This window comes from Podarcis erhardii (genome assembly GCF_964252035.2).
Source record: "Podarcis erhardii genome assembly, chromosome: 2".
Taxonomy (NCBI): domain Eukaryota; kingdom Metazoa; phylum Chordata; class Lepidosauria; order Squamata; family Lacertidae; genus Podarcis; species Podarcis erhardii.
In genome coordinates this window covers 49,102,398-50,148,457 of record NC_138498.1, presented here as the reverse complement: position 1 = coordinate 50,148,457, position 1,046,060 = coordinate 49,102,398, and the positions used below count along the sequence as shown (strand labels likewise).

General features: G+C 40.4%; 8 protein-coding genes and 4 long non-coding RNA genes across 32 annotated transcripts; 5 read left to right on the top strand and 7 right to left on the bottom strand.

Annotated features, from left to right (window-relative positions):
• The first annotated feature begins 63,045 nt into the window (after window positions 1-63,045).
• On the top strand, window positions 63,046-128,593 carry LOC309336455. 5 transcript variants are annotated; one of them, XR_014154010.1, is made up of 9 exons: window positions 63,050-64,572; window positions 69,027-69,108; window positions 79,762-79,820; window positions 82,497-82,582; window positions 99,638-99,727; window positions 102,380-102,442; window positions 104,023-104,093; window positions 105,743-106,054; window positions 128,499-128,593. It is a non-coding gene; the product is annotated as an uncharacterized lncRNA (long non-coding RNA). The 5 variants fall into 5 exon arrangements; XR_014154012.1 differs by lacking the exons at window positions 69,027-69,108; window positions 105,743-106,054; window positions 128,499-128,593 and adding an exon at window positions 105,301-105,692 and having other exon boundaries at window positions 63,046-64,572; window positions 103,568-104,093; XR_014154013.1 differs by lacking the exons at window positions 69,027-69,108; window positions 105,743-106,054; window positions 128,499-128,593 and adding an exon at window positions 105,301-105,692 and having other exon boundaries at window positions 63,056-64,572.
• Window positions 73,091-76,709, bottom strand: FOXI1 (forkhead box I1). Its single transcript, XM_081849369.1, has 2 exons — window positions 76,087-76,709; window positions 73,091-75,045 (listed from the first exon to the last, which is right to left on the bottom strand). Exons 1-2 carry the CDS (start codon window positions 76,658-76,660, stop codon window positions 74,486-74,488), a joined length of 1,134 nt encoding a protein of 377 aa, XP_081705495.1. The 5' UTR covers window positions 76,661-76,709; the 3' UTR covers window positions 73,091-74,485.
• On the bottom strand, window positions 92,172-342,075 carry DOCK2 (dedicator of cytokinesis 2). Of its 4 annotated transcripts, XM_081852013.1 has the most exons (52): window positions 341,608-342,075; window positions 333,955-334,038; window positions 329,847-329,887; window positions 327,147-327,202; window positions 325,968-326,064; window positions 324,402-324,550; window positions 323,792-323,927; window positions 322,758-322,912; window positions 321,191-321,272; window positions 319,220-319,355; window positions 317,170-317,245; window positions 316,637-316,704; window positions 315,365-315,490; window positions 313,929-314,053; window positions 307,611-307,709; window positions 305,602-305,674; window positions 305,396-305,499; window positions 302,554-302,737; window positions 302,364-302,461; window positions 299,268-299,357; window positions 298,891-298,991; window positions 296,346-296,480; window positions 290,667-290,775; window positions 282,912-282,982; window positions 282,427-282,533; window positions 269,248-269,390; window positions 258,984-259,079; window positions 178,570-178,668; window positions 176,482-176,576; window positions 162,232-162,310; window positions 155,950-156,050; window positions 155,805-155,863; window positions 151,653-151,801; window positions 138,047-138,132; window positions 132,592-132,748; window positions 130,935-130,975; window positions 129,460-129,550; window positions 128,448-128,567; window positions 126,174-126,263; window positions 125,336-125,440; window positions 124,201-124,342; window positions 119,831-119,912; window positions 111,481-111,565; window positions 110,682-110,768; window positions 109,803-109,979; window positions 109,585-109,668; window positions 105,700-105,837; window positions 102,460-102,587; window positions 99,244-99,418; window positions 96,904-97,024; window positions 95,671-95,816; window positions 92,172-93,357 (listed from the first exon to the last, which is right to left on the bottom strand). In XM_081852013.1, exons 1-52 carry the CDS (start codon window positions 341,645-341,647, stop codon window positions 93,286-93,288), a joined length of 5,490 nt encoding a protein of 1,829 aa, XP_081708139.1. In that variant the 5' UTR covers window positions 341,648-342,075; the 3' UTR covers window positions 92,172-93,285. The 4 variants fall into 4 exon arrangements, with proteins under 4 accessions (XP_081708139.1, XP_081708142.1, XP_081708140.1 ...); XM_081852016.1 differs by lacking the exons at window positions 333,955-334,038; window positions 341,608-342,075 and adding an exon at window positions 331,070-331,231; XM_081852014.1 differs by lacking the exons at window positions 333,955-334,038; window positions 341,608-342,075 and adding an exon at window positions 330,752-330,821.
• On the top strand, window positions 180,363-251,830 carry INSYN2B (inhibitory synaptic factor family member 2B). 4 transcript variants are annotated; one of them, XR_014153989.1, is made up of 6 exons: window positions 180,363-180,592; window positions 231,721-233,664; window positions 236,218-236,292; window positions 249,057-249,253; window positions 250,639-250,705; window positions 251,226-251,830. XR_014153989.1 is itself a non-coding variant. In XM_081852117.1 (6 exons), exons 3-6 carry the CDS (start codon window positions 232,328-232,330, stop codon window positions 250,829-250,831), a joined length of 1,776 nt encoding a protein of 591 aa, XP_081708243.1. In that variant the 5' UTR covers window positions 180,363-180,592; window positions 213,680-213,764; window positions 231,721-232,327; the 3' UTR covers window positions 250,832-251,830. The 4 variants fall into 4 exon arrangements, 2 of the variants coding, with proteins under 2 accessions (XP_081708243.1, XP_081708244.1); XM_081852117.1 differs by adding an exon at window positions 213,680-213,764 and having other exon boundaries at window positions 249,057-249,227; window positions 250,639-251,830; XR_014153990.1 differs by having other exon boundaries at window positions 249,057-250,705.
• A 1,918-nt stretch (window positions 342,076-343,993) lies between the features above and the next one.
• On the bottom strand, window positions 343,994-367,632 carry SPDL1 (spindle apparatus coiled-coil protein 1). 7 transcript variants are annotated; one of them, XM_081846267.1, is made up of 13 exons: window positions 367,474-367,632; window positions 363,417-363,528; window positions 362,160-362,346; window positions 360,526-360,702; window positions 359,799-359,993; window positions 359,407-359,556; window positions 358,861-358,959; window positions 357,293-357,403; window positions 356,282-356,422; window positions 354,842-354,948; window positions 353,538-353,725; window positions 349,376-349,688; window positions 343,994-344,649 (listed from the first exon to the last, which is right to left on the bottom strand). In XM_081846267.1, the coding sequence occupies exons 3-13, from the start codon at window positions 362,322-362,324 to the stop codon at window positions 344,496-344,498; spliced, it is 1,800 nt and encodes a 599-aa protein (XP_081702393.1). In that variant the 5' UTR covers window positions 362,325-362,346; window positions 363,417-363,528; window positions 367,474-367,632; the 3' UTR covers window positions 343,994-344,495. The 7 variants fall into 7 exon arrangements, with proteins under 7 accessions (XP_081702393.1, XP_081702394.1, XP_081702388.1 ...); XM_081846268.1 differs by having other exon boundaries at window positions 354,842-354,945; XM_081846262.1 differs by lacking the exon at window positions 343,994-344,649 and having other exon boundaries at window positions 347,828-349,688.
• Window positions 367,633-375,087: 7,455 nt separating this feature from the next.
• On the top strand, window positions 375,088-379,501 carry LOC309333463. The gene is made up of 2 exons (XR_014152529.1): window positions 375,088-375,726; window positions 379,399-379,501. It is a non-coding gene; the product is annotated as an uncharacterized lncRNA (long non-coding RNA).
• A 28,720-nt stretch (window positions 379,502-408,221) lies between these two features.
• On the top strand, window positions 408,222-826,256 carry SLIT3 (slit guidance ligand 3). 2 transcript variants are annotated; one of them, XM_081845905.1, is made up of 36 exons: window positions 408,222-408,898; window positions 446,405-446,476; window positions 447,901-447,972; window positions 462,188-462,259; window positions 638,025-638,096; window positions 659,547-659,618; window positions 680,476-680,547; window positions 687,212-687,375; window positions 688,704-688,845; window positions 695,072-695,143; window positions 700,210-700,281; window positions 703,131-703,202; window positions 710,407-710,550; window positions 715,651-715,814; window positions 728,709-728,859; window positions 730,075-730,149; window positions 737,307-737,450; window positions 739,973-740,116; window positions 744,498-744,661; window positions 747,475-747,607; window positions 756,432-756,500; window positions 757,663-757,734; window positions 757,903-757,974; window positions 761,161-761,232; window positions 764,161-764,324; window positions 766,404-766,528; window positions 770,703-770,791; window positions 778,611-778,750; window positions 787,363-787,456; window positions 793,648-793,785; window positions 801,924-802,164; window positions 805,201-805,331; window positions 819,030-819,184; window positions 819,911-820,196; window positions 821,164-821,372; window positions 823,072-826,256. In XM_081845905.1, the coding sequence occupies exons 1-36, from the start codon at window positions 408,711-408,713 to the stop codon at window positions 823,308-823,310; spliced, it is 4,557 nt and encodes a 1,518-aa protein (XP_081702031.1). In that variant the 5' UTR covers window positions 408,222-408,710; the 3' UTR covers window positions 823,311-826,256. The 2 variants fall into 2 exon arrangements, with proteins under 2 accessions (XP_081702031.1, XP_081702030.1); XM_081845904.1 differs by having other exon boundaries at window positions 823,069-826,256.
• Window positions 514,868-529,625, bottom strand: LOC309333457. The gene is made up of 3 exons (XR_014152527.1): window positions 529,085-529,625; window positions 523,639-523,755; window positions 514,868-515,470 (listed from the first exon to the last, which is right to left on the bottom strand). It is a non-coding gene; the product is annotated as an uncharacterized lncRNA (long non-coding RNA).
• LOC309333438 lies at window positions 618,216-619,355 on the bottom strand. Its single transcript, XR_014152518.1, has 2 exons — window positions 619,112-619,355; window positions 618,216-618,335 (listed from the first exon to the last, which is right to left on the bottom strand). It is a non-coding gene; the product is annotated as an uncharacterized lncRNA (long non-coding RNA).
• A 5,065-nt stretch (window positions 826,257-831,321) lies between the features above and the next one.
• LOC309332748 (rho GTPase-activating protein 7-like) lies at window positions 831,322-931,013 on the top strand. 4 transcript variants are annotated; one of them, XM_081845924.1, is made up of 14 exons: window positions 831,322-831,539; window positions 910,478-910,549; window positions 911,861-911,942; window positions 913,886-913,949; window positions 915,585-916,936; window positions 917,259-917,429; window positions 919,043-919,202; window positions 920,112-920,310; window positions 920,962-921,178; window positions 924,918-925,032; window positions 927,645-927,860; window positions 928,323-928,540; window positions 928,785-928,958; window positions 929,852-931,013. In XM_081845924.1, the coding sequence occupies exons 1-14, from the start codon at window positions 831,443-831,445 to the stop codon at window positions 929,946-929,948; spliced, it is 3,234 nt and encodes a 1,077-aa protein (XP_081702050.1). In that variant the 5' UTR covers window positions 831,322-831,442; the 3' UTR covers window positions 929,949-931,013. The 4 variants fall into 4 exon arrangements, with proteins under 4 accessions (XP_081702050.1, XP_081702049.1, XP_081702051.1 ...); XM_081845923.1 differs by lacking the exon at window positions 831,322-831,539 and adding an exon at window positions 861,861-862,248; XM_081845925.1 differs by lacking the exon at window positions 831,322-831,539 and adding an exon at window positions 874,214-874,277.
• Window positions 931,014-931,156: 143 nt separating this feature from the next.
• Window positions 931,157-953,723, bottom strand: RARS1 (arginyl-tRNA synthetase 1). The gene is made up of 15 exons (XM_081846245.1): window positions 953,424-953,723; window positions 950,766-950,900; window positions 948,589-948,783; window positions 945,751-945,862; window positions 944,603-944,703; window positions 943,182-943,303; window positions 942,161-942,281; window positions 940,667-940,796; window positions 939,691-939,795; window positions 938,248-938,426; window positions 936,422-936,531; window positions 934,757-934,862; window positions 932,454-932,626; window positions 932,046-932,293; window positions 931,157-931,371 (listed from the first exon to the last, which is right to left on the bottom strand). The coding sequence occupies exons 1-15, from the start codon at window positions 953,466-953,468 to the stop codon at window positions 931,262-931,264; spliced, it is 1,992 nt and encodes a 663-aa protein (XP_081702371.1). The 5' UTR covers window positions 953,469-953,723; the 3' UTR covers window positions 931,157-931,261.
• Window positions 953,724-955,146: 1,423 nt separating this feature from the next.
• WWC1 (WW and C2 domain containing 1) lies at window positions 955,147-1,035,882 on the bottom strand. The gene is made up of 23 exons (XM_081845918.1): window positions 1,035,636-1,035,882; window positions 1,000,355-1,000,464; window positions 992,484-992,687; window positions 991,167-991,243; window positions 990,218-990,297; window positions 989,045-989,174; window positions 987,837-987,983; window positions 987,507-987,580; window positions 984,386-984,628; window positions 978,039-978,128; window positions 976,086-976,621; window positions 972,800-972,908; window positions 972,239-972,313; window positions 970,928-971,014; window positions 968,316-968,508; window positions 966,896-967,045; window positions 965,904-966,004; window positions 964,656-964,800; window positions 963,408-963,572; window positions 960,161-960,253; window positions 959,306-959,536; window positions 957,533-957,654; window positions 955,147-957,000 (listed from the first exon to the last, which is right to left on the bottom strand). The coding sequence occupies exons 1-23, from the start codon at window positions 1,035,752-1,035,754 to the stop codon at window positions 956,934-956,936; spliced, it is 3,348 nt and encodes a 1,115-aa protein (XP_081702044.1). The 5' UTR covers window positions 1,035,755-1,035,882; the 3' UTR covers window positions 955,147-956,933.
• Window positions 1,035,883-1,046,060: the final 10,178 nt, after the last annotated feature.

Below are 1,046,060 nucleotides of genomic sequence, written 5' to 3'. Positions count from 1 at the left end.
TTGTTGTGTCCCTTACTATTGATATTTGTAAGGAGCTTTGGCTGGAAGGGACTGTTGAAAGAGCAGGAAGACAAATTTGCTTTAGTTAATCCTCCTATATATTTTGGGATGAGTATTTCTCAAAGGATTTGTGGCCATCTGCTCTTTTGATTTCCAGACCTTTGAGAAGAAGCTCTTACTTGAATCTAGGGCACTACATAAATCTTAAGATGTTTATTGCCTTATTAGTACTTTGATTTTTTTGAAGCAAGCAAACTGCATAAAAGAACTGATTATTACAATGGACCAGAGTAACCTATGTGTTGTGGCTATATATAGAGAGACATTATAGAGTAAATATATAGTTTTCAGGCAGGGAAGAAGTTGTGGTTAGCCAGGCTAATTTTTCAGCAATTAGTCTTATAAGTGTTTCCCTATATATTGCTCTATTTATAATCACTTTTTAAAAAGGTTTTTAAAGTAGTCATGTATTCAAAATTAAATTAAAATTATAAATTAAAATATGAAGGTAATTTTTTTAAGACAATAAATGCTTGAATTGTTTAACTGGTACAGAATTCTGTTTGGAGAAGAAAATGACATTGTTTGCTGACTGGATTCTGTTTTCAATTATCAATTGAAGTCTGACTTATAGGGGTGTTGGTTATTCCACATCTTGATTTTGTAGAGTTATAGTAACTCCAGACCTTGGAATTCACACTATTCACAATTTAGGACTGCAAGATCATTGAGCAAGGTCCTGACTACTTAATTTATTTACTTGATTATTTAACAAGGTTTATAGACTGCTCAATCAAAAATAAAAGAAAAGGGCTCTAAGCTGTCTTGTGAGACTCTTGTTAAAATGTTGTTTGCACTGATGAAGCTGTATAGGTTAATAATAAAAATAATAAAAGTGTGAGAACAGTCAACTCTGGAAATCAAAAGCCCCTTCTGGGCCTCATCTAATTCAAGCACTGACTCGTAATTTGGGCATGCATCCACTATTGTTTTTGTCCTGATCAGTACAGTGAAAGCTTAGCTGTTCATGAGGCTATCTGCTTACAGGTGAGTCTTCCTTTCCCATGTCTATATTTACAGGACCTTTTAAAATATTATCTTCAGGATTCAGTGGTATGAATCACCACTTGGTATTAATAAATGAAAAGTTCACACACTTTTGACCATTAGATTGTATCTTATGTCCTATTTTGTCTTGAATGAAAAAAGAAGATACTTTATATTAGAGCTTTCAGGGGCATTGGCCAGAAATGGAACAACGAAATGGTTTATACACCATGAAAACACATTGGAATCACCTCATCCTATGCTATCATGGAAATGCGTAATCAAATGTTTTCTTTGACATATTTTTAGCAACCAAATGTTTTTGCTGGATTGTGCAGTAGAAACACATTTTATATTTTGGAAACCCCCTTAGAGGTTTTCTTACAGTGAAGCAGTATATACATTTTATGAACCAAAAATAAATAAAATAAACGTGCTTCTCATCATAAAAACCATCTAGTCAGCTATGAAAGCTGCACAAGTAAAATAAAATGGTTAAAATATGAACACTTCTGTGGAACCTAAATGAAAGGAAAAAAGTCAAGGGCACAATCCAGCCAAACAGATGGTGTTTAAGTCCCAATTATTTCATTATCATCCATTTGTTTGTCTGCCTCTTTTACACAATATTGTACCCAGTGGCTATTGGTAGTGGTCTATGATCATAATAAACTGATTGACTGATTGATATGGGTAGTAGTAGTACTTATTTGGTGCTTTTTTATCACAGTAAACTCAAAGTGCCTTATAATATTAAACAAAAATTAAAACCATTAAAAATCTAAAACAACATAAAAATTGAAAACAATCAGATGCATAAAAAGCTGCCTAACACAGAAAGATGCCACAATATCTAAAAACTCTTCAAGTTGAAGGCCAAAAGCCTAGTTGAAAAAAAGAATTTTGCCTGACACTTAAAAGTAACTAGTGATTATGCCAGGCAAGCCTCCCTGGGACAGTGAACTCAATGAATTTAGACATACTCAACTGCAACTAGACTTCAGAAAGAGTAAAAAGGGTACATTTTTGCAGGATCATGCCCCATTAATTGTTTTAATTTTCTGTTTTATATAGATGGGGGGGGAGATATAGGCTTACATTGAGATACCCGCTTATAGTACAATCCTATACATGTCTACTCAGACATAGGCCCCACCGAGTTCAATGGAACTTGCTGCCAGGTAAGTCTTAAGTGTCAAAAGACTATAAGGCTTGTCTAAAAGCAACAACCTATTTGTCATGTCACTTTGATTGTTTATTTTTTTTATATATTTATATATTTTATATTCCCTTTGAAATAGTGTTTCCATGTAATGCTCTTAGAACAAGAAAATAGTACAGCATTCTTTTTTAGCCTAAGGATTAGACACATCTGTTAAAATAATAGGAGAGTGGTACCTTTCAAGAGGTTGTGCCAAGTCTTTGGAAAGGCTTTAACAAATCACGGTATTCTCTATGTTGTCCAGCCACAAACAGTGATAATTAGTCCTCAGGTCTGCTTAAGAGTTGAATTGCCAACATTTTTGACTAAGACAATTTTTGAATTTAATTTTGGGTGGCGAATTCCTGAGGCGAAATATTTGGGTGTCTCACCTCAGGAATTTTTGTGGAAATCCAGACATTTCGACAAAAGTAGCAAATTTCTCAGGGGCTCTTGGTAGGTTCCTAGGTTGTCCCCAGATTTTACCTGAAATGAAACTGAAGGAAATTTGGGTGTAAAACATCTGTGGAAAATTGTTTCCAGTGGCTGGAATACAAATAATTACTAAGCAGTTCAACACAAATGAGGCTCAAGACCTGTGATTTTTGAACAGCTGCTCTTAATACCAGATGGCAATGGGGGGAGGGAACCAACATGGAGGAGGTTTTGACATAGTACAGGAGTGTGCTGGGCATGTCCAGTCTCTTGGGGTTCTTCCAGACAGGTTTTTGTTGTGGAATAGGTGCTGCTCATGCACACAAGTCTTTCCATGGAAAATCCAGTAAATTTATTTAGAAGGGAAAAAAACAGTTGCCAATTATTCATTTGTGAGATCAAAGTGATCTGCTTGCAGTGCTAAGCACCGCTGTCTGTAAGAACTCTTGGTTTTTGTATCCCAACTACAGTCTCTTAAGTTGGGCCCAGGGATTTTCCATTATCTGCATTTTCTGACACCCTTTTGTCCTTCAAACCAGAGAAGGCTTGTGCTTATTTACACAAAATACTGATGGCCTCATTTCATCGTTTCGGTATGTGCAACCAGTATAATGTACTACTCCATTTTCCAGTCCTAGCAGGAAATAAATCCACTACTGGTCACAAATACATGACTTGTGGGCTCAGTTCATTCTGAAAGCTTCAGCAAACATGTTGTCTCTAACAACACATCTGAGGTAATGTTTATAAAAGTCCGGACTGTTCTGTTTCCTAGTTATTGGTGATATGAGTGTTATCAAAACACGCCATTACAGCTTTTTGTGCCCTTGACTTTCAGGAGATCAGATGAAGGTGATGTTGGAAAGGAAAAGTTAACTCAGTGTTTGGATACTAAGTCAACACTTCTTTCATGAAGCTGAAAAGCTGTTTCTGGCTTTTATGGCCGATTGTATTAAAGTTTTGCACTGAAGAAAAAGGATGCTTTCACTCCCTTTCTGGTTTAGAACATAAAGAAGGAATCAGATACCAAAACCCATTAAAAACAGAGGTGAACTGCAAAAGATGCTGTGAAACCTTTTATCAGAGAAGCATTCCAAAAAGTTTAGTATGCTTCAAGTGAATACTCTGTAGATCTTAAAAATGGTGTAATTTTTAAAACACATTTCCCCACAGAATCCGTATGTTAGTCTCATATCACACTGCATTCCTATGCTTTTATTAAGGTGCTAATTGTTTGTGTCCAAGACAGAGGTTTTCAACCTTTTTGAGTCCTTGGCTTCCTTGACCAACTACATTTTTTCTGAGGTTCCTCAATGGGGAAATGCACTCCAAGCCTCAGAAGCCCAGTTATGTCCCCACTTGCCTGCAGAGCCAGCAAGCCCTCAACCCTTGTGGAGTGTTTTCTTTCTCCTCTCCTTGGGAGTCCTCTGGACAGCAGCTGCCCCCCTTCCTCCAAGGAAGGTGCCACAGGGGCCGGGGAAGAGGATAACACCAGCCTTAGTGGCCCAACAGAGACTGGCCAAAGGGTGAATGTGAGGCCAGCACCTTACTCACCATGGAAGGCTGCAGTGGCAGCAGCAGTTGCCACCAGGCCTGCATACTGGGAAAGCTCCCCTTCAGTGCTGAGCACTCAGCTCCCATGCAGGCATTGCACACAGCAAGCACAAGAAAGGCCGGTGCCTGCCCACCCAGTCTCCCAATTGTTAGTCCATTCCCAACAGCAAGGGCTGGTGGACTGGCTAGCTGGGCTCCCTCACCCACTTGCTTACTCCAAGGCTGCCTCAGTTACTGGCAACCAACACCCCCTGGCCAACCCCAGAGGCACCATTCACCTGCTGAGCGTGTAGCCAGGGCTGCTGCAACAAACAGCTGTGCAAGCCTTTGGGAGACAGAGACAGAGACATGAAAGAGCATCAGAGGAGAAAGGGAAGGAAAGAGGGATAGATGCCAATGTTGTCTGTGGCACCCCTGATCATCATTCAAGACTCCTCAGGGTGCCATGGCACACTGGTTGAAAATTTCTGTCTATTGAAATGTTTTGTTTTGTTTTGTCTTTGAGTTGCATCAGTCATATTTCCAATCATATAGAAAACATTTTCCAGGATGCTTCTTTTATAAATGTTTCCATAGCACCTTCAGAGATACTTCTAGATTTTCTGGTTTTTATGTGTGCATATTTGTACGTAAAGGTAAAGGTGGGACCCCTGACCATTAGGTCCAGTCATGGCCGACTCGGGGTTTGCAGCGCTCATCTCACTTTATTGGCCGAGGGAGCCGGCGTACAGCTTCCGGGTCATGTGGCCAGCATGACTAAGCCGCTTCTGATGAACCAGAGCAGTGCACGGAAACGCCGTTTACCTTCCCGCCGGAGTGGTACCTATTTATCTACTTGCACTTTGACGTGCTTTCGAACTGCTAGGTTGGCAGGAGCAGGGACTGAGCAACGGGAGCTCACCCCGTCACGGGGTTTCGAACCGCCGACCTTCTGATCAGCAAGTCCTAGGCTCTGTAGTTTAACCCACAGTGCCACCCGCGTCCCTCGTTTTGTACATAAAGATGAAACAAATTAATAGGGAACAAACTTTTAACAGTGAAAAATTATATAATCAAAGTAGTTTACTGTTAAAATTTAAAAACAATTATTGAAAATGCAGTATGAAGAAAAACACAGTTCTTTCATTGTTCCATGTTTATATATTATATAATCTTTCAACCTAACACATATAATCACATGCTTATATTTAATGTTTCCCCACCACCACCACCACACACACAGACACACAAGCACGGGCCATTTAAGGTGGAGCCTATCTCATTGAATATACACACACAAACCATTTGGCTTGGGAAAATGCTGATCTAAGCTGTCTATCCCAAATGAAAGTCCTCTATGTAAATAATGGATGCAGTCTTGTATAGTTGTTGTTGTTGTTTAGTCATTTAGTTGTGTCCGACTCTTCATGACCCCATGGACCAGAGCACGCCAGGCACTCCTGTCTTCCACTGCCTCCCGCGGTTTGATCAACTGTTGGTAGCTTTGAGAACACTGTCCAGCCATCTCATCTTCTGTCATCCCCTTCTCCTTGTGCCCTCCATCTTTCCCAGCATCAGGGAGTCTTCCAGGGAGAAAACTTCCAGGGAGTCTTCTCTTCTCATGAGGAGATTTATAGTTATGTATGCTTAAACCCAGTAGCCTCAATAAGCCTAAATTCATCCAACTCAGGAGTAGCTAGGCCAAAGTCTGGATTATGCCCTCCAAGCCATTGAAAGTGACCCACCAGCCCCTTCCTGTCTATCACGTCACTGGGTTGAGGGTGGGGAGATGTTTCTCTTCTCTGTCCAGTACTGCAGTGGGAAGCAAAATCACTGCCTGCTGCTCAGAGAGCACTCTCTGTAGACCAGAAAAGCCATTTCCTTCCCCATCACAGCAAAAGACCTGGTGCAAATGTTTAAACCTCTCCACCAAGTACAGCACTACAATGGAGAAATCTCCCAATCACAGCACTGGAATGAAAGAAGTTTTAAACTTCTATAGCAAGCCCAATGCTGCAATATGGTTCAGTATGGTGTTTCTGTGTGTAAGAGAGTAAATATGTTGCATATGCCTGCATGTGTGGGAGGGAGTGCATGGGGGGGGGGGAAGGTATTGCATTTGTGGAAAGTGCAGCATGCACATGTGAAAATGAGTGCTCAGTGGCATGTTTGGTCATGACCACCACTGGCACGTGAGTCTCTCAAAGTCAGTTTATCTAAACTGAAGAGCACCACAAGTTGTAACCCTTCCTCATAGGGGAGTTGCTCCATCCCCTTCATAATTTTACTGTATCCTTTTGATGTGCAACATTCAGAACTAGACACAAGATTCCAAGTGTGGTTGCATCCTAGATTTATATTATAGCATTATGATATCAGCCATTTTGTTTTCCGTCCCTTTCAATGATCCCTAGCATAGGCTTCATCTATTTTACACACTGAGGCGTCTAATTTTTTTTATGTACATAAATCTTTTAAAGGACCCATTTTTAAAAAAATGGCCAATGAGAAAGACAGCCTGAACAGATTTGGAGATGAAGAAGTAACTTTCATGTGCTGCTGTATGTTGTTCAATAAGGAAAGCAGTCATTGGCATATAGACTACATGCAAATTCAGTGTGCAGGAAAGTACAAGTAGGATCCAGTTTTATAAACAACCTTTTGTTTGGGAACAGCCTTGATTTTAAAGTCCACTAATCTTTAATATAAGTTAAGCTCTTCTTCTTTCTCTTCATGGTTGACGTCTCAGTCATGCATTTCCCTAAGATAAATACATTACTTTAATCAGTATAGATTTTTATACTTCACAGCCACTTCAGGGCATACCAAACACACATAATTGTAAACTTTTACTTTTTTAATAACAATTGACATATTTGTAGCTAGACATTACATTCATGCAAAAAGGGTTAGAAGTGGTTTTTTACAGCCCATATTTACCCAATTAATTTGAGTTTAACAAAAACATATTATGGTTGCAACCCTAAATACACTTATTGAGGAGTAAGTTATTGAGGAGCAAGTCTCCAGATAGTGGGATAGTTGCTTTGAAGTAGAAATTAAGAGGCTTTTTTAAATCCTGTGAGATTTATAATATAAGGGCCTCTCTGGACTCTTCCCTACTCTGTCCTGCAGAGGTCAATCTTGTTCCTCTTTCTGTTTCTTCATGCTCATGATGCCACTGAGAAAATATTTTGAAGAGAACCAAACTGTATCTCCTTATAAACTCAAGGGTGACATGGAAATTTACATACAGCACTCTAGTCTCTAATTTTAGTAGATTTAAGTAGTGATGATTGGAAGGTCCTGTTGGGGCCCTTTGCTGCCTCAAGGTCATAGCTTTGGAGTGGTGGGTTCCAGCCTTGGAAGGGCTTGTCAGTTCATCTACTCTGCATCGGAGGGTGTTTACAGACACACACACACACACACACACTGAAGCTGGTGACCACCATTCATGCTTTATCACCTATGAGGCTAGACTAATGGAATGCTTGCTCAGTGAAGCTCCTCTTGAATATTCTTTGAAATCTTCAGCAGGTACCGAACCCAGCAGCTTGCCATCTACTGAGGGTGGCTGCTCATCCTCATTTTGCATTAGTAACATACATCTAAATCCTTATTATTACTTACAAGGTCCAAAATGTCCAACATAATGGACTAGCTTTGGTGGGAGCATAGAATTAAGTAAAAAAAAAAAAAACTTTTTATTGTGGTCTGTTTTCTTCTTGTGAGATTTTATCAGAGGTGTGGGGCAAGCTGTAAATCTGATTAAAACAGTAAATATCCCCAACATTACTTCACAGGACTTTGTCCTTCTTCAGAGAAACACAGACCCTATTTAGAGAGCATTCATGGGGACGATGTCAAAGCATCAAACCTAATGAGCCTGCCCCACTCTCCCACTCCAGTGAACATGCGGACGAGAGGCAGTAGGACAATTCTGCTCCCCCATACATACATTGATATTGCCACACACATTGCCTGAAAGGGGCCATGTGTGGGGCTGAATGGGGCTGCAGCATTTTCTACATTTGTTCTTAAGGAGATGTGAACACTACAGAGTAAAGCAAAAAGCTGGGCCAGAGGCCTTTTTAGGGTAGTGCGACTGGTTCACCCGCCACTGGGTGCTGTGCTGCAGGGGGTGCCACTATAATGCTGTATAACAGAAAGAGAGAGGTGGGAAAGTGGCTTTGCACAGGGCGCTGCTGAAATCTGAGAGCCCAAAGTCCACCAGTGTTTGGGCACAGTCATACTGCAGCACGTAAGATTCAAGTAGCATTTCTTGGTTTGGAATGTGTGCTCCTACCAGAGATGACAATGAGCAGCCCAACAATGGCTTTCAACATTTGTGTTGCTTCCGATTCAAATTCAGTTGCCAACTTCACAATTTCGAAGAAGTATTTTCCTTTTAACCAACTGCAAAGGAGCTGTGAAGCACATGTCATATTTGCTTTGAGTGATGGTTGATGATAGCATTGATAATTTTCAGGGACAAACGCCATATCAAATCAGAGAAATGGATAGAACAAAAACACATCAACAGGCACCTGTTTTGACTCAGATATGCCTGCCTTGCTTCAGAGCTCGGGTGAAGAGATTGTACAGCCCTAATGAGAACCTCTAACTGCACTTTGTGCATGCCACACCTTTGGGGAGCTGGCTTTTGAATGTCTTTTTCTCAGTGTAGCATTTCAAAAATCAGATACTTTTAAAAAATGCACAACACTATGGACTTTATTTATTTATTTATTTATTTATGAGATTTATAAATCCCCTTTATCCCCAAAGGAGCACAGGGTGATATACAACAAGCATGTAAACATCATAATACAAACCTTATTGTTACTAAATGTAATTCTTCAGTGGTCTCATAAAACATGTGACTATGATCCCTCCAGTGACATTCCCTGTCCTTTCCCAGCAATGCATTTACAGTAGAAGAATCTAACTGAAGGGCTTTGAAACCTTCCCTTGTTTAACATAAGCACCTTAAATAACCTGCCCTTCTTTGCATTTATTGCCTTCCCAGGCTTGCAGTCAAACCTCTATTTCATCCCACTTTGCTCATCATTCAGCCAAAGTAGACATATTTAATCCACATAGCACGTCTCCATAATTCCTCTGAGGCAGAATTCCTGGAATAAATATATACTGCCAGAATGATCCAATGCGCACCCTCACTCCATATCTTACAATTGGTCATACAGTGGTACCTCAGGTTACATACGATTCAGGTTACATACGCTTCAGGTTACAGACTCTGTTAACCCAGAAATAGTGCTTCAGGTTAAGAACTTTGCTTCAGGATGAGAACAGAAATCGGGCTCCAGCAGTGCGGCAGCAGCAGGAGGCCCCATTAGCTAAAGTGGTGCTTCAGGTTAAGAACAGTTTCAGGTTAAGTACGGACCTCCGGAACGAATTAAGTACTTAACCCGAGGTACCACTGTATCTTACAATTGGTCATTATGGGGCTGGATACTTATTGTGCTGTCAGGCTCATCACATGTTGTTACAGAATTTGTTCACCAACCTCTAGAGGTCAGTGTAGCATTTTAGGAATAGGATACTTTTTAAAAAATAAAAAATACAGACATCTGCATTGATCCATTACGGAAAGAAAATTTCAAAAACAGGAACATACTCCTTTGATTAAGAGCAACTAAAAACTATGAAGTAGCATGCTGGATTTGATGGATGGGACAGGGAAGTGTCTTGTACTTGGGATCAATTAAAGATTCTCAGCAAGATGCAAATTTGAGTTTGCTAACAATGAATCTGGATGTTTGAGCTAGCTGTTCTTCAGATGAAATTTCTTCAGATGAAATTTTAACCAGGAGTGGGGATAGGTATCAACTCTTACCTTGTTACAAGAAACGGGAAAGGTCTATATATAAGTTTACAAGCAAAGGCAAAGTTCTCCAACTCTCTCTTCAAGTTCTAGTGTTTCCTCTTCACTATCTTTTTTAAAAAAATTCAGAGCAGCTGCTTGCAGCACTCAGGAAGTATTTTATTTCACAATTATATGCATTGAACCTAGTGAACTTACCAAGACCAATGACAATCCTTTCACTAACTTCAGGAGTAGGAGCCACTTTACTAAATTACTTGACAGGAATAATTGCAAAAAGGTAAAATTATTTGCATTACACTAAGAGAAAAACTCATACCTGATATTTTCTGCCCCCACCCCGTGGACAATTGTTGCCAAACCATAGCGCGCAGATCGCTTAATTCTGCTGTATGTATACAATTTGAATTGTATAGAATTCTATTAGATTCAAATTTGTTTGTGAGCATGTTATACATCTTAATAGTGTGTTCTTCTCACACTTTCCTGCTCATTTCCCCATTGTCTTCCTAACTGCAAAAAGTCTGGTGTGTGTGTGTTTTAATTGATTTGTTGCACCAGAATGGCAGAGCATTTTAATCCACTTTAATGGTGCAAATCTAAATTTTCACAATATGCTTGAATCCCTCCTGCAAAAGCTGCTCGTCTGGAGTTAACCACAGTTAATTTTTCATTCTAACCCTGACAAGTGAAACTGAGCTGTCCAGTTGTGTGCTCCAGCCAAGGAAATTACCCATTTTCCATCCAGCGCCCTACCTTCAGAAAACTTGCGCGCAAGATTTCATATAATAAACCTCTGAGTTATTCAGAACTGGTGTTAGATAGGTTATTCTGAATAGTTTCAGCTACCCCAAAAGCTCATATACTCCTATACCAACAGAGATAATTTCAATAAGAAAGTTAGTATTCACACTTATTTTCTCCGCTTCTTGCCTGCAGCATATTAGTTTTATCAGTACAGTACCTGTGTTCTATTTTATAATGCTGTTCAGGTAGCACAGTTGTTTGTGTTCCTGGGAAAGTGATGCGTTCTTTATGGCTCTTGAAAGGCACCAATAATGTATTTAGTGAAAGTTTGTTTCCGAAACACAAAGCGGTCTCCAGTATGTCTCTGAATCCTCACACTATTCTCCTCGATAAAAACTATTATACACTGTAAAAACAGCAATATCTTGCATCAGTAATTAAGGAGGGACAGTGGGTTGAGGGACCACACTTGGAACATTCACGTCTTAAAAAACTTATAATAAGCAATTGAAGCAGTGCTACAGAACAAGTGAAAACCCTCCCACACACATTGCCAAGGTGCTACCAACAGAAATTATTTCCTGTGCTAAATCTGGCAATAACCTAAGCATTTGGAAGGCAACAGGAATCATCCTGCTCAACCTTAATCTCTAATCCTAATGTCACAGAGTTCACAGTGGAAGAACAATAGACCTGATTCAACCATTTAGAAGCAGAATTATGCTGGTATTTAAATGGCTCCTCCAGGCATCAAATACAAATACACAGTCTTGGGTCTTGTACTTTTTCAGAACAAAGTTTTCTGTTTCTCCACCTGGACTCTTCATACTCAGTTGTTGAAAAACAAATCCATATAAAAATCTATCTCTACTTGCCATTGATGGCAATAGGGAATGTGCTGCTGGTCCTTCAGATAACAGTAATACCTCTGTTTATAGAGGGGTTATTTTTTAATAGACCCCTCTGCCACTACTTATTGCCAACCTTTTCACTATTTTACAACTGTATATCAGGTAATAGAGAGCCAGCATGGACCAATGCACTGGTCTTCAACTGGTGGGTCAGAACCCACTAGTGAGTCACAGCCTGGTTCAAGGTGGGTCGCAACAGGAGCACTACCACCATGCAATTAAATGTTAGAAGATTAAGAAATGGGTTCGCAAAGGCATGAGCGGGTTAAAACTGAGTGCTGGGTCTGAAAAGGTTAAAGATATCTGGTCCAGTGGATGGATTCAAATTCCTATTCAACTCCATCATGTTGACTGTTCCTTCAGCATTAAGTCATATATGTAAACATCTGCTCAGCATCTGTTCTTCATATGCAGTATGGTAATCATACTGACCTACCTCACTGGGTTGCTGTGGGAAGAAATAAGGGACAAAAATGGGACAGAGGAATTGCATTGAAGCTAAATAAATTCTTTTTATTACTCTTAATTGCAGAAAAGAATTGGAAATACATCTTGGAGGGATACCATGAGTTATCAACTGGCAATAGTTTAAAGAAAGGCAGAATCAGTTATTCTTCTAACAGTGCATCATTAACTAATATAATTCATGGCTACATGGTGCAATAGTGACTCTTTAAAAAGTCTAGACAATATATGAACAATAGATTTATCAATCAAATAGCATTAATAGCTGAAAAGCAAGCTTCCCTGGAGATAGCTATCACAACTGTGCTCTGTGTGTGAGTTGCCTAGGAATATGGATCTGGCGGCTACTGTTGAAGATGGAGCCTGTGACTAGTTGGACCTTGTCTGATCAAGCAAAACAATTCTTACATTCATGTTGTCAAGAAGTACTTTGTTTTTTGTTTTTTTAAACAACGTTTAAATGCACTCTTACAAATGTTACATCTTATTGCCAGCACTGCAGCTTGCAAGGTGGATTTCCCCCCCTCTCCCCACTCTTTCATAGTGTTATGGGTCCCCTCCCATAACACTCCCCAGTCACATTTCAAGGAGCACATGGTGGGGCAAAGAGGGGGAGACCCCTTTGTGCAAACAGAAATCCTAGCACAGGACTTTTGCTTATGGAGAACATTAGGTGAATCCTATCCTTTATTTCCACATATATCATGCTCACAGTGGCTTCCAGACACTCTTCCATCTGAGTACTGTATTTAGCATGAAGAATATATCAAGATGGATTGTACGCCCACAGACTCTTGAGCTAGGCTGTGTTTTGATTGTAATAAGCTTTCTGCTGTTCTACTGATCCACACATACAAACAATCATTTTTGCAATCACCTTTGGTAACAGTTGTTCTGTTTACTTGTGAAGCAGTCATGTATCCATTCAGCACTGTGCTGTGTTCTGTTTGTGTGTGTCTGTATAAACTGCAGCAAAACTCCAGCAGAACTGAATAGTGTAAGAATAATGATAAGAAAACATATGCTTGCCTCTAAAAACCATGCCTATTTCACATTTCACATTTTGTCAGACTCAGAGGTTCAACACAGAAATGGGTTCTGAGTGATATGAACCCAGCATAACATCCAGTTGGAAATGATAGAACATGGACTTAGAAAGGGGGCAGCAAAGGGGGCAGATGCTCACTGTTTCAACTCACCTGGGAGTTGGACTTCACAGTTCTCGGAGTTGAGAATATTTCAGCAGTGATGGAAGTGATGGAATTGGGAGATTAGCAAAACCAATTGGTACTTTAACTGTAATAAGTTCCAAAAGAAGGGTCACAAAGCATAATGATAGAGAGACTGCAATGAGGTAGAAGTGCCTTTACTCATGGAATGTAAAGATTTCTATCATTTTTCAAGTTAATAATTGAATGAACTCTTGTAAGAGTAAGATAACAAGTACTGTGTTTCTTAGCTGCCCATTTGAGTGTTGATGCCAATATCTCAGAGACAGTGTGTGTCCACTGTCATATATCTCCAGAAGTTGTTGGATGTTTCATAGACTTGTACCTGTTAGTCGGAAGCACTAACTGAACGAAACAAAGGAATTTAGAAGACAATGTCTTCAGCTATCTGAAGGCACACAATTAGACACTTGTCTAAGGAGCTGCCTAAGCTACGTCACATAACTCAATTTATGAACCAGAACATTCCTGTTTCCAAGAACTGACGCTTGGGTCTAGGTCTGTAGTATTTTTGTAAACAGGTTATAGGGGTGGAGTGGCGAGAAACAGAGATATTGACCATGTACTGCTGAATGCATTAACAAAATCATTTTCAGTTACAGATAGGTAGCCGTGTTGGTCTGCCATAGTCAAAACAAAACAAATTCCTTCCAGTAGCACCTTAAAGACCAACTAAGTCAGTTCTTGGTATGAGCTTTCGTGTGCATGCACACTTCTTCAGATACACAATCATTTTCGTGTTTGGAAGTAAAATATATGTGAAGTGTTAAGGCTGGCTATTTTGGATATGAAGGGAAGGGGCAAAGCTCAGCGGTAGAGCACATGCTTTGCATGTAGAAGGCCCCTGATTCAACCTCTGCCACCTCCAGGTTGGACTTGGAAAAACTCCTGCCTGAAGCCCTCAGGAGCCATTGCCAATTAGAAAGACAGGCCAGAACAAAGGGCAGGGAGCAGGTGGGCCAAATGACAGTGGGCCTATGATTTTGAGGGGGCCTACTTTGAGTTCCCCTGGGGGGGACCCTTTGGTTGAATGAATGATTGAAATGATTGATTGGATTGAATGATTGAATGATTGATTGGATGATTGAAATGAGGCCTACATTTCCCATCAGGCCTGGGCCTATTTGCAGCTTTGCCTGTAGATGAACCAATGGTTTCACTTAAAGGTGAAGGCAAAGGGACCCCTGACCGTTGACTCTAGTTGCAGACGACTCTGGGGTTGCAGCGCTCATCTTGCTTTACTGCCCAAGGGAGCCGGTCTACAGCTTTCGGGTCATGTTGCCAGCATGACTAAGCCACTTCTGGTGAACCAGAACCAAAGCAGGTGAACCAGGGCTGGATTAATCACCAGGCCAAGTAAACTATAGCGTATGGCCACACCCAGTAGTGATGCTTGTGGTGAGGTGGAACTACTGGATGGGACTGGGGCAGTGTGGAGGCAGGAGTGAGGTCAGATCTGTATGGAAGCAGCCAATCTGCCATTCCTCCAATGTACCCATGCAGCCCCAGACTCGCCATCACCCAGTGTGGCCCACAACCGAATAGTGGCCTTTAAAAGAAGTATTTTTCTGAGACATGTGATTAACTTGCTTAATACTTCTGATTACTTTAAAATTGCTTGCTATTCAAATATCATCACATATTAAGGGTGATGGTGGTAGTAGTCATCGTAATCGCAGATATGACAGATTTTTAAAACTCTGGTTGCTCTAGAAGAATGATTGCTATGTGCCATAAGTTGCTTGGAGGACTTTGGGTAAAAAGCAACTGACAAGTCAAATAAATACTAATACTAACATGCCCAGTATGAGGAGAGGATTGTCTCTGAATCTCTACATACATGTAAATGGAACATAGGAACAGATGAAGCTGCCTGATACTGAATGAGACCATTGGCCTATTTAGCTTAGTATTGACTACTCTGACTGGCAGCACCTTCCCAGGGTTATCTAAAAGGGCTCTCTGCGAGCCCTAGCTAGAAATTCCAGGAACTTCTGATAACTTCTGCGTTCAAAGTTGATACTCTGCTGGAAGAAAACATAACCTGCTTTTTCAGATGTGTCAAGAATATGATTCAAGAAAACTATGTAAGGTACCATGTAAATTAAATTGACTCTGATGAAGTAATATTTGATGATCCATGCACTAGTTTATGCCCAAATACTTGTATTCTAATATTAAGCTATGGATCTTGCAATATACTTGTTCCATCTTTGTTTTTAAAATGAAATAAAATAATGTCTCCCAAATTGCCATGGGGATATGGCATTCTATTTCATATCACAGCCCAAAGCTTTCTTCCTGACATAACTTCCTGACAAAATTATTTGATATGTGCAATCACTTTGAGAATGTGCATGTGAACACATATATAGTTTTTTCGGTCCAAATAGGTGTGTCGCTTTATTTTCACACATTGGAATTATATTACCTGTTGCTTTTTTCTTTTTGGTTTCATATTTCCAAAAGCACATGAAAGGGGGAATATAGATACAGGTGTGTGTGTGTGTGTGTAATATAACTTCATCATACAGAAATCATTAGATATATTTCTAAAGCATTTTGTCAAAATAGGATGTCCTTAATTTCATGGGGAAAGTATTGGTTTAGAATAGTTAAAAATCAAGGCACCCATCTTATAGGGTTTTTTTATAGCATGTAAAAAAAAAAGATGTTGGTAATGGCTCTAATTTGGTTTAAATGAAAGAAGAAAAGAAAAGAAGTAGTACATTTAATCTATACCTTTAAACTGAAATGCTCTAAAGAAGATTTACCTTCAGGTTAGGCTCTTGCAGCTGGAAAGCAGGGAAATGGTCCAACCAATACATTGTTCCAAATATACCTGGCATCTTGTCTACTTTGATGACTTAAATGCTGTTTACCCTATAACCCTCACGCAGGTAGATTGCAGTATAGCTCTCCAGAGGAAGGGAGCTGTGGAATTTTTGCATTCTGCACAATGTTATGGGTTGGCAGCCGCTCCTTTGTGCTACACAGATAGACTCCATCCCTTGTGTTTATCCTATAAACAAGAAAGTGCTCCACACTGTTATCCTGAAAAAAATACTGAAACCTGAAGCAGACCAGTCCTGTTCAAACCATCCCAAGACATGCTGCCTACCACGCGTGTTTGTTTTTCATCGTAATTGTTAGTACAAGCTGGCAGCAGATGCTATATCTTCATGGATATCATTCAGCATGAAAGAAAAAGAAGACATTCCATTAATTCACACCTGAATGTTCTTCTTTTTGCTGTTTCCCCATCATATATAACTCTCAAACCAATGAATTTCAAAAAGTAATAATGGCAACACTTCTTGCAGCATTAAAAAAATGTAAGTGGAGCTCTAGGTGCTTGTGCAATATGGAGATTTGTAATTGAGTTTAAACTATCTCACGAAATCCTTAGGGGCTCCTTATACCCTAAGAAATTTGAGGTATGGAATATTTTGCCATATTGAAGAAGGATTTGTCATTTGTCCTCTATTTAAATAGGAGAATGTCAAGCAATTGGTTTTTAATTGATTAAATTTAAATATGTTTCCATATCTCCCAAACCTATTTTTGAGGTCTTGAAGGGAATGTAAGAGAATTTATGCAAAACTAATTTAATAAGGAAAGGCTACAATGTATTGTTAGATTGAAAGACCATGGGGGAAGGGAAGTAATCTATTTCATTTTCTAATAGAGTAAAACAGCAGAACCTGACCTCAGGGAAAACAACCACCACCGACGGCCTTCTTGGTAGTGGTGCCTGCACTGTGGAACGCCCTCCCATGAGATGTCAAGGAAATAAGCAACTATCCTACTTTTAAAAGACATCTGAAAGCAGCCCTGTTTAGGGAAGTTTTTAATGTTTAATGCTGTATTGTGTTTTTAATATTTGATTGGGAGCCGCCCAGAGTGGCTGGGGAAACCCAGCCAAATGGGCGGGGTATAAATAAGTTGTTATTTTTATTATTATGATTATTATTCGGTTCCACCACCAGAAAAGCAGCATTAATAGCAGAGTAAATGTGATCCTCAGCTATGGAATGCAGCTAGGTTTATCTAGATTCAGTGACTTAAAGCCATATTTTGGATCAGGGCAGCCCACCAGTGATTCAGAGCTATCAGAAGAGGAAGATGGCCTAAGTACGATGTCCAAGCACACCAGACTTGTGCTAGATGGAGCTGCTAAGTGAAAAGACTGAGCAACTAGAGCAGCTGCCCTAAGAACTAGCAACAGAATGCCCCACGGCAATCAAACCATTGCAGAACAAAATCTCCAATGTAACCATGAGCTTGACAGATATCACTGAAACAGCCAACAGAATTCTGGACCTCATTATTAAGCAGAACAAGAAACGGCAAAACATCTATAAAACTTCACTGGAGAAGCAACTTGAACAGAAGTACCTAGAAAACTGATCCAACTTAGCCAATTCTTGAATTCTGGAGTTGGTAAAAAGACACAATATGATCACGTTTTTTGCTCAGTGCTTTGCAAAAAGCTTACCTGATTTATCAGCTACTTAATTTTGACAGTGTGCTCAAGACCCTGTCACCTAAATCTCTCAAGTGCTGCCATACCTCATATTGAAGGTATGTGTTTTTCCCAGTCTCCAGCAAAAAAAGGCCACCTGGAAAGGACTATGATAGTTTCCCTCAGTTTCATGTGAAGGGGAGTCTGTCATGATTCTTCCGGACCTGCGTCCAGAGATGATGCGATTAAGGTATAACATACAGAGATATTATTATGCTTTCCAGCTAAGGCAGCTGCTCTCCTTGATGCAAAATGAATAACTTAAGTTTTCAAAGAGTTTTAACAGAGCCTCTGTATGAGAAAATGCCATTTACCCCAGCTGCACTGAGCTATCTTAAGTTAATATTTCCTTCCTCTGAGTCAGTCCAGAAATGCTGCCTCCAAAACCTTTTGTTTCCATACTTGAAATTATTAGTATAAAGAATTTTAAGTGTGATTGTTGCATGCTTCTCTCTCTCTTTTTCCCCATGAGCTGAAATGTGTTTGAGCAGCTCCCTACTTTAAATCAACCATGATAATTTTTCAAGCTTCTTACTCTAATGGTGTTTCTATTGGATCAGGGCTGGGCTGATATTGGAAAGTGTGAAGGGCCCACCTGCTTCTTTGCCTCTCATGCTCCCCTCTCCCTGTTGCATATTGACTTCAATTGCACAAAACAGGTTTTCTCCAGCAAGCAAGGATTTGGCTCTGGCTGGTGTTAACACGACATTGCATGCATTATAATATATTATGTGTGATCGTCAGTTTGTCTTTTTGCTTCCTGTAACTGTGTATGCTTATTGTGTACTGAGTAAAAAAGTTTTTAACAGCTGCACCTGTTAGAACATTGGCATCTTTCCATGCAGTTTGCTCTTTCTCCACGATCGTTTTGTAGGCCCCAAACAAATTATCCATGGTTCACGTTCCAGCAGTGGAGGTGATGAAATATAAGGCTTTCAAAATTAATTTCTTTCATAATCTTTTGGACCTAAGAAAATTGTATTTTGTAAAGCAACCATTTGCCAAGTGTGAAATTATCCTAGCTTCATTTTTCACTTATATCAAATTGTCTTTTGCTTAGTGGCCTGACCCTTGTAAAGACATTTCTTTGTAGCACAAAATGCTGTTCACGGCTATGCTATTTGTTACAAATGAAACAGCTTCAAGTTGAGTACAGTGGTGCCTCGCAAGACGAAATTAATTCGTTCCGCAAGTTTTTTCTTCTTGCGAGTTTTTCGTCTTGCGAAGCACGGTTTCCCATAGGAATGCATTGAAAATCAATTAATGCGTTCCTAGGGAGACCGCCTTCAGACTAGGTCCGGGGACAGTCTTTCCCCGGACCTCTTCTGAAGGCTGGTGGGGGGGGGGAGGACTTTTCTCCCCACCGCCAGGCTTCAGAACAGCCTTCTGAAGGCTGGCGGTGGGAAGAAAAGCCCTTCTCCCGCCGCCAGCCTTCAGAAGAGTTCCTGCAGGGCTGCCTAGGCTGCGAATAGCAGCCTGCTGCCGGGTGCGAGGGACGCTCTGAAGCAGAGCGCCCCTCGCCCGGGGCAGACATCTGTAGCTTGGGGAGCCCTGCCGGACTTCCCCACAGGGCTCTCCAAGCTGCGGATAGCAGCCTGCTGCCCCGCACGAGGGGCGCTCTTAAGCAGAGCGCCCCTCGGGTGGGGCAGACATCTGCAGCTTGGGGAGCCCTGCCGGACTTCCCCACAGGGCTCTCCAAGCTGCGGATAGCAGCCTGCTGCCCCGCACGAGGGGCGCTCTTAAGCAGAGCGCCCCTCGCGCGCGGCAGACATTCACAGCTTGGGGAGCCCTGCGGGGAACTCTTCTGAAGGCTGGAGGCGGGAGAAGGGCTTTTCTTCCCACCGCCAGCCTTCAGAACAGCCTTCTGAATGTTGGCGGTGGGGAGGAAAAACCCTCCTCCCACCGCAAGCCCCGGGAAGAGAGGAGAAGCTGCGCGCCTTCTCCTCTGTTCCCGGACCTCCCACCGCAAGCCTTCAGGACAGGTCCGGGAACAGAGGGGAAGGCACGCAGCTTCTCCTCTCTTCCCGGGGCTTGCGGTGGGAGGAGGGTTCCCCGCTGTCCCCGGAGATTTCCCTATGGGCTTTCGTTTTGCGAAGCAAGCCCATAGGGAAATTCGTCTTGCGAAGCCGCTAAAAATCGGAAAACCCTTTCGTCTTGCGGGTTTTTCGTTTAGCGAGGCATTCGTCTTGCGGGGCACCACTGTATCTACAATATCTTACCACCCTGATAACCCTGGATACATGAAAACACTGAAGTCTAGGATCTTTTTGAAAGTTTGGTGTGGTTGCTTAGAACATTCTTTACCTCTGGGGTATCTTTACTTCTGCCAGTATCTTTTCTTTTCTTGTGCTTTCCAGAAGCACTACCAGGGTGTGGCTACACTGATGAACCTGGTCTGGCTGTCCATGTACACCATTGTCACTCTAAGCATTTCTGTGCTGTTGCAGCAGGCCTCTCCATGGCACCATAAATGGACCAAAGCTGTCTGCTTGTATTGCTGCTATTAAATAATCAAATCAGGCATATAATTTCTCAGATTTGCAGACACTAAAGCAGTGAACACAAACCCTCCTAGAACATTCCTATGCAAGCTCCAGTGAGGCAAATGGCAGGTGAGTGTGTGCACCTTCATCTATTGCAAAGCTTCTCTCTATGAGGCTCAACACAGGAGAAATTTCCAACAGGCTCTGCTCCTTGACTTTGTGCATGATGACAATCTTCCAGACAGCACCTGTAGCATAGTAGCCACAAGAAAGAGGTGGCAAACCCATGTCTGGGCTACACCACTTCAGAATTCAGTTGCAGGCTTGTTCCGATGATTCAAATTTCCTCTTATAAATATTTCTTTACCATAGAAGACCAGTCCTACCCTGGCATCCAGTTTATGTGCAGATTTTTATTGTTCTGGTTATTTTTTGCAAAAGGGAGCAAGTGGGCAAGTTAGTAGTCTCTAGTGGTAGAGCCCAGACACAGGTTTACCATCTCATTGAGAACAGATTGAGAACTGTAATGTATAGGAAGTCCCCAGATCATGCATTTGCCATGAACTAGTAACTTTCTTGATCATAGCTTAGGCAAAACTCAGCCTCTCAGTGCTATTCCCATAACACCCCTATCTGCAATATGAGAATTATATGGAACTAGTTACAGAATTTCTGTAGAGAGTAACATAAATGAAATTCTTTGAACACCATAAATCACTATATAAATGCTCAGGAATGTTATTTATTAAATATCCAGATGAGGTGTATGAGTTTTTGTGTTGTTTAAAGCATAATATAGATTATTAGTTATGCTAGGATGCCATACATTCAATAACAATATTTCCTTATTATATAAAGCTTTATTAAATGAGCCTGAAGGATTATAATGTCTATGAATATGAACCCCAGAATCATTGTGCAATATTTCCTGAGTTTCTAAGCATTCGTTTAAAAGACAGGCTATTCTTTTAAATAAACTGTGTGGCAAGACACAAATCTAGACATGCTTTCCTAAAAGAATATCATCTTCTTCACTAAACTCTAGTTCTGAGGAAATATTTATGATTCAATTATCTGAAATGAGGTTGCAATGGGAAGTTGTATTTACATAGGTTTAGGGACAAAGGTAGCTGTCTCATACTTTTCTTGTCTCTTTTTATTGGGTTTTATTAATAAGAATAATGTTGTCGCATACTGAGTGAGTCTATGGCTCTATCTAGCTCAGTATTGTCTACAGTCACTCTCTGGGGTTTCAAAAAAGAGAAATCCCCAGCCTTACTGGTCTGTTCAATGTGGAATTCTTTTACCTGTTTTATCCTTGTTAACATGTTTATAATTGCATATTTTCTTGCTGTAACCCGCCTTAGGACAATGTGGTAAAGGCCATGTAAGATATCTTATAAATAAATAAAAGCATGGAGATATTGATTATTGAACCTGGAGCCTTAAAAATGCAAATCATGTGGTCTATCACTGAGTTATAGCCCTCTCCACTGAGATGATATATGGTGTCAACTCTGAGAGGCTCACGTACCCTTTTGAGCTCGTGGTAGAAGAGATCTGAAAAATATAGACTAATAGGGAAACCATTGACAACCTGTAAATGTACGAGAACAGATCCACCTTTTCAATAATCTCTGAAGTGTTTCTGTTTCAACAAAGAACAGAACCTATTGTACTTAAATGCCAAAACCATACTTTATATTGAAAGGCATCTGTCATGGAAGTGCAGCAACAAATGGCTTACTCTTCAACTAATGCAATCTTGAAGAGACAAGCAATGAGGTTTTGGTCTGTCATTTAGTGTTAACTGCAGATAAGAAACAACCTCTATATTTTAAGAAACCTTTGTGCACTCAATATTTAGAGTTTCACCTGAAATACTTACTTAAGTTTCATAGTCTTATGAAAGTGAATCATTTTTATGGATCACTAACTAGTTAAATAACAGGAAGCAGAAGGAATAAATAAATCAGGAGTTTCAGAAGGGAGGGACATAAGAAATAGGATCCCCACAAGGGTCTACACTGGGACTAGTGCTTCTTAACTTGTTTATAAATTATCTGGAGTTAAGGTTGATCAGTGAAATGATCAAATTTGCTGATGCCACCAAATTATTCAAGTGGTAAAAACAAAAAAAGTTCATGAAATGCTCCAAAAGGATCTCTCAGAAAAATGGGTGAATGGGCTATGAAATGGCAAACAGCTCAATATAGCTAATGTGATATTCTTTGGGACAAAGAGAGAGAGAGACTGACTACCATTCTAGGGGGTCATCTGGAAAGGAAAAAGAAGTCAAGCAACAGGACTGAGAGAAGCTCAAAATTTCAAATTTGTATACCTGAGGGCCCCTTTAAATGTTGCCCTATGTGTGTAATGCTTAAATAACCTATCTATAAGATCTATAATAACCCTTACTTGGCCTACAACACAGTAAGGGCCTATGAATCAGCAACCCTGACCGTGTGGGGCTTATGCAACACATAGTCACTCAACATTCATCATTATTGAATTAGGATGGGTCACAGCTCAAGAGCACAAGTTTTGCATGCAGCTGGCCCCTGTTGGCTATTTGCAGTATGGTAGCGCTGCAGAGAGCTTGCTGGGGAGACCATGCATTAAAAAGAAAGGGACTCAAAAATAACTTAAACAAGGTTTTAATTACAAAAAAAAACAAAAACTCCTTATACACTAAGTACATTAACAACAAACCAGACCCAACCACCAACCCAACCCCCAGGGTAATGGGAGAGCTAGGTGCTGCTCCTTATATACTACATGCAAATGCTGACACACCTTTAATCAATGCAACTCGGCAGCACCTGCTATGTTTCACAGCTGTAAAGCTGGGTCTCGTTATCTTGCTCTGGCCCTTGCTCTGGCCCCTTAAAGACATACACATTAGGTGGAACAATGATGAACCTTTACATTTAAAGAAACCATTCAACATTTCCCCTGCGGTTCATCATTGTGGAACCAAAACATAAAGCATACTTTGTACATGTTTTTCATGTGTAACCTTTGGAAGTGCTTTTGTAAAAATGTCCGCAATTTGATTATCACCTGGGACATATTCAAATACAATCATTTCGTCAGCAATTAATTTCTTTACAAACTCCAAACGTAATCTTAAGACTCTGGTGCGCTGCGTATTGGTTTCTGAACATAGGATAGCAAGTCCACTCTGGGAATCAAGGTAAACTTTAACTGGTAGTGTTACTTGCATCTGTAGGTCTGCGAATACTTGCAGATACCATTCTACATCACGAGTGGCCTGAACGCATGCACATAATTCACTCTCTGTTGTGGAGAGACAAATAATGGTTTGTGTCTGGGACTTCCATTCAAACGGACAACCATTATAACAAAACACCATACCAGACACACCCCTGCAATTATTTTGTTCCACTGCATGAGATGCATCGCAGAAAATTTCAAAACCTTTGTCAATACTTGATGTAAACTGCAACCTATAATGTTTGGTATGTTTAAGGTACATTACCACTCTCTTAAGAGCAGAGAAACATTGTGTAGTAGGTTTTTCCACAAATTTTGCCAGAAAGTGAAAAGCATAAGTTATATCTGGTCTTGAGATTCTTTGAATGAAATTTAGCTTGCCTATAGCAGAACGATACAAAGTTTTGTTAGGAAATGGCTTATCTTCACCTGTAAAGGTGAAACCACACACCATAGGCGTTTCCTTCCCATTTGCATTTTCTAAACGTAGCATTTCAACAAGGTCATCAATTTTTGCAGTTTGATGAACCAGAAAAGATCCATTTTTGCCTTTCTCAATTTGCATGGATAAGTAATTTTTAGCTATGCCTAATTCCACCACATCAAATTTCTTCTGTAACTGTGAGACTACCTCTTCATATTCCTGTTTAGTTTTTGTAGAAATTAACACATCATCTACATACACACATATTTTTGTCACAGAGTTTGCCCTTTCCTTTATAAATACACAATTGTCTGCCTTTCCTTGTGAAAAACCAATATCCAGCAATTCTTTTGCTAAAGTTTGGTGCCAATTCCTTCCACTTTGGTGCAGACCATAAAGGGATTTATTTAATTTGCATACCAAACCTTCAGCAGCGTCTATGCCTTCAGGAACACGCATAAAAATTTGTTCTTTTAAATCTGCAAACAAATATGCAGTTTTTATATCTAGGTGATAAACAGAATGTCCACGTTGTGATGCATCTTTTAACAAAAGCTTAACTGTTTCATATTTTACACTTGGCGAATAACACAAATCATAATCTTCGCCTGGAATTTGTTGAAAACCCCTAGCAACTAATCTTGCTTTGTACCTTACAACTTCATTTTTGTCATTCATTTTAACTCTATAAACCCATTTTGAATCAATAAGTCTCATATCTGGGGTTTGTGGTACAAGAGACCAAGTGTTATGCTCTTTTAAAGAAGCTATCTCAGAGTTCATAGCTTTATACCAATTTGCAGCTTGGTGCTTAGGTAAATTCTGAACGTCACTGTAGCTTTTTGGCTCAAAAACCACCTTATTGGCATACACAGTATTAAAATGTTCATCTGCAAATCGTTGTGGCTTCTGCCTCTTTCTATCTGAACGTCTTAGTCCAGAAGGGGAGTCAGACTCCTCAGACTTAATGGGACTAAGTGAACTACTAGTTTCAGGTTGTAAATCATCATTGTCGGACTGAAGAGGTCCCTGTAGGCTAAGCTCACGATCAGAAAACTCAAGAGAATCTAACCTCCCCTCGGGTGCCTGTGACTTTAAATCATCAAACAAATTATCAGATTCAACAGGCTTTTTGTCTTTTTCCATTAATTCAGAAGCACCATTTCCTGCTGCTGCTGCTTCTTCCTCTTCTTCCTCAGTACTATCTATACCATCAGTATCTTGGAAAACAGCAACTCCATTCCAATTTACAGTTTGTATCATGCTTCTGGTAATATGAAATTTGCCAGTTGCTGGTATGTAAATTCTGTATGCCCCCTGCTGGTATCCCATTAATTTTCCCTGGACACTACGCTCACCCAATTTCTGCTTAGCGGGATAATGCATAATTACATCTGAACCCCAAATGCGTAGGTATTTCAGATTAGGGCGTTTTTTAAACAGCTTCTCATAGGGGGTGACATCTAAACCAGAATGATAACTGCGATTTCTAACATAACAAAATGCATTAAGCGCTTCAGCCCAAAAGTCTTTGGGCAGATTAGCATCGTGCAGATACGTTTTAACCCCTGCCTGCAGGTCACGCTGCACAACTTCAACAAGCCCATTTTGCCAGGGACTTCGGGGGCAAGATAACTCATGAGTAGTCCCCTGCGCTTCCAGGAATTTCTCAAAATCCTCAGAAACAAATTCCCCGCCCCGGTCAGAAAACAGGTTCTTAATTGGTTTGTTAAAGTGCGTTTTTACCCAGTTGCAAAAAACTTTGTACTTCTCAAATGCTTGGGACTTGTCAGCTATTGCATAAGTCCAACAATATCTACTATACTGGTCTATGAGGGTAAGCCAGTACTTAGAACCTCCTAATGATGGTGGGAGTGGCCCAACTAAATCACAATGTACACGCTCAAATGGCTCAGTTACTTTCCTATCTGAGCACCTACCCTTGCGTGCAACCTTAATCTTATTCTTGCAACAGGATAAACATTGCATAAAGAATTTACATGGCTTTAAGTTGAGGCCATTAACAATATTCTTCGTCCTAATTACATCAGCAAAATTCAAGTGTCCCAGAATTCTGTGCGCCTCGTGGAGACACCCGGAATGAGGCCTTGCATTCCTCAACCCCTGGCTTGACTGTGCTGCTCTGCAATTTATAGGCAATTGGGAGTAGGTGCGAAAATACAGTCTATATAAACCATCAGAGTCCCGGGCATACAATAGACGTTTGTTCCCCTCAAAAAACTCACACATTGAATTTAAGAAACGCACACTTATGCCTTGACGAGCAAAACACCTTACTGATAATAAATTGTCCACTGATGGGCAGTATATGCAGTTTGCTATTGTAATGTTTAAAGAGTCAAGTTTAACAGTACCTCTGCCAAGTGTCTGCAAGACTTGTGAATTGGCTAAATGTACATTACCAATTTCCTCTTCGAAAGAAATAAACAAGCTTCGATTGTTGCAAACGTGGTGAGAAGCTCCTGAGTCCACAATAAAAGAATTCCACTTGGCACCTTTAATTCTTTTATGATCTGCAGTCCGAGCGTGAAAAGCTCGCGGCTCGTTTCTGTCTTTACGGTGCGATGTTGGCTGCTGAGATGACACCCGTGACTGACGAGCAGAAACAGGCTTGGGAGTACTTTGCTTTCTTTTGGCTCTGCAGTCCTTTGCAAAATGTCCTTGCTTATTGCAGAACCAACAACGCTTTGCAGCTTTAAATGCAGTCGCATCACCACAAGTTTGCATATGGCGTTCCTCATTACTTCTGGAAATAGGAGTGCTTATGGCACAAGCCTCCCTTCTATCCAACTCGCCCATTAATCTTGCCGTTACCCCTTCCACAGTTAATTGTGCTGGTGGGACGGCAGATATCTGGCTAGCTACACCATCAAAGTCCTCGTTAAGGGAACAAAGAATGATAAAAACATACTGAATATCAGGTATGTCCATGTCCCTTCGAATTAATTCGCCGCGTATTGCCTCCAGACGTCTCAAGTGTGCTGCCAAATCACCACCAGGCTGCAACTTCGTCTGGTACAGCTGCTTGAAAAACGTCAATGCAGACGCTGACTCTTTTCTAACATGCACTGCTGCAAGACTGTCCCACATTTCTTTGGCAGTTTTCTTATTCCTTATATAGACTACTTGCTGGTCGCTGACTGCCAAATTAATTATCGCCCTGGCTTTCGCATCTCCTTTCGACCAAGCATTAGTTACAGGGTCAGGAGGGTCTTCAGTTACATAGGTCCATACTTCCCTAGAGGTCAAAAGCGCCTCCACCCGAAAAGACCATAAACTATAGTTCTCATCTGTTAGCTGTGGGAAGACCAGAGCCTTCTCAGCTTCAGGAACCCGGTCAACCATTCTGGAAATCTTCCAGACCCACAAAAACTACACTAACAGGAGAAGGAGTTTTCAAACCTTTCTCAGAGTCCAAAAATATGCAGTCATCCACTCAGCAGCTGGGCCCATAACCAAAGATGTTGGCTATTTGCAGTATGGTAGCGCTGCAGAGAGCTTGCTGGGGAGACCATGCATTAAAAAGAAAGGGACTCAAAAATAACTTAAACAAGGTTTTAATTACAAAAAAAAACAAAAACTCCTTATACACTAAGTACATTAACAACAAACCAGACCCAACCACCAACCCAACCCCCAGGGTAATGGGAGAGCTAGGTGCTGCTCCTTATATACTACATGCAAATGCTGACACACCTTTAATCAATGCAACTCGGCAGCACCTGCTATGTTTCACAGCTGTAAAGCTGGGTCTCGTTATCTTGCTCTGGCCCTTGCTCTGGCCCCTTAAAGACATACACATTAGGTGGAACAATGATGAACCTTTACATTTAAAGAAACCATTCAACAGCCCCAGGTTCAATTCCCAGCATCTCCACCTGAAAGGATCAGGTAACCAGGCCATAGGAAATGACTTTGCCTGAAACAGACAAAGCTGTTGCCAGTCAAGAGTATACAATAATGAGCTAGGAGGACTTGTTATTTGTTGCCCCAGAAAGTGGGATGAGATCAGGTGTGGGGAACCTTTGCCTCTCCAGATTTTGATGAACTACAACTCCCATCAGCCCTGGCAAGCATGGATGATGGCTAGGGATGATGGGATTCAGCAGCATCTGCAGGGCCACACCAGGACTAGATATAATATGCTAAAGCTGCAGGAAGGTAGATTTCAGTGGAGCTTCTTAGTGGTAAGAACAAAATCTGAGCAACGGAATCAGTTACCCTGGTGTATTTTCCCTCATTTGATGTCTTCAAGCATAGGCCATCTTCTGGAGCTCCAGATTTCCTGCCTCAAGGAAGGGGTTTGGACTAGATGGTCTACAAGGGCCCCTCCAACTCTTTGATTTTGTGACTTTGTAGATGAACCTTCACCTAAATGTTCCTCTGCTAAGCGCATGCAACTATTGCATATTTGTGTACTTATGGCTTTAAAGTGCTGAGTCAATCAATCTGCCTTTTATAATAAAATGAACAACCTGTAAAACACCTTGACAGTTTTTTACTGTATAGTGACATGGCTAAACAAACAGCAGACAAAGATCTTACAATTTCATTAAAATAATTTACATCTCACTCGACCAGAATGCTAAGGTGTGAATTGTCCTTTGCGGGTTATTCATTCACAGTCCTGTCATTAATCATAAAGGATGGAGATCTCATGACTACCTCTATTATGTAAGGCTCTATCTCTTATCAATCACCCCCCCCCCAATTCCTGTTACTTTGCTCCACCTGTCTTTCCCTTTGTGTCTTTCTGATGCTAAACTTTTTTTGGCAATAGAAGCTGAAGCTGTGTTTGAGGAAGGAAGGAGGAGCTGAGGCTGCATCTAGTTTAATCCAGTGTTTCCATTTTCTTAAAAATATAAAATCCCCCATGCTGCACAAGCAGTTGCATTGTTTAAAATGGGGGTAGAGAATCTCTGGCTCCCCAACCCCCATCAGCCCCAATCAGCATAGTCAGTGGCCAGAGATGTCGGCAGCTGTAGTCCAGCAACACCTGGATTTCCATAGGCTCTCCAACCTGGTTTAAAGAATGTTAAGGAATTTATTTTGAAATGTAGAGTCAGATTCTTTTATACTTGTTGAACATAAAAGCATTTTAAGTCACAGCTATGAAACCTGGGCAACCATTTAAAAAATTTGCAGGAAATGATTCTACATCATCGTTATATTTGAACTAGGTTTTCACTGTTGTCATCCAAATAATAAGCTATCAGCTCACTACATGACGTTCCAAGCTCAGCTACTGCTGAGCCAGAATGGAACGGCCTCTTTCATGAAATCTTTGCTTCTATGGAAAAGGGCCCAACATTATTTTGATTAGTCACATGAACAGAGCAAAAATGTTCTTCACAGCGATCAATTGACTGATGCACAGTGTGAGTCCTACTCTCCTCTTCACAAAAGAGGAGGAGGAATTCCATTGGTTGTCATATGGCATATGCACCACTTTTAAAAAATGATGTGATCCATAACAAGCCCTGTGGTGAAATCTCAGTGCAACACAGGGAAGAAAGATCTCAATGCAGACCATGCTGTGGATCTTCTTCAACGTAGCAGTTACATTGAAGGAGGTGATGCTCCTGACACTGCAGAGAAGGGCTGAAATCACACCCTTGATCATGCTCTAGATTGTGCTCTGCACTGCCTCCTTAAAAATTGCATGCATCAATCACTTTAAAGGAGATGATCTGCAGGACCGCACACACTGTGGCATTGAAGGTACCTGAAGTATGACAGAGCACATTCCCTCTAAGCTTCCCCTTTAAAGGTAAAGGGACCCCTGACTGTTAGGTCCAGTCGTGACCAACTCTGGGGTTACGGTGCTCATCTCGCTTTATTGGCCAAGGGAGCCAGCGTACAGCATGACTAAGCCACTTCTGGCAAATCAGAGCAGCGCACGCAAACGCCGTTTACCTTCCCGCTGGAGCGGTACCTATTTATCTACTTGCACTTTGACTTGCTTTCGAACTGCTAGGTTGGAAGGAGCCAGGACTGAACAACGGGAACTCACCCCGTCGCAGGGATTCGAACCGCTGACCTTCTGATCGGCAAGTCCTAGGCTCTGTGGTTTAACCCACAGCGCCACCCACGTCCTCAAGCTTCCCCTTGAAGAGGCATTTTATAATTTGCATGATACAATGGGCATCATATGAAAAGGGAAACATCATTTAGCCTAGAATTGTGCCCAAAGCAAGAGGCAAGTGCCATCAGCTCTGTGCGTTTGCTGAATAACAACATGAAAGGGGGTTATTCTGGGGAGTCTTTCATGTTACGGAGCCAGATTGTTCCATTAACCAAGCAACAAAACCACACTAAGGCTGTGAATGGCAGTATGTATCTGAATACCAGCTCATACCTTATTTGTAGGCTTCCCATCTTCATCTGGTCAGTTACTGTAGAACAGAATGCTGGATTAATGGGACTTTAGTCTGGGCCAACAGGGCTCTTATGATATTGCGCAGCTGCAAGTGGAAGAAGCAACAAAATGGCCTTTTTCCTGGGGGCTGGCAGACTGATATGAAAAATATCAGAAATTTTCTCAGAAAAATGTCATCTGAGAAATTTCAGCTCAGTGTTAGTTTAGACCACATACAGTGGCAATTTATTATGGTCAGGAGGTTCTTTAAATGCTTTTCTTTCAGATAGAAAAGAAAAATGCGAGCCCAAGAGCAAAATGAATCACTCTTGCTGTTCTGCTAATAACCATGTAGGTTAAAGAAATCTTTGACATAAAGAAACTATGCATTAAGTGCTTGTCTTCAAAAACAGAAGTTGTAATGCATGTGATTCCCCCCACCTCAAAACAGGAGGGTGGAAAAAGATTTCTAATATGCCAAAGCCTAGAGCAAACTGAATCATCTCCCCAGTGCTTTATGGCAATTCAATCTTTATGAAACACTCATCATCCAATTTCATGGCTTCTTCATTCCCAACAAAACGTCTCCTCTGAAACCAAAGGCTCAGCAACCACCAAGTGCCGGGAAATCTGTGATGAGCTCACTAAACTGACTGTAACATTCACTCTATCTAATTAGGTTCTGCTGGCAATGCCCAATGTTCTTTTCTTTAAAAAGAGAAATGGAAATAGATGAAGACAAGACTATGAAAAAACTTGCATTTGGTGGAACACCCCAGGACTCCCACAGTGGCAATTATTAATGGAAAAAGATTCGCCTTTGAAGAGAAGATTTGCTGAATGGCTCTGTGAAGAACACTATCATTAAGGACAGACAAAAGGCCTTTAAATGACAGTCCCTGTCTACCACAATCAACCTTCCCTAATGATAACAGCATGTGAAATGGAGGACCCTTCCCAAGTCAGGCTACCCTGATTTCCCATTTCCTGTCGTTCTATCATTACAGTGCTGCTGTTTTGTTGTTCAGCTTGTGATTAAGTATTGGAGCAGGGAGGCAGGGAGAAAGAACATTTTGCTATGAACTTAGCATTTTTACCAAAGCTCAAAAGAAGATTTTAAATAGGTGGCTTAAGAAAACACCCACACGTTTTAACAGTAGTTCAAATAGAAGCTTTTTGTCTAGAACATCAATGTGCTAGTGTGACTTCAATGGACTGTGCTGCTGAATAGTGTAGTGGAAGGGGAGGGCAATACTGGAATTTCTCAGAGCAGGAGCAAGATCACCTTCAAGAGCAGGAGGGCCTTGCTTCCTCTGCCAAGTGAAGGCGATGATAATGAGACTTTCAGGCTTGTTTGCAACAGATTAGCATGGAGGAAGGGTAGGAAACCTCAGGTCTGGTGGCGGGGGCTGGGGGGTGGCTGAAGCGTAGCCCTCCAGTACCTCTCTGTCCAAGCAGCCCCCTCACCAGTCCTGCTCTGCATGTTCCTCACATGTTTATACCTGATGAGTGTGTCCTTCAACTACAATAATGGCTTTTGCTTGCTTTGATGGGAGATAGAGGGATGTGCATGTAGAAACCTATGATTGGATGCAGCCCACTGTACATTTATTGTTGCACCCACTTTTGCCTCTGACCCCAACCATTACTGACATGTGAGTCCCCTCCTTCCAAAGAAGGTTTCTCATGGGGAGTGTGGACCTCAGACCTTGGCACAGAGGAAGAGAAACAATGAGGAAAACCGTGTCTGGGTGCTTCTTTCACTTTCTGTAATGGGTTCCTACTTTGTGCTAGCAGCTTAAATTATAACAGATCATTGCAATATTTTTTGCATCCCTATTTAAATGTTAAGGTTGCATTTCAGCTGGCTGGAGGTCTTTTGTAAAATCACACCATGGTTTACAAATTGAAACTCTGCAATCAGAAGAAAGGACCGCGACAGTCCATGGGCTTTACTCCCAAGTAATGCTGACCGTAATAAATTAAATGTGCCATACATTGCTGGTCTTTGTGTGCTATGTGTATGTGTGTTATTACTATTTATTATTTATTTGATTTATATCCCCCCTCCTCCTGAAAATCAATAATGTGGGAGACAGACACACCTCACTAGGGAGGGCATTCCACAAATGGGCAACTACCACTGAAAAGGCCCTGCCATGGGTCACTGCCAGCTGGGCAGCCCCCAGTGTCAGCACTGTCAACAAGGCCTCACCTGCCAATCATAGGGCCACAGATGGTTGATAGGGGAAGGCATTGTTTTAGGTACTTGGGTCCCAAGTCATTTAGGGCTTTATATTCTACTACTAACACCTTGAGCCCAGTAGCTCACCGTTAAGATGTTAAATTAGGCAAGGATAAAAATTACTGTTGTCACCTAGGAATCGACAAAGCTATCAGTTTTGGTTTCTCATTTTTTTCAATCTTAAATCTTAAATTCAGTTTGCCACACTTTCACCTATTTGTGAATATTTTTATGCATATATACATTGTTATGCACACTTTATCTAGAATACCCATTTTGTACACATTTTTGTTTTTGGTTGGAGAACTGTGCCACAACATCTGGATAGGTGTGGATCTCAACAGATAGGTGGGGAAATAGGTCTTTTCCCACCCAGAAGTGTGAATTAAGTAGGCTCACAATAAAATGTGAACCAAGCCAAATTCCTCCTCAGTCCTATTATTACTCTGTTCTTGGCTTATAGGTGTCTTGGTAGCCTTTCAGATGCCACAGAATTCGTTGCTGCAGAACACTGTAGCTTGTTAGTGGGCCCAGTAGCTGCTGGCATCAAGATCAGTCTTTGATATGCAACTGCAAAGACTCCTAGCCTCCTTCAGACTAACAAGAATTTGCCTTTAGAATCCTCTGAAGATCAAAGCCTATGCACGAGGAGGGGCTTATGCCAGTGTTTTGATAGACTACATTATTATCAGTGCATTTGTTCATTAGCATCCTAATCACTGGGCTGAGCAAGTTTAGCATAGTAATCACTGGAGCATGCATCTTCTCTCTGGTTGTCTGCCATGCACCAGCTGTTGTTGATTTCAAATCTGCCTTGAAGATTACCTGGGTGCATAGTGAAGTCACTCAAGCATGCAATCACACATGATCTCGCCCCTCCCTATGTAAATACCACATTATGCGTAAATCGGATGTCAGCTAATTCCGTTACAAATTCTATCCAAGGGCATAATGGCATCCATTTTGTGAGTAACTTAACTTTAAATCTCCATAATGCCTTAGGCAATATCATTACAACCACCCCCCCACACCCAACCTTTGAAGAAAACATGTTAAGACTTGATATTAGAAATTTAAATTAGAGAGCTGTCATGATCATACAATATCGCATCCAGCTAGTCATTAAACATAGATCTTCCTTTTCTTTTTCTTTTTAGCCAAGTACTTGAACTTGCTAAGTTTTATTCTTTTCACTAATAGTGAGCCTAAGGGGAATTCTGATGAAATTTCAGAATGACAAAGACATTACGTATAAAGCACTATGCCTGATATTCGCTGTACATGCAATTAAGAAGAATTCATACACATGGCATGTAATTGTATAAAAGATTTGGGGTTGATTTAGTTGTAATGCAAAACTATGGTTTGGTTTTATGTGAATGAGCTCTCTGCTCAAATGCTCCATCTTCCACTCTCCCTCAATCCTGACCTTGCATGTTTCAATTTCCTTCCTCACTTCCAGTTTAGCAGGGAACCCTAATTTAACCACAGTCCAGGACTGCAGACTATGGCTGATTTGCTGCCACTGCACTACTTCCTCTAACTTCTGGGAAGAACTGGAGGTGCATGTAGTGGGAAGAGCCAGAATGTCAGAAAAAGGATTGGGGAAGGAAAGAGTTTAAAGCAAAGAGGAAGATCAGCTCAGGATCTTAGAGGTTAGAAAGGAGAGGAGAGCAGAAAATAGGTATAAAGACAGTATAATAAAGCTACCTTCTCTGTTTCCATTCTGGCCCCAGGGAGCTGGCAGGGCAAGGGAGGTGGTGGTTGCTCTGCCCTAGATTCTCCCCACCCCTTGCCTCTAGTAAGATGGGTCTGTTAACTACAGACTTGAACCAAAACTCCATATAATTCAACCCCAGGAGAATCCCATTTGATCATTCCTCTACTGATAACCAAACACAATACAGACACCAGCATGCTAAACACAGAGAACTGTTGCTCTGCAGAAAGGTACCTGCAGAACTAGATGAGTAACAGGACTAATGATTTAAGCACCAAGCTGTCCCCCCACCCAGATAATGACCTTAAACATGTTCCCACAATAAATGCCAATCTTTTCTCCAGCTAATAAACCCTCTTACATTTTCATGGGTAAAACAGGGGTCATTTCTCCATCGACAGTTAGCTCATGGGTGTAACTCTCATCGTGCATGTTTTGAACTAATTAAATGAAAACTGCTGATTCAGAAGGTGAGGAAGCCCAAGTTCAGGAAATTTGTTTCACATTGTTTTGATCACAGTAGAGGGTAAAATTTGTTGTCAGGAAAGAGGTGCAACTATATTGTTGTTGCCATCCATCTGTCTCAAGAGATAATGGAGTGTGCCTCTGGGGATGAAGTCAAACCACGGCATTAGCAGCACTCCTGGGCTGCCCAGATGACAAGAACTCCCGCTTGGCCTCACTGATGTGGTCGAAAGAAAAGCAGAGCAATAAGTTTGGCACCAGCTTGGCTACAGGAGTTGCTGGAAGAAGGTGTACAAGATGCCATCCCACCATTTTAGGGACTCCATTCTGGATTTCTGTAGGGTTTACTCCTTAGCCTTTTCTTCTACCGAAGATATTCCATAAAGCAGTGGAGGTTTAGGATCAGAGTTTTCCTTCTCCTAGATGGGCAAACCTTCCCAGGTTGATAAGTCTCATCTGCCCCTCACTTCCCTTTACAGCATGTGCAGAAACTACCTTCTTGACTGTTGGACCCACTATTGGTCTCATTTGCTGTCTAAGGGTTTGAGACCTATCAGTTATCTTCACCTGGTTCAGGTGGCCAGTTGAAGCCATTCCCGATGTGTGGCTGCTGTCACATGCTGACAGCTTCTAGGAGCCACAGGTGAGAGCTGAGTGCAGGGTGGGGAACAAAGGTGGGTAAAATACCCCAGAAGGAGCATGGTGTGTCCCCCACCAGAGATACTACTCTCCCTTAACACCCTATACATTCCATACTATGTATACATTCTTAAATGCAGTGGCTTTTTTAAAAAAAAAATGGGAATAAATTCCCAACTTATCTCGTAGATGCAATAAAAGATTTAGAATGCTGCCAAGATTTTCATCTGTAATTTTAGCAATAGGGTATTGAATAATGGAAGAGGCAACCAGGCACCAATGCCTAATCTAGGATATTCAGACTTATGGTAGAAGTCTTAAAAGTGTCCATTCAAAAGTGGTCACTGCTCTTTAAGAGAATCATGCTGGAGGAAACCTCCTGCCAGGAACAAATTAACATGGAAAGTTTGTCTCCTAGCCTATATGTCAGGCAAGCTGTTTTGCCTGCCAAAAGATATACACAATGGGATTTATTCGGGAGGGGTGGGATAAGAACTTGAAATCCAGCCCAAGCGTAAGCCCATGAAAAGAATTGTTTGTAGTCATTTATGTTTGACCGTTAAACTGGTTATACCTGTACTGCTGATACCATTCCCAAACTGGCACCAAAGCTTGTGGGTTTGGAAATGCTGCATTTCTAGCTGAAGCTATCTTTTGGTGTGTGTTTTTTTCTTTTCTTTTAATGATGCTGAGTTATTGCCATATTTAATTTATTGTCCTATGTTACGTCTCTTCACAAAGACTTGTAAAAGACTTACGGCAATTCTTAAGAACAGGATGTTGCAATCCATGCCTTACAGGGAACTGCATACCCCTGCAGGAAAATAAGCAGGGTACATTGCCACAATCTTCCAAGGTCCCATTCAGATGGATTTGACATGCACAGCAAGGTCAAATTGTGGCATTCCTGATCTAGGGCTCTCAAATCCTAGAAGGAAAATGGATGCAGTATTTTTTAATAGACAATACTACTATTTAAAATACTAGAAGCAAAATATGGAATAAACCTGGTTTTCAAACTAATGACTCTGAAAATATCAGAATTTCAGGGCTCACCTTTTAAAATATTGAGAGCATAAGAGCATATTCTTTTGTCCCGATCACTTATTAGATTTTTATCCCAATCTTCTTCAGAGTCAACATGCTTAGGATGATCCTCACAAAATTCTGTGAGAGACAGTAACTGGATGTCATTCATCTGACAATGTGGGCTCCGGCACATAAAAGCTAATGTCACAAGAAACATTTTAGCCTTCAAGGTGACACCAGACTCTCTGCTATTTTTGTCACAACAGAGTTATATGGATACCACCTGAGTGCTGTGATGCTCACGTCTTGCTTGTGGGTTTCCCATAGGCATCTGGTTGGCAACTGTGGGAGCAGCATGCTGGACTAAGTGGGCCATTGGCCTGTTCCAGCAGGTTCTTATGTTCTTATTCTAGAATATATTTATTAACCATTTCCCTTACTTCATCACCATCAGGCAAGACTGTGGACTATGATCCTGGTCACTTTGTGAGCCACCCTAGCAGGCTATAAAGTAGAAGCCATTAAATAATTTCTACCATTTTTCCTTTGTTTCATGTGCTCCAACTTTTGTTAAGATGTAGCCAAGGACAGTTATGGATGAGCAAGCAATGACCACACTTTACCAACTGTCAATTAAAACCACCAAATATTACCCTCCAACTTTTACCAACTTCCTCCCTCATTTGCAGGTTTTTGTATGTTTTATCAGATTCCTGAGACTAAAGATTCCTAACCCAGTGGTGTTAATTCATTATGTCATAAACCCAGAAGTGGATAAATGGGAGAGATTAAGAATAGCCGGCCAATTTAACAGTATGAAGGTTGGCTGTGCTGTGAAATGAAAGTTCCCTCAGCTTCCATTGCAAGATGTTATGTTATCACCTCCGTAACACCGTAGGAAAGTCTAGGCACTCATTACCGTATTTTTTGCTCTATAAGACTCACTTTTTCCCTCCTAAAAAGTAAGGGGAAATGTGTGTGCATCTTATGGAGCGAATGCAGGCTGCACAGCTATCCCAGAAGCCAGAACAGTGATCCCTCTTGCTGTTCTGGCTTCTGAGATTCAGAATATTTTTTTTTGTTTTCCTCCTCCAAAAACTAGGTGCATCTTATGATCTGGTACGTCTTATAGAGCGAAAAATATGGTACAATGTTACACCTTCTCAACATGCTGAAGTCAGGAGAAGCCAAGAGAGTTTTACTGCCCTAAAGTGCTACAGAAAAAGGAGATTGTATGACCACAATACGCGCTAAGGACACCACACCTTCCACTTGCTGATCTCCCAGTCCCAGACTGACAGAAAAAGCCAGACACCCATAGTCTTTGCATGAGTTCTGGGTGAAAGTCAGATCCAGTGGAATGAAAATGTATTTCCCTGAATTTATGTGATTTTACACAGGATTTAAAAAAACCAAAAACATTGTCAAATTAAAACGTACAGTACACTTGTAGGCTGTATAGTAGAAGTTCCAGATCCAGTGCTTGCCAGCTTTACAAAAAAAATTGCATACATTTGGTGCCTAGTACATTTCTTTTGCAATTATTTTAAAGTTTGAACTTATTCTTATTGGACTATGAGGTCTCCTCTGACTCAAGAAAATGATGGGTCTAAACTAGCTGACTCTGTGGGAACTGTTCATCCTCTTTGTGGCACTGGGGGATTTAATAAAAACTGGTTGTTGCTTCGTCCCAGGCCTCTGAGCCCCACACTTCAGAGACATACACTCTTTGGCAGATGAATCAAATAACTTACTAGAGGGCACAAAGTGCCACTTCTGTAGCAAAAGGGAAGAAGCTGTGACTGTCTACCATGACTATTTTGCTTGCTGCATGGGAGGGGATGGAAGAACAGTGATGCAGGAGCCAGGCACACTGCCAGTGTTTGCAGTAAACACTGGACAGAAGGTGGTCCTGCCTCAGGGAGTGGACTACAAGCAGCAACAGCAGCAGGAGAGGCAACAGGTGCTGCTTGCAAACAGAGCAGTAGGCGAGCCAGGGTCAAATGAGGAAGCAGGCAAGATACAGAGTTTCCTAGAGTATACCGCACCCACCTAGCTGCAATGAGTGGTAGCTGGTTGAACATGCACTCAACTCAGCGGTCTCACATTTGCAATAACTAGACACCTGATCTTTCAAGAACTAAAGGCTGCAGTCCTAATCTTATACCATACACACTTAGGAGCACAGGGAGCTTCCTTGTGCATTATAGTAAGTCAAGACATAATTAAGTGGTAGGTAAATACCTTGAAAAAAACAATAGAATAAAATATCCAGCACTGTCAGTCACTTTCCGGGGTTTTAGGCAGGGGATATTTCCAGTCCTACCTGGGGATCCACGAATTGAAGCTTCACCTTTTCCGAGTGGAAAATTTATTCTCCACCACTGAGCCATAACCCTTCTCTGCTGGGTGAACATAGGATGTGTTTCTTTTTTCAGGTGTGTAAAATAAAATCAGGCTGTTGTTCCGCATATGATACCATGTAAATTAATTTGATCCTGTTGAAGGGGTACTTGGTGACCCAGGCACTGGTTTACATATGCTTAGGAACATAGGTAGCTGCCTCAGGCCTTTGATCCATCTAGTCAAGCACCACCTGCACTGACTGGCAGCAGTGCTCCAGGCTTTCAGACATGGAACCTTCCCAGCCAGGTATTGAGATGCCGGGGTTTGAACCTGCTATTTCCAGCACACAAAACAAATAAATGCTCTGTTACTGAGCTACAGTATGTTCCTAACCTATTGAATATAATGACCTACTTCAGTGTAGAAATGTATAGCATTACACAGTAAATACAAGGTGGGGTTTTTTAAGGGCTAGATGGAATAAATAAGAAAGGGTCAGGGATAGAGTTGTGTGTGCAAGAAGAAAAAGTTAAGAGCAACTTAAAGCCATTTTTGTGAGTCCACAGCTATACCTCTCTAGGACCCCAAAACAATCCCTGGCTTCATTTCTGACATCAAGGTAATCCCACTGTGTTATACTTAATTGTTTGATGAACAACAAAAATGTATTCTCATACCTTTATTAGGCTAAGACAACATAGTGAACCTTTATGGTCAGAGGCAATCAATCTACATCTAAATCCAAAATGTTAGGAAAGAGATTCATGCCCTGCTTGTGAGCTTCCCATCTGGATGGCCCAATCTAGAAACAGCATGGAAGCTACATGGACTCTCATTTGGAAGCAAAATGGTTTTTCTTATATTCTTACCATAGAATCATATAATTCTAGAGTTGGAAGGGACCCTGGGGATTATCTAGTCCAACCCCCTGCATGTAAGTGCGTTCCTTGTTACATGGTCATGTCAGAGATTCCAAATCCTTCCCTTTAAAAGACCTGGTACAAAATCTCACCTAGGGGTTAAGAAGGAGAAATAAGACTCATATGCTGATCTTGAGAACTTCATGTTCAGCAATCACACTGTGCCTGAATAATGTTGCAGAGATCTAGATATTCAGAGCTCCGTTTAGTTCAGTAACACATTTATGTACTTGTCCTCCTGAACAATGGTGCAATCATCCTTTAACACTGGAGATGGCTAGAAATGATTGCTTGTTTTATGGTCATTTTATTCTGTGGCATTTCCCCTACATTTTCCTTACTGAGTACATTACCAAATCTCTTGGAAGATGTATGCAACTGTGGAATTTGCCCTTTCTGAATCTTAAAAGAGTTGATAAATCAAACTGAAGCTGAAATAGCTACTTTAACCTACTGCCCTATAGCTTGCACCCCAGGTGACCTCTGAAATTGAGTGGGATTTAATACACAGTTTGTTATGAAATGCAGGGGGCAACTCTAAAATCATCAGCTGATGTCCCTTCATTGGCATCAGTAGGACCAAAACAAGTTCTGTGTGGGGTCATTGTATTCTGATCCACATCAGGGTCCTGTCCCTACCTTCTTAACCTGCTATTGAAAAATGCAGTGATATTTTAAGTAGCATGTGTAGTTTGGCCCAGGGTCTCACCTTCAATTAATCCTATGCAAGTAAGACATGTGACCCCTGATGTTAGACACCCGAAAGCCATAAGCTCTCTAGTAAATGACTTGGTGCTCTGAATTTGAGTATAACAGTCAGAATAGGCTGGTAGCGTACATGTATTTTACTTGCAGAAAATGCTCAGGAATGAGTCAGTTTGTCCAGAGGGAATTTAATTAAAGGTGAACTCTCAAGAAACTGCTGCCTGTCCTTAAGCAATAATTGCTTTGTCAGATGATGACAGGAGTGAGACCTTAAGGTCAGTTTTCACTCTCCCAAAGTAGTCATTACATATGTTAACAGCTGCTGTTATGTTAAAGGCATCGTGGCCACACTGCACAAGGTGGTTATTAATGGTCTAATAAAGGCAGTGCTTAGTTACAGAATGAATCTGTGTTCTAATGCGAGGAAAGCAGGTTTTTCTGATACAGTAGCCATTATATCCGTCTGCCTATTCTGCAGTGCTTATAGCTCAGACACACTGTGGCATTATTTTAACCTGTGCAAGCAAGGAGCACATTATGCCATCTATTGGAGCTGAAATAACAATTGAAAAAACCATCCAGTGCTATTGGACAAATGCGGTTGTTTACTTATAAACTATCAAGCCCTTAGTCACAGACTCTAGGGAGGTGTTCAAACAACCCACACGTGCACACTTTTATTTAATGTACGAGAGGCGAATGGCATGCCAGTACTTGCGCCAGCCATGCCCTTTACCAGCATGTCTTTGACAGTAGCGTGAAGGGCTCTAAATCTGTACATATGCACTTTGGCCTCCTCCATTGGCATGGGGGCCCTGATTGTCTCTTCTCATGCAGAGAAGCCCTATATGGACACACCTGTACATGTGAAAGACACCCCCCCACACACACAAACACACTTCTCCTGCATTCCTGGCAGGAGGTATGGCTGGTAGGCATTTGCAGGCATGGTGAATGAGCAAAATCCCAATCTCCCAGTGTGATCCTGGGGAGTATCTTGCAGTTTCTCCTTTGAATACAGTGGTACCTCAGGTTAAGAACTTAATTCGTTCTGGAGGTCTGTTCTTAACCTGAAACTGTTCTTAACCTGAAGCACCACTTTAGTTAATGGGGCCTCCTGCTGCCACTGCGCTGCCGCTGCATGATTTCTGTACTCACCCTGAAGCAAAGTTCTTAACCCGAGGTAATATTTCTGGGTTAGTGGAGTCTGTAACCTGAAGCGTATGTAACCCGAGGTACCACTGTACTGACATCTCATTGCTGTGATTATGCAGTTGACAAAGGCATGGCTCTAAACCTGAAAATAAATTCAGTATGCAAAGTTTGGCTACCAAAGATTAAATATGCAGTGAATCAATACTTTATCACACTTAACCCCGGGTGTTGAAAATGGTTACATTTGTTCTGAGAGTACAGACATAGGGATGAGGTAATATATGAGGAAAGTATTTGCAGATTAATTCTATCATCAGGTATGGGTTTCAGATGGTGGTGAGATCATACATTAAGTGTGTATGTAGTGTGTGTGTGTGTGTGTGTGAGAGAGAGAGAGAGAGAGAGAGATCCACCTCTACAAATACCCCTATAGTCATAACTTGTGAAGGACAGTCTGAAAGTCTGCTTTGAATCTTGCTGTATTAATTTTGAAACTACTAATTGAGTGAATACACCACCATAGTAGAAAATATTTTCTCATCTCAACATTTAAACAAAAGTCATAACTCTTAAGATGGGCAAGAACAGATGAAATGGATTCCTAAGCTCTCGTATCCTAGATGACTGAATCTGCTAGACAAACTCAATCTGTATATCTGATTCAAGATATATAAAAAAGTATTTGGCACAGGTACGACACTTACACTCCACAACCTTTAAATTCTCATGCCCGCCTGAAGGGAAATGCCTTGGATGTATGCCCACTTTTAATTGCTAGTGAAAATGAATTGTTAAGCAATCACGAAATGATCAGCAGTTATCCAGCTGCAGTCTAAGGACATGTACACGTGACAACTTCCAGTAGTGGCTCTGAAAGATTTCAGAGAGCTGGTCACAAGGCTTTGGGGAAGTAAATTTATCAGTGTAGAAATCTGGAGTGAACCAGACCCAGCCAGGACAAGCCATATTGTGTGAAATTCCAGCTCTCCACTTTTATAGTAGCTCTAGCTGCCAGATGTTGTTGTTGTTCTTACTGTAGTACTGTAAAGATGACCACTAATATTCCCAGCTAAAAATGGAGGGGGCAGTTTATTTTCTAGCCCGCTCAGTTAGTGGCTGACTAAAAGAGCGACAAGGCCTTAATTTTATTTTATCCTATTTATTGTAGATTATTAGCTCTATAAAATAAGATTATCTTGTCTTTGTGGGCAGACAGGCATCCTATGTATTAGTCATTCAATTTTATACTAGACCAAAGTTATTTATAATTCTCATGCCTTACACTAGGCCAGGGGTCAGCAACCTTTTTCAGCAGTGGGCTGGTCCACCGTCCTTCAGACCATGTGGTGGGCCGGACTATATTTTGAAAATTATAATGAATGAATGCTATGCCCCACAAATAACCCAGAGATGCATTTTAAATAAAAAGATACATTCTACTCATGTGAAAACATGCTGATTCCCGGACCATCCATGGGCCAGATTGAGAAGGCAATTGGGCCGGATCCAGCCCCAGGGCCTTAGATTGCCTACCCCTGCACTAGGCAAAAAGATTTCACGGTAACAATTATGGTAGGAGAATGCATTACTGCTTTGCTTAAAGGAGGATGCAATGATCTAATCTACACATCATTAGAAGTACATTGTGTCACAGGTCTTATATATTGTGAATGAGTGATTTGGAGGGAATGATTTTTGGTTTGTTTGGTACAGAAAAACATTATTTCACATAACCCCCCTTACCGCTAGTCTGAAGTGGTACAGGAACAGGTTTACTATTTCAGTGACAGCTCAGCAATAGTTTCAGTACAAGTCAGTATGATTTACCTTGTCAGGTCTGACTTGCTAAATGGGCAACCTGTACATTCTCTGTTGCAGCAGGATGACCTCACCCCCTTTGGGGGGATTTGTCTTCCACTACAAATGAAATAGATACAGAATGTACAGGGAAGGGAGTGAGTCTTGCTTGACAGAATGATAAATAATGCAATCTCATTGCAAGTCACCACAACCCAGAACTTCCACACCCTCCATGGTTCTTTCTTGTCTTTCTTCAACTCTTAGGAGACTCAGCTAGAAAAGCAATCCTAATCATACTTACTTGGAAGTAAATGCCACTGAAACAAATGAGACTTATATTACATGAAAATGTTTAAAGTCAGGATGAAAGTCATAAATGCACAGTTACCAATAAAATATACAATGTTCTTATGCTCCATTAAAAGTTGAAAGCACATTGTTAAAAGCCTTCTTGCTAACTGGTATCGCAACACCATGAAGTGTATGCATAGATCTGGAGGGCTGCTTCATTTCATCCTCTGCTCTCAGGATTTACAGTGGTAATATAAATTTAAATATATGTTTCACAATGATTGCTCATACCTGGCAGTAAAGCCATCGTTGTCAGATTACCGCCACAGAATTTTTTTACAAGCATATCTGATCATACCACTATTTTTAAAGGAAAAACTGAATTAAATTGACCCCCCTCCCTTCTACTACTGGTCATGGAATATAACTAGTTTACATTGGTTATTTTAAAGACTGCACACTGAACAGAACAAATTCCAGAACAACCACAATAACAGACCCCAAAGTATTTCTAAGGTGACCAGAGATGAATATTCAAAGGACAGATGCTTGTGATAAAGGATAGATTTTTCAAAGGGGGATTTAAGCTAACAGAATTCAATTGTCCTTCTAGAGTATGACAATCAGGCATGTTTCCTAGATGGACTAGAGATACAGCTATACCTCATGTTTTAAATGTGTAATCTGTTTCAGAGTGATGATCTCCTTCAAAGTTCTCTGAAAATTATGGTTTTATTAAGGTGCTGAGAATACCATGTCACTGTCATAGGACAGCATATTTAATGGTTCCTTCTTACTTAAAATTGTTTGAAACTGATTTAAATATGCAGTGTAAATTAATACCCTTGGGGAGGGGAGTGCCTCTTCTGTTCTGTATTTCTTGTTTATAACCATCCTTCTCTCACACCAGTAAGAGCCACATGTAAAAAGCTTTGCTGGAAAGATAAAAGGAAATCATGAGGCAGGTAAAATAAGCAGAAATCCTGAGAGAGCAGCTATTTAAGCTATTGTATATCATAGTGTGAGGAGAAGATTTATGGAAAGGACAATGATGTGATGACTTCACTGCAAATTTGTTAGGTACAAAACAAACTATTCTGCCTGTATGTCAATTTGTGTGCAGAGTTGCAATAAACACTTGTGCTATGCCAGGGTGGGAATCCTCAGGTCCAGGGGACCAAATGTGACCTTCCAAACCACACTGTCCTTCCCTCAAACTCTCTCAAGGATCCATCCCTTCAAGCCACATCCTCTCTGCCCAGCATAGCATCCTCACCAACCCTGCTATGTGACCTCCTCAAGTGCTTTTGACCAGCTAGAATGTGTCCTTGATCTGTGAGAATGCCTCTTGCTTGCCTGGGTGGAAGTGTGTGTGTGTGTGTGTGTGTGTGTGTGTGTGTGTAAACATAGCTGGAATGCACCTTACTCTACAAAGGGAAGAGTTGTGTCTATTGCCTTGCCCACTTTTCCAAATCACGAAATTAGTATTTGACCACATGAACTGTCTATGCAATTGCTCATAAAACACAAGTCTATTGGGGTTTTCTTTTACCGTAATTGCTTGTATCGCTATTCTGCTTAGCAAAGCCCTATGGGAACATCATTTGCTATACACACAAAATTAAGGAGGATAATCTCTAGACAACTCAAATCTGATAAAACAGACAAATATGGAGTTATTAATTAACCTCAAATGGCCACTCCAAATAAAGGCCCCAAGGGCTCCTCTTTTCAGAATAGACAAGACTGGGCTAGGTAAACAAATTGTATAAGTTAATATAAGTTAGTTTTCATGTATCATATGTCTCAGTTATGTTTAGATCCCAAGCCCTGTTCCCCATTACTTCTCTGAATCCTGTCCAGTTTGTCAACGTCTTCATTCAAACTGGTTCGTGCAAGACTGCACAGAGCTCTTTGGCTTGAGATACTTGGGGGCATACTATATGTTGATAATGAACTCACTCTATATGTTGTTCATGAACTGTAGGCAATAATTCTCTACAAACACGTTTCTCTGACTCTATTCTCCCCTACTTGATTTATCCTATTCTTGTATAAACAAGAGAAACAACAGCTAGGATTACTTCACTTATAGCAATAGCACTTGCTCGGCAACAGCTGTTCAAACATTTGTTAAATCACTTCACAGCAAATAACATCACAGTGCCGCATGGCTGTTTCTCTCTTAATCTTAACCATAACACTATTATTATAACCCAGGGAACACATATGCTGCACACAAGCTGCAGGGAAGAATGTCTCACCTTTCCTGTGACACCACTATGGAGCTCCTCAAGGTGACTGGCATGCCTGAACCTCTTAAGTGAGCCTCATTTTCAGCCTGCTCCAGACCAAGGGGGACTGGGGGATATGAAATTTGGCTGATCTTCAAAACCAAGGAAGCCATATCTATGAAGCAATCACAAAGCAATTACAAAGCAAACTGTTTTCCTTCACTTATGAGAATCATTGCTACTTCGTTCACTGGGAGGAGATTTGTCCTTGTGAGTGTACATCTGGAGACAATTGGGATGGTTTTGCATGGAAAACAGTGATATGTTAACTGTGATTCCATACTAAAGTAATTTCTGACTTCCATACTGGCATGACAAACCATTGTCTGTTTCTCAGTTAACATAGGTTTTACTTATTTGTGAAATTAACAGAAGGATGTTATCTAAACCACACCATTATAAACCAATTTTCATCAATGAATGATGGCAAGGAATCACATTGTGTGAATGTTATTTCTTTACCATTGTGGCAATAGAACTATAAAATAATGTTATGAGCATAAATTATCACTTCATGCTAAGGCTCATTTGTTTTCTTGTTTATCCTTTCAAGCTTAGTAACTGAAATAGCCATAGCACCTTTTACAAGGCAGTTATCAGTGAGACTAATGTCTGGTAACTTGCATAGCTATTTATGGAGGCTGAGACAAAGAAATTGAGCACTCATTGCAGATGCTTACATCTTTCTAGGTCTGTTTTGGTTGCCTGTAGAACAAGGCATTGCTTTTCCCAGCCAGATGGGTGGGAGAGAAATAATAAACATGTTGTTGTTGTTGTTGTTGTTCCATCAGTTCCAGAATTGAAGGCTAGAAGAGCCTAACTATTGGATTAATCAACCAAAGTTGGCAAAGACTTGATCTAAATCAGACCTCCTACTGCATGGTAGGAACCTTTGCACCACAGGTAAACCTATTCTACAGATTAAACGTATAGGTAACACCTTTGGCAACAGCAATTAGTTCAGTAGCATGGCTTAGTGTCAAGCATGTGAAACTTCTATAAGTTCCCAAATTCAGTTCTTGGCAGAGACTTCTTTCCATTTCAGTGGTGGCGGCAGTTGCAGCCCGGCATAGTCATGGGAGAGCCAAGAGAGGAGCCAAAAAGCTTCCAGCGTTACTGGCTGGCATTGTCATTGGCCTCAGCCAGTCAAGGGGAGTATCAAGGGGAGCCAGTGTGGTGTAGTGTTTAAGAGCGGTAGTTTTGTAATCTGGTGAATCGGGTTTGTGTCTCCGCTCCTCCACATGCAGCTGCTGGGTGACCTTGGGCCAGTCACACTTCTCTGAAGTCTCTCAGCCTCACTCACTTCACAGAGTGTTTGTTGTGGGGGAGGAAGGGAAAGGAGAATGTTAGCCGCTTTGAGACTCCTTAGGGTAGTGATAAAGCGGGATATCAAATCCAAACTCTTCTTCTCCTTTTTCTTCTTCAAGACGTTTCTGTCAATCAAATTTGAACTGGCTAGTTGTGGCCAAGCTAAGTGAGGCAGACCTGACTGAAGCCTGGCTTCACTCAGGTCCATCTCCAATGCATTTAAACCAGCTGCAGTTGCTTCCATCAGTGCAGTCAGCACAGACGTCGCAACCCCACACACTTCACATGTTTTGGCCCTGCCCAGTGGTAAGTGGGCAGTGCATGTATATGACCTTGCTGTGGAATTACTTGGTCACCATATTTTAAGCCAGGGAAGAATTTGCCTGCAAGCAACATGGGCTGGTTTAGAGGTTTTGCAAAAGTAGTCTTTGTGAACCACATCATATGCAGCAGAAAATCCCATGAAAACTGAGATTCTAGAAGTACACCTGCATTCACAGGTCTCCTCTCCAAGCATTCTGTCATCCTTATACCTCTGCAACGTGTATGTTCATGTCAGACAGCAAACCGCAATACTACATCAATGTCTTTAAAATGTAGCATGGCAGGCAACTCCAGGTGACATCTATGTCTACTCAAGAAAGGTTGCTTTCCCTTTTTCCTTACAGCCTAGCAGTCCTGAACAACCTCGGGCACATTCAAACATAGAATACGGTTCTTTTGTTATTTATTAGTTTTAGCCTTCGTCCAAGCAGACCCCAGGTGGTTTACACAACCCATAAAATACAACTCCTCATAAAGTACAACAATAAATTCTAAAACCAACATTAGAACATTATACACAGCAGACGGCTTCAGCAACTCCACAGCATTCTAGGGTCCAAACATAGCTCCCATTATCAGCTCTGCCCAAAAGCTTGGATGAATAAAAATGCTTGAAGCTGGCATCAAGAGATCTTCAATGAATGGAAGGCTTAAATTGCTGAAGGCAGGGAATTCCATAGGGTGCCATTGCAGAGAAGGGCCCCTTCTGTACTACCAAGGAACATACCTCACCTAGATAGAGGCAGCACTGAGTTCCGTTACTGCAGTAGCTAGAGAGGATGCAGCTGCAATCATGAAAATCACTGCTATCTCTAACATATTAGCTTTGTACATGCATGTGTGGGCATAATTGTTTCTTGTCCACTTTTGCCTGTTGGTATGTGGCTCCCCAGAAGGTTACCCAGAAGGGAATGTAGTTCTAAAAAAGGTTCCATATGATAGCTCAGTTGGCAGAGCATGAGACTCTTAATCTCAAGGTCATGGGTTTGAGCCCCATTTTGGGCAAAAGATTCCTGCACTGCAGGGTGCTGGCCTAGATGACCCTCATTCAAATTTATAAAAATCCTGCTATAAAAACCCTGTTTACCTCACAATTACTTAATATCAGAAATATATAAGAATGTGAGTTTAAAGTATTGAGGGAAACTGTGTAGTTTGAGAACATTACAAATCAAATCAAATCCACTGTTGGAAGAAATAAACCCTAAGAAATAAACTTAAGAAACATGCAAATTCATTTTCTTTGTCAGCCCAAAGGAGACACAAGACTCTCTGACTGCTGTATTTATTAGTTTTTATCTTGTATTTTAAGATGCCTATCTGAAAAAGGAACATTCTCTTTTGGCTTCTAGTTTGCATGGCTCTGGCAATCGTCATTCAAAACATATGCAAATATGAAATAGGTTACTGTTAGGGTTTTTGAAGAAACATCATCTGAATACATTTACTCAAATGAATCTGTTAACAGTGAGTTTGAATTATATCTATATTTGAATTAGGGGGGGGGAGAGAAGGAAGAGAAAGGACACTCCTTGTTCTTTACCTTCAGGGCTAGGGTTCTTCAAGGATGATTTATGTATAATTGCAGCCTACATTTGAATCTTTCTTCCAAGCTTAATTCACAGTCAAAAACAGGATAACAAAGTGCCAACACTTCTCAACCCAGAGTCTCAAAGTTGTTTCAACAAGAATCGCACAAAGAAAAACAATTAAACTTAATGTAAAGCTACCCATCGACCTGATTCCAATCTAAGCCATAGTTTAGCTGCATGATGTGCACAAGTCTGGTGTCTCCTTTTTCTCTTGGGTAAGTGCAGGAGAAGCATAATTTCATAAAACTTCAAAAGCATCGCTCTTATATTTTCAAACCCCTCACATCTATGAAAGTCCATCTGTTACTACTGTAATATCAAAGACAGAAGCAGTTCCCGGTTGGTATAGTTTCCCTGCTTAGAGGGACATATGGTTAAATGCGACTTCCGATCCACCTGCTCCCACCCCTACCATGGAAGAACAGAAGCAACCGCATACGGGTACATGAAGTCGAGATATGATCATCAGAATGTGGCCATATTTTATAATGTCAGTACAAATACCAACAGGGACGTGGGTGGCGCTGTGGTCTAAACCACAGAGCCTAGGGCTTGCCAATCAGAAGGTCAGCAGTTCGAATCCCTGTGATGGGGTGAGCTCCCGTTGCTCAGTCCCTGCTCCTGCCAACCTAGCAGTTCAAAAGCATGTAGATAAATAGGTACTGCTCCGGCGGGAAGTTAAACGGTGTTTCCGTGCGCTGCTCTGGTTTGCCAGAAGTGGCTTAGTCATGCTGGCCACATGCTGTACGCCGGCTCCCTCGGCCAATAAAGCGAGATGAGCGCCATAACCCCAGAGTCGTCCATGACTGGACTTAATGCTCAGGGATCCCTTTACCTTTACCTTACAAATACCAATGTCATGAACCTACTCTATCAGTAAGGCCAAAATGTTTGATTTATATAAATATGAGTTATGCTTTTTATATTAAGTTCTGAGTTGCCTCTTTTTGCATAGGTCAGCCTGGCAAATAGTCTTGTACAAACCTCTCCCTTTGAGGGCAAGTATTCCAGTATATATAGACTGGCTACTTTGGCTAAGAAGGTCTCCGTAATGTAGGGTTGTCATATTTTGAAGAGCAAAAAAGAGGAGACATTTGCAGACTTCTGCTTTTAACTATGGATCGCTATGACAACTCTACCCATGAAAAAGAGGACATATGGCAACCTTAAAAATGCAGTGCTTCATTTGTGACCCTGGATGATGTGATGCATCCATTGATGAGCAGTTGCATTTTTTTCTACAAACATAAACTACCTTTATATAGCTGATTGAAAACAAAATTACACAACTAACCTTTGAAGCATTCAATTTGGGAAAGTGAACAAAGTCTTTCCACAAAGTATGTTGGTCTCGGCAGAGGTTTATTTTTTTAAAAAAAAACTTTAATCAACTTCTTTTTAATAATGTCTTTTGTATTCCAAAGTCTTTAAGAAATGTCAAGAATGCTATTCACCAGGGTGCCCATCCCAGTAATTAAAAGTGGAGCCCAACTCTGCGAGGATTTCAAAGCACTTTAGAGGAAATCTCAAGCATTTGTCCCTCATCCTTTCATTGTCTGATTCAAGAGTAGCTGACCTGTTATTTATTTAAATACTGAGGTTGTTTTCTTAGTGATATTTTCTTTCATAACCTGTACACTCCAATTCAGGGTTTTAAAGAGATGATTACAGAGACTTATAAAAACCATATGCTGCCCACACATCTTCTTTTGTAAAGTTGGCAGATCTATGATATTGAGATATATAGACAGTGGCGTAGCGTGGGTTGTCAGCACCCGGGGCAAGGCAAGTAATTTGCACCCCCTAACCCGCATGCCTGGCACCCCCCCCCTCCACAGTGGGCAGCGACCCGGCGGCTCGGATCGGATTCGCACAGCCAGAACAGCAGTGAGAGAGAGTGAGTGAGCCAGGTAGGGGCAGAGAGCTGCGAGTGCGAGCGCGCCCCCCCCAGATGTTGTGCCCGGTGCGGCCGGCCCCCCCTGCACCCCCACGCTACGCCACTGTATATAGACAGATGATAGATAGATAGATAGATAGATAGATAGATAGATAGATAGATAGATAGATATAGATAGATGATAGGTAGATATATTCTGCAAGGCTCATGAATATAGATGTTGTGTTGTTGTTGTTGTTTACTCCACATTTCTGCAAAAATACAAAATATGTCCACACAAAATTGACACAGACACAATTGACATGTTGCTAAATTTTACCAAAACAAGATTCAATGTGAATTTGGAGGTGCTTACTCAGCCAAGGGGGACGCGGGTGGCGCTGTGGGTAAAACCTCAGCGCCTAGGACTTGACGATCGTATGGTCGGCGGTTCGAATCCCTGCGGCGGGGTGAGCTCCCGTCGTTCGGTCCCAGCTCCTGCCCACCTAGCAGTTCAAAAGCACCCCTAAGTGTGCAAGTAGATAAATAGGTACCGCTTTATAGCAGGAAGGTAAACGGCGTTTCCGTGTGCTGCGCTGGTGCTGGCTTGCCAGAGCAGCTTCGTCACGCTGGCCATGTGACCCGGAAGTGTCTGCGGACAGCGCTGGCTCCCGGCCTCTTAAATGAGATGAGCGCACAACCCTAGAGTCAGACACGACTGGCCCATACGGGCAGGGGTACCTTTACCTTTTACTCAGCCAAAAGATCTGGGGAATATTGAGGCAAACCAAAAGAATCTTGAGGACTAGTGGCATTACGTGGGAGAGAGGTGCAGAACTGCAGTGCAGCCTATAACCTCCTTTCCACTGCTTTTCATTGTCAATGCCAGCAGTGTACCTATGCTGCTGCCTCCAGCTATATATTTTATGGTTATCCTCTGTTTAGCTGCAGGCATTTCCACTTCAGTCCCAAAGCCTGATTTTATAAGGTTAAAATTCCTTCTGCCAGAATCAAGTGCTTACTGGTAACTAAGGGTTTATTCACGCTTACCTTTGCTCTGCTCTTTCCAGGCACAGTCTGTGATTTAAAGCTTCAGGTCTAAGTGGTTCCCCCCCGCCCCCTCGGTTTTTTGCTCTGGAGCTTTCCCCATGGAAATCCTCTCTTTAAAGCTCAATCAGAGCAAATGTCAATCCAAAACCTGTGCCTAGAAAGAGTGGAGCAAAAAGTTAGTGTGGATAAGCCCTTGATCTTATTGCTTTCAATGAGACTTATTCATGGCTATTGGGATTGAGACTTTAAAAAGGAGCATGAAAATCCAAGTCATTCAGATGGATTACATTCTATCTTAGCCTTTATTAATATCTACCAAATATTATTTTCAATGATATTCATGGACATATACTGACTTTGCTCTGTCTCACACCAGGAAGGAAACGAAAAATAGTACAGATAAAGGTGATTTTCATTTATCTTTAAAGCCCTAGTCTTAAACTGTATGTCTTCCATGAGCACAGTGCCCACATGCAAAGGAATCTCCCCAAACTGCACCTGGGGCAACACCCCCCCCCCCCGCTATGCCTCTGGATCCTCATAGGGCCTAACCATATGTGCAGTGCATCTTGGCAATGCATCTTCCCACATCCCCTACCAGTTTCTTGACCAAGCTGAGTGACGTGACTGGAAGGGAATATGAGAACTACCCCCGTCATGCAGCGTATCCATGTACCCAAGTGCTGCAGGGAAGGAAGGCTCTGTTATGCCACATGGGGATTGCTCTGTTCATGACCGCTGCTCCCACGGTGGACTGGATTGAGCCTTTTGTAGTTAAAAATAGAGGTGGCTGTGCAAGAGCAATGCTAAATGGATTTGGACTGGAATCTAGGTATTTGCTTCATCTTTTTCTGCCCTTTGTTATTTTTGGAAGCACAAGCGCTCTCAGCTGCCCAAACTGGAAGCTTTTATGCAACAGATGGACAGGTTGCCTGGGAAAAAGCCTTCCTTCATGGGTAAACACTCACCCTCCACAAATGTCACAGGGAGACAGCAGCAGCTTCAGGACATTTCATAACAATCATGCCAGTGTTTGTACCTTTGGCTATGGAGCCCTCAGAGACTGATGGAACCGGATGTGTTCCTGAATGCTCTGGGGGATTTTCCAATTGAGAAAGCTGGCGATCCTGTCGAAGCCCCGGACTCGCTATAGAATGGCGAAATGAAATGGGCGGTTGGCACGATAGCTTCCGAGCGCCCTGACTGGCACTTTGGAGCCCAGGTTGCTCCTTGGTTCTCTGAGGAGCTCTGGACTATGAAACAAGCCAGACGAAGACTGCAGCACAAGTGGTACAAGTCTGTCTCGCTCTGAGAACACATAATTGTGCTTACCCTGTGGCAGTGGGGGCTGTGAAAAAGGCTCATTTTACAGCTCGCATTGCATCCTCTAGTAGCTGGCCAGCGGAGTTATCTCGGGCAGTCTGGAGGTTACTGGCCCCCAGTGTGGGGAAGGGACCTCTGAATCCTTCAAAGACCTACTGTGACCAACTGGCTACACACTTTGAGGATAAAGTTGCTCGACTTCACAGTGATCTTAGCTCTTCACTTGTTGCAGCTCCGGTTGAAGTACCAAGGATGCTTTCTGGGATCAGTGTCACCTTATGCAATCAGCTGATGTGAACAGGATGCTGGAGGCAATGCATCTTGTGTCCCCTCTATGTGAGGCTTCCCTCATGCTTTATCCATAAGCTGAAGTTTGTGCAGAATGTTGTGATGCGTTTGCTCACAGGAGTGAGGTCTTGTCAGCATACCACACTTGTGCTCAGAGATATGCACTGGTTGCCAATTTGCTGCCAGTCCATATAGAGCCCTTAACAACTTGGGACCATTTTACCTACAAGATTGCCTTGCCTCACATATGCCCACTCAACCGCTTCAATCAGCAGAATTGGCACCACTACAGGTGCCACATACCCCCTCCACATTTTTAAGAACTTGATTGTTTCACATGGCAGCACCTGCACATTGGAACTCCCTGCCTATTGAGATCAAGCTCTTTCACTGTATTCTTTTTGGCTCCTGCTAAAAACATTATTGTTTGGAAAAGCCTATCCACATGTCTAAAAACCTGAGACAATTTTAATTGGTTAAAAAACAAACAAACAACTTTTGTATGTCTTATGGTTCTAATTTTTTCTTGATTTTAATCTTCCATATTTTTGTAAACCGCATTGAGGTTTTGTTCTTGCAATCAAGCAGTGTATAAATTTTATGAAATAAATAGATACATTTAGGGGGGGCAGTACATCTCTCTCCAGCTTTGGCCAAATACACTTTCAAACCCTAATCATTTTTGAGGTCTGAACTGTATGTAAATGAATGAGAGTGTGGACTCAGTAGAAATCTTGTTTTGCCATAGTAAATTTTAAAAACTGGAAGAGAAACCACTGTGGTAACAATGATGGTAGCAGGTTCAATCCCTGGTATCTTCAGGTAAGGCTGGAAAAGACGCCTCTCTGAATCCTGGAGAGACATTGCCTGTCAACGTCAACAACAGTACTGAGCTAGACAGAACAACAATCTGACTTGGTATCAGGCAGTTCCTATGTTCCTATGTAAGTAATTAATTACACATGCCAACATTTGAAAAGCTGGGGAAGTCTTCACAGCTAAATTCCCAGAATGTTGCCTGGTAGAAAAATGGCACCACCTCCCCTACTTGCCTACTCCAGATCACCACTGAGCTCCTAGGAGGATAAATCCTTCTGACAGTCACAATGATACATTACAAAAATTAGTATTGTGATATATATAAAAAACAAAGGCAGCTATGTTGGTCCATAAGAAAATAAACAAACTCTGAAATCCAGTTGTGCAATAGTTTTATGAGGACTACTGAACATAACGTTCTGGTTTCCAGCTTCTCCTGAACACTTTGCCAGCTAAGATAATGCACTAAGTAGGATGTGGGTGGGTGGGGGGATGTGCTATAGGTTGGTCCTAATAAAGGCATTAGCAGGGGCACGGTCTTTCTGGACCTAAATGCCTATATTTGCTTTTTATGTCTCCATTGTTCATTTATACATTGTTATATACATTTTTATTGTTGATCTTACAATTCTTAATCACTTCAAGGAAGGTGATAAATAAATGGAATTAAATGATACAATAAATAAATATGCCTTTGAGAATACTGCATCAGCCATTCACAGTAGAATCTTCAACCAAAGGAAAATGATTTTTATACTGCCTGAAGAGAAAGACCTTGTATTCTGAGGCTTACATGCCCCTTGACCAGTATACAATTTACCTTCAATTGACTCTTTCACCAAGTGCACCACTGAGAATTTATCCTCAACATTTTTAGTATAAAGGCAGGCATACCTCTCTTTGCAAGACTTTTTTTTTTGCCAAGTGATAAAGATTTTGTCATATTAAAGATCAGACCATGATGAATATGTTCTTTTTGATCAGCTGATTAAATAGGCAAACCATATGCTGTACTCATTTTTAGTTCCTTATTTAGTTTTCCTCTGTCGCCTTTTTTATTACATTTATTAGGAGTAGGGGTCTGAAAAGCTAGAAGTGGGCGGCCTGGGCCTCTCTGGACCCCTGATTCATTCCTTTAATCTCCATCTTAAGACTGGGTCTAAATACAAGCTTTGACACTTCAAGATCCTCCCTGTTTCCGCTTTTTAGTTTGGGTTTTCCCCTCTCCAACTCCTGCTTGGTGTAACATTTCATATGGTTCCAGTTACAGATAGGTAGCCGTGTTGGTCTGCCATAGTCAAAACAAAATAAAATAATTCCTTCCAGTAGCACCTTAAAGACCAACTAAGTTAGTTCTAGGTATGAGCTTTCGTGTGCATGCACACGAAAGCTCATACCTAGAACTAACTTAGTTGGTCTTTAAGGTGCTACTGGAAGGAATTTTTTTATTTTATTTCATATGGTGAGAGTTCAAGAGAATTCAAAACTGTGTGTTTGGTTTGGTCCAAACAAAGGTATTGCCCAACTGTGCATTTTGAATACAGTGGTACCTCAGGTTACATACGCTTCAGGTTACATACGCTTCAGGTTACAGACTCCGCTAACCCAGAAATAGTGCTTCAGGTTAAGAACTTTGCTTCAGGATGAGAACAGAAATCGTGCTCCAGCGGTGCAGCAGCAGCAGGAGGCCCCATTAGCTAAAGTGGTGCTTCAGGCTAAGAACAGTTTCAGGTTAAGAACGGACCTTAAGAACGAATTAAGTTCTTAACCCGAGGTACCACTGTATTTAGTTTTAATCTTAAGATTGGTACCATGATAGCTTCCTGTATACTTGCAAAAAGATAGGGAACCTGTGGCAGTCCAGGTGCTGTTAGGCTCCAGTTCCCAGCCTCTGTATTGCAGGGGGTTGGAGAAGATGACCTTTGGGGGTCCCTTACAACAATTCTATGATTGTATGTTCAGCGGTCAGGGAAGATAGAAACTGAAGCCCAGAAACTTCTGGAAAGGCACATCTCTAACCTGAACCTATGCAGAGTTTTAAATGATTTTTTAAAAAATAAGTTGTCTTAGATAATGACACGGTATCATTGCCAAATGAGCATGTACAGTAAATGCCTTCTCTGTTTCCAAGTGTGCTATGAGTGAACTACATCTATGTTAGAGAGAGAGAAAGAGAACCACAATGAAATTTCCCAGAGTTCGCCCACCACTTGTATATTTTACATTAATTTAGGTTGTGCCACATTTGAGGGCAGAGCTCATTGCCATTTCTCATATCCATGAAGAGCCCAAGGGAGATGCAGATGAGGTGAGATATGTAAGGAGCATATGCAGATGAGATGCCGCAAACAGTATCCTAATGATGATGAAATGGTAGCTCCCTGGAATGACCAAGGACACAAGAATAGGGTGAATAAGATTTATACCTTCTGCTAGGGAAAGGCTTTGTGCAAGATAAATGGAAAGAGCTGAAAGCCAGCAGAAGTTTAATTGTCTTGGCAGCAGCAGAAAGGTGCCAATATATGGCACACATTAGCATGAGATATAAACCAGACACGGTCATGCACTGAAAGAGTGTCATTCTGAATGGAGAATGATGGCCCAGTTGAACTCACCAATGGCAGTAGTTATGATGATGAAGAACGCTGATGTTAAAGAGATTGCAGGCATTCAATATTTGCAAACAAACAAACATACACAGAAGACAAAAGTCTGAAATGACTACATTCTAATATAATAAAAGTCCTTGAGGTCATGTAAATATATGAAGTAGCCTTATACCGAGTGAAATCATTGGCTCATCTAGGCCAGAACTGACTGCTCTGACCAGCAATGACTCCTCAAGGTCTCAAGCAGAGGCCTTTCCCAGTCTTGCTACAGCAGAAGTGTTTAACTGGAGTCTTTGGGACTGAAGCTGAGACCTTCAGTGTGGATGCAGTGCATCTGTTCTGCTACTGAGTTACACATTTGACACCAGGTATAGAACAGGACTGGGAAACATCAAGCCTGGGGGCTAAATGTGGCAAGAAACAGTGGTAAAAGACACCTTCCAATCTCCTTGCGCTGTGCCAAAGGACCAGAAGGGCTTGTGCTTGCAATGCTCAACTATGATTGAGCATTAATGGCAAGCAGACTATTAAACATGCAATTAAGCCCTGCTTCTTTAAGCTCTTTCTTATCAAACAGCAGTTGTGGCACAGATCAGTACTGTGGTGCAGGAAAAATGGGATTTAATGCACATCTTGCATCATTTTCGCTCTGAAAATTGCCCACAAAGATGCTGTTTCTAGTACCTACCACCTTTGGAAGCACATCAGTTTTTGTGTGTGGAGAGGGGGGGGGGTAATTTTTATTGTGAAAATTGCACCTGGAGGAAGGTTAACTCCCTGTCCCCTCTGCTGCTGTCCTGTTCCAGCTCCCACTCCTTTCAGCCTTCTTAAAAATGAGATTATGGCAGATTGTAATTGTTTCTTCACATAGTATGCTTAAAGTAACATGTAGTTTCTCCATAAAATCTTCTGCTTAGGTGGCTGTCATGGCATAAATAGCAACCACGAAAGTGATACTTGGACACTGCTAACACACCATTTTACATACATATACATGCACTATATTTAGCATTGCAGTGTTCAACAGTAATCAGATTTTCCTTAAAAGCAACAATGGATTCCACACACACACACACACACACACACACCCTAGCATGAATCCATTTTTGTATCAATATTCTTAAGTAGCAGCCTTAGTCTAAGTAACATCAAGAGTTTGTTATGTCTGCATATAGTGGTTACGTGAAATAGTTAGCAGACTGGAAGAATTTCTGTGTTTAATAAACACAGAGCAGCATTGCTGAAGTCGGTAGCTTTCAAAGCATCTCACTCAACCATCTAGGCATAACACACATTTTCTACAAACACAGTTGTTTTACCAGTTGAACTACTTACTTGCAGAGTCTAAACACCAGCCTGGTCATGTGGGGATGAAAAGGAAGTAATCAAAATTCACTGACAGAAATATAAATAATATGAGCCTCCTAACAATGTAGTAGCCAGAGGGCTCCCTAGGTAAGCCACCCAGGTACTATTAACATGAACTCACAGAGCAATTCTTAGTGGGGTTGAGGAGGAGTGAGTTGGTGGGTCGACCACTGCATTCCAAGCCCCGCTGTGGGGGCAGTACTGTAATTGGGCCATACGCAAGAACGGCTAATACTTTGGGGGCAGGGTTTGGTTTTCTCCTTTTTTGTTATACAAGCTCCAGTCTGGCATAGCTTAGGGACTCTAAGATGGGGTTTTTGATCTAGTAGATGTCCTTTTGGGGGCCTTCTGCCTCCCTGGGCATACCTGGAACCTCCACTGCAAAGGCCAGCAGAGAAACATCAACACACAATTCTAATCTCCCACCATCAACCTTGCGGGGAGGAATTTTGCTCTCATACCTCTGGTTTTGCCCCATGCAGGACTGTACCAGAACCGTATTCTTCCACTCTTGTGAGAACAGGAAAGCAACAAACCAAATGCAGTTCGCAATCATATGAATGCCTATGTATAGAAAACCTTGACTGAACACATCTTTTATTCTCTACCAGCATACAGCCATTGAATAACAAAGCCCCATATCATTTGGTATGACAAGTTTTTATCATGTGCCAAAACTGCATCACCATTGACACCTGCCTTATTTCTGGTAGGAGGCTATTCCAAAAAGTGGTGTCAGGGACTGGGCAGAGGAGGAGAAGTGATGGAGTCTGCCTCCCCATCCTGACCCTTCCAGGCAGAAGGAAAAGGAAGACAGTATCGATTTACAACAGTGGTTTGCGGGAGATCACAGCTCAGAGGCAGATGAGGGAGAAAGTTGGGAAATAATGGGAGAGGAGGAGCAGACAGAGCCAGAACAGAAGCTGGCTGACACGTTGTCACTAGAAAGCATTCCAGACCCACCATCTCCCAGACCCTGGCAAGCCTTAAAAGTAGGAGAGCAAAGAGCTCAAAAACAGAGGGCACTTAGTGGCACCTGTAGAGGAGATGATGATGATGATGATGATGAATAAGGAAGTGGGAGAGAAGGGGGGTGGAGATTCACTCAGGACAACACCATTATCCAAGAGGCTGGGTTCTATAGCTACTCTCTGTAAAGTATGAAATAAAAAAGGACGGTAATAAACTTTTCCTTGTCTTTATACTTTCCTGGGCAACCAGCCGGGAGCCTCTGACAGCAGCTTGACAGGTGGACACCACAGCAGAAAAGCCTTTTTTTCCTGGTCACCGTAAGATGAGCTTCAGCAGAACCAGGAAGGCCTCAATAGATGACTTCAATGACTGAGCAGGTCTGAACAGGATAAGGTGTTCCTTCATATAACCTGGTCTCACGTTGTTTAGGACATTGTATGTCAAATCAAATCCTTAAACTTGGCCCTGTAGCAAATTGGCAGTCCGTGCAGTTCTTTTAATAGTGATGTTATATGCTGTGCCAGGAACTCCACTCAGTTGCTACTAACCTAGGACTGCATTCTGCACTTGCTGCTTTCTGGACCAACCTTCTGGACAGCCCCACATAAAGTGCATTATAGTAAATGAGTAATGACTGTGGCAAGCTTATCATTGTCCAGGAAGGGACATTGCTAGCATACCAGCTAAGAAGGTAAAATACAGTCTTCCACATTAATAAAAATGATGCTAATCCCAATTAAATGGGAATATTGTAAGACTTAAGACTCAGCTATACAGCTGCAAATAAAATGTTTTAAGTGAGTTTTAAGTGCAATATACAGTGTGACACTAGATGGTGATGGTGAGCCTTATGGAAAATTTGATGTATTTTTAAAAACGCTTTTTAAAAAAAGCATTTTCAGAACCTTTTAAAATATGTGTGTAGATTCTACCTTGGTATGTTAGCATTTAGTAATCACATTGTTAAGTATTTGTTTAGTATGTTAGCATTTGGTCATCATGTGATGATGAAATAAATAAATTAGATGAAATGGATGTTGTTTAGTCGTTTAGTCATGTCCGACTCTTCGTGACCCCATGGACCAGAGCATGCCAGGCAAATAAAATGAAATGGATAGACATAGATAAAATACGATGATCCTGCATTAGAAAATAATGTCCTTTACATTGAAAGTTATGAACAAAAATGAATTGAGCATTCATTCAAACAAACTGAGCTAAAAGTAAACACATTTTGTTTAATGAAGAGATACGGTTATTTAAAATGAGTGAACAGTTATTTTAAGAGGCTGGATGAGTGTTGCAAAGGACTCTACCGTAGAGACCCCATTGGGTTGAATGTGTGAAGTTTTCATGCACTCCCATTAGCAATTACAAACATTTTATTTTCTCCAATGTGGGTAAATGTTCTTGTTCAAGATTATATAACTCTATACTTTAGTGGGTTCCCAGGTGGTGTTGGACTACAACTCCCATAATCCCTAGCCAGCAGGGAGTTGCATTCCAACAACATCTGGGAATGCAAGGTTAGGGAAGGCTGCTCTCAAAATCAGTGGGAGCCAATGGTGGTGCAGTGATTGTACTATGGCCTGGAAGAACACAGAGTGTTGTACTATGGCCTGGAAGAACAAGATTTGATTCTCTACTTGGCCATGAAGCTTACTGGGTGACCTTGGGCCAGTCACTACCTCTCAGCCTAACCTACCTCACAGGGTTGTTGTGTGGATTAAATGAGGAGCAGGGGAAACTACCTTGAGCTACATGGAGAAAAAGGTGGGATACAAATGCAACATAAATAAATAAATAATCCATAAAACACGGGGAGGACACCAAAATCAGTTCTTCAATATTCAAAGGACAGGGCAAAGAGGTGCATTTTAAGCAACCAATGGAAGCTATAAAGAGATGGTGCCAGATATTCTCTGCATGCTGAGAGTTCTACATTCTTGAGGCCATCACTGAGAAGGCCATTTTGCAAGCCACCACTGAGAATGGTGCAGGACCTCCTCTGTTGATCCTAATCCCCAGGCAGGCCTATAGGAAAACAGGTGCTCTTTCAGACAATCAATCATAACCACAAAATGCTTAGACTTTTCACCTCATGCTATGAAAAATGCTGGTCATGCATATGAATGTAGAATGTTTGCTATTCTCAAAATAATTCCATTATTATTAACATAGCCCTTGCTTTTAGTTAGTTTGTTTGTGTGTGGTTTTGACACCAGTAGGTGCAACAAGGAAGCAATAATAACCGTTGGGAAAACACTACAAAATGCTGCAGGAAAGTTTTCACCTCAGACACATGAGACTGTACCGCAGACCCAAATCAAAAGTTGACCAAACCCTCTTGCACCTTCCACCCCTCACTGTAGGATGTTCCCTTTTAAGATCGTTATCAAAGCATATTTGTATTTTTTGGTCAGGGAGAGAGACTTCTCTTTGACCTTTTCAGGTTTTCTTTCATTTGTCTTGCATAACCCTCAAAAGCAGCCTTGGGGAGTTTTCCTTTGGACTTGGCTTTTCCTTAAACATGAGTTTCAGTGAAATCCAACCCTCCTTTTTCTACAGCACAATTACTCACATAAAAAGCTATCAAAATGGCAGTGAACCTTTTGACCAGTGCCTAAGTGTAACACTGAAAGCTGAACAGGCTCTTGAGTGCCAAAAATCCAACCCTCAGACCTGGAAGATGTTAGCTTCTGGCCTCATTCCTCAAAATGTGTGTGGGATAATTTTAGTTATTAAGTAAAAAAAGAGCTGCTCTGAACACGGTTAGTTACTTTCTGCTTCACATGCCCTAGAGTAAGTTATGCTATTGAAAATACATTCTGGCACTGGTTCGTGGCTCAAACAAGCCAGTGACTGGAAAACCTTTTTTCAGCATGAAGACCACAATCTCCTGAAGACAACTTTCTAGGGCCAAATATGCACTGGGTGTTGCCACTCTTGATCGGCAGGAGCTATGAATTGAACACAAGACCTTCTGCATGCAATACATATGCTTTACCACTGATCTATGGCCCTTCCCCAATCATGGGGATGTTTCAAAGTGTTTCCAGTTGAACTCACTCCTTTGGTGAAATTTTAACAACACTTTGCAAATGCACATTTCACACTGAGGTCTTTGCCTTTATGGGCAATGTTTGACCTTAGGTGCAAGTTTTGTCCCATCTCTTCTCCCATCTTTTGCATTTCTACAGTTTCATTTAAGGTCCAGGTCAAATCTTTGAAATAAAATGTTTATTCTGTTTGCTTGTTTAAATATTCATAAACTGCACTTTCATAAAACACAACAAAAAAAAGATAATATTGCAGTACCAGCAATAAATACTGTTGTTGTTGTTGTTGTTGTTGTTGTTGTTGTTGTTGTTGTTGTTGTCGTCGTCGTCGTCGTCGTCGTCGTCATTATTTCAAAAAGTATCATGTTCCAAAGGCCTGTTCTCAAAAGCTGTCTAAAAGAAGGGGTGACTCCTGCTGGACCTCTACTGGGGAACAGTTTCATAGGACAGGGCCTGCCATGCTAATAGCTTCTGGTAAAGGCTGACTGAAGCTCAGGAATGTGGGCTACCACCAGAAGCTCCCTGTCAGAAGATGTAAGTGATTGAGATGAAGCATAAGGAACCAGGCAATCCCTAAGGTACTTTGGGCCCAAGTTGCTTAGGGCATTGAGAATTAACACAAGAAACTTGACCCTGGAAAATCAGTAACCAGTTCTGCTCTCTCAGCTGTGGCAGTGCCACATTAAACCCTCTGAAGTCCCCATGGCAGTCAAAATCTCGGGGCCACCCTTGCAAATCATATCCTAAGATGTTTTTGTAATTTTCTTTCTTGATCAAATCAATATTGTTTCAATTCGTTGTTGTGTGGAGCCCATAGGTTGGTCAGTGCCTACTCTGCCTTTTTGGTAACCTGGCACTGAGTCGTATAGTAACATGTTGCCAGTAACCAGTTCCAGGATGTTTTAACAGGAATCAAGTCTTGAAGTTACCAATGCATGGACTGCTGTGGTCAAACTATCCTGGTCCAGGAATCCAGGAATCATGACAGTTGGCATACCAGTTGAAACTGAAGGCACTCTTAAGTCACAGTTGTTACCTGGGCCTGAAGTAACAAAGATGGCTCAAGGAGTATCCCAAAGCTGCAAACTTTCTCTTTCACAGGGAGTGCAGCCCCGTCCAGAACATGCAACAGAACACCTCTTGGACATGGGAAACAACCACCCAAAAGGTCTCCTGCTTTGCTGGATTCAAGCTCAGCTTATTAACCCTCATCCAGTGCACCAGGGTATTCAGGCACCAGGCCAGTGTTTGCACTGCCTCTCCTGACTCAGATGTAGCATTTGCCTAGAACCTGGCACTTTGGTATTGATATATAGGTAACTTAGTTTTAATGGTGTGGTATTAAGTGTGTATTATGCGAAACTGGTTTTGTTTGAGCACCACAGTATTTGAAAGAAATTGTCACTACCCTTTCCTTCAGTCTATTAATTATATAAAACCAAGTCTGCCAAGTCACATACTGCTAAGACTTATGAAGAACCAATATTGGTGCTTTGAACTTCAGGAGCTTTGAGCATCTGAAAAAGCACAGTGTGTGTGTGTGTGTGTGTGTGTGTGTGTGTGTGTGTGTGTGTGTGAGAGAGAGAGAGAGAGAGAGAGAGAGAGAGAGAGAGAGAGAGAGAGTGTCTGTGTCTGTCCCATGTTTAGAAATCCAGGCCGTGTTTTCTTGGCAGTTCTAGTACACTTGAATCTGAAGTAGTTCCATCCCAGGTTTTATTTAAGATTCAACTTCTCTCAGCCAAACTCTTGCCCCACAAAAGCTAGAAGTGGTGGTAGGCCTCGGTTTGGATACAAGCCTAATACTATTGTAATAAAACCATATTTTGCAGTGCTCTGCATTTTCCTGGGTCCCTGAAGAAGATAATTGTCTTTTCCTGGATTGGAAAAAGGACTACATTTTTCTCTTAAAAGGTAAGGATGCAAGCATAAGGACAGAGGACTGTGCTTCTGAAATGGAGAGCAATCAATCCCATATATCCAAGGGAAACACCTGGATTTAACGCTCCTAGTTTCAACCTCAAGACGTAGTGACTCACTCAGCACCATGTTACCACAACACAAAGTTCTGCTCAACCTGCAGCTTAGGCAAGCTCATATTTTCTGCTTCCATTGTTCAGCCACCCATGTGTCTGTGCCAAGGCAACACCTTAGTCTCCTCAGTATCCTGCACCTTGGCCGGTTTTGCCTAGGCCTTCCTGAACCTGCAGATGGCCAGGACAAATTACCTTTGCCTGAGGTGACTGGTTTCTTCCTAAAACTAACCGCTTCTCCCTTCCTCCCTTTATGGCAATTGCCTGAAGGCTGGATTAGGCCACTTGTTTATATGTAAACAGATGGCACGCTCCACCTGTATGAGTGTTTGTTTTCAGTTTAGCTCACAGATAACAAGGCTGTAAATTTTATGGCTAAGTATTGCATGCACAGCGGCACACCATGTTTCACCTGATAGCTAGAGCCCAACTCAGACCTAATCTGAAATGCATGTCACTATTCGGGGCTTAAAATGGTGTCACCCACCCTAGCCCCTTGGCATATGGTGGCATGAACGTCTGCAGACAATGTGTTGGTTGAACACACACCCTCTGGGGAAGAGAGTATAGCTCTGGGTTCTGTCTCCCCTCTTGCCTCTTGGTAGTCTGCACTGTGGTTCACGGGTGATATACAGTCAGACCCACACCAATCAAAGGTATGGTTCACACATAACAATAAGCTCCGGTTTAGCACTGTGTGTCTGAGGTAAGGGTCATGTCTCTGCTCTCCCTCACCCTCTCACAAGAATATAAGACCAAAGGTCTATCTTTATCTAAGTTGGTGGTCATCCCCACATCTTGCTATGGAGGTTTCAAAGGTCAAACTAACTAATGAGAACTTGTTATGAGCCAGGATTCATTGTCTGGTCACAACAACAGGCTGGCATTTGTGAAAGTTAAGCTAATCTGTGACAAAGTCCTCCTCCTGGCTGGGTGGGAGAAGGAGAGAGTGAGTCCACATGCAGGGGTCAGCAAACTTTTTCAGCAGGGGGCCGGTCCACTGTCCCTCAGACCTTGTGGGGGGTCGGACTATATTTTTTTTTGGGGGGGTGATGAACGAATTCCTATGCCCCACAAATAACCCAGAGATGCATTTTAAATAAAAGCATACATTCTATTCATGTAAAAACAGGCTGATTCTTGGACCGTCCGTGAGCCAGATTTAGAAGGCGGTTGGGCCGGATCCAGCCCCCGGGCTTTAGTTTGCCTATCCATGTACAACAGATTTGCTCGCTCGCTTAAGTTCATGTAAGCAGCACTAAACCATGGGTTAGTGTTTGTACATATATACCCAAAGATAGGTGAAAAAGTGGGAAGGAAGCTCTTCAGTATGCAAAAAGTATTGCATGACATGAATGTTTGTGGTGTGGTGGTGAGAATGTAGAACTAGGACCCAGGTTCAAATCCCCATTTAGGCATATATTTTGCTTGCTTTCATAAAGCTTTCAGCCTAAGCTACTTGAGAGAGTTGCTGTGAGAACAAATGGGGGGGGGGACTGTGTATACCTTCCTAAGCACCTTGAAAGAAGAGTGGTACGTATAAAAATGAGATAGATTAATGAAAGAAGGAATGATAAGGCAACATACACTGCAAGGCAAATAACAATTCTGCAGTAACACAATCCATAAAAAAGTCTGTTTGTACCATTTTCCTAAGACGTTTTAAGGAATGGTAATGATGAGTTAAAAACTGATTTCTTCAGGCTGTAAATTCACAATAAATTGGTTACAGTTGTGGCAGGTAGTTTTAAGAGAGGCAAGCCCATTTACCATTGATATATCAACTAGTCAAGTTCAGTTCCAGTAGCTGAAACAGAGCAGAGAAAAACACCTTCATTCCTGTGGTACAACATATTCAGGTTACCCATCTCCTTGATCATTCCAACTCCATGCTCTTCCTCATTAGCTTCTCACAGTTCCACAAGCCTCTAAAAAGAATGAATGAAAAGAAAGAGGCAGAATTACAACATACTGTACGACTGCCATTCTGCCAATGGAAGTTTGAGAAATGGCTCTCCTGCTTCATAGATATTTACAAAGTTTAATTACAATGTATATGACCTTTCAATATAGAGAAACTCAAATATACAAATATGTCATTCATAATGTCAGTTCTCCATAAATGGAGTGCTCTGGTTTATAACACCAGACCTTCAGAAAAGTAGTTTTTGTAAACTTGCTCGAACAAACCTGAATAAAAAAGACCCTTTATTTCATTGAAGCTCCCGTTCTCCACACAGTAAAGACTGTCAAAATGCTACACTTACATGGTATCAAACTACTGTAAGTGGCTTAAATGCCAAATCCATATTTAATACTCTCTAATAATATAAAGGATATATTATCAATAATTATAATATAATATAAGGAAATCCTTTATAACCTTTTATGAAGCCAAACTTTTATAAGCTTAGTCACGACAATGCCAAGTAATCCTGCTTTGTCATTTTTTTAAAATGCCACTCTCAAAAGTAAAAGTCATAAGGACTATACACCCTTTAGGTCTGCATGTTTAAAGTATACATCTAAATTGGTGCTGACAGACAGGAGTGCATGATCCCATTTCCCCTCTGTGCACATTCATTGTCTGCCTAAGTAACATGTATACAGTCCTAATGGTGAATAAGAACATAGGAAGCTTCCTTATACTGAATCAGGCTGCTGGTCCATCTACTTCAGCTTTTTCTAATGTGACTGAGAGAAGCTGTTGAGGATTTCAGACAGGAGGGTCTCCCTGCCCTATCTGGAGATGTCAGGGATTGAATCTAAGAAACTTTGTGTTAAAAGCACTAGCTATAGCATTGAGCTAAAACTGCGTGCTATTAGAATATATTACTGAAGTCCTATCAATGACGGCTGATCATGCACAGGCCTGTTATGCAATCTATCTTACTTAAGGAGAATAAATTTCACCAGTGGGAAGACAGAGAACAGGGATCTCTCAGCTTTGACTTCTGTCAGGATTTTAATCAAATCTTATTCTCTCCTGCCTCCTCACTTCTCTCCCCACCCCATCCTACTTAATGCATGTTGTATTTGTGGAAAGCACAGTACAAGATAATTATACTGTAATAAACAATTCTAGGTTAAACATAAAGCATCAAAAAAAGTTAAATAAGCTCATTACAAACTCTTGGCAGCAAAAGACTACATAATAATCTAATTAGAGCAGTCACCACTAGCCACACACACAATCCTCTCGCATCCACAAAAAAAGTGCTAATGAGCTTGCAAGGTTGCTACTGCACAGTGAAGAAGCAGATCCTAGTTCTAAAACTGATACCTTTTACCCAGTGAACTAGCCCTGAGCCTTTTGAGTAGCTAATTGATTGCTTATGGGTGGGGAGAATTCAGCAGAGAAAGAGTGTCATTCTATGGTTTGTGGAAATTACGGTACAGAAATCTGTGAGGCTGCATTTCATCCAATATGCAAAATGCTGTTGAAATTATGCATCAGATCATATGACATAGCAATTTCCTATTTATAGGATTTTCCTATGAGCGTTGACAAAGACGATAGTCACCTTGGAAGCGCAGCAACAACCAAACTTTGTCCATGATAAAACTAGGGAATTGGCCAACTTTTGAGCAGCACGACACTGAGCAGGCCACAACATGATGGAGAACATGTGGTACTCCTTTAACATTCCTAACATTCCTACCATAAGCCTTACAGCATAGATAGAAAACAAGCCAGTGTTTGTTCCCTTTCCTTCCTGTTAGAGGCAAATGGAGTGAATTTGCCCTGAATTTGCATGGCATTTTGCATATTGAGAGCTTGGAATGTGGCAGCAAATGATAAGCTGTTTTAAGTTCAAAGAAAGGCGTCAAACACCTTTGTTGGTATGTAAGAAACTGTGCATCCAAATTACCCTGCAGTACCTCAGGAGGAGGCTTAATCCCATTGCTGTCTTATTTGTGACTATCCCAATGCATGACATTCTGTTAGGGAGAAGTCTCTCTCAAATGCTTTGAAGAGAAACAGGCAGACACCGTGTTGCTTCCCATTGGGTCTGGGATTCATTGTTAAGTATAGGGCTGCTGCTTCTGCATCAATACAGCAGAAATATTTATCCACTGAAACTAAGAAACAGGCAGTTCCAAAGGATATTTGTCCCTCAAGTACATAAGAAAAGCCCTGCCGGTTCAGACCAAAGGTCCATCTAGAAACTAACCAGGTACCTCAAGAAAGGCTGCAATGAGAACCCAAGGGCACTAGCCTTCTCACTATAGTAACTGTAATTTAGTGCCCTGCTGCATCTGAACCATTTAGCCACCATGCCTAATGTCCAATGATAGATCTATCTTCCATGTATTTGTCTAATCCCCTTGCAGACCATCTAAGCAAGTGGCTTATCACCACATCTTGTAGCAGCGAGTTCCATAGTTTGTGAGGAATGGACCTCCTGAAAAGATGGTACCTGCAGGGGGTCCTCAACTACGGAGCATAGTGATTTGATTGGGAATATAAGGGGTGAGGTGATATTTTGGGTATCTTAGTCCCAAGCTGTATAGGGCTTTATATACCAAAACTAGCCCCTTGAGCTAACAGGCAGTCAGTGCCATTCTTTAAACAGTTGGGTAAACAGTTACCCCAGTGAGAAGTCAAGCACCTTGCACCAGTTGCAGCTTCCAGACCAAGATCAAGGTTATTAAATGTTTCATGTTTGCCTCTGTGAACAGGAGAGAGCACTGGAGCCCTTACGGGTCCCAATATTCTCAGCAGATAAATGAGCATGTATTCTAGTAAATCCTTTGGAACAATATAGCAATATACAGCCTTTGCCATAATAATTATGCTTAAAATGAAAAAGTTTTGTTTAGAAGCATATTAAAAGATTTGTTTAGAAGCATATTAGCAGGCTACCAAGAAGGGCAGAGCTGTAAAAGCACACATCTGGGATGGGAAACCTGTGGCCCTCCAGTTGTTGCTGGACTCCAGCTCCCATCAGCCGCAGCTAGCATGGCCAATGAGATGATGGGACTTGAGAGTCCAACAGGGAGATCCACAGCCCTGATTTAAGTCTTTAGGTATTGTATATCAACCTGAGCATTTCAAAACAATACACCAAACCCAAATGAAAGCTGTCCAAGTCCTAAACTGTTGGCATGGAAATCACTTGTTCTGAATATTCCATGAGAGCTCATTTGAACATGTACCTTCTGTACATTTGCTTGACGTGACAGGTTCTTGCAGAGAGGAGGATAGTGTGCCAATTAGTTTGTGCACAGATTCAAGTGGAAACGATTTCTTCGCCTGACAACCTTCCTTGACATAATGCTTCCTGGTGATCTTTCCTACTTGCTTAGAGACTTCCTCCTCCTCAGCCTAAAAAGAGAGGTGAAAGGGTACATAGACCTTGACTGCTCAACACCTGCCAATACCCAACACCTGTGTGTGTTGGATTAGTTGAAGCTGGAAGGTCATGACATACAAGTCAAACAAAAACTAGGGATTAGTTTAGAGGGTCAGTAACGAAGTAGTTCTGCATATGCTTTATAACCCTCTAAGAATGTGTTGACTAAGCACTATCTGAGGCTGCATTCACACAGCAGTTTATGTGGGCTGGAGTCCTATATTGCAGGGGCTTGGACTAGATGACCCTCAGGATCCCTCCCAGCTGTACAATTCTAAGGCCGAGCAGAACTTGTTTTAAAAATGTAAATTAGAAGTGCTATGTAGAAAGTAAATCTAGAGATTTATACCTTATTCCATTAGCTACAATGCACCTTCACCCTACCCACCTTGGGTTACCCTTTTCCATCTGTGAATACATATATCAAAACTCACTCATGCACAATTTGAGCATGTTATTATGATGGTATGTAAAAAAATGTTCAGGAATACTTGACTGAGGCAATATGAACTATTACCTAGATCATCTTTCTCAGAGGTGCTTCTGTGCCCCTGAGGGCAGAAGAACTGATGCCACCATATTCCTCTCCTTTCCAGAATTATAGTATTGTAGAGTTGGAAGGGACCCAGAGGGTCATCTAGTCCAACCCCCTGCAATGCAGGAATCTTAACTAAAGCACCCATGACAGATGGCTATCCAACCTCTGCTTAAAATCCTCCAATGAAGGGGAGCCCACAGCCTCCTGAGGGAGACCATTCCACTGCCGAACAGCTCTTTCTGTCAGAAAGTTCTTCCTGCTGTTTAGAGCAGTTGTTGTTGTTTAGTCGTTTAGTCAATAGTGATGGTTGATTTCATGGACCATTCGGGCACACATTATTTACCGTGCCCCTCATGGTAGGATTCATGGCAATACTTTTCACATTGCCTAGAAGGGTAGCAGGAAAAGGGCACTGCAGGTTAGTGAGCTCTCCAGAGCACTTGTTCATCTAGGTTGTTCCCTTTTTTATGCTCCACCCCACTACTCACATCCTTGCACAAGCAGATTGGCAGAGAAAACAAACTACTGCAGAATACCATGGAACTCCATGCAGGCCCATTTCACCACTCCCTGCCCTGGCTTTGGTAGGCCTGGACCACTGGTGGATTTCCCACTAGGCTCTGAGCTGAGCTGAGCATGTGCATGAGCATGATCAAGGCCAGCCCCAGCACATGGCTGGGTCAGTCATCCACCAGACCCCCTCCCCCAAACCAGCAAAGGCTTGCTGCCAATCTTAATTTCCACAAAGCACGCAGGAAAATCTGAGGCCACATGAGAGAGTTCTCAGCTGGCATTTCCTGTACACACCCTACATTAAAAGCACATCCCCATGCCTCCCCAGAGCTACAATTGCCAGCCTCCTTAACAAATTGCAGTTCCCAGGATTCTGTGAGGGGGGGAAATGTGCTTTAAATGTAGGTTGCATATGCAGCCTTAAAAGGGACCATTGGAGCTAACACTCAGCAGGATATCAGTGTACCAGGGACATGGGGGTAAAGTGATGCAGGATAGCCATTCTGTCCCCAGATACCCAAACCCAGGAGTCATGTAAGTGCTTTGATTTGGCAGATGGAAAATCTTAGGAGGAGCTTCCAAGTGGGAAAAGCATTTAGTCTTAAGCAGTACGGCAGGGATTTTTTTTTACTGCTTCTGTTGCATAAAACATTCACGTTTCCTTTCTGCATGCTTTCATTTTTCAGACATGTGGATTAATGCACGTTCACACTTTACGCTTTATGTAAATAGTTGACTAAAGTTATTGTTCTCCACCCACCCAAGCACTCTCAGGCAGGACTGTAATAAACCCCCAGCTTCTCAGAGTGTTCAAGGCAACTTACAGTAGACCAACTCATTTACATAATGGACGGGATTTAGACTTTGCTCCCAGTGGCGGAGGGAGTGGAGGCTGTCTTTTGATGATTCCCCTTCCCTCTGTAGCCTCAAGCAACACTCTGCCATTGTTCCAGAGGGCTGGGGAACCTACTGGACCAGGGGTGGGAGTTTGTGCTGGGGGCTGCAGGGGGAAGGAGATTGCCAACAGTCTTGTCAGCCTCTCCTTTCTCCTCCAGTGGGATCCCTCTGCTGGATCAAAAAGCTTTCTGTGGCTGGGAGGGAGTCTTTATGCCTGCAGCAAGTTAAGTCAGTATTCCACCAGACAGGACGTACTCAGCTAAATAAGTCAGCAAGCAGAATGGCTTCTGCTTGTGCACAAAGTGGAAGTTCCGCTTGTGCAAAGCGCTCCCAGGTGTCTGGGAGAAGACATCTGAAGGTAGCCCTGTTTAGGGAAGCTTTTAATGTTTGATGGACTACTGTATTTTAATATTTTGTTGGAAGCTGCCCAGAGTGGCTGGGGAAACCCAGCCAGATGGGCGGGGTATAAATAGTAAATTATTAATTATTATTACTACTACTACTACTACTACTACTACATTGCATAAAACACATATTTACTCATAAACAGCCATGACAACATCCTTCGCCCAGAGACAGATTTTGAGCATGGTGCAGTCAAATCTTACTCCAGTGGAAGGCCATGCGGTTGGCTGTGTTCCATTATAATCGGGACTAATTTAATTTAGCTAGATCATTATTATGTATTTCCCTCTTTCACTAGTTAGGCAATTTGTGTCACTCTTTTGTATGCAACTTAATACTGGCCTTTAAGTTTGGGAAGTGGTATGCGATAACTATAGCTGACCCATTAGACATTTGTGTCCTGCTTTGTAGGTGTTATTTTGTGATCAGGGCATGTAGCTCACTGATATTAAAGAGCCAGCAAGCAAATGTTGCCCTGTTTGGCCCTTTGAATGAGAATTTGTTGTGCTAGTTCCCCACCAGCCTGCAAGTTAAGTACAAGTTAAATCTCCAGATCTTGAGCTGTTGTCAGAAGAACATCACAATAATCCATTTTCATCTTATTTGTTTTGGCACTTACTGTCAACTTCAAGTACAATACGCACACAGTTTTTACAAACAAATATTTTATTAAAAAATACTTCCCTGCATGTGCCCTTAATGAAACTGTAACCAAAATATGCAGAATAAAAATATCAAGCGACAGTGTTTTCTTTGTCGTCATAATACATAAAGGTCCCCTTGGCAACCTTGCCAGAGAGCATTTGTTAGGGCTGCAATCCTTTACCCACTTATCTCGGAGTAAAGCCCATTGAACTTAATGTGACTTACGTCTGAGTAGACATGTATAGGATTGCACTGCAAAACTGCCCCAAGTTTATGCTTTACAGTATTGTATAAGAAAGGTGTACATAAATTAACCTTCAGGTTAAAAAAAAAAGAAATAAAAGAATGCCCCATTTGTGTTAATACCGTGGACAGAGATTGTTTAAGAACTGTAAAATAAAAAGGCTTCTTTCCCCCCCTTGGAAAATGCAGTAGCAACCAACATGAAAGATTCTTAGGTTCTCATAAAATAGCAGTGTTGAAACTTGGCGAGTATATAGAAATTTTACCTTTCCACCCAAACACCATGCTAACAAAATTATCAGTGACAACTTCTATGTCAGGTTGGCTACCTGGACTAGCATGACTTCAAACTGAGTTTTAGATTTATTTATTTTTAAATACCAGTAATAGTAATGGGTTTTGAAACAGACCCAAACTATCAATTCCTGTTCCGAAATCTTTTTACCCTCACATCTGTAAACATAAAAGATTAAAGGCCAGGCTTTTAAATATGGATTTTATTAAGAAGGAACAGAAGTTTCTAGTACTTCCTACCCTTTGTTACACTCCCCCCCCCTTAAGTGTTGTTATATCATGTTTCACAGAACCATCAGAATGCATGTGCATATTTTGAAGAAAGTAGCAGATCTCATGGACATGATCTGGTCAATGTTAAGTTCTTTTAAATCCCATTGGTTTTAGCTGAGAAGCATCAACTCTCCAATTGAAAATCAATGAGATTTAAAAGTACTTGCCAATGACCAAACCAGGCCTTGTTTTCAGTTAAGCAGGAAAGCAGAATCAAGACCATTTCATGAAGCTTTAGTCATCCCCCCCCCTTTGTATGGTGAGCAAGCAATAGAAGAGTCGCTTTTCCAAGGCAGTCTTAGGTGTAAAGTGATGATTCCATTCTGTTTTAATGTCAGAAAGTAGTGAAGCAGTGATTACTATGGAGTTAAAAATGATATGCTGTCCTGTACAGATCCTAAGACAAGCGGAAGTCTGCTGTTAGTCATGGCTGTACAGTGCAGCTTGAAACCTCTGTGGCCTATGAATACCACTACTTGAAAACACTGGCCAGGACAGAGATGCCTTTCTGGTGTATCTTAACATAAATTGAAAAAAGTGAGGGGGCTAACGTGAAGCACCTTTCCCGACAATATTTTCTCTCCCTGTATCCTTACACTTTCCCCTCTTTCCACAAGACCTCCCTCTGTTTACACCTCAGTTCCCTCTCTGGAATATAGAGTATTATTTGCAGCGAGGCTGTTGTAAAAGCTGCTGTTGAACTGGTTGAGAACTGAGCTGCCATAGCCAAGATGACCAGAGGACATGGAATTGGACCATGGCTCTCCACTGCCATGGCTGGAGATGTTGGCAAGAGGGGTGTATGAGTTGAAGCCTACCACGTTCTGTCCCATTTTGTCACCAGCATCGGTGCCAAGTCCTAGGGCCACTGAGCGGCTGACTGAATTGGACCCATTCACATAAGCTGTCATGCTTGACAGGAAGTTGTTGAGGCAGGGAGTGGTGGAAGATGGTGGTGGAGATCTCTTTTCAGGGGAGCTGTCTGCTCCAGAAGATGAGTTCTCCAGCAGGTCTTGGTGCTCTGCTGCCGCCTTGGGGCTGCCAGTTAAGGCGCTGTCCTCCGATTTGTCAGAAGCAAGAGACGCTGTGCTGGCGCTGCAGTCAGACTTCTTCTTCCTCTTCCGCCGAAAGTTTCCATTGTCAAACATCTTCTCACAGTTCGGATCCAGAGTCCAGTAATTGCCCTTCCCTGTTAGAACAAGAGCAGCAGAATGTAAATATAAATCACAGCCAACAAAGAGATGGTTCTCAGGGCTTATTCTGGCTTGGATTCAGAAAAAGCAACACATTGGGAAACACCCTGTAAGAAAGACAGAGCTTCTCTGCTTGTATTCAAATCTGTCCAGATCCTTATAGCCAGCCCCTGTCCAGGCTTTAGGTAAACTGAAGCTGAACTTTTACTTCGATGCAACTTGGTATTTCAGTCCTAATAGCCCACTCCATTCCCTGCCCCCACCACCAAAAACACTTTACAAACCCTTCATTAACATCAGCAGATTTTACTGAGACAAGGCACTATTTGCCCTCAGGCAAGACAGCAAGCAGGCAGAGTGATTGTGTCCCCCAGTAACACCCAACAAGAAATCAGCCCTGAAAGTGAGTTCCTTAAAAAAACAGCTCAAGTGTTTTTATAATCAAGACAAAGGAACTAATGAATTCTAGGCCACCTATGGACCAGACACCCCCACCCCCCAAAAACAGCCCTGGTTGCTTGTGTGATCTTTAATCAACAAGCAAAGAATTTCACAGCATGGAAAAGATTATCACTTGCCAATGTCTTTGAATCAACCTACTATTAAAGTCATAGGATCAAGGGTTAATGAAGAAGTTACTAAGGGTATTAAATTGCTGCTATGAATGGCAATTTGGAAGGGAGGGAGCCTATAGAAAATAGGGATTGTAGAATCTTACAAAAAAATTATTTTAGACACATCACCAGATTCCAAAAGCAAACCATTTTTCTCCCCACAGCCTGGCACCCCAATAACTTTATTTCCCTGGTGGTAACCAAACAAACAGGTATTAGGGAGCAATTTAGGATTATCAAGTCTGGCGAAGGAGAGGACAAATAGCATAGCTACCATTCAAAGGTTCATAGGACTCTGCCTGTGCTTTGCTGGAAACTGGATCAGAATCACATTTAGCCTACTAGATACCTTGGGGAACTTATGGGCGATTGTCCTCTTAAGGGAGGCTGAGGGGTGAAATTATTATTAAAAAGTCTTCTTACCTGGGTCATCTTCATCCCGGGGCACCTTCTTGAAGCAGTCATTGAGAGACAAGTTGTGCCGTATGGAATTCTGCCAACCAGCTTTGCTTTTGTTGTAGAATGGGAAGTTGTCAGCGACATACTGGTAGATTTGACTGAGGGTCAGTCTCTTGTCCGGGGCTCCGTGGATGGCCATGGCAATGAGCGCAGAATAGGAATAAGGTGGTCTGACCAGCTTCATCAGCTCTTCTTGAGAAGGCATTGGGAGCCAGCCCATTTCATTCCCTGCCAAGCCGTGCATGTTAGGCAAGAGCTGCCTTTGCATCCCATAGGCTGGGGGGATGTATGGGCTGCCATTGGTTCCCGGTAGGTAAGGTGGACTGTTAATGGAAGGTCCATTTAACCACAAGTAAGGGTTGGGTGTAGCATTGTAGTCCCCGGTTTCAAAGTTTGTAGGTCTCTGTGGACTAGGAATATTCTGTGGATGAAAGAAATTTTCATAGTAGATGTTCATTTCAGGAGGTTCCTGCCCAATGTTAGGAAATTGCGGGCTGCAGCGGTGTGGTGAATGTATCTGTGGATCAAATGAGCTCATAATCTAGCTCTGGCAGTTGACCAAGTTTCAACACACCTGTGTTACTCCTTTCCCTGAGACAGGTGCATCATCTGTGCTGGCTAGCTCTGGTACTTATACACCTGTAATGTTTAGGTTTCCCTTCCAAGGCTCAGCCTAGTGCATCCTGATAGGCTGGAGATCAGGGTGATATCCCTTTTTTGGAATGCTGACAGCCCAAGCCAGTAATAGATGTCGCATTAACCAAATTTGAAAGTTAGAACTGTTTATCTTTTTAAATGAATGGAGGAATTTTCCACTAGTATGATTGACATGAAGAAACCTGAAAATCACTTGCACGTAAGTTGATGCAATGAGAGAGATAGTCTTCCTCAAATGCAAGTAGAACACAATAGGGAATGCAGAGACAAGCAAATGTGTATATTTTGTTGTTAATACTCTTAAACTACCAAAGAGATCTGCAGTTTAGGAATATCCATATTTTAAACTATGAGGGCTTCTGTCCTGCACACACACTATGGACTACGTAAGCAAATGCTCTTAGAATCACACTGTAAGCCTTTCACATTTCTTATGGAAACAGTGCATTTGGTAAGGAAAATGTATCCTGCTAACAGCACAATCCTGTGTTGCTCAACTAAGAAGCGATTCCCACAGGCTTCAGTGGGGTTTACTCCAAGGTAAGCCAGAGGTTAGAGACAGAAAATATTTTACCAGCGTGCTGCTAATGAGCTGTCTTTAGGCAGAAGGAAATAAAGGATTTTAAAAAATCCATTGCTAAATATCTTGGGAACCTAAGAATAGGCTTGCTACAGTTTTATCTCTCAGACAGGATTCTTGTACCTTTAAAAACTCTGTTAAACAGAAATTCAAGGGGTGAAGTTTTCCCTTTTATTTTGTCTTCTCTTGGGTTAGGCATAAGGGATTTGAGGATAGATTTCTGGGTAGTTTACAGTAGATAAGCTGTGTATCATACTACTTTAATGAATAAATTTTTGGATAGCCAGTACTGGATTTTGTGTCTTGAAGGACTGTGGACTCTCTTCATTTCTGGTAGTCAAGACAAACTATTGGGCTTGGAATTCTTGACTCCTAAGAATATGTCTTTTGTACCTCACTCCTGGCAGATCTGAAGGTTATAGTAGAAAACAAAGTGGACTCTGAAAGCCTGAAGTCTGCCTACCCCCTGTTCTTCACATGCTGGGGAAAGCACTACCAGTTGAATTTCTACTTGACATACAAGAACTACCTCACTCCCAAACAGAAGTAACAACCCTTTCACTTTAAAATTAAAATATGTTTGTAAGGAGTTATAGAAGCTAGAGGTAAACAAATGGGGTAGCAGGGAGTTTGGAGTGTAACTTGACTAATTATGGAAAGAAATTGTACATTGTTCTTTGTTATATTAAAAACCAACCAGAACATTGTGCGCGCTCTCTCTTTCTGTGTGTGTGTGTGTGCACACACCACACACACATACTTATTTCTGCCTGTAAAATTTCATGCCTCTTTTTTGTGATTGTGGTAGAAATTGTTGCCTCAATGTTAAAACTGCATCATTATATTGCAAATAATTTACCACAATGCAAATCATTTATTTAGTATAACCAAGTCTCTTCTTTCCTAAATCCTGGGGAATTTACAGTCATTGGAATATTGGTTTAAAATACTTCAATAAACCTTGATTTTTAAAAACAAATTGCCAAGTCATCAGCAACGCCAAAGGTCACCTGCAGCTTCTTCCATGTTTCTCTAGAAAAGTTTGTATGCAGGAACTACATGGGTGGGGCTATGATGCAGTTCCTTCCCACTTGAGGGTTGCCAAGCTTTGAGAAGGTGGGCAAAGTTTCCATCCCAATGCAGAAAATATATAAATTGTCCTAGAAATGCAACAATACAAGACAAACCAGAGGTGTGAAATGCCCATGATAGAAGGAACCAGATAAGAACAAAACTCTTTCCAGCTAGACTTAATTCTTTCATTACCCATACACATATTTTAAAGCCATCTCATAATTTAATCCAGGAAATAATTCAAGTATCTTAAATGTTACATGCCCTATCAGAGCACAAAACAGCACAGGGTCCCCCACAAAGAAAACAGTCGTTTCACAGAAAAGCATACCTGGACTGGAAAACATAGTTTGTACCAATGAACATTATTCTGAATTCAGTAGGTGCTTCCTGATTATGTGTGGCTGATTATGTGTGTGGCTGCTGAGCTTCTCAATTCTGTTCAGCTGTTGAAGGTGCAGGAATCTGTTAGGAAGGGAGGTGGCAACCTTAAGTGCAGATATTAATAAACTGGCCAGTGGGTATTTTTCTAATAGTCATTTTGGAAATGCCACATAAATATGAACGATGCTCTTCCCAGCTATCATCCTGAAAAGTCCTTGCTCTGCAACTTTCTTCCATAGCAATATACAGATCCAGAGGAATCACTTAGCACAGCTCTCTTGGCACTGCATATGTTTGGAATGCATGTGGCGAGTGCATGATTGAAATCTTCCCCATGGTCAAAGCCAGCATGAGGGAGAAGGCTGCATGAAAAGGGAGAGCTATTTCTTCATGTACATATTGATACAGGCGGAACATTCAGCCACGCAGCACCTCACCTCTGTTCAAAAGTGGTCCGGTCCAGTACTGTGTGAATCCTCTGATTAGGCAGATCAGCTAGTTGCTGAGGATTCTAGCACCTTTCAAAAGGTACTGAGCAAAACTCCAGTTAATCTGGCCATTTGCTTTATTTGCATTTACTATCGGGAATAATATGAATGCAATCCTTTCTGGGCTCAGTGTTTGCATAAAAACTGTTCAGGAGAATCAGATTCACAAGTTACTAATCTTTTCTGTCTATAACAAGAGAAGCCACTATGGTTGGAAGGAAGGGACTTTGCTGATTTGAAAATGCAGCTAGAAAACACCCGGAGAAGGTTGCTAGTTCATTAATAGTGCACTTGAAATACAGACAGGTGAAAGCCTTTTAAAGGCTCTTTTTCATGTAAGTGAAAGTTCAGCCACAAGTAGACTTTGATGATTAGCTTCTAAATGGGTTGCTCCCTGGGGCAGCGTGTCCTTATTTATACCTAAAATATACTGACATGGGTGTTTTCCATATGCAGACTTTGTAAAGAATCCACAGCTGGGGCAAAGGAAGAAAAGAATTGAACCCACCTCCAAGGTATTATTAAACCTACTGTTCTAAAGTTTTAGATATCAAAGCAGAGTCCAAGTGGTTTGTGCTGTTGGCAATTTGTTCAATAATTTAAGGCTACAATGTACAAAGGCAAGCGGCGTGCGCTGCACCAGGGAGAACTTGGGTAGCAATCCTAGATGCATTTATCTGGGAGCAAGTCCCATTGAAGTTAATGGGGCTTACATTCAAGGAGGCGTATATAGGATTGTGATGTTGCAGAAAGATGCTAGGCCTCCTCTACTCCCCAAAATTAGAGGGAAGTCTGCATAGCAGATTTGTATTAAGCAAATAGTAAAGAAGTTGAGCTCATCATGGGCAGCTCAGTATGTGAGCTGTTCATGCTGTTTCAGCCAGACAAGGAGAAAAGAAAGCCTTTCAGAGCAAGCAGAAGCCTGCCCACACAAGCATTTCATTGTGTGTTGTAACTTGCAAATTTCATTGGACTTTATGAGAATTGGATGTATTGGTTTGGCTTCAGCATATTGATCATGCATCTTGATAGAATACCATTTATTTACAAAGCCTTTGCTTTGCTTTAACAAATGAATGGAACACCTGGATGGAAATCACTGCCCTCCTTCCATAGACAGTATCTTAAACTCAGCAGCAGCAGCAACAACAAATACCATCAGTTAATTTTGCTATCACTTTAATTCTCTATCTCTCTCTCTTTTTCCTAGTTTAACGTTTTCAGTCACCAGTAATAGCAATCCATTTATTTGTCTGATTGCATGCTGGCAATTGTAGACATAGTTCTAGGCCAAATGCTGTCTCCGGACGTATCCAAGGCTGCAACCCTATACTCCAGGGGTGGGGGACCCTTTTCAGCCTGAGGGCCACATTCTGTCACAAGCAAGCTTTGCGGGGCCCACATGCTAAAGGTGGGCAAAGCCAGAGGCGAAAAGTGGGTAGAGCAACAGGTGTGATTCTTTCCTTTGTACAGCAGGCTGCATTCCAGCAATGTAACAATTCAAAGATTTCTATACCCACACACCTACACCTACACCCACACCCACACACCCTGCATTCAAGCAAGCAAGAGGCATTATCACAGTTCAAAGACACATTCCAGCCAGGCAAAAGCACCTGAGGTGGTTGCAGAACAGGGCCAGTGAAGGGCGTGCCCTGAGGAGAAAGAGTGTCAGCTGGGGAGAGTCCTAAGGGCTGAATAGAGAGGCTGCATTTGCCCCCTCTGTGTGGAGGCTCCTCACAAACCTTCTAAGCCTGGAATGAATCCCCATTGAACTTTTGAGTTGTGCAGACAGCTGGGCCCCTTCCAACTGCTGATTCAGTGGGACCTTCTTCTGAATAGATGTTCAGGAATGCCCTATGCTTCAACTTTCCTGCTTCTTAAGAGCTGTGTAGAAATATTTCACCCAAGTCAAATTTGCTAAGCTCTCCTACAGCATAAGGCTTTAACTGCTTACTCAGAATTAGGTCCCTCTGAGTTCAGTTGGGCTTACACATAGGTAAGTGGGTGTAGGATAGCAGCCCTCATCTCTTTTGCAGCTTGACATTTAATTAAAACTTACGGTAGCTGTTTGCATTTAAGAAACACTAAAATATTCTCCAGAGAAGTAACCATCTTAAATTGTCTTGCAAGAAAGTGTATTTTGACATGTTGAACACTTCACAAATTTATTGTGCCATAAGCTTTTGTGGACTACTTAGTCAGATTCATATAGTACAACCTTTGTTGCAGGTATATGGTCAGTAGAGGGACTGTACACAGAAATGAGAGGGAAATAAAATGCAGAAAGTACAGAGAAAGTGACAATTATGTAGGTAACTGGTAATTCACAAAGGTAAAAGGTAAAGGACCCATGGATGGTTAAGTCCAGTCGAATTCAACTATGGGATGCGGTGCTCATCTCTGCTTTCAGGTCGAGGGAGCCAGTGTTTGTCTACAGACAGCTTTTCCGGGTCATGTGGCCAGCATGACTAAACTGCTTCTGGTGCACGGAATATCATGATGAGTGCCAGAGCGCATGGAAATGCTGTTTACCCTCCTGCTGCAGCAATGCCTATTTGTGCTGCTATGCTTTTGTTGAACTGCAATGTTGGCAGGAGCTGGAACAAAACAACGGGAGCTCGCTCTGCTGCACGGATTCGAATTACTGACCTTATGATTGGCAAGCCCAAGAGGCTCGGTGGTTTAGACCACAGCGCCACCCGACAAAAACAAAATAATGTTGATAACACAGACATCCTGGCATTGATAACCAATTAACACACATAGGCTGCAATCCTAGCCCAACTTACCTGAGAGCATTCAGAGAGAGAGAGAGTTCTACTTCTGAGTAAACATGGTTTAGAGTGTGGCTGAAGAGTGAGTGATAATAATAATGATCACCACCCATGCTTTTCTACATTGTTTTTCCTTCTGCTTACCCACACACCAGCTGTATATATGTTCCTGCATTTCAGGATACTTTATGCATCTGATGAAGTGGACTGTAGCCCACAAAAAGCTTAAGCTATAATAAATTTGTTAGTGTTTAATGTGCTATAAAGCTCTTTGTTGCTTTTACTCAAATATTTACTTCTAATGAAGTTATAAAATGATTTAAAACAAGGGTGAAAAACAAGGTACTGGTTTTATGTTTTGCCATAGTTTTCAAGTATTTATTCAACTGACTCAGTGTGTTTCGACTACTGTAGGTGAATAGCTCCCTCTTGTGAAAGCTGTTAGAAGCACACTGGAAAAAATATGGTTGGTCTATTCAGAGCTGCAAAACCTTGTGCAGGTAAGTACACAAGCCAAACGGCTGCTTCTCCTATTATATGTTTTAGAGTGTGGGAAGGCTCCCACCATGTTTCCAGACATTTGCACAAGTACACCAATATCTGTTTCTAAATCAGCACTATATACAACTTCAAACGCTTTCTTAAGTGATGCTGAAACAAAGCGCATCTCAGTACTGGCGTTCAGTGCAAATGGAGTTAAAAGCCATTATGTGCATTCCAGCCAATGCAGGTTTTATTTTTAAATTACAGATATGGGGAATGTGAGAAGCAATTTCAGGATCACTTGTGAAAAGTCTACAGAATTGCTCCTAAAGCATTGCTGTTGATGATGAGTCCATTAGCAAGTAGATACATGTACTATTCATCCAGACAATTCCCTTGCAAGTAAAAAATGAAATATATGTAAGGTTGCTACATAATGTATGAAAATTGTAACAGCTTTTAAGGCTGAACCTGAAATTACATTTTGGAGAAAAGAACATACATACTCCTATCTAAGGCTGTATGGAAACATAATGTCGGAAAAGTATCCTCTACGAAAGCTCATACCAGTAACTAACTTTGTTGGTCTCTAAGGTACTACTGGAAGAAATTTTTTTATTATTTTATATTTTATTTGTTTTATTATATTTCATTTGTTCTTTTTTCAAAGCTCTTTAGCCAGAACAACTCTCAGAGTGTCTTATTTTAAAATATTTTAAAAACAGTCACTGCCCTTAGGCTTACAACTTTAGGAAAGGAAAATCTGACGTGGAGGGGAAAGGGGAACAAGTGAACATGTTACAGCGTTCTTATTACGATCAGCTTGGATGGAAATGGGCTGCTCACAGTTCATAAAATAGGCCTTGGCAACCCCTAAGGAATAGCCTAGTAACTCAGACTTCCCTGGAACATGGACCACTTCAAAACAACAAACAAACAAATTTGTTGGTAAACTGCTTCTTGAGATTCCTGCATTGCAGGGGGTTTAGATGACCTTTGGGAGCCCTTCCAACTCCAGAAGTTTATGATTCTGTGATTCAGTAGCAGCTCATTTACTGAGGAATGCTTGTGAATTTTAATCTCTCAGAATATTTGGAAATACAAAAGGTCCCTCCCTTTAAAAAAATTGGGGGTTTTTGTGTTACAAAGCAAAAAACTAAACGGAACGGTACATCTATTGTCTCCACTTTCAATTCATAGTCTTTTTCACAGTTCGATTATGTTTGGTGAGAGACATTTTTGTCATAGACACCTTGCAGTTTCTTAATGTGGGGGGCGGGTTGTGTCAGCATCACACGGGCATGTCCTTTGTGTATTTATTTATTTTTATTGATATTGCGAGAGGTATGGGGTTCCCGAGCTTGGTTGGTTGTGTTTAGTTGATAGTGGTGTGGCTTATTGGTGTGAGGGAAGAGGGCTAAGTTGTTGGGTCAGGTTAGCCATATTGATTTGTATGCATTGTCCTGTTGTGCTGAGTATGTAATAAAGGGGAACCACACTGGGGTGAAGGCATCCTCTGTAGCTTTTCCCCATGCTAGTTTGAGTTTGTTGGTTAGCTTTTCTAGTGTTGTGGTTTCCCATACATTTTGGTACCAGTGGTCTATGTTTACTCCTGATAGGTCCTTCCAGTGTCTAGTTATGATATTTCTAGCCGCATGAGAGTAACTGACTTATGAATTTCTTGTAGTGTGCGTGTGTGTTGTTGTCCTGGAAGATATTTAATAGGGCGTGTTCTGGAGTTGCTTCTATTACCTGTTTTGTTATTTTCTATTACCTGTTTTGTTATTTTGGAAATTTCCTCCAGCACTGATATCCAGAAGGATTGCCACCACATGTGGAGGTATGTGCCTATTGTGGTGCAGCCTCTCCAGCATTTAGATGAAGTTCCTGGGTATATCTGTGCTAGCGTCTGTGGTGTTAGGTACCATTTGTATATATGTTTTAGGGTAACGTCTCGTCTTTTGGCTGAGATAGATTTGAATGGTGGTTTAGACCAGTGTTTCCCAACCTTGTGCCTCCAGCTGTTTTTGGACTACAATTCCCATCATCCCTTGCCACTGGTCTTGCTAGTCAGGGATGATGGGAGTTGTAGTTCAAAAACAGCTGGAGGCACAAGGTTGGGAAACACTGGTTTAGACCATAGTCTAGACCATTTGGTATGGTTTAATTCCTGCTCCCATTGGTTTTTAATTGTGGTAAAGGGGTCTGTAGTGTCTTGGAGTAGTATTTTATATATTGTAGAGACCACCCCTTTACTGTGTCCTTCTGTTGTTGGGAGGAGTTTCTCAAAGCTAGTCCGTGGCCTGCTAGCTGCTGTTTTTGTTGCTGGGTTGTTTAGTAAGGCTTGTAGTTGGTGGTGGGTTAGCCACCATTGGAGTGTCCCCTAGTTTATCTCGTGTTTCCTGTATTGTTATGGGCTTGTCATTTCTGTAAAAGTTGGTTGTGTATGTGTGTCATGTGGGTTGGACCCAGAGTATTCTTTCTGTGCAAGGAAGGGCTCAATAACTGGAGGACACTCACAATATTTGTCTATTTCTCCTTCATCTCCAACACCATTCCAAAGTGTCACCAATCCTCCAGAACAGGTTTTGAAGGAGCTGCAGTGGGGAAGAGCTTCTTCTTCCAGCAGAACTCCACTCATGGGAATTCTGAATCCAGGCCTCTGCCTTTAATCTGATTGTTTAAAACCACCATTCCATGGATTCACTATTCTTCAACATAGTAAATATAGCTCCCCAATCATGCAGGCCATTCTCTGAAAGGGTAAGGAAAATCTATTTCTTTGCCTGGGCTAACAGATCTACATTACAGCTGCATTTAGACAGCACTTTATTCCATCTTGCCAATGTTTTCTTACTTGTTGGTATTCACATTTTATGTGATCTTTCAAATAATGTAAAAATCACTTCTGGAAATCAAGAGAGAAGCACTAGTATAAGTAAAACTAACACAATAAATGCAGCCTTAGGTGCAATCAGATGACAATTTATTGTTTTCACAACTTTCCCCTGTAAGTTCCATATTATACTATAACTTATCCAATGTAAAAGCCACTTCTGGAACTATAGTGGATTTCTGTGCAAATATAGTGCTCTTTTCCATTTCATGGAATGGAAAAGGACAGAAAAATGCAGAAAAAAAATCTATTTGCAAATAATATGGAAAAGTGGCTTTTACGTTGTGTGAAAGCTCAAATATACTGTGGAAATTAACAGATAGGGAAATGGAACAAACTGCAATGTAAATGCAGCCTAGGTGATACAGTGCATGCAGTGGACATATTTTACTATCAGTCTTGTGGAGGGCAAAGCCATACCTTTTGGGTCACCTTAGAATTGACTTTAGAAAGTGAGGCCTTTCTTGTAACATCCTAGCCTACAGGTTAGGAAGGCTAGCAGGCCAGTAAGATGAAGAAAGGTTGCAATTCAGCTGCATCATGGAGAGTCTTTGGGTAATATTCAACAGCCTGCTGCTAGAGGTTTTTCCTCCATCTCTGTTCCCCCAGGCCTCAAAGGCATCCCTGTTTCTGTCTTCTCCATTCCCTGGAGAAGAATGCTGTAGGACGTTTATAAGCAAGTTCCTCGCCCTCTGCTGATACACTATTGCTTGTTTGGTGTATCAACTTGTATTCTGCTCCTTCAAAACAAAAACCTACGGTTTCTTGATCTTCAAAAGACATCTTGGAAAACAGGTTAACTTAGCATGCAGGTATGATGGGCAGGGGCGAGTACACATGCTCGTCTTCCCTCCCCACTTTTACTGCTCTCCACAAGTCAGGATGATTTAAGGGGTGCTCACATGTTACATCCGACGAGTGTACATTTTTTGTTCCTGTGTTCACAAGTGTACCTGCAGTTATTCATATGTAGTGTTGAATGAGTGTGTAGTTTGTAACTGTGCAGACAGTACTTGAGCTGTACGAAGAAGTACACATACACTTGCACAAGCACTTGTATTGTTTTTGCAGAGGCCGCTCGTACCTGTGTTTGGTGGAAGGTGTGAACCACCTTCCGAATCGGGGAGCCTACTCTATGGGCCTGTATATTCCCCAGCTCTTTGCAAAACCTCTGGTACAACCTATGTTACAATTCTTTAGGAAGTTGTCAGCTGGGTCACAGAAATGGAATTTATCAAGTTTTGATTAGAATGGAAGGGCAGTTTGATGCCTTAAGCTTATACAAAGATAAAGTTTTATGAGGAGACTGGTGATAAAGCAGAGTTTATTGATATATCAATTTCATTTTTTGGAGTCCTGGATTTGCCTACCACCAGGAGTCTTTTACTTCCCAACTTTAGTGATTCTAACAAATTGGTCAATAATTGCTGGCTTGGTGTTACGTTTCATATTTCACTTGTAATTTTCATATATTGTGGTCACGGGCAATGTTTACACTCTAATTAAGTAGACATAAAAATGTTTCACCTGAAAAACAGATTACATTTTATCATTTGTAACACAACAGCCCTACAAAAAGTAGTCCCTGTAAACATTTAATTCAGCACTTTCTACTGATTTCAGTCGCATTTAGCTGCATCTAGCTGAAACTTTTGCTAGCTATCTCTTGTGAGTTTGCACTGGCAGTGCTACTTTACTCTGTCATTTTCACCCATAGGAAGTGTGAGCCCAAGATTAAAAAAAGCAATACATTCACTGAACAAAGTCCAAACATTTGACAAAACTTCAAAGGATTTCTCAGGATGGTCTCTGTAATTGAGCATTTTCCGTGCATTAATCCATTGCTGTTTGGTGATAAAACGTCTATTAAATGTCATGGCTACATAATTTAGGATGGGTTTTTGAAAGAAAAAAATCATCCAGACTGACTGTTGGGCCAAACCTAGCTAGGAAACTGGTACTCACAGGGCTCAAGGCACCGTGATCAGTAGAAAAGTCTGGAGGAGAGACTTTTGTTCATCTTTTCCTCAACACAGGGGCTGGCTGATAGAACAACCACAATTTCCCAGGTTGAAGGAGGGCTGGCACACCGCACAGTTACTATCTACACTAGTAGTCAAAATTGTGGAAACCTTTCAGAGAAAATGTGTTTGTATAGTGTACAGTGGTACCTCGGGTTAAGTACTTAATTCGTTCCGGAGGGCCGTTCTTAACCTGAAACTGTTCTTAACCTGAAGCACCACTTTAGCTAATCAGGCCTCCTGCTGCTGCCACGCCGCCGGAGCACAATTTCTGTTCTCCTCCTGAAGCAAAGTTCTTAACCTGAAGCAATATTTCTGGGTTAGCGGAGTCTGTAACCTGAAGCGTATGTAACCTGAAGCGTATGTAACCCGAGGTACCACTGTATTTGTAAGTGTAAGTGTAAGTGTATTTGTATAGTGGCATAGAACCTATCTGCTGCTGTTGCTGCCAATCCTGCTAATGGTGGTTCATGGAGGGCAGCAGCTGTAGAAACTCAGGCTTAGTGACCTGGGTCTGCCCTAAGAGACAACCAAGACAGTCTATAACATTATATTATAGCTTGTTCAGACACTTGAAAAGCTTGTATATTAAACAATTAAGCAATGAATAGGGCTTACCAAATTTGATTGATGGAAAAGGATTAACTTATTCATTCTCCACTTCATAGTGTTAGAATGATTCACCCTTGGTGTCAAAACTGTCTCTGTGTTATTTTCTGTAATGGACGGTGAGCATGAGATCATAATTCACATGCAAATGAGAAATGTGATGTTAGCAGCAAAGGCTGTAGAACTGTTTTTCTGTATTGATACTTAGTGGACACAAATACTTTAATATATTCCAGGATCATTGATTCCTAGTAAGTGTATGGACGCTGTATAAAAATAAGCATCATCATTATTATTATTAACAACTCATAGTTGAATTTTTATATTGTTGTTTTTAAGACCAGCATTAGAAGAGTTGGGTATGTCTGCACAAATAATTTTGATTTGCTTAATTCCTCTGGCTCATATATAGCAGCACACACATATATTTGAGAATAGTCACCAGCAGATCAGCCAAGGAATTATTGTTTTTTAAATTGTTTTTATTAAAGTTTTTTTGGGTTTTGTTTTTTTGTTTTTTTACAAAAGTACATACATCACCTCTGTTTTCAGATCATAAAGTCCTTTCTACAGATCAGTTATATTCAATGTGAGACATTAATGTTGTAGTCGGTATAAGGTTGGGGGAGAAGAGAGGTGGAGAGGGGCAGCATGGGGAAGAGGGGGTAGTAAACTTTCATTCTCTTACATAGTGTCTGTGTAAGGTTTTTGTATCAGCGTTGCGTGCGTAGGTTCTATTTCTATTCATTTATTAGTTTTCATTGGCAGTGAGAGGGATTGGAGGCCAAGGGTTGCCTTAAGTTGACTGCAGTGAGTTTTGTTTGCATGTGTGAGGGGGAGGAGTTGTTGGGTCAAGATAGCCCTATCAATTTGTATGCTGACAGTGGTTTCTTGTTAGGCTGTGTGTGTAATAAAGGGGAGCCACACCAGGGTGAAGGTGTCCTCTTTTATTTGTCCCTGTGCTAGTTTCAGTTTGTGGGTTAGATTTTCTATCTAGTAGGGCTGTTTCCCATACAGTTTGGTACCAATAGTGCATATTCACTCCTGATGGGTCCCTTCAGTGTCTATATAATGTTCCTGGCTGCTGAAAGTAGGTGGCTTATGAGCTCTTCCTAGTTTGAGTATGTATTATTGTCTTGGAAAATATTCAATATGGCTAGTTCTGGGGTGGCTTCTAATACCTGTTTAGTTATTTTGCATATTTAAGGTAGGACTGATGACCAAAAGGGTTGGATCTTGGGGCAATCCCCCTACACGTGGAGGTATGTGCCTGTAGAGATGCAACCTCTCCACCATTTTGGTGAGGTTCCTGGGTGTATCATCGCCAGCTTCCGTGGTGTTAGGTACCATCTATAGATAAGTTTCAAGTTCCTTTCTTTTGGCTGTGATGAATTTAAAGGGACGTTTAGACCACAGTTTAGTCCATTGGGTAGGGTACATTTCATAACCTATGTCGTGGTCCCATTGTTTTTTGATTGAGAAGAGGGGGGTTGTGGGATTCTGGAGTAATATTTTGCATATTGCGGATACCTTCCCCTTGCCATGTCCCTCTCCTGTCAGGAGAAGGTTTTCAAAGATGGTCAAAGGCCTAGTGGCTGCTGCTTTTACTGCTGGGTTGTTTAAGAAGGTGTGCAGCTGGTAGCATGTTAGCCAGGGTATTTGGGTGTCCCCTAGTTTGTCTTGCATTGTGTCAGTATGGGTTTGTTACCGTATTTTTCGCACCATAGGGCGCACCTGACCATAGGGCGCACCTAGTTTTCAGAGGGGGAAATCAAGGGGAAAAATATGATTCCCCCCCCCCAAGCTCTGGGAGCAGCAGACAGGCTGCAGGCAGCCTGTGTGATTCTCCCAGACCTTCTCCCTGCTTTTGCGGGAGGTGGGGGAATTCCCCCACCTCCCGCAAAACCGGCAGAAGCCGCACGCTCTTTAAAAGGGCTGCACGTCTTCTCCTGGCTTTTCTGGGAGGTGGGGGATTCCCACACCTCTCGCAAAAGCCCGCAGAAGCTGCGCACTCTTTAAAGGGTGCGTGGCTCCTGTGGGCTTTTCTACGAGGTGGGAGAAGGGACTGATGCGGCCAGTCAGTCCCTTCTGCCTCCTGTGGAAAAGCCCACAAGAGCGCATGGAGCTTGTGTGCGGCTCTTGAGGGCTTTTCCCGCCTGCCTCCCCCCTGCATTCACTCCATAGGACGCACACATTTCCCTTGCTTTTTAGGAGGGAGAAAGTGTGTCCTATGGTGTGAAAAATACAGTATTTTTGAAGATGTTTGTTAGGCGGTGTAAGCCTTTGGCTTGCCAAGTTTTTATTTAGATGTTTTGGGCTGCGTTATGCCAGGGGGGTTAGTGGGGATAGTTTTCCTACTTTTTCGTTCCATGCTATGAGCATGGACTGTGTGAACCTGTTTAGTGTTGTGGGGATTTTCCTTTGTTTTGAAGGAATGTATGCTGTGGCTATGTTTTGAAGGAATGTGTGCTGTGTCTATCTTTGTGTATTCTCATTGTTTCATTTTGTCTACTAGTATGTATGCGATTACGGTATGGGGTGCACTTGGCTGACAATGTAGTATAGTTCTATATTGGGGATTCCCCTTCCAGAGGAAGGGAGGTGCAGGTATTTGGGGCTTATTCTTGGCTTTTTGTGTGAGAAAATAAACAAGTTTGGTTTTTTCCTGTCATTTATAGAGTTGGGTTGAGGGAATCCAAATTGGCAGGGCTTGGAATATGTAGGTTAATTGGGGGGGGGGGTATCATGGCTATTTTGTCTGAGAGGGTGAAGTTGGTGTTCCATTTCCTCAGGTCTTTGTTATTTTCTCGCCACATGATGTTGTAGTTGTGGAGGTATAGTTTGTTAAGGTTTCTGGTTATTTGTATCCCATCGTATCTGAATTTGTTGCTGCAGAGTTTCATTTTTGTGATTCTTGTCTTTTATAGCAAAATAAAAGGGTGAAAGGGAAATACCACAGTCAGAAATCTTCCAGCATTTCAGTGAGACAGTACATAATGAGGATGAAACAAGAGCCCAGGGTGGGGAATCTGTGACCCTCCAGCTCCCAGTGGAGGCCTGACAGCATTGCAAATGTGTTGAATTCTTTGGTAGGGTGATTGCTGTGTTTGTGGGGCCTGGTGTTGTGATCATCAGGTCATCTGTGATCAGCCAAGGAATTATGAGTGACAATGTGTACAGTGGTACCTCGGGTTACATATGCTTCAGGTTACAGACTCCGCTAACCCAGAAATAGTACCTTGGGTTAAGAACTTCAGGATGAGAACAGAAATCATGCAGCGGAGGCAGCAGGAGGCCCCATTAGCTCAAGTGGTGCTTCAGGTTAAGAACAGTTTCAGGTTAAGAATGGCCCTCCAGAACAAATTAAGTTCTTAACCCGAGGTACCACTGTAGTCCAAATGGCAAGTTGGAGTTCCTTTGCTCCAGTGAATTTACTCAAAGGAAGGCCACCAACCATCTACTTAAAATTAATCCATGGGCAGCATACTGGTTTGCCTTTTCTAGTGGTTGGCTTGTTACTTGCAATGCCAGTCAAAACAATATGAAGATCAATGCACAGAATTAGTATTTCATCAATAAAATACAAACTTTCTCAGTTAACTTTTCTGGGGGGAAATGCTCATCAACACTGCCACTTGGGATGAATAGACTGTACCAGCTGTTTGGGATATGTCCCATAATATCTCTTGTGAAATCAATCTTTTTGATAAGATTTCAGAAACTTGGGAACAAATCTGACTTTCCTAGAAATGACCTAATTAGCTGATAGCATTCTGCCAGAGGCATATGGCTCAGTTGTTTTAGAAAGCTCTGTAGTTTCTTCCAAATTTCCTTCCCATTATATAATCATGGCATTATTATAGTTGCTGTAGGCTCTAAGCAGGAGACCTTTATCACTGACTGCTGCTGCTTCTGGTGCTGGTCAAATGCTCCAGGGAACAGTGATCGATCCTGAACTCTACCCCATCTCAGTTCCAATTGCAGCAGAATATAAATTACCAGGAGCAAGTGGGCTTTTAGACATTCATATTTTCCAGAACACACAAATCAAAGTTTACATTTTCCTGTTAAAACAAGCAATTTAAAACTACTTTGAAGCCCCAAAACTGGGCACAGTTTATTAAATCAGTGCAGTTTTTACACAGTAGCCAGGAGATACATAGGCAAATGAATATGTCGAAATTTCTGAGTAATCCCAAATAATGATGATACATTTATTGACTTCTTTAAAATAAATGGGTATGTTATGCAATAATAGTACTAAAACCATGTAGCTGTACTTTTGTCTCGGAGCAATGAAACAAGCAAAAAGGTATAGCATAAGCATGTCGGAAAGGTGAGAAAATCAATTATATTGGCACAGTAGCAATACAGGAATTGTATAGTTCTCTTGTCAGTAAGACGAGATGAATTATGCAATATACTGAGGAATTTGGAGAAATTCCATGAAGGATGATTCAGAGCAAATGAGAGAACTCATAGAACATTTGATTACTAAATTGCAGGAAGTATATAGTCTATAGAAAGGGTGTAAGAGGTTCTTTCATACAGAAACTTTTTCTTGCATGTTTGCAGAGTGTGTGTGAAAACACAAAAGAGCTATCATTCTTGGGGGTGCGGTGGTAATATATGGCAAGACAATTTCATGACAACAGTTCAAGGTTGTACTTTAATAAAAACAGAATTTCAGTCAACCTTTGAACTTCATTGGGAATTTTAAATAGGAATTACCAGTTCAATGAGCTAACAAACACCCAATTTACAAGATCAGTCTTTTAGGTATCCTATAAGTGCAGTGGAATACAGAAGCCAGCACATACACTTAATAAAAAGTGCAAATAAAATGCAAAGGACTGCATAAATCAGGTTAAGTGCATATTATCTGTCGCATTATGTTCTCTGCACAGTGGCAGGTGGATGCTTGTTCTAGTGAGCCACCATGTTCCTAGGATGCTGAGTCTGAGAACTGGCCTAAAGATTACTAAAAATGTCTTGACTTTATAATCTTCTTAGAAATGGAAAAGCAAATATTTTTATTACTATTGTGCATTGATTAAAGCAGCAGATGTATAGATTGTACAGGTGAGTTATACGAGTTAGTAACGTTCTTTTATGCCAGCCTTCCTCTCCGGTTTGGAATCTTGTTTTCCCCACTTGCTGGGAAATCTCTTCTCTTTCAAACAAGGTAATTTATTCACTGCTCTGGGAAGAAATCAGATTGTCGCTCACTGGTATGCCTCCCATCTTCAAGTTGTTTGGTCCTGTACTGGATACATAAAAAAGAAGGTTGACTGTCAACGTTTTTCTTCTTCTAGTGATCTTGCTGTAAGCCAGGGGTGGCCAACGTGGCACTCTCCATATGGGTTCCAAGTCCCATCAGGCCCAGCTAGCATAGCCAGTGGTCAAGAATGGTGAGTCATAACTGAGCAACTTCTGGATGGCACCACATTGGCTGTAAGCACACCAAATAAGGCACTGTCCAACAGCTAACCCAGCAGTTTCTCTTATCACCTGGGCTCTCCGTCAGAATGGTCCAGTGCTTTCCTCCCACTTAAATCAGCCTGTAGTGCTTATATGAATGCATGCCATGAAGGAATACTAATCCACTCCAACTCCAAGCAGTGATGTTTATTTTTATGTTAAATATTTAACTTGCCTTTCTGTATAAAACCCCAAAGTGGCTTAGGTGGCATGGGATTCCTTAAAGAACTAGCTACTAAGGCTTGCTGGGTCCCACTGCAACACCCTCTTCTCTGCTACAACACTAGAGCAGGATGTGTGGTCACAGCCAAGATGATGGTGCTCCTACATCCTTGGACATAGGCATATTCAATATGACAGCTGCAAGGCAGGTCTTCATTCGATTTTTTGCTTTTCATTGAGAGATTCCCTTTCAGGCTTGTCTCAAAGGAGTTTAGACCCGCAAGATTCCACACTTGCATCTAAGCTTTTAGGAGTATCCTTTCTATATTCTCTGTCCTGTATTACTGCAAGTGCAAACCTGATACTTAAAACCAGACTTTAAAGTGCAGGGAGATTTCAGAAAACAAACAGTGAATCAAATCTGAAGGTTGTTACTAAGGTTGCTGTCCTTTGAAGGGGAAAACTTCCTTGTTCTAAGGAACTCTAATGAAGTCAAAATGTAGGTTGGCTGACTGATGAATTAAAGCCTAGCTTTTGCTTGGCTCTTATTAGTGAAAGAAGTGGCTTTTAAAAATATGTTCCCTCTTGTCCCGCAAGCTGTTCACTTTTGATGTGATTTGATTTACTACTTCAAGGCTGCAATATTGTGCACACTTAGTTGGAACTATTTCTATTTGCTCAAAAGCAAATCACACTGAGATTTAAACATGTACATGATCAAAATGCAAGTAAGATACTCCTGAACTCTACACTTGTGAGGTCAACATAAAAGCTAGGTTACCTGTAAGAGCTTTTTTGTAAAGCATTTTTTAAAAACAGGAGTTAAAGAAAATCTTAGTGGCAGATACTAGGTGTGAGCTGATGCTGGGAACACATGCAAGATAATAAAACCAGTGGCGGCTACTGCTGCTGCATTGGGGAACCTATAGCTCTCCAGGTGCTGTTGCACTACAACTCCCTTCATCCCTCACCATCAGTCATGGGCTGACAATACTGATTTACCTTACAGTATTGTAGCAAGAAGTACTGAAATATTCTATATGGCATCCTTTGAACACTTTAATGTTAGTGATCGTAGTCAGCTAAAACAAAACACAATTATAGTCTTTTATAGCAAATTATGAAAGGGAAATACCAGTCAGAAATCTTCCAGCATTTCAGCGAGACAGTACATATAAAATGGCAGAATTTGCTATCCTTTCATGCACCACAAGAAATACTAGCACCCTCTGCATTTCTAGGTTGCATATTTTGTTTTGCTATCGGAGTTTAGAAAATAATAACATATCCAGTCAGGCTTTTGAAAAAACCCTGAAACTTATCAACTTTAAATAGATATCGGCTGTAAGCCAACACTTGCCTGGACTGTATGTTGCTTTGCAGGCAAGATGTGATTTCATTGAAAGAAGAAAGTTTTGCCTAGAGTACATGAAATGCAGCATTGTTAACACCTTCTATACAAATGTGTATGGAAGCAGCACAGTGTAATGGGTGTACCAAGCTGCCTACTATGATCTAAACAGAAATGTGCTCTGTAGTGCTGCTACTGTGTGGTTGAGTTGTTCCCCTCACATGGCTTTGGTTTTTGATTTTTTAAATCTTAACGAAGCATTAAATTTTTGCTGGGTTGGCAAATAAATCAGGCCAGGAGTACAAGTGAAGGTCAAATGAGACTTCTTGTGTTAACCTATTATTAAAATTGCTGTGCTGGAGCATGCTGTGCATACAGAATAGGTAAATATTAAAAATAATGCAATGAGCAGATAGATTTCCTCAGTAGGTCTTTTCGGGTTGTGCGTCTTCAGTCCCTCACATTTTCAATGCAAGTTACAAGATCTGCTTTGAAAACTCAGGGAAAAGGTGGAGCACACCAGCATCTAGAAGCTGATCAGACGCCACTATTCAGTTAAGCCCCAACTTGAAAATTTTCACTTACTATTGTTTTGAAGAGCTGGTTCACTTTCTTCTTTTTTAGAGTTTTCCTGTCCAGCTCCAAGATGGGAGGAGGGATGCTTGCCTGGCTCATCCTCTGTGGTGCATTTGGTTCCTCAGGTGGTGGGCAGCACACGGACATAGTTACCCCTTAAAAACAAGCAAATACTGGTACATAATGAAGTAACAAGAGAGAGCCCAAATTAATTAATTCTCAAAAAATAATAATAAAATTCGGCATGCAGAAAATGTAACTCCCTTTCCTCCCATGGTTGGACAATGGCAACAATTAAACAGCTTGACACAAACTATGAAAGCAAAAAGACTTTATGCCTCTTAGGGCTTCCATTCCAAGTGCATGTACAAGGATCAAGATGACTGATAAATGTTGCTACCCAAGGATCTCTGCAGAAGCACCTGTTCCAGAATAAATGACTACTCTTGTAGGATTTGCCCTAGTCCAGATCCAGTGCAATGGAAGGCTTTGGCCTTCTCCCCATCTGTCAGGTAGCTCCCAAGATTCCAGCAAGATTAAGAATTTCACTCCTCCTCTAATATGCTTGTTTGGATGCTGTGCATCTGGGAGTTTGCTGGGAATTGTCCACAAGAGCTTTAGTTAATCAAGTGAAGAGTAAGAACTGCTAATTGAGAAAAGAGCAAGGTAGAGGAGTGGGATACCAGCCTCCATTATTGCATTTATCAGGCGTGGGTTTTTGTCTTGCTAAATATATGTCCAAACCTTCTTCCTTCTTTTCTGTGCTGCACAAAATACCTGTCCCGCCACTTCACAAGTTCTTAACTGCAACAGCAATGAAATATTTATGTTCCTTTGATTTTGCTGTTACTCTTTATTACTGTGATGCTGGCACAAAAGTGAGTTTCTAAATGGCTCTGATGTCTGTGAGGACTATCTGAGCACATTGCTTGTGTTTGCGTCTGTGCACTCTATACACACAGTGATAGTTAAAGGACTCGAGTGATAGTAATCTTAACTGATTGTAACCGTTATAATGATTAGATAACATTGAATAAAATATTAGTTGATGCTTGGCCTGTATCAAAATGTCTGCTTTAGGCACTAAAACATTAATATAATACTTAATATTCAACACATTTTGAATTTGAAAAGATTGAAGTTCTTTTTTAAAACAACAGTGAATGGAAGTAGCTTATTTTATTTTAATTACTAGCAGCCCCAAAGTACAGAGTTCTCATTCTCTTATCCTAATTGCCTTACCTGGAATGGTTGGCATAGAACGGCTGGCAAAGCTCATTTGCTTGAGAACAGATGTTTTGTGAGGTACACCCAGATGTTCAGAAAGATTCGTGTCACTCATAAATGCATGTTTTCTTGACAGCTGTGCAGTAACACACAAATCATTCAGTACTCAGGAGGGGGAATTAACCGATTTTAACAGTTGCATATAGGGTAAAATTATTCGTCCAAGTTTTACTTGTGTTGGCAAACATAATTTTTTTTCAATTATTTGAAGAGACTACTGCTTCCTCACAAGTGAAGCTGCCCCTGGCTAAGCCAGAAGAATGCAAAATGCTTCATTTAATAACTAAAGATCAGTAAAGCCAAGCAGTCATTTTATTGACTCAGGTATGATGCCTAAGACCATTAAAATCAATGGGAGTTTTTTCCTCTGTAATTCAGTAGAATATGAACTGTGCTCTAAAAATACAGTCCACTGGGAGGTTTTGTACAAGTTATCTTGAAGCTAATGAGACTTGCCCAAGGGCACAAAGGAGGTTATAGCATCCTTGAAATCTTACTTAGTCAAGCAAGGGGAGCCACTTCCATTTCTTTACTTATAGATACTGAATGCAGAGGAAAGATCACCCAAACACACTTCTATTTTCTTACAATGGCCTTATTTGCATGTCACAGTAAACATACTTTCTCTATATGAACAAAACATACCCACTTCACTCTTTTCCACTGTTGCAAGGAGTGGGGAGGGAATCCACAACTCTTAATATGGCATTAGGTCTTAACCCGGGGCTGTAGTTTGTTTCACTCCCAACACACAGTTTCATGCACAGAAGCCAAATAGACTGGATCTTTCTACAACACTGGTGAAGTATTGACCACCCCACACCTGGAGCAGTAGGCTGGTTTGGGGCGGATGGGGGGGGGAGGAAGAGGTCATTTGGCAACAGAGGAGAATGGTTGGGGTCTCAGGGGGAACAGCCAGCAGCTGTTTCGGCTGTCCCTGAGCTTCTGCCTAACTCTAATGGTTTTTACCCTGTCACAAAACTGAAATGAGGCAGAAGCTTTGATCTATAGGACATCACCAACAGAAAGCTAGAAAAATCCCACAGTCATAGTAATTAGACATACATGCTCAAGGACACTTGCTAAATTTCTGAAGGTTAAATAACTGATGTCATATTCACTTCTCTACCGCATCTTTCTTTATTTGGCGAAGGTGTGGCCAACACTCTAAATCTGTTCAACATCTGCTTGGCAGGCACAAATTAAGTTTTAGTCATTTATGCCATGATAGTCTTTAAAAACTGAATTTTATACTGATCTCAGCAAGCATATGAAACATATTTAGAATTATTGAATTTTGAAAGTTATGCATGTTTACATTTTATGTGATCACAAAAGGGAGTCAATTTACTCCTGGGGTGAACAGTAAATGAAGCTGATGACCATTTAATAGGGTCTTAAACAGATTATATTGGGATAGAACTTTATGTCCTTTGTAACAATTCTTCCAAAGGATTTATGATTCAAAGTGATTTTTAGTTAGCTTTGCTTCTGGATAGTAAACTAAATTAGATGAGGCTTCTTTACTGAACTGTTTTTGATTTTTGCTTTAATGACGTTGCTTTTTTAATACTCAAAAACATTTGGTTCTTAGGGGTGATGTTATAAAATTGTGCAATGCAAGTCAGGCTGATGACAGATTAGTGTGATCAAAGTGCTCAAATGATAGATCGCACAAAAAGGTGCCAATGGTGTAGTCTGCAGCTTGGCACTGTTTATAGAGCACAGTTTGCAATGCCCTAACAATATTTAATTTCCTTAAGAAGATTCATAATGACCACTTATCCCTCTTGAAAGTATCCAGCAGCAATCAGGACCACAAATGTGCATCCAACTCCTTTCTTCTGGATCACTGCTACAACCTCCCACCAAACAAACAATCTGACTGTCACCAACAGTAAAAAAAAAGAATAATCTAGTTTAGGTCAGGATATATTCCCAGCCTCCTTGATTGTTAAGCGTACTGTAACTATACAGGTTCACTTATACCAGATGTGGGGAACCTTTGGCCCTCCAGATGTTGCTGAACTACAACTCCCAACATCCTTGGCCTTGCCTGCTAGGGCTGATGCTAGGAGTTAGCGTTCAGCAACACCTGACATGTTCCATTAAGCAAATGTATCTTCCACCACTTACCAAGATGAGTGTCACATCTTGCAAGAAAACCACATCTTTTTCTTTCATGGACACTGATACTTTAAGGGACACATACTGTCCAGAAAACATACGTCTAATATGAAATTGACAGTTTGTACTTCAGAATTATAATGAGACTACTCATCTATAACAACGTACACTTTTCATATCAAGAAGTTCAGGTGATGCTTTTTCATCTGCAAAGACCACACTGCTTCTCTTTGCTCTCTTCCTGCACTTTCTCAGCTTAACTTCAGGCAGGGGGCTTGCCAGGCGTACATTCTCATCTGACACTGACTTGGTAGCCTTGGGAGACAGGACTTCCAGTTCAAAGCTGAGGATAGAAATTGAGGCAAAGCACTTTTAATTATTATGCCCATAGCACTGCTCCTATATTGAAAGATGATTCTGTGCAGCATTGCAGGCCCATTGTGCAAGACAGCTCGGGATTTCCTCAGGTGGGTATATGCATGAAGCTGATGGAGGAGAATAGAAGATGAGGGTCAGAGCAGGTTTATTGGGGAAAGTACCTTTATGTAGTCTTTTTTTGTAGTGGCACAAATGCAGCTGAAAGGAAATGAATGGAACAAGAAGTGACAACAAAGCAATAAACAGCAGGTGAGCTCAGAAGACTCTCGCAGAGGTAAGGTACTGGAAGTTGTGGTGAAGAGTTCAGGGCATGGCTAAAATAAGTTTGAATCTCATGCTAGGGCAGGCTTCCCCAAACTCAGCCCTTCAGCTGTTTCGGGACTACAACTCCCATCATCCCTAGCTAACAGGACCAGTGGTCAGGGATGATGGGAATTGTAGTGGAGGGCCGAGTTTAGGGATGCCTGTGCTAGGGTGAGAGAGGAGAGCTTGGGACCAGAAACAAAACACTTGAAATGTCCGCTCTAAATACTTCTGGGGGTAAGAAAAACAAACTGCATATAAATAGGTAACAATGGTACAGCAATTTTTTGTTATGATTTGCAATTTATTTATATACTGATTGTATGCCCAAATGGCTTCTAAGCTGTTTACAACTATAAAACCAATCCATGGTTAAAATGCATGCAAAATTTAAATATCCTTAGTTAACATATCCAAGAAAACAAAAAGAATAAGAGTTAAAAGAATATTTGAAATACAGTTAAAACAATAAAATCACTAGTATTTTTTAAATAATTCTAGGCTTTATTTCTTCACTGTCTATTGGTGATGTAGCAACTCCAGGATAGTTCATTAGCTGAATGTATTAATTAACAGAACATCTTTGGCATCATCATAATTAGGGGACTTCCTATGTTACTTTGGAGGACAATGGTGCCCAGTTAGAAGTTACCACATTATCTTAAAATACATGGACAGATAATCCAGGAAGGCAACACTCATGTTTTAAAAACTGTGTGTTTTCAAGCTCTCATGTTTTCTCTGTGAATAAAGCACACATATTTTCATTTGCCTAATGCATACCGTATTTTTCATCCCATAGGACGCTCCGTCCCATAGGACGCACCTAGTTTTTTTTTGGGGGGGGGGAAATAAAGGGGAAAAAAATTCCCTTTATTTCCCCCCCAAAAGCAGGTCGGGGAAACCGAACCAGGTCGAGGAACAGCGGGATGGCGGCGCTGCACCTCCCTGCTGTCCCCCGAGCTTGTGGGGCTGGCCGATGTCTGCCCGGTGCGAGGGGCGCTCTGCTTCAGGGCACCCCGCCCGCTGGGCGGCAGGCTGCTATCTGCAGCGTGGGGAGCCCTGCGGGGAACTCCTGCAGGGCTCCCCACGCTGCGGATGTCTGTCCGGCGGGCGGGGCGTTCTGCTTCAGGGTGCTTCGCGCGCCGGGCGGCAGGCTGCTATCCGCAGTGTGGGGAGCCCTGCGGGGAACTCCTGCAGGGCTCCCCACGCTGCGGGGAACTCCTGCAGGGCTCCCCACGCTGCGGATGTATGCCCGGCGCGAGGGGCGCTCTGCTTCAGGGCACCCTGCCCGCTGGGCGGCAGGCTGCTATCCGCAGCGTGGGGAGCCCTGTGGGGAACTCCCGCAGGGCTCCCCATGCTGCAGATGTCTGTCCGGCGCGCGGGGCGCTCTGTTTCAGGGCGCCCCGCCCATCAGGCGGCAGGCTGCTATCCGCAGCGTGGGGAGCCCTGCGGGGAACTCCGCAGGGCTGCCTAGGCCGCGGAGGTGTTCCCGAAGCGCCGGGCGCTCTGCTTTCAGGGCGCCCGACGCTCCGGGAAGCAGGCTGCTATCCGCAGCCTAGACATCCCTGCACGACCTCCCGCAGGGCTGCCTAGGCTGTGGATGTGTTCCCGAAGCGCCGGGAGCTCTGCTTTCAGGGCGCCCGACGTCCAGGAAGCAGACTGCTATCCGCAGCCTAGACAGCCCTGCGGGAACTCCCACAGGGCTGCCTAGGCTGCGGATGTCTTCCTGAAGCCTGGAGAGCGAGAGGGGTCGTTACGCACCGACCCCCCTCGCTCTCCAAGCTTCAGCGAAAGCCTGCATTCGCCCCATAGGACGCACCCAGATTTCCCCTTCATTTTTGGAGGGGAAAAAGTGCGTCCTATAGGGCGAAAAATACGGTATTTTTGTGGCTATGACTCCTGAAATCACTGTAGTAGCAAGTAGTGCTGGAATGAGAATTAGTAAGTCTTCAAAGGTTCACCAGTGATCTATGTAGTCAGATTGCCGTTGCAAATTTCAAAAGTAGCTTTTAGTATTGAAATGGGTTTCCCTAAGAAATATAAAAGATTAAAAAACCTTTCTCAGCTGAGTCATCACATGCTGTATTTCCTCAAGATTCTTACTGTCTCAGCTAAGCCATTGCATGCTAGTTCAGAATTCAGTGGACAGAATCTTAACAGGGACCAGGCAGTCTGAACATATAAAAGCAACTCTGGTCTGGCTGCACTTGTTTCCACTGTGTTTCTGGGCCCAGTTCAAAGTACAGGTTTTGATCTATAATAATAATTTTGTTATTTGTACCCTGCCCATTTGACTGGGTCCCCAAGCCACTCTGGGCGTCTTCGAGCATAAAATACAAAAACATAATATGCAGATTTGGAACCGCAGTGCCTTTCAGAGAATTGTTCCATTCTCTCTTTACTCCTAAGCATTTGTTGGTTAATTTTGTCTCCTGCTACTTGATTTTTGATTGTTTGCTAGCTTGTTGTTTTAGATCATCATCATTATGCTGATGTACTTGGGGAATGGTTGGGAGCTAGTATACGATTACTATTATGCTCTAGTGTAAGTTTTTAAAATTCTCTGTAGTATTATTAAGCTGCTTTGGTAACTTTGCTGTACAACGTGACATTGTAATAGGAAGATGAAGGAGAAGGAAGGAAGAGGAGAAGGAGAAAACTCCTGCCATATCTGTATGGAGCGGTCAGTATAAAACTCACCTTTCTGCAGTAGTCTTGCTTGGTGTAGCACAGTCTGAATTCATAGAGGACAGGGAAATAATAGACATCTGACGATACGATCGCAGCATAGATGTTGGCCGACCAACTCGCCTATCGTCAAAATCCGGCTGAATAGGAAATATAAGGTAGTTAATCTTCCCTGGTGGAAAGGGGGATCGGTATTTACCATGAGGTAGAACAGATAAAACTCAAATACCTCAGCAAGGCATTTAACCCTTGATTTTGTTTTCCTTTGATTTAATCCCATTTGTAAAGTTTGCAAATTAAGTGGAAAATAAACAGTGTGTTGTTGGAAGATAATAGTGGAAAACATGTATTGAAGACATAAAGGTAGCTCAACTTGGAGCTCAGCAAGGTTCAGTGATGGCATATTAACCTAACACACCCTTTCCCTGCATCTTGTTCTTTTTTCTAACCTTGGTGTTTCTACTGTAACTGGTTTAGAGAGTTAATGTTTAGACTTCAGTTGTTCAAGGAGAAACTCTGTATACTGGCACTACACCCTATTTTTGAAAAATGAACCAGACAGCATGCAAGGGTCTCTATTTTTCTTTCTAACCAACCTTGAAAATGTAAAGGAGGCGGCTACAGTAAACTTGCAAGTTGCACTTGTTTCACTTACGCAATCGCAACCTTATACAGGTGGTGATGGAGATAAATTAATAAATGAAGAGCAGAAAAAACCCACCATTCCCTGCTCTCCATATATTTATTTTTCCTCCCAACTGCACACCCAGTGGGGTTTCCTCGCTTACCAGGCATTGGGAAGGCAGCACAAGGGCTCTGACAGCATCCTAGAGTCCTTGCTCCACTTTCCCAAAGCCCAGTAAGCATGACTGTGCCTTCCTTACTGGCCTCCATGAAGGAAGTGCAAGGGCTCTGGGAGCATCCCAGAGGCAGGCAAGGAAGATGCAGTCATGCTCACTGGGGCCTGGGAAGCTGCTGGGTCCCTTCCACAACCTGTCCAGACCCCAATAAGCAGCCTTAAAGGGAGGGGGCAGTTCCAAGGGTTCCTGACTTTGCATGATTTTGCGTTTGTACTTAAAATAATTCCTGCTGGCTGAGGACTTTCTTCATTCACCCACAGATCAGCCTGAGAAAAGCTGCCTACAGCAGCTCAGTATGTCCAGAAAAGATCAAGTCTCCGGGGCTAGTGCAATCCATGACCAACTGAGCTGTATTTTGAACTTAGATCACCCCCTTTATTTTCAGCTCACATTATCGAAGAAGTAGAAATTTCTTCAGTTACCTAGCATTAAGGCAGAGAAGCTATTCTCAATATGTATATGGTGTAAAAACCTGCCACCTCCCTGCGTTTAATACTTGAAAGTCAGGCCTTAAAAAAAAAAAAAACACACACACACAAACAGATTTCAGAGATATTATGAAGCCTCTATGGAAATTGGTATGTAATCTCATACTTCAGGCTCCATTCTGACGCTGTCTCATTTCACTCAGAGAGCCACCTCCGGCAAGAGACTCAGGAAAGCCATTTAGAGCTCCCAAGTTTATTTTCAAATACATTTTACATTTTATATGCAGTGGGAATTGCTTCTCATCTGGTGAACCCCAGGTTCAGAGAGAAGACACAATCACACAGCTACATTTTACAGGTAAAGAGAACACACCAGCCAGCCAAAGAGATGATAAAACCAGAAGGGGTCTGCTCTTTGAATTCATTGGCTTTTATATGTATTGGAATATATATTAAATATTGGCATCCCCCAAGCATATTAATTTATGTGGAACGTATTCAGAAGTGATGAAATACTTCATTTTGCAACATATACTTGAAGGAAATTACTTTTCATTTTTGCATTGATATGCATGCAAAATTTCAGCTCAAGTTGGAACCCAGAATAGGCTGGGAGATGTTCTAATCTAAAGGGAGTGAAGAAACCACACTAGTAGTTTGCTTTACATTTAAAACACTAGAGCCAGGGTGCTATCTTATCCATGTGCTTTATGTTAGGTTGTGCATGTCAGACTCTGGGAACTTCCCCATGGTTTGCTAAAGCCCAGGTTAAATTAACTCATCTTGCAATGAGACCCAAATCAGCAATCGGGATCTATTTATACCAAGCTCCCAGTGAGAGCAGCTCAGGCAAAATGCAAGTGTAGCCGGGAGAACCTGGATGCATTTTAGCTGACCTGAAAGTGACAAGGACTGTTCAACCAAGCTGACACTGGCTCTAGTCATTCATAATGCAAAAATATGCTTCAGTGCTGCCATGTGGACAATACTGAAAAAGCCTGAGCAATGTGTCAGGTTTGTGCACCCCCCTCTCCTCCCCATTTATGGTTGGGAAGAAGACTTTAGCAGATTGTAATTTTGCTATTACTGAATCCCATCTTATTCTGGCTTTCAAACAGGGGTCCAAAGATTGTTTAAAGGCAACTATGGATTCTGAAGCTAGTTTATTAAGTTAATACAAGGGACATTTACAAATTATGGCTATTGTGCTATATGCACACAAAGTAGACAAATAGCCATAATTTGCATTATTTGGGACTTAGGACATGTAATTTCCCCCAAGGAATAAGCTTAAAAATTCACCACCTACAAAGCCTTTCTTCAGTAAAACCAAATCAGACCATTACAACCTGCAAGGGCAGTGTGTTCCAGGCAAGAGCAGAAATTCTCTTCCATATACAACAACCCTCTCATTCCTAATGCTATCAAACATTTCATCTAATTATTCGGCTATTTAGTTGGCTGTGCTCCAAGAGCTGTCAGAAACACATAGTGGCTAATTCTATTGCACAGCCTTTTTATACAACCATTTTAGCCACAGCTAATGCATTTATGTTTTATTATAGAGCTTGCTTCAGAAGCAGATTCAGCAAACAGCTGGAATCTTCCAAGAACCAGGACCCCTGGATATTCAGTTTGGATCAAAGCTCTAAGCTATTAAAAATTACAGACAGAGGAGAGGAAAGGAAGCAGGGGCTCTAGGTCTTGGCCGGCAAACTTTCATAAGGTTTTTAATTCAGCTCCCTAACTATGTGGAATAGCTTTCACATAAACAGAAGGATCTTAGCTTTCCGCTAGGGGAAGCCTGGTGCCCCAGAAGTGGATCTGGCTGCTGGATGAAAGCTGTAGTGCCTTCATATCACAGGCTGCACCTTACAGTCCGATGGTCATTGATTCCTTCCCCGTCCCCCTTCAAGCAGCTAAAATAGAAGTAAAAATAGAGAAGTAAAAGCAGGGGATCTTACCAGTTCTCTGACACCATATTGTTTCTCCACTTTGACCTTTAAGTGCCTGAAACACTCCTCCATACGCTCATGGAAAGGACGAAGGCTATCTGAAACCCTCCTCTCATGGATCTTAATTCCAGCTCCAAGAAATGGAATCTGGGAAGGAACAGCAGGAAGAAGTTTAGCCACGTTATCTCCCTGATCTACAGAATGTGTAAAAAAAAATCCTGCCACAATATAGCCAAGAATTGTAATATATTTGCCAACTGACTTTTATTTACATCCTTGGAAACATTTAACAGCAGTTTGGCATCTTACTGTAAACTGAAGACAATTCTAAATAATAAGAGGTAGGTGGTGCAGCAATACAACAGTGAGCACATTTACAAAGCTAAGTAGCATCCAGTATGGTTTCAAATTGGATGGGAGACCGTGTGTTGAGATTTTTGTATTGGAGTAGGTTGGACTAGATGACCCTTGGGGTCCTTTCCAACTGCAGTTCTATGATTCTGTGTGTTTCCTGAGGAAGATCACAGACAAGTAGAGGTTTAGGTAGAGGGAGGCTTTATTACATTTCATCTAGTTTTAATACACATAATGAGAGCAAGGACTCAAAAGCGTTTAGGCTCTGAACATAATGTGCCAGGGCACGCTTAATCAGTCCAGATTAGTAACTGGAAAAATACGCTGCAGCAGACCACCATTTCACTTTATCCTGTGCTGCTGCCTTCTCCAGCCCTATGCAAACAATATTTAGACATCTAAATGAAGGAAAGACGCAATTCCTTATGCCTGAGATTAAAAATTTTCTTGCATACACTTACAGCACCCACAGAATAAACACTCTGGGTAACTATCACAGCAAACAGCATTGTTCTTGTTGATTTACAAAGGAAGGAAGAAACTGACAATTATTGGTGCTTACCCGGGAACAGACTGGCAGCAATAAACATTTAGCTCATGAAAAGGAAACTTTGCCATCATGCTGCATCCCTCATGTAGTTTTGTTGCAACATTAAATAATTGACAAGAACATAAAAATGAAAGTGATATTTCCAGGAGATCTGATTGCTCTTGGTTTTCCCGTCCCCTCATGCTGTAGCTGCTAATAACAAGGGAACCAATGAGGGCTATTTCTCCCCAACGTCTGAGCAAAAGCTATGCTCTTTCTATGACATTGCCTAGCATCCCTCTCTAAAGTCCTGCAAGGTAAGTTTTAAATTCAATATTTCTCTTTTTCAAAATAACAAAGCATTTTGAGATAAAGGAGAAATATCAGATATTTATGCATGGAGGGCCCTTTGATATATGCACATAACAACTGCTTGCATAGTCCTCTTCCTCTATACCCCAAAAGCCTAGTTGGACACTGAAATCAGTGTAGAACCCACACATGCAAAATCATGCGTATATGGCTTTCCTCAGAGTCCCATGTGCACTGGAAGTTTCTGAATTAGTTAATCCTTTTTATGACACAAAACCTTCTTTTCTGTGTTTGCTATTAGCAGCTGGCCTCTTCCCTTTATCTTTTATTTCAAGAATATAGGCAAAAGTGTAACATCAGCCGTATTAGAATCTACTTTGCCACCTTGCTGAATCAGAGCTATGCTATTGAAAAGTGAAGGATCACTTCAGAGGTCATTTTTAAAATCCTGCTAACTGACTCATAGGAGGTTTGGGATGATTTTAGCTTTTTACCTGCTCTTCTCTGCAATCTACTCAGTTGTTTTTGACAAGGGTCAGTGCACCATTCCAGATCCCATAAACAATTTTTAAGCAACTCCTCAAAATAAAAATTAGTCTATTTTGTATGTAGGACACAAAATGAGACTCTGCTTCTACAAAAGGAAAAATACAGATGTAAAAAACAGACAGTCGTCAATCAGCCCTGGACATATTTCTGTTGGAAATCAGAATACAGTGGTACCTTGGTTTAAGAACAGATTAGTTTATGAACAACTTGGATTAAGAATGCTGCAAACCTGGAAGTATGTGTTTTGGTTTGTGTACTTTGCCTTGGAAGCAGAACATGTTTCGCTTCCTGTTGAGTGTGTTCTATTTATAAATTGAGTCCACTATGGGAAAGCATGCCTTGGTTTAAGAATGCTTTGGTTTAAGAACGGACTTCCGGAACGGATTAAGTTCGTAAACCAAGGTACCACTGTAATTTTTAATGGTTCCCACTGAATACTTGCTATGGAAATAGTACAACTATTTAATGTTGCTCGTTCCTCAGCTATAGTCCATTTTCCTACCCTTGCAGAGTCAGTATGGGATTTACCGTATATTTCCTATCTTCTTGTAGGGCGTTAACACTCCACTGGGTTTTCTCAAAAGTGTATAATACGTTAAACAGGCAGTAGAATCTTCCATCAGAACCTTAACAAGACTGGCTGCAACAAAGGTTTACAGAATTGCTGCCAAGACAGGCCATCATACTAGGCAGCTACGTGCACAGGCCATGGAAGCACAACCACACAACTGGACGTATTTTGGAAGTTTGAACTGCGCCTGACCACTTGGCTAAACTGGCATATTGATATTAAATGGAAAGAGCATTTTATTTGTTCCATTATTTGTATGTGGTTATAGCAAAAACTTCTGAAAGATCTCAAGCTTGGTGCACTTTGATCTCCTACCCACACCTATACCTAAGATTACAGCCTAGCACTTGATCTGTACACACATATTTTAAAACAATAGGATAGTTTCCTTTCCTGTATGTTATAAGGTAGGAGCAAGTTAATGGAACTTCATGGATCCTAAATCTAGATGTCTAACTCCTAAAATGCTTTGAAATTAGCCAGTAAAAGCCAATCATTCTTTGGATGAAAGTGGTCAGTTTTAACTAGAGTGGTGCCTCGCAAGACAAAATTAATTCGTTCCGCAAGTTTTTTCTTCTTGCTAGTTTTTCGTCTTGCGGAGCACGGTTTCCTATAGGAATGCATTGAAAATCAATCAATGCGTTCCTATGGAGACCGTCAGGGGACAGAGGGGAAGGCGCGCGCCTTCCCCTCTGTCCCCGGAGATTGCGGGGCTGGCAATGGGGAGAAGCAATCTTCTGCCCGCCGCCCCTTGCTTTAAACAGGTCCGGGGACAGAGGGGAAGGCGCGCGCCTTCCCCTCTGTCCCCGGAGATTGCGGGGCTGGCAACGGGGAGAAGCGATCTTCTCCCCGCCGCCCCTTGCTTCAAAAGAGGTCCGGGGACAGCGGGGAAGGTGCGCTGTGCTTCCCCGCTATCCCCGGAGCTTGCGGGGCAAGCTTCATTTTGCGAAGCAAGCCCATAGGGAGATGCGTCTTGCGAAGCGGCTAAGAAAACGAAAAACTTCCGAGGCGTTCGTCTTGCGGGGCACCACTGTATTTCCATTTCTCCTTGTTTTGTGAGATATTTCACAGCAATAACATATACTTCAGACCAAAGGGAAAGAAAGTTTAAGTTTTATGGAAATCAATGGAACAAGTTAGCAATGACAAATGTAATTTCCATTGATTTCAATGAGATGTAAACAAGAGTAAGATCCTTTGAATTGGGTCCACTGGTTTTTCCACAATCCTGTTACATCAGATCAGGGGTTAGCATATTTTGGGCAAAGAAAGTCCAGAATATGTCAATTCAACTTCATGATGAGGCTGCTCTTTCATCCCAACTAACACTTTTAAAGAATTTATTATTATTATTAAAAGCCTTTATGAAAAGCTCCTTCTCAGTAATATTAATTACATACTGCAGAGCCAGTCACTTTTATTCCCTACTTTGTTACAAAAATATATTAAGAGAAAACATGTGCATATTATACAAGTAAAATCACATTATGCTGCTCCACTAGAAACAAGATCAATAAATGAAGAGGCAGGGAAGAAATTCAGAAAAAGCTTTAGAGAATTGTGCCCAGCATTGTATTACCTGCCAAGCAATCAAATCTTTAAGTCTGTTTAGTTTCTCTTGATCCTCAGGGTGGTCCCTGATGTACTCATCAGTGAAGAAAGCCTGCAAGCAGAAAACAGATCATTCCGTCTTTCTTCCTCACATTAGAACAAGCAATGATATCTCCAAGGTTGTGTTGTTGATATAATAAATCAAAGCATTATTTTAATTTTAAAAGCAACTATTCAAAACCTTACCTTCTCATATTTAGCAAACCCTCCCATGACGGCTGGATCAACAATTCCATTCAGAAGCATGGACAGAGGGTTAATTGGAAGGTTCTCATCACTTTGGTATTGATTAACCATGGCCAGAATCTTCTCATTGGTCATAGACATTGTTTCAATAGCATTTTCCAGGGGGCTAATGGTAGTCTGTGGGGAAATAAATCAAGAATATCATTTGTGTAATCTGAAATTGTACTACCTATCTATTAAATAGATGTGCTTCAAAAAATCTTGAGTGAATTCTGCATTCAAAATGCAGGGTCAACTCCAAAACATATTTTTAAAAAATCAGAATTGCCAATATCAAGAAGGAGGGAGGGAACCCAACCCTTGTTAAGTACTAAGGATGAATTCACTGGTAACATAGTGTGTTGTTGTTGTTGTTTATTAGATTTATAATATTCATCACAAGATCTTAGAGTGGTTCACAGGATAAAAATACAAGGTAAAAACACAAGGAAATACTTAAAACAAAAACAACAAAGCAATAACCCCCCTCCCATAAACACATTTAAAAGGCTTTAGAATATTAATCAGCTATATAAAGCAAAAAATAAAAATACAAAACAAAAATTAACATATAACACTTAAGAACAATTTAAAACAACTCCCCCCCCCAAAAAAATAAACAACACCCACCCAAGTTAAAATCCCATCCCCATTAAAACCATATTTTTAGCACAAGGGGGCTGGCAATGCCCTCGTTCCACCTCCAAAGTGCCACCCCCCAAGGGACAACACCCTTTGGTGTCTCCCCTTTGGCTTTCCATTGAAATAGTGCTGAGTGTATTTAATGTGTATTTTTGTGAATTAAACTGTATTAACCCTAATCAGAATTCAAATACACACCTGTGACATAGCAATAACTTCAAACCAACGCAGGATTCCAGGGAGCTTGTAAGCAGTAACAAAGGATGTTCTCTCAATCCACATAGACTGTTAAAAGACACACAGAGGAAATAGGGAGTAGTGAAACCTTAATGTTAGGACGTTAAGGGTACTGGAACAAAAATGTAAATAATAGCAGTAAGCTGCTCCCCTCCTTGCTCCACATCAACATTGTAACAGCAATAAAAATGCAAACATAGAAAAGGCCTTTTTCTAAATCCAATTTTAAACTAGGCCACTGTTATGCAAGCTGTAAACAAAGGGAAAGTCAAGCACCGAAAAAGAAACAGGGTAGTTGAGTAAATAACATACTGGATTCTGAACCAAGATTATCTGGAGCAAAAGATTCATTGTATGTCATGACCAACAAATCATTTATTACTTTATCTGCCCTGGATATTACCAGTATACCCACCAGGAATAGTGGAAATATGTTCTCTTTGGCAGCAGCATTCTATGTAGTCAGGAGGAAATGCATGTTTGTTTCTTTCTCAGGCCCAATTGTGATTAAATTTATCTTCCCAAATAGCAGATGAGGCCCAAGGAACCAACTGTTTTAGAAGACCAGATACACTTGGCTCTAATGGTGCTATTGAGGTACCCTACTCTTGTCCCATTTGTACACTGATTCCAATTTTTCTGCTGGTAACATAGCCTGCAGTTCAGCCGTGGCCTTCGCCACACATCGTCTCTGCACAACTAATGTTTGCAATCTTGGTCATTCTGAAAACATAACTTGGGGGAGGGGGGAAATACTTACAGCAAATTCATTTTCGGGGTCAACAGACCCTTTTCTGACTGGTCTTGAGTAGTGGAATCTTTGCACATGGTTACACTTGTAAAAGCTGAAAGAAAAGAAGTATTACAAAACTCTTCAATTGCATGTTTGCTTTACGTTCCATTGAATGTGCAAGTAAAATAATTAAATGTATTTTTTTATTTTATTTTTTAGTTACAGCACCGTTAACTCACTGCAGGCAGCTCTGGTCCATATTGCAAAGGTAACATTGGAGTGAGGACTCAGAGGCTGGCAGTTTTGGGGTTCAGGGAGGAGAGAAGACAGAAAAATGGTGTGGGAAGGGGACTTGCATTAACTAACAGAGCGATTTGGCACAAAGGGGAAAGTGAAATGATGACACTTGTTAAAAGTATTATTCAAAAACCAAAAAAATGCCAACATTTTCTAAGGTCAAAAAACAAGTCTATTCAATGATTCTGAATGGCAATTTGCTGAAATCTCACTCTGCAGATGCTGCTGTTTCCTGTTGCCAATCTATCAATCCTCTCTCCGCCACCTTTTTTTATGGACAGACATAAAGCACTATGTTTTATGGTGAGCTGTAAATGACCTGGTGAAGCAGATGATATGTTCCTTGTTGATACATGTGATATTTCAACCACTTTGCAGACATAACAAGATCACCTCTTGTGACAATTCCACTTACAGTGCAGAAATCTAGACACTCAAAAGCATGAAGCCATAAAACAATTCTGGTTTGCAAAGGGTAGGCAAGCCTTGAAGGAAAAAAAATCTTACTGAAAGTGATGCCAGAGCACCAGAATCCATGTTATTTAATGATGCTCCATGCCCTATATAATCACAATTAAATCCAACTGCTTTAAGGGTCAACAAGGAACCATCATAGCTACATGAAAATGAACAAAATTGTTCTTGTATCTTTAGAATATTGTTTTACCAAAATTAACTTTTTATTTTCTGTTCTAAAAATCTCATATGTAATAATGCTGCTCACAATTGGTTTCTGAAAACCTCTCTCTAAGTGACAGCAAATGTATTAGTGTAAGGATGTTCCTGTTTCCCCCCAAAATAGTTATATTATCTATTTTTAATATTGTCCAAATGTTTCTCTCTCTTTGTGTGTGTGTGTGTGTGCGCATTGTGCCTATTATGATTTTAGAATACCATAGTGACTGTAAAATACATGCAAGTTAATGTAATAGGTGCTGTTTCCTCCCATTGGACTTAAAGAACAATACATGCAGCTGTTTTCTATTTCTACTGGATATTTTACAGCTATTCTTTGACTCCTTGTTGTGTACCCATGTTTCCATTCAACCCTGTCATCAGCAAAACAAAGAGCAGGGGAGAAATGTAGGCTATGATATCTTTTGTACTTTGATTTTCCACAAAGGTTTTCAGAATTAAACATGGATAACTATTAATAAGAAGTGTATGATTCTTACTAATTTGTTGCCATTCAGTCAGTCAGGCACATAGAAGACAAAAGTGGGGAAGGCGGACACAGTTAAACACACATGAACCAAACTGAGAAGATAATTGATGCCCACCGGCCCAGTACTATCTACTTTGACTGTCTTCATGGCAAATATATTTCCAGGGCTCTTCCCTAATACCTAAGATCGGGTTGAACTAGAGAGTCTAAAATTTGAATCTGAGAACTCATGCTCCTTCACTGAGTGAGGAGCTCTGGACTGTAAGCTGGCAAACTAGTCTGCCCAGAAGATGTTGGATTGCAATCATTTAATACTACTACTACTACTACTACTACTACTACTACTACTACTAATAATAATAATAATCCCTTTATTCCCAATGCATTTCACTCTCTTAATCATGATGGCTGGAAAACTCACCTTCTTAATCACGTTTCTGAAGTCAGGATAGTGATATCTGTTTCAGATCCAGCTGTCTTAGTTTAATTATAAAAGTCTAACTAGAAAATAAGGCAATCCCATATATGTCTGCTCAGAAGTAAGCCCCACCAAGATCAATGGAAAAACAACCAACAAGTCATGTGGTGCTTTAAACACTAACCAATTTATTACGGTATAATCTTTTTGTGGACTGCGGTCCACTTCATCAGCTACATGAAGCGTTTCCTTGAGTTCCAGTGGAAAACTCACAGGCCAGTTTCCCAGAATGGCGCTATCAATGTATAAGAGGAAGGCTTGGGGGAACTCCAGGGCTCGCAAAAGTACAAATCTAAGGCAGGAGATAGGCTCAAAACTGCTCAAGGAGGACCAAGCAGGATCAATGTGCATGGAATACAAACTGACTTGGGGGAGAGCGGAAATGGAAAACCGGGGGCAAAGGCATGGCTGGCTGGCATCCTGAACAAGAGTACTCGACTGTGCAACATTTTGTTGCAGGTCCTGAACGTATAACTCCAAACAGTATGAGATGCTTAATATACAAAACTGAATTGCCTGAGTCTTTGGCTAGAAGTGACACAGTGATACAGTCATTGTTTATGAGCTAAGACACGAAAAGGTAATGGAGCATCAAGAGGAGTGAAAGACATTTAACTGGCAGGAGGAAGTGCACAAAAGCAACATCCATGCAGACCTAGTAGCAGAGGGGCTTGAAGAACGGGTAACCAGATGGACCATGTCTGTTCCAGACATCATCATCATCACCATAATCATCTATTCACTGGGCAACAATTTTTTACTTTTTGAATGTTGTCTAGATTTCTACAACTGATTTAGGGTATTTTTGCACTGCTGAATCAGGAAATGGCATCCGTTTCTCTCCATCAGGTCAGGTTTACTGTAAACTGAATGGTGGGCATTGATAAAGGTAAGTACAGTGGTGCCCCACAAGACGAATGCCTCGCAAGACGAAAAACCCGCTAGACAAAAGGGTTTTCCATTTTTCGAGGCGCTTCGCAAGACGGATTTCCCTATGGGCTTGCTTCGCAAGACGAAAACATCTTGCGAGTCTTGCGATTTTTTTCACTCCCCCCCCCCTTTTCCTAAGCCGCTAATAGCCGCTTTGCCGCTAATAGCGCTAATCCGCTAAGCCGCTAATAGGGTTGCTTTGCAAGACGAAAAAACCGCAAGACGAAGAGACTCGCGGAACGGATTCTTTTCGTCTTGCGAGGCACCACTGTACACGTAAACTGCATGTTGCTTCACCATTTTTCAAACTTCAGGGCTTGAACTTCCGTTTCTTGGAACTCCAGGAATGCTCAGCGGCAGGGAGGTCTCTCTTCAGAGTCCAACAGTAGTCAGCCATCATGACTGCGTCTCAGCGACCCTGATACCTGGTCTCCATCTCTTTCATGTCCTGATGGAATCTCTCCCCCTGCTCGTCACTCATTGAACCCAGGTTCTCAGGAAACCGGTCCATATGTGAAAATAGGTAGTGCATCTTGACACTCATGTTGCAGCCCAGGTTTCTGAAAGCAGTCAGCATGTTGTTGACAAGTTCTGCATAGTTTCTGGCCTTATTGTTGCCAAGAAAGTTCTTCACTACCAGAACAAATGCCTTCCATGCTTCCAGTTCCACTTCGTTCATTTAGTTTCCAAACTCTGGATCTCTGATAAGCTGACGGAACTGAGGACTGTCAAAGATGCCAGCTTTCAACTTCTCCATGGTCAATCCTGGAAAAGCATGGCACAAGTAAGTGAAGCAGTCACCATCCTTGTCCAGAGCCTTGGTGAACTGCTTGATTAAGCTGAGCTTGATGTGCAGCGGTGGGAAGAGTATTCTGTCTCTGTCCACCAGAGGGTCGTTGATGACGTTCCTTTTTTTGCAAGGCACCAATTCCTCCCGCACAGGCCAGTCCTTCTTCGTGTAATGCTGAGCACGGTCCCTACTATCCCACATGCACAGAAAACATGGGTACAGTGGTGCCTCGCAAGACAAAATTAATCCGTTCCGCGAGTCCCTTCGTCTAGCGGTTTTTTCGTCTTGCGAAGCAAGCCCATTGACGGCTTAGCGGCTTAGTGCTATTAGCGGCTTTTAGCGGCTTATCGGCTTATCGGATAAGCAGATAAGCGGCTTAGCGGCTTAGAAAAAGGGGGGGGAACCCCGCAGGAACTCGCAAGACATTTTCGTCTTGCGAAGCAAGCCCATAGGAAATTCGTTTTTTGAAGCACCTCCAAAACGGAAAACCCTTTCGTCTAGCGGGTTTTCCATCTTGCGAGGCATTCGTCTTGCGGGGCACCACTGTACTTGGTGATGCCAGACTATTGTCCCAACAAAAAGTTCATCATCTTCAGGTCAACACAAATAAACCACTTATGCTGATCATAACCAATTTTCTCCAGCACATACTTCACCGCTTCATAGTTCTCCTTCAGTGTACGCGAGTGAGCCAGGAGTATAGAGGCAAACTGGTTGCCGTTGTGTAGCAGAACACATTTCAGTGATCGCTTGCTGCTGTCAATGAACAGTCTCCAATCTTTGGGTTCGTACTGTGGCACTCCAAGCTTGAGCAGAAGCTGCACAATATCTGCACAGTACACCAAGTCCTTCTCTTCTGAGAAAAAACGGAGGTACTCTTGATGCCTGTTGTGGAAGAAGCTGATGCGAGCACTGTCAGAGAGGTTTTTTTCTTTCAATCTGGATGCCAACAGTTCGGCAGAGTCCTTTGACAAGCTGAGGTCACGAACTAGATCATTCAACTCAGTTTGGGAAAATGGATGTGGAGCATCATCTTCAAGAACCACTTCTTCTTCATGTCCTTCAATACTGGAGGCATCTTCATCACTAATGTCAGGAAGTTCTCCGAAGATAGGCACTGGAATTTCATCACAGTGAGCTACAGGACGACATGCTGATTGAAGATCAGGATACTTCGTGGGGCGGCTGCCCCAATAACTTAGTTTTGATCCCCCAACTTTATGCTTTGCTACACCAATTTATGGAAGATTTTGAGATTTTATGACTTCAAACTGATCCCTTTTTGACATAATCACCCAGAACTATCGGACCTGAATACTTCTTGTCATCAAAATAATCATTTCCAATCAAAACAATTATTCGACATGGCATTTTACCCCCACCAACTTCTTCTAAAATGCTCCACACAAGCGTACATGTGAACAAAAATGTAAAAAAATGACATGTGGCCATAGCTCAAAAACTTGACCTGATTGAGCAAAACCAATGTGATTTTTGGATTCAGCGCATCAGATTCGTCCTAAATCAACTGAAAGAATGCAGACAACAAATTTGTTGTTGACCAGTGTTCTTTGTACCCCAACCTTCTGGCTGGGTTTCCCCAACCACTCTGGGCAGCTTCCAACAGAGATTAAATATACATTAAAACACCAGACCTTAAAAACTTCTCTAAACTTCAGATGTCTTCTAAACGTCAGGTAGTTGTTTATCTCTTAGACATCTGATGGGAGGGCGCTCCACAGGGCGGGCGCCACTACCGAGAAGGCCCTCTGCCTCGTTCCCTGTAACCTCACTTCTCGCAGTGAAGGAACTGGCATAAGGCCCTTGGCACTGGATCTCAGTGTCCGTGTAGAACGATGGGGCTGGAGACGCTCCTTCAGGTATACTGGGCCGAGAATAGGAAGTCAAAAGGACAGACAGTAGAAGTTTCTGAGCCCAGAGTGTGCAAAAGAGGAGAAAGAAGACAAAGAGGCACCTGTGTAAGTCTAGAAGGTGACTCAAATGGGAGCAGAGAGCTATGATCACCATCAGAGCTATTTTCATAGCTATGGAGAAGGAAAATAATGGAAGGGAAAGAAGGCATCATTGTACAGATGTTGATGCCCATGATTTGGGTGACTGCTATGATCATAAACAGCAAACTGTGCCTTCTGCTCCCTCCAATTACCAGTTTACTGGACCAGAGCTAATGCCACATCAGCAGCAAGAGGGAACTTGGCTCCTGAACAAATCGGCTCCTGAATGTTGTAAACCCGGAAGTAAGTGTCCCGGTTTGCAAACGTTTTTGGGAAGCCAAAGGTCCATTTCGGCTGTCAACATTGTCTCCGGGGCCAATCGGAAGCCACAGCTTGGTTTGCAAACATTTTGGAAGTCTAATGGACTTCCAGAATGGATTGAGTTCAGGAACCAAGGTACTACTGTAATTATTTCTACCCAGCAAACAATAGGAACGAGATCACAATGGATGAAGGCTTTAGGTAGAGAAGAAATGAATCTTAGACACTGATGAAGAAACAACAGAAAGATTTGACCATAACCTCAATTACAAAATATAGTAATGAGGGGGTCAAAAGCCCTATTCAGGTGCTCTTGTTGAATATATGTTGAATAGCCACACCCGCTAGCCCTGTGATGAGGAACATTTTCCAGACAGCAGGTCAAATTCTGGCTTGCCCCACCTATCTGCCAGTCATCTAGCCTTTGTACGTGGAAACTTCACATATACAGCTATAATTGGTAAATTGGTAAAGAATCCCAAACCATTGAGGTTCTGGATCATGAGGAAGCTGTACAGACAAAGGACATATTTCTACAGACTGTTCTTTGAACAAAGAAACTGGCATGCAAAGGCTTGGTGCATCCCTGCTACTCACTCCCATGTTGACCAGTAGGGACAAAGAACATCTGAATAAGGCTAAACATTCAATATGACATGTCAAGTAAAAAAAGGAGAAAGAAGTATTAGTAGGGAGAAGTGTGGCTTGAAAGATTAGGAGTTGCAGCTCCCCCAAAGCAGCCAAGAAATTATCCCAGGGCGCTAGGAGAATGCATTAGGGTGGGCAGAGATGGGAAAGTGGGCAGGGATCCTACAGCTTTAATAATTGTGTAGAAGAGGACATTTTAGCAGGTACATTTTGCCTTTTGCATCTGGCCACTCTGGAGCACATTCACTGATGTTGGCTTTATTGTTAGCTAATTTCCCTCCCAAGTTAGCACCGTGATATACTTGCCATCCTCCCATTACAGCACAAATGATCAGAAGAAACAAAAGCTCAAAAGGTTCCATCTAATAGATTATGGCTATTGCATTACATTTGAATTATCATTCTCTTCAATCAGCTGCTTTTGGCAGCATTAGCTAGATTGGTGGTTCAGTGTCAGGTTTCCCGCTTAATGACTAGGGTGGGGGTGGGGAAATAAACATAGCAGTGGCAACATGACAGATGGAAGGACAGATACAAAGACTTATGCAGTGCATCATTTCAAGGTGTCCCTTATTAGGGTAGCAATTTGTGTGTCTCATGGTAGAAGAGTCTTTAAATTAGCTAACAGATACAACTGGGAAGTGCCTTATGCTGCCAATTTTAAAAGTTACTTATATAAGGAGGATCTCTTTGGAGTTAACATTTGATGAACTAAACATGTTATTTATTGACTGGTATTTAAGTCTGTATGTGAAGCAAAAAAAACTGGTTCTCTATATGTTGTTGGGCTCCATGGCTGTGACAGGGTAGGGTTCAAACATTTGACCTAAGGGGGAAAAACCCGGTCCAGTAGTCCATATTGTAAGCAGAGAGCACTTGCTTACACACATCCTGTTCTCCACGGTATTTTGCATTTTAATCCTTTTAATCCTCCATGGATTAAATAAAAAATAATAAAAAATAAAAAATTAGAACAAAGTGCATTTTGTAGGTCCTGTTGATACTCTATGCTGAAATGGAAAAGAGAGTGCCTCAGACTTCTATATCCTGACCTGGGTCTGACTCTGAATCTGTTATGAGTCAGGGGAAGAGGCTGAGGGTTTTACACAGCAGCGTTACCTAGTGTGGTGGTTGTGGATCTGTACATAAGTATGTTTACTTCAAAGATCAAAAGAACTGTATACAGTAAATAGTAGTGTTTCGATTTGTCATGTGTCTGGAGACAGTAAATACTTTGTTACTGTGAACTGTATGGGAGAGGAATCTGGAACAGGCTGTTCCATTGGGAGCAAGAAATCTCTGAAGACTCTGCTAGGGCTCCACATACTCTGCTGATACATCATCCTGGTTGAGGTGTGGTGGACTACCAAATGACACCCACAAGTCACCAACACAGTTGTGTGCTGATAACAGGTCCTACCAGCCTCCTTTTGCTGCTCACCACCTTCTAGTTCTGCTTAGTAGGTGTCCTTTGCACTCTTTTTTCTGTACAGTCCTCTCCCTTGCCAGCACCCTCTGAACCTCTCTTGCCAAGGGCACCCAGAGAAGTGCCCTAGATGATTCTCTTGCTGTTTGAGTAGGTTCACATTGGAAGAGGTGTTCCAACAAATACTGGGATCCTGAATGGTATAAAGATTAAAGCTCCTCATGTTATGAAAGGCTACATTCCATCTGAAGTTTGGCTTGCCTTTTAGATTTCTAGCTGGTAGGGAAGCCAGACAGAAGATAACCCACTGACTATGCCACTCTCAAGCATTTTTATACAATCAGTTTCAACAAATACATAAACTCACGTGATAATCTGATCGGGAACTGGCTTATTTTTGAACTGAGGGTGTTCTTCCAAAACTGGTTGAACTGTGAAGCATTGTACATCTAAGATCACACTGGTTAAGGACAAAAACATTACAGCATATTCTGCTAAGCTTTGTAAGCGGATATGAGTAGCTTGGAAACAAAAAACACGGAGTATTGGGGAGTTGACAGTAGTTGCCAAAGTAGACATTAATTAAAATTTAGGTTCAAAAATATTACATGACTTTCAATGTGTCTAAAATATATTGAGCCAACATGTCCTTCTTAAAGCGATTTAACCAACACTTTCAACTTAGCTTGGTAGCTAATTGGCAGCCAGTGAGTTTCTTTCAGCAGTAGCATAACGTGGTGGTGGTGAGCAGTTCAGCCTGCCCTAGTGAGTAGTTCAGCCTCTGCATTTTGCACTAAATTCAGCCTGTGGGCCAACCTCAAGAAACAGTGGTCAGGCTATCCTGGGCTGTAGATGCCTTATTAGTTGAATCTGGTAAGGTCACTGGGGCCACTGGTGACAAAGATTGAATCAGAAGTCTTTCAAAGGGCATATGACCCCAACCCAAGCAGGTAATCAATTAATTATCAAGACTAGGTCCTCTGTTTTGCCAGGGTCAGACTCAATTTATTGGTCCTCATTCTAGTCCACCACTAAGTACAGGCACTGGTCCAGGTCTTGCATGGTCTTCCCTGAATCAGATGTTACAGAGAAAAAGAGGTGGCACTGAGCACTGAGGACAAGATGGCACCCTGTGGTATTGCACAGCAAAAGTAACAAGGGCCCCCAAATAATCGCCCAGTGCTATTATTTGAAACTGAACTTGGAGATACAATCAAAAGCATTTTAAAACAGTGCTGTCAAAACATCTCTCACTGACTCAGTTCACGAAGATGATGACAACGACGATTTTATTTGTACCCTGTCCATCTGACTGGCTTGCCCCAGCCACTCTGAGCAGCTCAATAGTATCAAAAACCACAGAGACACCAAATAAAAACATCAAGGTCACACTCTGCTTAACCGTCTCCTTATCCTTATCTTAAATTTATCCATCAGGGAGACCAAGGTTCATAGTAGGATCTGAACCAGGACTGAAATGAGTCAAGATAATCAGTTTCATCCAAGACTGCTTTCAAGTGTCCCGCCATTCAGTCACTTTATGAATGGCTAAAAAGGAAGCTTCCTACATCTTACATCTTTGAGTGGAAAGCACTGCAGCATAATATAGAAATCAAACAAAGAACATTTGTTTGGTTACTAAAATTGTGTTTCAAAATTGCGCCCTACAGGTAGGAAATGTCTCTTTTTAAAAGGTGATTGTGTATGTGTGACAGCTTCCTTTCCCAGAATAGGAAGCCAGAAGAAAGGAAAGGTGAAGGGTGAATGGAAAACAAAAAGAGCTTGGTTCTTAAGTGCTTTTAGCTTGAGTGTTGGGCCTGAGAAATGGAGACACATGATATTTTGACAAGCTGTTATAAAACATTCCTATAAAAGACAGGCTTAAGGCTTTTAAAGCTTTCTAAGCCCTCCTTACAGTATGAACATAGTCTTGACAAATCATGATCCAAAAATACCACCCGATTGAATAAACAGTGTCATGCTTAGAAATAAAATCACCACAACCTTTCACTTCAAAAGAACAAATACAAATAATGCATTCAATGTTGCAACGTGCTGAGAAAATAGCTAAAGCGAGTGTATTGTGTTTCAATTTGCTGGAAGCCGCCCAGAGTGGCTGGGGGAACCCAGTCAGATGGGCGGCATATAAATAAATTATTATTATTATTATTATTATTATTATTATTATTATTATTATTATTAGCATTAAGAAAGCTCTGAACCAGGGTTGGGGAACTTGTGGCCCTCCAGCCTCCAGATGTTGGCCAAAGGTTAGGGATGATGGGATTTTCAACAACCTGTAGAGCAGGCTTCCGCAACCTCAGGCCTCCAGATGTTTTTGAGACTACAATTCCCATCATCCCTGATCACTGGTCCTGCTAGCTAGGGATCATGGGTGTTGTAGGCCAAAAACATCTGGAGGGCCAAGGTTGAGGAAGCCTGCTGTAGAGGGTGCTAGGTTACCCATCCCTGCTCTAAGTGACTGTTTTTCCTTCAATGGGAGGGTGATGCTTTGCTCTACCTCTTGTTGTTCAGGGCATTCAGATAGGCATTTCTATGAGGCCATTCAGATACTTCCTGATGTTTCCCAGTGACGCTTTTGATTTTCCTCCCTGAGTGATAGACTCGATGGCAGCTGTTTTATGGCACTTTTTGTTTTAAATGTTTTATATCTTATTTTACCAACCACAGTTGGAGTTAAGAGTGCCATCGTGGCAGAGGTTTAAAAATAAATAAAAAGGAATTACTGTGGTGCTAAAACTTGCATTGTCAGTATACAGCTTTGTACCTGAGGGTGATGGTGGTCTAATGAAGAAACAAACCGCTCTCTGACTTTGTGAATGATCCTTAAACACTCTATGGACTTAGGTGTGCCACTGTGGTCAAATTTTTATTATTTCTGTGACATATTCATAGAGCGGCATATACTGCTAACAAGAACTATGTGCAAAATTATTTTAAGTAGTTTCGTTGATTTATTTTGCAGTAGTGGACACAGTACTGACATGATGTACACCATTCTCTGTGTAAAGCCTGCCTGCACAAAGCACAACTGTGATATGACAGCTGTTCCATGTATGCCTTTAAACCATAACTGTTTATCATCCTGTCAACATCTCTTCCCTCTTAGGCTGGAGATGGACAGTAATTTTTCAGCATATTAAAGTTGTATGTGAAAGACATCATGGTTTGTGGCATCTATGTATGCTCACCTCTGGTAATTATTTTCAAATGAAGGTTCATAGTTCAGTAGCAGAGGTCCCCAGCATCTCCAGTTAAAGCTGGGGTTGAGCTCATTCAATCCTCTTGCTATTGGGCTCCAACTCCCATCAGCCCCAGCCAGCATGGCTAATGATGAGGGATGATAGGAGTTGGAGTCCAACAACTCGAGGGCCAGAAGTTACCCATCCTGGAGTTTAAAGATCAAGAATACCTTTGCCAATCACAGTTGATAGTGTTGAGTTAGATGGACCAACTGTCTAAGTCACCATAAGGCAACTTCGTTTTTCAGGGTTCTATAGTAGGTTTAACCAGGGATGCGGGTGGCGCTGTGGGTTAAACCACAGAGCCTAGGACTTGTTGATCAGAAGGTCAGCGGTTCGAATCCCCGTGACGGGGTGAGCTCCCGTTGCTCGGTCCCTGCTCCTGCCAACCTAGCAGTTCGAAAGCACGTCATGTGCAAGTAGATAAATAGGTACCGCTCCAGCGTGAAGGTAAACGGTGTTTCCGTGTGCTGCTCTGGTTCGCCAGAAGCGGCTTAGTCATGCTGGCCACATAACCCGGAAGCTGTCTGCGGACAAACGCCGGCTCCCTCAGCCTATAGAGCGAGATGAGTGCCGCAACCCCAGAGTCAGTCACGACTGGACCTAATGGTCAGGGTTCCCTTTACCTTTTTATAGTAGGTTTAAAAAGTGTATGTACACTGAGGAAAATAATAGTGTTATTATAGCACTTTCAACTCTTTAAAGTAATTTTTTGTCTTCAGCATTGAACCATGCAATCTGGTATAATATAAAGAAGTGAGAAATGAATGCATCCCACATTGATTTTCATTAAGGATTCTGATATGCACTTAGCACTTAGCACAAATGGCAGATTTATCTTTATGGAGAAAGACCCTATTTCAATTTTAGAATGTGCAATTTGCTTCCTCCTCTCTCCTATCCTCTCATGCAAATATATTTTCTCCTGCCTCCCTTCCCATAGTTTGCTTATATCTATAGTTATAACTATAGATAAACACAAGTATCTGGAACTGTCTCTCAAGTGATGTTGGTTAACTCAAACATTTTCTAAAAAATAAATACATAATTAAAAAGAAAGGTGAAAATCACTGTGGCCAACTGGAAAAGAGCTGCTGAACCCAACAGATGCGTACTTACAAAACAGGGATGTTTTTTACTGGCAGGTTGTAGCCTACAAGAGAGTACATTAAATACTTCAGAAAACCTAAAATAAATATAGCATTACACATTAAGTAGAGTAGTAAATTGTGCCAGTTACCGAGTGCTCATAGAGCCACAACAAAGCATAGCTTCTTGGAATATGTGAATGTCTATTTGTATACTCCATATATTTCCAGTGTATATGTAAAACACTTTAGGAGTTTATCTTCAAAAAATATATCTAAAACACTGAGAATTTCGGTATTGCTTTCTCTAGACTTCCATCTAACACTAGGCATCTCTTTCCCCTTTATTAATAACTATAGATTATTAATAAGGATTATAAGGATACATTGGCCTGTGGAGTTTTTGATGTTCTCTCCAGGGGGTGCAGTAGTAGTCATTTTTTCAGCATTTGGAAAGTGGCTGATCAGCTGCGCTTGAAAATCTTCCCTCCGCTCATATTCTTTGCCACGATAGATGAACACTTTGTTCTGCAAGAAAAGCTTAGATGACTTTTGAGACTACAAACTTGTAGATAATATCGCTATGCATTAGAACATTACTTACTCTTTTCCTCTTAGCAATAGTGAATGCAGGCTGCATATGCAACACTGTCTTCTTAACACCAGCAATATTTCAAGGTCATCATTTGCAACACATTATATGTGAGGGCCAATTTAAAAAGGTGAATAATAATAATAATAAAATTTTATTTATATCCCGCCCTCCCCAGCTGAAGCCGGGCTCAGAGCGGCTAACAACAATAGAACCTTGCCATTCTTTAAAGAAGCAAAAAGTCCATTTATTATGGACCACTGCTCCTTACTCACACAATTCTCCTGTAGGTTGATAGGCTGGGTAGGGACATCTAGTATTCTTCAGTGTATCTCAGGCTATGGCTGCGCTGCTAATCAGTTTTTGAAGGGTGAGGAAGCGGAAATTGACTTTGTGGATTAGCAGCATTTGAAAGTTTAAGCTATTAACAGCAACAGGAATCATAAAAACTGTAGTAAAGGCACTGCTGTTTTATGAGATTTCACCTATACAAATTACAAATATAAATGGAAGCGCACTAGATGTAATCGTCATTAGATTTCCTGTTTCATTCTCTGGGCTATTTGTATTGCTGTTATTATTGTTCATTAGGAAGAGTTCCAGCTATAAACCATTCCTTAATTATGATTGTCTTGTAAAAATCCAGAACATTCCCTTATCACCACTGTAAACCTCTTCTAACCTTGAAAGCAGCAGGAAAAAGAACAGAATGCAATAAATCACATTTCTTTCTGAAAATGTGACACTCACTATTGTTACAAATGACACTTCAGATGGCTGCAAGAGAAATCCTGTGCATTGCAGAGTCAAATGAAGATAAATCTCTCCTGCAGTAAATAACTCCATTTTCACTGGCAGAATGTTGGTGTTCCTTGGGGCTATGTACAAACAGTTATTAAAGATAAAGTACACAAAGCAGATGCATTTACCCTTAGAAAGGTGGGGAACCCTTGGCCGTAATATCCAACAGCAAAGTAGTCTGGTTTAGGCCTCAGAATTTTCATAATATTTTCATAGAACTTTGCTTGCTGCCTCTGAAAGTAAAGACACAGATAGGTTCCTTTAGCATCACAGTAAAAAGAAACTGGTTAACATCACTTTCATTAAGTAGGCAATTATGCTTTACATAGCTTCCTTGAGCATTTGTATATTAGTACATTGGCATATTACTATGAAAAGAAAAACAACTATTCACCCCACACAGCGAATTATTAAAAAAATTCTAGAAGAGATAAAAAAAATTGATGCCTGAAGCAAATAAAATCTGAAGATTTAGAGGACATTTGACCAGAAAGAATTTCATGTGCCTTCCAGCTTGATGAAGATTTCCTGGCTACATCATAGCTACCCTCCTACAACTTACAGAATGTCATAACAGGCCCACTCCTCTCTCCAATCAACTTAAATAAGAAAAGAAAGCAAAGATCATTTTTATAAGTGTTCTTGATTTACTTTTATTAAGCAGCTTAATACAGATTGACAAACACCACCTAAGTAAGTTTACACATGCACTTTCATCACTCAGCAAATGCAAAACACACTTCAGGATTTGCATATATGGAACAGCAAGGAGGAATCAAATATCACAGACAGCACTTTTAGTTCACTTGACATCACATATTAAACTGCAAGTCTTTGAACATTGAGTAATTCAGCAGTATGTATGAATCAACACGATTAATGCTGGTCATTGGATCTACATAAAGGTTTTAAAAAGAAATACGAAATTACAAGTAACTGGATATTTTTGGAGAGTGGCATTCCTACCAGGTTCTGGCTGAGAAGTTCATAATCAAAAATTTCCATTTCATACTGTTCTGCCAGCTCTTTGCACAAGGATATTGCTTCTTCCCACATCTGCAAACAACAGGACATTCAGAAGCATAATCACAAGATCACAAAAATAAATAATGCTTACAGTCATCACCAAGTATGGCGATCTTAGTGATGCTTCCAGGGAGTAATACTGGGTGACTGTGCTGTTTGTCCATTTAGCCGTATTTCATATCTATATGAAACTGCTTGGAGTGATCTTTAGGAGATTTGGGCAAGGTGTCACCAGTATGATTCTGCCTAGCTTGATTTCTTTGTGAAATCTGAAATGAGAGTCCATGCATATTCTAAAATGGTGCCAGCATGAAGTCATGGGTTCAATTAGTGCTAATAAGGTTGGATGGTTTTCAGATATGTTGTTGTATATAAGATCATAATAGGGTTGCACTTTTTCTGAAGGAAGAGGTGCATAGTTAGGGGTGCTGCTCTCACAAGAGCCCCAGATGATCTCAGCGGCTTGGAGAACACGTTACCAACTTTAGCTGGTACACCAACTTTGGAATTCTGTGGACAAGAATAGTCTTGTCATAGTGATTCATACATTGGTAAACTCACCGTTAGGCTACTGTAATGCACTCAGTTCAGAAGCTGCAGCTCATGCAAAATACAGCTGTTGTGGTGCTTTCCACATATTACACCAGTGTTGAAAGATCTGCACGCTGCTCAGCTTTTTGTGGTACAATCATATTTTGTTTTCATCTAGTCCTTACAAAATTCTATTGATTATTGAACTGCTTAGAGCTTTTTATTACATTAAGTGGAATACATTTTTATAAACAATATATATATCTAAAACACCACTAATTAAGGATATGTGTAAAATGAAGTATTAGAGGCAAATGTATCTGAAACACAAAAGACTAATGTGCAAAAATAAAGGTGTAAAATTATTAAAAGAAAGGTGCATGAACCATTAAAAGAAGAGCACAAGTAGGGCAGCTTTTATCTCTGAAGACCAGAAGAATGTCACGTCTGCTACCAGAGGCATTTGCTTTGAGCCAATATTTTTAAAGGCTTGTGTGTTACCTTTCCAAAAGTATTATATTTAAGTGCCATAAAAGGCACCTAAATCAATCTAGCCTACTTTATACCCATCTCCCTTTTAAGTTATGCATACCTGCTTGCTAAGATGCACAAAAATATAAAGCTAGAAATTCAGCGCATAGCTCATTTATTTCTGATAGAAGATGTATGATTTTTGGGGCACCATCAAGAGTATCAAACAACTACACACACCTTCTGATAAAAACAGGCTAATGTTAATCTTAACATGTGATATTTCATACATGCAAATCTCAAAATTTATTATTTTATTCTTGTGGGAAGATTTCCCTAGGTTCTTGCTGTATCAGTACAAACTTAATGCAGTAAACCAGGTCTACGCTAAATTAGATCAAGTCCACTTTTGTGCAAACATGCCCTTATATTAAAATCTTCTTTTAAAGACAAGGACACCAGATATTATCCAGATAACATCTACAAATCTCAACTTTTCCTCCACTGTATAATAGTGACCTGTTTATGTACACGCACTGGCCTTCTCCACATCTGTGCCACATTTCATGTTGCCATGACAAAAAGTAAATGTTCTGGAGAATAAACTTTCACAATGCTATCACCAAATTCCAAGACCTTTTGAACTATTGCCACGGCTAAATGGAAGATGTCAGTTGCACAGGGTAGAATTTACTACAGACTAGTGCCTTCCTAGGAGATAAATACACCTTCTGAAAGAAAGCCTTTAAGTTCTCCAGTGATTTCAATGCAAACATCTGCTCCTTACAGATAAAAACTGCTTTACTATTGACCTCAAAATATGATAGATCAAAGCCTAGATGGCTTTAGCAGTGTCACGTAGACCTTAACGTGTTGGCTTGATCTCAATACATAATCTATGTGCTGCCTCAATCATAGCAACACCTTGCTAATGGAAAGGTCACCTTGCTAATGGAAACTTGCATACACTTGTAAAAAAATAAATCTATGCACAAACACTATGTTTGTACCACCAGTAAGACTAAAAGCAATATACTTCATGATGTATGCAAAATGGAAAGAATGTTATATTAGCCCATCAGACTATTTAAAAAACAACTGGTGAGCTTTATATTGCGGAACAAACTTAAAAGCCACTGTCTAAAGCTCCTCAGCAGGAAATAATAATAATAATAATAATAATAATAATAATAATAATAATAATAATGGTACCTTTCCCTTGTCAAAGTATTCTATTATCATCTCATACAAGTGTTCTTTCAGGTGCCGATGAGTTTGTGAACTCTGAAATTCTGTTTGCATGACTTGGGGAGTACACTGTTCATCAGACCACTGAGGAGGAGGAGGAGGAGGAGGAGTAGAGAAAAGAAGAAGAAAATACATAATTGCCATCCGTCTATAATTTAGGAGCTGGAGTGATACAAACAAAGCAGTCTTGTTCTGACAAACCAGGTACAATACTGTAGTTGAGTACAAAATACATGCACTGAACATGGACCCAGTCCTTGTCCAATCACTCACTGTGTGCATTTCAGTGTAAAACAACACCAGTGATATGCATGTTGATTCTGATGGGCAAATTTGCACATGTACATTTATATCTCGGTAGAAAAAGTGTTGTATCTCCTTTGGAGAACTTTTTTTAAAACTAATTTTTATTAAAGATTTTCTTCGGTTACAAAAGTATGTGCATTGTCTCTACTTCTGGGTCGTAGAGTCTTTTCTACAAATCAGTTAAGTTCAATGTGAGACATTAATGCTGTATACCAGGGGTCAGCAAACTTTTCCATCAGGGGGCTGGTCCACTGTCCCTCAGACCTTGTGGGGGGCCGGACTATATTTTGAAGGAAAAAAATGAACAAATTCCTATGCCCCACAAATAACCCAGAGATGCATTTTAAATAAATGGACACATTCTATTCATGTAAAAACACGCTGATTCACAGACTGTCTGGATTGAGAAGGCGATTGGGCTGGATCTGGCCCCCGGGCCTTAGTTTGCCTACCCATGCTATATACAGTATAAGGCCGGGGGAAGATGAAAGAGCGTGGGAATTAAATGCGCTTCAGTGCTCTCCCATTTCAAACTTTGTTAGGGGTGCTAATGGAAAAGGGCCAATGGTTTACAGTTGTCTTGATAGTCCCCTGTTTGTAGGCCCCATGAAATGTATCAAATGTAAGTCTCAGCCACAGTAGACCAACTGAAATTCATAACATTACTTACTTTCAGAAGCGAAGCATGCAGCAGAAGAGTATAGGCTGCCTCAGTGTAGTTCTCGCAGTCTAAATGAAGATCCCGAAGTTTATACAAGTACCTGTTAGTGGATGAAGCGAGTGAGGGAGACAAAACAAAAGAAAAGTTAATGAAGAGTTGGCAAGATGAGCAGGACTGCCACCATTCAAATCTGGGACGTATAATAATAAATTAATGTATTAAAACTGAGTTCAGACTAATAGAACTTTAAAAATGCTTAATGTCTGGCCGGATCAAATGTTATATTTCTGACTGCCTTCATTATGAAGCAAAGCTTGACAATGTGAAGGCACGAAAGCTAACATACAAAACAGGCTTAAAACCAGAGTTGGTGCTGATGCTTTCTTGTAGTCCATGAAAGGAGCTACATATATCTTCTGTCAGTTGCAGCTGACATTATCCAAATTCACAGAGACACAAAAGCCTTGCTAAATATCCATATCCTTATACTGTATTCATATAAAGGAAGAAGCAACATGCCCTGATAAGAAGATAGGCAAGTTTCATGAAGAAACTGATGTAACATGTTGGAATTCAAAATTTTAAGAGGAGTGCATATTCAAAAGAAGGGTTATTTTTTGTGGGGCAGGGAGGAAACAGTTCTTGCATTGTATTTTTATTGTTCCAAGAGAAAAAATGAACATCAGAACTGAAAGCACAGGTAAACTGCATGCACTGCACATCTCCAAGTTCACATTGCAGGTACGATCCATCTTGACAAACTGCCTGTCCTAATATACTAGTTTGAAAGATGCTTGTTGGCCTGCTTTATAAAATCCTAAGTTTGCCTATGAGTTGAAAATAGGGAGCGAGGAAGGGAGAAACAACTTGCATGTTTCTAGCAGGGTTTAAAATGCTGACTGTTGCCTATGGATTTACAGATGCAATTTAATGGCTTTACAAATCTAATGTGCCTATTTATCATCATCACACACATACTCACAATATACATCGTATAAAAAAGCTGTTTCTGCAAAGATATCTTCGACTTCCGATCTAATTCCAAATGTAGTGCTTCATGGGCAAGACACTACAGCAGCAGCACACCCCACAGAGCAGGTCTTTATTTACAGATTTTTGTCTAATGCAAAGCAATCAGGATTGATTCCATCTGCCAACTTGGAATGTGTCATCTACTTTGCTTCAAATTTCAGCTCCCGTTACATAACTTTTAGAGAGAGAAAGCCAGGCACCTGATTGGTTCACTCAAATGAAATACCAGGGTGAGGTGGGGAATTAAAGTTATATGTATGGCATGGCTTAGTTGCAGAAGGCTCAAGCAAGATTTATACAGGACTGGATGAGCCTTAGACATTGCAAAGTCGAGGGGAATGGAGTGCTATCAGTTATGTACCACAATTCCATATAACTTCCTGTAGATTATGTGAGGAAAAGCAATAGCGGTATCTCCAATAACAACAAAACCAGCTGAACGATCACCATACCTTATATACATCTCTTCACGGTTAATCTCCTTGTAGAAATTCTAGGGAAGGAAAATGAATGAAATCTGATCACCTTTGCACACAGAAATCATGGTTAGTTTCATTCAGGGAATCACTTTGCCTTTATGTAATATTTCATCACTAAAAGTTCAAGGCTTTAATTAGCACTAACATGAATATGCATTACTTATGCACTGCCTCTGATTGAAACCAGAATTCATACAATAATTGGTAATGTACTGTCCCAGTCTAGGGTCATAACATATTTCCCCACAGCAGTTCTGCTGATTCTCAATGAAATGATATTTTGAAATCATTAGGGTGAAAATCTTTTGAGTTCATGACAGCAAGTTGATGAAAAGTTTTTGCTTGAGAAAAGTAAGAATCAGGCCTTCTATCTGCCGAGAGATATATCATGAATTCTAATGTATATGTTCATGCTGGGGCTGACAGTTTTTCATAAGTAGCCAATGGGACGATTTTCGATCAAATACACAAACTGTGACATACATTCGATGACAGAAAACAGGGTGGATAAGTTAGGCAGCTCAGAATGGCCAATACCCTTGTAGGTAGGGCAAATGTTGCCTTTCTCTGTAAGGTGTGGCTTAGTTACAGTGCTGAGCATTATGATTGCTCAGTTGGTTAGATTGTGGTGCTGAAAATGCCAAGGTTGCAGTTCGATCCCTGTATAGGGCAGCTGCATATTCCTGCATTGGAGGGGGCTGGACTAGATCCTCAGGGTCCCTTCCAACTCTACAATTCTATGATTTCTATGATCTAGAACAGGGGTCAACAAACTTTTTCAGCAGGGGGGCCAGTCCACTGTCCCTCAGACCTTGTGGTGGGCCAGACTATATTTTGGAAAAAAATAATGAACGAATTCCTATGCCCCACAAATAACCTAGAAATGCATTTTAAATAAAAGGACACATTCTACTCATGTAAAAACACACTGATTCCCAGACTGTCCACAGGCCAGATTTAGAAGGCGATTGGGCCAAATCCAGCCCCCGGGCCTTAGTTTGCCTACCAATGATCTAGAACCATACGTTGTTTTCTATGAAGTATACAGCAGTAAGAGACAGTAGTAGTGTAGATAAGCTGTGAATCAGAAAGTACCTGGTTCATTCAAGTTTTACCTCAGGCATGAGTACGCTAGGTATGATTCTACCCTCTAAACCTCAGTGTCCCATCAACAGGATAAGGGGAATTGTATCAACCTACCTTACTGGGCTACTGTAAGAATTACTGATCTAATATAGTACCCATAAGGTACTATATAAATGTTGTTGTTGAGCATATTGGCTTGCTGCTCTCTTAGCAGCCCGATTTTATTTTTTGGGGAATGCATGGAGTGTTCTCTTAAGACTTTTTGGATAGAAGTTTCTACCTAACATTATACAATTTAGACTTGATAACTTATTTTTTCCCTTCCAGGTCTATGATAATATGAGGATACAGTATAGCTTCCATTTCCTTTCTATGTTTACTCCCTTCAGTCATTACTATGAGCCACCTTCAAAACAGATCAAGCATTTGCAGATTTTGTAGATTGCTCACAACTTCAAAACATTTCCCCACCATCCTAGTGTATGGATTTCTTGATTTACTATCTGAAGAACGTCTTCAAGCAAGCCTTCAAAACACTACACACCAACAAATTCACAGTGCAGCTCATGCGGTTGTTCTTGCTTTCATCATTCATCACAGCACGGTAATCTAACAGCTTTTCCAAAAGGCCTTTGACTAGGCTTACAAACGTTTCAACTGCCTTGGCAATCTTGGCATAACTTGAGGAACACTCGGTGAGACTGAAAATAAAGAAAACAGTATGAGAACCAGCTTGTTGGAGAAGACACACTGGTGGGTGTTCCTCTTGGCAATAAGAAGGGAGGGGAGATGGGGAGAGAGGGGAGCAATGAATAAAATCATTTGACTGTAAATCTGAGATTATACCTCTATGAAATGATACTCTAGGCACTGTTGCCCAGAACCCCACTATTCTACACACACGTGTACATTGCTACCAGAATGGGTTTTGCAGGTCTGCCATGTTTTTCCAAAGTAAAGCTTCTGGCTGCTGGTTTAAGTTAAAAGCCCAGAAATAAAAGAAATCAAGCAGTTTAGGTTTACTCATCTGGGAAATGTGTGCTCACACCACCTCCGTAGTCCAACCTGATGGCTATTTCCCTACTTCTGGCATTTGGTTATATGCCCCCTTGCTACCCAATAAGCAAACCTTATTGATAATTCATTCTGATTTACTAGCACAAAGCTTAAGCAGAGGTTAGATTACATATGGTCTTTATTGATCATTCATTCTGATTTGTTTGAATGCCCTGCAACCATCTGGATTTGCTTGCAGGTGTTTATACATCTTCCCATTAGTGATTTGTTCATTCCACACTTTCTCTATGCATTTCCCTGTCACTTTCCAAACTGCAAAAAGGCCATTTCTTTTTTTAAGAACCGCTCATAGGTCCTTATAATATCAGTGGAAACAGTTGGTCTTGGCGAGTATTAACCGCTTCCAATTTTAATTTTAATTGTTTGAATTCATTGTGGGATGTATCTTGATTGATTGATCACTTGTATTATGCATATTGTCCTATTTATATGATGTTAGCCACCCTGAGCCCGGCTTTGGCTGGGGAGGGCGGGATACAAATAGAATTATTATTATTATTATTATTATTATTATTATTATTATTATTATTAAAAGTGGATTTGTTGAACTAGCATGACAGAGCCACTTCAACTGCACAAAACCAACATTCCAGTATGCACTTAAATCCCTCCAGCAAGATAGTGACAGACTGTTTCTCAGGCATGGCAGAGCCGGGCAAGTACTGCCATGTTACCCAACTTGTGCACGTCTGTGATTATGTGCTAGAAATACTGTGTGAACTAGAAGTACATGCATACACTACAGAAAGCCCATGGTGGCAGCAGTCAGTTATGCCATGGTCATACAAATTGTTGTAATCCTCTGTGCATAAGTACTTCCAGTTCACAAAAGTACTTGCTGTCCTTGATCAGGTGTGCAGAAGGTCTACAGCAGTTGCAAATGAATTTAATATGATCATTTGGAGGAAATCTCATGGGGGTGTTTTGCCCATCCTGCCAGTCCTATCCTGCCTTTTCACTACCATTTCAGTGAGAAAATGCACTGGAAAGACAGGATAGCTGCTTCTGTACAGCAAGGTAATTTTCAGTCTTGAGTCATTGAATGTGTGACACTACAGGGCTGCCTGAATGTATTTTCTTCTTGTCTTCTGGCTTTGCTTTAATGTGAGACAGGGGATTCATGGGCTCTGACAAAGTGAGAGGCTGGCGATGTTTCTTTTTGCACCATTATAGTCACATCCTGTTAAAGCATCCTGTCTTCCTAAATTCTGATCTAGCTTTTAAGTGACTGCAGCAGCAACTAACCAAGTCCATTAAGGATTTTAAATCTGATAAATTATGGAAATTATGAGGGACACTGCACTGGAAAATAATGACAAGAAGTTAGCAAATGCTCAGTTTCATTCTTCACCATCTTAAAACGCAATTATCCTGCATGTCTTGAATTGTTGCTTTGCTGCAGTATGTACAGTTCTTGATTTCCCTGGGCTTCATTAGTAAATTCATTTAAATGCAAAGCTGTGTTGTAATGCACTAGTATATTTTACATATGCAAATATATTTTGTAATTCATTGGCATTCTTTAGAAACTGCAATCTTGCATTTTCATTAGATATCATGGCATTATGTTTTAATAGGTATTTAATGTTACCTCCAAAGAAGAATCTAACTTTCAACCTAATATTTGGGCATTCCATAAGGAATGTGAGGAGTTACTCTGTACACTGGGAATTTACTTATGCTTCCGTTTGTAGTTCACTTGCACCTTGCTCTTCCATCAAAGGCAAAGGTGGGAAACCTGTGGTCTTTCAAATGTTGTTGGACTATAGTTCCCAACATCCTTCACCAGTGGCCATGCTGTCAGAGGCTTTAGAATTCCAAGACCACTCTAATGATACAGCTACAGATTCAAACTTGCTCCATTGTGACAGTGAAAAACAACCATGGTCAAATCCTAATTACCCTTTTGGCTCAATTTAAATTGATTTCTCCCTCGTAAGCATATTGAGTTTTCTTCTCCTTGAGAAAAGTTCCATAGAGGTGTAAACATATTTTTCCTTGCTCTCTGCAATCTAGCACACCAGGGACAGTGGACTATAGCAGCATCTTTTCACTAAAACACTGTGTGCAGTGCTTTGCATTCCTATACAAAGGGCATATTTGACATGGAGGAACATTCCTCATACTATCCTCAGCCTGTGTTCTGAAGTGACCCAGTGCCACATTCTTTTTTCCTAAGGTTATTGGATTGCAGTATTACTGTGTAGTGCAATCTATTATATTTAAAACAGCATTTGACTTAATTTCTATTGTTTCCATCTTCACTGGTATCTCAGTTGAATAACTTCTGACCTCCAGGACACAATTGATGGTATGGCATATTCTTCCCATATTGGTCTTAAATAGGTTTTGCAGGAGGGAGTTTTTGACATGGAAGTATTTTCAGAAATGCAGTTCTCCACATTTTAACTTTGAGAGTTATGAGGAGGAATGTGTTCTGTATACATCAGACCATCTGAAACCATTACTTTAGAACAGAGTAGCTCTATTCCTGTCTAACATGTTACCTGTCCTGCCTTCTGGAAAAGGGCAAAATACAAGCATCAGGCAGCAGAATATGAGCCAAAGCAAATTAAATAAATAGATGTTCCATCTCATTGCTTTTACAAACAAACAAACAAACAAACAAACAACTTATTATCCACAGCATGTGAAGCCTTGACTTCAGGTGGCACAATGTTTCTGGGATACTTCAGAACAAAATAGGGGTCATGTCCCCAATTATTCACTCTGGCTATTCCCAATCTGGCAGAAATAATATAGATGGGAATCTATAACAAGGTGAATTTCATTAGATTCTGTCATCTCATGTAACAATTCAATTGAGCAGCACTGAGAAGTGTCAGGGTGAAATACTGCAATGCTTTCTGTGGCATTCTCCAGGACTCTCTATAATTTTGAAAGTGCAGATCATCATCATTTTATACGTTCCAAGCTGATACATTTCCACAGACATATTTAACCTCTTTCCTCAAATTTCTGCCTCCAAAAAGGACCACTGTCGGGGATGTTTGTCTTCTGATTCTTGAGGTATTCTAGTTAAACTTATTTTTCCCTTAAAAGGCTTAATTTACCTGAAAGTTTGTATGTAGTTTGTAATAATTCAAATGTAAGTGCAGGGGAATGGTTCTGCACTTCAGGAAAGAAGAGATTTGCACATTTCAACATGATTGTCCACACTTCTTCTGTGACCTCTATGCACAGACCTCTAGCTGCATATGTATTAATTCTTTTCTGATTCTTAGGCTGCTCTTTGATAAGTTGATTCACAGTTCAACTGTCAAAGAGCATGTCCAGAGTTAAGCATGAAAATTAAGTATTATTTTGTAAAGCAGAAAGTTGTAGGCCACAGCAACAAAGAAGGCAAAGTCAAGAGATGATGCAGTTCATCATATGTTGTTTCTGTGCTGAAACTGTGCCTTTGAGATCAACAGCTCCCTTAGATAATAAGAATATATCTTTACCTTGGGAAAAAGAGAAGTAATTATCCATTTCCTAGTATGGCCAGAATTATGGTGGGTGACAAGTTGAGGTAATAAAGCCATTACTATACAGTACTTTTGCTCTTATGCTTGTTCAGTTCCATTTTAGAAACATAACCCATCCACACATGTTAAGAAAAGGAGGGAAGGGTTGCATTCATTAAACAGGATATTGTCCAATGACCAAGCCAATTTAATTTCTGTAATGCCTCAAAAAGTGTAAAAATGTTAGCCAATGTTCCCCTACGTATCACTATTTAAACTTACTTAAAGGGGATCAATCAGCATCTGAATGCAAAGTACCTTTGCAAAAACAAATTGTTTATATATTATGGACACTTCCTTACAGCTGATTTGCATGCCTGTATGTGGGTAAAGCCATGGATCCATTACTGCTGCTTACCTGGTTGGTGTGGGGCTGAGTGGTGGTAAGGTCACGGCCATGTAGGTGTCCCAGTGAGACCAATCAGGTACTCCCATGGGTGCACCCATATGCCCTGACCTTGCTGTTGCACTGCCCCAGTCTTGTCCAGGTAAGCAGCAATGACACTGGAGTCAGGAAGGCTGCTCCACCCCAACATACATGCTGCTACAAGTCAGCCATCTGCTAGGCAAGTGTAAACTGTGCTAACCTCTATGGTGTTTGATGCTAGATTGAACATACTAGCTCTAACAACAACAAACCCAGTAGCTTAGCTCCAATACCACATCCTAACATGTTCCAATTTTATGATGTACTTTCTGTTTTGCTTCTGAGTCAGGTCTACCATCTCTGGAGAAGTTTGTGTTTTGAGGCACACTAAATTTGAATGGGAATGTTTTACGCCTGAAGCATTTTTCACTCCCTGACTGTATATATATTTGCATGACAGAGCACAGGTGCCCTGGGGGCACAATTGAGTTACAGACCTATGTTTATTTAAGACACACACACACACACACACACACACACACACACACACACACACACCACCTTAAAAAAGGTCCATTTAAAGAGATTTTTCAAGGAATACCCTGAAGCTAAGCAGAAATGGATCTGGTGGCCATATTCCAGGAGACCACTGGAAGCCCCATGTAAGAACAGGGGAGAAGTACAATAAATAAGTGACTATATGGATCATACTTAAAATAAATGTTCAGCTTTAAAATATAACAACCTTAAAAATTGTGGGAGGCATTCATCATCGTGCTAAAGTGATTGTTCTGTCAGGGCAAGCATTTCAACTTACTGGATGGAACAATCTCCATTCTCCCACTGTGTGCTGTTCTGGAGGTTCTCTCACACAACATTCCCCCTGAACCAATTTTGGGATGCGTGTGGAAAGAAGAGTGGAAAGCCCATTTGTACAAATGGAAGTCCTTGTGCAGGGCTTCCACTGAGGGGGCTCACTGACTGAATCCTACCCAAAAACTAAGGATTTGCCCCTTCTTTGTACTTACATTGATTCAAACAAATGCAGATATTGCTCATCTCCACGGCCTCCTTCCACTTCGTGGTCCAATTTTAAAATTATTTCATTTTCAAACTGTTCAGGGAAGGAAAGTAAAACCTTTAACTACTGTGTACATAAAGGAAAATACGTCCCCCACACCAACCATTTAAATATTTAAGAACATTGACGGTTACCAACAGCTTGGTGATTATAGAAATTAAGACAACCTTACAGACTGAAAACATAGTATTTTTTTCCCTATAAAGATGGCTGTCCCTATTAAAGTATTATTGAGAAGTCAGGTTTTGATATTATTGCTGGGAGTAAAGCAACAACACATGCAATAAGTTCCCTGAATTGGGGGGGGGGGAGGTATAGACAGAAAGACAACCTGTCTGTGCCACTCCCTGATTCCTTACCTTTCAAGTAACTTTCCTTCTTTCCTGCTTCTTCTCCAAGTTAGTCAGTCCAAGCATGAGCTAGCATGTACTAGTGTTAAGTTCTGGCTCCATCTGGGCCACATATAAAATCTAGATTTAGAATGGCTTTGTTTGCCATGAATAAACCTTACGTTTTATTTATCTTTTAAAGTAGCATCCTTACCAGACTATTTTTTTCTGCACAATTATAAAATCTACTTGTTTAATGAGGGTGAAAAATACAGTCATTTACTATGAAGAAAAAAACATGGCTAATTCTGAGTTACTCTGAAAATAAAGAACTGAGACAAATTTTAAAGGCAGTAAGACTGAATGATGTGTGGAGAAAAAGGTTTTGCCTTAGACTGCTGAAGCTCTAAATAGTAATATCCAGGTAAGTCTTATCTGAGAAAATTTGACTTCGGTGATGAGCCATTGCTTTTATAGTTTGGGTTCTTAAGGCCTGTAACTTTATTTTTAGGTCACTGATTCAGTGCTGGGTAATGGCTATTATACATATGCATTGAAGAATCCTATCTGAACAGAAATTGAATTGCTTCTGGGGTTTTTTTTACAGTGATAGTGTGTGCACATGCATGTGTACATGCACGTGTAACCACCCACTTTCTTTATAAGGTGATTTATAACCTTGAGCCTTGATTCCTCAGAGAACTTAGTTTTGACCAGTAGGCTAAGCTTTCTGGAGGTGACAGAGTTGGAGACCAACAACCATCTGGGGACTCGTGGTTGAAAAACTGATTTACATGTCTAGTCTATCAATGTACAAACAGTTACCTTGCATTCTTGGTTACCTTTGAAACAAATGGTTAAAAAGGAAATGGAATGAACTGTTTACTGCTGGAGATTTGCCCTTTCTTGTCAGTGCCATTTGATGTGACAATGAACCCATACAAGCTGGTTGTGAAGCTATTTTGGTTCAGGCTTTACCCCCCCCCCGCCCTGGCTGCATGTGAAATCTCACCAGTGCTTGAATGTTCAAAGTTTGAGCATCAAAGATTGGCAAAGAATCATTTTATTCTATGTTTGGAAAATATGCAGATGATAAATACAAGTTGCTTGGAATCACATTTCCATCCCTCCAAGTAAAGTACTTAGGTCCAACTGGAAGGCAGAAACCCCACATGCACAGAGGTCTGTCCCCTACCTGATATCTGCCATGGACCCAGTATTACTTCACACTTCAAAAAAAACACCCCAAAACACCTAAGGGAAGCTCAAGAACTTGGCGTGGTGACTTGTACATACACAAAATAGAAAGTGAGCAATTAAGCAGAATGGATAAATGATAATGTGAAAGACGTAAAACAAACATGGGCACAAGTATTTCTAAACAGTAATGGTTAGTCATGTTGCTTGGCTAAGAACTAATATTTTTGAAAAGGGACTAGTGCTTAAAAGGGGGAGGGGGAATCCAATAGACATCGTGGGCCAGATTCAGCTAACTGGTTCCAATAGCAGAAGCCTGCACAAGGACTTCAGCTAGTGCAGTGGAGCTTTCCCTCTCCCTCTCCTCCCCTCATGCTCCCCTCAAATTGGCTCAGGGTGATGGAAGAAACCCTAGAACTGTGTGTGGAGAAGAGGGGATATCATTTTGTCAGAAGCAGAAATGTTCACAATGATGAAATGTTTGTGGCAGCTTGATGTTGAATTCTTCCAAAATGATAAAAGGGGCTGGAGCAACTCCCCTATGAGGAAAGGTTAAAACACTGGGAACTTTTTTGTTCAAGAAAAAAGAGGGATGGGGGAGGGGCAGGAGAAGATAGAGGTGCAGGAGAAAGTGGATAGAGAGAACACCCGGATGAAAATGAATATTGGGAGGTTCAGGGCAGATAAAATGAAATACTTCTTCAAGAAGCAAATAGTTAAACTGTGGGATTCAATGTTGAAGGATGTAGCATGGCCACCAAATTGACTTTCAAGGGAGTTTAGAAAAATTCATTGAGGATAAAGCTACCAATGGCTACGAATCGTGATGGCTGTGTACTACCTTAAGTATCAGAGGTGGTATGTCTCTGAATAAATGTTGCTGGGGAGCACAAGTGTGGAGCATGCTGTTGCACCCGAATTCTGCTCAGAGGTTTTCCATGGGCATCCGGTTCACTATTGTGAGAAGAGGATGCTGGACTGGACCCATCATCTGTTATGCAGAGGCGGGGCCAGCATAATTAAAGATGATGAAGCTGCAGGCTTTGCACCTGCCATGTGCAGGCCCAGTCAGCACCTGTTCTCTCTCTCTCACACACACATCCCTGCCAGCTGTCACTCTGGACAGGTAAGCAGGTTGCTGGCTACTGAGGTCAGTGACTGTGTGGAACAGCAGGCTGTCCCGTGGTGCTGAGCCTGACTGTAGCACCAGTGAACCCTCCCTGTTCTGATATACCATGTTTTGATGTGGGCACTGATTCTATTAACACAGTACACATCCAGTACAATTAGTATTTATTGCTGAATGGCATCATTGTTTCCTTGGTAACCTTGGAGAAACACAGTCTAGGGACTGAACAAAACCCATTTAAGTAACAGTCAACAGCAGCATAAATAAAGGCATCCTTCATGCAGATCTCTTCACCGGTACAAATATAGAATATTTGTCTACTTCAATACTCCAAATAACTAAATACATTGTACATTTTTGGAACAGAAATCACTTGCAAGGTTATTTAACAAGATGGCAATTTTTATAACCACATACTCAAGAAAAGTCCCTGAGGAACCAGTAGCATAAAGGTTGTAACTCGGAAATATATTTGAAAAGCCCCCCTAGAAAAATTTTCACAAAACTAGAGAGCAATACTTTATAGAATCAAGGCTTTAGTCATGTAATCAGCACAAATGTCTTCTAAAGTTTTATGCTGACCAGCAGGCCCCTTTTTGGCAGGAATCTTCTTTTGCAGCTTGGCTTGAGTTCAAGCCAGGCTGCAAAACAAGAAAAGAAAGAATTGGCTGTGAGCTTCCTGTTCTTTCCTTTGAAGGTGGGTCAGCTGGTGTCATGGGTGATGGCAGGCGACTGACGGGTGGGCGGCACTGCCTGCCTGTCAAAGTAGCCCATGGGGGTGGGAGGAACTGAGGACCCCGCCTACAGACCCTGTTCTCCATCCCTGTTTTATGTTAATTTGGCAGTGTGCTAATTCATAACAAAAATGTTGAAGATGAGAGTTTGGCCTGTGGTATGCAACCTGCTGAAAAAGGCAAAACTCCAGTGGCCGAAGAGTGTAAGGCAAAGCTATGCATGCTTCTTTAGTTGTTAAAGGAAATAAATGCACCACCTATCCCTTGCCACTTATTGTTACTCTTATAGCTGCCTTTGGCACAGCTGGTATAGTATGGTTTGTTACCACACCAATACGTATGTTAGCAAAAGCATTTCCATCTTTTGCTATTTCACGAGTCAATATCTGTCCCAACATTTGGTACCTGAATTATACTTTAACTCATGTTATGTTTGTGCTGTTATTTTAAACTGTTTTTATATAAATAATAAGGGTGCTTTTTCTAAATGCTTTTAAATGCTAGCGTTTAAACTCTTTTTTATATTTGCAAGTATTTTATATGCATTTTATTATACTGTGATTTGCTGCCATGTGGGGAGAAATGTATAAAACAACAACAACAATGCTGCAAATAGATATTATGGCAAAGATGTCATCAACCCCAACATCAGTGCACCTCAGTCTCTCTATATTTTTAGTTTGATTGAATTATAGTATCTATTATATACTAGCAGACACCCTACCCCACAGAGCTGTGTTTTACCCTTTTCTGCTTTAGAGACTTTGCCCCTGGTTACAACTGAACTAGCTCTTGGTCACTTTCCACTTAGTCTTAATGCTTGCACTAGCAGTATCTTTCCTTCATTTCCCATAATTCTCTTTGTCTTTCATTTTTGTATGCACAATTCTTACATCAGCCTCCTATGTTTCTCGTGACAGCAAACTTGGCCATACAGGACATCAGCAACACTCACGCCTACTTCAGCCCATTAACACAAAGTTATCGTATTTGGACCACTGTAAACCACAAGTCAAACATTTAATACTTCTGGCTATTGCTTAAAGCTGCTTTACAAGTACATGCAAATTTCTGATATTCCTCTGTCCCTTTGTCCTCTCCCTTCATCTTTGTCCTATGCTACCTAGATTGTGCTGTAACTAGACAGGAAACATGTCACTTCTATGCTCCGCTCTGCTCTTCAGATATGCTCAGTGTGATTAATTATCCCACTGAGTCTTTCGTCAACACTGTCTACACTAGAAGACACATCTTTTTCTTTGACCTTCCTTTCTATGTGAGGCTAGCTGGATTTGATTACTGATGACTGAGCCTTCAAAATGCTGCTGCTTAAATGTCTCTGAAAACTAAAATTCAATTCAGACATATCTTGCACAACAATGGTAGAGTGCAATGTCCTAATTTAACCATAGAGAGGGTGCTTGCTTTGCCATTTTCACTTCACAGGACACAAAAACAACCTTTTCCAAATTTGCTGGTCCAACAGTGGCCATATATCTATGCATCTCTTTCTCATCTTATTTGTAATTCTCCCTCTCATCTTTTTTGCTGGCTATAGAAAGACACAGTGCTCAGTGGCAGCACCTACATGTCATAGTAAACCATAGTTAGTAGTTTACTGCGAATAAGTGGATGCCTCCTAATCCACTTCTCCCCTACTGCAAGTAATAAAACATCATCCCTGGATTAGTATTACATCCAAGCCAAAGGTATTGGTTTGTTTTGCTGAACCAAACCACAGTTGGTAAACCAAAAACAAACCTGATGCACACTGGATCTAAGTGTGATGGAAGTGTTTAAACATACATTTGGTGTATTCTGAGACATTTGTCATCATGGCAGAGAATGTTTATTTAAACCACTTAATCTATGTTCCATCACATTTAAAATGCTCATCTCCCTTTATCCATTAGGTCTAGACGACCCATCCCTTTTATCACCCCCTCAAAACACTTAATGTTTATGGTACTCATAATATTCTAGGTGGCTCCTTATGTAGTTTCTCCCTGGTGCTACAAGCTTCTATTTGATCTATAAAGTCTCACATCCAAATACAAATCTAACCTCTACTTTTGGATGAAAATCCAAAATAGGCCAGGAGGAACTAAAAATTGAAGGAAGGGGGTGGGGAAGGAAAGAAAATAGGTACTAAAAAAAGAGCAAGCCTCCTCGTTCATCTCTTATACATAACAGGTAACAGATATCCTTTCTCTCTCATTCACATGGGTATTAAGTCTAACTTTGATCAACACCAACCACTCACTCTCTTTGGCGATAACCATTTCATAGACACAGCTTTCCACCCAGTTGATTTGGTTTGCGTCCTCCTTCCCCCATCCCCCATTTCTGCAGTTTCTTCCTTTATTTTATTTATTTATTTAAATTAAATTATATGCCACCCTTCATTTGAAGATCACAGGGCAGTTTACAACATAAAAACACAAATACATAACATAACAGCAAAAAAAACAAAAACAAACCAACAACCAGCTATACACCCCATTTCCTCTCTTTCCTTGACTCTGAGGCCCATGTCAGACAGTTCCCATGACATCTAAATAGCATTTTGATAATCTTGGTCTGTTGTTCCTTTGCTGGAGTGGCAGCTAAAGAGGAGGCAGCCAAAGGAAAATGCTTATCTACTGCCAGAGGGTACCAGCACATTGCCAGGCATTCAGGAAATAAAGGCCAAAGAAGATCTGTTCCTATAGACACAGTCCAGCCTGTGTCACCGAATCTTGGCAGCAGTCTGTCTGCCATTTGCAACGCATTCTGCTCATTTCCCCAGGCCCTGCGCTTCTTCTCTTTAGGTGACTATAGAAACAGTGCATGTGGATGATGGCTGTTAACTATGTTGTTCCACTCCTCATTCCCTGCACATTTGGTTTAAGAGGAAGCAGGGCTGAAGCTTGCCTTCTCTTATTGTTTGCTCTGATACATATTTGGAGATTAATGCAGGCACAGAAAGCAGTACATTTAAATTGATGCGCTTTTGTTGCAGCAGTGGGAAAACTGCAAGAACTAGGTGCACCACCTTATTGGAAAAATGTGATTCCTTTCTCCCGCAGAGAATGCAAGAAAATGAAATTAAACTGAGCACCCTCACAATACGAGGCTGTGAAGCATTGTACTGCAGAAAGGCATCCAAGACAGCAAGATGAAGATATCTACCTCCTACACACAGGGAGGAAAGTGGAATAGGGAGTTTAAGCCGCTCTCTAGATTATCAGTGAAAGCATACAGTACATCAAATGAACCACAGTAAGAGGTAGAAGTAATGTAGGAACATAGGAAGCTGCCTTGTACATAATCAGATTAAGGTTTTGGTAGTGTTGGTGCTGCCTGGCAGTAGCTGTCCAGCTGTCCAGGCAGGGGATATTCCCAGCCCTATCTGGATTGAACCACTGAGCTACCACTGAGCTGTGGCTTGTCCCCTGAGCAACATAGAACTATCTCAACAGTACGGAGTTCTTAAAGGGGAGGGGGGCATACACTGAAAACATCTGTTAAGAACATAAGAATCTGTTGGATCAATCAATCAATCTTTGTGGTCAAAGACCAGATAGATCCTGTTGGATCAGGCCAAAGTTCTGTCTAGCCCAGCCTCCTGTTCTCATAGTAGCCAAACAGAGGCATATGGGAAAATCACAAGCAGAACCTGAATGCAGAAGTGCTCTCCGTACCGATACAAGAATGTAAGAATGTAAGAAGTGGCTGCTAGATGAGGACAAAGGCCCAGCATCCTGTTCTCACAGTAGCCACTCAAATGCTCAGGGGAAGCCCCAAAGTACTCTCCCCATTTGTGATTCCAAGCAACTGGTATTCAGCCTCCAACAGTGGAGGGAAAACATATCCATCACAGCTAGGAGCCATTCATAGCTTTATCCTGCAGAAATTTATCTAACCTTGTTTCAAAGCCATCTAATAGAGGGCATCACTACATCTTGTGAGAATGAATTCCACAGTTAACTATGTGCAGTGGGAAGAAGTGCTTTGGTGTTTCCTGTACTACCTTTTATATAATATCATATAAAATAATTCTGGAGTTAAATCACTATTCTCATTACTACTGTTGCTCAGCCTGAGATTAGGCAGCCAAAACGGCATTATCCATGCACAAGAGGGAGGCATTAGCAGGAACACCACGGTTTGCAAGATGGGGACTGAAAAAGAGGAATGGCCATGGAGCGCTGACTCTTTTTGGAGGTGGGGGCAGGAACCAGGTGGAAGGGAAGGCTGAAAGAATAATTGCATTTGGTAACTGAAAGTGTTGCTCATCTGTAATGGACTGTTAAAGTGTTATTAATTGTTCTCTGTCATTCAACATATATGTTGTTATGGTGTTAAGAAACTGGTTTATTTTAATGTTTGGCAACTGAAAGTGTTGTTTGGCTGCAGTAGGTGTTAAATTGTATTCTCACCTCTATGCTATTATTATCTTTAGATTGTTTTCTTTCTCTGCTACTTTTGCATTTATTTTTAGTGAAATGCACAGGGTGTTGTTGTTGGTTTTTTTACCAGACTTTTCATACTGTCTGTTATGCTGGAGGAGGGCGCTGAACATCAATGCTGCAACATTTTATTGCAAGGGCTAACTTGTTGGATACAATTCTGTATCTGTCCTAAGACTGTCCTCATCCTGATAACCCAAGGCACCATGACAGATCAAAGCAGAGGGAACGCACACTGTCAGCAGCAGAATGATCATAATGAGTGGTTTCTTTGCCCACCTGGCAGAGATGCCTGTGTCACAGTGCCATATAATCTTGCCAGTTGGTTAAGATTTGCCTCAGGGATCCTCTGTGAGTGCTCACCATTAAGATCAGTTAGGTTGGCAAGCAGCAGAAACAGGGCCCCCAAAATATGGAACTCCCTAGCTATTGACTTCCATCTTGTCTTGTACAGCTGTTTAGGTGAAAACTGAAGACTTTCCTCTTCAATACTGTGTTCAGCATAATTAGTTTAGGCGTTACCGAGTAGCTTCTTAACGTATATCATAGTCTTCCTAGTATGGCTATTATATCTTTTGATCTTGCCTTGCTCCTGTTTGTGTGTCACCTTGTGGGAGCACAGCACAGCCCTCAGAAGCAACTAAAAGGAATACTTTAAATAAATCATGTCCTCCTCCCACCTTGCATGATGCCTGGGAACTGAGCCTGATCCATCAGGGTGGTAATGCTGGTGGCAATTCTGACACAGTCCTTGCCTTGCAGGATTAACTTTCCCTCTAACTTCCAAAAGGTTCAGCAGAAACAGGATGAGTTTATGTGCTTGTACTGCCTGAAGGCTGACAGAAGTGATGGGAGCCAGGGGATGAAAGCTAAAGAGCATAGGCTACTGGGGGAAGATGTGAACATTTTTCTTTCCTTGAGCCAAAAGTATCTATAAAAGGCTTTGAAAAACACAAGGGTAAGGCAAGTGCCTCTTATAGAACACCTTCTGGTTGCTTACTGTCTAAGAACATGCACCTTCCTTTTCAAGCAGACACCTGTATTATGCTTTCCAACATTATATTACAACCTTGAGAGGTGGATTTTCAAGAGACCACCTGTGTCTTTGAAAAGAACACGGGAATTAGAGCTCACAGTGAATACACAACCTATCAATGAATGCTCAAAGTCAGTACTATTTTTGCTGCTGTCTAATAACTACCAGGCAAGAAAAGTAATTTAAAAACCTGCTCACAGCTGGTTAAAATATGTGATGGAAATGTTGAGTGAAGGATTTAAACAGGGATCTGCAACATGAATACATGTTGCTTACCAGGATCAAAATAGTATTATGCTTAGGAATTAATCTTTGCTAAGCCAAAGACAAATCTTCTTTTTTAACAATAATCTTAACCCGATATTTCATTTATGTTGCATATTATCATTTCATCCCTTACAAATAGTTTCGAATACAAACCATTTTATTTTGGGGGCAGATGTTTCATCAGCTCAGCACATAAAACCATTGGCTGCTCATTCAGAAAACTATTCTTCAAAATGGAATATTAGGACAAAATTCCATTTAACTCTGTGTGTAGACCTTTGAGCTAGTAACTACAACTGTCTACGCCTTTGGATTTAATGGAAGGAATATTAGAGTAGTATTTAACTATGCTTTACTCAGAGTAGACCCATTGAAATGAATGAACATGACTGAGTTAGGCATATTAATTTACTCTGGTCTACTGCTCTGAGTAAAACATAGCTGAATACCACCCAGAATTGCTGATGTGTGTGTTATTAAGTTCTCTCAGTATCTATTAAAATTGTACGTGAGCAAGAGAAAGAAAAAACACAAAAGGACTATTTTTTTTCATAAGGGATTGAATGGATAGGATTTTTCATTTTCAAAAAACATAATGAGAAGTAAAATATTTAACATCTCTAAAAACATGATTTACCTAAAAAATGTCCTCTAAAGGGTTGCTTCCTGGGACTTTATATAACCCCCCCCCCCGAATATTAAGGGGCATATTTTGGAAATGGAATAATAAAATTGTATAGTTAAAGAGTCTGAAGGTGTTCTGAGGATCATCTAGTCCAGGGTTAGCAACCTAAGGCCCGGGGGCTGGATCTGGCCCAATCGCCTTCTCAGTCCAGCCCACAGACAGTCCAGGAATCAGAGTGTTTTTACATGAGTAGAATGTGTCTTTTTATTTAAAATGCATCTCTGGGTTATTTGTGGGGCATAGGAATTCGTTCATTATTATTTTTTCAAAATATAGTCCGGCCCACCACATGGTCTGAGGGACGGTGGATCAGCCCATGGCTGAAAAAGGTTGCTGACCCCTGATCTAGTCCAACCCCTTGCAGTACAGGATCTGGCCCATATGACTTGAACCTGCGACCTTAGCATTATAAGCACCACAGTCTAACCAACTGAGCTGCAAGTTAACAATAAATTTCTGGATTTTTTTCTTGAAAGAAACAAATTATCTACAAATATCTTTGGGTATTGCAGCAGACTAAAGCATTGTCATGCAGTAAAAAAATATCCAGCCTGCTGTGTCAAATGGCAGGCTATACAGTGCGCCTTACAAACTGATCTCCTTACGAGAGAGCACACCCAGTTTCTTATTGCAAACAATGAAAGAAAGTGCTTCCCTGTGTGGGAATCTACCAACAAGGGCACACTCCAACCTGACATTTCCCCCATTTCCCTTTTCTTTGTTCCTTTCGTTTCTTGCACACAGGCTGGCAATGCTCATACTGCAAACAATGAAAGAGCAGCACGGAAAGAACCAGACAAGTGAAAGAAAAGGAAATTAAATGGATTAATTATATAAGGCAGCGATAGGAACCTGTGACTCTCCAGATGTTTCTGGCCTACAACTGCCATTGTCCCTGACAGTTGCTTGTGCTGGTTGGGGCTGATGCGAGTCACAAAGAATCACAGAATTGTAAACTGGAAGGGACCAGAGGGTCATCTAGTCCAACCCCCTGCAATGCAGGAATCCTGCCTACAGCTATCCCTGGGTAGGCTTGAATCGCCAGCCTTCCAGTTAACAGCCAGACCCACTGACCCACTGCGCCACATGAGAGTCCTGAGTCCAACAAACTATAGAGGGCCACAGGTTCCTCTTCCTAGTTGGTCAATTTCATCCAGTACTGTGTGTCTTTGGATGGTTTCAGAAGAGGATTAGACAAATCCATGGAGGATAAGGCTATCGGGGTTACTAACCCTGATGGCCATGTTCTACTTCCACTGTCAGAGGCAGTACACTTCTGAATACCAGTTGCTGGGAATCACAAGTAGAGAGAGTGCTGATGTGCTCAGGTCCTTGTGGGCAGGCTTCCCACAGGCATCTGGTTAGCTGCTGTGAGAACAAGATGCTGGAGTAGGTGGTGTGGCGATCACACAGGGTCCATGGACGTTTCACCATCTATTGATCCCTGTGCCAACACTTTATTTCTCGCTGCCACCACCCAGGCCCTACTGAGTCCAGTCAGGGTTAAATTGGAACATAAACTTCTGTTTATTTATTGCAGTTTAACAAGTGTATGTTTTCCATAAACAGTCTCAGTCAATTACAACCATGGGGTGCCTATCCAGACCTATAACTTCCGCTACCTGCTCTCACTCACTAAACCACCTCTCAGATATTTACTTGTCTTCCTAGCTCCTAACTGTTCCTGACTCAGCTTATTTCGCTACACTAACTCAACCTACCCACAGACTCTATCCCAATTCACTCCCACTCCAACCAATCACCCAACTCCCAATGAACCCCTCCCGGAGCTGGTTTTATAGTCCCTCTGGCTCTACCCCCCTGGGTTCTGATTGGGTAACCTGTTTAACTATTTCAACTCCAGCACTCTCATATGTTACCGTCACAGGTGGGCCAGTAGGCTGTTATGTTCTCCAGCATCAACTCACCTGGAGCTCAGGCAGTTGTCTTTTCCAACCTTGATACACAATTTATTTTTATTTTTTAAAAATGGAGACACCAGGGGTTGAGTCCTCAACCACCCTATAAATGTCCATTGTTGGTTTTCGTGTATTTTAGTCTTAGGTTTATTTGTCTGATGATAATGCGATTTTATTATTGTATTTTACTGATGCCTTTTAGTGATTGTTCTGAAAGGTTGTTAATAAACACTTTAAGCAAATAAATAAGTACCACTGGGGGCACAGCTTTAACCACCCTTTGGTGCAGCTTTAACCATCGTATGTGTTTTATGTCCTTATTCTGTAACACCAAACTATCCACCTGAACCTTAGAAATCTATTTAGCAACTAAGCTGTGTGTCCACATTGCAACTATAATTTCCTAGACGCTTTAGATGTTATCCTTGTTAAGCTTATATTACCTTTTTCAGTCTGAGATACACATTTCAGGAGCATTATTATTATTATTATTTTGGTCCTACTACCTGCTTGTCTGCATTGATCCCCAAGAGAAACAGTTACAAGCCAAAAATAAGAAGCAGTAATTAAAAACGGAAATAGAGGGCTATTAAGTCAAGGGAAGAGCAGATGCAGAGAAGCAAAATGGTTTTCAGTCCTGGACTCAGGCCAAAAGCTTTGTGCTGTGCTACCAACAACAATAATCCCACCTGCCAGATTGTTCCAGGCTCAACTGATATAATCATGATGCCTTAAATGCAGTGCACACATGTGCCCCCATCTACAAACCATGTTGAACTCTTCTTTCTTCTGGGAGAGTAAATACTGAGAACTTAATAACAACCTTTCCAAATGAAATCTAGCAATAGAGAGAACCATCATTATTAATTTACCACAGCCTGCGTCGCGACTGCTCTTTGAACCCTGAACTGTGATTCACTGCACTAACTGCAAGGCAAAACTGATGATTGTCTTAAAGGCTAATGCATAAATAACAAATTTGGTTCATTTGTAACCTAAGCTGCCATGATTTTCCTCTAATAGTTCACCAAATACACAGACTTATCTTCTATCTATCTATTTATCTAAAGGTCAGGAGGAGAAATTAAAGTGTGGATCAATTAAATGACCCCTCCAGAGATCCATAGACAGATATTTGGGAGAGAGACAGTGTTAAGGCACCAGAAGACCATTAAAAAACTGTTGTATCAAAATACAGGTAGCCCAATATGTATCCATTTATTTAACTGTATTACTCTTTGTGAGCATTTTTCCATGCTTCGTTATAACTTTCCCAAGTAAATGTGCTAGAGACTTGTTTTTTAAAACAAAAGCTGAAAACTCACAGAAGGTGCATTCCCACACAACACACACATAACTCATCATTGACCACAGGACTTTCCTCCATGAAGTGTTCTAGTTCTAGATTAATTCATTCAACCACATACTTTGCTTCTCACTTTCATTTAGGTATTTCATATCAGTGTAATTCATTTCATCCCACATAACAAACTGCTCAGAGTATTTATATATATATATACTTGGCATATTTGTGAGTCTGATTCTGTAAGGATGACTTCTTAGGTTACATGTTTCAGATGAATGATATGTTTATGACAGGAAAAGGCCACATTTAATCTCTGATAAACTCAGTCTTCCATATCTTTGCCCAACAGTGCTGCAGCTCTTTCCCTTCCTTCTATAGCACTCACCTTTCTATAGAAAAGTGTCAAGAATCGCAAGCACCTTTCTGGAGTATTCATATAATATTGCTGTTATTTAAGCATAATGGCAGTACTGACAAACACTATGTGAAGCTAACAATACCTTTCTGAATTCTCCAGTGTTTCTATATTCACACAACATCATATCAAAGAAGATTGGGATGGTGGCTTTCCGTAACTCAGCTTCAGGAATAAGGGTCATCTCTAAGATGGGTCCAACCATTCCAGGAATAAAGCGGATTTTATTCTGCCCTGGATCAAAGTGTGAAAGAGAATATTAAAAATGGGACACAATGCATGCAGACATTCTGTGTAGCTATTCTATTATTATTATTATTATTATTATTATTATTATTATTATTATTTTAAAAATTGTTAACCAGCCTTCATCATACATGAAATCTGTTCAAAAGAGAGATGTACAAAAGTGTGTATAAAAAGTGATTCACACACAATTTGCAATTTAAAACCAGCAAATGACAAAAGGACAAGGGAAACACAAATTAAAACCTCAAAAAACATTATAAATAAAAACAATCTAAAAGTATCATATATCTTAATGCTTCAGTTTTAAATAATTGTTTTGCATACATATATCATACACATTTAAGAAGTTGTTGGTTCAATTCGGAAAAATCCTTCCAATGGACTAAGAAATGTCCCATCACATAAGTTCTACGGGTCTTCTGCTTCTTGCCCCAAATGTAGTGGAATGGACAAGACTGTTCCTTCTATGCTAAAAGTCCAGATTCAGTACTTTTATGACTATACAGGCTAGTATCTAATGCCCCTTACCCACATCATAGTTTGATGAGTTCTGAATATCTTGTGCCTCAAGCTTTCCATAAGCTTCCCATTTCCTCTTCCAATTATTAAGAACTGATGTTGTGTTGTGGTTAAGAAGAACATGGATTATGACCTGTAGTTCAGCTCAGCCATAAATTCACTTGCAAGCCACAACCCACTATGTTTAACCACCCCACTAAAGATGTATAATATTATTAGCCTTCTTTGCACAAATAGGCATTCATGAAATTCTTTGAGCACCACATTAAAAGAATAACACCAAACTATTACAATGAATAGTATAATGAAGAACATTATAGAAACAATGCTATCATCATTATTGAGAGCAGAATTATTGATCATCATTATTGGTAGTCATGGAATTGGCACTACTACAGGTGCCATATAATACCTGTTCTGCATTTGTAAGAACTCAACTGTTTAGTGTGGCAACATGTACACCTGGGAATTACCTGCCTACTGAGATCAAGCAGGCACCTTCACTGTACTCTTTTTGGTTCCTGCCCAGATTCACAGAAGATTGAGGTAATTTTAATCTGTTTTAGTATTTTAACTTTTGTATGTTTTAAAGTGTGTTTGTAAATGTTTCTGGCTTTATCTTTTTGTAAAACATTTTGAGGGATTTTTTTCTTTTTACCGAACCAAGTAGTGTATACATTTTATGAAATAAATAAAATGCATTACTGCGGCAGTCTTACATACGGCTTAACTTTGCAAGACCACAAACTTGCACTGCTGCTATAGCAGATTTGCAATTCGAGATGGAAGCCGACTCTAGAAGCACCTCACAATATCCTAGGTAGTGGCCAACTGAATGTACTTGCACATGGAGTCAGTTTCAAACATCTCATTGCTGAGCGTGCTTGGAAAGGAAAATAATTGGAAACAATAGATTTCTTCACCCCTTCCCATCAAAAGCCATCTATCAGACAACATTTTACAGGAGCCATTTGACATGTCCTCTTCTTTCCATCACAATGGACAAAACTTATCTGCCTTCATTCCTGGATGACTAATGTCAGCCATTAGAAAGCTCAGAATAGAAATAGTGTCCTGCTAACTCTATTATAGATTCGCTGTACAATGGCTTAAAAGCCATATGAAATAGAGAGTCATCGGAGTCTGCCTTAGGAGACATTTGCAATTATGACAGACAATAAAAAAATGAAGAAATGAGGTTGCAAATGTCATCTCTAACAGGAAAAAACAGCTTTTTAATATTCTTAAAATATGGCTTTTTGCAGGACAAAATCAAACGCAGAAAGACTCAAACCATTTGTTTGTTAGCTTTAATGCTCTTTTCCTAGAAATCCTTAATGATGTCTAATACTTCAGGGAAGGTAGATAAAAAAAACCCCAAACACGAACAGTTGTGGTCCGATTTAGGATTGATTTGTAGCAGTACCGCCTGACACAAGGCACCTTGTAAAACCACAAAAGAGCAGCAATCCATTCCCACATTGGAGCTCATTCCTCAAGGTCTCATTTCACAACCAGAGCTGCTCACACTTGTATAATAGGGACTAATGCAATTGCTTGGATGTATTAGACCTGCCCCGTATCCATTATTAAATCTTGGGGCATTTCCCCCCCTTTTTTCCTTTTTACAACGTTCATACACCCAGTAACAAATGTTCTCCTGGCAGTTTACAGTACTAGTAAGTATTTCTTCTGCAGAACAAATAGCAATATTTAGGGGAGGCAACTTTGGTTGGGACAATGATACAAGGAGATATGGCACGGGGTTTTTGTTTTCTAAAATAAACATAAAAATAAATTCTCCCACAGCATAGAGATCCTGATCCCCCTTCTCTCCTCCAGCTGCTTTTAACCTTAAAAAAAACACTGGTGAAAGAAAAATATTTTAAGTGAATACATTTTTTCCTAGAGATAAGCATGCACATCATGTATTGAATATGGCCTTTCCCCTCAATAATAATAAAGCTGTTTTCAAGATGTGCTTTAGTGGCTTTTAAAAACATGTGTGGAACAACAATCCTGTTCTTTTTCATTTCAACTGGATATTAAGCAGCTGTTTTTACAGTTTCTGTTGTTGTTTTTAATCTCAGCAGAAATAGTAATCTGTACCTAAAGCATCTTTTGTTTTAGTACCCTATTAAAAATCAGCTGAAATAAAAGGAGAGACCCATCTGGATGGAAAAATAGTAATAACTATGAGAAACAATAAAAATCCAAAATAATTTTCATTCTCTACATTACATTTTCAAACACACATCTATACCAAAGGAAGAATATTTGAACATTTGATTTCAGTAAGGCTTTTAACAAAGTCCCCCATGATATTATTGAGGCAAAGCTAGTAAAATGTGGGTTGAACGAGCTAACTGTTAGGTGGATTTGTAGCTGGTTGACCGACAAAACCCAAAGAGTTCCTCGTCATCCTGGAAAAAAGTTGACAAGTGAGGTGCCGCAGGGTTCTGTCCTGGGCCCCTTGTTGTTCAAAGTCTTTATAAATGACTTGGATAAAGGAATTGAGGGGGAGCTCATCAAATCTGCAGATGACACAAACCTGGGAGGGGTAGCTAATGCCACAGAAGACAGAATCAGAATTAAAAATGACCTTAACAGATTGGAGAACTGGGCGCAAGCTAACAAAATGAATATAGGCTGGGGGACACCTGGCTTACTAGCAGTACATGTGGAAAGGATCTAGGGGTCTTAGTGGACCACAAGCTTAACATGAGTCAACAGTGTGATGAAGCAGCAAAAAAAGCTAATGCTATTCTAGGCTGCATCAACAGAAGCATAGTGTCCAGATCAAGGGAAGCAATAGTACCACTCTATTCTGCCTTAGTCAGACCACACCTGGAATACTGTGTCCAATTCTGGGCACCACAAGCTGGAATATGTGCAGAGGAGGGCAACCTCGATGATCAGTTTTCTTTTTTCTTGATGATAAATGAGAAGCTGCAGTGCCAGCCTAGGTATTTGCAATCTGCAGACAAAAGATCAAAACATATGCCACTCTCCTTGGACAGGAGTTCTTTTCTTTAATGACAACCAGACATTGGAGTCCGGAATACAGTGTCCGCTGATGCAACTGACACCCCAAGTGGACGAGTTCAATTTGATCTGCCTGAATGTCAGCTTTCTGAAGCTGTCAAAGATACAAAACCTTCCAGGGTCTCCCAATGTGTTTCACTGCAAATGGAATTTCTTCTGTTACCCATCTTTGCAATACTTTCCCCCTTCTCTTTTCCTCTGCATATTCCAATCCCACAACACTTGGTACCTTCACACATTTAGAAGTTATTTTATGCCATACACACACAAACAAACAAACAAACAAAACAAACATATAAATTGCAAAATGGAGCCACTTTAAAACACAAAAATAAACCAATGTAACAACTCATCTGATCTTATTAGAAATGTTCACTCAACACCTATTTGAGGAACATCTGTGTTCCTGACTGCACTTACTTACCAAGTTTGTACCACATGTCACGAATAGCAAACCCAATCAAGCGTCTCATGTCTCCATATCTGTAAGAGAAAACAGAATACACTTAGTCATCATCAAAGCTTTGTTGTGAAAATGAGAAGAAAATATAGCTTTCAAGAAGACTTACTTGCTGACAATCTTTATGCACTTTGCATGGGAGAATTGTTCCAGCTGCAAAGAATCCTGGGTGATAAAAGCCACAGCAAGATGGAAATAGTTGTTCCACAGCTGTAAATTAAGCAGAAGACAGACCCCTGAATAGTTGTAATGGGTTTCACCTAAAATGGGAGGTGATATTAAGCTGTGTGAAACCTAAATAATTTATGAAGGCAACTAGCCGAAGCAGTGCGAGGTTGGAATATTATGCAAAGTTGGAAGCTCTTATTACCTTGCAATTAGAATAAAGGCAAGAGTGTGATTTTTATACCCGTTGGCCTGCATTCCCTCAGTAGCATCAGGAGATTCATATGGGGTTCATTAGCTAATAACAATAAACCACAATTTACAGCAGTGCCTGTGAAATGCTGCATATCCCAAGTTAATCACAACTCCCCAGATCCCAACAACGAATGTAATTATAGTGTGTTATGGGGGCATATGTTAACCATAGCTTTATGAAAACTCCCAGTGTTTCTGATGAACTAAATTTTATCAGAAGAAAAGTAAAATACGGCCAAGAATAATTTCTATTCATGTCAAACTTCTATTCATTCACATGCAGTGAAATCTTTCAAAAAGCTCAGAATTCTGAGGAATAAAAATGGGAGATGAAGATGAATAGATGGGAACTTTTGCCCACTATCTTTCATGAATGAAAAGCAGAAGGATATGTTTTCAAGGAGGTGATGGAAAAGAATTCTCTGCAGAAGGGCCCCTAGTTTATTGTGTCAGTACAGAAATGCCAGTATACGTTGAGTCTTGCAGCAGTGGAAAAGCATTTATTCTTTCCCACAATTGTGATGATTTTTGCATCCCACTGCAAACCCCCCACCCCACCCCAATGCCTCATCTCAGGATGTTCCAAAGGGAGTGACTTGGGGCTGCAGTGAGGAGGAAGAGCCAGGGAAACTGAGCCAACTTCAGGGAAAAGCGGCAAGACAAAAGGTTGAAAAATCTTCATAAACCGTATGACGCATTACGCATAAACCAGAACTCTACTGAATCCATTAATTCATAGCTATGACATCGTCTTTCACTGTGGCATTGAGCAACTACCCTAAGTTCACTTTCAACCTGGTCTGCTAGCAACACCCCTATGCCAGCACACTTCTTTTGCACATAATGATGCAGTAATTACCGGAGGCGAAGGGATCACACTCTTTTTGTACTTTTCCAATCTCTAAAATTAGCATATTTACCTCCCTTGCAATAAATCTCATTTATATTCACATCACAGTTCAATCAGACCCTCAAACAGTATAATCTTTGCAAGTGTCACTCTTCCACCACGATTTATCAAACAAACTTGGAAAAGGAACGAAACATAAACCAAATGGTACTATCAAAAAGTAGGGTCACATAATTTACTACTATAATTTGATAGGAGGCAAACTGATGAAAAACTAATCAGGGTCAGCAACCGAAATATTTATTGAAGAGCGAAGTAGAACTGTTCTTTTTTCACACACTGAAAAATTGTTTCACATACACCTCCCAATCTACCAATTTTATTTTCATTGCTGCAGAGCCCAACTGATGCCTAAATTCATTTTTTGCTATTTCAGTTCTAGCAACTGCAGCCAGAAGGGGGTCAAAACACTTTTGGGGGAATATTTTGCTGCAACAGACAAACATGACTGCAGCTTCTGATACAGCTAGAGTTAACTGTGAGGCAACAAGGAGTGTGAGTGGCATCAGTGTTATCCTAATTGCTCCCTTTGTGTAAGTATCAGAAACTGACCAGGCACAGAAAAGGAATTAGCTTCTGTCTGCTCACAGAAACCCTGCCGCTGAGTCAGCAGATGGGCGCACTGAAGAAACAAAGTAAAACAAAACCCCTTGCCCCTTTTCAGATCCCTGTTCTGCCCCTGCCATGTGACGAAGACAGCAAAATGCCCAGCTTCAGAAGTGTCACTTTGCTTTGACATTTCCACAAGCATTAAATTCACTTGAAAATAAACACTTGCTCACAACAGATACACTTAAAATGTCCACAAACTGAAAGGGAACAAAGAAAATATATTATCACAGTCTGACTGAATATAGTGGAATTCAGTGTTCCTCTTGTAGACAAGGAAAAGAAGTATGGCTGATGAAATGGAATGGAATGGAATGAAAATACAAATAAATTCTGTCATACTTTGAGATTGTATTTCTTCTGTAAGCACTGCTGATGCTATCGCTTTCCAAAAACCAATCTCTAAGAGGGGCATGAGCAGTGGAGGCTGGCCCATTAGGGGAAAGGAGGCGCTTCCCCACAAACCTACAACCCACTCCCTTCTCTGTTTCTTACATTTATATTCAGTACATCACTTCACATTTAGAGACACTCAGGACTCATTTCTGCCCATTGCCTGTGCTGGTCAACTATCTCTGTTCAGCACAGTCAATCACAATCATTCCTATGGTTCCACCCCAGTGTCTAGAGATTAAAAAAAGGGTTTTAAATAATAAATTCTAAAAGGAAGGGATTAGGGATTAGAAGGGGCAGAGGACCAATATGAATCTCCATTTTGATTTTATTTTCCACTTTTCCCAATGGAGTAAATACTAGCCAATCAGCAGTTCCTTAGTAAAAGTGATTGAGGGGTGGGGGAGGTGAGTCCACTCTCTGTGTGTATGTAAGCAAAAGGAGAGAGAAAACAATTGGAACTGTTTGTGTACACACACAGAGAGAGAGAGGAACAGAAAGCAGCCACATGTGTTTTTTGTATTCCAACTCCCATCAGCCTAGCTAACATACCCAATATACTAGGATAATGGGAGTTGTAGTCCAACAACAACATCTGAAGGACCTCAGTTCCCCTCCACATCTTAGAGGTACCTACAGACAGGGAGAGATTCCTTATTTATATATTGACTTAAATTTCTGTCTGTATTTAGCATATATCTCAATCTGAAAGCATGACTAGTGAGTCTTTGGGGTTGGGGCAAGGAGTTAATCATTAAACGTTTCAGTGAGAATTAGGGAAAGTAGGCATTTATTCCACAATCTGAAGCAAAGTTCCCTGATTTGCACCTACTGGGCCAGAGCTTGGATCAGAACCTAGCTAAATAGATTAGGCCACATTCCTATGGACCTTTCTAAAACAGCACTTGCTAGAAAAAATGTCTATAGAAATGCCCTGAAAACAGTCTTATGTTATGATGGGGTGTCTGATTCTTGATAAGTCTGTAAGGGAAAAAAGATGGCTGTCCCCTTGTTATCTTAAGTGACCGCGCCCCCCCCCCCATATAATGCTCCTGTGAAACTAACAGGGACATTGCATAAAAGAAAGATGGCTGCTGCATGGACAGGTGCTGTGCACCCAGGATTCTGCAAAATGAGTCTGACAATTTTGAGAATATACTCATGTATATTACCCTTATACTATTTTTAATGTAATGTACTACTGTTTTTAATGAAATCAGCTATAACCTGTGTGAATGACAGAAGAATGAGTGAATATTTGGAAAGGTGGCTCCGCAAGGGTACTAAAGAAGGATGACATGTTCCAGTGGTTGATGGCTATCTCAAATAAACAGGACTTTGCTTATAGCAAAACATCAGATGAAAGGAACGTAACATTCCTTGGAAGAGGAAATGGCATGTTCCAGGATAGCTGTGCCCACTTGCCTAGAGGCACTTCAATAAGGCTAGATATGACAACTTTTGGGTCACATCACCAGAAATGCAAGTGAATGTTTGCAGTTAAAACTTCAGTCTACTTGTCACGTACCAAGAGACTGAGCCAAGTAACTTTGGTGTGGTGATAGAAACATTTAAACACCATTTTCAGCAATACTCAAAGGAACTATGAAAACCTTCCACCATTGCTCTGCTCCATCTATCCCTCAGTGCTACTAGACTGGTCCACCTGTTAGACAAGGCAACTACTTTTGGTTATTAAACACCTGTAGAGCATTCGTGGATGTGCTGTACTACTGAAAGCACTTGAATAGATGCAATTAATAAATCATTTTTGAAGAGTAGCATCGTTGTCTTGGTCTCTGTGCTTTACCCCCTCTGATCCAGGTTTAGGGCTGGCCCACCCAGGTGGCAGGATCCACAGGGACAGCAGATCTGGCCTGCAAGGAGTGCATTGCTTGCTGTTGCCACAGTGGTTGCAGCACACTCCTTGCAGGCCAGATCTGCCACCTCCTTGGCAGCTCACCACTCTGCAATGCTATCTCTATAGTGGCCTCTAGCCAAATAGGAAGCGCTGCTGGTCTCCTTCCACCACGAGGAAGGAAATGGTTAGGGACTGCACCTTAGGGTCTCCTGGGCTCTGCACCCACCTGGGCCCCTTTCTCCCCTGCAATGACCTTTGATTCCCTTTTCAGTGATTGGGTAAGGTTAATTAGATTCTTCCCTTGTTCCCAATGAAGTGCTTCACTCACCCCTTCTTTCCTGGCAGGGGGAGGGGGCACTATTTTGTGGTTTGCCTCAGTCCTAAAAGTAAGAACTTGTCAAGAATGTATAACTTGCTGTTGAAATGGAACACTCAGGATGAAACGGTAAAATCAGCTATGATTAAATGGGCACAAGATGTTGGACATAATATTATGATGGCTGACTGGGAACAGTTATGGACCACAGGTATGAAATTTACGGCATGTAATGCCTTAAGAGAGAATATAATGAAAATGATTTACAGGTGGTACATGACACCAGTCAAGCTTGCAAAAATTTATCATTTGCCCAATAATAAATGTTGGAAATGCAAAGAGACCGAAGGCACATTCTTTCACCTTTGGTGGACATGCCCAAGGATTAAGACTTTCTGGGAAATGATTTATAATGAAATGAAAAAGGTATTTAAATATACTTTTTTGAAGAAACCAGAGGCCTTTCTCCTGGGCATGGTCAGCCACTTGGTGCCAAAGAAGGATAGAACTTTCTTTATGTATGCTACAACAGCAGCAAGAATACTTATTGCAAAGTATTGGAAGACACAAGATCTACCCACCCGGGAAGAATGGCAGATGAAGGTGATGAACTACATGGAACTGGCGGAAATGACTGGCAGAATCCGAGACCAGGGAGAAGATTGGAAGAATATTGGAAGAAGATTGGAAGAAATTTAAAGATTATTTACAGAAATATTGTAAAATTAAGGAATGTTAGAAAGATGTTGGAATGAAGTTACATGGCTTTAGCAGAAATGTTATAAAGAATTAAGTATAATAGATTGTAATTGGATTAAAGGAAAAAATAATATTAGAATTTGTTAAGTTAAATGATAGGACAGAAGTTTGAGGAAGATGGAAAGGATTTGCTGAAACAATTAATCGAAGTGGAATACAAAAAAAGGGAGGTGTGAGGAGGTCGCTGAAACAAGTAAAAGAATGTTAATAACATTGAAAGTATAGGTTGTGTTTCTTTTTTCTTTTTTTAATTGCTTTTGTTTTATTTTTGTTATGTATATGTAATATTTTTGTATTGTATTGTATGGTTTTGTTATGTTTAATTCTTTTTCCTTTTCCTTTCTGTAACTTTCAAAACTTTAATAAATATCTTTTTTAAAAAAATATTTTGTGGTTTGCCTCAGGTGTCAAAATGCCTTGGTCCTGCCGTGCCTGGGTTGCATTCATGACAAAGACATAGCACATCGTAACAGATTACTACTTCCAATGCATTTTAGACACATTTCCCAACAAACATGGCAACCACCATGCTTTCTACTTGCCCCAAGTAGCTTGGAGCAAAGAAAGAAGAAAGGAAGGAGCACTTGGACCACCTCCTTAGGTATGGGGGCCACATGCCAATGGTTGATGGGGCCAGAAGCCAAAGTGGCAAAGCAACAAATGTGACTGTTTTCTTTGCAAAGGAAACTACATTCCAGCCAAAACTAGCAGGTGTACACACACACTCAAAAGCACCTGGAGAGTGTGAAACAAGGCCTGTGAGGGGTGTGACCTGCATGTGTGTGGTCAGAAGATAATTCCAAGGGTCAAACTGAGGGTCTTGGAGGGCTGCATTTGGCCCCCAAGTCTGAGGTTCCCTATCCTTGCCTTAGATGTTTGGAGTGTTCATGATCATAACTTTCAACATATAAGTGTATCAGACTAAGAACATTACAGGAGTAAAAATATCAGTACCAGCTCACAGAGCGATCATTTCCCGCATTGACTTTTATCTTCCAGATATGCTGTGATAGAATATTGATAGAGAATATTTGCTACTGAAATAAATAAGTAATGGAAAAACATTCGTTCAGTTCTTGGTTTTGTTAAAGGATAATATAAAAGAAATAAGACAGGTACTTACTTGTTCTTCAAAATTCATGTTTTCCAAAAACTTCTGGTTCATAGTCTCAGAAAATTTGTTGATAGCTCTCAGAAACACCCTAAAGAAATAATTTAGTTGAAATTTACAATGGAATTTTATCATCTTAGCTAGTATTAAAGCACAACTAAAGTATGAATGATACACCCATAGAATACAAATTGCTTGCAACAGCATATAATTAATAGTATATTACACACAGGGAAAGCATTTCTTTGAATTTCTGGTATGCAATATGTTCTAATTAGTACTTGCCACAGAAGAAAAGACCCTGTCTTTTTGGTCTGCTGCACAATTACAGTTTGTTCTTGTGAATACAGCATAGTAAATTTTTCACATTCAAGTTGCTTCTTCAGACTTAGCTGTACACAATTAAAAGAGGGAAAGGGTTTCTAACTGATCAGCCAGGCAGAAATATTAACTTCTTTAATTATTTAGATTGACTCTTAGCTTATTAGAAATAGCCTCCTACATAATGCCCAGCAATGTGAAATATGAAATTACCCTATTTATTTACCACTTTCTGACTGGCTATACATGATGTCATTTCAATCAACACAACCAATTTTTGGTGCAAAAAATTCATGCAACTACTGCTTTTAGTAATTAAACAGAAAGACAGACTAATATGTCTTTCCTGAAAAAAACACATGATGGCTTATTAATACAAAATATTTCAACACCCATTCCCTCTTATTAATAGCGAGACTATGGCTTCTGATACCTCCCCGTTTCTGAAAACAGATCCCCACTTAACACTGCTTAATATGTTACTCCTGGAACTTGGGTAAGGAGAATTGGGAGGGCTAGAATTTGTAGAAAGAAAACAATTGGGAGGGCTTGTTGCATGCACAAAATTGTTCTTTGGATCTCAGCAACACTTTAAGTAAAGAGAACACGATTCAATTCATTAACATTTGCAGACATTAGTCACTAAATTATCCTCTCTCTGGTGGTTTTTGTAAAATGTATACACACGCACACAGGGATAGCAACTGGTACACTTATTAGCACCCCATGACAAGCATTCCTTGTAATGCATGCTTTTTATTATGATAAAACTGATCAAATAACTGCACAATATTGTTTTGTGTTAATGCATGTGTATTGCCTTGATCATTCTGCTGTGCTATACAAAGTTGTATGAAACCATTTAACAGTTGATAAGGTTGGCTTTATGTGAATTAATTCTGGGTTTCTAACTGCCATTTAGCAGTACAACAGAAGCATCCTATGCTCATGCTTTTACTCATGGTTAAACAAACCAAAAGATTAATTGCGGAAGAAACAACATAATGCTAAAAATGTGGGAAAGTGAGAGATAATCAAATATCTGGCTACAAGTGTGCACCGTTTGACTGTGCCTTGGCAATACTATCTGACTTACATTTAAAGAGATACAATAGAGGGAACAAACTTTTCGTACTTGCAGGTATGCAACCTTTCCAAAGTAAAAAGAGAGTTTTGCAAGTTTCCACACACACTTCTTATCTGAGCTAGTTAAGGTATTGTCACTAAGGCTTGTAATATAATGTATGAGCAAGGCCTGTTTTACTTCTGGATCTATCAGTGTTCTCTGCTGCTTATAACATTGCCTTGCGCAATTGCAGTCATACATATGGCTAGTTAGATGTTGCGGCTTCCCATGTGTAATGTAAACCACATTTCTTAGCCAGCTCAATCTCTTTTAAAAGTGGGGAAAAATTAAACTTGAAAATTTACATGTATACAAAGATAAAATGACCAGTTTGTTTAATGAACTTGTCTTTTCAGAGGTTTTCTACTACTTCAGCACCAGTCCAATCAAATACTGTAGCAATAGGTTGACCCAAATATTCACCCACCAAATGTTCTGTTAAAATATATCCGCACCTCAGTAGAAGGGAAGGTATCTAAGATCTATGGGGGGGTGTATAAAAAATATTTCCCTACCCTAATACTTGTGCTATTTTGAGGGGGACATGGGACACGCCTCAGAGCTTAGATCTGGCCTAACTGAAATCCACCCTAATCATCACATATAGAACCTAAAATGGCAGCCACAAACTGCCAACAGTTTGGATTCAGAGCATACAAGACCTACTGCTACAGATCATGTAAGTAACCAGTATGACAGGAAACGGATTGGTGTGGACATTTTCTTGTTCCTCTGTATGCAAAATACAGTGAAGATGAGATACCTTGAAAAGCACAGAGATAATTGCAAGAATGGAAAAATGTCAAATTTGCTATGTGAACGACAGACGCAGTTTGACAATAGTGTGACAATCTACCAATTCACAAAGAGAACACGTTGCAAGATGGAATTGAACACAAGATATGACAACCCATTATGAATGTGAAAATTTTCAGAGGCACAGATGTTTGATGTATGAACCTTGGCAAGACTTGTCATGTAGCCATCAGAGTGATGAAGTGATTTAATTTGAATGGACTGTTTTCTGGTAGGGCAAAATGCTTCCTTGCAAAATTCCTAATGTTGTATCTTCTATGGCAAAGTGAATAGGCTCTCACTTCAATATTTCTTTTGAAAGAACTGCAGCAGTTTGTTTTTTTACTATTCTATTCTAACTGCACTCTAAATCCATTCTGTCCTGCCTCTCCAATAATTTGCTTCTTCCCATCTCATCTTCTAATGTTTTAGGACTGCTGTTGGTCTAATTTTATATTTTACCTTCTACAAACCAGTAATTGTGTTTTAATTTAGAGTATTCCTTGAGTGCCTAGTATTTTTTTAATTCACCTGCAGGAAAACTTAATGCAGATGTAAGTTTAGGCTGCAATCCAAAGAAACATATAGGTATTTCCTTTTCAGGCTTGAGGCATCAATGTTTCCAAAGTCCTCTGTAATCTATTCAGTTTTTCTTTTAAAGCAACGAGATTTGGGCAAAACATATTTTCAAAAAAGTAAAGCTCAAAACTTAATGAAAATCATACTAGATTTTTTTGCTAGTATATAAGATTCTCATTGATAGGAAGATTTTGAAACAGGTACTTCAAGACAAATGATCCTCTACCTGAATCCCAAGAAGGAGCAGTCTCTTGAGGATACTGTACAAGTTGCTCTCTCACGAAAGCTTAATTTTGCATTCAGACTAGAGTTACAGTCTTTAGTCATACAATTAGAACTTTAAACCACCTGTCAAAACTTTGGCTCAGTACAGTAAATCTAATATATTTGCTTTTGCAACAAAGGAAATGCTCCAATGAGAGCAGCAAGTGCTAAGATAAGGCAGACGAGAAAGGAAGAATTAGGCTGATCCCTGCAATTCCTACATCAAGGCTCATTCATACATTTACATGAGGACATGGCATCGTGATGTATCATGATCAGGTCTGTTTTTGATGTATTAGTTAGTTACCTGGTTAATTCAACCCATACTCATGCCCATGTTGAAGGAAACTGATAGAGTTCTTAATCCTAGCATATGTTTGTTGCCTAGCAGTCTGGATATCAGCTGAATTATTCATATGAGCAATACATTTATTTATTTAACCAAAGTTGATTAGGAAGTATACAAAGGTATACGAACTGAAAAAATGTTGCGTACTTGTGGTCAGTTACTGATTCTGGATAAAAGCACACAGTCTGAGAGTGCTATAGGGTCTGCACTAGCTCTCTTCAGCAATGGTCTTGCAAAAGGAGACCCTTTTTAGAGCCCAAAAGCAAGATATAAATATATTCAGCGCAGTAGTTTTTTAACCTCTTTCTTTGAACTGTTCACCCCCATGGCATATCACAAAACTGATTTGAAACTCCCCTCAGTATCAAAAGCCATTTACCATGCTACATGGAGGAGCATGCTGTTTCAAGAAATATAAGCCAAACCTTCCCCTGGACTTGCAGAACTTCTTTCATGATTCTTTGGATCCTGGCCCAGATTTTCAGCATGTAACAAATCAAAGAACTCCCTATAGTACTCCTGGGCTTTACATACTACTTTATAAAAGGAGAACATAACTGATTATATATAAAGAGCAGATGACAAATGCTTTCTGTGAATTGTACTATTTGTCCTCCATTCCTCTCCTGAAATATGAAAGTGTATTACATATTTGTTTTCCTTCGGGCAAAGCATCCACTGTGATAAGAGCATAAAGGATTACAAGCCAATACAAATGCGTTTCACTTTCATCTTCCCTGAGCTTTGTTGAGATACAGCAAATGCAAGAGGATGTTGCCTTTACACTTGACTCTACTATTGAAAAAATATTGAAAGAGATAAAGAAAGTGCTGTGCTTGCAGTGCTAACTTTAATTTTTCACCTTGAGGCAGCAAGAGAGAGAGAGAGAGAGAGGGAGGGAGGGAGAGAGACTGGCCGCATGAGAGTGCATTGTGCATAGGAGGCAATAAGCTTACTACCTCAAAGCAACTATTAGAATAGTACGAAACGGGTTTATAGTGAATCAGCAAATTCTCCCTCAAAGTCAGATGCATAATAGCTTTAAGTATTGTCTTCCTGATGCTGCGTCTTTGAAAATGAAGGTCTCATTCAGAAATGAAACCGGAATACAGTGGTGCCCCGCAAGACGAATGCCTCGCAAGACGAAAAACCCGCTAGACGAAAGGGTTTTCCGTTTTTCGAGGCGCTTTGCAAGACGAATTTCCCTATGGGCTTGCTTTGCAAGACGAAAACGTCTTGCGAGTCTTGCGATTTTTTTCGCTCCCCCCCCTTTTCTAAGCCGCTAAGCCGCTAATAGCTGCTTAGCCGCTAATAGCCGCTTAGCTGCTAATAGCCGCTAAGCCGCTAATAGCGCTAAGCCGCTAATAGGGTTGCTTCGCAAGACGAAAAAACCGCAAGACGAAGAGACTCGCGGAACGGATTCTTTTCGTCTTGCGAGGCACCACTGTATATATATATATAGAGAGAGAGAGGGAACAGTCTTTGGGGTTTACAGATTACTTCTAAATAATCTAAGGACTGGGTGTGCAGCTCATATACACAACTGCATTGTGCAGATGGAATAAGAAACTTCAGTCACACATTTATATATTGCTTGAGTTAAAAGGGTTGCTTCATACTTCTCATTTTATTAGTTAGTGGTCATCTACATGCAGAAAGTATGATGTAAACAGTCATGTGTAAAATGCAGTGCAAGGCCTCTTTGGAATAACTGTAACTGAATGAGCTGGAAAAGTGTTTATTGAGTAGAAGCTCAAAAGAGGTCAAAGACTGAAGTTCCTCACTAATCTCATACTTGTTGAGCAGCTTATAGATGAAGTGAACATACTCTCTGGTGAGTCTTGGTGACTCAGCTGGTCAGTTGTGACATTCATATCTCCCCTGAGATGTTCTGCTTGCTGTCTGTGATAATGCATGGCTTTCTATCCAGCTAAGGAGAGGTTCTGATTCTGCAGCGGATTATAAACAAGTCTCTCCTTGGCAAGTGATATAAACTTCCATTGTGATACTATGCACTCTGACAAGCACAATAGTTTTTCTCAGCTTGCGATGCAGAAGAATTTAGTGCCATGTTGCCTGCCCAGAGTCTAAGATACTTGGTGCCTTGGATAATTGTATAATAATAATAATAATAATAATAATAATAATAATAATAATAATAATAATAAATGTGTATACTTGTAAATCTCAGGGTGGTTCACAGCATAGAAGCTATCTGCCAAACCTTACTTCTCCTTGGTATTAAGAACCAGGCAGACACATGTTTATAGTAACTTGTATCCTGATTATTTCATATGAAAGATTAGTCAAGTTGTATAATTGTATCTGTTATGACCCCAAACCATGGGACTTCATTGTACATGGTAGAATATTCTGATAAATATTAAACTCAGGTCACTTCTGTGAGGGAGTTCTATCTGTATTGTATTTGGAGTTTCCCAGCCATGGAACATAGCCCTGCTACCACCCTTAGATTCAGAGAATGTGTCCCCTGTAGTGGCATACTGAACATGCTTGCATGTTATTTACTTGCATGCACAAACTGGCACTCTATAAATATTGAACAGCAGGTACATCATTTGGGGGGGCATTTTACAGATCACTTAACATTAGCATGATCTAAGTTAGCAACTACAAATAGGTAAAGGGTAAAGGGACCGCTGACCATTAGGTCCAGTCGTGGCCAACTCTGGGGTTGCGGCGCTCTTCTCGCTTTATTGGCCAAGGGAGCCAGCGTACAGGTTCCGGGTCATGTGACCAGCATGATTAAACTGCTTCTGGCGAACCACAGCTGCGCACGGAAACGCCGTTTACCTTCCCGCCGGAGCGGTACCTATTTATCTACTTGCACTTTGACGTGCTTTTGAACTGCTAGGTTGGCAGGAGCAGGGACCGAGCAACGGGAGCTCACCCCGTCACAGGGATTCAAATATGTAGAGGTATAATAACTCTTTGCCCCGAAGGAAGCAGCACATCATATAATAATGATTTTGATACAGTGTGTCTGTTTCTTTGGATTTTCATGAATTTATACAACACATTTTCATGATGAAATAAATCCAACTAACAATAAGTTTTTTAAGGTATGCATTTTGCTTGACACACACACACACACACACACACACACACACTTAACTATTGTCAACAAAATTAGCTTTCTTGATAAATCAGTTTTATATTATGCTAAACATCTTCCTTTTTCCAAAACAAATTTACCATCCTCATCATGGAAATGCTGTTCTACTATCAATTTTTATTTAACTTTAATGCCTACTTCTCTGCACAGTTTCAAGTATTTTATGAGTGATAAAATTCCAACAAGGTCTGCATTCTATGTGTCTGTTTTAAAAAACAGCAACAGAAGTTCTGTGAATGCACAACTAGGTCTAAAGCCTTCTCCAGCTAAAACAGGGTAAAATTAACTGGAGACTAAATGTAGCATGGTAGACAAAAGTATAATGTAGTACGAACATTGCTACAACCATCAACTCTACAGAAAAGCATTGCCATTTATTAACTGCAAAAGTACTTTATCACATAACAGCTTTAAAGGTGGGCCCCAAAGATCCAACTAAAAGGAGCAGCGTATATGTAGGAGGTAAAACATTGAACCCTTTGGAACAGATATTAATACCCTTGACTCTGCCAACTTCTGATTAGTGTTGTCACTGCCTCCAGGCTTAATTAGACGATAGCAGGAAAGACTTTGTAGATTTTGTTACCTGAGGCTTCATAAACTGTTTGCCCCTATGAAATAAGTGCACATATGTTCCTGCACATAGATACTCTCCTCCCCCGCTAATCAGTTGTCATGATCATCTCCCATGCTGTGAGTACATGATATTTTCTGATGTTACATTTGGACCTGATCAGGCAAAGCTGTTTTAGCTCCTTTGGTTGCATTTAGTTTAGGATTGCTGCCTCTTGGGGGGGGGGTTGCCTGCAATATGGGTCTGACTGCTAAAGATACAGAAATGGCTGATTAAGGGAGATGACTGATAAGTAAAGTGTTTTCCTCTCCCCTTGGAGCCCTCTTCTGCCATCTCACCCCAGGCTTGTATTTGCCTGGGTAAGGGACAGAGGGAGCAAATAGGGGAAAAGACTGAGGAAAGTGGCAGATCCCCCCTGCCCCAGTTCCCTTCTACTTGCCTCTTGCCCCCTTCATGACTTGTGTGTTCACTCTTCTCTTCTTGTAAGAAAATCAGTCAGCCCAATCTTTGGATGAGCTGAGTGACAGCAGAGGAGCAAGAAGTGATGGGGCAAGAAAACACTGCCCAAACAAATCCATTTCCTTTCCCATCCATGCCTTTCTTTCTCCACTGAGGGTAGACACAGCTTAAGAGCATAAGCCTTGCTGAAAAAGACCACAGAGTCCAGAATTCTGTTTGTAACAGTGGTCAATCAGATGCTTCTGGGAACCTTACAAACAAGACATGAAGACAACAGCCTTCACTGTTGCTTGAGCCTAATGTCTGGTATATGGAGGTGTACCACCTCTTAACTTGTTTAGCTATCAGTTAGCCCTATTATATTATACCCCTATTGTCTATAAGTTTATCTAACCAATGGGTTGCTGTCATGGTCCTGTGGATGCCCACATGACCAAAAAGACCTTCTGCTGGTGTCCAAAGGGTCGCATCCTGCCTGCTGAAATTAGGCTTGAAAGCATTATTCAGCAAATAAAATGTTTTTTAAAGCTTAACTTCATACCCTCTAATACTCTGAAGCCCCAAACCAGGACACCATCGTCCCATTATTTTATTATATTTTTTGCGAGAGCACAGCAGTCAATTTGATTGCTCTGATCTCATGCTATGGTCCCCCTCCCCAAAAGTGTCTTTTTCCGAGCGGGAAATCACCCTGTGAAATCGTGAGATCATGGCAACCAAAATGGTCACCATGTTCTCATGATAAGAAGCGGGATGTCCCAGTTTTTCCGGGACACTTGCGGGGTATGTAATCGCAGTGGGAGCAATTTCAGTGGGGGTGCTGCATGGGAGGACAGAGTGGTGCCATGAGCAGTTTTCTGGTTTGCAAACATGCCCACAGACCCAATAAAGGTTGGCAACCTGTGATTTATCCATTTGGAACATAAGGATAACCTTGCTAGATCGGGTGAATTGCTCAACTAGTGCACCATCCTGTCCTGTGAGAATCATGCAAGGTTATTTTTGTAACTATTGTTTCAATGTTTTGTTTCATGTTACTTTATGGCTGAAAAGAGCAAGCTCAAAATATTTAAAATAAATGATTTTTATTTTATTTCATGCTGGTTCAGATTTTCAAGATACCAAACCATGGTTTGATTTTACATCTCAGCTGGGCCAAAGTGTGTTTAAACCTCGCCCTTGCAGGGGGGGGGCATGGAGGGAGGGAGTGGTAGATTTTATCAAACACTGACTGCCAACACTGCGCCATCTTGAAACACATAATGCTGCTCTTAGTTACTGGCACTATCAGGCTGTAAATTCAAAGTGTTCCCCATTCCCTCCTCAATACACTGCATTTTGTTTTTAGATTTGTGTGCGCTGCAGGAAACTCGTAACATAAACTGCTTACTATTGTCCATACAGCAGAAAAATAAAAGCACAAAAACCACAGGGGACATATGGTGAAGCCATTAGGCTTTTGCAAACAACCACCGCTACCCACTGCATTAAAGGTTGTTATATACATTGGCATATAGTTTAGAAATGGAGTCTTTCAATTAAAGAAATGAAAAAGGAAACATTCTTGTTAGAACGATGCATCCCACAAAACATCTGCTACTTTTTGGGATCCATATGTGCTGAGTTATTATCCTTACAGGAAATATGTTAGAATGCAGCCTACACATACACACGCCCTAGGTAACTTTCTTAGTCTATCAGAAAATAATAATAATCTAAGACTCAGTCAATTTTTTTTAAAAAAAAGAATTGCCCAACACATTGTTGAAAATGTTCTTTTTTAAAAGCTTCTCCAGGACAGTTGGATTTCTGTACTCCCCTGGAGATTAGTCTCCCCAGCTTTGCCACCCATGAATTCTGGGCACCACTGTGGACCATGTTTTAATACTGTTAGTCATATTGTAATGTTTTGAAGGAAGCAGTAGACTTGGCCCCTGGTCCTTCCAGCTCTCCTTTCTTAGCTCATTGCCCGTTTCATCTATTAATATGTAGTAACAATAGATTTTCATTCAACTGAAATTTCTTGGAACTTTCTGAGGAGTGTTGGAGAATTTCAACTTCTCCCCCTGACCCCTGAGCAAGATCTGCCTGCACCATCCCTAAATAATGTAGTGAATAATGGGAGGCCATTTTTACTCATACTGTCTCCCCTCCCAACCCTCCCCCCCACCCCACTGCTGCACAAAGCCATTAAGCCTAGTACCATATTAGGACCAACAAAACAATCACAAATAGTAAGCAAGTTTTTGAAGACTACAGAATTCTTCAGGATGGATTTATATATATTAATAATTGGGGAGGGGCAGGAAGGAAAAGAATAAACACTGGGCAAGTTGTTGAAGCCTCAAAGAGTTGTCTCTAATGTAGCTGTTCAGCTAGCACAGATTTCTGCTTATTTATTTAAATTTCTGCTTCTGCAACGGAACTTTCCCCTACTCTTCCATGCACACACACCCCATATTCTCCATAGGCCTGGAAGACCCTTCAGAGCAGATTTTGAGGCTGTGCAGGAAGACGAAAGGAAGGGGAAGCCCAACAGAATCCTGAAGGCACAGTGTTGGAGACAACCCATAGTGAATAGTTTGCAAAAGTTTGAAGATGTAATGTGAAAAGTATCAGAAAGACTAACAGGACAGTCATATACATGTTCGCTCTGAATTCCATTTCATTGACTTTCCATTGAGCATAACCCCACACTCAACTACCTTGAACCTGGTGGGACTCATTTTAGAATATACATGTATAAGATTACACCATTAACTAAATTAGACAGATTTGGGTTTCTGTTTAGCACTGCAAGGACAACAAACAATAACAACTATTCCACCATTTTTGAAAATATAAAACCTAACACTTACTCAGAGTTAATCTTCTTCCTTCCCCAGTAAGTACAAAACAAAATGCCATTTGATGTGGGGTAGTGTCACCTTTTGAGTGTGAGAAGCTCAACTTGGGCCTCCATCGTAGATATTTAAATGCACAGGGTGGATTACAGCTGCTGATCTTGGGCTTGAAGAGGGCCTTCTGATTCAACAGAAGCATCTGCTATTGTAAGTAGGAGGGGATTTTTTTTTGTCAGTTCACCTTCCCTCTACAATTCCCAGTCCCCCATCCCCAAATCAGCTCCAGAGAGTCAGAAAAGGACCCTCCACAACAGTGCAGAAGGTAGCTTTGGAGGATTACAGAAATAAGGGGAAAATTATAAAAATGGCCTCCCCTCCTCTTCTGCTATAGCAGAGATCTCCGGATCCAAAGTCTTTCTACATGCATAACTGTATCAATTGTATTCCACCCATAAGGACAGCAAAGATTCTGGTGGTGTTGTGTTTTTTGTTTTTTTGTTTTGCTGCAAACTTTTAGCAATAAAGGACCCTAGGCATATTGCAATAGGGTGGCAATGCGGACAGAAAGTGTAATCTCACACATGAATTGCTAATGTCAGGAACTGATGCAATGTAAATATAAGGCAATCCCATAGGGGAATGATGCAAGCTGAAATCAATGTGTTGTCATTGCTCTGTAGAATTAAAAATACTGTTGTACTCATGAATAATGCAGATGCTGACATGTTCTTGCTGTGCAGAACAATTTAGATGTGAGAAGTCTTCAGATACAAAGGACTGTGAAAGTTGTGCTAGTATTAAAAAGCCATTATTTAGATTAACAACCTGTACAGTCAAATACTCCAAATGGTGACAAGCATCAAAGTGCAGAAGAAATTTCTACACAAAACTCCTCTTGTTACAGCCAAAACCTCTTCTTCTTTTTTTGCAGAATGAGACAAGTGGGTAATACTTGCTGCCTACAGAATTTCTCACGCAAAACTAATTGGGGATTGATTTGTAAACAGGAACATAGCCAATATGCATATAGTCCTGCTTGAATCCCTGATGATTAGACCAGCAGCTTTTTTGAACTTCAGAAGAGATGAATCAGGGATGGAGAATGTTATCGGCCCAACAAGCAAGATACCTAACTGTCCCCACCCCTGCAGGCCAATGTTGACAGGTGTGTTTATCTGCTAAAAATGGGCCATAAGTGGATCAGTTTGAGAATTTCCTTTGGGGGGGGCTACATTCCCCTACTAGCTATTGTTTATGCGTGGGGAAATGGAGTTTATAGTCTATTTATAAAGATCCTGGATTAGCTGTCAGTGTCCAGGTAAGCAGGGCAGAAGAAATAATCAATAGTGCAGACAGGGGGAATCATTAATGACATATGGGGAAACATCCTCCCCCAATTCCTGGGCATGTAAGCTAGCACATTATTACTCCACAGCCAAGAACTTGCCAAAGTGAGCCTTGGGTAAATTATACCCAGCTTATGTACCTGGGCTCTGCTGTCCAGAATTTTCCTTGAGTCTCTTTCCCCCTGGGAAGGGTAGAGAAAACCTGCCCCCACCAAAGGCAGGAACAGGGTTTTCTGGTACAGTACCTGCCCCCAGTAAGGCAGTGTTTTACTTTTGGGGGAAATGCTGGATGTCTATTAGGTAAATCTCTAACTGATGGGCATATGCATCTTGAATCTCTCTGATGAACAATGCCAGCTACAAGCTACAAACAACTGCAGGTACAAGTGAGCCATACAGCACTACAAGCACAACAAATAAATTCTGGTGGGGGAGATGCTTACTTGCTTTACAGAGCAATTTGCTACTATGCTACCAGTGTGTTGCCTCATTTTCAAGGATCTGCTGACAATTCAGCAAGGAAAGGTGCTATCAGATCACCTGCAATTGTGCCCATGAGTGTGGCAACTTGTGCTTGTGCCAAAATAGCAATCCTTCAGATATGTGTGGGGCCAGAGGCCACCTTGTTATGAGATGGTGACAATAGTTTCCTAGTAAAATAAAAAAGCTTGGTCCTATCTCAAATTAAACAAGAACCAGTTTGAACTCCACTAGCACCGCCTAAAAAATGCAGAACACTTCCACTGAGAGGATACACACACACACACACACAGAGAGAGAGAGAGAGAGAGAGAGAGATTTAAAATATAAGCCTGTACTCTTGGGAAAATCAGGTTTGAGACTGATGACAGCAGTCACTCAGAATGAACTGCAAATGAAAAAGGGAAAGAATTCTAAATTTTGCCCTGAGACATGAATCTGCAAGTAGATCTGAAACTCCAGGAAACTTGGGTGAGGACGGATTGATTCAGGGTGAGTCTGCTAGGTCTGATTAGTAGATGCTGGTTGCTAATTAAAAAAAGCACAGCCAATGACCAAACTGTCAAGTTAGTCTCTAATCTGCTATAGCAAACTTACATAATTCCAACAGCGTGCTAAGCTAATTTCCTCCTATGTGTTATGATTACAAGCACTTTTATATTTACATGCATACAGTTGATGCTTAATTAGTTATCTAAATGGTCAATTGTTTGTTTATTTGAAACTCCCTAACCACTTGACAATGCTGTCATAAAGATGGGTGCACAAACCATCACATCAGTGTTTTATACCTAAGTATTAGGTACTGTGTGGATATTTTTGTACAAATGTCTTTCACAAGTACATAGCAGTGGTGTTTCTGTTCCAAATACTGGGGATGATTCAGAGTACTAAAATAAGAACCTATAACATTAACTTCCATCCCCCCACCACACCTGACAATAGCTCCACAACCCAGATCCTTCTGAGCTGAATGTTAAGATTAAGGCTAGGTGCCCTGATATTGTAGGTGGGTTTGGATCACATTGCTAGCAAAATCTTAGCCTTGCTTTGTTTAAAACTTTCAAGATTATGTATGTCCAACATCACCGAGCAGCATGGAAATTCCAGGGCTCAGTTTTCTTTGGATGGAGGGATCATTTAAAGTGTTTTGTGCTATTTGACTTCATTTACAAATAGGCAAGATGAACATAGGTGGAGGGATAGCTGAACTCCTACAAACAGCAAATTTCATTGCATCACATCAGATCCCTTGAGTAGACACATACCGACACAGATTTACTGTTTTTGGTGTTTGCTAAAAAACATTTTTGTTTAGGCAAGCCTACTCAGATATATAAAGTGGACATGTATTTTAATATGTAATTTTATTTTATAATGTATATTTTAAACTGCTGATTTTATTTATATATTGAATTTTTTTAAGGTCAACTTATTTTTAACTTCTGAGTTTTTCAGTGATTTTAATGTACATTTCATATTTAAAATAAAGAGAGTTAGTGCTGTGTCAAACCCCACTGCCCACTTTAGCAAAAGTCTTTGCACCCTATGAAGGAGGCATCATTTATTCTGCCACTTTTGCAGATATGAGTAAAACTTCCATGAACATTTGGGACAGAGGTGTGAACAATGTGCCAGCACAGGATGAATTTCGTTTTTTGAAGGTGTTAGTAAAAAGAGTACTCAGTCACCTTCCACTTTTAGTATGGTAAGTGGATACCACCACCTCAACCTGCAATGTTTACTAAAATTATTTCACTCTCACCTCAGCCTCTTTGAAGGCCACTTTAATCTGCTCACCCTCAACCTCCTAAAGTTGTGACCACCAAACAGAAAACAAACCTGTAATGTGGCCTGGTGGATGACTGGCACCCCATGCCCATTTCTTCCCCAGCCAGAGGTTCATTCAGTTCTGGTGGGCTGCCAGAGATTGCTGGCTGGCTACGTTTGGCCTAGTATAATGCAAGTCTTCCCTATGGCTTTTGATTACCTGTTCTGCACCATGCTCATGGCCATCCAGTCCAAGGGGTAGACATTTTTTCCAATAAGATCTTTGAACATTATGAAGGTTTCCATCAAAAAGTCCTAGGAGGAGGAAAATGTCACTGTGGATTATACCGTTTACACTAAAACAATAACAAACTTCTGAAAAACAGACAGTGATATCTTGCTCCCACATGCTCAGTTATCCCGAAGGCTCTAAAATGAGGTACCTGTCTAGCAATAAAATGCAGCAATGAACAGACGTCATAAAACAAAATCAGTGCTAGTATTCTGCTCTTAAGAGACAATTTTCATGACACTAGTACAGAAGTATAAATACAAATGATTAAAACAGAGAATGTCACAGTTGAACATATTCCTCTCAATTTACACCAAGTTCATAAGCAACCCGTTGAAAATATGTGAATCTACGTCACCTCACAGTGGTCCATCCACATTATTTCCTATACTTCACCTAAAACATACAGACTGAGACCCTGAAGACATCGCATTTGTGTAAACTAATATATACTTCATATCCATTACTGTTATAAGTTTTTTTAAAAAAGCCTGGACATCAATACATTTCTGATCTCCCATCCAAAGATTTAAAATACAGCAGAACCCAGCTGATATTTTAAAGATGAATCAAAGAGATATGTATAGCAGCAGCTATCTCTGTCTGGTACTAGCATTCAGAGGCTATGGTCAAGGGAATGAGCAAGAACATGGCAAACCTGAGTCAAGACAAGATGGCACTGGAAGGGGTAACTGCCAATGATTGATGAAGTCTTCGTAATCCTATCTGATTAGAAAGTACTTTGCAACAACAACATGGGACTTTTTAAGATGCAGAATTGTTACAACTGCTATCTTCAGACTCTGGCTAATATGAATGTCTTTCCCTGTCCTAGACAAGTCAGACTTCAATATATTTAACCATGCTTCTATAACTGGATTACTGGAAAGCTCTCTACACGATGCTGCCCTTGAAGCTAACTTGGAAGCTTTGGCTGATACAGAGAATGCTGCTCTACAATTGCTAACATGTACCGGGATGCTATTCTCTCAATCAGGTGGTGTGAAGTGGTAATAGATTCAGACTCTGAATCTATAAGAAGAGCTTGCTGGATCAGGCCAGAGGCTCATCTAGTCCAGCATCCTAACCTCACAGTGGTCAACCAGATGCCCATGGGAAATCTGCAAGCAGGACCTGAGCCCCAGAGCATTCTCCCCTCCTGCCGTTTCCAGCAGCTGGTATTCAGAGGCATTGCTGCATCTGACCACTGATAGCTTTATCCTTCATGAATTTGTCTAATCCTTTTCCAAAGCCATCCAAGTTGGTAGCCATCACTGCCTCTTGTGTGAGCGAATTCCATAGTTTAATTACCCACTGTGTGAAGAAGTACTTCCAAGAAAGACTGGAAAACAGTTCCCATCCCAGTCTGGCTGTCCAGAAGGCTACAATAGTTGATCATAATATGAGAGGTCCAGCAGGAAATATTTATTGATCAGTTATGTATTCTTACCTTTATAACCCACATTTCCTTTGTCGGGGAACCCAAGGCAGTATACATGTGGTTCCTAGCAGTCACTAATCCAGAAGGCCAAGACTTGGTTCAGCATATTTGTCCCAGCACCGATCATCCACTACAGTGACCAAGTTGCATCAATGCTACGTGTTCAAGCAGCTTGCCCAATAATAACAAATTGGAGGCTAGCCAGAAACTATCCAGTAAGATTGGGTGTCATGACAGCTTTTCAATAAAGACCTTACAGAACCCTTAATTTATGTTCCAATGCAATATGAACTCCCACTTCCTTTAAAATAAAACGAATTCCCCTTTAATTGCAAGTTGTTGTCTTGATTCTCCCCTTGATCTACTCAGTCATGTGATTTTATACTGCTAAAAAGATTGTTTTGGTTTTCCTTTCATAAGGAAATGAAGACTTTTCTGGTAAGTGTGGTGAGAGCTTTTACTATTTTTATTTTTACAAAAATGTTTTGGACCTTTGACAGGAAACTGATGGAGGTACAAGGTTAAAAGGTGTGAAGGGGGAAAACTCACTTGCCCTCCTACCCACGATTACTTACCACTAGCTCTGAGCTTGTTCGAAAAGTTTCAATATATGAGGCATAATGTTGGTCATCCATTTGGTTCAAGATTGCTGTCATGCAAGCCACAAAATGACTCTACAAGGGAAAGAGAAAGAGATTAGGAATACTGATAAGCACATTTAGGTTGAGCCGCATGAAGAAGCAGAAGAATACATTTAGATTATGTGGCGCCAAAATGTACTTAAAATGTTTAGGAAGTTAGACATATAAAATCATAGTTGATCATAAATCTGATGGCAGGCAAGGGAAGAAGGGCTTCTGATTATGCCGCCTAAGTGGCAATTTACAAAGATCTCTGCCACTTGGAATGAGTTGTCTTCTTGAAAACTGGTGGTGGTTGACTAAAGACACATATCTATCAGCTAAAACCGATAAATTTAACATTGTCTTAAAATCCCTTAAATAGATTAAAATTACTGAGAATTTTGTAGAGCAATAATTATAGGAAGGGAAGACTATTTCCTCAGAGAAAAATCCCTATTTATGTAATTCCTTTAAATGCATTTTCTTTTTGAATTGTCGATTGGGTAACACGGTGCAGAAAACCTGGTGGAAAACCATTGATAGCTGTTTTGGAAAATTAAGTCAGATGTGGTGGGGGTGTGGGACTCTGATAGATTCTATGAATTTCCTGTATGTCAACTATTATGGAGCTTTTTCCAAATTCCCAAAGTATATGGCTTGTATTCCTGATACATCCTGTGTGACATGCTTATTACACTAATTACACCTCATATGTGTGTTTTGGCTTTTTAAAAGAGTCCTTTGAACTACAGTCCTAAGCACATTTAACTTTCAGGTTAGCTGAACTGAAATCAAGACTTCTTACTTCTCTAATTAATGGGTTTAGAACTGTCCAAAGGCATTATTAGAAACTCCAGGTTTCTTCCAGCTACATGTGGCTATAGGGATGGAGGGGGAAATCAAATCAGTATGCATTTAAGGCCAAATTTATCTAATTTGCTCTTTCTGAAACTATATGTGAACCAAAATACAGCTATCCTTCAAAAGTCACAATTATCTGAATTTTTCAATACAGTTATCCAACCAATATTCAGAAAAGTGCATATATCATTACCATTATATTAGGCGTAAGAGTGCATAAGAATGAAGATATTCATGAAAATAGCTTACAAAAATGCACCATTTTAGGGTAACTTGCCTGCAAAAGAAGGTGCATGTTACTCATAACGACATATAAAAATGTATTTCTCAGGAGAAAATTGCACTAAAATGCTGATGAATTTTAATGAGGATTTAAAAATAAAGAAATCACAAATTGCTGCAAAATGTTGGGAAGTGAAATTAAGATTGGGAAAATGAGAAACTTGGAGAACTGAAACTGACAGCGCCTTTCATCCCTATATGGATACAAAATGCTATGAAAGTTTCTTGCTGCCATATTTTTTTTTTAAAAAAACAGCAGTTTATTGATAATTCTGAATTGTTGCTAGGAAGCAATGCTTGTGCATGTGCACACACACAACCCAAAGTTGGATGTGTCCATCAATCAGATCAGATTCATATCAAACTTATTAGATCAGTTTGTTGGTGCTTCCAATGATTGTTCAAGCTTCTCAGTCAGAAGTTCATTTCACATATACAGATACCCTGAGAAATCTGATTTCACCCTGTGATTTGTTTATGGTGACAAATTCAGCAAGGTCACACATCACTGTAAACTATCTGCAGTTTGACATACTCAACCATTTTGTCTACCACTTAAAGCAAGGAAAGAAGCCTCTTTAACTTCAGGTTACAGCCACTAGAGGTCTTTTTTACTTTCATATGGTAGCTTCTGTTCAGTTGGTGCTGCTTTTTTTTTATTTATTCCTACGTGAGCAGACCCTGTACACTTCTGGCATATAAACAGTGAAAATTACAACATAAACGATTACTTATTCCTGCTTTTGGAGTAACATTTGTGCTACTCAGAGTTTTGGCTATCTGTAGGAGTCTAAAAGGAGATATTTCCAGCAGGTAATCACAGATCTTTCAGGTAAGGATTCGTGTGGCTTTTGTTACTGATCCTCTTCCTAATAGTAAATGCTTGTGTTTTGTTTTCTGTCTTCATGCTATGGTAGTTTACTTTTACGGGAGCAAATGTTCTGGAGAGCATGTGTATATGAAAAATGTCAGCTGCCTGCACAGAACATCGTGCTATAATTATAATTGCATTGAGACAAGCTTTGCTATCCAAATGTCCTGATTTTGATTTTGGGGGTGGAAGGTGGGGGATCAGCGCTAGTAGAAACCAGAAAGTATTCTATATGCAAGGATGCTGTGCAGTTTTGATCTCTTTAATAATATGTGAAATATGTTCTGAATGTCTCTCTTCATTCCCAAATGATTTTCAGTAACCTCTTGTGGCGCAAGCAGCATCACTAATAGCCTTTAGGCAGAGGTACCTTGCAACTGAATCAAAATGATTTTAGAAATGTTAATCTAACTTTTAAAAATGCAGCTAGCTGTGGATTGTAGCATTATATGTTCACTGTAGCCCTGCATGTGTGCATAGACTTATCAACTGCAAATGGGAACAGTGTGAACTAACAGATGACATGCTTTGTTTTATGAAAATATTTCTGCTACCAGTGGGCTAAATTTATGGTTCTGCTACTTGAATCAGTCATCAATGGGTACTACAGATGGGACAGATTCTAGTAAGTTTGCTGCTGAAAAGTCTTGCTTCATCATGCCATGCCTGTACAGTAACTTTATAATCAACCGACCCTCAATTTGTTTCCCTGTTTGAGAGATTCTTAATATTACAATTAACCGTCACCCATTTAGTTCTCAGATCTACCCCTAATCATCTGAACAGTATCCAATCAAGGAACTGCATGAGCCCAGACTTCCAGGTAGAAAGGCTTGTTTCCAAGTTACCCAGAATCTCTGAAATATATTTTCCAGAGCATCAAAACTTGAGCATACTTCAGGACTGCACAATTCAAACAGCGAAACTAGCAAATAGATGTAAGCAAATCTACCTTGTGTAAGAACAACAGACTCAAGATTGGGCTCATTGGATGCTTTTGTACCCTATAGTAAACTGCCCCCTCCCTTACCAGAGCACCCTTTTCTTTTTGTCATCAGTGCTTATAACTGAAGATAAAGGCACTTTGTGCAAACACAGCCAATAAGCAATTGTGATGTGCACCATGTTGTGTTTTTAGACAGAGAAATGAGACTGTTGATACCAATAAGCGTAATGAATAAATAACTAGGAGCCAAGGCAATGAAGTTGTTCAAGTGGAATCCTGACATGTCATTTCAGCTACACTTAGCCTTGTTAAAAATGTGTCTAATGATGAATCACTGCGCTGATATGCATGATTGAAACTAGGTCAAACATGTGTAAAAATAAGTGTAATCACAGCAAACACTTGACTGATGAGGGAGCACTTAACAGAATGTTAAGAGGAATAAGTCTGTTTGGAAGACACAATGCTATTTCCAATAGAAGCAATCAATAATGTGCATAAATTTCATGGCTGTGTGCACAGCAATGTCTCACCATCTGACTGTGACCATAAACTCTAAGCAAAACAACGCCCATTAAGGAAATTGGCTGACAATATTTGAAAAAATGAAATACAAACACTTTTTAGGCTGGTGAGGAAATAATGACAAGGTGGGTGTACTGAATTTATATCTATTAGCACAATAAAAAAGATGAAACTAGATGTCAAAGGAAAATGAGATACTCTTCTAGTAAATGTTCAAAGTCCTCTGACAGCAAAGAAATTATGATAAAATGATTCATTAGACTCTGAAAAAATGTAATAAAGAACTGAGTGGCCTTAATGCATAATACTGTGAAGTGTCGGCTACAGAAATGTAATATTGTACTGTGTAGAATTTAAAATAAAATAAATAGAAGTGACAACGTATCCTTATCAGAAGGAGGAACATACCTTGGTAAACTATACAAATAGATGGCTAAATTAATATATCATGATCCCTAAGAGTTTGGTATGTAATTTTGATAGACTGGCAGGGGGGCAGGGAGGGAAAATACCACAGGGCTCCACAAAAAGAGATGGCAAACTTCAGCACCTAGCAACCAAAATCTCATCATACTTTACAACACCAGATGGTGACAGGTTGCCGTAGTAACTTCAAACAACATAGGAAAGCCACATAAATAAAAGAAAAGCTCTAAAAGAAGCAGGAGGAGTCAGGACACTGTGACTAATAAAGCTATTTGTCAACACTGCTCTAGCATGGTTAACCTTTGGTGCCCTTAGCAGACATTTGTGATCTTAGTAGTGTGTGGATGGCTTCCCAAACACCCTCAACACATGACACCCTATTAGCAAAAGGGAGGTGTAAGTGTCCTACTTTCCCAACAGTGGAGTAGCTATGGCGGGGGAGGGGCTGAATAAGCAAAGCGGTAGCTGCAGAGATCAGTGAACCGCAAGTAGAACTGCCTGTGCTGACATAGGAAGTTTCATGTCTGAGATCCCCCAACCCCTGGGCATGTGTGTAGGAGATTGACTTGTGCAAAATAAGCAGAAAGTGCACGCTAGAACACATCACATATATAATATGAACCAGTAATCGTAAAAGCTTCTTTGTTGAGACAGCAGGAGGTCCACAGTCAGCAACTTTTGGCTTTTGTCGTTGTGCTTGATGAAAACTTCCATGCAGCCATTAATGTTATTTCTATAGTAAAATCAGCATACATAGTGCTTTATAGAGTAACAATCAAAAGACAGATTCCTGATTCCATAATTTAGAATTTATCATGTATGGTCACTGCAGAACTATAAAAAGGTCACTAAGAATGTCAGGGGGTGGCACTGTTGGGTTAAACCACAGAGCCTAGCGCTTGCTGATCAGAAGGTTGGCGGTTTGAATCCCCTCAATGGGATGAGCTCCCGTTTCTCGGTCCCTGCTCCTGCCAACCTAGCGGTTCGAAAGCACCTCGAAGTGCAAGTAGCTAAATAGGTACTGCTCCAGCAGGAAGGTAAACGGTGTTTCCATGCACTGCTCTGGTTCGCCAGAAGCAGCTTAGTCATGCTGACCACATGACCCGGAAGCTGTATGCCGGCTCCCTCGGCCAATAAAGCCAGATGAGTGCCGCAACCCCAGAGTTGGTCACGACTGGACTTAGCAGTCAAGGGTCCCTTCACCTTTTAAGAATGTCAGAGGTTTAGAGTAAAAAATGAAGAAGAGGAGGCTAGCACACTTTCCCCAACTGATCATATACCGTACTTATGCATAAAAGCTGATCTTTGTGTCTACAGGAAAATTGTGAAATAAATCAGGAATAGCAGTTTCGTTAATTAGACAGCATAGTTTTGAAATAAAAATAATAGGCTTTTTCCACAACTGCAGTGTAATCCTAAACACGTATATGAAGAAGTAGCCAGATAAGTGGGTATAGGACTGAAGACTAAGTTAGTTGTACTTAATCAATACAATTAATCAGTTATTTTGACAGGAACTAACTACAGTTTACGGAATCTAGCTCCAATCCATTAAAAACAATATGATCTCTTCCTTCATGCCAAAGAAGCCAAGAACATTTGTGTAATACAAATGTTGGCAATCCGCTATTGTACACTAATTTTGATTGTGTTCACTAAATGTAACTAGAATGTGGAAACTCAGCCATCTTCTTCATGTTTGTCACAGCTTACTGGCGTACATTCCACAATAATCAACTCCATCACCTTCAAGATCTATTCTTTCATGCGCGTATGCTTCATGTCTTATAGTTCACTAGAGCTGTCTTCTTGTCTTTCATAGGTGACTGGAGTGTAGGCCATGCTGCCCCATCTTCACATCTTACTGACAGCTTCATGTTTTAGATTGAAAAAATGAGGTCTGCTGCCTTGGCCCACTATTTGCTTTACATTCTAGGGACATTAGGCTTAGCAGAGTTTAAGAGGATAGAAATCTACCTGCTGGACTTATTTATGGGGAAACCTAAGATATATAATTTTGAATGAACATGAGAAGGAAGTCGTAGCAGCTGGTGTTCTGCAGTTTAAAAGGGCTGCTATGGCTTATAAAATTAGGGTGCTTTTCTTCCATGCTGCATCACCCTAGTAACCAAAATATTAATGCAAGCAATTCCCCTAATGTTGTTACACTAATCTGAGCTCAAATCACTGTTAGGGGCATTTTTCCCAGTTTTTAATAATAAACTGTATTCCCCATGATCTTTGCATGTTTACTTCTGTCCCCATGTGCTTTCTCAGATGAAAATTTTTCAGTAAATAAATATGAGTGTAGCTATTCATTCAGCCATGTTCTTAGTTGCACTGTGCTACATGAAGCTGAATAGATAATTCGTCAGTGTAACACTCAAATCAGAAGCATAACACTCAAAGTGGAGCACATCCAGCTTCCGAAAAAAGTTCGCAAACCAGAACACTTACTTACGGGTTTGCAGTGTTTGGGTTCCAATTATTTGAATACCAAGGTGTTTGAGAACCAAGGTACCACTGTAGTGAAGTGTTTTCACATGCAGCCAGTCAGCTAGACTTGGATACGGTGATGTGTTGCTCTTAGAGTTAGCATATGTATCTATGGCATTAGTAGACATGCAAAGAAACTTTTTTTAACATTATGATTTGATAGATCCGCAAAGGTACAGCTGCTGTTAAAAACAGGAAGCAGCAATTAGATCAAAAAAGGGGAACAAGTGGCCCTCCAGATTTTATTGGACTCTTAATTCCCTTCAACCCCAGCAGGCATGGCCAATGGTCAGGGATGGTAGAAGCTGTAGTCCAAGAAATCTAGAGTGCCACAGATTCTCCTTCCTTGCATTGGATCCTCTAGTTCAGCGGTTCTCAACCTGTGGGTCCCCAGATGTTGTTGGACTACAACTCCCATCATCCCTGAGCTCTGGCCTTGCTAGCTAGGGGTGATGGGAATTGTAGTTCAACAACATCTGGGGACCCACAGGTTGATAAAGGCTGCTGTAGTTGGTCCTATCCAACAGAAGGTTGTCACCCGCAATACCGAATTTATTGCTGTGAGCTGCAAGAATCAAGAGGATCAAGGCAGGAAACTACTTTTGATTTGATAACTTGAAGGAGGCTTGGCGATTTCTTGGCTTCACATGGAATTACTAGTCACATGGAGGGTTTATAGAACTACTGGTACAAAGATGCACTGTTTCCCAGAAGTTAAATCGGTACTATTAAGTCATATGCTGCCCAATTCTATCCATATTTATTCAAAAGCAAGTCCAGGGTTCCCCCCCCCCCCGCATGAGGTGAGCCCAGGCAGCCGCCTCAGGTGGTGGAAGCTCATGAGACAGCACCCCTGCCCATCCTGCCCCCTCTGCCCCCAGTAGAAAAGCGGTGCTGGAAGTGGTGGTGGTTTCTGGTGAGATCTCACTGAAATCTCATGCCTTCTCAAAGATCTTGCTGCTGCTGCAGCTTCGCACACACTGCCACGCAACCCAGGTAAGGGAGGGTGGGGGTGACATGGCGGTGGCAGCAACACTTTACAGTTTTGCCTCAGGGAGCGAAATGGGATACACTGCCCCTGAGCAAGTCACATCGATTTCAATGGATCTTACTCCCAACCACTTTTGCACATAATTATAGCCTAGCAGCACAATCTTAATCATGTCTACTTAGAAATAAGTCCTATTGAATTGAGTGGGGTTGCTTCTTAAACCTTCTAAAATATATTTTTTTCTTGCTAGATGCTTGTCGTGTTTATAGTACAATGTGTAATTAATCCCATCATTCATTTATTTGAAGTTTTGCTTATGAATGGCTCTTTCCCTGCTGCAAATCTTCCTGTTTTGATTATAAACTTTCATGAGGCTCCACAAAGAATCTGCTAGGAGTCATAGGAGAAGTGACTGTTAATAATAGGAAATATAACTTGTGCTAAGTGTGAAATAACTTGCTTCTTGCCATACTGCAAAACTCTACCCCAAACTAGATAAACATTGCTAAAATGTAGTAACAAAATGAAACACAACATGAGCCTTTTTCAGGATCAAAGGTCACAAGAAATCCATAAATTTAAACTTCAATTTCCTGCGTTGTATCCACTCAAACGGGAAGTCATAACTTGTGCAAATGTAAAATCCAACTTGCCTTTTTATACACTTATTTTTGTGTTCACTTGCTATACTATCACTGTGAGTGTCAACAGGTGTAGTTCATATAACAATGAGGATGAGGGGAAAATTTGGAAGGGGAAATGAAAAAAAAGGTAATGGAAAGCAGAATGGCATACAAAAGCAGCATATATCCAAATGGAATTACTTTCTCCCGTAAAGGATTCCTTGTCATTCAGAGAAATGTTCAGCCATGTGGTGTGCTTTTCTGCAACATTGCCGGAACTACTGCAGAGAAAACTGCTTAAGGTTGCAATCCTATAACCACTTAGGGATGTACTATAATGCTACAAAACTATTCAAACTTACTTGGGAGTAAACTTTATTTACTTCAGTAGGATTTACTTTTGAAAAAGCATGCATTTCTTATGATTGCCCACCTTCCACTTCAGATGTCAGCAGTAATAATAATAATAATAATAATAATAGTTTATTATTTATACCCCGCGCATCTGGCTGGGTTTCCCCAGCCACTCTGGGCGGCTCCCAACCGAATGTTAAAAACACAGCATTAAACATTAAAAACTTTAACTTATACTGTACTATAATATTATAGAATAGGCTTATTCAAACCGGCATATTGTGTTTTCACTTTTATGCTACTATGGGTGTTTTTTAGCCAAATACCTTTTGCTTAATAGTCATGGCTGCACAATGAGTCTATTCTGCTTGTTGTTTATGGCTGAACAAATGCTGAACTCATTGATGCCTGGGAATGGAAACAAAGTGGATGAGGTCCAATAAAATAAATCTCAGTATTGATAAGATGGAGATACTTTTGGCGGTCCTTGAATCAACACTTCCAGAACACTCATACATGAACTTTGTGAATGCTTCTCTGATTCTGTGGAAAAAGCACTACTGAACTGTTCTAGAGACAGCGCTGAAGTGAGGTAAAAAGGTAAAGGGAACCCTGACCATTAGGTCCAGTCATGACCGACTCTGGGGTTGCACGCTCATCTCGTTCTATAGGCCGAGGGAGCCGGCGTTTGTCCACAGACAGCTTCTGGGTCATGTGGCCAGCATGACTAAGACGCTTCTGGCGAACCAGAGCAGTGCACGGAAACACCGTTTACCTTCCCGCCAGAGCGGTACCTATTTATCTACTTGCACTTTGACATGCTTTCGAACTGCTAGGTTGGCAGGAGCAGGGACCGAACAACGGGAGCTCACCCCGTTGCGGGGATTTGAACCGCTGACCTTCTGATCGGCAAGTCCTAGGCTCTGTGGTTTAACCCACAGTGCCAAGTGAGGTAGAACCACATAAAAGAGGCAACCTACAACACAGCTGTGTGCTCTTTGGACAAAAGAGAGGCTGGTATCAAGGACATGGAGCTTGTTATCACTGCAAAGTGTGTGGTTCTTGTGAACTACAAGTGTGCACCCTCCAAGAAAATACTTGCTGCACTGAGAAAAGCAAGGACCAATGCCCAGAGGATTGCCAGACAATATGCCAATGGCTACTGCCTTAAGCTGTGTCAAAACATTCAACTTGCTGCTGATAGTGGCAATACTCACAAAATGTATGAAAGCATGAAGAAAGCCTTCGGACCAACAGTCAGAAAAACTGCACTGCTGAAAACCTTGTTTGGAGAGACCATCAGTGATTGCAGTAAGTAGATTAAGCAATGGTCAATGCACTACCAAGAACTGTACTCGTGGAAAAACATGGTCTTTGACACAGCAATTGACAGCATTCAGACTCTACCTGTCTTGGAAGAACTGGATGTTCCTCCCTCCCTTGACAAGCTAAAGAATGCCAGCAACTTTTAGGCATTTGGTAAACCCAAACATAGGACAAAATGCTAAAAGCCGGCTTCAACTCCTCTCTCATGATGCATCTCCATGGCCTTCTCTTGCAGTGCTGGGAAACAGGATCCGTGCCACAAGACATGTGCAACTCCAGCATTGTGACCCTTTACAAGAAATGCTGAGTACTGAGGAGAAAGCCTTCACCCATGTAGTTCTCAACACACTGTGACTCAGGATAAACCCTGTCAGCAAGTGAAACTTCCTGCTGACAGTGGCAATATTCACAAAATGTACAAAGGCATGAATAAAGCCTTTGAACCAACAGTCAAAAAAACTGTTCGCCCTTGTCATGGTTTGACCACCACCTGGTAAAATTTGGACTAGCAGTGACTAGCAGTTTGGGTGCAAGGTGCCATTGGTACATTAGTGATAAAGGTAAAGGACCCCTGACAGTTAAGTCCAGTTGCGAACGATTCTGGGGTTGTTGTGCTCATTCCGCTTTACTGGCCGAGGGAGCCGACGTTTGTCCGCAGACAGTTTTTACGGGTCATGTGGCCAGCATGACTAAGCCACTTCTGACGAACCAGAGCAGTGCACGGAAACACCATTTACCTTCCCACCAGAGCAGTACCTATTTATCTACTTGCACTTTGACGTGCTTTTGAACTGCTAGGAGGGCAGAAGCTGGGACTGAGAAATGGGAGCTCACCCTGTCGCGGAGATTCGAACCGCTGACCTTCCAGTCGGCAAGCCCTAGGCTCTGTGGTTTAATCCACAGCGCCACCCACATCCTAAGCTCTATTCCTTCATATCATCTGAATCTGGAGAGACCATGTGAATCCTGAACTGCTGCTTAGGTGCAGTGGTGGAATGAATGAGGGAGCTTGAATCCTGACAGGATGAAGACACTGTGGGTGAATGGTTCCAATTTCGTGAATTGCCTGCCTTCCCCAGTTTTGTTGCTGGAGGCCCAGGTAGCCACAGTGACTAGAAGCACTTTTTAATAAGTGCAATCTTAGGAACTGGCACTGTTACAAGTGCCACATAATATTTGTTCCATACTTGGAAGAAATCATTTTTGTGTGTATGGGCGCACTTATACTTTGGAACTCCCTGCCTGTTGTCATCAGGCAGACTGCTTCATTGTACTCTTTTTGGCACCTGCCTATTGGTTTAGACAGCCTATCCAAACACACAGATGTTGATGCGTTTTAATCTTTTTTAAGCTACTGTTGATTTTAACAATCTTTTGAATTTTCTCAATTCCTCCCTTTACCCTTTTTATTTACATTTTTTAATGTTTTATTTTATACCACACAAAGATGGATTTAAATACGTTTGTTAATTAATAAAGAAATATAAATCAGCTTCAATGATAGCAACTAAAGATCCAAAGTAGTGAGTTCCTCTATGGAAGCCAGGAACTGTGCTCATAGGTAATGCCAGTGATGGAAGAATTATGGGAGGGGAATAAAGACAGAAAAGACTAATTTAGCATGCAAGGTTGTAGCTATTTCAAGATGCTTCTGACAAATTAGCATCAACACTTACACAATCATATGAGGGATCTATGACCGAGTTTGACCTTCAAGCCTTAAAATAGTTTTTGTGTGTGTGCTGCAGACAGAGATGGAAGGAGCCAGAGGCTGGGAAGCTTTGAATCAAACCAGACAAACAACAGCAGGAGATTCAAGGGTGTACCTGGCTAGAAGGAAAGGGTTTAGCCTCATCATTAATGACTTCTTTTTCCTGACATACAAACAGTCCCTACAGATTTGTGCAATAGCTCCTAGATATCAGGACAAGTCAGAAGTTAGCAAGTGAAGGTATATATCACTTAGGCAATTTGTGCTAAGAAAATGTACACCTCTAGCCAAGGAGAAAAAATACACAATACTCTTAATGCATAGACTGGGTAACTGTGGCACACAAGCTGCAATACAAATGCCATTCCATTGACTTTGAAAATTGTAGTTCCCAATTAGATTTCATTAGTCAGCCAAGTAATTTGCGCAATGTGAGTGCTCATCAGTATATTTCTGTTCGCATCAGGGACAGCTCATATAGTGTTATGTTTAAAGAATAGTACTTTCCCCCTAAAGTATGAGGCCTCTAATGATGCCAGGCAGCTAATAGTATGATTTTTTAAAAAAAATTAATTTCAGGGATTTTCAAACTGGTACATAATACTCAGTAACACATTTTTTGCTCATGTTCTGTAGAACAACATTTATTGATTTGCTCTTTATATATTAAGATGTGAACTGGGATGCAAAGTGGTTTTTATATCATTTCACTTCAATAAAGTACACACAACAGTATGGCTTCTAGCTCTGCCAGTTCCGGTTGCCAGAGGGCAATTATGGATTGCCACTGGTGGCCAGGAGATTAGCTAATTACAAGTCTACGATATCTTCCCGCATGCATAAATGTCTAAGTATATGGTAACAACCATATTATTGTTTATAAAACTTTAGAAGTGTTATTATCACTGAGACCAAGCAGATTATTGCTTCTAGGGTACTTCAGTTGACATATAGTGAAATAGAAGAATCATATAATTTGACTGAAGAAAATAAATATTAGGCAAGCAAAGAAGAAACAATAATCTTTAAAGACAATAACGTATATTCTGGCATACAGTATGCATTACACAAATGAACTTGGCAGGGCAACCCTCGGCTTTTAATCTTTTGAAAAGAGCCTGGGCTTTGCAATAGCATTATGCAGGGATTTGAATTAAATTTATTGAGTAGAGTTTCTTTACAACTCTACTGTGATTTAGCAGGATGCCCTTCTCAAAAAGATTATCTTGCAGAATGTTTGACAGAAGGTACAATCAGCTTTTATCACTATCGGAAAGGTTTTCATTTCCCATATTACACTGCACAATGGGCACTCATTTTAGGAATTCTTAATATGGAATGTCAATGAACTCTATTGCTTCCATCATTCTTAGAGCCAGCTCGTGACAATTTGTACCCCAGAATCTGTTTCAATGCCATGGAGAATGCTGCAGTCCATCCAGAATTTCTGCTACAGCTGCCAAAGCTAGCATCCGCTGCAATATTGCAGAGGATCCTGGGATGCATTGCTCACATCACACAGCATATTGGGGTTTCCTTGGCAACCTAACTCAGCACTATTAGTTTATTTGTTTATTTAGTCACTTTATCTTGCCCAGGGCAACCCAAAGTGACTTACAACCAGACAATAAACCCCACACAGATACATTAAAACCAAGAGGAAAAAGAAATACACTAAAAAGATCCTACCAATTTCTTAAAAGGCACAGATAGTTGAAGCCAAAGTCCTGGGTTATAGAGGAAAGTTTTTGCCTGGTGCCTAAAGAAATGTAACAAAGGCACAAGGTGAGTCCTCCTGATGAGAGCATTCCACAAACGGGGAGCCACTGCAGAAAAGGCCCGTTCTTTAGCTGCGACCCTCCAGACCTCTTGTGGAGGGGCAGATGAAGAAGGGCTTCAAATGATGAGTGCAGGCTATGGGTCAATTCATATGGGGAGAGGCGGTCCTTGAGGTACTGCAGTCCTGAACCATTTAAGGCTTTATAGGTCAAAACTAGCACTCTGAATTAGGCCCAGAAACTAATCGGCAGTCAGTGCAGTCAGGCCAGGATTTGTGTTATATGCTCAAACTGTTTCACCTAGTGAGCAGCCTGGCCACTGAATTCTGCACCAGCTAAAGATTCTGAACCATCTTCAGGGACATCCTCATGTATAACGCGTCGCAGTAATATAACCAAGAGGTTACCAGAGCGTAGACGACAGAAGTTAGTTTGCTGTGGCTCACTCCAGGATAGCCCGATATGGGCCAGAATATACTGCTCCTAGAAATACATCTTCCATATATTCAACAGGAGATTTGTAATCTGCAAGGTTGTGTAAATCCATGTAGAAACTCATCTCAAAGAGCTTTGCCTGGGGTGCATATTGTAGCAATTGAAGACCAATTCAAACAAGATGCAGAGTTACAAATAGTCTGTCATTGCATTTAAAGAATTATTAACAAATGCATATCTTATCTATCAGTGATCCATGGTCCAGAGGGAAACCATAATGGCAAACAAATGCTGTATGCATAGGAGCTACCCCGCATGTTAAATCCCCTGTAAAGTTACAACCAGTCCATGTGAAATCTAGCATATGCAACTGGTTTATGCAAATTAAGACAGATCAAATCATCACAGTACAAATACTTAAAACTAACATAAATATTAGTTTGTTCCAACTACATGATCCAGTTTACAGTTGGGTCTTTGGGTTTCAATGCCATGCAGGTTAACTAGCAGGATAAGTCTGCTTCTTCCACTGGATAAATGATACACTATTAATTGCTTAGGCAGGGGCCAAGCCCTTGATGTGACCATGGATTTTAATTTCATTTTTAATGAACATTTAACTTAAGCAGTGTCCTTATCATCCTGGGTACAGCACAAGGTTATAGTATCACCTTTCCCAAGAGGATGACAGAATGCTTATCTTTGCTTTTTGTGATCTCTTTACTAGATTATTTCAACTCCTCTTCTGGATGGTAGCCAGGGGAGGCAACACATAGACTTCCATTTGATTCCTGAGTGCATCCTCTCCAGCCTTTTCACACAAAGTAAACTATAGACTCATAATTCACTAATTTTATATTGGCTTCCATTTAGTTATCTTATTGATTTTATAATCTTGTTGTATATGCTTAAGGTACTATAAAGGATTTGGGACCCGTTATTTTATTAAAACTCTACCATCATTTGACCTTTGGTTAATCTTGTAATCAGAGGGTTAACTTTTAAAAAAAAAGCTATTAGTAGTCACTGATTTTGGAATTCAGACTTATCACACCACTTTTCATTACATATTAAAAATTAACCTAAGCAGATGCCCAAGATACCTGACCATTAAAATACTGGAACCATCCATTTATTTGCACAAAGATTCCCAGAAGCAGCGTGTCTAGTTATTCTCCGGGCAACTATAAAGACACCATTTTCAAGGCAGGAAGATATAAATCAAATGCTAGATCTGTCCCCCACCCCCCATTTCCACAACCTTTATCTAACTCACCAGAACAGATAGAGTTCATTTTTTGTTCCTTTAGTGAAAGGGAAATGTAAAGAAACAGTGCACATCATGACCAAATGCTTTTAACATTTGGCAGTGCAATATAGGGTGACATTTTATAACCACGGATTGCTGTTAGCAAGACCAGAGCTACTGAATGGATGCAGCAGACATCCAAAAGGAACTTGGAAAACATAAAGGGGTTTGGGTCAGATGGCCCACTGCAGCTTACCTAACTGCTATCTCCTTACAGCCAAAGCCAATAGAATTACAGAATTTTAGAGTTGGGAGGGACTCCAAAGTCATCTAGTCCAACATCCTGCAATGCAGGAATCTCAACTAAAGTATCCATGACAGGTGGCTATCCAGCCTCTGCTTAAAAACATCCAATGAAGGAGAGCCCACAACCTCCCGAGGTAGTCTGCCCGCTGTGAAACAGCTCTTACTTTCAGAAACTTCTTCCTGATATTTAGTTGGAATCTCCTTTCTTGTAACTTGAAGCCATTGGTTTGGGCCCAATCCTTCAGAATATGAGTAAACAAGTTTGTTCAAGCTTCCATGTGACAGCACTTTAGCTATGGAAATCATATCTCCTCTCAGTCTACTCTTTTCCAGGCTAAACATACCCAGCTCCTTCAACCATTCCTCATAAGGCTTAGTTTCCAGATCCTTGATCGTCTTGGTTGTCCTCCTCTGCACACTTTCCAGCTTGTCAATATCCTTCTTAAATTGTGGCACCCAGAACTGGACACAGCACTGCAGTTTGGTCTGACCAAGGCAGACCAGAGCACGACATTAACTCCTTTGATTGGGGGACTGTACTTCTGTTGATGCAGCCTAGAATAGCACTAGCTTTTTTTACTGATGCATCACGCTGTTGACTCATGTTAAGCTTGTGGTCCACTAAGACCCCTAGATCCTTTTCACGTGTACTACTAGCAAGGCAGGTGTCTCCCATCTTATATTTGTGCAGCTGCTTATTCCTGCCTAAGTGTAGAACCTGACATTTATCCCTATTGAAATTGAAATAATGTTAGAACTGGATAGCTTAATATCCATTCTAGGACAGTAGCCACATTTATGGCATATATCAATTTTAAGAATGGGAGGAAAACTTACATTTAAATGTAAGAATAAGCGAGACCCAAGGCTGCACCGATTCTCAAGCTCTTGCTCTGCAATCAGACCCAAGACCTTCCCCCTCATCTGCTTATCCAAAATCATTTTATACATATTTGCTGTACGAAGCAATTAGCTTATTATAATTCCTCCATAACTTATTTTAAGTCATTTTATTGTAATGCAGTGCTCCAGTTACCATAATTCAGTTCCTTAGCAAAACAAAACAAAACAAAAAAAAACCCTTTCAGAGTCAGGATGGATATGAAAGCTGGGTATAATCACCATAGCAATGGCAAGCCCAGCATTCACGCAAAAGTAATTCCCTAAGGAAGAACAAATCATCAGGCGTTAGGCTGAATGGGCACATAAGACAGAATCTTGGATCTAGGCTCTTAAAACACTGTCTTCAAGGACAGAACGGCTCACAGAGATTTTCTTTCAGGCTTTTTGCTGGCCTAAGCCTCCTCTTTCATCAAATGTAAGCCAAACTTTCGTCATTATAGTCATGAAAAGAGATGCTTGGTCCACAGAGTGCACCATATTGTTGTAGCTGATGACATTACTTTGCTGTCGACCACTCCATCAAAAGCGGGGCAATAAAAGATCATCAGCATGAATTCAAGGTACATAACACCAGACAACTATCTTGCCACTATACTCCTGTCCCTTAAACCAAGGCATAAAAATTATTTATTAATGTGTAAACCACTTAATACCAACCTAGGCTTCCAAGAGGTTTGCAAGTAAAAAAAACAAATTATCCAAGTGTTAATTTGGGGTTTTTTGACACAAAGTAGCACTTAGTCACGTTCTCCACCACCAACATTCTGAAGGGATGTTATGGGGGTTTTATAGCAGACGGTTCACCCTTGAACCCAACAATATAGCACAGAAACATCCTAAGGGCACATCAAACTGTACAGCAGCAGAACATTAGGTTTTAAAAGTGGTCCACTATGGACACCTTATACAGTTTGCACATTATGGATCACAAATTGTGACGACAAACGGTTTTATCTTGTCTCCAGATGTTATCAGCACAAAGACAGGACGCAAGATAAAGTAAAACTTTCTCTTTCCAGGGAGCATTCAAACTGCTATAGTGTAGTGCCTACAAAGAACCTTCCTCAGCTTGAATGATCCCAGGCCTGCGGTCACACAGTCTTCAGATCCCCATGGAGTTCAGGGACCAATCCTGATCAGCTTCAGTAAAAGGCAAACAGAGATGTAGACAGGAAAGCCATTTTAAAGGAGTTGTGTGAAAGAGGATGGATAGACAAAAAGGTCAGCGTCTAATATGGGATGATATTTGAGGTTCACTCAGTCTAGCACACAAGCAGGAATTTTGTTTATTTGTTTTGACTTAGAACTTTTGTTCATCATAAAGTGATTTGGGCAGGTAAAAAAAAAGAAAATAAAAATCCAAGGCAAGATATAAAAACATTTTTAAAAACCATAAAACCTATAAAAATACAGTGAAACAGAATTTGCCACACCCTAAAAACACAGAGACCCCATTAACCTAAGTTATTTTAAAGGATTGGGTAAATAGAAAGGAGCCTCACTAGGAAAGCTATTCCACAACTAGGGTGCCACTACTGAAAAGGCCTTCACCCAAAAAGTATTAAGGAACCAGTACCTAGCATCCAGCTAAGCTAAATACATATTTGGAATAGGTGTAAAGTTGAAAAAGATTTCTTTCTTTCTATCAGGCATTTCATTGTGCACTGGGCAACAAACCTGGTGCCCTTGTGTTGGCTTGATTTGGAGAATATTGAAGACAGGAACCTTCCTCTCCTTGCTAGATAAAAGGAAACACTCGACAGCAAACAATGGATTTTTAAGGGAAAGAGAGGTTTCGGTTTGTTAAAAACCAAGTGAATGCAATCTGCATAGTTTGAACTAAAGGATGCATCTGCGCAAGCCATACATTTTTCAGTTTTGAAAGCCCCAAGCTAAACAAAGATGCCATCTTCCCTTAAGTAACAAGTTAACCTAATACATTTTGAATTAAGATACAACATGATGCCGTTAATTTACTTACAGCTATGCTCTTCCCACAAAATAATCACTTCAGAAGATGAGCAAAATACTTCATATTGGTGCAATCTATCATCTATCTATCTATCTATCTATCTATCTATCTATCATCTATCTATCTATCTATCTATCATCTATCTATCTATCTATCTATCTATCTATCTATCTATCTATCTATATCTATCTACATTTCCTTTTTACAAGTTGAGTCAGTACATGTTATGCATGTTTTCATACTGGGAAGTGAAGCATTCATGCAGGGCAACTGTGAAGATGCCAAAAAGTTATCTCTGCTGAGTTTGATGTGCCTTTTCATGCTGCTTTTCTCAGGGCTCCAAATTTCGAAAGCGTTTTGTAGTTGGTATCTTCCTTAGTACATCAACTCAAAATGAATATATAATGTTCATTGTTTCAATAGCCTTTGCTATGTGCAAAAATAATAATTACACATAGATTCTTAAGAAACAGAGAATTGAATTATTATAATACCTGCATATAGATGCAAATATATTTCTGGGGCCAGGTATATTTCAGTGGCTCTGTGAGGGAGCAATTGCTAATGAGTAGGGAAGATTCAGTTCACTGATAATTAACCTTTGCTAACCTGTCTACCCACAAATTTTATTGGATCATATTCGAGCCAAATGTTACCTTGCATCTTTTAAAAAATGGTAAGCTCTGTCTAATTCATGACTACTGTACATCATATACTAACTTTAAAAGCTTTCCAAAGTGAATATGATAATGGCAATGTATGAATGCCCTCACAAGGCATGCTATTCATGGAGCAGGATTATCATCATGTTAAATAAACTCTAGAATGAGTCTTATCAGGGAGTGCGTCATTATGAAGCACATCCTCATCCAAAACGCCTAAGAGCCCTGAGCGGCAGGGCATTTCAAAGGCTATATATGAAAATTTAGAACACCAGCAGCTTGCTTGGCTAGCAAGAGCCACAGAAGCCTTTATGGTGAGGACAGAAAGGGATTAACAGGAGCAATGGATGCTGTGCTCATGCAGGTGAACCAGCTGTTTCTATGTTGTTCATGCATCTGATACAAGATCCACAAATTATAGGTCTGTCCAGTGTCTTGTGTTCTGCAAACCTGGTTTAGACTCTTATCTTCTCAAGGTTTATGTATTCTGAGATTCTGAATCTTTTACCTTCTTCCAGTAACAAGCAGCATCTATACCCAGAGCTATCTACACCAGACAACTGCCCACAGCACCGTAACCGGCAATTCTTTTGAAGAACACAACTACTGTTCTCTCTTAGCTCTCAAATGGAGGATAAGTTTAGATTTCAAATGGTAGGCTTCATTCTATGATGAATATCCTTTCCTCTCCATCATCTTTCATGTTGCAGCACTGCAAAACAATTAAAAAGTGCCCAAAATACACAGAGACTTGTCATAGCTACTCGTTAAGTGGCATTCAAAGATTCTCCCATCAAATAGCACTGAGAGCTGCAGACCTTTGTGACAGACAACTGAAGATTTGTGCGTTTCTCCACAGGATAATTATACTCAGCACAGCCACAATACTGCATCTATCAATATCTGCAATGGAAATGGGGCCAATGCTTATTAAAAACCTTTCTAAAACCCAGTGTCACTTTTCAAAATATTAAACACTGGAGAATAAATTTAGCATTCCTCTAACAAGCAGACAGTTTCCAAGCACAGATGGGAAGGCAGACTTCAGAGTCCAAAGACAGGTGATTCTGCAATTCAGTATTCAGTGAAGATTTTTAACGTTCAGTTAGCACATGAGCAGAAATAAGAACAAAATGATTTTTGGCACCATGTATTAATACATTTTATAAAACAAATACAGGCATTGAAACAGCTGCATATTTTAAAACCCTCTACCTTGATACTGAAATTAATTAGTCTACATTAATCTTGCAGAGCTTATTAAATACATTAAGATACTTCAAGATACACAGGAAGCTATGCTTTTGGCAACCCCCTGCAACATTCCCTGCTAGATCTGAAGCAGGCAAACAGAAATGCTGAGCTTTTAAAAGTGTGCAAATGCATATCTGCAATTTAAAGTTTTCTCAACTTACCAGTGTTCATCACACTCAGTGCTGCTGTTTATACAAGCTTACGCTTAGCAGTGACCAATAGGGAACACAGTGTCCTAAAATTCTAATATTATGCACCTATCCTATAATCATAAATGACTTTGATTATATCAGAAGTAACAGAATTTTCAGCTCTTGTGAAATTAAAATGTGTGGAAGCTTTTGTGGCAGTAGAATATATGAAGGCTTAGCACCCTGACAAAAAGATTTATTATAGAAGTGACTTTTTTCAACTGTAGGCATTTCCTCAATAAATTTAATTTGGTTGACATCAAAAAAGAAATTTAAGTTCAATAAAATAAGAAAAAAGACTGATTTCTCTCTCAGTTGCTTGCATACATAAAAGGAACTTATGTGAAACAATGGAAACCTATTATTTACATTCAGATCCTGTGTATCAATTAGCTGTTGCTGTAATATAAGATTTGAGGAAACGCCAAGATTTGTAGTGGTGCAGAAAAAAAACTTTAGAAAGCTCCTAAGGGACGGGGGAAACTCATAAAACCCATAACAACAACAATAAACAGTCCAGCAAGGTCTGAGCATGCTCATTGGCTATGGAATGCTGACTATCTGATGAGAGGGGAAAATGGAATGGGAGAGTGGGAGTGAATGGAATGGCTGGCAACCTAAACAGGAGGGGAGCGTGCACACATACACACACACACACATGATGGGGCATGACAGTCCAATGGAATAGCACAGAGGTTTCCAAACTGTGTGTTGCAACACATTAGTATGTTGGCTGCAGTGTATAGGTGTGTCGCGTGAACGCTCCCCATGCTCCTCCCATATTTTTACGATGGCTAATCATTAACTACAAAGCTAAAACTGGAAACTGATACAATGGAAATCAAAATCTAGCTAAATAAGTAGGACTGGAATTCAGAGCTAGACTTTACTTATGTCATTTGTTGAGTTGACTGATGGCTTTTCATTAAGTGGGGTTTTATTTATTTATGTTTAATTGTGTTTTGTTTCATGCCATATCTGTTTTACAGTATTATGCTCATCATGTCTGCTTTATTTTGTGATGGCCTATGGTAACAAGGACTAAAGTTGAACTGAACTATACTTTCTTGTACAGCATGTCATTCTTTCTTATACAGCAACTGTATGAAAAAGCCTTGAGATGTGAACATATATTAGCAGCAAGTAATACAAATGTAATCACATTGTAATTTAATCTGAAAAAGAAGCAAGTGGTATACTACTCATATACAAACAGAAAAGCAGACTCTGGAAATTTATACTGCAATATATTAGAATGTCTCTAAAAATTAAAAACAGCAGTTCAAGGTTATATTCAACTGCTAGGCAACAATGCACTGATCTATAAAAGCAGTCAATCAATTAAAACTATGTCTGTGTATAGTTCAGGCTCAAACTACATGATATGTTTAGTGCTTAGTGTGTAGATATATCTCTCATTTTTCTTTAAATAACTGCACAGAGCATTGTTACTGGGATCACAGCACATGAGCAAGAAAGAGATAAATATGGAGTTTGTCCCTTTCTTCCCCTCCTGTGTCCTTCCCCAAGACATCTCCAACTCCGTTGCACCAATGGAAACTTCCCAGGTGCAAGTTGTGGGGGAAGCTGGTGAAGTTTGTGACTGGCATTCAGCAGTAGTTGTACTCAAAGCAGACCCATCGAAGTTAGTGGGCATGACTAACTTATGTTCATTAAGCATCTACTCTGCATAGGACTTGACTGAATACCATCCCATGGCTGACGGGAAGAGATAAACCTTTCCTCCTTGCAGACAGCAATCCCCATGGCAATCGCCCCCTCTTGCTGTACGTAATGGAAGAAAGACAAGAAATGTAGCTGCATCCCACACATTAAGTGTAACATGTAGTTTGACCCTATAGCTACATCTGATAGAAATATAGATAATACAAGTGGGTATAATTTCAGGAGACATGAAGGTTTCTGAAATGGAAGTATCCTTTTCAGTCATCTCCACCTACATCCCCATTACACCTGTAATTGTAGTTACATATTTGGGGATCATATATCTTATTCTAGTCACACAAATCAACTAGCTTAGAGGAAACACAACCATAATTCATTTGGTAGCTAATTCTCTGCAGCCAGAATGAGTGGGTCTTTCTCCCCACCTTATATTTTTTTTTATCAAGAACTGCTTCAGTCACGGTATAAGTGCTTTTAAATACTTATCAACTGGGACAATATGCAACTAATACTGAACAATACAAGGAACATTCGAAAGTGGTTCTATGGATGAATGAACTGTCCCTTAAATGCCGCTCCTTTCCTCATATCTAACAAAGGCTCTGCTTCTACTCTTTCTGACAGCCCCAGCCATTGAGATTTTCTTTCATAGTTGGTTGTTCTAATAAAATAAAATAAAATGTCACATCGTAAGGCCCATTCTAAATCCATTAACCATTCAAACATGCCTGATCTATTAAGCTTTCAATTTCACAGGAAGAGAGCAACATTTCCCGTCTATTCTCTGCCAATTATATGACAAGTAGCTTAAGACATAGTTTTATGGAAATAGTTTTTTGTTTTTTTTAAATCTACTATGTATTGAAATGTCTTAAAGCAAATTCCTGCAGAAAATTGGTGTTATTACAATATGCAGCAAGCCATGCCTGTCTTTTGACCATTTATTAGTTCTGTTTGGAATAACAGACAGGAACTTATAAAAGAAGATGGCAAACAATCTTCAGCTTTTTAGTTTTGCTGAGCAAATACCATCCCTAATTGCTGTTTATCTGGAGCACTTTTGAATTTTAATAAAAGCTGTGCGGAAATAACTGCCTTTTGATATTTTTAGAAAAATTGTGTGGTTTTTTGCCTTAAAAAAATCAGTACTATTTTCAGCATGATTTGACAGGCTTTCCAACCAAATTCGTTAACTAGAAGTGATAAACAAGAAATGTAAAAGCATTTTACTTGTAGCTTGAATTCTAGGTACGATTTCTGCTCTGGGAGACTTAGGGTTGTATCCAGTGCTGTGTCAGTGAGGTTCCTTCAGGCACAAGAGGATTCCCATTTCCTTTGCTTGCAACCATTTTATTAATGGCTGCAAAAATTGTTTGAACCAGAAAATGTAATGACTGGAATTCACCTTCTGTTTGGGAGTAGTCAGTAAAATGTCTTGAACTGGAGGTCATTGATATATTGACAAACATAGTTCAGGAAAGGTATTAGAGGAAATATATATTCAAAGAAATGGAACTGTTTTGTGGGCTTTTGAAATAGGTTATATGGAAATGAAAGATTAGTGCACAAAATGTATAAACTAATTATCTCAAGTAGATGATATAACCACTTTTTTACTGCTTTCCATTCATCCCATTCTTTCTTCTTCTGCCTGTGTAACGTGCAGCTGAAGAATATATTATCAGTGTTCCTTGTGATCCATATCCACATACTATATCAGGGACTGCACATCAGTGAAACTATCTTTGAAACTGTGGCAATTGTCAAAGCCCAAATAATGCCAAAAAGTAACTGCAACCCTATAATTAGCAATCTGATCCTCAAGAGCCAAAGAGACTAAGGAGTAGGATTAAAGATTAGACAGCAGGAAATGTTCATATCCTGGAACATTAAACACTTAGGAAGTTTGTGGCTCCATCCTTTATGCAAAATGCATAATTGCTTCCTGTGTACACTTAAGTTTCCTGCAACAAATACGTAAAAGTGTGGATAATGCACGTGCAACTTTAAAACTTTGTATGTATGCATTTGGGGAGCTTGATTGGACCAAGGTTCTGAGATATGTTTAGATGGCTGTCTAAAGGCACTCATATGTTATCCAGACGTTGTGCTTTTGCTTCAGAAAACACTGGGTTGCAAGCAGCAATCATCTGTGCTATGTAAAGCATGGAACTGCACTTTGATCTACTGACATAAATAAAACATAGCAAGCACACTTATATGCAGTCTTAGCATAATTTGTGCTTGTGCTTTTTTATGGCTCTTGAATCTCACCTGCAGGCATAGCTGTCAAATGTCCCTTATCTGATGGGACAGTCCCTTATTCCAGCGCCATGTCCTGCTGCTGTCCCTTAATGATGGATGTCCCTTAAATGATGTCCCTTAAATTTCAAAGGAAGCAGCTCCTCTCCTTCCCTCCCTGTCGGCCAGGGAGGAGGGAGGCTTGGCTGTGTTGCTCACCCAATAAGAAGTCTAAGAACGACGGGGGGGGGTGGAGCTTGCATGCCTTGTGTGTGGCTAGTTAATGCAAGCTGAGGGGTTTTTTGAATGCTGGACGCCATTTTGTTGCACGTGCTGCTGCAAACTTTGCAGTGCAAAGCCAGGCTGGGGAGCCATCTTAAGTTGAGGCTGCATAGGCCTTGTGGTGCATGTGATTCAGATTCTATTCAGTTGAACCTCTGGTTACAAAGTTGGTTGGACAGTGTTCTTGAAGCTACCAGCATGAGTTTGACCAGACTGCAGGAGGACAGGAAGACTGGAGTGCCTGGAACAGGTGAGGCTGCAGGTCCCTTATTTTGGCTGCTGGTCCCTTATTTTCAAGGCTGCTGGTCCCTTATTTTCAAATCTGTAAGTTGACAGCTATGCCTGCAGGTGAGGTCTATGAACTATGAGGTCCCATTTCTGATGTTGCAGCATCCGGGGAACAGAAAACAAACAATTTCTGTGTAATGTGTGAATTTGCCCTTTGGCAGAGACAAAGTACATTGATTGAATTTCTAGGCAGCCCAACAGAAAGTCTTGGGGAAGCAAATCATCCTCTGTCTTTTATAGCAGCATGTGCTTTTAGAGAGGTTCAAATACATCAGAATAGCATTACCATTTGTGTCTTCTCTGTAACCATGGAGATTTATGCTTAATTAAGATGCATGCTGCCCAAAGTTAGCCTTAAAGCGAATATTTTTGTAAACTTGCAAACAAGATGAAGCTGTACTAAAAACCCCCCACCACATTAGAAAAACTCACTGATGTCATAAACCATTGCAGTGACACCTCTCCCCATGATAGGTAGAATTTCCCAGTTACATTCCCCTATAACTCAATCTCAGTTTAGAATAATTTATTCTTCAAAAAAGCAAAGTAAGTAGAGAACTGCAGAAGGACAGGTCAAATGTCTCTTGACTTCAGTTTCCCACAGTGGACAACCAGATGCCTATGGGAAGCCTGCAAACAGGACCTGAGTGCAATAATGGTTTCCCACTTGTTATCTGTATGTCTCTGATACTGCAAACAGAATCCACTGATAGCGTTGTCACCCGTGTATTTGCCTAATCCCCTTTCAGCTAATTCCATGATTTGACCATGCGCTATGTGAAGAAGTGACGTGGGGAAATGTAGTGAGGAGATCCTGGAAAAGAAGTATAGCTGGATGTTGAGAGCCTTTCAAGAAACAAGCCAGGTCTGAACAAGAGAAAAGGACTCCCCTTGAACCAGGATGGAGCCAGACCATTGGCACTCAAAACCCAAAAGACTGCAGAACAGCTTTTAAACTGTTGGGGAGTGGGAGCTGAAGGATTTGAAAAGGGTCTGGATCATAACAAATCTCCTCAGGATGAAGGTGGAAAAATATAATTTTTCAAATGGGGTAGAACTAGGTGCCGAATAGCAAATCAAAGAAGAAAAAACCCTGTAAACTAAAATGCCAAAAATACGTGGAGAGAGATGTTCTATATATGAATGCTAGAAGCCTCTGAGCCAAAATGGGCAAGCTGGATGTTTGGCCTTAGATGACAGCATAGATATAGTGGGCATAACAGAAATCTGATGAAAGGGAAACATCTCCCCAAGGACAAAGAACAATAAATGTGCATTTTCTTTAGGGATACTTTATGCACATTTAAGTTCTGTATGTGTATACAAAGAAAAAGGATCATTAACCTTTCTGCTTTTGCTTGGCAAGAGAAAGCAAAGCTAGTGCACAAGGAAAAGCATTTCCAGAAGTGACTGTTAATGTTTAGTACAATCTGAATATGTGAATGTTGCTATTGGTTCAATGAACTCTCAAAATGAATGTGCATTTTGATCAGTATGATTCCCCCCCCAGTTGAACTGCAAATACAGCAAATAAATGGGGGGAAAAGACATTTGTGATATAAGGCAAAGTTACTGAGCTATAATTTACAGGCCAGAGTTCTCTCTGTTTTGGACTACAGGAGCTCTCTTAGAAATTATGCTAAAAATGGCATCTTAATTCCTTCAATAACTTAACTGTGCACCACTGATAAGTTTTTTAAAAATCTTGAAGGCATAATCCTGCAGATTTGCTTAGGACCCAAAAATCAGAGTTATTTGTTCTGGTCATACTTCCTTCATCAGTGATTTTTTTTTTTTTTAATGCAGCTAAAAAGAGAGAGAGGTTTTTTATTCCTGCTGTGCTTTCCCTTATCAGGCTTGATTCAGTTTAGATAAAAGAGTATCAGGTTGAAAATCTGGCATGCTCCACTAAAGGAAATGAGGTTAAAAAATTTACTGAAGGGGCAGAGCTACTAAATAATGGTGCTTTTGTGACAATTCTCTCATTAAGACAAACACGTTGTTTAATTTCCAGGATCTAATTAAATTGGACAGCAACTAGCACTTTAATTCTTCACTGTATGAAAGTATGCTAATGTATGCTAGTCACAAAGTTATAAATGTGCAAGCTCAGAATGGGAGCTCATTTATGCACAATGGAGATGAATTTCAAAAGCCCCAGTGCAGAAAATTCCCATGGTTTTAATAGCAATTTGAAATTGTATATCACCTAAACTGCTGAATATGTAAAGGTGCTGAGAATATACACATCAGTGCAGAATAGACCTTTGCATTCACTGCACATAAGAAAATGTTGTATTGTTCCTGGGTAGCTTAAGGTTGCTTAAGGCTGGGTGGCTTAAGGCTAACTACCTTTGAGGATGGCTTAATACTGGGAGGAGGCAAGAACAAGGCACAAGTCCTACTAGAGCAGGAGTCACCAGTGTGGTAGCCATGTGTGCACTAACAGAGGCCTTCCATGGTGCAAGCAGGGTCCTTTCCTTCCAACAACTTTCCTTCCCCACCCCCCAGCAGAAATTAAGCTTGAAAGCAATATTACATTATAGCCCACAGAGAAGACTGTGGGGTGTGCTTGGTCCACCTAGGTCAGTATTGTCTACATGACTGGCAGTGGCTGTCCTGGATTTCAGACTGAGGTCTCTCCTATATCTACCTGTGTCCACTTCTGGGCACCACAATTTAAGAAGGATATTGACAAGCTGGAATGTGTGCAGAGGAAGGTGACTGAGATGTTCAAGGGTCTGGAAACCAAACCATATGAGGAACAGTTGAGGGAATTGGGTATATTTAGACTGGAAAAGAAAAGACATCCCTTTAAATATCTTCAAATATTTAAAGGGCTGTCACATGGAAGCTGGAACAAGCTTTCCCCCCCTCCTGCTCTGGAGGGTAAGATCCAAACCAATGGATTCAAGCTACAAGAAGGAAGATTCTGACTAAATTTCAGGAAGAACTTTACGACAGTAAGACCTGTTTGACAGTGGAACAGACTCCTTCGGAAAGTTGTGGACACTCCTTCATGGGAAGTTTTTAAGCAGAGTTTGGAAGGCCATCTGTCATAGATGCTTTAGCTGAGATTTTTGTATTGTAAGGGGTTGGACTAGATGATCCTTGGACCCCTTTAAACTCTACAATTCTATGTTTCTACCTGGGGATGCCATAAATTGAACTAGGAACCTACTACTGAGCTATGTCCCTTTCCATATGACACAGAATCATTTTGTTGTGAGAAATACCATAAAAATCACATGTATATCTTCTCATGCAACAGTCTCACATATGAGTACATGCAGACAATCTCTGCTTTCCAGCTTATGTGACTGTAATTTGATAGTGGAACCTCCTCATATAAATGTTAAACCCCATCTCATGCACTGTTATATTTCAAAGATACTTTCTTGGGAGTAACCCATTATATCAATTACATAAGATGCCCTTCTTGGTGGTGGCATCCCATTCATGGAACTCCCTGTCCAATGAGGTTTGATTTGGCACTTTCCTACTAGATTTCAGGGAACAGGGAGCAATCTGTTATTCTCAGAGAGCTTTTAAACTGAGCCAGTTTTTTAATTGGAAGGGTGCATTCTTTTGTTTTTTTGTTTGTCTTTTAGTCATTGTTGTATTTTATTCCACTTATTATGCTCTCTTGATGTTATTGGTTGCTTCATTTCTTTTTTTTTTTCTGTTTTATTGTAAGACACCCAGAGAGGCTTGCTCTGAACTGATAAAATAGTACTTCTGAGAGCAGGAATTGTAGTCAGATTGTCACATGCTCTGAGCTGCTTGTGTGATCCATGTAACTAACTACATGAAGTAAATTCCATGTTGGGATGTTGTCAGCCAATACAATGGTGCTGGTGCACCACTGTGATTTAAGCGATGGTTTGTGTGTCATTCAAACCTGGGCTCAAAGGTTTGTCTCCCTTTTTAGACAAACCATGACAGTGGCTTGTCTCACAGAACTACAGCAGCAGAACTGGAAAAGGAGCCAAAAACTAAGAGCCTGCACTTGTGCATGTTCGCAGTAGGCCATAATTCACCTTGGGGCTGGCTACCTTTAAACCAGCTTTGCGTTTTGACAAAGTAAATAGAAGGAAAAAAAATTCAAATTGCAGGCTGGTACGAGGAATTTAATATTAAGGAACTCCTTGGCACAGAGGCTTCTATGGAGGGGCATCTCTTTACATGTCCAATATTAACTGCACACAGGAGCCCACACTACTGAAACCCCCAAGGATAACTAAATCAGGGCAATATTTATAGTGCCAGTTGTATTTTCACAGAAAAGATAAATCTTGTTTGTAAAATATTGCAACACCAGCAGCACCTGTTCAGCAATCAAAAATGGCACCAGCATCTGTTCTTTCCCTTTTAAAAACATATATTTATGGATTCTTTTAGTACAAGTATCACAGGTATGCAAAAATGTAGTAATAGTCATAACATGCCAGGAGTAAAAAAGAAGAAAAAGAAAAAAGCAGCAGCAGCCCAAAATAAGGAACAACTCTTGCCTTCCCCCACTCCCTCCCCCAGACCACTTGGGGTACCTAGTTTGAGAAAATATAACATGTAACCACAGCTCACACTTTCTTAACTGTGAATGAATTTCTGTAAACTTGGAAGAGGGGTGGAAGAGAGTAATATACATGTTTCTGAGTTAGAAATTATAAATATTCCTCATGAATTATGCCATTTCCCTGACTTTTCAGGAGCTACTTAAAATAAAGAATTGCACTGACACACAGTATGTATAAATAGTTCCCCTTTCCATGGAAAAGACAGAGAGATTTGATCAGGATAAAGAATAGCATAGATTGAAGAATCAATGGATACTGAAGACCTCCCTAGCATTTATAAGAGCCATCGAGCACAGTGCAGAATGATTCATGATAGATTGTGGGAGAGAGAACAGAATAAGCAACTATATATGGGGTTAAATATGCATTTCTATACATAGACACTCTAGAAATGCAAGGATGTTGGGAATGGAACTTGAGCAGTGAAAATTAGTTCTCCAGTCAGGCCCCTGTAAACTGGAGACAAAGAAATAAGGAGGATCAGGGTTCTGCTTGCTCAGTAATTTGCACTTGCCAGTGCTTGCAAACTTTTACAGACATATTTCCAAATCTGGCAGTAGTTCTCATGATTGTGATGACTGGGAGAAGTGATGTCAGGTATGAGAAATGTCACAAGTCAAAGAGTTAGGCTCAGTTCAGACATCCTGTCAAACCATGGTTTGGTTAAACATGATCTGGAACAAAAAACAAGGCTTGAGCTTCCAAACTTACAGGCAAAGCATAAAACTGCTTGCCTACACATGACCTCTCGCTTGTCAATAATAATACAGTACATTGGCTTAAATTCTAAGATAAGCTAAATCAAGGAAATACACCGAAGGAGATTTCTCATCCCCTCTTCTCCTCCCTGTTGCTACCTGCACCCCCGCCCCCCAAAGCCCCTATGAATGGTTATGGAGCTCTCCTGAACAATGTGGGATGTGACATGGGGTTGGTGGGGAATTGGTAAATCCCCCCCAAAGTGTGCTTGGATCCCAAGACAAACCTATATGCAAACTACGAGATCACAATATAATCTATCACACTGCCTCCATGATTCGTAAAGTGGGCATATTCCCTGGGCAGATCTCCCTCTGTCATGCAGTTTATTATTAGCAAGGCCCCTGTGCCTTACAACTTGGGTTAAACAAAGCCCTGCATAATTACATCTATGTTCTTTAGACAATCGGGAGGTACCTCCGACTAAGTAAATATTTGGTTCCAGAATCTGATTGTAATGGGTGTACAAATTTACATTGTTGGCTCCCATACATGCATTAAAATCTCCTGCAATGATAAACACTGCAGTAGAATATGGGGATTCCAGGGATTCTGTATAATTATCTAGTTCTGTCCAGATAGTATTTATAGTAGTGGATTTTTTTGGGGGAGGAGGTGGTATGTAGACGTTAAACAGCATTAGACATACTTGCCGAACTATAACCAAGACAGCCGTTGCAAACGGGTTACATGGAATCATGGCAGTTGTAGTTGTATTCAACTTTGTGGAGATGAAACATGCTAGACCCCCCAATGGCCCTACTACCTTTCGTTGAAAGAGTAGCTGTCAATGAGTGAAATTTGTATCTGCAAAGCATTATAGAAGCCATTGTGCCATGTTTCTTGTAGCAGAATAATATCAAAGTGCTCAAAATAGTTCATCAGCTGTTTAATATTCTGCTTTGAACACCAACCTGCTATGTTCCATGACATGAGTTTTAGCCCCAATTCCTTTAAGGCTCTGTGCTTGTCACTTCCACTTTGTCCACTTTCTACCCAATTTCTTTTTTTAAAAAATTCCATTCCTCTTATCAGTGGGAATTAGTAGGCTGACTTCCAGTAAGGCAGGGGTCCCCTATTTGGAAATATCTGTAGAACAACCTCACATGGTCTCAGTACCAGGTTGATGGAATGAGGATGCCTTCCTATTTCTTTAATTTTTGACAAGTTGTTCATAGGCATGAGTTTGGGCTTACTGTGCTTCTCCCTAGGTATTGTTAAGGGGGGAGAGGTGGAAGTACATTGCAACTTGTAATGTAAATTGTCAAGCTTCTTAGATATGTTTTTCAATTGTTCAAAAATATTTTGAACTGTCTGACCGGTCAGCAGGCAGCACTCCACTAGCAGTTCCACCTTTCTATCAATCAGCCTTTGTGCCACAATTAGGGGAGTATTAGCTTTATCCTTCTCGTTAAATCCAGGAGCGTGTCTCCTCTGCCGTTTCTGTGTGCAAAGAGTTAAAAAGATTTGCTTGGATCCTGAGATATGTTAGCTCAATTAAGTTCATGGAAGGAACATTTCCTGTCCCCTTCTCTTCCTGATCAGCCTGCCCCATTTCACATTATTCAAAAACACCCTTCTGACCATCCAGAGGGGCTTTTGGGGGGACACAGAGGGAAGGAGAAAATGGGAATCTTTCCTTCTGTGAACTTTTCAAAGTTAACTTCTTAGGACCAAATATTAAATTATTTTCAGGTATTTAAGTAGCTCATTAAAAAGGTAGGAAAACAAACTATAGATGAAAAAAATGATGGGGGGGGGGAATGGTGTAAATTCTTCATTGTCTTGGTCTCTACAAAGGCCAAGCTCAAGCATACGGGTATGCATAAGTAGAACTGGTTCAGTGATTTCTTTCACATTTATCTCACCCACTCCCCGTTTTGTCCAATTCTGTCAATTGAAAGACACTTTGGGGGAATCCCACCCCCCTCAAATGCAGCATATACATTCCTAAATGAATTAAATAATTAGGGAGATCAAGTAAGCCACTGCAACAGCCACATAAAAAGAATACTCAAAATGACTTCCCGAATAAGACTACAGTAGATTATTTTGATCAAAATGCCCTTACCCCCCCTTTTTTTACCATAGCTTCTGGGGAAAGACTGGCTTCTTAAAATACAGAGAGAATTACTATGGGCAAAAATGCTAAGATTGTCCCAGAGTCTGAGAATAGCCATTCGTATGGGGTTTGCTTCTGGCAGCTTCCACTCTGACTCCCTGAAAATGCCTAGCTGATTAAATCACTGTGTTGTTTCAGTTTAATATTTTACTTTAAGGTGGCCAGAGGGGGGGATGCAACTCATTTTTCTAGTTCAAACTTTAATGCTAAAATTGTTTAGGTTTATTTTAAAAGAAAGATAAAGTGCTTGAACAAAGCCAATAATTTATAGCGGAAACATGCTGGACAAGAATGACACTTTGGGGGATTGCTGCAGTGTTTAATAGTAAAATGTACTGCCTTGCATGTGACATCTGATAAATTCCAAATGAGGCCAGGGCTCGTGAAATTGATTTGAAAAAAAAATTGCAAATATTTTAAAGATAAAAGGAAGCATGCAAACCAAATCTAGAGCTATCATGGCTTGGGAGAGACACACATTATGGAATATTACTAAAATCACAAATAACAAACTGAAAAATGAATATAAACTGTGTTCTGCACAAATGAGAGACCACTGTTATTCAAAGAAATGTGTTGTGCTTGTGCATCAAGATGGAGGTTAGTAAAGCCAAAGAGCAAAAACAAGGCAGAACATCAATTCATAAGGCTGCCAGACAAAATGTCACACACTTCAAGGCAGATTCATTTCCATCCATGGAATCTTAACTCTGCCACTTAAAAGCTGCATATAATTAAAATGCCAAAATGTAGAACAGTTGATAGTTTATTGTGTGGTGTGGGTGGATTCAGTATTCTGTCAGGGGATGGCTCAGGGTTAAAGCAAAATATGAATTCATCAGAAATGAAATTGAACTGTATTTAAATATGAGGAAGCACAAGAGGGGAAATGGGTAGCTGGGCTTTAGAAAGACTGCAAAACAACTACTGGATTTCTATTACAGCTTTCAGGGCTCTTAAGGGATCACGGTAATGTGGCACATACATTCCAGGCTCTGTAGTATTTCTGGTGCATAAATTACATAGTTCACTTTTTAAAATCAAACAATGCAGAGCTTGGAGTAACTTAAAAACAACAACAACAACTAGCTCAACGAGCTGTCAGAGAATGTGACATTTGTTTTTTCCTCTGTATTAGGAAAAGTTCACACAGCCATCAAGATATTTATGAAATAAACTCAGTGTGTGAGGGCTTCAGGGTGGTTATTTTTTGTCAAGGTTGAACTCAGTGAAACAACTTCAGAGAGCAGTAACTATTGGGAATCCAAGTTTAGTAATGTAAGTAAATAATTTTCTTAGTCATTTTATAACATCCATTCAATAACAATGTTTTGATATCAATTCCACTTTAGCTAATAATGTGCTTGTTGGTTACAATTTATTTGTATATCAGATCTATAAGCTACCTCCTCTCCTCCATTTATGCAATGATTTGCATTTATGAATATTTAATTCTGTCAGGTTCTATTGCAAACACATGTAAGAGGAAATGTGGAAAACCAATAATATTTCAAGCATACTTTGGTAGTTATGGAACACTGACTGTATGAATTGAAACCAGACACTGATATAGGGGAAAATGTGTTGTGTTTTTTTAAGTTCTAGTCTGAATATTGAACTTTGTATGATTTGACCATTAAGCAGAATATTTTTTTGAATAGTTTGCATTTTGAAGAAAATTAAGATGTGTATTAGTGCGTTTGGCCTTCAGTGATTCTGTATTACCTGGACACAGCAGTTTGCTTTAGTAAGAGCAAACGTGTTCTGTTAATAAAAATATGGATTTTTTTCTTGGACTTCATCCTATTGCCAAAGCTATCCAGTAAGGAAAGTGGGAAGACTTGAAGCAAATCGTACAGTTGACCTTGTGTGATAATCCTCCATCAGTTTCTGAACATTCTATTAAATATTCACAAGAGCATAACTAATTACTAATTTTAGGTGCTTAAGTTCAGCAGCAGGTTCTCCTAAAGCAACAGGCTTTTGAATCACTACAAACCAGAAACAAATTTAGCACCTTGGACAGTAGGACCCAACTCTGCACAACTGCCTTAGTCTGGGTCTACATACCCTGTTCTCTGATCCTTTGTACCACTCTCATGGACTGGACTTGGCTATACTCTTCTACCTGAAGTACAACAGGATTAATGACAGCCCCACTAACCTTCCACTTGGAACTATACCAACACTAGTGACAGTACCACATTGAATTCAATAGGACTTATTTCTGAATATGCATAGTTAGTTTAGGGTAGCACCTGGCTATCCCACTGACATTAAAAGAATAGGGCTGGACAACCTTAGAAGTTTGGTTGTATTTTTGGATGTTTTGAGGGTACTGCAAGCAACTCTTTTACTTGCCTTGCTTATTAGAGCTAAAGCTTAACTTGATTAATCAAATGCTCTTTAAATCCCAGCAAATGAAAACAGCTAGTACAACCAATGATTTGTCTTGTGGTGAGCAATTATGTACAAACTCTTTATCTACTGGAGTTTAAATCTGCAGAAAGAATGCAATCCTAAATTGTTCTGGGTGGGATTATTTTTTTAATGGAAAAGGAGATTTATTTTATTGAAGCGTGGAGTGAAACGCAGGTGTCAAGCAGAGGTTAAATAAATTTATTTGCATGCAGCGATCTTGTGGTTGGCCAGGGCCCAGAGAAAGATGATGAATAAAGAGAGGGCAAAGGTCTTGGGTTCAAATAGGCTACAACTATTTGATTACAGATGCAAATAGGCTTTGGCATAGGCACTGGGTATGTATCATATCAACCAACCAAAATGCAGGTTAATTAATGGTTGGGTCAGCCCTAGCTTGAGGGTTGTCCTATAATGCTCATCAATTCCAGGAGATCACACCTTTGGAGGGGAGCTATGGCCCATCAGCCCCCATCTGAGCTTATAAACAGTAGCAAGCCCTCCCAGACCCCCATTTCTTGTTACAGAAGGGGGCAGGCTCCCAACTTCTGCCAAGACTAAGGATGCAACCCAGTGCCTTATCCATCAACAAGTTGTGACCATTGCTATGAGGTAGGTAAAAATTTCAGACGACCCCAACTTGCCTGAAGGAAAATTTCTGCCTGGCCCTGAATACAGAAAGGTCCATAGCAAGGCCTCACACAGGGCTCACCTTTGGACACTAGCACAGACTATTGCATAGGGTGGGAAATCCAACTTTGACTGTGCTGGCTGGGGGTGGGTGTAGGGTCACAGCCTGCTTAAATACCTGGCAAGTGGACCTGAATAAAGACCTCGAGTGAGGTTGAGATTCTCACTCAAGTACGATGCGTAGGCTACACTCCCTTGCCCATCTATGATTGGCTCATTCAAACAGGCAGCCACCCAGCAGTTCATGCAACTGGTGCAGGAGAAGGGTGTCCTCCAATGGTTGCACAGGGCAGGAGGAGGGACCTAGGCTGGTCCACGGCTTAGCTGTGTGGCATGGTGATTCAACAGTAAACAGTCCTTCCTTAAGAAGAACTATGCAGAGAAACCAACAGAAAGAGCTTCAGTGGTATTGAAAACACATATATAACCAGTGCTCAGCTCTTCTACTTCTAACAGAAGTAATTCATAAACTATCTGTTTGTAGTAATTGTGACAGTACAGTTTATACAGAGAGAGGGAGATAGCTAACTCTATGTATCCTTTCAAATTCAGAGTAGTTATTTACAGGCCCAAGACAGCACACCCATTAGAATGCATTTGATTCTAAAGTCCAAACCTATGCTTTATTAAAATGAATGTAGGGAACAAGCCAAATTATTCCCTCTAACATCTTTTTCATATTGAAATATGAAGTATGTGGATTTCACATCTGAGCAAGAGATTTTTGACATTTCAAAGATGCATAACTTCCACAATTTGCTGGTGGCTTACTCATCCTTTGAAACCACAAGTTCTTAAAATGTATTACTATTAGAAAGAATCATAACGTCAGGTAAAGCACAGTGTAGGAAATAAGCAAGGTGGAGGTGGTCCTGCTAAAGTAATTCTTTTTTAAAAAATCAATTCTGTCTTAAGAGTTGATGAGTGTGCACTTAAAAGAAGAACACAAAAGTGCTTCTTGGAACGCTGCTACTTTGTTTTAATTAGGATTCCAAGCAGTGCTATCAAATTTTATGCCTTAAAATTGCTTCCAAAAGGAAGTTAATTCCATCACTCTTTATTGCAGGCCTACATATGCAGGAAGATTAAAAAAAGAACCAGAAAGGAGTCAGTCCACCCTCTCTGGTACATTTTTGCCTTGGTCCTCCCCTTCCCCATATTAACGTAATATTTTGTTTCCGCCTTCCCCCAGGAAGACAATATCTAGATGTTTTCCTTTTGCTTACATTTCCTTAAATCAGTTTTCCCCAACCTGGCATGCTCCAGATGTTTAGGTTCTGCCGCTCCCATTGGCCCCAGCATGCCCATTGGCCAGGGCTGATGGGAGTTGTAGTCCAAAACATATGGAGGGTCTGCTTGGGGAAGGCTGCCTTAGCTGTAAGAATGTTTAATATCTCCTGTTATTTTTTTCCGTGTAATTCCTGAAGATTTGTAATATGCTCACCTTTACAATGATATCTGTTGAGTCACTTTGATAGTTTCTTTCTAAATCATCCTTTTTGTGGTTGTTATGCAGTGAGGATAATGCTTACAGTCATTTCCCAAAAGGTTGTTATGACTTTACCCAGGATGATGGCAATCTTTAAAAGGGCAAGGCAGCAAGATAGAGTATGTACCCTTCTTCCCTATGTGGGGTAGCAATGAAGATTCTACTTTTACTCTTCAGCAAATGGAAGAGGATGCTGGTCAAGGGCAGTGGTGCAATATAGTGCCTTAGAACAGAGGTGGGGATCCTCTGGCTCCAACTTATGACTCTCATCAGCCCAAGACAGCATGGTCAGGGATGATGGGAACTGCAGTCCAGGAACTTCTGGAAGATCACAAAGCATAAAGCTAATGCAATTCTAGGTTGTATCAACAGAAGTACGGTGTCCAGATCAAGGGAAGTAATACTACCAATCTATTCTGCCTTGGTCAGACCACATTTGGAGTACTGTGTTTAGTCTGGGCACCACAATTTAAGAAGGATGTTGAGAAGCTGGAAAGGTGCAGAGGATGACAACCTAGATGATAAAGGGTATGCAAACCAAGCCTTATGAAGAACAGTTGAAGGAGCTGGGTATGTTTAGCCTGGAAAGAGGAGACTGGGAGGAGATATAATAGCCATCTTCAAATATCTTAAGGGGGGGTCACACAGAAGATGGCGCAAGCTTGTTTTCTCCTGCTCTGGAGGGTAGGACTTGAATCAATGGCCTCAAGTTACAAGAGAGGAGATTCCAACATCAGGAAGAGCTTTATGACAATAAGAGCTGTCCAACAGTGGAACAGACTCCCTTGGAATGTGGTGGACTCTCCTTCGTTGGAGGTTTTTAAGCAGAGGTTGGATGTTTTAGCTGAAAATTCCTACATTGCAGGGGGTTGAACTAGATTAGCCTTGTAGTCCCTTCCAACTCTACAATTCTATGATTCTATGCACCATCTCTAAATGTAAATTTGGGTCTTATGTCCCCTGGGCAGCATTATGAAAACAAATTGAAGAAAAATAAATAAAAATGAATGCTTCATTGCCTGATATTGTGTTCAACTATTTCATCTGAAAGGAGAAATTCAAACTTTAAATGCAACCGATTCACCCCTAAATGCCATGGCATAATGGATAATGATAGTCAGTTACTGTTCTCATTCTCATTATTCTGAATAACCTAATGATCCAAGGAACAGAAGCAGGAGCAGCCATTCTTCCCTACAATGTATGTACTTGGGGGAGGATTTCATGTTAAAATGCTTTCCTGCTTCTTGGTGGTCTCATGGAGTTCACTGATGCTTTAAACACAGCTGTTCTTTCAATCACTGAGCGTTTTTAAAAGTCAAACATGTCCCACTTGGACCTATCACTCCTATACTTGACCTGTCTGGCTCCACAATTCAGGGCACAATAGTATTGCAGAGAAACCTCATTTCACAGTTAAGTCTGAGATGTAGTTAATCTATGGCTGTATTGACACAGTGACTTCACTTAAGTGACCCCTACTAAAGAAAATAAACTATAATGGGGAGAATTAGGCTACAATCCATAGAAGCTTACAACTCTAATGGAAGTTTTATCTCCCCCCCCCGACCCCCAGCCATAATCAGGCCTTTCACATATAATAAAAACCTGGGGTCTTTTTAAGCTTTGGGAGCTTTAGAATTAAACGCAAGGCTAAGGACCTACTTTTACCAAGAAAAATGTTGACAGTTCCATGGACTTTTCAAACCCTTTCACACAACCTTTCAAATTTTGATAGATTGCAGTTCAGGTTTGCTGATGGGCTGGTTAGGGGAAATGCCTCATAGCACCCACCCGTTCACACACACACCCTCTGTCAATAATAGCTGCAGGGTAACAATATGCACTCACAGCTGCAGTCTGACTTAATTTAACACTAGCAAGCCACGTGGAATTGCCAAAGCTTTCTCCAAGTCAGCTAGGCTTTGAAAGTTATCACACTATAACATGCTTCTAACCTGAAGCCCTTATTAACATTTAAGGATTGGAAGGATTAATGTTTCTGAAAAAATGTTTCAAAACACAAGAGTGAAAGAACAGTAAATATATCATTTCAGCAGAAACAAGGAAATTGGCATCCCAGAAATGAAAACTTGTTTTGATCGTGGATACAAATCAGCAGATGTCGTGCTGGCATAGTGAATGTATGTTTAGATGCAATTGGAACTAGCACAGTGACCGATAAACTATCAAGCAATTGTTTTGACAATAACACAACAACACTACAGTAGCTCCTTTTTAAATTGTTCCAATGAGTCATGCAAATGCGTCTCCAATAATATTAGGCAAGTCCATTCATTTACACCAGGGTCCTTACTAAGTACCCTAAGATATTACTACTTCATATTGGATGGCATAGAACCAAGTATATTCTGATACTTCTGGTTATGGAAGTTCTAGGCATAATTATTGATCCTTTAAGTAACTTCTTTGCCATATAAGCCAAGAGCTGACCCCAGCACAGGCCAAATAAGGTAGGCTATTGGGTGTCAATGAACAGTGCAAACTTTATTTGTTCAGGCTATATTATTCTGTTGTGCAAAGGAAATACATAGCTTTCTCTTTTTAGCTTCTTGTCTCAGTGGATGGTGAATCATAGGTGTTGCCAGCTTTGGGTGACATCTTATGGCCCATTGCAGAAGGTACCTGAATTGCATAAACTTGAAAGATGGACACCGTATGAAATAGTTTCTGCATATTAAAATTTTGCAGAGAAAAATAAAACACTTGGCACTTTGGAGCTGGATGCCAGAGATTACTAAGTGGGTGCCTGCTGGTTTTTTACATGCATTTATTTAATGATTTATAAACAGCTTTCCAATAAATGCTTCCAAAGTGGTGTAACAACAAAATAGCATATATAGTAAAAAAAATATGTATACATAGTAATCTAAAAGTCTTACAGGGCATTTGTATGACCTGAATGTATGCCTACTTGCTTTCACATGTTCTACTTCTATATTTGTAAACAAAGAATAGTCTACAGCAGGGGGTGCCAAAAGTTCTACCTGCAGGGCCTACTTGAGATATGTGAAAATAACTAAGGCGCACTAAACGGCGGTGCAGGGACAGAGCCAGCCACAAAATGAAGGCAGGTGGAGGCAAAGCTTGGCATAATCAGCTGGGGATCACCAACATCACTTTCTACCAATATCTAGCCCATATTTGGAAATTTCTAAATTCTTTGCCATAGTGTTTTCCTTGTAGCAAGGAGTTCTATAGCTTAGTTTTCCATATCCTGAGAACAGACAATTTGCTCCTGAAGTATTGTGGCAGCCTCATCATTTTCAGCAGAATTGGCTGATCCAAAGACTCTAAGTGGAAGAGGCTAGATCTATATTTCCTCTTTCTCATCATTCCCACCTCCATCCCCCAAACTGCCAGATTCTTTTATCCTTCTTCTCTAGTCTTTTTACACTTACTTCTTCCTCTTATAAGAGCTTTCCTCTCTTATTTTTTCCCCCTCAATGTTTTTATTAAGTACAAATTAGAAAACATACATATTTAAAACAAAAGAAAATACAAACGAAAAAGAAAGTACATATAACCAAGGATAAAAAACTTAGAGAATATTTTGTCTCTTTTCATATTTACAGTTATTTATACCTCTATAAAATGCTATTCACAATAAAGGAGTGAAATGAAAGATAAGATATCAGAAAAAAAGAAGAAAAGAACAAAGAAAAAATAAAGAAGTAAAAAAAAAGATCATAGGTGAATTTTTTAAAAAGTAGATAAGTACTCACAATACTTTCCTCTCTTATTCTCTTCATTTCTATTCCCAGCCTGTTTGTTTATTACAATTATTGTTAATAAAAACCTTTTATTTCACTTTCTAATTTCCATCAACAACTTCTCTAGATCTTTCCCCTCAGAGAAGGGAGACTTTCCTTCCTTTCCCATCCACCTCCATGCAGTTCTCTTTCTCCTAGTCTCCTCTACTCAGCATGCAAAAGGTGCTGGCACTGATCTAATCAAAAGACTATGGCAACGGTTGGGGGCAGGGCAGGCAAGTGAGTAGGCACTGCACTGTTTGTTGCACTGTGGCCCACCTGAAAATGGTCCAAAGCCCACAGGTGAGTCTTGGCCCACTGGATGAGAAACACTGGCCTACAGCACTTGTGATTAGTGAAGAAACTGGCCTATGATTTACCTTAGAACGTCCTACATTGTTACTAGATGGATGGATGGAAAGATAGATGCCATATAGATAATGTTTAAGGAATTCTGTATTTGAGAACTTTGATACAAACAGATCTGCACCTCCTAAACTAATGTGCAGATAAGAACTTAGTTGCACGCCAGTTCTCATACTTCCCAGATGACTGGATGCAGTTCTCGGCTAAAAAAAAGACACAATATATTAGAAATCCCTATTTTCAGAGGAAAATCAAAGTATGAGAGAAAAAATACATTTAGAGTATATATTTTAATGTGTGTTAAATGTACATTTTTATGCTGATCTTTTAAAATTGCAGATTAATGCAGAATCAGAACAGAACAGATTTATGGGTGAATACATATGGAAATGAAATGGAAATGAAATAAACTTGTTTCACTTATACCTAATTGATGGATAGACTGGGGCAGTGTAGCAAATATTAGTGTGTGTCTGTATAACTTTGTTAAAAACTTGCTTCAAGTTCTGTTTGTCATGTGTCAAACAAGGTTAATTTATGTTAAAAACATTATGGTTATTGAAGAGGGGTCTTAGAAAAGAGGTAAGAAGGAGACTGGTTATGTCAAGGGCTATGTGACAGTTGCTATGATACAAAGAGTGTTCTGCCAACACCAGACAAAGCACTAGCAAGCTAGCATGTCACAGCAGAGACTGCCCCAGGCTCCCACATCATAAGGAGACCTCCTTCTCTGAAATACCACATTAAATTCCTTTGCACGTTGATATTCAAACAAGAGGGAGGAATTGAAATCATTATTCCGATGCAAAAATGGTTTGATATAGGGAAGAGAACTGTGGATGAGAATATGAACAAGATAAGATTTGGGTCATCACCATAAGGGACTTATTTCTCAATTAAAAATTCAGCACATCTCTTCAGATGCCAGTCATCACCTCCTTGTGCAGCACTAGCGACTAGCCTTGACATTTTGAACCACTGGCTCTCTCATGAAGCAACACTTAAAACAAAGCTCAAATACCTTTGCAGCTTTATACCAGTGTAAGCCACACTTTAGTCACTTAAGAGCTAATTAAAGCCAAGAACTGATAGGTTGTATCCAACTGGTGTCCCTCTGCTGATGGAAGGCTCTCTGATCCAGTGGTACCTTCTTCTAGTGGAACATGGATAGAGAGAATTCCCCTTCCTCCTGAAGCCCATCATCCCAACCCTGGGTTTGAGGATCACCTTCACCATTGCCAAAGATTGCCTCAGTCTGTTGGAACGAAGAGTCTGCTGGAACAAAGAGTTCTTGGCTGGAGAAGCATCAGTTGGATACAAGTCTGTAAGTATTCTTCTGACGAGGAGCCAAATGATAACACTATGGATGCTGTGGGCAGATGTTAACAGTTCTGCTTTGGGAAGCTCTTTAAAGAACAGATAGCAGCATACAGGAATATTAGAATGAAGTTTAATATTACAAGACTGAGCCCAGGACTTCCAGAGGCACACAGATATTGGCCTGGCCTACTGCCATCCAGCTGTTACCTGCTTGCAGTCCTGATCATCATAAGAACAGAGGCACACCCCAGCCAGCAGGTACATGGCTGCTTCATATCAAGGTTTCCGCTTCCTTCTCCAATAATGTAGTAAAAATCATACTGTGTCCTGACATCACATTGTGCATTTCCTACCTGCACCATGCAATGTTGTAACACCAGGTGAGGAAGGCAAGGGATATACATATGATGCTATCAGGGCACAAGCTATGGAGAAGGAAGAGGAGAATGTGACATGGGGCTGCTATTTTCTGTGGCGGCCTCCTCTTTTTCATCACACTGTTTTGAGTTTGGTTGCAACTTTCAAGGGCAAGTGGGGCCTAACTGGGTCTTCCTTACCATTGGATTAAAGCTATTGAGGCATTAGAAAAGTTTGAGATGCACAGTATACACAGCGTTTGTCAAATGAATAGTGCCAGGTGCCTCACCTCTTCACAGGATCTGGCCTCCTCTACACTACTAATAGGATTCCTCCCATCCCCACAACTGTTCTAGTTTGGAACAGCAGCAAAAAGGTTATTATAGAACTGGAAGTATGTCTAGAGTTTCTCTATATGGTTCCCTGAGGTCAATGTTACTGATTCATCACTTACAAGAAGTTATATAACAAGTTTCAGAAAATATAACTCTTCAGTAAGTGGCAGAGCAAGGACTGTCCCCCACCTCAGTGAACAATATTTAAGCTTGAAAACTTTAACAAGTTATGAGGGGGTGGGCATAAGAAGATAGAATGAAAAATGCTACAGAATATATATCTTATTCCTTTTTAACTTCTAGGAGTTCCTCGGACATAAAGAAATTATAACTCAGCATCAACATTGCCCCTTTAAGGCAAGCAAAACTAAAGGCAGCATTAACATACTATTAAGCTTCAGTTCTCAAGGCACAGTTGGCACTACTAAAGCCCAAGCAAAATCAAAGGCGGCATGAAGGCACAGATCTCTGAACGCAACACTTGAAACATTTTTAATATAGAAATGGAGAAACTTGGATGTCTCCACTCTGTGGGTCACTGTCAAGTGAGGAAATTGCAAAGTGAAAAGTCACCTTAGATGTCCATGAAACAAAGTATGCTCTAATAACACAATGAATCAATGTCCTTCACCTTTCACTCATGTGCAAACATATACTAGCTCACATAAAAGCTTCAAAAGTCGCAGGGGAAAAAAGATTTAGCCACTGTCTGGTATTTGAAAATATGCCTGAAAATATTTGTTGTGTTTGTTCTATGTAGGGAAGCTCATACTTCTAAAATAGTATTGATGATAGCCAATACTGACAACATCTACTCCAGCCTTCTCTGTAAAAAAGCATTCACAACTGGCCTTGAACCTAAAAGATTTCAAGCAGGGAGTCAGCCTGTGTACCACTAGTCTGTTCTGTCCAAATAAACTAACAATAGGGATACCAGCAAGGAAACTTCATAACAAGAAGCCAGAAAGGAGTTTACCTAACCTGTTTAAAACTCTGATGCCATACCTGCCACTGATCTAAACAACAAACAGTCTCTGTTGATGTATTCATCCAGTAGACCACATTGACCCTGTTTTACTTTCACACATCCCTCATCTTGCCCCGCTTCCAATTTAACTAAAGTTTAGGCTGATACTCCCATGGCCCCCAAAAGCTGACCAACCATTCCTCTTTAGACCCTAGACTTTATCCTAAGTGGTGCCCGCAACCTGATATTGAAATAACCACAGTTTTGTCAAATTCAACACATATGTTAAGTTGGAAGTTACCAATGAAGTCCATCACAAATCACGTTTGGCACAAGGAGAAATGGTGTCAAACCTATATCTGTTTACAAATGCTGTATATACAAAGAAGAAGAAGAAGAAGAAGAAGAAGAAGAAGAGGAGGAGGAGGAGGAGGAGGAGGAGGAGGAGGAGGAGGAGGAGGAGGAGGAGTAGTAGTAGTAGTTTGGATTTGATATCCTGCTTTATCGCTACCCGAAGGAGTCTCAAAGCGGATAACATTCTCCTTTCCCTTCCTCCCCCACAACAAACACTCTGTGAGGTGAGTGGGGCTGAGAGACTTCAGAGAAGTGTGACTAGCCCAAGGTCACCCAGCAGCTGCATGTGGAGGAGCGGAGATGCAAACACAGTTCACCAGATTACGAGACTACCGCTCTTAACCACTACACCACACTGGCTCTCCAGTGGCTTGACATTACACAGAATCCAGCTACGCCTAACTGTTTATCCACTTTAAATTGCTGGAAAGGATAAATATCTGTTAAGCAATTTCAAACCTGTAAGAGAGTGGGGGGAAGAATGTGTTTTATTTGTTATATTCATAATAATGCTTTAAAGCTCTTGCAGCAAGCCAAGGAACAGCATGCTCTAAAACAGAGGATCTCATTTAAATATTTGACATAAGCAATTGTCTGGATGGCATACACATTTTTATGAGCAGCACTTTTTATAATGCTAGTGGCTGTAAATAATGGAAAGCCAATTAAAACGAATATCTTATCCAGGACAAATGCCATTAAACTACAAATAAAACGTTTATGCCAAGTCGTGAAAAATCTACCCTATTTAGTTAATGAATTGAACATGGGATAATTTAGATTGCCAAACTACAATTTTAGAAAGCTGATGGGGATGTAAACCTGTGGAGAACTGCACTTCTGTGTTAGTGTATTGATTTGACTAGCACTTATGTTAGCAGCCTCTTGAATTTTATTATGAAGAGGAATGGAAAAGTTCCTCTTTTTCTGCTTGTCTCCTTAAACTGACTTGTTTTATTTAATGTATGCTTCACATCCCATTTAAGATTAGCTTAACAGCACAATCCTATGCATATTTACTGAGAAGTAAGTTCCACTGAGTTGAATGGGACTTACTCCCAGGTAAGCATTTATAGGCTTGCAAACTAAGTCTGCACTCTATGGGCAAAGGGTTGAACAACTTCAGAGAATTCAGTGCCAAAGAATTATGGGCTTCCCCACACTACATATTTATTGAGCATTCGTTTACTTTCCAAACCACACAAGTTACACTCCTTTTTCAAAAAGTGGAATTGTTGCCACTGGAGTAGTATATAACTAATGTTTACTGTGGGGTTTCCCATAGGCATCAAGTTGGCCACTGTGAGAACAAAATGCTGGACTAAATGGACCATTGGCCTGATCCAGCATGCTCTTTTATGTTATGTTCTTACTCTTACTTTATTTTGATTGGTCAACTCAGACTAAAATTTAGTTGAGTATCATTCATACTATCTAATTTAATTGCCTAAATCTAAAATTCTGGTTCCAAAATTATTCCCTTCCATGAAAAACCAACAATCTGGAGGCACCCCATGTCCTTCTTCTGCCGGATAAGTGTTTTAAGGAATAAAGTTGAGACAACTGTCCCCTTTTAAATCAAAACAGATTTAAAAAACAAACAAACCAAAAGTTTAAGCTATAACTAACTCACAAGTTACATTTGGTTTCAAATGTGACCTAACTTTTCCCATCACCTGAAGGAATTCTAACATTATCCAGGTGCAATAAAATGTGCTTTTAATGCCACTAGAGAGTTGCTTGAGTATTATTACAGACACAGAACTGGCTGAAGAATCAAGAATCGGATGAAGAAACCAGCTTCTGGATTGACAGATTTGTTATTTAACAGGATCCATGATAAGTTACTAGTCTCAATGCAGGCACTCTCATATAATGATGACTGACTCTGGGTGAATTGCTACTGCCTTCAGCCCTGAGTGCCCAGGTGTCCCAAGTGTGCATAGACACACTGTGTACAAGCAAGTGGTCCTGCATATAGGTTTCTCTGCAGCCATTTTCGCTCAGTGAAGCAGGGATGCATTCTTGGTGGAGGAACTGGCGGAGTGACTCTGCTCCTGTTTCACCATATGAATGTACTTGGAAACTGGTAAGGAAATCTATCACAAAGTGTGCAATGAGCAAATGATTAACGTTAAATGAATATGTATAAATGCCCAACGAGCAAATCAGAATGGATACAAAAGGAATGCTCAATGTTGTATAACTGCCCTGCAAACAAGTTGGAACAAATGCTCAATAAAGACTGGACATAATCTAATTTGTGCAAGCAAATCAGGATGAATGTTCAATAAGTAGGTCATATGAGGGAGTCCATAATTTGGCTTTGAACTCTCTGAAGTTATTTAACTCCTTGCCTATAGAGTGAAGATGAAGCCCATAATCCTATAAATGCTTACCTGGAAGTAAGTCCCATTCAACTCAGTAAACGTGCATAGGATTGTGCTCTTAATCTAATAATCTTAAATGATGTGTGAAGTTTATGTTAAACAGAGCAAGTTCCAAGGAGACAATGTTATGCAAACAGCAAATGGAAACCTTTTTATCCCTCCTCATAAAAAGTAAAGAGGCTAACATAATAACTGCTACCCAAATCAATACACTAACACAGAAGTGCAGTTCTCCACAGGTTTACATTCCCAACAGCTTTCTCAAAATGTAGCCTGGCTATCTAAATTATCTCATGCTCAATTCATTAACTAAATAGGATGGTTTTTTCAAAACTTTGTCTGCTTTATTTGTAATTTTGTGGCATTTGCTCTTGAGACAATCATTTTAATTGACTCTCCGTTATTTGCAGACACTGAATGTATTTATCAGATTTGTTTCCCCAATTTCTGATCTTAAACAGCTCACATTATTCTGTAAATACAGCAAAATTAAATCCAAATAGATCCCTGAAGAGAGTGGAAGCAGGAGAACAGAACCAAAAAGCAGCAGCAGCAACAAAAACAAACACACAGAGAGACACACAAGAATATTTTCCCACACAGATAAAATTCAATTTCTATAACAAAGGCCAAAGGAACAGAAGCAGAAGCAGCTCTGTTCTGACTTGGGACACACATGTGATGGTGTTTGCCTTTCCTTTCCTTCCTTGCTTGTCCCAAACAGGGCAGCTGTCATAGATGCTGTGTGGAGGGATCTAGGCATGGCCAAACTTGGCCCTCCAGCTGTTTTGGGACTACAATTCCCATCATCCCTAGCTAACAGGGTCAGTGGTCAGGGATGATGGGAATTGTAGTCCCAAAACAGCTGGAGGGCCAAGTTTGGCCATGCCTGAATCAGTCCCACCAGTAAATAAAGTCAAGGCACTGGATGGTCTTCACCTGCTTCGCTAATATGGTTTCCTTAACGCAGGCTAGCTGGTCTTTCAAAACCACTATGGTTGTACTGGTGGAACTCCTACTGAGATGCAGCAACTGTGTGCCAGTGGCTTGCACATAATTCATAGTAATTATATGCAACATGAAAATAACTACACATCATTCTAAAAATTATATTCTGCAGCCTCTACTAACTATGCATAGACTATACAACCAACTCTAACCAAGCAATCCAGATCCCTAACCCGATGTGGTGGAGAAGGTTTAGATGAGATGGAGGCTTGCCTCTGCTAGTCCCTGCCAACAAAGGATCCCTGCCTCTTGGGAGCACCCAGTGGGCCTGCCCAAATAGCAAGTGAGCAGAAGCTTCCACCAGTGCTATCTCCACTGGCAGCATCCTGTAGAACAGCTCCTGAAACAGAGCATTCAGATCTGACCTGGCCTGGAGCAGGATCTGCTGGATCCAGAACCAGATCTGTTGCCATTGTGCAATGGCAGTAGGCTGGATCCAGGCCTCTTCACTGCCCAAGCCCAGCAACTAGAGTAGCAAAGAGGCTCCCCCCGGCCCCCACCTTCCACCCTGACCAGTGCGAGTGGCAGAACTGTGGATGCAGCAATGGTGACACTGCTCCATTAATACCTGCCACTGCCAGCCATGGGGTTTAGATTCTGCTCTAAGTGTATGTACTTGAGTTTTATGATTTCAGCAAAGACAATTACTTGGCCAAGAGAAAAATAGAGCAGAAAATATGTCATAAATGTTTTGTGAGGCAGCACTGTGAACAAGCATGTCTCTGTGCTGCACAATCAATCTGCTGATTCTTTTAAAAAGTTACAAGAGCAGGCCATAAATCAGAGGTACAATTTATTTGCAGCTTTATAGAGACATCCTGAGTCACAGAGTCTTAAATGACTTTGTCTTGACCTTGTGTGCATTTTTGTTTTAAGAAAAGATAAGAGTGTTACATTCCCAATTTTATATTAAACGGTAAAATAGGAATGCTCCTTTTTCTTTCTGTTGTTGTTATTACAGTGGTACCCCAGGTTACATATGCTTCAGGTTACAAATGCTTCAGGTTACAGACTCCGCTAACCCAGAAATATTACCTCGGGTTAAGAACTTTGCTTCAGGATGAGAACAGAAATTGTGCTCTGGCGGCGTGGCAGCAGCGGGAGGCCCCATTAGCTAATGTGGTGCTTCAGGTTAAGAACAGTTTCAGGTTAAGAACAGACCTCCAGAACGAATTAAGTTCTTAACCTGAGGTACCACTGTACGTGGTTGCTTTCCTGAAAACCCAAGGGTGTTTGGGTAATTTTGTTAAATGTCAGAAAAATAAGACAGCCAAATGAAAAATCTATCATCTATCATCTATCTATCTATATCTATCTATCTATCTATCTATCTGATCTACCTACCTACCTACCTACCTACCTATCTAATATTCCACACACAGAAAGCTTCGTGTCTATACATGGGCGTAGCCAGCATTTATTTGGGGGTGAGAGACTTTATGTTGCAGGGGCAGAACCGAGTTATCTGTAATGCAGTTGGTTCAATTAGTTATGTATTTTTATTTATTTGATGGGGGGGGACAGTTCCCCCTCCCTGCACCCACCTGGCTACGTCCATGGTATATAATCTGAACACAAACTTCAAACAAAAGACAAAAATACAGGGCCAAAAACATGCTTATTACTCCACCCCCATCTGTCCCTATTTTTTTCTCTTTTTCTTACATGGTAGAAGAACAATTGGTGTAAAAGTACAGCTGCTGACAGGGCACGTACCTGATAAATATTGCTTGTCTACCTTCAATGAATCAATAAGGTCAAGATGTGCCCAGCCAAGCAGAGGTTTTGCTGGTGGCATGACTCTGCTTTACTTAAAAAAGAGAGAAAAACCTTACTATAAAAAATAGTAATACATGAAATGAGTGGTTATGACTTAGTCCTTCCCCATTTTTTTTACAGTCATCTATATTCTCTCTCTCTCTCTCTCTCTTATAGAACTACAATTTAATATATTATTGGTATTTTGTATTTAAAAATATTCAATACCTTATCATAGTCTTATCCTTGTACTGTACCTTGTACCTTGGAGGATTTGGTCCAGAAAGGTAGCTTATAAATATTTAAATGAATAATATAATATAATGGTCCTAAGTCCGAAAAGAGGTTTAAATAATCTTCTCCATAGTTCTTGGGTGTTTTGAGTTAATTGTGAGAGAAAAGGTGTACTAAAAAAAAAAAAAAGAGGGAGGATTTGGAAACAGAACAAAAATCTCATTTGCCTACTTAGAATGGTTAAATATATTGTACTGCACTTGTAGTTAGGAAGGCTCCCCATGAATGGTGTGTATGTGTGTCAACCTGGGAGTGTGGTGGAGGGGGAGGCAGGGAAAGAAAGTTTTGGTTGCACAAGTGAGAAATACACAGAAATTACTAGCCAGAGAGATTTGTACCTGCATGACAAATGAGTAATAGAGGCATATTACATACAAGAGACATGCCAAAAGAGAATGAGTTTGGTGCTATTGAGAACATGCATCAGGAGACGTTAGAAGTCTGCATAGTAGTAGGGTGGGTGGATTCGAAGTTCAACAATTCACTGATTTAATAGTGGGGGCTGAGAACTATATGTACCAGAATTTATCAGCTAAGGTAATAGCTACAGATCTCTTTTGTTGTTGTTGTTTAGTCATTTAGTCATGTCCAACTCTTCGTGACCCCATGGAGCACGCCAGGCACTCCTGTCTTCCATTGCCTCCCGCAGATCTCTAATATGTATTATATTTCCTGATGAAATAGTGAAGGACTGTTACATAGGACAGGACCTATGGATTCTTAAAGATAGCCAAAAATCATCAAATAACCGACCCACTGAAAACAGGGCTAGATCTAGACACATCAAAGAAGCGTTTAAATTAAATGTGTTGTAAATTTAAACAGGGAAAATGGGTAGAGAAAAACAATGGTCCACAGCGCCATCTGGTGACACCATGTTATTTCGCATATACAACACATATAAATAGCTTTTTCTTTACCAATCTAGCTGAGTCCCAGGTGTACTATAAAAAAGATTTACTTAAATTAAAGGTGATGCTATTAACATTTGTTCCTGTATCCCATCAAACTGCAATGAGTCCTTTCTGGCCTTCCTGAACTTACAATTTAGCACAAAAAAGGGCTGTAAACTCTGCTGCGGTTTCTTATGTTATGCAAGTTAATGCTGGCCATTAAAATCTGTCCTAGGATGACTTGCCTTGATAGTTTTGCTGTGGATTTCCTTCAAGAGTACTGTAAGAAAAATGTTTCATACATTGCTCCCTTGTACTTGTCACAAGGTATTTAGAAATTTGCTTAGGCATTTTTATGATGCTATATGACCACTAAATTCTTAAGTACCTTTATACTGGGGGCAGGGAGAAGTTAAGCTTTTGCTCAAACAGCAACTTTTTATTATTATTTCACTTCTAAAATGCCTTTTATCTCCTGGGAAAACTTTGACACTCTGTGCTGTGTTAGCATTTTGCTGGCATAAATGTTTCAGTATTTACATCCCATAAACAAACAAACAAAATAGAAAGAAAAAGCACATTGATCAGAGGTGGCCCTTTCTTCTCTCTCTTTTCGTAGTAGGCAGTCTCTAGCAAAATTCAAACCAGTTTTTTTATTTAAAAAAAACCTTTATCAATCACCTAAACATTATTAGGAAGGCATGTACTGGGAGAACAAAGCAAATGGGAGAGAAATCGATATACTTTTAATATTATGCAGAGTTGTCATTTTTTTTAGATGATACATTTAAATGAATTCCATATTTATGACTGCACTTGGGTAGATTTAATAACTTATCTGATATAACGCATCACAAATTGTGCTATAAAATAAAGAGCCAAGTGAGTAAATACTGCTAGGAAGACTCGCAGTGCTATTCTATCAGTGTTTACTCAAAAAAACGTCCCACTGTGTTCAATGAGGGTTCTTTCCAGGTAAGTGTCAGGTTGCAGCCTAAAGCTAATCATGAAGGAATTTCCAGAGGGAGGATGTTTCTTTTCCCCCTTGTTATCATAAGATTTTTAAAGTTTGAGGATCCTATGATTTTGTGAACGAACATGCTAAAAATAGCTCTATTTGTTCTTTGCATGACATTTTATCCAGTTCCAATTTTAAGGATTAAATTCAGAATTGAATTTGTCACCACACATAAGATGAAACCAAATCAAAATCAGGAACACAATTAATTTCTCTCCGGGAAAGTTGTCATAAATAAAAAGATACTTCTGATTCATGTGCAAAGCCTTGAGTGGAAATAACATATGCAGGAAAATAATGGTGCGAGTAGGGGTGTGTTTTAAAAATGGAACTTCTACCCTATGCATAAATTAGGTAATGTTAAAGTAAAATAGCATGGGCTTATAAATGAAATTCAAGTCTTAGGCACACATTTGATTCAATGCTTCGAAGGTGATCAGAACCAGGCCAGGTTGCTCCACTGGTTGCTGATACCAGATGGAAACAGGTGTGCTTTAGATGGTCAGCAGTCCACAGGGCATATGTAGAGCCCAGCATTGTCATTTGATATCTTTCTGGTGTAAGGTGAATTTTATGCATCCAGGTCTTTCAGGTGTTTTAATTTGTGTAGATATGTGGATTCAAAGTCCTGGTTATGACCTTACAGTTTGGGCCTAAGTTACCCGAAGGCCTATCTGCACATGTATCCACCTACCTGTAGCCTGAGATCAACACCAGAAAGCTTGCTCAGATGCCCACCTGTTAATATTATTAGGTATGTCACCACCTGTACTAGAGCCTTCTAAGTGGTGGCCCTGCAGTTGTGGAACTCTTTCTCTTTGGGAGTGTGACAGGCGTCACCCCTAGCAATGCTTTGAAGACCCATCTCTTATCAGTGGGTTTTGGTGAGTAATATACAGTGGTGCCTCGCAAGACGAAAAGAATCCGTTCCGCGAGTCTCTTCGTCTAGCGGTTTTTTCGTCTTGCGAAGCAAGCCCATTGACGGTTTAGCGGATTAGCGCTATTAGCAGTTTAGCGGCTTTTAGCAGCTTAGCGGATAAGCGGCTTAGCAGCTTAGAAAAAGGGGGGGGAGAGGAAAAAACCCACAGGAACTCGCAAGACATTTTCGTCTTGCGAAGCAAGCCCATAGGAAATTCGTTTTGCGAAGCACCTCCAAAACGGAAAACTCTTTCATCTAGCGAGTTTTCCGTCTTGCGAGGCATTCGTCTTGCGGGGCACCACTGTATATTGGAGATTTTATGCTGTGGGCCCTTGAATTTTAATATTACTTTGCTGACTTATTCATTAGATTACTTAATTTCTTATATTATTTTTTATTCTGCAATAGCTGCTTTAAAAAATCCAATACACTGGAAGTCACTTTGTGGAGAAGATTTCTCAAAATCTTATTAAATATGAATAAATATTTGTTAAATAAATGTTCATAATTGGTTGGGGAATTTTTTTATAGCCCGTTTCTGTTATTTGATCACATCAAAAAATTAGAGGATAAGACAGCAGAATAGTTTAAGAAAGCTACTTTGACTATTAATTGACAACTCTTTTTCTTTTTCCAGAAAAAAATACTTCTATGTTTTTCTGCAAAGACAGGCTTTCGGAGACCAAAAATATTTCTGGATCTCATCTTTATCACTCAGTTTGCCAGACGTCCTTAACCCCACAGTTCTGTGAACAAGATCAAGGAATATACTTAAATAATTTGCTTCCAGTTAATCCTGTTGGATGTGTTACTTTCATTTGGACACAACTCTCTGGCTTCTGTTCAGCTACTTAAGATTAGTTTCAAGAGTAACAGTGAGAAGATGGGACAAGAAGAAGAAAAACCCCTAAAGGAAAAGTCTCAGTTTATTATTAAAGGATATGTTCTTCCAGCAAAACTATGCATCAGGGAGGCAAATGCCCTAAACTGCTATTATGCTTGTTATTTATATTCTATGCAAAGACAAAATATCTGGGATCAGATATTTACGTTGTAAGTTTACTATTTAAGTCATAAAATAATATTTTAATAGAGTAAAAGAGTAATAAAGAAAAATCCTAACACCAGGAATTGCTAACGAAAATAGACATGGCAAGTCCACATAAAATGAAAAGTTAGGTTTTCACCTAATAACAATAGAATCTGTGGCCTCAAGCCAAATGTTGCTCAAATGACCAAATGAAATGGGTCGCAAAGAAACACATTATCTGCCTACACTAAATTGCGACTCAATGGCTCAGCAAGGCATCAAAGTGCGCCCTGTGCTGCTGAAGCGGAACAGTCTGGATTCAGTGGATTTTAGGAGGCAGCCCCACCATCGCAGGAGCAAATCTCAACAAGTCCGATTCAAAGACGATGGAACAGACAACCCGCCTGTGGCAGAATCGGAACTGGAGACAGGAGCTGCTCAAGACCCATGCGAACTGGGTAAAACACAAACGTCCCTAGTCAGTGGTTCCCCCTTTCTAACTCCCTCTCACAAAGGATTACAAAACATTGCCATACAGACTTCTCCCAGCCTCAGGAAGCACTTTCCGGTATTTAAAAAGAAAAAAATCACAACAAGCAAGTCCTTAACAGAAATGCCGAATGAATCTGAATATTCAATTCAAGTCAATGGCAATCTTTCTGAGCAGGACATAATCTCTTCCAGTCTCTCTTACCTAAGTATCACGCAGCATTTAGATGATGGACCAAGAGCGGCCAATCGGCTGTTTCAGAGGGTGCCTAAAGCACAAAGCAATGGGCCTGTCCATTTGGTTTCGGATAAAATTACAATACTGGAAAAGGCAACTGTTTCTACCCAGGCCCCTGAATACACACACCTGGGTTCTGCACAAGACAATTTTTCCATTTATGGCCCACACACACAAATGGAAATCAGCAGCCCAGTTCATTCTTCTACAGCTGTCAGACAATCCAATGAGAACTGTTCAATGCACATGGGCTCAGAGAAATCTCTCCCCTGCTTAAGTAGTAACTGCAATGAAGCCAGTGCGGATCATAGTTCCTATGAAGAAAAAAACTATACTGAGCTACTCGCATTTAAGGATGACACTAGCACTAAGGAAACCATTCTGTCATCGCCTCAGCTACACCACAGTTCATTATGCTGCTCCCTCCAAGAACATCAGCAGCCAATTCAGCAGAAAACAGACTCTGACCATAAGACATTGACTAATGATATACAAACAACATCATTCACTAACAACAATGCATCACCGTCTGTTCCCTCATGTCAAACTGTAACAGAGAACGTTTCTACCAATACCGAAGTGCCACAGTATGACAACTGCTTAGAAGGCTTTCACATAAATGCCTATCTTCCAGGGGCTGAAATAAAACCACACAACAAAGAGATTAAAGAAATTAATCAAATTCACTTGGCGCACAGCGAGCTGTGTGCCCTGCAAGACAGGCTCCAGTCCGTTGAGGAATCTTTGCAGTCGAACCAGGAGAAGATTAAAGTCCTTTTGAATGTAATTCAAGATATGGAAAAGGCCAGAGCCCTCAATGAAGGGTACGGTGTGTTTGGTATTTAACACTACTTTGTTTATTAACACACACACACACTGTCCTCTGCTTCTCTCTGCTAACAACACTATCCCCTAAACCAAATCTTCCTCTTATTCATTCAGGGTTATATAACCTTAAGGAAACTTGGGGAGACCCAGTCCCCTTCCTGGATTTTCAGCTTGAACTTTAAAACCATTCCTAGTCCAGGCTTCCCAATCCTTCAAATGTTGTTGGACTTCACTCCCAACATCTGTAACTACTGGCCATGCTGGCTGGGGCTGGTGGGAGTTGGAGCCCAAAACACCTGAAGGGCACCAGGTTGGCGAAGGCTGCTCTAACTCTTTTGCTTGTGATATATATTTTTTAAGCTGCTTAACTGTTTAAGCTGTAAGAAGCAAAACTGCATCTGCTTTCCAGTGTTCTAGCAAATTAGCACAAAGGCATTGTGATGACTTACAAGCACAAGTAACTTATTTTCAATTTTTATAAAAATCAAAAATTTATTAGTGTGCAATACAAATAAAACAACCTTAAACATATTAAACCACTGGAATATACCTTCTGGCTGTGTTCTGTATTGATCTTCTCCTTACAGTGTATTTCAGGCACCCTCAGCAAAAAATGCCTGGCTACAGGCCTATTTCTGTAATGTGCAACAGTGAAAAAGCAGTGCCTAAAGCTAGTTCTTCTAGTACTGAGCTTGCCGTTTCCCATGTTATCATCCAAGACATACCACAATCCTTTTTTTATTAGTGGGGAACCAGTAGCCCTCCAGCCACTGCTGAACTACAACTCCAGTTGTCCCTATGATCACAATTGTTGCTTATGGTGGCTGGAGACATGGTGGTGGTCTATAGGCTCTCAAATTTCAGCAGTGCCCTTTGCTGTGCTAAAATTTGGTGCACCCCCTCCCTCTCATGCTCCATTCTACAGCATAGTTTTGGTGCCCCCTGCAGGGCAGTGTCAAGTGTGGCTGCACCAGTTGCACTACCTTAAAACCACCTCTGCTGGAGCATCAAACATCTGGAGGGCCACAGGTACCCGATCCATAGCTTAATTCCACAGAAGTGCCTGAAATATCAACATAGTTCTCAACTCTATAGCAAATCAAGCTTTAGGTTTCTAGTGGTTCTTCTGAACTCGTTTTATCACTGTGACATTAAATTTGTAATGTTTGCAATTTTCAAAGAACTTTTATGGTGGCACAACTATCATTCAGTGCTGAAAAGAAGAGTAAAATTAGATTCTAAGAGAGAATTCATGGATTCGTTTTGGGCTGAACACGCCCACACCCATAACTCAGTGCAAGCTGTCAGTGAGTAATGGGGTGATTTTGACCCATGGGAATGAAAATCCCACTAAAATGTTACATCCAGGCCATTTCACTGAAAATAGGCTTACATTATTGCACTCGTCTCTAAATCATTCCTGATAGATGACTGCCGAGCCCAGCCTTGAAGGAAATTTCCAGGAATGGCAGCTTGGATATTTGCTCAAGCAGGTAGCAACTGAAGGAACAAATGCTGCAAATCATGTTATTTAAAATTAAAACATTCTGTAATAACATGGCTTTGTGGAAGACTTTAAAATAATTATTATCTCTGTTAAAAACAAAACAGGGGCAGTAAACCATGTGTGTGAAATAGAAAGATGGATAAGTGCGGAAAGAGAAGGGGCCTTTCAGGAACACTAACTTTTAATTAATGTGCCCTGTTTTCCATAACATTTCCCACTCATGTATTTCCATCATTCAGTCTGATACTCCCAATTATGACTGCATGTAACTGCATGCAAACAGGCATAGCCTCACTCATATGCTCATGATCACAAGGATAAATTTAAGTGTGAACCAGGCAAAACACAAGCATCTCATTTGCCACTGATGTATACTCTTCAAGGAACAATAGACAATCCAAGTTGTATGTTGAGTATACCTGTATGAAGCATACCTTAATAGATGGTTACAATTCATACTTTACATTCTTACTTGAAACATCCCCTTTAAAAATGCAGTATATTAAGTGGCCCACAGATACAATGCATAGTAATTTTAACAGCACTTTCCCCCCAACCATTGCAAAGCAAAGCCTTACCACCATGGGTTTTGGAATCCTTTTACCACTGGTGCACACCTACATTTTCCCCAATGAGATACATCTGGAATTTTGTGTAGCCTGCTTCCATGTAAGTAAGAGAAAGAAATAAGCTATTTTGAGCTCTTTTAAGGATTTACAGTGCAAGGATTTACAGTACAGTTTACTCAGAAGTAAATTCTACTGTAGTCAATGGGGCCAACTTCCCAATAATCTGGGAGTAAGGCACATTAGATTCAGTGAGACTCTCTTCTGAGTATAGACCTGTATGGGATTGTGTTGTAAGAAAGTGCTGTAGGATTCCAGTCTAATTCAATCAAGGTAAAATCAAATTCCTAATAATATTCCTTAATATTTAAAGCGTTACACATGGAAGTGCCTGCAAAATAAGTGTTGTGACTGAGGAGATAGAAGTAGAATTGCTGGTTTTCTAAATAAATCATAGTACCTATTGTTTATTGCAGGCGGAACTTCTACCGCACTGGCCAAGATCTCAACAACTGCAGCACTTGCCAGAACACGGCATGTATCATTTACAGGTAGGTAAAGGTAAAGGATGCCTGGACAGTTAAATCCAGTCAAAGGTGACAATGGGGTGCAGCGCTCTTCTTGCTTTTCAGGATGAGGGAGCCAGCATTTGTTTGCAGACAGCTTTCTGGGTCATTTGGGAATATGTTTCTGATTCTAAGAGATGCAGAACACATTGTTTAAAAATTAGCATGTGTTTGTAAAGTACAACTGGTATAGCCAAATATTTATTTCAGCTATACGTCTAGGCAGCAGCATAGCTAGCCATCGGGTGTCTGATGCAGGGGCGTGCCCATGGGGGCAGGGGGCGGCAGGACTCTTCAGCGCTTGGAGCCTCTGCACTGCCTCCCCCTCAGCTGTAGGGGGGCTGAGGGAGAGACAGTAGGAAGACTAAGTCCCACGCTGCCGTTTCAGGCAGCGCGGAACCTGCAGGCACCTAAGCCACCACATCACTCCTAAAAAGTTTCATGAGCCCAATTTTTTTTAAAAAAAAACCTCATTTGTCATCCTCCCCAGTAATGACACCCAAGATGGACAGTACCCCCCGCACCCCCTTCCTCCACCACTGAACACAGGCACAGTCTGTACAAGCCTGTGTGAAAGAGTGTTCGCTTGTTGATTTCTACAGCTCATTTACTGTGTACACAGTCTGTACAGTTGTTGAATATTATATGTGAATAAATCTTTCAGTGTCCAGCCCAACTAATGTACATGTGGGTATAGATTGTACATTTGTTGAACGTAACATTGGAACACGTTACAGATACAATCCTTCAGTTTCGCAAGTGTTCCATTGGCCTCTTCTTAAGACTCAGATAATGAATTAATATTCCATTCAGCAGATGAAGACAGGATGCTACTATTTCGTTGTCCTCAGCGTCAGGAAATGCACATGTGAAGGCTGAATGCCCAGAAGATTTCCAAAGAGAATTAGCTAGTTTTCAAGCCTTCTCCCTAACATGGGTTTTTCATGTGAAGTCAATTAATCTATAAATGTAGGACTTTGCTACCTCAATTAACCATGTCTGAGGCCCACTTGTACATTGTGCCTCATGTCAGTTCTTTGAGAACTCAAATGAGAAATTGCTGAAATATGTAATGTATTGTTAAAACAAGTTTCCATGCCAGAAGACTGGAAGCTGGCCAACATAATGCCAATATTAAGCAAAGCATCCAGGGGAGATCCAGGAAACTGCTTTATAATGCTTGTCTTGGTTAAATTAGTGGAAAGCCTTCCTGAGGCTAGAATAATTCAACATGATGAGGTTTTAAAGCCTAGCGGTGGGAACTGCTGTATTTTTTTATTGTAAAGCTTACCACTATAGAAATAATAAATGGCATGAGGAGATCTTCAGAAAACAGAAGCCTTGCTTCCCCTTAATTGCAGTTGTCAACACAAGCATTTAAACAGATGTTATCTACTAGGTGCTATATATTTGGATTTTATTTAAAAAAAAAAAAACCTGCACAAAGAAATTTAGCAACCATGGGATAAAAGGACATCCTCTCCTAGATCATTACAGGTTATAAACTAAAAGAGAGGAAGCAAATATGCAAATACAGTGACAGTTTTCTGGCTTGACACAGTTGGAAGGAGTGCTGGACTATGCGGAATTTTGGTGTCATCTAGCAAAAGCGCAGCTACACTATTGGTTTAATTTTATGTTTTCTGCTTTGCTTTGGTAATTATCCCCTGCTTCATTTTCAATATCTCCATACTCTAATTTGCATACATCTGTTTTGAATTTTATGAATAAAAAATAAATTAGCAAAGCATGCTTGTAAAGTCCCGTACAACACTGGCACCCAGCAGAGACAGGCAAGTGCACAGACGGCTCACCAAGTAAGATTCCAGTCACCAATATCCTCTTCTTCAAAAAAAAAATTACAATTTTACTAGAACAATTTTACAACAGCTTATTTCTAAACCAGCTTTCCTGATATACACGTTTATGCATGAAAAGCAAGAGCCATCACTTAAACTGCAGAACTGAGTCACTCATTCACCTCAGTGTATCTGATGATGGAACTGCTTTGAGGTTTTTCCTACAATATATATAAATTTTATGAAATTAAAATATAAACTTTCCCTTTAGCAAAACGACTGATGTTACAGCTCCACAAAGCAGTTCTTGTGGTTGGCCTACACTAAGGTGAAATACATCAATGGAGAACAAAAACTGCTGTGATGCCAGCATGGTGGTTGTGCTGCAAAGTGAATCAGAAGCCAAGGTAGAGGCCCCTTGTAATCTAAGTTTCTCCAGAAGCCTCTAACCCCTGCTTATGGAAAAAAAGCTACTTTATTGTAGTTTTTGCATAGTTAAATTTATCTCAATCATCTGATACTTAAATTACTTGCAGAAACAATCTACCTGAACAAATAAATCACTGAAATCCAAAGAAGACCAAACATATAAGCTTATCAATTTTTGAGAGAAAATGTTCTGCATTAGGAAACAGGATAGATCAATAATCTTGCATGTTCACATTCATTCTGAAGCCTCACATTATTTAATGTACACAATAAAGTCAACTGCTTGTCTGCCAGTTTATGGAAGAAGCGTAAGCACCAAAGTACTTTTGTGACATCTACCGTGAAAGCTTTAGTTCCTATCTCTTAATATAATATAAAGACTTAGTTTAACTTAGAACAACTTGTCCGGTTTATTATTTTAGACATTCAGTGAATGTCAGCTTCAAAATTATAGGACCAGGTATCCTATAACCAAAGGAACTGTGTTGATTCTCTGAACTTTACCACATACAGGGCATCAAAATCATGGCAGATATATGCACATGTTGAGAGGCAGAATGCTTCTAAACACCGGTACAAACTGCTGGAGAGAACTATTTTCTTCATGTCCTGCTTGTGGGCTTCCCAAAAGTATCTAGGACATAGAACCATAAGGTTGGAAGGGACCATGAGGGTCATCTGCTTGGCCACTCTAAAGAACAGTGGTCTAGTTAAATGCTTCTTTCTCATTCTGTATTCTTCCAGGATTGTTGAAACTTTCTAGGCAACAAGCGCCACCAACTACAACTACAACTACAACTCTCTTGAGTTTTGTTGCTTGCTTCAGATTCTAGGAGTTAAGTCTTAAGGTTCATCTCTTTTGACCAGCTCATGTGACTGCCAACTATCTGCCCCATTGTGCAAATTCTGCCAAAATTCAATAACCTTGATAACCCACACTTTTTCTGTCCTAGCCTTCCTTTCCCTGCTGTGCAGCCACTCCTCATCTGGTTAAATCTCCCCTTGCCTGCAATTTCTATGATAGATAATGCCATATTTTTGATGTTTTTATGTCTAATTTATGTATTTATTTCTAACTTATGCATATGCCACTGTTAAAAATAAATGCCTGCAACATTCATGTAACAACATTCTATACGGAACTCACTATTGCAATGGGAAAGTGATTATTTCACAAGAGATGAAATATTGCTGTCTGAGTACTTGGGAAAGGCAGAGAATTGTGCCGCTCATTACTGTAAAACGAACTGGTCATATCCCTGCCATACATCATGTGAAGCATCTACTTCTATCTGCAGTACTGGGGAGATGTGTTCCCCTTTGTAACAAGGTGGGATATTTGGCTACTAATTGAACTCATGGACCTTTTAAGTCCCACTCAACTCTACCTAACAGATCCATTTACTCCTTTCAACTGTGTTAGAATGGTGGGTTGGGAAAGAGAGAGGGATCTGGGTTTTATTTTATTTTAAATTTAAATTGCATATTGTGAAGTGAGATCTTCAATTATGCTTAATTTTATATTTTTTATTACTGAAAGTTAGCCCAACATTTTCTTGGTTAATTTTATCTTCTAGTACCATACAAAAATATTCTAGGGCATAAACCAACTTTAATCAAAGTAGTTCCTTCACATCTGAGACTCCCTGTGATTTTAATTATCTTCCCCACCTACCCATCCTGTTTATACTTAGAATTGCTGCTTCTTCTCATTAGGCTACAGGTCACCAAGACAGCTTGAGACCTTTTAGGTCACTTTTAAATTATACATTGCCATAGAGGGAGGTTTACATGCTACCAAATAACTGTTATCACAATTTCATGTAACTAACCTTAACAGATGAAACTGCTAGCCTCAGTCTACAAACAGTAAGCAAAACATGGATCATTGCCTCTTATATGCTTTGGAAGCAAACATTCCAAAATCAGGGTCAAGCTGGGAGGTCCTTAAAGGCAATGGTCCATAGTGGATGCTGACTAACTGAATGTGTGACTTTACCCTTAATCAATTTGCTTATTAAGTATACAATGAATAAACATATCTAATAGGAAATTTGAATAAGTACACTGCACGTTTGATTAGTCACCTACAGTTAAGCCAAACTAGCTAAAGGAAATTATATACTGAGATTATTTGTTTATGGAAGGTGATGAACATGCTGTGAGGTTCCTTCTCCAACCTTATACTAAAGGTAAAGGGACCCCTGACCGTTAGGTACAGTTGCGGACGACTCTGGGGTTGTGGCACTCATCTCGCTTTATTGGCCAAGGGAGCCGGCGTACAGCTTCCGGGTCATGTGGCCAGCATGACTAAGCCACTTCTGGCGAACCAGAGCAGCGCATGGAAACACCGTTTGCGCGTCGAGGTCCCCAAGACACCCCCCTAAAGAAAAACACAATTGACACTTAATTTTTGTTTAAGGTTTTTGGCATAATTTTGGCCACAACTTTATTCAAATTACAGCAATGTGAGTGGTTGCTTAGGCATTGGTAGCACTAACTGACCCCGCCCGGGGACAGCTCTGACATTCGCACCCCCCGCGAAGTCAGCAAGGGTAAGTCACCTGGGGAGAGAGACGGGACTGGGAACCATGCCTCACCTCTCCCCAGAATGCTCCCAGGGGCTTGCGTGGCCTTAGCCCCTTGCCAGGGGGTTTCAGACAAAAGCATGGGGAGCCCCTGGGTTCCTTTAGCAGAAAACCCCTGAAGCAGCAGCAGCATTTTGCAGGGGCAGGCACAGCCGAATCCATACCCCTCTACCAGCAGCAGCATTTTGGGGGGCAGGCACAGCCGAATCCATACCCCTCCACCAACCAATTCCAAGACCAATGCCTAACCGCAAACCTTACAAGTTGTGACGATTTGCTACGCAGTAGGCAAAAACCAAGTGGCACATACTAATCAGCCAAATGGACAAAATTCCTACCAGGTCCCTGCCCCAAAGCAGACAAGCCCATGACAGGCATAGCAAGGTCAAGCAAACAGCCTAAAATTAGGGAAGGGAGGGCGGGTGATCCGAAGTAAGCAGTGAAAAGAGGAAGTTCCTCACTGCGAGCATTGTATTTAACAAATAGGGCTGTCAATCAACAAATGGCAACATCTAGATTCCCCCAGTAACAGCCCGCCCCTGCTTAAAGGATGGCCAAACCATTTGCCTAGTAACAGTGAGGTGTCTTGTCAGCCCTGCCCGCAACCTGTGCTCTCCATGAGGGAGAACACACTTTACCTTCCCGCCGGAGCGGTACCTATTTATCGACTTGCACTTTGATGTGCTTTCGAACTGCTAGGTTGGCAGAAGCAGGGACTGAGCAACGGGAGCTCACCCGTCACGGGGATTCGAACTGCCGACCTTCTTAGGCACAAAAAAACCCATCCAGTACAAACAACAAAACTAGCTAGAGATGTGATATAGAATCCTTACATTTTGAGAGAATCAGGTACTGAACTACATAGAGAAGGCTTCCTGCTTCAGACCTTCACTGTCTGTGACTTGGAGGTTGATAGTGACAGCCATGGAGTGGGGTGTGGGACGCTTAAAATGCCCATCCCCTGCTCTTCCCACTCTCATGGATGTTTTACAGGCAAAACACCTGACTGGGGTGTCAGTGATCATTCCAGGTTCAATCCCAGGTAATTCCATTTAAATAAGTTCTCAGGTAGCAAGGCTGGAACAGATGCCCTGTCTGAGATTCTGAAAGGCTACTGCAAGTCTGAGTAGTCAGCACTGAACTAGTGGGCCAATGATCATAGGTCTTCTTAAAGGAATTAAACAATCTTCATTTAAGTCTTAAGAACTCTCAAGAGTTGTGCTTCATCTTCACAACTTTTCTTTATAAAATCAATAAAAAATATTTTTTAAAGAGCTGTGCTTCAATACATATATTGTAGACTGCAGTGCTATGCACTCTTCACTGAGAGTAAGCAAAACAGAATGAGAATTAGTCTTGAGTAAACATGCACATGAATGCACTGCAGGTTAAAAAAACAACAAGAAGCAAAACATTACAAAAATCTTATTACATATCCCTGCATTATTTAACTCCGATTGATACTAACATGCTTCATCCAGCTAAATTCTCTGTGTACCACTTTGAAATTACAAGGGTCAACGTTTCCATAGAAACAAAAATGGAGTATAGTTTTCTCTTGAATCACATTAATGAGAGAGGAAAGAATATACCCTCAAGACTTGCAATTATGCTTACTATAAACATAAGGGAGAATTTGCCATCTAATTATCTCAGCTTCAGAGGGGTAGCAAGTATGAATTGTTAAGGATACTAAATGTAAGATCTGAAGGAAGCTAAAAAAAAGTTGGCTTGGGCATATTTTTAATTAAGAAATTTTAATTTTTGTGTATTTTACAGTCAGCTGGGTTCAAACTACATTAACTGAATAAACATACTGATGGAAGAGGTCACTATTTAAGATGAAGGAAAATGCAAACAGAAAAACAGATAGTGTGGTTTCTCCCCCCCCCCCCCCGAGATTAAGAGTAAAATTTTAATTACCTCAAGGTGAAAAACTAGGGCAGTGTTTCCCAAATTTCTTAGAGCTAAGGCACATTTTTGTTCTGAAATGAATTGTGGGCTCACTTTTCTCTTGCACCACAAAAGTGAAATAGTGTAAGTAGTGAAATAGTAAAAATTGTTCAGCTTCAAGATAAGAACATAAAAAGAGTCCTGCTGGATCAGACCCAAGGTCAATTCAGCATCCTATTTCTCACTATGGCCAACAAAAATGTCTATGAGAAACCCACAAGCAGGGCATGAGGTTCAATAGGCCCCTGCCACTTTTGTTTCCCCAACAAACTGGCATTCATGGTGCCAGTAGCTTGCCTCAGACAGAATGTCAACTCTTCAATTCAAAGTGAAGGAAAAAGGTCCTGTGAACCAAACATCAATTTATCTTGTACCATCTGAAGTGCCTACATCCAGCAGAATCATCAAGATTGCTTCTTTCACTATAGTTTTAGCAGTTCCAGGTTACAAATTTATTATACAGTTGACAATTGGTACTCATTACATCCTTCTATCACATGAGAATGTGCTGTGGTGAGCTGCAGCTGGTACTGATTTCCTGCAGGGTTTATTTTATTTTATTTTATTTTTGAGGGGGTGGGATATTTGTGTTAAAATACATGTGTTTACTTCAGTGAATGCCATGGGTTCCTGTTAAAATAGAGGTAAATCTTAAATGGGAATCCCGTACTATGATGTTACTCTTCACAACTGCACTGCAGTGTTTAGTTTTCTTGCACAGTCCTGCAAAGTGCAACTTAGGCTGCAATCCTAACTCCACTTACCTGGAAGTAAGTCCCACTGAATTCAATAGGACTTACTTTTGAGTTGACATGGTAGATTGTCATGATTCTGTTCATGCCACATAATTAAGTTGCTTCTATTGATAGGTGCTGAGGGGGTAAAAATGATACAGGTGGAACAGGTGAACTGTAACTGTCATGTTGCACTATCACATTATCATCTGCTAAATCTGATCAGGAAGGCTGCAATCATGCGTCTGCATAGCTTCTTATCTGTGCCTTGTGGCATGGGCCATTTGTGTTCCGGTTATAGACTGTTGCTCACATACAACCTGTGGCTAAATAGCAACTTGAAATCAGAGTACTGGTCTAGTGATTTCAACAAAAGATTCCTGCATTGCACTGTACTATTCTATGATTATAAGTAGTTAAGAAAGCAGAAAATGCAAAATAATACATTTTAACACGGTAAGAAACATTGCTTTGAATCATCTGCTAAGTCATCTGAAAGAGATCTGGTGCACTTAAATATCCTGTCTTATGCTGTGATATAAACCAGTTAGAAATGTTTTCTATGAAAGACAGGTAAGCTGCTTCAACAACAGCAACAACACATGCCAGTCAGGAAGCAGGAAAAGACTAAGATATTTTGCTTATGTGTATGCATATTTCCCAAAAGATAAGTGGATGGATCATAATGTGTTTTGAAAATTTTGCCTCTTTAGGAGGGGTGAATTTTGTAAAACTTTTTCCTAAGATGATACTGACAGATGGTGTATGTAGCTTGTTCCCATCTATAGAGCGAGCAACAGTGGAGACCTCTGTAATCTAAATAATCCTTATAAAAATCCTTTTTATCGTGTTATTACTACATTTAGAATTGAACTACTGGAATTAGAATTAAAAGCTTGTCCTGAACCAAGTATGCTGGTGATCCCACACAACTTATCTCTTTCTGAAGATTACTCATATTCTTAGCAAGTGATAAATACTTATTATTGATAGCCATCTGGTCAAACATTGATGATCTACTGGGCAATCTAGCACAAAGTTTCTGAATTTCAAATGCAAAGCAAGTATGGCATTTAATCGCTTTAACTTTTATCTGTGATCTCTTTTGAGCTGTTGCACTGGATGAGGGAACTGTTTGTGACACACTCTCACAGAGAGAAGATAGTAAAAATTCATTATTCCAAAAGGCTCTTATATACTATCAACATTTAATATCAATATTACAGGGTCAAGAAAGCTACCATTAATGTGTGAACATGTATCATATTTATTGTTCCATAGTAAAATAACCCTGTCGGCGAAAATGCTTATTAAAAGTCTACCTTTCCCACCATTTACCCCATTCTCTCCAATTCATCAGTAGCACACTTTCAGGGATGTCTAACTCACACCCAGGGTGCACCTATAATTTCCCACTAAAAATAAACTGATGGTGAAGGAAGCCTTTTTTAGACGTACCAAAATACCTCCAGACCCATTCTGCTCTAGATGCTGTTGCCTCATTAATACCCTGATCCACAGCAATCTCCATCATTTGGGTGACATGCAAGCAAGATGGTGAAAGCAGGCTCAGGGGACCGCCCAAACCAGCTTCATGATAGAGCAATTTCAGGACCCTAGACAGCACCAAAGGTTCTTTATACTGTACTCAACACTGTCTCATAACCAATGTAACTGATCTGTAGAAAAGACTGTACAACTTGAAAAGAGAGACAAGACATGTACTTTTGCAGTCCAATAAAATCTTTTATAAATAATAACAAACAAAAAACAAAAATAAGAGTTCAAGACCACAAACAGCACCTCAGGGCAGGAAAGAATAGAGTTGCCTCAGCCCTGGCTTGTTGCAGCTGCCAGAGTTCTGTAGTTTGGTCTGGAGAATCCAGACCCTACTAATTAAAGGGCCTTTGGTGCTGCCACTGGCCTCTTCCTAGACAACAGGGTCTTTATCCTCAGAAGAGACAGTGATCTAATCGTCAAAGATCAAACGCAAAGGGATTTGGGGGCTACACACAGAATCTCATGTCAATGTGTTTACTCAGGATGAGATAGTTAATGGGTCCATATCAGCTCAGGAACACTAGGTCTGAGGGCTCCAGGGCCATAGCAGATAGAATATCCCCCCCCCCAAAAAAAACCTGCTCATTTTTTATGAGGTAAGAATAATTAGAAAGACTTGGACTGTTCTACATCTAGCCAGATAGAAAATAACTGAACCACGACTCTCATCAGAACCTTTTTCTAGGAGGGTTGTCAAGCAATTAAAGATCATATGTTTTTCAGCTGATTGCATCTAAATATATTTGCATGTAAACAAAGGCTAACCAGAAGTGCCTTTTGAGATACTGAAGGAAATTCAAGATAACTTAATGAACAACCGCTGCCACATTATTAAAAGGAAAGTCATCTTTCTTATTTTCTGTTTCATTGCCTAATACAGCAAGACACCACAGTCAAATAGCCTTTAAAAAAATAAACAAATGGGTCTTTAAATCACAGCTCCACTGATTAAATTTGGCCTGACCAATTAAAATTGGCCCTTTTCAATAAATCAGCTAACACTTTAATTGATTAATCTTCCAATTAAAATTTGCACCTCACATTTCTAGGTCTGCAGGTCATTTTAACTTAGTGCCTTGTAAGCAACACAAAGCAGTCCCTGGGTGCAGGAAAAATGAGTGGCGGGAAGAAGAGCAAGAGACAAACCGAGTCAAACTAGTGTTAGGATGTACAGGTGCTTTAGTAATAGCAACTCTTTTAAATTAGCAGAAATTGCATAATACCTTTTTATTCATGTGGGTGGCATATTCTAAGCTCTATTCTCATAGGAATATAGCAGCAGCCCTGTTGGATCTGATCAAATGTTCAACTAGTCCAGTTTACTGTTCTACACAAGGCCAACCAAATGCCTCTGGGAAGCTCCCAAGTAGGACCCAGCAACTGGTACTTTCTGAAACCTGGAAACTGCACAGTCATTGTAGTAGCCATTATAGATTTATCCTCAATGATATTTTAAGTCATATTGTTGTATTGCATATTATGTGAAATCCATAATCGAGAAATCAGTTGTGTTTCTCTTCCTTAATATTACAGAGCAGAACCTCAGCATGATATGGTAAAAACAGAAAAACCCCTATCACTTCACTCAGGGATTTTTGATTTCCACCAATTTCTCCCCTCACCCCCACTGCGCCACATCTCCATGATGTGAGAGAGTCGTCCAACCACAAGGGATGACTTCTTGGTAGGTGGGAAAGCCCAATTCCCAATGGAATTCTGACAAAGGCTCTCACCATAATGTGGTGGAAACACTAAGCATTTTCCTTTTTTTGCTGAATGTTTCTATAAGCTAAACATTAGGCCTAAATCCAGAGTTCAACCACCTACAAGTTTACAAATTAAAATGGGTAGAAGATAATGGCAACACACTGGAAAAGGTAATTGGATAACAAGCAGAAAGTCACTCTGTGGCATATTTATCAGCTGTAAGTCAGACCACTCTTCACAGCCTGAGCCCTGCATATCTTAGATCTACCCATTAACTGGGCTTCAGTGAAGCTTTTTTCCGGTTATTTGAGTATAGGACTGATGCCTTAAACAATTAATGAGGCAGCAGGTTTTTATTTTATTTTTTAAACATTTTCAGTATGTTTTCATTTGTTTGGTATATTGATAAATGGCTGAACATTCCAGCATACCATAGAAGTATATAGCAGCAAAAATGCAACAAGTTGAAATGGATAAAGCAATTCTCAAAAGAGAAATCAGATACAGCCCAAAGGTCAATTCATCCTTCTGGGAAAGCCTGTAAAATTTAAAAAAACAAAAACGTTTTAAGCATCCAGTTCACTGTCTACAATGTTGCAGCCTGTGTAACTTCAAAGGGCTGTGTGTTCCACAAAGTGCGTGCTAGGCAGGACCTAGTCTGAGCCACCACGTATGTGACAACACAAGGAAAGGTTCACACAGATGACCAAGGTGCAGGAATATAGGGGGAGCCTTCAGAAAGTTATTTGCACACTAACAGTAAAAACTTAAAATTTAACCCAGTAAGCGTATTGGCTGTTTTAGTAGTTGGTACTTATAAAAACCGCAGACGACAAGTCCCATCTTCAGAAAATAAATAAATCCTAACCCCTCCTTTTTGTCATATAGAAGGCAAAGTCTTTTCTTAGGGTTAGGCCTGCTACAACACAAATACCCCCTTGCTTCTTGCTTCAGAATTATTAAATCTTGATAGATCAACTTAAAATTCGAATGATTAGTGAATGATCAGAAAAGGGCTGTAGCTTGATGACAAAGAACTTGTTCTGAATGTAGAAGGCCCCATGTTCATTCCCTGACATTTCTGGGTAGAATTCGAAGAGACTGTTGTGACTCAGTTTAAGGCAGCTTCCTATGTTCGTATGACTAAATTTTAAATTAAATTGCTTTTATTGATTTGTTTGTTATTACTATTAATCTGAAATTATTATTACTATTAATCTGAAATCAAGCAATTGGAGGGAGGCCTTTTTTAAAGAAAAGAAAGAGGCCTAATTAAAAACAACAACGCACAAAGTGGTTAAATTTTGACATCCTGTTTGATTACAGTCTGAGCTATCTGGAAACATGTAAAGCATTTAAATAATGTACTGCTATCTTAAATACATTTAATTGATTTGTATTTTACCACAACACTCTGACTGCTCTCTTCTCAATTCAATAAAAATATTTTTATTAGCTATTTTTACACCATTTAATAAGAATGAATAAAGTATGTAGAAGAGAAATGGCAAGATATTTATTTTTACATCCTTCTCATAAGTTTTACTGCATAATTATTTGCCTACTTGAAACTGACAGCTTTGGCCATCTGTCAGATTAACTAAAGCAGTTTTAAGCACACAGGAAAGCAATCAGAAAAGCAAAATCTTTGCCTCAACTGCTATTGGAATGAAATATTTTTAAAGAAAATGACCTCCAACTACAATAATTTGAACTGGAACTCTTTTTAAGGTAATCTCTTCACATACAAATCAGATTTTACACAAACATGCATAGATCCAGAACCTTCATTACAAATATGGGAAGAAATTTCTATTTCAAATCTAACATGCCAGGTCAATTAGCTCAGTAATTCAATTTCTAGACTGACTGACCATATGAATTGCAGCGTTTCAAGCAAAGTGTCAAACGTAATTGTTTCTTGTAATGCATACTTGAAAACCCCCTAACATATTTCTCTCCCTGTTTTCATTATGTAGTGTAGAATATGACTTCAGACAACAGGAAGGGAGGTTTCACCAGGTTCTGAAAACACTGGATGAAGTAGAAGGATGCCCTCCTGTAGTGGCTCTACAAAGGCAACCATCTGATCATCCAGTCCCTGAGAAACAGGAAATAAGAAGAAAGTCAAAGAAAAAGAAATGCTTCTGGTGGATTTGAAAGCCTTAAGAACTGGGTATGGGTATGGGCTGGTCCAGCTGTATGGACTTCAAATATGAACAACCCTTCCTTCATATACTCTGATTTGTTCCTTCATTCCCTGGTTTGTGGCAAATGCAGTGTGCCGTGATGCTTATTCAGACAAACCATGGTCTGGATGCAACATCTGAACTGGGGGAACTAAGATCTGAAGGGGGAAATGGTGCTTGTAAGTCAGGGCTGTGCCTACTTTAATATACATAAAAAGCTCAGTCTCAAAAAAGGCTGGAACAAGATAGTTAGAGATCCAGCTAAACTTGGTATTTCATATTAAAATTCTGAAATGAATGGAACATTGGTTTTCTTTCTGAATCTGACACTCTTAGCAATTCCGTCACATGAATAAAACTTGGGCATGATGGAATCATTTGGGTCCCCCATTCCTTGTTATGGTTAGCTTGAATCAGAATTTCTGAAGCTTTCAGATTTTATAGCTTATTTCCCCTGACAAACTCCTTTATAGCAACTCTGTATTAATTGTACCAAAGTGCACCTAACATCCTTCACATTGTAGAAAGGTGTTCCTTCTAAATAAAGCCTGGCACTCAGCATAAATGCTGATGTAGGGAAATGTTGAGAACCAGATTTTTCCAGATCTTTCATACAATAAAACATTTAACTATAATTCAGGAAAACACCCTGTGACTGTTATATTCCATTTTGATCACAGCACACAAATAAGATTTTTTTTAAAGCTCTGCACTACTCAAAGTAACTTTGAACTAGGGGGAAATTACTTCTTCTGAAACAACAAATGATGGCTTGGATCCTAAAAATAAGTTAAGGAAGTTCAGAGAAGGAAAAGTTGCTGTCTCCTCCTCCTCCTCTTCCCTGCACAGTTTCTCTGGATGTCTGGGGAACCCTCCTGAGCAATGGGGGATAGGCACAGGGGGCTGCTCAGAGAAAGGAGAAATGTCCAGAATTGGACATGCTCACCTCCCCTGGGAAACCCTGAGCCCCATACATAGTGGATCTGGAACCCCCTCTCTCTGGGAAGGCTTTTCAGGAGGTACAGCCATCTGCAGTAGGGGGGAGGCAGGAATGAAGACCTTTTTGTCTATAATCTTCATTACACTGACTGAACGATCAAAGGATCCAGGCCAAAGCACTTCCTGTCCAGGGGACTTGAAGTTTAAACAAAAAGATAAGACTTATCTTTGATAAGTCATGACGGCACAAAAGGTTAACTTAGGCAGAAATATTTATAACCTAGCCTATCTTAATGGGATTAGGCACACATAACATTGCACAGTGTTGGGTTGTAAATCAGTTCCTGAAAACATAGCTGTGTGGAACACTGATAGAAGAAAAGAAAAACACTAAGGCATGTCCTCCCTTTTCTCCCTGTGTGGTTGCTCCTAGGTGCACATTCCTGGAGGCTGCTGGCACTGGCATGGAGACTCTCCATGTGCTTGGTCCAATCCATGTGGTAAGTGCCAATGTTATAGCTCCTGTCACCAGAGGGAAACATTTTTCAGTGGCTTCTAAAAAGAGCAAGAGTTCCTTGAATGCTGGGAGTCAGGAAAGGAACAGATCACTGGATACCTCTCTGTGAACTGCAGGATAGCTTCACGTTGTTGATAACAGATAATGCTGTACATGACCAACTAAGAGCTGGCAGAGGAGGATTTTCATTTTCGTGGCTACAGAAGTAAGTTTCTGTGATGCTAAGAGAGACAAATGAGACCCAAATCAAGTTTTTTAAGATGTGTTTCTTAGATCACACCAAGATTTTAAAGCTAAAATGTTACTTTCCACCATTTGGAATAAATAATTCCGGAAGAATATTGCACCATCATTTAGCATGCCTGTCAGATATAAACTGAGAGCTACATTTTAAAATGATAATGGACTTATATGAATTACAAGCACCAAAATATATCAGTTATCTGCAGCCATGAGATCCATGTTACTGATGTGCCTTTAGTTTACCCACCCTTGTGTTGCAGCATCCTTTAAAGATGGACCACAGATGCCAAGTTCAGATGTTAACCTGAGCACGTTTTTCAACATTACCACCACATCTCCCTTTATGGAAACACTGGAATGTGTTCTTCCATCCATCTATCCCACATCATTACAGCAACATTCTGATATATGGACAACTAGTTGCAGGAACTTCCAGGATCTGCAACAACCTAAGTTCAAGGTCACAGACTGAGCATCTACAGCTGAGCAGTTCACATGTTATTAATGTGAACACGGGTGTCCTGATCCAGCAGAGATAAGCAACATGCAGAAGAAAGTTCCACATCTGCATTCAATAACAGGCCTGGTCTTATTTGTCAGACTGAGACAGATGAGTCTGAGTGTCATGAAATAGCAGGAAATGGTTTGTTTATTCACAATTAATTTATTTTTACTTCCAAGTACAGTGGCCAGTTCTTGGGGGGTTTTATGGCTCAGTGCCAAAATAACATGACTGGTTTAGGCACTATGCACCTTGGGGAGGGCAGGGGGTGCGACTTATAGCAGTTCAAACCCAGCACCTACAGTTATCCATGGGGTGGTACATGCTGAATGAAGTCAATGTACACAGCCTGTTGCAAATGTTTGGTGTTGTCAGGGCTGCCTCTAGGTCCCAGCTCACAGAGGACCAACGCCAGGCTGATATTATGTACAAAAGTCTTTATTGAAGTATAATTTCCATTTTAAAGCCAGAGCGTGCAATTTCATGGGCTCTGAAATTGTCACCTTTTTCTGAAAGGGAAAGGAGGCTCAGAATTCAGGCTTTACCTTTCCTCTGATATATGCTGTGTGAGCAGGTATTTCAACCATCTGTTAACAGTACAGACAGCATCATCATACCTTGCTTATGAGTTTCCAAAGGCACCTTGCTGGTCAAGCTGAAAGCAGAATCATAGAAAAGATTGCTTTGGTCTGATCCACCAAGGCCCTTCTTCGGCTCTTGCTTTGAACATGTGTTATTTGGCTTTAGGAGGAAATCTGCATCAGGAAAAGGATGTGCTCACACATACCCCACTTCTTATTTACATTTTTGATGCAACATTACAAATAAGTAAAATTTATTGACAGTTCACACTATGCTCATATTTCAGCATTGAGAATTAGATTACATATATTTAAAAGTCTTTATTTAAAAACTATGTTAGAAAGTATTGTGTATGATGACAGTCTACAACACCTCTGGAATGCCTTCCAGAAGGGTTTCCTTTGTATGTACCTGCAAGCTGGGGATAGCTTTCAGTAACACTAACTGTATACAGAAAATACATGATGTGCTGCCATTAAAAAAAAAAAGTGAAATGAGGTACTTAAGTGAGAATGTTTGTAAAATACTGTATAGCACATATTACATATTCTTAAACTACTGTACTTGAAATTCCTCTGCTTTACAGAGGAAAGTGAACTTTTGGAAGAAAAATTTAATAATACCACAGTCAATCTTCTATGAACAGTATCTTAATTAAAGGTTTATGTACTCCTACAGTATAATAAATACCTATTCCCCCTACCCACAGTGACAACTCTTGGAAAATAAGCAGGCTCCAATACAGATTACTTTCCTGATAAAATGTATTACTCAAATATACTATTTTGTATATTTCTAGATTCTTTTATTGGCATAATATCTTTTGCAATAAATGGACATATTTTTTCTGTCTCCGGATTCTAACTTGATAGCAGAGTTTATGGTGACTGGAGGTAAGGCACTCACTCAAAACCGGCAAAGCTCTTGCTTTCCAAATGGTCTTATTTATCAATTATTTATCAATTTTCCAAGGTCAGTTTTACAACATCTGGTCAGGATTCAGCTCCATGTTGAACATGACACACATTATTTCTTTTAGGTGTGCATCGGATGGGTTTTCATACATTTTCAAAGGCAGTAAGCATCACTATATCACTGCCATTTGGCCACCTGCCTACAGATATATCTTATGTTTCATGCTTTTCTTTCACAATCAGTTAAATAGCCATCTGGATGGAGCTGTTTTGATGGCGGATTGCTTTAATCATGTTTCCTACAAGTTTCTTGAGTATGCAAAGTAAAGCAAATAACCTACCAGACTGGCTACTCTCTATGAAAAGAACTCTTTCACAACAAAGGAAAACATGGCAAAAGAAAACACCAAGAGATTCAGTTACCACACAATATGCACTGTAATGAATTCAACAGAATATTTTAAATAGAGCTACAAAATATATTCCTAGTCTCACAGCTGATGTTATTAGTCAGCATTAGAAACTGAACTTCACCTTTCCCCAATTTTTTTTTAAAAAACAAAGCACTTTACAACCTCCTCCCTCCCTGCCTACTGAACCTGTAAGGTATAACACACAGGGCCACAGCATGAGCAAAGGTGCTGTAGAGTGCCTAGTCCAGGGATGGGGGCACCTCTGATCCTCCAAATGTTATTCTCATTTCTTAAAATCAGATTCATCATTTTCTCAAAAACACCAAAGCAACCTACCAAAGTTAATTAAATATATGAGTAAATATAAAGTAAGACAGACAGACAGACAGACAGACAGACAGACAGACAGATACAATATCAAACATGTCAATAGTTCTGTCTTTCAAAGGCTTTCAATCATGCGGTTAAAGGGGCGTGTGAGTCACAAATCTGAGTAATCTTTTTTGCAATAAAATAAAAAGTTAAGCCACAAGAAGCAAGAAAAGAGACAAACTCACAAGAAAGTATACTATAGCTGACTCCTCATTTTAAGATATGCTTAAAGTGTCTGTTCCTGCAATTAATTTGTCTCTTACTCTACCAACTTCAAGTCTCAGAGAGTTATATTAGCAGATTCTTAACTTTGGTTACTTTATAAAATCTGATAAGCAGCAGGGGTATACTTTTCCCCCTAGATACTTTGCAAATTGCTGGGTATCTCATGGCATCTCAATGCATAAAATAAGAAGAATCCTACTGCTCAGCACAGCTTATCTGTCAGCATTTAAAGCACAATTACCATTAGAATAAAGCAACTAAAATTAACACAATGGGGTTCCTTATTAATTTCCTTGCTTATCAAATCCTGTGAGTTTCATTATAATTGTCTCCATATCAAAACAACTTATTTTTGAAAGAGTCGCACCACTTGCAGATTTCTTTTCTGAGGTTTTGCCCTTCCTAGTCAGCCCCACTCACTGCCTAGGGTACCCGACTCTGGATATGCCTGTCATCAGAAAGCTATCCGCTTCCCTTTCTCAGGAAGATGCACATCAGCAGTAACTGTTTAACAAAAAGCATATGCAAGAGAAATTATGGGCAGTTCAAACCAAACCAACCCGCCCGTTCAGACAGGAGTTCAGACAGGCTAGAGCTGCCCCACTCCTACCCCATATGTGTCCACCCTCTGGTGTGCTTGAGACAGAATACTACACACATTCCAACATAAGCACGTACAGTGAGGGGGGAAAGTATTTGATCCCCTGCTAACTTTGCCCATTTGCCCTCTGATGAAGAAATGACCAGTCCATAATTTTAATGGTAGGTTTATTGTAGCTGTGAGAGACAGAATAACTATAGGAAAACCCCCAGAAACCCGGAAGACAAAGCTCAGAGATTGATGTGCATTATAATGAGTGAAATAAGTATTTGATCCCCTATCAACCAGCCAGTCAGGCTACCTGGTATCTTCACTGTATGTAATGAGCTGAGATTAGAAGCACCTGCTGTAAGGGAGAGGTCTTACCTGTAATCCCAGCTCGTTACAGTACCTGTACAAAAGACACCTGTCAACAGAAGCAATCAATCCAGCAGATTCCAAAGTAGCCACCATGACCAAGACCAAAGACCTGTCCAAGGATGTCAACCAGCACAAGGCTAGAGTGGGCTACAAGACTACTGCCAAGCAGTTTGGTGAGAAGGTGACAACAGTTGGTGCAATAATTCGCAAATGGAAGAAACACAAAATAACTGTCAACCTCCCTTGGTCTTGATCTCATCTCATGGAGTTGCAATGATCATGAGAACCGTGATGAAACAGCCCAGAACTACATGGGGGGAACTTGTCAATGATTTCATGGCAGCTGGGACCATAGTCACCATGAAAACAGTTGGTAACACACTACACCATGAAGGACTAAGATTCTGCAGAGCCTGCAAGGTCCCCTTGCTCAAGACAGCACATGTACAGGCCCGTCTGCAGTTTGCCAATGCACATCTGAATGACCCAGAGGAGAACTGGGTGAAAGTGTTGTGGTCAGAAGAGACCAAAATCGAGCTCTTTGGCATCAACTCAACTCGCCATGTTTGGAGGAGGAGGAATGCTGCCTACGACCCCAAGAATGCTCCTTACCTGGGGCACCATTTGCTCTAGGATGGGCCCTGCTCCTGGTTTCCTGTATATCATATGGGAATGACTAAACATAATTAAGTTTGCTAGATTATATTTAGGCGGAAAGCTTTCTGTGGAAGTGAATTAATGGATGCAGTTTTAACAATTATAAGGACCGTATTGTTGTTTAGCAGTCACCCAAAAAGTAAAGACAAATGACCATAAAACACTCACCAAGCTAAATTTTCATTGTTGGTGCACACTGAAAGAGATCAACTGTACATATGTGTACTTGTACAAGGATGATAAGGATAAGAAATCTAGGAGTGTTGCTGAAAAGGTTGCCCAGTGCCACTTTGATTATGTATGGCACCCTTCCTGGCACCAAGGAAGTGCCAAGTAACTTAAGAATGCAAATGAGAGGCAACAGGCCTAAGCCAGGAATATCTGACCTAGAAAAGCAGGCTGCCTGTGTGACACAGCCACTGCAGGAAGCAACCACACCACTGAACGCTATATATAAGCACTAGATATGAAGGCTGAAACACTTCTAGCCAGAAGCAGGTGAGTCCTGTAAGTGATCTATAAACAAGCCCCTGTAGTCCTTAGTCAGGGAGATGTAATAGCAGAAGCAATGGCTGCTTTGAATGGACTGCAGCAAACCAACATCACAGTCCTCCTGAGTCTTTCCTCTCCACGCCGGAGGCAATATCATCTACTTGTCTTAATTCCAGCTGTAGCTGTATCAGTTAAAATATGCTATTGTGGAACTGGAAAAACAGCTCTTTATTATTTATTACAATCGTTTTAGTAAGTTGTAGCCCACTTTTTATATAAAACATAACCTCACAGCTGCTTACATCAGAAAGATAATAATGCAAATCTATCCAATGTGAAATTATAAAGCCCTTCAGACAGGCATTTCTTTTTCCAACAACAAGAAGAAATGCATCAGTTTGTGAGGGCGTAGGCACCAAATAAGTGGGGAAACTCATTTGCAGGCAATTCCAACAACCATGGGATTGTTTAAGTTGACGTAGCATAGCAGCTAAGAGATGGAACTGAGAATTGGCATGTCCCCAGAGTTTCCTGTACTCGGCATGAGCTCACTATGTGGTCTTAGGCAAGCCATTCCTTCAGACTCTCATCTGCAAAATTAGCATAAAAATACTCACCTGTCTTCCACTGTTGCTTTGGAGTATTTGAAAGTGCTCTAGAAGTATGATTATTAATATATGACAACCTTCCAAAGAAGTCCACAAAAATGACTCTACCACCAAGCATTTTTGCTTGCCATGTCTCATAAAAGGCCTATGCACCAGAGAAGAAGCCAAACTATATCCCACTTAAACAAAGCTGGACCACTGCCTATTCACCAGGAGAGTACAGTGGTGCCTCACAAGACGAAAAGAATCCGTTCCACGAGTCTCTTCGTCTTGCAGTTTTTTTGTCTTGCGAAGCAAGCCCATTAGCGGCTTAGCAGATTAGCGCTATTAGCGGCTTAGCGGCTTAGCGGATCAGCTGATAAGCGGCTTAGTGGCTTAGCAGATCAGCTGATAAGCGGCTTAGCGGATCAGCTGATAAGCGGCTTAGCAGCTTAGAAAAAGGGGGGGGAGGAAAAAAACCCCGCAGGAACTCGCAAGACATTTTCGTCTTGCGAAGCAAGCCCATAGGAAATTCGTTTTGCGAAGCACCTCCAAAACGGAAAACCCTTTCATCTAGCGGGTTTTCCATCTTGTGAGGCATTCGTCTTGCGGGGCACCACTGTATTATGATTCTCCACAAATGACTAAGCAAGTGGCAGCTTACATGCCTACTTTAGGACATGGTAGCCATTTGGTTCATTTCTCAGTGGTGTCTATTGTGTGGTTTCATACTATAAGTACTCCTTCCACATGACAGTCTAGATAAAACATCACTCTTTGACAGTCTGTTTTTTTTATACAGGGAGCTTCACTTTTTTTTCACTTCACAGCTGAGACAGCTTTCACAGCTAAAATTTATGAGGGCAGCATTGTACATCATTCTCTGAAGCAAGTTATTGTGGTTGGATTTTTTTATGGGAAGAAGAATGACATGTTAAAGGCACTTTTGGTGTTGTACCACGTTGATTTGACCACTTTATATGCAGAAGCTTAAAAATTGAAAATATGTTTTTTAAAATTAATATACCAATATATGAAAACAAAGCTGAGTTTGGACAATCTCATTTTCACACAAAAAAACATTCACAGATGATGTTAATAATATATGTTTTCTATTGCTTGAAATCTAACACACAATGAAAAGCAGGCATTAACTCGGTTGGAATCAAGCTGACATCATTATGATGCCACAAGACAAAAGCGATCGTCTGGTAGCCATGGACACAATAGATAACACAAAATAAACACATGGGGTCTGTAAGTGGCATTGTATTATGAACAAATCTGAACACAAGTAGCTTTTAAATGTGAAGAATAATGCACAGGAATCAACACTGTTTGTAGCAGAGCTGTTTTGGAGTATTTACATTTGCAAACAAACTGTCAGCCAGATATCGTACTGTCATTTAAATTGCCAGGCCAATCGTTTTTTGACAGCCAACTATATCAAACGATGCTGCACGGGGGGGGGGGGGACTAGCACAGTTATTTTGATTTTATTGATACCTTTTTCTTGCAAAGTATCTTAAGCTCTGTTGAAAAGTACCCTGTTTTCAACAGTGTGGTTACTTCCTGTCTTTATAAAATGCTTAGCTATCAACATTTTATTCAAGTACCTTCTGATCTGCCAAATACATAATACTGTCAGGGTTGATTTCTTCTTTGCTACAGCTAAACTGTTAGCTGTAAAGGAACCAATAACAGATGAGGGTCAGGCAAGTCAGCGCACCTTCCCAAGAGCCTCCTTATGAGGATAAAGAACACTCAACACTGGTTCTAAAGCTCTCAATTATCTCTTACCTTCTGAAGTAGATGAGGTCACCCAAAAATTGGGAAAGCACTTATTGGTGGCAAAATATGCTCCTAGGGATTTTTGTTGTGGTTGTTCATTTGTCCAGGTGCAATTATTTGCCACACAATGTTTAGTATTCTTTTTATCCTGCTTTTCTTTTTCAAAAGAAGCACCTCAGCCAGTTAGCATTAAAAACTCCAACAGCACAAACAGCAAATGAACTCAGGAAACCAGAGAAAGGACATCACCATCCCCTTCTCCACTTTTGCCAGCTGCACCAATGCTGGCCTTAGAGGGGAGAAGCCAAGTGGCAGGTGGCCTGGGCAGGCCAATGGAAGGGGACTGGCTAGTTCCCTCTGCCTGCAGCAGGATGGTTGTGTATTGCTAGGCTTTGCTCTGGGAGCTGCAGCCTTCAAACATGCCAGGGTGGCTGTTGCCTGCTGGTTCTACATCTTCCACTAATGGTGCTTGTGTGCCCAGAGCTCTAGCAGTGAAATGTATTTGCAAAACCGATTACTCACAATTAAGGTGTCATCTCTTCCCATTCTAATGACAGCCCTGTTAATGGTGCGCAGCAGCTGGACCATTATTTCTTGTATGTGCTGATGAGTTGACTTCTGTAAAGCAAATGCAATTATTTTCACAATAATGAAGAATAATCTACAAAGAAAATGCAAAGGCACACTTCATTCTGAGGCCTATGAGCATAGTACCTGTCAGAGAGCTAATCACCTAATAACTGCCACCTCAATTGGTAATGCAAATTGGCAGTGTAGCTGAACAGAATCCCTCCACCACAGCAAACCACCAGATTTACCAATGTCGTAAGTATAATGGCTGCTTAGAATTAATTAAGCCATTTGGGGCTGTATACAACTGCTTAATGTATTTATTTGGGACTCTGGTTTCTATTCCATCAGTTCACAATCCCAGGGCTGGTTACAACAATAAAATCCACATAAAAACCATTCGAAACATCAAAAAAAAAAAAAGTACAATATAAAAACATGGCATTGCAGCAGACATGGCAACTGACCACTTTTCAGCTGAACACCCCAAGTGCCTTTTAAGTACATACTATAAAAATGCAATTCCTTCTTCTTATGTAGCAATATTATTTCAGTATTATGTGATAAATCACTGGTTTATCCCCACCATCTGATAGCGATATCTGTAGAATGACTAAAAGTAGACTAACTTTTCCTTTTCCTCGGATATACTGCTGGGCTGAAAGTTTCCCTGTGCATTGCCTCAATTTTTTTCTAATGTCACCTTGGGTTTCAGTTACTGGCTGAACATGCGCCTTGCAGTGAATTGATTTTTTAAAAAAGGTTACAGTTCTGTCTTTCTCTAAGGGCAACAAAGTAGTTCAAAAAACACTGCATTTCTCATCACTGGATTCTTAAAGGTAACGTAAAGAGTGATCTTATGGCCACAAGCCAATGCTGTACTAGTGTAATGTTGCTGTAATCCTACATACTCCAAGCAGGAAAGTAGATAATAGCATAATTGCAGCAGAAACCAGAAGCAAAATAGTGATACTGATAGATACTGCACATAGACCCCAGCAACTCCAGCGTCACCCACTCATCATCACGAAGCTCACTAAGAAAGCTCCATATCATCCACAGACACAAGTGTTACTTATGTACTCTGCTTGTATTGATTAGCCATTGCTATTTGTTTAAAATTCTTCCTTTGTGTCCTTCCAATATGCCTGTTTGCCAAAATTCCCCTTTTTTGTGTCCATGGTTCTATATCCATTGGGGATGATTCATTTAGTCTCATGATCCACATTTTGATGTATCAGCAGTGTTCCCTTTCCTGTGCTTACTCAGGGATCTGTGCTGGTTTCTGGTCAGAATCCTCTCCTCCAGTATATATGGAGGGGGAGAAGTTTGTATGTGGCTCTCCATTAACTCTAAAGGGAATGCATTTTTCATATGCCACCTCTTTTGCTAGTATAATGTTGCAATGACATTGGGAGTTAGAGCAACTTGGGCATGAGCATAGGATTCCAATTATGCTGTGCTCCAAATTCCACTAATTTTCCCCATGGTTTTGGCAGTGTCCCCATAGGGTAAGGTTTATGCTGGAACAGTATACAGCCAGTGCAATCCCATCACTATGCTGGCGTAGATCCACCATGCTGGCATAACATTTTGTTCTGTTAGTCAATGAGTACATAGTCTATCCTATCTCAGAATATGACAACACTAGTGTTTTATATATTCCCAGTTGTGTATTTTGTTCAGATTGTGCCTCATGATCAATATTTTGAAAATAATTTTAACATTTGCTTAACAGCTTAGGTACATCACCAGAAAAAAGGGGGGGGGGGTGTGATCTGACCTATCAAAGTTTCCATAGGGGAAATCACAGCTTCCTGGGATAACACTTGCTTATATTACTGTGCAAAGGCAAAATAGTTTCTCCCAAATTATTAGCATTTAAAAATTCTGCAAGTTCCCCAGTCCTACACTCCTCAGGTTACAACATGCATGTATGCTTGACAATATGAGGAGTGATTCACATGTTTCCAGATGTGGGACTGGCAGAAATGCCCATTGCTCAAATTTCCAAATATTTTCTTCTGATATCATGCCCAAATTGGGACTCACAGATCTCACTGTGAGTAAGATGTTAGTCTTCACATTGGGCATTACATCAGAGTACAAGTAATTTTTGGCTTCAAGAGTTGACTTCAAGTCTAGCGGAAGTGCACCTCTATGTTCAGGGACATTCCATCTATATCAAAGCCAAATAATATTTATAGTTTTTACATTTTTCCAACCTTTACAAAAGTTACAATATGACAAATATAAAACATTCTAGAGTGCAGGAGGAGGAACTAAAGGATGCAGAACTGGGGAAAAATATCAGTGACTGCATCATTGAACGTCTGATTCTCTTGCATTCATTGTATTCCTGTTTCGTCTTCCATCAATTGCTTCCTATTGCTCTGTTACAGATTGAATCCATACAGCCTGTGCTGGCTATATCCAGTTACCTTTCATTCTCATCTGGCTTGGAATTGCTTCAAATGTTCAAAATAAGAAGCTAGCAGGGAAAGATGAATTGTGTATTCTCTCTTATTTCACTTTTGAGGCAGCATTTGGAAAGAAATTCATACAAATATTGCATATTTATTCTTTTTAGAGTTTTCACTTATTGTACTCCTTTCTTGCTGCTTATTCGGGCATGTTACACTCGGGGCCAGTTTCAATAGGTGGTACCCTACTAACTCAATCCATCAGTACAAGAATCTCTGCTTGTGCAATGGAACTTTCTCCCCTTTCCTCTTCCCATGCCCCCCAAACCTGTTCTAGAAGTTCCCCCAACCCACCAGAGCACATCTGGGGAGACTGTAGGGAGGATGCAGAGAGAAAAGGGAGGAGTTCCATTATGCAAGCAGAAATCAATGCATGGATTGAGCAAGTTAGTTGGGTACCACCCAGGTAGAGATCAACAGTGGGCCAACAAATGAGGGTCTTTTTAATAATAATAATAATAATAATAATAATAATAATAATAATAATTTTATCATTTATACCCCGCCCATCTGGCTGGGCTTCCCCAGCCACTCTGGGTCTGGGCGGCTTCCCAAAAAATATTTAAATACTATAATACATCAAACATTTCTTTCATTCAAATAAGTATAGGCTCTCCCCAACGGGAAGCATTGGCTTTTTGCTGCAGTACAGCAGGGAGGTATGCTCCCAATATTTGGGGGAAAACATCAAAACTTGGCTTCATTTGACTTATTCTCCAATTTATTTCAAACCTATTTATGTATTTATCCCTGGCAAAGCCAATGAGGTGCCCTCTGGAGGTTAGTCTTACAATTCCCATCAGTCCCAACCAGCAAGGCCAATGGGCCCAAAAAGCATCTGAAGGGCACCAGTGCAGGCTACCCATGATTTATACTGCCCTTCTCTGCTTCACTGATATCTGATGAAATGAATGCCCATGATGGTTTATGACAAGACTGGTTAATTGCTAACTCCTGTAACAGCTTCTAACTTAATTTGCAGCAATACACCTACAGACACATCCATTAAACTCTCAGTGTTCATAAATCTTCCATGCTGTCTTTAAGCACAGCCTTTACCAAATAAAAATATAGACTATTCCTTAAGCGCGACTCGGCAGCTTAAAATATTGAACAAATGCTTTGCCTGGTCTAATTAAGAATAAACATGAGATGCTACTGGCATTCCCACTTTTCTTGAAGTTGTTAAAACTTAACAGATAACAGCCTTACTCTTGCACCTACTTTTATTTCCCTAGCCAGCCTACTAACCCTCATCCTCTTTCTTTGATCAGCAATTACTGTGCCAGATGCCACAGTGGGGTAGGGTTCTTTCCAAAAGCAGCATCTGGTTGTTTGGCAGATTTCCCAGTTCCTTTTGGCAGGTTTGGCATTTTCAGAGGGCCTGTCATACATTGCTGCTGTGATCTGACAGAGTTTTCCTAAGAGGCTATCTCATTCCTCTCTCCCCCTTCACTCCCTCTGCCTTGATAAATGTTACAAGCAACTATAGGTCCAAGTTCTCCTAAGAGTTCTCTAATTAGATACTTTTCTCTCCCAAAAGAACACCTCATCGTAGATGTTGAATAATTAGCTTAAAGCTTACATTTTGTTAAAAGGGGCCCAGATTGAAGTTACTTATAGCCCTGCTTTTTAAACATCAATAATAATAATACATAAATCAGGCTCGGCCTTTCAATTCTGGAAAGGAGAAAGATAAAATAGTGAAACACTACTCAGTACTTGATAAAACAGAAAATAGTATGGACTGAGCTGGCTCTTTTCCTTTCAGAGAGATAAGTAGAGAGGCAAATTAATTGAAAAACTACTTGCCATGTATGCAGAGTCTCAGAGACTATACAGGTATGTGTGTATTTAAAATTGGGGTCGCTAACTTGTGGTCCCCCAAATAATGCAGGAGTATAATCCCCAGGATGCTGCACTGATGTAAGCTGCAGTCGGGGAACAAGTGGAGAGCTAGAGTTTATTCACCCTATTTTAACGCATGATTAAATGGTATTCAAGTTCAGGAGAGGATCCACCTACTATGAGTGATATACTGTATCAGCTCTACTACATATTCAGAGCTCCCATGAGTAAGTGGTGTCCCATTAAGAAAGAGAACAATTCATGGGCAATTTTGATGACATGTGAACAAAACGTCCACTAACATTCAAGTAAATGTTGCAGTCTATAATTAATCAGATCTCTGTTTGCATAGTAAACCCCAATAGAACCTTGTGTTAAGGTAACCAGGTCACTTTGCACTTTAGAAGATCTGTCAAATATTAATTGCCTTGCCTGGGGCCAATTGCCACTTGATTCCCTTTCCCAGAACTCTCTGTGTGTGTGTTCACCCATTTCAGCACCCATTGTACCTGGTTTTCTCTGAGGAAGAGTTTAAATATCAAAGCACCTTCTGTTGGAGGGCTGGGGAACCTTTGGCCCTCCAGATGTTGCTGAACTACAACTCCCATCAGCCCCAGCAAGCATGGCCAATAGCCAAGGATGGCGAGAGCTGTAGGTTCAGCAACATTTGGGGGTTCTGTTAGCTCAGTTCTGAGGAATAAGTGTTTGTCACTAATGATTCCATATGGCTGCTATCAAAGGGAGAAGCAAGACATTGAGGTCCCTTCCACTCTCCTAGCTGGGTGGGACCAATGGCCATTTGGCCCCTCCCTCCAACAACTACCACAAGGATGGGGGATCTTGGTCAGCCTGTGCACTTCATGCAAAACTTTCAGGGACCACATGGCTATAGAGGGCAGCCCCAGAACCAAATGTTGACACAGTAAAAGTGGGCAGAGTCAGAGCCCACTCTTTCTTTCTACCTCACACACACCTCACTTGTTGGGCCCTTTCCTGTTTTTTTAAAAAGCTTCCATTGGTGCCAACAGAAGCTTTTCTGGGATTTCCCCTAATGTCAGTGATTTGGGGGGGGGGGAGTGTCATACTACATGGGTAGGGAGGTACAGGTAGGAAAGGACGAGTTAAACTTCCTCTCCCCAGCTTTACACCCCTGAAAACCACCACCACAGCAATGAGGCTTTAAGAAATACCTCAGATTGGCATCAATGACATCTTTTAAAAGCTTAATTACTGCATAGGGCCAGGGAAACCATAGGCCACTTCTGGTCCAAGGGCTATAGGTTCATTACCCCCTGATCTACAGCTATTCTGTCTGATCATTCTATGTAATGGCAGGGACCCATTTTGTATAATACTCATGAATATACAAAATTATTAATAAATTATTATTAATCAATATTATTATTTAAAATGCAAATGCACATTTGGCTTCAGTTTGCACTTCAAGTTATCAGGTTTGAAAAGGGAACTCAAGCATTTAGCAGTAGAAGAAATGCACAAGTTCACTTTTCAGATGTGACAAGCATGGTTCAAAAAGCAGGCACATCTGCTTTATTGTGGTGCATTTGCTTTTTGCTATTTGTGCAATAATACAGCCTGCATCTGCAGCCTGCCTGGAATTTAAGGTCACTCTCGCACTTGAGATCCCAACATACAGTCAATTTAATTATAAAACAGTGTTTGGGGGATAACCTTTGAGATTTTATACATGCAATCTGTAACAGCAAGTAGCTCATCTTGGAGGAGACAGCATCTTTTCAAAACAACTGAGGGCAACAGCTAAATATTAAAATATTACTTTTAGAAAGGTGGAGGGAGAGAAGAGTAAGGTTTTTTTTTCATTTTTCTGCTTTAATATGGCCTTTTCACATTGAAAGCACAACTTTGTCAAACAGTACTAGTCAACTTGGCATTATCACAAACTAGCATTGTCAAGCATGGAAAAGAGAAAATGTATCATTGGCTCCTAAATCCTGAGTGGTAAAAGCTATATAATAGCTATATAGTAATAGATAAGAGGCAAAACATGAAAGCTCATTATAATATCTATACTATGTTTACTCTATAATTATCTTAAACAACTATACTTTAAATGTCAAGGGGGCATTGCAACCACACACTTCACATACAGAATTATCGTCTTGCTCCTATTGTAAAAGTTTCATTTACAAACCTCAGTAATGAACCCAATCGCAGAAATTGCTGGAGGGTGGAGGGAATGTAACAAGCTCATGTAAAGTTAAACATTTTTATTGTTGTTCCCAAGGTGGGGCATCATTTGGCTTCACTGCAATGCCCAAAAGTGAAAGTTTTAGGCTACAATTCCATGCTCACTTACTTGGGAGTTAATGTCTTGGAACTCAGTGGGACATATGAGTAAACATCCATAGGATGAGGTTATTAACAAATTTCTCTCTCTCCTTAGTAGTGGCAGTGAGCATCTACAGAGCGCCTCATCCATCATGTTCCTAAATTGGATTTTAAACATTTGCCATATGCTTCCAATTTAGTTTAATTGCACTAACCTTCAGGTATGTTAAAACATGGGAAAAGGAAAACACTGCATTATGTTAACATTTAATTTTTAAAGTACATTTGAAACTAAATGTTTGGGAAAGTGAATGTTACTTTGCTAAAACTTCTTAGTCCTATAGAAGATCCCCTTTCCTTCCATTCAGCACATTCTCCTTCTCTACTTACTAATTATGCCTTCCACTGTCATCAAGTACAGGATCAGAAAGTTCAAGGATATGCCTCCTAAGTCAACTCAATAGGCCCTTAAGATCTTATGTGCTTCACTAAGATATTTATTTGTTTAAACTGCTCATAGGCTAAATTTAAGGGTTAAACCCACCCAAGGGGGCTTCCAGCAAAAAATATGAAAGCCAAAATATTAACACTACAATAATCTACAATAATAAAACCACAATTATCACCAACAGAACCAGCCATGAAACTTAAAAACAAAACATCCAGCAAAATACCAAACACTAGTAAATAATTACAGCAAAAAAAACCATTAAATTTGATTCTTGATTTCTAACTTAAAGCACTTCAGCAAGAGTTAGCATGCGTGCGGATCTTCATGCCTGTCCCCTCCAATTTACTCTAGAGCAGCGGTTCTCAACTTGTAGGTCCCCAGATGTTGGACTACAACTCCCATCATCCCTGAGCTCTGGCCTTGCTAGCTAGGGGTGATGGGAGATGGGAGTTGTAGTTCAACAACATCTGGGGACCCACAGGTTGAGAAAAGCTGCTCTAGAGAGTCTCCAGGCCTCTTGAAATTATTTGGCAGAAAGGCTGTGTGGGATGCAGGAGGGAGGACAGCACAGGGGAAATTCCATTGTGCAAGAAGGACCCCATAAGCAGAAGCCTCTTTTAAGCCAGTTGCTCCTGGAAGCCTGTGATGAACACCTTCCTCAGGTATGTATGCTGTCCAAACCTAAAGATTTCCTTCTAGTGACTACACAGTGCACAGAGAGGAAGTCTCAATGTCCTGCTGAGAGATGCATTAACTTTACAACAATTCATCCAATGATCTTTCCATTTTTCAAAAAAAAGAATTTCGCTGCCAAGGAAAGTGAAAGGTAGACTGTCGAAGTGCATCCTAAGGAACAAATGATACCAATTTTCTAAGCCTGGCCATCTCTACAAACTACTTGTGAAATGGAAAGAATACTTTAACATCACAGAACTGAAAAAGAAAAAAGAACCTGCCACTAAGGCTATGACTATCATTCTTGAGCCCTGTATGATCTCAGCCAAACGGGGTCATCTAAGCCAAAGCTTTTTCTCCTTGAAAATTCAGGTCAAACAAAGTACATTTCTGATAGAATAATAACTATTCTATTAAACCTCTTGCATATTAGCATTGTCACAATGAAAACTGAAGAGGCTAGTACTTCTACAGTATCTCAGACTCTCCCTAGCAAGAAATACTGCCTAACTAAAATGGATAAAATAAAGGAAATTCAGCTATGCAGCCACCCTCCACATACTTCAAACAGCACAACTTAAGTGACTATTCAGTGTCACTTCAAGAACCAGTGATACAAATTATACTGAGGCCCCTGAGGTGACCCAAAATTCATCCAGTTTCCACTTTAAGACATTCTAATTGGGAAGAAATGGGAAGAAACTGGGATAATCTCAAAAGAAGTGGTAAATATCTTTGTACCTAATAACACAAATTAAGTGTATATTAGAAATGCAGTAGTGGCAGGCAGGGTGGCTTTTTTGATGACTGCCAGTAACAGAGGGGAGAGTGGCAAGGTAGCAACAGCAGTGTATGGCATTGGGAAACCAAGTCAGCTTGTCAGGAAAACATGTCATAGTCACAAGTGAAATTTCAGAGTTCAGCACCCAGAATAGTGTAAGAATTTTCATTACTAATATGATTTTTTAAAATGCAGATTAGTGAAGGTGCATTAATTAAATGATAACCAAGACAGACATTGAGAAATAGAATATAACTCAACTCCTTAAGTCAAATGCAGATTTCTGCTTGTGACCCTGCACAAAGATGACACATTTTTAAACATACTTTTTAGAACTCTCCCATTGTAGAAATTTGTTGCATACATGCACATGGATCACATATGCAAAATGTGGAAAGCAAGCTTGCACAGCAGCTAATATTAAATAAGCACATGTGATGATGGCAATATGGTTTATGAAACAAGAACCTGGCCACTGGCTTTCAATGCATACTAATATAACTCACCCTTAAAAAGTAACTGTTCCTTTAGTGTTGCAGAACAGTTTTGAATATTTATTAGAAGCAGAAAAGGCATAAAAATAACTTGTTCATTTATTCACTTGGATTTTTTCATACAGCACTATCAGTGATTCAGTGCAGGCATAGCTATGGTATGGATATCAAAAACATCCTGTGGAGTTTCCTGCCTCATTAACTTCCATTTAACAATGTTAAATAAATATATCCACACTGGCATTTACTAGGGCACCAAGGTTCCTCAAACCCATAACTTAAAGTGGATTTGAAACCACAGTAGGCAACTATGTTCTTTTAGGTACCTGTAAACACTTTTTTAAAGTTCCATAAGCCCATTTAGGGGTATTTAGTTATGTATACTTGTTTTTAATTTAGTTTTATAAATAATAAAAATTGGTATTGCTATTTTTTTAAATGCTGATTTTAATCTTTGTATTATTGACAGTTATTTTAATTTATTTTATGCACAACACACATACAAACACACGGTTTATGCGTTTTTATAAACAATGAAATAAATGGTTTGGGGCAACTTGGATGGCCTGAAACACAGTACAGTGGTACCTCAGCTTACATACGCTTCAGGTTGCATACTCTTCAGGTTACAGACTCTGCTAACCCAGTAATAGTACCTCGGGTTAAGAACTTTGCTTCAGGTTGAGAACAGAAATCATGCTCCGGCGGCACAGCGGCAGCAGGAGGCCCCATTAGCTAAAGTGGTGCTTCAGGTTAAGAATAGTTTCAGGTTAAGTACAGACCTCCGGAATGAATTAAGTACTTAACCCGAGGTACCACTGTATCAAGGAAAGAGTGAGCCAGCAACATATTCCCAAACTCCATGGTTCATGTGTCTCATGTCAATGATACAATGTCTACAAAACGGCATGACTCCTTTGGCTTTAATAAAATAAAGCTGATTCAGGATTGATGATGTGTCAAGGCAAATGATCCTGAAAACCAAGAGGGGAAAATTATAACTCTGTTTCCAGTGTCGTACTGAAAACTAAGAGAACTCTTTCAATCTGTCAGGTCCCTGTTATATTTAGAATTTAAATGAGAGTCATCAGCATCAATATTTTACAACTTAATCAGCACCGTCTTACAACCTCCTGGAATCAGCCACATAATCATTCTAATCATCAATACTCACTGGATCTTGACAGCTGAGAACCTCCAGGATGCTGTTGAGTAATTCAACACAATACTTCTTCTCTTGGTTTTGTGCCTCTTCCCTTGGATCCAGTAATTCCTTCAGTTCTTTGGTAATGACAGGAAGCAGGATATCTCTACATTCTGAAAGTAATAATTTGCTATTTAGGATTATCACAGAAATTTTCGTGTTTTTCTTCCCAGAAAGTATACAATGCAGCTCCCCCTCCCACAACTATGCTTAATTCCAGTCACTTCCCATGTAGAGCCTTCTGGCTTCTATCCCCTTTCATTTTACCAATGTAAACATGAAGAAAGCAAATTAGGATCTACAGAATGAATGTCTAAGTAACTAAAGGCAGTTCAGCAAAGAGTAATACCACATTCTACACTTCATGAAGATCTGGCTGGTGAATGAATCAATAAATCATTCTGAATAGAGTACATGTTTATGGGTAATAAATGTCTTCCTGCAATGCCAACTTCCTATTATTATTATTATTATTATTATTATTATTATTATTATTATTAAACTTTTCTTGTTGTATTAATAAAAGAGAGAGAAAGTGAAAAGCTGACCAAGAGCTAGAAAGGCAGCAAAATATACATTGAAAATGTGAAGCTTGCATACGTTTGACAGCAAATCAGAGCAAATAAATCCAAATGGCATGGAAAACTATGCAGAAGACCAATTTGGCAAAATATCATTATCTATGAAGCTGAGCTAAGTTCTGCCCACAACATTTACATTCAAGATTGTTCCTAGAACATCCTTGGAAAAGCAAGAGTGCCTCTTACTCATGAATTGTGCATATGCACACTACATCAGATATTTTGGGGAAAGGAGAGAAACAATGTAACAGATACTCAGTGTCTAAGCCAGAGATACAACTGTTCATGAAACATAAACAGGCATCATCAAAACTCAAGAATGGCCATCTGTAACCCTACTCTTCCTACCAAAATTTCACTCCCAACATCCCCCCAAAATGCCACCTTCAGCACCAGAAAGAAAACACACCTTTTCCTCAGCAGCTTATTTTATGGTAAAGAAGAAATATGACATATGAAGAATATAAAATAGTGTGAAAAGCTGGATGATGGTGGTGGAAGAAAAGATAAGTCTTTCCTCCAAAACCTTTTCACTGCTTAATAAAATTTCCAAAAGTTTTTAGTATTCATGCCTTGCTTCTCACAGTAGCAAATCCCCCAATTAAAAGTGGTTTTATGTTAGAATATTAACTGGCCAATTCTGACACAATTCCTAGTTATACCTGACATAGTATTGTTTAGTAGGGTTGTGCATCTGAATCCAACAAGTCCCAAGGTGGTGAGATGACTCAGAAGTATTGGGGTTGATTGTCACAGGTGAAAGGGGATCTTTATGAGGTATCACAAGTCAAAGGAAGGACTCCTGAAGCATTGACAATAATGCAGACAAGCATTGGCTGAAAGGGGAGAAAATTATTTTATCCGCATTTTCCAATCCCAGTGCTTTGGTGAAGGAAGCAGCTTTTCAAGAACAAAACTTATGCCTCTGAGATCAAGGAAGGTGCGAAGGTGAGGAGTGGAAACGGGTCAAGATCTCCATTGCAACTGGCAGATCAAGTTTGTATCAGAGGAAATGATTTTTTCTTGGAAAGTGAATCATTTGGTTCTTTCCACCCCAAAGCCAACTTTAAAGGTACCTGGCACAATCCCGCTGAACCTATTTGTTTGTGATTTAACAGGTTTCTTACCCAGTGGCACCTCTTTTATGTTTGCAATTTTCAGAGCAATTGTCCCCAAAACACTAAAGGAGATTATGTGATTCCCACCCAAAACTGCTACAGCTGCTCTTGTACCACAGCAGCTTTGCTTCAGACATTTTGAAGGATTCATGGCCAGGAAGAGGGTTACTTTCCCATGAATTTCATCAAATTCTGCTGCAAAATAAAAATCAGATTTTATCAGTTTCTAGCACAAAATCCCCTATACCTATTTGTTTATAAATTTGGAAACCTTTATTCAGCCTGAGATTACATTCACTTCTGCCAGAAGGAATAAAGTGAGAGTCATTTCTTCAATAGGAAAGGAAGAGGAATGGAGCAGATCCCAAAACTAATGGCTGCCTTTGCAGGAAAACCTGCAACTACCCTTCTGAAATTTGGGAGAACTGATGCACTCAGAAGGAGCAACATTGCCTTCAAATTAATCAAATTTTGCCCCAAATTAACAAGTACTTTGTATGGGAGATACCATATTTTAGAGGTATACAGAAGGCTTTACTCAGTTTGGAATGATTATGGTGCCTGCAAATTTCATCCATTTCTATAAAAAGCAGGGGATTATAGCTGTGTCTACAGTGATTGGGGCAGAAGAATTAGACTGCCTATGTCTGACCAAATCAGGTTCTTATGAAGCACCAAACTGAAGTCCAAAGTGAATCTTGTGGTTGATGCACACCTATTTACACGAAACCATGCTCTTTCCCTGTGAAAATATTTATTTACTCTCTTGCTTACTGTTTGAAATTGCTTTGTACTATTAGTGTAATAACATCCAGTTTTCCCCAGCATACATTACTGAGGGAGGGAGAAGTCAGACTGAATATCTGCAATCCCCCCCCCCTGCAGCCCCTCAAAATCTGTTTTTGGGGGTTGAGAGGTACTTCCAAAATGGAATATTGGGGCAGTGGCGCATGGAGGTACAGCAGAAGGGGATTTGGCAGAATTTGGAAGGGGAGGATCTTGCCATTTATTTGGATCAAATGTGGAAGAGCTGATAAAGTTTGGGTAATGGTAATCCCTGGCCCAGATGGAGTGGTGGCTGTTTTTAAGCTTCTTAAAAACAATCCTTTCTATTCGTTGTAAATCTCAGCCACTGTCATTAATAATTGAGGTATACTTAGCAAGCACAATTTAGTACATAACCTGAAGCCTTACTTTTTGTGCAAATTTTAATTTTAAATATACTTTAGCTTGACATCCCTAGTGTATAACTTCAGCTTGTTTGGGTGAATTGATATATCTATGGAATATATATATATATATATATATATATATATATATATATATATAAATAATACATCTTTTCAGAATTTATTATGAAGTTACACTCTTGTGGCTGCAAAATATATGAAAATAACGTTTACAGTGCTTAGTCAGAACATCTCTGGGGAAGAATATATTTATGGCATGGGTAAGGTGTATTTGTTCTGTGACCCAATAAATAGAAGTTTTTGGCAGCTGCCCAAGTCCTCAGCTCTTATCTTTTAAAGCTTGTAACTCTTTATTCAAGGGAGGTAAGATAAGATGAATGGGGTGCAATTACACAAACAGGGTATTAAAAGCTTGTATTATTATTGAACTTAAAAAAGCTGAGTGAAGGCAAGGACTGAAACAGGAGGTACAAATTAATGCATACAGGGCATACCTACACTCCAAGATGATGGGCAACTGCATAGACAATAGAATGAGTCAGGAAGACCTGACAATTAGGTCCTCTTGAGATGTACCCACAGCTGGGAGCTGTTTTTCCATTCATGGATCCCACGTTGCTTCATTCACATGGTCTGAATGAGGCAACCATTTAGGCGGGGCATCAAATAGGTCTTTCCCATGGTATATACTGTCCTGAAACCATGAGCGCATTCTGATACTTCTACAAGTGGTACCTCTGGTTAAGAACTTAATTCATTACAGAGGTCCGTTCTTAACCTGAAACTGTTCTTAACCTGAGGTACCACTTTAGTTAATGGGGCCTCCCGCTGCCACCACAGGATTTCTGTTCTCATCCTGAGGTAAAGTTCTTAACCCGAGGTACTACTTCCGGGTTAGTGGAGTCTGTAACCTGAAGCATTTGTAACCTGAAGCGTTTGTACCCCGAGGTACCACTGTATTACATTTGACTCCAATTAATTCTATCAAGACAGCATTTTTTCTCACTCTTTCTGAGTGGAAAGCAGTAGCAGGAACCGTAATAGTTGAACTGATTTTTTTTTCTCCTAACACATTCTATACACAAATAGTTTTAAGCATCCATTTTCATACTAGCATTAAAAGTTTCCTTTAACAGTAAAACAAAGCAGTACCCACACATCTAATAGAAAAAAAATAATTTGTACTTGTCACTGTTTTTAATATATAATAATAACTTTGACTGTTCTGCCTAAGAGAAAATTGGGCTATGTGGTAAATGTCATAAAGTAGGAGAAAATATGCTAACTATGCAAGATGGGTTGCCTTTTATTTATGCAGCACTGTAGACCCAATTAATACACATTTTCCATTAATAATGTTCATGAATTAACTAATAGCCAACTTACCATGTTAATCTTTATTATTAAAATAATGTAATCATTATCGTTCTAGCCTTTAATTTAGCTATGCAGGCATTTTATTAGAGATAATAGAAATTTATATAGCTATTTATATTCATTCCACTTCAGATTTCTTTAACAATAGCAGACATAATTGAATCTTAATTCATCCCCTCTCCCCCCCTACACACACGTGATAACCAGTATTGTTTTCACCTATACTGGTGGTTAACTGTTTTGAATACTGTATATTATTGCTTGCATAATAAGATATGCAAAAATTCTCATCTATGCTATATATTGTCCAGGCTCAATATCAGTTATTTAGGTTTTTCCCCCTTTCAGATTTAAGTTAGGAAGCATGCTTCTATGAAGAGCAGTCACAGTACACAAAGGACCTCCCAAAGTAAACCAACCCCAGGTAATTGCTGTGCCCCTGAAACTGCTGGTGGCAAGGATAAAAATAGGTATACAAGGAGAATTGCTGGATGCCAAGATCCAGGTTTGGGGCAGGTACTTTTTGGTGAGACAACCCCAGCAGAGATTTAAGATCAGAAAATATGCAGCAAAGTGTAGAAAAATAGGCTGTTAGAGCTTTAAAATATGCTCTTGTGGGTTCCAAAATAGTCCCTTCCTCCTCTAGCATAGAAAGAGACCACATGTTTAGTAAGTGAAAATGGTTTATTATTTACAAGCTCTTCCAAGGCAGATTCATGTGCTTTTCCATACAGCATTTAGAAAAAGATGCACAGACAGTATAACATGGCTAAGTTACAGTGGTGAAAGTTCCTAAAATTTTGGTATAGGAACTCAAGTGTGGATTGTGACAGCCATGCGGCCTGAGCTTGGAGTAACCAGCTGAGACCCCTTTGCATGACGAGTTTCTCAGGTAGACTGGGCGACAGAGCTGTTGAGGAGGGGAAGGTTTGACAGACCCTCACAAGCTGAGATGAGCCTGGCAGGACAGCTTTATAGTCTTAACCACTTCATGCATTAATTAGAGTTAAGCATGTTGGTTATATGAGGCTGGTTATCTGACAAACTCTTCACCAGTTGAAACAGTAGGCAGTGCATAATATATTTTCCCCAGAATTGAATTGCCAGGGATAAATTGAAAGCAAGCTTTTAAGTCTGCATGATGCCACTGCCATCCCCATCACTATAGCCACCTGAAGCACTTCGAAATGAAATTTAAAACTTGGAGAGATCAACTCAAAAATCTCCCTCATAGCATCTGTTTTGACCCTAAGAAGCAGCGGCAACTACTACTTAGTTGCATTTTGAGCTGGGAACATTTTTCTAGGCCAAAACAAAATTATGCAGCCCAAGAGGTTTCTCTATGGAGTAATTTTGATAAGCAAACAGCATCTAAGGCTATTGCGGTGTATATATCCCCATTTGCCATGTGTCACTAATGAAGAATTCATTGTGATTTCCTATTTTTAAAAGTATAAGTATTTGTATAATTCTGTAAAATTAATTTTAAGATGAAGAAATTTATAGACTTGCCTATTATAAGGGGTACCGTTTTCACAACAAATCTTTTGTACATTTGTATTCTTGCTGTACCTCGAGTGGCAGATTTTAAAACAGAAAAGCTTGAAGCTTCCTCCACAGTACAGAAATGTTTACTGGCAGAGGTTTGTAAGTTCTTGTAGTTTTTTTATGATTGACTTAATTGTCACATCTGTAAACATTAGTTATGGAAAATACCAATAAGTAACACATTTTAGCATAATTATTCACTGAGCAATTGAACTCATTTGAAATTATTATCTTTAAAGACACCAAAAATACTTGCCCTTAACTGCATATTTTACATTCTGATTTAAAAACTGATGTACTTGGATTAAACACACAGGAGCCCTAGGCTAGATGTTATACAACCAAATGATTCAGCTCTTTGCTTACATCATATTTTCCTATAATATAAAAACTGGAGACCAAACTAATCATGAAGACAGCAAATGCATGTATTGAAATTGGGCTGCCACCCAATCACTGTAAAGTACTGTAATATAAAACAGAGAAGAGGTGGGTGGGAAGAGAGGGTTGAATCCTTACCCTTGCTCATGTTTGCCAATGCCCAATGAAAAGTTCCCTTACTGTTTCTTTCTTGTGAGTAACCCTCACCTGGATAACAACAGAAGACCTTCCACTTCCATCTTGAACGCTGACTCCAGGCTTCCTTACTTGCTTTGCAGGGAGTTGGATAATTTGAATAACTGAAGCTCTCACTTTCACTTAAATATATTTATATCCAGAACTTTAACCTATAATTGGCTAAGCCAAAGGAGAACTTTGGGTACTGATCTGGTTGATGTTCTTTTTGAAAGTTACATATCAGTATCAGTAATGTGATTCCTCTGTTGAGCATTACTATGCTGCTATTTAGTACAACTCAACATGTTAAGAATATATGTTGAACCACCACACCTATTTTCAAGGTAGAAGAAATCACAGAACAATGTGCTGAGATAAAGTGAGATAACTTCCCATGCATGCTGTGAGTTCCTGGAACGAGGGTCAGGATACAAATGTAATAGACAGGCTACAAGAAAATGTTCCAACATGGGAATTATTTCATATAAGTCCTTGGGCAGAAAATCCACCTAAGAACGTAATAATCTTGCTGGACCGAGCAAGTCGCACATCTAGTCCAGCATTCTGTTCTCACAGTGGGAAGCCTGAGTCTGAGTGTGACAGTACATTCCCCACTTGTGATTCCCAGCATTTGATATTCAGCGACATAGTGCCTACAACAGCAGAGGTAGTTTGACAGCAGAGGTCAAGTTGCTAAAATTTATTGTCTGCAGGTGTCCAGTATCAGATTGCTATCTTCTGCTCCAGCTTTTCTACTTGAAATATTATCATTAAAAAACCCACCTATTTATAAGAAGTTTGGCAAACATTCAAATCACAAGAATATTTGCCACTTTGATATAAGATTTCCATGCCCCTGCTTAGTACAGCAGATTTCAGCCATAGAAAATGCAATTTCACAAGAGCTTCCCTTTGTATGTGTGAGTAGTGCTGACTAATAAAACTCTCGCAGTTGCAGTTGCATAGATTTTTAAATGGAAGCTATGATTTCATGACTCTCATTTTGACAATATATGTGACATCATAGGTCCATTTTTAAAAAATGTTATCTTTAATCACTGGCGTATGAGGTAAATTTTTGTTCCAAGTATTTTTTTGTTTTTAAAAGGAAGTGTTTTAAAGGTATTAAAAGGAAAATGGAGCAGCTTATCAAAGAAAAAGACTGTTTCTATAAGAGTTAAACTACACTGTGATGTTAAACGCAACTTTGAATTTAATTCACAGGTTTTATAAAACTAAGGTGGCATCATTGGAGGAGGTGATAATGATCAGGATTGTTGTAAAGCAGAGAAAGTGAAGCTGACTCTTTTATTTGCAGATGTAGTCCTGAGGAAAATCCCTTTTCTGCAACCAGAATTTGCATTGATGGGAAATTCCCCATTTGTGCCAATGGGGGATTTTCTCCCAATGTGATTACCAGCTTCAGAGGAGGGATTTACCTCACCCACTCTCAGCACCTAGCAGCATCATAACTAGATCCTAGAGGGACCTGTCAGGAGTGAACATGGACCTCTGGTACCAAACTGTATGGGAAGCACCCATACTAGAAAAGCTAACCAGCAAACTGAAAGTAGAATGGGGACAAAGAAAAGAGGATACCTTCCCTCTGGTGTAGCTTCCCTTAATTACATATACAGCCCAACAAGACAAAAACCTAATCCCTCCCGCACCACCAACAAAAACAAATGAATAAATAAAGAACCTATCCACATGATACTAGCACAAAACTCCACACATACACTATGCAAAAGGAGGAAGGAACACCATCCTCTTCTCTCCCCCCCCCCAATCTCACAACGCCTATGATAGTAGTAAAGGTAAAGGTAAAGGGACCCCTGACCATTAGGTCCAGTCATGGCCGACTCTGGGGTTGCGGCACTCATCTCACTTTATTGGCCGAGGGAGCCAGCGTACAGCTTCCGGGTCATGTAGCCAGCATGACTAAGATGCTTCTGGCGAACCAGAGCAGCACACGGAAACGCCATTTATCTTCCCGCCGGAGCGGTACCTATTTATCTACTTGCACTTTGGGGTGCTTTCGAACTGCTAGGTTGGCAGGGACCGAGCAATGGGAGCTCACCCCGTCGCAGGGATTTGAACCGCCAACCTTCTGATCGGCAAGTCCTAGGCTCTGTGGTTTAATCCACAGCGCCACCCGCGTCCCCTATGATAGTAGTATCTCAGGCCAAATGTAACTGATCTGTAGAAAAGACTCTATGAACTGAAAACAGAGACACTATATGTACCTTAGTTATCCATGAAAATCTTTCAATAAAAAACATTTTTTTAAAAAATGCAGAGGTAGAAGGGGTTAATTTCTACCTTCCTGCTTGCTGTGATCCGGATAATTATCAGCCCTCACCCTCAGTCGATGCTATTTATATTTTAAATGCCAAGACAGCAAATCTTGTGTGGCCCTAAGTGAAAGTAGTACAGAAGGCAATCTATATAGTTTTATCAATGGAAGTCATGCTTAGCCTCACCGAAGCTTTAAAATGCAGTGAGATTTAAATGAAGAAAGCAGAATGGAAGGAAAAGGCGAAATGTGAGGAAAAGGCTACACATCCTTCACCCTAAGCTGTTGCTTTTATCAAAACTCATTTATCCAGACCTGTGTTAGATGCAGGCTGATTATTCTATAACACGTCAGTGAAGGCCTAGCATTTTATAGAAATAAAACGTAATTGCTCAATGCAGTTGGAATCTTTGGTTTCTTCTTCTTTTGCACCTACCAGGTCACCTTCCTTTTGAGCCATTTTTGAGGCAATGTGTGCTGGTTCTGGTATTGCTTGGTCTCATGACTTGAATTATAAATGTTAAAATTAACAACACTTGCTTATTTTTTAATAGTTCCCCAACTACAATTTTAAGATGCAGAAATGATGAGCTTCATAAAATATTTGGCATATGGGAAAGCCCCATGGTCTTCTAAAACGAGGTTCACTTGGCAAATCTCTCAAGGAGTTGCACAGTCATTAGGTACAAACTATCCATTAAGATAAAGAAGGCTATCCTGCAGAATTTGGGACCTGACTTCCAAAAGATCAAAATACATTAATTTTAGTTATTTTATTCTGCAGTTCTTAAGTGTAAAGCATTATTATCCAAATGAAAAAACTTCCAATGCTCTTAGTGACTGAAATTCCTAAAAGACTTCATTGTGGGCACCTGTGCTTTGCAATTGTGTTGCTTTTTAGCTATGAAGACCAAATACAGGGGAGAGAAACAGGCACCTGTCCTCATCTTAATCATATTTAGACAAAATCAAAATTAATCTCAAACTCCAATGTTATTCTCACCTAACATTTCTGTGAAGTAATTAGCTTTCTCTTACGTACAAAGGCAGCAATATATTGTTTTAACCTATTTATTTTGACTTCTGTGGATGTGTTGTTTGAAGTGGGAAACAGAGTCTGACAATCTGAAAGGAGTTTGTTCATTTATTTACTCTCATTAAATTTTGTAGGAGCTCTTGAGCCCATTGTGAAAGCCTCTAGGCACAATTAAAAATGGATTGCCTTTCTTACCAACAATGAAGAAAGGGACCTGACAGTTTTGCAAATAACTTCTCAACCAGAGTTAGAAACACTCTGAATAACACTTCTCTATTACTACTAGACAAGGGATTTCCTTTTGGCAAGGACTTCTGCCTTCCAGATATCGAAGAGTCAGGGGGAAAGCTACCAATATTTCCTTCCTCTAAAATTTATTTAAAGAGAGAGCTCTCAAGGGAGAGCTAGAAAATTGCAGGTCACTTGGTTTAACAACTGTCCTGTGTTATTTCAAAAAATCATATAATTGTTGGAAGGGACAATGAGGGTCATCTAGTCCAGCCCGCCAGAAAAAAAGAAATCTTTTGCCCAGCGTGGGACTTAGACCCACAACCCTGCTGACTGAGCTATTCCAGCAGGATGTGGAAAACACAATTAAAGCTAGATTTGTTATGCATGTAGAAGAATAAGCCTTTGTGAGAAAACATAGCTTCTGCAAAGGGAATTCTGCCTCACCCTGAAGAAAAATTACCTTATGTGGATTGGGGTTAGTTTGGTTAACATCATACACTTGGACCTCCAAAAAGCTTTTGCCAAAGTTTCTCACCAACAGTGCCCAAATAAATTTGGGATAATAGAATGGATCCATATGGATGAGTACTGACCAACTGGCAACCTCATATTAAGCTATTAGAGAAGTTAAGGCTCCAAGGAAAGTAAAAAGAGTTTTCACAGTGTCCATTTGTGAAGATCTGAAGGTCTGTGGAATGTTTATAGAGACTTCTAGGCACTCTGCACATCATGGCTGCTGCCAGCCTGAGCCAGGAAAAGAGGTGCACAGACACAGCGGTCCCACGCACCAGCACGTCTCTTTCCCCAGCTCAGGCTAGCAGTGGCTCAGGCTGTCCTCTTTATCGCTCTTCAAGATAGGGCAATCCAAATTACAATGCAAACAAAAATCTCATGAAAGGAAAAGCTAGTAAGTTGGTTTCTTTGCTTTTCCAGAAAACAAATAACTTGCACATTTTCAAGGTGGTGCTGCTTTTACCACTAGCATGCTGTGTTTATTGAATGGTCTGCTTCATAGTAAGAAGCTCCCTAGTTAGAGGAGGCATGTAACCATACTATTTTATACTCCCTTTTGAAGTAACATTAGTGATTCCAGTGAATGTAAAGTCTCCTGCAGCATTAGAACGAACAGTCTTGTGGCACCTTAAAGACCCACAAACTGATTGTGGCGTAAGCTTTTGTGGAATAGCACACTGGGCTTTGGTGCACAAAAACTTAAGTCACAAAAACTTGAAGATGCCATAAAGCACTTGAAACTCATTTAAGCAGATGCACTGTGTATTATCTTTTACTTTGATACAAAGTGTTTCAGAACATAATATCATATTAGAAAATAAGAAAGGTTTCACACAGATTCCTGAAGAGTCACAGCTTCTGGGGGAAAATACCAAGGATGATTTGCCAGCCCTAAAGGATAGTTTAGTGTTGATGCTGGAAGTACAATCTGAAATGATCTGGGAAGAAAAAGTGACTAAGCCTCCTGCAGTAGTATCGGTGCTGGAAGCAACGGAACAATGTTGTGCTGGAGCTATGACGTTGGAGGAGGAGATGGAATTCATGGAAAGAGGACTCTGTGTCCAACTTGGAATCATCTCAGAAGAAAAAGTGGCCATGCCTCCTGCAATACTATTGTTTGGGCTGTGAATTAATGTCTACATAATTTGTTATGGATATTGTCTTATTATATAAACACAGCAAAGAAACTCGTGAGGAATAAAGAATAAGCACCGCATGTCTTTTTAAATCAGGAGGTAAAGTTGTGGTGTTTGACTGGAGGAAGATTAAGGTTGATTCTTACTTATGAACTTCATGGATGGGAAGGAAAAGGAATGAAACTGAGATGCCTGGATTTAACATCAGCTAGCAGAGGGAGGAATAACTGGACATTACTCTGGACTGAACACTGGATTATTATAAGGAACTTTTGCAGGCACAACTGACAGATAGTTGGAAGTCACTTTTACTTATCTCTTTCTCTTTTCTGTTATTATCTTTCTGTGTCTGCTTGGTTTTCTCTTTGTTCTCTTTCTTATTTCTTGTTTTGTTTCTTTTTTATTGTATGTTGAAAAGCTTTATTAAAACTTTATTATAAAAAAATAAAGAAAGGCAGTTTAATCTGTAAGTGAGGTGGTGAAAATGAATGGACAACAGCTGAATTATACTGGTGGTGGGTACGTTTTGCTGAGGTGTGTTTTGCACCAGCACAAATTATTAGGCATTGTTGCTCCTATATCTTGTAATGCATGCTTTATCCTGCAAATGGGTGCTTAAGACACTGTTACGATAATTAACTTATAAGCATCAGCAGAACTGAGGAAGAAGGAGATGATAAAGTGCTTTTGAGGCATACTCTGCAGCATTTTTTGCAAACACCCGAAAGGCACAGAAACATCTGGAATTCAAAAAATCTCTCAAACACCTAATGCAAACTGTTAGCCACCAAATAATTGATGCCATAGCATATCACTAGCATTTCTCAAATGCTTTCAAGGATACAATTAAAGAATCAGTAAGCCCTTTGTTTTTAAATAGCAGAGCATATTGAAATGGCTCAGTGAACAATTCAATCATTAAGTTTGTGATGGATATGCAGCCTGTCTGCAGATCTCATGCAACGTCTGGATATTCCCTGGTAGAAGGGAAGAAATCAGTGGTCTTGTTACATCTTGTTACATGTGGTACCACTGATGTGGTGGAATGCAGTCATGCAGTCCTGGAAGCAAAATTAAGGTTGCTAGGTAGGAGGTTGAAAACCAAGACCTTCAATGTAGCTTTCTCTGAAATGCTACCTGATGAAAAGGCAGAGCCAGCTAAACAAGCACAGCTGGGGAGTCTTAATGAGCAGATGAGACAGTTGTGTCAGAAGAAGTATGAATATGTTACGGCAACGTGATGGAACAAGCCAGGCCTGTATGAAAGGGATGGGCTCCACTTGAACCAGAATGGAACCAGATTGTTGGTGCTTAAACTCAAAATGGCAGAGCAGCTTTTAACCTGATCTTGAGGTAGAGTCTACAGGAGCTCAGAAGCATCTCAGTTCATGGTAAATCATACGTAAGGGATGAGGGTAAAAATGTCCACACGAAAGTGCAGAGGGGCCAAAGCAGTGCAGAAGAAAGAGCATGTGCCTAAGATATTTGGAGAGAGACCTAAACCAACATGGGATAGCAGGGTTGTTGCTTTTTTAATCATTATTCCCAAGTCATTCTGAATTTACCTTGTTTTTTAAAGAGATTGCTGCATACTATATTCTTCATGGAGCGCACTTTATGATTCTGTAGAGATTTTGGTGGAATGCAAGTATAAAATTCATATAAGAGCTGGCTGCAAAAAATAGAAAAATGAAATCATTAGATTAGATTAATATGTTATATTTAAAAAAAGAATCTGATGAAACATATGGAGGTCTTCCAAATAGTTAAACTTGCTAGTGTTTGCCATAGATATTTTAACTGTCACAACAGAGCAACTGTTATTTTCCTGCTTATTTTATATCTGGTAATGAGAAGCCTATGTTTTTTAGACACATTGCTTATGTCAACTTAGGCTGTTTCTGAAATCAGATATGACTTCAGTTCCAGAATAAGAGTTTGCAGCAGCAATGCATCAAGTGTGAATTTACTTAACTAACCCAATACCAGCATAGTCCTGCCAAAGGTATAGTGTCACCTAGATGACACTGAATTCTGAATGTTAGCTCACCTAAGTAACCTGACATCAAACACTGTTTCCACATCTTGGAGAACAGAAGGAATATACTTCAAGGCAGCCACCTGAATGAAAGAAATATAAAATACTTGATCATTTTGTTGCATGTTTCATAAACACCTGTAAACTAAAGGCCATCATACCCGGGAAAACCCACGTTTTACCTCTAAATGAGAGCAAATGGCAATCCTTGGAAAACCTAATTGCTGCTTGCTCTGATTCAGCTGTAAAACACTGGTATTCCTGAGAAGAGTGCCAGGACCACCACCCTCCAAAAAAAACACCACTGCTCAAACATGCAGTTTTAAAGCACGAACCTGTGCCTAGAAATGCAACAGAAAGGGAAGTCTGGATGAGCCTCAAGTATCATCACAACTTAAGGATACATGGGGGTAGCCTAATAAATGGGACCCTGAGCTCCTGGTAAGAAGCATTTAGATCAATGAAGAAAAACAAATGGAAATAAAATAATAAACTTATTTTCTCCTGCCTCTCCACTACGAAAGAAGTACACACATTACACAACCATACACTCCCACAGAACCAACCTGAAGTAAACCAACTGCATTTGCTTTCGCTCAGTAATACCTAGGCTTATATTTTAGACTGGAAAAGGCATTATGGTAAGTTAGGTTTCTGGACACATTACCCATGCACATGGATGCTGCATATTTATGAGATGAGATACACACACACTATTCCCACCACAGTATTAATATTTTAGCTGATTCCATCACAACAAATTTGTGAATGTGAAAGATACATGATGATAATTATGGCAGATACATTCCGGTTTGTTAATAAGAAAGCAAGTCCCTGCGTTATCCTTACTCTCAGGGGAGCAGTAGACACATCGAGGCTCAAAAAGATGGCCCCAAAGAAATGGCAATAAAAGCTCAGTTCAATTTTTATTCAAGTCTTTATTACACAAAACTTCAAACAGAGAGGCATGTGCAAAGTGCTGCTTGTTGTTTCCACATGCTACCACACACAAACACACACGCAAATAGTACGTCACATGTCCTAAAGAACACCACACTTCTATGTTTCTCAAGGGCAAACCCATTAAGTATGGCACACTCTGGCAAAGACAATGTTGCTGTTAACAATGCTTGGTACAAAGCTTGCTATTCAGGTTCACCATAGTCCAACAAACAGAGATAACAAAAGTGTCACTTCTAATTTTTTCACAGTTATTTCAACTGTCTTTTAAAAGCAACGTGCCAACTCATTCCATTCCTTTTGGGTAACAGTCACCACAAAACGCTACTTGCAAATATAGCTTTGCATGTACTGTACTATTGTGTACCGTTTTTGAAGGGGGAGGGTAAAAGGAAACAGAATTATTCATTTTATTACATTTTTATCTCATCCTTCTTTCAAGTAACTTAGGGCTGTGTGCATGGTGTATTCCAACCACCACTTTGTGACAATTTTAGGTCTGTACAGACAATAATCCTGGGGGCAGACTGGAGCAAAGCCTGCTCCACTCTTCTCTGCTCCCAAGTCCCACCCCCATGGACTGGCCTGATTGGCCAGAACTCAAAACTGAGACTGGTGGGAAACCCTACCCTCTTCCATGACCAGCATAGGGATTTTCCAACTTCCGGCCACCCTGTCCAGCGTTGTTTTCAGAGGGGTCAGGAACAGTCGCAACAGGACTTCCGGGTTGGTGCCTCCGGTAATGGCGGAATTCCTCTGATCGGGAGGAATTTGCCCCGTGGGAATTTGGGTCTGGCCGTCACGGCGAAGGTGGAGACCCACAAAAAATCACAGGCGGGAGAAGCCTGTGAACGTGGGATTCGGCGGGCACCTTTTGCGCCTCCCCTACTCGCAGGGAAACCCGGTTTCGGGGGTCCGGAGCAACATGGGGTGAGCAGCGCGGTGCTTCGAATCGTCTGCTTCTTCCACGGAGCGAAGCCGCATAGCTGTTGCCGGAGAGCGCTGACTTTTTCCTGTGGACAATTTGATTTTAAAGTAATTACCCGTGAGTAGAGCTGAAGCGGGAGAATTGGATTTCTAAAAGTTTAATTTGGTATCGTAACGGGGAGGTTCAATACAGGAAGTCTGCCTTCCCCTTTTGTAAATAGACTGAAGCATTGAGGCTACAAGCTGAAGCCTTGGAAAGCCTACTGTAAAGGACTAAATTTCCATCAGTAAAGAACATTAACCCCCCCTTGGAGGCAGGAGAAGAGGGGGGGAAGTTGTGAACTGAATATGCCTGCGGGAGAGAGCGAAGAGAGTTAAAATACCGCCGCTCAGACCCTGGAAACAGGCTGCTAGCAGGACTGACGTTCTTTGGAAGGCTCACTGACAACGATTAGAACGTTCGTTGACAGCTAGCTAATAAGAGAAATACATTGTTTCTACTGTCTCCGTCTGTTTTTAAAAAGGAGTAAAAGTAACTGAAAATTGAAATTAACTTCATTGTTTGAGCTGTGTTTAAAAGAGGACATTATTGACTAATATAAACAGAAACTGTTTCCCACTAGAGGAAGCTTTTGAAACTGTTACAAGAGCTGGGCTGGGGAATTTCCAGCTGCAAGATAAAAAGCTGTGAGACTATGGGACTGACCTTGAATCGGTTAAGTGTTATGGCAAATGGAAAGGAAAAAACGGACTAGTCAATTCCTGAAAAAACATTAAGGTCTGGGAGGACTTGGCAGCAATCTAGGAGAGCCTCGATATCAGGCCCCCCGCTTCTTCCGCTATTGCTTTTGTAACAGTATATTCAAAATTAAGAGGAATGTCAACAGAAGAGGCCTTAGCGGTTGCATTAAGTAAGATAAGTGATTCACTGGAACAGCTTAATAAGAAAATAGATGTGACAAATGTGAAAGTGGACGCTGCAACTATTAAAATTGACTTAAATACAGAAAGTATAAATAATCTGGGACAAAAGGTGAATATCAATACAGAAACAATCCAGAAATTGATACAGGAATCTACTTTGATACGGCAGACTGCGGAGGAAGCTAGGGAGAAAGACGTTGCTGCTGAATGTAAAGTAACACAATTGGAGAGAGAGAGAGTCCCAGCCTTACAGAGGCAACTTGATGACCATAAGTCGACGCTTGCTATGATTGAATTTAAAGAAAAACAGATGAATTTGAGGATCAGAGCCCTACCTGAATTGGAGAAGGAAAGTTTGATAGACTTCTTCACACAGGAATTTGCTGATTTTTGGGACTTGGATCTGGGTCAAGAAGAGTTTAAAACTGTGAGGGCCTTCAGATTTGGAAGAGGAGGGAAAAAAGAGAAGAACAGAATAAGAGACTGTTGGCACTACCAGAAGAACCTAGAAGTACAACAGCCAAGAGTGGAAATTTTTAAAGACGTCCCGAAATACCTTTTGGATCTTAGGTCTAACTACGGAGATTTGGTTGCCCTGCTGAGAAGGAATAAAATCATATTTAAGTGGGAGTTTCCCCAAGGTCTATTCTTCAGCTTTAAAGGAAGGAAAATAAAAATAAGATCAGTAGAAGACAAAGTAAAGTTTTTGTATAAATACGAAGAAGATCTGCAGAAGGGACTTGGAAAAGAGCTAAGAGCATCGGACAGAAGATCACCAGGTTGATGGACTATATGGAATTGGCGGAAATGACTGGCAGAATCCGAGACCAGGGAGAAGAGTCGGTGGAAGAAGATTGGAAAAAAGTTTAAAGACTATTTATAGAAATATTGTAAAATTAATGAATGTTAGAAAAATGTTGGAATGAAGTTATATGGCTTTAGTAGAAATGTTATAAGGAATTAGGTATAAATAGATTATTAGAGTATTAAAGGAAAAATAAGGTTAGAATATGTTAAGATAATTATAGGACAGAAAATAGAGGAAGATGGAAAGGAATTGCTGAAACAATTAATAGAAGTGGAATACAAAAAGGGAGGTGTGAGGAGGTCGTTGAAACAAGTGAATGAAAGATAAGATACTGAAATTGTATGATGTGTGCTAAACTGTTTTTGTTTTGTTTTGTTTTGTTTATTGTGTTAGTGTTGTGTAATCTTTTTATATTGTATTGTCTTTTTTGTCTTTTTTCTTTCCTTTTTTGTAGTGTTTAAAAGTTATATATATATATATATTAAAAGGAACAGTCGCAACAGGCTGCAACTGCAGCGCACCACAGGACTGGGTAAGCAGCCATTCTAGGAATAATCAAAGCACACTGGCAGTGGATAGCCCTGTGCCTGCTAACCCCACCAACAATCGCAATACATGGATTGACTCTTCTGCCCGTAGGCTGTTTATGTACAACTTGCACAAACATAAGCTCTGTCCACAGATTCGATTAGACACATTGCCAGGGCTGGATTAACCATGAAGCAAAATAAGCAAGTGCTTAGGACATCAAGGGAACAGGAGCACCACAGAAATTTTTCATTGCCAGATTTTTAACATTAATGGTCACAAATTGCTCCACTGAGTGTTCATTTTCTCACTTGAAGTATGTTAAAAATCCCAACAGAACAATTATGCAACAAGGCGGGCTAGCTACCTTATTTCTACTAAGTATAGAAGTAGATGTGTTGCGTAAGATTAGTTTTGGGGATGTGATCAAAGACTTTGCAATTAGAAAAAGTAGGAGAATTTTTTTAAAAGTATAAATAAAGTGGAAGTATACAAAAATAAACAGTATTTTCCATCTTACTATAGGTTTTGCAAAATTTAAAAATATTTTATGGTTTATTATTTTGTGTGTGCGTGTGTGTGTGTGTGTGTATGGCACCAAAATCTTTTAAGTGCTTATGACGTCTACAGGTGTTAATGTGGCCCTGCATGTTCCTTCCTCCATTTGGTAATTATCCTCAGATCTCTCTTTCACACTAGGTTCATGTGACATAGGTTTGGCTGTGAGAAATTCAGCCAAGGATACCCAGGGAATCTTACGAATGAGAAGGAATTTGAATTTGGCTGACTAGCCACTATGCTGTACTGGTTCTACTAAAAGGCCAAAACATTTCTATTTATTTATTTATTTATTTATTTATTTATTTATTTATTTATTTATTTATTTATTTTATTCTATTCTATTCCATAAAATTAATATGCTGCTTGATTGTAAAAACAAACAAACCTGAAACTGGTTTATCAAAACAATAAAATATATCAGTAAAATAATAAAATTATCAGTAAAAACAGCTATTAAAAATATCTCAAAAACAAATCAGCACTAAACTAAAAACAAATTCAAATCAACATTACACATATCTGAGTAGGCTTGTCTAAACAAACATGTTTTTGGCAATCACCAAAAAGTACAGTGAAGGAGCCTGCCTGATATCAATAAGCAAGGAGTTCCAAATTGTAGGTGCTGCCACATTAAAATACAGTGGTACCTCGGGTTACATACGCTTCAGGTTACAAACTCTGCTAACCCAGAAATAGTGCTTCAGGTTAAGAACTTTGCTTCAGGATGAGAACAGAAATCATGCTCCGGCGGCGTGGCAGCAGCAAGAGGCCCCATTAGCTAAAGTGGTGCTTCAGGTTAAGAATAGTTTCAGGTTAAGTACGGGCCTCCGGAACGAATTAAGTACATAACCAGAGGTACCACTGTATAGATTTCTTATGAATAGCAAACAGCGGGGGGGGGGGGAGTGACATATCTGAAGTTAACAGACATGTACATGGACATTGTCATCATGTGGTCCTAAGCATTAGCTTGCTTAAAAGGAACGAAATGTTCACAGATATTCACTGGGGTTATTTAAACAAAAACATTTTTTTTAAAATCATTTGTCTCTAGAAGTGAATAGCCCCTTAAATTGCAAGCAGGGAGGCTTAAGAAACTTAAAAAGCAGGCCACCTAAATATGACTGTTCCTTCAGTAAAATCCCTTCCCACTCTCCTCAAACAAAAAATTAATTTGAAAGGCATTTCCTGTAGCCTTACTTGATTCTCCAAGATTGATTGTTTTTAAAGTGCCTATTTGTAAGGCAGTTTCTTCAGAGCAAGATAATACAGAGATTTGGAGGTGGGGAAGAATAGTAAGAGGGTTATTTTTTAAAAAATCATTACATTTTCTGGTTTCTGTAAGAAAAGTATTCCAAGCAAAGGGGGGGGGGATACTTAGGAAGTTTGAGGGGGAGACTTCTCCACACAAATTCAAGTGATGCAACTAAAAATATTCCTGCAGTTTCGCTCAGGATCGTAAGCTTAGTTTTATGATCAAAGTGCTCAGCTGCTCTCATTTATACTCAGTCCATGTACACACTGCCGTGGCAGTTCCATTTTAGTGCCTATCTTTTCCAACATACTTGGCACCTTATCTTTCCCTGCTGCTGAAGTCTGACTTAAAACATGGCATTTCCTTTCCTTGTGGTTTCCGCTTCTCCCATGTTATTACTGAAATATTCATTTGCTGACCATAATTTATGATATTTGGACATGTTTAGGGCGTTTCTGCCTCCTGGACAGCTACGTGTTTAAAATCATCCCTGTGTGAGCAATCAGTTATTTCCCTAGACTACAAAGCCCAAATGAAATCAGGTGCTTGAGGAAAACATATTTGCTTTGCTTAACAATCACACCACAAAGCAAAACCAACCAACCAACCAAACAAACAAACAAACAAACAAAACCCAACTTTTATTCTTCTGAGCAGAGGATTAAGAGGATAATTCTATATATATATGTATGACACATTTTCATATGCTGACCTTCAACTATTATCAACAACAATAGTCCTTAGCTTCCTGGTTCATATTTTTTTTAAAACAACAACAACTGTAAAATGCCATGCTTAAATTACTTTTAGCAGCCTAAAGTCCACAGAATGTAAGCTTCTTCATCCATATTTGGTCTCACTTTCCCAGTTTATCACTACCTATTCCAACCTGCAGATCTTTAGCATTGAAACTAAATAGAGGGATTCAAAGTGCAATTGATTATTTTTTGCTCTAATACTCAGCTGTGCTACTTCGCAGGAAGATTGATCGTCCAGCCCTTAGTAGTGGGATTACATTAGCTATAAGATTTCACAGTGCTATCACAAATCTAAATAACACCCTGGCCTCAAAATAATAAATAAATTTGAATATATCTCCAAGAAAGGCTTCTGCAAATACCCAAATGGAATTTAGATCTTGTGCTAGCCTACCGGGCACCTCGATATTTATTAGTGCTATGCACCAATGCACAGGATTCAGATCAGCTGGGACACAAGACTCTTAATCTCAGGGTTATGGGTTTGAGCCCCCGCTTTGGGCAAAAGATTCCTACATTGCAGGGGGTTGGACTAGATGACCTTTGTGGTTTCTTCCAACTCTACAATTCTATTATTCGAATATTGACTCAATATTCAATATTTCAGTATTTATTTATTTATTTATTTTAAAAAATCTATTTCCCAGCATTTTTCGTGTGGGTAAAGCTAGTCACATAGGCACAAATTCTGTCAGAAAGCCCTAAACATTTGGCATGATTTCATATGATTGCAGGAGTCCCCACGCAGTGCTACCCACATTGTTACTGTAACAGTGAAAGGGCACTCTGGGCAGACCAATAACAGTATTCTACTTCTAAGCAGCTGTTTAGAATAGATTATTTGGTCCTAAAGAACTTTCAGTGTTAAAATAAGCATACAAACAACATGCACACACACACACACAAGTTTCTGAGGGCTCTTGAGAAATCCTATACTTCCATTAAAGGGAGGGAGGGAAAAAGAGATTGAACTCCCCAAAGCTGTCTATCTACATTTGTACTTCCATGTGCTCTAATCCAGGGCAAGACAGGTAAAGCAGGCAAACCTGTGGTATAAGGGCTGTTTTTTCTTGACTTCTCATCAGGTTGTTGATTGATTCAAAAAGCCTCCTCATTGCTTCTTCAAATTCTGTCACTTCTTTGCCTTCATACAGCCTGAGAGAAAACATATTCTCATTAAGAAGTGTAACTCCCTAACAAAACAAAAAATTGAAATCACTGGATTGTTATTATCAGACAGATACATCGGTATGTACCTAAAATGACTAACCTAATGTTATTGTTCCAATTCATGCACACAGCACATAAAAACATACTTCTTTATTTCTCCACTCCCACCCCAAGTTAATAGCCTTTACAGAAAAAATACTTGAGGCTGTCTTTGGAAGACAACTCGGACATTGTAGTATGCATTGCAGTAATCCAGTCTGGAAGTTGCTAGAGCATGGAGTAACATGGTTGAGTCATCTCCATCCAAAATGGCCTGTAGCTAGTGAACCAGCCATAGCTGGAAACAGGAACTCCTAGCTACCTGGGCCTCAAATGACAATGTTGGATCCAGGAGTACCCCCAAGCTATGGAGCTGTTCCTTCCAGGGGAGTGCAACCCAGTTCAGAACAGGCTATCTCCCCATGTCCTGCACCTGAGAACTTGGAAAACATATACAGACATCATCGGGACCCATGCAACTACTAAGAACTAAGACGTAATAAAAATCTACTACTAGCACTATTAGCAGGAGCAATCTAGATTAATTCAGGACTATAGTTTTAGGAAATCCCAGACAATGGTAGCCCTATATTTTTAAAACACAAACACATCACTGCTACTTAGATTACTAAACTTCTAACTGTCCCAGCATTTGGATGCCACTTATTCTATTCAGATGAATAATGCTGTAGCCTGTACTATACAAGTCTGTAGCACAAAACCCTCAAATTCCTTCTCATCAGTTTCTTGTAGCACAATTAAAGCACCCAATGCTATTCATAATTGTTTCCTGAGTAACTCCATCACTATCCAATTCTGTGTCAAATCGAGATATTAAGAAAACCAGACAGCAAATGTGAATTAGATTACCAGCCAGCATGAATTAATATCATATCCCAGCAGTATTTATAAAAGGCGAAAGCAGGATTTAGCCATTCATCATCTGGTTGTATTATACCTTTATTAAATCAAATATCAGTTAATACATATTGCCTTTTTCCGAAAAAGGTAAAGCTCAAAGCTTGCTAATTAACAACAAAATTAAGGACTTTTCCCAATTCACATTAGTTAATAATAGTACTGCAGCCTTCATTCTATCAAGTTTATCAGTGGTCGTTAAAGCTGATTTAATCTTCTTTATTAGCAAATTAATCTAACCCGCTACATGAGGTTGAAACAAGAATGAAAATGCATGTTTTATTATGACAAGGGAAGGCTAATACTTGCCTGAAGCTTATATACAAAAGCTAACAGCAATCCAATCTGCAAGTTACAGTTGCTTCCTCTGGCACCATTTACTTCCAACTAAAAGTCAAAGCTTACCCTTGCATGAAGATGCAATGTAGTCAAGCACATTGGACGTGTAAGACTCTCTCATACATTATAGCAGCACAACATGGAAACAGGATTTGTAAACATCACTTTTTACAATGTATTTTCTCAGCTGGGAAAAGCCATTTTATGATTGTTTCTACTCACATTTTTTGCCAATTATTTCAACTATATTCTGATACACCATACAACTTGGTTACGACAGCCAAGCATCTATGTTGGTGAAACATTGCTTATCTTTATTAAACATCACTGCTTTGATGTATATAGCATTGCCTTATCTTAATATACCAGTTTCATAAACCCCTCAAGAGTAGCATATTATTCCTTCACCACACAAAGAGTCAATTGCTGTTGATACATTTATTTAATAATGAGCATAAGTGCTGGGTTGCTGTTGGTTTCCCACCCCCAACCCCCATATCTGCTACACAGCGTCTCAGTTTCCTGATTTGACAATGTTTATGTTTAGTTTATATTATAGTACTAGTGATCCAGAGATCCATTGGTACCACCGAAAACAATTAAACGGAACCAATTTCAAGTCAGTATTGCTCCAGTCTCCCTCTCCCTCTCACATTTTGCGTACATGTGGAGAAGAGCTGAAGTGGGCAACTGAAGCCATTTAACCACCCTGCAACTTTCATAGGCACAAGTTGTGCTGATCGTGCAATAACATATAGCCTCTCCATCAACACCAGGTATGTACATCATGATGAATCTTCAATAAAAATAATGCCTGGAGGGGACCTGATATGTAACTACAGACCAGCTTTAAATGAAGCTTGCTCAAAGTGCTGGGAAGTGATTTTCCTGTGTTTGCAAGAGGGTAGGAAAATAATATCTAGAATGTGTTGGGGAATGAATATTTCAAAAGACTGAAATACTGAGTGAAGGTCAAAAGTGATTGTCTTTTGACAGATGGCAAACTTGCAGTAATGAAAAAAAGCTTAAAGCTTTTGTCAACAGCACTTGAGAAAAAAAAAAGCAATCATCTAAAAAGATACTGTTATTATGTCTGACGGTTGCTGCAAGGTTGTAGCTTTTAGTTGATCTAATGGATACATGAAAACCTAGAGAAGTAGAGGTAACTTCAGCTAATGGGATGTATCTTTGGTTTCATTTTAGACCAGTAGTTCTACAAATAAATCAGACTATCAACATATGTATAAGCCATAGGTTTAATCTGATATCCCTCTCCAGGGTTTCATTTGGATGTATACTGACAACAATTGTGTTGTGACAACAATACAGGCCAGAATTGATTACCTGTGCTTAAATTATGTGAAAAGACTTCAATTTCTTTTGGAGGAGAGATTCCCCGCTATGTCACACACAGAACAGAAACAGCCCAAATGTTGGAAGGACGGTATCCAATGCCTCTTGTCCCAATACCAATTACAAGATTTTCAGGTGACAATGAAGATGGACAAGAGGCACTTAAGAGATTGTCTCTTTAGGTCCCATGCAGAAAGGGATCTAACCATGACGGCTTCTACCAAGAGTTCACCATGGTTCCCACTTATTAAAACCGAGCATACCGGGGCCAGTTACCTGTCAAAGCTCCCACTTGCCATGCTTAGAATTGCTTTCACAGAATTACGATTCCAATCGATGCCCTCGGCGGTGTTGGATGGACGCTATGGCAAAGTACATTATGAAGAAATACTTTGTGTGGGCAACCCTGTGTGAAGGACCTGTGCCACTATTTATTGCAATGCCCGTTATATATAGACCCAAGAGATCGATTCATAAAACCCCTGTTTCCGAATGGAACTCACTTGAATAGTTGGAAAGGGTGAAATGGCTACTGAGCGATACTGATGACTTTGTAATTTATAAAATAGCACTCTATGCGCTGGCAGCTAAGAAGATCAGGAGGAAAGAACTAGATAAAATAGCGGTCAACTGCAAAGGGGATTCGGATATTTAATTTGACACATTTTACTAGCGAATCTTCTGCTATTCTATTTTATGCAACAAACAATCTTAGTAGTTGTGACTGTGGTTTATATTGTATGTGTGGTGCCTGATGATTTTTATGGTTATTGCTCTTTTTCCTTCTGTTATTTTTCTGAATGATGCCATGGCCTATGGCTAGCGCAATAAATGTCTATGATGATGCTGATGCTGATGGCGACAATGACAGGCAATACAAAGCATAGTCTAATTATAACAAGAGCACTAGATAAAATTGTTGCAGTGGGGAGAAGAAGGAATTTCAACCTAAGCATTAAATTAAATTGTGGTAAAATGTTGGTCTCCACGCTAAGGTAAAATTGAGGAGTTTGAGCTGAAGTTTTTGAACAGTCTGGGATTTATGTTTCCAATGTGTCAAATAAGAAAAAAGAAAAAGAGAGAGATACTGGAACTTCAACAGGACAGGGCAAGAATGTGATAGTAAATCTCATTTTTCGAGATTACATTAAAAAAGAGAGGGTAGATGTCCCTAAAATTGTTTGTTTTTACTTTTTGCCAAAGTTGAAAGCACAAACATGACCTCTGTACAAAGAAGATTTCCAATTGTTTTGAAATTGTAATCTGATATGATACACAAGGTTTAATAATGTGAACTGCTGCAGAAGTCAAAATAATTCTTGGAGTATACAGTATAAATCAACAGGTGTGGTTTTTTAGCTTTAGGCCTTGAAGTAACCCATCAAAAATGTAGTTGCTACAAACATGTAGTTAGCACCTTCCTTTGGTGTGCTTTGTAATCTGAAGCTAACTTTGTTTTAAAGTTAATTTTATTTTTAACATTTTAAAATGTATGAAATCCTTCCAGTGAAGCTCTGATGGACCCCTAACAAAGAAATCCTCCCCTTCCCGTAATCAAAATCACAGCAAGGCTGGCTATGATTTGCTGCTTTAATAGCTAGGTATTTAGCAAGGAAAGCTAGGGATCCTCCAATATTCCACAGCTTGAGTAGAAGAAACTGCTGGGTATGTAATACAAATGTATTTATTTCTTATTCTTTTAAACATACAAGATACTTTTGATAAGATGGGGAACTCATTTTTTGAGAGTTTATGCTAAGCATTCCGCAAAGTATTAAATTATAGACCAGGTTTGATGACTTGCTGGGATCATGACTGTTTCTTTCTTCAAGTTCTTAAATGTTATTCTTATTGTGGCATTTTGCACTGAAAACAATCGCTCTTGTCCAATTACCAGTATTGTTTCTGTGCTATTCCTCCTAATGCATGGAAGGTAACAATTTAGTTAAGGAGTTGTTTCTATTTTGTGGTTCTGAATTAAAAATGTAAGGGCAGTTTCCTTGCACAATGTAGCTTTATACTCCTTATTGGGGGGGGAGGGGATATTCCCTCCTGTGCTCCCAGATCTATCATATAAAGAGCAGGGGTAGGGAGGACTATTTTGTATATAGTAAAAGTCAACCGAATTATTTACAGAAGAAAGCAAAGTCCTTGCTTAAATTGCAAGCCTGTGCTTCTTTTGGAGCAAATGGAGAACTTTTGCTCTTAAAAATCGTAGATCTTAAGGAAAACACTATTCCAAATTCAAGATTGCTCCTTGAAATTAAATGTACAAGCTTATTACACACTTATTGGTTTCTCAGACTCCCTTCTCCTCTCTGGGCCTATTTGGCAACTGTAATGTGTTGATCCTGAAGAATACAATTAAAGCTACTGGAGACTGCTATGCAAGTTTACATTGTTGTGCTGATTTTGTATCCTGAAACACAAGATGCTATTTTACAAGTGCCATTACTACCTCTAAGGACAGCCCAAAAAGGTTGATAACCTCTGCCAATACTGTAAATTGTGCCACTGCATCAGGTGCCATTTATAATATCTGTGTGCAATATCTGCTTTTATTGACCTTGCAAACAAAATTTCATCTGTAATCTTCTCCGGCCCAGAGCATTTCCAGTTCTATTTCTATTATGGCAAAATGTGAGCTCCCTGTCACAGTAACTGCAACACCCACCCAATTAATCTATTTGAATAATAGGAGGTGAACACATGTCCGATCTATCAAGAATATACTTTTTTAAAAAAAAAAAGATTTCCAACATTATTTAATAGAGTAGGTGAAAAATTCCCTGAAACTCCCAAGAGTCTGATGAAATTAAGCAGGGGCTGCATCTGGCGGTCAGGCCAGAAGCCCCTCACCCTTACCCTCAGTGCTATTTCAAAAGTAATCAGACTCTAATACTTACTGTGAAAACAAAGTCCTTGACCGAACTATGAACTTGAACACATATTCCAGAGATTTCAGAGTTCTTAGTATAGGTTCACACTGTTCCCCTCTGCAGGAAATGTCCAAGTAAGTCTTCAAAACTGTCATTAGTTTCCTGAAATTGGAAAAATGTGTTACAAAGGGGGAATAGGGTTAAACTTTATCACATTTCCTTTGTATAGAGTGTAAAGTGGCAAATATCTATATAGTGCATGATGTAACATGGCAGACTTGGTTTTATTACTTTATAATTCAAATAAAAATATTACACAATTCAATGGGGGGAAAGCACAGTAGCATGACCTTTTATTTCCCATTATTATTTCTATCTATCACACAGGATGGCTTTGGACAGTGGCCACGGTCATTGCACTGAATAATATTGCTAGTACAGTGTAGGGCTGGGAATTCTTGGCGCCAAACAATCTGCAGCAAAGCAGTACTTTGGATTGCAGTATTTAAACGTTTTTTGCAGCATGCAAGTATTTTGGCAAGGACTGGAATGATGATGAAGATGACAAAGGACTGTACCTGAAAGCTACCGACTCATAGCTATGAGTGGAAAATATATTGGTGGAAATATATATTGTAAATCAAACAATATATTCTGTATGCTCCATAGTCTAATATACTCTTAGAAGAAAGTGCGTGTGCAATTGCACACACAAAACACCTCCCTTTTCAAAAATGGATTGAATCTAGACTAGGTGAGCTCCCCTTTTGTAAACTATGAGACTTAAGTCATGACTGGTTTCAATAGCAGACTGATCCTCCCCTCCCCATGTGCTGTTCTGGAGGTTCTTCCGACTTCCCTGCCTCAGAGCCAATTTCAGGGAGCACCAGGGTGCACAGCCTCATTGTACAAGTGGAAGCCCTCGTTAGGTGAATCCTGCTCTTAGTATGAAGCAAAACTATTTTATATGACTAGAAACAAATCTAAGGACACATTCTGAACCGTATTACATACCATACACACATGTGGATAGTAAAAATTCTCTATGTATCAGTGATCTTAAGAAGACTGTAGAATGGTACCAGCAATCCTTTGAACATTTGAGCAGGTGACCTCATTCCAACTCACAGCTTATGAAACTTTAGCGCTAACCAGATTCTCACTCTTCCACAGCCTCCCTGGAAGGGCCCATGAAATCACACCCCAAGCAACATGGCAGACTCCTTAGCCAGCCCAAGACATTTTTCTGCCCAAGGCAAAGGACAAGATTCCACCCTCCATGGACAGAAGTTGACTGCGCTGGCCGTTGAACTTAAGTGCAACATTGGCAATAGGGTAACATATTCCACAGCACCTGAGGGCAGCAGGGGGTGCATTATCTCCATGTGCTACCCAAAGAGATTGATTAACTCATTCTACCTAATGGGAAAGCCTTAGACATTGCCCATTTTTAAAAAGAGATTCAAAGCTCCAGAATCCACTGAGGGCAACCATTAGAGAACAGACAGAAGCTGTGCATAAAAGACATGCCCCAACACATGCAGTTTAGAGGAAGTTCCAACCATAAGATCTAACACATTCACATCTCAAGGGACTAAGTTCTCATCTACACATGGAACAACATAACTAATTTTGCAGCTTGTGGATCTGTAGTGTAGTTTACCATATGCCTTGTCCACACAGTGCAGAATCTCCATACCATCATCACCACCAGACAAGATCTTCCATCAGTGGCATGGAGTTCTGCTACACATAATGCAGGAAATCTATTTGCAAGTTAAACTTTGCACAGACAAGCCTTGTATACAAAGCATGTAGACCAGCACTCAGAGATCGATGAGGAATCATTTTCTTGAAAATACAGTGAACAAAAACCAACATACGGTAGTAATAGATGGAGTTTAGTGTCAACAAACTCATTGGTACTTTTATTCCCTTTTTCCTTCCTGAGCGTATGGTAGATCTGAAGACCCATAGTGTTCTAAAGTCCCCACCAAACTAATAAATAGGGGGCAGGGTTAGGGGTTGCTTTAGTGCACTTGGCTTTGATGTGTAATCAATAAAAAGAATGCCAAATTGCTGTGAGTGAGCCTGATTTTATGTGACCTTTAGCGAGTCTTATGTTGTGGGCAAGTTTTTCCAACAAGGCAAGATGACACAGCTTGTCGTACCATCTGTCTATGGAAAATTTGTGCACCTCTCTTCAGAAATATGACATTTCCCAAGATGAGTATCTGTTGGTATTTGTATGTTAATTTGATGACAATATTTATTTAATTTTCCATATTGATCTGGAGAAGGGAGCATTATCTTTCCCAAAGACTGACAGAAAAATAAAAATAAAATAATAATAATAAATAATAATAATAAACCTTTATTGTCCCTACACCACCTATGTGCAGTGAAATTAAACGAGCCCCCCTCCTCCCCTAAATTCCAGAGAAGATGTCACTTCCAGCTCTGCCACCGAGTTTTACATGGAGATACCAGGGATGCTATGGATGGTGTGAATGCAAATTATTTGTTCTATATATCACTTTTCTCTGTAATGATTGAAATATCGTCAACTTACTTGTAGGCTAAAGTTGCGCTGAAGTGCTGCTGTATATAAGCCTCCAGTACGGTATTGAAATGCTGGAATTTTCTGTCTGCAATGAGTCCTATTATGTAGATCTGTAACAGGTTAATAGGATTAGTGGTTTTTTTGTTTTTATTTTGCACACCAAAAGTCATTTGAAAAGTTACAGTTTGCAATGAGCTCCTAAAAAATTTCAATTAGGTATTTTGTGTATTAGCTAAAGCCAAAAGTTTATTATCAAGGGATGCAACATATCTATGTTGGTGATCCTGAAGCCATTTCAGTTACAAGCAGTGCCTTGCTCCTATAGTAAATTGTTTCAAAAAATGGAGCCCATAGTTTGAACTGGAACAGCAGAGGGCAATCCTTACCAGTGCATCAAAGACGAGAATGTCATATTCATCACTATGAGAATGTTCCATCATGATATTAAACAAGGCATCTAAAGTATCTTGGAGGAACTAAAGAAAGAGAGAGAGAGAGAGAGAGAGAGAGAGGATGAACAAATATTTTACAAGCTTTGTTATCATGACAGGATAAAGATTCTTTGAGAAACATTTTCATGTCTTTAAAAGAAAAATTCCACCTAGCCCCAGGGAAAGCATTTCATGCCTCAAAGGATCCATCTTTCTAGCCTTGTCACCTGGAGCATCACCACATCTTTGAAGACTTATTTTCTTATCATAGCACACATTTGACTCAAACAAGCAAAGCAGTCATTTCCCCCCCAATGTAATGCTAAGGATGGCCTACAGTTTATACTGGAATGAACAGAGCATTTCCTATTCTCCACAAGTGGAAAGTTGATTGCTTTATCTGTAAATGTTCACAGGTGTACTGCAAGAGGTTTGTAAGTTGCACAGTCCCTTAAAATGTGGAAAGTAATTGTTTTCAGGAGTGTGTCACTGTGAATTTAGCTGCAGCTGGTGTTAAGTAATATCCCTCAGCCTAAAATGGCTTGATAGTATGCCCAGACCATCAGGATACTGAAAGCACAAATGCAGGGGAAGGAGATAAAGCTAGTATCTCTCCTCCCATTAGCATGCCTGGTCTCAAGTCTTCGGTATCACCCAAATCATTGCCAAGTGGGAATGAAAACATGGTGCGTGCCAACTGGAAGAGGATTCTTCCTTCCATTCATACCAGCTCAGGTCTCTCCCGCCCTTTGTGCTTTGTCAGAAAGCTCAGATGAGAAGAAGGAAAGGAGGGTGAAGAGGTTTGCAGCAGGCCAGGATCAGCCATTGTGCTGCCAGTTGCCAACCACAATTCCAGCCTCAGAAACTTAGTGCCCGTGAACCCCAGCTGGAATATTCTACAGAATACCAATAGAGAGGGTGATGAAAACTTTTATTTGGCTTTTCTACCACATGTTGCTTATGATATAGACATCATAAGAACAACATTAAAGCTCCAATATGCGAAATACATGACAATGATCAGGAGATGAACCGATCTTTTACAAAAAGAAGAAGCTACAAGCTAGCCCAGGGACAACTCTGAACTTGATCCACATTTCTAAAAAAAATCAGTTCTTACAGCAGAAAAAGAAAACATCAGTTCAATGCAAGGAAAGATTAATGAACTACTTATTTACACGGTGCAGAAGGCGGCTTTTCAAGTTTAGAAACACTCTGAATAGATCTTCTAGAATAGCCTGGGTCAACTGAATTCCTTTTCTAAACCCCATTAAAGAACCGTTTGAATGAAGGTTTATAATCTCGCCCTCTTCATCAGTGCTTCTAGTGTGACTGCTGTGTGTAACATCTTGCCTGATGGAAAACATTAAAGTTTGTGACATTTTGGTTGGCCCTAATAATGATGTTACCCAGCTGTGGATTTTGTATGTAGGTAAGTAATCCTTGCTACATATTTCCATAGTCATAGTCTGAAGTATAGTTCTTCATAGCAAAAGGAGCTTACATCACATAGATAAACCATTACATGTTCACATTTCACCAATAAACACAAATATTTTCCAAAAAAGAGCAACACTCATCTTGTGGTCAGAGATCAATTTACTTTTTATATATATTAATAGGAAAGGAAAAGATAGTGGGTAGCTTTTCTTAGTCTCACAACCCTCTAAGCATATATTTCATTTCATTTGTACAGGCAAAGACACATTGCCTTTTAGATTTGCCTTGATATTGTGCTTACTTTGAGTTAATCGTGCGTAAAGAGTAAAGACTTGAATCAAAGGATCTACGGTTGTTACAAAACTGCCATGCCCAGAATTTTGATAAGTTTGGGGAGTGCTAAAGCAGCAGCTCGCTGATTCTACTTTAATCAGTGTGAGTGTCCCCAAAGAATATTTGTGTGAAGCTTCAAGTCAAGGGAAAATGAATTATACCTGCTGTATTTAGCACACATGCAGCCTTAACTTACTTTCAGTATTGAAGCTAATATGGGAGAAAATTGCTCAGCACAATGCAACAGAAGGCAGGTGTGACCCTCCACCCAGGTGCCCCTTTTGATGTAAAAATCAAACCTCATCCTTTATTTGATAAATGAACAGAGCAGACATATGAACAACCAGGACTGCCCCCATCACATACAATCAATCAGGAATTCACAAATAACCTGCTCCCACCGAATCAGGGGTCACTGGGGCAGAGGGCATATTTTTTGGAGGAAACTCTAATACCAAGTCTTTGAAAAACATGCTTTCTTTTGTTTGAAAATATTCTGAACACAATTGTTTCATCATTGTCTTTTTTAAAAAAATCATGTTTGCTGTTAAAAAACAAAAAAGCCAACAAAGGGAAGCATATTCCAGGGCAGCATTTAGCACAGCATGGTTAATAAAATAGGAAAACATTAAAATAAAATAGAAATTCTGCCATGTAAGGTATGCCTGAAATCCAGTTCAATTGTTGAGCTGCCATCTGTTTTCTGTGCAAACAGGACTGGTATTATCCCGAACTGTTGTCACTTTGGGGCAATTATTTCTAAAAAGTGGCGGCTCTCCAGGGTTTCAGGTAGGGGAAATTCCCAGCCGCATCTGAAAATCCCTTTGCATGCAAATAATATGCTCTACCACTGACCCATGGCCTTTCCCGCAATGAAGCCAACAAGACTGATGCCTTGTAAAAAGAAAACACAACTTTATTATTTGAGAACTATGCTCTCAGCCTATGATGGCTGATACTGAGTGAAGACAATTTCCTGAGCCATTCTCAAGGGATTAGTTTGCTTCAATGAGCACAAAAGATGTGTTACCACTTGAGATAGAAAAACATGTTGTTGAAATGGCTAAGATTTCCTACATGGATTTTGGAAATAAGTTGAGGAATAGCACCAGGATTCCTAATTTGTTTCTCTAGGAAATATTTATCCATTGAGGAACCAAGGACTGCACACTACATCATTTCCCGGGAAAGGGGAATGATTACCTCCCCCATAGTATATGGCTTTTCAGAAAGTCCCTGACCTAAAATTACACTGCTGTAAACATTTTAAAAACATACCTTCACAATTTCTTCCCCATCCACAATCTTCAGTTTTTCTAAGTTCTCCTTCAAGAGCTCTGGCTTCATACGCCACTTCAAAAGGCCCAATAAACCAACTGCAGAGAAGAGCAGAAATATATTCACAGAGAAAGGGGGTCTAGCTTTCAAGTGCAACTTAAAAAGCCTTGTCAGAAGCTTATATTCTTACCATTTTGAGTTAGCTTGGTTGAACAAACAAGCGTTGAAATGGTAAATGTGTCTCTTGAGCTTACTGAGAGCCCTCCAACACTGCTTGAACTCCGACTTAAGGTTGAGCCTTTAGAGTCTATGTTATGACGTGAGGAAGGGAGACTCAGGTAAGCACTAGCATCCTCCATTTTCTTACTATCACCCTTGAAAGCAAGGCATGAAAACAAGGTGAGAGTCAGTGGAATGAGCTAAATTCACATATAACTAGGATAACTTTGCTGCACTTTTCCACACCAGTAGCCTTTTAGAAATAAATCTTTTTTTAAAAAAATATTGGATTGAGAGACTTAACCCAGTGAAGACTGCAAAAGTATATGCAATTTCTCTGCACAAACAAAACTCACAATCTACTTTTGAAACTAAGTGAAGATACGTGGGCAAAGAATTTTCTGCTGGTTTATAAAGAGAAGAGGTCACAACATACACATAAGTCCGTGGACACACGGAAACCGTTAAAAAAATCTTCTCAGTGAACAATGGAAATGGAAACAAATTAATTTTATTTAAATCATGTTTACCTTGCTCTTCAATCAAAAGGGTCCCCTGAGCAGCTTACAAATAGATCAAAACTATGGTCCTTAGACCACCGGTGGGGAATCTGTGACCTTGCAGATTTGGTTGGACTCCATCTCATCAATCCCAGCCAGCATAGCCAAGGGTCAAGGATGGGGGGGCGGGGGTTGTTCTCTAACAACACCTGCACAGTTTCGCCATCTCTGCCACAGTTCCCCCATTGCAGCAGGTGGGGCAGGAACTAAAAAGCAAACTCAAGCACCAGTTTTTAAAGCAACAGTTCTCATAGCAACTGGATGGGATTAAATTATGGGATGCATCAAGGTGAAAAGTAAAGCTTCAAAAAGTAGCAGCTTTGGGTTGAATTGTCCTTCAACTGACACCAGGGAGCGCTCTCCATGTGATGTTGGATTCCATTCCCCATCAGCCCAAGCCTGCATTGCTCTTGCCAGAACTGATGGCAGCTGAAGTCTAGAAACGTCAGGATCGCACCACATTGGTTACCCTAGTATAGGCAGACTTAGGTATGCTGCTGTGTGATCATTTTGTGTATTATCCTGTTCCCACACCACTGGCTGGGTATGAAAAGATCACAGTATTAAGTCTGTCTAAATTTTATTATCCTTTTGGCAGGGACCAGCTGTATGTGAGAGTTCCCTGCAGGGAATTAGCATCTACAGGCAAACCAAGGAGAATTGACCCCCACCTCCCACCAGCTGATATCACCTGCCCATCAGAGTGATGTAACTTGATTTACATGCAGGAGTGGTTTCAGAAAAATGGCCTTGCTGGCCAAATTGCAACTAGGTCAAGATAAGCCTACAGGCCATATTCCCCAGCCCTGGACTAAACATGACAAGAACAGCTGGGAATACTTGAACTGGGGCTTCCATTTTCAGCAACAGTCCTACAACTCATTGCTAGTTGTGCCCTAAAACGCCACAAGTGAGAGTCTTTTTCATTTTAGCAACACTCAGGGCATTGGCCATGTCCCACAGGGCTTCTAACTCTTAATTACTAAGAGTAGGTTCCTAAATTGTATTGCAGGCTGCTTCTCAAACTTGGGGAGCCACACAACTCTGGTGCTAGGGACACCTGCTTCATACAACTGATTTTCCTTATTTATCTTCAAGGAAACATTGCGGATGTTTAGTAATAAACTGCTTTTAAAAATGGAAATCAAAGGGCTAAGTCTGAGTATTTAGGCAGCCATTCCCAGTTTAGCATTTAAAACTGACTAAAGGTTTTATCACCAGACTGCAGCTTTTTGTCTGACAGATCTCCAGCATCCTATAAGGACATATTTGGAAAAGCTCCAAACAACCTGAAATATAGTCAGCTCAGTATTTTCGTCCCTTTCTTTCTGTTTCCCACTAGGCCATTTGCAAGGATTTTGTGTAAAAGCCAGAAACTTGGGTTAGTTGCCAGATGTGTTGAGTACACCTGATTTTTTTAAGGAAAAGCCAGCTACAGCATTTTCACTTGCTGTATGTGCTAGAACAGTGTAAGTCAAGAATAGTCAGCGTGCTGGCCTCCAAAGTGCAACTCCCACCACCCCTAGCTATTGGGTATGCTGGCTGCGACTGATGGGAATTGTAGTCCACAACAACTGGAAGGTACCACGTTAGCTATTCCTGGCATAACTCCCACTACACAAAGAAACCACTGAGTTCTAGCACTGATGGATGTTCCTATATGAATATGCTATCCTTCAGGACCCCTCTTTCAAAGTTTAGGCATATGGATCTGGGCTGAGGAGAAGGGTTTTTCCCCTCAGTATTTGCATGCCAGTTATAGAATGCCCTCCCCCTAGTCCTTTCAGGCTAGGAGTTGTTGGCATCTGTCTGTCTCAAGAGACAATGTAGTGTGCCTCTGATGGGAAAGTAAAACTGCAGTGTTAGCAGCACCAAAATAAGCCCCCTAGGACTCAATCTGCCCCAGCCTGTCTTCACATGCGGGGGAAGTCCCTAATTCACCAAGGGTTTGAGACCCACTGGCTACCTTCACCTGGTTTAGCCAGCCAGTCAAAGTTGTTCCTGTAGTGTGGCCACTGTCACGTGCGGACAGCTTCTAGGAACCTCAGATGAGAGCTGAGTGGAGGGTGGGCACCAAACGTGGACATACTACCCCCAAAGGAGCACGGTGTGTTCCCTACCATAGGTACTACTCCTCCCCTAACACCCCACACACCCCAGGCTTGGAGCATAATGTTTTAAGTAGACCAGCAGGAGATTGTTAGTGGATTGTGCAAAGCAGTGTGGAAGTCTATGCAGCAAAACCGACAATACCTTTAGAACGGCCAGATCATGAAAGCCATCAAGCAGAGTTGTCCCATCCTCCTTCATTAACTTCACATATGCCATTGCAAAGTTCTTTTCTCCTTTGTCTTTAGCTGTGCAAGAAATAATTTGGTATGATTCTTTTCCCCCACTTATAACATGTCCACTTATCTAATGTTGCATATTGAAAGCAAGTAATCAAGCGGGTTACTTACACTCCTGAGATGACCGATGTCTAAACGTAAAGCGCAAGTGAATTTTTTGCATATCCTCAATGGGCAATGCTACCTATTTAAATACATAAACAGCTATTAAAGTAAAAATGATATGATGAATACATGGAGGGAAGGTCTACCAGCAGTTCTAAATTAGCGCTGCCCAAATATCCATCTATGGCTAAAGTCCTGCTGTAGTCATCAGTGGCAGCTATTTGTGCATAATGACCTAATGTTATGCTCTGCTGCACTTTTTCAGGACTTGTATTTCATTATTTGCCAAATGAAGCTATACCACCACAAGATTACATGCCTTTGAAATAAACTTTACATTTTAATGCAAATTCATATCATGACTAATGCTACTGTTGAATGAACTTTCTTGCTGAATAAGATAGTATTGCTTAGTCATAGATATATTAAAGGGCTTGCTTTGAAGTCCCTACACTGCAAAAAGTAAATTCTAATGTGCCTCCTTTGTTATTTGATCTTTAAATTGTGTGTGGATAAGATTCACAGTGGTGGAAAGTTGTATAATAAAAGGATCCACCAATGTAGAAATGAGGCCAATTCAGATGTAAATTCCTCCACAAAGAGGAGCCTTGCTATTTTAAGAGATAACACCTGATCTGGTGTTAGTTACAGGTAGGTAGCCCTGTTGGTCTGAAGAGGTGTGCATGCACATGAAAGCTCATCCCAATAACAAACTTAGTTGGTCTCTAAGGTGCTACTGGAAGGAATTTGTTTGTTTGTTTGTTTGTTTGTTTTGACCTGATCTGGTGCAACTGCCACTATTTGGGGAGTATGACATCACGTCTCATGCAAATCCTGGAGTTCCAGTATTTGGGAAAGTAACAAGTCAGATGTTTCATCCTCAGTGAAGCTACACTCTGGAACCTATGGTCTGAACTCATCTTTATACTACACCAGGTATCTTAAGTTTGTATACAAAGGTCGCCTTTCTAATATCTGCCAATTCCCCTTTTGCACCACAGCTCTCTGTGCTACATCTCATGCTGTTTCAGAGAGCTACCCAGTTTTGAGCGCTTTTTAGGGGACACAAAAGTGGGGAGGAGAGACCATGAACATTCACTCTCTTCTAGATCCAACCCATCATTCTAATTCATTATAGCAGCATCACCACACGTACGTTTGGACACTACTGATCAAAATCAGAATTAACTTGGAATTAGATGACTCCAAAGGCTAGTTTTAAAAAGCTCCAAATATTTTATTATAAGCTTAGCTTGGATTTCCATTAGTGCACCATTTTTAGAAGAGACACTGCTTGACACATAAATATTTGAAAGTACATGGAAATAAATACATTTTGTACCCAATAATACCTTTTATTATGCAATTTTTTTTCTCCCTGCTGCCCTCTGTCTCTTCTTGCCAAAGCACCTTAATAGAATTAAACTCATTATCTACCTAAGAGCCACATTATGACAGCAATTTTCTATAGTGCTCTCTCTTTAAAAGGAGCAGATTTACAATAAGCTTTTCTAGTAGCCTACAGCCATTTTGTAATTATTTCCATCACAACCTTCCAAGAATTTGCTTATTACAAGTTACATGCAAACCATAGAGATGTCAATTAATTCTTCTCTAACAAGGATATAAATTGTAAAAGGTCTTTTTTCATGAGGTGACAGAAGTTCCCGTATTTTCGAATTTTTCTCAGCTTACTGGACCATACACTCCTACGTTTGCTCTAAGTTTTTTTAAAATGCATTATTATAATACTAGAAGAAAATGGAATGGGATAAAATTTCTATCAAATTCATCTTGGAGATTATGGGCAACTAAGTTAACTGTATACTTTTACAAATGGAAAAATCACACTTCTTGCTTCTAGACAGCAAAATAATGCAAGCAATTCCTTGGTGGCTTGCATTCTTTCAACTGTATTGTCAGAGCTTCCAGTTTAGCATAAGCAGCAGAGTCCTAGGTTCGCCTTAAGCAAAGATTTTAAATGGGGAGGTGAGGCGTCTCCTCCCCTTTCATACCTTTAATGTCTCCGCCCAGCGGGGCTGTTTAACTTGGTAGTAGACCACTGATTTATATTCACTTGTAGGCTTGTCTCCAGCTCCTAAACATATTGCATTCTTACACAAAACAGGGGAGAAGAGGAAAGAGGTGCAGCTTCTTAGTTCTTACGTACATATTTTCAATTCAGAACTATATAAGTACTATAGTTTTAATACTGCCATCCATACAGTCTATGTTAACCTCTAGGACTCTTATGTCTTGACTCTCCAGAGAGGGCAAGTGTACAGTCCCAAAGTGGAGCAGAAACCAAAGGAAAACCACGGAAAATTTGTTTATATTAAATTACCTGAATAATAATAATAATAATAATTTATTATTTATACCCCGCCCATCTGGCTGGGCCTCCCCAGCCACTCTGGGCGGCTTCCATAAAAACCAAAAATACAGTAAAATATCACACGTTAAAAACTTCCCTGAACAGGGCTGCCTTAAGATGTCTTCTGAATGTCAGGTAGTTGTTTATCGCTTTGACATCTGCTGGAAGGGCGTTCCACAGGGCGGACGCCACTACCGAGAAGGCTCTCTGCCTGGTTCCCTGTAGCTTTGCTTCTCGCAATGAGGGAACCGCCAGAAGGCCCTCGGCGCTGGACCTCAGCGTCCGGGCAGAATGATGGGGGTGGAGACGCTCCTTCAGGTATACTGGACCGAGGCCGTTTAGGGCTTTAAAGGTCAGGACCAACACTTTGAACTGTGCTCGGAAACGTACTGGGAGCCAATGTAGGTCTTTCAAGACCGGTGTTATATGGTCTCGGCGGCCGCTCCCAGTCACCAGTCTAGCTGCCGCATTCTGGATTAGTTGTAGTTTCCGAGTCACCTTCAAAGGTAGCCCCACGTAGAGTGCATTGCAGTAGTCCAAGCGGGAGATAACCAGAGCATGCACCACTCTGGCGAGACAGTCCGCAGGCAGATAGGGTCTCAGCCTACGTACCAGATGGAGCTGGTAAACAGCTGCCCTGGACACAGATTTGACCTGTGCTTCCATGGACAGCTGTGAGTCCAAAATGACTCCCAGGCTGCGCACCTGGTCCTTCAGGGGCACAGTTACCCCATTCAGGACCAGGGAATCCTCCACACCTGCCCGCCTCCTGTCCCCCAAAAACAGTACTTCTGTCTTGTCAGGATTCAACCTCAATCTGTTAGCCGCCATCCATCCTCCAACCGCCTCCAGACACTCACACAGGACCTTCACCGCCCTCACTGGTTCTGATTTAAAAGAGAGGTAGAGCTGGGTATCATCCGCATACTGATGAACACCCAGCCCAAACCTCCTGATGATCTCTCCCAGCGGCTGCATGTAAATGTTGAAAAGCATGGGGGAGAGGACAGAACCCTGAGGCACCCCACAAGTGAGAGCCCAGGGGTCTGAACACTCATCCCCCACCACCACTTTCTGAACACGGCCCAGGAGGAAGGAGCGGAACCACTCTATGACAGTGCCCCCAGCTCCCAGCCCCTCAAGACGGTCCAGAAGGATGTTATGGTCGATGGTATCAAACGCCGCTGAGAGATCCAGCAGAACTAGGAAACAGCTCTCACCTTTGTCCCTAGCCCGCCGGAGATCATCAACCAGTGCGACCAAGGCAGTTTCAGTCCCATGATGAGGCCTGAATCCCGACTGGAAGGGATCCAAATGGTTCGCTTCTTCCAGGCGTGCCTGGAGTTGTTCGGCAAACGCTCACTTAATCACCTTGCCCAAGAATGGAAGATTTGAGACTGGGCGATAGTTGGCCATCGTGGCCGCATCTAAAGATGGTTTTTTAAGAAGCGGTTTAATAACCGCCTCTTTCAGCGGGTCTGGGAAGGCTCCCTCACAGCATTCACCACCCCACGAAGCCCATCGCCCAGTCCTTCCCGGCTAGCTTTTATAAGCCAGGATGGGCAAGGATCCAGGAGACAAGTGGTTGGTTTCACTCGTCCAAGCAGCCTGTCCACATCCTCGGAGGTAACAGATTGGAATTGATCCCACTCAACTTGACTAGACAGAACTCTAGCATTCTCCCGCCCCGGTCCTGCTCCCACGGTGGAGTCTACTTCTTCCCGAATCTGAGGGATTTTATCTGCAAAAAACTTTGCAAAATCATTGCAGGAGAACATGTGGCCCGTACTGGGCCCCGATGTTGCAGGTGGTTCCGCTAAATTGTGAACCACCTGAAAAAGTCTCCTGCTGCTGTTTTCTGCAGATGCAATAGAGGTGGTGAAGAAATTCTTCTTCGCCGTCGCTATCACCACTTGGTAGGCTCGACGTTGAGCTCTAACCTGTGTCCGGTCAGATTCGGAATGAGTTATCCGCCACCGGCGCTCTAGCCGTCTCAACGATTGTTTCATTGCCCTCAGATCCGTGGAAAACCACGGGGCTGTCCGGGCTCCATGCAATCGGAGAGGGCGCTTCGGAGCCAAACAGTCAATCGCCCTGGTTAACTCCACATTCCAGCGGGCCACCAGGGAATCAGCTGAAAGGCCATCAACATGGGATAAAGCATCCCCTACCACTCTCTGGAAACCATTTGGATCCATTAAGTGGCGGGGGCGGACCATCCGAATTGGTCCCACCTCCCTGCAGAGGGGATGGGTCGCAGAGAAGTCCAGTTGCACCAGGAAGTGATCTGACCATGGCACTTCTTTCGTTTCGCTTTTAGTTAGTGTCAGATCACCAACATCCATAGAGGTAAACACCAGGTCCAAGGCATGTCCGTGGCTATGGGTTGGGCCAGACTTATTCAGGGACAGCCCCATGGAGGCCATGCTTTCCACGAAGTCCCGAGCGGCCCCTTGTAAGGTCGTGTCGGCATGGATGTTAAAATCCCCTAGGACAACCAAGCTGGGTGTCTCCAGGAGAACATCTGCCACGACCTGAAGCAGCTCAGGCAGGGAATCCTTGGTGCAGCGGGGAGATCGGTACACCAAAAGGAATCCTGTACTGCCCCTATTGCCCAACTTCCAGAACATGCACTCGGAAAACTGGGTCTTCCCAATAGGACGCCTGGTGAAAACTAATGACTTTCTAAAAATCACTGCAACCCCCCCTCCCCGCCCACATGATCTGGGTTGCTGTGCGTAAGAGAAACCTGGTGGACAAGCAGCGGCAAGGACAGGCCCATCTGCTTCATCCAACCAAGTCTCTGTTACACATGCCAGGTCAAGTCCTCCATCCATGATCAAGTCATTATTATTAACAGACATACTTGCAGAAGCAATGATTGCAGTTAAGCAGAAATTTAGCTTAATGACTCAAATGCTGGTGCACAGAAATTCTCACAGAAGCACTTTTAGGGACCACATTATCTGGGAATGTGGCCATGTCTGTACCTGTCTCTTCTTACTGAACAAGAAATGCTGTACTTCTCCCACTTGTAAAGGATAGTAACATCTGTCCTACCAACTGTAACTCATTAGCAAATTTAACTGCATTTCCACTACCTAGCCCCTAAAATTATTCAGCTACTTCATAAATTTTCCAATATTGGAAATAATGTTCTCAGCATCCAACAAAGCTATATGGTGCATGGGAGAGGAGATTAGTCATTGAAGGTTTTCTGGCTACTTCTTCTCTCAGCAGTTTTCCAGAATTTATATTTATGTAACTGTTTTATGCTACTGATTTGCATGTTTAGTCTTTCATGCAAATGCCCTGCCAATTTTTTCTTCCTTTCCAACCAATATCCAACCAATACTCTGATCCCTAAGTAACTCCCAGGAAATTTAACAGTGCAATTATTTTCTCAGCCAAGGATATCTTGCTGTTCCAATAAATTCTTCCTTCTTTTCACTCTGTATCATTTATTTTTAAAGCTAAGATGTCAAATAGGTTGGTCACATCTACTTAAGCACACCTACACAGCAGACAAAAATGTATATAGAGCTTTTATCTGAATTATTAGTCAGAAGGAGCATGAGAAGAGATTATATATATATATATATATATATATATATATATATATATATAATATTATAAGGCAGTGGAAGACAGGAGTGCCTGGCGTGCTCTGGTCCATGGAGTCATGAAGAGTCGGACACAACTAAATGACTAACAACAACAGCAACATATATTATAATATACAGTGGCACCTCGGGTTACAAATGCTTCGGGTTACAAAAGCTTCAGGTTACAGACTCCGCTAACCCAGAAGTAGTACCTCGGGTTAAGAACTCTGCCCCAGGATGAGAACAGAAATGGCGTGGCAGCGGCAGGCCCCATTAGCTAAAGTGATACCTCAAGTTAAGAACAGTTTCAGGTTAAGAATGGACCTTCAGAACGAAGTAAGTTCTTAACCAGAGGAACCACTGTGTATTATATATATTATAACACAAAATATATATAACACAAAAACAAAAATCCTATATATATATATATACACACACACACACGGTATATATACATATATATATATATATATATATATATATATATATACACACACACACACAAACACATATATGTGTGTGTGTGTGTGTCATTTAAATATCAAGGTGTTTTGGTTTTGCGGGGGTGCAATTAGTGCCAGCATTGTCCATTAAGAGTTTGGGTGTAATCTTCGATACCTCCCTCTCTATGGAGGCGCAGATTACAGCTATAACAAAGGCAGCATTTTTTCATCTCCGCCAAGCTAAGCAGTTGGCTCCTTATCTCTCTCACCCTGACCTAGCCACTGTGATCCACGCGACGGTCACCTCCAGACTGGATTATTGTAACTCGCTCTACGTGGGGCTACCCTTGAGACTGACCCAGAAACTCCAGCGGGTGCAGAATGCTGCGGCGAGACTCCTTATGGGGTCTTCGCTGCGAGATCACATTCATCCGGTACTATACCAGCTGCACTGGCTCCCAGTGGAGTACAGGATCAGGTTTAAGGTGCTGGTCTTAACCTTTAAAGCCCTATACGGCCTAGGACCCTTGTACCTACGGGACCGCCTCTCCTGGTATGTCCCACAGAGGAACTTACGGTCTGCAAATAAAAACATCTTGAAGATTCCAGGCCACAGAGAGGTTAGGCTGGCCTCAACTAGAGCCAGGGCCTTTTCGGCCGCGGCTCCAATCTGGTGGAACGCTCTGTCACAAGAGACTAGGGCCCTGTGGGACTTGACATCTTTCCGCAGGGCCTGCAAGACAGAGCTGTTCCACCAGGCCTTTGGCCAGGGCGCAGCCTGACCCCCCTCCTCTGGCAATCTGCACAGAATTTTGATTATTGGTTGCCATCAATTTGATTTTAATTAATTTTTATAATGAAATGTTTTTAGAATCGTTGGATTATTTTGATTGTTGTTAGCCGCCCTGAGCCCAGCTTCGGCTGGGGAGGGCGGGATATAAATAAAATTTATTATTTATTATTATTATTATTTTACAGGCAATTTCAGCCTTAGATCAGACCCGGAGGAAGACTTGAGACTCTCTGCCACAGACTGTCAATAATCTTTCCGCAGACCTATCTCAGATTTTCCACATTATTTTGGAACCTCCAGAAAAGCCTCGCAGAGGCAAACACCAAAGGGAAATTCTTTGTTGTTCACTACTGCTTCATTGGCAGCTGGCATTTCAATTTGCATTGTTGTGAGTACACATGGAACTTGCAGGAACAAGCAACCTTGCATGACTTTTGCATGTTGGAGTGTGGAGCTGAAGCTATGGAATATATCAGCGAATGGGCTTGGGCCCAAAATGGATTACTTTAAAGGGGCATCTATGATTCTATTATTTGTGGACTCTAAAAAAATTATGTTTTGCTCTTAAGGAGTGTTATGGAGGTCAACAAACAATAGCTGCTGAAGTAAACCTATTCTTGTTGCCCTTGATTTATTAGCTAGCTGCTTCACCTGTAAAATTCAAGGGCAGAAGGAAATCTTTTTTATACTAAAAATGCACAATTATATATATAAAAAAAAACAATGTGCCAATGCTATCAGTATATTATATATCAATATATTATACTAGGGTTCTTAGAATTCTTACTAAAATCTTACTAAAACTCCAACAGTTAAAACATTTGGCAATCTATTTAGGCCAACTTGCATCTATACGACTTTTTTTACCCCCTCATATATCAAGTGCAAACATATCTCTCAAAATATGTCATGACTGGGATAAGATGGCTTGCCAATATACACCTATGGCTGAAGAATTCTGTGTGCTGAGTTTCTGAATCAAGAGCTCTTCATCAGCTTATAAATGCTAACAGAGCAAAACCAACAGATCTGAACTGCAGCACAAGCTTTAGGAAATGAGGTTACAGAAAAGTTGTGCTTGTTCATCTTCAATATGCACACAAGAGAGCAACACTTACTGGTATCACTTTCCCATCTTCATCACAGACACACATGTTGACTTCTATGTTTCTCTGTGAAGTTTTATTAGACTTATCCAGGTCTCCATTTAGCAAGGTAATGTAGATGTCATTTCTTATATCGCCTATGAAAGAAATGCAAAAAGGGTAGATACCAGGACAGAAAGGACTGAAGCAGCTAAGGTGACAGAATGCATAATATCCATGCCTTGCCCTACTCAGTGATATACTGAAGTGTGAATGTTCAAGGGAGAAAATGAAATTCGGCTTTGATGTCTATTATCAAACTTTTATAGTCTTGTCAGGAAAGAGCTTGACATTGCTTCTACAGCGATATGTAATTCTCATCCTACAATGACACCTCCTGGTGAAGAACAGCAAAGGCACACCAGCTAAAGGGAAGAGTGTCATGCAGATTTGAAAGAACTATGCAATTAGTAACATGTTGCTGTAAATTTAATTTGTGAATCACTTTTTGTGTAAGTTTCAAGGTGGTCTATAATCAAACAGTAAAAATGACAAAATATAGGTTTAAAAACAACACAACTCTGCAAGGCAGAGACCTAAAAGAAATAGTACAAAGCAAAATTCCCCTTCAAATTTTAGGGGAGGGGGCAAAAGTTAGGTTGGGGAAAAGTCACCGACTGCAAATGGGACCATTTTACCACCAAACTAATTTTGAAACAGAAGAGAAGCACAAGGCAGCTTTTGATACAGGATGACTGTCTGATGTATTTTTTTTAAGGAATTAAAAATAGGGTTGATTGAAAAGTTGTCAAAACTCTTTTGGCTTGAAATGAAGGAAATACACACAGGCAAAGGGTTTCATGAACCAGCACTCTGACTCACCCTTTTCACCACCACTGCCTGCTTCATGGTCCTGGGGGCAACAGTATTCATACAGTGGCTGCAGTGATTGTGAGGCACCATTTCCCTCTCTCCCCCTCGCCACTACCAGCTGGATCCAGAATGAGGACAGAAAGCTTTGCCTTCACTCTGATGTCACTGTGTCATCATGAAGCCAATTGCCTTTTGATCTCACTCAGGAGCCATTTGTGGCAGGGGATTGGAACCACCAGCCAGTGAGACTCTAAGAAGCATGATGGTGTAAGTCGCAACTTCACAGCACACTTTATCACCTTTGTGGTGCCACCCTCCCACCCCAAATTGCAGAACCACCCCAGGCAACGTCACAGCAGGAAAAATATGGGTGGTGAAGCTGGTCTCAGAGTATTGCAACAGAAGAGGAAGTCAGGGCATGAAGTTCCATAAATCCCATTAAGGCACTACCACTAATTTATAGGAAAACTGAGTAATAAAAGTCCCAGTAAAAACATTACTGTTGCTTTCAGCACCTCAGAACAGACTTTCTTTGGGTGGTTTCATTTGTAAAAAGAAAATAGCCAGCTTCTAAGCAGAAGCAAACAACCTCATACCTGGCATGATTATTTCCGGAAAACCAAGCTTCCTAGCAACAACTGTTGTTCTGTCAACAAGATGAGGGTAGTCCTTCCTAATCTGAGTAGTGTCTCCAACAAGCATTTTCATAGTTACCCATAGCCCTGTAGAAGAAAAGAAGACAATATTTATAGTCCAATGCAGACTATCATTTTAAGAAAAGCCTGCTGAGGTACTTTGTGCCATGGGCCAGGAGTCAGTTTAACCTGCTAATCAGAAGGCGGAGTGACTCCACCTGCTGCTGATCAGCCTTCAAGGACACAGAGGAGTAGGCACTGATGAGAATCAGCTGGCTTCAGCCTTCTTAAGCAGAGCTTCCAGCAGCATTCAGATGCTGGTAACAATGCTTGTAGTTTCTGGCCCTACTTTGCTGATTCCTTGACCCTTCACCTCATGATCATCGGATTCCCTGACCCCTGGACCGTGTGACTATGTGGATTGCTGTTCATCCACCCCTAGGACTGGACCTGACTTTGGATGCTGCCTCTGCCTCCAGGCAAGTACATGTCAGAGATTCTTCTACTTGGCTGATCTCCCACTCCAGTGAGCTCTGCACATTGTTCCTCAGCAATGAGACCACGACACCTTAGTTCACAAGCCACAAATCTACGAGCATAGTTACATTAACCACATCTTTCCAGCAAGGAACTCATAGGGGCTGTTAGGCATCTCTATTTGACCAATGAGGGCATTTTGGCTAAGCCATGTCTATCGGCCCCACACAAGATGTTAGGTGTGGAACAGGTAGAGATCTGGCTTGGTGATAGTGGGGTTGCAGGTACCAATCAGCTGATCATCAAAGCTTGCACAGCACTGTGCACAGAAAACTAGACATCAGGGCTTCCCTAACACTGTGCAAAAAAAGCTGACCTGCTGTCACTGTGTCATCAGGTGACTGACAGATGGGTGACCTTGCCCACCTGTGAAGCTTGGTCCACTGGGAAGGGGAGCCCTCTGGCCATCTAGTTCCCCACCGCTTACATCAGGTGACAGCACATCTGTCTTAGAAGCTTAAGCTTGCTGCTATTTGTAAGAACCAGCACTTCTATGTGAGCTGCTGTGGCTAAGCAAATCATAATCTAAGTACATATACCTGCCCACATAAGAGTGCCTATTATAGAATTCTTGCCTGCTAAGGCATTCAACTTGGCACCAGGTGAAGTGCAAACTGGTCCTAAGGTCTGTCTATAATGCCATCCTATTTAGGTTAAAGTGAGTGGGGGTTAAGAGCAGACACCAATATGCTTTACCTTGTCCATCACCTTTGAGTGTTGTGACCTTGCTTAAGAGGTTATGCAAGAACTCATTCTCCGACACTCTAGAGGAAAAAGAAGAAGGAAAATATACCTATAAAAATAAACCATTAATACAAGTATGCAGTAAGCTGAACAGGAAGCACAATTGGAGGATGTTTGCACAAATGCTTGTTCCATTTCCTCCACCCAATGCTTGAATTTGCAACAATGGGAGGAATTCAAAATTGTGCTATGCCAGAAGGAGCGATCCCTGGTCTCCCTCCCTCTGCACTGTTCTGGGAATTCTCTCTCTAGCCAATTTGGGGCTGGGGGCTTAGGGGGCATGCTCAAGGAAGGCTTTGCACAGGGCTTCTGTGGTGGGACTCCAGCCAAATACACCTGTAGAACCTAACCTAACCTCCCTCACAGTGTTGTAGTGCAGATAAAAATGTAGAGGAAGAAGCATGCATGCCACCTTGAGCGCCTTGGAAGAAAGGTGGAATATACATGTAATAAAAAAATTAAATTAATTAATAAAAAATTCTTACGGGTGAAAAGGAATGAAATGCTGCTTCTCTTCATCGCTTTCTGCTTTTCCCTTTACGATGTCTGTAATATCCATAACTGGGGGTGGGGAAGAAAAAATCCGTCCAAATGTGCATGAAAGAAATGGACAAACAATTCCTCTTCTTGTTAGGATCAAATACCTCATCAATTTCATCAAGTTGGACTGTAGACAAGTATTATACTGCAGATTATACTCTCAAGCTTATTATGCAAATTCATTCCAAATAGCTTCAAATGTAATTACTTTTCCACATATTTTTTTAAAATGCAAGTTTCATTTTCTAGTGTAGTCCAAGTCTAATCATTCTAACAATATCAAACTCTGCAATGTTGTCCAAATCTAACAAAACACATAGTCTTCAGTATGGCCAATTTGCTGCCAAGGAAGTTCCTCCTACTGTGATGCTGATCTATAACCAGGGAAAACATTTTGTGTGTTCTCAATTATTCAGAACTTACAAAAATAATTAAATTATTTGCCTCCGATTCCTGCCTCATCAATTAATTTAATCATGTAGCAATGAAGAACAGCCAATAAATACCAGAGCCCTAGGTAGATGGTAATTAACTTGACTTCAAGGAAGCTGAGACAGCTAATTCGTTGTGCATTCTTAAATAATACATTAGCATTCAGCTTTTGCTTATGCGCATTACATCCCTACAGTTTCTTTTTGTTACCCTATGAAACTCCAATGTGGCATCCTATGCTGAGGTATTCCCCCCAAAAATTGTTTAAAGCATTTCATCCTATACACCTTTTCCACACCCAGGAGATCTCATGCCACGTACATATCTCCAACAAAAGGCCATGCACAAATTTCCATTTCTCTGCCACAATCCTGCCCATACTACTGTAGTTTTGTGGACTTTTTTGAAGTGAATGTTCACTAAAGAGCTTCAAAGAACACATTCACCTAACAACACCACCCTGATCAAATTTAGGTAGCCACTTTCTTAGTTTCGCTTATGAGCATTCCACGAGCAGAGCAGTTATAACTCCATGTTTAATGTCCAGTATTAACTTCAGTTATTTCTAGACTCTTTCATAGAATCATAGAGTTGGAAGTGACCCAAGGGTCATCTAGTCCAACCCCCTGCAATGTGGGAATCTCAGCTAGAGCATCCATGACAGATGACTATCCAACCGCCGTTTAAAAACCTCCAAGGAAGGAGAGTCTCATGGGAGTCTGTTCCACAGCTGAATAGCTCTTACTGTTAGAAAGTTCCTCCTGATGTTCAGTAGGAATCTCCTTTCTTGCAACTTGAAGCCATTGGTTCTAATCCTGCCCTCCAGAGCAGGAGAAAACAAGCATGCTCCCTTCTCCATGTGACAGCCCTTAAAATATTTGAAGATGGCTATCATATTTCCTCTCATTCTTCTATTTTCCAGGCTAAACATACACAGTTCCTTCAAGTGCTCCTTATAAGGTTTAGTTTCTAGGCCCCTGATCATCTTAGCTGCCCTCCTCTGCACAAGTTCCAGCTTGTTAAATTGTGATGCCCAGAACTGGACACAGTATTCCAGGTGTGGTATCACCAAGGCAGAACAGAGTGGTATTATTACTTCCCTTGATCTGGAGACTAGACTTCTGTTGATGCAGTCTAGAATAGCATTAGGGTTTTTTGCTGCTGCATCACACTGACTCATGTTGACCTACCATCATTAAAGGGGGGGGGGCAGAGTCATGATCCAGAGACACCTTACACCAGTGGTTGTATGCCTATGACAAACTATGACAAACTTAGAGTAGACCCACTGAAACATTTCAATGGGTGTATGCTGAATATGACAGCCAGTTACAGCCCCACGTATCTTCCCACATACAGGGTGGGGAGGAACAATGTTGCCAATTTTCACATCCATCGGCAGCCCTTTATGCATAATACAATGCCCCTTTAGAGGATCCGCAACTTTCAGAGGCAGCTTTTTAGAGGTCGGGGCTTTAAAAGACAAAAAGTAGTTTAAAAGCCGCAGTGTACCTGAGGAAGACCATGCAACCCTCTTTGGATCTTGTCCAAGTATTTTCTTACCTGCCACTCCAAAAGGTCGTCTTATGCCCTGGGTATATTTTCTTGTATTACTGTCTTTAAGATCCATTCTTCCAACCCGTACAATCTGGCAAATCAAATAAATTTTTTCTCTTCCGAGATCCTTGTTTCCAAGATCCTGATATTTGTGAAATCAAAGACCAATTACAAGAGTCACAATGAAATTCCATACCATGTAGAGATTCATAATGTATAGGTACAAAGAGTGGTGCAAGAATATGTCCATAATGGAAAGGAAATTCTTTCATTTAAAGGAAAACATCAGTTCATAAAACTGGATTTGACTGACATGAAATCTGGATTCAAAGTATGCATCAACTTCAAAGCAAGAAGCTAAGTGAAGTCAGTGAAGCACCTTGAGAAATAAGTCACTGCATGATCAATCAATCAGCAGACCTTCACCCAATTTGATCCAACACTTTCAAAATACTTTCAAGTTCACTGAAGCAAATGACGAGCTACATCAGAATCAGTTTGACCTTTCTAACAGGGCATGTGGGGTGTGTGAGAGAGAAGGAACCGAATGTATTGATCTCTCGGAGTTCTGAAAATGAAGGTGAATTTTCAGAAGTCTTTATATACAATTCATTCACACACTATTTTGTAAGCATATTAGGGTCGCAACCTAAAAGACTGCAGATGCAATCCTCATACTCAACTTTTCATTTGCTCTGAGCTGGAGGTTTTACATGCCACCCTCAACCCCCGCCCCCTGCAAAAAAAAAAAAACACACACACCGATTTTTAAACTCACCCAAAGTTAAACTGTAGTTGAGGATTTGTTTCAAGAGTTTGATAAGAAAACTAAGGAGATAAATAGAAATGTCCCTTTCAAAAATTCACAAGCCCAATCCCCCAGCTGCTTTTTAAACTGGGGTGGGTGGTGTGGGGAATTCAAGAAGTAGTCTTGAAATCTTGCAGAGTATCTGGTTCTAAGAGAGAAGCTTCCTGGAACAAGAGTATTCACCGGTTTCGCTGACTGGCCTTGAGTTTTCTATGCATTCTGCTTTTTCTAAAATTAAACATGATTAAACTGAACAGCTACAAGTTCATTAAGCTTGTATTGGAGGGGGGGAAATATTATTGGTCCCTTGGTGACAAATAAGGGGTTTTTTTTCTTCCCTGGGTGATATGCATAAGCAATAATTTACTGATGTCCTTGAGTAATCAGAATAGGAATTGTATGTCTCAGTGATTTCAATCACCTCTTCTGTTTAGTGTAACATCTGTCTACAAGATTAATAGAGGTATTTTCCCTGTACTACAGTATTAACTTCTGCCAAATATAGCTACGAACAAGCTAATATCATACGGGTCAATTACTGCTGAGTCCTGACCAGCATCTATTCTACTAGGTCATGTATCTAATGTAAGCAAAATACAATGGCATATTATTCATCCTGAAAGAGATGAAGAGTGCAAATGGAGCTGAAAGCAAAGTTGAATTCAAAGCAGTTTAATACAGCATAGACCCCCAAGGATTTAGACTTGGAACTAATGTTCCAGATGCGTGGAAATGTTTCCTCTATGTATCCTGGCTAAGAAATGTTGCTGTTTATTATTTTAGCATTAGTTTTCTGATAATACACTGAATAATTTTTCAGAAACAAAAAAGAAAGAAAGAAACATAGTCATGTGTCTATCATTGTGCTGATGAGCATACTGACAGTACGATCCTATACATTTTTCATTTTCTTCCAGGTAAATTTGTATAGGGCTGCAGACTAAGACATCTCTCAACCTGGGCCACATACAGTTCTGCATATATTAGGTATATTAAGTCAGACCACCTATCAGGACTAAACTCTATCCTGTCTCCTGAAAATCTAGCAATTTTTAAAATATAGAACATCCTGGAGATGTGACAAAATTTGAAAAATGCTTGATTCGATAAGCTTTCCAGAAAAATGCCACTGGCAGTTAAGTACTATAGTAAAGATACAAGCTACTCACAGTGAAAACCACCTTCAGATTGTTGAAATTGTCGATTTCTTTCACAAAACCTTTGCTCCCCCATCTCACCAAGTAATTTTCACTGTTTAAAAAGAACACATCATGTTATACTCTGTATGACTGGGTCATCTAATAGCTTCACAAAGCATAATTGGCAAATAGCATTATATAATACACATTGCTCTGCACAAATCTGAACACCTGACAATGCCACTTCTACAAATTGACTCTTATTCAGATATATACCCCATTCTTTGCTTTTGACAAGCACATTCTAAAGACAAAATAATGGCATGCCATGAAGGCTGGTGTCTAGATAATTAAGCAAGAAATAAGGTTGGAAAATATATTGTGTTTGCACTTTAAAAAATGCTATAATGGATAAGCAGCTAAGGCCCCATTAATGGTTTTGAGACATAAAAGTATCTTCCTTCTAGTCTTATCCTACACATGGCTGCTGAGACATAAATACCGTTAACTTCAGTGGAGTTTATTTCTAGCTAAGTATTCACAGGATCTTAGACTAAGAAGGGGTTCAAAGGCCACTTTCCTGGAAATACTTCCAAAGTAGTAAGGGTGCAAAAATGAGATCAAATTCAAAGAAGAATGCACAAGGCAGCTCAGACTATAAGAAAAAAAGCACTCAAATGTGTTTAGTTCTACAATAGCATAAAAGCAAATACTTTATATATTTAAGAGTATAGCTTTCTTCAGTATTGTTGTGAAATTTTATAACTGGATCCTGTGGATGGGTTCAGAGGAAACAATCCTGGTCAGTTCCTGGATTCATAGCCTGGTTTCCCCAAAGCACAGCTCCACTCAGGAGATGCTCCAGTCAGCAGGAGCAAAGTCTGGATCTAAGCAATAAAGAATGGTGGTTTCCAAGATATCATGCTGTCTTACTGGCTCTGTATTTTAGGTTGGTATACTACTTCTACTAAACCTTCCAAATCTTCTGTCAAAGAATTCACTAGCATGGATAAGTTCAAATGCTGCAAGCCACCAGAGTCATTTGAAGCTTCTCAATGTACTCAGTGTACTCAGTGTACATTCACCTAAGCTCCATTGTTCAGTTTATTTTTGCACATTTAAAGATATGTAATAAATAACTATTACCTCGTTCCTTAACATTTTGGAACATGCTTATCATGCAATTGAATTCCATACTAATATAATTTATTTATTGCTTATTTTATATTGTTCTTCCTCCCAGAGCTACTTAAAATGGTTAATTGTAGACATTTTGGGTTTTTTCCTTTTCTGTTCTATCTTTTTCCCTTCTCTTTTATAGTATGAATATTCATTCTGTCTTCGATTCTTTTACTGTTCTCTCCCTTAGGGTTCCAAAACACTTAATGAACACTGAAATTACAATTGCAGAGATTCTCATTGATAGTGTGAAAGTCTATTTAAAGTACCTGACAATTTGCAATCTCTTTAAGCTGTGAAATGTGTGTGTGTTTTCATTTTCAAGAGATCATTCTTAGACATCACACATTTATCCTAAAAACACTTGTCAGCTTGGCAAGGAAGATTGACACCTCACACCAGCAAAACAGCAGCATACCTTATAACTGTCTGCTTCTGGGGATCATAGAGTGACATGAAAAGTTCTGCATCTTCTCCTATTCTGCAGACAAAATTCCTCACGAAAACGTAAAGACTGTGAGTGGGTGATGAAGAGCTTCTGGAGTAGGTCCCATAATCAGATTCATCCTTTGACTGTATATGAACAAATCATAAGAATCATAAGTTATCCAAACTACACCTAGAACCTGCCTCCTCCTCTGTGTTAGGTTTCACAGTAATGCATCATTTTGGCCACAGTACACAACTTGAACCACTATATTTATTAGGTGCAGATTTAACCTTTGCTTTCAAATTCAAGAATTGATGCACTGCTTTTGTGAATATTTTGAGAATCCAATGGGTGGCACCCAATGGGTGTTCCTCCTCCAGTGCAAAACATCCATTAGAGGAACAAGGAGGGTGGCAATTCCCTGCTCCAGAAGGTCCCCTCAATCCTCCATAATAGATTTGGAGGGGTTGCTAGGGGGGGACGTGATGAAAAACTAGAGATGGTCTCCCTTTCTGTTCTTCTGACAGAGGTCTTCATCAGTGGAAGCAGGTCACCGGGCAATTGCTGCTTCTGTAATAATGAGCCTGGAAAGCTATTGCTTCAAGAGGACTGAAGCTTTTTAACACACCAACAGATGATCAAGTAAGTTCCAAATGCAAAATAAGGCTACTTGGCTGGCTAAAAGGAATGATCTTGGAGAGCAGGAAGCAAGAGATAAGCACCTAACTTTTTGAAATCTTATTTGTCACCATATCAGACTTTGAATTCTCTTTTGTCTCTATAGCAGTGTTCTGTGCTAATTGGGGTATCCTTTGCAGCTGAAAACTTAAATAAAAGATTAACAATACAGTACATAGTAACGGCACTTTATACAAAACATTCTCAATGTACACAATCTGGTGATGAAAAAGCTTTCACTGGCTAAAACCAGAAAAGGATAAGGTTCTCATGTAATAACCTTCCTACTATGAGAAAGGAAACTTCTACTTGAAAGCACAGAAATGGGTGTGTAAACTTCATACCATCTCTTCTTTAATCCGTTCTGTGATTTTGTTAGTAGCTTCAGCATGAGCATGAAAGAGGCTGATGACACTGGTCTTCTCTGGATCCAAGATATTCCCATCCTCATCTCTAACTATCAGATCTAGCTCTAGTATCCTGTAAGCATAAAGAGGAAATAACATCAGTAACCTTATTTGTTTTTTAGAGCTCATATCAACCACCTTATAGAAGCATACCTTTCCAAGTCACTTAGCATTTAAATAATCTGAAGCTCATGCTTGTCTTTAGATATTTAAATATGTTATCCTTTAATATGCATTTAGGAATCACTTTTAAAATGTCTACATCCCCATGAAACAATACAGCACATCAGGTGTTCAAATTTATATATACTGGTTGACAGGCCTTGTGAAAAATCTTAAGAATGAAAACACTTTAAAATTAAACACAAACACATCTAAATAAAAAAATGCCTGCCTAGAACAATATGACATCACTATGATTTTATGAGTTCATTTTTGAAAGCAATAGTAAACCCAACTCAATCATTGTTAACATTTCTGAAATATCCCAGCTTGCAGCACTGACTTGAACTGATCAGTAGCCGTAAGCCAGAACTAGAGAACTTACTTGTTGCCATAGTCAATTTTGGAAGTGACTTTTTGCTTCAGTTCTTTGAGCTCATCTTTGGGCAGTGTCCCTGAGAGAAGCTGAGACCTCCACTCCATTAACTCGCACATCATAGATTGTACTTGTCGAAACCGGTCCTTCTTGTTTGCCTGAAACATGTAACACATTTCAGTTGTCAACTTATCTGAAATTTCAAATACTATTTTCTTTTATTCCAGGGATTAAACAATTATTGGACTGCAGAAAAATAAGGATCTTTGCTCTGGTATTAAAGCAAAACTATCCTACTTTTGAAAGCTACAAACCAATCAGTGCATATAAAACCAATGTTATCATTTTTACAAAGGCTTGGTGCATATTATTCATGCTACAGGGTGACAGAGAGATGGGATACAACAGCGAAAATTGGAGGTAACAAGGGCAAGCCTGTTTCCCCAGGATTGTGGGTGTAGCCCACAGGGAAGGGTCACAGCTCACTGCTAGAGCATCTGCTTTGCATACACAGGTCTCCAGCTGAATCCCTGGCTTCCTCAGCTGGGGTTCGGAAGGACTCCATGCCTGAAGCCCTGAATGGTCACTACAAGTCAGTGCTGACAATGCTAAGCTAGATGGGCTTTTGGCCTGACTCACTGTAAGGCCACTTCCTATGTTCCTATTCCGCCCTTACACTCAGCACAGCTTAAACCCCATCATGCCAAGCTTGCCAATCAGAAAAAGGTGGGCTAGGTCACACCTCACCACACCAAGGGAAGAAATAGTATTGCATGGCCTAAGTGGAACATGGGGTCCCCTGCAGTACCACACCCACTGCAATGATTCTCGCCCCCCCCCCCGCCAAAAATTTGGCTTTGTGTGTGTGATGGATCTTTTATTTGGTGAAATTCAGCTAGAAGAGGGAAAAAAAGCTTTTAGGTTTCTTATTTGTGCCTTTGACAGAGTGCTATAGCCACTGAGTCACACTGCTTCCACCAGATGTGCTAATTGTGGCAACTAAAACCCGCAGTATAGAGAGGCTATTTATAATAATGGCACTTCCAGTTAAGGTTTAAATACACTGTGCAGTAGTGCTGTCCTTTGGCATGCAAAAGTCCCTTTCTTTGAATTAGGTAGGCTGTCGGAACACATTAAAAATAGACAAGTTGTTTAGAAATATATAATAGCAGCTTTTCCCCATAAGCAAAAAGTAGTAGGTTCTGAATTACAGGTGCCTTCAACCTCCTACTGTGAGCACATTTCTGCATTGCGTATTAAAGGTCAGTCAGAGACTGAAAGAGCATAAAACTCAAAGTGGAATTATACTGGCAGGCTTTTAACAAAAGAGCAAACTCTTCAATGAAGGGATTGATTCTTTATAGTCTCTTTCAAAGGAGTGTTCTTTTCATGAAATGAAAGACAAAACACTGTCTTAAACACCTGGCATATCCATAATTAAGCCTACACAATATGGCTAACATAGCACCTAACCCTGTTAACGTCGTCTTTGCCTGCAATCAATAATTTTATTCATCTGAGGTACTTTTTGTTTAAAATACTTGAAGTAATAGACCTACGAGAGGGATTGCTTACCACATAGAGCTGTTTCCAGATATTGCCCCATTCCCAAAGTGTGCAGGTAACCTCTTGCACCAAAGGAATCTCAGCAGGTATTACATTTTCTGCATTTCTGAACAAAAGGATAAACAATGGTTTAATGGCATGATTCCCACCCTGATCAGCAGCCCAGAATCCAGCCCAGAGAAGGAACGGTCAGCCAGATCAGAAGGATCAATGGTAAAATACACAGGGGGTGCTAGATGGACACAGATGGACCCAGGCCTAACACCAAGGCTGAGCCAATCAGCTTGGAGCCTCTTAAACCTCACATTCCTGAACTAGAAGCCCTCAAAAACAGCCACACACAAACTCAGGCCAGGCTGATTTCCTCTGTGAGAAAGTCCCTCTACACCAAGGACCTCACTCGTGCCAGCACAGCACACCAGAGGGAACTGACAGGAAGGAGGTGGAGTATTAGGCTCCAGACCAAAAGACTACCCCTTTAAGGCTCTCCATTCTTCAGGAAGGAGGCAGAAGCAAAGGGGGTTAGTCTGGCTAAGAGGGACATAAGTCTCGGAGACACTTTCTTGTATTTTTATGCCGTGAACCACCCTGAGATCTACAAATGAATGGTGGTATACACATTTAATAAATAATAATAATTTTGGCACCTGAAATGAACAACAAAATGGCATCTCCAACCTTTCAAAGAAGGGGGGAATGGGGGGAGGGGGTAAAGTTCCACATTGGGATCAAGGGGGTAGTGTAGTGGCAGCAACAGCGGGCATTTCTTGGCGGTTGGATCTGCTGCCCCTGTGGATCCTGCCACTTGAGGCAGTTACTTCACCTTGCCTCATAGGTGGGCCAGCCCTGGTTGCAGATAACACTGAATCAAGTTGCTAACTTGGAACAGTCCAGGGTCCTACTATGCCAGACTGTTACCTGACTGACAACACCACCCACAAGCACCCCTCACCCTCCTTGTCATTAGGAAAGGGCACCTTACAAATCTTTTGCCTATCAGCTACTGGGTGTGCACATTCTAGCTTTTCCCATCAGACGATAAGGATCACTCTTAGCAAAGGACCCTTTCAAGCATTAGTTACAGAAATTATTTCGCCAAGCTGTTCAGCATCAATCACATGGGTGATTTTAGCTATAATACTCCCATCCGCTGACATATACCTCAAAAGAATTATCTCAATGAAATACCTTTTTTTCTCAACAGAAAGTTCTTTGATGTGGATAAAAGATTTTGGAAATATTCCCTAATGGAAGAAGAAGGGGGAAAGCACATTTGTTATATTGTACTGAACATTTCTTCTATGACAAATTAAAAGGACCAAAAGAAGGTTGATATATAGAGGTTCTGGAATAAAACTCTGGTGAGTTTTATTCTCATGTAGCTGCAACTACTATGTACGGAGTTAAATTATTAACCATTTGCCACTTTTCCCAGCCTGTTTTCCAGATGTTTTAGACTACAACTCCCAGCAGCTCCAGCCAGCCAAAACATCTGAAGGGCATCAGATCAAGTTCATACATTACCAGGGTTGCTCATAGAGTCCTGTCCACTGCAAATGAACGTCCACCTATTTTCTTCATCCTCAACTATTTCTTGATGCCTGACTCAAGTGTTGGTTCCATACACCAGCTTTTTCTTTGACTGAGTGGTAGACCACAAGCTTTGCAAGCAGAAAGTCCCAGATTCACATAGCTGTCAACGTTTCCCTTTTTTAAAGGGAAATTCCCTTATTCCAAATAGGATTCCTCGCAAGAAAAGGGAAAAGTTGACAGCTATGCAGATTCAGCCAGAGCCCTCTCTTGCTAAATGTTTCAAAAAGCCAGTTATTTGAAAGAGCTCTGCCTGAGGCCTCAAAGCCACTGCTAGCTGGAAGAGATAATACTGGAGAAAATGGAGAAGTAGTCTCCATCTAAAGAAACCATTGACTTCACCAAAGTACAAACATTCAAGGTAGCATCTCCATTCATATAATATTTTATAATACCTACGAGGCTCAAGAGGAGTTTATGTATTAAAGTATCTTTGTCATGGTTCTGTCTACAAGCCATGGGTCTGGTGGCCTAACAACACATTCAGTTACACAGGAGGATTAGCAGTCACACGCTAGGTTCTTAAAAATTAAATACCAGGCCAGTGAAGGAGACCACAATTCTGATCAGCACCACAGCCTGAGAGGATAGGTAGCTGAAGCCTTGGTGCCACAGAGAATTTTTTCCTAATGCTTATTACCATGTAGTGGGGTGGTTTTGCTGAGATTGCAGCTGGAGAGAGGAGTCTTAAACCTTCTCTCCCAGAGTGTTGCAGTGACCATCATATCCTGCTTCATATTTAATTTTTTTTGCTAACCACGTGATTGCTAATCATGTTGATGGAACATGTAGTCTAAGATCCATTTGTGAATCTTCTCTTTAATACAACACATGATACACATATCCTCTTGTGATCAGCAGTCAAGCTGAAAAACTGAAATGTCACTCAGATCCTGGATTATCCTGACATTAAACCTGAGCTCACTATTTCATCTAAACTGAGGGGAATTCAAGTTTAAACAAACCAGGATGTTCATGCCAATGCTAGTCAGTGAAGGGAGGGGAAAGGGAAATATTTAAATCGGCACATAAGAGAAGAAGGAAACGGGAAATGAAAAGGGGTGCTTATGTGTTAAATTCAACAAATGTAGTGTCTGTGTACACAATAACTGAGCTGTACAAATCAAGTCTACGCTCTTTCACACAATCATTTGTACTTACAGCTACGTTCACTGTCATGTGGGGATAAGCCTAATGGGCAGAGTCAATGGGGGAAAACCAAAGGGAACAAAGCAACTTAAGAAGTGGTTGTTAAATGTAAAAAACAAAGTTACAGATAGGTAGCCGTGTTGGTCTGCCATAGTCAAAACAAAACAAATTCCTTCCAGTAGCACCTTAAAGACCAACTAAGTCAGTTCTTGGTATGAGCTTTCGTGTGCATGCACACGAAAGCTCATACCAAGAACTGACTTAGTTGGTCTTTAAGGTGCTACTGGAAGGAATTTGTTTTGTAAAAAACAAAGGCACACAGTCAGATGTCAGCTGGAACTTAGGCACTGCAGGAATAAAGGGATGCCAGTTAGTAATAGGGTAAAGCTGAACTAGAAGATACACAGCTATAGAGCTGCAAAATAGCTCTGAAAGAGGCACTGTTAGATCAGAATCCCTTATGAAAACAGGAAGACCTTCCATTTGCAGAAGGGCATGACTTGATCCAATCAAAGTACTGGTTCTAATGTACTCCATTTTAGGCAGGCATTTTTTTCCTTAGAGGCTATGGTGTTCTACCTGTGGACAAAGATGTCTTATCATACTGCTGTTGCTGTTATGACTACGTTTTCATTGTCATGGTTGTATTTTTACTTTTGTGATTTATACTATGGTGTTGTGAGATGCCTCAAGGGTGCTTAAATGAAAGTGTAGTTAAAAAACCTGGTGAAAATAAATAAATAAATGATTTGGCTCAAAGATTTCAGGTATGTCCCTAGGCTTCAGCCAACCTATTAGGATCTTCAACTTTTATCTTGTGCTATATCATAATTTGCTTTTAACAGCTACATCAGTTTCAATTAGCTAAAGGGCACTGCAATTTGTGATACACATGATCCCTTCAGTGTATACGACTAGTTGGACGCGGGTCAATCCATTATTTGTTATTTAATCTACCTTTCTCATAGTACAAAAACATTCATTTCCTTATTGAAATATTGACCACTGACATAGATTCAGTGACTCTTCTCAGGATTAAACTCCACACACTTAAAAAGAAAGAATAAAATAATAGTCTATTACAAAAAAAAATAATCAAACAGATAATGAACAACAAAAAAAGAATAAAGTCAATAAGAATAATCTTACCTCTACCCCTTTATGTCTTACAATGTATCCTTTGTACCAACCTAAAAGTCAAAGCAAAACCGTAGTTACTTATTATATGTTTTTCAATGTCCAAATTGAGCCAATTCGTTCAATTTCTGCAAAACTAGGGTAGCAATCCTATGCATGATTACATGAGAGTAAGTCCCACTGAACATAGTGCAGTTTACTTCCTGGTATGCATAGATTAAATTGTGTTGAAAGAGGATCACTGGTATGTATGTATGTATGTATTTATGTATTTATGTATTTGTGTTTGTTTCTTTGTTCATAATAAAGTATTCATAAATGCCTTTCAGGGCAATTGCCCAAGCAAGGAGGCACACAAAATTTACACAATTAGCATAGCAATATAAAAAGAATAAGGTTAAAATCCACATTACACCCTCTGATGAGCAGTAAATCCTCAGGACACAACTTAATGAAGACACACCAAGTAACAAAAAGGAAGTGGGTGCAAATTTTAAAAAATCTAAAGAGTTCTTCTAAAAATCACCAGTGATGGGTTCATGCCATAAATCCCTTTTATGAACCAAATCTGCCTTTTTAAAGATTTTAGAAGAGCATTGGAGTTTGATCTTGCCCCGGAAGTAATATATAGCCATCCAGACTCAGAGCCATGGATAACCTTATCCTCCATGAATTTGTCTAATCCCCTCAAAAGGCTGAGTTGGTGCCCATGACTACATCTTATGAAAGAAAAAACCACTGTTTAACTATGTGTCCTGTATGAAGTACCGGTACTTCTGCCCTGAATCTCTCAATACTCAGTTTCATTGGGAACCCCGGGGTTCAGTATGATGACAGGGAGAAAAAATTATCTGTGTCCACTTTCTCCACACACTGTATGCATAATATAATGCAACTCTTTCATGCTCCCCGCTTACCTTTTTTCTTACCTAAAATTCCCCCAAATTTTCTCTCCTTCACGTGTAACCACATTGTATATATAGTGAAGGGGAGAGGGCAACATGCCAAAATAATCTGGGTTGAGGGGCGAGCAGCAATGTTACTTCTCTCCTAGCTGATCCCCCCCCCCAATGCTCTGATTATAGCTTTCATGTCTTGTTCAGTCCTCCAGTCAGGAGGCACAACAGCATCCTTTTCAGAGGTTGCTTTGCCTTGCAGGCCTGTCGGACTAGACTATAATCTACCAGTGGGAGCCAGAATTGCTTTGACAGTCATTTCCTAGAGGGAAAAGCCACCTGAGCCTAAGCATAGCTTCACCGACAGCATCCAGGACACGGCGGAAGCTCTGCTGTACAGCCATGTTGCAGCATAGCCAGATCTTCTCTGCTATGGGAAAAAGCTCAAGCATTTCCCTTAGCAACCAGTATTAATTATTGTGTCAAGGCACACTTAAAGCCCCAAAAGGCCATGTTTGGTCAGACTTTAACACTATAGGGTTAGGCCATTAAAAGTGCTAATCACTTAGATTGTCAGGCCTGTGCAGAGTGGGGGCAGCCAGATATACTTGCCCCCAAGCCTCAGAGGGCTATAAGCATGCCGGTGAGGCCTCATCCATGGCCTGCTGGACTTAACACTGTCACGCCAAGAACAAGACTCCCACCCCAGGCCTCAGACAAGCTCTGCACAGGCCTGGAGAACAGTTGCTAAAAGGCAAACATTAGATGTTAACTTTCGGCTGCTAGGAACTCTTACTGTTGTGAGACAGTTCAGCATGATCAGAAGTGCCTCACTTCCCCTGTTTGGCATCCTAGCTTGTCCCTCTTTGAACCTGGAAGCTCGCTGGCAAGTGGTCAAAAAAACAAAATAAGGAACCCAGACACTCATCCATCTTTGGTAACTGTCAGAAGTGGAAGCTGAGGCAATTCTGGAGAATAGGGAAGGGATTTCCAGGGCTTCCAAACACACTAGAGTTGCCTTATCAGATTTTGAAGCAAGCAGCGTAATACACATTACCATCTAAAAATGGTCCCTCCACAACAAAATTAAATCTAGAGTGGAAAGTTTTCTAAGTACACCACTGAGTACATCCTTCACAGGATGAGGCAATCAAGGTATGATGTGTGAATCACAGGACCCAAGGCAGAAAAGAAAAGAAAACACCCTGCAGACATAATGCTGCTTATGGGGTGTCAGTTAACTCTCCCTGAAATACAGTGGTACCTCGGGTTACAGACACCTTGGGTTACAGACACTTCAGGTTACAGACTCCGCTAACCCAGAAGTAGTACCTCAGGTTATGAACTTTACCTCAGGATGACAACAGAAATCGTGTGGCGGCAGTGGGAGGCCCCATTAGCCATAGTGGTACCTCAGGTTAAGAACGATTTCAGGTTACGAACGGACCTCCGGAACAAATTAAGTTCTTAACCAGAGGTACCACTGTAACTATATTTTGAAGAAAATGCTTTTTAAGGCTCTCAGGTCAATGTTTGTAGCTCAAGAGAGACCTCTTCTGGTAAGAAATATGTTATAAACACATTGAGTAACTTTTTCATATCTGCGCTAATCTCATCTGTGACATAAACCTACAGAACATCTCTCTGGGGCTGTCCACCTTTGTTCAGATCAACTGTGCCATCTCATTATTTTTTTCCCAGTACTGGCTTTCAGTCCAGCAGTTTTGTGTTTCATTTCTGAGCACACAACCTTCACATGTTAACAGTGCATTTATGAAATCCAAAAGTTGCATTTTCTCAAGCTTTATAACCCCTGAAAGAATGCCATCCCTTGAGAATGAATAAGAAAAAAAAATCTCTGAATTAAAAAGGAACAGAGCAAAATCACATTTTTTTCCTCAAGATAATAAGGGAAACCTACTTTTGCTGCTGCATGGAACTACCACCACAGGTGCTACTTGGTTGAAGAGTGAAGGACAAGGAAGGAGGTCACTCTCCTGCTTCTCATCCACCTTTCAAACAGATGGAGAACATGGCCGTTCCATGGAGATTGTTTGTTTGTTTCTCACTATCCTACTACTGAACCCAGAGTGGGTTACAACACAAAAGTTTTTAATTAAAAAACCCCCCAGATGGTTAAAATTATACAACACTACTAAGAAAAGCCCAGAGCAAATTAAATATTGGTTTGGTTCAGACATATAACTAAACCTTGGTTTGTTTAGCCTAAATATGATTTGTCCGAACCTAGCCTAGCAGATTAAGCATGGTTTCTTTTCTGGCAACAATGATGAGAAGCCATGGTTTTTTGCCAGCATACCAGCCATAGCTTGCTTTACCTATGATTTTGGTGCCATGCCTGAACCCAACAACCTTGCTTAACCATACTTTGTTTGGCCACCCTATCCTAGACTCTTGTTAAGCTACAGAGGCATTGGGCAATATCATTTGGAAAGCAAACTAAGCTTTGGAAAAACAGGCAATGTGAAAGACTCATTAACTAAACAAACATGTGCAATTGCAGTCAAACTAGAGAATCAAATGGAGTAAGTACTGCAGCTCCTCAGCCTCTCAGTCACACTGAATATTTCAGTGTGCACATGCTGCATGGGCACAAGAGCACCAGAAGGTCTCCCTCTGTTTCATAGTTAATATATCGTATTTTTAAAAATCATGTTTATTTGAGTTCATATGTTGGTATCTCTCTCCACAAACATAGTTGTTTGTAATACTGCCACATTACAAAAAACTACAAAGCCTGTTTTATGGCTACAGCTATGGATAAAACATTTCTGGTTATCATTTAACCAAAACCACTAGCAGAATTAAGGCTGTTTTTATTTATTAAGAAGTGTTGTTCTGCTTATGTTAGTTCTGATGGTTTTACCACAAAACCCACACATAAAACCCACAAGGAGGAAAAAAAAGAGGCAAGTTAAACAAGTTTCACCTAATAATTAATATCATTGTATTCATAATACAGACATCACAGTTTCAGTGTAAGAAGGTAAGTCACATCTGGATAAGAGTAAAATCTCATTAATGTCTCATTAATTCACCAAAAATGCACTCAGTGAACAAATATGCTTCTAAATATGCAGGCATGATGGCTGCATGTTTCAAGACAACAGTAATATAAGCATTGTCTCAGGATATTTTTTCTCTCCAATGAGCTCATAACTCAATGTGATGATGCAAGATACAGACCAAAAATTATTTCTCACCTTCACAGTCTTCCAGTATATGGACTACGTCACCAATATGCAGAGATAGCTGTGGTACTCTTGCAGCTCTGAAATTGGATATTGCTGTGAAAATACAATCACTCAATCAATCTTTATTACGGTTAAACAGACAACAGAAATAGTATCAACAACATGTACTACATCAGCACCAAGGGGTGGACGCAGTAGACAAAATAAAAAATTACCTATATACTTATTTACATAAAAAATAACACTCCTTCAACTAAAGCTGTGAAAATACAGAATAAGCTGTTATGTATTCAATCAAATTAACATTTTAAACACAAGAGCTGTGTTTCAGACAAGATGCTAAACCACAATTTGGTGCTATGGGGGCAAGCCTTGAACTTGCTTGCTTGCTACCCACTCCCTTTTCCTCCTTTGGTGCAGTGACAAGAAATATGGAAGCTTGCTAGATCCGAACAAAGAACTGTGGTTAGTGTAAAGTACGCTTTAAAAAGACAAACCAGAATCACCAACTCCAGTTTGAAATTGCCTTGCTTTCCTAAACCATAGTTAAGACTAGCTACAGTCTGTCTGACTTTGGGCATAATAAAGTAATGACAGTTGAAAGAGAAAGCAAAATCTTCTGATTTCTTCGAAACAGCCATATCAGAAAGGAAGGCCCAACCTTTAAAGCTCATGCATGTAACACCAAACTATAGCTTAGAGTTGCCATACTTCAAAAAGTAAGATCCAAGACAACCCGAAAGTTGTTGAGTTTTTTTAGTAAATGCTACAAGAATGTCCTGGAAAATCAGGACGTATGGCAGCCCTGCTATATCTTAGCATTGCATGTGATCCAACTTAATATGGGATTATAAAGATTATTTTGAGAGTCAACATTATTTTAAATAGAAGCACAGCAATAAATATTAAATAAACTGAATATGAAGGTTCAGTTCTCTGCCTCACTTGCAAAAGACATGTCCATAAAATGTGGAAATTGGAAATTCACACCTGAAATATCAATCATAAGAAATATATGCAGATAGCAAGCTGAAGTAATATGTCTCCAAAATAAAGCAACTAAAGAGTGTGGCAATCTTTATAGACTGTTTTCTAACCACACACTAAGAGAGACTTGCACCTGAGGAGGAGGGATCAGAGAGCTACCTTTTTAATTTGTTTACTGTTTTATTTCTCAAAACTGCTTTTATTTTTCAAAACATTTTGTTTTGAAAACTCCAGAGCAGTAAACAAAGGGTAATGAAATACTTCATAAACAATTATAAAACAATTATAGGAATAAAACCATATAAACTCCAAATAATACAGCATCCCTAGTTATTGGCAGCCTGCCTCAAAGCCGGTATTAACCTTGCACTGGTTGAGCTGATGTGCTTTCTGCTTGTGAAACAGCACTTTTGGATACAAGCCGATGTACTGTCAAGTACGCTTGTCTAAGCCAAAGCATAATACCATTTGTAAAGCAAATCTGCAATTTTTATTAAATCAACTTGGAAGATAGGAGTGAGAATTAGACTTGTTCCAAAGTGAGAATTGGGCCTTCAATCTTAAATAAATTGGCTTGGGCAGAATAGCCTTAAAGCGTCAATTTACTGAAGTCCTGAACACACTTAATAGCTTCAAATTGTTCTGAGTTCTCCTCTTGTCCCCCTAATTCGCTGCCATTCAGAAATCATTCTTGGCATTCTTTCCAGTGCTTTTGGCCAAAATACAGAAAAAGCCACAGAAGGCTGTTTCAAGTTATAGCAGCCACAAAACAAAACAAAAACAGTATATCTCAGCAACAATTAAAAACAAAACTTTAGTGCATTTTGTTCTCACATTTGGCCGCCCCTTTTAGAACTCTAAACATACCCTGTGACCCAGATTCAGATATCCAGAGTATTTGATGTAATTTTGTTCTAATCATGGTACCAGCTCAATACAATTTCTATAGCCATGTTTTATTAAGCTGTTCTTGTGATACATTGTATTCCATTCTTCTTAAGTTAAAACAGTGACCCTTCCACAAAATGGTCAGTTTCATGAATAACAACCTAAAAGTGTTTAATATTTAAGTACTTTAGCTTTTACATCACTTTGTCTTCCATTTTTGTTCTGTTCTTCCTCACCATTCCTTCTCCAACCTCGCAGCTGGCTGTAGCTGAGGAGAGTTTACCTTAAGGTTCTCTTTCTTCCTCTCAAAAACACTTTAAAAGTACTTCTGACTTCTGGGTATGGCCTTTTGACCACCTATAAAGGTATACAGATACTTGCACACTGCTAGTCCATACCCTCCAACATGTTGCCACGGAAACCAGAATGTGCCCCATATGGTGCCATGTTTCCACGTGAGAGCACAGCCCCCATAACACGATTCCCGATTTAATCAGGACAGTTGAGGGATTTGCTAGAATATGCAGATAATGTATTTCCATGATCCAATATTTGGGTAGCAATCTAAGACAAATGAGAATCAAACAAATACTGACTTGTCACACTGTACTTTTTTTTTTTTAAAAAAAGCTATACCTTTATTGTTAGCTGTCCTGGAAACAAAACAACAACAATAATAAATACCAACAACTAAATTATTTCCTATGGATTTTGGCATTTAAAAGAAGCTTTCAAAAACCAGATGAAGGGGAGGGGGGTGCATTCTGTCCTTTAAGCCATCACTACTCGTCGTGCTCATTTAAAGAAAAAACCCCCTAAAAGTTCAGCGCACGGTTGTGTTAACATAATACTGCATTGCTTCCCAGTGGTACCTTTTTTTTCTTTTTTCTTTTTACAAAGGGTTAGTATGGTGACATCAACCAACTGACAAAGGAAGTGGTTTTGCAAGCTTGATGTTTTCTGAGTAAGTGGAAACTTACAGCTTAAAGTCATTTGAAAGTACAAAGGTCCTGTTTCTTTTCTTTACTTAAAAAAAGGGAAAGGGGGAATAAAGCAGGAACATGCATGTTTTGTTGGAGCCAAGATATACAGAGCACTATAAACAAATTCCTGAATCCCAAAGAGGAGGTAGGACCCATTAAAACTCCTATCAGTTAACAATTCCCAGCTGGATGTCTATTGTAGTAAAAAGCAACAGGTTCTGTGGCACCTGAAGGTCAAAGAAATGCATTGTGGCGTAAGCTTCTGCAGTCCAGTGCCACTTGTCAAATACTTGGAAGTGTCATCCTGAGTTGGCAGAGGTGCTTGTGTGTATGTCTGCCAGCTGAAAACAACACTTTTCCGGGCCATGAAAGCTCATGGCACACTGTATTTACTGATCCTTAAGATGCCACAGCTGATTTTACTATTGGTTAGCACATGTTGTGGCTATGTGTGTCCCACTTCCCTGAGCAGTGAGAACTGCCTGGGTTTGATTTCATTTGGAAGGAGGGATCACTGGATACATAAGGTGCTTTGTAACATTTACTTACAAATTTGTAGAATTCATTGATAGGTAGGTTGAGCAGAGGTGGTCATGGACAGCTTAAACAGCAACCCTACATCAGATCTGTAGCAAGGAACACTTGCCCACTCACCCAGTGCTGCTAGCTTACAAAGCCCCCAAATACAGCTAGGTAGCCGTGTTGGTCTGCCATAGTCAAAACAAAATAAAAAAATTCCTTCCAGTAGAACCTTAAAGACCAACTAAGTTAGTTCTTGGTATGAGCTTTCGTGTGCATGCACAAAGTGTCTGAAGAAGTGTGCATGCACACAAAAGCTCATACCAAGAACTAACTTAGTTGGTCTTTAAGGTGCTACTGGAAGGAATTTTTTTATTTTGTTTTAACTAAAGCCCCCAAAACTGAACTCAGACCACTCTGTTTCTCTCACAGTCTGCCTTAGTCTCCTACTCACAACTGCAATTTCTGTTGTTCTTTACACAGAGAAACCTAGTTTATGGGAGCTGTGGGAGAAGGTATGCCCATGTCCCTTTCTCTGACCATTTTAGAGTAGTCCTCCATCACTAAGCAATCTCCCAACCATTAGACCCTATTGAGGGCTGTTAAAACTACCTTTGTCAAGTTCAACATTTTGGCAAGGTATTGTCACAGTCTTGTTCACAGAAATATGATAGCAAGCCCATAACAATTGTGCTCCGGTGGTGCGGCAGCAGCAGGAGGCCCCATTAGCTAAAGTGGTGCTTCAGGTTAAGAACAGTTTCAGGCACTTAACCCGAGGTACAGTTTCAGGTACTTAACCCGAGGTACCACTGTATTTGTATTGAAGCAGATAGCCTATCAAAACTCTCTCCTCTATTTGTAGACAAGATAATGAGGGTGGGGTCCTTCAAATTTATCCAGGGGTGGTGAGATATTGTCCAATTTTCGCATGCAGAGTATAGCACCTTTTCTTTTTCTGCCTCTCCAAGTGATAACAACCACAAATGTATTGGCAGCTTGATCCCCATTTTTCATGCTCCACAGTGTCCTGGGCCCAGCATCATTACACAGCATCATTCACCGGGGGAGGAAGGGGGGGGACAGCTTCCACCACAACAAAAACGGTAGAGAATATGTGTAGAAATTTCTTCAAAGTGCTCTTCCATTTTGTACAGGGGGAGGTGGAATTCAGACATTTTCTTGGAAAGAAATGGCTTTTCTTTAATTTGCATGTCTGGCGGGAAGCAAATCCAACCGTCGCCCTCTGCATTACAATCCATTAATACTATCTCCCCACCCCACACACCCCTCAAAAAAAATAGAAGAGGGACAAGAATGGGACCTCTGCAGATGAAACCTGATTCACATTACTTTTTCAGCGCTGTCCTGGATTGAATATATAAACCATAGTTGAAGTCTCACAACTTCCTTTTGTGGCACTTGCTTGTGATCCATGCTTGCTTCATTATCATGTTTTTAAAGCTCCTGGAGGAGAATCAATGATGCTAACAGGGAAAAGAAAAACAACTAAACTTTCAGAGTCCTGGCCTGGTTTCAGTGTGAACTTTTGGAATGTTTCCATGGACTTAACAAACAAATCAAGTATATACAGTCAGGACAGCCGTTTTCTAATTTGGGGGTGACTAACATGTGGCCTTCCAGCTAATTGCCAACTCCCAGTAACAGCTGGAGAATCATAGGTTAGCCACCTATATTCCAGTTCAAACTCTTGAAGTCTCCTTAGTTGCTCAGCCCTAAAAAAAAAATCCAACTTTTCCAACACTTGCCTCCACTTAAATGAAAATCATTTTAAAGTGTCATACTTTATTTATCTAACACCACAGCATTTAGCAAAAAGATACCTATACAGTCGTACCTTGGATCCCGAACGCGTTGCGAGTCTAACATTTTGGCTCCCGAACGCTGCAAACCCGGAAGTGAGTGTTCCGTTTTGCGAACATTCTTTGGAACCTGAATGTCCGACGCAGCTTCCATGGCTTCTGGAGCTTCCTGCAGCCAATCAGAAGCCACGCCTTGGTTTCCAAACATTTTGGAAGTCAAACAGACTTCCAGAACGGATCCCGTTCGACTTCCGAGGTACCACTGTAGTGTGAGAAATGTGCTGCTCACTTCCTATTTATTTTTAATTCATTTATAAAAGAATATCTATACCAACATTTTATGAAAGCAGGGTGGTGTACAATACGAAGCGCCATTAAAAACAATATAGATAATAATTAAAGTGACTGGCTAGTAAAAATAATAAAAAAAGAAACAGCTAGAAAGGTCTTCAGGCGATTCTTGAAAGTCAAAAGTGAGGGTGCCTGTCAAATCTCTTTTGGAAGAATGCTCCATTAACATATGTGGTGATAATGTGAAAAAAGTTAGTTTTTTTTTAAAAAAAAGATTAAAACTCCCAAATCATTGCCATTATAAGCAGAACCATCAATATTCCTTACAGCTAAATCTGAAGTGTATATTTAAAAATGCAATTCAGCCTGACCATTAAATCCTCTATGGACTGTAACAGCTGCAAGAATTGTAATTGGTGCTTGTTGACATTTACCCCTATTGACTATCGAAATTGTGTGGTTTAGCAAATCTTGGCATCTGGTCTTAATGATGAAACTAGCACAATTTGTGGGTCTACTCTAGGTCTAAAGGAAGACCAAGTGGAAAAACATATGCCACACAAGTAGAGTTCCAGGTCTTCCGGGGGCTCAGTGGGGAGAAGAGTGAGCTGAAGTCCCCATTTGTGTAAGTAAGATGCAGACATAACTGGATTTTACCTGACGAAAATAAAATTTCTTGTGACTGTTGGCTCTATTCATTTCTCTTGAGCACCATCAATTAAATTATTTGTATCAACACATTAAAGGCTCCACCTTTGTTTTACTGCAATTGTAAAACCTTAAGATGACTAGGATTCATCTTCCATAGTTAGTGCAGGATTGCTCATAAATTATATGCTCTTTAGAGATATGAACTATGTACTAGTAGAATTATAAAATATATTCAGTACATATACAGACAATGGTAGATGCTATGTATTTTGTATGTGGTAGTATTTTTCCAGAGTAATTCAAGCACTGGGCCCAAGAATCTTTTCAGAAGGCAGCAAGAGACTTCTGACCATTCACAAGAGAGAAGTCAGTATCCTGGTTCTTTAGTTTTGCAAAAGGAGCCATCTACCAAGCTTAGTATGAGTTTTGAATAATTTTGCAATATTACTATATCATTGCACTGAAACTCAATTGTATTTTGCTTCTGGCATTTCTTCCAGAATTCCAAATAATTTCATACAACATCAAGCAAATCAGAATGTGTAGATTGCCCTGTCATCACCACAGGAACATACACAGCTGACTTAGACAGTCAATCAATCCAGCTAGGTTTGTATTGTCTACAGATTGGCAATGGCTCAAACGGGAGTCTCCTCTAGCCTACCAGAAGATTGAACTTGGGACCTTTTGCATGCACTGAGCTACGGCCTTTCCTAAGTTTCAAAATGGGGTTGAATGTTTAAGTTTTGGCCATGTTCACTCATTTAATGATTTCTCACATGAAAGTCTCCTAACCCAGCACAGTTCATGGTAATTAGTTGGTAGTTTACTGTGGGTTATAATTATATTACCACTGGAAAATGAATGAACAATCTCAACAAGAAGATTTTAAAAGCAGTGGACTAAACAATCTACACAACACATAAGTACAAGTTCAGTTATTTAGCACATTTATTTCCTGCCTTTTGTTCCATCATGTAATTCAACATGGGATTTTTAAGCACTGACAAGACCCAGCTAGGTGACTGCATGATGCGGCCAAAGATCACACCCATAACCAGTAAAACAAAAGTCTCAGGAGCACAGTACATATAGTTTGTTTCTGAAAATGTGCTTGCTCCCTTTCCATTTCCTGTTTATTACAGAGCCAGTAAGAGGACAACTTGCATAACTGAGTCAATGTCTAAGAAGAACTCGAATGTCTAAGATTCCAGTTTGGTTATCGCAAGACAAAGGGTTGTTTTTATAGTTTACAGCTTCAAATTTAGTTAGTTCCACAGGACTTTCCACAAGAATAGGGAAACAGCACTAGGCAAAGATTGATTGGAAGCAAGGATCAATGAAACCTTCTTATGTGCGTGTTCAGCATAGACCCATCAGACAAGGCACAAAACAGCTATTTTGTTGTTTCAATTTTTGGGGTTTTTTGCTGACCAAGTTGATTTATCTTCGTGCATTGCAGCACTTCTCCCCACATCCTGCAGAGGAGGAAAACCCCAGAGAGGAGCTTGCATGATACATACCCACTCCAATCTTCTTATCGGTTTTTTGCCAAGGAGTCATAGCCAACAAGTCCAGCAGGCTAGGGTAGCCTTGATTCAGGAGAACAGCTGTTTGGTACCGGATAAAATCCCAGTAATGTTCAAGGATGGAGTCAAGTGAATTGCAAGGCAAGTTTGTCTACTGCTGCAGTTGCAGCAGGGAGCTTTGCTCTTCTCACAATCACTCAGCTTCCTTCCTCTTTTTCTGTGCACTGTCCTCAACGAGGCTCTTACGCTAAATGAAAGTGATGCTTTTATGTAGAGGAGGGACAACACCGGGCGCCTTGCTGACAGGGCAATGACAGCAAACACAAGCAAATAGGAACGTAAGGGGACTATGGTTACTACCACCACTACATGCTAAGCAAATCACACAGCTTCTAGACACCATGTGTTCCTCCCAAGATGGTAAGATCAGTTAATGAGGTGCCGCTTCATGTTCCATCCTTTTTAATGGTGACATGTATTACAGCACCGTTTTAGGAGCAACACCTACCCATCCATCGCCACCAGCTGAAAAACGGGTACATATTTCATTATATTGTTGGCCTGCTTTTAAACAAGATTCTGTTTAGTTGTCCTTCTATTGTTTTTAAACAGCTTGTGGGCTTTGTACTAGCCTTATTTTGCATACCACATGGTTAACTCTACAGTATAAGACTTGAAGATTTTAGGGAAAAGGTTATGTACAAGAGATGCCTTACTTCTCCCGTTGTGATGCTTTCCCAAATGTTCATTCTTCAGCCATAAAAGACAAAAGTATACTTTTCCCCATGCCTGGCAGGATTTGTATTTTTCCGTTTTATACCGAGAAACATGTATTGTTGGGGAAAGGCCATGCAGCAGTTTCGCTGTTATTCCATTAGCCTGACCAGGTCGGAAATGTGGAGGCAGAATAATGGAGGAACATTGAGACACCACTGAGAAAAGGATAAAATGAGGACTGCAGCCATGATAAAACCAGGACCCTATCAAAGAGAGTGGGAACTACAGGATCTGAACAAGGAGGGTCTGAACAATAGAATGCTTCAGTATTAAAGATACAGCATCATGAACAAACAGTAGTATCTGTGCTTTAGAGAGCCTGGTGTTGTTACACAGCAGTCTGTTTCACCCATGCTGCAGGATGGACTACTACTCTTCAGTTCCAGCTGTACTGCCAATCTTCCTTCTCCCCTGCCTGCAATGAGCCATTCTGTGCTCACAGAGCAAACTTATATCTGATTTGACTGTTTAAGTCACTACTCCTCTCTTATTTTGGAGGTTTTCACGGTGTGGATACACTTGCTGTCTTAAATTATTTAATTTCAACACTGGAGTAGATGGGCAGCTGCCTTCTGTTTGTCAGGACACATTAAAGTAACGTTTTGGTGTGGTCCAGAAAGGGACTTGTTGAAACAATGAGATTGTTTCAACAAGTCCCTTTCTGGTCCACACCAAAACGTTACTTTATAACACCCTCCCATCAGATGTCAAAGCGATAAACAACTACCTGACATTCAGAAGACATCTTAAGGCAGCCCTGTTCAGGGAAGTTTTTAATGTGTGACATTTTAGTGTATTTTCGGTCTCTGTGGAAGCCACCCAGAGTGGCTGGGGAAGCCCAGCCAGATGGGTGGGGTACAAATAATAAGTTGTTGTTGTTGTTGTTGTTGTTGTTGTTGTTGTTGTTTCTTCTAGTCATTCTGTCATTCTCCCACACTGTTGCCAAATTTCTTCTTTTTGTCATTCTCTGAACATTCTGGGCAACTAGGTTATTGCATAGCTGTTTTCTCCTCCTGCCCTTTAGAGTTTTTCCCTAAATATTCTTTGGTGGGTTTTTTTGCTAACTCCCTTCTTCATGCGTGGCCTGGTATGGCTACATAAAGATAGATGCCAGGGTGAAATTCAATGTAGCCTTATGTCTCTTCTTCCATCAGCACAAGGATTTTTCTTGCACAGTAAAGGTCTCCACCTCCCATCACAACACTGTTAAATCAGTTGTAGAGTGTCCCCCAACCATCTGGAGCAGATTTGAAGATGAGGGGCAAATGCGGGGGGAGGAGAGGAGGTAAAGTCTCATTGTACAAGCAGAAATCTTTTTGCTTACAGGATACAGTAGTGGTATACTCGAATTAGTATTTCTAAGCATTAATTAGGAAGACTGAAACTTGTATCATTGTATATAGCTCACTCTGAAAAATGTATCCACAGTGAGACTATGAATTAAGCATACGGTTCAATCTGAGATATACAATACAGTATTTTAAAAACTGAGCTATGGCTGGAGCTTGGTTTTAGTATGACAGAACAATTTGACTGACAGAAGAATCAGAAAGATGGGTTGCATTTCACCTTTAAGCTTTCATTTAAAAAAAACCCACACACCTAAAGGTATAGAATTTATTAATAAAGAATAGAGATTACAAATTGAATACAATAACTCAAAAAAAAATATTTAAGTCAAACATGGTCAATCTTTCATAACATTAGTACATCCGAAAAGATCAGAAATGTAGTTAAGGAGGCAAGAGAACCACTAATCTACATTTTGCCTCATAAGAATAAACTTGCCAGCCCAGTGTGCAATTAATGTCACATTTTAACAGGTACCTGAAACTATTACACATTTCTGCTTTGTTAACCAACCAGTTGATGTGCTTATTTTACTTCTTCTAGAGCAACAGCTTTTGAGGTATATCACACAGCTCCTGTAGTAGAATCTGAAGAATTTAGTTTCTGTTTTGCATATCTACTCAGCTAAGGCAACATGATAAAAGTTGCCTATATGAAGTCTGAGTTTTTAATAAAAGGCACTGAAGAAGATAACCAAATGTTCTAGTAGATTGCTGTACACTTAAATACCTCAGTAACAGAAAAGGCTATTCGATTTATTGTTGAGTACACTGAGTTTCAGGATCTTGTTTGGGAGCCATAAACATTATGGGGTATGTTTTCTTGTGGCTTTTCTTCTCATGCTTTCTTGTCTGTTCAGCTGCAACAGTGTAGTTTTCTTCTGTCTTTATTCCAGGGTCAGATGTTAACCTAGAGGTAAAGCAACCACTCTCGTTTCACTCTAAATTTTAATAATGAACACTGAAGTTAACAAACTACTACCCAAAACATGTTAAATACCATAAAATTAAGTTATTGTTTCCTTGTTCACAGGCACTATTAGCTTCTGAACACTTTTACATCAAGCCATGCCAAAAATGTAAAAAGCAGACATACAAGAAGCCATGGAGACAACAAAAGTTTACTAAAAAGAACAAAATTACATTATGTGTTAGGTACAATCAGAAGTTTAGTGTTAATCTCCTCACCAGGTTTACCAGCTGCTGGAGTAAGCATATTAAGCAGTACTGTTTGTACATTTGGTACACAAGCAAGAAATCTTTTTCTAGCTTGACTAGTGCAAAAATTGGGAATTAAACTGTTTCAAGTCAGAATACCACAGGGACTTCAGGCAGCATAAAGGTTAAAATAGCCATTCATCTTCGACATACAAGAATTGCTTCTAGGTGAATAGACAAGGAAGCTGTCATAAAGTGGAAGGAAAATGGTGGTCTCATTTTAGGCTTAAAAAAACATTCATAATAGACAGAATACAACACTATAGAGTGTTTGCACATCGTGGCAAAATAGAAAACATGTACAATAGCCCCAATTTAGATTGCCAACTGTCAACAGCATGCCCCTACCACCACCTGCAAATGGCACATACCAAGAGTCTTAGTTCTAGCACTTTGGGGCCTTTGTATCCTTCACTTGTCTGTGACAGGAGAACGAATGAAGAAAGAAAAATTCAGTGGCTTACCCTCCCCCCACATCAGAGTGGTAGGATGAAGTGAGGATCTTGAAATCATCCTGTCAAAAGTAGTGCTTGGCAATACAAGAACACTTGTTCTCAGATCCCCTTGACATCTACAGTCAGCATTGTGGGGACCTCATCCATGTGGTGCAATATGCTGCTCATTTAGGGTATGGCTGATTTGCATACATCTGGGGTCCCCAGGATGGCAGATGTGGGTGCATGGCACCAACAATCTCCCCCCCCCCAAAAAAATTGGCATTTGCCAATGTCCATTGTCCCTACAGATTTTATTTTATTCTTTAATTGAAGACTTAGAGATATTCTTTTAGCCTTGGTGGGTACTGGGCTGGCTGGAAAGTGAAGAGTGGGAATCCCACCACCCTGCCCTCTTTCTTACAATAATTTAAATATACTGAACTTTAGTTAAGCCAATCTACTAATTTTTCACTTGGCAAAATTTATCTATTCACGCTACTGAATGAACTTTGTCTTTAGTGGAAATTGTTAATTTTTAAACTGTTGGCTAACTGTCTTCTTGTTCTTTCCAGTTCTCCAGTAGGATCAACTTTCAAATTCTTAACTATCTGTGTCTTTCGTGCAGACGTCCACCTCCACAATGCACAAACAGGCAAAGAAATAGCAGTGTAGTGTTGAATCCTTAAATTGCCAATTCAAAAGACAGAGCAGAATAAAACAAACTTGTACCTGCATACAACTAAATAAAGTTTTTTGGCCCCACATTTTCACAAGTTCTCCCCCAACTTGACATGCAAGACTTCCATCTCTCAGAAACAACTACATGCCTTTCAACACCTTCTCTTTAAAGTTAAATCTCTCCTTTGTAATCTCACTAATTATTCTCTCCTCTGACCAAATATCCCTTCTATTTAATGTGCCAAACCTTCCACACCCAACTACCTTCTTCACATGACTAATATCCATCAGATTCAACATCTTAAGCATATCATAACATCTTAACCCCAACCCTGTGTCTACATGCTTCATCTTTTTAGCTGATCATTTTGAATATAGAACGCCCTTAAAATTATTATTATTATTAAATTAGTATTTATTATTATTATTATTATTATTATTATTATTATTATTATTATACCACCACCCTATACCTGCAGGTCTCAGGATGGTTCATAACTTAGTCCCATGGCTGGCTGTATAAGCAACCCCTCACATACACCTGCCATTAGTAGGTTTTCATTTTGAAAATACTCGCACATGTATTTCCAGGGCTTTCCCTAGGTTTTTTTTGGGGGGAGGGGGGCGGTAGAAATCTGAAAAAAGCCCAACACAACACAAAAAATGCAACAAGGATTATTTTTCTAGTACTACCTGCCCAAGTCAATCAGCTATTTGCACATGTAATTTAAGTCACGGAATTTTCGCTTCTGACTGTATTGCAAGTGCAATAATGCCCCATGCAATGGGACCAAATGTGCATTAACATCAGCACTGCAATTCTTTATTCCACCCCAAGCCTGGCTATATGTCTGACATTTTTTGCCTTATCTGGATTTGTTGGTAATCATTTTCCTTACCCCTGGAAAAAATTCTAAAGTAGTGTATGTAGTCTCCGGGAGAGCATAATAATTACAAGTGCACAAGATCAAATAACACATACCATGTCAAATACACAAGACAAAAAGCCTCACCAGTGTTCCCCCCCCCCACACCGCCACTTATGTAGTAAATGTAACCACCTACAGAACACCAATGCCCTAATATTCTCCTACTAATCCTATTAGGCAGTCTCAATTTCTAGCTCCCACCTAACTACCTCACTTTCTACAAACACACACACTTTTATCAAGTCACTAATATCAAACTGTTTCTTTCCCTTTTCCTAAATTACTATGCTGGACAATATAAGCATGCAATAACTTGGTTTTACAGGATTGCTTGCGTAAGATTTGTGCAATACTATTCACACTTACTTAGGGACACGGGTGGTGCTGCGGGTTAAACCATAGAGCCTAGGACTTGCCTTTCAGAAGGTTGGTGGTTCGAATCCCCGCGACAGGGTGAGCTCCTGTTGCTCGGTCCCTGCTCCTGCCAACCTAGCAGTTCGAAAGCACGTCAAAGTGCAAGTAGATAAATAGGTACTGCTCCGGCAGGAAGGTAAATGGCGTTTCCGTGTGCTGCTCTGGTTTGCCAGAAGTAGCTTAGTCATGCTGGCCACATGACTCAGATACACCTGCTATACGCTGGCTCCCTCGGCCAATAAAGCGAGATGAACGCTGCAACCCCAGAGTCAGTTACAATTGGACCTAATGGTCAGGGGTCCCTTTACCTTTACCTTTATTCACACTTACTTGGGAATAAGTCCCACTGAAGTCAGTATGACTTACTTCTGAGTAGAAATGCATAGATCATACTGTTAGTCAATTTAAAAAAAAACAAAAAAACACTGATTACAACAACCACTGATCACAGCTATCAAAGCAAATTTTACCTAGCAATTAAAAAAATCCTGAAACTGTCTATGCCAGGGATGGCAAAGCTATAGCCTGCAGGCCAGTCCTAGACTGTGAAACCATTTTTATTGGCCTGCCACTATCCTCCAAAATCAGGATCCATCTTTTGACCTTTGAAAAATGTCTCTTCTCCTTCTGGCATGGTGCCTGAAGTGATGCGCAAGTAAAGTGGGAAGAGAGCTCCTTCCTGATTTCCCGGGCTCCTAGGACCTTCTTACAATGGCACCAAACCAGAAGCAGAAACGCCGCTTTTCAAAAATTCAAAAAGATGCTCCGTTCTGGGCTTTCACCCCCATTGGAGCACTGGGGTAGAAAGGTGCACTGGGTGTGGTGTGTGCATGCTGTATGCACACAAGTGTAAGTGTACACTGGCCAAACCTATCACTGGCTGACATACAACCCTTGTAGGGTTGGCCAATCCTCAATGCAGCTCTCTGGATATAAAAGGTTTGTCACACCTGGTCTAAGCAATCTTGTACAGTGGTACCTTGGTTGTTGAACTTAATCCGTTCCGGGAGTCTGTTCGACTCCCAGAACCGTTCGAAAACCAAGGTGTGGCTTCCAATTGGCTGCAGCAGCTTCCTGCACTCATTCGGAAGCCGCGGAAGCCGTGTCGGACATCCAGCTTCCAAAAAAAGTTCGCAAACCAGAACACTTCTGGATTTGCGGCGTTCGGGAGCTGATTTGTTCAGGAGCCAAGCCGTTCAACAACCAAGGTACCACTGAACTTGAATGTCTGAGACAAGTTACGTACTGTATCTGGACAAGTCAGACCTTCACTGCTAATTCTCCCAAGAGCATAAAAACAGAAATATATATCAATTAGAAAATACAACTTGGGTGTGGGGGTGAAGAAACATCAAAGCAAAATATAATCTGCAATTACATTAACACAAAAAATAAAAAACTCCTGGGAGTTTAATAGCTATATAATGGCCTTCCATATAAGGAAAAGCTCACCTAGTTACCTAGTTTCCCCACCCATTTCAACACTAAATTTCTATATCCACTTATTAAAAACCTTGGGGCTTTAAGTTTAAAATTTATTCTGAAAGCTAACAATGGTTTTTCAGGCATTTTCATCATGAAATTAATATTGCAAATTTTTGCAGAGATCGTATGCAAATTGAAAAATAAGCTGGAAAGTACAATAGTGTGAATTACACAACTGCCAACGCAGAGGGAAAATATAGTGCAAGCACAAGATTATTGCAGTGATTTTTCAAAATGAAAGAACATTTTAGTTTTAAATCAGTCCATGATTTAAGAGTCCTTTTGATTCTCTGTAATTTTGATCTTTTTAAACAGTTTTGAAAATTTCAAACTAGGTAGCTGGAACTGAGGGACGACACTGCATGCAACACTGAGAAAGTAAATGAAGAAATGGATAGCAAAGTTCATGCAGCGGAAAAAAAGTGATGCAGGTCTGTGCTGATTGCCTTGCTCATACATATTAGAAGACACTGACCTGGTAGAGAGGGAGGGTCCAATTTCATTCTTATCTTTCATATTTATAGCTGTCCTATCCAGTTCTTCCTCCTTGATTTTAACCTTCTTCCTTTCAGGTTGATCACTTCTCTGTTCAATTGCAGAAAGGGGAACTTTGTTCACTGATACGGCCTGAAGTGTGGTTTTCAGAGCATCCTCACTTAGTTTTGTCTCTTCCTTTTTCTGAGATAGCATACAAGAGGTTTCACACTCAGAAGACCCTCTGCTACTTAAGTTGTATGAAATCACATCCCCTGGAGCCTTCTTGAGATTGAACGAATCTCTCATTAACTCTAGAGTAAAAAAAAAAATGAAACAAAACACACAATTGTTTTGGTCAAATAGGTTTGATTGACCTCCACCCTTATCTATATTCATTCCTTTTTCATTAAAAGAAAATGCATTTTGGATCACCATTGCAAAATCTTAAGATTTCACAGTTTACCTACATATTTGTTCTGTTTACTCAGAGCAACTGCAAGAAATTTCAACATCCAGATCCAAAAAACATTTTTTGTAACTTTTATATATCTACAATTCCTAAGTCAATGTTCTGCTTGCAAAAGGAAAACATAATATTGGATCAGAAAGAATTGTGTAGGGACTTCCGGGTTAGCGCGATCGGTTAATGGCGGATTCCCTCCGAGCTCCGGAGCTCATCGGCTCTGCTGAAGACGGGTCTTGCCGCGCCGGCGACGCGGGGACCCTTAGAAACCGCAGGCGCGGAAGCCTGCGGACTTGGTGACTCGGCGGGCACCTTAAGCGCCCTCCCCGACCCACGAAGAGCCTTTTTAAAGGCTACGGAGAGGGTACGGAGAGCGGCGTGGTGCTGTGAGTAGACCGCTACTTCAGTGGAGCGAAGCCGCGAGCCATGGCCGGAGAGCGCTGACTTTTTTCCCAAAATTTGGACTGGAAAACAAACAACCCGTGAGTAGAATGGAATTTGGACTTTAAAATTTTTACCTTTGAATTCGGCACGACCGGGAGATGTGCTAAAGGGAAGTCCGCACCCCCCCCAACCTACAAACGATCTAAAGCAAGGATTGGAGAACTAAGGTGGAGAGATTACTGTCTTTTTGGTGCTAGATAAAAGATATTTCCATGAATTTGACAGAAGAAGTCTTTGTGCTGGAGAGAAAGGGAGGAATTTTGGAAGTTTTTGTGTAACTCCCCCCCCCCCGAACCTGGGAGCGTCCTGTGCGTGTGCCGGAGGAAAAAGAATAAGGAGTTTGACAGCTGTCAAAGGAGCTGTCAAACGGGCGGTTAAAGTCAAGAACTTTGCTATTTAATAACTCTCTGAACTAAAGGTGTTACATTTGAATTGAGGTGGTTGGAAACAAAGTAGTAATAAACAACAAAGTAACGGATTGTTGGAAAAGGACTATTAAGCAATTGGAATCCCCCTAGGGGGAACTAGAGACATTACAATGGCTGCAGAGGGAAAATTACTGGCAGAGATAGAAAAAATGTTTTTTCTCGTGGGAATCTTGCAAGAGCAGAGTACGGCTATGAACAAAGAACTTATGACCTTGAATTCTAAAACAAACAACTCTGCTGAATGCATAAAGGATTCGACTGATAAAAAATCTGCAGCTGAACCAGAAGAGACATCTTTGGAATTGGCGGAGAGGAAAGAAGGAGTGGAGAAAGTACAGGTGGAAAATACCAACCAGAAGCCTATATCGTCAGAAAATAAAGAAGAAGATCTTTGGATTACAAATCTGCGAAAGATGAGAAAGATGAGGAAGGAAGTCCCTGGAGTACTTGGAATACTGGAATTTAAAAGAATAAAGAAACATGATCGGGACTTCCTCTTTGAGTATGGGAGAGCAGCTGACCTTTTGCAGCAATTGCTTTTAAACATTTTGGATGGAAGAAAATTTGATGTGACTGTGACAGAACTCCTTCGAGACCTGAGGACCAACAAAAAGGATTACCAACAAAATCGGCAGAGAGAGACTGACAGAGAATTGAAGGCCTCGGATGTGAGGAATCCGGGCTAGGAACTGTTTTTGTGGACATTTGCTTGGGAAGGGATGGAAACCGGGATAGGGAGGGAGGGGAGAATAGAATTTCAAAATTTTATGATTTTTGTATTTGGCCATTGTGACCTATAATTAATATAATAAAGGGAGAAATTCGTGGAAGGGAAGTTAGGTCGACCTTAGAAAAAGGATTTAATGTTTATAAGAGAATTGGATAAATTAAATGTGGACAAGTAAAAAGAGCCAAGTTTTAAAAATAATAATAATATGTTTAAGATTATAGATAAGAACTTGCTGAACTAATTATCGGAATTGGGATGTATGAAGAGGGGGTGGGGGGAAGTCAGGGAAAGAGGGTAAAGAAAGTAAGGGTATGAAATTGTATATGTGTTGTCTTTGTCTTTTTGTGTGTGTGTGTCTTTATAAAATGTAAAAACCCAATAAAAATTTTATTAAAAAAAAAAAAAAACAGAAAGAATTGTGTAAAGCATTACCCCAAGCAAACTGGCACTGATTCTGGAGTAATGACATAGGCCTTGTTTTCATTGGTTAATTTTGCCATGACCAAGGATACAAGCATTCTGAGCAAAAGTGTTCTCTGAATGTTGCAAGATACAATACATTGCAAGATAGCAAAGCAATGTATTCACAGCAGGCCACAGGAAGCCCTCTTGTCTATAGCCGAGAATCAAATTAAGAACTTACCACACAATGTGGTAACATTTTTTATGGTGGCTGCACGCCAACTCAAAGCAAACAACTAGAAAGGTAAAAGGAATATTTACTTTTTAAAATGGTACAAATGTATCAAACTTAAGTGGAATTAAAAGTCAAGAGACAGAATAAATTGGAAGATTATTTCAATGTACATTACTATAACATTTTAGTTATTGATAAACTAGTATTACTCCTCCATAAGTTGTGGATGGATCCAACTTATAGATGAGGCTGCTGGATTATATTATATAGGTTGATAATTGAGTCAAAGGGCTAATATTTCTTGCAGCCATACAAGTATTGTACAGATGTAGTGCATTTATTCTTTTATTAGCAAAATACATATTTGATAGGTCGTATTCAACTAAGTTTTATTCTGAGTAGACCCACTGGAAATAATGAACATAAAACTGTTGAATACCACCCAGTATCTCTAAAATACTATATAACACTGGGCTGACCACGAAGGTTTCCAATGGTTTCCCAAAATTTGAGCTTTCATCTTTTTAAAAAAGTGTCTCATCTTCCTAGAAAGTTATGGAGCAAAATGTGCAGGTAGGATTTAAGCAATTTCTGTGAAATGAGAGTGGTGTGGCTACATTGTATACTTCTCCTGGTTGTGAGGAATGCTTCCTGGTATTAGATAGCAATAGCATTAGTTTGTCTAATGTCCATAATAAGGATCAGCAGCACATAGCTGACATCTCATTGTAAACATAAGGTTATTGGGAGTGGTTGTCTCTCTAATTTTCTATTATGCCAGTCCCAGGAACAGCCATTTTCTATTATGCCGTACCCACTCCACAGCTGCCATTTTGTGCTCACTAGTCCAAAAAAGTTGACAACTGCTGACCTCATGTAATAACAAAAAACACCCTGTGATGCATCATGTTACACAAAATAAACTCATTTTCTAAAAAATGTCAAACGCTTCAATCTTTGCAATTAATCAAATTGCAAGTTCTTCTTTTTTACATACATTAGAACAGAATAAAAGTCAGACATGTAACTAATTGATGCAGGTCCTTGAAAAACTTTTGGGCAAACACATACAACAGACCTCCTCATGAGCAGTGGGCTTTACTGCATTAATAACACTGCTTTATAACCACTACACAGCTGATTCACAGCAAGGAAAGAGGATCAGGATGAAGAGAAACCTTTGTACAGAAGGTAACTGAGCATATGTCAAGGCCAAGAAACGCTACGCTATCTAACCTCTCTGTTTTCCTACCAGCATTGAGCAGCTTTATTGGATGGAGGCAAAAATACGTAACTGACACTGGTCACATTATGCCATATCACATCAGGGATGGGGGCAGGGTAGCTACCCAACACATAACAAACTTATTCCAGGATACCTGCAAAGCGCAAATTAAATCATATGGCTCTCCCCATTCACATACTATACATACAAAATAAAGGAACAGAAATTGTTACCTTCAGGTTGATACTTTATTCTCAATTCATCCAGCATCACACGCAAATTTATGCTCTCACTTTGAGAGGCCTCAAGTTGTCTTTCCTTTGCAAAGAGCTTCCTTTCCATCTCCAAGACGCGTTGACTCTCAAACAGAGCCTTCATCCGCTGTAGCGACAATTCACTTTTCAAATTTTCTATCTCTTTTCTGCAAAATAAATTATCTGTATGAATACTGAAATACATAGTTGCATTAACATTAAGTTACTAGCGTTCTTACCATTCCAGCCTTGAACTCACCACCTTTCAGAACCAGGAAAAAAATCCTCCTATCCCATTTATTCCAATAATGTGTGCATATTATTAAGATAAACTACAGATTGACTAGCAGCAAACGTTTGTAAAATAGATTACTAGTGGGCCAGAATACAATAGAATTAGCAGATCCATTTAGGAGTTACATATGGTAAGATAAATAAGAACAGGTTCATGCTGCTGCCTTATTTGTGTTTTCCTTGCATGGATGTGGGGACATCAATGTGCAACTTAATATGATGGTTGTGACAGAGTTGGAAAGACACTGTGGAACAGGCTGTCAGTGTTACCATGTTTCTACCATTACTCCTATGTTTTTACTACCTGTCTGGAAGAGAGAATGGGGTTCTGACTAGTAAATTTGTCTCAGAATTATGAAACAATACTTACCGTATTTTTTGCACCGTAACACTCACTTTTTCCTCCTAGAAAGTAAGGGGAAATGTCTGTGCGTGTTATGGAGGGAATGCCTACGGGTGGCATGCCTACGTATTTTCCTCCTCTAAAAACTACGTGCGTGTTATGGTCGGGTGCGTGTTATAGAGCGAAAAATACAGTAACTTTAACTAAATAACTTTAACAGTAACTTTAACTAAATATCTGAAGAAGTGTGCATGCACACGAAAGCTCATACCAAGAACTGACTTAGTTGGTCTTTAAGGTGCTACTGGAAGGAATTTGTTTTGTTTTAACTAAATAGGTTTGGTTTATTTGTATTTATTATGTATCTCATTTATTTCCCATCTTTCCTCAAAGGACCGCAAGGTCTTGTATATGGTTCTCTTCCTCTACAATTTATTCTCACAAAACCCCTGTGAGGGAGGTTAGGCCGACAGACTGACTGACCCAAGATCACCCAGTGAGTTTCATGGCTAAGCAGAGATTTGAACGCTGGGCTCCTAGTTCCTACTCCACACTCAAACCACTAGACCAGACTCAGAATCAGGTTGTCAGTTTCTATAACCAGCTGTGAGGTTTTAATACTACATTTCTAATTCACAAGACTTACTCTGAATTCTCAAGTTTCATCTGAAGCAAATCGGTGTAATATCCATCTTCAGATTCTGCATATTCTGAAGTGCTTGAAAGTTTCAGCGCTTTTGAATTTTCAGACTTCTGGGAAGATAATTATTATTATTATTATTATTATTATTTTAATGAGCTCTTTTCCTTTTGCCATTTCAGTCATCTGGGTTTGAATATTAATGGCAAAGAGGAAACTTTTTCACATAGACAACACTGACAGAAGTGTATATCATTCAAATGTAATAATCAATTATGCTGCATATCAGCAGAGGAAGTTGCTATACCAAATTCTCATCCCAACTTGGTCTACCTCAGAGCCAAGCCAGACTGGCTTTGTATCGCCTGCTGGAAAGCTGAAGCACACCTTTCTGTTCAGTACTTTCTGGAATCACTACTGAAGGTGTTATCTACCAAGGGCAAAACTAAAGTAATAAATGGCAACCATTCAGCAATTCCTCAGCATGTCCCAAAATATGTTTCGGGTGTTAAATACTACCACAGGTGTTAAAATTTACAATGGACAGTTTGATCAATCTCTTCTTGCTTATACAAATAAGGTTGACTTCTGTTCTCCAGTCAGGAATATGTGACACTGAGCATAACCAAGCATACAAGAGTACAGTTTTACTCCAGGCAACTGTACTTCATTTAAACCAGGACTCATTCCTTGTACTTTTTCAGAAAGTGTTCAACCCTGGAGCACAAATAAAAGAGGATGCCAGAGAATATTATATACATCTTTAAACTCTAATTAGAACTTAGTGAAATATATCTGAAATGAGAAGGGCTCAGAACTTGGACATGGAAGATGTATCTTGCTAGAAATGTGCACATACAAGTGGGGTCTCTTTTTACCATCACTTGTGACTGCAGGCTCCCGAGTGTGCATGGTAAATAGTTTTGAGGCTCCAAATAATGCTCCAAGGAGCTGGATCAACTCAACATCCAGATTATTTCAGTTATATTTAGATACAGTGGTACCTCAAGTTACAAACACCTTGGGTTACAAACACCTCGGGTTACAGACTCCGCCAACCCGGAAGTAGTACCTTGGGTTAAGAACTTTACCTCAGGATGAGAAGAGAAATTGTGCACTGGCAGCACGGCAGCGGAAGGAGGCCCCGTTAGCTAAAGTGGTACCTCAGGTTAAGAATGGACCTCAAGAATGAACCAGAGGTACCACTGTAATTCTGTAAATGTAGTTTTTTCCATTTACTACCTGGCATAAATACTTGTCATACAATTAGTAACATTATGTTTCAATCAGATGCACAATGCATGGTCACTGTCAAGTCAGCGATCCAGATTACCTGGTTCTGTGCTTACTGTGCAATGTTTTCCAACACAGTTGTATGTGCTTCCTTACCCAATTACTAATACTTAAAAAAAAAAAAAACCAGAATTTTATTCTCCATGCATATACCATGGGCTTTTCCAGTTGCTTCACTTTCATTAGAAGTTCTTCTATTTCACCATTCTTTTGTTGAAGCATGCTTTGCAAACGTTCCAGCTGATCATGCTCCCCTTGCGAACCTTTCATCCGTAGAAGAGCAGCCATCTGAAGCTATAAGATAAACCAAATATTGGGTTGGCACTTTTACAAATATTCTGTTACAGTACACATTAATGCAACTCAAGTCCCAGAACAGAATGACCAAGATTCAGAACACCAAGACACTAGTTATCTGAACTCAAAGTCTTGAACTTGGTTTTCCCTGTGTACTCCATACCACATGTCAAATTGCTTTTGAAACTGATTGTTGGCTGAAAAGCTCTGTGTAATACATCATTGGTCTCAGCTGCTTAAAGTTAATGAAAATTCATTCGTGCATTTTTACCAGCCTCCATCATCTATTCAACAATAGCCATGCTATGAACTGCTTGCTAGTAGCTGCTAGCTAATTTACCAGAACACAATGTTATCACTTGAAATTTCCTCCACTGCCCCTCCATTCCATAGGCTTATTTCACCAAAGTTTATCCCAGAGAGGCATATCAAACTAATACTGAGCTGACTATGGCATTTGGAAGACCCCTACAAGAAAGAGTCTTCTAGTGTACAAACACTGCGATTTGTTTATAGTAATTTTAAGTAAAATGACATTTGATGCATTGTTGTCAGCCACTCTGAGCAAATTTGTAGAAAAGCAGTATGCGAACAGCAACTCAAAAGAAGCCTTGTTTTCGATCTCAAATTACACAACAACTACTAAAGGTCTTTATTGCTCAGCTTCTTAAACAGTGCTCATTTCTCCAAGCTGAGTTTTTAGAACATTCCTCACATCTTAAATCACTTTTTTAAAAACCCAATTCTATCATTTACGTATATGAAAAATAAATGTCTCAGAGAGTACAGAACTCTAGCACACATACTTTTAATTCCTATCTTATAGTCTTTCCATTTCTAACAAAGGAAATGTTGACTTAATCATACCTTCAGTCTTTGCTGCTGTTCTCTAGTGAAAGAATACTGATTTTGTAGCAACTGATATTTTACTTTCATACTGATCAACTGACGCTCCATTTCTGCTCTACGGTCCTCTACCTACAACACATTAAGGAAAAAAAACTGTAAAGTTGGTTCCGGTATCATTTAAAATTTTATACTTTAGAAACTATTAGTAATGAAACCATAGTAATTTGTCTTTCACACTATCTTGTATGTTAGTGTCATTAGATATCTTTGCTTTATTAACCACCATGTCAACAGAAACATCTGTACCATTTGCATGAAGTACTGGCCAGATTATAGTGGTACCTCGGGTTACAGACACTTCAGGTTACATACGCTTCAGGTTACAGACTCCACTAACCCAGAAATATTACCTTGGGTTAAGAACTTTGCTTCAGGATGAGAACCGAAATTGTGCTCCGGCAGCGTGGCAGCAGCAGGAGGCCCCATTAGATAAAGTGGTGCTTCAGGTTAAGAACAGTTTCAGGTTAAGAATGGACCTCCGGAACGAATTAAGTACTTAACCCGAGGTACCACTGTAGTAGCAAAATAATTCGTTGCCATGAAACCTGGCAGAAACATTTCTACAAGCATTTGAAGGAATACTTTATATTTAATATATGTAAAGTCATTAAGTAGTTATATATTACCACCACCACAAAGATTTCATGCACTCAGGCATAAAAGTTCAACCCTTCAATTAAGCACCAATATTTGTTAGGGCAATACACACTGACAGCCAATAATAATAATAATAATAATAATAATAATAATAAAGCATCCATGATGTTCTAATTCTTTCTTTCAGATAGTGGTTCCTGCAGATCCAGCTCTGGGAGTTGGACAGGACACAACTCAAAGAGTTATTTCCTTACTAGGTGTTCTGAATTACTGCGGTTGTGCTACCTGTATTTATGGTCCTGGACTGTTCAGACTAACAGGAATCAGCATGCCCAATCTGCAGGCACTTGGCACACTAATTCAACATGTGGAAACACTTCAACAGAACTACTTCAACCAATCCAGAGGATTTTTGCAATGACATGGTCGTCTTGAAGTATTTCTACTATGAAAAGGCATTAAGCTCAATAACTGTAAAGTATAGTGAACTAAAATATTTGTTCCAAGTATTATTCTGACTTTAAACTGTACAAAAGATTCAAATACATTGGTCAGTTTTTGAAGTGAGCAAATGCAAGACGCCTGTACAACCAGAAACATACTTTCTAAAAATCTTTGACATATATACTTTCCTGTCTTTTTAAAAAAAATAATCTTAATTAGGTTTTCAAGAATAAGTAAATATATAATCAGGGAAAGTTATTACTGTATTGAATAAAGTATGCTGATACAGTTGCATTACACTATTATACTTCCCTCGCTAACATACTAGCAAACTAACATACACAGAACCACTATAAGAAATAAACTAACTGAAATAAAACTAAATACCCCTCCCTCATCCCCCACAGCCAACAGACCCTTTGATTCCAAGTGTCATAAGAATGGCCCACATATACATTTTCTGTTAACAAAAATAAGATGAGTACCTCAGCGAATAAGGAATTGCCTTTACTGGAAGGATCCAGGGCTTCTTGCCGTGCATGGTCAAGCTGAAGCTGAAGGTCTCTATTTACTTCATGAGCTTTCTAAAATTGAGTCAAGGAAAATCGTTAGATCTCCGTTACATTTTCACAACTAAATTTGTGTTGTAGTGTAACACATGCTCTTATTGATTTGTGGAGTTCAATTTCAGGATCACTTTTTGTTTAAGTTAATGCAATAAATCTGTCATTACCACTGCAAAAGCACACCCAAAGAGCCTGCTCTTAAGTCACATCTAAGGAAAATGAAAGAAAAACTGATGCGACTTCCCCACCTTCATGAGTGCAAAGCCACAAGAGGCTTCTCACCACTGCAAACAGCATTTGAATGTTACTGCACCCATACAATGTCAAATATTCAACCTGGTGTCAGGCAGTATTTCAGCTAAAACTATCCAAACAGCCTTGGTTAGAAAATAAGCTTGCTGTTTCAGCATTAAATGTGTAGTGTTATTTTCACCTTCACTATCGGTAGGAAGCATGATACGTCACCTCTAACGCATTACAGTATGAAACAATATCTTTTTCTCTGTCTTCTCTCTCCTCTTCGAGACGTGCCAGTCGATTAGTCAGATTGCTGTTTCCAAGTTCTAGTTGCTCCTTGCTGTACTGAAGATCATGTAACCTGTCCTCAAGGTCTGCCTATCACAAAATTTAGATACCATATGAGTAATTTACTTTCTAATTGTATATTCTGGAATACTATTTTGCCTTTTCAATTATTGGTACAAGACAAGGACTGCAACCTGAAACAGAGATGAATATTAGTACTAGTGCTTTTAAAGATATTAGACCATGATCAAATTTCTATAGCAGGAAGGGTGATTTTATCTGTGGTTTATTATTATTATTAAATACTTTATTCACACTAATTTGCTGCATACCTTTGCCTGTTCAAGTGCCACCAGCTCAAGTTGAAGATTGAGCACTTCTGAAGACATGGTTTCATGTACACGCTCTGACATCATGCGCAGTTCTTCTGTTTTAGAAGCAAGGACCTCCTTCAGATGCTCCACTTTGTGTTTCGATTGTTTCTCACTAAGAAGCGTTTCCTCTAGTTCAGATTTCAGTTTTTCCATCTTCAAAACAGCACCCAGAGAAAACACCTTTTGAGTTCAGAGACCTTTAAGCATGTCCCTCTACCCACTTGTGAGCTGATTTTTCCAAATAGCTTAAGCAATTCATTATTTATTACATTTATATCCACTCTCTTCCATCATGGAACTGAAGGCAGCATGCATACGGTTCCCAGGAGGTCTCCCATTCCCATCAATATCCTATCAATATACGATAAGGAAGCCATCGCTTCATTAGTATTTGCCCAACTCAAGCACATCTGAACTACATAGGATTTTAAGATTATGATATATGCTGTCATTAGAAAAACATTGTTCAGAATCCCAAACAAAAATACCATAATTCTATCATACACTATGTAATCATACACCTATAAGTGGCTAATTACCACTCTTAATAAGTGGCTCTTTATCACTCATCTATTCAAAACAGCTTTGTCAGCAACCAAATTATGTTTATAACACTTTCAAAATAAGCATTAATAATTGCTTTAAGGTATCACCTGCTGCAAGTAATATGTATTTTATCACCAACCTTATTCTTAAGTTCATTTGTTTCTTGTCCATGCATTCTTACTAGTTGTTCACGTAGTGTATCTAATTGTATATTTTGGTGTTGCTTAAGTGTTTCACATTCAAGGTTCATACTTTCTAGCATTCTGTTCTTTAGTTCTACTTCTCTCTGGAGAGTATATTTTTCTTGTTCAAAATTCTGAAAAATAAATTTCACATTTACAGTGCAGATAGAAAACTGTTTTTAAAGGACCTTCCATTAAGTGTGTGGTCAAAAGTATAGGCCTTAGCAAGGATGGAAAGGTCCCCGTACACACTTGGGTTTCCCAAGCCTTCTTTCCTATTTCACCCACCAAAAGAGATCACCTGAGGTCCAAGAGTATGCACAAAGCACCACAAACACAGGGCACCCAGATGCAGGCAGAGGTACAGTTTTCATCATGTGGCAGGGATTGCTTTTTTAAAAATCAGCCTAATTTTATGTGAGACAAGGTATTAAGTTATGAAGGAGTTTCATAGGCCCCTGTGATGGCCTATGAGACATGCAAACATGGAAGACTGGTCTTCCTTCTTGTCCACCCACCCATGCACACACAGTTACCCCAACCAAACATCAGGAACTAGGCTTATGGGAAGCTTGTGCTCCTTTCTCCCAACAGCAGAGAGGGACTTCAAAAACTTAACTTTGTTGCTGTACACATCTTATGCTGCCTACCTCTTCACAAGCATGCCTCACCACAGGCAGTATGTGCTGCCTTTAGCTTTAGCAGGCAGAAAATTGTCAGAGCATGTCTCATAGCTACTGTGTCATTAACAGATTTGCTTTATCCTATACATGACATTGAGGTAGTGAGTAAAATCCAGGTGAGGAGAGATATTTCCATTACTTGGCTTCCATCTTTCTCCCCCCACCCCAGCAGCACGTTTCCCATGCATGTTTACCCAGAAGCGAGTCCCATTTACTTCCTCCCAAAGTGCATCGACCTGCAGCCAAACTCTTTTAAGAGCAAGAATCTTTTGTAGCAGTTGATAATTTGTACAGTATCTGATTTCATAAACTTCCATGTTATCTGCTAGTACAGATAGTGCTGTATCCTGTGAATCCTCTTAAAACAGATTTAGGCAGAGCCAGATGACCTTGTGAACTACCCTGCACATATCATTGGGGGTCCCAAGCAGCTCTCAATAGTACCAGGCTGCTAATGCTTCTCATGCAGTGCCATGCTTTGTCCACTTCATGCTAAATAGCAGGTTAGGGTACAGCTTGTTTTTCTTTAAAAAAAAAACCAACAACCTGAAGTCACGTTTGTTGTTGAGGTACTACTAAAAGGCTTTGGCAAACGTGGAAGTTTTTGCAATAGGCATTCTGTACACATTGATCCAGAAATAGGTCTGAGAAGTCTGGGTTTAACGAGGCTTTCACTCTAGCAACATGTTGGCTGCTCTTTCAATTATCTTATAGGTACAGTAGCACTATGAGAAGATTGGATTTTATGGTTCGCTATCAAGCTCTGGCACAGTTTGCTAGATACTCTTCTTACATGTTAAATATTTTAAATTTAATGACTAACAGCTTTGGCATCCATGCTTCCATCAGTAGGTAGAGTGGAATCAATCTAGGGAGAGCAACTTTCTGTTGATTGTTTAAAAGCTCACCTCCGTTATGGTGACTATTTCATTCTGCAATTTATCTAGCTGATTCTGTAACAAGCTCTCGCTCTCCACCAGATCTAAACCATATTGTGCTGCCTTTCTTCTTTCCTCCTCAGCTTCTTTGAGCTGACGTCGGAGACGTGAAATTGTTTCTTGATCCGGCTCCATTTTCCTTAAAACTCACACTGTACTGTATGTAAATGAAGGAAACAATTAACAATATTAAGCCTATTTTGTTAATTCAGCTTTTACTGATAAGAGCTCTGATAAACTTGTGGTTTTAAACAAGAGGGCCATGCCATGGAGGCTACACGTGCCTAGCTCTTTAAAGAATAGACAACAGACTTCATCAGTCATACATGCTCAACATTAAAGGGAAACGGTCTCTAGATTTAGGGACACATGCACAGGAGTTTTTAATCCAGAGCCAGAAGTCTTTTAATGATTGGGGACAGCGGAGAAACAGCCATGTGTTTGGCACTCATATCTTGACACCAGATCAGATACTGACTAGCCCTTTAACAAAGTGAGAAAATGGGAAGGACATTTATCTACTGTAGTTAAAACATCAAGGGACCTTTAATCCCAAAGAGCAGGGGCAAGGCAGTGCAATGACAGGATGAGCACAAATACATGATTACCAGGTAGGTGGGCAACTGCCCCTGAGTATTTTTACAGCAAAACTGCACCTAACTGCATATAAAACAAGACAATATAATGGGGAAAATCTTTGTCCAAGCTAGAAGCACAATGCTGTAGCACTAACTAATTTGCACATTTTAATGCTTTTCATGTGGCACTGTTTGTAACTTTAAAACAGAAGGTTCCTCTCAGGGATGAGTACAACAGAAACTGCAAAGCTAAGTTTCCAGACTCAGGGCCAAACTAGCTGTTACTTTTACTTGTTAGCAACAACAGCTGTCTGTTGCCCCCTCTGCTCACATCTTCCCCATCCCTAGTATTTAGTTTTTAAACTCAACCAGATATAGCTGCTAACCACAAGAGTATCTTTAATAATGGGGCACAGAAAGAAGAAAAACAAAAGCTCTTTTTCCAAACTATACTGTCTAAGTAATGTGGTGGTTAGGGGTGGTTCCTGGGCAGACTGGCCTGATCAGGGGCGGGGGGGGGCGCTGTGCACGGCCCTTATACACGGCTCTCATTACTAACAAATGGGGATGCACACGCAAAGTGCATCTAGCCTGCAATTTCAGTTTCCATGAATTGAAAAGATGTTTTCTAACACTAGCTGTTACTTACACAGTCACAGTGACCATAAGCGTCTTTATCCACTTCAACTTGATTAGGCTAGGTAGCTTCCATCTGCATTGTAATCTCCATGATAATCTCCATTTTGGGCTTTCAGCAACTCCTGTGCATTTTCAAAGTAGAAACTGAGTGATATTTTTGCTTGATAATCATGAAGTGTCACTAAAGAAGAAATATAGTATCAATACAAAACCAAGAGCTTTGTGATGGATTTTTAAAACTCAATTAACAGCTTGAATTGCATTTTTTGTTGTTGTTTGGAGGCGGGGAGGACTGGAGCAGGAACACAAAATCCCACTTTTAGACATCCACTATACATTAACAACAAACTTAAGAATACAGCCCTGAAAACAAAAAACAAAACGAAAAGAAATGTTTTCAATGTTATTCTATCTTTTAGATAAAAGACTAGTAACTCACCTTTAAGTGTATTCCATCTTAAGATACTGTAAACTAAAATTCAGTGACTTTTAATTAGCAAATAATCTACTTCTTTCTGCTCCAAAAAATCTTCAGCTTTTTCTATCACACTCACTGTTGCCTCCCAGAATAGGTAAAAATCACATGGTGAGATAATTGAAATGCAAATCCTTTTCAATCTACTTGGAGCAGCTGTTCACTATTTCCATGGCTGCCAAAGCCTACAAGCCTGTCAAAGAACAGTGGCTCTCTGTAACCAAGGCCAACATAGTTCTTGTCTCTCTTTGCGTTCCAATACAAACCAAGCCACAATAATAATTAAGCAAGGGTCCCCCCCCATCATTGTTTACTAAGCTTTAATGAACTTTGGAGCTCAGCATATTAGATTCTTGGAAAGTTTACACCCAATTCCATTATGTAAAATTAACATTAAAAAAATTCTATGCTAACTATGTATAGTATACAATCAGGGCATTTCAACTGGTATCTTACTGTACACACTCTTCTACAGCTGATGACTTGGCAGCAAAGCACTTCTGCTATTTTACACTTCGAAGAGGAAGCAGGAATAGAGAAAGACATACGAGATAGATGCTTTTGCTTGTTTGCACATAGATGCCTACTCAAAATAAAAGGGTAAAATTAATAGTGATCAAGTTTTGTTGGGCTGTAGGTTATGACTTCCCTTATTAAGGGAGTGATAAACCGCTCTGGGTAGAAGACTATAAATACTCAACAAATAGCATTTACAGAGCAATCCTAATCATATTTACAGAGAAGTAAGCCCTGTTATGCTCAATTTGCTTTACCCACTGTTTAGGATTGAGGACTTAGTATAATACAGTCTATCACAGTAAAACATTCAAAACTCACCTGAACCTGTGGCTACTATCACAACAAGAATGGAAAGGAACTTGGGAAATTTAGGCTGTGACTCATCTTCATTGTACCACTTCAGATTAATGATTTCAGGGCCAGAAGGGAGACACAGCACAACTGTGCAGGGTTTTGTTTTTTTCTTTATCTCAGATATGTTTCAAGGAGAAATCTTATATAAAGAGCAAGTAAACTTTTTGCTCTCTCTACAACTATGCATGGTTTATTATTTTAATAACAAAGCAGAGATACAATCTATCCAGTTGCGCCTTAATTTTCACAATGTAATTTGGCCAAGGTGAGCATTAGATTTGAGTAAATACGGAATTACAGCTGATCACTTGCTACTGGGTAGATACAATCTATCCAGTTGCGCCTTAATTTTCACAATGTAATTCGGCCAAGGTGAGCATTAGATTTGAGTAAATACGGTATTACAGCTGATCACTTGCTACTGGGTAGATCCCTTTCCTTCCAACCCAGAACCTCTTATCTACAATTTATATGGAAGAGAAGTTGATGCCACCCTATAATTATATGTAGTTTTTATAGTTCCTCATATAAAACTAGGTGGCAAAATATAATCTAAGTTGCAATTACTCTATAAGTAATAATTAGGACCACATATAAAAACATGGGATAGCTACCCAGAAAAGCCAATGATGCAACAATTTGGACTGAATTCTGATTTGAGCCATATACATTATATCCATCCTATTTTCTTGAAGATATCACAAAGGGCCACCTTAGAATCTGCTAGCAAGCACAAATTGAAGAGCTAAGACATAACACTTAGTAGTTCACAAATTCTGGGCAGCTTCCTAGTCAGCCAAGTATTGGTGGTTGCCAGGAGCCTGCCCCTCATCCAAAGCCTTATTCCTATTCATGTGCTAAACCTCTGAAATACATGATCATCCCCTGCTCAATTGTTTGGGGTGAGGGTTACAGCATTAACAACAAAATTTAAAATAATGTAATTGCATTACACATATCCACAGCCCTCTTTTTCAGCTAGGAGATTGAGAGGAGGCTTGGAGTCATTCTCAGTTATGACAGATCAGTGTTTGGATGCCCAATGTAATTTGCAGGGATGGCTCCTTCCCATCTCCAGCTAGAGCTAACCATGCTTGCTGGAAGAGGTTGTCGCCTCAGTTGCACTATATTTCAGAAGCTTTCGTTTTCTGACCACTTCCATCAGGAGACCAAGGAGAGCAAATATTCCTTACCAATGCTTGCAAGCCCTTAGGAGCTACTACACAGGCTCTCCAACACACCCTTTGTGACAAAGGCTGGAGGAGAGGGGATGGGAGGAAGAAAGCTATCCTGACAGCTAAGCAATGGAGCCAAAGGCCTTCATCAGGCTATTTGGGCTTCAGGATTTCAACAAGCTATCTGTACCTACCTTCAGCACAGTAAAAATAAGAGCAGAGCGAGAGAGCAAAAAAAGCCTGCCATGATGAAGTGTAGCCTCATCATTTCCCAACTTCATCGAAAGGCAAGTGGCTCAAGGCCGCACGGACTTTACTAGCCCAATACAGTGGTACCTCTGGATACGAACGGGATCCGTTCCAGAGCCCTGTTCACATCCTGAAATGAACACAACTAGCGTCTGCGCTTTGCAATTTGCTGCTTCTGCGCATGATGTTTGACCGTCTGTGCATGCAGCGAAACCCAGAAGTAACGTGTTCCGTTACTTCTGGGTCACCGCGGAGCGCAACCCAAAAACGCTCAGCCTGAAGCAACTTCAACCCGAGGTATGATTGTACTGGAAAGAAGGTGTCCCATCTAAAGAAGATTGGCAAGTTAAACTAATGGAATATGCTGAAATGGCAAAACTGACGATGAAATTAAGAGGAAGAGACGATAATGAATTTAAGGAAGAATGGAAGATGTTTATTGTATATATACAGAAGCAACGTACACAGGTTAATACATTAGCAGGGTTTTAAGATACTTAGTCATGCTGGCCACATGACCCGGAAGCTGTACGCCGGCTCCCTCAGCCAATAAGCGAGATGAGCGCCGCAACCCCAGAGTCGGCCACGACTGGACCTAATGGTCAGGGGTCCCTTTACCTTTACTTAATGTTATTATGAATGGATAATACATTATTTAAGTACCGTATGTTAAAAACTTAACAATGGACATGCAGTATCTTGATAAACTATTTAACTAAGGATTGGAGGGAAGTCAATTTGTTTTGTTTTGTTATTTTTGGAAAATTAATAAAATGTTATTAAAAAGAAAGGCAAGTGGCTCAGGCGCCACTCAAGAAAGCAAGTTGAGGAAAACCGAGTGGAGGAAAGGATAAGCGAGCGGAGATGTGGAAAAAGACAAGAGGGAAGAGCATCCCTGTGTTTCATTTGCTTTGAAGCAGCCTACGGGAGGAGAAGTGAAGAAAGCCTCTTAGCACTCAATTCAGCAGGTGGATCTCCCCGCTTCCCAGAACAGAGATACAATTGGGTCGGGGTGTTTCACCTCAACTCGCGCCACTGAAAACTCAAGAGCAGGACCATTTTCAAAAGCAGTTGGCGACCATCGCAAAAGGGTTTCCTAGAGAAAGGCAGAGAGAGGAGGAGGAGGAGCTGGGGTGGGGGGAGAATCCTTCCTCTGATAATCCTTCCACACAGCAGCCCTTCTCTATAACCCCCACACCCGCCAAGCATTTCCCTCAGCAAACAGAGAAACAGGAAAGCCAAACGGAAAGAAAGAGAAAATAAACTCCTCTCGCCCCCTCTCAGTTGCCGCTCACCTGCGTCTCCTTGCAAACGTCCCCAGTTCCGGCTGCTGGGGAAGCAACAGAAAGATCCGCCAGGTCTCCAGTTTAAATTTCGCCCCCCCCCCGCACTCCGTCCCCGCGCGAGACGGCCCAAATCTCACGATACTTTATTGCTTTCCCTTTTGTGGGTTGGTCGGGGCAGGGGGGCGGGGCAGCGCAGCTCCAGATGCGCGCGCAGGTCCGGAAACCTCTCTGCGTTAAGCATCTAGCGAGAGCTCGTTTGAGGCGCGCGGGCTCCGCAATAGCAAAAGCGACGCGACGCGAGGAAGGGGCTTCCCTCCCTCTACTCCCCAGCTGAGAGCAGGGAAGTGTCCCGTTGAGCAGGCTCGCCCGTGGCAGCTGCCGGCCCGTAGTTGCAAATGGCTTCCCTATACGTAACCTAAAATAGTTCCAGTTACAGATAGGTAGCCGTGTTGGTCTGCCATGGTCAAAACAAAATAAAAAAATTCCTTCCAGTAGCACCTTAAAGACCAACTGAGTTAGTTCTAGGTATGAGCTTTCGTGTGTGTATCTGAAGAAGTGTGCATGCACACGAAAGCTCATACCTAGAACTAACTCAGTTGGTCTTTAAGGTGCTACTGGAAGGAATTTTTTTATTTTGTTATAACCTAAAATAGTTCCAGTTACAGATTACAAAATAGTTCCAGTTACAGTGTATCTGAAGAAGTGTGCATGCACACGAAAGCTCATACCTAGAACTAACTTAGTTGGTCTTTAAGGTGCTACTGGAAGGAATTTTTTTTATTTTGTATAACCTAAAAGACATCTCTCCGTAAAAATGCGGGCAAGCGCAGGAGATCAATAGGCAGGGCGCAAAAGTAGGTGAAATGTCGGGAACGGAATGGGATAGGGTTACAAATGCTAACTTTACGAGCCGTGTATTAAGGAGCCGTTCTCTGCGGCGTCCTTTTCTTGTGGCAGGTTGAATGCTTCTGCCGTGATAAATAGGCACCGGCGGCAGCTCCGCACGGAAGAACAGGCGCTTCCAGAGCCCTGCAAATACATAGCTGGCTGGGCGGAGTCGCCATTTTCAAAGTTCTTCATTTTACGGCACGCTTTTCCCTGCCTTCCTTACTTCCCGTCATCCCTTTTTCCTTCGTTAAGACTGGCGGGAACAAGCAGCTGGCGATACAGTGCTGCTGCTTTCTCCTATAGGCTGACGACTCCTGCTCTGTCTTGTTTTGTTTTGTTACTAAGTACGTCGCAAGTGTTAGAATAATAAAGGCGCATCAGATCGGCTCTCCGTTTCCACTATTTTTATTCTTTCAAGTAGCTCAGTCCCCAACACTTCTTTCTTCACAAAAGACATGTGTTCGTTTACTTTCTAACATTCAGCATGCTTCACATCTATGAAGCAAGTAGACCTGAAGTGGAGAAACTCATGCTAAGAAAACAAAATACACTTGCTAACGTACAAAATAATGATACAGTGGTACCTCTGGATGAGAACGGGATCCGTTCCAGAACCCCTTTAGCACCCTGAAAGGAACACAACCCATGTGTGCACGGGTCGCAATTCGCTGCTTCTGCGCATGCGCGTGATGTCATTTTGAGCGCATGCACGAGCGGTGAAACCTGGAAGTAACGCGCTCTTACTTCCGGGTCACCATGGAGCACAACCCGAAAATACTTAACCTGAAGCTACTTCAACCCAAGGTGTGACTGTACATTAAACACTGTTGCCGTCAATTACATTGTATGTTTGCTCCTAAAGTAGAGATATCTTTTGCAAGCTTCAGCTACTTCACCACCAGCTGTGCCTGTTCCCCAGGAACCAGCTGTAATACATTATTTTGTAACTGCGGCATGGACTACTGCAGCGCAGTCCTCCTGGGACTGCCTTGGAAGACTATTCAGACATTTCAGCTGGTGCAGATCCTAAGAGCCAATCCAGATTTTTGAGTATGGGTGTTATGTGTTGTCTATAACACTTCCATCTACTTCCAAGAGAACAATGCCCCAAATTACCTGTCACTGGAGCCCTATTCCATGTGGTGGACAACTGTATGGGAGGGAGAGTAGGGACATGCCCTACTCTCAAGTTGTGATAAATGATATGAGGTAGGCAAAACCCCAGATGAGCCTAATTTGTCTGAAGGTAAATTCCATAGTGACTGAAGGCTTCCATAGCAAGATCTTACGCAGCAGCGCCTGCCTGCTCACCCTTGGGCAGTCCTACACATAAAGCATGGGATGTGTAGGTGAAGAATCCAGGGCTGACTGGGTGAGGCTGAAGCCTGGGTACAGCTGACTTTTATAGCCAGGGAGCAGGCCAGAGGAAAGAAGCTTTCCTTCTAGACCACTCCCTAAACAGCACCCCAGGCTCACCCACGATTGACTGCAACCAGGCAAGCCCCAGCAGTCAGTGCAGCTGGTGAATAAGGAAATGATGTCCTTCCCTGGCTGCATCAAAGATGGAAGATTACCTCAGTGCCACAACTACACACAACTGTGGACCACAACTGCTGCTCCCCTCCCCCACTCAAACTGGCAATAACCTAACCTGCTTTCTGTTATGTTGAGAATGAACTTAGAGTAGGAAATAATAATACAGTACTGGTATGGAATTCACATGTTTCATTTGGCTACACAAGTGGTTAAGGAAGGCTGGTACACCTAGCATTATCTTTTCTCAAAATAAGATCAGGAGTTGAAAAAGGGCAGCAGCAGAAGGAACCAAGTGCTATTTAGGCAGTGATCCAACGTTTCTTAACAAACAGACCATTTTTCTAGCATAGAGTTTGCAGTTTAATAACGTGCAGCTGCATTATGATTTAACTACACAAGCCCTTAAGTACTGCTCTAGTGCCCATCCTTATTGCTTCAATCAGAAACTAAACAAACACTGTACGTGTATTAAGAGCCAACTTCTTCAGTCATTCTGTTCTTCAGAATAAAAACAGCCTCTTTATAATGTACCATTGTATGTTTTTTTTTAAAAAAAAATATGTACCAAGAGCTCATTCAAAATAATTTGAACTTTGCCAATGGAACTGAAAGTTCATGTTTACTTTCATTTTAATGAATGAACCATTATTAATTACTTTTATTTCTACGAGTTTCCTTAAGTATGTGGTCTAGTTTTATGAACTTCAAAAAGGATTCCGTGTTCAAGTGAAAGTTTCCTGTTCCAGACCATATACTTTGCTTTCTCTCTTTTTTAATATTCTGTCTTTTTTAAAAATATATATATATATTCTGCCTTTCTACCATCGTAAACTGAGGGCGATGTAAGTACATTTACCATCCCAAACCTGCTCTACTTCAGCAAAGTTGCTTCATTATGTGTTTTTAAGCCAACATCCCTTAAGAACCCAAAGCAATCTTATCTGGGCTCCTGGCTAGAAGGTGTATCAAAAATACAGTAAAAAGTGTGGTCACATTTTCCCTCCTAAGGAAATGGAAGAATATTTTCAGCTTGTAAAAGAAGTCATATTTTGACTGTGTATATATTACCACTTATATGTTCCAGCATGTTTCCGCTGTTGGTGTTTCACGCTGAATATACATGGCATTAGCTGCAATCCATATCTGTTCTGTAGCTTCTTGAGAAATACTGCTGTTGATTATTTTCCCCAAAACCAGCTTCCAACTGATTAGAAAATGGAAACCACAGTTAACCTGAGGTGTGTACGTTAGAGACAGCCGTTGAACATGTGCAGATGACAGCTTCAGTGATAAAGAGTTCAGCACTGGGTGATGTGCATCGACTGAAGAGATCCCCCTCTGGTCTGTACAGCAACATGATGCTACTTGAAATGATGCGGTGAGGGGAGGGGGAGCGGGAAGACAACATCAAACTGTTTTCAGCCCCTAATGTGTTCATAGCCTTTAAAGCTACATCTTTCCTTGTAGGCCTTGAGGCCTATTATTGTGTCATTTCATGGCAGCATGCTGTGTTTTTCCTTTTACATTTTAGTTTACATTTTGTTTTGTTTTAATTTCTTCCATCACAGATCTCCAATTGCAACTGCATGCTTAGAGGAATTTTTCTCATTTCTATACATGTCAGAATTGTGAGAACAATCAGTACTGGGTAGCCTAGTAGAGGCATGAAAGGGGTGTCTTCTTTGTTGAGATTTCACATGCTTGCAACTACAGTGGAATGCCTTCAGCATATTATCTGGCAGCACTCTTCAAAACAATATATATTTATATTCCTCAGAACCCGCCTTGTTTGCAAGTAGGCTTGGACTGACATCATGCTCTGGCTTAGGAGACAGAGCCTCAACTTGTCTCATTTTCCAAAGCCTTCAACACTGGCTATGTTAAGAATCTTAATGTTTGTATATTATTATTATTTGCCAGAATTGCAAAATTTGAAGGCATCCCCTTCTGAAATGAACCCTGCTAAAAAGAGGCTAATTGATGCAGACATCTTCTTCTTTTGTACTTGGCAATTTAAAAGTTTGAGGCGTTTTAAAATGGGGAAATGAAGAAATGCATACAGTATTGTATTTATTTTATCTGCAGACTATTATATGTTTAAATAATTACATCATATACTTAGGACCAGCTAGAGATATGACGGGCCAGAGCCCTCCCACCCCCACATACTTCCCCCTACTCATCCTATCCCTACACATCTCTAGCAAGTAATAAGAAACAGATTACAAAAATAAAAGGCAAATAGTGTTTTTTATTTCAAATAATGTTTTATTATTATTTCAAAGTAACCCAACAGGCGTCTGCTTCCTGACTGCATGATTACTTACTCTTTTCTTATATTCATTTTCTGTAAAAACTCACCCTTAAAATAATTTCTATTTTTTGTTATTAATTCAAAAAGTAACAAACTCTTACTTATAAGCAGCCACGAAAGCTGGGGGGGTGGGGGGCAGAGAAAAGGAGAAATGTGTTACAGTACACTGACTTGCACATCTACAAAATCCCGTCTGAAAGTCCATGGAGTTCTTCTGCACAAATCTAACTTGAATTCTGCATATCCGTTCAATTATTATGCATTAGCTCCCTCTTGTGGCAGTTCTACACATTTCTTCATTATACTGAATTTTGTGCATAAAATAATGGGGAGCAAGATTTGAGCTTTGCTGTTCTGTGAGTTTAGGGTTGCTTTTCCCATTTCTCTTTCATTTGTTTAATCTATTTCTTAATATATTTATTGTGAAGGAAAGGTAGGGCTGCCATATGGCCTGAATTTCCTCCAGTCTGTTTTCTGGTACATCTTGGACACAGTCAGTGCTCAAGTGAAAAACAACAGGGCTTCCTATTTTACACAACTATTAAATGTGCAAGAACCCTCCCCTCCCCACACGGAGGAGCCAGTGTGGTGTAGTGGTTAAGAGCAGTAGACTTGTAATCTGGGGAACTGGGTTCGCGTCTCCGCTCCTCCACATGCAGCTGCTGGGTGACCTTGGGCCAGTCACACTTCTCTGAAGTCTCTCAGCCTCACTCACCTCACAGAGTGTTTGTTGTGGGGGAGGAAGGGAAAGGAGAATGTTAGCCGCTTTGAGACTCCTTAGGGTAGTGATAAAGCAGGATATCAAATCCAAACTCTTCTTTTCACCAGGCCAATCTAGGTGTATTCCAGTGACAGTAAACTCAGCCAAGACAATCTCTGTTCCAGCCTTTGCAGTTCCTGACACAAGCATTTATGCTGGTTAAATATTGAAGTAATAGTAATACCTTTGATTTAAGTGATGGGAATTAATTTTAGAAAGATCGCCAGTATGAACACTGCAAGACTAGTGTGACTGGTGTGTAGGTTACTTTAAACTGACTATCCAGTCCCAGCTAGCGGACAACCAAGGAATATGATTTGGACCCATGGCGGTTGTGTAGCAAAAAGAAAAAAGTATCTAAGACAATCATTTGCAAATATGAAATAAACTGCAAATAAATATACTATTTCCAGTAACATTTTAAGAAACATTTAATATGAAGTCACAAGCCTTATTTCAAACACTTATTAGTAGCTGTATACTACTAAGTATATCAGCAGTTATAACTAAACTAAAGGTTCTGTTAATACTAGGGGTGTGCAGCAGATTTGAATGAATCCTGAATCTTGAAGCAGATGGTTCAGAAGGATTCTGGGCTTGTTCAACCCTACAGAAACCAAGTAGGGACCTCCAAAGCACTTAGTGGCTGCACTTTGGGTTGACAGTGGACACCAGACAATATTTATTTTAAATTTGCCTACAGGCATGTGAGACAGTGCTGGAGCTGTGACAAACACAAGGCCCACATTCCTAGAACTAGCCAAGTCTGTAAAAGAATGGAAGTTGGAAAGTCCATCAACACATGAAAGCAATTGATTACTAAAATGTGAGTAGTAACAATGAGCAACTTTCCTATTACCGTATTTACAGTGGAAGTAGATCACAGACCAGACGGTGATGAAATGTAAGATTTGTTTATTTTTAATAGATTTTTCCAAGTGTGAAATTTCCTGGTTTTAGATGTATGGTTTGTTTTTTATTCTTAAATTGTATTTGGAGCCATGATTCATGGAAATGGGACTGTATACGATTTATTTAAGATTTATTGTAATGGCTAGTGACAAATTGCTTGATACATTTTCTAATAAAAAAAGAAAAAGAAAACAGTGTTTTCAGAAAATTATTAATTCCCGTAAGGAAAAGAGTCGTATGACACTTTAAAGACCGAGTAATTTATTGCAGTATGAGCTTTCATAAAATGAAGATTACTTCCTCAGACAGTGAAGGTGTTGGAAATACATTAAATACGCACAAAGGAAAACTCCTTTGCAAGGTGAGATTAAAAGATAAAGGAAGACATTGTGAAAGCTTATACAGTGGTACCTCAGGTTACATATGCTTCAGGTTACAGACTCCGCTAACCAAGAAATAGTGCTTCAGGTTAAGAACTTTGCTTCAGGATGAGAACAGAAATCGGGCTCTGGCGGCACGGCAGCAGCAGGAGGCCCCATTAGCTAAAGTGGTGCTTCAGGTTAAGAATAGTAACGAATTAAGTACTTAACCCGAGGTACCACTGTATATGCGATGGAATTAAACATCACACTTTGATGAACATTCTGTCTGCTCAAGCTTTTCAGCCTGCCAGACTGAGTGGTCACTCCCCCCTGCCCCCCCCCCCGTTTGCTGTTCAACACACACCCCTCAGCCAATTTTGGGGGTGCACAGGGGTAGGGGGGGAGTCCTGTTATGCAAGTGCAACTCCTTGTGCAGGACTTCTGATAGGGCTCTTTAGGTGAATGATGCCAATTATATTTGGACTCACGCAGATGGCATTCAGCATTCATCCTGATTTGCTTGCACAAAGTTAACACGGTGATTGGACTATGTCTGATCTTTATTGAGCATTTCTCCTGATTTTTTAATGGGGTGCTTATATGAGCATTGATCCAGCAGTCATCCTGACTTGCTTACAAGGTGTTTATACATATTCCTGTTAATTATTCAAACATTCCACTTGCATTGCTTACATAGCCAAAAGAGCAACAGCAATGGGCAAGAGCGAAGTATCAGGATATTTTGGTGAATTGCACAACATGTAGAAGTATGGGTGGGGGAAAAACACCTATAGGAGAAGAAAATGTAAGAGGAGAGGAGAACCCTCCCCCAAAAAACATACCAGTAGGGATTGAGAATGCTTAGTGCCCACACAATGCTGAGCAACTGTAGAGTGGTGGAGGGACAGACTGAAACACAGAATGGGAAGAGTGGCTGCAGAAGGATGGCAGAGGAACAAAAGCATAGGCACCCACCCACCCACTCCCTTTCCCACCAGCCTGCACCCACCCTGGACTGGAACACTGGACAGCAGCACTGCACACTGCAATGTGTTGCTGCAGATCCCACTTGTCCTGCCTAAAGTTCATTCACCTGCACATCTTCCATTCTGCCTCCAAGGATGATAAGGAATGGAGGATATAACATCCCCTTTCACTGGTTTTCTTCACATATTCTGCATTGCACATGGGGCAGGACCATGGCAGCTAGCCACACCCACAACATCTGTATGCTCAGCTAGCCAAAGGAAAGGGACATGTATTCCCAGATGGTTTGTAACAATTACAACCCTTACTTACTAATTCAGCCAAATTTCATTAGCAGGGATGTCATCAGCAGTCGGAGTGGTTCTCACCCGCTCTGTGCATGCAGCTGAGTGTCTCAGAGGAAGAGCTAATATATGCTAACACTACATTAGGATTGAGTACCACTCAACAGCTCCAACAGAAAAGACCGCTGCTCTCACTGAAGATTTTAGTGCCAACAGAAGGTAGATAATTACCACCTTGATATGCAACTTCCATCTTAACAGTGTTTAGTCTAATACATCATTTACTTGTATTACTAAGACAGCAGTAGCTATTGCTAACGTATGATACAGTAATTTAAGGTTGGAATCACTTAGCTCACAGACTGTGAAAAACAAATTACTCTTTGAAGACATTCTATTCATACATTCCACCCATGAGAAGCCCCCCTCTCCGTATTTGAAAGATTAAGCCATCTTTAAGCCATCGTGAGATTATTAGCAATAGCAGAGCTAGCTATATGAAAGCACAGTAGTTTATATAAATAGCTGAGGGTGGCCAATGCAGCTTTATTTTGGTTTAGCAGGAGTCCACAAGCTCATACTACCACTCCATGTGGCCTCTACATACAGAGTGCAATTATGGCTGATTTTATGCTAGCCAGCATGACCTGAACATTAGTTAAGTGTGAAAAATTCAGCAAATACATCCATATATTTATTTCATATAGGATCATATGGGTCTCTTTCACCTGTCTTTGCAACCCTTTTGTTTATTCAGTCAACAATGCTGAAGCTTTCATTTTTGGAAGACATTTAAAAGCAAATAAAGCCCTTCCAATATTTTTCAGGGCAAATGTTTCCTAGGCCTTCTGATTACCAAAGTATTACTCAATGTTGGCAACCAATTAAAGATACAACCCTCTTGTAGGAGCTATGTTCATTATCCTTATAATTCCTTACCGGATTCATTTAAGAAATGCATAACGTCTAGCAACTACTCCATAAGGGATAGATGCATATTATGTGGAATCCAACATAGCGCTGAGTCAGGTATGTGTGCAGGGGATGAGGTCTGCTCATGCAGTAGAACTTTCCTTCCTCTCCTCCCCCTATGCACCTACTAAATGTGGTCTATGGGTCCCCCCACCTACTCTCCAGAGAAGATTTAGAGGGTGCAGAGGAAGACTCATTACATGAGCAGACCTTGTTCCACATACACAACAACATGTTTGAATCCTGCCCTTTATGCATTTTGCTACCCATTAACTTAGTTTGGAGAGGCCCTTTTGGAGCTCTTTGCAATCCTTTTTGTTTTAATGACCCTCACTGCTCGTCCCTAACTCAATATAGTTTATGAACCAATTAAAAAAACACAGGTACCAATAGCAATCCTTGGGGGAAACTACTTTCTACATGGGAGAACTGTCTTTGTTATGTAGCCAGTTCCTGATCCCTAAGAGGACCTCTCCACTTACCTAGGGAGTATGTCGAACTGAAATGAAAATGGCTTTACTTCTGAATTCACTTGTCCTGTTAGAAGAGAAAGGACACAATCATTTTCAAGTGTGTGTCAGCATTTGATAGCCGTAGTCTTGTAGGGTGTTGGATAGATTCATCAATATAGATTCATCAGCTTTTTTCTTGAATTCTGTACGCATCAAGTTGCACTTCAGTGGTAAGGCTGAACATTATGACCATTAATTATGCTTGATATTTTGTGGCTCTTTCGCTTGCAACCAAGCTACTCAGAATCAATGGCTAAACTGAGAATTGTACTCATTCTGTTCAGCATGTGGTGTAGGCCTTCACAATCCTAAGCCACAAGAGAGCATTGCAGCTATTTGCATCTTTCCCAGATCATCTTCCCCTCCCCCTTTTTTAAAACTTGGGTATCTTTTCCGTAAATCACTTTCTGATCAAAAGCACAGGATCTTGGAAGACATCCATGCAAGTTATTGGAACAGGATGCTGCAGCACATTCTTATCACTGTGGGTTGCTTCATTGTGCTTTTGAGCCAAAAGCCTGATCCAATTTTTTCACACTTTTATGCAATGCTATGTGAAGCTCTGCCAGCGCAACTTGTATTCTTCTGCAAGCCAGGATTCCTGAACGCTCTCATCTACTTCCCTGATGCTAAGCAGGCTCGTGCATGCACGAGCTAATGGAGCAGACTTCACAGAATTTTAATCTTTAAGCTCATAAGTTCTTTTGACAGCTCTATTCACTTTCGCCTAGTAAATATGAAGGTTGCTTCCATTTTCACATAGCACTTCCATCACTGACCAACTGAGAGGATCATAAGTGAGTTCTGTTCGTTGCTTCAAAAATGGATGAACAGAGTATGGCTACAGGGCTCCTTTGGGACAAAGGGTCGGATTAAATTTAATATGTCGATAAAAAAAAAAATAGTAATTCTCTTTTCTTCCCAGTTCAGGATTAACAACAAATTTATAAACACTGCAACTTTCGCTTGGCATCCCACTTGCAAACAGCCCCATCCAAATCTTGGCATTGTTGATTCTGTATATCTGTGTTTTCCATTAAGACTTATATCAAAGTAGTTTCTAGTGCAAAGAGCATGGTACCTGTTCTATACAAGCTAGTGTGCATTTATAGGCAAAAAGATTTCCCCAGCTCAGTTACCTGTACAAGGTATTGCAGATCATTTCTACATGCTTAAGGAAACAATGCTGAATATGCCTTTGGGCTTTTCCTTTAGTGTGGAGCATGCTGAACTAAGATTTCGACAAACCTATTAGCAAGCCGAGTTTGCATCCATTAAAACAAATGAATCCACAATGGAATAGCACTAAAAAGGGCCTTTCTTGACTCGCACCTGGCTTCCAGTTCCGCTTTGCCTTAATGGGGGCAGCCCCCATGACAGCAGAAGATAGTTGGTGAAGGAAAAACAATGATAATTGAGGGTAATCATTCTTGCAAATTCCTCCCAAGGGACAGAGGGAACGGGGCTTTACTCACAGTCCATATCGGTACCTGGCGCTCGTTCCAGCATGGAATGTGGGGGCAGGGAGGCACTGAGTGCAAAAGCACTTAGCCTGGTGAAAACCCTCCAACGTCGCCATTAAGAAGCAGAGGTTCTACTGTTAATTAGAGTTTAATTGGAGTAAAGTACAGGCACATGCTAGAAGAGATGAGATCACAAACTGCGGAACAAACCAACTGCAAGGACTTTAAGGTTTGAACTTGAGATAACACTTCATTTGGTGCAAAAGACAGTGGGGAGGAGGGGAGCCTACAATTTCTTTATTTAAAGTTTTCTTCTCCACATTTATGATTCAGCAACCTTCCTCTGAATGTTAGTTCAAATTATATTTGTACAAGTGAGGATGGAAGAACTTGGATTATAAATATGGAATATAACACCAAACGGAACTGTTTGTGTAACAAAAAGGGGAAAGGGAGGGAAGCTGTATTTTGCAAAAGGTGTATGATGGAAACTTAGAGCTGACTCTTCCCCATCCTATATTATTTACAAAGTGATCTTAATAATGCTAAGAGGACTTGGAATTTAATTTAATTGGAAGTATCATTCTGCCCGGACGCTGAGGTCCAGCACCAAGGGCCTTCTGGCGGTTCCCTCATTGCGAGAAGCAAAGCTACAGGGAACCAGGCAGAGGGCCTTCTCGGTAGTGGCGCCCGCCCTGTGGAACACCCTTCCAGCAGATGTCAAAGCGATAAACAACTACCTGACATTCAGAAGACATCTTAAGGCAGCCCTGTTCAGGGAAGTTTTTAACGTGTGATATTTTACTGTATTTTTGGTTTCTATGGAAGCCGCACAGAGTGGCTGGGGAGGCACAGCCAGATGGGCGGGGTATAAATAATAAACTATTATTATTATTATTATTATTATTATTATTATTATTATATAATTGCTCATATATCTTCAGTTGGAAGGAAGGATGAAAGGAGTCTATGAGCTGCCAAGGAACTGATAAGGTTCTTCACTGAGTCATCTGCAGTTTGACAGACTGCTCTCCTTCCCAGGCTGAGAAGAAAAATGGTGACAACAGTTGATTTACTGGGACAGAGCGACTATTGCATCTGTTGTTCTCTCTCCAAAAAACCCCGACTATAATAATTGGCCAGAAGGAGCCTGAGTTTCACTTTCTCTTTCTATCTCTTTTCCTTCTGGTGTGCTGTTGTGTACTAGTGTTGAGGTTTAGACTTATTATAAGTTATTGTAAGTTTAAGTTAAGTCTGCTGCAACTGGATTTCTTATGGACAGTGCCAATCCTGGGTGTATTGGATTTGTGACCATTATGCTCATTTGCCTTCAGTAACAGTAAAGCTCTGCTGGATTAAATACAATTGCCTCTGGTCTATTTTGGGGGATCCTGCAACGTGTTTAAGTTTTTACTCTGCTAACTATACATTGGAGTTCTGCTCTGGATGACTATTGAGTAGAATTTCATGACAGTGCCGGAGGTAGCAAGGGGGAGGAGAGGAGGGGGGAGTTTTGTTGCCCGAGCAGAAGCCTGTTTTGCAACAGTGTTGGATACAGCCCAGTGTTAGAATGAACCCAGTGGTAAACACACAGTGAGATGGATGTCATCTCTACTGTGATCAAAGCTGCCAAGGAAAGTGTAGCTGTCATGTAGCTGGACATCCCTGTCACTCTCTGCATGTATGCTTCAAATCGTGCTAATCTTGTTCCTCAAGACAACGTACTCACATACATGTTTGTGTGGAGGAATTTGGCAGTGTATGAACCAACCTACAGAAAATGCCAAAGCTGCAGCCAAACAGCACACAAGACCTGCCTGCACCCATCAGCCAGCCAGACTTTGCAAGTCGCAATGTGTCCACACATTCTCTCCCAGGCCTACCTGGAGATGCTGGTAATTGAACCTGGGACCTTCTGCATGGAAAGCAGATGGTCTCTATCACCAAACTACAGCCCTGTCCTCTATAAATGCACATGCAGCCTGCTTTACATGTTAGTTGGATTTGTACTTCAGCAAAAGAAGTACAAAGAAGTTGAAAGTCATGGTTTCAACTGATGAACATTAGCAACGTGCACAATGGAAGCAGAGGGTGCAGAAGTAAGTGGCTGGATGCCTGTATGCGGAGAGACGTCACTGGGAATTCACATGTTTCTTTTTTTCTTGCACCACTCAAATTTCTCCTTGATCCATGAATCATTGTAATTTCTAAGTAAAGCATAATTAGAAGGAATGTAGACCTCCATGTCGTATAATTGAAAAATATGTTTATGGAATAAATCAATAACAGCCTGTTTTGCAAAAGTGGCTTTGAACTGGCTAATTGGATTAGCAGCAGATGGTGGCTTTTCAATTGTCTTGGCTTAGAGCAACTGATTGCTTTTAAAAAATAATAATCACAAAAGACTTTTATTTAAGACAGCTATTCCATAATCTGGGAATATCTATCTCTTCTCATCTGCCTGTGGCCTATTGTGCAATTTGAGTAATTCATAACTTTAGCGCTCATCTTATTTCACTTGTTTAAAAACAGCACTGTGTTGACAGACACATTTTCCCCTTTAGGACAATGTGTTCCCTTGCAACATTGTTCCTATAAATTAAGCATGTTGCTTTGCTAGGAATTTTAACAGGATCTTCCTATTGTACCAGATTCTTTGGTTTCTGCCTCTGTTTTGCTTCGTTCACATCTATTAATGACAGCATTGGGGTGAAGAGCCAAGCTCTAATTTGAGTTTTATAATTTCCTAACTTAAGCATTTTTTTTTCATGCAGTTCACTTGCTGCAATAAACCTCTGATTTGCCTTATTTATTCATTTTTAATAGAATTGTATCAGTGTTTTAATGCACTCTGAAAGCTTGGTTTAGGGCCCAATAAGCATTTTCTATTTCCATTGCTGTCTTTTGAAGTTAAAAGCAGTAAAACTCTATATGGAGTTTCCTTTGATACTTCAGAAGCTCCAGCTGGTGTGTAGCAGACAACCTGTCACGTTGTCCTCTCATTCTCATAGGGTAACATCTCACAGCAAAACTTCTCAGTAACCAGAGATTAGAAGCCAGGCTCCTCTGTAGCAAACCAAGATAAAATGATGGCCAGAGACAGTTACAACACAGGGGGCATACACTAACAAGGTCAAAGGAGGGGGAGAAACAAATAGATGCTCTGGTCTAGAATATCATTAAAAAGGTGAGGAGCAAGTCAGTCTTATAGCCTATTAAAAAGAATTGAAGAAAGGGGTCTTGAAATGGCAGGATATTGATCCTCAAGTGGTAGCCTTGCCATTTCCTTTTGAAAGGCTACTATTCTGCATATATGGACAGTGTGTTCATTTTTATCAAACCCTTTATTCACACCCTTTAAAACCCCAGGTGTCATGAAGTATTATAATGCGGAAAAGTACAACAAAGGCCTCCTGCACTGGTAGGGCCAGTTCTTTTGATCACCCTTCGTGATAGAACTGTTGTAAAGCTGCTGTACAGAACAGGCCTTTTAAAATAAGAAGGGCAGGTTTTAAAAAAAAAAAAAGATGGCCAGGTGGCAAATCTCGATCTGCTCAGTCACCTGCTTTTATCAGCTTTGCATAAGTACCTGGCACCAATTCATGTCCTTTTCTAAACTGGAAAGTTTCCAGTTTCACAGTTTATGTTTCCTGGAGTAACTGCAAGCAGGGACAATTATCTTTTCATTGCATTTTGTTTATGTCATCTGTACTGTGAAGTATCATACTGATCCATGCCTATATATGCTATCTTACTCTTAATCATTTTTTATTTTATCACTATAATTTATATCCTACACAAAAACACACCCACACTATAATAGAACAATAGCAAACTTGTTCTTATGCTATTTGACAGCTGACTGTATTCATTATTTGACAATAATTAGCAAAGGGACTGTTAGAAGTTCCGTATTGTTTTTATTACCTTAGGCTTCAACGTGTCTGTCTAAATTAAATTCAACGACACCAGATCTTTAGGGTTATCCTTTTAAGGTTAAATGCTAAACTTACTTTTTGTTCAAAAAAATGTATTAGCATTGAGTCTATTGCAACGTTTCAGTTTCTAAGTTTTGCACACAGAGATCCAAAGCTTGATCATTGGCATCTCTAGTTCAAAAGGCCAGGTAGTAAGTCAGGCATAGGCAAACTCGGCCCTCCAGATGTTTTGGGACTACAATTCCCATCATCCCTGACCACTAGTCCTGTTAGCTAGGGATCATGGGAGTTGTGGTCCCAAAACATCTGGAGGGCCGAGTTTGCCTATTCGTGTAATAAGTGTTTTAAAACGCCGTGAAGAGCTCAGTCCGCCACAGTGGGCAACACTGGGTTAAATGGGGGGGAAATAATCTGATCTTCTATAAGACAACTTCCTAAGTTTGTACCAATTTATCAATTGCTGTTTTGTATGGAGCAGGTAGAATACATCAAGCGGTACTGCTAAGATCCCTAGGGCTGCCATTGCATGCATACTTTTTTCAAATAAGAATGCACGAGACTACGTGTTGCTTAAAAAACAGAACCGTACATTCTGTTCTGTAAAAAAAAGGGGGGGGAGATACTACTACCAATATATTTCTGATACAGCAGAAAAAATGGGATTAATTTTGAAAACCTGCATTACTTTAGTTGGGCCACGTGCACTATTTTTCATGCACACTCCCAATCTTCTATTTGTTTTTTACTTGCCAAGATTAAAGCATCTTTACAGTCCATCCATCCTGCTTTTCATCACTTTTCTTTCCATACACGAGTTTTGCAATAGGAAAGGGCATTTCTTCAAAGCAGACTGCTCACTCGCAGCTGTAACAGAATCAGTCTATGTGGGCTTGAACTGGTACAGAAATAGCTATGGGAGCTTATTCTCAGCTTGAGAGCAGGAAATGGTTTACCAATTGCCGAAGCAAAATGTTAAGAAACTCTTCATTTAAAAAACCCCTATTTTACCCTCCAGTAAACAAAGTGGTTTTGTTTATTTCTTTAAAGTAAACTTATCTAGTCCCCTGCATTGCCAAGTACAGCTGTTCATGCCAATGTGAGCTGCTAGGTTTTGCCTGCAGCTTCCATGCAGCTTCCCCAGCACTGGGTTTCTTGAAACCAGATCACAATTAAACCTCTTTCCAAACGTCCAAATTCCATGACACGTAGAAAACCTTTAACATGCTTTGTAAACTATCTATCGCTACAACTCCTGTGAAATAGTTGGTTGTTTGATAGAATGTTTATGCAACCATAGAAAGAAACAGGAACAATATTAAAGTCCAGAAGGATGGGCAAACAGGTTTATCAGAAACACACATCAGACTAAGGCTGAAGTTGTGCATGCACTGTCAAACACGTTAATGGTCTCTCAGGAATCTTCCCTTCGGCTTCTCAAGAACATAAGGATAGCCCTGTTGGATCAGTCCAGGCTCCTGTTCCCACAGTGACCAACCAAATGCTCTTGGGAATCTTGTGACCAGTTTAAAAGCTGCTCTGCCACCTTTTTGATTTTAAGTACCAGCAGTTTGTTTCCATCGCGGTTCAAATGAGGAGCCCATTCCTCTTGTCCCATAAGGCCTGGCTTGTCCCATAATGTTCCCCAGTGCCTAACAAATCCAAAACCCTCTTCCCAATACCATTGTGTCATCCACACATCAGGACTGCAAAACTGTGCCTATCCAGTTGGCCCTGTGTGTGAAACTGGCAGCATTTCGATAAAGCTACCGGTACCTTGTTGGTCCTGGTTTTCAACATACAACTGGTTTTCAACATACAACAGCCTAAAGATCTCCAATAAGATGTGAAAAACTGTTATTACACCGCCCCTCTGCCTGTCTGCCATTTCTCATTGGGATATCCCTGTCTGAGGTAGTTTGTCCACTTATAATTGCAGTGTATTACTTTCAAAAGCCTGCCTATGATGATCATAGTCTTTTATTCAAAACTGTAATTTGCATTTGTTCAGCTGTTATTTCCATCATTGTTCCAGCGTTGAGTAAACAGACAGTGTCAGCTTTTGGAATATTACATATTCACGTTCTTCTATATTCTGCAAGTTATGTGAGATGTTCTCAGTGGTGGTCACGAGGGCCCTATATTTTAGTATATATTGAAACCACATTGTTGCATACCATGAGTCTTATTTCATGTTCCTTGCTTCACTGCAGCCACTCACATTCTGCTAAAACCTACTATGCTATTTGACATCTATCTTTTATAAACAAGTCCCTCTAATGCATTTTCAGAGAGGGTTACTTACCAGATGAAGCTGTTTTAGCCTGAACATTTTAAACTACTAAACCTAGGCTCTCCACATTAGCCAAAGCACATATTTTAACCCCTGTGACTATTTCATGCTTAACTCCATAAAGCTAAGACAGAAAAGACAACTAATGTAAAGAGACATTGCTACTTGTTTTGCTGATGCTGATGCTGTTTATTCTCTTAACAATAAGTTTTGCAGTTCCCAATAAGAAATAAATATTAGTTGATTAGTGAATATTGTTGGTCACTGATGGTCTCTACATGAACATACACCTTTGTTTTTAAATGTGATATATAAGAGATACGTTCCATTTACTTCATTTTTGCCCGTCGTACATATCAGGAAACATTTCTCCTTAAAAGGCCAGAAGACCACTGCAAAGAAAACTCTGGTCTATGGGATGATCATAAAAAGAAGGTTGTATCCAACTAAGTTCTACCCAAAAGAGACCCACTGAAATTAATGGACCTCATTTAGCCATGTCCATTTATTTTAAAGGGTTGACTCTGAATATTACTAGCACTGGATACAACCCATACATTTGTTTTTGTAAATAGCTACCAAACTTTTAAGTTTTTTGTTCTGTTCAGCTAAGAAATTAAGATACTGGTTTAAAAGAACTGAGGATGGCCAGCCCTTGAGCCAGAAGCTGCATCTGTTGCTGTTTGTGACCACAGCATAAGAATGACTGCTGCCGTCATCCATCTTACTTTCCTTCTGCTCCATTTTCTGTGATACAGAACTGGAGTTTCATTTGCTATCAGAAGAAGGAAAGCAGGACAAGAGAATGGACTGTCACACTACTGAGAAGGGTATCACCTTTCTGACCGAAAGTTAATGTGCTGGCGCTGTTAAACAAGAGAAAAGTGTCTCCTGATCAGGACCCTAAGTGTGTTGATTGCAATCATGTCAAGGATTTAGCTGAAAAGCAGTTGTGTGCTACTGACTTTGTTCTAGTTTTGGACTATTTTAGAGAGTTCCAACTGTTTCTGGTTAAACTAAAATGTGTCTGAAACAACAGTTTGGCTTATTTCTTTTTTTCTTTTTGCACTGGCAGCATGCGTAAGCATGCTTCAGCTCAGCCAATTTTCTTTTAGACAGATCTTTCAATGTAAAGCTTTTTTCAATGCTCTTGAGCAGGTTTTTGATAACATTGTCCTGTGAAAGCAATATATCCTTCAACATCTCACAGACATAAATATAGGTACGTCTGTTGTACACCTTCTCTGACCCTTTATTGGTCATAGTAAATATAGTTATATGATGCACGCACGTGCACACACACACATCTTAGGGCTGTGCCATTTAAAAGTCCAGTGAGGCCTAACATTCTTCTCCTAATAAACCAGAATTGCTTGTGATCTAAGCTCATCCAATACACTTGAAAAGGTCCACACACAGAACAAGGGGCAAAGTAACCTGATGGTATAGACTGGGCTGTTCACATGTGAGGGTTTATTTTCAGGCATCCATGCTCAGTGCGCATCAGGGATGGCGCTAGTCCAGCTGCACATCATTGCAGATGAGGTTTATTCTAGAAGTTTTAAGATGGTCTGAGATAGAAGCCAGAAAAGATAGCTAGCTAATAAGTGTAGGTGGGTTCCCACGAAGCAAGACACAGCAAGAACAGCAAGAACCTTTATTGAACTAACAGAACTGGATAACAGGGGCAAAGCAACTGCTTATATACATTTCTGAAGGCCTGAACCACTTCCACTCCCAACGTGACTGGCTGTCTAAACTCCCAAGCTGCAAATCATAACTCAGAGTTTAAGGGCCAATGGCAGTGGCCCAAATCCTGAAATGTTCTGTGATTGGATATCATGTATCAAATCAGAACACAGGGGCTCAGAATCCTTAGTCCAGACTCAAGCTCAGGCAAACACAGACCACTGAATAACAGATGATAGATAGATAGATAGATAGATAGATAGATAGATAGATAGATAGATAGATAGATGATAGATGATAGATGATAGATAGATAGATGATAGATAGATAGATAGATAGATAGATGATAGATACAGATTTTTTTGTTTTCTAATTTAGAACAAATATGCACTTTACATACATAAATACATTCATAACCCTTTATCTTTTTCTCTTACACAGACTACACATACAGGTTTCTCTCTCTCTCATACAGACACACACCCTGACTGTGTTAATACCCATTGTTCCTTCTTATCCTCACCCACATACTTTAAAAACAAAATAGCCCTTATAGGGGGCTAACCAATTAACTACGGTCGGTTCCACATGGCTGGTGGGCAGGAAATGGCTGAGTGAATAGGCTGATTCCTCTGTCCCCATGCTTTTTGGGGAGAGTTACCCCAAAGGGCTAAGCAACTGTTTGCCACCAGCTCCAATGAACAGACAAGCCAGAAACTCCTGAGGGAATAGAATCCATGTCTCTCTTTCTCAAAAAGAATAAGAAAAATGGACAACAATAGGGAATGAAGACAGCTTAAGCAAAGGGTGAAAGTACATTTTTTTGTATCAGGGTGCAAGGGTGGGTCGTCTGTCTGGCAGGTTTCCATACTTGCTGTTCAAGGGGGACTTTCTTTTCTGCTTTATAACCTAATCAGCAGCGTGGGAAGTCATAATCCAGAAGTGTCTATAGTTTCTGTGCCAATTATGCTCTTGCCTTGAGCACAGGAAACCATCTACCAGGTGAGAGTCATGAGATTACTGGTTTGGATAGCAATACCTTTTGGCTTGAAAAGAGTCTGCAACTTTGACTATGTGGGATGTCTAACTAAGCTGGTTTCATAGTTCAAGGCCTATTACCCTGATGCAAATGAACCAGCCTCTAAAGATGCAAAATGCTTTGTTCCTCGTTGTGGCTTGCCCACTGAAAACTTTTAACTTCATTTCTGTGCTTATCCTGAATAAACATCCTCCCACATATCAAAACACCCAGAGGATGCTAGTCCTTTGTACAACAGTTGCAATGAATTACCCAGCCCCTCATTATGGTTGAATGGAATTAGCCTTCTCATGAAGGCTGTGGATGGGAAAAAAATCTCTCATTTCGGCTGGCCACTGCCCGCCACAACTTTGGCTGCTTAGCAGAGCCACCAGTCTGCCTGCCAGTGGCCAAATAACCGCAACAGGAGTCAGCTTTAGTTCTCAGGCTAATTAGTCCCAGGCATTTTGGAATCAAGGGAAAGTTTGAATGGGGGAAACAGGAACGAATGACATTTGCACATTGTTTTGGAATTAGGCTTCTGTTTATTTACTGTTCACAATAGGTATGCTACAACGGCTGCTCCCCTCCACACTGTTAAGAGAAATATGATCCCAAACTCTTGGGATCCTGTGTTCCACTTAATTGAATTGGGCTTATTCTCCTATGAGTGTATACAGGATTGCAACCGAAGTCTTTTGGGATAGCACACCATGGTGGCCAGCTTAAAAACTTCAATCATGTTAATCAACCAATCTATGAATGATCTTGTTTTATGTTATTATGTGTGGGGAAAGAGAAAATATATATATATATATATATATATATATATATATATATATATATATATTCCCTGCTCACAGTGCACATTAGCTCCATCTAAGTAATGGAAGACTCTTGACATATACCAGATCTTAGATAGCGTCCATTTCGAGAGCTTGGCATTTTCCCCAAGTAAACAGCCTTATAAGCACAGAAGGGTTGCCTTGCGAACACACAAAGCGAGAGCAATCAGCCTAAGAGGGAAGGTCTCTTAGATCGGAGTCCAAGAGAAGATTTGCCAAAACAACTTATAGAGAAGGGACATAAATGCTCATGCATAAATACTTATTGTTTACCTTCAGCTGGTCAAAACTAGTCAAGATTCAAAAGAGATGAGTCCAATGTTATGCCGTGTGTTTATAGCTTTGTGATGCACTGATCTAAGGCAGATCTCACTTAAATAAAAGCGACCAAAAGCAATCACTGAGCTAGTCAGAGACATTGGAGTATAGCAGATATGCATGAAAGGGAGGCTCTGATGAAGTGCATTCACATTAAGATTGACTGCGCCTGGGTTGGACAAATCTTCAGATGTGTAAGAGAGACTGGACAAAAATCTTCAGTTGCTTAAACAGCTCTCTTTGCACATCTGGAGAAATCCCAAGCCATAGGTTATAGGGTGTGTTTCGTTTGTTTAATGCCAGGCACCATATGGAGAGCGGAGATTGAAGTACCAGTTCTCTGCTCACAGCATCACCAGATTTTCTGCCCTGAAAATGGGCCCACAGGGATTTTGAGACAGACAGCAGAAACTGTGGGAAGACACATCTTGAGCCAGTCAACCGCACCCTACATCCTTCTTTTCAACCTCCAGGGCTCGGTGCAGTTCATCTACCTGTGCAATTTGCTGCTGAAGGCAATTAGAGCAGCAGTGGAGAACCTCCAGCCCAGGGGCCAAATACTCCAGGGCTGGATCTAGACACATCAAAGAAGTGTTTCATTTAAATGTGTTGTAAACTTTGTATGAGAAATCGGGTTGGCAAAAACAGAACTCCACAGCGCCATCTGGTGTCACAGTGTTATAATGCATATACAATGCATATAAAGTGCTTTTTCTTTGCCAGTGTACTATAGCTGAGTCCCAAGACACTCGTCAAGCTGCACCTCTCCCTAGCCAGGCCCCTCACTGGCACAGCTTCACAGTTTCCTTGCTGGAAAGTGTCCTGGAACTCTAATGCCTCTTGCTTACCTTGAGGATAAAAAACAAGCATGTGAGTGTGTGTAGATACTGGCCTACTGTACATAAGTAAAACTTGCACTTGTTGCTTTGCCCACTTTTGCCAATGGATCCTCAGCCTGAAAAACGTTCCCTACCCCTGGGTTGGAGTACAGGTAACTCACAACTTACGCAGATTTAACTTGTACTCATTCAGCTTTACATGCTTGGTAAATAAATAAAAAATACAAAGGGAGCGGTCCTCCAGGAAAAAAAAATACTAGGACTGGAGAGACCTGGATTTAAATTCCCGTTCAGTCACAAAGATCATTGGGTGATCTTGGACAGGCCAAACTACCTCTTGGCCTAACCTGCCCCACAGGGTTGTTGTGAGGATAAAATAGAGGATGGAAGAGCTGTGTACATTGTCTTTGTTTGTTTGTTTAATTTGCATCAAATGGAAACTTCAACTCTTTGGAGGAAAGGAGGCGTATACAACTAGTAAGTAATAAACCCAATAAATAATATTAAAAACAACTTCCAATATATCTTACCCATTTTAAAAGGTGTTTGGGATCCTTTCAAGGAGTAACCTGCTCAGCTTCAAAGCTATGTTTCTTGCTCAAAGCAACCTTTTTTTTTTTTTTTTTGCAGTCTTGTGCTAGTATTTAACTACACAGCATCTGAATTCATTGCCAGTGCCATGCTTTATATGTGCTTACCTAGAGAAGGCCATCTAGTGGTTAAATATGGGAAGCAAACATCACTCTTTTGTGCTGTATAAACATGCATATCTTGTAACCTGAACTGCTCAGTATGTTATTTTCTGCAGATACGGTAGTTTCCAATTTTATAAGACACATCTTTAGTTAATTACATACTTCCTGTTCTTCCTGATGCACAAAATGTGCAAATTAAAATTGTGAACATTTTGTACACACCAACCAAAGTTAACCAAGATCTGCCTTGTTGCATCAGACCATGGTTTATGTAGTCAAGCATTCTGTTTTCAGCAAGGCATGAAAGTGATCAATATCCCCTGTTGTTTGACACTCCTCCCTGGTGTTCAGAGCTATGCCTCTGTACATGGGGGTTTATTCGGCTGCCATGACCAAAGTGCTCTAGTGTGACTTGTTCCCTGCCCGGGATTCTAGCACCTTGGTTCCATCTCCTCTCAGGCAGTGTACCATGGCAACTGAGCACACTCAGTGCTCCTCAGCTTATTCCTCCCCTCTTTGGGGTTCTTTGCTAAATGGTTTTTGTACTTCCACAAACTTTGGTGCTCTTCCAAGCTTGCGGATACCTTACTCATGTGTGTGGTGCATCGTGCCATTTTGGCTACATTATTACAGGCTCTGACAGCCTGAACATCGGAAATGGAGAGAATTACAGACCTATCTTAGATGACTCTGCTTAATCCTTTTAAAATGCCATCTGCTGGTTGCCACCGCCACATCTTTGCAGCAATATATTCCATGAGTTAAGAATGTGCTGTCTGAGGAAAGTGCTCATTTCCCCTAAATCCAGAATCAGCTGCCAATCAATTTAATTGGACAGCCCCAATTCTAGTATCATGGGAAAGAGATTTCTATCCATCCACTTTCTATCACATCCCCCAGCATGGAAAAGCCTCAGATGCTTTCCACAGAAGAAGGTGCTCCAACTCCTAATCCCATATGCTATAACAACTACTTTTATCACTTTATTGAGAGGACATAATGGTTTTGTAAAACCAATCTGTGAAACTGATGAAAGAAATGGATGTGGCACCAAGGCATCCAGCCACCACAAACAAATGTAATGGCAGATCACACATACACAGGGATATGGAGCTCTGTGCTAACTATAGAGGAAAATAACTTAGGTGCATTTAAAATCTTAACTTCTTAATGATCTCATAAAAATGGTGTTTGTTATTTTTAGCCCCCCTTCCTTCCTTCCTTCCTTCCTTCCTTCCTTCCTTCCTTTTAAAAAAAAGCTTTTTCATTTTGCCTTTCTTTAAGGAGAAAACAAGGTGCCACCGGGTTCTGTCCTGGGCCTGTTGTTGTTCAACATCTTTATAAATGACTTGGATGAATGAATTGAGGGGATCCTCAACAATTTTGCAGATGACACCAAACTGGGAGGGTAGCTAATGCCACAGAAAACGGAATCAGAATTCCAAATGACCTTAACAGATTGGAGAACTAGGCGTAAGCTAACAAAATGAATTTCAATAGGGACAAATGTAAGGTTCTGGACTTAGACAGAAAGAACCAAATGCACAAATATAGAATGGGGGACACCTGGCTTACTAGCAGTACATGTGAAAAGGATCTAGGGGTCTTAGTAGACCACAAACTTAACATGAGTCAACAAGTGTGATGCAGCAGCAAAAAAAAAGCTAATGCTATTGTAGGCTGCATCAATATAAGTATAGTGCCCCAGTCAATGGAAGTCATATTACCACTCTAGTCTGCCTTAGTCTGACCACACTTAGAATACTGTGTCCAATTCAGGACACCACAATTTAAGAAGGATGTTGACATGCTGGAATGTGTGCAGAGGAGGGCAACCAAGATGATCAAGGGTCTGGAAACTAAGCCTTATGAGGAGCACTTGAAGGAGCTGGGTATGTTTAGCCTGGAAAATAGGAGACTGAGAAGAGATATGATAGCCATCTTCAAATATCTTAAGGGCTGTCACATGGAGGAGGGAGCATGCTTGTTTTCTCCTGCTCTGGAGGGTAGGATTAGAACCAATGGCTTCAAGTTGCAGGAAAGGAGATTCTGACTAAACATTCAGAAAAAACTTTCTGACAGTAAGAGCTGTTCAGCTGTGGAACAGACTCCCATGAGAGGTGGTGGACTCTCCTTCCTTGTAGGTTTTTAAGAGGTGGGATGGCCATATGTCATGGATGCTTTAGCTGAGATTCCTGCATTGCAGGGGGTTGGACTAGATGACACATGGGGTCCCTTCCAACTCCAGCATTTGCTGTCCACTGCCATGTCTTCTCATTCAATAAGTCTTGAGGAAAATTCCAAGAAATGTGACAAAATTGACTCTGCCCAGTGTAGTTCACATGTACCAAAGGCTGCTCTGTATCAAGCCTCATGATGTCATGAGTCCCACAGTTCTGGCGGGATTGGGATTGGGATTGGATAGGCAGGTTCTGATGCAGGAGGAGGAAAAAGAGGAGGAAGAAATTTAGGGCAAACCATATGGTGGGAACCTGGTTTGGAGAAAGGGCAATCTCCCCTTTCTACCCAAACTTCAGAATGGTGAGCAGGGATGCCACCTCCCCCACCCCCACCTGTTCCTGAGGAGCAGAGAGCCTAGAGTGCTGTGAGAAGCAAAGTGGGGTGGCAGAACTGGATGTGGCAGTGACTGAACAGCCTGAACAGGAAGATGAAGCCTTGCCACTTAGAATGAGGCACTGCCTTCACTGCAAACCCACCCAACCAACCAGAATTTTTCAATCCTCACATTCCTGCAAAGTGAGCAAGTCTCACGAGCTGAGATTTGCTCTCATGAGCATGCCATGCCTTACCTTGAAAAGCTTGGTGGCCAGGGCATGGAAACTTATGGAGGCATCTCCATTGCTTCTTCCCACTTGTGAACTTCTTGCCCTGCTTTGGGTCTGCTTTTGAGCCTGTACTGTTATTTGCCTGAATAAATATCTCTTTCTTCTTACAAGTAAGAGGCTCTGCTTACATGATTTGGGGTAGCAGAAAGGCCACCTATAGCTTCTTGAATCTGTGTAAAGTCACTGCATGTCTTGTCGCGAATTCCTCGCGGCGCTTTTTAGCGAAACGCTCAGAGTCCCAGGTTTCTTTTCAGTGCAGTCTTTTTAATGTGAGCTATATACAAGTATTTACAAAAACAGTCCATACAGAGTACCTGCTCCTTAATGCAAACGAATACTCTCCACCACAGCACCACCACACCACAGCACAATTACACCACAATTACTGTTGAAGGCTTTCCTTTTAAAACAGGTGATAGCCAATCATATTCCTGCTGAGTCACTCTGACCCAGCACTTTACAGAGTATTCCATCAGCCTGTTGAAGCCTGCAGACTTACCCAGTATCCTGCGAATCCCAACATGCCTTAAAGCTGTTCTGTAGTATGCCCATATGTGTGATTTTACTTATTGCGTTTATTTTAGAATTTATATTCTACTTTATAATGCTGAAAGATCCTCAGAACAGTGGCAAGTTAAAGACAGTTGACTAAAGTATCCAATCATTAACATGAAAAATAATAAAATGTCAGAGCTTTAACAAAGTCAGATGTTAAAAGCCACAGAAAATCATGCGCTCAGTGCCTAATGTGGCAGGCATCAGTAGTATCATACATAACCACATAATCCAACCTAACCACTTGGGTACAAGTTGCAGATGTTAGGAGAAGTTGCTCGGTAGCAAAGAATAGCAATATGTAGGTTACTCCAAGTAAAATATAAACAGGACCTCAGTTTTGTGCATATTACCACTTAAACGCTGTCTTTTGGCAGGTATTTTCGTAATACAAATCTGGTCTCCTACATAATTTCCCCATGACCTATGACTATGTACCAAACAAGCCAAATTTGTAATGGTGAGGTAATAAAATATATTCAGTTAGAACTTACCTGAAGTGTCCACTGCAAAGATAACTATATTCTGTGATGAGGTTTTTGTTTTATTTTTGCTATCCATCCTCCCAGTATAAATCTGAATATTTATATTAAGTTTCTCAAGTTATGACTTGCTGTGCCTATGAGTGACTATCACAAAAACAATACCTTCATATCACCATCCACCAGCCCAAACATTACACGTTTCTGTGCTAGCAGTAAGAACTGAAAATCATGATGACATTCCACATTATGAATATGCATATGTGAAATAATCCCTGAAATAATCCCAAAAATGCTTACCAGGAAGTAAGCACCATTAAAGTCAGTGGGATCTGTTTTTGGGTTAAAGATGAGATTGCCTTGCAAATGCAACTGTACAATGCCCATTATAAGTATCTATCTACCAACATTACATAAATAGACTCATGACATCATGAGGCTTGATACAGAGCAGCCTTCGCAGGAAAGTAAGATATATGCACAAAACGTTTAGATGGGAGGGAACCTAGTTATTGGGGATAGGGGCAGAATGGTTGGCCTTCCAGATTGAAAGGCAGATGTCAAATGCTTGAACAAACATTAGAGAATCCTTCAGGAAACCTGTTGCATTAAGAAGAAGAAGAGAAGAGTTTGGATTTGATATCCCGCCTTTCACTCCCCTTCAGGAGTCTCAAAGCGGCTAACATTCTCCTTTCCCTTCCTCCCCACAACAAACACTCTGTGAGGTGAGTGGGGCTGAGAGACTTCAGAGAAGTGTGACTGGCCCAAGGTCACCCAGCAGCTGCATGTGGAGGAGCGGAGACGCGAACCCGGTTCCCCAGATTAGGAGGCTACCGCTCTTAACCACTACACCACACTGGCTCTAAACAGAACCACTGGAGAAAACCATCAAACTAAATGACATTGATTTCTCTCCCTACCCACTGCCTCTCTCTCTTAGAAAATATACAATGGCCTACAGAAAGACATTTACAATTTAAAGCAACAAGTCCAACACAGCACATCTGTTTTCACTGCAAATACAATAATACATACAATGTATTTGCACCACTGCAACTAAAAGCAAAAGCAAGCTAGACCCACCACATAGCACTTAATTTTCCAAAAGTCAGAGACACAGGTGTGCATTAGACTGCAACTCCCTGAGAAGGCTGTGTGGTGAGGCTGGCGATGCTCCACGCCTTCTGTGCTTTGCAGATTTCCCTAAGGCCACAACTTCTGTGACACAAAAGAGCCTTGCGCTACCCGTGGCTCGGTCACTGCACTTCTTCGGTAAGAGCCCCAGCTGGAATTGAGACTCCCTTAAATGCAACAAGTAAGAAAACCAGATCTGTCTCAATGAATTGTGTTCTTTATGAGTAGAAAAGAGCAAGCTCACATCCTAATGCCTTTGTTCTTATTATATTCTTGGTGAAATAAAGCAAAAGGTGGCAGGAAACTTTACATGTATTCAAATTTGTGGAACTGTTGCTTATCGACAGCTACTTTGTCAACATAAACAAACAAAATGCCCCCAACTACCTGAAGTTCCTCACAAGAAAACAAGGAAGGGAAGGGAAAGAAAGGCAACTATATTAATGTGAATAACTGCAGTTTTGTCTATTTAGCTGGCAATCATTTATCTACTTACCTGGAAGTACTGTATGCCCCATTGAACACAGTAGGATTTATTTCAGAGCAAACATCTGTACAATTGTACAACAGTACACATAGATTTGGTCTTCATTGTGGGAGATTGTGGAGATGAAAAAAGACCTTCATGGGAAAGTTAGGGTTTAACATAACAAGTGTTCCGTGGTTGTGTAGCTCATAAACCTAAAAACCACAACTGAACTCACCGACATTCTCTGTGCTTGACGTTGGCCAACATATTTTATGCAAGATGGAGACCACCTAAAAGGTTGCAATCTGATCTAATGAAGGATTGAATTTAGGTCTCGCTCATCTCCAAAAGACAAACATTATGACCTGGCTTCATAGCTATCCTCTAGATGTTATTTGAATTTATTCTTGCATGGATAAACTGCTGGCTGGAGCAAGAATAGAAACTCATCTGTTTCTCTTTAGCCATTGTTTTTAAAATGCCCTAACATACAAAGGAAAGATGCTATTGTGGTTCCTATCCTTATTTGTCCTTCACTGGATGTAATTAATACTGCTGGTGTGTGCGTGTGTGTATCTGTTAATGAAAGTGTGGCTTCTTTTTCACATCTCCACAGAACATTTCGGTCCTAAAAGCAAGCTGTCACTTGACATAGGGTTAACATAAAACTCATGTCAAGCATCTGATGTGGCATCTGGGAAGAAAGCCAGCATTTAAGAATCACTAGTTTGCTTCCACCATGAGTGACTAGAAGAGCTGAACAAATAGGTTTGTAATCCTTATGTACTGAAAGAATATCTTGTGGGTGAAGTAATTCCATTTTGTTAGAAGCAGGGGCTCCTTTCTAATTACATATCTGGTACTGAAATCAGTAGAGTTTAGCTGGCAAATGCAATTCATAATGCAAAGTTCCTGGAAATTTTGAAGACACTGAAAATTGGTTTCTGTGTTTCTCTAGAAATAGCGAATCTTAAAATAAAATAAAAATATGTGTGCTAATTGCTGTAGGACTATTTACTGCTGCCAGGATTGGTAAAACAGGGCATTCTACAGCCTTTTCCCATATTACTGGAGTCTTGCACAAAGGGGAAACCTTCCTCAGCCTAAAGCCCTTCAGATGGTTTGGATGACATCTCCCATCAACTTCACCCAGCATAGGCAAATTGGACACCAAGATGGGCAAAGCTGTTTTGAGCACTCACCCATCAAACAGACAGTTGGTGTCAGATTGGCTCTCCAAATGTCATTGGTTTATCGTCTCCATCATCCCTGACCAATAGCCATGCTGTCTGGAACTGTTGGAAATTGTAGCACAGCAAAATCTGGGTTACTGTTGGGTTGGAGATATGGAAGGCAGAATGTATTTGGAAAAAGAGGGCAAGCACAGAATATTTGATGACTATTACATTAGCCAGATGTCTCACTTTATTCCCATTAGAGTATAGGGGCCAGAGTTAGCATGAGGTGTAACAATAGAAAATAATCTGATAAATTGTGTCCCTACAGTCAGTTTAGTGGACTACATCATATCAATGACCATTTTACATCTGTTTCATGGAAGTCTTTCTGGAGAACTTCCAACTTTCTGTTTTGTCTCCACTCCCTCAGTATTGCATCAAATTCATAGGTCCTTTAATTAGGTTCTGCACTATGAACCATTTCCTGTGTCAAACAAATTGGCTATTGATGAGTATGTAACCTTATTAGGAGAGTAGCATAAAACAGCATGGAACACAGTTCCACACAGGGAAGTTAGCTATTCATTGTACAGTAACATTAAGAGAGCAAAAATAATTGCAGCTGTATTTAAGGGGGAGAATGCTGTAGAGCATTCTTGCAGTGCTCTTTAAGGGGAGAGGCCATAGCTCAGTGACTTGCCTGCAAAGGCTCCTATAGCACCTCCAGGGGCAGGGTGGGAAGACGTCCATGAATTTCCCATTTTGTGGGAATATCCCATTTTCACTTTCCCATTTTGTGCCTTCTCCCCCCCTCTCGACTCCCACACCAACTGCTCTGCTTCCCCTCTCCTCACCACTGCTTCTTCTCATGCTGCTTTCCTGCGTAAATAGACACGTTTGTGGGGTGTTGGGGTTTTTTTTTGGAAAATTGGGTTTTAGTCATATAAGTGTGGAATACAATTCAGCCATAATGTTCAACTATATGTTTTATTTTCACTTTTGTAGTGTTTCTTTCTGCAAAATATTTGGCTGCATTCTGTGATTGATTTTTGCCAGTTTGAGGAAAACAATCATACATTTGTGAATACAGATCTATAGAAAGCAGCAGTGGTGAACATATTTATGGAAAAGTTGCTATGGAAAAATAAACAAAAATCACAAGGAAGTAGAAATCAACAGATATTAGGAAGCCAAAAGTATGTTGGGAAACTGAACATATTTTGAAGATCTCTTCCCGTGCATTTGAAGGATAGAATGTGAACTGATAGAAAAGATAAATGTAGTTAGAGAAGAATGAAATGTAGCACTGCAACACAGCCTGGTGTCTTCCAGATTTTTTGACCACAACTCCCATCAGCCCCTGCTGGCATGACTGTAATATATAGGACTGATGGGAATTATGGCCCAAAACATCTAGAGGGCACCAAGTTGGTGAAGATTGCTCTAAAATAACCACTTAATTGCCTTCCTCTTGCACTTTATCGCCATTGAAAGAAACTGAATGGAGATGTACCCATTACTCTATCTGGAAACAGACTAGCTTGTAGAGAAGGCTCGAGTAGAATATACATTCCAGATCCCACCATGGATAGGGGACAAACCTTACTATGTTAAGACAAACTAAGACCGCATTAATGTGGTCATGTTCAGGTCCAAGATCTTGTGATGCCAGAGTTTGTTGGTTCAATCTAGTTACGGTACATAAGAAATGCTCCCAAGGAGCCAGCGCCATAATATTAACCAGATTATTTAGCAGTCTTGTAGTCTTTAAGTGTGCTTAAAGCAGAATTTTATAACCATCCATTTTTGCATGTCTAAAGCATGACATTAGATGAAAGGAACAAAAAACAAACACCCCCAAAACAGATGGCCATATCACAAAAGAATGATACAGCTACATTAAGATAGCTATTGAGATCTGGCTAGCATCCTGTGTAAAAACAAGGGCACAATACTTTGGGTAAAATATGCAGAATCTGAACAATGAGAAGAGGTTGTTGCTATATATTCAGAGAAAGGGTACATTTTTAAGCTTGAAACTCAGAAGATCATATTGAGGATATAATTTCTATGTTTTAATAAGAAAGTGAGGAGTCAGAGCAGCAGATGATTGGAAGAGTGGGCCATGAATGTGTGGTAATTACAGTGTGCTACTGCAATCTCAGAACTGATGTAAGTATGCAATACAGAGGCATTTGAATACAAGTCACGATGCATCCTCAAGGAGCCCAGAGTGACAGTGCTCAAGGTAACTTGAAAGGTATGTTGGTTTGAGTCCCAGGGTTTGGGGGGGGGGCTCCTAGATCAATTGCTGTTTACTAGAGAAATCCAGCTGACTCACGAGTGCCCATTGCCAACTTTAGTTGGTGCATCACCTATGGCAATTCCTGGACAGGAGTTACATTGGTAACTCATGATTAGACTACCGTAATGCGTTGTAAGTGGGGCCTCTCTTGCACCTAAGTGGATGCGTAATGCGTTGTAAGTGGGGCCTCTCTTGTACCAGTGGCAGCTGGTACAAAATGCAGCTGCCAGGTGAGACACCCAGCTTTATACATTTCACATCAATGTTGGAAGATCTGCACTGGCTGGCTATTAGCTGCTGAGCCACATTCAACGTTTCATTGTTGACATTTACTGCCCTAAGCAACTTTGGATCAAGATGCCTAGCAGAGTGTCTGTCCTGGTACAGACCTAGCTGATCTTTGAGATTTTCTAAGGAGACAGCCGGCAGGTTGTCACCAGTGAAAAGTGAAATTCCCCCCTCAAGTGGTTTGCGGAGACAGTAATGACCTTTAAACACCTTTTAAAAACCTATGTTTACCCACTCTTTCCCGAACACTTTTATTTTTGTTTTGTACACTACTCAGTTTTATTTGCGATATACAGTTGTTGTTTTTTAATCTAATTTTTTTAGGAAGTTGTATTGAGTGTTTGTGGGGATTTTAGTTTACGTAAACCACTCAGAGTTGTTGTTTTTTATATTACAGGGTATACATTTAAAATAAATATACAGATTGGGCAAAGGGAATGTATCCAAAACTGAATTAAATTAAAATATCATTACATAAAGGACCTCCTTCATAGGGAGATTGTGTCTGTGTGTGTAGCTGCATTGATTCTCCTAACCTCTGAGCTGCTTGCTGTAATACAGACTATGGTACCTTTCTGGTTTGGGTGGCTTATTTGGAGATTGCAGAGATTTTGCTATCCACTCCCAGAAAGGTCTCAGTGGTTATTGCTATACTACTACTAGTAGTAGTAGTAGTAATTTATTTGTACCCCACCCATCTGACTGGGTGGCTTCCAGCATATATAAAAACATAGTAAACCTTACAGAGCTTCCTTTTCTGGCCTGCCTTCAGATCGTTTCCTAAATGTTATATAATTACTCATCTCCTTAGCATCTGATGGGAGGGCATTCCACAGCATGGGCACCATTACCAGGGAGTCCTCTGCCTGGCTCCCTGTGGCTTCACTTTACAGTGTGGGAACCGCCAGAAGGCCCTTGGTGTCTGGGCTGAATGATGGGGATGGAGACGCTCCTTCAGGAATACAGGGCCGAGGCCATTTAGGGCAACTGTGGCTCTATCCCATTGGATTTGTCCTGAATAGAGCATGCAACACCTGTGCTGAAAGGTCTACAGTTAACATTCTTGGCACAATTTGAAGTGCTTAAGGTCAATCTACCTTGAACTAGGCCTCTTCCTGAATGAACTTGCCCATACATTGAGTTCAGCAGTTGGGCCCCTGTTTGAGTGCCAGTATTGTCTGATTTTGGATGGCTGGAATGAAGGGTAAGAACATAAGAGGAGCCCTTCTTGATCTGGCCAAAGGCTCATCTAGTCCAGCATCCTGCTCTCAAGGTGGCCAATCAGATTCCTAGGGGATGCCCACAAGCGGGACATGCATGAGCTTATCAGCACTTTCCCCACTCATGTTCCCCTGCAACTGGTATTCACTTTCTCCAATACTGGAGCTGGCACACAGCCGTTATGACTAGTAGCCACATTGTTAATGGCGGCACCTGCCTTGTAGAATGCCCTCTCAAGAGGCTTGTCAGGCTGCAGTTCTGTATTTATTAGAAGTCTGGCAGTCATGAATTTTATCTCAGACTTACCTAACCATTTTTTTAACGAATCACTGCTTATTTACTTGTTCTTCAGGTTGCTTATTGTTAAGCAATTTTATTGTACCAATCTGTTTCGAACCATTAAAAAAAAACCTCCCTGAAACAGCATTAAAGAATGTGGCAGGATGTAAAATCAAATCTGATGAAGACAGATGTCTCTGTTGACTATCACCAGTGAGTATCACATCTTGAGGAACTCTGCATGAAGCTCAAGGGTATATAGCCCCATAAATAGAAATTAACAATGGCTATATTCCTCTGTTCGGCTCTGCACACTGCAATTCTATTGATATTAATGGGCATCAAGTATAATTCAGTGCAGGACTGAAAGCCAAAGAAAATATTTTCTCAAACCATGGGACCTCGCACAAACAAAGTTGCAAACATCACCACTTGGGGCTCAGAAGTGATTTAAATGGGATCTCTATTTGTTTTGCAGGCATAAAAGCAAACATATCCCGTGTGCCCGAGAGACAAATGTGGTTCTACTAAAAACCAAGGTAAGTTTCCCTTGCCTCAAGTCAGGTCTGTATTTCATTTGAAGTACTTAATGTTCAGGTCCTTGAAATGCTGGATGGTAGAGCTAAATGAGCATGCTTTATTTGAGCTAACTTCTCCTTACATATACATTTCTAAAAATGTATTAAGGTTTTTCCTGCAAATGAAACAAAGCAAACCACTTCTACCAGATGGTAATGACATTGGCTACTTCATAGGGTTACTTCCATTAACAGATGGACTAACTTCCATGCCTTCCAGGTTATACAGCCTAAGTTACTTTCTCATCTACTTTAAATGCCCACCACACTACAGGTCTGAGGACTGTGACTCACTCATGCTTCCTGTACTTCTGTATTTGTACATGAAGTTCATGTCAAAAGCCATCATGAAAGGAGAGACCACATTTCAAATGTTAATATAGTCCTTGGAGCTTCACAGATTCTAGCTAATACACAGCAGAGAAGGGTGACTTTTTCCTCTTACGTTCATTCTCATCTCTGTCACAATGCAGGTGGGGTGGAATATTTTCCATATTAATCTAGGAAAGCTAATCCCATCTGTGGTAAAAGAGAAAGCAGTGGGGGAAAGAAAGCTATCCCTGAGGGTTAAAACATACACAATCAGACATGACAAGCAGTGCAAGCAACATGAGGTCCAATAGAGGTTATCAGGGGGAAAAGGAAAGGTACTTATTAGAAGTTGAATTGCCATACATAATTGTGTGAAGGGTTCAACTGGTATCTTGACAGCCAATCTTGAAAAAGCAAGAGTCTTTTGAAAAGGAGTATGTCAAGGGAAAAGTATGAGAAGTGTGTGTCCAAAATATATCCAGTCAATCTTCTTGTTAAGACAGTGAACAAAAGGAAAGCAACACACACACACACACACACACACACACACACACACACAAAACCCCCAAGGTAATAATGTATGATGTTTCTGCCAGCCCCTAAGACTGGCCTGTCACGCAACAGGGTGAAGTGGGTTTTTTTCCAGGCAGCATCATGCATGTGGATGCAGATGGAGAAAGTAACTGGTGTCTTTAATGGTACAACAAGACTTTTCAAGTGCTGGTCCTATCAGGGAGAGGAGGGGATGATCGGAAGTGCCATAGCTCAGAGGTAGAGCATCTGTTTTGCATGCAGAAGATCCTAGGTTCAATCCCTGCTACCACTAGGTGGGACTGGGAATGTCCTCTGTCTGAAAACCTGGATAGTCATTGCCAGTCAGTCATACTGATCTAGATGGAATCAATGGTCTGACTCAGTATAAGGCAGGTTTTGATGTTCCTATTTGGCTTCTACTTCAGACAGCAAAATTTCATGGGCCAGCACTGCCAATGATTAAGATCCCAAACAGTTCTCTGTCCTCCCCAGTAGGCATACACAAACGGTACTCACCCTTGCTTTGGCACCAGAATGGCTCTTATCCCAGGCCCTCTAAACAGGAAGCTGTTCATTTTAGGTCAGCTCCTCACTTTCATTTTTTGGACTCAGTTACAGATACCCAAGTAGAAACTACAATAGTAGTAGTATTTCAGAAATTCCTTGGTACAGAAATAATATGAGAGATATAAAGGGAGAAGAGGAGGAATGAATAATAAATTGTCAATTGTCAAACTATGACACAGGAACAGAAAAGAATTAAATATGAAAAAGAAGTAAGAAAAGAAAGATGGATCTAGAAGAAAGAAAGAGAAAGTTAGATGAAGAGGATTTCATTCCTAAGGAGTATATTCCTTGGGCCAGTTGGCAATGGAGCATTCCTGTTTTCCTGGCAAGTACCCGAATGCTTTCCTGTTCCAAGTTGACATATGTTCCACCAACACAGAGATGAGGTTTTAAATGCAAATGTGTCATCTGGAATGACCTGAGGGTATTAGTAGTTGTATTTAAGGATGCATGCCCAAATTCAAGGGAGAGATAATTGCATTTTAAAAACTTATTTGTTAATTTTGTTAAATCCTTCCTTTTCACCAAATGTTGTTCGGACATATACACTAGCCCTTCATCTATTTCTGTATATCAAGCAGTGACCTTTAACATCAGCTCAAGAAACCTCATGTTGAATGGTCAGAAATAATTTAGATTCATTGGTCAGTCTGTCTAATTTGGTCATTAGTTATTGTATTCTTTATTTATTGCATTTACATCTAAGTGGTCTTACAGTTCAGTATTTTTCTTTCATTCATCTTGTTTAAAATCACATGCAGCCCACCACCTCTGCAACTCTACATGACACACACAACTGATGCCCATGATTTAATTTGCCCAAGGCAGCTTCTGCCCACCTGGTACACTTCAAATATTTTGGGCTACGACTCCCAACTGCCCCAGGCAGCACAGCTGCGGTGTAAAGGATCACCAGGACTTGCTTCTCAAACATATGTAGCAATCATGAAGAAGTATGCTGCTTGATGGATAAATAATGTTTTGCTTGCCCACTGAATAATCACAACCAGCCGATGCATTGAGGACCACAGATAAAAGGCGCCAGGCCAGAGGGCATAAGGTGTAGGCAGGTTTTGGCCTTGGCAATTCTTCTTTCAGAAATGAAGTGCCACTTGTGTTTATCACATCCTGATGCTGAAACTTCACATTATTAACTTACAGGTACTTCACTGCTTCCAACTATGTAAATATCCAGAGTCTGTAGGAAAAGCAAACCTAACCTGAAGACCAGATGAACCCAGGTACATTATCTTTATCCTTAAGTACACAAGTGGAAGCTGACTTAGCTTACATTTAAACAGGAAGATGTGATTAGTCTTTAATATTTTAAGTGTTTGTTTAACTTTAGTTTCCCAGTTCATTACCTCAGCTTTAAAGCTACTGAAATGCAATTAACTGAACAGGCTAAGAAGGGGTGGGAAGAACTAATTGCTGGCCAAGATATGGGCTTGAAGACAATAAGTGATTGAGCAATTCAACAGAACCTGTTGGGTGTGATTTAATTACATGAGAATTTTTTTTGGGTGTTGCACTTAGAGAAATTAAATAAGAATGACTTTAAGGTGGGTTTAAAAGGCAGCCATATTTAGATGCAAGCAAAAAATACATTTCCTGGCACAGGTCCTTGGCCATCCACAAAACATGTTGTTCAATGCAACTCACGGCCGTCTCACATTAAGTAGATGAGATACGGCTTACTGCCTGTGTGGGACAATAAAATTGCTCTTTTTGAAAGACCATTAGTGGGCAACCACCCTAAACTATTTTTAAAAGCATTTAACTGATTCTCTAATGCTCCTTATTATGGCTGAGGGCATGACCCACTTGGAATAACATCCAAGGCTATTCTCTCTTCAGTTCTAAAGCCAGACTTTCCTGGGAGGGGAAGGGAATAGAGAGGGTCCAAAGGAAGCCCAGTGTTTCAGAGATCATGTATTGGAAGTTAACTGATATGGACCACTTGCTGGGGGCTCTGCCCTATCCACGCTCCCTTTTGTTTTCAGGTATGTGTCATGTTCACTCAAAAGATTATATGGCCAAAAGAGGACTATAGGTTCCCCATCTCTGGTTTAGATTGGAAGCTCCTTGGGGAAATATTCATTGACAAAGTAGAAGGGGAGGAAATGACTGGATGTTGTGGCACACTGTATGCACAGCACTCCACAAAAATTCAGAAATAAAACAGAGAACGACAGAGAATTCCTAATGCTCTGGTTCTCATTTTGTTTTGCTGGGTGCATGATGTTTTTACCTTGGATGCACCTGGCAGTATCATTTAAAAAACCAAAACCACTTCTCTTTTTACAAGGAACTGTGTCAATCACTCACGTTGTGCTTCCTAATACCCCATTTGGAAGTCTCTCATACCCCTATCAAGCATTTAATAGCTAGATTGCATTTCTTGAAACATCAGTAGTGTATAAATGTGTCTATTCATATAAAGTTATAGCCACATATTTTGGGATTAGAAAATCTCCCTAACTTGATTCACCACCAGGCAAAGGGACAGAAAGATGTTATAGTCTGGGAGAAGCTGGGAAGCACATTGCTTGCCCTGAGTAGGTTGACTAGCTACTGTATTAGAAAAGTTAAGTCTGGTTAAAAAGAGAAAGCATTTCTACCACCAGAGGGTAGTACAAGAGTGAGGAAAAAAGAAGAAAAATGTGATTTCATTGGAAGTTCTGGAACTTGAGAATTTTGAATAAAAGACTAACTTGCTGGGTGGCTTTCCCCTGTGTTGCTGTCTATAAATGTGTGGCTCTGGAAAACTTAGTGGTCTATGAAAAAATATCCACCAAAGCAGGGGGAACATGTACTAAAGACTTTTGTGCATCTTCCATAGAAGTCAGGTGGGACATTTAAATCTTATGCATCTATGTCTATTCAGAAGTAAGCCCCATGGAGTTTGATGGGAGTGTGCATAGGACTGCAGCTTTTGCTCCAAGAAGAGTGATTCTGGAGGTTTCAATGGAATGAGAAATGGTAAATCATAGGTCACCATAAGATTCTTGAAGAAGGAATCTGTCCACTTGTATTCTGCAAAGCCTCATGCATACTAATGGCCCTGTAATGTAGTAGCTATGTAAAGAAACAATAGAAAGAATGACAAAAGAGCAAGTTAAAATTACTGGGTGATATGCAAGGTTAGTCATAGTAGACCCACTAAAAGGAGTAGACTTACGGTAAGTAATGAACTCTACTCAGAGTGTGACTTACGGTAGTTTGTTTTTAACCACTGTCCTAGAACCAAGTAATGCCCAGAGAGATAAGGATGAAAAGATAACTTTTTTAAAGTTATGTAATTCCTTCTGTCCAATGAAACAAACCATGCTAATAAATGTGTTCTCTGTGAAATCTGATACGGTCTCCATAATATGGCAAACACACAAATGTGCAATTGTCACTTTCTAGTGCCTAGAGGAATGCTTCTAATTTCCTTTCTATTTAATTTATTACCTGTGGCCAACCACAGAGCTCGATCCAACTTCCTAGGTTTCTGCTTCCAGTTTCTGTGACCCACTGAGTTTGGATCACCAAGTGGGCAGAGTAAACACAGCAGAGCTTGCCTTTTGAAATCCAACTGCTTTGTCACAGAAATGTATTCTTACTGCTTTGCTTCTCAGTGAAAAGCGCCTAAGACTATGGTTCCTCCAAACAAAGCTTCAGCAATATAAGACCTTCACAGGTATTTAAAGAAATGAAGACAACCTAAAACTGTGTGGTTGCAGTGGTGGGGAGAGTGGAGATCTTATTTCTATAGTAGTAGCCAAAACATTTCAGGTGGCATGTTGTTTCAAGGTAGGGGTTGCTCCTTGGATCTCCCAGGACCAGGTCACCCACTTTTCAGAAAACTGGGAACAAGGATGAAGAGAACAGAGAATCAGATTGCTTAGTAATGAACTGTGCTTAATTTATAAGTGTCAGAGGTCAGTCCTGACTGGGGTTGCCTTTTCAGTCCTGCTCCGCATGAGGGCTGCCTATGATGACTTAAGCAACAAAGACATTTTGATTTATTCATACTGCACTTTTTTTAAAAAGAGCAAACAGTGCACGCCAGTTATCCGCATGCTTACCTTGTAAGGTAGGTCACGATTATTATTTTATAACTTGCAGATGAAGGGCTGTGGCTGAGACATAGTGGTTTGCCCAGCACCATTAAGGGTCTTTTCCATTGTTTGGCATACCTAACAACAACCACCCTGCCCACCCCAATAAGTGTTCCTAAACTCTGAGAAATTAAGAAGAGACCTGATGTATAAGGCCAAAGGCTGTTCTCAGTGTCCAACCAGATATAGATGGGAAGGCAAATGCAGAGTATAGGATCTCTGCACAGTCACAACCCTCGCATTCCTATGTATGCTTACTTGAAATGGAAACACAGCGCACTGAACATAAAGGCACATACTTCCCACTGCATATGCTCAGATGCCTTATTCTCCAGCCCTAGCAGTGTAGTTTCTGCTAGGTAGTAGTGTAGTAGGGTATGGGCATAGCCAGGATTTTTGTTGGGGGGGGGAGAGGACTCTTGGGGGGGCAGTATCAACGCAATTGGTCAGTTAAGTATTTCTATTGTTTTACTTAATGGGGGGCAACTGCCTCCCTGCGCCCTCTCGGCCATGCCCATGGAACTGGGTAAAAATGTGCAACCCCTCACACAGGAAGTCCCCCCCCCATATTTCTGGTGGTGAAAGTAGTCTGGCTAATTAAACCTGGTTGGCAAAATGAGTTACATGGTTCTCATGGGGAATCCAGGCTGTACACACGTGTGCTTCTGGAAAAAAATATTCAAAGCCCTAGAGAGGATCCAGTAAAAAGCTGGAAGTTTATTCTTTGGTGGAAAGTAAATACCTGTACAAATAAATTAATTCTCTAATAATTATAATTCCTCAGGTTTCAGGCCTGAATCCTATCTCAAATAGCTGTGATACCACGGAAATATTTTTGGGAAGGGGAATAATTCACCTCAGCCTTGACGATACAGCGGGTTCGTGCTAGTGTTCAAGAGGAGAAATGAAAGAGCCGGAAAGCCTGGCTGCTGTGTGAGGCGTCACGGCGGAAAAAGAAAGGCGCTTTGCTTGTGCTCAGAGGCACTCTTTCCCCCTCGGCCGTGAGTGAGCCTGGTGCATGGAGCCCAAGCTTCGCGAGGTATCCTGCTGCAGCTCCTCTAGCGCGACGCTGAAGAGGACGCCCTGCGCGGAAGGCTCCGCTCTGCCCGCCCCTCCCTCCTTCCAAAACTTTCGCCCGACCTTCCCTGCCAAAGTTCCGAAGTTTGGTGACGTCAGCGGCGCGGCCGCCAATCCGCGCCGAAGGTGTTATTTTGGGGAGGGGAGGGGGCGGCTCCTCCGGCTCCGGCGCCCGCCTGCTTCGCCTTGCCCAGTCCATGGAGAGGCGGCCGGCTGCGAGCGCCCCTGGATCGCTCCCAGCTCCGGAGGCTCTGATCCCGGGACCTGGGCGCTGCTGCTGCTGCTGCCGCGGTCTCCAGGGGACAGGCTGGGCTTCCCGCCAGGCGCTTCCGAGTGCGCTCCTGGGCTGCTGAGCTCCGTCGCTCCTTCTCCAGCAACCGGTTACCTGGACTGCGAGGCAGAGCAGGATCGGGCAGGTTGTGGCTTAAGCAGCGGACCGGCCCCCTCTCTTCCACCCGCCCGCCCGTTTTGATCCTGCGCGCTTTCCGCCTGGGCTTGAAAGGCAACGCGACGATCCGTCCGGGGACTCGGAAAGAGATGCCTCCCGCACCGCCGGGCTTCCCTCGGCTGCTCTGAGATCGCTGCGTGGCGCCCTCGAGGGGTGCTGCTTGGGATCCGAGGCGCTTTTTTGGTGGGGTTCTCTTTTTCTCCCTCCCCCCCCTTCCCCACTTTTGCCCGGAGGAGAAGGCGAGCATGCTGGGCGCAGGGAGAACGAGCTGGGGGCGCCTTGGGCTGCTCCTCTTGGGGATGTGGAGCATCGCGCTGTGGCAGCGGACCGAAGGATGCCCGAGTAAATGTACCTGCTCCGGATCCAATGTGGATTGCCACGGACTGGGACTCCGAGCGGTGCCCCGAGGCATTCCCAGGAATGCGGAGAGACTGTGAGTACCAGCCGGAGGAGGGGGAGGCTGCTTTGCCCGCCAGGTTGCCGAGAAGGAGACTGCTCCTGCCGGGCGTAGATTAGACACAGCTGTTAAAATAAGATAGCCTAAGATAGAAACGGGGAGAGTGGTGCTTTCGCCGGGTTGGACCGCTGGCCACTGGCAGCTTAAGGGCACTGGAGTTCCTGGGGATTGTGAGCCACGGGGAGGTGCCGGGCTGCTCCTCTTAACTTCCTGGCAAGCAACAGAGCTCAAAGCACTCCAGGAAGAGAGAGCCTTATAAAGAGCCTTTGTGGGTTTCTTTTCTAATTGCATAGCAGCTTAGCCATTGTGTGTAAATGCTCAGGAAGGAAAAGAGGGAGTGTGTGGTGGGAGAACCACATGCAACAAGTATGCTTGGCATTTTTCCACATGATGCTCACTGGAATGTCTCACCAGACTTTGCGCTGGCTTACTGACATTTGCACATCCACACTGCATTCGCTCAAGGTGCATCTGCTTGGTTGCAATTGGAGGGGGCATCTGACTGCCATAGTCAATATGTAGGATCCTTTAAGCCTAGGCTGGTTTGTGGTTGCCTGCAAGACTAACCCGAACAGTCTGTGACTAGTTCAGCCTCTGCTTGTTTCTACAGCTGGTTTTCCACGCGCATTACATAACTGTGTGTGTATATGTGTGTGTGCCTAGTGGATTTGGGGACAGATGGGCCCAAAAGATATTCAAATAAAGAAATCCAAACATAAATGGGATGTGTTAAGTGACTGGAACCTTACCTTTCCCGTGTCTTGATAGATTCACTAGAGCAGTTCAGGAAATAGTAATCTCATCCCTGATCTAATGCGTGATTAATTTTCATTTAGCATTTAGTAGGATTATGAAACCAGCCATATAGCCACAAATGAAATGGCCCACATATTCCTCAGAAGTGAAAGAGCCTTATGGCACCTTAAAGACTTAACAGAGTCATTGGGGCGCAAACTTTCATGACACTACATTGGATGCCCAACATGTTATATCCTCTGTTGGCTAAGGATGCGTACAAGAACCCATTCCTATTATACATGGGTACAGTTTTTAAAATGCAAACAGTGAGGCTTAAGAATCATAAAATGCAGGGAGTAGATCTTTAACACTTGTGTTTACAAAATGGATAAACTGTGTGTGTGTATTCATCATTCATCATCTCTCTCTCTATATATAATCTATGTATCTATCTATGTATATGAAATCTGCCAACACAACACTTCATGCATCAAATGAAGTAGGCACTAGTCTATGCCACAGTGTTTCTAGAAGGTGTCGAAAACTGTATTTCTGCTATGGCAGACTAACACAGATTTTTTAAATATATTCCTAGTTACTTCTCTACATTACTTTCAAAATACTTAAATGCCTAGTTGCTTTCATTTGTGCACCCCATTGCCCTCTTTGTATCAAGTAATTTAATGTCACTAAAACTTTAATCTAAAGTTCTTGGAATTTTTTTAAAAAACAGATAGGCCATTGGTTCATTATAGCAAAATTCCATAGGGTCAGTAATAAGCCCTCAAGTATTTAAATACCATCTTTAGGACCAGCTAATGCTCATGCTTGCATAGTGAATATCGGTCCTAATGAAGGCACTGCTTTGCTGACCCTGTGAAATCCTTACAAATAAGTTCCATTGTGAATTAAGTGGATTTAGGTACAAGTACATGTGTTCAGTATTGAGGTGTCAGTTATGCAGCTAGAAGCGTGCAGAGCTGAACACTTCAGATCACCTTTGTACAGTTTCACTATCTGGAGCCAGTAATAAATGAACTGAAGTATGGCTGAAATATGTCTTCTTCACATGGCTAGTGACTGAGATTCTAAAAGCTTAAACTTGATTTATGAACATCTTGAAAGGAAAAAGGCTAGCATACAGATCTCGACAGAACCTTGCATTTGAAGTTCTCTAATAATTTCACTCTACCCTTACGAAAAAAGAAAACATAACATTGAAAATGAGTGTCAAAATTTTTCTTTTGGAGCTGAATCCTTTTGGTTCCAGATGTTGAGTGTCAATCAACAGTGACATTTGATAGGGTCAAAAAACATTTGAAAATATGGTGTACAGTATACTGAAAATTATGACCCCACACTGTTATGATCTTAGTAATGTTGTCATCTTAGTAATCACACCATGTTTACACTTTGAAATATGAGTCTGAATAAACCTTCAAAACTACAATTTATCCCCAAATGTTGAATGTTTTAGAGAGCTTGCTAGTATGGACCTGTGGCCAGAATTAGGCACCTCTCGTGCTTTCTGTGCGCATGTGCAAAATTAATGGAGATGTACCTAGTTTTGTGCCAGGACAATACAGCTTTAGCCAAAGTCTTTTTTTCCTCTTGGACGCAGGTGTTCCAAGAGCTCCCTAACCCAATTGCAAACTATTCCCCTTCTTGGTGAGAAAAATCCTGACCACATCTAGGTACATATAAGATTAAATGCCTACTTCCCTGGTCCTCCCTGCATCCTGCTTCTTTTCCCATCAGTCTGTTGGGACAGGCACCACTATCACAAGCTGGTGCTTTGGAGAAAGTTCCACATGCTCATTGGCATAACGGGTATTGCTTGTGTCCCTTGGGGATAACAGGTCTGAAAAAGCAAGAATTTTTAGTCCGTAGCGAAAACTTGATGCATTTGTGGAACAATGTTGTGAATCAAAATGTAGGAATTGATGTAGCAGAGTAGAATTTAGTTCTGGATGCCTTTTAGTTGTGTGCTGCTAAACCCTCTACTAGTTTGCCATTTTTAATATGCCAGAAGACATGGAATAGAAGCCTGCACACCAGCTGCTTAAATACTCCAGCTTGATTAAAGTAGTTGCAGTGCATTTCTATACATGTATACTGAGAAGTAAGTTTTATTGTTTCCAGCGGAACTTACTTCCAGGAAAGGGTTTATAACATTGCAACCTTAACTTTCTCTATCGGATTTGAATCCAGGCAATGCAGTTCACGTACAAGGGAAAAAGCCCTGTTGCACTCAGTGGGACTTACTGCGGAGTAAGCATGACTAGGATTGGGCTGTAAATGTCTTAAGAGTAAAATAATACCCTCACGTTTTAAATTATCTGTGCGCTCCTCAGTGTGCAAATAGTAAGAGCAATCAAGACTTTGCCAGAGTGAGATATGAGAAAAGCAAAACCTGATAAAGTTTCACGTCAGTGTATCATGTGAAAAGCCCCACATAAGCCAAGAAAGCAAAGAATTCACCAACAAAATGAGAATGACTTTTACTGCGAGGACTTAATATGAGCCAGCTTTTTGCCGTTCCTTTTGCTGTTAATACATATGAGCTTGTGTTTTGGAAATCACATTTTTTTTTTTTTTTTATAATAATTTTTATTGATTTTACAACATAAACATAAAACAAACAAACATAATGCGACTTCCCCAAACCTCCCCTTCACTGCATCCAAATTCAAAATTTTTAGCAATTCTTCATCCCATTTTTATATTTAATTCTCTTTAAAAAGAGTTTCTGCTTTATAAATTTCGATTTATAGCTGTAATTCTTTGTGTCCAATCCCCTGACATCTTAACATTCCGAAATTTTACAACAATTTTTAAGATAAATTTTAAATTTTTTCCAGTCCTCCTCCACTGTCTCTTTCCTCTGGTCACGGATTCTGCCGGTCATCTCTGCCAGTCCCATAAATTCAGTCACCTTGGTCTGCCATTCTTCCAGAGTAGGTAATTCTTCAGTCTTCCAATACTTCGCCAAAAGGATTCTTGCTGCTGTTGTTGCGTACATAAAAAAGGTCCTATCTTTCTTTGGTACCAATTGGCCGACCATGCCCAGGAGAAAAGCCTCCGGTTTCTTTACAAATGTCCACTTAAGGATTTTCTTAATTTCATTATAGATCATTTCCCAGTAGGCCTTAATCTTTGGGCAGGTCCACCAAAGGTGATAAAAGGTTCCTTCACATTCATTACACTTCCAGCAATTGTTATTGGGCAAATGATATATCTTTGCAAGCTTGACTGGGGTCATGTACCACCTATAGATCATTTTCATTATGTTCTCTTTCAGGGCACTACATGCCGTAAATTTAATACCTGTGGTCCATAACTGCTCCCAGTCAGCAAACATAATATCATGACCAATATCTTGTGCCCACTTAATCATGGCTGATTTAACCGTTTCATCTTGTGTGTTCCATTTTAGCAGCAGATTATACATTCTAGACAAATTCTTAGTATTGGGTTCTAGCAATTCTGTTTCTAACTTTGACCTCTCCTTCTGAAATCCTAGTTTTCTGTCCTGCTTAAAAGTTTCATTAATCTGGTAGTAATGTAACCAATCTCGGACTTTAGGTTTCAATTTCTCAAAACTCTGTAGTTTCAACTTTTCACCATCATATTCTATAATTTCACAATATTTTGGCCAGTCTGTATCCATGTTCAATCTTTTTACCGCCTTAGCTTCCATTGGTGACAGCCACCTGGGGGTTTTACTTTCAAACAAATCTTTATATCGATTCCATACATTATACAATGCTTTCCTAATAATATGATTTTTAAAATTTCTATGTACCTTTACCTTGTCATACCATAAATATGCATGCCAACCAAAACTATTATCATAACCTTCCAAGTCCAGAATGTCTGTATTCTCAAGAAGTAGCCATGGTTTCAGCCAGCAAAAAGCTGCTGCTTCATAATAAAGTTTTAAGTCCGGCAGAGCAAAGCCCCCTCTATCCTTTGCATCAGTCAAAATCTTAAATTTAATTCTGGGTTTTTTGCCCTGCCAGACAAATTTAGATATATCTTTCTGCCACTTCTTGAAACAGTCCATCTTATCTAAAATTTGCAATGTCTGGAACAAAAACAACAATCTCGGCAATACATTCATCTTAATTACAGCAATTCGGCCTAACAAGGAAAGTCTCAATCTTGACCATATATCGAAATCTTTCTTCACTTCAGCCCAGCATTTCTCATAGTTATCTTTAAATAGGTTCACATTCTTAGATGTTAAATTCACCCCCAGATATTTTACCTTTTTAGTAATTTCCAAACCAGTTTCTCTTTGAAAACTGTCTTTTTCCCCCACCGTAAGATTTTTTTCCAACACCTTTGTCTTGTGTTTATTCAATTTAAAACCTGCTACCTGACCAAATATTTCAATAAGTTCCAGAACTCTTTTTGTACTAGTTTCTGGCTGTTGTAATGTCAAAACTAAGTCATCTGCAAATGCTCTTAGCTTATAATGTTTAGTTCCGACCTGTATACCTTTAACCAGCTGGTCTCTTCTAATCATATTAAGGAAAACCTCCAGTACCGATATAAACAATAGAGGGGAAATTGGGCATCCCTGTCGTGTCCCTTTCTCTATTGGAATTTCATCCATAACCATACCATTTACAATAAGTTTGGCCTTTTGCTCAGAATAAATTGCACTTATACCATTTTCAAAGTTCTTGCCTACCCCCATTCCTTGGAGATTCCTCTTCATAAAGCTCCAACAAATATTGTCAAAGGCTTTCTCTGCATCCACAAAAATCAAAACAGCTTTTCTATTTATATCAGTTTCCAAAAGTTCTAGAATATCTATAATATTCCTCACATTGTCTGACAATTGCCTGCCTGGTAGAAAGCCTGTTTGGTCCCTGTGAATCTCCTCTAACAAAACCTTTTTGAATCTTTTTGCTAGAATGTCTGCAAAAATTTTATAATCCACATTCAAAAGTGATATAGGGCGGTAATTCTTAACTTGATGTTTCTCAGTTTCTGTCTTTGGTATAAGTGAGATGAATGCTTCCTTCCACGATTCGGGAGCCTTTTTCCCCTCCAAAATTTGATTGCAAACTTCTTTCAGTGGTTGTATTAACCAATCCTTCAATACTTTATAATATCTCGCAGTTAGTCCATCTGGTCCTGGTGATTTTCCCAGCTTCATATCCTGGATGGCACTCTCTATTTCTTGTTCTGTAATTTTCTCATTTAAACTCCTTCTGTTGTTTTCAGAGATTTTTGATAGTCCGTATTTTCCAATAAATTCTTCTATCTCCTGTTCATTTTTTGGCCCTTGTTTGTATAATTTCTTAAAGAAACTTTGAAAACAATTACTTATCTCATTTGGTTTATTAATAGACTTCCCATCTACTTCGAGTGATGTCACTGTATTCAGTTTTTGTCTCTTTTTCAGTTGCCAAGACAGTAGCTTCCCACATTTATCTGCAGACTCAAAAGTCTTTTGTCTCATTTGTTTAATTTTCCATTCTATTTCCTGGTTCATCAATTCCATATATTGTGTTTGATAGAATTTTATTTCTCTTAATATCTCCTGGGATTTAGGCTTAGATCTCAGTTTCTTCTCCCCTTCTTTTATTAGATTCCAAATTTTCTCTTTCTTCTCATTCTGTTTTTTCCTCTTTATTGAATTCTGTTGTATTAGGAAGCCACGCATCACGGCTTTACTTGCGTCCCAAATGATTCTTTTTTCTGTGTCTGATCTCAAATTGATCTCGAAGTAGTCTTTAAGTGTTTTTTGGGCCTTTTTGCAAATTTCCTCATCTCCAAAGAGGGTGTCATTCATTCTCCATCTAAAGGTTCCAGCTGTTGTCAGTTTCATTTCCATCTTGACAGCATTGTGGTCAGAGCAGGTCTTTGGGCAGATTTCTGTTTTTTTAACCTTTGATGCCAGATTACTAGAAATCCATATTTGATCAATTCTAGTCCATGTCATTTTTGCTTCAGAGAAGAAGGTCCCCTCCCTTTCCAGAGGGTTCCTAGTTCTCCAAATATCAATAAGATCCATAGTGTCAGTCAGGTCAAAAAAAGTCTTTGGTAGTCTTCCATCATTAGATATTGTTTGTCTTTGGGCCTTATCCATATTTGTAGAGACGACTCCATTCATGTCACCCATCATTATAATTTTAAAGTCCAAAAAGTCCATTAAAGTCTCATGCAACTTCTTGAAGAATTCAGCCTTCCCCTCATTTGGTGCATAAACTCCAACAATCAATATTTTTTCTCCATGAATTTGGATTTCCACTGCCAGGTATCTTCCTTGGTCATCCTTAAAGATCAATTTTGGTTCAAATTTTTCCTTGACATAAATCACAACTCCTCTTTTCTTGACTCTATCTGATGATATAAATTCTTGTCCTAATCTCTTGTTTGTTAAAAGTTTTCTATGTATCCTGGCAATGTGGGTTTCTTGTAAACAGATTACATCTAGATGTTCCTTCTTTAATAAATGAAATACTTGGCCCCTTTTTCGAGGGTGGTTCAAACCATTGCAGTTCCAACTGAAGAGTTGCAGAGACATTTTGGTTACTGGGTAGATCTTCCACCGACTACACCAAGTTGTTGTTCCTCCTCGGTCGGTGCTCGGTTCAGTCCAAAAGATAGATTTGAGATGTCCGGTACTTCCTCCTCACTGACAGTTCCTTTCTGGAGATCCTCTTGATTTCTTTCCAAAAAGAACTCTTTATCCTGGTTTGTTTTTATTTTAATTTTCTTCCCTTTGAAGCTAAAGGACAGCCCTTGTGGAAATTCCCACCTGAATGGGATATTATTCTTCTTAAGTAGATCAACTAGTTCTTTAAATTGAGATCTAACCTCCAAAAAATATTTGGGAATATCCTTGAAGATTTGAATCTGGGAATTTTTAATGACCAAGGCCTTCTGGAAGTGTAGGTTCAATATTTTATCTCTTTGTTCCTTTGATCCTAAGGTAATTAAACAATCTCTTGGCTTCTTCCCTTGCTTCCTGCCAATCCGAAAGGCTGAAGTTATCATAAATTCATCTTCCTCTCCATCTAACTCATCATTCCAGAAGTCTTGAAATTTATCTGTGAGGAATTCCCCAAGCTTGTCCTCTTCCTCTTCTGGAACCAGTCTTAATTTCAGATTCTTACTTTTCCTTTCCAGTTCTAGTAGGGCTAATGCTGAATCATGTTCATGTACTTTTTTTACAATAGGCGCAAACTTTCCTTTGGTTTCTTCAGCAGTGGACCTGGCACTCTCAGCTATTCTCCTTGTTTCCGTAGATTCTTGAACCAAACGGTTTATAGAATCTGTATTAGATGAAATTATTGTTGTATTCAGGTCTAGTCTTGTTGTCAACTCCGTCAGTTTCTTAGAGTTCTCTGTAGACTGTTTGGTGAGTTCTGCAGATTGCTTAGTGAGTACTTCTAGTGACTGATTTATTTTAAGCAGGGCCTGTGTCATTGACTCCATTGATGCTGCTGTTATTTTTTCTTGTGCAGCTGCTGCTCCTGATAAGGAGCCTCTTTTTTGAGCTTGTTTTTGAGCCTGCTTTGTTTTACTTCTTGTTGAAATCTCTTCTGGCGGGTTGCTCATAACTCAAGGTCATTCACACAGGAAAGTTGCAAGTGGAAAATCCCACTGGATACACCGTAATGTAACTAAAGCCCTCTAGAGGAGGAAATTGTAACCATCCAAAGGCACCCAGAACAAAGAAACAGAAAGTCCAAAGGCAAAAGTCCCATTAAAAGTCTTTAGTTTGTAGCACTTTACTGTTAGAATTGTAATCCACCAAAGTCCCGAGTATGTTTCAAAATAAGTCTTATTTTGTAGCCGCTGTCCTTTGACAGCTCACTTGACAGTTCCTTTTTTTTAGGCGATCGCTGCTCCGGCAGCCTGGCCAGAAGTATCGGCAGCAGAGGTTTTTTATTCCTTATCCCTTTCTTTTGCAGGTTAAATTAGTTCTGTTTCCTCCCCCCCTTCTCCTGCACAACAGGGGGGAGATCCTTTCGATGTCTGGTTTAATAAAAGTTAAAAGGAAAGTCCATTTAAACACAGCTTAGTCTTTTCATTGCTCCGTTAATCATGCAGTTCCGGGAGGCTGACTTCCTTAATTTTTGCCTTCCCGTTTTCAGCCAAATCTTCTGAATTTTTTAAGTCCCGTTTTACTTTTGCGATCTTACTCACGGGTATTGTTGTTGCCAATCGTTGATTTCAGAAAGGAATCGGCGCTCTCCGTTAATGGCGACGCGGCTTCACTCCGTAAGCTGGGTAGCGATCCTCAGCACCGCGCTCACCCCGATGCCGCTCCGGAGCCTTTAAAAAGGCTCTTTCACGATGCCGGGGGGGCGCAAAGGTGCCCACCGAATCTCCTTGCTCACAGGCTTCAGCGCCTGTGATTTTAGGGGTCCCCCGCTTGCCGTAGCGGGTAAGACCCGAACTTACGGAGCAGTCCTGCCTCGGAGCTCGAGGCTAGGACCGCCATCAAACGCTGGCGCCGACCGGAAGTCTGGAAATCACATTTAAACCCTCAAGTATCATTATGATTCTGTTTTTCCCAAGCTAAAGCAGGAATTATAAATATATTTCAGATTTAGACTTGTCTGAACTTAGTTAAGTGATATATATGTGTGTGTGATTGCATCCAGACCTCTGAAACCTACAATTTAGCTTGCTGCTTATGGTCAAATAAATCCATTCTTTCTTAGAAATAAAACCTAAATTAGGTTCCATTCCTATTCATGCTTTACTTTGGAATATGTCACATTGAACTCAGGTAGGACTTATTTTCCAAGTAAACATGGGCAGTCTTTTGGCCACATGCAGATATGGGATGGGGGTTATTGGTGTAGGAAATTGTAGAGTGTGATTGGAAAGAACCCTGAGATTATGACCACAGTCAATCTAAAACAAATGTCACTGGGAAATAGCATACAGTAGTGTAGAGTAGTTAACATGGTGGCCTCCAAATATTGTTGGATTACAACTCTCATCAGCCCTGATCATTGGTCATGCTGGCTGGACCTGATGGGAGTTGTAGTCTGACAACATTTGTAGTGTGCCGCCTTGGCTACCCCTGGAAAAGTGTAAAGCCTTCGGGGTGAGGGGGCTGAACCTGAGTTGCAGTGTAAGTGTGTTGGGGGTGAATCAGTGAGCAGAACTAACTAATAGAGACAAACTTCATACTCTGGGAATCACTACTTTGTCAGAGCATTTAAAAAAGATGAAACAGACATTTAAGAAATAACTTGCACTGGCAGTCGCATATATTGCAATGCAAACAGTTTTTGAGATTTAGCCCTTGGGTTTGTGTGCTTATGAAATCTGTACTTGCAGCAGAGGTCCTTTTCCTGATGTTTGTGCCACAAATGCAGAATTTGGGGAGCTTGAAATCAGATGTCACAGCTGAAACTGGTTTCTTTCAACCTTGTTTGTGATCACTGGTAAGCATTTAAAATGAATTTTGTGCCGAAAGTGTTGCTGACTGGGACAAGTCTTGGGCTGTTTCTCTACTTTGCCTTCCAACCAGGAGCAAGAAAAATGAGCTGCTTGTTTTGTCATAATATCTGCAGCAATATATTAAGGAACTGCATTTGTTAGTGGCAATTAGATCCTCAAGAAATCCAGCCAAAGCCTTTTAATTCTCAGTTAGATAGTTCTGTAATGCACTAACTTGAAGTATAGCTCAGTAAGTTATATTACATAGAAATTGTTTATGAGTACTTCAGATTACTTTATTGAGTCTCCAAGTCCAACAGGGATGGGTAACCTGTGTCCCTCCAGATGTTGTAGGAACAAACACCCATCAGCTCCAGCCAGCATGGCCAATGGGTGATGGGACTTGGAGTCCAACAAAATCTGGAGGGCCACAGGTTCCCTATTCCTTGATCTAGTCTAAACTAGAATCACTAGAAACAGTTTTAAGTTCCTTCATAGTTATCCCAGAAAATTGTCCCTTCAGCAGAAGACTGCAAAGTGTTACTAAGGTTAAAAGTTCTTTACTAATTTATGTGCAGTGTTACATTTATATTCCACCTTTCCTCCAAGAACCTCAAGGTGGCGCACATGTTTTCTTCCTCCCCATTTTGTCCTCACAACAACCCTGTGAGGGAGGTTAGGCTGAGAGACTGCGACTAGCCTAATGTTATCCAGTAACTTTCATGGCTGAGTAGGGATTTGAACCCTTGGCCCCCAGGGCCTAGTCCAGCACCCTAAACCACTGTGGGTAGGTTGCCACCTTGCAAATGGGACACCAGATGCGTACACATAGCTACCCCAGTGCCGAAGATGGTGGGGCTGCCATGGATCTTCTTTCCCTCCTCAGTTCGCAGTCTCCTCCCCTCCTACCTTCCTCACCACATGTCTGGAGACTGAAGCAGCAGGTGAACAAGGGGCGGGCAACTCTACTGGGGAAAGCTCAAGTAGGAAAATCCACAGAATTTGGATTTAAAGGTATGCACCCCATGTCTGGGTTGCAAGACTGACTCAGGGTGGTTTGTGGGAGTGGAACTCTGCTTGCTAAATGGAACATTCCCTTCCTGTCCTCTCTATGTGTCCCCTAACCCTCCACAGCAGATTTAGAGGGTCATGAAGAGAAAGGGGAGGTTCTGCTCCTTGAGAGGAAGCCCATTTTGCTTGTGCATGGACACAATTGGCTATAACCCAGAAGTGGAATAAAACTATTCCTTCCCTGCTCCTGGCTGGCTAGGGTTTGCTCCACCACCCAAACGCCATTTTCTGCAGCCTAAATCATGTTGCTTCCCCTGCTACAGGATAGGGCTTTGGTGAGTTACACGTTGGCAGGCCTGCTTGGGAGAAAAGACACTGGAGTGTGTATGAAGTTTCGTGGCCAATCTTTAGCACAGGTTTGACCTGGTGAAAGCTATTGATTTGCCAGTTGAAATATTTGCCCCCTGCACTGTCTGCCCCACACATGGGACATTCCACTAAGTAAGCTACAGCCTACTAATGCTTTTTCGGCTAGCTGGCACAGTTGGATTTTTGAGAAAGTGCCCTGAGAGCTATTCACAAAACGGATGTGCTGGGGTGTGTGCCACATATCTAAGAGAGGACAACAAAATAGTGCTGAGATACCTCCCACCAGTCACCCTAATATGGGTGGGCACTGCTATGCTATCTCACAGAGAGAAGCTCTTTGCACCTCTTCTCTGTTTAGAACAGATGGCATAGTGGGCTTCCAATACTAGCATACAATCTGTACTTGCGGACAAGTTTAAAGGGATGTGTACACTGCAGGAGAGGCTGAGCCAGATAGTGAGCAGGAAGAGAAAACAGTGAATCATGTATTGTGGATTTTTACTGAGACCTTTTGGGGATGCCATGGAGGGTGCTGGTGGGCACACTGGTGCCTGTGGGGACACCACTTGGCAAAGGTGAAACTGTTGATGTGCCTGTAAGTGGCATGTGGTTCTGTTTGATCAAAAGCTGCTAGCAATTGTTATAAAGCACAGTAACTGGCAGAGAGCAAGGATTTCTGCATTTTGCAATACACGGCCTACTTTAGGCTTGCCTCTCAGTGTCTCTTGCAATTCTCACAGAGCTATGGTGATGTTAGCAATGTCACACATAAGCCTAAATAAACAATGCAGAAATTCCTTAGTGATACATCCTTCTAGCATCAGGAAGACTAAATACAGAGGACACAAATGGTGGTTAAAACAAAAAAATACTTACGATGATTCACATAGTAAACACACAAGAGTGCCTACCATCTGCATTGCAAGAACCCACAGAAAACTATTTTCTTCTTAAACCTCAAGAAAGGAAAAAGTCAGATGAAAAAGAATTTAGGTTAACTCTGTGTGTTTTTTAGCCGCTTCCTCCCCACCCCCAAGGATGTTCGCAAATACCTTTCACATGAGCAGGTTCTGCTGTTGCATAGTTAGAGCATGTATGGTCTTCATTTTCTTAGTTGGATTAAGATGTGCTGCTAAAAGCCATAATTCATTATGCACTTCCTGTTCACAGAGTGTGGGAACTTTAAAAAGCACCCCTATTAATGGAGACTTGCTTGCCCTAACAGTCCCTTAAAATAAGTTTAAACAGGTAGTACTGTCCATTAAAAATGTTAAGCTTTGTGAGAAGTGCAGCTTCTTTTAAGGAGGCGCGCGCGCGCACACACACACACACACACACACACTCTGTATAGTATGAGTTACACTGACTGGGAAATAAAGGCTTGGATATATCTAATGCCAATATGATGTATCTGACTTTTAATCTTCCTGCGGAAATGTTGATGGGTCACTTTTAAAACAACGCAGACGTGCTGCTCATAGCCCAGCTGTGGGTTCTTGGTAAAACTGAAACATGCCATCTTTAAAAAAATATTGTTTACTGTCTGCCCTTTGCTGCTGAAGAACAAATAGTCCTGTATCACAGACAGCTCTGAAGGCATTTTGCCAAGTTGCATGTGACCAAGAATTAATAATAATTCTTATGAGCCTTCTTTTGTCTGTCAAATTTAATTTGAGCAGAGCAGTCGGCATCAGAGCTGACTTTCAAATATACCACCACAGACGCATGCGCACGCACAGAGCCTCAAATGACCTGAGGATACGCTGAGAGTTTAATTTTATATGTATCTTTTTATCAACTTAAAATATGTGTCTTTGGTGCTCAAGGTGGCTACTCCGGGATGTTCATTCGGTGCTTACATGCAGAAGTGAGACAAAGTGGATACCTAAGAAAAAGTACAGTAGGTTCCTGTTTTTTGTGAGGCTCTCATTCTGCATGGGCTTCGTTTGTTCTCCCAGGGGAGCAGCATGGAATGAAGTCTGCACTGATGGGACTGAATATGGATTGGTACCACATTTTCCTCCCCATTTCAGAACTAAGGTGTGGAAGGACAGCTTGTTCAAAGGGTTGATTTCAGTAAACATCTCCCTATTCTTTATGGCTTAAAGCGTCCTTTAATTATTCATTTCCTGATTGCAGTCCACAGTTGGCAACGGTCTCTCCCACCTCATGTGTTTTCCAGTGGCTCCTTCTCCTGGTTACCAACTCTTTAATTCATTTCCTGAACTGAGCTAAATAAAGGGCCACTACCTGGGAGAACCAGGAATTGATTCAAAACACCCCAAATGGAGAGATCTTTGTGGCCTGTAATCCTAAACACAATTTCTAAGTAGTAAGTCCTGAATAGAATTTACTTTTGATTAAATAGTATCTTGTCTGTGAGAAGGAGCCCTGCAGGTTGTTGTGGGGAACAGAGTGTCATATTGTGGTGTGTGTGCCATGGTTTTAATTCGACTTTCAGCTGATTGCTGAAGACCATCACCTTAGAAACATGCAAGAGCCCTTGGACTCAGTTACGCAGCTGCGAATAAAATGTTTTAAGTGCAATATATAATGGGACACTTCAATGTATTTTTTTTAAAAAAGTCTTTTAAAAAGCATTTTCAGAATGGTTTTTATATGTGTGTTGATTTCACCCTTGTGTGGAAAAAGTTCTAAAACAGAGGCTGGAGATGCAGCAGCCATAAGTAACCCCATAGTCCCCCACACCCCGATCAGGGAAACACAACAAGGCCTGTATCTGTTACCAGTTGGAACAGGGGTAGGAAACCTAAGGCCCGGGGGCCAGATGCAGGCCAATCGCCTTTTCAATCCGGCCTGCGGATGGTCCGAAAATCAGCGTGTTTTTACATGAGTAGAATGTGTCATTTTATTTAAAATGCATCTCAGGGTTATTTGCGGGGCATAAGAATTTGATCATTTCCCCCCCTTCAAAATATAGTCCAGCCCACCACATGGTCTGAGGGAAGGTTGCTGACCCCTGAGTTGGAGGGTTCTTGTGCTCTGTTAGTCAGACAGACAGACAGTCTGACAGTCTCTCTCTCTCTCTCTCTCTCTCTCTCTCTCTCTCTCTCTTTCTCTTTCTCTTTCTCTTTCTCTTTCTTTTACTTTTCTAACATGTAGATGGGAGCTGCTTTCCTGTTCTGTTACCCCACACTGCTGATAATTATAATTTGTGTGTGAATACACTTCCGGGTTGGCGCCATTGCCGAATGGCAGACTCCCTCCGAGCTCCGGAGGGAGCCAGCTCGGCAGGGGCTGGGTCCTACCGCGCCGGCGACGCGGGGACCCTCAAAAACCATGGGCGCTGAAACCCATGGGCATGGTGACTCGGCGGGCACCGTTTGCGCCCCCCCGACCCGCGAAGGAGCCTTTTTAAAGGCTGCGGAGCGGGTGCCGGGGGGTGTGGTGCTATGAGTCCTCCGCTTCCCCTGCCGAGCGAAGCCGCATGCCATTCGGAGGAGAGCGCTGACTTCTTCCATTGAAAATTTGGATCAAAAAGAACAACCCGTGAGTAATTGGAAACTGGACTTAAAAAGGGAAAAAAAAATTTTAAATTCGGAGCGAGCGGGGGAGGTGCAAAAAGGAAGTCAGTCTCCCCCCGGTTGTAGAGGAATTAAAGCAAAGGATTTGACAACTAAGATCAAGTGCTACCTTATTTTGATAAAGTTACTAATTTCACGATGGAAAACTATAAGATTGGGCTGGAGGAGAAAAGTAAAATGTGAGCTAAAAGGCAACCCCCCCGTGAACCAGGAGCGATCCGCGAGAGCGCCGGGAGAGGAGCAACAGAGGCTTTGACAGCTGTCAAAGGAGCTGTCAAAGTTGAAGAATAAAAAGAGAACTTTGTTACGAGGACTTTGCCGGTTATATTCGTTACAAATTGGATATTAACTGTTTAAAATAAGGAATAACAAGTTACTTTGACTGTTGGGTGTGATCTGGAAGGAAACTGAGTTATTATAATCCCTCTAGAGGGGATGTGGGACACTACAAGTATTGCTGGTATGGAATTTGAATAGGACTTTTTATCTCCTGGGAAACTGCAGAAATGGAATACTATTTTGTCTACAGAGGTCTCTACACTAAAGGAGACAATGGATTTATCTATTGAAGAATGGAAGGGACTTGACGTAAAGTTTTGTTCCTGAATAACAAAGCCTCTGTAGAGGATTTAGAAGCTTTTGGAATTAGAACATTTTTGCAGGGGAGCAGGAAATGAAACTAGAGGAAAGTGAGGAGAGAGAATAACAAGAACAACATGAACAATAAGAATTGGATAAAGTTGGAAGTGGGAACATTTGGGACATCCAGATTTGAAAGGTCTAAAGAAACAAAATTGGAGTTTTTGCTCTTGAATACAGAGATTTGGATGGAAAAAATGGGCCTTTTTGAGATAGAGTTTTTCCAAGATTGGACGTTCAAAATTAAAGATGACCAAAAAGGCGGCAAAGACTTTTAAAAAGACGGCAAAGTGGACTTGTGAAGGATTTCGGCCTAGATGTGGGATCTCCAGGATGACAGCAGGGATGGACACTGGGGAACGCAACCGGGAAAGGGGGGGGGGATATTGGAATCCAAAGGGTGTTAAACTATACTTTATTCTTTTTTCTATCTTTTTTTATTTTAACCTGTTCTGCATATTAAAGAGGGGAACTCGTGGAAGGGAGCGGGGTCAATTTTAGGGGATGGAAAAACATCTTTAACATTGGGTTAATCATAATAAGTTTAAAATTTGGGGTAAGAACTTGTTGAATCTATTTGAAGGAATTGGAATACAAAAGGGGGTGGGGCGGGGAAGTCCTGAAAGGATATCAATGAAAATAAGGTTATAAAATGGATGTTTTATTTTTCTTTTTTCTTTTTTCTGTTATATTTGAAAATGTTCAATAAATATTATTAAAATATATATATATAATTTGTGTGTGAATACAAGAACTACAAGGGTGACCGAGTTGCCTGTGCCTTTGCCACTGTGGCTTTTGATTGGGTAGAAAGGGCATATGTGATTGTCCCCACCTATGTACTTCTGGTATTCATGGATCTCCTGCAGTAGTTTTTGTTGGTTTAGCTTAGTTTATTTAATAACTTGCTTTTTAAGTCCCAAGGGACTCTCCCAGGGTGACTTAGAATTGTTAAAACAACAAGAAAACAATAAATAGTGATAAAACAATCTAGTGGCAAATCTGATTGGGATGGCATTTTTATCTACTGGAGGTGCCCACGAAGATGGGGGGGGGCAATTATCACTTAGTTGCCCTCCTATTGCAGACCTCTGTGGAAAATCCATTGTTCGGCTTGGGGAAACCCTCTAGAATAGTGTGAAAGGTGACGTGGGGGTAGGGCTGTAGCAGGAAGAGGGGGACATAGAAAATCACCCCCTTCCTCTTTGCTTAGCAGCCAGGAACATAGGAAGCTGCCTTATACTGAGTCAGATCATTGGTCCACCTACCTCAGTATTGTCTACCCTGACTGGCAACAGCACCCCATGCTTTTAGGGAGGGTTCTCTCCCAGCCCTTCCTGGAGATGCCAGGGATTGGACCTGGGACATTCTGCATGCAAGGCAGATGTTCTGCCACTGAGCTATGGCCCTTCCCTCCATTGGACACTGCCACTGGATCAAAATCTGCATGGAATTACGTAGTGGATTTCAACCAATAAATTAAGCCATTTGAGCAGCCAGAAACCCCAGTATAAAAACCAAATAAAATACCAAGGCTGCAATCCTATAGCAATTATTTGAGCATCATTCTGAAGGACTTACTTCTGACTAGACATGCAGAAGATAGGTTATACAATGTCTAAAAATAAGCTCCTCTCCTAGCACCCAAAAGAAATCAAAGTCAGTACCAGGAGAGATTTGCACTGTTGGTACACCACAACTGAAAAGGCCCTATTTATGGTCACCCCTCTTCTCTAAAAGTAAGGGCACCCAGAAAGCGGCCTCTGATCTTAATACATGTGCGAGAAGCCCATCCCTAAGGTACCCAGATTACACCATGGGGAATTGGCTGTCATTAAAGGGTGGGATTCAGCTAACAAGTTCCACCAGCGGAAGCCTATACAAGGACTTCTGCTAGTGCCATGGGGCTTCCCTCCTCTGCTTCGCTTACTACCCCACTGGGATACCGTACCTCCCAGAACAGTGCACCAGGGAGCAGTGTAGAAGAGTGGGCAGACCACTCCATTAGGCAAGCAGAAATGCTTACACTGATGGAGCGATCCTGCTTTGAATTCATCCTGCAGCTTGGTGTGACCAAATGGGCCTCCCCCCCCCCTCCATATTCCTCTCTGTCTTCTGCTTGGAAAGAAACCTGCAGCCGTAGCACCCTGCTGTAGACAATGCTCACACAAAGCAATGTGTTTCTTCAAGCGAAGTGTTTCTGAGATAATAAATTAATAATGATTTCACACTACAGGATTTGTGTGTGCTGCGTGTGCCTCTCCAAACAAGGATAATCTACTTGCTGAACACAGGTTCTGAGCATGTACAGTTTGAATAGTCGGGCTGAGGCATGCTGACCGTGAAGTTTTTATGAGGTTTGGAATGTTGTGTTACATAAATGCTTAAATGCATTCTTGGATGGAATGAATAAAGTTCTCCTGACGTCGGGAACATTTTGTGTTTATAGCCTGATTTGTGGAGTTTAGTTAGCTCCAGTATCTCCCCCAAAATGGCTGCATCAGACCTTGGTGGTTGGTTGGTTTTTGCTGAAAAGTATTTATTAAGATTAACTCTCTACACTAGTTGGTTTCCAGGAGCACAGTAGAAGCAGTGGAGGAACGGAGCGAAACCAAGCAGCATAGACTCACACACGTTAATGTTCTCATTAAACCATAGTTTGTTTGTAACTGTTGTTTAATGGGGAATGCAAACGAGGCTACCTGGAAGCAAGAGGTGCCAATAATTGTGGGTTAGTCCAGCCCATCTCTCATTCTGAATATTCTCAGTTAGAACATGTTGAAATATGGGGAAATTTGAGCCTTGATTCCCAAAGTAGGCCCAGGGTGTTTTAGTACTTGTAAGGCTTATGCTGTTATCTACTGCTCAGATTGCTTGAAGTGTTATCGGTCTGAACACTCAAATGTGGAAGCAAGTCGGCAAGCAAATAAGTAAATGGATTCACTTCGCAAACTCTGTTGTAAACTGCAGGCCTTTTATCCTATCTATCCCAAAAGTGAGACAGCGGCATGTTTTACTGCTAGCTTGATTAAAAATTAAGTGTTATCACAGGCTGAGGTGCACGTAAAACACTTGTAGGTCTGCTCAGACCGCTCCTGACAGCCTCTGGTCTCCTTAAAGCTTCTCAATTGAGAATTTGTAAAATACTTGCATTTTGCCTAAGCAGTAGCCTTCAAGGGAGGCGGGGGGGGGGGCAGATATCTGCTGTAAATGGCCAATAACAAAACAAACAAAAAAAAAACAGTGAAATGCTTGGTTTGCATTTCAACAGTATAAGCAAGAATCCAGTTGTCTAGTGGCTTGGTAACAATTTTAAAACATGGCAAATATATTAGTTAATCATATGGATGCAATCAGTCCTATAGGTATTGCATCTTAATGCAGCTAATGTTTTCTGCACCAGTGCAACAGATATACAGGTGCTTAAGGTGTTATAAGGGCTCTGTTCACCACAAAAGTTCAATTACTACAGCAGCATGTACATGGTACTATTATTATTATTGTATCCCACCTGTTCTCCCAGGAGCATAGTTCTGCTCCCCCCCCCCCATTTTTATCTCCACAACAACCATGTGAGTAGGTTAGGTTTAAAGCTAGACTTCATTCAGATGCTCGTATCTCAGTTGATTAATCCAAGATATGCACCATATCTTTGAATTTCTCCTTCCCTCCTCTCTTCTTTTCATGCTTCAGCTGAAGAATTTCAGGGTTGATTAACCATAGTTTTGTCTGATGTCTAAACTGGGAATACCAGGATTAGAACAAAGGGTGCTTCCAGACGGGTGTTTATTGTGGTGTTGGTTCTCCTCATGCATGTAAGGTGTGTGTGTGTGTGTGTGTGTGTGAAGTCCACATGATGTCATCGACATCAAAATGCCAGTCCATATTTCCCTCCCATTTAATCTTGATTTACCTTTTCCGGGGGAAATCCAATAAGTAAAAAAAGCTGTTCATAATGACTTGTTTGCAAATTAAGCCCCCATCTGGAAACATCCAAAGTAGCATTGTAAACCACAGCTTGAAGTTAGTTTAAGAACCTGGTTTGCTCTGAGCCTGGCAACAATAATTTCCCAGTATGGATGTAACAAGAAACTATAATTAATTAGCTCAGGGAGACTTCAGTTGTGGCACATAAGAAGGGAAGAGGGAAGTGGTAGCTTGGGGAGAGAATGAGTAGCGAGCAGAAGACTTGTGCACAACTCAGCTTCAGAGAGCAAAATGTCATTGCAATATGAAGAACTAAGAGTAAGGAAATCTTTTTTCCTTTTTCTTTTGCTATACTGATGAATGCAAAAAACTTTTAAACTAATTAATGGGAGCTGCAACAAGCTCTTGTAGTGTGGAGTGTTCCTGTTCAGAGTGCAAACCAGCCAAGCCATGGAGAACTGAGCTTGCTATTAATGTGTGTATACATGCGCACATACACATGTATGTGGTGAAGGTAACTCATTGTAACAGCACAGCTGAAGCTGCACATGGATAATGCCAACCAAATTGGCTTTAAGTCTTCACACAGAATGGTATCAATTATCTGGGTGTTGTTTCACTTAGAGGAAAAAGAATTTCTTTAGAGAAAAATCTGGTCAGGGCTAGGAATATTGACAAAATTGATGCCAAGGGTTACTTCCTTTGTGGGCCTGGGATGGCCTTCCAAGCGAGAGAAAAACCTAAGGATGGGCAGATAATGGCAGGTTTTCGTTTTCATTTTAGCAACTAAAAACCCTAAAGTCATTCCTCCACACATAATGAGCCACCACAGTCTTCTTCTGCATCATCACAGTGGTTGTAGCGTTTTAACTTTTGCTCTGTTGAGCAGCCAAGCTGGCAGACAGCATCAATGAAGAGATTTTTTATTTCATCCCTTTTCCTTGCCATGGCTTATGTAATTCCTTTCCATGGCAACTCCTTCCAGAGATGCACCAGCTTTCTGGCTGGTTCCTCCTACTACCGTGGGAATGGTTCGACCTGTTTGCTAGCCATTAGGAATTCAACCTAAGATTGGGGCAGGAGAATACTCAATTCTTGTGTTTTGGCCCCAAAGGGAGCATCATTGGAACACTGGGAGTTTGTCTCTCCACACAACTGGCAGTGTTAAAATGTCATCTGTGTGCTAAGTAGGTAGATTAGGAATGAACACCTGCTACTATAGTCATACGTTGTTGCATTCCAGCTCCCATCAGCCCCAGCCAATGTGTGTAATGGTCGAGGGTGATGGGAGTTGTCCAGCAACATTTGGAGGGCCTAGGTTAGCCACCCTCGAGTTATATGATTAAGCTTACACTTGTTAAAAATCATAGCGAGGCAGCATATAGATACTCAAGAAAATGTAGAGCTACGCAATCATCCTCCGCAGATGGAATAACAAGTATATTACCAGATTCAACTAAAGAGTCCTGCTAGTGGAAGCCTGTGCAAGAACTTCTGGGAGCGTAACGGGGCTTTACCCCTCTCCCCTGCTCTGTGCCCCCCATACTTGCTTGGGGGGCATTGGGAGAACCCACATAACAGTGCATCGGGGGAGAGGAGGGGTCATTCAATCTAGCAAGCTGAAATATTTGCACTGATCCAACGATTGCCATAGCGCTATGCTGAATTCCTCACAGAGAGTCACAGCTGAAGGAAGATGGATCACCCTACAAAAGGGATCCAGGATGACCTTCAGGAGTGTAGGGAAGTTGGGTTGCAACCTGGAGATTCCCTGCTGGCTTTACATTTGCTGCAGAATTTTGAGATGAGGCAGCTTTGCTTATTTCTGCCTCTTTCCTCCTTTTATTTATCACCGTCTGAGCAGCAACATCTAGAATCCTGGTTCCTACAAGAAGGAAGGGAGAGGGAAACAAACAGAAGATGTGACTACAGCTCCTGGGCAATGACAGCAAAAATAATGCTGGCTTTCTTAATTACAGTGGTACCTCGAATTATGAACTTAATTAGTTCCGGAGGTCTGTTCTTAACCTGAAACTGTTCTTAACCCGAGGCACGCTTTCGCTAATGGGGTCTCCCGCTGCCACTGTGCGATTTCCGTTCTCATCCTGGGACAAAGTTCGCAGCCCGAGGTACTACTTCCCGGTTAGCAGAGTTTGTAACCCAAAGCGTTTGTAACCCAAGGTACCACTGTAATTTTGTTGGAGGTGGTATTACCGAGATTAGTGAGCAGTGTTGATACCACTGGTTTCACTGCACATGCCAAGCATAAATTTCCTTCAAGGAATTAGGTCTTTTGTCAACCCTTTATGACAGAAACCGTGCCCCTTTGGAGGTTGTTGGACTACAAGTTTCATCATCCCTGACTGTTTTCCATGCTTGCTGAGGATTATGGGAGTTGTATTCTGTCAATATCTGAGGCGCCTGTGTGGGGAATCGCCAGAATATATTTGCTTCCAGACAGGATTGCCATTTTCCTCAAAAAGCATATCTGTATTTATTATTACATTTATATCCCACCTGCAAGAAGCTCAAGGTAGCGTACATGGTTCTCTCTTTCCTCAGTTTATCCTCTCAACAGCCTTGTGAGGTAGGTTAGGCTGACTGAAGGTAACTGGCCCAGGTCAATAATGTGACTCGACTTTATTTTAGTAATATCTGGTTTCTATGCTCTCTTGTGGCAGGATATCAAACATTCCACAGTTGGTGTGGAGGTGGTGATGTATTTTGAAATATTTTGTTTCCCAAACCACTGATTCACTTGCAAAGAAAATATAGATATGCTTAAATATATTTTTCAATCCCGAGTGATGGAAGATAGGCCCACCATGCAAGTTTCAGGAAATAGCTATTATATGATGGGGAAGGCTGGAACAAAAGATATTCTGACACACAGTGCCAAGCCCTTAAGAATAATGGTTGAAAGCAGAACGCTTAATATGGCTTAATGGCACAAATATGTTGAAACACCAATGTAATAAAAACAGTGCAAGTGGGATTTGAAAAGCAAATGGGAAAATATTAACATGAGAATGCATCTGGAAGGATGGGTGGGAGTTTAAAAGTGTCCTCATGTTCTCCTGGCAAACGCAGTGGTGGTTCTGGTTCTTATTAGAACAATTTAGAAGTCAACAAACTGCTGACCTTAATTAAGAATCTTTTCATAATCTATCATCCTCTTCCTACAGCAGTTCCTTACTAAATAATCTTAGGAACTTGTTTTGAGCTGGGAAAAATGTGTGTCTTGAATGCTCAGCTTGTCTGGAACAAAGTAGGGTGTTTTTTAACCATTTTAAAACGATAGCTATGAGTAATAGGAACCCTGAAAATTATGGGTTATGACTGAATAATAAAATAAAAGAAATAATAGGCAGTACTTGGGTAAAGATATTCTGTAACTATAGAAGCAAAAGTATATTTCTAGAGTAGGTTTGCATTTTTTTATCAGTCCATCTTCATGCAGAAGATTACTTTCTTTAATCCTGCCTGATACACAGGATAAAAGCAGGGATACCAGCTTTTGAGTTGTAGGAAGGAACCTGATAAACTGAAAGGAGAACTTTGTGGTGTGTGGAAAGGACCCTTTTAGAGGGAAGAGGAGAGAAACCAGCCAACAAGATGCTGTGGAATAATTAAAGCGGAAATATTCCTGAGATGGCCAAAATCATGATCAGATGCAGGAAGGATCAGGTCCGCTGACATGCTAGGATTAAAACCACAAGTTCATTGCTAGTATATTCATAGCCTTGCAACAGTTTCCCAATCACAATTCTGGCTCAGGATATAGAACAGTGGTTAATACACAGCTCATTTGATTTTTTTTATTGTTAATTTTATTTTCTACATTTTACTTTTTGTTTGTAAACATCTCTGGAATCTCATATACCCACCCTGGGGTGTTCATTTCGAACCTTTGATATATTTTATGCCACTCTGTGTGAAAGAAAAGCCTTTGCAGAATTACTGGAATGGTAGCTGGGGAAATAAAACCATCCCACTCGGTTGGGCAGAAGGCTGCTCTACAAGCTTTGCCAGCTGCCTTCTGCTGAAGATGATTGGATTGGGTTCAGTACCGTTCAAGGAAGCTGTGTGATATTTTATGCTTCCTTTCTTACGGGAATAAGGGCTACTGGACATGAGTCCACAGTGTTGTGAAGCAACATTTTCAGTAGCTGTGGCAGTTCAGTTGCCTGGGAGACACTTAATTCATGTGAATTTGGGGCGATGGCTCAACCCTGCTCTCTCCAGAGTACAATGAATGAACAATTGACTTGTCTCCTAAATATTTGCCCAGAAAATATTGACCCTTAGTTGGTGTATTGCTGACTCAAATCGGCCCTCCACCTACGTATTATCCAATGGGCTAACAAAAGGAGGGTCTTGATTTATACATAGTAAAGCCCGTGCTTTAAAAGCTGTTGATGCATTTTAAATTATAATTTAAAATAGTAAAATTTTGAACTGTAACAAAACAGTTGGAGAGAAAGAAGTAGTTGTTGTTCCTGTCACCACTGCTGTCCCACAGCAATCCATTGTTATTACCTTTTAAAAACAACAGTGTGTCTTTAACCCCCAACAGCTACTGCATATGCTGTATGGGAGATCGATACTTCCAGAACAGACAATGAAGTAACACTTTGAAAAGATGTCCAAAGCTGCTGAGGAGCATGGGTTTGTGTAGGACAGAAGCTTCTGCTTCCTTCTCATCCTCCTTCCATTGCTAACCCATGGTATGGTTATTGAACATGAGGCTTCCACTGTGCTGAAGCTAAGCAGGTCTAGGTCTTGCCAGTGCCAGAGACATCCAGGGAACCCTCAGTTTTGTGTCCCCTCAGTGGTTCTATGATGAAAGGACAGTGGGATATAATTGTAAGATCTCTCCCCCCCGCCCCGGATCCCAAACCTTCTCTGGCTGCTGTTTGTTCCAACCAGTGGTTTGATGGGTTTTGAGGTTTTCTAACCAATGGAAGAGCTCTAAGATGTGAACGGAGGTAGAGAGATGTGGCAAAGCTTAAATGATTGATCATGAAATTCATGCTGGTTTACACTGTCCTGTGTCAACCATCCCTGAATTCATTTTCAAGTGCTGATCCTTTTTTTTACCTGTTTAGAGAATAACATAGAAGTTTTGCGAGCTGAAGTGAAGCCAACAATGATAATAATGACTTCCCTGACTTTCAACTCTTTTATCATCGGATAATTATTATTATTATATTTGTTTGTTTGATCATTTGATTTATATACCTCCCTGTATATATTTTTATATATTAAAAATAAAACAGTAAAATAATAACTCCCGCTTCCCACAGACACATTAAAAAAGCTGTAGAGTATTAATCAGCCTGGTTGAAGAGGAATGTTGAAAAGGCCCAGTTGAAGAGGAATGTTTTTGCCTGGTTCCCAAAAACATACAATGAAGGGGAACGATTATATAAATAATAGGAGGAAATTTTATGGGTGTGCTTCATACTCATAAAGGAACATTGTGAGGTGTTCCCCGCCATACACAGCTGGACAGTGCTCCACACTCCAGTATGGAAACCTCCTGTGTTGAATCTAGTGTTGCATATGCAGAGTTCCATTCATGCAACGGGACTTTCCCCTGCCTCTCCTCTCCCTGCTCACCCTCAAAATCTGCTCCAGAGTGGAGATGAGTGGAAAGTTCCATTGGACAAATGGACATCTGCTGAGTAGTAGTGTTGGACAGGACCCACTTGTAGAGAAGGGTGGATACATCAGCATAACAACTGGGAGATAAGAACCTTGGAATCTGGAGCTCTTGGCAGCTCTTGGCCACTGGGGAAGGCTGGGCTGATGTCCACTTTTTTCCTGGAGTAACAAGGGAGCTGGCAGTTCATCTGAAAATCAAGTGAAGAGAGAGCTTTTTCTTTTTTTAAAAAAAGCATAAATTAATACAATGTTTAAATTCAGATGAAATCTGACCTCTTTGATATGTGTATTGTTAACAGCAGGAGATAATGAGTGGGATGAAATTGATTTTCAACTTTTTGAATTGTTCAGTAACATATGACGGGTGAAAAAATGTAATTCATTTGTTTGGGAAGGTTATATCTTCCAAATTATGCCACTTTTAAATTTTTATTAAGACCAGTATTGGATTTGGGAGAGCAAGTGTTCTAAATGACTGGCAGTCGTTAATATAATTACTCTTGCAGAAGGATGGAGTGGTGAAGCAATTCAAACCTGTTTTTGTATCGGGGTTGGCTCACATGCTTGTAACATTCCTGTTTGTAGAAAGTCATACTAAATTAAGACACACACACACACAAGCCCACATTTTACTCAAATATGCTTCACATTAAATGGCTAATGCAGCATGTTTATGGGTAAAGCTTCCTCCAAAGGAGCTAAGCTCTGAACTCACATGATTGGTGTTTATGTTAAGTAGGCATTCCATGCCATTGTAGTCTGTGTTTATGTTTCTATCTGAAATCACTGCATTCCACTGTTGTTGCCTCCTCCCCAAAAAACTGCCTGTTATACCAATGGCTTTGCTTGGCTGCATGTATTGAATATATCACAAAGAAAAAAAGTTTGCTACCATGCTTGCTTATGACACAAGTCTCTAAACACATTTGCACACTACTTCTCCTTGCGTTGGGGAATAAGCCCTTATGCAACACAAAAATGAAGTGGACATTTTGCTCAAATGGTGTGTGAGGGGGAAAGCTCTTCCTAAGGTGACCCTTCTCCCTGCCTTTGGAAGCCTTATGCAAATCTGCTGCAGGCGATGGACTGTGGGTAGAAAGGTAAAGGCAAAGGACCCCTGGATGGTTAAGTCCAGTCAAACTTGACTGTGGGGTGCCGCACTCATCTGGGTCATGTGGCCAGCATGACTAAACTGCTTCTGGCGCAATCGGACACCATGGCAAGTGCCAAAGTGCACGGAAACGCTGTTTACTTTGAGTAACCTCAAGGGAGGAGTGTTTCCAGCTACCCCAGCCCCTGTCTTTGGAAGCCTCAGTGGTGCCTGAACTGCTGCTACCAAAGGCGCAGTGATCCTTTGGGGAAACTGAGGGAAGCCTTGACATTTGGTCATACTGATTTGATGCTTGGCTAATTTGCAGTAGACATCCAAGCAGTGGCTAGAATATCTAGGACCGTGGCGAAATGGTTCATAATCCCTTGTTATTTTTTCCTACTGCAAAGATGTGTAATGCTGCTACATTTATAGTATACAAGTGTTGTTTTTTTGAATGCTGTTGCATTTGCCATTATGTTGCTGTTAGGAAATGGTTCTTGCAAATGCTGATTTGTGGCATATTGCTGTTGTCCTTGTTGCAAGACACTTTGAGCATAAGTGTATGCGTGGAAAAAGAAAACGAAAATTAAGTGGTGATGAAATGCAGCCTTGGTCCTGTTCCACCCAAGAACAGCCTGATGTCAAGCTGGTGGAGCCTTGTCCTACCCACTAATCAAAATACCAAGGAGCTAGGTGTGGATGATCAGATTTTTTTAGTCTCAGTGGAGGAGTGTCCTCAAAGTCAGGGCTTTTCTAGAAAATACCTATTTTGCTGGAAAGAAAACTAAAGCATCAATCAACGGTTCAGTTATGAGACTTTCCCAGAAGGGAGAGAGATTGGGGGGCAGAGGGAAGAAGGGGTTGTTGGCAGGAACATCCAGAGCGGTGAGGCGGTGCCACACCATTGCCCTCCTGACAGCAATGGTGCTGCTGTTTTCCAGCATGAGTAGGGAGGCAGGTCAGCTTGGTGGGAAAGTTGGGGTTGTGCAGACCGGGTGGAAGTGCTGGATTGGCTCTGTCACTCTGTGAGCATGTCCTTGATCTCACAGCTGTACAGTCTTGCTCCTGGTTGTGGGGGTGAGTTGGTAACACAACTGTGCCGTCTAAATGCAGCTTGAACAAAAGTGGAGGGAGAAGGAGGATAGTTGCAGTGTCACAGGGAGGACAATGGGGTTGGAGAGGAGAGGCGCCGCAGTTACCTACCCTTCCACTCTGTTTTACAAATACCTGAAAGGAAAGAAGACTCTGGGGGAAAGGGGACTGGAGAGTATAGAAGTGCAACTCAGGAGCACCAAGAGAAGGAAGGGCTGGTGTGTCCAAGCAGTTATAGGCTTGGGCATTGACTACTTTATTAAAGAAGGGGTGGTTCTGGGTGGGTTCCCAAGCAAAGGGAAGTGATCTTTGGCTTGATTTACAAGGGAGGATGGGGGCTGGAGGTAACTGGCTTTTCTACAGTGAGCTTAGCACTTCCTGTGTGGTGCCCTTCCTTCTAGGGCTCCTGGAAGCCAACCAATGGAGTTTCAGTGAGGCTTTGGTTAGACTGCAACAGAGTGGAGGTAGGATGTTTCAAATGTTCCCTACCTCCTGTCTGGGATCCTATAGTGCTGCCTGGCAAATTGATGAGTTACCAAACTGAAGTGCCTTCTTCCACCAGTTGCATTAGCAGTGCATTGGTACATTGGTCTGGCTTCTTGGGTGCCTGATTTGATACCCTTGTTAATGTTCAGTGTGCAGCTGGTGATTGGAAGCCACAGTAATGCAAAGTCTTCCAATAGGCAGGGGTACTTTGTCCTTTTCCTGTTGCTAAGCTACCACTGTTGAAAGCCAGAATACATCCTGCTAGCCACACAGCTGAAGAAAAATTTAACTGCTCAGTCTCTCCCAAAGGGAGAGTGTAATGCCTGCTTCCTCATCCCCATCACAGAGGGCTACATTACTGCATCATTCATGAACCCTGAAGTACATTTCTGTCTCCCCCCCACCCCCCGCCAACAGTGCCAACATAAATAAGTCTGGTTTGTTGTTTGGGTTGGAAAAAATCGTACTGAAAGCTGTTATGGCCAGAAGGTCATGTGCCAGTTTTTCATTGCCCATAGCTTAGCAATGACAATGTAGCATTTTGTTTACTTCAAAGTTAAACATTAAACACTCCTTTTTTAAAAAAAAGAAAAAGAAAAGAGTACCATAGATATTTATGATGACAGGATCATTATTTGGATCAGTAACTTGGCTTGGTTTTGGAGTAGGCCAAATTTCTGTGCTCTCGGTAGTGGTTTTGGGTGTGGCCATCTCTTTCCCTTTATGTTGGGCCAATTTCAGACAGTTGACAGGTGTCTCTGCTGTTCTTCATCTTGTGTCATATGGCTATTCTCTTAGTTCAGGGGAGGGGAAGGTAAGCTCTCTGTGGTGTCCTAGCAACCAGTGACATGCTAAACTATATATAGCTGACAAATGTGCCCTGTGATTACTTGGAAACCACAAAATGCTTGTTCTTCCCTTCTCCACCTTGAAATGGCCAAGATCTAAGTGCCACAGTGGTGGTTGTTAGTAGCTGGTGGGAGAAAACCCAGCCTACAGAAATGAACTGGTTTTTGGCTTGTTGAATTGGTGGGCTGGCCCTTGGAGGCTTCTGTCTGGAGACCTCTGGAGAATCACAGCACCTGCTGTGGCTGCAGAGATCGGTAACTTGTAACTGCTGCCTCCTGTGCTGTTTTTGCTGTATTAGCAGCACCAAAGTGACCTCTCCAAGGTGCAAGCCAGCGCACTGTGTATGGAGGTCCTGGGGTGCCCAGACGATGCATTGGGCACCAGCTTGGCTGTAGGAGTTGGCTAAAGGAGGCATAAAAGGCTGGACCTTGAGGTTATAAATATTACATTTTGGCAGGGTATAGCAATAGTTTTTCCAGAGTTCAAGAATTGTTCTTGTTGTTCTTGTTGTTCTTGTTGTTCTTGTTGTTGTTGTTTTACAGTTGAGTTTGAAAAGCTGCATCGAAAGTGGGTTCTTTTTTGGGGGGGTAGTGTGTGTGTATCAGATTTTACTTTGAATGTACTCTTGTAATACTCCAGTGTCTTTAAAAGTCACATTTGAAGTGGAATTTGGCTGCTGCATGTACTTAACATTAATAGCTACTCATAATGAAGAAAAGCTGCTCATCATAAAGGCTAATGGTCAAGAATGTGTATCATCTGCATGTTGCGTTAGACAAAGTGAACTGAATAAACACATCAGTTGTACTCTGGCTGACTGAATCCACTAGTTCTTCTACATTAGCCCCAGGAATCATTTAAAATCCAGCAGCTGAGCTCATATTGTGCCTGTAGGGGTTTTCCCTTTAAACTGATTGGCTGTAAGCAGTCTCTTTTCTGGTCTGCTTTGCATGGTCCACACTCATCCAAATCAGACCCAAGCCTATTGGGCCTCCTGCCAGGGAACTTGGAGGAAATGTAGCCAGGCCTGGCTTGGAAGCTGCTTTTGGCTGCACTGCCCCCACAAAGGTTTTTGTTCCTTCCCCATCCCTGTACAAATGCTTCTAACGCCAACTTTTGCTGGTGGGAGGAACACAAAGGGTGTGACTATAGCTGGGCACAATCCACCATTAGCGTGGAACAGTCTACAGTGGTACCTCGGGTTACATATGCTTCAGGTTACATACACTTCAGGTTACAGACTCCGCTAACCCAGAAATATTACCTCAGGTTAAGAACTTTGCTTCAGGATGAGAACAGAAATCGTGCAGCGGCGGCACAGCAGCAGCAGTGGGAGGCCCCATTATCTAAAGTGGTGCTTCAGGTTAAGAACAGTTTCAGGTTAAGAACGGACCTTTAGAACGAATTAAGTACTTAACCCGAGGTACCACTGTAATCTGGTTTGAGCTTCAGTTTGTTGGCTCTCATCCGTCTATTACTGAGGCAAGACAATGGTCCAGCACCTCCACTGCCACACCTGCAGATGTAAAGGAGAAATAGAGCTGTGTGTCATCAGCATATTGCTGAAAACATACTCCAAACCCCTCTGGATGACCCCACTCAGCGGTTTCATGTAGATGTCAAACAGTATAGGTAATGTGAACGTCAGTTTGCCTAATAGGTAATTATTTCAGTATAAACCTACTGAGGTGAGGAAAGAGCTTCTAGTTATTTACAGAACTTCTTTCACTTGGAACTATTCTATTGAAGTCAATTATGAGGATTGGCTGTTGTATTGGGAATGTTCTATTAATAAATAAGCTCTTGATTGTTTTAGTTTAAAATGATCAAGATTAAACCTTAGTTGGAGTTTATGGAATTCAGAACTATAGGGAGGGAAGTTGCTAGCAGGTACAATGGAAGAACACAACCAATAGTATATGTTGTAGGGAGTAACAACTGTTGCCATATTTGCTGAGAGAGAAGCAGGGCCACAGGTCATGCAGGTTATGAATGTATGAGACTCATTTCATAACTGTTTTTTGGAATGCTAAAACAAATGTTAATGTTTCCTGGCTATTCAAAGCTGCTTTTACTGGAAATAGCTGGCATTCTAAATATACAGAAATAGCAAATCTAGCACATAAAGTGTTGATAAATTGTTAAATTGTTAAACTCATTATTTACAGTTCCATTTAAAAGGGAAAATTTTCTAACCCATGTAATTATTGAGTAATTTGTGCTTCAGCAGTTTGTTGCATACATTTTATCGCAATAATGTGATAAAGTGAGCTTGAAGAACTGGGCTTGAAGAACTGAGAATGTCATTGAATTCAGTGATGCTTTTTCACTCAGTCTTTGATATAGCAGAAGATTCTGCTAAGAGAAGAGGAAGGGAGTCAGCTGTTTCCCTCCCCCAATCTGTTCCTTGGGGTAGGGAAGAATCTCCAGAACTGCTCTAGAAGGTGCTGAGAGAAGCTGCAGGGAGAAAGGGGGAAATTGGTGAGAAATCATATTCCCTCTTCTCTTATTAGTGGAGAGCAACACTAGGTCAAAGAATATTCCATGAAGGGCACCACTGGATACAGCCCCAAGTGTCTTTCTTAGTAAGAAAATTTCCTTTGAACCATCTGTTCAGAAGCTGATGCCACTATCCTCTCATGTTGTCTCCTGCAACTGTGATGTAAAATGAGGATTCAAAACTCAGGTAAATGGAAATTACCGTATTTTTCGCTCTATAAGACGCACCAGACCATAAGACGCACCTAGTTTTTGGAGGAGGAAAACAAGAAAAAAAAATATTTTGAATCTCAGAAGCCAGAACAGCTGCTGAGTGAAAGCAGCAATCCCTCTTGCTGTTCTGGCTTCTGGGATAGCTGCGCAGCCTGCATTCGCTCCATAAGACACACACACATTTCCCCTTACTTTTTAGGAGGGAAAAAGTGAGTCTTATGGAGCAAAAAATACGGTATATGGTCTGAAGTCCATTGTTAATGGTGTAACATCCTTTAACTGCAGAATATCCCTTCTCAACATGTTCCCTTCTTGCTTCATAACTGCTTCACCTTCTTTTAAAGATGACAGCTTACTGATGGCCACCTGTGCATATTTTCCTTAGCAAATACCGGTAAAACTTATTACCATGTGTTTGAAGGATACAGCATTTGAGCAGTAATATCTCAGTAATATCTCTTCTTTCATGTACTGAATTAAATACATGATAATACTTTGAAAATGATCTTCTGCTCAGCACACATTTTGTTGAACAACTTGAGTAACTTGCACTTCCTCACTGCTTTCTAAAATTCTGCACGCATCTCTAACATTGCTCCTTCTACTTACTATTACTATGGGTTGTTTGTAACTTTCATTGTGCTTTTGAAACGCCTTCTCTATTCAATGTGCACCATATATTTATGTTAACATTTTGGTATCATTTTTGGCATCTATAGCTAGCAGTGTTTTTACAGCTGCTTTAGTGATAATTGTGTTTTGGTTTAACTTTCTTCTCATTAACAACAATCTGTTTCCCCACAACTGTAATAGTGAAGGGAAACATCAACAATGTAGGCATATATCGGTACCGTATGTACTCTTTTGTTGTAACTTGTTCCTGCATCACTGCTAATGGAGACTGTTGTGTATTGAGTCAAAGGATTTTATATCTGTATTATTATTGTCTGTATTTGCATTAGGGTAAAGTAACTGCCTTTTGGTTCCAGAGGGTACAGCTACTATTGGTTCATTTAAGCTGCTGTATTTGGATCCTCTGTCTTATTGGTTTCCTCCAAAAGGCAGGACTGTGATTGCCTAATATTGTTCCCTCCAAAATTGTATCCTTTCTAGCTGGTTCCCTGTCCCTATAAATGTAGCTCTCCCCTCCATCAGGCCCCAGTCTTGTTGCTATAATAAAGAAGTGTTACTAGAGAACTGTCTCCAGCATATTATGTCAAGAGAGCTGAAATCACAAACCCCACGTCACAACAGAGACACTCAACTTTTTGGCAAGTCAAGGTGTTGATAGTGGTGTACAGAGCCCTAAGTGGCTCAGGGCCTGAGTACCTTCCTCAATACCTCCTGATCCTTGCTCTGAGATCAGTGAGGAAGGCCCTGCTCATGGTCCCATCAGTGGGCATTGTCCAATGTACTGTGACTGTAAACAGAGACTTCTCAGTAGTAGCTGTGTGGTAATGGTGCTCCCTCCCTGAAGATGAGGGTACTTCCTTTACAACAGACATTCAGTATCTTCTAACATCTGTCTTGTTGCTAGTTTTTCAAAACTCAGTACTGTGATTGTAATAGCATATTTTACATGTTGATAAAAATGCCTTTAATTTTTTTTCATTTTCTTGGCCATTACCAAAAAGTCCACTTTTTCAAAGCTGCAATTATAGTAAAACTAGCTATTTCCACAAACTGTCAGTCCTGTAACACTGAAATTAGGATTTAGCACCCTGGCTTCAATGTATAACATAATGTGGGTCCCACTAATTCACACAAAAGATTACTCTAATCTGTGTTTTCATCTCCCCTTAAATAGCCCAGTAGAAGTTCAGTTAAGTTCCAAGTTGCTGAAAATGTACATTTTGTGTTCTTGAGAGAACTGTAACCAGCAGAGGGCAGTATGAGGCATTCTCTAGTCCAGTGGTTGTCTCAATATGTATGTCTCAAATGTAAGATTAAGGAGGTCCAGATGGATTGTTGTCAGGTGACATACAGGTCTTCATATTGAGCCCGTTTCTTATGTTAAGATAAAGTCAAGAGGGAAGTGCCAGGTTGACCAGATACCGCCTCTTGACTTGCATTATTTCAGCTGAAACATGTGACTCTAATCTACTGCTGAAGCTAAGTGGATCTGGCCTGGGCAGAATACCATCTGGGAGCCATATGTGGCTGTTCTTAGCTCTACGAAGGCAAAACTGGTACAAATGTAATAAATAAATAAATAAGGGCATAATTAAAGCATCTGTGTCCCCATTTGTGGGAATACCCCCCCCCCCCGCAAAAGCTCTCAGAGGGTCTTCTTCCTCTCTTAGAACCACAGATTTGAGGCAGGAAACCAAGTACATATGGTGATACCAAGCAACAGAGAAGTGTTATTAGAACTGCGGGGGGTGGGGGTGGGATATACTTTTTATTGATCTGAAAAAATGACCAAGATCCCATCTGTACTATACATTGAAAGCAGTATCATACCACTTTAAACAGTAATGGCCTCCCCAAAATAATGATGGGAACTGTGGTTTAAGAGCCCTGAGAGTTGTTAGGAGATCCTTTTTCTCCTCACCGAGCTAAAATTCACAGAGTAGTTTAGCAATCCATCCCTCCTCCCAGGGAACTCTTGGAATCGTAGCTCTATGAGAATAGGATTCTCCTAACAACTCTTGGTATCCTTCCCAGGATTTGGGGGAGTAAGCCATGACTGTTTTAAGTGGGATGTTACTGCTTTAAATGTATAGTGCAGATGGCAGCTGAATATATTTGAAGGCTTAAGGTTCTAGGAAGATCTGGTAGGGGAGGAGAGTGTGATTAGGAGTGAGAGAAGAAGTAAAAGTTAACTGCAGACTGAGGGCAGTAACTAGCTTTTAACTGCAGCAGCAGGCCACAAATAGGAAGTTGTGGCACAGTTAATTGGCAAGTTTGTGGGACCCAGGAAAAGTTCAAACTCTTGGTTGGCCAAGATAATAATTTGTTCAGTGCCAAATTTTTGTATCAAACGTAAGTGTGGGATGATTCTTTCCTTCTTGAGGCTTTTCCTACCTGTGTCCTCTTTTCCCTGTTCTGTACTGGAAAGTGAGTGGTGTGAAGAAAGAGACTTATAGTCCATTCAATTGTGATGAATGAGGAACAATTTACCTCACACCTTGGACTGTTTACCTAACCTATTGAGGTAAGGTGGAGGATTATGATCTCACCAAAGAATTTTCTAGATTAGGCTGCAGCTCCTGGAATTCTACTATACAGTACCAGATAAGACACCTGTATGGCCTGTTGCAGTGGCCATGGTCATACTCAATTTATATATCACATTTTATGTCTGTGCTCAGAGCAGTTCACATAAGAAACAAAAACCATCTAAATACTGTGGTACAGTAACAATACATAGTATAAAAAGTATACCTGAAAACATTACACTAAAAACCCCAACCATTAACAGTTCATTTGGTATGCATCAAAATGTCACCAATCAGGTTCACCAATATAGCAAGTAAAAAGATATTATAACTTCACACTCAAACCCAGTAAAATTAATACATAGTAATCCCCACCCTTTTATGCTTCAACCCAAGACAAGAAAATCCCCTCAGAACTATCACAAAGGCTCCCAGGGGCTAGAGAGCGGTACAAGGTACACAGAAACAACAATTTCCTGATACGCAGGCAATTGTGAAGGAAACAGTAGGAAGCTTTTACGTATTTGTGGACAGCTGATGGTACAAGTCACGTAGCTAAAGGGTGTGGGGTAAAACAAAGGTGTGGGAGGGGACAGAGTTAATGGTGGAGGTGGGTATTTCAGTGCAGCCAAGTGCTGCACTTAGACTTCAAATTTCAGAGGGTGGTGATATGTGGCAAGTAACAAAGTTGAAAATATGGAGAAGTGTTTAAGGAGGAGAACAGTTGACTACCAGGCTGGAAAAGGAAGAGGCTGCCAAAATACTGTTTTGTTGCCTTCTCTTAAAGCTCCATGAAACATGAGTACTTTGTATACGCAAATTGCTACTGAATGTTTAATAATAGGCCTTTCACTGTGTTGGCCTGTAGGGTTGCCAAGTCTCTCTCTCCTCACAGGGCCAGCGGGCCAGGGAGATGAGCCAGTTAGTTCAAGGATGTTGCCTGTTTGAGCAGGAAGTGGATGTTGGTGGTACATTGAGATTTTTAAATTTTTCTTTAAGTTTACTGCAAACAAATCTCAAGTGGAGGACTGATGGACTCATTTGCATGTGTTTCCAAAGCATATGTTTTATGTCTTTGTTAGCATTTGCTTCTTAGGTTCTTGCTTTTACAGGACAAAAAAATAAATAAAAATACTTAGATTGAAAGTGTATGCTGGAAAAAGGGAAAAGTTTAAATTCACTTGAGGGTTTAAGTATCCTTGTGGGTGTGGGCAGGAAAGACTGAGGGTGGGCCTTGTAGAAAATAGCTTTCTCTCTTGTTCCAGCTCCTTTACATGAAATTGGTCTTCTAGTGAGCAAGTTAGGCCCTATAACTTAACACCATCCTTATCACTGTCTATGCAGGCTGAACTGAGTTGGAGTCTACAGGTTTCCCACCTGTGTCATAATTTCACGGCACCTGAATACCTGACAATCCAGTTAATGATGGTTTTAAACAAATGAAAATTCACAGGAGAGAAGGGGCCTAGAATGCCATAACTGTTAAGGATAAAATTCCACTGAAACAATTGACTCCATGTTTGAAAAAAAATAAATATAGCATGTCATGCCAATCAGGCTCATGGATTTGCTAAAATTATTCAAAAGTTGTACATTAAGGCTAGAAGTCTGTGGGTGGTTAACTGGGATTAACCTTGAATAGCATACTGGAACTTCTCAATAAACATGTTTAAGATTAAATTTTATCATTTTTTTATTATGTGCCCATTTTATGTTTTAGTATTTACAAGCAGCAAGGTAATATGTTTATCTACAGGATGGGATATTAATTAAAAATTACACATAGATTAAAAATCAATTACCATGAGCTTCATGAAGTACTGATTCTACAAGTGGAGATATGACAGACAATGTTTAAACTGAAGCAGAAAATGTGAAGAAAACAAATTGTGCATCAAGGGAATTTAGATTCTGAATAATACAAATCAGTTTAAAATGTGTACATAAAATCATTTTGTATGCATGTTGTCAAGTAGCATCTTTATTCATGATTAGTGTTTATGATGCAGATTTTATAATAATACAGGGACAGGAAAAATGCATTGTTATGTAATAGACAACAGGACTGCAGTGTATAGTATTAGATAGGGAAAGCTAATATTTGAAACTATCACAGCCTGGATTTTGCTTTTTAAAAGCGTACATGAAAATCTCAGTGTTAACACCAAGAGAGGTTTTTTTAATGTACTGCCTATACATTAAAATAAATATAAAATGTCAAATTATGCAAAATTCCATGTGTGCCGGTATTTAGAAAAGTATTACTCTTCTCAATAGTATAGGCAACCATGACTACCAATTTGCTCTGCCCTGGAAACAAGACATGTTTCTCTGCAGAACGGACCAGTACTAGTTCGGTGTGATAGTGACATTTAAATTTGGTTCAGCTCCGGCTCAGTACTGGGAAAAGTATTATTATTATTATTTTGGCTTGCAACAGTGCCCTGACTTTCATATAGTTAATTAACTTCAGTTGAGTAGCCATCTGTGGTTGTTCTGGAAAAGAGTGATAGAGTTGTGAAAAGGGAAATGCAGTAATAGCTCTAGTAGTAGTATTGCCTGCAGCAAGTTGCTGACATTATTCAAGTACCAATTGGTCTTGTCTGGCACACCAGTCTTTACAAACTTGCTAAATGCCTTGTGGCATGAATAAATTAATCTTGTCTTCCTAGGTGCGCTCTCTCCCTCTCAGACAGATAGTTATTTCTTAAATTGTTGAAATGCCTAGCAGGTGCATTTCTCAAACATGAATTTACTTTTTCTTTTGCAGTGACTTAGACAGAAACAACATTACAAGGATTACAAAGGTGGACTTTGCTGGGCTTAAGAATCTTCGTGTTCTGTGAGTATTGGGGGGGGGGGAGTCTCCCTAAAGCAGTTCCTTTTATTTTAGTATTCAGCAGCTATCTACCACAAGCAATAAAATTCCCTCTGTGTTGTCAGTCTTCAAGTTGATACACAGCTGTGCTGCATACACTGTATTGAATTTATATGCGAAAAGTACACTTTTCAAAGGTACAATGTCAGGCACATTGCACTTTCCACACTTGATTTTGATAAGTCTATTGTATCATTTCGCTTGCTTGTAAATTGACTTTACTAAATTAGTAAGCAGGAAGTTCTGTAGAGTTCTGTAGGATATTGACTTAGACTTAAGCAGTGCAGTCCTAAATAGTAAAAGCCGGCTCAGTTCAGCGAGTTCACACCCAGAAAAAGTGTGAATAGCATTACTGCCTAAGTGACATTTCATAAGTGACACCAACAAAAAAACAACAACAGACAATGGTCTGATTTATTGAAGTTATGCTGTGGTAGAAATATCTGTGTGCAAATGTGTTAGCAAACCATTAAATGCTCACTAATAAAATGTGTGACTTTAACAAGTCCCCCCCCCCCCCCCCGAATATGGTTAGTCAAATAAGTCATGTTGAACTCAGCTGAATTCTGGTATTTAGAATTGCAGCCTGAGGCCAAGTTTGTACATGGCTGTTAGTCACTCAAAGACCACAGTAATAACTTGCATGCATGAAAGAGACATTACAGATCTAACACAGACAGATATAAATCAGCTGATAGCTCTTATATAGAGTTTTTCAATTGGTATGGTTTTCTGTTAAGTTGATAACAATACTTCAAGCCTGATTAACACTTGATGCACATGTCATTCAGTAGCTAAGTAGAGCTGATGATTACTACACCCTGTACTGCATAATCCTATATATGTTTACTCATAAGCAAGTTCTACTGTGTTCATTGTCGTCTATTTCTGGGTAATGCATAGGATTGCAACCTTTTTAACCTATTACTGTCTTCTACCAAACATATAAGTTGACGCAAGGAATTCTGTCACCGCCCTTCCCCTATGCCACATCTAATTTCTATGCCCTTATTAGTCAGTGTCATTGTCATATGATAGATAAGAAAAGAAACTAATGGATAAACTCATTTTTAAGCAGGAATTGTTTTCATTTGGGGAGGGATGAGTTGGTATCTTCTCTGTTTCCCTAGTTAATATGACTGGTTTTTAGATTGTTTAATAGTTCTATTTTAATGTGAATGTTTTGCAACATTGTATTTTAGTGGTTTGCTATTCGCTGCCTTGAGATCCCTTTGGGATGAAGGCTAGTTGAATATAATAAACATTTGTTTTGGAAAGAGTGGGAAGCTAACCTTTGTGATGTATTTATTTTTTACATAGGCAATTTGAGTAATTTGAAGATTGCTTATATTTTTAACATCATCAAATATCTTTTTTTTCTAAAATAGGCATTTGGAAGAGAATCTAATTAGTGTAATAGAACGTGGAGCATTTCAGGATCTAAAGCAACTTGAACGGCTGTAAGTATTCTCTCTTGCTAAACCATCTAAATTGTACAGTTGAGAGATGGTAAAGCTATCTTGATGTGATGGAGGGTGGGGTAGGGGTGGCATATCACATAGTGATACCTTGGTTTACGAACTTAATCCATTCCTGAAGTCCGTTCTTAAACCAAAACCATTCTTAAACTGAGGTGCGCTTTCCCTAATGTGGCCTCCCACTGCTGGTGCTCTTCCACTGTTCGGATTCCATTCTTAGACCGAGGTAAAGTTCTCAAACCGGTACACTATTTTTGGTTTTGTGGAGTTCATAAACCGAATCGTTCTTAAACAGGACTGTTCTTAAACCGAGGTACCACTATACATGTTAACATAGCAGCTGTCTCACTCTGGGGGGTGGGGAAATGGTTTGAGCTTGAGGATGGAATATATTCAAGCTGTTAAAACTGAATAAACAAGTTATGATTGCTATTTTGTGATCTATGAAAAGCACTGAATAATAACCATAATAGCACCACCAGTGTGCATGACATTTTACAGAGTACAAAAGAATAGTTTCTTACAAGAATCTTACAATCTAAAATTCAACACAGGGGAATCAACAGAGTTAGATAATACAGATATTTCAGTTGCACATGCTTTAACTGAGTTGCATGCCAAGTTCCTGAAGGGCATAGGCATCCTAGAATTGTAGAGCTGGAAAGATCCCAAAGTGTCATCTAGTCCAACCTACTGCAATGCGTGAATCACAGCTAAATAATCCCTGACAGATGACCATCCAACCCCTGCTTAAAAACCTCCAATGAAGGAGAGTCCACCACCTTCTTAGGTAGTTTGTTCCACTGTCAAACAGCTCTTACTTTCATAAAGTCATTCCTAATGCTTAGTTGGAATTGCTTTTTGTGTAATTTGAATTCATTGGCTCAGACCCTGCCCTCTGGAGCAGCAGAAAAGAATCTTGTGCCATCTTCTGTGTGACAGCCCTTCAGTTATTTGAAGATGGCTGTCATACCACCTCTTCTTCAGGCTAAACATAACCAACTCCATCAGTTGCTCCTTATGAAGTAGGGAGGTTAATACAAAGGTGGGCTTTAAGGAGAGATGTGAAGTTGTTCTGCCAGACAGTTCTAAGTATACATGGCAGAAAGGGAGAATGGATGGAGATCTTTGGGTAATTGAAGAATCTGGAGAAGGAACTCTAACGCACAGTGATATATCAGGCTATAAGTGTTGAATGGTTTCTTTAAATGTAAAGGTTCATCATTGTTCCACCTAATGTGTATGTCTTTAAGGGGCCAGAGCAAGGGCCAGAGCAAGATAACGAGACCCAGCTTTACAGCTGTGAAACATAGCAGGTGCTGCTGAGTTGCATTGATTAAGGTGTGTCAGCATTTGCATGTAGTATATAAGGAGCAGCACCTAGCTCTCCCATTACCCTGGGGGTTGGGTTGGTGGTTGGGTCTGGTTTGTTGTTAATGTATTTAGTGTATAAGGAGTTTTTGTTTTTTTGTAATTAAAACCTTGTTTAAGTTATTTTTGAGTCCCTTTTTAATGCATGGTCTCCCCAGCAAGCTCTCTGCAGCGCTACCATACTACAAATACCCAACAATAAGACCATCACGAGAGATGGTCAGGGAAGCTGTGTAGGACTTTGAAAATAAAGGCAAAGCAGGTTGTGCTAGATCCAGGAATCGACAGGAAGCCAGTGCATAGGGATTTAAGGTGATCAGATGGCCAGGGAATGAATGATTTTGGCAGCAGAGTGCTGGATATATGTGAGGGTATAAAGTTGAGAAAACAGAACACCAGAGAGAAGATTGCATAAGCTGAGATAATAGATGAGCAGGGCATGAATGAGAGTTTTTGCCAAGGTGACAGAGAGAAAGGGCTGAATTTCTGCAAAATTGTAAATGGAGAAGCAACATGGTTTGGCTGCAACAGAGTAGAGAGAACATTCAGTGGATAAGGAAGGTGTACAGGAAGAAGATGTTTGAGGAGAAAAGTTGAGAAGTATTGCATTCTCTCCCCCCCCCCCAATTCATGCACAATGTATTAAACCTTGCATCTTAATATAGTGAGAAAGCTGTGGGGTGTAGTTGTAGTGGTTCTTTTCATCAGAGAGGACAGATAGGAGCCATGTGCTGATATGGTCAAAGTTCAGACTGGCTTATGGTGTTCAATTGCCGTTACTGAAAATCTACAGTTGGCAGCTGAATACCAAAAGGCAGTGTAGGCTCAGCTTAGCATGTGGTGAATAACACCATCTGGCCCAACCTCCAGTAGCATAGCCTGACAAAGCCCACAGTTGCCAAAGGCTCAAATGGTTGTGTAAATGAGCTCTAATAAAATGTGGCCAATCCCTGCAAGTGTTCACATGTCATGGAAAGTGTGACATAATTTGCCGTAGGCTGAATGGGATTGCCTTTTCACTAATGCAGTTTGCAGAGTTCAGTATTGAACATTAGGCCGCATTTTAAAACGGGATTTTATTCATACAATTTCTTTTTTACTCTTGTTGAAAATATTTAATTACACTTGTAGTTTGATCTGTTATATTAGATGAAAAAATATTATTAGCCCTTTTTAATAAAGTAGCTGTTATGACAGCTAGACTCTCTCTGGCCAAATAGTCATTAATATTGCAATAAAATATCAGTGGAAATAATACTTGCTTCATTTGTGGTTGTTCAAAAGGCATGAAACTTCAATGCCAAATGAATGTTGTTTTAATAGTATTTCACTTGCCGACACATCAAAGTAGAGCTAAAACTACAAACTAAAAATATAGACATTTTTCTTTGAAATTTATTGCTTGTTATGGTTCCTGCATGTAAATTTTGAATATATGAAAAGGTCTATAGATTGTATTCAGGCCAAAAACACACTTGTTGACAGCTTTCAAGTTATGTTACTTTGAAGATTTACGCTTCCTAAAAACTGTAACTTAGATTAAGCGTTTGGATGCATATAAGTTCTCAAACCATAATGCAATGATTTACTTTAATAGACAGCAAAATACTTAGGGTGGTTGAAATTACTAAGTGCAAATAAAATGTGGCCTTGGAAAAGGTTGCACCATAGGAAAACTGCTGTTCAGTCAGAGCTGGCGGTGGCTGCTCTGAAATCAGTTATGCCCAGTACTGTGTAGGCAAGTATAGTAGAGCTTCACAGTTGCAGAGATGTGAATAGCTGAAAACTTGTTATTCTTATTAAAGGAGAAGGACCAGTTTAAAAGTCTATTATAGGCTGTAAAAAAAATCTATATATTATTGGCTCCATGTAGTGTACATAGTGCAGGTTGTTGATTTGGGTGCTTAGTTCATATGTTGGAATGTAGTTTGTACACATGGAAACTAACCTCCACTCCCAGTCTTCCAGAAGCTGTACTCCAGTGTAAGCCAATTCTGTATATTGGGGAAGATCTAGTTACAGAATCCCATTTTCATGTTTCAGATAAGTTATTTTGACTGTTTTGAGCTGCTTTCATGGTGGGCTTTTAAAAAAGGCTTTACTCTGAGTGGAAAGGTAGCCACTGGCAAATTCGAGATGACTGCACTGGAAATGGACAGTTCATTTTTTATGCGATATTTACAGGGAGAGGAGGGTGGGAGATAAATTTGGGCTGCGTCAAAGTATATTTTCCTCATTCAAAAGGAATGTTCTGAAATTCTTTGTGAATAGTTTCCTGATTAGTGGATAAAAAGTTGGTGAATTGGGGTAAATAAATGTTTGTTCAGATGTTTCATATTACTTAGGTCATGTTGGATTTATGCTTTAGGGTAACAATTCTTTCAAGATTCAAATTTTATCCTGTGGCTGATACTGATTAAAACTAAGTGCAGTGGACAAAGATTGCTTGTGTAACATCCAGTTAACTAAAGACTTGTTCTGATTTAGCCTCTTTCTCTTTGAGCTTTTGGAAATATTCTTATGGAAGTATAAATACAAACTGTTAAGGCTTTGATTGCATTTGGATCCATGAACAGTATATGAGAAGCCTGCTACCTTTTCCTGTCAGATCACTATGGGGAGGAGAGGGCACCAATTCCCAACATAGTAACAGTTGATATACAATTGTTCGGATATAGTTGGACACCACTTTGAATCAAGATGGTGGACTGAATCGTTCAAAACTAAACTGATTTTAACTACTGATTTGAAAACTGCACTGTGTTTTTTTTTAGTTTCTTGGAATTCCACCAGGTATAAAGCTGCTAGCATCTAATTAATTAATTAATTAATTAATTAATTGATAGCTGGCATATTCTGGTAGGGCTGAAACCCTGGAGATCTGCTGCTGCTCACTTATAGACAATATTGAGCAAGACAGACCAATGGTCTAATTCTGTCTAAGGCAGCTTCCTATTATCCATTACATTGGAACAAATCTAAAATGATATAATTAGATTATCTTCTTAATGTTCCCTTAGAGCAAGAGTAGGAAACATTTTCTATCGGAAAAATCTGTCAGAGACTGCATCTCATGATGGTCACAGCCAGAGCAAAAAGTGGACAGAATTTACAACACTGTATAGTTTCTCTCTCTCCCTTTCTCCGCATGCAAAATTAGGCTGATGGTCCTACCACAGCTTTAGAGCTATGCAGTGTCTAGAAACTTACCGTAACTAAGGAGAATTGCCAGACAGGTTAAAAAAAAACCAAACATTTGTCCACTGGTAAATAGTCTAATGGAAAAGAGTAATGCACTGATATAATAGTAATGAAGTATTAGTGTTGATAGCCACTTATACACCGGCACTGAGAATGGACAGAGTATTAAGTTTTCAACAAGCATCTTAAGTTTTGTACACAACAATCTGCATTATACACACATTTCTGATTATTCAGTAGCCTAGTTGGCATGTGACACCAAGCCGCAGCTTGTATTTCCATGATTTGGATAATAAACCATGATTAAACCTCAAGTTATCATTGACTAGTGATGCTGACTCACAGCTTATTGGCAAGGAGAGATGTCCAGAAGATGGTTATGTTGTAGTTTCTACTTTACTTGCAGCTCTACAGATTTTGGATGAGGCTGGCTTGCAATACAATAATTAATGAGTGTTGAGTTAACGTAAAGCAAGCTTTACAAACTATGAATTACCAGCATGGTTTGTGGCTTATAAACCATGGTTAAGCCACTGGACCATGTTTGGGTGATCAAGGGAACCATAAGTAAGCATTACCTATGAACTAGACCAGGGGTTCATGGCATCGGGAACTGGGTTGGAATGATTCCAAATATATTAAGGATGTAGATAGGCACTTTAACACACACATTTACTTAAGAAATTCAGTACCATGCTGGACAGTGTAGTTATGACTTAATCAAATTAGCATGTTTTATACTATGTGTGGTTAGTGGTTAGATATAAAAGATGTGTTCCTATTCACAGGAAGAAATGTCACACAATGCATGAAGAAGTAAAGGAGAAAACCAAGGTTTTTATTTAATTATTTTGTGGGTGGGGGGGCATTTGTTTTATTTTTAAAAGGCTTGAAGCAGTTGGTAATTAAACCTCCCTGGCTAGTGTCAGCTGCTGCCTTTTAGAAGCGGTTTATTAATATGAACAAGAAAATGTCTTGAATTGAACAACTATACAACTTGGGATAGAAATGCAATGGAACTTCCAGCAGCTATTATATCTTTTTGCACTTTGTTTGTTGGGCTCTGTGATATATGAATTGGAATGAAATCCTTAATCAGTGTTGCCTGTTCAGCATTATTGGTCTGCTAATATGAATGACAGAACAGTAATACTGAGCTCCATTCATGATACAGCATGTCTGTCTTCAGTAAGCAATAACTACACTCTGCAACATGGAACCTTTTTTGATCTCCCTTTACTGATGAGAGTGGACTTTGCTCCTTCCTAAACACTTAAAAATTTGGCGCCTCTTCTACAGAGGAAGCCATTAGCAGCTCTGTCAACAGGCCTTCACAGGAGGAAGCCAAATTCAGGAAAAGGGCAGCTAGAAAGACCACAAGGAACATATTTTGATAAATTATTTTGGTTTGCATGGGTGCATCTGCACAGGCCTGAAAAACACAGAAGCTTATTTTAACTAATAGAATAATAAGCCATCCCGATTTCATCAAAAACATTTGCATAGTAGGTCAGTGACCCATAAGAACTCAAGGAAAAACAAAAAAGGTCATGTTTAAATAGACCAGAGGATTTAAAACCACGATTCCTATGCTTCCAGGCCAAGGATTACAGTTGTGAATGAAGAAAGCACAGCATAGAACTAAAGCTTCTGGAACTATTACTTTAGTTGTTTCTGTATATTCTTTGCTTAAACAATTTTGTAGTTCTGTGACATGTATATTAATGTTTGTACTTCTAAATGCATTAGTGGAATGTTAGGTCCTCTTTATTTGCACCCTCTTCTGTCTTGACTATCACATAAAAGCACAGGATGGTATCCAGCTGGTATCCTGAGGCATACTGCCTCCAACAGCAAAGGTAAAACATAGCCATGATGGCTAGTAGCCACAGATGACCTCATCTGCATTAGGATACTTACAAAGGGCTATTTGAAAGCCTTGTGGTTTGCTTCGAAATTTCAGTAACAGAGGGTTTCAAACGAAAGCATCATCTGGTGTTACTATGATGCCAGGTGATTGACAGGTGGATGGCCCTTCCCACTTGCCAACTCTGGCCTGCTAGAAGTGTGGGACATAAAGATATGACCTCTGGCCAGAAAATGTCCCCCACCCCTGATTTAAAGCCATCCAAATTGGTGGTCATCATTCCCTCTTGCGGGAGCTGATTTCATCTTTAAACTCTGCATTGTGTGAAGAAATACTTTATTATTTTATTTTTCCTGAGTCTTCCAGCATTCAGCTTACAGTGGTGCCCCGCAAGACGAATGCCTCGCAAGACGGAAAACCTGCTAGATGAAAGGGTTTTCCGTTTTGGAGGCGCTTCGCTAAACGAATTTCTGTATGGGGTTGCTTCGCAAGACGAAAAAATCTTGCGACTTCCCGCGGGGTTTTTTCCGCTTTTTCCGCCCTTTTCCTAAGCGCTAAGCCGCTTAACAGCTGATCCGCTGATAAGCCGCCTCTCAGCTGATCGCTAAAAGCCGCTAGACCGCTAATAGCGCTAATCCGCTAAGCTGTCAATGGGCTTGCTTCGCAAGACAAAAAAACCGCTAGACGAAGAGAATCGCAGAACGGATTCTTTTCGTCTTGTGAGGCACCACTGTATTTGGATGTTTCTGAGTTCTAGTGCTTTGAAAGAAGAAGAAGAAAAAATTCTCTATCCACTTTCACCGCACCGTACATATGTTTACACAGTGGTACCTCGGGTTAAGTACTTAATTTGTTCCGGAGGTCCATACTTAACTTGAAACTGTTCTTAACCTGAAGCACCACTTTAGCTAATGGGGCCTCCTGCTGCTGCTGCGCTGCCGGAGCACGATTTCTGTTCTCATCCCGAAGCAAAGTTCTTAACCTGAAGCACTATTTCTGGGTTAGCGGAGTATGTAACCTGAAGCGTATGTAACCTGAAGCATATGTAACCCGAGGTACCACTGTACACCTCTATCACTCATGTTTTCTCAATACTAGAAAGCTCCAAACATTGGAACCTTTCCTCAAAGGGGAGTTGCTCCAGTCCCTTGATCATCTTGGTTGCCCTGTTCAGAGCCTTTCCTACATTATTTTTGAAGTGAGGTGACCAAAATTGTACACAGTATTCCAAGTGTGGTCACAGCATAGATTTGTAGAGCCACAGTTCAATTTCAATTCCTTCCTAATGATCCCTAGGATGGAATTCACTTTTTTCACAGTTGCAATGAATCGGGTATCCACTACAATCCCAAGGCTGTTCCTTATCAGCCACCACCCATTTAGAAACCATAAGCATATATATGGAATATATTTTTTATGCCCCAGCATGCACCACTTGACACCTGTTTACATTGAAATTGCATTTGCCATTTTACTATCCATTCACCAAGTTCAGAGAGGTAATTTTTGGAGATCTTTACAATCCCATTTTGCTTTAACCGCCCTGTACAATTTCAAGTCAGCAAACTTGGCTCCCTCTCTGCTCACCCATAACTCTAGAATTTGTCTGCAGCACTCTTAAAGAGAGCTTAATGAGAGTTTAGCTGTGTCACCTTTTCTTAGGTATATTTTCAACCCTGTTGTTAACATAGCAAGGACACACCTTTAGGTGTGATCGTAGCTGCATTGCCTGTCATGGTTGAATGACATTTTTTCTTGTTGGGACAGAAAAGATGTCAAGAAAGGTGGATGCCTTTAAAATAGCCTACAGTTTCCCAATAAATCTTCAGAGATGATTTTGTTTCCTGGCTAGATGCAAGAGTAAAGTACGTTTGTTAGTTTATTTATATTTAAGATTTCTTCTCCACCCTTCACTATAAAGAGTATCATTAGACTTTGATCCTAACTGACAAATGATGGGCAAAGTCCATCAATAATGAACCTATTCAGCTCTCATTGACCAATGGTATTGTCACTCCTCTCTTCTCAGTATTATTTATGTTCATCTTTGCTTTGTTTACTCTCATTCGCTCTCCAGATATTAACTAAAATCTGCAGCAGCTGCTCCTGTTTCACATGAAAATTTGAGTTGGCTGTTATTATGGCATGAGAATGCTGGAATAGTTTATCCAATTACAGTCTTGGCAGCAGTGTGCCACATTGTCTGCGTCTGTGGTGTTGAATTGAACAGTGTCCCCTACAGTTAGTGGATTCCGAGCTAGTTCAGATGTACAGTATTGTGCAACCAGGTTTACACTATGTAAACAAATTTTTAAGAGCCATTGGGCTCAATCTCTCTGCTGTGATATGCCATGATGCTTATCCCCTTCTGGTTTCTGGCAAACCACAGAAGGAGAAAGGCACAAGAACTTACTGGTTCTTAAAAGTATATTCATTGTTGAGAATGAAGCCCCTTGATAAATACCTGGAGCCTGACCTTTAGCCTTTGACTGGACATCAGAGCAGCACCCTCTGCTTTCTGTACTTCAGATTTCTGCGTCTCCATCTTCAAGTTCTTCTGACTTCTGGGAAACACATCATAGGAACACAGGAAGCTGCCTTATGCAGAGTCAAATCATTGGTCTATCTAGCAGACTGACAGTACTTCTACAGGATTCCAGACAAGGGACCTTTTCAGCCTTTCTTGGAAATGCCAGGGATCGAACCTGGAACCTCCTGTATGCAAAACAGATGCACTACCACTGAGTTATAGGCCTTACTTGAGACCATATATACCATTTAACAATTTAACAACTCAGCTAATAAAAAACTTGGAACATATAAAAGAATCACAGGGTATAATTAACAGGTTGGCCATTTTTATTATTGTTTTAAGTGATCATCTGTCCTACAGTTGAAAGTAAAAACAGATTTGTGAGGTACACCTAAAAATCTATTTTGCTTGAGGGAGAGATCTAAATGAGGGTGAGGATGTTAGGATTCTTGCTCTGTGTTTGCAGTCATGGGATTGTTTTCTATCACATGGTGGTGTATGTTTTCATTCCACATAGTGGGAAGGGATAGAGACAGAATTTTTTTTACTGTGTTCTGTGATGTGGGACTATATTCTCTCTCCCCCCCCCCCTTTGCTGTCTGATGAGAAAGAGGAAGGAGCTAATTCAGAATGCTCTTAGTGTATTATATGTAAATAAAGTAGATTAGCCAAAATGCTGAGCTACTGAGTTTGTTACGTGAACCACTAATACTCTGCAGGTTCCGTAAGCGTGCTGATGCCTTTTGGTATCAGTCGCTGTGATGTTTGGGCTGGAGAAAGCTTTTGAAGCTCCCGAATGACCGACCAGGAGGGAGAGAACATGCCAGTCAGACATGTGTCTCTGCCAGGGTCCTACACACGAGTAGGACAATCCTAACAGATGACATATACAGAACTAAGAAATTGCATAATTCGCTTTCTAAGTGGATTCTGTTTTAGAAGCAAATAAGAGTTGACAATTATAACTGCTAAAATACCTTTACAAATAGAGTTTAATTGGCCAAATGATCAAAGCAATCAAGTTCTGAACAAAACATTAGGTATGTTTTTGTTAATGGATTTCCAACATAAGGGGTTAGCAGTAATATGTCAGTTATTTGAATATATTTGTGTTATTCATATTGTGGTTTTTCTGTTTATATAATGTCTCATATACTTGGCATTTAAAACTTGATTCTTCCTGTAGTTGAAAGGAAGATAAGTCTCAGACTCTTGCTCTACCATAGAACTATTTGGTTCAAACCAGCTATGAAGTAGCTAGTGCTGAAAAGATTAAAACTTGCCACTGTCTGTTAACAAGCCGTCAGATTTGCAAGCATATAAAATAAAACTGCATTTTAAAAAATCTAGTTTGGGGACAGATTTGGGTAGTCACAAGGACCATGATGAAAATAGTAGGGGAATGCTAAAGATAATTCCAAAGCAAATCGGTAAGGAATATCAGAGTAGAGCTCCTGTGCTTCTGTACTCTGATAGAACTCCACTGAGGTCAAAGAAGAAGTGAAGTTAAATGCATTAATACAATTAATGTGCATGCTTTTTTGTTGTTTAAATAGAGGCTGCTGGGAAGTAACTCTAATTATGTGAGCTTCACTTGAAATGTAAATAGCTTTGGAGAGGCAACTTATTATCGGTCCCCACTCTCCATGGTCCTGAGATAGCACAGGCTTCCCAGCAGCTACTATTTACAGAACAAAAAAACAGTATGTTAATTGCATTCACATAATTAATGTCACGTCTAGCTTGACCTTAATGCCATGTCTGGTTTGGGATTGCATAAGGGAAACAGAAAATGTTGCTAAAATGTTCTAGCTCTCCAGTTTAGTTTAATTTATGTAGTAGAGTGATCTTGGGGCAGACCACCACAACATAACAGTAAAATACAATCAACACCTGTTACTGACAGATCAATTTGTCATGTACACCCAATATATTCAGAAACCCTATTTAAAAGCCTGGAGGAAGAGAACTTGTCTTCTGGTGGTGCCAGGAAATAGATAGAGGAGGAATCATCATGAGGAGGGAGGGTGTTCCACAACTGGGGTGCCATTACTGGAATATTCTCTGGCACATCATAGATCTCCTAACCTCAGTTAGTGTTGGCACTGTAAGAAGGAAGTGCTAGCCATAGGCAAATTTGGCCCTCCAGATGTTTTGGGAGTACAACTCCCACAATCCCTAGCTAACAGGACCAGTGGTCAGGGATGGTGGGAATTGTAATCTCAAAAAATCTGGAGGGCCAAGTTTGCCTATGGCCGTCCTAGCCCACCACCAAAGACCAAACAAGGCTTTATGGGTATCTTGATTATTAGTATCATGATTGATACCTACCTCTGCTTTTGGTAGATTTTGGTTGAGTGCATGAGAAATTATGGATATGGGCCTCTGGCTGTCAGGCTCAGTTCAGTGTTGAGGCCTGTATCCAGAACCCACACAGCTTACACCACTGGTCCTCCTAACCTGGCTGGTCAGACCCTCTCTGTTTCTGAGTCGTGGCAAGTGCTTTTATTTTGGTTCATGAAAGTTATCAAGAATATATCATATTTAAATATATGTAAACCATATGAAGATACTAGTGACACAATGTTTTGATAATGCTTATTGGATATGACACAAGTTATCAATTGACCTGGACTTAAAGGTTTCTTCAGAAGCAGATTAAATGTCAGAAACAGATTCTAGGGAGGAAGAAAATTTAAGTATATATTTTAAGTATTGTTTTCACATTTCACTCAGGCCATGTATAAGACAATATAATCCTTTCTTGTGTATATAGAGAGAAAGATGTCCCAAGGAAAAGGAAGGCAGTATCTTATTACGACCTGTGGTCTACTTTGGGAAGAAGAAGAAAGGGTCAGGTGGATCAGGAATTCACCCATGGTCCCTTAACCATGTAGGACTCTGTCTTGTAGTGGCCAGCCAATGTGATCGGCTCCTTTCTACTTCATCTGAGCCTTGTTTCCATATTCAAACACTTCCTCTCCTATGGTCTCTTATAGAATTGGAGCTGGTTTCACAACCTTTTTTTATTCAGGAAGGTAGCCGTGTTGGTCTGATGCAGTTGAAATTAAAAAAATAAATAAATTGTCCAGTAGCACCTTAGAGACCAACTAAGGTGCTACTGGACAATTTTTTTATTTATTTCAACTGTTTTTTTATGTTTTCCTTCAGTGCCTATGTTCAATAAACCATGTGTTAAATTCAGAGTAGCACTAAACAGATTGCATTCATTGCTTTTCCTTTCAGAACTTAGTGAAATAAAAATTTCCCTTGTTCATAAAACTTTATTGAAAATATTGTCTATAAACATATTTTGCATAAAGAATCCAAATATAAACAGATGTAGTCTTCCAGTATATTTTTATTTTGCTCACATTAATTGTACAGTGGTACCTCTGGATATGAACAGGATCCGTTCCGGAGCCCTGTTCACATCCTGAAGCGAATGCAACCCACGTCCACGGGTTGCGATTGGCCACTTCCGCACATGCGTGTGACGTCAATTTGACCGTCTGCGCGAATGGCGAAACCCGGAAGTAACACGTTCCGTTACTTCCGAGTCGCCACGGAGTGCAACCCGAAAGCACTCAACCTGAAGCAACTTCAACCTGAGGTATGACTGTAATCTAGTACTTTTCTAAGCAATAGCTAGCAATTTATACAAAATAATATACAAAATAACTAGCTGATGTACAAAATGGTTGGAGTTGGATGGTTCATTTTACACACTAATTGTTATTAGCTAAATTCACACATTAACTGTAACATATATAGAAAAAAATGCAGCTGTCTCAAATAAATTTGATTAGCTCATATAACTTTAGCAAAACTAAACAATGACAAAGTTACACCCAAATGTTCCCAATAATAAGTCTCAGCTTTACGTCTAAAGAAAGCATTGCTGGCCCAGCTGCTAAATTCCACATCTCTTTTGAAAAGCTGGTGGATTAGAAGCTAAGGAACACAAAATATTATAACATTTTTTTGTTGCTGTTAACGATACTAACACAAACATGGGCTGCCCTTCCTCAATCACACTCCCAGTTTGTTAACTGATACTGTATATTAATGCTTTTGTTTTCTTCTGTTAGATCCTATTAAGGTTGTGATGTACTTAGATGAAGTGCCCAGGATAGTGTATAGAAATTATATCTGTGAAATCTTGTTATCAGGGAGAGAACAGTGATGAGGTGATGCTGGTTCCTAGAGCCTCGACTTCCTTAAGGTCCTATGTGTAAAGAGAGAATAAATGTGGCTTTAGTCCTGCTGCATCTGTGGGTTTTAGCAGTTATCTAAGGGCTTAGTATGAGTGATTTTCACAAATCTCAAATCAGTCATAAAGTGTAACTGGTGTGTCTAAAGAAGCTCTTGGAGTTTGTACTATATGGCTCACTTCTTCTGCATAGGGTTTTTAAATGAACCATAACATAGGAAATTAAAGGCTGAAAAAGAAATAGTTTGGTAATATAACAAAGGAGCAAGAATATAAATGGTATGCCTATTTCCGAACCTAGATGCTTAGTGGAAAGAAGTGTCCTTTTATACACTATGTGTTATTCTGCCTGCAACTGAATAAATCCGGACTTGAGCATCGTAGCATGCTCTGATGTAACTCCTTGGAAATGGAACAAAAAGGAAAGAAGTGTTTGGAGTAATGGAACAAGCACAATGTAACTGTAGAAGGTGAAAACTATATTGCAGATGTGAATACAGTCATAGATACGAACAATGCTGGAATTGAATCCTTCAAGATCTCCAATATATCTTAGCACAGTATAAATGAGGGCATCTTTAAAGTTTCAAAAAAGCAGGGTTTCCATACTTAGAAACCAGTTGTAATTAGCAGTGTGTGATCCTGGGTTTGCTTCAAAAGCCATGTGGGTTTTCAAATTTTCCTGTTGAATACTCAAAAAACCTGGAGTTTTCAGTTCAACAGGATCCCTCTCTTTGCCCTGTGCCCTCTGTCATATTTTCTTGGGGTAGGAGTGTGGCAACCGGCAGAGAAAGGCTTCCTAGACACAAAAGTTAAAATTTGAAAAGAAAGGTTGCATTCAAGGTTTACTGCAATTGTCCCCGTCCCCCCAAAGATCAGACTCTTAAAAAAAACAAACTCTGAAAGATTCTGTGTGTACAGTACCATTTGTAAACCTTTATTGTTCATAACATTTGCTGTCCTGGAAGAGTCTCCAAATAATCTTTGTTAACTTTGGTCATTCTTTATTTAGGCGGCTGAACAGAAATAAACTTCAAGTTCTTCCAGAGCTGCTTTTTCAGAACACGCTGAAACTGACCAGACTGTAAGTATAGTTTTTATTTTTGGCATAGTATAAGTGCTTTGTTTGGTTCTTTAGTCAGCAATTTTGGCTGTGAGGTTTTGGTATGATGCCTTCTTGAAGTGGATTTTGAGCTGTGTCTTGGTTTATTGTACAAACTCTTTGCTGAAAAACATATTCGAGTAACAAATTTGAGAAACATTTCCTTCTCCTTTTACTGGTGCTGTAGATTTATTTAGAAATTGAAGGTTGCTGATGTTACAACTCCTTTTCAACATATTTTATACAGGAGGAGTCTGAGAAGTTGGTAACCACAAAGAGAGTGGTTTTGGTATATTCACGCTGTGATTACAGCTGTGCTGTAATCACTTACGTTTCTTGATGGAAATATCTCTTATGTCTCTGTGATGATTGTCACTTGTCACGTGTCTTGAAATATTTGCAAGATATGGGTTAACTTGAATTTAAGCAAGAATGGTCAAGCCATTGAATTTGCAGCCTCGCCTAACTTAAATTTACAGTACAGTGATTTATAAGAGAAATGGGAAAAGCAGCCCTAGTGAGGGGATGGGAAGGAGTGGTGGATTCTTTACCACATGGAAAGCCCTGCTGGCTGCTGCAGGCCAGAGGGAATGGGATGGGGAAGGGACGGAACGGAACGGGACAGGATGGGATGGGATGCACACATTGTTTTCTTCTAGTGGAGCTAGGCCAGCTCCACACGGGGAGAAGGGCACAAAGTCCCCCAGGAAATCCACAGAGTTTCCCAAAGCAACCAGGATCCTACCTCTCAGCCTGCCCAGAAACACTCTTTTTCAGGGTATTTTCACAGTCTACGACTGGTGGTAGCTTACTGTCCGCTTGAGTGGAGCAGAAGTCTCTCCTGTGGCAGAACAGTCCCACTCCCCACAGCACCCTGGTCAGCAGTGATATACTCTTCTGACAGGGACTAGTGGAGAGGTGATTGTGCACCATCCTCCCCAGTCATTAGCACTAGATGTGGGGTGGTTAGGATAGATGTGTTGGAACATTTTCTGCCCCCGACATTCTGAAAGACTTTACTCTGATAGCTCACATACAAAAAGGTTTTTTCTAGGTTTATGAAAAGGTACGTTTGCAAAAGAATCTCATTCACTATAAAAGCTTAAATTAAAAATGCTGTTGATAATCTGGCAGTCACAGCATATGCATGGCTCTCAGAATATTAATAGACCTAGCAATCAGCCAGCATTCAGCATTCACCTTTTTCCTGTCCTCTGTGCCAGTCAATAAGTTGATCTTTTGTTTCTAGCCAAAGTTAACAATAGCAAAGATGATAAAGGTTGTTTGAAAAATGCCAGGTATTTCCTACAAGAAGATAACTTCATTTTAACAAAAAAAGTGAAGTTAAGCTTTGCAAATATTTTTACTGTACAAGAATGAAGCACTAAAAGGTAACAACTCTCTTGTCTACTGAGACAAAGTTTCCCTGGATTTTAGTGTCAACTCCTTCAAACATGGGCTTTTCATTACTTATACTTCCAGTAGCTATTTAATTAAGAACTTCAAATTTTCAAATGTAGCTGAATGCAAATATGTTGTGCCTTGGTATTTTCTCCAGCAACTTACATAACTATGAGGAAGGTATGCATCCTCTGAAGGTATAAATGAAACAAATAAACCACTTGGACAGCTCTGTAAAAGCCAAAGTTATAAGGAAGCAATCAAATTATAGTATCTTTCAATACAGAATATGTCTGCAACATCTATAATTATTTCTATGGTTCTTTGTAACATCTGTTTGATATTACTGGTAGGAATATACAGGAGAATCAACCTTAAAATGGAACAAGCATCTTGTTAAAGGAGTTTGATGCATGCCTTATTCTATCCTTTCTTGCCATGAGGAGGAGTCTGGAGTTCATACATTGCATGTTTGCTTTTTCTTCCAAGGTCATTTTATTAAAGTTTTATGATACTTTACTTATACTTTCCTGCCCCCAATATAAAAGGCAAAGCATTTTTAAAAGGTCGGGAAGAAGAGGGAGAGGGGAGGGAGATAGAAATGTCTGAATTGAGGTACTTGTAACTGAATCACTTCTGTTTCAATCTATACCACTTCTAGAAAATGATTCTTGAAATAGACATTCAGATCGCTGAATCCACATATAAGTAATAAAGAAGTTAGTGGGCTAGACAGTGTTCATTGTTTAGTTATGTGATCAAAACAAAGTTAACATTTATGATTTCCATCTAACAATGGATATCAAGTTTCACTGATATTTGAAAAACCAAAACTTGTACCTTGAACAGTTGAGCCCTGCCAACCATACAACTTGCGGGAAGACTAGTAAGCTTTTCTCCTTGCACATACTTCCTCCTTGGGTAATGCTCAAATTGTTTTTCTGGTTTTTTGGTGGTGATGGTGAGCCATCAACAAGCATCAGTTTGAACTTAACAGTTCCTTCTGAATGACTGCATCAAGTTTTAATTACTATATCAGGCTAACAGAACATCTGTATATGATGTATTGTTGTTTGTACCAGCACGAGCATAGCAGCAGTGGCAGACTTTGGGCTTTAAAATTCCAGTGGCGCCCTGTACAATGCCAAAGTTCAGTACACACAACTCCTCTCACCTTCCGTTGGTCATCATTTTTGTGATGCCTCCTGCAGTGCCCTCTCAGCTTTGTGCCCAATGCGGGTGAACTGGTTGTGCTCCCCTAAATCTGCCCCTGGCAGCAACAAGAAGCTCAGAGGACTTTTGTGAAAGGAGGCAGGATCCTCTGAGGCCTTTACTTGGTTTCCTTGAGTTTAGCAGTGTAATACCAGAACTACTGTATCAACATCCTTCTTCATCTTGGTTTTGGCCAGGTTATGGGAATTTGATGGAACCTAAATAGTAAAGGATGGCATGAAATTTCTAATCATGATTTAACATGTCATAGTGTTGATGATCCTCTTTTGGTTTGACTAAGATAGATATCATTTACCTGGGAGTAACCCGCCTAAAGTAGGTTGGTTTTACTTTTGGACTAACAAGTCTTCTTTTTTTAAGTCACTTGTGCTAGTGACCATTAATTACATTATTCTGTTATGCCTCTTACTTACAACCAGCCCAGGAAGTGGTGTTGACTGTCAGCTTCTTCCTCCTCCACCACCTCTTCTTTAGTCTCAGTGTTGTCCTTGTAGAACTCAGCAAGCAGGAGGGTAGAACAAAACTAGAATTGGATCTTTCTGTCCTTTGCTCTGGCCCCACCTACTATTTTTCCCTCTGTCTTCCACCTTACTAGTCCCAGTGAACACCAGCCCCCACTCTTCTGTTGTAAGGAATTCTTTGAATTAATTGAGAAGTACCGGAGGTACTTTCTTTTATGTGTATGCACAGTTATACAAACAAAAATGTCTATCATTGGTGTGGTGCTTCTTTTTGCTCCCATGTGGTTCATCTAACTGCTTTTTAATTGTGTCTAGTTTGACATATTCCTGTTGTTATTGTTGGGTTTTGATAACAGTTCACCATGATAGCTCACTGATTATTGTGCAATACATTTCCCATAGGTTTAAGAATAATTTGGTAGAAGGTAGGTGAAGATGGATTAGATTGTGGTTGTGAGATGGGGAAACAAAAGTGAAGTCAAATTTCAACTGGCAAAGTTGACAGTTTGGGGCAATATTTCCTACACCTTCAATTCTGTTTCAACCTTATGTCTTAAAGTAGGTAGCAATTACTTTAAAACAAATAAAAAACCCCAATAAAACTAGCAAGATAAAATTGGGAAATTATGTTAAAACTGATTAAAAATTACCCCATAAACCTTTCTTTTAGAAAGCTAGCCCCAAACAAGCCCAAGACCTTCAAACCCAACAAGAGCTAGAAGAGGAATAAATAGACTATGCAGAAAAACAGGAGGTCCTTCCTTTAAATTAGTGGTGAGCTGAAACAATTTATTTAGTTTTGCTCTTTTTATTTTTTTTAAGAGCATTTCTAATTTCAAACATGCATTTCCAATCAAGTGCCCCCTTGAAATGATGTCTATTAAACATTGTCCTGGTTATTAGAAGGAAATGCACAAAAGCCTGTCAAGACTATTATTTTTAAAGGCCCCAGAAAACTGTAGGAAAGATCTAACTTCTAGCACCTTTGGAACAAGAAGCTTGTCTCTCCCATAACTTGTCTCTGGAAAGCTCCTTGGCTCAAATGACGCACAGAGGCACTTTTACATACCCTGTTATATCTCTCCCCTTTGTATCTACTTTTAACATTACAATAAAGCAAAAAAGAAATTTCTTCTGAAGCCTAGTTGTGTACTTGTTGTGAACGTGGTGGGACAGGGCTGTTCCTAATATCTGTCCCCTAACTGCTTAGGGCTAAATATATAAAAACAGCACCTTGAAGTGTGCCTTGACATTACTTGGGATCTGATGCAGACGAGAGCCTTTTTCACACTGTGCAGTTATTTAGAGAGAGAAAGCTAACCTTGTGAGGCAAGTGCCTTGTGAGAATGTGCCCTTAAATTAAAGGTCCCCTCTCATGTGAGAGCAGGCGCAAGTGGCTCACCTTGTAAACGAGCTCAAATGATTAAGCACTGCCAGGGCAAAATGAACATGACCATATTAAGCAGAGGTTGCTATGGTTTTGGCTCATTCAGGAATTGCGGCTTTACTGTGTACAGATCCCAGCAGGTCTGCTCAGAAGATGGTAAATAATTACAAGGAACACCAGTTCTCCTGGGGGCACTTCAGGTTTGAAAGGATGTTCACTAGGTCAGAGGTGAGAACTACAGACTGCTGAGAGGCTCTTGTACCATTCATCAAGCTGGAGCTATTTTTATTGCTTGCATTGCGTGCTGACTCTAAATGGCATAATTTGAACAAAATCATGTCTGGAAAAGTGACTCTGGTTGCAAATCCTTATGGCACCTTTTGGTTCAGTCTACTCCAAGTGAGGCAGAGGGCTCTGTTTATTTTCTTGAAGTATGAAAGGAACGTTAACAAATTATCTGAAATGAGTAGGAAACAAATGAGGGGATGTCAGAAAGTGAATAATCGAGGTTCCATCCTGGATTTCCAGTCTCCCCTGTGTGAAGTTAGCTACTCAAAACTAATATGTGCAGATGTTTCCCTTTTTTTCTAATGTGGCAAAATGGAAAGAGAAGCAACAGTGAATGTAAAGGGATAATCATGAATTTCAAATAGACTGGTTGATTTTGTTTTTTGTGTGTTTTTTAAAAAAACCAACAACACACCACTGATAACTAGCAAAGATTTTGTTGTATAGGAAATGTCTTCACAACGTTCAGAAAGAGAACTCTTAATTCTCTTAACAGAACAGAACAAAAAATATTTTTTTCTCTTTTTGTCTTCTTCTTCTGCCCAATTAGTGGTTAGAATTTTCTTCTGAAAATCATAGACTTAATGTAGATACCAGATTGTGCAGTAACTGAAAGCAAGTGTAAGCTGTTCATAGACTGTAGCACTGGTACAAGGATACTTGGGTTTAAATCTCCACACAGACGAATTCATAGACTTGTGTAGCATCAAACACAGGTTTTCCAGTGAACATACACATGTCCATGCACACCAGCCAATCCTGTAACAGGTGTTTTCAAACATCTATTTGTATGAATACCATTCATTTTTCCATGTGCATTTAAACCAAAAATTAAGTGTGCACTTGTGCATTTGTAATGTGCTCTTCTGTCCTTGGTAGCTAGTCAAAATATGTGTTTGCTATTGACCTAGCCCTTGCTTCTAGGGGCAAGGTAATTCTTTTTTAAAAATAAAATAAAATATAAGAAACATGTAATATTCTGAAATATACAACAATGCATGATAATACCAAATCCCAGGTGCAGGTGAGGAGAAGGATTTCCATTTACTATTTTTTTACATTCTTCTGACATTTAGTTCAGTTTTGGAACTGTCCTTAAAAGTAGCAGGAATTTAATTTTGAGGCCATGCTGATCTTTGAAGGTGTTTGAGCACCTTCAAGTAAGTTCCTGTACTGCTCTCTAGTTCTGAGCATGCTCCTTTCCCTGGAGGCTGGCATGTGCTTTTTTGGGTGTGTGGGGTGGTTGTTTTTTTTTGACCTAGTGCTGACTTCAGAGAGGCTCAGAAAATAGTTTCATTGCTTCCTGAATCTCTCAGAGGCTCACTGTGAAGTCTGGGACAGTTCTTGCCTATTTCTGGGCTCTTTGAGAAGGGCAGAAGCTCTTGCCAGAATGGTGTGGGTTTTTTTAATGGCCCTACCAGTGGTAAGCTGCCCAGAGCATTTATGCACTCTAGGTTAACTACTTATTACTCTAAGAAATATCACTTATTTGTGCTTAGATAAAATTTGATATTCCTATATAGATGCCTTGAATTTGTTTGAGGGAGGGAAGAAGACACAAATGTAATAAATAATTTGCTAATTGGTAACCTGAACACTAGTTTTCTGGGGGGTGTGTGGATTTTATCTTTCTTTAATAGATTGGCATTTAAATATTACCAGGCATCATTTTGGAAAGTCCTACACACCACCAATACCTATAACCTGAACAAATATTGATCAGTTTTATACAGTCGTACCTTGGTTCTTGAACGTAATCCGTTCTGGAAGTCCGTTTGACTCCCGAAACATTTGAAAACCAAGGAACGTCTTCTGGTTGGCTGCAGGAGCTTCCTGCACTCAAGCGGAAGCAGCGTTGGACATTTGGCTTCTGAAAAACATTTGAAAACCGGAACACTCACTTCTGGGTTTTCAGCGTTTGGGAACCGAAACGTATGAGTACCAAGGCATTCGAGAACCAAGGTACGACTGTATTTTGAAAGTTTCTACAAATATTGGTCAATGGAACATGTACTCAAAACAGTATATAGCCCCAGGTAAAAAACAAAAACAAAACACCATTCTAAGCATGCTGTGAATGGAATGGGGGTGGGGAGTGTACTTCACAAGGGACTTTTCAGAAAAGTGGGGAAACCCGTGTGCCATCTACGTTTCTGTTGCTTCATGTGAATTTTACACTGTAGTTTGTAATACCAGTAATTTGTGTGAGGAAAGGACGTAATCACTTGTGCAAGGGAACTATTCTAGTTCACACCAGTAATAAATATATATATAAACCAAATATATATATAATATATATATATATATATATAAACCAAACGCCTGGCTGACAAAGACCACTTGACAACTGAGTTACAGAATCTCTCAAACGTGTTAATTGCCAATGGATACCAGCAAAACAGGATTACGAAGCTAATCCAAAAGGAAACACCCCCAAAAAACCAAGACACAGAAGAAAACAATGGCATGGCCCTCCTTCCTTATATCAGGGGCACTACAGATAAAATTAGCAAAATCCTCCATAAACACAATATCAAAACAGCCTTTTGCACCAACCAAAAAATAGCCAATATCCTCAGAAACCCCAAGGATAAAATCCAGTTGGAAAACCAAGGGATCTATGAAATACCCTGCAAAGTCTGCCCAGCCACGTACATTGGACAAACAAACAGACGAATAAATGCACGTATCGCAGAACACAAGAATGCCGTCAAAAAAGAAGAAAAAACTTCCTCTCTTTTCCAACACATGAAAGAAACAGGACACGAAATTAATTTTGCAGATTCCAAATTGCTCTTTAACACGGAACATCACCACAAGAGAATAATCATGGAAGCCATCGAGATAGAGAAACACCCTCACAACATGAACAAGCGTGACGACACATCCCGCTTGCCAGACATCTGGAAATTAGCCCTCCCCACAAAAACTGACACCAGATCCAGAGGCACACAGAACGCCAACACCAATCAACCACACCAGACCCAAACCCAGACCCTCTCCACAGATGAATTACAGACACCATCCAGTAGCCAATCCATGGTGGCACCTCCGGATGCTGCACCCCCCTGCAATCCCTACACAGATCTGGCTGACACAAGCCACAAAACCACAGCTCGCCCCTATACACGAAGCCAAGCCAGAGCACAACTAAGTACAGTACAGCCATCTTCTCAGGAAAACTCTTCACAAAGTTCAAGAGGTCAAGACACAAAGACTTTAGCAACTAATCCACACCTAATGACCCACCTAAGTGGTACTCAGGATATCACTCAAGAAATCACTCAAGATATCTCTCAAGTAATTAAGGAACAAAAGAAGAAAAGGCACACTAGCCTGGGAACTTCCTCTCTGCCCAGAACATTGGAGGCTATACGAGTGAGACCTCGTCGAAACGTCGCCTAGACACCCCAACTTTTACACGGGAAGACACCCGAGGACACCAAAACCTCCATATATATATATATATATATGCTTTCGTAGATTTTCACGGGTACAGGAATGCAGGTTTTGGTGTCCTCGGGTGTCTTCCCGTGTAAAAGTTGGGGTGTCTAGGCGACGTTTCGACGAGGTCTCACTCGTCATCTTCAGGCTGGTGCTTTCGGCTTCTTGTTACTGGAACAGAGCAGGATCTCAGTGTTTGAGTTCCTATAAATACTGTAGAGGGGGTGTGGTGTATAGCCTCCAATGTTCTGGGCAGAGAGGAAGTTCCCAGGCTAGTGTGCCTTTTCTTCTTTTGTTCCTTAATTACTTGAGAGATATCTTGAGTGATTTCTTGAGTGATATCCTGAGTACCACTTAGGTGGGTCATTAGGTGTGGATTAGTTGTTAAAGTCTTTGTGTCTTGACCTCTTGAACTTTGTGAAGAGTTTTCCTGAGAAGATGGCTGTACTGTACTTAGTTGTGCTCTGGCTTGGCTTCGTGTATAGGGGCGAGCTGTGGTTTTGTGGCTTGTGTCAGCCAGATCTGTGTAGGGATTGCAGGGGGGTGCAGCATCCGGAGGTGCCACCATGGATTGGCTACTGGATGGTGTCTGTAATTCATCTGTGGAGAGGGTCTGGGTTTGGGTCTGGTGTGGTTGATTGGTGTTGGTGTTCTGTGTGCCTCTGGATCTGGTGTCAGTTTTTGTGGGGAGGGCTAATTTCCAGATGTCTGGCAAGCGGGATGTGTCGTCACGCTTGTTCATGTTGTGAGGGTGTTTCTCTATCTCGATGGCTTCCATGATTATTCTCTTGTGGTGATGTTCCGTGTTAAAGAGCAATTTGGAATCTGCAAAATTAATTTCGTGTCCTGTTTCTTTCATGTGTTGGAAAAGAGAGGAAGTTTTTTCTTCTTTTTTGACGGCATTCTTGTGTTCTGCGATACGTGCATTTATTCGTCTGTTTGTTTGTCCAATGTACGTGGCTGGGCAGACTTTGCAGGGTATTTCATAGATCCCTTGGTTTTCCAACTGGATTTTATCCTTGGGGTTTCTGAGGATATTGGCTATTTTTTGGTTGGTGCAAAAGGCTGTTTTGATATTGTGTTTATGGAGGATTTTGCTAATTTTATCTGTAGTGCCCTTGATATAAGGAAGGAGGGCCATGCCATTGTTTTCTTCTGTGTCTTGGTTTTTGGGGGGTGTTTCCTTTTGGATTAGCTTCGTAATCCTGTTTTGCTGGTATCCATTGGCAATTAACACGTTTGAGAGATTCTGTAACTCAGTTGTCAAGTGGTCTTTGTCAGCCAGGCGTTTGGTTCTGGAGATGAGAGTCTTGGCTACAGAGTTTATTTGTGCAGGGTGGTGGTGTGATTGTGCATGTAAGTAGCGGTTGGTGTGTGTTTTTTTCCGGTAGATAGTGTGTCCTAGGGAGCCATCAGGTTTTTTGTAGATTAGGACGTCAAGGAAGGGAAGTTGGTTGTTGGCTTCTATTTCCATAGTGAATTGTATTTTGGGGTGTAGGTTGTTGAGATGTGTGAGGAAGCTATCCAGTTTTTCCTTCCCGTGTGGCCAAATTACAAAGGAACATCACCACAAGAGAATAATCATGGAAGCCATCGAGATAGAGAAACACCCTCACAACATGAACAAGCGTGACGACACATCCCGCTTGCCAGACATCTGGAAATTAGCCCTCCCCACAAAAACTGACACCAGATCCAGAGGCACACAGAACACCAACACCAATCAACCACACCAGACCCAAACCCAGACCCTCTCCACAGATGAATTACAGACACCATCCAGTAGCCAATCCATGGTGGCACCTCCGGATGCTGCACCCCCCTGCAATCCCTACACAGATCTGGCTGACACAAGCCACAAAACCACAGCTCACCCCTATACACGAAGCCAAGCCAGAGCACAACTAAGTACAGTACAGCCATCTTCTCAGGAAAACTCTTCACAAAGTTCAAGAGGTCAAGACACAAAGACTTTAACAACTAATCCACACCTAATGACCCACCTAAGTGGTACTCAGGATATCACTCAAGAAATCACTCAAGATATCTCTCAAGTAATTAAGGAACAAAAGAAGAAAAGGCACACTAGCCTGGGAACTTCCTCTCTGCCCAGAACATTGGAGGCTATACACCACACCCCCTCTACAGTATTTATAGGAACTCAAACACTGAGATCCTGCTCTGTTCCAGTAACAAGAAGCCGAAAGCACCAGCCTGAAGATGACGAGTGAGACCTCGTCGAAACGTCGCCTAGACACCCCAACTTTTACACGGGAAGACACCCGAGGACACCAAAACCTGCATATATATATATATATATATATGTCTGGTATCAGGTTGTTTCCAGGAGGCTCATACTGTAGAATATTTTATTTGAAGTGAATGCAGGGGAAGAAATTTAAAATCATTGATACATGAAAAACTCAGACAAATTTCTGCCTGTTTGTTATGATATACATTTGGATGAAAATTTTTGCAAAATACAAATTTAGTACTAAAAATGTAGAAGATAGCCATGCTAGATTGCTTTATAGTATATAGCAAGGAATCTGAAGCTGGCTAAGAAAGCTTCTAGTATATCCAATTTAGTATGTCTGTACTATTTGCAGAGCTTTGCGTGTAAGATGTGAATGAACTTCATAGCCAGATTCAACATAGGCCACAAGAGAGACATCCATCACTGTGACTAGAACCAGCTGAAAGCACAATCTCATACTGTTGCCTGATAATGGATTTCTTCAAACCAAGGACCTGAAAGCAGTTTAGTTCAGAAACATCCAGAAAATAATTTCTGAAGATAGGAAAAAGGCCTATTTGCAGTTGATGGTGAATTTCCATCTTATACTAGCATGTAAAAAAATATGTGGATAAAAGATGTTTGCTAATCATTTCCTAAAATGTATTCACTCTAAAATGCTTTTGTTTCTGTCAACAAGTGGAGCATATATATTGTTACTAACTTCAGCCAAAAGAAGTTGAATGTTTCACAGTGGTTAGTACTAGACATGGTCTGTTGTCTTAACCATGGTTAAGGTGACAGATGTACAATGAAACCATGTTTTACATACTTACTGCACACCTAATTCCACATTCTGATTTGCAAACTAATCCCCTAACCTTCATTTAGGTGATGTAATACTTAGCCATGTGTCAGGGGACTGCCATCGGAACAGGGAAGGGAGGCAGAGGGGCCGTTGGGATACAGGGAACCTCCGAAAATCTTGTGAAGCAGTTCCTCTTCCTGCGGTGGAGAAAGCCACACCTCCAGTGGGGAAGAGGGGAAGGGACCAGAGGATGCTGCTGGGAGCCCCAGCGCCGCACCTTGTCAGTCTGAGGGTGGGGAAAGCCACACCTCCAGGGGAAAGGAGGGGAAAAGGCTAGAGGATGCTGCTAGGAGCCTCAGCACTGCTCCTTGCCAGGCTGGCCAGGAGGGAAACATGCCTCTTCCTTCGCCCACATTGCGCAGAGGGTTAAAACGCAAAGAAGGAATTAAACGGCTGGGGGTGACTAAGTTCTTATGTTGGGGGAGGACCTGGAAGGGACCACTCCTGGATTCTGCTAGCGATTGAGGCAGACATGAACTTGTGGTTCTGCACTGTAAATGGTTTTGCACCAAATAAAACCTGTAAAAGACAGGTCGGAGTCCTGCCTGGTTACTCATGAGCACACACCACTGCCATCTGACACAATGGTTAAAGAAAATAAACCATAGATAACATGTCTGCACAAAACCTTAATTTATTGTATAGCCATTTCATATTGCAAATCAGCTGTTCAGATTCCAGATGAATAGGAAACTGCAAAATCATAAGTCTTCTACTGAAATCTAAAGAATAACATAGGGAAGCTAGCTATGCCATTTTAAACAGTTCAGCTATAGCAAGGATTAAGAAAATTGGGAATTCAAGTTCTCACATAAGCAGGCCGTAAAGGTAAAGGTACCCCTGCCCGTACGGGCCAGTCTTGACAGACTCTAGGGTTGTGCGCTCATCTCACTCTAGAGGCTGGGAGCTAGCGCTGTCTGCAGACACTTCCGGGTCACGTGGCCAGCGTGACGAAGCTGCTCTGGCGAGCCAGAGCAGCACACGGAAACGCCGTTTACCTTCCCGCTAGTAAACGGTCCCTATTTATCTACTTGCACCCGGGGGTGCTTTCGAACTGCTAGGTTGGCAGGCGCTGGGACCGAGCAACGGGAGCGCACCCCGCCGCGGGGATTCGAACTGCCGACCATGCGATCGGCAAGTCCTAGGTGCTGAGGTTTTACCCACAGCGCCACCCGCGTCCCTTAGGAATCCTGTATTAATGGAGTTGTGAGCTAATAGTTGATTTTCACATGTCCTTCTTATGTATGAATATTTTTGGGATCAAGAAGTAAACGGTCTACCAACTATTATAAGTTTGATGGATGTGTCCATGTGTGCAACTTGTGATTAACAGCATAGCAGGTCAGTTTAGCAGCTGCCTTTTTTCTTATTTATATTAAGCTCCTTATTTGTGGCTTTAAAACACTTCCTAAATCCTCATCCACCCCCATCCTTTTCACAACCCTTGGAGAAAACTGAGTAGATCATTTCTCATAGCTAAATCTGGGAAGCATCAACTCAAGTTGTTCTTGACTTCAGGGAGAATTGTTTTGACAGAATTTGAGAGTACTGTACCTGCATAGTGTTTGCTTGCTCACTGTAGCCCTCTTGAAAATGATTGAGGAGGTAGAACATGGATATTAACATGTAGTATATAATTGTTTCCTGTTCCTGTTTTATCCGTAAGCTTCCTTGAGTCCTGTGTCTGGGAACAAATGCTGAGGAAGAAGTTTGTGTAGCTGAAGATGTTATGTCAGTTGCACACTGGTTTATAGGTCAATAAATAAATATACTTGTTGCTACATAAACTGAGTTTGGAATGTATCTGTAATTCTAAAAATGACTGTTCACATAATTTTGTTTAGGGAAAAATATTCCAATAGGGTGGCTGTGGAAGATGCTGGGTTAATAACTGTGTGTGGGTGTGCATGCATGCATGTATGTATGTATAGATGATAGATAGATATGCTATCTATCTATCTATCCCCAAAGAAGGTACAAATATACTCTGATGAAACATCAGTGATTGCTTATTTCCTGAGTAACTTCACCTTTCTGTGACAGCACATAAAAGGCTATTTCTAATAGTTCATTCTCTCCTTCTCTTGTACTTCCATGGAAACTTCTGATGATGGAATTAGTACATGCTGTGGTTTTGTGATTGGCTCTTAGGTACGGTAACTGACGGGGGGGGGGGAATTGTGTGAAACACAATTCAAAAGACTTTCTGGTAGTTGATTGATTAAAGGACTTTGTAGTTGGTGAACTAAATAGGCAAGTTTTCATATTAAATATATATTTGCACTGCAAAAAAATTAAAACAAAAAACTATGGAATGATCCCCACTACAGTACTGATAAACAAGAGATTGCCAATAAAATTACCATTGAAAAGTAAAACTATTTAAATGCTTTAGCTAATGTACCCTACCTCTTGACTTTTTGATTTGGTAGGATCAAGTCTCAGTGTCCTTGTGTTATATGCTTTCTCTTTTTGTCCCATAGATGTGTTTTAAGAGTTTCATTTGGGTACCTTCTTAACAATGTGTGAATGAATTGTTAGATAAAACTGCATAAAGAAAATAAATTATGTCAGAAAGTTAAGTGCCATTTCTGGCATGTGATCTGAGTGCTACTTAAATGGAACAGACAGCATTTCTTCCAGAGACACTGATCTGCTAATCCTAATTTGACTAATCCAGAGAAATAAAAGGATGGTGTTTTGTTTTTGTTTTTAAACTATTGTGAATTGGTTATCTGCCAGGGCTCAAACTGAACTGTAAAATCATGGATACCTCATTTATATAAGCAATTGAGGGTTTTATAATGAACATGGGGAAGATTTTATAAGCAATTACATTTTATTTTAAATATAAATATCTTTGTTTCAAGAGTGAGTTTTTAAGTGGAATGCCTGTATTTTTATGCATGTTGTGCACTGCTTTGGGGGTTCTGGTTGGAAAGCCCAAAAGAGATCTTAATAAATAAATAACATTTTTATCATAAACAGTGGTAGATTTATAGGTATGCACAAGTATGTGCAGAATTAGGGTCCCATGTGGCTGATGGGCACCTAAGTTGTTAGTAAACATTGTTTATTGACAGGCTACTTTTGAAACATGATTACAAATAATGACATGCTATTGTTGATTTATAGTATTTTAGTTTGTTGTATTGTTTCCTTTCCTCATTTCTCCTTCTCCCCAGTGAAAGTCAGTGGAGGCTGATCCATCCAGAAAACCAGGACTTAGGCCTACCAAGTGAATTGTGAAGGAATTAGTAAAAAAGTTCCCTTCAAAATCTGAAAGCCACACTATTTTCCTCCCAACACATCCTGCCACAATTCATTTCAATGTAGAGAGAGTCCTAGATACCTTTCTGTCAGTCTCCTATTGTCTGACCAGTCAGTTCTCTGTACTACTCAGTCTTGGTCCAAATGTAATGCTATGTCTGGGAGTTCCCACCCATCTGTTTCGGGGGCTGGATGGGACGGGACATTGCAATATTAAATCTGTATGTTAATGGAGCTCCTGGGTATTATCCCTGCTTGTGCAGTTTTTCCTTCCCCCCTGTTGTCCTGATGGCAATCCAGCCACACTAGCAGATCTATTCTGGTAGATCCAGTAGCCAATACATTTGTTCTGAACATGCTCAGAGCTGTTTCCTTGAGTTCAAGGTCCAACCATATTGTTTGCTTTTTTTATTAATACTTTCTCTATTGTGTGAGTGAACTCCATTGGACCCACTGTAAGAAGTATATTATGATCTCCTGATTCTCAGACCTAACTTCAGGCAAGACATGGCTCAGGTGAAGTTGAGGCAAGAGGTTGGGGGATAACAGAAGCCCACAACCAAAACCCCCAAAGAGAGATCCAGTTTGATTTCCTCAGAGCAAGGAGTAACTGAGATGTGGGAGCCATTATAGAATGAGAGATTATTGCCCTTCCCACTCTGGCTTGTTGGTTGTCGGTCTGATTTCCCTGTTGGTTACAGCTGGATGTTCACGCACCATCTGAATCCTTCTCTCACAATATCCTGGTGCTTGGTATCAGGACTCAGAATTAGATACAGGTTCTCTGCCTCTTATGGTTTTTCACCATAACAAATGCATCATGAAAACTATCATATATACTATCAAATGAAACCTAAAGGTGGGTGAATACCTGGGGGAGAGGACCTTCTCAGCTGTGGTATGCTATTTTTGAAAATCTCTCACCCAGGAGGCTCATCTGGTGCCTACTTTGCCATCCTTTTGGTGCTTGCAAAGACCTTCTTTAATTCTCTCAGGCCTTTTAAGTGTTAATAATGTGATGGTTTGACTGTTGCAGCTTTGTGCACAGCTTTAACTTTTTAATCATCATCGTTTTACTGCTGTATTTTATTTTTTAATTGTATAATTTCACTCATTGTTTGAAACTGCCCTGCGAGTATATTGAAGGGTGGTGTAGAGATTGCCATAACCGAATGAATGAATGAATGAATGAATGAATGAATGAATAAATAGGGGCATTTCTACATGTTGTTATTGTTGTAGGGGTGTCCTATTGTTAGGTTGGAATTTCCAGCAGTAAATACACCAATGTGAACATCGTACCTGTGTATACACACATATCTTCCAGCACTAGGACTTGAGCTTCAGCTTAATTCTCAAATGCTTGTGCTCCTTCCTATTTGTCTGCTTTTGGTGGGATAGTTTCTCTCCTGATCAAAGTCACTTAATGATACTAGGCCGCAGTGGACATGGAGAAATAGCTGAGTTGTCCCACAGCATCTCTTAGCAAGGTTGGAGTGTGCAGCACAGGGAGTGTCTAGTGGAAAAGTGCCATGATTGACAATCAGGAATACAGCGAATAGCTTTGGCGTGGCTTGGTAACTGAATCAGACAAGGTAAGCAGCAGGAGAATTTCAGCTATGTCGTGGGAAATGGCCTTGGCTAGTTCTCTGATTAGCAGTGGAGTGCAAATCTCTTGGGTCACTGCCAGGGTTCAGGAGAGCAAAGCACTGCTGGGATGTCAAATTGCTGCCATATTTCATTCACGGGGGGAGGGGGAAGAGTTGACTGTTTGATTACAGCTTATTGATGTTAGGGGCATGCCATCATTACAGCACTCTTAAAGCATTCACAGAAATTACTGGAGAGCTGTGAGCAAATAAGTACATTTCCATTTGACAGAAGAAGAAACAACAACTTTGCCTTATTTTATTCAAATATTGTTTTAATAGGCATTGCTTTAGAATCTTAGAGCAGAGGGAAGAATATGAGCATTAGTTTGAAAGACAAAATCTTAGCTAAGAGCTGTGAGGTGCCTTCAGAGGATACAAAATAGTTCTTAACATCCATCTTTTCATTATCATAAATTATCTGTATTGTGGGCATGATAAGAGAAACTGGCAATTAGACTAATCTATTGTAATATTTATTATTACAATTATGAAACCACATTTCGAAAATGAATTCATTACAGTGGAACCTTGGGTTGCGAACGTGATCCATGCGGGAATCACGTTCGCAACCCGCACTGTTCGCAACCGCAGCGCGGTGCACAACCCGAAATCGCGTAACCTGAAGCGTCTGTAACCCAAGGTACCACTGTATTCTAAAATAATAAAACAGTTCAAGACAATATCAACTTTTAACAACAACAAAAAACCCGAGTTAGAATAACAGGAACAACAAATGGAAGGCTTTCTTTAAAAAGAAGAGCTTAACCTTTCCTTGAATATTTTCAAAAAATTGAATATAGGCATCAGTGGAAAAGGAATTTTGCAAAACCCAGTATAGCAATAGCCAACCCCCCCCCCCTTTCCCCAGGCCCAATAGAGGATTGAGAACAGGGACTCTTCCAGCAACCTAAGGACATGAGATAGTCACTCTATAAGAAAAGTTGTATAGGCTTGATTCCACACTGTTTAGAGATCCAAAGGTTAAAGACCAGTACCTTGTATTATTCCAGAAGCAAATTGGTGGCACTGCAGAACCCGAAGACAGAAGTTATACAATCACAATATTTAGTACTCATCAAACAGGGTTCTGTATCCATCAAAGCTTTCAGAGGTTCCACAAGGGCAGATTAACAAAGAGGTAACAAAAGCACCTAATATGGCCACCACACCCCTCTTTTCCAGATAAGGATTCACCTGATAAATTAGGTAAATTAAGTTCTAGACATTGCTGTAAACTTGCATCTAGAAGTTTTCTAAGCTCTAAGCATGGCTATACCACTGACTAGATATACTAATGGTGGACTCACTTCATCATAAACTATTCCAGCCATTTGTGGATCATAGAAAGTACGTATGATTATGATGCCAGTTCTTTACATAGCCAGTTGAATTTGGCTGCATGACAGCATCACAGAGGGCAAACAAAGCAATTTGAGTGTGAGGGAAATTTTAAAGTGAGTATTTTACGTTCCGTTCCATTGATCTCAGTTCCAATGTATGATTGAAAATAATGGCCAGATTTCATTTTGCTAAAGCCTGAATTATGGTCATTTTCCTTCTGAAAACCTTGTGCTTTTTCTTCTCTCCATGGTCTTGTAGATCACTGCACTGGTCTTTTCTCATATCCAGCTTGGTGCCATCACTTTAAAGACTGTACCCTTGAGTATTCTTCCTGTACCACCAGTTTTTATTTAGAATTCCAACTGCTCTGGGAAAGTGTGAAAATATAGCATCATGCTGCTTTGTCACTCCATCAAGACACTCTTGTGTGAAGAGTTCACACTGAGACGTTGTCAACATACTGTAGCTGGTAAAATGATGTTTGTTTAGCTTCTGTTGTCCTGATGGCTGTTGTTTGCCTGACAAGGTTTTTTGTAAGTGTGCTGGCAGTTGGCAGACAAAGGAACAAATAGTTTATATAGATCCCTACTTAAATATAGGACACGTTAGGCTACAAATGCAAACCGGCTCTATAAAGAATTTTCATGATAAATGGCTGCCTGACCAATATAAAATTACTACATAGAACTTGTACAATATTGTACCCCAGTCTACTTCTCTCCAGATGTAGCAGGAATGTATAACAGTGTTTTACTTTCCTTTGTGGTCATTGTCTTTGAAGTATAAAACAGACTTTCAAGTAGGAAAAAGCATTTATACCACATGTACATAATCTCATCTGCATTCATCACATGTGACTGTGTGTATGTAGTATGTATGCTTTTTCCTTCTCTCTCCAGAGAAAAATAGTCTTGTGTAAAGTGGACCTTAGTTGGCACACCAGACTGTGTGAGTGGGGTGCCAGAACTAGCATGCTGTTGTCATTGTGTGTGTGTGTGTGTGTGTGGAATCTGTTTCTATTCAAATACTAAACCTTTCTTTCATTTTAGCTACCTTTTCCACAATAGTGGCTACTTTGTACATTGCAATCTGCCTTCTCAGCAGGAGAACTACTGTCTGCTGTACACTTCTAAACTTCATCTTTGCAATCTAATGTTGAGGTCATTCTAAATATTGCATGCATTATCTTACAACATAAGGATTTGAATACTGAAGGCATACACATGGTCTTCTAATTATGTGAGTTGCTTTTAAAGATCCATTTATATATGCTCAGTTTAATAAAAAAAGATATTTCAAATGCTAGAATAAAAAAACTTGAACAGCAAAACAGTAATTGTTCTTTACATTGTTAGCATTTGGGTGTGTCCTACATAAGCTTAAGAAGAGGGGCAAGCAACGCATTCCAAAAATGTCCAGGAACGTTGTTCAGAGATTACTTTGTAGCAGTGTAAATACGGCATGCTAAGCCAACTGGAATGAGGTGTAACATGGCTCTCCATGTATTCAGAGCTTATCTTCATGTTCTTACACCATGATATGATATCCGTATGATATACTGTTTTATCAATGGCCCTAATTTGTAGAATTAAGCCCAATTGGTTTTAAAGTGTCCACATTTGTTTGATTCCCACCCCGTCTCTCTCACACTAATTCACATCTCTGTTCAGCTGGACTGGGGAAGTTGTGCTGGGTTTATATGTGAACTGTGTGTATTCCTTTTCTCGTCACACAGTTTCCTCACTCTAAATTCCAACCCCAAAGTTGTTCGCTCTGCATGGCGAGTACAGGAAAACATAGTTAACTGTATGTACCTGTATACTTCCTCCCACTGAGCTTCAGGAGATGTGTGTGGATTTAGATAAGGGAAATCAGACAGGAGGAAAGGTTTAAATAGCCCCCCCCCCCGAGCTGTTTCTCTTCAAAGAAGCCATGTGAGGCTGCTAGTGAGTATAAGAAAGCAAAACAAAAAGTGATTTTGCATCTCCTGCATCATACAGTGGTACCTCAACCTCAAGTACTTAATTTGTTCCAGAGGTCCGTTCTTAACCTGAAACTGTTCTTAGCCTGAAGCACCACTTTAGCTAATGGGGCCTCCTGTTGCTGCCGCACCACCGCTGCTGCACAATTTCTGTTCTCATCATGAAGCAAAGTTCTTAACCTGAAGCACTATTTTTGGGTTAGCAGAGTCTGTAACCTGAAGCGTATGTAACCTGAAGCGTATGTAACCCGAGGTACCACTGTATCTTGTTTGGTTCTAACTTTTCATATTGATTTTAGTGTTTCCCTTGTTGTGTACGTATGTTTCTGTGAATAAGAAAGATAATACATACATATAGCGTTGCCATATCTTGAAGAGCAAAAAGAGGATAGCCCTGAGCCAGGGAAAGAGGCTCATGGGCACTGTCCCTGTACACCTTCCCCTGGCTCGAGCTGGCAGCGGCCATGGTGTGTGCCCAAGCGCCCAAGCCACTGCCAGCCCGCGCAGAGGCAGGACCCCAACTCCTACCTGATCTTCGCCTCACGGCGAAGCTGTGGTGCTTCCACTTCTTGGGCACAGCACCCTCCTGAGCATGCGTGTACCCGCCTCCCAAATCCCCCAAGCCCATTGGTTTTTCCATTTCCTTTTTCATAAATCTGAAAAAGCTATAGTAAAAGGTAGAAAATCAAAAGACAAATCAAGGGTTATCTTGCAATTGATTATTACCAGAAGTTATCTTTTTAACAGTGGTATTTTTACTGATAGGATGTTGTTAATGATTCTGATTTATATGATATCGTTTTAATCAGTTTCACATGATTAATTTAAAAAGTTTATTTCGTGGTGAAAGGTCAAATAAGGCTAATCTTTGCTTAAACAAGATTAAGGCTTTATAGAATTAAGAGTCACATTCTGAACAAAACTATGGAGATGAGCTAACCAAGTATGAGCCTTACTTTGAAGAATCAGTCAAAAGACTGGAGCCATGAGCTTATCAGGAGTTTTTCCTCATGGTAAAGAAATAATTGAGGAAATAAAAACTGTTTGAAGTGAAAGAGTTTGCCCTGCAGATCACTACTTTAACATTTTAAATGATACTTTCCCCCAGTCATCAGTATTTGAGTGTTTTGCAATTAAACAGATTTAGAAATCATATCAAAAGAGATGCTAAATAGGAAAGCCAAGGGCAGGCAAATAAAAAAGTTATTTTCAGGTGAACCCTGGTGTACCTTCAGGGTCAGGGAAGTGTGTATGTGTGTTAAAGCTTCCCAAATCATCGCAGAATACTTTCTCCCAAGCAGCAGGACTCACATGCCTATGGCGACTTGTCAAAGGAAGGAATGGCTGTCCTGCTTTCTGCTGGACTGTGGTGCCACCACTGCAGATGTGGCAACTGACTCAACAGGGATCTTTTCTTCTTTCTTGGGCTCATCTTTCTGTGACATTTAAAGGTCTGTAGGCAGAATTGATTTCATGAGCTTTCCCTATAGAATTGGGACTCCCAGACAGCCATTTTTTCTGGGAGTTCGCCTTACGAAGATGTTGTAATGGGGTGCAGAATCTGTGGGGAATATCTGTACAAATCAGAGCTTTAAATGTCACAGCAGCCGTATGGTTAATTCATGGAAAAGCAGCACACAATCTTGCTCTTGCTCTTCAGGGAAACTGAGACTGTTATCTAGTGTGAAATGTAGTACTTTCAAAGAAAAATCTCTGTTGAATATACCAGAAACATAGCAATGAAGAATTATAGTTCCTTAAGCACTGAGACCGAGGCTGCTGCATGTTGAAGTCTGAACAGCTTGTTGGCTAATTTGGGTAGATATTATCTGGTGTTGATCTAATCCTTCATCTAAATGGCTATTGGGCTGTACAAATCATTTTGACATTTAAATTCTGTAATAAGTTTGCATAGTTTTCCTTCTCTAATGACAGGATGGAAGGTAGCCTTTTCTGATTATTCAACTGCTTTCTCTTTTGACAACTTGCCCTGCAAATAACACATAATTCTGTGACTGTTTTTTACCCTCATAAATGCCTTATGAGGTGCAGAAAAACAACAACATAAACAATAGATGCGTCCCTTTTTGTGTGTGTTCTTGACGTGCTTCAGTCAATTCTGATCTTTGCATTTGTGCATGTTTGCTTCTCCATAGCAACATGTTTTCTATTGAGACACTAATACAAGAGCTGTTTTTTGTGGTACAATAAGCCTGCAACATACATGGTGGTTACATTCCAGAGATAGCGCCTAAAGCCAAAATTGTGTATAGTCAAAACCCATTGGGTTCATTGGTAGGTGGGATTGCCAAATATTCTTCCTGGAACTCTACCCCCTTTCTATACTTTTTTTTTTACTGGCCATGCAACGTAAGCTGAATGTGCACAGGTTAAATGTGGGGACTTGCTGTGTATTGAAATGTACAAAGTACAAATGTACAAATGTAAAATCTTTGAAGCACTGTCCGGCTCATAAACATCAAGAATAGGAGAGAGGTACCTTCCCATCCTACCCAGATTAAGGCTGGATTTTTGTGCATAGATATCAGCACCAATGGGTATAGCATTATTCGAATGTTTTAAATACCTGCTTTTAGCAGTTTTTGCTTCTCTCCCCATCCCCCCGAGCTGCTTTGAGGGTGTGTGGGTTGTTGTTTTTTTTAAAAAAAGAAACAAGCAGTATATAAATTTTATGACACAAAATAAATTCTAGGCCTCACAAAGAAGAAAAGATAGAATACTTGAGGGGCTGGTATGGCCATAAGAAGAGTGGCATTCCTTCCCTTAAAGTATTTAAATAAGCAGGGGAACAAAAAAGTTAGGCAGACTTAACAGAGGGGCCATCAAAATCCTACATAGAGCTGAGAGGCATTAATCTGAACAGTCCACCCAGTGGGAAAAGCCAACAGAATTGTGGATTAGCTAAGCAAGGAAATGGTGCAGGACTTGATTTTACCAGAACTTGTAAAATTTAAGAAATATTAGTCTATTCACTTCTATGATTTGCTCGTATATGTGTGGGAGATCGCATGCCTGTTCCTTGGCTTGGTTAATATGGTATTCATCCTACGCACTGCCCCTGGTGAGTTCTTATGTCAAAATCACATTGAAGATGATGAACATCTTGTGCTTCATATGCTTAACCTTCTGCTATAAATAATTACATATTTCCGAAAGCTATAACTCAGATTTGCTCGCTCATATCATACTAACAAATATTTCCAAAAAAATATAATTGAGATTTGTTTATTAATATGGTTAGTAGATGCCTCATTTACCCCCAATAAATCCATTTATGTAATAGAAGACCATTGATATAATTGAAAGAAAGAGTGTTGAAATTGTGCTTCAGTTATGTAGTCAGCCATGAACTCTGCTGTGGTACTGTTTGCAGAGTTTAGATGAGGGTGTCTTTCTGAGTTATCTTGAAATGGTATTAATAATGGAATCAGCAGTTCTTTAACATCAGCACTCTAACAGTCTTCTGACAGGCCATAGGCTTGTATTTTTGCTTTCTATGGAAGCCGCCCAGAGTGGCTGGGGCGGGGTATAAATAATAAATTATTATTATTATTATTATTATTATTATTATTATTATTATTATTATTATAGGCAAAGACATGATAAATGATAGATATCCAGTCTTGAGTAGATTTATATAATTATGATGCCAAGGCATGTTACATTTATAATTTGATGTACCACCACTGTGCGTGTGCATTCTCTCGCTGTACTCCTTGTAATTAGAATATATAACTCAACAATTCTTAAAGTTTGTATTGTTGCCTGTTATTCTGATTTGCTTGTTCTTGGCAGGTTACCACATTTTTAAGGTTATAGCTACCATATAGAATGCCCCTTGAAAAAATCCCTAAATTCAAGCTCAGTCAGATTCTTCTTTTCTGCAATGCGGGTGATCTGAATGTGCAAGGCGAAGGGAAAGGCAACGGGAATGCATTGCTACACACCGACAATATTTGCAGATGCTTCTGCTGCTGTGATGTGTTTGTCAAAAGACTGTTAGCCGGGAACACCCTAGCAGTGTCCGTCTCCAATTTTCTGTTTTACGCCATGCGTTTATTACAGCTGCATGGGCATAAGAAGAAGTTGAACTTTAGTTTGCAGGCTGTGATGGTTTGCTTTGGAATAGGCTTTTAGTACCTCTTCGCTGTGGTCTATCTTAGAGCTGACTTGTAGTTTTGATAGACAGATAAAAGTGGGGAGAGAAATGTGAGACAGTTGTGCTTTTTCTGCTTCTTTGAGGCATGCAAATTGGTCCTAAGTGTGCTTCATCCTGTGCAGTTCTGATGAATGTGTTAAAACATTTCAAATAGTCTGTAAGCCTACATCCACTTACCTAGAAATACTTCTGCATAGGCATCTGTAGGTTTGTGCTGTTAGAGAGTACACGAAGCAACTGGCTAACATTATAGCATCTCAGCATTAAGTAACTCACCATTGGCATTCCTGCCTCAAGCACCTGGGTATGGTACAACTTTGGGGTGCATGCGAAACCAACACAAAAACTGATTAGACTTTGGAGTGGATCTCTAAGGGTAAAGTAGAAAAGTCTGTGGGAACATTCTTAGAAAACTGGTGGGCCCAGACAGCCTAAAGAAATCAAGGCACCAGAGACTGGAGCCCTGGGGCAGTGGGTGTGGTGGTGGGGATGGGGGTAGAGTAGAAAAACTCACTGGTCTGAATTGTCTGGCACAACTTCTCAGGATATTTATCTTTACAGATCAACATTTAACTGGAAGTCAGCTGAGGTTGAATGAAGTGACTTTCTTTGCAAGGCAGATGTGGCATAATAACATTTTGGGAACTTTTCTAGCATTCAGGAAAGGGTTTGTGATGTATTACCAGAGCCAGAATGTATTTCTCATTTGACTTCCAAGTAGAGAGTAAAAATTACATCATGCAACTTTCTAGTCTAAGTTTCTGGTTCTTGTTTCTTTTCTTGCATAGTGGTGGTGTTTTGAATGAGCATTTTTAAATTGCCTCAATTATTGAATATATGTTTTGTTTCATAAACTTATTCTTCTGTATATGCAGAAGACTGGGTAAATGTATGAGAAAGAAGAGCATTCAAAAGGGATTTTTTTTTTTGTATAATATGTGACATCAAATTACAGCAGTACAGTGCAAAACTGTAGTTTCTTAATATTTCACAAAGAAATTATATCACAGTGAGTTACATGATTATTTATTTAAAATATTTTACACCACTTTTAAGAAAATCTTGAAGCAGTTCACAACATAGAATATATATACCATTTCAAAAAGTAAAAAATGTCAGAAGCTCAAGAAATATAGAACTGCTGAATCCATTGATAATTACCAGGAAACAACATGGTTTGTTTTTATTACATGTCACAAGCTTGCTACTGTTAATGCTTCCCAAATAACAATATAACAATTCTATATTCTTTATAAGGCTAATCTAAACCTATTGTTTTCTCATTATAAATAAACAAGGAACCTTATATATAAACAGGGAACAGATGCCTTACATATGTAAGTTTCAGCTTACAAATAAGCAGTTTCAACCATGAAAACGTGGTAAAGGGACTATCAGTGTTATCAACTAAAATGGGTGCATTTTTGTAAATCAGCAAATTATATTACATTATGCCCTCTTTTTAAAATAAATAAATAAAATGAAGCCAAAGGCCACTGAGTTATAGAACTAAGAATGAACTCGGGAAGTTATCTGCTTTGCCTCTGTTCTGTCTCTAAGAGAGAGTTCCTGCTACTGAAGACCGCAAATAAAAGCTTTCCGTTCTGTAACAAAAGGATTAGTGTGGGCTTACATGACCGTGGTTCTTTGATGCTGTCGTTTGAGATGGTATTACAATTACATTTTCTGAAGCCGCTGTCTTCAGTTCCTGTAGATATTTCATTATGGGGGAAATTGGTGTAAAACAACCTGAACATGCAGAAACTTGATCCCCATTTCATAGGAGGCAAAGTGGATATTGACGTGTTGCTACCATCAAACTGTCCTCTTTTGTAGAACCTAATATATATGTAAGTAATAAATAGAAGTAATTTATTTATAAGGAATGGGTAAAGGGACCCCTGATCACTAGGACGACTTTGGGGTTGCGGCGCTCATCTCGCTTTACTGGCCAAGGGAGCCGGCGTACAGCATGTGGCCAGCATGACTAAGCTGCTTCTGGCGAACCAGAGCAGCACACAGAAAAGCCTTTTACCTTCCCGCCGGAGCGGTACCTATTTATCTACTTGCACTTTGATGTGCTTTTGAACTGCTAGGTTGGCAGGAGCAGGGACTGAGCAATGGGAGCTGACCCCGTTGCAGGGATTCAAACCGCGACCTTCTGATCAGCAAGCCCTAGGCTCTGTGGTTAAACCCACAGCGCCATCCTATTCGACTATAAATAATTAACCGCATGTATGACTTGAGTTATGTTTAACAACAAGCCAGACAGCACTAGTTCAGCACTTACCGTATTTTTCGCCCTATAGGACGCACTTTTTCCCCTCCAAAAATGAAGGGGAAATGTGTGTGCGTCCTATGGGGCGAATGCAGGCTCCTTGGCTTCAGCGATAGCAACGCGAAGCCTCCGAAGCCAGGAGAGTCTGCTCTTTGAGGCTGGCGCCAGCCCCAGAGGATTGGGGGGCAGCGGGAAGGCGCATGATGCCTTCACGCTGCTCCCCGACCCCGCTTTGAGGCTGGTGGTGGGGGAAAGCAGCGCTTCCCCCCATCGCCAGCCCCACAAGCTGGGTCGAAAAGCCCGCAGGAGCCACACGCTCTTTAAAGGGTGCGCGGTTTCTGAGGGCTTTTCTATGAGGTGGGGGAATTTCCCCACCTCATAGAAAAGCCTGCAGGAGCCGCGCAGCCTTTAAAGAGCGCGCCGCTCTTGGGGGCTTTTCCCCAAGGAGTGAGAAGGGACTGACTGGCTGAGTCAGTCCCTTCTCCCTCCTGTGGGCTTTTGTGGGAGATGGGGGAATTCCCATAACTTTCTTATTGAGCTTTCTTATTGAGCTTCAGAAAACAGCATATTATGGAAAGTGGGGAAAAAGAGATCAAGTTTCAAGTTCCAGAAAGCAAGTATTATAGTTCCAAGGTGAGAGCAAGAAAAGAGCCTGGGATTGTTTTGTTCTGAGATGTGTATACTGTGTTATGAAAAAATATCAACTAGTTAGAATTTATTTTATTCATTTAGAATATATGTTGACTGCTCAGTCAGCAAAGAACAACCCCCCCCCCCCGCTGCCGCCACCGCTGCTGCCCATGGCTTCATCCATGGGCACAGGTAACACATACACTGCAACCGTTTGTTGTAGAATTCTGCTTTCCCCCTCCGTTTCCAAAACTCAGGCTATGAATGTCATTGCTTATGTAGCCAAAGTGACACCTATGCACAAGAGGAAGTTATCATGCTTAGCAAAAATCCTGAGTTTTGCAAACATATAAAAAAAATATTTAGGAAAATAACCCTCGGAAGGGAGTGGATTGGGGTGATGATACTGTGGAATTGGGGAAATTCTTGATATGAACTCTGGTTTTGTTTTTTTTTTTTTTTTTTTTTTTTCAGAGTTAATTTATTTATTTATTTATTAAGGATTTTCTTGTTTTACAGAAGGGTAGTGCCTCGTATTTTTTTTCCTTCTTCTTCTTCCATGTAACGTTTTTACAAATCCGTTTCATTTGTTGAGGCATTAGGGGGAGAAGAAAACAGAAATAAAAAAGAAAGGGGGGGTGGGGAGAGGGGGGGATGGATGGGGGTGGGGTCGGGTGGCGGTGTTTCTATTATGTTTAATGTATGTAGAGTTTGGTGTCAGCGTTGCTTGTGTTGTTCACTTGTGTTCCTTTGGTGGTGAGAGAGGTTGGGGTTGGCTTAGGGTGTGATTGTTTGCTTGTGATTGGCTGTGGTGATCTTTGTTTTCGTGTGTGAGTGAGGTGGGTGGGTGTTTTGGATCAGGTTAGCCATATTGATTTGTATGCTGTTGGTGGATTATTGTCATTGTCCTGTTGGGCTGTGTATGTGATAAAGGGGAGCCATACCGGGGTGAAGGCGTCTTCTTCTGTTTGTCCCCGTGTCAGTTTCAGTTTATTAGTTAATTTTTCTAGTAGGGCTGTTTCCCATACTATTTGGTACCATTGGTCCATGCTTACTCCTGACAGGTCTCTCCAGTGTCTGGTTATGATGCTTCTGGCTGCTGAGAGCAGGTGGGTTATGAGTTCTTTGTGGTGTAAATGGGCATTGTTGTCTTGGAAGATGTTTAGTAGGGCCAATTCTGGGGTGATGTCTATTACTTGCTTAGTTATTTTACATATTTCTCGTATGGCTGTTGTCCAGAATAGTTGAATTTTGGGACACTCCCACCACATGTGGAGGTATGTGCCTGAGGAGGTGCACCCTCTCCAGCATTTTGGTGAGGTTCCTGGGTGTATTAGCGCTAGTTTCCTTGGTGTTAGGTACCACCTGTAGGTGAGTTTCAGTGTGAGTTCTTTTCTTTTTGTTGATATGGATTTAAAGGGGGGTTTAGACCACATTCTGGTCCATTGAGTGGGGTTAATCTCATAGCCTATGTCATTCTCCCATTGTTTTTTGATTGTGTCTAGGGGATTTGCGGGATTTTGGAGTAGTATTTTGTATATTGCGGATACCGTCCCTTTACCGTTTCCCTTTGTTGTTAGGAGGAGGTTTTCGAAGGCTGTCAGGGGCCTAGTTGCTGCTGATTTTACTGTTGGGTTGTTTAAGAAGGCATGTAGTTGGTGTTGTGTTAACCAGGTCATTTGGGTGTCTTCTAGTTTGTCTTGTATTTCTTGTGTTGACAAGGGTTTGTTATTTTTATAAAAGTCTATTAGGCGATATAAGCCTTTGGTTTGCCAGGTTTTTATCTGGAGGTTTTGTGCTGCATGGTGGAATAATGGGTGGTACGCCAGGGGGATTAGTGGGGATGGGGTTGGGGAGAGTTTGCCTATTTGTGTTTTCCATGCTTTGAGCATGGTCTGTGTGTACCTGTTAAGTGTTGTGGGAATTTTCTTTAGTTTGTTTGGGAGGAGTGGGTATGTTGTGGTGCAGGTGTTTTCAATTGTGTCCCTCTCTAGGTGTACCCATTGTTTTGTCTCATCTTCTAGTATATATGGGATTATATGGCGTATTTGGTTGGCATTGTAATATGCTTCTATGTTGGGGATTCCCCATCCTCCTTCTGAGGTGGGGAGGTGCAGGTATTTGGGGCTTATTCTTGGTTTTTTATGTGAGAAGATGAAGGAGTGTAGTTTTCTCTGCCAACTGCGAAGTTGTGTTGAGGGGATCCAGATTGGGAGGGTTTGGAATAGGTAAGTTAGTTTTGGGAGTGTGATCATTTTGATCATGGCTATTTTGTCTGAGAGAGTGAAATTCGTGTTATTCCATCTCTTTAGGTCTTTGTTAATTTGTCGCCACAGGGGCTTGTAGTTGTGGAGGTACAGTTTATTGAGGTTTCTGGTTATTTGTACCCCTAGGTATCTGAACTTGGTGTGGCAAAGTTTTATTTTGGTGACCTTTGTGAGTTCTTTTTGGGTGTGAGGAGGGGTGTTGAAGCACATAGCTTCTGACTTTGTAAAATTTACCTGTAGGCCCGACACCATTGCAAATGTGTTGAGTTCTCTGATTAGGGAGGTTGCTGTGCTTATGGGGTCTGGTGTTGTGACCATTAGGTCATCTGCAAAGAGCCCTAATTTATAGGTTCTGCCTTTTATTTCCACTCCCTTGATGTCTGTGGCTGCTCGGATGCGGATTGCTAAGGGTTCCAGAGCCAGGATAAATAAGAAGGGAGACAGTGGGCATCCTTGTTTTGTGCCTCTTTGGATAGCTATAGTATTAGAATCCATATTGTTAGTTCTGCATTTTGCTGAGGCTTGGGAGTATATTTGTTTGAGGATTTGTAGGAAGTTGGGGCCAAATTTCATGTTAGTTAGTACTGCTAATATGTATTTCCACTCCAAGCAATCAAAGGCTTTGAGGATGTCTAGGGACATGATTGTCAATGGGAGTTTCGTTGCCTTGCTGTGTTCGATCAGGTTCAGTAGTTTCCTGATGGGGTCTGTTATATTGCGGCCAGGGACAAAGCCAGTCTGGTCTGGGGCTATTAACTTGTGTAGGAAGATTTTTAGGCGGTTGGCCAAGATTGATGTGAATATCTTGTAGTCTTGGTTTATTAATGAGATTGGGCGGTATGATTCTACTTTGAGGCTGTCTTTTAGTGGTTTTGGGATGGAGACTATTTTGGAGTGGGTCCAGGTTTTGGGGATGGGGGCCCCTTTTATGATGTCGTTGAATAGGCGGGTCATGTAGGGCATCAAGGGTTCTTTGAATTTCCTATAGAATTCTGCTGTGAAGCCATCTGGGCCTGGGGCTTTGTGTGGTTTCAGGTTTTTGAGGACCGCATCTATTTCCTCTGGGGTGATAGGGCTGTCCATGAATTCCTGTTCCTCATCAGTTAGGGTAGGCATGGTCAGTCCTGCTAGAAATGTTCTGATTTCCTTCTCTGGTGGGTTATGGGAGGTGTATAGGTTGGCGTAGAATTCTGCAAATTCTGAGGTTATTTCTTCGGGGGAGAATGTTATGTTGCCGTCTTTTTTGGTGATGCAGTGTATTCTTGTTTTGAGTGCTTTTTTCCTACATCTATTTGCTAGTAATCTGGAGTTTTTCCCTCCATATTCGTAGAAACGTTGTTTAGAGTATAGAATGTTGATCATTGTTTTGTTAATTTCTAGGGAGTCTAGTTCTCTCCTTTTTTGTTCTATAAGTTTGAGGAGTTTTTTAGATCCTGTTTGTTTGTAGCGTGATGAGAGGGCTGTGATGTCTTGTTCTATTTTGCTAATTTTTGAGGAGGTTTGTTTTTTAAGGAATGTTTTCTCTTTTATGCAAGCTCCTCTGGTGACCGCTTTCATTGCGTCCCATAGGAGGGGGGTTGTTATATTGTTTACATCATTTTCCTTGAAGTAGTTTTGGAGGGTTTTTGTGAGACTCTCTCTAATTTGTTTGTTTGTAGTTAGGATGGGACTGAAGGACCATGATGGGGTGGTTTGTGTTCCTTCTCCTATTTTAACGATGACTTCTACTGGGGCGTGATCTGTGATTTTAATGTTACCTATGTTTGTTGATTCCACTGAGGGGATCAGACCCTGTGTGAGTAAAATGCTGTCCAGTCTGGACACTGTATCATGGCGTCCTGATTGGAATGTATGGCTGATGTCTCCCGGGTTTTGCTCACCCCAAATGTCGTAGAGACCCCTGTTTTTTAGCATTTTTAGTAACTTGTAAGAGTTCCTAGTTGTTGGGGGTTTCCTTCGGAGGAAGGTTGCCCATGGGGTTGTGGGGTGGATATCTTTCAGGGATAAACCTTTCATATTTAGATTGAGGTCCCCTCCTAGGATTGCTTCCCCTTCAGAGAAGGAGAGGAATTTGTTTAGTGTCTTCTGGAAGAATTCTAATTGTTTGGTGTTTGGGGCATATATGGAGCCGATTGTCAGTTTGATTTTGCCATCTAGTGTCCCTTTAGCGAAAATGAATCTGCCTTTTTTGTCCTTGAGGACTGTTGTGGCAGTGAAGTTCAGGTCTCTACTGAGTATTATGGCTACACCACGAGCTTTCCCTGAGCCTTGTGCGACCCACTGTTGACTGAAGCGGGGGTCGCTCAGGAGTTTGCTGCCTTTGGGTGGGTTGTGTATTTCTTGTAGGAAGGTGATGTGTGGTTTCATGGTGTTTATGTATGAGGTGATGCGTTTTCTTTTGATGGGGTTTCCCAGCCCCCTCACATTTAATGTAATTGCTTTTAGGTTAGCCATCTTGCTTATCTTTTATGTGGGGCGATTCCCTGCCAACCCGTTCGGGTTGTCTTGTGTCTCTCTCTTCGTGTTGTTTAAAGAACCAGTGGGGTTGCGCTGACCTAGGGTGTGGTGGGTGGGGGGGCTAGTGGGAGTAGAGTGAGATTTGGGTTAAAGAGTAGGGGGTAAGTTGTAGGGAGTTTCCTATATATAGTCATATAGGTGTTTGTTTGGGGTATTTTGGGCCATCTGGCATTTAGCCGGTTGGTCCTAGGTCTCAGCTGGTGTGGAAGGCCATGTTCAAGGACAGGCCATCTCCCCTGTTGTCTGCGATAGGGGGTGATCAGCGAGACAGTGTGAAGTGACTTTGTAACGTCGCTGTCAGGTATAAGGTTCGTAAGCAATGTTGCCAATGTTATAAGCAACATTGTTGGTGTGTTGGGGTGGGGATGTGGGTGCTGGTACGCTCTGGTGCCACCATATTGCTGGTTGGGTATCAGATTTTAGCCTGATTGTGGGTTGTGTTATTAAGGTTGGAGTTGTTTTTCCTTAGTATGGAGTATGAGGATGTTGAAGGTGTGGGTGATGGGGAATGTGGTTGAGGTCGTCTGGACTGGTGTTGGGGTGGGGGTTTCTGTGGGGGTGCGGGGCTGGGGGGAATGTTGATGGTGTTAACTAAATCTATGTTTTGGGGGGGAGGGGGAAAAGGGGGGGGGGAGAAATCACCAGTCCTTCGGTTTGTGGGGTTTTTTCCTGGTTGCTTCATTGAGCTGCAGTTGTTGTTGTTGTTGTTGTTGTAGGGTTGTCCATCTGCGATGAATTGGTTTGGTTAGTCTTGGTCTGGTTTCTTGTGTCGTATGGCCGGCGGGACGGTTCTGAGCGTTGTGCTTGTCTGTATTGGTTTGCGTTGTTCTGCCGCTTCTGTTGTTTCTTTTTGCTCTGTACCGTCGTCCAGTTGCTTGCTGTTGTTTCCTCGTGGTTGGGGCTGTCACTTGGTGGATTTGTCGGTTGCCATTCCGGTGGGAGGTCGAGTTCAAGGTTCTTTAGTAGTTGCAGGGCCTCAGGTATGCTGGTAACCATGTGTTGTGTTGTATTGGTTGTTACAATGAGACGGAAGGGGAAGCCCCATCGGTATTTGATCCCTGCTTGTTGGAGACGCTGGGTGCATGGGCGCAGGCTTTTCCTCCGGTTTAGAGTATCCTGAGATAGGTCCTGTAGGGCCAGAATGGGGGTTTCTCCATATCGAAGGTTGGTTGAGTTTCTGAGGTTGTTCCATACCTCTTCCTTCTTTTTGTAGCGCGTGAAGCATAGAATGATGTCTCTTGGGGGGGCGCTGGGTTTTGGCATAGGTTTTAGGGCTCTGTGAGCCCTCTCCAAGTCATCTGCCTCAAGTTTCAGGCCTGGGATTGTGTTTTTCAGCCAGCGTATAATTAGGTCTGTTGGGCTTTTCTCCTCTGCTTTTTCAGGAAAGTTGCGGAAGCGGATGTTACAGCGTCTATTGCGATCTTCAAGGTCGGCTTGCTTAATTTTCATCTCTCTGTGTTCTGTTTCCATTTGGTTTACCAGTTCGTCCAGTTTCTTGTTCACACGTGCGTTCTCCTCCCGGTATTGCTCTATTATTCTTTCTTGCATTTGGTTTTTGTTCTCTAGAGCTTCCACTTTGGAGGTTAGATTGTTGATTAGTACCTGCATGGGAGCCATTGTGGCCTTCAGTGTTTCTTCTAATCTTGCTTCCATTTCCCTCAGATCTCGTTTTGTTATTGGGTGGTCATCATCTTGAAGGGGAGTTACCATCTTAGCATTGTTTGCCATCTCCCTGGTTGGTGTCATCTCAGTCTCCCTGATAGTTTTGATTTGAGGTTGGCTTGGCGTCCACTTGGGGTAGGGCGTGTGGTGGTTAGGAGTTGTGCTTGTGGTGATTCCTGGGTATTGTTGGGTTGTTGAGCTGATCAGGCTTTGTTGGCTGGTGGCTTTTCCAGAGCGTTTGGATTAGGCGGTCATTTGTGTCACTTCTAGCCTGTGTTTTAAGAACTTCTCTTGGGTTTTCTGTAGTTGCCTCAGCGGTGCCGCCGAGGCTGGGGGGGAGGGCAGGTAAGCAGAGGTGGGTAGACTAACAGACAGACAGTTCATATAAAGGGAGGGGGGTTAGCAGGTAGAGATGCAAGAGATTAGAGGGGTGGGGCCAGGGGGAATATGTCTTTAGGAGGGGGTTGTATATACCCAAAGGGGTACTGGGGTCCAGTTAAGGTGGAAATTGGGGTTGGGAGTGCGCTTAGAAACAGAGACAGACAAATAGGCTATATGTAAAGGGTGGAGGGAGAAAAGGGAAGAAGAAGAAGAAGAAAGAGAGAAGAAGGGGGAGGTGGGGGGGGGAGAAGGGAGACTGGAGTAAGAGAGAAGAGAGAGAGAGAGACAAAAAGAGTTGAAGGAGAGGAGAGATAGTACAGTAATATCAGAGGTATTAGATTGCAGCAGTAGTTTTAGCTATAGTATGAGGGGGCAAATTATGATAGGGTGATATGAATGTGTGTATGTGTTTCCTTTAGGGGAAGGGGGGGGATGGAGAGGGAGGAGGGAGAGAGAATGAGAGGAGGAAGGGGAAGGGTGGGGGAGGGAAGGAGAAGAAAAGAGAGGGGGAGAGGGGAGGAGGGAGGGAGGGGGAGCTGCTGCAATGGTATGGGGGAAAGTCTTATTTCAAAAGAGGGGGTGGGGGGGGAAAGGGCTCCCCTCTCAAAAACAAACTGACGGACAGGCTAAAAAAGGGGGGGTTGATTTTAAAAAATAAAAGGGATAGAAAAAAAAATTGGGGGTGGAAAATGAAAGGTGGGATAAGGGGAAAAAATGAGGAGGGGTGAAGAGAGAGAGGGGAGAGCAAAAGGGAGAGAAAAATAAAAGGGGGGAGTTGAGGGAGAGAGTATCAGTAACAATAGCAGTGATATAGAGGAAATTTTTGTTTTAAAAGAGAGTGGTGGTCGTAGCTGGGGGCGAAGGATTCCCCCCTCAAGAACAAGCCAACAAATAGACAAGAACGGGCTTTAAAAAGAGAGAGGGGAAAAAATGTGTGGTGTTTTTTTTTAAAAAAAAATAAAATAAAATAATAATAATAATAATAATATTTTCCCCTAATTATTGTTGTTATTTTTTATTTGTAAAAAAGTAATTAAAAATGTACAGGTAAAAGATAAAAATGAGAATTAAAGGTAAAAAAAAAGGGGGGGGTTGTCTTTAGATAGATAGATAGAGCTTTTTATTTAAAAATGAAAATAAAAATGAGTAAAGTATAGGTAAAAGAGGATAGGTAAAAGAGAGTGGAAAGTCTGGGGCGAAGTGGCAGTCCCAGGAAATGGCCTGTGATGGTTCAGGGCTGTTTTCTGGGTACTGCCATTTTAATTCTTAAGAGGGGGGTTTGAGGTGAAAATAAAATGAGGTTTAAATTGAGGGTGTGTGTGTGTGGAAAAGTGTGTCTTTAAATAGTGTGTAGAAAAGATAGAAATAAAAATAGAGATTCAAATAAAGGGTGGCTGCAGCAGCAGTGGCCCCTCTCTTAAAAAGAAAAATGATAAAAGTAGGTATATGGGGGGGGGGGATAAAAAAGAATTTCTTTTTTAAGAAGGGGGGGAGAGGGGTAGGAAGGAGTTAAAAAAAGGGATTTTGTTTGTTGGCTGTTGTTTTTTATAGAAAAAAGGAGAAAAGAAGGGGGTAGTTTCTTCCTTTCTGTGATCTCCTTTGTCATGCGGCTTTGCATGGAGGGGTAGGCTCCGGTCGGCTCAGCCACGTGTTGTTTTTTTTTCGCAGCGTCCTTTGCCTTCCCGTGTTCACCTACCTCCCCTCTTCCTTGCCGGCAAAGCTAGGGCTCCTCTTTCTTTCTTTCTTTCTTTCTTTCTTTCTTTCTTTCTTTCTTTTTCCCTTCTTCCTTCCTCCTTCTCTTTTTCTCCCTCTCTGCGTTAGCTCCACTGTCTTCCTGGATTTGGAGCTCCTCTCGGCTGTTGGGGGGGGGGGGTCGGGTGCCTTTCCGGCTCAATCAAGGTCGTGGGGGGGTGTTTTGGCTCCCTTGAAAGACGCCCCGGGCACCCCCGATTCCTCTCCGTTGGCAGTGCTGGCAGCAGCAGATCTGGGAGCCCGGGAATCGGCCAGACAGAGCCTTTCACTCTGGCTGGCTTCAGGAGCTCTTTTCTGCTGCTGCAGCCGCCATGCTGCCTCCGGAAGTTCCTCCGATATGAACTCTGTTTTATATATGCATTTTCTAGGGTGTTTGAGGCAAGTCATTTTTTCTGCTGCAGTTCCTGATGATGCTGATGATGATGATGGTTATGATGATATAATATAACAGTTTGCTGCTGTGAGGAAATTATATTAGTATTATTATTGTGCTTGAAAACAAGGCATTGGAACAGTTTATAAATAATACTTTATTATTAACCTACCTCCATAATATTGTTGTGAGTTTTTTCCCCAGTCTACTATTTGCTGCAGCAGTGAATAAAAACCAGCCCTGTCTTGCATTCAGTGGGTCACATGCCACAATAATTAAAATCTGGGAGGAATTCAGCATAGTGCTAAGCAGATCACTTCATCAATTCAAACATTTCTGCTTGTCTGTTGGAATGATCTGCCTTCTCCTCCCCCTGTATGCTGTTCTGGAGCTCTCCTGACCCTCACCCCCAAGTCAACTTCAGGAGGCACGAAGGGGGAGAAGCCCTGTTGCACTAGTAGAATTCCTTGTATAGGCTGAGCCCATTAAATAATCCTGCCCTATAAATTTAGCATTTAGAACATGGTGGGTTTTAAAGTCAGAAACTGAAATTGCTATCTGTAGTCGGATACAGCTAAATGCTGTCCATACCATTTTGTTAGCTCTGAACTTCCTTTCCATGAACCTGCATAAAGACATATCTTAATCCTTTCACAAAACACTTTTTATCACAAACTTTGTAAATATCATATCCAGTAAACTGTTCCTGATGAGTTAGTCTTCATTTGCCACTTGTGATTTATACCTACAGATACTGTGCTGAGCTTGGTGTAGATTGTTTCAGGGTTAGAGAAATCTGACTCGATTTGGGTATAGGTATGTACAATTTTTTGGTGAGTGGAATTCTTACTCTTTAATGTGTGTATAGAAAAACAACAACCCTGCAAGCCTGAATTTTAAATGTTGAAATCTGATCAACTGTTGAGGTAAGATTAATGTCCCATAAAGCGGGATAGGGTGTTAATTTAAGTTTTTGTTGTGCATTTATTAACATACCAAAAAAATTGTAATGGGGTATCTTTCTCTTTTTTTTGCTGGGAAACGGCTTTTTAAAAGCCTTGTGAACATTTATTTCTTGCTGCCATTGATAGATTTTGAGATAATAGAAGCATTGCACTTTAAAAATATTTGGCTAGTTGTTTTTCCTTTAACCTTCCATTAAGGAACAGATAAGCAGACAAATAAGATTGATCCTTACATTTAAGTCATATTAAATTTGAATTCCTGACTTCGCTCAATTGTTCTCTTTCATTATGCTGGACAAGCACCAGTCCAAATTACCCCAATTTTCCAGGCTTCAGTAGGCTTGTGGAATGCACACAAGTCAGATGGTAAATCGCCCTAGAGTGACTTTGCTGTATGCAATTTCAACAGCAGTGTTTAAGGCACCACAAAGCTAAAGACAAGGCCAAGGAGTGGTATATCCCTAATGACTGATTAAAATGAAAATAACAAAAAAAATTAGTAACTTTCTGTAGAACTTACTTCTCTTAAAGAGAAAAGGCCAGTGTATCAAACACATTCAGAGCTCACAGGATCCTGGCTCAGACTCAGCCAGTAGTGGAAATGCAGAATAGCTGCACTCAGTGTACTTTAGAAACTGGTTTGCAGCTTTAATTTCTTCACTTGATTGATTGGTATGGAAAGAATGCACCTGGTAAAAATTCCCAGCCTAGAAACCGAGAGGAAGTCACGTTGTCAATTTGCCTTTTGCAAAGAGGAGGCAGGTAACAGACAGCTTAATCGTCACAAGAGTGTTGCTTTTGAATAGTAGCCCTGGCTTTTTACTCTTAGAAGTGGTTACTGCATCATTAAAGCCAGATGTATGTATAATGGGGTGTTTCAAAAAGGTATGCTGGGGATTAGATTGATAACCATCATCTTGCTTGTGTTTTGTACTGAGGAGCCAAGGCACCTTGATCCTTCTCTATCTTGCATGAATAGACATTTGTTTCCATGGTTTCTTTCCTCCTTTTTCTTTTTTTAAAGCTCACTATGGTGAGTCTAATCAATAAACTATGTTCCATTGTTAGTTAAGATGTAAGTAGAACATGAAAAACCAATCACACAGCTCCGCAGAACTGAGGTGGGGGGGGGGGAGAGAAGGAACATCAGATAGGTAATTGCCATTCTAGGTCATTTTGTGCGAGTGCTTTTGAACTTTGGTGGAGAAACATGTTATTTTTGTAACTAGACTTTAAAGTTTACTTATACAATATAGTATATGCAGATTTCTCTAATTGATAATCAGATGCACTTTTTTATTTTAAAATAAGTATATGTATACACAACTTCTTACAGATGGAAAGCGTAAGACCTCCAAAAATACTCCTTCAGGCTTGTAGTGCCTTGTTTTAATTTCAGTGGTTGAAATAATGATAGCTGAAGGAGCAACAAAATAGGCAGTCTATGTTCAGAATCCAAGATGATGGCTTGAGCCTTCTGTTTTTGTAATTTCAAGCATGTAATACAATCTGAGCACAAAATTATACTACCAACAACATCCATTTTATGTTCTAGTTTTAAAGCAGTCGGTAACATGCTGCTTTTTTGTTGTTTAGCTTTGCTATAAAGAATTACATAAATTACATAAAACTTTGTTTGCAAAACAGGATCTGAAATCAGTAACTCCCTGTTTTAGTAAAGAAATTTGCTGGTCTTTAATGTTTGGTTGTATTACAAATCAAACACTTTCATCAACAGTTATTCTTCTGCTCCAGCTCCTTTGAGGTTCTGCACATGCATAGGTTAGTTGTATGAAATGAGCTGCTTTGTAGAACTTTTTTAATGTTAACCCCTTAATTTCTGTTAAATTCTCTCTTGATGTGAAAAATTTGACCAGACAGCTCCAACCAAGCAGACTTTGAGTTGGTTTGGCCATTCAAATCTAATTTGGTCAATTCGTATTTCTTGAAAACTTTTTATGTGTGGTAGTAGTACTGTAGGGTGTGTGCAAGGTAAGTGTAATCAAACTATAATTCCTAAGGGGGATGTGCATGCACAGGATGTCCCTATTTTCCTTGGAGAAATGTTGGAGATTATGTTATCCATGTGTACTAACATTTTAAGCTGGGAGAGAACTTTCAAAAAACATTACCTTTTTCCATTATCAAACCAAGGTGATTTTACCCTAGATCTAGATGGTAGGAAGGAAATGGGGGCCCAAGAAATGATCTTTGGATGTATACTGCCTTTTAAGTCCAGATTCTGAAAAGGTGGCTGTGAAGGTGAACACAATTACTGCATTCTGGAATTAGCTAGACAATGAAACAAAGACTCACGTATCAGGCCCCCTATGTATGGTCTTGGTTCTTTCAAGGCTTAGTATTAGGTCAAGCTTAGTTAACAAATGGCATGTATTTGAGTTTATTATTTTAAAGTTTATCTTTCACCACGTGCACTCAAGGCAGCAGTTGTTTTTAATTATAATCATGTGCTGAATTCCACCTCCATCTTTTTATAAAAACAATAACAGGCATATCTTAATGACATGTGGCAGAAGCCATGCATAGTAATTGCTGAGAGCTGTTCACCAACGCAGGCAGAGGAAGTGACTTCCTGAGGCTCTTTACTGTAGCCTTTTAATTTCCACTTCTTGGGAAGCACTTGTTTTTTAAGGGAAATGCTATCTGTAATTCTTCTGTAAAGAAATCCTGTTTTTGACAGGACTGGCGCCTGTTAGAACTGCACCTTGAGATTTGTTGTTTGCTTATGGCTTGTTGGTTTTATTACACTCCTATTTTGTCAAGGTGTGTGTGAAAGGATATTGTCTTCATTGCTAACTCTGAAGGTAGCTTCGTCTAGAATGTCAGCTGATAACTTCCTTGTGTAAAAGAGACCCAACAGAGGTTTTGTATCAGCTCAAATACAGTAGTACCTCGGGTTAAGAACTTAATTCGTTCTGGAGGTCTGTTCTTAACCTGAAACTGTTCTTAACCTGAAGCACCACTTTAGCTAATGGGGCCTCCTGCTGCAAGATTTCTGTTCTCATCCTGAAGCAAAGTTCTTAACCTGAGGTAATATTTCTGGTTAGCGGAGTCTGTAACCTGAAGTGTATGTAACCTGAAGCGTATGTAACCCGAGGTACCACTGTACAATAGAGGAAACATGCGTGGTCAACTATGAGTCATCAAGTATATTGAGTAATAATGACACTAGCTCATAGTATATAGTGAATGAAACAAATAACTGTAGGAGCAAAGCTTCTATGTGAGATAATAATGGGGAGCGATCAAAGCTCAGTGGTAGAGCATCTGCTTTCCATACAGAAGGTCTCTATCCCTGGCATCTCCAAGTACGGCTAGGAGAGAACCCTGATTTGAAACCCTGGAGAGCCACTGCCAGTCCGTGTTGATAATACTGTGATAGAAGGACCAGTGGTCTGACTCAGTATAAGACAGCCTCCCAATAAGCAGGAAAATGACAGCAACTACTCCTTGCACAGATATTCACACTTAATAACATGCTGTGCTGGACTAAGGAAGAATAAAGATTTCAGCACCTTGTCTGGATTCACCTTTTCCTACAGTATAGAATCAATCAGTGCTTTGACTTCATATTAAGTTGCTAAATTGGTTTTTTTATGTGTGTGGTTGTGTTGTGTTATTATTTCTTACAGATAAAGGCAATCATGCTGAACCGTGTTTGGCATAACTGCAATAAAACACTAGCTTATTTTTTAGACACCTTTCACTTTCTTTTTCTAAACTTTTGGATGCTTTCTTTTTGTGTGTGCTTTCATTAAATTGGATAAGCAACATTAATTACACCTTTTGCAAATTTACATATGCATATACACATATTTAATAGAGCTAGACCTTCTGCATAGGTCTAGTTTTAAACTTGTTCCCATGAACTTTCATGAAGTTTGTTTTAACTTCTGTTCCAGTAATATAGTCTTTAAGTCACACACTTTCAATTTTATGAGAATCACTTTATCAGCATAATTTTCTAGATAGCACACTTTTAACAGAGACATGTTTTATTTAATTCTGTATACTAATTCTGCATAAACTTCAGCTTCTCAAATCATTTTGCTGCCAAATGATACTCCTTGTTCTTTAACACTTCATTATGTTACTAACATTACATGCTCTTACACTTAAATATCCAAAAGTTAGTTCGGAGCTCATTATGTTTTGACCTTCTTGTCTAGGCACATTTGTTGGCCACAGCTGTATGTAGTAAACTGTCTCTAGAAAGATTGATCTAAGTTTACTGTCTTCTCCATAAAAGTGAATCTTGATGGATAAGCACTATGGTGATTATTCATTTTATACAGCTTTTTTTTAAAGTGCAAAGAAGTTTACAATCTTCATCTTGTTTGCCCTTGAAATCACCCCTCAGTTGGTACTTTTTTTAAAAAAATAGTGAGCTGAGGCTGAGAAAATGTGACTTTCCCAAGACCACCTGCCAATTCCATGCTTTAGGTGACATTAGACCACGAGTCACGTTGATCTTTATTGAAATGTTCAGCTAAATGCTTGAGGGCATAAACTGTAGGGCAATGCCAGCCACATCCTTCATATCACCACATGCCTCATCTCCTCAACTCCTGACTATCATGTGATCAGCACAAAAGCCTGAAGGGAGATTCCAGGCATGTTCAACTGAACACGCTTAGAAGCCTCCCCTCAACTGTTATCTCTGCATTATCGCAGGGAGACTTCTAGTTCTTGTGCAGGGCTTCCACTGACTGGACTCATTAGCTGAAGTGAAAACAGTGTTGCACACTTCCCCACAATGGTGCAATTAGACTACAGGATTGTTCCACCTGTGACTTAACATTTTTGTGGAGTTTTTTCTCTTTGCATCCGAGGTGGTTAGAAGGGCAAACAAATCTTATACTCAGAAACCATGAGAACATTCTCTGCGTTTTAAACCATAATCACTTGTTCCTTGCTTTGTTCAGTCAACAAGTTTAGAAAAGGCAACACCCCCTGCTGCCTCTTTCTGGCTTGCTCAGGCTATAATTTCTAGGGTTCAATTGCTGCTCCAAGCTTTTGCTTGCGCTGATGCATAACTAGACATTAAATATAGTATGAGGTTTTAAGTTATGGCACATAATATTGTTCTCATGTCTGCATATCCAACATTGGTATCCTTGTGCTTGGTAACGTTAGTCTCGTATGCCTTTGATTTATGACAAGGTGTATCCTGCTGTATAATGCAATGTGAATTTTGAATTTGAATATTTTTCCTGAATTAATTTTAGCAAGTGAATCTAAAGTAGAAACCAACATTTTAAAAGTATGTTCCATTATTCTAATTAACCAAGACTGTGAAGTTTTGATTTAATATTTTATTGTCATATGCGCATAATTTTTATTCACATATATGCATAGCATTCAGCTTGTTTACATACCTTCACCCCTACAAAAATATCTGAGGCCCTTATTTGTGTGCTTCCTCCATGACAGATCTGAAGTATGACTGCAGGCCTTTTCTATGGTGGCTTCTCGCTTGTGGAATTTTCCTCCCAGGGAATGGGAGATATGTTGCCTTTGTTACATACTGTATCTTTAGATGCCAAGCAAAAATATTTCTCTTTTCCCTGGCCTTTGGCTAATTAAAGTATCTGTATTTTTGTGTATTTTGTATGCAGTAAACAAATGTAAACTACCCTGTGATCCTTGGATGATGGGCGGTATAGAAATTTAATAAATAAACTTAATAACTAAATAATGTTATCTCCCACTCACTGCTTGCTGGAAATATCCAGGATCATCTCTTACTTTTGGGAACTGAAGACAGTTTAGCTGGAATTTCCAGCAAGGGCACAGGAAGAGAGCTTTAATTTCCCTCCATTGAGACCACTGGAGGGCAGGTAGATTGAAGATCGCTGTCCTTTCTCTTTCACTCAACATCACTGGAAACACATCTCTACTCCTTTCACCTCCTAGAGTTCATTGCTTCTGGACATCATTGTTAGTGTCAAAATTAGGGGTCAGTAAACTTTTTCAGCAAGGGGCTGGTCCACTGTCCCTCAGACCTTGTGGAGGGCTGGACTATATTTTGAAGATAAAAATGAATGAATTCCTATGCCCCACAAATAGCCCAGAGATGCATTTTTTTAAAAAGGACACATTCTACTCAAGTAAAAACATGCTGATTCCCAGACCGTCCACGGGCTGGATTTAGAAGGCAATTGGGCCGGCTCCGGCTCCTGGGCGTTAGTTTGCCTACCCATGGTCTAAAGCCAAGTTTTCAGTTCCCAACCACCACCATCCATAACATTCCCCCCGCCCCCCGCCATCTATATTTCAGCAGATCCCCAGGATTGTAGCTTTGTATTAAACTCTGAATCAACTGGCTTCAGTGCAGTGTATTTATCATCAGACTAACCTGCTGGCAGGTGACAAATAGGATATAAGAAAGAAATTTGGGCCAATAATGTTTAGTTTTTCGTGTTGTCTTTGTACTTTATTTCAAATCGCTCCTGAGCATGTTAAATATTGACCAAACAAATTTAACCATCTGCTATTTTCAAATTCACTAGTGGGTTGTATTTTTAACCCTCATTTATAAACCTTAATAAATGATGAAATAAAAAATGTCATTGTATCTGATTGAATAAGTACTTTGGAGTAGTTGAACCCTTGGTTCTTATGCTTATATTGAAATATTCCTAAATTACTAGAAGTAGGCAGTGAAGTTACATTTGCAGTTCTCTTGACCTTGCTTTCGATCCTGAGGGTGCAGTCCTATATCCACTTAAGCCCCATTGAATTTCTAACTAACCGGTTCTTGGTTTAGCTGCAAACATAATGGCACCAGAAATTATTTGCTGTCTCCCAGTACATTTTTTTCAGCAGTTTGGATACACATGCTCATTCAAATACAGATGGGAATGGAATTTTGCAATATTGCATTTGTGCTTTTTGCTTATGGTGACATTATCATGCCTGTGTTGAGCTTGCCATAGTTATTCTTTTTGATGAAACCGTAGGCAGTGTGTGGGAAGGGAACAGGTGCTGTAGTAATGTCAGAGCGGACAATACTGGGGGAAAGAATGTTACAGTTTGGTAGTACTTCATGCAGCCCACCACACTCTGCACACTACGGCTGAATTTGAATGTATGGCCTGGGCATTGTCACCAGTTCTGCTCCTGGATCTGATATGTGTGTGTGTGAGTGTGAGTGTAAGTTCTTCTGGAACAGGCAAGGCAACCAGCTCTTCTAGAAGGTTCTAATATGCATAGACATAACTATATGACTGCATTGTAAGAATTGTAGCTTGAGTTTGCTCTTCCCTCCTCCTTCCCTTGTATGTCATTTCTTGTATGTCATTTCTTTTCTGAATTGTGAGCCTGAGAGCATGGTTAGTCTTAGTACTGATTTTTTGTAAGCCACCCTAAAAGACATTTTGGTTAAAGAACAGGGTATAAATTCCTTGACTAATTAAATAAACAAATCCAGATGACCCTAACAAAGAGTAGGACTTGAATCCAGTCCTCCTTGGTCCTAATGTAACTTAGCCACTCTTGAGTTCCCAATGCCAATATGTACATGGGCCACATTAGTTAATTTGTGTGTGTGCTTAATTTAGGCTGCAGTCCTGTATTCACTTACCTGGGAGTAATCCCCACTGCACTCAAATAAACTTGCATCTGAGTAGATTGTGCTGCTGCTGCTGCTGCTGCTGCTGCTGCTGTTGTTGTTGTTGTTGTTGTTTATTAGTGAAGTAAAGGTACAGTGGTACCTTGGGTTAAGTACTTAATTCGTTCCGGAGGTCCGTTCTTAACCTGAAACTGTTCTTAACCTGAAGCACCACTTTAGCTAACGGGGGCCTCCTGCTGCTGCCGCTGCACGATTTCTGTTTTCATCCTGAAGCAAAGTTCTTACCCTGAGGTAGTATTTCTGGGTTAGCGGAGTCTGTAACCTGAAGCGTATGTAACCTGAAGCGTATGTAACCCGAGGTACCACTGTAGTTCTGAGGATTAGTTGACGAGCACCAGGCATGTAAAACTTTAACATCAATCTGAGGATGATTCTGGAAAAATTGCCCTATTTTCCCCCAATCCTTTAAATCCCAAGTGCCATCTTGCGGAAACCAGGGGCAGTGGGTGTCCAAAGCTTGAATAAGGGCCTTGAGATCAGCATCAAGTACAACAAGGTTGTTACTGGCCAGGAGGAATTTAAGGTCATCAAAAAATTTCTTCTGAGGTGCAGAGAGAGATTGTCCCATGATAGTGAGAACAGCAGAAAAAAGAGAGCAGTCGCTGGGATCCACAAAGGATGAAAAGGAGCGACAAAAGAAGGGAGCACTAACCGGGATCCAAAAGATAGGATTAGTGGTACCTGGAACCCTGGCCGGGCGTGGTCAGTGCTGAGAGGGCTGCAGCGCACGAAGTCCGAAAGAGACTGTCCCACAAAGGCAGAAGGAAAGCACACACCGGGATCCGAAGTGGATGAAAGACGCGTGGTGAATGCTGGATGATGAGAAACAACGTGGAGTCCGAAATTAGTCACACGGGGCACCAAATGACGAGGGCCTGCTCGCCATAAGAAATAAATCAGTCTCACACCAAAAATGGTTTCAAAAGGCCTAGCCAGCAACAACTGAGCTGAACTGAGCTGAACAGAACTGATCAGGCCTGAACATGCTCAAACTGCTGCGGCCTAGCATTTTATTTTTTCACAGAACATTGTATCAACTCAACAGCAAAAGACAACACCATATATGGAAAATCACCCCACCATCAGGGCGTGCTGTATAAACCAATCACAGGCCAGCATAAGGTGTCCACGCGCTGATCATGCTTAACACCGCCTGCCCTACCAAAAGGTCAGGCTGCAGTACATTTCCACCCATGCGCCCATTTTCCCTATAGGTAAAACCAACCATATTCCCACAATTAGTGGAAAAGGTACCAACTAGTGAAACTGAATGGAAAGATGAATCCTAAAAAAAAGAGTTATACTTTTACAGGAGCTTCTTCGCTGAATTCATGGTGGAAATGATAGAGTGACATTATCCAAGGCAGCCATATGTTTTCTGTACAGTGTTGACATAATTGATTATTTGTTAGTAAGGATAATGGTTAACCTCTGTGGAGCTTTTTGTATCCAACCCCTGCTTTGTGGTATTTGCATGCTATTGAAGTCTCCACTTATGGGGCTGCATCTTTCATTCATAGTATGGTGTATCTGAGCTTAGACAGCAGAGTGCTAAAGTCTAGTTTTCCTAGCAGAACACAAACAAGAATGAATGGATGGAATGGAAGCTGCAATTCTTACTTATGGGGACTATTTAACTCTGGTTCAAGGAGTTGTTAACTGTCAACATTATGTACAACTCTCAGATAAAGGCTAGATGGGTATTCTGCTGCTGTTTTTAAATGATGCATTGGAGTCTATACAGTGGTACTTCGGGTTACATATGCTTCAGGTTACAGACACTTCAGGTTAGACTCCTCTAACCCAGAAATAGTACTTCGGGTTAAGAACTTTGCTTCAGGATGAGAACAGAAACTGCACAGTGGCGGCGCGAGGCCCCATTAGCTAAAGTGGTACCTCAGGTTAAGAACAGTTTCAGGTTAAGAACGGACCTCCAGAATGAATTAAGTTCTTAACCCGAGGTACCACTGTAATTGAATAGCCTTGATGTAATAATACATATTAGAAAAAACATGCATTGTTATGAGTTTGGGGTCTGTATACCAGATGCCTTTAATTCCTAGATTAAGCAAGTATTAAAATTTAATCAAGGCTTCTTAATCTTGGAATAGCCAGGTTAGCCTCATGGGTGATGAACCATTAAGAAGAACAAAGGAAAGGAAATCTATGTGAGATGGCAAATGGGTGGCTGTTGATGCTGACCCCTCCATCATAGGCTCTGGTTGTAACTGAACCATATATCAGTTTCTTAAACTTGGGTCCCCAGCTGTTGTTGAACTATAGTTCCCACCATCCCTGACCACTGGTCCTAGCTAGGGATGATGGGAGTTGTAGTTAAACAGAAACAGCTGGAGACCCAAGTTTGAGAAATGCTACCTTACATAATAAAGACACGAACCCTAGGTAAGCACCTGGAACCCCTGAAATCTCACATCGCTTGGAGATTGGGTGGCATGCAACAATATTATCATGCTGATTATATTTAAATTTAACTAAATTTCTGTGTTTAATTTTTCCTCTGGTACATAATGTTTTCGTGAGGGAAATGGAAGAGCTTAGAACAATGCATACTCATTGAACTGTACTTCATTAATCATTTGACTATAAGGTGCACAAAAGGCAAATATGCTGTTGAAATGGTAAAATGCAGGAGGAACAGAATATTTCGTTAAGATTCATGCTCTTGGCAACCCTGCCTACCATATCATTAAATGCGACACTAGGATTAGTTAGTCATTCATCTTTTGAAGGCATGGAAAGAATATTCTTCTGAAGTTCAGATTAGCCAGGATTTCCCAGGCTTGTTCCCTTTTCATTGCTTCTTTTGTTCATTTATATCACACCCTTCCTCGAAAGGTTCAGGGTGGCATACTCAGTGCTCCTTTCTCCACCACCTTTTTAATCTCACAAAATAACCCTATGAGGTATGTTCAGCTGAGAGTAACTGGCCCAGGGATGAATGATGATTTGAACCTGGGTCTCTCTAGTCTCACATTCTAAACACTTACACTAAGCTGTCTCTGTTTCTCAACTGAAGATGTTTATTGACAGGGCCTAAGATGTTTTAAATGCCAACCATTTTTAAGTTTGGCTTTGCAATATTGTAGTTCTGCCTTAAAGGGAGTCAAATGCTGGGCTTCGATGTCTGCCCATATCTATATGTGCTATGCAGTGGTACCTTGGCTGTCGAATTTAATCCATTCTGGGAGTCCGTTCGATTCCCGGAACCATTTGAAAACCAAGGCACGGCTTCCGATTGGCTGCAGGAGCTTTCTGCACTCAAACAGAAGCCGTGTTGGATGTTCGGCTTCCAAAAAAAGTTCGCAAACCGGAACACTCACTTTCAGGTTTGCCTCATTCGGGAGCCGGTTTGTTCAAGAGCCAAGCTGTTCGACAACCAAGGTACCACTGTGTATGGGAATTTTTAAGCTGGTTCTTCAGAGGTTTAAGTTTTATTTAAGACTGAAAATGAAATATGCTCTAGTAAGAATTTGGTGTGGAAGCCTGATACCAGTTGGAGCAGAGTGATTTTGATACTAAAGGGTGTGTGGTGTATGCAGGTAGATTTCAGCCTGCTCCAGAAAAATAGTGTGGTAGGTGGCTAGCATGCCTTGGAAATATCCCCACTATGAATTGCACAGTCCATTGTAGATATTATGGGAAGAGAAATCCAGCTGCTCTAAAATTGATAAAAATTTCTACTGCAGACCTAGGCACTTGCACTTGTTTGTAGCTTAAATGGCTTCACAGCTAAGGGTCCCTTGTCTTGGCTAGCGGGTGCCAAGACTCCAGCAAAACATAGAGACAGAGCAGCACAAGAAGCCAAACTCATTTTTAGTAATCATTTACACTTTACATTTACTGTGATTTAACAGAATTTAGAGCTGGCTGCTTATAGGCTTACGTACAATCCCAGAGAATACTGATCTAGGAAAGTAGTTGTCTGGGGAAATGAGCCAACCTCTATAAAGCTAATTGTAAATGTCCACAATTTTTAACTTTTTGATTGGGCCATATATTTAAAAACTCTGCTAGATAACATTTTTAACTGATAACTTGCATACCAAATATAAAAAGAATGATTATTATTTAAGTCAATTTGATGTCCAGAACACAGATATATCAGGTTATTTCATGAGGTTTCTTGGTTGCAATATAGATCATTGGGAGGGGGGAAAGACTTAGTTAGGTCTAGACTTTTCAGAAATGAGACACTTTTGTGTCTAAGACTATACAATAAAAAGGCTTGTGAGTTTCAGGCTACATGTTTAAAATAAAACCTGCCCGCTCTAAGGATGGAACTTGATGTTACCTTGATAAATTCAGCTCCAGTTTGCTAAGATGGTGGAAACCCAGGAGCATAGCTGCAGCAGCAGATAAGTGGGTGGAAAAGGTAATAACCCCTTCAATGTTCTCCTACACATCTTCTTCTTCCTGTCCCTAGAGCGGTTTTGCCCTTGCTGGTTTTCCTTAGTTTTGGAGTACATCTGGGGACAAAAATTATGTAAACACCCCCCTGCTACCTTCTTCCCATACTGTTTTCCTAATAACAATCAACATTATGTTTTGTTCTAAGCTGAATTTAGAACTGTCCTACGTTTTAGAAATCGATATATTCCCAAATAGTGTTGCATAAAAGTTTGTTACAGAGGTTTGTACGTGTGTGCATGAGAGAGAGATTATGTTTGCATTATATAATTTTTGTCTTTACTAGTTTGCAAAAGGTAACTGGTTGCCAGGAGCAATCCTACTGCCACATTTCCTTCCAGGTGATGGTGGTAAAAAGAGGGATTTTATTCACTCCTTCTGCTCTTCCACACACCCCATGGCCCTTGCTCATGGTTAGCTCTCAAAAGCAGTGTTAATGCAGCATGGCCAATGACTTTCAAAAATGTTAGTGAGTCTTCATGCTTTGGGCTTGTCACCAAAGTCATAATTTAATGGTAGCTGATGTATATTATCCAGATTATCTGTCTGAAATATGCATGGAGGCGAAGTGTGGCCATTTATCATACATGAGAGTTAAGTACTAATCCAGATCAGGAACAAATCCAAAAAGTCTATCTGGCTGTCCAGCTTCTCTTCAAGCTGCTGTGGAATGAAGAAAGAATTTGGTAGGGGGAGAGGGTTGCAAACTATTAAATCATTTACTTAGAACTTAAAACTGTGTGCTTTAGCTCACTGTAAAAACATTAGAGGTGCCAAAGGAATTTATGACAGCTGGATTAGATAAGTAGGGCTGACACAAAATAAAATTTATCTATTTCCATAGTGTCTGTGAAACAGTCACAGATTTCTCTTGCTGAAAAAAAGCCATTTCTATATTATGTTCATATATATATATCATCATTTGGTTTACTAATCCTTAAGCCTCCTAGGTGGTGAGCAGGTGCAAATTATGCTAGAACATTTTTTACAGGCAATTAGTTTGAAGTAGTGGAACACAAAGGAAAGGTGTCACAAACAAGACGACTTTCCTAATTTGCATACTATTTGCATAACAATTAGGTAAACTATATGAATGCAGCAAACAGGACCTATTGGTTTTCTTCAGCCATCTGACGACAATGTGACCCATGGTTTGCAACGAGTATCAAATACTGAAACTATGAAATGATTAAAAGGGCTTGGAAATCTATTCGTTTTTCTTACATGAAATCAATGGCATAAACTCGGCTTGTGTGGTGGTTGGTTGACCACTTGGAAGATTTGCTGTCACTTGTGAATCAAGTCTGAATATAGTGAAGAAAATATGATTTGATGTTCTCTTGTCAGCTGATGCAATTGTCATAACTTCCTTACTGCACAAAATCAAGAATGAAATAAATAACCCCCCACCTTAAGCAGGATTCTTCCTTCCTTTTAAATCAAAATGGGAATCTAACAAGGTTTCTTTGGCCACACAGATATGCCTTGAAGGCTGCATATGGCACATTGGCGGTAGATCATGCATCTTTGTAAAGCCTACAGATTTGATGAACTATTCCCTGGAAGCATAATGTATCAGTTTTCTTTCTTGCTCTCTTGCCATCCAATATACAGAATGTATTTTATATAAACAAAGCTAGGAAAGTACATAACATATCAGCAGATGTTTAAAAGAGAGTCAGATTGAATTAATAGGCTATGTCGAGAAAGAAGGTATTTTTCCATAGAGCTTCATTATGGCAAATGGTGTATAGCCACAGGCCTGGTTTGGACATAATGAATCTGATGCTTCAAGCCATAGTTTGGAGGATTGGAACCAGGCTATGGATTTGAGCATTCTGTCCTCCTCACTGGCATGCAATTTATCCACCACTCCCTGATGACTTCAACCTATAGTTGCCTTCAAAATATTAAAGCCATGGGTTGAAGTTATGATTTGGAGGCCGTCCTAGGTAGCCCTGTCCACATTTTGCCCAATTGAGATGTCACTTGGATTACTGTGTCCAATTCTAAATTATGATGTTTCAGATGAACAAACTGGAATGTGAGTGGCAAGGATAATGTGGGGCCTTGCGACCAAGTCCTCTGAGAAAAAGTTGTAGACCTGGGTACGTTTAGCCTGATGAGGACACCTTTTAACCATATTCAAGACTATATGGCCTATGAGATCCCTACCAACTCTATGGTCTTACGGTTAAACTAGGAGTGGGAGGAATTAATCAGTACACAAGATTAGAGGGGGAAAGGGGAACAGGTTGTATGCAAGCTTTCATCACAGTTTTTGACCCTGTAAACCATGGTTTGGGGGTTTCGAATGTGATAATTAAACAAAGCTACTGACAGATAATGGTATGTATGTATGCATTGTATGCATGTATGTAGCAGGGCTTTGTAGTGAAAACCAACCACTTTGTAGTGGAAATCAGGCAAGCCCAGCAACTGAATTAATTTCTTATTTGTGCAGGGGCCAAATAAATATCGTTCCAGTTTCAGTATATGTGCTGCCGAAGCTAACACTTGTTTTCTTATTTGTTTTTCTTATTTGTTTTCTTATTTCTCAGCAATAGGCCATAATGTAATATGTACAATTCATTGTTGTTTTTCAATGATTGGACTGTATGAGCTGTATTATGATTTCCACACCCAGCTTGCCATTATTTAGGACATTAGCCAGTGGTGTCATCTGGCTTGGTGTGTTGAAAATTTATCCTTGAAGGGGTGTGAATTGGAATGTTAGAGGAAAGGAAATAGGGACACAACAAGCTCCACCCATAGCACCAGTTCTGATGTTTGATCCAGTTGGTTGTTAACATCCCTCCCTTTCTGTAATTGGATAACTAAAGCAATCTGCTCCTATTCAAAGCAGTATGGTTAACCTAGACAGATTCCCCAGATGTTTTCAGTGTAGATGATGCAGACCAGGTGTACTTTACATGAGTCATATCCTTACTGACCTATATATAATAAAGCCAATCTCTAGTGCTATCATGCATTTATGTAGGCTCCAACTCTCCTCCATTATTTTGGTCACAGTTAGTGTTACCATTTTATACTACACCATCAGTGAACATGACATCTTAACAGAGTTACACTGGAAAAGTTAGACTGATCTTTGCTACCAAGAAATGTATATAGCATCAAATAAACTGCACAATTGACAACAACAACAACAACAACAACAACAACAACAACAACAACAACAACAACAACAACAACAACAGGAGGAGGAGGAGGAGGAGGAGGAGGAGGAGGAGGAAGAAGAAGAAGAAGAAGAAGAAGAAGAAGAAGAAGAAGAAGAAGAAGAAGAAGGGGGAGGAGGAGGAGGAGGAGGAGGAGGAGGAGGAGGAGGGGGTAGGTAGAGAAATATAGTTTCAGGACCAGACAAGATGGATTCTTGAGATCTGAGTTCTGTTCTTTCAGCAGTTTATTCCAGCCAAATCAGACATACTGAGAACTAAAGATAAATGACTCTGTCAATTTCAGTTTCTCTGTGTTTCTTATATTTAATTTCAGTTCACCACATTTCTGCATCAATTTGTGATTTTTAAAAAAATGTTTACCTGCCTTTTAATGCAAATTTATCCTAATATACAAATTTAATATGTAATTTTGCCCAATATACACGTGTTTGCAAGCAATTTCTCCTAATAAAATAATTGTATGTTATTTTCATTAACATTTGCATTTTTATTCACATTTTCTGCTAACATATATAGTTTGGTACACATGTTGTGGTTGAGAACTCAATTGGAAAATAACAAGTGCAAATTTCAAAGGATAGCTTTGCTTTAATTCATGTATTGTTTTAGGAAGTGCAAATTAGATAAGGTCCCATCCCTACCAAGGAGTTTGAAACAAGATGCACAAATTGAGCATCAGAAGCAGAAAGGTGATTTCAGGCAAGTACTTTTTAGCACTTTTTAGCAACAACAAAAAAGGTGCTGTTACTGTGTACCCTTGAGTACCTCCTGAAAAAAAAACACTGGGCAAATCCAAATCAATGAAGTAGTATTTGGTTCTGCAAGCAGGACATGTCTTAACCTAGACAGCAACTAGGCCCAGAACAGAGGCATCTTTAGTAAACCAGATTGTAACAGAAGAATTTTTGACAGGTGAACAGCAAGTTTGACATCTGAACAGCAGCAAGCAGTCTTGCAGGAGAAGATCTTGAAACACATAAAGTCCGTCAGGCAAGATGTTAAGACACTTCATTAACAGTGCAAGGAATTGAGCAGATAACAGGAGATTGTATACAATTTCGCTGCTGATTTGGAGATTTTTATTATATTAAGCAGTATAATTTTTTAACAAATAAACTAGGAGCCTGATCTTGTGATTCCTTGTGCTGGCTACCAACTGCATTCACTTTGCTTCATCTGTGCCACACCTCACTCAGCTCCCAGCATGGAACTGTTTCTGACAGTAGTACAGACAAATTAACTTTCTAAAATTACTGCTTGTCAAAGGGATTCTCCTGCCAAAGGGCAAATTCATGTCTCCTCGTCTTTGGTTGTAGAAAACCGTAATCCAGACGTTAGGATGATCTGTTAAATTGATTTAAGTGTTGAGAATCCTGTTTGGGCGCAAAGATTAGCTTCTTGCAGTGTTACAAACCTATGACTAGTTTCCACTTGTTTAATACAAGTCTTGTTTTCGTTAACCACAAAAGCTGTTGTATGTTGTTGAAAGATTTTATCATAAGTGTAAACACTATTAACTGGAATGTTAAGCAAGACCGACTTTGGTGTTTGAGTCACTGTGGAAACTGATTTGACCTTTTAATCCAAAGAAAGCAAATTGAAGGTTTTATCCAAATACACACAATTAACACATTAGTGTATATAGGAAGGCAGCAAATTACAATGCTTGCTGTTAATTCAGGATAGAGATAAGCTTATATTGTCATTATTTTATTTTATACCCCTTAAAGACTATGATTTCACGATTTCTCTGTGAACATAAACTATGGAAAAACTGTTAAGTGGGCCAGTTACATTTAGATACAAAGGACTGTGTTTTTAAATTACTTTACACTTCGTAATTTTTTTGTCCAGAAACACTCTCCCCATTGCTACAATGCATGGTTTATAGAAGCAGCAGCTCACTGGGTGGTGTGGAGCCGCCAAACTAGCTTCCCAACAGGTGGGTCATTGTTGCTTACTGGGGAGGAGATAAGGACCAGTGAGATGGCTCTTCTTTCTGTGCCAATCTGGCACTCATATCTGCATTTGAACTGTGCCAATCTTACCTCTTTCCCTCCTGGTAAGCAACAGCAGCCTACTTGCTGCGAAGCTAGCATAGGGGCTCTACCCATCTGCCAAGTCACTTCTGTTTTATAGCCAATAATTAGTTCCAATCCTTCAACTTCTAATTCTCCTAAGAGAATCTCCCTGTCTTAGATGAACAGATAAGTGCGGTCTAGTGTGAGAGCCAGAGTTCAAGTACTGCTTCTGTATGCCAGCTTGAACAAATGAAGCTGCCTTCTAGTTAGTGAAAAGCAATGATCCATCTAGCTCAGTATTGTCTGAACTGATTATCAGTGACTCAGCAGAGTTTCAGGCAGGATCTTTCCCAGCCCTACTGGGAATCAAAGACCTCTTACTCTTCTCCATGCTAGCAGCAGTTGCAGTCCAGTGTGGCTGGGGGCAGGGGAACAAAAACCTCCACCATCCTCATCAACCCCAGCCAGCCACAGGGAGTGATGGGACTTCCCTACCTCTTTGAATTTAAATTGGCCGGTCAGAAGCCAGAGTGTGGGGCAGGAACCTAGAGATGGACCCAGGTAAGCCTGTTTCCACTCAGGTCCATCTCAAATCATAAAAGCCAACTGCACCACCTTCCAGCAATACAGTTGGCATCTGGCACATGCCCTCCCACCCTGTAGAAATTTGCCCTCACCTGAAGGTAGGCAGGCAGTGTGTGTGGATGACCTTGCTGTGGAGTGACACAGTTGCCTTATTCAGGCCCAGGGAGGAATTTTCCAGCAGTCCAATTTGGCCACTTTTGGGGTTTTGTCTACCTTGCAGCAATTGTCACAACTTGTTGGTGGGAAAGGGCATTGGGTTGCATCCTTAGTCTAATCGTGGGGTGGGGGGAACCTTACCTTCCCCTCCAGTTCAAAGTATCAGGGTACTCAGGCTAAGGGGTCCAAAGGAAAGGATTCTTTCTGTATGCCCAGATGGGGGCTAAGGGGTCATGGAACTCCCCAATTGGAATCCTGGAAGGGGTTGCCCTTATTTGATGTATGTCATACGGGGATCCTTAAGCCAAGATTGACCTTGACAAAGTTATCAGCCAGCAAGCGGGTTGGCTGTTCCAGGAGACATACCCAGTGCCTAATCAATAAAGTTGTGGCCATTTCAATTCCAAAAGGTTTGATTGCTTCCTATGGCCCTACCCCAGCGACCTCAGGCTTACTGCAACTCGGCCCACAAAGCATGTCCTCTACCACTGAGTCACAGTCTCTCCCAAAAACATCCGTGTGTTTTTCCACTTGTAAAATATGGTCTTGTAATGTGGGAAGGTGGTTATTGGTTTGTTTTCGTTCTTGCTTTCATTATGTATTTTGTGTTCTCATCTTATTTTATTTTATTTTAAGTTGTGAACCAATCTGTGATCTTCAGATGAAGGGCAGATCTAATAAATAAATAATAATGAAATAAATAATTGTAATACAGCTTATTCAATGTAGACAATTCTCAGGTCATAGTATCTATAGTTGCACGCTTTGAGATTGCCCTCCAAGGTGTTTTTATTATATCTAAAGATGGTTACTACTGGAATGAATTCTTGTGTCCAGCACCACTTGCCTGTCACAGTACTCCAATAAGCATGCCCTTTGATGCCAGGTAGTAATTTCCTATTAGCTGTGAGTATTGTGTTCAGCGTAAGAAGATCTTACATGTTCTATGAAAGGGCCAAAGTAATTCACACACGTGCTATATTCTTGGAGTAGAAATTCTATAGCATGCCCTTCATGTGCATTGTCTTGGAACAAGAAGTGTGTGCAGGCATGTGTGTGCATAATATTCTAGTTATATCACAAAAGCCATATGAAACAGATGGAGTGAATGGTGAGGAGAGATTGTCTATCTGGATCAGAAAGACTAATTATCTGTGGTATGCTTCAGGAATGCCAGCTCTGCCAATAAAGATTGGAAGCTGTAAGATGAGCTCTGTGTTTTCCAATAGAGTGTGATCTATTAGACCAACTCTGACAGTGTTTGGTCTTCCCTGCTGTGCACAGATTGAGTCCATATAGATGGCTAATTAAACTTTGAATCAGTAAACAGAGATGAGAAGCCACCACTTTGAAGACAAGAAGATCACAAGAGCAATATCCTGTTGGTTGGTTAGCGTCAGTTAAAGCTCAGTATGGCATATCCTCAGCTATGCATTTTATTAATTTAAACCCTCTTCTCACAATCACAGCAAGTTTCTTATGAGCAAATAAGTTCTTGTTTCCTGTTTTATATAAATGTATTTGTTTAATATATCGTGAAATCTACTTAGTAGCATGAAATTTACAATGACACAGTGACTAAAGTCTGTTTTATATATTTGACTGTGAAGCAGCTGAATCCAATTCTTTGCGTCCTGTCAAACTGTCACATTTAAATAATTATTTATGTTAAAAAAAGTTATAATAGCAATCTGCTTTTTTTGTACATTTTTTGCACTTCATATATCCTAAGAAAAATGAAGGAATCTGAAGGTCTGTTTTTATGGTGGCAGCTAGTGGATTTTCTCTCAGTGTAATATGTAAATATAATAAATGGCTTACGAGCAGCAATAGGGGTAGATAAGTATGGAATCAGTATTAATAAATGGTGCAGTCCTCAACCCCTGATCTGTGCTGCTATAGGCAGGAACCTACTGCTGCCAGTTGTGGAAGCTCCAAAATAGGGTATTTCAGGGCAAGGGTGGAGTGCCTGAACGAATCTTCAGTCCCTTCAGCCTGGAGCTGGCATGGCAAAAAACATGGGATAAATCCTACTGTCTTTCACTTTGGCCAGAGCAGGTGACAGGACCTCAGGGTGATGGCAGATTCACCATTCTGCTCTGCTGTACTGCTGTCTTTCAGGGATTAGGTATGCTCTGTAAGACTTGACTCAAGACAATAGTACAGGTACAAGCCTCAGGTATGCATGCCCCTTACTCTATCTGCATCATGGCAGTAGATTAGAAGCTACTACTTCTAGTAAGTAGCAAATCATAGTTTCCTATTTGTCTGAACATGTGGAACTGTCATTGTTACAGCTGCCACATCATATCCATTCTGCATTTGTAAGAAATATATTTTTTCATCTGGCAGCAGTTATACTTTAGAACTTCTAGCCTATTGACATCACATGGGCGCCTTCACTGGACTCTTTTCAGAGCCTGCTAAAAAATTTTTTCTTTGTTTAGATAAACCTACCCAGATATGTAGGGATACGGGTAGCGCTGTGGTCTAAATCACTGAACCTAGGGCTTGCCGATCGGAAGGTTGGCAGTACGAATCCCTGTGACGGGGTGAGCTCCCGTTGTTCAGTCCCAGCTCCTGCCCACCTAGCAGTTTGAAAGCATGTCAAAATGCAAGTAGATAAATAGGTACCGCTCTGGTGGGAAGGTAAATGGTGTTTCCGTGTGCTGCTCTGGTTTGGCAGAAGCGGCTTAGTCATGCTGGCCACATGACCCAGAAGCTGTCTGTGGACAAACGCTGGCTTCCTCGGCCTATAGAGCGAGATGAGCATGCAACCCCAGAGTCATCCGCGACTGGACCTAACGGTCAGGGGTACCTTTACCTTTACCTTACTCAGATATGTAGTATGTTGATGTGTGTTTTTATTTTAATGAAGGTTTTAATTTTTTCTGGATGTTATACTAGTTTTTATGGTCTTTACTAATAATTTTATAGTTTTATTCTCTTTGTAAACTGTTTTGAGGTTTGTTTGTTTTTTACATTCAAGCAGTGTGTTGTTGTTGTTGTTGTTGTTGTTGTTGTTTTGTTGTTGTTGTTGTTGTTGTTGTTGTTGTTATAAATTGTATACCACACTTCATCCGTAGCTCTTAGGGCAGTTCATAAGATCAAAACACAAAATACATAACAAAAAAGAACAAGCACAAAACAAAATAACAACCCCCACCCCATAAACATATTTAAAAGGGTAAAAGGTAAAGGGACTCCTGACTATTAGGTCCAGTCGTGACCAACTCTGGGGTTGCGGCGCTCATCTCGCTTTATTGGCCAAGGGAGCTGGTGTACAGCTTCCGGGTCATGTGGCCAGCATGACTAAGCCGCTTCTGGCGATCCAGAGCAGTGCACGGAAACGCCGTTTACCTTCCTGCCGGAGTGGTACCTATTAATCTACTTGCACTTTGACGTGCTTTCGAAATGCTAGATTGGCAGGAGCAGGGACCAAGGAACGGGAACTCACCCCGTCGCAGGGATTTGAACCACTGACCTTCTGATTGGCAAGTCCTAGGCTCTGTGGTTTAATCCACAGCACCACCCGCGTCCCATTTAAAAGGGTATAAGATAGTAATTAGCCAAAGGCCTGGTTGAAGAGGAACGTTTTCACCTGGCGTCTAAAGGTGTATAATGAAGGTGCTTTCTGAGCCTCCCTGGGGAGAGCATTCTACAAACAGGGAGCCACTGCAGAAAAGGCATGTTGTTGCGTTGCCATCCTCTGAACTCTCAGATGTAAAATTTATGAAATAAATAAATATGAAATGTCAACTTACTAATTAAAGAAGTTAGTTTACTGTCAAACCACAATTCCAGACCACAGTTGGATCTTATTCTTAATTGGGAAGAAACTATGGTTTGCAGAAACTGCATTTTCTTATATTTGGCAAAAAATTAGAAACAGATTTGTTGGAAATTACAGCCAGACGTTCCTTCTTCCTTTGTATGCCTTGTTCTCATAACACAGCTGAACTATATATTAGGCTCTCTTCAGAAATATGAATGCATGGGAGTAAGTTATGTAGAAATTCAATAGTTTTTATTACTGAGAACTAAGCTACAAGTTATATTAAATGCATTGTTTGTGATACACGCATAGTATGTATTTAGTACGTTATCTTGAAGGTTGGTATCCTCAATCAATTTACAGGTTAACAAAATGCTGCACTGAACTCTAGGCTCTGCTTTTTCACAAATATTTGGAGAAAGGAGAAAAAAGGAATTTTAGAAGGAGTAGAAAATTGCTTTCTTTTCAAGTGTCACTGGCCTGACCTTAACTTATTTGAATCTAGCCTGAACATTCCTTGCAGTTTCATTGTGGCCTGTGGCTGCTTTTGCCTTGCAGCAATTAACAAGTCAACACCAAACTTAAGGTTATTCTTCCAAGCAAGTGAATAAGTGGATAGGTGGTGTGTGTGTTTTCTTCCTTCCTTCCTTCTATTCAAACAGTATTCCTCATTTTTGCTATTGGTAACCAACTAAAAGCAAACATGGAGTCAGCCAGCATAGGAAGACTAAGACTATCTTGTCAACATCTGTAAAATATAGTGAAAGCTGGATGTCAGCTTGAGTGTTACAAGGTCTAGTTAGTATCTGGATCTGTCAGTTTGCAAGGCTGAAATTAGAAATGGGCAAGTACCGCTGGAATGGTTGCAAGGCTCTCTTTAGGTTTAAAAATTACCTAAAGGGAAATGTTAATTGTCAATTACACATTACATCTCCTGTCAACCGTAATTTGGTTTTAATTAACAGCGTTGTGGTGGTTTTTTTTACCAGTTGCAGCCTCTTGGATTTATATTCACTGCATTAACATCAGTTTGGGAAATATGAACACCTTCATTTTTATTGTGTTTCCATATAAGAAAATGGTGTGTGTGTGTGTGTGTACGCGCCTGTCTGTCTCTCTATTCCCTCTTAATCAGCAGAAATTAGATCAACAGAAATTAGTTTTTAATATCTGTGATCTAGGTCCAAGGGCAGGTTACTGCTGTGGAAAATATGTCTGGGCGGATGTTTCATTTTAAGTAGGTAACACAATTAAGAGCACTCTATAAAATAAACTTGATTTCTTCTTTCAAGGTATAGCATGCTGCAATCTTTATTACCGTTTCCTGTTTTCAGAATAAGGTCAAACAATATATTAAGAGTTCTGTGTTCTTTAACTAGTTTTATTCTCAGTTATATTACGGTAATGTATGGAAGTTAAAATTAGGTGACATGAGGCTCATCCACACGTGGACCTAAAACTACTTGTGCCCACAACCAATCTTAGGTTTCCTTAACTTATAGTGGTAGGGAAGCATTCATTGCAGGGAGGGTGCAACAGTCCACTCAGTATCCCCACATTTTATTCCACACTTGGGGAGCAGGTGTGGGGAGATATAGAAATAAATAAGCTGGCAGTGGGTATAATCAGTGTAAGGGCATGAAGTAATAATGTCTTTGCAGCCACTGTTGTATTGTCACCTGGATATCAGTCCTATAAACCAGTAGAGACAATCACTTGTACATTGCTCCATGTGGAACAGCCCTAAGGAGGAACCTCATAACAGATATAGCATCTGGCTTGGTTCATCCAGAAAATTTGCTCCCATTGTGAGGCAGCAATTCAGGTGAGGTCAGCGGATCACTGGGCTCATTTGAATTGCCTCTAGTCTGCATCTCAGCATGTACCAAGTTAGATATTATTTCTCCCACATTGCTGTGTTCCTGGTACCATTCATGCTGTGCATATAGGAAATGTCTGAACTAGCCCCTACGCAAAAGATGGAATGAAGTCAACTCCAGCAAGATCAATGAGTAATTCAGATGTGTCCTTTTGTCTGCTATTTTTTAAACTTTAGGATATATTTTAATGACTTGAACACTTTAAAGGTGTCTAGAGGCAACAATGCTATCTTGTTTCTTTCTGGTTATAAAATATTCTTCAAATAAACTACAGTGGTTTGTGTTGGATGTCCCAGGTTGCTGGATACAATAGGCCCACAGATTTGCAAGCATCAAATGAAAGGACTTCCATTAAAGAAACATAGCATGGGGGAAAGGAACTATACTAGATTTGTTGCACTGAAATAGACTTATGCGCTCCATGGCTGAATGAATCTACTAGGGCAATAAGGTAGTTACTTAAAACAAATCATGTTGTTTTTGTAGTAAAAGTCAGAATTTTAAGCAGTGATCCTTTAGGAGCTCTTTGTAACCAAATAAGGACATGGTGCATAAGGATAGAGAGAAATTAAGCCTAAAACAAAAGCAATATCGCAACTGTTAAAATGAAATGCCATTTCTGCTTCCATTTGGAAGGGTTCCTCCTTTATAAACCCCTCCTTTGAGCCCCATCTTGGCATGCAGACCTGGCTAGCTTACAACTATAAAGTGCTGAAGAGAAGTGAGCAGAGGGTGGGAAAGAAGGCGGAAATATGTAGCACTGGAAATTTTCAAAGAACAGCTTTGAAGAAGGATCATAATAATTCTGATGCTGTGTGGGCTTGAGGAATTTCAATAATGGTGCAGAATTTACAGTATACAACCCATGGAAGACTGGCTTTTAAAGCTGATAAATCTTTCTTATGCCTCACAGTTTTTTTGCCTGTATTAGGGTCACTAAAACATAAGCTAAATGTGGCATATGCATAGCTTATTGTGAGAAACTGAGATAAAATTCTCCATTGCTTTCCTTTCAGGGAATGAATGGTGCTTATTTATGAACAGTACAGGAGTGAAATGAATAAAGTATTCCTTGAAAATGACAAGACTACATACCTTTTGAGTCTTGAAATAAAAATATTAATTCCATGGCTTTTCAAGTGACATGCCATAGAGATGCAGTTAAAGTGGTTAAAGCTATGCATTTCGCACTTAACTATTTGATGCCACAACCTGCCATAATAAAAGCAAAAAAAATACTGAATGACTAAAAGTTTTGGAAATGGAGAATGAAAAAACTGAGGTTGAACCATTTAAGTATTATTTAATGTAGACTCATGGTGTTTTATAGGGTTTGCAAACAGTTAACTTGGTTCTTTTATTATTCCAAGTGCAATTACTGCACTCTATTAATGAAACTGTGTGCCTTCTGACCGATTCTGGCAAGTGTCTATGTCCTTCATTGCTCTGTCAGATTCCTTCTGTAATTGACCACTACCTCTTGTGGTTTGGTATGTTCCATATACATGAAATATAATATCCCTTATCCTTGCTGACAAACTGTACCTACTGTTCTCCCTTGTTGGGTAGATGGCAGAACAAGAATTAACAGAAGGGAAAGGGAAAAGGGATGTTAGGCAGTTGGAGTGCCAGTTTCCCTTTTTGTGCAGGCCAGGGCCAGTCAGCCCAACTGTCAATATTGAAGAGTCCTTGATCCTAGGTATGTATTATCTGTTAGAGCGGGTGTTGTTTGTCTAGCACAATCTGTAATGGCTGTATTTTGTAATGTAAACATGCCAACTAACAGAGCTTTCTTGGAGGTATGTTAAATACCTCCAAGAACTGGACATACAGTGATCTGGAGCTGTTCATATTAACTTCTCTTTTTTTTTTTGGTATGTGTATGGAAATAGTTGCAACAAAACATTTTATATGCACTTTCAGCAAAATGTATCCCAAACCTCCTTCCTTGCTGGGCTGCTTTGCAGCTAGAAATACTGCATTACCTCCTTTGACAGAGCTGAAAAATATAGTAGTGCATCTCGCATCTCTCTCTTGTCAAAAAGCAAAACCATACATGTCTGGTGGAGGGCAAAGGCTGCAGCTAATCATTATGCCAGGAAGGTTACAATAAACCTTGCTTTTGAACAAGGGTTTACTCACACACAACACCTTACCCAGCAGTGTCTACACCTGCACATGGATTGTGGATGGTTGCTATATATCAGACTGTCACCCCAAACAGTCACCAAATTCAACAAGTAGATGAAAGTCAGATTTATGAGCCTTTAGCTTTGGATAGTTTTAACCCTTCATAAGAAGAGCAGACGTATCACTTTAATTGCTTTAGCCAACATGACTATAGTTATGCACTATATACTTGCTTTCTGCGCAGCATATAGGTGCGCCTAATCATTGTCCCTAAGATACTGAAGTGGGTGGGTGGGTTGTGACCTTTTCATTTTTGTGCCAGCCATAGGCTCCATTATTAAGACTTTATCTCTCCAGCAGTACAAAAAGAAAACCTAAGCATTTCAAAATCAAGGAAATCTATTCCGATTTGTATCAGGTGTGAGAAATCTGATGATCTCTCTCTCTTAAGTGATATAAAATGGAAAATGTGCTATGACTTTGCAGATGCATTTCTACAGGGATTCTGAAGCATATGAGAACTTAAAACAAATGAATTCCTTTTTACTTTTCATGTTTTGGTTAAATGGTAGCTTTAGAGCCAGTGAATTGGTAGTTATAGGTATGTTTGGGTGTTTGTTTTAGAATTAAGCTAAAATCGTTTGGGTAGTGATAATAATATCCTGATCCAGCTTGCAGGCTGGAAAACTCTTGAGCTTTTCAAAGATTTGAACATGGAAGTGGTGTAGAATAGTGACCTGTTTGGGTTTTTTTTGGGGGGGGGGGACAAAACAAACGGTACTACTAAAAAAAATGCTGTAAATATTTGTAACTTGGATATATTTACAATAGAACCCACAGCAGTTGTTAGGTAGTTTGGCCAGTGTGCTATCACCAAGTGCAGGGAATAATAAGGTCATCACACAGGACAGCAAAGCCATCTCCACCCATTTAGAAAATAGAGATATATTCCAAACCTAGATTACCCGGCATCGTATGTAAAAACTCAGATACCAATACAATATTTAAACTAACAGTCAAAATCAAAACAACATCAAGAGAATGGAGGTAGAGCAGGTATCATGATATGATCCCTAAAAACCCTGCAATTCAGACTTTTGACTTGAAAAAATAATGGGAATGTGCTGCTATTGTTCTCCTAGTCCTTTCTGCTGACCTGTCTCGCATTGTCCACTTGTCTCTGCTCTGCCTTACTTGTATTTGCTTCACTTTTGCCTCACTGCTTCAAAGACCTTGCCCTCTTTAATCTTTTCTGCAGAGATATAGTCTTTTCACACCCTGTTCTTGTAGTCCAAATGATAGTTGTTAGTTCTGTTGATGGTGAAGATGGGATGGAGAATGCCTGAGCAACTCTTAATTATAAAATGTACAGTTTTTAGACAGGATTCTGGATTAGTTAAGAGCTAGGAACATAACAAACATAAATGTCTTTGAAGTATCCAAACAAGATCATTGAGCAAAAAGGGGGGGGGGGACGGGACAGATCTAGCATTTCAAAGAAAGTCTAGAATGACTTGCACCCTTATCAATGAAGTCCTGTTGAAAAGACATATAACTTACAGGCCACATCAGCATTCGTTTCTGGCTTATAACCATGAATCATGACTTACTGTGATGCATGAATGAAGCCATAATCATAATACTAAAATAGATTCAGTTCCTAGAGTATCACACTTGTCCTGTGTGATGCAATTCCCTGTGTGATGTAATTAGTTCCAACAATTACAGATTCTCTCAAAATAGTGGTGATGTCCTGGTTAAAATATCCCATGAAGAAATATCTGTTAAAGACCATCAAGTTTAATTCAAACAAGAGAGGAAGACAGCACAAAATCACTGGAGACCCATATTTTTTAACAAGTGAAGAATGTCTGTTTCTTTCCTCTGAAGTATCCAGCATAACTGGTGCATCCTGGGAAGCAATGTTTCAAGGATTCCATGGAAGCAGACTGCACAGCAGAAATGTGGGAGCCTAACAATGATTTAAGACTGCTTAGAAGTTTTTCACATATGTAAGAATGAGGAATAGCAGTGAGAGCCTACATTACTCTTCATCCCAAAGGAGAAGGTCAGGAATGTGAGGCTGAGTCAAGGAACACAGAACTCAATTTGCAATGTGTTTGGAGGATCATATGGTGCTTTGAATAAAATAATGACTTACATATCCATTTTGTGAAGCAAGCATGTCTTGGTAACCTCTTGCCATAAATTTTAGGCTACTTTCTTTCAGTATCTCTTTCTAGTCTAACTGAACATATACTAACGTCTAGGAAAATTGGCCAAGGTATTTTAAAAATAAAATACTGTGAAAATCTGCTTAATCAAATACATAGATGATGCAAACATTTCTGACTTATCCAGATGCATTGGTTTTATGTACATAAAAAGTTTTTTTCCCCTTTTTGTTTATGAGAAGCCAACTTTTTCTTTCTTTTACTTTCTCTTTTTTTGGTGTGCAAAGTGTACAGGCAGACTTTGATTCCGCCCAAAGCAAATTTATCTCCTTTTGCACCTGACTTGCCTCCCTTTGAGGAAGCGGGCTGCAAAGTTTAGTCAAGACTGGGTGAAGGGATTCTCCCTTCTCTCATATAGCCTGGCCTTCATGCCTGACTTGCTTCCCCGGCTCAAAATACAACAGCAAAGAGACAGGCCCACCCATGCTAACTAGGGTAGAGCACCTCCGCTCCCATCACCCTTTGTTGGGCAGTGTGGCTTCCCAGATTCCCAATGGAGCTAGGCCTCTCTGGGCATACCTCCTTCTAGGTGGGTGCCTGGGGTCAGATGAGCATTTTGTTAGTTGTACTATGAAGGCAATCCTCGTTTCGGTGGGGGTTCCGTTCTGGACCCCACACACACAAGCCCACTCCACCACCCCTTGCCATGCCCCTTTTCATGACCTCTTTATGATGTTTTGGGCCTGCCCTGTGGAACGCCCTCCCATCAGATTTCAAGGAAATAAGCAGCTTTCCCACTTTTAAAAGACATCTGAAGTCAGCCCTGTTTAGGGAAGTTTTTAATGTTTAATGCTGCATTGTGCTTTTAATATTTGATTGGGAGCCGCCCAGACTGGCTGGGGAAACTCAGCCAGATGGGCTGGATATAAATAATAAATGATTATTATTATTATTATTATTATTATTATTATTATTATTATTATTACTTCTGGGTTCTCCACTGTGCGTCCATGCTCAATCGCGTATCATTCAGATGTGCCTAAATCAGGATTTGCCTGTAGTACTATTCTTTTGCTGTAGCTTCCAGATGGAATGTAAAATATTTGCTTATATTTTTGTGGAAAGCATTATTTTTACCATATGTTATTAACCTGAAGTTAGTTTTTAATGCACTGTTTACAAACATACTAATACCTCTTGACTGGCAGCATATTTTGATTTGAAGGAATTTCAATATATGTTAGAAAATGTCTGAATAGATAGCAGAAAAGCCCGTTTCATGAATAACTGGACTTTGATTGCATCTAGCTGTGTAGGCATGAATTTTTTTGGTACTATTTCATAACATTCAGTACAGAGGCCCTGAGAGAAATGCATGCTTAACACCCTTCAAAAGCTGTTCTGCCTCCCCATCCCCCAGCAAAGCCATTCTGCTGAGATTGTACTTTAAGGACAGAGTTTTTCACATGCAACTTTTTTTAAAAAAGCATCTTAATTCCATATTGCAGACACAATGACTAAAGGAAAATGTATATCAGGCTAGCACTTTGGGGGGAGTTAAATTTCCACTCAATTGTCTGCTTTCCATTTCCATGCTGTCATGGTTAACATATTAGAGCCCACTTCACAGGATGGTTGAAGGTTTGCAAAAACCATAGATTAGTAGTTACATAGAAAATCAAGGCTTATGGGTTTTGAATGAAACACTTGGGGCATCTAGAATATGAAGCTTTTGCTTTGTACAAATTGCCCCACCTGGGATAGGGCTGTCAAATCAGGGCACTGTAATTTGCCTTCATGTAAGTCTGCCCTTTCAGACCTCCTGGTAAAACTGTATGTGGGGCTCCCCTTAAACAGAAACAAGGATACTTGGTAAGTTTGATCTTTGCAAATTATGATATGAACTATCCAAATCTATACCAGTGTGCAGATTTTGGTTTTCAAACATATCCAGCAGTATCATTTATGGTGAAGCAGATCTGCTCTCCCAGCTGCAGTGTTTGTGGAAATGATTAGGGAGGCTGGAGAGTCTCTCTTATTTAATCATATCCTTCCTAACTTGCACTAGCAAGTTCCATATTCTAGCAGAGTTCCAAATATCCCCCTTTTTAAATTACACAGCAATCAGCTTATTGTTACTATTAAATATTCCTTCCTGGTAAAATCCCTTCTAATCCCTCTTAAAAAGAATAAACACAATAATCTGATTAACGTTAATATAAAAGTAGTTTACTCACATATTCATTTAGGTTCACAGACATATCCCTGAAGGCAGGCTTAGGTTACATAACAACTAGAACTATTCCATAAAGAAGTTAATCCCAAGTGACTGCGACTAAGCAGTCACTTCTCCAAACACACAGCAACATACAAAATGGAGAACACACACTTATCAGAACATGGAGGCCGCGTGCTCCTCTATGCTAGTACAACAGACCACACCCTCTTCAAGTCACGTGTAGTGGAAATCTGTCCCAGCTCAGGAGGAAACAGGAAGCCTTCTCCTGAGTGGTACAAAACATCCTCTAACATGTCCACTGTAGGAATGTTGTACTTGACTGCAGTTTTACATCCCACAATGTTGCACCTGGATAGGGCTAGGCTGGAGCAGGGGCAGGGTGATGGTATTAAAAGCACAGGTTGGAGCAACAACCAGTGCACTTCCATGGCACCAACCTGCCCTTCCCAGTATCCCATCAGCATCTAAGTAGGCAGTAGTAAAGTGTGTCCGGAGGTTGGTTCCACCCTGTCACACTTGCCGCTACTGAGCATATCCCTGCAACCTTATCAGAAGCTAAACTAGGCTCTGCACTTCATTTAAATTCAGTCTCAAATTCTGCATTTGTAGAAGTCACGAATGGGCTTGGTTTTAAAAGGTAACATGAGAATACCTACTGTAAGTATATATGCAGGTGACCAAAATGACTATAATCTGAATGCTCTCTCCAAGGAGGTGGCAGGCATAAACATTCATCCATTCATCCAGGTCTTTGCCCGATTAACACCGTATGCCCCTTTTAAATATGTTTGTGAGAGGAGGTGGGGGGGGGGTATTGGTTTTTTTGTTCTTGTTTTTATTACATATTTTGTGTTTTATATTGTACTTTTATGTTGTGAACTGCCTTGAGGTCTGTGACTGAAAGGTGGTAAAATGATAGATAGATGATGATAGATAGATGAGATAGATAGATAGATAGATAGATAGATAGATAGATAGATAGAATTCCTAAAGTTATATAGATAATGTGATGCGCAGGTCAACTGCCTACCAGTGCTGTGGTGAGAAGAAGGAAAAGCAGGGAAGCAAAGAGTCAGTGTTTTGAATTTCAGTACTTTTTCTCTACTGAGTCAATGTGGAAAAGTAGTGGTGTGGGGAAACTTCATGGCTATTTTTGCTGCTGGCAGCATCCCAGCCCTGGGGTGTGGCAGTAGGCTCTGAAATGCTCTTATCTCATGTCTCATTCTGCCCCAGGCAAGGAAGCAGCAAGGTGGAGAAAAACCACTCCAAAGTGTTATTTCTTTAAAAAAAACCTAGTTAGAAGGCCTGAGTGTCAATGCAACCTCAAGAGTGGGGAAGTTATTATTATTCTGGTCTCATCACTAGCCATTCATTTTACACAGTTACTTGTATACTATATTAGTATATTAAAAAAAAATCAGAAAATGCACATGGACAATTACAGCAGCAGCACAATGTCAGTTTGTGGACTGTATCATTATGGTTAGTCTCCAGGTGGCACCGAACATGGGATCTGAGTGGAGTTGAGTGTTTACTTTGGCTGTCCTGTTCTTGCTTAAGAGAGATAATAAAAGTTACTAGCGTTACAGTGGTGTTGTTCATGATTTTGGAGCCCTATATACCAGTAAAACATTTAGGATAAAGGCATTAGAAAGCACGTTTGAGAATTGCTACCAACATATGCACATTTATATTTTTGAGAAGCCTGATTCGAATTCTTCCTGTGCAACTCCTGCCAGTAACAAATTGCATTTGCAGTGTTTATAGCACAGTAAGTCATTGTGTTATCTGATAAAAAAATAATAATCTGGACAAATTTCTGCTGCATTAATCTGTATTTTTTTTATTTTTTATTTTCATGAACAGTAACTGTTCAGCTTAGAATAATTTTAATTCTGCTGTTAGTTAGTATAAAGCTTTCTTAAATCAGAGGTTCTTAAAATCCATACCAGGTGCATTTGGTAAATAGCTTGAAAGCTGAAACACTGTCCTGATGGTGCTCATGCTATGTGACAAGAAGTCTTTAATTGCTTTCAGCTTAACCTATTAGTTTTAATTTTCAAGGCTCATGGTTAGTCTTTGGAAAATGAACATTTGTTGAAAGGTCTTGCAAAGGTCCAAATACTCATTATTGCCCTACAATTAGTCACTCAGAGTTGGTTAAAATGTGGAATGTGTCAAGAAGCTTGCTATGGAAGATTGATGAGAGAACTTTTTAAACAGTGGAGTTTTCCGGCTGTTTGCTTCTTAATATTAAAGCACAGTCTTTTAAACTTCCAAAAAGATGAGGTTCAAACACTTTATAAATTTGAGGACCTGTTAATGTAATCATGTCTGCTTAATTTATGGTAACTTTTACTTTAAAATATTATTCTGTTTTGTTATAAGATCTGATATGTCTTTTCTGTTTGAGAATTGAGCAAACCAATTCTATAGATATTTACTTAGAAGTAATCCCCACTGATCTCAGTGGAACTTAATCTGAAGTATATGTGCATAGGATTGTAGCCTCAGTTGTTCTATTAAATTGGCCAAGCAAAGTGAGGCTTTTCTTTTAGTAGTAAAGAACAATTTGGCATTACGTTTGCATGAAATGTGATAAGTCTATTAAACGTTGAGGCATTAGGATAAAACATTTATGGTGCAATTCTCTGTTTAAGGTTTGAATACCAGCTAGTTCCACAAACTTAATTGTATTTGTAGATTTGGTGTTTATTATTTATTTGAATGTGTAAACTGCTCTAGGATTTCTTTAATGGAGTATTGTGTTTTTTTGTTGTTGTTGTTTTTTGAAGATGGGATACAAATTAAATAAATCTGTTTTCAGATAGCAGGGGAAATATAATTAATGACGGGCTTAGCTAGGCATGCACCAGGTGCTGGGGCACCTCCATAAAGCCTGCCTGCCCTTGGGGCATGACTGCCCTCGGCTGGGCTACCACTGAAGGGGAGACACCAAAGTGTATTGTCCCTTCGGGGACTGCACTTTGAAGATGGAACTAGATGGGGTCTAGTCTGCTTTGCGTGAGTTCAGTGCCTTCCACTGACTCACCTATGAACCCTCCATCTCTACTGGAACCTCTGCAAACCTCCTTACTTAGCTAGTAGGCGTCACTGAAGCAGCAAATTTCTCTCCCCCTCCCTCCAGTTACTTAGCTATGGTGGCTGCAGTTACTACACTTCCCAAGGATCTACCAGGACAAGAAGCAGCTACTGTCACTACAGCTGCTGGAGCCACAGGATGAGATGAAACACTAAGACTGATATTCTATGTGAGGACATGATACCACTTGAAGAATGAGGCATCAAGAAGAAAGTTAAATATGTACATTCAGGTCAGCATTCTCTCTTCCAAGTACATACCTTGGTTTGATTACCATCATCCATTTCCAAAGCAACCAGGAAACAACAGCTAAAGAATACAATTAACACTGGGATTTCAGAAGATAGATATGGAGCTTCAGGATAGAAATTTCTGTTTCAAATGTGGACCATGACTTAACCCTCACATCTACAGTGGTACCTCTGGTTATGTACTTAATTCGTTCTGGAGGTCCGTTCTTAACCTGAAACTGTTCTTAACCTCAAGCACCACTTTAGCTAATGGGGCCTCCTGCTGCTGCCACGCCGCCGGAGCACGATTTCTGTTCTCATCCTGAAGCAAAGTTCTTAACCCTAGGTACTATTTCTGGGTTAGCGGAGTCTGTAACCTGAAGCGTATGTAACCCGAGGTACCACTGTATTTTCAAAGGGGCTGGGAACAAGAGAGGTCTCCCGCCCAAAAAACCCAGGTATTTAAAAACATGGAAATAAATATCCAAAATAACAGAAGTGGGGAAATGCCACCAGTTGAAATGCCACCTGCAATGTGAGTTGTGCTAGTCCCAAAGACTTGGCAATTCCCAACAAGTCCAAAAGCAGAGATAGCTAGCTGGTTCTGTGTCTAGATTTGTTGAAGTGAAAAACTGGTTGAGTGCGTTGGTAACTTGATAATAGTTTCATTTTTCTGTGTAAGCTCTCATTCATGCATACTGAAATTTCTGTGGTTTTGGCTAAGGATCTCCATTGCATGCTCGTGCTTTGGCCCCCTCAATGACTCATGCTATTTCTGGAGTCGAATTCATTTCAACATTAGTCCCCTGTGCCTCTGAACAAGGTGCTTCCAGACGGACCTTGATCCTGAAAGGAAATGTGCCTCTTGGCCCCTGCCCCCCCCCCCAAAAAGAAAAAAGCAGGGACAGGGAGTATGACCCTGATATTTGGAGTTTCATACTAGGGGGCTAGAAGAGAAAGGTGTTTATCAGATTTCCAGCACCTTGTAACTTTTAAAGGGGAATGAAAGCTTGCCAATGTTTTATAGCCATGTTCCTTTAGTCATATCACTGCTATATAAGAACATGAGAAAAGCCTTTGCTGAACCAGACAGAAAGGCTATCAAATCAAGTATCCTGTCTCCTTCACCGGCCAGATGCTTCCAGGAAGCCCACAAGTGCAGGAAAAAAGGCAACAGCTCTCCCTGTTTGACTCCCATCCCTTGATTGCATTTACGGTAGCTATCATAGATCCTGATACAGCTATCCTCCTGTGAATTTGTTTAATCCCCTTTGTAAACTATCTAAGCCAGAGGGAGCATAATTGTGAGTTTACTCCGCCCATCGATGGCAGTTTTGTGCATCTCTATTGCCTATTTGGAGCAGTAACAACAGCTTAGCAACTGCAGACCCATGGAAATCAGTAGTAGTCTGGGTATTTTGTTGCACCCCCACCTGTTTTACTATAATACCATTGTTTTTATCTTAAAATTGGGCGTGGGCTTAGAAACAATTTTCATGGAGGTGGAAAAAAAGGATAGGGCAAAGAGGACAAAGTGATTTCTCATTGTATTCTCATATGCATGTTTCTTTGTCCCAGTGCATCTAAGGGTTCACCCACACTTTCTTTTGTGCCACACTTTCTAGGCCCAGGTCTGGTATTTCCAGGTATGTCACTTTCCCTGAGTAAACCTACACTTTACTGCTGAATTGGAGCAATCGTCAGTCCATGGAAAACTCGATTCGATTGCTGTTTGCTCAAATTGAGCAGTAAAATATGGTTTTCTGGGGAAAGTGGTGGGGCAAAAGCAAAACAAAACAAAACCCTAAACAGTTTGGACATGGGCATGAAAATCCTGGACCTGTGCCTAGAAAAATGTCACAAAAGGAAGTGTGGGTGAGCCGTAAGGAAATCCATGTTGGATCAGGAATCACAGGTGCAAAATTGAATATACATTCAGTGCTGCCTATGCACGATCTGCATTTTGATGGAATATGCACCATGATCTGCATCTGTACATGCACTTGGATCGGTCTCTGAATGTTCACTTCATTAACAACAATGTCATGTAGATGTAAAGTGTATGTACTTGGATGTGTACTTGGATGACCCCAGGTTCTGATCCCACAAGCAATGCATGCACAGAAGCCAGCTTGCACGTACACACCCACCCACACCCACACCCACCCACCCACACTGGTCTCCTTATTTAGCCAAACTATTGGCAACGCTTATGTAGGAGCTTGGGAAAATTGCATCCCTGAGGCTCTTGTAGTTTGGCAGAAGTAGATTAAGCTATTGGGAGTGTGTGAGAATGGGAAGATACCTCTTAAAGAATGTGTCAAAATGGACTTCACCTGTCTATTCTCAGCTTAACTGCAGGCTTGCAGGACATGATCACAGGCTGCCATTTGAAGAGATTGGCTGTAAACTGTGGTTCAATTGGAAGATATCCTTTGACTCTTTTTAGCCTAAATAGATTTGCTGTTGGGGTTACAATCATAAAGCTCCAAAGCTCTTCCCCAAAGCAAATTTGAGCTGGTATGGTATTGTTCAAAACACAAGACCAAATATATTATTCTGTGAACCACCCTGAGACTTTAGGGTATAGGGTGGTATATAAATTTATATATATTGGGGAAACAAATTGTTTCCTCAATGTAGTTGTGGGAGCTGGCTGTATATGTTGTAGTTCTTCTAATTTGCCAAGCCATCAATCCTTCCATTAGCTGTCAAAAATAAGTAAAACTAAGCTCAAGAAATAAACAGCCTTGAGAGCCAAGTTACTTGTCCAAATACAAAGTGTTCCAAATTTGAATTTGTCCCTGGAATCTGATTAAGTACTGATGTCAATGCAAGCACTATTTATATTTAAAACCATGCCAATACTTAACAGAAGCCTCTGGGAAATGTCCAGAAATCCACTGTGTGTTGTTGGTGTTTGGATACTCCTTAGTCTGTTGATGGAGGCTTTCAGTTTTATCACAAAATCTATAAAAACATTTTTTTATAGATTTGTTTCTTCTTCCTCTTTCAGAAAAGGAAGTATACATGTATTAAGCCCTGAGTGTTTACTGTATATCTGAATACAGATTAATTACTCACAAATAAACTTGAATCATATTTTAATGCCAACCATTTTTATATTCAGTTTTGCTGCAATTAAGAAGTTAAATATCATAGACTGATGCACTGTTGAGGTGAAAATATTTCCCCCCTCAATATTTGCTGCTGTTACATTCTGCGCCAAACAAAATTAGGGCCTTCCACACAGCATGGCATTGCGGAAGCAGATGGATCAACAAAATGATATTCATTGGTATTCCATCATCTATACTAGTACTCTGTACTGTAATTGTTCCAACCTAATTCAGGCTTTTCACCCCTATGTTCTTATTTGGAATGCCTTTCCCCCAGATATGTCACAAAGTACAAGTCTGAGTATTTTCTGGAAGCGATAAAATGTCCTTTTTCGTTTGGCACGTTTTGTTTCAAATGAACAAAACTGACCTTGAAGTGCTCTTTTAATGTGCTGTGCTTTGTTTCTAAATGCCCTTGATAGTATTTTTGGGAAGATGGTAAACTAAATTAATGTAAAGCAAGCACAGGAGCAGAAGCTACATTTGTCCCATTAAAAATGTATAGTTTTTTTTCAGCCAGTAGGTTCTCTGTTACCAGAACTGAGAAATAGTTCAGATGTATATAATCATTAATCATTCTGTTGACAGTGATTGCTAACCTGTCTCTTTTGGGAGTCCTTTAGCACTATAAGCTATTCACCTGCTAAAGCTGACATTTGGAGGATTTTTCGTGTGGAAAATGTTTGCCAGAGGCATTTTTTAAACAAGGAGATTGACAGGCTTTTCTTAAACCAAAAGAAATAAAAGAGGAAAGGATGGCCACTTAGACGGGGCACAGCAAAGTTACCTGGTTGCTGTCTTAATAGCGATATGTGAGAAAACACTGCAAGCAGAGTTGACACTGCAGGGGAAATCTTCTCTTGATTCAGCACAATCTCATTTAACATCAGTCGTTCTGTGACATGATCATGATTAAGACTGGTGAAGGAGGCATGAAGAAAACAATGCCTCTTAGGCTGGTCTGCTTAGCAATTCTGCAGTGCCTTGTGATTGTTGACAGAGGCCATCTCTCCCCCCCCCCCGCACTCCCTCCCCCACCTTGTATATTCTTCTTGTTACTCTTTCTTCATTTTAAGAGCTACTGCCTTGATATTAGCCCTGCTGCAACTTCATTTTGTGGTACTACAAGCAGCTAGAAAATGGGATGCTTTGTTGGTATTGATGAGCTCATAGTATAAGACTTAAAGGGGGAACAATGAGCAGTTTTAATGCTTGTTTAATTGGCCACGATGCATAAAGTGTTGGGGGAGGGGAGTCTGAAAATGTCTGCAACTTTCATATAAATCTGCTGAACACCTCTTGACCCCTGTGTAATAATAAATAAAATGCATTGTGGCTGTCTGAGACAGATCGGCTACAGTGGAAGATATGAAGACATTTCACTAGAACATCTGGCATTCATTGCTTTTCCTCAGGGAGGAAAGGAGGAATCAAAAGTCTTTGGGCCAGAATTTCATTTACTGCTTTTTCATATTGCCATATGGATTTTTATTTATTTATTTATAAAAGCACTGTCCTGAAATAGAATTGTTTGAAGTAGGAGAGCCGCGTTTTCTCCTTTCTTAAATTGAGTATAATCTACATATTTAAAAGAGAAAAGAAATTCCTTCCCAGGAAAAAAAGAAGTAGCAGCAAGTAATGTGTTGTTCTTCATATATCACTCAGTCCCTTTCCCTCTTGGCCTTCAGACACTTTTGAAACTAAAGTACATAATATATGTTGTAAGAGTGTCTATGAGTAATCTTCATCAGGGATATGTTTCTTTCCCCAAATCGTCTTTGAAAAAATAACTGGGAATTTTGAGGTTAAAGTACTACATTCCCCCCCGCCCCCGAAAACCCAAATCTCTCAAATTCTTGCAAAATTCAGTACACGTATCTTAAATAAAACATCCACTAAAGGGGATTTATTGATTCATCCAAAGATCACAAGGCAGTTCACAACATAAAAATACAAAATGAAAACACAAAATACATAAGAAAACAAAGCAAAAGCAAAAGAAACCAATAACCTCCCTCCCACCAACACATTTTAAAGCTATAGGATGTTAATCAGCTAAATGCCTGGTTGAAGAGAAATGTTTTCGCCTGGCACCTAAAGATACGTAATGAAGGCTCCAGGCAAGCCTCTTTGGCTTCTTTTGACCCTGTGTAAGGCTACCTCCAGCTTCAGGTTCTTTCCACCTGCAATTTTCACTTTGCTCTTCACCTCATTTCCCTCAGGCCATATACTTTCTCCACTGCTCTTCTAGACGCACGTTTTTGTCTGCTCCCCACACCCCTGTTTCTGGTCTATTGCTTTCTCTTTCTCTTGCCCTGCAACACAATATGTACAGACCAACCCACTCCTCCTTTAATATACTCCCTTCCAGTCCATCATCTTCTGCATTCCCACTGGTCCCTTCAGATTTCTATGACATCATAGCAATTCAGCCAACAGTTAGGCAAAGTAGACAGCTACAGTTCCCTCTAATTTCATCCTTTTGCCTTTTGCATTTTATCCATGTGCAGCACTTAATACATGTAATGTGGGTGAAGTAATGCAGGTAGTACTTTGTATCGAACATTCATATCACAGTAATCATACTACCATGACACAGTTGAGATATGGCTTAGTTTAGGCATCTGACTCAACCAGGGTTTGCACTAATAATAAATAATGATAATTTAGAACCCAAATCATATGGAATGGGCAAGCACCTGCTTACCAGACCCTCAGTATCAGTTGGGCTGCTTGAACAATCCCATTTAGTCTAACCTGGCCAGCTTTCTCTGCTGCCCTTCTTTTCCTGCAAGTTCCTCCCTTTGTTTAAAAAAAACTTATTTTGGAAAGGGGAGGATAATAAAGTGACATAGGACAGGAGAGACCTCTCCTCTGCAGCTATTAACACAATCTGTTCATCATTTCCTGTGGGGTCATAGGACTTGTAGTAAAACAAGTTTATCATTTGCTGCTGACAGTGTTACTGAAGTGAATGCCAAAGGGGCTTCTCCTGACTCACTGCCCTACCCTCCACCACCCAGCACTCTCTTGCCTTTCCCAAGGTAAGGAGTTCTGCTTGTGGAATTCAGGAAACTGGCAGAGATGGTGGAGGAGCAGGTGCACTGGAGAATGAGACCATTTTCAATGTAACCCAGATTGACTATGAGTGGGAAGGGATATTGTCAACTTAAAAATTTAAACAGGCAGAACATGGTTTAGAAGTGCTTTGCTGTTTTCATTTCAGCATGCTGCTTAACCAGTTTACTCCTGTCTCTGTGGTGAAGCAGCGTCTGGAGGTGGAGTAATGCCCACAGCTATACTATTGTTGATGCAGATATCATGGCAAGCACAGTTTTAACGTCTTTGGTTTGATGTGGCCTGAACTGAACAATTGACCTATTGATTCTGGAAGTCAAATAACAGTTGGAACAATTAATTATACCTTATATTTCACTATGATACAGAAGCATTCTATTCTATGAAAGATTTCATCTTGTTAGGCACTTTCCTTCTGTCTCCGTATATTACGCATTTTGATATAGTTTCTATAGTTGGATATGTATCAGGCAAACTGATGGGAAATTATAAACAGGTGGGATTGCTTCAACACTTGAGGTATTAATGGAATGCTAACTGTTTCATGGTGCAGAGCAGTACAGACTCGTCTTGATATTATTATTTTTTTAAAAAAGGTGGTTTGCAAGATATAAAGTTATCAATAAATGTGAAAAGTAAATATTTGAGTGTGACTGGATTTTGAGAGATAATGAGTGGAAAAGAAGAACTGCTATAAATGAGAGAGATATTCCCTACTGTCTCTTGCTTTCAGTCCTTTGGGACTTATCCATTTATGTTTTCCTCATTCATACTGTTTACTCATAAAATATTCAAAAATGTTCAGTTGGAACTTGTTAGTAGTACTGGGTAGTTGTTGAAGATTTGCTCTAATATCATATGTACTTTTAATTAGTCCTATCACAGCATAGGCAATGGCAAGTTGCATTCGAATGAAACAGAATATGTTTGGAATGAAAAGTTTGGCCTGAGTCTGTGAGAGCCATTCTTCAAAATATTCACTATCTCATGAACCCTGCCACCTGCATCCATAAGGTTTATGTCAAGTATAGTTTCCAGGTTGTGACAAAGGCCATGTAATCCCTCAAAACTGTGTTCATGAATTTTTAAAACTTATTCAGCAAAGTATCAAAATGGAATAAAGGTTTTTCAGTGTGATTGTTTTTCATCTTAATAAGTGGTTGTTAGTTTTGCACCACCTGTATGACATGATAAGAACTATAGTGGTACCTCGGGTTAAGAACTTAATTCGTTCTGGAGGTCCGTTCTTAACCTGAAACTGTTCATAACTTGAGGTACCACTTTAGCTAATGGGGCCTCCCACTGCCGCCGCGCGATTTCTGTTCTCATCCTGAGTTAAAGTTCTTAACCCAAGGTATTACTTCCGGGTTAGTGGAGTCTATAACCTGAAGTGTCTGTAACCTGAGGTACCACTGTACTCTTAAAAACATCTTCAGATAGAAATTATGTGATATATGTTGTCTTCCTCAGTACCATATTTCACCACATACTGGTCTCCACCTTGAATTAACAAATGTATGTTGGAAGGAAGAGGCTGGCATCTGTAAACTGGTGTCAGGCACTGAGGAGGGACCAGGTCAGTGCTGGGGCATTGATGGTAGCCTCTGCAGGGCCCCTGGACTCTGGACCAAGGCCTGCCAAGCTTGATGGTCACTGCTGGCCAGAAAACCAAATAGTGTGCATAATGGGAATACAGCTGCAATTTAAAAAATCAACCCATTTGCGGTTATAACTTGCTTTACTTTTATGCTGGAAAGCCTAATGTGAAAATAAAGCATGGAAGCTAGGCACTATTTAATGTACCAAATAAGCTTCCCAGTTAAGGGTTTGCCTAGACTAGGAAAAGAGGAAACAACTGATTGTGGTCAGATTTGATAGCTCTTTGGAAATGTTTAAATCTAGCACCTTCATCTAAGGCTCAACATGTCAATAATGGACCCCTGGTGGTATGATGCAGCTGTAATTGAGATGCTATACCAGCTGCAATCCAGATGAAGAATGCCTTTGAAAATTTAATCACAATCATGCTGTACATTAAATACTTATCTGTCTGGGTTGCTGAAGAGTGGAGGAAATGAAGTTGTCAAAAAAAGTAGGAGTTTACATAGCAGGGGAAACACACACCTACAGTCTTAGAATGTGGTTTTTCAGTGAGATCAAGGAGATATGGAGCATCCTGTTTATTTCAACTTGTGTTTCCCATAACACTTCCTATGTAATCAAACCTGGTTTATCATATTAATGGTTAGGAAAATGTTGAGGACGGCTTGAGTGTCACTAGTGCTAATAGCACAACACTTCTGGAAAATAAATACCCCACCACAACATCTGTGTTTATCAACAATTTTTGTTGAACCCAAACACAGAGCTGCTATGGAAGTAAGCTGCAGAGACAGCATAACCTGGCTAAGGAGAGCTGACAAGCAGTAGTTAAGTTTGAATTTTCTACAATTTATCTTACTTGGGATACTGATTCTTTGTTTGTGTTGGAAACACAAGAACACTCTATCTCCTTCACCACAGAGTCAATGTAATGCTTCTAATCTCATGGAGAGACAATTCATATAATTTATTTCCTTGTTCTCCACCTCCTTTTTGGAAGAAGAGAAATTGCATAAGTTGTGAGTTTATTTGACCAGGCATGGTCAACTCATATGACCTTAACATCCAGACAGAGGGCCTTCTCGGGAGTGGCGCCCACCCTGTGGAATGCCCTCCCATCAGATGCCAAGGAAATAAGCAGCTATCCTATTTTTAAAAGACATCTGAAGGCAGCCCTGTTTAGGGAAGTTTTTAATATTTAATGCTGTATTGTTTTTCATATTTGATTGGGAGCCGCCCAGAGTGGCTGGGGAAACTCAGCCAGATGGGCTGGGTATATATAATAAATTATTATTATTATTATTATTATTAGCATGATGGAGGAGAGGGAGTATCCCATCTTTTACACTATGTAAAAAGTAGTTCCACTCTGGGTTACAAGTTGAATTTGTTGTTGAATTTGTGGGTGCTGTAACCCTTTAATCTTTGGATCCAGCAAGCATTAGAATTTAATCAAGGCTTCGGGTATTAAACTGAGTGTCGTAGTTCTAATCTCTGAATCCAGCAAGCGTTATAAGCTAATCAGACCATGATAACCTCCTGGTGAGGTGTAAGGAGAACAAAGGAAGGGGCTCTGTGGAGGACACAAATGGGTGGGGCTTCTACCTCAGTGTTTCCCAACCTTGGGCCTCCAGCTGTTTTTGGACTACAACTCCCATCATCCCTAGCTAGCAAGACCAGTGGTCAGGGATGATGGGAATTGTAGTTCAAAAACAGCTGGAGGCCCAAGGTTGGGAAACAGTGTTCTACCTCAACACAGAGATAGTAAGATGGAATAAAGCCAGAGGTGAGAGTTAGGAGTTATGTGAGCTAGAAGTTGGATGCAAATGCGGCAGGCTAGAAAAACAGAGAGAGCTATGCTGGATCTCTGCTTGAATCCAAGGCTGTGTTTACGGGAGAAACAAGACCCTTTTGGGGTGTTAATGCTGTGAAGCCTTCAGGTTGTATAGGTGTGTAAATAAACCATATATCCTAAAGACACCACAGTTTTCCTCTGTGCCTCATTCCCAAAGGGAAACACAAACCCTGGGTTCATGCCTGGACCCCCCGGAATCTCAGCAACAGAATTGTTGTTTTCTTATTGAGGTGGACTGAAATGGCCACAAACACAGAACTCATCTTATCATTTGCATGCAGTGATTTGGGATAGCTTTGTCAGTGTCATTCTTCCCTTTTCTTTTATCTTTTAAAGGCTGCTGGCTCTGGGAAAGATGGAAGGTGGCAGCTTTTAATAAGAACCTCCATAGCCTTCATATTAAGTCAGCTCTCCCACTAGAATAGCCTGGATTGCTTTCTGCTGCCTTCCTGCAACTACAAAACGCTAAGAGGAGGAACCATTGAGTTGTTGTTTTTATTTTGGTTATGTATTTTGTGGTTTTATTTTTTGATTTTATTCTGTGAACCGCCCTGAGACCTACGGGTATAGGGCAGTATATAAATCCAATAAATAATAAGAATTAATAATAATATTAACCAGCCATGATTTAAGACTGGAATTATTTCTTGAGATCTGTAAACAATACAAAACAGTTTTAATTATGCAAAAGCAACTCCATGTCTAGGTAGTGTTTTAATTCATGACTCTTACACCTGTGTGTATCAGTGTGTTTCTGCTACTAGAAATTAGTACTGTATATGAATAGTTGGTAATTTCTAAGCAACATAAAACAGCATTTAAGTCATTAAGGAATGGTACAAAGAATAATCTTCAGATAAAGGACTTTCAGGTTAAGGTTCTTTATTGGAATTAAATAAACGAAGGAAGTAATTATGGAACATTTAGTTACACCATAATATTTACTTTGTACTTAATAGTAAGCAAACAACATTCCAGGCTGTGATTTAACCTTTAGTGTATTTAATCCATGCTTAACATTTTAATTTGAAAAGACCATGGCTTTATTGAAAAATGGAAAGCCTTTGTGTATTCTTCTGTAACATAAGACAAACAACAAATTAAGTAATCTGTGGTATTTTGTCTTGCTGGAATTACATCTGCTTTCACACCTTTTTCTCAGTAATGAAATGTTAGTGGGGACTTTTCTTTCACATTTTAAGCTAGCACTCCTCTTCGATCTCTTGCCAGCTTTTGCCCCCCCCCCCCCCCGGCCAGGCTCTAAATCGGTTTTAAACAAGACATGATAGAGATGTTTGAAATCCTGCCTTTGTAAAATTACCACCATACATCCCGAATGGTAACAGATGTTCCAAGGGTGCTCCCCAATGTTTTGTCCTTAGGAAATTTCAATTAGTTCTAATACTGGGCAAACTTGCAGCAGAAAAGGTTGAGTGTCTTGTTGTAGTTGTGTGGAGGATTTTTGTAGTAAGTTTCAGAGGAGGATTCAGTGACTTGCACTCTATGATTTCCTGTGTCCGTTGCAAATCCAAGAATATCAGTACAGTCCTAGCTGGGACTCAGGGCATGGAACAGCAGATTCTTCACCACATTCTCAGCCCTGCTGGTTCCTACAAAAAAGCAGGCAGCTTCACAACCAATGCCAGGCTAGCATAGCTTACAGATCTAAATTGGGCTCTCTGCAATAAAGTGACTAGCTTTATGTCCTCCAGAGGTTTTGGCAACTACCATCATCCCTGACCACTGGTCATGCTAGCTGATGAGAGATGTAGTCCAAAACATTGAGGTCACCAAGACTTCTCAAGTGAAAAATATAGATGAGAAGTATATCTCAAACTATGTATATCTAGCTGTAACCACCTGCATGATAGATTGAATACCACTCTGCCTTTCCGAGATGATTCCAGTTTATTGTCCCGTCATCCATGTACTAATCAGACTTGCTTAAACTGTAAAGGAAAAAGTCCCCAAGCTACATGCAACATCTTAAAATCATGTTAACAGCGCCATCATTGTTACATTAGGGTGAGATACTTCTGTTGTGTATAGAGGAAACTAAGCCAAACTATTCCCGTGCAGCAACTTGTTTTGAAAGGGTAATTATTTTGATGGTTGTAAATTGGCCTTTCCTTCCTAAACACATGACTGGCAGTGTCTCTGTTTTTCTAATGCTGATGCAAATGTTTTATTGTGAAACCACAACTTTACATTGGACAAATGTATAACACTCTGAGAATATCCAAACTTCTTTGTTGCTAGCTACTGAAGTAATTTAACTGTGTATGTGTGTCTGAGTAAACAGAACCTTAGAATCTGAGAACAATATTTGAAGGCATTCAAGACATTGAAGACAGCCTAATTGTTGTCAGGACCGACACTGATACACATACATAGTGGCATGGAAGCCCACTTCCTCACACTGCAATTCCAAATGAGTGTGTGAATGAGGCAGCCATAGGAGCTGACTGTTCTCCTACCTCTTGGTGTATGGCTAAGAGGAGGGCAACAATAATGTGAAGAAGATTTCTGGGGGCATAAGTTTGGATTGCATATTCATATGCCATTTTCCCATCACTGCAATCCAAACTTATGCCCCCAGAAATCTTCTTCACATTATTGTTGCCCTCCTCTTAGCCATACACCTGGTCCAGGAGCATATGAATAGGACCAGACTTTTGGGAAGTGGATACTGGGCCTTTTCGCACATTATATTCTTGCAGCAGCAAGTCCTTCCTGGCAGCAAATAGGAAGGAGTAAAATGTAGTCTATAAAAATATTCATTGTTGTTGTTCATAAAAACTTAGTTATCCTTACTTATTCTGACCCTTTCCACTAACAGCACACAGAAGCATGCTGTGGTGAGCTTCTCAGACTCTTACCTCACCCCGCAAAACAACTGGTCACCAAGAGATGAGAAAAGCGCCTCTTAGTATTCCTTAGTATTCCTTCCCACCATCAGCTACAGTCCAGTATAAGACAGCTAGACAGCCAGATTCGCAGCTGCTGGAACATTTTACTTATTTAGTATTCTGTCTCTTCCACTTGCCTATTCTTGGTCTCCTGCTTCTTGCATTCCATTGGTCTTATGTGTTCCTGTTCTTTGCCTTCTACCTTTCCCTTCTGGGCTTCTGTGACATCACAGCAGTTTGAATTGGTTTCCCAGAGTTAAGAGCAAATGAACAAGTAGGAAAAGTTGCCTTGGGAGATTTCAAATCTCCTTCTAGAAGTTTTAAAAAGAGAAGTTAGGTAAGATCTGTCAGGAGTTTGTTGGGTATCATAAATATTTTGGCATAAAGCTACAGGTTATGGCCTCAGAGATGCTTGGTCAGCATTATGATTCAGTTTTCAGACACCTTAAACAGGATTTGTATTATGAACTCAAGGCCTATCTGTCAGCTTATATCAGCACTTTATTCAAATTAAATTTTAAAGAAGACAGTTTTACTGTGAGCATGGTACTTAAGTCATGCATGTATGATGGCATGTGTCTATAAACATACCAAAATATAAGGCCTATGCTGAAAGAGTAGCTGTGTTTTGTTAACACTGTGTTATTTTTCAGTGTGAGACTCTATTGGTTTCCATTAACTTGCCTTCCAAAATTGGTTTTGCTAGAACAGGAAAAAGAGCCTTAGAAGCTTACAAAATTATATTATATCAAACCAGTTTAGCAAGAATTGCTAACATTATTCTCATCTTACTTTCAAATATTTGAAAACTTGTTCTTGTATTTTGATATTGTATGAGGGAAAAAAAGCCTATGGTTGCAATCCTATGCAAGCTCAGGTGTACATCTCAGCTCAGTTGGATTTACTTCTGAGTTAGTATGCATATGAGTGACCTGCTGGTCTGTTAAGCTTATTGTTATCAGTACCTATTTGCCCATGTTGAAGTTTTCTTGTGGGGTTTTGTTTTTTTTTAATACAAAGCTGTCTGTAAAACTTCAAAGCCAAAGGTGACAGTATTGAACTTTTAGCTGAACAGCATAATGTGCTAGTCAGAGTGGTGCTAAGATGGCTGTTTAGTATGCTTTCTTTGGCATAAAAATCAAAGGCAACATTTGCCTCTTTCTTTTTAATTAAGTATCTTTAGGTTAATAAGTGTCAAGTGTTTTGCCATTGGGGATCTCAAAGGACTGGATCCACTTTCCTAAACAGACTGCCTGACTGCTCAGTTCCACTTCTTGTTTTGTTCTTTGTTTTGGTTTTGTTCCGGGTTGTTTTTTTTAAAAAAATTAAGTGTCGTGCTCAGTTGTGCAAGTTGGAGAACACAGAAACCAGCATTAGTTGCAAAGGGGATTGCCTTAGGCTTAAGTGGTTTTTCCCACGCCTTATTCTTAGATTCCCAAATAACTTGGTATCTAGACTTTGAATAAGAACCCCAACACTCGATCCTTGTGCTCAGATTTAGACAGTAATCCTATGCATGCTTACTTGGGAGGAGGTTCCATTCAACACATATGAACTTGCTTCCTAATAAGCATATGTAGGATTGGACTTTGTAAGGCTTTGGGGTGTATAAGATTGCATGCACCTGTGGTTCCGTAATCAGCCTTCATCACAGCCTCACATAAAAGTAGCCTTTAAGCACAACGACTTTGAAGGAACCTACAGTATATGGGACACATACTTGTCCAGCAATCGTGCTGGGGCTAATCCTCTTTGAGTGAGAACAACCTGTGCAAAACATATTGTGTGAATGGTTTGACCGAAGGAACTGCTTGTACCTCACAGTCTATAAAGCTGCTATTGCTGGGGTCACCTAAAGCCTTATTTTAAAAGGATTAGACAATTCCATAGAGGACAGATTTATCAGTGGTTGTTAGCTATGATTACATGAACTATAATTTGGAGGGAAAGGGTTGTTGGCTTTTTGCCCTGATTGTGGGCATCTCAAGAGTCTGGCTGCTTTTGGAAACAGGATAGGACAGGGATGGGGGAGACGGGATCTCTTTTAGCCCAAGAACCACATTCCCTTCTGGGCAACTTTCCAGGGGCCACATGCCAGTGGTGGGCAGGGCAACAAATGTACATTTTACCTCTGTGCAGTAAGCTAGTTTCTACACATACTCACACACCCTTTCTGTCTTCCATCCAGGCAAGCAAGAGACATTATCAGAGTTCGTGTATACATTCCAGCCAGGCAAAAACACTCAAGGAAGATGTGAAGTAGAGCTATTGGGTGACATGGCCTGGGAAGTGTGGGAGGTGGCCTTGGGAGAGTTCTGAGGATCCAACAGAGAGACCTGGAGGACTGCATTTGATTCCCAGGCCAGAAGATCCCTCACCTTCGCTGTAGGATTATCCATCATGGTGCACTTCACATGCTGCTGGACTCTGGTTTCCATCAGCCCTAATCCTTAGCCATGCTTGCTTATTCTGATGGGATTTGTAGTCCATGGTGCCATCTGAAGGGTACCATGCTACCTGTAGACCACCCTTACCTGACCTGCTGCCCTCCAGGTGTTTTGTGCTGCAATTCTCATCAGCACAGCCAGCACAGCCCACTGTTGGGAATGGCAGGACTTGTAGTCCAAAACATTTGGAGGGTACCAGGTTAAGCTTAAAGCTCCCATAGGTCCTTGTTGTGATTCAGCAAGGCTATCATAAGCTCCTGTTTAAAAAAAGAAAAAAAGACTACCTGTGGAAGCTCTTGTAATCAGGCCTGAAATGCCTCTGTAATCACTTGCATAGCTTTCGGGTGATGACAGACAGATAAGTAGTTTGTCTCAGTCTGTATGTGTAAATTGCAGCTATGCCTTGATCACATGGCTCATCTCAACTGAATAGGCTTCTATCCCACGTCATGCTCAAGATGAGGCATATCTTGGGATGGCTGCATATTGAGACATGGACAATGGTATGGGTGGAGGAGCTGTACATGTGTACAGCAAATAGTAGGAAAGAAGGAGACTGTTTGTTTATCTTTGCTCACTTTTCAGCCAAAATTTTCAGCTTCTGGCTATTCAGAGTTTGAATTGCTGTTGAATTCCTAATGTTTATCTACACACCAGGCATTCAACCACAGTGGCTGCACTGCCAAAAAGACTTCAGCATTTTTGCGAATAGACCACCCTGCCGGTGGGTGAGGTGTGTAATTCAGTCTCAAAGAAAAGATGCTGTGCAGAGGCTGCTTATTATGTTGAAGTGTGTGTGGTTTTCTGGGAGGCATTACTTGGCAGTTCACAAAAAATATTAAACTTCTCTTGACTTGGAAAGGCCAGGATAACTTAAATTCAAAGGTCTGCAGTTCATCTTTGCTGCTAAGTGTTTGTGTTAAACTGATGTGGCAATGGGAGGTCTTGCCTGCCTCTGAAGTTCATCCTCTGGTCCTGGATGCTACCAAGCAATGACTGTTGGGAATGATTGCCACTTATCAGTCTCATAAAAGAATATGGTGGGATTATACTCAGAGTGCATAATACCAACAACATGAGAAGCCGCTTTCAGTTATTTTTTTGTAAACCGCCTCTTGGAATTTTTCATCTTAGAGCCAAACTATATACTAAATGTGTTTTTAGGGACCACATCTGCTGTTCCTTTAAGATAAAATAAAAAGCACACAGGCCATATCACACTTATATACTGTAATCCTGATGGAAGGAGGGAAAACGTGCTATTAACCTTGGGAACAAAGTTTTTATCCAGGGCTAATAGCTGCTGGTTGATCATCAGGGTTTTACCAATGCACACTTGCACACCCTGAATTCCCAATAAAAATTGGGATTCCCTGCACCTGTTGTTTGTTCAGTTTTTAAAAAAACAAACAACTGGCAGGATTCCTAATACAGTGGTACCTTGGGTTAAGAACTTAATTCGTTCTGGAGGTTCATTCTTAACCTGAGGCACCACTTTAGCTAAAGGGGCCTCCCGCTGCCGCCACGCTGCTGCTGCGCAATTTCTGTTCTCATCTTGAAACAAAGTTCTTAACCCGAGGTACTATTTCTGGATTAGCGGAGTCTGTAACCTGAAGCGTCTGTAACCTGAGGTACCACTGTACAGTAATGCGTTTAGCTGCACACTAAACCAATTGCTGGAATAGGGACTCCATTCCACCAATGGCTAATTAGGTGTTCTGATGACAGCACTGTGCTCATTGGGATTTGAATGAAGCAGGTTGGAGGACAACAGCTTGCAGGTATGTTTGCATCTGCAGGGTCAGTGCTGCCAACCTGGAGCTCCTCCAAGCTTGACACTGCTTTGCTCCATTCTCACCTTGATGAGTGGTGCCCAGCACTTGGAGGACACCACTGCCTGTGCCTCCCTGCGCCCCCTCAAGAACCACCAGTGTTCCACCCAATCCATGCATCCTGTTGGAACTGGAGTGCAGCAAGAAGTGTTGCCCTTCTCTACCTAGACTTTCCTTTCCAATAATACAAATGAAAGACTTGAATAAATCTATACCAAAAACTTTAATATTGGCCTTTTTTGGAGGATGGGCTGGAAACTGCTCTTGGCACGCAACATTTTGCTTGAAGCTCTTATTTTGTTAAGATAAGAATAGCTTTTAAGAGCATATCTTTAAAGTAACATAAATCAGAAAAAGTCATTTCTAAATCTTGGCCAAGAAATAAGGCAAACTTCAAAAGCTTTTAAAATTTACTTAGAGGAATTAAATTCTTTTACCAGTTTCTTTCAACAAATTACCTAATGTAATTAGCTTGATATTTGGATAGAAGATAGCTGATGGATTTTAGAGGTTTGACTATGCAGTATGAAGGAAAAGAACCCTCAACTATTGGGAATGTGCAGGGGAAAAGGGAAACAGGGAAACAGCTTATGCTTGTATATATGGAGAGAGAGAGAGAGAGAGAGAGAGAGAGAGAGAGAATTCAAAGCCACGTATTAGACAAACAATCAGAGACAGTGATTAACATCTCTCCCATATTAATGCTGTAGTGCCATCTTTCAAAACTGAACAGTCTTACACAATAAACACATAATTAAGAGACTTGATTGATCTGTTTGTATCAACATCGTTGACTTGGCTTTGTGTATGGAAAAAGGGATTTATCTTTAAATTGCTATCGTATTTAAGCCTCAAAATTCTGCTTTGCTTCTTACTGGATAGTGAAGCCCACCCCCCTTCAATTTTCTGTACAAGTGTGTTGCAGATGTAAGGATTTTTTTATGAGCAAGAGAAGGTCAGGTAGTAAGTTCTTTGTTAGATATTGCAGTCTTTCTGCAAAACAAATCTATAAAAAGCAGAATCTCCAGCTACTGCTGCTTTCATTTTACTAACAGTACAATTCTATGCATGTTTACTTGGAAGACAGTCCCACTGGGGACACATGGTATGTGTGATCAACTGATGTAAAAACTGCAGTTTCTTTAGTCTTTCGTATAAATTTGCGTGGATGTCTCAACACTGAGGCTACTGATTTTGTTGCCTTGTGGAGTCATGCTTGGATTCTAGGCATGCTTATGACCTGGTGTCTGCTTATGATGTTAGACAACCAGTATTTCCAGCTTCTTTAGCTCTTGTCCTTCAAGAGATATGAGTGAAAATGTTCAAGCAATATTTCCCCTAGATGTTTGATAAGACAGTGTTGGGGGGGGGGCGCTAGCCAGCTTTTTTTTGCCCTGGATGAAGCCACCAGAAGGGCACCATTGAGGCAAATGCACATGGGGGGGAAGCTAGGTCTTTGAACCGGGTAAAATAAAGCCTAGTTTCACCCCTGGATAAGAAACAAGACTACTTCTACATTCCAGTGTTCTAGTCACCGAGTGAACATTAGTGCATTGATTGACATATAAGGGAAGTAATACTATCTTGGTATATTCTTCTTTCAATTTCACGTACTGACCAACCCACTAAAGAAGACATGAGCAAGATTTGTTCTGCCCTACTTGCTAATGATAGGAAAGTGTGGGAGGGGGGTAAGGGTTGGGTTTCTTAAAGTCCTTTTAGTGTTGTGGATATCTTAGCAAGTCAAGTTAAGTTTTATTGCGGCAAAAGCCAGTGACACAGAACACCACAAGATCATACAAAAGGAAATCAACAACAGCATCAAGAAGAAGAAGAAAAAAAGAAAAGAAAAAGAAAATTATTACGCAAGGGAGCTTCGCAGTGTGCCGTTCAACAAAAGAGATTTACGCTTCCTGATTGCTAAAGTGCAAAATTTGGCCACCTCATATGATATTGAGCTTGAGGAATCTTCCAGAAGGTATTTTCGTAGAATTTCGGGGGAGGATTCCAAATAATGTTGAAGGGGTATAAATTTTGATAAAAGCGGCAAAATAAGTTGAGCTCGTTCTTCACTATAGAATTCGCAAAATAGAAGGATGTGAGTGACAGATTCTACCTTATTAGACATACAGGGGCAGAGACGCGCATGCATTGGTACCCGCGTAAATTTGCCGTACAGCACTGCTGAGGGCATTGTCTCAAAGCGGGCTCTGGAGAAAGCCCATCTATAAGCTTCGTTAGTGATGTTAGTTAAGTAAGGGGCAGCTGAAAAATTAGACCAAGCTTTTAAAGATCTATACGTCTCCGGGAGTAGGGCGTCTTCTTGTTGTAATTCAACATCGTAGAGTCTCTGAGTGATAATTACTTTAGCCTTGTTCAGAGTTCCAATAAGAAGATTTTCAGGGTTTAGGCCAATTTGTTTGATCTTGTTAGTTATTTGCATAAGCCAAGGAGGATAGGGAACTGCAGCCAGGAAGTAAGGTAACAGTCCCTTAGGGTTGTAATGGATTTTCAACCAGAGGGATATTGCTTGCTCCCAGACTTTTAATTCCACTCTGGGCAGTCCTGCCTCTTGCCTTAAGACTGCATTAGGTGTACACTTTGGGGTAGCAAATAATGATCTTAAGAATTTTGATTGTACTGTTTCAAGGGTCTTAAGGTTGGTAGAAGGGCTAATTTGAGAGCCATACAGGAGTTGGGCTAACGATTTTGCCTGGAAAACTTTAAGGGCCATCGGGAGGAAGCCAGCTCCTTTCCTTCTGAATAATCTAAGGATGGCATTTGCACTTCTTCCTGCTGATATAGCTGATGTGGTCAGGTGTGTTGACAATTTGGCATTATAAGAGAAAGTAATGCCTAGGTATTGGAAGATCTTAGTCTGTTCAATGGCGTTTCCCTTTACGCTCCAATTATCTTTCCTGAAGGAGCGGTTAAAATGTACAATTTTGGTTTTTGCAAAGTTAATTGTTAACAGCTCAGTGTTACATTGGTCACTAAACTTTCCTAAGGCACGTTTCAAGCCCACTTTGGTTTGAGAGAGAAGAACAGCGTCATCCGCATACATTAAAACTGGTACTTTTCTGCCGTTAGAGAACACGGGGGGATGGGTTTCGATTTCACGGCAACATGTGACCAGGGAGTTAACATAGATGTTAAAAACAAAGGATATCTTAGCATAGGCATAGGCAACCTCGGCCCTCCAGATGTTTTGGGACTACAATTCCCATCATCCCTGACTATTGGTCCTGTTAGCTAGGGGTCATGGGAGTTGTAGTCCCATGGGAGTTGTAGTCCCAAAACATCTGGAGGGCCGAGGTTGCCTATGCCTGTCTTAGCACAATTGAGTTTAGAGGAACATGTGTTGTATGTGACTAACCTTCCTGCAAGTTGGAATGAATTCCTATAAATGTATATGTAAAAATGTATTCCTGTAGATCTATACCTTGCATAGGAGCCGGCGTTTGTCCACAGACAGCTTTCCGTGTCATGTGGCCAGCATGACTAAACTGCTTCAGGTGCAACGGAACACCATGACGGAAACCAAAGCGCATGGAAACGCCGTTTACCTTCCAGCCACAGCGGTACCTATTAATCTACTTGCACTGGTGTGCTTTTGAACTGCTAGGTTGGTAGGAGCTGGGACAGAGCAACAGAAGCTCACCCCGTTGTGCGGATTCGAACCACCAACCTTCTGATCGGCAAGCCCAAGAGGCTCAGTGGTTTAGACCACAGCGCCACCCACATACCCTTATCTAAGAAGGTACTCTGCCAGTGACTGCAGGGGATTGATATGTATGTATAGAAAGAATCTGCTTTTCGTTACTAGAGTTCCAGAATGTGTAGAGCTTTGCAGGTCAAAACCAGCACTTTGAATTGGGCCTGGAAACAAACTGAAAGTCTGTGTCGCCGTAAAAAGACAAGCATGATATACTCACACCATTTAGACCCAGTTTAATGCCCTCATCACTACATTCTGCACCAGCTAAGGATTCAGTCTTCAAAGGAAAGCCAACTTATAAATACACTGCAGTAAATCAAATGGGACGTTATCAAAACATGGATTATTAAAGCCAGTTTATCCTACTAACTTCTAGTTTCTGTCTTCTTTGCCTGCCCTTTTTATCAAGCCTCATTCTCTACATTACTCCTTGCCAGATCTGCAGCCATCTAAATTGTGTCTGCATAGGTAGTCATTCTACAGTCTGAAACCTGCAAAATTTCAGTTGCCCTTTTCCATTGAACAGCCCTTCTTGCACATCACCATAGTACAGTGAGCCAGACCTTGTGTCTCTGCAATGCAGGAAAACTCAGGGAAGACTCCTTGACCACTCTTCAAATCACCATGTGCTGTAAACACTTCAAAATTAAAGTACTTCTAGCTAGAAATGGCAGATTACTTTTACCAGGGTGACCTGGTGTCTACTTATTCTTGAATTTGTCTGAATTCTTGTACAGGAAAACAATGAGATGTGCAACTACTAACATGCCATCACAGATAGCACTGCAAATAAGCCTTGGCACTAAAATTAGTTCTGGTGGAAGTTTGAAATTGCAGCCCATTTTGATGCGAAGCACTGTGCAGCATGACTGCATGGGAGAAGCATGATGAAATTCTGCTTCATATGTGTTTAGTTCTTTTGCTCCTGGCCAGTGAGCTCCTTTGCATTCCTCTGTTGCCTCTCAGAGGTGAATGCTTACAGGCTTCCTCTCATGTTTACATTTTCATTTTGATGGAAGATTGCAGAAACCAGCCCCTTTCCCTCTAGTCTCAGGCGAGCAGCTTCAAGTGTAATGAGACATGAAGCTTTTGCAGTGAGCTTCTCCTGTTCTGACCACACAAAATGGGCTGTACATGGTATCTTGTTTTCTTTTAAGAGAAAGATAATTCTCTGTTTCCTGCTTGAAATAAGTTTGTTTGTTTGTTTCCCTGCTATTCATTATTAGCGGAGCACCTGTGATTCTGGAAAATTGTTGCAAGTAGTGAATAGCATTGATCCTATTTCACTACTGTGGATTTTGTGAGATCTTCAGCACTGATAGAAGTTGAAATGTGGAGTCAGAAATGGAAAAATACTAAAAGGAAGCTATGGCCATGGCAAAGCAAGACAGAGTAAATGCAATATAGGCTGCATCATGTTGGAGCAGGGAAGTGTCTAAATGATTAGAAACTGGAGCATTTAAATTATTGCATGCATCCTCACAGAACCGTCTTATGCATGTATGCTTTAGAAATAAGTCCCACTGAGTTCCATGGGACTCAATTCCCAGTAACTATGTTCAGATTTGCTGCCTATGTGAATTAAAGAAAATAAGAATCTGGCCTTACGTTCTATTTCTGCTGTTCAATCTCTGTTATATTTGAGACCCTCTATCTCAACCTTACAATAGGACAAAAGCAATTTAGGTTTTTAGAAGTTCGTCTCACAGATATTTACTTTAGGTCTATTGCTAAGGCTGCAAGCCTATAAATGCGTACTTATTGGGGAGTAAATCTCACTGAACTCAGTGGGACTGAATAAACATGCTTAGGGTTGCTCTGCTTGAAAATGTTTGTACAGCAGGAGTGCAGTGTTTTACACATGACATTATTTCCCTCTATGTGTCTACTGCTATTTTGTGCATAGTTTGGCTGTAATTGTACATAAATCAAGTTTAACAATTATGGCTAATTAACAGTTTTAGTGAGTTTGTGGTAGCAGTGACACACTGGGACACACCTGGTGATTCAGCATTCACAGTTGTTGACAGTACTGCCACTGTCCTCTTGCCTTCTGAATTGAGCTCTTTGTCATTTCTGGAGCACTGGATAGATACCTTCTGAGAACATGAGTGTTCTCTGGTTTGCAGCTAGAGCTGTTCAATAGTTACAATGGTGTAGTTTTACTTAACTGTCTTATGTTTAGGGTTACCAGACTCCAACCTGGAGAAAGAGTATTTATGTTAAAGGAATCATTAAAACTGGAGGTTGGCTTCTCCTGCCCATTCTCCCCCCATTACTATTATTTCACTCCCTCGTCCACCTGCAGTAAGGCTAACTAATATGTAGTCCCGTTTGATTGCTAGGAGAGGATGGAAGGTAGATAAGAATGTAATTAGAACCCTGCTGGATCATACCAAAGGCCTATCTAATCCAACATTATGTTCTCACAATGGTGAACCAGATCACTTTGGGAAGCCCGTAAGCAAGACATGATCACAATAATACTTTTGTATTGATGTTCCTCAGCCACTAATACTCAGATGCATGTTGCCACTGATACTGAAAGTAATATAGCCATCATGACTATTAGCCACTTATAACCTTATATTTCATGAATTTGTCCAATCTGCTTTTTAAAGCTGTCTTCAGTGGGTGACTATAATACCTGTGGTAGTGAATGTGAGTGCAGGAAGCTGTAGCAACTTAGCCTTCCACTTGAGTAACATCTACAGTGGTACCTCTGGCTGTGCACGGGATCCGTTCCAGAGCTCTGGTCAGATCCCGAGGAATTCGCAACCGGAGGTGCTGCTTCTGCACATGCGCTCGTCGTGTAGAGCGCTTTTGCGCATGCAGCAAAACCCGGAAAAATACTTCAGGGTTTGCTGTGTTTGCATCCTGAAGGATACGCAACCAGAGGTGTGCGTATCCAGAGGTATCACTGTGGTTGCGTTTTTGAAGATTATTGCTGCTTTTTCAGGGTTGGGACCTGGTAAATCATCTTTTTGTTTTGATCTTGAGATGGTGAATAGGATCCTGGTTAATCTTTCCATAATCCACCCATTTTTAGCCTTGCACCATACATACAGCTGTTGCTGGGTCACTGGCAATTGTGCCATCAAAATGAAAGGCTTCATTGTTTATTAATATGAATTGATAAACATGTTTTCACACTGCAAGGTGGTTAACCATAATGGTATTTAAGTACTACAGTGGTACCTCTGGTTAAGAACTTAATTCGTTCTGGAGGTCCGTTCTTAACCTGAAACTGTTCTTAACCTGAGATACCACTTTAGCTAATGGGGCCTGCTGCTGCTGCTGCCACGCCACTGCCGCACGATTTCTGTTCTCATCCTGAAGTAAAGTTCTTAACCCGAGGTACTACTTCCAGGTTAGGGAGTCTGTAACCTGAAGCGTTTGTAACCTGAAGCGTTTGTAACCCGAGGTACCACTGTATATAAACAAACATTAAAGCATACATTAAAAAACAAACACAATTATAATTTAAAGCGACATCCCATAGAAGTAAGAGCTCTTGTACTGTACTGTACTGTACTGTACTGTACTGTACTGTATATGCACAAGGAGACTTTTGTGATTCTAGCCTTTTAATTATATGTATAGGCTGCTCTTCTTTTTCTGTGTTCAAGGTGAGACAGGATTGTGCTGTTAATGTGCCTCTTTCTGTTGCTGTTTTCCTCTCTATATTTAAAGACTGGAAACAAAACACCTGAAAGAAGTCTTTTTAGAAATACTGTATTTATTATCCTATGCTGATGATCTAACAATACAGTTTAGAGATGAGAGTTTTTATTGCTGTCTCTATAAAGTGTTCTTTCATGGCATGATAATAATTTACTTATAGTGCCTACTAATATTCAGGTATTTTCAGAAATTTGTCAGATGCCAGCTGGTGAAGTTCATAAACTGACTAGATTAACCTCAAAATGGGGCAGTCAGTGTCCTTATGCAATTGGCTAAGGCAGGTTCCTTGATGCTTTGCGATGTGTCTTCCTGATCTCACTGCTGACTTTTGGAGATGTCTGGGGAAAGCACCAAGATTGCTGGAGGCTTCTTCTGTATGTTCTCAGCCAAGACTTGGTGGGTGGAGAGGAATTCCCATCTGGAAGTTAATTAGATGTTGATGAGTTTATTTAGGCTAAGCACCTTTCCAGGATAGATTAATTCCATTGAGGTAAGGTGAGGTTCTAAAAGAATTGAAAGCTAAAGTTTGGTCCGTTTGTCATGTTCTCCAAAGCTGAATGAAATACAGCAGTTCTGGTATATCCACTCTTAAAATTCGCTTCAGAAATGCATCTTGTAGATATGTAGAGCTAGTGGTCAATCATTTTGTCAAAACATGCCGAGAAATGGGACTGTGAAATAAGTTTTATTTTTTCTTTGTTTTCTGTATTTAGAAGTAGACATGGCAAGTATTATTTCTGATTCTAATAGCGTTACAATAAAGTATTCTTTACTAAGTAGGACTGCAGTTTCTTTGTTTTTTGTTTAGCATAGTGGATCTAAACCATATGAGAGAACCATTGCTCAGATGTAATTGTAAATCATTACATTTTGATTCCTAAAAAATTTATTTACTTAAGTTAGTTATTTGAAACTAAGATTTGACTTTATAGTCCCTATAGCTACAGGGAGAAACATTAAAACACAATTCTGACATGACTTAAGGAATCAGAGCCAAAAGACAAACGACTTTTTTTAAAAAGAAGTTTTCTTGATTATGTTCTGATTCATTCATGATTTCAAAGCCTTGCATTAAATGTTATATACTACTCCTGGAATAAGATGTAAAAAATAAACAATTAACCTTAATGAAATAATAGTAGCAAAAAACACTAGACAGTAGCATACCTGGAAGACACTCAAGGTCTTGCATGCAACCTTTGAACATGCCCTGTCACATTTTTCCAGGTTTCCCATTGCAGCATTCAGAGGGCTGCTTTTAAAGTACTATTAATCCAGTTCCTCCTGCTGCACCCCTTCTTCTGGCACCTCCGCAGGCACCAATTCCTTCTTATGCACACATTTATTGCATCTCCTCCTGCACCATTGGCACACATGGCGTGAAGAGATTTATTTGCAGCAGCTTTTCACCTCCATCCTGCAGTTTGTCCTCCATGGAGGCACTTTTCTCCTCCTTTGCTGGCTTTTCCTCCTCCACTCCCCTTTCCATAACAGGCACCAAGGGAGTGGTGAATTCCATTAGCAGCATCTCCTCAGCTCCAGCAAGCTCATCCTTCTCCAAGGCATTGTCTTCCTCCTTGTCTTCAGCTACCGATTGCATCTCTTCGCAGTCCCAGCCCCTCAGCTGCTCATCCACACTCTGAATCTCTTCAACCACCCCTTCCATCTGAGTACCTTGCAGCTGGGCTCCTGGGTCACTTTCAACTCATTGTAGCATCTCATCTGGCAGGGCCCTTACCTCACAAGGAGTCACACTAGCCTCTCCATGGAAGCTTCTCAACCCCTCTGCCGGCAGCTATGCTGCTTGATTTGTCACCACTTGACTCTTTCAAGCTACTCAAGGAACATCACTATTCTTCCCTCCGTTTTGACTCTCTTATAGGCCCTCTCTTATAGGAAACATGAATCCCACTTCTGACAGTGGAATTAGTAGTTGGCTTCTCCTGTCATTGACTTTGGTTCCACCTCCTGTTTGTCACCATACCTTCCACCTTACCAATCCCAATGAGCATCAGTTAGCACTGTTTAGAGTTATTCCTGCCATCATGGATCTATACATTAGGTAGGTACTGTGAATATATCAATTTCCTGATTCATGCAGAACTGTTAATCTCTGTAAGCAAAAATAACACTTAGCTTGCATAATTTGGTTTGCTTGGTCAAAGTCTAGGGCTAGTAATGAAATTAGAGCACACTATATTGATATTTTTGTTGGATCGATTAGTCGTTAAAATACTAGGAACAGGTTTTATATGTTCTTTGCCGGGTTTGGATGTCCAAGTTCAGAAGTGAAAAATAGAAGGTGTTACATGACAAGGCTCTAAAACCTGGACAAATCTACTGTCCAATTCAGTTAGAGGTATCATGTTTAAATTAAACTTGTGAGCTCGTCCAGCTGTGTTAGGAAAGAGCCAAAAATATTAGGCTTATAATGAAGTATGATTGAAAGGGGATGCATGTAGAGTAGATTGGCACTTGTTTTTAATATGCTGACTTTAGTAATCATATAATAGTATGGTGACCTGACAAGACTATTGTGCTTCCATGAATTATTTAGATGATTTGTAAAAAATCTAGTGGCTGGAACGGGGAGGAGGTGGGATTATTTTGTTGTTGTTTTAGTTCTGCTTGTGTTTAATCTTTGTTCACTTGTTTTGTTGTATGCTATACTTTTATAGTAGCAGACATCTAACAAATGTGATGATGATGATGATGATGATGATGATGATGATGATGATAATAGTGATGCAATAAAGAGTCATAGGTTGGTCTACTCATAATGCAATACTGTCTTTTGAGGAAGTAGGCTCTCATGGAAATTCAGAGAATGAATTAGCAATTATTTATCAAAATCTGTTTTAAATTCAACAACATGATACAGTACCAGTAGCTGATTATTTTGAGAAACTAATCACAAATTAATAGCCTGAAGCACATAAATTCATACTAGTGTTTTGGAAAATAAATATCCACAGTGATTAATATGCTATTCCAGACCTTGTATAAAGTTAGAATTCCAGACATTTTCCCATGTTGGTAACTGGTTCCAACAGAGATTATTCTAATGTAATAGGATAGCTATAGTTGATGGGGGGGGCAGGGGAAAAAAATGAATTTAAAAGTTCGGTCTTGCTAATAGTCAAGAAAGTACACAGTTGATAGACTGCCCTGATTTACAACATTCTGCTAGTGGGTAAATTAGCTTCAGGGTGTCTAAATTGTATGAATAAGTTGTTTCCCAGACATAGATGTGCCACAACACTACAAAACTTGCCCCCCAAGACTGTGTGCTATGTGAGCTGTCAGGCTTTGGGGTGTTGTGTTATCAGTCAAAATGAAAATATTATTTCATTTCTGGAATGTGAGGCAGCTTCAGTATTTATTCTTGTTATATCTGGCAGAAGGAAAGTTCCCTGTTGGTGCGGCCTGATTTTCCATGTCCAAGTTTTCTTTGATTTTTGGGAGAGCAACTTAAGGCCTGAGGCCAGAACAAGCAATTAATTTTCTAAAGATGGCAGCATGAGACAAGAAATGTGTACAGTGAGTTGTCATTGTTCCTTTTCCTTATTTTGGGCACTTGGTCTGTCTCTGCTAAACTGATGAATGTCTGTGAGTTAATTAGTACTTTCTTTTTCAGACATTGTTTGATGGATTTTGATTTGATCGCAACAGAGCTAATAGAACTCTGCATACTTTCCAAACAATTTCAAAATACACTGCAGCATTGTTAAATAGATGTATAGACACATTTGCCTATGGAATGTATTGATATACCACCTTTTATTATAGCCTATCAGCATCAAGGGACGTGGGTGGCGCTGTGGGTTAAACCACAGAGCCTAGGACTTGCCGATCAGAAGGTCAGCGGTTCGAATCCCCACAACAGGATGAGCTCCCGTTGCTCAGTCCCAGCTCTTGCCAACCTAGCAGTTTGAAAGCACGTCAAAGTGCAAGTAGATAAATAGGTACCGCTCCAGCGGGAAGGTAAATGGCATTTCCATGCGCTGCTCTGGTTCGCCAGAAGTAGCTTAGTCATGCTGGCCACATGACCTGGAAGCTGTACCAATAAAACGAGATGAGCGCTGCAACCAACCCCAGAGTCGGTCACGACTGGACCTAATGGTCAGGGGTTCCTTTACCTTTTTTAGCAGCATCAGAGACAAAAGGTGTGGTCAAAATAGGCTAGTGGTTGAGTTCAATGCACTACAGAAAGAAGATGTGATTCAAATCAGGCTGTTGGGCAGACAGTAGATGAGGGAAGACAAGACTCTCTGTCTTGGCCTCAGTTCTGAGCAGCAGAGGGAAACAGGTCCATACATCTGTCTTCTTTGCATCCCCAGCAGAGCAGTGAAACACACTTCCTGTTCTTGGGCCTGAGACTGACAGCCTTGTAGCTGCCTGTGAAACAGGACCCTAGAAAAAACAACTCCTTAGCACAAAATCCATGAGGAATCATAGAATCATAGAGTTGGAAGAGACCACAAGGGCCATCGAGTCCAACCCCCTGCCAAGCAGTATAACAGTATAACAAACACCTGCTCAGCAGCTGTATTAGGAATGGCACAGAAAATGCACTAGGAGGGAAGTACAGGAAAGAAGCCATATGACTAGACTTCAGGTCCAAGGTCTGTCCATGTAAGGATATCCATTCTTCAAGCCTTGGGTGGAGCCTGGGAATGGCAGTCAGGGTTTGGAAGAATATTCTTCATCATTTGGAGTGACAACTCTGCTCCTTACACCCCATGATCTGTCCATGGTACTGCATTGATTTATCTGGCCCTCCTGCTTCTGCCCCATGGACCTGTATCAGTTGTGACTGTCCCTTTTGCCCTGCAGTCACCCTGCACCAAATTCCATGCTGTTCTGGAGGGTCCATCAACCCCCTAGAACAGATTCTAGGGGTCATAGGTAACTGCAGCAAGAAGAGGAATTGTCAAAGATCATCTCTCTTTCTCTAACTGTTCTCTAACTCTGTTGATTCCAAGCCATTATGCAAGTGAAACAGCAGCTCTGGATTTCACACAGCCTGTTTAAATTATTAAATATGTCTAGAAACAGTCGAGAAAAGGTGCTAAGCAAACCTCTATTGGGAGGCTATAGTTGGGTTCAATTGGGAGGCTATATTTTGGTGCTACAACTGAAAATAGTAGTACATATCCTGAAAGGGGGAGAGAAGCCTTCATCCCCCTTGGGTATCCTTAAGGTATTTAAGATCATAATGGCTTAACTGTCCATCTGCATTATTTTCAGCTATCCCTCGTTGCCTGTTTTAAGTGTTTGTGGTAAGTGGATTTGTGCCAATGTGTTAAATAAAACTGAATAAGCACACACATCACTAAGGCTCCATTAAAGTCATCTTCTCTTAACTGTTGCCAAGAGAGCACCCGCTGAAGGCACTTGTTACAGAAGAGGAATGTAGATTTCAGTAGCAGAGTTTTCAGAATTAGTGTCTGCTTGGGCAGAGTAATTGATTAACTACAGACTTTAAAGGAACATTAAAATTCATTGGCTCTTTTTATCTAATATACGGTAAGGGTGTGTATTTCACATAACTTAGTGGGAGTCTAACTTGTTATTTATAGTTTTGTTTAGCCATATATTTATTTCAGATTTGTTTTTCTGTTATGAAATAAATGCTTCTGTAATGAAAAAGAATAATTTTGCGGAAGGTATTTTGTGGACCAAACTGAAAAAAACAAAGAGTCTACTACTCTACTGCTGGAACTATTTGTGGCGTGTAGATGAGGATTCAGCACTAGGGTGGCAAAACTTTAAATGTTTGATATAACTGAAAGAATTTTGAGCATCCCTGATTGATGCAGCCAAATTTGCTATTATGGAAAAACAATTCTGAGTCTGAAAAGGTATAAATTGTGTCAATCTTGAACATCCCTGAAATTGCTGGGGGTGTCACATTCCTAATAAACTCTCTGATTCTTCTTGAGTGTACCATGAACTTGGGGGCTCTTTGCTGGGAATTTATATTTCTCCGTCTTACTTGTTTGTTTCCATTAAGCTTGAACCCTAAAAAAATTTGGATCCAAAGTTCCATTGCTCACAGAGAGCTTGTGCTAAAGGAACAGAGTGAGCCCCCCCCTCCCAATTCCATTCCACTTCCCACAGAGTTCCAGAAGGTACACCAACTCCCTGGAGCAGATTTGCAGATTTTAAAGGAGTGCAGAGGACCCTTCCTCAAGCATGAGATTCCTGCAAGCAGAATTACGTTCCCTGGAACTATAATTCAAGCCAGTATTCCTTTAAGTGTTATTTCTTTGTAAGTTAATAAAGTTTTTCTCAAGGCAGCTTTTGACATGAACATTGACAATATACAAAACGGAGTGTAGCAGCACTAGCAAATTTTTACTTTTTGTGAGAATATATGTGCTTTACACAGAGAACATGCTAGAAGAATAAGGGATATTGTTGAGCTACAAAGTTGACAGTTCTACTTTACTCTGTTCGATCCATCTTTGTTGTTATTATTTGCTTCTTATTAAAAGGATCGCTAACAGATTTGCCGCAGAACTAGTGTCTAAATTGCTGTTAATATGAGTGAGAAAAGGAACACTGAAATTGGGATGTGTAATATGGAGCCACCTGCTGGCTATTTGTAAGCTGTTGCTGTGTTTTCCATTTGCCAAAGAATAAAAGTCCAATATGCTATGAAATCATAGCTGTCAACTTTTCCCTTTTTTAGAGGGAAATTCCCTTATTCCGAATAGGATTCCTCACAAGAAAAGGAAAAATTTGACAGCTATGTATGAAATACTTTTTGCTGAAAGCGAGAAATACGGGAAGACCTTAAAATAAATACCTAATAAAAGAGTGGATTTCTGTTTGTAAACCCTGAAAAGGACCAGTAAATAATTCAATTTTACAACGTTGGTTGGAAGATCTTGGGCACAGCATACAAAATGAGACAAATGAATAAGCTGTATTAACTGGGCTTAGTTATGTGGCAAAATTTTAATTTTCAATTAAACTTTTTATTGCACTAGCCATAGGAGAACAAAGAACAAGAAGGAGAACAAAAAGAAAAAAACAAGAAAAAAGAACAACAATAACCATAAAAATTATCGGGTACAGGCATACAATAAAACCATGGTCACGGCTACTAAAATTATTTGTTGCAGGCAAATTTTTAATGGAATACTCAAGTAAGACAGCTTATAGCAAAAGTGAGAAGGAATTCCTTGCAACCAGGCACATGGAATTCCGTATAGATGAGTGAGTCAGCTGACAAAGGGAGAGTTAGCACTTGGACCCTCCTCTTCGCTTAGCACACAAAAATGCAGCAAGCAGGTGACAGTAGTCTTTTTGTGGACTTACTTTCAGAGCTGAAGCAAGTTGCTTGTATTCTGGCAATTTTACTTCATTAAATGGTAACAAAAGTTTGCTTCTTTTCCTTTATGTATCAGAGGCTCTGTGTTCAGTCCCTACCATCTCCAGTTAAAGAATATTATCCTGCCGGGCTAGGAAAACGTTTGCCTGAGGTCTTGGAGAGCTGGTCATGATAGTATGCGTCTGGATAGACCAAAGGCTGCACACAGCTATAAGGCAGCTTCATATCTCCATATGCTTTATATATGGAATAGAGGGGGATAGTAAGGTATAAGTGCTCGTAATATTACCAGGTAGAATAAAATATTGCACTTGCAATAGAACATATTACAAGGAGTTTGGGCTAAAAGATAGAAAGGCCACATTCAGTTGGTGAAGAATGGTGAGCTGCTACTGGGGACTTCTGTACATTCTTCTAACTTTTAGGACTGTCACCCAGCTGTAGTTACATATGAGTAAAAACTATTGCTTATCAAGCAAGTAACATATTTGACTTTCTAAATAAAGCACATATGTGTTACAACATACATCATTTTAGAAGAAGCATTATTGCCTTTAAGGCAGTGCTTGCTTGCTATGTGCCGCTTTTATATTAAAAATAATGCTTTTTTAAAAAAAATACCCTCCTGATGAATTGGGACACCTTCTTAGTTAATCAAAAGTACTTGTAAGTGATTAATCCGAACAGTTGGTTAAGCACAATTCCGAAGTACTTACCACCTGATGTTCTGCATGAATGGTTCTGAATACACCTTGTGGTTTTTCTCACTCACTTTGATTAAATAAACAGCTCTGATTACATGACCAGTTGCATGCCCAGAGCTAGCCATTTAAATGAATAGGGAAGATGTAATAAACAGGATCTGTCTGCTGCATATGTGAATCTGGCAGAGCTCTGGATTCAAGCTGAAAATTGTACGATATTACATGACCAGACAGTATGTGGTCTGGGTAAATTATTTGGACTGTATTTGACTGTAGGATCTCAAAGTTTGGCTAATACCAACATTTTGGTTGTGGTTATTGCATTATTTATTTGCTACGGGTTACTTTTATTTTAGAAATTTGATTTTAATTGGCAAATTATGTTAGTGATCCGTTTATGTTCCTGAAGACAGGCTATATATATTGCCTTATTAGGCTTTTCCAATAGCCTCATTTTAAACTGTTTGAAATCTCTGCAGAGCATGGGACTGTATAAAATGTACAAAAGAAAACGAAAAACCTAATTAAACTAATCTATAAAGCAGTTCCTTGTTTCCGCTACAAGTTTTTAAATGGAACATTTCCTAATGAGCTCACTGAAGGAAATGCTCTGGAAACAATTTTTATTGGAAGCTGGTCTCATTTTCTCTGAGTTCATATGGTAACAGTACCTATGGAAACTATTTTAAACTTGAAATACATTGACATTTATCTTTTTTTTTCAGGTTTTAGGTCACAATGTTATTGGTAACCAGGCTTCTTCTCTTCAGTTTATTTCAGAACTGAAGCGTTATTTGATAAAATGCTTTTTTGTGTCTATGTTTGGTTGCTGGCACGTTGAGGACTCTTTTAAGTCAGATTTGTCAACTTTAAAAATTTCGCTGCAACTTTAAAAATCCATAGGGTTTATTTTTGGGAGGTTTAGATGCCAAAATAGAAAAGCTTGAATGATTATGCAAGTGGTTTGTGTTCCACTAATTAAAAAATGGCAATAGCTGTCTAAAAACAACACAGCTGGCTTCTCTTTCACTGATTGTCACAAATAAAAGATTTTTTAAAGTTTCACTCTTGATTTTTTAAAATGTTTTTATTATTTTGTAAACCACCTTGGTATTTATTTGCAATTAAAAGCATAATACCAATAATTTTAATAAAAAAGTAAAATAATTTTGAAGGGGCTGAGGTAGGGTGCTCTGATTAGAGAACAAGAAGTTGGTTTTCTCAAACCTTACCCCCTTTAGAAAAAAATAATTTCTTAAATGTTTACAAATATATGTTCAATTAGTGGGGGGGGGATCATATGATTCTAAGTTATACTTATGCTTGTCATTCCAAAAATGTCCAAACCCTTTCCTGTTGTCATCTTAGTAGAGCCGAACAGCTGTGAGTACTCCAGTTGTATTATTACTCAAGTGGTCATTTATCTCAGAAAAAATGATGTTATTTAAATATACATTCCACATAATTTAAGTTATGTTTTCTATTTGCATAAAGGTCCATTCAACCATTTCTCTTCATAGGCCTCTAAAGGATTATAAGAAGTGCTATACAAAAAATAAGTAGTTCTGCTATGTATTTGCTCAGTGTGCTTGCTTTGCCATTTAGTGGTGTAGAAATTGTAAGCAGTATCACTGGCAGCAGCTGTGTGTGCAACTGAATTATTTTCAAAAATACCCCCAGTTCTTCCTGTTCTTTTTTTTTATTTGAAGGCTCTTTTGTGTCACTGTAGGGCAACAGAAAAAGCCCCTCCTCCTAGAAAAAAAGTCATATTGTACCAGCGGATGGAAAAGAAGTATTGGGAGTATATTTAGAATCAATATCACACTTACTTTAAGTTTGTGTTGTAGGGTTTGTGTCATATATCTGATGTCAGGTGATGGACAGGTGGGTGTGGTTTGGGCAAAACTGCACTGTGGGGCGAATGAAGATGTATGGTGGGCCAAAAAGGCCTACAGAACAAAGATTCTGGTTTAAAATATAGCTAGAGATTAAGCATATTAACAATCCAATAAACGTATTTCCAGTTTAAGCATTCTTTAGGCAACCAAGTATTAATCAGAGCTAATTGTAAGGAGCACTTATTTCGCTGTTTGATTTTGAAAAATGATTCCCTAGTACCATTGGCAACCTAGGCCAAAGACGACATGATTAATTTTCATGCATTTGCTGGCTAGTATGCACCCTAATTTCTGAGCCACAGAAAGAAAACCAATTCTGTCCAAAAATAGCACAACTTGATGTTTCTTAACTTGGCACATAAACAACAATGTCATAAAATATGACAAGGAGCTTCAATTTAACCTCAGCCACAAAGATGAGATTCATGGATAGTTCATGCCTCTTTCTTGCCAAATTTATTGTGGGCATAGTTGGAAACCATGAAGCTGAAAGAAGCTTTCTTAGTTGGTTCTAGCCAAGTTCAGAGAGAGTTTCCAAGGTCATAAGTGCATTTTTAACTGTTGAAATTTTGTTTTATGCAAAACATTAATAGACCAGATTTCAACACATTAAGTCTTTATTTGTTTTATTTGGGTAACAATGTTCTTTGTAGTCTGTCATGGTACAGACATTAGCCTACATAAGTTACAGGAACATTTCAAGTCTCACAACAGTGAATGCTTTAGCTATATTCAGGTTGTTAGGAAGCATTAATTCAGTTCAGATAGTTTAAGAACCATAGATGGGTGTTTTCTTAGGGTCTCCTTATATATATTAGACAACAGAATCATTTATCATTAATTTCAGTACCTTTACCTAGCTTCTCAAGAACATACTTTAGCCAAGGCAGAAACCTAATAATAATAATAATAATAATAATAATAATAATAATAATAATAATAATAATATTTATACCCCACCCATCTGGCCACTCTGGGCAGCTCCCAACAGAACACCAATACAACAGAACTTGGGGTTTTAGTAATGATAAACCCGGTTGTGTGTTTGTGTCTTGGATCTTGCACTTACCAAAGCATTTTGCCTTACATCTGCCCACACTGACTAACCCTGAAAAACCACACAAGTGAAGAGAATTGCAACGACAACAATGAGCATTTTGTTTTTTGTTTTTTTTAATTATTAGATTTTACAATTTTACATTCAGTCAATATAGTGCAATCACATAATGACAGAAAAGCCTGTTTGTTTGTTTGTTTGTTTGTTTGTTTGTTTGTTTGTTTTTTGCAACAATGAACACTTTAAACTAGCAAATTTCTTTTGCAGAGTTGTTCCTCTAGGCACAATCATGGCAAATTCAAAAGCCTGAATATGTAGAAAGCAGTTATTGAAGCAGTGCTTTGTTTTAGAGGCAATAGTGTTATCCTCATTTTGCTGTAAGTAGGAGAGCCAGGAGTAATACTCAGGAGACCAAGGATAGAGCATATACATTTGTTTTGAACTACCTCCAAGTCTTTGGGGTCTCTGTGACCCCAGACTATTACTCCATATAATGTTCATTCATGAATGCTTTTATTTTATTTAAGGTATTTATTTTTGGATATAATGTTTTGGACTTACGGAGCTGAATGTACTTTGGGGTGGCTGGGGGGGGCGTGTTTCCACTGACCTTGACAGCTTCTTTGTCAAATAATACGTTGAAAGGCAGGCTGACTTCTGTCATCAACATAGTTTTCCCCAAGTATCCTGTCCTACAACTTCATTAGCCCATTTCTCCCTCAATATACTTTAGGAAGAGAGACTAGAGTATGAGTAGCTCACCGCAAAGGCATTTAAATGTGCCTTAACTGAAATATTCTGTGTCAGATATGGTAACTAATAAGGCTTCTTTCCTTTACTACCATTGTGTCTACCAAGTGTCATCCAGCAGGGTTGTTTCAGGTGATCAAATATGTTTTATACAATGTTTATGAACCCTTGAGGAGGTGTTGCCAAGAGTTTTTAAAGTAGTAGGAAACCTGTGATGATATAGTAGGCACAGACATGACCTGCAGTGTAATAACCTTTCTAAGATGCATAATGGCTACTTCTTGTGTTTTCCATCTTGCCTCTCCCTTTCCTAAGGGGTCTCAAGATGAATTATACCTTGGAAATTCTTATGTGAGGTTAGAAATCATAATGTGCTTATTGAAGCCAAAAGGTCTTTGATTTCAGGTTTGAAGCATATTTTCATCCTCCTGTTTTGCATTCTTTCCCCTAGAGTGATTTTTCACACCCCTTTGTGGAAGGGTGCAAAACAATTTGCAAGGGGGCTGGTGTCATGTTGAAGAGAGAACAAGAACTGAAACCATGCCGGTGTTCAGTTACTCCTGATATGATGATTTGTGCTGAGATGCTTGTCTAAATGCACATCTTATTGAAAATAGCATCATACAGCTAGGTGACATCTGCATTTAGATATACAATGGAATGAGGGTATGCATCCGTGCTACAATGCTTCCAATGGAATTAACATCCAAATTAAACCCCAACAAGTAACATGTAACACTGTTTCAGTAGAGCAGACTTCCAGAAAAGTCAGCACTGCTAATACAGTGTAGGAAGGTAAGGCGCACTTGCCAGTTGTCTTCAACACTGCAAATTTTATAGGTGCATCAACTTCCTCTTGGGTATCTGTTTCTCTTTGCTTCTTGCCAGAAGCAAGTTCTCTTTGGGGATCAGCCTAATTTTTAGTTATATCTACAGCCTTTGTCCAGAGATTACCCAACTCCTTGTTAGCATCTATATCCAGAACTGGATGCTACACCACATACAGCATGAAAACATTTATAACTTGGCTTCATAATCTTTAGTGTTAGTTAATGAGTACATTCATCTAAGAAGAGGCAAAAAATAAAATTAGTGAGGAAGGTTGTAATATTACTTGTCACATCTAATTGCACATGGTTGGTTGGTTGGTTGGTTGGTTGGTTTAATCCATTGTCATGAACTGCTGATTTACTGAGTGTTTAGAAAACAGCAACAACTTGTGGTTGCTTACAAATGTGGTTACTAATATTTTCCTTACATTTTATTGTTGTGATTGCTTTAAAATATTCCTAACACTATGTAGTCTCTGGCTTTGCAATTCTTAATAAGTCAGAACAAATATCCTTTTCTGTCTTTGTCTGCTGAATCAGCCAATTTGTTTTCAATGTTATACTCAGCAGAACATTATGCATTAGATGTTGCATAGTTTCAGCTTTTAATATTGTAGGCTTTCCATAAAGTTAATTATATAGCAGAATAATTAGCTATATAATGTTGAACTTTTTATTGTTCTCAGAAGGATCAGCTTTTAGTTTTTTAAAAGGAAGGGCTTTATTTCTAAATCGAATAGAGTAAAACAGGATAAAAGGGCAGATCTAGTGTTCTGCATCCTGTTCACATATCTGGGATACAATGAGAGTCTCTTGGTTAGGGCAAGTAGGAGTATTTCCACAAATTTCAGTTGGACTCAGTTGATCTCCTACTTCATTTTTTCAAAACAAAATAAAAAAATTCCTTCCAGTAGCACCTTAAAGACCAACTGAGTTAGTTCTAGGTATGAGCTTTCGTGTGCATGCACACTTCTTCAGATACACTGAAACAGAAGTCACCGGACCTTTCTATATAGTGAGAAGGTGGGGAGGGGTATTACATCCCCACCTTCTCACTATATAGAAAGGTCCGGTGACTTCTGTTTCAGTGTATCTGAAGAAGTGTGCATGCACACGAAAGCTCATACCTAGAACTAACTCAGTTGGTCTTTAAGGTGCTACTGGAAGGAATTTTTTTATTTTGTTTTGACCATGGCAGACCAACACGGCTACCTATCTGTAACTGGAACTATGGAAGGCACTTCATTTTTTCAAAATGTCATGATCTGGAGCTGTATTTTAGTGACAAAGATAACTTGAATCAGTTTCCTGAAATGGTATACAAGTGCTTTCTTGCTTCGTGGATTCAGGATGAAGCTCATGACTTGTGTATGATGGACTGGTGAAAGGTTTAAAATTAGTACTTATATATTAGAGAAAAATGCAATCAATACTTTGTCTCAAAGATGTGCCGAACAGCATGCCAACTAGCAGTGCAATCCTAACAGTGTCTACTCAGCAGAGCTTACTCAAAGGCAAGTGGAGGTAGCCTAGAAGTTATGTCTGATTAGACTCCAAGGTTAAAAGGAGGTGTGTGTCTTACAATCTGGACAATATGAATTTTAGTTTTGTTTAAACAGATCTATTCAGTTTTTTTAATCGTAATTTTTTTATGAAGTACTGATTCATATGATTATTTTGTGTTGTTTCATGCTGTATTACATCATGCACCACCTTGGTATTTTTTGTGAGTGGGCCCAGCAAAAGCACTTCCCTCTAGCAGTATTAGATGTGGCAAACCTATTCCTGTGTGCCTTAGCTACTCATTTAGATGCAACAGTCCCATGCCAGTGTTACACATCCCTCATGACAATGAAAGGCAAAAGCCTCCACCTGCTTCAAAAGAAGGATCAACAAATACAGTGGTATCTCGGGATGCGAACGGGATCCGTTCCGGAGCCCTGTTCGCATCCCGAAGCGAACGTAACCCATGTCCGCGCGTCTGAACATGTGCTGGTTACATTTCAGCGCTTCTGCGCATGCGCGTGATGTCATTTTGACGGTCTGCGCATGTGCGCGTGGCAAAACCTGGAAGTAACGCACTCCGTTACTTCTGGGTCGCCTCAGAGCGCAACCCAAATTTGCCTAACCCGAAGCATATTCATCCTGAGGTATGACTGTACATTGAACATCACATCTTTATGTGAATAATCATTGAATTGAAGTAACAGAAAACAGCCTTCCACTGGGAAGTTGCAGTGGTTGGTTTCTCTGTGTTGTGCAAAGTGTTTTATCATCATGGAGTCTTCACAACCCCCCCTCACTACATTATCCAACAGCTGGTATCCATTTCCCACAACTGATAAGATGGCAAACATACTCCTCATACATTTAGTTTACAAATCAGATTTATTTCGTTCCTTGAGGTTTGCATGTAGCTGATTTGATTTCCTTTTCTAACAAATCTTTAGATAAGTTTGTCAGATACACACATATTAATTCTTTGTGGATTGTGTGTAGTTGTCCAGTTGCCCTTCTCAGGATAGGAACATAACATTGATATATCTGTACAGCATGCTCTGCATAACAGGCTCTTCATAAATAATAGCTTTCTCGTGAAGCTTACATTTTTAGTTGGATTTAAGCCATGTCATCAGAACAGAGTTATGTTTTGCTAGCCACACCATTTGTTGTCATTAACTTGTTTAGCTTTTTGAGTTTAGAACATTACATAAGAGCCTTGCTAGATAAGACCAATGACACATCCTGTCCAGCAGTCTGGTCTCACAGTGGCCTATGGGAAGTCCACAAGCATGAACACAAGTGCAATAGCACTCCCTCACTCATGATCCCCAGCAACTGGAATTCAGAGGCTTACTGCATCTGATGCTGATGTTATTGTTATTGTTACTATAGTTATTATTATTCATTTGATTTCTATACCACATAATTTAAAGAAAAAAATCTCAATATTGTTATTAAAGGTCAAAGATTGACTAGTTATCTTAAATATGAAACTAACTGTTCTTATTCTAGTTATCTGAAAATCTCAGGAATGGGAAATAGGTTGTGACAGTAGGATCTAGGGAGCAGTGGTGAGTCAAAAGGAGATAAGGCAATGATTTAGTATAAGAGGAAGGAATAATGCTGGCAGGCAGGACCACAGTTCAGAGTGGGTGCAAAGGAAGTGATTATGGGTTTGTGTCAGTTTAGCAGATGTAGTTTAGGGAGACTGTTGTTGTTTAGTCGTTTAGTCGTGTCCGACTCTTCGTGACCCCACGGACCAGAGCACGCCAGGCACTCCTGTCTTCCACTGGCTCCCGCAGTTTGGTCAAACTCATGTTCGTAGCTTCGAGAACACTGTCCAACCATCTCGTCCTCTGTCATCCCCTTCTCCTTGTGCCCTCCATCTTTCCCAACATCAGGGTCTTTTCCAGGGAGTCTTCTCATGAGGTGGCCAGAGTATTGGAGTCTCAGCTTCACGATCTGTCCTTCCAGTGAGCACTCAGGGCTGATTTCCTTAAGAATGGATAGGTTTGATCTTCTTGCAGTCCATGGGACTCTCAAGAGTCTCCTCCAGCACCATAATTCAAAAGCATCAATTCTTTGGCGATCAGCCTTCTTTATGGTCCAGCTCTCACTTCCATGCATCACTACCAGGAAAACCATAGCTTTAACTATACGGACCTTTGTTGGCAAGTTGATGTCTCTGCTTTTTAAGATGCTGTCTAGGTTTGTCATTGCTTTTATCCCAAGATGCAGGCGTCTTTTAATTTAGGGAGACTACTGTCAGTGAAAACTGTGTTCGTGCATGGTCATATAAAGGTTAAATTCACATGCTAAATTTTTAGCAGATTGTGCATATATTCCATGTTGTTCCTCTCAAAGCTAGAGATAAATGGAGTGAACATTAGAAGGGCCATAACTCATTGCTAGACCAAATCCATGCAAAACTTCATAGTGGACAATATAGGTCTGCATGGGCCAATGGTCTGGTTCAGTGGCATCTTCCTTCACATGTTTGTTCATCACCACCACTGAATTTTGTGAAATTTTCATTGACTTTCATAAGAGAGTCAGATTAAGACTGAATTTTTTCTTGACTTTCGTAAGATGTGATATAATATTAAGTCAGATTAAGCTTTCCTGCCTCCTGTTTAGCTACAGTTTCCAAGTGGCCGAATTTGGAATGTGAATCTGAAGTATGACATAGTCCAATAAAACATGACGGAAAAATTGTGCAGGGATTACGCTGTGAAATTTGTTTTCTATAGCTTACTCTTAGAACTTGGCAATGTGTAGCAAATGAGTATAAGGCATGGTCGACTTAAAAGAGCGGCATTTTAGGAGAGAGTTACCTTTTTGTTTTCTCAGTCCAAAGAAATCCCTAGTTTGAAAGGTCATTGTTTGTTCTACTTGTAACTTGGACAATATGGCATAGACAAACTGGGAAACATACTTTTTTTTTTAAATACCAAAAAACCTAAGCTCTTCATGAAGAATGGCTGAGAAGAAACACAATCTTGTTCAAGACCACACAGAGACCTTCCATAAAAAAAACCTGTGCTGCCCAGCCCTTCTGAACCTGTGAGTTATGTCCTATAAAAGGTCCCGTGGAATCTCAATTGTAGGGAAATTGGAGGTTTCTATTTAAACCTTAAGTTACAAACACTTGCATTAAAAGAGTTCCAGCTGAAGAAACAAGAGACATACCCTTGAGTATTGTTACCCTAAATTTAATATTCACAGTGCACTCCCTTGGTGAAAAGCAAGCCAATTGCAATTACAATTTTCAGAGTATCAGATTAAAAAGTACAAAGCAACTTCAACAAGGAAAATCCTAAGAAGGCATTGCAGAGGTTAAGCACAAAATAAAAGGAGGCCAAGGGCAAAACAAAGCTTTAAATGTAACCTAACAAATGATGTGAGCTGGTCTATGAACTGCTACCTCACCCCTTTAAAGAATTTCTATATGTGCTATGTACATGGTTCTGTGGTTTATTTTTATTTTTTTTAAGGGCTCAGGTGAAGCACTTCTTCATGCTATTTTTGTGTTCATGGACGGTTGTAGTCAACAGGAATTTCCCTGAAAGATGTACTAGTAGATTTTCACTCAGTTGGTTATGGTTACTGGTTTTATTGAGTTACTGGTTATATTGGGTGGCAGTTGTTTTCAGCTGCTAGGTGCTTATGTACAGAATCAGCTTGATCATATATGGAGCTTACACAGCTACTTGAGATTGTGCAATTCAAAGAGCTCCACTCATACCAAAGCAAGCAACTTCTATGTCACAGGCTCTGTTGCTTATTCCGGTATAAATTGGCTCTGTGTACTGAAAATGTGTCCCAGAATCCTCTGAGAATCCCAGGATGTCTCCAGTCCAGCAGCAATCAGCTTCCATAGTAGCACAGAACATTCAGTCAACCCTGCTGATATCAACGAAAAGGCTTGATAGATCTGGAGACCCGCTGTATTTGTGGGCCCTGCAGCTATACATGCATGATAATACATCTTAATGTAAGGTATCACATGACGTCTTCTGATCTTGGGCTGTGACTCTAGGCTCAGAGAACCATTATTTTAAAGTTAGAATATGGTAAAGCTGTTGACTCTTAGGATTCTGACTAGATCACTTTGAATAATATAGCAGCTCAACATGATTATTTTGGTTATAAAATACAACTCTTCCATGTGCTAGATCAGTGCAAAGTATTTGGAGAACTACTTTCATAATTTAAGGCTACCTTCCAATGATCCTCCTTTTTTAAAAAAAGTTATTTAGGGATCTATACCATTTGCCTCAACAGGTTCTTAGAATTTAAAATTACAAAGGAAACAATTAAAAAACAAACAAACAAACAAACAAACAACTCATTCAAACAACATTGTATAAAAATGCAGTAGGAAAGCAGTCAGTAAAACTGAAAACAAATGCAAAACAGCATAAAAGCACAGATCAAGGGGGGGAAGTCTGGGAAAATGAAAACAAATTATTTCCCAGATGCTAAAATTACATCAGAGTAGGTGCTAAGTGATCCTTCTTAAGGGAAGAGGATTCCATAGTTGGGGTGCCACCACTGGGTACTGGTCCCTGTAGCACCTCAGATAGTATGGGCATTCAGTGACATTCTGTTTATAGGCAGGTGTGTGTAGAGACAAGCAGTCTTTCAGGTATCCTGGTCTCAAGCAGTGAAGGGTGTTAATGTCAAAAGCAGGTTTTTGATTTGAGCCTAGATATGAACTGGGAGCCAGAGCAGTTGAGAAAGCTCAAGTTTTATGTGATCATAATGACCAGTCAACACCATTCCAATTGTATTTTGGACTAATCACAATTTCTGAATCATCTTCAGAAAGAAGCCCTAGATATTATAAAAAACAATCTTTCTTCAAAATAAGCCTCATGTCAGTTTGAGACCTTAAATTGGTCATCATTAAAGTCAAAGCAATGGTAGTGGGTCCCATGGGTGGAGTGTCACCTTGGAGCTAATGTTGACTGTCCTCTGATGTTGGCTACCACCATGTGATAGTTCATTCTTATCTGAAATTACATTTCCTATGAAAAATGTCACTAAGCATATTTTGCCAATTTAATGGCTCCTTTAATGTTGCTCAATTAATGTTGTTTGTTGATCTAATCCAACACAGCTGTTTTTAAAATGATGGCTAGTAATACTTCTATCCTTACACGAGGCTGACTACATCCTTACTCTTTCTGTCTGTCCATTTCCCTTAGGAAATTCTATGCATATTGTCTTCATTAGTGGCTAGATTACAGCTGTGGCCCTTCAACTCCCACTTCTGCCCCCTCTTCTTGATTTCCAGTTAGGTTCATCCTCCATCAGTGCTCTAGTAATGTTTGGCCCAGAAGGCAGTGCTATGTACAGGGTGGATTTAAAGATCATAGAAAAGTCTAGGACAGGACTGCAGGGGAGACAGTTAAAAGATTAGATGGTAAATTTACTTAACAGAAAATAGTCTACTGGGAGCAAACTTCATATCCTGTTTTGGGATAATATATTTCCTTCTGTGCTCTGGAATGAATCTGTCATCTGAAGTCTAATAATGAGAGGCAGAGGATTTAAATCTTTGACCCTCTTCTATATAATTTAATAAAGATAAATTTCTCCTTATCTTGTTTAGGACCTGATATTAGATTGCTTGCTTGTATCTACCCTGAGAAATTCAGAACAGGATTTTGTCATGTAAACACAGTGTGGTAAAAACACGATCATTTTTAAAAAAGTGTTACAAAATAAAACAGAGCACCATGAGTGTAAGGCTCCATCTTCAGATTTTCTTTTATGAAATAAGTTTATGGCTCTTCAGTAAAGCAGATACTAAAAATGCCTCAAACTTGCAGTCAGGCCATCCTGCATTCTTTGCCTCCATTTGCTTGCAGAGTTCTACATGGATTACAAGATTTAAGATTTAAGCTTGATTTACAGAAGCGCATGAGCTTCAACTCAAAGCATAGTGGGCCTGGCTCTTACTGTGTAATCATGCACTGCTACTTCAAAGTGAAATGATTCTATGCTGTTACACACCTAGAACAACCCACTGTTTCTCATGCAGCTGATTTTGAGCTGTACAGTAAATAAGATGGCAATCAGGAAGAGAAGAATGAGGTGGGTCTGTTACTGCATTAGTATATGACAGAATATCAGAAAATATCGCTATAGCTTGAATGGTTACATATGAATTAATACAACAAAACAACAACACCACAAACTGGCTTGTAAGTATAAAACCAAATTTACTGGAATAATAGCTAGAATAGAGACAGGCTTGTAACCATTCAAAGATGCCATGTGCAAAACAAAGCCTGGAGATACTGTAATCATGGAGTGGATAAATGTACAACTCTATCTTAACAAGTTACATATACAGTAAACGTTATACTTTGATTTGCCTTCCCGTGATTGATCCATGTACATGGCTTTGTGTTTCCAACTCAAGACCCATTAGAGAACATGTCATCCAGTTCAAGCTTTGAAAAACACCTATGAAAAACTTTTTCATATTCTCCAGTGTGCTACGCTTGCCGCTGTGGCAGCACAGGGTTGCTGTTCCGTGATTGGACTTGTTGAATTCAACACTACTTGTTGAACCGTTCATTTATCCAGTCTATATAAGCCAGTTTGTGGTGGTGTTGTTTTGTTGTATTATTATCACTGTCACCACATTTGATACCTTGTGTATCAAATATGAATTAAACCCTATGTGCCTGGTCCTGTTTTCCATATAACTGTTGCAGCATAGGTGGCAGGGCTTTTACTTCTGCCCTACTAGCTATGGTCCTCCAGGTGTTCCTGGACAATTCCCATCATTCTCTGACCATGCTAACTGCAGTGGAGGAGAGCTGGAGTCCAACATCTGCAGGGCCACTGCTTTCCCTCTCAATCTCAAGGCCTTCGTGGTAGCAGTGGATACATGTGGCCGATCTACAGCCTCAAGATCTTGTGACATGGTCTATAGGCTACTAGACTGGGCCAACTTCATAGATATGCATGATCCAGGATCTATCTGGGAGGACATCATTCCTATCCTGTTGCAGCCAATGTAAATTGAACCTGTGAGCTCGCTGGCCACTGGTCATCTAAACAGGACTATCCGATACCTCTATAGGTACCTCTGTAGAACAGCAGGTGACAGTGTCTGGTAACAGGTGATAATCATTTCTACCAAGGTGAGATTTTAACTAAATATTTTTTGTAAAATAATGAAAATATAGTACTATTGTCTGCTGTGGTATTATGTTATCTACATCAAAACTGAACAGTTTTCATGGAAACATATTATATTAACAAACTATATATATCTTACACCTACCTTACTACCAGACAATGAAAAAATCCAAAATACTTTGCAATAAAAAGTATCACAAACCACTTATCCCAAATTATCAAGTCTACTTTATATAAAACGAGCATTTGCTACTCAAATGCTTAAATAGTTGAGGCAATTTTAATACATTTTAGTATTTTAACTTTTGTATGTTTTAAAGTAGGGTTGTTAATTTTTCTCAATTTTATTATTTTATCTTTTTGTAAACAATTTTGAAGTTTTTTTACCATCAAACGGTGTATATTTTTAATGAAATAATAAATCTCCTTTTGATGCACCTCAGTATCGAATATAGTTAAGATTATCCTCAATTTATGACCTTGCAATTCAGGTTTTGCATGCAGTCATGCTGGACTTGGCTCAAGTTTCGAAGGATCACCTTATGGTCCAACAATATGGGATATGACCAATATGGAGAATATTACTCACCAGTTAAGCCATGCCATGGGAATGGCCAAATGAACTTTTGGAAATTCTTATTGCCTAGACTCTATTTCCAATTTATGGAAAAACAAAATATGAAATAATGATTAAGCCATATAAGTACAGAACAATATGCTATACTGAACATTCAAAGACACTTAGAAGGGACACTGGCAATAGAAAACTAAAAGGGCAGCTAAGTTAGTATTTGAAGCAGTGGCTTTATGTTATTTGTTATCAATGTGTTCATATCATATTGATAAAATACAAATGAGCAAACTGTAAAAATAATGTACATGTCCACCCCATCCCATCACAGGGCTAGCACTTATCACTTACTCAGCAAGGTACCTCATATATTCAAGGCCTTCTCTGTGTATTTTTTTAGCCTCCAGCTGTGGCAGATAATATAGTCAGCAGTTGCTGGCTTCCATCATTCACCAGCTTATCCTTAACATTGCTTTGCAGTCCCAGGAAATGGATGCTGCTTGTCAGGAGAGGTCCCTGGTGCTCCTGCTGCACATCCACCATGCACCTTTAGTGGCAACAGCATTGCAAACAGCAATATTTTTCTTTGACAGTACCTGTTCTGCAGCATTATGTTCAGAGAAAAGCTGCAGATATCAGAAGGCACTGTCAATCCTAAGAGTGCATGTGGTTTGTTGTGTTATCCTAAGAGACCATTAATCTTGCCCTCCTAAGAGATAGGAATATGAAAATTAACTCTAGAAAATGGGCAATTGGTTGAATGTGACACAGCTCTGTTTAATTTGGAAGCTATCTTGCTAAAGTTTCTTTGACATAGTCACTTGTGGCCAAATCCAAGCCATAGCTGAACGGAATTCTACTGCAACAATTGTCCATCAGATTTTGGGGAAGCAGACAATGCAGTATATGTATCACTAAATAATAGGATTGTATTTCTATTATATCCTGCGCTCTATGCCGTCATCACCAACTTATTAGAAACTGCCATAATTGGAATAATTATGAAAACATTAGTTAATATTTCACAAGGTCAGGTTTGTTTTTCCAAAGATTTATTAACTTTAATTTGTACTGGGTCCTTAATTTAGCAGTGTGGGTGGTAGAAAATATCGTTTTACACTTGAATGACAGTACACTTGGATGCCTGGACCTTAGTTTCTGCCAGTCTCCATAGATACCAAAGACAATACATTAGAATAGCTGCACTGAAAGAAATATTACAGAAGGAGATCTGGATATATGTGAATTTGACTCAGAAAAGAATGGCCATGAGGGACACTTTGTAGCAGATGTGCTGAACAATGCAAAACCAGTTCAATATTTTGCATAACATTAGGAGATAAGCTTGTGGAAGATCACACTTAAGGTAAGAAATGATGTTGTACGCTAGAAAGATTGTTAGGACATGCTAAAGCAATGGGCCTGTGCTTTGGTGCAACATATACAGTACACCCTGAGCTGTTCTTTATGTAGGACTGTGTAACAGACCTGCCGTAGCAATGTCCTAGATGTAATGACATATATTCATTTATATCCCTTCATGTCCACTTGCACCTTTGAGCTACCTTGATATTAGTTTATTGTTTGTATGTACATTCAAAAGACTTAAGCACCCCACTCCATGAATGGAATACGCTTTTGCAGACATACAGGGGGAACCGACTTCTAGCTGCAGCTCTTGGGCTACATAAGGAGCTTTTCCTTCAGGTCCCCCAATCTCTCAGAGTGGGGGGTGGGGGTGAGGAGCTGTAGTTGGGAGGGTGGGTGTACAGAAGCTCCTTGTGCAAGTGGAGCCCTCAACTACTATGGATCTAATCCTAAGTAGTTTTTTTGGAACCAGAGTAGCTCTTCCTTAGAAGCCTGTGGGGCTCAATACTGCCTGAAACCATAGCAGTCGTATCACAGAAGTGACATTGCCTGGAGTAGCTGTTTGGTTTCTGTTCATAGCTGGTTTGGCTTTAGTCAATCTTGTCTCAGGTGTGTGTGTAAACTGAGTCTATATATTACAGCATATCAACTAAAAGATTTCTCTGATGTGACTTCCCAGCTTCATGCCACTTTTTAAATGCAAAACTAAGCATTCCACTTTGCACTGTTTTAGTCCGAATCCTATCCATGCCTTTCTGGTATTTTATCGTGAATTTTCATTTTGCCATTTTCTCCTCTTGCTTGCGAAACCTAAATTCCAGCGGCTACATGAATTACAGTTGTCTACATTTGTTCCGTTTTTCTGCAACCTATGAATGTAAACAACCCTACAGAAGGTGGCTAAAATGAAATACTTATTTAATGCAGTAATTGCTGAATTTAGTGTGCCAAGCACAAGACTGTCAGAATGCCTTGTGAGCACCAGCAGAGGGCACCATAACCTGTCAGCACATTTTTCTGTGATGTGTTTAAAAATCTAAACATTTTCAAAGGATGTTACTTAGGTTCTATGCTAGCTGTGAGTGGCATGGCATTTCACCACCACCTATCATTGTTCTGGCCTTGTTTTGTTTTGTTTCTGGCTTAGAAGGATTTGCAACCCGTGTTGCAGAGGCCTTTATAGCCTTCAGGAAAAAAAATACATTTACAAAACTGGAAACAGGTTCACCAAATGGTGATGCAATGCTTTGGAGGGGAGCAATCTGACTTGACAGTGGTTTGACATTTCTTTGCATATTTTAAAGTAATTGATGTGCATTTACACATTTGAATAGTGATGTTGGGGAGTATGCAACCTCTTTTAAAAGTATGAAAAATAGTGCTGAAACTATCTCTGCTGTTTCAGTTTCATTACCATTTACCACTGAACATTACCAGTTTTCCTGAATTTTCTTTGTCCAGGTCCTGGACACCTAACACTTTCCACATGGTTGTGAGGAGTGTGAAGATTCATAAGGCTGTGTCATTTGAGCCCCTAGGGCAAAAGTTTTCAACCTTTTTTTGGTCCACAGCTCCTTTGACCAACCACATTCTTTTTTCAGCACTCCTGTGGGGCTCAGGAGCCCTGCAGAACTGGCAGCCTCTCACCCTCCCTTGTGGAGTGTTCCCTCAGCCTTCTCTCCTTGGGAGTCTTCTGGGCAGTCACTGCTGCTGCCGTTGTCTCTGAGTTGCCCCCCACCCCGTCCAGAAGAGAGATGCCTGCTCACACTACCCCACAGGGGCCTGGGAAGCTTCTCCTGCACAGCCCCAGAGGCACCATTTGCTTGGGGAGATTGTAGCAAGGGCTGCTGCAACATACAGCTGTGCAAGCCTTTGGGAGGCAGAGACATGAGGGCATCCAAGAACTAGGGGGAGGACAGAGAGAAAGAGGCCAGTGTTGCCTGCAGCACCCCTGACCATCATTCAAGGCACCCCAGGGTGCCACAGCACACTGGTTGAAAACCACTGCCCTGGGGAACTTTGTAGGACCAAGTGAGTCCACATTTCCAGAGGTGATGGGGCAGGGTGGCAGCATGGACATAGCATCAGCACCAGCACTGGGTTGGTTCTGCTGCTGTGCCTTCACGGCCCAACCTTACCACCATTCTGGTAAACAGCAACAGTGCAGCATGGCCTGCCCCTCCTGAGCAGCATGCGTTTTTGCAGCAGCTAGGTGACAACTGAACATTGTTTGAACAATATAAACTTTGTCTGGAAAGGTTAACCTAGAAAGACTGTACCTGGTGTGGACTCCTTAAGTTGTCTGTTAGTTGTTTTTCTTTGCCAATTATTCAGGTATATTGATGTCCTAATTGATTGCAGTGAAGAAAAGAAATTTCAGCCATGCGTGTCGTTTTTTTTGTTTTTTGTTTTAGCAAGTTCCAAAACTTGATGAATGTGATCTAGTTGCCAAAGTAAATAGGGCACTCTGAAGTGTTTTTAAACTCTGGCTTGTGCTGGTAGATTTGTTCCAGGGTGGAGATAAAAAGCAAGAGGGACTGGGGATTGTTCCAAAGCCAGAATTTGCTAGCTGTGTACTTCCAGTGGAATGTGAAAATGTGAAAAGATCAAAGGCGCAATCCACAAGAGTGCTCATTTGTGCTAATAGCCCTAAGCATAGGCAGCAAAGCTCTGACATACCCTAGGCATGTTGGCATACTTGGGAGTTGGATTCCACATGGCCCACTGGCTGTGCTTTGGAAATAGCCAGGGTGGTCAGAAAAGCCTCCAACTGAGTACAATCAATTTCGTTTCAGTAGAAACATATTTGGCATAAAAATGTCATTTAGCGATTTAAAAAAATTACAGAAAATGTGACTTAGGTTGCTACGTGATGTCTTCAGCTTAAACCCCGGTAAGAATGGGACATTTTGAAATAAAATTACTTTCCACAATTCATTGAAGCAAAACTCTCCCTGGCTGAAACCTGATATGTTCTGCTGCAGGAGAACACAAGTTATAGCTCTCTTGTAACATGGGAAAACTAAATCTAAGGGGTTTTTGAGCTCATATGTTGTAAACATAAATTAATTCAAATGATAGTGTTAAGACAGTGAGGATGCTGCCAAAAACTTCTTCAGCTACTTGATGAATGAGACACATTTTAATTGTTGGACTTAAAAAATATGGGGAAAGCAGAAAGGGGAAGCAGTTTCACGTGAGTTTTCTTGTGAGTTCTCAACAGCAAAACTGGCTCTCTTTCCCTTCCTCATAAAAATTGGCTGATCTGACATGCAGCTTATATTACCTTACTTCAAATCTTACATTAGTTTTATTGGGGGTGGGGTTCCTTGTTTTTAATTTATTTCATTATATGGTCATTATGAGCACACTTTTTGTAAAGATTATATTCCATAGGAGGGTACTATCAACCACTATTGTGTGGCACCTTAAAAACTGACAACTACTTTATCAGATGCGCAAAGTTAAATCTTAATTTGCTGGTATACTAAGAATAAAATTATAAGGTGGGAGTTGAATGGCAATGAGATGTAAAAATTATTCTGAATCCTTCCTTCCTTCCTTCCTTCCTTCCTTCCTTCCTTTTTCTTTCTTTCTTTTGCAGACCAATGTGGTTAGAATTATATTTTAAATGTGTTACTAAATACTAAAATCCTAAGTTGTATGCTCAAGTAGAAACATAATCTTTTTCTCACTTGGTTCCAGTGCTGCATGTTTAGCAGCCAGCATAACTTGACTGGCATAGATTGCTAACGGATGGCATCAGATCAGTGCCAGATTTACGTATAAGCGAAACAAGCTATTGCTTAGGGCCCCACTCTCTTGCCCCCCCCCCCAAATTTCACTATTAATATACTTCTTCTTAATTGTATTTCAGTTGAACAGTTACTTTGATAAAATACATATTTTGTCATGTGCTAATGGCTTTAGATACCATATAGCATATATTCAACACAAAAAACAGCGACAATTTGTTGTTGACAAAGGACAGCTGGACATATAAAGGGCCCCATTACCTTCAGTATCTTAGGGCCTCATCAAACCTGAATCCAGCCCTGCATCAGATAACACAAAACTGCAGAATGCTTTAGAATATAAGAAGAACCCTGTTGAATTGGACCACAGTGGCAATTTCACATTTGAGTTCTTGGAGAATTCTTTTGTAGATTCCATATGGATCCAGTGATTTGTTAATTTTTAATTTGTCAATAAGGCTTAGAGCTTCATCATTTGTCACTAGTATTTGCCTCAGTTCTCCCACGCTTCCTTCCTATAAATGTCAGTCCAGGCACAGAAAGACAGACACAAATAATCACCACCCTCTGTAGGGACTTTCTGTCCATGGCTGTCAAACCAGCATACCACACTGTAATACAGCATGAGAGAACACTTTCTACTGTGGACTGATAGAAGGAAATCATCAGTTGCTGCCTAACATTGTTCTTTCGCAAGACCCTAAGGAAATGAAGTCTCTGTTGGGCCTTCCTAACCACCTGGGCTGTATTGACCTTCCAAGTAAGGTCTTCACTAAGATGGACTCCTAGGAATTTAAAGGAAGAGACTCTCTCCACACAGCCCCCCCCCCCGATATACAATGGGGCTAGCTCCCCTCACTTCCTCTGAAAGTCCAACACCATCTCCTTTGTCTTGCCAATGTTTAGGTGCAGATTGTTCTCTGAGCACCATGTGGATACCTTTTGAACCTCCCCCCTGTACGCAGAATCATCTCCAAATGTCTTGAGCAAGACATTCCCTTTCTAGCATTGTAAGTGGCATACAGTGTGGTTGTCTGAGTAATGTTTGGCCTTACCTAGATATCCTCACATTTTCAAATGAAAGCAATGATGTAATAAAGACAAATCCAGAACAGTGCACTGTCATATAATTCAGTGCAAGTAAAATGAGCTCTTACATAGTGGTGTTTCTTCTCAGAATACTGTATCCCGTTATTATATATCTACATATATACCAAATTTGATCTCAGATAGCAAGTTTACCAAGCTCAGCATAGGATATATAAAGTATGGAACAGTAACACAATTATTTATTTATTTATTTTAAAAATGGACTATTTTCAGGAATTGGCACCAGATGCATCATGGCCCTGTCCTACCTTAGTTCCCACACCATGTTAGATCTTCTGGTAAATTTTATTTTCTATGCTGACCTGATAAAACATTCATCTCTGGCACTAATATTGTATCTATAACAGGTGCAATTTATTACTAATCACCCCCCCCAAAAAACCTGTTTTTCAAGATTGTAAATCAATGACAGTAAATAACTATTTCCATGCATTGTTTGGGAATTGGAGAGACACATTGCAGTTAATGAAACCTGCACCTGCATTTCCCTATTTTTTGTTTGTTGTGTTAAATTTTAACAAAAAACGTGTGTTCAGAAATTGCCTTGTTTTCATTGGCTAATTTTCTGGTCTGCTTATAAAACTTGGTTAGTTTCACCAAGTAAATAGTGGGAAATATGGGTTTTAATGACAAAACCAGTATGGAAAAGTAGGTTGCAACAGATGGAGAAAATTAGTAGTAGATTCTCTTATGCTCTTGAAGTAATTATATTGTGTTGAAAGTGCAGCTGCTACAGAAGTGTCATTTCATTAAAGCTCTGTATTATTTATTTAGCACATTCTAAGCTGATTATGTATACTAAGGTTTAGGCACTTTCTTAGTCATTTGGGAAAACAAGAAAACTTTGACACTCTGTCCAATACATTTGATTCACCACTTTCCTTGCCTTTGTGCAATAATTCTTGTAGCACAAGCATAAATACTCTACCTTTCATTTTGCAAATGATCTCCTCAGTGAAACAGCAACAGATCATCTAATCCAGGCACCCCCAAACTCTGCCCTTCAGATGTTTTGGGGCTACAAATCCCATCATCCCTAGCTAACAGGACCAGTGGTCAGGGGTGATGGGAATTGTAGTCCCAAAACATCTGGAGGGCCAAGTTTGGGGGGTGCCTGATCTAATCAGTGGTATGTGCAATTTAGACTTCTGGGGTGCCCATGGTTCAGTTAAAGCCCAGGGGACATTATGAGGCAAATTTTCCCATAGGGCCTTTTCAGATTAGAGAGTATAAGGAGCCTAGGAGGCTGCAGAGTGCTGGATAAGTGTTTAATGTAAAGAAAAACACAAATATCACCCTTGGGTAGCTTGCAATGTTAAGGTAAGCTCAAACCCCCACACCCACCAATATGTTAAATAAATTCTTAAGTGGCCTGAAAGTGAACAGAAAAATGGAAGCCCCCTTTGCAGAGGAATAAAGCTTTGGAGAAATCAGAGGATTAATCTCAGCACAGAACTGGTTTCTAGATAACCAATATTCATTCATTCATTCATTCATTCATTTTCATTTTTAGATTGCCCATTGACTAAAGCCCTCCCCCCCTTCCTCTCTCACACAGAGGGTATTTCTAGACTGTCACTATTTTGGGGTGTGATTCAATCACATACTGGAGAATCAAGTTGCACAATTAAAATTGATTTGTCATTCTTGCTCAACAAACTTGCTTCTCTCCAAAATTGGACTTTTTGAAATAAGGAACATGACAGGAAAGTGCAAAGAAAGTGTGGAATAATAATTGTTTGATGCACTGTTGCGTAACCTCACTGTGACCAAATGAGAATGAATGTTTAATAAATAGCCAATGCCACCTAACGTTCCACAAACTTTCTGCAAACAAATCAAGATGAATATTCAATAAATAGGTCCTCTGGAAGCTACTACATATATATATTTATAGACAAACTAATAGTCAAAGTAACTCTTCAAATTTTTTTGTACAGAGAAAATAAAACCCAAAGTTCAAGCATAAAAGACCTTCCCATGTTTCTTTTTAACAGCTTTTATAGGACAGCCATAGGCATGAAGTCTCATTTTGATCAGTGAAGCTTGCCCTGTACTGTATGTGCATAGGATTGCATTTTTAGACCCTTGACTTTAAGCTGTAGAGCTTGCTTTGTTCTTCTGGAATGATTCATGGAGACAAGTAAACATCCTAAACTGTGTTAGGAAAGCAATCTGACCCAAATACCACTTTTGTCACCTTTTATGAAAATCTGATAGAAATTACAGAGATAAAAATCAAGGGCTCACCTGTTGCAGCTTGCAAGTGTTTCATTTTCGGAGCACATGTTCACGGTGCTAATCAGGTACCAGTGGGATTAAACTCATCCATTTGACTGACAACACCTTACTTTTATGTTCTCCCCACCACCACCAAGGTAATAAATCCTATCTCATAATCAATATGGCATATATCCAGGCACCTTCTGCATATGATGTTCTGATACATCTCTGATAAGAATACATCCTTTGTTAGACAAGATAAATTGTTTTAAAATGCGAAAATGGCAGCAAGAGTATTATTGGCACAGAAATGGAAGCAGGAAGAGTTGGATAAGATGACAGGGAGAATTCGAAACTGGCGGGGCCAGAAATTCTTGAAAAAATGGAGTAAATATGCGAACTATTTGAAAAACAATTGTAATCAATTGACTACGCTTGTAGGATTACAAGAAGTTTTGTAAGGAGAACTATATGAAATATTGCAGGGGAAATTTATGAGAATGGATTTTAAGTAATGGACTATTAAAAGTAATAGTGAAAATAATGAAATGCAAGGCTAAGTGATGAAGGTTGAAAATCATTAGATGTGGTTGATGGAAGTCCTAGGCTTATAGCCAAAATGTTGTATAAGATGAGAGGAGATGTTATGTTTTGTTTGGAATATATATATATATTTATTTTAAAAAGAATACATACTTTGTTTACCATGTGAAGGTTACTGAATATTTCACAAATGTGCCTGAGTTCTTTTAATGGGGCAAACTCTGTCAAAAAGACTAGGAATAAATGCCATTCACACTGAAGCATAAGATTAATATATTAATGAACTCAATAGATACAAAATAGGCAAATGCTATCCTTTGTAGACCATCATCTGTTGGTGTAGGAGTAGGCAAGCTTTGAAAACTGATGTAAGGTATACTGGAGGTATACTGACTTCCTGTAGCATCTGAGGCTGTGCACTTCACATTAGAATTTACAATCTGTCCTCCTTTTCGTACCCAGTTACTTGGTACTGCCAGCTCTTGAGCAGAAACCTCTTACCCTTTTGTTTCCCACCATTTACCTTATAATTAATGTCTATAGTGAGCAGAGGTTGCTGCAGATTGGTAGGATAGGAAAGGAGTCTTCCACAAGAATGGGGCAATTCATAGAATACTAACCAGATATCTAGTTGGATGCCATATAGGAAAGGCAGAGCAAACATAGGAAGCTAACTTAAGCTGAATCAGACCATCGATCCATCTGATTAACTACAAGTGACACTGGCAGCAGCTCTCCTGGCCAGACAGAAGTATTTCCCAGCCCAGTCTGGAAATACCAGGGATTGAACCTTAGAACTTTTGCCTATGAATGTATGCTGAACCACTGAACTGCACCCATTCCTCATCCTTCCTCTCTCTTTCTCTGCCCTCACCCCATCTTTCAGATGACGCGTTATTTCAAATCACTAGGATTGGAAGTAATCTATCTGCTGCCTTTTAAAGATCAAGCAGAAGCTTATCTCTGATCTTAGCCATAGCTTGAATTTCTCCATGCCTGACATCATATGGATAGGTTGGTTTTCTGGCCCCTCTGTCAGTTGTGGTGTCACTTTGGACTGCCTTGAATGAATGTGAATTGAGGGCACAATATTAGCGTGACTTTGTTCATTCCTGAAAGATAAGCCCTAGAAGTGGTGTAAGGGGCACTGCTTTTCTTTGCTGTGGTTGGTAGTCTCTTGGGATTCCACAAGCATCCACCTCTAGATAATATCCAGGCACAAAATATTTTACGCTTTGGGTCTTAGTAAGAAATACCTATTGCAAATGTTTCCCTGCTGTTGGTACTTTTAAATTTGTTCCTTCCATCTATGCCACACTAGGATAAAAAGGAGTGTCTTAGTTTGAATAAAATTAATAGTACGTATAGCCTACTACCGTCAACAATGACCGAGAGCAGTTTTCCAGAGTCTTGGATAGAGGTCTTTTAGAGCCATGCTATTTGAGAACTTTAAGCAGGAGATGCCAGGAAATGAACCTGCAAATCATGTGCTCTGCCATAGAGCTTTGTTGGTCCTTGAAACATTAGAAGCAAGCCACCTCTCCCCCCGCCCTTCCTACACTATTCTACCTCATTTCACTTGAAAATGCTTGTGTTTCCTCAAGCTTTCTTGACATCATGACCAAATTATTGGTTTTCAGGAAACACAGTGATACTTTTCCTAAACAAATGAGGTAGGCAAACCCATTTTATATCCTTAAGAGAAGTTTTTGTTTGGAAAAAAATATATTAAGTATCAGAGTTGTCTGCTATGCTGGATGCCTCGTAGAGGTTGGCTGACTTCTTTACAGTACCTTTTAAACCCCTTTCCTGATCTCACAATGTGAATGCTACTATAGAAATAAATTTTGTTTTGGTTGGTTTATCCCCAGATTTGTTCTTTGTATTAAATTACCTGTTTCCTTTATTTTCTGGCACAGAACCTTTGAATAGTAGGTACTGCAAAGTCATTTAGCTGCCTCTTGTCACATTTTGCAGTAATATTTTCCTCGGCTCTTTCATAGCCCGTGTAGGTGTCTCAAACAACTTTACATCATTACTTGTATTATTACTTAAGATTAAACTTCATGTCTTTTGTATTTTTTTTATTTGTCGACAAATAATATTTGTTTAAACTATTAATTGAGCATGATAATCATGCTTCCATCTTATCATGCCACATGGAGTTTTCCAACAGGATTTGACATGTTCTAGTGTGTTAAAATAATGAAGTTTTAATTGACTTCAGTTGGGGCCAGGAATTGCTATTACAAATATCTCTATTACATTTTAAAGCCCCATTGTTTCCAATGGGAGGGTAAAACAACATGAAAACATGAAAATGCAAGAAAGCAAAATTATATCACACATGGATGAAGGAAACCAAGGGCATTCTTCCACACTTTATATATATATACTGTATGTTAAGGTAATCACTTTAAGGTTATCGTATATCAAATTTTATTTGAAATGTGAGAACTGGTCACCTAGAGAACTTGAATTTGTGATTTTTGCTTAGAGCCTAGGCAAAAATGTAGTAATGACCACCCAAAGAACTGAACAGGGTGGATTTATTTTTAGTTGCATATCAGTTGATAATGATTACAAAGTATTACTTTATAACTGTCAGACAAAACACTACATGTGGTTTAACTTAGTGTCCTCCTGAAGAAAGATTAGTCCAAAGGGCATATCTCATTTATTTCAAGGACCATAAGTCTTCTCTTGTCATGTAAGTCATCACTTTTTGTTCCCAAGGTGAGAAGGGAGTTGTCCAAAGGAATCTTGACTTCTCACACTAACAATGGTCCACTGTGTGCCATGGGATGATTTGAGATGGGAAGCAGAAGAAAGCATTTGTACTCTGTTTAACACACTTTCCTGAAATGGAGGTTAACTCTTGTCTCACAAATTTAAAACCAATGACACATCTTGTCAATGAATGACAATGTTACTTTTCAGATCAGAAAAAGCAGAAGTGGTGTGGTATTTGGAATACACTGCCAAATAAAATCTGATGAGTGAAAATGGCTTTACCTGGGAGGTTTAAATCACGGTATAACAAAATCTTGATACAAGAAACACCTGGACTGTTTTTCAGGTGGTGTGTGTGCATGTGTGAATCCATTTATACATGAGATGGTTTCCCAGAGGAATCTAAATTATAGTAAGTGGTGTCAAAGTTGAAAATGAAATCAGATGAACTGCTCATAGTGCCAAAGTGTTAAGAAAGGGAAGATGAATGGCTTCTCAACATGTATAGAAGGGCTTGGAAATGCTTACATCTCACATGGAGGAGGCAGCACTCCAATTCACAAAAAAGGTCTTTGCTCAACATGACAGAGTACTAGAAAAAGCTTGAGTAGCTACTTTAGTAGTTGCATCTGTTCACTTAGTTTGTATGCCAATTTTTCGATGTTCGTGCAACATGCAAGTGTTTGCTGAAAGAGGATTGTCATTATAATGACTAATTGTGGGTGCTTTGTCTACATTTCTGTACCGGTAAAGTGCTATCTTCAAAACATTTTAGCTATAAAAACGTTTACTGTATCTTCAGTGCGTTTCTTTAATGATCTTGGGGGAAAATAAGTCCAAAGTTAATGGATACTCATTTTGGGGGCTTTCTTAATCATGGTTTTAAATCTTTCTTTAGTTCCTTTACTGAAATTATCAAGATGCTGTAAAGTTTCATGCACCCTGGGTGAGGAATGTAGAAAACGATTACCATATGTTGAACATTTTAAGATGCTTGTGATATCATCCTGTATGAACATGTTTAAAATGGATTCCAGATACTGTATTATGCTGCACAATCCAACTTTTGCTATGGAACAATATTTGTGTTCATGTGCTGGATACATAGAAGTTATTTAAAATACCCAAACTTAGACAGAAAAGGCATGAACCATCAGGTCAACCAAGTTCTGGGCATCATTTAAGTCAATAAAATTTTGTTGCCATGCTGTATACTTAAGTCACTTATTTAACAAGGAGGTTTGTCATCCATTAAAGTAATCTGCCACAAGGGAAGCCACTAATTCTTAACCTTTTAAATTAAATCTACAAAACTTCCACCAATTTCCTCTTAAGAGTGAACTGTGGACCTAGATAAGTAAAAATTAGCATCATACCATCACACAAAATTATCTTCTTCTTTTGCATCTGTGTATGTATGCATGTCTAGTCAAAATATTTGAATATCCACCTTCAGTCAAGGTTTCATTTACCGGTAAGTGAAAAGCTTACATTGTGAGTGTTGGATGGTCCCAGTAGCAGCTTGTGGGGCTATGTTGCTGGCCTGGCTTCCCAACACCATGCTGTCAGTTACCTAGAGAGGGAGGGACAAGGCAGTGGCAGAGCGACTCCAACAGCACTGTACCAGCACTGAGGTCCCTACTTCCTTGCCACTTCCCCTCTCCCTCTCAGTAATCAGCAGCAATGCATGGTTTTGGGAAGCCAGGTTAATAGCACCCTGCTATTGCCCTCATGTCCTGCTTATGGGCTTCCCATAGGTAGTTGGTCAGCCTCTGTAGTAAAGAGGTTACTGGACTGGAAAGGCTCCTAGTCTGTTCCAGAAGGACTTTTCTTCCATAAAGCACCTTGGGTGGCAGCTTGCTCAAGATCACCCAATCAGCTACAAGCACTGAGCTAGGTTAAAAATTAAGTTTCAGAGGTTCAAATATACTCCAGTTATTATATCATTCAGGTTTTTATGTCAGGGTTTAAGCCAGGCTTCCTCAACCTTGGCAATCCAGATGTTTTGAGACTACAATTCCCATCATCCCTGCCCACTGGTCCTGCTAGCTAGGGATCATGGGAGTTGTAGGCCAAAAACACCTGGAGGGCCGAGGTTGAGGAAGCCTGGTTTAAGCCATTTACACTCTTCTCCACACATCGTCATCCCACCACTAATCCCCTGGCTTTGAGCTTTCTTCCCCCAAGGGATTCCCCACCTGATGCCTCCCATCACTCCTCTGCCAGTCCATAACAGGGAAATACAAAATAATTAGGACTTATGCTTTATCATCTGTGAAAGAATGTCTCTCTCCTCTTCTGTAAATGCTTTGTCATACTTAATTTACCTGCCATTGCATTGCTGAGAGACAAGTGAGGCATGGAGTGAAGACTGATGGAGGATATAGGCTTAATTGCACCATGCAATTGTAAAAAATCAAAATGTGTTGCTTTTGTCCTTGCACAGATTGTGAGTGCCCTCTGAACAGCTAGAACACGGAGCATTAAAAATTTTGTCTTCTGCAATTGCTTCTCTACCTCTCAACCCACCTGTCTTGCTGCTCAGAGGTGGCAAGAGGAGGTGCAGTGAGATATCTTTCTAGAAAAAAAGACTTTCCTGGTTTCTAGTGACAATGCTACAAGGAAATTTTTCTCCTTTTTTAACCTCTTGGTCAATCCCCTCAATGAAGCCTCCTGTTTAGAAATGATTGCATGCTTCAGGGCTAGCTGATTGGTAGCTGATGGTTAAAGGTAAAGGGACCCCTGACTATTAGGTCCAGTCGTGTCCGACTCTGGGGTTGCAGTGCTCATCTTGCTTTATTGGCTGAGGGAGCCGGCGTACAGCTTCTGGGTCATGTGGCCAGCATGACTAAGCCGCTTCTGGCAAACCAGAGCAGCGCACGGAAACGCCGTTTACCTTCCCGCCAGAGCAGTACCTATTTATCTATTTGCACTTCACATGCTTTCGAACTGCTAGGTTGGCAGGAGCAGGGACCGAGCAATGGGAGCTCACCCTGTTGCGGGGATTCGAACTGCTGACCTTCTGATTGGCAAGCCCTAGGCTCTGTGGTTTAACCCACAGTGCCACCCACGTCCAGCTGATGGTTAGTTGACTACTGCTAATAAATGAATATAACTTGTCATACTGTGCAATAAATGCTGGCCTTAAATTTATCAATCTGCCTAAAACAGGCATAGGCAAACTCGGCCCTCCAGATGTTTTGGGACTATAGTTCCCATCATCCCTGACCACTGGTCCTGTTAGCTAGGGAGTTGTAGTCCAAAAACATCTGGAGGGCCAAGTTTGCCTATGCCTGGCCTAAAAGAAACTGAGCGATGTTAAAATGATGTAAAAGATGGTAAAATAGAGCAGCAATTTGGCTAATTGTAACATAAACTGGGCCTCTTAATTGGATCTTTATATTAATGTCACTAAACATAATAATGATCATCATTTCAGTAGCATACTGTTAGAGCAATGTTAATTGTGATAAAGGGAAGCTGGGAAAATCTTCATTTCTTAGGAAAGACTGTTGATTGTATAAAGGTACCTATAAATATACTGATGATCAAGGTTAATGAGACAAATTTGGGGTTTGTAGAAGAACAAAATTTATATTTAAAACTTAGAATGGCCAAAATGCAGACTCAGCATCTTTCAGCACAGGGCAAGGGAGGGAAGAGGAGAAGCGTAACACAAGGGCCTTTTAGCTGTTTAGTGAAAGGTTACAAAAGTGTGAGACACTTAAAGTGGGGGGGGGGGAATTAGGGGGAGAGGAAGCTCCCTGGGCTTTTAGAGATCCTTGAACAGCTTACTAGGGGAGTCTGCTGAAAGGAATAATAAGGCAAGTTAAGCAAAATGGTACCAGATGTGGCTGCAATGCCAACAATTAGCTAGAAATGTAAACATACATAAAGAGTCAGTAATAAAGTTGTTACAGCTGTAATATTTGGAATCATAAGAAAAAAAGGAGTTTTTTTATTTAGCTAGAGATAAATCAAAGTTGGGCTCATATGGTAGCCTGAGCATCCACTACCCACTCTTTGCATGTAATATTCCACGTAAATTAAATAATTTATCATTGCTAAAAGCATTTTTTAAGGCAAGTGAAAGCAATAATTGTCATAGGTTTTCACATGTGATGAATTTGCCTACTTTCAAAGGTGCTGTGTTTCAGGAATGTATGTCAAACATATAAACAAGCATGTCTTCAGTGGCTCGTAAATTCATGATAATTCTGCTATACAAAAGTTACCCCGTATAAAGTTTTTATTTTCTGGCTTCCCCTTAATATAGTCCTAATTTACATTTAATTGGCTATCTATTTTGTGAGCAAGTCTGAGTCTAACAAACATTGCATCCTGTTAAACTTCTGCCTGTTGAACTAAATCATAGAATTGTAGGAGTAGAATTGCAGAGTGGAAAGGAACCCTGAGGATCATCTAGTCCAACTCCCTTGCAATGCAGGAATAAGCTGCTGCCCCACGTGGGGATTGAACCTGCAACCTTGGCATTATTGGTACCATGATCTAACCAACTGAGCGTAATGAATTAAAATGGAAATCCAAGCAGTTTTAAATTGGGTTTTTATTTATATTTCCAAAACACTTTTATACAGACCAAAATAAGGCCTCAAAGCAAGCAGATGAATGAAGGAGGAAGAACAATTTGGGGGAGTGGGTGGAGGCCCAAGAATGAGTTTTCTGTGGCAGCTATCAATTCTGGGTTTCCCTTCCCATAGGTATATATTCTGTGATCTGGTCTCTATTTTAAATTGTTCTTATGGAGTTGTATTAAGTCCTGATTTTAAAATATGACATGAGAAATGTCTTGCTTCAAGTAATGCCTTGGGGGCAGTTCTGGATCCATACTGTCCCTGAAGGCTCATGAGGCCTTGGTGGCATGGAATGCTCTCCATCAACTTCAACTGGTGGCCCAACTGCACCCCTATCTGGACAGGGACAGTCTTTACTTCCATTGTCTGTGCTCTGGTAACCTATAGGTAGAACTACTTTCATGTGGTATATGTTGGCCATAAACTGCAGATGGTGCAGAATTTGGCAGCCAGATTGTTGTCCAGGGCATGGTGGTCTGAACATATAACACAAATTCTGGCATAACTGCACTGGTTACCAACTAGTTGCTAATTAGTTTCATGGCTCAGTTCAAAGAGCCTTATATGGTTCAGGACCTCAAGGACTGCTTTTTCTCATGTGGACCAACCCAGACTCTGTGGTCATCATCAAAACAGGGCTACAAGTGAATTGTGTGTTCCTGGAGCTCCAACCTGACGTGCAAAGTCCCCGCAGATAATCTAGACCCAGCAGATAATCATGGACACAAGAGCAAAACCTGTTTGGAGACACAGAGAAAAGGCTTCTGCAATCAAGGCCACTAGATGCATTCACTGCTCAGGAGAATTTGAAATGGCTACAGAGAAACCACAGCCTTGACACAAGTGTTGACATCTAGGCGAGGAAAGCATTTGCAAGCTTTTCGTTTTGAAAAATGAGAATACTCCTCAACTGATCCTACAGATTCTGTCTTCAGCATAATTCTTTAGGTTACCCCTTCATGGCAGGTTCATAATGTGGCCACATGAGATCAGGCCTTTTCCGTTGTGGCAGTGAAAACACACACACACACACACACACACACACACACACACACACACCCCACTTGTGGAATAATCGCCCTAGAAAGGCACATCCAGCACCATCTTTTATCTGTCTATAGGCACCAGGCAAATACTTTTCTCTTTAAGGCTTACCCTTAATATGAAGGGTAGCATTGTGTTCTGTCTTAGTGGAGTAGAATTTGTTACTCCTGAATTTTAATGGTATATTTGCGTTTTTAGGAATTTTTTTTTAATTGTTCCTAATTGTTTGTAACGTAAGTCACTTTGGATCACTCTGTGAGAAAGGTAATTAGCAAATATATTTTAAAAATGATAATCATTGTTTTGCTGTACCCAGAACTGTGCTCTAGCTGGGAAATAATGATATATAAAGTGCTCTATCTAGAGGGCACATATAAGCTTACAGTCTATTAGCATACAACTGCCGAAATGGCTCACTTCAAACAAAGGGATAAAAATACCCTGAATCCCCGCTTTCAAGTAAATGGGGAGCGTTGAATGTAGCAGGGGGTAAGGGGAGAGTGTGTTTGGCAAATGAACACGTTGTTAAATCTAGTAGAGACACTTTGGTTTTGCCTGCTGTGTTCTCACAAGAGCTATAACTTCATAAAATAAACATTTCTACCAAGCTTGGTATACAACAGAAGAGCTCTTTATGAGGTGAGTAGAGTTGGAGGTTATATCCCCACAAGTGCAGCGGAAGCATCGCTTTAAATGGTGGTAGCAAGCCTACAGCAGGCTGGATAGGGTGAGGGTTATTAAATAAAGGTTACTTCCTTACCATACCAATTGTGAATGCTGAGCAACCCTTTTTCAGATAACAGGGTAACACCTGCAGGAGTGGTTCCCTCAACCGATGTGCTAAAACTGTTTTTGGATAATTAATGATATATACAGGATTCTTATGAACCTCTGGGTGCAAGGCATAAAAGCTGTGTGCAAGCCTGAGCAATCTCTGGAAGGAGTCTCCCTCTGCCTGATAAAGTAATAGTTTGTTGCTCCATGGGTTTTTATTGTGCATCGTAATAGTTTCCCCTGATATCCCCCCTGAGTTATTGGCTTCTGGCGTCCTGAGAAACAAAGCCACACAGGCAGAGGGGCTTTATTTAAAACAACGATTAAGAGGAGTCTATGGGATGTTTGAGGGAGAAGCCCAGAGTTTTATCTCACAGTGCACACTGGACCAAGGGACACAGATGGCAAAGGAGCTGCTGCAGTGACCTGCAACACCTATGCCATGTTTGTCTTCCTGTCTGAGCGTGTGCAAAACTACATTCTTATGAAGAGGGAAGAGATGTGCAAATCTTTTGTGCTTCCTGTCTCAGTTCTTTGCCATCCACTTCAGTTTTCTTCTTGACATGGGAGTAGTTCGCACATTTCTGTTTAGTAACATGCACATATACAGATTTTCTGTTTTGGACATATGTAATGAAGAAGTATAGAAGTGACGCAGGTGGCGCTGTGGGTTAAACCACAGAGCCTAGGACTTGCCGATCAGAAGGTCAGCGGTTCGAATCCCCGTGACAGGGTGAGCTCCCGTTGCTCGGTCCCTGCTCCTGCCAACCTAGCAGTTCGAAAGCACTTCAAAGTGCACGTAGATAAATAGGTACCACTCTGGTGGGAAGGTAAACGGCGTTTCTGTGCGCTGCTCTGGTTTGCCAGAAGTGGTTTAGTTATGCTGGCCACATGACCCGGAAGCTGTACGCCGGCTCCCTCGGCCAATAAAGCGAGATGAGCGCCCCAACCCCAGAGTCGGTCACGACTGGACCTAATGGTCAGGGGTCCCTTTACCTTTTTAATGAAGAAGTATAGAAAAAGTATTCTTCTGCCCCATCACACACAAAGTAACTGAATTTCATTAAATGCGGTATTAGGGTGATTATTATTTTTTTAACAAGGAAACATCAGTGCTGGTAATATATGATCCAAAGGAAAATTAGCTAGGAATCTGTTATACTGGGAAGGGGAGAGATATTTCCTCTCCAGCTGACACTTTGACTATGTACAGAACTTCCTAGTATTGGATTTTAAATAAAAGTTTGCAACCTGGTTTTATTGTCAAGTGTAAAAATGTCTTTTACAGTTATTCTGGGGGCAAGCATACAACTTCTTTTAAACTATACCTTTTAATGTTTCTTGTGTACATTTCGTTGCTGTAAAATGGTGTAACTGAAAGCATCAATTTGATCATATAAAAGCAAATGTGGGTGTTTGGGGATGAGTTATATGTCTTCTGTGGCATGAATAAATAGCATGCAGCTTGATTATCTGAGAATTTCTTCCATTCAAGTTTCCAGACCTTAGAACCACAATTCTGAAATCTGTACCTCTTTAGTAACATTAAGAGGGTAACTATGTGTGAAATATAATTAGTGGCTCATGCCCTTAGGAGGACCTAAGGAGTCTAATATGCTGAACAGAAATGAACAATGCGGTGCCTGATTCTTTGAATCAAAACTTATTTGAATTGAGTCAGCACAACAGAGAACCTAGCCCAGCTGAATCCTGTCATGCTACTAGTGCAGGGGAAGGGGGCAAAGTCGCCTTATGTGATGCAAGCAAAAACCTGCTCAAATGACTTTTATCTTGAGCTGCCTAGTGGGGGTGGATATATAACTCAACCATACAAAATCTTAGCACAGTTGAATAATAAAATATGTTTTAATGAAACAGTTCACCTGTGAGCACACTCTTTTTCCCCTGGATGTCACTGTTGCTCCATGTAAATGAAGGGGAAATAACATTCATCTGGCTAGATTCATTCATGTGAATGCTCCCCTCTCTGTGACTCTTTAAACCATGCCCAACATTTAATTCAACTGTTTTTTGCAGTAATTCTTAAGCAATTTTAAGATTGCACAGGAGCACAAATACCTGACCTGACAGAACGTTCAAAGTGTTTGTTCTACAGGAACTGAGAACAAGTGTCATGAAATACATAGCATATAATTTAATATTGTTTTTAATCCTGCAACTTTCATAATCTTTGTATGCAGCCCATAGGGGGGAAATAACATGAAAATAAACTTTGGAGATTTCACGATAAGTCTGCTGTAGCTTGCATGGCAGTACTTTTTTACATTGACTTGAATCAGAGGTGGAATTTCAACTATGAGATCACAGTGACAGTTTTAGGACAACGATTGGGGATGCAAATCAGATGTATACTTTCAACTGTAAACATTATAAACTGCTGCCAACTGGAAGTGAATGTTAGGGTAGAATATGAGGTTCCCTAATACAAGAGTCTGAAATAAGATTGTGATATTCAGAATAGCAGCTGGCGACTACTTGTGTGACTGCGCTTCATTGCAGCTTTTTCGAATACTTCCATACTTCAGTTAACAATCCTAGAAAACCATGTGTTGTGTTGATGTTAGCTGGATTACTGACATGTAAAAGCCGAGTTGCAAGCTTGTTTTACTTTGATGCCAGAGGGTAGGCGAACAGCTCTACAGAGAGCCTACTGATATAATGAAATAATTACAAAATCTAAGGCTATTATCCAATTACTTTGACATTTAGCTGTTCTTCGCAGCTAATGGGATTAAGCTCATTATAAAGAGATTAAATGTAGAATAAAAGCTAGGCATAGCAAAGTAAGAATTAAGCATGCAATCTGGGAAAGCTTATAGGAATTTCACCATTGTGGCACTTGGGAGATAATGTAAAATAGTTGGGTTTGGTTCTTTAAATTTTTGGAAAAAATGTGCATCATTCATTATTTTAAGAAAGTCAGTGTTTCATTCCTTTGGGTTTAGTTTGTAGCAAAGTGCTTTAGCTACTAAATAAGTGATCAGTAAGATACAGAAACAGCTGTTTATTTAAAATGTAATATTTATTACTCTATTATATTCCATTTTTATATTCCATTTTTAAATTGTCCATCATTTAAGATCACAGGGTGATTAACACTATATATGTTAAAACAATAAAACTGCAGTTACCAAAGAATAAAACCATTAATAGACAATAATTAAACAAGTAATAAACCTTAAACAACATATGGCTACAGCAGCAACTGTCATTATTTCCTTCAAAGGTCTGGCTGAAAAAGTAGGTTTCGATGTTCAGTTTGTTTTCCTTAGTATGGCAGGTGGGGAAAATTCAACGCCAGGCAACACACCAGTAATATTTTAATTGCAAAGCAAACAAAACATATTGTATTGTTCAACTCACACAAATCCTTTTAAAAAATGAATCAGAACAATTTCTCTTTCTCTACCAGAGTAGTTTTCTTAATTCCTTTTATGTAGGAATTCGTGAGGCTTACTTAGATAAGAAATATGCTGCTTACTGTTCACTGTGTTGCTTTATTTCTTTATTTAGCCTTTAGCAGTGTGATGGAAACATTAGACAAACAAGCCTTTCCCAGCATGGAGATGCAGTTGTATTTATGCCTCATTCTGGTTGTTGAAAGCACGGGAACCCTGTCAAACAGCAAGGCTGCAACCTCCATGGTTGGTTTACATGATCAGTTAATTATATCTGTTGCTACATTGTAATTATACATTTTCTTTTTACTGCCTCAAGACTTATGTAATAAGAGATTTGTCTCACAGTGTGGGATGTTTAGCATTTTGTCCATTGGCTCAAATGCTTGGAGCCGTGTTTGAGCTTGGTGCCTTGGAATAGATGAAGCAATTATATAAAGGGCATTTATAGATTGCTTTTCCCTTGTCCCTAAGTAACCACAATTAACCCTTGTACAATTTTGAATTAGGGGTATAGAATTCTAGGTAAGAACACATAGTTTTCAGACGGGCTTAAGCACTTCATTTTGCAAATGAAGCACTGCAGACACAGGGATGAACTTAAACAGCAGATTGCACACTTGCAGGGACCATAAGGTTGATTCAGCGGCCACAAACTCACAGATCTAGGAAGACAGATTTACTTCCTTCTACAGCTGCTTATACAATCCAGAATTGTATCCTTGTATGTTGTACCCAGAAACAGCCAGGAATGCCAATGAGCTGGGGGTCAAAATGGTTGAACCTTACCCTGATCCATTAGCCCTAGTCCATGAGGATATAATTTAGACAGTTATATAACCACTTGACATCAGACCAAGCATATCAGAGAGTGATAATACTGAAGTTGTAGCAGAGACTTCAGAATCCCCAGTTGTGGAATACCTTCATGTTATTAACAGGCCTGCATTAAACACCCATATTGAGGAAAAGGTTTCAGTTACAAAGAAGGTACAAATGTTTCTTATGTTTACCATATGTAAAGTAAGGTGGACTTTGTTTCATGAGTCAGTGCTCTGTGAAAATCTGTAATTATTTGAGGTATAATTATTTAAGGTATAGCAGCTACCTTACCACAGTTCTTTGAATACTAGTAGGTATTTACAAAAAAAATCATTGCTGTGTGCAACCACACCATTTTTCTTCCTGTGATATAATTTTTTTACATTTTTCTTTATTTGTTTCCTAAGACATGCTTATGTTTTTCAAAATATTTCCCCCTGACCCCAGGTTTCTTCAGTTGAAATTTCTCAGGTTTAGATCACACACCTATTCAGATCTCATCCCTAAATGGAATGCGCTGAAAAGCTTTATAGTTGCACCAATAATATTTAATGTGAGATGGCTCACTCACATGTGAAAATCACCATTAGATGTTGAGGAAGGACTGCAGCTTAGTGGTAGAGTGCACTCTTTGCATGCAGAAGGTATCAGGTTCAATCCACAGCATCTTCAAGTAGGACTTTAAAAAAAACCCTGCTTGTAATCTTGGAGAGCTACTGTCAGCCAGTATAAGTAGACAACAGTGGGCTAGGTATGGAATTCTAGGTCAGAACATACAGTTTTCAGACAGGCTTAAGCACTTCATTTTACAAATCTAGCACTGCAGACATGGGATGAACTTGCTTTTGGGGACATTATGTCATGAGAGTATGAGAAACTGAAGCAATGAAATTTAAACACTGCTCAAACAAGTTCAGAAGCAGAGTTGTACTGGATGTAAGAAAGATTTGTGGGCCTGTGTTTTGTTGTTGCGGTTTTCCTTTGGTAGTGTCTCATTTTTCTGCAGTTTGTAATTGTTTCCAGCTACAAGCTAGATTCCAGTGCAATGCTGCCTTTCTTTTCACAGTACAGTGGTACCTCTAGTTACGAACTTAATTCGTTCCAGAGGTCCGTTCTTAACCTGAAACGGTTCTTAACTAGAGGCGTGCTTTCGCTAATGGGACCTCTTGCTGCCGTTGTGCCACTGGCATATGATTTCCGTTCTCATCCTGTGGCAAAGTTCTCAACTCGAGGTAACTCTTCCAGGTTAGCGGAGTTTGTAACCTGTAGCATCTGTAACCCGAGGCTCTTGTAACTTGAGGTACCACTGTACAGTACTTCTGATTACCCCTGTGACATTGGAGGATATTGCCTTGCCATTTATACTGAATTCTGAATTATAACCACCAGGGATTGACTACTGTACCTCACAACATGTATTATTCCATGTGATCATCATGTAATAAATTAAACCATTACAGGTCATGATAATTAAATGTTAATAACAATTTTTAAAAATTAGAGCAGAATAATTGCATTAACTAATTTAGGAATAGTACGGGTTAAGAACGTGCGAATTCAGGTTTTCATTAAGCTGAAAGCTGCAATTTGAGTTCCTGAATTCCTTAAAGGAGAGAAAATATATAAATTTAATTTTATAAATAAAAACATTTCAGATATACGAGAATCAAATCTTATTACTTGTCTCTCCCTGCTTACACTGTATCTCAAGGGGTACAGGTTTGTTAAAGTACCTTTTTATTTTAATCCCCCCCCCAACAAACTTTCTAATCAGAACATGTTAAGCAGATAAGCATAATGGTTCATGTTACCATGTGATTAATATGGATCTGTATTGCCTCAGTGTAATATTACTTCTGTCAAAGAGTGAGAGTTTATAGCTTTTTTAAAGAGTTATAATTAATTGCCTACATTTAGCACTTCTGTTGTCCTCACTTTTTTAAGCATTTTACTAGGTAAGGCTGAAGTGCAGGAAAGATAGATGATTTACCTAAGATTATAGTGAAAGCCATTTAGATAACTGGGAATAAAAATCATGTTCTTTTTTTGATATGGTATTCATTTGGCTTCGGCCTTAATTTTCTCACAGTGCACATTTCTTTTGAATATACCCCACTCACATCCCAGATAACATATAGTAGAATGTGGGAAAGTGAGTAGTTTGTTATATAAAAATTGTGGGTAAACATTGCCTCTTATCAGATCATACAAAAAAAAAAAAAAAAAAAGGACATTAAATTTGGACCCCTCAGCAGGTTGTACCTGAGAATTAAATATTATATTATTTTTAAAGATTTATAAGTTGCTCACATTATGATATAACAGAATAGTGTATAGTAAATAAAAAATAACTGCAAAATATACACCAAAAATAACACAACACCAGAAGACAATCAGCAGGTGGCAATTGGAAATTTCATTCAGAAAAAGTTTGGGTTAAAAAAAAAAGATTATAAACATGTGACTTAACAGTTAGATTGTTAGAACATACCTAATCTCAAGTGGTAATAAATTTCACATTAAAGAGGCCACAATTGCTAATAAACAAATTGGAATCAATATTTGTTATTTTAATGGATTTTTAAAAAAAACATAGTTAGCTCATAGGTTAACAGTATGCTCCTTTCCCAGATGTATGTGCTCCCTCCTGCTTCCCCTAATACCGCTCTTCATGTCCTTCTTCATCCCACGTTATTGCTTTTTTTAAATCAGCTAATTATACGGACAGGTAAGAGAGAGAGAAAGAAAGGAAAGAAGGAAGGAAGGAAAGAAGAATCAAAGAAGGGTTCTAGGACTTGGCATGACTTTAGAAACAGCTCATGCACTCCCCATGTACATTTGATGGGTTACCCTCCATGGTTTCATGTATACATCAGTATGATAAAAGAAACTCCTAAATTGCAGCAAGGTGGAAATTCAAAAGCCTCAAGAATTGGAAGTCAGAGGGAAACTTTTAAAACTGTTAGGACATTTGCTTGCTTTTTCATTGCTTTGGGGTGATTGTGTTCACTATCTGAATAACACATGGTAGATAGATAGGTAGGTGGGTAGATATAGATAGATAGATAGATAGATAGATAGATAGATAGATAGATAGATGATAGATAGATAGATAGATAGATAGATGATAGATGATAGATAAATGATGATAGATAGATAGATAGATAGATAGATAGATAGATAGATAGATGATAGATGGATAGATAGATAGATAGATAGATAGATGATAGATATAGATATAATTCCATTTTAAACTTGAGTTTAAACTGCTGTTGGAAGCAATCTGAATCAATGTGTTAAATATTTTCCATCAAGACAGCTCTATAGTCTGACAGAATTGCTCATTAATTCCTTAGAAATAACATTCAAAATATCAAATTAGAGAAAATTATTTTAAAATGTCATGTGGAATATTTTCCAGACTCCATGTACATTTTGTTGTGTATTGAGTCAAAGGATTTTATATCTGTATTATTATTGTCTGTATTGCATTAGGGTAAAGTAACTGCCTTTTGGTTCCAGAGGGTACAGCTACTATTGGTTCATTTAAGCTGCTGTATTTGGATCCTCTGTCTTATTGGTTTCCTCCAAAAGGCAGGACTGTGATTGCCTGAGATTGTTCCCTCCAAAATGTATCCTTTCTAGTTAGTTCCCTCTCCCTATAAATGTAGCTCTCCCCTCCTCAGGCCCCAGTCTTGTTTGCTTTAATAAAGAAGTGTTACTATAGAACTGTCTCCAGCATATTATGTCAAGAGAGCTGAAATCACAAACCCCATGTCACAACAACTGGCGACGAAGGTGGGATCCGGAATGCTGAGGAGCGGTTAAACGCAGCCCTGCCTCAGAGTCCGGATTGTAGCTAAAACAAGACTCACTGGCCAGCTGAGAAGACGACCCTGCCCACAGGACAATGGAGAGTCCAAGGGTATTGGAGCCCTTCCAGCCATCAGAGCCCAACACGTGGGAAGACTACGTCGAACGCTTCGAGTTCTTCGCAGAGGCTCAAGGGATCACTGATGCCAGCAAAAGAAGGGCCACATTCCTGAGCTACTGTGGGCCTGAGATCTTCACGCTGGCCAAGGCATTGCTTGCTCCAGCGAAGCTAAGTGAGACATCTCTCAAAGATATTCTTGCCTGCCTAACAAGCCATTTGGCGCCTACTGAGACCAAGATGGCCCGGCGGATGGAGTTTCATAAGAGGCAGCAGCGTGCTGGGGAGTCTGTATCTGCATTTCTAGCTGAACTGCAGAAGCTCGCTCAGCACTGCGACTTCCAAGATCTGGAAGAGACTCTCCTGGATCGTTTTATCGGTGGTCTGAGCAGCAAGAAAGCCAGAAGACGCATCGTGGCTAAAGAAGAGGTTACCCTTGCTTCAGCCTTGAAGAAGGCCACCGCCACGGAGAATTATGAAAGAGAGGAGCTTGATGCCAGTCGCAGGGTCCCTAAGCCACAGATAGAAGTTGCGCATGCCATGGACGAGCTAGAGGCTACTCCGAGCCAGAGCCCAGTCCGTGGGGTCGAGTCAGTGCGTCAGGCCTGCACAGTGCACAAAGATCACTGAGGCAGGTGCCCTGGTTGTGGCGGAAACCATGAGCGGAAGAGTTGTCGTTTCCGGGATGCTATGTGCCGGACGTGCGGAAAGACAGGTCACATCGCCAGGGTCTGTAGATCGGCGGCGTTGGGAGCGACAGGAGCACCTAGACTGGAGCATCGCAGACCGCCCACAGCAACCCATGTTCCACAGGACTGCCACTACGTAACGGAGATCAACGGGAGGGTCGTGCAGTTTCCAGCGCAAGGCAAGGCACACGTCAAGGTGAAGATTGAGGGTCAGCTGTGCGACATGGAGGTGGACTCCGGATCTGGATTCACTATTGTGTCGGACCAGACCGTGAGGACATTCTTCCCCGGGGTAAGTTGCCCCCTCTGGAGCCCTTCCCGGCAACTTTGCAGTCATAATCAGCGGGCCGCATCCATGTCATGGGAATGTGTGCCGTGAGAATACAGTTCCGGGACAAACAGGCGGTACTCAAACTGGTGATTGCGAAGGGCAGTCGCCCCAGTCTCCTGGGCACTGACTGGTTCCCCGCCCTGGGACTGAGTATATCAGGGCTTAATTCAATCCAAACCTGCCCTGAGATGAGCGAGGCATTATGCAAAGAATTTGCTGGTCTCTTTAATGGAAAACTGGGTTGTTATAAAGGGCCCCCAGTTGACTTCGAATTGGACCCTGGGGTGGCCCCAATCCGACTCAAACCAAGGCGAGTGCCATTTGCACTGCAACCCAAGATCGAAGCAGAGCTGGATAAATTGGTCAAGCAGGGAGTTCTCTCACCCGTGGACTCCGCTAAGTGGGAGACTCCAATCGTCATGCCCCTTAAAGCAAATGGGGAAGTCAGGATCTGTGCTGATTACAAATGTACTATCAATAAGGCACTCAGGGGAAACTCATACCCCATTCGAGTCGTATCACATCTGTTGGCTAAACTGGCTGGGGGCAAGGTGTTCGCCAAAATTGACCTGGCACAAGCTTACCAACAGCTGCCAGTAACCCCACAATCAGCGGAAGCACAGACTATTGTCACACATAAAGGGGCGTTCAGAGTTAACAGATTATAATTTGGAGTTTGTGTGGCCCCAGGGATTTTTCAAGGGCTCATGGAACGCCTGTTAAGAGGTCTGCCGGGGGTCTTGCCATTTTTTGATGACGTTCTGATTGCTGGAAAAGACCCACAGGAACTGGTTGCGCGTGTCCGTGCAGTGTTGCTCAAGTTCAAGGAGGCGGGGTTGCAACTAAAAAAGGAAAAATGCAGTTTTGGGGTGCCAACTGTGGAATTCTTGGGGTTTAAAATTGATGCATCAGGCATCCACCCCACAGATGCTAAGGTTAAGGCCATCATCGAGGCACCACGACCACAGAACAAGACGGAGTTGCAGTCATTCCTGGGACTTATTAACTTTTATCATTCGTTCTTACCCCAGAAAGCTTCGGTAGCTGAACCATTACATAGACTGTTGCAGAAAAAGAATGTGTGGCGATGGGGGCAGGAGCAGCAGAAGGCTTTTGACTCCTTGCGAGGAATGCTGAGTAGCAGGAGCATCCTTGCTCATTATGATGAGTCGAAGCCTCTGGTCCTGGCATGTGATGCCTCTCAATACGGTCTGGGGGCGGTGCTGAGTCATAGGGAACCGGATGGGTCGGAAAAGCCCATCTCTTTCTATTCCCGTACGTTGTCGGCCACGGAGTGCACCTATGCTCAAATTGACAAAGAGGCGCTTGCAATTGTGGCAGGAATCAAAAAGTTCCATGATTATGTGTACGGTCGCCATTTCTCCATTGAAACGGACCACAAACCACTGTTAGGGTTGTTCAACCCGAACAAACAAACGCCACAAATTCTCTCCCCCAGAATGTTGCGCTGGTCTATATTCCTGAACGGGTTCCAGTACACCTTGACCCATGTGCCAGGGAAGCGGTTGTGCCACGCTGATGCACTGAGTCGATTGCCCCTTCCTGGCGGGAGCAATGAGGATCCTGCTCCAGCGGAGCACATAATGATGCTGGAAGCACTTCCGGGCGCTCCTGTAACGGCTACTGATATAGCTGAGAAAACGAAGAAAGATGCTGTTCTCTCCCGTGTGCTCACTTGGGTGGGGAGGGGGTGGCCAGGTGGTCCGCATGAAGACAAATTCAGGCCTTATGCGACAAGGCAGCACGAGTTGTCCATGCATAAGGGTTGTCTCCTGTGGGGAGATAGGGTGATCATCCCAGCACCACTGAGAAACAGGGTTCTTGAGACGCTTCACGTGGGACACCCGGGAATGGTCAGGATGAAGTCGCTAGCCCGATGTTATGTGTGGTGGCCTGGAATGGACCAGAACATAGAACAATGGGTACGAACATGCAAGGCATGCCAAGAGGTGCGGCCAGAAGTGGCCAGAGCACCAGTTCACTGGTGGGAGCAGTCCAGATCTCCCTGGAGCCGGCTGCACTTAGATTTTGCTGGGCCATTCCAGGGGAAGGTCTTTTTGGTTATCGTCGATGCATATTCCAAATGGTTAGAAGTGGCGATGGTCCCTAGCATGGCATCAGCTGCCGTAATCAAGGTGTTGAGGCAGCTGTTTGCAACCCACGGGTTACCTGAGACCATTGTATCAGATAATGGGGCAGCTTTTGTATCCCAAGAATTCAGGGCATTCTTGGCTGATAACTTCATAAGAGGGGTCACATCCGCGCCCTTTCACCCATCCTCCAATGGGCAGGCGGAGCGCATGGTAAGAACAGCCAAAGAATCCATTGCACGCTTAATGGAGGGTAACTGGTCAGCTTGCATCGCGCGAATGTTATTTTTGCAGCATGCGACGCCGTGTACTGCAATGGGCAAGTCGCCAGCTGAGCTGCTCTTGGGTAGAAGACTGGTAACGGTGCTGGATTATGTCCACCCGGATAAAATGCCAAACCGTAATTCAAGAGCAACCCCCCAGGCTGAGACTGACACAACAAGGTATTTCACCCCTGAAGATCTGGTCTGGGTGAGGAACTATTCACGAGGTTCGCGGTGGGTGGCTGGTGTGGTCACCCGGACTAGTGGACCTGTGTCCTATTATGTGACCTTGGAAAATGGGCAAGTTTGGAAGAAACATATAGATCAGCTGAGGCGCCGGGCGCTCAGCAGAGAGGAGTCTGATAATTCATCCCTGGCTAACGACGCAGAGCTGCAAGACCAGGGTGAAAATGGCCCAGAGGTGCAGTCACCAGGGGCCTCAGCAAATGAACCAGGGTCTGCTGGTCCTCAGGATGACGAGGTACAGGTAGGGGACCCTGAGATGTCTGGGACTCCATCTGTTCCTGACGAAACCCCTATAGCAGCCCCCCTACCACAGGTGACACCCAATCCAGAACCGGCAACACCTGTTGTCAGGAGATCAAGTAGAAGTTGTAGGACCCCACAGTACCTGAGAGATTACGTCTGCTGTGCTCACTAGGGGGGGAGGGGTGTTGTGTATTGAGTCAAAGGATTTTATATCTGTATTATTATTGTCTGTATTGCATTAGGGTAAAGTAACTGCCTTTTGGTTCCAGAGGGTACAGCTACTATTGGTTCATTTAAGCTGCTGTAGTTGGATCCTCTGTCTTATTGGTTTCCTCCAAAAGGCAGGACTGTGATTGCCTGAGATTGTTCCCTCCAAAATGTATCCTTTCTAGTTAGTTCCCTCTCCCTATAAATGTAGCTCTCCCCTCCTCAGGCCCCAGTCTTGTTTGCTTTAATAAAGAAGTGTTACTATAGAACTGTCTCCAGCATATTATGTCAAGAGAGCTGAAATCACAAACCCCACGTCACAACACATTTGTTGTTGAATTCACTGCTAATTTTGTGTGATTGTGCGAAGTGGTCGTGATCTTTCAGTGTAACTGAGGAGATGATTTACTTAAATCAAAGAAAACAGATCAGAGTTTAGCAATTCATTTGGTTGGATGTGCTGCTAAGGTTCTGGGTTGATGCCCTTTCTGTGTGCTCAGCTAGCCTTATATTTAATTAACCTGGATGCCTAGATGCATGCTAATGTTTATTTTGTAGTTGATTCTCACCCTACCACTGAAGCACAGAAGGACAAAAATGAAAAGTTTTGTAAATAGCATTTTAAAAAATGGAGCAAAATAGAACTCCTTAATCCAGCAAACCTTAACCTCTTGTTACAGCTTTTATTTTTTTTTTCATAGTGTATTTATAGCGTACAGAATTGATTTGCAGGATTTAGACAAATTAGATGCTGGCAGGATGCTACTGGAATTAAAGGCACATACTTCCAAGTAAATGTGTTCTGGGTGATATTGATAGTCACACATGAAAAGAACTGTCTTTTTACAATAGCTTTGCTAAAAGAACATTTCTTCTGTGTTCAGAAGCTCGATACAGAAATTTTACTTTTGTTCTTAAATGATTGCACTGTATTAATAACATATTTCTGGTCTTCCAAAGGATAGACTCTCTTGACAATCATGCTGACAGAAATACTGGTAACTCTTTATATAAAAAGTGCATGGAAAATCCTGTTTAAAATGATGGTCTGTTAGAGCATATAGGCATATATAAAAAGTTTTCTCATCCAGAATTTTTCAAACTGTAGCCAGTTTTTGCTATTCTCCTTACATTTAGAGCTCAATTTTAGCTAAAATAAACTGCTATATAGAAAATAAATACCTTAGCATAATTACTTTAAAATAATATTTACAAGTAAGGGTTCATATTATTTTTGAATAAACTTTATGCCTGTTGATCCAAAGAAACAATACACAAGTGTGGGGAGAAACTGTGGATGCATTCACAGTTTGCTTTTTACCTAGTACAGTGGTATCCCTGGTTACGAACTTAATTCGTTCCAGAGGTCTGTTCTTAACCTGAAACCGTTCTTAATCTGAGGTACCACTTTAGCTAATGGGGCTTTCTGCTGCCGCCGCACAGCCGCACAGTTTCTGTTCTCATCCTGAGGTAAAGTTCTTAACCCGAGGTACTACTTCTGGGTTAGCGGAGTCTGTAACCCGAAGTGTCTGTAACCTGAAGTGTTTGTAAGCTGAGGTATCACTCTAGAGCTTTTAAACTGAAGCATGTCTCACACTAGCTTGGCAACATATGAGTTGGCCATTTTTCGGGTAGAATCAGTGCTTTTTTCCTGGGGGTACGCATGCCCCTAAACATTTTGTGAATCTAAGTTTGGCCTCATTGAGGGGCAGTATTTCAATATGAGTAGGAAAATGAGAGTACCCCTAAACATTTTTTAAGGAAAAAAAGAGCTGGGTAGAATTATAGAGTATCTCACAGCTGAGGACATTATGTGTAGTGCTGCCATGTGTCTGAGTTTCCCCGGACACATCCAGAAATCAGACTTTCAAAATGGCGTCCAGGTGGACATATGGCAACTAGGGTGATTTTTAAAGAAAAATGCTTTAAAAAGCCCAAAGACTCAACAACTTGCCTGGCTGGCTTAGGCTCCCAACCCTGACAGAGATAATAATAACTATAATTTACTGCTTTAATGGTTACCAACCACACTTTACCATTTTAGTAACAACATCATATTCTACAGTGCTCTGAACATTGTAGTGGCTTCATTCCCCCACCCATTGGTCATGTAATCTTCTTAACAAATTCTAATGCTATTCTCCCCCCACCCCTAGTGTGCATAAAAGAAGACAAAAAAGTATTAGTACAACCACTGAAAAAGCTATAATATACTTTGTGCTACCTTGCGTCAGTAGTCACGTGGAACAATAATAATTCAGGGCAATATAGATAGGCTTGATGGTCTTCACTTCAACACTGTGTAAATAGGAAATGAGTGTTCAGGCAAATAAAGTGGTTATAGCAAGCAGATAGATTGGAGAGCTGGGAGAAAGCCGATGTACTAAAGTTCCTGTCAGTGCATGGTCTCTCTCATGGGGAGAAGAAAATGAAAATTCAGATTATATGCCAGTTGCCTTGTGGTGCTAACTGTGAGGTCTACAGCTTTAGCTCTTGATTGCCAAGCCTGTGAAATGAATTAAATCAGAAATACTGAGATAAAACAGAGTATCATTTTGAGCTCAAATGTATAAAGAGTTTTAATGGTGTATTTGGAAAGCAATGATCATGCTAAAAACATTAAGGCTGCATCTTAATGTTTTAATATTATATTTTAATCTTTTTTTTTAGTTGTATTTTAATCAACTTGTTTTTATTATTGGTTGTTAGCTGCCCAGAGCCCGGTCTTGGCTGGGGAGGGCAGGGTATAAATAAAAATTATTATTATTATTATTATTATTATTATTATTATTATTATTATTATTGCTGCTGCTGCTGCTGCTGCTGCTGCTGCTGCTGAATAATATTAATACACCAAGAAATCTATTGTTTCTTATTTTTTTCAGTGCCAGCTAAACTCTTGCAAACTACTGGGTTGTGTTGAATGCAACTGCTATTTTTTCTGAACGTTCCATGTGAGATGCCATGTGACACCCATTTAACTAGCGATTTGCTTTATCCTTGGGTGTTGTTTTCTGACCTTGGATAAGTGACAGACATTTTTTGATTTAGTCAAAATGCTTGAATGCATCCTAGCCCAGAAAGACCTAAATGTTACCTCATTGCTTCAGGAATATTGCTTAGTACTCTGAGGATGGAGAGACCATTTGCTAATACTTAATGGGGAGAAACTATTCCATAAATCACCTCTTCAGCTGCAACCCACTTGAAAATGGCAGGAACTTTAAACATTGCTAATCCTCAAATAGATTTGTATAGCTCAAATTGCTTATGTTACTCTTAATTGGACGTGTTCAAATTATACAATGTTCTTTAAGCAGTAAACATATTTTCTTAATAAATAGCTTTTTAAAAGAATGCAATCTCAATAAAAAAACCCAAACCCTGAAACTCTGTCTAGAGAAGATAGAAATACTGTTGGTGGGTGGTTTGTTTGTCTGGGTAGGTGGTGTTTAATCTCTTTTGGGTGGGGTTTCACTCCGTCAATAGCAAGGGTGACTATCCTCTTTTGGCCTGAAACCACATTCACCTTTGGCCAACCCTCTGAAGGCTACATTTTAGTGATGGGTGTGACTGCCCACGGGACACAGGCATACACAGGACACACATACACACAGAGGCAGGTAGCCCTGCTCCTCAGATGATTCATGAAAGTTACCTGACAAGGGCATGGGTTATAGCACCTGTCCACTCATCAAACAATCAGTCTGATTATTGGAAAGGGGAAGTTTCCCAGCCCTGTGTCTGTTTCCCATCCCCTTTTGCTGCCACAGCCAAATTAAAGGATCAAATTGTCCAGTTTGGTGGGTGCCAGTAGATCCAGCTTTTCCATGGGAGCCTCAGTGGCACATAATGCCTTTTTCTATCAAGCTAAGGCTGGTGAAGCATCTGTGACCCCTATTGGACAGGGGTAGTGTGGCCGTGCTTTGGTGACATCCAGATAAGGCTATTCTAATGTGTCATTGACTGAAAATATGTTGCTTTGGTATTCTTGGGAAACTAGTAGACTGCTGATTAGGCTCACTGATGAAAACTTCACTCTTAAATGCTTACACAGTTATAAAGCCCAAAACAGGATTGCCTGTTCCAATAGGAGTTGGATATTCGAAAGGTTCTGCTATCTGAAGTGAGGTGGGTAGTAACTGGGAAGGTGGCCTTCTCTGGTGTGGCATCCTGCTTATTTTTATTTTATTTATGCATTACAATTTATATTCCGTTTTATTGTAAGCAAACAACAACAATAGAATAGAATGTTCTCCTCAGGGAGGCTTATTAGGCACCTATTTTACTGACTTTTTCATCAGGCCAAAGGCTCTTTTACTTTCCCAAGCTTTTAATTTGTGGTTTTGATTACATTGACATCTGTTTTATTCTGTTGTTTGTTTATTTGTATTGTTTGTTGTATTATTTTGTATCCTGCCCTGAAAATGAATATTTCACCACCACCACACTTCCTTTTAGAATATATGGGCACCTTGAACTTTTATGCATCTTTGATTTTATGGATCATCTTCATTTTGTATACAGTATATTATCTGTGCTACTAGTGAATATTTGAACAATAGTAAGTTTTCCTTGTTGTGGAGCTCGGGACAAGTTAGAAGTAGAGTCAGCCTGCAGCTTTATTTTAAGTCATGCTTTCAAACTGGAGTGCAATCATTATATGTCTGAAGTTTATTTAACCTATTTATCTTGCACTCTCTCAACAAGGCTTTACATCTGCTGTGTCAAATGGAACTAAGGCTGCTCTCAAACTGGAAATGAGCTTGTATTGGAGAACCCTGTTGCCTTCAATATTATTCAACTCCCATGTTAAAATATAAAATATGTAGGTCATCTTAGATTATGATATTCTGCCCATACTCTGTAAGGTCATCTAATTACACATAATGGGTTGGATCCAGAGTTGTGCTTTGCAGAGTTTTGCTCATGTTGGAGGAAGGACTGGGGAGGTGATTTGACCTTACCAGCACCTCCAGAAAAGTTGCTATGGAGGGTTGGGACCTTCTGGAACAGCATGAAAAAAAGCACAGTATGCTTTTTGCGAGATAATCCATTGTCAAGCTTCATAACAGATGATAATACACCAAAACAAAACAAAATCTCCCACCCTAACTTCCTTAGTCAGCACAGGCCTGTTAAATGGCACCACAAATATTCTTGTTTTGCTCCCTACAATGAATCAAATAATCAGAATGAATGAATGGAATGTTTATCCTGTCTGCATTTACGTATTTCCAATTCTGTGTTGATCTGACTCTGAATAAATCACAAGAAAGGGGACGCAAAATCAGCTTTGTTTGTTTTAACAACACCGCTGGCCACATTTCAGTTAAACATAAGGCACAACACAGTAGCCCTTGTACTTCTGACTGGTGACAACTACCAGAATGTCCTTCCCCTTTGCTATGGCAATACTAGTCCAACTGGCAATTGGAGCAAAATCTTTTGGACAGCATTTATGGAAGCAAGCTTATTCTTTAGCCATTATTTGTCCCAAAATGGCTCTGTCCTTGTCATAGTTTACTTCCTGGGAAAGGATGTAAACCTTTTACCAAGCCTTGTACCTCTGTCTTTTTAACTGAGTGTCCTTCCTCTTGCTACTGCAGTGAGAGGACAGCTATAAATTACCAGGTCCCCTTCAGTGTGCTACACTGTCATCTGATATGGATGACTTTCCTCACTGGGTCTTATAACTGAGGTATCTAAAGTCAACGAAGGCTGCACTCTGCTTAAATATTGTTATATGTAAGTTTATTGTGTATTAATTAGAGGCTTAGCCTAGGATAGCTTTAATCAGGGATGCTAGGTTGAGAGTAAGTGGAATGATTCAGGCACTTATTTAATCTTACATACCAGAATGGTTCTTACCTACCTTGCTTTTTTTTAAAGGCTAAGCTGAGATATAAAGTAGCTTTTGTATTTGTGTGAATAAAGTGAAGCTTTAGTTTCAAACGGTTCTGTGTTACAAGCCTGCCCATAATGTTACCTGCTGATTGCCGCCGGTGCGGAAAGCAAAGCTTGTTGCATAGAGGCATAAACAAAAACTTTCAAGATGATTTACATAGCACTTTGCTTTTGCTAGAATATTTAATTTTTCTACTCTTTAATCATTTTTGCTACTAAAAGCATAGTTATATCAAGTTCCAGAGCAGTACATACAGGACCACTTCAGTAATTATACTTCGTATTTACTTACCTCACTTCCCTTGGGGAATTTTGGATGCCTCTAAGTATGTCAATTTAACCTTACTAATTACTGAGATTATATAGAACAACGTGTCATTTTGAAGCACTTAGGTTGCTACCCAAGTATTGTGCCAGAATGAAAGCTTGGAAATGAAAAATGAAACCAAATAAGAGTGCATATCCCTATTTTCCCTTACCACAGTAATTATGGTGAAATGCTCTGTGTTCTGGGCAATGCAGACTATTATGCTTTTATAATTCAGACAAACCTGTTTTTGTTGGTGACGATAGATAAGGGAGAGTGGGTGAGGGAAAGTCTTGATTAATTCCGAATGCTGTCATTCCAGGCTTCTACCATGCTCAGCAGAATTTTTTCCATGGAATTTCTCAGATTGTATGATCTCACCCAGTTTATTTATGAGAGTTGTGTCTTCCTCACTGAAGGTCAAAACATGGCTTAAAGTTAAGGGAAGCCACCCATGAACTTCACAGCTGAGTGGAAATGAATCATATAATTATAGAACTATAGAGTTGGAAGGCCTCGAGAGTCATCTAATCCAACTCCTGCAATGCAGAAATCTCAACATGCGGTCTTTCATCCAATCTGAAACCATACTGGACCCGCCGTAGGTTTACAAATGTGCTAGCGTTTTATTACTGCACCAGTAGGAGGGGTTTCAGTTTCTCATATTCAAGTCCACCACTCTTGCCACAGCACCCCACGGGCTTTTCCATGCGAGATGTGGTATCATGGCAATTGTGTCATGTGTGCTTGTTTTTTCTTTCTTTAGTCATGGGGAAGGCAAATACTTTTGTTCTTTTTTTGTTCTGGGAGGAAATTTGCCTACAGCAGCGTCCATCCAGAGGCAAACAGCAGCCATTGTCTGGACAACAATTGCAACAACAAAAACACACCACAAAACTCTCTGATTTAGCCAAAAAATTGTTATTTCTCACTTTTACTTTATATATATTTCATTACTCAATGAGCATAATTGATACAAAGAAATCAATTAAGATTGCAAAAGCAAGAAGAGAATCATTTGCAGACATTCTGAAACGTTTTATTTATTGCTTATGTTGTGTTGTAGTTATGCATTTTTTTCATGTCGTAAGCTGCCTTGAACATGGTTCAAACTCTGGAAAGGCAGCATCCAAATAAAATTATGTATGGATGCATGAATGTATGTAGAGTGGTACCTCGGGTTACAGACGCTTCAGGTTATGTGATTTTGGGTTGCGCACCACGCCAAACCTGAAAGTACTGGAACAGGTTACTTCTGGGTTTTGGCGTTCGCGCATGCACAGAAATGCTAAATCGCGCTTTGCATGTGCACAGAAGTGCTGAATCGTGACCTGTGCATGCACAGAGGTGGCGCTGCAGGTTGCGAACATTGAGGGTTGCAAACGTGCCTCCCGCATGGATCATGTTCACAACCCAAGGTTCCACTGTATGTACAAATCCACTGGGTGAAAGCTTTCAACAACTTGACCTGACACATGCATCAGATGAATTTGATTGCCTACATGACAATATAAAATAAAGTAGAAAAAAATAAAATACTGTGTCTTCCCACTGCTTGTAGTTTGTAGCTGCTTAAAATAATGCACAACATTTTTATCTGCCATAGATATCTGTTGCACTGTGTTTTGCAAAGTGTCTGTTCCATACAGCATGATCTGTAATCCATATGTTTCCATCCATTTACAAATTCTCTGTTTGTATTTTGTTTGGCTGTTAATAATGAACTCTGTTAATAATACACTGGATTTATGGTTTTTGCTTTTGTTTTTGTTACTGAGCACTTTCCAATGACAGTTTTTCCAACTTAGAAGTAAAAAAAGATAAAATCTGATGCAGTGATGAATAGTTTCAAAAGGTTCAGTGATACAACTTTGGAACTGTTACCATTGGCTTTCTTACACCCTGTAGTTTAGCATACATTTTATGTATGTATGTATGTATGTATGTATGTATGTATGTGCCATGGCTTGTGAGAGATGTGCTGTAAGAAGAGAGTTGACAGCTATTTTGGCTTCGCAGACTTACGCAAAACACTCTCATGATGCCTACCCATTTCTTTTTAAATTTCAAACTGCTTCTTATATGTAATCTAAGTGGAAATTGCTGCCAGTAATTAGTTTCCTGTGGAAGTCTATGATAGGGACAGGACTAATGTGACTGTTGCTGTAAGACTAAAGGATTTCCCCCGATTAGCAATAAAATGAACTAATTTTCTTTGTTCTTCATTCCTCCCTCCCCCTTTCTCATTTTACCACATTTACCAATGAATTATAGAAGGGTATATCTTTCTCTCTCTTTTGCCTTGTAACAGGTCATGAGCATGTAGTCAAAGAATAGCTACTGTAGCCTGTGCTTTGCTAACCGAAGATTTTGTATTCATACTGCACCCACTATTCCTATTGCAAACTCTGATGTACCTTAGGCTGGTATATCAAGAAAATGCTTATGTTCTTATGTTATGATGGAGCGATATTGTTGTTTTGTTTTTCAAATCATACTTTGTATATGCTTGATACAGATTTAGACTGCAGACCTATGCACCCTTACCTGGAAGCAAGCCCCACAGACTACAGTAGAACTTATGAGTAAATGTTAGGAGGAAGGGAATGTAGCTAGGCAGAGATGGGCTCAGGATGATGGATTGCTGTGGAGCAACCTCCTAGGGCTGGTATAGCTTGGTGTTGTCTATCTGATCCCCTGGGCTTTCCCAGCTGGTCACCTACCTGGGACTTGGGAAGTTAGATATAAGGTGGAAGCTTTAATGCTCCCTCTTCTCATCCTCATATAAGATGTAAACTTTTGGGGTGGGAACTATTACTGATTTAAGCAGGCAGCTTTTGGGTAGTTACTAAGGAGCACGTTGATGTTATTATGTTCATTCAGATTAGTGGCTTATTTGGAGTATGAATAAAGATTCTGGCCTTGGTTCAGTTTAGTTGTCATGGCAAATAAATATTTATGGTGTGCTGCGTATCATGTGAACTCCTTTAGCAATGTACACTTGTTCTGTATCAGGCAAAGCTTGAAGGCTGCCGCTTTGTCAGATCCCTGAAGTACCTTTGTTAAGCAGCAGCTCTCTCAGCAGTAGGCTTGAAAGAAAAGAGAGCTCTGAGCCTTTGACAGTGGAGGTGTGGTTTAATTGTTTGACAGCTTTCTGTGTGTTTGTAAAGTTCCAGCAGGGGTTGCTCAGCTTGTGTCCCCTAGGACTGATCTCTCAGAATTGTAAAAAGCTTCTCTGTAAAAGATGAAACAATAAGCTTGTTTAGAGCAGGGCTGTGCTGCCAAAGGAAGTTGTCAAACATTAGCTCTGCAGCTGCACCCACAGCAGCCAAATTATTGCACTGACATGATGACAGCTCTTCATGGCTGCTTCGTGGGGAGGACACAGAGGGGGATGAGAGGTACGCATATAGCTGGACAGCATGGATCACAGTCAGCAGTCATAAGTTATTGTTAGCACTGTCTTTCCAGCACGGCGGTAAACAGGTTTATGAACATCCTGCTCTGCTGCATTTAAAGTAGACAAACAAGACCTTAGCATTGTATGACATACACTATAAAACCAAATTTCAAGAAGAAAGACTGAGAAGATTTGGAAAATCTTAGTAATTACCAGCAGGTGGTCAGGCACCAGATCCAGTATTCAGCGCTTTTTTTTTTTTGTCTAAGAAAATGTTTAGGGGGTACTCTCATTTTCCTACTCATATTGAAATACTACCTCTCAATAAGGCTAAACTAAGATTCACAAAATGTTTAGGGGTATGTGTATGCCAGTGTCCCCCCAGAAAAAAGCACTGATAACTTATGTGAGAGGGGGGAGAATAAATGTGTCCCTGATAAATTTCAGGGGAATGTTGCAGTGTTGGTGGGTTGGGCTTTGTATATGTCTTGATAACAAGGCAGAAGGAAAATTATTCAGGGATATGATTCGCTCCCGATCAGTATTTCTCTCCTTCCTCTTACAAGCAGCTCACCTTTGCTTTGCTCCTTTTTTCTGTCATGTTTACTTACCTTTCTTCACTATATTTACTTTTTTTCTTCAGATCTCTTCTTGGCTCCACTGATAGCAGTTTCCCTTAGTCTCCTTTCCTTTCCTTTTTTTTAATAGAAAAAGACAAAAAAATTGCCTCAGATTCCCTGTGTTCTTTTCCCCTACTCTTTTGGTTTCTCTCTCTGTCTGTCTGTCTGTCTCTCTCTCTCTCTCTCTCTCTCTCTCTCTCTCTCTCTCTCTCTCACACACACACACACACACACACACACAGCTTGGCGGTGGTTGTTTTTTTGCCTGTTCTGTCGGGCAAGAAAGAGAGGAAGAAGCATTTGAACCTTTAAAGCAGGGGTAGGCAACCTAAGGCCTGTAGGCCACATGCGTCCCAATCGCCTTCTCAATCCGGCCCCCGGACGGTCTGGGAATCAGCATGTTTTTACATGAGTAGAATGTGTCCTTTTATTTAAAATGCATCTCTGGGTTATTTGTGGGGCATAGGAATTCGTTCATTTTTTCCCCTTCAAAATATAGTCCGGCCCACCACATGGTCTGAGGGACGGTGGACCAGCCCAAGGCTGAAAAAGGTTGCTGACCCCTGCTTTAAAGGAATAGGAAAAGGGAAGCTCCTTCGTCCTGTCTGTGGCCTCACCAGTCACTCCGGCGTTCTATTTTTCTCAGTCCCACAGCCTCAGGGTTTGTCGCTCCAGTGAGTCTACTCACAGTCTTCTGAGCTCCCTTTTCCCTTCTAATATACATAATTCTATCTGTTGTCTTCCTGGCCTACATGGTCTAAGCCCTTTACCAGCATGATGGAAGTCCAGCAGGTCCAGTTATTCATGGGCCCCACTACCCCTGAGAAGTCTTCCATGGCTAAACAGAAGAAGAAAAATGTTGATCAAGTCTTGGAGACAGCAACAGCACACCAGCATGCTAGGAGAAGCCAGACAAAGGGAGGCTGAATCAAGCAGAAGGCATCTGTTAGGGGAAAGGGTAAGACATTGCCAACCCTCGCCTGGCCACTTGCGGCCCTCCTCTTCTCCAGAGGCTTTCCTTTCATTTTCTCCAGCTCAAGGGATGATTTAAGTTCACATATCCCTCCCAGTTTTTTCTCTCTCTTTCATCATCGGATGAGGATGGTTTTATGGCAGAGGTTTTCAGTCTTTTCGAGTCCACAGCTCCCTTGACCAACATTCTTTTTGTGGCACCCCTGTGGCGCTCAGAAACCCAGTTATGTCACCCTTGCCTGCAGCGCTGGCAGCCTCTCACCCTTTTTAGAATACCCTCCCTTGTGGAATGTTCCCTCAGCCTCCACTCCTATCCTTTCCTCTCCTCTCCTCTCCTTGGGAATCCTCCAGGAAGTCGCCGCAGCCACCCCTGGTCTCTGAGCTGCTCCCCACCCCCACCCCAAAGACAAGTCCACCCCTCAGCCAGCCCCTGCTCATACCTTGCATGCTCAATTGAATAAAACAGGCTGTCCTGCACCAACTCTCAGCTGAAGTCTTGCCCCGTTTTACAAGCTCCTTCACCTGCTCAGCCAAGGCCCGCTGGCAAGAAATTTATGAGCTCACAGGCAGCACCTAAAATACTCTCCCTCTCAGCTCAAGGCAATCTTTATTATGCAAAGTCTTAGCTACCTTGTAACTAAGGTAGAAACCAAAAGGGTGGGGCTCCCCCTGAAGAGCTGTTTCCCCGCTGCTGCTGAAGTTGTGGCAAGACTAAAGGAATGACAACCTTCCATGTCTAGAGTTCCAGTTCCTGCTCCCTTGAAGGTTACCAAGGCTGAATGGGGTTCACCTTTCCAAACTTCTTGCAAAAGGACTTTCCTCCTCTGTTGCTTCTCTCAGACAAACTGTAATCCTACACCAAAAGCTACTGGGGCCACCCAGTCTTTGTAGCCTATGATGGCTCAGACTTAGCAGTTATGCTACGCTGACCCAATGCTGTTAGCATAAGCTTAACTTAGGGGTTTCCAGTTTGGGCACGGTTTTAATAAAGCCTTGAATAAATCTACCTTTTAATCCATCGTGGGTCGTCCCCATGCTTTATTCTGTCCCCTTGTCAAACCATTACAATTTCCTTTGCTTCTCTGGAGATAAGGGCTGGCGATACATAGGTGATTGAGTCAGGCTTGAAAGATTCACTTAGGGGGAGCAAATGTCGCTGTTTTTCACTATGTTTGGTAGGAGTTGCTTGTGTTATGCCCTGGAAATTCTCTGCCAAAAATTTATTCATTTTCCTGATATGAAATGTACATTTGAGGTAAATCAATCTCTGTGTTCAATCCTCAAATGTATGATAATTTTTAAAAGAGCTAAACCCTTTTCTAGTCTCCCTAGAAACCAGTATAAAAAGGCATTGGACAGGGAACTTCTAATATTTTATTTAAAGTGGGCATTTATGACTGGCCATTGACCTTGAGATTCCATTAGAGATAATGAAGGGCAGCATTTGAGGTTTCTTTCACAGCATGCAGCAAATGATGCATACCCCCAGATCATAGGACATTTCCTGTTCCATGCTGTGCAAGAATGGTGCATAACAGCATTTGCATTAGTTGCTTGAACAAAATAAGATGAAACAGCAGTTTTAGTGCAAAAGAACAGTTTTTTTTCTTTTTGAGTGTCGGAAACAACAGTTGATATTAGCAGCTGCTAACTAGTAATCAGTACTGCCTAAATATCTCAAGTCTTTTAAAATGGTAGATTTTAGTAGCTGCTAACTAGCTGTTAACTATTTAACCCTCTCCATTTTTTAAAACGTTTAATATTTTCCCAATGTATGTAAACGTAAGAGCAACATTGTGCCTTTAACTCTTGTGAAAAGAATGGAAAGATGTTTGCAAATGCACCACAGAGTAAGTCTCTTGGCTTCTAATATATTTTGAACTCCAGCACTTATTCATCAGGGAATATTTTCAAAGAATAAGCAGGTAAATCTGTTTTGTTATTTCCATACAAGGCTAAGATTGGTGACTCTGAAGCTTATTGTAATCTCAGTGCATTCTTTCCTGATGAATTACCAACATAGTCCAAAACGTATTGGACTGGAGAATCTATTCCGAAGCACCATTGTTTAATTTGAGACCTCACTCTTGAAGCCCTGCATTTGTCCACGTTTTCTCAGTTTCTTAATTGGACAGAAATAGGGTCTAAGAACCATCTGCAGCCATTTCTCAGGATGAGAGGCATATGTTGTCAGACAGCAAACGTGGAACAGTAAGAGCCAAAGTAAATGTGTGCCCAGGTGCTACCACCCCCTCTGCCTCCCAATCTAGGACAAGAACCAGAGGGGACAGAATTGTCAGGAGACCAAGTTCTCAGCTGTCTGCACACCTTCCCTGGGAGCTGGCTCATTCATGATAAGAATGTATGGGTTTGGGGTCAAATAAGGCCACAACTTTTATTGATTACAGATGCAATGGGTTTGGCAAAACCATTAGCAATCCCTCAGAGGGGGTTGCTCCTGAGGCAAGGAGGACCTATGACATATATCAAGTAGGATTACTTCCTGTGGGAGCCCCACCCTGTGGAGTGCTGTGGCCCTATTCCCCAACTGGACATCTGGACAGAAGCACCTCCTCCTGGATTCCTTTAATGGGATACCCCTTTTTGTTGGAGAGGCAGGCAGAGGCTTATAACCTCCTCTTCAGTGAGACTAAGGCCAACCCAAAGCCTAAACTGCCAAAGCTGTAACAACTGATTTGAGGTAGGCAAAAACCCCAGACAGAGCCAATTGGTCTGAAGGACAATTTCCTGCCTGGCCCCAACATTTGGTGACCAACATTTGTCCAGAGCAAGTTCATTAACATAACAGGAACAAAAAAACATTAAGAAAGTGGGTTGATGACCTGACAAGGAACTGCCCTGGAGGATGATGCCAGGCCTCTTTAAATGCTCGAGGTGCAGACCCAAGTGGAGCCTAAAGGCCCCCCTGAGGAGTGTACGTCCCTGGAGTTGCCTGCCATTGGCAAAATAAGCAGGTGGCTATGATCTAGTTCCCTAGCTGGTTAGGAAGCCCAATAAGGATTCCCACTGGCTGAAGGAAGCCGGTGCTATCCTTGCCAGGGGAGTGTTCTGGGTAGTGACGACCAGCCTGCAACGCTGCTGTCCCTTGAGATAGGTAAGCAGACTTACAGTAAGCATGACATTTAAGTGCACTACTCTTCTCTCTTTTCTAAACAAAAAAACCACAAGTGGGGTTGGATAGAATCCGGATTGCTACCAGGAACACTCCATTTTCCTACCAAAACTTACCCCCCCAAAATGGCTTTTTGTCTCTGAAATGTGCACAGGGCTGCTGTAAGTAGTGATTCTGGGTAGACAAATAGCATGGTTGAAAGGACCGATTTGGATCCCCCCACAACACACACACACAGTGGATTTGCGTAACATTAAGGGCGCTCACCACTTCCCTTAACACCTAGCTTGGCCCTTACTATACTTATGTGAAGAAGTGTCTGCACTACAGGAACTTAGGTCCTCTGTGGATGTCAAGATCCTACCTTTAACCCTACCTTCAGAGAATACAGTAATGACCTTGCTGAATTCTGTGAGGCAATTCCAGCAAGGTGAGTGTTTGACACAGATGCTTTAAGCATTCTCACTATTCTTTTTTTTATTGAGCAGGTTTAATTTTGCCAAACAGCAGCATTTCTTTATTTTTTTACTGTAACTCAAATGACAGCTTACTACAGAGCTATTTTTTATTTTGAGTCTGAAAAATCTATACAGTATGTGTGTGTATATATAATTCAATAATCCTGCTCCAATTCAATAGAGAAATGGCATACACAATTTCCCTTTGCCAGAGTGTTATGAGAGAACTCGGTCAAATAAGGAAATGAAAACCAGATTTAACTTTGGGGGGGTGGGGGTGGGGGGACCAAGCAGTTGTGTTTAACTTGAAACCCTTCAGAAATATACTAAAACAAGACATTGAAATGACATGTGCAAATGCTTTTATTCTATAGCTCTATCCTTAGTCATAACCTTGGTTTACCTGTGCTACCTTAGCCTGTGTATTTTATATGAACAACATTTCAATAATACAGATGAAAAGCTACAGAACATGCTTGGAGAAGCAAGGCTACATTATTTTCTACCATATATAAATGCTTACCTGTCATCCTGTGGAAGGTCATTTTAAAAAACATTCCTTAGAGCACAGTTGGCATTGGCAGGACACTGAAATACAGTATTTTATGTGTTTGAAGGAATTCAACTAAAAACAATTCAGATCTTCCAGGGGCTTCTTTGGGAGCATGGAATAGTTTTGGTCTAACCCTATAGACATTATTGTAGCATCTTATAGATTTTGCCACCTTTTTCTTACAAAATGCAACTCCTTCTGAGTAGTATTTGGAAGCACACACACAGCTATATGTGCTATATTTCTTTAAAATGTATTCTTGTTGTTAAATTAATAACCTTTCATATAAATGCCAGTCTGATTTACAAGCATAAAATAAAAAAAAATTAAATTGGTTAACAATAATAAAAATATACATAATGCAGAAAACTCCCTCCCTTTCCATTCAGATGAAAATGCTTGTCAAAACGGGAACATATTTAATTGTTTTCAGAAACTACAAGTATTGGGATGCTGTTCCACAAAACAAGGCAGTCACACTGAAAGCCATGTACAAGTTGCTGTGGAGCAGTCTGCTACTATATTAAGGACTAAATAAGAGATTCTTTAGCAGCAATGTAACATACTGCGGCAGTATAAAAATTACAAGCAGGAAATGGAAAGGTTAAAGCAGTTGCATGCTTAATTTGTGGATTTCTCATTAACTCGTTTGTTATACTGGTTATGAGTAATCAGTGTTGTCCTTTTTGGTGACATTAATCATATAAATTCTTTAACTGTGTACTAACACAAAGTTTCTTTTAATGCTGGTTGATATAATTATTTTGAAGATTATTGTAACTGCTGGTTCAGTAAGAAATCAGATGATCAACTTTGAAAATATTTAACATAGTTCACTAGCAAAGAAACTCAGTTTTCTCAATGGTAGATAAGTAGTTTAATCTGATATGTGGAAAGTGCCCAGTGAGCACTATGGCCAGCATACAAAGAACAGTGAAAATAGTTCCATACAACTAAAGAGGGTTTTGGAGTTCTCTCCTTAACTGCAGTCCAGAATGCCACAGAGAACCCCACTTTTGAAACTGGGTGGACTTTCAAAAATCTGTTTGTGATGTAACATTGGGGCATACAGTTGAACAAAAAAGTAAAATTAAAAAATCCTGATTATGACCAAGTCTCTAAACTAGCTCTTTAGTTCTTGGAAAATTCATAAAACTGAACAAACACTCATCTAATTTCCTTCTCTTACCCACACATTAGTATGGGGTGGGAGGCACAACGTGCCCTTTCTGGGGTAGTTTGTCCACATTTGGTCTCCATCCTGTATTCAGCTCTCACCTGTGGCTCCTAGAAGATGTAAGCATGTGACAGTGGCCGCACCCCAGGAATGCCTACAACTGACCAGCTAAACTAGGTGAGGATAGCTGATGGGCCTCAAACCCTTGGTGAGTTAGGGACTTCTCCTCAATGCAAAGACAGGCTCCAGCAGATAGAGCGGATGAAACTAATAGTGGATCCAACTAGATCATTTCTGTTCATGCTGTGGAGGGAAGTGAGGGGCAGATGGGGCTCATCAACCTGGGTCTGTAGCCCATCTAGGAGAAGGAAAACTCGGATCCTAAACTTCTGCTGCCTTGCAGCTATACTATCTATGAGAAAGACTTTAGGAGTAAACCATGAGGGAAAATCCATACCCACTGCCTTGTGGTGTATCTTTGATAGAAGAAAAGGCTAAGAAGAATAAAGACTCTGAGGCAGTTGGATGGCACCTTGCATGCCTCCTTCTGGCAACTCCTGCAGCCAAGCTGGTGTCAAATGTATTGCTCTGTTTTCCTTTGGACCGTATCAGTGAGGCCAAGAGGCGAGTCTTGTTGTCTGGGTAGCCCAGGACCTCCATAAATACTGCCTAAGCTTGTGCCCCAGGGATGTCACTTTGGAGCTGCACTTTGGCTTTACCTCCAGAGACAGACAGATGCCAACAACAATCAACACATTTGTACTGAGATAGGATAGCCTAGAATGGTGTCAAAAATTGCTTCATTTGTAGCTCAGATCTCTCCTTAAGTTTACTACATTTTAGCTTGTGATAAGACCTAGATGTAAGTCCCATCAAACTCAGTGGGATTTACTTCTGAGTAGTTACATGTTTGGGCTGCATGCACATGGCAGCTTATTCCATTTTCATGATGCTTCCCTGTTAATTTTCACATTATATCTTATCACATGACATAAAAGGCACTTCCAGAATTATAGTAGAATTTAGCGGACTATAGTGCAAGTTTAGGGTTTATTTCCATATTATTAGCAAATGGATAATTTCTGGAAGCAAATAACACGAAATTGAGCACTAAACTCACACTATATTCCACTATTGTTCCTAAAGTGGCTTGATCGATTGATTTAATTTATACACTGGCCTATACCTGGAGGTCTCATGACGGTTCACAGAATAAAATCAAAATATAAAACCACAAAATACATAATCAGAATAAAAACAACAGTCCAATAACACACCCACAAAAGAGTCACATTTTAAAAGGGCTTATTGTGTGAAAGAGCAAATATAATGCAGAACTTCACATTTAGGGGAAAATGTGGGAACTAAATAAACTGCCATGTAAACATCCAAATTAATGATGTTATACGTTAAGTGTTGGTATCAGCTTTTGTTCCATAGGATCAGTTGAAATGCTTTTTAAGAAATGAGACTTCTGAGTTGACATGCATGGAATTGTGCTGTTGGTTATTTATAGTAGCAAACTGAGAACCCAAAGAAGCCCCAAGAAACCATTTCTTCTTCAGTTACTTGTCTATACAAATTTTATAATTAATACGCTTATTGGAGGTTTTTTTAGTGTTAATATGGATATGATTGTTAACATAGATACAAGCATACAATGTAAAGTATGACAGAAATTTACAGTGCATTCCTGAACATAATGATTCAGAAGTAGGTCCCATTTTATAGTATATTGTATTTTAAAATGGGGTTTCAGAGTTTTTAGGTGTTTTTGAATGTTTTATGTAGATTTCCATTTTCATTGTTCTGTATGGGACAATGACAATAAAGATATCGTATATCGTATTAATTTAAAAATGTGCATGAAATTGGTATCATATTTCTTGTCGTATTCATATTCTCTCTGTATTCTGTGCAGATATGCAACTGTTGCATGTATAATAAAAATTAGATAGAGAATAACTATTATGTAAAATATGTCATATTGCCATCCTAAATGCAACAACTTTTCCAGTAAATTTGAAATCCTCTTCCTACAATGTCAGCTTTTCTTAGGTAGTCACTAATGTGTAATTATATAAATTAGAAGACTGCATAGGTGGGGAAAAATGCAACTAAGTAGTATATGACAGTTATTAGATGGTTTATTTGCTTAATTCCATGAGAACAACACTATTTTTTTATTTAAAAAATCCTGGCAATATTAAATTTTAAAGTATCGAAATATTAAACTATAATATTTTCTTATTCTAATCTTGGATACTTAACAAAGGTCTTGCACTGAGAATAAAGCATTCCTTTTGCATGGTTTATAACAGCAGAAAATTTAAGGGGTTTATCCTGTACACTGAAATGATAGTCTGCCTAATGTCCACCTTACGATACTCCTCAAACATAAAAAAGCCTTCATGGATGAAAAATAGAATAATGAATATTAACTGAATTAGTCATTATCTTAAAGTTTTGTTTAAGAGTGACATACATAAGAATAAATTTGTTCTTCTTCATATTGGGGTTTTTATTTGTCCTAGAAATGAGCATGCTATTTTTAGAAAACAGCGAATGAGTAAAAATCATTTTAGGTTGAGATAGTTCAGATTGCTTGCTCTACTTGAAAATAAATTTATCCTGACCAGTTCTGTGCTGTTATAATATCTCAACTATCATTTCATTAATGTACTAATGCAGAAAACTGATTTCATTCATTGCTCACTGTCAGGGGCTAGTGCTGCTGTCAGGTGTTTATTGAAGTAATTAACTTAATGGTCCGACAAAATTAGCAAAAATTAATTTGTGTGATTAGAGCTTTCTTCTGTGATGGACTGCTTTTTCAAGTTGATAATAATAACAGTAGACAGTAGATTAATATTTTACAATTGCAGTCTAATTTTGACCATTATGGTAAAAACCTAACCCAAGCAGTTGTAAAGGTAGCAATTGAAAGAACCAACACTAATGCAACATGGTGGGGGTTTTTATTCATGGTAGAAACAATTGCAGTCAAAATAGGTTGTACGCAAATATGGAAGCTGTCTGTGCACTTTCTAGGAAATGTACACATTTCCCCCCACAGTGTCTGTGTTCTTAGCATTTTGATTGGACCAGGCTGCCAACTGTGACCCTTCCAAGCAGTACAGCATAGAGGTGTGACTTCTCATATGTTGTGTTTATTGTAAACATGGAGGAAACATTGGCACAGCCCCCTAGATTTTCTTAATTTTGTTGATTGATTATGTTGGCTCTTTTCCACTTAATATTTTTCTTCCCTCCTGAATATAATCCTGTCCACTTGAATGAATTCATCCAGCAGAGGCCAGTGTGTGTGTGTGTGTGTGTGTGTGTGTGTGTGTGTGTGTACATGTACTTAGGACAAGAACAACTACCTGATTTGAAAATAAACATAGTCAGCATAGTCAACTTTTTGTCCCATAAGGTTCTGGCAGCTTATCATTTTAAAACAAAAAATTGCAAGAGAAAACAATGCAACATTTCTAACACGTTATTTTTAAGGAATTAAACACCTAGACAAATTCTGCTTAAAACCGTCTCACATAAATTTCCCCGCACATACATCCCCACTGCTCCAGTCTTAAAGGCAGATGATAACGGTCCCAATTCATTTCTTCATAAACTCTTACATCTTTAACAGACACAATGAAAAAGATAATGAATGATAGCAATTCATAAGTGAAATATGTATAAAGCAATTGCTTCTTTCAATTAGTTAAAAAATAAAACCGTTTTCATATTGTTGACAGATAGTGAAGAGCTGATTGCCAAATTTGATAGTGCTCATCAAAATAGAGAGAAGAGCACTCGGAGAAAAATGACTTTTGATCAAAATGTTAGCAAGAAGAAGGCACTAGCATTAGAAAGATGGGCAAGAAAGGGTGGACGTGGTTGAAATATCAATATGAAATATTGAAACATTAAATATGAAATACATTGGATGAGGGTTCTAAGAACTATATGTGGGATTACTTAGGTAGGTAGGTAGGTTAATTGCCTGATTTTTATGGTGAGTGGGCTGAATTACTTGACTTCCTGGTTGCAGTTTATTTGAAGGCAACCAACCATGAGTACTGGTTCATATATAACAGAAAGCCAGGCTCTGGTTTGTTTCCTCCCTGCCATGGCAGGAGAGGAGAATCTTAGAAACGTTTAAACCATGCTTTATTTTTATTTTGTTTAAAGTTATCCATGGTTTAATGTAATGTGCAAACCATCTCAGTGTAAAGATGTGAGAAATATTTTGAGACGACTGAAAAATAAAACATATAGTTCAAAAAGTCTTAAGTTTTCCCATACTTTTTATGTAAGTTCTAAATGATGGTGTGGGAGTGGTACAGTTTACTATTCATCAGGAAATAAATCTTCAGAAAGGAAAAGAAGCACAATATAAAGGGGGATGAGCCTAATTATATAGGTTAAAGTATACCTTGTAACAGTGATTCTATTTTAGCAGAGAAACTGATGATAAAGATGAACTGGATAAAATAGTGTTGTTTTTTTAAAAAAGCAAAGTTATTACAAGGTTCATTAATTCTCCAAAATCACATGAATGAAGAGAAAGAGTTTAGAAGAATTACTGGCTTTAGTTCAGAATGTCAATTTCTACTTTTTAATCCCAGTTCTCACAATTTATTTGACATCCTGAACAGCAGCCAAAAAAGCTATTATAAGTATAAAACACACTCATTGGTATAAATCTCATTAAGTTGAGCAATTTAATTAAGGTATTGACATGCTTAATTGAAACGTGCAAGGAGTGACTATTTTCATATCTAATTTCCATATGCTTTCCACTTTAAAAGGGAAAAAAAACCCTGTAAAAATGTTATAGATTCAGCTAAGCCATGCCATCCCAAAGGAGCACTTGCTCCCATTTACCTTGATTTAGAGCCAACCACTCTCCTAAGTGGAGGTCCATTAAATGGATCTGATGTATGCCTGACTCAAACATGCGTCAGCTTCTCTTATGATCAATAGAGGAATATATATATTAATAAAGCACCAACTTAATTAAATCAAATAGTCTTCTGGGTAAACTTAAGATACTCAGAGATGGGCAGAGAATCAATATATTCTGCCATTTGAACATTAACTATGTGCTTGGAAATTTTATTCTCGCATTTTGAAGATGCTTGCAGTTTTTAAGTGTAGACTTGCAGAAGTTCACTGCATAGAAATGTGTATTATGCATGAGAGCTTGTTCGGAAATACCCTTGCTCTGTTCTATATCTTTAACACCTTTCTTAACTATTTATTCTAACACTTTAGTATAGATGCCTGGTGTCTAAAAAGGATTAAAATAAATGTTGCACTGGGGAAAACAGTATGCTGGTGGTCTGTCCCCAGTTCTCATAAGCCCTGTAATAAACGTAACAAACATTTACCTGATAATGGTGTGATGTGTTGTTTCTATTTATGTTGTGAAGGCTGTTGAAAAATTAATGTGTACTTAACTATCAAATTTGACACATGTTTTAGTTTATAGATATTACAAAGTTGCTGACATATAGTTACATTTTTTGTTTGCAAATAGTAACTTCTTATAAAATGATGCCTCTATCTTGTGCATACACATTAAATTTTCATAGCAAACCATCGTGTTTTAAAGTACATTTCCCTGCAACAATATTCCTAATAATTTATAGAAGGTATTTGCATTTAATCCTTTCTGGATATGTTACAGGGGAAAAGAGAGACAGAGAGAGAGAGAGAGAGAGAGAGAGAGAGAGAGAGAGAGAGTGCACTACATGTAGCAGGCTAGAACTCTTGGTGCATTGAAACTAACGGAATAAAATTAACCACCCTGTGATCTTCGGATGAAAGGTGGCATAGAAATTTAAATAAAAATAATAATATAATACAGCAAGTATCCTCGTTAAACAGTAATACTCCTGAAATTGTTGAAGTGTGTACTGAATTGGCAATGTAACTATAGCTTTAAGCACCAGGTCACAAATGGAATCTTATCAGATTCTCTTTTCTGCTAGAAAATTAGAATCTCTTTTTTATGTCTGCATTTTTAAAAGGAATATGCAATCAATTATCCTTATGCATACTTAAGGCATTTAAAATTTATGCCTTTTAAGTTCTGTTTGTGTAGTAGGAGATGATAGTTAAGGCAGGGAATTTTAATGTGCACGTTGTCTTTAAGTTTGTGAATTTGACTCCAAGAGCTAACCCATTGCTTAAAGTCTCATTTGCTTTTCCACGACATCCATGCACAGTCCTTCAGTCGTGCTCTGTATATGCTTTATTTTTTAAAAAAATTAAGTGTACATGAAAAAGTAGCCATAACAAATCAAAATAATATCAATTAATATATAACTTGCACAAAAAAGTAATACTGCAAATCATGGCATTGATCTTAAAAAGGCCTGTTCTGTGCAGTCCTCAGACCATGGTTTATTATTTTGATTTTCAGTATGATTCCAAACAATGGTTTTCAATTTAAACATCATATCAAAACATAGGTAAGCTTCTGTAACGATAGTTTGGCAAGATACATGAAGTGTGCCTGCCTCCTTCAAAGGGCACCAAAAAATTACTTTGCTTCTTTTAAAAACCTTAATAGATTTTAGTAGATAAGTGCTCTGGGATAATGTATTATTTTATGATCTGAATAAGTTAAATGTATTGCTCTGACATTAGTTGTAGACATTGTAACCTATGACACTGTAGTCCTATGTAGTCTGAAAAATGAGAACATATAATAGCTCTTGTCTGCTTCAACAGTTTGAGACAAGTTTCTTTCCATTGATGTATTTGTTTTGGTCTGTGTTGATAGTTCTCCCATAATGAAGTGCCTTTGAATGCAGGCAGGGAGAGTGGTAGTGTAAAACCTTGCTTAGAAATGTTTACTGAAGTGAACTACTCACTTTAAGCGGCTGCTGGAAACTATATTCCTTCCACAATTAGATTTTTAAGACTTTCTAATGTTGGCAGCAGACCACTTGGCTTTTCATACATCAAGGATTTCAGGCATGTGCTATCTTTAAACAAACACATTAGCTGGAATAGATATTTTTCCAGACTTTTACATGTAGAATAGACTTTAGACAGATACATTATGGTAGAGCTACAGTTCCTCCCCACTCCACACCCCCCCCCCAGATGTGATAATAGTTAATTGTCTTGGGACCACTTTTTCTCCCTTACGTTGTTCCTAACAGTAAGTAAACAAAAACTGGAAGATGTGAACTTTTATATGAGCCTATTAACCATGTGGTCTCCTCCCGCCCACCCCACCAGCCATCAGCTACTCTTCTATACTTAATTTAATTGTATGAGCTGACATTGTCAATCTGCAATCCAATAACATGTTTGATGGCAACTCAGAAGAGAGTCCAGTTAATTTTTGGGAGTGCTATTATGTAAATAAATATTCTTACAGAGTGCTGAGCCAAGACATTTGCTGATTAATCGGAGTTCTGCCCTTGTCTTCTCCAGGAATAAACCTTGGAATGTCAGAAGACACTTTAATGCTTTTAAATAGCAAGAACACACCCACACTTTTTTATTTTTTTGCCTAGTTGTGTGCTATTAAGTGAGAAGCCTGATAATAATCACACTGTACAATCTTTGTGGTATGCCGTAGGGCCAAGGCTTGTTTCACGTATCCATAAGGTATTTCATATATATTTTCTTTAGTATATATTTGTTTTTCACCGCTATTGCATAGACCATAATTGCCTATGTATTTCCAGGTGTTGCTCCCCCTCCCACAAAGTTATATGTCAAGAGAGAAAGGTGTTGACATTGAATGCAGAAGATATAACAAACCTGTGAGAGATTTTATTATATTTTAATCAATGCTCTTTAGGGCGAAAGCAGGACATTGTGACACCAGATGTCATAAATAATTATATCCTATTTTAGTGGTTGCTTTGCACAGTCACTATTGTTGCAAAGTTGGTGCTACTAGTACTCACAGAGACCAAGGTGGTGGACAAAAAGGCTATAGATGTTGATAACTGTATGGTGAGTTGGGGAAAATCATTTTGTCTTGCTATTAATGTGTTTAAAGGTTGTGTTAATGTTTATTGTTGAAGACTGCAATTAAACAAAGCAAAAGAGCAGTTCTATCTCATGCTTGGGTCATATTTGTGACATCGCGAATGCTTCTGGTATACAAGCTGTTCATGCATTTCTTCCAAGCAAAATAAAATGGGCTTGAAAATAGAGTCATACCTATGGAATGGGAGCATTTCAGTATATTAATTAAGGTTATACACAACCTTCACAGTGGTAAGATAAGTAGTCATGGTTGGTAATTTGTTTTTTGCCCTGTGTAAGAGTTACCTGCCAAGTTAACACTACAGAGAAGCTGACAAGGTGTATCATAGACAGTATTGGGGGAGGGGTAGAAGGATGTTTGCATAATAGAAATAACTTTGAAAAGTTCAAGGACATTTTATTTTATAATGTTTTAAAATTACTTGATCACAGTGTTGCATTATTATTATCAACATTTTCCTTACCTTTATAAGACTTCTTCAGTTCAGATAACCTCCTGAATTATTATTTTTTAAAAATTTAATGTAATTTTTAAAGTGGAGTAGTTCCCAGCAGAGCAGCAAATAAATCACCCAGTTTCTAGTTTCGGTCAATTTACTGTATCTCCTGTTGGTAGATATACATATGACTGTAACAAAGCTGAGGATTTTATTGTTTAGAAGTCGCATATGCCAAATTATAATCCTGTAAGTAAGTCTTGCATTGGCTGGGATCTGATTCATTGATGTTCTTTCTATTCAGGCCCCAAGGGAATGTTAGTATTGCTGGATTGTGTCCAATACTAGAATTCCAGTCACAGAAGGCTCTTTCATCCAGGCTTCTGTAAGCAGAAGGGGGGGGGGTATTTTGCAAGTTTGGTCTTTCTGTTTCCCCCCATCCCAGCAATCCCACACAGTTCTAGAGAGTGCCCAAATTATTTGCAGCGAAAGAGAGGCTGCGTACAGAGCTGTGGCAAAAATGGTCTCCCATTCATAGATGCCTCCAATGAATCAAAGAGCATTCCATGAATGGAAAGGCACTGTTGTACACAACCTGCTGTCAGTGTTGTATGCAAAAGCAGCATCTAATTACCTGTGTGCCTTAATTGCTGTTTCTGCTGGAGGAAATATATATACTTTAAAAAACAAAAATAAACTGAAACTAAACTGAACTATGATACTTCTATTATGACCAAGTAATATCACAACATATTTTAAACTTTCCAGAATTCCTCCTCAGTCTTGGTGTTCAACAAATGAAAGGATGGTGGAAGGGCTGGAGTGGGTGTGTATGTCAAAGTTGTTGATCATATTGCTCTGCCTGCAATATGTTACATTCTTAATACAAACTTAAATATTTTCTTCATCGGCTAATTATACTGAAGGATTGTGCCCAGTGTGTACTGGTGCAAAGCAATAATAGTCACTCTTTTTTGAAATTAGAAAAGCAGGCATTTATTTTCATGCTTCTAGCACTGTTTTTGTAGCTAATCAGTGTGAAGACTATTCATACCTAATATGATAACCCTGCTGTTTGTTTTACTGATGTCAAATCTCAGTCTTGTGCATGGATGTAAGATAAGTTCTATGTCTCTGTAAGGAAATAAAAGAATGAAATAGCTGGACTGAAGCTTTATCCTTGGCCTTTATATTACCCCCTTAACAGTATTCTAAGATTTTTTACAGATTAACATTTAACACCTCCACACAAAATCCCTCAATTTCTTTAAAGGACATTCTCATCCTAATGTGTATTAGGATTATAAATTGAAATAGTAATAGTATCACAAATGTTGAACTGTTGAACAAATAGCTATATATTGTGGTTGGATACTGCTTCCTTAGTGGCCTTAAGAAAACATATTTAAGAAACTAACAGCATGTTTCAGAAAATGGAAAGCTGTTAATATGGCCAAAGATACTTCTGTGCGTTGGGTGAATCTGATGGCAGCTGACTTGGTCCTGGAAAGTCTTTAAGAGTGACTTGGAATGCTGGTATCAAACACGAGATCAAAAACTTCAAAACATACACAACAGTGCATACTTGTAAGAGTGAATGGGCAGCTATATAAATGCAGCTTGCAGCTGAAACCTCTACATTGCTGCAACAACACCTTGACAATGTCAGGTTGTCAGACTATGAGATTTATTTATGAAATGGGCACACAATCCTGGAGATTTGTAGAGGGTGCCCTGTTAGCCAGAGAATAGTACCTCAATAGAAGATAAAGTGAATGTAAGTTACAAGCAGATTTTTTTTTTCCTGAGCGAGATTAATTTCCTGCAATCTCTTGCGTTCTTGGATAGCTGTAGAAAAGACAGAGTAGAGGGATAAAAGAGACATCAATAATATAAATTATCTTGGTATTCTAGAATACTAGAAACATTGCTTTAAATCACAAGTTTGCTACCTTTTCACTCTGCTTGCAGTAATATAAAATGCACATTTTTCAAGGACAAATTTGATTTTCTTGTGTTCTGCTTAGGGTGAATGCTTGCTTCATTTATCTCATTTTGTTATCATTGGTAACTCTCAATTGATGTTTCTATTTTAAACCAGCTGCTTTCTCTCTTAAGTAGTATTTATCATACCATAGTACTGTATGTTTGTCTTTAAAAATTGACTTCTTCCACCCCACATTTCCCTTTGTAACACAGAATAAAGATCTGCCACAAAACATTTAATATTTCAGTATTAAGCACTGAAGAACAGAAGGGAAAGAATGAAAGAGGAAGATGCCTTACTAGTCACTGTTGCATAATTTTGGAAAGTGAAACATGTCTTTTAGGAAACAATATAGTATTCTGAATGGCCATTTGTGTGTCTGTCTCAGAGAACAATTTTGCTACCGAGAGGAATTGGTGTAGACTAGATGACTTGCATAAATTGAATTAGTCTGACAAAGACATTTAGGGTGGGGGTCGAATGGACCATCATCCTGATGGAAAACAGAAGAAAGCCCTGGGTGACACAGCTTGACCTAAGATGTCAGTGTGGGTTTTCTGTGCGGTGCTATCATTCAGAGTCACAATGCTTGTTTTTCAATAAAATCAATTTGATGGAGGTTCACCTTACAATGCAGCATTTACTTTAAAGGTGGGCGGGGGATTGCATGGGGTGCATTATAATGAATACTACCCAGCTGAAAAGTCTGGCTTTAGGATGAACAATTTGTACATCCCTTAAAAAAAAGGCTTACTAATCTTGGTCGGGTATTAGTGTCCTTAAAGTCCATGCTCCATCCCATTTTTTATTATTAATTTTTCTATACCACCCTTCATCTGAAGATCACAGGCCAATATAAAAGCACAAAATGCATAACATAATAACAAACAAAACAATAATACTCCAAGTTTGAAAGGCCATAGATTGTTTAATTAGCCAGAGGATGTCCAATTATTTTATTAAAAACAAAGGTTTCCTTTGGATGTTAATAAGAGCAATTTGCTTAATTTTGCAATGCTCTTGGGTAACTGTTTTGTTCTTTTTATGAACTACAGTTTATGTATGTATTAGGCCACAAATATTAAGTAGAGGGGAATGCTGAGATTTTATTAAAGACGAGACTGAAAGGAGATATGATAGCCGTCGTCAGATATCTAAAGGGCTGTTACATAAGGATTTTCTCCTGCTCTGGAGGCTAGGACCAGAACAAATGGATTCAAGTTACAAGAAAGGAGATTCCAACCAAACATCAGAAATAACTTTCTGACAGTAAGAGCTTTTCATTCGTGGAACATACCCCCATAAGAAGTGGTGGGCTCTCCTTCCTTGGAGGTTTTGGTTGGCCATCTGTCTTGGATGCTTTAGCTGAGATTCCTGCATTTCAGGGGGTTGGAGTAGAAGACCCTCGGGGTCCCTTCCAACTCCACAATTCCATGATATTTACTTTTCTCATACTTAATACTTTTCTCTTTCTTCTTGGAACATACTGAAATTCCTAAGACTCTTAATTTGTATTTATTGAAACAGTTTTAATCACTTTGATCCCACTTTGTTCTGTATTCATTGTATCTCAAAGAGCGGTGAGACAAGGGGTTACTGAGAGATTTGTTCTGTAAGGCTACAGTACGCTCTTTTAGTAAGTCCTATGTACATATACCGGGGAGCAAATCTAATTGAACTCAGTACAGCTTGCTTCAGAGTAAATATCTATAGGATTGCACTACACATTACTTTATCTGTTGTATTTGTTGTCTTTCTATGCTATCTCAGGTGTGTTCCCCCTACAGTTCACATCCTTGTTAACGTTAATCTGTAATAATAAAAAAGGGTTGTAAAGGCACAGACAAATTTGAAAAAATGCTTTTAACATCTGTGAGGGTAAATTTTGTATAATATTTAATCCAAACACATAGGAATAAGAATCTGCAGTTCCATTAGCTATATCATCCCATAATAGCCATATACAGTATCCACAGTTCATGGAAATGTTAAAGCCTTCCCAACAGTCACTTCAACACTTAACCTGCTGAAATACAGTAAATGTGCAACTATTTCTTTCCATCTCTAAGTTGTCTACAGCTGTGAGCATTTCTCTATGTCATTGTGTGATTTTGTTTATTTGTCCCTAATAAGTGTGTATTTTCTTTTCTTTTCTTTAGGGACTTAAGTGAAAACCAGATTCAAGGCATCCCAAGAAAGGCTTTTCGAGGCATTACCGATGTGAAGAATTTGTAAGTCACATCTACAATAGAACTTGGGCTGAATATGAATTATTATATGCTACTGCTCTTAGGTATTTGAGGACCAGAGGCATACATGGAAATGGTTTCCATGCCTAGAAATCACTGGTCCACTTCCATGCTCTCCCATTTGCATTAAACATAAGCACACACTTCCAAGATTCCATTGTCTTTCACAGGTCAATTGCCTTAGACAGCAGATGTTTCATCAAAGGGAGCAGACTGATAATTTGTTTAGCTTAATATTGTATGTTTATTGTAATTGGAACATACAGTATTTTAATGAAACCTTTAGGATTTTCCACCCGAGGTGAGATCTTGGGTTAGCTCATCCTGTGGCTACAGAAAAACAAAGGGCTGCAGTACTACACTCACTTACCTGGTAGTAAGTCCCATGGAACTCAATAGGACTTACTTCTGAATAGAAATATATAGGATTGTACTGTTAGTGGAGCATCACATCACTTGATGGTATAAGTGAATAATGTAGTTGACTCATAATTCCATAAGTGCAGAAGTCCTTTGAACTGCAAATTCAGCCTAGTGAACTGTATGCTGCCCTCTGTTCAAGTAGTAATAGCTGTAATAGTATTTTGTATCTTGTTTTCTAAATTCAAAATGATTCAAATACTTTATTTTAGTAGTCTTTACAATAGCCCCATAAAAGTAGGTAAATATTACTTTCCACATACCCTGCCTCAGGAACCAATTGTACAATCTGGGTGCCACAAATGGGTGCCCTTTCTCTTCTGCCAAGTTACTGCAGCTGGGTCTCTGAAGTGCTGTAGAGTTCTCCCTCAGATATTTATGGGAGGAGATTGTTCACAGATTCCAATATACAATAAAACTGTGCTTTATGGAAACATAGGACAGATTTCTGGAAGCTTTAGAAGAAGTCACATATGACATTGCCTAGTGTTAAGCAATACTGTAGGTTAAAGTAGCCTGTTACTCCTTCTAGTGGTATTAAATCAGTTGTAGATCTTAATGAATTCAGGAAATAACCCTTTGCCTGTCACTTTAACTTTCACAGCAATTCAATAGCTAGGCCTATTACTATACTATTAAAATTATGTCACCAAGTTGAAACTTCCTATAAGAAAAATTACTTCTAGCATAAGTTAATTTAATGAATGGATTAATCTCATCCTTCACCATCTGTTCAACACCTAATTATGAATACTAAAAGCACCTATTTCATAATTACATCATTAAAAACTATGATTGATTGAAATACATGTTCCTCATGTTGGTCTGAGGATGACTCCTCCTCTGCATAAAGCAATCTTCTAAATAAGATTTTACTGCAATCTTTTATTTTAATTTCTTCATCCACTTATAATGTAAAGTGGTTTTCAGGCCTCTAATGTTGGTCTCAAAAGCATATTCTGGAATATAAAACAATCAAAGTAACAGTTTTACAAAGTAATAATTGAATATTTGAAGGAGCTGAGTATGTTTAGCCTCGAAAAGAGGAGACATTATAGCCATCTTCAAATATCTTAAGGGCCGTCACATGGAAGATGGAGTAAACTTGTTTTCTACTGCTCTGAAGGATAGGACCTGACCCAATGGCTTCAAGTTACAAAAAAGGAGGTTCCAACTAAACACCAGAAAGAACTTTCTGACAGTAAGAGTTGTTCGACAGTGAAATGGAAGTGCGGCTGTTGAATGCATACTTGAAGCAATAACCTTTCCCAGAACAATTCAAACTCTTTCCCATCTGTTCAGTTGCAGCCCTAAGTGGTGGGAATTACTACAAAACTGTATTGGTTCTCTTCATGGTATGTCTGAAACAGGATGGGCATATAGTGTTGAATGTGTAAAGACTTTTGCAGCTCACTTGCCTGACATTAAATTAGCACTGAAAGACTTCCTAGAACTAAATTTGACGGCCAAAACAAGAAATGAAGTCCACGGTGTTTTATTTCATGTGATAACTTTTGTCTGTGTTAACGTTAGCCATGTGGTACAAAATATTAGCTGGTATAGATATTTGCAACAGGGTCATCCAAGCTAGGGATAACACACTGGATGCTGAAGATAGCAATCATAGACAAAACTTCAAAACAACTGGAAATGAATGTGGAATGAAGCCAATTTGGTTGTGTCAATCCAAAATATAGAAATAAAACCCTCCCATAGATGTGATGGAATTAAGGTCAGGAGGTCATGGCTGCGTGACACCTGACAGAGGCTAACTTGGAAGAAATGAATGACACAGATGATACTTCATAAGTGTGTTCTTCACATTTTGGTAGACAATGTTGTAACAGGATTAACTGTCCACTTCAATGCCGTTAAGCAGTTGGCAGAAATATCTGATTTCTTGTGGAAATATCTTTCCATATCTGAAAGTGTTGTGGAGAGAAAAGCTTTATCTTTATCATAGCAATATCCTGCTGACCTTGGTGGTGATAATTTTGGAAAAGAAATGCAACATTCACCCTCAGTACATAAAGCTAATTTTGTAAATGTTCAGTTAAAGCCATTAGATCTGTTGAACTTGTTAACCGAGTACAGACTTGCTTATCCGTTTCCAAATGTTACACAAAAGGTCAGTAAAGCTCTTTTAAAAAAATAAATAGTAAGTTTATCTACCTTTTTATACTAATATTAATGTGTTCTGATGATCTGATCTGCATTGCAATATAAAAGGATGTTCCAATGTGAATTCTTTCTTCTTCTGTATTGTAGCATAAACAAAGATGTTCAAATCAAATGTTCTTTCTTATCTCTGATCCTCTTTTAATTTATTGATATTTATTTATATTTATCATGGAAGGAGTATGAGAGCATAAGGCCTTAAATGCAGGAAATCAACAGAACGCTCCACTCAACCCCTCTCTTGTCTTCCATATCCCTTTTGATTTTATAGGCTGCACCTCATGGCATAAACCTATAGTGGGTAGAAACGGAATGACTAATTGAGAATGGAAGGGGCACAAAAGAAACTTTGTACCCCCTGATAATTCCTCTCAGAGACCCTGTCTATACCTACCAGTGGGAGACACTTCAAGCTGGGACATTCAGTTGTCTCTCACCTGATACTTGACTTTAAAACACTTTTCTTACAAGAATATTTTGTAAACTGCTTTAAGCTTCTTGGGATAAGAAAAGTTGCTTTCTTGGCCTTCTGCTGCTTGTTTCCAGCATTATGGAGCCCTCTTGCTCGCTCGCTCTCCAAATCTTATCCCGATTTGATTCCTGTTCACAATTTCTGGAATTGTGAAACATCTAGTCAGAAGAAGCACAAAGGATGATGATACTGTGGTTTTAAACAATGCATCTGCAAGGCCAAGATTCATACCTCAGTAAACCCAGAACAGAGATAATCTGTACACTGTACACTGAGACTACCTTTTCTGATACTGCCTTGCTGCTGCGTCTGAAAATCTTTATTGGAAGTGAAACATCCCCGTTCTCAGCATGTGCAGTAGAAATTTTAGGAATTTGATCATAAACTGCTTGGATGCCGTAACATCCCTAACAAGAAAGCTTTTTAAAAAGGGCAATCTTCGCTCCAGTGGCCAGGAAGCTATATTCTTCCATTGACAGAGTAACCTTGTCAGTGGTTTACAGCAGCAGCCTATGGGGCAGGAAACCTTGGAGAAGCAGCTGGAGATAGCATAAAACTACTGACAGAAAGAGAGGCTACAGAGAGTTGAGCAGTTACAGATAGATTATAAAAAGCATGACAGTTGTAACCATGGGCTCAGACTCCACTTCTTCAGGCAAGGAAGTCAGAGAGAGGAAATTGCCCTCTAGGCCAGCCACAGATGTACATACTGAATCAGAGGCACTGGTTCTAGTGGAGCCTGTTGCGTCAATGTCTCTTCAGTCCAAGGAAGTTGTATTGTCTTTGGCCTCCAACTCAGAAGCCATGGTGAAACCACAGCCCTTGTCCACTGATCCATCAGATTCAACAGGCTGGGTCCTTTTAAATTAAGAGGCCTACTGAGAAAGAGCTGTAGTTCATATTGAAGGTTCACTCTGAAAATGCTGAAATGGCATTTGAACTCTGATTTTATGGAGTCTCTAGCCTGAACCCTGCCCAGAGCTTCAAGGATACCATTGGAACTTCACCTTAGAACTGCTGAAGCTGTCACTCTAAACTATGACACCTGGTTCTGGGTATCCAGCAGGAGACATAAAAATGCACCTAACCTTGAGCTGGAATTACAGATAACTCTACAGCATCTTAGGCACTCCTAGACATACTTGTGGTTGTTGGCGTCTTCTGCCTTGCTCCTTCTGAGCACACTCCTTGACCTCTTTGGGTTGCTTCAACACAATGGATCATTTTATATTACTTTACTTTCTTTATGATATGTCTCCATGATTTTGTCCTCATTTGGTTCCCTCCCTAGTCCCTACCAGTCCAGGCATCCCTTCTATTATTATTATTATTATTATTATTATTATTATTATTATTATTATTATAGGGAGATCTTCCACAGCTTTCCCTCTATCTATTGGGATTTTTCAATAACTTGTTATTGGCTTTCTGCAGCTCTCTGCAGCTCTTTGTCTACATGTTATCCCTCAGTGACCTCATCAAATCCCATGACTTTCCAGACAATCTATACATAGATGTCATCCAGTTCTACCTCTCTACTGAGTATTTTCTCCCTCTTTTTGTCCAAACTTTCCAAATGACTTGGTTGGATATTTCCAGTGTAATGCTTCACTGTTCACAAAATCAACATGTCAGACCCTAGAATTATTATATTTTCTCCCAACCCCATTTTGCCTCATATCCACTGAAAATGTCACCAACAGAGACTCCATCTCCTCAGAGTATTGCGGAAGAACGATGTCAATCAACATTTGATTATCTCCTTCTACAGGTCAACAATAGAAAGTGTCCTTTCATACTGCAACATGGTGTGGTACGGTGGTTGGACATCATCTGATAGGAAGTGCCTACAGAGGGTGGTGAATACAGCAAAATATATTATAGGCTGTCCTGTGAATCTGCTGGATGAAATAGCGGAAGAACGTTGCCTCAGGAGAGTGAGGACAATTCTCAGGGATGATTCACACCCTGGCCGGCACTTTCTTGATCTCCTTCCCTCAGGCAGAAGATATAGAAGCAAGATTAGTCAAACCAACAGGGTAAAGAACAGCTTCTATCCATGGGCTGTTAGGCTGCTGAATGAAAAGATAACAACAGGGCAACTGACTTTCGGGTTTGGTGGGTGTGCGTCAGTAAACGAGGGGAATTAAGACTAAGAGAGCTGAGTGGGGGGTGCTCGTGTAATCTGACTGTATACAAGTTGTACAAGTGACTGCAGTTTGGCTCATATTGGCTCCAGAGTTTGTGACCTTTGCCTTTTCTGCATATGAGCTCTTATAGGAAGAAATGCATGGGAAACTAATTGACACATAGATTGCGCCCTGCCCATTGTATATGTACTTTATGGTGGCAATCTGATGAGATAATTCCCCAAGAGAAAACAATTCCTCTTGGCTTAATTGCAGTAACTAGGATAGGGTACAGGTTGGATCACCATGAAGAAGACTATATTCTAATGAATATAGTCCATGAAGAAGAATATATTCTAATTTGCAAACTAAGTAACCGAGAATGTAATTTGATTTCCATCCAGACTTAGATTCCAGTGCCTGGTACAAAAAGTGGCTAGAATTCTGGCCTCTGCAACTGGAACACTTTCCTGCAATTAAAGTTATGCAGCTGGGTGCAGTCAGTGAAATCTATGGAAGTATGTTTAAAAGATTGCTTTGGAATGTTGGGCAGAAGAAACATTTGCATTCCTTTTCTGTTTCTGGGTGTAGGCTTTGCTAGTCAGGGTGGATCTTTCAGCAACAATTCACTTAAAAGCCAGACTTGTCACCCTGCCCCACTCCAGCACTGGCCTTAGTCTTTGCCCAGTCACTTATTCTCATTGTGGAAATGTTTACTACAGAGTTATATACACATTTTGGTACATTTCTCTTTTTAGCAGAACTATGATTAGAGCTTTTTGTGCTCAGGACTGATACTCAGCTTTCCTTTGTGTCCTAAGTGCAACTCTATTGACCTCAGTTTTATACTTGGAGAATGGGAAGAGGAGGTTTTGTAAGGTCATTGGCTATTGTTGAGTTGTTGTCATCAGTTATGTTAACCTGCTCAACTATGACCTTGAATGGAACATTCTTTACCTTCCTTGTTTGATGCTGGAGTCAAATGTTTATAATGGAATGGTGCCTGAAAAATGTCACTTTAGCTCAGAGGAATAGTTTCCATAACTAAGTATAATTCATATGACTAAATGTTGCATGACTGTGTTTAATGTTTCATTCAGTTACACCAAAACTGGGCAGCAAAAGAAGTCAAAGGTTGAATAGTAAGGATAGATAAATACATGAGGTTAAAGCTGACCTTTAGCAAAATTTATTGTCATTGATATTAAACAAAATCTCCTTGTCAGGCACTTGATTGGAACATTTAACTAAATTAATTTGGTCTGTGCCGTATGTTGTGTAGCTGTGTAGCTTTGCTAAATAGATAGCAGTGCGATTCAAAAATCATGTAAAATCCAACATTCTCAATTTTTTATCCCTTTGACTCAAAGATGTACATTTAGAGGTGATCCTTGACTAATTTATGCTGACTTCATGCCAACTTCGGATATATTTGTTGAAGATTTCCTGTAGCATATATTTGGGGCTGTCAAGGAGGCTTTTATCCTAGGGAAAAAATTGTGCTGGTTTTAATTACAATTTTAAATAGCTCTATAACCATTGTGAACTCTGGGTTTACATCATTTTTATGATAGCCTCATAGTTCCTGGTTTATTGATTTTGTAATTTGTTTCATTACATTTAATGCAAACCTTTTGTACTGAGTTACTCTGTTCTCTGGGGATTGTTGGGAGGGGGGAGGGTCAACATGTAGTGTTGGCCAAAACAGCAGAACGCATATAATTTAACCATGGACTGAACCAATCGTGAAGGGCTATTAATACTGTTCAGCAAGATGCTGCAGAATTATGCCAGTGTGACCCCTTCACTTAAACTCAGTGGGAGAGCAAGATTTTGAGGCAGTATTTGTGTCTGCTCAGCACCCCCTTTTTCAACAAAGTGGAAATGATTCTAGGAATATAGCTTTGTGACATAATTGATAAAGGTGGGGCAAAATGGTTGGGGAATTATTTTCTACATATGCATATAAGCAATGAACTCATGCAGTCTAATGATGTCGGCCATAGAATATTTCTTAGACTTAGAACTGATCTGTATATAGAGTAGAAGTATAAGGGACAGTATGCAGGGAGAAGTCTAGCCTAGAACTGTTTCTCTGACATATTAGCTTTCTAAATGCAGGGCTGGTGGCAATTAGTAAAGCTAGATTACATTTTAGTTAAAAAAACAACAACAGACTCTTGTGGCATCCTCAAAGCTAACAAATTTATTATAGTGTAAAACAGAACAACAGATTAAGTTACAGTCTTCTTTTGGGAGATGTTGGATTTGTACATTTATGTGTTCCTTTTGTACTCATTTTGTATATATGCAGACTATATAAGAAAAAGTAAAGCGGGTGGTCTGTATCTCAAATGTCTTGACTATCCGTTAGCGGAAATTAAAACAAAAATGAAAAAAAACCCTCAAGCAATAATTTCTAGGAGGGATGGGGGGATGAAAAAAATAGGAAGCTTAACTGCTCAGGTTTTATGTCTGTGTTTTAAACATTTAAAAACCTATGCTTCCTGCAATGGCAGGGGTGGGGTATAGCATAACTCAGCAGTAGCTCAAATGCTTTGCATGCAAAAGGCCCCAGATTTAATTCCTGGCATCTCAAGGTAGGGCTGTAAGAAGAGATCTTTGTTTGGAGAGCTGCTGCCAGTCAGTGGAGGCAGTACTGTGTGAGGTGGACCAATGGTTTGATTCAGTACAAGGCATACTGGATATTTGACATCCTGATGAGGCAGGGATGCATAATCAAACTTCCCAGTGTCTTTTTATTTTCCTAAAAGCTGCTGTGGGAGGGAAGTAGTTTGAGTTGTGGTTAGAGCACTATGAAAGGTTGGCTTTATCCCTTTCAATAGCCCTAATTCCTGAATGCAAAATCCTGTTCTCTCTATTGCTGCTGTTAGGTGTAGAATACCACCATGTTCCCCCCTCTGTACAGTGGTGCCTCGCAAGACGAAATTAATTCGTTCCGCGAGTTTTTTCGTCTTGCGATTTTTTCGTCTTGCGAAGCACGTACTTTGGAAAAGCTTCAAAAATCACCAAAGTCTTCAAAAACCTCAAAAAGGCTACCACACCGCGTGCTATGAGTTGCTCCTCGAAGTGAATGCACGGTTTTAAGAAAAAGGAAACAAACTTGCAAGACAAAGGAAACAAACTTGCAAGACGTTTTCATCTTGCGAAGCAAGCCCATAGGGAAATCCATCTTGCGAAGCAACTCAAAAAACGAAAAACTCTTTCATTTTGCGAGTTTTTCGTCTTACGAGGCATTCGTCTTGCGAGGTACCACTGTAGTTAATAGCAGCCGCTTCCAGGGAAATGCAAAAACATGAAGTAATCTGAAATTAGGGTTAAAGTCAGTAGTGGGTGGGGTGCTGCTGCTCACCTGTCCCCCCCTGCCATTCATGTTGCTGCTACTTACCAGGAGGTGAAGAGCAAGATGGCAGTGAATTTAATGTGGTGTGAATGCACCAGTGGAGCCATTTTGGTGCTGTCACTGCTGCTTATCAGGATGGGACAGGGCGATGGCAAGGCCAAGCTGACAAGCAGAATGGTAGGAGCATCTGACTGACTCTGCCAGTGCGCATGTGCACCTCCATCCTCACCACTGCTCTGCCCCATTCCCATCCAAATGAGCTTCAGTGACGACAGTGTCAGGAGGACTGCTCTGCCGCTCTGCCTCACTGCATGCGCTGCTACTTCAGATGTATGTGTACAGTATAGAATTGCAGCCTTAGGAATCCTTTTTTTCCTTCTGCAAAATGTAAATGCCCAGAAAGTGTTTTTTGAATGTGAATTGATAATCATTTGAAACATGTATCAGTTTGGAGCTGAAAACTGAGTAGAGAACCCTTAAGTCCTATATCCACCCCACCCTTCCCGTTACACTCTGCTAGGTACAAGGCTGTTAGGTTTTCTTCCAATAGTTAGAGGAGGTGCAGTCCATTATTATTTATTTGGAAGCTTTGAGAGGTTTCCGAATTGATGGATAATAAACATCAATTCACATCAAAAACTTTGATTTCTAAAGTACATTGAGATTTTTAAAGTGGATGTAAAGTGCTTTTAAGAGTATTCTAAGTAGAATTCCACTGGCTTTGATCTAAATTTAGTCATACTTTAAGTAAATCCTTTGAAATTTATGAGATTTCAGTTAGTAATGGCTAATTTAAGTGTCATTGATTTCACTAGGTCTGTTGAAAGTGAAAGTGTTGATCCAGCCCCATCCACATTATGAAAATCCCAATCCATTTTATTATGAAAGATTCTGTTACTTAATGTATGGCAGGGATAGGAAAACTGTGGCATTTTAAATGTTGTTGGACTACAGCGCCCCTTCTCTCTGACCATTAGCCAAGCTGTTTGTGGCTGATGAGCGTTGGAATCCAACCACAGCTGGAGAGCTATAGGTTCCCATCCCTGAATATGAACTAGGAAAATCAAAGTTTACAAACAGTCTTTCTTCAGTGTCATATTATAATCCATATGCAATATCCTCCTTTGGAAAAGGGTGCAAGAGTTTATTTTTGAAATGTAGAAAAGTGTCTTCAATGTGACTGCCAACTTTAATTTGTTTGTCTCAATCTTCAAGGATGTTCTCACACTAAATTGTGCATTTCATGTTTCCTGCATCCCTTGAAAATGAATTGAGGTTCATATTTGAAACGAAGAAAGTTATCCTGAAAGTCTACACCAGCAATCATTTCAGTGTTATCCAGTAGACATACTGCACTATATTCAAGCCAAGAGGGATAATGCAGTAATTTTCTTCAACTTTAAGACTGTGGGATGCAATTTTCTGAATAAAATTCCATGCTTCATGTTTTAACCAATGTTTGACCTACACACACGCACACATGTTCTCACTTTGAAAATATTATGGGGGAGTTGAGCTGGGGTTTTAAGTTGAATTTTGTCTTGAATGTGTGTACCAAACTTCATCCTGTTGTCTCAGTGCTCCAAGAGTGTTACTGCATTACAAACAAATGGGGAGGAATTCAAAGTCACACTAAGGCTGTCAGGGCAAGCATTTCAGTTTGCTGAATGGAACAATCCTTCTTCTCCTTACCCTGTGCACTGTTCTGGCCTCCCGAGCCAATTTCAATAGAGTGAGGGAAGCACTGTTATACAAGCAGAAACTAGTGCAGAAGGCTTCTGCTAATGGGAATCATTAGTTGAATCCCACCGTTGGAATTCAAGCAGGCTATAACCCGGGTTAACCCAAAAGACTTGGTCTTCATTTGGTCAATAGGATCATTTTTTTAATATTGTTTTCTTAGTTACTGAAACAAATCAGAATTTGAGTTCTCAAGAGGAATGCTTCTTTTAGAAGCCAGTGTATAACTGTGGCAGCATTTATCTAGTGGGAGCAAATCCGAATTATTAAATCTGCCTATACAAGCGATAAAATCAGATCAGACTGTCCTGTAGTTTAATTAATGGCTTCAAAAGTCAATTCTCCTCTTCCCAAGCAGCCATCTTCCTCCAATTTAAATTATTATTTTTAGAAGTCAAGATCCAATATCTGATGCAAAGTTGAACATTCACAGTTTTGGTTCTGAAAGGATTATTTAATGATTTTTTAGAGTAGAAAACTCCACACAGCATATGAAAAGGGATTTCAGTTTGAACAATGTTAAATTAACCCCCCTTTTCAAGTGGTTTGGATCTTAACCTAGATATTGTAATATTGTCATCATATACAGCACCATTGAAGTACATGGTGCTTTGCAGTTGCTTAAGCAAAAATCTGTAAGCTCTTGATGCCCTTAGAATTTGAGAGTTGAGAAAACAACAAATGGGAGAAGAGTGAGACATAGTATAAGATGTATAAGTTGCAGGATTTGCTATCAAAGGCTGAAACGTGGTTGGGACAGTTAACATCTCTTTGAGAAAGGCCCTAATGACTACTTCCCCTCCCTTCTGATATTTACTCTTCCCCACTGGGCAGTGGAGAACAACAGATGGTTATCAGTCAAGAGTAACTAGGGAAACCAATAAAACCTTCACCAATTGCTATGGAGATGGTCTTTTATGTGTTTGGTATGCAGTGTTCATTACATCAGCAATTGAGCAAAATGAAACAAGGATGTTGTAAAAATCCTGAAACTGAAAAGTGGGGAAGGGAATGAGGGAGATTTAAGATTTTAATATGATCATTAAATTCAGATCTGTATTTTTCATAATATTTACTTCCAATATTACTCAAGGCCATTCTCAGTCTAAAGAAACAGCAAGTTTGCAAGCCATATAAATTAAAATAAATGTGAGTGTGCACATACATGCACATATGTGTGCGTGCAGGCATTCTTGCAAAGTTGGTAAGAGCCTGTTAGATCTTTGCAGTAGCCTGCAGCTAAGGCATAGTTCTGGTAAATGTAGGTGAGTGTCAAGTGATCCTTCCCAAACTAGGAAGGAGGTGGAAACTTTTGTGATACCTACAGTACTCATATTATAGCATTTATTTCATTAATACAATTTATATTTGGCATTTATCAATTTCTTAGAATGCTTAGTGCATTTAACATATATTTTATTGTTGTAAGCATTACAAAACAACCGTCTTTAAGATAGGTTGGTAGTATTATTACCATGTTATAGTTGTCGAAAAGTGTCAGAGAAAGCTTCCTGCCTAAAGCCATCTAGTGAGTACATGGCAGAATCAAAATTCAAATTCTTATTTCTTTAGTACTATGGTTCATAGGAATCTGCCTTATACCGAGTCAGATGATTGGTTCATCTAGCTCAGTATTGTTTACACTCACAGTATTGTTTTCACTCAGCAGGGGTCTCCCCCAACCAAGCGACACACTGAAACTGGGATATTTTATTTACAAAGCATGTGCTTTACCTCTAAGCCATAGCTCTCCCCTTGAATTTTGTTTGAATTTTGTTTGTTTGCAGGGAAGTAATTAACTTTCATTTTAATAATGTGTAGAATATGCAGTCTGTAAATATGTAATTGCTGCAATTTAAAATTTCTTCACCTTCAGCAATTCAGATCCTTAGCAAGAAAAGCATTTGAAATAAAGTTCAGCACCTAAGAAAGTCTAATTCCATATGATAACTTCAGAAGAAAGAAATTGTGGGTGTTTCCATTAACCAGTTTTTGAAAGCAGGAAGAGTCCCATTTAACTGAGGGCCTTAGTCAGATGTGACCAGTCTTTGGCCGCCTTCTCTCAAAAACAAACACAGAATGTTTTGCAATGTACTTCAAAAAATAAAATTGGCATCACATAGTTATATACTTAGATTCGATAATCATATATTTATCATTCTAAAAAGCTGTGAATGTTAAAAACTTTCTTGCATATTAGGAATTCTGACTAAAGTGATAGAAAACAAGTACCGTATTTTTCCGTGTATGGCAATATTTTTTCCTTAGAAATAATAGGCCAAAATTGTGGGTCGTCTTATACATGGGTAGCAAAGGGGGGACAGGCGATTGGTGGCAGCAGACAGCAAAAGATTGTCATCGGCGATTGGGTGTGTGATTGGTTGCTGCAGCAAGGTCTGCTGACAATTGGCAAAAAAATCTCAACAACTTTGGGCAATTCCCCCTCCCCCATTTTTTTGTTGCAGTCCCAAGAAATTGGGGTCGTCTTATACATGGGAGCATGTTATATACGGAAAAGTACGGCAATTATTTTCAAGCAACAGTTTTGGTTTTTTTTGTGGGGGAAGGGAGAATCTGCCTTTACTACAATGCCCATGACTGAGACAATGGCTAGTATGTAACTAGTTCATGTGGGACCTGCAACACATTTCAGTGTAGAATGGCCCTATTAAGGTTTCCTGCCACCAGACCATGCTCTCTTTAAGATGCTCAGTTTTATTCTCCCTCCTCCACTGCCACTTTTCTTGCCACTTTCCCCAGTCAGTCAGATTTCTGTGATGACTGAGCATGCTCAGTTTTCAGTGGCTTGCTTTTAGTTATCCCTCCACCTCTTTTAGCTCCCCCACAAAAAAATACCCAAAGCAAATTAGTTTACTTTAGAATCAGTTAACTTTAGAATTCCCCAAGTCTGCAGATTCTGTCCTCTTGTGTTGGCATGATGGTATTTTGATAATGTTCAGTATTCGGATAACTTCACAAAATAATATATAGTTCACAAAATAGTATGTAGAGTACTGTAGGGTAGGAAAACAACTAAACTAAATGGGTAGAATAGCAGTCAATATGGAAATCTTACCTGTTCTGCTTTCTATGCTTTTGTTCTTTAAATTCCCCTTGCAGCTCAGAATATGACAGGCATCCCCTAGAACCATAGCTTTCTCTCCAGCCCTTCTAAATCTGGTTTCAGGATAATATAAGCTTCAAGGTTTTTTGTTTTAAAAGTTACGATATTTAACTTAAAATATATTGTAATGGATTCTTTAAGGTGTATCAATGCGGTTATTGCATCCTTACTTGGAAGAAGGCAAAATCCTACTGCATTCTAATTCACACATTTAATAGTTATGCTGTCATTTATATAAAACTGGGAAAAGTGTGTTTTGAATATTTTGTAAGTTCAATGAACTTTCCACTGCTGACAAAAATCTGCTACATCATTCTGAATGGATATTGCATTTAGATGATTAAACACAGAAATATAACAGAGAAATGAGAAATATTTGCACTTAACGTATTAGTCACATTGGTTATGAGAATTTTACTAGCACTAAAAGTGCACCAAAGTATAGAAGAAGTGGGAATAAAGTATATTCTGTTCTAGGATCCATAGAATTTATTGACAGATTACAATTCTAATTACACACAAACAAACATGTTGTATTATGATTGTGTTTGATATGAGGGTTTCCCCCTTTTCATTTATTTTATATGGATAGAATGATTTGAATTGATTTCCTGCAAAGTTTACAATTTCAGAGATTTGTAAATGTTTTTTCATGCAATTTATGTGGGGGAAAAACCTGTTGAAAAGCAACACAAGAAATGTCCTGTGGCAAAAGGAATAATGATCTATTGCTTTAGATATTTAAATGAAGCTTATTCAAGGGCTTTTGTTGGCTGCTAAAGATTTATAACTTGCTATACAGGGCTCTAGAACATGGGTGGGCAAACTAAGGCCCGGGGCCCGGATCCGGCTCATTTGCCTTCAAAATCCAGCCTGTGGACAGTCCAGGAATCAGCATGTTTTTACATGAGTATAATGTGTCCTTTTATTTAAAATGCATCTCTGGATTATTTGTGGGCCTGCCTAGCGTTTTTACATGAGTAGAATGTGTGCTTTTATTTAAAATGCATCTCTGGGTTAGTTGTGGGGCATAGGAATTTGTTCATTCCCCCCACAAAAAATAGTCCGGCCCCCCACGAGGTCTGAGGGACAGTGTACCGGCCCCCTGCTGAAAAAGTTTGCTGACCCCTGCTCTAGAACCTCTGACATCCTGTTGCCTGCCTGAATTTTTATTGGAATTGTTTTTGAGATGATTTTATTGTTTTATCTCTTGCTGTTTTCCTCCCCAGTGCTGTCAGGCAAGGAAGGTCCAGCGGAAGATATTAACTCTTTATTGTTAAAAGTACACTTAGAAGATAGGGGAAGGCATGTCAGTCAGTCCTACAAATCTCAGCTACTTCTAAGTGTGCAGCTGATGAGGCAGTTTCAGCAACAGGAAGGCACCACCCCCAATCTCAGCTTATATATCTTCCCCAGCTGAGCTGTGAGCAAGCGGTCTAAGACTCAGCCTGCGTTCAACCGGTGTCTGCTCATCCCACTTCAATCCTCTTCTGATCCTGGGAGACAATGAAGCAGGAGATATGGAGGCAGGAGGAGGAGGAGGTGTGGAAGCCCTAGACTCTACACCAGCCTGACCTCTCCCTCCCTCCTACAGCATCTGTCCTTCACTTTCCAATCCTGCAGCTTAGCCTGCCTCTGACTCTGACTGTTACAGGTTCCTTAGATCATGGATCTCTTCTTCCAAATCAGTCTCCAACCCCACCTTCTCCAGGGCCCTGTCATCTGTATCGAGCCACCACTCCGCAGTGTCCAGACAGTCCCTGACACTGCGGCTCATTTGGGAAGGAAAGAGAAGATATGTTAAATAAATACATGAAAGTATGAGAATTTTTTTTTTTAAGGCTACAATTATAACAAAATAAATGTAATCCATATATAACATTATACTTAGAATATCCATCAAAACTGAATCCCTTGTATGATGTTGATAGCAGTAGTTTTATTTTTTGCTGAAATGTGTCTATTGAATTCTGTCCCACAGTTGTTTGCATAACCTTATTTTGTAAGTCCCAGATTTCCCTCTTCCATTGGTCTGTTGAAGGTATTGTGTCTGCTGTCCATGCCTTTGCTATGAACCTATGAATAGCCGAAAACTGTGCATTACTGTCTACCTGATGCTTTGAATAACTCAAAAGCATTGTTACTGGGTTCACTTGCAATTGACAACCAGCTTGTTCTTTAATTATTTCTCCCCATAATTATTTTAATTAAGCAACAATCCCACCAAATATGGAAAAATGTAACCTTCAACTTTTCTAAGCCTCCAACCGATATCTGATGCTGTTCCTTTAATTTATTTATTTAGAGTATAATACTATTTTGCGTTATTTTATAAAAAATACTGTTTGAGGTTTACTTTAATTAAGTTTATTACCTTCTGTTTGTATGCACAGCCACATTTTTCATCAGAAATCTCCGCAATGAATTCCTTCTCCCAATTTTTTTTAACCGATTAGATATGTCTGCGCATTCCTCTTGTCCTTTAAATTCTGAAACATGGGCTTACATAAATCCTGAACTGTTGCAGATTTAGGCTGTATCTAGAACAGTGTCTGCTTTCTCTAAAGAAACTTCATAAGAGTCTGGGTTTAGGCAGGCACCAACACAAATGATTTTTGGAAACTATTATAAACATATTTATGCTCTCAGGCCTTTGCTGGTGTTTAATTCCAGTAGATTGTTATGTTTTTAACTGAGCCCTGGGATATTAGCTGCAGTGTGTGTGTGTGTGTGTGTGTGTGTGTGTGTGTGTGATTTTAGTGTTGATGAATTATTCTTAAAATCTGATGTATGCTGAAGACTGATGTGAAAGGAAGTATAAAATGTTTGAGAAATACTTTAGTGCGCATTTTATATATGTGTTATATAAAAGCTTTTCTCGTACCATGTTCAGTAGCAAGAGAGACTTTGTATGTACATAGGAGCTGTTCTGAAAGTCTGTTGAAAGTGCAGAAGAGCATAGGAAGATACTTTGTACTGGGTCATTCTACTGATCCATCAAGCTTGGCTTTTTGGCACAAATTAGCAGTAGCTCTCCAGGGTTTCAGGCAGGATGTTTCACATCATACCTGGAGATGACAGGGGTTGAACCGCGGACCTTCTGCATGCAAAAGTAGATAACCTTCCACTCTCCATCCCCAAATAACCTCAGGTGCAGAGCTTGCCACCTTGGTCATACTCCTCCCATGCATGTACACAAAGAGATTGTGTAAAAAGTGTTCAAATCTCTCAGCAGTTGCATAATACAGCCTAAGGCTTATAGTTAGTGCTGGCTGCACCTAAGAAAAGATGGATGGAAAGACTTCAGAATGCGAGTATAGCACTCATATAAAACAAACACAGTTTGTCTAGGTGCATGTTAGGCTAGTACATTAGATTTCTCCTAAAATATTAATAGACTTAAACGGGATCATTTCAAGTGCAGAGCCTGAAATGGCAGTGGAGGGCAAAAGGCGGGGGGGGGGGCGGAAACTACCCAAATCAACCTGCTTTCATCTCCCGCTGTTCCTGGCTCTTCCCTGAGGCTACCTGCAAGTTAAGAATATAAAAATATCTCTACTGTATCAGATGAGGGATCTATCTGGTCCAGCATTGTTTCTAATAGTGTCCAGCTCTTATTATGTCTAACTGATTTTGTAAAAATAATCATAACTTTAAAAAAGCTGAATGAAACTGAATAGTCAGTCACATACCTCTGGGAAGGCGACATAAAAGAAGACAACCTTTCCCCCTGTTGTTTGTGCTCTCTGTATGTAAAATAGTGGGAGAGCACATAGAGCTTTCTTTCCTCAGAGAACCTTGCAGATGCTAAGTGACTGCTTTAATATATTTTACTTAAAGTGTGTCAAGGGAAGGACGGATTTAGGTTTAACGCTTCATACCTATTTTATCCCACTCATCAAAAGGTGCACTAGAAGTTGAGGAACTTAATATCTAAGGCTGTTGAATTCCATCCTGTCGTCAGTTACTGCCTAGGGATGGGGCAGAAATTTTATTCCATTCCAATTAAAGGTGAATTTACCTATTTTGTACTTTCTTAAACAATATTCAAACCCATATTATCTTTCAAAATTTGTGCATTTTTGGATTTTGCAACACATTTCTACAGCCAAGTAATGCATATACAAGGGTAGGGGGTGTATAAAATACATGTTATGGAAAATAGCATACAATAGCAATTTAATGGAAAGAATGCATATCTCAGGCAAAACTGCACACAAAGATGTACATATTAGGAGAAATTCACAATGAAATGCTGCTGAATTTTCATGTAGCCCTTAAATGAAGTGTAAACCGATGTGAAAAACTGAACTTAAGAGCTAAAAAATGAGAAACTTGAGAGAAGCCAAAATTGGCAAATTTGCCAATCCCCAGTTGCAAATGCTTCAGTTATCCTTATTTACTAGAAACAGCTCCTATTTTTTTGAATACATTTTTATTGAAATTCATAGGCGAGGGGAGAATCTGTAGTCTAGTGCCTATTTAAATTATTACTAGCATGCACCCACATGTATTAGAATTCTTCAGATTTACCCGGTGTACCTAAAAAGCTAAATATCTGAAACTGTAAAGCTATACTTGTCTGCTCCAAAGTAAATTCCATTCAGATCAATGAGACTTACTGCTAAGTAAATGTTCATATGACAGTAGCATGAGAGTCAGTGCTTGGAAGAGGCAGATGTGACCCTGTGCAGTTCTGCTTCCTACATACACCTGATTATGTTGCTGAATGTGTTTGAATTGCAACTGTTCGATAAGTTGCATCTAACTCCATTGTGAAATGAAAAAACGCAACATTCCAGTTCACAGTATGTTTGTTTGTACTTATAGAATAATTTGCTTTTTTAAAAAAAAAAAGACAAATGTGCCAATAAAAGAGTAAACAGTGTTAAATCTAAAAAGGAAAAGGAAAGTGTTATGGGCAGTGTGCTGATGCACACATCACATCTAAATCCAGAGCAGAATAGGCTGTTTTGTGTTGTATGTTTTTATTATTATGTTCCATAAAATATTTTCTTGATGTTGTACACCACCTTGGGTTTTTTTTTATAAAGGGGGGGGCGGTATATAAATAGAATTAACAGCAACAACAATTGCAGAGTACATTAATACAAATATAATCAGCAAGGCAGAGAAGAGCCATCAGCAATGTGTTGTGGGAAGCGGGGAGTGAGAGAGACGGTGGAAGAAGCAGCTCAGGCCTTGACCCTTGAGTCAAAAGTAGAGCTGTGTTATATGTGTGTCTGTATTTTCAATATTTTATAGCAAAGAGAATATATAACAAACACCAACATTATAAAAATGGTGGAAAGGACTTTACTTTATCATTTTAAAAGTTTACAGATAAAGACCAAGGTTTGTATCTGGCTATGTACCTTCACTTATGAAAGGTTCTTTGCGTGGGGGGGGGGGGCTTCTGTGAGAAGAAAAGAAAAGGAGGGTTGTTGTTTTTTGCCTGTACTCTCATGTGATGCTCCAGAGAGTTCCCCAACCCACTAGATAAGGTTTGGGGTGGGGACACAGGAGGCTGAAGAAGGAAGGAGGAGTGAAAAATGCTTTGCCTTCTTTACCTTCACAAGAGTGCCCTCTAGATCAAGGATCCTTCCATGATTGAAGATGCACAGTGTGCTACAACCCCAAGGATCTACAAAAGGATTTTCAGTTAATTGTAGCCATGTACACTATGTTAATGTGTAATGCCGTCTCATGCTACAAAAAGCCAATCTGGCAAGGGTGGAGAAATTGCCTTCTTCCAACAGTTAGCTGATTCATTACTAATTCCAAATCCTTTGTACTGACAATATATGTTTAAGAGTTTGTGTGTGTGTGTGTGTGTGTGTGTGTGTATTATTATTATTATTTATTATTATTATTATTTATTATTATTATTATTATTATTTTCTGAGGTTGCTATGACCATGGTAGTCAAAACAACAATAAATGAAACATGAGCAATATTGTTTAGGTATCTTAATTAACAATTACAAAAGTTTTGAAGGTGTTTTTATACCTATCCAGTATCCCCTAATACAGTTCTTTGACTTACTTTTTTTTAAAAAAAAAAAGGTCAGCCAAGTATCTGTACATCTCCAACAATCATCAGTATTCAGTCTGTGAATGTGTTTCAGCCTAAAACAGTTTAAGTATAAGTTTGTCTTTGTTTTCTCCTGTGAAATGTTGAGAGATTTCAGTTATGACTTGAGTGGGATTTAAGTATATTCTATTATTTTGCAAACTATGAAGTCAAAGCCTATTTAGTAATGTGGTCTAGGTTCCTTAGGAATTCCAACGCTGGCATTGTCGGGACTGGGGGCTTGCTGAAGACATTTCGGGAAGCAGCTTGGATCGGAAGGATTTAAAACCCTTCCAGTCCCATGGCATGACCCCAAGTGGCAGGAAATTTAGACACACTTCTTAGCATGTCTAAATCTTTCCCGCCTCAAAAGCATGAACAACTTATGAAAAACCACACACACAGCAGCAACAAAAATCGGTGAAGGAATGCGAAAACATTCCTTCACACTTGCTTCTGTCCTACCAGCTTCAACCTGGCGGACCATAGAAGTGAATAGAACCAGCCTCATATTTCCAGACATACACAAATGCGCACACATTTTAGGATCACAAGCTTAAAAACAAATTTCATGTTAGAAAAAAATATCCTTACCTAATTAACTATCTTTGTTAACAAAATCTAATTTGTACTTGATTTTTCTTCTTCTTTGTTTTGAAATTCTGACAAAGTATAAAGGTTTGCTGAGACTCGCTGTAAGTAGCAAAATACACCACAGCCGTGCTGTATGCTACTAGAGAAATAATTCTGGAAGCGGTGATCTTTATAAAGCCAAAACAACACCACGCATGCATTTGAAAGAAGTATCATCAGGCTTGAAGGAGCAGCAAGATTTGTAGATGTATCCAAAAAAACCTTAGAAAAGTACAAAGCTCAGCATAATAGTGTGTGTGTGTGTGTGTGTGTGTGTGTGTGTGTGTGTGTAACCTAGTCCAGAAATATGAACAGATGTAGCTGTGCCTGGGCCAAGTCTATCCTCAACCCCTGTGTGCAAACATTTTTTGTGTCAGTGAACGACATTCTATGTTGAATTGGGCAAAGATCTGTATTGAATTGGTAGTGTGGAAACACCTGCTGAGATTTTATAATCAGCGATATAAACTGAGATCTTGAAATCAGCATTATAAGCCATTTTCTTCTTTGCATCTTTCTGTTATTTGATAACCCCTGCATTTACCCAGCATATTCTAAAGTGCCTAAGGAAAAGAATTCACTCCTGGTGTATGTATTTTTACATTTAATTCCTTGATTAGATCTGTCTTGCTTGATATACTTGTAGTGATTCTGTGTTTGGTGGTCAGAAATGTTTCAATAGACAGGCCTACCAGATGGGGCCAGTAACAATGCAGAAAAAACATTGAACCACCACAGACATTTGGTGCTTGGAATAATAAAAAGACTATAAAATTAGATTAGTTGAGTCTAATTTGGAATTGGTATATTCCCCATACACCCTTGAAGCTCTTGGGCAGATAAAGCCTTGAGATTTAGTACTGTCAGGACGGAGGACTACAACTTCCAGTAAAAGGGGGAAAACAGCATTCTGTGAGGTCACTGGGGGCAGCATGGTGACCTCCAATGATTTACAGGCCTTTAGCTTAATGAAATTGTTTCAGTGACATGACGGTAAAAGCTCATAATGGATTGGATGCCCTAATGTAATGAAATTATTCCCTTCTGCCTTACAGGGGGGGAGCGCAATTAATATTTACTGAGACCTGACAGGCTTCAGTGTGCTGTAGTATGCAGCTCTTTCAGTCAGTGAGAAGAGACAGAGCAGCGTGGCAGACTACAGGCAAGCTTCCTCCTGGTGACAAGCAAAGACTGCAAGGGGGTGGAGGGACACCTTAGTGACAGGGAAGCTTAGAACATGGTGCTCCAAGGCAGCGTGGTTACCAGGCAAGCCTTCATACTTTTCCTTCCTTCCTGCAGGCAACTGGACAACAATCAGATCAGCTGCATTGAAGATGGAGCCTTTCGAGCCCTGCGTGACTTGGAGATTCTGTGAGTTGACTTTCTGATTTATTTGTGTGTGTGTGTGTGCGTGCGTGCGTGTGAGAGAGAGAGAGAGCGAGTGAGAGAGAGAGTGTATGCGTGCATGTGTGCGTGCATGCATGCATGCTGCAGTGCCATTATTTCAGTGTTTGCATCTTTTCTTTTTCTCTCGCTCTCTTTTTACTAAAGTGTGTAGCCAGCCAAGAGAAATTTTCTCACTTGCTGACTTGATGTTACTGTTAATTAAACCATAAAAGAAGGCTTTGGTTCTATGGTCCTTAGAAGCCACACTGGGTTTTGTACCGAGCAGATTGGGTTTAATAGGTTCTAAAGCACATTGTTTTCTGTATACTAACAGCTAGAACCTGTATTTTTATGGTTAGGAGGGTGGCTAACAGGTCTGAGTGGTGTGGTATTTGGAAGCAGTTTACAATTGACCTAGTCAGAGAAAATAATTGTTAAACATACAGAAAGAGCTTTGGCATGAAAACACAATGGCTGAGAGGAAATCCCATTGTGAGGATTGTGACAATCCCATTGTGAGGATTGTGATTTAGTATATGAGCAATGTGAACACCTCTAATTTTAAAGATGCATTTTAAAATATATATGACCTCCTCAAACTCTTTGTTCTGAAGCAGACTGCTGGTATTTCTAATAATTACTAAAATTTACAATTGGGGCCACCTTACCAAAGTCTTTTGCACACTGTAATTAAGAGTCTCCTTTGTAATGGTTATAATGTGCTCTTACAAAATAGTTGTGCTTTGCAAAGAGAGGCTGATCTCAGCCACACATGGAAGCATCATGGAATGTACCCAACATTAATCATATTAAAAGCAGACCCAATAAAATTAATAAACATGCCTAACTTAGGTCCATTAATTTCAGTGGGCATACTCTGAGTAAAATTTTGTTGGATACAATCTTATATCCTTGTGCTTACTCCTTTTTTAAATTACACTAAATGATTTCGATGTTAGTCACTTACATAGAAGTTTTCAGATGACGTGGAGAAAGTTATTGTCTTAAGTTTTTACTTTGTACCTCAAACCAAGGATGTTCTAAAGATATGTCACTTCATTAGTATATCAATGAATGCGCTCAAAACTTGCAGGCTGTGATGGTAAATGGGATTAGGCCTTATTAAGGCTCAGAAAATAAGTTGTGGTCACCTAGAGGCCACATAGTTTATTTGTAGGGCAGGCATGTATCTTTACATGTTGCCCTTTTAATTACATTGTGGTCGCATACACTATTAACTAAAGTCTAGATGTGCTCATGGTGAGACAACGCCCTTTTGCACATCCAGCGGCCCTGCCCATTTCTTAGTCCTGTCGTTTGCTGTGAACTAGAATCCATTAATGTCTTTTGGAAATAAGTTTTGGAAACTTGTTTTCTACATGTGGTTCAGGCATTGGAGCACTGCTATTTAATGAATGAATTTATTCATTCAAGTTCTGATTAGTGATTGGAGGGATGTGTGCCTGCTCAGTGGCAGTCCTCCCTGTGTCATTTTTTAAAAGATATATTTGTATCTAGTATTGTTGTGATTGCCAATGTGGGCGGTAAATAAGGCATTTTGTATTTATTTTATTAACACCCCTCCAAAAAGTAAAAATATATTTTAAAATGTTTCTGTTTTTGCCCAACTGTTTACCAGAAAAGTTAATATGGTTCTGTGGAAATACATTAAATAGTAAGATATATTGCCTTTCCCACAAGATCTTCAGTTCTCTAAATGTCCAGTAAGTTTGATTTTAAACACTCTTTTTGAATTTTTAGAATAGTTGAAGAATACATGAATTATGGTTTTTACAAGTGACACCAAATGTCAGTCAGAATTAAAATCATCTTAAACTTTCTAGAAAAACATGCGAAATGGTAACATTCAAAATTGTGAATAATTTATGGAGTACTGAACAATTGCCTATATTTATGAGATAGTTAAGTCCCAATGACACTCAAAGCATTTTATAAACAGAATTGGTGCTTATCCGCACCAAGTGTTTTTCTAGGCATGCAGCAACTTCTACTGTGGCGCCTATGACTAGAAAATTGTGCATTCATATTGTGCGAGTAACTTAAGAGTGCTGAACTGTTAGAGTGATTAGCACAACATATCTGTGTTAGAATGGGTTGCATAAAAATGTGTCTCGTGGATATTCTTATGCAATTTGATTTTTTTTCAGTGGAATCTTCATGATTATAATTTTACGCCATTTGATTTACAGTATTCAAATTCGCACTAATAAAATCAGGGGAAGAGGTTTCCTTCCAATATTTAGGATTATAGAGCAAACTGATTGGCCAAGAATTTAGATGTAATCCTATAATTGGCATCATTGCTTCATAGTTGGCAAACATCCATTTTTGTCGATGTGATAGAACATATGTAAGACTCTCATATTATTCTCAACAGAAGATACGCTTGGGCCAGGAAAAAAATAACCACAGTAGTGGGCTTTGCAGTAGCTAGCTAAACAGTGGATCAGACTTCGTGTTATTGCTGATCATAATTATGGCAAATAAGTTGAGCCCAGAATTGTTGTGTCAGCATTTTATGATATCTAGTAATGGCTGGTGTGTTGCCATTTACTTTCCTTGCCATAACACACAATATTGAGTCATACATAAGACTTTCTTCAGTTGCAGTATACTCTACTGTTACAAGAAGTGAATGAAATTTCCACAAGGAATAAGTTGGCTGCCTAAATTGAGTTACCGTATTTATTCTATTGCAGTATTTTATGCAACATAATAATTGTTCAGAGAGAAATCATAGGAATAGTATAGTAATTAAAACTAATTATTGTAGATAGTCATAAAGATGGGGAATTTTTTTTACCAAAAGACTTTTAGTTTCTAAATTAAAAAGTTTTAGATTAAAAGACACATCTCTACATGGTAAAATCACTTACGTTTCTATACAGAAGGGCAATTTTTACAGAGGGCTTTTACTGGAAAGTGGGATGCCAGTCATAGCTCATCTATAAGAGTGACCACGTACCTGTGTATGTGCATGTATACATTTTACGGCGCTTCTCTTGCGTATTCCCGTTGAAAACATTTTATATTTCCACTTTGTTGGAATGCCAGATCCTTAATCCTTAATATGGTGAATTAACTACTGGTCAATGATCTGTTGGCTGAAATCTGATGGTATTGCACACATTGTCTTCAGTAGAATCAAGGTAAGCTAATGCAGTTGGAATAAAATAGTGAATTCGTGATTTCAATTTATTATGACACTTCAACTACACATAATAGCTCAGTAAGCTTTTCCTCAATCTTTTCCTTATTGAAATAGCATGTTTGTCATATGTTACATGTACCGTTCTTGATTTGTGATAACATTGTGTCAACAATTATCCTAATCTTTTCTATTTAATAGAAAATAGTTGTTCATTAGTTGTACCCTATTCCTTAAAGTATGTGTATTTTAGCTGCTCTGTTATTTTGGCCCTAAAAGCACTACAATCAGCATATACATTGTAGAAATACGCTGCCTCCATTTTCTTTTCACATCCTCGTTTACATTTGAGGTTTGTATCTCAGATATGCATAGCATATACGAACTAGCGTCTGCTTTCAAATGAAATGAAGTGATGAAATGAGTCAGAATTCAACTTGTTGCTCCTTAGAACATGCTACCTGTCTATTTGAGATCTTTGCCAGTGCAGACTAGAAAACAGTACTTTGTAACACACACCAATCTGTAAAGTGAACCTCAGACATGTGACAAAAAAAAATATGGTACATGCAGTGGTCAGGTTTTTGTCTTTAAATCTCATTCCTAAAAAGACTCTTTAGAGAACATGAATTTAAATTGATTTATTTATCAACTTGCCAGTTTGTTGAGATATATATTTATTTATACCTAATTAGATGCAATGTTTAAAATCATGACATAATTCTAAGTAATTGAGATGTCACTGCTTAATGAAAATCTATAAATGGCAAGAGGATATGATTTGTTGTTCTGTTATGCCACCAAGCATAATCAGTTTAGGCAATTAGGATTAATTTGAATTGTGCAAGTTGCTTTCCTAACTATATAAGCACCATATAAGCAGAATATTTAATGAAGACCCTGATTTTCTAGTTAATGTGAAAATTCAACAACTTCTGTCATAGAATAGGATATATATCCTCAGTTTAGATATAGAGTAGAATGTAATAGGTGCCCTTGCATTTACAAAAGGGGAGGGTTGATCCAGTGAATGCTCTGCTAATGGAAGAAGCGGATTCAATTTTCACAAATTTTTCCTTGCCCCTGCAGCCTTTCATTCCATCTTCCACCGTTTTGAATAGTCTCCCAACTCTCTGGAGCTGCCTTGGGAGAGGCGATACTCGGGGCTGCAGGGTGGGAAGGAGGAAATTGGTGGAAAATGTCTCACCGTATTAGCGGATGAATCCACTGGACAAAAAGCCCTTCCATTGGTGCAAGGGCACCATTTAGATCCCACCAATAAAACAATTCCCTGTCTAAATCTCGTATAGTTAGTGTGGAAGATCAGAATGAATTGACATTATAATTATGTCAATAGTAGCAGTAATGTACTGTTTTTTTATCCTACAACTGAGAAACCAACAATTTGTTACAGCTATTATTTTTGTAATTTGGTCAGTTAGAGAACTGATATTGTCTCATTTAAAATCTGATGTAATAGGAGAAATATCAGATTGTCCCTTCCTTGCCTCATTTATTTTGATGTTTGGAAGATCAAAATACACACTGATTGACTGATTATTTTGATCCAAAATGCAGAAAGATTTCTAGGGAAATGACTAGTTCCTCCTATCTTCGCCTCACTAGCAATCTGGATGGACTCCAGCAGAAAGCAGTATTGGAACATCCACTAATTTTCCTTATCAGTTGCTGTCCCATTGTAGCAAAGGAGCAACGTGCTAGAAAAATGTAGCACTAGCAGTTTCAATTTCCTTTTTTGGAATCAGATTAGACATATGAGAAGCCATGTTGAAGTAATTTAGATCTGTGCTTTTTAGGACATCATTTCAGGAAAAAGCAACCCCTAATGTGCACTGAATAGAAACCTGTTATGGGAGATTGTCCACCTCTTCCCACGTATCTGCCTACAAGAAACCAGCAATGCTGTCTTGGAGCTAAAAAGAAATGGATTTTAATTGTGTTTAGTAAGATACAGCTCTCTTACAGAGCATATGGAGATACTTGAGACAATCTCCTGACTGTTACGTATGCTGGAAGTATGAGAGTAAAAACAACAGTGGCCAGATGGCATCAAGGTGACAGGTTTTATATCATCTACCAGCAGTAAGAGAACAAGACAACAGAGACTGTATTTAATAGACTAAATTTATTTCCTTGAAAAGTCCCTGATGGCTGTAAAGGTAGTAGGGAAGGGTTTGGATATCTGTGTAAGTATCCTGATTAGTTCTCTGTTAGTTCTGTAATAATGCAGTCATACACCGAGTGTCATTCCAAATTATACTGATGAACATTTCAATAAAATAACAGTTTCATCCCAAAACACAATCTGTGGCGGAAAGAATTTAGGTTCTCTAGTCTAGTACATATACATTCTATGGTATATGCTATCCTTCCCCTATCTTGTGCCCTCCAGACTACAAATCCCATCCAACCCAGCCAGCCTGGCCAATGTTCAGGGATGATGTGAGTTGCAGTTCAACATAGGAAGGGCACTAGGTTGAAGAAGGCTAGTGTATGCTATTACCGGAAATTGTGCTGGCCCTTCCATGTGGAATTCCACTTTTTGTGCTACAGATAATTATATCTGTTGTTTATTCTTTAAATGAAAAGCATACGTACACACACTTTCATTCCCAAATTGCTTTTAATGGCATGTTTCATGCTGTTACTTTTGCTATCCCCTACCACTCTGTATAGGGAAGTTTTTAATGTTTAATGTTTTACTATGGTTTTTTATGTTGTTGGAAGTCTCCCAGGGTGGCTAGGGCACTATGTTATCTATTTGTAGGGGACACAGGTGGTCTAAACCACTGAGCCTCTTGGGCTTGCCGAACGGAAGGTTGGCGGTTCGAATCTCTGCAATGGAGTAAGCTCCCGTTGCTCTGTCCCAGCTTCTGCCGACCTAGCAGTTTGAAAGCACGCCAGTGCAAGTAGATAAATAGCTACTGCTGTAGCAGGAAGGTAAACGGTGTTTCCGTGCGCTCTGGTTTTCATCATGGTGTTCCGTTGCACCAGAAGCGGTTTAGTCATGCTGGCCACATGACCCAGAAAGCTGTCTGTGGACAAACACTGGCTCCCTCGGCCTGAAAGTGAGATGAGCGCCGCAACTCCATAGTCGCCTTTGACTGGACTTAACCATCCAGGGGTCCTTTACCTTTACCTATGTTATTTATTTAGTCAGTTAACAAGATTGATATACATATCACTTGACTGGGAACCCTCCTCCCCCCGTAAACCCTATAAGTGGTTTACAACAATATAAAAGGAAGGTTTAAAAATTGTTAGGTGTTGGTAAAGCACCCAAACTTATTAGGAAAAACTTTGTTTTGTGAGGTACCTGAATTGTTGAGCTGTAAGGATATTCTCCTCCATTCCTTACATTAGCATCATAAAGTATGCCCATACTATACTGGTGCCCATACTATATTGGGAATCAGTGGTTTTGTGATTTATAGATTGTTATGACAGTGACTTGAAATACTGTGATCTTTAGATATAATATTAAGTTCTGACCTGCCAAGGAGCTCTCGTGGTGTCAGTGAAAACTGGAATGAAAAACAATTGACATGCTAGTATATGCAATTTCAGCACTGTTGAGCAAATAAATGCACATGCATTTTGTTCAGGGATGATAGTTTTAGAAATGTTTCTAAAGATCCTTCACAGGCAGAAAGCAAGATATTTTAGTGCTTTAGAAACAAGACATCTACGGTGTTAGAAAATGGAACATAGCAATTTTCTCTCTCTCAGTCTGAAATGTCCTGAAATCAAATAAAAGTGGGAAAGGACATAATTTTGAAATATTTTGGAATGTAGGCATCTTACACTAAAAGGTTCATGATGAAAATATTGCTCTGTATCTTGTTCGTTGTCTGAGAATCTTAAATTAATTACCGGTAAGTCCATAGAACACTTCTCTTCTGTTATATTGTGCTCATTTGAGAATATTCTGGAGCTTTTTTAAATTGTTGTATGCTCACAACTGATGGAGTTAAAACAATATAGCTGATGAACATTTAGACAATAGTGCAAACAGACACACCCACATATTTGTTCTGCAGGCATGTACTTTTTTTTGTCGTTAGAAGTTGTCTCCTCATACTTTTTCTTCATTAATCTCGCTTGTACACAAACAGAGATCTGGTAGAGTTGTTTGAAGGGAAACTTCACGTGGTATTTGACCATAGCTTTCTCTTTGGAATTATTTTGTGTAAGATTAACTGCCCACAGTTTGAACTATAGAGGTGAGATGATTGAAGAATAGTACAGTGAACCATAATCCATTCCGGAGGTCCAGTTGTCAACCAAAACAGGTTGTAACCCAAGGCGCGCTTTCGCCAATAGGGCCTCTCTTCCCAAAATGGGTTGTAATCCCCCCCCCCAAAAAAAAAAATGGATTGTAGTCCAAAAAAAGTGACACGCACTTCTGGGTTTGACGATTTGTAATCCAAAACGGTTGTAATCCATAGCAGTTGCAAACCAAGGTACCACTGTACTTGAAGTCCTGTGGAGGCAGCTTCTGAAAAGGAATTCAGCAGTGTGGTTTTGGTTCATGCCATACCTGTTTACATCAGACACAAGACATTTTTTGCTATGGGACAGTGTTTGTGGGTGATAAGAGTTGAAAGAGCTACTTAAAGCTACCTAGCGTTCCTACCTGCAGATTTTTCTGCAAATGGTTGTATAGCCATATATTGTACTTTGATGTACCTGTTGTAAGAAAAGCAATAGTGTAGATTAAAGCAGAAAATTAAAATTCAGTACTTTGAAATAATTCTATTCTTCCCAAATCAAAACTATATCATTTACACCAACCATCAATGATATTAAACTATGGCTATAGTAGGACCTAATTTCCATTCCACTTAGCTGCTCTATTCAGCTACATCTAGATACTGATTATGCTGGAATCTAACAAATTTACTTTTTGGGACAACGGGAAAATTTTGTATTTTGGTGCACAATTTTATTTGTCATACGTGTGTGAGATAGATTAATGAAGCCTAAATAGTTTGGTCCATTTGCTTTATTTAAAAATGAAAAATTGGGATCAAAATTAAGGTAGTCTGTAACTTAGATTCAATTTAATTAAGACAGAGATGAGGCCATCACTGAAGAGCTGTGATTTAATGGAGATTATCTCAGTGTGACCTGGAGTTCTTAGTTATGAGTATTTCTGCATTCTAGCTTTCTAGGCCCTGCATGGTGTCATCCACCAGACCTCTCATATTTTTTTGGTGAAATACTTGGGCTAATCAGTTTCAGATTTGCATTTGGCCATGCAGTAGTCCATGAACTGCCGCAATGCGGTCCCTATGACACCATCTTTGAAGACCACTCAGATTCTCCCAAAACAAGATGAGGTTGCCTGCCTGCTGGGCGGGGTTAGTAGAAGGGAGCTTATTTTATCTCTTCCCCAACTGCAGAGTCTGCCTATTTGCTTCTGGGTGTAACTCAGGTGGGTTGTGTTATCTTACAGCCATCTCTTACCACTGCTTCTGCAATTGCATTTGAAACGCAGGTGAGATGCTTATCTCAACAGTTTTAGACTTGAACTTGTGGGACAGACTTCTTTTAATGGACTGGTATTCTATTATCCGTGAGTGCTTATATTAAAATGAATATTTCTTACCAAATTTAAGACAAATAATATTTAGTTAGTGTCTACTTCTTATTAAGAAATAGGGAACAATTTATTAATTTAATGCTCTTTTGTAACTTTTGTTTGTGGGTGTACATAAGTGAGTATTAAGCAACTATAGTCACAGTAAGTATTAAGCATCTATATTTAAGTTTTTCAACATTTTGGTTATATTTAAATATGTAGAACCAGTATTATTGGAGAAAGGCTTAAGGAAGCATCTCTTGCAGGGTAAATGGGTGCTTCTAATTAACTGCATTAAAAAAAAAACCAACAACATCAAAACTTTAATATAGATATTTCATCTGTTTGTGAATATGGCAGTCTTTTGTGCAGATTTTAATGCATATTGTTCACAGGAATTATTTGTTTATGTATATGTGAATGTGTGAGAAAGACAGAGAAGGAGAATAAAGTGATCTGCTTTTGATAGGTTGACCCAGTTTGGCTCCATGTTCAGTCACCTTAACGGTACCTGATTTCTTCATTTTTGCAATAAACTTATGTAAGTAATAGTGACCAATAAAATTTTCAACTTTTGAAATTGAACCATTTTAAGGCAGTCATATAATATCAGAGTTTTGTGGATAAAGACAAACTCTGTGATGATACTTTGAGTGTTGTTACTACCATTAGATAGCAGTTAACATGTGTCATATGCGTGCCTTCCAAGACTCAATGCACTTAAAGCCATGCTATTGATCTTAATATTTTCCCCAGAGACTGAATGTGTGAGTCTCCATTGAGACATGCTATCCTTCTCTCCACCAGTGTTATAGTGTATTTTGCAAATGTTGAGATTTGATTTATGTTGGCTTTTTCTTCCTTGTTGGATTAATAATTTAACGAATTATTTAACTACATAAAGTACTGGCATGAACAGAAAACTGCATGTGTAACATACTTGGTTGAGTCAAAATAGCATATTTCCAATTGCTTCTCCTTGACAGAGTTAAATTTGAACAATTCTCTGGGCTGGAGCTAGAATCGTAGTCATTACAAGTAGGAGCAAACTGTTGAAGAGGGTAGATTTGCTCTGCCTTGTCCTCATATTCTGTTAGCAGAGCTTTTAGTGGGGCTTTTAAAACTTCATTGTTTGCCCTTAAACACCCCTAGCGGTCAAATGCAGAGAATAGACACAACATTAGGAGTATGTTGTGTGCCGCAATGCGACATTTGGCTGAAGGGCAGCAGCTGGATCAGTGCCAATTCTGGAAGAAGATGAATACTTTCACTGATATGGTCATAACTGTTCTGAACAAGTCTTAAAACCACTCTTACTGTCTTTCGCTGCACATAAGAAGGCAACCAGTTTCTTTATGCAGCTATCTTCTAGGATTGGCCTGATAATTTTATAGAGGTAAATTGGATACGCTTAATAGCTATGAATGATTCTTTGCCTGTATGTTTTGAAATTTTAAAAATATATATTAACTTACTCTGAATATAAACTGCTAAGATATTCTCTACACTCGGTATCCTGGCACAATAAGTTTTAAGTATACATTTCAAACATACATCTATCATCATCATCATTATCCCTAATTTTCAGGAAAGCAAGAGGTAAGTCTATTTTCTTAGTTTTCTTCTGGGATAGAGTTTGCTTTCTTCTTGAATACTCCAGCATTTATTTTGTTTTAATACCTTGACCTTGGAGTACTAGCCACAGCATTTTTTCCCTACCATACATAAGCGCCATCAGTTTTATATAGTTTTTAAAAGGGATTGAAAATTCTCAAGGTTCATCTTGCATTTTGCAGCAATCAGAGCAAAGAGTAAGGATGAAATCAAATGCTGCCACTCTGCACATGGAATGTATTTTGATGCAGCAGAGATGTTCACTAACATAAGAAAAGAAAAAGTGATTTTCACTTATTCTTCCTTCTACTGCAGCTCCCCCTGTGATCTCTGAAAACCTCTTCCAGAGGGTTGAGGGAACCCTCCAGAACAGCATAGAAGGTAGCGCAGAGGTGCAGCTGAGGGGGAAATTGTCAAAAAATACCTTTTCTTCTTTTTTTTACAGTAGCAGATGCTACAATTGGATCAGCATTGGATTCTATCCCATGTCATGCTAATTTGGCTAAAATTTAAGAATTATTTCCATAATCCTTAAATATATTTCAGACAGTGAAATGTAAGCGCTTTATGGAGAAAACATTAATTAATTGAAAAAAGGTATTGTCATAGTGGCTTTCTCACATTTGCTAGAGACAGTGATGTATAGAATATTTGCAGGAGCTAGAATTTTGCACTTCTTGGATGACAAAAGCTTAGTCTAAAAAAAATAACACACAAGCACTTTAGTGTTTCTTGGCGCTTAGAATTTACCTTCAGTCTTTCTTTTTTCATAACAAAGAAGAAATGAAGCACTGGGCATGCATTTCCAGTACTGTACTTGAATCAGAAATCAGATTTTCCCACATACAGAAGATGGGATCTAATCATGTTACGCTCATGTAGAGTAATCTGTGAAAAATGGTAACTGTAATGTCAGCTTGGTTTTGTTACATAGTGGAGAAGTTGTGGGAATATAATATAATTGTTTCTTTTTTCCCAGGAAGGGGTACATGTTTCTTTTTCAGAAAACAAAGCAAAACAGAACTAACTATAGACTTAAATTCATGTGAACTCTACATCTCACAGCATTTCACATTAAACTGCTTTAAGTATGCTGAGATAATGGAATAATATTAGGATAACTACTAATTAATTTATTATTATTAATAAGGCACAAAATAATTTTTACTAAATTAGAGCAATTTTATTGCAAGCTGCCAATATTGGTAATTTAAGTACTTTATAAATCTTACACAGTTCCAAAAACCATTCAGTCACTATTTTACAATGTAGGCTTTTTTGTTCTTTCTAATAATATGCACCAAAATTGCTGTTCTTGCCGTTTCTGTATCTGTTCAAACCTACTTGTTATTTGACTACATTTTGTCAATATGATTCCATTTTGATTATAGGTTTCCTCCCACTCTTGGATTAGTCTGGGCTGCCATCTTTTATCCTAATATATGTATTTAATATATGTATTTGGTGTTTTATTGATCTATATTGTGTTTGCTGTTACAAACTACTGGGCATAACTGATACAAAATGAGTAGCATTGTAATGTTCAAATAAGTAAAACTGATCAATAATCCTGGAGCCTTAAACAACATACATGCATTATGATACACAGAGTTCTTGGGAAACCATGGGTGAATAGAGATAAATATTTATTAACTGGGTAACTCAAAGTGATGCACAGGTGGTGTGCCACTTTGTGAGCTTGTCATCGCTAAACGTCATGCCACATGGTGAAGAGAATTTTACCACTATCCCTTTTCCTCAGCTTTCTGGTGGACTACAGAGATATGGTAACATTTCTCCTTTTTATTTGGCAGCACATTACACTGTAATTATTACAGACTACCAGTCTTCCAAGTGATTGTGTAGACCAGAGCTTTCCAAACTGTGTGTTGCGACACATTAGTGTGCCAGCTGCAGTGTGTAGGTGTGTCACATGAATGCTTCCCGCACTCCTCCTGGGGCTGGTTTGCTAGTAAAACTGAATTACTGTGTTGCAAAATGATACATGTATAAAAAATCTGTCACCAACATGAAAAGTTTGGAAAGCTCTGGTGTAGACACAGTGGTAAGTCATCATTTGGTAAGTGGTTGCTGTATTACCTAATGAAACCCAGGCTTATATAACATCTTGTTTTGGAATCAACATATAATAGTTTAGGATGAAAATAACAGATTTTTTTTCAGTCATGCATTAGAAAGAATGATTAAAGGAATTTATTAACAATAAATACAACATAAAACAGCCACTGTAGTGATAAGTGTCCTCCAGTCTTTTGTTCTGGAGATGGGACTGCTCTGTGGTATTGATGTGTACTTACTTTCTCCTGGTCTTGAACTAGAACTGAGGTTTGAAGAATGAGTGTGATTAAATTAATCTCATTCTCTGTTCTGAATGAAGACATTTTCAATGCTGCCTTACTGATAGTGATCCACTGAGTATTCCACAGGCCACTTCGCTAAATAGAATTGTACTATTGTGCCCTGCACATAGGTTGTGGACTAATATTGCTAAATTGATTCATGTAAGAGTTTATGTGTTTCTCACACATGCACAAAGCAAACAGGAAACCATCAGAAACTTCAAAAGACTTTTCTTATTTCCAATATGCTCTTCTTTATCTTTAAATCTGCTTGTATGAGTCATTTCATGAAAGCAGAGTTGATGAAAAGGCTTCACCCTTCCACCCTACTCTCTTATTTTCCCTGGAAAAATGAAGGCAATGAAATTGGATGGGAACTATATCTGGGATGCTCTTAATGGAGTTTCCATTGCGCTTGAAGGATCAAAGTTCTAAGAGCAACAAGAAGCAATAGCAATTTTGGTGCAGAGTAAGAAAATGTCAGCTTTGAAAATGTTAACTAAAAGAATCAAACATGTTTACATTCCTTTTGCTCTTAATGATCTAAAGAACTCACTGGGGAAGAGATTTTTTGTCAAGCCCCTAATCTCATTAGCATAGCGTTCAAGTAGGGCTGAAGTGCAAGTTAAGTTCAATAAGTGGTTTGCCGTTTCTTCTTTTAAATAGGAACTTATTTCAAAATAGGAAATGTTTTGGTAGTTTATTTAGCTCAGACCACAGGGGTGTTGGAAAAATATTTAACCGTTCCACCACATGCCATGGTCTAGATAAAAATCCCAATTCAGGAGTTGCTATGTCTATAGGAAGGAAGCTACTGTGTACAGTTAATGTTAGCAATCTAGTTGATCCTTGTAAGCAAGAAAGATGCTTGGAAAGTGTTGATCGTGAAATCTTTGAAATATTGTAATAATTGCTGTGCTTGAATTAAATTTATACAGCGAATGCCCTGTTTGAAATTGTTGGCTGCGACTGATGAGACTCCAATCTCCTAATAGTGAATGAATACTTTATTGCTCTTTTGCCAACCCGACCTAACACATACTCATAAAGATACACATGCTTACTAATACACATGTCACAAAGCAAAGGTAAGGAACAAATAAGTGCATGCAGAATACTTTTTTTTCAAAAAAACCCACAACCTGTAAACATTCCCTCTCAAAAACGAAACAATAGATTTATTGTAAGTAATGTGATCTTCAGATGAAATTGATAGCTTGTCCATAGCCTTTTAAACAAATTTGGTGGTTCTATGTGACTTGTAATAATCTGTATTCACCAATAGAAACAGAGTTTTACTTAAAGGGGAGTCATTACTACAGCCTGCTGTTAGGGGCTGCAAATAATGATTGCTCAGATCTGAATATAGGTGATCCTCTGTTAAGAAGCATACCATGGTCGTCCTTCTTAAGGCAGCCAGCTAGGCAAAATCTGCCTACCTTGTTCTAAGTCCTATATTGATTGATTGATTGATTGATTATATTTCTCTGCCACTTTCCATTCAAATGAATCCCAAAGTGGCTTACAAACAAGAAATATCAAGAACATAATAGAACACAGGTACATCATAAATCATATGATATAATTAACAAATAATCAGTAAAGAAATTATAATCTCTAAAACACTATTAACAAAGTAGCAACTAATAAATAAAAGTAAGGCGCCTTCATCTCCATCAGCTGCTGAAAAATTAACCTGCATTTTGTCAAAAGCCATCTCAGCTCACATAAATGGATGAGAGACAAATAAAGGGGGCACCTTTCCAGAAAGAATATAAAAACCTTTGTACTTCATATTGGATCAGCACACCATAACTAGAGTCATCGTGGTCTGCCTATCAATATCTTGTAATTGTCTGGAAATCTCTGCCCAGACCCCATCATAGTCATTGGTGTGTCTTCTTCCTCTACCTCAAAAGTTAAGATTTTCATTTTAGCATCGTTATAACTTAAAAGAGTTCCATTGTACAATATGAACCTACACATCCCCATCTGCGTGTATGACAGAAGAATTGCATCATCTGCATAAAAAGCACTGATACACTCTTGTCTCCTAAATAAGATGGCAGGGTGGGGTAGAATTTCAGACTAGGTGAAAAGGGAACTATGTCACAAGAGGACAGAATAAATAACAAATGTGCTAATAAGTACACCTGGCAAATTTCCTTATTTACGTGACTGGGTCTAAAAGGTTACCATCTCAGATAACTCACAAAACCCTTGGGTTCTTCTGATTAACCTATGATCTATATTCAGAAGAGCCAGTTTATGTCAAAGGCAAGGCCAGGATATGTAGTCAAAAGTTACTAAAAATCCACAAAAGCAGCCCAAGTGAGTGGTGTATAGGAGATGTACAGTATGCTCCCCCCCCCCAATTTTTTTTGTACTAAAACACATTAATTGTAGAATTGCTACTACACAAGCTTGCTTGCCAAAAGTTCACAGAGAGCACCCAAGTTTCTAACTTACCCAAAAGATGAAAGTTTGTTGCTATGGGTGCCATGTGTTTTATGTATACTTTTTTGGCCTGATTCAAGAGGCTTCGAGTTTCAGTTTAAATATGCATTAGTATACTTGTGCCTGAGTCCCAGTGCCAGCCTTGTGGCAACATTAGCTGCATTAGGCATGATAAACAGAAAGGTGGGACATTTACTCCCTATTAATGTTTCTGGAGTGCAGACATAAACAAAAAAAATATTTACACAGCCTCATAAAGCAAAGTTGTTTCTTCACACAGTTAATAATTTACTTAATTCCCTACTTCAAGGTGTGATGGTGGCTGCTTGCTTGGATAGATGTTTTAAGTGGATTAGACAAATTATGGAAGATAGGTCTATCAAGGGCTATTAGCTGTAATAGCTAAATGTTTAGGGACACCACTGATATACCAGATGCTAGAGACAAACGATAGGGGAATGCCATCACCCTCATGCCTGGCTGGTGAGCTTCCAGGAGCATCTGGCTATTAAAACAGACTGCTATATTAGATGGACCTTGGTCTGACCTAGCAGGCATCTTATATTCTGACAGCCAGATCCTGCATTTTTGACCCATATGTACTGTAAATATTTTATTTACAGTATTTCTTTACACAATAAATTCCCCGACTTCATTCCTTACCTAGGGCTCGTAAAAGACAATTTACCATTCAATTAACTGTCCTCAAAATGTTAATTTCCTTTCCAGCCCTCATTTTTCTCAATCATACTAGCTTAGACCAGAGCTTTTGCATTGAAGTGTTAATGAGGGGTGACCTATAAGCCCCAATCACATATACTGAACAATATCCCAGCCCAGACTATTCCTCTGCCAAAACTTCACCACATCTCCAAAGAGGTGCAGTTTTAAAAACAAGCAGCTGGTGCCTAGCAGCCAGTCACATTGATAAACCAACATGCCTATATACTTCATCCATATTGTGCTCCAGCCTTCAGTGTGGGGCTGTTAAGGAGCAGGGGTTGATGGGAGTTGTAGTTCATCACCATCTAGAGCCCTACAGCTGTCCTAAGGGAAGAAACCACAGTAAAATCAATGTACATTTATTTTTACTGTGGTGCTTTTGGTCACAAGATATTGGTTCAGTGTGCTGTGTGTACCGAATAAAGAGCCTCTGCTGGCTGTTTGTCAGGTTTGCATATTCCTTTTAGATAAGTCAGCATTGTTATCTGGGGTATCTGTGAACATATATCAAGTAGAAGTGTTTTACTATCAATACAGCATTGCATTGCATAGAATTCTTGTTCCACTATATTAAACTGAATTAATATTTTGTAGTAAATGACAAGAGGCATGAAAGTTAGTTCCTGCGAGTTGTGGAACACTTCTTTTGCACCCAGATGCACAGATAATACTGTTGGAGTCAATTACATAGTGTTCTGTGGACTTACACACACCTCTTCCAGAAATGACACTGAGGTATAGCAGTGATCTAATTGAAGGAGACAGAGGGAAATGTAACACTTGTTAGTACTACCATTGTTGCTGTAACTAATCATTCAACCTCAAAGGTCTGTGTCATGGTTCCATCTCTCTCTTTCTGTGTGTGTTTCTCTCTCTCTCTCTCTCTCTCTCTCTCTCTCTCTCTCTCTCTCTCTCTCTCACACACACACACACACACACTTACCACATATATATATTATTCATTAATTACAGGTTAAAAAACAGGCAAATAGCTAGACTTAAAAAGATAAAGGGTGCTGGCTATTAAAATACTATATATCTCTTGCTGCAAAATAAAATGCTTGTAGAATCATAGAATTGTAGAGTTGGAAGGGATTCCAAGGGTCATGTAGTCCAACCATATTGGTGTAATTGGTGATTTTTATTTTTTATTTTGAAAAAGCTTAAACATAATGCTAAAGATTATTCTCTGTGGAGCTATATGTGCACAAGTGTAAAAGTGTAAGAATGGGAGCATTAGCAAATGAGTGGATCATTGTTGATTTTTTTAAATAGGAATGCCCCCCCCCCAAAAAAACCTTGCATCATTCTTCTAAGAATGACAATAATTTTCTTTGGGCACCTTTCTAAATATGACAGGTAATCCTAGAAAACAGCATATACATACAGATACAGAGAGATGAATAGTTAGACAAGAAGTAAAAGTGCACAGTCTGTGTATTATCTCTGCACTTCATAGCCCTTGGGCTTGTGTATTTCTTTACCGATTAGAATTACGCTGAAGGCTGTAGTAAAGCAAAATGCCATACAGAAATAAGCCTGGTGCTTATTATCCAGAGGCTTGAATGGCTAACAGCCCCCTGGTAATTACACTAGATGCTCATTAGTGCTGAATAAGCGCTAATCAAAAATTTAATCTACCATATCATTTGTCAATTTGATTAGTTGTTTGTGGTAATTGGCTTTAGAAATCAAATGTAACAGAAAATCAGAGTCTATATTATATTCACAAACTAAAATGCTTTGGTGAGGAAAGGACATTCTCCAAATGTATATCCATTCAAAACCAGTGTAACAAAAAAAATCATGCATTTTTTATTGATGCAAAGCCATTTCCCTTGAGAATAAGACTTGCAGTGAATCTTTCCTTCGTGCTAAGAGGACACAAACCTATTTCTGTCACAGAAGCTGTAGCACGGGACAGATGTTTAGCTATTATTAATAAAGGTTTATATGATAAAATGGTGCCCATAAATTCATTGTAAACTTATTTTACTCAGCACAAAATTACACATCTATTAATATTGTCACCTGTCACCTTGTTTAATATAGACAATAAAAATAATAATGTTACTTTTATACCATAGTTTTTTCTGATGTCATAGCTGTAAAATTTAATTCTAGCCCATTATTCCTGCCTTAGAATAAATCCAATGTCAGGAAGATGTTGTAAAATGTTTATTATTAGAAAGTCATACGGCAGTACTCATGTATGCTTGCAATTTTTTGTGTTACTTAATCCAACTAGGGGCATGGGGGACATTTGTTAGAAGGTGTATTTAGGATTACAACTTCAGTCTTTCACAATTAAAATTTTATATTCGTTGCTACAGAGACTCTCTGGAGCCTTGCCCATTCGTTTCACAGAAAAGTGGGGAGACTTATGCAGGCAGTCTGGGAAATTGCAGAACTGAATCATATGGTGTCTTGTGTCCTCAGCTAACTTTAACCTTTTTGAGTTTGCAGAATCAATCCTGAGCTCTAAAGGGCTTACTTACTTACATCACTAAACCTTTATTTGACATTACAAGTATAGGCCATCATAAAACATCCATATATAAAAATTAAAAACATATATAAATAAACAGCCATGTAAAATATATAATGACAAGGATTTTCATTGGGATTTCTTCCCACTAAATTGTGCCAGCCACCATTCTAAGAGAGCCTATTGACAAAAACTCAGCCATCCTTGTAGTTACTTCTGGGTTAATGTCAGACAGATACTCTGATGTTTTCATTGTGCCATGATGTTAGACTACTCAATAAAAGGGGATAGCATGTGTAGCTGGTTGTATAATGGACAGTAGAAAAAGTACAATTCTAAAAAACAATAGAACCATTCCTACAAAGACCAAAACCAATAAAGCCATTTCAACAGATGTACAATTGATATTCCATAAACGACTGGGTCATACCTCAGGGAAAGTCTGCTTAAAAACATCCTCAGTTGTTGCCTAAACTTTATGACACTAGGCATCTATCTAATTTTGATCAGTCATTACTGTTCTTCAGTGTTACTGAGTGATTTACAGCAAGAAGAAAAAATAATTAATGTTTCCAGCTGCTAATATTGGGACTTATTTATGAGTAGATGGTTTACTAAGAGAGGAGAACAGGAATACTATATTACATTTTTATTTTGGCCATAATTTCAGGAATTATGTTTCTTTCTCTTCTCTCTAACTTTATGTTAAAATAGAAATATTCATTGCTGAAGGGACCTTTTCAGTACCTGTCACCTTTCAACATAATATTTGGCATTTGTGGGATTATTATTTTTAAAGTTACTCTGTTATTCCATACATGTTGAAGAACTCTGCCAGATCAGGTTTAATAACCATATACATTTTCCAGGAATTAAGCAGGACCAAAGAGAAATCAGATATTCCTTTCACTGATTCCTCCCCAGAAAAAAGTGCAACTGATTTGGTTCTATAACTTTTTCCACAAACCCATGTGCAGAATCACTTTGCCAAAAGTCATTTTGTCAGTGTAATCCGATTTATGTATATTCAGAAGTAAGCCCCATTGAGTTCAATTGGACCTCCTCCCAGGTATAGGATTGCAGCCTTTAAGTGCCAAACCCTGCTTCAGTAGCCAAATTATAAGGATTATACTTTCTCTGAATACTAGGCTGTTGACAATACAGTACTGAACCTTGAACTATAGGTTGCAAGCGTAACTTCAAGCTTCAGAGCTTCAGCTTTTGCTATGTACAGGTTTCAGGAATGCATATACAGAGTCATAGCAAAATGCAATTTCCAACAACACTCTAGGAGATAAGTTGTCCCGAAGCTGTTCTGAAACTGGTATATTATCTTCCAACATGCATTACACATATCAAAGAAGCTCTGCTTTATGGGTTATAAGAAGTGCATTTTAAACATCTACTAGTAGCTGCTCTTTCTGCACCTCAGAATAAACATGGCCTCAACTGGTATTTATTATATTTACTCTCAAAAGAGATGATACTTCAATAATAATAATAATAATAATAATAATAATTTATTATTTGTACCCCACCCATCTGGCTGGGTTTCCCCAGCCACTCTGGGCTGCTTCCATAGAAACCCAAAAACACAAAAATATCATACATTAAAAACTTCCCTGAACAGGGCTGCCTTAAGATGTCTTCTGAATGTCAGGTAGTTGTTTATTGCTTTGACATCTGATGGGAGGGCATTCCACAGGGCGGGTGCCACTACCGAGAAGGCCCTCTGCCTGGTTCCCTGTAGCTTTGCTTCTCACAATGAGGGAACCGCCAGAAGGCCCTTGGCGCTGGACCAGAACGGGCAGAACGATGGGGGTGGAGACGCTCCTTCAGTAAAATTATACATTTTAATTAAGTGAACAATTTGTAGTGATATAGAAAACCGAATAATAGATTTGCATGTACATATGAGCTATAGTGGCTAGGTAGGTAAAACCCATTATGTGGTTATATTTTCACATCAGACACAGCTGTACAGGTATACATTTGAATAGTGTGGGGTACCATAAGCCCTGCCAAACAATTTCCCCACACCTTCATTCATGTTCACCATGCAAAGCTCTCCTACCTTTTCTCTATAAAAATCTACCCATCACAGAAGTGGAATTTCATGTGGAAAGTAAAATCCCATTAGTCCTAAACCCATAACAGCTTGACCTAGAAGCAATGAGACGACACTCTTCTCCTTGCTATGCCAATACTATTAGCCACCCTTTCTCCACTATTTTTTTTACCTTACTAATATGAGTTAGAATTGTGTGTCTGTGCGGATGCACTTATTCATATTTGCAATAGAAACACCTTTTTAACTATGTTGAAATTGTTTCTGTGCTATTTTTTTCAAACCAATTGTAATTAGTTTTGTAAATAGCATTTTCAAACTAATGTAAATGATTGTGCTTCTTTTCTTTTCTCTATAGTACCCTCAACAACAACAACATCACCCGCATTCCTCTCACCAGCTTCAACCATATGCCAAAGATCAGGACCCTGTAAGTATTCCATTCTGAAATGCACGTCACTTGAATTAGCACACACAGCATTTCAGTATTTTTTTTATTTGTTATTTAGCACATATTAAATAAATTAAATATAATGGCCTAATCTGAAAAAGAGTGTTGTGTTCTTGTTTTTCTTTTATTGAAATATGTGGAAGAAGCCATAACTGGAAGTGGGCTGATGTTGGTGGGGAGACCAGGAGCAGGGCTACCATGATGTTTTCATGGCCAGTCTTTATTTAGCATTTCCAGTTGCAACAGAAGCAGAGATTCCAGGCCAAGAAAGTGTAGGCCATAAGCTTGTACAGCTTGATACATAAGGCACCCATTCCTGAAAGTTAGGGGGTCTGGGTTGAGAGTTATTTCTTGGATGAGATTGCAGCAAGAGAGACTGTGCAGAAACCTTGAGCAATCCTAGGGCAGAGTTGTATAGCATAGTACTAATACTAACAACAAAAGCAGCATTTAAGGTGTAGTCCTATATAGGCATGCCTGTGACTAAATCAGTTGGGCATACTGATTCCACGGGTATAGGATGGCACTGTTCAAAGAGCGCTTATTTCAATAAACTTCATAACAATGCTAGAAAATATTATTTATGTGACATAGATGGAGGACTGAAGCAACAAGAGTGGTTTGCCTAAAGCTACTACCAATACAGCCTTTGAACCTAGGATTTCCTGGCTCTCAGCATGCTATCTTAGCTGCTGTGCTGCTTTAGGAGATTGGTGTAGTGTGGAAAACTGCTCCTGAAATATTCTGAAACCTTGGCAAATTAGGTAAAAGCAAAGTGACAGTGGCTTGCTGACATATGTATATCCTTTCCTTGACATGCTGCAGTTACAATAGAGACTCTACAACCCAATAGGCTATGATATAGAATTCAAGGCACTCTGGCCTTTTCATTGAAGCATGAAATGGCCAAGGACACTGCAGCTGTTCACATCAGGAGCAGAAACTAACATTGTACATGAAAACTTGGTTACTCAATTTATTGTAGTGAGGGCAGAGTCATTGCCCAAGGTATCCGTTTGGTGTCAGTCTCTACTAAGCCTGAAATGAGTGTGTGCTACAAGACAATGGAGTAAACTGGCTAATGATGTGTCATGAACACTCCTACATTTGGCTGCTTCATATGTAGGCTTTGCATCTTATGTTATTAGAATAAATTCATTTTTTTAAAAAAATCTGCAATTACATTGCCTCCCATCTGTGTTGTAAAAGAAAGACTTTTATTGTGAGAGCCAGTGTGGTGTAGTGGTTAAGAGCGGTAGTCATGTAATCTGGGGAACCGGGTTCGCGTCTCCGCTCCTCCACATGCAGCTGCTGGGTGACCTTGGGCCAGTCACACTTCTTTGAAGTCTCTCAGCCCCACTCACCTCACAGAGTGTTTGTTGTGGGGGAGGAAGGGAAAGGAGATTGTTAGCTGCTTTGAGACTCCTGAAGGGGAGTGAAAGGGGGTATATCAAATCCAAACTCTTCTTCTTCTTCTTATTGTTTAATTTTAAAAGTGCTAAAGTCTCTTTTATGGGTTAGTCAAATATTATCAACAGTCATAGGATTTGCCTATTTCCCTCCCTGTGTGTTTCATTATGAAGCCAGCTAATCTAGGCTTGTGAAAGTTGTGACCTTCCAAGTCAAAAGCAACCTAAGGGCCACATATGCCAATATACCAAGGGATCAATAGATGTCCAGGCTTTATTGTGTATCTCAGACTACAAAAATAAATCAGAATCCAGAAGTGTTGTTGCGCACCTGACAAGCTGCAGCTCATTGCTGAGGAACTTTTTTGTTTTGTAGATCACAAGCTGTACAAGTCTGATCCATATGTAGAAAACCTGGTATTATAACCAACAGTGCTTTTTTACTATTAAAAAAATGTTTAGGGGTACTCTCATTTTCCTACTCATATTGAAATACTGCCCCTCAATGAGGCCAAACTTAGATTCACAAAATGTTTAGGGGTATGCGTACCCCCTCGTCCCCCCAGAAAAAAACACTGATAACCAATATACCAGCAAAGTGACTGTTATTTGCCCATACTGACAGACGGCCAAATTTAACAGTGGATTTTTAGTTGTATGTATAATATTTCCTTTTTCAAAGACAAATGCTCACATGAACTATTATTTGCATTAATTAATTAAAAAGTATTTTATATTTTTGAGCATTTCCCTTCTAATACCCTTGTGTCATCTCTTAGTTATTTCAAATCGATCAATCTGTGTGATAAGCAGACCACAGTGTCTGCTGCCATTTTCCTTTTAGTTTAATTTCAGAGATGGCTTTGTATGTAGCTCCCTGGAGACTTATATTGACTAATTCCCTTTTGCTGTAATTAAAGGGAAAAGGGGGGAAGGAAGTCATAAATGGAATTTAAAGGAAAGCTTTTATATTGAATTTTGCGATTTAACATTTTATAATGCTAACCCAAAATGATATTCTGGAAATTTAATTTAGGTTGTGACTAAAAGGGCACTTTTTAAAACTAGAATTTGTATTCATTCCCCTTTTGAGTGCTATAAATGTACTTCCATCAATTTTAAGTAGCATGTTTCAGTTCATGTATACTGCCAAATAATTTGCAATAGCCGTCTAGGCAGCCCTGCTCTTTATGAAAAATAGAAGGGCTGGACTATAATAGAAAGGTTAGATCTTTCATTTGATTTGTCATCTGTTTTGTTGCAGACATCAATGCCATCAGATGAATAAATTTAAGCATGCATGGTGGGGACAGATAGTATTTCCAGGTTCCTTGTATTAGAGTGTTATTGAAAGATGATTTCATATTTCTAAAATTGTTAGAAATGTTCTTCAACATGCTCGTTAATATTTCTACCCCTTTTAGCATTATTAAAAATGTGTTAACCCAAGTGGATATTAATGGTCCTCTTGCAACCAATGTGCTTATACAGAAAAGATTGCCCATTTAATAGGACTTGTAAAAGTGTACTGCATGAATCTCCCACATTTCCCATGTTATTAAGCTGTGTGTTATCTGATAGAGGTATTCACTTTAAGAAGACTTTCCTTTTTTTATTCTGTTTGGTAACACTGGGACAGTAATAAAGAAATGCTCTTTCTGAAGCGGTGAAATTACTTTGCTAGGATGGCCAGGAAGAGCTTTCTGCCACTCTGAGACTTCTAAAATTTCAATTATGAGCTTTCCTTGTCCATGTTTGATACAGCACAGTTGATGAAAAATGAAGGGAAGCATATGGGTATGATTTAGTCCAAATTGGATTGATTATAGGAGTGACCCACTAGTTTCTATCCAGGCCTCTCATTATGGCTGAAGCATTCACTGCCTCGTAGTTGCTCAGAGCCATCTATAAACTACATTTGGGGGTATCCATATCGCAGACATATAATTACACTTAGCACATGTGTTAGGAAATACTGTGGGGGGCAAGGCCTATGTAGTAACAGAGCACCTGCTCCTCTCTGCCACATAAATGCATAGAATTTATAGTTGTTTACCATAGCCATTGCATACTTTTTTTTTGCCCCATCTGTTACATACATTACAGATCAAATTAAGTCACAGGTTTATTCTGCCTTTGGACATTTCACTTTTTAATATTTTAAGATCAGGGTGCAAGAAAGATATTTAATTTGAGTTCGACTTCTAAAGAAGAGAAATTGTGCAATACACATGTAGCACTTAATTATATTTTTGTGGTTGTTAATCTATTAATTCTATGTTATGGGTTGTTGATTTATTCTTTTTCTGTTATCCTGCTTCACTTTATTTTTTAATCCTTGTTCAGATCTGACAAGAATTAATTTGTATTGATCTGTTTCCCTTTTGATGAGACAGCTATATTTATACAAAATATTGCCCTGCATTCATTTGCCTTGTTTTCTTAATGTTGACTTTCTTGCTGTAACCAATGAATGAATGGTTACACATATATTTGTCTGTGTTTTCATATAGATTAAAGGCAGACTAAAAAGACTTTGCAACAATTCACAAGCACTCCACTTGTAATAGAGGCCTCTTAAATTACCTATTTATTTATCAAAGGCACATGGTTAAGGCTTGATAGATCCTCCCCCACATGGACTGCTCTCCAGAATGCACACTGTACGTTGCACAATTTTAGCACGAATAATAATGTATTTGCAGTTCAAAACTTGAGTCACTTTGGTCACTGAAAGGGGTAAAAGGGGAGAGGAGCACTTTTATACATCTTTAAGTCTGGTCGATCAAACAGGAGGAAGATGGTTATTCCTTTATGATGAATCATTTCAGTCCTGTGTACTTTCCAAAACATTGACTCTCTGAAGCAATTTCTTAGAGGATATAATTGTTTAGGGAAGGTATGGCCAAACTTGGCCCTCCAGATGTTGCTGACCTACAACTCCCATCATCCCTAGCTAACAGGACCAGTGGTCAGGGATTATGTGAATTGTAGTCCCAAAACATCTGGAGGGCTGAGTTTGACCATGCCTTTTTTAGGGAATATAATATTACATCAGTAATTTCATATGTCTGAATGACAATAACAGAATGTTATCTTATCAAGTCAGCAGACTTGCAGTGCAACACTGCATGTCTGCCTAGAAGTAAGCCCCATCACATTCAATGGGGCTCACTCCCAGGTAAGTGAGAATACAATTGTGTGTTTGTATCAGTGATGTGGTGGAGCAAAAACAGGCACGGGTGAACTGAAGCCACTTATTTCATGAGAGGAACACTAATGTCAACTCTTGGGGCACTATTAGACCATATTCTGTATGTTAAATAAACAAAGCATTTCTCGGAGATAAGCCCACCAAAGCTAAGTAAAGTAAATTAGTTTATATTAGCATGCATGGCTAAGGGTTGCATTGCTACTTATTTTTTATACATTTCACACACAAAAATTATGACCAACATATTGCAAAATGTCACAAGGTAGTAAGCAAGTTTTGAGCTCATCAGAAAGAACTCTTCGTCAGACTGAATGTTCAGCAAAGCAGGGGTGAGGGGTGAAAAAAAAGCTGACTTAGTATTCAAACTATAATGTCTGCATTGGTGAAAATTCTAGAAAAGGCATGGCTATAGGAGTACTTCCACTTCGGAATTTACCACTACACCACTGCTTTGTACAGACGCTGACACAACTTTGCAATAATTAAGCACCACTATTATTTCTGCTGCCTGCACGTGAAGTAAAATTGATTAAGTATTCTTACATTGGTAAACAGTTGATTAAACTGTAAATGTAGTGGTACATAACTAACCTTCTCTGGATTGGGACTAACATGTGTTTCAAATCAGAGCTTTACCATGATATTGTTGAAACTCTTTACCTTTTGATGTTATTTTCATGAGTGTGTTGATTAAATTGTAAGTTATTTTATATTTAAAAGAGTATAATGTTCTTCCATAGTCTTCAAGAAGGTACCTCTGTTGTAGTTTTAGAAATATGCAATGTATTGAAATATTATCATTAGTTAAAAACCATATAATTACACTAGTAAACTATTTAACTGGTTAACAGCCATTAAATATTTCTAAAAAGTCATTTCACTATACAAAGACATTGCCTGAATGAAACTAGTCTCTCTCCTTGTGCCACTAAAACAAATAATTATCCAGTCTTTGATGAACAGATATGTGTGCTTTTAATAGTCTGCCCTGCAGGTCAGGCAACTTAAGCTTTACTGGACACAGTAAGTAAGTGAATTCTGGAAATTTCCCAGCCGAAAAAGGAGAAAAAAGCCTTGTAGGCCACTAGCAGACATACAAATCTAGAGACTGTCGGCTTAGGCGCCACCACAAACCCAATTGCAACTGTCTTAACATAAGGCTCTCTCACATTCTTAATTTATTTGAGAGATGGACTAGACTGTGTTTTGCAGCACTTTGTCTTTGTCAGTACAATATGTAATGTTTGTCTGTCAAAAATGAGTGTTCTGTCCAACCCTGTCCTACTGAAATGACAGTATTGTCATGGGGACTTTGCTTTAATGTCTTCCTGTCGTGACTCATAGAATAAAGGATGAAGTATTATTTCCACATTCTGGCTACCTCATTTTTCAAATATAGAACTTTTTTATAGACAATACAACACAAGGTAGCTTCAGAAGCTAATGAGAAACTACCTAAATTTCAGTGTATTGCTCATCACCTCTCTTGCTAAACTTAAGATGTAGGTATATAGCATCTCTTTGCATGTTGGAAATTGAAGTTGAGATGACTTTCCCCAACATATTGAATTCTTCTATCCGCTACAAATTTCACAATCTAGTGTAAAAAAAAAAAGGTTTGTTACAACATTACTATCTAAAATACATTGTTGGTTGTTTCATTAATCTCTGGTATTTGCTTCACTTTTTAAACCATTATTTTAGTTTGTGTGTGTATATATATATTTAAGCCCTATGGCTTATTTACTCAGAAGTACCATTGCATTCACTAGGACTTCATCTAATTAAGTGTGTATAGGATCGCACCCTTAAGTTACCAAATGGCAGCATCATTATATCACTGAAAACCTGTGAAGTCTCAGTGCATTGAATACACAAACATTATTATATGACAGTGTACCGCAGTTGAGCTTCAAAATCAGTGCTTGCGATAAGACTATGCAAGAGACTAGATTGTTTTATTATGCCTCCATTTTTGAAGACTGCAGATCTGATGTGAATCTTTTTCTATGCATTCTAGACGGCTTCATTCCAATTATTTATACTGTGACTGCCACTTGGCTTGGCTTTCTGATTGGCTGCGTCAGAGGCGATCAGTTGGGCAGTTCACGTTCTGCATGGCACCTGTTCATCTGAGAGGATTTAATGTTGCTGATGTTCAGAAAAAAGAATACGTCTGCTCAGGTAGTATAAATTTATCATTTTGCTTTTTTCTGTTGTTTCTGTTGTTTTCTACTGATGTTCATATTAAGCACTCAATAAATGATTCTAATGTTGCTCCTATTTAAATGCCACTCCTTGCTAGTTCCAGTTCAGCCATTACCCAAGTAAACTGTAAATCACTATGATTTGTTCAGAGTCTTTTCTGAACTGCTGGTCTGTGTTAACAATTCTGTACTTAAATTGTCATTTTTCAATTGTGATCTCATATCATATTAATGTGAAAGAGTAATTAACAAATAATGGGATGCCTTTTCTCAGGGGAATGCCTTCTGAGCTCTATATCTGACTAGCATACAAATGGAATGAATAAGCAAGTATATATGTAATGCTAGAGTTTAATTTAACACACAGTAAGCTTGTGTGTACATTCTGACTAATTGACTGTCTGTCTGACTGACTGACTGACTGACTGACTGAAGGAAGAAGTCTGCATTTTGTCCCTAGGTATTATAATTATGAAACTTTGGAACATGTAACCTTTCTTTAAGTCTCCCAACTTATCTGTTTTGGTTGCTGGTTAGATATGATACTTAAACATAGGTAGCATCTGGGAGAAGTTGAACAGACATTTAAACTTGAAATATCAGTTTTTATTGATTGATAGAATAGTAGTTTTTAGGCTACTTTTAGTGTTCTTAGCTCTGGATAACTTTGAACCTCTGTAAGAGAACATTGTCTAAAGTGTTCAGTTAATCATAGACGATGTAACTCACTTGGGTACTTTCTTATTTTTAATGTAAAAGGGTAATAGGTGTGGGTTCCCCTGCTAAGGTTCCCTCCACTCCCTAGTTAGGAAGACTTGGCACAGTCTCCTTGCATTTTTGTTTGTTGAGTAGCATAAAGGATTGGTTTTTAAAAGAGGAAACAATATCCTACATTTGCAGAACTACACTGTGGTGAAGAAAGTTTACAACTTTTTTGGCTGCTAGCACACCATACATGTAAAGCAGATTGCTAGGAACTTTAGTTTACTCCCACAGACTACAGTCCCCAGCACTCTTAACAAAGTTTAATTCTCAGGCTCCTTTAGGAAAGACACAATAAAGTCAATTGAATGAAGATAGGGTAGGTTCTGAAAACACACATCTCAGGTATTAAAGGCCAGGGCAAAGAGGTACATCTTCAAGTATCTCACTGATGATGATGATGATGATGATGATGTCATCATATTAAACATGTCATCATATTAAACAATGTGGCAAGTAAGCTTTGTTTTACACTGATATAAATGGCAGATTATCACAACACCATATTTTAAAATACTGATATTGATTCCTTTTCTTTCCCAGGTTCACATGCTGAACCTCCATCCTGCAATGCCAATTCCATCAGCTGCCCATCTGCTTGCACTTGTAGCAACAATATTGTGGACTGTCGAGGAAAGGGCTTAACAGAAATCCCAGCCAACCTTCCGGAGAGTATTGTAGAAATGTAAGTGCCACTTTGGCTCTCTCTGCTCTATTCCAGCCAAAATAGAAAACTCTTTGCTTGCTTTTGATTTATTTTATTTTTTTACCATCAGTTTATGGCAGTAACCATTTACCAATGGATATTCCGAAATTTACAGTGCAATCCTATTCAGAAGTCCATTGTGTTAAATGGATGATTAAGTGGGATTAATATTCCAATCTGAACTTCTATTGTAAAAGTTGCTTTTATGCATAATATGTGGTTTTTCAGTATGCACCAGGATGCGTAAGAATATGAGGCCTTTGGAATTTGCAAATTCCAAATCTTTTCACCCTGTACTAATATTGTGACATTAACTGAGAAACAATGATCATTTACACTAGCAATCTCCAATAAACTTACAAAGAACAGGTTCTATTCAATGAAGTTATCCATTAATGCAGAATGTCTGCCTCTGCAACAGAACTGTCTCTCCCCATCAGCGCTTCATGTGTCCCCCCCACTCTTCTCAGATCTGTTCCAGATGATAGAGGGAACAGATTTGGAGAGGGCATAGAGGGCATGCAAGGAGAAGTGAAGAAGAGGATGTCATCGTAACAAGACAATATTATTTGATACAAGCCATTATTATTATTAGTAGTAGTAGTAGTAGTAGTAGTAGTAGGATGCTGCCCTATACCCGTATGTCTCACTGTAAATGAATCCAGCATTGCTCATCCTTTGAAACTCTTCCCCTTGCCCCTCTGTTATGGAATTTACAATGAGTGGATATCGGAAATATTTCTGGTTGTGGTGCCTAGAATTTGGAATAGACTCCCAATCACCAGTCTTATTTTGGGATTCAAGATGACCTTAAGAGATTAGAGAACTGGGCCAAAACTAACAAAATGAATTTTAATAGGGACTAATGTAAAGTTTTGTACTTAGGCAGGAAAACCCCGCTGCACAAATATAAGATAGGGGACACCTGACTTGCCAGTAGTCCATGTGAAAATGATCTATTGCAAGTTTAACATGAGTCAACAAGTGTGATGCAGCAGCAAAAAAAGCTAATGCTATTCTAGGCTTCATTGATATAACTATTGTGTCCCAATCAAGGGAAGTCATAGTACTGCTCTGTTCTGTCAGACTATACCTAAACTACTGTGTGCCACAATTTAAGCTGGATATTGAGAAGTTGTGCAGAGGAGGATGACCAAGATGATCAAGGGTCTGGAAACCAAGCCTTATGAGGAATGGTTGAGGGAACAGGGTATGTTTGGATAAGAGGAGACTCAGAGGAGATATGATAACCATTTTCAAATATCTGAAGGGCTGTCACATGGAGGATGGAGCAAGCTTGTTTTCTCCTGCTCAGAGACTAGGACCCAAACCAATGGTTTCAAGTTAACAGAAAGGAGATTCTGACTAAACATCAGGAATAACATTCTGACACTAAGAGCTGCTTTTCAGTGGAATGGAAGGTGGTAGACTCTCCTTCCTTGGAAGTTTTTAAGCAGATGTTGAATGGCCATCTGTCATGGATGCTTTAGTTGAGATTCCTGCATAGAAGGGGGTTGGACTAAATGACCCTTAGTGTCCCTTCTAACTCTTCAGTTCGATGATTATATGACTCTATAGCATGTAGATAGAAGTTTAGAAATATTCATGAATTTGTGCTGCAAATTGAAGAACTTGGCATTCATGGCAATACCCCAAGGTTCCAAAGTTCAATTATTTTACTTTCACAAAAGAGCAAATTTTGGTTTATCATAATGTATGTGAAACCTCTGCTTTTTAAAAACGTCACTCAAGTACTTTCTGCCTAAGACGTAGAGAATAGGGGTCTGGGGTTGGATTTTTAGTAACATGTGCCTTACTGTTTCTCCATATGACTAAATGATGGGAACATCGAAAGAACGTTGAGATCTGCCTTACAGATAGAATGATATGCTGCAGCTGTACTACCAAATGCTGAAATTGAATTTCATCGAAATCAAATATGACTATTGTTGCATTTAATGTGTATGCATCTACATTTCATCTGCTGGGAGTATTTTTTGTTGCTGTCATTTGGGGGGGATCTAATGAATAGCAATAGGGACATTTCATTGTGCAGTAATATGTCCTTTCAAAAAAAAATCATTTGAACTCACCTTTAGAAAGTGCAACTTTATTTTAGAGTGCTGCAGTCTCATGCCTTTTGTGGATTGTGTTTTCCTATGTGGACATAATTATGTGATGCCATCATTAACTTACTTGGTTAGTTGGTCTTCTATCCTCCCACATGGCTGGGGAAGGAAATATATTAGTATCTCAGTCTGTGCATAGTGATAGTGAGGATCAAATATGCTCAAATATATTTCCAACTGCCTGGTCCCATTTTCACAGTTCTGGAAAGACAGCTAGTAACTTGGAGCTTGCCAGAGAGCCCTCAAAGTTAGGACAGGAGCGGATTTACTGTGCCTATATCAAGCTACTAATAGGCTGTACAATTTTACAACTGTGTAAGTTGTAATTGATTTCCTGCCTTCAATTTAATAAACATATTTAAATTTAAATATTGAAATATGACAGTATTCGAAGGCATGGTAGGTTGCCATGTAGTCATTTACTACTTAATAAATACATCAATGCAGAACTGGAAGAAAGGCACACTTGGCATGGTTCCAGCGATATACCTGACATTGTGGCTCACATAAATCACTTGCCTTGGGCAAACTGCTGATTCTCTGGGGCAATGGGATTCTGCAGCAAGCCTGAACACTTTGCTTTATGAAAAGGTACACAATGACAGCTGTTGTCTCCTGCACATTATATATTTCGCTCACATTGCCTTCATTCAACCCACCACAGCCTCCACATTTGTCTCAGTAATCATTTATTTTTAAATTTTCTACTTGTTCTTTGGGGTAAGGGGGATTATATGGACATCAGTAACCAATCAATTTTCTTTTCTTCCCAGCAGTGGTAGCCAACCCCTTCTGTACACTTTCCCTCTAACATAATTTATTTATGGTTACCAATAATTTTACTTGCTCACTAGTAGCATGGTTGGCTGGATCAGACTCATTTCCTGGCTCTTAATTCTCTCTCCATCATCTTCTAACTGTTTAATTTTTTTCCTGCCACATTGGGGAAATTACCACCTTTCTCTCTGCTGCTACCAGAAGCGATGCACCAATAGGTGGCAAATATAGTTAATACATACTAAAATGGGAATGTTTGGTGTGAGAAGGTGAGCTAGCAGGGGTAGAACAGACATTATAGTGATGGTTCCTGCCTTCTCTCTCTGTGCCAGTTCACACTCATGCACATTACTTGATGACTTATCATATAATGACTTAAAGGCACATGTGTGGACTCCATTTACCAACATTCTGCTTTAATTGACCACAGGTGATTTGTTATCATTTGAGATCGCAAATTCAAACACAGTGCTTTCCAACGGAAAACTTTTGTTCTTTCCACAGTGGTTGATATATGATAGCCCATTCAGTGATGGAAGTCATTAACATATGCTGCAATCCTCAAGTGTTGACAGTGCATGTCTGAATCACTCCTGGCCCCTGCTGCATGCAAGAGAGTGGATGCTACTCTATAGCCACTCTATTCAACTTCAGGCTGAAGAGATAATGAGCCCTAATACATCCTGGCATTGCACAATGAGCAATTAGGTTTCTGCTCTGGAAATGCTTCAGCAAGGCCAAATACATCACATCAGGCACTGTGGCATGTCCACTTATCCATACATGCACATTTGTGTCTTCTGCTAAATACTTGGAGCAGACTATCCCTTTGATCCTGCTTTGCCTTCCTTGTTGCATCAATTACAGTACATAATGTACTGAAAACATGTATTTAATTTCATCCCCTTGTTGTTGTTGTTTAGTCATTTAGTCGTGTCCGACTCTTCGTGACCCCATGGACCAGAGCACGCCAGGCACTCCTGTCTTCCACCGCCTCCCGCAGTTTGGTCAGACTCATGTTTGTAGCTTCAAGAACACTGTCCAACCATCTCATCCTCTGTCGTCCCCTTCTCCTTGTGCCCTCCATCTTTCCCAGCATCAGGGTCTTTTCCAGGGAGTCTTCTCTTCTCATGAGGTGGCCAAAGTATTGGAGCCTCAGCTTCATGATCTGTCCTTCCAGGGAGCACTCAGGGCTGATTTCCTTAAGAATGGATACGTTTGATCTTCTTGCAGTCCATGGGACTCTCAAGAGTCTCCTCCAGCATCATAATTCAAAAGCATCAATTCTTCGGCGATCAGCCTTCTTTATGGTCCAACTCTCACTTCCATACATCACTACTGGGAAAACCATGGCTTTAACTATGCGGACCTTTGTTGGTAAGGTGATGTCTCTGCTTTTTAAGATGCTGTCTAGGTTTACCATCGCCTTTCTCCCAAGGAGCAGGCGTCTTTTAATTTTGTGACTGCTGTCACCATCTGCAGTGATCATGGAGCCCAAGAAAGTAAAATCTCTCACTGCCTCCATTTCTTCCCCTTCTATTTGCCAGGAGGTGATGGGACCAGTGGCCATGATCTTCGTTTTTTTTTTTTGATGTTGAGCTTCAGACCATATTTTGCGCTCTCCTCTTTCACCCTCATTAAAAGGTTCTTTAATTCCTCCTCACTTTCTGCCATCAAGGTTGTGTCATCTGCATATCTGAGGTTGTTGATGTTTCTGTGGTCGACACAGTCAAAGGCTTTTGCATAGTCAATGAAGCAGAAGTAGATGTCTTTCTGGAACTCTCTAGCTTTCTCCATAATCCAGCGCATGTTTGCAATTTGTAATTTCATCCCCTACTTTCTCTAAAATGTACTTTTAGAAGCTATTGTCTTCCAAAAAGAGGCCATCTAGCCATGCTACCCAGAAAGGTGCAACCAGAGAACATGACAAGCTTGCTTACTTATTTTACCAATCTGGCCTACAGGTTATTCACAGTTTCCTACTATGGAAGGGATGAGCTCTGACACTTCCAAAAGAGAGCACAGCACTGCTTGTTAATAGAGCAAGGCTCTCTCATTTGTAGACTCCACTTACTTGACAGCTAAAAATTATCAGTACTGATGCCTCATTCTTTTTTCTGTCCGGTTTAATGATTTGTCTGTGTTACAAACGATTAGGCCACAGTAACATAGCTGTCTTGACAAACGATTAGGCCACAGTAACATAGCTGTTAGCTAAGATGTTGTTCAAACTGGGAAAATTATAGTAAGCTGCTCACATTACCAAACTTAGTAACATTTCCCCCTTTTCCACCAGCTGGAACCTACATTGATATGAATGTCTTCCTTAATCAGCAATCAGTATTACTCTATATGGTTTTGTTGCTCCCAGTAATGTGACCTGGTTTTAGAAAAGCTGTGTTAGGTACTCTTTTTATATATACATACCTGCATTGCAGTCTTACCATGTGTGTGAAGTGTTCAGGTGCCAGCTAAGGAGATGACAAAAAGTGCTGAACCTTGAGATTGATTACGACAGAATTCCAGGTGGGGTTTTGACCCTAGAAGATCATTTGTCACCTTAAGTGCATCTTTCTTTTTCCTTGCTGTTTTCAGCCATTTTGTTGAGTGTCTGGTCTAAGCCAGAGCATTCACGGACTTGCTCTTAATGTTCAGAGAAATATCTTTGAATCCATCAGGCTGCTCTGCACTCTCTTCAGGCTTTGCTGTTTTATTAGAGAGAGTGAAGGAAATTGCTCTTGTCCTTTGACCTGAACAGTTGTTGAAGCCTTAAAAATAAAGCTCCCAAAGGGCAAAGTAGCTGTTTCTTGGCAGAATAAAACAAATCATTGAATTGTAAGACTGGAAGGTACCTTCAAGGGCATCTCTTCACACAGTCCACTGTACATAAACTATTTGAAGTAGTTTATAAATGGTTGTAGACTACATTAAAGACAATTCTTGTTTGGGCTAAAAGCTCAGAGCCATTCTGGACTTTTCCTGGATTTGTTTTTAACATCTGGCTAGACTTCTGTTGGTAATAAGAACAGGGAAAGTAATATTGACAATGAACTCATATTACTATTTATAGAAAGCTTATGGGATAGTCTACTCCTCCCACACCCCCATCTTTAGAACACATGATGATGATGAAGATGATTGCTTTGCTTTTGCCTAGAATCTTGAGAAGTTTTAATAGCATTTAAATATTTGTTTTGTTTTTTGTGGTTTTAGGTATCAGGTATATTTAAAAATAAATACTAAAGATTTATCCTGTGGCTTTGCCTTTTTGGCATTAATGTGTTTAATTCTCTTTGTAGCCGCTTGGAGCAGAATTCTATCAAAAACATTCCTCCTGGAGCTTTCTCGCAGTACAAGAAATTAAAAAGAATGTAAGTATTTTAAGTAGTTTAATACAGTATATAAAATATTTCCAATGCTTGCAGCTGATAAGCTACTTTCCCATGAGGCAGGCAAATGGGTAAGCTGCTATTTATGCAACTGGAAGGACCTCCAGAGCAACATGTATCATAAGGGCAATAAATATCACCTGCACATAGGCTGTTCTTGAATACAGTCAATCATACCAGTTCATGTTCTTCTAGCTTTTACTTCAGGACCAGATCTGATCTGAAAGCAACAACAATAACTAAGTTGCTGACATGAAAGAGGATAGGAAAACATCTCATGAACATGTAGAACTGGATCCAGCTAATGCATTTGTGGCACTATCAGTTTAATACCAATGCATATGGTATAAGGCCCATGTGAATGACACCAATAATATTTTTATTTAGGACAGTGTGGGTAACAATGCATGACAGTTAAGCCATTAATAACAGCTCTATCTGCTTCTATCACATTACTGTCCTTATCATGAAATGCATTTTCTTGGAGGAAACTGGCTTATGTTTTTCTTCCTATTTCTAGTTTTAAGCAACTGGCTTAGAGCTGAAAAGACAGTTCTTGTAAGAGCAATTTGCAAATACATTTAGTAATATTGTGCTTTTTATGTTTGATAGGAAATAGATTTAATCTCCATGTAAGTATAGTGAGGTTGGGGTTCTTTTTGTAATACATCTATGCCAGTGTTAGCCTGGGAAACACTCAACAACTTCAATACAATTACGTACTTTAAATAATAATAATAATAATAATTTATTATTTGTACCCCGCCCATCTGGCTGGGTTTCCCCAGCCACTCTGGGCGGCTTCCATAAAAACCTGAAATACACTAAAATATCACAGATTAAAAACTTCCCTGAACAGGGCTGCCTTAAGATGTCTTCTGAATGTCAGGTAGTTATTTATCGCTTTGACATCTGATGGGAGGGCGTTCCACAAGGCGGGTGCCACTACCGAGAAGGCCCTCTGCCTGGTTCCCTGTAGCTTTGCTTCTCGTAATGAGGGAACCGCCAGAAGGCCCTCGGCGCTGGACCTCAGCGTCCGGGCAGAACGATGGGGGTGGAGACGCTCCTTCAGGTATACTGGGCCGAGGCCGTTTAGGGCTTTAAAGGTCAACACCAGCACTTTGAATTGTGCTCGGAAACGTACTGGGAGCCAATGTAGGTCTTTCAAGACCGGTGTTATGTGGTCTCGGCGGCTGCCCCCAGTCACCAGTCTAGCTGCCGCATTCTGGATTAGTTGTAGTTTCCGAGTCACCTTCAAAGGTAGCCCCACGTAGAGCGCATTGCAGTAGTCCAAGCGGGAGATAACTAGAGCATGCACCACTCTGGCGAGACAGTCCGCGGGCAGGTAGGGTCTCAGCCTGCGTACCAGGTGGAGTTGGTAGACAGCTGCCCTGGATACAGAATTGACCTGCGCCTCCATGGACAGCTGTGAGTCCAAAATGACTCCCAGGCTGCGCACCTGGTCCTTCAGGGGCACAGTTACCCCATTCAGGACCAGGGAGTCCTCCACACCAGCCCGCCCCCTGTCCCCCAAAAACAGTACTTCTGTCTTGTCAGGATTCAACCTCAATCCATTAGCCGCCATCCATCCTCCAACCGCCTCCAGGCACTCACACAGGACCTTCACCGCCTTCACTGGTTCTGATTTGAAAGAGAGGTAGAGCTGGGTATCATCTGCATATTGATGGACACCCAGTCCAAACCCCCTGATGATCTCTCCCAGCGGCTTCATATAGATGTTAAAAAGCATGGGGGAGAGGACGGAACCCTGAGGCACCCCACAAGTGAGGGCCCAGGGGTCTGAACACTCATCCCCCACCACCACTTTCTGAACACGGCCCAGGAGGAAGGAGCGAAACCACTGTATAACAGTGCCCCCAGCTCCCAGCCCCTCTAGACGGTCCAGAAGGATGTTATGGTCGATTGTATCAAAGGCCGCTGAGAGATCCAGCAGAACTAGGAAACAGCTCTCACCTTTGTCCCTAGCTCGCCGGAGATCATCAACCAGCGCGACCAAGGCAGTTTCAGTCCCATGATGAGGCCTGAATCCCGATTGGAAGGGATCCAAATGGTCCGCATCCTCCAGGCGTGCCTGGAGTTGTTCAGCAACCACGCGCTCAATCACCTTGCCCAAGAATGGAAGATTTGAGACTGGGCGATAGTTGGCCATACTGGCCGGGTCTAAAGATGGTTTTTTAAGAAGCGGTTTGATGACCGCCTCTTTCAGCGGATCTGGGAATGCTCCCTCACAGAGGGAAGCATTCACCACCCCGCAGAGCCCATCGCCCAGCCCTTCCCGGCTTGCTTTTATTAGCCAGGATGGGCAAGGATCCAGGAGACAGGTGGTTGGTTTCACGCGTCCAAGCAGCCTGTCCACATCCTCGGGGGTAATGGATTGAAATCGATTCCATGCAACTTGACCAGACAGAGCTCTAGCACTCTCCCGCCCCAGCCCTGCTCCCACGGTGGTGTCTAGCTCCTTCCGAATATGAGTGATTTTATCTGCAAAAAACTTTGCAAAATCGTTGCAGGAGATCTTGGGGTCTTTACAAATTGCTGTCAGTAGTAAAAGAAGGCAAAGCATGGCTAAGTTTATGTTCAAATCTACTAGGAAAATGTCAGAGAAAGTCACTAGCAGGTCTGCTGGTGTTTCATTTGGTTTCAAAGCAATAATACATACTTGATGGTGAATGGAACAGATTCCAGATTATTATTATTTTTTAATGTTGGAACTTCCTGGGACTTAAGCCCTGTTGACTATAGTGGGGCTTATTTACTAGAAAATGGCCATAGTATTGTGGTGCACCTGCAGAAAAAGATATGTAGGTGCTGGCTACTTCAAAAGCTTCAGCTTTTCTGAAATTACCAATCTCGGGCTACTTTGCAGCATTATAAAGAAATCCTACTGTTTATGAATAAGGCTGCATATGGTACCTCATATACTATGACTGATACACACACCCAGCATCTAAGAAATTCTGCTACTGCCAAGAGACTCTTCTGTGGAATTGGTTGCATTCTCTTCCAAGTTAACCTTTTTAGAAGGATGACAGAAGTGATAAAACAAGCACAGCAAAACAAACAGAACTATTCCTCATTTCTTGTATTTTCAGCATAGGCAATATATTATTAGAAATCAATTCCATATGAATATTACAGAACAGAAATTTCATGAAATATTTCAGGAAAAGGCTAATCTGTATCTTATAATAGATTAAAAAAAACTTTTTAATAATTTAAAATCTGTAAACCAAAGTATAAAATATTGAGGTTGTTGTAGGTGCAGATTTCAGGCTGTCACAGACACTGGGGTCTGTGTTAATAGTATAGCATGCTTTGCTGCTGCACTATTATAATGGTTTAAAAGCTACAAAATTGTGTGGTACCACGTGTATGTCAAAAAATCAGGCCTGTGCATATGCTACTCAATATATACAGTATAATTACAGGTTGTGGAGATTGCTTATTTTGTAAAGAGATTTCAAAGGTTGTCTGAGAATAAATGCAACCTTTGAAATTATTGCAAATATGTAGGGAGCCTATCTCAAAGAGAAAATAAAGTGTGTGTGTTTTACAGTGGTAAAATTGAAAATCAAAGTTACAAAAGGTGGTATTCTCATTAAATCCCCAAACAAGAGTTTTATTTACAAACTTGTATGGATCTAAATAAATTGCTTCTGTTCTGTAATACTGTAATTCTAAGCTGTTAGTGAAAATTTGAATGCCAGTTAACAACACTCTGTTTAAAAACTTAACCACTGAAGTGAATTTAAAGAGTGAGTCTTTTAAACTCACAAGAAGGAGAAAGGGATTGACAATCAATCCTTATTAAGGAACAACGAATGGGGTGGCAGAAATGCAATTATAATGAGGGATGATCTGTTTATTGCAGGGACTCTACTAGGTTGGCCATGTGTCCTACTTTAAGGACAATCCTCTCTTTTGAAGGGTTGTCAGGGTACAATTCTCTGTTTGAGGGTTGTCCAGTTTAAGTCTGGTTTAAAAATAAATATTCATTAAAAAAGAGAACAGGAGCACTGAAGTTGTCTACTGACAGCAGCAATTGGTCAGTAGACTGAATTACACAAGTCACCTGGTGTCCTCCTCACTATACTGAGATGTATTGTATTTCTGTTTAAAATATAATAATTATTCCTAAATTTGCATCTGTATACCCCATATGTAAATTTTATGCACATTTGTATCCTTTTGTGTTGATGCAGATTTTCTCTTTGTTAGCAATGCATAACTATCCACCCTATAGCTTCCAGCACTCCTGTAAGTTAAAGCCCAACCTCCCAGTACCAGGGAGAGAGAATTGGCTTTTCACAGTGCAACACATACTGCTTTACCATACTATTTGTTTCTTTTATTCATGTTTCTTTTGTGAGTTCAAATATGAGATAAAGGAGCTTGGAAACTTAGAGAGTTCCTTCCCTTTTTCTGCCTACCTATAAATGGGTTTTCATGCTATGCAATCCTATGCATGTTCACCCAGAGGTAAACCCCACTGAGTTCAATCAGACATACTCCCAGGTAAGTGTGTGTAGGATTGCAGATGTATTCAGTGTTTGCATTTATATAGAGAGTTTATAGAAATATAAATGGAATTCCAGTGTAATAATTTAGGCAGGTTTCCTTGTGTTTTATGACCCTCTTAGAAAAAATATGTGTTTTGTTTATAAATATGCAACAGAGAATTTACTAGATGGAGAGTTCTCGCTATCCTTTTAACCACTGCTAGATTTTTTAGTTCAGCCATGTATTGCTCATATAGAAAATATAGAACCGTATATGAAGGTCAGTATAGTTGTATGAGCTATAATTAAGATAGCAGTGATGCTACCCTTAAAATGAAGTTCATTGTACCATAGTCACTATGTGTTTGGTGAATTCACATCTCTCTTTCCACAGGATTAAGAACTTTAAGTGGAGCAGAACTGTGTGCTGCTGTTATCTAAAGATAAATCATTTTTAAAAGCTTAGGGCGCATTGGTAAATTGTGTTTTCATGAGTACCTTGTCTTCTTCCCTTGTGTATCCTTACAGTGATATCAGCAAGAATCAAATATCGGATATTGCATCAGATGCTTTTCAGGGCTTGAAATCACTCACCTCGCTGTAAGTAGAGGGTAACCTTGGATAGGAGATTTGGAGAGTCTTAAAAATAAATAGATCAAGTATTGGTTGGTGATGCTTTCCTTTTCCCAGTGCAATTGTCACCTTGTGAGAAGAACCTAATCTTTCTTAAATTGGAAATTGATCAGACAGACTTGAAGGTGCCATTGTTTATGCAACTCGTAGATGCCTTTTATAGATGAATACCCTATGAAGGTTAGAGATTTAGGCCTCTAAAAAACCCAGTGTACTCTTTGTATATTTCTTTTACTTAGTGTCAAAACCAGTGTTGGTAGTAACAACAGTTAATCTCTATTCCTTGAAACTTGTTGCCAGAGGACAGCCTTCTAGAGCAGCTTTTCTGCAACCAGAGTTGCAAACTTGGAAGGGGAAAACTTTGCCATGTGAGTTGCACAGTAGGATCTTTGGATTCAAGCCAAAATTATTCCATTATTTAGTTACATTCAAACGGTTCCTTGTCCTGTTATTTACTATTGTATGTCTTCTTTTAATTTATGATACATGATGTCCTGATCACTGTAGGTTGTAATCAGACACCCACCCATCACAAAATTGTGAATGATGGTGCAGAACTGTGTCTATTAATCTGATAGGCAAGTTTGAAGCTTGTTCACTACAACTGCTAAATGTGTCTAATGATCCAACACTTAACAGTTCTCTAAAATCTGCTTTGTTCTCATTTTCATGGTTTGAATAGCAGTAATTGATTGTAATATTGAAATTTCCAGGACAGGTTTTTTTCTGTAATAGCAATGACCATTAAAAATTATTTGCTAATCTTCTTGAACAAGCCCTGCTATAATGAGTTTCTTTATCTTTGAGTCATGTAGGATTAGCTTGCTTTTTTCAAATGCTGATCAAGAGTAGGGGCTAAAGAGACTTTGTGTTATGTGAATTCTCTCCTAGCCCTGAATGTGCTAACAAAACTAAAATAAATTTCATTTAATTCAGTGGGGTATTTAGTGAATTAGTATTGGATTTGAAATGAGCATCAGTTTCTTCTTTCTTTCATTATATTTATAGCTCGGGATATGTTACAGCTGTTTCACTGAAATGATATATCACTGTCCCCAAGGTCTCTCAATCTTTTGCACACTGTGTCTAAGACTTCTGGGTGCCAGTAGGCTTTCTGCACATTTAATTTGGCTGTCCCACAGCGAAGAAGGCCTTTTCCAGACTGTCTGGAGACATTTCACATGATGTGTCAAACCAGTTCTCAGATTTGGGCTGACAAGAGAATTTATTTCAGATATGTATAAGATGTTAAATTGTTTCCCCTTCTGATTCAACTCATTTTTAAAAGATAGATTAGCTTGGATCCAAATACATCATGGTGGTTAGCCTTTGGCATGTCATTCACAACTACATTATCACCTAATGAGTGAAGGTGTGTTATCGTTTTTTGTGGGGATGCCAGAGATGAAGGAAGATGTTGTTGAATGATTCTGATGATAGAGCATTGCAGTAATCATTTTTACCTTGAATTATTTGGCTAGGATTTCTTCAATTATTCTAGAAACATAATGTTTGTTCCTTACGGTATCTAATATCCAGAGTAGTTGTTAGCTAACATTCCTTCAACTTTTTCTTAGCATAAGCCAATGCATGCCTCTTAAGCTTTTACCACTACTCTTAGCATTTCCTTCTGGAACTTGTAACGTATTTCAGATCCTTTTTGAAAGCTAAATAGATTACTTTAGATTATGCTAATCTAACACTTAAATAGAATGTTTAAAACTACTCCTGAATAATGAGCCAAAATGTACTAGAAAATGCTGATAGAGCAAAACATTGGGCATTGATATCCAGCAAAACAAAAAGAAAGAAAAAGGAACATTTGTGAAGCAACCACCATATACTTTTTCTTACCATTTTTCACTGCCCCCAGTGCACAATGAAAAAGGTTATGAGATACGCAAAAATCCATTTTGAAAATCACACTATGGTGTGAGTGGTCTTTTTGCTTCTGGGTTGTGAAGCAATTGTTTGGTGATGGGCATGTGCAATGCTAAATATAGTAGAGCAGTGCTGTCTCCTTTAGGAATTGTCATCTCAACAGGACAGGCTCTGAGATCCTAATGCAAACATTTCTTCAGCAGGTCTCCAAATTCTTTTCTTGCTTTCCTCGAATTCAAATCCCAAATCTTTTCCTCAGTAACATTCTTATTTGCTCTTCAATACCGGACGTTTATTTGGGAGTAAGCACCATTTAGCACAATGTGATTTATTTATGATAAAACATACATAGGATTGCATTGAATATAAGTGAAGTAAGTTGCTGCTACCTCATAATGCAAATATGAAAGTTGTCTCCAATTTTGGTTTGTATATGGGAAGATTGCCTGTGCATTCACTTTAGTCTTGGAGGTAATATCCTCTTTCCTTATCCATCAGTATCCCTGAGCAATTGATGATAACTTTAGATCCCAAAACAGGTTTTTAGTTTTATTTGTTCAACTTTTCAGAAATTGATGTCACTTTATTTTCTCATATAAGGCTAGAGAGGCTAAGATACATAAATGAAATTTTCACTCCCATTTAACCACCCCACTAAGGCTAAATGATAAACCAAAAATTGATGCAGAGCAAACACGATCTTGAAAATGTTTTATGACATAAATAAAGCAGGTAACAATCCTTTATTCAATTTTCAAAAGTTTTTCCAAACATTTAACTTACCTGCAAGTCTTATTTTATTGATAGCTAGCAGTTTAAGTGAACTAACTCTTGATAAAGAGGAGAATGATAGAAAAATTAATGTGGCTAAACATAAGATTCATTGTAAGTAGTGCACCTTTGCACTATTTAATTTGCCTCTTCGTATTTTTCAGAGTGCTCTATGGAAATAAGATCACAGAGATTCCCAAGGGTCTTTTTGATGGGCTCGTGTCTCTACAGTTGCTGTGAGTATTATCCTTACTTCTTTTGTTGTTATAAAACTTCATAGATATTTATTGCTCTAATTTCAGCTAGCAGAAGCAGGCTGGTTACTTTGTGCACTGAAAATTAATTGAAGCCCATTATTCCTATGTGGTAAGACTGGTATGTGAAGCCAGCAGAATTTCAAATGTCATAATTATATTGGCAAAGTAGTCTTAGTTTATTAGTAATTTATGTCTAGCTTGAAGTCCTCTTGAAGTCCTAGCTTGAAATTCTCTTTTGGGACAAAGCATTTTGGGACAAGTGCAATCAGCGAGAGAACAGAAAATTTGTTTAGCAGTTTTCCCAAGAGCTGTGCGTTAACATCACTAGTACATTCTAGTATAACTAATAGAGAGCTATTTCATAGTAGTATAGCAAAATAAGCAGTCAGAAAGTAAAGGGAAAATGCATAGGGAAAATGTATGAGGGACATTGCTTTACCATTTCAGGTTTATGATCTTCATAGAAACTTCATGCATTTGGTTCTTTTGTTTCTTTAAAATGTTGAAAAAGAGATAAGTGAAGATTATTTGAAAGTGTTATTTGAGGCCAGAATTCCATAGTCCAGTGCTTGACAACACTGTTCAATTGATCAGATGCGTCTCAACCTCAGTAACTTAATCTGCTTCCTATAACAATTCCAGGTGGCCCAATATTTCAACCCTAATCCTCTCCAAATGCATTAAAAAGAGATGGGTTTTCAGTTTGTGGTGAAAGCTGAACAATGGTGTTGTTGGTTGTAAATCAGAGGGAGGAATATTCAGTGAGGAAGGTACTACTGTTGAGTAGCTAAGGCACTTCAGATTTCACTCAGAGATGGAATGACATGAAGAGCTTTCCCAGCATATCTCCAAGTCCATGCAGAGCAGTGGACCTCCAGTAACAACTCCAGACCTAGGAGTACCCACAAGCTAGTCAATAACCATTTCAAATTCCCAATAATCCTCTTTTGTCATATTTTTATTTTCATTGCAATCTACAAATGTTAGCACATGGAAGTGGTGGTTCTTACTGAAATGGTGTGCTGTCATTTTGTTTGAAACAGGTGGTAACTGTACAGGTTGCATCTACAACTTCCTTCTTGTTTCCTGTTAGCAAAGTATGGCTAGTAAAGAATGCTATAGAATTGTAGATAACAGTTTTTGAAGCAGTTGCAAAGTTGGTTGCTATTCTAAATGTGCTAACATCCCATTTGTTACAGAGATTTATTCTAGGCTTATGGCTGGTGTAGATGTCTTGCTAGGATTGTTTTTGCTGGCATGTAAACTCCGTATTCTGGTTGTGATAAGTTAATTATATATGAGTCTCTCTTGCTATTTATGCATCCTGCTGGCTTTTGATAAAAAAGAACACTATCTGTGATAGATGACAGACATGAAGTGCATTTAGCATGAAGTGGAAAATCCTGTCCCTTTGGCTGATAGTTTTTCATTTCTATTTTTATGAAATGGCAATTTTATAAATTGTTATAATGAGACTGAGTGGTGCTAGGGGGTAGTGAGATATTGTTATATATATATATATATATATATATATATATATATATATATCAGAAGTAACATATAAAAATATACAAAAATTGTATCATTAGGTATCCATCCAATTTGATTAATGTGTAGACAAGGTATATATTGTTAATTCTTTGAAGCAACTTGTTTTCCAAATATTGTGAATGGATAAGTCATAAATGCTGACATTCCCACTGCAGAGCCTAGTGCAAATATGACTCATAAACTATTCTGGCAGGATATAAAGGTAAATATAAATTATACTAACCACCATGCTGTTTTACTTGAAGGGAGCTGCTCTAAGGACATAGATATAAATATAGATATATACTAAACTGGTTAGGTTCTGAAATGCCAGAATGGTTTAGCATTAGTGGCCAAATGGTTGTTACCAACTGGGCGGACGCTTCAGGCTTAACGTGTGTGTTCAGTAGAAAAGGAGCGGACAGAGTCTTTTATAAGAAATGTGACATGCTTCCGATTGCAAAAAATGAGGATGTTGTTTCAACTCTGTTTTATTTTGTAATGTGTTTCTTACTTTAGTATAAGAACTAAGAATGGGGTGGGGAGCCTTCTCTAGCCTAATCTGATGATACCAGCCTAATAATAGCAATTGCAAAAACTTTCCTCTTGGAGTAGGATTTGAATGTTTTCATTTTGTGATATATATATATATATATATTTCAAGTTATTTAAATAATTTGAATTTGACTTTTAAACTGTCTTTAATGTGTTGTCATCATCCCTGGATGTCTGAACCATAAAAAGCTTGCCTTGGTTTGAAACCTGCTGTTGAACAGTTGGGAAATGCCCTTTCATTAGATCTAATTTAGCGTTTAGAAGGCTGTAGATTAGATTTTTTTTTTCTTATTAGCCTGGAGACAAAAGGGTAAGAAAAGTCTAATGAGAGATCCAAGTAGCCAGTATAATTTCTGAGGTTTATCAGAAGCTTTGTAGCATATGAAAGTAGTAATTGTTAAGAAAAGGTGAAGGCTCTTTCAAGTAAGGTTTGTACCAGGAAAGAAAAGGATGTGCAATTCAGTATTGTAATTCAGTTTTTCTTATATCCTGCTAGGTTTCTATAAAGGACTATGCATCTTATTTTTTATTGAATTTCAAGATTTTTGTACGCTATTATTCATTGCTTGAAAAATTACAGTGAAAAACACTGCTAATACTCTCTCTGGAATTTGTCTTCTAAACTATTAAGTATTCTAAAAAATAAATCCAGTTTTGGACTGTTGCATTTGTATTTGTGGTAAACATGATTCAGGAGCAGCCAGTGTGGTGGGATGGTGCCATGCCTTTGTCCTCTGATCGTGCTGCTTACTGTAGGGCAGACAGGCTGGGTGCACTAGTAGGAGCATGGTTGTTCCAGTGCACCCATGCAGCTCCAGTCTCTTTGTCACCCTTCTCCTCCCCACACCATCCTTGTATGTGAGAGTGGCACCGCTGCCAGCAGGGTGACAGTGCGACACTGCCTCACTGTGCTGGACTTTCCTAGCATGTTTCAGATAACCCTGTGATGGGTAGGGAACTGTCAGTTTTTAGTATCTATAGCAGGGGTCAGCAACCTTTTTCAGCCGTGAGCCGGTCCACCGTCCCTCAGACCATGTGGTGGGCCGGACTATATTTTGGAAAGAAAAAAAATGAAACAATTCCTACACCCCACAAATAACCCAGAGATGTGATTTAAATAAAAGCACACATTCTACTCATGTAAAAACACCAGGCAGGCCCCACAAATAACCCAGAGATGCATTTTAAATAAAAGCACACATTCTACTCATGTAAAAACACCAGGCAGGCCCCACAAATAATCCAGAGATGCATTTTAAATAAAAGGACACATTCTACTCATGTAAAAACACGCTGATTCCCGGACCATCCGCAGGCCAGATTGAGAAGGCACTTGGGCCGCATCTGGCCATGGGCCTTAGGTTGCCTACCCCTGATCTATAGTTTGAAAGAATTAATAGGTACCTGTCAGGAATGGGTGTCAGGAATAAATCACACAGAGTAAGTCTGCTGAGCAGTGCCAGATCTAATTAGCACAACAACTCTTCTCAGTAGATCTTGCCCCGATGAGGTAGTTGTGGAGACTGACGGTCCCCTCCTTCCCACAGCTGCCTAAATCTCCTTCATCCTGGGTCCTTCCCAAGCAATCTGTCATGGACTGATTGGATGCAGAGGAGTGGTGAGAGGTGCCAGCTGGGAAACCCCAGCTAAACCCCCATGGGAAGAAGTCTCAGAGTCAGGGGATTGGTGGTGGGATGATGGTGAGTGGTCAGAGAGAGAAGACTGGGAGAGGAGGTGTCGGAAGCTGGAAGAGCAAAAGGGTTTAGTGAGCAGGAAGAGTCTGTGACACAGTGCAGTCCAGACTTTGAGACTGAAGTAGAGGCTGGAAAGGAGGGGAGTCAAGAGGCTGCTGAAGAATCAAGAGAGTCTCTCCCTCCTGCTGCGACCAGCTTCCTTCCCCACTGGTCTCCAAGAACGCACACAAAAATGAAAAGAGCAGGACAGAGATTAGTTGTTCACAGATGCAGTTTGAGACTGCATGGGAATAACACTGGAAAGGAGGAGCCTTAGACAGGGGTGGGAAAACAGAGACCTTCAGTCCTCACAACTGTGTAATCAGGGCAAGAACTATCACGCAGGGTTCCTGAGACCACTAGGCCAGAACTGTACTTTAGTTTACTTGAATAATAGTTCACTGGCATCAGTGACTTATTACTTTCGTGCTGACCTGCATCTAACTCTAGCCCCGACACAATCTGAGACAACAAAGACACACTTGTCTCTGCTCATCCTTTTTTATACCTTATCTGGTCCTGGGGCATCGGGAGGGGGGGGAGGGGAACTTGGCACAGCAGGAGGGGGAGGTACCCTGGCTTCTTCACCAGCCTGACTCATCTCTGCCTCTTGGGCTCCCTCCTCCCTGGCTTCAGCTTCTGCCTCTGGTTTTGGACTGCTCTCTGCCACAGGCTCTCCCTGCTCACTAAACCCTGTTACCTCTTCTTCTTCCAGCAGCTACTCTTCCCAGGCTTTTCCCTCTGACCACTCATTGTTATCTCGCCAACAATCCCCAGGTTCTGAGCCTTGGGGGTTCACTAGCTAGTGCCCACCATTCCTCTGTGTCCAGCCAGTCCGTGACACTACCATCTTAATAACATAGGAAGAGCACCTCTGTACCTGACCAAAAACCCATCTAGTCTAGCATCCTCTTCTCACAGTGCCTACAGGAAGCACACAATCAGTACATGAGTGTACCCACTCACGTTCCCCAAAAACCAGCGTTCAGAGGCTTAATGTTTCCGATACTGGAAATGCTTATTGCAACATCTTGTGGTAGTTTAACTATGCAGTGTGTGAAGAAGTAATTTCTTTTGACTATTCTTTAAAGGTCTTTCTGCTTTGGCACTGCAATTTATTTACAAAACCCGATTGATGTGTTTCTTTTATTTATTATTTTTTAAAATGCTGTGGGATTAGATACCTTGCCCCCATGAGTGGCATTGCCTGAGTAGACTCTCTCACTGACCCAGGAGGCAGAGGCAACTTTTGATCCCCAGTGTCTCCACTTGTTATGGCAGGTTTGGAGTTCTATGGATCAGTGTGGGCGCTGATGCATCAGAGGAGAACCTATGGAGAATTTAGCTTTGCATGACATACAGTAATAAGATTACCATTGATAATAGACCAACAGTAAGAAACATATTCACTGTGAATACTTCCTCGCAATGCCTAGTAATATAACACCAGCAGTCCTTCCAAACTATTATTGGTATATCAGAGTCAAGCAATTTATTTCCATGAACTAACATAGCTCCTTAGGTAGAACTTTTTCTGCCTTCATATTCAAGGCGATTTGTTATATATGTAATTGCTAGTACCTGAATAATATATAAACACTTCCCAGTGCACTACGGAACCTGTAATTACTGCTAGCAACTGCTGTAGCACTTAGTGGTAGGTGGACTCTCAACTGCTGTTAACACCTGTGATATACAAATAGTATGACAGCCATTGTAAAAAAAATAGTCTGATATGCAAGACTCCAGTACTAAGAGTACCTTTGTAAACAAGGCACTAGTATAAGATAGTTAAAGAAATTGATACCACAGAGGGACACAATAGCCATATGAAGAATAGACTGAGGAATAGTGACTGAGTCAGGTTAGAACCTGGATTTCTTCAGACCCTCAGTACCTATATTCTACCCCATAGTACGTAGTTTGAATTCTGCTACTGCGCTTTTCCCCATTTAGTTTTATCCATTTTTGTTGTTTGTGTTAATTTTATAAGAATTGTTAATGATGCTGTGATAAAAAATGCAGGCAAGAGAAAAGAGTGGTCTTTGTCTAAATTTCTTTTCACAATTCTTTCTGGTTATTAGTGTACTGTACTTAAAATGATTTCTAGCTTATCTGATAATGACAGAAACCTGTATTTTCTTTAGTAAGGCTGTGAGGTTGTACTTCTAGTTATTCTCTGATAGTTTGCTTGCTTGTCTTCTCTGATCAGAAAATTAAAATGTTGGTGAGGGCAAATGCTACAGTAATGTCTTTCTTTTCTTGTTCAAACCAATTATTTTCTATCATTCTGTTTTGGAAGCTCAGGTTATTCTTTAAACACTTGAAATTGTATTCATGTTACTACATCAGATATGAGAATATTAATTGTGCACAAGGGTTGTTGATAATCTAATCTATTTGCTTGCCACTTCAGTACACATTCTTAAAAAGGGCTTAGTTGAAAAGCGTATCACTTTGGCAAATTATGACTTTTTTCTTTTTCTTTTGAGATGAATTTTAGTATTGTGATATAGTACTGTTGTGCATATTCATTGTGAGATGGATAATATTTATACATAAGCAGGTAGCAGGTGATAGGCGTTCTTTTGGAATCAACTGCTTCATAGCACTTCCCTTTTGAGCTATCACTTTGTGAGTTATTCAGATATGGCAGATAGTGATGGAAGTTCAGGAATAAGCTATAGCTTAGACAAACACAAGTAGTTTCTCTCTTCTAACCGCTTCTAATCTGTTATACTCCCATAAGTTTAAATTCCAGAACACTGGGCATTATATTCCCTCTGTGTAAGCTCATAACTCTGACATTTACTGCTTCAAAGAACACAAGGCTACATAAGGGGTGTGACCAAAGCCACAAAATCTTTCTCAATTTGCTTATTACACACAATTAACATGGAATTCTCACTCTCTAATAACAGGTCAGACATTCAGCTCCAAATTCACTTTTTAAAACTATACCATTATAAGTGATGTGTGGAAAGGCCCTCAGAGGGATAGTCCCAGTTCTATGAAATAACTAGACAACTCCAGCAGGTTAAATGAAATATTGTGGTATGTGCCTGTCCCATTAAGAAACTTAATGTAGCATGTTAAACTTGTTAATACACAACTCCTTGCAAGACAGAATGGTTTGTTGTTTGTTTGTTTGTTTGTTTGTTTGTTTGTTTGTTTGTTTTTAAGGGATGCTTTATATTCTACTGTTTACATGTATTCTGTTTTGACTGCAGCCGAGGTAACCTGAAACCTATATACCACAGTGCATCACTTCTAATACCATTCTTTTCTATTGCTTGCTCAGAAAAGCTTTGTTTAGTCCTCAGTAATATTTGTATTTTTAAACTATTTTTTTGTTTTGTTTACAGGCTTCTGAATGCCAATAAGATCAACTGCCTGAGAGTAAACACCTTTCAAGATTTGCATAATCTCAATTTGCTGTCTCTCTATGATAATAAGCTGCAGACTATCAGTAAAGGACTTTTTGTCCCTCTCCAAACAATTCAAACTCTGTGAGTATCCAAGAATGTTGTTTTTGATGATGATGATGATGATGAAGAAGAAGAAGAAGAAGAAATTGGTTAGTCACTTTATCTTGCCCAAGGCAACCCAAAGTGATTTACAAAGAAACAAACAGCTACACATAGATCCCGTATTTTTCGCTCTATAACACGCACCTGACCATAACACGCACATCGTTTTTAGAGGAGGAAAACAAGGGAAAAAACATTCTGAATGAAACAGTGGATGTATCATTTTTGTGCTTCATGCTGTGGCCACAGACATGTGATCTGATGGTGAATTTGGGGTGACCCAGTGCAAAAATCCTGAGAATCCCTGTGGATCCATGCTTTGTAACCACGTTTTTGCACCATTGCAGTCCCAGGCAACAGTGGGTGCGTGATTTTTTGGGGGGAGGCTGTAACCATGGACATGCTATGTGCTCTGATGGTGAATTTGGGCTGACCCAATGCAAAGATCCTGAGGATCCATGTGGATCCATGTTTTGTAACCACGTTTTTGCACCATTGCAGCCCCAGGCAACAGTGGGTGCGTGATTTTGGGGGGGCAGACTGTAACCATGGACATGCTATGTGATCTGATGGTGAATTTGGGGTGACCGAATGCAAAGATCCTGAGGATCCATGTAGATCCATGCTTTTTAACCACGTTTTTGCACCATTGCAGCCCCAGGCAACAGTGGGTGCGTGATTTTGGGGGGGCAGGCTGTAGCCATGGACATGCTATGTGATCTGATGGTGAATTTGGGGTGACCGAATGCAAAGATCCTGAGGATCCATGTAGATCCATGCTTTTTAACCACGTTTTTGCACCATTGCAGCCCCAGGCAACAGTGGGTGCGTGATTTTTGGGGGGCAGGCTGTAGCCATGGACATGCTATGTGATCTGATGGTGAATTTGGGCTGACCCAATGCAAAGATCCTGAGGATCCATGTGGATCCATGCTTTTTAACCACATTTTAAGTGGGGAGGGAAGGAAAAACACAGAAGGGACAAGGAGCACGAGAGGGGTGTGCAGAGAAGCAGCTGGCTAAGAATGCAGGAGAGGGGTATAACGGGAGGGAGGAAAGGAAGGCAAAAGTTTTCCCTCACCTACCCACCCAAGCCAGCCAGCTCGCGCTCTCTCTCTCTCTCTCCCTCCTGCATGTTTTCAGCAGCAAGGAGCATAGAGACGACACTCTGCTTTCCCCTCTGCTCGCCTGGAGGGGAGGGGCTTTCCCTGCTCTTTGTTCCGTTTGAGCAAACACAGCAAGGAAACAGAGGTGGGTGGGCAGTAAGACCCTGAGGCAGAATGCAGGAAAGCAGCCGCTTCCTCTTTTCAGGTTTCCCTTCTAGGAGATGCGCGATTTGATTTTTGCCTAATTTTTTTGCCTCCCCTCTCGCCATTTGGCTCCAGGGACCACACATTCGCTCAATAACAAGCACAGACATTTCCCCTTCCTTTTTAGGAGAAAAAATCTGCGTGTTATAAAAGGAAAAATACGGTACATTAAAGCTATCCATCCCAAACACTCAATGTTTTCAGATATGGAGGACATGGCATAATCTTGTGATCCTGTACCATTCCTTAGTTCTGAGTAGCACTATGCCTGCCAGAGCGCTAAAGGCTCCAACCCGCAGGGGTGTGGGCAGTTGAAGTGTTGAGAGATTGAGAAATAAAGAAGCAGACAAAAAGATGGAAGAAAAGTGTTATGGACAGAGCAGATAGAAAAGAGAATGAAAGGTACAGAAAAAGGGAAGAAAATAGATAAAAGGCTGGAAGGGGGAAATTGGCAGTATTTTAAAACATTTAATTTTCCAAAATTTTAAATTTTTTAAAGAGGTAAGAATATTATATTTTGCCTTCCTTACTGATTCAAGATAATAAGAAAACACGAGAATAGATATAGCTGCAAGTGGCAGCAGCAGCGCCTGCAGCTTCATTGGTAGTAGAGACTTGTGTTACCCCATGGTAGTTGAGATTTGTGCTGCTCAGAAGTATTGGCCTGCTGCGAGAATTAGAATTTTGACACAGTCAGAATTAAGTCATACAACTCACTCATTGCAACACAGCATGAGAGAGAATGTTTGCTGTTCACAGTGGCCCTTATATACATTGCTAGTGACAGTAGAGACTTCTCCATAGTATTGACTTTGCTGCTGCTGCTGCTGCTGCTGCTGCTGCTGCTGCTGCTGCTGCTGACGACGACATGTCATGGCTGGCTCTCCTGTTGGGCCTTGCCTTTTTCCAGGTTGCTACTATACCTGGCAGGTAGATAGCTCAGCTAGCCTGTGTTGCTGCTGTACCTCATCCCACTCCATTCACAATATTATATCTTCGTATATTGTATGTTTATTGTGTTCATTTTACGCAGTTGCTAATATGAACAGACTCCAAACAAATTGGATATAGTAAGTAGATATTTAGGCTAGAAACCAAAAATGGGATAGGTGCATAGAGTGGGAAATCCACCTAACCAGTGTTTTGTGTCCCAATTTCACTACTGCAGTTCCACTGCTAAACATGTTAGTCATTGTCTAATTAAAAGGTGGTTTCAAAATAAGAAACCAAAATTCAACCTACATACAGTGGTACCTCTGGTTACAAACTTAATTCGTTCTGGAGGTTCATTCTTAACCTGAAACCGTTCTTAACCTGAGGTACCACTTTAGCTAATGGGGCCTGCTGCGCTGCCGCCGCGCAATTTCTGTTCTCGTCCTGAGGTAAAGTTCTTATCCCAAGGTACTGCTTCCGGGTTAGCGGAGTCTGTAACCTGAAGTGTTTGTAACCCAAGGTGTTTGTAACCTGAGGTACCACTGTATTTGATTTTTTGGCACTTGTCTTGGCCTTGTATTACATTCTGTTGGGAACAATTGTTCAATGGCTTTGCACAACTAGAATAATCAGTATCAGTCCCTACTAAAAATCTTTATATTTAAATTGTATTCCCACTTTTGCCCATTAAACATTACATATTATCCCTTTTTGGTGATTTAGGTGCTGTTAAAATATGGGAGGTTCCCCCCCCCCCAAAAAAAATATCAATTTGATCTATTTTTGTTTTCTTTCTTATAGTGAATGATGGTATCATGTTGTAAGGCTTAAGAGGAGTCAAAATTGTTTTATTTTTATTAGATAAGTTGTATATACAATTTTTGACAGTTTCTTGGATAGCCATTTATCACATGTGTGGGAGAATTCTTTTATTTTGAATAAGCTAAGCTGCTTGGCACCATCAGCAACTTTTTTGGTTTCCTCACCAATTTAAACTCTTGAAATTAATACAGTGTAAGTCTTCAGTGACCAAAGCTAGCCAGAGGCCTCTTTACAAAAAATTGATCAGGAAACCACTTGGACCTTCCTTAAAATGGAAGAAGAGTTTGGATTTGATATCCCGCTTTATCACTACCCGAAGGAGTCTCAAAGCGGCTAACATTCTCCTTTCCCTTCCTCCCCCACAACAAACACTCTGTGAGGTGAGTGGGGCTGAGAGACTTCAAAGAAGTGTGACTAGCCCACCCAGCAGCTGCATGTGGAGGAGCGGAGACGTGAACCTGGTTCCCCAGATTACGAGTCTATGGCTCTTAACCACTACACCACACTGGCTGCTTTGTGCAATGAGTCATTTATGTGTAGCAGCTTGCCACATTGACTCGTGACCTTTTTGCCCTTTGGAATCAGACATACCACACAATACAAGTTAATCCAGGTGAAGATCTGGAGCACATTAATAGGTTGTTTGTTGGATAAATGGCCTGTAAAATAGCACTGGGTTGTTTTTGTTTTTTTAATGCCTCTTTGATTCTTCCCTAAATCTCAATTCATTTATATCTTTTTATTTTACTGGTTTGCATATACAGTGGTACCTTGGGTTACATACGCTTCAGGTTACATACGCTTCAGGTTACATACGCTTCAGGTTACAGACTCCGCTAACCCAGAAATAGTACCTCGGGTTAAGTACTTTGCTTCAGGATGAGAACAGAAATCGTGCTCTGGCGGTGCGGCAGCAGTGGGAGACCCCATTAGCTAAAGTGGTGCTTCAGGTTAAGAACAGTTTCAGGTTAAGAACGGACCTCTGGAACGAATTAAGTACTTAACCTGAGGTACCACTGTAATAAAAAGATTCAAAAATATTGAAAAATAGAAAAATAATCTAAAGTAAGGAAGATTAGTTAGTGTTGTCATACATAATTAGCTGAGGTGACTTTAACCTGTATCAAAAGTGCCTAACCCAGGCTTCTTTAACCTCAGCCCTCCATATGTTTTTTGGCCTACAACTCCCATGATCCCTAGCTAGCAGGACCAGTGGTCAGGGATGATGGGAATTGTAGTCTCAAAACATCTGGAGGGCCGAAGTTGAAGAAGTCTGGCCTAACCCTTTGAGGAAATTTTATGGTGGGGCAGGGCCAGTCCCTTTCTTTTATTTTTATTCTTTGCTATTTGCTTATTAGAAATCGAATCCAAGTGGCATGACATGTTTTCCCACTTACTCAATTCAAGTTTCTAATAAATATTGACTTGTTATATTATACCTACACTTTTGTTGTTATATTAGTTGGGTTCTAGTTTCAGGATCAATTTTGTTCAGGATCAATTTTTAATTGATCCTCAGGAGTAAATCTATTTTACATAAGGATTTAGCAGCTCTGACCAGCACACTTACATTTTAAGTTCACTTGTAGACTGCTTACTGGCCAAAAATACACTAGTTTACAAACATGCAATTTGTTGTCTGCAATGCTTTAGTTTTGTGATAAGAATTATTTTAATCCTTGTATTTCTAAAAAGATGCATTCAACTGCAGGGTATTGTGGCATGAAAACAGTGCCTTTTGTAGACAGAAGGTCTGTGCCCTTTAAAAGCAAGCTTTGCTATATTAATTTTTGTTTCCTTCTTGAAAAGGCTTGCTGCAGACTTAATGGGCTAAAAAATAAGATGGTTCACAGAATTTCTTCCATTCAAGTGCAGCTCCATGTGGCTTCCGCCAGGCCTGGTGTATTGGAAGCTGATTCAATTACTCTATTCTTCAGTTTTATGTTTGTAAGAAACAATGATGGAGTACAATGTCACAGGTCACTTCTGGTTAAACATCCCATCCCTCTTGCAGGCATTTAGCTCAGAATCCATTTGTGTGCGACTGCCATTTGAAGTGGCTGGCTGATTACCTGCAGGATAATCCAATAGAAACCAGCGGCGCTCGATGCAGCAGCCCACGTCGCCTTGCCAACAAACGAATCAGCCAGATCAAGAGCAAGAAGTTCCGTTGCTCAGGTAATTCATTTATCCAGGCTGTACTGCACTTTCAATTCAGAAATAAGCAGGTCCAGAGAGCCCACTAATCAAATCTGTAGGACAGTGTTTGCTATAATGGATATTATGTAGCATCTTTCTGAAATTAAATTTGGAGAATTGGATTAGTCCTCCAGAAAACCTATTTACCTTATGCATTAAAAGAGAGGCAACCCTTTAGCTTGCCTTGTGGTTTATATATTTATATAGGTACAAAGATAGGATGTAATTTTAAAAGAATGCAGGACTGTATACTGCCTCTAAAAGAGATAAGGTACAAGTGGCCAAATATGTCATATGACTTCTTTAAGAAATGAAAGAATTCAAATGTTTCATTCATAAGAAAAGATCTCACTAACTGAATAAAGGGTTTGTCATGAGGACTTATTTTGCCAGTCAATGAAAGCATGCTTTGTTTTAACTATTTTGACAAACCCCCTCAGGTGACTTTTCAGTAACAATGGTGCAGTCAGTATCTCTTTAGAGGTAGTAGATGTGGAGATAGTTGCAGAGGCCTATTTTAAGTAAGTAAGTAAATAAATAAATTGGCTAGAAGTGCTCCTGGGCAGGAGTGGGGAGTGCCCAACATCTGAAGAATAAAATCAAAGAGATAATACTGATGAGATGATTGAGAGAGGAGAGTCTTTTTTTAAAAAAAATGTCTGGCAAGTTCTATGCTCTATGGATGAACTATAAAACAGTGGCATAACATGAATGGAAGGAAGGTCTGTGCAACTTGTGCGACCTACTTGCCAAATTCAACCTACTGGCCATAAATGGCAGTTCACCAGAAGATCAGTAAAGCCTCTTTCTTTTTATCCTGCTTTTAAGACAATTATTGTCTCCCAAAGAGAGTCAAATAAACAAGAGAGTGAGAGGTCCCACCACTAGACTTACAAACTAAATGATAAGACACACAAGGTAAAGGCAGTAGAGGGAAAAGATTGGCTAGGGAGATAAGTTCTTCAAGGCCAGAATATAGTAGCGAACTACAAGAATTTATATCCAATTTGGACCAGGCTGATCTTCCATCTCTGGTGTTCTTGCTTGAATAGTAGTTGGTGGCTCTTGTTCTTTAGGACAGTGAATGGGACAGAGGGTCCTTTCTATTTGCTTCTGTGATCACTGGACAGCTAGCAGCTGGAACTGAGTGTTTTTTTCCTCCCAGGAAGGGGGAAAACAGGCTTCCTGCAGCTGCTCCTTCTCTAGTGGATATATTTAGCCAGGTTGGTCTTCTTATTACCATGATGATTTGGCCAATGGCAGAGTATGTTGCCCTTCAGCTCCACTGGGCAACTCCCCAGGTTAGCTGTCCAGCTGGCCTTCATGTCAGGCCAAAACTCAGGGATGGTGAGCTTTGTTCAGTTTGGTAGGTCTCAATTTATGCCATCTTAGGTTCACAAAATGTTAAAGGCAATAGCAGCATTCAGAACTGAGAATGGCAAAAATCATCTCCACTAGTTGCCCATGAGAACTGTGCCACATTGGCATCATAATATAAACAACTAGGCAACCTGAATTAAAAATATGGTGTTTTAATAGTGTTTGATCTTCAATTGATGTCCCTTTGTGTTGCAAAATTGTGGCTGAATGGAAGGATGAAATATTCAGGAAGAAAAGCAACGGTTAACTCTTATGGAAGCCATACAATAAGTGTATGTCTATATGACAACCGCTTAGAGACTATTCTGATTGAGCAATATACAAATGGTTGTAATAAATAAAATAAATTATTAGTCGAGCTGGCCTTTAAGATTGTAAACATTCAAAAAACAATGTAATTGAAAGAAATATTAAGAATTTATTGTAATGTTTGATCATTTTAACACCTCGTGTCTAGAGCTCTGCAGTTGATTCAGAGTATTACAGATTGGGATTTTTTCAAGTCTCAGTCAGTGATTACTGTTAGTCTGTGTTTCATCTTTTAGGCATGTGCAGAGGGCCGTTTTGTAATATTCTAGTTGCTCACATTATAAGGATGGTATACAGCTAAGTTTTCCTCAGAGCAGACCGATTTAAATTAATGAACCCAACTTAGTGCTGTTCATTAATTCAGTGGGTCTACTCTGAGTAAAAGTTAGTTGTCTACTTCCTCATGTTCTTTACACATAAATGATTTAAATGTGTAGCAGTGGTATAATATGCCACCTCTTTCAGTGTTGAGAGCTTCAAGTATGGGTAGATTTTTATGCGGCAGAAAATCATTAAGTAGACTGAGAAGAAAAAATGGCTGTCATTGATGGAATATGTTGCAGTACCTTCACATAAAAATGAGTACTGCTACCTTTTCCTCCTGAAAAAAGGATTATGATGAATTGCACTTCTGACAACTAAGAGCAGATGGCAGAAGACACTAGTTTCTTTGTGAGGAAAGATGACATCTACCCTTCTTTTCCTCAATAAGCCTTCATTCATAAACTGCCCTTTGTCAATACAGTAAAAGTTATGGCATCTAAATCATATTTATGTAGAGAATATTAATTATATAAATAAGTTAGCGTTCTGCTTGCAAAACATTAAATTTACTTCAAGTTTTAAGTATCCAATTAATTTTGCTGTTTTTCACCTTCCTTTTAGAGCTTCCTCTGCTCCCCCCCCCCAAAAAAAGTGTTTCATAGGGTTGGGGAAAACAAAAGGAGGATAGTAGAGGGGGTTGGGGGAAGAAACAGAAATTTGGGCAAATTCCCCCCCTTGCTCTTCCATTCACTGAAGTTTCTATTGAATCAAAGAATATTCCATTAATGGAAAGACTGTGCTTGACACAACTTTGTGGTATTTTGACCAAATGTCTTGTTGTAAAACCATATCTGTTCCACAAAAATTAATCAATGTGTACTGATATTTAAAGAAACTGATTGTTAAAACAATACCAGTAAGAGTCAACATGGTGCAGGGGGTGGGCTTGGATATGGATTCAAGTTCACCTCAGCACTGGATGCATTGGGAAGTTACAGTTAAGTTCAGTCAAATGAAGCAATAATTTATTAATTTATTTTCAATGTATTGGAATACATCATTCTTTTAATCGAAAGAAAAATGCATTTTGGATAATAACTAGTGAAATTGATTTTCATTGGTGGGAAGGAAAACTGCATACAACTGGAAACAAGTTTTACTCACATTCTATGTCTTTGTGTGCTTAGCTTTTGGTCAATAGTTATGTAGGTGTAAACAATACATAAATTCAAAAACTTAAGTCATGTGATATGGCTTAATTATGGAGGTATGGAGTCAGTTGTGTCTGAAAATCATACTTGGGCCTAATTGCATGGAAGCTCTTGTCCATAGTTATACAGAGAATATTTGATGGGATCTTTAGAGAGGAGACAACGGTGCTTTGCATATCTGTAATAAGTGTTTTACAAGTCCTATTATGATGAAGACAGCAGTGTTAAAAATTGTAGCCAAACTAAGTCAATCCTATGCATACTTACCTTAAACTTAATGAAACTTAATTCTGAGTAGACATTCATAGGACTGCACTGTGAATTTTTCCTTTTGATAGAATTCTGCTTGGTATCTTCCATGTGTAGTTCTTGACAATTAAGACTCATTGAATTTGGTGTTTACTCTCTGTAAATTGGATATAGGATTGCAGCCTGCATTTGCAAGAAATTATAGTAAACAATATATATACAGTACTTCTAAAGTATATATAATCATTGTACATGATGAGAGCTGGCCACTGCAAGTTTAAACAGTGTATGGTGCATGTGAATGAAAACATATAGTGTTTTTAGCATTGCTTTGAGAGGCAATTAATTTTTGAAGATACTTGTTTCATACAGGATATAGTGGAGAAATGTAGGTGATGGGATCTTTAGATTACTTGTTTTGATGGCTTTTTAATTTAAAGGGGATGTAGTAGTTTTGTCTCTCATCCTGAATTGAAGAAACTCAGATTATATTGTGTGAAGAAAAGTTCTCATATTGCCTGACATATTGTGAAGCAAGGTTGATCTGCCTGTATTTGCAAATATTAGATTTAATCGAATGGCTTTTAAATCCTCTGTGCTTGGACCGTTATAAAAATTCAAAGGAGAATATGGATGAGGACATTTTTTCCTAGCTGCAGCCTTGCTATGTATTAAATATGAATTCTCAGAAAAGAGAGGAATGCTGCCATTTTGGGTAACAGTCATAAAAGCAGTCTTCTCCCTTGGTTGCACCTGCCCAGTGGCAGCCAAACATCAAGTGAGACATGCCAACTCTATTTCGCCAGAGGCTCTCCTTCTCAGCAGGCTTGTTCGCTTGGCATCTTTTGATTAAGATAACTGCTATACAGATTTGTTTTCTAAAGGGAAATCAAAAGGAATCCAGCAGCAGATTGTACTTGCTCAATGGCAGTCCTGTGCCGCTTTAGAATTGGCAGGGCTCCTTGATTAGTGTGCAGCTCTGTGGTGTGCACTGCCAATGGCATGAGAAATATTACTCCGCTCGGAGAAACGTCTCTTTTTGTTTTCTCTTGTAGGTTTCTTTTTGTCCACTCTTTCTGTCGCATTTGACTAGCAGTTGATTGATCTGTCCATGTTCTGCAGTTTCCCTGCTAATGAACGGATATTTAAAGGAAACAGAAAGTCACTAGAGCTTTGCCCTTTCCTCCAATAACAATAAGAGTTTTTCCCCCTCATTTGAAGCTCTGATAACCAAATGTGTTCTCCCAGTATCTGCAGCATTTGATTCTTGTTCTATTTAACTGATTTAATTAGCTGCTACAATGCCAGATAGTTGTCATACACACCACTAGCACAACTAACAATGAAGGTAGGACAATGAGCCATCTGCCAACAGAAATCTCTCCCTGTCACATACTGCCTCTCAGTAATTCAATCCAAATTGATGATAGCAGCATTGGTACAAATGTGGAAGACTGAGGCAACATAGGCACCCGCATATTTAGTGACACTTTTTGTAACCTCTATCATTACAGCACCATTATTTGTGTCAGAGCATGTTGTCCTCCATTTATCAACATTTGTAAAAGAAAGGTGGTCTTCATGGCATTTTGGATCACGGCCTGAGTTCTCAACAAGTGTTTTCATAGTGGTGACGACTGATTTCAAATATCATTGACCATTGGTCAAGTGCCTGTGCTGCTTTGTGCACCATGTCACTCCCCTCTTCCTTGGTATGCATTGAATAGTATTAGGCGGGCAAAAAAAAATAGAAGCTAACAACCCAACTTGCACTAAACTTTCTTCCTAGAGTAGACTATAACATAACACATTTTAAGCCGTGGTGTCTGGATTAACAGCAGTTCTAATAGTAGTGGTTCTGTTTTCCTACAGGTCTGTTCAAATGACAAAATTCTCATGATCGTAAAGGAAATTCAGCTAAACATGAATGTAGCCTATCTTGAGCACAATTAAAGCACAAGTAATAAAATAAAAATATAATGTAATGTAAAATATAAAATAATATGATAAAATTATTATTATTATTATTATTATTAATAATAATAATAATAATAATAATGTAATAGAAACTGAAAAGGAAAAAGCAAATATAACATTCCGTGCTAGCTTCAGGTGTTGGTTTCCATTTTAATGTAGCGTTTTCCCCATCCATAAGAGTCTTCAAATCTTAGGCATATATATCTGCATTGCAATTTCTTATCCGTTTTATACCAGTATAATTGTAATGGCTTAACCCCAAAATTCTGAGAGGTCTCTGTTATGGAGTCCTACTTTGCTTAAAGAACTTCAGTTACAGGGTTTCCCAGGAAGATGGAATGACTGGTGTAAACATGCCCTTGATCATGCGGACCGTCTTCAGATCAGGAAATTTGTTTAATGATGAGGGAAATAGGATGCTGGACTAGATAAGCCTTTGGTTAGATGGGGCTGCTGTTATGGGACTGAGTCCCATTGAACACTGTTGGGTTTACTTCCCTGTAGGCATACTTAGAATTGTGCTGTGAGGGTCCTTCTCTTAATTGTGGGCAGTTTCACATACATAATAAACTTCCTGCTTAACTATCTGTGGCATTTATGAAAATGCTGTATCCTTGCTCTAACATTAGTGGAATTTTAAAGGAAACAAACACTATCAAAATAATTAGGAATATCAAAATAACCATAAGAAAATAATATATTAGTCTTAAAAGAGGCTGATTGTTTCAGAAATTACTACTGTATTGGCTGGACGCTTTATTAAGAAGAGTAAGAGTATTACATTACTGTATTAAATCACTAGATACTGTGGTGTATATATGTTGTTCACAATTTGAGCATGCTCACTTTGTATGATCTGTTGAACATTCATTGAAGGCTGTCAATTGCAGACCTTTAACTGGATTCCTACCATACACCTTCAGAAATTTCTGGTCGTTATTCTCATGCACTAACAATCTGTGCTATAGGGCGGGGGTTTTTTGCATTTGTAGCAATAAGTATTGACTTCTTGAACTTCAGCTCCTTTATGCATGGGAGAAATGGACAGCAGCTCACAATGAAATCTCCAGCTTGTGCTTCTCCATGCTGTTTCCTCTCAACGCTCCTCTCTCTTTGGCGGCTGCCTAACTCTGACTCTGACTTGATGGGATTTTCCTTTGTGCTTGATCTAACCATGTGGTAGAACAATACAAATTGAACATGGTTCTGTCAAGCACCATGGAAGGCTCCATGCTTTCCTGCAGCATGGCATGCTGGGATACTTCTGCTGTTTTCAGAACCGTCAAAAGGTGAGCTATTTTCTTGTTTTGACAGGAAAAGTGATTTTAAAAAGAATCATTATGGTTAAGAAAATTCCATAAAACTAGAAGGCTTACTGCAGATCTCACGAACAGAAAATCCTCAAATGGATAAAAGCAATCAGAGATCAACTTTGCAAAAATCTTGCATGTGACTTTATTTACTTATGAAAAATTCTAAACTGTGTCTTCAATCAAAACATGAACTCTAGGTGTTATTCATAAAAATCCCAGATATAAATGCAATATTGAAATAAACAAATATCAAAACATTATGAATGGTATTCAGAGTAGACTCAGTTAAATTTGTGAATGTGACTGTTAGGTCCATTAATTTCAGTAGGTCCAGTCTGAGTACAACTCTGTAACGTATGAGAAGTTATAACTGTAACAAGTTGCATTAATTCCTCTTAAAATGAACAAATTGAACATTTAATTCATTTATTACATTTATTGCTTTCAACTTCAGTGATTATTTCATGGCTGGAGAAATTTTGTAAAAGATGTTAGCATTGCATCGTTAGCTGAAGATGGTAAGCAAGGCACAGTATTTGGCTATGATCTGCACTTTTGAGTGACACTGGGGATAGAGGTGTGGGTGTTTGGATATCAAATGTAGCTATTTAAGAAAATGTTGGTGTTGAACTAATCAGCATTCAATCATAGAATTGTAGAATTGCAAGGGATCTCGAGGGTCATCTAGTCCATTCTGCTTGAAAGTGTACATGGTCACACAATTGGTTCAAATCCTTTTCTTGGCCTTATTTAATGTCACAGAACCAACTCTTTCAAATATAGTGAAACTGAGTTTAAAAGTCATTAAGTACTGCCAAGATAGTTGGGAGAGACACTGCTGAAACCCCCAGTTCCAATGCTTAGGTTGCTGAGATGTGTGGACCTTACAGCAATTGATAAGCTTATAAAGAGGATGTTTATAGGATAGTGTGGGTGCAGCAGTTTGAAAATATACCTGGCAAATGAACTTACTACATATTGGATAACAGTTTGTGGTTACATAAGTTTGGAAATAAGTTTATTCCAGCAAACTTGTATGTGTGTATGAATGGATTGTGACACAGGTGGTGCTGTAGTCTAAACCACTGAGCCTAGGGCTTGCCAATTGGAAGGTTAGCTCTTACAGCTCTTACTGCCACTCTCTTAGAATAGAATAGAATCATAGAGTTGGAAGAGACCATAAGGGCCATCGAGTCCAACCCCCTGCCAAGCAGGAATCCCTGCAACAGGGTGAGCTCCTCTTCCTCAGTCCCAGCTCCTGCCCACCTAGCAGTTCGAAAGCACGTCAAAGTGCAAGTAGATAAATAGGTACTGCTCTGGCGGGAAGGTAAACAGTGTTTCCGTGCACTGCTCTGATTTCGCCAGAAGCGGTTTAGTCATGCTGGCCACATGACCTGGAAAAACTGTCTGCGGACAACATTGGCTCCCTCGGCCAGTAAAGCGAGATGAGCACCACAACCCCAGAGTCATTCGCACCTGGACTTAACTGTCAGGGGTCCTTTACTTAACTGTCAGGGGTCCTTTACCTTTACCTTTTTATGAATGGATTATGTATACGCAGCACATTCTATTTACTTTTTGTGATATGAAAACAACAACAAAAGTGCATATGACTGCAGTGAGTAGGTAGAATACTGGAAATACATAGTTAGAATCCTGACTCTTATATATGGACCTCCCTTCAATATATTTGCACATTCCATGCTGGCAACTTGGGTAATGTACCACTACAATGTGTACAGTATGTAACCACTTGACAAATGTCTGTCTGTGCTGGTGTTTTTTATTTTTGTTTGTACCCATAGAACAGCCTTTCCCTATTGTCTGCTGAAGAATCCATCCGCATCTGTAATGGGACTGGTGCCTCTTTCAGAGGATTCTGGGGCAGATCACAGGGCACAGTGGCCTTCCCCATTTGCCTATATAAACTTAGAATGTGCCCTAAATTACACACAGCACTCCCTTTGCAACTGCATGTTATGGGAGAGATTTTCAAGGAAAGTCCCCTCCCCCCCATTGTTGATCATCTTATTGAGGAATTTCTATTAAGTCTCCAAGGAAACTGAAAACCGCTTGTCTATGTAATCCTGCTAAGTAAGGTACATTGTCCATTGCTCTGCTTTCCTTGATTTCTCATAAATTTTGAAAGTATGGTAAAATGTTCCTGACCATTAGGCAGGATGATGCAGACAATCAACGTATTGCAGACTAAGAGATCAATTTGGTCATCTGATTCCCATGTCTAGCTTTCCAAATAATGGCCACTTGGTAAATGGTCTTCTCACTTCTAGCTGAATCTTGAAGTTACCTTTTCACTCTGCTGTTGCCTTCCACTGAGAGTACTTCAGTAGGTTGCCTTATTTGCTTAACATGCATTTGAAAAGTAAGTGGATCAGACAGTTTTCTTGAGTTTGCTCCCATCCCCTCCCTAGCCACCAAGAAAAATGGAATAGTCTGGCGTATGGGATTAGAAGGAATGGAGCTACATTTTTAGTAGATTTCAAAAATTGGTTTCAGATTTGTCTTTCAAATTAGCTGTTTTGACTAGCATAACAATTGAAACTATTACATGTGTAAATAGAAGTACCGGTAAAGTATTTAAAAGTGATTTCATGGACCAGGTCATTGAAAGCTTTTATTTGAATACTGAAGTTGCAAAAAAAAAAAAAAAAAAAAAAAGGATTTTCATGTTACGCTGAAGTTTTGAAGGTAATATTATATTCTGAGCCTCCTCTGCAGGGCTCCCCAACCTTGATTTTTATGATTTGCACATAATGCTTAATGTTGTACCTCTTGAATTGCACCATATCCACTTTAAGCCTCATGGGAACCTGCTGATAAAGTAATGTATGTAGAGATGGACGGACACCTATAACTGGTAATGTAACCAGATGGCTGGCTTTCACATTAGTTTCTATAATGGGAATAACATGATAGAGCAGCCACCTGTCCAAGTGATCTCAAGGCTCAAGTTAAGTAGTAAATTTCCTCTCTTTGGCAGTTGATTGCTGCTGCCTTAGAGGTTGATGGGTAGCCTGGAGTACTTGATGGTGGCATGTGGTGTTTATCACTTTACACGGCATGGCCTCTAGATAATCCATATTTAAACTTTTAATATACACATATATTTATACATAAGCAGTAACCTTTATTTTTCCTTACTGTTGCTACATCACCTTTACTAAACAGGAGTGTGCCCTTGCCCTGTCCATAGTATCCCAAATCCTTGTGCATAGGATCCAAAGAATCAGTGCCAATGGCCAAAGTATTAAGATGGCACACAACGTTTTGGAGTGGGGCACTGGGGGCTTGGAATCTGCTGGATCCTAAGACTTGCAGATCACCTGGGAGTGGATGGGCAAAAACCAGTGGAAAAACCCTCCCACCTTCTGCCCTATTGATAGGAGCCAATGGGATTTGGATTGCTATGGAGGGTATGCCACTCCGCGCCTCCCTGGCCCTCCCCCCTCCCTAGGCATCTCACAAAATACCAAAAACATAAAAATTACTCATAATGTAATTTCAAACCATAAAACCAAAATCCATAAAACATTTAATATCCAGTCATTCAGTGGATGAAGAAGTATTCAATGCAAAGCCGAGTGGTTTACATGCTTCAGTGTGTGATTGTTTGCATGCCTGTTTTCAGGGAATAAGCTATATATAAGGAGGTGGGGTGCAGGGTCTGTTTCTTAGATGAAAATACAGCTTTCTCCTTCCCCTGCCTAATCTCACTTTGCTCCATTGTTTGAAGCACTTTTGAACCAACTCAGCTCTGAAAGTGAGACAGGTTGGGAGTATTTGGGGGCAGGGGCTGAATGAAGCAGCACAGCAAGGCAGAGGAGGGTTTAGTTTCCCTCACCCATGCTCAGCTTTTCATGTAAAAAAACAGCAGCCTCCATCTGCTGCTTTCTACATAAATGGGGAAGACACATGAATAAATACATGTCACTTCCCCTGTCACATCTAGTTTGGCTCCAAGGCATGCATACTAAAAGTGAGAGAAAAGGAGAGGGAATTGTTTCGTTTCATTTTACATACCCAGCGTTCGTGATGGTGGTGTTATGTTACAAGAGGTAATGTGTAGCCCATTTTCCTTTCTGTATCATAGTCTCATATTTGGTGTAATATTTATTAGTTTTCCCTGTAGCAGCACTTATTAGGTGTTACATGATTTAAAGAAACCAAAGTATTTCTGAAGTAAGTAGGAAGGAAACTATTCCACTCCTATCTATAAAAACTAAAGAAACTGAGTTAATTGGCTGAGGCAATTCAGTGTATCCGTGACTTAGCTGTGATTCGAACCCAGTTCTCACCTTCATTTTCAGCAAAAAAACATTACACTGATTAACCCAGCACATATGAATGGGTGCCTCAGAAGCCTTGAGCATGTGAAGATGATCCTTTGATCAAATCTTTAAATCCTGTCCTATGTGTTTGATTTTAGCCTGATGGTGCAAAATTTAGGCTATAAACAAAATATTTAGATGTCATCATTTTGCTGGATACAGTAGAGATGAAAGATGTTGAGAAATAATGCAAGTGGGACCTGCAACAAAATGTTACAGTGTCTCTTGTCCACTAAATACACTGATCCTGTTCAGCGTTCTAGCCAATTAGTCATGCCCTTCTCAAGATTGCCAGAAGGTAGCTATAAGAAGCTCAAGCAGGTAAACCTGTGTGTTTCTCCCTTCCCTTCTAGCTTCAAAAAACTTGTTTATGTGGAGCTTTCTGTGTGGCAATTTTTGAAGATACGTATATTTTCTGTACAGCTCTGTTCTGTTGCCATTGCAGGTGCTAGTGATGTTCTCAAACTGGATCGTTAAAGCTAAAATTAATCCAAATCTCTGTACACAGATGCCAGCTTAGATTCAGGTTTTTACTGAGGACCATTTCAAACTCTTCTCGCAGTTTCGTTGAACAATCCCTTCCAGGGACTCTGACTTGGGCCCCAGGTTATGGGTGCCCCATGGCATAATATGACGTTGTGACATCATGGCGTCACATTGCATCGGTGGTGCAGCGGCTCTTCTAAGGCCTCGTAGCGTCTCAGAGATTACGTACAAGACATCACAAGACCTCTGAACGCAACTTCCTCTTTCTACCGGAAGTTGTGTTCAGAGGCTTGGCAGGGCCTGGGACGTCAGTTCTCAGGCCTCAAAAGGCCTCGCAAGACATTTGATGTGACTTCCAGTTTCTACCAGAAGTTGCATTGGAGCCCTGTGTTGTGGGTGCCCTGCCACCCAGGGCCCCCTAGATCTGGCGCCCATTATCCCTTCCAATACTTTCCCTCCCCAAAATTATTCTTATGTAAAGTTATTGTTTTCAGATAAATGAATTTGACACTAGGAAATCAGTGCTCCAATTGCAACTGGCTTTTAGAGTCCTGGGAAAGTTAAGAATAATTAGGTTTGTTAGGATGGTTGGACATCACAAATTATTTCAGAGAAATATTTAGTTGTTTCCATAATTAACTATGAAGTGAGTGGGCAAATATTGCATGATTGGATCTGTGCTGCCAACTCTTTGATTGCATATCCATTAATATTTTGGCTGCCATAAGCACAAGGATCACATTTAAACCTCCAAGTAATATTTCAAAAAAGAAAATAAAAGCTGAAAAGATTGATTTGCTGAGACTAAATAAAAAGGCATTTCATTAAAACAAGTCAAAGGGGGTCTGAGTTGTAGTACAATATCAGGCTGAAGTAGGCAATTCTTCCTAAATATACACAGTACCAATCATGATTAAAGTAGATACGTTTGCAAGTCGTGTTACTTTCAACTGCAGTGTTGTCTGTTAAAATATTTATCCTTGCAAAGCAAACTAGTTAGTTTTAAACATATATGCTGTTTCTAAGTGGATTGAATGCCTTATATTTCCGTCAGTATTTGTTCTAACATGCTATTTGGTATAGAGTGATGGGTATTAATACCACAACAAATACTTTCCAAACGCTGAAAAGATACTGGAATAGTCCTCTGAGAGACAAGGTAGTCCCTGATTTCTGGAACTACATTGGAGTGAATTATGCAAACCATTTCAAGCATAGTCTGGACTGATTCTTATGGACTTCCCTAAGTAAATAGAAATTCTCTCTTCTCCAACTCTTACTTCTGACAGTTATTTTATAACTAGCTATTTACCAGGAAATACTTCTGTTTTACAGGTTCAGAAGACTACAGGAGTAAGTTCAGTGGGGAGTGCTTCATGGACCTTGTCTGTCCTGAAAAGTGCCGCTGCGAGGGAACAATTGTAGACTGTTCTAATCAAAAGCTCACTCGACTTCCTAGTCACCTTCCAGAATATACCACAGACCTGTAAGTCTGGCACTTTTGTAAAAAAATAATAATGTTCAATTATGAAAATATTTCAGTTGTTCCTTCCTGCTTTGCTAGCTGAGCTTATACATCTTCAGAGTTATCAAACTATAATGTGTGGATCTTGTAATGCAATTGCCATATTGTGGCCTGATATTTAGTGGTACTACTTTGGAGGAAATGAAAATCTGTCTAATAGAGCTTTATGTATTAGAACAGCCATAGGCAAACTTGGCTCGCCAGATGTTTTGGGACTACAACTCCCATCATCCCTGACCACTGGTCCTGTTAGCTAGGGATGGTGGGAATTGTAGTCCCAGAACATCTGAAGAGCCGAGTTTGCCTATGCCTGCATTAGAACATTTAATGTGTATCAAATACGGCAGTTTATGTTTTAAGTTAAACGTAAGTTAAATTAAGTTAAAGTGTTCAAACACACTTTATCATGCTTTTCCATTTTTATTTATTTTTGTTATATTTATTTATACAAACTTACTGCACACCATGGGATGTGGGTGGCACTGTGGGTTAAACCACAGTGCCTAGGACTTGCCGATCAGAAGGTCATAGGTTCGAATCCCCGTGATGGGGTGAGCTCCTGTTGCTCGGTCCCTGCTCCTGCCAACCTAGCAGTTCGAAAGCACGTCAAAGTGCAAGCAGATAAATAGGTATCGCTCCAGAGGGAAGGTAAACGGCGTTTCCATGCCCTGCTCTGGTTCGCCAGAAGCGGCTTAGTCATGCTGGCCACATGACCCAGAAGCTGTATGTCGGCTCCCTCAGCCAATAAAGCGAGATGAGTGCTGCAACCTCAGAGTCGTTCGTGACTGGACCTAATGGTCAGGGGTCCCTTTACCTTTACCTTACTGCACACCATAATTTTCAGAGGCTGTTAAAATGCAGTTTACAGTAGCATTTATATTCTGCCTTTCCTCCAAGAAGCTCAAGGCAGTTTATATGTCCCTTCTACACCATTTTATTCTCACAATAACGCTGTGAAGTAACATATACTGAGAGAGAGGACAGAGTTAAGGTTATCCAATGAGCTATGTGGGATTTTGCATCTGGACCTCCCCAGCACTAATTGAGCATCTTAACCACTACCTCACACTGACGATAGCTCTTTGCAATTAATATATGTGTGACAAATTTACATAACATGTAGGTTCATCTGAGGCCTAATGTGTTTTATATGCTTTTATTGTTGTTTTTCATAAGGCGTTTACATGATAATGACATTTCTGTACTGGAAGCTACTGGAATATTCAAGAAACTCCCAAGCCTAAGGAAGATGTAAGTTAATCACTTTTTTATTTTTAATACCAATGTGTTAATACCTACAATGATTTAGGCAGGAAGCCTTAGCACATTTACTAGGGAGTAAGCCCAGTTGAGCCCAGTGTGCTTTGGTAAGCATACAGGACGCAGGTAGCACTGTGGTGTAAACTGCTGAGCTTTGGGCTTGCCAATCGGAAGGTCAGCAGTTCGAATCCCCGTGACGGGGTGAGCTCCCGTTGCTCGGTCCCAGCTCCTGCCAACCTAGCAGTTCGAAAACACATCAAAGTGCAAGTAGATAAATAGGTACCGCCCCGACGGGAAGGTAAACGGCGTTTCCGTGCGCTGCTCTGGTTTCGCCAGAAGCAGCTTAGTCATGCTAGCCACATGACCTGGAAAAACTATCTGCGGACAAACATTGGCTCCCTCGGCCTGTAAAGCAAGATGAGCGCCGCAACCCCAGAGTCATCTGTGACTGGACTTAACTGTCAGGGATCCTTTATCTTTACAAAGCCCTGTTGAGCCCAGTGTGCTTTGGTAAGCATTCAAAGGAGGATCTGGCTGCTCAAAGTGATGCTACATAAAGAAGGCTTGCTGCTTCCGCAGGTATTTTGCTGCTGAACCAGATGGAAGCAAACTGTTGAACTACATAATCATAATAAAAAGCATTGTTCTTTCATTTATTAAAATCATTTCTATCTGGTCTTTCTGTCTCAATGTCATCCCAAAACTGACTTAAAATGATGGCATATAGTTTTAACAAGGAAGCTTTAGACTTGGCCTGTACATAATTGTTTTAGGTGCAGAACGACCTAAAATATGGCATATGTTCACTTTGTGGATAGCACACCAATTGCGCAGCTGCTGTTAGTTTCTCATTTAAATTTTCTCATGGCAAAAAGAATACTTGTACCACCAAGAGTAAAGCATATATTCACATTACCCCTGTGGAGGTAAGTTTTGATTTGTGATGCAGTCATTATTTTGCATCATGGGTTGTGCAGAATATTTGTATCCTTGAGAAAGGTATTACCGGTACTCAAATCAAACTTGGTATATGTTTTAAAAGTTATGTTAAATTCTATGGTATAGCAAGTTGGTTCTTGTCTGACCTTGCTGTTGAGCTTGCAAGGCTACAGTCACATCTGAAATGAATTAATAATGTGCTAATACTAAATTGCCTGTACCTGATGCCCAGGGTCAAAGTTAAAGGAAAACATAGAGGTTATATTTATGTATTGATGTCTCTTTTCCCCTTTTCCCATGTCCACAAATAGTGAAACATCTGGTGCTCACTATTCATTCCAGGCTATGCAAAGGTTCCAAGTTCCAAGGGTGGCTTGGATCGCTTTTCTCAGTTCTAGTCCAGCTAGTGTGTGTCAGATTGAGCTTTGTAGATCTTGGTTCACAAAAATAATGGAAGAATTTATATAGCTTTGTAAAACTGCCATAAAATCACTCTAATTTAGAGCCCAGAAACCTAAAGTAGAAAATATATCAGGATAAACTGACAAACTTTTGAATGTTGTGGTTAGTTTAAAAATATACATATACTTTGATTTTCTTTTTTTCACTTAATTTCATGTGAGATTTTATTAATCTGGAACTGCAACTGTCCTTTCTTTGCATTTTGATTTTTAAGGAGTAGGGACAGTTGGACAGAGCCACATTGCTTTTCAATAAATATGGTGTGGAATAGCCATGTTCCTATTTAGCATTTTATGTTTTATGAAGCAATAAATTATCTGTGTCCTACTCTTGGCAGAGGATAAGAATTGAAGAGTACAGGTGCAGTTCAGATGCCTGTATTCTGGCAGCAAGAGGTAATAGTGCCTTGCAGTTCATCATAAAACAGTCTCATTAAGATACACCATAGATGCCTCCAAGCAGAAAGCTCTCAAGTTTTTTTAATTACATTTTTAAGCTCTCCCTTACCTGTATGCTTTTTTGCCCCATGAGAAATAGGTTATATTGTGCTCCATATTGCAGTATTAAAGACAGACTTAAATTAGAAACCATTTCCTTGTACACATGACTATTTCCTAAAAATCATGAATCAGGGTTGCTCTTGCCAGCTCCTGCTCATTGGAATTCTGAAACTAATTCAATTTTGTGAAATAGTGTTAAGCCCAAAAGCACTTCAACAAAGATCTATAATAATTTCATGTTTATCCAAAATGCCTCTAGTGTATCAAACTCCTCTTTCTCCGTGTACTCACCTTTCCAACCAAATTAAATTAAATTAACCAAATTAAATGGTTTATTAGTCACACAACTTATTTACTTACTTCTCTTCTCTTTCACCATGATGCTCACAGATTATTTCAAAAGCAAACAGAGAAATACCCCATCCATAAAATGGGTAAGAACAATTGTCTTCTCCACATGGGAGTTAGTGAATAATTCATGACAGTAACTTTTGCTAAGAGTTACTTTTAAAAATTATTATATAGCCATTATATGCATCGCAGCAGCAGCAGCAGCAGGACCAGAGGAGAAGCAAAAATGGCAGTAATCTCTGCGGAAGCCTGCACTTTCATGCTATGCCATAATTTGACCACTGTCAGTTAACAGGTTGGAATAGGCAGCCAGGATCCAATCACTTATTCTCATTCTAGAATTATCCTTGTTAATTGTACGTATAGTATTACAGTAGGACTATTACTTGCATGCGAAAGTGACAGTAGTGTTAGGCCCAGAACAGATGATGGACTTCTGTATCATCTGATACAGTGGTACCTCGGGTTACATACGCTTCAGGTTACATACGCTTCAGGTTACAGACTACAGACTCTGCTAACCCAGAAATATTACCTCGGGTTAAGAACTTTGCTTCAGGATGAGAACAGAAATCATGTTCCGGTGGCGCGGCGGCAGCAGGAGGCCCCATTAGCTAAAGTGGTGCTTCAGGTTAAGAACAGTTTCAGGTTAAGAATGGACCTCCAGAACGAATTAAGTACTTAACCCGAGGTACCATTGTATTATGGCCGTTGCATCAGCACCAGCACTGCTTGTCAGACAGAACAGTCTCTCCTCTCCTTCCCCCATGTCTTCTGGGGGCTTCCCGAACTCTCCAGGGTAGATTTGGGGGAGGTATTGGGGAGGCAGGGGAATCCTTGTTGTCCTAGCTGAATCCTTGCACTGGCTTCTGCAAGCGTTCTAAGATAGGAACATAGGAACTTACCTTATACTGAGTCAGACCATTGGCTCCATCTAGTGCAGCGTTGTCTGTAATGACTAGCTGAAGTTCTCCTGAGCTTCAAGCAAGCTTCTCTCCCAGCTGTATCTGGAGATGCTGCTGATTGAACCTGGGACCTTCTGAGTACAAAGCAGATGCTCTACCTCTGAACTACAGCCCTTCCCCATAGTGTGGTAGGAGCAAGAAAAGATTGTGGGAGAGCACCTGGAAATAAGGCACTACTGTTAAGGAAATTTTTCAAGTTTCAGTTCACTTAAATTGATTTACCTACACCAGTCTGAAGATGTCAACTTTTATGCTGAAAATGATACGACGGTCTTCTTGATACCTCTGTATCCATTTTTTGGCACTTACACTGTGCCGGAAGTAAAATCTGTTATACCTTAAAGCTTTAATATGGTAATATCTCTAAACATTAAATCTCTCCAGCTTTCCCCATTTTCTCTCTGTCCACTGTATCAAAGGAGGCAAAGCAATACCTAGATAATAAGACAACTTAAAATGCATTATTGGTATGCCATAACAGTATATATGGGGCAGCATTCACTTGGAGCCTTTGTCTGTTCTGTCAATAAGTCATGTGCTTAAGTGGACCCAAAGGATTCATTGACACAATTGATTTCAGGGTCAACTGTGCCTGCTTTTAAGAAGTCCCTTGGTACAAATTTACATGATAGCTCATCATGAATACTGAAAAGCCATTAGATGCTTGCCTCTAATGAATGTGAACTGCAAGGCTTAAGAGGAAAAGAATATCTGAATATAATACTAGCATGCTGAGTACTTGCTTATGGAAAATATTTCATGAGCTGGGGGGTGGGGGGATCTCTCCCGTGTCACTGTTACGTAAAATGTTGGCAGAACTTGGGAGTTTAGTGTCAATTCACAAAATACATTTTGCACATTATTATGTTACCTGCCATGAAACACGTGCATCTGTGTGAAGCTATTTATTGTAATTAGGATTAGGCATTTCAAACCTGATCCATAATGTTAATCACCTGAACATGTCTTGCATCAAGTAAGGGTATATCATCTCAGCCTTTGGCAGCTACAAGAAACTTTCATTTGTTTCATGTAGAAGCCATCCACTAAATGCTGAATCCAATATTTATCAGCTTTTGGCATTCCAGTTCCAGTTCTTTCTTGTAGAAAGTCTCTTCCCCACATAGCAGGGTGGCTTCCCATCTTGTGGAAGAGCTTTCCATTTTAAAACACCCCTAATCTAGAGAAGCTATATTTGTGAAAGTTCTTGCACAATACTTTACACATTTTTTTCCTAAACGTGACTCAGTAGAATTCTGTGTTGCAACCTGTATCTTCCTTACTCACCTAGTCTCCTGTACACAACCTCTGTCACATTTACTGCTTTTGCATGTAACACTAAATAATGATTTAGCACTATGTGCATGAGCCTCCCACTAGGCCAGGTGGAGGTCTTTTGACAAGTTTAATTTCACTTATGCTATACATCACAGCTTAGTGTTATGTTCAAACAAGGAATCCTGATTCATAATAGTTGGTAATTTAATGAGGCAGTTTCATAAACCGTAGTCTGAAGTTGCCTTAGGAAAGTGACCAAAAATTTTTCAAACCCAAATTTTTAGCTTGAAATTAATGCTAAGCAGTAAAAGTAAAATTAAGCTCCGTCCTCTTGGCTGCACAGTAGAAGAATGAATGAATGAATCTTTATTTGCATCAGCCATTGGCCATAGCAATGAAACAACGATACGATATACAAAGAACAGAAATAAAAAGTCAATTATATAAAATACATTTTAGGATTTTGAATTAGTAGTCAAATAGTGGGTCTTATTCTAATTGTCCCAGCTAAAAACCTTGCAACCTTTGCACAGTAGAAGAAGGGTGGAGGGGCAATGCATGCATCCTGACACCTCATTTGGGGTTGTTTTGGCACATCCATGCAGAACTAAATTATGGTTTAGTGTTACATGTTAACCAGGCCATTGCAATGCTGTACTGCTGTTGCTTGTGGAGGAGTCCACGGCATACCACTGACATATGTACTGTACACTTTTCTCTCAAAGTTTTTTGGATCCAGGCCATTATGTGTGTGTGTTTTTAACTAGAATAAAAAATGAATATTTAAAAGGATAGATTGGGTTGGAAAAATACTATCTCGAAAGAAAAAACAGGTATCTTAATTAGCCATCTTGAGTCACTGAACTTGAAAGCATGCATAAAGTCAAGGTTGTTCCTCCTCTGAGATTTTACAGGTATGGGAATGTTCTCATTATTCATACTGCTTGTAAAAGCATAGGCAAGTGTGACATGATCATTACTATACACAAATCGGTATCTGAACAAGGTACAGATACTCTGCCAATTTGAGGCTCACTATTGTGCAGCCTCCTCAGAGATACAATTAACCTATGTACTTGGTTTTTTTTTTTACTGTATATTTGCCCATATAAATAAATTTCACAAGCATGTGCCTGTGTCTGTTAAATGTAATGAGAATAGTGGCTCTAAGTGGCACTGATCATTAGACAAGAATACATGATAGCAGCAAAAAGAGCCCTTGCATTATCTGAAGATTTAAGAGATGCTTAACTAAATTTTTCATCAGACAACAGCTCAGTACCAGATGAAATGCATCTGTCATAATATTGTTTCTAAGCTGTCTCTGACATTAAACATAAACTCTAATCTCTATAGTATGGATAGAAGTAAAAAGGCATGAAGCTGCTTTAAGAGACGTGGCGGGGGGAAGCAGTTCATATTATTGTGGTTATTTTTGTGCTTTATTGTTGCCGCTGCTTCCTTGACTTATTGACTCAGACTGCAAGAGGGGTGATGGGTCACAAGCTGTGCAGCCAGGCTGTCTCTGCTGTTCAGTAGACAGAAACCAGGCTACCAGTTACTCATACAAAGCCTAACCCCAGCCTTCAAAATTACTTTCACCCAATAATAACTATTACAAATTATAGACTTCTCATCACATACAAGCCTGATCTGTGCTGCTGGCATGTTGGCAATGAATTATTTGCAATTGTTGTCTCTTATAAGTAAAACTGAGTTTTATGGCTGGCTGATGTATGTCCATCTTTAAGCAGTGGCTTAAATACATTTCCTCTCTCACCTATTGTCACATAAGCCCCTCTCCTCCATTTTTGTTTGTTCCTTTTTCCATATTTCCTTCTCTACCTCACCTCACATCTTTTAGGACTGTAATTCAGTGAACCAGGTCTGTTCTGCATTTTACCATTTTGTGTACAACACTTAGGTTTGGGAATTTTCTGGTTCTTGTTTCTTAGTGTGGCAATGTAAAATTTTTATTACTTGCTTGCAGCTAGTCTATCAGAAAACACTACAAGGTTCTCCCTTAACCTTGATGGCATTATATTTTCTATACCAGGATTTACTAATCAGGAAATGCATGCTGACTTGGTTCAGGGTGAAAAGACAAGAAACCTGTCAACTGGAAAAACTTGCAGCTGCCATGTAAAATAAAAATAAAAATTCTAAGCTTAATTAATGGAAATAGTTGATGAATTTGGGGTTTAATATTGCAGGGTTTCCTGGATTTTCTACCTGCAGTCAAACTTCAGGTGATCCTGTGCGATAGTATATATATTGAACGTAAAGGCTTATAACCTGCAAGGAAAAACAGGTTCTTAGGATGGAAGCAACCTTGGCTGCTATGCCAGCACAATGTCACCAGTTGGTGATGCCCTGTAATTAAAGGCAGATATGCTGGTAAACATATCAAGGAACTGTGTGCTAGTCCCTTGATTTCATGTCATGCATACCTTTGAAATAATAAGAGGTGTGATAGAAGTTGAAAATGAGGGCAGTTTTGACAGCAGGAAATACCTCAACTTTTAATATATGTTATACCGATTGTTTTCTCCTTTCACTGTCGTGTACAAGCATGTCTGTATTTGTACTGTATTATAGAAAGCATGTAGCCTTCTTAAATAATATTGTCTATCTAATTTGTTTCCACTTTCAGAAACCTGAGTAACAACAAGATCAAAGAGATTCGTGAAGGCACTTTTGATGGGGCAGCAGGGGTTCAGGAACTGATGTTGACAGGGAATCAGCTGGAATCTGTGCATGGGCGAATGTTTAGAGGTCTCACAGGGCTCAAGACGCTGTAAGTATAAAACGTTGTTTTTTATTTTGGTGGGGAAAGGGGACAGAGGAAAGAAACAACTGTTATCTATTGGCTGATTGATCACATACTGTGAATCACTGATGCAGTAAATCAGTGCTCCTGGTTTTGACAGCAGCCATTTTGGGAACATGACTTAATATTTAATACTTTGCATATGCATAGATCTGTGCTAAATCCCTAATCTAATCTGTTAGTAGTTCCTCTGTAATCTTTGGGTGGGTAATTTAAGTCTCTCTGACAGTACTGAATACAGTAGTACCTGGATTCTCGAATGTAATCCGTTCCAGAAGTCCGTTCGACTTCCGAAATGTTTGCAAACCTAGGCGTGGCTTCCGATTGGCGCAGGTGCCCCGGAAACAATAGTCGACAGCCACATCACACATTTGGCTTTCAAAAAAGTTTGAAAACTGGAACACTTACTTCTGGGTTTTTGGCGTTCAGGAGCCGATTTGTTCATCAAACAACTAAGCCGTTTGAGAACCAGGGTTCCACTGTAGCTGTCTAACAAACCTGTGCTACTTGTCTTAATAATTCCTTGCCCTATAAGAACAAGACATTTCTAATGTTCTAGAGCAAGCATACCATTTCCTAGTGTCAAAGGGCAGTTATCTTGTTTTGAAGACCTATCACAAAGTAAGGGTTGGTGCATATACCACATTTTCCCAGCACTGAAACTGCCCAGAAATCCTTTTCTACTTTGAGCTGCATTTTTCCCCTTCAGCTAGCTGTTGCTGTTTGGTTTGCTGTATGCAATGTGGTTGTAGAAGCGTCATAGCCCCCTAATGGATAATGATAAACAACACTGTTCTGAACTATCTTTTTAGATAAATATTTTTTTAAAAACTACATTAGAGGCAGAATGTATATACTATTGTTGTATGTCCTGTGTACCATTGCAATGAAACATCTCATTCCTCTAGATCAGAAACAAGTTCAGAATTTGTCTGTAAATCTAAATCGCACAGAGGTGAACCACTACCTGGCTATGTAAAACTCCTCTGTAGTTTCAGATATTTCACTGTATTTCACTTGATGAACACACTGGACCTACAGGCATTGCCATTTTTTTATTCACTTATGTTAACTATTTATAGGCTGCCCCATAACAGAAGTCTGAGAACTATTTTTAAACTGTATTAATAATGATTATTTGTTTGAACTGAAGCTATATTTCTGAGTGGGCAGACTTTGGATCCTTTAAGGCCTTAATGTGTGCTCTCCAGCCTCCCAGTCCCAGTGCCTCAGAGACAAGGCCTTCTTTTGCATCTCTGACACTGGGCTTTAACAGGGGCTACAGTTGACTTTTGTCTTTATAACACCAAATATATAATTTGGCCATGTGTGTACAGTGGCGTAGCGTGGGGGGTGCAGGGGGGGCCGACCGCACCGGGCGCAACATCTGGGGTTAGGGCAAATCCACAGGTTAGGGGGCGCAAATTACTTGCCTTGCCCCGGGTGCTGACAACCCACGCTACGCCACTGTGTGTGTACAGAAGCACTCTTCACTAATAGTGGTGGGCAGCTCCCCTTTGAAAATATAACAAATATATAACAAAATATAACAAATATAACAAATATAACAAATATAACAAAAATTCTGGAGCCAACTCCAGGGGACCGTGGGTGTCAGGGAAGAGTTAGAGTTAGAGGTTTCCAGTTTCTCAGAGGGAGAAAGCTTTCCCCAAGGGGGGGAGGAGAACAGTGAATCTAATAGAAGAGAGCAACATGAACAACAGGGAGAGACCGGCTGTTCACAGGAAAGGCAAGGATTAAGTTCTAGCTCAGATTCAGAGGAGGGGAGATACAAGCCTGCTCTGGTGAGGAGGTTAGAAAAAAGTGTGGGAAAGCGAAAGGAACAGTGCGTTCGCCATTTTGAGAGTGGCTGGTCATGGAGAAGCAGAGCTCAGAAGGTATCTGAAATAAGTGACTCTGAGGAATAATAGTTAAAGATAAGAACCATTTATAAGATGGTTTGTTAATACGCAATAAAAAGTTATAAAAGAACAAGAAGCGTTTGTGTGGTGATCTGAAGAGGACAACGACCAGTCCTGACAGTGGGTGCTTGGGCACCCACAATGATATAATTGGATTGTCAGAGAGAGTTAGAAAGAGACAAATTCTTATCTGTTTTAGTTTTGAATCTGAGCCAGAGAAGAAGTAGGGGTTTTAGTGATTATTTTATGTTTGAGATAACTGGATTATGTACAAATTTCAGTAATTTTTGAAACATGTGAAACATAGGAAAATGCCTAACACCAAGTCAGAACATTGGTCCATCTAGCTCAGTACTGTCTACATTGACTGGCAGCTGCTTTCTAGGGTTTAAGACAGTCTGTCTAGCTCTGTTTGGAGATGCCAGGCAAAGCATTGCTTTACTACTGAGCTACTAATATTTATCTAGCACATTATGCCTTTTGATTGCCTCGCCTACACATATGGTGTCTCTTTCAACTGCCCTCTTTCAATAAAGGAATTCTAATTCTAGGTTTAAATCATTTCAGGATGCTCAGAAGCAACATAATCAGTTGTGTGAACAATGATACATTCACAGGATTGAGCTCAGTAAGATTACTTTCTCTGTATGACAATCGCATCACTACAATCACTCCTGGAGCTTTCAATACACTTGTTTCTTTATCTACAATGTAAGTATTACTTTTTTGTCACTTTAAGTGTTGGATTTGGCTTACAAAACTAATTTAATCACATGAAAGCAAGAAAGATCAATATATTTTATTTTTAAAATTATCCAACAGCTGTTCAAGTAGATTTATGGTTGTGATTTATTATTACTATTACTATTACTATTACTATTATTACTACTACTACTGCTACTACTACTACTATTACTTAGCATTTGTATACTGCATTAGAATGTTTCAGGACTTCAGTTACTTTATCTTTGTGGTCCTTAGAATAACTCTGTAGTTATTAGGAGGTCAGCATAATTGTTCCATGTTGCAGACAGGGGCCTAGGACCAAGAAGCATCAGCTTACTTAAGAGAGACAGGTTTTGAAATTTCTGGTTTACCACTTAGTTTCTTAACCAGTACACATGAGCTACTGTACTAGGTGCATAATCCTGAAATCCTGTACCTACTTACCAGAAAGTAAGCCCCATTGAACTCAATGGGATTTACTTCTGAGGAGATATGTATAGCAATGCATTGTATATCTCAAAAATAAAAGTAAAGGCTCAAGCAATGACTTCATATCTGTTCTGGGACCAATTCTGATACATTCCTGTTGACCCTAAATAGGATATATAAATTGCAAAGGAGATTATTGCTGGCACTGAATGAATTCAGCATATGTTTATATGCTGGGGAGCAAGAATACTGCAGTGACAGATTCTTATACAAGGCTAATCCCTTATAATATGTTGTGCCAAAGATGATGATGATGAAATTTGTGTACCAACTTTCATCCAAATATCATTGGGTGGTTTGTAACATGGAACAAAGTGTTTCCTGCCAAACCTACGCATCAGTAACACTTGTATAACAAATGGTTCTCCTACTAGCATCATGTGAATTTAAATTTCATGACTTAGATCCTTCAGGCCTCTCACTAATCTCTCTTCCACAAATCTTACAAGTTTTGTTCTGGTTTGCTTTTTCTGCATCCATTAAGGCCCTTTGAAGTGTTCTATTTGTATGCCTCATCATTCTTTACTTTAATTGCCACTTAAGAATGCTCACATTTCTTTCCAGTTTTTAACTTGGCAGAACATCAGTTTTATTTATTTTTTGCCTCACAGTACTTTTTAAGAATCACAGCACAATCCTAACCATGTCTACTCAGAAGTAGGTCCCTATTGAATTCAAATGGGCTTATTCCCAAGTAAGCAGGGCTAGGATTCCAGCCTTACGCTTCTCATTTTGGCTATATACAGAGTCATCATTAACAAGGTGAATTAAATGCTTACTTCAGGCATGAGGTTAGAGTAGTTAGATACAGTTGGTTCATTTCTGAGGTACTTATGCCATTTTGTTCATGCCAAGCCATCTGCAACCATATTTATGCATAGTTTGTGTGTCATGTGAATTAAAAGGGCACATTACTCACTTTAAAGTGTAGCTTGGACATTGCTCCATATTTGAATCATAAATAGCTTATCTTTCTTAAGTTCATTGGGTGATACACAGCATAGCTGAAGCAAGCATCTGATCGTGGGGCTTCTTCAACCTCTCCTCCCACTGCAGCCTCATGTGCCCCCAAAATCTGCTCCAGAGGGTTGACCTTCAGCAAAGCAGAACTTTGGGGCTCATGGGAACTAGAGCAGGAAGAAGAAACACCAAAAGCCCCATTGAGAAAGCAGGTTTCATTGCACTGAATCTAATTCTGCTCTAACCCACTGAGTTTTGCCTAAAAATATGGCTAAGTGAGTACCACTTTTTTCCAGAATGGTATGCAGCCTGGATTTCAATAGTTAACTTGTGTTTTTCTTATGTAAGCCATAATAAAATGAAATATTAATCAACTTTCCAGAAACCTCACTGCCCTACCTCTGTGTGAGTAACTCTGTGACTCTCGTGAGAGGAAAATATGATTATCCAATTGTGTAACCTTTTAACTGTCACTGTTTGCAAATTGTAAGTCCGTTCTCAAATATCACAGTCAATGCCTTAATAATGCTGCACATTATTGTCCCTTTGATGATTTTCAGTTATTTTCATTGAAAATAATTTTAAACAGTGAAGCTCTTTTACTGTCCAATACTTTCAGTGACATTGGCCATCATTATCCTGTTATAGACATCCAAATTGTGCTGTGAAAAGGAGTTTAGCTTTGCCAAGATATTAGTAAATCCAGTAATCAATTTATCTAATAAGCTTACATTAATCGGGGAAAGGTACACTGTAACATTAAAGTTGCAAAAGGCATTATCCATGTAACCTTAAATGGATACATTTTCCCAAAGGCTTAATTTGTGCTACTAATTTATACTACCCAAGATTTTGCAGTCAGTCAAGCTGTATTTTATGCAACTCAGTTACTAGTTCTACTTATATCTTTAATTGATTTACGACCTATTGGAGCTAGTGGGACTAAATTCAAATATATCAGTTTAATAGTAAAGTTGATAGTAAAGTATCATTTAAAGACTACTTCACACATTCCAACGTAACTGGCACACCTCTAACTGTAGCAAGCATGTTTTGTAAACCAACTTCGACACTTTTTAATGCAAGTATGATACGGAAATATTTCAAAATAAATACTTGCTGTATTCATAAATAGCTTGTAACTGGAAAGAACTATTGGCCTACCGTAGTTCACAAAACAAGTTAAGCCAAAATGTAGCTTACCTAGACTGTGTAAATGTGTGGGCTCCTGGAAGGGTCCTGTTTACTCCTTTGTGTGCTGAGCAAAGCCAATATTTACCTTAGCAAGTTGTCCAAACCCAGGCTCTCTCCTTGCTAAGCACAAGCTATGACCAAAGTTTGGCTTAGCCCAATGCAGCACAGAAATAAAAATTAACCAGGGGAGAGCAAAGTGTCTGTGAATGCCTCTCTAGGAGCCTGCATGTTTGCATGTTCCCTGTAAACCACAGTTTGGCTTTCATGTTGTTCAAAGACATCCATTGTAGCCTAGTACAGGGGTAGTCAACCTTTTTATCTACCGCCCACTAATGCATCTTTCTTGATGGTAAAATTCCTTTACTGCCCACCAGTGCTCGATGGAAGGAGGATTCAGCTTGTGCCATAAAACCCCCTACCGCCCACCTAGAATCCTGAAACGCCCACTAGTGGGCGGTAGGAACCAGGTGGACAACCCCTGGCCTAGTAGCATAAGAAAGGGTCTTGAATGTTCACAATCATTTTTTCTCAGCTTAACTTGATGGGATAATAATAATAGTTATTATTTATTGTACCCTGGCTATCTGACTGCATTGCCACAGCCACTCTTGGTGGCTTCCAACATAATATACAGAAAACAACAACAACCCAACAGAACATCACACATTAAAAGTGGGATTTGAAATCCAGGGACCAGGTTGACATTTATTTTTTAGTTGTGGCTTTTGAGTCTGGAAGTCACATGCTCTCCCCCCCCCCCCCGTGATGTATTTGAGCTTATCTTCACATAACTATTAGAATCCCAGGATCTTAGTATGGCTGTATGCTGATCCCTTCCTTCCCAACCATTGGCAATAAAAATGTCACTGAAGTTTTATGCATTAATGCATTGCATACTGCCGGGCTTGAACTCTAGTAGTGGAATTACACCTGTGAGGTTTTTGTTTTGTTTTTTAAAAAATGTCTCTTACTCACTGCTCTTAACCTTACTTGATGGCACATTTCCGTTATGCTTTTGATATATGATGTGTACAACCAATTTTACTAATAAAAAACCCTGTGTTAGCCAAAAAGGATTTGGAAGACTTTTGTACACCATCAGTCAATATATTTCTTAACATGATTTGTTAGCTTGAATTCCTGTTAGCGTATAACAGCTGGATTGAAACTATATTGAAGTATTCTTTAACACACATATTAAAGGTTACCTGTATTTTATCACCATGAGGCAAATAGAAGCTTTGGGGGTGATTTAAAGTGGGAAAATACATAGGAAAGGGTTGAATGTCTCCTTTTCCCAGCAGTACGGTACTGATCCAGTACTGTAGCTGGTTTTTTTTTTTTTAATTAATTAAAAACAAATTGATAAGAGATCGTGTTCACAGATCTTCTATGTCATTTTTAGTTTGGCCTTTAGTACAAGCCAGGTAAGTGGCATGTTGAAACATATTACAGATTGACTACTTTCCTGCAGGCTGTGATTTGTCAGTGTCTGATCAGGAGAACAGTGGTAGAGCATAGACAAAAGCGCATTGAGTGATGAACAGTTGCTTCCTGCTCAAGTGTCTCATTTTTGAAAAGAAAATGCAGCCATTGGACATACAGCTTCCTTTGTAAGATAGTTAACAGACTTAATTTGCCTGACTGCCAATTTGCTTTTGAAAAATCCATCCCTTGATTTCTGCAATGACTGTCACTACATTTTACCTCATTTCCCATCCAGTAATTTGCTGTCTAATCCATTTAACTGCAACTGCCACTTGGCATGGTTGGGGAAATGGTTAAGGAAGAGGAGGATCGTCAGTGGAAATCCACGTTGCCAGAAACCATTTTTCTTGAAGGAAATTCCAATTCAGGATGTGGCTACACAGGACTTTACATGTGACGGTAAGAACAGTTTCTAGAAACAGAATAACGAGGCCCTGGCGCAGTTTGTGGTGAAATCTGTACTATTAACTATATCTTAAGTAGCTTGAAAGACCTGACCTATCAATAGGAGAACATTGCTATCTCAGTGCCTAATGCATCCAGAAATTTGGTTTTGGCAATATAATTCAAAATCCTTCCATCTTAGGCACCTCATTTTTTCACAATAATAGATAAACATGCTCTTACCTCTCCCCTTCAAATGTATTGCTTGGTGGAATTTTTCTTGAACTTACATCCTCATATGGACTAGTTTTCCCCAGTCTATTTGATAGTAAAGGAAATAACTGCTTTTGAACTGGACACCTGTATGAATTTTAAGTAATGTTTCATGGCACTACATATCTGCACTTTAAAACTGAGCATCTAGAAATAATAATAATAATACACCCATCTGTCTGGGTTTCCCCAGCCACTCTGGGTGGCTTACAGCATATGTAAAACATAATAAAACACAATCATTAAAAACTTCCCATAACAGAAATAACCAAAATAGAACTTCTAGGTTTTGGAACTCCTAATGTTCAAGTTGTGGGGTTTTTTTTTGGGGGGGGGGTGTTTTAAAAATGCTTAAAAGTAAGACCAATTCTCATGAAGCTTAGTAAGGGTAAATTTAGATCCTGTTGCATAGGGGAGAGCCTTAGGGCCCTCCCAGTGGATTATCTGGAACCAACATTTACAACTCCTCATTTGTCTGCATTAATGTTACTTTATCAATGGAAATTATCTGTTTTACAGTCATAATGTAAGCTATTTCTTGTACCTGATCCTATCAAGTTTGAAATTCATGTTCAAATAGAAGGTACTTCTGTACTAGTAGTGTTGAGAGGACAGGAAAAATCTGATGAATTTGGTCTCCCATGTGCATGCCTAAAAGCAGTTAAAATCACCAGAGGCTATATTTTTTGTTACAATGTTCAGTACAACCTTGTTTGAATTACAGAACATTCCAATTTTTATAGGCCCAATTGAATATATATGCTACAAAATATCTCTAGACATGTGTTTGGATACCACAGTTTGTTTTTCCCCTCATGCTTTGTGAAGACACATACTAGTTTGGGTAGAAGTCCATGCTTTAATGTTCTTAACTTCAAAGGCTTAATTTTGTAACACTAGCCTCCTGCTCTCTAGTTGTGAGGTTTAATCTGTTTTATAAACTCTGTCTTATAGAAATCATCACCCATGTTGGAAATACTAGATATTTTTATGCATGTGTAGATGGATCTCTAATTATTATGGATGATTAGCTCATTTTGTTCCTTTATTTTTCATTGCACTTGTCAAAAACAAAAATCCTTATAATTTTTTTAAAGAGGAATGTGACATACTCAGAGTCTTCTCTTTAACAAATAAATATTATCCATACCAAGCTGCACATGATATTGTAAAGCACTTAGTTTTCACCGAAATAATATACAGGAAAGACAGTTATTTCAGATTGGTTCATAGCTGCATATTCATCAATATATTGTATCATCAAATAGTCCACCACAAATAGAATTTTCATGTTATACTGTCGTCCAGTACCGGAGGAGGAAAAAACTTAAACATGTAGCAGAGTTTCTAAAAAAAAGACCAGAGGCAATTGTATTCCATTCAGCAGAGCTTTATTGGTACTGAAGGCAAATGAGCATAAATGGTCACAAATCCAGTACATTCAGGATTGGCACAGTCCATAAAAATCCACTTGCAGCAAAAAACAATAAAATTTACAGACTTATAAGACTAAACCCTGTCACTACAGCATACAAATATAGAACACTAAAACAGACAGAAAACAGAAAGTGAGTGAGACCCAGACTCCTCCTGGTCTTAGTATTATAGTCAACTTGACCTTGACAGAAAGGATAACAAAACCAGTTTAAACCAGCTGTATGCAGCTTCCCAGAAAAATAACCCAAACATCAGAAACCTTCTTCCTGTTTCTCTCACATAGAAATAAACCTTCTTTCACAAAGAGAAAAAAACCTTCTAGAACCCTTTTGAACTAATCGGAATAGGAAAGATCTCTACACATCAGATCAATACTTTCTGTACTAAGAAATGAAAACTGACATATCTCACATCATATTAAATGCTTTTTTTCAAAGTCACACATTTAGCTGCCAATCATGAAGAATACAGTAATTAAATAGACAAATAGAGCGACAAAAATGTGTGTGTGAACCAGGCCTCAGCAATGTAACTAAGGGTGAATCCAACTTGTGCCCTTATAGGCACAGAAGGACTTTTGATCCAGCATAGGCATCTGCTTATGGAAGAAGAAAGATAGAAAACTGCACTTGGCATGAAATGTTGCCTGAGCAAGCTTGCATTTATTCCCCATATAGTGTTCAGAAGACACTTAAAATTTTACTCAGTTATTTATGATTACTAGCGAGATATCCAGGGACATCTTAGCCATAGAGGCTAGTGGTGCAGGGCGCCACGGCACCAAGTTCTGGAGGGCACCAGGGAAGAGGCGGAGGCTGGATGTGGCGCCTTCTGGCATCAGCTTGCCGCCCTTGCCCACCTCTGCCATGCCATGCCGCGCCCGGAGCCTCCTCCCTGCTGGAGAAGCCGCCCTCTAATTGCTGCCCACCCAGAGGGAAACATGGGGGTGGGGGGCTCCAGGGGGATCCTTGCACCACGGTGCCAGATATGCTTAAGACGGCCCTGTAGATATCACAGTTTTATAAGAGGTGAGCTGTTATTTTAGAAGTGAATGATCTCAGGTTCCTGTCATCTCTTTCTGACCTTACCTTTTTGCACTTTTCTCTCTCTCTTCATAGGTAATACTGAAAGCAGCTGTCATTTTTCTCCCCGTTGTCCAGAACAATGCACTTGTGTGGATTCAGTAGTTCGCTGCAGTAACAAAGGGTTGCGTTTCCTGCCTAAAGGTGTCCCCAAAGATGTGACAGAACTGTAAGCCATCTTTTCAAGAATTTCATGAACAAAAAAGAGTTGGCAATATAAATTAAATTGCTTGGGATGGGCAGCCCTCAGAAGGGCAGTTTTTTAAAAGACTAAAACACTGAGGCCCACCAACCAGTGCCAGATTCAAAATAGTGGCTCAGAGTATGGGTATAAATTTCAATATGAGCTACTGAAGTTCAAGTATTTGGATAGAAAATTATCAAAGTTTGGGATTGGGACTGTTGTTTTGCCTTTCAGTCTCCCAAGTTCTTTATAGCATAGTTTTGCATTTTATTTTAAGTGTGGTGGTTACAGATTTTTTTTTAATGCCTCATTAGGAATGAAAGACATCTAGAATGGTATAATTTTGACACCTAGGTCTTTTGCTACCTTCTTGTTTTTTCTGAATATATCAGGTGAAATTAACAAGTTAAATATTGAATGTTCTGTGCCGCTTTTTCAGCAGGAAGGGAACATGTTCACAATTGCCCACTTGAATGAGCTATTGAATATGTATTCCCAACATAATCATTTGTAGTCTAATTATCCCTGCTGGTTGACATTTTTTAAAAAAGAAGAAGAAGAAGAGAAACATTTGAAAGTAAAATGGGATTATTTACTCTGATGCTAATAAAATGGCTAAAATAACAGGCAATTAGATTAAATTATAAAGTAGATTTGCAAGAGGTGAGGCCAGCTTCTTGTTTGTATCTCATTTTAGAATGTGGTTTTCTGTGGAAAGGCACTAAAAAGGGGAAATTGGCAGCCAAGTGGTAGACGTTTTCCCTGTTAGTTTCTCCATGTGAACATGTTTAGAATTCAAAATTGCTTGAAATATGTGATTTATTGGTTCTGTGGTATGTGAGGTGAGTTAGTGTCTGCAGAATATATCAATGAAATGTGAGGAATACCTTTTCAACATGTGAACTGCATGAAGTGTCATCTTCACTGCATTGGTGGAAGGCAGAAAATATCAGAGGCTCTGTTGTTTTACTCCTAAGACTGCCAAGACAATCATAGATCACATGGGTGCAACTCAGTTTCAGATTTATGTATAGGTTAAATAGGCTGAAGCATAGGGCCTCTAAATCTAGAGGGCCTCACTAGCCTGCCCACTCCCCAGTGCCGCAGTTTCCCCTCTCCCAAAATTTCAAACCCAAGACTTCATGCAAGGGCAGGGCAACTCAGGCCCAGCAACTATGAGACTCAGGGCTAGCCAGTGGGGCCCAATTTGAAGAAGTGGGGCCCAACTTTAGTTGGTTTTTTTTTTTTTTGTGGAGCCCCAGTTCACAGCCAAAGTCTGCAAAATCTTATAGATATAAATAAAATCCATATAGATTGCCCTTGTGCAGGGGCCCCCTTAGGAGCAGCATGTGGGGCCCAATTTGGCCCAATTGCTCCAATTGCCTTAAGGCCAGCCCTGATGAGACTGTGCAGCCCTGATGAGAAGGTGCAGAGCTTGTCAGTCCAAGCTCTGCACCTTCTAGGTCACTGGTGTCACTATTCAGAGTACAGACTCAAGGACTTGTTATGGAAATGAAGGGATGCCAACTTATTGGAAATCAGTTTTGTCACCTCTCACCCCCCCAAACCCCGAGACAATGAGCCCAGCCAACTTTTATTCACAGTGGCATAAGCACTACATTACAGCATGGCCATAAACCTGTATATTCAACCACTGAAATATACACCCAATATTTAGCAATGGAGATTTATGTTACTGCTTTATGAATGAACACTGTGTTTTATGAATGGACTCTGTATTTTGTGAATTACCTAAGAGCCACCAATAGGGAGCTCTGACCGCTAACCAATTGGGTACTACCAAACAGCAACCCTGATTGCTGAAAGCAGGTAACCAGCAGGGAACACTTCAGCTCAGCCTTTGCACTGTTGACTGAACACCCCCTGCTGTGCAGATAATGGAGAAAGCTCATAAATTGTATCCCTTCTGGCATCCTGGCCAACTCTATTATGCTGGTGTAAACCCTGGTGCACCAGAAGCCCAGAAAAGCAGGGGGGGAAATCTGCTCATACGTCAGCGACTGATAAGACTTTTCAACCAGTTCTTCCAAAGTCTTCCTAAATTATAAAGCTCCAAAATATAGGCCAAAAGAGAACAGGTCTGGGAAGAGTGAAGTATACAATGGGCACCACCAATGAAAAGGCTCTGCTCTGGGTAGCTCTTGCCCTGTCATTTGATAGGGTACCCACTTGCCCTCCTTCTTGACATGGAATGCTCTCTATTAGAGTCTTCAGGTCTAGTACAAAGACCATAAGAAGGGAGAACAGGGACCTTGAAGTTCCCAACAGCTGTTAAGCAAGCAAGCAAGCACACAGGTCACCTTTGTCATAGTCAGGATGCCTATGTCCTGGCCAGGCTTGCACTCAATCTTGTTTTTGTACAATCTTGTTTGTTCTCAGTAACCAAAATTATATTATCAATATATACAAGCAGAAAAATTGTTTTCCTTCATTTGCAAGGAATCATACAAAACAAAGTGGCACTAATAAAGAAAAGTTCCAGGGTGACAACAGAAAGCAAACTAAAAATACTTTTGCAGTTCATCAAAACTATCCAGCAATATCAAGTTATGATGTGTGATGCTAATTATTTTCCCCAAGAGTTAAATGATAACTAATCAGAGGCAGCTACAGTTGCAAATGGCAACAAAATATCTGTGAAAGGAAGAGGAGCAAGTTTGCTCAAGTGTGTTGCAGGTAGAAATACTGTTTGTAATGAAGTGAGAGCAGTAGTTTACTTGCTCGAATTAACAAACAAGAAAGTTTTGAGAATTTTAATTCTAAATTAAAATTGATTACTTAATTGAGAAGGGGATTGTAACAAAAACACTGGTATCTGGTGGGCAATCTCATCCTTTATTTCCACACTGTGTCTGCAGACCAAATCACCTGTCAGAAGAGTTATGAGATTCAGGTGAGGGTCAGATGCCTTGTCAATCCCAGCAGGTATATAAGAGGACAACCGCCCTGGCCAAGCCTTTGCCCGAATTTTAAATACACGTCATCATCCTTGGCTTCACTCAATTTTGTTTATAACACTCTTCCATTTTCTTCTAGCCACGAGGGTGGGGGATGGGGAAGGGCCTCACAAGTGGAGTAGCCTAGAGCCGCTCCAGCCCTGGTGCAATTGCTACCAGTGGAATGTCAAAACAACTAATTCTTATTCCACTTAAACCTAAGGGAAATTTTATTGAATTTCCCATATTATATAAGTTGGGAAGCTGTAGTTTGGAACCCAGTAATCCAACATGTGGCCTTTTTTGGTGGCCCTAGGCAGGAAAGAGGAAGCAGCTCCTGGGGCAGGGACTGAAATGAAACTGTCAATATCACAATGCAGTTATATAAATGAAGCTAAGTGTTTGAAGATTCAAGACAAACTAAAGAAAGTATTCCTTCACATAGGGCATAGTTAAACTATGGAATTCAATCCCACAAGATGTAGAAATGGCCACCAGCTTGGATGGCTTTAAAAGAGGATTAGACAAATTGATGAAGGATAAGGCTATCAGCGGCTGTAGGCCATGATACCTGTGCCCTGCCTCCACCACTGGAACAAGTTTTATTTTGAACACCAGTTGCTAGGAATGGGCCTGGGAGGGGTGCTGCTTGCAGGCTTGTCATGAGCACCTGGTTGACCACTGGCAGAGCTCTCCTTATGCTCTTAGAAGTCCTTAAAAGTCATTTGGGTTTTTGAGTCCTAGGGATCAGTACTGTGTGGGGAGGTGGGGGAGTTTGCACACTTTTACTGCCGTAGAGACCAGTGAATCTAATTTCATTTTCATGTTTTTATTTTCTATATTAGAAAATTGTGCTCAGGAAGTCACTTTTAAATTTAGTTAGTTTATTCCCACTTCCTGCATAGAGTCATACTTGTGTTTTAAGATGTCAGAAGGTAATACATGTGTTGACCAGTGAAAGATGTGCAAACTCCCAATATGCCTTTGGATGCTTTCCATCTCTGTCCAAAATAATGCACCAACATTCCATTGTCTTTTTTTTGAGAGAGAGAGAGAGACAGGTGTAGCTTCCATGATATGTCTCATGAAAGCAATGCTGGAAGTGGTTTTGCTAGCAGCAAAATGTTCAAAAATGTTTATTTGGCTTTACGCCCATCATGAAACCTAGCAGCATTTGTCACAAAATAAGAAAGGACTGAGCTTCATGCTTCATTCTGCAAATGGTACTTGTGCATCTGCTTTCTTAAACAGGGTCAGTATCTAATATTCTTGCTCTTTCTCCTCCATCTTAAACTTCTGAGTTGTAACTAATATTGATGTGTGGATGCAGTGTTTTAGAGAGTTTCTCTGGCATCCCATCTGTCTTTCTCTCTGACTGGCTTGATCTGGCATTCTGACATAGTTCCAATAATAAAGGGGAGGATTTATTTAGTAGCATATTAATGAATGCTGTGGAGCCTTGCATTTATAAACTTCCATTTGCCAAGAGAAAATCGCATCCGCTGTGTGACAAACATGTTCAGCTGAAATGCTTTTTATTAAAATGTAATCATGCATGTTTATACATTACATTTTAATAAAAAGCCTGCCATACATCTAACAAGACCTAGTAAATTAGAGCTGTATATAAAGTTCCAGAATATCCATACAACAGGAAATCTTTTACTGCAACAGGTCCTAAATAATGTTACACTGAAATGGATACACAGACAGATGGAAAATTTCATTCTGCAGCAGGTAGAGTTTCACCATAGCAAAATGCTAAAGTAATACTTAAAATAGTACTCTTTCTCCAGCAGTAGTGAACTGAGGGCAGATCTACACCATACATTTAAAGCACATGCAATGCACAATTAAAGCACATTACTTCCCCCCAAAGTGGGGGATGTAGTTTCACCCTCTCACAGCAGTTGCAAGATGCAGTTCCCATGATTCTTTGGGAGAAGCCATATGCTTCAAATTTATGCTGAATATGCTTTAAATGAATGTTGTGGATCAGCTGCCTACCCCTCCCCCCCCCCCATGAATTTGTGTACCCAGGGCAATGTAGAAACACATCACATTTTTCCCTATAGATTCACATGCTGAAATTCTGTATCCTAGAGCATACTTCTAGGTCTAGTTGAATTCCCAGAGGAATTTCTTTTGAATCCTTTTTGCATTCATATAGTTAGGTCTAGCATATTCAGAAGAGAAAACTGAGCAGCTTACAGCATTACTAGAAACTGAGTGCTGACTGATGCTGCAGTATTCTGTCATTACTGCTGATGAAAGTCATAAGTGTGAAGCTGAATGGATGCTAGAGAAATCACTTTGTAGATTTAGAGACTTGTACTGTCTGGATAATAGCTGCTAGTTATATACTACCTGTTAATTTGAAATTGAGAGAATTTCCTCTTTAACATCAATGGCAACCAAACAATTCAACAGAAATATTGCATGGCCCTGTATTGGTTTCCATTAAAATAAAACTGCACCTCACATAGCACACTTCATTATAGTGTTTTCATTATTCTCTCAAATGATTATCTGTTTCAGGGGTGAGCAAACTTTTTCAGCTGTGGGCCGGTCCCTCAGACCTTGTGGGGGGGGCGGACTATATTGGGGGGGGGGAGGATGAACAAATTCCTATGCCCCACAAATAACCCAGAGATGCATTTTAAATAAAAGGACACATTCTACTCATGTAAAAACACGCTGATTCCCGGACCATCCGTGGGCCAGATTGAGAAGGCAATTGGGCCACATCCGGCTCCCAGGCCATAGGTTGCCTGCCCCTGATCTATTTTAATGGTCACTGCATTAAAATATGTAAGCTGCATTTCAAATCCCGAACAGCAATATCAAATGGTCAGCTCTATCAAGCTAGATAGAGTAATGAAATTTTCACAGGTTTCAGAAAATTGGCTTCACAATAAGCAACTATGATGAAAATTGGCACTGGAATCCTTGTTTCTCCTGAGGTTGCTGTACACTTGCTGTATGCAATTGTTTCAAAAATAACAAATTAATTTAGATTGATGAAATTGCAACTTTTACCCAAATGTGTGTAAATTTCAGTGGCTCAGTTTGCATGTCACAGTAAGCAAGACAAATTGTTATTTAGGCAATATACTGTATAATATAAAGGTGAGCTGAACTGGGTCAGGGGAGAGTTTCACAAACATTTTTGTTCTTCTCAAAAAAGCACCTCTCTAATTTGCAATTACTTTTTAAGGGCACTCAGTAGGACATTTTCAGCTGGTAAAAAGAGGACAAGTCCCCTTTGCCTTGGCAACTAAACCAGTGCTCCCTGTTTTTCTGTGCTGCACTTTGGCAATGAAACCTTCTCAGTGCCATGTGGCAAATTAGGAACTGTTGGAATGCACACCTGACTGCAGATCTGCATTATACTGCTCTTAAGCATGATTTAATGCACTTTCCAGTGTGCATTCTGGCATAACTAAGAGCTATATCATAGCTTCAGAGTAAGGCAGTGCCCTCAGTGATGCCAACGCATAGCCGTATCTGATTGGCTCTGAGACATCGTTACACATTGAATGGTCCTAATTTGCTGTGGTCATGAAGGGAAAAGAAACCCTATTAAAATTTTAAAGTGCTGCTGAAGGTGCAGTAGATCAGCTATGAACAAGCTTGAAAAGAGCAAAGTGAAAAGGCTTGGGGCATCATTCTTACACCCTTCAAAAACATACAATTCCCTTAAATGTGTTGGAGGGCAAAAATTTGGCACTGCCAGATCATGTGTATAATCACATGAAAAATGTAATTGCGTGTTCCTACTTATGTTTTCGAGGCACCCATTTACAATAATTTATTTTGTAAAATTTAAATACAGATTTAATAATATCTGACTTTGCATTTAAATCTTAAATATTGCTGCCTCAGTTATTATCAGTCATTGTGTATTCATTTTACATTTTTACTAAGCAGTTAAAGTAAATGGTTGTATGGATTAACACAGCTAGACTGAGTCAGCTTCTGATGTGTTATTGAAATATTGCCTGCATGAGCAGTTTGCAGTCAGAGGGCAGAAATAATTCTAATGAGGTCAATTTGCATTTGGAGTTCTTTTTAGTAGCTTTAATTAAGCACAACCTTATAGCAAGGACATAAGTGATCCTCCCCCTTCTTTGTTAATGTGCTCTCTAGAAGAGGTAAATGAGTTTATTTCAGGTTTCTGGAAAAGATTATTTTTGTAGTCACTAATTTTCTTTTAAAAAAAGCAAACAGTAGTATTTTCCTGTAAGCTCACTGATTTACGATAGAAGAAAAGGGATATTCAAGCAAGCCACTCCATCAATACATCTAATATTTACTTACTCCAGTATTTACTTACTCCAGTATTACTCCTAGTACCCTTTCTTTTAGAGATACACTCTTTTACTTTACTTTCAAATCCTTTTACAAACTAAACGAGGGCAAAAAAACCTAGCAAACTGCGACTTTTAACACATATAAACTGGTGGGGTTTCTGTTGAACTAACTCCACCACTGCCTATTAGAATAGAGATTCCCAAACTCTGATCCATTGACCACCAGTCATCCACAAGCTTCATTCAGTGTCTGTGGCTTTCCATTGCATGGGAAGTTAGTGCTGGTTTTAAAATATGTACGGTATTTATTGCTTCTTTTATTTCTTATATTGCATTTTATTGTATTACGATTTAAATTCTATGGAATCACAATTGCCACATTAGACAGAAAATTTGGTCTTCCAAGAGCCTCAGCAAATTTCAGGTGGTCCGTGATAGCAAAGATTTGAGGCTACTGCATTAGAGGATTGGGTTACAAGGAACTACAGTGGTACCTCTACTTACGTTCACCTCCGGTTATGTACCCTTCGGGATACATATGCGGCTAACCCGGAAGTATTTTTCCGGGTTTTGCCGTGTTCGCATGTGCAGAAGCGCTCTACGCGCCACACGCATGCGCAGAAGCGGCACCTCTGGATAAACACACCTTGGGATCTGACCGGAGCTCCAAAATGGATCCTGTGCACAAACGGAGGTACCACTGTACTTCCATTACTTACTATACTCTCAGCTTTCAACCTAGGCAGTTTAGATTTCTCCTTTTCTCCTGGGCTTCCTGGTAGCCCACTAAGAATTGCCTAATTATGGGGTTGTATCTTTCCCCAAATTACATGTAACAAGTTTGTTTCCCCTAACAAAACATATACTGGCACTGCTCTCTATGTGTGCTTTTTTGTTCTAAAAAATAAAATTAACGTTGTGGAGTCTAGTGCATCCCAATAGCTTTTATTTTTACATTGCTTTAAAAAAACCTAATTTTTATGTTAAACTAGACTAATTTTGATGTCACATTATATCTTTATTACCATCCAGGATTTTGAAGGGGTCCATAGGACACAAACTGCAAATTGATGCTGTCAAAACAAATAATGTGTGTTTGGCAGAGGTAGTACAAAACTGTTTTAACTTGACATGTTCCAGAAAGACGCTGGAAAAAGAAGTTTTAAAAGAACCCAAATGGTCTTATATAGATACAAGCCCCCCGCCCCAATCACTGCAATATAACAATAGAATTTTGGCTTTGCTTTCACATACACTGACATAGACATCTAATTCGATGATGGCTATCACTATGCAGAAATAGGCTTTTGGATAAGCAGTGGTTGAAATCATGCAACTGGATGCATATTTGTATCAGTATACACATCCTGACCCTATTGAACTGGCTGGAAACATATTTTGGTGTAGTTGGGAATTCACCACCATCATTTACAATTAAACCTGCTTAAAGTATTTAACATAAACTCACAATTACGATGGTTTCTGGTTAGACATTCACAGATGTAGCCTATAACTATTTTCAATATATATTGCTTTCAGATATCTGGAAGGAAACCATTTACCTGCTGTGCCAAAGGAACTCTCCCTGTTCAGACACTTGACACTAATGTAAGTATCTCAGAATTTGGAAACGGCCCTTCCTTTCCAGTGCTTTTTCCCTAGGAAAAAATGGTGCTGGTGCTACCTACCATTGAGTAGTGCCATAAAAAAGCACTGTTCCTTTCTATCATGTTGGGGCATCTTATGTGTTGCTGTACAGCAATATATTACCATAACGACTTATGGTACCAGGAGTTGCCAAACATTATTTATTAAATTTCTATACCGCCCTTGATCTGAAGATCTCAGGGCGGTTCACAGCAGAAATACATGTGAGCAGCATGGCATCCATTATGGCTTTCACTGGTGCCCCTGGGCAGTTGCTCTGGACTTCCATTTAAAAATAAAGTCAGTCTCTAGGTGTTATGTACTGAGTTGAATAGGATCCAAAATGCAGCAGTCTGATTGGTCCTAGAACAATAGGATCCAGAATGCAGCAGTCTGATTGGTCCACAGGAGCCACCCAATCCAGTTCCAGGTGAAAGTGAATCCACAACCTGATTGGCCTACAGGAGAATCCCAGAATTAGCCAATCATGTGGGGCCCATTGTGTAAATAATGTAAACATTCTGGGGTAACTTCCATTCCTCCTCACCACTATGAGCTGAATAAAGAACATGAAATCCACTCTCGACTCCAAGTATATTTCATTAGTCATCTTAGAAACTTATGTGGCCACCTTGTATATTTTTCCTGGTACTAAGGAATGCTCCCTGTTGCTATTAGGCAGCAGAAGTATTGGTAAGTGCATATAAAATCAATATTGTATGATCTTCACACTCGAGACCAGTAGAACTACCCCTGGGTAGGCTGACTTCCCAAGATAAACAAAAATTTATCAGGGGTCTCTAATTTTGTGTTATGCGCCACTACCCATTACAACCTCAATACAACTTGCTCTAAATTCAAAGCATTCTCACTGGTCAAAAAAGGTTGGCAATCTCTGCACCAGGCACATGGAGAAGTTGCCAGCGTAACTTTGTTTGAAATTTCAATAATAAAATTTTTACTTTTTACAGTATTTGGTTTGGTTTTCTTACAGCATTACATTTTTAGATAATTGGTCCTTGTTGATTTATTTGCTTTGAAACAACTTGAACTTTTCTTAAAGTTAGGTCAAAGACTTATTTTCATTGCATCAATGACCTTTATTTTGTGTATTTTTCTTCAGTGACTTAAGCAACAACAGCATCAGCATGCTGGCCAATTACACCTTCAGTAATATGACACAGCTATCAACACTGTAAGTACTTAGTAGTTCTGGCATACACTAATTGCTGTTCAGTGTGAGATCAGTTGCATTAACTAAGCATTTAATGTTTCTAAGTTAATGAATTCTGATTTCTGTTCTGCTTTTGCTTCAGTGAATCAATGACGAAGTAATGCAACCTGTGTTCTTTTATTATTTCAGGATCCTGAGCTACAACAAGCTGAAGTGTATCCCAGTCCATGCGTTCAATGGGCTTAAGTCTCTCAGGGTGTTGTAAGTATTGCTTGTTCACTGTGGCTGGGTTATAGTTTAAGAGGCTGCAGGTAACAGCAAGATTTTTAACGAGCAGATGGCTTTCACTTGAGTCACCACGTCACGCTCATTTCCAGACAATTAGTTCCAATTTACTTGCACTGAGATGTAAAATAGCCTGTAACCACTGTTCAAGGGGGATGTTGGACTTTTGTGTAGAGAGCGAGATCCTTTTGAGCTTTAAGATGATTATTAATTTTGAAGATGCTTGAAATGCAGACTGGCCCAATGCTCAGGGTTAATGAGAGCTGAGGTCTGGCAACATCTGAATGGCCACAGGTCCCCAACCCCTGTATTAAAATATACATGTTCTTATGCAGTATGGCAGAGGTTGATATCTAGCATTGCCAGAAGACCAGTCTAGGATCAGGTGCAAGGATTTTGAACCTATAAGTTTCTCTTTCTCTTCTTGGCTGGCTCCAGTACAGTTCTGTATGTACCTGTTCTAGGAATAGAGAAGGGACTATAGGAAATAGATAATTCATATTTGCAGTAGCTGCTCTTATTTTCTGCAAGGAGCTTCATCACTGCCAAGTAATAAATGGAGCATAAACTTCCAGAAGCACATGAGATACACTTCCTACATGTTTCTAAAAGCTTCCTTTCTCCTTCTTTCTGGCACACCAGGCAATGTGCCACTCTGAGATATTCATAGGCATTGTTGGGGACATGTGAAAGGAGACAAGGGTGAGTTGCAGGTCAGTTGAAGATTGTGTACCGCAGGATGAAACCAGTAATCTGCCTGCTGATGAGGCAATATGTTGGTCTGTTTTGCTAAGTGCAAACTTCACACACAGTGAATTTCTATACATTAGCTGGTGACTCTTTTTCTCATCATTTGAGAAATGCTATGAAGTCTTGACTGGTATATTATTTGTATATCAAATTTCTCAATTCTAGGATATAGTAGCATATGATAACCTTTTTTATATGCAGTTGTGCAATTGTTAAGTTATGAGCAAATCAAAATTATCTATATTTTTTCAGGACATGGCGGAAAACTGGTACAAACTCAGGCCCAGTTTTATAAATGCAGATACTGGCTTGCTTAGAAGACTTGCTTCATCATATCTTGGAACAGGCATTTGCTCTAAGAGAAACAGGAGTGGGAAGAGGCTTTTGCTCTAAGAGAAATAGGAGTGAGAAAAAGGGTGGGAGCTCTTCCACATCTGTGCAAAAGTGAAATGACGCATGAATGAGTGTCTCTCTTTCTGAGTTCTGTGCATTTTGGAAGCCTCCAGATTGATTTGATTTATTATAGTCTACAAAACTCTGGTGTCAGCAACAACCCTCGCCACATGTCATCTACATTGTTATTAAAAATCAATTCTCCTGGGGGCGGGGAAGTGCTTCTGAGCGACAGTGTGCAATCTGTTAGTGTCATTTATTTATTATAAGGATTCCCAAGAGAACCTCAGTGAGAAATAATCAGCAAAAGCATTTCCAGGTTTCTTTCTAGAAAGGATACATAGCTCATTGTCTGTCTGGGTTTGATGTGCAGGTAAAGAGTCCCTTTCATGCATGAGCCACTCCTTTCCTAATTGTTTTGTTTGCCAGAAATTTGCTCTATCAATATTAAAAAGGGAAACTATCTTATCAATCAAAATACATGCCTAATTCTAAATTTAGTTATAGGTATTGCAGTGGGAGCCATGTCCTGTAGCTCAGAGGCTGGGTTCCTCTTAACACATCTTCATGTGTTAGTTTTTTAGGAGTATGCTTAAGTTTCTAAAAAAAAAAAACTTAATAGTGTGAGTGTACAAAGAGATGTTAGATAAGACTTGTTATGCAGGTACAATCATAACAATGTATCTCCTTATTGTGTGTACACTTTGGACACATCCACATTTAATGTGGATTTAGCACTGTGTGATCAAGCTGGAATAGATTCAACTAAGCCCGAGCCATTTAAGCTTTATGGGATCAAAACCAGCTATTTGAATTGGGCCCAGAAACTAATTGGCAGCCAGTGCAATCAGGCCAGGACTGGTTTTATATGCTTAAACCGTCTTACCCAAGAGAGCAACTTGGCTGTTGAATTTTGCACTAGCTGAAGTTTCCAAACCATCTTCAGAGGCAGCGTATAATGCAATGCAGTGATTGTTGTATTTGTTTGAACTGTTTGGAATACTCTCACAGTACAGTGCCTGTTTCAAACATTATTGAGCTAGAGTGTACCAATAATTATAATATTGATTGTGTTAAAATGGTATTCATAATGGACTACATTTGCTACAGCTCTTTACTCCTGACAGAATGGCCCACAGTTAAAAACAGAAACAACAGAATCACAGGATAATATATTTATCTCTTGCTCTTCTTGTTAAGAATAAAGTCCAAAATGTTAAACTAATATCTGCTTAAAACAGTCCGCAAGAGAAAGCCAAAAAAATGTATGTAAATTCTGTGAATCAGCACAGAGATCATGTCACAGGATCATGTAGTTAAAGCTAATGTGTTCACACTTAACCATGTTTCAAGACAGTTTCAGTTAAGTGGTTATCCCAGTTAACTCTAAGTTTGGTAGATGCAAATGCTGGCATAATGATTAATTGCTGTTGCACCTAACAGTTGAAATTTGTGCTGCAGAATGGAAGGTGCAGAGAGACAGTTTGTGATATCCTGTATCTTGGTTTGATATAATATTGACATTTGGTTTTACAATCCAATTGTCCATATTGTATCTGCAACAGATTTGTTGATTAGAAATTAGAAATGGTAAGTTTTCCTGATGATACAAAGGTCTTGAAATAATTCCCCAGTTGGACAAAATCTCAGATATTTTTATATTATGGAATGGGTGGATGTCACCACAGACCTTAACCTCCTTTCTGAAAGTACGTGTTTATAGTTTACTCCATAACTCCTCCTTTAGTATTCACTGTTATATGAAATTGTATCCCTTTGCCCTCTTATGCAAGGCTTGATGAAAGAGTCTACAATCTATGAGTGATTTTTCCCTTGGTTTAAATAAAAAAGCATCTTCCTCAAACCACCTTATCTTTAATTTGTGAAGGCAGCAAAATATGTTATTTCCTAAGTTATGCATTGAATATGCCTCGAAAAGTGGTTAAACACACCTGTACTTCTTAACATAATATTTGGTCGAGCTGCATTCTAACATTGTATTATTCCCTTCTCTCTTAGAACTCTTCATGGCAATGATATTTCCAGCGTTCCTGAAGGGTCTTTTAATGATCTTGTGTCACTTTCCCATCTGTAAGTACTGTTACCCTCAATAGAATAGTGACACTGTACAAATCATTTTGCTAAGTAGGATTTGCACAGCTATGTCACATTGCAGTTGCATTTATTCTTACCAACACTGAGCAAATTTCGCCTTCAGAACAAATCTGAAAACTAGCTACATTTGAAACATTAAGCAGTGACTGAGGCTAAACGACATTTTCACCAAGTTTTTAATACTTTAAAATACTGGGCACATTTTTAATGCAAGATTTTAATGCCAAAATGTCAGCAGAATATGAAAGGGATGAATTTGTCTAAACTGATAGCGTAGGCAAATTTACATTGTTCTAAAATTTCTGGCTCAAGTAAATTAGATCGTCGGAATCACTACCATGATCATAGGGTTTGGGTCTTTGGAATAGACTTTTTAATGCAGTATTTAGGAGGTTTCTGTAACAGCAGCTCTTAATTAGCTGCTTCATCCAACCTCTACTGCAAATAATGAGTGTAAAGCTTGAAAGCCTTATTTTGGAATAATATATTCAAGGTCATTTCATTATTTTAGTTTAGCAGAACCATGTTTTATTAGTAGGAGTATATATTATCACACATAGGCTCCTATCATAAATATGTTTGGGTTTGTTATAATGTATTTTAACTGTAAATATTATGGCCTCATGCTGAATTGTCCAACTTGGAAAACTGCACTTGCCTTTTGAAATGATTAGAAGCATTTGAATCTACCAGATCATAATTGTAGGCAGCCAAATGTAAAGCATGTACATTGCAAATTTTTATTATTGTTTGGTTTGATTTGAAACCCACTTCATCCAAAATGCTTTGGGCAGCTCACAATATATTAAATAATAAAACATTTTATTGTCATTCTAACTATCCTCATCCTACCTATTCCCTGGTCAGTAAAAGCCAACTGAACACAGCAAAACATCATACATTAAAAGCTTTGCTATACAGTGCTGCCTTCAGATGTCTACAGAAACTCATATAATTGACATCTGATGAGAGCTTTCCAAAGGGCAGGCACCACTACCAAGAAGGCCCTCTGCCTGGTTCTCTGTAACTTCACTTGTTACAATGACGGAACTGCCAAAAGGCCTCAGAGCTGAACCTCAGGGTCTGGACTTCAGTGTCTGTGGGAGGAGATGCTCATTTGGCTATACAGAGCCGAAGCCATTTAGGACTTTAAAGGTATTGTTCTGGGGGAGTCATTTAGAAATTTTACCTCTTTTTCTTGACTGGAACACACATTTACAGTATCTTAAGCCACCCCTTACTACAGCTCTTCTTCCTTTAGATGTCTCTTTGATCTCATTCTCCATCTCAAGATCTTCCTGAGCATTTGGGCAATTCATAAGTGTATGTTTGTGGAACTCCAGATACATGCTTGTTCAACAGCTCATATATAGTATGCCAAATTATTTTTCTTATGTGAGAATTTATAAATGGGGTACATTTGTCCCCTTTCAGGAAAGATTGCTGTTCCATTTACTTAGTGTTGATGGATGAACCCCTGCCGGTAGTTCAACTCATGAACTCTCAGCATGAATTTGTCTAGGGCAGAATTGTTTAATCAGTCATGTCTCTGGAATTACATTAACAACATTAGTGGAATTTCATCTGTCAGTATTCCATCCGCTTTCCCCCCAAAAACATTTTTTGAGCATGAACTCCATTTTAAGAAATTATTTTTGTTATCTCCAATGGAAAAAGTATCCATGTAGACTTAATTTTTGATCACTTTTGTATGTGTAAATAATTTCTTAACTTTCTCTCTAGGGGATGAACCCATCATAATGTTTTTCCTCTGCAGGAACTATAGCTAAGCACTCCTGTGGAGTAAAAACTTTGTTAGAACCAGCATAATGCCACTGGGATCAGACCCCTTAACCTTTAGCTCGTTCTCCCAAAACATTCCACTTGAACTGCAAGAGTTTATTCAGAGTTTCTGAGTCTGATCAATTCAGAGTTTCAATAAAGTAAAATCTGAAGTGGTCTTACAATGAAGTTTTTGGTAGAAGGCATAGAAGAGTATTGTAAAGTATTGGTTAAGGCCAATATGTCCCCTACAGAGAGATGAAAGCCATTGTGCTTTACAGGATGAGTTGGCTGACCAGGTAATGGGAAGGTGAAGAGCAGTGAGAAACAAAATAGAGAGAGCTTGTGAAGAATGAACATGTTTTCTCCCCCTACGGTCGTGTGCTTCTGGGACTTAGTCAGTATCTTCAGATCCTCTGAGAGATACTCATGATTGGACCATGCAGTGAAAGAGTTAATTGCCACCTCTCTTTCCTGAATAACACCAAGGTCTTACTTTTCCCAAACCATAATGGGTTCCTAATCCAGAGTTAGGGAGGGAGGTTTTATGATTCCTCCACTTGCTGTGGATGGACATGGTTCTGCTTCATCTGCATTCAAATTAGCAGTGACTCTGAGTATGGTGGGCTTCTTTCTATCAAACTGAATGTGGTCAAGGCTGCCTTTAAGGCAGGCTAGGTTCTGATCTCCAAGTGTGAGCTGTTAATTCTCAAGGATGATGCCTGCTACGTTTAGGATGTTATTAGTTATTCAGTCTCCTCCACAGCAGAAAGATGGGAATTTGTGTTGAAGCTGTGGAGCAGTAGTATACATGAGGAACGGTGAAAGAAAGAGAATTGATGCTTTGATGCTGAAACTGGCCAAATAACATATCAAGAGGCAGCATCAAGGACACAGATTAATGGCTGACCATCAGAAAGTGTTCTTTTAATAGCATGTCCATAAAATGTTTTATTGTTTAAATATTTTGATAAAATGAGACAAATAGTTTTGTTGTTGTTGTTTAGTTGTGTCCGACTCTTCGTGACCCCATGGACCAGAGCACGCCAGGTTTAAAATAGTTTTAGGGATTCTCTGAACAACTATTGGTTATATATGCGCCTGTATTTTAACCCACCTTAGGGCACTTGGTACCAACCCTTTGCATTGTGACTGCAACCTGCGCTGGCTTTCTGAATGGGTGAAGGCAGGCTACAAAGAGCCAGGAATCGCACGATGCAGCAGTCCAGATGACATGACAGATAGGCTGTTGCTTACAACACCAACCCACCACTTTCAATGCAAAGGTAGGTATAAGTCCTTAGTGTGCAGTGTGCTCTGTTATATACCGGGCTTCTTCCTACATCATAGGAAGCTGCCTTACCCAGCTTTGGGAAAGTAGGATGAAGGCTCTAGGATGCTGATGACCCCTCACACCACTTTCTGAAAGTCTGTGTAGTATGGCTGGAAAGAATAAATAAATTGAGAGTGGGTTTCATCTGCTCTTCATCTATTTATTTCTTTTCCCCACACCACACAAAGCTGCAGTCACTAAGTTAATTACGTATAAGTGCGAGTTACCTGTATTGTCTTTAGTTTAAATGCCCAAGGAAAATGGGAACAAAATCCCTTCTAGATAAAACTGCTTCACCATGTTTTAACACGAAGAATTTGACTGCAAACATTTGGCTTTGGTTAAACATTTTCATCTCTCATGCGAAGGGTTTCACAAAGTTTTTGCTTTCTAAATTTTACTGATTAAACATTTTAATGCAAAATAAATTATCACTCATTATTGTTTGGCACTGTATGACAAAGATATTACCGGCATTTTCGTTACTCATTAATGTAAAGCTCCTGAACCCCTCAGTCTTTGAAATCCTCTTGTTTCCATATTGGCAAACATGCATAGCTATAGCTGCCTCCATAGCCATCACTTTTGCAGATAGACACAATAGATTGTAGTGGCATCCAGTGAAGAAGTTTCCTGCCTTTCAAACAGTTTGCTAAGATAAAAGTGTCACATATGTAATAAACTATGAGGCTTCCTTCTATACAGTAGTGCCCCGCAAGACGAATGCTTTGCAAGACGGAAAACCCGCTAGACGAAAGGGTTTTCCGTTTTGGAGGTGCTTCGCAAAACGAATTTCCTATGGGCTTGCTTCGCAAGACGAAAATGTCTTGCGAGTTCCTGCAGGTTTTTTTCCCTTTTCCCCCCCTTTTTCTAAGCCGCTGAGCCGCTTATCTGCTTATCCGCTAAGCCGCTAAAAGCCGCTAATAGCGCTAATAGCGCTAATCCGCTAAGCCGTCAATGGGCTTGCTTCGCAAGACGAAAAAACCGCTAGACGAAGAGACTCGCGGAATGGATTAATTTCATCTTGCGAGGCACCACTGTATGTGGAAAAATGTGTGAGGTCTGTTTGTGTTTGTTTTAATGTATTTTTATGCTTTTAATTACTGTTTACATTTATAGACTTTTTCAACTACCATGTGGAGTTAAAGAAACAAAAAGGTTTCAAATTGAAAGGGAACCACTTACCACCTGTAAATAGAAAACATGACATTCAACTATTTTGCTTCAAAATTGAAAAATAAATGTCAGGCTTAATAACAAGATATGCTATACACCGTTGTAGCTTTTCTGCCCATCTTACTTTGCTGCCACTCATGCCATACTATTGCTAAGCTGTAAGAACCATAGAAGGTGTCTTACTCTATTTCTATGCTGCAGAGAAAGGCATACAGTAATCTGTATTCCATTTTGAGAGTGGTGGCTCAGATCTCTAAATAAGCAATATATTTGATTGCAGTTGTGGTAACCCACATTGAGCTAAATGGGCAGAACTTTGAACACCTTAAAGGATCTTAGATTTCAGATCAGGAGATAAGTTTCTGTTACGGCAGCTTCCAAGTCTAATTTCCCTAAACTATAAGCTCTGGGCTGAAGGGAAGCAAGTAGCAAACCAAATACTTCCTGTCAGTGTAATAGACATCAGGCCCACTGAAAGCTTGTACCTCTGCATTGCTATCATGCTAGGAGAGTTCCATGGTAGCAGCAAATAGGACAAAACACATACAAGTTTTGGTCTTTCAATTTTTGGTTTCACCACCACTACCTTTTAATAGTGTTTAAACTAATATTTATCAGCACACCTAAGGAGTTCCCTCCCTTATCTGGTGGTCCATTTTTCTACCCTACAGACTGGACCACCCACTATTGTTAAAGAGGTTTGTGTTAAAGATCCAGCTGATCCGTAAGAACAGGCCCTTCTCTACTGTCCTTTGCCTTGTCTTCCTTACTGTAAAAAATTATGTCAATAAAAATCAATGTTCCTTACATAAACTGCACACACACATTTTTCAGTTGTGCTTTTGTTTCTTTTTAGGAGTTGCTGATATCAGTATTGTATCCAAGTGTAACCCTTGCCTATCCAATCCATGCAAAAATAATGGGACTTGCAGCAATGACCCACTGGATTTTTATCGATGTACTTGCCCATTCGGCTACAAGGTATGATAACAGCTGGGCCACACCTCTCAGTGGAAATTTAATTTGCCTTTTGACTACTTAAATAATGCAGTGCAGCAGTGGGGGTGGTGTTTATGATGAACAACCTCTGCTAGTGATGCATAGGTGGCAGAAATTAGTATGGGTTATTAATTTGGAGCATCTGATTTTTTGGGATGAGTGTTTTTTTGGGATGAGCCCCAGCTGGGCTCCCTTTTAAATGCTATAGTGCCCAACTGGGGAAACTGCTGTCCAGATGTCGGGTAATGTTAACACATTTCATAACTTTTCCATTTCATACCGTCTTGAGATTTTGAAGACATCATGTGTGTGTACATACTAATCTAAAAATACTGTTGCATCTGTATGGGCCGTATTCAGATAGTATGGAGTAGAAGAGCAACTAGTACCAGAGACATGGGAGAAAGAGAGTAGAAGCCTTCTACAACCCTCAAGAAAACCCCTACATTGTTGCCACATATTTTTTTTACAGAAGTGACATTTGACAAATTCAAATGTGAACCATATGAAAAGATAATTCTTTTTGTACCAAGCTGTTCTTCTAGAGTGTCATGCTAATTCAGTAACAATACCTTGCTTCCTTCTCACCAACCAGCACCAAACATGTCTGTCCATCTGGAAGCTATTTCCTTTACCCTGATAAATTGTATTGAGTCTGCCCTTTCAGCATTTGTTATTCCTTGTTTGATGTCGATGTGAAGAAAATCTTGTGTGGAGGAGTGCGTTGCTACATCAGTTAGATGGCAGGACCCCTAATCCAAGAATGGTTGTGCAAGAGAGCTGAAAGAGTTTAATTGATTCTTCAGTCAGGCAACTCAAAAAGTATTTCCTTATCTGGAGCACAGAAGATGTAGCAAGTCTTCAGCTGCATGTGTTGCTTCAGATGAAAGTAGTCACAAATGAAGCTGGAGTGTTGAATTAATTGAGTAGAATTCAGTGGATAAAGTCTTAGACATGGAACTTGGGGACCAATTGTAGCTAAATTAGAGTAGCTTTCCCCAGTCTGGTGCCATCCAGAAGCTTTGAACTTTGATCATCCCTCACCATTGGCCATGCTGGCTGGAGCTGATGGAAGTTGGAGTCCAAAGCATCTGGAAGTCACTGGGTTGGTGGAAGGCCGGCTTAGAGGATATCTACATGGACATTTATATTCCTTGATGAGCACTGTAGTGCCTCACCAGACATAAAAGAAGCACTCCCAAAAAGTAGATCGATATTAATTGAATGAACTTCTGTAAGCAATGGATCATAAAGTTGGTGTAATACCACTTTTTAAATCTTTCTACCGTGTAAATGAGTGGGAAACCAGAGTAAAACTCTGCTTAGGCTTGATAGGGGTTGGATGTGTTGAAGTCCCAAAGTCCTTGGCTGTGCTGAGGACTTGCAAAGATTGTAAACATACAAAGCTGCATTATACTGGAACAGACAATTGGTCCATCTAGCTCAGTATTGTTTACTCTGGCTGGCAAGTGGCTCTCCAAGGCCTTAGGCAGGGGTTTTTCCCAACCCTGCCGCTTGAGATTTAGAGATGGCAGGAAATTGACCCTAGGACATTTCTGTATGCAAGATGAGTGCTTAATCTCTTCTGAAGTTTGATACCCTTCTCCATGTACTCTAAAACACTTAGTGCATCTAAAGTGCCACACAGACATGGTCCTCCATTCAAACACATCTCGGGGGGGGGGTCCAAAGAGCCCTTTGGACATGTCCATGTTGTTCTGTACACTCACTAAGTTTTTCCCTATTTACTTTTCTTCAATTTCAGCTCCTTGTGTCAGAGGCCACTCTTGAACTTAATCTGGTTTTCAGGAGTGGATTTTCAGATGGTATAAGAGGGTTGTTTATGAAAGGGGGGTTCAAAAATACCTCTATGAGGCCATTTTCATATTTACCAACATATTGATATGTTTTGGAAACTAATAAAAGCCATTTATGCTGTAGTATTGAGAGAACTTTAAAGTAAAATGGATATAGTTGTGTTCGAACAGGAAGTCAGATGCATTTGAATTATGTTAGTCATGTCAAGTAGTGGTGTAGAATGCTGATTGTACCACTTCTTCCTTCTAAGGTTAGCAATGCAGCCACTGGGCAACAAGTGGCTATTGTAAGATCCCCAGGTATTATTTATTATTACAACTTATACTTCATCTTTGTGAGAGTCAAGATGCCAATCAATGACTTTATGCTTTCTTTATATCTGTAACTGAATTTGTTTGCAAGTAAGAAATTCATAGCTCAAGGGGAACTACTCCCAATTATGGGTGAGACAGAGAAGTCCTGTGAGAGCTCTCGTGTCACCCTTGTGAGATGTACTCTAGCTCCACACCTTTCTTAGGTGGTTGAAGTTGCATACAATGCACATTCCCGAAATATCAGATTCAAAGCACTGCTTCTCTTATAAGCAATGCAGCCATTTAACAATGAACTCAATTTCCCTGATGCACTCTGTCACATTCTTGCATTTGCCCAGCAAAGGTTTCAGAATGTTATCTTTAGCAAGAAAGATCTTATCAAATCCAAGCTGCTTTTTGTCCTCAGTAGACTGGTGATGAAATGTGTGAAAATGTGGCAGCATAAACTGGCTAAAATGCTTGCCCTGATAGAACAATCAACTTAGTAGGATGTCAGTTTCCTCCCATCATTTTATGCCAATAAGCATTAGTGAAGCAAAATCTATATATTTATGTACAGTACTGTCAAACCATGTGTATTACAAGGGTGGGGAACATCCCAAGCCACACAACCTCACCAGCCCTTCTTTCTACCCCACCTTAAGTGTTTTTGCCTAGCTGGAATGTGTCCTTTGATAATATTTATCACTTATTTGCATGGAGGACCGAGAGAAGTGTGTTAGTGCGTGCAGAATCTAGACTACTGTATCTTCACTACTCACTTCATTTTGCCTCTGGCCATGCCTGTCACTGAGATGTAGCCACCAGAAGGTGGCCCTTGTACTGGGGAAAGTTCCCTGTTCTTGGTGCAAAGTTTAACACTGCTTAATGCTGGAGAAATCAGATAAAATATTTCTAGCTAAGATATAATCAGCCTTTTATCTTCCTTTGAAGTTATGCTTTAAAGATACAACATTGAAAGTATCTGAAGAACAAAGAAATTTAAGCTTTATCTGGTGTTGTATGCAAAATGCAGTCTCCTTGACTTGCTTTTAAATTTTATTTATTTATTCATTAATTTAGTGTAGGTTGTTGCAGGTGTCCTTTTGTGTGTATTAGTCGGCATAAATGACACATTTGATTACATAGGCAAACATGCCAATCTGACAACAGTTTAATAAGCTTTGATTCCACAAGGATAGTTAGGTGACCACTAAGCAAAGCAGCTTGACAGAGGTGTTTGTCAACTGAAAGTTTGCTTTTAGGTATAAACAGGGGTCAGCAAACTTTTTCAGCACGGGGGCAGTCAACTGTCCCTCAGACCTTGTGGGGGGCCGTACTGTATTTTGAAAAAATATATATGAACGAATTCCTATGGCCCACAAATAACCCAGAGATGCATTTTAAATAAAAGCACACATTCTACTCATGTAAAAACACCAGGCAGGCCCCACAAATAACCCAGAGATGCATTTTAAATAAAAGCACACATTCTGCTCATGTAAAAACACGCTGATTCCTGGACCATCCACGGGCCAGATTTAGAAGGTGATTGGGCCGGATCCGGCCCCTGGGCCTTAGTTTGCCTACCCATGGTATAAACACTAACTTGCTTGGTATTTTTAATGAATTAACTCTGCTACAAAGATAAAAGTCAATAGTATATAATGCTGCTTTGCTGAGATGTTGTTTAAGTTACAAACATTATGTATCTTGCCTTATGTCTCATATATATTCATTTCTTATTGCTTATGTTTGATATTTTACAAGTGCATTACTACATAGGAAGCAACTATCTCTAGGTGATAAAATAACTATATTTTCGATTCCCACTTGACTATTTCTTCTTCTCTTCTCAAAACCCTACTTTAAGGAAAATGCTTTCAGTGAATAGGACTGGATGATCTCTTTCTGAAGTTTGCATCCTTTGTGTCTCTCAATGAGAAAATGCAGGCAAGGGAGATGAGAATCAGCGTCTGCATCAAAGATAAAATAGGACTAACCATTTTACATGGACTTTTTGTTGTTGTTGTTGTTGTTGTTAGGGTCGAGACTGCAGTACTCCTATTAATGCCTGTATTCAGAATCCCTGCCAGAATGGAGGCACTTGCCATCTTACAGACAATGGATTCAGGTAACTGAAAGCAAATTGTGTTAAAACAAAGATAGTGGATAATGCAACTTAGCTGTCATTATTGTGAAACAGAAAAGGCTATCATACAAAAACGTCCATAAGATAAAATTGTGTTAGGTCATTGTGGCGATCACACAGGGCCCCTGGACGTTTGACGGTCTCTTGACCCTGTGCCACCACTGTGATTGCTTTATTCGCTGCCACCACCCCATTTCTCACAGGGACACACGGAGTCCAGACAGTTGTTAACATTAACAAATAATCAAGTTTATTTTTAAATGCAGGAACAAGCATATAGTTTCAGTTAATTTTTCTCTTGTCAGTTTCTTAATCTTAGTTCCTAACAACTCCAGACTGGTTATTCCAACTATCTATCTTCTATCTTCAACCTAACAATTCCTCTCACTCTCTCACAATGCAACTCGAACAACCCACTGCCTATTCCTCCCTCTTCCTTCTCCAACTCCCAAACCTCCCACTCTAACTTTTGCTCCCCCTTTGCATTCTCACTGGCCAATCACATCACACTCATTTTAACCCTTTCCTTATGACCCATCTAGGAGGCAAACGCCACAGTCATGAACCAAGTAAACCTAAGCATTTTGTTCCATTGTTTTGAATGGGTGTGTTAAGCACATACTTAACTCTCCCATTCAAAACAGTTGGAATCACAATACTTAACTTTCAGCTGGATCATCACCTCAGTTTGATTTTACTGTGACATATTTTCCTTTAAAATGGGCTACCTTGTTATGACAGACTATGTTAGGTTCTTGTTATGGAAAGTGTTTGAACTGGAGATGCTGGTGAAACTCATTTGTCAAAGTTTTTGATAAAAGTTATGGGGACTCAGAATATGTGATTTAAAGAAAAGGGAGACATTAGGCACCACAACCTCATCACAGTGTGGATTAAAATCTGATGCAGCTGACACCAGTGGTGCTCTTTGGAGCCTAGCACATTGCACTGCAGTGTACAAGACAAAAGGATGCCATTGCCCTTTTGGGCAAGCTGTTCCCCCCAAGAACTATTTAAAGAGAAAGGGTTTGGAAATTGGGGGACAGGTGGGTGGGAGCTCCGAGGGCCTTCTGGCGGTTCCCTCACTGCGAGAAGTGAAATTACAGGGAACCAGGGAGAGGGCCTTGTCGGTAGTGGCGCCCAGCCTATGGAATGCCCTCCCATCAGATGTCAAAGGAATAAACAACTATCTGACGTTTAGAAGACATCTGAAGGCAGCCCTATATCGGGAAATGTTTAATGTCCGATGTTTTACAATTTTTTATATGTGCTGTAAGCCACCTAGAGGGGAATTTGACATCACTAAATTCTGAACTTACTGGCACTGATTTTTTTCTGTTTTATTTCAATTCACTGTGTAGATTCTGCTGGCAGAAGCAGAATTGCCTTCCTAAAACCCTTGTGTGTCAAGATGAGAGACTATTATCTCTCCCGTGCAAAAGAGAAGGCCCCTTTGGAACTTTCTGTTGTGTGGCCTGTGAAAGAAATTATATATTCTATTCACTCCCCCTCTCACCTCCCAGAGAAACATATAAATATATAAGCTCAGCTGCCAAACTTGTCAAATCTTTGCTCTTGTAGAGGGGATTTTAAGCCAAAGTGTTTCTCCATATGAAATGCCAAGTGATTTAACTCCCAAGTTCCTGTAGTCACAGACAAGAAAATTATCTTTTGAGTAATGGGAAGGTGGTGACATAAGCCAGGAAATTCACCCTGTTATGACTGAAACTCCATCCTCACACCCTTCCTTATCCTGCTGTTTGTAGGTAACATAAGGGGCCTAAACAGCAGGTGATCCCACTACTCCTATCTACTGTTATAACATGCTGCCACAAGAGTGTCAGCAAAGGGCATGGGATAAAATGAAACATTGAATCAAAATCAAATTCAGGTTTTTAGCAGTAAACAGTTTATTCTAAAGTTGTATTTTTCTTCATGTAAATTCCTGGTTTAAGGAACAGCAAACAAAGCTAGATGTACCCATTTCACAGTTTTTATTTGCTTCCTCCAGGAGCAACGGTCTATATTTCTGATATTGTTCTGATCCCACTGGTACATATTTTAACAGTTACATTTTTAGAATGTGTTTTTGTGTTCAGGGCTGTAGGGGTTTATCCCAGCGTTGCATTCTGAGATACAGGTGACAATAATATCTAAAATTAATTAACATTAATAAATAGATCAGAATAAATACTGATTTCCAGCTAATATCCACTTATACACTTCTGTGTCAAAAGTTGCCCAGTGAGAAATAAGTGGCACAGATATCAGGAAGGTGCTATATTAGTACCATGCTGTTTTTTACTAAGAATGAATACAAACCTACCTTCATATCAGCCTTTCATCATTGCTGAAGCCTTAAGAGTATCAGATAAAATCAAACTGCAGAAAAGCATTTTTATGTACTGTTGATATGAATGGGAAAGGTTTAAGCATGTGTTTAACTAATCCATTGAGATATATGTTACTCACAAATATTTAATTTTAGTTGGAACTTGCCTATTGTGATGAAGTCTATATAGCTGCTGTGCTGAGTGTATATGTTATTTCTTCAGCTGAAGTGCACCAATGTGCTTTGCATTATTCCAATAATACAAAGTTCACTTAAGTTTTTTTTTTTAACTTAACTAATAGATTTTGCAGTGTTAATGTTCCACAGTTGATGGATGAGTTCGGTGTTTATGGGCTATTGAGTCTGTCCAGTTGATATGCAGGTGTGTGTAGTTCTTTAGCCAAAGGGCTCTAAAACATTTGCTGTTTTGAACACAACAGCTGATTTGTAAACTGCAGTACATCTGGCCAACATTCATCTCATTCAAATACTAAATCACTTGATAGTTAGTACATTTAATATAGCCAGCCATCTCAAGTTCTGTTAAGATAAAAATATTTTAAAATTTATGTTAAAATAAAAATTCTACTAAGATAAAAATCTTTTAAAAGTTTGTCATTAAGTTCTGTGCTGTGTATTCAATGCCCCTAGACTGAGATGCATGTTTCTTAGTGAAAATACGTTCTTCTGGCACCTTAAAGGGTTTAGAGTTTGGCCCAATGAATATGTTTGAAAAGTGCATGGCTACTACAACTTAAACAAAGAGATTGTGTGGTTCCCATTCAGTAGGGAAGATGTGTAAAGAATCTTCCAACATGATTCAGCCAATTGCACTCATGTTAACAGAATACCCTTTCTGGGAAGGAATATGCAGCCATAGTAATTGGTCCTTATTGTGGCTTATGTAGTCAGCAGCTTCCTGAAACCTCCCACTCTAAAGCCTTGTACACACAACTCCGTTTTGCCACTATAATTTATGTTATAAATTTCCATAACAAAAAAACACACACACAAAAACCACCTGCATCTTTCAAAAAATTCAAACCCCACCAACACGGTGATGTTGTGTAAGCTCTGACTCTACGGATTGGTAGCCCAATCAATAAAATATAGCACTGCATGATCCAGCTGCTATAACTTTGTAGAACATATAATCACATCCAGGAATTGGGGAGAGAATATCTCTTCCTTAATTTGAGTTGTTAATACAGCGGTACCTTGGGTTAAAGGCGCTTCAGGTTACAGACTCCGCTAACACAGAAATAGTACCAGGTTAAGAACTTTACTTCATGATGAGAACAGAAATAGTTTCAGGTTAAGAACGGTTAAAACAGTTAAAACAGTTTCAGGTTAAGAACGGACCTCCAGAATGAATTAAGTTCTTAACCTGAGGTACTACTTTATGGCATATGTACAGGCCTCCAATCTCTTAATTCAGGCATGGCCAAACTTGGCCCTCCAGCTGTTTTGGGACTACAACTTTCATCATCCCTAGCTAACAGGACCTGTAGTCAGGGATGATGAGAATTATAGTCCCAAAACAGCTGGAGGGCCAAGTTTGGTCATTCCTGTCTTAATTCCTAACCTCTACTCTAATCAAGTTTCCAACCTCTCTGAGTACACATTCAGATTTGATTAATCTTTATGTTTTCTCTGGCAGTTATTTTTCCATAGCTTATGCTTGCATATGAAATGAAACGTGTCCCTGAATCTTTTCAGTTCACCAGAAGAACTAGTTTAAGGCTAATCATGTTTGCCTTCCCTGAAGCCTTAGTGTGGCAAACAGAAGGAAATGAGTGGTTTGTGTTTAATGCAGTGTAGTCCTCTTGCTTGAGATGCCAGTCAGAACAGACATAATTTTCGCAGTAGCTCTCCCAGCTACATCGTTTATTTATTTGATTATTGACACAGACATCATGAAGGAGCTAGACACATTTAAGTGGCAAAGGAATTCCACAGGCATGGGGCCACAACTGAAAAGGTCCTTTCCCAAAGCCTTGTGCTGTGTATTTCAGGCTGTATTGGGACCACCAGGAAAGCCTCATCTGTACATCTCAAGGCACGGGCAGGTATATATGGGAGCAGGACTTTTAGCACCAAGCCAACCAGATTAACTTTTAAAATGGGGATTACCGGTAAATGCATTCAATCCACTGCCCCATCACCTCCGTGGCCACTACATTTTGCATCAATTGCCATTTCCAAAAGCACATTCCAATACTACATCTGGAACAAAAAATTGTGTAGATTAATGGCTATCTTTAAGTAATAATTTCTACTATACTTAGGTCCTATCCAAAAATTCACTTATCCTCACATTAAGAATTATGCCCAAACCATGCTATATGCTCTGCAGATTCACTTATCCAATCAAATGGCTTCCTTACTTCCTTGTTTTGCTGGCCGTCAGCAGCCATTTCTGGGCAGAAACAATGGAAGGAGGAGGGGAACTAGACTGAATGAATCAAAGAGTAGGAGTGTTGAGACAAATCAGTTTTTTACTTTGTCTTTCTTTTGCTGATTGGCTGCAGCCATTGAAAAAGCAGGGAGAGAGATTCAAAAAATCCTAGATTAGAAATATATCCATAGGAAATAATGGTAACCATGGACTCATTACGTGAACAGTTTCCATGGAACATACTGTGTTCAGAAAGCAGGACCTGCTTGTATTATATTTAAACTGCTTAGTGCTTATTTACAGTGATACCTTGGGTTACAAACTTAATTCCTTCAGGAGGTCCGTTCTTAACCCGAAACCGTTCTTAACCTGAGGCACACTTTAGCTAATGGGGCCTCCCTCTGCTGCTGCCGGCACACGATTTCCGTTCTCATCCTGGGGCAAAGTTCTCAACCCAAGGTACTACTTCCAGGTTAGCGGAGTTTGTAACCCGAAGCGTTTGTAGCCCAAGGTACCAGTGTATTTATTTAGCAGTTAATCAATCTGGATTAAATAAATCCCTCATTACATATGCCAATAAATAATACTTCTGGTTTCAAAAGTTCTCTCTTCCTTTTCTGTCTTTTTTTAACAAAGATACGGTTCCTGAGTTTACAGCTATAGCTTGATTGTTGTATGTTAGTGATGGAAATGCATATTGTTTGAACAGTGTTGTCTTATTGCCAGTCCTTATTAGTAGTATACTGTTTATTGTAAACATCACCTGTTCTAGTCAGAATGTGGCATACAGAAATAGACAATAAAATAAGCTAGTACAGGCTCCTCATTTTTCTTTTCTTTTCAAATGAAAGAATGAATCTGTGCTCCCAAACTGAGACCTTGTGTGCCAAGTTGCAGCCTAGAGCACATTTTTATGGCTGAGTTATAAAGCCCTGAAAAATGGGGTTTTGTAATGGAAACGGGAGACATGATGAATGGATCACTTTATTTAATTAGAGTTCTTTTATCCTACTCCCCCCATCCCCTTTCTTGGCTACAAAAGATGCTGTGCCAGCTCTTCCTGTCTTCTCTTATCTGCCTCATGTGATCCTGAGTATCACCAAAGGGTCAGAAAGAGGACGTTTTTTATTGGTACTAATGAGGTAAAAGACAGGCAAAGAAAATATTTCATACTGATTTAGTGTGCTTTAAGTAGAATTGATTCAAGCAGTTTGTTTTCAGTCATCCCTTCTAAAGATATATCCCTGTCCCTTCTAGCTATTATGACCTATGAGTGGTGAGTGTGGGATGAGAAGTGTCAGGAACTCTTCTGCACAATCAGTTCAAATTGCTTTTATGGTTCTTTTATTATTTTGGGGGCATATGGTCTGCAAGTATCCAAGTTTTGTGTTGTCATGCTGTATAGTTGTGTACTACTTTGTCCTTATGCTTTTAAAAGAAAAGTTGCTCCTTTTGCTCAGGAGAGACCACTTGCCCCTTTTTTGTTGTTCATGAATATGAAATAAGCAGATACTTTTGACTCAGCAACGTTGACTTCTACAAAATTGCCTGCCTCTGCTTTTTATTCTTTGTTTGTTCCTTTATCCAGCTACATATTTTATTTAGGGTTTTCCCACCTCAGGCTTTTTGCATAGGAAGCACACAGACTCCAGTGTACACAACACATACTGTAGCTTTCAAGATCAGGGATGACTAAATTTGGCCCTGCAGATCTTGCTGAATTAAAGCTCCCATCATTACCGGCCATTGACCATTCTGGCTGGGAGTGATGGGAGGAACGTTTGAAAGGCCATATGTTACCCACTCCTGTCCTAGAATATACTCAAGTGATGGGTTGCATTTTTTTAATGCTTCCGCATCATAAGAAGGGGTAGTTCTCACACATAGAGGGCAAGGGAGGGCAACTTACCTGTTACTTTTCTACATATTGCGTGAGGGAGGGTTTCTGTGAATCTACCCTCTAAATTGCAATTTTTAAAAAATTGTGGTATGTATGATTAATTACAAACCAATTTCATGCTTCTTATAGTGAAACTGTGGTATGTGGATATTTTTATATATAAAAAAGTGAACTGCTTAAAATGTTCCAAAATCACATCTTCAAAACATTGCTAAGTCTTTTTTTGTTGTGTTGCCTGTTGCTGGTGAGCTGCTATAGACTTGAGTTAGAAAATAAATAAAACATAATTCAGAATTATTCCTGTTCTCAGTTATTACACAAACATGCATTCACAGTCACATGTAAAAAGATGTAATTAATGTTGGCTACTAATCATACAATTTTTATTGTTTTTTAAAGTATTTTTACCTCACTTTTAACTCACTTTTCAGCCTAAATTGGCTCCCTGACGAAGCAGATTACTAAAACAGCTCTCTAGTATTGTTACACACCACCACAACATCTGAGCTGTGCAACATTCCAGGGTTACCAGGCACACTTACCAGAGTGTGTTTTCTTTTGTACAATAAGTGACAGCAGAGACTTTGGTTTATGATTTATGGTTTATTTACACATATATACAAGCTGAGCCTAGATAGAGAGCAGAGCATTACATTCCAAAGGGGTCCTGTTTCTTCCATTGCTGCAGCCTCCGATTCAAAGAGAGCCCAAACACTGCCTCTCTCTGCAGCATAAAACAGCCTGCCTCCTGCTCTTCCCTCTTACAATTCAGCTTGCGAAACAGACACCTTTTTCCCTGTTCACTTACCTCATCACCCACTGCAATTCTGCCCTTCCCTCCTGAATCTATGGCCTTTTATATCTGCTTTACCCATTTCTGTCCGGTCCAAAGAGTCTCTGTTATTGGCTTTCCAACATACGGCCAGCAAATAATTTTGAAGCCTGGCTTATAGCCAGGTTTTCAAATGTGATTATTAGGAACCTTCAGTGCTGGATATTGCTGGATTCTGTCAATAGTTGATATTGGGGACCTTTCATGGGTGCCAACCCTCTTCGTTCAATACTGATGACCTTTAGTGGTCAACACATGCAAAACTAGTTTTTGCTACCAACTTATTTCAGTTTGAAATGTAAATTAGTCTTTCTGTCTTGTTTACTCTTCTATTAAAAGTTGTTCCTGCCCTATTGGATTTGAGGGTGAAAAATGTGAAAGTAATCCAGATGACTGTGAAGATAATGATTGCGAGAACAACTCAACTTGTATGGATGGAGTAAACAATTATGCCTGCCTCTGCCTCCCTAATTATACAGGTAAGCAAATATATAAGGTATTTGCCCAAGGATCTAAGAATACAAGCCACCAAATCATAACTGCTTATATTCACTGTGCAGTGGTAAGAAAATATCTATGCTCTTATAAACCATGAAAATGTGAACTGGTCTTGCTACTCTCTGAGCATCAGACACTTTGAAAGGCTCCTTGTAAGCTGGAGTGTATTACATATCATGGGATTTAATAAGTATCAGGTTTGAGCGGCTTGGTAAGTAAATCTAAAATTTCCCAAACTCTTAAAATGTTGTTTGGGGCCCTTTTGGGATGCTTTTGTAAATGGTTGGCTGGGAAAAAAAACCTTACACTTGAACGAAAACTAATTGTAGCTTTTAACCATCTTTCTGCCAGAAACTTGCTGGAGCTCCAAGAGGAGACATTAGTAACTGATGCTTTGAGTCAGTAGCTCTTTTTGTGTTACATCTAATTTTTAACCATTTATTTTTACTTTATAGTTTTGCTTTCTGTATATAAAGGATAAAAAACTGACACAAACAAAACAGCATCTTTCCTCTCAGCGGCGTAGCGTGGGTTATCAGCACCCGGGGCAAGGCAAGTAATTTGCGCCCCTAACCTGCCGCCGCTGCCAGCTTCTTCTTGCTGCTGCCTGGGCTGGTCGGGTGTGGTTGTCTCCCGCGCTCAGCGCTGCGCTGGGCGGCCGCTGCACTGTCCCTCCCCCAGATAGTCCATCCCTCGCTCTCTGTCCGCTCCGCACCGCAACGCACGCCTGGCACCCTCCCCCTCCACAGTGGGCGGCGACCCGGCAACTCGGATCAGATTCGCACAGCCAGCACTGCAGTGAGAGAGAGTGAGTGAGCCAGTTAGGGGCAGAGAGCTGCGAGTGCGAGCGTGCCCCCCCCCAAATGTTGTGCCCGGTGCGGCTGGCCCCCCCTGCACCCCCCACACTACGCCACTGTTTCCTCTCAACTTGAAATAAGCAAAACGGTGTTTTCAAGCATTTGATGTGGGGTGGGGATACTGCATCTCAACAGACTCGCTGGAAATAATTTTGAACAGGGGCTTAGGATGGGATTTCAGCGTTGATAGTGGCTTTCATTGAGTTACTTCTGTCTCTGCTCAGAATAGCTCAAATCTAAAGCTCTTGGCACAAAAAGTCAGTCTGCGGGGAAGATTTTCAGTCATCTTCCATTTAAGTCTATAACAAAGCTCACTGGGGTTTGTTTACCTGCTTGCATGTTTGTCTTCATTATTTCAAGTGTGCTGCTCAGAAATGAATGGATATTTAGGTTCAGAGATTATTGCTTTGTATTTCAAGAAAATCTATTTTGATCATACTAGGGAAACAGAATTTTATTACTGCCTTGTGACTTGTGTGCAGCTTAGAGCTATTTCCTGTACTGACTCTCAAAAGAATTTTGAATTCATTTGTATATTCTTTGTATAGTTGTATATTTGATTTTTTTTTCCCAAAAGAGAGCGATTGTAAAAGTGTCTTGGAATTTAGATGAAATACACTAAAGGTTGGATAATTTAGCTTGGAAAAGAGAAGTATCAGAGAAAGTAAGGTATAATTCAGTGAAATATGAAACCGACATTGTCTAAAGCAGTATGTAGGTTAATTTTGCACATAATCTAGGAAGGCTTCCCCCCATTACAGCTGAGCATGATCCCACAGCTGAATAAAAATAGGGGCAAATACTATTTCAACCTTATTTAAAAATATTACAGCTGAACAATTTTACCACCAGTAATATCTGAAGTGGTACCAATTCAGTTCTCAGGGAATTATGTCATCCTAGCAAGGATCAAGCATGCCTGGTTTCTCATGCCTAAAAGTTAAGAATGGTCTGGCAGTTTGTAGGTTTCTTCTGGAGTATATTGCCATTTGATAGACAGATGCTAAAATTACTGCAAAATTCCACTGGAAAAATCTCTCTATGGCTTAAACATGATCAAGATTTTATCCCTAGTGACTAAATATGAAACCAATAAAAAGTCCTTTGACATAAAGCACCTCTTTTGTTGCTTAATCTTTTAATCTGTGTTGAGTTGTTCGTGTTTTGTTAGTTTTTGTGACCTTGTTTGATTACGGAAATACCTTGGAAAGATTATGTGCCTAGAAGTGGCATACACTTTACTTTGTAGTGTAACCTCCACATGCAGCTGCTGGGTGAGCCAGTCACACTTCTCTGAAGTCTATCAGCCTCACTCACCTCACAGAGTGTTTGTTGTGGGGGAGGAAGGGAAAGGAGATTGTTAGCTGCTTTGAGACTCCATAGGGTAGTGATAAAGCGGGATATCAAATCCAAACTCTTCTTGTATATCAAATCCAAATCATAATATAGTAGTAAAGGTAAAGGTAAAGGGACCCCTGACCATTAGGTCCAGTCGTGACCGACTCTGGGGTTGCAGCGCTCATCTCGCTTTATTGGCCGAGGGAGCCGGTGTTTGTCCGCAGACAGCTTCCAGGTCATGTGGCCAGAATGACTAATCTGCTTCTGGCAAACCAGAGCAGCACACAGAAACGCCGTTTACCTTCCCACTGGAGCGGTACCTATTTATCTACTTGCACTTTGTGCTTTCGAACTGCTAGGTTGGCAGAAGCTGGGAGCGAACAACGGGAGCTCACCCCGTCGTGGGGATTCGAACCGCCGACCTTCTGATCGGCAAGTCCTAGGCTCTGTGGTTTAACCCACAGCGCCACCCGTGTCCCTGAATATAGTAGTAATGTACCCTAAATAATGATTTTTGGCTTCATAACCCAGTAGTGGGTTTCCTTGAAGCATTTTGCTTGCCTTGGGCTGCAGGACTACATGAACTCTGGGTCTGATGTAGCAGAGCTTCTTTAATGCTTTTATATGGAAACATTGCCCACTGCATATACATTGCTAAAGGAAAAAAACCTTGCCAAAGATTGTTTCCAGAAGTCCTAGTAAATATATGAACGTGGTGCCTACTGTTTTGCAACTTTATGCTATTTTTTTCTTTAGGTGGTCACAAATGTTAGCCAATTGTATAATGCTCATTTTATTCCTGCCTTTTTGGGGAGGGGAGTTGCCTTTCAATATTCCCCCCCCCCCAGCTTTGGGCTCTGCACAAGATGTTTCTGAATAAAGCTGAAAATATTTTCCATGTCCTATTTCTTATTATAATTAATATTAAAAACAAATGTAAGGAGTGTCCTATATTCAGGCAATGGAAATACAGAACACATGGCATTTGGCTTTACCTTAACCAATCACCTATTAAAATTGGAAGAAAATTTGGTTTTTTAAAAAAGTTGTTGGTACAGCCAGTAGTTTCCCCTTCCACTGAACAAGTTAACAATATGATTCAGATTATGGGTTTGAAACATTGAACGTGGCATGAAACAAATGGCATGTATTCTGATGTGGTAATTCCATTGTGGTAAATTGGCAAAATAATTAAATGAAACCAGCTCCATGGAGATTGTTTCTGTGTTAGCTTGTTGTTTAGCTGCCTTAGTTCTGGAGTCATAGGAGGTCAGGATGAGTCAGTACAGTGGTACCTCGGGTTACATACACTTCAGGTTACATACTCCGCTAACCCAGAAATAGTACCTCGGGTTAAGAACTTTGCTTCAGGATGAGAACAGAAATCGTGCTCCGGCGGCGCGGCGGCAACAGGAGGCCCCATTAGCTAAAGTGAGCTTCAGGTTAAGAACAGTTTCAGGTTAAGAACGGACCTCCGGAACGAATGAAGTACTTAATCCGAGGTACCACTGTATTAACAAATTGTTACATGTCACCCCAATCTCTGAACAGCATGAGATTCCAGGGGTTGCAGGCTCGCTTTAACCCAGAGTCTATGTTTCTGAACAATGAGGCACAACAGAGCTTCTGGTGTCTTCATGATATATGGCTTATTTACACATATATGCAACTGGAGTCTACTGGAAAAGGTTCTCCAGCTTTACATTCCAAGAGTTTCTGACTTCTCCCGTAGTCATAGCACTGGATTCAAAACAGACCTCAGCATCCTGCTTTTTTGACCTTTGCGCTTTCAGTTCCAACATCCACCTTGTACCACCATCCCAGTTTACAGGGATTTGGTGGCAACCAGATTCTGACATACGGGTGGAGAGTCTCCCATAAAAAAAAAAAGACAAGGAAAAGTTCCACATGAACTTAGAACATTTCATCTGCTATACCGAACAACGAAAATCCTGCTAGTATGTGAGATGCTCTGTTTCAGTCTACATATCTCTTATTTACGTTATCAGTGCATTGTTTTGAAGAAATTTGCAGAATTTATAACATGGGTTGCTTCCAGCACACTAGCCATTTCATTTAGAATCATCATAATTTGTTCTGTTTTTACTGGAAATGTAACTGACATCACCAGTCCATTGTATTCTACTATTTTTGTGTGTGTGTTGTTCTCATCAGAACAACACAGACCTGATTTGTTGTAGTGTTTTGTCTTGCAAATGTAATTGCAGGATGAGCCAGTCCAGTATATTTAATAGTGCCAGAACCAGGCAGTAGCACAGAGTTGAGAACTAGGCTTCTACTGGTGTCTTCCTGAGCCTAACTACCAATTACTGTGCAAATAACAGAAATGAAACTGAAACTAAAGTGCTTTGCCCTTAAGGAACACTGTCAAAATTACTAAATTGTGTAGCTATGGAACAACCCCAAATTCTCGAATGCCAGCCAGAAACATATATAACAGTATAACAATATGGATTTACAAATTGCTGTTGAGGCTTTTCAGGGCTGCTGTTTCTTTCATTAGAAACTTCCTCCTTGCTGCTTTTTAAATTTAAGTAGATAAGTAGTTTCTTCCTGTTCATTCCTTATGACTTTGGCAGTCCTGAGTTGTCTCTCAATTAGGCAGTTCCTGTTCTTGTTGCTTTGATTTCCCCTTAGTAACCAATTGCTCATTTATTATATTTTATGAGTTAAATTGTACAAATAAAAAAATCAGACAAAGCAGCGCTAAAGGATCCTAGTGTGCAACTAGGAATGTCATTCACACATTAATCCAGTGCATGATAAAGTTCGTTACATATATTATTTTAAATTTAAGCTACTTTAAACTGTTTTAATGTTGTAACCTGCTCTGGAACGTTAGGGTGAAGGGTGGTGGGTGGTTGTTGTTGCATTAAAAAATCTTGAAAAGAAAATATGAAAATATGAAAATATTAGTACATTAGAGGATGCTAGCACAAGCCAAAATAAAATTTGTCAAGTAAATTACATTTTAGGTTTCTTGTTCAGTTTGGTATGGTACTGAAAAAGATACTTTTATTTCAAGCAATGCAATTAAAAAAACTTTTATGACACATGGCATCTATACCTAGAGGCAAAGAATTAGCCCAGAGGCAGAGAATTCTGTTTTTAAAAATGTATTACACAGTATTTTGTAATTTTCAAAGCTTTACAAATAAAATATAATGATGAAAAAATAGAGGTGATAATAGATTAAAAAATCCTAGCTTATATTTTTTTAGTTTACATGCAAAAGTTGAGATGAGGAAATGTGATGTCATTCAGAAGCGATTCTGGAACAAGAATTAAGCTTCATGCTGTGAATCTGTAGGTTTAATAATCATGTGCCAAAATTACCCCACAGTTCCATGTGGATAAACACATTGGAGACGATGTGGTGAGCAGCTCAGTTACTGTGGAAATGATAGAAGTAAGGTTAGATTTCTTGCTTATTGCATAATTAAAATGGCAGATTTAGGTCTTGTAGTTTGGCAGAGCAAGGAACTAGATGGTAGCTCATATCTTTTATATATCAGGAAGAAGCTTTCTTGTAGAGGCATAGGGATGACATATGGTCTGGGAAAATACAAAATTCTTAAGATTTTCTTTCAGAAATTACTTTTGGGCTTGACAAATTTGAGGAGTAAGTAGCACTGCTTCAATTTTGCTAAAAGTCATTTTTCTAAAAGTGTATTAGTTGGCTACTAAATATGACATTGAGACTACAATCTTCTACCTACTTGGAAGGAAGCTTCATTGAATCAATGAGTATAGAATTGTGTTCTTAATTACACTTGAATTTATTATAGTGATTTCCAGCCGGGTGTGGGCTCAGGAAATAAATGCTATCAGTGGAGAAAAATGATGGCATATAATTTAATTATTTATCTGAACCTGCCTCTTTATTCTTTAAATGAAGATTTCAAATATAGGAGAGATTGGTCATGACCCAGTAGTTCAGGCAGTAGTTCTGTCTGTTAGTGAAGGATGACTTGTTGAATAAAATTAAGCTTCATATGTTTGGCCAACAGACAAAATATAAGATATTTACTACAACTCATTGGTACTGTACTAGAAAAATTCAATTTCAGCTTAGCAAAGTTCTCAGTTCCATAATCAGTTGTGAGATCCTTAAAACTATTAGAAGTCCTGGGCGATTATTGACAGGTGCCAATTCCTGGTAAGATGGTTCTACCACTTTGTAGCTGTGATGCTCTGAAAATTGCCTGCATTCCCCAGTCTCCAAACATTTGTTTTAGTATTTGAATGCAGTTCCATTATAACAAATCTGCAATGCCAGCATAAATCCATGCTTTGTGTCCCCCCCCCCATGTGCTCAGACAGTATAAATAATTATAATTATTACTGAAGCATCCAACATAACTAGGTGCTGTACACAAGATAATATGCACTATCCTGATTTAGAAAATAAAACTCTCTGGTTTGGCATTCTCTGCAGAACTGAACAGGTGTCAGCTGGATTTATAACTGTTCCAGTACTACCTCAAACTGATTTCCCCTCTTTTGTAAGAAAATCCCAGGTTGATACGCAATAGGCCTAGCACTTTGGAGTGTCTGCTGGGAACCAGCAGCAAGTTATGAAAGTGGTTGAGTTGTGCTGTAACTATACACAACCATATACTTTTTGAATGCTCATTTGGTCATTCCCCTGAATCTGACTTGAGTTAACACTGCTCCACTCCCTTCAAGCAAGGTGAATGCCATAAATTATTTATAGTTAGGGGAACCCCATGTGGTTTTGACTTGGTTCAATTCCTTTTGGCATCATTTACAACAGACGCTTAGCGCAGGTTTGTGAGTGTACAGTGCTTTAGCCATAAGCACTAGTAATATTATAGGATGCTATTGTTTGGTTTTTCCCTCCAGTAATGAGTTTTGTCATTAAGCTGAATATATAACAAAATATGGAATTGACCCTGATCTGTTTGCATATTTACAGCTTCATTTTTGCCAGTGGAAGTTTTTGTTGTGGCTATTTAGAGACAGTTATGTGTTTGAAATGCATGTTGGGCTATCTACATATATAGGACTTATCTGTGCAATTTTACATTGTGGCTCAAACTGCTCAGTAGACTTCTAGAACAAATATGTTATAAGGGTTTAATAAACCAGATATTACATATACAAAAAGGGTTTTGCATCCTCCATGGGCAATATCTCAAGTCTAAGTTACAGAAGTGTAACCAAATAGGGCTGGATTTGAACATTGTGGATCTGTTCATTATTAGTAGTTAAAAATACAAAACTAGACCTTAGACTAAACAGGTAATAACTAAAACCAGCTGAACTATTCCTTGCCCTTGAGGGCCATATTACTTAGAAGACAGCATATTCTTTGGGTTCAGGAGGTTCTGTGCTCTTTTAGTAGATGTTTATTAATCATATGAAGTCTTCAATCTGTTTAGCATTACAAAATAGACTATTTTTACCATTTTGAATAAACTTACAATATTCTTGCAGGAAAAATAAAACATTGGCTCTCAATGAAAGTTAGTGCTTTGTTCGAAACATTTTTGCAGCAATAATGTTACTCCACATGTTAATAAATGAGTCACTAGTTCTCTTTGCTGCTGGATCCAGGGACCTTGTCATGTGGTCAAGTACCAGTTAAAGCTTAATGTTGTGCCAAAGCAAGGAACAGTGTATGTGATATTACTCTCTATTCTGTTGTAAAACCTGTTCACTGAAATGGATATAATTATTGGTGTAAGGTAGCGAGCTGCTCCAAATCCAGAGGGCAGCTGTGGCAGTGTGTTGTAACAAAAACAACTTACTTTTGTGGCACCTTGGGCAAACAGGTTTATTGTGGCCTGATAACACTTCATCAGATGCCTCTTCATCTTGTCCACAAAGGCTTAGGCCACAATAAAGGCTCATCCATGCTTACCTTTGCTCTGACTTCCATGCATGTCCGGACTTTCCAGGTTCATATTTGACAGCTTACAGTTTTGCCCCAGCATTTCCCCCACAAAAGCCCACTCTTTACTGCTGCATTAGAGCAAAACTCAATCCACCGAAACCCCAAATTGCTGTTTGCTCCAATTCAGCGGTAAAGATTGGGTTTTCACAAGGAAAGCATTGAAGAAGAAGAAAAGATCACTCTGACACGGAGCTTTGGAGAGCGAACTGCGCCTTGAAAGCACAGAGGAACAGTAAGTGTGGATAAGCCCTTAATCTGTGCCACAAGATTCAGCTTGTTCAACAGTTTGTGGGTTCACTTTTCTTTAGTCCGCACACCATCAGACCTTTGCATTAATCTGTTATTCTTCAATGGCCATTTGTCCCTAAACCATTTTCCCACAATAGTTCAAGAAAATCAACCAATGTCTCACATCAGAGTTGTTTTTAAAGCCCTCTTTAATTTGTTTCTACCCCAGGGGAGCTATGTGATGAGGTGATCAACCACTGTGTCCCAGAGCTAAATCCTTGCAAACATGACTCCAAATGTATCTCTTTTGACAAAGAATACAGGTAAGCAAACACATACTGATAGTTTCAGAATGGGCCATTGTAAACTACATGGGGGAGCATGTATCCTAATTAACAAATTTCCTTTGAGTGTTGTTTTCGAGAAATGCCTATGGAATTCCACATGTGAGGATGAAGTGAAAAGAGGAGTCTGCTCTTTGATCCTGCTCTTTCCAATTGGACACTTTAATTTGACACGGAATCCCCTTTACAGTCCTCTTATCTCACCACTCTTGGTGCTGCCAATGTTGCCTTTTATATCATTGTAGCCACCGAATCTCTCTGTCTCTGGACTTATTCACACTTAACTTTTGTCCACATTTTCCACGTTCAGTCAGCACTTTCAAGCTGTGTCAGAGCACTTTTTTTTGTTTTCTCCGGACAGAATGCATCTGAGGAACAGCATCAAATGGAACTGTTCTCACCTGAAAGGTGTTTCTCAGAGGTGTTAAACACATGGTGTGGTGGGTAATGCCGCCATCTTGTTTCAGAGGTCAGATAACGCATATGTTTGTCCATTCCTTGTTTCCCTCCTCCTTTTAACCAGTCCATTTTATGACAAGCTATACAAGCCTGAGGAGGAGTAGAAGAATTGGGAGTGCACACACATTCCTGCTCTGAGTCAAGACAGGAAATTGATCCAGAGGAGGAGGAGGAGAGCAAGTAACAGACAAAGATCTGTGTTTCCTGTCTTTGAGCATTAGAGGGCAGCATACATAACCTACCATGTCATGTACTCACTGCTGTTGGAGAACCATGGTGGCTGGAGAAATAGCAAATTCAGTATTCTTAGTTTTGGAACAAGATGCATTGACAGGAGCATAGCAGGCATAGAATCAAAGGCAAACCGAAGGTAATCTAGATTGAAATATAGTTGGAGAGATGGAAATAAATTTCCAAAAATAAAGGCACAAGACTCTAAAGCGAGGTCCACAAAAACTAGCTTTGGAATTCCACAGTAGCACTTAAGAGAGAATCTTGAACTATAATCCTCTTCAAAGTGAAGAAAGAATGGTAAGTTAAATATTACCGTTTCAATTATCCCTGCAAAGCATTTATGGAGATAAAGGAAATCTGGTAATTTGTTTCTACTGTAATTAGTAGTTAGTTGTGGTGGGGGGGGATAATTACTCAGCAGTAACAAAACAAATGCAGTAACACAAGGTGGGGGAAATCAACACCGGGGGCAGTGAAAGTAATAATTTGAAGTATTTTGCTGCACTAACATATTTTGGATCACTTTTAGTATTTTGGCCTCCATGGCTGTGATTATTGAAAGGGGGCATTTTTATATATATATATATATATATATATATATATATATATATATATACACACACAGTTGCCCCCTCTACATAATTAATTGCAATTTGCTCATTTTTATTTTATGAATTTCTATGTCATTCTCCGCAAAAGTGTCCAGAGCCGTATATACAGTTAACTAACTGAATGCATCTCTCACAGAAATAAACCTGTTGTTCCAATTGCCCAGAAAGTACGTATTAAAGTATTGTTATAAATAATCTTTATTATTCTGGAGCTTGGAATTACTACCTGACAGAATAAAGCACTGATTTAATACAGCTCTTCCAAGAAAAGTGGTGGTTCTATCATTACTGTGATAGCCAATACACATCATAAAAGTGATCCATAGAAGCTTTGAATAGGGACCTGCACATCGTTCATTATTACATCACTTTATATTAGGACAAGAGGGATCAATAAAGCAACAGGATTAAATGCTGCTATTTCCTCCCATAGCATCTTATGATGGATACCGTTTGCATGCCAGTGTGCCTGAAGCATTGCTGAGCTGTTTTGCTATATATTTGCTACATTTTTGAGAAAGAATAGTCCCGGATCTCCAACTTGCTTTTTTCTGTTCCAGAGATGATTAATTACAGAATTATTGTTCTGAACGGCAATAGAATTCTGAAATAGTGCCTTCAGACAATTGTTCCGGATTTCTAATGTTTTGTAGATGTTTATGTGATGTGAATGAGTGCAGAATCAGGTATATAGGCTGTGGATGGAGATTATAATGGAGAGCTGGTGGTGTACAAACTTGTCAAAAGAGCATGAAATCATTAGATTGTGAGGTAAGACAAAAGAAAGAGAAAAGAGATACACTATTCATAGGAAAATGGTGAATAATGATAAGTGCTCTCAGACATGCTGAAAAGGCAGGTCCTTAGGGAGGATTTAGCAGAAGGTTTTAGTGTTCCACCAAATAGTTCCAGGTAGCACCTTCACAAAGGCTGCTGAGTTCAGAAAATGCAGAGGGAGAATTGCATGCTGTTGAAAACCTATAGGTTACCTGATTTTTTAACACATGTTCCCTAGGTATTCATTTCATTTTTATTTATTCTTTCATTATTTAAAATTATAAGCCACACGTCCAGTTTAAAAATCCCAAGGTGACTTGCAATAACATTAAAAAAATTGAAATTACAGGAAATAAAACAGCAATAGAGGCGGTAGAAGATATGATTTGGTTGACCTAAAATTCCTGTAATTTTCTCCTCTAGTCAGATGCCTCAGAAGTGTAGGGAATAAGGAAGATGCCAGCTCTCAAGGTCCAGGATTTGAAAGCTAAAACATTTCATTTATTCTTCGGTTATATTAAAAGCTGTTCCCAGTTGCTGTTCTTCTGCAACTACTTGGTTGTAAAATAGATCCAACTGTGCCAATTTAGAATTTTTGGAATTAAATCAGAGCTTTTGGACGTGTTCTAATGTTACCTGGCTGCTGGCATTCTACCTAAGGGAGCGATTGATTTAGTCTTTGAGTGTCATGTTGCTTCTTCTTTCCTCTATGCCTCTCCCCTGTCCCTCTCACCAGAGGCGGTTTTAGGATAGTGCGAAGGTTTGGCCACACCCGACACCGTGCTGCAGGGGGTGCCACAACAATGCTGTAGAACAGAGTGTAAGAGGCAGGGGTACTGAATGTTGGCATCACACAGGGTGCCACTGAAATTTGAGAGCTCCAAGACTGCCACTGGTCTCACTCTGGGTAAAGGGTAAAGGGACCCCTGACCATTAGGTCCAGTCATGACCGACTCTGGGGTTGCGGCACTCATCTTGCTTTATTGGCCAAGGGAACTGGCGTCCAGCTTCCAGGTCATGTGGCCAGCATGACTAAACCACTTCTGGCGAACCAGAGCAGTGCACGGTACCTGCCAGAGCTGTACCTATTTATCTACTTGCACTTTGACATGCTTTCGAACTGCTAGGTTGGCAGGAGTAGGGACTGAACAATGGGAGCTCACCCCATCATGAGGATTCGAACCGCTGACCTTCTGATCGGCAAGCCCTAGGCTCTGTGGTTTAACCCACAGCGCCACCCACATCCCACAAATAAGCTGTGATTAACTAAATGAGAGATCTTCCAGTAATAACTTACCTGCAATGAGGGGAGTAGAAGAGCTAATATCTGAGCCAGCCTTATGCTTCCCTGTTGATGAAATCAAGCAAGTGCTTATGCTCTGTAATAATAGTTAATATTTTGTAATAGCAATTAATAACTTGTAACTGGAGTAGTGTGTTTCCTTGCACATTCAAAAGGGAGAAGGCCAACTACTTTTGTTGCTGGTCACTTTAAAGACCATTTCTCTGGTTTAAGTGGTTACTTAAACATAGAAAAGGCATATTCAAAAAGAAGAACAGACTAGGCCATCAATTTGCATAAAATTAGCATATACTGATTTTTATTATTTGTAAGTATAGATGCAAATTTAGAAATAATTATGATAATCAGAACTATATTACATCTCACCATAGTAGGGGAAACTGTGACCTGTGTTATCTGTCAGCCTGCTGCTGTCCAGGTTCTAACTGTTGAGAGGCAACTTCAAGCCCTTGATCTTCCTTCAAGTGGTTCTTTATCTTTAAACCAGACTTTGACCCAATGGTCCTTCAAATAGGGAACAGGACCACCCTACCTTGATTACAACCTATCCTGTGAAAGTGAGCACAATTCATACAGCTTCAAATGCTTACGGTGTCTGCATATAAAACAAGTCTGACTCTGAAATATGTAGGGTCTTAACTTGCTTTGGGCTACAGGAATGGAGGTGTATAAAACTACCTTCGTGTATCAATATATAACATACAGATGCAAACTACAAATTTAGAAATTAGTAATCCAGATACATTGAAAGACTAGAAATCTGTTTCCCCTGGGTACTATTTAAACACCCATGAAACATAAGATGAATCAGTTTCCATATCTATAGATTGTCTAGTCTCTGTCTCTTTTATGCCCTTACTTCCTGTGGCCACTAAATACAACCACATAGTAAGGTGACATGAAGTTATCCCACATATTTCCTCTTAATCTTAATACACCTCTCTTTCCAGCTTTCTGCACCAGTCTTTTTTTGCAGTGCAGGAGGAAATCTAGAAGTAAAGAGGCTAGCATTAGAATTAAATAAGCTGTTGACATCCAGAGTTCAGAGGTATACGAAAGTATAATCTCCAAAATATGTAACATATGCTAAACTGGGGAAGTAATGGATGTTTCTCTTTTGTTCTGGTTTGAATGATATGCTTATTATTTTCCAGCTGTACAGCAACATCCAGCTGGGAGGTTTGAAATGTGGTTTATAGGCTGAAATACATTCAAGCCAGTCCAAAGCATAGTGTCTAAGATTTTGAGAGACTGCCTAGATTTCCAGAGAGATTTGCTCCCCCTGGCCTGAGACCTTGAATGCCAAGTTTCAACCTAGAGCACATTTTTTATGGTTGAGTAATAAACCTCGGAAAATAGGGTATATAATGGAAATGCTGACACAACTTTAATACAAGCAACTTAACAACAGTAATAAATATATAATAGCTTATGTTTGCTGTTACTTTGGATCCTCCAATCCGCTTTCTAGAAATGAGTTGCCATCTAAAGGTGGTGGAATGGCATCAACATGTTCTTTTATCTTCATATTAAGATCTGAGAAACAAATTTATTGCTTCTTTTCATTATAATTACAGTTCAAATGCAGACTTATTAAGTGATTGTCATTTCCATTAGATACAATGCTTCACTATACACTACCTTGAGGGAATTATGAAGTTTATCTAAATGTTTTCACAATTTGAGCGACCTGCTTTAAATGACCAAGAACTTACTTTAAATGGTTATTACTATAAACAGTGAAGTTAGTATGTATGGTTACTTATTAAAGAATACGGTTTAACTTCAGTTAGTTACAATGGCTTTAACAAAGAATGTTTACACTATATTGTTACTGTCACTTTAAAATAGAAATTGGAGGATCTTTTTAGCTCCGCAGACCAGATCCTTATTAGGATCTACCTTAGAGAGCAAAATTTGGCGGGCAAGTGGGAGTGCCCACCTGTCAGTCACCTGATGTCATAGTGATGCCTTGTGATTGGGTACTTTGAAGTCAGCTGATGGACAGTAGAGCCAAATCTAGCTTTCTGTAGGCATTGAGTGTGTCTACAAGTTCCCCATGGAAAACTTGCTTGCACACCTGATCTGACAGGTTTCAGATTTACCTTCTATCCGCTGATGGGTGGTAGAGCCAAAGACTTGTTTTCCATTGCCAATGCACATCTCTACCTGCCCCATACCTAACATCACATATGATGTCAGGTGTCGAGCAAGTGGGTGTGGTTTGGTGAAATCAGCCATGCTGCTCAAGTCTGAACATCTAGCCGGCAATGTTTTGCCTGCAGGCCAGAGATTCCCCATCACACTTTAAATTATCTATATGCAATGCAATATAGGACTCCTGTCACTTTAATATGAATAGCACCAGCAGAAAGGATGCTGACCTTTCTTCCTCCTTCTCCTCTGCAGCCCTGAAAAGCCTCCCCTGAGATATAGAGGACCCTCCTGGATATAGTGGGCTGTGATGAAATTCCCTGTCAAGCTGCAGTGACACAGTCCACCCACTTCCAGAATGTTCCCTGACTTTCAGGAGCAGCTTTGGGGAGATTAAGGGCTGCCAGGTGTTGTTGTGACAGTCATCTTTCTGATATCCCCCTTCCATTGGCACTTCTCAGGATTCAAGTCAATATTTGTACTCACCCAGCCTCCTATTATGGGCTGCAAAAACAAATACTATACTAACACTCTTTATTTATCATCAAATATATTGAGGTATGCTGTGGCCTTCATGCTTTGGTTTGAACACTGATTTATGCTTATGGATTCACTGATTAATCTTGTTACAGATGTGAATGCTTGCCTGGCTACAGTGGAAAACATTGTGAAACTGATGAAGATGACTGTGCGGGACACAAATGCCGCCATGGTGCATTGTGTGTAGATGCTGTCAATGGGTACACCTGCATTTGCCCTCAAGGATTCAGGTAAGCAAAGTGGCATGGGCTCCCTCCAGATAATACTCTGACATTGGAATGTACAGGCTCATGGAACTATTTTAAATGGCTCAGAAGCTATTTGCACAACATCTAGTAGTCCACTTGTATGACAAAGCCATTTTCGGCATGCACGCTGTTGCTTCCAGTCATTGCCCCCTACATACCCAGTTGATACTGTGTTCTGCAGGACAGAGCTTCCTGCAGATACCATCCTATCAGGAGATTTGTTCTGCTAGATGTTGGAATGGGGTCTTTAGTGTTTCAGCACTTTCATTTGGAACGACCTTCCATTGCATATCAGCATAATAATAATTTATTCCCATTATCTGAGGCCTGGTAGGGCAGACACATTTTTTAATATATAAATACCCTGGTTAGTTTATTAAACCATGAACCTATCTCTTCACTCTGTTGTACTTTCTTCAAAAGCAACTTAGAGTAATAAAATTCATAGACTTGTCGTTAACTAAGTTTTACTCAGAGCAGACCCATTGAAATTAATTGACCCAAGTTAGTCATGACATTAATTTCAAAGGATCTGCTCTAAGTGACTTGGTTGAATGCACCCCATGGAAATGCAGCTTTATCAATAATTCACCCTGCATCTTTACTTCAGGCAGGTTCTCTACCCTCCTATCCCAGCATCTTGCATGCCTGTCTGATTTAAACATTTTTTTGGTGCTTTGTTTTTTTGTAAAATACCCCTCAATGTTAATTTTAAAAACTGTTCAAAGGAGTAGCAGGGGTTGACTTCCTAACGGTTAAGGGCCTGCTAATCGTGCAGTGTACAGCCCAGTTTATCCATTCATTTTGAATGTACATGTGCAGAAGGCTTGTCCCCAACATTTCTATCCCCCACTGTGTATTAAGCAGAAAGTTGCGAAGGAAGCACATTCAGTTGCTCCACCATTAAACTACATTCACAAGAAATGTAAGGCAACAACACGCCCAGAGGCTGATTGGGAATGTTCAAGTTATGCTTTATGTTACATAGAATTCCTACCATCATCACACTAAGTGTTCAGATTCTGATTGTCATAAAAGTGCTTAGCATTTGGTGTACAGGATTTCTGTAGCTCTGTCTTGACAATTTCCAAGTTTAGTTCTGTCAGCTGTCAATAGGCCACTCTTCTGAAAATTTCACTGTATGTCAAAGATAAGGACACTTCACCAAATGAGTTCAGTAATCATTGCCTGGAGGGTTAGATATTGCTTCCTTCCAGTCAAATATTTTCTGTATTTGAGAACACAATCACAGCAAGAGAGCTGTCACACCTGGAAAAAAAGAGCTATGATAAAATAGAAATGCAGGAGCATTTGTGAACCTTTTTTCTGGTCATTGAACCTACAGCAATTTACTGTTTTCCCGATTTCATTGCTTCTTTTCTTTTGTTCTTACCATGTACTTCTGTTGCATTACTCTGCTTTTAGCATTCTGAAGAGCAGGTATTGATTCTTAAAGTGATGTAAGGCCATGCTTTCAAAAGCTCAGTGCTTACAAAAGATAAGATAAGGAAACGAATTTCTTTGTTCACCCTTCCTGTTCTATTCTCTCCTTAAATCTTTGACTTTATGCTGGTTGTACAGAAAAAGGCTAATGGATAGATTTGTCTAAGTTCCTAAATCACCTACGTTCCTAAAAGTGTCTATTTGTTGGTGGCACATTATTTTAAAGTATGTTGCTCGAAACATACCATGCTTAAAAGTAACATGCCAACAAAAAAAGATGGTTTGGGGGACATAGTTTTTAGGAACCAATGTAGTGGGAGCACAGTGCCTGTGAAAGTCTAGAGACTTCACCACGATAAATGTTTTTTATGTTTGTTTTCAGAATTTATATCCTGCCTTTCTGGTAAAGATTCAAAGCCACTTGCAGTCAAAACCAGAATTTTCCAAAAATATAAATAAGTTAGTCAAATAGAAAGGAAGTGTGGCACTCTCTAAAAACATCAGGAACAAAAGCAGTAAAAGAACGTCATCATTTGACATTTTTACAATAAGGATGCATATGGAATTTATATAGAACATAGATACATTATAATAAAACCATACTTTTAATAGCTTGAATATTTTATGCTGTCCTGGGTCTCATGCTTTTGCCTTATATAATAAGATTTGCAGTTGTCCATTTTCCATTTTTATCCCTTTCTGTCACTCCTAGATCACCTGTGGTGTTCCTTACCTTGCCAAACAAAAAATACAATGAAATGATCATTGCAAAGATGTATTTACGAAAGGGTAAACCAGGCAACTGCCCAGGGCAGCAAATTGGAGGCAGAGTCCCCTCCCACAAAAGCTCAGCCCAGGCCCTGGAGCCAATGGCCACCATGGTGGACTCATGGGCCAGCAGTGGGAAGGGAGAAGCAAATTCATCACACCAGCCAAGGACAGCGCCCCTGTTGTGAAAGGGGAGGTGACACAACTTCACAACAGTTTTTCCTGATAGAAAGTGAGATGGGAGGGTAGCACTCGTGTATAGTTTATTGTTGAAAGGGACGGCAGCAAATCTCTTCTGCAGACGCTATAAATACAACACTGTATGTATACTTCCTCTTCAGTGCTCCTTTGGCATGACTGTCAGAAGGCATTTGGAAGCTTTCACTTCCGCTTTCATTTTATGAAATTATCTTGTTTCAACAAATCATAAGATTAATCACAGTTTAGGGCACAGATGTAATGCTAAACTGTGGTTAACTGAAATCAGAAGTGAAATCTTTCCATCTCCTCATGGCCATACTGGAGGAGGAAAAAGGAGCAGTGGAGGAGAATGCCAGCCCAAAGGGCTTGTTCTCATAATGACAAACCAGTTTATTGTTCTTTGGAGCTGTATCTTACATTTAGAGCAATGGAGACTGAACTCTTCTGTAGTGAACTCTTTACACTTTAGGCATGGGAGTTTAAAATGAAGTTTAAAATTCTGGTAACAAAATACTTCTACTTATTATTCTTTACACGAACTTTGCCTTCTGTATTTTCCTGGCAGGCTGCTCTGCTGGGGATTTGGAATCCCTTTTTATTATTTTAAAGACAGCAATGGCAAACTGTGAGCACCACAAAGTTGAGTTCTCTGATGTGCGTGCATGTAAAATCAATTTCAATTCATTTACAAAAGAGAGCAGTGGTACATGCCTTGGGCATTAGCTGTGTAGTTATTTGAAAGTCTTAAGTGCCAATGAAAAAGAAGGATTGCTTATGGTGGCCTATGGGAATGGAAATTAGGATGAATGTAATAAACTGCAGCCAATTTAGCTAAAACACTGAATGATCTTGTCATGTGTGTACCAGGCTACTTCCAGCTAGGCATTTTGTGTGAAATCACCATTCATGATTCACACACACTGATGTCCTCATCTATTTGAAATAGACATTCACTTTTTTTTGAGAAGGATGAGTAAGTATCAGCATTAAGAGATTCAATTTTGACATGGGCAGTGGCATATCAGGCAGGGGGATGTATCACGGCTCAGCACACATTTGCTATAACCTTTGTGGTGAGCACCATTTTTTGCCCTGTTAATTTTGTTTAAGCAAGTTTAAACAAACTAAACACTTTCCCATCTAAAGTGGGGTTTTGGGGTTTTTTTAATGTTTGTGAAATACTAGTTTAATGAAAGTGTAACTACAATGCAGTGGGAAGATGCCGGAGTCCTGCCCTTCCAACATCAGCTTTGTTGCCACTTATCAGAATAGGGGATGGTAGAGTAGTGGTGAAGTTGGAGCTGTGAGGATACACTGTTGGAATACACTTGGCATATTTGCTGGTGCACCCACATAACCCACACAACCTCAGTTCAACACTTCCAATCTATTTTTTTTAAGCAAAAAAAATATTTAAATGGTGTGTTAGCAGTATACCCCTGTGACCCTAATTTAAAAAATAAATAAAGGGGGAACCCTTTCCAACCCTTTCACCATATTTCCCTCCATGAAACTTCCAATATACCGTATACGTCCAATCCAATCGTTTTGACATTTCATGGGTAGCAGTGGGCAATCGTACATAAACCCTTATTGATTATATTTTGACTCAATTACTTCTTCAAATAACAGTCTATGTGATTTGTAGCTTTGTAGCACCCACTGGTGTGGACATAACATGGCATGAGGAGCATACAGGCACTCACAGCCCAGAATGATGATGATGTTGGCATCCACATGTCTTGAGACACAATGGATTGCGCCTCCAGGGGTGAAGTCAAACTGATAGGTTAGCAGCACTGAAGTGACCTCCCTGGGGTGCAAGCCTGGGCAAGTTTGACCTAGTTTCATGTGTTGGGGTGTGTTATTTATTTATTTTTGTTATTATCTTGTGTACTCTCTGGTTTTTTGTTTTAAACCACCCTGTGATCTTTGTATGAAGGGCAATATATAAACTTAATAAATCATCATCATCATGATACAGAAAGGTGATGTAATGTTTTGAGCAACCTTTTCTGCTGATTTTTTACACGCCACAAAAATTCATCCTGACCTCATTATACATGTTATTTGTAAACCTACATACGAAATATATCTATGAATTTATTAAGTCTGTTCCCCCAGGAAACACTGTTGGATGTCAGTCGGCATGAGTATATTTTTGATTTTGCTAATTTCAACGTGGCCCACTCCCAAGTAAGTGTGCTTAGGACTGTGGCCTAAATTTTGATGGAGTAGCCCACACAAAGTGCTGTTAAAAAAAAAAAAAAGCTAACAGACTGCAGTTTGCTGAAGACTTAGTGGCATCATAACAACGTGAAGATGCTGTGAAACTGCAGTCTCACCACCCTTGTAGACGGGATTTGAGGCTGTTGCAGCTGTTGCCAATGTCACAATTCTTTTTCAGAGCACTTTTGTGAACCTGACATCTGGTTCCAACTTGAATGAAGTGCCTGTGGTTGCAGACTTAGGTTGTACAGTTTGGTATGATCCCTGCTTACTTAAAGGATTTCTGCAGAAACTCCTTGCTGCAAAATGTCACAGCGGGAGAACTTCTGAAATAGCTATGTAACAAAGAAATAAAACAACATGCATTATACAAAGCTCAGCAGTTGTAATGTATGTTTCCCATCTATAGTGACATCTATCAGAAAAATAGGTGGACTACTAAAGGGAAGGTTTAATAAGTCAGACTCTACTTACCAGGGGTTCATGAATTCTAAAGAGAGTTCATACAAAAGTTAAGGGGGAAAATAACACAGAGTCAATATTTATTTCAGAAGCGCTCACACTAATAAGCTATTTCATAGTTTATAGAGCTGCAGTCAAGAAAGATTGGCGAAACCTGTGCTTGCTACTGATTCATATATACTAGAATGTGACCTAAGCAACAAGAAAGCAATATCTTTGCATGTAAGTTTTAAAAGCCCAGCTCCTCCTTCACATCACTTTAAGCCGAGGAGAGTCAACTGTCATTTTTCACAATAAGAAGTTGCTAGATGAGAAGGTACATTAGACATAGTTCCATCTATCTTTCCTTCTCTGACTCAACTTTCAAAAAAACAAGAGACACGGGGCCAGACAAGTTGTGAGATTAAATGCAGTTTTTGGATTTAATGTGCGGTCCTCTGTCCCCCTGAAATGCATAACATTACCTGGAAGATAGATCACCAGGGTTCCCTCATGCACAGAGGGGGAATGTAACCCTTTCCTCTCCTGCTTTGGTGCTGAGGAAAATCCTTCCTCTGAAGATGCTATTTGTATTGTGAGGAAATCTTCCATTGAAGCCATTGAGGGATTCCAGCCCTTCAAGCTAATGCTATTTGAAAAAGCCTGCACATTCAGTGCGGAAAATAGTGCACAGTCTCTGTTGCTACCTTTGTCTGGATATTGTCTGGATATTTTAGGATGTATTGTTCCATTCAATGTCTTTTTTTTAAAAAAGAAGAAGAAGAAGAAGAAGAAGAATTCTTAATTATTCATTTATATTAAGCAAAGCTGCAGCCCTATGCATGCTATCTGGGAGTCAGCTCCATTAAATAGTGTGGTCTTAGTTCTGAGAAACATGCATAGATTTGCTGTGGGCTTTTTGTTTTTGTTTTTTGCTCTCCTTTGCTTAGTTCAGAGAAGTTGTGGTATTATCTTCACACACATTTTCAGTTCTTAAACTGTGTGGGTTTTATTAATATCATACATTTGCTTGTAGCTTCTTGCTTTTACTCCAAATCCATCAAAGGGGCTTTTCTGCAACAATGACAGAATAAACCTCTTAATTGGAAAGCGTATAGAATGTCTTTGGAAAGAGGGCATGCACCATAGTCTGCTTTACATTTTCTGTGTGCTATGGTGTGACTTTCATGTTAATGATACGCTCATTATGTTATGCAAATAGTTTGGTTGGTTTTGGAAAGCTGTTATAAAGAAGAACTTTGGGACAACCAGCAGAAAAATAAAGAAATAAATCTTCCTCTCTGTCTCAGCTTAGCCACATTGCCTGCTCAGAGGCATACCTAAGGGTTGGTGAAACTGGCCCCCACCAGGAGTGCAGGCCCAGGGGGAGGTCCGGAAATCACCTATCGGGTGTTGGTTTCCTCCCGCAACACCTGGAGCACCCCCTGGCTCAGCATTTCAGCTCCTGCTTTGCCTGCAGAAGGAATCTGCTAGGATCTCCAACAGGAAAAGCTGCTGCTGATGATGGTGGTGGTGGTGGTGGTGGTGGTGGTGGTGGTGGTGATGGTGATGATGATGACAGAAAGGGGTCCTCAGAGTGGCTTCCTTGTTAAGAGCAGCACATGCAGCCTGTCCAGACTTGAGGAGGCATGATCCTCCTGTCCAGGCAACCTTGCTTGCTTCTCAGGTTCTTTTTCAGGAAGATGCTCATACCATATCATATCATAGCCAGGGGTCAATGATACAGCTCCTTGCCACCTTTGTGCCTGCCTAATGTGCCAGTCTGGCAGCATTTGAGAACTATGGGTGAGCACAGCTGGCTTCCTGGGCATGCAGTATCAGCATTCTGATCAGAGTCAGACAATGAAGTAGTCTGTTGTTGGAAGGTCACAGTAGTTCTTCGCACGTCCTCCCCCTGGTGATTTTTCAGTGAAGTGTCTTGTCATTGGCCCTATCCCACAAGGGAAAGCAAATTGTATTGGGTGGGGGGGATTCAGACAAATGAGAATACTTGGAGGCACTACAGGGAAATACAAAACAATGCAAATATTGCTCAAAAGTAATCTAGAACCACTTCTTCACATTCTGATCCAGTCTTAGGTTGTGGCTGACATCTGAAAACTATTTCTCACATAACAGTTTTCTTAAATGTGCCTCACTTTCATTTAGGACCAACCATGAACATCACTACATACCTTGTAAGCAGCGTGACTGGCCCAATAAAACTAGACACTAGCTGTAAGTGTGACCTAAGAGAGAATACATTTTTCTTATTAGTAAAACCATTCCTGGAAAGAGGAGCAGATGTCACTGAAAAGACTTGAATTCCAGTCTGTTTCTATTTTAGTCAAAATGTGGACAGAATGGACACACACAGGAATAACAAATTAAAAACAAGTTGAAACTTCATTAGAAATTGAAGGCTGGTAATTGCAAAGAACATGATTACAAATATTTATTTTCAAACCTCTTATAAGAGACTACGGTGTGCCTTGCTTTCAAAACCACCTTGCTGCAATTTTACAAGTGCCTGATATATTGTTTCATTTAAAAAAAACTTAATGAAGTGAATGGTATAGTTTTGAAAGGTTGGTGGTGTTTTCCTTTCCAAATGTCACATGAATATCTATCTGCATATTTAGCAGTCAAATAATTCAGTCAAACATTTTGATTTAAATGAGTGTTTTATAGCCTGATTTCCACCCCACCCCCATCAGCCATGTACCACTGGTGATTTTCCACTCAGGGTGTAGGATTGAAGTACCGGTAATTGATATGTAATGTTTCCTGCTCATATGGTTTTATAAAGTGCTCTCGTGAACATATATACTCATATATATAGTCCATTATGTACTCACAGGATTACCTAAAAAACCAACACAAGAGCTAGAAATGTTTCTTTGGTTTTGGCCCAGTATTTGTCACTTCTGTACACTCTAGAGCAGGAGGAGTTGACAACGGCACATTTAGATTTAAACTTGATATCTTTAAACTTCTGGTGGGTTTAGAATAACATTCTTACTTTCTTATTTTTTAAGTGGGCTTTTCTGTGAAAATCCTCCGCCGATGGTTCTGCTCCAGACAAGCCCTTGTGACTACTATGAATGCCAAAACGGAGCGCAGTGCATTGTCGTGCACCAGGAACCCGTCTGTCGTTGCCTGGCTGGTTTTGCTGGCCAGAAGTGTGAGAAACTAATTACCGTCAATTTTGTTGGAAAGGATTCCTACGTTGAACTTCCACAAGCCAAAATCCGCCCTCAAGCAAACATCTCCCTTCAAGTAAGTCAACCCAGTTCTGTTCCCATATAATGTGGCAAAGAACTTATATAAAGGCCAGCACACACATTACATTCACTACCAGCGAAAACAGTCTTACTGTGATAAGCAATACCCACTTAAACCATCATTGGAAGGAACACCTGATGACTTTAAAAGCTGATCTGCATGCTTTCACACGCTCCTGATGCAGTTTAAGCATCTTGTACTGGGAAAGAGCCATAATTTCTTTCCTCACTCAATACAATGGAACAAAAAAATGAAGAAACAATTTTTTTTATTTTTTTGACATTGCTCAACCCCTCTTCATTCTCTCTGGTTTTGCTTGCATAAAAAAGCAAAATGTGCCATGATCTAGGAGCTGAGGCACATTCAGTCATATAGGCCACATCTTGGGCTTCATGTTGAAAACAGGTTTATGACAAAAGTAGATTTTGAATGATAATATAAAAGCCAGACTTGTTTACTACATGGATCTCTCACAGATGGTGTTCTCAAAGCTTATTTTGCAGTTAAAATATTGCTTCTCCATCTGGTAGCTAATGCCACACAAGTAAAAAATTAGCTTTAATGAAGCATCTCTTAAAACAGGATTAAGGGGTGCTTCCAAATAAAAAGAACTGAAATAAATAAAAAGTCACTTTCAACTTACCAGTCTGAGCAAATACTTTGATTATTTTTTTAAGTGAATATTTCAGTTTCAAATAATGCTATTTTTCTTGCAATTTAAAAATCACTCTGGCGCATTTACTGCAGAAATAATTGGAACTAATACTTGTTTCTGAGAACCTCAAAGGCCTTTTTAAAAGCATGTCGCTACATAAGAAGGTTGGGCGAAGACTTGTATAGATAAAACTTCAGGAGCAGTGGCTAAATGCCTGAAAACTTGTGTGGAACTAAACTAATCACAATACAGGGAAAGTTGAAATAATGCAGGGGGGAGGCTGCAGAAGCTAGTCATGCCTACTGCCGCTGCTACCTGCAGTGAAAGTGTTTTCAGGAGAAACGCTTCCCTGTTATCTGAATGCATGGGCAACATAATAGAAGACTCCTAGAGCATCTCCACATGAGAGGAGACCTTGCCAAATCCCTGCTAAATATGACATTTGGAATTCCTCCCCCACTCACACAAGCATTCAACAAGCATTCGTCAGTACAACAGCTTTACACAGCTGGTGAATGCATGGACGGTGGTTTAGTCTTAATTCTGAAATGGTCCATTGTATATCAGCTGTTACTACTGAAGGATGCAGACAGGAGACTTGGCGTGGTGTAGCCTACCACTTGACTTGCCTGTCCTGGCAGGGCACTGCACCATTTTCTGAAGTCATTGTAAGTGGTTTACTTATTTTAAAGCCTTCAGTTCATGGCTGCTGTTTTCATAAGCAGTTGAATAATATTTTTAGAAGTTTGTTGTGTTATATTCTGTCATTTTATTTCTCAAGCACCTTGAGCTATGTGAGATTTTGGGTAAAAAGTTATCAAAAAAGTAAAAAAAAGAAAAGAAAGATGATGTATGCCATTATGAGTGCTTCCTAAGCAGAAAGAATTAACTAAAAATTGTATAAACAAGTAAACTCAGGATTTCCTAACTGGGGGGACGGGTATTGCTTTTGTTTACTGTATTATGTTTTTGTGATCCTTGGATGGACGGTATAGAAATTTAATAAATTTAGTACTTGGCTGCAATGTACATTTAAAGTTTCATATGTTTAGAAGCTTCCCTCTTCAAAACTGACCTGAGGGATGTTTGACATGAGTACTAATTCTTAGTGTACATTTTACCTGGTTGTGTTTCTGGTGGTACAGAAACTGTATGTATCCCGTTTATTAACTTTCAGTGAACATTTGTCCTAGCAAAGCTCCTTTTATAGAATAAGCACAGTAACTGTGATCTGATTCCTAATGCCCACTGCACACAGAGATGCTTACTGAAATATCTAGAGATGCCACACTTAAAATGGTACATGCGAAGGAAAGAGGATTTTCAATCATTTTGAGTTTAGGTTTCGGTTGTAAAACTTGGGTTGTAAAATGGTTTTTTACTTCAAAGGCTCTCCAGCACAGGGGGGCAAAAGTTCACAGTAAAGTTAAAAGCGCAAATGGATGTTTTGTTCGGGAAGTTGCTCATAGGAAGTTTAAAAAGGGATGTTTTGATCAGGATATTTTGCATACAAGGGCCTAAGGTTCAGCCTAGGAAGCAGACAATTAAGGGGAAATAAAAACTTTACCAGAAAGCTACTCTCCTTCTGATTGGTAAAAGTTTGGAAAGGCAATGGAAATAGGGTAGTTAGAAAGCTGTGGAATCAGAGATTTGAAGAGTTGGAGTTGACAAAGCTGGAAGAGATGGAGGGAACTGAAACACTAGAAAGTATAAGAGCATAGTTGGGCACTGCAACAGGAGGAATGTGGAAGAGACCACAAAGAGACCTGGAAGTTGAACAGAGGGATGCCAAAATTGCTGAATACTGGCTTGGTTAGGGGAAAAGTCTAGAATAGGTATAGAATGCATTTATCTCTATTTATGGATAACTTTCTTGCCTTACTAAAGGTTCCTAAAACCTTAAGTAAAAGCATATAGTAATTTGTGGGAGGAGGGGGCAGAATTAGTCTGAGGACCTGTTATTTATGCCATGCCTAATTGCTTTATCACTCTGTGCAGAGGAGGGAGTAGGTTAGGCCCGATAAAATCTGAAAGGCTAACAGGCTGTTCAGTGAAAGCAGCCAGAGAAAAATCAGGATATGCACTGGGTGGCAGTAGCGAGAAGATAAAGTTTTGTTGTGTTGGCTGGTCTGCTTGCCACCTTTCCTTTTAATGGTGCAGGCTACAATGAGTGCCATCACACTGTAAAAAAAGAAAGTAACCATTTTCTTTACCAAAGAGCACAGTGCAATGGCTTTGAGATAAATGTTTTGGTATTTACTAACTATACATGAAGTCATAGTTGTTGTGACAATACATAAATATTATGTACCAGTATATGCCTTTGCTTTTTATATATATATTACCATTAATCACTTTTACTTTGACATTTAAAGGTAGCAACAGATAAAGACAACGGCATCTTATTATACAAAGGAGACAACGATCCCCTGGCTTTAGAGTTGTATCAAGGTCACGTGAGACTTATCTATGACACGCTGAGTGCCCCACCCACAACTATATACAGGTAAGTACACTGGCTACAGAATTAGAAAGTGAAGATTTCCTTTTAAAAGTAAAATTGCATTCTCTCTCTCTGCTTACAATTTCACATTTTCCTTATCAGGCTATAAGAAAAGATGCTGTTGGGAATTAAAAAAAAACCCAACAACACCCAAATAAAACCAGTATATTTACAGACCCACACTTCATTACTGTATGGACTTCCTGCTATAAGTTTTTATCTATCCAAACAATCTATTCTAATCCTCATTCTGACACCACACTACCGGATTGCCTTCAGTTGAATCACAATTGGGCCAGAAGGCATTTTGAAACTGGAAGAAATTATGAAGTTTCAGCCATGAACCACCTAGACCAGTCCCTTCATGTGAGTTAAAGCCAATTACCCAGAGGTAATTGTTAATGAATAAAGCACCCAGCATCGTCACAGTTCAGCTGTTGCTACTGTCACAGAGAACACATACAGTGCATAAAGAAGCTTACAGACAAAACAGCAATAGATGCCTTGCACAAGGAAAGCAAACCATGTATGGATTGAAAGCAGGGGAAATTTAGCCAGTCTGACCCGGGAAGGGCAGAGGGGGGGAATGCTTTTCTGGCTGCACATATATGGTCATCAAATACAAAGAGCACATCCTTACATTGCACAACCATTGTGTTTGTCACAAGTGCAAAAATATTTCACACAATAAGCGTGGAAAGTGTGGATGATACGCATGTGTAATGTGCATGGTAGAATTAAACCCAGTTAGGGCTCCTGGGTGTGTATGAGTGTTTAATGATTCATGTCTATTCTTCACACATTGTTTGTTCTCAGCACATAACCTCCTTTCTCTAATTCTGAGAGTTTCTAGTGCCCCAGAGGATCCAAATATGGTATCTTTCTGTTTTAAAGAAATCCTATCACCCTGCATAGTAAACATAAAAAAGACCAATTTGATGTACAGAGGAACAGGAAACTGCTTACAGAGGCTTCAGTGCTTTGTGTGAATTTTTTAACACTCCGGAAACAAGACAGGATGGGTAATTAGCTCAGTTTGGTGCCGTCTGCTCTTTTTAGGGGACTGTGTTGTATGCAACAGAGTGGAAGCAAGCTCAGTAGGCTTCCTTCTTTGCTGGCGGTGTATCGACTAATTAGGCAGTGCATTGGCCTCAGCTAGCTCTGTACTGGAACAGAAAGGCTAATCATTAGGTCTGAGCTAGCCTGTCTACCCATCGGAAGGGGTTTTGTTGGTTACTTTCACCAGTGATTATAGTCTGGTGGGATAGCCATGAAAACAGACTCTTTATTCTGTAGCTAATCCTAATTAATTCCATGTTATAGCAAAAGCAGAGTTGTTACAGCAGTTTTATGCCACTAATTAGAACATAGGGGAAGGCTCATTAGTTGCAGACAACACATGAGGTGGCAGATCAGAGCGGGTGCCTGCTCCCTATTGTTGATAGCAGAATGCTGTAGTGACAAGGAGCTGCTTCTGATATCTCAGCATTTCATGGATCCTCTCCTTCCCGGCAAAGTTACCCGTGGCGTGAAGCATCAGTGTCCTCATTATTCCCGTGCCCTTCATATTGATCAAGGAGGAGGTCTCCATTCAGAATGACACCTCATTACCATAAGATTAATGGCCTGCTCGCTGGCTGTGTTTTGCACTGTGTGATCTGTTGAGATGGTGAAAGCTGCTGCTTAATGTGATGCCCTTTCTGAAATGTCACTCTAATCTTTTATTAGTTTAAGGAGTATAGCAGAATGGGGATTAGCATCAAGCTCGATAGGAAAAGATTGGGCTGAGGGAGAAAAAGCTACAGCTGAAGAATGTCAAAAGGCAGGGGGAGGTGGGAGGAGCTTCTAAGTGAATTAGATTCCCACCCCCACCCACGAAGGAGGGGGGGTCCAGAAGGGGAAATTTCCGGCTCCTTGTGCTTCCTATTATGCAAATGGTCATGTTTTCTGAGAAATAGATCTTGAGTTCTATTAAGAAAAATGTGTATTGTTGTGACTCTGCTGATAGGACACACCTCTACAATTCTATTATTCTATGGCTTCAAAAACTGGGGAGATCCTGCCTGTGCTGTGCCATCCCACCAGTGACGGGATCTTTGTGTGTCATGAGGCAGAAGGCGCAGGCAATACTCTGTTCATTTAAGGTGTACAGTTATTGAATGTGCATGCAAGTCAGCAGTATCACCCACAGCACAGTATCAAGCCAATCCAGACTAAAATTGTGCCACAGTAAGAGAGAAAGAAAATCTGCACACAAAGCAGATATCCCAAGAAGTTAAGACCCTAAGTGTATATCACTGATGATAAGATATTTTATAATAAAGAAATTAAGTATGCAGAAGATTTTCTAGAAAATTATTTACCCATTTTAAAGTTTAGAGAGCATAATACCAGAGTGGGGGATGGGGAAAGTAGCACACATTGGCCATGTTTGGATCCAGTGCTACATCAGGGCTTCCTTCTTTGTGAACAAGCTGCAGCAAGTCTTGCTGTCCCCTGCCACCCACCCAAACTCCCACATAGCCAAGAGCAGGACTTTAACAGTGTTTACTTACAATTTTTTAAAAATATTCTTTTTTGAAATATAAAAAGTAATGTGTATATAATTTAGGGTTGCCAAAAACTTTATTATTTTGAAGAAAAGAAAAGAAAAGCATCTCAACAACTTTCCCAGTTTGTGTCCAGATTTTCACTTTTTGAAATATGACAACCCTAATATAATTGTAAGTTTCTCTGAGTCTCAGCTTGCTATTGCATCTCAACTGGGGATTGTAGTTTACACTAATTATGATTGGTTTAAACAAGCCAGCTACATAATGCATGGTTTGAAGGTGGCTTGTGAAACTGATCAAAGTTACTGATCCCTACTTCAGGTGCAAGGACAAGCTGAGATTCAGGGATTCCCAAACATGCAGCAGTAATTAGGTAGGTTGTGAACGCAAGGCTCACTGTGGCTTGTTCACATAGCACTAAATCATGGTTTAGTGCTGTAAAAGAATCAATTTATTTCATGCTTTGCCAGTTCTGTCTTTTCTTTTTGGTGCCTCTTGCTTAAAGGGAAAGGACTTTTTAAAGATGTGAGCAGAATGGCAGCTCCTGTCCAGTCAGTGCCCTGCCTTGAATTTGCTCCACCACCACCTACCCTCCATCTTGGTAAAGCAGAGCCATTTGGAATTAGTTACTGCTCTATGGGGGCAGAGAAGAACATCCATGCCAGCATATTGGCACTAGCTACAAAGAGAACCTGAATTTAAAAAGAAAAGGGGGGGGGTGAGAAAATGTTTTTATAACCTGCCCAATGTGCACTGATTTAAAATATGTTGTAGGGTTTGTGGAAGGTTACTTTCAAAATTGCTGGTGTTGCAAGAACTTCATAACAAGCCATCACTGCTTAAACTTCTTTTAGCCAATTTCCCCTCTACATGGTTTCCAGAAAGAAACCAACCCCAGAACCTGATTTATGTCATTGCTTACTTTAGAACATGTTGAACAGGGTGCAGCTACAGTTCGTTATTCTAGCACATTTTTTTTCAGGTATTGCTTCTTTCACTGTAGAATAGAAACTGTCTGGCCTACATGTTAGTCCCCACCAGTGGAACATGCCATATATGGAAACTAGCTTTTATATGACCAGATCACTTTCACAGCTGTAACTAGTGTTTTAACTGAGCTCCTTGGCACTGGGCATTTAGGATCAGTTTCAGAAATCAATATTAGGGCCTTGGAACAAGTGTGCCCTCAACATGCTTCATTAGCTGGGGCTAGGTATTTCTACTTTCATGAACAGGTTGGCCAAGGAAAAGGGTATCTTCAAATATTTGATTTGTGCTTTTCCATAGCCAACATCTAGGGCTAGAGGAGTGTGTCTTGAACCCAGCACCTCTGTATCACAGATACAATTATATAGTTCTTCTTTACTTAATACCAGGAAGAACTATGTTCATTCATATAGCTCTGCTGTATTCACAGCAGTTCAATCTGATGGTTTTCTACTTTAAGCATACAGAGTGATGTCAAATGAGAATGAATTGTGATCGTTCAGTATGTGCACTATGTGTTCAGCAGCTGCTTTGTATAATGTGCACAATAGAAAGAATCCATCTTTGGATTTTGCTGATTCATGTTTGCTCAGAAGCAATATGGAATATCTGAGATTCTTTGGGGATTCATTTCAGATTTCCTCAGCCTTATAACTTGGAGTGAAAATGTCAAAGTTTGCATTAATGTTTTCTTGGGCGCTCAACATAATGTCAGGTAGAAGTCAGTAAATATATTTTAGTGGAGATTACATAAAGTATATTGCCATTTATCGCTAACTTTGAAAGAGAAGGATATTAACTAAAGAAAACATTTCAATCAAACCTGAGCTGTTTTATCAGAAAAAAACATCCTAGGGATATGGGGTAGTTGGTAGAAATTTTAAAGCTAGGATTTTTAAAATATGCAGATATTTTATTACAAACATTTTCAAAAGACACTGCCTGTGTTGATATTTTCCCAATTTATATATAAGGCTTTTTTTAAAAAAAGGGGGGGGGCTCTTATTCCTTCAATTAAAAATAAATTAATTTGCATTTGTAGACCAGATTCTTTTTCCTTAGCACTCTGCTTATTGCTTTATGTTTTGTAAGAATTTTAGTTAGGATAACAATTGTGATTCCATCTGACATTTGCAGGACAGAATTTCATATTCATTTATTTTTCTCCACTAGACAGTTTTGTTCTGTACTGTAACTGGAATGCTAAGCATCTTAAAATGGAACTTTACAGCCTATATCTTTTAGGAAAATATCCATTGTCAATTTAAAGTAATGTAATTCAGCTGACAAATGACTCCATTTACCATTCCCCATGAGAGTTTGTTTATGGTAAGTATTAAAAAGCTTTAGTGATAGTTTTAAATTTTCAGCCACTGCATTTTCTGCAGTTAAAATTAGAGCAGAATGATGCACTGTTCAACCAAGGTCAGAAGCAGGCTACTAATCTGATCATTTTCCCATAACTGGTTTTCCTACTATATGCAGAGGAGACAGTTGCATGGAACAGGGCTATCATTCTTTCTTTTTTCCTAGCATGGCTCATGTGCCCTACATCATGACCAGAAATTCAGCAGGTTTGACTTTTCCTACTATACAGGTGCAGTCATAAGAAACCATCATATTTCTCTCTGTCATATCACACTTACATTGTTTGTTTGTATGCTCTCCATACTGATTCTTGCCAAATGGCCTCAAGGCAGCACTAAAATACAATAAAAACAACAAGAAGAAACTGGAAACAAAAGCAGCAGATAAAATAGAGCTGAACTCCTTTGGGAGGAAGGGCAGGATATAATTTTAATAAATAAATAAGTAGCCCAAATGAAAACGGTATAAAAGAACCTTCAGTGCCATTGAAGTTCATTTAAGGGTTAAAGGAAGAGGATATGTTTTTTACTTGTGCATAAAAGACAGTAAAAAAAAGCACCAAGTGAACATGTCTAGGGGAGGAAGTGTTCCGTAATTTGAGCATCACCACTGAAAAAAATCTTCTCTGTGGTAGCAACCCAGTTTACCCACAAGAGTAGACAAACCTCAAGAAGAATCTCTGAAACAAATAGATGGGCAGGTCCATGTGGGAAAGCAGTCCTTCGGATAACCCTCTATCAATACCTTTTGTGGGTTTAAAGACCAAAACCAGCACTTTGAATTGACCCTGGAAATAGAGAAGCAGTGAAAATGTTTTACACTGGAGTGATTTGCGTGTCGAGATCCCCAAGACACCACCCCAATAAAATACAAGTTAAACATTATTTTTGTTTAAGGTTTTTGGCATAATTTTGGCCACAACTTTATTAAATTACAAGCAATGTAATTTGAAGTAACCTGCCAATAACCCTCTTTCCCTCTCTCTGGTCGTTTACTTTCAGAGCAGGTGAAAAGGGAGAGGTGCTGGATTGCATGCATGCTGGGTGTATGTGTATGTAAGGTGGGGGGTATGGTCTGTATGTGTGGTGGATGCAGTGAGCATGTGCAAGAACAACAAATTGTGTTCAGTGGCTACTTTGGCTATGTTCACTGCTGGCATGTGAATATCATAGGACTGATCAAATTTGAATGTGACTCTCTGGCCAAAAAGTTAGTAGCTTCCTGGTTAAGGCAATTGTTAAGCTGCATTTTATGTAGTAAGGTAAAGGTAAAAGGACCCCTGACCATTAGGTCCAGTCGTGGCCGACTCTGGGGTTGCGGCGCTCATTTCACTCTATTGGCCGAGGGAACTGGCGTACAGCTTCCGGGTCATGTGGCCAGCATGACTAAGCCGCTTCTGGCGAACCAAAGCAGCGCATGGAAACGCCGTTTACCTTCCCGCCGGAGCGGTACCTATTTATCTACTTGCACTTTGACATGCTTTCGAACTGCTAGGTTGGCAGGAGCAGGGACCGAGCAACGGGAGCTCACCCCGCTGTGGGGATTCGAACTGCCGACCTTCTGATCGGCAAGTCCTAGGCTCTGTGGTTTAACCCACAGCGCCACCCGCATCCCATTTTATGTAGTAGGTAACAAAGAAATGCAATCAATAATAGAATAAAATGCAAAAAGACCAGTTGGCAGCCTGTGAAGGTTATTTGCTTGCTGCTACTCCTCTGGAAGCCCAAAATGTTTTATGGGTGTGCAGAATGATAACCCTTCCCTAGATCTCTCATATGGAACACAGAGCGGGTACTGAAAATTCACTGGAACAAATTTGGGGATTCCTCCTTGGATGAAAGACCTGAGGGAAAGTGTTTTCATTTGAGATATGCAAATTAGATGAAACATACTCTCAGGTGCAAGAAATAACAAATCAGTTAAACTATCAACAAAGCAAATCGTATGCATTTCAAGCTGCACTCTTCATGAATACTTAAATAGATGTATAAATAAATGCAGTGCTTGCTCCGCTGATTCTGTTAATGAATGCTACTTTTAATGTATTGATTTGGGGTTTTATATTATATTTCTCTTTCCTTTCTAAGTAGCTTGATTATTTATTTGAATTGGAGAAAGGGATAGAAGTATTAAAATGATAACTACACATTATATTAAGTACATGATTTAACTGGACATTGTGTTTGTTTAACAAAAGCAGTTGTGATTTGGCTTAGGACTGTAGTACACAGGGAGATGAGATTTAACCCCTTTCATCCTTGCAGCATTATCCTGCAAAAATATAACCACATAACAGATTAGAATGGGTATCCCTCCAGATCATATTATTCTGTATAGATATTGTATAATATATTATTTAAGGTATGATTAAACAGACATGCATGCTGCTAAAATGTGAGCGTTCTTGCATATAATTTTTTGGGATGCATTAGCTTTTTGAGACATACATTGCCCTCTAGATCTCCATGCAAGTAACTGAGAAATCCTTTTTATTTGCTTGATTCCTTTTAGCTGTACTGGAAATGTTGAACCTTGGGCAGCATGTTGCCACCCAACTAATAAAGGGAAAGCAATTTCATTTCCTGGCTAGCTATCTGGTTTCTAAAGAGACAGCAGAGTGATTTTTTTTTCCAGCTTCCAGTTTCAGCTAAATATCTTCATTTTTCTGCTTTCCATTCAAAGCTGGGAACATTTTTAATTATATCCGGCACTAATCACTGTCAACAGAGTATCTCCAAGTGAATAAAGCAGGTGCATGTCTTTTCAGAAGAAGAAAAAGTTATTATAAACCACTTCTGAATTAAAAACTTCCTTTTGAATACATTTACATTTTTCCCCTTTAGTCTTAATCATTATTTCTGTATTGATCTGTACTATGCAAACAAATTTAAGTCCTAGCCACTTACGCCTATTTCAATCCTGAATGTAAAAATGCCGGAAATAGTTTCTTGCAAATATTATATAGGAATGTCATTCTTCCCTTATATTTGGTAACAGAAGCTGCTACCAAATAGCTGTTCCCTATGGGTCAAATTACATGTGACATTTAATCATGTGAAAGCTGTCCCTGAGGTTTATGGTTCTTTGCTGAAGTCTATGTCAGACATTCAAATGGGAAGAAGGAGTGCTTATCTCTCTCGCTTTTTCTTCTCAAAATTCCACCCACTCCTTTTTTTGCCTGGGGTGGGGAGCAATACCATATGAATAACTGACTAAGCATCATATATAATTTGAGGGGTTTTCTTTCTTTTTTTAATCGAGTAACTGACCACTGCATCAATTGAAGAGTATAAATTGGTGACTGGGAGCGGCCGCCGAGACCACATAACACCGGTCTTGAAAGACCTACATTGGCTCCCAGTACGTTTCCGAGCACAATTCAAAGTGTTGGTGTTGACCTTTAAAGCCCTAAACGGCCTCGGCCCAGTATACCTGAAGGAGCGTATCCACACCCATTGTTCTGCCCAGACGCTGAGGTCCAGCGCCGAGGGCCTTCTGGCGGTTCCCTCATTGCAAGAAGCAAAGCTACAGGGAACCAGGCAGAGGGCCTTATTGGTAGTGGCGCCCACCCTGTGGAACGCCCTCCCATCAGATGTCAAAGAGATAAACAACTACCTGACATTCAGAAGACATCTGAAGGCAGCCCTGTTCAGGGAAGTTTTTAATGTGTGACATCTTAGTGTATTTTTGGTCTTTGTGGAAGCCGCCCACAGTGGCTGGGGAAACCCAGACAGATGGGCAGGGTACAAATAATAAATTATTATTATTATTATTATTAAGCATTATAGTTATTTATTGCAAGCTAGCTCAGACTAAGAATCCTAGCAACCTCTAGTCAGGAAAATAATTGCTGGGTATAGGAGACAACAGAGGGAAACTAACGTTTATGTTTGTAAGGGAGACAAGTTCATTGCATGTTGACGTCATGTTGTTCAAGACCATGTTTATTGCTTGTCTGGTGCACTTTATTGAAAGATACTAACAAGGATGGGGAACCTTTTTCAGCCCGAAGGCCACATTGCCTTCTGGGTATTGTTCTGGGGGCTACATGAGAATACACCAAGAAACCTGACCTTGAGCATAGATTTATTCCATTCAGCTTTCAGTTCTCAACTTGGGTTCCAGGGAGCAGAGTCTCTGCTTCTTTCTGAATACTGTATCTGTTTTAAGAAATTCCTGTTGCAGATATCAGTCCACAACAAAGGAAGGGTGAAATATGTGTGTGAATAAACCAATAACAATAACAAATAATTCCACCCTCATTCTATCATAGTCCTGGTTACCCAGTTCTGTTCTTCCATGAAAATGTCGATGAATCACAAATTTGTTTTGACACATCTGTTTAATACAATACCTCCCTGAAAACTGGAATAGGGTTGCTCAATGTGATAACTGCTGGTGTCAGCTACTTCCCATACATTTTGTTTGTGTGTGTGTGTTGGAGGGGGGTCATTTTATAGGCAGATAGAACAACATCCTTTAAAAAGGCAAATCTAATGCAACTATTTTGAAGTGTGTTTATATTTCAATGAGGTTTTTTAAAGCATATATTGTGAATTCCAGAAGAATGGTTTCAAACAAGGCAGATTCCACTTATTGTACAGCATTTTAATAGTTTTACTGGAACTTAGCCCAAAGTAAAAACTTGAGGACTGTTTCTAATTGGTTGGCAGAAAGTTGCTAAGACAAGCTTTGGCTTTATGAATCCAAACACAAAGTTGGTGCTGATCCAATTCCTATTTTAAATTCCCCCTCTTTCTCTCTCTCTCACGCACATACACATATTGCTATTTCTTATTTAATTTCTTATCAAAATAATCCTTGAAAAAGTGCTAGATGTGTTTGCAATCTTAGATCATTTACAGATGTTCGGATCTTATTACATTTTCCCTTTGACAATTGTACAGCTCAGCTTCATTCTTCTCAGTTCCTAGAAAGCTTTAAGTTTCGTGGTACTTTATCCTGCCCCAGCTCAATTTTTCTGCCAAGCTGTTTACATTTTGATTTGAGATGATCGGGTAAATATGAAAGCAGCACTAGTCACCATCACCCTTTGCCTGAAATTGCCTTTCAGCAATGCTCTACTGCCACCTAGAAGTCAAATGTTAGACTGCACCTTAATTCCATACTATGCAACTTCATTTCCCAAGGCTGTGTACTTGACAAAATCACCTATGCCAACAATAGTTTTCACTGACTGTATCTGTCTGAAGACAACGAATACACTAGCATTGACAGTATTCTGATTTATGCTAGATATTGACTTCATCAGTTTGGTAGCTAATTCAACAAATTATTTGCCTTATTCGGGTAGTTGCACAACTGAAGAGGAAGAGCAATGTAGTGCAAATAAATCCTTGACATAATGCACTGTTTTGAGAGAATGTTCTGAAAACCACCTGGTTGACAACTGACCTCCCATTTTAACAAAACCCTGTCACCATAGGCAATAGCCCTCTTCTCCCTTCAAGGCACAGTCAGTGTGCACTGTTGGCCCAACTGTGATGCACTGTTCAGTGTCTGTGGCTTTCTTCCCTTCATCTCTCGCCAAGCCACTGTCTCCAACTGTCTCAAACGATTGTTGACTCCCCTATAGCAGCAGCAAGCCAGGCTCTCTAGGAAGAAACATTCACATAAGCACTTATCATCTTGAAAGGGAATCCTTTCTTGGAATCCAGAGTTGTCTTTTTGAGGGTACAGCAATTGTATTTAACAAAATGCAATTTTTCAAGTGCTCCTTGGAGCATTAGTAGGATGGTCTTTAATTATACATTAGCTTTAAAACTCTGGGGCACAATCCAACCAGAGTCCCATTTATATCTCGCATTGGTTTATATCACATAGGCTTGACCATGCATTTAGCTTTCCCATTGAATGCAATGGAGATTACATGCTTAACTTGGACTGGATCATGCCCTTATCATCCACCCTTTTTCAATAAAGTTTAAGTAAATGCTGTTTCACATTGATTGGCAGACCACCACAATGCTTCATCACAAATTGCTTTTGAATCTCACTTTCTCAGTTTAAAAGAAACCGTTTTCCATGTGGCAGGCAGTTGCTACTGCCTGGTAATGTTAAAGCTGTGGACAGAGGCCATGATTGCAGCTAGGATACATTCACACTAATAGTTTCCTGCTTGTTTGTAATGGTCAGTGTCCCTCTGGTGGGTAGGCATCATCCATCACTAGTGGTGGTTGAATGTTTTGTTATCTCTACAATATCAAAAATCATTTATAGAATCTCAGTGGCAATAGCAGTAAAAGCTATGCACTTCAGAATAGCTACTGCTAACCCTTGAGTCAGAAATTGCTGATCATTTCCTTTTTAAATGCAGCATATTTCTTTATTTGATGAAGTGTGTACTTCAGAATAGTGGTAAACAGTAAAATGAGGAGCAGTCCGTTGTTTAATCCACACTGAAGGATGATGAGAAGTAAAATGCTTTGCTGAGAGTGTTTGTCTTCAAATACATGTTATGTATTACCACATTTTCAGTAATAATAATAATAATAATAATGATAATAATAATAATAATTCGTACCCCACCCATTTGACTGGGTTACCCCAACAGCTTAATTTGTGTAAATGGTAATGGTAAAGGACCTCTGAACAATTAAGTCCAGTCAACAGCGACTTTGGGATGCGGCACTGATCTTCTTTCAGGCCGAGGGAGCTGGCGTTTGTCTACAGACAGCTTTCTGGGTCATGAGGCCAGCATGACTAAATCACTTCTGGCACAACGGAGCACCGTGTCAAAAGCCAGAGCGCATGGAAAGGCCGTTTACCTTCCGGGTGCAGTGGTACCTTTTTATCTACTCGCACTGGTATGCTTTGGAACTGCTAAGTTGGAATGAGGTGGGACAGAGCAACGTGAGCTTAGCCTGTTGTGCAGATTCAAACTGCCAACCTTGCGATCAGGAAGCCCAAGAGGCTCAGTGGTTTAGACCACAGCGCCACCTGTGTCCCCATTTGTGTAGTTTTTATAGCTAGGGCATCCAGGTCAGTTTGGACTTCTAGACCGGGTCCTAGATTTCTGATTGTTAGAAGTTTTGGGTGAAAACATTTTTGTTATTGGTTATGATGTCCTCATCCATTAAATTGCTAGACAGAGAGTACAAAGATTTTTTTAAAAAAAAAAGACTGGCTATGACAACAAACTTAAAGTGTAATTAAAGATAGGACACACTGGAGGCAAATGAAGCAAGGGAAAGGTCAGAATTCTGTTACTAAAATTTAGAAATATGAACCCAATTAGGGCTAAAAAGATTTTTGAAATGGAAAACGATTTAAAAATTAAAATTTTTAATAATGTTAACAGTTGAAATATTCTTCCATTTTTTTCAAGTAAAATTCAAATTTTGTGCTCTACCAAGACATATGGGCCTCTATATAATCCTGTTAATCAGAGCATTTAAAACTTAATCTCAAAAGGCCATATGCTGCAGAGGACCCAGTGATTTATGTCTGTGCACTCTGGCCTGAAATAAAAACCAGCAGTGCTAAATACTGTAGTGTTATCTTCTGACAAATGACTGCGGTTTTGACTTCTTCAGATAAGAGGGCTGTGTTGGGAGAAGGGAGACTGTTGCTGTATACGTTGATTCTACCTCAAAAGTTCAAAGGTCATTAATTATGCTGCCTCAGCTCAAAGAAGCAGCTCCTCCCATCACAAGAATTTGAGTGGCTGTGTTTATACCACCACATGGAAGTCCCAGTTCACACACCTGACAATACCAGCCGGTTTATATGCTCATGCAATAGTTGTGCGTGTGAAGCCCAACATGTTTTGAGAGTCAACGGGTCTTCTCCTGGCCTGTCCTATGTAATAGCCCCAGGGAGAAGAATCAAATGTTATTTTTCACCCTATCACATCAGAACTATCAGCACATCCCGCTGAGGTTTCAGCTGGAGTCCACTTCTCTCTGGCAAGCTTGACAGTAAGCTTTCATAAGTGCTGCTATTACCATCACCACATGGTGTAGATCAGACATAGGCAAACTCGGCCCTCCAGGTGTTTTGGGACTACAACTCCCATCATCCCTAGCTAACAGGACCAGTGGTGAGGGATGGTGGGAGTTGTAGTCCCAAAACATCTGGAGGGCCGAGTTTGCCTATGCCTGGCTTAGACTATTCTCCCAAATCCAGTCAGCTCCACTGCTGCTGACTCTTGCTCCAGACCAAGTAGCTAGTTCCTGGCTACTCTACACACGTAATCAGGAATCAGTACCATTAAGATAATTGTGTGTTCATATGATAATTGTGTTCATATGTTAGTTTAGATTTCTAATCCTGGCTACAGAATAGAACATGAAAAACATGGTCACCATGATTCTCAATAACAAAGGGTGTAAGTCGGGTGCAGTTCCTTGATAAGAACTTCTCACAGTTTTTAAACAAGATATTAGTAGTGGGGTAGGGATTGGATTGGCCCATTGTAATGGTTTAGCCCTCCCCGTGTCATTTTCCTGATACTGTATTTTCGCTCTATAAGACGCACTTTTCCCATCCAAAAAAGTAAGGGGAAATGTGTGTGCGTCTTATGGAGCGAATGCAGGCTCCGTGGCTTCAGGGATAGCCGCCCAAAGCCTCCGGAGCGCAGCGGGAGATTGTTAGAAGATCACTGTGCCTCAGTTTGCATATTGTTTTGGAAAGTGCAAATTTGATAGATTCAGCTTTAAATGTGTACTGAATCATATTTCTTCTCCGACTATAGTAGATGCCTGAATATTATAGTTAAACACCTTCCTAATTTCCGCTTTTTTTCTCTTCCCCCCTCCCCTCACTCTTTCAGTGTGGAAACAGTAAATGATGGGCAGTTTCACAGTGTGGAGTTGGTAATGTTGAACCAAACACTGAATTTGGTTGTGGATAAAGGAGCTCCCAAGAGTCTTGGCAAAATGCAGAAACAGCCTGTAGTTGACGAAGATACTCCACTCTACATTGGAGGTAAGTTCAGTTTTTGACAGTTTGTTACTGAGAATCAAACCAGATATAACAATGGAAGAGCCACAATTGCATATATATTTTTATAAATGATAGATGCAACTGTAGGGCTGAAGTGCTGGGGGGAATTATTTTTCCAGTTCAAATTACCTTGCCAGAACAGGTATTTTTCCCCATAAGGAAAAGTATAGTTCCAGGGGGACAATTCAGATTTGGAAAATGGCAGAGGCAAAAGGGTTAAAACTCCTTCTTTGTGCCACAGTCCCTATCCCAATCAATCTTTCACCCCAACTGGCAGCTTCATTTACCTTTTTATAAATAAATAAATAAATAAATAAATAAATAAATAAATAAATACCTGGGGGGTATTTGTCTAATCACTCTTGGGAGGCAGCTCCACAAGCTGAGCTGAGCACTGTTTTGAACCTGGGCCACAGTGTCCAAACCTATTAGTTTAATCATTGTAATTTGTTTTGTTTGTACATAAGGTATTTGTGTATATTTGAAAATCAGTATGACTTATACTTTGGAATAAGATACAAAACAATCATGCTTAAGAAATGATGGAACAGGAGGGGTGTAAACCGGAATATAATGTACATTACAAACTACTACTATTCACTTACCTAATTCCCCAGTGTGACCATCCCATTTCGTTGACACATATTTCTCAGAATACCTTGAAGATGCTGAAGTATTCCCTAAAGTGTTTTGCTATGTTCCTTGCAGGCATCCCTACATCCACGGGGCTGTCTTCGCTGCGGCAGGGCACAGAGAGGACAACCAGCGGTTTCCACGGGTGCATTCATGATGTCCGCATTAATAATGAACTGCAAGATTTCAAAGACCTACCACATCAATCAGTAGGGGTCCTTCCTGGTTGCAAGTCCTGTAACATTTGCAAACATGGCATCTGTCGCTCTATTGAGAAGACAAGTGTTGTCTGCGAGTGTCATCCAGGCTGGACTGGATCACTCTGTGACCAAGAAGTTAAAGACCCCTGCCACAACAGCAAGTAAGGGTGCTTCCAGACTGTTGCTATTTTCAGGTGGGATTCAATCACATATAAGCAAATCCAAGTTGCATAATTAAGGTTGATTTAGCACTATTTCACAACAAACCTCCTAAAATAGGATTTTTTTGCAGTAGGGAAAGGAGCAGGGAGATGCACTAAGAAAACATTTTCCTCTCATGTAAAAATCAGAATGAATGCTGAATAAATATCTGACATTGTCTGGTCTCTAGACAATGCATACAAACTAGGGGAAATGATTGATAAATAGGTTGCCTGGAAGTAACCTAAGTTTCCCTCTGTGTTGAATGGAAAACAGGGCAGGGGAATGGGATATTTATGCACCAGTTAACAAACCTGCTGAGAAAATGTGTGGGAGCCTGCGCCTGTCTCCCCCTCCCCACAATGGTATGTTTTATGGAGAGCGAGTTAAATTTCAGATTATTTCTCATCTGTATATTTAGAACTGTGGATTTAAAATATGAGTCACAAAAACAACTACTGTTCTTTCTGGTTTCTAAATCTCCTTAGAATCTCCTTGTGCTTGCTGTGGACTAAGTGCTACTCATACATGCATGTTTTTCGCAACCAGCTCACAATGCCAGCTCACATTTTTTCCATTTAATCTGGATTAATCCTTTCCATGAAAAATCCAATAAATTAAAAAAAAGAAAAGAATGCCAATGACTCATTCGTGATATCAAGCCTCATCTGCAAGCCACAGAATCTACACTTTGGGGATGTTGACATTTATTGTACAGCATTTATCTGAGGCTTTTATGCACCACTTTTCACCATCTGATCCCAAAGCAGTTTCTATATAGAAAAGCATCACAGAATAAAACATCAAAACTTACAATTAAACCGTTCATAAAAATCAACCTACAATTTCATTCCATTTCTGGAAGCTCTTTGTTCAGCTTGTGGTAGACACAAATTAGCTTTCTTTCTTTTTCTTCTTTCCTCCAAGATGCCTCCATGGTAAATGCATAGCCACCACCTCTGCTTACACATGTAAGTGTGTAGAAGGTTACATGGGCATGTATTGCGACAGAAAGAACGATTCCTCCAACTCCTGTAGAGGTCTGAAATGTAGCCATGGGCAGTGTAAGATCTCAGCACACGGGGAGCCCTCTTGTGAATGTGATCCAAATTACAGTGGAGAGCGTTGTGATAGAGGTTGGTATAATTGCAACTTGTGTGCTATGTGCTTTGCCCTTACCTGTTTTGTTCATTAACAAATGAGTATAAGTGAAAAGAGTTCTGCAGATTTTTCTCTATTCCAGAGTCGATTACCATGTTAATACTGTATTTCACATAGTGAGATGGCAAACTTTAAAAAAAGATGCAACACATCTTGGGTGGTTCGACTGATAGCAACTAGCTTTCTAGGGTCCACTTAGCACCAACACTAGGATCCGTTTCTTTCATACATTTAAATGTATGAACATATGATCAAATGGCAGGCACATGAAGAATCTGTGGGAGTGTTCTCATCTCTCCCAGCCAACCTATGCCACTCAGTGCATGCAGTTATCTCCAAGCTATCACTGTCTTGAAAGCTCTGGAGGGCCAGAGGTTATCTGCTCCTGGTCGACACTGACTGCCAGCACCTCTCCATGGTTTCCCAGGCCTATCTGGAGTAGGGATGCTAGGAATTAAATCTGGGAACTTTTGCATGGAAAGTATGTGGACTACCATTGATCTATGACTTATCCCTAAATATGTGTCCAATCACTGAGAAGAAAACATATTATCAACTCATGACTAGGATGGGCAGTCTCCAAAGTTCATCAGCAAACTCTTTTTCCCAGTTTGTTGCAATTTGGTAAAGATTTTAATGAAGAAAATAATTTACTGTAGCCAGGAAATAAACAGGAAGAACTAGCATGCAGCTAGTAGTAGCTTTCTACCTAAAAGATAGCAACATAGCTCTCCTACATGCCTTCTGTCTCAAAGAACTAGTTGGATAAGTCCCAATAATGTCAGTAAGTACACATGGTTCAGTGCATGATTAATCCAAATAAAATAGTCATCTGGTCTCTTAAAATATAGGAGCTAAAGTTATGATAGTCCTGCACAGAAAAAGGGAAGAGGCACTGATACAAAACCCACCCACTGATGGGGTATGAGATGCGGTATGATTCTGGTTCTTCTGTGCTAACATATTTTTGCTGGGCAGGAAATGGGTGGTATGTTCAGAAGACCTCCCACCCCCCAAGTACCGTTGCTTACCTGTATGAGATACTTGGTTCTTATATCCTGCGTTGCAGCAATGGACCTGAGATTTCTGTTGGGGACTTTTATCTAGACCCACAGTTCCCTGGTGGATAATGTACACATGGACACGAGTATTTAGGTTTATGGGTTCAAATAGGCCATAACTTGATCCGGCGAAGGACGAGAGAGGAGTTCTCCCTGGCCACACTGCAGTTTAAATTACCTGCGGCCACGCCTCCCGCCCGTGCTGATTGGTCAGCAGGGCCACCCCTGGGTGGGACCCTACCCAGCGACGCAGCCCAGATGGCAGCAAGTGGGGCATCAATCTCCACCCCCCGCCGGATCTCTGCAGGGGCCCCAATGGCTGCAACGCCACCCACCAGAAAAGACGAATGGACTTGCTGCATGTTGGGCTGTGATTTGATGCAGAATCCCATCTTCTACTGTGACAATGAGTGGGATTCAAAGTAGTGTTGTGGAAACTGCTGTCATAGATACATAGAACCAGCATATCTTCAAAATATTCTGGTATTAAGTGCACTTTGTAGCAATCTGATCTCGGCATAAGCCAAGGATAGGGTTGTGGTTTGGATTCATGTTCTGGATGTTCAGACAAATGATAAGATTTCTGAAAGCATGTATTTGTTTGTTCTAGCAGAGAATCAGTGCCAAGGAGAGATTATCCGCGAATTCATTCGGAAGCAACAAGGTTCGATTGCATGCGTCTCCCTGGTCAAAGTGCCTCGTGTGGAATGTCATGGCAGTTGTGGGAATGATCAGTGCTGCATTGCCCTCAGGAGCAAAAGGCGGAAATATGGCTTCCAGTGTGTGGATGGCTCCTCCTTCACAGAAGAGCTAGAGAGGCATGTGGAATGTGGCTGTGCAAAGTGTTTATAAACAGCTGATCCACCTCTTTGCCCCTTTGTATCGACTCAGATGTGCTATCAAAAACAGGACCTATTTACTTTTAAGTGAAGAAGAGAATATTAAGTATATTGTAAAATAAGCAAAAAATAGAAGTTATTTTTATTATGAAAAGTGACTATTTTCATCTTTTATTATATAAAGTATCTGACTGTTTTGGGTATATGTATCATATAGTGAGTTATTTTTACTATGGATTTTTTTTACAGTTGTAAAAAAGAAAATTGGGGAAAAATTATTCCGAACCTAAACACAGGGAATAATAACAGAGTATAGTTGATAAGCTTTGCACGATGGCCAGACGTGAAGGTAATAAAGAGATTGCCGCAGAAATCACAAAACAAGTCTTTGAAAGGTTCTGGATAGATACACATCTAGGAGCTATAGCTCTCAGGCCCCCTTCCTATCCAGGCATGCTCGGTTAATAGCCCTTTCGGTTGATCATGGAAATGTTGGTTGTGTTTATCACTATTTTGGATCTGCTTGACTCCATTGCCAAAAAAAAAAGCACACCACAATGTTGCCGTGGCTTGAGCCTTACGCACAGATATTATGCACATATTAATGCAATGGTGATAGTAACATGGTGTTTTGTCTTCTATGTATGATTAATTCCCACACTGTGGTTTTTGTAATTTGTAGCATGGCCACTCTTGCAAAAGCAAAATGAAATGAAGGCTTTTTTTAAAAAAAGTAACAGATGAAAAGTAAGCACTGTGTAACACCTCATCAACAGTAGACGAGATAATCCTGGTACCTGGCACAGCCTTCCCTGGCCATCCAGCACATGGAACAGCAATATCTTGACTCCCATTCTGCATGCGCAGACTATTGCGCATTCTTATGCAAGGGAAGGGCCATAAGGAAATCTCCTGTGGAGGTGACACCCTCTACCTCCAGATGACTTTATGTTTTAGTTTGCAATGCAAAGGATGCACTGAAAGATGCCTTACCAGACTATGACAATCCGTTTTTTTTTCATCCCCACATCCTTACTATAGGAGTATTTCACTTACTCCAAGGGTTCTGCCACAGTGCCAATTAAGTAGACACAAATCTATTGTTCATGGCAGTTGGTTTCTGCACATGCTGAATATAAAACTACAAAGTAATGCAGATCACAAATCCTTCTTTAGATTTGAGTCTGTCCTACGTAGCCTGAAACATCCTCATGGCAGCTGATTCATACAGAAGTGTGTGGAATGTTTCAACATATAGATTGCAATCGTACCACTGCCAGACATTTTAATGGGCTAGCAGTGGCCCACATGGTAAGTCACTCTACATGTTACAGCTGCCATGTGGAGCAGCCACTGTAAGGAGGCACTTTTACACAGTTTTCACAAGGCAGTCATAACACAGAGACCAGTCTTTGTAAAGGGAAATGTTAACAGAACAAGACAAAGTCCTAGTTGTTGACCACCTTAAATGCCTTTGACATTTTGTATACCCACGTCTGGCTTATTTTCTCAAGTCCCTTCCCCCGCTTCCTTGCTTGGATGTGTAGTAAATACAGCCTGTAATTCCAAGGAATCATTGATGAGACAAAGTGGAATATTCAAAAGTGCCTGAGAGAGCTAGTACTCCACGTTCAAGTTTGATCCTGAAATCCTGGCAAGATCCCCTGAACTTGGGATCAAGTCTCTTCACAGCAAAGGATAGCCATATTTATCGGGAACAATGTTTGTCTTTAAAAACAACCATGGGAGTGAATCCCACTAATGACCAGTGCAGCCTCTCCAAACAGAACAGATTTGTATCATGCTACAAGCATTTTACTCCTTTTTCAGATTTCAGGAGTCTGAAAATGCTTAAGAGTCTTTATTATAATTACAGTCTTCTGAAAGCCACAATAGTTTGTTCAGATTTCCTTATGGATTCTCAGGATAATTTCAGACAGGAGGGAAATGACTGATACAATAGTTGCCTTTCAGAATAAATAGTAGTGCATGGAGCCTGCAATCAGTGAAACGTAAAACAATCACTAGTTACTTTGCCAAGAACTGATTGAAATAATACAGTTCAGGAGCTGGTGGGGGAGAAAAGGCCGCTATGGAGAGTGGGGGTTGTAATTTTGAGCACAATATGTGATGCTAGAAGCAGCTGGAATTTATAATGTAGAAATGTACCACAATCTGCAGAGACAAAAAGTTTGCAAAAGCAAATGCAACAACACTCTCTTGTGTGAACAAGACTTTGGCACAAGTATCCTTTTCTTAATGATTTATTCTTTTTCATGGCATCTGTTATCCAAGAAGCTATTGCCTCTGTTGCTGAGAATGGAAATCCAGCCAGAATAGCCCATTCATAAAGTTGTAATGCTACCAAAGGCTATACACTGCCAAGAAGAAAGTGGGAAAATAATTGTATTAAGATATAACAAAGTAAAGAAAGGAGGTTCGATTTTCATAAGTGTCTTCTTTGAGTACACAAGGTAAAGAAGCCATCAATGTTTTGTGAAATAATTTCAAGAGTGTTTCTAAAATTGACAGGCTGAGGAAGAACTAGCCACAGTAGAGTGAGGCTGGCAGTGTTCCATCAGTACATATTTGGACTATGTGGTGATTTAGAAGAAAGGACACTTTATTTGTTTTCTACCAGTGGACAGTTTATACTGAGCTGTGTTTCAGCTGATATGATATGGAATCTTTTGTTTTGTTTCTAAGTGCCAAAAGGTCTATGAAGTTAGTTTTAAAAGTGTTAATTAGATCTCTTTAAACTGCCTAAATGACGGTACATTTTGGCTATTGTAAATGGAACACAGTAGCTTACTTTTAAAAAAAAATTAATATAAAGAAAGATGCTAACCCTATAAAAATTGTACATTGGCAATGTGGGTTGCTATGAATTTTGTGTATTTTACTAGATTGTCCTATTGTGATGTATTAAATTTAAGTAAATTGTTGGGTTATGGACAAATGTACCTTGTTCTGTGTTGCTATGCAAGTTATTTTTCTATCCACTAGGTGCACATTTTCACCAGTACTATACTTGCTTTAATTGAGTGAGCGCCTCTGGTAGCTGCCCATCTAGCTACACAGTTCACGGAATTCATTGTAGCACATCCAATAGTGGACAAAGCATATGTGGATGAACGTATGGAAGAAGGTGTTGCTTAATATAACAGGTCCCAAGCCATTTAGAGCAGGGGTAGGCAACCTAAGGCCCATGGGCCACAAGCGGCCCAAGGGGTTGTTTAACTGGCCCCCGAACCGAGCCGCTCACTGCGCTAAACCGGCACAGTGTGGGGACTCACTTCTGTGGTGCTGAAAATCATGTCTGCACAGACGCAGACACTGGAATCTTGGGCGCTTGCACAATCTGACCCACAGAGGGATCTCCGCTGGAGTGAACCAGCCCAGGCGAGGTAAACCTTGCTGACCCCTGATTTAGAGCTTTAAGGGTAACACAAGCATCTTGGGCATGATTTGATCACTTAAATCAATATGAAGAAAATAAATAGGTAGAAATAAGACTCCAGCTACAAAACAGAGTGCACAAAGATGACCTGAAGCCCCTCGCATCATGCTTGAAAGAAAGCATATAAAACTGAGTCAGCCTTGGACATCTGCCCCAACCCAAACAAAGCCTCTCCTTGCCAAAGTAATCAAAATGAGTGTTTCAAGTCTGCTTCTGACTTACTAGCTTACTTAAAAACAACAAGAAGCTAAAACTTCCGTACATACAAAGGGTGCCTACCAGTCATGGCTATTGTATTTCCTGTATGCATTCTCCCTCTATCTGTTGTTAAATAAATAGGCAAGAGAGACAGATGCATACTAAATAGTCTCTTTATGCATTGAAACAAAAAGGCTTTCACCTAATGCTTCTCTCTCCAATTCTAAATACCACATTAAAATGTTAGGGACCAATACTGACTCTATGAAGGTTGTAAACCATTGGTATGGCCTCAAACTGGAGGGATATATGGTGATGGCTGAAGACCAATAATGTTTTCCTCCAAATTGACCAGAAAAGCAGGCATATGACATTCAGTTACAGAGTCCAGACTCATAGACTCATGTCACAGTGCATGAGACAGGCTGAGTAACAATGTATCTAGTTTTGCTAACCCAGAAGTACAGAAAGCAATGACACATTGGAAATGACACATTGGGGCTGGTTAATTTTTTAGGTTGGAACTACTTTTATTGAATTACTTCCAGCTCATGCTAGCTTTAGGTCTCCTTTTTGACAGCCCAGTGGAGTTTCTGACATACATACAACACTATGTCATATGAGACATCCAATAGTCCAGGGTGACTATAGGTGTTTTTCAGGGTTGAAGTAATAATGTAGCAGGAGCTACATTGATTTGTTAATACCTGCTATGTTCACATACATTTGCATCCCTACCCACCACTTTGTAACTCCAATACCAAAAGCAGTGCATGGGAAGGTGAACCCTACTCTGTTCCCTCCTGCCCCCCAACATCCCTGTGGACAAGTGCCCTAGTGTGCGTACACACACATTCCCCAAGAACAGCAGAAATTAGCTATGCTGGTAGAAAAGTACCTGGGATAAGGAATGCCATGAGGGGAAAAGGTTCAGTTTCCCTCAGTGCCTTTTTTCGTTAAAGTTTTATTTTGGTCCTTCAAAACCCAGTGTCCACTCATGACTCAACCAAGTTCTTTGTGCATTATGAACAAAGCATTTTTCTGGAATATCCAGTGATTCAAGACTGGATTGATTAACACCAAAAAGGGTGGGTATGGGAGTGATCAGCACAACTGACAGATCAGGAACAGTAAATTCCTGTTTGCCCATTCGAGAGAAGCAGAACACGTGATCAGACCTAACAACTTTACATTCAGAACAACACAGCACTGCTACAAATCTAACTGGTGGTCTAATGTTTTTAGGGTCTTATTACTGCACCTTGGGAATATTTTCCATTCTGACATATGATGAAATCCTATTGATGTCAATTGCTTTTCAGATATTAGGCGGGCTACAAGGCTTTCCATGCAGTGCATTCATATGTAAATTTACTCAGAACCAAGTTCCATTGAGGGTTGGACTACATCTGAGGGGAAACTGCTTCCTCATTCATTATATTTTGATTAACAAATGCCTTTTATTTTGGATACTTTGGATACTTAACTTGGCTTGGTGTTACTCAGCTTGAATATGAGGACTAGTTTATGATTTTTTAGGAAATAAAAACTTTTTTAAAAAAGTCAAAATATATGCATAATGTTCCATGCAGTCAGCATTTTTATCAAAGAGGTTCATGGTGCTGAAAAAGAAATATAGTAAGGCAATCCAGACGTAGATGAAGTCACTGCTGAAACAGTGCTAGTTTTAAATAATACCAGGAGAAATCTGGAAAGCTTTGCAGGGAGCCAATTTTAAAAGACATATATTCAGATTTCTTTGTGTTTACATCATAGGTATCACCATCTTTAACTTTAACATTTATGATGCAATTCAACCGTCCCTCTTTAAGAACTAGAGCCTATAAGCCTTCAACTAAAGTTTAATTCTAACAGTCTTGGCTTGCCAAAGCTTCCCATGGCAGGGAGCTCTGCCACCATCACTCCTATCCATTCTGATGGTTGTGCAGATGAGGTAGCATTATTGTGGGGTACAAATGTTTTTCCCCACCCTGCAAGATCGTTAAATCTATCATCTATCTATCTATCTATCTATCTATCTATCTATCTATCTATCTATCATCTATCTATCTATCTATCTATCTATCTATCTATCTATCTATCATCATCATCTATTTTGTAGCTGTTTAAAGCAATTGTTATCTGCAAATGAACTACCTGTATGCTTTCTGTCACTGTTTCAGCATGACATTAAAAGTAGTCAGTAGGAGGGTGCCATGGCTTTATTAAGCCAATCAGATTTAGTCATGCTGTGATGTCATGGTGGGGGAATTAAGTCAATTCAGAATGGTGATACAGAGTTCCTGCTTTGTATTGCCCTCATTTTGAATTGCTTTGTTTGATCTGAGTGACATCACATGGTCAAATCTGATTAGTTATGCAGTGTTGTGACTGATTAGGTTAACACTTTTGCCCTCTTGGTCCAAAGTCCTGCAAAATCAGCTTTGTACCAGTTGCAAAAATATGTGAGAAATGCAGCTGCCCACAGACCTTTTCAGATCATCTTCAGACCAGAGTAGCAACCCAGCTCTTACTAGGGGCTGTCTGCCATTCTCAACCTGACATTGTAGCTATCCAGAGAAGACGAGAAAGGTACTTAGAGAAAGATGATTAGCCAGCACAGAAATACACCTTGTAAGCAAATGCATAACCTGCAACTGAAATACAGTTGAACAGTGGTTTCACAATACAGTTTTAATAACAATTAGGCTGCAGTCAAGTTTGCACACTTACTTGGAAATAGGCCCACCAAGTTTAATGGCCCTTGCTTCTGAGTAGATATTAAAGAATTGCATTGTTAAAATTTCATAAAGTCCCCACCAAAGGGGGGGTAAGAAATACTGTGCAGCTTAAGTGTACATCATCCTATGAAAGCTAATTTCAGCCTGCATTAGAATCTAAGAGGCAGTACACCACATAATGTATGTGTTATTTTACAGTGAAACTATGGGACTTAAGCCAAAAGGAATTTATATAATAAAAAATAAAAAAATCATCTTTCACTTAAAAAAAATGAACTGCTTCCTCAGGCAGCTGTTTCCTCTTAAATGCTACTGTAAAGGGTCCTAATTTGCCTCATTATCACAGAGGACTTTTCTGCGTGATCCGTTTAAATGTTCTTCACGGCATTTGGTTTCAAACCACTCTACTGTCTTGTTCTGTTTTAATCCTAAATCTTCAAACAAGTGTTATCACTACTATTTTCTTTGTCCCAGTTCACTTTCATGTTATTCAAAAAGGTGTCTCTGCTCTCCCTCCTCCTGGCAATTACAAACTATACAGACTCGCTGCTCAGTAATGCCAGCTTCTACAAGTAATGCCTGCTTTTATTTTTTTCATTTATTTAATATGCAAATTTTCTGTGTCTTGGTGACTGTGCGCTTGGATGTATAAGATCTGTGTACCATAACTAGCATGTTAACAGGGTGAACTCCAAACTGGTGCAAGCCGACTTTTGCTAGTACTTCTTTCCTTCCCCTACATCCTGTGTGTGCCCCGCCCCCTCCAGTCTTCTACAGAAAGTTTCCCAATCCTTCGGAGCACAGTTCTAGGGATGCACAATGTATTGTGTTTTGAGGACGTGGGTGGGTGAACATCCAGCTTCATCTCATGGTCTATTATTTAACGTGTGAGGTCATAAAATAAAAGAACCAATAAGCTACCCTGAGCTCCTGGGAAGAATGGTGAGACAGAAATGAAATAAAGTAGGAGGATAAAGAGAGGCTATAATGTATGTGCTATCCATTAAATATCTGTCACGTGGTCCCTTTAAAAGAAAAAGCTATATGACCCAGGAGGCCAGCTCTTGGGGAGTTGACTCAAGAGGTGTGGCCTGGCTGGTTTTCTACTCTATGCAGTCAAGTCTTCTGGGCCTCATCAAGAATAAAGCTTAATTTACCATTAGCTCTGCTTGTAATTTGTTCATAGTTAAGCATAAGACAACAAGACAGAAGTGTGACCTTCCGAATGTTGTTGTAATTGATACACAAGCTCAGAAGAATTAACAATAGGTTTGAGCCACAGCATTCATTCCATACAGTGTAGAGATTGCTTTGCTTCATTCAAACAGGGCTGGCACCAGACTTCTGAAGGCCATTGGCACACTGCTGTTGACACCACCACCCCATGGCCAAAACCACAGAGGATTTTTTTCCCCATCTGCTGCCTCTATAGCAGCATGACCACCACTACCACTCCCTCCCAGCCCTCTGGACAGCATTTTAGCAGTGGCCAGATAATTATGCCATATTTTTTTAATAGTCTTAATTTATCCACGCTGCCTATAGATCTATGAAACTTAGCCTTTACATCTACTAAATTTACAGAGTTCATAGATCTATAGGCTGAAGCATTGCATTTTGGGTAAATGCGGCCTGCACAGGTGGGAGCCAAGTGTGGCTCCCATTTCAAAAGTGGCATGACTGCTGCCTGCCTTCCAATTAAAACAACAACAACAAAACCCATTGAAATAACTAGGAATTAAAGTAATGCTGTTTAAGAGGCTCAGACTCCCGTATGTTCTAAAATGGAGTGGAAGGAGACAGGGAGGAAACATGGGCAGGCCGTTTCTTCAGCTGCGATTAGGTAAGCCAGGAGCAGCTAGTGTAAGCCTTTCATTCAGGTACTGGGTTATTTGCATGCTACCATGTCATTTATTACAAGGCAACTTGCATGTAAAATTGTTTCCATCTGTGACAATTTGGATGCCACCATTAAAGCAGGGTCAGTACAGGGGGAATTTCTATCAGCACTTTGTTTACTTTCTTGCCTCAATTCCCTCCTCATTTATCTTTGTGGCCTATACATTTTAGAGTCATGTCCATCTTGGCCAGAGATATCCAGTCAGGAGGGGCTGATTTCTATGCCAGTAATGGTCACATTTCCTTATTAGAAATTGAATTAGAATTGTTCTAATGTTTTCTTAACGGATTTAGGCAGCAATCTTAACCCGATTTACCTGGGAGTAAGCCCCTCTGAATTCAGTGGGGTTTACTTCTGAGTAGACATAGTTAGGCTTGTGGTGTGAATTATTGAAAGCATTTATATGTATCTCTCAAAAAAGTTGGAAGTCGTTTATAATACAGTGGTACCTTGGTTAAAGAACAGCTTAGTTTGTGAACAATTTGGATTAAGGACGCTGCAAACCCGGAAGTAGGTGTTTCGGTTTGTGAACTTTGCCTTGGAGGCAGAACATGTTCCACTTCCTGTTGAGTGTGTTCCATTTGTAAATTGTGTCCCATGCTGCTATGGAAAAGCATGCCTTGGTTTAAGAAGGCCTTGGTTTAAGAACGGACTTCCAGAATGGATTAAGTTCGTAAACCAAGGTACCACTGTATACAAATTAAAGCAATTGTGTGAAATCATGAGCTAAGCAAGCCAGAAGAGGGTGTACAGAGAAAGACTCCCCCCCCCCAAAAAAAAAAAAAGATTTCATGCATGCTGCTTGGAGTTCCATCACAGAAGGTGGGACAGCAGGATTAAAAAATAAAACTGAGAAAACATGCGGGAAGACATGAACTAAGCAAGCCAGTAGAGGGAGTACAGAGATCACTGTTTTCTGATCCTCCAGCGAAAGCACATGTACTGTAATCATTTTTCCTCTTGTAAGTATCCATGTCTTATTCTCACCCATGTAGAAGGGGCATGCAAACAACTACTTAAACAAGTTGTATCAGATGCATCCCGGTTAATGAAATTTGCACTACAGGAGCTGTGTACATGGTTTAAGTTATCTTCCTTTCCTTGGAAAAACAGGGTGCATGAGTACCATAAGAATATTGGATTTATGTCAGTGTACTGTATAAACCTTGACATAAATCTCTGGCTAATGCTGTTGTTACTATTATTTGTATGCCTTATGCCCCTAGGCTTCAAGAGTGGGTTACAACAATAAATACAAAACCATCAAATACGAAAATAAATTCAGTTATCTACATTCTGTGGTCCTAGCATATTGACTATCAAAGGCCTCTTGAATAATACACATTTGAAACAAAGCAGGGTTTCTGCCAGCTGTATACCAAGAGGAGTGGTGTGCCCTAGCTGAGAAGGCCCACTGTCAAGTTACTGCTTCTTGAGCTTTGCTTACAGATGGCACTACTAGCAAGACCTTTCCAGCAGCTCTCAAATCACAGGCTGGCTGATACAGGGAGTTTCTTTCTCTAAAAGTTATCTCCAGTAACTTCACCTGCTTCTTTTGCCTACTGCTTCACATTCTAATTCCTCACTGGAGTTGTTGTTGCCAGCTACTTGGATAGCTGATCATCCACAGAGAGACCAGTTTGGGTCTCAGAGGGTGGGAGCAAAGATTCACAGTAAGAGCCAGAGGCCCACTCTTTTGCATTCTGGGAACAAGCACTAATCACGACTACGTATCTTGCCAATTCAAACAATGCCATACTGCCAAAAGAAGTGTGAAAAATTAGTTAAACAATACAGAATATTTGGAAACTCTTGTTTGGCACATGGGTAGTGTCACATAGTACATTTTTTAGTTTGTTACTGCTTGGACAGTGTACACAATAACAGTTTTAATGTTAGATGATACAGAAATGACTAACTGCATTTAATCTCATTCTTAGCCGTTCAGTAACCAAATCAGATTCCTATCTGCGTTTAACTCCCTTCACCCAAGACTCCTCCTCATTCCTTTCTGGAACAGTTGTAGCAAAGAGGGCCATTGCTTATAAACCCATCTGTTCATCTCCTCTTACTGAATATTTAAAATCTAGAAAGGAATTCCTGGTTAATCCCAATTGCGCAAACACAGAAACTAAGGAACGCTGTTGTTGGAGAAAGGCACTTGGAAGTGCATTTTACTGCTAAATAATCTTGGGGATCCTTTTTTTGGACTGTGTTTCTGCAGATTGGTAGGCAAAGGCTGCCCCTGCCCCATGATATCAGCCTGCCTGAACTCTGAAATAACCTGGAGAGATCCTCCCCAATGCCCAATCTGAGGTGCATTGATACAAAAGAGGCTGCTCTTCAGCTCAGCACCTAGGTTGCTGAATTCCATCCCCCAAAATATTTTTATAGCTTTCTAATACCTTTTTGTTTAGGCAGCCATTTCATCTGAGTCGACTGATTACTTTCTGCATTGTTGGGTTGCTTTCTGCCACCTCTAAATTCATTTTATTTTAAATCGGTTGTTTTATGGCTTTGTCTTGGGCAGTATCCAAATAACACTGCCTTGTCAGTGCAAGGATTTAAACTTATGCGACAGAATTTTCTCCATGCACCCCCTAAATCTATTCTAGGGGTTCCCCCAACCCTCCAGAATATCTGAGGAGAATGTGTGGTTCATGAGGGGAGTGTTCAGTTGCACAATTGTAAATCCTTGCATGGATGGAATGCATTCATTGAATACCACCTTTCTTTAATAGAATCTCTTATTTTATTGTGAGCCACCCTAGTGCTGTGTGGTCTAAAAGGTGAGCTAGACACCTCCACACCACACATTTAAAGCACATGTAGACCACTTTAACAATTAAAGAATCTGGGAGCTGTAGCTTAACCCCAAGAGAGCCGCAATTCTTAGCACACATAACTCCAGTTCCCAGCTTCTTCGGTGGAAGCCATGTGCTTTAAATGTATGGTGTGGGTGTATTTATTTATAAATCTTATAAATAAAAATGAATGATACCTCATAAGTAATAGCAGCATAGCTTCTAAGTCTCATCTTAGTTACGGAATTATTATTACAGTGGTGCCTCGCAAGACGAAATTAATTCGTTCCGCGAGTTGCTTCGTCTTGCGATTTTTTCGTCTTGCGGAGCGCGGATTCCCCGGGTATTAACGGCTTTAAGAAAAAGGAAGCAAACCCGCAAGACGTTTTCGTCTTGCGAAGCAAGCCCATAGGGAAATTCGTCTTGCGAAGCACCTCGAAAAACGGAAAACCCTTTCGTCTAGCGAGTTTTTCGTCTTGCGAGGCATTCGTCTTGCGGGGCACCACTGTATATGAAGTGCTCTGTATCAGAAAGCCACAGTAAAACTGTGGAGCTCTCCTGTAATTATTTGGGACCTGCTCTCTTGTTTGCAGAGATGGTCTTTGTACCTCTATTGTTACTTGCATATGAAAGCAATAATTGCAGAACTGAGGCACTTTGGGGGTGTGGGGGTGAGAGAACGAGAAAGGATAGTTGTGGGTTAGAGGTTTAGGGCCTTAGAATAAGGTTCCCTACAGAGGCCACATGTCCTTTGCATTTGGTCCTTGTGGTCTTCCCCAAAACTGCTGCAGATAAGTCATTTTTCCCCTTTTGAAGCTGAGCTAGCAGTAGTGCTGCCAAGAGCTCCAGCTGAAGAGCAAAAGGTCTTGGAACTGTAGCTTGCGGAAAATCTATGTCTTCTCTCCGTTCATTCTGGAATAGTGCCAAGGGTGAACTAAAGCCAAATGTATGAGATGTCTTATTCAAGAAATCAACATTTGTTGTGCAACACACACACACACACACACACACACACACACACCCTTATCACAGCACTGATGTAGGAAACTTCCTGTAACCACAGCAACATGTTAGATTTTACTTTCATTTGAAAGTGTTATCTTGTACTTAAAGTGTTGGCTGTGAAAACTGGGGGATCAGTTTGTTCTACAGTCAAAACTTCCTGGATTTGAGAGAGGCTTCCCATGGAAAAGAAAACCCCAGCATTTCTGTTAAATCTCTCCATCAAACTCAGAAAAATCTTACTTGTTTATTTAAAAGATACCATTTCAAATGTAACCGTGTGTGTTTTAATTAATTTTTCTTCCTCCATTTGCCTCTTACTGCCAAATGAATTGTTAAAAGTGCAAGTCTATGTACTCAGAAGTACGGTAAGTCCCGTTGAATTCAGTGGGGCTTACTTTCACGTGCCTAGTATTGAACTTGAAGTTGAAATGGATTGCCTGGGTTTCCCCATTACTGAAAACATTTCATGTTTTAATTTCATTGATTAATTTCAGCATGTGTGCAGAGTGCCTAGAGAATGGTCAGAATGTATAGGACACTTCATTAAATATATATAAAAAAATTCTACTATAATCATAATAATTTTATTGAAGTTTTTCATGGTGTACAGAAGCCAAGAAAGCATCCAGAAAGTCTCTAGGTAATATCAGTCTCAGCATTCCTCCATGTCCCATGACAATAGAATAGATCCAAAGTGACGCAGTTTTCCATCCCACTGGTTTAAATGGGAAAGGATTAAGTATGTTGGAACATAGGAAGCAGAAGCAGACCATTGGCCCATCAAGTTTAGTATTGGCTACACTGACTACCAGCAGCTCTCCAGGGTTTCAGACCAGAGACTTTTTCTCAGTCCTACCTGGAGATTGAACCTGAGGTCTTTCTGCATGGAAAGCAGATATTCTATCCCTGACTTGTAGCCCTTCCTCCAATAGAAGGTCCTATTGACTTTTAATTAAGAATACTAATAGGGTTACCTTTACCTGGATCACATCCATAAGCAGCAAGGCAAGTTTGTTATGCAATTATAACAAAAGTCTCCCCTGCAGGGGCCTGGGAGCTTTTCTCCATCAAGCTAATAAGGGTGTTTTTTGTTGAGATCGGGACCAGGAATAATAATAATAATAATTTATTATTTGTACCCCGCCCATCTGGCTGGTTTTCCCAGCCACCGTGGGCGGCTTCCACAGAGACCAAAAATACACTAAGATGTCACACATTAAAAACTTCCCTGAACAGATGTCTTCTGAATGTCAGGTGGTTGTTTATCTCTTTGACATCTGATGGGAGGGCGTTCCACAGGGCAGGCGCCACTATTGAGAAGGCCCTCTGCCTGGTTCCCTGTAGCTTTGCTTCTCGCAATGAGGGAACCGCCAGAAGGCCCTCGGCGCTGGACCTCAGCGTCTGGGCAGAACGATGGGGGTGGAGACGCTCCTTCAGGTATTCAGGAAAGGAATTGTGAAAGCTCTCCTCCTTGCATGCTGCACTTCCAAAAAAAATTACATGCAGTTAGTGTTTTTAAGCATAGTTTCAAATGAGGATGTGCTTAGCATCTCTTCCAATTTGGTTCTTTGAGTGTAACATTTCTCAGGACAGGAACTTGCCCTTTGTGCTTCATAGTGTGTCATGAGCATTGATATTAGTATCAGTGGACTTAAACGTTTGTGGATGCCTTTTTCCTTCTAGCCATGAGCTGATCCAATGTATAGAATACACATTTGGATAGCCCATACTTGATGTACAACTTGGTATTTAGGTTATCTGAAGCAACTAATGCATTTTTTAAAGATGCATTTTTTACATGCACAATCACTTAAGAAGGACAGTTAAGGCTGAAAGCCCGTGCAATCCTGAAATAAGCAGGGCTTACTTCTGAGCAATCATGCATTCAGCTGAGCTCTAAGTGGTATTCTTTGTAATGTTCTGGAGAATATGCTTTCAATCCCCACCTAACAATTACGTTAATATCAGGGGTGCAGTGAAAATTAGCATATAAATCGGATTCAGAATTTCATCTGAAACACCTCTCTCTTCACCAATAGGGTTGCTAGCCACTAAAGTTGAGATTGTGCCTGCTACTTTAAAAGCTCATAAAGACCCTAACTGTTATGTTCCTCTTTCACGTGATGTAAAAGCCATTACTGGAACAACAGTGGAATACACTGCAGGTTTAATGCTCATTTCTGTGTTCTTTGCTTCCGTTAATAATCTATTTGCAGATAATATGGAAATGAGTGCTAAACTTGTGCTATATTCCCATATAGTTCTGGAAGTGGCTTTTACATTGTGTGAAAGCTCAAATAGAATGTAGAAATTAACAGGGAAATGTGAAAATGGAATAAATTGTCGTGTGAATGCAGTGCTTGATTTCTTTTTTGTTTATTTATAATTTTCATTTATGTGTATTACAATTATTCAATCAGAGTTTTAACATTTCAAACTCCGACTCCCTTCCCCTTCTTTCTGTGATTCTTTACATTTCTTTTCATCTTCCTACATATTCCAAATTATCTCAACATATTCTTTTACATATTCCTGTATATATCCATATATATTTTGAAACTGCAGGTTTTTACATTAATTCTGATTCCTGCCAATGTCTTAATCTGTTTCCAGTTTGTTTGTAAATAATAAACCATTTCCATGCCTTTCTTTAAAAATTGTTATCTTGATTTCTTATTCTCCCGGTAAGTTTCACCATTTCTGCGTAGTCCATTAACTTCTGTATCCATTCTTTTTTCGTCAGGACCTCTTCTTCCTTCTACTTTTGGGCAAATCACATTCTTGAAGCTGTGGTTTCATATATAAATGCATTTCTATAATGTTTAGGTAGTTCTGATCCCATGATTCCAAAAAGAAAAGCTTCTGGGTTTTTTAAAAATAAATGTTATCTTAAACATCCTTTTCAATTCATTATATATCATTTCTCAGTAAGAGAACAAGACCACCACATATGAAAAAAGTACCTTCTTTTTCTTTACATTTCCAGCACATATTCAATTTGGATTTGTATATTTTTGCCAATCTACTAGATGTTAGGTACCATCTATATAACATTTTCATATAGTTTTCTCTTAAACTATAACATGCTGTAAATTTTATATCAATGTATCATAAACGTTCCTATGCATCCATTTCTATATTTTGACCAATATCTATTGCCCAGCGCAGTGCTTGTCTTCTGTTTGTTCTGTTGTGCAGGACAGAAGGATGAGCAGCAGGTTAGAAGGTGGTGCTTATCTGAGCTCTTTAAAGAGACAGATAGAGCATCTTAGTTACGGTAGTTTCAGGCAGCCTTAACCTCTGGGAGCTCTTTAAGAAACACATTTCTAAATACCCCAGAGACTGCCATTTTAAACACCACCTGTTTAATTAGGTTACACAACTAATCACCCAGATCTCTTGGAATATTGTCTTTGTTTAAATTGGCTTCCAGAGCCATTTTCTCTATTTGCTTTGGGCTTCTTTCCTAGGAAGCTGTGAGATGAAGACCTTCCATACTATTACATCTTAGAAGTAGAAGGTGAGTACTCTCTGTACTGCCTCTTTTCACTTTCTGCATTCCTAGTTATCATCTCTGTCTGTTGCTGGTGGTGGAGGAAAAGTGGAACAGAATTGGACAGAGCAGAATGGATCTCTGCTGTTTCAAAACTGGATTACACTAGTGGAAACAACTGAGATGAAGATTTGTTAATCCGCCAAAGTGAGTCATATTCTAGAGAAAATGCTTTGGGAAAGAAACTAATTAATGTTTTGGTCGTTGTGTGATTACAATATCTAGGATGGGAATGCATGTGCAATGCTACCAATAATTAGCTTATTCTTAGGAAATGTATTTAACATTTACCATAATGCTGAGATTTCCACACCTGAATGGCAGCTATGTGGTTTGCTAAATGGAGAGGCATTCTATCACACAGGTGGAACTTGTTAAAAATCAGCTACTGCAGCTGAGGGAAGAAAACAGAAAAGGGGGGAGGCTCCTTTGCCTGATATTTTGGTGAAGTCATCCAAAAATGTTTAGAAGTTGCTTTGAGTGAATTTTTGAATGGTGCGATTTGAAGAGAGAATAGATGTAAGTCTAAAGGGAGGGAGGGAGGGTTGTTGGTGTGTGGTGTTAATTGTGCTTCTTCAAGGCATGGAATGCTGAATAATTTTAACAAACACAAAAATTCTCAACCATTGATATTCTCAACCATTGATGCTATTTGATCTGAGAGTGTCCCACACTGGAAATTCTAACAATCAAGTTAATTAACTTGTAGCACCTCACTGCAATGCTTCTGTTAAGGCTTAATGTTTCTTTAACACCTGGTTTTCCTTGAGCTAATTCTTAGGTAGCTTTCTGACTGCATTGGCCTCATTAATTCATCTGATACTTTACAGATATAGTAGGAGAAGAAGGTGAAACTAAAGAATGGGAGAGAAGAGCAGTGAAGAACCCAGGGCTGGGCTAGGAAATGTTCAAAGTTGGTAATTTCTGGCAGTTACATAGTATAAACATATGTAATCAGTATAAAATATTCTCTAAAACACAGTAACCCTGGGTGGTGGGGATTTTTTTTTCTCATTCAATAACTCTCAACTCTAAGCATTTCCTGATGATAAAACAACAGGGGCTGATCTTATTCCCAGTGGGTGGGGTGTTCTGATCCTGAGATGTGGGAGGCAGGAAGGAGGGAGTTAAATGAAAACCATATGTTGTTTGACTTTGCCTCTCTTAGATTTCTGAAGTTTTATATTAGAAAGAGACAGATACTAGATTTAGCTATTGGTTAGCATGAACGGCTCCTGGAAATCTGTCTCAAATGCTCAGATAGATAGATGCAAGACCAAATGTGCCTCCTTTAGGTGCAGGAATTTTAGTGGTTTGTCAATGCTGCTAAATCACAATAAGGCTGCATTCAGACGTGGGGCTTACTGCAATAGTTTTCCTGGGTATAATGCTAGCACTTCTATCCCAATTTCTCACATTCCTTTTCCACCGCAGTACCTTGTTGTGTTATGTAAATATGGCTTTTGGATCAATATACAGTACAGTGGTAACTGATGCTACAGGCTCTTCGGGTTACAAACTCTGCTAACCAGGAAGTGGTTGCTCCAGGTTAAGAATTTTGCCCCAGGAAAAGAACGGAAATCGCGCGCCAACAGCGCAGCGGCAGCAGGAGGCCCCATTAGCGAGAGCACGCCTCAGCTTAAGAACCGTTTCAGGTTAAGAATGGACCTCCGGAACAAATTAAGTTCTTAACCCGAGGTACCACTGTACTTCCTTGTCCTGTTAAATTTGAAATGGTAGGAAAGAGCTGTCTGAACAAGGATGCCAACAGGATTCCCTAGGCCTGGGACAGTGTATGTGGTTTGGGGCCCCAGCAGTCTATAAGAGCTGTTGCTTATATTCACTTAGGCTATACGAGTTCTTGGTGCTTGAAACCAAAGGAGGGAGGCTGTGGCTATTGTGCCACAGCCATGAGGTTTTGGGTGTTAATTTCCATTTCTTGAGTCAGTTGATAACATGGGTTCATAGGTTTACAAAAAAGGAATGCCATATTGTATTTTTGAAATAATATGCTTACTTTAAATCCCATTGACTTCAGCTATGTGATTTTGTGCTGGATTACAGCCTTTATTTTTACTTCCTGCTTCAGTAGTAGCCCTCAAAGCGGCATCCATAAAACTGTTCTTGATACTGGCCAATGCTTGCTCTTTTTACTGCTTGATGACAGTAAAGAGTGTCAAGTGCCTTGGACTCAGTATAATATTGAGACAGGCCATGGTATCTTGGCGCTGTTAAGAATACACATGTACACATGGATTGGTATTTTCTTTAGATATATCAAATTAATCCTACCCCAGTCCTCAGGATCATTGAGTGGAGACAACGTTATTATTGACCCAGAAAGAGTTTGTTTTGTTATCTCTTCTGCAGACTGAGAATTCTTGGACAGATCTGCGAGACAACAGGAAATGTGCTAAAAATTAAGTGAACAATCAGTTCTTGTTCTCATGCTTGAAATGGCTTGATGCAACTCTATATTAGAAATGCTTGCTTTTAGATTCAGGAAACCAAGATAGCAGAGCAAGGTTACGTTTTCCTCATATTGCAAGCCTAACTGGCAAGTTCAAACTGTACATGCTGCAAAATAGAATGACTTGCAGTGCGATCCTTTCCCCCATGCTCAGTGCTGCTGGATTAGGGTTAGGATTAGGAGATGTGTCCCTCTGTCGGGCTCCTCCAGTAGGAGGCTTTGTCACTGTGGAGGTCCCTGCTGCAGCTGCTGAAAGAACATAAAGTGGAGAAGCTCCTACCAGCAGCAGTGTGCCTGCTGACAGTAACTTGCTTATATTCTGAAACAGGATGTTACTGGGGTGAGGAAGGAGCAGAGCCAGCCATGGATTCACCAGATCCACAGCTTCCTTATCCATCTGAGAGGGAGCCAGTTTGGATCCCATTACTGTCCCAGCCTGGAGTGCAACAGCAAAAAAATTGGGGGTGGAACAAGTGCCCCCCTTCCACTCGGGCCTTCAGAAGCCAACAGAGCTGCAAATTCTATTGTGAATTTGCTAATCTGTGCCTCCTGGCCACTCTTTCTGCCCATATATATATTTTACATACACCCTGTGACGTGTGGAAACTGGTATTTCCCATCTAGTAATCACTGACTGTTTTGAAGCTACTGTATATTCCGAGTGGTTTTGTTTTTTGAAAAGACCTACTTACAGTGTATGTAACCCAGGCAGTTTCATGGAAAGAACTTGATGGCATTAGACCTTGATGTTTACCCTTTGATTTGCTCCATAGGAACAAACAGGAATATAGGAAGCTGCTTTACGTCATGCCATACATGATCTAACCCAGCACTCGCTGGCAGCGGCTCTCCAGGGTCTTGGGCAAGATCTTGCTCCTCACCTGCACCTAATCCTTTTAAATGGAGATGAACTCAAGACCTTCTGCTTGCAAAGCAAATGTTCTGCTACTGAGCTGTGGTCACCTCTGCCCCTTTGTTGTAGATGTTTCTCCCTATCTCTAGCTTTAAGTCTGTTCTGTATTTTGGAATGTGGATATTTTATCTCATAACTGTTGAAACAGTTGCTGTTTTGGCCCCCAGAGACGTTGGCACACCAAATGAGTTAAACCAGCCCTAAGATTTGTAGCATATATAGGATTCCAGGTGGAAAAATCAAAGTTAGAAACAGAACTGTTAGAATCCAGCTCTAAGACACTTTCAAGAATGTATAACTTGCTGCTAAAATGGAATACACAGGATGAAACGGTTAAAACAGCTATGATAAAATGGGCACAGGACATAGGGCATAACATTATGTTTGCTGACTAGGAAAAGTTATGGACCACCGGTATGAAGTTTACGGCATGTAATGCCTTGAAAGAAAATATTATGAAAATGATATACAGGTGGTACATGACCCCAGTCAAGCTTGCAAAGATATACCATTTGTCTGATAACAAATGTTGGAAGTGTAAAGAAGCTGAAGGAACATTCTTTCACCTCTGGTGGTCCTGTCCTAGAGTGAAGACCTTCTGGGAAATGATATATAATGAGCTGAATAAGTATACCTTCCCTAAGAAACCAGAGGCCTTCCTTTTGGGCATTGTCGGCCAGAGTGTGCAAAAGAAGGACCGAACTTTTTTTATGTATGCCACAACAGCAGCAAGGATACTCATCGCTAAAGGCTGGAAAACCCAAGATTTGCCCACACTGGAAGAATGGCAGATGCAACTGATGGACTATATGGAACTGGCAGAAATGACGGGCAGAATCCGAGACCTCGGAGAGGAACTGGTGGAGGAGGAGTGGAAGAAATTTAAGGACTATTTACAAAAATACTGTAAATTGTACGAATGTTAAGAAAGATGTAAGATTCGTAACAATATGGCTCCAATTAATTAGTAACAAGGAATATAAATTTAAATGTAATTGAAAGATAAGACAAATTTTGGATAAAAAATATCCTAGAATTAACTTTTAAAGAATAAGAGTTATTTAAACTCTAAAATTTGAGATTCAATATTGGACAATTATATAATATAAATTGAACTAAGTAAATAATTTGCTAGAAAAATTTATGTGTTTAGAGTGCAGGAACAAGAGATGTGAGGAAGTCCAAAGATGAGAAAGAAATGTGGTTAATGAAAAAGAACATGTTTTTATGTATGTTGTTGTTTATTGTTTAAAAATTTAATAAAAATTATTATATATATATAAAAAAAAGATTTGTAGCATATCTGCTAAGGGCTTGATGGGTTATAAATGCAATCAGTTGCCATGATAGAAACTGCAAAACAAAGAGCTTTCTAGTTACAAGGGAAGGTAAAATTAAAAGAAGGAATCTCCATTTCATAATGAAAATTAATGAATGATCGTGCGGCTGAAATCACATGTTCCTTACCTCAGTTTTCCCATTGCAGCACATGAAACGGAGAGTGCGCCATCTTTTTTGGCAATCCAATGGCGCTATTCTTACTAATCATTGCAAGGCAAATGGTCTCTTGTGGCAAGTCAAACACTCCTCCATGTGAAGTCTAGGAAATACTATTTTTCATACGAGGATTTATCCCCTCTGAACCACACAGGGTTATCTAGGAATGGAAATCGAGCATATGATGATTAACTAGCAAAATGCACATATCCTAAGTGATTGCATCCTCTTCGACTTGCTATAGTATCAAGAGGTCCAACAGATTCAATCAGCAAGTGGGGAGCCTTTGGCCACAGACCTAGTTAGCCCTACCAAGCCTACCAGTCATAGGAAGGTTTGAAAGGGAATTCCAGCTGCAGCTACAAAGGAAAATGCTGGAGCATGCTCCTGAGCCTTCCTCTGCAGCCATGGCTTGTATTTTCAATCACCTGGTGTCATGTGATGTTGGATAATTGACAGGAGGGTGACTTCATCTACCTGTCCAAGGGGCCCACAGAGCCCTCAGGCCAGATCAACAACTCTCAGGATCAAATGGTACTGTAAAAAGCAGAATATTTGTTTTTGGATTTGTAGCTTCACTGCTCTGACTAATTGATCTAGCACTATACTGGCGATTCACTAAAGAACTGGGAGGATCTGAACCATGTCCGTAGCCAAGGGGGGGCAGGGAGGGGTAACTGCCCCCCTATAATTTTTTTAAATAAAAATACATAGCAAACTGAGGTTCTGCCCCTGCTAACAAAAGGCCTCCTCCCCCCAACAAAAACCCTGGCTGCACCCATGATCTGAACAGAATATGTGTGTGCTTTTGTTCTTTGTGCCCCACAGTAAAACATGTTCCCCGCTGCTGGAGATATCAAGCTAAAACACCTTTCAAACACAGGAATAGCTTGATATTGACTAGGATACCTTGGGGGCCCTTTAAATCCTTTCGCTCTCCCACATTCACTACGGTTGATGCTATTTTTTCTTTTGAATCTGCTTTCCTTCAGTTCTGTCTGATGATAATTCCATTCCTTCTAAGGAAGGATCTCCCTTAACTTGTATGTGTGTGAGAGAGCGTGAGCGTGAATGCACTACTGCCAAGCTGACACATGGTGGCTACAGTTTGCCCCAGTTCCAGAGTGTCATCCAAATATCTCTGTACTCCCATAAGTTCACCACCACCCCATTTTATTTATTTATTTATTACTGAGGTTTTTAAGGTAGATTTGTACCTTTGTAAAGATGAGAATAATGGTAAGGCAATATTATATGGTCAGTTAAAGTACAGAATAATACTTATTTTCAAATAGCTTAATTAGATTGATAGACATTGGTTTAATAAAGATAATATATAAAAGTATAAATATTATGCATTTCTAGCTTATTTAAAATGACACAACCAAGTGTTTAAACTGTAATAAAATAGTATAGCTGTAGCGTTTAGTTTTTGATATGAAATACAAATTTGTTTGTTCTTGTACTTTGTTCTTGCACACCCATTCCCTTCAAACACTATCACTCGATCAAGATGAGGACTTAATTTAAGGCTGTGCTGGGTTAGTTCAAGACTGGCCAAGAACAGTTCCCTAACCCAAGTGACTATACAAAGGCAATCCAAGATACACAACCCAGGATCCCTTGAAATGTCGTGGAGGTAATTCTTGGCATTTGCATGGCTGTACACAAGGTGAGGGTTGTGTTCTGGCCTGACTGGCAAGTTGCAACGGATTATTGGGTGCATGTCTCAGATCTCATGCTGCTTCATTGGCATCCATGAAAAACCTGTTGCCTCCAGCAACGATTTGAGTTGCTTGTGCTGCTGACACCAGCTCTCTTCATTCAGCAGAAGGAACTGAGAAGAATGGAAGGAATCTGCCACCTTTCATCCTCTCCCGGCCTCCCTGCAGTGTATACTCAGCAGGATGTAAATTTCTGTTGGCTGGCTAGTCCTCCTGAACTACAAATTGTGGACTCTGTCCTTCTATTCAGTGTCTTGGCCCTTGCTGCATGAGTGCCTCCTTAACTCATCAAGTTGTGCTCCTGCTTGGCTGTGACTGGGTCCAACTCTCTGCAGGAGTAGCACAATTCATGTGGTAGGCAAGGGAACAGATTTGAGCTGGCCTGAGCACTTTTTGAAAGCTTCCTTCTGTTTTTCCCCCTCCACCCTTGCAGCATGAACAGCCAGGATATTTGGAGAGCTGTGAATAGTTCGGAAGGGCACAAAATCCTTATTGAGGCAACAGGGACTTGAGGCAACGAACCGTGTACTTCAAACTGTGTATGTTGAGAAAAGGTGCAGTGGGAACCTAGAGAAGTAGGTTACCTTCCTTGGTAGCGTGGAATTTGGTCCTGCTTGTATTGCTCTTTTGCAAAACTTGTTGCAGCTTTGCTTGCTGCAATGCTCCGAGAAGCTGTGTGTGTGTGTGTGTGTGTGTGTGTGTGTGTGTGTGTGTGTGGCTTTCCAGTCAGCAAAAATTCACTTAAAAACTCAAGGATATTTTCCCTCTTGCTCTCTTTCTCCATGCTGCCAAACTGAGCCAGGTCCTCTGAAGAGCAGCTCATTCCTGTACAAGCAGTTGGCCTCCTCGAGGGGCCCTGACCTTATTAGCAGTAAGGGGATGCTTCTCTGCCACTTCCAGGGAGGGGGGGTCATGAGAAGCAGCCATGAACGTGATGAGAATGTAAACAAAGGGCCAGATGCACCTTCCCAGACCTACATGGGGGACAGTTTCCTGAGGTGATACAAAATTCAACTTTACAGAACTGTGTTTCGTGTTGTGTAGGGTCTCCCTTTCCCTTTTGATTTGCTTGCCCAAAAGGTAAGACTAACAGTGTTTGAGTCTTGCTGACATAACTCATTCCCTTTTACTGAATAATTAAACATAACTGTAGCCTGTTTTTTGCTTTGAGTTATCCTGAGAATGCTAATGCCACTTGTGAAGGGGGTCTGTGGGGACCCACCAGAGGGCATTTTGATCGGGGTCCTCTCAGACCTTAACCCCATGCTGCCTGGATGTGACGTTAGAGGGGTGTATAATTCATTATATTTAAGAGCTGCATTGGTCTCTCCAATTTATTCTGTACCAACCTGAAGGCTGCGTAACTTGTCAATTAAGTTGCTTGCCTCCCGTTCTAACACTGATCAGTCTCCTCACTGCTAGAAGAGGTGGGGAGGTAATAAATGAGTGTTGTGTCTTTTAGCAATAACTAAAGTGGAGCGCAGGATATTCCTATTAAGCTTTTGGTATCTTTTATTCGCAGGATCAGCTTCAGCTCATTAAAGCCAATCTTCTAATATCTTATACAGAGGCCTATCGCCACATGTATTGCTATGAGTTAGAGGGGTAGGCTTTTGCCTGAACCTCCTTCTAATTCCTGGATCCAGACCAGATTCAAGTTCTGGAATAGCCAGGCTACCTTTCTGGTGTGGTAACTGCCCTCCAAGTATAGGCCATTAAGGTAACAAAGGAAGCGGCTCTGTGCCAGACAACAAATGGGCGGGTAGATAGAAATACAAAAGGCCTGAGCTGGGAGTTGACTTGTGTGAACTAGAAGCTAGAAGTAAGGCTGAAGGCTGGACAGCTGGGACACAGAACAATGCCTAATATGTGCTAGAATCCAAGGCTGTGGCTACGGGAGAAGCAGGACTATCTTGGAGTGTTAATGCTGTGAGCCCGTCTATCGTAGGCTCAGGTTATATATATGCGTACGTAAACCAAATATCATAAAGACATCACAGTCTCCACTGTCTCTCATTTCAAGGAGAAAAACAACCCTTGGGGAAGTGCCTGGAACCCCTGGAATCTCGCACCGCTCAGTGACTGGGGTGACATAAAACAGTATTATAGTTACAAATCGGCCACTTGACAGCAGGTGGAGTCTAGCCCATGTCCTCCCTTTATTCAGGTTTGCTTAGAAAGTAAATGTCAGCCTGATTCTAAGTATGGAGACTAACCTTTTCTCTTCTCATACGTGCATACATGAAATTGAATAAATAAGCAGACTCTCCACTATGTTGAAGGAATTTAGTACAAAGGGGCCCACTTGGGAAAGATGTCTCTTGGCACAATCAGGGGAAGTGGTGATAAAATCCCTTTTTAAAATATACTTGCAAACAAATGCCAGAAAACTGGAGCTACATTAAAAGAGATTTCTGAAGAAATAAAATGGAAAGACTGCTGGGTGGCAGTGGTTTATAAGTCCTGCTTAATCTGCATGCTAAAGTTCTTCAGGAAAAAGGAGCTTAATGAAAAATGCTAATTACTGAAATCATTCATTAGTACTGTAGATGCAGCATGAGACACTTCAAGGAAGAATTTCTAAAGTATTTTTGGTGATCATCTTAACTGAGAAAGCCAGTTAGGTGTTTGACTGCTTCTTCTTTCCCAGGTCTCAACTGTTGTTGTACCACATATGAGAATCAAATCCTGAACTGGTTGCTGTAAAATTCTACAGATCGATGTCCAAGAATTATTACAACAGACTTCAAGAAACAATGTATTAGGATGGCACTGTGCCATTTACAGAGGGCATTTCCTATGGCCCTCTTAATCAGATGCTCAGTAGAAAGAGAGCCTTTCGGTGTGGGCCCCTAGATAGGGATTTTTTTCCGCAGGGAAGCCTGCCTGCCGCTATGTTGTTACTGATTTGGTACTAGGTCAAGACTTCTCTGTTCCAATACCTGGTTTTAAGGTCTTGTAGTACAGTTGGTGGTTTAAATGGCAATGTTAAATGGCTGTTTTTGTTCTGTGATGTGTCTGTAGTCTTGAATTCTGATGGCTGGTTGCATCTCAAGTTTATTTTACAGTGTGGTTTTATTGTAATTTTTATTCTCTTTTCTTTAGTACAATGTCTTGACAATTTATGAGGTGTCTCATAAATATAATTGTGATACCTCCTTTTTAGATGTGAGTTGAACTGTGAGTCCTTTGCCTTGCAATATTAATTCCTTTGTCCTCTTTCCTCCCTGCCTTACTTCCTCCACAGTCCTTTTTGCAAACTTAGGTGGGTGATGGATCATGACTTATACAGTGGTACCTTGGTACCTGAAAGGCTTGGCTCCCAAACAAATCAGCTCCCAAAACATCGCAGACCTGGAAGTAAGTGTTCCAGTTTGCGAATGTCTTTCAGAAGCCAAACATCCAAAATGGCTTCCACTTGAGTGCAGGAAACTCCTGTAACCAATCGGAAGCAGTGCCTTGGTTTGTGAACAGTTTCAGGAGTCGAATGGACTCCCAGAACAGATTAAGTTCGAGAACCAAGGTACCACTGTATTGAATTTGTTCCTCACCTTTATACAGGGAAAAACAAAACTGTACCAAAGATAGAAGAATAAAAATGAAGCATTCCATTTTAAAAGTTTCATACTGTAAAAATATGAAACCCAGTCTTAATATGGCAATCATGTCATCGTTGTGTACATACTACATCTTTTAAAGCACATTCCCCCCCCCCAAAAAAAATATATTTCTGGCATTGTAGTTTGTTAAGCATTGCTGAGAATTGCAATTCGATGAGAGGTAAACTACAGTGGCCAGAATTATTTGAGGAGGAAAATGGGCATCACATGTGCTTTAAGGATAAGAGTGTGTTCACAACCTTTGGTGTTTGACCTTGTGAACTAGCCTTTAGGCCAGCAGGTAGTTAATTGCCTAATACTTGTCTGTGAAGTGAGTGCAAAATCACTGTGTGAACAACATGGATTCTAAGCTGGCATGTGACTGAAAGTTTTATTAGAGAAAACTACAAGTTTATTATACAGTGGTACCTCTGGTTGTGAACAGGTTCCGTTCCAGAGCCCTGTTCTCAGCCTGAAAGGAACGCAACCCGTGTCTGCGCATCTGCACACACGCGGGTTGTGATTTGCCGCTTCTGCACATGCGCGTGATGTCATTTTGCGCGTCTGCGCATGCGTGAGAGGTGAAACCCGGAAGTACGAGAAAGTAACCCTTTCCGGTACTTCCGGGTCGCCATGGGACACAACCTGAAAAAAGTTATCATGAAGCAAACATAACAAGAGGTATGACTGTATATGCAAGTGGATGGGAATTGGTCAACCTATTTTATTCTAAGTCAGTTCTTGGTATGAGCTTTCGTGTGCATGCACACTTCTTCAGATACCTGAAGAAGTATCTGAAGAAGTGTGAAGAAGTATCTGAAGAAGTATCTGAAGAAGTGTGCATGCACACGAAAGCTCATACCAAGAACTGACTTAGTTGGTCTTTAAGGTGCTACTGGAAGGAATTTGTTTTGTTTTGACTATGGCAGACCAACACGGCTACCTATCTGTAACTGGAACTATTTTATTCTGTTACTAAATTACAATGTGCCCAAATTAAGAAACATATCAGAGCCAAATGTGGCAGATTTAACATTTCTTCTTCCCTTGCTGTGTTCACATGCGGTGGCCTCTTCTTGTGGAGCTTAGAGGCCTTTTTTAACTCACAGAGTCTCCAACAAACTGGGTAAGAATACCCTTGTAAATGGCTTGCCCATTTGCAGCTCTTTCCTAGTAGCTGAACCCTGGGGAAGAAGCCATGTTCGTACAAGTCCTGAAGTCTGGCAATAAGAGAACAAGATAGCTGTTGGAGACTTTTAAAAGCAAAAGTTTTTGTTTTGTAGTTCTTGACTAGAACCACTTCCTCTTTCGTAGGAATAGTGTCTGCTAATGCAGCACAGAGCCACTTCTCACTATTTTTAGTTGAAAAGCTTTGTGGTCTGCCTTGTGACCAGCTTCTGTTTTGACTCTGTTCAGACATCATGTGCTGATCATCCAGACATCCGTGCTCCATTCTTCTCTTTTTCATGTCAATTCCCTCTTCCAAGTTCACTCTAATTACAATTCAAACATCACAGCAAGCTATGGTTAGAGGAAACCTGGCCCTGGAGGACAGGAGAAAGAAACTAGGTAATGCATGAGGCCAGTCTTCTGAACCTGTGTCTGAATCATCCATATCTAGGAACCTTGACTATTTATTTTTATTTATATTGCACATTAAGCACATCTTAAGAGCTGCCTTACATCCCAAATACTTGTGTATGTAAACCAGTGAAGATGTATCTATAGTCTTTGCATCAGCTATGAAAGTTTTTTCAATATTTTTTGTTCTAAAAAGTAACCTAATGACAAGCCTTGCCAGACAATAACCTAAAACAGTTTACTTTAATAAATGGATATCAATTAAAGATAAAGAGCTTACTTTCCTGAATGTGGTTTCAAGTAAATGGAATGTAGGTGAAATTATTAAATTTGTATTTATATAGAATAGTTCATCTTAGTGATTGTGATGTGATTATTTTTTATTAGTGTGAAGGTGAAAATAAATGTGGACTTCTTGTCATGTTGCATAATCTCTCTTATCCTGCAACATCCCAGTGACCTGAGTTCTCTCGCATGCGAGAGAAAGTAAAACCCAAAGATGCATGATACCCAAAAAATGAGCGTCTTTTGGTCAGACGCTCTGGAATAAGGTAGCTGATTTGTGCCAGAGCACCGAACCAAAAATGGGACATCCCAGGGATCCAATCAGAAGCTGGAATAAGGTAAAGGTAAAGGTACCCCTGCCCGTACGGGCCAGTCTTGACAGACTCTAGGGTTGTGCGCTCATCTCACTCTATAGGCTGGGAGCCAGCACTGTCCGCAGACACTTCCGGGTCACGTGGCCAGCGTGACAAGCTGCATCTGGCGAGCCAGCGCAGCACACGGAACGCCGTTTACCTTCCCGCTGGTAAGCGATCCCTATTTATCTACTTGCACCCGGGGGTGCTTTCGAACTGCTAGGTTGGCAGGCGCTGGGACCGAACAACAGGAGCACACCCCACCACGGGGATTCGAACTGCCGACCATGCGATCGGCAAGTCCTAGGCACTGAGGTTTTACCCACAGCGCCACCCGCGTTCCCTGAAGCTGGAATAGGCTTCTGTTATTCCGGGATATCCTGCTGAAATCCCGTTGAGGATTAGGGCTGGGCAATATCAGCTTTTCAACATCATGGTGCATCACCAGCGAAACTGTTATGTACTGAGTTGAATAGGATCCAAACTGCAGCAGTCTGATTGGTCCTAGAACAATAGGCTCCAAAAGGCAGCAGTCTGATTGGTCCTAGAACAAGAGGATTCAGAATGCAGCAGTCTGATTGGTCCTAGAACAATGCAGCAGTATGATTGGTTAGCAGGAACCACCCAATCATGCTCCAGATAGAAGTGAATCCACAACCTGATTGGCCTACAGTAGAATCCTGGAATTAGCCAATCATGTGCAGCCCATTGTGTAAATAATGTATATAAAGCAGATACTTTGTGGGGACATTCATTCATTCCTCCTCACCACTATGAGCTGAATAAAGAGCATGAAATCACTTTGCGACTCCGAGTATATTTCACTGGCGACGAAGGTGGGATCCCGCTGAGCTGACTGCCACACACAGCACCGCAGCACCGCCACCTGCCGCACCGCTGCCTCGCACCGTGTATCCAGGCTTCAGCTCCGGGACACAAGGAACTCAGAATGGCAACTGACAGCAGCTTCTCGCCATTCAACCCAGCATCTGGAGACTGGGAAGCGTACGCCTCCCGTTTCACCTTCCTCCTAGAAGCCAAAGGGGTCACCGATGAAGAAGACGCCAAGAAGAGGGCAATATTCTTCAGCGTCTGCGGAGAGGAGACATTTGAAATCGCCCGGGCTCTCCTTGCGCCTGAAGACGTCGCTACTGTTCCATACAAAACAATAATGGAACAGCTGAAGGGGCACTTTTCGCCACAGCCCTCAGTGGTGGCTTGTCGAAATGCCTTCTACGCAAAGCGGCAAGCCCCTGGGGAAACCATAACTGGGTTTGTGACCTCTCTCCGCCAAGCTGCCCGGTTCTGCAACTTCTCAGAGCTGGAGAACATGCTTCGTGACCGCCTCGTCGGTGGCCTGAAGGATGAGAAGCTGCAACGACGCCTCTACGCTAAGAAGAACCTAACGTTCCAGGTCGCTCTGGAGGAGGCCCTGGCAACGGAAGCTGCTGAGAGGTCGACGCAAGAGGCACGGCTGAGCCAGCCGTCCCAACCGAGGGTCCACCACGAAGACCTCACCAACGACTCGGGATCCGACAGGGAGGAGGTGCACCGAGTACAGCAGCGCACTCAAGCAGCCCACATACCACAGCTGCCTCGACGAGAAGGAGGGAACTGCGCAAGCTGTGGAGAAAGTCACGAGAGGAGGACCTGCCGTTTCCGCAACGCAGAGTGCAGGCAGTGCAGAAAATTGGGACACATCGCCCGGGTGTGTCGGGCTCGGCCCACCCGAAGCCAGGCATCAGATGACCAATCCAAGAGCCCCAGGTCCCGGGGCCCAACGCACCAAGGCAACTCGACGGAGCTCACAGACTTCCAGGTATACCAGTTGCCCCACCCCAACGTAGAGAAAATTTATGTAGAGGTACAGATAGAGGGGGCCCCATGCCGCATGGAGCTTGACACGGGTTCAACTCTATCCATAATCTCGGCAAGGACCTTAAGGAAACTGTGTCCTACTGGGGGTCCCAAACTCAGGCCGGCCCCATTCACCCTCCGGGACTTCCAGAAACGTAAGGTCCCCACAATGGGGGTGGGGACCTTCAGGGTGCAATACCGAGGGCGGACGCGGCAACTGGACTTGCTTGTGGTCAAGGGCCCCTACATTAGCTTACTGGGGTTGGCATGGTTTGGACCACTGGGACTAGCCATCACCGGGGTGAACCACATGAGCTTACAAGTGGACGTGGACGCCATATGCAAGGAGTTTCCGGGGGTTTTCGATGGGAAATTGGGACAGTATACGGGCCCCCCCATTGCTCTACAGCTTGACCCCGCAGTACGACCAGTCAGGCTCAAGGCCCGCCGGGTCCCATTCGCCCTGAAACCCCGTATAGACGAGGAATTGGACCGACTCGTGGAGCAAGGAGTGCTGGAGCCGGTGCCTAATGCCCCCTGGGAAACCCCAATCGTCACACCCGTCAAGCCTAATGGTTCGGTCCGCATCTGCGCAGACTACAAATGTACCATAAACAAGGCCCTCATGGCCCATGCATACCCAGTGCCAGTGGTCAGCCATGTCCTTGCGACCCTGGCTGGGTCGAAAATTTTTGGCAAGCTGGACTTGGCCCAAGCATATCAACAGCTGCCAGTAGATGAGGCCACAGCAGAGGCACAGACGATTGTGACGCACAGAGGAGCGTTCAGGGTAAAGCGGCTGCAATTCGGGGTCAGCGTGGCACCAGGCATATTCCAGAATCTAATGGACTCTCTCCTTAAAGGGATTCCTGGTGTCACCCCCTTCTTTGATGATGTGTTGATTGCCGGGCCCACACCAGAGGAGTTTGAGGACCGCCTCCGCACTGTTCTGCACCGTTTCCAGATGGCGGGTCTCAAGGTGAAGCGGGAAAAATGTCTACTAGGAGTGCCTCAAGTGGACTTTCTGGGATTTATGGTGGATGCAGAAGGGGTTCACCCGACTGGGGACAAGGTACGGGCCATTTGTGATGCCCCAGCGCCCAAGAACAAGACTGAACTTCAGGCCTTCTTGGGATTATTGAACTTTTACCATTCCTTCCTTCCCCACAAGGCGGCGGTAGCGGAGCCCCTACACAGACTCCTGGACAAGCGGGCCCCTTGGGTGTGGGGCCAGCGCCAGGAGGCCGCATTCCAGGCAGTCAAGGACTTGCTTGTCTCAAACTCGGTCTTGGCACACTTCGACGAGAGGCTGCCGGTGGTGCTAGCATGCGACGCCTCGCCCTATGGCATCGGCGCTGTCCTGGGACACCAACTCCCGGATGGAAGAGAGGTACCGGTAGCATACTTTTCCCAGACACTCAACGAAACCGAGCGGAACTACTCGCAAATCGACAAGGAGGGTCTGGCAATCGTGAAGGGAGTAAAAAAATTCCATGATTTCTTGTACGGGCGGCCCTTCACCGTGGTGACTGACCACAAGCCGTTGCTTGGCTTGTTTGCCCCCGAAAAGCAGACCCCCCAAGTGCTGTCTCCTCGCGTCCTCAGGTGGTCAATTTTCCTTGCCAGCTACCAGTATGCACTGATTCACCGCCCTGGAAAGGCGATGGGCCATGCAGACGCCCTCAGCAGGCTACCACTACCGGAAACAGGCCCCGACCCAGCACCTGCACAAGAGGTTATGAGCCTGGAGCTGCTTCCTGACCGCCCCATTCAGGCACAAGAAGTTGCACACCATTCCAAGAAAGATAGGGTCATCTCCCGGGTCCTGGACTGGGTGTGGAGGGGATGGCCCAGCCGCAGCCCCGGGCCAGAATTCGCCGGCTACACAACCCGCAAACATGAACTGTCAGCCCACAAGGGGTGCCTGTTATGGGGAAGCAGGGTCGTTGTTCCCCAGCCCCTCCGCAAAAGGGTCCTCACAGCCCTACACGAGACACACCCAGGGGTAGTAAGAATGAAGGCCCTTGCCAGGAGTTATGTGTGGTGGCCGGGGATCGACGGAGAGATAGAGGCCTGGGTCAAACACTGCCAGGCCTGCCAGGAATCCCGCCCAGATCCCCCAAGGGCCCCAGTCCAGTCCTGGGAGTCCGCCCGAGCACCATGGTCACGCCTGCATGTGGACTTCGCTGGCCCCTTTCAGGGGAAAACATTCTTCATAGTGGTGGACTCCTACACCAAATGGCTGGAAGTCGCACTGGTACCGTCCACTTCTACGTCCGCAGCCATCCGGGTACTACGCAGGCTGTTTGCAACCCACGGGCTCCCTGACACTCTCGTCTCAGACAACGGGACTGCATTTACATCAGGAGAATTTCAAACCTTCACAGTGCAGAACGCCATCCGCCACATCCGTTCGGCGCCATTCCACCCTGCCACCAATGGCCAAGCAGAACGCATGGTGCGGACCACCAAGGACACCCTTCGCCGCATGACGCAAGGGGATTGGGAGTACCGCCTTGCCACATTCCTTCTAGCACAGCACAGCACCCCCAGCTCAACGACTGGCCGGAGCCCCGCTGAACTACTAATGGGTCGGCGCCTTGCAATCAGATTGGACCGCCTTCACCCCGATAGAGCTCAGGATGAGGTAGTGGTGGGGGAAGGCAGGAACCCCCGGACCTTCGAGGCTCAGGACCCAGTGTACGCAAAGAATTTTGGGGCAGGCCCTGCATGGGTACCTGCCACAGTCACCAGGGTCACGGGCCCCGTGTCGTACGAGGTGCTAACAGATGGGGGGCAATGCTGGCGCCGCCACTGCAACCAGATACGGCGACGATTCCCGGGAGAAAACCAGGAGGAGGAGGACAGGTCAGAGGAGTCCCAAGGGAACAGTGGGGCAGTGAGGCCCATAGAGCAGCAGGGGCAAGCAGGAGAGGCAGAATCAGTAAATACAGAGAGGACCCGCGAGGCCGAAAGGACACCGGAACCAGAACCACGACTGAGCGAGCCGGTTGCGCCAGACCAAACAGCCCCATCCTTGGAACACGAGCCAGAACCTGAACCCCGGACCAGGGAACACCCCAGGCCGCAACGCACACGTAGGCCACCGGCGTACCTTGAGGACTATGAATGCGACCTTCCGGGCAGGACTGGAACTTAGAGGGGAGGGGTGTTATGTACTGAGTTGAATAGGATCCAAACTGCAGCAGTCTGATTGGTCCTAGAACAATAGGCTCCAAAAGGCAGCAGTCTGATTGGTCCTAGAACAAGAGGATTCAGAATGCAGCAGTCTGATTGGTCCTAGAACAATGCAGCAGTATGATTGGTTAGCAGGAACCACCCAATCATGCTCCAGATAGAAGTGAATCCACAACCTGATTGGCCTACAGTAGAATCCTGGAATTAGCCAATCATGTGCAGCCCATTGTGTAAATAATGTATATAAAGCAGATACTTTGTGGGGACATTCATTCATTCCTCCTCACCACTATGAGCTGAATAAAGAGCATGAAATCACTTTGCGACTCCGAGTATATTTCAGAAACATTGCAGTTTGGCGATATACAGTGATGTTGAAAAAACGAAATGCATTAGCCTCTGCCTGCGAGGCTTGAGAGCTGAGGTGGTTTCACCCAGGCACTCGCGGGCTGGGACAGTGAAGCTTGTTTGCACAGCTCAATTGGGGATTGGGAAGGTTCCCTTTCTGCACCTGAGACAGCCCTGATGCTCTCCCTGCTTGTGCACGAGTGGCAGGAGCCTCAGGGCTACTTTGCACCGCTCACCTGGGGAGAGAAAGGCTCCCCCTCCCTAGTTGTGATAGCCCCAATGCTCTGTACACAAGTGAGCAGAGCATCGGGGCTCCTTTAACTACTTGCAGCAACTGTGCTTACTAGCTGCATTTTGCTCTGGCAGGGATGGAGCCTAGTCAGGTTGAAACAGGACAGAGTTTAATTTCCTTGCCAAATCATGAGGCTCTGCAGACTTCAGAATACAATGGAGACTGGAATTAAACAAATGGAAGATAAATTGCTACTAAAAAGTAAACAGGTAGATCTTGCTTTCCACTGTATTGCTGACTGCATCTTGTTAAAGATCACTTTGCTGAATAGCTTACGCCTTACGGGATTTGGACATAGAGTTTGCAAATTCAAGATGATATTTGAAATGACAGATATTGGCAATTTGTGTTACTTTTTTGGTGTATAGGAAGCTAAACAAAGTGCAAAGTTGAGAGCATATGTCTGTGGTGATGCAGTTCCAGTGAATTTCAGAAGACAAAAACAGAAAAGACTGCAGGAGGGTGCAATGAAAAGATAAAGGTGCAGATTTATATTATATTTATTATAGGTACAGTAGTTTCAAGGCTTTGTAGCAAACCCAATGCTATCCAACCAACTGAGTCAACTTCCATAGTGTTATTTTTTAATCAAGCTTGATGGGCTTCATCTCATTTTGATCTGTACAGATCTCACTTCCTTAAAGAACTTCCTGTTTGAAACAGTGACAGATAATTGTGTGCTTTATGTAACTCTCACTAAGATCTGGCTGATGAAGAACTGGTTAGGCTCAGGCAATAAGTCTGCAGTACACTTGTGAGTTTGCCTCTTCCCTTTTTTAGCAGTTAATCCCTACTGCGGATCACTAAAGCTGCCTTCTGTTTTCAAAACCACTTATTCCAAGTAAAAAAGCCTGAAGTCTGCACTGATACATACATCCAAGAATTGAAATATATAAGCCAAAGTGTTGCAAATTTGTATGGTGGAAATGTTACTCTCATAAAAATCTTGGACATTATATGACATAAGCATAGCACTTTATGAGAAATTAGGTTAACAATGGTTTTGGCAAACTACTTCTATTTCTATATTTTTCTACTTGGAAATTGAAAAACTTTATTTCATTCACTTCAGATATACTAAAGATCCCACTGCAGAACTGGTAGCTTTATTTTGCTCCTTGCATGTGTAATTACTATGTGATTTGTCTCAGTAACTCATTGGGCTTATATTGCTATGCAGATTACTTGATAGATTCAAATGACAAACTCTAGCAATCATTTAGCGCAGCCACTCTGCTGAACCCTCTTCCTGCCGCTTCACCATACATGACAACCCATAATATTGCAAAGAGCTGCAAATATGGTTGTAAATATACAGTAAAATTAAAAAGAAACAAAACAATTTGGCTAATACATTGTTTATTGATAAGTGATAACCAATAAAGTTGTCAAGAAACTATTTGCATACATGCATTCTTTTGGGATAATTAAAGCACACTAGCATATGTTTAAAATCAAAACTATTTACAGCAGCTTAAAATTTAGGTTAACAGGCATAGCAGGATTTTGCCCAAATCCACAGGCTAGTAGGGTAGAGTTGTCTCTTGCTTGCATAACTTCCTGTAAAAAAGCTCCAAGTGTATCTTGGAATATCTTTTTCTTTTTAAAAGATTTACTTGCTATTTGAATTCCTGAAATGAAGGTAGAACAGTTTTTAAATAAGCTTCCTAAATGTAGTTCCTTAGCTTTATAACTTGTACTATGGAAAGGTGAACATAAGGATTAATGTTCAGAGAATGTAATATCAATAGAAATACTACATTGCTACAGGCAAACCTGCAGTAAGTTATTCCTTGTGGAGGTGGGAAGTATGTTTCTATCCAGCTTTTATCACATCTCTTCTCCTCATGTCTCCAGTAGATCCCAAACAGATCCATGCCCTCCGGATGTTTTACACTATAATTCCCAGAACCCTCTCCAGTAGTATTTTCTTGCAGGTGTATTCTGCAATATGTTCTTAAGACAAAAACAGAGCTTAGTGCTAGATTTATTGAGCTTTAATTTGTTCTGCGATGCTTCCCCAATGCCACCATATTATATTGCTCTCTGGAGCGGCTCTAATGCAACAAAAATGGGACAAAAATATACCAGAACATATGAAATAGTTAATTTCTGTTAATTTCTGATTGTGAGACATTTGTAATGTGAATGAGCATTCCAGCCAATATAGTTTTGCATTCACATTGCAAAGTGGTTTAAAAGAAGAAACACTTTATGGACTTTTTCCACTTGAGGCATAATGTTGTTTAATAAAACAAATACCGTATTTTTTGCTCCATAAGGCGCCCCGGACCATAAGGCGCACCTAATTTTTTTTTGGGGGGGGGGATCAAGGGAAAAAAATATTATTCCCCCCCCCCGCCCCAAAGAGCAAAGAAGTCAAGACAGCGAGCAGGATCCATCCCGCTCGCTGTCTTGGCTTCCTCTTTAGCCGCGCGCAACCTCTCCAGGCGGGAGAGGCCGCGCGCAGCTTTGGCAGCTCTTGGCTTCATTTTTAGCTGCGGGGCCCAAAACAGGTCAGGGAGCGGTGGCAAGGTTGCGCACAACCTTGCCTCCGCTCCCGTAGCTTGCGGGGCTGGGGGCGGGGGAAGCCCGAGCTTCCCCCGACCCCAGCCCCCAAAACAGGTCCGGGAGCGGCAGCAAGGTTGCGAAGCCTTTGGAGCGCAGCGCAAGTTCCCGCTGCACTCCAAAGGCTTCAGGTGGCTATCCCTGAAGCCTGGAGAGTGAGGGGGGTCGATGCTCACCGACCCCTCTTGCTCTCTAGGCTTCAGTGAAAGCAACATGTAGCCTCCGGAGCGCGGAGGGAGCGCTCCCTCTGCGCTTTGGAGGCTTCGCGTTGCTATCGCTGAAGCCAAGGAGCCTGCATTCGCTCCATAGGACACACACAAATTTCCCCTTAATTTTTGGAGGGGGAAAAGTGCGTCCTATAGAGTGAAAAATACGGTAATAGCAACTGATAGGTACACCTATCCTTTGCAAAATTATCACAGATTATATGATGTTTGTTTGTTGGCATATTGAACAGAGCTTGGCGTTTTGAATATTATGTCCTTTTGTCTAAAGCAGGGATGGGGAACCTGTGGCCCTGTGGATGTTGTTGGACTTCTGTTGCCATTGTCAAGAGCTCCACAGGTTCTTCATCCCAGCTCTAAAGCAAATGGACAAAGAGGGGGAAAGTTGAGGAAGTGAACAGCCAGATTCTGGATAATGCTTGGGGAATATGGATAGTATTCAACAAATTTTTACTCAGAATAAACCCACTGAAAGAAATGAACATGACTTAGTTAAAACCATCAATTTCAGTGGATCTGCTCTGAGTAAAACCTAGTTGAATACCACCTTGTTTATTTTCTGATATAGCAGCCAACTATTCACACTGGAGAATCCATTCAGGCTTAAGTGATACACTTGAACATAATCTGCAAATGAAATATATCTGTAAGGTGACAGCACATGTGGCACACTCCAGCAGTTTGAGGGAAGAGGTCCTGGCACTGCTGTCTTTTCAGTATACTCTCTCATCCTAGGATGGGAATAGTTAAAAACCTACCACTGAAGGAAATGTCAATGTCAAAGCAGTGTTTTCCACAGAACATCTATTTGAATATTAAATACTCTGGAGTAGTTGCACTTTCATTCCAACGGCCATTGTGGATATGACTGCCAAGGTTCCACAACTTTTGTTTGAACTATTCATTTATCATAATGAAATGACAAACACGATTTATCTGGTATTGGGAAATACTGGGCAGGGTGCAGCGCTTCCTGCGCACGCAGTCTGAAATCTGTACTGTATTAAACTTAAAGTCAAGCTATGGAGATGGGAATAGGATGGAAGGGAGAGTGGGCTTTTATCAGTTGAGCACTTAGCATTTGTTAAGCAGTGGGGGGAATATGTGATTTTACCATGACACATAATTACTGTGGAGCATTTCCTGTCACAGGATGAAGTAATGGCCCCTGGCTTAGATGTGGGGTGCAGAGGGGGGGGGGGGATGAGACAGGCAGAAGGTAGTTCAGGATCTATGTATAGAGTTTCTGAGTGATTTGAGTTAGATCAGCAAGGATTTTTGACTCCCAATTTAGCAGAAATAAAATGGCTCCTTCCTGCCCCTTGGCCGTCCTAATTTTACTGCTGAAATTAAGGCAGCTTGGGATATTTTTTATGTGCAGGATTGTGAGCTGCTGTACTCGTAGCCCTGGGCTTAGAATTATTTCATTCTTAAGTGTATAAGAATCTTAAGGATCTAGGAAAAGCAAAGTCGACTCTGCAAGCCTAAATTCTGCCTGCCTTTGGCTTGCTTTTAATGGGAATCTGTCCAATTCAAAGATAGCTCTGTGCAGTGAGTATGACCTGCAATACTTAAATGAAACTTCCAGGTTGAGACGCATTTGCAGCAGGAGGAGGAGGCGGCAGCAAACTGAAGGGAAAATCTGTTGTGTTAATTCCTTGCTTTGGGGTTCCCAGACACATCTGGCTGGCCATGGTGAGAAACAGGATGCTGGACCCTTGGTCTGATCCAGCAGGGCTGCTATTCCCACACATAAGAGAAGAACAGAGCAGTAAGAAAACTGGAAAACAAGGAAGTTTGTTATACACACTGTTGAGCTGGAGGAGCTTGGAAGTAGTACAGAGAACTGCCTGCCTGGCAATGTTATTCTGTGGTTGCCTAACTCTTTTATTTGCACTGCAGAGCAATCAGCATGTTTTTAGTTTTTTATAAAATTTGGCAGCTGAGATGCAGATCTGCTCGGAGTCAGGGGGACTCCGTCAGGCTGCTATTTCCTTTTCAGCCTGACCCCAGATTGTTTGGAAGGAGTTTCTCACTCTTCCTCCACCCAATTCCTCCCCCCCCCCCTTCCATCCTGGCCTCTGAGGGGTGTTAACAAATTACATGCATGCTCTTTATACAGCAACCTTCTCTCCCCACACACCCCCATCTGATCTAAAAGGAGAAAACTGCCTGGGAGAACTGCATTGTCAACGATGGTAAATTTTTGCTCAGCTCATTGGATCTTAATGGGCTAGCTGTGCCTCTGTGGGTTGCACAGCAAAGGATGGCATACCCAGGGAGGTCTCGTTTGAGGAGGTCTTTCAGTGAGCATATCAGGGTCTCCACCAACAAAGCATGGGATGTCTTCTGGAAGAGCGCACGAGAAAAACGCTTGTCAGGTCAGTTGTCTGAGTTCTTTCACTACTAATCGTCACAATTTACTTGCCTTTATTGACTGTGTGCACTTCCCATACCAAAAATGGAGAGGAAGTCTCTTAGGGAGCTATCAGTGTTGTATTGGCATAAGTATATATGTTATCCCACCTGAGATCGTGGATCGGGGTCAAACCTTGGTAGTTCAGAATGGGAAATGCAGGATATTGACTCATTGCTTTCTTAATTGTTGATGCAAACCAGCCTCAGTACATCACTTTCCCAGTTAAATATGTCAAGTGAATATGTAATAAACTAGACATTGGAATTTGGAATCGTGTGAAATCCTGGATTGTGAAATGTCAGATTAGTCCTGTTCTTTCTTAGTGCATGCAACTCTCAAGTGTGGTGACCACAAACAGCTGTTATGAAAAGCCGTAGAAGAAATCTAAAACACTTGGAATGAAATGGTTGTTCAGTTCGCTGCAGTATGCAATGTTTTGATGTTCTAATGCCAAATGGAGCATATATAACTATTGAACCTTAAATCTATGTGATAGCGTGCAGTCTGACATGTTGATACCCTGACACTCAGTGGGGAAATCTGGTAATACCAAGCGAAACATTTTAGAAATGTGTTCTAAATACAGCACTTTTCAAATAGTGCAGCTGTGGTCAGAGGACACCTCTTTTTTGGCAACAAAGTTTTGACTTTTTAGCTTAACCCCAGAGTCATCCGCGACTGGACCTAATGGTCAGGGGTACCTTTACCTTTTTAATACTGCTTAGCAATTAACCAGATCTGTTGTTAGGAGAATATTGTTTCCTGTTAGCCCCAAGTTCAACCAGGTGAGTAGGGACTGTGGGGGGGAGGCACTGCACCTGTACCAGGATGGGGCAAGTGTGGTTCTGTGTGGCTGCCTGTCTGTCAGCATGTCTGCTAGCAGTGGGGCGGGAGAGGGGGCAGAGCCTGAAGCTATCAAAGTCTACTCTGCTCTTGGCTGTGGTCCTCTATCTGGTCTTTGCATTCTCACTCACTTGTCCTGGTGTAATATAGGTATTTGTTTATTTCTATATTATATTTATATCCTGTCTTTTTTTCTGAAAGGAGTTCAAGTAGCATGCATGGTATTAATTGCCAGCCTTGTTTAACTAGGTTAGTCATATTAGTAGGGTTTGTACCAAAGGAAAAGCATTGGTTAGCATTTTGAGGTACACCTTTATAGTAAAAGAAGGACTCTTAGACTAAAGACTGTAGGACCCTAGAGTGGGGAAAGGGCATCCTTTGAGACTTGCTTGAACCCCACACTCAAAATATTTAAGGTTGGGAGGGCCTGGGGGATGTGAGTCGGCTAGGCCTTGGTCAACCAAGAGATCCCTACTGCTCCTATTTGGGACAGCTTTCTTTGCTTAATATGAATGACATCCACCCAGGTATTCAAGCTTAATTATTACATGTTCAGGTGGACAAGTAGTGCCTTCAAGGAAATAGTTAACTATGTCTGAAAACATGAGTATTAACCAATAGTGGAGGTGCTCAGGGCACCATTCTGATTGGTTCTGTTTCGTAAATTTTGAACGCCTAGAGATTTTGGAATTGATTAAAGCAAATGAGAGGCCTATGGCCCTCCAAATGTAGTTGGAGTCCAGCTCCCATCAGTCTCATCCAGCATGGCCGTTTGTTAGGCGTGGTGGGTGTTCTGGTCCAAAAACATCTGGAGGACCACAGGTCCCCATACATGCATTAAAGGAACCTTAATTCGAACATTGTGATACTAAAGGTTTACTTATACGGCTCGGTCTGCTTATTGCCGTCTGTCCTGGTAATGTCCAGTAGGCCTGCTGTTTATGTTCTTTGCTAAGTCTGGGCTCATAAAAATGTTAAGAGTCATAGGCAGGCAGAGCAAAGTGTCATAGACATGGACACAGTTGCAAAGATATGCTAGCAGTGGGGAATCTGGAGATCAGTCTTTGACAGGAACATCTGTATGTGGCTTTGGGTAGGCCAGTCACTCTAAGTTTTGGTTCCCCATATGTGAAGTATGATATATTGCCATATGTCCTCTTTTTCCAGTACATGTCCTCTTTTTCATGGGTAGAGTTGTCATAGCAATCCATAGAAGAAGTCGGCAAATTTGTCCCTTTTTTTGCTCTTCAAAACATGGCAATCCTGAAAAACTACAATCTGTAATACAGATTGTGGTGTAAAAGACGTAGGATAAAAAAAAATAATCATAGGGACAAGATTTAGAACATGAGACATTAATTAATTGCTCTTGTAAGTTAAACAGAAAAGTTAGTGCATCTGGGAGATAATGTTAGGAATCTCCTTTGCCTAGCAAATAATAATCCAGAGTAGTCTAAAAATCTCATGTATTTGAAAAGGTTTCAAGCACTTGTAGATACTGATGCTTGCCAGGGTTAAATCTAGTGAATGGAAAAGCTATTTTCCAGGATCCTCTTCCATAATCCCCTCTCTTCCTTTTGCGATATTGATCATTTATTGGTTGGTTGGTTGGTTGGTTGGTTGGTTGATTGATTGTACTTTAATCTATTTGGGGTAGGGTGGTAGGCACATATGCTTTGCATGCCCAAGATCCCACGTTCAATCTGTGTCATCCCCAGGTTGAGCTGAGCAAGACACCCACCTGGAGAGCTGCTGTCAGTCTGTCTGCAATGCAGTGCTGAGCTAGGTGGACCAGTGGTCTGATTCTGTATAAAGCAGCTTCCTATTTATTCTGTTATCCCACACCACAGGCTTGCTTTTTACAGAATTAAAGCTGGGAACCTGGGGGTTGTGGATCATCCTGGTGAACATTCATGGACTTACATCTAGGGAATGGTGGCATATCTCCAGCTCCACTTTCCTTAAGGTGAACATACATTATTAATAACTAGCAAGATGTCTCCCCCAATGATAGAAGGATGCAAATATAAATGACGAGAGTGTGCGGCTGTCAGGATGGGCTCATTAGCCTCACTGAGGCAGTTGCCTCAAGCAGCAGACTGATGACGGCTGGGAGGGGCAGCGGGTCAGAAAGAGAGGGACCTCCTCATGTGCTTTTGCCACTCTTCCTTTGGCTGTGGATTCAGCGCTGTGAGGATCTTGCCGCTGTCCACCTGGGCAGGGCTCTGGGCCTGACGACACCCCAGGCTGCCTCCAGTTGCCTCAGGACACAACGCCCCCATGGAGGCCGCCACAGGGCAGAGGAGGCAATGAGGGGTGTAGACCACAGACACTGCCCTGTCTGCCACCCTGGTCCCCAGCATTGCCACCACTGGGAATTTCCTGATGCCAGTGACAGTGCTCTTGCTGCTGCTTGTTGAATCAACCTTAACAAACTATGATTCCTGCAGAGGAGCACCAGTTTATTTTTTGCCTTGGGTGGCAAAATTTCTTGGGCCAGCCCTGGCTGCAAGAAAGTGTGGTATTGAGTACCAGTTCCTACTTCCAGTCTGATTTTTTGAATGTGTTATTTCCATTGTTCCTCACTTTCTGCATTCATTTGGAATCTCATCTGTCCCTTTATTCACCTTCAGTTTTGACACTGCAAGAGTGACAGATGGAAAAGGTCATGTTGCTTGCTCTATTCCTCCAGCCACTAAACTGGAATCCCTGCTTACTTGATTTGATTAGCAGAGATAAGAAAACTGATAAAAGTATTATACAGAGTGGCTCTCTGGGCATCCTCTATCTCCACACATTTTGAATTTGAGCTAATCATCAAACACATTTAAAAACCTTGCTATCACCTCATTCACTCACCAGAGCAGGGGAGGGAGGAAGGATCTCTTGCCATAATTCCACTGCAAGAAGCCTGCTCTTTTGAGTGTGTTCAGGATTCTCCCAATAGCAGATTGATGAGATGGCTGTGGGAGACTGGATGCTAAGAACATAATGCAAATGTTTTTTCTTCATGCACCCATTGGAAAATTTGAACAAAGTATTAAATAAAATAAACTTTAAAAAAGTTAAGCTGAATTGATGATGAGAGACATTACTTTTTGTCTAACATTCCCCCTCTCACTATAGACACCAATATATAATTAGCCAAAAGAGGTTGCATTTGCACCACCTAGTCTGCAATCCTAACCCCACTTACGTGGAAGCAAGACCTATTGAATTCAGTAGGACTGACTTCTAAGTAGACATGGTTAAGATTGCACTGTTAATGGGCCTTTTTCTGCCCCTGCTTGATTCCTGCTTGTTGCTGTCATTGAGGATTCTCTGTTCTTTCTCATCTCCCCTACCAACCAACTCCTCCAGTACACTCTAAAACTTCAAATGCCATAGATTTATATAAAAGCCAGTTTGTAATGTTCTGTTGTAATCTAGGCCTGGCAGATAAGAATGACCTCAAACCTCTTTGTGGCTGAGGTCACCAAGGCCTGGTCTCAGCAGCACTATCCCAGCCATCTTATAAGCAATGTGGTTGGTTTTTTATAAGGAAGTTTTAGAAAAATCTGGGGGAGAGCATGAGATCTGGGGCCTGCCTCAAAAAACCTGTGGTTCAGCCGCAGACACACCCAGTGGCCCCCTAACTATGCCCCTCTCTGTTTTCCCCCAGTAGAATTCAGGCTTGGAATGAAGAAGGCAAATAGAAAGCAAAAAAAATGTTCCTCTTCAACCAGGCCTTTGGCCGATTAATATTCTACAGCCTTTTAAATGTGTCTGGGGGAAGGGGGGGGTATTGTTTTGTTGTTTTTGTTTTAATTATGTATTTGTGTTTTTATATTGTATTCTGTGAGCCACCTTAAGTTGTTGTGATGAAGGGTAGTATATAAAATTTAACCACCACCACCGTCACCTGCCACTTTTTTACAGCGGTAAGAAAATGTACCCCCCATAATATAATAACATAATTACAACATAACAATGAATTAACATAATTATATAATAATGAATCAACATTTAGGTAAAACATTAAATACTTTGGCACAGGAGGACTCCTGTGACCAAAATGAAATAATAGATTTATTTCAGTCACTGACCAGAGTGCAACATAAATTATATAAGTTAAAACCTTAATTGCTAATTTAAAACATATTAAGACATTGGCCGTTAGATTCATTCAAAGCTTGTCTCCTTAATTTGTGACCAAAATGGATTTGGAGCTTTGAGTAAGTACAGCAATGTGTTGGCACACTGCTTCAGATTCCAGGAGGTAATCTCTAGCCCCCTAAAGGGGGGGGGGAGAAATACCTGACTCTTCCATGTGTGTAGGTAGCCTCTTCCCCAACAGCTACAATTAATCTTTGATGAAATAACCATTTTTCTTCAGCTGTTGGGAGATGTGAGAGTATTTTGGAGCTAAAATAAAGCATTCCACACATAAGATAAATAAAAGATTTAATGGCAATGACAGTAACAAATGGCCAAGTTACTTGAACTGGCTTTATAAATATTTTTCTTTTAAGGAGCTTTATGGTTTGTTCATTTGAATCATCTAGTCCTCTAGTACAATCATCTTGTGTTAATCTCAGTTAGGAAGGAAAAGAGATTCATACAGCTGTCCTACAGCTGGTATTTATCCTGCTTTGAACATGTAAGAGTTCCTATAAGTGGGATCAGTCTCCTTCCTGAAAAAGTGATATAAAGAAACATAAAAGTTATTTCTTTGTTTCTTTCTTAAAGCAAGGGTGAAGCTGCTGTCAGAGCTACCCTGGATATGCTCTTTTGCCTTTTGATTTATTTATTTTTTGTGGTTAACTCATTGGTTCAATCTGGGGGTGGGGAGTAACATATAGATAATTAAAGAAGGACCCCTGGATGGTTAAGTCCAGTCAAAGGCGACTATGGGGTTACAGCGCTCATCTCGCTTTCAAGCTGAGGGAGCCGGCGTTTGTCCACAAACAGTTTTCTGAGTCATGTAGCCAGCATGACTAAACCGCTACTGGTGCGTGGAGGACCGTGACGAGTGCCAGAGCACACAGAAACGCCGTTTACCTTCCCACTACAGCGGTACCTAGTTATCTACTTGCACTGGCATGCTTTCGAATTGCTAGGTTGGCAGGAGCTGGGACAGAGCAATGGGAGCTCACCGTGTTGCGGGGATTCGAACCGCCAACCTTCTGATCAGCAAGCCCAAGAGGCTCAGTGGTTTAGACCACAGCGCCACCCGCATCCCTTGGATAATTACTGAAAACTGGCTTGTGCCTTTGTTAGTTCCAGCAAAGTTGGATGAGAAATCTGGAGAGTGTTGGCATTCACATGTAACACAGATAAATGCTGTGAAATTCTGAACACTTGGAGCTGCATCTGAGTGGCCTGCTTAACAGTTATGGAGCACATGATGCTGCAGAGCTGCTTAAACTAAGCTGGTGCAAATCTGATTAGTAACCAAGCACCAAGGAGTTGCCTTCATCATTAGATGACTGTAAGGGAAATGAAGGCACATCTCTCATGTATTGTTAAAATAAAGGCGAATGTAAGTATCTGCAGTATAAGACTGAGGTGCTTTTAGTACAGTTCCTTGCCAGAAGTAAAGGGACAAGAAGCTGGGCTGGTAAATGAAAGCCCAGGAGGATGGCAAACAGAACATGCTTATTTGGGCTTCTGATTATTCTTAGAAGGATTTCGTGACTGATATAAAAATGGTGTTTACTTTTTTCTAAAGGAACCACTATAAATTCGTTAAATCTCCAGAACATTCTTGGAGCTACCACTTGGAAATCGTGGTCAATGAGAGGACCATTCCCCTTCTGGTGAAAGGCTGCAAAGCTTGCACAGACGGATGACACATCAGGTGGAATCTTTTAGTCTAACATCTGTTAGGGGGTGAAGTTGTGCTTCACCCCCATCTCCAAATAGCTCAATCACAGGGGTACCATGTTAGAGGGGGTCTAGTTGGAAGTATGCGTCCAAAAGCCAAGGCATGCAGCAGATGGGCCATAGAGCTTCCTGCAATGACTTGGGAGGGCCACTTGTGTAGACCTGTGTCTTGCAGTGGACCCATCAACCCCATGATGGACCTATCATGCCTCAGTCCTCCACCAAGAAGCTGAGAGTGGTATACACCCAATGCCTATTCCAAATCCTACCAACATCTGGAATCAATAACATTGTGGCCAAGTTTAAAATCCCAAAACGTTGTCCAGTTTGTTCACTTTCATAGGGTAGGCCTTGCTCCAATAGGAGGGATCTCTATAAGTGAGCCCACAATGACAGCCCTGTGTCACCATCGGTTGGAGAAAAGCCTTTTTTTTTTTTAGTTGGGGGAGTGAATGAGCAATAGCAAATACTAGGCTTTGAGATGGAATTCCATGGGAATATCAACTAGGTGACAAGCAATGTTTCTACAGCAGGGTGACAGTGAATTTTTACATATACAGCTGTGTTTTATTATCCTCTGTAAACATAGAAGCACGGGGAAGTTTTAAAAATTCCTACATATTTTTCCATTCCTAATGTTTGTTACTATTTTGGTTCTTAATACAAATTACACACACATTTTTTGTCTAGCATTCCCCACGTCCCGCACACACACCAAAAGCTGCTGCAGCAACGATCAGAATGTCCTCTACCAAACATACAATTGTTCTGCAAGAGTAGACATTAAGTAGGCCTTTAATGTGGAACTGTTCAGGGTTCTTTCTTTTCCAATATGTCAATTATATCTTGCTTGATCTAAGCATCTGTTGCAGCAGGCAAATCTCTATATTTGTGCTGGTTCCCAGTTTTCTATCAGGCTCATTCACTGCACTCTAGGCTTAAGAAAAGAATGTTATATTCAGTGGTGTGTAGGTGTGGGATTCTTGTCTTTAATTCCACTTCCATCTGATTTGTGAAAAACTGAAGCTGTAGAAAGGCTAAGAAACTTTAGGGTGGAGTTGAAATGAGGATTCCATGCAGGAGGGAGGGAGAGAATTGTCTGAAACTGTGGAGGAGCAGTAGTGTCTGAAGGTGCACTCTCCAAGGCGGCTTTGTACAACCTAGTGGGGAAATTAATTTCTAACTAATTTCACCAGCCGCTGCAGAGAATCCAGCTGTAGCAGTGTTTGGATGAAGACCAATCCTGGAACTATCACTTAGCTTCCCTGCTGTGCAGTAAAAGTTGAATTGAGCAATCCTTGTCACTTGCCTTGGCTGCTGGAAGGAGAGGATATGTTGCAAAAGTGAAGAAGGGGCAGGGAGAGCTGATGCTCCAGCAGCACTCAGTGTTGTACAGTATTCTTTCAGTTTATTTTCTTTGAATGGTATGCACGGGGAAGCCACAAATGCAATGTTGTCCCTTGAAAGCTGTTCCCCCACAAGCCATCAAAGGAGTTTGTTTCATAGAATCATAGAGTTGGAAGGGGTCCTGATGATCATCTAGTCCAGCCCCCTGCAAGTTTAATATCACCACTGCTTGTATCTTATATGCTACTATTCATAAAAAAATTTCAGAGCCATTTACAACAGTCTGTGCAGATGAAGCATTTGAGCAGTGGTGAGTCATTTCTGAAATGCCCCATCTCCCACCCAGAATGGATGTTCATTCTTTGTGCCTCTTCAGCAGTTGTTGCCCATAAATGGTGCAAAAACTTATGGCAGCCATCACAACTCTCTCACCAGGCCCTAGCCTCAATGCAAGCAGAATGAATTGTGTCCCTTCATAACCATATAGTCAAAAAAGTATGGCAATATAGACAGTTAATGCATGGCTAAACCTAGATCTGAATGAGATTGGTGCAGCCTGTTGCAGTCCTTGGCCTGCTGTCACCTTCTTTCAACCAGTCACAGGAGACGGCTCTGTTCCAGAGTGGGATTTTGTTAAAAATATTTTGGGTTTCTTCACATTTTTAGTTTAATTTTAAATTCAAAGTTTATTTAAATTGCAGTCATTTACTGTTAAAATGCACACTTCATGACATTTGTTTATTTAAATAATTGTTTTGTGTACTTATTTAAAAGGAAGACTAAAAATGCCCCTTTTTTAAGTGTCCTTTTGAGTTTGTGTCTCCTCCACCTTGCAAAAAAAGCATCTCCAATACTTCCCCTTCTATGTGCATAAATGAACAGCATCTTGCCTGCTCCCTCCTTTTAATGAAGTGTCAGTATGACTGTGTGAAGCTATTGTAAAAATAAGTTAAAGCCTAAGGGGAAGATCTGCAGGGCTGTGTACCGTTGGGAGACTGGGAGTCTGTACAGGAGAAGATTAATGGAGCCAGAGGCATAACTGTTATGTACTGAACTTCTCACCCTGGGCCAGCAGGGGGATACTGTAGTTAGTTATGCAAATAAAGGATTGAAAGTGACGTTCAGTGATTGGATAGTTTTAGAAAATGGCAACAGTTACATTGTTCTGGAGCTCTATTTAAGCAGGCTGACTGAGCTCCTCAGTCAGTTCTGTTCCAGCTTACAAATAAAGAGCTGCTTTGGAAGAATCGCTGTGTCATCTGATATGTTCGCCCACAACTTAACAATAACTTTGGTTAGAGAAAGGAAGGGTGATAATTGCTAAATGATCTTCCTTAAGCTTGCTGACCAGTGACATCTAGTTGTTTCTGTGAGTGAAAAGAAACAATGAAAAAATGCAGACTAATGGGGGGAGCTGAGTTTTGTGCTAATGGTATTTTGTTGGGTTGACTGTTTCAAGGGCTGTCTGGTCCAAGTTTAGTTTGGAAATAAAGAACCATTAGAAGGAAGAGCATGGGGCCTTGAAGTTGCCCATCAACAACGAACACCATCAACAACATGATTTGATTTGATTTAATTTAATCAAACACATAGTTTAAAAGTAAGATGTTAACACTAAAAGTAACAGGCAAATACCTCTAAGCAATGATCAAGCCCAACGGAGCATAACAGGTTTCAGGTCCAATTAAAATCATTACCAAAAAAAGCTACAGTAAACAAAGGTTTTCAAGGCCTGAAGTGATAGGAGCTTGTCTAATAATGCTTGGAGCATTAAATAAAGTGTCGGATTACTACAAGTGAAAATCTCGGTCAGAAATTAAAAACTATCTAGTAGTAGGAAGGTCTACTGAGTTTTCAGTGGCTAAGCTTAATATCATTTTTTAATACAGTACACGTAAATGTCTGCTGATTTTGTTTTCTTAGTGCTTATATGCTGAGAGACAGCTTTTAGAGTCCCTGGATTTCAAACAGAAAGCATAAGCCTTTGAATGCAATTCTAAGATATGGGACAGCAACAGAACTTGTACCTGTGGTTCTGGAGAAAGTGTGGATGTTCCAGATTTTCTTTTAAATGCTATTTACAACTTGGCCAATGAAGCTGTACTGGCATTGGTTCTTATTAGACCACCGTTTTGGAATTCTGCGCAAAGGTTTGTTTTCTGTTAAAAGGTGACAGTGAGAGGGTTGAAAAGGTGCTGTGCTTACCCCAGAAGGGGGCAGCAAAGTAGCAGCATCAACTGCAATTCACTACTGAAATACAAGAGCTGAGATTAGAAACTGCAAATAACAATTTTCTTGCCTTCACATAGCAATGTTTTTATTTAAAAAAAACCTGGAATGCTGAACTAAAAGGAGAATGGACAATGTGGACAACTTTTTAAAAAAATTATTGAAACCACCATTGCTGCATTTTCACTAGCACTGATTCTTGCAGTCCTCCTTTCTTATCAAGCTTTAAATTTCATACTATTAACTCACAGTAATTTATCAAGGTACCCAGATCTGCTAATAAAATAACTAGTAATTTAAACCCTCAGATTTAGCAAGTATTCTGCTTACTGTAGTTTTAAAACATGTAAAACAAAATTGGTAAGAATAAACCTTTGTGCATTCCGTAAAGATCCCCTTAGGTGTTGAGATCGGCCCTTTTGGTAGTTCCACCATTATCTTCAGAAGTTTGGGGGGGTCCAGGAAAGGGCATTATCTGGGCTTTGGTGTAACCTACTTGATTACTTCATTATTTCTAGATAACTGAGGGTGAGTATCTCTAAAAATGGGAATCATTGTTGGTTGTAATAAATGGGTATACATAGGATGCAGCTGAATGGGTGTAAGGAGCTCTAGATGGCTAAGTTTCAGTTTGGGGTTTGTTCACTTTTGAAAGCAGATTGCTGGTATGGAGGGTAGTTTTGCCATAAAACAAGCTGCTAGTAGCTATCCTGTTAAAAAAAATCCACTCTGAATTAGTGTCATAATGTTTGACACATAGCCATAGGCTCTGTTTGAAATGAAGGCTGCTGTAAGGAGTCTGTCTGCATGTGAATAAGGCTGAGAGGCTGACTGTTCCTCAATGGGAGCTAATGATTAGGATATCTTTCCTTAAAGATAAACCTACTTGTATGGTGGGGTCTGAATTTTGTGACTAGCAAAAATGAAACAACGTTGTGGTTTTGAATGTTGGATGAGAGGAGAGAGGTTCTAACCCATTGACCCCCCCTCCCCTGCATGTCAGTTTTCTGCTTGCTGGATTTAATAATGTGATTCCCCTCCCTGCAAATCAGAACTGACAGTACAGAACAGAGACAGAAGAATAGCTCATCTGATTCCTACCTCATTTTGCTTTATGTGGAGAGTATGTTGCTGACTGGCTAGGAGGAGGAAGCTGTGTTCTCTGGGGGAGAGATGCAGTTATTGCACCTACTTTACAAGTATGCTTTCTTCCACTATGTTGGGTTTCTATTTTTGTAATTAATATTACAAAGTATCTCTCCTCGAAAGGAAAAAGGTAAAGGACCCCTGCGAACGACCCTGGGGTTGTGGCGCTCATCTCACTTTACTGGCCAAGGGAGCTGATGTTTGTCTGCAGACAGTTTTTCCAGGTCATGTGGCCAGCATGACTAAGCTGCTTCTGGTGAAACTAGAGCAGCACACAGAAACGCTGTTTACCTTCCCGCTGGAGTGGTTCCTGTTTATCTACTTGCACTTTTTTTGGCGTACTTTCAAACTGCTAGATTGGCAGGAGCTGGGACCGAGGAATGGGAGCTCACTCCGTCGTGGGGATTTTAACCGCGACCTTCCGATTGGCAAGCCCCTAGGTTCAGTGGTGTAACACAGTGCTAAATGCTGTAGTACTTCACTGCTTGAGATGGGAAGCATATAGTACACCAATGGAGGAAGAAGCAAAGGGAGGACTAAGAGGCCACTTGTTATTACTTGGTAGGTGGAAGTGTTGTAATCTGAGCTCTCCCAATTTTTCCCTGTTAACTTCAGAGTGCTCCAAAAGTATGATATAACGGTGAAGAAGTAAAACTGGCAGAAGAGACTCTGTTGTGGTTTCACTTCTAATGGAAGAAACAGTTGCTTGAAAATAGAAATAGGAACAGAAACCAGTGTGTTGTTCTAACTCAATTACCGAGCTTGACGTAAACTACAACAATGATTTAACCAAAGAAACCATCATCCTGCCAGCTGACTGTCCACTCAGCACTATGCTGTAAGCTATGGGAACAACCAGATGAATGGCTTCTTCACCCCCCCCCCCCAAAAAAAAATCAGCTGCAGATGGCAGGATAAACTTTTTTTCTGACTTCATGCATACACACAATTTTGTAGCAAGACAGCCCCAGTCCAGCCTGTAGTAAAAATTACACCATTTGAAGTTTGCAATTGTTGGCATCCATCTGTTTCAGCGGGCAGTGGAAGAGTGTGCCTTCAGGGCTGAAGTCAAACCATTGGAGTTACATTACTGCTACAGAACAGACATGTTTTGTGGAAACTTGGGCCGATGAAGGCATCTGATTGTGCTGCTTCAGTCTCTGTTGATTTGTTGCCACAGGGGCTTGTAATTGTGGAGGTATAGTTTGTTGAGGTTTCTGGTTATTTGAACCCCTAGGTACCAGAATTTGGTGTGGCAGAGTTTTACCTTTGTGATGTTGGTGAATTCCTTTTGGGTATGCAGGGTGTGTAGGGGTTGAAGCACATAGCCTCAGATTTTGCAAAGTTTACTTGTAGGCCCAACATCATTGCAAATGTGTTGAGTTCTTTAGTTAGCGTGGTTGCTGTGTTTATACCAGTGTAAAGTTGCGTGAGGATTTAAGTATGCAGTTGAGATATCTCTTTTGAATGTTAAAAGATGTTTGTAATACATTTTGAGTTCTGTACTGGCAGGTGTCCAGAAGCAACACCTTTACTGGGATTTCTGCATTTTTAAAGGTTCGACATGGACTTTCTATACAATGGGGAGCAACAAAACAACACAACTACATAAAAAGCAAACAGTGAAAGATGCTGCCTTCCTTGTTACCACTATAAATACAGGATGGCTTCAAGTGACAGCAGGAACCAAATACCAGCCAGGAGCTGGATTTACTTCCCAGTGTCTTTGAAAGGCTAGATCCTTCCTTCCTTCCTTCCTTCCTTTCATTACTTACTGCTTTAAATTTTTAAGGGAAAAAAATCTCAAAGTGGTTTACTGCATATTAAAGCATCAAATAAAACATTACTGAAGAAAGTCAAATATAAAGAAGATTGTTGTTGTTTAGTCTTGTCCGACTCTTCGTGACCACATGGACCAGAGCATGCCAGGCACTCCTGTCTTCCACTGCCTCCCGCAGTTTGGTCAAACTCAAGTTGGTAGCTTCAAGAACACTGTCCAACCATCTTGTCCTCTGCCATCCCCTTCTCCTTGTGCCCTCAATCTTTCTCAACATCAGGGTCTTTCCCAGGGAGTCATCTCTTCTCATAAGGTGGCCAAAGGTGGAGCCTCAGCTTCAGGATCTGTCCTTCCAGTGAGCACTCAGGGCTGATTTCCTTCAGAATGGATAGGGTTCATCTTCTTGCAGTCCATGGGACTCTCAAGAGTCTCCTCCAGCACCATAATTCAAAAGCATAGTTTTCTAAAAGAAGATAGCTTCTGCAAATGAGGACCTACATAATTTCCAAGGTTGGAATAGCAGGAAATCCTAGGTGTTGGTTGCAACTAATTTATCATTGAGAGTGCACATATAAGTGTGACTTGGAATACTCTTGAGGGATATTTTATCAGCGATGTTGATTGATGTTTAATGGGCCAATGAACATTTCAACACAAGTGTAGATAATAAGCGGGGCATACAAAGTACATACTGTGCAAAACCCTGATGGCTTCCAAACACAACACAATCATGCATCTATATTGTAAGAGGGTATAATGCACAAAATATTCATCTTTTGGCATCTCCTGGATTTACTGCTGAAGCTGGCACCTAAATAAGGATCAGCTGCCAGGTGGAGGAGCACAGAATGTTCAGGGAGGACAAGTCAAGTTTTTACTTGTTTTGAAACATCCAAACAATATTGAAAAGTCCATGGAAACGTGATTAAAATAACTCTTTGCACTAGAAAACAGGAAACCTTTGGTCTAAATATTACTTTAAAATATTGGAATGGGGAGCAGAAGGAGAGAGTTATAGAAATATGTAATTCACATATACTTTTGTAAATTTGATGTAGTTTTCTAAAATGACCAGTTTTACATGGAAATGTCTCCTCTTCTGTGGTTTTATAATAAGATTTGGCCATGACCCCTGGCATCCCTACTTGGATAAAACAAACAATATTCATGTATGTTCCTTCAACATGATCCTTAAGGAAATGAGCTTTTAAAAACCAGATAAGCGCTGACAATATTTTGGAACGGTACATCCAGGAGCTTTTCCTTTATAAATATGACAGGTTCAAATGACTTTGGGGGGGGGGACAGAGTGAGCTAAATGGAATGTCTTTGTGCCTGTTAATGTTCAACATGATCGAATGTGACCTTTCAGGTTACACAGAACTCTTCAACAGAAGTTACCTGTTAAATTCAAAATTCCATAAAACTGCCTCACTGTTTCAGACCAGAGGTCAACTTATTTAATACTTGGGTTTTAGCAACAGCTAAACAAAATCTCTGGGAAACTAAAAGAAGGACATAATATCAATAGCCTTTCCCTATTCTTTGTCCCCAACATTTGGTAATCAGAGGTATAGTGTCTCTGAGCTTAAGGTTCCATTTTGAGCTATTATAATTGATAGTTGCGGGACGCGGGTGGCGCTGTGGGTAAAACCTCAGCGCCTAGGACCTGCCGATCGTATGGTCGGCGGTTCGAATCCCCGCGGTGGGGTGCGCTCCCGTCGTTCGGTCCCAGTGCCTGCCAACCTAGCAGTTCGAAAGCACCCCCGGGTGCAAGTAGATAAATAGGGACCGCTTACCAGCGGGAAGGTAAACAGCATTCCGTGTGCTGCGCTGGCTCGCCAGATGCAGCTTGTCACGCTGACCATGTGACCTGGAAGTGTCTGCGGACAGCGCTGGCTCCCGGCCTATAGAGTGAGATGAGCGCACAACCCTAGAGTCTGTCAAGACTGGCCCGTACGGACAGGGGTACCTTTACCTTTACCTTAATTGATAGTTGGGTCTATCATTCATTTCAATTGCCTAATTATTTCTGAAAGCCACCTCATCTAGTAAGAACCATTGCATTGTTCAATTATTGTCTTAAGCATGAACTTTCTAGGTGACCAAACTGCTATTAGTTCAGTCTGAGCCCCATTCATGCAATAATGGGGTGACTGTGGCCAACATAAGGTGACTGCTTATAAGGGTCATTGAGATAATTAGGGTTTTGCATCCATTGTTAATAATTTTTCAACTACCTAAAAGGACAGTTCTGATATAGCACGATTGTTCTGAATATAGCAGTTTTACCAAAGTTGCTTCTAATTTCTAGTTAGAGATGTTCCTGAAGTGTTCACTTGAATTCTTTTTAAAGGATTTCATAAAGTTTTTCCAATGTGACTGACTATTGCATTTTATCTGTTACATTGTTGCCTGTTTGCACAGCTTTAAGCTCCTCTTGGGACCTCTTCAATCTGCTTTGGCTTCACTTTCCTGAATGATTTTGTGTCTGCTGTTGTTCGTCTTAATTGTAAAAACTGCATTTATTCCTACGCTCTATTTCCTGTGCTTTGAGCAGTTATGAATCTATATTAATGAGTCATGTTCTATTATCTGTTAATTTCTTTGAAGCTTTGGTAAGGAACTTTATGAAAAAACTGAAGTACAAGTACATTAAGTCTACAGAATCATCCCTACTAATATGTTGATACCCTCAAAGAATTTTAAAGGAAGAAAAAGCCACAATATCTCTTTGTGGAAGCCATCCTGATTCTATGTGAGCAAGGTGTTTGTTCAATATGCTTAATAATTCAAGCAAAAATGATGTTTACCACTTTACCTGGTGCAGACATTAGACTGCTAATTTCCTGGGCGTCCCGTCTGTCCGTCCATCCGCCCCCGCCCCCACTCTAGAGCCTTTCTGTTATTTTATTTTTAAAAATTGCTTCCTCCAAATGTTCCTCCAGTTTGTAAAGCAGCTGGTTTTAGAAATGTGGTGAATAATTTTAACTGTAGAGTTGTTGGTTTTTGAGCTCATGCTATTTGGCATGTGTGACTTGTTTGCAAGTACTATAGTTCCCTATATTGATAGGCACATGTTGAATGTAAATCTGAAGGTTTTGCTTGATACTCCCATAGAATAATTGAATAGCATTTCTGAACATTATTTTGGCATGCAAAAAGTACAACTCTCTGTAACTGCCTCATGCAGCAATAGATTGTAACATGATTTGTATTTTTAACATTAACACGCACACCCTGCAACTTCAAAAGAAGTAAGTGACTTGAATAATCTGCTTTGTATAATAACTGTTCATTCATCTACCCTTCGCATGGTACCTACAGCCTACTTAACTAAGGTCATAATTATTCATAACTGCTTACCTTCGGTAAAAGCTTGCCGCAACCCCCCATTCCTATCTGACTAAAAGCCTTTAGCATTTCTTCCCAATGTGGTGTTATCTAGATTGGTTCAGTACCACTAAAGCTGCTGCTCTTATGATTCAGTTTGACATTAGCCAATTCTTCAGGTATGAAGAGAACACACCAAAAAGGGGAGCCTTATCATAGTATGAATGATTTATATTCTATTGGCTGGGAAAGGGAGAATGCCAAAAATGTGTTTGGAAGAAGAATGGCTTAGCTTAGACTGGTGGCAGGGTAGAGAATGTAATTTATTTATGGCACCACTTTGAAACTGGCCTATGTGGGAAGTGGCTGGATTTATCTTGTATAATCATTTGTGCCTGTTGATATGGAACAACCATTGTTTCTAGGAAGGCGGGATCAACATCTCTTTCCAAATGACACCAAATACTGGAGCCAAAATGTGGAAATTGGTATTATTGGTATCAATGGCATGAGATAGAAGTGTGTCTTATTATTAATTTTTTTGGACCAGGCATATTATTTTGCTATCACATAGCTATAAAATTATTCTGTAACGCAGTGATGGATAAGATAGAGTATTTAAAACCACTATGGGAATCACATTTGAACTGTAATATTGAGCCAACTAAATGGCATAAACTTTGGGAGAAATGGCCATTTAAGCCTGTATCAACAAGATAAAAGAAAATACAGTGGTACCTTGGGTTAAGTACTTAATTCGTTCTGGAGGTCTGTTCTTAACCTGAAACTGTTCTTAACCTGAAGCACCACTTTAGCTAATGGGGCCTCCTGCTGCCGCTGTGCCGCCGGAGCACGATTTCTGTTCTTATCCTGAAGCAAAGTTCTTAACCTGAAGCACTATTTCTGGGTTAGCAGAGTCTGTAACCTGAAGCATATGTAACCTGAAGCGTATGTAACCCGAGGTACCACTGTATTGAGATACTGCATTGGTGGCATCTTTCACCTCTCAGAGGCTATAAAATAAACCATCAATCCAACCCATTATATTGGAGGAGTCTTATTAGCACATGTAGTGGAGCTGTGAGAATGTTCAAGGTTTTTGGAGTTTAGTAATAGATAAAGGTATTCATTTTACAGTTCAAATGTAAATCCCTTTTTAATGATGGCAAATTTTAGCTCAAAATTGGAAGGTAGCTGCTGATTTGACCCTTGAGGAATGATAAAATAAGATCTAGAACACTGCACTCATGGAAAAACTATCCAAGCAACTTAAGGCTCTAAAAAAAAATACACCAAACAAAGACTATTTTGAGGAAACATGGTATATTTTTATTCAGCATATCAGAAACAACAGGATGAGGACACCGCCTTCAGCACTTGGCAATTTCTGGCATAATCTGTGGAAACAATTAACATGATATTATATAATACCTACAGTTGATCTTAATATATACACAAGATTTGTGAAATAACTTACCTCTGTGTGAATGATATACACACATTGAATGAATGGTTAGGGAGCAAGAATAGGGGTTCCTTTGAGTTAGTTTATCTGTGTTTACTGTTCAAAATGCATAAATAAAGACTAGATAAGAAGAGGATTGGAACAGCAAGAATCAATTAACCCTTCTTTAAGATAATTGAAGTAAATATTTAAATGCAGAAGTACAAAGTGCAGAATGGGCATGAATCTTTAGCAAGATACCATCTAACTTGATCAGTGTGAACTTAAAAGGATTTTGCTTTCAAAAAGGTGTATAAGTGGTGTCTTAATTCAAGAAGATTAAGTAGGATATATCCCAGCTCCTCTGCTGTACTTGGCTGGTGCCAATCCCTACAACTTGACTTGAATTACATTTTCTGATCATTCTTTCATATTGGACAACTCTGGGGAGACTTCAAATTCAACAGATGACAGGTTGCTACTTTTTGATCTCAATCTGACTATATTCAGTCACTGGTGTATATTGGAATAAAGTGCACTGATCTTCCAGAAAACAGTGGCATGTGATGAGTGTTGAAAGTCCACTACAGTTTTGCCCCCCAAAAAACCCTATTCAAACAATAAGCGACTATAGCACTATAAACATCTCATTTGGAAGGGCCCTTGGTAGAGTCTGAGAGGTTCTGACTTCTGAGAGGTAACAGTTGCTGGTATTCTTCATGCTGCTTTACCATCTAAAAGGAGGTAGTCAGGAACAACAGCAGTCTTTGTTTCTGGGTAGACCTTGCTGTCAGCCTGCTATGTCAGTCCAAAAGTGTTTTGTGTGTACTGTATTGCTCTTGCTACCTTGTGAGGGACAAAGCCTGTGCCACTTAAGAATCTAGTTCAAAGGCTGGAAGGATTTATGTATACATTCTATCTACTAGTCTTTGTCTCATGGCTACTTCATTTGCTAATTTTTGCACTCAGGACAATTCAGGAAGACACATCCACAATTTTGGGGGTTTGCTGTAAAGATACATGCAAATAGTGGACCAATGTGAACTGATATTTCCAGGATTGACTGACACTTGAATTTGTGGAGATGATAATAGTGAATGCAACAGCTATGCTGCTTCATAAATGAGTGGCACAATCAACTTTTCATCTGTCGTATCTTTAACTTTAAACTTTTCTCCCTGGGGTCAATGCTGAATTCAGGTAAGATCAGGAATTTCTGAAGTAAGGTGTTCCTTTAGAGTTTTTAATGGCTCTGTTCTGTGACCATATTTGTGGTAGTCCAGATATCCTCTGCTTTGGACAAAGGAACCTGTAACCATAGAAGGCAGGCCTCGCTTTCATGGCTGCTGCAGCCCTAGAGTGTAAACAAAGATGGGTTCTTCTATACTTAAGGAAATCTTCCAACAGCTTGCAGGAAGTTACAGGGTTTAGGAGTGTTTACACAGTTTCATTAAATAAAAATAAAAGTATATTTGTCTTCCTTGGAATGTGTTAGAGTGGTTTCTTAGTAGTTAAGAAAAGCAAGATCAGAGCCCATCTGATACGAAGAAAATTTGCCACTTGTAAATTAGCTATAAAGGTGTAAGCTTGATCGTTATGGTAGCTGTCTGGGCATTCCTTTGTTAGAGAAAGTGCTTGTTATTGTTATAACCTGCCCTGGGATTTTATGGTGAAGGTTGGGTATGAAATCTTACAAATACATTGGAGAACTAATAGCTCTCCTGTTCAAAATGCTCAAGTGAGAACTTTGAAGATGACAAACCTTCCTCCTACCCCAGCTAGGAGGAGCGCAATTATATGAAGTGGGGTGTGTGTGGAGTGGGTATGAGGGCAAAAAAAAGGAGTTTTGGAAACAGAGAAATGGCCAAGAGTTAGCTGGAGGCTGGCAGCATCTTGGGTGTTGAGTGTCTCTTTGGTGTGTAGGAGTGCACATGTTGCTTGCTGGCTTCCACTTGCGCTCTTTTTGTCAACAAAAGAAGTATTTTAAAAATGTCCTAAGTCTTGAGTGCCACCTTCAAAGGAAGCCAACCTAAGCAGTGCTGCCCCAGAAACTTCTCGCCATCAGCAGTGGTGTGTGTGTGTGTGTGTGTGTGCATAATCATGTTTTCTAAGCATCTGTTTTTAATGCAACAGTTTTCTGCTTCTTTCTACTACAGCAGCTGCTACTAAGGCTTAGAAACATAGAATTGTAGAGTTGGAAGGGATCACAAGGATCATCTAGTAGTTCAACTCCCCGCAATGCCACCACAACCTTGAAATTAAGAGTGTTATGCTCTGCCAACTGAGCTATCACACAATTGTTGCTTTTCCATTTCTATACTAAAGTCACAAATAAAGTTCACTGCTTCAGGAGTAGGAAACTCTTATGTGGTATGTGAAACATGCTTTAAAAGACATGGGAAATGTAAATAACACATCCGGTCAAGTTTGTGCTGCTTTAAAAACTAAGAGGAAAGCAAATGCTTAAATCAACAGAACACGTTAGCATTTATATGTTTACAGAAAGTCTTCAAATAAATCAGTTGTTGAAATAGCTTTCTAAATCTGAGAACTCATTTGTTGTGCATCCAATTGTCACTTTCTAATAAAATGCTATCAGTTTTTGCATTTTTTTTTAGCAAATAGGTTTCTTTTAAAAAGTTATGAAGATATTTCACATAGCTGTGATTGTTAAAGTAATTCACTTTTGCTCTCTTCCTGATGTTAGCCAGACAACCCAAGGGAAGCTGTGTCCTCTTCCACAATCTTAGATACTGACTTAAAATATTTTTATGGCAAAGCAGTAAGAATGCTTTGTACCTCCATAGTAATCATCACCCCATTCAAAAATAACTGTGGGAAAGTTATACAAATTACATAAACACTTTTGATAGATCTCTATTGTTGAGAACTTGAGCCAAGATGGATTATCATAACTTACTGTAAGTGGCCACTCAGAACAGGGGAAGAGTTTAGTTCTTATGAGCTTTAATGGTGGCAAGGTTCTCTGAGATAGTGACTAGGTGTGCTTTTTGCTTAGTTTGTCAGCCCTAAAGACCAAAAAATGGTTACTATACCAATTTTGTATAATCAGGAAAGTGCGTGTTTCATAGTGTGTTTTTTCTATAAGATTACAAATGAGTCTGTCTCTTGAATCATATGTTTATTTAAGAAATAAATGCAGTTATATCAATCCATATCCACTATCTTCAAGTAAGGCACAGATCAGTCTGTTTACTGTGAATTCTGAAAGGTGCTGACTGTATTTCAACAGGGTGTTATCCTGAGAGTGCCATCAGGCTTGAGGCATAAACCTGAAATCTGACTGGAACCTATTGGACTGGAACTACTACTAATGGATTATCCAGGCAATTGTTTCAAAGAATGACCCTACCACATGTTAGACTTGGGAGGAAAGTTATGCATAGTTTGATTCAGAGGTGTAGCTAGGAAGGGGTGGGGTGCACTGGGAGCCACACCACGGGGGCAGCACTTACCACAGGGCCTGCAGCATGCCTGAGCCACGCAGCTCTCCTGGGAGTGACGCGGTGGCTCAGACTGCCTGTAGGCCCCATGTTGCTCGAAAAAGCAGTTTGGGCACTGGGATTCCATGGGCACATTGCCCCATCCCCTATGTGTGACACACGTTCACAGGGCACGCATATACCCTGGGCACCCAAGCAGCTAGCTACGCCACTGGTCTGATTAAGATACAATAGTGTGAGCTTCTGTAGTTCACATGCAATGAATGGAGGGGATAATTTTCATGCAGGTAGTGAATGGAAAAGGTAGTTTTTCTGCAGAAGAGGAACTGTGTTGCAGCTGTTTGCTCCCCTTCCTTTAAAGTCTGTTTGCGTTCTAGCAAATAAGGTGATCATTCTTAGCTGTCCTTAGGGACAGAAAAGGAGGAGCAGAAATTGATGAGAGAATCCCAAGAAAATCGCTCCATGGAGAAAAGTTGTGCTATCTAAAGGAATGTCTTCTCCAACATAAACCTACCTCCCAGGAAATACCTTCTCCAGGTGCTCCAGCCTAGGGGTGTGGTTACTGGATAGGGGCCTTTTCGTTGGTGGTATTCAGATTATGGAACTCTCCTCCTTTACCTGTTTAACTAGTGAGGCACCACAGCAAAGTCTGTAGAATTCTCTCAGGCCTTTAGTAACTGTCCCCTTTTTATGGCCTGAGCTGCTATCTTCTTTTTCGTGGAGGTTGTCTGTTAGCTGCTTTTTGTGGTATTTTTTGTTGTGTTATTGTAAGCCTGAGGCTTTAGCAATGAGTGAGCGAGAAATGGGGAAACCGCTTCAGACATCCCCTGGAGCTATTCATTTTCAGTTGTTGTGGATGATGGTCACTGCAATAAGGCACAAATATGGGAGCTTTGCAATTTGACACTGTTTAAAACCATATTAACTATCAGGAGCCTATGTATGCAGAGTGGCATTTCTGATAAAACTCCAATCATAAAAGGTTTTATCTGGTGCTGCACCAGCTGCATTCCATTCTGTCAGTGGGGTTTGCTCTTTCTCTCTGTGCACCCAGAATGTGCTCTGAATGGTGCCCCAACACTATTTGCATAGACCCTACCGAAATCTGGAGTGGAGTGGCTAAGATGGTTGGATGGTACCTTGTACACCTCTTTCCGGCAACTCCTGCAGCCAAGCTGGTGCCAAATGCTGGTGTTTTCCATTGGATCACATCAGTGAAGCCAAGAGGGGGGCGGGTCTTGTCATCTGGGCTACCCAAGATTTCCATATACACCGCCTAGGCTTTAGCCCCAGAAAGGTCACTTTGGTGCTTCTAATGCAGGGGTTTGCCTTCACCCCTGGAGGCACACTCCACTGTCTCTTGAGGTGGACAGATGTCAACCATAATTGCCTGCATAGAAGTTACACTTCTGATGAAAGATGTGTGGTTTCTGTGCAACAACTGAGTAATTTAAAAATGGTATGCATAAAAAAATAGAGTTCCACCTTCTGGAAAAGCCTAATGCCTGTGTACGGATTGTAAAAATTTATCAACCAAAACATTATGAGGTACGCTAAAGTCCAGCCTCTTTATCTGCATAAACTGTTCAGTGTTGAAGCCATTTTGTTACACCTCCTTCATCAAGATTTTCTGGAGTTGCTGAAAATCATTAAAATACTACAGGCCTCCAATTAAGGCTACCATTAGCCTTTAAATATCTTAGAAATCATCTGTTGCTTTAACAAACATGCTTAGTTTCCTTCCTGCATTGTAACTCTATGACTGAATGAGAAAGCGTATTTCACATTCTTTGTGCAGTGATAAGTACAATCTTCATCATAGCTGTGCTGTGCTGCACCTTCTAGGTGGTGCCAGAACATTTCTGCTGATTTTTCATGGCTATGACACTTGACGAAATATAGTAGAAAGGATGAGTGGAACTGTAGACTGATAATTAGTAGAATTCCACTGTTTCAAAATTGGTGAATGAATATGGAGACAGGCAAAGTAAGTAGGAAAGCCTTTAATCATCGCATTAATGTGTTGGTGGAAATGCCAAGAAAGTCAGCATTCACACAGAGCACATTCGCTCACACACAGATACGCAAAAAGGAACGGCTAGATTAAACTAGGCTGGGTGGTTCCTTTTTAGTGTATCAAAAAAGAGGCAAATAGGGAAATTACTTGGACTTTCAAAAAGCTGTTGACAATTTCTGCCATCAAAGACTCCTGAGTAAGCTTAGCAGTCATGGAATAGGAGGAGGGGTGCTCTTGTGGATGAGGAATTGGAAAAGTAGAAGTGGGAGAGAATAGGAATCACTACATAGTTCGCCAAATGAAGGGGTGTATTATTGTTGTTGTTGTTGTTTTTTATTAGACTTCCATACCACCCTGCATTACAAGATCTCAGGTCAGTTCACAGGATACAATACCAAGGGGCTGTTTATTATTTTATTCTTCTTTTATATTCTGCCTTACTTCCATCATGGAACTCAAGTCTGTGTGTACATGGGGTTTCCAGGCAGTTACATGCCCAGGTGCTGAACAGACTCCTAGAACATGTCTGTAGTTCATGTCTGTAGTTGATGTAGGTAGGAGTATTATTGTGAAATGAAGTGGCAAGGGGATCACTAATGAAAGTTAAGTGTGTGTGTGCCAAGGAAACAAAAGTATTACTCAAATACATAACTTGCATGCATATTTTACCAACAGCTCATCACCAGTTGTATTTCATAACACAAGATCAGTTGGCTTTTGCATGTGAGGAGAGGGAAAGATAAGGTGCTTGAAAAATGTGTCTGCAAGCCAGGGCAAATTTGAAAATGCAGGCTTCCTGTAGAACAGCATCCATTGAGGCCTTCTAGCCCCTGGCTGCCCCTTGTCTATTTTATTTAAAAAAAATATTGAATTTGTTGTCAAATATTTCCCATTTTTGCTACATTTTTATGTGATTTTTCAGCTGGTTCATCATTATTTTCCCCACTGCCCTCTCCCAGCAGCTGTCTGGTCTCACAAGGCTGAAAAGTAAATCCTTCTCCTCATTGTTTTCTATTTTCAGGACAAGTAGGTGATTTTGCTTCCTAACCCAGAAAAGAAAAGCATTTTTTAAAAATCCATTTAAAACACATTTTTGAACTTTGGTGGACCTCCTGATTCAAAGCTAACACTTCTTTTCTAGCCAACAATATGAGCTCATTCCAGATCTGGAAAAACAAAGAAAAATAAATACAGGGCACTTAGCGTTCTTATGTAACATCCGTGAATTTTTGGCACAGACCGTGTGGAAAGCTGCATGGAACTTATTAATACGGCTTGAAAACTGGGTGGACTTCCTTTTCTGTGTTTAACCTTCCCTAGCAGCAGCAGTGAAAGCTATATAACTAAAACAGTTCAGTGTGGTAATAAGGAGTTATCTTGCCAGAGTATTTCCTCCTCTTGTTTGAGCTCTTCAAAAGAGTTTCCTTTGGCTAGGATTCACTGTTTGCTTGGTGGTACAAAACTGGAGGGAACTTTTGCCACTGTTTAGCTATAATGAGGATCTGTGGTGGCTGATCTAGATATGTATGGGTGCCACATATATCCTCACCCTGCCAAGCTACTCATAAGGACATGAGAACAGTACTGCTGGAACAGACTAAAAGCCTATCAGGTCCAGCATCCTGTTTTCCCACAGTGCTTTGCTTGTTCTCTAATCAGAACACTAGTTATCAAGCAGCCTTTTTTGCATAGTTGTCAGGTGAAAAAAGGAACTCTTCCTCCATGCTTAAGCTAATTGTAAATATCAGATACCTGGTCTTTGGTTACTGCCATACTACCAGTGTTTTTCAGGAGTTTCAAGCACATACTGGAAATTTCAGTTTGTACAGCTTAAGTGGTTTAAAGTGCCTCTGTCTCTAGCACAACAAATCCACTTTAGAATAATAATAATGAACAAACAGGTGTTTTGTGGTTCAGAAAGCATTGAAGAAATGCATTGAAAAGTGTGGTGTGAACAAATGATTAACAAGACATCTAAACGCAGCAGAAGAAATCAAGATGAGAGCTCATTGTCGTATAACAAACAAATCAGAAGAAATTCTCAGTGAAGACCACACATAGTCTAACCCAGGCTACCTCAACCTCAGCCCTCCAGATGTTTTGAGACTACAATTCCCATCATCCCTGACCACTGGTCCTGCTAGCTAGCGATCATGGGAGTTGTAGGCCAAAAAACATCTGGAGGGCCAAGGTTGAGGAAGCCTTATCTAACCTCTGCAAAAGCTTTATGCAAGCAAATGTGGATGAATGCTCCAAAACATTATTTGGAGGAGCCTATCAATTCTCCTCCCTTTCCCCACCATTATAGCAGCTTGAAATCTTTCATTTGTGAATTAACATCAACATGAGCCAGGCACTGCTAGCCATCTTTTGCCAAAGCTTTCCATTACCTTGTGGGAATGCTGCATGGGCAGAGGGACTTGGCTTGGCTGAGAGACCTTTGACAGACAGTGCAGCTGGGGTCGCAATCCAGTTTTAGCCTTTCCCTTTGCTCATGGAGCCCTCTCTTCTCTGTTTACAACTGTAAAAAGGTCCGCTGGCAACTGTGTTAATTGCTCACATGGAAAAATAACAGTGTGTGTATTTTTAGCTGCATTTTTCTCCTATATTTCAACTGAAAACTAGGAGAAGGGTTGTGGTTGCTCATCTCTTCACAGAAATCAAGTTGTGAACCTCTCTCTCAGATACTGGAGATCAACTTCAATTGACCCAAGGGTTTTTTCGCAGAAGTCTCTTTTCAGGTCAGAACAGCTTGACCAGCCTATAAGACTGAAAAAGTACAAAACTTAATTTCTTCTGTGAGGTAGCTTACCTCAGTTGTCCTGCAGCTTACAGCTGTGAACCAGATAAAGGTAAGACTACTGATGTTCTCCATTAAAGTTGGTAGGACCATTATTGAGGGGGAAGGGCAGCAACAGTACTAACAAATATTATCTTACAGTTGCGTTCTGTGTGGGTGGCTGTGTGTCAGATACAATATATTAGTAATGTGCTTATATCAATTTTGCTGGTTTGGGGGTCTTTCTAATTCAGTGGTACCTCGGGATGCGAACGGGATCCGTTCTGGAGCCCCGTTCGCATCCTGAATGGAACATAAGATGCGTTTTGTCGCTTTTTGCCACTTCCGCGCATGCGCATGATGTCATTTTGAGCATCTGCGCATGCGCTCCTCAGCAACCCGGAAGTAATGGAGCGCGTTACTTCCGGGTTGCTGCAGAGCGCAACCCGAAAGCTCTCAACCTGAAGCACATTCAACCCAAGGTATGACTGTAATAGTTTACTTGTGAGACCACAGAGTACATGCAAAGAATACTGCTGGATTATTTTGAAATGCTGCGGTTAGGATTGTCTGACTCTTTGCACAGATGTCTTGTTAGAATGACACTTCTTTTGTGCTTGGATGACTTGGCTACATTCAAAGCTGTTGTCATGTGATAGCAGCCCAAAGCAGCTGTCTTTGTATTGATGGCTGAAACCTTAAAGTGAACTTTCTTTAGAAGTGGTGATTGTGGTGTTAACTCCTTGTATACTTAGGAGTTGTTATGTGTGTGTGGAGAGGGGGGCAGCTTCTAGAAGCTTCCTGAATTGCAATGATGCTTTTACTATAGTATTCCTTTAAGTGTAGAATATCTTTTATATATATATATATATTACAAATAGCTGGTGCAACCCCCTCCATTACCACCATGCTGGATTGAGACAGTGAAGTGGGTGGACGGGGGCTTTGCTCCCTGCTGTGGTCCTCACCCCTGCACCTACAATTTTAAGTATCCTTTACAGCAAACAATCTGCTCTTTATCAGGTAGCTCTGGCACCTGTCACCTATCATAGGAATCAGTTAAATTGAGCTAAGTGGGTCTTCCAGGTCTCATCTTTCACATCTGTCAAGCAAAAGCAACAGGACTAAAACCTCTGTCAGAACTGTAATATATATAAAAACATTTATATGTTTTTATATATATATATGTATTAACATGTAATATATATAAAAACATTTTCTGAAAGCTCACATACAAACACAGATGGTGTATCCAAAACAGATGATGAATCACTGTTGTTCATCTTTGCCCCCACTTCCCCAAGGCTTTTTCACCACCCCGTAATTTTAATGTGTGTGCTTATGCTAATATAGCATCCACACCTGTTTGGGGGAACTGTGTGGGAAGCTAAGTTGCTAAATGGGTATTGGTTACTATTTCATTTAGGAATTTGTTACAATCTTACAGCATTTGCCTACACACAACTTAAATTAGCAAGGAGTTAATTACCTGTGATGTGATGGAAACAACTATGAAAACCCTTCTTAAATTAAACTAATTGTAAACAGTTTTTTTTCTAACTTCTGTGTACTCCCAAGTTTTTATCAATTTATTGATCATAAGGCCCCCACCTTTTACTCTTGTCAAATTCCAGTAGGAATAGGCTTAAGGCAGGTGTGGAGAACCTTTGACGCTTCAGATGCTGCTGAACTACAGCTCCCATCAGCTCCAGTAAGCATGGCCAATGGCCAGGGATGATAGGTATTGTAGTTCAGAAACTCCAGGAATGCCAAAGGTTCCCAACACCTGACTTTAGGCTACATTGCTTAGCAGAATTATATATGTGTGCTATGGGCAAAGAAGGAAGCACATTTTGTACTTATCTCACATCTCAAGGTAACATGCAATCAATGTGTGTTCCTCCTCTTGCTGCTGCTTTTACTAACGTAAAACAATCCTGTTCCCCCACCCTTTTCCTTTATTCTTCTTCAATAAGTACATCCTTACATTGTTAGCTATATCACACAGTCCCTGTAGCTGTTACTTGGTTAGACTGGCATGTTTGCACGTATCTGACTCTTGCTTTTGTTTTCTCAGTAGTATTCCTGTTTGCTGGCACATCCTAGCCATTTTATTCTACGGAATGGAGAAGGCACATACAGACATACTTGTGCTTTGTGATATGGCCCCAGGAGTCAGCTTTTGTATTAACTGCTGAAACAAAAGACCGATTCATATGCAGTGTAAAAGCTGTCAAAACCCTTAAGATTTCACAATGTGAAACAGAGGGTTTACTTTGCTCTGCTTAAAGGGGGTATTTCATCCAAAGCAAATACACCTCTTACTTGGGGGTGCAGGGAATAAGGTTAGTCAGTTGCAAAAGAATCTATCAGAAGATGCATCTGACTCTTGTCCTTTAAGCCCTGACTGGAATGTGCTTTATCAAGTTGAGTGCTGCCCAGCCATATTCTTTCCCAAAGTGCAGTCTGTAGTGCTAATAGTGTGGTACTCAAGTCTATGTGTTGCTTTTGGAGGGGGTAGAAAGGATAGCATTGCTGCAGGGGAGCAGCTGTGCTGCTTTTCACTCTGAACAACCCTCTTACTTAATTCTTTTTTTCAAAAAAGAAGGGCTGCCATCAGAACATTGGAGGAAGCTGGAGGAGGTTAAATTCAAAAACCAAAGAAGTCACATGTCAGGTGCTTAGGAGATTTTGCAAGAACATCCCAGAACTGGAGCACTGAGTGCCCCTCAAGCAAGGGGGAGAGCTTAAGAGCTCTTTCTGCACCAGGTAACCCAAAGTGGACCCAGCACAAAACGAGCTTTTTAGTTCTCCATTTGCTTGGATTTAACTGCACAATTTCAACCAGCCTGCCTTCAACTGGGTTTGGTTGAGATTGCACAAGTTAAATGTGCATAAGATGTGATCATACTGCATGTCATCCTGTCCTCACAGTGGCTGAACAGATGCCTGTGGGAAGCTTGGAAGCAGTGCAATAGCTCTCTCCTCGCAACTGCCATTCAGCTGCATACCTCTAACAGTGGATGTAGAATATAGCTGCATAAATGCTTTTGGGGTGCAAATAGGCCTTTATTTTGTCATCTCTACCTAGTATGTTATTTTACTTATCCATGTATCTATTGCAGCTTCTTTCTTTAGTGTAATTTTCAGTTCTGCCCTTGAAACATACTGTCAAGAATAATTTTCTTGTTTGTTCCCTTATGTAGATTAAATGTCCAAAAACTGTTGAAGATTTTTAAAAGGTGTGGTGGACTTGCATAGCTTCTAAGTGTCTCCTACTGTAATGTAATGGAGAAGTTATCACAGCCTAGATCAGGCTCTCCCTAGGTTGGCATGTTCCAGAGGATGCTGAGAATGCCCCTTAGGCACTGATGTGGGTGGGAGAGAGAGACTATATTGTGTTCTTGCATAATTTCTGTTCTGTTAGGATACATAATGAGGCAAAGACCAAAGTGCTTATGAGTCCTATTTTGTTACTGGATTTCTGTAGTTGCTCATCAACACATGCTCCCTACAAGCTTGGCAGGCAAAACAAAAAACAATATAATACAGATGCCTTGTTGAGAGGTGAACAGCGTGAAGTAGATGCATCTAATGCTAAACTGGGAATTACAGTCAAACCTCTTCCTACGTCCGCCTCCGCTCGTGTCCATTTCACCCAATGTCCGCAGCAAACCCGGAAGTAACTGGCGGGTTTGCCACTGTTTGCACATGCGCAGAAGCGGGCAATCGCTGCCTGCGCACAACGGCGCCTCTCCCAGTGACCCATTTCGACTTCTAGACCTCCAGAACAGATTGTGGTCGTAAGTAGAGGTTCTACTGTATATATTTACAATGGAGGTCACTGAATAGATAAGAGCCCAGAAAATAAAGCTAGGTGCACTTTTAAAAATGTTGCTACCCAGACTGTACGCCACCCCCAATCTCTACCAAGCAGTAGCAAGATCCCAGGGGGTCCAGGTGCTCACCCAGATTTGTGTTTCCATTGGGAAATCAGGGCAAAGTGGAGACTAGTGTCTTTAAGAAATATGGTTTATTGTACACATATTTGCACCTGGTCTACTTTGGAGAAAGTTTGGAGCATTGCATGTTAATAGGGTCTTGTTTTCCACAGCAGTGCAACGTTAGAGTCCAAGGCATCCTGCATACCCTCTCTATGCATCTGTCCCAGCCTGCGCAAGATAGTTCTGCCCTTCACAGCAGCTTATGAAGTTCTGCCCACTTCCTTTCTTCTTCCTATGTACTCCTGCTCCAAGCAGCAGCTCCCCATCTGTCTGCTTGCCCACCTTATCCAGACCTCTAATTTTAAAAGGACAGTATTTTTCTAATGTGACATCACATCCTCCCCATCACCTTGGCAACCTCCTGTCCTCACCAGCAGAGCTTCCTACCTGGTTGATCGTTTCCATCAACCAGGTTATTGTGCTTCTGTCCCAGCTGTCCCAGTTTGGTTAATGACTTGTTTCAAGCAACTTTTTTCATTCTTCAGGACTTCTATCTCAGGTGAGGCCCTGGCCTGGCATCTTCCCTTTAGTACTCCAAATATTATCTAAATTCTATCATTTATTCATTTTTACAATTCGCTAACTCTAGCAGTTATAAACTTTGCTTTGTGTCCACAATTATAGCTCAAGCAGTTCCTTTGAATACTCATGGTAAGGGAGAGCAAGCAGGGTTTCTGGTGGTGGCATGATTACATAGGGAATAGTCTAGTGATATCAGAGTTCAAATATGTAGAGGGTGGGAGGGGGTTGGCTCCAAATGACTCCAGTTGTTGGAACAGTGCCGGTCTTGCATTGCTAGTGTAGTTTTCTGGAATGTGTGTACTCTACAAGTTGCTTTCCTCTGAAGTATAGGATATTAGAGTTCAGGGGCAGTTATCTTTAAAAAAGAGGGGGGATTAAAGGAAGAAAATACATGAAAGGAAGAATAATTGATCCCAGGGATATACCTGTGGCATTTTGGAAGAGAAGAGGGACCCAGTTTTCTGAAACATTAGTGATCCAATATTATTTTAAAATGTGTACCCTGACAAACATGGCTCATGGAGTCCTTGATGCAACCAATGCACAATTATTACACCCACCCGACTTCTCTGAATGTTGAAAAGTTTACAGACTGCAACAGAGTTAGTGTCCTTTTGGAAGGAGGTCACTGGAGGCTTATAGCAATTGGCACTATCTGAGTTGATTTACTAAATATTCAGGTTGGACTACATATGGGGAATCTGTGGCCCTCCAGCCCCCAGCCAGCATGACAAATGGTCAGGTACAATAGGAGTTGTAGTCCAAGAATATATGGAGGGCTACTGGTTCCCCATTGCCAAAGTCTACTGTCCCACATATTATCCCCATAAAGTGATGGGCCCCCAAATGTTTACAGAACACAAAGCTCAGTTCTCCATTTGCAATTTGTCCGCAAGCACATATGCTGCTACTTGAAAAGGAGAAAAAGCAGGTTTTAGTTTCAAGAAGAACCCAGCTGCCTACTCTGAACAATTGTGTCTGAAGTGGCTGGGTAGGGATTTCTAGGGCTTACGCATGTCCATCAGTTAATGGCTGCATCAGTATTGGGATTTTTTACAGTCTGCACCTGCACTGAGGGTGTTTTTAAAGATGTTTTTAATTGCCCTTTTATTGTTTTATTGCTTGTTTGCCGCCTTGGGATCCTTTGAGACAGGCATCTCCAAACCTGACCCTCAAGCTATTTTGGAACTACTATTCCCACCATTCCTTACCACTGGTCTTGTTAGCTAGGGATGGTGGGAGTTGTAGTCCCAAAACATCTGGAGGGCCAAGTTTGGCCCTGCCTGCTTTGGGAGAAGGGTCGGGATAAAAGCATAAAAACATGATAGATAAAAAATAAAATTGCATTTTAATTCTACCTAGCCCTTAGTCTGATCTTCTTTTTAAATTGGACATGAAGCAAGCTAGGCAACCCAGCTTTGTCCCTTGGAGAAGACACAGTAAGCCAAAATCTGGCTTGGGAAAAGGAATGCATATTCTTCTTCAAAAAATAGTCTGGAGGTGGAGTCCAGGCTTGATTGTGTCAGCTGTAACATATCTGGCAGTTAGGATTGTCCCCATCTGCCCTACTTAGGACCTAAGAGATTATTTTATAATCTTTAAATAGTTTGGGAATTTTGTTTAAAGTGAGCTGCTTTGAGATGACTTGCAGGATAATTCATAACCAAATAAGGGTATATTTGTCCCCAAGATTGCTTCCATTTCGTAGATACTCCATGTATTGTGGAGAATCCCTAAACTAGACTGCATTTCGAGATCCCAGGTGTATATGATTACATCTGTATTACTTCAGTTTAGCAAATAACTAGAATTGGCAGTTTAAAAGCTAAGTTGAAATTAGTCCCACCTTTGTCACTAAACCGTACAGAATCTGAAATACTAAGCAGTTGAGAAAAAGTTTTGGAGACGCCAGTCATTTATACGAAACAATTATACAAACAAAAAGCTACAATGTTAACATATTTTGTCTTCTGTTTCAAGTCAGCTTAGCAAATATCTGAGAAATGAGCAAACTCATAATTATTAAGTTCTCTTAACTAATAACTATAACCTTTCAGTTTTCCCTATGTTCCTCTGCCTTTTCTTAGCAAGATCTAGAGGTGTGTTTTAAATTCTACTCTAGGAAATTACAATTTAGCTAATACCTTATCGCTCTCCTTTTCTGTGACTGGCTAATCACTTTGACATAGCTGGTCCTTTTAAAGACTATTCTGGTGTGCATAACTTCAGGTAGCATTGTGCTATATGAATCATGGGGCTTGGAAAGCAAAGCAAGTAAAGGGAAAACTTGAAGCAAGTCTAATCTGGTTGCTGAATGGATCAGATAAATCGGGGCTGTTGTTTGTTGAGGCTTTGCCATCTGTGCTGTGAGCAAACACTTGAAAAAACTTGCACCTTGTAGCATCTGTGTGGGTAGGTGCATTGCCAGTCCTATTTAGGTAGGTAGGAATCTCTCTACGGGACAGTTTATATATTTAACAAACCCCACTTTACATTAAATATAATCTAAAAGAGAATAAACATTTGGTATAAATATACAGTGTGTGCTTAAATCACACTTGTGCTCTTCCTCAAATCTGAAGGGAGCTAGGCAACATGCTGTTCACCAAATACTATAGACTACAACTCCCATCAGCCCCAGTCAGCATGAGAAGTGGGCTGGGATGATGGGAACTGTAGTTCACAACCTCTGGAGGGCACCATGTTAGCTACCCTTGGGACAACTACCGTCATTTTAAAATAGACTTAAATGCATAGCATTAAAAATGCTTCATAAAAGCGAGTGACATCCAGCACAACAGTTCTGCACCCCCCAGCCCAATTTTATAGGAATTCCGCTGGTAAGAGATCATCTGAATTAGGGCTGCCATACATCTGCATGGAATTGATTTCCGGGGGGAATTTCCGAAAGGTGATGCTTTGTCCTTGATTTTAGGCAAGTCAAGTCAACAGTTTCAGTGGTTTCTCCCTAAAAAACAACAACAACAACAACTCAACGACTTTCAGGATGTCCTGGTTTTTACTTTTTTAAATATGACAACCCTATCTGAATATATGGTTTTGGATTCTAGTTGTGAACATCCCCCACCCACCCACCCACCCACAACTCCTCTTACAGCAATGAATGATAGGAAATCCTTGAAATGCATCCTGACAGTTGAGCAATCCTAAATGCTGAAGTTTGCTACTGATGAAACCACAAACTATTTTTGTCTAGACAAAATCCATATAAAAAAATAAAAAAATTATTATTAATCCCAGCTAGCCAGTTAAATTAGGACACCTGATTACAACACAGTGGGAACTTGAATGCTAGTAATCTTTGTGTTTCTTTCCCCACACCTTAACACTGTGTTTAGGCATCTTCCTTTTAAAAGTGAGAGAGCCTTGGACCTGTACAGAGATACCATATATGCTCTTAAGAGATCACACTCTTTGAACTATTGAGTGCCTGTGAACATTTTGTTGATTTATTTATCCCACAATTTATTTATAAGCTTCTTTTGAAACTAGTGCACTCAAAGCAGATTACAAAGTAAACTAAAATTAAAACAACCTCCACAGTGTGATCTTGCAAATTGCAATATGATCATACAAATAAAACAAATGGCATAACAGCAGTAATTTAAAATGTAATGATAATAATAATAGGCACTAATTAAGTACATAAGAAGTGTCTTGTTGGATCAGACCAAAGGCCTACCAGGCTCAGCAACCTTTTCTCACAGTAGCCAACCAGATGCCTTTAGGAAACCAATCAGGAAGACCTGAGTGCAATCTTTTCCTGGCAACTGGTATTTGGAGGGGTAGAACATAGCCAAAATGGCTAGTACCCACCCATAGCCTTATTGTCCATGAATTTGTCTAATTCTTCTTATAAAACCACCCAAATTTTGTGTTGTTATTTATTCCTGTATCTGCCTATGAAAAGGCTGTCATGTTTGAGCATGTTAAGGCAGCACTGGGAAAACACATTACTTCTCATTCCCAGCCATTTTGTAATTGAGAACCAGCAGATTGTCTGATTCTTCCTGTCCCCACCCTTGACCCCAAGGTGTTGCAATCCCTTCCTGAATGTGCAGTCTTGTTTGCAGAGTGTTTTATGTAAATGCATCTAAATGAAGTGTGAATAGGATATGCATATCTATCACACAGGTACAATTGCTTAGGATCTGGCCTTTCTGACTCTTTGAAGTTCACATTCAGTGGCAAACTTGAGATTATTATAGATAATATGTGAAAGCTATGAGGGTTTTACTTGGTGAGACAGATAAGAAATTCACACATTTCTCTAAAGACATATTTTTAATAGAAAAAGGGTGACCTGTAGGTGGATTTTTGTGATTAGAGTGAAGCATAGGATATTCATAGGAACAGATAATGGTTTTCTCTCTCTCTCTCTCTCTCTCTCTCTCTCTCTCTCTCTCTCTCTCACACACACACACACACACACACACACCCTCTCAATTTTCCACATGTAGCTTCTGGCAAAACATAGGTGCAAAATAACACACTAACCTTACATAATGTAGAATAAGATACTTGATCATATCCCAGAATTGTGTCTGTATTTTTGTAAGTCAGCTCAGTGATACAGGAAGTTGAAGTTTTTCAAACACAGCTGAGATCATATGGAGTACAAAACAGCCTTTGACAATTAATTTTCAGTGGGTGTAAATAGAATCATTTGGAGAACTGCCAAACAGCTAGTGCATGCAAGCCCTTAACGGCAGGCTGAAATAAGTGAAATTTAATTTGTAAGTAAATTCCATTACGCTTAAGTGGCTAAACAACTGTCTAAAAAGCTATACACCATTATGCAGTTTGTTTGCATACAAACTGATATTTACAGGCAATAATGGCAATATCTCACTTAAAAAAGGGTTGTATGACGGAAGATTTGGTATAACATTGGCTTGTGTTCTCATAGGGACGGCTTGCATGCTGGGTGGGTTTATGTTTTGAACATTATGTTGAACTACCCACAGAGTATCTTTTGCAACTTTAGATAAGCAGTGATTCTTTGAAGATGTGGGTGTTGTGGTATAAATGCCCACAAGTTTACATGCCCGCCCACACACATTTTTTTTATTTCTGTTTTTAATTTTCCTTTCATGTGTCATTTCATGTCCATCTTACTACTTGGGTGGAAGACTAACTAAACAATCCGCTATGTTTGTGCAGAAGTAAGTTGCACTGATTTCAATGAAACTTAGTCCAATGCAAGTGAATATTGTACCATAGCCTTACTTTTAAATGTGGAATCTTAAAAGTGCTTCCTCTTGACTAGAGTCATCCAGAGCTTTAGTTATGACGTTAAGATACCTCACCATTTCTGTGGAGTGTGTGTGTGTGTGCGCGCGTGCGCGCGTGTGTGTGTGTGTGTAAACTGCATTTAATTTCCTCTGCCCTCCCTACTTAAGAAGAGTACATCTAGAATGTATGTAAAATAAGCACAGAGATAAGATGTGCAATTTGTCTCTGGTTATATCTAAATGAACAGAATTTAACTACTTGATGAATTCAGCAGTTTTACATTGGAGCCTTCCTTTGAAATTCCTTTGTTCATGCAGCAGAGTGTTAAGACTGAAAACTTCTACTGATTTTTGAATACTCCCATTTCTGATGTCATTTATGCCTATTGATTCTTTTCCATAAGGACTGGCCTTTTTTTACTTATTATGTAGAATGCAGAAGGAGATTTCTAACACATGACATATATCACATTGGAAGATAAGCAGGTGATGTTGTGGCTCTCATTATGATGTCCTGTAATAGTGTTGCCTGACTTGACATATGGATTTGTTGCAGGTACTGTTTCCTCTGTATGTGTTTGTTTTGTGGTCTTTTATTGCTGGTAAGTAGCTATTTTGGGTTAGTGGGCTGTAAGTGACCTATCACCCACAGCTTGTGAAAAGGAAGTGTCATTGTCCAGGTTAGACTGTAGGTCCTTAATGGTATGTTTGGCTAGTTTTAGCTGGGACCTATAGATGACAGGTGGTCATTTTTTCTTCTGTACTAGACTGTTCCTAAGTACCAATGTTTCTTTGTTAATCTGTTGGTTTTTACTTAATTAGAAGGTTTTGTAGTCTTCAGCTACATACACACACCATACATTTAAAGCACATGGCTCCCCGCCCCCAAGCCTGGGAATTGTAGTTTGTTGCAGGTGTTAGAACTTGTACATCTGTGAGGGGTAAACTACAGTTCACAGGATTCTTTGGGGAAAGTCATGTTTTATATGCAGCCTTAAGAAATGTACCTTCTGCCTCTATGAATTGGACTCTGGGCCACAAAATATTAGTCCATAATCAACATGTTAGCCTTTAAGGTGCCATAAGACTCTTGTTGTTCTTGTGAATTCAGTTTCTTAACTGAAGCATAGGATAAATAAATGCTTGACCTGACAAACTGGTTTTAGGAAGCTTATTGAGTGAAAGGCTCTCTTGAGTAATAAAAAGAGCTCTGGAACTGTGGTGACCCAATACTTGATAAATTCCTAATCTAAATTCAATTCGTGTGCCAATAAGGAAACAAATTTCCAAACTTACATATGCCATTTTATGCGATTTTACTCAAGCTGCTAACTAGGGATATCTCTGCAATAGCTAAAAGACAGGCCATGGAATCTTACTCTTTAGAGGTTTTCAGAAAAGAACAGGGAAAGAACTTCCTCCCAACTGGCTACTGAAGGTCATAGGCAGAAGTCTTTCCAAGGCACAACAGCCCTGTTACCTGGAGGCAACAAGGTGAGAGGATGGGCTGTGTGATTAAATCACTGCTAAGAGTGTCCCTGTCCTCAGGCTCACAATCTAAAAATACACAATGCACAGGAAGGAGGTATATGTATTATTATGGGTATGGTTGCAGGGAGCTGACATTGCTAGTGGCTCAGTTCACACCCAGTGGCTACCTTGCTGTTGCAAATTTCTGTGCCAAAAGCTTTGCTTCTGGTTGCACAGCACCTTTTCTCTATTCAAGAATGGCCTTGGTTGCTTTACATAAGCCTGAGTTTCCCTTTGTTGTGGAAAGCTACTCCCATCCTCCCTGAGCTGGCTGAGGTGGTTGAGAGTTCTGTATCCCTGCTGCCCATTCTGTCTGGCTGCCCTGACCTCCCTCCCTGTGTTAGTGGCTGGGTCCCCCACCAAAGTCAAAAATAGAACAGGGCAGTCAGCTCTTCATTGACAAGGGGAAGAGGTTTCTGGTTGGCCACCCTGAGACTGCTGGACTAGGTGGGTCATGGGCCTCATCCAGCAAGCTGTTGTGGAAGCTTCTTATTGCCCAAAGATGGAACAGAAAGGGGGCATCCTTCTGTCTTCTCACACCCACCCACCCACCCTGTATTTTCATGCAGAAAATTAAATCCTGGTGCTCCTCACACACCTCGAGGCAGCACTGATATAGATAAGCTCCTCAGGCCCTCCTGGCACGTCGCTGTCAGTCACGTCCACAACAGCGACCGTGCCTACTTATTGTCCGCCCAGCCCAGCCCCTCGCTCGAGGAGAGGAAGTCGCCAGGTGCCTGCGAGGCTGAGGCAGCCGCCTGCTTCCCTCAGCGCTTCGCCGGCCGCCCGGAGAAGTCGGCGGGGTGGGTGGAGCCGGGGTGGAGGCAGCAGCGCCTCGCTCCATTCGCTTCAGTAGCGCCGGCGGGCGCATCGTCTCTCTTGCGCAGCGGCGGGGCGGGATCTGTGCCTTCGGCAAGCCCTTCACAGCCTCTGCCACGCTCCCGGCTCCCGCTCTGGTTTCCTTCGGCGGCGATGAAGTGAGCTGCAGACTGAAGCTGCACCGTTTTCGCTCAGCGCTCAGGACCGAGGCGGGATGATCCTCACGCGTAAGTGGCTGGCTTCGCCTCGGGGGAAGTTCTGGCGGCGAACGAGGCGCCTTCGAAGGGAGAGCGGGAGTTTGGGGCGACCGAGGAGCCGCAAGCGCCACGCAACGGGGAGGGGGTTGTTTCTCGGGAAGGGGCTGCGGGTTTTGCCCGCGGAGGACGAGAGGTTTTCCCAGACTCGAGGAGGATTTTGTGCCTGGTCGGATAGTTGCCGAGCTTGGCTTTTCGCTTGGGGTTGGCTGGGTTATTTGAAGGGGTTGAAGTTTGGGGAACGAACAGGTTTGTTTGCGCGCGTGTTGAACAGAAACGCGACCCCTTTTTTTTGCAGCGGGGCGGGGTAAGATACTAGTTTCAGTAAATATAGCGCACGTTACTCGCAGAACGTGTTTTAGGAAAGATGTATGCCGTTAAAAGTGTTGCGAAATACGAACTCAATCGAGGAAGGGGATGGTGATGCGGCAGAGATTGTGCCTCGCCATAAAACAAATCCATCGTCTGCGCCCCGTTTTGTCACGTGTAGAAGCTGGCAGAAGCTAGCTAGCTATCTTTCCTGGAGCGAAGCTTTTGAGTGTGTGAGATCGTTTTCTACTTAAGTGAAAAAATAATAATACTAATCTGCCACTGTTGGGCTTCTAAACAGCCCTAACTCAGCTCTGAAGAATGTAGGTCAGCAGTAGTGGAACATTTAAGGTTAGTTCTCTTGTTTGCAATTCAGACAGTTGGGAAAGGATCCATGGAACTGATTTAAAGCTGAATCTTCACTCTCACACAACTATCTCATAAAACCTACGTGAGTCAGGCAATAGGTAGTTGCCTGATATATCATGAGGGTTGTTCCCACTCCATAGAGACAGAAGTGATGCTAACAAGTTCCCAGTCAGCACCTTTGATATTAGCAGAATGAAGTGCTGCAACCTGCAGTTTTGTACATGGAGGGTGAGACTGAAGAGAAGACCTCCTATTCTAGACCATATATTCTGGTACCCTCTATCTCAGTGGTTCCCAGTTAGGAGTCCAGGGACCCCTGGGAGTCTGCAGAATACACCCAGGGGCTCTGTGGCCCCATCCCTTGCCTCCCCCAACTATTTTTTTGGTCATTTTTGCATGGTAATATCACAAGTTTTATGGTATGTTTTAGCACTGTGCGTTTTTAAAATATATTGGCCAAAATTGGTTTCAAAATCACACCGCAATAATGATTTTGACCCAGCAATATATCACTCATCGAGTGAGGAAGAGCAGGGGCAGCCAATTTCAAGGCACTGACTGCCACCGCTTTGTCTCCTTCCCCCACCCATCCAATCCCTGTGGCTGTTCCTTCCCTCATCCCCATGCCTGATCTCCAATTTCAGACATTATCAGAATATAATGATGTTTAACTGCTGATATATCATGATGTTGAAAACCAGATAATCGCTCAGCCATATGTTTTTAGCATACAGTACCTAAAATCTTTTGCTTATTAGGGGCAACCCGACGTTTTGTTTAAAAAATTGCTTTGCAGAAGTAGCTACCATAGTTGTCAAAATTTTCAAAAGTAGAGGGTCCGTGGCTTAGCTTTTGAAAAATAAGGGGTCCTCAGTAATTAGCAAATTGGGAACCACTGCTCTATCTGAAAAGATGACTTCTTAGTTATGCAGTACTTGCAAAATACTTTTCGATTTTACCTTACTATTCTGATACAGTAGGCTTTTGTGAATTGGAGCTCACCAACACCACTGATGACAATGGTGGATGGGAAAGTGACCTTTACTTAACAGTACGGTCATGTGTATGCCAGATTTTGAGCCATACCTTTTTCTTGACACTTTTGTAGAACAGCAAAAATGTTCAAGTATGTAGCTATCCAGGAGGAAACTTGCTGCTGCTTCACTCCTCCCGGCCACTGCTGTGTATGCAAGGCCAGGGGAGGAGCAGAGTGGCAGCAATTTTCTCCCTTAGTACCCACACACTTGCCCCTTCTAAGTCCTAGTTTAACTTAGCATTAAATTTGAACCAGACCATTCTATGATAGTCTGAGCATAGATTTAAATGAAGAAATACTTCATTAAGGCATGATGTGTCATCCAAAGGATAGCTGGTTTAGGTTCATTCAACTTTATTATGATTTTCATAGAGACATATATGCAATAAAATAAAATAAGCTTATCTGTCTGAGAACAGTATGTGAAAAAATTTATTTTTGGGAATAGCTGCTTTATTTGAAGGACTAATAAAATTAATATGCAGCATGTCCTTGCCTTACTGTTAACTCCCCAGCTGCAGACACAGCCAAGAACAAGAACAATACAACAGAAGGCTGCACAAAGGGTCTTGTCAGAACAGTTGCTGATGGGATAGACTCTGGTTCTATAGGTAATGTGCATTTCAGTGTGTGACATCTGGCTGTTGCAGCTGTCAGGCAGATAGATCCCATGCATATTGACTGGTTCTGGAGCAGATGGAGGACGTTGGAGGAAGAACAATAGAGTTAAGTTTCCAAGAACAGGAGGAGTAGGAGGCAAAAATATTAGTTTAGTTCTGGGGCAGTTTGCTTTTTATTCTTCAGAACTAGCAAACACAATATTTTGTTTTGTTTTTAATTGTGTTAGGCTTTTTGTTTTGTTGCACAATGACATTAGTATGCAAAAGTGAAAACCTACAAGTATTGGTATAAGTAGCAGTGGGAGCAAAACTATTATAATGTATTTTTTTTCAAAGCTGGGAGTCTTGTTCCAATGGTAAAACATAGGATTGTAGTGCCAGTTCTATAAAAAATGTTTAGATTGTTGCAATGTGGTGTTGTACATGCAGCTACCTGTAAAACTCTATGGAAACTTCAGTTAGTCTAAAATAGGGCTGCAAGGTTGTTAACTGGGATTGGACTTCTACCTTTGTTTATTGCTTTTAGCCAGGTTACCTCCCATATGTTCCTTCCTGGACCTTGAGGTGATTATTAGTAACCTTCTCCAAGTGTCACTGCCAAGTGAGGTCCCGTAAGTGGCTAGGAGACAGAAGGGCCTTCTATTTGACCACCCTGGTTGTGAAATGCTATCCCCATTGAGGCTTCCCTGATGCCTGAGGGGTTGGGGGATTCTATGCAATAGCATGAGAGGTGGCACTGGGGGTTATAGGAGGAAGTGGGATTCAATGGAAATACTCCCATCACTGTTTTCTCCTGGCAGGAGCATCCTGAGCAGAACTCCACCAGGTGATGCTGCTACCAGTGCCAGCAAACTTTAGAGCCAAACCCTTTTGCTTACATATTGTGCTAACAGTTTTTATGCACACCAGACACAGAGGGGCATAGAAATACCACAAGCTAATGATATACTTTCGATTGGAATTAACATTCAATTAATATGCCAGTATCATTTTCATGTGAATGCAATAATCAAGATGTAAAGCACCAAAGAACAGTAGAAGAGAAACATTCTGCTTTTGAGACATGTATGGGCATTTTGAAATCTTAATGTGGAACTAAATGTTTGAGATTTACTCAGCTCTTTCAGGTCTCCACTATCCCACGACATGGGAAGCTGGAAATGGTGGTTGTGCATCAGATATGATTGTTGTGAAATTCAAACATAGTTTATGCATATAATTGGTTCTCATTTGCATCTAAGCTTAAAAACTGTGTATAAGATATAAAGCTGAAAGAGGTGGCTAGGTGATAAACTTAAATCAGATGTCAGTAGAATGACATTTCCTCCTCTAACCACCAAAGATAGTTAAAAATGAATTACTTAGTGTTTGAATATATGTTTACTGTCAGCGAGACATTTTTATATTCTGTAGCTTTAAACAAGGGTCTTTTAGAAGTAAGTACTAGTTTAGATTGTTAAAACGAAGTACTTGGAAGTCCTGGTGCAACTGGACTTCTCCGCGACCCTTCCCCTCTGCAGGGAGGTGGGACCAATTCGGATGGTCCGCCCCCGCCACTTAATGGATCCAAATGGTTTCCAGAGAGTGGTAGGGGATGTTTTATCCCATGTTGATGACCTTTCAGCTGATTCCCTGGTGGCCCGTTGGAATGCGGAGTTAACCAGGGCTATCGACTATCTGGCTCCGAAGCGCCCTCTCCGATTGCATGGAGCCCGGACAGCTCCGTGGTTTTCTTCGGAGCTGAGGGCGATGAAACAATCGCTGAGACGGCTAGAGCGTCGGTGGCAAAAAACTCACTCCGAATCTGACCAGACACAGGTTAGAGCTCAACGTCGAGCCTACCAAGTGGCGATAGCGATGGCGAAGAAGACTTTCTTCACTGCCTCTATTGCATCTGCAGAAAATAGTAGCAGGAGACTCTTTCAGGTGGTTTGTAATTTAACGGAACCACCTTTACCACCGGGGCCTTGTAAAGACCCCAAGATCTCCTGCAACGATTTTGCAAAGTTTTTTGCAGATAAAATCACTCATATTCGGAAGGAGCTAGACACCACCGTGGTAGCAGGGCTGGGGCGGGAGAGTGCTAGAGCTCTGTCTGGTCAAGTTGCATGGAAATAATCCGTTACCCCCGAGGATGTGGACAGGCTGCTTGGACGCGTGAAAACAACCACCTGTCTCCTGGATCCTTACCCATCCTGGCTAATAAAAGCAAGCCGGGAAGGGCTGGGCGATGGGCTCTGCGGGGTGGTGAATGCTTCCCTCTGTGAGGGAACATTCCCAGATCCGCTGAAAGAGGCGGTCATTAAACCGCTTCTTAAAAAAACATCTTTAGACCTGGCCAGTATGGCCAACTATCGCCCAGTCTCAAATCTTCCATTCTTGGGCAAGGTGATTGAGCGCATGGTTGCTGAACAACTCCAGGCATGCCTGGAGGATGCGGACCATTTGGATCCCTTCCAATCGGGATTCAGGCCTCATCATGGGACTGAAACTGCCTTGGTCGCGCTGGTTGATGATCTCCGGTGAGCTAGGGACAAAGGTGAGAGTTGTTTCCTAGTTCTGCTGGGTCTCTCAGCGGCCTTTGATACAATCGACCATAACATCCTTCTGGACCGTCTAGAGGGGCTGGGAGCTGGGGGCACAGTTATACAGTGGTTTCGCTCCTTCCTCCTGGGCCGTGTTCAGAAAGTGGTGGTGGGGGATGAGTGTTCAGACCCCTGGGCCCTCACTTGTGGGGTGCCTCAGGGTTCCGTCCTCTCCCCCATGCTTTTCAACATCTATATGAAGCCGCTGGGAGAGTTCATCAGGGGGTTTGGACTGGGTGTCCATCAATATGCAGATGATACCCAGCTCTACCTCTCTTTCAAATCAGAACAAGTGAAGGCGGTGAAGGTCCTGTGTGAGTGCCTGGAGGCGGTTGGAGGATGGATGGCGGCTAATGGATTGAGGTTGAATCCTGACAAGACAGAAGTACTGTTTTTGGGGGACAGGAGGCGGGCTGGTGTGGAGGACTCCCTGGTCCTGAATAGGGTAACTGTGCCCCTGAAGGACCAGGTGCGCAGCCTGGGAGTCATTTTGGACTCACAGCTGTCCATGGAGGCGCAGGTCAATTCTGTATCCAGGGCAGCTGTCTACCAACTCCACCTGGTACGCAGGATGAGACCCTACCTGCCCGTGGACTGTCTCGCCAGAGTGGTGCATGCTCTCGTTATCTCCCGCTTGGACTACTGCAATGCGCTCTACGTGGGGCTACCTTTGAAGGTGACTCGGAAACTACAACTAATCCAGAATACAGCAGCTAGACTGGTGACTGGGGGCGGCCGCCGAGACCACATAACACCGGTCTTGAAAGACCTACATTGGCTCCCAGTACGTTTCCGAGCACAATTCAAAGTGCTGGTGTTGACCTTTAAAGCCCTAAACGGCCTCAGCCCAGTATACCTGAAGGAGCGTCTCCACCCCCATCGTTCTGCCCGGACGCTGAGGTCCAGCGCTGAGGGCCTTCTGGCGGTTCCCTCATTGCGAGAAGCAAAGCTACAGGGAACCAGGCAGAGGGCCTTCTCGGTAGTGGCGCCTGCCCTGTGGAACGCCCTCCCATCAGATGTCAAAGCGATAAATAACTACCTGACATTCAGAAGACATCTTAAGGCAGCCCTGTTCAGGGAAGTTTTTAATCTGTGATATTTTAGTGTATTTTTGGTTTTTATGGAAGCCGCCCAGAGTGGCTGGGGAAACCCAGCCAGATGGACGGGGTACAAATAATAAATTATTATTATTATTATTATTATTATTATTATTAGTTTTTATTTTTTTATTTTTTTTAAAAAAATCAGTAATAAAGCATTGTAACAAAGCACAAATATCAAAAGTAACCAATGCTCAAATATGTTAGACAATGGTAAAGGACAGGCATTATTCCTACTTGCATTTCTATAAAATAAAGTTTGATTTTCATTCTTCTGGCTGCTACGTGATTACTTTCTGCTTGTATGTTTAATGTATTTTCACAGTAATCACAATGATGCATGCAATTAGAAGTGGATATGCTATTGAAATATTTGGAATGGAAGCATGCTAGATTATGTTAATCAGTTTTACTTTAGTTTGCTTCATACCTAAGGGGAAGTTAGCTTAATTTAGTTCAGTGATAGTTGTAAATGTTGCTTAAGGAAGATTTGGTATCTTTGCCTCAGCACTGAAGAAAATTAATAGCACATTCTTCCTGTTTTCTCAGGCACAGACTGATCTGACCTGGTAGCATCCTTTTTAAAGTATTTGTCCTGTATAGCACTAAGAATGAAAAATTAACCAGAATTCATAACACATGTTTGTATAATTTCTCAAAAGGATCTAGCAGTGATAGTTTTATTAAGGAAGAACAATTCATTTTGAACTTCTGCGTGTTCTTTAATCTTTGAGTAATGAGGCCTGCAGGAAGTGGAAACATTCAACCGTTCAAATGTTTAGAAAGCCAGGAAATGTGTTACATACAAAGAGTAGGGGGTCATGTCAGAGCTGGCTCTGGAATCTTGCGCTATATGCCAGTAGTTCCATAAAATATATTTAAAGCCCTGTCATCCTTTTTTCCTTTAGCAAATGCCACTCAATGGAAACTAGAAAATAAAAAGACTGATACTGGAACATTCTTTGAAAAGGCAGCCCTGGAATGAGCTACACAAAATAAGTTGCCCAATTTGAATCTGTCTCCTGCTAAACAAGCTTCTTTTAAGTAGCTTTTCACACAAAAAAACCTAGGGCTTGCCACATATTTTCTCTCTGTTGGTGGCATGTATGGGAAATATGACAGTCAACATGTCTGTTTATGAAAACAGACTTTGCTGACTTGCTGATCTAGGGTGTTCATGCCAAGTGAAATATCCCTGGCTCTTTATAAATTTCAGTATGTGTGGCATAGTGGTGCTCCATGTGGCTGGTCTCAAGCCTTCAGCCCCTTGTTGATTTGCTGGAAGCGCAAAATTTTGAGCAAGGTAGCTTGTTCATTGAATACTTGGTACTTAGCTAGTCCCATGTAAAGCTCCTGCTTCTACATTCCACACATCTTTCTTAATAGTTTACCTGCCTTAGACTTAAAATCATTTTTGTAAAGGAAAGGTGTTCTCCATAATATTGTTTTGGAATTGCATATACCAATAAAAGTTGGTTAATCATCAATGTGGAACTAGGACAAAATCATCATCATTATTATTATTATTATTATTATTATTATTATGAGAGACTGAAAATTGGTTTGATAAGATACAAAGCAAAACTTGTGAGACTCTGGAAATATTTTACTTGTATGTATGTATGTCTTATTTTAATGTCTTTTTAAAGCATGTTTAATAAAGTTATGTAAAAAAATTTTCTAAAAAAAAAATATTTTTTCATACTCTTTTCTCTAAGCTGATAACTTAATGATGACTACTTTGAGGAAAGGTACACTATTTATTGGGACGCGGGTGGCACTGTGGGTTAAACCACAGAGCCTAGGACTCAGAAGGTCAGCGGTTCGAATCCCCGCAACGGGGTGAGCTCCCGTTGCTCGGTCCCTGCTCCTGCCAACCTAGCAGTTCGAAAACACGTCAAAATGCAAGTAGATAAATAGGTACCGCTCCGGCGGGAAGGTAAACGGCATTTCTGTGCGCTGCTCTGGTTCGCCAGAAGCGGCTTAGTCATGCTGGCCACATGACCTGGAAGCTGTACGCTGGCTCCCTCAGCCAATAAAGTGAGATAAGCGCCGCAACCCCAGAATAGGCCACGACTGGACCTAATGGTCAGGGGTCCCTTTACCTTTACCTTTACACTATAAATTAATAATAATGCATTCCATCAGGAAAGCTTTGCCAGCTGGTGTGTGTGTGTGTAGGGATCCTTTTCAGTCAGCAGCCAGAAGACCTTGGGTGGCCATATGAGGGCTGCAACATGAACTGGACTAGAGGAGAGAACAGCCTGGGGTCTTCCTTAAGAAGAGACACAGTAACTTGCAATATTGGTTCACTTTGGAGACTGATGGCTTATGCTCTTCCAGAAGTATATTAAATATGTTTACATTTTTAAGGCATCTGGTGAATGTTCTGTAGTTCTGCAAAGTTGTGTTTTTCCTTTTTCCTGTGGGAATGTTATACTGTTAGCCACAGAATTTTTATTAATTGCCACAAAATAAGTCATTAGTTTTTAGTTCCTGACATCTGTTTTTGTGAACTAGATGCCAGGTGTTATAGATAGTGAGCTGTAAAAGAAATAGTAAAATACTTTAGGAGCATGGTTGTTTCCTCAAAGAACCACAGAACACCTTCCAAGCCACCAGAGCGCCTAGTTGTACACACTAAAGCAACAAGCATTTCTCGGCACACTGGAGGCATTAGCCTTGTTTTCAAACCATCATCATTTCTCAAATATAATAATAATAATAATTTATTATTTGTACCCCGCCCATCTGGCTGGGTTTCCCCAGCCACTCTGGGCGGCTTCCAACAAAGATGAAAAATACACTAAAATGTCACATATTAAAAACTTCCCTGAACAGGGCTGCCTTCAGATGTCTTCTGAATGTCAGGTAGTTGTTTATCTCTTTGACATCTGATGGGAGGGCGTTCCACAGGGCGGGTGCCACTACCGAGAAGGCCCTCTGCCTGGTTCCTTGTAACTTGGCCTCTCGCAGTGAGGGAATCGCCAGAAGGCCCTCGGAGCTGGACCTCAGTGTCCGGGCAGAACGATGGGGATGCAGAAAGTGTGCGTCACAAATAATTTCTCAGTGTTTAGACAAAAGTATTGTTCTGACTATACAAAAGATGCATCTGAGCAGGAAAATCACTAGGAGCACTGCGTAAGTAAAGCTATTATACTCAATGCCACCAGCTTAGACGCAACTGCATGTCAAAAGCATCTGTTGTGTGCTTGGATACTCAGAATGAGGTATGTGTATGAAGAGTACAGGCAACCCCTGGTTTAGGCGAGTCCAAATGATGTATGCCAAACCCAGAAGTATCCCCAAAATGTAATAAAAACGGCATGAAAAGGGGCAGAGTAGACTCGTGCACTCTGCCAACGCACCTGGGGATCTGGAACACAAAACGAGGATTGTCTGTAATATATTAAAAGGTAGGGAGGAAAGAAAATGGGTTGCTTTAAAGATAGTAGCATAGCTTAACAATGGGTTGGTTTTTTTGCTCAGTATTGGAAAACAAAACTTAATTTGTGTTCTTTTTTTGTTTTGTTTTTAATTGCAGAAATTGAGGCCAAAGAAGCCTGCGATTGGCTGAAAGCTGCTGGCTTCCCCCAATATGCTCAGATGTTTGAAGGTACTACTTCATCCATGGCGTTCTGAGATGCAGAATAATTGAAAAGTCTTGGCAATATGTTCCTTCCCTTTATAAACAGAAAAGCTTGTGGTCCAAAATGCAGTCAGTTATAGAGAAATATCTAACAAATTCATGGATAACAAGGCCATCAGTGGCAACATAGCCATGGTGGCTATGTTCTACCCTTCATTGTCAGAGGCATTATGCCTCTGAATACCAGTTGCTGGGAATTGCAAGTGGGCTAAGAGCTGCTGTGCTCATGTCCAACTTGCAGGCTTCCCATAAGCAAACTGGTTGGCTTCTGAGAGAAGATGATGCTGGGCCATTGGCTTGATCCAGCAGGCTTGTCTTATGCTCTTATCAATGCAAGCTTATTCAAGTTTATTTGTGTGCAGTGGGCAATTGGAACATAAAACATTTTATTATCTGCTAATTATGCTGTTTTAAATGTGCATTTTATATTTGACTTTCTTCTGTAATGTTTCCTTCTGGACTGTTTTATTTGATTTTTTAATGTAGGTTGTGAAATGCTTTGAGATTTTTTAAAAATCAAAATATAAAATGATTTAGAAATGAACTTAGTGACAGACTCTTGACAATGTTATGAGTCTGTTTTGCATTATCTGCTTGTTCCTATCGCTGAGTAGACAATGGAGATAGAGATTGAGCATCTAATAATCAGTGACTATGTTTGTAGGTAACGCTAAACATAATCACAGATTAGCGCAAATGCTGGGGAGGAGATTGCACCTACTTTGTACCTCTCTGGTCACTTTAGCTAAGTGTTGACTTAGCATGTTGTCTGAATCCAGGCATGTGGTTAAGCTCTCTCCTCCTCAACCACAAGCTGCAGCTGAGGTTGCTTCTTGTCTTTTAACAGCCATGTCTAGCTAAAAGGGCAAGGTAGGCACAAAGTGTGTGCAAGGTCCTCTCTGGGAGCTAGTGCATTTCTGCTGTCTTGGTAAGCCATAGTTTGCTAGGCCAGTGTTTATTTCCTTCATAGAAAATTTTGAACCTTTTTTGATTAAAAATGAATCCTATCAGCTGGCAAGCTGATGGTGTGTTCATTTATAAATTTATGCTTTCTTCCTTGCAGAGATTGAGACCATTTTGAGTCTGGCTGATGTCATTATAAAAAACCACTACTTGGGGAGTTTGTTTGTTGTTTTTTCCCCTATTTTTATTAAATATTTTCTTGATTTACAGAAGTGGGGACTTTGTTTTTGAGCTGATTTAAGAACTTGTGAAATTAATCCCCCTCTCAAAAAATAAAATAAAAAATCATTTACCATTGTGAACTCTGTTTTGCAGATATGCAGTTTCCTATTGACATCAAAACTGTCAGAAAAGATCATGAGTTTTTAGACCAAGATGCAATAGAATCCCTATACAGGTAAACTTTGCTCTGAATTAAATAGATGTGTATTTAGATTGACAACCTGAGGCTTTAACTAAGTCAATGGGTGTATCTTACTAGTTTCCTGTTTGGATGTCTGAAGACAGGCACATTACTATATAATTATTAGAATATTTGTAAGTAGTAAGAACTGCTATATGGCTGTACAAGTCTTCAAAGGGCTTTTTCTTTTGAAAGCTAGGACTGTTCCACACATACAGCGTTGCTGTCATGCAGTTGATTGCCTCCAAATCAACCTGGGTTTGCTCATGCATTATCCTCTAGACTGCCTAGGAATAGTGTTGTATCTTGTATGAACTAAAATAACAATTAATAATAATAATAATAATAATAATAATAATAATAATAATAATTTTATATACTACCTTTCATCTGAGGATCACAAGGCAGTTTACAATATAAAAACACAAAAATGTATAACATAGTAACAAATAGAAACAATAGCTCTCCACAGTGTAGAAGGCCATAGATGGGTTAATTAGCTTGGGAAAGAAGAATGTTTTTGTTTTGTGACTAAAGATACTTATGTTTTTGGATTGTTGGCTTTCTGAGAAAGTTAGTAGGTTATTTAGAACACTATTTTATATGTTATATTGCGATGGACCAACACTGACTCCACCTCACATCCCTTATCTACTGACTTCCTTTATTTTACCTACACTAAGGAAGATCCCTCTCCCCCTGAATTCTAACTTTTCAGGGTGCCTAATGTTTAGGAATAATCTGACCCAAACTACAGTGAATAAAAGTAGCAACATTTGCAAAATTATGAACCCTGGAATTATTCTCAGAAAGAGCTTTGGTAAGATGCTGCAGGCACAAAAGTGATGCTGACATTTTGCCAAAGCAGCTGTAGTAATATAGGTGCACTTTATAATTTCTTTTTCTTTTTTTAAGGCAACAGTAGCTTTGCTAAATATGACTCTTACCCACTCCAGGGGAGTACCAGAGTAATTGCTTAATTGCAAACAAATTGCACAACAATCTTTATAAAAGCTGCTTAATTTCTCAACAGATTGCTTAAAGGCTTCATGTAACCCACACTAACACAATTTGGGCCTCCCTTTTAAATAGCTTCTCAAGATAAAAAGAACAAGTCTCTCTTCATAGAGTCAGGTCTGAACTGGCAGATTTTTATTCATTGATCTATTGTTGAGGCTTTTATCAACTTGTGCAAAAGTGGAAAGATAAGAAGGTGCCAGATGTTCGTAATTGGACTGCAAGAATTTGAGATTTATGAGTTACAGAAAAATCAAACTTTCTTGGAAATGACACGAATCCCTGTATTTTTATTTTTTGGGCTTCCGTTTATTCACTGCATAGAACAAAAGCGCATCCGGAAATTTATATCATACCAGGCAATATGTATATATTAATAGTTTGCTTATATGTGCTACCTTGAATTCAGCATGGAATAAATGATGTTGCCCACATTAACTTTTTTAGCCATTACTTGCTGAAAGAGGGACTTGTTTACCATTCTTTAACATTTTCTACCTGCATCTCAAGAAGGTTCTCATGCACTTTTATCACTGTTGATATTTTGACCATTTTTGTGTTACCGAGGCATGATTTTGTACCTGTTTCCATTTGTATGTGTTTAAGAGCATTAATAGGGAATTGTAGGGTTTTATCCAATATTAGTTATACTCAATGTAGACCTACTAAAATCAGTGGCCTTAAGTATATTAGATCCATTGATTTCAGTGGGTCTACTCTGAGTATGAATTAGCTTCCCACATTATGAGCTATTATTAGTGGAATACTGGAGCAAAATGAAGATGGCTTAATGAAATTACATGTTAATTTCCTTTAAGAACTTTAGTGGATTGGGAGCCATTTAGTACAAGAACCATTTAGTACAAGATTATAAGTAACCTCAGGTTAAACGTCTTAATGTGTCGCCCCCCCCCCTCCAGGCGTTTGAATACACTGAACAAGTGCACAGCAATGAAGGTGGAAATAAGTCGGCAAAGAAAGAGGGTACGTTTCCAAATTATGCAATTGTTTTTATAAAAGAAACTCCTCAATATAAATTCAAAGGTGTTGACACAGAAGACTATAAACCACAGAGAGATTTAATTTTTTTACAATTTCTGTTTAATAATCAGCAAGCACCAGTTATTTATGACTGGGAACTGTTTAGACTGGAAAGAGAAGCTGCTGAATTACAACTTATCACCAAACTTAAAACCATGGAGAAACCTGGTCTGAACAAAGACCTTGGATTCTTATCTCATTATACATGACAAAGCCATTTTTCACCTTTTCACCCCTTGCTTTTTCCTGTAAGACCTATTGCAGTCGTTAAGAGTCGTCAACAGGCTCATCACAGCTATCTGCCAATCACCCATTCCCACCACCCTTCTGAGTAATACCCCTCCCCACCTTCTCACTATATAGAAGGGTCTGGAAACTTCTGTTTCAGTGTATCTGAAGAAGTGTGCATGCACACGAAAGCTCATACCAAGAACTGACTTAGTTGGTCTTTAAGGTGCTACTGGAAGGAATTTGTTTTGTTGGGAACTGTTTGTGAGTTTTGTTGTGCTGAAGTTCTTCCTTAGTTACAAATATGTTTGAACCATTCCCAGTTCTCACCGGGAAGCCATGCCAATGGAATAATGTGAGAACCCAACCCTGAAGCTGAGCTCTGAATTGCCCAATTTGATTTTAGAGTTTTAGTAAGATAACTAGAAGCAGATGCAAAGTAATAAAAAAAAAAGCAAAACAACTCACCTAAGCTAGCATTAAGCAGAAATAGTTCTCAAGTAGTTTAAAAATCACTTTAGATTGAACCATTGCAGCACTAAAATGTTGAGCATAAGTGCAGCTGATTGACCAAAGCATCCTTTTACATTACATGATGTCTTGGCTGCAATCCTTTGCATTTTCAAGGCAAGCTTTAAGCTGAAAATACTAGGTTGAATACTTAAAAGCACTGAATGCTTTGAAAAGCATTCTCACACACATGTAAAATATCGCAGGCCTAATATAATATTTGAAGGAATTTTCAAAGGATAAAATTAATATAAATGAATTTGCTAAATTAAATTTGAAGTGGAATACAAGAAAGGAGGGCGGGCGGAAGTCAAGAAAATAAGGCTACGAAGGATATAAATTTGAAAGGAGTCCTTTCTTTTTTCCTCCCCCCCCCCCTCTTTTTTATGTTAAGTGTTTGTATTTTTGTATTTTTGTGGTTTTGTATCTTTTTTGTATTTTTTCTATTTATTGTTTATAATCTTTTTATTGTGAAAATTTAATAAAATATCATTTTTTTAAAAAAAAATATCGCAGGCCTAAAATCCACCAGTCATAAGTATCTCCTACTGAAATCAATTGGACTTGCTTAAGTATCTTGGATTCAAAGATGAGATCCATGAGTCTAGGCATAGTATTCCCATATGTAGGGTAGGTGTCACACTTCTTTTATCCATGGAATATGTGTCTGGAGTCAGAGTTCTCTGCATTTTTGGAGTGGCTTTCTTGGCGTGTGGGAGAGCTGGCAATAGCAAGCAGGGACTGAACCATAATGCATTGTAGTAAAATGTAAGAATGAATATTAAATCAAAATTTTGATCACACGTCTCATCTTTTTTTAACCTCTTTTCTTGTCTTAAGAGTGATGAATCTGAAGAGGATGAACCTTGTGCAATAAGCACCAAATGGACTTATGAGAAATGTAGTCGGAGATGGTCTCGGTTAGAATGCTCGGAAGGTTCTGGTACACCAGCCTTTGACGGTCTCAGACTTAAATGCTCTGGCAGCGGGGATATAGCCTTTTCTGATCAAGGGGAGCGAAATGACGAGTCTTCAGTTCACAGTTCTAGTAGCGGGGATAGTGATTTAATCAGCTTTCCAAAGACGTTTGAGGAGGTTGAGATGAGCAGGAGTTCTTCGACATGCTCCTCAAATATATTGGCATCTCCTGACTCTACCTTCAGTTGCTCTTCTTCACCTAGTGAAACCTTGAACATAATTAGTGAGGACAAGCTCTTGGATAAGCCATTGCACAGAAAGGGAAGGAGTTTCTTAAAGAGAATGGAGAAGCTGCGCCTGCGAAGCAGCAGTTTGAAGAGAGAAGCACATTCAAAGGCCAAGCCCATTATTAGCGAGCCTATTCTTATAGAGGGACTAAATGAAGAAAAGCTGAAAAATTTCAATTGCGTAAGTATTTCTGACGTATCTGAGAGTCAGCCGATGCAGCAGTCTTATTCCTCACAGACCTGCAGCAGTAGCAGCCAGTCTGAAAACAGCAGCACTGTGAGCACGCCGAGCCCCATTATCAAAATGAGGAGACACAGTAAAAGAGAAGGAATGTATGGAGAAGAATTTGATTCCAGCAAGTTTTCCTTGTGGAATTATCTTTCGGAGCATAACGAGATACATTTGCACAAGAACAAAGTATTTCAAGTACCACAAGGCCATAAACCTGGGACTTTCCCCAAAGCCCTTACGTACAGCCTCTTGTCTCCAATGGACAACACTTCTGTGAACTGGAGAACTGGGAGTTTTCATGGGTGTAGGAGGAACAGGGTTCAAATGGGTTCTCAGGAGCCTGAAACGCCACCTGGCTCCCTTTCATTGATGGATAACAGACTGAGCATATATGACAATGTGCCAGGCAATCATCTAAACAAAATGGATACACCAGAGGTTGGTGATGATGATGTTTTTACAGAGCTAGACAGTGTTATGGAGCATGTCAATGGACTCAGGAAGTTGGTCAGTCAGTGGACAGAGAAATTCTCTGATGATGGGGACTCCGACTCTGCCAGTCCTTCCAACCACTCCATCTCTCCGTGCCCATCATCCCCTAAAGAGATCCGTCTTGAGACTGAAAAGCATTCAGAAGGGAAATTGCCAGAATTGTCAGTTACTGACAGTGAAGGGAACTGCAATGAACGTGGCCTCACAGAACTGGCATATGTAACAGAATCGAGGATGAGACGGACATTGGCACATTCTCTCAGGTCAGCTATATACTGGTTGAAGTGGCAAAGAATTAAAAATGAAATTTGACTGGGGTTGTCATTGTAAGGGGTTAATAAATTGAGCTTAAAGCAGTGTAGCATAAACTTAAGGTGAAGTAATGATTTAATAGTGAAGATAATCTGGCTGAATAACTTGAGGTTTTGATGCTTGAACGCCGCAGAACTTGGTCTCTAAAGTACAGTGTTCTACCTTTCACAAGGTATTTTGAAATTCATAGTGATTTTCTGTGGGTGTGCAGCTTTAGAGAGACAATAGTAATACTGAAGAGCACTGAAACAAATGTGGTTTTTTTCTCTTTAGACATGTGAGGAGACAATGGTCTACTGAGGAAGGCACAAATTTGGAAAGTCTTTCTCAGCAAATTGACTGCCAGTCAGCTGCCCACCTAAATCGATTGCAGAAGCTTGCTTTGTTAAAATTGACTACTTTAATGGACAAATACTCTCCTTCCAGCAAGCAAGGATGGAACTGGTAAGTTAGAATGAAGTGGAAGTGTTTCTGAAGTGAAAGAAAAACCTTAGTCTTGAATTGGAAATTGAGCCTGTCCCTATATGCTGATTTTCAGAGCAAATCCCTCCAAAGGAAACTTACAAAAGACAATCAGCTCCATATGCATAAGCAGGAACATGGTGCTTTCAATTGATTTACAGTACCAGTCCACTTGCAATGCTTCTAATACAGGACCCCAATGATTTCCCTTTTACTTATCCCATCTGTAACCCTTACTGCTGAACCTATCCACCAACCAGAGCTGTTCTCAAGCTGTATACCTCCTCCGCCTGCCCACTTCATTTCATGCTCTAGATGGTTCAGTTCCTCAAGTCTGTGAAACTTCTGCTGTAATTGCAGAAATATTTTAGACTTTTAGCAGCACTTCCTTTCAGGTAATGATTAGACTTGTCTTGACTTTCTGTCTTGTGTAATGGGCAGTAATTCATCAGGTCATGGAGCTAGTTCTAAACATACATCTTCTCCTTCTGATGGTCTCAGCTGGTCTCAGAACTGTATGCAGGTATGATGGAGGTGTGCCCAAATGCTTCTCTGTCTCCTTCTGATAACCTCTGATTGCATTAGCAATCAAAACTCAGTGGCATAAATTTTACAAAATGCATTCTGGTCCTCAAGGCATCTGTAGGATGTTGCCTGTATGTAATTCTCTCATCATAGTGTCCCTGTTTCTCTGGCTAACCAGGTAGAACTCTCTACTGAATTTTCAGTATGTGTATGCTGATGTTTTTGCTTACAAACAAGTATATTGGGGTTTGCAAAATTTGGGGGAATAAATTGGCTGGGGATTGCAATAGAAGAAGGGCAGCAGGAGATAAAGAGCAGGAAACTGGAGTGCGGATAGCTATGCAGTATGTAGCTGTACTTCAGCTTAAAGAAACTGGTATTTCATATTTGAACAGTATCTTGTTTGGCATAAAAGGTAAAGGTAAAGGTACCTCTGCCCGTATGGGCCAGTCGTGTCCAACTCTAGGGTTGTGCGCCCATCTCATTTAAGAGGCCGGGGGCCAGCGCTGTCCTGAGACACTTCCGGGTCACGTGGCCAGCGTGACGAAGCTGCTCTGGCGAGCCAGCACCAGCGCAGCACACGGAAACGCCATTTACCTTCCCGCTATAAAGCAGTACCTATTTATCTACTTGCTCTCTGACGTGCTTTCGAACTGCTAGGTGGGCAGGAGCTGGGACCGAAAGATGGGAGCTCACCCCGCCGCGGGGATTCGAACCGCCGACCATGCGATCGGCAAGTCCTAGGCACTGAGGTTTTACCCACAGCGCCACCCGCGTCCCCTTGGCATAACATCTTGTTTGGCATAACAAATACTAAAGTAAAACTTCTATTGGAATGCTACATGGCTAGCATTGGCAGATGCAGCAGCTCTAATGGTATGTTTCTTTTTCCATTGCTTTGGTAAATACTGCTTTCCTTTCAAACTAATAAGGGTTAGAATTGTTAATTGTGTCCTCCTGATACTTTTTGTATTCTATAAATGAATTCAGTATATCTACCCCAACTGCCTGATATGCATACCCAGCTCAGAGCATAAATCTGCATAAACAAATGAATTCTGTATTTTCAGGACTGTTCCAAAGTTCATCAGAAAAACAAAAGCACCAGACTATAAGGACAAAAATGTATTTGGAGTACCGCTGCTGTTAAATGTGCAGAGAACAAGTCATCCTATTCCAAAGAGCATACTCCAAGCCATGGACTACTTAAGGGACCATTTTCTTGATCAGGTATCAGTACGAAAGCTTATACTGTATTAAATAGGAAAAAGCCTTTCTGTTACTAATATGAGCAAATGTCTTATAATATTTCCCCTCGTGATGGTTCTTCCACCCCTTCAAAACTTAAGCAGTTTTCTTTAAATGGGGTAAAGCTTTATTTTACTCACAAAACACTCATTATCTCCATATACTTGCAACAATTTCTTATGCTGAATTTATGAAGCTTTGCTCATAATTTTTCATAGCCCTGGCCGGCTCTCAACCCTCTATTTATTAGAGCCTCTTATTCTGATTTTGTGTACGTACACACATATGCCAATAACATTCGATGTGTTTGGCTTGGTATAGCTGCAAATTCCTTATTTTGGTGGGGTTGGGGGACCCCTGAGTTTACTGTTCTAATGGTCTGAAATGCTTATGTGCTGGAAACAAAAACAAAAAAAGGGATACAAGGCGAGGGGTTGGGGCAGAGTAACACTGGGACTGCTGAGGCAGACATTTTCATTACTCAGAGCCTGCATTATCAAGCAACAACTTGCTTGTAGGTGACTGCCATCATAGTCCAGACACCATAAACACGACTCTCTTTAGCACTTTACATCACCTCCAACCTGGTGAGTGACAATATAGTGTGTACAATACTGCAGATGAAAGGGTCTATACATGTAACAAGGAGAGATTAAAGATGCATTATCAACATTCTTTTTACATTTTCAAACGAAATAATCTCTCTCCCCCCCCCCCCGTTTCTTTTATTGTGCATATATCAAAGTGCCTTTGAACACAGTACAATCAAAAGTGCCTAGAAAGCTTGTGGATATGTAACCACATTAAGAGTTCCATGCCACAGCCGGAGTCAAAGGAAATTATTCTGCAGATTGAATGTTTACTCTTTTTTTTTTTTGTTCTTTTTCATAGGTTGGCCTTTTCAGAAAATCTGGTGTGAAATCCAGGATCCTTTCCTTAAGGGAAATGAATGAAAATGATCCAAACAATGTAACTTATGAGGGGCAGTCAGCATTTGATGTGGCAGATATGGTGAAGCAGTATTTCCGAGACCTTCCGGAACCTATATTCACCAGCAAGCTCTGCGAATCCTTCCTCCATATCTACCAATGTACGTACCTGCTGTTGTTTTAATTCTGGTTGGCCATTTTAGACATTGATTTTATAAGTGGAATGTAATTTTGCTTTGTTAGTTTAAGTGTGCCTGATGCTACCTAGTTCTGATTATCAATTAATTCAGTTTCTTAAGTCAGAGGTCAAGGGACAAATGATGTAGGAATATATTTTTCTTTCTTAAAACTAGTCTCTAAAGTGAGTCTTCTTCTTCTTCTTCTTCTTCTTCTTCTTCTTCTTCTTTGTATACCACCATGTACATGTAGATCTCAGGGCAATTCACAACATAAAATTGCAATATAAAAAAACAGAATACATAATAAAAATACAAACAAAGACAACCCAATAATCCCCTCTACTGCAACACATTTAAAGGGCACCAGATGTCCGCTCAAAGCCTGGTTATAGAGGAATGTTTGTGCCTAATGCCTAAAGATGTGTAATGTAGGCATTAGCCAAACCTCCCTGGAGAGAGCACTCCACAAACATGGAGCTGTTCAGAAAAAGCCCGTTTGGTATGTGTGTTTAAGTTTCTACCCTACTGTATTAAAATGGAAACTACATTGTACTCAAATAATAAATGTCAACTCTTTTTGTAAGAAGATACCCTAGTTCCTGATCTTGGCTTCCATCTTTTTCTCCTCTCTAGATCTGCCAAAAGATCAGCAGTTTTGTGCTGTCCAAGCTGCTGTTCTTCTGCTTCCAGATGAAAACCGAGAAGCTTTGAAAACACTGCTGTTCTTTCTCAGAGATGTAGTGGCTTTTGTGGAGGAAAACCAGATGACTCCAACCAACATTGCTGTTTGTCTAGCACCATCCTTGTTTCACCTTAATACCCTGAGGAGAGAGAGTTCCTCATCATATAGGTATTTTTGCATGAACAATACTTGCTTGCTGATGAGCAGTGAAGGAAAATACATTGTACAAATGTAAAGGTGCTTCAAGTCAAGTCACCTTTTTATATGGCATAAGCACAGTATTGCCTTTTTACTTGCTTACGGTGGTCATTTCTTTCAAGTGTAGGTTTCTTTTAGCCAATTTGTGCTGCTTTAGCTGAGTTCAGGTACAAATCATAGGTCTGTGAGGGTTGGAATGCACCTTATTTCAGATGTTAACAACTGTTAATGGCTGTTAATTGAATATGGCTGTCCTTTTTAATCATGGTGCGATTAAAAAAAAAGAGTTAGCACTGCCAGAATGGGCAGTAGATAGAGAAAATACCCCCTGTACTGTTTGGATATTTGGTGAGTAGCTGTCTAAGGATAGCTAAAGGATTTTATATTAGCCTGTTAATATTTAAAAATCATAGTAGTGCTGATTGTTAGGGAACAAAAATAAGTAGATCAAGAATGGGAAACCTGTGGTCCTCAAGGTGTTGGTGGAATTCAACTTCCATCAGCCCCAGACAGCCTGCTTAATGGCCAGGAATGATGGGAACTTCAGTTGCCTCAACATTTGGAGGACCACAGGTCCCCCCCACCCCAGTAGTTTGAAAGCTTTTTCTCTGAGAAAAAAATCATTTCCTGACAATAGTTAGTGTATGTTGACCTGCTCCATTTAAACGTTAGTTTCTTGCAGAGGGGTGAGTGGGTGGGGTTTTGCTTATGGCTATTCCAGACATTCTTACTCTGGAGGACCTTTTAGCTTTATTCTACTCATCAAGTTAACCAGCAATAAGCACTATGCTGTCCTTCTCTGAATGTATGTACTTTCCTAAGATGCTGTTATTATATTACCTCATAAGTATAGCAGCGCTTCAGTTTAACCTCATGCCATACATGGCTTGATAACGGAATAACACAGTGGTCCTGGGCCAATTACTTCCTGGGCCAGTATGCTCCCACCTTTTAAAAGAGGTAGCGCAGGGGTGGAAAGTAGCAACATAACTGGCTGCTCCCACAAGAGATTTGTGACCAGAGTAGTGGGGGAAGCAACCCCATGGTGAAGTAACAGCACAAAATGGGATATTGGACTGCATCCCTCTGGGCTATACTTCCAACGTAACATTTCTGTAGAGGCAACCAGAAAAAGATGGCAGACATTTTTTAAAAAAAATATATGGGGGTAGCTTTGGATCAGCCTGAAAAGACCAGGGTGGTTTAGCAGAGACATACATCTCAAAGAGGCTTTCAAGAAGTGAATGAATCTTAGTTTACTGATCCCCATATATACCTAACGTGTGACTTTTTCATCTCTGCTACAGTGAGATGTAGACGTTATCTCTGCATTTGGGGAGCTTGCCCATCTCCACATGCAGCAATCCCCAGTCATTTAGAAAGTTGACTGGGAGTCAGGTTTAAAATCGTAGAAAAATAGTACTGTGGGTACAGAAAGTTGCATCAGTACCATCACTGTACCAGAGGCCTGTTAATGATGAAATGCATATACAGTCATACCTTGGGTTAAAGTCACTTCGGGTTAAATCTTTTCAGGTTGTGTCCCGCGGTGACCTGGAAGTAATGGAACGGGTTACATCTGGGTTTTGCTGCTCGCGCATGCGCAGACACTCAAAATGATGTCACGTGCATGCGCAGAAGCAGCAAGTCGCGACGCGCAGGTGTGGGTTGCATTCTGCTCAGGATGTGAACAGGGCTCTGGAACAGATCCCGTTCGCATCCAGAGGTACCACTGTACTAACTAATAGGAAAAACTGTACTTGAGCAAGAAGCATTCTTTAGATTGTGTGAGTTGAATGTCTGTGGCAGGTTAATGCCATTAAGGTTGCGAATTCTATTTCATGAGTGGGGGTGGGAAGCTTGAAAAAGTATCTGCATGTTTTAGGATGATAGCTCAATCTTTGAGAGAGGTGAAGAGAGGTAAAGCATGTGAAGAATGTGCTTTTAAGAAGAGTACGCATCCCAGATGCGTATCAGGCTATAAAACAAGTCCTGTGATGCTCAGCATTCCCCAGAGAGAGAGAGAGAGGAATCCAGAACTGAGATGATGACAGCATTGTCAGTCATAAGAGAGTGAACACATAATCACAGCCAAGAATGTGTCAGAAGAATTGATTGCAAAATAAAATGCTAAATTCTTAATTCCAGGTGAAGAAACTTATATTTTGGAAGTTTAGAACTTTTAGAGGAGGAGGCCTCTACCATCAGACTTTCCTTTGAGCTCTGTACTACAGCAGGAGCAGCTATCTTAAGAAAAGAGGGAGTGCTTGTCTTTTCTCCCTCTCCCCACCCCACCTCATTGTTTTAACAGCAAGGTTGCTTTGAACGGGAAATTTGGATAATAAATTTGCTAATATTTTACTTTCAGTGTTGGGACTTCAAAAGGACCTAATCTAACAGCTTTGGCTTCAAGGATTAAAGTCAAGCATCTTTATCTAACAACCTCTTTTTAAAAACCATTGACAAAGAATTTTCCAAGATAAAGCTATTAGAGATGAATGCCAGGCTCTTGGCAATCCTAATCTTGGCATGATGCCACAAATAAGCTTAAATATGAATTAATGCTCTTTGGCAAAGCATTTGGAGCTCTTAAATAATGTGACTGGCTTTCCCTTAGACTTTCTGGGCCAGCCTTTAATTAAACACGTCTAATGATAATAGGCAAATCAATGAGAGCTTTGTGTGCGACTTTGAATGAAATGTACCTGATCAGGATTGGTTAAAGCATACTCACTTAATAGGACTCATTACAATTTAAAAGTCTATTTTTAAAATATATTTTATTAACATTTCCAACATGAGTAATAAGCACAGAACAGAGAGTAAACTGTAGCTCATGCATTTCAAAAGAAATACAGTGGTATCTCAGGTTACGTACGCTTCAGGTTACAGACTCCGCTAACCCAGAAATAGTGCTTCAGGTTAAGAACTTGCCAAGCCATTGTTTAATAAAACATGTACCATTGTTTTCTTCCTTGGAAGAAATTCAGTGTTGTGCTTTGGCAATAATTTCATCAGCACAAGCTGTTCAGCTTGCTGGATAGGATGATCCTCCCTCTCTTCTTCTCGCATACTCTTCTGGGGGTATTTTAAGGACCCACCCCAAGCCAGTCTTGAGAGGAGGAGGAGAGGGGGAACCTTTGTGTGGGCTTCTGATAGCAGGACTAGTTAGTTGAACTCTGTCCTCTAAAGTATGTTTTGTTTTATTTTCCATTGCTCTTGCCTCCATGCATTTGTAGTTTGGTGAGCTTTTGGTGTGGAGTTGTTAAACAAACTATGGTTAAGAAAGTATACTGGGTTCATATATGACACCAAGCCATACTTAAAACAAACCAAAGTTTGTAAGCCAACAGCAAACCATGGCTTCAGTTCATGGTTTATTGGACTGCATATAAGTTGCTGGGCAGGGTTAAACATACTAACATTGTTTAATAAACCATGGTTTAGCATTATCTGCAAACTCTTTCGAGATGCAGCCTTCAGGGGGCCTGCCCAACCTATTATCTGTTAAATTTTTAGAATGTTGGAGAAGATTACCTTATACTAGAGGGCTTTCACTGTTTAGATTGACAACAAAGCATGCCACAGAACCAGGAGTAGTTATTTTACATTTCTATCCCTCCCTTTCACCTGCAGTCTGAAGTGATAGTGCCCTTACCAGCTACATTGTGTGATTTGAATAAGCAGCCCTTTGTATTCTTCTCCTTAGGTCCAGCCAGAGGAAGCACAGTACAGGAAAACCTGACCAGAGAGACCTGAGTGAGAACCTGGCTGCAACTCAAGGCCTGGCCCATATGATAATGGAGTGCAACAGACTCTTTCAGGTAAGTTGCTTTCTTCAGGAAGAATCACTGCTTAACTTCATTGGCATCCTCCATCCCTCATGCTGCTTAGAAACTTGTGTAGTGGATACTTTGTTGGTTTGAAATCAGAACAGCAGCCCTTTTCATTGAAAAGCAGGTGTTGGACCAACTCTTAATTGGTATTCATTAGTATACTTCTCTAAACAAGCAAAATTTACTTTCTCTTAGTTCCTTGATAGCAAGGAAACAGTTTGCATTTTTATTTTGAGCTAGCTCAATATAAAGGTTTATTTATAGGACTATGAAGCATATAATTAATGCTATATATATATCAAATCACTATAGTCCAAAAAGCTGAACCCTGAGCTTCATGCATCTCTGCTAGTGGTGATTTGGATATGTGTAAATGCCACCCAGGGTAGAGTTGGGCTTTGGGTTGAGGAACCCATTGCCCTCCAGATGATGCAGGACTCTATGTGCCCTGACCGTAAGCCATGTTGGTTTAACCTGAAGAGAGTTAGATTTCAACAACAGTTGGAGATTCCACATCTGTACGCTAGTAACTTGTGGTGGCAGGAAAAACGGGGAATGAACATGCACAACATCCAGTTTTGTTGGCTGTATAAATAAGCCTTCAAGATAGCAGTCCTCCTATTACTATTTATTCATTCAATTTATATACTGCTCAGTACAGTGGTACCTCGGGTTAAGTACTTAATTCATTCCAGAGGTCGGTTCTTAACCTGAAACTGTTCTTAACCTGAAGCACCACTTTAGCTAATGGGGCCTTCTGCTGCTGCCGTGCCGCCGGAGCACGATTTCTGTTCTCATCCTGAAGCAAAGTTCTTAACCCAAGGTAATATTTCTGGGTTAGCGGAGTCTGTAACCTGAAGCGTATGTAACCCGAGGTACCACTGTATTAAAATTAATAAACCTCTAAGCAGTTTACAACTATATTGGCAAGATTATTGAGGACGTAAGGCAGTGTCACTACAACGGTTCAATTCTAGGCCATCACTTGGAGCTGAACAGATAACTGTTCCAGGCTCCAGGAGCACTTGTCTTTTGTACGTTACAGAGTAGGATCAGCTCACCTTCCTGGGGTTTGATGCTTTCCAACTTTTCCTCCCAAATCTCATCCAGTGACTCATTGAATTTCTTGATGGCTAGAAACACTGGTACCACACTAGTTTCATTTCCAGAATCCTCTTGCTCCTCTTCATCTTCATGTTCAATACTTTCATCCTGTTCTTCATCAGACTCTTAATCTTGTCATTTGTACTGCCACCATCACCTTCCTCCTCCTTTACATGGTCTTTGATTCATTGTATGAGAGTTCAGAGCCAGAATAGGTTAATAGTAGAGATGTTTAATTTAGTACGTCATAAATTTCTAAGCACAGTTGAAAGCAAGTGCCTGGCTATTTTGATTCTTTGATTTGCTACTTTCCGCCACCCTTGGTTTCTTCTTGGCTTATGCTAAATATGGGCTCAGAAATGTCTTATGGGGTGGACATGACTCAGCCTGTCCTTTTTGGGGGGCAGCACCCATGTTAAGCATGAAACCAACAGAATACCACTTTCTACGTTGATCTAAAAAAGTGTTAATTATGAGGGAGAAGTGTGAGTTTTCCAGTCTCTTGTTTGAGCACAACATGACCTTGGTTATGCCCATTTAGTCCTGACTTGTAGGCCCACTGGAATCTCTTCTTCCTGCATTACGTTGTTTGCATCTTGTGTGTGGGAGTTTGACCTGCTTAGCGTGAGGCCAGAGCTGGGAAGGGTGAAGAATGTGTGGCATTTGGGCCTTCTGTCCACTCCTCTTGGCAGCACTTGAGCAGATATGAACTAGTGCCAAGATGCCCTTCCACTCTGGCATTGAAATTACTTGTTGGAAAGGCCTGGTGAACAGGGCTTTCGTGCATGAGGCGGGAGAGTGGCTTTTAATCAATTGAGATGTTCCAGTCATTCTTGCTTCCTCCCTTGTCTTTGACCTTGTTTAGTGGCATGAAGTGTGTGGGAAAGGGATAAAAAAACAACAACTGAAAAGCAAGAAGGGGAGGGTGGGGAGGAAACTGCAAAGAAAAGAGGATGGGAGGGAGAGGCCACTGACTATTTGTGCAGTCTGCTGGGCCAAAATTAGACTCAATAGTTCAGGCTAAACACTTGTTAGCACAAACTTTTTCTGCTTTGGCACAGGGAGCTGGCAGTGACTTTGTTAAGAGCTAGGAGCAAAGCCCCAAAGAGTGCAAAGGTTGGTATACTATTTGTTCAGCCTCAGTTTTTTGGAGAACGGCAGCTTAGGTTCCTTCAAATAAGTGTTTTATATGTATGTGTGGTTCCCACACACCGAGTACTCAAAAAACCTTTCCTCCCTTTTTGTCTTAAGTTATGTGTTTGATTCATACATAACTGTAGAAGCGCTATACTGTAGCATTCAGCATCAAAAAAACCACATTCCCACTCTGCTTGCGCCTTGATGGGTGACTGTGTGACAATTGTGTGTATACTGTTCTTGAGCTCCATTACAGGAAGCCTGGGATACAAGTGTAATAAATACAGTGGAATATATTGGGACAGCCATTTCTTATGACCTATGCTTCCTAGCAACTAATTTCTAGTATTCTTCTGCAGATTCCTGACTACTGTTTGGATCACAGTTATGAAAATTTACATGATCAAACTATCTCCAGTGAAGTAGATCCACACCAAACCTCCTTAGCAAAGCACTGCAGCACAGTGCTCTCCCTGGAGCGCTCCATGCAGGACTTGCTCCGAGATGCCAAAGAAAAATTCAAGAACTGGGTTACTTGCTCCACCTTAGAAGGAGTGGATTCTGCATATAAAAAGGTAATTTTGGCATGAGAACGCTAATGAGGCTCAGAGTAAATGAGTTTTAAAATGACATTAATACATGTGTATTCTGTGAAAATAACCAGTTAACAGTATCTTGTCCCATTTGCAAATAACCTCCCTCTGAGAAATAGGTCACACATTAATTAGAAAAGGTATGGCATGGAGCACAAAAGTACTGAAATGCCACCAGAGTACTGTTTCCCAAACTGGAAAATTTTATTATTCTTTTGAATATGTGGATAGTCACTTTAGGTGCTGTGATATGGCATCCATAGCTAGCAAGACCAGAGGTCAGAGGTGATGTCCCCAAAGGAAGCAGACCCAAATTTGGGAAACCATGACTTAATGGATTGAGGGACCATGTTGACTCCAATTCCAGGGGTTCTACAGCCATTGGATCCCAGGCTGCTTTGGGCAGACTCAAATCATTTCCTAATGGATTAACTGTCTTCTAAGGTGGATGATAACTACTTGGTCCGGGTATGGAAAGCGTCAGCTGAAATTGATGCTGCCCCTAAAGTGGTTCTATATCGGATACTGATGGAACAGCACCTATGGAACCCAAGCCTTCAACAAACAAGAGTCCTAGAAATCGTAGATGATGAAACAGACATTTACCACTATGCAACGGAGAGCATGTCTCCACTTCCTCCACGAGAATATGTGGTTCTAAGGTAAGGAATCTACAATATTCCTGTCTATGCCAACTGCTGTTAATTATGAGATGAGCTGCAGCAGAGGTAATGACTTGACTTAACCTTAGTTGAATATTATTTTTATACATACAGCTGAGCACCTTGATCATGTGCAGAGCCTGGAAGTTGATGTAAATGAGCTGTTACAGTTGATAGTATGGTTCATAAGCATAATGGCATATTGATAGCCAATGAGATTATTGATTTGACCTTTTGTTTCCAGGACTTGGCGGACTGATCCTCAAAGCAGCACATGCATATTAGCAGCTACCTCAATAGACTGTGAAGGTGTTACCATGACGGGGATCTTGGGTCAGGTCCTACTTTGTCAGTATCTTATAGAAGTAGTCGGCACTCAGAAATCCAAAGTCACACATGTCTGTCGAACAGATACCAGGTATCTAGATTTCTTTTATTTTTCTTTAGAGTGGCTTGACATAATAAATGAGGTTCCAAATGCAATGAAGGTCAAGGGCTTGCTAGAGGAATAAGATTAGAGTATGAAAAACTGGCATTCTGTTTCTGAATTGGCTGGCCGCTTGTTATACGTCACTGCACAAATTGTTTTGCCCACTGCTACAGCTGTTTGTTCAGATGTACAGAAATGTGGTAGAAGCTTTGATTGCAGTCTTTTTAGTTAATAATGATTAAGTGCTTCTTTCATGGCCACATGTGATTTAGAAAAGTAATTTCAGGCAACCTCCTCATAAATCTGCATAAAGATTGAACAATTTCAGAAGCAGTGCTTTGTGTGTGTTGTAAACATGCAGTCAATACAGTGGTACCTCTGGATGCAAATGGGATCCGTTCCGGAGCCCAGTTTGCAACCTCAGTAGAGCCCGCGACTGTGCGGGTCGTGATTCGCCGCTTCCACGCATGCATGTGACGTCATTTTGAGCGCAAGCGGCGAAACCTGGAAGTAGTGTGCTCCGTTACTTCCAGGTCTTCACAAAGCGCAACCCAAAAATACTTAACCTGAAGCTACTTCAACCCGAGGTATGACTGTAGTTTTATAGCATTAGTGGTGGAGGAGGAATGCCTAAAATGAAGGGTGGATTTAAGTGTTGCACTATAGCATTTCTGCTTGCCAGATGGAACAATCTGTACTCTCCTCCCCCTGTGCACTGTTCTGTGGGTTCCCCAGAGAGGTTTTGGGGGAGACATGGGGTGGAAAGCCTTGTTGGAAAGCACTTTGCTGGAAAGCAGTTAGCTCAACCTGGCCCAATAGTCGGGAAGAGAAATCGTTTAAGACTTTAGTTTTTTTTAACAGGCTGTTTCATTTATTGGCAGGGGCCGCACAACTGAATGGTACAACAGGGCTTTTGGTCACATGTGTGCTGCAGAACTGGTAAGGATTAGAGAGTCCTTTAAAACTTCATCATACTGAGAGCAAGCCAAAGATGACATGGTGCTTTTGGAAGTTAAATCAAATGTGTGGTGCCCAAAGCTGAAGTTTACCAGACTTCATTATCGTAATTGAAGCATTCTAGAACTGTTAAGACATTTTTATGCATTTTATAATGTTACTGCTTTTTTATTAAAAAATTCTACTGAGAAAATTAAATTGTTCAATATTACCTATCAAAATAAGTTATTGAAAAATGAACATCTTGATGTTCTAATAATGTGTAAATGTGAGATTTTATTTCCCCCCAGATGCTTTATAAACTAAAAATGTGAGAACAAATGTGTAATACTTTAGCTGTGCTATCTGAGTAAAGAGAACTCCGCACCTGTGATGTCTTTTTCTGTTTTTAGCATTCTAAACTATTAGGAATATAATGATCATATAGGAAGCTATGCTGTATTTATTGGTTACAGACATTTGTACTTTTTACAGTGAAGAAAACAATAAGAAAAGGGGCTTCTTTTTTTCAGTGGAACTGTGTGTTCCAGCACCTCTGAGCTGCACCCCAGAAGTGGGTGGGGGTGAGGAACTTGACCTGCACCTTTTATGGGCTCCAGAAAATTGCAGGAGGCCTTTGCGGAGGGTCTTCAGCCTAACAGCTGGCATGGGGAAGCCACTTGTGTGAGGTGGGGGCCTTGTTAAACTGCTCCACAGAGGTGCAGGCAGCTGCACCCCTCAGCGGAACAGTTTAAAGAAGGCGCTCACCTGTGCCTCAGCTGCCTCTTGCTCCTGGGAGGAAGAGGTGGCCTGCCTGTTGCCTGTGTGAAAGCAGTTGAGGCAGCCCCCGCCAACAGAGCAGCTTCTGGCTTGTGAAGAGACATATTTTGAACTTCAATTTGCAGTACACTGCTGTTTTGGAAATGGAAAAAAGGGTGTGGGGGTGGGAGGGAAAAGATAATATATTGATACTACTGGTACTTCCAGAATATATATGATACTTTTAAGTCTGTACATTCATTGCATTTCCTAAAATACTGTAATTTAGTGTCACTTGTGTTTATAAGCTCAGACAATATACCTTTAATAAAAAGGTTAAGCACTCAATGACTGCTTTGTTCACTAAGGGTTATTAACCATTGTGACATTTATGGACTACAGCAGTGGAAGAAATCACATTACCTCCTGCTTCTTGTGGCTCTAGACTTTGCAGGCAAGGACAAAATGATTGTTTGTTTTACAACATGGAGTAGAGACAATGAAACTTAAACATTTTTATTTTTCAAATAGGCCATAATAGTCAACTAAATAGTTCATTTTTGTGTGTAGAAAAGTTATCTGAAAAGTCAACATAGTTACATTTTCTGCACTGGTTTGATTCCCAAGATGTCAAAACCTTTGGCCATAACAGCAGCTGTTGCTTCGCACAAGAGCATTCGCCACATGTTCACTTTCACTATTTTGCCTACACAAGAGACACAAAAAACCAAGTGAGATATGTTGCTATCCAGATTACTAGTCAGCAGAGCCAGCTGTCTCTGGTCCCTTTCTGTGCAACAGTACTCCACAGTACTCTGCTACATCCCAAGGGGGCATGGTGGAAGCCCACTGCTTCGAAACAGTCCAATCACACCCCAGACTTGCAAATTAGCATGGGGGCTGCACTCACACTCCAGAGCCCAGTGGAGAGGGGAAGCAATGCTGCTCTTATCTGCCTCTGGTCTAGGACTGGTATGAAGGCTTCACCCAGCAGCACGCCACCATACCACAGAGGGACCAAGTGGGCAGGCAGCTTTTTAAAACTGCTCTGCTGAGGGACACACAGCCACCCGCAGAGCAATTTAACAAACCCCCTACTCTGGCTCATGCAAGCAGGGCACTTGATCAGCTGAGAAGCAGGCTTTCTTAAACCCGCCAACATCCTAAAAAGCAGCAGTCTCCCCTTTTGTGGAGGGGAAACCTGGTTGCGCCCCCCCCCAAAAAAAATGTGCCTGGGAGCACCCACCCACCAGCTATGACACTGTGCTGCTCAATTAAGAAAATGGTACCACTGCCCCATGCCTTGGGAATTTGAATCAATGAACCACTTAGTTCCAAAAAGGGAAAAGAGTAGATTCCTCTAAAATGAACTTAACTCACCAGTTTGTCTGTCTTTTTCCACACAGTAGCAGTTGTCATAGAATTCAGTAAATGTAGTAGCCAGTTCATAGAGGTAGTCACAAAGGGTGTGCAGTAAAAGATCATCTAAAATCTTTTGCAAAATCTCAGGGAACCTCAAAATGCATTTGCCTAGTTTCCATTCCTTCTCATGGTCCAATATTATCTCCGTTTGTGTAGCTGCCTTCTGCAGTGTCTCGTCTCCAATATTGGCCAGCCTTGCTATAGATCTGCCACAAAAACAAGTCTCATATTAGACCCAACAGGAATGCAGCTGAGTCGATCTTCCAACATCAAAGTTGGAAATGCAGCAGTATCAGCTTGTAATTGTCCAATACATGTATTTAAACCTCACAAAGTCTTAAATTTAGAAGCTAGCAATTTCTTTACCTGATTCGCGTGAAGGCATAAAGCAAATAAGCAGCAGTATTTCCTCTGTCATCAAGCATTTTGTCAAAAGAGAAGATATAATCATTTATTCTATTATGGGAAAGATCTGCATACTTAATGCATCCAAAGGCAACTGAGGTCTGGGCTGCCTTCAGTTCTTCAGGAGTAAGAACCTGTGAGAGAAATAAAACACATATTGTGAGAAGGCTGCACTACAAAACCAGGGGACAGAACTGGGGAAACCTAAACTGAACAGCAACTGAAGTGAACCCAAGGCAAACATTCTGAACAGCTGAAATCATTTGGGCAGAAGCTTGATACATTCACATAGTATGAGACCAGCCATGGAAGTCGTAGCAATTACACAGCCCCTGGCAAGGTGACCAGGGCTTTGTAGAGCTTTGGGACAATTTTACTCTGAGCAAATGAAGCTGATGCCCCATGCAGAAGCCACACACAAGCTGATCTACTAACCTGTCATTTTATCCTCTGCTGCCATCTACTGGAATGCAAATAAGATTTACTTTGTAGACCAGATAAAAAGTTCAAGCAACAGAGTTTGGGGGCGGGCAGGGCTTTTATTTTCATGTTTCAAATTCAATATTCTTAAAAAGTGAAGCTTGAAAAAGTCCAAGGCAGATATAGAGAACTTGTGGCCCTTGTGGTTAAGACTGTAGCGCACTCTAATATTTCTAAACATTGGCCACAGCTCCTAAAGCTGATGGGAGCTGTAATTCAATCACAAATTGAAGGCCACAGACTCCCCACCCCTGGTCAAGACCTCATGTTATCTACCTAATCCTCTGGAAGATTCCCCTGGGAAACTCTCAAATAAGCATAATGTAATAGCCAACCATGTTTTGTACACAGGTTCTGATGAGCAGAGGTACACATGCCCTCCTACAGGTGGTTCCACTTTTACCTATTATGGTAATTGACCTATTCCCCCCAAATTATATTTGGTGTTTTGCAGCACAATTGTGAATGCTGCAAGTTAGACAAATAACATGGATTCATTACTTTAACCTATTTCCATGAGAAAAATCCAAAGCTAACCTAATTCAAAAAGAAATTATCAAGATCAGACCCCCATCTTCCTCCTCTTTGCTTTTAAGTAACAACACTGGTACTGTGAAATAAAATGTCATATCCATGTGAATGGAAAGTTCTGCACACGCACACTAGTTTTGCTAGTCCGCTGCATTCTTTCAATTCTGTTACTTCTCATTTATCCTGTAATCCTAACAGGATCCAGACATCCACAGAAGACAGTGTCTGCAGTCAATACCACTGAAAACATGTATACTTTTCATATACATTTTCAAATGTGCTTGGGTGCACATGCTTTTGGGGCTCTGCATAGTTAAGTACAGAATATATCACATGAATTTGTAGGAATGGGAATGAAACCAACTGTCTATGCTACCATGTTTCACTTTGGAGACATTTGAACAGCTTTCTCCTAACACTAAGCAGTGAGGTCAACTCCCGGACACAGTCAGGGAAAAGTACTATTGGCAACACAGCAAATTCACTCCCATCATATGATGAGGCTAGACGAATATGTGGACAGACTAACAGAACAATCATAGCTTTAGAAAGCTGGCGTAACATGCCTATTCCAAACTTCCCCAGAAGAATTTCACTTACACTATCCTTTTTGCTGACTAAATTGCACTGGATTTCTAAGTCACATGACCCAATTGAGTAATTATCTCCTTGTTCTGCCCTACTGTCTTAAATTCTGCCAGATGAGCTCGGGTGAAGGACTTAAGCTGGCATAACTGGGAAAGGACAAGATCTGCTGAACTCTTAACCCCGGCAGGTCTTCGGTTTGGTTTGTGCTACAAGCCAGCAACATGCTCCCTTACAAGAACCAGATAGGTAAAAGTAAAGGGACCCCTGACCATTAGGTCCAGCCGTGGCCGACTCTGGGGTTGCGGGGCTCATCTCGCTTTCTTGGCTGAGGGAGCCGGCGTACAGCTTCCGGGTCATGTGGCCAGCATAACTAAGCCGCTTCCGGCAAACCAGAGCAGCGCACAGAAACGCCGTTTACCTTCCCGCCAGAGCGGTTGCTATTTATCTACTTGCACTTTGACGTGCTTTTGAACTGCTAGGTTGGCAGGAGCAGGGACCGAGCAACGGGAGCTCACCCTGTCGCGGGGATTCGAACCGCCGACCTTCTGATCAGCAAGTCCTAGGCTCAGTGGTTTAACCCACAGCGCCACCCGCGTCCCTACAAGACCAGATAGTAGAAGAAGAGTCTACTTTCTTGACAGTGGAAAAAGGAAGCCCATTGTTACCTTATCTCTTTCCTTTTCCTTCAGTTTGTCCATTGAACGCTTAAGTCCCTCTTGAAGAAGGTCAATCAGCCGTACCGTATCTCCAGAACGGGTTTTAAATTTTTTTCTGGCAACAAAAGATGGAAATTGTGGCTTTTCAAAGTAGACAACTCATTTTCAAGTAGAAAGTTTTACTCCAGATGAAAACAGTCAAACAGTGAAATTATTGCTGGTCTTTTCCCCAACATAGATACATTATCCCAGACACGCACCTTGTTGCATTGACGATACAATAAATATTTTGTTTCAGCTCAAGCACTCCATCACTGAACTACATAATTTTAAATTTGTGGCCACACTCATACCATTACAATTCAGCAGAATTATAATCTAACTAATATATAGATACAGAATATATTTAGATAAGGAAAAAGAGAGAGGAAAGATTACCACAGCCCCAGGAAGGAATGGGGACAGTCAGTTATAAAAAGGGGAAGGCAGAAGTAGCAAGTGTTCCCAAAGCAAAACAGTACACTGCTACCTGCTCTTGAGTACTACCTAACTTGTGATTGCTAACAAAACAGATAATAATACCAATAAAAAGTGCATAATGTGTAATGGGCAGATATAGTTGCACAAATTTCCAATTTCCAGCACAGACAGCAGAATCCTGACATGCATATCAAGAAAGAGATTGCACAGCTGTTCTTTCATTATAATCATTAGGAACAAGGGAACAGATGTAAACCAATATATGATGTTGTAACATAACAGTGAAGCTTCCAAATGTACAACACAGAAGCATGAATATTTGCAATGGGCCACTAGGTTGCAGTGAGAATGCAGTGCCATACACTGAACGAGAAAAGTGCAAAATGAAGGTCACACTGGAATAGTAATGGCTATTCTCTAAATGTGAAGTGTGCCGACAAATAAGAAAAACTCAACAAACTAATTTGGTAGATGATTTCAATCTCAAAAGACAGAAAAAGAGTTAGGCCCAGAGAGGCACTCATAATGAAAGGTTTGGGAACCAGTAATGCAACAGATGAATACAGTTATTCAATAGCACAAAACATTATCCTGTTAAGTCCTATAGTAAAATTTCTGATTTCAGGAACACATTTGCTATTATCTACAAGTTATCTACATGTTGACTAGAAGTGAATAACCAATACAATGCATTACATTATTCCTACATGATCTTGTTAGCATTGAGACCCACATTCACTGAAGGATTTATCTATTCTTAACATTGCATTTTTCAATAACTATAGCAATGCACAACAATCAGAATCTACAAGAGCTACAAGGGTTGCCGAAGTCTGTACGGAATCTAAAGAGGCACACTTTCTACCATAACTACCATGTTCCTTGCACACACACACACACACACACACACACAGAAGACACTTTAGGTGGGAAATGCTCTGGAATCGTTTCTGAAGCAGCACAAGGAGCTGCAGCTGGAAGGCGGGAAGCCTGGAATTTCTAATGTGCAGCCTATGGGGTGCTCTTACATAAACACAAGGATAGAAGATTTGAAGAACAAAGCCAATGCACATAAGGAGTTCCTTGGTGATCACATGACACATCTTCAACAGAAAGGAATCTTGAGCTTTCCAGTCTGTGAATACCAACACAATTCAGTCTACTGTATACTGAAGAAATTATCTGCAAACTTACTTGTCTTCTCCCAACACCACTCCAAAAGCAGCATGAGTTACTCTGGTCACTTTGGGATCATACCAGCCGATCATCTGACCCGCTGCAAATATGGTTTGTAAGTGCACAGCCTGCAAAGCAACACGTCATTAAAACAACTAATGGTAAAGCACCAGCACTAACATAATAATAGAAATGCCAAACTGGAAGGGACACTCAGGGTCATCGAGCCCAGCCCCCTGTAATGCAGAAACCATAACTAAAGAGTCCCTGGCAGATGACATTCCAATCTCTACATGTGTTAACTTTGCTACATTAAATGTGCATTCTGTAGCCGACCTTCTTTGTAATGTTTTCTTTTGAAATATTTAAGATAGTATTTTAGTTTCCGGTTAATTTTGTGACTCCAGATGCATACTTAGTCTTTGACTTTCTTCAGTAATATTGTATTCTGGATAGTGTTGCTTTTAATGTTTTAATGTGCTGTAAACTACTTTGAGTTTTTTTCTTTAAATAAATATACAGTGGTGCCTCGCAAGACGAAATTAATTTGTTCCGCAAGTTTTTTCTTCTTGCGAGTTTTTCGTCTTGCGAAGCACGGTTTCCCATAGGAATGCATTGAAAATCAATCAATGCGTTCCTATGGAAACCGCCTTCAGACCAGGTCCGGGGACAGTCTGCCCCCCGACCTCTTCTGAAGGCTGGGGGGGGGGGGAAAGGGCTTTTCTTCCCACCGCCAGCCTTCAGAAGGCTGTTCTGAAGGCTGGCGGTGGTAAGAAAAGCCCTTCTCCCCACCTCCCGCCCCGCAAGCTCCGGGGACAGGAGGGCTTTGCTGCCGACCCCCAGCATTTTAAAAGCCACAGGGACAGCGGAGGTCTTCTGAAGGCAGGCGGTGGGCGAAAGTCTTTGCTCCCCCCCCCCCCGCCTGCCTTCAAAAGCCGTCCGGGATAGCGGAGAAACACGCTGCGCTTCTCCGCTATCCCGGGAAGGCAGGCGGGGGGGAGCTAAGACTTTTGCCCCCCGCCGGCCTTCAGAAGAGGTCCAGGACCTCTTCTGAAGGCCGGCGGGGGCCAAGGTCTTTGCTCCCGACGGCCAGCATTTTAAAAGCGGTCCGGGATAGCGGGAAAGCGCAGCACGCTTTCCTGCTATCCCGGACCGCTTTTAAAATGCTGGCGGTGGGGAGCAAAGCCTTTCGGCCCCCGCCGGCTTCCTGGACCTCTTCTGAAGGCCGGAGGGGGGCGAAAGGCTTTGCTGCCTACCGCCAGCATTTAAAAGAGGTCCCCGGAGATTTCCCTATGGGCTTTCTTCTTGCGAAGCAAGCCCACAGGGAAATTCGTCTTGCAGAACGACTCAAAAACGGAAAACTCTTTCGTCTTGCGAGTTTTTCGTTTTGCGAGGCGTTCGTCTTGCAAGGCACCACTGTATAAATACAGTGGTAACAACACCTTAAAAACACCTTGCAAGGTAGCCTATTCCACTTTCGAACAGCTGCTACTATCAGAAAGTTCTTCCTAATCTTTTATCAGGTTCTCTTTTCTTGTAATTTGAACCCCACTGGTTCAAGTGCTACCCTCTGGAGCAGCAGAAAACAAGCTGCTCCATCTACCATGTGACAGCTCTTCAGACATCTGAAGATAGCTACAATATAATCTCTTGGTCTTCACTTCTTCAAGCTAAACATACCCAAACTCTTAACCATTCCTCTTAAGGCTCCTGCTTTAAGACAAAGGAGAAGCAACTAGAAAGAGAAGAATACACTAGTGTGTAGTTTTAGTGTCACACCAACACTCAGAAAGCTAAAAACCTGAAAAACAAAGGACTACAAAATAAAGGTCAGTGAAACTCACCTGTCCACTATCTACCACATAAATTATATAATCAGCTTTTTCTTCAAACAGTCTCTGTTTCAATGCTGCCAAGTCTGAGGTGTCATATGTGAACCCCCCATCAGATTTCACAATTGTCAAGGGAACGGAAAACCCTGGAACAAATACAATCTTCCGACCATCATCCACTTGCACAAATCCTAAGAGTAGAAATAAATGAATGGGAAATAAGGTTTGGAAAGCAAGGTATTTTTACACAGTAATGTACAAATAAAAACACAAATACAAAACCTTTCAATGAAGAACACTTAACAACCAACCTATTTTATCATGCTACAAAATGCCATGACAGCAGGTATACAGAGTTAGAACCTACACATTATCCTGGGATGTGCTTTTTTCCATACCTACATTTGCCAAGATAACATAAATGTGGGTGCTGAGGGGAACCTGCTAGTGAGAACTGGCAGGAGGGATGAGTGTTTAAAAAGATTTTGCACCTCCCAGTTCTCTCCAGCAGAGCTCAACCACCTCTGGGTCATTTCCTCATAGCTGGTTTCAGAGGCTGGTTAAACAAAAGAAAACAGTAAACACAGCCTGGAGGGTGATGGTAGTGAGGAGGGCAAGTAGTAGACTTTAGGATCTCTCCTCCTGCTGAGAGGTTCTTTCCATAAGTGCTCCTGCTGCAGCATTTGCATGTAGTTCAGTGCTCGAACATTATCTTCCCAAATGCACAGTGCCATCTTTTGAATAACCTTTCGTTCCCACTTTGCAGCACTTCCATCTGGTCCCTGGGGCCTCTACTCCTTAGCTTTCATGCTGGCTGCAGAATGAGGGGCTTTTCTTCCTTCCTAGCTAGTATGGAAACTGGGGGAGCTGAAGCCAGTGTTGATTCCTGATCTGGAAGCTTTAACCTTTTGCTGCCTCCTGAGGGCCTGCCTAATCTGGATCAGCCACCTCTAATTTGCATGTGGAAGAACTTCAACTTGCTTCAATGGGAGTTTTTTCCTTAAAGCTAACAGCAGCTGCAGGGCCATTATCTACTTTTGGACTACAGAAGAAAGCAAAGTGTTAAAACCTCTCTGCCTCAGGATCCCTAACCAGATCTAGAGCCCTGCCATTGGAGCAAATGAGAAGTTTTCTCCCAAGGCAAATTGTAGGGAAGAGAGAGTCTGTGTGTGTGTGTGTGTGCGCGCGCGCACGTGCGCGTGGGCGCGCATGAACAAGCAAGAATGGATTCATGGGATATGCTTGAATGGATGGGACTGTTTTACTGCCATGCGACCACCCTCCCCCAGCACACTCTCTCTAAAGGACTGTGGTTCTTGGGTGGTAGTGGTAAGGATTCCCCACTTCTTCTATAGCAAAATACAAGCTTATCAAAGAGCTTTTGAAACCCATTGTACTATGGTGAAAAATAGTATTGAGGAATTTAATTCCCCATTCTGCAAATAGTTGAGTTACCTCCTTCTTCAAACTCCTTCACGATATCACTCATCTTATCTTGATAGTAAGATTCTCCTCTCTCTATTATGGTAACGTCCAAGCAATCGTAGATTTTTTGGAACTCTGACCAAGAAAGAGTGAAAAGAGGAATTTTGAGCCCTTTCATTTATTTCATATAATGCATCATCAACATCATAGTAAAATAAGGAAATTGAGGTACTGGCTTTAGACCAGCCTTGCTAGGTCATGTTTGTTCACTACTACTAAAATGCTGTGGGTTAAACCACAGAGCCTAGGACTTGCTGATCAGAAGGTTGGCAGTTCAAATCCCCATGACGGGGTGAGCTCCTGTTGCTCGGTCCCTGCTCCTGCCAACCTAGCAGTTCGAAAGGATGTCAAAGTGCAAGTAGATAAATAGGTACCGCTCTGGCGGGAAGGTAAACGGCATTTCCGTGCACTGCTCTGGTTCGCCAGAAGCGGCTTAGCCATGCTGGCCACATGACCCGGAAGCTGTACGCCGGCTCCCTCGGCCAAGAAAGCGAGATGAGCGCCGCAACCCCAGAGTCGGCCACGGCTGGACCTAATGGTCAGGGGTCCCTTTACCTTTACTAAAATGCTGCTCTAAAGAATCATTCTGAACACATCTAAACTCTAACTGTACTTTTTGCATTGCCATTCAGCTACAACTTTTAAATTTGTTTTCCTTCACACCTATATATGTATGTGTGAACATACAGAAACACACGCGTGCACACACAAAAGCACCTGAGGTTCTCACTCCATGCATCTAGTTTAGAAAAGATTTTGTCAAAATAAAGGTGCCACAAGACTCTTTGTTGTGACTCCTGAAACTATCACCCTCAAATCCCAGTCTTTTTACAGGGCTTCAACAACAACACTAATAATAATCCTCATCATCCTCAACTGCCAAAAGTGGTCCACTTGAAAAAGAGGTGAATCCTTAAAAGATAGAGGTAGCATAATTCCTAGTCACCTTTCCGGGACACATCACATATAAGTTTCCAAGCTTTAATGAAATCTGGATTTTTGCTCTGTAATAGCACCACACATTGGTATGCGTGCTTCTTAAACTCCTCTTCTGTGTCAAATCTTCTCTTAGATTCCTAGGTTAAGAAGGAATACACAGACACCATGAAACAGTATCCTCCACAGTATAATAAAATAAATCAAACCAAACAAAAGCACAGGTAATAAATAGTAAAGAGAAATACTTTTAATGGTCGAAACAGATCAAATAGACAATACTGAGTCACCTAATGCTTGCCATTAATATCCCAGGGGAACATCCACCAACAGCAGCCTGAACCTCTCCATGTATTAGCACATATAAAATGTTGTGCAGTATCTGGAGAGGATTCTCCAAGCTTCCAATGAGAACTGAAGAATTAGTCATCACCGAAGAGCCCTGCATCCCAGCAACTCTCATTTTATAAATTATCAAGATAAATTGATAATCAAGAATTATACTTAATGCTGTCAACAATATGATCAAGAGCAGAATTTGATCCAATATTGTTGCCCTCTTACCCCCTCTAGAAATAGGTGAAGAACAGTATCAAATCCATGTGGATTTGTGCATACAGATCCTGGATTGGGCTTTTTAAGCCATCAGAAATGAGTATACAGAATCTGTTTGCATATTTATTTTACCCTTTTCAAAAAGGTGACTCAGCAATTAGTCCAATCTTCATATAAACTGCCTTTGTTTCAATAAGGAGGGTTATGATGCATGGAAGTTTCAAAAGATTAAAACATTTGCAATATTAGTTGACATCAAACTGTTCACCCAGTGGAACTACTTTTTCCTCTTCTATCTGCTGCAGTCTCCACAATCTGCTCTGGATGGCTGGGGAACCTTTCAGAGCAGACCTGGGAGAGCACAGAAGCTGCAAGGGGTGGGGGGATAGGAGAGGAAGGAGGTAGTGCTGTTACTTCAGCTTGTACAACATTTGATTTCACCCACTGTTTGTTACTAAACTTATTCCCATGATAGAGTCACTCCCTCATCCTAAGTCTCTGCACTGACTCACTTCAATCATTATGAAAGTCTTACAGCAAAATACATTTTTGTAGACGTTTACAAGCATAGATTGCAACCATAGTTCACACAGACTTCCTTCAAATTCCTCCAAGGAAATGGCTGCCATTTGATTTTTTATTTTGTTAAGTGCTCTAAACCCTCCCTCAACCTTCACCAAGAGTACTTCCTTCTAGTCTTGCCAAGAGCAAAACCCTCAGGCAGGATGTATACATTTTCAAGTGCTATTAGTATCCTCTCATCCAGGGGTGGCTAACTTGTGGTTCTCCAGAGGTCATTGCACCACAGCCCCATCAGCAGCATGGCCAGGGGTAGGGCAACATCTGGAGGGCTACAAGTTCCAACCCAGCTCTGAGCAATGTTAAGCAGCAGCAGCAACAACAACAACAACAACAGGAGGGGTAACCATATATCTGAAATAAAACATACCTTATAAAAAGCTTGGAGATCTCCAATGGGAGGAGAAACAGTCAGATAGTCTGGGAATTTATCTTGCAGATGAGCAATAAGCATGCCAAACTGGGTACCCCAATCTCCTAAGTGGTTTAATCTAGACAGTAAAGATCACAAAACAAGTGAGACTGTAAGCAGAACTGAAATATCTTCTGAATAGAACTGTGGATAAGATACAAGGCTTGTTCTGAAGTGCTCCTGTGAAGGAAATGGACTGCTAAAAAAATATTTTAAAATCCTATATGTGGTTTGTTTGGGGATTATGGGCATAATTTATTGCGCAACTCATACACTATCCTTTCCAGAAAAACAAGTTGGAAGGTGATTTAATTTTCTAAATTAATTAGGCAAATTTGTTGTAGTAAAGTTATATCTACTACAGGATAGAGACAGTTGTTTTCCCTTGAAGCTTTGAGACGTTTGTGGAGTGAAATGCAGAAGAAAGGTGACTCCAGGCTATAATTAGGTAGCAACTTGCATTGACATTCAAATCAAGTTAGATCTCAATGTTGTGTAGCATGGTGTATGTCAAATGTCAAGGACTGTAGGTAAAGGGAAAGTTGGATGCATTTAAGCCAAAGGTGGGGAATTGGGGGGGGGAGATCTTTATCTAGCCCCACCCCGCAGGCCAAATTTGACAGGTGGGTGGGACAACCCCTGTCAAAATCCCTTGTGCAGGGTTCCCAGATGCCTTGCAGCTACACCACAAGGGGTGTGGCCAGCCCTGCTTGGCACGCTGAGAGTCTCTGAGAAAAGGGGGGGGGGAGTGTTTCTGAAAGAGTTCTAGAAGGAAAAGTAAGGTTAATTAAAGGTGGATGTGTGCGGGGTTCAAAACATAGGGTTCTGCAGTGATTTTCATAAAGGAATAGCACTTCCATGGAACACAGCAACACTGCTGTATGGGTAATTACTGAGAATCCACATTGACAAGAGAAATGAAAGTGTGTGCCCATATACATTTTGAGCATTTGTGCAATTCTACCATGGCTGGACTTACCTTAGTACATCAAACCCCACAAACTCAAAGAGGCGGCACATGCTCTCCCCAATTATAGTTGATCTCAGGTGACCTACATGCATCTCTTTTGCAATATTAGGGGAGGAGAAGTCAATCACCACCTTTATGTAGGACAAGAAATGAAAAATATGCGCATTAAAACAGTGCAAGGTATTTTTTCAAAGAAGCATCATTTATATATATCTGCAATTAGGAAATGCACATAAACACTGGCTGTTGTACACATTCACTGGTTATTGTGGGAAGCATGAAGAGAGAATTGTGCATATTATGCGTTCGTTAAACATAATCTCCTAATGTTGTTGAATGACTTCCTGCACTGAGTACTGCATATGCACAGGGCCTAAGTGAGCCAAATAGTGAATATTTTGTTCACGCTGTTCAGTTATGGACACCTTCAGATACTATCCACACTGACAGGACAATGTATAAAATCCTGTTTACGGTGCTCATTTGTGCAAGTTCTACATGGCAGCTGGTGCTTACGCACACTGTGCACCCAACTGACCTGGCTCAAACATAACACTAAACCAAACCATGGCTTAGCATGAGTAGGGAAACATGCAGGCTTCTGGAGGGAAGATTACAACTGCTTCACTCCTCCCTTAATTCTGCTGCTCTCATGCTATCTGGGCCCTATCCAAACCCAGACAAACCATGAGCTGTAACCAAAGTTTGTTCTTGGTTTACAACTCATGATTTTTGAAGCAAAAACCACAAATTTTGGCTTGGATGTAATGATATGTCAAACCATAGCTTAGTGCTGTGTAACACCATCAGGAGAGGAGCATAGTTGCTGCAATTCATTCTCCAGGAGCCTGCATGTGCATGCTTAGCATTATCTACAAACTGGGCCACTGACCCTTTCACAAGGTGTCAAAGGTGCTGAACAAACAAAAAACTAAAAGTTGATTCACAGAGCTTGTCCAAGAATTTTATTTTTTTAAAAAAAGTGAAAGGCAATTCAACTAAATATTAGGACTAAGCAATGGGACTTTCTGCCTCTCCTGTAGCAGGTGTGCAGGGGAGAACATTCAATGAGAATCCTTGGCACTCTACAGAACACAACTCAAAATGTTCCCTTTTACATTCGTCAAACATTAGAACACCAAAGACATCCATTTACATAAAACACTTTAACGCTAACAAGACCGGGGGGGGGGGGGAGGTAAGGAATGGCTGCAAACAGCCACCTCAGACCTTAGGAGGAACTTCTCTGAGGGCTGCCAGAAGAAGGGCACAGAACATGCCATGTGGGGCTCTGGAACCCTGCTCTTGCATGTTTGCAGACTGAGTGCACATTAAACAATTGAAATAGTTTATCTGAAAATGCACACTTTGCCTTGAACATTAAGCAGCAGTACCTAAGACAAGACCTAGTTAACCATTTACTGTCATACCTTCTTCCTTTCACCAAGAGCAGGCAGCTGAACTCCATTCACCAGCATACTGCTTAGTTGTTTAGATACAAAATCCTTTTTCAAGTGCACATTAATGAAACCTTCAGAAAAGCATAAAAAGTAAAAATGATTCCTGAGACTATATACATATTAAGGCCTTGATTTCTTTTGCACAGAGCACATATTTTGCTAAAAACACAGTATTGCAGAATTACCCATAACAGGGCAACTCATTTGCAGTGACAGGAAAAAAATCAATTTGATAATGATACAAGGACAAAGTGCGATTGGTTTTGATCAATAAATAACAGAAGCCAATTGTCCAGACAACACATGCTGTCCTGTAAGCAGCCTTGGTCAGCAATTAGTTTGCTAGGAGGATCACTTTCACTGAGGGGCACTGGGTTTCAATAAAGTTTCTTTTTTATTTTGCAAGCACTCAGGTAATGTATATGATTAAGTAGAATGATAATATTTATATAGGGAAGATTATTTTAATTTCTTTCCAAAACTTCTTCATTTAAATTGCTGCTAACCTCTCTGAAAGAACCACATTCATTTTTAACTGCAGAGCTAAATAAAATGCTTCCCAACTGCCACAAATACCAAGCTGAAACTCACAGAGAATTATCACATGGTGCAACCTTCCTAAGAAATTCCCAACAGAGTACAGTCGTCCCCCGCCTCCCAAACGCCTTGGGAATTGAACATTCCGGCTCCCAAATGATCAAAATCTGGAAGTGAGTGTTCCGGTTTTTGAAGGTTCTTTTGGAAGCCGGACGCTTGATGGGGCTTCCACAGCTTCCGATTGGCCGCAGGAGCTTCCTGCAGCCAATCAGAGGCTGCACTTTGGTTTTCAAACATTTCGGAAGTCGAATGGACTTCCGGAACGGATTCTGTTCGACTTCCAAGGTATGACTGTACTCCTCTGCCTTAAAAGCTGTCTGCCTATGGAAGCCAGAATGTCACAGGGGTACACGTCAGAATTCCTGGTAGGGTGAATAGGCATCAAGCTTAGGGAGAGGATTCCCCTTGTCCTCCTATAGTTCATCTCTAAAGGACTCAGAATTCTACTGAGTCATTTCATCATAATACTTCATAACATTAGATTGAGATGTCCCAGAAAAGTAAAAACAGAGTAACTGTACCAGGACCGGCGATTTCAATCTTTGCTATGCATTCATTGTCAGGAATGTTTCTGGCAATCTTATCAGCTATTTCTCTCGGGCTCACTTTTTGCTCCTTGGTCTTGAGCAGTATCTGAAAGACACAGCAAGAGGTCTCAGCGCAATCCCTGACTGAGGAGAACACAGAGAACCTGAGGCAAAGCTCTACAAGCTCATATCATTTCAGCAGCTGTGATAAAAATGGAATTCCCTTTTCACAGGAATCTGTCAAGAAACCAGCCTGCCTGGAAAATCCCACCGGGTAAATATAGCAGAGGCAATCACAAACTGAATAAATACCCTAGGACCCTACTGTTATTCAAGCATATGTGTGGTCCTTTGTTGCCATTTCCTGTCAAAGGAAATGAGAGCAGCAGACAGTTGCCAATTCCACATCTGCCACATGTAAGCCAGAGCAATTCAAATGATTCTTCTGAGTATGCATCTTTTGAGATGCATAACTCATTACAGATGACTTTTACACTGGCCTTTCCCAACCTGGAGTCCTACAGATTTTGGCTGGGCTGGTGGGAGTTGCATTCCAAAACATCCTAGAGGGCACCAGACTGCAAAAGCTGTTCAACACATTCAAAAGGGAGGAACCCACTGATCTTTATGAAAGGAATTGGTATTGGAGAAGGACAACAGCCAGATGGTCTCCCACGGCAAAATGTAGGTGATTCTAGGTTTCCTTTCTAATAAGTAGTCTTTCTATGGCAAGTACTCTCTCTCTCCGATGTACTGCTTGGCTTCAGAAAGCAATCCTCAAAAAATGACAAGAGCGTACGTGCCAGGCGACAGTCTCTCCATGTGCCCTGCCAATGTGGAAAGCTGTCACAAATGTGTTTTGTCTTTGTACATGCTCATTAGCATATTGTGCTTGCACTCTCAGCTGGAGGGGCTAGGCGGCTATTAGTTTTAGAGATATATTGCTTGCTTTCTCCTTTGCTTTCCCTCCCTCCCTCCCGCCTGCATACACACACAGCTCTCTCCCTTCACCTTTTAGAATTCTGCTTCCAAATGTTTGCTGTTTTGTCAAGTGTTGAGTGTTCTGAAAAATGTTGCACGATACATCAAGAAACTGCTCATTCACGTGGAGCAGGAGCTAAAGATAAAAGCAGGAGTTTCCAAATGGCTGGTGTCCAGAACGATTGATACAGAACAAAAATTTCATTGCTTCACTTGGGATGAAAAATATTTTTTGATGGCTGGAAAGTGTGTGGAGGTGGGTGCATGGGTGTGTGGGAGATTCTTTTTTTTAAAGGAACAAATACTATTTCAAAACAAATTTAGTGTCTGGGAAATGGCCGGGGTGGGGGGGGTATGTTTACGGAAATCAGTTTCAATGAAAGTAACGATCAGCCAAGCAAACATCTAGCACTTGCAAAACTGCACAAAGTAAGCAGCGACATGTATTGGGTGTCAACACTGGCAGAGAGAGAGCTCAAAAAGTGCATCAGGGTGGAGACATTCCATAAAGCAGCTTGTGTCCATGCCAATCTCTGGAGGGGCTGTCAAAAGTTGTGGGGAGGGAGGGGAGGCCTTATGATATCAAGGAATACAAACAATACAGACATTGAGAAACCTGCACCAGACAAGACTCCTAACAGTGACTTAATTGGGGTAAAGCAGCGGTCAAAAATATTTTTTAAAAGCACTGCAAGCTTCTGTTGGGCTGGCTGACACCCAAATGCATAGGCTAATGAGCTCTATGAAGAAGAGAACACACATTTGTGGAGCTGTTTCTCCAAAAGAAGTTCATGCCAAGAGGCTGCTGGCTGGCACGTAACAGTATTGTTTGGAAAGAGATCTCTGCCAGGCCAATTTGCTTAGTAACTTTACCATCCTCCAAGGGATGTGACAAGAAGTCCAACTTCCACTGCAAACTTACATTGATTTTTAAATCAAAGGGGGAAACTATACTGGTAAGGATTTTAGAGGTGTTTTGTTTAAAAAGGTAGCTGTTCTGTACTTCAGGATTTAGCTTTCTGTTATTTTATTTGTTTATATGGAAATACAGGTCTTGACATTCTAGCATGTACATTATTCAGGACAGTTTACAAAAATGAAAATCACTGCTTCATATTAATACAAATGAGTAAGATTCTAGAAAGTGTTAAGCCAAAATTAAACCATTTTTTTAAAAAAACACCATGTATTTTTTCCCCTAAGACAAAATGGGGAGGGAAATAAGTTAGTATGGCCAGCAGCAATGATGCAAGCTGTAGTCCAGCAACATCTGGAGGGCCCCACATTCACCACCCCTGCTTCAGAGGCAGAATTATATTGACTTTTCCATAATTGATATGTAATCCTCCCAAGGTTGAGCCAGCGCTGCAGCTCTGCTTGAATAATGGAGCTTCCTGTCACGTTCCCTCCAGCCTGTTCTCAAGATCAGCTCCCAAAGATTGGGGGCCCCTCTGGAGCAAATTTTTGGGGTACACGGATGAATGGAAATCCTGTTGCACCAGAAGAACCCCACTGGAGCAACACTGAAAACCCACAGTTTTTATAATGTTTCATGTTTGCATGTGACTAGATTCTCTTCATTTTAAATGCTTTAAGACTTGTCTGCTGTGTACCGTGTTCATTTAAATGTGGCAATGTAAACAATAGAAGAGTGCAGGAAAAGATTACTCAATTGTAGACTAGATTTCTGTGAGAAATGGAGAAGCTGATATAGAGTGGTTGGTTTTCGCTGTTCCACTCAAACTACAACATTAACACAAAGCTGAGCAATGTATATTTTCAGCTGGGTGGCTTTGTGCTGTTTGGATACAGCACTAGAGAACAACGACAAATTCTCACATTATGAATTACCTGGGTTATGCTCATAGCACTGTTGCACTGATAGTCGCCAAACTTGGACTGCTGACTTGGTGTCACCAACAGTGGAGGATTTTCTAGATCTGGATACGCAGCTTTAATAGCCACTCCAAAAATGTCTTGAAGGCGACTATTGATGTTAATCATGCTTTTTGATGGCTTGCTTCTACTCCTTTCTTCCTGAAGGCTCTAAATGAAAACACAAATCTAATTATCCATCCATCAGATTGAGGAGCCCATTGGAACAGTGCATCTCAATTCAAGGACCCTAAACATAGCACATGATTAAAATGAAATGTGTGTGTAAACACAAACACACATAAATCCTAATCTGCTTTCTACAGAAACACAAGTTCTTCCAGCTGACAGGCAAAGGAAAGCTTTGCACTGCTTACAAAACGTATCAGACTTCAGGTGAACCAAGATTAACAAACCCTGATGGCTGTGTCAGGTTCCATCTATTTTTACCTAGAATAAAGGGAGACATGCTCTCTTTATGTGCTCAGAGTACAACGATAAAATAGCTGCACACACAGAAATGATTTGTAAATAAAATACCCTGCTAAAGAGAATGAAGATTGTCACAGCTTCAAAAGCCTGCTGTGTGAGAAAGCAGCAAGCATAAGGTTTTCATGTTCAAGAAATATTCTTGCAAATAGTCATTTGTTTACAAGTAGACTTGCTGGTGGTTTAAAGAAAACCTGCCACTTTAAAAAGCAGGTTGCAACTCTCTTTTTCACAGAGCAGAATTGATAGATTTGGGGAGGGGAGAATGTTCCTTGACTACCCCCAGACAGATGTACGCAAAAGTATTTGGGAGGACTGCCTTGTTAAACGAAGCAGCAATTTTCTTGCATCCTCTCAAAGCACCAAAAGTACAGCCCTAATTGACAGCACCAGAGACTCTACCAGGATGAAGTGCAGCCTCTCACTCTTAGAATCAAAAAATTGTAGAGTTGGAAGGGATCCTGAGGATCATGTAGTCCAACCATAGCTGTCAACTTTTCCCTTTTCTTGTGAGGAATCCTATTCGGAATTAGGGAATTTCCCTTAAAAAAAGGGAAACGTTGGCAGCTATGAGTCCAACCCCCTGCAATGCAGGAATATGCAGCTGTCCCATATGGAGACCGAAGCGGCAACCTTGGTATTATCAGCATCATGCTCTAGCCAACTGACCTATCCAGGCATTCTTGTTCCTTGGATGTAGGCAGGGGGAAACAGCTGGTGTAGATGCACCCCAGGTCAAAGAACAAGAATACTGACAATTAGGGCTGGGCGATATATTGTTTGAAACCGGACTGAAGTCCATATTGTGGTACCAGTTTCATAATTTTTGACGTGGCAGTGTGTGTGTGTTATGGGAAAATCACAATGTGAGGAAAACTGTGAAGCCAGCTAATGCCTCTGCATAGCTTCATCCTTATTTCAGACATTGTGATATATTGACTGTTTGAAATCGCTTCTTGTGGACGCAAATCCCCAAGTTTCACGTGGGGTGGCAATCTTTATAGTGCAGGCCTTGAAACTCAGGGCTACTCTGACTGGGTAGTGTGTCCTAGACCTGGACCTGTTTTAATTCTTTTATTACCTTTTTAACCTAATGTGCCGAGCCTATTTTGGAGCCATTATATGCTTTATATACATCCGCATTCTAGATTCCCGGCGCCGGCAACTAAATCTTTACATTATTGTCTTAGGGTAATTTAAATGTCATAACCCCAGTAATATCGCTTTGAATTTTGTTTGGTTGCTTGTCTCTAGCATTTTTGTTTTATCCTGCTATGGCTGTATGCTAATGCAATAAAGGTTTGATTGATTGATATATCACAATGTTTAGCTAGTGATATATTCTGATGTTTAAAACTAGGTTTTTGCCCAACCCTAGACAACATAATCAAACAGAGAAATGCATTTCTGCGTAATCAACTATTTTTGGTTCTTCATAACATTCTAAAAAGAATGTCTTAAGGGTCAACGTATCAGTAAAACAGAGCAATACTGCACAAACTTCAAAGGAATAATAATTTCAACAGTAAGGGGGGAATCTCTCCTGCGTTAATCACATTTTCTCATTCTCTTCACAATGACAAATGATAATTTTGAGAATCACGACAGTCATGACCATTTGTTTACTTTTTGCACACTTCACACTATTCAGAAAGGGAACATACCTTTTGTAGAACATTTAAGCGATATTTAAGTTTTGCGTTCTCTTCCCGCAACCCTTCCAAATTTGGGGAAACTCCCAAACATCCATAGTTTTTCAAACGATCAACTTCTGCAGTAAGAAACTTGATTTCCTTTTCCTAGGATGCAAAATAGAACCAGTAGTATATAACCTGCTCTGTCTTACCCTATGGTAATATACGATAGGGATTGCATCAACATTTAATCTTTAGTGTTTATTATCCATAATTAAACTAACTACACTGTTAAAAATTAGTAGCAACAAATTCACCAACCAATCCCTAAGGAAAGACTGGTGGAGCATAATGACATTAGCTTTTCATTAAAAAACTGATATTATAGGACTTTATCTAGCAACACGTACAGTAGATAAACATTGCTGATTGTGATATTCATATAATAACCATATCATCTAAGATTTCCATTAAATGTAGGCTTGTTCTGTGCAGTGCAAGCAGAACTGATTGAATGGAGCAAAGATAATCCATTCTGAGTTTCACCACCACCTGAGTGAGTGATGAGAACCTATTGTTACGTATCAGTATGATTTTATTCAAAAGGTCCTACCATGCTTCCTCTTTTATGTGGAAAACTAAGAAACCAGAACTGAATGCAAAGTACCCCGACATCAGAGACAATTTGCCTGCTTTGGCTGATTACTGAATATGTTTAAAGGTAAAGGTAAAGCTACCCCTGCCCGTTCGGGCCAGTCTTGCCAGACTCTAGGGTTGTGCGCTCATCTCACTCTATAGGCCAGGAGCCAGCGCTGTCCGCAGACACTTCTGGGTCATGTGGCCAGCGTGACAAGCTGCATCTGGCGAGTCAGCGCAGCACATGGAACGCCGTTTACCTTCCCAATGGTAAGCGGTCCCTATTTATCTACTTGCACCCGGGGGTGCTTTTGAACTGCTAGGTTGGCAGGCGCTGGGACCGAACGATGGGAGCGCACCCCGCTGCGGGGATTCGAACTGCCGACCTTTCGATCGGCAAGTCCTAGGCACTGAGGCTTTTACCCACAGCGCCACCCGCGTCCCTATATGTTTATATGTCCCTATATGAATATGTTTACCTTCACCCTTATCAAATTTGGATACAAATCAAAGGCAGCATCAAAAATATTTTGTCTATCATCCTAGGAATACAACTGCCTGAGAAATGAAAGTGCCACACGAAACTATGCTGTGGAAGAAAGAGAAGCCATCAGTCCCTTTCTCTCAACAAACCTGCTCTGTTGTTTCCTTTTGGAGCCTAGACCTTCTAGGACCTCCCAATATATTGTATGTGCATAAATACTTTATCATATAAAGTTTATCCTGAGTGCTGAAGTAATGAAAATCAGAAAGAACAGTTTCCACTACTATAATTATTATGAAGTGTAGCCCTCAAAATGTTGCAGGAAATCTACTCATTCAGTTTGCCTCTCTCAAACACCTGGCAGAAATTATTTTAGAAGCACAAACAAAACAACATGCCCTGCATTTCAAAAAAAGAACAAGTCTCCACATGGCTTACCCATCATGTTCCCCAGCTCAAAAACTAGTTCATGAACTATTTCATTAAATTGCTAACCACACCTAAACTTGTGACTGAAGAGTGTCTCATGTGGCAAAATTATAGTTATTAGAAATTTATTATGAAATAAAATTACTATTAGCAGATTCAGATTTATTTATTTAGCTAACTAAAAGTTAGGCTAGTAATGAGCAGCACCCTACTATAAATTTTCTCTAAGAAATGCCCACATATGCTAGAAATTAAATGTAACTATGTGCCTCTTTAGCTTTGGAATATGGTATAAAAAAAGCACCGAAGGGTTTTTTTAAAAAATCCATTCACCTTCTGCCAAGAGTTGTTGCATGTATCCGGTTTACAAAGAGAATTGTTACATGACTTAGAATGCTAACTTTCCAGATATTTTATTTTCTACTAGTACATTTACAAATTTACAGCGTCTCCATGCAACCGTGCCCAAGGCAATGGATATATTCCGGTTTTTTGAGATTCGTTTTGGTTTAACAAGAACGTAGCAGTTGTTACCTTCAATTATACTGCACTGTTGTACGAAAATACAAATAACTGATCGATGGGTGAGGGCAGGGAAATTTTCTTGTTGTTAAAAAACAAAAAAAGGACGGGGCAGGGGCCCTTAGGATCGCCCATGAGAGCTAATATGCACTTGCGACCTCTCTCTCTCTCTCGTTCTCTGCAGGGGCCCTGCCCAATTCAGACGTTGACCCGAGAGAAGCGTGCAGGGGGCGGGGAGGGGCAACTGAGCTGGCGAAAAGGGCAGGCGGGCAGCCCTGGTTAGAATCATTTCTGCTGGCGTCAAGGTTTCGTCCAACGACCCTGCCCCCTAAGGAGCCAGGAGGAAGCGAGAACGCCTCACACGCCTTGCAGAGACCCGCTCACACCGAGGAGGGAAGAAGCGGGGTCTGCGCTGACGTCAGAGCCTCGAAAGGGAAAGAAGCGCCGCGCTGGCGGCAGAATAAGCAACGCCTCCCTCCGCCCGGCCTCCTCCGAGCAGCCACGCGCTGCCGCCGCCGCCGCCGCCGCCGCCCTTTGCCTCTGCCGCCCCGAGCTCCGCGCTCCTCTTCGCCTTCCAGCCGCGCCCCATAAAAGAGAAGGACGCACGCGCCTCTGACCTGCCGCTGAAGCCGCTCCGCGCATTGAGCCACCTGCACCTCCATCCTCGCGGGTCAGACAAAAGGGAAACCAGAACCGGAAGCGGAACTCCAGTTCTCTATGGTGAGTTCCTGGCAAGAGCGGCAGCGGGAGAAAAAGCCCTCTTGCCTCCGTGCTGGTGCTCCGTGCTCTTGCGCCCCCTCTACCGGTCCCTTTGCGCGCTCCGCTCTTCCAAGGCAAAGGTGTCTTTTTTGTCCGGCCCCCTAAGCGAAATCCGCGCAAAAGCCAAGCAGAGCGAGGAGAAAACGGCAAACTTCCCGCTCACAACGGACCAAATTTCCAAATGATTATTGTTTTTATTTCAAGGGATCGTTCCTCCTCGCTGGCCAAAATAATAATAAAAAAGAGGACTATCCCGTCTCTTGAATAGCAGCGAGCCTCATCGATGCCAGCGGACCGGGAGAAGACGCCGCCCCCGAGATTGTTCCGGACGGATAAACACAGCGGCACTTGCGGGGGAACTGATTCCCACTATAAATGATTCTCACTATAAACAGATAGCATGGCAAGCGTGCTATATTTATTGCTGGCTCAGATTAGTGTCTAAAGAAGCAGTGTGGTGTAGTGGTTATAGTGTGTTGGGACCTGGAATACCAGGCTTCAAACCCACAGCCCCCGTTTTTGTTAATGGTCACTAGTTCCTTTTCAAATTCGAGGACATAACTTCACTTCCCGGTCTATATTTTAAAGTGCCCCTTTATATGCAAAATATGCTGTGGTATAGCTTCATACACACAAGCATTTTCCAATTAGCGACTCCATGAACTGCAAGGATCTCGTCGTCACTACTAGAATCTAGAGAGTTGAACACATAAAAATGTTTTCTTCATCGAGTCAAAGCTACATCCAGTACTATCCCCTCTGGTAAGATGTACCCATAAGCCCATTTGCCTTTCTATTATTATCCAGCTGTGAAGCTCTCTACTGAGATGATGGTCCAGTTCCCTTTTCAGAGTGAATACTTGACCCAATGAAGTAACAGCATGCAATGTTATTATCATATATTGTTGCCCTCTTTCTTTACAGTGATGGAATTCTAAATTGACTCTTCATGGCCTTTAAGCTCAATAAAACGTCAAAAACAAATCAGGATGCAATTTGGAAAATATTTTAGCATGCTCTGGGAACTATTATAGCAATGGGGAAAAAATCTCCAGGTTGACGTGCTTAAAGGAAATAAGTACGGTCATAACTCAGGTTGAATGTGCTTCGGGTTGAGCGCATTCGAGTTGCGCTCTGCGGCAACCTGAAAGTAACGGAGCGCATTACTTCCGGGTTTCGCCGCTTGCGCAGACGCTCAAAATGACGTCATGCGCATGCCTGGAAGCGGCAAAGCGCGATCTGCGCAAGTGCAGCTGTGCCGTCGCTTGTTACGTTCGCTTCAGGATGTGAACGAGGCTCTGGAACGGATCCCATTCACAAGGCACCACTGTATATCCATTTCTAGCAAGCATCCAATGAAAACAAAATTGATAAAGAAAAATAATCCACAAATTGTATTTTAAAATTTTATACACAACAAACGCCTACACAGCTTCTTGGTCCCTGAGAAACATCTTTCTTCCCCAACTCAAAGTGTGGCTTGAAACATGTCTTAAAAGATCTATACCTTCGGCAGCAGGCACTGATACAATTCAGAAACATCATTTACACAGTCAGAAAAAGAGACAGAGATTAGGTATATAAATTTCTATAGCAATTTTAATCTGTTAATCCTGACAAAAAATTAAAATAGATATAAAGTCAATCATTTAGTGCTTGCCTATTAAAGTGTTTTTATACATGAAAAAGAACTATGTACATCTCAAGAGACTTCCAGTTTTAAACCACTCATCAACTTTACTCATGAAGGCGCATCTTGGCTTGTGGACCTTTAAGGCCTTTGTATTCCTATCCCCATTGTTCTCATTCTTGTGTTGGCAACAGGTAGAGAAATGGGAGGGGGAGTGGTGCTGGTGGAGGATGGAGAAAGTGTGTGAACCTGTTCAGGTATCACATTCCAAATAATTCAACATGGTTTGAGTTTAAAGCTCTCTCACACACCTCCTTCTCGTTTATTCACACATGGTATCCTGAAATAATTTATGTCTGTGATTTTTGAAAGTTGAGTGTTCATCAATATACTAATGTTCAAAAACAGTATACGTACCCACACCTCACAGTGACAGGGAGCAGAATAAGGCCTGGATGTAGGACTCACACTAGGCTGAAAGCTTTCTCCAGAATATACTGTCTGAAAAGTCTGTGCATACGTGCATATATGCCCCCCCCCCGTGTGTGTGTGTGTGTGTGTGTGTGTACACACAGGCAAAGGTGAGAGTGTAAGCAAGAGAATGCTTGTGTGTGCACGCAAGTCAAGATAAACACATTACCAACCAAGGTGAACAAGCTGGGAAAAATATATACACAAATACTAACAACAATATGGTAAACTATGGCTTTTAGACATGGTTACAGTATTTCTAGACAAGGCTTCATTGTATTTTGTTTAGTAGCTGTTTTCAAAAGTAGCAAGAGGCAACCCACTCCAAATCAGTTATTCCAATCAATAAAATAAGGGAGATTAGATTTAAAAAAAACCACAAAAGACTGCTTAGAATTTAATAGAAAATTTTGGTCAAAATATTTGTTTGTAAAAGCTCTTTATCAGGTGTTAGGATTTCATGAGCATTTCTTTGCTTGTTTGAAGCAACTTGAAATATAAAATAAAATTAAAAAACCAAGTGTCATTTTCTTTAAAAGATGGAATTATTTTTGACTGCTAGTTGGTCATGATTCTATTTTCTTTGTTCAGTAAAACACTGAGCCATCAGAAAGTCTCACAGGGGCATATGTTCCATGTAGCTCTCTCCCTATACAGAAATGGGTTCACTGAGCTTTGGAACTTTTTATAGGTCAAGTACATAATGAGCTGAAGTAACAATCTCCAAATTAAAGTGCAGTAGATATCTTGAACTCCACACCCATTTTTATGACTTGGAAAGAAATTGAAGTGTTTCATAGCTCACAGAGCACTCATTTACAGCTCTTTAAAAAAAAACTTATTTCTTCTTCTGTTGGGTACAAAAATATTTAAATTAGCAAAAGCTAGCTGTATAAGAACTGGGGTATATTTAAGGATCAAAGAATTCTTGCTGTCTCAGATTTAAATTTATTGTGGTAAAACCTCTTTTAAAAAAAGTAGAGCTGTACAAAACATCTAAATGGAATTTATTAAAACAAAAATGTTGAGCTGAATTTGTTTGTATTTAAAAAATCTTTCCCAAAAATACATTGCTAAATATACAAACTATATAATCAAGTCATTTTAATGGTGGGGTTTGCAATGACAAGGAGAAAGCTAAAAATCTGGACATGGAGCTGCAACATACAAATGACTTGGTACCTTTGTAATACCACATAAATAAACTTCAGTGAAACAAAAATTATACTTTTCTGAAGTGGTTTGAAAAGAAATACTTAAATAGACATTAAACATCATCCACAGAGAGAGCAGGAATGTTTATCCTCGGCCGTGTGAAAAATGCCATTTTCTCTCTACAAAACACAAACATCAATTGTTAATAAAAGTAAAAAATAAGACTTTACTATTCAACAGTCAGAAAATAAAAATCTATGTATGCCTTGTCATGTACAACTTCACAGAAGCCCTACAGTAAGACTTCCAAAACACTTTCGAAATAGTCATTCAGTGTGAACAAAGCCAAAGGATTTCAATATAATAAATCTTACTGAACTATAGCTACCACAAAAGGCATTTTATCAAATCCCACACTGTTTTCTATTTGATAAGCATGCTACAGAATGTTATAGGTAGGTCATTCATTTAAAAACAAAGGGATCTGACAAGTAAGACAGTACTGTGTCACTGCCAGATAAGGACATCATAATAGGAGTCTGTTTTCAGAAAACACCATACAAGGTTGTGACTCATTATCAGAAGAGGACCGTGATATGAGCATGACTACTTTGTTTCTACAGCCAAAGGTTTTTTACGGTGCTGGTTAGTGAAGCTACATGAAAGGGGTAATCCATGCATTTGAGCAAAATCTGCAACGCATTTTCCTACCTGAATGACTGGACCTCTAGGGGCTCCTTTCGACTCTGGCCTCGTAGCCTATGCACATCTTTAGCAGCTGCTCTCATCATTTTATTAGCTTTGAGCTCGCACTTACATTCGACTTTTTCCACCTAAGTGATTGAGGAATGAAGCCATTAATTTAAATAAAGGCACAATAGGTTCTTTTATAATCTGGCATCCTCTGTGTAAAACAAAACACTTCATTTCCATGTCCAACATAGGGCATTCAGGTGGGACTGATTTATTTTGAGCCATAAACCACCAAAGCTGTAAAAGAATCGAGAATGGGAGAGTGATTTCATGGGCACTATTGTTCCTACCAATGTGCCTAGAAAAAGCCTCCTTACCTCCGGCCACTTGCACCTGCTGCACACAGTCCTGTGAGCTTAACATCAATCCTACAATTCCATTCATAGGAACAAATACAGAGGTAGATGAGAGGGAAAGTATGTGTCTCCTCATATGCTTTTTGATCTGGTTTTCCAAACAGATATTTTTAAAAGATGTTTTAGCTGGAATCTAAAAGCTTTTTGATGTTTTGAGTCACTGACTTGCCAATTATGCTTGTAATGAACCTACTGCCCCAAGTTACTGAAGCGTGACTAGCATCCTCCAGAAGTTAGGCATTTAGTGTTGCAAGTCCCATGCTGTCAACAATCTCTGAGCAGAGATTTGGCAGGCATCCTCACTTTTGACTTTCAGGTGCCTCTTAAAAACCCTTTTATGACAACAGGGGTTGTTTTTTTTTTCAAAAAAAGAGTAGCCAGTCACTTTAATGATAGTTCTATTTTAAAAAATGCCTTTGTATTGCTATAAACTGCCCAGATATTTCGTGATAGGGCAGTACAGCAATTCTTGAATAAATGCATGCAGGTCCCACTATGCAAATGTAATCCATTCCAGATAAATGCTTCATAAAGCGAGCCAATGATTTCCATTGTTTCCAGTGAGGGAAATCCCACTGTGTATCCAACCAAGAAAAAAATGAGAGAGAGAAATCCATGGCTCCACCCCTTGCTTCCACCCTACCAATTGTAAGCCCAGCAGGGTGCTGGATGAGCTCACTTGACCATATTCAGGTCTTCCTCCCTATTACCTTTGAATTACAACCTTATGCCTTCAGACAGAGAACCTCATCAGAGGCTGCATACATCTTTGGTTCCAGGGGTTCCCTGGTGCCCTTGGCAAGGAGCTGTATCAGCACGTCCCCTGTTCCCTGCACCCTTGGCAAGGATGGTCTCCACTCCAAGTCAGAGTGGAGAGGTGTGATTCTTGCCCCACCCCCTGGGCCTACACCCTTGGTGGGGGCCAACGTACCCAACCCCTCAGAATATCTCTGTTTGGTTCATATACACTCCCAGAGACAGATTTTGGACAATCAGGTGCAGATGATGTGATGGTATGTCACCATGCCATACATTTCTTTGAGATGGGGCTGAAGAGGACAAGACAAGACAATTCTGACTTGACCCACTGAGACAGAACCTGTTTTAAATCCCACTAAAATGACAAGTGCTGAAAAAGTACCTCAAAGATTCCAGCAGGTTTCACTACCAGAAGGAGAGCTTTTTTAAACACATCAAGGGTGGTATTCAGCTACAGTTTAGTCAGAGTGGGCCCACTGTAATCAACGGACCTAACTTTGTCATGTTCATTAATCACAATGGGCCTACGCTGAGTAAAACATAATTGAAGCCTATTCCTTTGTTGAAAATTTAATTGATAATGAAAAAAGCATTCTGTAGTCGAAGAATGACTTGCCTGTTTCTCTACTAGTCTCATCAACATCTGAAATTGTTCATCTTTGTCTATGCACCGGGGTAGTTCCTTTTCCCCCTGACTTTGAGCTTGCTCTAGCTGTTCCTTCAGCTGCTTGAGGACAGAGATCTCTTGAACCAGCTGGTTGTGCCAGGTCTTTGAAGCCTGCAAGTCCAATTCCAGATCCAGCGAGGTACGGATTAGACGCTCACCTCCAGTGGATCTAACAGAAGACTGAACAACAACAACAAAATATTTACAGTATTATAATGCTGAATTGTGATATCCTTTGATACACTTTGTCATGCTTAAAGACCTAAAATACTAATGGTTGCTGACACCAAACTGAAAATAATGGTTTGCATCCAGTGGAACAGGAATTCCATCTGCTCCTTCCCCATGCACCTCCAAAATATGCTCCAGAAGGTCTCCCAGTTCTCCAGAGCTGATTCTGAGAGTGCAAAGAGGGCTGGAGGGGGGAAGTGAGGAAGTGGAAGTTCTGTTGCATGCTCAGACATCTCCTGCACCAGGGCAGTTAAAGCATTGAATGCATCCCAATATCTGTATGAGAAATGCTTCAGACATTCAGAAACTATGACAGCTTCAAAAATTATTCAGAACTACATGCCAAATGCTCCGCAATATAATTTCTCTTTGACACATTAATGGAAACCGCAAAACACAAACCTTCAGTAACATCAAGAGCTGTTGATGTTAATATGCAAAACTGGAACAGGGCACACAAAGAACAGTTTTACTAATCATTATTTTAAAAGAAACTAGGCTAGCTTGTGAAAAATGTATACAGCTCAACAACTCAATAAAAGAAAACAGCATGTAAGATTTATTTATTTTTACCCTTTTCATCCTGACACTTCGCCTCTCCACAGCATTTCGAACAAAGGGTGGTTTCTTGGATAGTGTTGAACTATCACTATCACTACGATTAAGCTGAAAAAGAGAAATGAACAAAGGCACTGAGATAGGAAAGTTGCTCATCTAAGGAGAGGTGACTACACAGGAAGTGGCTACAGTGGAGAACGACAGCACATACTTTCTATAGAGAAAGTCCTAGCCTCAATCCCTGGCATCTCCAGGCAGGGCTGTAGAAAGACTCCTGTCTGAAACCTGCTTCCAGTCAGAATAGATAATACTTAGATGGACCAATGGCCAGACAATATAAAGAAGTTTTTATGTTGCCAAGACACAGTTGTGTTGAGATGGGATTAGAATCTTAAAACAGCGCAGCCTCTAAGACTTGCATTGGGAAATAATTTGTTAAGGAGGGTTTATACCAACTGCTACTCTTCTTGAAAGCAATAGAAGATGAAAAGTGAGTTCTGCAATGGGTTCTGCAGCCAAACATGTCGACACAAGATATTTAGGATCAGGGTAATAGAATGCAAAAGACCTACTTATCCGTATTACTGAAATAAAATCTGCCTCACAACAAAAAATAATATTTGAATGTCCGCAGTTTGTTTAGAGCAGCAGAAGCGTGACAGGATTATATTCCTAGAGTTGAAGTTCTTTGCCTTTGTGTTGTTTCAGGATGCAAGGGATAGCTTTTATTCTGTGTGACTTTTTATCCTGAACTCAGACAATGTTCCTTTGCTCTTGGGATACTCCTTCCAATTGCATATTCAAGGCACTCACTACATGCAGTGATCTGGCAACAAAGGAAGCAGCTTTATACTCCTTCTCCCTCCTTGAGGCATCAACTATCACACAAACAGTACTTTAATTTTTTTTTTTAAGTGTTGTTATATTTTTGGAAGCCCCAATACATTCCATTCAGGGTAAGTAAATGGAGCAAAATCTGGAAAACCCTTTAGTGCATCTCCTGTTCACTGCACTGAGCCATCCATCTATCTTGCCATGCCTGAATGCCCCCTGTCATGTGCTATTTGTTCCATGGCCTGTTGCCCAAAGGCCTGTCTTAAAAAACAAGATGATGCAATTTAGAGGTTTAGCCTAGTGCCGAGAGTTCAACTTGCAGCTAAATCAAAAGGAAAATTGATAGCTGGTGAGCCTAACAGTGTCTGAATTGGGAAGCAATAAGTGTATCAGACCCTGTTGTGCTTCATCACAGCAATAGGCAGCCTTGATGTGCAGAAGGAACACCTCGTTCCTCAGCAGAGCGAGCCCATGCGTCAATGAAAGGACCTTCCTGACAGTGTTTTCCTTGTTTGCTTCACAGACTGAAGTTAAAGAGAGAGGTTATTTATAGTCCTGCCTGATCCTGTCTTCTGGAACTAATTAATTATGAATAAACATTTAATCAAAGAGGTGAACTTGGAGCATACGTAACAGATGGACTGGACATATTCAGCCATATCGTACCTAGTTGAAGTCACAATAGTTTTCATTTTCAAATTTACATTCTCCCTCTCACCTCCACCCTTCTCTACGCAAAGGTCACACAGTTATGAAAACACTTTATTCATTATTATGCCAGGATAAAATTGGCAGAGGTCTCACCCATGAGGTCTGTTATTAAGCATATTGGCCAGTAAGTCTATATGCTAAGTTTCTAAGAAAACAATACAGCAACACAGTAATAAAGAATCTAATTCAGGGTCAAGTGATTTTTAAAAACAACAACACCTAAGGATATTTGTCACAGTTGTCCCCTAGTTTCTTTTCCAGTTCTAGAGTGACAGGGAAGAATATAGGAAGCAAGCTCTGGGGGTGAGATTAGAGTTCAGCCTATGTGTAGTAACACAGGTAACCCTTGAGAAATTCTATGGTAAGTATAACTGAGTTAACTGCTATCTTTCGATGGACAGCCATCACATGCAATGAACTATTTATATAATTAAGTAAATTTATATCCCACCCATGCTCTCAAAGGAGCCCTACACCTACTGAGATAAAAACTACAGAAAATGGACATGGTTCAAAACTCTGGGGAGACTCCCGTGAAAGAAGACAAAATCCCATGGGACTCAGAACTGGAAAATGACCTGAAATTGTGATCTCTTTGCTGATGTAAACATTTTCCAGTTCATGGAAGAGAACAAAACAACCCTTGCATATTTGAACCTCTATGAGTGCACACATTGCTACTGCTGGATGTACACAAAAGACCCTTCTGTTAATGTTTAGATGAAAACTGCTCTGCTGTCAAAAAGTGACAAACCATATAGATATGACTACAAAATTGAACTGATCTATCTCCTGCTGAAAGAAGAGCCAATAGTATACATGCAAGTTTCCCTTAGTTTAGAAGGGTGATCAGGCATAAGATATACACATAACTTATTTACTATAATCCATATAGTCACTTTAGGCAGATACTGACCTGACAGAAATAGTTATATACTACCAGTTTTATTGCTTGGTAGCATATGTAGTTCTATATTTTTTCAGATCTTATTAAACGTTTTATCATGTTGTGAATCACTTCACTATTTGTTGTAATTAAACGGCACCATATAAATACGTCAAATAAATAAATACAAGTAGGAGACAGTTTTATAATGTATTTCTTTAAATTTGAGTGAGTTAAATGAACAAACTACCGGTAAATGATGTGCTTATGAATCTGTTTCCTTGACTGCCTATATTGGTAATTCTTTAATGAAAACATGTATTTTAAAATGCATTAATATAGGATGCAATCCAGATAGATGAAACAACCACTAAGTGTTAAGGGATTTCTGAAGCTCCCTAAAAGAACACACCACTGTTGTTTAAATTCTCCCACATTCAAAAAGTGGGGGATCTGAAAAAGAAAGCAGAAGAGGCACATGTTCACCAATTTTTCCTACAGATTTCACCTTTAAACAGTGGTTGTGCCAAATCCTCACACTTTTTTTTTGCATTTGAGAGAATTGAAAGCACAACTGGAGTTTCTATGGATGTGCCTTCCAACAATTCCATATGTACGTGTGGGTAGGGCAACTGGTGTTCTCTGAATCATGGCTTGCAGTTTGCAACTTTTGTTTTAATTACTTCTAGACCATGGCATTTAATATTGGATTTCAGCTGTCAATTTATCTGAGCGTCTTAGTGACATTTTCATCTACCTTTTACAGAAAGTGAGTATACGCTACCTATGAGTATTCTGTTCACAGACAGAGAAAAGTGCTGTTTTCCTTACCCGACACACATACTGGCTCTGTGGTCCTGGAGAAAAGGTTTTGGAACGGATAATAGTGCTGCCTCTAACAAAAGGAGTTCGTAGAGGGTTAGAAGTTCTTTTATCTTTTGGACGAACTACTGCAGAAGATTGTGCAAGGCTCTCTGTGTTGGTCTCTTTATCCACCTACAATACAGATAGATATTTGTAAGTTTATTTTTCTCCACCAAAGTGCCATCAATCTGTCTTACAGCTCTAAGGTTTGATTGACCGGGTGAATTCTGCACCTTTTTCTTCACTATATATAGGGCAGAATAATATTATAGTGCATTTCAGACATGAATCACTACCATCAAGTTTTAATTTAGAATCAGCACTTCTAAAAACACCACAGTACAGACACATACCATAATAAGAGAGAGAAAACATGAAAGTTAAAATCCAGCACAGAGTTAAACATATTTAAGGCTAAACTCATTCATTTCAGTGTCTCAAGTGCCCTGGGTTCTGTGTTGGAATTATGGACTATAAAATTTGTAAATACAATTTTATGTAAGAAATTAGTACTGGCTGGAAGTTGAGGGGGCAGGGTGCCAGAAGGAAATGACAGGAGAAACAGAATCCAGGAGCTCTCCTTGTAAAACTGCTAACATAGAAATATAAGCCTGTTCAACAACTTCCTAGATTTGCTTGAGAAAACAGATAACTGTGCATGGAAGCATGAACGTAACCTGGTTTGCCTATGCAAATATTTGTTTGTGCTGCCAAGGTCATACAGGTATACTGCATTCTTTGACAGCAATATATTTGGGCAGAGTTTGCTGGCCTGATTCACCATATCTCATTACTGGAGACTTACATGATTCTCTTCTAACAACAAATCAACTAGTTCAGAATGTGAAGTTTCACCCTACAGTAAGAGTGCTACAGAAGCTACTTAACTCACTTGGCAATAATGTTTGCAGGCTACAGTGAAAAACAAAACAAAATAAACATCAAACCCAATACTGAATGTCTCTCGCTTCCTCCCTTCTTACCTTCTGTATGCCAAATGCTTGTATTCTACTATTTCCCTGATGCGTTCACAACTAAGCATGTGCTGTGTGAAGCCTAGCAAACAATTCACAAGCAAATGGAAAACAAAAAAGCTCAATTCCATCATGTTAGAGGTGAAACAAGGGCACTGCAGCAACAACATAGTGCTTAAGTCAGCTTGTCCTTCTAATCACCTGCTGACATAGGACTTTGCGTTCCTTGTGCTTTCTTTACCTTGATGGCTGCTGACTCAGCCGGTGACAAGGATGTGGTCTCTTCTGTTTCCCATATTGCCCTTCCACTATAAAACCCTCCTCCTCCTCCTTCTTCTTCTTCATTTTCACTGTTGCCATCTTGCTCAGCGTCTTCTTCATCTTGCCTGTTACATAACAAAACTTCACTGTGAATAGGCAAAGCACCCTTTGGAACACCAACCCTAAGAGCTTTGGCAAAGCTAACAGTATTCTCAGACAAAGTGAGCATAATTTCTACAGCACTATGAGATGCACCGCAATGCTATATAATACAGTGGCGTGAGCACGCTACTAGTTAAAGGGAGAATAAATTTGGGCTTATCAGTGTGATACACCACATTCCACGCCATACCTCATTCATCCTTTGTGAGGTCCTAAAAACAACAACTCAGAACTACTAACCAGGAAGAGAAACCCCAAACAATCCTTCCACATGGTGTCACTGCATGCAGCAAGCTGTACTGTTTGTACTAGGACTTAACACATTAGTCATCTTGGTTGCATGGAATATAGTCATCAGGGATATGAGTCACCAATTGTGAATACACTTCACTATACTGGGTTGATTCACGCAGTTTAATACAAATGTTGTGCGCTTCCATGTCAATATGCAACAAAGGTCTCCAAAAGGTACGTATAAGATGAGCTGAGCTTAGCCCAAGCCCAAGAGGTTATAAACAGAACATTTAGAATGAGTATTTCACTTGCCTTATACGTATGAATAAAGTGATCATCAGACACAATCTGGCTCAAAAGGGCAATCACACAGATTCTTTTTTGAACTTAATAAAAGCACAGCTCCAGCATTTCTGGGAACACCTTAGCAGTTTTTTTATGTAACTAATTTAAACAAATTAAACTGATTAGGCTACACTCTGCTGTGACACACTAATAATGGAATAAACTAGAGCCTATGCATTCAATTTAGGTAAAAATATAAAATACTGTTTCTTCAAAAATTAGAAGTGTAAAGGTTGACTTCTAAAAGTTAAGAATTTAACTTTTAACCTTGTTATCTTCTTCATTTCTGAAAAATGGTTAGAGAGAAATATTCTTCTATGGGGAATTCAGGGAAGGGTATGTGCAAAATTGCTACACAATAGCAACAAAACCTTTTGACTACATGTTGTCTCCTTAAATTTAACTCTTTCCTTTTTAATATTATCATAAAAGCCCATCGAAACTACAGCACTGCAGAGTTGTAATACAACAGTTTCATATCACTTACCAGTTCTCACTAGTAAGTAAAGTGCTCCTGCTTTCTTCTAGCTTTTTCTCTACAGCTTCGAGTTCTACAGCAGTCTGTTTCAGCAGTGCAGATACAGAGTCCTTTGGGGAATGAGTTAATGACATTGTTATTTCTTAATGTCCATTTAGTTTCAACAGAAGCTATCATTACTGAAACCCAGAGAATAGTATTCTGCCAGCTAAGTACACAGTTTAGCGAAAAACAAAAGCTTCACATTTTCTGAGAGGAGTTACCATATTTTTCTGTGTGTAAGACGCCTCGGTGTATAAGATGATCCCTATTTTTTTGAACCCACAATTAAGAAAACAAAACCCTGAAATAGAAGTGAAAATCCGGACGATTGGCAGCGGCGGCAGAAAGTTGTTGATATGTTTTTTGGCCAATTGCCCTCAAAATTTCCAGCGTGAGGTACATGCAGTGGTGCAGATGTAGAGGCAGCGGCTCCCCCTCGGTGGCTGCAGGGAAGTGATGGGCAGGAAGCTCCCAAGCAGGATGCCAAGGCCCACTCTGTGCCAGGCCATGCAGTCAAGCAAACCAAGGCGAGGAGCGGGCCGGAGACGGGGCGGGGGTTTGAGGGAGAGAGAAAAAAGGAAAGAAGGGTGAGGAGAGGCAGCTCTCTGCAGTGGCTGCTCTTCCTCTGGTGGTTGAGCTAAGAGTGGCTGCAGGAGGTGAGCTGGCTGCCAGCACATAGCCAGCAGGGAAAGGAGAAGGAGGGGACGGTGGCAGGAGGGACCGCCTCAGCCTGCCCAAGCCAAAATCCCAGACATCTGCTTAAATATTTAAAAAATCCCCCCAGATGCCCATGTTCTGTGTATAAGATGACCCCCAATTTTTAAACTAATTTTTTTGAGAACAAAAACCCCTTGCGTTATACACGGGAAAATGTGGTATATTTCAGACCCACAAATCTGAGGTTTTGTCTTCTATCCTAGTGTGGCTTGTGCAAAACATCTTCATTCACAAGTTATTACCATTTTTTCAGTGCAGGGTAGTTTGGAACAGACATCATCTTGCTTATTTTTACTTTGCGCCTGCAGGTATTTATAGCTAAGGAGGTTATACCAACGCGTTGACCTCTCTCCAGATTTGCACGTCTCAGCGAGGCTAATTTGTGCACCTCCCTGCAGAAACAAAAAAAACAGCAATGGACATCTTCACAACATTCAAATAGCAATGAAAACAAATGTTGAGAGAAATGCATGACCTTGAGGTACGAATATAATTTTCCTTCCCTTGCAATTTCTGCATTACACAGATAACGATTTCCATAATTGCAGCAGCACCTTTTTCAGCTGCCAGCCCCACAGTGGGGAAGTCACACCGGCAGTATCTACAAGCATGCCTGGCAAGACCAGTTTGCAGAAATAGCACTTCGGCATGAGTGCAACCCCTGCTTCAAGCGCCATGGGTGCTCCCAGGATATTTGTGTTGGGATCCACTTTTGAATATCAACTGACCCATGCAGACACACAAATAAGTCGCTTCAGTAAGCACTGCCTGCTGCAACTGCCAGAAGTTCCATATGCTCCCAAGGTGCTTGTGAGGGTACCATCATTAAGAGAGAACAAAATGAAAGTGTGCAACCTTATGGCAAGTACTTGAAGTCATGCATTCATAAATTCATTGTGACAGAAGAAGACCAGTGCTAAAAATAACAATAGATAGTTGATATATCAAAGACATCACATATATCTGTAATTTTTGTTCTGCTTAGTTTTTATTAACAGTTTTATACTGGCTTCATGTTTATAGTCGCTACTATTATAACAATCTACAAAAATGCAACTGCAACACGCTGGCTAATAACTGTTAGTGAACATATAATCGATTGTGATATCATTCAAAATATACAAATAAGCCACTTCAATATGATGTATATATCATACAACACATCTCACAAAATATACAAGTAACTACAAGTTGTTATATGTATCAGAGTCAAACAAGGAATCAAACAAATCAATGAACAGCGAGGAACGCCAAGCCGTCTCTCAAAGGAAGACATCTCTCTTATAACAGATGTCTCTATTATAACGGGCTGCAATCCTAAACCCATATACCTGGGAACAAGCCCCATGCGACTAAATGGGACTTGCTTTTGAGTAGACATGGTTAGGATTACAGCTCTAGTTGTTTAATATATGAGCTTGTTTTCATTGGTTTGCGGTTTGTATTATCCTTGTATCAATAAACACTGATACAAAGGAGAGATATAACTGCATTAAATAAATAAATAAATAAATAAATAAATAAATAAAATTATTACTTTCTAGAAAATAGTTACAAAGTTCTGTCTGATAATGTAATAGTTATACAGGGAACCCTAACTATCAGTCAAATAATAGTTTAAACACTAAAAGCATTAAGCCAACAGCATAAACAAACACTAACCAAGCATTCTTCAAGGTGGTACTTATTCAAAGCGCAGACATCAATCCTTAATGTCTTCTGTCGTAATATAGAATAAGGGATTGCAACGCAAAATAATTCATTGTAAATTAGATTGTCTGATGCTTCCATTAGGCTTGTGCGGAACAAACAGCTTGTGCTTTCAGAAGAAGGAAGAATAGCCACACGAACACTCCTGTTGAAAAATAGCTATAATCAGCATTATTTACTTTACAAGCATATGTGGAGAATATTACAGTTTGGCACAGCATCCCCACACAAGAACTTAGCATAAGCAACAGGATCAATCCCAAATATAATAGTGAGCACTATGCTGCTGTATACTTGCCCTGAAACAGTAGCCATATAGTAGGCGCTGCTATTTTACAACGTCTAATTATTTCAGCAGGGTTTCTGTTGGATATCTATCATACAGAGCTGGCAAAATGAAATATATGAAAGTTCATTTATTAGCATAATTTAGTCAGAAATTAAAGACAGCAATATTGTGCACGAGCTACAGGCATGTGAAAATGTCTGGGAAAGACTGTCTAAAAACCTCTGTTTCTGTCTTGGATTATTTTCTCCCATCTTTTGTACACAGACAGAAGAGAGACAGAAAACTGTGATGAGCCACATAATCTACATAAAGCAAACAACAGCTTGCTGAAATTCCCTTATGGGAAGACATTAGGACAGATAATTATCCAGTTTCCCAGAACTATTCATTACTATTCTTTTACAGAGAAAAACATTTACAAATAGACTATAGTCAGATAATGCATGCATTAATCCATTAAACCATTTATTAACTCCAGTTTATGCTTAATCTTGACTCGGAACTACTATAGTTAATTTCCTCTGCTTCCGAGAAAATATTTTCAAGACGAGTACTCTTTAAAAGCAAACGAAGCTGGGTCAGTTAGTGCTTTTAACATTTGCGGCTTAGCTTGTATGTGCTCCATGGAAGTTTCCTTCTAACTTTTGTATTTCACAGAGGCTTCTTTTGTACCAGCTGAGCTATTCAATGAGAACAGATAGAAGGACAATCTGTGGTTGTTACAGCTACCAAACCCCATGCTCTGCTAAGTCCTGTACCAGCCAAGGCAGAAAAGGGGGAGTAGCTGGAGGAAAATAGGTTTCCCAGCATTACAGTGGTGTACTCCCCTCTTCCACCCCACTCCTTAAACTGGGTGTGTGTCAGGTGAATGGGAACGCTTTGGATCCAGCACTACTGAAATTATGATTCAGCAGAGCATCCAATTATACCAATATATACCACTGCTTTGTGAAATTTACTATCCTATTTCCTGTGTATGGGTTGTATCCAATGCTAGTGAAAGAACTTCGAAGAAAAAAGCACACCAAGAACTCAGGCCAATGTAAGTTTCAATGGTGGGAGTGGTCCCTACTCACAAATCAATAGTAACAAAAACTAATCCATTCAAAAGTATGTATTCTGACAAGGATTACAAACTCAAATAGAGATTGAAACTTGTACTTTTTTCTTGGTATATTTAATAACAAGAACTCCAACTTATATTAAGTGAAAGAACTTCTGCATCTGCAACAGGACTTCCTCTCCTCCATCCTGAACACTCACCCCACTTTGCTTTGGGTTTCCCACTATCCCTCCAGAGTGGGGGGGGGTTAGGGGTGTGCAGGAAGTGGGGTGGAAGTTCCATTGCACAAGCAGAAGTCCTTGATGCTAAATAGAGTAGTTTGCTGTTTGGTTCCTCACACAACAGGATAATGAGTAGCCATAATGTTCATTTATGGAGATTATACCCCAAAAGAGTGATGTAAGAGTGAAGTGTGGAAACTCTATTTCGTACATTTGGAAGCACTGTTCTTTTCATTTCAAATTAAATTGTGAATGCATTCTGGGAGTGGGGACTTTAATTTAATATAATTTTTGTACCTATAAAGCACTATAGCTGACTTAACAAGCGCAATCCTATACAGTGGAACCTTGGTTCTTGAACACTTTGGTACTCGAACATTTTGGCTCCCGAATGCCAAAAACCTTGAAGTAAGTGTTCTGGTTTTCAAACGTATTTCGGAAGCCAAACATCTGACGCAGCTGTCGGTTATTGGTTCTGGAGTGCCTTGCTTTTCAAACGTTTCAGAAGTTGAACAGACTTCCAGAATGGATTACGTTTGAGAACCAAGGTATTACTGTATATGTCTATTCAGAACCAAGTCCCTCCCCATGTTCAGTGGTGCTTATTCCCGTGTATAGGATTGCAGGCCAACAAGACTCCTTAACTAAAGTTTAGGGTAACAACAACATAAGCAACAACAAACCGTTTTACTTCACAACTGAAGTAAGCATATTTGGGAAATCACACTTGCAAGCAATAAAATGGATCCTTTATGAGCTGGCCAATTGCCTTCATAACAAATTAGCCAAAAGACAATGAATCTGCAAAAGCACACAGGAATGCATCAAATTTCAGAAAATAATTCCAATTTCCCATGCCATATGCTAAAGTTGGCACTTATCTATCTTTTGATAGTCAGCTTATTCAATACTGATTTCTCTGTCTCCCTCTCCCCCTCTCCTTCCCACAATCTTATACAGGCATGTCCAGCATGTCATTCCACTTACTTACACTTTCTGGTCTTGCTGTGGCAGGAGAACAGGCACATTATTCATCTGGGCAACTAATATTGCAAACTGCTTATTTTTCTCATCATACCTAAATTGGAAAATAAAGAGAAAATATAACTGTAGGCAGTGTTAGAAATGACCCTAATCACAAAAGAGATTGTTGATATTCTAAGATTTTTCAGACCTGTGTACTCTTAGACTAGCCGAAAACAGTAGAACTCACTTCTGAGTGCAAACACACAGGGTTGGACTACAGGTCTACAACCACAAGAATATTTACCACCAAACACAGTGGGATTTAATTTAAGTAATTAAGTTTAGGATTAGGGAGAGACAAAATTGCTAGATGGAGTGACAAAACTTTTTGGCAAATCAGAATTAATTTACTCAGGGATCCATTAAAATGCAAAATAGGACTGGGAAATTCACTTTCTGCCTATAAAAGTGAATACAAATGTTTAACCTTGTTAACAATATGGTGGAGGGAAATGTATTCAAAGCAGGCAGCCCATCATGCAGTTAGATTTCCCCCACGACTTACACGATGCTGAAATAAGCAAGGGATACTGTATTAAGAAGTACCAGAGGCTTGTACTCTGAGGCCCTGTCATCAAGTCAGCAATATTCTCTCATCAACACCACAGATACACAAATCCAAAAAATATTTTTATGCCATTTATTTAACTAAATATTACATGAAATGTTGAGCACTGAAAATTACAGTGGTACCTCGGGTTAAGTACCGTATTTTCTGCTCTATAAGACTCACTTTTTCCCTCCTAAAAAGTAAGGGGAAATGTGTGTGCGTCTTATGGAGCAAATGCAGGCTGCACAGCTATCACAGAACCCAGAACAGCAAGAGGGATTGCTGCTTTCACTTCGCAGCAATCCCTCTTGCTGTTCTGGCTTCTGAGATTCAGAAATTTTTTTTGCTTGTTTTCCTCCTCCAAAAACTAGGTGCGTCTTGTGGTCTGATGCATCTTATAGAGTGAAAAATACGGTACTTAATTCGTTCCAGAGGTCCGTTCTTAACCTGAAACTGTTCTTAACCTGAAGTACCACTTTAGCTAATGGGGCCCCCTGCTGCTGCCGCACCGCCAGAGCACGATTTCTGTTCTCATTCTGAAGCAAAGTTCTTAACCCGAGGTACTATTTCTGGGTTAGTGGAGTCTGTAACCTGAAGCGTCTGTAACCTGAAGCGTATGTAACCCGAGGTACCACTGTATTTGCACAATATAAAAGACTCAAGAGTGGGAGTAGTATTAGAAATTAAGATATTAGTTCAAAACACTGGAGAAATAACTCAGCTTACTTCATTGAAATTTGAACTTTAGCAGTCTTAGTTGCATCTTCATTGTCAAACACAACAGCTTCTGGCACACAAGGCCTGGAAAAAAGAGAACATTTACATGGCTTAATGTCTGCAATACTGGGGTTGAGTTGGGCGAATCATTCTACAAAAACAATTACTGTATTTCTCCATGTATTAGATGAGGTTTTTTTACTCAAAAATCATGTCAAAAAACTGAGGTCGCCCTATACATGGATAGTGGACTGAGGGGGGGGGGGAGATGAGGGGGGGGGAGAAGCGGTGCGCCTGCCAGCCAGTTGGCGGGAGCGCATCTTCCCCTGATGCCACTGCACGCAGGAAACGATCTAGGGAGTGTTTCCTGCCTGCAGCTGTGTGGGGGAGAGAAGCTCAACAACTTTGGGCCATCTCCCCTCATTTTCTTAAAATTGACTCCGCAAAAATAGGGGGAGGTCTTATACATGGGGGTGTCTTATAGATGGAAAAATACGGTAAATCCTGGAAGCTCCCTTGTCGCACTGTCTGATTTGGTTAGGATGTATACCATGTAATACATAAGAGTACCTTTGCACAGATGCTTCGTACACTCCACTGTCTCCAGCCACAGACTCATCTGACACTGCAGCTGATACACAGGCTGTCTTCAGCGCAGCTCCTTCAACCATACTTACACCTACAAAAACAGAGGGAGGAAAGAGAAAGCAGTTTTGATCATTTTTATCATGAGCTGGATGCATCAGCAAGTGAAAGACTAATCCTTAATTTGTATGTTGTTATCCCCTTAAAAAGAACCCTTTATTTAGACAATAGAAGAACTTTTAAAATGTTTGCAACCAAGTCTGTTATATTGGGAATTAAAAAACAAAAAACTTTGCCTAAGGCAGGGGTAGCCAATGTGGAGTCCACCAGATGTTGGATTAAAATTCCAATCTTCCTGACCACTGGCCAGAGTAGCAGATATGAGTCTACCAACATCTGAAGGGCAGCGTGTTGACTACTCTGACATAAAGTCTTGGAGAAGTGCTGCAGATAGACGGTACTGAGTTAGAGGAACCAACGGGCTGACTCAGTATACACCACTTTCATATGCTAAGATCAATAATGTTTTTTAAAAATAATGTCAGTTGTGCAGATGTTCAGCAGAACAGACAAAGAGATGATCAGGTAAATAAGACAAGGCCAACACAGCATAAGACCCAGCAAATGCAGTCAAATGCAGCCCGCCAATTACAGTAGCTCTGTACACTGATTGTCAAGACAGTATGTGAGCCCACCGTAAATTAATTCTTGGCCTCAGTTGTTCTACTATCCTAAAACAGTGACATGTTCTACAACTCACCTTCATGCCGCTTACCTTAAGCTGCTCACTATTGGTAATACTTCTCTACATGGGACCTACAGATTTGCAGTCTTTTAAGAATGCAACCTTTGTGGCTTCTCAAGAAAATCCAGTAAGTGTGACAGAAATTATTCTAATTAAATATTTTCCCGATACAGGTTCATTCTATCTCCTGCTCTCTCCTTTAAAGCCCTACTTCATTATTATTTTTAAAAATCTGGATGATAGTTTTTAACTGCACATAAGCAAAGGCAAATTCCATTGTTCAAGTTAATTAAACTAGATAAAAGATACTGAAATTGGGGAGCAGAAAAAGCTTTGGGAAAAAACACGATTTCACTAAAGAAGGGGTGTTGGAGATTTGGGGAATATGCTATTTAGTTCTACTTACAAGAACATGTGAGGACACATGATCCCAGGAGGCCAGGCTGTAACTCAATCATGCAGCTTTTGCGCTACTCTAAGCTGTGTGAGCAGAACCCAGGGAGTGGATGCTTTCCTCATTACTGCCCTGAAATAAACTACCTGTGGTGATTATTATGTCTGCTGACTGAATAACAACCCCAAATCACTTAATCTGCTTAGCGCCTTATAGCTTTCACTTTAACAGCCACAGCCATTCTCAAGGAGCCAAGAAAGGTTAAGACTAATTACTAGCAAGATCTAATGGGAATAATAACCATTTCATACTACAAACGTGGCCATTGCTCAAAAGAGAAGGGAAAAGCTCAGGGCATGATGTTAAAGGCAAACACCATTCCTTGACCAGGGTTATATGACCCATTAACACAACAAAACCTTAGAGATACTAACTGAAATTCTACTTGGTGCTCTTTCACAGATTAGCAAGTAAGTCTATAGGGTAGGTGGACTGTGCAATACCTAAAGAGTTCCAACATGCCAGTCCTTCAGCAAGCTCACAAAATAAAAGCTCTGTGGCCATCTTGTTGTAGACTCTTTGACACCATTTTGTGAGTCATTTTGGACTCAAAGCTGTCCATGGAGGCTCAGGTCGATTCTTATGTTCAGGGCAGCTGTCTATCAACTCTACCTGGTATGCCAGCTAAGACCCTACCTGCCAGCAGACTGACTCGCCAGAGTGGTGAATGCTCTGGTTATCTCCTGCTTGGACTACATGGGGCTACCTTTAAAGGTGACCCAGAAGCTACAACTAATCCAGAATGCGGCAGCTAGACTGGTGACTAGGACTTGCCACCGGGACCATATAACATTGGTCCTAAAGGATCTTTATTGGCTCCCAGTGCATTTCTGAGCACAATTCAATGTGTTGGTGCTGACCTTTAAAGTCCTAAACGGCCTCGGCCCAGTATACATGAAGGAGCGTCTTCACCCCCATCATTCAGCCCAGACACTGGACCAGTGGCGTAGCGTGGGTTGTCAGCACCCGGGGCAAGGCAAGTAATTTGCGCCCCCTAACCCGTGGATTTGCGCCCCCTAACCCGTGGATTTGCCCTAACCCCAGATGTTGCGCCCGGTGCGGCCGGCCCCCCCTGCACCCCCCACGCTACGCCACTGCACTGGACTTCTGCTGGTTCCTTCACTGCGAGAAGCAAGGTTACAGGGAACCAGGCAGAGGGCCTTCTTGGTTGTTGCACCCTCCCTGTGAAACACCCTCCCTTCAGATCTCAATGAAATAAACAACTATCTGACTTTTAGAAGACATCTGAAGGCAGCCCTGTATCGAGAAGTTTTTAATGTTTGATATTTTAGTATGTTCTGATATGTGCTGTGAGCCACCCAGAGTGGCTGGAGAAACCCAGCCAGATGGGTGGGGTATAATAATAATAATAGTAGTAGTAGTAGTAGTAATAGTAGTAGTAGTAGTTGTTACAAGCAGCAATCCTAATGCCACGCTACTTTAAAAAGAGTCACTGACAACAGGATGGTTGTCTGAATCCACCTAGAGGGTGGAGTCTACATACAGATTTGATGATGCTGCTTGATTAAGATTTTAGAATCCTTTGCACTCATAAACTGTGTACCATTTTGTTGTGCTAAATGGAAAGCAGTATATAAAACATTTCCATAAAAGAAAGAAATAACTAAGTTGCAGTGTCAACTATTTATCTTTCAATTAGAAACAGTTGTGCCAGAAGCAGCCTGTTTGCATCTAGGTTGTTGCTTTTATGTTTGACCAACTCCTCTCCCACTTTCAAGAACATATTGTAGTTTCAGTCACAGAGCTATTTGTGTGTGAGCGGGGGACGGAAGGGGAGGGAGAGAGATCTGCTGAATGAATAGACACTTGCTTATGGATACCAAATACATTAGATGTATCTTCTTTCTGGACACACATTAATAACAAAATTTCACCTCCACTAATGTCTCCACCTATGATGGTTAGTATATTGAAAAAGGTTTTTTTATTTTTACATTTGTTCCTTGCTTTATAGGTTGTTTTATTTTAAAAGTATTGTTAAATAAAATCAGTTTTTAAAAGGGGGAAAATAATTTGGCTGAATGTGAGGAGGTGGGCAATAGTCACTCTACCTTGGTCTAGATGTTTGACACCAGTCTTAGATTCTTCCACTCTGTACTTCCTGCCACTTGCAGTGTTTAGACTAAGTTCAGAAAGACCACTGTTTATTTCAGTATCTTCAAAATCCATTTGACCCGTGAAGGTATCGCCTGTGAAGAATGGGTCCATCACTAGTGGTGAACAAGGTGGAGAGGGAGAAGAGAGAGATGACCTTGGAGACAAAGAAGTCAATGATTTTGGTGTCCCAGATAAGGATCTCAGGGCCTGAAAACGGTTAGCAACATCAGTTTTCTGAGTTTTCACCACCTCATTCTCATGAATAGTAGTGATGCAGCCTGAAGGCCGAAAACCAGTGGCTTTCTCCAGAAGCAACATGTCCATTTTGCTCTGGTAGTCAGAGTCCAGCTGCTCAAACTGTTCATTGTACAGATCAGTAAAGCTGGCGGAGGTTGAAGAATCCTGGCTTGAGGTGACCAGAGATCCCCTGCTGGATGCAAGAGAGCCGGGACTGCTGCCAGAAGACAGGGAAAGCATGCTAGATGACAGGCTGCAAAAAAAGAGAGAGCAATATATCTGAGATGAAAGGTGCAACGAAGAGTGTGGTATAGCAGCTGGAGTGTCCTAACTAGTACCAGGGAGACCTAGGTTCAAATTCCCACCCAGCCACAGTTTGTAAGTCTAAGCCACTAATGGGGTTGTTGTGCAGGATAAGGAGAGACATTACTTTGAGCAGGACATAAATTGAATGAAGAGACAACAAACTCTTAAGTCTTAATTAAACAGACTCCGGAACTTCGTGTGCTGGGAAATCCAGGAGATTCCCACTTCCTGATGACCTTCCATTGTCATGCAAAAACCCATCTTGTTATATATGATATCCCAAACTCTGTGTGTGTGTGTGTGTGCGCGCGTGCGAGCTTCATTTTGTTTGAATAATATTTCAGTTGGGGGGGGATTATTTAAAAGCAATTATCAACTGCTTACTATTCTTTAAAAAAACCCAGCCTAAATGCAATCATAAAGCAAGATAGAAATATTTGAAGTAAATGAAATAAATACAGATGCATCTTGTATAACAGTATCCGCTAGGTGCATGCAGTAAGATCCTAGCCCCATATTGTGTTGATATCTAAATTGTACAGGAGGAGACATGTTGCTGTATTGTGCCCCACAGTCACACATCAGCTCCTTGCATCTCCAGTTGCATCTCCTTATAATAGTCACTGGGTTGTCATGGGGTTGAGACATATATTGCAAACCAAATGCAGCTTTTCTGCACCAAAGCAAAAAGCATCTGCACATGCTAATGTTTAGGGCTTTATAATTTTGGGTGGGTTCAAGACAATGGGGAAACCGGTCGATGTTTTTTCTCCTTTTCCTAATACTGCAGTGCAAGGTCACTTAAGGAAGATCAAACAGATAAAGGATTTTCCCACACAATAGACAAATAATCTATGGAACTGACAGTTCAGGATATAGTGATCACTACTTTCAATAGCTTTAAAAGGGGGTCAGACAGATTAACGGAACTATCAATGGCTATTAGTAATGATGGGTAAATGGAACGTCTATGGTAAAAGTCTATATGCCACTGAATACCAGTCGCTAAGGGTTTAAAAAAATAAGAGGTCTGTTTCATTCATGCCCTGCTTGTGAGATTCGCAAGCCCAGCAGTGGGCACTGAGCTAGGTGAATCACAATAACCAATTCATCAGGACTCTTCTTTATGTTATTACTTGTATTTCAAGTAAAGAACAATGTTTGAAAACACCATTTTACAACACTATTTCAATCCCAAAGTTAACACAACAGCAGATGGTACAAAGAAGTGGTGCTGTTTTATGATTGGCAGCAAGTCCGTTTTCAAACCAGTTTTGGAAACATGTTTCCCATAAGTCATAATTGTAGGAGTATACAGCCAATATTCATGTGAAGTATGTGGAAGAAGCCTGTGGAAAACTTACTTTTTCAGCTGGATGTGCAACATTGCCATTAATCGCGTTGTTTCCTCTAGTTCTCGGACCAACTGGTTTCTTTTACTATTTAATTTCAATCTGCAAACAGGAAAAAACAGCTTAAAATGCAACTCAAAGCATTATCCTATTAAGGGGCCATAGTAAGCCCATCCAACGCAATGCCCTGAAGATGGGCAGGGTGTCATCTCCAAAGCCCTGTCTATAGCAGCATTTTGTTAAAGCAGCATTTTGTTCTTATAATATTCACATTCAACTTCACATCAAAAGCTTCTTACTACATAACATTTTAAAAGCAATTATAGTGTAACTCAATAAATGTTACGTCAAATAGATCAGAATAGGAATAATGGGTGTCACCCGAAGAAACTTCCTATCTATATAACTATTCCTTTATTACTATGTTTAATTTCTGAAATTCACAATTCTTCGGCATCTTGCACTTCTGGCTTCACACTTCCAGGTGCAGTTTAAGATTTGTTGGTTGTGGAGAACTTTAAGGCAGTTTGGAAAAATAAAAAGTATCACCAGGCATGTTAGTTTTGCGTACAGAAGGCACCTGACCTTCTCTACATTATTCGTCTTTGCAAAAGGTATGCAAACTATTTAGGAAGGAAAAAAAGATCTGTTACATAAGCAAGATTAGTGTTTCCTGGCAGGGACCCAAAAATATATAAGGTGTTTCAGGAGGATTGTCTCTCACTTCCTTATGTGAACAGGCTGAATACAAGAGTTGTTTTAAAGAGAACACTTAATAATATTTCTTGGAGATGAGAGAATAGGTGAGACAATTTCAAAAATCTAAGAAAAAATAAGTTTTTTCCATTGTGAATGAACGTTAAAACCTGTCACATCTAAGGTACATTAAAGCCATGTTGTATTTATCTCTATTATACGACAAAAGGAGAACAAGGGTCACCTTGAGATTTGAGCTTGCCAGAAGCAGGGGTGGGGAACAGAGAATGCTCCAGCATTAAGTGAATGTAAAAATGTAGAACCTTGCTGTTGCACACTCAGTTCTTACAAGGACCTGTTCATGCTAAAAACATTAAAAGAACCCAGACTTGAGGTCTTGTTTCACAATGGCAGCCACCCCACAATGACAAGCACTTGTTTCACAGTGACAAGACTGTTCGTCAGAACTCCCCACGACTTTTAGAGGATTCAAGGGGCATACATTTACCGGTAGTTCCCATGGGAAAACAGCCAAACTACTAGCAGTGCAGGACCACAAGTGCATCTGAAACTCTTTATAATATACCCCACCACTATTTATCTAGAACATATCCCTTTTTTGGCTGTTAGGAGCTGCCATAATGGTGTGGGTTGAGGAGATTAAGTCAGAGGTGGAACAAATTCTTACAAGAGTGGAAAGTCTGAAGAGAGAACAAAGAAGTAAGAGACTCAGGAGATTATCGATTTGAAGGGAGAAGCAACCTGGAACACTGGAAGCTGCTTTATATTGAGTCAGACCATTGGTCCAGCTAGCTCAGTATAGTACTGATTGTCAGGAGCTCGTCCTACTCTCGAGTAGGACAATGGCAGAGACACATGCCTGACTGGCATGTTCCCTCCCTCCTGGTTCAGGAGCTTCAAAAGCTTTCAACTGCCTGAATATCACAGCGACTGATGCCAACAGATCAGCACACTTAGGGATCCGCGGAGTCTTCGCAGCTTGTGTAACAGACCTCAGCAACTCAGCATTTTGTCTAATCTACTTTATTTACATATAAACACACACAGAGCACTGCAACATGACTCCCTCTCTCTCTAGCATCAGACAGCAAAGAGAAAAAACAAAGGACAATAGTCCCACTTCACGGAACACAGCAACATCCTGTCTCCATCACTTCCCAATCTGTGGAGTCAAAATATACACCGCCATGTGATAGACAAAAATCCCATGACTGCAATCACGGAGCAGGAATTCTAACACTGTCTGCACTGACTGGCAGCAGCCATCCAAGGTTTCAGTCAGGGGACATTCACTGCCCTACTTGCAGATGGCTCAGGATTAACCCTGGACCTCTTGCATGCAAAGCATAGGTGTACATCAATGAGCCATGACCTTTCCCCACTGAGAGAAGACCGAGAACAGAAAGCAGGAGCTTAACATGTTTCTTACACACTGACTAAAATTGTACCCCTATCTGAGTTCCTTCCCTTTCCCATCCACCTATTTAAACACATTCTACTTTATATTCTACTGTATCCAGTTGCCCATTAGTTGGTTCTTTCCCCTACCTCTTTTCAAGAAACATGGGGACTGTAAGGCTGGAGGCACCATATGGTTTTTTAGGACTCTAGCCTTCTTCACTCTCACAATTCCCTCCACAACAAGGGGCTACTGCAAGGCACTGTTGGGATAGGAATACATCCCACTAAAGAGTTGCAGCAGAGACTGGTCGTACAGTGTAGCTCTATAGTATCTAGAAGAAACTACCCTATTGCTTCTATGACAGTTTCTATTGTTGATGCGGAACCAGAGGAAAGCCTATCACCACACAAATACCTTGGAACAGCCTTCCCCTCCCGTGAAAGGAAGCATGAAGCTTGCTAGAAAACCTTAATTTCTGGATACTGCTTAATTGTAAATAAAACCATTAAGCAGGATGAACCTGCTATAGGAGTTTGTTGGTCCCTAGAAGATATGCTAGGAAGGTTATGCTTAAAATTCTACAAGGAAGACTCAAGCAGTATGTGGACCGAGAACTCCCAGAAGTGCAAGCTGGATTTAGAAGAGGCAGAGGAACCAGAGACCAAATTGCAAACATGTGCTGGATTATGGAGAAAGCTAGAGAGTTCCAGAAAGACATCTACTTTTGCTTCATTGACTATGCAAAAGCCTTTGACTGTGTCGACCACAGCAAACTATGGCAAGCTCTTAAAGAAATGGGAGTGCCTGATCACCTCATCTGTCTCCTGAGAAATCTCTATGTGGGACAAGAAGCTACAGTTAGAACTGGATATGGAACAACTGATTGGTTCAAAATTGGGAAAGGAGTACGACAAGGCTGTATATTGTCTCCCTGCTTATTTAACTTATATGCAGAATTCATCATGCGAAAGGCTGGGCTGGATGAATCTGAAGCCGGAATTAAGATTGCCGGAAGAAATATCAACAACCTCAGATATGCAGATGACACAACATTGATGGCAGAAAGTGAGGAGGAATTAAAGAACCTTTTATTGAGGGTGAAAGAGGAGAGCGCAAAATATGGTCTGAAGCTCAACATCAAAAACGAAGATCATGGCCACTGGGCCCATCACCTCCTGGCAAATAGAAGGAGAAGAAATGGAGGCAGTGAGAGATTTTACTTTCTTGGGCTCCATGATCACTGCAGATGGTGACAGCAGCCACGAAATTAAGAGATGCCTGCTTCTTGGGAGGAAAGCAATGACAAACCTAGACAGCATCTTAAAAAGTAGAGACATCACCTTGCCAACAAAGGTCCGTATAGTAAAAGCTATGGTTTTCCCAGTAGTGATGTATGGAAGTGAGAGCTGGACCATAAAGAAGGCAGATCGCCGAAGAATTGATACTTTTGAATTATGGTGCTGGAGGAGACTCTTGAGAGTCCCATGGACTGCAAGAAGAACAAACCGATCCATTCTTAAGGAAATCAGCCCTGAGTGCTCATTGGAAGGACAGATCGTGAAGCTGAGGCTCCAATACTTTGGCCACCTCATGAGAAGAGAAGACTCCCTGGAAAAGACCCTGATGTTGGGAAAGATGGAGGGCACAAGGAGAAGGGGACGACAGAGGACAAGATGGTTGGATAGTGTCTTCGAAGCTACAAACATGAGTCTGACCAAACTGCGGGAGGCAGTGGAAGACAGAAGTGCCTGGCGTGCTCTGGTCCATGGGGTCACGAAGAGTCGGACACGACTAAACGACTAAACAACAACAACAGAAGATAATTCAGAATCCACTCAAAGCCTTTAGTGGTCTCTTCAATTTTGGGAGGTAACTGTGATGCTGTACCATGCACACAACATTCTACTAATGTAAGAACAGTTGTTGGAATTTTTATTTTTATTTTAAGTTTGACTTTTAAAAAGGCCCTGAGATCTGTAGAACTATTCAGGATAGATTCCATTAGAGATTGCTCATGTTCTTTTTGAACGCTAACTATTAAAGCAGCCTGAGTGGGAACAAAGTTCCCCAACCTTCAGCTATCAATCAATTCAGCAGTTGCCCTATAAGAATAGGTACATTGGAAGGAAGAATGATAGGAAAAATATTAATGATTTTTTAAAAATTAAGGGGAGTAAAACATGGAGCACAGTACACACCTTACCCAAATGTATTAAATAGTCCCAATGGAAGATGCGTGTAGCAGAATGTTTGAGAAAATGGCCGTCTGTAACTAAGCAGCACCACTTCAATAAGCATCAAGGGGTATTTTTAGAAAAAGAGTTGTGTGTGTCCCTCTTTCTCATCTAGACAGCATTCGAATAGCTGGAGGGCAGCAGGAGATGAATAAATATCACATGCACTTAGGATTCTGGAATTTTTCAGATGTCAGGAGGTTTTAAACCCCACAAACACATTTTTGGTTCATTTGTGTGGGATGGCTGTTAGTTATGCACAAAAAGAAGCCTATAAAATCATGCACAAAAAATAAAATAAGATAAAGGACAGCATGTTCAAGTCATTTTTAGCGAGAAAAGCCTGACTGTCAGAAACATCATTGCAGACTCAAAGTACTATCCACCCACACACCAAGTCTAAAGAATGGCAATTACAGAGAGGCTTTTCACCTTGTTACTACTGCACCTTCCCAAGGGGCTTAATCTACAGCTGAAATGGTGATGTAGTCTCACAAGATCCAGTCACCAAATATAATTCTTTTACTAACCAAATGAATGACAGGAGACAGAGTGTGAAAAGCGGCAGCTTTTACGTGCATGATAGTCTTGTTGTCAAACCGCATCCCTCCCAAAAGTTTAGTTCCTATGGGGATAACATTTAAAAGAAACATTTGAGTTTAAATATAGCTACAATTCTAATGTTTCTTTGGAGATGTGAGCCTTGCTTCTGCCTGAATCCAAGTAAGACAGCACAAGAAAGCCCCATTTCCAAATCAATTTCCGTGTTTATTGGGGATACTGATGTTGAATGCAGCAGCTGAACACATCAACTTTATAGAGATTCACACCATGAGATGACACTCTTTGCCATCTCATGCCTGTTCATTCCAAGGTTGAAACAAATGTCAGGAAGAATGTCACTTATGTCAACTGATATCTTAAGTGACTAGAGACCAGAACCAAGACTTTGGCTGGTAAACCCCAGGTTTTAGTATTCTCACTCTCTTGTAATATTAGAACTTGGGATCATACAAAGTCAAATACAAGAAAACCTGGAACAGACAAATAGAACTTATTCACACCACACATAATTAAATTCTGGAATTTGCTGTCAAATGATACTGTATTGGCCACCAACTTAGGCAACTTTAAAAAGGAGGTTAAGACAAACTCTTAACCTCTTTAAAAAGGAGGTTAAGACAAACTCTTAACCAGTGATAGAAGGCTACCACTGGATATTAGTGATTATGGAAGTACTTCCACTGGCAGAGGCCTTTGAATACCAGTTGTTGGGAACCAGCACTCAAGTCCTGCACTCAGGTCCTGCCTGAAGGTTCACTTAGGCTAGGGGTGGGGAACCTCTAGCTCACAACCAAGTGAGATGAATAGTCAACCCAACAAGAAAAACGCCACAGAAAGGAGACCGAAAGTGGCAGTTAGTCACAGGTGAGTCACAGAGGAAGCCTCCATTCTCATTAGACCTTCTCCTGTGAGGAGTCGCAAGGCGGCAGCAAAGAGCCTAGGCAAGTTGTGGAGGAAGAGTCATGAGAGGCCAGGACACCTTCTCAGCAACAGTCCCACTCATGGAAGAAGGCCTAAAGGGTGTCTTCAGCAAGGCGGCCAGTGGCAACAGCAGCAGCAGAGCAGGACGACTGTTGAGGAGTTGCCCCAGCCTTTCATGACTCATCCTCTGCAGCTTGCCTGCATCATCCGCTACTGCCCTCTGAAGCTGCTTCAATGGTCCAGCAGCTCACCCAGGGCTGTTAACACACTGTAGTTTGCAACATCACCCGCCTGTGGCTAAGTGAATTGCAGTGCCATGACATTCTTACATTTTTATTATAGGTATAGATAAAGTAAACAAAACAAAAGACTGTAACAAATGCAATTAAATTACACTCAGATGCAAGCACCTGTAAGAGTTTTATTAGATGCAAGTGTCTGTAATGAGTTTTCTAGTCCACAAGAACAGAAGAAAATAATCAATTTTTACTATTTAAACAAAGTAAATATGTTAAATGTACCTTTCTGTTAAAGCTTTGCTTTGCGTATCTCTTGCAGTCTGAAGATCTTCTTCTAGGCGTTTTCTTTCCATCTCCAGTCTTTCCACTTCACCCTGAGTCCACTTCCTAGGGCTAATGAACCTCATTTCCTTTAGAAGTTCCTCCTTCTCATTGATTAACATTAATCGGTCTCGTTCAGAATCCAGCACACCAGGCCAGGCCTCACTATCCAATTTAGCCAACTGTATTTTCAAATTTGCTATTCTATAGGACGAAGGAAAACAATTAAGTTTGCATATGGCACATATGTTCCAGCAATCTCAAAACACCTTCCTGTTGGGCTCTCTTGCATATTCAACTAGAGCAGTACTGAACACCACAATTTATGAGATCTCACCAATCGCATATAAATTGTGTCCTAATCTAGTGACATAAGATGGCGTGTCAAAGCACAGAACCCATTATTTCAGGACACTTATTTTTTTAAAGAAGAAGTGATTGAGCTTGTTCCCATAGCAGGGAAGTTGCTGCTTAATTAATTTAAATTCTATAATTAATAGAAATCCATTCAAGCTGCACTGAAGCCTTCTTTGCAGCCATTTTAATGTTCAGCTGCCTGGTTAAGCCCAACATTGTGCTCCACTGTTGAATTAGCATTGGCATTAGTTCCTAATCTGTGAATTCCACTGTGAATTTATAAAGAGTGTGTTCTAAGAGGATTGCTCAACTGTAATTTGATAACTTCTGTCAACTATCAGCATGGATATGGTAAGAGGTCAGATTTGTTCTTAAGGTGGAATGCTTTCTACCTACAAAAATAAAACAGCATTCTATGCATCCTACATAGTAGTGCTTATGAAAGTAAACAAGTCATCTTATAAATCTGGCATCATTCTCTCTCTCTAATTTTCACTTTGCAATTTTCACTTGAAAGAAAGCCATGATTCCACCTGTTCAGCATTCACTGATAGGGAATTTTAGCTTAATCATTAATACCTTGTAACACTCATATCAGCATTACCAGGAAATTTTGTCAATGGGGATTGTAGGATGTCAGGCACCAAATCAATTTTTGTTCCTATGGCTCATAACAAATGGAGGAAAAGACAGTTCAGTCTTTTACTTAAATTTGCTTAAATAAAAATTGCATTGCGCACTTTCATATGCAAGGTTCTTTATCATTTGCATTATGCCAATCCTTGCTATTTTCATTCTTATTCTTATTACATTGTTACTACAATTTAAAAGGATTGGGAATTGAAGCTCAGAGAGAGCAATAAGCAGTCTGATTTCCTAGATTTAGACCAATGACTTGAAGCTGAACAATACTGGTTCTCAACCATTTTTACTCTAATTAATGAAATATGGGAATCTGACATCATCAGAAAAGGAAAGCAAACAGTGCTTTAGCTTAACCAAACATTTCAGTGGGACCAAGCCTTATCTGAATCCACTACAGATGTAACATGACATTCCATAAATAAATAAATAAATTTAAAAATGGATGCACATCTCAGGAGTCTTAACCTGAATTCATACTCTAGTAATGAATAAGAAATTTATTTTAAAAGTAACTGGGATTTAATTGAAGAGGAACATGGTATCTAAAGCAGTTTTTTGTGGAAACAAAACTGAGAAATTGCCCTCACAAAGTCCCTTGTTTTAGAATAGTGTTAAGCATGTCCTGTTGGCTTGGTTTTTTTAATGCTCTGTGGTTCTATACCTTTGTTTAATTTTAATAATGCAAGCCAACTTTGAGACCCTTGAGGACAACTTTGGGGATCAAAAAGTGGTATATAAATATTTCTCTAAAGAATAAATGAAAGTTTTAAATGTCATTTTTATACATATGGTCATTATGACAGGCACAGCAACCTCACTGTGTTATTATTTATTTATTTTCATATATAGATACATGCCCTGCATTTCTTCTATCATTGAACCCAAGGCGACATGTGCGGTTTCTGAGTGATGACTTACCCAAGTACTGACCGAACCCAGACATGCTTAGCTTCAGCAAGTGGGGGCCTCATGTGCCTTCAGGACATACCCATGGGCATACCTTTGGTACTGTACCAAAACAGTTGTCTATTCTGGCAACACAGACTACCTAATAACAGGAATCCAATACCTTATTATTCATGTTTTGCTATCCCCTGAATAGGACTAAAGTCACCAAAGAATTTAAAGGAACAACTTGGGCACATTAATTCAGACTACCCCCCATTTGCATTATCTTTCTTCCAAAGAGACACAATCCTTCAACAGGCTCTGAGTCTTTCTCTAGACTAGGGGTAGTCAACCTTTTTATACCTACTGCCCACTAATGCATCTTTCTTGATGGTAAAAATTCCTTACCCCCCACCAGTGCTTCATGGAAGGAGGATTCAGCTTGTGCCGTAGAACCCCCTACTGCCCACCTAGAATCCTGAAACGCCCACTAGTGGGTGGTAGGGACCAGGTTGACAACCCCTGCTATAGACAAAGGAAAGAGGGAAGAAAAGGGCTCTTTTTCTCAGATGCTATGCATAGCAACCGAGGAGGAGAAAACGAACCAGGAAGTGATTGCACACTGGTGTATGTCTGAGGCAGCTTCAGAAAAATTGACCATGGGTTGCTTGCAACACCTACTGATATAAATAAATCTTTAGCTTATTACTGAACTATAGGTCTTGTTTGCTCGATTCTCATAGTGGGAACAGAATGAGCATTTCATGAAATCTAGAACTGTTTTTAGGTTCTTGCAATATCTCAAATTTGGCTGCAAGATGTTCCCTAACTCTAGAATTAAACCAACAGTGGCAATGGTTTGTACCTTCAGAGTAAGCTACCAAAATGAGAGTTAAAACTAGTAATCAGTCTTTGACAACCAAACACTATATAAAAAGTTTTAAACAACTGTAATAAAAGTTTATAGGATCATCACTTATTCTGATCCAAAAGCACATTAGTTCCACATGAAAAGGAAAAGTCCTCCAAGAAATATTTGACAGAAGTCTGTCTGTAAAGAAACAAATTCATCCTCATGTTACGTTCTAAATGTGTACTGTTTAAACATACTTGTCCTCTTAAAAAAGTCTGTTTGTCTGCACTATGGATTTAAGTGCTTATTGTCAATAGCAGTAGGGGAAGGTCCACTTACTTTCGTTTAGCATCTTCATATTGGAGGCGCAGTCTCACCTTCTCAGCCAATTGATTATTCGTGTTCACAATAAACTAAAGAAGCAAATAGTAAAGTTAAAGGGTGTTGACACATTTTCCCCTTTGTAGATTAAGCATGTTGACATGAGTCAGAGCCAAAGCTCAACATATGCATCCAAAGATTAAGAAACAACACATATGCTATAAATCTTTTCCATAAAATTTTACAAAGCAGTGGTTCAAACACTAGGTCCCCACAAAACATTATTTAATAGCTAAGATGGGATACAAGACTAAGAGAAGCTCACACAGTATTTTAGATTTTACATACATTTCCAGAAACATCAGTTTGGGAACCAGCATCGAGATACTGCTTAGACAATGGGAAACTGGAGTCTTCCAAGGATATATTGCTGGCCCACAAGTCTGAATGTGATCCTCTGTCTGTCACAAAATTAGCTGTCAATCTGGCAAGGTTCTGGAACAAGAAAAAATCAAAGTCATCTTATTATTGCCTCAGTGCTGCCCTGGTGTTTTGAAGGAGAAATTTAAGACTGAATTGACATTGTGAGGGGGTATCAGTCCCTTATCAACTGATGGTCTGGTTCACCAATAACTCTCTCTAAACCATGGTTAACATTAACTATTAATGAACTGAAGTGTCTGGCAGAAGACTACCTGGTTTATTATGTCACAGAATAGCTAAAAGCACCAGCAAAAGTTGCTGAGCCTTGACAACAGTTTGAAATTTTTGGCGCTCTTCACTCATGGTTCTTTAGCTTTTGGGTGATGATGGCTCCTTAACCATGGTTAAGGAGGAGGTTTGGATCACACACAACACAAAGCAATAGTTAAGGTTCTCTAAGGTTTATAGACTAACTACAAATCTTGTTGAATGAGCAACATTTTGAATATAGTTAATAAAACACAAGTAAGCTATTGAACTGGGTTCACATGTAATGCTAACTCAATGTTTAATAAATCATATATTAATAAACAATGATTAGGATTATGTATAAATCAGGATAATGTGAAAAGGCATAGGCCCAGTTACACATCACATTAAATCAGGGGCCAGCAAACTTTTTCAGCAGGGGGCCAGTCCACTGTCCCTCAGACCTTGTGGGGGGCTGGACTCTATTTTCAAAAAATAATAATAATGAACAAATTCCTATGCCTCACAAATAACCCAGAGATGCATTTTAAATAAAAGCACACATTCTATTCATGTAAAAATACGCTGATTCCTGGACCGTCCGCAGGCCAGATTTAGAAGGCGATTGGGCCGGATCTGGCCCCCGGGCCTTAGTTTGCCTACCCATGCATTAAAACATAGTTACAGAGGTGGGGGTAGGAGAGACAGAAAGTCTAGTGTAAAGATATTGCCTTGATTTTTAAACAATGATCTTGTACTGATAATTTAAGTTGATGTGTCAGTAGCATACAAGCATTTCTGTTTTTGTAGTTATGGAAACAGAGTCGCTGTAATGGTAGTTTGAGATCTGCCTAGCAGAGGAGTTCACCCAGTCAATTTCATACCATAATGAGGTCTTGTTTTTCTTTCTCTCCTGAAGTGATGGCCTTCTTAATAGCTTTCATTTCACTTAAGATAGCTTGTGCCTCATCAAGTTTATATCCACCTTGGGTATCAGCCATTTTCATATCAATTCTTCAAGATGATGTAAAAAATAGAAGAGAAACAGTTATTAAGAGGAAAAACAAGACTAGTTAGCTCTAAAGAAGAAGAAGAAGAAGAAGAAGAAGAAGAAGAGGAGTTTGGATTTGATATCCCGCCTTTCACTCCCCTTCAGGAGTCTCAAAGCGGCTAACATTCTCCTTTCCCTTCCTCCCCGACAACAAACACTCTGTGAGGTGAGTGGGGCTGATAGACTTCAAAGAAGTGTGACTGGCCCAAGGTCACCCAGCAGCTGCATGTGGAGGAGCGAAGACGCAAACCCGGTTCCCCAGATTATGAGACTACCACTCTTAACCACTACACCACACTGGCTCCCAAAGACAAGGGACTTTGCTTTATGAATCTTGTTTCGGGGGTGGGGGTTAAAAAGTGATTTTTTAGCTACTGGTGCTGTACCCTGCTCAAAATCCCCACCAATGGGATTTATTATCTGTCTCCAACTTAATGAAAAATTTGAATTTAAGATTACAGAAACGGCAGCAGCAGTGTTATTACTGATATTTGTAAACCGCTCTGGAAGCCTTTTGGCTGAAGAATAAGTTAATGTTTATTATTTATTTATTTATTCAACTTTCAACTTATACACAGCCCTATACCCCGAGGTCTCAGGGTGGTTCACAACAAGACCACAACATGTAAAATCAATCCAAAAGCAATAACCCAATAATCCCCTCCCCACAAAAGCCACATTCTAAAAGGGTGTTAGATGTCAATAAGATCAACTAAAGGCCTGGTTAAAAAGGAACATTTTTACCTGGAGCCTAAAGGTGTGTAATGAAGGCTCCAGGGGAACTTCCCTGGGGAAGTTAACTTACGTCTGTTTTCATAAAGGAAGAAAAGGGGAAGTATCAAATTAAACAATGAACGGCAAACTATAGGATAAATCTTGGTTACAAGCTCGTGGGGAGTCTGGAGAGAGCAAAAATCACAAGCCCAGGTTCAGACTAAGTCAAATCATTAGACTACCCAACTAGATATAAATTAAAAATGGTAGCAGGTGAAGATAATTAACTTACTTCTTCAACGTTTGGAAACCAATTTCCTTATACTGTAGTTCCTGTCTCATGTGGGCAACTTCTCTCTTCAGTTTATTAACCTGTTGAAATGTGAACAGAGCAAAGTATTTTGTTACTTTAACAAATATTTTCCACTACTTTATTCAGAACCTTACCTTAAAACCCGTAAAACATTTCTCGACTTTCACAGAAAATGAGTCGCCCCAAGAAAGTGCACGAGGAGAGGCTACTTTTGTAAAAGGCCGCAGTGAGTCATGGGGATGGGCGACATGCAGGCAGGCTGTGGGGATTGGGGGTGGGGATTGGGGGTAGGGAGACGCAGGCAGGCTGGCGCGTGGGGATTTGGGGTTGGAGAACAGGCGTACAAGCTGGGGTGTGTGGATGGGGGTTAGGAAGACACGCGGCAAGTTGGGTTGTGAGGATGAGGCTAAAGGAGACACGGGTGCAGGCTGGGTCATTGGGTTCTGGGTTAGGGAAGCACATGCATAGGCTGGGTCGTGGGGAAGTGGGTTAGGGAGACGTGTATAGACTGGGTTGTAGGGATGGGAGCATGGAAGGCCTGCATGTAGACTGAGCCATGGGAGTGAGGGAGATCCATGTGTAGGCTGGGTTGTAGGGAAGGGCATTAGTGATATTGACCATCTCATTAGCCAAAAGCAGGCCTGTACTTCCCATTGAAATACTTATAAGTTTGTATTGATTAAAATCGTTCTTAATTTTAAATATTGTATTGTTTTTTCCTGTATTTTGTGCACCACAAATAAAATATGTGCAGTGTGCATAGGAATTTGTTCATACTTTTAAAAAACTATAGTCAGAACCCCAACAGTGTCTGAGGGACAGGGAACTGGTCCCCTGTTTAAAAAGTTTGAGGACCCCTGCTTTGGAGCATTGGAAATTTCGGGTTGTTATATTACAAGGAATTAAAAGCACAATTTTCCCCTCTTACCCTAGATTTTGTGGTAGCAATTTCCGCTTTAAGAATTTCTGGATCATATTTTGAGCTAGATGAGGAACTGGAAACTACTACAATAAAAGGAAACAAACAAACAAAACAAATATTAAAAGCACACCAAAGAAGGAACAGAAAAGTATACGAACAAATCACAATATTTCCCTTGTAAGCATTTGAGTTAATAATAATAATAATAATAATAATAATAATAATAATAATAATAATAAATGGCTGTAAACACAAAATTTTGGGTTGGCTATCTAGCAGTTTCCAGAAACAGAAGGGTTAGAGGGACAAAAAGTATTAGAAAATGGAAACAAGGGAATCTGCAGTGATTTCAATTGAAAGCTTGTCTCAAAATGTAACATCAAGATTAGAGAAGTACCAGCTTGCTCTACCAATCCTAACTTTCCATTTTAAAGGTGTTTTTTGTTTTTAGAATTTCAGCATTTAAAGTAAAACCTTTCCTACTGACAAAAGTCACTGTGACAGATTCTACTAATCAAACTTATTTGTATACATTAATGTCATATAGTATTTATCTGGAACAGCAATGATATGAGTAGCATTTTTACATATACATGCATGTAGACACTATGTGTGGTAGTTTATGCATATTACCTAATGTTATTTGCGCTTCAGTAAGGGAAATAATGCACAACTGATTCTTCTTTTGAAATTTGTCCGCACTATCCAGCACTTTCAAAGGTTACTTTTAAAAACAGAACAGCAGCTCAATTCTTGGCAGTGGGAGCTGCTGCAAGGAAAACCTCCAGGTTTTTATGAAGTTCTTTTTCTCGTGGACAGTTATTGTGGATTGTAGCCCATATCTTCAGACAGTTCCAAATCTTAACCTTCAAAAGGCAAGACGGAAAATTCCAAAATATAGCTCAGCTATGCAAAAAATTTAAAAGGCTACAGGCACCAATGATCGTGAAATGTTTTTAGTGTATAGCTTAAAGGAGATAGGTTTGTTTTCAACAGACTGATCCTATGGTGTAAGGGACAGGAGGTTGTAAGACAGGATTACAGTGGTACCTTGGGTTACGAACTTAATTCATTCCGGAGGTCCGTTCTTAACCTGAGGTACCACTTTAGCTAATGGGGTCTCCCGCTGCCGCCACGCAATTTCTGTTCTCATCCTGGGGCAAAGTTCTTAACCTGAGGTACTACTTCTGGGTTAGCGGAGTCTGTAACCCGAAGTGTTTGTAACGCGAGATGTTTGTAACCCGAGATACCACTGTAGATGCCAAGCTCCATGACATACTAGCAGAACTAGGATAAAGAACAAAAATCTAACCAAGAACTCACAACTAGTCTGAGACCCCAGCTTGTGTTCCCAGACATCATGAAGTTGTTGGTATTCTTGCTGTGCTAGTTCAAGCCTTTGTTGCTTGACCTGGTAGATCTCCTTCTGAGCAGTCAGTGCTTCTTGTGCCAGTACAAGGTAGTCCTTCAGCATGTGCTCCTGCTCCCGCCGCCATTGCACTCGAGGATCCTCTATCTGGGTAGTTTCTTTGAAACAAGTGAACATCTTTATTAAAAAGGGCAGAGATAACTTAAAACAAATAAACACAGCCAAATCTAGCCTAGAATGTAAGTTTCCACCATTTCTCATTTCTGACACTGCCAACTTGCCCACTAAAGGCATGCAATTGTTTATATACCACACACCTTCCTTAAAAACAGAGATCTGTAGAAGCTTTTTTATCCCTGTCAGGAGACCAGGACAGTTTAGCATAAGCGAAGCACCTCCTTTCAGATTTGTTTCTGTTAACACAGTATTGTTACTCCCATGGAAACTGGTAACAATCTTGAACATACCAGTGGGGAAACTAAACAGCCAAGACAGATATTGTGCACTGTACATAACACATCTTGCATTTGACCAGTTAAGTTTACTGTTTGCTTCTTTCTCTGATCACTCCCTATGCAATTTGTTCTCAAAATTTTTCAAATTACTGATACTAAGCTTTCCAGGGACCTTCTCTCCCATCACTCATATATGAAGTATGCTAGTGATTCCCAAAACTCAATTTAGGATTTACTAAAATGACACAAAGGAAATTTCGATTTCCCTGTTCCTTCAGTACAGATACATAAGGTGGTATTCAACTAAATTTCACTCAGAATAGACCCACTGAAAGTCACGTTCCGAGGTTTTGATGTATCTACCCTCTCAGACCCTCCAAGTGTCCCTATTTTCCAGGGACAGTCCTGAATTTACAGAAGCTTTCTCGGTTTCTAATTTGATCCTGGAATGTCCTGCTTTTTCTGAGGAAATCCCTATTTTCATCAGAGAAATGTTGGCGGATATGGAGTTATGAGACCCCCAAGCCAAGGAGGTAAGTAAATTACAAGCTTTAGAAGACATCTGAAGGCAGTCCTGTACAGGGAAGTTTGTTAATGTTTAATGTTTAATTGTGTTTTTATATATGTTGGAAGCCGCCAAGAGTGGCTGGTGCAACCTAGTCGGATGGGCAGGGTATAAATAATAAAATTGTTGCTGTTGTTGAACACGACATCCCTATTTTCATTGGAGAAACATTTGTGGGTATGCCCTGTGTAAAACTTAGCTGAATACCACCCAGCATATGCCAACTCTTTCTAGGCCTACTCATGCTTTTACTTGGCAGGAGACAAAGGCAGGGAAACAAGAACAACCTTTACATAATGCAGCCAAGACTGTGGTAAGTAATTGAATTGGCTTGTAATGTTAGTTATTCCCCATGTGAGATTCACAGAAGCTCCTGGGTGTCATGTAAGCAAAGTGCCCCATGCCACCAATATATGAGAGACTGCAAATAATTTGAATTTGTGTTACTGATCAAGTGCTGAGAAAAAGAAGTCTTGTGATTTGCTCAGTTCTGCTGCAGGTTTTTGTTTGGAAACCAGGAACAGGCGTTTCAGTTCTTCAGCCAGCGTTAAACGCTTCAGGCTGTCTGAACTAATCATGCTTAAGTGAGGATGCCTAGTTACCACATAATGAATAATTAATATGGAGGGGCTGCAGGATACCAAAGGAATCTAATCTGCATAATTTAGGCGTTCCTTTAAATATTTAGTAAAAACTGTTGTGGCAACGCAGCCATTAAAGGGATCCAAGCAAACCAGAAGGTTTTCTTTAGTGCTTAATGATCTATGATCCAGAAAGTCACCTGCCACTGACACAAGCCAAAACATTTAATTTTATCAGCATCTGGAGGCTGCTGGTATGATGGCTATAAGCAGGCACAACTCATTTTGACTGGAATACACTGTGTACATGCCAGCGGGTTAATGCTATTAAACACAGAGATGCAAAGGTGTTAAGAACACTTCAACAAATGGGCCCAATCCCCATCTTCCCGCTTTACACACTTAAACTTGAGTTTGTAACTTCTAATCTAGTCCTTTTCAAGGACCTCTTGCTTGACTTCTTCCAGAGCTTCTCAACCTTATTTGGTAAATAATCAAGTATAAACCCCTGGCAGTCTGTACCCCAGGATTGTCTCACATTTCTAACATTAATGGTTTTGCTATGGACAAGTTTGGGGAAGGGGATGGGGACGAGGAAAGAGAACACTGAAGAGAAAAACAGAAGCAAAGAATCCCTGGCTGACTTGTCTTAATTTCTGAATGAGGAACCAAGTACCGTATTTTTCGCTCCGTAAGGCGCACCTGACCATATGGCGCACCTACTTGGGGGGGGGTGATTCACTGACGGGCTGTCCTTCTCCCTCCTCGGGGAAAAGCCCCCAAGAGCCACACACACACTCCGCACGGCTCTTGGGGGTTTTGTGGGAGAAGTGAGAGAGTCTCACTCTGTCCCTTCCCCCACCTCCAGCAAAAGCCAGGGATAGCCGCACGAGGCCTCCATAGGGCAGCGGGATGAAGGCTCCCTGTTGCCCTGCGGAGGCTTTGCGCCGCTAAGGCAGAAGCTAAAACAGCTAGAGGGAGCGCTGTGCAGCGCTCTCTCTAGCGGTTCTGGCTTCTGGGCTAGCCCGCGAAGCCTCTGCAGGGCAGCAGGGAGCCTTCATCCCGCTGCCCTGCGGAGGCTTCGCGGGCTACCCCAGAGCTGCTCAGGAGCTTGTCGGGGCTTGGGGGGGAAGCCCGGGTTCCCCCCCCCAGCCCCAAAGAGCAGCTCATGGAGCAGGGGACAGGCTGTGCGCAGCCTTCCCGCTGCTCCCAGAGTTTGTGGGGCTGGCGGGGGAAGCCCTGGTTCCCCCCCCCCAGCCCCAGGGACCACACATTCGCTCCGTAAGACGCACATACATTTTGCCTTAGATTTTAAGAGGGAAAAAGTGTGTCTTATGGAGGGAAAAATACGTAGTTCTTACTGACAAGCTCAGCACCCAATCTCAACCTATGTCAGAACAAGAAAAAGCAGTGGTGAATGTTACGACTTCTCCAAACAGGAAGCATTTGGCAGACAAATGAACAGATAACATTAATGACAAAACCATAAACAGAATGCAAATACTACAATCTTTTCCTTCCTTATAATATTTACCAACTTATTAATTAAATCTAAGACTCTAATATATCTGTGTTAGTGTTGTTTTTGGTGTGTATGTGCCGTGAGGGTCCCATAACAAAATGGTTGCCACAGCGAGGCATGTACTTATGGAATCACAGAACTTAGAGTTGGAAGGAACTGTGAGGGTCATCAGAACTCTTTTGTCCAATGTAGGACTCAAACTCATGACCCTGAGATTAAGAGTCTCATGGTCTACTGGCTGGTCCTAAATGATGGAAAACACACTATGGATTTTTCTCCACAAACATTGATGCTGTCGTTGTTCAAGGAGCATTTGCAAGGTGGCTGCTCCACTTCCTCTCCCACACAAGCGCTTACCATCCATAAATACATCTCTCTCACACACATGGACACAAAGCAAAGGAATGCCTTTCTCAGCAGAAATCTATTTTTCCGTGGCACATTTGCGAGTGCAAACACGTGGCGTAATAAGTGGAACACACATATGGAAAAAGCCCCCTCCTGGGACAAAGAAAGTGCTCACAAACAGCGAATGGACCTATCCTGCTGCCCCTCATTTCCTGCACACCCAGAATGACAGAAATATTTCTTTATTGGGGTGCGGGGAAGGAACTAACAAAGGGATTTCTCTAACAGGGTGATTGTGGTGCCTCTTCCTTTCTCCCACCTCAGACAACCAGGAAAGCTTCCTTGATGGGGGGAAGGAAGGAGTAATGGGATTGGGATAATCTATTGTTCCTATCTTTTCCCTATCCCCGTTTCCTTGATGGGGTGGGTGAGGAAGGAGCAACAGGATAGCTCCAATGGGGAAATTTTGTTCCTTGTTTTCCTGCACCTCTGACAAGCTTTCTTGATTTTTTGGGGGGTAGGGGGACTTGCGGAGGAAAAAGCCGTAAGATTCCACCATTCACTGTCAAATTTTCTAAGTGTACTAAGAAAAGACTGAGGCAAAGAGAAAACTGGGCAACAAAATGTAGGATAAAAACTAATTTCAAAATAAGCAAGTGTAAAAAAATAACTGCAAACTCAGCAAGTGTAAACTCAAAATGAACTCAAATACTCAGGCTGAAAACTACCTGCTAAAATAACAAATGAAAATGTCACAGTGTAATTATTGTAGTTTGGTGAGGAGAAGAGTAAAAAAAAACCTCTTCCCAGAGACCACTGAGTATATATTGCCTGAAAGAAAAATAAAATGCTCCTAACTGAAGAGACAACCCCTGTAACGGAAACAGTCACGGTAAAGACCGCAGAAGCAGCCAAAAAACCAAATAGGAGTAGGTGGGGTGGGTGTGGGTGTGGCAGCTCTCGGCCTGAAACCACTAAATGTTAACCCCAAAACTTCAAAGAAGTGGATGGAGGATACAGCTAGCCCATACCACACCAGGCAATAAGCAGAAAAGACATGTCAGGCAGCCCAATGTTTACTCGTTGCTGTGGGTGCTGCAGAGGATAAAGGAGGAAGGAGGAGTTTCCTTTCATGGGAGACAGTCATTCTCCAAAGCTCTCTCTTAGCCAGAGGAAGCCACTGAGCCTTCCTTTCTTTTGAAAGAGGGGGTGGGGGGAGCACACCCCTCATAAAGAGCAGTGGAGGAGGAGGAGGAGGAGGAGCAGCAGCAGCAAAAAAGAAGAGCCGTCAGTTCCATCCGAAAAAACAACGGCTTATAGGTTCCTTAAACTTCAAAAAACAAATAAATTATCATCTTCGGCAAGTACTCAGGCACTGGCTTTTATTCAGTCCAGCAGCTATAGAAGGATGGCCCACTGGGGCACTCACAAGCCTTTTAAACCAAAATGCCAAATATGTGCAGTATTTAAGAAAGCTCAGATTATTTTGAGTCTGAAGAACAACCCAGTTGCTTGCGTCAGAGACAAATGCCAAGAAATAGTAATTTTTGCTTCTTCCCATATCCTCAAAATGAAGCCCTGGGAAAAATACTTCGTGAGAACGTTCATTAATAATGTAGTCAGGAGGCGAATATTCTAGGTTCTTAGTTCCATTTTATTATCTTTGCTTTAGATAGCACCATATAAACCACAATTTTCTGCCAGTGAAAGGTCTGTCTAAGAGAATGAAAGGAATCTGTGCCAGAAAAACATTTTTAAAACCAGGCTTCATATTTATAATATGCATGTATTATCTTCACTTAACTAAATTTAAAACTCTAAAAATTTCAATGTATCACTAATAAAATTTCAATTTATCACTTCCATAACATGACATAAAGTAGATCTTAGCAGCAAAACGGAATACAGATACATTTTGGGGTGGGGCAACACTAACTTTTTTTCTTTCAATTGAAATCTGATTCTGGTTTTCCAACTGTTTAATTTTTCTGTCTAAGCCTTACAGATTTAGCAGCAGCTAGCATTTTCACAGTGGTTTTGACTGTAATCGTATTACCATTTAACTGAGACTTAACATCTACTGAACTCAGTGGGACTTGTTTTGGGTAGACAGCTAAAGTACTGAGCTTTCTACCAGCCTAAAGTGCTTCAAACACCATATACTACAGATACAGAACTGAGGTTAAACAAAAAGTAGCTTTTCTAAGGCCACCTTTTCACAGCTGAAACTAGACTTGAACCAGGGATTTATGGTTCATAGTTCAGAATCTAAGCCACTCTACTGCAGCAGGTATCTAACTGAGCAATGACAAGGCACCTGTTGAGATGTACTCCAGAATGAAACAGAGCATTTTTTCAACCCCTAGACAGGTGCAATATGAGTTTTCATGTTGGCCCATTTATATAAAGGATGGCTGCCCAATCAGCTGAAAGTCAAAAGCTGTTATATGGAGACCATCAAAGGAAACTGAAAGTAGTGGGATAGTTAATCAGATGCTGCAGAAGCCACTCAGGAGGGTGTGCACCAACTTTTCACAAGGACCAGTGGGGAGAGCTGGGATGTTACAAATAATAAACCAAAACATGGATCTTTATTCATCAGACAAGGATAGTGTCTATTGAAGCCTCCATTTAGACCCTCTGATTCTAAAATTTATTTCTGTTTTATTTATATTATTGGTTTATCTTTGCATTTATCTTTGCATCCTGGGACAAGATATAAATAAAATAATGATACTAGTAAGTACATGCATGCATGTTATTGGTAGTAACAAACATAGCGGCATAGCATGTTTTCATCGCACTCAGGGTGCACGCACGTACACCAGGAGGGACAGGTAATGGAGGGCAAATGGAGCCCACCGTATACCAGTCCAGCCCTCATTGCCAACAGAGTGACTCCAGCTCCAAACTGCTTTGATCAGATCCCAAACTTGCAAAGCGGTGCACGGAAGGCTTGGGGAGGGCGGTGTGCCCCCCAGAAAAATGCACCAGGGGGTAACCTCCCTGGCAGCACTTTCCCGCCCTACTTTATGCCCCTGGTAACAAGGTTTTGTTATATGCATTTGGATCCAGTGCTGCTCGGGAATCCTAACAAGCAAAAAGATGTCATTGCAGTTTATAAATCTGTGGTTAAAATCAATGCACTTTTAAAAGGTTCAGTCCACCATCCTGATTCAAAATGGCACCCAACTGTATTGAAACATAGACAAAACCCTAATCTCTGATCTCAGGAACCATCACTAAAATTATGCCTATATTCAAGAAACACGTGTATCCTCAGAATTTCAAATCAAAAGGAAAAATGAAACAATGAAAGAAATGGATCAGGTGGGATGTTTATAATATGTAATACTTGAAAGTAGTTTCTTCTCTAATTCTCATTAGTAATAATGAAAAACCCTCTGCCGTATACCTGCAAAAGAGGATTCATGTTCCTTCTATCAATCACAAGCTGTATCAGGAATGTACAAGGACAGAATATGAACAAGCATAGCAATTCTGTTTTTATTAATATATCGTATTTTTTTGCCCCATAGGGCGCACCGGCCCATAGGGGGCACCTAGTTTTTTGGGGGGGAAATAAAGAAAAAAATTTATTTCCCCCCCCCAAGCACGGGGCTGGGGCGGGGGAAGCCCGAGCTTCCCCCGACCCCAGCCTCCAGAACAGGCTGCTATCTGCAAGCCTAGGGAGCCCGGCGGGAAGTCGCACCGGTCTCCCCAGGCTTGCGGAGAGCTGCCCGAAGCCTGGGGAGCGCTGAACAGCGCACCCCAGGCTTCGGGATGCAGGCAGCTCTCTGCAACCCTGGGGAGACCGGCATGAAGTTGCGCTGGGCTCCCGAGGGTTGCGGAGACCTGCCCGAAGCCTGGGGAGCGCTGAACAGCGCACCCCAGGTTTCGGGCTGCAGGCTGCTGTCTGCAAGCCTTGGGAGCCCGGCGGGAACTCCCACTGGGCTCCTAAGGCTTGCGGATAGCTTCCTGAAGCCTGGAGAGCGAGAGGGGTTGGTGCGCACCGACCCCCTCTCGCTCTCCAGGCTTCAGCAAAAGCCTGCATTTGCCCCATAGGACGCACACACATTTCCCTTTCATTTTTGGAGGGGGAAAAGTGCGTCCTATAGGGCGAAAAATACAGTATATATGCTTTGATTCGTCAACAAAAAGTTACATGCTTTAGCTAAATAAGAATCAGACCAGCCAGGCATTTGGAAGCAGGAGATCAGTGTATGGTAGAGTTAGGGATATCAAGCAAATTCAAGGTGCAGATGCATCTCAACATGAGACGCCCAGATGGATTTTATTAGATGGATATAATATGTGTGAATTATTATTACATACAGAATCATTTAACACTTACGGGTGTTGTGGTCGATATAATAGACTCCAACTTGGGGGTCATACGCTTCTTCCCATCCCAATGGTAATTCATCACTTATGCAGTCAGCAAAGGTTAGTGGTTTAGTATACCTGAAATGGAAATCATGTCAGTATTTAGATCACATCAAATTGTCCCAAAAGTAGGGCAGACTTTCATTAAAATGTATTACGGGAAGAGTGGTAGGTTTCTGCACATCAAAGGTTTAATTTTTAGCAACACACCTACAAATTCATTCACTTTCCCCACTTACTCAAGACAGAGAGTTGATTTCAATATTCTTCCTAGAAAAAGCTTCCTAGACCTAGCTCTGGCTCAGGAAGTACTCGTTCAGAAAGAGAACGTGGAGAACTCCTATAAACAAATTCTGCCCCCACAACTGAACAAGCTTGCCTGTGGGGGAGTCTTATTTCAAAAATATGAAGGCATGTAGGAGCAAGTTATGTTTGATTTATGGTGTGTGAATTATTAACACTGTGCAATGCAGGACAAGGAGATGAGGAATATTAACTGTGTCGTGTGACTTTTTTCATTCCTGTGTATGGTATTACACCCAGAATTGTAATTGACAAACTAAATTATGTTCTTAAAGTTTTAGACCACTGCAAAGTACAAACCTAAACATTGGGTATATCAATCAAATCACTTTTCTTCAATTATTCACGTACATGTGAGATTTTTCCATCTGTAAAGACTCAGACTAATTCACTTTTCTGAAAACTAAACTAATTGTATAATTGTCAAGCCTCCACTTTTTGGCTTAGTTCTGCAATTAAACTAGGAGAGGAAGGAGCACCCAACAACATTTATGACCAAGAACATTTATGAAAAAATCCAGCCAAGTTACTTTTAAATCCTATAGATTTCACTGAAAGTTCAAGGACTGCTAAAATTCTACTAGGTAAAAGGTAAAGGTACCCCTGCCCGTACGGGCCAGTCTTGACAGACTCTAGGGTTGTGCGCCCATCTCACTTAGGAGGCCGGGGGCCAGCGCTGTCCGGAGACACTTCCGGGTCACGTGACCAGCGTGACAAAGCTGCATCTGGCGAGCCAGCGCAGCACATGGAAATGCCGTTTACCTTCCCGCCAGTAAGCGGTCCCTATTTATCTACTTGCACCCGGGGGTGCTTTCGAACTGCTAGGTTGGCAGGCGTTGGGACCGAGCAACGGGAGCGCACCCCGCCGCGGGGATTCGAACCGCCGACCTGACGATCGGCAAGCCCTAGGTGCTGAGGCTTTTACCCACAGCGTCACCCGCGTCCCATACTAGATAGAAATTCTACTAGATAACACCAATTACAAACTGTTTTAATAGCTCCACAGTGGCACCTTATATTCCTGTCACAAATCCTGCTGATTCATAATGAGGACCTAAGATTACACTAAAATGCCTTTGAGTTCTCTCAGAGAGTTTATGACCAAGTATCAAAGTTTTAGAGCCACATGGGACATTTAAAGCACATCCAACACACATTTAAAGCCCATGACTTCTACCCAAGAATCTCTAGAGAGTAGGACCCAAACCAATGGCTTTAAGTTACAAGAAAGGAGATTCCAACGAAATGTCAGGAAGAACTTGTCAATCCTTCTAAAACTGTGGTGCCAAGAACTAGACACAGTATTCATTCTTATTGAAGATTGTCCTCCAAGACTGTCCCAGCTTCCAGAAATGCCTGTTTAAATAGCACTAATCTCAGAGCCTAGAGGTAGAGCAGGGCTCTGCCACTCTGGGCCAACTTGTGCAATTTGATTTATGGCAAGCATGCATGTGAATTAACCCTAGGCAGTGGAGAGAAGCCTACTTGTTCTCTTGTTTAAGCCTGAAGGAAATGAATAATTAAGCTGGTAGTTTTTTAATATTTTAAAACGCCACTTTAAAATGAACCCTTTTGCCCTCTTTCTTTTCTCATACAGTATTCTATTGGAGAAATAACTAAAGAGAAACACAGGTAGAAGGAAAATAGGCATGCTGTCTGTGCTAACAAGTGCTTTAGTAGATGTTGGAAATACTGTACAAGAAGCAAATCAGTTACTGCAGGGTAGAAGGAAGCATGTCAAGTTTAAGTCTGTGGCTGGTGGATGGCTGAAGAAACAGCAAGGAAAACATTATTATTGTATGGCTTCTCTTACTATCAAGGGAAGCAACAGTTTGAATTGGGTATGGAGGGAGCTAGATTATCTTATGGAAGGCAATAAAATATGATATCTGAAAATAATGGTTTCCCCCACAACTCTTTGAAATCTAGCAAAGGAATACAATTAAGACAGGGTCTATTTTGAAGTTGAGAGAAGTGGAAACTGTGGTCCAAATCCATGGGGAACAGAGTGGAAGGGAGGAAGCCTTGTTGCACAAGTGATGCCTCATTGATGGGGCTCTTCTAAAGCCTCTTCCCTCCCCTTCCAGGGGAGGGAAGCAGGCAAGCAGGATACATTATCCCAGTTCAGTGACATATTCCAGCCAGGTAAAAACACTTGAGGAGACTGAGAACAGGCCTGTTGGGGCGTATTTCCTGGGGAGAGTCTGAAGCACTGGAGGTCTGGAGGGCTGCATTAGGCCCTGTGCCTGAGGTGCATTACTCCAGGCTACTTGTTTAAGATGTGCATAACAACGAGCCATGCTAACACATTCAGCATGCCTTAAGGAGAATGTGCACCTCATTCGTTTATGAAGATGGAATTGTACACGTCTCCGGCAGGCCTTGGGGCATTTGCATATACGTGCATAGCTTAGTTGGCAGAACATGGGACTCTTAATCTCAGGGTCATGGGTTTGAGCCCCACGTTGGGCAAAAAGATTCCTGTATTGCAGAGGGTTGGACTAGATGACCCTTGCAACTCTAGAATTCCATGAGTCTATGGCTGAATTTTGTACATTCTCTGAGCACATTGCACAAACCATCGGTGTTGTGCCAAACTTCTTCATCCACAAAGAGAAGGGCTCCTTTCATCTGCAGAAGGGCTTTTGATTCCCCAGAGGGACTCTGTTGGCTCAAGGGGAGAGCTTACTTTTGCTGATTCCTCTTCCCGTCTGCAGCCTCTGTGCCACTTTTCACATTGCTCAGTTTGTTGGGAGGACCTCCCACTTGCCTTCAGTCTAGGTCTTGAAATGTTACAGGTCCAAATGCAAGGACTACTTTACCAACTTCCCTAGGGAGCCATGTCAGTGTCACAGAATTGTAGAGTTGGAAGGGCCCTGAAGAGTCATCTAGTACAATCCCCTGCAATGCAGGAATTTCAGCAAGCTCACCCATGATTAACAGGTGGTGGCGTGTCATAAGGGGGTGCAAACAAACCTGCCCCTACCAGAGCAAAAGCTACAGCTAACAATTTTTGTCAACACAGGAGAAGCAGTAAGCTTGTCATTGCTGATGCTGAAATGAATGAATGCAAGCAAAATGCATTTGATCTTCAAAGGGATGGACATGTTGCTGATTTATTGGTACCCTTTGCCTGCTACACCAATATAGAGCTGCTGGTTTACAAAATGAAAACCTTTCTGTACTTTTTTTTTTAAAAAAATGAATTGGTGATCATGTGTATCAAAAGAGGTTTTATTTAAAAGTTATCAATATGAAATTAAATGAGATTTGTCAATAACGATTTCCCATCACCAAAGACCCTATAGCAAAAGAATACATCACCAAAGAATACATCACCAAAGAATACATCACCAAAGAATACATCACAAAACCTATCCTAATTCTAATTTTTATTGACTTAAGAAACATGATTCTGAAAAATAATTTTTAAGGTGGGGCTCTTTCCACACCAGCAGTCATGATTACTTTAATCACAGTATATATTCATTTGTAAGCACAAAACAAAGAAAAACTGCAGAATTCTTTGAGCTTTATTTGCATACCGTAAGATTAGCAATAGTAAGGCTCCAACAAATTAGTTATAAGGAATACAAATCTAAATGCAATTGAAAGAAAAGACAAATTTTGGATAAATAGTATGTTATAATTAAGCCTCCAAAAGAGTGATTTAAATTCTAAAATTTGAGATTTAATATTGGAAAATTATATTCTATGAATTGAAACAAGTTAATAATTTGCTAGTAAAATCTATGAGTTTGGAATGCAGGAGCAAGAGATGTGAGGAAGTCCAAAGATGAGAATGAAATGTGGATATTCGAAAATATTATGTTATTATGTATGTTCTTTATTGTTCAAACAAAAATTTAATAAATATCATTTTTTAAAAAAAATATTTGCATACCGCATGCAAATTCATATCCTTAGAAATCACCTAAATTCTCCAACACATTCACATTTATCTTTAAGCTCTCCTGTAACAGGGAACAAAACATCTCTGAAATGCTTCCTTCCCTTTTTCTACATCTGTACACATGATAAAAAAATCTTTTGTCTTGTATGCTTTATTCAAGTTTGACTAACAATGGCTTTCCTGTGAACATTTTACCAAATTTACCTTGCATATCTCCATGTTTATTCCTATAAATATTTTAAGATTCAAAAGTTTGGTACACCCGCACATGCACATGAGCGGCCTACTAAATCCGTCCATTCCTTTTTTTGTTGGACACAGGTCATATACACAGATATACACACTAACACCTTGCATCACATCTAGAATTCTTGTATTCAACTGTGAGAAGAAGCAACTTTCAGCAAAGATGGGTAAGTAGTTTATTTTAATTTTCTGCTAACTACCACACCTGAAGAATAGCTTATTGAAAACAAAAGTTTGCACCAAAGAAAAAAACTGGTCAAACAAAAAACACAACTTTACTATTTGACAGAACTTAAAAATTGCTGAGGATTGTGTCTATCAATCAACTACCATGAAATGGAATTTAAATTTATTCAACCTTTAATGTCTGACATTTTAATGTATTTTTAATCTTTTGTTGGAAGCTGCCCAGATGGGTGGGGTACAAATAAATTATAATTATCATCATCATCATCATCACATTTCAATAAATAAATCTGCACAACCAAAACCTCTATAGAGTCTTTTGTTATATACTGAAGGAAGGATGCTTTCGTTTACGCAACTCACACCATCTTTAATCTGCCACTTCAGTAGCAATCACAACAAAAATAGAACCAAAAACAAACAGCATGCTCTCCAATTAAGTAGCTGAAAACCAATTAATCAACTAAATCTTTAATAGATTGCCGTCTAAACTGATTAAAGCTTGCAGTGCCATTAATAATACAGAAAAGGCTAGCCATTGTACTTTTCAGTTTAAATAAAAACCCTTATTATTTCTTTGCAAAAAGTTCATCTTAAACAGTTTCATCGTAGATCACTTGTGTCTTCTATAATCATAGGTTGCACTGACAATTATTAGCAATAATGTAGCAAAACAAGTTATTTTCTCTTTTTAGCTGACACACAAATATTTCTGAATTACTGTTAGAGAGGTGAGAAGGATTTAGGCTTTTCTATGTCCAGTTCTGATCCATATTTGTTCCACAAACTTTGACCAAATTATTAAAGCAATAAAGTGGAGCATCACTTATATAATATGGAAATTACTGGCAAAATAGCAAGAGACTAGCAGACTCCCAATGACTGGTTAATAATAATAATAATAATAATAATAATAATAATAATAATACCCAGCCACTCCAGGTGGCTTACAGCATATCTAAAAACATAAAATACCAAGCATTAAAAACCTCCCAATAAAAGGCAGGGCAGTCCAACTTTTAATGCTAAGTGGGCTGGGACTTAACATTAAACCTGGGACTAATTGCAGAGCCAATGCTCCATCACTGAGTCGTGGACCTTGCCCAAATACTGTAACGAGACAACACCCCATTATAAGGCTTCAACTGAGTTGCGCTGATCCTGAATAACATAATTCAGTGTGTGGGAGGGAGCAGTAAAGGTACTTTTCTAATAAACATAAGGCTTTCATTTTCTGGCTGGTAGGTTGTGGCAAATGAAGTCAGTAAGGGCTGCCTCACACATGTTTTATACATAATTTTATTTCTAATGACCTAGAAGGGATATGTGAGCTACTGAAAAGCTCTGTTTTAGGCAAAACAAAAACTGCATCTGTGGTGCCTGATCAGCAATAAAGGATGCATACACAGAAATAATGATTGAATGCTACAGTCACTGAATGATTAACACGCATGTGTGAACCAGCTAGTAGTGCACAGTAGATGATTCTCTACATACTTTCAAGTTTACTCACAGTTCTAAAATAGTAAACAATAGAGAAAAGGGCCCCTAAATTCTTCTCCAATGCAACAAAATGTTTCTTTTGTTTACATATTTCTAGGCTCCAGAGAGAGTTTCCGAACAAGAAGCATGCTTTCTGACTTTAGAGAAGACATTGGAGTGCTTCCAGCTGGAACCTATCTCCTCCTCTGGAGAAACAAAAAATTGGGTCAGTACACATTTTTAAAGGCCCAACAGAGATAGCTTCCGATGAGGAAAAATGTTTCTCCTGAACACTCTGACAAAATCAGGATAATGGAAAACTTGAAGAATATGGAATATGGAAAACTAGAATGCAACGCTAAGGTAACAGCCCAGCTATACACATGTTCTCTTAGAAACAAGACCTGCCTCCAATCCGTGTCATATACATCCTAGTATGTGTGTGCATAGGTTTGCAGGCTACACATCTACTAAAAAAATAATCCACCAAAGAAAGAAATACTTTCTATCCCTACAACAGTTCTGTTGGACTGAAGACAACAATGTCCACATTCAGAAGTAATGCTAAACCATGATTTAGCCTCCTGTTAATTTACATAAAAATGAGTATAAATAATTGATGCGCACAGAATTACAGCCCTGTAGATTCCTGTTTTGTCAAAAACATCTATCTTAAGAGTATTGGCTTGCAAATCCACAAGCTATAATGTAAAACAATGACAGGAACTTGTTTAGTTTTTTTTTTACATTTAATTTGTATGCTGCTTAGAGCAATGTTAGTTATAAACAAAAACCAACATCAGATTACAATCATTTAGAATACCGCTGAATTTTAATTAGCAAGAGGAGGTTTTTTTGCAAATGGTACAGGTCTAACTTCTTTGTTACAAATATAGCTAAATAGTGGATCTTCTGAATAGACATACTTAGCGCCATTAAATACACAACTGTTATTTGACTGGTCAAGTAACAAATGTATTTCCTGATGTGAAGTAGTCTACATTAATTGATAATTATGACAATATGAAATCATGAAGTCCTTCTTAAAACTCTTCCAGGGTGAAGGAATAGGTACCAATAGTACAAATTATTGACAAATAATGAGCAGTACAATTGAGGCCATTTCTGCAGTTATATCTGCCAGCAACTGACCCATGGTCTGGAAGATCTTACAGAGAGAATGAGATGTGTACTGAGATGTGTACTGTATTCCAGCAGATTAAGTTTGCATCTTAGAATTGTGTTCAGATTCTTGCTCAGCAATGAGCTACTCCTGGGTCTGACACAGTGGGCAAGCCTACTCTCATTCATCCACTCATTAAGAGGTAAACCGTATTAAAATAACATCTTTGATAGGCAGTTCAAATGGGGTTCATGTTTTGTTTTCTATTAACATACAAAACTATAAAAACACGAAGGAGGAAGGTGGGCATTTCTGCTGGTACCATAGAGGAACAGAATGAACACATGAACATGAACATGAACACACACAGAGAGAGAGAGAGAGAGAGAGAAAGAGAATGCAGTTAAATATGGATGTGACATTAGGATTGCTATGGAGCAGAACAACATTATCCTCAAAGTGTCTTGGCAAACAAGCCACAACGGGCTTCTGAAGAGTCTAACATGTTTTTGTCTGGAGATGTTAGCAGACCCTGGACAATACAGAAAAGCTCTGCTGGATGCAGTGGAGACAGAGAAGTGGGCCTTCTTGCCAACTTCATTGCCATGCAGAATGCATGATTATGCACTGTCACTGACAAGGTATACAGTGGTACCTCGGGTTACATACACTTCAGGTTACATACGCTTCAGGTTACAGACTCCGCTAACCCAGAAATAGTACTTCGGGTTAAGAACTTTGCTTCAGGATGAGAACAGAAATCGTGTTCCAGCAGTGCAGCGGCAGCAGGAGGCCCCATTAGCTAAAGTGGTGCTTCAGGTTAAGAACGGCCCTCCAGAACGAATTAAGTTCTTAACCCAAGGTACCACTGTATAGGCATTGCTGTTTCCAGTATGCTGTTTCCAGTATGCTGGTGTATGTGAAATCTGAGAAGCCTTCTGTCCAGCTATGGATTAATGAGACAGGTTTTTAAGGTTCATTGTTGGTGGACTAACTTCTCTGGCATCAATGGAGCCAAATATACATTTTCTCTGTCCACCCAGTAAGTTTCATATTGTTTGTACACAATTAAGCAGTCTGTGGACTACAGTAAATTTAAGGGAGACTGAAAGAATGAAACTGATGCAAATACAAACTTGCTCCACAAAAGGAGGCTACACCTGACAACAACAAAAATTAGTTCAGTGGGCCTGCAAGCCATTATTTCAGTCTTAGTGTTCACCTTCATAGTTATCTACCATATCGAACAATGGCAGATTATTCCATAGCCAAACCAAAAATGTTCTGCTGCCTCTATGGGGCCTAATTCAAAGACAGCTAAAGGCAAGCTTGACGCAGGTATGAAGCCTTTCTCAATATAAGTACTTTAGATAAGTACTGCTTGAGTGTTCACATCTCCTTCACCCACAGGGTATCTACAGCTAAATGTGCATAATTTCATTATTATAGTGGGATGGATGGGAAATGATGAGTAAGACTTGCACAGGCATGCTCTTAATACAATGGATTGTGAAATATCCTTGGTTTTAACACAGAATCATTATGGCAGCATATAACACTATGGCAACAGCTTATAGGGAACAGCTTATAGAACTATTTACAGCTGAATATTATCTGCATAGATTCAATCATAATGTCTTATTGTAACACGTAATCACATAATGCGAGGACACAAATAAGAATTCATACTCTCCAATTCTTACTCTTTTATTTGTAATAGTAGGCACTTAAAGTAGGCACGAGATGGTTGGACAGTATTCTCGAAGCTACCAGCATGAGTTTGACCAAACTGCGGGAGGCAGCGGAAGACAGGAGTGCCTGGCGTGCTCTGGTCCATGGGGTCACAAAGAGTTGGACACGACTAAACGACTAAACAACAGGCACTTAAAAGATTTTTTTTTTTTACTCGTTTCCTTGTTACAAACACAGTGAGAAATAATTAAAATATAGCTGCTGAACCTAGAAAGTTTATACGGTATACCAATATGCCGTATATCCTGGGACAACAGGCCAGGTCCTTAACGCATGCAAATAGCATAAGATAAGTACACTCCACTCTAGTGAAAAATCCAGATTAAAAGCCAATGTTATTAAATAGCTGCCATCTGCACAAATATGTGCTCACACAAGAGATTTACTCAGTGTAGCATTGGGGAAGCTTACTCACCGGAGTCAGTGGCAGCTCCCATGCCTAGGGATACTTGCATCCCAAGCTCAACCTACTTACAATAAAATGTCTGGGGTCAGACATAACACTAAATCATAGCGTTGCTCTCAGGGTGGATTTGATTTAAATCAAATTGCTTTAAATCACGATTTAAATCACTAGTCAGTAAGACTTGATTTAAATCACTAGTCAGTAAGACTTGATTTAAATCATTTTTTTACAGAAAGACTATTAAAAATGATTATACTTCTGGTATAATCTTAATATTTACAACCAGATGAAGGTTTCATTTTTGGGATAATAAATTTTCAGAGGAGTTTTTACAGTTATATCAAAAATTACTGATTTGGTTATACTATTAGAAATACAAAGACAGGTAATTATGAAATTATTGTTTATATTTATACTTTTCTGCTGTACTTTATTGGAAGGGGGAAAATAATCATTTCCTTAGTAAGAATTTAAACAATTTATTTAACTAAAAAATATACATTATAGCATATGTATCCATGTTTGTTAACTGATGTGGTAAATGATTTTTTTAAAAAAACCAACACCACCAGGCTTAGTTTTAGCACACATGAAAAGCTTAAAACAAATCCTTATTTCCTGATGAATAGCCTTTGGGCTATAATGTAACTTAAATAGAACACTATCTTTTCCTCCAAAAGCATTTTATTTTAAAAATCCAATTTAATTTAATTTTTTAAAATCTGATTATTATTTTTTTAAAATCATTTATTTTTATCCACCTTGGCTGCTCTACAGAAGTGAGCCTGGGTGAGTGTTGGGTTCACAAACACCTCCCTCCCATGCTATGGATGCAAGGAAGAGATCAGCAGCTTTCACTTCTGTTTTCAACTAATTTTGTCCAAAGAAAGAACTGTGATTAGCATTAACTATAGTTTAGGAAAACAACCCAGGGTTGTAAACCAAGTTTGAAGTGGACTTGTTGCTCTAAATTCTACTTAAAGGCTAACCACAGTTTGTCCAGGTTCGGCTGTAAAAAAGTAAACATAGTGTGTCGCTAACAAAATTGAAAGCTTCTAGTCTCCTCACTGAGGCCATACAAGAGGTTTTTTGCTCAAAGAAGGGGAAGAACTTGTATCTCCCATATCAAAGGCCTTATCAAAGCACCCAGTTTTCCTTGCTGCAAAGGAAGCACTAGTACTATGTTTGTGTGCTATAATCATTTCAGTCACATTGAATGCATTTTGTGACTTCGGCCTGCTTGCAAGCTGGAATGTTCATCCAATTCTGTAACATACCTTTGTGTACCCATTTTCCCTGTAAGGAGTTAAGCACCTTTAATAAAGTGCCAAGTGGAGTATGCTTAAAAGCTGTTTTTCCAGATCAGTGCATCTATGGCACCACAAATGCCTGCCAAGTTTAGTGCCCAAAATAACTTAGATGAGCAAATTAATCTTTAATACATAAAAATAAGCTTGGATCATGAACAAAAATGCAGATATTTTACACCAAACTGATGGCTACCATGTTCCTATATCACTTCCATAAGCAGCAAAAACTTCAGAGTTACCCAACAAAATAATATTGGGACGTTAGCTTAGCTACAACAATCTGACAGATTAAATAGTGTTCCATGGCGGCGAAAGGCGATTGTCAGAGTGAGCTGCAGCTGGTGCCACCAGGGAAACCAGTGGCGCCCCGAAGCTCTGTGCTTGCATGCATGGTACTATATGGCGCCCTGGCTGATGCACTCAGCAGGTCTTGTCGGGAAGCGGCAGAAGCCGTGCACGGTGGCGCTGATCATCTGTGTAGCCAGCTACCAAGGGCAGGGGGCAACTGCTGTCTTCCTCCCCACCTTCTTTCCTCCCTTCTGACATCATAATATATCAGGATATTGCAAGGTTTGGCTGGTGATATATTACAATGTTGAAAAGCAGATATCACCCAGCCCTACTGATTAATAATAACTCCATGCTCCTGGCTGCTTTCAATGTCATCTTCAGTTAACTTACTGCTCCCCTCACTCCCAGGTGTACCCTGTTTTCCAATGGTAAACAACAATTTATAAGCTAAAAGAGGTTCTGTGTCTGTCAGTGAAAATTCAAATTTGGTGAATCTGCTATTTTCTGGGTTTAAGAAGGGAAAAAAGCTTCACCCCAAATTTTGGATCCCCTCTGAACTGATACTAAAGTTCTGAGCTTGTTTTGTGCCGCAAACCCAGTGTTTTGTGCCGCCCCCAAACTGAGTAATTTATACTCAAACCACGGTTACAAATTAACACCCAAAAATCCAACATTGTGCAAACCCTCACTCAGTAAGGGGGAGGCAATTTTTGCTGATTTCTGCTTTCATCCCTTCCGAGCAGGAAGTCCCTTCCGCTTCTGCTCACAGAGTTCTCTGAGCAGAGGGAGGTACACAACTGGATACAATCCATACATACCAAGCTTCACTGTAATCTCTCAATCATCAATGGGGACATCAAACAGGTGAGCTAAGCCGAGAACTCACATTATCTGGCCAACAATGGAATTTTGTACGTATACAATATTAATTCTTCTGAAATTCCAAGCACATGTCACATTTCTCCATTTATAATTATCCATTTGAAGTTCAAACCAAAGGTCAAGTTACCAAACAAATTTATAATGTGCTATCTCAAACACTGCCAAACTATCTAGCAATCATACCAGAGGTTTTCCTATGACACCTTTAACCCCAAAGGGCTTTCTTTTCTAAAGCAAAGGTAGCTTTAGAGGGGTGTATAGGGTAGTATCTCTGGTGGGGGACACCTTCTGGGGTAGTTTGTCCACCTTTGGTCCCCATCCTGCACCCAGCTCTTGCCTGTGGCTCCTAGAAGCTGTCAGCATGCGACAGCAGCCACACCCTGGGAACTGGCTAGCTAAACCAGGTGAGGGTAGTCAATGGGTCTCAGTGAGGTGGATTTGAGCAGACAAGAGCAATAGTGGGTTCAACAGTCAAGAAGGCAGTTCCTGCACATGCTGTAGAGAGAAGGGCCAGATGAGTATCATCAGCCTGGGAAGGTAGCCCATCTAGAAGGAAAATTCTGGTCCTAAACCTGTGCTGCCTTGCAGAAGATCTTCAGAGAAGAAAAGGTGAAGAAGATAACCCTACACAAATCTGGAGTGGAATCTTTAACACAGTTGGATGGTACCTTATACATCATCTTCTGGCAACTTCTGCAGTCAAGCTGGAGCCAAACGTATTGCTCTGCTTTCCTTTGGACTACATCAGTGAGACCAAGAAAGGGGCCTTGTTCTCTAGGCAGCCCAGTACCTCCATACAGTGCCCCCAGGGGCACACTCCATTATCTTTCAAGACGGATGGATGCCAACAACAAGAGATATCAGAAGACAGATTACACTGCATTAGGGGCCTACTGGTCAATTTCTGGTAGTTATTAGCCTTCTTGCAAATAATGCTGATGAAATGCTCTGTCCCAATAGGGTACTTCTTACATTCTTAACACATGAATTACTTATGCCTTGCCTATTAAGGGGTCTTGCTGTTAATTAAGTGCATATTTTCTAAATCAACACTCTCCTGGATCTACAATATCGAAGGCTGCTGAACTCTTTAAAAAGACATTAAAAGAACATTTTATATTTTGCTTGATAACTATTTAGAGCAGAAATAGTTTGTTATGTGCCACTCCCATGAGACTGCCTTTCAAAAAGCCTTGTGGTTTCTGTGGGTGGCAGCAGTTGCGGCTTGGTGGGTGATCTGGGGGTGCCCCAAACCTCCCAGAGGGCTGGATGACGGCATCATCAATTGTAGCCGGCCATGGGAAGTGATGTGATTCTTTGCTAATTTTTATTCAAACTGGCCAGACTTCAGGGCGGAGCTTTCAAGACAGCAGCGCAGTTAGCATAAGACATCCCACCCTCCAACACTGTATAAATTTGGCCCCACTTGAAGGTAAGCAGGCAGTGCATATGGATGGCCTTGGTGTAGAGTAACTCAGCTGCCATATTTGAGGCCAGGGAGGAATTTTCCTGCAGGCCAATTAGGCCAGTTTGGGGGGGGGGTTGCCTATATTGCAGCAACTGCCATAACTTGTTGGCAGAAAAAAGCATTGGGTTGGATCCTCGGACTAATCAGCGGTGGGTAGGAAGGAGCCTTACCCTCTCTCTTCCAGTTCAAAGTATCAGGGGACCCTGATAAAGGAAGAAAAGAAGAAGTCCATCTGCTCAGACAGGGGCTAAAGGGCCACAGAACTCCCCAACTGGCATCCTGGAGGGGTTGTCCTTATTTGATGTATGTCATATGGGGATCTTAACCCCAGGATTAATTAACGCTGAGGAAGTAATTAGCCAGCAACCAAGTTAGCTGACCTGGGATACATACCCAATGCCTAAGTCTAAGCCTTCTTACATCAATAAAGTTATGGCCATTTCAACCCCCAAATGTTGTCATGCCATTATTGCTTCCTATGCCCCTGTCCCAGCAACCCCAAGGCTTTCTGTGACTAGGCCAGCAAAGAATCACCATGCCTTGAAAAACAGCACAAATTAATTCTAGCAGTTCATTTTTCTCCCAGTGAGTTTTCTCAATTAGTTTGTACTAAATACTTCCAGAGGGGTAGCCACTTTAGTCTATTGCGCTGAAACACAACACACTCTCTTAGCACTTAAAGATGAACAAATCTGTTAACAGCATCATAAGCTTTCAGTGAGAGCTAATTGGCAAAATTGTTTTATAACGAATTTGTTTGTTTTTAGGTGCTACAACTTTCATAGAATCATAGAATCATAGAGTTGGAAGAGACCACAAGGGCCATCGAGTCCAACCCCCTGCCAAGCAGGAAACACCATCAGAGCACTCCTGACATATGGTTGTCAAGCCTCTGCTTAAAGACCTCCAAAGAAGGAGACTCCACCACACTCCTTGGCAGCAAATTCCACTGTCAAACAGCTCTTACTGTCAGGAAGTTCTTCCTAATGTTTAGGTGGAATCTTTCATTAGTCTTAAATGAAAACTTGGTTAATAGCTGGTGTGGAAGGGAAAATGAGTATTAAAAACATTTCTCTCTCTCGAGGCTGGGTGCAAAATATTCCCTGTAACTGTTCTTGGGTGTCAAATTCAATGAAATGAGTCGTAGGGGCCTGTCTCCCCTCCACTGATGTTAATTGTCTTCCTTCTCTCATGCTGCACTACATCTTATCAATCTCGCCTAGTGGTGAAAGTATGTATCATATTTACAAATCAAGTCATAAATATGAAAGTATAATCCTTATTAATGTAACACTAGAAAAATATTTTTGCATGTCTGTTGAATACCCTACATGTGATCCCACAGAGATGGCATTTAGGAGATGGTTGATACAGGGGCGCCGACTTATAAAAAATATTGGGGGGGCCCATACCGGGGTCCTGCCCCGGGAAGTTTTCTAAATTTTAGATGAAAATTAGTGAGTTTTAAAGTTTTTAAAAAGTATTTTAGAGTCATATGATCAACATTAGAACCCCGAAAACTCGACTCTCTATAACTCCACACTCCGGGAAACTCAACAAGCCTGAAACACTTTTTGGCTTTGAAAAAAGAAACAAAACATAAACACGCACGGTATTTTCGTAAAAAGCTAATTTAATTTACAGTAACAATTATGCTTATAGACTATTACAGAGCAGTGAATATATAGCTCTGAAAAGACTTAAATGATATTTAAATAAATCCTAAACTATCATTAAAAGAATAAAACATAAAATATTGCTGTCACACAGTAATAGCACTTTGATTAATAAGTGAAATAGCTAATTTAAGCTTACTTTGAATAAGGCTGAGGGTTCATTTAATAAAAATAATATCTCAAAGTTAATGCTTTAATACAGTTAATAAAGTTAATACAGTATGCCTAATACTGTATGTAAATACTGTAATACTGTATGTAAATAACGGGCTTTAATTGGGTCTTACACCCTAAAAATATTTAAGTATTTGAAAATAACTAATACAGTACTATAGTAATATAGAAATACAGTACTAAACTAGTACTAATATTTCGAAACTGAAAATTTAACATTCTGTATGTATTTAATTCTCTATTTTATAAAGATTTTTAATATCTGACAGTGAGTTTGGAGTAGCCCAATGCAAAAATCCTGAGGATCCATGTGGATCCGTGCTTTGTAACCACGTTTTTGCACCACTGTGACCCTAGGCAACAGTGGATGCGTGATTTTTTTGGTGCAAGATGTAGCCATGGACATGCTATGTGATCTGATTGTGAATTTGGGGTGACCCAGTGCAAAGATCCTGTGGATCCATGCTTTGTAACCACGTTTTTGCACCATTGCAGCCCCAGGCAACAGTGGGTGCGTGATTTTTTTGGTACAGACTGTAGCTATGGACATGCTATGTGATCTGATGGTGAATTTGGGGTGACCCAATGCAAAAATCCTGAGGATCCATGTGGATCCGTGCTTTGTAACCACGTTTTTGCACCACTGTGACCCTAGGCAACAGTGGGTGCGTGATTTTTTTGGTGCAAGATGTAGCCATGAACATGCTATGTGATCTGATGGTGAATTTGGGGTGACCCAATGCAAAAATCCTGAGGATCCATGTGGATCCGTGCTTTGTCACCACGTTTTAAATGGGGAGGGAAGGAAAAACACAGAAGGGACAAGAAGCACAAGAGGGGTGTGCGGAGAAGCAGCTGGCTAAGAATGCAGGGGAGGAGTTTAACGGGGTGGGGGGGAGGAAAGGAAGGCAAAAGTCCCCCCCCCCAAGCCAGCCCTCTCTCTCTCTCCCCCACCTGCATGTTTATCGGCTGCCTGCGAGTCCCTAGAGCACGGAGAGGAGGAGGTGGTGGGCTGGAGCCTGCACGCAGTGTGACTAGGAAAGAATTAGAAGGAAGGACTTGATCCTTTCCTTAACCCTCTGCTTGCCAGGAGGGCAGGGGATTCCCTGCTCTTTGTTGAGTTTGAGCAAACGCAGCAACAGAAGCGGGTGGGCAGTAAGACCCTGAGGCAGAATGCAGGAAAGCAGCAGCTTCCGCCTTCCCTCCGCCCGACCGCCGGATCTGATTTTTGCCTATTTTTGCCCGTGCGCTCCGGCGAGTCATCTCCAGGGACCACACATTCGCTCAATAACACGCACAGACATTTCCCCTTACTTTTTAGGAGAAAAAATCTGCGTGTTATAGAGCGAAATTTACGGTAATAATTTTCTTAAATTATTGGGGGGGCGGAGCCCCCCAAACGAATTTTTGAGGGGGCTCGGGCCCCCTCAGGCCCCATGGAGTCGGCGCCTATGGGTTGATACTCTTAAATACTTCACTGTTGGTTTTGAAATGGTACAGTAAAATTAAGCACTATGAAGCTTGGTCTATTTATACCAGAACACTGTGAATAGCAGATATTACCCACTGCATTAAAAAAATACAACACAAACCAGCAGCCCCCAATTTACTGAACTGAGATTAGTGAGCCAAATGTTTTTATTGATTACAGAAAGATGTATGCCTGCATGCACACATGCAAGCCAAAAACAGATTTTATGGCACAAGTTCTGTTTCCCAGTCATTTACATACATTGTTAATAGTTTCTGCAATATATTCAATACGTCTGTGGCTTAAAACTTTCTGTGGTTTACAGGGTTAATCTGATTTAGGCTCATCTCCAGAAGTTATTGAATATGCTAACATAGCAATATTAAAGTGATTTTTTTCTTACTGTGGGGAAGGAACAGCAACAACCTTACACAATTGGCATTAGGAAGGGCAGGGCTGGTAAGCCACTGAGCACAAATAACTATGATTTTTAGAAATTAAGCACAGAAAACAAATCACCATAATTCCAGTGCCACGCATAGGTGAACAGAAACCTATAGGCAATGGGGTTGTACCCAATCTTAGTCCTACATAGAGTAGACACACTAAAATTAATGGACAAGACTAACTTCAGCTCATTAATTTTAATGGGTATATTCTTAGTACAACTTAGCTGGATATAAACCAGAGGCTTGGAGCCAGAGTTCGAGTGAGCAGCACTCTAGACTCACTGGATGCTCTCACTGGAGATGGGGGAGGTAATTTTCATGGGTGGTATTCAATGCAAGTCCTGCTCAGAGTAGACCCATTGAAGCTAGTGAGCATGACTAACTTAGGTGCATTAATTTCAGTGGGTCTACTCTGAGTAGGACTTAGCTGAATACAACTCACCAATCCCTCCTTTCCTCCGCAGTCCCCTGTGCCCCATGAAAGCCTTCCATGATCTTTTGCAACAGTATGGAAAGTGGTGGAGAGGAAAAAGAATCAGCAAAAATCATCTTCCACAAGCACCCTCCCTCCCTCCAGAAGCCGCCTCTGCTGGATCACAGTCTCCTCTTCAACTACAAGGTCAATGTTGGATCCAACCCAAAGCCTTGCCCGAGGCCACCTTCTGAGCACATATGGCTCAGATGCAATTTGAAGCCACTTTGACACAATAGACACACACTCACCTACTTCAATCCACAGTGTGTGTACAGAACTCATTGTGCAATAGTATAATGTACCAATTGTTTGACTCTTCTGAGGTGGAGATACCTGCTTTTCTAGCATTCTCATCTTGCTGTGAAACATACCACCTTCTTCCACATTTTGCCATGTTATCAGATTACTGCACTTCAACACTTCAACTGAAGAGACCCTTATTAAAATCACTTCCCCTGAGAAATCCCATTTTCAAAGAGGACATTTCACAGCAGCAACCACAGTGAGTTTTATTTTATCTTATCTGAGTTACCTACTTAAGTGCTGCTATCAAACACAAGCTGCTCCAAAGCAAATCTTATTAAGTAACTGCTTCCTCACAAATACAAAGTTGGATGGGGGAGGGCTTTTTCCCATGGAAATGCAGTACCTCTTGGCAGTAGCAATTCACCTGTGTCACAGTAACGAACGTGACACTGAGGTTTTGCCCCCAGCATAACTCCAGGTTGTTGTTTTTTTAAAATGTATGTGTTCAGTATTAACACCTTTTATCTTGATCCGAACTCTCAAGTACTTGAGATCATGTTCATTTCCCTCCTTCTCTCAACTGAAGTGAAATCCCAGGAATGTGGCCATGGGCTCTTGTTTACATTCCCACCCTCCATGTAACCTGGATACCGGATCAAGCTGTCACATTCCACTGAGCCAATACTATATAAACCAAGAGTCCTTCTGGTGCATGTACATAGCTACCTGATTATCAAGCCCCCACCCCCGCCACCGCCGCCCTAAGGAATCCAAATTACACTGCTTCTGAAACTTATGAAAAAGCGAATTGCCTGTAGGAACAGGAAACATAGGGGGGAGAAATCTTTAAACATTCTACAAAGAGTTCTGGGTAATTTTAAATACTAGCATTTTAATTGAGACATGGACCACAATCCACTTCATCGGAGTCCTAGACCACAAACAAACCTGTTAAGATTTAAGTTTCTGTAAGATTGTCTGTTGTAGTAATATAGGGCTGCTAAGACCAAGCACTATACTACAGAGAACTAAGGGGACAGTTTGCACACAACTTGTTCATGTAAGCACTCCATTGCTGAACTGTATCACTATATACTGCAAGACAGGATGGGGGGTTTGTGATTTTAAAAAATACAGGGAAACAGTTTATCTAGGAATAAAGAAAATTACATTTCAAGGACCTTTAAGCCAAGATTTTCCCCTAACATGCTATTTTTCTATGTCCAATGATTTGTTATTATTATTTAAACAAGGAGGAACATTCAAATTGTTTGTGTTTGAAGTATACCTTCCAGGAACAGTTTTGGTATGTGATATATGTAAACCAAGGCCTGCTCTCTATCTCACCACATACAGAGAGGAAAGTAATGTCCTCCAAACAAGGCCACTGGTTCCCAAAAGTGTCAAAGGAGAGGAAATTTCACCTGTCCTTTGGTGAGGTGAGAGAGCAGTCCATTGCAGTTCATTCACAGCTAGTGGTTAGGTCAGGACAGGCCCCTCCAGATGCTGTAAGACTCCAACTCCCATCAGCCCCAACTAGTGCAACCAACGGTCGGAATTTATAGATCCCAACAATATCTGGAGGGCCACAGGTTTCCCACTCCTGCTATAGGTGAACATACATTGAAAATCTGACAAGCATTATAGGAAGTAAAAGAAAGTAAAATGCTTGTGCAGACGTCATTTTTAAAGTACCGTATTTTTTGCCCCATAGGGCGCACTGGCCCATAGGGCGCACCTAGTTTTTTTTGGGGGGGGGGGAAATAAAGGGGGGGATTATTTTTCCCCAGGCGCGGGGCTGGGGTGGATGAAGCCCGAGCTTCCCCTGACCCAGCCCCCAGAACAGGCTGCTATCCGCAAGCCTAGGGAGCCCGGCGGGAAGTTCGTGCCAGTCTCCCCAGGCTTGCGGATATCTGCCTGAAGCCCGGGGAACGCTGAGCTCAGCGCACCCCAGGCTTCGGGATGCAGGCAGCTCTCCGCAAGCCGTGGGAGAGCTGCACGACTTTGCGCCGGGCTCCCACGGCTTGCGGAGAGTTTCCTGAAGCCTGGAGAGCGAGAGGGGTCAGTGCGTACAGACCCCTCTCACTCTCCAGGCTTCAGCGAAAGACTGCATTCGCCCCATAGGACGCACACACATTTCCCCTTCATTTTTGGAGGGGGGAAAGTGCGTCCTATAGGGCGAAAAATACGGTATATTTGCAGAAAGCTGTATGCTGAATTTTCAAGGAGCTATGTTGCAGCAAATGCAGCAGAGGCTTGTGGAAATTTCAGCATAAGCTTGCATGCACGACAGTCTATTTCATCAGATGCATTCAGCCTTATCCTGACTTGCTAGTATAAATACACATGAGTACCTGGGAGGTTGTAAACAGTGTAGGTCAGAGCGAAATAAGATGTATGAAGTTCATACAGAGACTGTGACAATTACACCATTAAGCAGTAGTCAGCAGGTCCATGTGGTGTGCTCAGGTCGTATGGTGAATGCCTTGTTATAAAGAGTTGAGGAAATGCATATCTGATTGAAAATTAAGTCAAACTGATCATAAGGAGTCACATATTTAATATAAGGCGTCAAAAACATACAGGGGGAAAAACAAAGTTAAAATAGAAGTAACTTAACTCGTGTGGTTGGCTATTTTTCTCCCACAATCACATATACAGAGCTTAACTAAATATCCCTCAAAACATTCTTCTCACAATGTCCAGGAGTGGAGAGAGGGGGAAACAAGCAGCAGACATGTTGAGGCTATAGTGGAAAAAAGGCACCATTTTAAAAGCACCACAACATACATTCCAGACAGCGGTGGTACAGTTTGCAGCAATACAAAAACAAAACCCACTTGCCACCAAATTTATAGTTGTTTCTGGATCTCAGACTAAATTGTGACCATCTTGAATGAAACCAAGATTACAGCAGCAGGGACTCCCATCCAGTCTTGCTCCCATTCAGGCAATTTATCACAAAGCACATAATCCAATCTAAAGTCCCTGGAGATTCTGCACTTGCTCAGAGGGAAGCCTCTTGTCACTATGGCAGCAGCAGTAACCAGCAGGCAGCTCAGAAGAGCATCCCCATCTGGCACTCTCTTGGCGTATTTACCAGACCATCTAATAATGCGTTAGAAAGTCAACCTTCAGAAACACTGTTTTCATTTTGGATTCTCCACCCCCACTGGCTTCGCACTTTAGTTGTCCTCGTTTTAAATGTCTGATTCCTACACCTCTGAAGAGCAACAGGAGTGCAGCGGAGCCCTTTGTGGAGTCTGCACGTTGTTCTTCAGCACAATGAAATCAATGTGCTGTGGTATCCTTTGGCATCTAACAATGCATTGGATGCTACTTTACATATCCTCCCACATATCACTCAAATGTCAAGGTAATCACAGAAGCCAGGGAGTTCAGAAAAACAACAGAGTCCATCTGCACCTAAGGGACGTGGGTGGTGCTGTGGGTTAAACCACAGAGCCTAGGGCTTGCCGATCAGAAGGTTGGAGGTTCAAATCCCCGCGACCGTTGCTCGGTCCCTGCTCCTGCCAACCTAGCAGTTCGAAAGCATGAAGTGCAAGTAGATAAATAGGTACCACTCTAGCGGGGAGGTAAACAGCGTTTCCATGCGCTGCTCTGGTTTGCCAGAAGCAGCTTAGTCATGCTGGCCACATGACCCGGAAGCTGTATGCCGGCTCCCTCGGCCAGTAAAGCGAGATGAGCGCCGCAACCCCAGAGTCATCCGCAACTGGACCTAACGATCAGGGGTCCCTTTACCTTTACCATCTGCACCTAGTGATGTTTTCGAACTGAGTAGAAAATGCTGCTTTCAACAGATCAAATGCAGGTCATTTTAAAAAAAATCTATTGGAAACATTTTTTTCTCAGCAGTGACTTTAACATGTTTTTTTAACATAGCAACATTCTTTTTTTCTTTTTAGAAAAGTGGGGTTCTTGTTAGAAAATATGCTTTGAAGTTAAAGATTTAAAGCATCGTGTCTGTTTTATAAACACTTATTGAAGAGGCAATCACTGGACACCTTTTTTGAAATGCATCCCTTGCCACTTCAAATGATAGAAATGCACCAGAAAGGGGTAGCATTGGATAACTATCTAGTTTTGCACTTGAAGTAAAAAAAGATATATGAAGAACTTATGAATGGACCCAAGACACTAAATAATTTCTGTAAGTTTTATTTATAGCAGCAGTGTTGTGATTTACATGTACAATAAGCAAGAATTGCTATTTCTGGCATGGTAAATGACTTATTAATACACACAAGGCTGTGACCAGCCATGAAATAACTCCACAGGGTTCAGTCTGAATTAGGACAATGTGAACCAGAAAACCACTTAATTGATTTCTAAGCCTTTGGTGCAGCTTGATCACAAGTAGATTAAGTGATGTCATATTTAAGGGGCTTAACTACCAGCATAGGAAGTATAGAAGTCACATATGGACAACCCAGGTCACATCCCAAGGCCACATGCAAAACTCCTGGTTTCTTCTATGCAGCCTCCAAATCCGTTTTCACTCCCCTGCCAATTAGCACAGGAAGCAGCTGAGGAACATAAAATCAGAGTGCCAATCAGATGGAGAGCTGGGAGAGGTGCATGATGGTAGAATCCTCAACATTCCACAACATTAAGCTTCAATTTAGAGCAAGGGGAAAGGGAGAGATAATCCAGTTGGTGTATTTTATGCATACAGCATATCTCATGGAAAATGTTATCATATTAATTTTTTTCTGATATTTTAAAATTGCATTTTGCTACCTTTCTATTGAGTTGCTTTTGAGTATATTTTATAGAAAACAGGTTTAATGTAGCCAGGATCCCAAGAGCTGCCTAGAGTCAGACATAGATCATCTACGTGTGTGTGTGTGTGTGTGTGTGTGTGTGTGTGTGTGTTAAAAAGTAGGTGTCATGTGAAATGGAAGGTGGGACCACTTCTTAAAAAGCAAAAGGTCCTCTTAGCTCAGAAATTTCCACCAACAGCAACAAGCCATGACTGTTGCTGTGTGAATGGTTGATTACAACATTCCAACTCAATTTAGGTCACAGTCAGTCATCAGGCTAGTATCTTCTAAATGTAAGATGCTATGTATACAGATTTGGAAGACAGAATTACCATTCTGGAGTAAAAATGGTAAGGCCGCTAGTTCATCAATACTGAACGCAATGTAATGTCTCCAGTAGTTAAGGGTCAAAGAACAATAGCATACCAGTTGCCAAACAGCAACACATACATTTTTTGCATTCCTTAGTTACTTGTAGTCATAAATAACTAATATTTAACCATGTAGAATGTCACTTTGACCTCACACATAATGGCTTCATAGATTCTTTTAGGCAGAGTCCAGGGTCATTCATGCATGTTCATTTTCTCTAGTATTCTTTCACACTCTTGTCTTAACTTTAAGTTCCATCTCACTAACCACTATCAGAGCACACCTTGTGCAAGAATAAGTAGAACTGTTTCCTTATACATCTTCCATATTTATTCTGACAAGTCTCACCTCCCTACTCTCTAAAAGCAAGGATGTTCTTCACTTTCCATTCTCTATACCAATTTAGGCAAAATATCAGTTCCAAATGTAATATGATCCTGTTTTCAGCCAGTCCCAGATGGGACTGGAGCTCTTGTGCTTGACCCCACTTCTGGACCACTGCAAGTCCTGTTTATCCCTCATTCTGCATTTTCACCAGGTACTGGACACACATGACAACTAATTCTGTATCCTAAAGCTAGGAATCCACTTTTTAACAACAATGAAAGTAAAGGTAAAGGGACCCCTGACCTTAGGTCCAGTCGCGAACGACTCTGGGGTTGCGGCGCTCATCTCGCTTTATTGGCCGAGGGAGCTGGCATACAGCTTCCAGGTCATGTGGCCAGCATGAGTAAGCCACTTCTGGCAAACCAGAGCAGCGCACGGAAACGCCGTTTACCTTCCCACTGGAGCGGTACCTATTTATCTACTTGCACTTTGACGTGCTTTCAAACTGCTAGGTTGGGCAGGAGCAGGGACCGAGCAACGGGAGCTCACCCCATTGCGGGGATTCAAACTGCCAACCTTCTGATCGGCAAGCCCTAGGCTCTGTGGTTTAGACCACAGCACCACCCGCATCCCTTTGACAATGAAAGTAGAGGTTCTCATATTACCAGCTCTTTCATCAAACATACCATTTAAGCACTCAGCACTGACACAGAATATGTTCAGCTTTTGCTTGAACCTAGTCCAGCGAAGAAACCTTTCATTAACCCCATGCCTGGAAAATCTGCCATTCCTTCCCTGTTGGCATCTATACTGGTAACTTTTGAAGCTGCTTGGGTACATTCGTTGCAGGCCTGATATCATCCGTCAACGGTTTCTGTCACTGTTAGTGACTGTTAGCGTCAGAGTTTTGGCCTTGACTGAAGCAGCCTTGCAGTTTCTCCACTTCCTGCTGGTAAGGTCACTGCCCAGGCAGAGGCAGGTCACGGGCTGCGCTTGTTGCAAGCAGCCCTATCCATCTGCACAGCCCAACCCACCTGCTCCCTCTTTCCTTACAAATCTTCTGGAAGACGTTCCCTGCCACCAATCACTATGGTGTTCACACAATACACACAGAGATGTGGCAGTACTTGGAGAGTAGTTTATGTATGCAAATAAAAATTCCATGAAGCCTGTTTCAGAGGTTGAAAACTTTGCAGATTTCTGACTTACTATTATTTTCTAAATACATATAACTGAAAAGACAGTATGTGAGGAACCCAAGTGTCAGAAGCTGAAATGCTTGTAGACAACACAGCTCACAAAGGCAGTGGGTTAAAAAGCAAAGCCTTATTGGGCCATCTGGCTAACCCTCAGACATAAAAGAATTAAGACTCTGCAACAAGGAACAGTTAGCAAAACAAAAACAAACAAACAAATCAAGATAGAAATGTTCAAAGGATTTAGACAATTTGTAAATACAATTAAATTTTGGCATTTCATCATTGCAGTATTTTACCTGACTAAGCAGCCCAGGCATATAATAATTTACTGAACAAATGATAAGCAATCCTGTTTTGCTCCGTTAGTTGACTTCCTTCTAATTAGTGTACACACAGATGAGCTAAAACCTGTGGAAAATCCAAGAGCCAGCTTAATAAACAGTATTCTGAATGCTTTTGAGGCTGGGTATACAGTTAGACAATAACAAAATAAAGTATTCTGTCTAGTGTTATGAGGAAGACCTATTTACTTATATATAAAAAAAATTTACAGACCGCCCCCATACAAAATCCCAATAAAGCGTACAAGATTTATAAATCAATGAGAGGGTGATTGCACCCAAGTAGATGCAACATGAGAATGTAGAACTAGAATCACCATAGGCTACAGGAAAACATGCCATCGGAAAGAGGAGTATTAGCATAGGATTGTTCTTTAGGAGTTCCGTAAATATGGTTGATCTCATAAATCAGTGACACTGTTGTTTCAAAGGAGCTGATTATTACTCATACAAAACAAACAACCATTGTGGAACTAATATGATGCAAGTAGAAGAGCACATGCTTTGTGTGCAAAAGATGCGATGCCTGGCATCTCCCTGCCTCAAACCCTGGAGAGCCACTACAAGTCAGTGTGAACAGTATGAAGCTAGATGGACCAATGGTTTGAATAACACAACTTCCTATGTTCACAAGCTTTGCAACCTAAATGAGCTAGTTTTAGAAACTGTCTATGGGAAATCCTGATACCTCTTGAACATGAAGGTTTTAACAACAATATCCAAATTCAGAAGGTGCACTCAACCTTCTGTATATACATTCCAGAATACAGCACTGGAAAATGCCATTGCAGTTTTATGTCAGTTTCCTTAAGTATATTCTTTAAAGGTATATAATATTTATAAAGGCATTTAATACTGTTTTTTATTTATAAAAATCTGTATATACCAATTTGTCATAAATAGATATCAAAACCATAGAATAAAACCATAAAAAGTTAAAAACAGACATCACTTAACCTTTGTGGAAGGATGTTTTCTTAGCTGCCTGTATAGCCTGGTGGAATAGAAAAGTTTTCAGCAGGCATTTAAAAGTTGGCAAAGAAGGGACCTGCTGAATCTCTGTTGGCAGAGTATTCTACAGAACTGTAGAATACAGTTTCTTGTTGTCAAATGAGCCTCAGCAAATTGAGGAATGGCCAATAAGGCTCCCACAGATTATTTCAATGATCAAGCTGGGATATAAGGGTTCAGGCAATCCCTGAGGTACCCTGGACCAGAGTTGTTTGGGGCTTTGTAAATTAAAACAAGAATCTTGAACTTGGTAGTAGATGGGCAGCCAGTGCAGGTGTTTTAACAATGGTGTCACATGAGCCAGCTTAGCCCAGCGGTTTGATTGATTGACCAATGCATTGCTTGGATCCTGCAATCGCCCACAGCGGTTTGAAACCCGAGGGTAATACATGGCTTAAAAAACAACAACAGTGGTCTCACATGTTCTTGACCAGATGCTGCCATCAGCAGTCCGGCGGCTGCATTGTGCAGCATTTGGAGCTTCCGAACCAGACCCAAGGGCAGCCCCACATTTGGACTACAAGTCACACTGAGGGATTGTTGTAGATTTAATGTAATTAGAAGGGCGGTCTAATGCTAAGACAGTACTACTGATTCGTCAGCTCTTTTGCTATATTAAAGACATCAACTTTCCAGACATGAGGATAGGTCAATAATCTGTATGGAAGTGTATCACTCATGTCAAATTAGAGCAGGAATGGAGAATGTCAGGCCCAGAGGCCAATTGTGGCCCTCGAGGAATCTCCATCTGGCCCTTACTCTCGTCACTGGACTGTGATAATGGCTCTTGCCATTATATCTGACTTTATTAAGGCTATTAAACAAAAGACTTAGTTGCGCTACCCACTTTTGTCTCTGGCATGCAGCCCTGCAAGGCTGCCCACAAGAGAATGTGGTCCTCAGGCTGAAAGAGGTCTCTGCATCCCTACTTCAAAGGGCCTTGTAAGATCCCTGGGGCATCAGTTTAGCAATCCTGCTCTATGAAGAAGAACCAATTCCAATAAGACAATTGCACTTAAGTGGTATGTGCATTGTTTAAAGAAATAGATAAACAATGTAATACTATCCTATTCTAGTCATTAACATTCAGCGCGTGCAACCCTACAAGCCAATACAATACTGTACAATAGTCTCTGATTCAAGCAGCCTGGACTTCCTCCTTCACACTGCCTATGTACACTCTCCCACCTACTCTGCCCCCGGTTCAATCCCACTGCTGATTTGGGAAGCCATGTATACACGTTAGCTACCATCCACATCTATCCTGGGTTTTCTGTATGGGTTTTTCCCGAACCAGCTTCAAACCAGCAGCAAGAAAGAACTACCTCACTGTATTTTAAGCTAGTAACCATGTGCACAGCCACTGACTACCACAGGCTACCCCTAATTAAGCCATCACTCTTGCTTGCTGTAGAGCCATGTAAGATGAAGAAATGAGACATGTGCCAAATTACCAAACACAGCATTTTCCGCAAGACTTCAAATGTTAAATTCCCAGAGCAGAAACAACATCTCTATTACTAAATCCTGACTTTTCTCGAAACTCTTGAAAAACCCACATTAAAATGAGCCAAACCACATTTATAGCCTCACTGGGGGGGAGGGGAATATAGCCCACATACACAAAAGTCTCAGTTTGATATTCTTCTTTGTTATCTGTATTTTAGTACCAAAAAAATGTACTTTGTACTAAACACAGTCATTGTAAAATGTGTTTTGAAAGGAAAACACACAGTATTCAAATATTTTATTCCAACTGCTACAGCAAGGATGTTATTTATAAGTGCTTAACAGCTAGGATAAGATTTTAAACATGGGCCTACAGAGAGATATACAATCAGTTATGATTATTGCAAAGTACCTTCATGAGTGTATAGGTGTAAAGTACTTTGATCTTCACTTGTATTGTCTGTTACATAAATGCTAAACAGTTATATATAGGTAAATCATTTATTTTTTAAGGTAGAAAATCTCAGTTATAAACATAGTTCAGAAATTCACTTTAGGTTTGTAATTAGCAGTTAAAAGGTGCCTCAGTGAAATGCAATTAAATTTAGTTAAACAAAATAAGAGTTCTCAAAGAAAGTGATTTGAGAAGAAGAAGAAAGTGCAGTGAGAAGCACAAACAACAAATACCACAGGGCCAATTTGCAAATGAAAACCCAGTGTGTAAAGAAAAAAATCTCAGAGATGTGGGGCATCTCTCAGCTGCTTTTGTTCCTTTTCTTGACTGCTCTCATTATTCTTTTTGGCAGAACTGCAGCTTATGCAGCTGCAGACTTTCCCAATCCAATGCCTGCTGTTGCCCTTTCTTGACTGGGTAGCAAAGCAAAATCACCCAACTGACGGACCCTAGCCAAAGCTGGCTACTTATCCAGCCTTCTCTGGAGGATGAATTCAGTTACAGTACCAACAGAACACATTTCACATCAGCCGATCAACAGAAACAGAACAGAACATCACTAAACTGAAATACTGCAAGGTGGTTCCAATCTGAAAGTCTATTGGGGGAAGGGGAGGGGAATTGAAAAGGACAATGAAGAGAAAGAGTGCTTTGATTCTCCACCCCCACCAGAGTATTGTAACTTTTCCAGAAGACTGAGAAGTATATTTGACAGTTAAAAAGAGAGAGAGAGAGAGAGAGAGAGAGAGAGAGAGAGAGTGTGCACCTCAAACCTAAGAACTATTAAAACTGTATTAAGAAAGCATGTTTCCAAGACGAGCAACTTAAGTGCACCTTAAATCCTTCTGGTGGGGTTCAAGTGAACATACTTAGCACAATATAAACCAAATACAATAATTTTCAAAAAGTGAGTTTTTTAAACAGCACTTATAAAGCAGTATAACGCCAGAGGAAGCATTCACATTGAAGCCTTGCTGAGAAATGTGTTTATTTTGTCACAGGCATTGCCCCACATTACTCCAGCGGTCTTTCTAACTTGGAAGCCAGGCTGGGATAAGCTCATCTTCAGAATGCCAATGTTAACACACTTTAAGCACTCAACAGCTTTTTTCTTTTTTTTTAATTGAAGCTGGCTTAACTGGCATCGGGAACACGTATCAGCAATATTTGCCTTCATATATTCAAATTTCTCTCCAGAACCTTAGGACAGAAAGCTTTAAAGCTTGGGTTTCATATTTTTTTGGAAGCCAAATCAAAATTAGATGCATTATTTGTCTCCACCCCTTGCAGTTCCTCACAAGTAATATTTATCAGCTATGGTAATCAAAACTTGTAAAACAAAAATTGAATACCTGCTAGAAAAACAATATACTGGAGTCAGGACTCAGCTGGTGATCAAAGATTGCCTGCAATACAAACTTTGGCGTAATCCTACAGAGCTGCATGGTTGTGTGTGTGCAAGAGAGAGACAGAAACAGAGAACTCCTTGTAAGCTGCATCCCCTTTGTGGGAGACCATGCAGGGGCCACATGCCTGCAGCAAGGCAGTGCCAGAAACAAAGTGAGTGCATCTAGAAACAAAAGTAGGCGGATCAGTGGATGTGACTCCTACCTTTGTGGAGGCTACAATCCAGCCACGCAAGTCAGAGGTATGTAGACACACACACACACACACACACACACAAAATCTCTCTACATTCAGGCAAGCAAGAGACATTATCGCAATTCAAGGACACTGTTCAGCCAGGTGAAAGCATTCAGGAGGGGAAGGGAAAAGACCTGTGAAGGATGTGCTCTGAAGAAAGGGGGTGTGGCCTTTGGAGAGTTGGGAGGGCCCAACAGAGAGGATTATGGGTCAGCATTTGGCCCTAGGGGCTGAGGCTCCCCCATTCCTGGTTTATGCTCTTAGGGAGCGTATAGTTAGGCAGTGTTGCCACAGAAGAATTACACAGTCACTAGTTGGCAAGACTCTGACTGCCTTAAATTAAAGCTGGATGGTTTATTGCTAATAGTTAAATTAAAACCTCTGCTTCACCACAGATGCTGCGTCGATAGCAAGGTCAGAAAAAGATGAGGAGCAATTTCCATATAGATTGAACAACACTGCAAGATCAGATAGAATATAGATGAGTCAATTCAAAAATGCAGAGGGAAATAAACAGTGTTTAAGAAACAAAGGAATTGTCGGAGAACATTAGTTTTGTGAAAGGTAATATGTGGTGACATGGATTCATTCCATTATTTGGGTTTAAAGGAGTAAAGAGGAAGTGGCAATTGCCTCCCAGCCTCTTTCTGCCAATCTTCCACTTGCAGGAAGTTGGGATCTATACCCACATACAAATGCACACTCTGGTTTAATGACTATCACTAGTACTATACTGGAGAGTGCTTTGGCTTTAGCATTTACTAGTATACCGTAATTTACTGCACCAGCGCTAAGTAAGTATAATGCTTCATGAACCTTGTAAATAATGTTTTAAAGGGTATATAAACTCTTGAAAATGTCCATGTATGAATGTTTCAAGATCAGCAGTGATCTAGCATTTTAATTGTTCAAGATTAAAATTCTCAGCCATCATTTCCCTTTGTTTCTGCTCATGGCAACGTTTTGTGTGCACAGGCGTTTGTTTTTTAATAAACCTTTCATACAATCACGCATATGGAACCCTAATTTCTACTCCTTAAACTAATCTTGGTAACAGAAGAAAAGCACAGAAAAGATACTGTATATTAACCTGCAAATATTTAAGTTACCTAGGCAACTGCAATAAAGTACAGTGGCACCTCGGGTTACAAACACCTCGGGTTACAAACACTTCGGGTTATAGACTCCGATAACCCGGAAGTAGTACCTCAGGTTAAGAACTTTACCTCAGGATGAGAACAGAAATCACACGGCGGCAGCACAGTGGCAGCGGAAAGCCCCATTAGCTAAAGTGGTACCTCAGGTTAAGAACTGTTTCAGGTTAAGAACGGACCTCCGGACCTACCACTGTACTTGACAATGAAAGGAGGGGGGACACAGAAAGCAATATAGAATTTACATCAAGGAGGCAGATCCACCTACCAATCTAGGTATTTAATTTTATTATATATGTATCCCCCCCACTCCTTTCCCTTTAGTGAGTTCAGAATGATGTACATGAGATCATTCCCATTTTATCCTCACAACCACTCTATACAGTGGTGCCTCACAAGACGAAATTAATTCGTTCCGCGAGTTGCTTCGTCTTGCGATTTTTTCGTCTTGTGGAGCGCGGATTCCCCGGGTATTAACGGCTTTAAGAAAAAGGAAGCAAACTCACAAGACGTTTTCGTCTTGCGAAGCAAGCCCATAGGGAAATTCGTCTTGCGAAGCACCTCGAAAAATGGAAAACCCTTTTGTCTAGCGAGTTTTTCGTCTTGCGAGGCATTCGTCTTGCGGGGCACCACCGTATTAGACAGCTTGAGGCAAGAGCTCAAGGTTACCAGATGAGCTTCTTATGGTCAGAGCAGGGCTTTGAACCTAGGTCTTCAAAGCCCACACCCAGCTTTCACTAGAAGCTACACCTAGGTTACTCTCCCCCACCCCAGTTAGAGTCCTTTATTGCTCACAATATATTTCCGTGCATTTTCTCTACAAGCATACTTCAAAACCATGCTCTCTTATGTTTTCATGAACATAACATAGGAAATGTGAAGTGGCATCCTAGATGTGCACATAAAATGAGGACTACTACATTCTTGCAATTATGGATTTATGAGATATATTTTATATATATTATTAGGATTCCGGGATGCAATATAGTTTACATAACTAAGTGTTGCTAGATTGACCCAACCACGTTGAGAACAAAGAAAACAATCACTTTAACTATAGTTATATCATCACATTTGTGCATATGACATATTTTTGTGGAAACCAACATGGTCCTTAAAAGCCTAGATGGACCAAAACCATTCACCCTCAAGACTGAAGCTATATATCACCTTAAAACTACAAGAACAGAGAAACTGGTGCACTGCCACCCTGTGAAATCAAATACACAGCAGTGTTCCTTCAAGGTATTTGTTATAGAACAAAATATTGACAACAGGATTTCTGAAGCCACACCACATATGCACAAGTCTTTCGGTTGTTTACATTATTTCAGTACCTTTTGAAAACTAATTGTTCATTAAGCTTAAGCTGCACAAGATTAAAAATTCAAGCTGACAAGGCACAAAGTCTGAAATTTCTTGCCCATGCACGATTAGTATTTTTAATGGAAAAACAAAGCTATATTTGGATCAACCTTTCTTTTTGAGGCATATTTTTAATATAAATAAATAAATAAATAAATAAATATGCCTGGTTAAAATATTTGCCTAACTTTGCTGGAAGGAGGATAGAAGCAATCTTTTGCAAAAGGAGTTAAATGTTATCTAAAATTTCATATACACTACACTGTATCATATGAACTGTATACCTTTCACAGAAGTACCATGAACTTTTAAACTTACAGAGAAGAGGTCAAAAGAGAGAATTGGAAAGAGAAAAAAAATAAAGCAATAAGTGACTCAGCAATAAATAGATAAAAATTATTTAGATCACTCTTCCCCAACATGGAGCCCTCCAGATGTTCTGGACTGTTCATCCTGCACAGCTGCTCCAAATCCAGCACCCACATTAATGTTCTAATTGCTTAACTTTAGAAGCAAACACTATGATATTTTGTACATCTCAACAAAATCAACGTTTGTCTGCATATATAGAATCAAAATGCAGTTGATTGCTAAGATAGCAAAACTGGTGTAATAGGGTTTTTGAAGGTTTTCTGAACTAAACTGGTATTGAAATACACATTTTTAGTTCTGCACTTGAATATTTTATAGTGCTATTAAAATCTTAATTTCCAACACTTTTAATTAAAACACAAAGCGAACCTTTGCCAAATTTCAGGTTTTCCGCCTTCAAAGACGTTATGCTGTTGCAACTAAAAACAATGAGGCAACCAAATTACCTGCATTCTGTTCTTACAATCTGGGAGTGGCAACTTGTGATATTTGGGCTTTGCCCAAATGTGTACAGCAGCATTACATTTCCAAGAATACATACTTGTTTTTACTCACACCCAAACAGCTCCCCGGAAAGGAAAAAAATTAATAAATCTCCAAATACTAAACACTTAAAAGTTTGTCAGCCATGAATGTGACCAAAGAACAGTGTGAATACTGTATTCATGACAGAAATTCTACAAAGCTTCTCCACTCTCAAACTCTCTGCCCAGACTATCATCTGCAAAAGTAAAAGCCCAATATAGTGAGGTCCAACACAAAATAGAATAGGATCTTATACTGGTCACAAAAACAGTCAATTTACAGAGTTTTTGCTCTATACTTCCTACCATTCATCTTGCTCTGGAACAAATTCCAGTATTCCAGCCATATTCTAAACGTTAAAGTATTTTCTTTTCATCTCAAACAGAACCTTAATACATACTTAAGACCAGTACTTTTTTCTGGGGGGAGGCAGGGGTATGCATACCCCTAAACATTTTGTGAATCTAAGTTTGGCCTCATTGAGGGGCAGTATTTCAATATGAGTAGGAAAATGAGAGTACCCCTAAACATTTTTTTAGAAAAAAAAGCACTGCTTAAGACTATCATACCTAGGTATTTTATACTGATTTGACAGTTGGTGCCTTCAGAATAGAGATAGGCAGGGATGTCCTAAAGTGTTTTCATCTGAAGAAAGTGTTTCAGAAGTGGGGCAAGTGAGGAACCAACATGTACACCTCACAAAACTTCTACATAATGCAATCTGCAAGACAACCAAGTAATTTTAGGTAGTTGCACAGAGATTATCATTGCTTTTGGCAACAGTCTCCTATAAGCAATAGATCATTGTGTTCCTGGTGGCAAATTTTGATGTAGATGTTCCTAAAAAAAAATAAACGAAATTGGCTTAGCATGTAGCAACCAAGGAGTCTGACAGGTTCTATGCACCTGTTTGATTTCTCCAGTTTCCTGAGACACACCTTCAGTTGAGCAGGTGCAATTGTGTTCTGACAAGTCTTAAAAAATGGAGGAAGGAGCTAGTCCTGACTAGCATCATTCCAGGTAACATTCAATTTACATAAATATCTGGGAACCCATTCAAATGTCAGGATTCACTGTACAAAATGCAAAAAGGTAAGGGTAACTATTAGCAAGCAGTCGCTACAACCACCAGCAGGACAGCAAAATGGAGCCCTTGGGATAGGGACTGGTATGCTGAATTTCAAAGTTTCATGCCGAAGCTGAGCTTTAGAACTTGTGCTGTAATAATATAGAATGAAGCGTCCCTGATGTGATTTGGGAGTGGATTTCCCAAGCAGATTTCCCTGGGCACCAGGTAACCACAGCACTGGCTACGCCATATTTCTGGAATTAGAGGACAAGACTCTTCTTGATTCTCATAACTTCCCCACCCCTTGCCTTTTTACAACTTAAAGCTAAAATAGAAAGGTGTCAGGCTCCTGTTGTGAAATGGGAAAGGCAAAGAGAACTGTGACATGTCTGTAGCAGCCTTTCCACCTGTGCAGTTCAGTTTAGGACTGAGACAAACTTGATATAGGCCACAAGTAAAGTGCTTACCCATGTAAACATTTCACACATGCCTATCTCATATACATGCATCTACCAAATGGAGAAGCACCTAGAATGACAGGTTCTGGGACAACTTTGTTCACTACAAAGCTCAGGAATGAAACTCACCAGGTGGTTTGGGAGCGCACACTGTGAACCTAATCTACCTCACAGGGTGGTTGGGGAATAAAATGTGGGTGGGATAAAGAAAATAATGCACACTACCAGAAAAGTGTGTGCAGAGGTCTAAAAAAATGTAGTAAATACTTACAATTAGCTTGAGGTTACCAGCAGTGTACCCTCCCAGGCCTCTGAAAGTTTATGAGTACTAAATGCTACATGTGAGTGGTTTGTCCCATATGGCAAGTTGATTTGAACAAGGCAGGCAGCTTCTAGAGTAGGTCTCCTTCCCATGGTGTCTTCCAGCCATTTACAACTACACAGGTGCCAGGGGATAAGGCTTCCCACTGTCTGTGTTCGCGCGCCTCAAATCTAGAGTAATTGAAGGGCCGAGAGAAAGGCGCTTTGCACATGCTCAGAAACCCCTTTCTGAACTGTACTACAACTTCGCATCTTCCAGAGCGGAGACCAAGCATTGAAAACAGTCGAGCCCACCTTCCCCCCGGCCAGCCCCAATCCTCGCGTCCCTCTTGCTCTCAAGTCACCCCTCCCGCTGACTAGCTTCGCGCGGAGCTGGAGGAGGGGCGAGATGGAGGCGTGTGGAAGCGCACGCTTCGCCCCCAAGTCGCTCCCCTCCTGGCCCGGGAGAGTTCAGGCACCTGCTGCCCTCGCCTGGCAAGCCAAGCTCCTCCCAGCCGTCTCTCTCTCTCTCTCTCTCTCTCTCTCTCTCTCTCTCTCTCGTCCTGCCTCACCTGTCCCGCGGGTCCACCCAGCTGGTGGTCTTGGTGGCGTGGTCGATGTAGTAGACTTTGCCGTCGTAGTCGCGAGCTTCCTCCCAGCCCTCGGGCAAAGGCAGCTCCTGCCTGGGCATCTCCTCCTCCTCCTCCTTCGCCGCCGCCGCCAGCAGCAGCAGACAGACAGAGCGAGCGAGCCCGGCAGCGGCCCCATGCAAAGAGCTCAGCAACCCCCCGCCCAGCCCAGCAGCTGGCACGGCGGGCCGGGGCGAGGGGCCGCGGCGGGCCGCGGGGCGAGAGCGAGGCAGCCGGCGGGGCGGGAGCCTCGCATCCTCAGCCAGGCGGCGCTAGGGACGGGGGGGGGGCGGGGGCGAGTTGGAGTCCTCCAGGTGTTGCAAGCGAGCCGGAGAGCCCCGTCGAGCCTGGCTCTGCCCGTCCCCACCAGGAGCAGACCCGGCTCCCCTCTTTCCCCTTCGCCGGCAAGTTCCCTGGAGCCCGCGAGCTGCAAGGCCGGCGCTAGTCCTTCGACGGGGCCAAGCCCACCACGCTCTCCGCCAGCTTTCTCTTGTGCCGCCAGCCGAGCTCCCTCTCCGTCGAATGGCTCCGGCGAGAGACGCGCACAATGCTGAGCCTGCCTCCCAGGTTCCTTCGGTCCCCTCCTCCTCCTCCGCCCCTTCTCACGCCGGTGCTACTGTAATGCAGGTAGTAGAGCCGCCTCAACCTTACATGGCGCGCGCGCGCACTCGCACGCAGAAGGGAATGTGTCGGAGGCGGCTATTAGCGCAAAGACGGCCAGCCCTCTGGAGACAAGCGCCGCCGCCGCCGCCGCCTCCTACTGCTCCTGCCTGGAGCGGGGAGCTGATAATCCACGGGCAGCCTTAGATACTCCCCAGCCTCTGGCCAGGTTGGGAGAGGCCGAACCTGGAAGGAACGGGATGCGCGCGCGCGCGGGGGGGGGGGGGATTCGCACGCAGCCCTCCCTCTCTGCGGCTAATGGGAAAGTTGCCCGCAGGCAACTGGAGAGGACGCGCTTCCCCACTGCCTGTATCTGCGGATACAGCTAGGTAGCCGTGTTGGTCTGCCATAGTCAAAACAAAATAAAAAGATTCCTTCCAGTAGCACCTTAAAGACCAACTAAGTTAGTTCTAGGTATGAGCTTTCGTGTGCATGCACACTTCTTCAGGTATCTGAAGGTATCTGAAGAAGTGTGCATGCACACGAAAGCTCATACCTAGAACTAACTTAGTTGGTCTTTAAGGTGCTACTGGAAGGAATCTTTTTATTTTGTTGTATCTGCGGAGAGCGGGCGGGGAGTTCCCAGGCTGCTTGGGGGTCACTGAGGAGGGGGGAGGCGGTCCCCCCCCCCCAGCATCTCCCTCTATGCGAAGTCTCTGAACTGAGAAGGAGACCTGAGGAGTCCTTAACGTGGCTGCCTCGTTGGCTCCGAGACAGGTTGTCGTCGAGGAAGCAGGCGGCGCCAAGGCAACGGGGAAAAGGGAAGACACACTCGAGAGACGTCGGGACGGACGGCCCCTGCTGTCCGCCGAAGAGGGGAAGGAGGTGCTGCATCGAAGAGCCTTGTGGCAGCTTTATTATTATTATTATTATTATTATTATTATTATTATTATTATTATTATTATTATTATTATTACCTTGAGCTTTGGGGTGCGACTCTCCACTTCAGCAAAGGACTGCAGCTTCCCCCTACGCCTTAAAAAGTTGGTAACTTTCTTTCAAGGTGCCACAGAACTTGGTTTTCGCTGCAGCTATCCTCCGGGGAATTTTCCATATACCTTTCTGCAGACATACCTGGGAAATAAACTTATTTCATCAAAAATATCCATGTGATCAAAACTGTTAGTCTTGAAGACACTACATGGAAATTTTCCCAGCGAGCACCCCCACATTTCCAGATGTACAGCTGAACACACCCACCCACGCACAGGAGCGCCAGCCTTGTGTATCACCACAAGCATGTGCCAAAGGATGGGGGGGGGGGGAGAGATTCTGTATATCCTGAAAAATGACACTGATTTATAACTTAACACTGTTTATAAGTCCTTTCAATTTCACAGATCTTCAGGCTGAACAAACATTTTTTAAGCTGCCCATTTCATGGGAAACTGCAAATGAAGTGGAAAAACTGAACACACTCAAGGATAGCATTTGCATTACCTATGCTCAGCTGACGGTGTCACACAAATGCAGCAAACTTTAAGATAAAACATAGGTAGGTAGTGTAAGCCATTATGCCGACCACTGATGCCATGGCAAGTGCATGACTCCTCCACCAATCACAAGGATGCATCAGAAGAAAGCGCCTCTGCATATGGAGGAAGAGCACCAATAATGACCACGTATTTTGTTAGGATGTAGAATGGTTGCCCTTCACCTTGTCACTGCAGTTCTTGTCTCATAATAAAGCTGAACAATCTGATTTAGAACAGCTGTTAAGGTCCCTGTTGCCATTTGCCAACACCATTATTTTTTATAATAAATGTATTTTTCAACTCTGATAATAAAAATTGATTCCTCCACTCTGACCTTGTAGTTCTTTTGGGCTTTTTTAATATTCAAGACAACATTTTAATTTATTGCTTCCCCCACCCCCATGTTTTAAAATTCTGATAAGGCCCATCCATTTAAGTCAGTGGTTTCCAACCAGTGTGCCGTGGTACCAAGGTGCCTTGAATGATGGTCAGGGGTGCTGTGGGCAACAGTGGCCTCCACCTCTTGTGTCTCTGCCTCTCAAAGGCTTTTGCGGCTGTTCGTTGCAGCAGCCCTGGCTACAAGCTCCAGAGGTGAATGGTGCCGGCCAGGGGGTGCTGGCTGCCAGATGCTGAGGCTGCCTTGGAGTAAGCAAGCAAGCGGCAAGGAAGCCCAGCCAGCCAGCCCTTGCTGTTGGGATTGGACAGACAAGTCCCAGCATAGCTGTCAACTTTTCCCTTTTTTTAAGGGAGAACCTATTCGGAATAAGGAAATTTCCCTTTAAAAAAAGGAGAATGTTGACAGCTATGAGTCCCAGGCACCTGGGGTAGTGTGAAGAGGCACCTTTCTACAGGGCAGCCCAGAAACCAGGGGCGGCGGCGGCTACCCAGAGGACTCCCAAGGCTGAGGGAACACTCCACAAGGAAGGGTGTTCAAAAAAGAGTGAGAGCCTGCCAGCTCTGCAGGCAAGGGGTGACATAACAGGGCTCCTGAGCCCCACAGGGGTGCCGCAGAAAGAATGTAGTTGCTCATGGGAGCCGTGGACTCAAAAAGGTTGAAAACCTCCAATTTAAGTGTATCTGATAGAATTACTAGTTGTGTTTTACAGGGATAGAATCCTATGCATGTTTACCCAGATGTAAGACCTGTCATGTCACTACACAGAGGCACAGTCTTAATTGTTCATCTTATCACTGACAGTCACAACAAAAGAATTTGACATTTTCAAAATATGTTTGATTTATGAAGTAATGGGTGACTATTGGCTCATGTACAAATAAGGCAGAGGGTGGATGATTCAGTGGTATAATAGTTTTTACCTATGTAAAAGGGAGTGTTGTTTACTATACAGAACAGGGAACTTGCTGTGAATTCCTAGCAACCTGCCACTGTGTGTAATGCTAAGTAGTTTAGCGTGCTATGAATGCAAATATCAACCTAGGTATACAACGGACAACCTAGACTCAATTAACTGTAGTTGTCATTTCTTGATTTCTATGTTTTCCTACAATAACTTAATTGTAATTGTTATTTCTGATTTCTGTATTTTCCACCAATTGATAAAGATATTATTGCTGCTCTTCCCTAGGCCAGTATGTTTTGTTTCTTCCCAAATTCTTTGTCTTTAAAACACTCCCAGGGAAACACACACCTCACCCCACTGAGGTGCTGTGGCAGAATGGAACAAAAGGATCTTCCTTCAGCAGTGGACAGGAAAAGGCACGCTCTGCTTACGTCAAGCCATAATGTTATGTGATTTGAAAACAAAACATCTATTTATTTAATACCGAATCTTCAAGGGCCAACATAGCATAATCTAAACAATCTCAATAAGTTTTAATCTAGAGTTGTGGTTGTTTTTAACACAGGGGCACCTCCCTGCTAGCTACCCTTACAAGGCCTGCCAGATTTAGGTGAGTATGAGCTCTGTGTAATGCTTTTGTCTCCTTAATGCTTGAAAAGCCATGCAGATAAGAATACCTAATACCAGTACTTTGTTTGCTGTTCTCTTTGTTGTACAGAATGAAGGGAGATTCTCCCTCTGTAGACTCCTCAGCTATTCCTGTTTTGTGGTACCTCTCCCTAATTGGTTGCTGTTTTGCTTTGGGGTACTTTTTTTGGGTGGTGCTACTCTGGTTCGCCAGAAGCAGCTTAGTCATGCTGGCCACATGACCCGGAAGCTGTCTGCGGACAAACGCTGGCTCCCTCGGCCAGTAAAGTGAGATGAGCACCGCAACCCCAGAGTCATCCACTACTGGACCTAACAGTCAGGGGTACCTTTACCTTTACATAGGGCATGGCTGGCCATCTTACATGCTGAAAGTGGATGAGGTTCATTTTGAATGATGAAATACTGTATGATAATATTGTTATGAGTTTGTGGGTGTCGGATGCCTAATCCCTAGGTCCAGCAAGTGTTAACAGCTAATCAGGCCAGGCTAGCATCCTGGTGAGGTGTAAGGAGAACAAAGGAAGAGGCTTTGTGGGAGATGCAAATGGCTGGGCGCCCTCCCTCAACACCCAGATAGTGAGAACAAATAAAGCCTGGATTGTAGGGAAATTTAGGGTTTGCTGTGATGTGACCTAGAGGGAAACGTTGCAGGCTGGAAAGACAGAGAGAGCCATGGCTGATTTCTGTTTGAATCCAAGGCTGTGGCTATGGGAGAAACAAGGCCATTTAGGGTGTTCATGTTGTGAACCCCTCTATTGTAGGCTCAGATTGTATATATGTATGTGTAACTAAACCATGTATCATAAAGACATACCACAGTCTCCACTCATTTCTAAAAAGAAGCACGAACTCTGGGTAAGCTCCTGGAACTCCTGGAATCTGGAGATTGGTGTGGCGTGCAACAATATATTAGCAGACAGGCCATTGCAGAGCAAACTAATGCACCATGAAGCAGCCGGATAAGAATCTAACAGTAAGTAATAGTATGTGCGGAATGAGTGATCATTTGTATGAGAAGAGTTTGTTACATGTGCCCAAGACTAGAGTCCTTTCTTCCATCCTGGTTCTGTATCTATGAAGCCTCAAATCTCATCCCCACTTATTTGATCTTGCTCTGATGTGAAGTTATCTCAACGCTGCGTGTCTCCTGAGTGCATCAGAAGCAATCCTTCCTGGCAGACTACTCTGTGGGGGTGTAGGGGGTTCTTACAATCTTTAATCTCTCAACATTTAAAAATCTGTTGGTATAAATTCTATCCCTACCTGCAAATGCATGCAGTAACCATGACAATTCATATTCTGACTGGCTAGTCTTTAAATCCTTCCCCTTTTCTGTTAATCCTGATTTGGTAAATTCTCAACTCTCATAGCAAATCCAGGTGTATGCATTAGATTCTCTTTTGGAGAAATTGTAGCCCTGCATGACCAGGCATGGAACACAGTTCCTGCTTCTCCTTTTTTTCAACAAACAACATATATCAGTCTCTGTTTTGAAAAAGTACTTGTGGATCACTACGTAAGTTATTGGAGAACCTTGCTGGCCATAACTTCTAAACCAGCAATCCAGTATTTTCTACTTTTTAAGTGTTTGGCTGCTTTTTATAAGCATTGTTTTAAACACTGTGCAAATTCTAATATCTGTAAATAAACTCTTGCTCTTCAACTTCATACTGTGCCTTGTGAAATTCCCTTCTGCCTTCCCAGGTTGCTACTGAGTCTTATTACCAGGCTTGCGTCCCAGATAATAATGAAGGATTTTAGTAAAGTGCCTCTGGAGACCTGATGAATGTCCAGCATGGTTACAATGTACTGAACTTTTAAAGTAAGTTTGGTCCTTTGGGAAACTAATAAACAGGCTGGGAGTAGACAGGAAGTTTAAAGAGAAACTCTGCATCCCCTATTTTTGTCACAAGCAGGAAGTATTGGATATATTACTCCCCGCCCCCCAGCAACATCTTGTATGCCCTCCTGCTGTGGAATGTGATTGCAGTAGAAGTTGATGGATGGATGTTTAGAAAGATATAGCATCACTTCATTCTGCCTACCCTGAAGGATGGGAAATGGAGGGAGCATTCTGCCAAGGGTTATTCCCCTGAAGTTGGTTGTCCTGGCCCAGAGATAACCTCACTGTCAATCCATGGACTTGAGTTTTGTTTACTAAACAGAGAAACAGGATATGCTAAAGAAACCTATGCTTAAAAGATTGGTTTCATGACACAGTGTATCACTTCTACTTGCCTAACACATAATCTAGGGGAATCCCAGTAATCATAGCAGTGTGTGTGTGTGTGTGTGTGTGTGAGAGAGAGAGAGAGAGAGAGAGAGAGAGAGAGAGCTTTTTCTGGGGGGATGCAGGGGTACACATACTCCTAAACATTTTGTGAATCTAAGTTTGGCCATTTTGTGAATCTAAGTGTGTGTGTGTGTGTGTGTGTGTGTGTGTTTTCTCATTGTTGGCCTGGAACAAGTAGGTTATATGTGATATTAAGCCCAATATTAGTTTTCAGATCTGTGTGTTCATTGTTGTGGTCCTCAAATCCACTTTCACTGCTTGAAGTGGAAAACTTTGGGTTGTGATGACTTCATGTCAGACATCCCCTCTTATTACATTTTACTTGGAGAGAAAAGCAGAGGAGATGCAGGCTACTGTTTTGGACGGGTGCAATATTTCTCCCATAATGTGCAGTTCTGTGCTCAGTGCTGCTGCAATAAAAAGAAATTGGGGGAGGGGGGGAGAACAGAGGTGCTATGAAGCCCAGTGGCAACATGGTCAAAAGCTTTTTAAAGAACAAAAAAACAACAACAAAAAATACACCTCCACCTTTACTAGAAAGGAGTAGGCCTTGGGATGTCATAACCTGTTAAGTACAGAGCAAACATCACTCAGTGAAGCACACTCTTCCTATGGAATGTGTGTCAGGCATGCACCTGCTCTGGAGGCATGAGTCATGTGGAATTTAAGTGACAGGGCTTGGCTGGTGATTGTTAAGTAACTCAGCAGCCTGTTTGTTCTGCATCACCTTTGTAATCATTAGTACTTTGTACACCTGCAGTAGAAATTCCAATCACTCTACAATTAGGTCTGTAGCAAGAGAAATACTTAATTCCTTACCACTAAAACCTGCAGATGCTAGAAGGGCAATCAGTTGTTTCTACCGTTGATGTAAGACTCTGTCAGCAATGTGGATAAAAAAGACAATGGACTCAAGTATCTTGTGTTGGTCCCAAGCTCTCACTTATAATCATTTCATTAGGGGAAATAGGGAGGGGGGCTTGCAAAGTGAGGACCTTAAGGCTTCCCAGGCACTGATATCCTATTCAGGCACACATTGCATGTATGAATGGTTTAGTGGGCTTACTTTCTGTTTTGCAGTCTATCAGTAATGGGTGTTGGTGGTGTAATATGGAAAGAGATAAAATTCATATTTGAGAATAAAGTTATCTGCTTTATCCTTTTTCCTTGCTGCCTCAGTTTTTTAAAAAGCTTCCCCCCACCAGGCATAGAGAGAGCAAGAGAGCATTACCAAGTAGGTCAATCCTCTGACATATTGATCCAAAAGTGAAACATTTTTACGGAGTACAGGTTTCAAGTGCATGGTGGCAGCAACATGAGGCCATTTGCTTTGGATACGGAGGACACTGAATGTAGGATAGTGTGGTCAATTGATCAGGAAAACAACTGTCCCAGCTATTCATTGTGTCAACAGGTAAAGCTTTTCCTGGAACAGAAAACATTTTCGCTCCCAAACGCCGCAAACCTGGAAGTGAGTGTCCCGGTTTGTGAACGTTCTTTGGAAGCCGAATGTCCAATGCAGCTTCCGCAGCTTCCAATTGCATGCAGGAAGCTCCTGCAGCCAATTGGAAGCTGCGCCTTGGTTATCGAACGTTTTGGAAGTCGAACAGACTTCGGGAACGGATTCTGTTCGACTTCTGACGTACAACTGAACTTGCTTCTGTGCCACATAATGCCTTTTGTACTCTTGAAGATAGATAGATGAATGTGTTTTGTCTTTGGTACATATCGCCTCCCAAATAAAACTTGTCCTGTGAAAACAACTCAGGCTGCAATCCTAGAGATACTAACTAGGGAGTAAACCCCACTGGATACAGGAGGACATAAGTCCAACTACATATTGAGAGGGTTGCACTAAGTTTTGTGGCACCTTCAAGGCTAATGTTTAATTGCCTTATTGTGGCATAATATTTCTGCCACAGGACATTTCTGTCTTTAAGCCACCACAATACTTCACCCCTCTCTCTCCTCCTGCCTCCCCCTCCTTTACACTGAAGCAGCTTAATGTGGCTACTTCTCTGGAATTTGTTCTGTAAAATCTCCTTACATTCTATGCCACTCAGGAATGGGGGAATGCAAAGAAGGAGTAAATACATTTTCAGCTGAGAGCTATTTATTTGTGTTGCTGGGCCAGATGCTGCATTGCCTGCTTGGTGGTTCATTATTGTGCTCTAGCCTGTCATACCAGGGCTCAGTTGGTGAGAATCATATTTAAATTAGTTTTTTTTTTTTTAAGAAAGCTTGGTGGGTCAGCACTATGGGCACAGATACTGCTGGAATATCCTTTGATTTGGCTTTATTTGTATTGCCTGCTGGTTCATTGTATTTGCTCAGAAGTTAATAAGGAAACTTGGCCAGTCAGAAGTATATTTCTTGATTGCTAGGACACTTTTTAAATAACTGTTGGGTGCAGGGGACTTCACTACTTCTTTTACACCCACACACAAACCCCCAACACTCTCTTTGGGTTCATATGCTTGCTTTTAAATCTAGGTGTGTGTTTTCTTAATGATACATTTCACAGCCTTTCATAAAATCTCTTGTGCACACAAAATATTTGTCAATTATTAATAAAGGAATAACAAGCAAACAGTTACAATCAGTTCATGGTTCCTTACTGAAAGTTAATTGCGCAACATATACTTTTGGAAATATATGAGCCTACTCAGAAGTAAACCCCATTTAATTCAATGAGATTTAATCCAAATGTAAGCGGACTCAGGATTGCAGTCTATGTGCTTGCATATAATGGAAACTACTGTATGCATGCCAGTCTTTTGGTTATATGGGGAAACATAAGCTACATAAATCAGAACTGTGGATATTAAAAAGCATAAACAAACATACTTCAAATAACTCATTCATTTGTTGACAAAACCAGTTGCGGCAGGACACTGTGAGCAATGCTAGAAATGGAGCTCTGAGCGGATGGTTCATAGCAACCAGTGTTGCTTAGCAGACATGTGGCAATGTTTTAAACTAGGCGTGTAGGTGAAAGCAATGTTGTTTTCTTCTTCCTGTGCAAGATCTTCCCCAGTTTGGGCTTGGTCCCTTGCAGAGATATGCTAGTGTGGCAACTGCTGGGCAAACACAAATAATGTGAACAAATGAAGGATGCTCCAAGGTACTTGCATTCCTGAGCCCTACTAGTTATAGGACTACAGTTGTGACCCTATGTCAGGGGTCAGCAAATTTACTGCGCCTCGGGCCGGTGTCTCCAGCGCCGATTGTGCGGTGGGCCAGAGGGCGGGAGAGCGCGTGCCCATACGCTTGCACACACACTATTTCCGGTGCACTTCCAGGTCGGAGCACCGGAAATAGCTTGTGCGCATGTGCATGGGCCTCCTCCGACCCGGATGTGCACCAGAAATAATGCTTGAGCATACGCAAATAATGCTTGCGCATGCACACAAGCTATTTCCGGTGTTCCTCCAACCTGGAAGTGGGCAGCTGTGCAGCGCAGCGTCGGTAGTAGCGGGCAGCAGCAGCAGCAGGTGGGGGGGGGGTCACAGCGGGAAGGATTAACGAATCCCTCGGGCCTTATCCGGCCCGCAGGCCTTAGTTTGGGGACCCCTGCCCTATGTTAAGGGTGAACTGGCTGAATAACATTCTGCCATTATAATGAGAAATGGTAGGGGCAGTAGGTTCTATGGATTAAAGTGAGGAAATAGTTCGTCTGCCTAATATGTAACAAGTCTGCATAGAAGAATAAATTCTGAGGGTGAACTGTGCCAAATTTGGAGAGAGGGGATAAAAAAATGGCTTGTTTTGAATTAGTTAAACATTTGATGAGTGACTTCATGAATTCACCTTCCTACAAGACCTTGCTGGGGTGGTTTTTCCAGAAACGTTTATCTGTTTTCAGTGCATGTTTTGGGCAACTTTTAGATCAAGGTGAAAAACTACTGTATGCTTTTGTCTAATAGTAGTGGAATATGATTGTAACATGTATTGTTTTGTGGCCAATAATAATCAGCTGGAATTCAGAAG

Bases quoted from the DNA above. Each gene is read 5' to 3' on its own strand.
- RARS1 (XM_081846245.1), bottom strand. From the start codon at position 953,468: ATGGAGGTGCAGGTGGCTCAATGCGCGGAGCGGCTTCAGCGGCAG. The intron at 948,784-950,765 runs GTATGTTCCCTT...GTTTTCATTTAG, and splicing joins GCTTAAATGTTCTACAAAAG to AGCCTTCAGGAAGAAAGGAG. The intron at 931,372-932,045 runs GTGAGTTAAGTT...TCTCTTGTGTAG, and splicing joins GGAAAAAGACAGACAAACTG to GCAAAATAGTGAAAGTGAAC.
- INSYN2B (XM_081852117.1), top strand. From the start codon at position 232,328: ATGGGTCGCAAAGAAACACATTATCTGCCTACACTAAATTGCGACTCA. The intron at 233,665-236,217 runs GTACGGTGTGTT...TGTTTATTGCAG, and splicing joins GCCAGAGCCCTCAATGAAGG to GCGGAACTTCTACCGCACTG. The intron at 249,228-250,638 runs GTGGATTTGAAA...GGTTGCTCCTAG, and splicing joins AAGAAAAAGAAATGCTTCTG to GTGCACATTCCTGGAGGCTG.
- FOXI1 (XM_081849369.1), bottom strand. From the start codon at position 76,660: ATGAGCTCATTTGATCCACAGATACATTCACCACACCGCTGCAGCCCG. The intron at 75,046-76,086 runs GTAAGAAGACTT...TTGTTCTAACAG, and splicing joins CCGGGATGAAGATGACCCAG to GGAAGGGCAATTACTGGACT.
- DOCK2 (XM_081852013.1), bottom strand. From the start codon at position 341,647: ATGACTCCTTGGCAAAAAACCGATAAGAAGATTGGAGTGG. The intron at 126,264-128,447 runs GTACCATTATTA...TGTTGTTTGCAG, and splicing joins AATACTTTGACAAGGGAAAG to ATGTGGGAAGAAGCAATATC. The intron at 102,588-105,699 runs GTAAGATCCCCT...TTTCCTATTCAG, and splicing joins AATATGGTGTCAGAGAACTG to CCGGATTTTGACGATAGGCG.
- WWC1 (XM_081845918.1), bottom strand. From the start codon at position 1,035,754: ATGCCCAGGCAGGAGCTGCCTTTGCCCGAGGGCTGGGAGGAAGCTCGC. The intron at 987,984-989,044 runs GTATGAAATTGA...TTCTTGTTCCAG, and splicing joins AAAAACAAGACCTCATTATG to AACCTTGCCAGATTGACAGC. The intron at 968,509-970,927 runs GTAAGTAAGTGG...ATTTTTCAACAG, and splicing joins CCACAGCAAGACCAGAAAGT to GAGTGTTCGTGTGGCTATTC.
- SLIT3 (XM_081845904.1), top strand. From the start codon at position 408,711: ATGCTGGGCGCAGGGAGAACGAGCTGGGGGCGCCTTGGGCTGCTCCTC. The intron at 695,144-700,209 runs GTAAGTATTTTA...GTATCCTTACAG, and splicing joins TACAAGAAATTAAAAAGAAT to TGATATCAGCAAGAATCAAA. The intron at 821,373-823,068 runs GTTGGTATAATT...TGTTTGTTCTAG, and splicing joins TGGAGAGCGTTGTGATAGAG to CAGAGAATCAGTGCCAAGGA.
- SPDL1 (XM_081846262.1), bottom strand. From the start codon at position 362,324: ATGGAGCCGGATCAAGAAACAATTTCACGTCTCCGACGTCAGCTCAAA. The intron at 358,960-359,406 runs GTGACGTATCAT...ACTCAATTTTAG, and splicing joins CATACTGTAATGCGTTAGAG to AAAGCTCATGAAGTAAATAG. The intron at 349,689-353,537 runs GTAACAATTTCT...TTTTTACTCTAG, and splicing joins AATAAAGTATCAACCTGAAG to AGTTAATGAGAGATTCGTTC.
- LOC309332748 (XM_081845923.1), top strand. From the start codon at position 862,134: ATGGCATACCCAGGGAGGTCTCGTTTGAGGAGGTCTTTCAGTGAGCAT. The intron at 911,943-913,885 runs GTAAACTTTGCT...CCCCCCCTCCAG, and splicing joins GCAATAGAATCCCTATACAG to GCGTTTGAATACACTGAACA. The intron at 913,950-915,584 runs GTACGTTTCCAA...TCTTGTCTTAAG, and splicing joins TAAGTCGGCAAAGAAAGAGG to AGTGATGAATCTGAAGAGGA.